Below are 1,153,433 nucleotides of genomic sequence, written 5' to 3'. Positions count from 1 at the left end.
GCCACATTGGCTTTTCCCACCAGCTCGCTGAAACGCACTGTAGAAGCGCGAGTATGGTACACCTGAGACTGAGTGAGAGTCAGTTGGTGGAATGGCTGGCCCATCTGAACGTCATGTTGACCATTTTGATTGGTGAGATTTGTCTAATGCTGGAGCAACGTGTTGAAGATGCACTATGCCTTGACAAAGGCTTGGGCACCATTGCTAAATTGGGCGACGTTAAACTAGCTAATGAAGCTAAAGAAAAGGCTGTCACAACAAATGCGCAACCAGCCGTTTGCTTGGCTGTCTCAGAGTGGAGCGGTGTCCCAAACAACTTCCACCTGATCTCAGGCCCAGGTCCCCTCTCCCGCCAGTCACACTCCTGCACTGCCTTCCCGGCAACCCCCGCTCTTGGGGACTGTTTTTCTGTAGCCCTACAGTCCCACTACCAGCACTTGACACCTGACGTCTGCACTTACCATTGCACTTGCCACCTGCTGGCCGTACTTTTACTCATTGTTATTTATTTTCTTATCCCATGTACTGCACTGTCCCCTCCCCTTTACCCCCTGCACTTCTCCTCCTTCCCCTTCCCATGCACTTGTGCGATCTAAATGACACCTGGCCTAGTAAGATTGCTGCCTGTCTTCCCTCGGTTCCCCCTCTCTTGCCTCATTGTGCCTTGAAACACTTGTGTATAGACGCGTTATAAATGCTATATCATATCATATCATACCTTGCAAAGGCCTGCGTTCAGCCCAGGGCTGGTTTCCGCCATGTGGAGCCTCAGGGCCAGGCTACCTGCAATGAAAGCGCCACAGCGAGTAGTCACAGGAACCAAAGTAAGCAACAGTGGAAAAATCTGACGGCGAAAAGAGCATCAAGAGTACTGCCAGCTCAACCGGGGGCAGCGCTGCGGCGCCGATGGTTACAGCTGGAGCCGATATGCCGCTCACACAGCAAACTGAAGGCCCAAACCAGGATAAGAATCTACATCTATTGCTCCCACCGATCTCGGTGGAACAAAGCTCGGCAGACTAATGCACAGGATATTATGGAGAGTTGGAGGAACCAGATCATCTGCTGCTTCAAGGGCCGTAGTCATGGAAACAAGAACTCCTATAAAAGATCATTAATAATGGCCCTAGCCGACATGTTGGGAGTTCAAGATCTATCATTTAACATCTTTACAGTGACGCAGATTCTGTCAGACTGTATGTTTTGTGGGGGGTGCAATGTTAGGGTCGGTTGGACAATTTGTTTCTTCGGGCATGTGTCATAAATTACAGTGAATCACTGTCATATAAGGGCATAGAGGTTTACAAAGATACAGAGCATAACACATGACACAAGGCTAGAACCTGTGCACATGCCTTTTAGTCAAGGGCAAGCCAACCAAGCAAAATCCCAAGGCTAGGCCTCTCCAACTTTTGCTGGTGTGCTTATTATGGATCAATCTATGGTTAAACTATATCAGAACCTGAGTCAAGCTCCTACCCCTCCTACCCAGTCTCGGGAGGATAGCTCAGGGGCAACGCACTCGTCTTGGAAGCACAACGACGCAGAGCAACACAGGTTCTATCCCTGAGTCCGCGCTAAGAAACCTCTGGGTATTAAGCACGTTATAAATAACCCATTACATTACAATTACCCTAATGCGTATTTAAATTCAGAGCAGAATGTCCAGCCAGGCATGTGAGTCAATATATGGTTATATTACACATATCCCTCCAGGTTCCCTCTAAACAATGCTTCTAGTTTTCCATACAGTAGTTTGTCCCCAGAGCAATATAACATCATAGAGCCGATTAGTTGGAATTTGGCTGGAGTAAAAAAATAAGCTTGCCGACCCAGGCTGGGTAACATGGTTACAAGGGTATGATGTCATCTGTATGCAGGAAACCTGGCTGGTTGAAGACAGCTGCCTGCTGAAACATTTGAATGATTTTTTTGTATTCTCTGTTGGTGCAAGGCAAACGGGCCCCGGTAGTGCTGTGTTGATCCGAGAGGGACTTCCATGCCAAGTGGAAAGGCAGGCCATAGATAATAAAGCAATATGCCCCTCGCGGCGGGGGCATTACCAACTTAGGTAATGCCCCGGGGCCCATTCGCTCAGGGCCAATCAGAATGGCTCTTTCATTCTGATTGTGCCCTCGCCGGGTACTAATAAAGAGTGTATCATAATTTCTTGAGAAACAAAGACAGGTCTATGTGGGAAACTTCTCATTGTTAATATCTATGTTCATCCTAAGGAGACCATAGACAGATTGTTGAAGATAGGGGGCATGCTTAGTAATTTTCTGGCACGTGATGAAAACACCAGCTGTCTGTCCCGGGAGGATAGCTCAGTGGCAACGTGCTCGCCTTGGAAGCAAGACAACACGAAGCAACATAGGTTCAATCCCTGGGTCCATGCTTAGAAACCTCTGGGTATTTAAGCGCGTTATAAATATGCAACCAAGACAAAAAAAAAATCTGTAACAGCGCCTCGATGCCCCCAGGCTGTGTGAGCGCTTTAAAAATGCAAATAAATAAATATTGGGGGATTTTAGCAAAATGAGGTGGAAATGATGATTCTGGAGATGAGCTAGAGTCCTTAGTTGAAGCTTGCGGTATCCCCGGTCGTAATTTATTTCTCCTAAAACAGGATGTTAGTGGACATTTAATAAAAGACTTTATGAAACATGCATGGCTGCCGGAGATAAACGGGAGATGTGCTGGAGATATTCCGCCGAAGGCACCGTTTAGATCTGGAGACCGGTCCTTGGTGATTGACTATGGGTTGGTCAATTATTTTGCATAAAGATTTCTCAGTTATCAATATGCCGGAGAATGACCATAACCCACTGGAAGTTAAATTAGAAATACCAAGTAAAGATCTTGTAGAGGCAACTGAGGAAAGTTTGGCACTGATATACTTAGGTAAAACCTGCATAAACAGGGAATCGATTGAAAAGACGTTAAATAGTGAGGATATTGGTCGCCTAAAATCAGCTATACTTGTTAAATTGTCACTGTAGCTGAGGCGTTATTGTGGAGGACAGCGGGGGCTCTCACTCAGAAGCAGAGTGGTGCATGGAGCATATCGGCAAAATGGAGAGCGGGCGCACCCTGGTTTGACACCGACAGTATAGCCGCAAAATGGAAGCTGTGCGAGGAAACGAAGGCAAGGGCTCTGAATGCTGGGGAATTACATGAATTAAAACTTGATCATAAAAGCCTGCTGAATAAGAAAAAATCTGCCTATGTAAACAATTAGTGGGACAGATTAGATAAAATTGTTTGCGAAAATAATATTAAGGAGTTCTAGAGGTTTGTAGCGAAAGGGTCAAGGCCCAGCGGGTATGGTGTGACAAGCGTAATTAAGACCGAAGTCTGGAGTTCCTATTTTTCAGGTTTTTTTATTTAATGCATCACAGGGTCGTGTTACTCAGATAGGCAAAGGAATCCCTTTCAGCAAAGGTGGGAGAAAGCAGCCGGGCCAGGTGGCATCAGAAGAGAGGTCGTTAAGTGGTTTCCTGTGTGGTGGACCCCTACCCTGGCGTGGAACTTTAATGTAATAGGGAGCACTCAGGTACTCCCAGCATCGTGGAAATAGAGCCTGATCATTCCGATTTTTATTTTTAAGTAAGCCACGACCCACAATGTTACTGGCCTATCCCTCTCGTTGACAGCTCAAGCAAAAGGTTTACAAAGTGCATTTTGTTAAGGTTAGAAGAATGGGCAGCGTCTAATAACATCTTACCCGATACACAGGCGGGCTTTAGAAAAGGTTATAACACGCCTCATCAGAGTATCCTGCCGAATACTGTCATAGAAAAAATATGTCAAGATTAGGGAGGGGTATGTGTTGGTTGCATTCTTGGACTTGGCAAGAGCATTGAAACATTTGTGCATAGGCGCGTTATAAATGCCATATCATTTGACTCTTTAGATCGGGTCGTTCTTTGGAAGAAACTGAATAGGTTGGGGGTACCTGAGGGAGTACTCCAGCTAATTCAACTTCTATATGCGGAAACGTCCACCACCGTACGATGCTCCAGCTTGAATGGTTATACCAAGGCATTTGTAACCAACAAAAAGGTCAGGCAATGGTTCCATCTCGCCCCATTATTTGGCCAGACGTTGACCCCCCTACAATTCCTTGATAAAAAAAACAACCCTCTAGTTATAAACAGAGTAAGGTATGGTGCGTTACTGTATGCCGACGGCACAGCCGTGGTAGATTTAACACAAAGGGGTCCCCAACAGCTCAAGCTCTACACAGCTAGGTTCTTCAAGGAACATCGTTTTGAATTGAACCTGTGGAAAACAAAGATTGTGGTGTTTGGATATTGCAAAAATAACTTTGTATGGGCCATACATAATGTAAAGATCACAGTCGAGGATGCATACAACTATTCAGGTATGCTGTTCCATTGGAATGGCAACTGGTCCCATCACATCAAAATGGCGGAAACATGGATTCAAACATGTTTTAGCGATCTAATGCGATTTTATTATAAATTTGGAGGGAAACGGGCGATGGAAGCTAAAGTCCATTCCTCCGCATGATATGGCTGCAAAATATGTTTTTTCTCCAATTGCGCTAGATTAGACACAATACACAATGATTTCCTAAGGGAAATAGCAGGCCTGGAACCCAGCATCTTGGGGGATGCCGTATGGTCCGAGTCAGGGATTCTTAGCATTGTAGTCAGTGCCGAGAGCAAGTTTGGGGATTTATTTTTGTTTGTCAGAACTGCAACATTTGCTATTAAAAACCCTAGCAGGCTAAATTCTGTGAGTAAAAACTCGCCTGTCCCCTGCACAGGAAAAGTAGACATGGCGCAAACGTGGAAATATGTTGGTGAGGAAATGGGGCATCTTACTTAACCACATCAATAGCCCAAGCAAGCTGAAGAATGTTCTTAAGGACAAGGCGGTTGGACTAGGACAAGCAAGCATGATGAAGCGAATAATGCACTGGTGTCATCCTTCGCCACCGCCACACAAACATCACGGCGAGGTGTTCTGAGATATCCGGTGCACAGGAGGACAATGTCAATGATTCATTTAAACCTTCTATCTTTGCTAGCAAGAATGAACCGGTTGAGGGGCTAGAAAGACTGCTCTTGGGGGTTAGGGTACGAAGAGAAATTGTGTAATTTTTTGTTGATTAGCCCTTTGCTGGATTATTTCAGAAGGCTACCCCTCAGAAACCATGGGCCTCATTACGAGTCCGGCGGTAACCGAGGTGGTAAAACTGCCTGGTTACCGCCGGACTCGTATTACCATTCCGCCTCCATGACTCCTGGAAATACCAGGGCTTTATGACCCTGGTGTCCTGGGAATTCCAGAGGGGGAATTCGGTAAATCCCCATTCCCATCGAGTCCTGTAGGACTCGATGGGAAAGGGTAAGTAGAAACACCGGCACCATCTCGTGATGGTGCTGGTGTTTCCACGTCCGCCTGCAGGTGGGCGGTGTTAAACCCGCAAGGTCAGACCTGGCGGGAAGATCACCCCCCGCTTGCAGGACTCGGGATCGGGTGGTCCGGGATTAACAGTGGCAGCGGGTTTAGCGCCACTGTTAATTCCGGACCCCCCCGAACCGTAATGAGGCCCCATGCCTTATAAAGAAGGGAATTAGAGATACCAAGAATGCAATGCGTTTATTGATGGGTTTAAACACTAGATATCAAATGTGTGTACGCTCGTAAGGGAGGGTTTAGAAGGTGGGGCAGACTTTCTAAAAAAATTCCTTCACGCATTTTTAGATGGGATTGCTTTTTTAAACTGTAAAATATGTTCTACAGGTTTGTTTGCCCAATGCCCAGAATATGGATTTCGCTGATACGTAACAGTATATGCCCAATAATGATGTGGCTCCTTTCATTTGAAGAGAGAGGTTATTCAGTCCCAGAAATGAGATTGGGAGACAGGGGTGTTGTGTTGCTTGGTCTGGAAAAGATCTGGGGCTACGTAATGTCGGGACTGTCGGGACTCGGGACTAGCTAGCCTTCTGGTTGTAACCCATGAGCATCTATCTGGGGCTACAACCCCCTAAGACTCCTCCCCCGCCACCAACCTCCCTCCTATCAAGGGCTCAGTTGTGAGGGTTTGAAGTTCACTTCCTGGTGCTCAACTGGCTGCTTTCGTGCCGTTTGTTGTGCATTGTAAGTATTTCATAAGAACAATCGCAGAGTAATCGTTTCCATAAAGTGCATGTTTAAACTGTCCCCAGGAGTCACGGCATGTATGTACTATGCTGCTAACTTTATCTGCATATATTACGTCATGTGTAGGGTTTTTACTAGCGCCGAAAGGCAGCTTCAGTCCACACCGGCCTGAATAAAGTGTGTATGAATGACAGGAGAACAGAGTTTATGAAAGGCGTGGAAGCAAGTGTGTTCATGTGTTATGTATGCTGTAGGAAACGTGCGCGTAGCGTGCCATTGTTTATGAAGCCCGGAAGGAACTCTGGTGAGTTGCAATTACAGCTGGTGATTAAATGCTGTCCATCTGAGTGAGAGAGAAGCTATTGCTACATGGAGCATAGGCGGACATGGAACATGTTAATGAAATTCGTGCAGGGCTACTCATATGTGTCAGTACCATCAGTAGCAGGCCAGTCTCTGCTTCATCTGAATTCATGTTACACTTACGTGATTTCAAAGAAATAAGTGTCGCTGAAACAGTTTTTTTAAAAAGGTAACGGGTTAATTGCAGCTTGTGACTGAAACCAGCCATTTCTGCCTGTAAAATCTTCTGCTGGAGAAGTAAAGGGTTAATTGCAGACAACAAACCGCTTTTGGTGTAATAACAGTTCGTAAACAAATGTGGCTCCGAACACCTGATTTCTAAGCAGTGCACAGGCCATCATACAGGCCTGAATGAAAGCACGTCATCGGTCTCCATTCGTAATAAAAAAGGAAAACACTTCCTGGGGGTCATACATCCGCCTTTACAAAAGAAAACTCATTGCTATGTCAATCCATCTTGCTGACCTAAGTTTGTGATGTCAAATTGCCAACACAAAGCAATTAAAGAATTAAACTAATATGTTTAACATGCCAATTAATGCCTTTATTTGGAACCATGGCTTAGACTGTAGAGAAGCGTTTTAAGTGGCAGCACATTTTTCAGGCACCGTTCATCACATTAATGCTAACAAAAAGCTAAAACAAAATACCAGACTTACCTCAGCGAGGAAAAGCATAATAGAATCCAAATATATCAAGCTTATTGATTGCAAGTAAGTTAATCAACACTTACACATTGCACTGGGAATGAAATAAAACGTCACAATCAATTCGTCAGAGCATGCTGGGTTAAAAGTATCAGAGCCGGTTTGATAAAACTGTGTGGTTATTTGTGGAGCCAGTTTCCTTTAAAGATTCAGCCAATAAGTTGCATGTTTCGAAACCCAAGTAGGCGCAGGCTGCATGGACTAAAAGGAGAGGACAGCACACCTTGCTGCAGCTCACACAACATTGAAGTAGTCACATTATATGGTATGAAGTAGCCCCATCTGCATGCTTAACGCTTCTGTTAAAATGCCAGTAAAGGAAGCAAGTGGGCCTTGATGGCTTCCGCCTAAGAAGCTATATCTTCTCAAATGAGTAATACAATTCCCTGGCCAGTAGCAGATCGCTGTTGCGGTAACGTAGAGTTTTGGGCACACCTGTTGGCCAATTGGTAAAATCTTTTTTGGTAACATGTCGCATCCAGAATCTTGAGATAAAGGGGGTTACCGTCCCTAAAGGAGACTGGAAAGATCCAGAGTGTTATCCGCCTATCGCGCTAATTGTTCCAGATACCAAGGCCATGGGTAGGTTTCGACTTGCGGATGGCGTGCCAACATTAAAAGCTTGACCGAGGCCCAGTACGGTTTAAGAGGAATCTGGGCTCTATGAAAAAGTGCTTAAACCTTCATCTTCTGGTCAAATGGTGCACCAGAGTAGAGTGGCCGGTATAGCTTTTACAGACCCAATAACGTGGTTAACATTTGAAGTGCTCAGTAAGATATCGAGAAGGAGGGGAAATGTCGTTAAGCTTAAGGACTCAGAGGGGGTAGGACAGGGGTGTGTTCTGGCTCCTCTCTGTTCTTTACATCTCGACATCCTAGGAAGTGCTCTCCGATCGTCAACAATGGATGCTCACATGATGGCAGTGGGTAAACAGCCACCTGTGCGGCTATATGCACATTTTATTCCCTCAACGCCTATCTCCTTGCAAAGATTGGTAGGTGGATATGTGTACTTTATGAAAATGAGGAATTTAAAATAAATACAGCCAGATCAGCGCCCATGTGGTTAGGGCCCAATAGACAGAAAATAGAGATATCTGAATAGAGGGAACACAATTGAAGAAAGTCCAGGTCTTCGATTACCTAGGCCTGGATTTTCAGATACAGGCACATGGAAAAATCATAGCGATAAGGTTGGTCTGAGGCCAACCCAGGCTAATGGCGCAATTCTGAGACTGTACATATGGTCGAAAGGGTTAAAGCCGAGAGCAGCACTTGATGCCTATAATGGTAAAACCTTAGGGATTCATTATTATGCACGCAATATTGGGGCAAATGACTCCTTCCATGATATTGGGATGGCTGAAAATGGGTTCCTAAAATGACATTTGATGCTGATTCATTAACCCGAAAGAGTTCACACATGGCATGGGATTGGCAGATATGTCGTAGGGCCTTCTGTTCGCAGCCGCGTCACCATTGGCTATTGATTTGGTTGAAAATTCGACAGCTTCATTGACCCACAAAATCATAGATCGGGCTGGTAAAACAGGTGGCCTTATGCATAGGATGGCTTAATAATTTTAAGGAGTCCTTCAGAGAATTGGTGTTTTTACATTTCTTTGAGGGAGGAAAGGGTATTGAGAAGCAACAGGTAGGAAGGCGATAAAACTAAAATTGCAATGGATCACCTATCTCCCCGAGAAGGGTTTGCAAGGAGTGAGTGCGTATATATTGTTTAAGCAGAAGCAAGCTGAGAGCCTTACTTCGAGTAAGTGTTCAATCCGGCAGTTAGACTCATGATCACAAAGGCGGAGGAAGTGCTGTGGAGCAAGGCAGCAGGGATGCCTCCACCAGGCAGAGATGCAAAGCCCAGTCCCGCCCCCTGGAAACATCATCGGGGAGTGAGGAGACTGGTGCTGCGTCTTAACCATCGGCCGCAGCTGCTGAGGGGAGGTCCAAGAGGCGAAGGTGGACATGGACTCCTTGGCAGCGGGGGGACAGGTGAACTCACACAGGGTCAATCCACTCAGGAAGATGCTGGGGAGGCATCCAGGTTGTCGTGGTAGTTGGAGGAGGAGGCCGTATTAGCCCAGTCCATGGGGCCGGGGGGTGGTGGTGAGGTGGGTGTGACTGGTGCAGTCCTGACTCAGGGCAGGAGGCAGTGCAGGTTGCCGTGGAGGTTCCTGTGCCAAATCCTGTCCTTGGGCCAGCGCCTGCACCAGTATGCACCTGCCGGCATGCCCCAGGCCAGACCCATCTGCAGGTGTTAGAGGGTTTCTGCCCAAACCGACGCCCCAATGCCTGTGGATCTGGCCATTCGAGACAGAGTGGAACCCCTGCTAGCTGGTATTGGGAGGCATGCAGCCGTCATTTGTGATGTGTAGGCTTACACTCATGGGCTTGCACATCATCACAATGAGGTCTGGCATCTCCTGAACTGGCTAGCAGCATTTCTGGTCTGGAATTGAATGCATGTGCTGGCCACTTACATGACCCCCACCTTGTCTTGCTCCTCTGTGTGCCAGTCGTCCTCCTGGGTGCCTTCCGGCCCAGATACCACCACGGCCCCTTGTGTACCTGTCCCACCCAAGTCGGCCCATCTGGTGGAGCTAACATCTCTGCCTGAGTTGGGAGTCGACATTGGATCAGCAGAGGGGGTCACCACGCCGATCCAGGCTATGACAGGAGCTATGGCAACGGAGGGAGAACAGGCTCCCAGGAGCAGGTCACGTGCCAGATACCCCCAGGTAATTTCATCAGCCCGGAGGGTGTCCATGTGAGGCAGGCACCGGGCAATATGGTAGCAGCAGGTTCTGAGTAGGAGGCTTCGTAACCCAGGGCATACCACCCAAATGGGGCAGGTATCCAGCGTCAGGCAGGACGCAAATGTGGACCTCCGATCGAGGATGTCTTCCGTGTTGGAGCAACATGGGCAGCGAATCGTGGCAGAGAGGCAGCGGGTTCTGGAGGCGAGACTCACCATGGCCAGGGCAGATAATGCACTGCGTCGGGCAAGGCGCCGTCGCTTCATCCTCGAGGAGGCTTGCAGGGACTCGGAGGCAAGGGAGAGGGCCATGCTGGTGGACCTGCAAGCCCTCGAGGAGGCAACAGAGGCATTGTGGAAGTGGACGCAATGCTTGATGATGCCCTGGCTCAGATATTGAGCGACATTGGTGAGGAGGACGACTTGCCCGCTGCCTTTGTACATAGTTTTTTAGATATAAGTTTCAGTTGATTTCATTTATTATTTCATTTATTATTTGGAGCTTTTGAACATTACTTCTTTTTTTGTACATAGTTCTTCATGTGTGGTTTTCCTTTGATTTATTTTATTATTTGGAGTGGACTTTGGATATTACTCCATGTTTATTTTGTACATAGTTTTATTAGTGTGTTTTAGTGTTCACCACACAGCAATGTTTTTTTTTTTCTTTTTGGTGGTATTGTAAATAATTTTAATGGACATGGACATTTTTACATTCGTTTTTTTTTCATGGACAGATTTTGAACTTGTATTTACAGTCTTTATGAACGAAATACAACTGTTTAATATAATTTATTTTCTTATCTCACAGTCATTGTTTCTCACAGTTATTTTTGCAGTGTGCCGCTTTGGTAGACCGTTTATTGGCCCTGGTTCTGACCATCGTTGGTCATGTGTGTGGTTACTTGCATGCATGTGTCATGTTTGGGGTCCATTTACGGGGTGAGTATACAAATGTGGCTGACCAGTGGTGGAGTGTGAAGTGGGAGTTTGGGTGTGCACGGTAAAATGGCATTTGCTTTCAGATGTGCAGCATCACTGTGTATTAGCCGTCACTGTGTTTGTGAGGGAGGTGGGTGGGGTAACTGTGGGAGTGTTACATGTTCAGGATATTGGCACATGATTTGCTTGATGCGATGTAACAGACATGTAGTGCTCCCCCCTTCACCAGCATGTGTTTTACAGTGATTATCTCTGGTGTTGGTCAACCTCTTGCACTGGCATACAATATTGGCATTTCTTTTGTATTTACACATTGGCAGACCAATGCAGCTGGCTCGGTGTGTGGCGCACTGTCCGAGTGCCATGTACTCAATCAGGCCTCAAAACATTCCTCTTTGCTTGTGCTTTCTCTCCTCCTCTCCCCTGCTGAACTCCTGACTGAATCTGTAATGGTCACACGTCACTTGCACCCCGCACTGCCTCCCTGGCATCCCCCACACTTGGACTGTTTTTCTGTATATCTAAAGCCCCCTATCAGCACCTGACACCTGATGTCTGCACTTACACCTTTGCACCTGCCACCAGCTGGCCGCACTTTAATTGCTTTGTTATTGTATTTATTTTAATGTCCTTCCCATGTACTGCACTGCCCCCTCCCTCTTCCCCCTGCACTTTTCCCCTTCCCACTTCCCCTGCACTTGCGCCATCTCAATGTCACCTGGCCTAGTAATATCGTTCTTTTGTCTTCTCTCTGTTCCCCCTTCCCTTGACTCATTGCTCCTTCAAACACTTGTGTATAGGCGCGTTATAAATGTCATATCATTTCACATCATATCCTTCACACATGGGAGGAACAGTGATGTGTTTATTGGGAAATCTATTCTAGAAATAACAGCTCATTGAGGCTCAGGCTGATAGATGCCTGGCCAGTGTATGTTCATGTGGCACACTTTGGGGCTGCATTTTATTCTGTCAATGTACAAATATTTGTCCCTGGGGATTTGTGACCTGACATTGTCACATGGCCAGCAGGGCCTCACTTTAACATTGACTTGTTACATGTGTATGTTGGGAGATGGTTGCGGATAGCAATTGTGTTTGAGCAGCTGCCACACATGTGGATGTGGGCCAGGTGAATGCATTCATTTTGGTTAGCAGGATATATTTTCCAGGGGATATTCGGGGTTGTGTCACAACACGGCAGTAAAGGTGCACGACACACCATCAATGGAGTGATGATGCGTCACTATATCAGCGTCCAGCATGCAGGTGATGTCCTGTCTGGAGGGGGCTGCCTCAGGGTGGTGTCGTGGGTGATGGGGGCTGGGATGTCCCATGTGGAGGGTGCTGCCTGCAGAGTGGGGTGATGGGTGATAGGGGCCGGGGGTGTGCCATGTGGAGGAGTCTGCCTGCAGTATGGCTTCACGAGGGATGGGGTGTCATGTGAAGGGGGCTGCCTGCAGGGTGGTGTGATGGGTAATGGGGGCTGGGATGTCCCATGTGGAGGGGGGCTGCCTGCAGGGTGGCATCATGGTTGATGGGGCTGGGCTGGGGATATCCCATGTGGAGGGTGCTGCCTGCAGGATGGCATCACGGTTGATGGGGGCTAGGGTGTCCCATGTGGAGGGGGCTGCATGCAGGGTGGGATCAGAGGTGATGGGGGATGGGTTGTCCCATGTGGAGGGGCTGCCTGCAGAGTGTGGTGATGGGGGCCGGGGGTGTGCCATGTGGAAGAGGCTGCCTGCAGTATGGCGTCACGAGTGATGGGGATAGGGTGTCATGTGAAGGGGTTGCCTGCAGGGTGGGGTGGTGGGTAATGGGGGCTGGGGTGTCCCATGTGGTGGGGCTGCCTGCAGGGTGGCATCACGGGTGTTGGGGCTGGGCTGGGGATGTCCGATGTGGAGGGTGCTGCCTGCAGGGTGGCATCACGGGTGATGGGGGCTGGGGTGTCCCATGTGGAGGGGGGCTGCCTGCAGGGTGGGATCAGAGATGATGGGGCTGGGGCATCCCATGTGGAGGGGGCTGCCTACAGGGTGGTGTCACGGGCGTTGGGGCTGGGCAGGGGATGTCCCATGTGGAGGGGGATACCTGCAGGGTGGCATCACGGGTGATGGGGGCTGGGGTGTCCCATGTGGAGGGGGATACCTGCAGGGTGGCGTCATGTGTGATGGGGGCTGGGGTGTCCCATGTGGAGGTGGCTGTCTGCAAGATGGCATCACGGGGGATGGGGGCTGGGGTGTCCCATGTGGAGGTGGCTGCCTGAAGGGTGGCATCACAGGGGATGGGGGCTGGTTTGGGGGTGTCCCATGTGGAGGGGCTGCCTGTAGGGTGCCGTCACAGGTGATGTGGCTGGTGTGTCCCATGTGGAGGGGGCTGCCTGCAGGGTCGCATCACGGGTGATGGGGGCTAGGGTGTCCCATGTGGAGGGGGCTGCCTGCAGGGTGGCATCACAGGTGATGGGTGTGTCCCATGTGGAGGGGGCTGCATGCAGGGAGGCGTCACAGGTGATGGGGGCTGGGGTGTCCCATGTGGAGGGGGCTGCCTACAGGGTGGTGTCACGGGTGTTGGGGCTGGGCAGGGGATGTCCCATGTGGAGGGTGCTGCCTGCAGGGTGGCATCATGGGTGATGGGGGCTGGGGTGTCCCATGTGGGGGGGGGGCTGCCTGCAGGGTGGGATCAGAGGTGATGGGGCTGGGGTGTCCCATGTGGAGGGGGGCTGCCTGCAGGGTGGCCTGATGGGGGCTGGGGTGTCCCATGTGGAGGAGGCTGCCTGCAGGGTGGGCTGATGGGGGCTGGGGTGTCCCATGTGGAGGGGGCTGCCTGCAGGGTGGGCTGATGGGTCTGGGGGTGTCCCATGTGGAGGAGGCTACCTGCAGGGTGGCATCATGGGTGATGGTGGCTTGGGGTGTCCCATGTGGAAGGGACTGCCTGCAGGGTGGTGTCACAGGTGATGGGGGCTAGGGTGTCCCATGTGGAGGTGGCTGCCTCCAGGGTGGCATCACAGGGGATGGGGGTTGGTTTGGGGGTTTCCCATGTGGCGGGGCTGCCTGTAGGGTGCCGTCACGGGTGATGGGGTGTCCCATGTGGAGGGGGCTGCCTGCAGGGTCGCATCATGGGTGATGGGGGCTAGGGTGTCCCATGTGGAGGGGGCTGCCTGCAGGGTGGCATCACAGGTGATGGGCGTGTCCCATGTGGAGGGGCCTGCCTGCAGGGAGGCATCACAGGTGATGGGGGCTGGGGATGTCCCATGTGGAGGGGGCTGCCTGCAGGGTGGTGCCACAGATGATGGGGCTGGGGTGTCCCATGTGGAGGGGGCTGCCTGCAGGGTGGCTTCACAGGTGAAGGGGTGTCCCATGTGGAGGGGGCTGCCTGCAGGGTGGGGTGGTGGGTGATGGGAAATGGGGGTGTTCCATGTGGTGAGGGCTGCCTGCAGGGTGGCGTCACGGGTGATGGGGGCTAGGGGTGTCCCATGTGGAGGGGGCTGCCTGCAGGTTGGGGTCTGGGCTGGGCATGTCCCATGTGGAGGGGGCTGCCTGCAGGGTGGTGTCATGGGTGATGGGGGCTGGGCTGGTGGTGTCCCATGTGGAGGGGGCTGCCTGCAGGGTTGCATCACGGGTGATCGGGGGCTGAGGTGTGGGTGTCCCATCAGGAGGGGTCTGCATGCGGCAGATTGCTAGGTGCAGACGCGCGATTATGCTCTGGTGCATCCGTGGATCATGCAGAGTTTTCACACGATTTGGCTGGGGTGTGACCGGGGATTGCGCCGAGTTTTCACACAATTTGGCTGTGGTGTGGCCGGGGTTTGCGCATAGTTTTCACACAATTTGGCTGGTGTGTGGCCAGGGATCGCACAGAGTTTTCATGCAATTTCGATAGGGGGGCTGTATGCTGGCCCAGGGATGGCGCGGAGGATTGTGCCGTGTTAGGCATTTCACTTGCTTTTTACTGTGCCTGGGGGCATTACTGGCGCAGCTTGCTGTTGCTTGTGCCACAGCTACTGATGCCTCCGGAAATCCATTAATACACATGCCGCTCATTAATTTCCTTTTCTGCGCCAGATTCTATGAATCAGGCTTACAGTCTCTCATCAGCTTGCAAAGGTGCACTGAGCGCTAAGAATAGAGCTGGGTCCAAGGACTGGGGCGATCAGCTCCAGCCAATCAGGGAACACAAATCCATGGGTGGATGGCAGAGGGCAAGAGCCAATGGTAATCCTGCGACTCTGCAACAATGTAATGGATAGTTTTTGGGGAAGGGTCAGGCAAGCCACCTCACATACGAGGGCCAGTAGAATAACCTCTATAGGGGACAGCTATTGGTGATACCACCCCAATCACCCAATCAGGTGAGCTCTTAGGATTTTTGGGAAGAGCCCTGATTTGTGATGTCAGAATGAGACAAAAGCCCCTGACAGAGGCTCAAGAGCTGAGAGTGCCAGAGAATTCTTTCCTGTACGATCCCCGTCTGTTATGGAAAATAAAGGACAGTCCTAACTTTCCCTGGGCTATGTCCTCTGTGTGTATGCCGGGGGAAGGTTAATTTGTATGCCGGAGGAGGGTTCATTGGGCACTGGGTGCTCTGAGCAGTGATTTCGTAGTTTGAACCCCGGTCCTCTCTGACATACCTATGCAGTATTCTTGAGCATCTTGCGTTTCAGCATAAAGAGAAAGTATATGTTTTCCAACCTAATAGATGCAAGCATGCTCTTCATGTCTAGGGGCAAGTTGACCTATTGTTCGTGTATCTTCGTGATAGATGCGTATGTGTTTTGTGTCTAATACACCTGTGTGTGTCAGTATTCAGCAGTGACGTCATTTTGATCACAGCTCGTTCATATCCTGATAGCCCTCAGGTTTATTGGTTCTTCGATCCCTGTGGCATACAGTCGGTAGGGTTGCCTCAGTGAGCACCGTATCTCCCATCTACACTCCCCAGTGGGGATGAATCAGAGACCATCAGTGATGTGCACCTGCCATTTCTGTAGCACCGGGACAGGGGAGGTGCCAACAAAATTAATGTCATTCATTTTTGTCTCTTCACTGGTAAGACATTTATATTAGAGCAGTAGCATGTTTACAACTCCAATTAAATCCTTGGCTGTCAGAACATTGCTTTGAAAAAACACTGGCAGGCACTTAGAGTGTAAAGTTTGATGGTAAAGCTTGAGTAAGTGAGCTCAAAAAGTATCGATGACAAGGTGTTTTGGGTGGGGGTGGGCAGGAACTGGGGAGCAATGGCTATAGGGATTAGCCTTGACATGGGCACTCAAGGGGTGGGAAAATAACCAAACACCACCTACAAGATGTGGGTCCCTCTTCATATAACCCTCTCCCTATCTGTAATCTGATATAATAGTTTTGGCGTGTAGCCCAAACTAAAAATCGACATGGTTCCCAATTAATGTACAGTGGCGTTTCTAAAGCAATGTACCTAGAGAATAAGTATACAGGCCCGATGAATACAACTCAACATGATATAGGTTTTGCAGTGATATAGGGAAGTCAGAGGGTTCCAAAGAAATAGCGTTCATAAAAGAAAAATAACTGGGAAGAAAGCGGCTGATGTTCAGGGATTCAGAATGGCGAGAGGGGAGAGGAAGGGCTTCCCGGGTCCTAGTGCTGGGTAAATACCAGCTTCACAAGGAGTTAACGTGTCAGAATAGGATTGAGCAGGTGTGGCAGGACAGCGTTAATAGCCCATCAGAGTACATTGCTGTGGAGAGGGTTCCATGCTCGGGTATCATTTCATTGTTGCTGTTAACTCTTAGAATCTGATGTAGCGCCTGGCCTAATTTCAGTCGGTGCATTTTTATTTCATGTGAGAAGGCACAAGCTCTATTCATTACATAATAGTTTTATTTTGCGAGTTTTGGAGTCCCTATATCATGGCTGCTTCTGAAGATTCATAAATGTGCTGTTTAGAGCGTCCTACTTTCTAGCCAGACTTGCAGTATGTATAAGGGTGTTGCCATTCTTTTTTAGTTTTGGCTATTAGGTGGCCTCTAAGCGCCACCTATGATCTGGAACGAATGCATTGTAGAATGGCTAGGAGGGAGATGGGATAAGAGGAGGGGCACAAAGCTTGTAGGGGTTTTTTGGTTATTGACTACGCCTGGCCATGCTAATTCATATGGCAACTCTTGGGATTTCTGTGGGCAAGCAACTGGGAGTTACTTGCTTTAATGGCACTCTAAAAGCACTATTGGTTTAATAAAACATGTATTAACCAGGTGTGCAAAGGTTTAGGCTTGTGTACAGTCATTAGCTAGGTTGGTTGTAGACCCTCCCGAGCGGATACCTTCCCAAAGAACAGGTTACTTGGCCATGTTCGGTCTTGATAGAAGGGCTCCCAGACCCCTTTCTTTGTGAATCTAGAGACCCTTAATGAGGAGCTAGGGACAATTTTTGACTGCTCAGCTAATCAGACATTGGACTAAATCATAGCCATGCAGAAAAATAAAGAGTGTGCAGCGGACAAGCAGTAATTGGAGCTATGCAACAACAGATCTAGTGGTGTGGAAATGAATTAGGATATGCATCCATGAATCTGGCTATGCAGACAGTTAATGTGGCTATGCACCAATTAATCTAGTCTCATCAAAGCAAGTCATCTGGCTATGTCCAAATTAGTTTGGCTAAATAAACCTGTCTATGGGGAAATCACTCCAATGATGCAATTATCTGTCAGAGGGAAGAACGGGTTATGCCACAATTAAATCTAGCTGTGTAGTACTAAATCTAGCTGTGTAGTACTAAATCGAGTTGTGTCCAAAATTGATAAAGCTATGCCACACCACATTGGGCTTATTCAACAATATATCTGGCAATGCAACAATAGATATGGTGTTTTGCAAGAGAAATAATCTGGCTATGTCACGGTAGAATTTGCCTAAAGAGTATATTTAGCTTTGCAACAATTAATGTGGTTATGCGCCCACAAATCTGGCTGTGGACAGTAAATCTGGCAAGCAGCAATGAAACAGGCCATAAAACAATAGATTTGGATATGCAGCAGTACATTTCACGAAGAAACAAAAAGTATGGGCTTCAAACAGAAAATCTAGTGTTATGAAAAATGACTGGAGTGCCTGTGCCACACCTGCAGGTCCTACTGTGATTGACCAATCCTTGCCTCTTAGATGCAATCAGGGGCCGGCAGGCAAAAGCCAATTTCATCAATGGTTGGCTGTGCCAAGCGTCCTGTGCATTTGTTATGAGTCTCGTCTTTTACTAGTTGTGACTTTATGTTGCGCCCTGATGCTTGTGAGCTTTCGGCGTATTACAAATAAATAAATAAAAATACAGATGACTCAACGGTGATCATGGCTCCGAACACCATAATGGACTGCATCAATTGAATGCCAAGAAGCCACTGTGGTGACGTCATTAGTGACACCACGACGTAGCTGTGTTAGCCACGAAGAAAACTCACAACCATGCACAGCTTACACAAACACTCACTCATATACATGAACATGCTTAAACAGTTCTGTAGATAGAGGACAGATACGTACTGTCAAAGCTTTTATGATGTTCCTCATTAGCCAAGTGCAGCAATGCTAAACACAACAAAACAAAGATCCTGAGCAATCTTGCAGATGCTCATGGCAACCAACCCTTTGGAAGTACAGGAGTATATATGGAGCCTGGTAGGACCACGTACAACTAACCTATAGGAAACATAGCAAAATATAAGTGTGTAGAAATCAAATTATAAGTCGAATGAAAACCACAGAAGGCCTTAAGATGCAGGACATCAAACAAGGGAAGCATTCTCGGGCTGCACGAAGCGAGAAAACCTACCTAACAGCCAAGGTCAGAGATAAACAAGTGCATTCCAAGCTTCAAACGACAAGGGGCCAGCTGCAGGAAAACAGAACAAATGCTCATAAATGCAAACCCAAAGAGCTTGATTTTGTGGTCCACACCACGTGATGCGGCCAAACTAGACAATGGGTATTCACCCGTGATGGGAAGATGAACCATTATCAGCAACCTAGATGAGAAGTGAACCAAATGTCGCAACGTGGAGCGCACTCTCATAGGCAAAGGTGGTTTTACTACCAGATACATTTGGGACACAGCCGTTCACATCACCTTGGAGAAGTGCACAGAGGGCTGAGAACCAAACTGGGTCTCAAGCCTGGGGAGACCTGTTCCAACTAATTAGGAGACAAAAATCATCCAGGGGTGGATGGAAGAGGGCAAGGGCCAATGGTAAGTCTGCAACCCAGCAACAATGTAATAGTTTCTTGGGGACAGGGCAGGTCAGCCACCTGACATGGAAGGTCCAGTAGAATTAGACCTATACTGACTCTGTATGGGGTCTACCACTCTGAGCATCCAACAGGAGTAAGCAATAGGTTTTTGGGGGAGGGCCTAGGGAATGACACAATTTGGTATCAAAACTGAGAAGCGTGTCTTGTGAAATTGGAATTACTGAAGAATTGTGATTGTCCTGTATGGTCCCTGTCAGGTTTTGTAATAAACGACAGTACTAACTTGTCCTTGGCAGAGTCCTCCATTTATTCTGGGGAAAGGGTTCTTGGGCCTCAGGAGCCAGACGGGTAAACTCTTGGCCATCCCCAGACCTCTGGCATACCAGGTTTCTCTCCAACACTCTCCAGCCCTAAAATCTCTCCATTGACTCCCAGTGACTGCAAGGTTCAAATTCTAAACCCTCTGCATCATCCACATGGCTGTTTGGGGCCTGGGACCTCTATATCCATATTTCTATCCCGAAATACTACCCAGCCAGAGTACTTCGGTCTTCTGGCTCCAAGTCTCTGCAGGTCAAACGTTTCCCCAAGCAGAGAGTGGGAGGTACAACTCTTTGTTCGGCTGGCATCTCCCTCTGGAACTGCCTACCTCCACCCCTCAGACTTGAGCTGGATATTCTTAAGTTCCAGAAGCTTATCAAGACCTTCCTTTTCTCCTCTTAATTCCCTCTCCCCATCCCTTGCTAAACTCTTCACCTGCCGCTGCAAATGGGGCCTGGTCCCTTCAGAGTCATACAGGTACCAGACCACCCCCCACCAGTCCCTCCCAGCATCCTTTGCTAACACTTGCCCTCAAGCTCCCTTTCCCGGACTATCCCAACTTAGTCCCCCCTGTCCACTGAACTCTTCCTCCACTCTACTCCCCCCCCCCTTTTCCCCTGGCACTTTCCATCTTGGCCCGACCAGCACTTGCCCGTCCCCACCCGTGTGGGTACCCCACTCTGCACTTCTCCCTCTACTACCCCACCCCCTTGCCCTTATCACATTGTCATGCACTTGCACGGTAGGATTGTCACAAAGCCAATATAACAGTTGCTTCATTTCTGTTGTATTCTTATGATTTCCCATGAACCCTTCCACCTCCATGTTTTCTCATTTCGCTTGGAAACACCTGTGTATACGCACCATACAAATGTCCAATAAATAAAATAAATAAGTCGATGGAAGGTTATGTTAGAAGTTAATCTGGCAATGCAATATTGAATCTGGCTGTGCAGCATGAAATGTAGTTGTGTGAGAATCAGTCTATGTAGCAATAACATGAAGCATAGTCAACAATTTTTCTGCTTATGTAATATTAGGATTGGGCTACGTGACAAATGCAACAATAAATCCGGCTATGTAACAGTCAATGTGACTAAGCAAATGCTGCAATCAGCAGATTGGTCTGGCTATGCCACAATAGATGTGCCTATTGGCGCATCGTGCACAGCATAGATACACGAAACACGTGCATGAAGTGCAGCAAGAGTTGTATAATGAAAACATAAAAGGATGCAGTGGTTTGGGTAGAAGTGTAGAGGTGGAGTGGCTATAGGGAAATAGCGAAGTGAATAACTGAAGGATGCTTCAGTTGAGCATGGGAAATAAACAAAAGGAGAGGTGTGCCTCATAATAAACCTTCAACACTGGGGCAAAATATACCAATAAATAAACACAGGTGTGTATGAAGGATACTGTTTTAAGAAAATATATTTATATGTACCATTTTAATTAAATACACAATCTCCAACAATGTGAAATCATTTGCTACATATCAACAGAAACAGACAATAGAATGATGCAGTAATATCAAAAGGCAATACATACACAATAAACATATAAAAAATGTGCAAATAGTGGCAGCAGGAAAATCTCCAAATGACTAGACTATGTGCTAAACATCAAATGAAAATACACAAATAATATCCTGATAACTCAATTTGCTGACCTAATGAGCCAGGGGTCCTCTAAAATCCCTCACCTATTATGCCAAGAGTCTCCTAGAAGAGACAATACTCTCATTCTTATATTATTATTGTCTTCAAGTAAAGAGCTCATAAAGGGATGCCAGATAGTCACCCCTTCTCTATTTTCAACATATCTATTGTCCTAGTACTGGCTCCCTTGATGTCACTTCAGGAGTGGCTGCCTGGATATGATTAATTCACCAGTAAATATTGGCCACTTCATTTGCAAGTCAAAGTTAGATGCTTATAAATGTGTGCCGCCCTCAGGTAATGCCCATCAGTTGATTCCAAACTGGTCCACCTACAGCGCGACAGGATAATATTAAGAGGTGCCTTTCATAAATTCTGGAATGATCATGTAATTGGTCTGGCAATTCAATTAGTAAGGGAGCACGTTGACTCGCTGTATTCACAGCAGACTACACAACATTTGCTTGCATGCCAGCAAAATGGATGAGTAATTCAGAGATTGCAGGAGTTTTGAGATCTTCCTATTTATGAAAGGCACCATTTGATATTATTCTATCAAAATATTATATTCTCACTCGATTCTTGATCTGTTTTTCTGATCTAATTTACACTTTGTTTTACTGAAACTTGGATTAACTCCGACAGCACTTTTATACCAGCTTAATTTCACACTGCTTCTACCCTATTCTCTCATAGTCCTCGCTCTCTCAGACGTGTGTGGGGGGGCACTGGGGTTCTCTGTAACTCCAAAGATAGTCTCTTACCATCTTTTTCTGGCCTCCCAACCTTTAATCCTTTTCAATATAATTGTTCTTCCTTCTCGGGCCCCTTTCCGGTCTTGTCTCTTGTTGTGTATTGTCCCCGGACACAGACGATGATTTTCTGGATCATCTAGATCTCCTTTTATCCTTTCTTCCTCCCTCTTCATCATCTATTTTCCTTCTGGGTGGCTTTAACTTCCCTTCTAATCCTTGCTGCTCTCAGTTGATCTCACTTACTGACTCCTATTATCTTCAACTGTTCCCACCCGCCCTCCCATCAGTCTGGCTCTTCTCTGGAGCCAATCTTTTTCTCACTTCCTTCAGCTTTGCCTGTGTCTTCTTGTCCCTTCTATGCCTCTGATCACTTTTTACTTTCCTTTTCTCTCTCTCCTTACACTTTCTAACACTTCTTCACCTTCTTTTACTGGTTGTACGCTTTGTTCCTTTGACAATCTTTTCTCTCTTCTCTACACTATTCTCTTCCATTGATTCCTACTTTCTCTGCTTTGTCTCCTGGTGTGGCTGCTCACACAATATTCTACTCTACTGTCTTTACTTGATTTTGTCTCTCCTCTGTTATTTGTCTGCAACTCGTAAAACTGCTCAACCTTGGCTTACTTCTGATCTTATCTCTGCTGCGTAAAGCTGAACGGTAATGGGAAAAGTCTATATCACTGTCTAATCTTGCTGCACTTTCATCTTTACACTCTTCTTTTGACTCTGCCTTATTTTCAGCAAAAGAAATAAACATTTCGGATCTTACTGTTTCTCTTTCTCACCACCATCATCTTTTTCAACTTCTCCACAAAATCCTGTCTCCTAAATCTCGTGACACGGTGCCTCCTTTCATCTCTTCATCCATTCTGCTTTTGCTTCTTCTCCCACTGATCCTCTTTCCTCTTCTTCCAGTTTACCTTCATACTCTGTCCTCTTACCGATTCTGGCACTTCTGCCCTTCTTACACATGCTCACCCAAATGCGTCTCCTTCTGATCCTCTTCCATCTTCTCTTATTCTACAGGTCTACCCCTATCTTCTTCCTTATCTTACTTTACTCATTAATTTGTCTCTTTCTAACTCATGTTTCCGTGCTACCTTTAAGCATGCTCTTATTCTCCCGATTCTTAAAAAAAATATTCTTTACCCTTCCACTACTGGTAATTTTTGCCCAATTTCACTTCTTCCTTTTCTCACCAAAATTCTTGAGCAGACTGCATATGCACATGTTGCTAGTTTCCCAAATCTTAATTCTCTTCTACAACCTCTTCAATCTGAATTCTGCTGTCCTTATTCTATTGAGACTGCTCTTTTGCAGGTCTCTAACTCTTCTCTCTGCTTGTCATTCTAAGCTCCCCTCTGTACTTATTCTTCACGATTTATCTACAGCATTCGATACTGCTGATCATACTTTTATTTCCTCCCGTTCCTTTTAGGGTGTTACTGGGTCTATCCTTGAATGGCTCTGCTCCTATCTTTCTCATCTGTCCTATTCTGTATGCTGGACACACCTCTTCCTCACTGCCTCTTCACTACAGTATCCCTCATGGTTCTGTACTTGGTCCTCTCCTTTTCTCTCTTTACACTGCCCCACCCTCTGCTCTTATTTCTTCATTTAATCTTTCCTTTCATCTCTACGCTGATATGCAAATCTTTCTCTCTTTCTTCCTTTGACTCTATTCTGCATTCCACTGTATCACCTTGCCTTTCTGCTGTGTAAAACTGGATGTCTTATTTTCTACACCTCAATTCTAAGATTGAGGTTCTGTTTTTTTCTGGCTTCAACTATTCTATCTGCTCTTTGTCCTCTGTCTTTTTTTTCCCCCTTCCTCTCTGCCCATTTTCTCTTGTGAATGCAATTTGGGGATTGTATTTGATCCCTCACTTTCCTTTAAACTGCATATCTCTTCTATTGCTCACTCCTGTCGCTATGCCCTTTTTAACATCTGTCATTCTCACCACTATCTCTCATTCCATGCTATTAAACTACTTCTGTTCTGCCTGGTCTTTTTTCATATCGACTACTGCTCTTCTCTTTTTCTTGGCCTTCCTGCCTCACATCTTCTTCCACTCCAATCTGTTTATAATTCTTTGGTTCGCCTTCTCTTTACCTTTTTGCTCCTCTATCACATCTTCTCTGCTGTCTATTTCACTGCTTCCCTTTGAATCACATCTTCAATAACATTTCCTTTCTATTGTTTATAAATGTACTCACAGCCTGGCTCCTCCTCATATTTCTTGGTTAGTCTCATTCTATTTTCCCTCTAGGACTCTACGATCGCAGAATCTGCTTCTTCTCACTGACCTCAAACCCCCACATGCTTCTTTCTGTTTCCGATCCTTTGCCCTCTTAGCCCCTAAACACTGGAATTCTCTCACTCTCTATCCGCTCTTCTTCATCTCTTTGTATTTTTCAATCTAAATTGAAAGCTCATCTTCTCTCCATTCTTTCTACTTAGTGACTTTTTGTTTCTCTCCCGCTCTTTCTGTTTGTGCACTAGGACCCCAACCGGCCCATAAAGCTGTGGGTTGCACAATAGCACTTTAAGGTGAGTAGCAGCACCCGTGAGATGGATGGGGATGCAGATTAATACTCTCACATCAAATCAATAATGACAACTCAATAGTTTGGCAAAGGGAGTCAGTTTAATGACGAGTACAAAAAACGGGGAGTTCATGAACATCAGCAATCGCTCAATCTTCCTTCTCGCTTCGCAACTCCAAAGAACTTCATAAAAAACACATCTTTTATACTAAAAACTCATCATTACTGATGTATAACGCTTAAAATGTTGCATGCAATTCTATTGGTTATAGGAAGGTAACTTTAATATAGGTACTATATCTGTATATGGTAATGAAGTGAGGGTATTGGATAAACATTGTCAGGTGGGGCATCTGAGACCTTCCTTCAAAATGGCTGCTGTGGACGTCACTAAAAGTACTACGTCTCATTGGTTCTATTAACTATAGGACCCTAGATTACTTGGTCCACTATGATTGGGTTTGCGTCAACCCCACTCATACTTTTCCACCAGCCTAGCAGCGTGCAGAAATAGCCGGCCAGGTGCAGGGAGCTCGTCCACTCCTCCAGTCTCCCTCCAATTATTGCAAAAATCACTCATCACTTCAGTGGTCATGTGGCAACTATTTCTTTGTATTTTGGCCTCGAGACTGCTTCTTGGTCTGGAAAAGTGAGGCGTCTGGGCATGGCACAACTCCATGCGTAGGTGTGACAGTTTCATCCCTTCTGCTGGCTCGGTCACGTGATTCGGACACCGCGAAATCGTCTTCTCCATGCAATTTGTGCATTTGATTTCATTTTGCCAGCCACCTACATCCAGTGGCTTATCTTGACCTTTCAGAATAGGATACTCTGTTCTTCTCTTCATTAAATGTATCCACTGTTGGCCTATTTCAGCTGGTACGACCTTGGCTTGTTGGCATGACTTGCCTTCATCTGAGTTTCTTTCTGTCCTTAATTCTTAATTTTCCTGCTGTGAAGCTCTCCTCGTGAGACCTTAAGTAACCTTTGGTCGGTTCTGCTCTTGTGCATAGTGGAAGTATACTTATATACAGTTCTTTTCTTGAGGTAGATATGTATAGGTGGCGCTTGCCACACTCTATTTTACTACTAAGCTTTAGCAAGCTTCACCATTTTCTTAGCTTCTTGCGGTTCCTTGCATATGTACACGTGTAAACTGGCTGAATATCTTCATCACGCTCATGGCATATGCTTCTAACATTTGACATCAATTGTTTCACTTTAAACTCAGGATGTCACTTATCCATGGTGTTTTGTCTCTTTTCATCATTCATAGGTCTTCATATCTTTTACATGTGAGTCAGACTGGGTTCTTGTGATGTCACCATTCGTCTTCTTTTAGGACTTTCTTGGCTTCTTTAGGTATTGATTTTGACAACCGTCATTCTGTCTCACTTGTCAATATGGTTTTCTCAATGGGTACCTCACTGTCCAAGGTTTATGTGCAGGTACTTCAATAGGTGCTGTCAGTCTGATAGGTACTGGGCAGAGCCCCACTGTGGCTCTCTGTTGGTTTACTTGCTCATCATATGTCACATATTTCGGCGTGAACGTTCCTGGTACCTCAAAATGGGCGGTAGGGGTGCGAATCATGTTTGGGACCTCTTCTGCACTCCCCCCTCTGGGTGATTCATCGACCACTTTCAATTCTTTCTTTGTAACCATCTTTTCTGCATCCTCTGAATTCACTTTTACTTCATCGTCTGGGTCCACTTTTACTTCATCTTCTGGGTCCACACATGAAGGTCTGAAGAAATGTCTCTTCGGGGGCCATATTTTTATGACTCCATTCAAGCTTCCTGCTGTTCTCACATGTCCGTCCTTATTCCATGTCATAATTTGACATTGTCCATTTGGAATGCAATAGATCCATCTTCCCACCTAGTTTCTGTGTTTTCGTGGATATCGAAACTTGGTTCCTTCTGGTGCATGAATGCTCGCTTTCACAAAGTCTCTTATTTCTTCATCAGTCAGGTCTTTGGGCTTCGATCCCGGTTCAATATCAATCATGATCTTCATCTCTGTGGCCTTTTTTGCAGTTTTCTGTCAATGAGAAATTATTATCTTGATAACACAGAATCCGAGCAATATCATCACTAGTAGGGCTCCTAGGAACTTGCATGCATCTGCCATCCAATGTGCAACCCAGGAAAATAGTGATCCAAACCAGCTGTCGTCATCAACTTCATCAGCTTCATCAATCATCTGATTCTGTAATTATATCAACATACTTATGCCCTCTGTTAACGTTCCATTTTCTTCGTCATGGGATGGTATAAATGTGCAACATGATTCTCCAATTTTTGCACAAACTCCTCCAGCCATAGCTGGGATCATGTCAAGGACATACCTGTTCTGTAGAGTCATTAGTTGAATTGCCCTCAGTTCTTCTCTAATCGCATTAAATCCTTTTATGGTCATGTTGATGGTCTGCAGTAACTCCCATCCTTTTATCTGCAACCATTTAGTATTTGCTCCAACTTGAATTCTTGGCATGAAAATTGTTGTGAACACGGAAGAAGTCTGACTGAACAGCCCATGGGATAGCATCAAAAGCTTCTAAGGATTTGGCAGAAAAGTAATTATCTCGCTTCATTCGGCTCATCAGTTCCAGAGATCTCCTTTTCCTCAGGTGAGCATCTGCTTTTGGGAAACTGTCAATATTCAGATCACTTTTTGGGATCACCAGTGCTGGAACATGGACATTTACTATTGTGCATATAGCTCCCCAGTTTCTCGGCAGTCTGATATATGCTTTGGATCCACAATCCCAATAATGATCCATGATCACTGCAGTACCATGTACCATTCCTGGAGCATCAAAGACTTTGCCACAATTCTGATTCTCTCCCATTTTTCTTGTACCATTATTCCGGAAGCAGAATTTTGGATTCTCCAATGGCACTATGTGTAAGGGTCCTCCTCTGTCTTCGACCCATGTCAATAGTTTAGCAAGTTTTGGCCATAATGGCTTGCATCCATTTCACACTATGTTGATAGTGGGCTCGTAGTGACCAAAGACCATCCATGTTCTGCATATCACTACTCCTTTCTCCCATTCGTCTGGTGAAAGCACTGTTCCCCAAATTTGCATTTGGCCTCTGTTTTTCCTTTTTCGAGCCTCTTCTGGCATCTTCCCTTGAACGTTTAGTTTGTGATTTGCTTCTCTTCTGATCTCTGCTCCTTTAACTCCAGGCTTCTCGTATTTGATCACAATGTGTTTTGTTTTTCCATTGTTTCTTGTCTTTATGTCCTGGACATAATCATCTTCATTTGGATCAGTTGTCCATTTCAGTGAGGCATCACTTCCCATGAACTGGCCTCTGGTCATGCACATTGCTACGTGTGATAGACAGTGTGCTCTATGGACATCAATTTCCACAGCTACGAAGATCTTTGACTTTCCCATGCTGTAAGGTAGGAGTGCACAAACAAAGCATTCCCCCTCCGAATTTCGTCGTCCAACTTCTTTCATGTGTTGGTACCATATGTTATTTCCCAAGTGTGCTGTGCTGTCCAGGTAGTCGTTTAGTTCATTGTTGTCTTCTTGTATGCTTCTCTTTATTCCCAAGGTTTTCATGTAGTTTGCCATCATCACATCCTTAATAGCATCCATGTAGCTTCTTCTCATTGGAGGATTCTCAGGTACCTCAATCCATGGTTCCGGCCTCCTCATCTGTACTAATGGAGTAGGCGAAAGTCTGGCAATTCTTTCCTTCTCTTCTTGCATCCTTTTTCTTTTGGTTATAAATGTCCATATCCACTCTGCTATTGGTACAGTATATAGCTGTAATGTAGAACTTGTACTTGTCCCCTTCACTGGAACACATGTGCTTGTCGATGCTGCCTGTTGGTTTATTCTCCAACTCCTTTTGTTTCTTTAAAAGTTCAGCTTTTTCCATTTGCCTTTTCACTTCACTTGTAGTAGAACTTCTCATAGTAAACAGCTTAACCTTTTCCCTTTCTTTGGCCTGTGGTTCCGCATTTATTGACACTAGACCTGGTGCAAGTGTACTCACAGTTTGTGTGTGTATTTTTCATTAACCTTTTCTCATGCTTGCTCTGCCGACCCTGTCTCGGGCTTTTCTATTTGTGTGTTACCAAATGTGTGTTATTGCTAATCAGATCCATTTCAAGGTCACTCACTCCTTTGTCAGACCTTCTAGGAACTGGAATCACTATAAAGGGTCTGGGTGCTTTTGTGGGTGCCATGCGTACATCATTAGGTGGGTGCACTGGAATCAGAACATTTTGTGCACCAATAAAAAATGCAGTTCGAATCGTCAATGACAGTAGAACAATGATGAATACAATGCACAGATACATTATGCCTCGGTAGGTTAGGCGGCAACACTTAGTTCTGGAACAATAAGTACGTCTCTCCTCCTGAGGGATGACAACGTTACTGTTTAAGTTGCCAATCTCTATCATTTAAGGAAAGAAGACTAACGTTTAATACATCATATGCAACAATATCTCTGGATTCTGCTGCTTCTGTTTGTCGGTTGTAGGTACAGGAACAATTGTCCTACTAAACAATGGATTGTCTATTGTCTCTGGATACAGTTCTCTTTTTCTGTATTTAAAAAAAGGTAAATTAAGGCAATAAGTTCAGCAAGTCCTTTTTTACTGTATCTGTTCAAAGTACACGAGTTCCCAATCTACTCCTCTTAGCGGTTTCACTCCGAAAGACATGTCGGATCCTTGGCAGTATAAACAAGAGTGAAGTCTCTGGCAACACTTTCTCGATCTGTCCCTCAGCGGAAAGTCTTAAAGTCTCCTCTGGAAATTCTGATGATTAGAAAGTTCAACCTACATCACAATACCATGCAGGAGCATGCTTATCTATTTGGAGTTTGCTAGGCCTCTGATGAACGTGAGGACGTCAACACCGGCAGGCCTCCCCACAAGTTCTGGAAAGTCCACAATTAGGTGAAATAAGACATGCTCACCAATCTGCTATCTTCTGGTGACAGGGACATTGGTCTTGTCCTTGCTGCACTGTGGGCAGATTCTGTGATTTCGGTGAGCTTCAAGAGCAACCTGGAATATGATTCTGTTCAGAATTATGCTCAAACATTCAGTGTTTGCAAGATCTGGAAGAAATCTCAAGACGTCAGTGCGTCTCCCACCAAGATCTGGGCAGTCTTCAATTAAGCGAAAGAATAGTATGCTGACAAGCCTATTCACTTCATCTTCTACTTGGGACATTTGTTTTTTCCTCTCTGTATTCCGGAAGCAGGAGGAACTGCTCGGCGATCACGGTGAGCAGCCTCCTTACTGTCTTTTCGTTTTCAGGGTTTTGAAGAAATTCAGTGATGCTAGTGAGCCTTCCCACTAGTGACGGGTACGACCAGAAGACTAGGGCAAAATAGTTCAGAACATCTTTAGTGATGTCACTGGTGTGGGACACCATAAGTGAGTACAAATAATGCTTCTGTTTGGAACGAGTCTGGATATTGTATTGTCTTCTAATTTATGTGTCCTCGATCAAAATTTGGCATATCCTTTTCTTATCAAGGCTTTAGCATGCTCAGTCCAAAGTTCAAAGTCAACAGAATATGTTGTGGCTTATATGTGCAATTCTCTTCTTCACCCTGCAACTAGGATGCACAGAGTGTCCGTATTTATTTTTTTATGTCCTTATCCCCTTTTTTGCTCAGAGGAAATGTCCAATTTTAAGCCACAATTTGCACAAGAATTCACAATCTTTGTTTTGCAGGTCATGCATCCTTCTTCCTCGTCATGGATTTCGTCTGCACGTGCTATAGTTCTTCCCCGTCATCTGTAGTCTCTACGTGTTGGGGTGCGGGCAGGGGACCTTCTCTGATGTATGGTTTGATACCACCCAGAAAGAGCCAAGTACTTCTTCCTTCCAGCTTGACTGCAGAGGGAGTAACGTTCTACACTCTGAATGGACCGTTGAACCTTGGCTCGTCAAACTTCTTTCTCATGTGGTTTCTCACCAGGACCATGTCTCCAGGAAAAACTGGTGGTAGACTTAGACTTTGAATTGGGTCTGTTGTAGTATCTCCTTCTGTGTTCTGTGCTGCCTCGCACCCTTTTTGTTGTCGCTGCAGCTGTCCTGAAATTACAGTAACACAAGATGTCATGCAATTCAAGTGATTTTGCATTTCAGACCCTAAGATTTTTCCTGTTGGCTGGGCATCACATCTAGCTCTAGCTGGGGCTGTCAATGGAGTGTGCATCCTTCTGCCTGTTACTATCTCGTGCGGCGTAAGATGGTCAGAACCAGGCTGGTTTCTGAGTGTGTACAGTGCCAATGGAAGGCAGTGTAGCCATCCCTTCTTTAAAGTAAGCTTCAACTTGGCTATCCTTTGCTTTAACAAGCCGTTGAGGTTTTCACATATTCCATTACCTTGTGGGTGATACGCCGACGAGAACTTGTGCTTTATACCAAGCAGCAAGCTGATCTGCTCAAATACTGCATTAACAAAGTGAGGCCCATTATCTAACCTCATTACTTCACATACTCCCCACCTGGGAAATGACTCTCACCAGAAACTTGGCCGCACAGGTAGAGTCTGGGTGTGTACATGGACCTGCTTCTATCCATCTAGAGAATGGACACACCACAACAATTAGGTACCTGTACCCATTAAATACTTGAATCATATCAACATAATCAACATGCAAGTGCTGAAAAGGTCCATTAGGCCTTGGGATGACTCCTCTAATTACTCTTAGTGTGTGCCCAGCCGTGAACTGTTGGCAGATTATACAGTTCACCATAAAAAATGCAAAGTGCTCCACTAAGTTCGGTATGAACTAGTCTTCAGCAATCGTTGCTCCTAGATTCTCTTTTATCATATGTGCTGGATAATGCAATTGTTCCATTGCTATCTTCAATAGGGCTATAGGCATCACCGGTTTACCAGTGCTGTCTTGTCATCACAAGCTTTCGGAGGGGTTTAAAGAACACCCTTGCCGCTTCCAGAGGTTCTTCTCCTCCTGTGGTGCTTCCCCTTGGAGTTCCATTAACTGGGTTTGCCCCATGTTACTATAACTGTCAGGTTCACTTAGTGCAACAATCATTCTCTTATGCACATCAGTTATTTCCACATCCATTATGACTTCGTCTTTGGTGGACACGCGCTTGGCTTCTGTGTCTGCTGCTTGATTTCCACGTGAGATAAAATCTGTCCCCTTTGTATGGGCGGCGCATTTCACGACCGATATGCCCACTGGGAGTGGTAGTGCCTTAATGAGCCTATCCAATAGGGCTGCATGTTGCACTGGCGTGCCATCCGCTCTGAGGTAGCCCCTCCTTTTCCAGCGCACTATGCATGCATGCACTGTTGATATCACAGAGGCAGAGTCACTGTACACCGTCACTTCCTGGTCTGCGTTATTCTCAATGGCGAGTATCAACGCCAATAAATATGCAGCCTGTGCTGAGTAATGAGATGGTAATCGTGCACTAATGAGTACTCGAAATTCTCCATTTGCCGTGTGTTTCATCACAGCGGCGCCTGTATATCTTTGCCCATCATTTTGATCGATTCTCAAAGAACCGTCAACAAAGACAATTTCTGCTTCTGCCAATGCATTTTTTTTCACTGTGGGAATCTCATCATAGAATTCTTCATAATTTTCACAGTCATGGATCGGCTCTCCTTCAGTGACTGGCTCTGCTATGAACATAGCTGGGTTCACTATTTTGCAATGAACTATCTTAATCGATGGATTCAATATGATCACTTCATAAGCAGGAGCTCTCTGAGATGTCAATATGCCCTTTGGTTTCTCTACAATGGCAAATAGTGCGTGCTCGATGAACAACGTCATGGAGCATCCCATCACAATGGTTGTAGCCTTCTCTATGGCGAACGCTGCGGCAGCTAAACTTTGTTTGTAAGGGAAATGACCTCTCATCACTGGGTCCAAATTCCCACTGTAGTATGCCAGGGGCTTGTACCCCAATGTGGTTCTCTGTGCGAGTACTGCCGTCATCACGCTGCCATTCATGTGCGAAAAACAGGTAGAATTCCTCTGTATAATTGGGAATTCCTAAAACTGGTGCCATGCTAATGGCTCTTTTGAGTTCAGTAAAACCGTTTTCCATGTCCTTGGACCATTCAATTTTTTCTTTCGTCCCCTGAGCCTTCTTCAGGGCTTGTAACAACGGCTTAGTGTATGAGCTGTAGTCAAAGACCCATGCCCTGACATAATTGAAAAGTCCTAAAAAACTCTGCATCTGTTGTATCGTTTGTGGGTTGGCTGTGTTCAATATGGCCTCAGCCCTTTCAGGGGTAACCCTTTTCCCCTCATGCGAGATCAGCTGGCCTATGTGCAGCACTTCTTGCTGACAATATTGTAACTTTTCTTTGTCAACTTTATATCATTTCTCAGCCAAAATAGTCAATAGCTGAACAGAATCGTGTCTGCATCTCTGCTCTGTCGTGTTGCAAATTAAGATGTCATCCACATATTGTAAAACAACACTCTCTAATGCAACATTGCTTAAGTCCATCTGCAGGACTCTGTTAAAAATCGAAGGAGACTCACAGTACCCCTGGGGCAATCTTGTGCTTTTCAGATGCATTTGTCTGAATGTAAATGACGTCAGATCTTGTGAGTCTTTGTGCAATCGGATTGAGAAAAAGGCATTTTTCAAGTCAATCCCTGTGAAATATTGTGCCTCAACAGGTATGCTACATATGATTGTGGACGGGTTAGGGACTAGAGGGAACTCGGCCTCAACAATATAATTTATTGGCCTCAAATCCCGGATTAAACGCCAAGACCCTACCTTTGATTTTTTAATCGGATAAACCGCAGTGTTGCATGCAAACTCTGAAGTCACTAAGATGCCCTGCTCCCTCATAGCAGAAATTGTCTTAAAAATCCCTTCATCTGCTTCCCTAGTCATGGGATATTGTTGTGCTTTTGGCAAAATTGCTCCTGGTTTCAATTTAATCCTTATTTCTCCAACTCCCTTCAATAAGCCTATGTCATAGAGGCCTGTGGTCCACACTGAGACAGGCACCTGGGCCATGTCGTCCTCAAAATATTCAGGACGGTTCTGTGCCAGCAACAATATCTGGGGCACTTCTCTTTTGATCATCCTCACCCTAAAAATGAGATTTACCTTAACTGTTTCCTCAACATCTTTTTGCTTGTCAAACATATCGTCATCAGTGACGTCAGTCAATCTGTACCCTTCCTCAATGGTGATTACTGTGCACCATTGTCTGCCTTTATCATCGCAACCATCTATCAACGCCATCCTTCCCCGCACTATGGCTGTGTGTATTGCCAAGGGAAATACTTGTCCCTTTTCCTCGTGCATAGGTATTCTTGGCCTGAACAGAAACTCATCTGGGGTTCTCATGGTTTTGTCTGCAAGGCCTGGTAGCCCTGCCATTAGTATGCGTATTCCATAAGCGAATATTTTTGGTTCCAATGGAACAGCCCTCATAGCGGTCGGTCCCGCATATGCTCTAATCATTTTGCATATGTTTAAATAATGCATTCCTGGAGTCGGACATACTATGCCCTTCTCCGTGAACGAGATTTGTCATGTTTAACTTTGTCCCAATATATTTACTGGGGTCTGCCTTGAATATAGCAATGGCACATTCATGTCACATTCTCCTATAGAGACGGGAAGTTCTTTTGTAAAAGTAACACGACTTGTTGCTCCTATGAAGCCCCAAGTATTTATAGCATCGCTGGATAAGGAAAACGTGCCTTCACGTACACACAAGCGTGTTGCACCTGTGTCTATTAGGAAGAAATATTCTTTCTCCCCTATAATGACATCTACCCTTGGTTCCTCATAAGGGTCTGGTGTCACTGATAGGACAGAACACATCAGGTTTCCCAGTGAGCTGTCCTAGTCCATATATAAACTTCCTCCATCACCAGTGTTGGCTCTCATTCCAGAGTTCAATGCCTGTCCTGCAATTATTCTCTGTGACAGTTGCATCGGCGACTGTTGAGACTGTCCTTGTGAAAAATTTATCCGTTTCTGAGGTTGCAAGCTTAGCTGTGCTCCTGGCTCTTGCTGTTGCACCGTGTGATTCTGTGCAACTCCATTTCCACCCTGCTGTAAAAACACAGATGGAGTCACCATTCCTCCTCTGATTCCTTGGTCCGTTTTTATCATGCCTTGAGGTCTGCATGTGCGCGCTAGATGCCCTGTCATCCCACACGTCCAACATATAGGCGGTGGTCTGATCATTTGCCCATTTGACATATCTTGATTGCCACTTTTCATGTTTTTAAAACCTCCCTGATTACATTGGAAACCTCCCTGATTACTCTGCATCCTCTTCCTCGAAAGCCTCTCCCTCTGGGGTGAAACCCGTTACTGCCTCGATTAACCTGCTGTTGATTATTGACCTGTTGTATGTTTGAATCGTCTGTGCTAGTTATCATTGCCCCTTGAATGGCATATTTTGACAATTTCTTCTGCATTCATTTTGCCTCTTCAGCTTTTCGTGCAGTCTCTTTCTTGCGATTCTTTTCTTGCAGAAGCCTGCAATAGTAAGCTATGGTCATTTGTATCTCGGACCATGGCTTGGCCTCAATTCCTACTAATTTCTTGAGCTGCTTCTGTACCTGATCTGGTAGCCCTTGGCATAAGATGTTGTAAAATACGGGTATAGATTTCCCCCAAGATTCCCTTGTTTCCAGCACCAATGCGTCTTGGAAATTCTGAATGTAAAGCAAAGGATCTTCTGACTCCTTCATTTTGCGGGTCATTATAGCTCCCATGTGAGACGTATCCGGGTATAGCAATTGTAATGCTTTCCATACCACGGCTCTGCAATTGTTAAATGGAACTCTATTGTGTGCAGTGTTAACTGTAGTCACGCCAGGGTAACCTGCATGTGTCCACACATCGTCAGCTCGATCCCCAAGTATGGTGATTAAAAGACCCTTAATATCCCCTATAGCCAACGTGTTCCCTCCCGTCATGTTTTCCAGTTCATGTATCCATTTTCAAGCTCCCAATGTTAACATTGGAAGCTTGTTTTTCAGATTTTCTCGATCCATGTGTGGCCATGGAATATACTGTGGCCTTGTTCCTCCTTTTTCGAGCAACGGGAATTGTAATACATGCCACTCCTTTTCCTCTCTCATCATTTTTCTATCCACTGGAGGGGTGATAGTCCCCCATTGCCGTCTACCTGGCAATGTCCTTAGTCGGCTCACATAGGGCGGTGGAGACACCCCCTCTGACCGTAAGGTGCTCCTTCATGTCGGTCCGACTGTGTGGCTGACTCTGATGCCTTAGGTGCAGACTCACTAGAATCCGACCATCTTATCCCTTTTCCTCCGGAGAAGTGTTTTCTGCGTCTTCTCTCTTCTTCCTTTTCATCATATTCCTCTTTCTTCTTCCGATATGGTCTGTGCCCAACTTGTGTAACTCCTGTCATCTTACCCGATCTGCATAGTTTCAACCGATCTAGGGACAGCTCTCTATTTCTACTACTTCGGGAGGCGTCCTCAGTGTCATACAACTGAGTGCTCTCAAGACGCTCGTCCTCCCCTCTCCCTTGGGGTACTTGTTCTAGCCCCATTTCATCATATAGTCTATCGATCATCTCTCCAATGCTTCTGGTGTCGATGTCATCTTTGATATTTGCCCTAGACGTGCCTGGTATTAAATCGTACTCTGGAAAGTATTCTTCTATGTCTTCCCAATCTACTACTGGATCGGGTTTTTTAACTTCTCTTTCCAGATATTCAAGATCACGTGCTCTCCGTCTTCGATTGCGTTCTATGTCGTCATCGAACTCTCTGCTCTTCCTCGCTTCCTCTCTGATCCCATCTACTTCCTGTTTCTTTGCATCCCTATGTTCATTCGCTCTTTATATTTCCTCATCCCTGTCTATTTATTCTCTTCTCCCTTACCTTTTCTTGTTCTTCCTCTATTCTCTGTTGTTCCTGCCTGTCCTGATCATTAGCTGCTCTTGGCTTATGATCGTGTTTCCTTTCTTGCTCTTCGCGATACAGCTGTTCTCGTCTGTCTATCTTTTTTCCTGATCCTTTCGTCTCTCAATCCTTTTTCTTTTTCCTTCTCTTTGTGAATCGTCTAGCTCTCCCTTTTGTCTCACATCCTCAATGCCTTTACCATCGAGTTTCAATAGAATCTGACCCCCCATCCATTCGTTCTGTGTGAATGCCATCTAATTAGTTCTGTCCTCATCTCCTTTCCATCTTTTTCCCTCTCTATTCGTATCTGGAGATGTACTTGCTTGTGCTTGATCTCCTTTTTCTTTCTCACGCCTCTCCTTGTCCCTCGGGACTTTGGAGGTGATATCTATATCTCTGTATTTTCTGGGTTTTTGTCACTGCTTTGCGTAGGTGACTCATATGCCGGGTTGCTATATCCCGTGGCTGCTTTAAGTTCCCTCAACGGATATAATCCTTCAGTTTTACTGGCTTTGCTTTTTGTTTCAGACGGGGCGGGTGGTGTGTAAGGCATTTCACCCCCCTCTGTGCATCCTCTAAACTAGCTTGGCGTTTATCTAACTTTTTCCCAGTATATGTGGTGTGCAAATATGTCTTCATGTGTTGCAGGACTGCTTTAGATAGCTATCCACCCTGAGGCCATGGCATAAACATTTCGTGGGTGGTTCCTTTGACCCATTCTGCACTTTACTTTTTCAGCTTAGGTGCATGTTTCGGTAACTTTTTGCACCAGTGTATTAGCAGTGTAATATCTTCCATACTTAAAATTATGTGTCTTCTCCTCACACAAAACTTTTACGTTTTAAACAAAATCAACAATATGAGCGAGCACCAATCGTCGCAAGCTCCAATCCCGTTATTTCACAAAAATATTATTTTTTCTTTTTCACACAACAACCATCAATTTATATTATACAATATCTTAGTTAAACAATCGCGTAATTTTCACACTAATTCCTTCAAAATATTTCTTTTTTTTTTTTGACGTCAGAGAAAAATAAGAAAGAAAAAACCATAAGACAGACGTGACAGACTAGACAGACTCAGGCCGGCTGCACAGATCTCCTGCCCATATAATTTACTCCGACATGGAGTGGAAGCCCATTCCTTTCAAAAAACATCTTTAACCGTTTTGGTCTCCTATTGCGCCCCATTTTATTCAGAACTTTGAATGCAGGCTTCGTTTAACAGCTATATTAAAGCGTAGGTACTTGGGCGTATCCTCTCTTTGCTCAGCTATCCTCCTGGTATCCTCCCTCTATGCTCGGGTATCCTCCCTTTATCCTCTATGCATTGCTCGGTCACCCTCGAGTCAATATTACCTTATATATATATATATATATATATATATATATACAGCCAGTCTACTCTTTTCCTAACATTATTTTTGTCCCACCTCCCTCCGTTACCTTCCCTTACTTGTTCTAAGGCATGCAAGTTTTTGCCAAAGCATTTAGTCTTTTTCACTCACCGTTCGCATGTTTTCCTCTCTGGATGCTCGGGATCACTGACTTAGTCACCGCCTCTCCTGCTTTTCTTCCAGTCGGCTGCCCGTAGAAGTGGAAAGGGGCTTGTGGGTGAAAACACGGGTTCCTTCAAACCTCAACTGCAGGTGTTACAATTTAATCTAGCCTCTATCTACGGGGAGCTTCACTGTCTACTTAGCCGGATGGCAAAGGACCTGTGATATTGCAGAGGACCTAGAGTTACTTATGTCGACGGTCAATGGGTGTCTTATCTAGTCGATAAACCATCCTCTGCTACCAAGTGTGCACTAGGACCCCAAATGGCCCATAAAGCTGGGGGTTGCCCAATAGCACTTTAAAATGAGTATCAGCAACCGTGAGATGGATGGGGATGCAGATTAATACTCTTGCATCAAATCAATAATGACAACTCAGCAATCGCTCGATCTGCCTTCTCGCTTCACAACTCCAACGAACTTCATAAAAAACACATCTTTTATACTGAAAACTCATCATTACTGACATGTAACGCTTAAAATGTTACATGCAATTCTACTGGTTATAGGAAGGTAACTTTAATATAAGTACTATATCTGTATATGGTAATGAAGTGAGGGGATTGGATAAACAGTGTCATGTGGGGCATCTGAGCCCTTCCTTCGAAATGGCTGCTGTAGACGTCACTAAAAGTACAACGTCTCATTGGTTCTATTAACTATAGGACCCTATATTACTTGGTCCACTATGATTGTGTTGGCATCAACCCCACTCATACTATTCCACCAGCCTAGCAGCGTGCAGAAATAGCCGGCCAGGTGCAGGGAGCTCGTCCGCTCCCCCAGTCTCCCTCCAATTATTGCAATAATCACTCATCACTTCAGTGGTCATGTGTCAATTATTTCTTTGTATTTTGGCCTCGAGATTGCTTCTTTGTCTGGAAAAGTGAAGGCTTCTGGGCATGGCACAACTCCATGCGTAGGTGTGAAAGTTTCCTCCCTTCTGCTGGCTCGCTCATGTGATTCCGACACCGTAAAATCATCTTCTCCATGAAATTTGTGTATTTGATTTCATTTTGCCAGCCATCTGCCTCTTGTGGCTTATCTTGACCTTTCAGAATAGGATACTCTGTTCTGCTCTTCATTAAATGTATCCACTGTTGGCCTATTTCAGCTCGTACGACCTTGGCTTCTTGGTATGACTTGCCTTTGTGCGAGTTTCTTTCTGTCCTTAATTCTCAATTTTCTTGCTGCAAAGCTCTCCTTGTGTGACCTTAAGTAACCTTTGGTCGGTTCTGTTCTTGTGCATAGTTCAAGTATAATTATATACAGTTCTTTTCTTGAGGTAGATATGTATAGGTGGCGCTTGCCGCACTATTTTACTACTAAGCTTTAGCAAGCCTCACGATTTTCTTAGCTTCTTTTGGTTCCTTGCATATGTACACGTGTAAACTGGCTGAATATCTTCATCACGCTCATGGCATTGACATACATTGTTTCGCTTTAATCTCAGGATGCCACTTATCCATGGTGTTTCGTCTCTTTTCATCATTCATAGGTCGCCATATCTTTTATATGCGAGTCAGTCTGGGTTCTTGTGATATCACCATTCGTCTTCTTTTAGGACTTTCTTCGCTTCTTCAGGTATTGCATTTTGACAATCGTCGTTTTGTCTCACTTGTCAATATGGTTTTCTCAATGGGTACCTCGCTGTCCAAGGTTTCTTATGTGCAGGTACTTCAATAGGTGTTGTCAGTCTGATAGGTACTGGGCAGAGCCCCACTGCAGCTCTCTGCCGGTTTACTTGCTCATCATACGTCACATATTTCGGCATGAACGTTCCTGGTACCTCAAAATGAGCGGTAGGGGTGAGGAAAGGCGCTTTATAAATTCAATACATGAAATGGGCTTGGATAGTGACATAGAATGGATCTCTGAGGTGGGGGAACCTAATGGAAAGGAACATTTTTGAGGGTTTGAGGATTTGCCCCTTCACCCTTTTCTGGCCAGGACTGTGTAGCGTGATTGAGTGTGTGAATGCTCTTGCAACAACCCCCTTGGCGTCATGGGGTCTGTAGGCCTAACTGAGGTGTTAGTGCACCTGTGAATGCCCCCTGCATTTCTGTGGGGAATCATTTGGGGGGATTCCTTCCCAGAGTAGTCTTCGGTATGACCTTTGATAGTCATTACACATTCTTTGTCGGATCCTTCTTCCTCCTGGATGCATGACACATTTTTCTTTCAGTGGCAGGCTGCCACAAAGTGACCTCCAATCCTGCAATTTGAGCATTTGTGTTTGATTACTGGTACGAGCGAGAGTTGGTGTGATGGCCGATCAGCCTCAATGGAAACACTCATTTGTCATCCAGGTTTTCTTTTTTATTTCTTTTCATCTTTCTCCTTGCCTTCCACATAGTGCTTACTGTTTTTATTCACAGCATTAACTTGCACATTGCCCGTCACACTAGTCTCTGCACTGGCCATTGAAGTGGGAGAATGGAAGACCAGACTCCCGTCCTTCACCTCTCGCGCTTGGCCTAAAGGGTCACGACCCAGACACCCGCCACGAGAAGAGTTTGTCCATTTACCAGACGACCAGATACCCTGGTACAGGAACATACGGATGTGTCCATCTGCCTGCCCAGCAGCCCGCACTGGCCATGCCGACTCCTGCGGCACAGACCAACTAGACTAAAATCTACACGTCGTTAGAGATGCCATGACGACCTAGCCGACGGTTAAGCACACCTGTGCAAATATATACACTGGACACTCCCGCACCAAGCTACACGAAGAATATACCCAGTGCTATGACGTAGGCGACAGGCATACTCCCCGACATGCATCTTTATTATTTTCTACATAGGCTTTCAGAATGCAGAAACGCAAGACGCGTCATGAACTCATCTACAAAGCTTGCTCACGCTTCTCTTAAAACCAGTTGCCACCATGAGAAATATAATGAAGACACGATACTGGTCATGAAACTATATGGTACTGTAACCTAAAGCACCTTTGCACTAGACGGACCCACTTATACACTAGGCCTAAGTAGGCCGCAAGCAAGAGCTCCGGTGGACATTAACAAAACAAGAGTCAGGTTGCTGATCCTGCAGAATGAGCCCGGCGAAGCAACCAGCCAAGGTCGCAATGTTGCAAACCCACATTCCAAGAGCAAATCATCAAGGGCACGATGTTGCAACCTCGCACTCCGCGCACCAACGTTAAAGTCACACCTGCAAATTAAACCAAACACACAGTGGAAAAACAATATTAATTGTGCAGAATTATGCCTCAAACACGGTCTCTCCTCACGTGACCAAGCCGAACCTGACATGATGCCAAGCCCAGGAGAAAAGAGGCGTCTGGATCCCTCGTTACGAGACACAGGCAGATACACTTGAAAGGCTCAATGGACATTTGCGACAGTGGGAGCGGTCAGCTTTCCAGCTATAAATAAATCCTCACATTGTCTGCACGTACCCATAGCGAAACATTGTTGCAAATGACAGGTACACCGAGAGCTGGGAACAGCGATGGTCCCAGGCTGGGAAGCTTGCGGGCGCACCAATCAGAAAATGGGGCTCCTATCACTGACGCCATTAGCTTTAACCAATCATCAGGGGTCTCCATGTAACAATTCTCATGTATCTAATTGTAGGGACAACCCAGATATATCACCTGACTAACCTTCATCCACTAATATTATTCTCTATACGTGTGCTATACTAACCCTACCACTCGAGTAACCAATTAGGAGTGGCGATAGGTTTTTTACTAACTTTTCAATGTGACGCAAGTAGCGCGTCATATCAAGGTAAAAAGGGCCTGCGAGCCCTACGATTGTGTGTGTGTCAGGACGGACGCGTACGCTCCTTGACCCATCCCTGCCGTTTTTGTCTAATAAACAGCAGAGTCACCTTGCTTCTTGCGTGTGTCTCATACTCTATCTCATCTGGGATATACGGGAGGAGTTGGGGCCTCCCTGCCCGGAGGTCTGCGGACGGCCCGGCCGACCCCGGCAGAATTTCCCCCCCGACACCATCTTTTTCTTTTCCTTGATTTCTATGGAGCAGGGCTCAGTGTGCTCCACCTTTTTGCAAATGGAAATGCTCTCCCTCCACAATGGGGTCACAGCACAGCCAGAGTAATTCCTGGACAGCGGAGTTATTTGTTTGAATAATTAATTGGTCTCCAATTAGTTCTTCCATTCTCATTCCTGTCCCAAACTTGCAGGAAAGTGCAAGTGCATGGAGCGCAGATGCATATACCTCTGCAGTCTCTTCGAGGGTCTGCTTCATTGAATAAATGTATCCATTTATTGAACTATTTGTCTCGGGAAGGCAATTGTTTTTAAGGCAACCTCTTAAGCATTAATTTCTCCGAGTCAAATCATATGGTCAATGATGGTACTCACCCGTTCCCCTGCCCTCCGCATGGAGGAGCAATGATCTCTTCATTTCTGCAGCGAGTCCTTCTTGTTCCTCTGCTCTCAAGTAATTCTTCGAATATTCCCTCTAGGGAAGAGCTTGCTCATGTGTGGTCATTGGAAATCTTAAACAGGGACGGCATGTCAGTGTTAACAGTGAGTGAGATTTCCAAGGTAATATCTGTGCGACTGATAGATATTGGCTAACTCTTCATTGTTTGTGGTGCCCAGATCACATATATAGAGAGAGATAGGAGGCTAATTGATTATTCCTATCAAGTTACAAGCTTTCAAATTAATATCTTCAGTAATCTGATGGCTGCGTTATTATACCCCAAATAAATCCTAATCCATCCCCTTTTACAAATGTTCAAAAGTCCAAGAACATTCGAGCTTGCTAATAATTTGTGTAGCATCTTCTATTCAATACACATCAAATACAGAAGAAGAAAAGTGTACTGCACGGACTACTGCAATAAATATTCATTCTACATTTCCTTTCTCCCCACCCATTTAATCCTAACTTCTGCTTCAGATGTCTGCAATTTCCACCCTACACTTTGAGAATCTACTCATAAATATGGCTGACATACTCCTCTATCTGGTTCCGACTGATCCGCTTCCTACAGTCCTGTTCGAAGTCAGGATCCCTGGCATGCAGTTATGTCATTTTAGTCTCCAATTTCCTTCTTTTTAGACACATTTGTGCAACATGTGGAAATAAGAGTTTTTGATTGTGGCAATAATGCATCTGCCCTCCATACATATGTTCAATGTTGTAAGATCCTGTAGATCTACAAGTGTGCCATCTACAGGCATCTTGTCAAAATATTTCACAATTGCTGTTCTTTTTAAAGACTTTTGGTCGGATTTCAAACATCTTAAACTTATTGACTATCTGTGGGCTGTTATGGTGCGTAATCGCAGTTGCTCACGCTCAAAGAAAGCAATGGATGTAAATAACTATTGGCCTTCAAATAGTTTCCCCACTCGATCCTTTCACACTTGGAGTGAAGGGAAGATGGGCCCCTGCCTCCGCTTCTCAATCTGCAAATCTTTTAATTCTACAAAAGATTTCCAAATTAAATGAATCGTTAGTTTCCACAACCTTACAAACTGGGACACAAAAGGAACCAGAGACTGGTTTCCATCTGTTTTGACTGTATATGATATTTATATAAGGCAAAAAGGAGGTCACCCTGTGAATCATTCTCAGATGACAACGGCCAACATTCCTGAAATATCGCAGTGCTGATATGGGCTGACCGTATTGAGGTACGGTTTTTGGTCATTATTCGTTGCATGGTTTCTGTAGAGCACCGTTTGCTGAACGTGTGCAGATTTTCCAAGTATTCGAGTTCACTGTGTAGCTTGATCTTGAGCCAAGTGCCTTGGCTTGTTGAGAGCTTGTCACGCATGGTGGCCTACTCAGTACAGGGTATCACTTGTGCAGGGTTGCAGAACAGTTTTCTTGTAGGCATGTGATGTTTGAAAGATTAAGATCAGTATTTGAAACCTTTCTTCCAATAAGGCTTGTGGTTGAGGTACAGTGACCCAAGGATGATTTTGTCATTCAAAGGGCGCCAATGTCAGATATGGCAAGTTGCGATCACTTCTTTTGGTAGTGTGTGGACACCAAGAATTAGTCTTACAACAGTGTTCTGCACCAGTTCTAGTTTTCATTTGCCTGATTTGTTTTTAAAGGTGAACCCAAGTCAAGACTGCAAAAATATTTGAGCTTGCATAGTAAAGAAAATTGAATGAGTTCTATTTTCTGTTGAATAATCATCAAGACTTATTTGTTCCTGTTATAAAACAATCCCCTAATAGTTCAATTATTTTATTCAGAAGATCCCCAAAAATATTTGACCAAACAACCAATCTGGATATCATACCATTTTATTCCCATAAATAACCCTTCCTCGGGTTCAACAAGATCCTATGGTTACACAAATATAATGTCACAGTGCATCAATGATTTTACCATTCATGGTTTCATATACAGTTTACTGATCTATAGATATACATACTTCTCAAAGGATCACTTCAATTTAGGCCTACACGTGTTTCACACTAAGAAAAAGAGAAGATTAGGATAGTAAAAGGGGCTTAGATGGAAACCTTGGTGCCAATAGGATGTGAAAGATAGGGGAAGGAAACTCCCTACCATTTAGAGTTTCAGAAGAGGAGCTTCAGAAGGGCAAGGCTTCTGAAGGAAGCAACGTCATCAAGAGGCGAAGAAATAATTGTGCTGCTGTAGAGAGGATGATGCTGAAAGAACCTCCAGAAGGTGCTTAGAAGCCGAGTGGGGTAGAGAAACCCACAAAGCATCGAGAGTCAGAGGGGCACTGAAAAGTGCCTGGGAGACTTGTGAGTCTTGCTAAAGACTCTGAAAAGTGAATAGAACCAGAGAGTGGTGATGAGAGCTCTGAAAAACGAAAACATGAGAGATATTCTGAGAACCACAAACAAATGCCTACCAGAGTGTGGCACTGAGCACCTGGAAAGACACACAGAGAACTTGAGGGGTGTAGGTCCAAGTCAGAGCGTGAAGCTGCAAGATAATAGAAAGACTACAAACAATAGACAAGGAATTTCACCCAAAGTGTTAAAACATGTTCCTGATTCCCAAATTATTTGCACCCACTACACTACAGCATACATCATCAACCTAGAAGACATCCAGGGGGATATATATGTACCCTAGATGGAAGGGGTTACCTGATTCTAGAAAATCAGACACAATCCCAAGGAAAGGCTATGCAAACCTTATTGATTTTAAAGAATGATTTTCTGAGAATCATGGCCGAGTGTCAGGCATATCATCAAAACACCTCTAGGGAATGATATACACTAATGACCTTAAGTCAATTCCAGAAGGCTGTCCGCTAACAATAGAGGATGAGGCAAAGAACACTGCTGAACATGGGGATCATAGAGAGATCATTATGTGAATTTTATTAATGAAGCCAGATGGCCAGTCAACTAGAAACAACCCACTCTGAGTTTGTCTATCCTATGACTCGCAAATATGAACTAATTTAATGGCTACGACAGCCAAAATTAACTAGCACCTTAATCCATATCAAAGGATTTTGTAGGTGACCTTCATCCTAAAGATAAGGCCACTGCTTTTTGCCACTCAACAAGGTCTATTTAAACTCAAGTTTTTGCTGCTTGGTCTCGGCCCATGATCAAAAGACTAACGAACCAACCCTAACATCACCAACAAGAATATGGCAGGGCATACCTGTCGTGTGGTAATCCACACCCCAACATGGAACAACCCTTGTGACACCCGCAACAGGTGTGCTCCAGTCGTACCGATTCAAGTATCATGGCCGACAGTTTGCCCTTTCTGTCATTGTGGTACTGTCTATAGAAGATTCGGTCACAGGTCCAAGATGAGGCGAGACCAGTGCTGCATATCTACTAAAAACTGAACCCATGGGAAAAGCCATACTCCACCATAAAGCACAAGACTTTGAATTTCAGGGTCAAGAAGTTGAGGGAGAAATCCCAGGCTGGCTTTAACTGAACTGTCAAAGGGAAACTTAATAGCCCAGGAGGCATTCCCAATGAGCCCTGCAAAGCTGAGGAGTTTTGCTTCCACAACCTTGCACGGCCCATTGGGGGGTGCAGGTCAGGGAATGAATGTGCAAGGGAGTGCTCTTGCGCCTCCTCGCACATCCAAGGCCTGAGGGGCAATGTGATGAAAGCTTTGCAGCTCCAAACATAGGAGCCTGAAGGACTCTGCTTTCTGGTTCCTGTTGTATGGTGAGTCAGAGCACGAAAGGATTGGAATCCAGTGAGGCTGCAGGTTAAAAAATAAAAAGAATGTGTGTGTATGCAAGGGTTTGTGTTTCTATGTGAGTGCATGAGTGAAAGTATATTTTGTTTGGGTGCAAGTGTTTATGTGAGAGCTTGTGAATTCTGTATGAGGTGACTGTGATGAATGCTGTGCAGATGCGCGTGTGTGCGTGTGTGCGTGTGTGCGTGTGTGCGTGTGTGCGCGTGTGCGCGCGTGTGTGTGTGTGTGCGCGTGTGTGCGCGTGTGTGTGTGTGTGTGTGTGTGCGTGTGTGTGTGTGTGTGTGTGTGTGTGTGTGTGTGTGTGTGTGTGTGTGTGTGTGTGTGTGTGTGTGTGTGTGAGAGAGAGAGAGAGAGAGAATGAATGAAAAATGAATGATGCCGAAACAATGCCAAAGCGTGTGAGTGAATGTGAGTGAATGAAGAATGAATGCTGTATGAATGATCATTGATGAATACGGATGCGAGTGTGCCAGCTGTGCAGCAGGCCTCTTATTTTGAGGATGTGCCGGGGGACCGGCAGGATGGTGCGCAGGTGGCAGCCAAAATGCCATTTTATTGATGTGGTGAATATTTGCCCAAACTAGACGCACCAAGTTGGAGTATCCAGTGTTACAGGGCAACAAAGGGAAAGGCAGCATAATGAGAGGACTTACATGGTACTGGCCCACAATGCTGGGTGCTGTCTGCACACGCCTCTTTTCCTTGGCATGGCAATTATTAATGGGCATCGGGGGTGAAGGCAGAATAATGATTGTTCCTATGTAGTACTGGCCCACATGGGGGGTCCAGTCTGGGCATATTTCTTTATTGTGGTATGGCATTCTTTACTGGGCATCAAGAGTGAAGGCAGGAAAATTAGTGTTTGATGTTGGACTGCTGTGTACTCACATAAGCAGCAAAATTATTTATATCAAGGAATATGTTTTCAAATGGAAATAATATGCACCAGCAGTTGATTCAAACTGCTGAAAAATGTCTATGTGAAGAACAACAATGCTTATGCGTAGAACACATTGAATTGTGATTAGCACCCTGGTGGCGGGAGCTAGCCAATCAGGTGGCTAGGAACGCGGGCTGAAACCTGCGATCTCAGCCCGCATTCCATGCCAATAACTTGGGCTGCCGGGCCGTTACCCCACTGTTCCAGCCCTTAGAACGGGGGATTGATAAATATGATGGATAATAGAGAGTTATCAATGGCTGAACATATGTAAAAAATTAAACATTTAAATAGATGATCATGAGGAAGACATAAGTGAAAGAAATTGGAGCAATGCAGATCTTGAAACATGTAGACCTATGCTTAATGAAAGAAGTACCTAGCAATATGCAACTAAACACTACAGAAAAAAATTCATGAATTACAAATCAATTTGAAAAAATAAATAATTGTATGGTAAGATTGAATGGAGTGAATGTGACATGAATGGATTGCGGAAAGTGTTGGCATGTTTGATATTGTTTTCAATAGATTTGAGTTTTCTTAACAAATATATAAACATGAAAAAATGAGGATTGATGGTACATGATATAATATGGAGGTATTCTAATAGAAGGCGTTCTAATTTTTGGTTGTGGTACATTACTTCGAATTGATAAATTGTGTGTAAAATAATAAAAAATAAGAAGCAGATTGTTATATGAAAAAAAGACACGATACCCCAAGTTCTTTATAAAGGGGTAACCCACAATATGCATACTGCAGTATGGCATTTATTACTGGGCATCAAGGGTGCAGGCAGCATGAGTGTTCCCACATGGCGATGGGTCTATTCTGGATAATTGCTTTACTGTGTCATGGCATTTGGTACTTGTAAAGCCAACAGATTATGTTATATGTTAAAACTGGTAAATATTGGGGCAGACTACATGCACATATACAGGCACAGACAACATGAACATGTTTTTTATACTTACATTTATTGTGTGCAAAGGCAACATGAAAATGACCTGGAAAATGCTCCCACGCAATGTTGATGACTTGCATGCATTGGATTTATTTATGTTACCCCACAAAATCCATTGCGAACTGTCTTTTTACCCAATTTTTCATACAAAGTGTGCTCAAAATGTACAATTCCAACCCAATATTTGAAAGGTTTTCTGAGGGAGGGATTGAGGGGTGGCCTCCCTTGCTCACTTCTTCCAATAAAAAAATTCACCAGCCTCCACTGCAAGCAACTATCACACCAAAGGAAATTCTTTAAGCTTAGTTCCTTCCAAAGTGGCTTTTAGGTGGTCCGAGTGTTTGTGGCGTTTATGGTTTCAAGAGCTTTTTATTTCCTTCAAATTGCTTTAGCCTTCCAGATCAGGTACTGGTTTACCAAAGCCATCACTGGGTTAAGGGATTTTAAGATAGTCTTTTGTGTGACATGGAGAATACAGTTACATGGCTTCTTCCAATGGTTTGTTTCAGTATGGGAGAAGTGCAACATCTAATTTGGGTTCAACTTTGCTGGTAAAAGTGTAAGATTGACATTGCGACATGTACAGTAAAATGCTATTTTTACGTAGTCATTCGGATTGTAGTGTTCGCGTAAGAGGAGGCCTTGGTTTAGTAAACCTGTTCAGATGGATTTCTAAATTCTGACCCGATGGGCAGATGTTTAGGAGGCCACCCTCATTTAGTGGAACCTTCTGGACAAGTCAGACCAATCACGGCAGCTTGCCAGGGGATCAAGACTAAGCCCACAATGAGCACACACAGTAAAACTCCACAGAATACACTTAGACAAGTGTATATAAAAAATATATATACATTTATTATAGGCCTTAATAATTAAACACGAATAAACCACAGTAATGTAAAACATTTACCACACACGCCTTTCACTATTCAAAATATATACTATTATGGTTTATCCTAATGCAGTAAAGGGAAAAACATTGCCAAAACCTGCAACTGAAGGATAGTTTAACACAAATATAGCATTAAGCAGTTCTTCAGAATCGATCCCTAACTATCAGTCCAACCCTACGCAGCCTTATGCTCAAAAGTACAGTAGTGTGTTGAAAACGTGCGGTCGTGCGTAATGAGAGAAAGCGGGTCCTCTTCATGGAGCTGTAGCAGTTCAGGAAGGGGCTTGAAGTGAAGAACAGTGTCCTACTATTTGATGAGAGTCTACCATTGCAGGAAGAGCGACTTTCGGATTTCGGGAATAGCTAGGGAGCACAGGCTAGCCCAGCTAAGGTGAGTATCTTTTTAGGGATTCTCGTGCGTAAAGAACAATGGCTGTGCCAGGAGCCACCATTAAGTGATGCAAGTACTCACCGACCCTCAACACAGTCCGGGCCAAATTTTAACAGTATAGTCCAGGTCACTTGCAGGTTGAACCCCTCCAGTTGCACGTCACTCCAGCTCTCAGCGGCTGTGGGACGGGATGATTGTCTGTGGTGTGATGATAGCCTTTTTTCAGCTCTTGATGAAGAAAAGAGGACAGTCCGAGTGCAGCATGTCTCAGGGCACAGGTAAGCAAGGTTCCTACACAGCAGGGCGACACAGGGACCACAGATGCTTGCCGCATGGAGCACTCTCTTAAATCGTGACCCAGAAGAAAAAAGAAGAGCTAGGATTACAAGATTTGGCAGGCACAAGCTGGCGATTCCTTAAGTCTCGAGTGTCAACTCGGGACGGCAGCGCTCCTAGGTGATACCCCGGGTTTGAGCTGGTCAGTTCGCTGGATGGCCCAGGAACAGTTCCGAAGAGGCTCTATTGTAGGGTAATCGGGAGGTGCCGCGAGTAGTAGCTCCCACTACTCCAAAGGGTTGAAGCGCCCTTGCAGGCCTTCAATGATCAATGCAAAAACAGGGGTCCAACCGGACAACAGCAGGCTCAGGGTGCAAAACCTTCCAGCGTGTCTCTGACTGTTCCACCGGTCTGCTTTAGCATTTCAGGATACTTGACTCCTTCTGTAGTTCGTTGTGAACTTCAGGTGATCAACCTGGAATGGATGTAGAGCCCCTTCTCTTATCCGAGAATTCATTTTGCACTCAAATCTGGGATACACAATCGAAGATCTGCTCTCATGCATGCACGCTATACTTGGACCAATCATGGGATCTGCTCTCATGCATGCAAACCAGACGTGGAACAATCGCGGGAGGCTGCATGCCCAAATAAGGAATTCCTGGAACGGCTCAACCTGGGGGAAGGCAAAGGGACAAAATGGCCCAAGGACAGAACAAAAGACTTCATGACATGGCCATTTTCGGTGCTGGCCACAGTCTTGAGCCAAACGCGGTAAAAGAGGTGTGGTTAATTAAAAAGAAGTAAAAATACTTTAAAAATAAACTGCTGCCACCAGTTCATCCTAGGCACCCTCTACAATCACCAAAACATCCTGCCATGAAACAAAAGGACCCCTATGCCCGGTACTGTAAGGTACTTGGCACATAGGTAAAAAGTTACCAAGAAATGGCAACATAGTCAAAGACTAAGGGAAACAGTTTCCCAGTACTGACTGACAGAAGGACGTGTCAGGTTCCCCATAAAAGATGAGCAAAAGCCCAGAGGAGTGCAGCTGAAGCATGTGCTCCACTGGAAAAGTCAGGTTAGGTTAGCCACACAAAAGCAAAATGTTTGGGGGCAGAGGGGGTCCATAAATGGAGGGAAAATTACACCTAAGAGAAATCTTTCCCAACACCCTCATTTTGGATGGACTTCAACGATGAAATATGTAAAAACAATAGAGTAGGTTCAAAGACACTACGGGAGGTCCACTGCCTTCCCTAACCATTAAAAAAGACAATATGATATCACAAAGACAACGGTTCATTAGGAGAAAGATGATGAGTTACAGTGCGCTTATCAATCGTAAGTGGACACGCAGTATCAGGAGAAGAACGATGTGCTAGCTGCCCCTAAGCAAGAACACCCTGTCCCTGACAGGAGTGCCTGGCCCTAGGTGGCGTGTGGTGCACCTCCTATCTAACAGGGATAGTCGGAAGAAACTGTCCGTGATTTTCTATAAAATTTGCGCACACAAAATTAATTATCTTACACCAAGAACAACTCTGACCGGCTGTTAGAGGATCGGCAGGACTGAATATTAGATTCTGCCATAACAGCTCAAGTGCCTAGTGCAACAGCTTGTCACCTGGAAGGCCAACTTAATTCTAGTTTAATCAACCCATGGGTGTTCAAGTCACCAGGTACAGTTGGATCGTTCCACTAATCAGATTATTAAAAAGAAGGCTCATACATGCAGAGCGTGTTAAAAAGCTCACTCTGCGCGAGTATAAGATCTATATTATTATTCTGATAACCCTATGTTGATGTGAGGGCTATCGTCAGGATCATGAGAGCGCTCATGACCACAGAGGTCGACCGGTTTTGATGGCTGGTCAAGTTAGGCCATCTTCGTCAGGACCATAGTATAGTATATCGAAGTAAATCTGTTACCAGCGTGCCTATGTTTTTGGCACCATAGGCGGACACCTGTGTCCCCTGTAGGGAGACAAAAAGAGAAGGGGGTTTTAGTGGACCCGTCCCTTAGTCTACCATGTAGTGTAGCAGCTGGTCAGGTCACTTCATAGCTCCAATGATGGTGTGACTTACTGTATTGTAAAAAGGCCGGCAACAAAAGTGCCTATCCACCTTATTGTGTGGTGCGTTTTCTCCATCATCTCACCACGGCCCCGGGGGAAGAGGTGGCAAACATGGTGGAGTGGAGGCGGTGTGGAGGGGGGTAAAGGGAAATATCTATGGGTGGTTGTGTTCTGTGTCAAATCATGCCTAGGAGGGCATTCCTTAATTGCATGCACCATTTGCATAAATTGCTAAATGCTGTGAACAGAGAGTATGGTACAAATGGCATGCAGTGCCAGATGAACATACAGAATGATTGTGAACAATTCTGGTGTGCGTTTATCTACTTTGCTCTCACCTATGGAGGGATAATCAAACGTTCACTGGAGCGAGAGAGAGAGCACGTCCGAGTTGGGATGGACTGGTGTGGGCTCGCGCTGAAACGACAACATGATCGTGTTAGAAACAGCCTTGGGAGGTGGAGCGTTAAGGTTCTTATGGTGGGCAAATCTAGATGACCACCAAGGAGCCGATGAATTATCGACCATTGGCACTCTTGGACCGCCTTGGGAAAATATTTGCCAACCTACTTCTTACAAAACTAAACATATGGTCCAAACAAGCAAATCATTTGGCAGTTAGACAGACCGGATTTGTCCGAAATGTCGGTACAATTGTAAATTTGACAATCCTAAATATGTTGAAACATGAAGCGCTAAGGACAAAAACACAAATATATGTAGGATATGTAGATCTCAGACTCGCTTATGATAGAATCAATCGTGATCTGTTGTGGGACAAACTGGAGCTATGGAGATGCCCTAGTGACATACTGGAACCCATTAAACTCTTGTATACCAACACCAGAATACAAGTAAGAATGACAGCAGATGGAGTGGTAACAAAACTAATCAATACTTGGCATGGACTAAAGCAGGGTTGTCCCTTGGCAGAAGCATTATTTAGTCTTTTTACGTCAGATTTTGAAAAAGCTATAAACAAACCGAGCACAAACCCTCCAAAATTAAACGCTACGACAGTGCCTTGCTTAATATATGCAGATATCATCATCCTTTTGGCAAAAACACTGTGTGGACTTCAAATAGCACTGAATAAAACATAAGAATATATGGAACAAAACGAACTTTCAACACAAAGAAAACAAAAACAATGTTGCTGACGGATAGAAATAAAAAAGGAGAAAAAACTCATGCATATTATCTGCAAAAAGAAAAATTGGTACTGGTTTCTACTTACAAATACTTAGGAATCTGGATTAACCAATCAACAACTGAAATACCATGGTCGCAACATCTGAAATCAAACACCAAAGCCTAGCACGACAGCACGACAGCGTCTCATGATACATAGAAAATATGGCACATTTTCTCTCAGAGCCGTGCTAACCTTCTACAAACAAAAGGTGACAGCGATCCTGGCATACAGAGCCGAAACGATGATCAACTTGGACCAAACCATATGGATTCAACTGGAGGCGATATCCAGGTGAAAAGTTTTGGGACTGCCGAAAGCGATGCCAATGACTCGGATACGCTACGAGCTGGGACTCCAATCCCTACAGTCAATAGTGGGGTGGAAAACATTGGACCTGTTCAGAAAATTAAATAGTGAAGAAAAGATCCCGGCCCTGGACATCCTGAGAAGTTCAAAACTTGAAGTCAACGACAAGGTATTAAATAAATGGAAAGAAGTAACCATGCGGTTATGTATGAAAAAAGAAATTTCCCTGGAGACATTGACACAAATGCCCCAAATTGCACACAAAAAAACTTGTTCAACTTGATTGGATTGAGACCCCAAGAGAAGAAAGATCGATATAAAATGAATCTAAAATGTGAAGGTGAATCAAGAGCGGTTAATCAACTCCCACACTACCTCAATCTTTACCCGGACAGAAGAATCCGAGATACGTTTCTAAGATTAAGACACAACCTTCTCCCCACAAGAGAAGTTTTAGGGAATTGGACCCAAAACAAAGCTAACAACAAAGATTGCAGATTTTGCCTAATTTCTGGGAAAACCGAAACTATATATCACATCCTAATGGAATGTGAGAAACTTAACCAGAAACGACTGCTATATAGCGGCAAATATCAAAGTACTACCTCAGAATTGGAACCCAAGGAAAGATGGAGCCAAATTTTGATGGGAAACAGAAAAATGGTCGCTACCATTGTCCATTTTTGGGAAGATATTACAGCTGAAAAGGACCTCAATACTGACAAGTTTTAAAGGAAAAGATTAAATGATGAAAATTCTGTATAATTATAAATGTATTCTCTAGAACCAAAATGTAAGGTTTAAGATACAAACCAAATGCATTTTAATAACAACAAAAAAAAAGAAAAAGAAGTGCAGCAGCGGCTTACCTGCTTGGCGAAAAATGCTGTCTGTAACTGTATGGGACGCTTGATCTGCGTGGAACCGAGCGTGGGTACTGTAAAAAGACTGCATACGCGAGGCTGCCGGAGTTCCACCTATGTCACGGGAGGCATGTTGGTGGGAGTGTTAAAGCTTCCAAAGCGAAAGTAAAAAGAGCGTCCATGCTTGGATGGCAAAAGTGGTTAGTGGTCCTAGTGTCAAATCTCTGTACTGTTGCCACGTGGCACCACGCTCTCTGAATGAATGAATGGATTGCCTCAAGTTATCAATTGTGGCAATTTACAAACAAGCTAGATGACAAGAAAATACACAAATCTTACAAAGTATGTGCAAAAGATATATATATATTTTTTAGTGTATATTATAATTGCTCAGACTTGGGAATCATGACGCGCTACTTACAGTATCTGTATCACTACCGGTTTTGGGAGATGGAGGTACTGAGTGCCAAGGGCAAATCCTTCTATCATGTCCAGAGCTCTCTGGATCGATCAATGGCTGTGCTCAAGATGTTAAAAGTGGCAACGATTGAGCAATGTATACGCCAGAAAATATTTTGTAAATGAGAGAGAGTGTATTAACTACTCAATCTTCGGATCATGGCATGGTGAATGCCATATCTCCTTCTCTACTTGCTAGGAGATATGTAACAGCCAGGACCCAGCTGGGGGGTGGCACATGAGTGACAAACCGGGAGAAGGCATAGGTATACACTTGGGAATGCCTTGACCTGTGGTTTCTGCAGAAAAACCATTGTTAGGGTGAGACGCATAAGTTAGACCAGCGTGATGGAAGCTGATGGCTGAAGGAGTGGTAGCACAAGGTGATGTGATCGTGCTTAGCCTCAAAGTGGAATTAGGGGAGCAGTGCCAGAAAGGGACCAAAATGATGTTGGTGCCAGAACAAAATGGCAGAGAATGGCAAATGAGCGCAAAACTAAATTAGCGTGCCATTACTGCTAACTCCTGCCACTGGATGGACTCGTTCAGTCCTTGGTGGCATGTGTTCAGTCTGAAGATCCACATTTGTTCACGCCTGAGCAAAAAGATGTGGGGGTTGCCACCTCTCCTTGGTGGTGTTATCTTTTCAATGGTGGTCCATCTAAATTGGTCAGCAGTGTGGGCTTCAGCCAGGAAATGTGGTACAAGGGGTGACGCAAGTCTTCCTGTTCTCATGCATGATCTAAGTTCAATCATGCGTTTGCTGACTTCTCTGACCCTCATCCCTACGTATTTCAGATTACATGGGCATGTGATCATGTATACATCACCTCTGGTGTTGTAATTGGTAAACTTGTTTAGGATCCACGGAGTGCGCCAGCCTATATCTACTTCTGAGGTGCATGCAGTTTGCACGCACATCGAGCAGTTGCCGCAAGGGGAATGGCCTCTGGCTAGCGTGGTGTTCTATAGGGTCCATTGACTAGGATCGCTTGTTATCACAGTGTGTGGTACTGTCTTCACCAACTTGTCTCTGATGTTTTGTTGTCTTTTTAAGGCAATCCGAGGAGTAGGTAAGGTACATTTTCCAGTGTTCAAAAACGGCCGCAGCTTCTTGATTTCTTTTTTGATTTTGTTCAGGAGAGGGGAGTAACTAAAGACAGCAGTGAATCCTGCATGATCTACTGGTTTCTTGTGTTGTTGTAAGGTCACTGCTCACAGTATATTCCTTGCTCTTTTGTATGTCTGATTTATTATCCTAGTTGGATAACCTTGTTCGGCTAGTTGGTTCTTCAATTGTTTCACATGTGTGGTATAGGTGTTCGTCTCGGTGCATAGCCTCCGGTAGCGAAGAAACTGGCCGAACAGGAGACTGTCCTTCAAAGCCTTCGGATGGTAACTTGAGTAACACAGGAGTGAATTCCTATCAGTGGTTTTTTTGTAGACACTAGCAGGGTAATTCAAGGAATTAATGTGCGCTGAAAAGGGGAGCGCAAGCATGAAAATTGCAGTGCACGCGTGCTAAAGCCATGCACACAGCCATTTGTCGATTCATCGAATAAGCTGCGCGTGTTTTTCCCGGGATGTGCGCCAAATCCGCGGGTGGCGCACGCCGGCCCACACGTCACTAAACGCTGCACGCGATGCGCACATCGAAAGCGCACAACGTGTAGCGCACACAACAAAAGGGAGCGGAACACGGGGTGGAACACGGAATGAGGAACAATGCGAGAACATGTGGCCGTTACGGGGGAAATACTGCAGCTAAATCCACGCAATGCCCACACGCGTACCTAACAACACGTATTCATGGAATCAAACAGGGGAAACCCACGCGCTAATCTGGAAACATGTATGCCAGCAGGAAGCAGGCCCACGCAGCATCAAAGTACGAGCTAAGAACAAAGAATCTGATACGCTACAATGAATATACAGTTTCTCCCAGCAGTGGTCGTGGGACACCGCAGGAGGAGGAGGATAGCCAGGCCCCGCATTATTTTACCCAGGACCAGACTATTTGGGATGCCTGATGACCAGGTATAGGGGAGGTACAGGTTTCCACCACAAATAATCCTAGAACTGGTTGCTGAGTGGGAGGATGACCTCACATCACCCACCCTGTGCTCCCAAGCACTGAGTCCCTTGGGAAAAGGTGCTCAATGTCCTGCATTTCTTGCTACTGGGTCATTTCAGCGGACAAGTGCCATAGTTGGGGGTGTCTCACACGAAATGAAAAATGAAAAAGAAACAGCACACATGAACAAATACTTACCAGCAAGGCAATACATTAGTACAGGACGCAACAGTGGCAAAGTATGACAGTAAAAAATGAACAAGAGTCACAACCTGACAAAGGCAGCACATCAACTCCTTCCATCTCCAGTGTGTTGCTAGTAGGCAAATGTGGCAGTGTACTGCATACAACATGAACTGCATCTGCAATGGAGACTGGCTCATTAAGACATGAAGAAGCCACATGCATATATGCAAAATGTCCTGTATGTAATACAAAATACAAATCAACCATGCAGTGGAGAAATCATCACCAATCCCCACTAGCGGTGGATACACAGTTTGGACTACAGACTGCCCACACAACTCATGGCAGCCCAATGCCTCTGTGTAAGTCACTGTCACTTGGTCACTCCCTTGCGAGCCCATGGAAAGAAGCATGTGTGTCAGAAACCCAAGTTTCAAACCCAAACACAGGACAAGCCTGCATGTGCCCAGCTGGAACACACAGTGGATGCCTATGGGAGCTACACAAAGCAACACACTGTACCATGAATTTACAATCTGAAAGAAAATAGTTATTAACAAAAAAGGAAATGCAAATTAAAAAAAGAAATTAAAAATAAGAAAAAAATGGAAATGAAAAGTAAACAAAATAAATCAAATAAAAAATAAAAAACAAAATACTGGTTAAATTCAAAAAGAAAAAAAGAAAAAGAAAATGAAAAATTCAAATGAAACATGAAATGAAAATGAAAATAAACTGAAAAAATAAAAATAAAAATCCAAAAATTAAAATCTAATTCTAATTTTCTATTCGTAATTAATTATGAAAAATCAAAATAAAAAATGTTGTAAAAAAGAAAAATTAAAAATGGCCATGTGTCGACCGGGGGGGCACCCAGGAGGGAGGAGGTGGAAGTTGAGAGAAAGAAAATCCCTCCATGGCCTCATGGCCTGCACGGCTACCCTATAGTGGAAGAACTGCCGTTGCTGTCATCACCCTCTGGTGGTACATTAGAAGGTGCACGTGGTATGGGAGGCAGACCACGCAAAGCCCTGGCTTGCGCCTCCATGGCAGCAAGCATGCACGTGTGAAAGGTTTGGTTCTGCAGGATGATGGTACGGAGATCCCCATGCACCACCTCACGGGTAGCATGGATTTCTGCCTGCAAGGCCTCGCGTGATGCCCGGATCTCCTCACGGGTTGCCTGGAGCTCAGCTCAGATTGTGCGTGTTAGCTGCTCCAGCTGCTGTTCTGACCTTGTACTCTGGGACACCTCAGGTGCACCTAGAGTATCTCTGAGGGACCGGTGTTCTAACCTCAGGGCATCCCTGTGGGCCTGTGACTCTGCAGATATGGCTGTGCGCAGAGTCTCCAGTCCAGCCCTTCGGTCCCTGTTGGATGTCAACATGTCCTCCCTATGTGAGCGGCACATGGATGCTTGCCTGCTGCTGGAGCTCCACCTGCCTTTCAGGGGGGAGAATGGAAGTGGTCACCCTACATACCCATGGTCTGAGCCATCATCTCACACGATGCCCCCTGTTGTGCTGCAATAGTATACATGGAGCTTTCCCACACAGTATTGCCTGGTGGCACACAGCCACCGCGTTGGTGGGCACAACACCTGTTTGGGGCAAGGTGCTGGCACTGCCTGGGGCTGCAGGACTACATTCCTCCTTTGATCTGCTGGCCCAGGAACAGGAGCAAATATAGTGGAGTGTGACCCTGCATCCGTAACTGCCACAGGTGGACATTCCAACACTGACTGCCCCATAGAGGGGTCTACCCCCAGTGCAGGTGGGTTGGACAGAACAGCATCCCTGCCAGAAACACTCACCTGCGACGGGACATTTGTCTCAATGTTAGATTCAGCACCTGAGGCAATAAGGTCTTTGGAGATGTACCCAGAGACACCCGTGGACAGGATGGACTGTAGGACTAATGGATTTTCAACCACCACCACCCCACGTCCTCCACTGGTGCCTGGTGGGGGCTGTGAGTACTCCTGCCCCTGCGCAATCTCCTCCTCCTTGACAGCATCTAGTGCCTCATCACCTGCACAAACATAAAAGAAAAGTAATGAAGACGGGCATGAACAGCATATCCGACACAATCTACACATCCAATACATAAATGACACATGTCACACATTACACTAACTCTGGCATGCATGCACTGGCAATGAAGTGTAAGGGGACCCTAAAAGCAGACACTGAGGACTCCAAGATGGAAACGCAACACATGTGCTGCATAGCAACTTCATCACACATTAGACTGAGTGGCATGGACAATCCACATAAATGACACATGCCAGCACACAGATGGCACATAGCATAGCCATGGCAGATTTGACAAGGACACCCATATGGTAGGAAATCCGTACTGTCCTCCATCCATGTGAGATGGACATCATGAAATAGAACATGCATAAGAGTGTGACAAAGCATGCATGTGTGACACGCTGCAACAAAGCTAGTGTTTACTAATACAGTGATGGCAGGCACATGGATACATCAATGGTTGATCACTTGGACATGACAGAAGTCAATTGTCATGTTGAACATTCAAACAGGGCCCTGAAGTAATTGTGTGCAGAGCATGTGTAGGTGCACAAAAAAGTCAATCAGCCTGATGGATGAAATAATTTCCATAATAAGTAAAAGAAAATGTGGGGCAGTGTGGGGTGAAATCTATGTCTGAAGTATGGAGAGTTTTGTGCAGAACGGCACAAAAATGTGTATCATGCAAATGATTCCATCAATCAGGCAGAATGAACAGGAAAACAGTACGAACAATGTTGTGGCATTATGGCAGTTGAAGTGCAAGTGCAGTAATCAGGTGCAAAGTGTAAACTGAGGTCAGAAGGGATACTGTGAAACCCAAAACCAAGGGTGGGGGATGTTTGGAGGCACCACATGGGTGACCTATAGCAGTCATGAATACATAGCCTCACTTGGCACTCAATCAGAACACATCACCCAAGCAACATACACATGGTTTGCACACACATGCATGGCCACTCACCGGACATTGCCTCAAGATCTGGTAGGTCTCCTACGCCTTGGATCTGATCCTCTGTGATGAAGCCTCCAGCGATTGACTCATGTTCTGTGAGTTCTTCCTCCTCTGGTGGAGACCCACTGCCAGTCACCAGAGTAGAGGCATGATTGGAAGCCAGCTTGTTTTTTGCTCTGCGTTTGAGGTCATTCCATCGCTTTGAGCAATCATCAGCTGTGCGCCTCACAAATCCAAGGGAACTAATCTGGTCCACGATGTGCTGCCAGTGGGCCCTACGTTGAGCAGTCGGAGTCTTGCACCCTGCAGTCACCAGCATTTTGCGGCCATGGGCCAACATGTAGCCCACAAGTGCGTCTAATTCCACATCATTGAAACTCTGCTTCCTTGACGTGCCAGAGGGGTGAGCTGTGTCTGGGGTACAAGCCTGCTCCGTAAGAGCATGCTTCTTCCACTTGAAAGGTGATGCAGACCCTGAGTGGCTTACGCTGCTCTGGTCGGTAGGGGCTGAAGCGCAGGTGGACTGGGCACTGGAAGTAGGCAAAGGCACGATGATCAAAGGTCTCACTGCAGGCATTGGCTGCTGGGTGCTGTTGCCAGGGCCAACCTTGGTGTGATGGTCTGGGACCAGCACTGTCCCGGCTGTGTGACTTCGAGCTGGGGTGGATTGAGCTGCACCCTCACCCTGGCTACTTGGGGCAGCAGCAGACATTGCTGCCCCAGATCCACGTGGCCTGGTGACAGCAACTTTCACCGCCACATGTGGCTTTGACTTCGTGACACGCAAGTCGGACTACGAGTCATCCCGTGTCAGTTCGGGGAACAATATGGGATGGGTTAACAGGGCCTGATCTGGGATGGTGTCAGCTGCATCTCCCCCACCCATTGGGGGGGCATAGGTGTCCCTGATTGGTCCTCCACACACTGACCTCTTGGGCCACCCTGCACATCCTGACCACTTCCCCTACCGTGGACACCTCTTGGAGGTTGGCCACCTTTGCCTCCCTTACCACTTGGTCGCCTCCCAACCATGGCAGTGATGTTATTGTGCGAATGGGAGGCGCAGTAAACAATTGTCCTGGGCAATTGAGGTGAAGGGGGCAGGGTACTAGATGGAATACGTACCCCTGTGCTCTACAGAAGATGACGGGTCACACAACGCTCAGGCACCCCGAAAACAAAATTGAACGTGCACGTGACCCCTGGTAGCCCATGTGCATGGAATAAAGGACCTGCACTACGCTGTGGCACCCAGAAACACATAAATAAGCGTACGTGTGGTACACATAGGCTACAATGACCTCTGAATGGGTACGCGACACACGGGGGCAACCACAGTTGGAAAATACATGCACGACTCACCGTCTGCCTGGAAAAAGAACGTGAAAAAGACACGCGTGGGCGCGTTGGCAACACCCCGCCAAAAGAAGAATTGAACGCTGTCTCAGTAAACAAGGAGTACGAACTGCAACCGTTGTGAAGTAATCGCGTGTGAACCGAGAAGAAGTACAAGAATCACCCGCTAGCTCTCCACAAAAAGCACGTACAAGAAAAAGGCGTCCTTTGTGTACCTTTTAACCCTGCCCACATGTGCCACGTCACTTATGCGCTAAGGGCCTTTCCTCTAATTACACGCAGTGACACCCGGACGTGCAGCTTTTGCACGTGTGGAATCACTATGCACCCGTGTGGAGGTAAACACCTGTGCGCGTTATGTCACAGACGCGCTTACGCGCTAAGGGCCTTTCCTCCGATTACACGCTGACGTGCTGTTTTTTCATGTGCCAAATCACTCTGTCAAGCTGGCCACGCGACAACACACGGAAGACCACGCTCCTGCCCAGAAGGCCATTTTCCTGCCCCCCAGAGCCCTGAGCCGGCTCCCACCAGCCTTCTGCTGCTGCCTGCCCACCTGCTGGCCATATGCCCTGCTATTTGGTTCCTGCACGTCAGCCATCTGCAGGGGTCCAGTTGCTGTGACCACCCCTGCTGGAACAGAAGACTCCCGACTGAAGTTCCATCGCTCCAAAGCCCAGCACCAGGACCCAGTTGCCCACCCACACCTGCCTAGGGGGTTGCCATGTCAGGGGAAAGAACATCAGACACCACTGGCAACCCCCAGCCATAGAGGCAGAGGGCTACCAGATTCAGTGCCACAGAAGTTGGTATCCTGGTGGAGCAAGTCCTGGTGCATTATGATGCCCTCTTCGGAAGACCACGTGCCGCCAATGAAGGATGGAAGAGGATCTGGAAGGACATTGTGGCTGCCATCCCCGTGGAGGGGGTGGCAGCCCGCGACATAGCACACGTCCGGAAGCGCTGGGATGACTTCAGGTCCAGGACCCTCAGGAAGGCCCGGCGCCTCTTCGAGGCAGTGCATGCAGAGGGGTGCCGGGTCTGCCTTACCGACAACCAGATGAGGGTCCTGGAATGTATACACCTAGCGCTCCACCTCCAGGTCCTTCAGAGGCAGACCCGTCTGGAGTCGAGCGGTAAGTGTCCATGTGTACTGATTGGACACAGTGCATGTTGAGGTGGCCAGGAGTGTGCAGCTTGGACATATGTCTGGAAAGGCCCAAGTATGGATGTGTATGTGCAGGGAAATGAGCCTGCCGCATGTGAGTCCAGTCATGTGTGAGGCACATCAATGGTGTATGTGTTCAAATGCATGATGGCCAAATGGATGTGGGGATGCACACATGTTAGAATTTCTGTGTATATACTATGGCATGGTTGGGGCGACACACATGGATGCTCGTTCCACCTTCATGTACGTGCACGGTGTACATGTGTGTGTGTATTTGTCATGTGTGCAACTGTGATACACCATGGATGCATGTGACACCGACATGTAGGAGGCTGATTGGCAGATGTGACATAGTTGCCGATGATTGCACTGTGACAGGTGGTGGTGATGTACAGATGCATGTAGGTCTGGTGGCATGTGTGCATGTGTTCGGCACTCCCCGTGTTGCATGTGAATTCAGGCTAACCTTCGGATGTTCATGATGTTGTATGTGTATGGATGCTACTGCCTGCTGCAACATTCCCGTTAATTTTTGCATGTATGTGGGTTCAAATGATGTGTGTTGGGGAGTGTGATGCCATCTGTGAAGTTTGACACTGCCAGTCATGTGCAAATGTCATGTGTGTATCAGACCATTGTACAGTGCCCTGATGGCTGTGTTCTGTCTCTTCCTGTCTGCAGCGTCAACTGATGAAGAGGGTGGAGACAGTGCTGTGGAGCACAGCGGCAGGGATCCCACTGCCAGCCGGAGACGCAATGCCTAGCTCCCCCCCAGGTGGTCATCTCTTCGGGGAGTAAGGAGTCTGGTGCCCCGTCCGTCGCCACAGCTGCCGAGGGAAGGCCCAAGAGGCGGAGGTCGGAGGTGGACTCCTCGGCAGCAGAAGGGGCAGCTGAGCCCCCACAGGGGGATATGGAGGTAGATGGCACAGAGTCATTTCATTACTTTTTGTTATTATCTGTCATTGTTTATTGATGTTCACGTTTGATTTTCTTTCTGTAATTTAATTGGGTTTTTAATACATTAATTCTGAGTTCATGATTGGTGTTGTGTACTATCATTGCTTTTGTTCATGTCTCAAGTAACATTGCCTCAGTCATGTGTTGCCACTGTGTGTGGCTCTGTTGTGCATTTATGCATGGGCATGGTGGTTCTTTTAAGAGTGCCATGCCATGGGTCATTTGGGAGGGGGGGCTGTGGATGGTTGCATGCTTGTACTGGAGGGCACAGGGGATTTGGTTTGGCATTAGGGCCATGGGTCTGTTTTGTTAGGACATGTTTGTTGGGCCATGTGTCAGGGCCTGCTGGCAGGTGCCCGTCAATGGGGGTAGGTGGGGGGTGTGGGACATGAGTCGGGGCCTGCTGGCAGGTGCCCGTCAATGGGGGTTGGTGGGGGGACATGAGTCGGGGCCTGCTGGCAGGTGCCCATCAATGGGGGTGGGTGGGGGGACATGAGTTGGGCCTTCCATGTGCATGGTGCCATGTGGCCTGCCTGCAGGGCATGGGCGGTGTGATGGGCTGCCTGCGGGGCATGGGCAGGGGTGATGGGCTGCCTGCGGGGCATGCCCAGGGGTGATTGGCTGCCTGCGGGGCATTGACTGGGGTGTGGCCTGGTCCCCTGTGGTGTGGGCTGCCAACGGGGAATGGGGAGGGGGCACACCCGGGAGGGCACACACTGCCAGATCGCGTGTGACACTCCCCACGCGCCCCCAAAATACACGTACCCCGCTCACGCCAGCCCTATCGCGTGTGAAACTCCACGTGCACCCCCAAAATACATGTACCCCGCTTGCGCCAGCCCTATCGCGTGTGAAACTTCATGTGCACCCCTGAAATACATGTATCCCGCTCGCGGCAGCCCTATTACATACCCCACTCGTGCCAGGACTATCGCATGTGAAACTCCACGTGCACCCCCGAAATACACGTACCCTGCTTGCGCCAGGCCTATCGCGTGTGAAATTCCACACGCACCCCCGAAATACATGTATCCCGCTCACACCAGGCCTATCATGTGTAAAACTCCCCACGTACCCCCGGTATACGCGCAGGCAGCCCATCCACCCTGGCCATGCCCCACAGGCAGCCCACACCACAGGGGGGACTTTTTCCACACAATTTACCTGGCGCGAGCGGGGTACATGTATTCCAGGAGTGCGCCTGGAGTTTTGCACGCGAGTTCGCTAGCGCAAACGGGTTACGTGGATTCCGGGGGTGCGCTGGGAGTTTTACACGCGATTTTGCTGCATGAGCGGGTACCCATATTCCGAGGGGGTGCACGAGTACATTTTCACATGTTTTGCCTGCGGGGAGCGGGGTACACGTAGTATTTTCAAACGATTACAGTGTAGCAGCCCTGTGAGCTGGTCCAGGGTTAGCGTGGCTATTTGCGCCGTATTGGGGATTTCGATGGCTTTTCCTTGTGCAAGGGGCGTTTCTTGGGGGCGTAACTGGTGCTGCTGGATATTCACTGTGCCAGGACTCAAAATGGCTTGGGAAATCCATGAATACGCGGTGCGCCAGAATGCTGTTTAGCACACATGGCTGGCACATGCTAGCGCACGCTCCCTCTCTACGCTGCTCGCGTGCGCTGCCTCTGCGCTGAAATCTTTGAATTACCCCCTAGATGTTAATCCACCATTGGCTGCTGAAATCGAGAGGTCTAAGAAATGTGTGTTTTGTCTTTTTCGAATGTACATTTCAAATGTGGATTCAATTGATTGAGCCACTGATGAAAAGAAAAAAGTTCGTCCTTAAAGCCTTTGAAGATGACAAAGATGTCATTGATGTATCAATGCCAAATCAGCAACATGGGACTGAACAGGTTGCTGTCAGGGTAAATGTGACTGCATTCAAAATGCTCAACATATAAAATTTGCCAGACTAGGGGCAAAAGTTGTCCCCATGGTTGTACCTGAGATTTGTAGATAAACATTTCTGAATAAAAAGTAATTCCTGGTAAGAGATGTCTTGGTCAATTGCATAATGAGGCTGATGACACTCCATACCTTCTTTTTAATTATCTGATTAGTGGAACGATCCAACTGTACCTGGTGACTAACACCCAAGGGTTGATTAAACTAGAATTAAGTTGGCCTTCCAGGTGACGAGCTGTTGCACTAGCAACTTGAGCAGTTACGGCAGAATCTAATATTCAGTCCTGCCGGTCTAACAGCCGGTCGGAGTTGTTCTTGGTGTAAGATAATTAATTATTTATGTGTATGCAAAATTTGTAGAAAATCAGGGACAGTTTCTTCTGACTATCCCTGTTAGATAGGTGATGCACCACACGCCACCTAGGGCCAGGCACTCCTGTCAGGGACAGGGTGTTCTTGCTTAGGGCCAGCTAGCCCATCGTTCTGTAACGCTCACCTGATTCCCACGGAGGCGCAGGTCTGGCTTCGAGTGCTGATGCTTCTTCAATGGTGAAGCGCAGGGCTCTGAAGATGGACAGGAAGGGCCCTCTGCTCTGGCTTCTTCGGCTCGCAGGAATATTCCCCTGTGCGTGAAAAGGGAGTATTACCTACTGACTGAGTTATGCTCGAGCCTCCCACTCTCTTCCAACCCTCCACGATACCCTTCCACGATTCCCAGTGAAGTCTCACCTTAGGGTCAGGAAGGATGAGCTCTCCATCCTGCTTCTGATGCAGGGGCGCGTTGAAACCCAGTTACTTCACTGGATTGAGGATTGGTGGGAGTTCAGGTAAGCTTGACTATTCAGGTAAGGCTTTGTAAAAGTTCTGTTGCAAGTTCAAAAGTCCAAGCTTAATAATAATGTTCATTGTCTTTTGCAGCAAGCGCTAATGCTTATGTCTTTTTTCCCCTTAGGGGCCGGCGTTCGGAATGCCGGAGATATGGCACCGACCCGAAGTGAAACGTGCATTTCCAGTTCCAGTAAATGGCAGGTTAGATCTGGATGAGCGCTCGGGAACTGTCTTTGCTTACGCTCATTCTTTGTCTTTGTCTTTTTTCCCCATAGGGGCCGGGGTCCGGAAAATGCCTGGAAGCGGCAAGACCCGAAATGAAATGGGAATGACCCAACAGGTAAGTCTTATTCCCTTCCTTCTCTCACCTCTTATTCTTGTCTTTTTCTCTAGGCTCTGGGAAGTGGCTGTGTATCCGGATGATCGCTGCTGAAGATGGAGGAACCCAGGAAAGGTGAGTGAAATGCAGCTCTGCAGCGATCGTAACGAAATGCTTTTAAAAAATAATGTCTTCCCTTTCAGGATCGTCGGTGATGTCTCTGTGGTGCAGATTCAGCTGGTAAGGTCTCCCTTTGCAGGTGATCCAGGATGCTTTTCCTTCTTCTGTTCTCTTGTTCCCTTCCTTTGCAGGTGATTCAGGATGCTGACAGGCGTGGCTGAATTCCAGATGCAGGAGCTGACACGGTGAGCGTCCAGCTGCGAGGAGCAGAACAACGCGAAGCATGAGTTGCTGATCGGGTGTGGTTTAAATAGCTTTGGAAGAAGTTCCCAGTGTGTATCCTTCCACCGATCAGATATGTATCCTTCCCCGACCACACCCGGGTGGAAAGTAGTCCCACAGGTAAAGTAGTTCCATTCAGGCCTCAAGAGGGCCTGGATGTAGCAGCATGGTCTGCATCAGGTAAGTGCACATTAAAACACTTGAACACATGCCTAGCTTTATGAGCCTGGCGCCTAAGGCGCCAGGACAGGGGTCCAACATGAGCCTGGCGCCTAAGGCGCCAGGACTGCGTCCAAAGGGCCCCAGCTTGGGCCCGCTGGCACTCTCCTGGGGGAAATGATGCCTGCCTCTGGGGTTGCTGGGTGGGACCTGGCTCCTTGGAGGTAGGCATCATGACAGTACCCCCGCTCAAGGCCCCTCCCAAGATTCTTCCCTCCGGGTGTTTGGGCTTGTTCGGAAATCTCCGGTGAAACCTTTGCACTAATCGAGGTGCGTGGACATGGTTACTAGGCTCCCACGATCTCTCCTGAGGTCCATATCCCTTCCAGTCAACAAGATAGAAGAGTTTCGACTTTACCACCTTGGAGTCTAAAATGTCTTTAACTTCGAATTCTAAGTCCCCTTCAATTTGAACTGGATCTGGAGGCTTGGACAATCGGGTTCCTGGTTGTACTGGCTTCAAAAGTGATGCATGAAAAACTGGATGAATACGCATGTTGGACGGTAGATCCAGTTTAAAGGCCACTGGGTTGATTATAGCTTTGATGGGATAAGGTCCTATGAATCTGGGATTGAAGGTTCGCAGGCCCTTGAGGGGTAAATGTTTAGTTGCTAGCCATACCTGGTCTCCTACTTGGTAAGGAGGAGTTTTACTTCGGTGCAAATCAGCGTTTTCTTTATACTTTTTCTTGGCTTGCTGTAAATGAGTTGCAGCTTCTTTGAAGGCTCGGGTTATTGTGGAATGCAGATGATTTACTGCAGGCATTTCCAGGGTCAGAGGTGGATCTAGGTCAGAGGTCCGAGGATGGTGACCATACAAAGTATAAAAGGGGGTTTGTCCGGTTCCCGAATGCACTGAATTGTTGTATGCATATTCTGCGATCCAAAGGATGTCTTTCCAATTTAACTCGGATTGGTGTAACATGCACCGAAGATATTGCTCGAGAGTCTGATTGGTTCTCTCGGTTTGTCCGTCGGTCTGGGGGTGGTGGCTGGTGGATAACCGCACATCTATTTGTGCTAGTTGGCAACACTTCTTCCAAAAATGTGAGATAAACTGACTTCCACGATCCGAGACTAATATGGAACGGAAACCATGTATGCAAACTATATTCTCCAGGAATTCCTTGGCCAAGGTGGAAGCTGAAGGCAAACCCTTTAAAGGGATAAAGTGGGCCATTTTGGAGAATAGGTCCACAATTACAAGGATTGTGTTGTAACCAGCACAAGGAGGCAGATCTGTTATAAAGTCCATTGACAGGGTGTGCCATGGCGCCGGTGGAGTATCCAAGGGTTGAAGTAGGCCGGCTGGCCTTTTCTTTTGAGCCTTGTTTTGGGCGCAAATTCCACAAGACAGTACAAAAGACTTTATGTCTTTTCTCCAAGAAGGCCACCAGAAGTGGCGTTTGATTTTTTCCTCCGTTTTAGCGATACCAGGGTGTCCTTCCATTAAAGATTCATGATGATGGGCAATAACAAGTTCTTGCAATTCTTTACTTGGCAGAAACAACCGCTCCTGGAAGTAGGGTAAGTCGTCCTTAACGGTGTAATGAGGACCCTTTTGACTCCATTCCAGTAAGGTTGAAGAGTCTAGAAGTTGTTTTACTTGCGTTTGGATATCCTCAATAGTTTGCAATGAAGTTAAGCCTAAGATTCTTTGCTCAGGTATGATGGGCACAGGTTCTAAGCTCGAATTAGGTTCTTCCATGCCAATCCGGGATAAGGCGTCCGCTTTTCCATTCTTGCAGCCAGGGCGATAGGTAATTACAAAATCAAATTCCGCAAAGAATAGAGCCCATCGGAGTTGTCGTGAAGATTGAGCTTTGGCCGTTTTTAAATACTGTAAGTTTCTGTGGTCCGTAATTACGGTGATGGTGTGTCTTGCCCCGAGAAGGTAGTGACGCCAAGCCTTGAAAGCAGATTTGATGGCCAGTAACTCTTTATCGGTAATTGCGTAGTTGATTTCAGGAGGAGAACATTTTCTGGACCAAAAGGCCACTGGGTGTAGTTGGTTAGTTTTTGGGTCTCTTTGCGACAGGACAGCTCCCATGGCCGAACTGGATGCATCGGTTTCCACTATGTACGGGAGATCTGGGTGCGGGTGCTTCAATACAGGTGCAGAGGTGAATTTGGTTTTCAGGTCCTGGAAGGCTTGTTCGGCCTCAAGAGTCCATTCGAAGCGTTTGTTTTTCTTTAGGAGAGCGGTGATGGGTTGGACTGTTCGTGAAAATTCCGGGATGAATCTTCGATAGAAATTGGCAAAGCCGAGCATGCTCTGAACTCCCTTCACCGAACTTGGAGATGGCCATTTGAGGATGGCGTCCACCTTTCGCGAGTCCATTCGGACTCCTTGAGGTGTCAGGATGAATCCGAGAAACTCAACTTCTGTGGTATGAAAAACGCATTTTTCGAGTTTTGCAAATAATCTGTGCTGGCGCAGTTTCTCAAGAACTGCCCTAACATGTTTTCTGTGATCAGATTCTGAAGAAGAGTACACCAGGATGTCGTCAATGTAAACAATGACACAGACATCGATAAGTTCCCGAAGAACATCATTCATAAAGTACTGAAAGGCGGCAGGTGCATTGCACAAACCGAAGGGCATCACCTGATATTCGAAGAGCCCAAACTTGGTGCGGAATGCAGTCTTCCATTCGTTGCCTTCTTTTATGCGCACCAGGTGATAAGCTCCTCGGAGATCTAACTTGGTGTACACACAAGCGTCTTTCACCTGGTCGATAAACTCAGGGATCAAGGGCAGGGGATAACGATTCTTAATCGTTATTTGATTTAGGGCGCGATAGTCTATACACGTTCTAAGGTCGCCTTCTTTTTTCGGCACGAAGAACAGAGCTGAAGAGACAGGAGACTTGGACGGGCGAATAAAACCATTGGCTAGGTACTGATCTAAATACTGACGCAAATGCAGGTTCTCAGGTTCCGTAAGAGCATAAATCCTACTACAAGGTAGTTGAGCATTGGGTACCAGATTGATTTGGCAATCATAAGACCGATGGGGAGGTAACGTGTTAGCCTGTTCTTTCTGAAAAACGTCTTGGAATTCTTGGTATTCTGACGGTAGCTGTACAGGGGTGGAAGTTGCTGAGGCTAAACCCATAGCTGGATTTCTTGGATAACAAGTTGGTTCACAATCAGGAAAACTTATCTTCTTTGCTCGCCAGTCAATTCTGGGATTATGTGTTTCTAACCAAGGAATTCCAAGAATTACTTGAAATTGTGGGGCCTTGATCACATCAAACACGATTGCTTCCCAATGTCCATCCTGACCCACCAGTGTCACTTCAACAGTGGAATGCGTTACAGGCCCTGAGGCTATTTCGGATCCATCTACTGTAGTAATGACATCTTGGGTTACTTTCGGGCGGAGAGGAAGCTTAATCCTGGAAGCCAATTCACGGTCTATGTAATTTCCAATAGCTCCACTGTCGATGTATGCTTTTATAGCATGCAACTGCTGAGGCTGTTTTGGGTCCACGAGCACCATTGGCATGACAAAATGCGAGGTCAAAGAGTTAGTTTTCAAGCTCGGCAAGCGGACCCCTACGCTTGCCGGGCTAGGTCGTTTCCCGAATCAGGTGTCACTAATTCGTTATCAGTAGCTCCAACCACCTTCTTAAGTGGTTTAACTGGACAATTTCGAAGAAAGTGACCGGAAGTCCCGCAATACAGACAAAGTTGCATTTGCCGCCTTCTCTCTCGTTCTTTCTGCGTTAATGGACCTTTAACACCACCGATTTGCATAGGTTCAGATACGTCGGTACTCTTGGAGTTAGCGTGGGTTTTGATCGGTGCTCGGTTTTCATACTTGAACCGATCTGCTTTTCTATTTTGAAGTCTGTGATCAAGTTGAACCACCAAGTCAATGTAGTCTGCGCAGACCTGGGGTGGGTTTACTATCTGAGCTAGAACATCCTTAAGTTCTCCGCGCAGGCCTCGATGAAACAATGTGATCCTTTTGCTTTCTGGCCATCCAGTTTCCACAACCAGTCTGTTAAAGGTGGCTATGTAGGACAGAAGATCCTGATTACCTTGTCGTAAGGATAGCAGTTCGTTATCAAGGGCCTGTCCTTGAGAGTGTCGAGCGAACAATCTTTCCATGCTGGCCTGGAAGCCCTGAAAATTCCGGAGAATGGGATCATCCTGATTTACCAATGGAATAGACCAATCGGCAGCACTGCCACTGAGGTAAGATAGTATAAAGGCTACCTTGGTCTGGTCGTTAGGGAAGGCTTCGGGTCTGCATAGAAAGTGTAAACGACATTGGTTCATAAAGACGGCATATTTCTTGGGATCCCCGCAAAACGTTCAGGCGGGGCCAAAGGCATGTGTCCAGGTAGATTAATTTGTACCGGGTTACTCAAACCCATTGATGTGGAAATGTCTCCGGAATTAGGTAAAGGAGTGTGCCCTGCCTGGGCCTGTAATAACCTTTTGGCTAGGTCATCTGTTCTTTCCTTGGATAAGATCAGTTCTCTTTTGAGAGCATTAGTCTCCTGGCGGGCTGAGTGCACCTCTGCCCGTAATTCCCCCAAAAGCTGGGCCAGCTGGTCAGTCTCGGAAGTCTCCATAGCGCCCGGGTGGGAAATTGTGGGTAGGCTTCGCGTTCTGTAACGCTCACCTGATTCCCACGGAGGCGCAGGTCTGGCTTCGAGTGCTGATGCTTCTTCAATGGTGAAGCGCAGGGCTCTGAAGATGGACAGGAAGGGCCCTCTGCTCTGGCTTCTTCGGCTCGCAGGAATATTCCCCTGTGCGTGAAAAGGGAGTATTACCTACTGACTGAGTTATGCTCGAGCCTCCCACTCTCTTCCAACCCTCCACGATACCCTTCCACGATTCCCAGTGAAGTCTCACCTTAGGGTCAGGAAGGATGAGCTCTCCATCCTGCTTCTGATGCAGGGGCGCGTTGAAACCCAGTTACTTCACTGGATTGAGGATTGGTGGGAGTTCAGGTAAGCTTGACTATTCAGGTAAGGCTTTGTAAAAGTTCTGTTGCAAGTTCAAAAGTCCAAGCTTAATAATAATGTTCATTGTCTTTTGCAGCAAGCGCTAATGCTTATGTCTTTTTTCCCCTTAGGGGCCGGGGTTCGGAATGCCGGAGATATGGCACCGACCCGAAGTGAAACGTGCATTTCCAGTTCCAGTAAATGGCAGGTTAGATCTGGATGAGCGCTCGGGAACTGTCTTTGCTTACGCTCATTCTTTGTCTTTGTCTTTTTTCCCCATAAGGGCCGGGGTCCGGAAAATGCCTGGAAGCGGCAAGACCCGAAATGAAATGGGAATGACCCAACAGGTAAGTCTTATTCCCTTCCTTCTCTCACCTCTTATTCTTGTCTTTTTCTCTAGGCTCTGGGAAGTGGCTGTGTATCCGGATGATCGCTGCTGAAGATGGAGGAACCCAGGAAAGGTGAGTGAAATGCAGCGCTGCAGCGATCGTAACGAAATGCTTTTAAAAAATAATGTCTTCCCTTTCAGGATCGTCGGTGATGTCTCTGTGGTGCAGATTCAGCTGGTAAGGTCTCCCTTTGCAGGTGATCCAGGATGCTTTTCCTTCTTCTGTTCTCTTGTTCCCTTCCTTTGCAGGTGATTCAGGATGCTGACAGGCGTGGCTGAAGTCCAGATGCAGGAGCTGACACGGTGAGCGTCCAGCTGCGAGGAGCAGAACAACGCGAAGCATGAGTTGCTGATCGGGTGTGGTTTAAATAGCTTTGGAAGAAGTTCCCAGTGTGTATCCTTCCACCGATCAGATATGTATCCTTCCCCGACCACACCCGGGTGGAAAGTAGTCCCACAGGTAAAGTAGTTCCATTCAGGCCTCAAGAGGGCCTGGATGTAGCAGCATGGTCTGCATCAGGTAAGTGCACATTAAAACGCTTGAACACATGCCTAGCTTTATGAGCCTGGCGCCTAAGGCGCCAGGACAGGGGTCCAACATGAGCCTGGCGCCTAAGGCGCCAGGACTGCGTCCAAAGGGCCCCAGCTTGGGCCCGCTGGCACTCTCCTGGGGGAAATGATGCCTGCCTCTGGGGTTGCTGGGTGGGACCTGGCTCCTTGGAGGTAGGCATCATGACACGTTCTTCTCCTGATACTGTGTGTCCACTTACGATTGATAAGCCCTGCAATGATGGAAGACAGATAAAGAGGGAATGGCCAAAGTACTCACCAGTACTCCCCACTCCGGATCCTGAACTCCTGGTCAGTCCTGGATGGCGTTCCATCCGCTCCCTGTGTACTACATGCCTCTGGTATGGATCAGGACCAAAAAGAGGATAGATGGGCTTTTATAGCCAGTTAAGGAAGGGGGGGGGAGGTTCAACCATTATTGCTTCTGACACTTTTTTTTAACGTAAAGTGTGCAAATAAGAGTGTTTCTTGAAAGAAGACTTCTGATTTTGTCAAGACTGTGACGAGGTGGACCAGTACTCAGAGTACTCCTTTGTATTTCAGGCACTTCCCCTGCAGTATCATCCCTCTCATTGTGTCCTGGCAGTATATATTCCATCCCAATATTTCCTTTGCAGTGTGCTCTCCCACTTAACAGTTGCCTTCCATTGGAGCACCCGCTGCACTGTACCCGGTTAGTGTGATCTTCCTCTCCAACCGGATCTTCTAAATAGGGCCTTCCAAGCAGTCCCCTGTCAGCACTATACTACCCCAACAGTGTTAATATCAAGTGCGTATTGCATAACTTAATTGCTTCTGAGCGCTTTAGCAGATTTCAACAGTGTTTCTCCTTGGGTGTCTTATTAGAACAGATGGGTCTTTTGCTCTGAAAGACAGATTGGGATGGGTTGTGTCACCTGGGAAATTCTTGAAAGTTTCTTCTATTGCCTCCCCTGTTACGTGAGAGGTACCTCAGGGTTCTACCCTCACCCCTGTCCTTTAATATGTATAATGTCCCTCTTTTTCAAGGCCTAAAGAACTATAACGTTCAAGTTTCATCATACGCTAATGATTCACAAACTTACATCAAGGTTACAGGAGTGAAGGGTGATTTTTCTGTACTGAAATATGTCTTCACACAACAATAAAAATGGATGAGTTCTCCTCGTCAGTTGACCAATTCCAAAATGAAAGTGATCTTTTCTGAGGCAAAAAAGCGGAAAAACCTTAGAGTATCTCCATTCTCCTGCTATTATGACTTGTCCTTGCTCATAGTTAATTCTGTTGTCAGCATCTGCTTCTTTCAATGTCTGACCACCTGCGAGGATCAGCCCCGTGCATTCATCTAAAAAGAGCCCTGGTAGTGGTTGCTCCCTTTAACTCCCGGCTTCACTACTGCAATGATCTTTAGGCCGGCCTGCCCCATCTCCGTATATGTTAAAACGTAGCCCTCCATTTAATCAACGGAGTCCGTAAATTCAATCACATCTTGCAGCAAAGACTGCATAACAATGGCTCCCTCTCCAGCAGAGAACAGAGTTCAAAATGATTGTAAAGTAGGAGCAAAGCACGCAGACTCACTCTGTGTAGGGCCAGTAAGCTGGCAAACACCCACACCTTTCAGACTGGTCTCCAAGGGCGATAGACTATTTTCAGTGCAAGCTCAGAAATATCCCCCTACCCACCCTGGGGTAAAGACAAGCTACATAAATGCACCCAACCGATCACGGTGAGAAATTGCACTGGATGGTCTGTCCCCTTTAGCCTTAGACGCCATTTTGGGCTTAAGAGGAGATTTTCCTGTGCAGAGAGTAAGGCCCTGTGGGGGCAGTATTGTGAGATAATATTGTGCAGAGCCATCAAGGCATTGTTATGGAAAGACACATGATCTTGAAATTAGACTACCTACAGCATGTGAACTTTCTCCAGCAGTGACCCACCAATGCAAAAACGTCAAACTTGCCTCTTTTTCCCCACACCTGGCAAGCCAGACGTATCCTCCTCCCCTTTGCCTATCCTTATCCTATCCCGTCCTGAAAACATTGCAACTTTGTTTTCACCGAGCCTCTGGGTAGGGTCAGCGCTGTTTAAAATATAAATGCTACAGGAGCACAGTAGCGAGCGCTTCCTCCTGTGTAGTGCCTGGTGCTATTCGCCTTTGACAGTTCAAGCCTCTTCCTGAAACTACACCCTACAGTAGGGCTTGTGGAGCACTGGTATGTCCCCGCAGTTCCCAGGCGCTTCTATGGAACTTCCGCGGTGTAAGCGTAATCAACATGACAGGAAACCAGCAGTGCCAACTTCCTCTCAGCAGGCCCCGGTTATGCCTTCAGGGCGTAAACAGTGTGAGCCTCTTACAGAAGTGCCATTTTCAGAAATAGGGCTTCCTCCACACACAGGCTTCTCCCGGAACTGTGTGTTCCATGCAATGGCGGTTTGAGCTTCATCCCCACTGTGTTCCGTCAGTGCTGCAGAATGTCAGTAGTGTGAGCTTCCCGTCAGCAATCCCAAGTTATTGCTATCATCCAGCATCGGCTTTTCAGTACTTTGGGGTCCCAGATTTGTGAATGTTCTCCCAATGTGCACTGCTAGTGCTGTCCTGTGTGAGGCGCTTCCAGCAGGGACCTGTCGGTGATGTAGCTCTTCGGCAGCGCGACTTGTGACAAGCAGTGACCTGTCAATGTTCTAGGACTCCAGCAGAGTGAACCACGTCACTTTTCCAGAATGTCAGCAGTGTGAACTTCCTCCAAGAATTGTGCTATCTGTTCTATTCTCCTTGGAGTGTGAAATTACCACAGGAAAACAATTGACGTCACATTATCATAGAACCTAGAATAAAACAAACACTTAAAATTCAGAGGACCAACATCATAAAGATAAAATGTACGGTTATGCAAAGAAATGGGAATATACAATTTAGGCAGACATGTATATCAGCGAGCAAATAAATAACGGAGTGATCCACACTTGGAAGTTATCTGGGGGAATAACATAATAAAGTTTAAGCCAATGACGCCTCCCAGTGGTCACTAATGAACATGCGGCAAGTTCATTGCGCTCATTCAGAGATGGGCGGATTTTTGTTCAGCAACATCACTACAGATACCACCTCTGCCGGCTGTATTCCTCAAAATCTGCCCAATTTAGAGTTTGTATCAGCTCCAGTGCAAAGGGTTATTCTTGGAATACAGCCAGTGGCATTGCAGAAATATCACCGGCTTCATGTTTGGTTTTGCTTGCACAGACACCACAACATCACCAACACTATTGCTACAGAGAAAAGCGAATAAAGAGGTGCCAGAAAGCGGGCTGCGGTTGGCATGACAACTGGAATTGCCGTGGCATAAATTGTCCAAAACACATTGTATTGCTTGTTCCAATGCAGCAACGTAATCCAATAGTGGCTTGTTTAACACATTATGTCCCAATCAGGAGTGCTGTACCATGTCACGTGTTTGTTATTTTCAAAGCTGGGGCTGCGCAGTGATCTTAATTTTCACAGCAAGAGGGAGTTGGGCGATATTTGGGCTACTTCCCCAGCCCATTTGGAATACATGTAGGTTTCCCTTTCTGGATACCGTTACAATTGTACTGATTATTTTTTGGGAGCAGTGCAGTACCACTGTTAAAATGCCTGCCAAATTGTAACTAAGAGCCTCTGGCACCCGTATGTAATCTTAAATATGTGTATCCTCTGTAACTAAGAGCCTTTGGCACCCATATGAATCTTAAATCTGTGTATCCTCTGTAACAGCGCCTCGATGCCTTTTGGGCTGCAAGTGCGCTTAACAAATGCAGATAAAAATAAATAAATAAAATACAGGTGTCCTCAATGTTATAAAGACATCTTTATGTTGTCCGTGGTACTGCACCTCTCCAATGAAATAAGTTGTAAGGACATCTTCAGGTTGATTGGATAGATACAGTACCACTGATAACATACAGGTGTCCTTGCAAGAAATCACATTGGGATGGACAAGTATGCCCAAAGATTGCAATTATACATATAAATTACAGATGTCACTCCCCACTTGCACTGTTGCTCCTTTCCCCCTTGTGCAGTCCCTCCTCATCCCCTTGTGTTGCCCTTTCTCCCCTTGCGCTTTGCATACCACCCCATTTGCGCTTTCCCTCTCCCTTGTGCTGTCCCTCTTCCCTCTTGCGCTGTCACTTCTTCCCCTTGCGCTGTCGCTCCTCTCCCCCACCCGTGTTTTCACAGTCACTCCTTTCTTCAACAGTTGCACAATGTTCCTGTGTACTGTTTCTGGCCTATCTTTCATCTACTAGATTTTTTTTAATTCTCCCTCGAGTTTCCATTTATTTTTTCCCCCACAGTGCTACCCTCACCCCTGGTGCTGTGTGTCCTCCCCCACCCCCCAACCCGCCATGCTGTCATTCCTCATTCCTTCTTTCCATGCTATATGTAAAATGCAATAAACTACAAATGCCAAAACTATTGGCTCTGCCAATGCATGTTTTAACCTATTTCCACCAATAATACTCACAGTGGAAATGATAATGTACATTAGTGGTTAATACCACTAGCGTACGTATTTTAAAATGCACAAACGGGTCCATTATGACACTTTTGCGTTTTATTTGGGTAAGTTGGGGAGGGCATCAGAGTCGGTACATTCAATAGTAAGATCTGATTTAAGGGTCATTGTTGAATATTCACTTTGCCTCCATCGGAAGACCATTGAGATATTGACATACTCCTCTTAATTGGGAGGGTGATTAGCATATACCTCAATTTTTACCATTACCGCCCAACTCGTAATGACCATGGAAAGGTTGCTTGTGAACTGTACAAGTGCAATATGACAGTAATACATTGACTCTGGGCTCGCTCTGGCCCTTAAGGCAACAGGGCACTGCGTGAAGAGCTGGCTTAACGTGTTGGTGTGGGCTGATTGCAGAGTCTACTGTGGGCAGGTTAATGGTTCGAAACATTGTGACGAGTTTGGTGAGCTTAAAAAGGGTGCCATTTGACACACATTGCACAAACAATTTTCCAAAAGCTACCTCGCAAATAGCTTGTTGCAAAAACAAGCCAGTCATTTCTACCTGCAAATGTGGGCCATTATAGGGTGGCATTTGCTTTTTTTCTACCACTGCTACACCGGTGAAATCTCTATAGTTTTGTCGTCTGCCGCACCGGTGGGATACTTCGGTTTGTTCTATTTCAGGGTTGTGCTCAAATGTCGCCCTACAGCTCAACATTGCATGTGTTAACCTGATCAAAAAGCATTAGGTTGAGGGTCGCAGAGGAACTGATTCTAGTTACATTCTTTTTTTTTTGCATTTTTAAAGCGCTCACACAGCCCAGGGGCATCGAGGCGCTGTTACAGAATAGTTTTTTTTTTTGGTGTCTTAGTTGCATATTTATAACGCGCTTAAATACCCAGAGGTTTCTAAGCGTGGACCCGGGGATCGAAACTTTGTTGCTTCATGTCGTCTTGCTCCCAAGGCGAGCACATGCCACGGAGCTATCCTCCCAGGACAATCAGACCTCATGAAATGTGATGCGAGTTTGGGTTTGTCTGCTTGCGAGCAAAGTGGACCCAGTCTATTTGTGGGGAATGGGAGTCAGGGCCTATGTTAATGGGTTAATGGCCCTTTTGTGCTGTGAGGTTTCATCTCATGCACAGATTTAACTCATTGTTCTCAGTTCTTGGGGAGTTAAAGTACATTGAGCAGCCCATTCTGTTGCATCAACGTGCCGTGGCAATAAGGTCATCGGAGTCGGCCCTGGGGTCGGTTATGTAGTCTCTGACCCTTCCCTGAATCTTCAGTGCTCTTTTGAAGGCTTACAGGTCAGAGGGTTGTGTGGGGAGGCAGAGCCTCTCAGCTGTGTGTTGAGATCATTCCAGAGTTGGGAGTGCAGAACTAAGATTGCCCAAGCTTCTTCTAGCGACGCGTCAGGGCGACGCGAGTGGAGCATGCCTGCTCTTCGTTGTAAGCCTGGGACATAGTGGCTGGCTAGGAACCGAGCACGTCATGGCTTTGAAGATCATGCAGATAATCCTCTTTTAGGTTAAGTTTGCTATTCGCATCGGGCTGATGTGCTCCAGCTCTTCCAGGCGCAGCTATAATCTGGCCTCCTATCTTTTGATCTTTCAGCGTTTTATACCTATTTGCAGGTGCATCGCCCTGGGAAATTTGGTTCGGTGCTTGGTTGGAAGGATGGGAAGGGCCTTTTTTGACATCTTGACGAGGGCTGATGTGCTTCGAGGGAGTTGGGTCTTCCCACTGAGAGGTACATTTGGAACTGCAGTTGACGTGGAGTGATTACTAGGTTTAATGTTAGTGTGGACAGGAGTTGGTGAAATGGGGAGCCTTGGGCTAGACTGCTGCGACTAGTTTGGATGACCAGGTTGTGTTTGGTGCTCCTGGTCCAGACTAGTAGTGGATCCAATGAAAAACTCTCCCCAGGTCTCCCACTCTTTGGTCCAAGCAGTCCTACAGGATTCTTGGTGTCCGCTGTTACTGTGTTGCAGATATTTGTAATGTTGATTCAGCTCTTCTTTCCAATCCACTTGCTGGTCGTGGAGGATCGTATTGAGTTCTACATCGTTTTTTTTATCCATCTGTGATTTAGATTGCATGTATTGTCTCAGTAATCCAACTTCTGAGCACTGTGCATTGCCCCCAAGTTATCCTCCCGGCCTAGGTTCTTGGAGATGAAATGTGGTATAACCATTCATGAATTTAGTCCCCAAAAAGATATGGGTCGGGGTGACGCAAATTGTTGGGGTCTGCCGTCACTAACACGGAGGTGATAATCATGTGCATCAAGACATCGGCACCTGAATCGTGGAGTAGGGATGCGTTGACCGGTTTGGTTACATCAGACACTAGGGTGCCCATATGGTTCAGGATGCAGGGATTGGCCGATAGGCGCAATGCTTTCCCCTTACATGCCGGCACCTGAATGCACGACTATAAACCAACCAAAGGTTGAAAATATCTGCCATTCCTCTGACAGGAAGACGGTATCAACACATTTATTTCACTTGAAACAAAGGTTTAAGATCGTCTATTAGTCTAATCGCATACTGTGTACACACCTTCGGTGTTGGCTGTCCTTGCAAAATATAACTCCAGAAACAATCATTCAAGGAATCAAGGACCAGCAGGATGGCTCGGGGGCAACGCGATGCAAAGCAACACAGGTTCGATCCCTGGGTCTGCACTTGGAAGCCTCCGAGTTTTAAACGCGTTATAAATAACCAATTATAATATACAACGGCATATACAGGTTCCATCTTTGACAGTCGCTCCCCACTGCATTAACGTTCTCAGCCATTCTCGCCTTCCTAGCATTATCATCGTTAGGGAATTTATTGAGCATGGACCTAACTTCTGGAAGCAGTGGAGCGCTTTTCCAGTCATAGGGTGAGGTAGAAGGTGAGGGAAGCAGAGAGCAAGGGGTCCCAAGAATTACTGAGAAACTCACTCTTTGTATGGACCTTTCCTCGTTTCCCACGTCATTTCTCCAGTTAGGCCGTAACTGCTTTGTTTTATCGAGCCTCAGAGCAGTATGCAATTGGTGCCCAACAGGTATTGCCCAATGTATGGTGCTCGAATCACCAAACGAAGGGTTGATCCTGCCGGTTTGACTGTATGGAAGGACGACATTCACAGCCAAAATGATACATCGTTTTCCGGAGCACTGTAGGGACCATGTGCAGGCAAAAAAAACACCACTTTTTCCAACAGTGGGATTGAAAACACGTGTGCCCTCCTTTTCTCTGCTCTCACTAGTACCACTCTGCCTCAGCTTCTGCCTAATGCACTTTTATTGGCAGAATTTCTGGAACTAGCCAAGGTTTGGCAAGCCACCAACAAAGAAAATGCTCAGGCGCTCTGGAGGGTGCATGAATTGGTTCACCCAGACCTACAGAAATACCTGCTTTGATTATTTTCCTGAAATGCTTTTGCTGCAGTGCCTCGGCCGGCAGGAGCCCCTCGCCTGCAGGGATCGCTCTGAGCATGCGCAGATACTTGCATGTAATGACACGTGGTAACATGTCTTTCCTGCATTGAACAGGAATAGACTTCAGTGCAAAACCCCCTAGAGCTGCAGGCCCACGTACCCCTCTTGTGTGTCAAAGCCCCTGCGGTGGCAAGGTACCCTGGCGCAAGGCTTTCCCACACACACTTCATGGCAAGGTTGACTTCAAGAAATTCTACTGTAATTTTGCTGGCATGCTTTGACATTTGATGCCGTTTTTGGGATGCTAAATGTGCACCCTCTGGGGCTTGCGCAAGATGTCGAGTGTCATTTGGCCACAAGGTGCATCTTTTCATCTTGTAGTCCATACCCCTCAGGCGTCAACTTCCTTACGGACAGCAGCACACACGTTTCTGCTTTTTGTGGAGTCCCACCTTTGTGATTGGTCCACACTGTGTCTTTTAAGTCTTGTTTAATTGCAGAAAAGATCTCTGGATTACTTGAAACTTCTCGCATATGAGAAAAGGCCTTCCACTCAAATCTACAAAAAAATGTCTTGTGGATGATAGGATGTATACTAATTGACCTTTTCAGAATTGATCGTGGGAGAATTGACCTTTTCACAATTGATCGTGAAATGAAGGTCAGTTAAGTCATATTGTCAGTCTAGAAAAATGGATACCTCCCATGATTGACGGCAAACGTATTTTGGTGGCCGAAGGCCAACCGTCTCATGTACGAAACGATAGAAATACAGGTTTCTGAGTTTACCAATGAATGGCTATTTTGATGTAACAACGATCGCCATTTTGTTTTCTTTCAATTGCTCATTGCTTTCTGTTCACATTGCTTCGCAGCACATTTTCTGCTTACACTGCTCGACTGTTAACATTGTTGTCTGAATAGGAAAGGACAAGGCCGCAGGGCCGCGAGGCTAATAAGAGTTTGTTGAAACACAACGTAGGAAGCTCCGGGGTGGAATGCCCGGCTCCCTCCCGAATGTAGCCTTGAAGCAGAGCCGCAGGGCATTTAATCATTTCACAGCTGCCAGCCAGTCTCGTTATATGGTAGAATATGTTAGAATAAAGCAGCTAAAGGCTTAAATTATGTTCTTCTTATGGCCCCCCTTTTCCGAGCCCTGTAGAGCGTTTCGGCTCCCAGGACACGAATAACAACTCATAGATAGCAAGGTCTGGAATGTGACTCTTCCCCCGTATGTAGCTTGCTTCCAAGAACAGAAGCACTGTGTTCTGTTCAACAAAGAAAAGATGTCTCCGCCCTTGCAAAGTTGCATATTGTTACTATAATAGACATTTGAAGGTGTCATATTCGTTGAAAGTGTCCATCATCAAACAGAGTTCAAAGAAACCCAATAAAGGGGAGTGTTAAACATGTGACAGCTGATTTATGATATGCATTTTGTATATATGTAACTAATGTACGTAATTCACTCACTTGCGTCCCTCGAGGTCTAGAGATACACGTCGCAGAGCGTGAGACCGAGTTGGCCAACTGAGACTATTTGCCTTGCAATAAACCTTAGCTTTGGGAATACAACCTCGTGTCTGGCGCCCGAATAGGGACCCTCCCCCACTTGTTCCATCGTGAACGTTGTAATTGAGTAAAGGCAGAGAACGACGAGGACAGGACGATCGAGCCGGGATCAAGAGGTGTCCGGAGCGCCCTGTAGAAGTGATGAGATTCCTTTGTAGATCTGCACACACCTGATCCCTGATTGACGTATCTGGCTAGAGAACAAGGAGGCGAGGTTCCCGAAACGAGGCAGAAGCCAAGAAATGCAGACACGTCGTCATTGGTTGCATCAGTATACAGACGAATTGTGTCCTGAGGACAAATTGATTTATCAGGTGAGTCATTCCCCGATTCAAAGTAATCCTGATATTGGTTGAGAGTTGACTTTGCAAAATCAAACTCCCTAGGTAAGATTGATTAACCAGGGGGAAGGTTGAAACATGCCTGGGGTATTGTCCACCCTAGCGGGGTTTTTACGCTGTAGTAGACAATCTTTGGAAGACAGCCAAATTGCACCACCTGGGGGAACGCCGGCGTATAAGATGTATGAAGTATGGTGTGGGAGCGATAATATTTTTTGAGACTTGGATTAGGCAAACCAGAAAGCAACAAGACCATCAGTGGCCGATAAATGGTAGTTTTCAGATAGCGAGAATAGATCATTTGGAAAGAGTTGATAAGAAAGAAAGCGCATCCCGCAGCATTTGATATTGTTAAGGACTGGAGAAGGGAAGAAATGCTCCGATTTAGAAGTAGAGCGAAGCATGCGCGCAGGCATAAATCAAAAGGTGAAGTAGCGGAAGAAAAGGAGGTGGAGGAGTGGACTGAGAGTCTAAGAAGGTCAGGTAGACGGGACCAGTTAATTATAGAAAAAATATACCCACAATGAGAATTGAACATAGCAGATGAAGTAATGGAAAACATAATGATCCATACAAAACAAGGCCCAAGATCAGAAGCGAGGCCAAACACGTCAGTAACTATTTCTCAAACCCCTCCCGCAGCTCAAGCCCTCCCACAGCCACAGACCGCGCACGTAACAATTCCTATTAGCCAACCAGGCCCAGAGCAGACACTCCCCGGTCCCTTTGTCCCATCCGCACCTCCTGCCCTAGATACAGACTCGGTACCGTCCATCCCTCCAGGGGTTGAAGTTGAAACCGCGGGGGCGAGAGGCGGGACTGAACAAAGTTGATGCACGAGGATAACTCTCAGTGCGATCAGCAAAGAAAGGAAGGTGGAATTGCAGCAACAGGCAGAAATGTATATAGACGGGAATGATGGAACGGCAGCATTGGCTTCGATGTATGACTTCCGAAGAAGCAACGAAAGACAGGTAGTGTTGGAATGCATGGGTGAATATTTGGTGGGGAGATGGAAACAGTTAATTGGGAAGTTACCACCGCAGCGATTGTTAGACTTAAATGCATTAGCACGCTGTAGACAAAGGGATGAAGAAGTGAGGGAATATGTGTATGGACTTTTTGAGCTTAAAAATGAATTGGATAATGAATATGCTGAAATGTTTACTGCACCTGGGTACAGGGGTAAGGATATTGGGAGAAATAGAAACGAGGCGGTAGAGCGATATATACAGTGACGACATTCGATGTCGTCAGTACAGAGGGGCGACAAATTGAAAGTATGTATACGAGAAGCGTTCAGATGGATGTCGGATCCCAGTATCCCCACAATGGAGATACATGAGATATTTGATGAATATTCCATGCCCATGAAAAGAAAAGCACTGCAGTCAATGGCTGAACATTTACTAGACAAAGATATAAAAAACGACAAGGCCAGCCCACCCAAAATAATGGCAGTATATAAGAGAGCACTAGAGCGAGGGACAGGAGAGACAGCCCTATCGCTTGATCTGGGAATATTATTGCACATGAGAGAAGGGGGAGGGACAGTAAGTGGGGCATTTCCTATGAGGGAGGTCCCACCTACCTTTGTGCCTAAAACAGAGGTTCCCGCAACGGACACCGTAGCGGCGCAGGTAACGCCAGCCCATTCTACCGCCCAGTACGTGCATGTCCCCTTTTCCAGACAGGAGGTGAACAACATAAAGCAGACGATTTCCGAAATAAGAAAGAATCCTGCAGGATTTTACAAGGAAGTAGAGTCCTGCCTGCAATCATCCGTGCTTACCATGGGTGACATTGACCTAATATTCCCAGTGATCCTGCCAACAGACATATGGAAGCAAATAAGAAAGGTGGATGGCGCAACGGCCTATGGCGCCAGGAGCGAACATGGTAGCATTACCAGCACGCATAATACAGAAATTAAAAGAAATTGTCCCAGAGAAAAGAATTCAATGGGACAAGTTGACTGCATGTGTGCAAGGCAAGGATGAGTTAGCAACAGATCATTTTAATAGATTCGAAGAAGTATTCGCAGACTTCAGTGGGCAGGATGTAAGCTCGGAAGCGGGAAAGAGGCTATTTGTTGATAAATATGTGAGTGGGTTGAGACTTCCAATTCAGAACCTAATAATGACATCAGAAAGTGCATGGAAAGCAAAAACGCTGGGTGAAGTATTGCACATGGCCCAATATTATGAGACGAGAGTGAATGCGGGGAAGGACCAGGAGGAGAAAGATAGAGTAAATCTGAAAACAAGGGTGTTACTGCAGCAAGTAACAGGACATAATAGAGGAAGAGGGAACGCACAAGGGAGGAGTAATTTGAATATGCATGGGGGGCCATTGAGACCAAATCAGTGGGCATACTGTAACGAGGAAGGACACTGGCGAGCGCAATGTCCACATTTACAGAATAGAAATGGATCCGGTGAGAGAAGACAGCACAGAGGGCACCAAGGAACGATTGGACCAAATAGGAATAGTATGCAGCAGCACCACAATAATGAAGGTAATCAAAATCAAGGCCAAAACCAAAGTGCTCCTAACCAGAGTCAGGGTCAGCAAAACCAACAGTATGGGAATCAGAGTGGGGGGAAATGGAGGAAAGAGTGGGAAAATTTTCAATACGCAGCCAAATACGTATTACAGTAATAATAGTGACTACACATCGGATGATGTGTTATTTCCCCAATAGGACAGCCCAGGGCAGTGGTCGGAACCAGTGTCTATTCCCGTGAATCAGAGAGGACCCTACGTAGAAATGGGAGTCGGGAATAAGGAGCACCGCTTCCTTATAGATACAGGAGCGCAAAAGTGTTCAATAGACCATCACTTGGTTCCGGATATACCACTGTCAGGGCAAAAGAAAGTTTCCATAGGGTTCGCAGGTACACCAGTTATAAACCCAGTGTCCCAACCAGTCCCAGTTAGAATAGGGCCATTCACTGAACATGGTCCTTTCCTTTTAACAGACAATTGTGGGGAGAACTTGGGATTGAACTTGTTGAAAAAGCTAGGTGCGATTATACATTGTACGTCAGAGGGGGTTTTCTAACGATTTGGCCACAAGATGCCCCTGTGTCAGAATTCATGTCAGAATCCTTGCCAGGAGAGTTAAGAGAAGTGCCACCCTGTATAAGGGCGATGCAGGACAACGATGTAGGATGCTTGAAGATAGAGCCATTGAGGATCATTTTGAAAGAAGGAGTTACACTACCAAGAATTCCCCAGTATAAAATTTTGGCTAACGGAGAGAAAGGATTGAAATGTATTGTTTCAGATTTGGTGAAATTAGGGGTAATTGAATAAATTACAGGCAGTACATGTAACAGCCCGATTCTTCCAGTGTTTAAGAAAGGAGGCAATGAAGTACCATATCGTTTCATAATTGATTTGCGCGCGCTAAACAAAGTAGTAGATCCACAATTTCCTTTGGTCCCAGACGTCACTAAAATATTGACAATGATACCTGCCTTAGCAGAATACTTTAGCGCAATTGATCTAAAAAATGCTTTCTTTAGCATTCCGGTGGACAAGGACAGTAGATATTTGTTCGCGTTCACATTAGGGGAACGATCATTTACATTCACGCGCATTCCACAAGGATATATGGAAAGTCAGAATATTTACAGTAGAGCGTTAAAAGAGCAGCTAAACATGCTAGAATTACCAGTGGGGTGTGTACTATTGCAATATATAGATGATCTGTTGATCGCTGCTGATACAGAAGAGATTTGTAAAAAGAGCACCATATTACTACTGTCACACCTAGCGGCACATGACCATAAAGCTAGTTTGAAGAAGTTTCAATATAATCGAAAGGAGGTAGCTTATTTGGGCTACCTACTTTCGAAAGAGGGGAGAGAGGGGAGATGGCTAACGCCAGAACACATAGAAAGTATTTCTTGTATGCCTATTCCAAAGACACAGAAAGGAGTCAGAGCCATAATAGGCATGGCTTCTTATTGCCAGCAGTGGATCGGTAATTTTGCTTTAATTGTGAAGCCAATGGTGCTATTAACGAAGAAGGATGCGATGATGCCTTTGCAGTGGAATGAAGAATGTCAGAGAGCGTTTGATCAATTGAAAACTGCATTATGTTCTGCTCCAGTTTTGGGCACGCCAAATTATGAAAACGTTTTTAGATTATTTGTATGCGAGAATGAAGAATGTGCATTGGCTTTTTTGACATAGGAACAAGGTGGAAGAAATAGGCCGTGTGGCTATTTTTCTTCTGCGCTGGACCCTGTAGCGCGCGCACTACCACGATGTTTGCGATCTGTTACGGGTGGCTGCTGTATCGGTGAAACAAACGGAAGGGATGGTATTGGGGCATACTTTAATTCTAATGGTGCCACATGCCATAGATGTCCTATTAAATAGGACACAGACGCAACACCTCACCTCTGCTAGACTGACAAGATACGAAATTGTCTTATTCGTGCCCCATATCCAAATTATGAGGTGTAGCGCTTTGAATCCTGCAGAATTCATGCTACTGCCCATAAAAGAAATTGGTGACAATGACTCACCGCCCCATGATTGCTTAATGGTCATTGAGGAAGAAACGAAGGGGAGAGTTGATTTAAGTGACATCCCACAAAAGGAGACAGATCGAGTTATTTTGTGATGGCTCTTGTTTTAAACTACCTGATGGCACGACAACTGCCGCTTACGCTATCACTACCCTAGAGAGCGTTGTAGAAAGCAAAAGAATTCCCTACAACTCGGCACAAACCGCAGAAATAATAGTATTGACCAGAGTCTGTGAGATTTCTGAAAATTTGAACGTGAATATCTATACTGATAGTCCGTATGCTTTTGGGGTGGTTCATAACTTTGGTTGACTCTGGGCTGAGAGAGGTTTCTTGACATCACATGGTGCCAGAATTCAACATGGCCCTTTGATTGTACGATTGCTGTCTGCACTCACATTTCCAAAGCGCCTAGCAATAGTGAAATGTGAGGCAAATAAAAAGGTAACATGCAAAGTGGGAGAGGGAAACGCATTTGCAGACAGAATTGCGAAACAAACTGCCACTGATTTGAATAATAAAATGATGACAGTTCAGACTGTATGATAGAAGATGGAATTGCCACTGTGAAAGAGATGCAGGCCGAAGCCATGGCCGATGAGATACAAGGGTGGGAAGAGGGCTCTTCTGAGTTAGATTTAGAGGGTTGTTGGGTGGACAAGGGAACTAAAAACTGGATGTTGCCAAATTCTTATGTGACTGCAATGGTCACAATGGCTCAAAGCCCTACTCACATCTGTGTGAAAAAATAATACAGCACCTATCTACAGTATGGCAGAATGTAAACATAAAGAAGAATGCAGAGAGGTTGGTGCAGAACTGTATCACTTGTTTACAACACAATGTAGGAAAGGGAACAGTGACTCCAATAGGCAGTTTTGGCCCGCCCTCTATGCCTTTTGAGGTAATCCATTTTGATTTCATAGAGATGGAGAGGTGCCAAAACTTGAAATATATCTTAGCGGTGATCTGTGCATTCAGCAAGTGGGTGGAGGCATATCCCTTCAAAGACTGCACAGCAATGAGTACGGCAAAAGTAATGCTTAAAGAATACTTTTCCCGTTTTGGTTTGCCCCGTGTCATATGGTCAGATAATGGTCCACATTTTGTGGGTGCAGTGGTGTTACAGATATGTGCAGGTCTTCAGATTGATAAGAGATTTCATAGTTGGAGGCATCCGAGTTCGGCCGGTCTTGTTGAGAGGCACAACGGAATCCTCAAGTCAAAAATTAGCAAGATATGTGCAGGGAGCAAGTTGAGTTGGGTGGATGCTTTACCGATAGCACTATTGTGCATGCATACGTCTGTACAGGCTAGAACTGGGCTCTCCCCGTATGAGATTGTGATGGGGAGGCCGGCGAATGTTTGGTGCGCACCTCAGCCAAAGCGACTGAGTGAAGTGGAACATCCTGTACTTAGCACTTATTGTGGCCTTTTAATGCAGAAATTGCGTTTGATTCATCAGCAGGTGCAGGAGGCTCTACCCGTAAGATATACTGGTCCAGGGCACGCGCTGGAGCTAGGTGACTGGGTGCTGCTAAAGAACTTTAAGAGAAAATCGTCGTTAGCACCCAGGTGGCGCGGCCCCTATCAAGTGCTTCTGGCAACGCAGACGGCAATACGGGTGGATGGGAGGAAGTATCCATGGCACCCATGCCAAAAAGATCCCATCTTCACTGAAAGATTTGCCCAATCCAGACGACCAGAAAGAGACAGCGGTCCCAGAAACGAAAGAAACTGCTGCCAGTCCACTGCCGCTAAATCTGTCCGAGCGGAAAGTGAAACTCCAAATAAAGCCTGAAAAGATTGCCAAAAAGGGGGAAGGGCAAAGAGTGCCCCAACGTTGCCCAGCAGAACCTACATCACTGCTGGCCGACACGAAATCTGCATTGCAAATAATGTCAGATACAAAACGTGTACCCTTTGGCGCCCACCAGCCCTTGCCATTGCGCCAGAGCGAAAGACCGAATTCGCATCACTGTCATGGTGCACGCCAGCATCTGTCATTGCGCCGCAGGTTGATGCTGAGCCTGGATTTGGAAGTGCATTGGCACTGTTCACGGATCACCCAATACCAGGAGTGAGGCGATATGATTTGCGGCCTCGAAAGACAGAGTGATCCACAGTTCTTTGGTGTTTATGCTAACCTCTAGTTCCGCTCATAGACGGAGAAGGAACTAGAGGTGTAGAGGAGAGAAGCGTGAGAATTGTGCAAATCGGATAATTCAAGACTTACGGCTCCTCAGTGCGATCATAAAAAGTACATGTGTCCTGAACCAGAGCGGACAAGCTGGGCACACATGGTACTAAGGCAATAGAGAACTGTTCAGAAGTCCTCTGAGCAGTATGAGAGAGAATAAGTGATCTTGCCTAGAACGAATAAGCAAAGGGCTGGCAGACTAAACTGTTGACAATTCCTTTGAACATATTGACATTCGGACAAGTGCGACGAAGAGAGATATCAACAACAAACGTTGTCAGGAAGAAGGACAGCGACGGCGAGGAAAATGTCGGGACCGGTTTCAGCCTCCTCCTGCACCACGGCTGAGAATGAGTTAGTTTTAAAGACTGTAAACTTAGGGAAAATGCATGGTAAAAAAAATGGTATGCTGGCTTTGACGATAATAATGTGCTTCATGAGTGTGGTAGCACCAATAACGACAGCGTTGGTGTTCTGGTATGGAGAATCTATACACCCACTGGGAATGTTTTTACCAATAATTAATATATCCACTACTGAAAGCCCGGTTCAGGTGATTACTAATACCTTGTCCCCAATGGAAGAGAGACACAGAGAAGGGTATGGGAACAATACGCTATTACTCATCATGAATATGACGCATGCAATTCTAAAGAAAAATAATTGTTGGGTATGCGCCCATTTACCGCAGCATGCGGGGAAAGAAATAGGGTGGTATGTACAACCATTGCCATCGAGTTCTGCATGCAGTGCATCTTTAAGTGCAATGTTTTAGGGGAAGTGGAACAAGAGTATTACGGGTCAATTAGACAGAACAAACATGAATGAGTTTGAGGAAATAATTATGAGGCCTGTGGGTTGTTCCATATTCCACAAAGCACAAGTGATGATCCCAGAACCTATGAAGAAAAGTACGCAAAAAATAACACGACAAGATAGATTGTCCCAACCAGTTAAAACATATGTGATGATGTTTCGTGTAAGAACCAACATGAATAAAGATGCCCCCTTCTTACACGGTAAATTACAACCCGAGAACTGTCCCTTTTTGTCTAAAAAAAAAAAAGGCTCCAATTTAGTAGGAACATTTACTGGATGCATGAATACAGCGGTATTAAAATGGGAAATAGAACCAGTATATGTGGGAGATCCAGTCTATTTTATATGTGGAGAGAAATCATATCCTTGGTTGCCCAGAAACTGGGGAGGTACATGTTACCTAGGTCTACTGTTCCCGGGAGTGTTCCCGGGAACAGTAGACCTAGGTACAGCAGACATGGCCAGACTATCCAGATCTAGAACCAAAAGGAGTAGCAAGGTGTTTTGATAGCGACAGACATAGCAAAATCATTCGTTCCATTCTTGTCCCAGATAGTGAACTCCTACAACATAAGGCAGCTGTCCAGAATACTAAAAGATACCATAAACACGATGACAGATATACTATTTATGACGTCGGAAGAAAAAGGAATTAGGTTAATGACACTGCAAAATAGAATGGCTCTCGATGTAATCCTGGTTGATCGTGGGGGAATTTGCAAGATTGTGGGATCAGCGTGCTGTGTATTCGTAGATGACTATTCCCGTACGATTTTTGAAGCGATAAAGAAAATGCATGTCCTAAGCTCCGAACTCCCTACTGGAGAAGGGGCTTGGGGAATAGAGTCCTGGTTTTGGGGGATACTGCGTTCTTGGGGATGGAAGTTGATCTAGATATTAGTAGTGGTGTTTGGAATATTCATAACGTGCTGTTGTTGCATACACTGCCTATCGTTAGTTTGCACTGAGGTAACTGAGGGATGTACTAAGGGATGTATGCATAAGACAAAAAGAAAACAAACTTATGGTCGGGATGACAGACACAAATGAAATGAAAACAGTGAAAGAATTAATGGCTATAGATATTAATGAAGATGATGATGCTTATAGTAGAATGCAAAACTCAGACATAAGTGCTTCAGACTTATCGTCATCAGAGGAGGATACAATAAATGAATGAGACGTTTGGCATACGGCCAAAGGAGGGTTTGTCAGTCTAGAAAAATGGATACCTCTCATGATTGACGGCAAATGTATTTTGGTGGCCGAAGGCCAACCGTCTCATGTACGAAACGATAGAAATACAGGTTTCCGAGTATACCAATGAACGGCCATTTTGATGTAACAAGAATCGCCATTTTGTTTTCTTTCAATTGCTCATTGCTTTCTGTTCACATTGCTTCGCAGCACATTTTCTGCTTACACTGCTTGACTGTTAACATTGTTGTCTGAACGTGAAAGGACAAGGCCGCAAGGCTAATAAGAGTTCGTTGAAACACAAAGTAGGCAGCTCCGGGGAGGAATGCCCGGCTCCCTCCCGAATGTAGCCTTGAAGCAGAGCCGCAGGGCATTTAATCATTTCACAGCTGCCAGCCAGTCTCGTTATATGGTAGAATATGTTAGAATAAAGCAGCTAAAGGCTTGAATTATGCTCTTCTTATGGCCCCCCTTTTCCGAACCCTGCAGAGCGTGTCGGCTCCCAGGAGACGAATAGCACCTTATAGATAGCAAGGTCTGGAATGTGACTCTTCCCCCGTATGTAGCTTGCTTCCAAGAACAGAAGCACTTTGTTCTGTTCAACAAAGAAAAGATGTCTCCGCACTTGCAAAGTTGCATATTGGTACTAGAATAGACATTTGAAGGTGTCATATTCGTCGAAAGTGTCCATCATCAAACCGAGTTCAAAGAAACCCAATAAAGGGGGGTGTTAAACATGTCACAGCTGATTGTATGATATGCATTTTGTATATATGTAACTTATGTACGTAATTCGCTCTCTTGCGTCCCTCGAGGTCTAGAGATACACGTCGCAGGGCGTGAGACCGAGATGGCCAACTGAGACTATTTGCTTTACAATAAACCCTAACTTTGGGAATACAACCTCGTGTCTGGCGTATCTATCGTGTGTGGTGACGTGCCTTTTTCCCATAGACGTGAGGGACCCCTAGGGGCCCCTTTCAATATATGCAGGGGGAAAACCCCCTGCAACCTCCTACTCAATCCCATTATATTATTTATTACCTCAAACCCACCCCACACACACACATATATATATATATATATATATATATATATATATATGTAAAATAAATGTAAAGGTCAATTGTGCAGAAGGTCAATTAGGACCACTATTATTAGGTCAATTGTAAAAGGTCAATTTGGGTAATACCTTTTAGTTCACAGAGGGGATCTAATTTCCATAAATAACTGGTCACTGTGTTACTACTTTGGGGCCCGATTATCTACCATCTGCACCAGTGCAAAAAAATGTTGCATATGCTTTGATAATCCAAAATACAATTAACCGGTTTTGTCGCAATCCATATTTTCTATAAACGTTTGTACCAGGGCAAACATGAATCCGACTTTGTTGTCCTCTCTAAATACTGTCTACATGACTATCCATGCCTGGATGGCTACACACTGCCTTTGCCTGAACGACGAAAAGACAGATCCTCTTAATGGGTCCCTCGGTGGTGATCAAGAAGATTGATGCCCAACATTGACGCCATCCCGATCCTGGTCACACCTTCTGTGTAGGCACTAGGATTTTTTCTGGATGGTTACACTATCTCTCTCACGGCAAATTAATGCCATTGCCGCCTACACTACAAAATTATTCAACGCATCCAGACCTTTCCTTTCACCAGACAGTTGCCTTACAATCGCCCAAGCTTCCATTCGATCGAGGCTCGATTATTGTAATGCGCTCTTTGCAGGCACCGCTCAGCACAACAGCCGGAAGATGCAGGTGATTCAGAATAATGCACTTCGAGCTGCTCTTAACATCCCCAAACTGGAGCACATCTCATCAGCAAGGAGAAAGGCCCACTAGCTCCCCATCCACAAGCGGATTCTCTTTAAAACACTATCAATCATGCATAGATGCCTCTCCAATGATACCCCCCAAAACCCCATCTATCACAGAAAATCACAAAAAGCAAATTCCAGACCCTCTAGATCGACCTATGACCACTGAGCCATCCAGCCCAAATTTAAATGGACCAATTCTGGAGGCTCGAGCTTCCCTACCATCGCAGCCAAACATTGGAACTTACTCCCGCCAACCCGGCGAGCAGAGCATCCTTACTGGACCTGCCGGAAATCATTAAAAAGATTGCTATTTGCCTAATTGATGACTGTAAACCGGTTTGATATACGGACTCGCTGTACCCGCTCTGTCTTTGTGAGTAACTGGTCATGTAACAGCGCCTTGGTGCCTCAGGACTTTATAAATGGGAAAAGAAATGTGTGCGGCACAGCATAAAACAAATGGCGTTAACTACATTTCCTTTCCTGCTATGCAGCAAACAGTGAATAAAACAGTTTGCTTCCAATTTGCCATAGTGAAATTATGTTTTGATAATACCAATTGGAGCTAAACCCGTTTGCCCCATTCTTTATTATCTAAACAACAAAACTGGTACTAAATTCCTTTGCTCTGATGTTTCGCGCAAGTGCAAAGCTTCAATAATCTGACTCCCTGATTTTCAAGTTCATGACCTTAACTGAAGAGTTCCTGTGTGTCCTAAATGTGTGGGCATGCCCAGTTACTCTGCACCAGCCCACAGCTTGAGCTGATCTCAGTCACAGATATGAACTGAGTATTTTGGGGAACGGAAATATGGCAGTTTATGGAAGATTGAGAATCTGGGTAAAAGTCTCCATTGCAGAGATGCACAGCCACTAGATATCCATGCACGGCAGCTTCCAAAGCCCTGGCAGCAGAAAGCTCAGATTTAGGATTTATTTTGGCATACTTGAGTGTCCACACAAAGTCTATAGTTTGCAGCCCAAACAAAACAGAATTCTATCCCCCAGAAGAGTATTTGGACCACACAATATTTGAGAATATATATATATATATATATATATATATATATATATATATATATATATTATTTAGTTAAGTTGAGTATCGGGATACATAGGAAATTAAAAAAATGAATGGCTAAAACTATGATTCGTACAACCCCTACTACCCCCGCCAGCTCCCATCCCAAACCACCCCTATCCTCCTCCCCCATCCACAGACTACTGGAAATATCTGTTAAATATTCAACATGTTATAAAGAAAGAAAAAAAAAGTTTCAGCATAGTCCCCATTTATTTTCCCATGGGCAAAAAAGGTAATTCTTTGCCAGTGCGCACAGCGAATCACGCTGGACGGAATTGGACCAGGTATGAAACAACTTGGGCATGAAGCGTTCATTCGATTTCCCAGGTGGGGATTCCACGGAGGGTGTGGGAGGTTAGTCTGGGGTGATTGCGTCCAGTAGTTTTTTAAATATTTGACAGAGGGGGTGCCTCCTTCTCCCACAATTATAGGCATTATCTCCCATGGTGCATTGCTGAGGACAGGTTTTTCAGTACTGAAAATCCACAATTTCATTTGTTTGATGCAAGAGATTACTGCCACCCAAAAAGGAAAATGCAGAAAAATGCTATTTGCAGGTCAACAAACAATGAAATGCCATCAGGCTAGAGTTTGGAGGGGGGACAAGAGGACACAATGTTAACATTTGGGAGTTGGAAGGGGAGGCTAGGGACAAAGTTTAGAACATGAAGCACATATGTTTTCTGGTAGCTGCGGTTATTCGGCGGGATAACTGCGGCTACGCGACAGTGCGCCACGGAAACAATAAGTGAGGGACACACTTGGTGACTGCCTGGGAGGCCAGAGAAGCATTTTTTTGTTCATCATTTTACACCCAATAACCACGGGTATCAAAAAACTACAGATAACTGCGGTTATTTGTAGTAAATTATTATACCCGTGGTTATGGGGGAAAAATGTTTTTTAAAGTAAAGAAAAAATATCTTTTTACAGCTACAGTGAGGTACGAAGTGCAGAGTAGATATGGCCGAAAGTCATGGCTAGTTGCCTGGTGGTATTAAAAAGAGAGTGGGCATGGCTCAACGCCGTGGCCACCAGCCAGGGTCAAAGGCCCTGGCAAGTGGGCCTGAAACACATGTATAGTGGACACGGCCGAAGGCCATGGCTAGTGAGCAGAAGAGGTGGAACATGTGTAGAGGACACGGCCAAATGCCTTGGGCAGTGGGCCCAAAAGAGGCAGAACATGTGTGATGCTGGAAATGCATTGGAGGGACAGGGCCTCCGTATCCTTGTCCTTTACTGCCTTTTTATCATGTGTTCTGTCGTGTTTTCCATGCAGGAGTTCATGTGGGACTCCTGGCGGTGCAGCTCTCTTTTGGTTTGGTGAACAGACCCGTGGGATACCCTTACGGCACCCATGGGTGGGGGTACAACCCCGTGCCCCTAGTGTATGTTTTTGGGCACCTGTGGGTGGCCCGCAGAGCAGGGTATGGGCTGGTGGCAGCTCCATGCTGACTTTGACAGGTGCGCTGAGTATCCTCCATTTTGGGGAACCCCAGGCCCTGCCATTGGAATCAGTTGATTCCTGAAGGAAAACAAGATGGCCCCTGTGGCCTCTTGCTTTCTATTACCCATTACCTTGTTTTCCCAAAGTCCTGGGAAGCCCCGACTCTGTCCCTTCCCCCCGACTGGCTGTTGGGTGGAAGTTCCATATATGGTGTTGTTGTGAAGTCCAGTCCAGACTGACTGGAGCCTTCCCAGTGACACTGTTGTGGGTACCTCCTGTGGGTGGGACCTGGGTGAATGGAGTGTGTGACCAACATGCACTTCTTGTTGTGGCTGTCTGGTTTCTGGTATGAGAGAAAGACTAAGACAGCCCTGCCTGAAACTGACCTGAATGCAGTGTGTAATGTTGAATGGCTGAGTACTTGTCCCAGTCCACATTCCTTGTTGTGAGTGTCTGAGAGGGAGGAAGATGGCTTGAATGCACTGTGTGCCTGATTGGCAGACTGGCTGACTGCATGAATGCCCTTCTGTATGATTGGCTGCTGAAAGTGGCCCAGCAGTGTGGATGAGAGACAAGATAGGATATCTGGGGACCTCTCACCACTGGAAATTGTTCAGAAGCTGTGTCTACACTTCAAGAGTAACTGGAACTGCTGATCCTCGACGCCCAGCTGGAAGACGAAGACTTGCTGTTGCATTTGCTTCGACCTGATCTGAAAGCTGCCGAACTCGTCAAGGACTGATCTGAGAGAGGACCTGGTAAGGCGCCCTCTTCCTGTGCTCCCAAGGACCATCGAGCACTGCTAACCTTCGCCGAAGCTCCCTGGAAGTCAGACCCTCGAAAGGCTGCCGACTCGAGACGGGACCGCTGAGGAGAATGAAGCAAAGCACCCGGACTTCGCCGCTGTCGAAGTCCATTGCCGTCGACCAGGGTTCACAGGTTTGTGTAACCGCTGGAGGCCCATTTAAGTTGTGTTGCCCAGCCGTGGGAACCGCTTGACCCCGTGCCGCTGACAACCGAGCCGCCCGCTCCTTTGCCTAAGAACATTTGAATCCAAGGACTCCCTTGTCCGCTACGTCGACTGCTTTGTCCCACTGGAGAAAGTCGAGGACGACCAACGTGCCGAGGAGTATCCGCCGGTGGGTTTCCCGCCACCTGAAGGCCACAAAGACTTCGACGACTCGACGCTTTTGTTGGGCCACAGTTCTTCTGAAACTCTTTGCAGCCCTGAACAATCCATCGCCGAGGTGCCCCGCACACCTCATCCTCGCAGGACGTCGCTGACGAGCACCGCCTGGATCGACATCGGGGTCTCGGCACCCTTGAACTTCTCATCGCCGGCGTTGACGCCAAGTTCACCATCTTCGACGCCTCTCGACGATCCGTGGCTCTTGCTTTAAAGGGAGTCACTCAAGAAGGATCCTTCGATGCGTCTTCGAAGAACTCTACTCCACCAGGTACATTGGGGGGGTAAAACATTAATAGGAGGAAATAAGACTAGAGAACAATATATGGACTGGGCTTGTGCTATATATCTTTATTGTACAGATTGCCCAGGTGGGGGGGATCTCCACACAGAAATGTGCCTAGTGGAAGGGGCCAGTATTCTGCCTATTGTTTCAACCATCTTGCGTTCTTTCCTATCTCTATTGCTGGTGTCCTTGTTATTGATCTGTGTGACATTTTAACCGTACAGTTGATGCACTTTAATGAGATTTGATAACAGTGGTGGTACCATTTTAGAATTGTATATATTTATCATTGTTGATTTCCGAGTACAAAGTGCGTTATTGTGATCGTGTGCATACCTTTGAATATTATATAAAGACTGTTTTCAGTAATACAGTGTGTGGACATTCCTTTGTGGGGGTTCGAGGACTATACTGTACTTAAGAACCAGCCTGCATCACCTCCTGAGAAGCTAGGCCTTGATTGCTTGTCCATTGCTACCGCTTGAGAATCTTGGCTGGGGTCCTCTGTGCCTCTCCTCTACCATATAGAGAGCGGAAGTACAGGCACCCCCCATCAGTATCTTCACAACATGTGTAGGCATGGCTGAAGGCCGAGGCTAGTGGCCTGGTAGTGTTGTAAAATATAGAGTTGGCTCAGCCGAAGGCCCTGGCTAGTGGGCCCAAAAGACGTGTACAGTGGACACAGCTGAAGGTTGTGGGCTCAAAATAGAAAGGGAACGTGTGGAGTGGACAGACCAAAGGCTGTGGTCTCTGCCCATAGCCATGGGCAAAAGAAACAAATTGAGGAACATATACAGTGGACATGGCCGAAGGCTGTGGCTACTGGCATGGTACTGTTGTAAAACATACAGTGGACACAGCCGAAGGCCATGACAGTGGCGTGGAAAAAAATATGGTGTAACAAAACAATTGAAATTCACTGAAAATAGTTAAGCCGATCAGATTTATCGCAACAAAACTCTTAAAACTCAGCACATTGGGGAAGTCATGACTGGCTTAACCCAGCACGTTCCTGTTGTAAAGCCCAAAAGCGCATATATATCATGAGAAGGGATTCACAATAACATACAAAATGGCATTATGGGAGATATGAACAGGAGCGAGTTGAGTTAAACCAGTCACACTTCCCCCATGCGCTGAATTTCAAGGGTTTTGTTGCCATAAATCTGAACAACTAAACTTGAAGTTAGGTTTTCCAGTGAATATGTATCTTTTAATGGTGGTGGCAGCCTCTTTACCACTGCTCTCGCCGACAGTATTCACCAGCTGTTCCTGCCCGATAAACCTATGGTTGACCCATCCCTAAAAACTCCTGGTCTGTAGAGACCTATCCGACAACTACCAAGATTCGTTTAGCTTAGTCTCCAAGTCACAAGGCATGCCTTGCATATTTGTCCGGGGCATCTCATGCCTTTGCATCTATGGGCCAAAGATGGTTTGTAAAGCGCCCACCTGCCATTCTAGAAATGCCTCTGAATTATTGGGTCTAGCCTTCGCTCAGAGCCAGTTGCATTCTTTTAGGTGCAAGTTGAGACCTTTCCTGATTATTTTCATTGCATAGATATTGTACAAACCAGGGAGTGCCTTAAAAGCCCAAGTTTCTGAACTTAATGCTAGATAGGCCACTTATATCAACCTTAAAGAGGTTAATTTACAAGTTCGGTGCCAACCTTTGAACTGATGCTTAGTACGCATACACGTCGTCTCCAGACATGATGTGGGTGCTGTTGTGTTCTGGGAGTGTTGTTCTTATTCAGGTGTGGGGGGAGGGGCGTTTTCTGTCCTGTCCACTTGTGTCACCCTGCGTGACTTTCAGTGGCAGGGTCCCCGTGTGCGCACTCTGCACTGATTCATGGGGTAGTGTTCACAATATTTTAACTTTGAAGGGGTAGGAGTGCTTTTAGCCAGTGGCCCTTTGGATTTGACCCTTCCTTTCACTTAAGCCAGGTCCAGGCGACGCGGTGTGTGTACATGCCTCATGGATAGATTCTTCCTTGGTAGCGTTCTGTTGCCCCTCCCCCTCCGTACCATGCCTCAGCTGTGATGGGAACCGCTGGTCTGTGGAGGCACGTCAACGTGCGTGACATGCGTCCAGCAGCACCCTCCGTGTTATTTTCCTCGGGCGCAGCGGCCTGGGCTGCGTAGCCTCTTGAGCGTGATGCACGGCTCTCACAACACTCTAAGGCAGTGGTCTTCAAACTTTTTGGCCAGGGCCCACCTGAGCAAAATTTGGGCAGTTCCAGAAATTCCAAATGGACAGTATGTATTGCGCGCCGTCACCTGCTCCCATCACAGTCGCTGGGCTCCCTCATCCCACTCCTACCCAGTCCCTGGTCTCTCCCCACCTCATCACACATCCTGGGCTCTCCCCACTCTTCTCCCACCACTATCCCATGGTTCCCGACCATTGTGCTCCCACCATAGTCCCTGGGTTCCCCCCATCCCGTTTCCAACACAGTCTGAGGGCCAGTGGCGGCTGGTGATTTTTTTTTTTAAGTGGAGGGGCATAACTATTTCCCCCAAAAAAGCCATAGCGACCGAGCATAGTGAGGGAGCCCAAACCAATAAAGCGGGATTCGTGCGGTTTCCCCCTGTGAATTTTTGTTAAATAATGGGTTAAAATGTTGCATTGTAGAGCATACTTTTAACAAAAAAATGGGTAAATAGCCAAACAGTTTGCAATTGGTGCTGGGGGGCGAGGGGGCAGGCATGACATTTTTTACTGGACATCTATGATAGATGTCCAGTAAAAAGATACCATCTGTGCCCACTGGGCCCCACTGGGCCTAACACAATCCACATGATTATGTGTGAATGCAAGGCGCTGCACATTCATACAGCAATCACTATCATTCACACGAGCATCCATCACCATACACTCACTCATAACATAAGCATACACGCACGCAAACACATGTTTAAATAAAAACAATAAACATACCTTCTGCATTGGCCTACGTGTGGGTGCTGAAACGCCCTGCTCCAGGCGGCTCTGTCTGTATGTGCAAGGAGGCGCAGGAGCTCCCCCTCAGACATACAGTGCCCCAGCCAGCATTTCCAATGAGCTATGCAATGCTGGCAAAGCGAAACGCCCCAGCACTTGCATGGCTCAGTGAGCATGTGCGGCTGGGGAACTAAACTGAACTGTCAAAGGGAAACAATGTTTCCCTTTGACAGTTCAGCCAGCCCAGGAGCACTCCATCAACTGGAAAAAGCAACTGAAGTAGTGCTCACTGTTTCACTGGGCTGGCTCCTTAACTCCTCCATAATGGGTGAGGGGCCACTGGGTGGGCCTCCCCTCGCCATTGTGGATGAGCCGCCAGGCTCGGGCTGGCCTATAGGGCAATGCCTGTACCAAAAATGTAAAATGCTAGTGTGGGCCAGTCAAAATGGGCCACCATTTTGGCCAATGTGGACCAGTTTGATGAGTTACTTAACTATGCAGTTAGTAATTTTGGCCATTGTTGCTGAATATAGCACAATTTACTTACATTTTAACACAAAACACCCCCTTGGGTACTATTGAAACAGTGGGCCTCATTACAACCCTGGCCGTAGCTGTGCCGGTAAAACCGGCAGGGCTGCCGCCGGAGTTGCATCCGAGTCCGCCACCCGCGAATGGGCAATTACCGGGTCATGCCGAGTTAGGCAGACCTGATAATTGCCCTTTCGCGGGTGCCGGTGGATCCCATTCCCATCTGAGCTCCATAGGGCTCAATGGGAATGGGGAGCTCGGATGCACCGGCACTGATAATGGTGCCGGTGCATCCGATGAGCTGTGCTCACGGGTGCCGCACGGCCTGCCAGGTCAGACCTGGTGGGATGTCAGGCACCCGCAAGCACAACTCATACTATGGCGGTACGGTAGCAACGGTGCCGGTAGCTTACCAACACCGTTGTTACCGTACCGCCATAGTTGTAATGAGGCCCAGTCTGTGACTAAAGGAATGAATATCCATTTACAACTGCGGGCCACTTTTTCATTGTTGCCTGAGACAGTTTCATGCTTCAGCCTGACCATGTGAGCCACCCCTGCCCATTTCTTCCAATCTAAAAAACAAAAAAAATAGATTTTTTTTTTTATATTTCATGCTGAGCTCTCAGGTCCCCCCAGGGATGCACCCGCGGACCCCTGGGGGGTCGCGACCCACAGTTTGAATACCACTGCTCTAAGGGCTCAGCATTTATCGTGGTGCGAGAAAGCACTATCCGGCCGTACCTTCACCTTCATTAGGACGGCCTAATCATTGAAAAGAATAGTCATATGTGGCGGGTGCAACGTATGCTTCTTTATTGCACGCCAACGGAGTGCATACTTACTTTTCCCTTTCCTGTCCCATCCCTCCCTAGCCCAACGTCACTTCCCATAGTCCTGGCCCAAACATGGGCCTTCACTCACGATGAGGGAGGGCTATGCGCCCTGGTCACGACGTGACACTAGCCATCCTCTAGCCCCATCACAACCAGACTCCCTTCTCCAGAAATGTTACAAATATTAGTTTATAAATTAATGCAACCTTTAAACGTCTGGGCTGCCAATAAGAGGCAGGGATGTGACATGTCCTATTTCCTGAACTCTGTGTATATTCAAACCCACGCCCACCCCCTCCCCATCTCAACCAAAAGTGCTGTATGACACACAACAGTGGTTTGCATAAATGATGTTCCCCAGCTTTGTGTAGTAACTTTTTATTCTAGCACAGCCAACGTAAAGGTCTGTGGATGGTTCTATGTCCCTTTACCCGTGATTTCTTCATGCACAAGGTTTCATTTTTTGAGTTTTTGCAGTTTTTAAATTCAGAGCAGCAGCAAAATTCAGGCTCCCGAAGCCTCCCATTGAACCCCTGTGCCCCACTGTAGCCCCAACAATCAATCTCTTTTCCAAAGTGCCATCTGTGCCTTGTTTAAATTATACATTGTAGGTGAATTGTTTGGCAATGAAAAGTCTGCGCTGATAAACGTGTGTGGTGAAACTTCTGCAATGAAGTCACTGGGCGCCCCGGGAATCATACTAGGTAATGTTAGAGGCGGCCTGCCTGGCCAGGCGACAGGGAGCACCGAGTGAGCGCCAGATGTACAGGCATTTGTTCATCCATACAAAAGGCCTCATTAAACGGTTTTCAGAGTTTCACCTCCGAGTCTTACATGCAGCCACACTGGTGGTAAAGCATGGACTTTTCAAAAATACCATGTGGAGCATTTTAGAAACACGGCAAGTCATGTTTTGATAACTTTAAAAAAAAGAATTGTCCATCATAACACTACTTTATCATGTAAAACAATACACCGCAAGGTCAGTAGTGCTCCTTCAGTGGTGAGGTAGGCATTAAAGAGGCCTATATTTTCGAATCCATTGGCAGTCAGTCTATGCTTGGTTCTTCCTTAAGTTGACAGGATGCACAATAAAAGGACTCAACTTTTATGTCCTTGCTGGGGGGTGCGGAGGGAGGTGCGAACATGTTCACCTTCACTTTGTGTGCAGGTGAAAATATGGAGTACTTATCTGAGATATTTCAACTTGAAATCATGTGCTCTATATATACTGCAGGCAGTGTCCCAACCATATTCTAGGAGATAGGCTCGGACATCATTTATGGGGTAGGTAGAGGCAGCAGCTGCTGGCCCAGGCTTCTTTTTTGGTACCGCTGATCATTGCCCTTGCTACCTCGGGGTATGCAAGGGACAGAAAACAGTTGCCGCATTTAGTATCTATTCAATTGCCTCTGAGGTATGAGGGTGTGCAAGGAGGACTTTCTAAAGAGTAATTAATACATCACACAGTCCACACCCCCATGCGTCACAAGCCACCCTCTTAGTGTTGGCCAGATCACCTCTTTATTTTAACTCAGCTGCTGAGTTCTCGAAATCCTATTTTTTGTCCCACTGATACAAAAAAACAAAGTGTAGGAGTTATTTTTTTCATTGGGGCAGAGACTACATTTTGTTTGTAACATGAAGAGTTGGCAACAGCATGCAGCAAGAATTATGAATGGGATGAAATGTCAACTGAGTTATGCATTGTCTGACAATCTAAACTGGGTCGTATTGTACTCAGGTTCTCTTCATATAAAGTAACTCCACCACAGCAAAGTAATTCTTTGTAAACCTTTATTCCAGTCTTATGTAAACGTCAATTGCAGGATTGCAGGCACCGTTCTCCTACCTGGACCTGCTTCTTTCTTCCTTTTATTCATTCTGGACTCCCCCCCACTCATCTCAGAAGCCGAGCACAGCAGGCCTGTGGTGTAGGGGATTAATGCATCCATCACAGCGTTCTGTGTTGGCCTCATGGCTCACAGATCTGGACCCTGGCAAGTTCGCTTAGCCTTTTATACCATATTTGTGTATTAGCAAACTAACTATAATAAATATGATAGTTTGCTAATATATTAGAATGGGCCCTTTGTGGCTGACTCGGAATCTTTGGAGATGTGTACTCAATCTAGTGTTACAAGTATTTAGTTATTCATTGATAATGCACCTTAGGCCCATAGGCAAGCGGGTGCAAACAAAAGAAACAGACAATCAACATAACGCACACGAGCTAAAATACACACCATAAAAAAAACCAAAGGAACACATCTAGATAAGAACAGAATAAAGGGGACATGGCTTGGCAGCCCAGAAAATGGCTGCAAGCCTCTAGGGCTCTGTACACCGTACCATCGCTTATTCAAATTATGCAGCATTTACCTTGAATCCAGGTTGGAGACCCCCAGAGAAATCACAGGTGGAGACGCTGGAGCCGGGCACACCAGGTCTGTGCAATCAGTGATGGCGCCCATGTCTGGTGCAGAGCTGGGAGGCAGCGGCCATGGGAGAAGATTGGGCCGTCCCTTGCAGGTGATCAGGGGCTGTCGGACTGTCCTCCCCTGAGACAGTTGTGCTGAGCCGGGGTGCAGCCGGAGGGTCAGCAGCCGTGACGGAGCAGGCGGCATGGCTTTGGGTGCCGACGGGAGGTGGGAGCACTCTAGGCAGACAGCGACAGGAGCAAAAGCTGCGTGAGGTGATGGGGCAGCCAGCAGCGTTTCCCCTCCTCTCCCAAGAGGCCTGGTGAGGAACTGCATGTTAGACATCTAGACATCTTCTGTGTCATTGCCCTGGTGTTCTCTGGCAGCAAGCTCGGAAGGGACAGCTAATGAGGATTGTGGACCGTGGATAAGGATTAGAGGCCACTAGATACTGCAAATAGATTTTTGCCTGCTGTGCTCCAATTTCAAGATACTAAAGTGCTCCCGCTAGGCGAATCAGCCCTTCTGTGCCAGTGGTGAGTGCTGAGCCAAAGAATATGTCTGCAAAAAAAGGCCTACATTTTAATGGTAGTTGTCACCCACTTCATCAGCTTCACATCAGAAGATGGCACAGGGTCAAAGGCCTAACTCCCAACAGAGGGACATAGCGTTACTTATGGGGGAACTGTCGAAAATCCAGCTGACAATGGCATCAGTAGATAAACATATGCTGGAGATGAGAGGTGAAATTAAATCATTCAGGTCAGACATGACCCACTTTACAGGTCACTTGCAGGAGGCAGAGGACTGAATTTCCTCGCTGGAAGACCACATGGAATGCCTCAAGTATTTACAAGGAAGAGTATGTGAGCTTGAGGTGAATGTCAATGAACTGGAGGACAGGAATCATAGGAATAATATAAGAATCTTCAGCATTCTCGAAGGAATGGAAGACTCTGATGTGGTGGCTTGGTTGGAGTTTTGGTTGTCTACCTTCCTCAATACCACCCTTGTCTCCAGCGCTTGAAAGTCAGCAAATGCACAGAGTGTGTCCCCTGGATTCCACTTGCAAAGCCTCTGAAAGGCCTCTTAAAGCCTGCCTCCTTCGCTACAACCATGTGGTCCAAATTCTTGACAAGGTAAAAAAAGTCAGAAGAAAATTAACATTGCCGAAGCAGCCGGTCTCTATAGCACAGGTCTTCTCGTAACAAATGATGGCAAAGAGGGGGCAGTTTCTAGCGTTCCATCCAGAGCTACATCGCAGGGACTTCAGGTATGGGCTTTTTGCTCAAGCAAGAATGAGGCTCTCCAATGCAGCAGTGCTCACCAAATTAATTGACGATCTGATGGATCTGGATGTTGACCTCAAGGCTAGTTAAGCGGAGCAGGCAACTTATGAAATGGAGGTGAATAACTCCCCCAAACCTGTTGGACCAACTCAAGGAGGGCGGGGCCCTCGTTCATCTACAGCACAACCCCCAAGGCCAGAATTGCGACTTTCTCACTTTCAAGTTCCAAAAAGATCCACCACATACGGCCAGATCTCTGGATACTTCCCCATCGGAGAGTGGAGGAGGACAAGAAAGGAATTGATCTAGATCTCGCTGACAATCTAAGCGGGTGGCCTTGGAGAAGGAAACCAGCTGAATATCCAGCAGCTTATCGGTCATACAGAAGGAGTATGTTTTAGTGTTTTGCATAGTTATTATTCTATCAGTGGTGCAAGGGGTCTTTTTCTGAAGCTCTTTCCACTTGAACCTCTCTTGCTTTCCCTGCTGACATCGGAGGCCAGGGTGACTCGGGCAGAAGTGATTTGTTTGGTTGGCTTACCTTATCTTCAGAGCTCCCTTGATAGGAGGTTCTCATTGAGGATGTTTAGCTGGGGTTTGAGGATCACTATGGTTGGTGGCGCAAACTCTGGTTCTTGTCTCATTCCTTTTATCCTCCTTGCCTTTCTATTCTTATATGGTTCTTTTTCTGTAGTTTTGTTGCCATATGGCGGGTAAAGTCAGGGGGCACGTGGAAATGGTTGTGGCGGCATGTGATGCTTTGCTTCCACAGGAGGATGACAAAGTATTAGATTCCTATGGTGATTTAATTTTTCCTTATTCTTCTACTTATAGGTTTGGTTATCCATGGTTTATATTACTTCATTGAATGTGAAAGCGTTACAATCTCTAATTAAAAGGCAAAATGTCCTATTGCACCCGAGGAGGTTGAGCGTACACATGGCTCTCAGACAAGAAACACATTATCAAGTACAGAGTGTAACATGCTCAAGAAAAGATGGGTCAGGCAGATTGGCCTCAGAAGCTGCAGGGCGCAAAGGGGGAGGAGCGATATTGGTGCATAAAAGCGTTTGCTTTGAAATAATGGAGTTACGATCTGAGGTAGGGGGCAGATGGTTGATTGCTAAAGGGAAAATGGGTAGACCACGCCTAGCTATTGTAAAAATATATTATCCTAACCAGCAGGATGAGAAGTTTTGGAAGTTGCTGAATAAGGAAGTACATCAATTGGGAGTTTTCAATATAGGGGGGACCAACTTGCCACTACACCTGGTGCCGATAGGAGAGGCAACACCTCTTTACGTAGATCTAAAATTCATGCAGCCATTGAACACTTGATACATGACAATGAGTTGGTGGACATGTGGAGGACGTGCAACCCTCATGCACAGGAGTTTACATCCTCTTCATGGCTCACACTCTAGAATCGACTGCATATTCATGAGCAAAGGCTTGATGGTGCAGGTGCCGAGATAACCTCAATACTTATCTTGGATCACTCACCAGTGGTAGTTGACTGTGTGGGTAGAAAACCGGTCAAGGAACAATAGATAGAGACTTAATACGGATCTCCTGAAGGATCCAGATTTTGTTACTTCAGTTGAAGCTTTTACTGAAGATTTTTTGCAACTTAATTTATTGGGGGTCTCTCTCCGGAGTTGGTTTGGGACGCATACAAGGCTTCACTTCAGGGGCACATCATTGGGTTTGTAGCGAGGCAGTGTAAAATGGCAAAAGCTGAGGCAGCTAAGAGACTTCAAGTTATCAAATGCATGGAGGCAAATTATATTAAATCACCTTCCCTAGGGAAACGGATGGTAATAATTAGAGAAGAAATTGATAATAATAAACAGTCTTCTAGTAAGGCGAGGGTCTTCTGCTAAAATATAATTCAATGTTTTATTTATTTATTTTTTTACATGTATATAGCGCACAGACAGCCCAGGGGCATTGTGGCGCTGTTACTTGCAGTAGACTTAGTTACATTACGCATATGTTACAGCATTGGAGAGCAGAGATGTAATACATGTTATGCATAAAAACGTACACAGTTCATAGTATCCATGTAGGGGATGGACGTCATGACAGGGGGTAAAGTGATCAGGTGAATAGGGTGGTTTTCATGGTTTTACGGAAGGGGGTGAGTGAAGGTTCAGCTTGCAGGGCAGTGGGGAGGGCATTCCAGTGCAGGGCGGCTAAGTAGGGGAAGCTGGCGCCACCTGCTCTTGCTGTTTTTACCATGGGTACGGTGAGCAGGTTAGCATAGGGGTTCCTAGTTGGTCTTGAGGAAGAGGCAGGGTGGATCCTTTGCAATAGGTATGCTGGTGCGGCGAGGTAAATGCATTTGTGGGTGAGGGTCAGGGCTTTGAAGATGATCCTCTCCTTTATGGGGAACCAGTGGGAGTCTCTTCTGGCAGTAGAGATGTGCTCTCTTTTGGAAATGCCTTGCGCTGCGCATAAGGCATTGTTTTGAATAACTTGTAATTTCTCAAGGTTTTTTGTGGAGATCCCTAGGAAGAGAACGTTGCAGTAGTCCAACCGTGATAGCTCTTGCTATGTTTATGCAGGTGTCGTTGGAGAGGTAGGGTCTGACTGCATTGAGGAGTTTAGCATGGTAGGCAGCCGAGGAGCAATGGCATTTACTTGTCTGGTCATGGACAAACATGAGTCCAGATAGACGCCTAAGGTTTTTACCTTACTGGAATTTTGATGGAGTCGATGATGAACTGGCTAAACTGGTTGTCAAGTTTTTTGAGTGTGTCAGGGGAGCCTACAAGCAGGAGTTCGGTTTTGTCTGAGTTGAGACAGAAGCTGTTTGCAGCCATCCAGATTTGGATGGTGTTGTAGATGATGTTGAGGGTCTTGGAGTCAGTGTCATAGTCGCCAGTCAGGGTGAGGAGGATCTGCGTGTCATCCGCATAATTAGTGTAGGAGATCCCCAATGGCATCAAGGATGAGGAAGAGGGGGCGAGTGAATATATTATAGAGGGTGGGAGAGAGGCATGAGCCTTGTGGTACCCCACATACCATAATGGTAGGTGAGGCAGTAGATAGATCAGAAAAAAACCTGCATGGTTCTTCCTTGTAGGAATGAGGTGATCCAAGTACTGGCATGGGCTGAGAAGTTTGCAGTGGAGGTCAGGTGGTGGCATAGGAAGTCGTGATCAACAAGGTCGAACTGTAACGCTCACCTGATTCCCGTAGAGGCACCGGTCTTGACTGGGCGTATACCGTATCTTCAAAGGTGATGTGTAACACACGGCTGGCTCTTTGGGCTGGACCTCTGTGCACTGTATGTTTGACTCGAAGGGTAAGATGTCTGCAGATAGAAAATATAGGATTAATGAACTGGGTTATTGAATGTCTCTCTCTTCTTCCCTTTCTCTTCTCCTGTAGAACCCCGAAGGTTAACGATCTCACCTTAGGTAAGTGAACGCCGTGCTCTCCATCTGCCTCGGGGCAGGGTGCTGTAACCAGTTTCTTCACTGGATAAGGGGGAGCAGGCCTCTTGACTTCAGAGGACTGCTGTCCGTCGTTTACTGCACGAACGGTAAGTTTCGAGTAATTCTAATGTCTTTAAAGTCTTTAGTAATGATGTCTCTTGTTTTGCAGGGTTCCGGCGATGGTGGATGACGGGCTGAAGTGAGTTGAAGATGGAGCCCGTGTGATGAATAGAAGCGCCTGGAAGCACGTAAGTAAGCGCTTGTTGTCTGCTTCACGATGCGCTCTAACTGTCTTTTTATTTTGCAGGTACAAGTTCGGAGCGGCTGCAGGGTGCATGAATACCCACTGGGTTAGATGTGGAAAGGAGTAATGGCACGTGAGTATTAAAGTTCCCCATGACTTTAAACGCACCTTGTTTTGTCTTTCAGATGCGGGATGCAGCGCCGAAGGCCTCCGGAGCGTGCGAAGAGTTGGTAAGCTTTTGTCTTTCAGATGCCGGAATGCAGTGTGAAGACCTCCGGAGCGCACGAAGAGTAGTAAGCCTTTGTCTTTCAGAATGCAGCGCGAGGCGTTGGTGACAGCCGATGGCCCAGGTAAGTGAAGAGCTGTCACTGAAGACCGTAATGCTAACCTGTTCTTTCTTGTCTTTATAGGTGTTGCTGAAGACTGGATTCAGGATGGTAAGCCTTTTTCCTTAGGCCCAGGATCAGATGCAGAAGACACGATGAGCGTTCTGCTGCAGAGGATGCAGAATAACGCAAAGCAAGATTCATCCATCGGGTGTGGTTTAAATAGCCTCCTGTAGTGCTTAGGTGTCTCCTTCCACAGCCACGCCTAGGTAAGAAAAGAGTTCCTGCTTTCCAGAAGAGTTCCAGTGTTCTGAACCTAGGGAGTGGCTCCTGCCCCACCCAACAGGAAAAGTAGTTCCAAACAGAAGAGGATCAGAGGCTCAACTGGCAGGCAAGTAAGCAGCATGGTCTGCTGCAGGTAAGTCCACCCAAGCATTATGAGCCCGGCGCTTCCAGCGCTGGGACTGGGCATATTTATGAGCCTGGTGCCACTGGCGCCAGGACTGGGTCCAAAAGGTCCCAATTGGGACTGGTTGGCACTCGGAACCTGGGTTATGAATCTGCTTCCAAGGGAGTTGGGAAAACCCTGACCTTTTGGAAGCAGAGATCATGACACGAACGCGGCGGAGAGATCGAGGAGAAGGAGCAAGACAGGTTTGCCTAAGTCTCTTATGTTATCCATCTGATTTTTAAGGTCGAGTAGGGCGGTCTCAGTCCCGTGTTTGGGGCGGAAGCTGGATTGTCTAAGACCTAGGAATTTATGCTCTTCAAGGAAGTGTTGAACTTGCAGGTAGGCTGCTTTGTCCAGAATTCTAAGAAAGAAGGGGACGGTGGCGATGGGCCTATAGTTGTTGGGTGAGGTGGGGTCAAGTGTGGGTTTCTTTATGAGAGGCCCGACCCATGCTTCCTTGAGGGATGAGGGTACTTTCCCTGTGGTGAAGGAGGCGTTGACAAATGCTGTGAGAAATGGAGCAAGGGAGTCGGCATAATCCTTGATAACGGTTGCGGGGCGGGGGTCTCCTTTGCAGTTGGAGAGTTTGATGCCTTTCAATAAGTTAATGATGTCTTTCTCCTGGATGGTTTTGAAGGAGAAGGTGGGGAAGGCATCTGAGGTGTGAGAGGGGGTGGGAGTGGGGGGGTAGGGATAGTGAGTCTGGTGTTCAAAATTTTAGCTTGAAGCAGGTCCAGTTTGTTACGCATGGCTGTTTGAATGCCATCGCACCAGGCCTTATCTTTGGTGAAGTTTTGGGGTGTGGGGGTAGGGGTTTCAAGTTCCCTAAATATGGTGAACATTTCCTTCATGTTGGATTTAGCTTCGGTGATTCTGGCTTCGAATGATTTGGCTTTGGCTTGGATGATGGCTTTTTTATATTCCTTGGAACGGGTTTTGAAGTCAAGTTTGTCTTTGTCGTCTTTGGAGGTTTGCCAGCATGCAAGGGCAGAGTGTTTGTCCGTACGGAGTTTGGGGTCGTCTGGGGTAAACCAGGTGTTGGTGTGGCTAGTGGGTTTGGATTTCTGAGGTTTGAGGGGGGCAATGGAGTTGATTGCTGCCGATATAGCATTATTGTAGTTTTGCGCCAGGGTTTCTGGGTCGTTGGAGAAGGGAGGTCTGAAGGCAGGTCCCTGAAGGAATGGTAGGAGTCTTTCTTTAGTGAGTAGGCGGGCGCTTCTGGTGAGGGCTGGTGGCAGGGGTTGGGGGGAGTGGTTTAGTTTATTTATATAGCGCCGCCTGGCCCTGGGACATCCAGGCGCTTGACAAAGGTTACATGTTGCAGGTTACATGGTTGCAAGTTGCAAGATACAAGGTTACATGGTTGCAAGTTACAAGTTGTGAAAGTGTTGCAGGCATGGTAAGAATAGGTAGGCATTACATAGAAAGAAGACATTATATTACAGTTGCTGGTAATGTCTGTGTAATAACGTAGTTATGGAAAATATACAGGTTATGACGTATTTACAAGGTTAGGGAGTGTGCAGTTTATATAATGTGTACAATACAATTGTAATAGGTTGTCATGATGCCCGCTCCCGGGGAGCCGGTTCAAGCCCTGCGTCCCCGAAAGCGGACATCCAGTCCCCAAGGAAGGACCCAGCAACCCCATATAGGGGCCCTTTGGACAGTGTCCTGGCGCCTATGGCGCCAGGCTCATTATGGGAGTGCTTGGGTGCACTTACCTGATGCAACCATGCTGCAGGATCCCGGCCTCCTTGAGGCCTGAAAGGAACTACTTTACCTGTGGGACTAATTTACCATCTGGGCGTGGTCGGGGAAGGATACATACCTCATTGGAGGAAGGATACATAGCTGGAACTTCTTCCAAGGCTATTTAAACCCCACCCGAACAGCCACACGTGCTTCACGTTGTTCTGCATCTAGCAGCTGGACGCTCACCGTGTCTGCTCCTGCATCCTGACTTCTGCCATGCCTGCCAGCATCCTGGATCACCTGCAAAGGAAGAGAAGAAGAGAACAGAAGAAGGAGAAGTCCTTACCTGCTAAATCTGCATCCCGGAGACATCTCGCCGACAATCCTGAAAAGGAAGACTTATTTAAAAGCTCATTGCGTCGATCGCTGCAGCGCCGCATTCCACTCACCTTTACAGGGCGCCTCCATGTTCAGCAGCGATCATCCGGATTCGCAGTCACGCCCCAGCGCCTAGGGAGAAAAAGACCAGAACAAAAGGTGAGAGAGAAGGGAATAAGGAAAGCTAAATCTCCATGTTAAGACTTACCTGTTGATTCATTCCCTCTTCATTTCGGGTCCGCGCCGCATCCTGGCATTTCCGGACCCCGGCCCCTAAGGGGAAAAAGAGACATCAGCGTTAATGAGCGAATGAAAAGACATTACCAAAAAACGCTCATTAAAGACTTACCTGATTTCTACAAGGATTTCACCTCTCATCTCGGGTCGGTGCCTGTTCCCCGGTATTCCGTACCCCGGCCCCTATGGGGAAAAAGACACTAGCATTAGTACATTAATGCATGGACACAAGGGGAACCTCTTATCAACAAACTTACCTGGAAGCCAAGCAAGTTTGGTTCTCACCAATCCGAAAATCCAGTGAAGTAACTGGATACCAACGCACCCCTGCATCAGAAGCAGGATGGAGAGCTCGTCCTTCCAGACCCTAAGGTGAGACGCTACGAGGAATCACAGAAGAGTTTCGAGGAGGGTGAGAGGGGAAAGTGGGAGGCCGATTGCATTACCCCGCAGACAGTTAATCCCCTATTTTCGCCTACAGAAGGATACTTCTGCGAGCCAGACAAGCCAGATTTGGGCGCCCAGTCCGTCTTCCGAACCCTGCGCATCACCTTAGAAGAGGTCACAGCAGCGCGAACCAGGCCAGCGCCTCCGTGGGAGTCAGGTGAGCGTTACATAGGTTGGCGATTAAGCTTCTTTGGCCAAGAGCCAGGTTTTGGCGCTATGTCTGAAGCGGTGAAAGGAAGGTTCTGATCTCAGGTCGGTAGGTAGAGTGTTCCAGAGTTTGGCGGCAAGCACTGGGAAACTTATGCCACCAGCTTTTTGGAGCTTAAATCTGGGGATATTTAGGCAGTACGTTTGGGCTGACCTGGTTGGGCGAGATGGTGTATGTTGCGTGAAGTTGTCCGAGAGGTATCTGGGTGCTTGGTTGGATAGGCATTTGTGTGTGAGGGAGTGTGATTTATAGTCTATTCTCTGGGGTATAGATAGCCAGTGACAGGTGCGCCTGGTATCTGAGATGTGCTTGTGTTTGGGTATGTTCATGGCTGCTCTTAGTGCGTTATTTTGGATAACTTGAAGCTTGTCGATGTTCTTTTGGCGGTACCCAAGTAGAGAGCTTTACAATAGTCGACTTTGGATAGTACTAGTGCTCTGGATAGGGTGGTGCAGTTGGAGGTAGAGAGGTATGGTCTACTGGCATTGATGAGCTTACATGTGTAAGCAGAGGTGGATGATATAGCGTTGATTTGCCTTGTCAGTATGAGGGTGCAGTCAAGGTAGATGCCAAGAGTTTTGATCCTATTGGTGACAGAAATGTTATTACTGTCAATGGTGAATGTCTGATAAAGTTTGTCGAGTTTATTAAGTGTTGAGATCCTAAGAGAAGAAACTCAGTTTTGTCGCCGTTAAGGCAAAATCCGTGTTTGGCCATCCATTCTTGGATAATGGAATAAATGTTGAGTACTGTGTTGTCGGTGGAGTAATTACCTGTTAGTGGGATGAGTATTTGGGTGTCATCGTGTAGTTAGTATAGATGACACCCAAGTGGCCAAATATGTCAAAAAGGGGCTTTGTAAACACGTTGTATAGATTGGGAGAAACACAGGAGCCTTGGGGGACGCCGCAAGTAACGGGGGCTGGTTAAGCAGAGGCTGTGGGAGCAAAGACCCTCATAGATCTATTAGTCAAGAAGGACTGAATCCAGGCGTTGGCTTTGTCAAAGTAGTGGGGATGTTGAAGGTTATGATGTGGTGGTCAGACCACGGGGTGGGGGTGTTGCCTGTGATTGTGAGAGGGCAGTTGTGCTGTGCAAGGTCTTTGGGGTCATTTAGTCCAAGGTTAATATCACTGAGGAGGATAGCTTGGGTTGATTTCTTTAGATTGTCAGCCAAAAAGTGGGTGATGGCAGACTGGAAGTCACCTATGGGGCCAGGTGGCCGATAGATAAAATGGAGCGCAATGGTGCAGTGGTGAGAGATGGAGAGTTTGAGTTGGAGGTAGTCACTGTTGTCATTGGTAGTTTTGTCATTGATGGTGATGGAGTCTTTAGCTATGATTGCTACTCCTCCACCTTTGGTAGGGCGATCTTGTCTGGTGACAGCATAGCCAGGTGGGAGAGCAAGGGAGAGTGCGGGGCCTGAGGCTTCATGCAGCCATGTTTCGGCGACCAGGAGGAGGTCTAAGTCGTTGGTGGTGATGAGGTCATGGATGTCCAATGCATGGGCATTGACAGACCGGGCGTTGATCAAGGCACATTTGAGGTGGGGGGGATAGGGGAGGTGGATTGTGGTAAGGGTGCAATAGTTTCAGGGGTCACAGGCATAGTAACAGTGACAGGTGCATCAATACATTGCATGGTTAAGGTAAAGATTTGGCAATAGTGGGGGTCCCATTTTCAGGGGTCACAGGCATAGTAACAGTGACAGGTGCATCAATACATTGCATGGTTAAGGTAGAAGATTTGGCAATAGTGGGCGTCCCATTTTCAGGGGTCACAGGCAAAGATGTTGAGGTTTTGTAGACCGTAGGTTCATCCCTAGGGGGTTCCAAGGCCCTGGTGGTGGGCATAATGTTTGGTGCCATAGTAACAGTGTTAGTGGTTGGGCTGGGTAAGGGGCAGGAGCCTTGGAGAGGGGTCAGCTGGTGAGATGTAGCGCAAGTGGTTTCGTGACTTGAGAGCGTACCTGCAGCAATCGGGCAGGCAGATCAGGAGGCAGCACATGGCCTGGATGGTAGGCGTGCATTACGAGTGCTTGTGGGCTGCGGTAGAGTTCTGAGTGGGGCAGTGATAGTGCGTGCGCGTAAACGTTCACACCTGTATGCAATCACGTGGAGCTGCATAGGTGGGGATGCAGGGATCCTCTTACCTTTGAGAATTGGCAGCATGTCGTGGCAGGCGGCAAGCAGCAAAGAGCTGCAAAGGGGAGCGCTGGCCTTTTTCTGTGGCCGCCTTCTCCCGGCTTCCCCTCACGGCCCACTCCTCATCCATTTAAAGCAGGAGTCGAGGGAGCGAATAGGTGCACGGGCCTGCTGGAGTCAGGTTCCCGGGCTTCAGGGCGGCATTTTAGGTTACCATGGAGCTGAGTCGGTGGCGGCCATCTTATTTCTCTCTGGAAGGACGGCAAGTGTGGATTTCAAATCCACGTCTTCAAAGCGGAGACAAACTGTTGATTTGGTGGCAGCTTTGATGAGCGCTCTCAACGGAGCTGCAAAGAGGAGCTCCGGCCTTTTTCTGCGGCCTTCTTCTCCCGGCTTCGCCTCACGGCCCACTCTTCCTTCATTTAAAGCAGGAGTGGAGGAGCAGGCGAGTCGGGGGAGCGAATAGGCGCACGGGCCTGCTGGAGTCAGGTTCCCAGGCTTCAGGGCGGCATTGTAGGTTACCATGGAGCTGGAGTCGGCGGCGGCAGCCATCTCATTTTCCTCTGGAAGGGTGGCAAGTGTGGATTTCAAATCCACGTCTCTGAAGCGGAGACAAACAGCTGCTTTGGGGGCAGTTTTGATGAGCGCTCGCAGCAGAGCTGCAAAGAGGAGTGCTGGCCTTTTTCTGCGGCCGCCTTCACCTGGCTTTTATGGGGGGGCGAATAAGGCAGGGAAGTTACTGGCTAGATACTTGAAGTCTAGAAATTAAAACAGAGTAGCCGCTATTAAAAGTGAGGACAGGGTTCTTACTGCAGATGAGAAAATTGGCCAGGCCTTCATTGAATTCTATAAGACTTCATACACACCGGAAGCAACCCCTACTCCCAACCGTATTGAACAGTATTTGACAGATACTCTCCATCCCAAGGTGGGCAGGATCCTGGCATCCAAATTTGAAGTCCTGGGACGGGGGATTATGCTAGATGAGATTCAATTGGCCATACTCAAATTAAAACCTGGGAAAGCCCCCGGCCCGGATGGCCTCCCTATGGCTTTTTTCCATACCTTTGCGGGTATGTTGGCACCCGGGATGAGCACACCAGGGGACGTTTTATGGGGCCTTGATGCAGGTCATACAAAATCCAGGGCGTGACCCCTATTTGTTGAAAAACTACCAACCTATATCTGATTAATGCAGAAGCTAAAATGTTCACGAAGATTTTAGCTATAAGGCTCAGCCCGCTCTTACCAGAATTGATCCATAAAGATCAGATGGGCTTCGTGAAGGGGAGACTTGCAGCAGTTGTGTGGCATTATGGACATGGCTGGGAATTCCACTAGGCCTTGGGTGGCGGTAACTTTGGACGCAGAGAAGACCTTTGATTGCATGGGTTGGACATTCTTGGCAGAGGCCCTGAAATGGCACGGGTTTGATGCACAATTTATATACTTGCTATTCACTCTCTATCGACATCCCAGATAAGCTGAATATCTTGACTGCACACTGCCCGTTTTTCTTACTCAATCGTGGGACAAAGCAGGGGTGTCCTCGATCACCCCACCCATTCATACTCGCATTGGAACTCTTGCTTCAGCGCATTAGGGATATGGAATCAATTTGGAGAGTCGGGACTCGCAATACCAAAATCAAGGTAATAGTGTATGCAGACATTTCAGTCCTATCAGAAGATCTGCACATTTCCTTGTCCCCTTTCATGCAGGAGATTGAGCTTTATTCAGATGTCTCGGGATACAACCTAAATTTGGAGAAGACCGAAATTATGCCACTAAATGAGGGAGCAGTATTTTTGTAGAAACCACATGGGATAAATGATCTGGGAATCAAGTTCTTAGATGATCAGTAGTATGGTAAAGGCTGACGCGGTCCTGTCAAAGATGGAGTATTTGTTATCTAAGTAAACTCCACTCTGCTTGTCGTAGTGGGGTAGGATGGAAACAATCAAAATGTCTATAGCCCCAGTGGTCATATATGCCCTTTCGATGTTGCCTTTATCGTTGTCACCATCATTTTTAAATCACGTAATAAACCTATTACTCACTTCCTGTGGGGTAAGGCAAAACACATGATTTTGCTAGATAGGCTTTCATGGCATCCCTCGCAGGGCAGAGTACATTTCCCACAGTTCCAGCAGTATCAGATGGCATTTGCTATAAGGCAGGGGATGGAATGTTCTCGGATCATACTCATAAAGCATCTAGGTGGCTTGAGGTGGAGTCGGACCTGGCAGGCCCCTATGGATCCACAGAGATCCCTCATCTAATGGGTAACCCTGGAGCTCGTGTATGGCTGTGATTAACTTCACTCAGAAGGCTTTACAGACCTGGTTTAAAACTACAGGGCTCCCCGGAGGATGATTACCCAGCAGCTGCTTTGGTGCAGGCCTGGCTCCAGCAGGGGAGCCAAGCCCCCGCACCTCCCCAAGAAACTTCTCTGCCCCCCCCTAGAAAGGCGGCCTCTGACCAAGAGTTCCTGATATACAGTTTTCTTTTTGTTCGGTTTATGAACGAAAAGAAAACGGTGCACACAGTGTAGACAGCACGCATGGTGGTCACCAGCTTGGTTTAGGGTTAATAATAAGGCATACAGGTGTGCTATTAGATACCAATGTACTTGTACCATTTTGCACCTGATAGCCAGTTAATACCTCTACAGCAGTTACTGGCAAATGCGTTTCCATGCCTGCACAAAACCCCAAACTGTTCACATTGCCAGTGCTTGTTTTGCTTTCCATTGCTCAGGGTATTCGCTAATCCCTTTTCTTTTATTGTGTTTCGATTGATTGGCAAGTCACCCTGTGGTGCGGAGCTTGCACAGTGCCATGTGGAATGACGCTCTACAGTGCTTCTATCTCTGGACAAGTCAATTGTGCAAGTCTGAATTTTTTGTAATCAGACCTGTCAATGTCCTTTACAACCACGTGGCCACTTAGTACTCACAGTAGTTATTTTCATTTCTCCCCACACGCACATGGTCACCATATTTTATTTTGCCCCACACGCACAGTGTCGCCGAACCACTGCGACATCCTGGCCGCTTTAGATGAGCTCATGATTTTCCAGGGCTCTGAGACTTGTGGTGCAGGGTACAGGTGAGCTGAAGAGAGTCTTGCGCTCTATTTGAAATGGGCAGTCTTTCCTTTGAAGATCGCAGTTGGCTATGCGTATGCATTTGCAATGAGAATAAGCGTAGCAGATTTTGGGCGCAGAGGAAATGCACAATTTTGGGGCTTACTGACATCTATAAGGTAGCACTTCTGTACTTTGTCACTGTGCTGTACCAAACAATAAGCAGCACTAATAGGATAGCTCAGGTGCAATGCGTTTTTTGTCATGGAAGTAAGACAATGCAGAGCAACACATACAGCAAGGCGGCTGGATCAGCCAGCCTTGGCCACACCTGCGCATTGAGCACAGGCATGGGCCAAGCGGCAGCGGCCAAGCCTAAACACCCTTACTGGCACAATTTCGCACTGCATGCAGTCACAGGGACAGCTGCAGTGCCTACACTTTACTTTGGAACTTGGTCGAGATCGGAGTAGGAGTTGCAGGTAGGTGGAAGATGCAGAGTCCAGTCGGCTCCAGCCCCGGGGTGGTCAGACGGGAGTTTGATGTTTTGCTTACTTTTTTTAATTGGCTGGTACTTCTATGAGCCTTGAGAAAATGCTTCTCTTGCGATGTTGCAGACAATCCAAAATGAGAACACATAAGAACAAAATACTCTTTTCCACTGCTTGCACGTGTCATGGGAGAAGTGGAAAAGAGTATTTTGTTCTTGTGTTCTTATTCGAATTTGGATTATCTGCAACATCGCAAGAGAAGCATTTTGCTTATCCACGTTGCTAAATTTGCTTGATTGAAAGCACACTCGAAGTGACAGCTGAACTTTACCAGCTTCTGTCCATTTCTACTGCAGAGAAAACTGCACTCTGTCTCCCACGCTCTGCGATGTGCCATAAAATATATGCTGGTTGCTGGAAAAGCCCTGGGCTCATGGAAACCTTTAAGTTCTTGTCTGCGGTGCCGTGGCAGCTGTACTGACATTGATTAATCCCCTCACTCGCTGAGTGAGCCATGGAGGTCTCCATCTTGTTGCATGGGGTTTGAAGAAATCCCAAACTGCATCCGACTGTATCTATGGTAGTGACTCGTCGCTCAGGCTGATTATGTCAGCGGAGGTAGACTTACCCACTGCTGGCACTGTTGGGGGCACATTCACTGCCTGAGCAGAGGAGCTGGCACCGTCTGCGACATTGGGATTAGGGCGTAGGCACTGTCTGCAACACTAAGGGGTGAGGGCACCTCCAGCAACTCTGGGAGGGGAGGTGCAAGAACCCCCTGCAACACTGCAATGGATAGGCCTCAGACTTTTTCCCTTACTCGCGCTCTCTCTGATAATCGCATGATCACCGCGTTCAGTCTCCTCAGCTCCCCCAGTCTCCCTCTCTTACTTCCAGCCTCATTCACTTTTCATCCCTGCCTCCTTTAGTCTCTTTTTTGGCTAGAAGATATTTCCCCAAACTTCATACACTTAGCAACTGCAGCTGGTCTCTCCCTGCCCCACCCTACTCATCCGCACACGTTCCCATGTTTGTGATCTCTTCCAGTCACCTTACCAGCCCCTCTACACTGCTCTTCCTTCTTCTTGCCCTTACTATCCCTGTGTTGTCTGGACTTTTGTTCACCCTGTCATGCCACCCCTCTTGCCCCTTGCCTGTGCCACTTTCTCACATTATTCATGTAGGTGGAGGGGGGTGCATGCATATCGAGGGTTGGGGCAGGGGTCCCAGGGTCACACCAGCAGCAGATGCAATGCACAATCAATGTCGAAGAGGCATAAGGCCTTAAGATACGAGGGCCGCAGAGAGGCATCCCTTCTATTATAGGAACACACTTCAGTGTGCCCCGGACCCACCCCTGCCCTCCCCTCCCCTCACACCTACACCCCAGCGCTCCTGCATTGTGGGGTATCGGGGCTGTCACAGCCTATCTTCAAAGAGGCGGCCAAGAGAATGGGCAGGAAGGAGGCATGAGGGGGAGAGATGGGAGAGTACAAGGATGAGCCAGGCAATGGTGAGTACGGGGATGAGGGAGCAGAACGAGAGAGGGGCAGCAACGAAGAGAAGGATGAATGGGGGCAAGAAGACAACATAAGTAACAAGCAGCAATAGAGGGGTGGGGTGGATTAGAATGAATAGGCACTGAGGATGTGAAGGATGGAAGGAGAGGCACAGGGCAGCCAGAGAAAGCAGAAGTGATAGGGGGACGTGAGTTAGAGCAGAGTGAGATGAATATGAAGGATGAGAAGGATAGGAGGAGATGGGCAGTCAAAAAGCAGAAGGAACAGTCCGGAAGACAGGGACAGAGGGGAAGGAACAAATAGGAAGCGACAGATGGTGCAGGAAAGTCAGGAAGAAGGGGGCAGGGAGAGGTAGAACAGAGTAAACAGGCAGCAAGAGAAGGATGAAGGAGGCAGGAAGAAAGCAGAAGAGGGAGGCAGAGAACAGGGAACCAGACTAGTGTACTACTGGTTCGGGACATACAATGTGCCATGGATGCACAAAACATGCGTGTGCCTACGTCCCTCCATGCACGCACACACCCCTAGGGCAAGATGGTGAGTATGGGCTGTGTTTCAGTGTTTCCTGTCGCACGACTTACTGGAGGGTTTCTGACCACACAAGTGTGGAAGATTGCCCGGCCAGAGGATGTCATGGCTGGGACTGTGTAAAAATAACTGATCTTCATTAGCTCATGCCATTTAGGTAACTGTCCATAGTGTCTGTATGGAAACAGAATCTAACCCATGTATTGTTTGTGCCAGAGGCTTGTAAGACTATATAAAGTTGCTCCTGAGTGGGTTAGGCTACTCTCACATCAAATGGAAATTGCTCCCCCGTCCTCCCGCTAACAACTCTGGCCCACCTAGATGATACATTATGGAGGCGGGCCTGCTTTGGTGGAATGACAGGATCAAGGTGAAGAGAAATTAGCGTTTTGGCCAACATGGCTTTCGATGGGGGTTCTAGATGTAAATCAAATATGGCCCAATGAGGGTACTGTTTCTTTCCAGGAGCTATGGGGACAGGCATGGGCGTCCCATAGGTGAATTTCTGTGGTATTGGTAGTTAGTGGAAGGGTGGTATGGGGAATGCAGGCACAGAAGACTGGGGTGGTGTTCAATCCCCTCCATCAGCAGCGTTAATCTACAAAACTTTGTCCTCCCTCATTCGTCCCCACTCTAATCTTATGATCGAGGGAAAGTGGGCAGAAATGTGTGGAGGTGATTTCCCAGTGGCTAGCTGGCACGATATTTGGATCAAGATAAGACACCTTGTTATCCTCAGTTACCCAGACCTTATTTGAGATATATAACAGGGCACTCCTCAGACCATTTAAGCTAGGAGGGTCACACCGAGCTGGGCAGGGTACCTTATGCTGGTCATGTCAGAAGGACAAGGGTACGATGAGACACTTGTAAGACCAAGTTTACGTCTTCTTATTGGGAGTCAATATGGCCAACGATTCTGAATATATGTGGAGGTGTCGCAGTCAGTGGCATTTGGTAGCTTGCACCCCCAATGCTGGGGAAATTAAGCACAGAAGCACCTGTTTGATGCCCTAATAGAGTTAGCATTTAAGACCATAACATCGAACTGGAAAGACCTGCGGTCTCTCTCACACCCACCGCATGGAGACTTTCCTCTTGAGGAAGACTGGGGGCAACTCGCGGGAGCTGGAGGCATGGTCCCTTCTGGGGGGTTTTATGAACGGTGGGCAGCCGGAATCCTCATAGGTGAAGAACACATCGAGGCTTTTGCTTTATTAGGAGGAACAGTACTGAACGGGCCACCTGTGTACGACAACTGGATTATGGTGCAGATGATTATGCCGCAAAATTATAATACCATTGTAGTATCTACTGTCCTTTTCTTCTCCTTCCTCTTTCCTCCCTTTGTCTCCTGTTCTTATTTTCTACCCTTTTTAAGCTCACTGTAGATATATTGGGTATGTTATTACATTGGGAAGATGGCAGCTCAAGAGTTTTTGATTGCTCTAATGCTACGAGAAGGAAAGTGTTTGGTTCTTTGTAGGCATTTGGCAGGTTTGTGTATTTGCCATCTTTCTTGGTTTAGGGACACCTCAGTAGCACCAATACTTTTGCAACAAATATTTATATGCTGATGTGGACATGAGTATCTGTTATGGTTTACCTCTGTATAATTCTTTAATACAAATTATTCAAGTAAACAGAGTAAAAAGGAGAGATACTAAAAGCACTTAAATTAAAATCTGGAAGCTAAATCAGATATACAAATAAAAACATCAAGGCACAGTGGTAAAAGAAGCTCTAGGGCTAAATCATGTTAAATCAAAGGAAGGTTTTCAAGGTTTTCTTGAAAGATAAAAGTGACGTATCCAATCATAAATGATGGGGCAATTTGTTCCAGAGATCAGAGGTGATGAAGTTAAAGCGCATTTACCAGTCGTCTCCAACATTATCCGGGGCACAGTAAGTAGATTACTCTGATTAGATCTCAAAGTGCGCAATAATTGTTTTACGTGCAGCCTCTTTTTAAGGTAAACCAGATTTTCCTAAAAAGACATTTATGAGTGATAGTGGGTGTCCGGAAAATGTAGGCGCTCTTTCACGCACAGCCAGTGCAGTGTTCTACGAGCTGCAGTAACATGTGATCTGCCCTTAAGGCAGGCCACCACCCTAACAACATTGATCAGGAGCACTTGCAGCTTGGCAATATTACTCTGGGGCGCCCACAAGCAAGCTACTGCATCTATTTTCGCTCCTATTGTTGCCCGAGCAAGCATGGCGCAATTACCCTCAGAGATGCAAGGCTGAATCCCCCATAACAGCTTTAAATAGTTTGCTGATGAGGATTCCACCACATTAAAGGAATGGTTCAGTCAACATTTTTTATTGCCCCTACGGGTCGGCCATGTGTTTTTAAGTCTAAGTCGCTCGATTTTAGAAAAATTTCCTATGGACCTTACCCGAGTTTTCGTCCATTAAACGCACGCGAAAACAGGCATCAGGGAGCTGCCATTTTGTGATAATCCTATCATTTCCCCCATCATCATGGCTGACCTGCTTTTGCGGCACTAAATCATATCCCCCGCCCCTGAGCCTGTCATCAGCAGACGCGTACCGCCCATTTCACAACGACAAAGCACGTCTCGTGTCAACATTCGCTGCGCTTCAGCGAATGACGTGTCGCCGTGGAAATGGCAGGACGCCTCTTTCCTCAATAAGTATAAACAGACCGTTTGACAACACACAGCAGCAGATTTTCGATTCCATTCCTCCCTCTGTGTTACTTTGAGTATTCTGTGACTCGTTTCTGGGCTCTGGTCAGCTACCTTCGTTGCTTGTAGCCCGTGTGAACAGATACCAGTACCACCGCTATCAATTATTTTAGTTTGTTTAACACACAATGGCTACAATAATGCCCTGCATGTACGAGCCCGAGTATACCGAGGAGGAACTACTGGAAAGGGAAACACGCGAAAACGATGGGTCTTCGGACGGCAGTTGGGAGGATGATTCAACAGCTGAAGAGCCTGGACCTAGTCACATGGACGGTGTTTCCACCTGGTGCACATGCAATCAGTGCAAGCTAATGCCAACTGAGGACGAGAACTGCTGCTGCTGTGAAAACTCGGGATGCGTGGCCTACATTTCGGAAGGCGAGCCACGACCGCAATGCATCACCGAGCTGCCAGACTTCAGGGCAGCCTGCCTCACACGGTCCGTGTTGAGGATAATGATGGTGCTTATGCACGAACTTCACGCAACTGTTCGTCCTCGTAATCCGAGTAACGAGTAAGTATACTCTGCTAGTCATGCCACTCCTATTTCATGGTCTTCTACTATATCCAAAATTACATATACATGTCATTGTAACGCATGAAAGTCATTCAATAGTGTGCAGTGTCTAGAGCATTTGTCTGAGCAGAATGCCATTAGTTACAAGAATTGTCATTGATAAACGTTTATTAAACTTATCTTGGTCATTTAAAAACAGTTTGTTTCATTCATTTTCACAGGTGGTACTGGCTGGTGGCCTATCATTCCTTTACATGGTGGCTTCACGGGAGGCTTGGACACCGCGTTCGAAGAATGATACCCGCCTGTGCCGTCCGGGCCATAAGAGAAACGTTGCCGAGTGACAGCAGTCAGTACAGGGGTTTTTCTCTCGCTGTGCTGCAACCTGACCTGTACAATGTTTAAAGTCTTGTATTTTTGTGTCATCAAACTAAGATACAAAATAAAACACCACATATATTTTAACAACGGTTGTTTCGATTTTTTAAATGAATCAAGTGTCTCCATTCAAGGATGGAGGTCAGACATCTGTGCTCGGAATGGGTGAAGGTCCGGTCGCTGTGAAGCAGGGTGGTCACTAAGCTAACATAATATATTATCAATAATGCATGCACTAAATAACACTTGTTCAAAGTCTTTCAGTCGGTTATGTCTCTATAAAAGTCACATATATCCATACTATCAATTAGCAGTGGATTATACAGGCCTTAGGTCAAGGGTCTTGACCACTATAATACACTGTTTGAAGTGTGGGTCTGTGCTAACAAGAATCTCTGGTATGTGGCATTTGTTATTGATAGGCAACAATATACTGCAGTAGGGGTCTAATGTTAGTTGGGGATCTGCTAGGTGGGCATCATGGCGTGGTCAGTGGTCTGGCACATCACATGAAGAGAATATCTTGCAGGGACACAGGGTCAGAATGGCAGTAAGTTTCCACTGGCGAGAGTGCGTGGGCAAGGACACGTTTGTGGAGATGAACGAGCTAGGTGCTTGGTTCAGGCTGGTTCACATGCAGGACCGTGATCTCAGAGGAAGAGTGATGTGTTACATTTATTAGCTGTTGCAAATACCTCTGGAGTTTTCCAGTCAGAGTGGGAACGAGGGTGTGGGCCATGTGCTCTGCGCGCTGTACTATCGCAGTGAGGCATGGTCACCAACATGGTGTAAAGGGGGTACAAAAATGGATGCCCCGTGTCCTGCTCAGTGTTCCCACCGACGCGAATGTCATCCAAATTTAACATCACATAAGGGCAAGCAGCGAACCCACTACTGGAGGCACTTGGTACGAGTTTCTACTGAGAATTAAAGGATGAGAGGGGCCTGATGGCCCCTCGCTCCCACACACTTTCCTGCACGCCCCAGGCCCATCCATCCCACTTCCTCTATCAAAGGCGGTTCGCACCCGGGGATGAGCGCTGGCATGGGGGGCTGTCACGGGCGCAAATGGCCAAGGTGCCAAACAGCATGTACACTTCAAAAGGTATCCCACGCCCAGAGGCCATCACTCACATGGCCTCCTCAGACCCTGTGTCTCCAGGCAGGCCTCTCCTGAGGCAGGCCGCCCCCCTGCAATAAACATAATACTACGACATACACACGTCATTCATTCACAAACACACCCCTGTTTCTAATACTTTATAAACCACGATATGTCTCATAAGAACATCTTTGTGCTTTGCAAGTCAACTCCTGAACCTTCTACCTGAGAAGCACTGAGATCTATGCTAATCTGCTCGTCGTCGTGCTTCGAGCAAACTCGTCAGTGTGCTACCTGTGGCCATCTGCCTGTTCTCCTGCAACATACTGCTCGGCCTGCTGAATCCAACTGTTTGTTGGTCAAGGTAAGGCCATGTATCCTAGTCATATTTCGGTCATTTTTACATTTCAATCAATTTGCGATTACAGTACCCAATAGAGCTACGGTCATTCGTCTCATTGCTATTGATTTGAGTTTCAATTGTTATGCTATGAATAGATCGATTTATTTCCATCTGTGTCAATTGTCATCGAATTGCATCCTTCAGGGGTCCAGTCTATAATGTAAGCATGTTTCCTTTTCGTGAAAGACAGAAAATCCAAGGGACGAGTCACATGTTCAGAGTTTAGTCACATAATTTAAAAAATGTCTAACTTATGCAAATATTAAACAGCACATGATGAAATGGTATAGTTCCGGCGACCAAAACAAACCTTGCATTGAGCATGGTATGGTTCATTTACTTTGACATTTTTATTCATCAAGGTTTTATAATAATCTTGATATTTACTTTTCAGAATTTTCAACAATGCCTGCTTGTTCGATTAGCGGTTGCCCTTCGAAGACCCATGCTAAATCTGAAGGCACTACAATGCATGTATTCCCGAAAACTGTTGATCGAATAAGAGAATGGGTCAGACATTGCGGATATCCACTGGATGAGCTGGAAAGTGGAGTCCAACAAGACTGAGGACAAGAGGGGTGATCGATACCGCATCTGCAGCCGGCACTTTCCCTTGAACATGTACACCACATCTTGGGTAACAAAGAAGAATAAACGGCGATCGAGACGAAAATTGCTTGCAAACGCTATTCCCACTCTATTCGTCCACATTCCGCCACTGGTGAGTCAAGTGTTCGTTTTTAGCTTTAGGCCTTGCAGTAGTGTGTAGGTAGCCGAATGGATTCATTGATATTTTAGGTGTTTCCAATTTGTAATACTTTCGACATTGATACGAGTGTATAGCTTTTTTTTGAATAATGACATTTATCAATATATTACTTTTAGATTTCATAACCCACAAATGAAATCTATATATGGGCACAGGGAACTGTGCTATATTGCGCATTACTCAAGTATTCTGTCTCCTTACATGGCAATTTTAAATATTGGCATTTCATGATCAAACAATTTACCTTTACAACTTCTTGACTATTCCTTCAATCTGAAGCAAGAACATTCTACTTCCGTCATGTGCTCGCAGTCATCAACCACTTCTAGCGCGTATCAGGTAATCATACTTGGCTATTCCGCTACAGACTTGTTTTATGCATGTCAAGTAATCGTTTGTATGTATCGTGTGATTATTTTACCAATTGTTTGGTTAGTGCTTTCCAATTGATATACACCTTAGTTGTCGTCCCTTGGTGTTTGTTTTCAGTTATAATTAGTGTTATCCATACTAATGCAAGTACTGTCTTTCAGGGAGTTGCTGAAGCGTCCACCACATTGACAACAGCCCTAGATGTTCTTCAGCAGCACGAGGTATGGATACTGTCAGCTCAATCGACCGTGATCATCAGGACTGGAACACTTGTCGTTTGATTGTTCTACACCATAGTTCATTCGTGGTTAGCCATTGATATGTACCTGTGCGGTCGACCCCAAGCGTGTGTTGTGTTTTCAATATTGTAATCCTTACTAATGCAAATACTATGTTTCAGGCAGTTGTTGAATCGTCAACCCACGCACTTGATGCGGAGCCTGACATTCAAGTAATTCCAGGGGAAGCGGGACCATGCGGACACGAATCGGCGCAACAGCTTTCGGAACTGCGCACCACATTGACAACAGCCCTAGATATTCTTCAGCAGCACGAGGTATGTATACTGACAGCTCCATCGAGCGTGATCATATAACGGGATTCCATTTGCTATACTTTCTTCCCTATTAACGCAAGTACTGTGTTTCAGGGAGACAATGGAGCTTCCACTACAATCACAAGATCCCATTTAGATGATGCAGATGTAAAGAAATCGGAGAAATAAGTTGATTAAATCTGATCATATTTAAATATTCCTTGATTCTTTTAGACAATGCAACATTTGTGGTTATCGCTTTAATGTACCTGTGCCGTCGACCCCAAGTGTGTGTTATGTTTACAATATTGAAAACCATACTAACGCAAGTACTGTGTTTCAGGGAGTCGCTGATGCCTCCTTTTCAATACAATCATTCGTGGCAGTCCATGCAGAGCCAGAGGTATGGATACTGACAGCTCCATCAAACTAGGTCATCAGAGCTCGAATACTTGTCGTTTGATTGTTCCACACAATGTTTAAATCGTGTTTGGCTATTGAGATGTACATGTGTGTTCGTCCTCACATGTGTTATGCTAACAATATTTTGATACACAGTAATGAAAATACTAGACGATGGAGCCTCATTCCGTGCTGTCTATGCGGATACAGAAAATATAGTTGTTGCAGCGCAAGAGGAAGGGGAGACATGCATATACGTATCGGAGCAACAGCGTGCAGATGTTGAAGGTCGAGTCAAAAAAGTTGCAAAGATAAGAAACAAAAAAAGTTTGGTTACAAACAGTTTGTGCTGGGGACTATTTTATGTTTGTTTTTTTCCAGTCAATTGTACTATACTTTATCTTGTTTTTAAACTGAACATCCCTTTTCCAATCTTTCCTCTAGTTACCCGTGGGTCTATGAACTATACATACACAGACAGCGAAGCGAATGAGAGATGTTGCTTGCCAGACCATTTACACTATGGAGGCTAAGGAGGAACTATTAATTCAGACGCGGCGTGTTGGGACTCGGGATGCTCGTGTCCAATGTACAGAAAATGAAATTAATGTGTCCGGGGAATACGGCAAAGTTGTATTGGACCATTGCTACAGTACGACCGCACCACCGCAACATGATACTGGATGTATTGAAGATAGCTCTGAAGTAGTCGCAGATCAATTCACACAATCTACACCCACCAAAAAATTGCCACCAAAAAAGCTGTCAACATTGTTTTGTTCTCCCATCAATGTTGAAGTAGCAGATATTGAAATGAACGAGAATGAACCAGCAGCAGCATTCACCGACGCATCAGAACTTGATAGCAGCGATATTTCTTTCAAATGTGGTGATCTGTCCTCAACGTCACAGGCCGAAACAACTTTGACGCAGGGTGACAGTCTAATGAAAGGGCAAATACATAGTATTCGACAGTTGTTTGATGGATATTAAAAGTATGCTGAATGTGGGCATTACGTCAGAGGGAAAGTATGTGGGAAGCCATTGATTCATGTGACTTGTCAAAAACAAGGCAGTAACGTCACAATACATGCCGCCTGTACATTACATCATACGTTTTCATGGTCTGCACAACCAATGCTGGGGAAACTGCCAGCAGGCAATCTACTGTGTGCAGCTGCATTACTTTTTAGTGGCTTCAGTTTTAGAAAGTTAGAGTCTTTCTTTCAGTTTATGGGACTCCATTTCATTTCAGAAACGCAGTACTACAAATACCAACGTGATTATCTGTTTCCGGCCATTAGTGATGCTTGGAAAATTGAACAATTGTCTCTACCAAGTACATTCGAAGGCAAACGATTCAGGGTAGCCGGCGATGGACAGTGCGAGAGCTCTGGATTTTCTGCCAAGTACTGCACCTACCACTTTCAGGACATGGATAGTAAGAAAATTGTGAGTTCGGTGGTCGTGCAGGTAACACAATGTACATCCTCAGTGGCCATGGAGAAACTAGGATTTATAAAATCAGTGGAATATCTGCAATCGAGGGGAATGCACATCGACCTCATAGCCACGGACAGACACGTTTTAATTGCCAAGACAATGAGAGAGCAGTTCCCACATATTAAACATCAATTTGATGTATGGCATCTTGCTAAATCAATCAATAAGAAAATCTCAGCTGCAGGGCAAAAAAAGGTTTGGAAAGTATTTCAGAGTGGTCCCAGTCTATCAGCAACCATCTTTGGTGGAGCTCCAAAACTTGTGAAGGGTCAGTGGAAATACTAGTTGAAAAATGGTGGTCACTGATGCACCACTGTACCAACATGCACCGCTGGTCAGAAAACCTACATTTCCACCAATGTGAACATGGCCCTTTGTCCCCAGTGGAGGCACGGAAGAAGAAGTGGTTGAATCCATCTTCACTGACACACAAAGCCATTGAGAAGATTGTTTTCGATAAAACTATCAAGAGATTTGAGGGGACTGACAGAATTCTGTCACACAAAGTTTGGAGGTGTTACACAATATGTGCCTAAAGTACAGGCCAAAGCGCTTGCATTTCAGCATACAGAGCATGAGACCTAGGACTCTGCTAGCGGTCTTGGCCCATAACGAGAATCTCGGCCGTCAACAATCTAGGACTAAGGGTAATGTAAAGATGCCTCGCTACACTAAGGCCTTTTCAAAAAGAAGTAAGCAATGGGTGATCAAACCAGTCTATGAGGAAATGGAGTTCAACTTTGTCAAAAGCCTTATTGTTGCTGTATTAGAGAAGCACAGATATGGAATTTTGAACGTTTCTGTGCAGAGCACTGATCCATTGCCACCCAGCATTGCCACTGTGCCATGTCAACCCAAAGGAGAGCTGGTTGTGAAGTACAAATCCTGGTTTAAATAATTGTAATACTATTGTCTTTGTAAATAAATGTTATTGTACAGTGTGCATACAAAGTACGCTAACCCTAACCCCTACCTTCACCATCCTGGGTGCCAAACAACCTGGGTGTCATCTTTGAATTCTCTCTCTATTCACCTCATATTGCTGACCTTGTCTATATGTGTATGTATATATTTTTGTTGATGTAACTAATTTTCGCAATCTCTTCTAAATGCTGCGCACTGTTAACCGAGGGGAGGCTTGCGTATTGCAAATAATAAAACAAAAACAATAAATCTCACTTTCAACTCAACTCCTCGGGTACTTTATACTTTCCCCTGACCTTCCCCAAAAAATTAAAAGTCTCAATAGTTATGGTTCTTTGGGGCTTCAAAGCTCGCAGACAACGAGGATGAAATTGGGGGCCTTAGAACGCGCCAAGCGAGCCGTTGCAGATGGGAGAGAAGCCAGTTCGCATTTGCACATTGAGGCGCAATACATAGATGGATTTGAAACTTCAAGTTCTCACAGATGGCTTTACTACGGGATGTTGCAAAGAAAGAATGTATGCTCATTTCTAGTGAAGGTCGGCGGCTTTGATTTTCAGCTCGTGCCCTGAAGAGGCCCACAACTCGCACTGGCAGTATAAGGGTCTATTGTTTTTTGACCTTGAGCGACAGGGACCATGCCGAAAGAACTTCATTTGAAGGGGGGGTGCAATAACGTAAGAGACGATAAGGCAGAAAATTCTGAAACTAGACCGAGTTTCATGTTAGTTCAGTATACGAAAAATCGTTGTCAAGAGCACAGTGGGATTTATGGACTGCATTACGCAGAGACACAATGGAAATTGCAAATATAATGTAAGTAACTCTTTACACGCTTTTATACCGGAATGAAGAATTAATGAATGGATGCATGAATAAATGAATTAATGAAGAGCTTGGAAAACGTTTGTAGGATCGTCCTTGTAGCGGGCACATGGGCATGCAGGTCCACATTTCACACGCATGTAGACAAAAAGTAGTTTCTCATTGTGTACTAACCTCGATTTATTTCGTTATTTTTCACATTGATTTTAGAGCCGAACATACTCCATTGCACTATCCTTGAAAGCAAATAGTTTCAGCTCGGCCGTAATAAATAAAATGAATAATATTAATACAGATAGGCTGGCGAGACTAATTATAAATTTTATTTTTTCAAAACAGGTATATCCTTCCCTTTTGCCACTGCCACCAGTTTCAGACACCGGCAGATGGTTTTTTTAACCGCCAGCTGCAGCTTAATGTAAACAACTGCACAATCCTGATGATTTTATGGGACGATCGCCAAGGGCCCATATGCCCTTACGCAGTACTAGCGGCTACAATAAACATATCAACCTTTACGCTGGCCTAGTGCCTACTTGATGGAACAGCCTTGCGGTTCAACGTGCGACAAAAGTGCTTCTTTTAACGAAAGCCAATACCCTGTGTACCATAAAGGAACAGCGCGTGACTCACGATAAACTTTTACGGATTTGCGGATAGAGATATGAAAATAAATGGCTTTCGGAGTTCATATGGCAATTGCCGAATATTCTATAAACATTTAATGTCAAATAAATGTACTTTACCAAATGTACCATATTGCGGTTTGATTTTAAAGTACAGTTTCATATTCCGAATATGAACACAGAACCCGGAAACAAACACAGATCAACTCACAACACAGCGCGCCACAATTCAGAATATGAAACTGTAAAATCAAACAGCAATACGGTACATTTGGTAAAGTACATTTATTTGACATTAAATGTTTATAGAATATTCAGCAATTGCTATATGAACTCCGAAAGCCATTTATTTTCTTTTATCTCTATCCGCAAATCCGTAAAGGTTTATCATAGTCACGCTCTGTTCCTTTATGGTACACAGGGTGTTGGTTTTCGTTAAAAGAAGCACTTTTGTCGCACGTTGAACCGCAAGGCTGTTTCATCAAGTAGGCACTACACCAGTGTAAAGGTTGATATGTTGCTTCTAGCCGCTAGTACCGCGTAAGGGCATATGGGCCCTTGGCGATTGTCCCATAAAATCATCAGGATTGTGCAGTTGTTTACATTAAGCTGCAGCTGGCGGTTAAAAAAAACATCTGCCGGCGTCTGAAACTGGTGGCAGTAGCAAAAGGGAAGGATATACCTGTTTTGAAAACATAAAATGTATAATTAGTCTCACCAGCCTATCTTTATTAATATTATTCATTTTATTTATTAGGGCCGAGCTGAAACTATTTGCTTTCAAGGATAGTGCAATGGAGTATGTTCGGCTCTAAAATCAACGCGAAAAATGACGAAATAAATCGAGGTTAGTACACAATGAGAAACGACTTTTTGTCTACATGCGTGTGGAATGTGGACCTGCATGCCCATATGCCCGCTACAAGGACGATCCTACAAACGTTTTCCAAGCTCTTCATTCATTCATTTATTCATGCATCCATGCATCCATTCATTCATTCTTCATTCCGGTATAAAAGCGCGTAAAGAGTTACTTATATTATATTTGCAATTTCCATTGTGTCTCTGCGTAATACAGTCCGTAAATCCCACTGTGCTCTTGACAACGATTTTTCGTATACTTAAAGTCAGTCTAGTTTCAGAATTGTCTGCCTCATCGTCTCTTACGTTATTGCACCCCCCCCTTCAAATGAAGTTCTTTCGGCATGGTCCCCGTCTCTCAAGGTCAAAAAACAATAGAACGTTATACTGCCAGTGCGGGTTGTGGGCCTCCACAGGGCGCGAGCTGAAAATCAAAGCTGCTGACCTTCACTAGAAATGAGCATACATTCTTTCTTTGCAACATCCCGTAGTAAAGCCATCTGTGAGAACTTGAAGTTTCAAATCCATCTATGTACTGCGCCTCAATGTGCAAATGCGAACTGGCTTCTCTCCCATCTGCAACTTCTCGCTTGGCGCGTTCTAAGGCCCCCAATTTTGTCCTCGTTGTCTGCGAGCTTTGAAGCCCCAAAGAACCATAACTATTGAGACTTAATTTTTTGGGGAAGGTCAGGGAAAGTATAGAGTACCCGAGGAGTTGAGTTCAAAGTGAGATTTATTGTTTTTGTTTTATTATTTGCAATACGCAAGCCTCCCCTCGGTTAACAGTGCGCAGCATTTAGAAGAGATTGCGAAAATTAGTTACAACAACAAAAATATATACATACACATATAGACAAGGTCAGCAATATGAGGTGAATAGAGAGAATTCAAAGATGACACCCAGGTTGTTCGGCACCCAGGATGGTGAAGGTAGGGGTTAAGGTTAGCGTACTTTGTATGCACACTGTACAATAACATTTATTTACAAAGACAATCGTATTACAATTATTTAAACCAGGATTTGTACTTCACAACCAGCTCTCCTTTGGGTTGACATGGCACAGTGGCAATGTTGGGTGGCAATGGAACAGTGCTCTGCACAGAAACGTTCACAATTCCATATCTGTGCTTCTCTAATACAGCAACAATAAGGCTTTTGACAAAGTTGAACTCCATTTCCTCAGACTGGTTTGATCACCCATTGCTTACTTCTTTTTGAAAAGGCCTTAGTGTAGCGAGGCATCCTTACATTACCCTTAGTCCTAGATTGTTCACGGCCGAGATTCTCGTTATGGGCCAAGACCGCTAGTAGAGTCCTATGTCTCATGCCCTGTATGCTGAAATGCAAGGCTTTGGCCTGTACCTTAGGCACATATTATGGAACACCTCCAAACCTCCTGTGAGACAGAATTCTCTCAGTCCCCTCAAATCTCTTGATAGAGTTTTATCAAAAACAATCTTCTCAATGGCTTTGTGTGTCGGTGAAGATGGATTCAACCACTTCTTCCGTGCCTCCACTGGGGACAAAGGGCCATGTTCACATTCGTGGAAATGTAGGTTTTCTGACCAGCGGTGCATGTTGGTACAGTGGTGCATCAGCGACCGCCATTTTTCAAGTAGTATTTCCACTGACCCTTCACAAGTTTTGGAGCTCCACCAAAGATGGTTGCTGATAGACTGGGACCACTCTGAAATACTTTCCAAACCTTTTTTTGCCCTGCAGCTGAGATTTTCTTATTGATTGATTTAGCAAGATGCCATACGTCAAATTGATGTTTAATATGTGGGAACTGCTCTCTCATTGTCTTGGCAATTAAAACGTGTCTGTCCGTGGCTATGAGGTCGATGTGCATTCCCCTCGATTGCAGATACTCCACTGATTTTATAAATCCTATTTTCTCCATGGCCACTGCGGATGTACATTGTGTTACCTGCACGACCACTGAACTCACAATTTTCTTACTATCCATGACCTGAAAGTGGTAGGTGCAGTACTTAACAGAAAATCCAGGGCTGTCGCACTGACCATCGCCGGCTAGCCTGAATCGTTTGCCTTCGAATGTACTTGCTAGAGACAATTGTTCAATTTTCCAAGCATCACCGATGGCCGGAAACAGATAATCACGTTGGTATTAGTAGTACTGCGTTTTTTAAATGAAACTGAGTCCCACAAACTGAAAGAAAGACTCTAACTTTCTAAAACTGGAGCCACTAAAAAGTAATGCAGCTGCACACAGTAGATTGCCTGCTGGCAGTTTCCCCAGCATCGGTTGTGCAGACCATGAAAACGTATGATGTAATGTACAGGCGGCATGTATTGTGACGTTACTGCCTTGTTTTTGACAAGTCACATGAATCAATGGCTTCCCACATACTTTCCCTCTGACGGAATGCCCACATTTCAGCATACTTATAATATCCATCAAACAACTCTCGAATACTATGTATTTGCCCTCTTTCATTAGACTGTCACCCTGCGTCAAAGTTGTTTCGGCCTGTGACGCTGAGGACATATCACCACATTTGAAAGGAATATCGCCATCAAGTTCTGATGCATCGGTGAATGCTGCTGCTGGTTCATTCTCGGTCATTTCAACATCTGCTACTTCAACATTGATGGTAGAACACAACAATGTTGACAGCTTTTTTGGTGGCAATTTTTTGGCGGGTGTAGATTGTGTGAATTGATCTGCAACTACTTCAGAGCTATCTTCAATACAGCCAGTATCATGTTGTTGCGGTGGTGCGGTCCTACTGTAGCAATGGTCCGATACAACTTTGCCGGATTCTAAGGACACATTAATTTAATTTTCTGTACATTGGACACAAGCATCCCGAGTCTCAACACGCTGCGTCTGAATTAATAGTTCCTCCTTAGCCTCCATAGTGTAAATGGTCTGGCAAGCAACATCTCTCATTCGCTTCACTGTCTGTGTATGTATAGTTCATAGACCCACGGGTAACTAGAGGCCAGATTGGAAAAGGGATGTTCAGTTTAAAAACAAGATAAAGTATAGTACAATTGACTGGAAAAAAACAAACATAAAATAGTCCCCAGCACAAATTGTGTGTAACCAACCTTTTTGTTTCTTTTCTTTGCAACTTTTTTGACTCGACCTTCAACATCTGCACGCTGTTGCTCCGATACGTATCCGCATGTCTCCCCTTCCTCTTGCGCTGCAACGACTATATTTTCTGCATAGACAGCACGGAATGAGGCTCCATCGACTCCCTGAAACATAGTATTTTCATTACTGTGTATCAAAATATTGTTAGCATAAAACACACGTGAGGACGAACACACATGTACATCTAAATAGCCGAACACAATTGAAACATTGTGTGGAACAATCAAACGACAAGAATTCCGGCTCTGATGACCTAGTTCGATGGAGCAGTCAGTATCCATACCTCTGGCTCTGCATGGACTGCCACAAATGATTGTGTTGAAGAGGAGGCATCAGCAACTCCCTGAAACACAGTACTTGCGTTAGTATGGTTTTCAATATTGTAAACATAACACACTTGGGGTCGACTGCACAGGTACATATAAAGAGATAACCACAAATGTTGCATTGTCTTTAAATATTTAATTTAAATATGATCAGATTTAATCGACTTATTTCTCTGATTTCTTTACATCTGCATCATCTAAATGGGATCTTGTGATTGTAGTGGAAGCTCCATCGTCTCCCTGAAACACAGTACTTGCGTTAATAGGGATTAAAGTATAGCAAATGGAATCACGTTATATGATCATGCTCGATGGAGCTGTCAGTATCCATAACTCGTGCTGCTGAAGAATATCTAGGGCTGTTGTCAATGTGCTGCGCACTTCCGAAAGCTGTTGCGCCGATTCGTGTCTGCATGGTCCCGCTTCCCCTGGAATTAATTGAATGTCAGGCTCTGCATCAAGTGCGTGGGTTGACGATTCAACAACTGCCTGAAACATTGTATTTGCATTAGTAAGGATTACAACATTGAAAACACAACACACGCTTGGAGTTGACTGCACAGGTACATATCGATGGCTAACCACGAATGAAACATGGTGTAGAACAATCAAACGACAAGTGTTCCAGTCCTGATGATCACGGTCGATTGAGCTGTCAGTATCCATACCTCGTGCTGCTGAAGACCACCTAGGGCTGTTGTCAATGTGGTGGGCGCTTCAGCATCTCCCTGAAAGACAGTACTTGCATTAGTATGGATAACACTAGTTATAACTGAAAACAAACACCAGGGGACGACAACTAAGGTGTGTATTAATTGGAAAGCACTAACCAAACAATTGGTAAAATAATCACACGATACATAAAAACTATTACTTGACATGCATAAAACAAGTCTGTAGCGGAATAGCCAAATAAGATTACCTGACACGCGCTAGAAGTGGTTGATAACTGCGAGCATGTCACAGAAGTAGAATGTTCTTGCTTCAGATTCAAGGGATAGTCAAGAAGTTGTAAAGGTGAATTGTTTGATAATGAAATGCCAATATTTAAAATTGCCATGTAAGGAGACAGAATACTTGAGTAATGTGCAATATAGCATAGTTCCCTGTGCCCATATATAGATTTCGTTTGTGGGTTATGAAATCTAAAAGTAATATATTGATAAATGTCATTATTCAAAAAGCTATACACTCATATCAATGTCGAAAGTATTACAAATTGGAAACAACACCTAAAATATCAATGAATCCATTCGACTACCTACACACTACCGCAAGGCCTAAAGCTAAAAACGGACACTTGACTCACCAGTGCCGGAATGTGGATGAATAGAGTGGGAATAGCGTTTGCGAGCAATTTTTGTGTCGATCGCAGTTTATTCTTCTTTGTTACCCAAGATGTGGTGTACATGTTCGAGGGAAAGTGCCGGCTGCAGATGCGGTATCGATCACCCCTCTTGTCCTCAAAGACTTGTTGGACTCTACTTTCCAGCTCATCCAGTGGATATCCGCAATGTCTGACCCATTCTCTTATTCGATCAACAGTTTTCGGGAATACATGCATTGTAGTGCCTTCAGATTTAGCATGGGTCTTTCGAAGGTCAACCGCTAATTGAAAAGGCAGGCATTGTTGAAAATTCTGAAAAGTAAATATCAAGATTATTATTTTTGATTTATTTATTTATATAGCGCCGACCGCCCGCAAGCATCGGGGCACTTACATGTAGACATGTACATAGCTCAAGGTGGAGCCTGAAGAAGCAACAGGACAAATACATAAAACTACAGGTTGGCTGATTCATTGGGTCCTAAACATGTGTTACTTGAAAAGCTCTGTTTTTAGTTTTTTGCGGAAGACCAAATGATTGGACTCCAATCTAAGGTACTTCGGCAATTTGTTCCAGTTAGAGGCCGCTCGGTTAGGGAAGGCTCTTCCCATATCAAGTTCCTTCTTGTTTTTCAGAGGCGTTATGAGCCCATTAGCTTCTGATCTTAATGCCCTGGAAGGATGGTAAAATGTGAGTTTGGACTTCAAATAGGCTGGTGCCTTGCCATATAAACACTTGTGAGTAAGGCACATAGACTTAAATTGTATGCGTTCCTCTATTCTCAGCCAATGGAGGTCCCGCCTAGCTTCACTGATGTGTTCACTTCTTGCTTTCTTTTTGACCATTCTGATCGCATTGTTTTGGACCAGCTGGAATTTTTGGATACTTTGCTTACTAGCTCCTACTAGGAGGGCATTATAAAACCTTGATGAATAAAAATGTCATAAAAAAGTAAATGAACCATACCATGCTCAATGCAAGGTTTGTTTTGGTCGCCGGAACTATACCAGTTCATCATGTTGTGGGATGTATTTACCCATGCATCCGAGCCCTACCTCAAAACTGTGCAGTACTGACATGGAAAACATCATGATGGCCAGAGCTTCCCAGAAAATGCACAGGGAAATGCATGAAGAATAGGCTGCCACTCATTTTTGCCGATGTTGTGGGCACAGAAGGACACTGCCTAAAACCACCATTGGACTACCCACACAGTAGTCTGAAACCATTGGGAATGGCAATGCTGATTGCCAAAAGCAAACCCATAACTGTGGAGAATTCATTTTCTTAAATCCCAAAAAGGGGTGCGGTACCAGTACTCACCACTATCCAAAAGCTGGCGTTTTAAAACCACCAGATTTTACTTTTTTGTAGAAAACTGAATAAATGAACCCAAAACATGCCAAAGAAAGACTTACTGAGAGGTGGATCCAATGTAAAGTTATATTCTGAAGTGACTTGAAGGTTTATAACAAGACTGGCTGAGCTGTGGATTTCAGCAGTTTAAGTAAATTTGGACTGAAAGACAAAAAATCTAAATGTTTAAATTGACTGAGTGACCTACTTCTGAGTGTCACATAGGTTGCAATTGTTTAAATGTCATAGTTTTAAACTTAGAATCAGCATTCTAGCTGCATATGTAAAACTGTTTAGTTTTATTTGAATGCAGAAACTGGGGAACAAAAAGTGACATTTTATCTGAAACTTGGCTTAAGGAACTGAATTCTGCCTGGCAACTACCCCCATCAGGAGTGAAACTTGAGTCACAGCTGTGTTCCCAGGCCTAGCTGCCCTTTTGCTGCTCACACCAAAAGGGATATGACACTTCCCTGATTGAATTACCTGGGCTCTGCAGGAAATTGAACAAAGCCCTGTCTTGACTCAGGCAAATGTTTTATGGCGGGAGTCGTAAATGGAGATTTCTCCTGGAAGCACAGGGGAGGGGCACTGCCTGTGAGAGCAAGCTGGCTTGGCAGAACTGGAAAAACCAGAAATTCAACCTTGTGCTGGAGGAAAACCACACCCCTTTGGGGCCAGAACATAACTCTAAAAAGATGAATAACTCATAGAGCGGACATGTGAAAATTGTATAAATTACACCATAATTCTTGTGATTTTTCTGCCCACATTTTAAGAGGTTTTTAGAACCGGTGGCATGTTTAGGGGGGTTTTAGCGGAAAAGAGGATATTACTCAAAATGTGTGCATGTGAAAAATCTGACACTTCATCAACTAATGTCCATACTCCTTGCGCACATGTGTGTAAATTTGGGTTAATGTCCGAAATTGCGAAACCAGTTAAAAAGTGAAATATGTGCCATTTTTGAATGCAAGCTCCCAAGAAGAGCAGAGTTTGAACAGGAGATACCTCCTGTGATATGTGATGGGTGCATATGATTTTAAAACAATATGTACCTCTGCAAATATGTATTTGGTTCAAATCTAGATTTGTGTGTAAGTTGACAGGAGGAGTGGACTTTCTGCAGGCTGTAAAATGACATCACTCTGACACAACTTAGCTCCCCCAATCAGGGGAGAAATGAAAGCTTGGCCAATGATAAGTGGAGAGGGGCTGGCTAGTGATGCTGCTCACACACACCCATTTTAAAAACACATAAAAGCAGAGAGACAGGACAGATAGGGACCTTCAAATCCATTTGCAGCTGGAAGCTCTGCCGGGAAAATCCATACCTTGCCTCCATCAAACCTCCAGAAAGCCAAACTAGAGACCCAGACCAGACCAGCAGAGAGAGCTGACCCAGATCACTGTTAGCAGAACCAGAGAGAGCTGACCCAGATCACTGTGAAGTGCAGAGACCAGAGGCGAGTCTAAAACCTGACCAGATCCATGGCGAGGCCCATTTCACTCAAGAATATAGTGTGAGTACCTAGAAAACTGTGCAGAACCAATCTCCTAGTTAAAATAATATAATTCAATCTAGTTTAATCTAAGTAGAACTGTCTCCTAACTGTCACCTGTCATTTCTAGTTGCAAGCTGCACTTGTCTTTTTGAACTTTAAAATTTCAAATCTGAAAAACGACCTTTATTTAATCGCTCATATCTCCGTGACCGTTTGTGCTAGAGACTTGCAGTAACTTTCATCTGGAAGCTGAGATCCTAGGCTTTCATAGGACCCCGAAACGATATTGCTAGCCCTTGTAGTTCCTCTGTAATCGCACCAGACGCATTCGCGAATTTTACCGCGATTTGCAAATTTCTCCACTTGCAAAAAGATAGCTGCTTTTGCTTTCCTCTGAAAGAAATTCGTTTGCCTCATAAAAACCATCCCTGCATCATTGCTAGTGTGAGCCTGGACTAATATTAACTAGATACCACTCACCCTGAACCTCTAAAGGGAATTAAAAGCATTTTAGCATATTTGTTCTTCATTTCCAGCACATTTAAAAGCATTTGGGCCTGTGTTTTCAACTTCTGTAGTCTAAGTTGCTGGGGTGAACTGAATCACATTTGATTGCATTTCTGAGAACTGTGTGCTTCCCTCCATTTCCTTGCATTGCATAAAAAGGGGGGGTGAATTGTCCAAGAAAGTGATTACATTGTCTTTTGCTGAAATCCTATCAAGTTATTTTCTGTACTGCATTTCATTCCACATTGCATCCATTTGAAACCATCAAAGTATTGTTGCTATCTTATCCATTTCATGACTACTCCTTAGTGATTATAAAGAAGTGTGCTAGTGCCAGATTCTCCGTTGTTAATCTTTATCATATCAGATTAAGTGTGCTATTCAATTATTAATTTATTATAAAGCGTGATATATTTATATTGTTTAAATTATCAATTAAACCTTTTAACTTGCAAAACTGAACTACTTCTTGGCTCAGTGGGGTCAGGATTATTCAAAGAGAGGGGTGTTATATAGGGGTAGTCATCCAGAACGCATGAACTGGACATAAAGATATATTAATAAGGGTTTCCATTCAGTATCCCAGACTAGGCATTGACTTAGCTGTAGTGTTGAATTGAATCCTCTTACAAATTGGGGGCTCGTCCGGGATGTTTGGGTTAGATCTACCATTTGTGCAGATTAATACAGCGTGCCAGCTGACCAGATACACATATCCGGTTGGATCACCACGCTGTGTTACGCTGTAAAGCACTCCTCAAAGAAACGCTCTTAGGAAAAGGTCTGTTTTGCAAAAATAAAATACAAACTTCTGTAAGTCAGGACAGAGACCAATCTCTAGAATGACGACCTTAGTAGACATGAAAATAGCCAGAGAGCACCTCTTACATAAACTATTTGTGAGAGGTGAATGGACTGAACAGGGCCAGGATGCCTGGTTGCAGGCCATCACGCGACAGGTCACTGAAACAGGGTCAGACCTATGGAGAGATCAGGGTCCATTACATGTGGCCCTGAGTGAACTATATATGGCTCCTAAAGCCAAAGATGAACACAATAGGATTGCCAGGGTAGCGGCATATTTATATTTGCATATGGGAGCCATGCAGGACAAATGTGCTGAAGGCCAAGATCTGGCGAGTAGGCAACTGCTGGCATTACAGAAGGCCCAATCTGAGCTGGACTCTTCTGAGCAGAGGCTGCTCAGGAGCCAGGAGTCAGAAAATGATAGTAGGCAATATATCATTAAAATAAAAGAGGATATGGGCATCCTGCAACAGGAAAAGGCTGACCAGGATACTAGATTTCCGGCCCTGCAGAAGGAGCACCGAGACAGTTTGGACTCCTTACTGCAGAGCCAGAAAAAGCTGGAGCAACAATTAGACTTTAACAGGGCATGCACGGAGCAGGTAGCCACCCTGCAAAGTCATCTAGATAGAGTGAAGGTAGAGAGCAACAAGCTGATTTCGAAAGACCTGGATACCCAGGCAGAGTTTGATGAAGAACGCCAGAAAGCTGGTGCCTTTCAAAGGCAGAGGGACGACCTGGCGGCACAAATGCATGCTCTTAGTCAGGAAAGAGACGCCTTAGGCCAGGAAGTCTGCCATTTAAAAAGAAAAATGGAAGAAAATCACCTGGCCCACCAGGGACTGGGTGACCTCCAAAAAGAACACCAGAACTTGTTAGAGCACACCAGGAGGGTGGAGGATGCTCTAGCAAGAAAGGAGCAGGCCAATAGGGACACAGCTCAGGAGGTAACCCTCCTGCAGCAAAGACTGGCCCAGTGCTCCAGGACCAATCAGGAAACAGAGAGAGAATGAGGCTCTCTGCCAGTGCAATGATAGACTCCAACAACAGGTAGCGATGCAGGAGAGACTGATAGAGTCTAGTAAGGCCTTAACTGAGGAACTGAAGGCGCAGGCTCTTGCATTGCAACAGGGAGCAGGGGCGGATAGAGATGAGGTTCGCTGGGAAAGAGAAACTCCTGAGCATAACCCCAGGAGCCCTAGTACCAGAGGCCTTTATCTCTCTCGGTCCCTGGACTCTGCCACCCCCATGTCCCCTGGCGCACATGAGCACAGGGCCACAGGGATGGCAGATTACTATCCAGCTAAAAGTATGGGGCTCATAGGCCAGTACCACTCAGGAATGGAGGGGTGGGCATCCGGGTATGGGCACCCCAGCACAGTGCAATTTAATGGGGAACCCCAGGAGAGTAAGCCCCTTAAGGGCATCCTGAAAACCTCTGCCCAGTTAGGTCAGTGGGGGGGGTACCCAGCAAATCCTGGCAGCAAGGAGGAATCTGAAGACTCCTCTGAACTGCGCAGGACACAAGAGACCAGGTCCCCGCATTCTGCCAGCCATTCCCAGGCTCTCAGAATCCGGGAAAACCTGGAAGAACAGACAGGAACCTCTGGGAGCAGTGCCTCTGAGTCAGAGGATGAATGGACAAGGGTTACCCGAACCAAAAAGGCCAATAAGGCAAAAAGGGCCTTGCTTAAGGACCCCTTAAAGCAGATCAAGGCGATCAGGAGCGTCATCACGCCTTACCATAAGAACGCTAAGATTTCTGTTTGGGAGCACTTAGAGTTGTTTGAGCAAATGGAGACTTTCCATTTGAAGGACAGCCAAAGCTGTATTCAATATGTAAAGTGGACCTTCTCCCCGGAATACTCCAGTTTCTTTGCGGGGCTGGAGGACCAAAATCATTTAAGATGGTCCACCTATAAGGCGGCCATCTTGAAACACTTTTCTGTTCACAGAAATCCTCAAGAGGCTCGCAAGGCAGCCTACAATTTGCAATGTGGGGAGGATCAGGCCCCACAAGAATTTGTGCAAGAACTGAAACGTGCTTTTGCGCAGACCACCAGAAGGGTGCGCACAGACAGTAGAGAATTCATCAATACATTTTTTCATGCCTTGCCCAAATACATAATGACCCAGCTCGTGAGGGATTTTCACGAGAAAAGATCTTTAGACTGGGTCATTGAACAGGCTACCCGGATCTATGAGGTGCAGAAACCGGTAGATAGCAAAAGTAATGCCCAGAAAAACCCCAAAGCCAACAGCACCCCTGCTGCTGCCAAGGTGGCAGAGGTAAATGTCACCCCCGTTTTGGATTTGGAGATGGGGGGGCCTAAAAACCTACCTGCACCTAATAATGCTAGGCCCAGAAGGTCCTCGGGCCAGTCACAGACAGGGAGCCAGGGAGACAGCCCCACAAATGGGGTCCCTCGCTCTCCTTATTATGTAAGCCCCCGTTACAAGGGAAACAGACCCATCCTGGGTTATGTGTGGACTCCTCCAGCCCAAAGGGGGAGATCCAGCCAAGAACCTAACCCAGGGAACTTTCCTCCTAACTTCCCACCGGAGGGCAGAAATTCTCCGAATCCTGGGCAGAACTTTTTCCCCAGGTATCCACCCAATTTCCAGCCCCAAAATCCTCCACCCTTCTTTCCCCAATTCCCTGAGCCCAGACAACCTAATCCGGGAGAGGGGAGGCCAAGGGTGGAGGGGTACCCAAATCTTCCCAACCAGGGGTACTACCAAAGAAGGGATAGCTACCCTTCCCGGGATCAGCCCAGGGGAGAAAACAGGGCCCCGTATCATCCTGAGCGGGTTTCCCAGTTAGAGCGCCAGGTTCAAAACATGGCGCGGGATCTGGGACACATACTGAGGGCTCAGCAGAACCCTCAGATCGGCATGCCGGCGCAGAACGCACCCAACTCTGGACCTGGTGCCCCAGAACAATGACGGGGGCAGCACCCCGATAACTCACCGGTTCCCAGGGAGGAGGCACAAAGGGAAGGGGGGTGTAAAGCCTTGGAGGAAGCTTCCTTCCTCACTTGTAAACAGCCCCTGGAAACCCAGGAACCGGAAACAAAATCTCTTGCCCCTGAAAGTCTGCCTCCTAAGGAGCAGAGGGGGGGTAGGAGAAACAAAAGACCCAAACAGACTCAGTTTGAGGAGGAGGTACAGATCTTCCAATTTGAGGGGGAGGGATCCTCAGAGGGTCCTGGGAAAAGGATCTTCTCCTTCAGAGAGGGGGGAACTCCTCCCAAAGAAAAATGGGTCCCTAGGGATGCAAATCCAGACTGGGGAGATGTGGAGACTGAGCTACCGCCGCCCACCATCTCATCCCATAACCAACAGCAAGAAAATCCCCTGGTTCAAACCCATCCTGGTGACTGCCTCCATAAAAGGGGGGGCGGCCCAGAACCGGAGCCAGGGGAACCCACAATGGCTCTGATCTCCAGTTGCCAATTTTTTCTTTCAGATTCCCAAGGCTCTCCACAGAATTCTGCCCAAATCTCTTCGCTAGCGATGTCCAAAACCAGAAAGTTAGCCCACCAGTTGTCCAAAAATGTACATTATCTGTGCCCCCTTGAGGAGAAGGAGGGAAGATACTATGCCCCGGTACAAGTACAGGGGCAGGGTACGATTTCAGCGCTGGTGGACACGGGATCTCAAGCTACCCTTCTGTCCAGAAGGGCCTTTGATGAACTGAATGCAGGGAGGGGAGGGAATTACCAAATTCCTCTCACCTCTCTTCCTGGACAACTGCATAACTTTGACGGGAAGGAAATTCCCGTCGAGGGGACGGCAGACTTGGACATTAAAATTGGGCGACACAAGTTGAAACACCCGGTCATAGTTGTGACCCCAGAGGGCACCCCTTGTTTACTAGGGAATGACCTCCTGAGAAGGTTGTCACCCCTAATAGATTGCGTAAACAAGGTCCTCTGGACCCAGACTAGCCGACCAATAAAATTAAAACGGAGTGTCAACCATGTTAGTTTAAACGGCACCTGCCACATGGTTGAACAAAAATCTGACCAAGTAGAATTTCACTTCCAGAACAGCCAAATTCCAGACGTGACAGTAATAGCAGTAGGACAACAGACTGGTGATGGAGGGTCCTCTATTTCTGAAACTCAACCTTCCTTCCAGTCTAAAGTGGTACTCCACGCTGGAAGGAAACACTCTGAGATTCTATACTAATCCACAATCAGAAACTCCCACTCCGATCGTCCAGAAAGATGTGAAATCAGCTCAGAGCCTGGCTGATATTCAGCAAATTGGAGAGCAGTTGTTCATCCCTGTTCAGTTAAATGATGGGAAGGACTCTGTTCTCGCTCGAGTGTGCGTGAACAATGGTAAGAGCTTCATCAGCGAAGCCATGTTTCGCCAACTCCCAAAAGATCCAGCCATTCCCGCATTCAAACTGATAGACAAATGGGAAATGGACCTGGAAGCACCTAATTCCAAACATCTCCTGCCAAGCAGGTGTATGCTCAAAATCTCCATCGGCAACAAGAGCATAGTCCACAATTGTTGGGTCGTGCGAGACGTCCCTGCCGCCTTTTACTTAGGCAGTGACATTCTCAATCGCTTTGCCATTAGTTTGGACCTAATAAACTTCAAAGCTTGGTCCCGATTAGCGGATAATCTCATGGGCTTTGATGATCCAGAAAAAGCATTTAGGTCAGCTCAATTGCTACCTTATGCAGTTGAAATCCAGATTAAAGAGGAGGTCACCATCCCAGAAAGGACCCAACAATTCTCCCTGGAAGTGAAAGTTAAAAGAGGACAACATTTGAAAAACCCTGATGCTTACATACATCTAAACGCTTCTCTCCAACAGCAAGGGTTGGGGGTAAACCCAACTCCATTACTCAACATAGAACATGACACCATTCTAATAGAGGTGGATAACAGCGTCTTAAAGAGTATTACTCTAGCCGCAGGCACCATTATTGGAATGGCGGTTGATGACCGACATTTTTCCATCGACTTAGTAAATGAACTGTTAGGACCAATCCCCAAGGACTGTTTTGACAGTGACAGTGAGGACAATACAACACCAGACAGGATTTTTACCCGGCATGGGGGGAACTTCCTGGTGTACACTTCTTGCCCTTATGGTAAGGAAGATGTGACTTGTGACTTCAGGAGGGATGAGGTGATTTTCCAGGTCCATGAGGGCTGCCTTTCCCACCTGAAGCCTCCAGTCCAAATCAGCACTCTGACCAGGGACTTCTCCACCCAGTTGGAGGAGGCCGCTGAAATAGCCAAACCAGAAGTCTTTCCAGGCTTCAGGCAGATGGTGGAAGAGAGAGTCAACCTAGCTGATGCCTGTGTGACTCCGGAACAAAAGCAAATGTTGAAACAAGTTTTCTTGGATTTCCAAGATCTCTTTGCGGTAGACTCATATGACTGTGGTCGCACTGACATCCACACAACCACAATCCCCACGGACCCTGGCATGACTCCTGTGTTTGTGAAGCAATATCGCTTGCCTCTCGCATCAATGGAGTCCCTTTCTGAAATAATTAAGAACCTTGAGTCCAGGGGAATAATCCGTCCAGTCCACAGCACATTCAATAATCCGGTGCTGGGAATATTGAAGCCAAACGGCCAGTGGAGACTCTGTGCCGACCTCGGGGAGCTCAACAAACGGGTCCATACTTCCCGATGGCCTCTGCCCTACATTGACCAAGGGCTGGCCCAGATCCAGGGGTCACAGGTATTCACTGCAATAGACCTGACCAATGGGTACTGGACCGTGCCTGTCAGTAGGGAGGACCAATACAAACTGGCTTTCACCTTTGGGGGCCAGCAGTACACATGGACCCGGACTCCCTTCGGATACCTCAACTCCGGCAATGAATTCAACATTTTCCTACATAAGGCCATGCCCGACCTGGGTGCGAGGGGTAACCTGGCTTATGTAGATGATGTCCTCATCAAAAGTTCATCTGTGGAGGAACACATAGCGGAGATCCGTTATGTTCTGACGCAGTTGAGGGCCGCCGGAGCAAAACTTTCCTTTCAGAAAGCACAGTGGTGTAGAACCCGTGTTAATTTCTTGGGGCATGAGATTACTCCTCAGGGTCTCTGTCCCCAGGAAAAGAAAGTGGAAGCACTTCAGAAACTGAAAGACCCCACAACTCTGCGAGAACTAAGGAGCCTCCTTGGACTGACTAATTACAGCAGAAAGTTCATTGAGGGCTACGCAGAGATTACCAGACCCCTGATTCATCTCCTGAAGGGGGGGGGTCAAGTGGGAATGGGGTCCAGAACAAGCCGAGGCAGTAAAACAACTCAAAAGAAGCCTCTCACAAGCGCCTTGCCTAGCTTACCCTGTCAGAAACAAGGAGTTCTTCCTGGAGACGGGGTTCTCTAATACGTGCTTGACGGCAGTATTATACCAAAAGCATGACAAGGTCAATAAAGTAATCTCCTATGCGAGCAAAACTTTATCCTCTGTGGAGGAAAAATTCAACGATTGTGAGAAGGCACTCCTGGCAACGGTGTGGGCATTGAAGAATTACCGCCCGTTTATCCAGGGGGAACACATCATAGTGGAGACTCCACACCAGCCTCTGCAATATCTCCAAAGTGATAGAATCCGGACCGGAAATGTGAGTAATTCCCGAATTACTTCCTGGATTCTGTCAATGCAAGGCTTTCCTGTGGAGGTCCGATATGGCCAAAACAAGAAGAGTCCCCTCGCGCAGGGTCTGGCTGACTTGCATGATTGTGCCAGAGAAAACTGTCTCGAGGACGAAAGTCTAAAAATCAAGGACAACACGGAGGCATACCTTAATTCCCCACACAAAGTCTTTGAAGAGGACAAGTGTGAGGGAATGCCCACTGTCTATGTGGATGGATGCTCTTACCATGTTGACAACAACGGGGAGAAAGAACTGGTGGCTGGCGTAGGGAATGCATGGGTGAAGGAGTTCCCAAAACCCTCCGCTGGATACAAAATTGGTCCCCGAAGTAGTCAGGTGGCAGAATTGATGGCTGTGCATCAGGCCATCCTCACTGCTGTCCAGCATCAACTCCACGAACTGGTCATAATCACAGATTCGGATTATGTACGGAACGGGTTCGTGGAGCACCTGGTTAATTGGAAAACCAGAGGCATGTTATGTGCTAATAACAAACCCTTGAAACATGGGAAGTTGATCCAAAACATTGATGATCTGGTCACCTCGAATGGGATGACCATCTACTGGAAAAAGATCAAGGGTCATTCCAAAGTCGAGGGACCAGACAAAACAGGAAATGACTTAGCTGATCAGCTGGCCAAAACCGGAGCCATCCAAGGGGATCTAATTGAGATTGAGTCCCTGTTGGGGGAAATTCAGGTCACTGCTATCACTAGGTCCCAGACAAATGCTCACAATGACCTTTCAATTGCACAATGGAGTAAGGAGACCCCTGATGCTGATTTGATTACAGCTCAAAAGGGGGATCCAATAATTGGTAAATTTTACCAACACCTTGAGGACCCTGAGAACTTTCCCCTGACAGATACCGATTACATTGGGAAAGAGGACCTAAGAGTGTTGATGAAATGTCCAAAAATGTTCCGAATCCAAGACGGGTTGCTGGTAAGGAAATCCAAAGCTGGCCACGATCAGTGGGTGGTTCCTACCTCATTCCGAAGCCGGATGTTAAGTCACGCCCATGATGCGGCCACCGCCGGTCATAGGGGTTTCACACAACATTGGAAATCTTGAGAGGTTGCATACTGGCCACACATGGGGCAGGACCTCGACCAATATTTGAAGGGGTGTCTTGTGTGTGCACAATTTCAGCCATCATCCCTCACGCACCGCGCGCCTCTCCAAAAGCGGGGATGACACTGCCATGGTCAGATTTACAAATCGACTTTGTAGGCCCCGTGATTCGCTCGGCTAGGGGGAATAAGTACATGTTGACTGTGACATGCATGTTTAGCAAGTGGGTGGAATGTCTCCCAGCCCCAAACTGCAAGGCAGAAATGGCAGCTGCCTTGATGATTAACCACATCTTTTCCCGTTTTGGTCTACCTCAAAGGATTGAGTCAGACAGGGGTAGCCACTTCACCAGTGAAGTAATGACAAAGATGTGGGAGATACTGGGGGTCAAGAGAAAGCTGCATATTGCTTATAGACCAGCTTCTTCTGGGGCAGTAGAGAGATATAACCGAACCATTGTGAGCATCTTAAAGTTTGTGGCAGATTCTGGGCCAAGTTGGGATATCCGATTACCTCTGGTCCTAATGACCATCAGATCTACCCCTTCATCTGCAACCAAAATGTCACCATTTGAGTTGATGACTGGGCGCAAGATGGTGCTTCCGCAGCATTTGCTCTACAGGACCCAAGAGCAGACACTGATAAATGCCTCCACTACTCATGAGTATGTGGAGAATTTAAGGAAACACCTCCAACATGCTTTTGCTTACGCTCAGCGGAATCTAGAAAGATCAGCTGATAGCATGAAGACCCACTATGACCTGAAGACTTCCAGGAAGGAATATCAGGTGGGGGACCGGGTCTATCTATACAACTTCCAAAGGAACCAGGCCACGCAGCGCAGATTTTTGCCTACATGGAAGGGACCCTATGAGATCATCGACAAGATCTCCCCTGTGGCCTACAAAATCCACATCCCCAAAGGTCCTTTGGCAGCGGGGGAAGACAAGTGGGTCCACATAAACCAGTTGAAATGTTGCCATCCCAGGCACACTAACAACTGGAGGAATCCTCTGGAATCCTAGCGGGTACTGTCTCAGACTAATTCAGTTCCAACCATAAAACATACCACATCTAGTCTCTAAAATATTGTGATTTGCATGAAACTCTTAGTTATACTGTTTTTTTTTTTTCCAAAATAAGTATGTAATGTTTTGTTATGATGAAATGCATATGCTGCCCCACTATCTCAACAGTGGTGGAAAAATGTCTATGAATAGGTATTGCCGCTCTTCCTTTGTTGTCCTAGGAGAAAGAAAACCTGGAGACGGGCCAAGGACGACGATCCGGAGACCGGGAGCAGAGACGCAACGGGCCCGGGGTACCGCCCAATATTCCCATCAGGACCGGCGAGGATAACCGATCGATCCGACCGGATGGAGAAAAAGATGCTGAACTGTGCCATCTATTGGAAGAAGATGAGGAAACATCCCAGGTCTTGCGAGTCCCATCAGTGAAACCGAATGGCCATCGCAAGAGGGGGGCTTGTGGGATGTATTTACCCATTCATTCCGAGCCCTACCTCAAAACTGTGCAGTACTGACATGGAAAACATCATGATGGCCAGAGCTTCCCAGAAAATGCACAGGGAAATGCATGAAGAATAGGCTGCCACTCATTTTTGCCGATGTTGTGGGCACAGAAGGACACTGCCTAAAACCACCATTGGACTACCCACACAGTAGTCTGAAACCATTGGGAATGGCAATGCTGATTGCCAAAAGCAAACCCATAACTGTGGAGAATTCATTTTCTTAAATCCCAAAAAGGGGTGCAGTACCAGTACTCACCACTATCCAAAAGGCGGCGTTTTAAAACCACCAGATTTTACTTTTTTGTAGAAAACTGAATAAATGAACCCAAAACATGCCAAAGAAAGACTTACTGAGAGGTGGATCCAATGTAAAGTTATATTCTGAAGTGACTTGAAGGTTTATAACAAGACTGGCTGAGCTGTGGATTTCAGCAGTTTAAGTAAATTTGGACTGAAAGACAAAAAAAATCTAAATGTTTAAATTGACTGAGTGACCTACTTCTGAGTGTCACATAGGTTGCAATTGTTTAAATGTCATAGTTTTAAACTTAGAATCAGCATTCTAGCTGCATATGTAAAACTGTTTAGTTTTATTTGAATGCAGAAACTGGGGAACAAAAAGTGACATTTTATCTGAAACTTGGCTTAAGGAACTGAATTCTGCCTGGCAACTACCCCCATCAGGAGTGAAACTTGAGTCACAGCTGTGTTCCCAGGCCTAGCTGCCCTTTTGCTGCTCACACCAAAAGGGATATGACACTTCCCTGATTGAATTACCTGGGCTCTGCAGGAAATTGAACAAAGCCCTGTCTTGACTCAGGCAAATGTTTTATAGTGGGAGTCGTAAATGGAGATTTCTCCTGGAAGCACAGGGGAGGGGCATTGCCTGTGAGAGCAAGCTGGCTTGGCAGAACTGGAAAAAACAGAAATTCAACCTTGTGCTGGAGGAAAACCACACCCCTTTGGGGCCAGAACATAACTCTAAAAAGATGAATAACTCATAGAGCGGACATGTGAAAATTGTATAAATGACACCATAATTCTTGTGATTTTTCTGCCCACATTTTAAGAGGTTTTTAGAACCGGTGGCATGTTCAGGGGGGTTTTAGCGGAAAAGAGGATATTACTCAAAATGTGTGCATGTGAAAAATCTGACACTTCATCAACTAATGTCCATACTCCTTGCGCACATGTGTGTAAATTTGGGTTAATGTCCGAAATTGCGAAACCAGTTAAAAAGTGAAATATGTGCCATTTTTGAATGCAAGCTCCCAGGAAGAGCAGAGTTTGAACAGGAGATACCTCCTGTGATATGTGATGGGTGCATATGATTTTAAAACAATATGTACCTCTGCAAATATGTATTTGGTTCAAATCTAGATTTGTGTGTAAGTTGACAGGAGGAGTGGACTTTCTGCAGGCTGTAAAATGACATCACTCTGACACAACTTAGCTCCCCCAATCAGGGGAGAAATGAAAGCTTGGCCAATGATAAGTGGAGAGGGGCTGGCTAGTGGTGCTGCTCACACACACCCATTTTAAAAACATATAAAAGCAGAGAGACAGGACAGATAGGGACCTTCAAATCCATTTGCAGCTGGAAGCTCTGCCGGGAAAATCCATACCTTGCCTCCATCAAACCTCCAGAAAGCCAAACTAGAGACTTCAATCTATCCAGAACTAGAGACCCAGACCAGACCAGCAGAGAGAGCTGACCCAGATCACTTAGCAGAACCAGAGAGAGCTGACCCAGATCACTGTGAAGTGCAGAGACCAGAGGCGAGTCTAAAACCTGACCAGATCCATGGCGAGGCCCATTTCACTCAAGAATATAGTGTGAGTACCTAGAAAACTGTGCAGAACCAATCTCCTAGTTAAAATAATATAATTCAATCTAGTTTAATCTAAGTAGAACTGTCTCCTGTCACCTGTCATTTGCAAAGCGGTCACCTGTGATTTCTAGTTGCAAGCTGCACTTGTCTTTTTGAACTTTAAAATTTCAAATCTGAAAAACGACCTTTATTTAATCGCTCATATCTCCGTGACCGTTTGTGCTAGAGACTTGCAGTAACTTTCATCTGGAAGCTGAGATCCTAGGCTTTCATAGGATCCCAAGACGATATTGCTAGCCCTTGTAGTTCCTCTGTAATCGCACCAGACGCATTCGCGAATTTTACCGCGATTTGCAAATTTCTCCACTTGCAAAAAGATAGCTGCTTTTGCTTTCCTCTGAAATTCGTTTGCCTCATAAAAACCATCCCTGCATCATTGCTAGTGTGAGCCTGGACTAATATTAACTAGATACCACTCACTCTGAACCTCTAGAGGGAATTAAAAGCATTTTAGCATATTTGTTCTTCATTTCCAGCACATTTAAAAGCATTTGGGCCTGTGTTTTCAACTTCTGTAGTCGAAGTTGCTGGGGTGAACTGAATCACATTTGATTGCATTTCTGAGAACTGTGTGCTTCCCTCCATTTCCTTGCATTGCATAAAAATGGGGGGTGAATTGTCCAAGAAAGTGATTACATTGTCTTTTGCTGAAATCCTATCAAGTTATTTTCTGTACTGCATTTCATTCCACATTGCATCCATTTGAAACCATAAAAGTATTGTTGCTATCTTATCCATTTCATGTCAACTCCTTAGTGATTATAAAGAAGTGTGCTAGTGCCAGATTCTCCGTTGTTAATCTTTATCATATCAGATTAAGTGTGCTATTCAATTATTAATTTATTATAAAGCGTGATATATTTATATTGTTTAAATTATCAATTAAACCTTTTAACTTGCAAAACTGAACTACTTCTTGGCTCAGTGGGGTCAGGGTTATTCAAAGAGAGGGGTGTTATATAGGGGTAGTCATCCAGAACGCATGAACTGGACATAAAGATATATTAATAAGGGTTTCCATTCAGTATCCCAGACTAGGCATTGATTTAGCTGTAGTGTTGAATTGAATCCTCTTACAATGTGCGGCTTAGTATTTGTATAAATGACAGATTTTTTTTTAATTATGTGACTAAACTATGAACATGTGACTCGTCCCTAGGATGTTCTGTCTTGCATGAAAAGGAAACATGCTTACATTATAAACTGGACCCCCGAAAGATGCAATTCAATGACAATTGACGCAGATGAAAATAAATAGATCTATTGATGGCATAAAAATTGAAACTCAAGTCAATAGCAATGAGACCAATGACCATGGCTCTATTGGGTACTGTAATCGCAAATAGATAGAAATGTAAAAATGACCGAAATATGACTAGGATACATGGCCTTACCTTGACCAACAAACAGTTGGATTCAGCAGGCCGAGCAGTATGTTGCAGGAGAACAGGTAGATGTCCACAGGTAGTGGACTGACGAGTTTGCTCGAAGCGGTCACAGATGGCACGACGACGAGCAGATTAGCATAGATCTCAGTGCTTCTCAGGTAGAAGGTCCAGGAGTTGACTTGCAAAGCACAAAGATGTTCTCATGAGATATATCAAGTGGTTTATAAAGTATTAGAAACAGGGGTGCGTTTGTGAATGAATGACGTGTATATGTCGTGGTATTATGTGGTTTGCAGTGGGGCGGCCTGCCTCAGGGGAGGCCTGCCTGGAGACACGGGGTCTGAGGAGGCCATGTGAGTGATGGCCCCTGGGCGTGGGATACCTTTTGAAGTGTACATGCTGTTTGGCACCTTGGCCATTTACGCCCGTGACAGGCCCCCATGCCAGCGCTCATCCCCGGGTGCGAACCGCCTTTGATAGAGGGGGATGGGATGGATGGGCCTCAGGCATGCAGGCAAGTGTGTGGGAGCGAGGGGCCATCAGGCCCCTCTCAACTTTTACTTCTCAGTAGAAACTCATACCAAGTGCCTCCAGTAGTGGGTTCGCCCCTTGCCCTTATGTGATAACTTTGGATGACATTCGCGCAGATGGGAACACTGAGCAGGACACGGGGCATCCATTTTTGTACCCCCTTTCCACTCCATCTTGGTGACCAGGCCTCACTGCGATAGTACAGCACGCAGAGCACATGGCCCACACCCTCGTTCCCGCTCTAACTGGAAAACTCCAGTGGTATTTGCAACAGCTAATAAATCTAACACATCACTCTTCCTCTGAGATCACGGTCCTGCATGTGAACCAGACTGAACTAAGCACATAGCTCGTTCATCTCCACAAAAGTGTCCTTGCCCACGCACCCTCGCCAGTGGAAACTTACTGCCATTCTGGCCCTATGGCCCTGCAAGGTATTCTCTTCATGTGCCAGACCACTGCCTCGCCATGATGCCCACCTAGCAGATCCCCAACTAACATTAGACCCCTACTGCAGTATATCGTTGCCTATCAATAAAAAATGCCACATTCCGGAGATTCTTGTGAGCACAGACCCACACTTCAAACAGTGTATTATAGTGGTCAAGACCCTTGACCTAAGGCCTGTATATTCCAATGTTAATTGATAGTATAGATATATGTGTGACTTTTATAGAGACATAACAGACTGAAGGACTTTGAACAATTGTTATTTAGGGCATTCATTATTGATAATATATTATGTTAGCTTAGATAGTGACCACCCTGCTTAACAGCGACTTGACCTTCACCCATTCCGAGCACAGATGTCTGACGTCCATCCTTGAATGGAGACACACTTGATTCAATTAAAAAAATCGAAACAACCGTTGGTAAAATATATGCAGTGTTTTATTTTGTATCTTATTTTGATGACACAAAAATACAAGACTTTAAACATTGCACAGGTCAGGTTGCAGCACAGCGAGAGAAAAACCCCTGTACTGACCGCTGTCATTCGGGAATGTTTCTCTTATGGCACGAACGGCACTCTTCAAACGCGGTGTCCAAGCCTCCCGTGAAGCCACCATGTAAAGGAATGATAGGCCACCAGCCTGTACCACCTGTGAAAAGGAATGAAACAAACTGTTTTTAAATGACCAAGATAAGTTTAATAAACGTTTGTTGTCAATGACAATTCTTGTAACTAATGGCATTCTGCTCGGACAAATGCTATCTAGACACTGCACACTATTTAACGACTTTCATGCATTACAATGATATGTATATGTAATTTTGGATATAGTAGAAGACCATGAAATAGGAGTGGCATGACAAGCAGAGTATACTTACTCGTTACTCGGATTACGAGGACGAACAGTTGCGCGAAGTTCGTGCATAAGCACCATCATTATCCTCAACACGGACCGTGTGAGGCTGGCTGCCCTGGAGGCTGGCTGCCCTGAAGTCTGGCAGCTCGGTGATGCATTGCGGTCGTGGCTCGCCTTCCGAAATGTAGGCCACGCATCCCGAGTTTTCACAGAAGCAGCAGTTCTTGTCCTCGTTTGGCATTAGCTTGCAGCGATTGCATGTGCACCAGGTGGAAACACCGTCCATGCGACTAGGTCCAGGCTCTTCAGCTGTTGAATCGTCCTCCCAACTGCCGTCCGAAGACCCATCATTTTCGCGCGTTTCCCTTTCCAGTAGTTCCTACTCGGTATACTCGGGCTCGTACATGTAGGGCATTATTGTAGCCATTGTGTGTTAAACAAACTAAAATAATTTATAGCGGTGGTACTGGTATCTGTTCACACGGGCTACAAGCAACGAAGGTAGCTGACCAGAGCACAGAAACGAGTCACAGAATACGCAAAGTAACACAGAGGAATGGAATCGAAAATCTGCTGCTGTGTGTTGTGAAACGGTCTGTTTATACTTGTTGAGGAAAGAGGCGTCCTGCCATTTCCATGGCGACACGTCATTAGCTTAAGCGCAGTGAATGTTGACACGAGACGTGCTTTGGCGTTGTGAAATGGGCAGTACGCGTCTGCTGATGACAGGCTCAGGGTCGGGGGATAGGATTTAGTGCCGCAAAAGCAGGTCAGCCAGGGCGATGGGGGGAAATGATAGGATTATCACAAAATGGCGGCTCCCTGATGCCTGTTTCCACGTGAGTTTAATGGACGAAAACTCGGGTAAGGTCCATAGGAAATTTTTCTAAAATCGAGCGACTTAGGCTTAAAAACACATGGCCGACCCGTAGGGGCAATAAAAGATTTTGACCGAACCATTCCTTTAAATGTTCGATCATTCGACCAATCTGCTGTTATCATAATATCTCTAAGAGATACTCCTGTCTTAAAAGCTTTAGATGCCATAGCTCCGCGCACCGAATGTGCTCCATACTTCCCCACATCTATGCTCGCTGCCTGCCTGACTTCTTTAACCCATTTGGCGATAGTCGCAGTGGATACCCCTTTAAAAGGCTTCCTGCGCGCTATAAGCAATTGCTTAGCATTCGCTGCTCTAAACTCTGCTGTTCTGCTCTCGTACTCTTTTACGCAGCTTGCTACGCACCATTTAGGTCTACTTGGGAAATATTGGTAGAGAACTGAGGATGTCCCCGGCTTAGTTCTTCCCACTATTGTAAAAGTTACGCCCTCTGGTCCGAATGACTTCCTGTCTATATCTAGGGCCTTCACGTCTGACACGCGTTTACAGGAAACTAGGCACAACAGCATTGCTAACTTTCCCGACAACTGTTTCAGCGATAAATATCTGTTCCCTGGCCAACTCTCCCAAGCACTGACAGTACATCCCAGACTGACTTATATCGAGGCTCTGGGGAACTTTAAATTTGGCTCCTCTAATAAGCCGAATCACTGCTGGGTGCTCCCCCGCCGGCACACCCTAGATAGGGAGATGTCCCACGGATATGGCAGACCTGTACACTCCTATGGTGCGGAACGCTCTACCACCTTGTAGTAATTGAGCTAGAAAGTTCAAAATCATCAATACAGGTGCAGAAATGGGATGAACACCTCTCCCTCCGCACCAGCTAGTCCATTTGGCCCAACGTCTCCTGATATCTTCTGCACTCGATGAGCGGGAGTGTCCCCCTCACTCTCAGAGGATGATACGACCCAGCTGGGTCCATGAGCAAGTGCTCTCCTTCCGGAAGGATCCTCGGGTAATCCACGACTAGCTCCATGAGCGCCGGGAACCATACTTGTGACTTTCAGCACGGAGCTACTAATAGCAACTCTGCTGCTTCCCTCCGACACTTTGCTAAAACTCTGCTCAGCATCACGAAAGGGGGAAACACGTAGTGCGGACCTCAGCTCCATTCTTGCAGAAACGCATCTGTCCCCTGAGCTCCCGGGTCCAGCCTCCAGCTGAAATATACTGCTGTCTGTGCGTTCAACCGGGATGCGAACAGGTCTATGTGCATAGGACCCCATCTCTCGGTCATCCTCTGAAACACTGCTGGATCCAGCCTCCAATCGCTGGAATACAAGAGGTAGCGAGAGTTCCAGTCCGCTATTATGTTCAGCGATCCGGGGAGGTACCCCGCTGTGACCGACGTCTCTGACTGACAAAAGTCCTTCGCTAGCTCAGCTAGCTTTCTGGATCTGGTGCCGCCTAGGTGGTTTATGTATCACACTGCCGATATGTTGTCCATCTTCAGTAGGACGCATGATCTCATCTTCCCCTTTGTGAAGGCTCTGATCGCGAAGGATCCCGCCAACAGCTCTAGGCAATTTATGTGTAATTGGAGCTCCTCCTCGCTCCATTTCCCCCCTGTCTGCAGGTCTCTGCACCGAGCGCCCCAGCCCAGTCGGCTGGCGTCAGATTCTATAATCAGATCTGGCCAGTCTCTGAAAATGGCACGACCATTCCAGGCGTCCATATTCTTCAACCACCATTCCAGTTCTGTCTTGGATTCCTGATCTAATGGTTCTAATTGATGGTATCTCAGGCCTTGCTGCAGATGTCTTTTCTTCAACCTCTGCAGGGCTCAATAATGTAATGGCCCTGGAAATATGGCCTGAATAGAAGCTGCTAACAGCCCCACAATCCTCGCTAGTGTTCGGAGGGACACGACTTGCCTGTGTAGGCACCCTCTCGATTCTCTTTTGATGTTGCGAATCTTCTGGGCTGGAAGCTCGAGCGTAGCTTTCCTGGTGTCTAGGATGAAGCCTAGGAAGTCCAGTCTTTGCGCTGGCTCGGTATTGGACTTCTCTATGTTCACTAGGAATCCTAGGGAAGCTAGCAGTTCCTGAACCCACCTTGTCTGGTACTTGAGGGACTCTCTATACTCGGCCAGAAGCAGAAGGTCGTCTAGATAGATGATCAATCTTATTCCTTTCTCTCTTATTGCTGCCGCTACCGGCTTCATTACCTTGGTAAATGCCCAAGGTGCCGAGGCAAGCCCGAAGGGCATAGTCCTGAACTGCCAAAGCTGTCCTTTCCAGCGAAAAGCTAGGAAAGTTCTGAATTCTTCTGCTATCGTTAGGTACGCATCCTTCAGATCCAATCTCGTCAGCCAATCTTTCTCTCTGAGCGAATCTCGGAGTTGATGGATGCCCTCCATCTTGAAATGTCGGTATACTAGCCAACCGTTCAGCTCTTAAGTTTATAACTGGGCGCACTTTCTCTTTTCTGTGGACCCGAAACATAGTGCTTATAAATTCGGGATCTCTCGGGCACCTTTCTATGGTGTTCTTTGCCACCAGTAGGCCTAGCTCCTGATTCAGGAGCTTCTGCTCTGCACGCCCCAGATGCTGCTGGTGAGGCCTGTGCCCTTGCACAGGCGGTTGAACGAACTCTAGGCTCATACCCGCAACCGTTTGCAACACCCAGGTATCACTGGAAAGCTTGCGCCAGTTTCTCAAAAACATGCCAGTTCTCCCCCCTACTGGGGGATTATACGCTGCTCTCACCTTGAGTGAATCCTTGTCCACGACTGGATCCTCTTCCTCTGTGACCCCTTGGGAAGCGTCCTCTGGACGGGAAGCAGGAGTCTTGCTGCCTATTCTCCCAGTATTGAGCTCTGGGATTCTGGGGTCTTCTTCCCCTTCCCACCCCCGATTGCGACCAGTCGAATGACTCCTGTAGCAACTGGTCCCTCCAAAAACTCGGTTGGGAAATATCTTCCAGATGGAAGCCTGCTCCTTCTCCAAGGACCTTTAGGTGCCCACAAAGCGGCCCATCTCCTTGCCGAAGGTCTCTCCGAAGAGGAGTCCTTGAGCTGCCTCTCCAGCCTCATATGAGGCTAAATCACTAAGTTTCTCGTCGATTTTCAATAATAGACCTCTCCGGTGCTCGGAAGCGATGGCACAGTTTGCATTCCCTAAGAGGCATACTACTCTCTGCGCCCAGCCTGCTAGGGCATTGGGTTTCCGCTTCTTCCCCCGTATCCCTGGCTCTCTCCGCCAGGTCCATGATCTTTGCGAGTGGCCCGGCCAGGTCCAGCACCTTCTCCTGGCAACTCCTCCAAGATCTATCAATACCCTTATGGGGTCTTTGCTTGTTTTCAAAACGAAAGTTAGCATTTTGGGGTCTAACTCTGGTGTCTCAGCCACTTTTCCTGAAAGGTCTGGCCTCGGGCACTCCGCTCGAAGTCTCTGACGTACCTCCTTGTCCAGTGGCTTTCTTAGTCTCTTAGTCATATACTGGGCCACTCTGGGTGAGGGCTTCCAGTCTAACGATCTCGGATTCCGGATGCTGTCCGGATCGAACATACCTTCCTCCTCCTCCTCCTCCTCTTCAAGGTGTTTCTCCTTGCAGAGGGTTTGCACTTCTCTTCTCTCAATTCATCCTCATCCTGAGAGAGAGGTTCTCCATCTTCCGGCTCCTCTTCCGAGACTGGGTTATCATCTCCACCCTAATCTTCCCCTGGAATGGGGGTTGTCAGGTCCGGCACTGTCTGGCGCCGCAAATATGCTTCACGGAGCTTTGCGAAGGCATCGACGACCTCAGGGTCCTTCTCCTTTGCCCCTTCCAAAGGGCCCTGGGGGTCGAGAGGAGCTTTCCTCTTTCGGGCCTTGATACTCCCCTGTGACCCTTTCTCTGAGGGTTCTGCGGGCGTGCGATCAGTCCGTATGGTGCCGTCTACTGGCTGCTGTAGCATCGCCTAGAAGGACTCCAGCCTGTCTCGCAGAGGTTTAACCCCTAGAGCCACTGCATCTATCAGTGAGCTCCCCAGCACTGCCTTGAAGCTGGCAGCCAGGTCTGATGGCTGCTCTTCTTCGCTCCACTCAAACTCCGACATCTTGCGAGGCTGCTGTGTGCCTGAAATACCTGTAAAGGTGTCGCAGCACCAGAGGTCAAAGTGGGCGGGAGCGGTGCTCCTATACTTTTTATTTTTCATTTTCACTGTTTCTATACTTTTATTTTAAAAAGAAACCGTTCCGGAACGGTTTCGTTTAAAATAAAAGTGTAGGAAGAATTGAAGCTTGCACTTCAGTGCACTGAACATTCCCTTAAATAACAGGTGAGTTTGTTTGGGGGTTTGGACTGTGTGGGAGGGGGTGCAGCGATGGGGTTTGTGGAGTGTGGGGCAGACCGGCAAGGAACATAGCTCCACTACTTCTTTTCGTACACTTCGACCACTGCGCAGCACACCCCCCTTTCACTATAGATGCTCTTGACGGGACAGAGATGGTATTACCTCTCTCTTCTTCCTCCCGTTTATTCAATAAAAAATGTTCTTTTTATGTGGCTGCACCAGACTATTTAACTTCTCCCGGTTGCCTGGGTTAGGCGTCTCACACTTGGTGGGCCCCTCTGTGCTGGGCACCGTGTATTAGGTAGGCAGAGAGCCTGCTTTTGTCTCCAGCTGCTCAATGCACTCCGAGTGCTGCAACCTGCTTTCTTGGGGTGAGCCCGTGTTGTCGAGCGCTCCACTATATTATTTAACTCGGAATTCACTGAGCGTAGCTTTTTTCTTTCACTGCCGGGCCCGTCGATCAACAAACACTCTGCTTTGTTCCGCGTCGCTGAGAACATGCGATGCGGAAACGAGCGGTGGTGAGGTCCCTCCTTCTCAAAGGAGGGGGCCAGGGAACTCCGCAGTCCCCGAGAGTGGCAGACCCCGCCTCCATGAAGGAGGGGGCTGCTGTGCCTTCGTAGCGGCTCTGGCCGCTCTCTACTACTGCCGCCTCCGCTGCCCCAAAGGAGGGGCCGGAGGCTCCTTGACAATGTGACTCGAGTCGCCGCAGGCTCTCACGGCATCGGCTCGCCACCCCTGGAGTGCCGGTCATATGGCACGGGGTGGCTGCGCCGTGAGGAGCCCTCGCCGCGATGGCGATCGTAAAGAAAATGAAACGAAAACAAAAGCGCAATAGAACGTGTACGTGCTCTGCCTCTGCAACTCTGAAATATAGCGTTCTGAGAGAACGCCAATCTTAACACTGAAACGTTTCCCCTGCCCGCATTTGCGGTACACTTCACTGAACAAATGCACGATCTAACCATGCAATGCTGCTAATTACTACATTACAATAGGGAGATGCATAAAGTAGTACTTATCTGCTTGAAGAGCAGTAATAGAAGAGGAGGAGCTCGGGGACAGGATGTGGTCATAAACTGAGCATGGAGGGATATGGACTACAGAGACTATGGGGATTGTAGTTCAAAAGAAGAAAAGTCTGTTCAGACGGTTTTCAGTGTTTTGTTATGGTTTTGAGTTTGTTGAAACTGCTGAAGAGTGGTAAATTAAAGAAGTTGAAGCATAATGCTCGCCTCCAGTCTTGTCATAGAATTGCCCTGTTACTACAAGTCAGAACACTCTCCGATGCTCCCCTTGATATCATCTTGGGCTGTGAGTTCTCACGGTGGAACGCTGGGGTGTTGCTAGGTTTGTAATAGATCTGGGGCTACACTAGTGTCTGGTCTGTCAAGACTAGCTAGCCTCTAGGTTGTAGCGCCTGAGCTTCTATTCGGGGCTTCAACCAAAAGACCCAGGGCTACAGCCTCCTAACCCCCTTTCTCCCAACCAGCAACGCCTCTAGGGGACCGCCGCTATACTTGAGCGGAGCACTAAAATGTACAGCTTTTGAGAATAGTCCCCCTCAATGCAATCCCCTCTTCTGTAAAGATTTACAAGAAATTAGCACCCAGTGCAGGGGGCGCAGCCAATGGGGGTTCTAAGGATAGTGGGCTGAAACCTCAGATCTCTGTATGCGTTCCACAGAATCCTCATGCTGTCGGAGGTTGCAAACAAAATGTGTCGAATCCAATATTCTGGACTATAAGTGCTACACAGCCAAGCTCGCACTCCTCAAACACTTTCCTAGGAAACCTATGAGGAAATTCCAATTTAGAAAATATGCAAAAAATTACATTAACACGCAGCAATAACCTGTATCCCAAGAAAAAAACAGATTTTCTTTATGCAAAGCATCCAACTCCCCTAAATGATGCTTTGATATCCTGCACACACCGACTACATCTCAGTCCCCATCTCCTTAAGCACACGCCTCTGTGCAACAATATTCAGCTTCTCTTTCATGGAAAGCAATAAAGAAAATCAGGGCAAATTCAACTGGATGCAGCTCCTGGATACAAAGAAACTGCCCCGTCTTGCCCCCACCTCCTTCAGCTTTTAATTTCTCCCCCCACCCTCGACATCGAGGCTATAATTTCTAGCCAGACCCCTACCACTTGCCCATGCAACCCCTTGTCCATCTAATATTAAGCATTCGAAGGATGCTGAGCCGGACAATCGTGGCGTCTATAAATACACCCTTTAAAGATAAGGTGACCAGACGTCCCGGTTTTGCGGGCAGGGGTGGACTGGCCTATGGAGAACTCTGGAGATTTCCTGGTAGGCCTCTGCACCCTGGGCCTCTTATGTCTGTTATCCAAATGTTCTCATTGGAACAGGGTCGATTCTTCTGAAAATGTGTAATATGGGGCCACTTTGAACATTATTTCCAGGGCCTCTCTTGCTTCCCAGTCCACCCGCTGGGACTTTCCGGGTATTTCAGACTCCGTCCCGGGGTCCCGGTGCTTTCTTAAGTGTAAAAACGTCGTCCCAGGATTTGGGGATCGGGTGGTTACCATCCTGGTTTTTGGCCTGGCCAAAAACCGGGATGGTATCCACACGATCCCCAAATTCCAGATGGTTTTTTCAAACTTAAAATATTCTCGCGACCTCGAGCACCCAATAAGCGTTCTGTTCTTGCAACATGACAAGGGACAGGGCACCCACATAGAAGTAGGACTACAGTTTCACAGCTGACGCTCTAATCTTACATCTATGTCTGTGGCTTGTCCCGGTTTTTTATTTTCAAAATCTGGTCACCGTATTTGATCACCCCATTTAAAGAGGCCACTGTTACCAGTTACCTCGAACGAGCGTCAACCAGACCCCTTTTAGAAAAGCCCGCCCTTGACGCTGAAGATTGCTCCAGCCGCCATCTTCCTCTTAAAGATCCTAGACTAGAGAGAGCAGCTCACACCTGCAGGTGTGTGTGTAGATCCTCAACACCCACTAGAACAACACCAGTTGGGTGCTCGGCCTAGCGAGAGCCACTGAGCTCACTCTGAAGGGATATTCTGCTGCAGGTTATGTGAATCGTGTTCATTCTTTTAACCCTCCCCCCCCCCCACCCCATGCTCCCCCGCACCTTCCTTTTGTTATCCAAACCAGGAGCGTCTGAACTAGGGACTTAAGCGATGAGACATGGCCAAAAAGCACATCAAAAACGACCGGGTGGTGAATTAGCACAGTATAAAAGACTATTCGCAGAATACACGGAGTTTCAGGATTATCCAGGGCCATTTATACTGCCTGCCAATATCATGATTACAGCGCAGATTTTTGTAATACCTGTAAGGTTATGTTGGAGCGCCCTCTACTGTGTCAACTATTCTGCGCATCTGGTTTGAGCAACACCGACTTTTCCATTGTAAAGTTTCCGTGCCGATGCGTGTTTGCACCGACAAGGTTGTGTGGCAGCGAACACAGATGTGTGAACTAGTATATTAAACTACTGTGCCATCTCACATATTTGAATCAGCTATGAGGCTGCCTTTATTGGGCATTTGTTTTCCAAGCACTACCACAATGGCACCGGCTCAAGCATTCAAGGGGACACTTCTAAGACTGGAAGAAAGGATCTTGGATTTTTTAAATTTTGGACTCTTCTGAGACTGCCAGCAAATGGCAATCGTGTTCCATTTATAATACGACAACTCTTCTAGAAAGTTAGGTTACTGTTCCGTGGAAAGCATAGCAGCACTGATCAGGACATCTGTATTGTTACTTTAGAACTATGGCAGTGTACTTAACCCTGTAACTGCCAAGGATAGGTATCTCGTCCTTGGGATTACCTCCCCAGTGCCAAGGACGAGATAGCTTGTCCTTGGCACTTAAGGGGTTAATGAAGGAGAAAATGTTATAATGCTTTGCATGGTGAAATACTGAAATCACCAAAAAGGCCTTGGCACTGGGGGGAAAACCCATGGCAGTTAAGGAAGGTTTGCTCCAGTGCTTTAAATGTAAAAAAAAAAATAAACAAATAAAAAGTGCAGGTACTCAAGCTACGAAGCCAAACATTCCGACACAGCGCTTTCGGCTCCATCCAATTCAGCATGGCACCTTCGGCACAGGTCCCTTTTAAGCACACCCTGTCTGCAGGCAATGCCCATAGCGATTAAGTTATGTGCCAAGAAGCACACACTTTGGTAAAGCAGTGTATTCGAGCTCATTACACCAAACTTCATGTTGTTCGTTATGCATGGTGTTAAGAATGTTTGGATCTATATTAAATGACTTTCCTTTTGCCTATCAAACTAGCAGGTATCATAGCTGTAAACTAAGCTTTAGAAGGGGAGTTTTATTGTTGCTCACTTACAATGCTACTAAGAAATTTGGTAGGGAGCTGGGGCTGTGTGCGGTTTTTCAGCCGAAAACTGTCCATCACAACTCCAACTACTTCAACATTTCCATATTAGAATGGGCACTGCTAATAGCAAAGAAACAACTTAAAACAGTAATTTGCCGGGCTTCCCAAATCAATCCCCGCTCCTTCAAAGGACACCAATGGTAACCGGTGAAGCCCACTTAGCGAAACAGTGTCCCGCGCCTGGTGTGCTGAGAGCACACAAGACGCATGCTGGACTCTCACCTTCTGTTCTGTCGGGTGGGCCCTGAAGGGGACGACATGGGCACTGCGGGTGGTGGAGAGGGGAGGATGGAGCGGGCCCCACTTTCCCCGGTCAAGGCTACAGAAGGTTAGTCTTTTGTTGCCATAAAGTGAAAAGAAAAGCTTGCATTTTCACCTCGCAGGATAGTTGAGTACTGGTACTCTTTTCGGCGTTGAGAAGTGCAGGTACCGAGGGCCAGGCATACCTGTATGCAAGAAACCCAGGGAATGACGTCACTGATGCTCCACCCCCTTGTTCATTAAGAATCTGCCCAACCTCCCGCCCACACTTTTTACAACCAAAAAACTAAACCCGACGCCCATGGATCTAATGATCGCTGCATGTGACCTGCTGCTCCCAGAGGAAAGCAGTTTCATGATACGCTGCACAGAGAACAGTAGAAATTAATCACAAGCAAAAACGGAGATACACTAGTGACGGGTACATGGGAATAGATCTGCTCCCAATGCTGTAATCCGCACCCAGGCAAGCTCGTTTCACCTCAGTTTAACTCATGAAGCCGCATTGCGGGTTGCCCCTGCGAGTCGCCATCAGCCCAGCTGGCCCCGTTGTCTATTAGTGGAAACAGCAATGAAAGCAAAGTGGAAACTTGCTGCTGGCAAGGAATGTATCCGCACATTGCCATTACCTTGGGGATCGTTCACATTCGCTCTTTATTTCCCACAACTTTTATTTCTGTAACGTCAGATGGCTTGGGGTTGTTGCCATGGCAAAGTAAGAATACCCTAGTGGCAGCACTACAATGTGAATTTGCGCTACTGCCGGGTGCCGCTCTGCCCTCTACCCGATTGGCTACTAGAAGGGTCTTTTGTATCCAATCGGATAGAGGCATAGGGGGTGCCGCAGACTTTGGGAAAACCGGGAGACACCACGCTCTTCTCCGGAGACCCCAGGTATGGGGCCAGGTAGGACCGGCAGATTTAAAGCACTGGGTTGCTCCATAAACAGCCTTCTTTGTATTGGTTGACCGGCTTCCTCGTGCCACAGTATAATAACCCGGACGAGACACGTGGCACTATCCCATTCATGGACAGCAGCCCTGCAGAGTTCATACTTCCCATTAAAATGTAGGGGCCCGGCTGACAATTGGTGGTAGTGTAACAAAGTGCGGTTACTGTAGCTCCGCAACGAGGTTCTGGTGCTTTTCCATGAACAAGTACAGCAAACCCGCGAGATGGCTGCAGAGAGGTCCCGTTAAAATATAACTGCCCTGCGTCATGGTGCTGCCATTTAAAAAATCATAGCCCTTCTGCCATGCACAGCGACTATCGCAAACCTGCCGTAAACGCGTGTCTGCACTGCCAGAAAGTTGTAGAGCTGCACCATTCAAGCACACTTGCCCCGAGATTGTAATGTAGTTTGTAGGGTCTCACTCAAAGCTTCACAGGAATACAAATATGCATGTTGTACTGGTACTGCCTCATTTAAGCCGTCCCGGTTCTGCCCATCAAAAGGCAACGGATGAGCTATGAAGTCCTGCTACGATCATAGGAGCAGCAGCGCCTTGCTACTCAGGGGATGTCCAAGCCCCCAAAGGCGGCGCTAGAGGGACAGCCCACATAGCGAGCCCTCCCTCTAGCCACCCCCTTCCCATTACAGGGAACTCCCACCTTCCTCCTCCTTGCACATCCGGTGCGTGCCTGGTGACGGGATATAAGGCAGGGGACTGGTAGCTCAGTCTCTTTCCAGGCCCCTCCCCGCCTCACATTCCTGGGCTAGTCTAGACAGCCAGGGATCGTACAAGGGTGAGATTTTTGGTAGGTTTTCTTTGACCTGAATAGCATACCTATCTTAAACATTATGTACAGCCAATGATTCTGTTTTCAGTGGATCGTGAGGTCGTAAGTCACTAGGTTCTGTGGATGACGCGCATGTTACTGTCTCCAACAGCTATTACATTTTTTGGGTGTATCGAAATCGATGTAGGTAGCATTTTTAACCTTAGAGAGATGAACCCGATCGGGTTGTGCAGCTATGTAACACTTTGTTTCCGCGGATTTCGAGGTTTACATTTGTAGGAGCGGTTTTGCTTGTTTTCTTTTACTATGCATTAATTGTTCCATTTCTGTCACAGGTGGAGTTTGGGGCAGTCCAAGCCAGGGAGGAGTGTGATGCAGCGGTTTCAAACCTGGGCAATTTCCCAATGGCCACGCTCAAGCCAAATTCAAACAATGGCCACGGAGTCCCTTAGGGACATTTGAGACTCCTCCTCAACAAGATTCAGTGGTCCAGAGGAAGTAGTACTGCGTGCAGTACAGTCCGAAGCATATGTCCACTGCCTTGCTAAAGCCGTGTGCAGCAAGGGTACACCAGAACATTCAGAACTTTGGCATTGCCCTGCTTATGGGCTACCTTAGAAGTCTAAGGTCCTGAACCATGACGGTCAGGGCTGGGACTGCCCCCATATTGTGTGATGCTCCAATAAAAGTGAGCTTTTTGTTTCCAAATGTATAACAATTGTCTGTGTTTTTTAGTAGGGCAGTAATGGTTAGGGTCTGTGGTCTGACCCCTCCCCCCCGGAATGGGGGTGGGGGCCTATGGAGGATGGCACCACTATGCTTCCGGGCAGGCGCAAAGAGATGCATTGTCAGGATAGCCTAGAAGACCAGCGTGCCTGTCTGCAAGCATGCAGGGGCACGCAGGGGTCACGTGCTGACGTACGCCGATGTTTTGCTCAACAGTAGCTGCTCCAACACCTTGAAAGGGAACTGTGTGCGATTGTGAAGCCAGTGGGTTTGTTAACCCATTGCACTGTTGACCTCTCCTTTGCCCCAGAGCTCAGGAGGCTAACTAACCATTATACCTACCTTTGGGCCCATTAGATGCATCTTTCACCCAAACTTAGGGGCTGTTGAGTTTCCAAAAGTGATGCTAATCAATGGAGGCGTGGGTCATCTAAAGGCTGAGCCCAGCAGTTAATCGGTTGGCTTCATTATTGAGGGTATACCGATACCGTCTGGGCAGGCCTTTACTCTCTACCACTGTACGTTTGCTGCTGCTACATCAGTGATAGTTTAAATGTAAATACTCTTCTCTCCTAGGTGAGAATTTGGACAGGCTTTTACCATCGCAGCCCTTTGCCATCTGAGCCCAGGGCTGTGGGTCACAGCCGAGTGCTGCCTTCTAACCCCACAAAGTGAGCCCTTAAGCCCTCCCAAGCCAGCCCTGGTGACTGAACTGTACAATCTGGAGGTTAAAAGGTAAATCAATTAGTCCATATAATGGAACACCGCTTTTCAGCGCCTCAAAATGTCAAAGCAATGAGCAATTAGCTATCCAATGGCAACATCTCCACCCTAAAAGCTAAACACCACCACATAACTGCTGAGCCCCAACAGTAGTTTTTGCTTCTCTTTCTTGATTGGTGGTCTAGTTTCGGATTAGTTGTGTATATCAGGCACAGGTAAACCCCCCACATCACTAGAACTCTTGTCAGTGTATATCAAGGTCATCAGCCACAACACTGACCATGCAGGTGATGACCTTGATATGCAGGACACCAATGGTGGCAGCAATAAGCTTCTTACACACAATACCAAGGGTTTGGTTTGTAGCCACATGGTGTGGTGGATACCGCCGATGCGCACTGCCACTATGTTTGTGCTGCAGCGGTTCATTAGTGGGTCTGCTGAGAAGTAGTATGCAACCACTAGCGCTCCGCTAACAGTAGGCATACAGTTGAAGAATTAAAGTTTACAGATAGATCTGCACAACAAGCTTTTTTTTTTTAATTTATTTATTGCTATTGGGAAAGGGCCTCAAGTGCATACATCTGTTTCACACTTTGCAAGGGGCTTTCTTAAGGTTTTGGCAAGGCCTGATGCGAGATACTACTGAAAGAAAAGTAAGGTCAGGGAAGCAGTATAGCTTATATTCAGAGCTGTAAAAGAAAAGCAGAGCTGTTCAAACAGCTGAAACCTGCATCTCGCCACTTTTCTTTTATAACTCTGGGTGAAAGCCATACTACCTTGACACAGCATACTTTTGCTCGTATATGTTCAGGTAGCTCGCATCAGCTAAGCACAGAGAAAATTACACTATGGATTGCAATAATTAGTGATATTGGTGATAGCCCCGAGCTACTTGACACCAAAGGATGTGGGGACTAGTGGTGTTGCCAATTACCTTGAGAAACTCGACAAAGGGCTGTAATCATTAGTGGTGTTGATGACTTTGCAATACGTGACATGAAGGGATACGACGTGTAGTGGTGTGGACGACCTTAAGATACTGGACACCAAAGGCTGTGGCAATTAGGTGTTGCTGAGGATCTGGATATAGTTGACAGGAAGGGTTGTAGGGTTTAGCGCAGTTGCTGATGGCCATGAGCCAGTCGATACCGATGGTTGCAGTGATTAGTGGCATTGCTGACGATAGCACAGGGTTAGCAATTGTCGGACATCGGGAAATATTGGTAGAGATTGCTCTGAGTCAGCAATGAAATCAATGTTTTCCTGCTCAGATTATATCCGTAGTGGCAGCATATCGGCAGGCCAGAACACCTTTGCTGTTCGACTGAAAGGATAAGCAACCTCTACATGAAGGCCTTCCACCGACAAGATTTAAATTCAAAAAACGATTTCTATTAAAGCTGGTGCCACATGTAATCCGCAATTAAGAAATGACGACTGGCGCATGAATGGGTCATTGAAATGTTAGGTTACTTTCCCTTATGGTGGTCATTTACCCTGGTCACTAATCCTCCTAGAGCTCCAAGGAGGAGACATAGCAGTTTGGCTGGACTGCCCCCTTTGGGGTGGGGGCCAAGCCTGATTTGCATATGGTCTTTCCCCTTCTCTAATGGCTTGGCAGGCGAAGAACGGTGGTCTGGAGGGTTGCCCAGAGCATTGCCATTGGTTAAGATTCATTCTAAACCTTCCAGCCATCACCGCTTTGTTTTTGCCCTGCCCCCACCAAGGCATCGTTCTCGATACAAAAGGGTTACAAACACAGTAGGTTATTTTGTTGGCTCCCTGCCCGACAGCCATTTGACCTCAAGTGGGTCTCATTGCAAAGGTGCCTTTAATCCAATTCCTTCCTTCCTGCCCCTTGGCACACTTTACTGCTCTGGTGAGTGGTTGCCCACTAGAAAAACCTGAGAACCGCATATTGAATTTGCAGTGAGATACAATTTCATAACACAAACATGCCAGTAGGTGCATTAAGATAGGCCCCAATGCCATTGGGGCAACAGTTCAACAGTGATCCAAGTTAAGGGAGTTATGCAAGATTCAGCAAAGAGAAAAGCTGCGAGCGTAATTTGGCACTGCTGAATATGCATTGTGAGTGCCATATGCCAAACATCAACGCACAAATCATTTGTAGCAATGCAGTTAGCCCCTATGCATTTAGGCATCAGCAGAAGGAAAACACACATGTGCAGAGTCCCAGAGCCTATTCTTCCTTTTAGGAAGGCCAAAAAAGTGTTTGTTCCTACTTGGGTGAAACAGTGTCGCATTACATTCACTACGTGCAATGAAAGGGTTAAGAACGATTTCTTGAAATATTTTGAAAAATATGTATGAAAAAAAAACACATTCTGGTTCTCTAAATCTCAAACTCAAAATACAATCAAAGTTGCATTAACAAATCTCGCCTCACCATAACATTGGTTAAAGATGACAAAGCTTGAATAGTTTAAACTACCATTCTTACAATAACTTCCACTTTACTGGCTAGGGTAGCTTTACAAATCTTCAAACAATTCTGCATTTACTAAGTTCTCGTACTTATTTTGGCATGTTGCATCACACTAAAAAGTTGGTCTTCCAAAGTATGGAGCAACATAGCTGCCAACTAAGCCTTTTGAAAACCTTATTGCATTAGAACGTAGTCAAAAAATGGGTTCTGTGTCATTCTCGAATACGACAGATCATTCTCGAATAAGACCGATTTTTTTTGGGCCGTTTGGTGCAGCTTTTGATATTCGAAATATAGGACTCCTCCCTCTCCCCACACCCCCTCCCATTCTCCCATCCGCCCGTGAAATCGGCGGGTTTCATCCCCCAAACACCCGCCTTTGAAACTGCACAACCCCCCACCCCATAACCATAGCAGACGAACATCCATATAAATGCAGGCGCGCGTACATGCGCAAACACTCCTCCTCCTCCCCACTACATACACACATGCACCCAAACATAACCTACCTGTCAGCCGTAGGCCCCCAGCTTTTGTGCGCACTCGTGTGCGGCAGGGGGTTGCCAGTTATGACTTAGAAGCTGTCTTTCTAAATCGGCCTTTTTAATTGAGACCAAATTAAAAAGGCTTTTTGGCTTACTGCACAAAAACCCAGACTCATTTAAAAGTGGAAAAGGTCGCTTTAATGTGACGGGCCAAAGCTTACAATCAAAACGCTTAACTGGCTCCATGGCCTAACAAACTAAAGAAATATTTTAACAACCAAATAAATAAATTAAACATTTTCATTTTCCCCCAACAATTAAATAACCCATTTCCTCCCTAATTATCCCTTGGACCCTACCGTCTCCTTGCCCCTTTTCCAGGCGTCCCGCTTTCTCCCAGGGGCCATGCCCCTCCAGGCTCAATACCTGTTCCCCCGGGGTGACCTGCTTGTGCAAACAGCGCCACCCCATCCTTTCCCGTGTCATTCCCCCATTGTGCTTCCCTCCCCCATATCAAAAGGGGGCCATGCCCCCGGCCCCCCGACCCACTTCAACACCCTTCAAACTCCCCTTTACACCAAACTCCCCCTTCCTATGACCTGCAGCCAGCCTGACCTGCCACATCAGCAACATATATTACACACAAACTTTCACAATGCCCTGACCTGTCACACAAAACTGCCAACCCCTACCATCCTAACAGACCCCAAAACTCATAAAAAACTCGCCATGTCATCTAAAACCCCCCGCACAATCCCATGAACAATGGACCCCCCATATTCCATAACCAGACACCAGCCTAAAACCAAAATGACGGGGTGGGAGGGCGGGACAATCACCAAGTCCTAACCGTCGCCTGCCTCCCGATCCTTCCCTGAGCCCTTAAATACCCCCGGGAGGCGCTCTGCCCCCCACGGCCACTCGCTGGCCGTGTGCAGCGCCAAAAACTCCACGGGGGGAAACGCTTCGCGTTCCCCCCGGGGCCCTCCTTTTGGCTTACTGCACAAAACCCAGACTCATTTAAAAGTGGAAAAGGTCACTTTAATGTAACAGGCCAAAGCTTACAATCAAAACGCTTAACTGGCTCCATGGCCTAACAAACTAAAGAAATGTTTTAACAACCAATTAAATTAAATATTTTCATTTCCCCCAACAATTAAATAACCCATTTCCTCCCTAATTATCCCTTGGACCATGCCCCCGGCACCAGAAAAACCCTCCCCCGAGGAGTTCTTTCTGCCCCACCCCCCCCCCCCCAACTTTTTATCTCCAACTTTTTACCCAGTCTCCCCGCCAAGAACCCAAGTCCGCCAGGTAGTTATTATTCCCATACCGGACAAGTGTACCCCCTCCTCTCTAACGATAAGGAGACCCTCATATGCCATTTCCTTATGGTCCATGACCTGCACTGCCACGAGGCACAAAATTTTACCATTTCTCTGTTTATCCCCTTTGTGGCCCGCTCTATTGCTCCCCCACTTCTCACTCCCCTCCACACTCATCGCGGCAACAACTTAGTCCATACCACCACTGCTTGAGGCCACATTTCCCGCACCCACACTAAATCCCTCTTCATTTTCCTTAGCAGAGCCAACCCCGTATCTCTCCCCAGGTCATTCTCCCCTGCATGCATAATCACCACCTCTGGAACCCCAAGCGTTCCCTCCTCCCTGCCAATATAGGAAGCAGCTGATCCCACCGCAGGCCCCCCAACCCGTGCCATCTCACCACCACTTCCTTGTAACTGCACCCCCGTTACCTTCCAAACACCCTTTTCTCCACCTCTTTCCCAGCCCACTTAACAATTGAATGGCCAACAAATCAAAACTTGCGCCAACTCCCCTTTCTTTCGCGCAGCATCTGAAAAAGAAATTATAAAATCACTGACAAGTCAAAATTATTTCAACAACAACAGTTGGCCCACAAAGTCCTACTCCACCTTTTCAACATTCCCCATTATCAAACTCCCTGCCGTACCCCTTGTATTTCCCAGACCTCCAACGCCCCAATCTTTTCACCTTGTCTTCTGAAAAAACCCACCTGTTACCCTCAGATGCTGCGCCCATCCTAAAGGAATGAGTCCCAAAATCCTCTGCCTTTTCTCCCACTGCCACCAGCGCCTTCCGCAATACCCTTAGCACCTGGAACTGGGCATAAGACCTTGCTCCCTCGACCCAGCCGAAACCAAGAGCCCCTTCCCTTCTGATCCGTCTTAGACCTTTTAATCTTGATGTCTAAACCTTCTTCTGTAATTTGAACATCTTCCCGTTGCAGTCCCCCTACCCCCCCTTTTCCCCCGACCAACTCAAAAACCCTAAAAGCCCCCAAACAATAACCGCGTAAAACAAGTCACAAACAGCTCCACTAAAAGCAAAAACCATTTGTTCCACTTGTTGTGCCCAGTTTATTGCTTTACAGTCCTGCATTGTCCCCCCTGCACCGGGGGCCCACGTGCACCCCCGTCCATGCAGGCCCCTTTTCTTCCTTACTCCACTCCACCGCTGCACCAGGGGCAAAACCTGCGCCCCCGTCCATGCAGATCCTTCCATATCACCATCTTCAAGCTACTTGCGTCCATTACCACCTGTTTCCCACCTGCACCAGGGGGCCCACGTGCACCCCCGTCCATGCAGGCCCTTTACTTTATTACTCCTCTCGCCACTGCACCAGGGTCCAAACCTGAACCCCCGTCCATGCAGTCCCTTCCATATAACTAATCCTCAAGCTCCTTGCATCCATTACCACCTGTTTCCCACCTGCACCAGGGGCCCTAGTGCACCCCCGTCCATGCAGGCCCCTTTTCTGCCTTACTCCTCTCCACCGCTGCACCAGGGGCCAAACCTGCGCCCCCCTCCATGCAGTCCATTCCACATAAATTCCTCTTCAGCACCTTGCTTCGCTGCTCCACTTTTTTCCCCCAGCTGCACCAGGGGCCCTAGTGCACCCCCCGTCCATGCAGACCCATCTCATCACTTCCCCTTGCTGCACCAGAGGCGCTCCCGTACCTCCGTCCATGCGGCCTGAAACCTACTCACCTTGTTGTGCGGCAAGCGTGAGGGCTTCACCACCGTCGTCCATGCCCTCCAAACGACAGCTACCACCCCTTAACAATTTCCACCGTTACATCCCCCCTGCGGCCCTCCCCTACCTACGCGTCTTCCTCCTCACCCTTCTCCTACCCCCTTTAAGTTGCCCCCCAAAAACCTTTCATCAAACCTTGCGCGCCCCCCCTCCTTTTACGATAAACTGAGCCCGACCTACCAGCACACCCCAATTTACCTGGCATGCAGTCCTTCCCCCCCCCCCACCTACTTGCCCCGCTCCTCGCCCTGACCCACTGTCCCCTACCTGAAAACAATCTGTAACCGGATGCCGACCCGCACACCTGCTGCACTCGTGTTTAAATTTGCACACCCATCTCGTGCAGCCTTCTTTTTTGAACGCCCAACATGCTGTGGAGGGCTGCCCTCTACCTCCTCCCCCCGCTCCCTCATGGGCGGGTCGACCAAGAAAGGGCCGGAAAGGCACGGGCAGCCCACTTGCTGTGTGCAATGTCGGGGCAGGCCTCGTTGGGGCCATCCATTGCAGCCAGAGATCCATGTCTATCTCCCCCCAGACCGCCTGACTGTCCTCTGCCATTCTCGCTCTGAATTCCTCATCATACCTTACCCAGGCAAAGCCCCCAAAACTCGTGAAAGCCTTCCTTATTACATCCATATATTTAAGCAGGGCCACGCAACGCTCCGGGAATTTTTCACAATACACACTGGCATAAATGATAAACGCCGACGTCCAATTCTCAATAGTCACCGGGACCCTTGGGCGTGAAGCCAGTTCCCTCTCTTCCTCCTTAGACCCCTCCTTTGCTCTCAATTCCCTATGGAGCAATTTAAAGACATCCACAAATTCCCCCGCCTGAATCTTCTCCCTGGTCGCTGCCATCAAGTGCGCCCCCAATGGTTTTGTTATCCCCATGTATGGCAATTTTTTTCTCTTTTCCTTTCACTTCAACCTCCTTATCTTTCCCAGCTTGCACTTCGAGCACCAATGGCTCCACCACCTTGTCCGTTTGGACCTCCACTGAGCAAATGCTCTTCCCTGCCCCTGTGGCTCCAATGGCCTGCACACCAACTTCTTTCCTTACACCTTGCAGTCCAGACCCTTCATCCCCTGTCCCCCTTCTTGTGACCCCTCTCTGCCATGCAGATGACCATTCCCTTTCCCACTCACCTCTTTCCACACCTGCCGCCCATGGTCTGGCGTCCACACCGATGCTCCTCCTCTCCTTTCTTAGAGGGCTCCTACTGCGGGGACAAAACATGTCAGCACTCTTCCCCCAGCCAATAGTTCCCCTGACCCCTTCCCACCCGTCCACCCTGCACTTCCCTTTCCATATCCCACCTCAAACTTCTACTTTCCTCCCCCCTTTCCCTTTCCGCCCTATAATCTTCCACTTCCCATTGACCCACATATTCCTCCCATCCAACTTCATCACCCCTTAAATAGCATTGCGGATGCGAGCTCATGCCAGAGTTGAGTTGATTATCTTCTTGCGAGCCCGGGGCGTCCGCCCCGCCACTCCTTTGACGTCTTCTCGGCAGGGTTGTGGAAACCCCTGCCTGGTCCTCTTCTCTCGGGCGAGGCGTTCCGTCCTCCACCCTGAAATCCTCATTGCTAGGGGCTGTGCTGCGCCCTCTAGGCTCTCCTTGCGCTGACCGGGGAGGGGCCGTACTGAAACCCTCTACCTCCACCTAACCAGCGGGGGCTGCGCAGCGCCCTCCGCCCTCACTCCTCCTACCCGGGGGGCCGTTCCGCGCCCCACTCTAAACTCCTCAAATGACGGTGACCTCTCCCTCCTTCTCCCACCTGCACTCTTCTGCAGGTATTTACCCCTCCTCCACTTTGCCCTGTCACCCCCCTCTGCACCCCTTCACTGGCTCCCCTCTTATTCCTCTGAGCCACCTCATGAGCCGAAATAATTTCTCCCCGACGCCCTCCTGTCTATCTCCTTTCTCAACTTCCCGCCCCTAGTTTCCCAAACCTCCCCTCTCCCCGCCGATGGGGTGCAAGCCACCACTGCCGCGAGAGCCCCATCTGCCGCTGCTCTACGCTGCGGCCTACCACCACTTATCTCCCCCTCCCCCGTGACCTCTCCGCCGGTGACCTTCCCCACTTCCCCCTCCCACTGGGCCCTAGATGCCATACTAATTATTTCCAAAGCCTCCCTCAGAGCCTTAGCATCAACCAGACCCTTCTTGCTGGCTCCCTGGCCCACCATCGTGCACTACTAATCCGGTTGTGCACGACAATATATGCCCCCTGAAAATGAACCTAGCAAACCTAAGCACCCGAGCCAAAACTACCCTTGGACCTATCCCCCAAATGATAACTACTAACTTTGAAACTAGCTTTTTTTTTTTTTTTTAAACCTACTTATTTAATAAAATTACTATTTTTTTTTATAATAAACCCCCCCCACTTATCCAACCACCCCCTGCACCCAGATAGCCCCCCTTTTTCCCCACTCTTAACGAGCTACTTCACTCGGAACACCCCCGCAGGGCCCCCCCACCCTCCACCCCCCTTCTCAAAAAACCCCTTCCTTTCCCAATACCCCCTTTTCCTACTTTCCCTCTTTCTTTTTATTACATTTCTTTTTTTATTTTTTAAAATTTTATTAGGCCCCCACTCCGTCAACCCAGCTCCACCGCCCGCCCCCTAGTGGCACAAACGCCGCACCGCAGTGCCTTCCTATTCCAAATGGAAACAGGAACAGGGGGAGCGGTCCCTTTAAGAGGGCCGCTCTGCCCCCTCCCTGCTGCACGCCGGCACCGCACGCGAGGGAACAGAAGCCCAGCACACGCGGGCTCACCCCCAACGGCTCCCCTCACCCGCGTCCCCACACGAACGCGCAACAGGGCCGGCAACAGCAATGCCGAGCCCTGCGGGCCCACACTACGGCCGGCGAGGGATGCCCGCCCAGCTCCCTCACGAGAAAAAGAAACTGCGGCCGCAAATGGCCCCAAACCGCCCGCCCTGCTGTATCCGACCCGCGGACGGCGGCTCCGGTAAGGGAGGAGGGGGGGGTACCTTATGTACGGTACCCCTGACTATTCGGTGCCCGCGACCCCGCCCTATTTATATTTATCATTTTTTTTATTTTTTTTTTAAATTCAGGCGGCGCCGCCGACACCCTCCCTCTGCCCTTATACCTGGCCCCCACCTCCACAACCCTGCTATTCCCTACCTCGAACACACGCCTTAGGCCCAGCTACAGGGAAGGCTCGGGAGCAGGCGACAGGACTCCACAATCACCAAGTCCTAACCGTCGCCTGCCTCCCGAACCTTCCCTGAGCCCTTAAATACCCCCGGGAGGCGCTCTGCCCCCCACGGCCACTCGCTGGCCGTGTGCAGCGCCAAAAACTCCCCGGGGGGAAATGCTTCGCGTTCCCCCCAGAGCCCCCCTTTTCACACCAGGCCCAACATTGCATGCTGCTTACGTTCCAAACAGGCTGATTAAACGTTTTTCATTTAAGAACACCACCTTCTATTAACTCTTTCAGATACAAAGCAAAAGCAACTCTCACACATCACCTCTCTGACAAACTCCACAAAGAGGGTTCTCAAAATCCTTTGCACTATGAACCACATCATCTTGGCTCCTCTGCCTCCCAAAGCCTGGTACAATGAGTTACCGCATTGATTCACAAATAAAAAAGATTTGGAAAACACTTGCCACAACATCTGCATCCAATTCGATGCCAGGCACACAAATGATGGGCTCTGAAACATTGTATCCTCACCTTAGTTTTGCATGTCATCCCATCACCATGAATGACATCTGTTCAATAAGAACACACTAGCCCCAACCTCAGCCCCAGAAGACCCTCCATGGTGATGAACTCACCACACATTGTAGCGCCTCTTATTGCAAACACTGAGATCTGTCTAACAAAGAAAGCCTTATTCCACACTCCCAAAAAAGAATTAAAAAAAACGTGGATCACCTCTTAAAAAGTTCAAACTTTGACCCTGCATTATGTAGCAGCTACCGTACAATTGCAAAGAGCCCGTTCTTGTTTAAAACAGGGTAAAGCAGCTTCTACCCAGCTTAGGGGCTTCAGGAAATGACGTTTTAGGGGATATTCAATCGGGTTTCAGGCAAAATCGTAGCAGAGAAACTGCACTTGATGCCATGATAGAGAATGTATTAGAGTCAATCAAAATGGGCGGGTCTGGCATCCCTATTCTTGACTTAATCTTTGACGCGATCTACCACAAGATCGTCGACCGATTTCCTATGGGATTAGGGATTGGGCACAACCAAACGGCTCCACTCCTTTCTTTATAAGCGCATTGGCGACCTACGAATGGTTCACCGCCAAACTCTGTGGTGATTTACCACAGAGGGCTCCCATCTTTCGCCCATTTAAAATGTATGCGCTAAGCCCCAGTCTGACCCTTAAGAAAAATCTGGTGGGATATTCCCAAATTACACAGATACCCAAGTTATTGTTCATACTATCAGGAAAAAGTGAGCAAATGCTCCGATGTATCGAGATCATTTTCAATCCACTCAAAGTGTGGATGAAAGAGGATTTAAACCGAGATAAGTGATTTTTGTTTCTTTAATACAAAACTCATTTAAAATCTAAGATGACTTATCTACACAAACCTCGGTATTGCCCTGGAACAAATCTAAATACCAGATACAAGCTTATCATATCCCATCCTGACACAAGCTAATGCGATCAGCGCTCATACCATTTGATGTTGAATCGCACAGCGAATGCTCAGGCAATCACTGGGGCAGATCAGCGGTACGGGTCAGGAGATAAGTGGATCCCGCTCCACAAAAATGAACGGTTCTTACCACTTTTGCATAATCAGTGGGGAACCAAAACTTTCGACGCCATGTACAAAATGATGGCACAACTAAACAACAACAGGACTCTCTCCTGTGATCCACTATGGAACAGTGGAGAAAAACGTGTTGAGAGAAAAGGAGCGGGAGCAAAGGGATGCATTGACTGAAAAAAGAAACCGTGATAATTTTTGAAATTAAAGAACTATTATAAAGAAATGAGGGGTACTGAGGTGTTATTGGACTGAATTGGTTCACTCTTGTGAAAACAACCACTAAATACAGCTGGCACACTAAGAAAGGTACCAGAAGCAAATTTGGAAGCTTTGGGGTCACAGTAGATCACTTTAATATGCTATTCTTCGGGGCCAATACATATAATTCTTGGTAGTGCAGCATGCATTGTAACAAATACATCCAGGTGAGCACATATGTCATCCGCTCTTTAAAAATGTCAAAGGCTGAGGGGCGTGGCTTGGCGCCATGGTGAACGGTCGGGTCCGGTGAGAGCTCCCGGCCGCGACCGAGTGTTACCTAAAATGCCCCAGTAAATTGTAAATTTAAGCGAAGGAAATCGACGCACTGCAGAGCCAGGAGGCTCGGGCTGCTCATGCCTTGATTTAGCGGTTGGAAGTGACGGGGGATCGAGCTGAGACCGTCTTCTCCCAGTGGGGGATTCCGACATGCGCGGCGAGCCAAGATGGCGGACGGCGGATGGACATAATGAAGGCCCCTCCGACGTCCGAGTGGAGCGGGAACTGAGGGAGCCCCCCTCTCCGAAGCGCACAACAATCGATCTCCCTGGATGAGACTGATCGGCAACACCGCCAGCACCCCCTGATTGTGGAGGCAGGGGCTGATCCCTGCCCAAGGAGCATCAGTGTTGGATCCCCCCCCTCTGCCTGCAATTTCCGAGTGAAAGTGGGAGTCCTGCTGAGCCCCGCGACTATCCACAGCCGCTCACATCTTGGAGGTCCGTCGGGGCGAGTGGCGATGAGCGGGGGGCCTGTGCCAAGCTCCGTTGTCATCCGCTGAATCCTGAAGCGAGCTGAAGCCTCCCCCACTCTGACCCGAGAGAACCGCCGCCAAGGCGGACCCAGATCTGCCGCACCCGCCACCCCTGAACCGTTGGGCCCGCGCCCGCCCTTACCTTTCTGCAATTGTCGGCCGCCGCAGGGAGCATCGAGGAGGCAGCGGGCAACTGGGGTGCCGGCGGCACTCTACGGCGTCCTCGGACAAACTCCGTGGCCCTCTTCAGCAATCACCAGCGGAGGGCGCTAGACCCGGCCTTCCTCCGGGAGCTTGCCGGCACTTCTTCCACCCCAAATCAGCAGCTACCAGCGGTTCCGGCAGCAACGGGCCTCTCCCCTGAACGGAGCAACTCAGCAGGCGGGGAGTCCAGCCGCCCCCATCAAGTGCAGCCCTGGACAGTGGAAAAGAGGCTGAGGGTGGCCCCCCTCGGCGGGAGTGAATTCCCCCCCCCCCCTGACGGCCCGGTGGAGTCGGGGCAGGAAGAATCTCATCCCCCCCCCTGCTGGGCACCGACGACCCCCGCGATCTGGGAGGGCCCAGTCCTCTGGCTTCCCGGGGGTGCAGATCCTGGAGACTGCTCCTGGGGGGAAGGTAAGGCGGCAACTGCCGCAAACTGTGGGAGCTTCCTAGCCCCTCAAGCCTATCCTCGTGCCCCAGTGCCCAGTGGGGTGACCAAGCCAGCCGCACAGACGCGGTCCATCCGGGGAGTGGACCTGGGACTTGAATTGGCGGCGGAGGCCGCGCCTGGTCCCCAGTATCGACACTCCCGGCCCCGGAGGGGTTCCCCTCGCCTTCCCCTGGAGACACCAATTGGCCAGGAGAGCAACCGACGGTCCGGAGTCCCTTCACCCGAACTCTGAGATCTGAAAAGAACCTAGTAGCCCTGTACGCAACGAGGTCTCCAGCAAAGACTCCACAGCGGCCCGTCTGGCCTGTAGAAAGGGTGAAAGGGGGCCCTAAGAGGGGACCAGGCGCTCTATAACAGACATTCTACCCCCGGGTGGGTTGGGCTTCGGCGTAGTCCACAAGAAGTAATGTCTAGAAACCTGAAAGTAACCAAACAAACAGACATTGCGACACTGCTGTCCACTAACATGGGAGAAAAGAACAAGAAAGGAGAACGCAGTGATGTGGTGGGTCCCACTCAAGAACCCAACTGGGGGTCTGCAGCCCAGGGGGTGACCAAAGCCGACCTACAGGAGCTCCTCTCCGCCATAACCAAGGAATACCAGAAAGGGACAGAGGAACTGAAAGACAGAATTGCGTCCCTGGATAGGAGAGTGGGCGAGATTGAAACCAGAACAGAAATAGAAACCACCCTGTGCGAACAGAACTTTGAGATCCGGGAGGGGGCTGATAGACTCTCCACTCTGGAGGCCAGATGTGAGTCCCTCGAGAATAAACAAGAAGAGGCTGAAAATAGGTCCAGACGCAACAATATTCGCTTGAGGGGAATCCCGAGCTCGGTCTCCGACGAGGAGCTCAATTCCTTTGTCAACGACTTATTTCGCTTCATCATAACGCTCCCAGATGGAGCTCCTTTGGAACTGGACAGGGTCCACAGAGTTAGAGCCAGACAAAATGCAAATGTTGTGCCGGATGTCTTAGCAAGAATCCACTTCTATAAAGTAAAGGAAGAAATTATGCAGGAAGCTAGAAGTTCGGCCCGAATTCTCTTCCGGGATGCCGAAATATCCCTATACCAGGACCTAGCTGCGACTACCCTCGCGAAAAGAAAGGCCCTTAAGCCAAACATACCGCTGGGGCTTTCCCACCTCTTTACTCTTCACCTGGGAGGGTAGGTCTTGGTCTATCCCTTCCCCCAAAGAAGCAGAGAGGTTCATGAATCCGGAAAGTGAAGAGGGGGCCCTCCCTGAAGTTGCCGAGGCCCCCGGAAGAACCCGTGGGGAATCCACCAGAGCCTGGACTAAGGTTCCTAGCCGCCGCAGACTCCGTGGCCCTGCGGGCAAGCCCAAAAGGGACAACAACCACTGAAAGGGCAGCCTAGAACACTGAAAACACAAGCTCCCCCCTGGCCGAGCTATCTGCTCCCCGCTGGGGAGGGCAGAGTTACCTCAAGATGCCTTTATCACTCAAATCAGTTAAGCTTATTCTGAACATTTACTGGCCAAAGGAAGAGGCAAAGTTTGCCTCCATGCTGAGCTTACACACCGGTCTGGCCGTATGCCCCGTTGGTTGAAGGCTGGCCCGGAAACCTTGTTATAGTTGGATGGGTGGGGGGTGGGGAGACGGGAGGGGACAAGGTGGAGATGAAATCATCATAAAGATGGAAGGACGGAGAATTTCGTCACGCAAAAAAAAAAAGAACAAGAGAGCTTCAAGGAACAATCTGAACCGACCTACGTGAAATCCAAAAGATGGGTTCGCTAGACAAAACCCTAACTATTACAACCTGGAACGTGCAGGGGCTTAATGCGCCTAGAAAGCGGAAATCAGTGGAACACAAACTAGACCAACTAGCAGCCGACATTGTCTGCATTCAGGAAACGCACCTCATTGCGGACGACGAAAGCCGACTAAGGTTGTGGCGCTACCCGAAACGCTACTTTGCTTCGGCCACACAGAAAAAGAGGCGTCGCTATCCTACTAAAAAGAGACCTCCCATTAACACAGATCACCATCAAAAGAGACCCCGAGGGCAGATTTCTACTTTTGAAAGGCCTCCTAGTTGAGCTTCCGATCACCGTGGTGGCCATTTATGCGCCAAACAAAGAGCAAGACCAATTCCTTCTCAGCCTTCTTCCAACCATCACGTCCTTCACAGCGGGCTGCTTAATAATTGGAGGGGACTTCAATCTCCCCCCGGATCCGACGATGGATAAGTCGCTTCCAGCCTCAAGGGAGGACTTCGGCAAATCCCTCGCCCTGGCGAAATTCTTGCGGGAAACCGAGTCAATAGACATATGGAGATTCCACAACCAGGGAGAAAGGGACTACACCTTCTTTTCGCACGTGCATAAAGGCTACTCACGGATCGACCTCTTGCTAGCCACGAACAACTTGGCCCCCTGTGTGGCGAAGATTCAAATCGGACCAATTGCAATATCGGACCATGCACCAGTCACGATGGCGGTGTCTATCCACGGGGCCCCGGAACCTAACCAGCGGCAATGGAAACTGCAAGATTACATCCTTACCGATATAACGGCTAGCTTGGATCTCACTGAGGCGTTTCGGAATTACTTCTCCGAGAACACTACCCCCGACTCCTCAACAGCAATGGTGTGGGACGCCATGAAACCGGTGATTCGAGGGGTCGCAATGGATTTGACAGCCAGACTCAAGCGCCAAAACCTACTGAAGCAACAAAAGCTTGAGCAAAGACTCGCAGCCTTGGAAAACAAACAAGGCCCGTTATAGGAAAACAACGCACCAAGAACTTAAAAGAATTAAAAGAGAGCTCGAGATTCACCTGGCGGACCGGGCCGCCAGAGCATTAACTTATACCAAACAATACTATTACCTGAACAGTAACAAAGCAAACAGGCTCCTAGCACACAAACTGAAAAAGCTTCAGACCAGGAACCACATCCAATCCCTGCAGGATAGGAACGGCTCCTTACACCACCTGGACCCCGAAAAACTCGAGTTAATGGTGCAACACCACGAAAAAATCATGGCAGGGCCCCCGACAGCCACTTCAGCCATCACCCAATTCTTGACATTAACGCCAAAGAAACAGCCACCTCCATCCCTAGCGGACTTAGAGGGCCCTATCTCAGAGGAGGAAGTTAGCGAAACGATCCGCCACCTGAAGAACACACCTGGCCCGGACGGGTTATTGGCAAAATTCTACAAAAAATGTGCTCACCTGCTAGCCCCCCAGTTGGCAAATCTATTCAATTAATTCCTGTCCACTGATTCCACGTCCCCTTCTATGAACGAGTCAATAACAGTGCTGATCCCTAAACCAGGAAAAGACCAAACACAATGTGCATCGTACAGGCCCATAACGCTCCTAAACAACGATGAGAAAATATTTGCAAACATTTTAGCAAACCGGCTGTCCCCCTTCCTCCCAGAGCTCATCCACCCGGACCAGACAGGATTCATCCCGGGCCGGGGTACCCAAGACAACATCCGCAGAACCATCAACATCATTGAATCAGCGAACAGACTGGGCACAAAGCTGGCAGTTCTCTCCTTAGACGCGCACAAAGCTTTCGACATGCTCGACTGGGGCTATGTTGGGAACATTCTAGAGCACTTTGGTAGATGGCCAGGACCCATTTTGCGAAATTCGGGCCAAAGCCAAAGACCCTCTACAAAGCTTCGCCTCAAAGGGCCAAATCCAGTAGAATAAACATAACTAGAGGCACGAGACAGGGATGCCCTCTCTCCCCACTTATATTCGCCCTATCTATAGAACCATTCGCTGAAAGGGTCCGCCGAAATGCATCAATATTCGGCCTAACGATTAAAAAAGAATCCTACAAAATTGCGCTATACGCGGACGATGTGCTCCTCACACTCACTAGACCAGAAGAGTCAATAAGAGCCCTATGGCAAATGCTCGAAGAATTCCAAGTAGCATCGGGATTCACAATAAACATCACCAAATCCGTCGCACTGGGCATAAACATGCCAAGAAAGTCCAAAGCTCATCTAGAAGAGGAGTTCCAAATTCCCTGGGCAGGAAGCACCTTCAACTATCTAGGGGTGCATATACCCAATAAAACTGAGAAACTGTATAAGACTAATTTCCCGGCATTCTTCAGAGATCTGAGAAATGACATCAACCGCTGGAAAAAACAGGAAATCTCCTGGTTCGGCCGAACTACTGTGATAAAAATGAACCTCACGCCACGGTTGCTATACTATGCCCAAGCCCTGCCGGTTTCGATCCGGGAAAAGGCCCTGCAAAAACTGCAAGGAGAGGTGCTGAATCTAGTCTGGGAAGCAAAGAAATCTTGTATCCCAAAACGCATCATGCTCCGAAGCGCCGCCCTGGGCGGCCTAGGGGTCCCAGACGTGTCAAGTACTGCCTCGCGGCCCAACTGGCCCCAGCCTTTGCCTGGAAACTTCCAACCAACCGACCCCGGTGGCTACAACTGGAGGAAGATTGGTGCCAGACCCCACTGGAATCCTTGCCCCACTCCAGGGAGCCCAAAGGGGCCCGGGACCTGGGCCCCCTACCAGCAACAAGAAACACAGTCGCTAGCTGGAAAGCGGCTGCACGCCGGTGGAAATGCAGAGGCACAATGGGTCCACTCACGCCAATTTGGAACAATCCAGACTTCTCCCCCGGAATTAAACCAAGTCAGTTCACGGAGTGGCGAGCCGGTGGCTTAGAAACGATCTCTGATTTCTTCGAGAATGGCCTCCCTTTGAATTTCGAAGAGTGTAAAGCAAAGTTCAAGATCCAGGAAACAGAAAGGTTCTGCTATTCCCAGCTGAGGCACTGGCTATCGCACCCTCAGGTCAGGAAACTAGGCAGCAGGGAGCTAACGGCATTGGAACACACCCTCTCAACAACCCCCCCTAAGGGGAAAATATCCGCTCTGTACAAAATACTAGATAGAACAGATCCCACAAAAAAAGAGCCATATATGGTGAAATGGGAAGAGGACATCGGGAGACCAATTGAACTGGAGGAATGGCAACACATCTGGTCCCGTGCACTGAAAAGCTCCAAATGTGTGACGAACAAAGAAAGTGTGTTTAAAGTCTGCTACAGATGGTACAGAACCCCGACAATCCCTAACAAATGTAACCCGGCTATCCCAGCGCAATGCTGAAGGGGATGCCCGGACCACGGAACCCTATTCCACCTCTTCTGGTTATGCCCTAAAGCCACCCTATTTTGGAAAAACATCCTGAAACAAATTAAAACAACCACTGGACTCAACATCCCCTGGGATCCAGGGATCGTTGTAATGGGGGCGACAGGAGAAGGCCAATTCCCCCTAACCGGCAACTTGGCGGACCTATGCTCCCATCTCCTGACAGCCGCCAAAATTACCATCGCCAGACTCTGGAAAAACCCAGAGGGTCCGTCCACACAGATGTGGTGGTCCAAATGCTGGGAAATTGTCGCAGCAGAGAAATTCACAGCCATCAGGTCAGGCAATAAACCCAAATTTGAACGCACATGGGCGCCCTTTCTGGACTATGGACAGCAATTCCCTGGGGTGGCGAGACAGCCACCTAACTTACGCTGGATGGAAACCCAAGACTGAAAAAGAACGCACAGCCCCAAGCCGGACAGGCAGCCGAGTTCCTCCAGTCCTCTGAAGTGCCACGAACGATCAATCGATTTCCCCCCGACTTGGAAGAGCCGGTGCTAAAGTACCCTGCCGAAATCTAGTGAAAGTGTCACCTCGAACCCCTGAAATTGTCTCCTTGTCGAAATAGGCAGTAATCTGCTCTTATGTGAAAACAGCTCCTTGTGAAAACAGCTCCTTGTCCCTTGTTCCCCCTTCCTCCCCCCACCCTGTTGTAGTTATTACTTTTATTATTTTTATTATTGAAGAGAACGCAAGGCTGGCTAAGACTTAAGCACGCAAAGTACTGTTCTCCTAAATTATAAATTCTAACAAGCTGGCAAAACATGTAATAATCTCAACTTCTGCATGACTTGTTATGTTTAAAACAATAAAAATAAGTTTGGAAAAAAAAAACGTCAATGGCTACCAGTGCCAACCAGTGTTCAATGCAAGGCATTACAAGCATGCAAAACACCCTCTATGGCGGTGCCCCTGATAACACAAGTTCTCTTGGTATGCACCAGCCAGGAATTTAAGGTCTGCAAATACATTCCTTTCTGCTGTTACTCATTTTAAACACAAGGCAACCTTGGGGCAACGTTTGCAAGTATTTGCTCCATCGCTGCGGAATGGCTTACCACCAGTGCTTTGTAATGCCAATGATTTTCCCAAAGAAATGCAAGACTCCTACTTCAGCTAGCAGAAAAGGAAATTCTCTAGTGTGCTTCATTAGTCTTCTTTGAGCGCTTAGATACCCCAATAGTCTATAGCGCAGACTAAAACGCTCAAAGGTATCCATTCATTTTAGATCATGGCTTAATGGCATCCACTTAACCTTATACTGATAACTGGATCAAAAGAAAGTCAATTTTGCCTCGGTACTGACCTTTAGTATAGCATCTGCAATCTCATAACAACTGGCAATGAAAGGCTTAAGAACAATGTTTGACGTAGATTAAAAAAACCACTAGTTCTCTAAATCGCTAATATTCAATCAAAGTTACATTAACTCATTTTCTCCTCACCAGAACATTGGTTAAACAGGTTAAACATGAGAAAACAACTTGCTTAGTTCAAACTGTAGCTTTCTTACAAGTTTCAATGTACTGGCTATCGCAGCATAATCTGCTCCTACATGTTTTTGCATGTTGCCTCACACTAAAAAAGCACTGGCTTCTAAATAAAACATTGCTCAAAGTAGCTTCAATCTAAGCACTTGCAAAAAACCTTGCTGCAGTAGAATGTGGTTAAAAATGCATTCGGTTTCTGTTCTAAGCAAGCTCATTACAATCGGGTTACATTTGAAAACATAGGACGCGTTATCTAGATTTCTCTGCAACCTAAATGATCAAAAACATGTCAAATGTAACTAAAGCTTGTTGCTTCTTAATCTCACTTCATACCTTTACAATTTCAGCCCATTCATGCTATGTTGCTTACAGCTAAACCTTTCAATGACAATATCCCCCCCCCTTCCTCCCCAAGTCATGATTTCAAACGCAGGCCTCTATGGATTGAGTTTCGACTAAGAAGTGAAAAAACTGCTTTACCATTAATACTAGATCAGTCCAGCTGTTTTCATACCCAGGTATCTTGTCCACTTGGTGTTTTCTCCAGCAAGACATGCCATGTGCTGATCCTCTCAGCAGTCTGTCTCATCCCAACAAGTAGTGAATCTCCCTTCAGTTCCTCATGGCCATATTTATAAACCATTTGTGATGCTGGAAATGCCTTATGGAGAGACAGGGCCTCCTAATCCTTGTCCTACCACTTCTGTTTGTGTTTTCTCCATGTTTCCTGCCACTGAGGTCCAGCCTGGACCTCTGGCAGTGTGATACCCATGGGTGGGGGTACATACCCATTATGTGTTTTTTGGGCACTTGTGTGTTGCCCACAGAGCAGGATATGGGCTGGTGGCAGCTACATGCTGACTTGGCAGTGGCTCAGTGTCCTCCATTTTGGGACACCCAGGCCCTGCCTTAGGAATCAATGGTTTCCGGATAGAAGGCATGATGGCCACTGTGGCCTTTTCGTTTCTATTGGCCCTCATTACGACCCTGGCGGAAAGGGGTTTAGCCAGCGTAAAGCATGGCGTACCTTTCCGCCAGATTACGAGTTCCCGTAGTGCCATGGTGATTTATACGCCTGCTTTTTGCAGGCGGAAAAATCCATGGCGCTACGGGACTTGTTAATTACGCCACCGTAATTTACGGTGGCGTAATTAACGCCTTCCCCACTCCCATTATACCCTATGGGGCAAAAATGGGAATGGGGAAGGGTAAATGGGGATTGGGGACTTACCGCCCCGCCAAGGTCGGAATGGGGCGGTAAGTCCGCCAACCCCCATGGCGGAGTTGGCAGCTTAGCGCCATGGACCATGGTGCAAATTGCACCATGGTCCTCCGCCAGGGTCGTAATGAGGGCCTATTGCCTTTTACCTCATTTCCCAAAGTCCTGTGAAGCCTGGTCTCTGTCCTTTCCTCATGACTGTCTGTCTGTATGTTGGGTGGAAATAGCATATGGTTCTGGGGCTGCCTCCTCTCAGACTGACTGGAGCCTTCCCAGAGGCTGTGTGAATGGTGTCTGATGTGAACTCACTTTCTGTGCTATGAGTGTCCAGTTTGTGTGTGTGACAATGGCTGAGACAGCCCTGACTGAAACTGACATAATTGAAGTGTAGTGTGCTGAAACGCTGGGTACTTACCCCAATCCACATTCTTTGTTATTGGTGTCTGGGTGTAGTGAATGGCCTGAATGCCTGTGAGCCTGATTGGCTGCCTGCATGCATGCATGAATGCTCTTCCGTTTGATTGGCTGACTGAGCCTGGCTCAGTCTGGGTGAATGGGAACCAATGAGTATAACACGGTGTTTTAAGTGGATGGCAAGTGGTCTGTCTGGTCTCCAATGCTGCAGTTTTCAGACTTTCTTCTGTGGCCGCTGTGGGAGGTGCTTGTTCTGCTGAAATCAAGTTTGCCAGGATAAAGGTCTCACATTAGCATGGAGCGGATCGTAACTGAATGGCATCTGGTCTTTGTGGTCTCCAATGCTGCAGTTTTCAGTCTTTCTTCTGTGGCCACTGTGGGAGGTGCTTGTTCTGCTGAATCCCAGTTTGCCAGGATAAAGCCTTCACGTTAGTGCGGAGCGCGGCGCCGATCATAAGTAGATGGCAAGTTGTCTTTCTAGTCTCAGTCTTTCTTCTGCTGAATACCAGTTTGCCAAGATCAAGCTTCACATTAGCGTGGAGCAAAGCACAGATTGTAAGTGGATGGCAAGTGGTCTTTCTGCAGCTTTCAGTCTTTCTTCAGTGGCCACCGTGGGAGGTGCTTGCTCTGCTGAATCCCAATTTGCCAGGATAAAGCCTTCACATTAGCGCGGTGCGGATCATAAGGGGATGGCAAGTGGTCTTTTGTGGTCTGTGGAGCCTGTGAACCCGATCCTGTCCCACCCCTAAGAAACACTCCTTATACAGCTCCTCATGCTGTAAGCTTAAGCTTTCCATCGGTTTTATTCCATTCAGGCATTTGCTGCTGGCTTTCATCTGCCTTCAAAGCCGTGTAAAGTGTATACTCTCCACTTGCCGCTTTTACCCTTGCGGGCCAAGAAGGTTCATTAAAAAAATGTTGCTTTGAAGTTTTTGAGTCCCGGCACCTGTGGATCCACACCAGCCCAGAGAAACTGAACGTGGCAGGCCCACAAAGCTATAACCCTTTTGCCTGACTCCAGGCACCGGCAGTCTTATGAGCATACGGCAACCTTTTGACTTACCAGAGGCTCTTTCCCTTGGTTTTAATACTGCAGGAGGTGACTGTGGGTCTTAGACCTTTGAGCCTCTTGCTCCTTTTTGAATTTTACTTTGCACGTTTTACCAACTACCAAACTTGTGCTTCACTTCCTGCTATACAATAAAGTAGCCTTGGATCCGATCATCTGTGTAAAAGAGATGACTGCGGGTCTCTGACCTTTGAACCGCTTTCCTCTCGTGTCTGTGGTCTTTTAGTTTTTAAACTTCCCAACCAGATTTCATATTATGTGCTAAACCAAACTTAACTATTGCAGAGCATGTACTTCCCTCTTGCAAGACGCTACTTTAAAGTGATGTCAGCGGTCAGTAGCAAATACCCTCTGCGCTCCACCCGCTTTATTGGTCAAAGCGTCTCCGTAATTTGAAAAAGAAGCGAAATAAGAAAGCTCCCAAATTGCAAATAGCAGCAGTGACTGATTCTGTCGACAAATTAAACAGTACCAGCGAGAGTTCCAGGGGCCAAATAACCCCTTTTCTCAAATGGACTACTAAGGCAAACAATTCTACTCTACTTCTGCCAGCCTGTGCAGAGTCTATGTCTACCCCTGTTTCGCTTGACATCCGATCTTGGAGCACACCAAACGACCAGGAGCTTTTTGCAGCAGGTTTGGCACTGCTGGCTGAATCAATCCCATTGCTCTCTGAAGGCCCAGAACCACAGCAAGATTGTCAATACCCTATTTCATCAGGGCCACAAGCAACAGTCTTAACCAACTCCCCTGACCTCACAGCGATCGCCATGGAGGCATATGCTGCACCAAGACGAAAGGAAGACAGTCAATCCTCCTCTAACTTTTTTTGTTATGAAGATCCGGACACTGAACCGGAAATATTACCTACTTTAAATGCTTAGGTTATGCTATGCAAAACTATGTATTAGGATCAACTAACATTCAAAGCAGAGCTTACAAAAGCACTAGTGCTGTTGGCCTCTACTAAGGCCCGTAAAGAGAGAGGCTCTAAAGGGCACAATACGCAAGTGTGAAGCCATTATTATACACAACACACTAATCTCCCCCAAAGGAAATGTTAGTGGTAAACACAAGCAAAAGGGCAAACTCAACGACCTAAACATAACCATGGGAAATAAACCAAGGACCAAAACATCTGCTAGCCTCGCGTATGCCTGGCATTGTGAAAAGCCAGGCTCATGGCCCTATCGTAAATACTGAATTAGAGATAAGTAAGCAGGTTAACAAATTACACGATTATAGACCTAGTTTGAAGCTGCTTATTCCTAATGGTCATCCTATTGAGAGGCTGTACATTTCAGACAAAACTAAGCCAACTTTTTTACTTCCTTAAAAAATACCAGAGTTTGCCCTATAGAAAGTAGCTTCAGTACTCTAACGACTGGTGAAGGTGGGTGAAGAGGGGAGGAGAACTTGCAGGACACCCCACAAATGCACAAAGACACAGTTGGCAAGCAAGGAGGGAGAACTATCCAGCCCGCTGAAAGGGGATGCCCCCTATAATACAAAAGTCGATTTACTTAGTGTTCTCTGATGTCTCCTCTACTCAGATAAAGATTGTAGACTTGTACACCACCTCAGCCAGTCCCTTTTTTGAATGGATCTAATGTGCTTGAACTCGTACATCATCTCCCTACCCTAAACAAGATTACAACGCTACAGTTGAAGCGAGTAGAGGTTCCTCATACTGCCTGGGGCCCAAACTGGGCAATACTTAATTTTTTATCTCCCATAATTACTCAACTTTTGTCATGTCTCAGGCATTGTGTTTTGTAAACATAGGCTAAAAGGTTAAAAAAAATACAATTCCCCCAGGTGGGAAAAGCCAATTGGAGCTAGAAGTATGGGGGACTTACCCTCAGTGGATTGTATAAAGGATATTGTATCAAAGGTTCTCTCTATAGTGCAATCCAGAGCAACCTTACCAGAGGCAAAATAGCTACTCAATTGAGGACTTTGAAGGAAGAGGAGGACAAGGGAGATTGCCCCCTCACAGAATAAGATCAGATCATGGAATACAAGGGGCTATCGATCATGTCCAACCCAATAGGCACACAAATGTTGCTTGCCGCTGATATCCTTTTAGAAGATACTTGGTTGAGGCAAAATTTGTATATAGATGGCTATGCTACTTTTCAAAGGCATGCGCATAAGAACAAGCAGGGAAGACATTTTGGGGGGTTGATAACAGCAGTTGCTTCGCATTTGAAAGCAAACAAATTCTTTCCCACATTAAAATGTGAATTCGTCTTGGCAGTGGGGCTGGAAGTAAAGAGCGAAAGCAAGTCTACTGTGATCTTACTGCTTCATATATACAGTCTTCCAGGCAATCACAGTATAGATGCCTTAATTAATCACAGATACTATATTAGAAAACTGTAAAAATGCCCACCCAGAAGGCCTCTTATATTTCAGGCGATTTTAATTATAAACGTCCCTGTTTCCCACATAATAAGGTGGTGTTTTTACAAGATTACTCTTATGTAAAAATTGACTGAGACATGGGCCATCGAGCCCGGCGATGAGGAGTCAGCCTTGGATTTGCATCCTTAGATGCTTTTTATAAAGATGCTGCAATTGCTACAAGCAGTTAATGTTAATGCTAATGATCTGTATTATACTTGGTAGAATGGCCAATCCTTCCCCTGGATTGACCTAGCATTGGCAGACTACCAAAGCTTCTCACAAATAGAAAGCTTTAAGCTTATACCAAATCAAATAAGGGATCACTCAATGATAGAATTGACCATTGGCGCGAGCCTCAAACAGTATTGATGACAGGACATGTTGATGTAAACCTCCAGGGCAACCGCATCAGCTGGTCAGATCACCACTTGCAGAAAATAAACCAGCAGCTACTATATGCCCCGAGTGCAAATTCTCTGCCCACCTTTAATAATAAGAATTTCTTTTAAAGGTTACTCACATAAAAATATGTATGATGAAATGGTTGCCAAAAGGAAAAAAGAGCTAAGAGCTAATATACGATTGGTTTAGAAATGTGTGCAAGATTCCACTATACGAAAATATGAGGTAAATAAACTTAAAATGTGCCATAAGAACTGGTCTAGAACACATAAGGGAACAATCCTATCAGTACAATGGAAAACCATGTATACTACTCTTAGGAACAATGATAAGCAGACATTTTGGCAACTTTTTAATAAATATAATTCTCGGGAAACAAAAGTCAGAGAAATTAACCCTATATCTAATCTAGAGTGGAAAACCAACATTGTCACTATATTACAGGAATGAAAGTATGGAGAGTGATCCCTGTTTCAGTATATATGTGACCGAAATCTTTTCACTTTCTCTGAAGATGACAATGAAAAAATTATTAATGACTTAAAACCCTCTAGAGCCCCTGGGCCTGATAGTCTCCCAAACATTCTTTTTGAATTTGAGCCAACAATTAGGGCTACTAATCTCTATGTCATCTCATGTGAGATTACCACCACAGGACTCCTTCCTAGGTCCTGGAATCATTCTCTGCTGATTCCGATCTATAAAAAAGGAGCCAGAGACTCCCCATCAAACTATAGAATCCTAGCAAGATTGAGTCTAGTGCCAAGATTTTTAGAAACATGCTCCTAAGTTATATCAGCCCTTGTACTGTGGAACATAATATTCTTTGTAATCAAATTACTGGTTTCGCAAGGGATATAACACACTATCCAATATGTGGACCTTAATGCACCTTATTATCAAAGACTAAAGAACTTTATATATGATTTATTGATTTTACAAAGGGCTTCGACTTGGTCGATAGGCAGATTTTATGGAACAGAACAATTTACACCCTCAAATTTTAGACTTCGCCAAGTCTTTATATTCTAACAATACTACACAGATTTGAGTAGATCAAGAAGGCACTCTGAGCGAGCTTGTATTGGTTAATTATGGGCTGAAGCAAGACTGCACATTGGCCCCCATGTACTTTAACATTTACATCGCTGGTTTGGAAACCATTTTTAAGAATTGAAAAAAAAATCCAACACGAATACAAGCTCGACCCATTACTTAGCTGTCATACACAAAGGACTACATCCTCCTTGACCAAACCGCGTTAAGCCCCCAACACAGTCTCGCAACCGTGGAACCCTACTCAGCAAATCACAACTTAAAACTCAATTTATCCAAAACAAAAATCATGACCATCAAGGCTAACCGTAGAAACATAAAACGATACAATAAGACAGTAAAAAATACACCACTAGAAGTGTCTAGTTACATATACCTTGGGGAATGAGTATCTAATAACTTAGATAAAGAGACCTTCGCAAAATCTATTATAGCAAAAACGACTGCCAAATTCAAAGCAATAAGGTCTTTTATACCCAGTCCTGGTGGTTTTTTCTTTAAAGGCTCGATAAAGCTGTATAACTTTTGTATTGTTCCAAGCACACTATATGGCCTAGAAGTATCTACAACCAAAGAGACTGCTTGATTTGGTATTATAGAAGGGAGGCTCTGGAAGAGTGTCTTGGGCCTCTCACAAGCAGTCCCAATGGAAGTCATTTGCTTTAAATTAACTTTAGTCTCCCCCTCTACTCAAAAAATGATTGTGGATAGTGTTTATGTTACGCCAATGATGAGTTGGGGAAACAAAATCTTTATACTCCTACTTCTAGGATTTTACCGGTAATCTGTATAGTTGTCCAGCTCTAAACCAATGGCACAACATCTTAAAATGTTTAGATTAAATATGATGCACCTGCCTCCCAGAGGAGAACTTAGCTACCAAATTCTCTGAAATAAAAAAGGCCTTGGTTTGGGATCGTAATAAGCACACTGTACATTTGTCAGCAAAAACTAGCTGCACTGTATATTCCAAACAGGCCTTCCTAATTAAAACAGCCTGTGCTTATATAAATAATTTGCAGAATAATAATGCTAGAAGATCCATAATGCACTTAAGGCTGAATCAGCTTCCAACTTTGGGAAACAGAGGTGTGTGGTTTAAGAGCCCTTATAAAGAGCACCATTGTGGGCTATGTGGCTCTGAGCCTGAGACAGCCCGGCATTTATTGACTGACTGTACAAAACTAACATTGGTTTATGAAAAGGGATACACCGGATTGTATGAATTTTATTTGTACGAAGCCATTTTGGTCTTCATTATATGTGGGGGACAATTTGGTTATGAATTTTACTCTTTTTTACATGTGGCGAGAAATCTTGAAGTTTTTAAATTGATTATTTATTGATTTTATTAAACGCAGAACGGTCTTCTTTAGATACTTTTGAGGTGCTGTATTTTATGATTAATATGTGTGTTCTTAGATTTGATCAAAGTGATATTACCCAGTAAATTTTAATGTGCGGAAATGGATAATTCTTAAGCTCATCTGTAAAGGAAAATATTTACATACTTCTGTTCATTTCTGTAATTAAGAGATAATTTGTTTTAAAGGTTATAATTAGCCAATAAAGCACTAAAAAAAAATAAAAAATGACAGGGGACTTCTCACTTACCAATTTATTCAGAAACTGAAGTCGAAGCTGAAGCAAGAATAAGCTGTTGCTTGAAGCCCAGCTGGTGGAGAAGTCTGCTGCTGCATTTTCTTCATGTAATCCAAAAGCTGCTGTGTTCTTCCAAGGACTGATCCAGAGAGAACCTGCGAAGGAGACCTCACCCCCGAGCTACGAGGGACCATCGTGCAAACTTGCTACTCCTCATCCAAAGTGCCCTGGAAGCTAGTCCTTTGAGCCTGGCACCTGGAGAAGGGGTCTTTGCGAGTCCTGAAGGAGTGCCTGGACATCTTGAGTCGAAGAAGTCCATTGGTGTCACCCAGGGTCCGGAGGTGCGTTTCGTGACGCTGGAAGCCATTGCGGTCTACCACCGAGAAGATGTGGTATGCTGGCATAGTGCTGCTGGACACCTGGAGCTGCAAAGGTTCCAAACTGCCTAAGAACATTTGAAAGGACATCCTTTCCATCATCACTGACCACTTTTTCCCACCGGAGAGAGTTGTAAGTCGCTAAGTGCAGAGGAAAGTCCATCAGTGGGTTTTCCGCCACCAGAAGCTAACACTGACATCCCAAGGGTCCAGAATTGGTGAAAGTCCAAGGTCCACTCCAGTGGTCGAGTCCAGGTTGCCAGAAGCCGTCCAGAGGTCTGTGCTGTGGCAGCAGCACCAAAGAACCAACATTCAGAAAACTGATATTCTGAAACCAGACACCAAAAGTGACCTATGCACCTGTCGCCGCCAGAAATCATTGAAGGGTCCCAGGGGGGCTTACTCATCTGCCAAACCTATAAGGAGCCCACAGCAAGTTTCATCTTCCCAGGACTTCCACAGTTGTAAAAACCGTCAACCAAATGAGTGCACTGCGAAGAGCCAAACTGCTGCACTTCAGACTTTGGTTCCCTTTCTCATCATGAACGCAGCATTCCAGTGGCTCCTTCCAAGGGGGGTCCATCCTCAGAGGGAATTGGCGAGTGAAACAGAGAAACTCTGCCACTTTGCCTGCCAAGGTACCAAAAGTACTGTGACAAGGAAGAGCATCTACTAGCCTCAGGAGACATCCAGGGGTCCCAGATTCTTCTTGGATTCTGTTTTCCTGTGGCCTCTCGGGTACTTTGGGATGGTAGAACCTTTTAAAGAAAGCAGTAGGTTATTGAACATTATTCAGACTGCAATGTAAAAGACAAGATAAGTTACTCCCTAACTTTTCCCTTACAGGTTGCCCAGGTGGGGAAAAATCCTCACACAGAATTGTATATCTAGCCTAAAGAAAGCATTCTGCCACTGCAGATACACCTCACTTAAGAATTCAGATGCCTATTTTAAACTGTCTGCAGTTAGGGAATAGTTTCTTACCTGTAACTCCATTTCTCCAGCATTGGTATCTTTCATGGATTCACATGCTTAGAATATTACCCGTCGTCAGACTGGGACCCCTCGGTACACATATATAGCCTTTTCCAATAGGAAAACTTCCAACACTTTTGTGTCCTATCTACGTCCTTTTAGGACCCGCCTACGCATGCTCCATAGGCCGTCCCCGTATAAGAGGCCGGCCCCCGCGGTTCCCCTTCAGATTTCAGCCCCTCCAAAGTAGGAAGGGTTAAATGTATCAAATGCATTACATTCCGGGGAGGTTGGCGGGCGCATGTGAATCCATGAAAGATACCAATGCTGGAGAAATGGAGTTACAGGTAAGAAACTATTCCCTTCTCCAGCATTGGATCTTTCATGGATTCACATGCTTAGAATAGATTGTATAGCAGTAACACTTGAGACGGCGGTGAGAATGTAATGTAATATACCCTCAACATACTACACAATGCATATGTACAGTAGGAATAAGTTACCTCATAAAACCTTACCCACATAAAATAAACTGTCATTAAAAAAGGTAGACCACAGATTCTCCACAGCGTGGAGCTTACCTTACTGTAACAGATGGCGCAGGACAGCTCTTCCCATCTGCACCTTGTCCGCATGCTGCCTGGCAAGGCAGTAGTGGCGGGTAAACGTGTGGGGCACTGACCATGCCGCAGCTTGGCATATGTCCTTCAACGGAATTCCTGCCCATAAAGCTGTTGAGGAGGACATCGATCTTGTAGAATAGGCTCTAGGATGTCCTTGCAGTGGCCTTCCGGCCTTAGAGTGACAAAACGCAATCGTCGATGAGACCCATCGAGCCAATCCTTGTTTAGAGATTGCTTTTCCTCTCGTCGACGGACCATATGCGACGGACAGTTGTCTAGTAGACCTGAATTCCTGTGTACGATGTAGGTAAAATTTCAGAGCCCTCTTAACGTCCAGGGTATGAAGAGCTTTTTCTGCTGCCGATGATGGTGTGGCGAAGAAAGTAGGGAGAACAATGGACGAGTGTTTGTGATACACTGTCGGAACTTTTGGGACGAACATAGGATTAGTTGCCAGGACTACTTTGTCCTTAAAGAATCTTAGGTATGGCGGGTCTACGACCAGCGCTTGCAGTTCCGAGATTCTTCTAGCTGATGTGATAGCAATCAAGAATGCCAACTTCCACGAAATGAATTTTATGTCGGACGTGGCCATAGGCTCAAAAGGCGGTTTCATTAAGCCTGCCAACACTGTGTTGAGACTCCAAGTCGGGGGGGAAACGTTTTTCCGGGGGAAAAGCTCGAAATAAACCCCTCATGAAGTGTGTTATAAGTCTGTCGCTAATTAGAGGTGACTGCCTTTTCCTTGTGAACCTCGAGATGGCCGCCAGGTGCACCTTTATCGATGTGAAGGATAATCCCCTCTCCGCCAAGAGGAGCAGGTAAGGTAGAACTTGTTCCGGCGTCACCGACACGGTTGTAGGCCCTGTTGTCCCCTACACCATTCACAGAACCTCCGCCACTTATAGGAGTAGGATTTGTTTGTAGAAGGGGCTCTAGCCGCCTGCAGAATTTTTTGACAATCCTCCGAAACGTCTAAAGCACCGAACTCCGAGAAGTCAGGAGCCATGCTGTAAGGTTGAGACTGTCCGGGTCGTGATGCCACACCGTGCCTTTGTTCCGGGATAGTAGGTTCGGGACTTTCGGAAACCCTATGGGATGTTCCAGCGACAGGTGAAGCAGGTCGGAGAACCACGGTTGCCTTGGCCAGTATGTCGTCACTAGAATTACCCGCAATTGTATCTGCGTATCCACTGTATTGTCCTCCGTATGAGGGGGAACGGGGGAAAAGCATAGAGGAACATGTCCGTCCATGGGAAGGAGAATGCCTCCCCCCTGGAGCCCTTTTGAGGCCATCTGCTTGCGAATTGCTCGCATTTCTTGTCGTCTTTGGTCGCAAAGGCGTCCAGAGGGGGGTGACCCCATTTCTCGAACACTTTCATCAGGTGAACTGTGTCCATTTCCCACTCGTGTATCCGGGCCATGCTTCTGCTGAGGGAGTCTGCTTGGGAGTTCCTCACTCCTTGAAGGTGATGAGCCACGATGGAAATTTCGTGCTTTAATGCCCAATGCCATGTTTTCTGGGCTTCTATGGAAAGAGTTCTTGATCGCGTCCCTCCTTGTTTCCTCAGATAAAACATGGCCGTTGTATTGTCGGTCAGTATTCGTACTTGCGAGCCTGATGTGTGGTAGGAATGCCTTCAAGGCCCATCGTACTGCTCTGAGCTCTAACACGTTTATGTGTAGGAGTGACTCCGTTGGAGACCAGCGACCTTGCGTTTGGAGAGCACCCATGTGAGCTCCCCATCCGGTTAGGGACGCATCCGTGACTATGGTTCGCTGAAACTCCGGCTCCTGTAGGGGTACGCCGTTGTTCAGATTGTGGAAACTCTGCCACCACTGAAGGGTCCGAAGCAGCTTGTCGTCGTCGATGGTTATCTTGTCTGACCACGATCCCTGAGCCTGCGTCCATCGGTCCGCGAGGAATTCCTGGACTGGCCTCATGCATAGGCGACAGTTTTCCACCAGATGGATGCAGGATGCCATGGCCCCTAGGACCGAAACGTATTTTCTCACTGAGATCTTGGTGTTTCGCCGTAGTCGGCATGCTTGTTGATTGAGTCTTGAGGTTCTGTCGAGAGAAGGTTTCACTAGCCCTAACTGGGTCTCGAACTGTGCCCCCAGGAATACCAGCGATCTCGATGGCTGCAGAGAGGATTTCTCGAAGTTAATGGCGAATCCCAGCTGTTGTAGAAGCTGCATGGTGGCTTGTAAACTTGTGTTGGTCGACGCTGGGGAGGATCCCCTTACCAGCCAGTCGTCGAGGTATGGGTATACATGGTGGCCTTGCTTCCTTAGCCAGGCTGCTACTGGAGCCAGGCATTTCGTGAACGTTCTGGGGGAGGTCTTGAGCCCAAAAGGAAGAACCGTGAATTGGTAGTGAGTCTGCCGTATTACAAATCTTAGGAATTTCCTGTGTTTCCGACACATTGGAATATGGAAATACGCGTCCTGTAAATCCAGGGACGCTAGAAAATGCCCCTCTTGAACGGCGCGGATCACTGCCTGCAGAGTGAGCATCTTGAATTTTAGTCTCTTTAAAGACTTGTTGAGATCGCGTAAGTCTAAAATGGGACGCCATTTGCCGTTCGGCTTTTTTACGACAAAATATCTTGAGTAGACTCCTTGACCTCTCTGTGATGTTGGAACTAATTCTATCACACCCTTCGCTAACATGAGTGTTACCTCTTGTTGCAGTATCTTCAGATGGGAATGAGCGGTGAACGCAGGTGGAATTTGCGGAGGGCTGTGTTTGAATTGTAGAGAGTGTCCGTTTCTTATAGTATCCAGCACCCATTGATCCGTCGTTATTCGTTCCCATTCGTCGACATATGCTGAAACTCTTCCCCCCAGAACGGTGTGTTGTATGTCACTGCTGATCTTTATTCTGCTGGTCTCTCGACGACGACGGATATGATGGTCTTTTCCTGGAAGTCTGGAAGTTCCGTCGACGGTTTGCCGTTTGGGAGGCACGTCTGTATCCCTGGGAGGGGTAAGCTGATCTGCCAAAGGATCTGTCTCCAGATGCAGAGAATCTTGAATTACCTGAAGCCCCTCTAAAGGGATGAAAAGACTTGTAGTTTCTGCCACTCTGGAGGGCACCCAATGAACGTGCCGTGTCCGAGTCCTCTTTCATTCCCTTTAGGGCTTCGTCCACCTTCTCACCGAAAAGAAGGTCTCCCCTCAAAGGGCATATCTAAAACTTTGTATTGTACTTCTGGCCTGAAGTAGGTACACTTAAGCCATGACTGTCGACGTAATACGACCCCATTATTGACTTGCTTGAAGCCTGACTCAGCGAGGTCCACCGCGATGTTTATTGCATGATTTGAGGCTTCCTCACCTTCTCGGATGAGTAGCATCGCTGCCTTCCTATGCTCTTCCGGAAGATGATCAAGCAACGGAGCTAGCCTGTGCCAAATCTCCCTATCGTATCTGGCAACAATTGCCAGAGAGTTTGCGGCCTTTACTGTGGTTGCTCCCACGGATAGCACTTTTTTGCCAAAGGCATCTTGTCGTCTCGCTTCGTTCTCAGGAGTCGTCGTGCACTTATGCTGGGCCTTCGCCTTCCTCGCCGCTGCCGCCGACACCACCGAGTCTGGCGTTGGTTGGGAGGATAAACACTTGGGGGTAGACTCTGGAGCCTTAAACTTTTTTTCCAGGCGTCCTTTCACTGCCGGCTCTGAAAACGGGTGACGCATTGTCTGCAACCCCTCCTTCCATACATGGTCTAGTATTGGTATCGAGAACACAGACCTTCTCTTACCCATGTGGTCGAACAAAAAAACAGTCCTTTTTCTGTTCTTCCTGGGACAAACCAAATTCTTTGCATGCCTTCTCCATCATAGAATGGAATGACGCAATATCGTCCGGAGGGGACGGGTGAGCTGGGCTTCTAGGGGTTTCCAACTCCACCTCTGACTCCCAGGTTGGATCCCTGGAGGGGGATGATGAGATATCCGACATGGCTCCCCTGTCAGACTCCGAATCTGGCAGCTCACCTTCCTCTTGTGCCAGTGCTGAGATTGGCGTGCGTAGGTGCGTCGGTTGACGGGCCCGGCTCGTCGACGGGTGACTGTGGCAGGTTTGCCTGAGGTAGTCTCTGGTCCAACGACTGTAACAACGACTGAAGCGTGGACAGAATTTCCAACGACAAAACAGATTGAGGATTGAGAAGAGGGGCAGATACCGGTATAACGGATCCCCTCGTCGACGACTTGTCAGCCACTCGTAGCCCTAGGTCTGCTGGGCCAGCTATTCTTTCATTCTCGTCCTCCGAGGACAGCAGCACAGCCTGTTCTTGTAGTAAAGTATCCGGGGGGGGTCGGATCAAAAAGCCTCCAGGCCTCCTGTAGAACCCCCGTCGACGAGGCCATCGTCGACGTCGTCGGGACGGTGGATGCCACCTGCGTAAGTGACTGGGCTGCCGTCGACGACGGTGACTTAGCAGGTGGTTTTGGCGGTCCCGCCTTTTGCACACTTGATTTGCTTTTACTCGACTCTCGACTCGTGGTCGATCTATGAAGATCGCCCGAGGAGGATTTCCTTTCCTTTTCATGCTTTTTTGATGAAGATGATTTCTTTGACGAGGAGTCTCTTTCAGACAACTCTTTTTCCGTCGGTCGAGATTTCTTCGCCGGTGGTTCCAACGAGGTAGCGCGGCGTGATGTTTTCGCCGATTGTGTGGAGCCTACCTCCAAAGGGGGGTATGCCCCCGCTCCATCATTCAGCCATGCCACCAGTCGACTGCGGTCTGAGGGTTTTTTGAGAAAACCCTTTGCATATGTCGCAGTTATCCGCCGAATGATGAGGGTGGAGGCAATATATACAATCCATATGTCCGTCCCCCTCGTAAACTTTTTTCAAGCCGCACGTCGCGCATGGGCGGAACAGCGCTTTTCCTGACACGGAGGACATTTTCTGTACTCAAATTCCAGTAATGCAACCTTGTACAAAATAGTAAGACAACGCGAGGAGATCCCACTACTTTGGAGACGGTTGAAATCTGAAGGGGAACCGCGGGGGCGGGCCTCTTATACGGGGACGGCCTACGGAGCATGCATAGGCGGGTCCTAAAAGGACGTAGATAGGACACAAAAGTGTCGGAAGTTTTCCTATTGGAAAAGGCTATATATGTGTACCGAGGGGTCCCAGTCTGACGACGGGGAATATTCTAAGCATGTGAATCCATGAAAGATCCAATGCTGGAGAAGTACATTTCTTACTGAATTTAAGTATTGTGTACCACCACAGTATATATGTGCCATTCTTTGAATAAGTATTTCCAAGTACAAAGTGTTATTTATATGTATATATTTGAGTAAGACCCTTATGTTATATAAAGCTGTGTTTTCACCCAACAGTGTGTGGACATTCCTTTGTGGGGGTTTAGGGGAAACTGTACTTAAGAACCAGCCTGCATCACCTCCTGAAAGCTCAACCCACATTGCTCATCCATTGCTACCAAATTGAGAGCCCTGGGTGTAGTGTTCTGTGCTTTTACCCTACCATATAGATGGCAGAAGTACAGACAACTCCCACGCCCCCCAACCGTCTCCAGTCTTTACACCATTCTTGGCTATAAACGCACAGAAAGTGGACCTAAACACCAAATCAATTAGATGTGCAAGATTAAATACATTGTCCTTGTGGAAAAAGTAAACAATTTTCCAGCCAAGTGGATTGAACAAATGGGTCCCATTTATTGAATTAAAGCTAAGGAAGGTGGACCTCAACCGTACTCAACAGTAATGACTGCACCCACCAGTATGAGAAGCCTTTCCATTCAGCTCAGAGGTGGTGTAAATAATGTTCAATGATTACAGCCCATTGGAGCAAACCCCTCAGGCAAAATGGTCACCCCACTAAATGTGCATCCCTTGCGAAAACCATTGTGTCCGTCATTTATGGTGAACTCTGGCAAACCTTGCACAAAGCTGCCCCAAGATAGTTGGGCAGTAGAACTGCGAGACCTATTTTGCAATATGCCTCGGCACAATACTTGTGTGGAAAACCTGGGGCCGAAGGATGAGACGGGATGGGTGTAATGCTGTATATGCATCTGAGGGACAGGGCCTCTGAATCCTTGTCCTTTTACTGCTTTTTACCGTGTGTTCTGTTATGTTTTCCGCCCCGGAGTCCATGTGGGACTCCTGGCAGTGCAGCTCTCTCTTTTGGTTTGGTGAACAGACCCATGGGCTACGTGGAAGTTCCCTATATGGTGTTGTTGTGAAGGCCCAGCTAGACTGACTGGAGCCTTCCCAGTGACTGTATGTTGTGGGTACCTCCTGTGGGTGGGACCTGGGTGAATGGAGTGTGTGACTAATATACACTCCTTGTTGTGGTTGTCTGGTTTCTGGCATGAGAGACAAAGACTGAGACAGCCCTGCCCGAAACTGGCCTGAATGCAGTGTGTAGTGTTGAATGGCTGGGTACTTGTCCCAATCCACATTCCTTGTTGTGAGTGTCTGGAAGGGAGGAGTGTGGCCTGAATGCACTGTGTGCCTGATTGGCTGACTGACTGCATGAATGACCTTCTGTATGATTGGCTGCTGAGTGTGTACCCGCAGTGTGGATGAGAGGCAGGATAGTATATCTGGGGACCTCTCACCACTGGTAAGGTGTTCAGAAGCGTTCAGGAACGTTCAGGAACGTTCAGAAGCATCCTGGAGTGGAGTCTCCACTAAGAGTAACTGGAACTGCTGATCCTCGACGTCCAGCCGGAAGAAGAAGACTTGCTGTGGCATTTGCTTCGACCGATCTGAAGGCTGACGAGATCGTCGAGGGCTGACCCGAGAGAGGACCTGGTAAGGCACCCTCTTCCCGTGCTCCGAGGGACCATCGAGCACCGCTCCACCTTCGCCGAAGCGCCCTGGAAGACAGATCCTCGAAAGGCTGTCGACCCGAGACGGGACCGCCGAGGAGATCGAAGTGAAGCACCCGGACATCGACGTCGTCGAAGTCCATTGCCGTCGACCAGGGTTCGCAAGTTTGTGTAACCGCTGGAGGCCCGTCGAAGTTGTGTTGCCCAGCCGTGGGAACCACTTGACGCCGTGCCACCGACGACCGGAGCCGTCCGCTCCTTTGCCTAAGAACATTCAATCGAAGGACTCTCTCGACCGCATCGTCGACCGCTTATCCTGCCGGAGAAAGTCGAGGACGACCAACGCGCCGAGGAGAAACCTGCCGGTGGGTTTCCCGCCACCCGAAGACCCCAAAGACTCGAACGACTCGACGCCCTTGCTGGGCCTCCGTCTCCACAATCTTTGCGGTCCAGAACTATTGTCACCGAGGTGCCCCTCACGCCTCTGCCTTGCAGGACGCCGACGCTCCGACGCCGACGAGCACCGCTCGGACGAAGCTGCCGCCTCATCGACGCCGTTCTACCTTGTTTGTCGACGGACGTTCGACGCCCCGTGCCTCCCGCTTGAAAGGGAAGGCATTCAAGAAGGGCCGTCGATTCCCCGTCGCCGAACAGCGAGTTCCTCGACGTTTGTTGACGCCTCTTCAAGGCACTCGACTCCACCAGGTACATTGGGGGGGTAAAACCATTATAGGAGGGAATAAGACTTGCAGAGCAATATATGGACTGGGCGTGCGCTATATCTTGTTTTACCGGTTGCCCAGGTGGGGGGGGGATCTCCATACAGAACTGTGCCGAGTGGTAGGGGCCAGTATTCTGCCTATTGCTCAACCATCTTATTTTCTCTCTTCTCTCTATTGCTGGTTTCACTCTATTGGTCTGTGTGACATTGTACAGTATTGTTCATGCACTTTAATGAGATCTAATACAAAGGGTGGTACCACTTTGGAATTGTATATATTTGCCATTGTTGATTTTGCCGGAGTACAAAGTGAGTTATTATGATAAGTGTACATAACCCTGAATATTGATTATATAAAGACTGTGTTCTAACCAATACAGAGTGTGGATATTCCTTTGTGGGGGGCTTGGGGACTACACTGTACTTAAGAACCAGCCTGCATCACCTCCTGAGAAGCTAGGCCTTGATTGCTCGACCATTGCTACCGTAATAGGGAATCTTGGCTGGGGTCTCCTGTGCCTCTCCTCCACCATATAGGGAGCAGAAGTACAGACACCCCCCGCTGGTCGTTGAGGTCCTTCTCTCACACTGGTGGCAGCGGTGGGATGCTTATGGTTTTAAGAATCAGTGTATAACCGTGCCACTTACAAAGGATATTTGCCCTTTATTAAGTTAAGGTTTAGTTGTGTACAAGATAACTGCATTACAAACAATGGAGTCTATTGCAAATGGCAAATTAACTCGGATGAGCTTGGAGGCTCTCCAGAGTGCTTGTGAAGCCAGGGAGTTAGACTTTGTGGATAAGTCTAGGGCTGAGCTGATAGCTGCCCTGGTGGACTACCAGACTGATAGTGAAACTCTTGATGAGGGGGGGAATGCAACCAATGAGGACTCTGCCCCTGGGGTTTCTGCTGAATCTGTTTCTGGGAATGCCGCCATTCCTGCTGCCTCTGTTCCAAACCCCAGCAATTCCTTGGAGCTTGAGTTATTAAGGATGAAATTGGCCTTTGAATACCGCAAGTTGGAAATAGATGCTGAACTTAAGAAAGAGGAGTTGGCTCAACAAGTGGCGCTCAAAAATAAGGACCTTGAACTCAAGAGCCAGGACACTGAATGTCAGAGAATCCAGCTAGAGAAAGCTAGAGTGGAGACTTCAGCTAAAACCAGTGAGAGTGTCAGGTCCCCAGCCACCAAGTTTATGAAAGATTTGGTTGGTGTATTTGTGGAGGGTTCAGATATCCTCCAATGGATCGAAGCGTTTGAAATGGCTTGTGCGATTCATGATGTTGATAAGAGATTGGGCGAAGTGTTTGTTAAGCAGAGTGCCTCAAACCGGATATGACTGTATTCTGAAGCTGGGTGTGGAAGAAAGAGGTCAGTACGAGTGTATGAAGTCTGCTTTGATTGCCAAGTTTGGCAAGACACCTACCCAATACCTTAGAAGGTTCAGGGATTTTAAGAAAAAAGAGAATGTGTCTTGGGTTGACTGGGTGAGTGCTGCGCACATGAACATGATGGGGTGGATCGATGGATACAAGGTTAAGACTTTTGTTGAATTGTCCCACCTTTTTGAGCATTTCTCTGAAGCCTGTTCACCAGAGCTGCGTCAGTATGTGGCTGACCAGAACATTTTGGACCCCTTTAAGCTGGCTAGGTTGGCTGACAAGTGGGTCTCCCACCGGGTGTCCCCTAAGGACTCCAGTGGGAAGGACAAGGACAAAGAGAAGGGGGCCTCTCAGAAAGCTGAGGAGTCCCCCAAGCAGTCACAGTCGGGTAAACCAAAACCTTCCTCTCCTAAAACCCAAAAATCTAGTGGGGATAAGTCATCTGGGGGTGGGAATAAGAGTAGTGGTCCACCTGCTGCAAAGCAGGCTCCCAGTGGTTCCAGTACCGTACCCCGCACTCCTGGCGCTTGTTGGGACTGTGGGGCTCTGGATCACAAAAGGGGTGACCCCAAGTGTAAAGGTAAGGCACTTGGAGTACAGGCTGTCAGCCTGACCTACCCTGACCCCGTGTCTGAGGTGGAGGCCACTGTCCTCCCCTCCTCTGCCGGGATCACATTTGGTGCCCCGGTGGAGATTTCCTTAGTGTCCCTTGGGGCCTGGGACCAGTATGCAGAAGTACTGGCGACTATCCCACAGAACACCCGTAGGTTTTTGAGAAGTGTCCTCTTGAATGGCCAGCCTTCTACTGGTTTGAGAGACACTGGGGCAAGCATGACAGTGGTGGACAGGACCCTGCTCAAGCCAGAGGACTATGAAGGTGATCCTCTGCAAACCACCAGGTTAGCTGGTGGGCCACCCAAATTATCGCCTGTAGCCTTAGTCACACTCGTGATTGGAGACAAGACAGCAAAGCTTCCTGTCCTGGTTCAGGACAATGTCCCTGCTAACATTTTGTTAGGAAACGATCTAGTAGAGTTGGGGTTGATCTCGGATGGTCTTCCCATGACTGCTGCTGCAGTCACTAGGTCACAGGTGACACCGGGTCTGGCTGTGGGTCAGGTACCCGAGCCAAAGGCGAGGCCTAAGGCAAGAAGAAGGAAGACCAAGAAGGCCACCTCTGTGGAGGGAGCACCTTCTCTTCCTGCTGTTCCGACAGCATCCATTGGGATCCATGCTCCGGACGGGCTGGGTCCAGTGGAAAACCTAAACTCAACTCCTGTGGGAGAAGAGACAGAAGACTCTCCTGTGGGAGAGGTTCTCAACCCGGAGGATCATCCTGACCTTCAATGCTTGTTAGCTGAAGGGGGACCCTCCCGGGCAGACTTCTGTAAGGGGCAGAGAGAGTGCCACTCTCTCGAGGGACTGAGGAAACAGGCGCTGGCCCAGGCACAAGGAGAAGTGCCTAGGACCTTCCGGATTTATTGGGAGGGTGAGCTCCTTGTTAGTGAGCCCACTAAGCCTGAACCTGGTGCCCGCAAGAGGTTGGTGGTACCCCAGGTTTACAGGCCCTTCCTACTGCAGTTGGCGCATGAGGTGCCCTTGGCTGGTCATCTTGGGACCAAGAAGACTAAGCAGAGGCTCTCTGCCCATTTCTACTGGCCACGGATGGGAGTAGAGGTGGAGTCCCACTGCAGGACCTGCCCAACTTGTCAGTTGTCTGGCAAGACTGGAGGCAGTGTCATTGCCCCACTGCAGCCATTGCCAGTGGTTGGCACACCATTTGAGAGGGTGGGCATCGACATAGTCGGTCCCCTTGACCCTCCCACTTCAGGTGGACATCGGTTCATCCTGGTCTTGGTAGATCATGCCACCAGGTACCCTGAGGCGATACCCCTTCGGACTGTTACTGCCAAGGTGGTTGCCAGGGCTCTCCTGGGCATTTTCACCCGTGTTGGATTCCCCAAGGAGGTTGTCTCTGACAGAGGATCCAACTTCATGTCTAGTTACATGAAAACCATGTGGAAAGAGTGCGGGGTAACCTACAGGTTCTCCACCTCTTACCACCCCCAGACCAACGGTCTGGTTGAGAGATTTAATAAAACTCTCAAGGGCATGCTAGGGGCTTTGGAAGAACCCCTAAGGAGGAAATGGGATCTCCTCCTGCCATGCCTGCTGTTTGCTTACAGGGAGGTACCTCAAGAGGGTGTTGGTTTCAGCCCCTTTGAGTTACTCTTTGGACATCCCGTGCGGGGGCCCCTCGCCTTGATCAGGGAAGGCTTGGAAGCCACCCCTCCGGGTCCCACCAAGCAAGTGGGGGACTATGTGTTAGGCCTCAGATGGAGGATGACACAGATGATGGGTCAGGCAACAGCAAATCTCAAGGCCAGCCAGGAATTGAATAAGTACTGGCATGACCTTAAAGCCTCTCAAGTGGATTGGACTCCGGGACAGGAAACCCTTGTGATGGAGCCTACCAAGCCTAGAGCTTTGGCAGACAAGTGGACTGGACCCTTCAGGATCATCTCCAAGATGGGCGAAGTCAATTATCTGGTTGACAAGGGAGCCTCTGGGGTAGCCCCTCAGATATTCCATGTCAACAGGCTCAAGCCTTTCCACCGGCGAGCAGAAGTCTCATGTCTCTTGCTAGCTTCCGGGCAAGAAGAGGATGAGAGTGAGCCCCTTCCTGATTTGCTGCATAGCAACCCTCAGGATGGCTCAGTGGAGGGAGTGCATCTCTCTCCAGATTTGACAACAGAGGGCCTGTAGGGCTTTGCTCCAACAGTATGCCTCTCTGTTTTCACTGAAGCCAGGCCTTACACCGTGGTGTAAGCATGAAATTGACACTGGTGACAGTGTGCCTGTCAAAAGCAGGTGCCACCGTATGTCAGATACCGTTAAGAACCACATCCAGGCTGAGGTCGCCAAGATGTTGGATCTGGGTGTTATTGAACCCTCAACCAGTCCCTGGTCCAGTCCCGTGGTCCTTGTCCCCAAGGCAAGTTCCCAGGCGGGTACCAAGGATTGGAGGTTCTGTGTGGACTACCGAGGAGTCAATGCCGTCACCAAAACTGACGCACACCCATTGCCCAGGGCTGATGAGCTCGTGGACACCATAGGTGCTGCCAAGTTTGTGAGCACCTTTGACCTTACCTCAAGCTATTGGCAAATAGCTCTGGCGGACCATGCCAAGGAAAAGACGGCCTTCTCAACACCTGAGGGACTCTACCAGTTTAGGGTCATGCCTTTTGGGTTGAAGAATGCCCCTGCCACCTTCCAGAGATTGGTCAACCGTGCGCTCAGTGGGCTGGAAGCCTTTTGCGTGGCTTACTTGGACGACATTGCGGTCTACAGTTCCACCTGGGAAGAGCATTTGACACATCTGGATAAGGTGTTGCAGGCCTTGAAAAGGGCTAACCTCACTATCAAGGCCACCAAGTGCCAGATAGCTCAGGGGAAAGTTACCTATCTTGGTCATGAGGTAGGAGGGGGTCAAATCCAACCTCTCTCCAGTAAAGTACAGGATGTGCAGAACTGGGAGACTCCCACTACTCAAACCCAGGTGAGGGCCTTTTTGGGCCCGACTGGGTACTATCGCAATTTCATGGCAGACTATGGGACCATAGCTGCCCCCCTGACAGCTCTGACCTCACCCAAGCAGCCTAGGAAGGTTAATTGGACCGAAGACTGTCAGAGGGCCTTTGATGGCTTGAAAGAAAGTCTGTGTAGGGCACCTGTGTTGAGTGCGCCTGACTACAGCCGACCCTTTATCGTCCAGACGGATGCCTGCGACACCGGAATTGGAGCTGTCTTGTCCCAGTTAGATGACAAAGGGAGAGAACACCCCATCATATTCATCAGTAGACAACTCAAGGGTAGAGAACTTAGGTGGGCTACTGTTGAAAAGGAGTGTTTTAGCATACTTTGGAGCCTTAGGCGTTTTAGGCCCTACCTTACGGGGTCTACCTTCAAGGTCCAAACAGATCATAAGCCCCTGAAGTGGCTTATGCAGATGAAGGGTGAGTATCCGAAATTGCTCAGGTGGTCCATTAGCCTGCAAGGGCTAGACTTCACCATAGAGCACAGACCAGGGAAGAGTCACGATAATGCAGATGGCCTTTCCAGAAGGTATGTTGACCGTCTGGATGAGGGTGTCTATCCCGTGGGAGATTAGACACCCTCCACCTCAGTCTGGGGGGGGCGACTGTGATGCTGGAAATGCATCTGAGGGACAGGGCCTCTGAATCCTTGTCCTTTTACTGCTTTTTACCGTGTGTTCTGTTATGTTTTCCACCCCGGAGTCCATGTGGGACTCCTGGCAGTGCAGCTCTCTTTTGGTTTGGTGAACAGACCCATGGGATACCCTTATGGCACCCATGGGTAGGGGTACAACCCTGTGCCCCTAGTGTATGTTTTTGGGCACCTGTGGGTGACCCCAGAGCAGGGTATGGGCTGGTGGCAGCTCCGTGCTGAAATAGACAGGTGCTCCGGGTGTCCTCCATTTTGGGATACCCAGGCCCTGCCATTGGGATCTGTTGATTCCTGATAGGAAACAAGATGGCCCGTGTGGCCTCTTGCTTTCTATTGCCTGTTATCTTGTTTTCCCAAAGTCCTGGGAAGCCCTGTCTCTGTCCCTTCCCCCTGACTGGCTGTTGGGTGGAAGTTCCCTATATGGTGTTGTTGTGAAGGCCCAGCTAGACTGACTGGAGCCTTCCCAGTGACTGTATGTTGTGGGTACCTCCTGTGGGTGGGACCTGGGTGAATGGAGTGTGACACCAATATACACTCCTTGTTGTGGTTTTCTGGTTTCTGGCATGAGAGACAAAGACTGAGACAGCCCTGCCCGAAACTGGCCTGAATGTAGTGTTGAATGGCTGGGTACTTGTCCCAATCCACATTCCTTGTTGTGAGTGTCTGGAAGGGAGGAGTGTGGCCTGAATGCACTGTGTGCCTGATTGGCTGACTGACTGCATGAATGACCTTCTGTATGATTGGCTGCTGAGTGTGTACCCGCAGTGTGGATGAGAGGCAGGATAGTATATCTGGGGACCTCTCACCACTGGTAAGGTGTTCAGAAGCAGCCAGGCGTTCAGGAACGTTCAGAAGCATCCTGGAGTGGAGTCTCCACTAAGAGTAACTGGAACTGCTGATCCTCGACGTCCAGCCGGAAGAAGAAGACTTGCTGTGGCATTTGCTTCGACCGATCTGAAGGCTGACGAGATCGTCGAGGGCTGACCCGAGAGAGGACCTGGTAAGGCGCCCTCTTCCCGTGCTCCGAGGGACCATCGAGCACCGCTCCATCTTCGCCAAAGCGCCCTGGAAGACAGATCCTCGAAAGGCTGTCGACCCGAGACGGGACCGCCGAGGAGATTGAAGTGAAGCACCCGGACATCGACGTCGTCGAAGTCCATTGCCGTCGACCAGGGTTCGCAAGTTTGTGTAACCGCTGGAGGCCCGTCGAAGTTGTGTTGCCCAGCCGTGGGAACCACTTGACGCCGTGCCACCGACGACCGGAGCCGTCTGCTCCTTTGCCTAAGAACATTCAATCGAAGGACTCTCTCGACCGCATCGTCGACCGCTTATCCTGCCGGAGAAAGTCGAGGACGACCAACGCGCCGAGGAGAAACCTGCCGGTGGGTTTCCCGCCACCCGAAGACCCCAAAGACTCGAACGACTTGACGCCCTTGCTGGGCCTCCGTCTCCACAATCTTTGCGGTCCAGAACTATTGTCACCGAGGTGCCCCGCACGCCTCTGCCTTGCAGGACGCCGACGCTCCGACGTCGACGAGCACTGCTCGGACGAAGCTGCCGCCTCATCGACGCCGTTCTACCTTGTTTGTCGACGGACGTTCGACGCCCCGTGCCTCCCGCTTGAAAGGGAAGGCATTCAAGAAGGGCCGTCGATTCCCCGTCGCCGAACAGCGAGTTCCTCGACGCCTCTTCAAGGAACTCGACTCCACCAGGTACATTGGGGGGGTAAAAACATTATAGGAGGGAATAAGACTTGCAGAGCAATATATGGACTGGGCGTGCGCTATATCTTGTTTTACAGGTTGCCCAGGTGGGGGGATCTCCATACAGAACTGTGCCGAGTGGTAGGGGCCAGTATTCTGCCTATTGCTCAACCATCTTATTTTCTCTCTTCTCTCTATTGCTGGTTTCACTCTATTGGTCTGTGTGACATTGTACAGTATTGTTCATGCACTTTAATGAGATCTAATACAAAGGGTGGTACCACTTTGGAATTGTATATATTTGCCATTGTTGATTTTGCTGGAGTAAAAAGTGAGTTATTATGATAAGTGTACATAACCCTGAATATTGATTATATAAAGACTGTGTTCTAACCAATACAGAGTGTGGATATTCCTTTGTGGGGGCTTGGGGACTACACTGTACTTAAGAACCAGCCTGCATCACCTCCTGAGAAGCTAGGCCTTGATTGCTCGACCATTGCTACCGTAATAGAGAATCTTGGCTGGGGTCTCCTGTGCCTCTCCTCCACCATATAGGGAGCAGAAGTACAGACACCCCCCACCGGTCGTTGAGGCCCTTCTCTCACAATGGGGCCAAAATAAAGGAGCCCCTTGAGTGTTTTATGAGAACTAGCTTGGGGATGCATGTGGTCTTGAGGCTTGGTTTTATTTTCTACTCAGATTCTGGCAGTGGGTAACTTTAAAAACCCATATGATTTGATAGTTTCAGCACCTCATTGATTTTCATCTTTCTTAGATTGTATGCACACAAGTGTAAAACAATGTATGAAGCAGTATGGAAATGCTTTTAAGCATCCTTCAACAACGCAACCCCGCTTAGACCGCTAAACTAGCGTCTACAACAGGTCTGATAACCTCTTCCACCACGAGGCTCTTTCCATATCATGGAGCAGGGTATATGGTGTTAAAATAAGCTTGATAGTTGCAATTTAACTTGCAATTGGTAGTCAGACAATTAAAAAGGCACATGGAGGGTGGGTGCCTGGGCATCACATTCTGAAAAGAAAAAGACCAAAATGACCACTAAAACATTTGTCAACGAAACCACGAAGAACCTTGGGGCAGCAGGTACACCAGGACAACTCTACACATGCTGCTCCAAGAGTGTTGATAGCTGAACATCTCTGGCAATCCCTAAATCTAGCCTCCAACCACAGGTTTCGCCAGACAATTAAGTGCCTCTTAGAGTGAACATTTGAGTAGTCAGCACTCGCCTTTGTAAGCCTTCCCTCCGATGCACTTGCCAGTTTTGCTCTTTTTCACAGCGATTTTGCTTGCTCGTTGGCTAGATCCCTCTAGCTTTCGCTGATGTTATAACATGGGGCCGAGTGTTGTGCGCAGGTGATATGGCTTCCTGAAGAGATAGCACTTTTGCTGCTAGCGCTCAAACACCCTCCCATTAGTTATGCATGGGCCACTAGAGGATAATTAACTACCCATGCAGGAAACACCATGCCATCAAGGAGTGAGACTTGCTCTGCGCGTTGCACAACCATGCACAAGAGGAGCCCTAATGATGCAGGGGACAATGTGCCTATACTGTATATAACTCATTTGTATATTATGCCGACGCTCCACATTGTCACATGATTGTGCATATTGTATGTATCTTTACCTTACCTACCGTATTTCTATATCTACCCTTTGTATCTTTTTGTCTGCAACTGTAACCATGTAACCGAACGCGCCTAGATAACCGGCATTTTGGCACGCTACATAAATGAATAAACTAAACAACCCTTCAGAGGAATTTAAAAACCCACCCCAAACAAGATCGCACATTTATATCCGCTCATTTCTACATACAGCACCTGTTAAATAGTCCCAGAATATAACACTCCCACATCACAATCTGGCACAAGACACAAACTGTTAGATTATTTTGTTTTATTTAAAATCTAAATGAATTTAAATGCAGATGGATCCAACCTCAATACGGGGAAGTCACCAGAAATCAGGTACATCTAAGTAGCCATGAAACAAATGACTATGCAGCCTACCGACTTTCGGCTTTCAAATCAAAGCTAATAAACAGGGAATTAATGATTCCACGTATTTAAACATTCATAAATGATCATGCAGGAATGCGGTTTTAAATAAAATAATTGGTTCTGAATATGGTCTTCACTTTAATGGCACGTGCATAATTACTGGAGCGCATGAAATCTAGTAACTGTATAACTAAACCTGGGTGAACCTCCCCAAACACACGTTCCCCCCCACCTACCGCACCCCTGTCCCTGGAGCATTCATATTGACTCAATCATAGTTCTGGATGAATCACTTGTGATGTCCAAATTTCTCGTATGTGTTCGGAGTACCCTGGGAAGCCAGAATGTGGATTCGGGCATTGTGTGACAATGTGGCAGTCACATTGGACTCCTGTTATACAGGTGAGTCAATAGGCAAATATGTTGTCCTTTGTTGGGTGACTACGGGTGCAGGAAGGCAAGGCAGGTCTGATCAACATGAGGTCTCGGGCAAAGAATCTGGTTACTTGCAAGTCTACCCCCCCTCCCCCACCCCGTTGCAATAGTAGTATGTCTTGCTGAGATGTGGTAAGATAATTTGTTGCAATGAGCCCCTACCATGGGAATGTCCTCCGCTCAGAAAAGTGATTAATCAAGCAATTCCTATTTGTGCTCATGTCTTGCGATGTACAAATTGAGCCTGTGGCCTCACCCCTGAAAGCAAAAATGGTATGCTCTCAACCGTGCAAGACAGGTGATGCAAGCGTTCAGTATTTCACTATGTTCAATCATTGGAACATCTACAGTAAATTGATCAGGTGCCCCGATGTATACTCCGATCATGGACAAAAACGCAGCACATGTGGTACTTCACCCTCTGTAGACAAGTAAAAATTGTTCACCTGCCACCACCTACAAACTACAGTGTAATCACCAGCACTAGTAATATCGACAGAAAGCACAGTATCCATCACTTCCCTCCACTGCCAAACCTGCACTGCCCACTGCGACACAACAGGCCACCCTCTGACTTGGACCTGCTGCTCAATGAGAATCTTGCTGCTGTGCTTACAAATTCTGTATCTGGTCATAGTCGACTGGGCTATGTTACTCATTCATTTGAATGAATATCACTTCTACATGAGGTACAGAGAAGCTTCACTTGTGGTCAGACAATAGCGCCAGCAGCAATACAAGTGTGCTTTGATGGTACACTAGCTGAGGAGCAGCTTAAGATGACATTGGATACACGGACAAGTGCTGCTGGCCACACACATTGCTTGGAGAACCAATATTGCAGTGGGTCATCATCCTTGCCAAATTAGCCTGCATCTCTCAAATATGCATCCACCTTCACTGCATCTACATGTTCATTACCTGTTGCTCTCCCATGCCCAAATATGAAAAGAAATGCAGAATCTGCTCCCACAGGGGTGTATGTTGCACACCGTACATGGGTGCCCTGGCACCTATAATTTTCAGTGTAGTAACTATGATATTTACTTTCAGCAATTTGCACAAAGCCCATTTCAAAGAGTTTTATTTTTACCACATTTTATTGAAATAAGTGTTGGTGGGGTAGCCCACCCCCACCTTTCTAAATACCTAAACCCAACCCCATTTACATTTTGCAGCCACATGTGGTACTTAAGGTATAACGGCGATGGAGAGGGTGCTACCAGAAGCAACCTCTTACTGGCTGTTGGTGATACTCAGTTGCCTCTTCAAGCCTCTGCAAACAAGTGATCTGCAAACGCCTCTAGAGTACAGTCCAGCACATCCAACTAGCTCTTCTGTATGTGCCATCCTACTGCACCGACTGGAACATAGCGATTTTCACCTTTAAAAGAATGATGCAAAATTATAATGTTATCTTTCATGCATTTTAAATGTAGGTCATTCTTAAAGATACCCAGATGTTCCCTCAACAGCTAGGCAACGTATGTTCCATTGCTCTTCTGGATGGGGTCAATTAAAGTACCTGAGTGACAGCTTTGGCTCACACAATTTGTGGTTTTCTCAAAGGGCGGTAGCAAACCGAAATACATTGAGAATGACCTGCCACTGAGTCTGGGTGTATTCACCCCCAACATTGATTTGCTCACGCATCCAGTCAAGCATATCCAATGAATTCTAGCAGGTTGGAACAGACATTTTTAGCTGGTGGCAGGGGAGCTTCTGCTGAACCTGCATCACAAAGCATTCCTGGGGCTGTTTGACCAGCTGAAATTAGAGAAGATCTTGTGGGCCACAATAAGCATATCACAGACAGGGGAGCAGGCTCTGACAAAATGTGTCACAAGAAGGTAGAGCACATGTGCAAAGCAGGTTGCATGCATTGTGCTACTGAGTTTTAGCACAGAAGTGGCATTGGAACCATTGTCTGCTGCTACAAGGCCTAATGCTAGTTGCAGGGGGTTTAGCCCCTCTGCCAAGACCTCCCCCTCCTATGGCTACTGATTCCTATGAAAACCTTGCATACAAAGGGCCTCAACACAAGTTGAGCGGTATCCGGGTGCATATAGAGAGTTGTGGCGCACACAACGCCCCATCACGAGTTGGCGGGCACACACACAGCCCGGGCGTTAACGCAAATAGCGTTTGGCGTTAATAGTGGCTGAAACCCTGAAAACTCAGCAAACCGTGCGTTACCACCAGTGTCTCGCTCTATATTAGTGCATGTGCTAATAGCACAGCGGGAAATGTAAAATCGCCAAAATGGGAAACAAAGCGGGGGCCATTTTGGAAATCACAATCCACCTGAAATCGGAGCCACTGGAAGCAATCCACTCCAACAAACCTCAGAAAATGTCTCAGGAGCGTGTGAGGGGCAAACCTGCCCTGGAAACAGGGAAGAAACCTAGGTTCTCTGACTCAATACTGGTGCAGGAGGTTATTTCCCAACAGGATGAACTCTACGGTCCCCGCCAAAAAAAAGGAGGCTCACAGCGGAGTAACCACATGTGGGCAGACATCAGCCAGAAGGTCACTGCAGCAGGCCATGTCCCCAAGGATGGAAAACACTGCCACAAGCAATTCAACGACCTGCGGGTCCGTGTCTGGGACCTCCTGGCACAGCACAGGAGTGAGACCATGGCAACTGGTGGAGGGCCACCACCAGAGCTGGCACCAAGTGAGGAGCAGTGCACCACCCTCATTGACATGGCATCCATTGAGGGAGTGGGAAGAGCAGAGGCAGGCACTGGTACCCAGGAGGCTGGAGATGAGTCGCCCCCCCTTGCAAATTGCATTGTAAATGGGCCACCACTCCATCTCTAGTGTGAATGCCCCACAGCCAGGCACATGAGTGCAGTGCATGTGATTGACGACAACCACTCACGACAGCACCCTTGTACCAGTGCACCTAGGCGACCCCAGGGATCCAGAGTTTTGAGTAGGGCAGCCAATAGACCCATGCAAGCACCATGGCACAAACATCCATGGCAGGGTACAGCAATGTTAGGTGAGCATGTGTAGTACCAACCCCCCCCCTTCACTGGATTCAGCATGCCAGCTCTGCATTTGCATCATATGCATGCAAAGGCTATGTCAACAATTACGAACTGTGTCCCCCTCATGTAGTATTCCCCAGTAATACCAACATAGTGAATACTAAACAGGTCAGGGCCAAGCATTATTGAAACCGTCCTGTACACCCCCCCGTAAGCCTTGAAATGCATGAAATTAATTTGAGGTGCTCTGTACTCATGCCATACCCTATATTCCCTACAGGTACGCAGGCACCATCAGAGTGCAAATTGGATGATGAGGAGGCATGCCCATCCCAACATCTGCCCCGATGCGCCTCCACCAGCACCACCACCACGCGAAGGACCGGGCAGGACATGCCAAAGCGGAGGACCCACCCCACCGCACCAGGGGCTCACCACCTCGGTGCACAAAACCCACCAGGGGCTCACCACCTCAGCGGACACAAGCCACGAGGGCCACCTCACCAAGGCCATCCCAAGCCAACGGGGGCTCACAGGATGTTGAAGTTTCCACGAGTGCGAGGGTGCCTCATCCAGTGAAGAACGGCATGTTGTACCCATCAATAGCCCAATACAGAGTCCAGTGCAGCAAATGGACACCCCCGAAGGGACCCTTGAGCATTTGGAGACTCCCAGCCACAGTCCACATGTCTGCGCATGCTGCCACAGCGCACACACCAGTGGCAGATTAGGACACACCCTCATATGGGTCATCTGCTGGCAGCCCCTCCATCCACAGCAGCCTCACCAGACAGCCCAGTACCACAAGCAACATCAGCCCCACAACCCTGCACAGTCATGCCAGGCAGCAGCCCCACACAGGCTGCAGGAACAGGTCCGGCGTATGCAGTCATGGCACGCCTGGATGTGATGGAAGCACGCCAGATGTGGATAGAGGGCATGGCCAGCGAACACAACCGTCACATCAAGGCCATTAGCAGTGCAATTAGGGGGGCTGTCAAAACCATGGCACGCAACAATGCCCGCACACGTAAGGTTGTAGAGGGATGCACTGCAGCACTCACTGGGTTTGGCCAGCGAGTACGTGACTTATGCAAGGTGCTATCTCCGCATGCCAAACAGATTTGTGAAGCAAATCTCAACTGCCAGCAGCTGCAGTTGGCTGCATCAGTGCCATCCGCCTCAACTACCCCCACAGAGGGCACCCTACAGGGGTCACCCAGGCATAGGTCACTGCGTCCTTTCTACGGCGCTCACTTGAAGGCAGAGCATGTGGGAAACGACAATGTCCATATTAGATGGACAAAGCACTGTTGGCCTGAGGGCCGGGCACATGGACTCACATACACTGTTAGGGGGTTGAGGGGTGTGTGCGCGCTGGGGAGTTGGTGGGGGAGGGGAGTATTTGTGCTGGGTAGTTGGACGGGGTTAGTTCCACTTTTATTAAAGCCCATTCAAACAGGACAGAAAGCAAGGACATTCATGATTGTGTACAAGTGTTATTTATTTTACAAGAGCTCTTTGTGACATGTGCCCATCCGCAAATTCAAAAAAAATTCTTAACGCCTGTCTGGCCAACATCTCCTCCCTCACCCCATCCCTGAATGCTTTAGATCCGGCAACGGGCACATGGCATCGTCACTCCCATCCCCTGGGTGTTGCCAGTCTGCATCAGGGGGTAGTGGCACATTCCGACGGCAGCATATGTTGTGCAATATGACACAAGCTAATACAATCTTGCCAACTTTCTCTGGCGCATACATCTGTGCCCCAAGACCAAAAAAGAACCCTATTAGGGAACTCCCGTCCCCTGCACTCTATTTATCGCTTAAACAAGCTGAATAAAGGTTTATTCCCAAGAGGGGAATCAGAGTAAATGGAGTAAATCAATTTAAAGTTCAATGAAACAACATAGTAATTCAAGATATCTGTTTAGTATCGAAACATATTCATCAGTTCAAAGAAGAGTTGGTTATCCAATCTGGATTTATTGTTCAAAGAGCAAATGCCCAACGCGTTTCGAGATAATGTTCTCTTCATCAGGGGCTGTAGTTATTCGTTGTGTCAATCACAGTAACTCTAGAGAAGTATATACAAAATAATAATAATGTCAGTTTATATGATAATAACATCAACTGAATGTTTTAGAGACAGTGAATTATCCAATAAGCCATATAGGTTCTTAAAGCAAAAGGTAGTACACTAATTAGTGGAGTCTGCAATCATGTTATAAAGTAACAAGGAACAAGAGTTAATATCGTTATAGCAGAGTCTTCATCCTAAACAATTATAAATCAAATGTAAGTAAAAATGGACTATTGCAAAAACCACTAGGTGTATAAAGGGAAAAAACATACCGTGTGTTACATTAAAGGATAGACTGGGTCATGTTGTTACACAAGTGTGTCATCCCAACAAGGTGTAGCTGTCTGGGTCCCCTATAGTATAACAAAGAGGCAAAAGATGCTGAATGAGCACTGTGCTTTGGAATCAAGTGAAAATTGGAGAAGAAAGTCTGTTAACTTACTAGCCAAACAAGAATCGCTTGTATCTGAATCCCTCAGAGGCTGGGGGGACGTGTTGGTGTCAAAAGAAAACAGTATTTTCAGTCTGTGCACGGTACCTAAAAGATGGAGGCGCCACTCGTTACAAATAGAACGACCAAAAAGGTCTAAAGTGTCAAGAGTATCCATCTAGCATCAAAATCGAAACATAGAGTTATAGTAGTCTGGCCCTGTCCTAGAATAAGTAACTTACTGTAGTCATTGTAAGGCAGGAAAGACAGGTAAGAGCGGGGAGATACCGCAGTCGCTAGAGACCTCCAAAAAACATGGCGGTTAATATATACGTCATTATTGTGACGTCATCACGCTGAAACGCACATGACGTCGCCAATGTAAACACCATGTATACGTCCGTTTAAAGAGACGAGTCTGGTAGCAAGAAGTGGCCAAGAGGTAAATACGGCTGAATGTGAAAAGCTGGATGTGAAAAGCTTTCCTGAGTCATTAAATGTGACACAAAGGTCTAAGTATGCAGGAAAATGCGTATGAAGGGAGTCTAATAAGGAGTGTCATTTAAAGAAATTAGTCTGATTTGTTTAATAATCTCAAAAAGTCTGTACATACGGGAAAGTACGTATGAAGGGAATATAACAAGAGATGTAATTAAAAAAACTAGTGTCATTGCAGGGGTATATATGAACCTTCAAAAATGATTAACCCGAATATCATTAGAGATAATACAAAGTAGGTGCAAATACAAAACTGCATAGATATATTACACATTTGTAGCCAAATATGACATGTTATACATAGAAAACATATGCATTTGTAAATGTGAACATCGGAGAAAAGTCATCCATAGAAGTCAAGTAAATAAATAGTATCAATATGATAAACAAGGTACGCTGTACTCTGCCTCATGTCAGATGAGTGCACAATCTGTTGAGGTTAACTGTGATTAGCTCAGATGCGAACCCAAAACTGAATTCTAATACCTCTGGGGGGGAAAAAGTTGGTGCCTATATTTAGACTTAAAGGCTATCGATGTGATAGAGCAGATCTCAGCAATGAAGGGAAAAGGATGTAGCGTTAAAAGAGAGGCGTTTCAAAGGAAAGGACCTAGGTAGAAATCTTTGTTAAGTCCTTTGGGATTAACTGAATCCAATTTATGGATCCAGTACAGTTCTCTTTGTGCTAACTTCTTAGCAAAATCTCCTCCTCTTGGTAGAGAATGTACTGTTTCTAAAATAACCCATCTGAGTTGTGAAATGTTATGACCGTTCTCCTTAAAGTGTCTAAAGACTGGTGATTTGTCGTTCTGTGTTCTAATATTCGACTTATGTTCAGTCCAGCGTTCTTTCGCTTTCCTATTTGTTTTGCCTACATAGTATTTCCCACAGGGACATCTTAAGGCGTAGATGACATTTTTGCTGTCACAAGTGGCATGATCTGATAGGAATATTTTTTTTTTCTGTGCCCCCCCAGTACGGTCCAGGCACCAGAACCGTGCCTTGAACAAACCAATGTCCTTTCTACACATATGCAGGTCCTACTGTGGGCACTGTTGTATGCCATCTGTGCTGGAGTTTGTTGATTCCACACAGGGGTCATCAGCCAGGTGAGCTGCAGGTATCCTGAATCACCTGCATGGGAAGAAATGTGTACATGACGCCTAAATTGCTTCACTGGGTAAGCAAGGAATAAGTATCAATACATTATGCAGTGTGGTCATCTTAGTGTGTAAAGTGGACATGCAATGTGATTGGCTGATTGGTATACATCCATCATCTTTCAGGCCATGCATCATCTGAACCGTACATGCACCCTGTGTGATTGAGTGGACTGTCCTGTGGCAGATTACGTTTGCCTGCACATGGGATTACTGGACTCAGACCGTTGGATGATGATGACCTATGTGTATGGAATTGTGTGCGACACTCATGCTCAACAAGAACCATCATGTAACAACTCGTCCTTTGAATATGGTGTACTCCGGTTCCACGGGTTTGCTCTGAAATGTGCGCCATGTCCCTAGTAGCCCACTTTCTACATGCACCTCTCCCTGGGTTTGATTGGCACAGTGGTGCATCCATACTGTGAAGATGAGGCTCCCGTCATGACTGGCTGTTCAGGGCCAGTGGTGATTTGTATTTGGTTGTGGCTGTCTCAGTGGATGGTGGAAATTTAGCTACATGTCACCCGTTTTTGTTTTGCATCACATGCATATAAATGTGCATTCATGGGTCACTCGCAGGGATGTTCATGTTTGGATTTGATCCTGATCATCTACAGTGATTTAGTGGATGGGTATTGCATTCCTCTCACTTTGCATCCATGTGTGGTGCCATGGGTGAGGTTACTTGTGAGAGTCAGGATGCAAAGCAGCACTGCAAAACAGACAAGGTGCATTCTGGTTGTTGTGGTTCCATGTGTTATGGTGTTTTGAGAAGTGTGTGGCCATCACCTTTTGTGGGTCCAGGTGTGGTGGCCATGTGCAGGTGTCCTTGTGTGACACATGGTGCTGTGATGGTGCTGGCTGTGGCTCCTGGTGGCATGCAAGGCTTCCTGGGGCTATGCCACCCCCCACATTTGTTGTACTTTGGCATGTATTTCAGGCAGGGTTTGTACGCACCCACTATCCATGTGCATTGGGCTCTGTGCCTCCATGTAGGCCAGCAGTGTGCTGTTGCGCAGCACCACGGTGTCGTGGGTGGATCTAGGGTATCGAGTGTAGTAGTGGCTGATGGCCAGGGCTATAGATCATCTGCATGTTCAATTAATGGAAATGCTTCAGATTCCTGTACGCTGTCTCATGGTCCTGGAGTGCAACATGTGTGCAGTCTAGGGTTGCCATCACATCCGGCACTTTGGCAATCGCATAGAACTGTGCCTTAAATTCATTGACCTGTGGCTGGGTGGTGGGCAATGTGTTTGTTCACATTGCGCAGCAATGCATCCAGCACCTGGCCCAGGTCAACATTATTCTGGGCGGTGACTTTAAGTTTGTAATTGATCCCCTTAAAGACTGCAGTTGGGATAGGATGGCTCAGAGAAAGGACTATCATTGTTCGTTTCAGTCTCGGATTACTGATAATGATTAAAGATTGCTGGTGGTTGGAACATCCAGATATGAGAGAATTCAGTTTTTATTCCGGCTAACACTCTACTTATTCGCATATTGACATGCTTCTTATGGGTGGTAAGAGGACTGAGAATTTTCGAACTAGTACAATTGGAAACAGTTACGGATCACGCACCGGTGTCTTTGGTTGTGAAATTAGACTTTGAAATACACAGATCCTTCACATGGCGGATTAACACCTCTATCCTACAGGATGAAGATCTGTTTGAGAAGATTAGGTCAGCAGCTGATCATTTTGTGGCTGAAAATCACTCTGATGAACTGAGCATTAAGGTAATTTGGGAGGCTTTCAAATGTACCATGCAGGGTCTCGTATTAGGCTTGTCCAGTAGCAAAAGGAAGGAGGTAGAGAGAATAAGGTTGACCTTATACGCATCATGGAGGTGACGAATTAATTCGTGCGAGACCCAAGTTGCCCAGGCAAGAAAAAATAATTGTGTAATTTAAAGAAAGAATTAAATGGATTTTTGACAGAGAGAACCGAGAGGGAATTGTATCGAATTAAATGCTTGTAGTTTGAGAAAGGCGAGAAATGCGACCGATGGTTAGCGTATAGGCTTCGTCAGCAGTGCTCTGAGGGAGCATTTACATCTATTAGTAAACCTGATGGTCATGTCACGTTTGACCGAAAAGAGCTTAATGTTTTCAAACAATACTACACTGCTTTTTATCAGAATGAATCGGGTATTACGGGAGATGGTGAATCCTTTTTCCGTGTTCTAGATATTCCTAAAATTATAGACTTGGATAAGTTAGCACTTGAAAATGAGTTCAGGTCTGCAATTTACAAATTAAACACCAGGAAGTCACCTGGACCGGATGGCTTGCCTATTGAATTTTACAAGGTGTTGCCAGAGTCTGCACTAGAGTTATTAAGGGATGTATTAATTGATTCTAAGAGGGACAGTCTATTACCAACTTCTACTAACCATGCTGCCATATCAGTTTTGTTAAAGAAGGGAAAGGATAGTAACCTAACCTCTAACTATTGCCCAATAAGTTTGATTAATATAGATAACATTTTGCAAAAGTTTTGGCCTTGAGAATTAATCGCTTGATACAGACTTTGGTACATGATAATCAATCTGGATTTGTCAAAGACCGTAGAACATTTATCAATATACAGAAATTGTTATTAACAATGTCACAAGTCCAGAACTCAGAGGGCGATATAGCGGTCTTCTCTCTCGATGCCGAGAAGGTGTTTGACCGGGTTAACTGGGACTATCTTTTTTCGGTTTTACATTCCATGAATCTTGGAGATCATTTTATCTCTTTGATTAAACTTTTGTATGCTCAACCAACAGATAAGACAAATGGACTGCGTTCAAATCCATTTGATTTAAAGCGGGGTACATGGCGGGGGTGCCCTTTACCACCACTGCTCTTTGTTTTGACCATTGAGCCCCTTGCAATTGCTCTGAGAAGTAATCAGGGATTGAAAGGAATGTGTTATTTAGGGGTTGAGCAAATGATTTGGTTTTATGCAGATGATTTATTGTTAATTCTACAAGATCTCAGCAATTCGTTGCCTATATTGATCGATATCCTTGGGAAATTTCAAGAGGTAGCAGGGTACACAATAAACTGGTCCAGATCTGAGGTTATGCCTTTATCACATTCATGCAACAAGACTTTTGTAACGGATGGGGGCTTCCAATAGTGTGAGAAAAGAATGAGGTACTTGGGCATATGGCTGACACCTTTGATTGGAAGCATGGTGGAAGAGAATATGGGTGAAGTTTGCAAAGATCTCAAGATAACTCGAGAGGTGGGCTTTATTGAACTTGTCGCTTTGGGGCAAAGTGAATGCCCTGAAAATGACCACCATGCCTAAAGTCAATTACATTCTGAGCATTCTCCCTTTAAAAATCAGTCCACATTATTGGAAAGTTATAGATAGCTTCCTTCAATCATTTATTTGGGATCAAAAACTTCCCAGGCTTAAGTTGTGGAAGCTCCAGCTACCGCTGGAGAAGGGAGGTCTTGGCATCCCTGACTTTAGAGCTCATCATCTGGCATTCTCTAGTCAGTTTATTATACATTTTTTAAAGAATCAGCCGAATGACTGGGTTGAGGCAGAGGCGAGCCACTCTGGTCCGCTTAGGCCTAGGGCGATCCTAACCACATCAAACTCAAATTGCAGGAGAATCCCCATGACAGAGTTTTTACGGGATACGTGGAAAACACTTTGTGACATGTTAGGTGCAGTTGCATTGAAATCTCCTAATGCTTCAATCTGGCCAAATCCTGCAATTAAGGATAAAGGGAAAACTCTGTTTTGGCCAGAGTGGTTTATTGGTGAGGTAAGCTGGATTAGTGACATTTGGAATGATGTTAAGTGGATTTCTGGGACAGAGCTGTGTGCAAAGTGTAATATTACACATGTTTTTGATGCTGACTTCAGATGGTTGAAAAAATGTATTGGGAAAGTGGAATAGTGTGAGGATGTGAGCCTAAATCTATTTACTGCTAAGAGGGAAAGGGGCGAAGGATCAGTCACAAGTAGAGTTTACAAATTGTGGCAAAGTATAAGGAAAGCGTCAAATTGAGAGAAGAGTGGAGTTTGCGGTTGGGGTATGATCTCTCACCGGAGATGTGGCATGATGTGTGTTAATGTAAATCTTTGTTCACTTAGCCCAGGTGAGCGGTCTAGACAGGTCAACATTCCTAAGTCTACTGGAGCCCAGAGAGTCAAATGAAGTGTGGTATGTTGGATTCAGATGTTTGCTGGAGTTGTTGGTGTGATGTGGGCCCTTTGGAGCACATCCTTTTGAACTGTGTACGTGTGAAAGGATTCTGGCATGATATATGTAAAATGTGTTTGAGAGTTCTAAACTTGGATATAGCTCTGGATTTCAAAACTATGATACTGGAATGCGATAATTTATTGGAGGCACGGTCTTCAAAAAAAATATACTTTTTAGAGGGGCTTCAATCTGTAAGAAAATGATACTGGCGAATGGATTGAGGAAATGTATAGTCTTGCAGGTATAGAAAAAGAAAGTAATATACAGAAGACAGGTAAAGTTGAACATTTTTGAGAAAATTTGGGGACGATTTTTAGATATCTACTAGTTCCAATGTCTGTTTTATTTTCTTCCCGGGGTGGGGGGGTGTAAGGGGTTGGTGGATGGAGTGGGCTCTTGAGAAATTTCATTTTAACATTGTTTTTGCAAGTTGTCTGTCTTATAATTAATAAAGAATAAAAATAAGTCAATGTAGACTGGGCCATGCAATGCATCATGGCAACTGCATGCTGCCCATCCCGAGGAATTGTTGGGCTGACACAAACTTCACAAGTGGGGGCACAGCAGTGCTGATGGCAATCATTATACCATTGTCACCTTGGATTGTGTTCAGCAACTGCGTGATGGTAGCCCTGTCTAGCCTGTACTCTGCTACCAACTGACCATCAGTCAGGGCCCTGGGTGTTGGCCTGACCCTGGGGATGGCTGGCCGCCTTGCTGGGGCTGGTCTCACCCCATCCGCCCCACTTTGCCCTGGGCTGGATGTCAGGCCTCTGTACCACCTGGTGCAGCATATAGAGGTCCATGACAAGGCTCCCAGCTCCTAATGGCATCATGGTGTTGGGAAGTGTGTTTGGGGTCTGGGTGGGACTTTTGTAGGCCTCGTGTGCATTGTTTGCACCTGTCCCTTTTTTGCTCTCACCTCCCTGCTCCCAATGGCAACATGGTGTTGGGTAGTGTTTGGGGCCTGGGTGGGTGTTAAGCTGTGCGTCTCTGGAGCGCTGCGTACCTGGGGTTTCAGTTGCTGGTCTCACTGGTGACGCCAGACTGGCAGTTTCCAAACCGAATGTAGATATCGCAACGCTAGGAAGCGACCCCGACCCAACCCTAATGGAACAGGGATGGATTGGAATCACCTCCCAACGCCACTGGCTCACCTCTCTGTGGATTACAGTGACGTCGGGACAGTACAAGCACTGACAGGGAGGTGACTAGGTTGAGCTGGTGCGGTCCGGTAGAAAGCCACAACTGGAGGACGAAAGGTCTTCAGCACGATCCACCAAGGCAGTTGATAGTCCGGAGGGCTGGCACCCAGAGCCAAAGTGACAAGAAGTTCAAGGCAAACTAGGAGGTCAGGAAGAGAGAATGGACCCAGGAACAGGGAGACCCAAAGAGAGGGAGAAGGCCAAGATGGGAATCCCCCCCCAACCTCCTAAGAGCCACGGAGCCAAGGGAGCTAATCCCAAAGGAATTGGACCCAGGAAAGGGAGAGGAACTGGCGGGTAGCAGGAGTAAGGCAGCCCGTAGTCGGGAAAAAGAAACAGGAACCAAGGAGCAGGGACCTGATGCGAGGCACCAAGCGACGGTAAGTGGGGACAAACCGCGTTAAGACGCGAACAGTAGAGGGCTGGACGCTATTTACAGCGTCCAGCACGAAAGCGAGGCGTGGACCGCTAGCGGGACAGCGCATGCGCGATGGCCGAGCGGGCACCGGAACGAGGCTGGGAACACAAGCTTGCCTGCCCGTTCCTGGTTACCCGCGGGGCTCGCGCACGCAAGCGAGCGCCGACCCGCTGCCCACAGCCACGCTTCCCAAGCTGGTAACAGGGGTAGAACCGCCACGTCCGGGAACGGATGCGGCGAGAAGGCCAGGTAAGTGTCCTAACAGTGGGTCTGTGTGCATTGTTTGCACTCATTCCTTTTTTGCTCTCACCTCCCTGCTCCTAATGGCATCATGGTGTTGGGAAGGGGTTTGGGGCCTGGGTGGGTCTTTTGTAGGCCTCTTCTGTGCATCGTTTCCACCTGTGGCTTTGTTACTCTGACCTGTGTTATTTTACCTCCAGCATTTGGTTTTCCGGCACTAATAGGGCCAATACTTTACTTGTGATAGGTCTGTGATAGCGCGTTGTGTTGTCTGTGCAATTACAGCCAGCGCTCTTAGAGCTAGCTGTAATAGCGCCCGCGCCCGACTGGAATAGCGCCGGCTGGATTGCAGTCGTGCTCCGGCAGAACAGTATTGGCAGCGCTAATTACCACCAGATTTAAAGCTACGGCCCAACTCGTGATGAGGTCCAGTGTGTTTTGTGTGGAAAGCATGCAGCAGTTTGGATGACTATTTGCTCACCATTCGAGGGGACAGTGACACACCACTGTCATAACCATGTAGTTAAGGCTTGGCCTGCTTGCACACATCCATAGTGAAGTCGACTATCCCACCTTCTGACATGTCCAAGGCATTTATTGCAGCAAGAACTACTGCATCACACAACGCAGGTACAGCCTTGCATGAAAGTAAGTCTGGCTGGGCATCAGTACTTTCCATCGGCTCTCAAGCATTTGTTTTCAACAAAGGCATATGGCTGAAAGTCTCCAGCTAGCCTTTGTCAATTGAGCATTAATCAGCTGTACTCTTAAGAGGGTTACAACATTTCTAAACTGCGCTGAAGCTGGGCAGGTGCATTGACATTGCGCCCCTACCACTACTGTACGTTTGGGTGCTGCTGATGGCATGGGAATATGCTACATTGCAGCAGGACTGACCCCTCCCAGTTCTGGGTTCACCATATGCGACACTGCCAGTATGCTGTGCAGTGTTCAATATCTCCTGGGGTAGGATGTACAATATATGTTGGTCCCTATAATGTAAGATGTTTCAAATTTCCTAGCAATGTCAACATGCCTAGATTGGTCCCGCCTTCCCACGGGACAACTTTGCTGTATAGTGCAAAGAAATTGCACAATGCAGATATGGGTTTGGACTCTCAGTAGCTGCCATGGGATGTTGAGCAGAAGGGGGAACATGGTGCTCCAAACGACAGGTGCAAGAGAGGTGCTTGCTGTGACTATCTGGTAAGTGCTGGTGTCGATTAACCTATACCACTGTCACCGTGGGATCTCTGTAGTGTTGCAAAGAGTGTATACAGAACAAGTGCTTTGTGGTGGTATTTTTTGCACTCAATCTGTGCAGGGTTGTAGTGGCAAATGGTACCATTTCAGGATGTTGGGTCCTCCAACCTTCCCGTTGGGCCACTGCAGTGCTCATAGCTGTGAACATCTCTCCTAGAGTTCATATAAGAGGTGCGGGTGTATTCAACCTGTTCGAAGTCCTGGTCATTATCACCACATTGCCTTTCTCGAATTCAGGTGGGCCAAAAGGGGTGCGAGATGCAAAGGGGTGTGCTAGGCTGAACATCTACTCCTACCACAGATTCAGTGGTAGTCTCTTAAACTGGCCACTGAGACCCATGCAGAACATTTGCATGCTTGATGGTCTGTTGCAGCAAGAGAGCATGGGGTTCATCCCCACTTGTGCCATACTGATCTTAGGGCAGCTGGGGTTTAGGCTGGCTAGAATCGGGTGGCATAAACCGCTATGCCAGAAATTATATTGGTAGGACTAGTAGCCACTCCCACAGATGTTTAATGCTTGCAGTACTCGCTGCAGCAGTGGTGAATGTGCATCTTGTTGACCGATTATGTACTATTCTACTACCCAAGGTTCTGTTCCTTAACATCATTCATCTGCTTGTTTTGCCAGAGTATGCCCATTCAAACAAGTTGGCAGATTCCAAATTACTCCTCTTGCTTGCTGCTCAGCGTAGACAAGCAGGTGGTGTGTTGCCTCACGGCCCGTCAACCAGCGACCACCACCCACTACCTGTTATCGCCACGGTGCCAACAACTTGTCATGCTCCCCCTTATTCTTTTGTTGCCCCAAATCTGTCAAATTATTTCAATCCAACTGCATGTGTGCGAGCAGCCCCAAGGCGTGTATGCAAGGGATATTGCTGAGGTGCCTGGCAGAGAAGTCTAGGCTAGCCTAAGTTTCTGTGAAACGCAGATTTTTGCAACCACCATTTAAAAACAAAACATACAAATAAATATTAAATGAACAAAAGGCAATGATGTTTTGTTTCAAAGTCAAGAAAGCCCTTTCTAAAAATGAAAACTTAAATGTGAAAGCTCCCATACAGCAGTCACATACACACCACACCTCTCTGAACGATTCCCAGTAACTGCTTAAGAGCGCCAGTTGACCAGGAGGATAGCTCAGGGGCAACACGCTCGCCTTGGAAGCAAGCCAATGTAGAGTTTGTGCTTAGAAACCTCTGGGTATTTAGTGCATTATAAATAACCAATTATAATTATAGGCTTCTGAATATATAGCCAGGCTAATCTGCCTGCCCTAAAAACTACCTAAATGTCAGAGGCTATAGTAATATTAGGTTGTTCGGCCAATAATCCAGTTCAGGCTCGCTTCTAACAGAAAACAATGTCAACGGAACACTGGGAAAGTATAGTATTAACATTTGAAAAAATGTCAACATGTGACACCGTACGCAGAATATCTTTGTGGAAGGACTAACTTTTAAACAAAAGATTTACTTTATACGGTGTGAGATCAGAACAATTTAAAGTTGGACTTTTAAAAGGCTATTCAGTTCAAAAGAAAACATTGGAAAATGGCATTTAAGAAATGTTTATTTCTTAACAAGGGAGAATGAGATTGTAGCTGATTCGAAGAAGGGATTCTAAATACTGGTTGCAAGACCCTATTCTCTTCAAAGAAGGCCCTCCCCAAGTTCCTAAAAACTAGGAACTTGGGAGCACCTTTGGGACTTTATGATTACACCACAGTTTTAAGTTAAAAGATCTCATTAATTCACTGTTAATCAGCGAGGTCCATTGTGCAACAGACCCGTTGCCACTGGTAAGAGCAGAATCGTTTAATTTGCCGATGTAAATTTCCACTCCAGAAAATTAGTTTCTAAGGGAGTTTGCATTCTAATACACATGGGTTGTTGGTTCACTTTCAACGATTTAGTGGAAAATTGGATAGTTCAGCTTGGTCTACTGAATCTTTGAGGAGTCTGACCACTGCTATGTATCCATTGGAAGACCTGAAACAACTGCAAATCCAAATCCCCTTTTTGGCCTTGCATCCAGGCAACCGGATATCAGCTCAGTAACTGTTCTGGCTTTTAGGGTAGATTATGCCTCTGAAAGTCCTTAGTTACTTGTCTGCAAATTGCATTCATTTGTCCTGTGAAATGGTCTGTACCGAATGCGTACACAAATAAATGGTTAGCCTCCTCCCCACTCCCATAGAGTTTTGTCTTTAGACACCAACCACTTCCCACATTACAGACAGGCCATTGGAGTACAATTTCACTAGGTCACCTATGTGATTGATCTATAATCTCCAATGAATACTATCAAAGTCCAGCCACACTTTACCATTGGTGTAGGTACACTGAGTGCTATGCAGTAGGTGTTCCAAGCTCATTCCCCTCCCCCCCAAACTTAGGGAATGGTCCTGGGACAGCTTAAAAACTGGCATTTGTGATTAAATGTCCATTTCCTTCTGTACCATTTTGTGGGCATCTCACTGTGCAGAATACACCAGTGTATTTATACACATCTTGGTTGTGTGAGTCACAGACAACCGTTCCTTACCTTTTGAAATATGCATTTGTTTCTATAATAACAATGCCGTAAAAATGTACGTTTTCATAATTATGAATATATAATAGGCTTCCGAGGAGATATGACACTGGGGGCATGTTTTCAGGTCACATGCAACTGCGAAGTGCATCATTTTCGGTGCATTTAAAACAAAACACTTCTTTTGAAAGAAAGGCTTGGTCGTGCGGTTTCCGGGATTATGGGCCAATAGCCATATACCGTTAAACCATTTATCAACTCACCAAAATAAATACCATGCGTTTGGAGTTTGGAACATTTAAACTAATGTGTTTCCCATTACACAGGTCATATTTTCTCTTGGTTTGCAGTGAACGGGCCCATATATCGATCTAATCGGGAGGATAGCTCAGGGGCAACGTTTTCGCCTCGGAAGCAAGACGACATGGACCAACACCGGTTCGATTCCGCACGTAGAAACCTCTGGATATTAAGAGCGTTATAAATAACCAATTATAATTCATACAAACTGTGTAGGAATATGTATGGCATTTCATCAATCTGTTTAAAAACAACTAGGTCCGATTGGTATTTTAAATACGTTAATTAAAAATGCAATTGACTTAAAAAGGTCTACATTTGACAGTGACGTCTAAACAATCATGAATGAACACATTTAAATGCACATGTATTGCTCGACATCAGGCACACCCCAAGATTCCCAATATGTTGCTTATTTTTGGTGAAAGCAGCAGCGCAGACGCCCCATTCGCCAAGCTTGCAGAATAGAAGTGAACAGCTGTGTAGTTCTGGGGCGATACATGAACCTTTACACAAGCTGGAACGTTGCCCTAGGCTGAATGCTAACAGGTGAAACAGGAGTTTGTAGATGCATCTTCTCAGATTACTGCATTGAATAAGTAGGTATCCTACTTAGCTTACATATTTTCATAAACATTTAATTCATTGTATGGCAGTAGGAAAAATGAGATGGTCACTTTCAAACTGCACTTCATCCAGCAGCACGGCATTTGAATGTTCCAGGCCTAGCCTGTGCACTAAAACATTAGGCGGCAGATGTCTGTACTTGCAAGGCAGTACTCCTGCAAGGTAGTACCCTTGCTGGATATGTGGCATACCTTTAATTACAGCAGCCAAAGTGAGATGCTGAACCAGTGGCACACTGAACCCCCCCATTTGTCAGGCAATGCCAACAATTAGTAAACCTGGTAAGCACCCACAAACTGCACGTTCAGCACGCAAAGTTAATTAAGAATAAGTCATCGGAAGAAGGGGCTGCAGCTTTCCTGAGGTAGCAGCCACACTTTGGAACACACTACCACTCATTAAAAGCTAGACCATCCTTCTGGACCTTCAAAAAAAGCCTGAAAACATGGATTTTCACACACGAGCGGTCATTCGCGTTGCCCCTCATCCAAAATGAATTCTCAACCGGACGAAATCTCATTGTACACTTACCTTGCTCTACTCCCTAATCCACCTCTCCTGTACCTGTATTCTTTACCTACAAGGTAACTGCATGTAGTCATGATGAAACTATGTATCTAATCTCTGTTACTGTAACTTCATCGATTACGTCAAGAATTGTGCCCAGATGCCCAAGGGTTAGGTGCGCTATATAAATAAAGAGGATGACATCGACTAAGGTGGTGTAGATCATTTTGCCAACCTAAAATTTGGTGGAACCCAGGAGAGCGCGTCCAAAGTGCAATGTGTTAATGAAAACACGGAGGCTCCTGTAAACATGGCTGCAGAAGAACAGTCCAACTCTTAGAACAGCAAACTATGTTCGAACACACAATGAAAATGATAAAAACAGATGTACACGTCATGTGTAACCTCTACCTAAAATGGACACCAGTAGTGTGATGCTTGATTCAAGAGTCACGATCTAGGCCTCCTTAGCAAGTTGGTTGTGTTCCGGATCAGGAGAGCTCTCGGGATTCCATTCCCCAATCTGGGTGCCTATCACTCTGCCCCTCTCTCCACCTCCTTGCCTGAGGCTCAACCTCACCACTGCAGCCTATGTGCCCCCTTGCCCCACTGCACTGGGTAATTTCAGGAGTAATGCAAACTAGTGCAGGACTTTTCCTCCAGGCTGCAGAGTTATTTCTCACAGAAATAGGTGCACAGCCCAGCACATTCTTGGGGGCAAATAGCATTCTACCAGTCCCCACAGGTGACATGAGCAGTTATTTTCCCTGCGAGCACCTTATGCACACTTGCCAATAGGCATCACCTCTATCCATGGTTCTTGCCACTACCTGCACATCCTAACAGGAGATGGCCAGGACAGGTTTGACCAACTCTGGGCTTCCAGGGCCGGAATCATGATGGATTTACAGGATATCCCTCATTAATGTTCAGGAGGAAAAATGTGAAAACATTTAGAATCATTGTATGCAAATGTATTTCATGAATATTAATTAAGGGTATCCTGAAAACACGACATGGATCGTGACCTTCCAGAGTTCTTAAGCCTATACTTCCCATGTCTGAAAACCCCCCTCATGTTAGTGTAGCACTCCTATCAAATGATGGAGTTCTGATCCTGCGCTCGGTCTCCACCTGTCCTTAAAAAAACAGTCCAATACCACGTCGGATGAGCCTTAAATTAAACACCCACACATCTATTAAATAAAACACCACAGAAACAATTAACACAAGAAATGTTCATCAAGTCTAGCTTCTAATCACCGTTCATTACAAGCCAATTTAAAATCTACGTCTTTACTCAACAGATAAATAATCCCTCCTTCTCTGACTAGTTAAGCCAAGCTGGCCCAGTCACTAGCAAACCTTTACAAGGCCCTTTCAAATAGCCTTAGTATTATACTGCCCTCGGGTTGCGCTCAACACAGTGGTTTATTTAACTCTAACACTCTTCAACACTCCTCGCCTGGTAACGTCTGCAGATCTACTTTAACCAAGACACAAAGGACACAGGATTGTCAGCAGCTTTTGGGAACGCTACTTCGAGCTGAAGCACCCCCAATTGTTTATGGCAAAAAAAACACCATATTCACTGCATGCATCTGTTATGGGGGTGTGGGGATGGCTAATTTGGTGGTCCTATTTTAAGCAGATACAGCCCTTTGTCAACACAGAACTGGCCTTGAGAAAAGTTCAGACAGGTTACTTCACATGCTACAGAACATGCAGGACCTGGCTAGGGAAAGCATGCATCATTCACCGCAGGCGCCTATTACCCAAGCACTGCAGCAAACTAGTCAACATGATGCAACACTTCGGAATTCTCTTGGTCACCTACTCCAGTCTTACATTCCATGCCTCTTCTGGTCTATGGCATCTCTTGTCGGTCATGTACTATAGCCCCCAAACTGCTGAGGCGCCCCTGTATCCTGAAGAGGCTAACCCGGTTACATGATAAGTCCATTGCTCCGAGTGGGGCTTCCCAAACTGCTCAAGCCATATTTCATTCTAAAGAAGATTATTGCGGGAAATCTCATCTGCACGAACAGAGGGGCCTGGGTACTCAATGAGGATGCCAACAGCCGCTGGCCATCTGATGGGGTGACTGGCTCCCCAGTCTTGGCTTCAACAGTTGCGAAAATGCTGGCGGCTACCAGGGAAAATTCACCATTTTAGTTTCAGCTTAACATTTGATGCAACAGGATGCCTTCTAGGAGGAGAACGCGGATGGACCCTCAGTCCCCAGGTCATGCAAACATGCTGCAAGACAATTGCACGTCCCATTTCAAAAGACATTCTAGGAACCCTGAAAGAGGGGACAATACAGGCTTTTAAGAAAAATCTTTCACAACAGGGTAAGAACATTTTGAAAATCTTGAGCTCAGGTACTGGTCAGGAACATTTACCAAACTTCACTGGCCAGCGAATGGCAAGGCCCATGCCATCTTCCTTCCGGCTCATGCACATTATGAAATCTTAAACACGTCCACAATAAGCCACAAATAGTCCTATTACATATTTTCTGTCATATCTGGTAAGATATACCATTTCCTTCAACGCACTCCCATTTTCAACTTAGTCACCAATTTAGCTCCATGGGAGGGTGAAACCCAAAATTGCAGGTCTCTATATTGTTGGTTGAAAATGTTATTTAGCAGTATTTTTCTTTAAATATTTCTCGTTTACCACCAGTCATGGATGCATCTAAAAATCTAATTCGAGAAATAATTAGTTATTTATATAGCGCTTTCACCAAAGTGCTGTAAAGAGAAAGTGTACATACATTTATCATCCCAACCAAAGTTGGTACTCATTCGTGGACCTCAGAAGGATGAAAGGCTGAGCTGGCATTGCCAGGATTGGATCCTGCAGATGAGATTGCAGCAGTGAGTGCTCAACCAACTGAGCTAGCTTATACATTGACCAGAAACAGTTGACACATCACAGTACCTCGAACAATTCAACAATTTTGGGATACTATCGCACATAATCCAGACTTTCACTCCATATCCTGAAACTGTTTCTTCCACCTACGCATCCTCAGGCATATCTTGCCTTTGCTCACCTATCCTCACCAAATCGTAAGCTTAGATTAGGCAAACTGCCTTTATCTAGGTGCAGCAGTGTTCTAACTTAGGAAGCTGCAAAGAATCCAAAACGCTGCAGCCCACCTGCTCATTGGCCTCCCTCCAGAGAACACATCAGCCCTACAGAGTCCTCCACTGGCTCTCCATTGGTCAAACTACCTTTAAAGCCAAGTGCATTAGTCACCATGCCATTCACAACACAGGCACAGATTTCCTCCAAGATAAACTCACTACATACCGACCCTCCAGGACACTCTGATCCGGATCAGCTTTTCTCCTTGATATCCCCCCCAATATAACTACACCAGACTGGGCAGATCCTCCTCCTGCGTCCCAGCTCCACCATCTGGAACCCTCTGCCCCTTCACATCTGCAGCATTGACAATCACCTTGCATTCAGAAAGGCCCTCAAAACCTGGCTTTTTCCTCCCCCCTCTTCAAACTCTCCCAATCTATGCTGTGTTGCCCCTCGTACACAAGTATAGGGCCAGTACTAAACACCTACTCTTCGAAAACCACTGGGGACGCCGGCAGTGTTCACAGTGGCAGACCCTGAGAAACATGCACTCTCCTCTTCCCCCCCCCACAGAGAATCATACATCACCCCATGTCCATCTGAGCACTCATCCCCACCCCTGCCCTGACCATCAACTCCATAACTGATACAAACTGGTTACCAAACAACGAATGCCGGTACATCTTATGCACCTTGAATGTGGCCATTTAAAGGTGCAGGCAGAGAATGCTCATTCAAACAGACCACAAGAGATAGCAACAGTAGCAGGACCAGTTTGAACTGGGAACAGCTATGGTCGCACTCCGCAGGAGGTCCCTACCTGACCATCAAGGGGCTTAAGCACACAGAGTTCTAAATCCATAGGTCACAATGGGGATAGTGGGGAAATGCAGCAGTTCAACCAAGGCTATTCAGCACTGAAATGACTAATAGCTTTGGGGCCAAGAATAGAGATGCAGTAAGAAGCATCTAGACAGTTCTTCACATTGGGAACAGGAACAATACTATTGGTCTTGGCCAGAGGTGGTAACACCTATTTAATATCCTATTGCACTCAAAGAAGGCTACCAGCCAGGTCCTCCACAAAGGCAGTATATGCTAACCCCACCAAAAGATGCACTTGAATGACCAATCTATCATGCTGAGAGACCCAAGAAAACACTGAAGGGAAAATCTGTCATATTAACGTATGTATGAATCGCACCACGTCTGGACACATGTTGCAGGCACAGCTCCCCATCCATGCACTCTAGAATGCAGCTATGGCTATGCAATCCAGTTTAGGAGCTAGCATAGCCAACCACACTGAAACACCAGACATGCCTTAACACCGCCATCATTAGTGTACAGCGACAATCTATGTACAAATTCTCCTGCACTCCATCCTAAAACGCCAACAGCACCCGCCCATGTGCCTAATATCTGGGCTGGTTACTGGGGCCCAGTGAGCCCTCATAAATTCTAACCAGGCAGAAAGCACACACATCTTAAAGTTAAATCTAGACGTTGGTCTCTGAGGAAGTTTCAACCACAAAACACATTGAGGCCATACAAATGGGGAAATGGCGCTATATAAATGACTACAATGCAAGCATAATGTATACATGCTGTATACAATGATCATTCATGTAAACATTTTAAAAACAGTAAAAAAATGCAAATAACTTTGCAAACTCAATGCTCGTGAAATATGTTTTACCCCAACATAAAGAGCAATGAGAAGATACTGGGTAAGGGGCAATGGTATTGCTCCCATATTAAGACAAAAAAATGAAGACTATGCCTTTTTAAGGAGAATTCCTTAGTAGACGACGTATGTAGGTTTACCGCGAATCCTAACCATCTGTTCTTAAAAAAAAAAGGCTTTGTATGCCAACGGATCACAAGCTAATACAATAGTCGGCATATGCTAAAGCCAGGATCTGCCTGCCTCCCATTACTATTACATCAACCCACACAGTACATTTGACAGGAAGTCTAGTCAACAAGTTACAGGGGTGCCGATACACACTTCTGCCTTAAGCCTCCCAACCCTCTTAACCAACACGTGTCAGGCTACTTCGTTATTAAACTCATTGGAATCATGAGAAATCCCTCCTTTGAATTACTTGGAACAACTGTCACTATTGCACTGTTCAGCGCAGTGAGACTGAGAACTGTCTGTGATCATTTAGGTTCTTAACTGTGGGTGGCATTTGGCAGTGCTCCCACACCCCTCAGCCACCTGCAGCTTTAGTGCTTCCCTAATTTCTTCAGTGTACAAGCGCTGTGGACTTTGACTTGTTCTGCCAAACCTGTGTGTTTCCCATTTAAATGAAGTTCACCACAGGGAAGCGGCTCCTTCCAGTTGAACATTGCAGCAGACTGTCATCGACATGGGTGAATATGGATGCTATGCGCAGCAGAACATAGTGGCCAAGGCCATTTTCATCCACCATATTCTCTAGGTACCCATCAGTGTCAAAAGTCTGAATCTAAAACGGAGATGGACTCAATTGGCGAGCAGTCCTTAGCCACCTTTGAGTCACCGGAGTCTTTACTGCTGGTGGTTCCCGCCTCATGCATGCTTGCAGTCTACTCCCAACAGGTCACTGCTCAGGCAGCCCAATTCACTATCAGCACCCCCATTGGCATGTTCAATGATTTGTAGTAAAAATATTGTGTTTGCACCGATGCAGAGAGTGCTCCAGAAAGTATTAATCAGAATGCGACAGGGCACATCTTGGTACCGCAGTTAGACTGCATGGTTAGGGGAGGACCGGTCACTTTAGCCAATTGGTTCTCATGGTGCTGTACTCCTCATCTAGACCACACCAGAGGGGCAATTGACCCTACATTGGTATAACATTACCTTATTTCAACAAAGGCCTGCAGCCATACACAAGGCACTTGATGTGTGAAACTGGAGCCAGTTTGGTTGAGTCAGTAAATAAAGCACTTTGAGTAAGTATGCAGTGGTACTGTAGACCAGTACATGCAGGATAAATGGCAATGGTGTCCCTATCCAGTGTCCCTACCTTGGCAGAGCAAAGTGGGACCCTAAGTGCAAGGCAACAGCTGAAATGGCCCATGAATCACAAAGACATCCCTTTGGAAAACCCTAAGGACACCACCGCTCAGGAATGTTACTTGCCTGTAACTCCTGTTCTCCAGCATTCGTATCTTTTCATTGATTCACATGCTGTGAATATTCCCTGTCATTAGGCTGGGAATCCTTGTTCACAAAAGTTTAAACCTAAACTGAATTTCACTCCCTTTTGGGCACTAGTATAGTCACTTTTGGGTCATACTACCCACAGCCAATTGCAAAGGCTCTCTTAACTCCAACGCTGCTGGCCATCTTCAGATTTTGGCATAGAGCACGCGAGTGGCAGTACGGTCCAAGAAGAGTCCAGCAGGGTAGGCAGGAGGGTTGCATTTTAATCTAGGAAACATACTAATTACGGAGAACAGGAGTTACAGGAGTGACCCATTGCTTAGCCAAGCTTTGGATCTTTCATAGATTCACAAGCTGTGAATAGATTACAAAGCAGTACCATAACCGTAAAAAGGGTAGAGCTCCTTGTAGTAAACCTACCACCGGAGACACTAACCTTACACAAACCGGTTCCAGAGGACAGACTGGCCAACTTTGGACTCTGCTGCAGAATCCCTGGTCGACACAGTAGAGCTTGATAAACATGTGTACCGACCTCCAAGTGGCCACCCTGCAAATATCCAGCAGCGGTATCCCAGACAGGAAAGCCACTGTGGAGTATTGCTCTGGTCGAATGAGCTCTGGGCCTGCCAGGAAGAGCCTGCCAGCTTGCTGAAGACAGAATGAGATGCATGAGAATATCCATCTGGAAATGGGCGGCTTGGAAAGTGCTTTCTCTGCTGCAGAGGGGACAAACGTCACAGAGTTGAGACGTTTGCTGGAAAGATTTTGTGCAGGGAACGTAATACTTCAGAGCACGTACTATGTCTAACAAGTGCAATGAACGCTGAGCTGGCAAGGTCAGTGATCCAAAGAATATAAGCGGCACCACAGGTGCATGAAGATGAAATGTGGATGGCACTTTAGGTACAAATGCGAGGTTGGTGCGCACAACAAACTTGGATTTGTGAAATGTCAAGCAGGGTGCTTCAGTGGAAAAGGCGTGCATCTCGCCTACCCTACGGGTGGATGTTCTGGCGACCAGAAAGGCAGTTTTCCAAAAGAGATATTTGGAGATACTTTATGCATCGGCTCAAAGGGCGGTTTTCGTGAGTCTGGAAAGGACCACGTCGAGTTGCCGGGCTGGTAAATAGACTGGAGGGAAGAAACAAAACACGCCTTTTATGAATTCCTTCACTAATCTGGGAGACCTTAATATGGCATGGCACCTTAGAGGAGTGAGCAAAACCGGCTTGCACTAGAGGCAGCATGTATGGCTGAATGTTATTTGGTCAGACGGCTAGGGGTCCAATTTGTGGGCCCTGCACCAGATCTGGAACAGTTTCCATTTGCTCCTGTAGCAGGCAAGTGTGGAGGAAGCAAGGGCACAAACCAGAACATCCTGCCAGCCTTGAGGGAATGGAACACATGAGACAGGCCATCAGATTGTGATGGAGTACTTGCCCTTGGTTCCTGGATAGTAGGTCGTGGTGAGGATACAGCCTCATTGGATTGAGCAAGGAGAGGGCAGGACAGTTGGAGTAGCAACACAGTCTTGCCCATGCAGGGCCCAATAAGATCAGTCTGAACCAATATTGTTTGAAGAAGTTCATGACTCGCACCACTAGAAGAAATTTCCCTTCCCATGGGAATGCGAAGGCATAACCCAGGTTCTGGGTGGGGAAACCTGCTGGTGAAGGATTTGCGTCTCTTGTTGCTCTGCTTTGCAAAGAAGTCTTTCTCTGGCCTGCCCCAAAAGTGGAACACTTGGGTGAAGTTGACCACTTTGCAGTTCCCACTCTTGGCATGAATGGAGTTCTCTGCTGAGGGAAACCGCCATGGTGTTTTGGATCCCTGGAAGGTGAAAAACGAGCAGGTAAATCCGGTGTTGTAGAACCCAGTGCCAAAGGGTTTACGCTTCTGCTGACCAGTGTGGGGATTTTGTTAACCCTCATTTGTAAATATAGAACATGTGGTGGTGTAATCCGTGAAGATCTGCACCACCTTTCTGCAGAGTTGTGGGAGGAATGATTTGAGCGCCCACAAAACTGAAGGCAGGCAGTTCCAGGATATTGATCTGAAGAACCTTCGATTCCTCTGTCCAGAGACCTGTGGCATGAAGGTCTCCCGAGTGAGCTCTCCAGCCCACACAAGAAGCGTCTGTGGTGACGGTAACTTGGTGATGGGGCAGTTGGAAAGGCACGCCCTGGACAAGGTGGGTCCGGATGGAACACCAGAGAAGACTTTACCTGAATTGCTTAGTTAATGAAATGCGTTCCTCCGAGGACACAAATTTGAACCCACCAGGTGTCCAGAAACCCTTGCACGGGATGCATGGGTAACCTGCAGTGATTGAGTAGAGGGATGCAGGAGGATAACATGCCCAATAAGGACTTGTAACTGCAAATTGAAACAGACGTTGAAAGTTCAGTTGTACCTTGCAGAGGAGGGCTGCAACCCAGTCTTCCGATGGGGTCACTGCCGGAGAGCATGTATTGTGGTACCCAGGTATAAACGCTTGCTGAGCTAGAACGAGGCAAGACTTCAGAAAGTTGATTTTGAAACTGAGGGGTTGCAGACAGTGAATGGTTAACGATGTGCTGACCTTTGCCTCTGTGTAAGATGGTGCTCACACCAACCAATCGTCGAGATATGGGTACACGAATGCCAGCTCAGCGCACATGTGCCACCACTGGAGCAAGGCATTTGGTACCAACCGTAGAGCAGACCCTACTACAAATGGCAAGTAGCAACACTGCGAGTGGTGAACAGAGATGTGAATGTAGGAGTCTTCCAGGTCGAGACACATCAGGAAGTCCCACTGCTGCATATGTCATAGGGCCAGCAGCAGTGTGACCATGCAAAATGTTTGATCTTTTAGGCACTGGTTTAGTACTCGCAAGTCTAAAATGGGCCTCCAACTCCCCGATTTCTCTTACCAGGAAGTATCGGGAGTACCTGTCCCTTGCTGTGCAGTAGGAACCTTTTCCACTGCTCCTTTGGACAGCAATGCTTTGACCTCTCGTTGCAGCAGATGGAGCTTCTTTAACCGAGGGACGTTCGGTGATGGACTTGAGGCATTTACACAAAAGCTCTTCATTAGATGAGTGTCAATATACATTCATTAATATAGATGTTAACCATAATACTACTATTGTAATCTTTATTCTTTATCATCCACCCACGACTACACTGCAATTTGAAGAACAGCTCTTGGCTGTTAATGGGGATTTTATGAAAACCTCCCGTCACATCTTACTATTGGGTGATTTTAAATACTAGGCTTATTCCGATGACCATCAAGCAGACTTGCTTCTTTCGTCCCCTCAAGCTATTGGATTTACTCAATGGATCAAGCAACCTACCCATACTGACGGTCATATTTTGGACTGGGTTCTTATAATATTAATATCTCTTCTCTTGACATCTTTGCCTGTCCTTGATCTGATTATTCTTTGATAACTTTCTTTGTGGTTCCTTCTTTACCCATTAAAATAAATGCTAACCCTAGAATAGTCTCCAAGGTCAGGAAGAATACTCCCAGGAATTCTCCACTTTTGTGTATACGGTTTGCCATTTATTGAGAAATCTTACTCTATCCATCAAGACCTCCTTTCTCAGAGAAATTTCTAGATATCACCACTTGTGCTATTGGTACATTACAAATCACAAATGGAATCTGTAGCAAAACCTGGTTTACAAATTACCTCCTGAGCTCAAGAAGGTTAAGAGGCAGGCCGAAAAGCCTGCAAGAAATCTCCCAGTCACCAGTTATCAGAAGGCGGCAGTTAATTACAAGATTCTCTTTACCTCTGCCTAACGGGCTTATAATGAGCATAGAATCCTCTTGGACAAATGTTGCCAGAAAGAACTGTTCTCTAAAGACTTTGAAGGCAAAACCAACACTTTTCCTGCTAGTATCAGAAGTGATCTTTGGTGCTGCGACATTCAACAAGGCTATATTACTAAACCGAATTCCCATCAAGCAAAGATTGAAGCGCATCATCTAACTTTAGCCTCAGTAGAGAGATATTAATCTTGAAAGGTCACCCGTCCAACCAAAATTTTACTCCGATAATACTTTGTTAATCCTAGATCAACTCAAGAGTTCTGCTTCAACAAAATCTGTGAAGACAATTTGTTAAAGATTGTCAGCACACTCAAACCTTATTCTTGTCTTGGTGATGTACATCTGGCCAGTATTAAGAGTGCTATTAGGGGGTATGGTTTGAAGCGCCGGCAATGTGGTCGCTTCACGGAGAGCCTCCGTGAAGTCAGAGAAGCCAGCACAGTGAAGGCGATATGGAGTCAAGTCTGCACGCTTAACTGGGGGAATCAATAGCAGAATGCCCAGAGAGGATTTGGAGAAAGTTTTGAGGGAGAGCGAGATCGGCAGACCCCGGTACAGCTACCGAAGGTTGGAGTCAGCGCACACCATGCAGAACAGGGACTGAGCTCGCAACAGCAGAACGGGTCAGCTGAGGATCCAGAAGTGAGGCAAGGTCCAGACAGATGTCTCGGATCCCAGATATCGGCGGATTATACAGTAAGAGGGATTCTGGACAGGGTCGGAGGTAACAGCTTTGGAGAGCGCCGTGAAGGAAGTCGTAACCAGTAGGAGCTCTGTGCTGAGTTTTACAGGGCAACATCCCTACCTGAGCCACAGAGGGAAGCCGCCTCCTCCTCCCCCTCCCCCGCAAATCCATTGACAGAGGTTGCCTTGCTCCTCCACTACCCTACCCCAGAGAGGTAAAAACTAACGTACACCAGGGGACAATCACGACAGGAGGTGAAGGGGAGCAGCTACTGGCCCAATCTGTGGGAGGAGAGGGGAAGGAGGGATAGGTAGGCATTAGCCCGTGGACACTACCAAAAGGATCCAGGGGTCTGCGAACCTTGTGCACCAGCATTGGGAATGAAGGGCAAGCCTGCCCCCACCAGAGACACAAACCCGGATGGGCGTGTCACCTTTTTTCCATTTGAAGATGACAAGGGGGACTGAAAAAAGCCCTTTATGCGCAGCCTTTGTGTTTGTGCCGGTGCAGGCTGGGAGACCTATCCGGTTGCCTGGACCATCGTTCCTTGAAGCCCCGGAAACCAACAAAAGACTGACCAGTGGTGCGTCTAGCTGTATGCTTTAAGAGTGGCCTGAGTGAGGATGGATAAGGATTTGGCAGTCTCAACTGTTCTCATCAAGTTCCTTGTCCGTAGTGGAATGGAACAGGTGGCCATCCTCAAAAGGAAGGTCCAGAATGTGATCCTGGACATCGGGTTGAACTTTGTTGCCTGCAGCCAGGCCATCCTCATGTCCGTAGCGACATAATAGTTATTCAGCCAATCCGGCGAGCTGCTCATGGAAGGCCTTGCCCGACAAAGGTGAGTTTGGGTCCTCATCCGTGTCCACCAAGTTGTCCTGCTGGTCTGGTGCAGCTGGAGGAGTGCTAGGCGCCGGTGGCTATTGCAGGGCAGGCAAGACCATTGAGGCATGGGAGCTGGCGTGGTGGGTACTGACAGAGGCAACTCGGGCTGCACCATGGGCAGAGTGGCTGGAACCACAGGCAGAGTGGCTGTAGGCGCCGGCGGCAGAACTGGAGGTAGCATGTCCCTGATCACAACCCTGAGGATGATGGCCATCTGCAGAGACCTCATGAGGGTCAGAAACCTTTGAAAAAACCTGTCTCGACAGGCTTGTGGAGCGCTTGTGGGCATGGACTGAGACCTGGACACACTGCCTTACTGTCTGCGGGGTGCATCTGCCCTGTGACAAAGGGTATGCCATAGGCCACGTGCCCGGTGAAGATAAGTCCCACCTGGAAACTCGCTCCCCTACCTGTTTCCCAAAGGGGGATGTGTCGGGCGAGCTGCCAGTTTATCTGGCCAGGCAGCCATCTCTTCAGGCTGTGTGCCACATGCCTGTGTCGTGGTGCCTGCCTCACCGGGCCTCTTCCAAGACTCTTGGTGGTGGAGGTTGAGGCCTGCACCTCGGGATGAGGCCAGATAGGCAGATTGCCCTCAGCTGTGTCACTGGTAGAACTGCGTACAGGTGATTCCTCAGACATCAGTCCAGTATTGGGGCGTAGACCCTCTGGCATAGACCCGGCAATAGAACCTTGCGGTCCCTCTGTGATGTCATCGACATCCTTCTGGAGCAGAATGCCTGAACCGCTCTATGTGCGCCTGCCCAAAACATGTACTAGCACTCCGGGCTCATGTTATGTTACATTAACAGCACTTATAAAGTGCAACAGTCACCCAGAGGCACCTTGTGCTATACCCTAAGTGGTGCACAGTCTGACTGACAGAACTGGGAAACTGGAATATAAAGCTTTTCAGATCATGTCGAAAGGAAAGATTAACCTCTGTAGCAAGGAGGCGCAATGGAAGAAAATGCTGTGCTACAGCCACCAAAAAGGCTCGACCACCGATACGGCAGAATTTTATCCTTGGGATTTGAATAGTCAAGGTAGATTGAGAAAGCAGTGTTCTAGAGGGAACATAAGATACTCTGCCTCTTGTATGTAGACTGTTCTGTGCACAATGCAGAGAGACAAACAGAGCACGCTTCTGGACAGGAAGCCAGTGAAGCTGGTGAAGAATAGGCGTCAGGTGAGGGAGAAAAGGGGGCTGCAGCACTGCTCTGGGTGCTATATCCTGCAGCAGCTTGAGTCTGAGAAGTGAGCCAGTCAAGCAAGATAAAGCGCGTTGCTATAGTCTATTCAACTTATCACTAAGGAGACCACCACCAGTGTGGAAATTTAGTAGGGATGTAGGGAAGGACTTTATGAAGGGTCCTAAGCTTGAAATGTCCCTTTTGGCAAGTATATGCCACCTGCTCAGACATTGATAGTGAGGCTGAGATCTTAATGCCCAAGTCTTTGACCGAGGAGGCCTGCAGTGGAAAGGGGCCCCGGTTATCAGGCCAGAAGTTAGGGCCCCAGAAAGCTGAAGGGTGAGCAGAACCAACAACCAATACCTTGGTCTACTCTGTTCAACTTCAGCGAATTCCTGTCCAACCATCGCCTCCAAGCAACCCCTAAGCCGAACTACTGTATTAGGCCGACACAGATCAAGCCGCAAAATAATCTGTCGGAGTATCAATGGAAGCCATGGGAGTGGATGATGCCAAGAAGAGGCTGGATATAAATCCAGAACAGGATAGGGGACAAAGCAGAGCCTTGTGAAACCCTGCATAGCAGAGGAGCTGTTTCAGAATGGAAGGGTGGCAGGGAGACAGATTGTGAGCATTCCGCCAAAAAGGAAATAAACCAGGAAAGCACCTTAACAGATAAACCAGCAGATGGGACTGGAGACTAGGGTGAGCTGGTCCATGGTGCCAAACGCAGCCAATAGGTTAAAACAAATTAGAGCTCCACCCTCCCCTGGTCTAAGAATGTGAAATCATAAACTACTGATACCAGGACAGATTGTGCCTCTGCCTGGACAAAAACCTGACAAAAAAAATAAATAAATAAATCAAAGAAAAAAGATGCTTCAAGTAAAGAACTAAGAAGAGTAAACAAAGATTCAAGTAATGTCACAAGAACCGGGAGCAATGAAATGGAATGAAAATTAGAAAGAACCTTGGTGTCGAGAGTTTTTTTTTTTTTTTTAGAAGGGGAATTACCAAAGCAGGTTTTAGATCGTTAGGAATGACACCTGACCAAGCAGAGTCAGTGACTGCCCCAACGAGCCACAAAATAGAAAGCAGTATTGGGTCAAGAGGTGATAGATTTTAACCCTTTAATAAACAGTATGTCTTGAGCAGTGAAGTTTGGAAAAGTAGACCAATCATCACTAAGTCTGATCTCGGCAAGAGAAAAGTCAGATAAAGTAGTGTGAAAGCAGGTCATAGAAATTTTGTTTCGAATCACAATCTTTTCTTCAAAGAATTTTGGCAAAGTATCAAAGCTCCTGTGAAGGAGTGAAACTGGAATGAGACTTGGATTGCAAAGCCAATGCTTGCACTACCTCAAACAGAGCTTTGGGTCGATTACTAGCACGCTCAACCTTTTCACTAAATAACAGTTTTGCAGACAGTATAGCATTTTGGTACGCAACAGTGGCCAGGTGGCTTTATCCGTTAGTTGATGGGTGGCTTCCTCTGGATGGGGACCCCCAACAACTCTGTAAGGCCCTGAAACGGTCATGAAAGGCTGTTACAGATACAGAGACATTGCCATCCCTCTCTGCTCACTTTTTCAAGACGGATGGGAGTGTGGGCCCTGGGGCACAGGTGCCGGCGGGATCCCTCCTGATAAAAGACCGAAGACTGATCCAATGGTTACTGAAGGAGAGCCGATGATACTGGAGGAGGGGGGGGGGGAGGGCTGGAGAATCAGTAAGCCCTGGACCAGAGGGGGGACAGGCACTGGCAGTACCGGAAGAACCGGCAGAGGGCCCAGAGGTAGGGGATTACGAAAAACGACCCATGGGAACACCTTTACTCGACCCTTGAGACGCACAGTCATCTGTGGGGAACGCATGAGGATAAATCGCTCAAAGAAGCAGTCCTCGCAAGCTGCCGGATAATGAGGGGGCAGGCCCCCTGCTGCGCTGGGCCGCCGTTCCTGATTGAAGCGCCAAGGCACGAGGCATGTAGCTACAATGGATAGATGGAACAAGTTACTTACCTGTAACTGTTGTTCTCCAGCATGGGTCTGGCATGGATTCACATGCTCATGAATATTCCCCGTCGTCAGGCTGGGAATCCTCGGTAAAGAAAAAACCAGTATCAGTTTCGTTTCTGATCTGTCTTTCGTAGTAATAACCAATCACTGGTCTCTGCGTCATACTGACCACAGCCAATGACTGCCCTCTACCTAAGCACCGCCTCTGGCAGCCATCTTCAGATTTGGAAGCACGTGAAGTGGCAGTATGACCAAGTGAAGAGCCGCAGAGGGGTAGGCGGGAGGGTTCGCATGTGAATCCATGCCAGACCCATGCTGGAGAACAACAGTTACAGGTAAGTAACTTGTTCCTTCTCCAGCATGGGGTCTGGCATGGATTCACATGCTCATGAATAAAGAATACATAGCAGTACACACATGCACAACCACGGGAGGTGGCAAAGGCTCAACATTAAGCATTACATCAAACTCAACATTAAGCATCTTACCTCCTCACCAGGCTCACCTCAGGCGAACAGGTTGCGCAGCACTGCTTGGCCGACCCTGGACTCCTCCCTGGAATCCCGATCGACGCAGTAGAACTTCGTGAAGGTGTGCGTCGACCTCCACGTAGCAGCCCTGCATATGTCCAGCAGGGGCACACCAGAAAGGAACGCCGTGGTAGCTGCGATCGCTCTGGTGGAGTGGGCTCTCGGACGGCCGGGCAGCGGTCGGTTTGCCAACCGATGACAGTACATGATACAGCCGGAGAGCCATCTGGAAATGGAAGCCTTCGAGAGAGCCTTCCCCTGATTGACAGGTCCAAAGTTCACAAAGAGTTGTGACGTCTTCCGAAAACACTTCGTGCGGTCCACGTAGAACTTCAGCGCTCTAGCCACATCCAGCGAGTGCAAAGTCCTCTCAGCCGGCGATGAAGGCGACGGGAAGAACACAGGCAACACCAAGGGTTCGTTGAGATGGAAGTCCGACGGTACCTTGGGCATGAAGGAGGGGTGCGTCCTGAGCACTACCCTCGTGTCGTGAAAAGTCAAGTACGGGGCCTTGCAGGAAAGGGCCTGGATCTCTCCCACCCGTCGTGCGGAGGTGATGGCCACAAGAAACGCTGTTTTCCACGACAGAAACTTCAATGGGGCCGAGTGCAGAGGCTCGAACGGAGGTCCCATGAGCTTGGTCAGCACCACGTTGAGCTCCCACGCCGGGGCCGGAGCCTTCACCGGCGGGAACGATCTGAACAGTCCCTTCATGAACTCTTTCACCAGACGATGAGACCAGAAGGACGTCCGTCCCGTGGTTCTGGTGTATCGGGAGATCGCAGCAAGATGAATCTTGATGGACGCATGTGCCAGTCCAGCTTTGGCCAGCGTCAGCAGGTACGGCAGAACTTGGGGAGCCGTAATCCGTAGAGGTTTAATCTTCTGTGCGTGGCACCAGACAGAGAACCTCTTCCATTTGTGTCCGTAGCATTTAAGAGTCGAGGACGCCCTGGCCTTTGCAAGAACCTCTCTGCAGTCGGCCGGTATGTCGTATCCTCCAAACTCTAGCGCTGCAGGAGCCAGGCCTGCAAGTTCAGCGATTTCGGGTCGTGGTGGAGGATGGCGCCTCCTTCCCTGGAGAGCAGATCCGCGTCCACCGGCAGCTTGATTGGCGGGGACGCTGACAAGTCCAGAAGGTCCGGGAACCAAATCTGCCTCGGCCACGCAGGTGCGACGAGGATCATCCTGCACCGTGACCTCTTGAGCTGGTTGACGAGCCGGATTAGCAGTGGCAAAGGAGGGAACGCGTAGAGGAACAGGCCCTCCCAGGGGAACGAGAAAGCATCGCCCATGCTCCTCGCCTGGGGGAACCTGCTGGCGAACCTCCGGCACTTGGAGTTCGTCGCCGTCGCGAACAGGTCGATCTGGGGTGTGCCCCACCATCGGAAGAGGCGATCCACCAGATCCTGCCGTAGTTCCCACTCGTGGCACAAGCGCAGCTCCCTGCTGAGTGAGTCGGCGATGGTTTTTATCCCTGCCAGATGAAACGGCACCAGAAACATCCCTTGGGCGACTGCCCAATGCCACAGGTCCTGCGCCTCCTTGGACAGTGCTGGGGACCTGGTTCCGCACTGTTTTCTGATGTAAAACATGGTGGTGGTGTTGTCGGTGAAGATCCTCACCACCTTGCCCTTGAGGGACGGAAGGAAGGACCTGAGGGCCCAAAACACTGCACGGAGCTCCAGGACGTTGATATGTAAGGATTTCTCCGTCGGGAGCCAAAGGCCCCTTGCGTGCAGATTTTCGGTGTGCGCTCCCCACCCTTCCAGGGAGGCATCCGTGGTCACTGTCTCCTGGTGGGCTGGGGTCTGGAAGGCCATGCCCGCCGTCAGATGCGCGCGGGTGCCCCACCACCGGATCACTCGTCGGAAACTCTCGAGTGTGATCCTTTCCTCGAAGTTGCCCGTCGTTTGGATCCAGCGCGCGTCCAGGAACTCCTGCAACGGGCGCATCCGGAGCCTGCACATGGGAATGAGGTAGATGCAGGAAGACATCATTCCGAGGAGGGACTTGATGGACCTCACCTTGGCCGCGTCGGCCACCAACATCCGCTGCACCTTGCCCAGGATGGTCCTGGTCCTCTCCTCCGACGGGGAGGCCCGAAGGGACACTGTGTTGAGCCTCGCTCCCAGAAAAAGAGTGTCTTGCGCGGGTGCCAGGTGGGATTTGGCGTAGTTCACGGAGAATCCCAGGTCCGTGAGAAGTTGGACGGTCCTTGCCGTGTGGACCACGGTGAGCTCCCTTGTCTTGGCTCGGATGAGCCAGTCGTCCAGGTAGGGGTAGACGTGGATCCCTTCGCGGCGCAGCTGAGCCGCCACCGGTGCGAGGCACTTGGTGAACACCCTGGGTGCCGACCGTAGACCAAAGGGGAGGGCTTTGAACTGGTAATGCCGCCCTTGGACCACAAACCTGAGGAATTTTCGGTGCCCCTTCAAGATGGGAATATGGAAGTAGGCATCCTCCAAATCCAACGACGACAGGAAGTCTCCTTCCTCCAGCTGACCCAGGACGTGCTGGAGGGTGACCATCCGGAACTTTTGCGCCTTGATGAACTTGTTCAGACGTCGCAGGTCCAGGATGGGGCGCCATCCCCCCGTCTTCTTCTTCACGAGGAAGTATCTCGAGTAGACTCCGGAGCCCCGCAGCCTCTTTGGGACGAGTTCGATGGCGCCCTTCTTGAGCATCGCCTTCACCTCCAGGAGGAGTTGAGGGACGTGAAGTTCTTTCCTGGCCACGGGGGGGACGCGCGGACACTTTCTTTGAAACTCGAGCGCGTGGCCCCGGGCCAAGGCGTCCAGCACCCAACGGTCTGTGGAGATGGACTCCCACACGCTGACGAAGCTCGCAAGCCGGCCTCCCACCGGGGTGCTTCGGTGGGGGCCCGACCCCCCGGCCGGTTCAATCCTGCTTCGACGAGGCTTTAGCGCCTTGTCCTTGGCGACGACGGCGGGGTCCGCCAGGCTTGCCTCGTCCTCTGTAGGCCTCCTGAGATGACGAGCGGGCCGCTTGACGGTAGGAGGAGAAACCGCCGCCGGAACCTTTGGAGGCGCCCTTGCCTCCGCTGCTCCGAAAGGGCGTCCGTCGTTGTTGCAGAACTCCAAGGGCCCGGGCCATCTCGGTGTCCGCTTTAATGGCCTGAAGGGAATCGTCCACCGTTTTCCCAAACAGGTTGTTCCCATCGAAGAGCATGTCCAGGACTCTGGTCTGAACGTCTTGATGGAAGTCCGTAGCCTTGAGCCATCCACGCCGCCTAAGGCAAACGCCGTTGCCTAACTGGCGGAACCCAGTGTCGGCGATGTCCGTCGCAACGGTAATGGCGTGGTCCGAAGCCACCTCACCTTCCTGCAGGATCTCCAGGGCCTCCGCCCTCTTGTCGTCCGGCAAGAAGTCCAGCAGGGGAGCCAGTTTGTACCAGAGCTCCCTGTCGTATCGGGCCACGATAGCCAAGGCGTTGGCAGCTTTAATCGTCGTCGCTGCAGACGAGATGACTCTGCGTCCCATAGCGTCCAATTTCTTTCCCTCGCCGTCCGGTGGGGAAGTCGAAGTGGAGGCCGCACCCCCCCCCCGCTTTTTTCCTGGCCGCCGCGGAGACGACGGAGTCCGGGGTAGGCTGCGCCCGGAGGCACAGGGGGGCCTTTTTCTCGTACCGGTCTCTTCTAGCTGGCGTCGTGGACGGGTTCTTGAGGAGGGTGAGGCCCTCATCCCAAATGTCGTCCAATAGAGGCACCGCGAGGACCGTCTTCCTCTTGGCCTCGCGCCGCTGATAAAGGAAACCTTCCTTCTTCTCCTCAGGGCAGAGTTGGAAAAGCTCGGATGCCCTGGCGATCATTGAGTGGAACGATCCAATCTCGTCGGGCGGAGAAGCCCTGGTGGGAGGCGACGACGGTACATCCTCGTCGTATACCTCGTCGTCCGTACCCGTCGCTGCCGTGTCAGTCCCGTATCATCCCCTCGGGTGGACGGGGAGGAGGGCTGGAAGGGGCGCGACGGCTGAAAAGGAGGTGGAGGGTGGATCCTTCTTTTCTTGGTAGGGGGAACACCAGAAGGTCCCGGTTCTGGGTCCCCCGACGGGAGAGGTTCCGTCGGCAACGGTAGCCTCGTCCTTATCTCAGAGCATAAGGACTGTATAGCCAACAAAATGGCCGCCGAGTTGTCTCGCGGCGCTGGCAGAGGGGAATCAGACGGGCGATCAGGGGCCCCGTCGGTACCCTCGAAGCCGTGGCTTAAGACCTCGACCAGCTCCTCCTCCGAGGTTGAGGCCGAATCTACGACGCCCTGCCCCCCCTTTTTCTTCCCCACGGGGGATTTCACAGGGGTCCTATCGATGGGCACAAAAGAGGACTCCCTCCGAGGTGGCAGGGAGACTCTGAGCCCCGAGGTCGCCACCACTGGTGTAGCCTCCACAGGCTGAGCCAGGGCCGCCGCGACAGTTTCGATAGAGGGCTTGGCCGGATGGATTAAGGCCTTCACCACCTTAGGTGCGCTCACCGCCTTATCCTTGAGGGGGGGGGGACACTGCCTCGCTCCCCCTCCGCCTTCGAGCTCGACCGGGGCCTCTCCAGGAGCTTCGCCGGGTGCTCGGCCTTCCTCTTACCCGACCCAGAGCGTTGGCTCGTGGTTGATGGTGCCGGGGAGGGTGCGCCCTGCCTGGCGCCCGTAGAGCCCGACCGTTCGGCGCTCCCGGTGCCAGCGGACTCGCGGTGCTTGGCCTTATGTTGGACCCCCGTCGCCGGGGCGCCCTCAAAGGTCTTAGAAGACCGCTCGGATTTCTTCCTCTTCTTCTCGCCGGACGGGCTCTTCCCTTCTAGCCAGTTGGCGAGACGTTGATGGCGGTCCTTCATGGTCCGCTCCGACATGTTGCCGCAAAACGCACAGTTCTTCTCCACGTGCGTCTTGTCCTCATGTAGGCAGTAAAGACAAAAAGAGTGTTCGTCCTCCTTGAAGACGTTCTGCAGCTGGCATCCAGGGCTGACCCTGAACAGCTTTCCGGGCGTCGAGCCTCCCTTCTCCTGGGCCATGGCCGGGCCTGAGAAACTTCTGGAGTCCTCCAAAAGCGTAGCTCGACGAAATCTTCACCCTTGAGGGGCGCAGACGAATCCGAAACGGGTCCCCGTTGATCGGATGGAGAGTCGGTGGAGCTTGAGGCTCTTTTGACCGAAAAAACGAAGTTTTTGAGAAAAAACGTGAAAAAAATAGCACTAACGCTCGAGAGCAAAAGCACGAGGATCCCAACACATGAACGTGCGGTAAAAATCTGAAGATGGCTGCCAGAGGCGGTGCTTAGGTAGAGGGCAGTCATTGGCTGTGGTCAGTATGACGCAGAGACCAGTGATTGGTTATTACTACGAAAGACAGATCAGAAACGAAACTGATACTGGTTTTTTCTTTACCGAGGATTCCCAGCCTGACGACGGGGAATATTCATGAGCATGTGAATCCATGCCAGACCCCATGCTGGAGAACTATCCCTGAGGAGACCAAATGACTGTACCATAAAGTTTGCTGCTGCTTCCAGAGGGAAGGCGACTGGGACATTGTTGCATGGCCCACTCAATGGGCGAGAATACGGGAAGGCTCTGATCAGAATCCAAGATATCCGCCACCTTAGTAGGTTCCGCCATGTGCCGATCCACCATCTTGGGGCCTTGCACCACACCCCGGGTGGCAGAGCACAAAGACCCCATGCTGGTTCTGGCATGGGAGGCCACGCCTTGGGCCTTGAACCCAAAGCAGAAGCATCGACCTCTGATCACACTGGAAGGCCATGAGCCCTTGGCCCACTGGCCAGTAGTTGAATCACCCCGACTCTTGACCTCAGAGGCAGCTCCGATAGGCTGTGTGCCCTCAGCGACTGAGCTGGTTGTCTCGCTGAGGGCCGACGCTTGTAGCTGATGAGGATGAACCTAATCTCCCTTACACGGACACCCAGTAGGGCTCCTGAGCCCCTCGTCTTGGGATCCGAGGACCTTAATGGCCTCGGGCCTACCAGAACTTGAATCCAAGGTAACATTGCCTGTGGAGGCCCCTGGGAAGGAGTCTCCATGCTGAGGAGCCGTATTAAACCAAGTGCTTATACCTTGTCTTGATGTGGGGTCCTGGAGACAAACTCTTTAAGATGACCTGGAGGGGAAGAGTGGAAGATCTCCAAGGTGACAACTGATTCTTCAATGCGTGGTGACCAAGAGCGCTGCACAGCGTACACGTCCCAGCGGTTGTCGGGCCCCAGGCACTCAAGAATGAGCACATGGGGGGTTCAAGGCAAGGGATGAGCGGTCACAAGAATCACTTTTTGTGAATCCACCTGCAGCCAACATGTACCGGGGTGATGAGGCACTGAAGAGAGGTGATGATTGAAAAATAAAACAACGGGGAGCACATTGAAAGTTTTTAAAAAAGTGTCTGCGCCGAGCTGCCATGTCCAACACTGTTCATGCAGACAAAGAGACCAAGGTAAGGGGCAGGGCCTCAGTGGCCGTTCCCACACCAGCCAGTGGGGCCACAGTGGCCGTTCCCACACCAGCCATTGGGGCCACAGTGGCCATTCTGGGGGCCACTGTCTGCACACTGGACTAAATTTAAAGGGGGAAGCTCAATTTTTCACTGTCAAAGGTTCTGGTACAGTCCCCATGTTGGGGGACACCTACAATGAAAGAGGAAAGGGGACCGGACTTATAAGAGTTGTGTAGCATTGGTCCAAAGAGGACCCTACTGCTAAAACAACTTCTATTCAGCAAACAATTTTGACTGCAAACAGGCAATTATGGGATAACCAATCATTCAAACACTAGACCTACGTGAATGCAGCACACAGTATGGAATACTATTTACTACGCTATGCCAAACTCGAACATCCTTGCAAAGACCAGCATGCAGATACGCAATGATAGACGTGACATTTTTTCAATGCATAAGCCTGGATTTATCCTCATCGATTTCATAGCTTGACATGAAAAATGTTTAATGTTTCGCGATTGCATCAATCTTTTCAGCCGACGAAAATCTATTTTCAAAATGTTGGTGTACAGCTTTAGCTTGATCTAACAGCTACTGCGTACAAAATATGAATATCCTTAATTTCTTATCAGGTTACTTACCAGCATGAACCGGTGTGGTGCGAGTGGCATCCCGTATGCGGTACCCTGGACTGTAACAGATTTCAACATTAACTCATTACTTCCATGTGTGGGTTATGACATGTGTTATTATAGGATGGATCTGTTAACATCCTATATCAAGGACTTCAACACCACATTACTATGGAACCTGGTGCCTTTTGGCATTTGCAAGAGCAATCATTTTCAAAACATGCGTTACAGTTGCAAATTGTCTTCCACGATTGAAACTCTGGCGTCTTGGTGCACTAACTTTAAATACATATTCATTGGGATTGCCAATAGTTTTCAAAACTATTGATCACATTTTAGCAGAGATAGGCTTATATGATTTAGGGCGTTTTGAATCTTTCAGTTTCCAAATTAATTTGGCAATGATGGGTCTTTCATGATGGATGACATTGTTAAGGCACCTGTTATAGAAACAACGTGCTATAGGGCCTATTCTGCTGATTGCTGCTTTTATAACATCCACAACCTGACAACCTACTGCTCATATTCCCCCTTTCACAACAGATTCCTAGGTAATCATTGCTATCCTCTGGCAAACCAATAGATTTAGTTTTCTCAGATGTTCTTCTGCAACTTCCAACTTTGGGAAATGTTTATTTTAACTCTAGGTTGTTTTTAGAAAGTTACTCACCGTAGTGACTACTGTACTCCTAATCCATATTCCTTTACTCCATACTGATGGATACCTCAAACCACAGGGACGTGACCAGAGCATTTTTTTCACTGCAATACTAATTCTCTTTAAATGAATGCACACAGGGCGTGTCAGAACTCTCACTGCCCACATGCCTTACTCGCCAATCTTTCCTTCCTCCCCCCCCCCATCCCCGATCAGCTACAAAGCCTAACAGCCAATTTAGTGGGATGGAGGAAAGGGTACTATTGATTAGGAGTACAGTAGTCACTATGGCGAGTAACTTTCTTACCCCTACATCCCGTCCACTTTACTCCATACTGATCAGACATATCGGATCATGAAGCTCACGGGTCGAAGTTAACTAGGAGCAAACAAGTTTCACAAGACTCCCTGACCGAATATGGCATCAGTCCTGGAAAGGGTAGCCAAACAATACTGCTTGCAAAAGGCTAACGGCGTGGACCGTGCGACGGGCCTGCTGATAATATCTCATGGGCCATGACTTTGAAAAGCTACCACAGTGGCCTTTAATCTCACTGCATGTGCATGCATGCCCATAGGTGGAGTCAGCTTTTTGAGAGGAGTAACAATAGTTAATGGTGACAAGCCACAGCGATAGTGACCATTGATGTTAGACTGCCTGGGTTGGGTGCCACAAAGGTGACGGAATCAGATTTTCTGATCCGTTTGGTCCTGAAAAGTTAGAATTTGAGCAACCTATGGACATCCAAGGTGTTATGGAGTCAGCAGAGGACGGAGGTTCCACAAAGGACGTCGGAACGACCACCTCCTCATTCATGGGGAACAAGGAAACCCTTTCAGTAAGACTGCTGGGTGTGTGCGCAGCACAACCTTGTCCCTGTGAAAGAACATGTGAGGTTCTGAAGCAGAGAAGGCCTGCTTCTCCCTCAATATCCGAGCAGAAATGAGGGCGACTAACAGGTTCACCTTCCAAGACAGGAAATGGAGTTCCGTGGAATGCAGACTCAAAGGGCCAGCTACTGCAGATCAAACAAGGTTCTGATCCGACACAGGGTTAGCCTATAAACAGAGGGTGCAACCACAGTAGGCCTTTCAAATGACTATTAGCCATTGAGAAGGACAAAATCGCCCACATTCTGGTACCCTTCCATAGCCGCTAAATAGATGTGACAGGAGTCAACTGAGAAGCCTTAAGACGCCAGGCATGAGACTAAGGAAATTACATCATCCAAGCCACTAAAGAGTGAGTGGATACCCTTTCCCAAATACCAATGACAGAAGCTGCTCCATTTACTTTGGTATTGAGAGCGTTGATTGCTTCATGGCTGCCTGAATGATCATGCTCTCAGTGGACAGACCTTAATGACAGAATAAATTCCTCAAGAACAAGACTGCTAAGTGAAGCAATCGAGGGCATGGATGAAGGTTCTTGCCATGTTCCTTGATCAGTTGGTTGTGCCACAGTGGGAGTGGAATCTGTCCCTGTCCCTTCAGTCCTACTACTTCAGACTGCCGAAAGCAGGCTGGCCACTGTGGCACGATTGGCATGGTCCTGCAGCTTTTGGCTTACTTTAGAGCCAGGGGATTGATCTCCCACTCGTGGTTGGCATGTTGCAACCTGCTGAAGAGATCCTCTTTGCTCAAACTCCCTGACAAATGCACTACCCTGAGCAGCATAAGATTCGCCAGTCGTCAAGGTAGGGGTATTCGTGGATCCCCCTGATCTGTAACAAACTGGCCACAGCCCTCAGCTTCAATACTCTCAGCACTGCATTGACCCCAAAAGGAAGGTACTGGTAGTGGTGTCTGCAAATGGAAAACCTGAGGAATTTCCAGTGTCGTTCCAACATAGGTAACATGCATGCAGGTAGGCATCCTTTAGGTCAACAGCGCAGAACCAATAGTTGATTTGAACAGAGCCCAGAATCTGTGCTGGCATGATCTTAAACCTCTCATTGGGAAGATTTAGGTTTAAGGAGAAAATGAGCAGAGATGTAGGATTATCCACAGACCAGACTGTTTTTCATGGGGGTAGAGAGAATCTTTAACAGAACCCTAGACCTCTCTCAAGGGGGGGGGTACAGGGGAGGGTGAACAGGTTGGAACAAATTACGTACCTGTAACTGTTCTCCAGCATGGATTCACATGCTCATGAATATTCCCCATCAGGCGGGGAATCCGCAGTAGTCAAAAAATCAGTTTAGCTTCTGAACGGTCTTTCTAATAACCAATCACTGGTCTCTAGGTCATACTGCCCCCAGCCACTGACAGCCCTCTACCTAAGCCCCTCTGACAGCCATCTTCAGATTTGGTAGTACGTAAAGTGGCAGTAGGACCAAGAGAAGAGCCACAGAGGGGTAGGAGGGAGGGTTCGCATGTGAATCCATGCCAGACACATGCTGGAGAGCAACAGTTACAGGTAAGTAACTTGTTCCTTCTCCAGCATAGGGTCTGGCATGGATTCACATGCTCATGAATACAAGAATACATAGCAGTACACAGCAACAACCACGGGAGGTGGCAAGGCTCAACATTAAGCATTTCAACAACCAACATTAAGCATCTCTTACCTCCTTACCAGGCCCACCTTCAGGCGAACAGGTTGCGCAGCACTGCCTGGCCGACTTTGGACTCCTCCCTGGAATCCCGGTCGACGCAGTAGAATCTCGTGAAGGTGTGCGTCGACTTCCACGTAGCAGCCCTGCAGATGTCCAGCAGGGGCACACCAGACAAGAACGCCGTGGTAGCACCGAACACTCTGGTTGAATGGGCTCTCGGACGGCCGGGCAACGGTCGGCTTGCCAACCAGTGACAGTGCATGATGCAGCCGGAGAGCCATCTGGAAATGGTAGCCTTCGAGAGTGCAAAGTTCACAAATAGCTGTGATGTCTTCCGAAGGGTCTTCGTGCGGTCCACGTAGAACTTCAGCGCTCTAGCCACATCCAGCAAGTGCAAAGTCCTCTCGGCTGGCGACGAAGGGAAGAAAACGGGTAACACCAAGGGCTTGTTGAGATGGAAGTCCGACGGCACCTTGGGCATGAAGGAGGGGTGCATCCTCAGCACTACCCTCGTCTCATGGAATGTCAGGTATGGAGGTTTACAGGAAAGGGCCTGGATCTCTCCCACTCGTCGTGCGGAGGTGATGGCCACAAGAAACGCTGTCTTCCACGACAGGAACTGCAACGGTGCCGAATGCAGAGGCTCAAATGGCGGCCCCATGAGCCTGCTCAGCACTATGTTGAGCTCCCACGCCGAGGCCGGAGACTTCACCGGCGGGAATGACCTGAACAGTCCTTCCATGAACTCCTTCACCAGGCGATGGGACAACAGAGATGATCAACCTGGAGTTCTGGTGTAGCAGGGAATTGCCGCTAGGTGGATCTTGGAGGCACGAGTTAGCCCCGCCTTGGCCAGAACAGTAGGTACGGCAGCACGAGAGGCCGTAATCCGCAGAGGGTTAATCTTCTGTGCACAGCACCAGACAGACCCTCTTCCATTTGTGTCCATAGCACGAGAGTCGAGGAAGCCCTGGCCTTTGCAAGCACCTTCTTGCAGTCCGCCGGGATATCGTACCCTCCAAACTCGTGCTGCAGGAGCCAGGCCTATAAATTCAGCGACCCCGTGTCGTGGTGGAGGATGACGCCTCCTTCTCTGGCGAGAAGGTACACATCTGTCGGCAGTTTGACTGGGGGGACGCTGACATGTCCAGAAGGTCCGGGAACCAGATCTGCCTCGGCCAAGCTGGTGCGACAAGTATCATCCTGCACCGGGTTGATTGATGAGTCACAGCAGCAGCGGCAACGGTGGGAACGCATACAGGAACAGGCCATCCCAGGGGAATGAGAAGGCATTGCCCATGCTCCCAGGCTGGGGAAACCTGCTGGCGAACCTCCGGCACTTGGCGTTCATCGCCGTCACGAATAGGTCAATCTGGGGATTGCCCCATCGTTGGAATAGGAGATACACTTGATCCTGCCGTAGTTCCCACTCGTGGCACGAACGCAGCTCCCTGCTGAGTGAGTCGGCGATGGTGTTCTTTATTCCTGCCAGATAGAAGGGTACCAGGAACATCTCTTGGGCGATGGCCTAGCGCACACAGATCCTGTGCTTCCTTGGATAGGGCTGGGTATCTGGTGCCTCCCTGCTTCCAGATGTAGAACATCGTGGTGGTGTTGTCGGTGAAGATACTTCCTACCTTGCCCTTGAGGGATGGAAGGAACGACCTGAGGGCTCAGAACACTGTTCGCTGTGAAGGGACCTCTCCTCCGGAAGCTAAAGGCCTCTTGCGTGGAGATCTCTGGTGTGCACTCCCCATCCCTCCAGGGAGGTGTCCATCGTCACCGTCTCCTGATGTGCTGGGGTCTGGAAGTCCATGCCCTCCCGCCAGATCCGGTGGTGGGGCTCCCACGCGCATCGCTTGGCGGAAGGTCTCGTTGAGCGAGATCCTATCCGGTCTTCGAAGTTGCCTGCTGCTTGCATCAAACTGGCATCGAATAACTTGCAGTGGATGCATCCGCAGCCTGCGCACGCGGTAGGTGCACAAGGACATCATGTTGAGCAGGGATTTGATGGACCTCACCCTGGCCGCGTCCATGGTTGACAGCCATTGCACCTTGCCCAGGATGGCCTTTGTCCTTTCCTCGAACAATCGCGCCACTGTCGAGTCTGGCTCCCAGGAACAGAGTGACTTGCGACGGTACCAAGTGAGATTTCGCGAAATAAATTGAGAATCCCACATCCGTGAGCAGTTGGACGGTCTTCGCTGTGTGCACGACAGCGAGTTCTCCTGTCTTTGCTCGGATGAGCCAATCGTACAGGTAGCGATAGACGTGGATCCCCTGCAGGCGCAGCCGCACCGCCACTGGTGCTAGGCACTTGAACACCCTGGGCACCGACTTCAATCCGAAGGGAAGGGCCTTGAACTGATCGTGTCGCCCTTGGACCACGAATCGTAGGAACTTTCGATGTCCTTTTAGAATGGGGATTTGAAAGTAGGCATCCTCCAAGTCCAGCGACGATAGGAAGTCTCCTTCATCCAGCTGTCCCAGCATGTGCTGGAGGGTGACCATCTGGAACTTCTGAGACTTGATGTACTTGTTTAGACGAAGGTCCAGGATGTGCTGCCATCTGCTGGTCTTTTTCCTTACGAGGAAGTCTCGCGAGTACACTCCGGAGCCTCTTTGGGATGAGTTCGATGGCTCCTTTTTTAGCATTGCTTGTACATCCAGTAGAAGTTGAGGGAAGTGGTTTTCCTTCCTGGCCACAGGTGGAATCCGAGGACACTTCCTTAAAAATTCCAGAGTGTGCCCGCGGGCCAGGGCATCCCGCACCCAACGGTCAGTGGAGATGTACTCCCACACGCTGACGAACTTCGGGGTGCTCAGGTGGGGGCCCCGACGCTACAGCCGGTTCAGTCCTGCTTGGCCGCGGCCCTGCCGTCTTGGCCTCCTTGGCGACTACAAGATGCTCCTGTTTTGCTGCGTCCTCTGTAGGCCTCCTGCGACAAGGAGCGGGCCGCCTGGTGGTACGATGAGGCGCCGCCCCCGAATCCTTTGGAGGCACCTTGCTTGCCTCCGGTGTTCCGAAAGGACAGCCGCTGTTGAAGAACGCCCAAGGCCTTGGCCGTCTCCATGTCTGCCTTGATGGCCTGCAGTGACTCGTCCACTGTCTTGCTGAACAGGTTGTTCCCGTCGAAGGGCATATCCAGAACCCTGTTCTGGATGTCCTGGAGAAAATCGGTCCCCTTGAGCCAGCCACGCCGACGAAGGCAAACGCTGTTGCCCATCTGGTGAAAACCGGTGTCAGCAATGTCCGTGGCCACCGTGATGGCGTGGTCCAAGGCCACCTCACCTTCCTGTAGGATCTCCAGAGCCTCAGCCCTCTTGTTGTCCGGGAGAAAGTCCAGCAGGGGAGCAGTCTTAAACCACAGCTCCCTGTCGTAGCATGCCACAATTGAGAGGGCGTTGGCCGCTTTAATCGTCGCCGCAGACGAGATGACCCGCGGTCCCATGGCATCCAGTTTCTTTCCCTTGCCGTCTGGCGGGGAAGTCGAAGTTGAAGCCGTCGCCCCCGCAGCTTTCTTCTCGTCTGCCGCAGAGACAACCGAATCCGGGGATGGCTGAGCCCTAAGGCACATGGGGGCGGAGTCCGGGGCCAGTACTACTACTTGTACCGGTCTCTTAGCAGGCGTCGGGGACGGGTTCTTCAGGAGCATCAGCCCCTCGTCCCAGATGTCATCCAGTAATGGAACTGAGGGGACTGTCTTCCTCTTGGCCTCACGCCATTGGTAGAGGAACCCTTCCTTCTGCTCTTCGGGGCAGAGCTGGAAAAGCTCAGATGCACTGTGATCATGGCGTGGAAAGAGCCAATTTCGTCAGGTGGGGAGGCCCAATGGGGTGGTGAAGGAAGGTCCATTCCGTCGTCACCACCGTCATCCATCCCCATCGTCGCCGTCTCCGTTCCAGTCTCCTCCCTCAGACCAGGGGAAGGAGCTTAAGGCTGAGAAGGCCGTAAGGGCTGGAAGGGAGGGGGAAAGGAGAGTTCTGCTCCGCTTGCTCGGTGGGCTTCCCGACGGTCCAGGCTCTGCTAGATCGTCCGAAGGGGGTAAGGGCAACCTTGTCCTTATCTCCATACACAAGGCCTGAATCGCCATCAAGATTGCTCCTGGTTTGTCTTGTGGCATAGGCACCGGCTGTGACAGGAGCGACGGTTGGGGAGTAGGCTCTGTCGCTTCCACAGCTCGTGGTTCCTCGTCGGCACTGCTATCGATTTCTTCGTCCACCTTGTCGGGATCCCTCCTGTAGGACCAAACCTCCTCGAACTTCTTGTTCAGGATCTTTGCAACGCCAGCCAGCTCCTCTTCGGAGGTGGTATCTGAGTCCGTAATGGCCATCGGGCCCCCCCCTCATTTTCCACCTGGTGTTTCACGGGGGTCTTCTTGATGGGCTGAAAAGAGGATTCCCTCCATGGTGGGAGGGAAGCTCTAGGCCCCAAGGTCGCCTCCACTGGGGTAGCCTCCTTAGGCTTCGCCAAGGCCGCCACGACTCCCTCGTTCGAGGCCTTAGCCGTGTGAATCTAGGCCTTCGTGACTTTGGGCACGCCCGAGGCCTTCACCTTGGGGGAGGGTCACCGCCTCGCTCCCCCTCAGCTGTCTCCGTCGGGATTGACCGGGTTCTCCGATTTCCTCTTCCCCGAGCCAGAGCGTTGGCTCGTGGTTGATGGTGTTGGTGATAATGCGCCCTGCCTGGCAGCTGAGGAGCTCAACCGATCGGCGCTCCCGATGCCCACGGACTTGTGGTGCTTAGCCTTTCGTTGGGTCCCCGTTGCCGGAGCGCCCTCAAAAGGTCAAAAGACCGCTCTGACTTCTTCTCACCTGCTGCTGGGCTCTTCCCTTCCAGCCAGTTGGTGAGTCAGATACGATGATCCTTCATAGTCCGTTCAGACATGTTCTTGTAAAACAGTGTCCTTCTCCACGTGCGTTTTGTCTTCGTGATGGTAGAGGCATCGAGAATGCTAACCCTCCTTGAAGACATTCTGTAATCCGCATCCAGGGCAGCTCCTGAATAGCTTGGATCCGGGCGTCTTTGTCCTGGGTCATGTCCACGCGGAGTAGGCCTCAAAGACCTTCCGGAATCCTCCAAGAAGCGAAACTCAACGAAAACTTCGCCCTTGAGGGGCGTAGGTAATTCCAAAACTGGTCCCTGTTGATCGGAAGTAGAAACGGAGCTTGAGGCTCGATTGACCGAAAAAAATGAAGTTAAACTCTCTGAAAGAAAAAATAAAAATTGCAGAACGCAGTAAAAGCTTGAGAGCTATAGCACGAGGACTCCAAACACTTGAATGTGCGGTAAAAATCTGAAGATGGCCGTCAGGGGAGGGGCTTAGGTAGAGGGCAGTCATTGGCTGGGGGCAGTATGACCCAGAGACCAGTGATTGGCTGTTAGGAGAAAGAGTTCAGAATAGAAACTGAAACTGATTTTCTCTTTACCGAGGATTCCCAGCCTGACGGGGAATATTCATGAGCATGTGAATCCATGCCAGACCCATGCTGGAGAACTATACCCTGCACATTGTGCAGTTTGCAGATCTCCTGCAGAAGGAGAGAGCAGAACCCATCTGGATCAAAGGAGGGGGGCACAGAGGTGGGGCAGAATCCCTTGGAGATTACTGAACAAATCCAGGGATCATGGGAGATGCTCACTCAACTGCTCAGATGCGATGACTGCATTTCTGATCAGCGGGTGCTGTGCCTTAGCAGCTAGTGAAGAACCCTTTGGAGAGTCTGGACTACTTCCTTCTGAGACCACTGGGGGTGGTCTCTATTCCTGTTTTGCACTTGTTGAGCTCTTCACTTGTGCAGGAGTGGAACATATAGTGGCCATCAAAGGGAAGATCAATGCTGTACTTGGTGTGCAGATTTGGTAGCCTCCATCCAGGCAACCCTTTGCATGTCCACACCCACCGTCATTCCACGACTGGCTGTATCGATATCAAGGAAAGGATTACAGACCCTGAGCCTCCGTTTTAGCAGGCCTTCATGTCAGGTCTGGTGGCAACTGTCGGTCAACGGGCAGAAAATCTGCCAGATCTCTCCAGAGTTGGTTACCCATTGCTAGCAGGGCCTTTACATTGACTTGTCTCAGGTGGAGAGAGGAATTACAGTAAACAACCTTCCTATAAGCCTGAAGAAGCTAGTCTTCCTTGTTCAGGCGGGCTGAAGAGACAGCTATGGAACCAGAGCCTGAAGGCTTCATGAAAAATGCTGCAGACGCTACAACAGATTAGGGGGGGCTGTGCTTGGGAGGCTAGGCAGAGCTTCTGGCCTCCAACTTTGTCGGCTGGAGGTAGTGAGGTTTCTCCCAAAGTTTCAATAGCTCAGTGAGGACATCCTTTTGCAATGGTAGCCTAGATCGGTTCGGGGAATGGAGGGCCAAAGTGACAGCACACCAGACTCTGGCGGAAGCTCCTCAGGCTAAGCACACCCAGGAAGTTGGCCAAACAAATCTTACATTGAAAGCTTGGATGGTAAAATGGACCAACTCCTCTATATAAGTACTGGAACTGTCTTTTATGTCCTAATTGTCTGTAATGGCAGAAGCCCACTCCTTTGATTTAGGGGAGCAGCCATTTTCTTGGACCTCCAATGTTGGTGTAGGCTGAGGCTGCACTGAGGCAACACTGCCAGCATTGCCAGGGAGATCAAGCTGCAATGCGGCAAGGCTAGACGTGGTGGTGATGGAAGTGGCACTGTCAGTGGCGAAGGAGGCACTATTGGCTGAGGCATCAGCTACCATATCAGCCCATTGAAATATTCTGCCATCGTCCCAGATCTCATGATCTAGTCTGTTACTTTTCAAAAACCATGTCCTCTTGTGTAGAAGTTGGTGTCCAAGTGTGGGTCACCGTAGCGGGAGCATGGATCAAGTTGACTGGTGCAGCAGGTACGAATGACTCGGTGTGACCATTGGTGGTAAGGCATGGAGAGGCATGTCTGTTGGAATTGGGTCTGGATTCCTGCTCTCCTGGGGATGAAAATGCTGTGGACTATCTTGTCAGCTCACCGTTTCTGGCACCATTTTCTTGGTATCCACCATTTCAGATATGGAGGATTGGCCCTGGCTCTCCACTATCTTGGGGCTGAGCATGTGGACTGCTTTGATGGGTACACAACGGCTAATGTTCACCAGTGTGGCGCCCTGAGCCAGAGGTCACTGACAGCACTCCAGATTGAGCCTGGTGGCAAGAGCTGATGGAGTCTCAGACCTGCGTCCGGAAGGCACCACTGTACCCTCGGTAACAATCACTGGTAAGTCTCGCCCCCCTCAGGTAATTGCATGGTGTTCGACCTAGATGAGGCCTCGACCCTTAGGCCAGTAGCTACTACAAACGTCCCTGAAGCGCCCTCGGCAGGTTGGTAATAGGCTTTGTTGACCACTTGACCCGTGGGTTGGCACTAGCCTAAACAGTCTCTGGGATATCCCTGGTATGTTGAGCAGGGCCAAAGGGGCCTCCCACCCAAAACTTGTACTTGCATTATGCCCATGCCCCTCCTTTCTCCCTCCTTTTCACGCTATCACTCCATTGACGCTCTTTTTCTCCCATCTTTTCCAACAGCTTCTCCATTGACTATCCTTCCCTTCTCACTAAGTCTGGTAAGAAGTTCAAAAAGGATATCTTGGCCTCCAACCCGGTTCTCCCTATTGCTGACACCAATTCCAGCGCTCGTGCCAGACAGACACTCCGACATGCTCTGTCATTCCTTTGCCAGATCTATGAACTCTTCATATGATCTCTATGCTCTGTCCAGTCTCCTCTCCGGGAAGAAATTTATCTTGATGTCATCGGTCTTACCGAGACATGGTTCACGGCCAGCTCCGTCACAAGCTTTGACACTCAATGGCTACAAGTTGCTCTCCACACCCAGATCCACCCGGTGTGGGCCTGATCTTTCCTGAGTGGATTCCTGCCTCCCACGCAGACATACTCTTTTGAATGCCTTGTCTGCAGGCTCTCTCTGTCCTAGTCACTCTTACCGTGGCCATCTACCAGCCACCAGGTCAGATCACCTCTTTTCTCCGAGTGGGCGGACCGCTCCTCCTCCCCCTGGTCCCAACCACTCATCTCCTCTTTGGTGACCTCAATATCCATCTTGACACTCCTTTTCCCCCTCTGTACTCTCCCGTGACCTCTGACTCCCTTTTTAACTGGCCTGACACACTGCAGGGCACACACTTGATGTCTTGTTTTCCTCTGACCGCCCACTCTCCATCCTTCTTACCACTTCTCTCTCCTGGAGCGATCAATCCCTCCCTCTCTTTTTCTCCCTCTATGCCCCCTAGGCCAAGTCTACTCCAACACTGCCACCTACCTTTTGGACATCCGGCCCACGAAGTGTGGGTCACTGGAGGCTTTCGCCACCACCTTCTCTCCCCCACCTCTGGCTGACTCACATCCTGACACAGCCCTGTCGAAACTTGATGCTCTTGCCCTAGTCATGAGGATCCATTTGAAGCCCAAAGACAAGTGAATCTCTTGGTATGACTCTGACCTAGCTACACTTAAACGTACGTGTAGGGCGGCTGAGAGGAAATGGAGGACTTCTTGTTCATCCTCTGAAACTGGCCTGTTGCCTGCTCCAAAGGCAATACCGACTGTCCACACCAGGCAGAGAGCCCACATCCAAGCCTGTCTCTCTTCAGTATCTAACAACTCAGCCGAACTATTTAAAATCTGCAAGGAGCTGGCCAATCCTGCTGCAGTCTCTACCCCTCCTGTCACCTCCCAGGCCCTTTGCATGGCCCTTACCTCTCAAATCTAAAAAAAACCCTGGACATCCTGTCCACAATCCCATGCCCTCCTCCCTCCTTCATTCCTTCTGTGAACTCAGACCCTACAGCCACCCCCAACCTTCTCTCCCCTGGCAAGGTTGCTAGACCAGTCCGATCTATGAAAGTCTCGTCAAAATAGGTTCATCCCTGTTCTTCTAAAATCATAAAGAACTACATTGACATCCTCGCTCCTGGCCGATTTCTGCAACCTCTCCTTTGCCTCAGGAGCCTTCCCTTCCCTCTGAACACTTGTGTATCCTCTCAAGATACCCACAGCTGATCCTTCTTGCCCGGCTAACTATTGCCCTATTTCCATTACTCCTTTTGTGGGCAAACTCCTGGAAAGGCTGGCCATCTCAGCTTAACCTCCACTCTGATTCTGTTTGCTGTCACCACGACCATCAGTCTGGCTTTAGAGTTACCAGAAGCACAGTAACTGCTCTCCTGAACATCAGTGAAGATTGGCTTCCCAACCTGGGCTCTAACATTCCCTCTGTCCTCTTCTACACCGTCAACCATACTATCCTGCTCAACAGTCTGACACAACCTGGGCATCACCGATCAGGCTCTGGCTGACCTCTTCTCTCTGATCGACCCTCCCAGGTCCAACTTGGGTCCTTCCTTTCGACCATCTCCCTCTCTACCTGCGGTGTTCCCCAGGGGTCCAACCTCGCACCTCGGCTCTTTAACCAATACCTGGCAATTCTCGCCCACCGCATTGACATTTTATGATCAGATTTCCAGTGCTATGCTGAGGACAACTCATTTTCAGGCCTCCCTCAGCCACCTCTTCTCATCTTTAACTGCCTATCTGCCATTCAGTATTGGTGTGCCGCCAATTATCTCTGCCTGAATGCCAGCAAGACTGAGATACTCATCAGCAGACCTTCACCCTCCTTTCCTGTCACTCTGGCTGGCCTCCCTTGGCCTTCCTCCTACCACCACCTGTGTGGCCAAGAACCTCAGGGTAATCCGACTCCATGCATTCCTTCTCTGCCCACATCTCTGATGTCTCAAAAAAGTCAAACTTCCTACTGCACCTCCTCAGAAGTATTCTGCCTTTCCTCTCCTTCCCCAAGAAGCAGTCTCTCGAGCCCTGGTTCTCTCAAGGTTGGACTATTGCAACAGCCACTTTCTAAATCTACCTGCTTCTACTCCACTATTTGCAACTTATCGAGAACACGACTGCAAGACTTGTCCTTGGCCTCAAGCCTTGGTATCGTATCTCTCCAGCCCTGAAATCTCTTCACTGGCTACCTGTGGCTGCAAGGATTAAATTCAAGACCCTTTGCATTGTCCACAAGGCTGAGGCCTGGGTCCAAAATACTTTCAGCTGTCCTTCCTTAAATACCTTCCCTCCCGAGCCCTTCATTCCTCCAACTCCCTCAGGGTCTGTCATTTTTCTAAGAAACGAGCTGGGGGTAGATCGCAGACTTCGGCTGGGGCCTCATTCTGGAACATCCTCTCTGAAACTTGAGAACCATCTCTGGTTTTGGAAGCACCTCAACACCTTCCCCTTTGCTTCTGCCTTCTCGCCTCCTCTCCTCTGTTGATCTTTTCTGTCTCGGCATCGTGCACCTGGTCTCCCTCTGTCGATAGGGCCCAGGTACCTGCTCACCCTGCCACTCACCCGCACCTCTTCCGGGTAATCCCTTGCACTGGGGTCCGTATCTGTTACCCTGCAGTCCCTCCCTCTTTCTTTTTCTGCACTTATTCAGACTCACCCCATCTGTTGCCTTATTCCTAGCACTTGCTGACCACTACCACTGTTTGCTGCTTTTTGCTCCCTTGCACTTAATCCCTCGCCCTCTATGCACCTGCACATTCTCAAAGTCACTGGGCCTAGTAAGATCTGTGTTTTTGTTCTACCTTGCTCCCCTCCCTTGCCCCGTCACTCTGAAACACTTGTGTACGAGCGCGATACGAATAAAATATCAATATGTACTATTTTTTTATTTGAATAAAAGCTTCAGTATATTTCCATACAAACCTTTTTACAAGACAAAGCAGAGGTGCCATGTCACCCGTTCTAGCGCTCTATAGAAGACTAGCTATTTCAGCCTCATTTTATGGAGCACAACTGTGTGGATATACAGATTCTACATGCTTGGAAATAGCTGAAAATAAACACTTAAGTCTTCTCCAGGTGCCTATAAGAAATCCCAATGCCTTGATTCATCTTGAATTAGACGTTTGTCCCATTAGGGACCAGGCAATATGTATCTGTTTTTTATTGGATTCTTTTATGGCGTACAGAGGGGCTAGGCAGTTGTCGGGAGGCCACAAAACACCTTTTGCACTCACCGGGAGGGAAAAGCATTCTGTGGTTCACATCAAAAGAATCTGGTTTCATCTGGAGGAGGCAGAGGCTTGGAATGATCCTGCGAGTTCAGATAGGACTTTTTTAAAGTTGAAGACCAAATCCCTTGAAGTCGATGGGAGGAAAATAATTGTGATGACCCAGGTGTTGAAGTTAGGCCCCCGGTACCTGAGAATCAAATCCAATTTTGCATTTGAGGAATACTTGGATGGCATTAGCCCCCCCCGTATGCTTGGTCTCTGTATTTCAGCTTTAGATTCGGTAGTTTACAGGTTGCAAGTTTCACAAAGTCTTGGATAGGGAATGGGTCCAATCTATATCCACCATGTGATTTGGATGAGGAGAAAATTACCCATTTATTACTGTTTGATGAATTGGACTACATCAGAATGCGTGTCTTTTGAAACCGCCACTTAGGCAGACAGGAACTCTTACACTATGGGACACTGACCGAGCCGTGGTTGCCAGTGTAGCCACTTCATCCACAGAGCTGAGCTGCATAGACGGAAATGTTGTGCTCCGATTAATGCCTGAATTGTTTTGGTATAAGAACTCCAAGGCTGCGAGTATACTCTCCCTGTGTCAATGTCTGGGTTTGGTTTTGCAGGATTCTGGAAAGTAGGACGAGTTAAAATATTGAACAAAATTATTCTGATGATATATTGTCCATATAATTGTTCTGGGTAGAACCCTCTTTTTTGTTACTGGGTTGGTGGGTCTGCCTCATGAGGGACCACAGAAATATCATGCATATACAATGGAGCACAGGCTACCCCACCCTTCCACACAATGTGGCTGGATATATTGTAATGACCATCGACTGGAAGGATTTTTGCTCTTTTTATATTAGTATCTAATGTGATGTATTTTTAAAATATTTGTAATGTTTTACTTCTAGAATGTAATGCGTTATGATTTTGCACGCTTTTATGGGCTTGAGCCGAAATAAAGCAATTCTGATATTACACAGGGGGGATGGCAACCTTCATACATGGCATGGATTGCCTTTGAAAAAATAATTGCAATACCTTTAGATTTATCTCGTGTGATGCCAACATTGCTTGATTATTAGTGCCTATTAATGCAGGCTTTCTCCTGCTTTTTGGAGAGTGGCAGCCTCTTGAAAGCCTTAAGCAGTGGACTATCGTCCTGTAAGCCATTTCTTTTGGGCGAGACTAATTTAAGTGGATTTCTTGGCATGCGAACCAAATCTATCAAACCAATTCATTTTATGAGGATTTTTTCATCTTCGCAATAGGTGCCAGGGCATTGAGGGCCCCGAGTTCACTATGTAGATGAGCCATCTTGGCAGCCTTTTGAGATGGCAGAGCAGTTAGATTTCCACAAGATGGGTGGGGGTAAAACCTGGGTTTAAATTGAAGAATCGTGCCGAGAGTCTCATGTCGTGGACGTTTTGCCCAGTCTAGTGAGCTTGGTGGAGAGAAGCTAGTGGTCTGACAGGACGTCACACAGTGGAGCGATGCCACATGAGGCCAGTGTCCAGGGAATGGCCCTTGAAGGGTTTCAATTTTGTATAGTAAGATTAATTTCCTTCAAATTCTTATTCGACTAGCGCTATTCCTTCTGCTATTCGTTATTAGTAGCAATCACTAGCAGTATTTTAAAATATTTTGAGGATAATGGAAAAACAGTATTCAGTTCACTGAATTTGAGTCTGATCCTTCACAGCCGTTCTGTATGGGGTAGTGTCCAGGGTTGGTCCTAGTATAAGTACGTTTCCCCCCTTGCACTTGTATGTAGTATACACAGACTTTGGATTGTGCGTCTTCAGTGTCACTTTTGCCTGAGCACTGGAATGGTGACATGATTCACATCTTTGCAGCGCCACCACCTAAACAGACCCACAATATTTGAGAAAGATTACACTTTCCCCCTGCCCGTCAGACCTGTGAAAGGAGTTCATCACAAAATGCCCAACGTGCCTTGGAGTAGCAAGACCCTTATTCCTGTAAAAGTTGTAGTGACTTCACTTGATGCTCTGGCAACATGCACTAAATCCTGAAATACTTGCGTAAAGCAGCTATGCTAGTTTGTGCTACCCTGTCTTGCTCCAGCCCTTCCGACCAAACTTCCTGGTGTGGCCTAGCGAGAGGCACCCCCCGCCCCTCCACCTCTCTCGCCACACAATTCAGCCTCTACATACCAACTCTAGAGACTTGTGTGGCTGAGTTGACTAGTTCCAAACATTGCTTTAACAACTCTTGTTTTCTCCAACGCACTTCGGTAGGTCTTCATTTGGTTATCCAGAGTTTGCCATGATAAAACTCGAACCACCCTACCCAGAATTACATCTGGAGCTTCAACTTCAGAAACAGGTGCAAAATTGCCTGCATGTCCATTTTTTGCGGCTGCTCTGAAAATCGCTCATGCCTCCTTTCCAGTAGCTCCTATTAGAAGTGTATTTGGATCCTGATTCGGCTTTTTCTGTGTCATCCAAAACGAGAGTGTAGAATGCTTTAAGAGGAGAATGATCGGAGCTAAGTAAAAAATGGATCAATACCCCATCCCGTTTGTCGAGGGACACTGGGCACAAGATACATGCTTTGTTAAAATGATTGTTTTTTTTCCAAATGCCTTGTTAATAGTAAAACAGGGAGAATGATCTGTTGTATCCATAGTCGCACTACCTCAATAGAAACTCCGGTTTAAACACTCGAGATATGGCTGGAATGACAACCCTAATCCTGGAGGTCTAGTTTACTGAAAACCTTCATTCTTAAGTTACCTTAGGTTAACGTTCCATGGGCCCTAGTAATCTAAGCCCCTTAAACGTAGTGAAGTCTACTTCAAATCCATATAGTGTTCATCATGCATTTTTCTCATAACAATCCCTCCGAGCAATTTACACCTTGCCAATTCAGTTTTTCTTAAACACTACTTTAACAGTCGTGTCTTGAACAGGGTTGGCAGGAGCTTACTTGCGAGCACACAATCGACGAGAACGGCAGAGAAAAAAATGGACCTCAAGTTGCTAAAGCAGAGAAAACTGCATTAGGTAATTTTTCCTTTCGGCACTCTGAACCCCCATCCACCATTTATATAATAGACAAACTTCAGCTCAGATAGCTGAGTGGCGGGTCAGAATTGTGGATATCCATTGGTAGCTCCCTGGTAATATTTCCTGCAGTAGTTTCAGACCAGGCGAAGAGAAAGAAAAATTGGTACTGGCATGTCTAGATTTCCTCACTACAAGGGTTGCTTAAACCGATAATCCCTCCAAGTACCACCATTGCTTCAAAGTATCACAGTGGGCATTGGGTGCCCAGCTGCTGCAGTCATACACTGCTGAACCCGTAGTAGCAGAAAATGTAATACTGGCATCTTTGTCGGCAATGTACCTTCTTGGTCCCAGTCTGATTTCGAGGGTAAATATCAACCTTAGTCCATAAACGTACTTTCGTTTAATGCATGATTTAGAAGTCTACAGGATCACATGGATTGTGAATGTTCGAACATTCTTCAGAGCAGCATTCAGTAAAGCTTGATGCATGAATTAAGCAGTTACTGATTTGCCTTGTTATAGTGTGTTGTCAACAATCCATCAGAAAACTCACGTTTGGTGGCTAAAAGAATACTTAAACTTCATGCATCGGGAAGGCAGGTTTCTGTTGCACAATTACTTGGCTAACAAAGCAGCACACCACTATTTTGATAATCAAAAAACATTACAGTATTTGTGTGCAGCTGAAGAGGCAAAATTGGAAATTGCAAATTTGTCAAAGAATGGCTTGGACACCAATTACTTGAACCATAACACTTTATAGAAAAGAAAAATGGTTGATACAAAATGAAAGGCAATGTATTAATGTTTATTTCTAAATTACAAGTAACAGAATATCAGTCCCTTATTTATACAAAAATACCTGAAAGATTACAATTAGTTCACAAGCCAAAAAAAGCTATTTACAGTATGAAGCAAAGCATACTGAATAAAAGTTTTATCTCTTTTAGGTAATACCTTTTGCATTCCCTGAAAACTTTCCTCCAATTAACAGTCTCTAAATCATGTATTGTGACAATATAATTTACGGTAAGCTTGTTTTTTGCCACTAGAAAGGTGCATTGATTGGTCAAACTGTCAGGTATTTAGTGCAGAAGAGAAGACAAAACAGCTAAAAACTGAGGCACAGGTTTCTTCAAGGATTTACAAAACAGATTTACTTTTAATACCTATTCTAATACAACTCAAAGTTTTAGTACTAAAACTGACTACCAAAAAACGGTTTGGCATTTTCCTTAGACATAGCCAAGAATGCTACATGAAGTTTTTATTTAAAAAAATAAAACAAAGGAAAAAAGACAAATTCAACAGGCTCCAAAAACAACCCTGAGCATCCCCATTTACATTCATGTCATTTAAATACAAAAATAAAAATTCAAAATGTCCTTCAGTCCTTGGTTTTCTGAGCTGGTAGCCAGCTGATTAGGCATGGAACTGGTTTGTTTTTTCCAATGTTTTTCTTCTTCCTGTTTAATTTTACAAACAGAAGGGGTAGAGGGGCAAAAAAGCTTTGAGGACAGAGCAAGCTTACTGCTAAAGATGGCTATGATTTCAAACAGTTTGGAGCTTCAGCTGGCAAAGTACAGAACAGTACAATAATACCAAGACCGCTGATTAACATGCAAAATCATTCAATATCAAGATAACTGTCTAATCTGATCTTTTTTTAAATAAAAAAGAAGATCTATAAATATACATAACACTGCACATATGAAATGTCTGTCTGAAAAGCACTGAAGGAGACGGGGGAAGGTTAGTCCTCCACCCCACCACATTTTGAATCGGTTATAAAAACAGTTAAATCTCTAACAAAATGAAAGGTTTGACTGGTCACAAAGGAAGGCAATACAAGAGAAGCTACCAGAGAAACTACCAAAGCAGGTTCAATTGGTGAAAATAGCTTTAAAACAAGGTGCAAACAGAATTCCCCTTGTGGCCAAGTCAACATTTGGAAGATCTAGAATAAAAAAAAAACATTCAGCTTCTAGGTGGTTTGGGATTATAGGAGAAACTGGTGGTTCATGAGACGCTTAGAATAAGATACTTTTCTGAGACTATGCCCGCCCCCCCCCCTCCCAGTACAACATGTTAAATACAATAGCTTATGACTTGTCCATCTTGCCCTCCCTTAGAACTGCCTCACTGCTCCAACAGTGTAGGTAAAGGGCAATGTCCTAGGATGCGTACTAAGGGTGCCCAATCCAGTAAAGCTCCATTCTCACACCGGCAGAAGATCACACCATGCTCTCTGCCAAGTGAATGAACTGCAGGTTCTGCAGAAAACTACAGCGAACAACAACTTTGAGCGCTGTCTGAAATGCTAGCCTAACTTTCATACAGGATTGAGCGAGTTCACACCACAGAAACAGCATTAACGCACAATTTCAAGGTAAGGCCACTGAACTACTCCCTACATTTTTATCACGTGAAGGATTTGGAGGAATAGTTTCACTGGTTGCAAACATGGTCATGCCGCTTCCTCTTTTTCTAGTGCCTACTAACAGAACCATGTTACTTTTATGCACCTCTCCTGATCATGATGTCACATAGCACATGTAATTAAAAAACAATTCTACATTTACTAAAGCCGACCAAACATGCATGTGCTTGCTTGGAGATCAACAAACTGAGAAAAAGCAGTCAGTGGTTGCAGAATCCCAAGCAAATAAGAGGTAAGCAACATTCAAAAGTGGCACTGCTGAATAACGTGGCAAGATCTGTAAGGAGGTAGTTGATTTGAAGTAAAAGCAGAATCTCAAGGTAAGGCCAGACCCCAAGGGACATTTTCAACCAGAAGCCTGTTTTACAAAATGGTTCAAAGGACATGCACTCTTCTGAACCAGATATTGAAGATAACGACTTTTGGCTCACTTTCCCCACAATCATTAAAATCACCTGTGACATTGCGAAGAATACTTTGTATTTGCATGCATTACATTTTCTACCTGGACGTGCCCTGTGCGTTTCCATCAAATGGAGCGGGTCACCTTTCAACGAGATGTCTAGCCAATTTCAAAAGCCAATCCGTCACTAGCATAAATGTGCATAAGGTACACATACTAGTCATCTACCCCACAAATCACTGGGACAACTCAAAAGCATCCTGGTCCCCGCACTATGGTGCTTCCAAAGGGGGGGAAAATGACTGGTTTTACATGCAAGCGGGAAACGTACGTAGTCCTTAATAGCGCAAAAAAGTAACATTTAATTGATTTATATCATTGGATTTTTCTCTGGAGGATTAGCACAATTAAATCTAGTGCAGCTTTGGGTGTCCTCCTTTCATGCTTGGCTGAGGGCAGAGTTCAATTTTGCTGAGTCAGAAGGTACACCGATATTCAACAGGGGCTCAAAGGCATAGAGATGACAATTTAACATCTACGTACAACCAGGAAATGCCGTAGGAGCACTGGACAAGGAGGGGCAGAGGAAGGACGACCACCATAAAAAATGAAAAATAGCATCAAGAAATAATGCAAAACACGCAAGGACGGTTCTTTAAAACAAGAAACTGACAATTTACAGGATGTTCAAGAGGACAATAAAATGGTTTGGTAAACAGCCAAGAACAAACCACTTCCCTTCACCTCACCTAAAGGCCACTTGATCAAGGAATAGGTAAACTATTACAGACAGCAAGAATATACACAGAGTCACAGTACGGAACACTGAAATTAAGGGAGCACTTTGCTTTAAAGGACAGAAAGACTGACAAAACACCAGGATGTGAACATGCTTCAGAGCAAAATAACTGGCTATTTTCCAATTTCCCATTGTTGCCAATTGCAAGTAGAGTTGCATAAACATCTACTTCCCGGCTATCGGCTCACAAGACTACACCACAAAAGCCATCCACCACTTTCTCCCAAGAGAGGTACTTGTGCGTACACATATTGGTTTCAGGTTTGTTGGCTGAACATTAACACTGCCAAAGGGAGCAATATCTTCAGTAAGCTAATCAGGACAGATGGACCGTAATCTTACAAAAGGCAGTGTACTAGTCCAAGCAACTCTAGCATCAGTACACTAGCAGCAGCTATGGGATCCAACATTAAGAAAAAGCAAACAGTGGCTTACTGGGGAACATGCTTGAGAGCAAAATAACTGGCTATTTTCCAATTTCCCATTCTTGCCAATTGCAAGTAGAGTTGCATAAACATCTACTTCCCGGCTATCGGCTCACAAGACTACACCACAAAAGCCATCCACCACTTTCTCCCAAGAGAGGTACTTGTGCGTGCACATATTGGTTTCAGGTTTGTTGGCTGAACATTAACACTGCCAAAGGGAGCAATATCTTCAGTAAGCTAATCAGGACAGATGACCGTAATCTTACAAAAGGCAGTGTACTAGTCCAAGCAACTCTAGCATCAGTACACTAGCAGCAGCTATGGGATCCAACATTAAGAAAAAGCAAACAGTGGCTTACTGGGGTGTGCAAATCCTAAAAACTGACATTACTCCAAGATTGGCAAAAGCAGCTTAACATCTAACAATTAATGCTAAATGTTTATATGGGCAGGAACGGGGCACAAACTTTAGATGTACAATGAAAGGTTGCTGTGAAAGCAAATTGGGTCTTAAATCTATAGGTAGGCATTCGATAATAAACAATTACAAACTCTATCTCGTAAACTGCAATAGTGTTATTACACCAATGACTAAAGTTACAGCCACCATTACAGAATGTTAAATGGTTTAACGCAAACCATCTTCCATTTTGCAAAGAACACAGACTGGGCAGTGAGGAAGAGCCAACAACTTACTTTACACCTAGCCCATCAGGAGTCAAAGATTCCTGGCAGCTAGCAATTGGGTGTGTGCCAGGTGGCACCAGAAATTCTCATTTGATAACCAAAGAATTCACTTCCAAGATTGTTTTGTTGCATCAACCCATTATTAGTTCCTTAAAGCTCGGTGAGAAGCATCAAAACTAGTTATATGAATTATAATTTTTTTTTTAAAACAAACACTGATCTCATTGGCCTAACCCTTTAGGTAGACTACGGGCAGACTAGGGGCTATTCATATTTTAAGACACTAAAAACAAAACTATTCTAAAGAAGCATGGCTGCTCAGCTTAATCCTAGTTAGTAACAGTCAAAGGTCACTGGCAGAAGAAAAAAAAGGCTTTAAGATTGAAAAATGGCAAAGATAAATCCAAAGACTTGTGCATAGGTGTGATTAACACTGCATGACCGAGTGTCACAGATTTGCATGCAAACATACAGCAGCCGTTTTATTCAAATACCCAAGACAAACAAGCGATCTTTCTGGCTGCATTTAAAATCTACATGTACAGAACAAGTCTTACTCTCCCCAAAAAAAAGAAAGCTGGATGATGGCACTTGTTCCATCTATTCGGGCCAATGCTGGACACGGATTTCAAAGCTTAGATTAATGATCAACTCCTGCAGAAATTACGAATGCCACATCAGCTTCCAAGAAAGGCTGTACTCAATATCTCAATATCAAGGAGTGCAAAAAATGTGATATCAATACAAAAAAAAGTAAACACACCAGTCTTATCAAGGTTATTCCAGGGCAAAGGTTGAGAGTTCAATTTCTCTTCACAATTGTCTGTTGAGTGGCCCAGCTACAAGGTCATTTCCAGTTCCACTGCAATGATTTGGATAGCGTTTTCCTTCAGGAAGCTGGGATACAACAGTGTTCATAGGCATTGCACAAACCAGTAGTATATTGGTCTGTTAACAGTCTTCTTTTCTCCCCATATCACGAAGGTGCACCATAGCTATCAAGTGAACACCAAATCCCAATTGAAGAGTGTGCACATCTGAGAAGTTCTTCCACTTATAAACTCCAGTCTTCGGACAATTTAAGGCGCAACGTGATGAGGTCATAAGGCCACCCGGATGCAGTGGTGCTTCAGTTTGATGGGAAGAGTGCCTTTGTTCAGTTGATAAAACTCAACAAGCTGGATCAGATCCGAGAATTTGGTGTTTCCATCATCAAGGCTGAAGAACATGTGCCCCTCTTCCTCGCACTGCGGAAAAATAATGAAATAAAAAGCATGCATTAAAGCTGGCAAGCGTGTTAGAAACCAGAGTGCAATGCAATATGCTGCAACTGGTGCAACATTCTACAAGAATTCCTGCCAAAAGAATGCAAAATTCTTTTTACTTTGCTGTAGCCAGTTCAGGCACCGGAGCAGTGCAACAAAGACTGCATAAAACTAGGAGCACAAGACTGATAAACAGGGATCAACATGGCGAGCTCTTCGTTCACGGAAAGGAGGAAAGCAAAGTGGGACAATGTGGTAAAGTTTAAAGGATGACTAAGCACAATAATCAATGGGGACCTTCTAAAGAAAATTCATTAAACTTTGCAAGAGCCACACCCATCGCAGAGCATAATGCTTCCATACGGACCAAAGATCTATAAAATTCCCGGGTAACCATAATGTACCTTGGTCTGACCCCTTAATAGGAAAGGCTTTCAAGGCACCACCTCTCCAACCTGAAGGTAGTCCTGGAGAAGAATTCCAGGTCCTCTGACAACGGCCCTTCATGGCGAGCCCTACCGCTTGGTTATCCCAGATTCCATGATGTAAGCACATCTTCAGGTGCAGCGCACACCCTGTTCACTCGTGTATGCTGGAATGTTATCCAAATGCCTCCAGACCTGCGACTACAGGCTGGTAAACTGGGAAGGAGAGCGTATGTCTACCAGGGGATGCTGTGGCGCATGGTCCAATGGCCATCTGATAGGTGGACGTTTCTCTGAGATAGGGGCCTGTTGTGTGGCAGTTCAGCCAGTGAGCCACCCAAAGCTTGCCTGTCACGTCTAACAGAGTGCTCCTGGGCCATAGGTTCATCCACTCCTCATTTTCCCCAGGCAGCATCACAAAGCAGGTCATTTTCAGAGCCCACTTGGTCAGAAGATGTCCTGCAAGAACTCCTACAGGAGATCAGAGTTCCATTGTTTGTGGTAGGGGGACGATATCAATGTAGACACCCAGACTGCTGCCGCTGACGGAAAAAGGCTTGTTAGTAAGAGGCGCAATATCAAGACACTAGAAAAATAACATCCAATTAAGGATCAGGGTCTAGTTTCCAAATGGTGTCAAAAGTGGTTTACTGTTTGACAAGCAAGATTTCATTATCATTCAGTATGCTGGAAGCAGATGCCCCAAAGCGTCTTCAGTTGAGACAAAAGAAAACAAACCCCAACGGAAGTTTAACAAAATATGCATGCTTGGGGATGGGGCTGAAGGACCAAATCAGTACATCTTGAAAGGGGAGAAAGCATCACGTGAGAGGCAGAGGGAATGGGTGCAGAGATGAAAGAAGGCAGTTGATCCCCCACCATGTCAGCCAGGGACTTTGGTGTGGAGACACTGTGCCCATAAGGGCTGTGCTGAATTGCACTTTGTAGATTGGCAGGGGGATGTAGACAGCTTCAGGTATGTGGTTAGTGGGTCAAGTAAAGTTTAAAGGGGGCATTCTGGAACAGATTATGAGGTGTCCTGGAGTATTGGGTGGGTTACACAAGAAGGCATTGTGAGAACAAACTGAGAATTTGTCCAGCATGTTACTGGAGAAAAGGTTTCCCTGGTTATTAGAGCAAGACATTGCCAAAATGGCAACAAGCCACCCTGAAGTATAGCGGTCTCACATGAAATAATGATAGTGTTGCTGTCAATAGTCAACTGCTTCTCAATACACAAGTTATTTTAGCCACTGTCAAAAGCAAGATTTAAGGATCGCACAAATGTTCCATGAATAAGAGCGAAAGTGTGGCAAGGAGAGGTTTATACTGGGAGCCTGAACCTGCAGATCAATTAAAAAAAGGTGCATGTGTTGAAAGTAAAGGTTCCCCTGGAATAGACTAATTGAAAAGAGGTTCCAAGGAAACCCACTTATAAAGTGGACAAAAGGGGACAGTGTAGTCCTATAGTGGGATGTTGGTGAAGTGCCTTCTAGGGCTTAAATTTTTCAGAAAAAAACATACAAGGTTTGTTCAACAAGTGACATCTGGTGCATTGGTAGGTGCGAGCCTAGGGATGACTGACGGAACAGCCTTTTGACACTGTAGAATACTTTGTGTTTGCAGTTGGGTTGATTTAGTCCGGGTTTAGATACTATTCCTAAATGTGTTTAATTCCCCAATTGCTGCATCTGTCCTGAGAATTTTCTTTTAGCGTATAACCTGTGCATCCATATTAGAGGATGCGACTGAATAGCAACATTAACATGTCCATCATTAAGGTGCAGAGAAATTGGGCAAGAAACGTGAAGTAAATGTCCATGTTTTGTTTGGGTTGGTGCACATTTAAAAGGAGTACGAGAAGCAGCTAAGAAATTGACGGGCTTGACAGCTTGGGGATGGGATTGAGTAATTTATGTAAAGATAGGAACTAAAACTACGACAGAGTGGCCAATTGTTCTGTCACAAAAAGATCTGCAAGCCATTGCATGGGTAGAGCAACCGTAGTATTTTGCTAGATTTAGAGCAGGAGAAACTTACGGAATTACATTTTATGTGGCCCTGCAGCATTGCCACAATTTCAATTTATTTAAAAATGATACCCATCTGTTAGGTTTTAAAAAAAGTAAAGTGATTACTGAAACCCTTTGTATCAGAAAGTTGTATGCTCTTGTTTGCTGTGGAATTGCTTTCTGCAAACAGATGGTGTGTAATACAAGGAAGTGAACTATTCCTTGTATTATAACAATGAAAAGGAATCTATGAAAATGCCTTCGTCATCATGTTATCGCCCAATAAAGTGCATTATCAAACTCTGAAGAGCCTCAGCATCAGATAGTTCAGTGCCGAATGGCATTCCAATAGTGGAAACCAGCTTCTTCCAGTATTAGGACTGCTTAATATGGGGACTTCATTCAATGATTTCAACAGATGGTGTCTACAATGAACTGAAATGTGTGGTTCAGAATAGTTATGGTCCAATCTTCGTTCCCCTCCCCCCAGATGCTCTGGACACTCATTGGCTCCAGCCAGCATAGTCAATGGGAAGGATCATGGTAGTTGTAGTACAAAATCTTTGGCGAGCTGCAGGTTGCAGACCTCTAGACTAGTTCATCAGTGCTATTAATCCATAGGTCCAAAGCAAGCTCGTACTCATTGATCACAACACACTAGCGTCACAGCAGCAAACATGAAGAAACCACAATTTGGCTTGCTCAAATCAATGAAATTCTGTGGGTCCTGACATTGCAGTTGGAGGATTCACCTGTACTGACATGTGTGGGCTATTTCCAGGCACATTAAAAGCAGCTGTGCAGTTACCTGTCATTCATGAAACTACAGTCTCCTGCAGGAGTGCTGCATGCATTACTTTAGTGAACAGTTTACTTATTTCTGAGCATTTTGAAGGAACTTCACATAAGGTTTCAGGTAAAAACACACTTCCTTTATGAGAATAGTTGCATACAAAACTAAATATCCATATGAAGTTGAAGCAGACACTTGGGATTGGTAGCTACATCATGGTGCTATAAAACAGCTATTCCTCCATTTGACAGAGTGGTGAAGAAGGAAAATCCTAGTGTCCCTTCCCTCCTGATGGGGCCCCAACCGGAAGAAGCACCCCTGATAGAATAGCCATCGACCGTACACGGTTGCATCAATCCACACTGCTCCCAGCATAAGCATGCACCACCAACAGTACCCAGCCACATGACCATACAACCCTGCAGTGGCACAAACTCTATCCAATCCAAGCAACGACCACCAAGACCGAGCTGGAGATTATATAGACCAAATCGATTGACGTTCCTGCAAGCTATGCTGCAGGTCGTTCAAGACGCCATGACGACATAGCCACGTTAGACAAAAGCACACGTGCAACCTGCACAGCCAGGACACACCAATCTACATGAAGGACATACGCACACAGTTCTATGAGCTACAGGACAGTGACATACATACTGTCTGCATGTTTATTATTTTGGTCCATGGGCTCACCAAAGCACAGCAGAAACACAAGACGCTAGAAGAGCTCATGTATATGCTTGCAGATGCTACACGCTATTAACCATATGGATGGACAGGAGCACTCAAGGAACCTGACCAACCCTGATATGCCTTTAACCTAAGGACTATTAAGTCGAATGAATAACCGGAGCCGAAGTAGGCCTCGGACAAATCCAGTGCACTAGAATTCTCTCACAGAAATCCCAAAGCTGTTGTGCAAAGCAGAATAGACTGGCAGAGGCCTCAGCCACCAAGGCCATGATGTTGCAAGTGACATTACTCACCCACCGTGCCACAATGAGCTCAGCTACAGGAGAGAATATCCCAAGCTGAAATACAAATCAAAGTAATTTGGCCTCACCAGCAGTCGCCTCAGACATGATCCGGCTGACCCGACATGATACCAAGGCCTGGAAGCTGGGAATATGCAGCCGTCTCACGGCTGGGACCGAGCTTGCAACACATTTCAACAATCCATCTACAACACGCGCTGGGACTGGACCGCTCACATGACATTAGTAGAAGCCCCCATTGTTACACTTTCACATAGTCACACCTTGCTGATACACACTGTACGTAAGCAGCCATCTTGCAGGCTGGGAACAACGGTAGTCCCAGGCGTGGGGGCCCACAGCCTGACCAATGAGGACACTGGGGATAGGAGCTGGCAGTGGGAATCCCAAGCCAATTATTGGGGTTTCTAATGTAACAATATTCAGGTAACAATTTGTTGGGAAGGTCCAAGTACACCACTTGACACCGTATTCACCACCAACAACACACACACTATATGTTCATATACTGGACCTACCACTGGAAGCCAACCCGGAGTGACATTGGGTTCAGGGATGGGTTTTGACAAGTGACGCCGATTGTGACGTCACACGTACAGAAATGGCCTGTGAGCCCAAATCGGCGTGATGTGCCTGGAATGGTTTTTGCTCCATGCGTATGATCCCTGCTTGTTTGTCATAGTAAAACCACAGTAACCCTTTGCTCCTTGTGTGGACCTCGGCTTCTTTGGGACATTGGAAGGAGTTGGGGCCTTCTTAGAGCTGGAGGTCTGCGGATCCTAGGTACGGCTCTGCCAGCCCCAAAATCTACCCCAATAGTGGCCAAAGCATACATTCAACAAAGTTTGCATTTACACACTCACTTTATGAGGCGGTACACAATCTGGAGTTCATGCACTTTGATTCAGTTTAGAATAAGAGAAATAAGCATTGCAGTGAAACAGGAAACTAACTCTTTTCTATAACCTTAAATTGCACAGCTTAGCCAATCCTTCAGTTCTAGGTCCCTTCTATCCTCATCTAGCTCGATTCATCTTCCACCTTAAACAAATATTCTACTAATGGTCCATCGCAAGACACCACAGGCCTTAACCATGCTTTAAAGAGAATCTTGTCCTATTTTGGACCGAGCCGGTCAGGCAGCGTTTGGCCACTTCGTAGCATCTAGCTTACAGGGTCTCCCCATTATCTTAAAATGGGCATTAAACTCCTCCTCCCAGTGTGTATATACCGATCACTGTTCTTTCCCGTAATGCACGGATGCCAGTGATGGACATCAAACTTGCAGGTAAACAATCTACTGCCAACTGATCAACCAGTATTTCATGTCCAGGAGTGGATATGTGGAAATAACCTGTGCCTGATTGCAGCCACCTTTGAAATGGTGTATCTGGCTCCCCTATGCACATTTGCAGTGGGCCTCCTTTGAGCCAGACGACCATGATGGTTACCCTCGGCAAGAAACAGATATTTGTCAAATATCCTCTACCCAAGACTCCTATCCAGCTGTACATGGAGTAATGGGCATTTCCCGAATAAAACGGAGGTCCTTACAGCATTGGTACTTTTAAGGGTGAACGAGTGTAAACGTCTGAGCCTCCCCAAATGTGCACTTCGCCACTTACTAGGTTATACAAAAAGCAGCTATGCTAGTCCTAGGCCTTTGGCCTCAAGACTACAACATGCCTACTCAAATCACTCCACCAGCTCACAGCTGTGGTAGACACCACCTTCAAAACACTTATTCCCACCCAGTTTACCAGGTTACCTACAGCACATGGTGACAAAATACTGAGTGGCCAGGTCTCGAGATCTAACTGTGGGTCTCGTATCGCAGGAAGCTTGAGGAAGGATTGAGTTCAACCAAAATCTGGTAAGTCCTTAGGTGAGTATTCCCTCCTGTATCAAGTCCGATGCTCACCTTCTCCCCTTTTGCAGGAGCCGATTCGCTGCCGGTGTCGAAACCGCTGTTCATGGTAAGGCCTCGTAAAGTTAAGTGGAATAGGTGTGGCACTGGGTGAAGCGGAGTGCTTCTAATCGTGTCTTTCCCCTTTTTGCAGGTGCCGAGGTGCGGCAAGCTTTGTAGCCGTTTCTGCACGTGGTGCGGCCACGATAAGGTAAGAGAAAGCAGCGCTGCGGCGAGCGTTGTGGTGCGCTGCTAACCTTGTGCTTTTCTTTTGCAGGATTGTCGGAAGAAGGTTTCCCGAGTGCAGGATTCCGGTGAGTAAAGCTTTGGATGCTTGTCTTTTCTCTCCTTTTGTCTTTCAGGTGTTCCAGGAGCTGCGGGCGTGTCAGGAGCCAGGATGCAGGAGCCGACTCGGTGAGCGTCCTGCTGCTGATGCAGAATAACGCGAAGCACGTGAATTCCTTCGGGCGTGGTTTAAATAGCAGAGGAGTGCTTCAGGTGAGCATCCTTCCTCCGGCCCCACCAAGGTAAGAAAAAGAGTTCCTGAAGAGGAAAAATAGTTCCTCCCAGCCTAAATGGCTGGAGACCTCAGCCAGACTGGATTTCTCTGGGTGAGTAAGCAGCATGGTCTGCCTCAGGTAAGTCCACCCAAGCATTATGACATGTTTTGACCAAATGAGCCTGGCGCCTATGGCGCCAGGACTGAAGCCTTTTATGAGCCTGGCGTCAAAGGCGCCAGGACGTGGTCCAAAGGGCCCCAGTAGCGGTCTGCTGGATCCGGTGATGTGGGTGATAGGTCTGCTTCCGGGGACGCTGGGCCTGGCCTGGCTCCCCGGGAGCAGCCATCACTCATGCCTTTAGGGAAGAACGCCACTACCTATTTCAGGAAAGGTCAAACTCCCCTTCAAAGACACCCTTAACACCAGATGACTCAGTTCCCCACTTTCATATGTCCCCCTCATTCCCCATAACTTGTTAGAGGAATGCTCTGGACCACTTCTTGCCAACTCCAGATGTACAGCTTTCTGTTAGCAGTAACCCTTGTCTGCTGCCCTGGCATCCCATTTGCACTCATCTATTCTGTGGTGCACCGGACAAGTAGCTCTTCCTGCACCCTCTGCTCATTGTTCTTGCATTTGCTGAGTTTCTGGGTTCTCCTGTGAACCATGCAGTGTCTCCTCCACCTAGCACTTATGAGATCTGAATGTTAAAAAGCTGCATTTTACACTGGTGGTGCCACAAAGTGGCTTCAAAGGGAGGCTAACAAATTAACTAAACTGTTTACCTTTTAAGTTAATACCATGCAGGGCTGGAACCTAGTTTAATCCAATTTCCTACCTACTCTTAAACGTTTTCTATAAGTAGAGTTCATGGGTCCTTTCCTGGACAATATGTACCAGCAGTTAAGAGAATTAATCTGCAGATTTAATTATCGTTTAACAGAGCTTTCATAATATCCAACTGAAGGCTTATTATACTGCCCTCTGAATGATTCAGGTTTAAGTCTACACAGGTTTAGATCCATACAGTGACATGCAGGATACAGATTTCAGTAGCAAGCACTTTCCCTCAGGAGCACTCAGTGGCTAATAAGGGTTACTTAAGGGTCAGACAAGGACTTCTGACACTGGGGGGGGAGGGGGGGGGGAACATGGCTGTCATCAGAAATCAATGCATCGTTTCAGAATGGGTTTCCCACTTTCACTTCTGCTAGCAGACCATAGCAGTCTTCTTTGCCAGCTCTTGCTGTTGAAAAGGAGGATTTACAAACGTTTTAAACAGAGGACATGCACATTCACCTGGACAGGAACACAACACCAAAATACAAGCCAAAGCTCTGCGTGACTCTCGGAATCTTCACGGCTATGGCCACACCGTCTTATCAAGTAAAATGACCGACTATTTCAGGGCCCCTTCTGAATGTAAAATATTATCCATTATGCGTAGATCTTCAGAGTTTTACTGTGTGGCTTCATGCACGATGCCAGATTTTGGAAGATCTCATGATTCTATGTGCATGATGCACTTGTTTCGAATAGCATTTCCAAAGGTATGTTGCACCCATTTAGCAAGTAAGGACCAGCCAGAGCTTGCAAAAGGAACAAAGGATGCTGGATATGGCGGGTATAAGTGTGGTACTTTGTGAATGAGGCCCCGAGATGTGCTTGGATAGGACACCAAAAGAAGCACCCTGGGGGCGACTGTGCGAAGCAGGGTAGGTTGATAAAACCTGTATCTCCTGGAACCTTCACACAGATGGAAAATGGCTCTGCCAAAAGCTGGGCCCTGAAGGGCAAGCTTAAGCATTGGAGGAGATTGGAGCAGGTACACATTTTTGGGCTGAGGGGAGGGAGAAGGTAGTCTGTCATTAACAATGCGTTTATAAAGGCTGATAGTACTATTTTGTATGGATATAAAACAGACCAATTACACCATGTATTTGCATATTGTATGAAGTATAATTAAACTGTATTAAATAGGTTGCACCAAATGACAAATTTGGCAATACAAGTAGATTTAAACCTTGTAGGCTGTGAAGGTTAAAATTAAAATGTGCCACGCATGCCCTAAAGAACCTAAATTACAAGTAGCATTTGTGGGCTGAATCGAACGGGAGTAAAATATATTTGGAGCAGAAACGAAGAATTGAAAAATACTTACTGGTAGGATTTGGAAATGCTTGATTTTCTGGTGATGAGACAGTGTAAGGACAAACGCTTTTGGATTACTCTGGCTGTCTCGAAGGAGGAAGAGTCTGCAGGTACAACAAAAACTACCATGAAAATGCAATTTTTCATTGTGAAATGTAAACCAACACCAAATCTAGGAACAAATTTATTTTATTTAATTTGTGTTGGTTTAAATTAACATTTACAAACTTAAATATCACACAAATACAATAAAAGATAAGAAAATGTTATAGAACATTAAGAAAAGAATTCTGTAAAATAATTCACAGACATTGAATAAGAAACTCAAGATTGCCAGCTTCAAGGAGACTGATTTCCCATACAACAGACCTCTATAAAAAGTACACATTCCATGGAAATTGCACATTTTCCAAAATATTCAATTCTTTGCGGCCTAAGAGCTTTGCGGTACAACAGTAGATGCAACAAGTTTTCAGTTTCTGATGTTTGATTGCAAAATCGACACAAATTGGCTCAAATTGCACTTTTCTAATAAATAAAATTTAATACGTAGATAAGGCATTCATTCTACAATGCATACAATTATTACAAAGTTGTTTGCTAAGAAAACGGCACATATGATTCAGCATGTCCCAGTTTTTTCTGGGGAAATACAATATGCTTGTAAAGAACACATTACGAACAACGGTTTCTTTTGCTTTGTGTGGGTTCGTTAGAAGGGTTTCAAGTGAAATATTCAGGTCAGCTAACCTAGACAAACCTTCATTAATATACTCAAAAATAAATCAATTTTCTAAAGAGACCTTCTTGCACATCCCTACTCACAGAATAAAGATTTCCCTTGGGGTTCATATAATATTTCCTAAATAGCAACAGTCTGCATCAGACAACCCAGCTCTGAAACGATTGTAATCCCAGTTCATATCTAACAGCACTAATAGGGATGCTTTTTGATAAGTGATAATAGACCGATCTCCATATTGGAGCCTCCAAGACATGAAGTTCTGTCCAAATCCAAACTGGGAAAACTTCTAAACCATATGTCAACCTAGGTAAAACCTGAGTAAACAAAATGTATTTGTGGGAAGGACAAAAAAGGTAGTCTACCTTTGTTCTATTGTCTAATCAAGACCAAGGTTTTCTCCCTCACATAGCTCCTATAAAAACTCTTGGGTTTAATAGGAAAACCCAAATAAAACATGGAGGATTTCATTTGCAATTTTTTTTAACCAATTGACCAGGAAAAATATTTACCACCGGTCTGTTTACCCATCTGCTGGATTACAGACCTATGCAGATTAAATGGTCAAATTATTTTTGTCCATATAGATTCCAAATGCCAATAACTGCTGTAATCCAATGGGTGTATAGTCAAAAACGAGAAAGTCGTCTGCATAAGTGGCCCATATGATTGTTTCCCTGTCCACTCTTGGAGGAACGAATGAGGCCACAGTCTCTCCTATAGCTGCGACAAATATTAAAGAGGCAGGGTACCAAGATGCATCCCTGCCTTAAACCATTCTTCGTGGACATTGGGCTAGATAAACCCTCGCTATTCAACCTCACTTGGATACAGGAAGATTTGTGAAATATAAAAAGGCCATCAGATAGTCCAAGTTTGGAGAGTTTCTTCCCCCCAACTCTGTGGAAGAAACTTTATTGGACATCACAGATGAATCCATGGATACAATATAAACAGGGGGGTGGGGGGTTAACTCCTTCAATGCAGAGTTCTGTAGATTATTGAGCAAGACCCAAACACAATCAGTTCCCATAGATTATCGAAAGCCTATTTGGTACGGACTGAATACCATTAGTGCACTATGTGCTGCAGGATCAGTGCTGCAAAGATTATTGAATCCGCGTCCATTATGGATATATGGCGATAGTTAATAGCAACCCTTTAATCCCTCTTTTTAAATATAGGAATTACATACGTCTTCCATGAAATAAGTAATGTCCTAGTGGAAATGATGTCTTTAAATATTATAAGGTGGTCAGTCAAAAGGGCGAAAAAAAATATCGAATGACAAAAATCTCAAAAAATCGAAAAAAAAATCTAATTTTTTATTTATTTATATGTATTTTTGGGGTCAAGTAAGTAAAAAAAGGGGTAAAATAAAAAAATGTAAAAAGGGGGGTTGGGGGAACCCCCCATTTAAAAAAAAAAACGTATTGAAAAAAAAATTCGATTTTTTTTTCCGAGATTTTTTGGTTCAACCTTTTTTTTCGATATTTTTTTTTCGGTCTTTTCACTATAAACCATATTATAAGTAGTATTTTTGACCAAAGTGTTGAATTTTGTTTAAACAGTGTTTGCCTAGGCATTTGGTCCACAGGACTTTGATGGATTAGACTTTACAATCGCACCTTCAATATCTTCTGCAGACAAAGTTAAAGGCCAGTCAACGTTGGATAGAAAACAGTGTTTAACAGGTAAGTGTGGTTTAGTCTCATACAATTGCGAAAAGTGAGTACCCCAAGATTCTTCAGCTATTGAGTTGATTTGGCTTACCATTTGTGTCGACTCAATCCCATTAAAGATCAGAAAGGTTAATTCTGACGACTTAGAGCTGCCAACATATCCTCATCACCGTCCTGTTGATACAATTGGTGATTGTATTGCTTTCACCTATTTTTCAATTTCTGTTTAGAATACTTAATCAGGTATATTTTTAGAGGAAGCCTTGAACATACACATTTCTTTACGACATGCTTTCAACTCTTGAACCAGTGGGTCATACTTGTGACTATGTTTAACCTTTTTCTGTTGCCCTTTAATACAAGGGAATGAATCCAACTCAGTTTACCTATGGCCCATGGTTAAAAATGTATAGGTAAACAATTTAGTTAGTCTTCTAAGAAACAATACTAAAGACAACCATATAAAAAGGCATAACAATAATATTATAAAAATGAATTTAACAGGTGTGGTTTAGTAGTGACCATCTTGTGATGATGAGTTCCTCTAAATTGAATATCTGAATCGGAAGCTACTGCAAACAGGTTATTTGTAACAAAAATATAGTTTATGGTCGATACAGAATTTCCACTCCACATGTAGGTGCCTGGATATAACCATGTGGTTTAGATAACATTTGCAGTCCCCAGTGTTCTATTGTATGACGCCACCTTAGGCCTTGAATAGATTTCCTCCTAGAGGAATTCATAGATCTACTCTGTTCAGCCTGGGCATTATCCTCTCTACCCCAATTCATTAATTGCATTCGAAGAATCAAGATATTCGATGTCAAAATCACTGGTATAGTGGCAACGAGAATTAAAATCTCCAGCAATAATGCGGTCCCCACCAGGAAAGTAACGAAACCAGGTTTCTAATGTTTCATTTACAAGTCCAATCATAGGATCAAGGTTGTCAATGGGGTTACAATAAAAATTAACCAATATTCGCTACCCACAAGTATTCCCCTTGCCACTTTACATTGACCAATAATCTGTAGGTTAGTTTCTCAATAGCAATTAACAGGCCCGATTTAGGACGACCGCTGGCTACTTGCATGGCTGGCTTAGTAAAGATAACATAACCAAATAGCAGCATGTCCACCATCCAAGTCTCTTGTAACTAGCCAGAATATGCTCAGAGATGGGCGCAGGAGAACCCACCCCCCAACATTCATGAAAATGAAATATTAGCCTTCCTACTAAAGAGGACTCTAAAAGTTCCCTTAGTTTTGAGACGGCATTTCTTAACGAACATGCCAGTCCACGCCAATCAATGTCCCACTCATCTTTTGGTCCAGACAGCACATGGGTGGTGTACTGATCCTTTCAGATGTTGGGCTGTGTCCTATTACAGGGACCATGGAGTCAGCTGCCACACCCCTGTTGTCCGAGTCGTGAGGAATGGAACCAGATCATAGACCAGTCGTAAATTCAATGCTTCATTTAGTATTAATTTATAACAATTCACGACGGGCTCACTAATTTAACAATCATCTTTTTAGATGAATGAAATCAATTTAATGCAATCGAGGCAACGCCGGAAATTCATTAAAGAGAGCCAGCAAGTTCCCTCTATTAAAGTGAACTTGGACCTCCTTCGTTAAACATAGTTAATTATCGCACTGAATTCATCGGGAAAAATAGGATCTCAGGAATTGATTGCAGGTTTCCCCAACATTATGGCGGGAATTCTTAAATATGATGCTTATAGGTATGTTGGTGGGATTTGTCACTACCGGACCTTGACTTGGAGCATCTCAACTTCCTCCCCCATTCTGGGAGTTTTTCTCCCTTAGCCACTTGCCTGGAAACCCGATGGTCCAAAGCTGACTCAAGAACCGGTTGGGCAGATTTGATTAAAAATATATGTTTTACAATGAATTGCTCTTATTTTTTTACTTCTGTGAGCTGAATGGGGCGGTGGACCTTCTCCAAAATAATACATTTACTATGTGATTGATGTTCCCCTCTACCATAATCCCTAGGTGGTTCGTCCAAAGCTGCTCTCTCATTATACGCCAATTCATGGTCCCTATGCAAAGTGCCTTCACTAGTTATTATTTGGCCAAAGTGAACCTGTGGATCCTCTGTTTGCCATAGTCTCTTTGGCTTTATTCAGTTATTTAAAGATTTCAAAAACAGTCAAACTGGTGATGTCCCCACTACCTATCTTAAGTTTCATAGCATCTTTTAACCTGGGTTCACAGGCTGTCTGTGACGGAGTCCACCTGAACACCTTTCTCCCTCTGACTTTTCATAGGGACCTGCCCCAGTGTCACCGACCTAGGTTGTGAATCACTTTGTTCTCTTCCACATTCTCAATAATCTATGTCTTCAAGATCAGTCATCACCAATGTTTTGAGAAATAGTGTGCAGGTATTTACGAGAGCTCATGTTTATGTTTTCGTGCTGCATTATTCAGATATTTGTTATTCTTCCTAGCTTTTTCTACCTTTGTTTTTTCTTGAGTAGACTACATTAATTGCCCATCAACAGGAGCTGCATCACTCGGGGGTATCGTCCTGACCCATAGAAGCCCCCAGTGATTCTGTGTCTGGGACACCAACAGGGGAGGCTAATTTTGGAATAGCATTGTCAGCAACTAATTCAAAGTGTATAATGCCCAAGGGCTGTAGGGCGCCTGTAACAGTCCATAAGTGGAAGCAATTGTTTCAGCAAATGTGCTCTTCTTCGCAAGAGTCAAGGTGGCCAAGTGAGAGGAAATCTTGTAAATATTTTGAATGGACCTTTTACTCTAGGGCAATTTCCGTCTGAACAGTAACCAGGGCAGAAATAATCACTATCCTGCTTGGCGAGTGGACGTACCAGTCTAAGGAAAAGTAAATCTAAATTCATGCACTCCCTCCTCTTGTAGGTGTTCAGAGAGTGCCAATAACGACACCTCACCGGTTGAGAAGAGGGTCAGAGTATTCATAAAGCAGTCATTCCCCGCTCCTGGAGAAGCAGGCATTTGGTCATGTATTTCTTGAGGCAGTATCTCCAGGTTTACCCCGGAAGAGAATGCAATTGTCTGCCAGCGTTTTTACCTGCACTGTATCATTGGAAAAATCATGACGCTGCTGCTAACCTCCCTTCTGCCTGGCTCAGATTTGTTAAAACCTTGGGAGATGGGGGTGGGGCGGTGCTGTTGCGCACACAATGGAATGCAGCTTGTGCATTGGTGATGGAACGGCTGAGAAATATCGTGAAGCCTCACCGCCTCGGCTGCGATATGCAGGACCTCCAGACGTCTCCGGGTCAATGCGCGTGGCAACCGGCGCAGGAAGTAGGGCCGCCACGGGTGCAGGGAGACACTACTGCTGCCACATGCACCAGCCAGGACTTACTCCGCGAGAAAGTCGCAGGTGCTCCAGTGGTCCCGTCAAGCACCTGCCTGTGGTCGCAACCCAACGGCTGGCCCCGACTCTCCACTGCATTTAGCCGGTAAGACGCACCAATCTTCCCATACGCAGCGTCCGAAGGGACAGGCGCAAGCCCACACCGCAAAAGCCACTGCTCAGCTGCAGCATACATTCACGTTCAGTGGCACAATGTAATATGCCACAAGCCTGCGACTGCCAGGGTACCACGGGATAGGCGCCAGGGCCGCCCACACAGGAGAGAGTACAGCAGGCACTGTTCTCCTAGACTACGGGAAACACTACTGCAGCAGGGTGGATGAACCGCAGCGGATCTTTGCAGTAGTCACGGCACATTGCTCTCCACGTCCTCACCAAGTGGAGGCTTCAGGGAAGAACTCATAATATGCCCCATGGTGCGACCAGACATCGTTTAATGTCTAGAAGTACACGGAACACAAACCCTAACAGAAACGGCCCAGCCGGGCTACACCAGGCAACATAGTGAAACATCAGACAGTCATTCAAAACAAGCGTCCCAGGAGAAGTGAAGCAACCCCCCCCCCCATCACCGACGAGATGCATGCATACAGATTCTCCTGTGCCACCCCTCCCCCGGGTTGTGAGCAAGGGGGGCGCTCCCCACGACAGTGCACTACCTAGGGGAACACCAAAAGGTAGCAACGTTGCCCCCTCCCCAACGGAGGAGGAACCCCACTGTGCAAGAGGGCAGAGGAGACAGAAGGCCCTAAGCAACACCCAAGTACTTCCTAAATTTTAGTTAGTTTTAGGACACATTATCTACGCAACCTCACAGTGAAACCACTCAAAGGGGAGAGCCATGACTAAGATGAACTGAGATCCGGAAATAACAGCCACGACGCAATGAATGTTTAACACCCACCAAAGACATCGGATACGTGGAATGCACTCTGTAGCGAGCTTCACAAGCCGACGACTCGCGCACTCACCAACTTAGCCAGAACGGCTAACTGTTACAGTGAGCATATATAGTTTGGACCTATAGAGGAAGCATCTGTTCAATCATAACCAAGTACTCCCCAAAACAACGCATCCCTACAGCACAGGATTAACTGCTCCCAGCGAACATACACCAGGTGAGTAACTCGCCCTACTGTGTAACCAAAGACTAGCGCCTGTGTGGTGCTGGACGACGCCAAAAGGACTGGGCCCTAAGAAAGGTAAAGGGGCCATAGAAAAATTCACTACGCAAGGGAAGAAAACCCCCGTGGAAAATATGGCTACCCGTCAGGTCCTGACAGCGGAATCAACCGCAGCGGCATTTGACCATGGACCCGCAGGCAGTGTTTGCCGCAATGCAACAGGGCTTCTCGGCCCCCAACGAGAAACTAAATGGAATCACGGCGAACGGGGCAACCATTAAAAATCAACTAGAGAAGGCTACGGGCCGCATAACTGAGGCCGAAAACTGTATCAGCACCACAGAGGATGTGCGAAAGATCTTGGAACCGTTGAGCTTAAATGTGAATATTTGTAAGCCAGATCACAGCGTAATAATATATGCATCATCAGGGTACTGGAGGAGGCCCTCAAGGGCCCCATGGAGGTTGCTGTGGAAACACTCCTGAGAGATCTGTTGGGGGATCCTGGCTGGTCGCCAATGTTTGTGGTGGAGCGAGCGCGCAGGACAATGGCACCTCGTCCCAAACCTGGGCCTTCCCCAGGCCCATTATCGCCCACATAATGAACTACAGAGACCAGGATCTGCTGTTGAGGGCAGCACGGGACAAACAAAAACTTAGATGGGAAGCCAATACTATTCATATATTCCCGGACTACACATTGGCGGTACAACAGGAAAGATGCTCCTTTACCGGCGTCAAGAAATTACTACGAGAGAGGCAAGTGCCATATGCGATGCTTTACCCCGCAAGGCTGAGGCTGCAACACAAACATTTTTTCACGTTCCCGGGGGAGGCACTAAGTTTCATCGAGTCAAGCATACCGCTCCCTGAGCGGCAGCCGAGGCCTGACGTCGAAGTATAAGACGTCAAAACATGGGCAAACACCACTCAGAAATACGAAAACATTGAAGGGAGAGATGCCATAAAAGTTGTAGAGTTGTTTATGTTTTACATAAGTGATGTCAACTGTTAATAATTGCAGTGGAAAGTTGATATCAATTTTGAGAGAATTGTGGGGTTCCACGAAATTCAAAATGTGTTATAGGAATAAGCAGTTTGTGACGGCCGGCAAAAGACATTACCTGGCCCCCGACGTCGCGGCAGACACCCCCTGTTGCAGACGCATGATGGGAGTTATTGTAAGGGGGGTTGTGGAACGGGACATAGTTGAGGTTCGGGGAACTGCGAGGGCTGGAGAGGGAGGAGGGAGGATTAAAAATACAAAAACCACAGGCAATGACATGCGAAACAATCGAGTGCACACACTCAACGAGACACATGCACATCAAAATACATCCAAGTGACCATGGCTAAAGGGACAGAGGTCATCACCTTACTGAGCTCCAATGCATGGGGCCTGGGCTCACCGATAAAAAGAAGGAAACTCATGACATATTAATAAACTAGGCCCCAAGATTGTACACCTCCAGGAAACGCATCTAATGAACGATCAGGCAGTAAAACTGGCACCTGATTGGTGTCCACAGAGATACTATACGTCATATTCTAGCTGATCCAGGCGAGTAATAACATTGATACATAGGTCCGTCCCATTCACACACCGGAAGACAGTGATTAAGGTCGATATGTCCTCGTACATGGTCACAAAAGAGAAAGAAAAATTGCTTGTGAATGTATATGGTCCAAATATTGACGACCCCGCCTTTTACAATGCATTGTTTGGCAAACTATCGAGGTACCCTACAGCACACACACAATATGCGGCGGTGACACCACCATCCTTGACACAGCTAGATCGCACATCAGAGCAACCCAGGGCTATGACTAACGCGGCCCGCATGATACTGGCCCACATGTCTAACCATGGCGTACATTACACGGAACAGGTGTATACCTACTACTCTTCAGTGCACGACATGCATTCGAAGACAGATGTATGGTTATTGTGCCACAAAATTATCAACTGGGTCACCAGTGTCTGGATATACCCAAGGACGTGCCCGGACCACTCCCCAATACAGGTAACGATACGGGTCCCTGACCTAAGAATCTACCGCCCCCTGTGGAGGTTCAAGGCAACAGCCCTGACAGACCACTTTTACAAATCCACTCTAATCCAACATATAGAGGAGTACTTCTCCCATAATGAAGGCTCAGTGTCAACCCAGGCTGTACTATGGCAGGCATTCAAGGTATGCATAAGGGGAACTGCAATTTCTACGGGGTTTGGAGTCTTGAAGGATATCCGCAATGAACTCCAGCGGCACGAAAGGGACATTACAAGCTTGCAGGAGCAGTCTGTGCAAAACCCATCTCCCCAATTGGGGTTGGAGGTCAAGGCTGGAGGAATTCAGAAAGGCTGCAGACCGGAAGATCCAGTATTTTGATAGGCCCGCAAATGCCAGATGATACAGGGAACAGGATCGCCCTGGCAAACTTCTGCCATGAATGGTGAGGGGCGAACGTTGGAACACGGTCATACCGTGTTTAGCACGCACAGATGGTGTGGTGACAACCGACCAGGCTGAGATAGAAGACACCTATGTTTTTTATAGACACTTATACTCCCTCTCCCCCCTCCCCCGCAGAGCGAGGCCACTGAACAAGAAAGACTGCTATCTGGCTGGTATACCGACGACGCTCCTTTCGACAGCTGCCAGAGAGGCACTCAAGACCCTGATCACAGTGGCTGAGATAGCAGAGGCCATAAAAAGTTTGCCCAACAGCAAAGCTTCGGGCTCAGATGGCCCGAGCGCAGAATTCTACATAGAATGTCCTGACCTCCTCGCCCCCAAACTGCATGCAGTCTCGATGGAGGCCCTGCGATTAGGGGAACTCCTGAGCAGCACTAGAGGGGCCATAATCACCCTATTACTCAAACAAGAGAAACCCCCGGAAGTGTGTGGCTCTTACAGGCCTCTCTCGTTGATAAACACGGACACCAAGATCTTCACCAAGATACTCACATCCAGATTGACCTCACTCATGCCATACATGGTTCATGAGGACCAAGCAGGTTTTGTGATAGGCAGATCCACAGCGATGAATATACAACGCTGCCATAACATATTGGCGACAGTACCGAAGGATTTACAGGGTGTGGCCGTCACGCTCAATATGCAAAAAGCCTTCGACATGGTTTACTGGCCTTATGGATTCGGTGAAAACTTCATAAGGTGGGTCAGGATACTTTACACAAGCCCTTATGCTTCCTCTATAGGTCCACAAGCCCTTATGTGAGAATATGCATCAACGGATCACTCTCGGAGGTGCTGGAACTCCTGGGAGGTACACGTCACGGTTGCCCCTTCCCCCCCACCCCCCCTTCTCTTTGCACTAGTAATAGAGCCATTAGCAGATCTACTCTGGCCCAAATATAGGAGACTTGGTTTGATGCTAGAGGGGAGGAAGGAAATACCAACTTTCAGGAATATTTGGGCTTGAAATTAAACGTGGCTAAGTCAGAGACTTTCCCCCTGACGGAAGCGACGACCCAACCAGAGGACCTCCACAGACTCCAATGAAGCCCCATACATCTTAAATACCTGGGGGTGTGCATAGCACGAACGGCACAGCTCTCTCGCACATTGAACTATGGGACCTTGGTGGATGCCCTATGCATGAAAATAGAGTGCTGGAAGTCCCTCCCATTGTCAACGATGGGCAAGATGCCCTCAAAGATAATTCGCCCCAAACTATTTTACCTGTTTAACACAGTCCTGGTATGGCCAGGCAGGACACTTTTCGAAGATCCGGGCAGCATGGGCCTCGCTGGTATGGGATGGACAGGCAAGAGTGAGCTGGCGGGCGCTTACTGATCAGTACCCGCCCCCGACTTTGAAGTTTACTACCTGGCAGCGCAGGCGCAATACACTTCACAAAGGGCAACCAAGTACTTCAACCTCAAATGTGCTACACACGACACCGCCTCCGAAGGCGGTGTTACACCTGCAGGAAGCGGCCACGGAAGGCTCTAGGCACTACAATGCCACAGACCCAGCTCAAGTGACATGTACGGTATGGGCAAAAATAGCTGAGAAACAGGGCATGGAAACATATCATCCAAACATGCCGATCTGGCATGCCCCCCACATACCACCTACGATGGAAACCGAAGTAGTGAAACTGTGGGGCACGAGGGGTATCAATCAGATGGGGGTACCTGTTCCCCGACAAATAAAAACATCACATGGGAAGTCTAAAAGATAATAGGGTATACACCAAGGCAGATAGATATTGGTCTATATTCGAATGAGGTCGGCCTTGGACAAAATATGGAGGGTATTCCAGTCAGAACGGGCAATGCACCCAGGGTTGGGATACATGTTTACAGCAAGCAAGGGTAAAGTCACTGCCTCTACACTGTATAGACTCATACCAACAAGGAGAACTCTGGTAGCCCAGGGCGCCAGAGAGAAATGGGAAGCTGATCTCGGACACCACATCACTGACGACCAATGGGTTCAGATATGCAGCGTCACTAAGCAGATATCTTGCAACATGCGCTATAAATTAATACACTACAAAATCATGCAAAGGATACATTATACACAAGCCAAACTGAAACTTCTATTTCCAGCGGCAGATGGGCTGTGTCCGCAGTGTGAGTGTGAAAAGGCTGACACCTTCCATATGTTTGTCATGTGTGCATTTACAGGGATTCTGGGCAGAGGTATGTAGGGTGATGATGTGATGGCAGACCAACCTATTGAATAGACCCCGACGCTCTGCCTCTTGGGAGCTATAGGGAAGATGAACCCGGTATGGCACAAACTACTCAATATAGGACTGTTGCTCACTAAAAGGGCCATATTGTTAAAATGGAAAAGTAAGACCCCACCCACCAGAGCTGACTGGGATAAAGATATGATCTGGCTTAACGATGAGGAATTGTATATCAGCTTAATGAAGCCTGCAATGCGACCTAGGAACATTTGGGGCAGGTATACACAATATTTAGTGGAAAGTGAGGATCAAGACGAGGACACAATGTAATTATACTGTATGGTTGATTTGTGCAATGTGTATACAACATGTAGTTAGAACAATTAAGCTGAAACTACATGTGCATGATGCCTGTGGAAGTTTAAATAAAGTTTTTTCAAAAACTTTGGGAGACGGAGGAAGAGGCATAGCTGTTGCTCGGGAAAGACTGACGTCTGTTAGAAGCAATTAGAGGTGCTGCTTAAATGGTCTCACGAGGGGACTGCTCTTTTTCCTCATTTTAGGGTCAAACGAGAGACACCCATCTAATGTGAAATAAAAGAAGTATCACCACTTATACCCTTAGGCTATATTAAACAGTAAAAAATGCTTACTTGTCTCATGTAACCGGTGGAAGACGTGGAATAAACCTGGCTTCCCCACCCCAGCACCACAAGCCAGCAAGGAGGCACTCCGGGGCTGCGCGCAGCCGTGATTATATCGATGCTTTAGCTGACTTGTGGGCACGGCTAAATTTGTGAGTAGATTGTTTTTACTGTAAATAAAGAGATTGAAATCTCTAGCAAGTAATTATTAACAATGTAGAAGTGCCGCCGTTATGTTTGGAAATCCATATATTTCTCAGCAGGTGCAGCATCCAAAAGTCCTTGTAAAGTCTAGTCCACAGCTAAGAGCGACCCACGAGATTGCAGCTATAATACAAACTTACTCCACGGCTGCAAGTTATCCCTGCAAGGTTGTGTTCAGGTTTCTAATTATTTTTCAATCCCTTTGCTGCTGCACCATCATCTCAAACCCCACTGGCTGGTTCTTAAGGCAGAGCTATAGAAAATGCTATGTGCTGCTTCTGGTGCCTCACCTTTCGTTCTGCTTTTTATTGAACAAATCCACCCCACCACTTACTGCCTTTCCCCTCTAAGACTTGTTTTCTTCAATTCACCTTTCACTCTGGTGAACTTGACTAAGCGTTTCTCACTTTACCATTTCCCACAAACAGAGGTCTCAAAACAGGCCTACATTGAAGATGCAAAAGGAAGACACCAGTTGTTACGCTGTGTGGAGTAGAGGATGGAGAGGGATTATGTCGGCTAAAGCTTAACATTTGGCTAACACCATTTGGTAGTACCCTGTAATGCAGGACAAGGAAAATGTTTACATGCTACATGGAAGTCAACCTTTTTAAGCTGGGGTTTCGCTCATAGCCTTCACCCAACTAAATGCCACATGGAAAACATGATTCTAATCTGTACCTTGTCTTGATGCACCTTCCTTAAAATGCAATAAGGCACAGAACAATTACAAGAATAAGCGGGGCTTACTCCATTTGCACTTTGTCTGTAAACACAATCCAGTGCTTTTGTATCGCACCAGAAATTATGTAAAATCAAATTATAGTACGTCCTATTGAGGGTGTACTCTGTTCCAGGAGTGGGCCTATGGTAGACCGGCTAAGGGTGCAAGAAAATTTTAAAAAGAGGAATAGTGGAGAAAACTAAATGATGTACTAAGTAAAAACAATAAGCTCCAAAACTCTCGTTCTACCTGGACACAAACTTCATAACACCCATCACATTGGCCATTAACTAGACTTTCACTTACTTCAGCCTTTCCCTCCCTCTGTCCAGTTGCGCACTAGCTGTACTCTTACATATAAAGCCGCCCCCCCCCCCCTTACTCGCCCAGGTGCAAGGGACCATTTTTCAGAGAAGGTGAATATTTAAACTAATGTAAACCTACTATTTAAGGAATTAACAGGCATACAAAGAGGGGTTAGGAATGTTTTGCAACCACCACTAGGATTTTTTTGAAACGTGTTTCAATATGTGTTGATCGAATTAAGTGGCTATTGTCTAAATTAATTGTGGTTTCATTTGTAGTAGGAGGATGCTTGCTGCAGATTGTGGCACTTGCCATTGAACAGTCGATCGATCCACTGAGCCGATCGCCATTGGCTTAATTTGAATTACAAGTGCATACATTATGGGGAGGAAACGGTTTGCAATTAAAAAATGAAGTGTTAACAGGTGAACTATGGCAGTTTTGCACTAGAGAACCCCTATTCATCAAACACCAGCTAACGCTTAGCAATTTTGCGCTTGCTGCCATGTGTTTGCCTTTTAAAATCAGACTAAAGTAATTTCCATTACGTTCCCAAGCCTGGCAATTAGGAAATCTTGTTAAAAAACAAAAACACAAAGGGCCTCTTCCAACTCTGCGCATATCCTTTTTGGCCGTCAGTAAGGTCCAGCTCAACTCCAAACTTTCCTTGGTGCTGCACCAGTGAAAGTACACACAAATGGATCCTTCTTTAGGTCTTCCTAGGAAGCGCAGGCCACATGAGAAGATCTTGCCTAAAAACACAATCCGATTGGGCCTGCATGCCCTTAGCATCATTATGAACACAGGAAATATCATGCATTTGGTACAGCCTTACCCGTCCACCAGCCCTTGCTGTTTAATAATCTTTTGCGACTCCTCCCGAGAGATCCTCCCATGGAACCAATGTTGCGTCCTATGAATGACTGTAAAAGAGCAGAGTGAGCGCTAGTGCAACAGAATAGACCCCATGCTTCCATTTACAAGCTCAAACGTCTCAGCACTGTAACTGAGCATAACACAAACCATACAAACCTGTAATACTATAAAATGCATACACCAATACAGTATTCAATACATTGCTCCCTTACGTACAAGTGCACCATTTAAGACAGTTTATGATCCCGTCTGTGTGCAAGTTGTCAATGGTGAACAGTTTTACGCAAGTGTCCATCATTGCCCAGGTTACTGCGTGAAGCAATGCTTTATTTTTAGCATGTCTACAGCACACAAAGCTTTGGTCTCCAGGTTCTTTTCAGCCCGCTGAATAACAGGAAATTGACACTTTATACAATGAATTACGTCAACAGACGCAAAACAGGGTGTTCTGGGAGTCTACCAGCATCAGTCGCGGGGAGTCTGATTTTCTTTTAGCTCACTATCCATTTCACAGAAGAGAAATCTCACTGATGAGGCCCAACCAGGCTGAAACGCGTATCTCGGGTTGCTGTTGGTACTCTGTTCAGGAGAGAATTGCCTAGCACTTCGGTGCTTGACTGCCTTTGGGCAGGACAAAGACTGATATGTTCTGGATATTAAGCTTCTGTGAAAGGGCTATTTAGCTAAAAATTGTTGAGACTTCCCGTGACTGAAGCCAGTAGAGACTCCCAGAACCCCCCACCCCCCGTTTTGCATATTAAGTCAACAGATGACCATGAAAAGCTCTACAAATCGGACCAAATCTCTACTGCACCATGTCCTAACCATTCACCCACGCCACCTACAGTGCTTCGACACTTCCAATCATTAATTCTGCCAGAAAGAAGCACTGAACACAAAAAACCCCTGCATGAGGACTTATCGGAAGAGTGATGCCAAGAGTGACACGAACGCAGCAGGATCCCAGCCTCTAGCAGAAAAGGATCTAGAGCATGCCTACTCATGTTGCCCTCTAGACAGGCAGTCCTAGATAGCACCACTTGTGGCAAAGAAGCATTTGAGTTTGTACAAAACATGTGGCGGGCCCTATGAGAAGCCAGGACCTAGAATCTGTTTTTAGCACATTTCACACGAGGGGCGCAGTGATGGCCTTGCCATAGCAGCACAGAGTTAATGCAGAGATCTCAGTAGAAAGTGCTTTGTTGCCAAACTTTCCCACACATCGACTTGCATGCAAAAGCCATCACTGCTTCTAGGATGAAACCTGCAAATTATACTGCAGATTGAAAGGAAAAGTAATGCCCATCAAAGTTTAGCGAAATGGCCCAAACATTTGCATAGAAAAACAAAGATTTGGGGGTGTAGTGTGGGCATAAGACTGACATCTTTACCCCCACCCTGATACCTTAGGGCAGTGGTCTGCACTTCTTAACCCTCCAGATGTTTTGGACTAAGACTCTCATGATACCTCAACATAAACTTCGAAACTCCGGCACCCACCCCCCCCTCTGCCTTCCCCTCCTTCCCTCCCCACCCCCCCACCCCTCTCCCCCACCCAGATCTGCTGTAAACAAAGGAGACCAACCTCCATGAATGGGATCACATAAGATGCCAACCTTTATAATTTGTTTGCGTAACCTTAGAATTTGAGTTTGCTACCACTAAACCCTTCTAGTAACAAGTGTTCCCATGTACATCACTGCCACGTACTTGCTATGTTCGAGTTTTATAAAGCTCATTAATATGCACGTTTCCCCTATACTAGGCAAAGGAAGTCACCCCACTTACCACCCCCTCCATAAATCCATGTTGAGATCCATCACTAGATCATTGCGAATAGAAGACGAAACCAGACTACGGTAAGGATAGCAATTTACCAGACTTCTATTCCTTGCCATCATGGATTAAGCTAGTTAATGATCCCCTCAGATTTAGGCTTCCCAGATCAATTACCAGCGGTTATGCTCAATTCAAAGCTTTCCCATACATCAGTGTATAGTGCTGCACAGAGGACATAGGCAAGGTGAGGCACGCCAGGATAATAAGGTTTGAACTGCTGTGTTGTGGTTATTTTATATAAGAAAAATAAAGTGTAGAAAAGGCTTTTTGTACTTCAAAGGATTCATTAAAACTGATCAAAGCCTACAATGGATGCAAATCGCAGAAAACAAGTCCTTTATTCTCGGCATAAACCCAGTGATGGGCACATTTCACCTTTATTTTGCATCCTAAAAAGGATATGCATTTCCGAATTAGTCACTGGGCGCTTCTCCACCCCTCTGCCATTTGACGTTCTGCCTCCTAGCACATTGCTCAACACCCTTACTACCAATGCCTTCTATTGTACTCATGGAGACGGCAATCTCACAAATATTGCTAACTGTCCAGTGTTACTTTGCTCTGCTCCAAACACCCCGACCTTCTTCCCAATGTCCAGGACAATTCGGTTTTTCCATCTTCCCTATCTGAACATCCTCACCTGCACTTCAAAGATGCAGTTTCCACCCATTTCAAATGCAGGTAGAAACTATGGTGTGGCTACCTAACTTGCTGAGGTTAGACTCTCCTAGCCCCACCTGCAATTCTAGGTCAATGGAACAAGCCTTAAAACTTCAACTTGGCTCTAAACATTGAGAAATATCCTGCTTGTACTTAACCCCTCCTCCCAGCCTAGCACCACTGAAATGTGCCAATATGACCACAATGCACCATCATCTGTTAATTGCACAATCGAGAACCCCCCAAACTTGCAGCCTATAAAAATGCCTTATTTGCACTTACAATGGTGCTCTATGCTGCCAAGTCCCGCTGCAATCCGGACTTAAATAATTAGATTATTTTCAAACTCCCCTACTCTCAGAATCAAGGTGCCTCAACCCCACTATGTACTCCTCACTATCTGCCAATGACTGACTTCTACTTTACAGCCAAGATTCCCTAAAAATACCCACCAGAGTTGAGGCCCATTCTCCAGCCATCCAACCCATCATGCAACCTATGCAACTCTTGGTAGTCAAATTGTCAAAAGGTAATCCTTAGCCGGTCCCTAGCGCTCTTAATCCTCTGCCTCACTTACTTCAAAGATACCATTGTCCAACCTATCCCAAGGAAACCCTCTGCCGACGATCGGCCCCGTCGACTATTGGCCCATCTTCTGCCCCACTGCTCCAAAAATCCTGGAGTGTAGAGTTAAACATAGTCGCCAATTACCTTTGAGATAATTTGGCTCATCCCCCTGCATTGGGATTCTGTGGTCTGGGCTAAACTGAAACTGCTGACCCATGTCTATCCCCACTGCCAATCACAATCTCTACCCACTCACGTTTTTACCTGCTATACGTCTCTACAGCTTTTGACACTGGATTACTCCTCTTTGAACCCACTCCAACCTTGGTTTCCGGAACACTTATCTGCTTTATACCAATGATCAATATTTTTCCATTGCGTGAAACACTGGTTGCCACCCCTCAAGTGTTCACCAATTCTCAATCCTTGGTCTTGTGCTCTACACTTCTTGGCAACCTCATTTCTTCCTTCAGGTTCTCCCAGATCTTCTTTCCCTTTCCATACCTCAGTCCCAATCCTACGAGGATCTCATTCCTGCCACTGGATGTCACTTTGCAGCATTCTGATGGCTTCAGAAATTGGCATCCACAATGCTCCTAATCTCGCCCAAAACTTGCAATCCTATCCTTTATGGCAACCTAAAGCAAGCATTCCCTCACTGCCACCAGACCAAGTCTTCTAAACCGGTTTCATCCTTGCCTTCCATTCTATTATAGCCCTCCTGTTTGCATTTGTAACTCAGCAGACTTCATTACTGTTAATCTCTTTGGAGCATCCCTCCAATTCTTTGATCTTCCTTGACAAAAACCTTAACTTTGCAAACAAAAGCCCTCCCACCCCACTTCCTCTCACCATCGACATGCCTGTTGGCACCGTCCACTACCAGTCCTCTTTAAATGACCCCTGCAGTTCCCAACTATTTAAGAGTTAGTCCCCTACCAGAACCAGCTAATTCCATCTCTTGCTTCTCCCGTCATGTGGCCTTGTACTAGCGCCCTTCTCTATCGTTATTCCCATCTTCTATGCACATCCTCCAGATGCTGCTGCTTCCTGCCCTCACCTTTAGAAGGTTACCCCCCTGAACACAAACATCACTAGCATGCAGGCCGCCAACTATGTGCAAGATCCTTCACTGCAACAGTGCCAACATGCTCTAGTATATTTAAACCACTCCAAGGTACTAGCATACAAATTACAAGAGGACCTCTCATCACCCTTCATGATCCACTGTATTTCCTCAAAACAGAACTCAATTAGCTTAGAATTTGTGTTCATTTCTATAGAAGGCTGGCAGGATTGACCAGACTAACTACTTATGTATGCGTTTAAGGAAACCGTACTCGGCCATTTGCAACCACAATGTAACAATTATATTCTGGAACCCAAACACACAAGTCCAACTAGAAGACTGACAACTCTCAGAGCCAACACATTAAGTCTATATACCCACATGTCATGCAAATACCTTAGGTGGGGGAGGGAATGGGACCGTGACCTGTGGTGAACCTGAAGTGTGAAGCTTTTGCCACCTTGCAATCCCATCCAGCAGTCCACCATCCTCCACTGTACAAGTAAGTGTGGCTTGCTGTAATACTGGGGATTTGATCACTATTCACTCACTTTCTAGGATTTTGTATGGATGGGAAATACACTTCAACCTTGCAATTATTCACTCCAAGTGCATCGATCAGCTAAAGATCCCCCAGCACCCACAACATTACACTCCCTTCTCAGGTTCAAAGAAGCAATACTGTGGTGCTTTGATGACAAACATGTTGAAATAGAAATCCATCAACAAATCTACTGGCTGGGCCATTCTAACATTGCTGCAACATGTGGATAACTATTTTCCATTGTGCAACATTTTCATGCAAGAATTGTAAAATGGGAAAACGCAGGTTGGTCGCTCCAGTTACCTGTGCTGAGTGCAGATGGATGTAATGGACTCTGGCTACCCAAGACATTCATTCTTGAACTTCGCTTCTGCAAAAATATTTAGAAGAATGTTACTGTTCAAAAATAAAAGTATGAAACACAAGGCCAACTTTTGGAATGCAAAAAACTAGTTTCAGAATTAACGCTTGCAAAGTTGAATCCAGGAGGTCAAGCTGAGCCGAATTGACCCATCTCTGCAAATGATCACAGCACTACCCAAATGCAGCTTTGCCCAATTCCCGAGTTTATGGAAAAGCTAATCGAGTTGTGCCTTTTAGCATTTCTTTTTAGGATTTGGTCAGCTTGGAAGCTATGATCAAATTATCTGATCCCACATGCCTGGTTGCACTTCCAAAAATATTGTATGACGGCTTAATCTTCAATGAAAGAACTACTACCCGAATGCTCCTATACATCCTGTTACAGCAATAGCAGGCTATGAAATTCACACTAGTTTTGTTTGAATATGCTTCACCATCTCTGTAGCAGCACAGCATGCAACAAAGCCATTACATGAGCCCTCAACAATGTGGCTGCTTTTCAGCAGCAACCTTGTTCTAGCAAGCTTGCATGCTAACAATACTAAAGTGTGCAAAGGTTTACATATGTGAGCACACATGTCAGCGAAGACACCACCTTGCTCGAGAAAGAAAGTTTCTTCCACATTTAGTGCATTTAACTGTTGATGGGTGTGGAAGTTCCCTTCTGACTCCAGAACAGCCCCCTGTGGGGACAGGTGACAACTTACGCAGAGGATGTCGGCAGCCCCTCATCTGTCAGTTCAGCTCCCTAAAATAAGGCAACTATTGCAAACATGCTTGGAAATCCAGGATCCTTTACAAAACTGCAGTGGCAGAAACAGACCTTAGGATGATGCACCCTGCTCTGTAGTGCACATTGAAACGGGTAAGAGGGTCTTACATCAGATGTGGGTAGCATTTATTTCCTTGCTTACGGGGTTATCCCATTTTCATTTGCTATGGAACAATCTGGCTTAGTGCCATTTGGTGTGGTCCTTTAGCTCCAGCGCAGCGCAGCGCTTTCAACAAGATCTACCATATGCCAGTAGCTATTGAGGGACCGGAGACCATTCAAATATGCGAGTTTTGGTTTATGCCTTCCAACCTCCCACAGCCAATGAGCTTTTTTTCCACTGTCACAATGCCATAGTCGCAGCAGCCCCCAACCTTACTCCCATCATGCGGACTGAATGATCTACTGCAGCATTTCAGCATAGTTCTATAAAAGGTTATGGCTCCACCTAAACGCTAGGGCCACATTGGTACAGGGATACATTTTAGGTCTTGTTGTGGGAGGGGTTGGAGAACTTGAAGACACTGCTGGAATAAAAGCAGGGATTCAGACCTCTGGTGTGAAAAGGTCGCAGCAGGGCTTACTGAGTACAGCACTTGAACAAGTCTGAAGTTTAAGACCCCACTCAGTATGCCAACCAATATACTAAAGAAGGTGAAGGGACTGCCAACCTCCACCCCCCCCGCTGCCCACCCCCCTAAACCTGCCAACTCGAATACTTGCTGCACACAGAGGACAATCTACTGCCGAGAGCCCATCCCCTCCTGCAAAGTGTTAAAGGAAAGTGGTAGCTGTACTCCAGTGTCAAGGGCAGTGGTGTGAGTGGAGTGAGACCAGGTGGTTTACTTGTTAGGCTGTCCTGTTGCCATTGTATGCTCTACCTTCTATACTGTTCCCATGTGCATCACTGAATCTGCCGGATGGGATCTGCTGCCATTTGTCGCACTGTAATTCTGCTCCCTGGTATCTCAATGGTTTCACGGTCTTGGTGCCAGATTGAATTTGTGTACTACTCTTCTGCTCCGATGCCAAATGCAACTCCCATGGCTGTCACAGATCTTGCAACTTGAACCCAGTTGTTCCCAGGGACCCTACCAGGAACTCCCCTGGGAACCCCCCCAGTCTTCTCACGGGAAGTATTCCCATGCATGTCTATTTGGTGCCCAATGCTGCAAGTGCCTGTATTCCGCTCCCACCCCACCAGGTTTCCCCAATCTCAAAGGAGCCACTGCACATTCTGCCGGCAATAACGGGGCACTGCGGGACATATCCAAAGTACCTTGCCCAAAGGGCACTACTGCAGATGCGCCCACACTGGGCTACTGTTCCATGTCGCCCACCAGACCCTCAACTAACCTACCCCCACACCCATTTACAACCTTCATGCTCAAACAGTAAACGCATGACACCCAAGCCACTCGCACGGCAATTCAATAACCTTCCCAAAAGACATACTCTGCCACTACACCTCTGCAATCAACATTCATATCCCATTCCCTGCAAGCGCACGCTAGCCCCATGGGAATGCACGTCTCTATGGAGACCATGCAAATGCAGAGGGGGCAATACAAACCCCAGGAGAATAACATTTCTTCTCTCCAGGTGAGATTTAGTCTGTCCCTTTGGCATATGCTACCAATTGTTATTGCATTTGAGAGGTCAACAGGCCTTAGTTTGCACTCACCACAGTCAAGTGATAATGGACTCTGATTAAGCAATGGTGTGCTGTGTACCTTGGGAACAGAGAGGAACTTCCTGGGCGGCTACTAGTTTCAAACGTGACATTTTAAGTAGCCATCATGTTTGTCACCTGGCCTCCTCAGCTCATTAAATATGAGCAAGATAGGATTTGAAATACTACCCTGGCTCTCCAGCAGTTAAGCATTCTATCCTCTGCAGCATACCCCCCCCCCCGGATCTCATGCTTGATTCCACGTGAAGCAAAATGAGCATGCTACAGTGACTGAGCAACATTCAACTTGCCAAGCTACCCCACTTGCATTTTGTAAGGCAATTCTCCCCGGTAACAGCGCTATTAAAGCATAGGCAATCATCCCTTTGGAGAAATTAGTAAACATGCATCAGCCTTGGTGTATTCCACCTCCTACTTCAGCAAAAGCACTGATTAAGCTACAACTGCTTGGCGGAACTCACCCTGGTGCATTGTAATCTCCACCGGCAGCAGTCGGTAAAAAGGCTTCCTGAAATGGATGATCAGGAGCATGGCAGCACACAAGCAGATATTCTGGCAGCTTTACTAAGACTACTTTTATACACAGCTAGCCTAGCCTGCAAATGTCCAAATTGAGTTTTGACATTTTTGGGAGAATAAAAAATTGTTTCTGGGAGCACTAGGACTTCGAATCCCAACATTAGAGAGAAGTTACTCTCCTGTGCAAGTATTGCCCTCCGAGGACTTATTCCCCAAGATGTAACACTAGTTTACTCTTATTGTGGTCCACCATCCAATCACTCCGCAGACGGCAGAAAACGCAGACTTTTTTAAAACCACCTTAACACCACATACATATGCGGGGTGAGATCCCCCACTGCCCTCCATACTATATCCCATAACTATATATATACATATATATACCTATATATATATACATACACATACATACATACATACATATATAGTGTAAGCGCGTCAAAAAAATGGAGGGCGACATATTAGCCCATTACCTTGTGGGTGTTAAGGAGGCAAGATGTGACCAATGGTGCTGTAGTTACTAAGGTGAACAACATTTACATGGTCCTATATTTCATTCCCATACTAGTGGGAGATGTTCAAAGCTGTACACAACTGTTAAAAATTAAGTGAAGTTTAGGACGCAAATAGGACCTTTCAAGATTACATCGATTGAATGCTGCTTATAGAGGGATGTAGATTTTACCAAGTGACTGCCCAGCAGATATAAACTGGAGCATAACTGGGAAAGGCAAAAAAAAGCATCTTTAGCACATGCCAAGTGAGCCAGAGACCTTTAAGACGTGATTTATTTTAACATTTGAATAAAAAACCCAGCTAGCAAAGTAAGGCTTACAAACCTTGCTGTCTGGGTGAATATTCACATAAAGAAGGTGTGTGGAATAGTTAAGCCCTGCTCCACAAGTTCGTTGTCAGGGACAAAAAGATTTCATAAACATTGTCCCCGAGCGAGTAGACCATAGGTAGAGTCTATTTGACTTTGAAAATATGCTACCAATGTGTGTTGCTGACTCGGCTGCATGGCTCAAGAAACTGCTGGGTGAATTGGAGTTGGGGAATTCTATTGCCACAGTGGGTGAAATGGTCCAAGTTTCCCACCTTTCAAATTAGAATCAGTCTCATTTAGCGTTGAAACGCAGGTCCACCTGCAGTTGCCAATTAAAATGTATAGGACTGAAATCCAAAGTTGGACAACCACAGCATGAAAAGGCCCGATTCTGGACTAAGCATGGGTGTAAAGTTCCTGCCAATGTAAAGGACGTTCAGAGGGGCATTTTTAAACGTGGGAGAAATGGATTTAGCGCAGTGTGCAAATGAGCAAAGACGAATGTAGGTTTTGTTCCACAGTGACAAAAACCTAGACAAGGGGTCTAGACTTGAAAGCTTATTGGAAACAAGCAGATCTTCCGGTAGCAATAATACATTTTAAGTCACTCACCGTAGTGACTAACATACTCCTAGTCCTTAGTACACTTTCCTCCATACTGCATGGGCCTCCCTTCAAAGGGACACTAGACTGAACCCTTTTCACCAGAAAATAATCTTCCCCTTTAAATTTAGAGGCGTGCAGAGGTGCGGCCCTCGGAGCATGTGCTGCCCTGACTCCGCCCTCCGGCACCACACCTCAGTCCACATACACATGTCGACAATGGACTAACATTGCCTAATGACACCAGTTTTATTAGGGGGGGTGGTGGGATGTATGGAGGAAAGGGGACTAAGGATTAAGAGTATTTTAGTCCCTACGGTGAGCAACTTATAATTACTCTTACGTCCCGTCCCCTTTCCGCCACACTGCATGGGCGATTACAACTGAGTGTAGCCCCTGGGTGGAGAGGAGATCCTCCTTAAGCAAACAGGTTTCTAAGAACCGCCTGTCCAAAAACCGCATCTGATCTAGAGCCGGCATCCAAACAGTAGTGCTTGCAGAAAGCCGAAGGTGTGGCCCATGTGGCCGCTCTGCTTATGACTAGCCAGGGGACAAGCCGCTGGAATGCGATGGCCATTGCCTTGGCTCTGACCGCAGGGGCGTGCAAGTTGGCTGGCAGTGGCCTATGCTGTCCATCGTAAGCTTCTTTGATAGCCGAGACCATCCAATGGGCTATGGAGTCATCGGGGAGCCCGATACCCCGGTCTTGCTCAGACCAAGGTGACAAAGTGCGTCTGACTTGCGGAATCCATTGGTCCTGTCCAAGTAGAATTTCAGGGCACGCCTGATGTCTAGGCAGTGCAGAATTCTCTGCCTTGTCTTTGGGCTACGCAAAAAACATAGGCAGCACTATTTCTTCATTAAGATGGAACGCGGAAGGCACCTTAGGCAGGAATGCTGGGTGTGTCCGCAGGACTACTTTATCCCTGTGAAACGTATAGGGCTCTGAGGCGACTAGCGCCTGAATTTCACCGACTCTACGAGCCGAGGTGAGGCCAACTAGCAAGGCCTTCTTAATGGTGACCAGCCAGATGTCCGCAGATACCATTGGTTCAAATGGTCTGTGCACCAGGGCACCCAGAACTATGTTGGTCCCACATGGGGTGTGGCCTTTTGATGGGCAGGTAGAGTCTGGAGAGTCCAGTCAACTGCTTCTTGACAATCGGGTTGGAAGAGGAAAAGACCTCATCCAAATTTTTGTAGGCCCCAATGGCTGCCAAGTACGTGCGGCAAGTGTCAACCTGCACGCCAGCATGGACGAGGTGAGCCGAGAAGGACAGCATGTCATCCAAGGTACATGCAAGGGGGTTGATAGCTTTAGAGTCTGCCCAGTGGCAGAACCTGGTCCACTTGCTCTTCTACTGGGCTATGATAGATTTGCTCCTGGCACCCTGTATGCTCTCTAGATTAGCCTGGGAAAGGTTGAGGTGACCGAGCGTGACCTGCTCAGGAACCATGCTGTGATGGCTAGTTTCTGTGGAGCGGGATGGATGACCCCACCCCCTCCCGCCCCATTCCCCCTGCTGCACCAGATGATGTGCTGGGCCCAGTGGAAGGCAAATGGGTGGCTTCTCCAAGAACCATGGCCTGGCTGGCCACCACGGGGCTATTACGATGATGCCGAGGTGGCCAGACTCCTTGATCTTGCACATCACCCTGTGTATCAGTGGTGGGCGGGAAGGCATATGCTGTCATTCTGTCCCACCGAATCTGGAATGCATTGCTCAGGGAATCCGGGCCCTGACCCTGCCATGGGCAGACAGTTGGCATTTTCTGTTGTCCCAGGAGGCAATGAGGTTCACCTGGGGGTGTCCCCATCTGCTGAAGATCTCCCGCAGTACTAGGTCGTTCAACTGCCAGTTGTAGTTGTCTGCTCCCAGTCTGCGAAGCCTGTATGCCTCCAGGTTGGATTCCCCTGGCAGGCAGACAGCCGAAGGTAGATTTTGCTCTCCAGGGCCCATTCCGACATGCTGACCGCCGGTCTGCACAATGGAGGGGATCCGGTATCTCCCTGCCTGTTGTCATAGAACAAGCTGGTCAAGTTGTCTGAAGGAGGACGATCTTGCCCTCGATAACCAGCAGGAAGGCTCCAAGCGCCAGCCAAATGGCCTTCAGTTACAGCCAATTGATGTACTTCTGCCGGGTCCAGGTGCCATGGAGGCAATGGTTGTCCAGGGTGCCCCATCCCTCGAGAGAGGAGTCCATAGTAATGGTGACCTGTGCGGTGGGTTTCCTGAAAGGCTTGCCTGTCCACAGGTTGCAGTCCCCGGACCACCACGTGAGGTCCAGGTGAAGAGACAGGAGTTTTGATCATTGATCATCTCGGACTGAGAGCCCCGCTCCTGGTTCCAAGATGCTGCAAAGTGCAGATGCATCATCCAGAGTCTCGTGTGGGGGACGGCCAATAGGAGCGCTGCCATGAGCCCCTGTAGGTGTTGGTATCACCAGGGCAATGTCCCTTCTCTGCTGAGGAAGTGCACTGTGGCCTTCTTGATAGCCGTGATCTAGTCCTCTAAAGGGAAAACTTTCTCAGAGCATGTGTCCCAGATGAGCACCAAGTTCGGCGTAGGGTGCAGCTGCAATTATTTGAGGTTGAGCGAAAAATCTAGCTCATGTAGTGTGTTCATGAGATCATGGGAAGTGTGGTGCACCGCTTCCGGAGATGTCGCCCTGACGAGCCAGTCGTCGAGGTACGGGTAGATGTGCTGGCCCTGGGACCTGAGGAGGGCCGCCACAGTATTCATAAGCCTGGTAAGGACCCTGGGGGCTGAGTTGCGGCTGAAAGGAAGCACCTTGTATTGGAAATGGAAGCCCATGATCCTGAATCGGAGAAAAGAACAATGAAGCTGCCAGTTTGGGACGTGCAAGTACGCGTCCTTCAGATCCAGGGAGCATAACCAGTCTCACTCACACAATGCCATCTTGGATTTTTGTAGAGGTAGGGAGAGGTTGAGGGAGGAAAGGTCCAGCACAACTCTCAGGCCCGCCTGGTTCTTTCTCTGACTGGCGAAAATCCTGGAGTAAAAGCCCAAGCTTCGCTGGGAGGCTGGGACTTTCTCCACTGCCTGGCTCTTGACGAGTGACCACATCTCTGCCAAAAGAGTTGGTCCCAACCTGTGGGAGGGGAAGAGGGAGGAGAGGCTGGTATAGGTAGGTGGTACCCCATGGATACTACAAAGAGGATCCAGGGATCCATGTAATTCTGGCACCAGAAATGTGCATGGAGAGCAAGCCTGCCCCCCCACTGGAGACATGTGGACCCAGAGGGGAATGTCATGCCTTCTTTCCCTCTGAGGCTGTTGGGGAGGAGGCCGACTGGGAAAAGACCCTAGTCCCTGCTCCCACTTTGTTGCCTGCACCGATGTTGGGTCAGCGAATGGTCCGGCTGCTTGGACCTCCGCTCTTGGAAACCGCGTAACCCTCCGTATGTACACCCCTTGTCCGAGCGCTGCTGTGACTGGGTGTACGTTTTGGGCATGGTCTTTGTAAGGATGGATAAAGGCTTGGCTGTTTGTGAGCCGTTTTTTTCTTTTTATCCAACTCCTCATCCGTGGTGGAGTGGAAGAGGTCACCACCCTCCTACGGGAGGTCTAAGATGCACTCCTGGACATCCGGTTTAAACTTAGTAGCATGGAGCCGGGCCATTCTTCTCATGTCCGTGGCAAGGCAGATGGCCTGGCCAGAGGTGTCAATGTGGGCCACAGTGGACTCCATGTCGTCTTGTGCCACCATCCTGGCCTCTGACAGTCCCGACTTGAAACACTAGTGGCTCTGCGCCGAAGCTCTGGGAGGAAATCTGCAATTTCCCGCCACAGCCTCTGGTTAACGGCTGCTGGCATGGCATCCGCGTTGGCTTGACGAAGATGCAGGGCTCGTTGGAATACAGCTTCTTGCTGTACGCCTCCAAGATCTTCTCCTTGCCTAGCAGTGTCTCAGACTAGGATGACTGAGGCTTGGAGTATACTGATGTTGCAGCAATCACCAAAGAGTGTGGCTGAGAATGGGTCAACAACAAGAGTATCACCCTCCATTTGCCTGTACTTCGCATCCAGGCATTGACCAGCTGGACCGGGTGGGGCTTGAGCCAGGCCTTTTTAAAGGAGACCACGTCCTTCTGCATCGGGATCCCCGTTCTTGCTGCAGGACGTAGCGTTATGACTTCAGTGAGGACCCCCTCTGCTGGCTGCTCAACCTCAGGTTGAGCAAGGTCCATCTACTCTGCCAGCCCTGTAAGACGTTTGTGGAAGGCCTTGGTTGACAGTGTATCAGGGTCCTCTTCCTCATCCGTCCACCTGCAGGTCCGGCACCGGCTGAGGAGTTTTGGGAGCCGTAGTCTGGGGTGTGGGGGTCGGAGGCTGCGGGGAGGCTCTACGTAACCACCTGCACCATCGGTTGGGGTGCCAGAGCGGGCGGCAGATGCTGCACAGGCACGCCTGTACCAGGGCCTGCAGCACCTGAGCCACTGGCGGGAGCACGTCCCTGATGGCGTCCCTGATGAGGACCCCCATCCGAGGAGATTTCATGAGCCTGAGGAATCTTTCAAAAAACCTATACTCGCAGGCCAGATGGGTGCTAGGCGATATTGATGGGTAGCGGGCGGCTGCTGGAGCCGTTGCATGACCTACCCATACGGACGCAGCGGAAACCTTCCCTGCGCAAGCGAAGGATAGGCTGTAGGCCACGTACCTGGTTGGCACCAGTCCCACCTAGACACTTGTTCCTCCACCTGCTCCCTTCCTTGGTGCGGTATCTGGCGTGTGTCCCTCATGTCTGGCATGGCGGCCATCTTGTCAAGCTGCCTTCCATGTGCCTGCGTCGTGCTGCTTGGCTCACTGGGCCCAGCCTCGTCCAGGACTCTTGAGTGTGGATCATGAGGCCTAACCTGTTCCTCAGGCCAAGGCCTGGTAGGCGTTTCGCCCTCGGTGGATCTGCCGGTATTACTGCGTATAGGTGCCCCCTCGGACATGTTGCCAGTAATAGGGCATGGACCCTCGGGTGAAGACCTGGTAAAAGAACCTTGCGGTCCCTCAGCACCGTCACCGGGAGGATCCACTGACCCCCTGAATTAGCCTCGGTACTCGTGCTGGTATGAGCACCAGAGCAGTCACTCCTGCATGGGCGAGATCTTGGGAAGGAGTCTCCCTTGCAGGGTGCGCAGGGTAAAGTGTGGCCCTACCTTGGGCTTGGATCGATGATAAACTAAGTCCTTCAGGTCCTCTGTAGGCGACCTCTGGGAGAGCTCCCTCCACCTGGCTAGTCTGTTCAGAAACTGAGGAGAGCGCGTCGCATGCGGTACAAGCTTGCCAGCCGTGGTCTGAGCCAAGGCAACATAGGCAAAGAGCGTGGGGGTCTGAAGCTTAAAGAGCCAGTCGCAGGATGGACACCTGCTGAAACCTGTAGAAGTCAGCATGCGCCGAGGAGGAGCGCGACGCCCGAGGACAGAGTACCTGAATGATAAAAAGACAAAACAAGTATCTTTGCGTGGAATTACATGGTAAACCAAACCAAGGAGCACTGGTGAATTCGGCCCATTCGTCAACACAAAAGGGGACTGGGGTGTGGCGCCAGAGCCAAGCAGCGCATGCTCCCAGGGCCGCACACCTCGAAATTTAAAGGGGGAAGAAGGTTTTTTTCTGGTGTAGAAGGGTCCGTCTCCCGTCCCTTGCAAGGGACGCCCATGCAGTAGGGAGGAAAGGGGACGGGGCGTAAGTACGCTTGTGAATGTGCTGCAGTTTGCTTGGAGAATTCATGCACCATCGCAGTTGTACAAGTAATTGTACATCTAAAGCAGTGGACTGTTAATGTAAAGCTTCTTTCATCTTTGTGCATACCCAATCCTTACAATTTTGAACTGCTAGACCAGAGTAAAGCGTGCTCAGTTGTAGCACTACGGATCAAACCTGCCAACCAGACCCTCAAGCTCAAAGCGCTTCTTCCTCGCTCCCCCCACATCCACTAAAGTGAAGTGATCATGAAAACACCCAATATGCTCCAACAGGTGACAATGCTAGAATGTGATCTGGGAAGCTATTTTACTAATTTGGGCAAAATTAATGCATTGTCGCCGCTTTCCTCAGCTAAGCTTAAGCTCTTTATTTTGCTGTCCATGTCATTTATACATGTATAATGCCTATGGTGAACCCCAATTTATTTGTAAGCATTAAACCACACATTGATGGACCAAACTTTAATTGCAGGTGAACATGCTTTGTTGCAATTAGCATACATTCGTCTGCATAATGTTAAGCGGCTTCACTTCAACACTACAGCTAAGTCAATGCCTAGTCTGGGATGCTGAGGGAAACCCTTGATATATTTTTAGGTCCAGTTCATGTACTCTGGATGACAACCCTTATATAACACCCCTCTCTTAGAATCCCCCTGACCCCACTGAGCCAAGAAGTAGGTCTGTTTTGCAAATTTAAAAGGTTTATTTGAAAAATTAAATATATATATATATATATCACTTATAATAAAATAATATCGGATAGTACACAGACATATGATGTGGATCCACAATGGGTAATGTTACAGTGGTACACTTGATTACTTAGGAGTAGTATAGAGGATGAGGTAGCTGAAATGCATTATGGTTTCAAGGAAATGCAAAGTGGAATAAATGCAGTACAGAAAATAAACTGATATGGTTTCACAAGAGATATGTTCACTTTTCCCCTGGTGGCAATTCACCCCCCCTATATGCAATGCAAGGAGATGGAAGTAACACACACAGTCTTCAGGAATACAATCAAATACAATACGGAATTCAGTTCCCCCCAGCAAGCTTAGAGGAAACAGGTAGAAGTTTGAAACACAGGCCCAAAATGCTTTTAAATGTGATGGCAATGGATGGGAAAATGTGCTAACTGATTTTAATTCCCTCTAGAGATTCAGGGTGAGTGAGAGATGCTTGTTGGTATTAGTTCAGGCTCACTTTAGCAATGCTCTATGAGTTATTACCAGGTTGCAAACGGATTTTAACAAAGGAAAGAATGGAGCTGCTATTTTGACAAGTGGAGAAATTGAGCCAAATTGCAAATCGCGGTAAATTTTGCGAGTGCGTAAATCAGATCTATGTTCGTTGGAAAGCCTAGAATCACAGCTTTAAAATGAAAGTTCCTAGCCCAAACGGTTCCGGAGATACAGACGATTTAATAAAGGTAGATTTTCGGATTTAAAGTAAAACTCAAAATGACAGGCGACAGTTGTGCAGCTTTAAAAATGACAGATGACACGATTTCTAGGAGGCAGTTCTACTTAGTTAAAATAATCGAATTCAAGCTATTTTAACCTAAGAGATTGGTTCTGCACAGTTCTGCTAGGTACTCGCAATATAAATTTGAACTGGGCCTCGTCACGGATCTGGTCAACACGTCCGGCGGCGGTTCTGTCTGCTCGGCGGGTCAATCAGGCACTGATTCTGCTCACAGCGATCCGGATCTCTGGTTCTGCTCAGAGCGGTCTGGGTCAGCTCTGCTGGTCTAGCCTCTCTGGATACAGCGGCCTCTGGTTCTGGATACTGCTCTGCTTTCCGGTCCGGACAAAAGTGGATTCTGGATGTAACACTGCTTTCTGGGTACTGGCAAAGGTTCTTGGCAAAGAATTCAGACAGCTCGCCCGGCTGTGGAATAGTTTGCAGATGGTTTTAAGGATGCTGAGGCCTGCTGAGAAGAGTTCAGTTTGTGGGTTTAGGCCCTTGCTTTAAGTTCTGAAGTAAAGTTCTGGTCTTTGGAGATTGATGGATGTGAAGTCTGGAGTCTCCCGGCAGAGGGTCCAGCAGAAAATGGAATTGAATCTCTCTACCTGTCCCAGCAGTCTTTTTATGTGCTTTGAAAATGGGTGTGTGCCTGGGCCTAGCTAAGCCTGCCCCTCTCTACTTGTCATTGGCCCAATTCTCCCCTCTCCCATGATTAGGGGAAGGAAATGGATTGTCATCATGATGAGGTCTGTTTATGGGTCAGAGGATCCTCCCCTGGTCAATTTGCCCACAAATCTATATTTGATTCAAATACATATTTCCCAGATACACAATTTGTTGAAATTACATGTACACATATATTCCTTATGGTCCATGCTTGTCCGCCTCTGATCTTCCTGGGGGCTTGCATTCAAAAATGACATTTTGCGCTTTTTGACTGGTTTACCATTATCGGACATTTACCAAAAATTACACACATGTGCGCAAGGAGTATGGACATTAATTGATGAAGTGTCAGATTTTTAACATGCAGACATTTGGAGTGAGACCCTATTTTCCGCTAGCAACCCCCCAGAGTACACCTATGTAAAACTATATTCTGAGTACACCACAGGGTCCTAACGCCTCTTAAAACGTGCACAGAAAAATCACAATAATGATATTACTTATATAATTTTGACCAGTCCGCACTATGAGTTATCTTTTTAACTTATGCCCTGGTCAAAAAGGGGTGTGGCTTCCCACATCACACGGTGGAAGAACTGGTTTATCCACTTCCCCCAAGCTCAGCTGGCTCTCACAGGCACTTCTCCTCCCACTTCTCCCAAGAGGAAGCCACTTTACGGCCCCCCCCCCAATATAACATTTGCCTGAGTCCATTGTTCAGTTTCCTACAGTTGCCCCTCCCCTAATCTAATCAGAGAGGTGTCAACTCCTTTTGGTGGGGAAGCAGGATGCAGCTAGGCCTGGGAAGAGTGGCTGAGCAGGTTTCTCCTGTCGGGGGTAGTTGTCAGGCAGAATTCAGCTAAATGTCACTTTAGATCCCAGTTTAAATCAAACTTACACTTTTTACATATAAATTAAATAATTACTTCCTTCAAGTCATTTCAGAATATAGTTTTACATTGTATCCACCTCTTAGCAAGTCTTTCCTTAGCCTGGTTTCGGTTCATTTGTTCAGTTTTACACAAAAGTCTGGTGGTTTTAAAACGCCGGTTTTCTGATAGTGGTGAGTACCGGTATTGCAACCATTTTTGGGATTAAGAAAATGAATTCCCCACAGTTCGGAGTTGCTTTTTGGCAATCAGCATTGCCATTCCCAATGGTTTCAGGCTGCTGTGTGTGTAGCCCAATGGTGGTTTTAGGCAGTGCCCTCCTGTGCTCACAACATAGGCAAAAATGGGTGGCAGCCTATTCTTCATGTTTTCCCTGTGCACTCTGTGGAGTTCTGGCCATCATGATGTTTTCCGTGCCAGTACTGCATCCATTTTTTAGTTGTCTTGAATTTGACAGATTTTTGCTATTGTTCTGATAGGCATCCTGACATTAGAGTGGTTATGTGGAACCCCCCCACAAGAAGGTTGAATCTTTAGAGTGGTCTTGTGCCAACTGCGCAGTTCTCCTGGATTCTGGCGTGAATGTGGGCGGCGATAGCTCAGCCCCACATCCACCCAGTCTATTGATTTAGTTTGTTCTGGGATAGAATAATGGGTGGCGACAGCTCATCCCCACATCTACCCAGTCTAAGGATTCCACATGGGTCAAAACCCTTGACAATAATAGGCACAAGGCTATTTTATATTTCATAACCGCCAGTCATAATGAATATAAATTTAGGCCAGGGAGTGGCAAGTAGATTTTTTTTATAATGCAGGACAAGTAGATTTGATTAACATCTTGTCCTTTGGACAGGTAGATTTAAAAAATATTCCACAACCCTGTGAAAGTTTATGAAGTCTTTTCCTTGTCCATGTAAGAGGAAACTACACCGAATTCAAAACGCAGCAGCAATACTACTCAGTCAGCAAGAGAGTCCATCACCCAAACCCTAAAACCGCATTGTTACCAGTCAAGAAACCTATCTGGGATCCAAGTCCAAGGGGGGGGGAATTCATACAAGAAAAAGTCTCCTTCTACAAACAAGTATGCCCATTAAGGTCCAGGAACGGCACTTGGCCTGAAACAATATGCAAAACAAGAATTTGGGGGCATTAGCATTCTGCCCCATAGCAGTGCAACTTTGGAAGTCACTCCCAAGGAAATATGAACAAAAATTCACCTAAAATTCAGGAAACTTAAAATCATGTCTTCAACAGAGCTAAAGAAAGAGCACCAAAGATAAAAACCCCAATGCAACAATAAGAATCTATGAAACCAACCCAAGTGCAACAGAAGATCAAGACTAACCCAATGGATCAAACCGAAGAACAGAAAAATAGACAACCCTACTAAAAAAGGTACACTCTGCATGCTGTAGAGACCCCAGAAACTCTTCATTGGCGGATTTAGTGAAATACATTTAATCTACCAGTATTGATAGGTTTAATATGACTACATTACACGTAGAATCTCTCATGTGGTAGTTTCTACCAGGGATATGAGATTTATTGTTTGCACCTGCTCATCCATTTCGTTTTCAACTAAAGAGAACATTAAGTGTAGCCCTTTCCGTAGAAGCCATGTAGCATGCTACGATGCTCACAAATGGACCAGCAGCAGTCATCAAGCCATATCAAGGTACCCCCCCTCGCCCCTAGTCGGACACTATCCTTTAGCAGGGGAGAAAAAAAATGTGCAGCAGCCATCATGAAACATGCTTCATACACTATGTTGCAGCACCAACATTCTCCAATTACTCAGCCGGTCTGCTGTGGAAGCAGAAACCACACTTATCACTAGCTTCTGCACAAATTGCATGAGCCCACACCAAAGAAAAACGCCCTGGACTTAATTTTGTTAGGAACTGGCTGGCTCCCCCAACTTCCTCCATGTTCAGCATTATAAATAAAGAAAACAGTTTCCCATTTAAATAAAAGTATTGAAATGGGAAACTAAGGTTAGGTCTTTGAGCCGTGTGGGATGTTTTTACCCATGCATCCGAGCCCTACCTCAAAAAACTGTGCAGTACTGACATGGAAAACATCATGATGGCCAGAGCTTCCCAGAAAATGCACAGGGAAATGCATGAAGAATAGGCTGCCACTCATTTTGCCGATGTTATGGGCACAGAAGGGCACTGCCTAAAACCACCATTGGACTACCCACACAGTAGTCCAAAACCATTGGGAATGGCAATGCTGATTGCCAAAAGCAACCTAGAATTGTGGGGAACTCATTTTCTTAAATCCCAAAAAGGGGTGCAGTACCAGTACTCACCACTATCAGAAAGCCGGCGATTTAAAACAGCACCAGATTTTTTTTATATGTGTAAAACTGAATAGATGAACCCAAAGCATGCCAAAGAAAGACTTACTGAGAGGTGGATCCAATGTAAAGTTATATTCTGAAGTGACTTGAAGGTTTATAACAAGACTGGCTGAGCTGTGGATTTCAGCAGTTTAAGTAAATTTGGACTGAAAGACACTACAAATCTAAATGTTTAAAAGAAATGAGTGACCTACTTTTGAGTGTCACATAGGTTGCAATTGTTTAAATGTCATAGTTTTAAACTTAGAATCAGCATTCTAGCTGCATATGTAAAAATGGTTCATTTTATTTGAATGCAGAAAACTGGGGAACAAAAGTGACATTAGCTGGGGCCTGGCTTAAGGAACTGAATTCTGCCCACCAGCTACCCCCGACAGGAGTTGAGACTTGCACAACAGCTGTGTTCCCAGGCCTAGCTGGCCTTTTGCTGCTCCCACCAAAAGGGATATGACATATTGAATTACCTGGGCTCTGCTGGAAATTGAACAAAGCCCTGTCCTGACTCAGGCAAATGTTTTATTATGGGGGCCATAAAAAGTGGCTTCCTCCTGGAAGTAAAGGGGAGGAGCACTGCCTGTGAGAGCAAGCTGGCTTGGCAGAACTGGAAAAACCAGAAATTCAACCTTGTGCTGGGGGGAAACCACACCCCTGTAGCCAGAATATGGTTTTAGAAAAAGATGAATAACTCATAGTACGGACTTGTGAAAATTATTTAAATGATACCATAATTCTTGTGATTTTTCTGCCCACATTTTAAGAGGTTTTTAGAACCGGTGGCATGATCTGGGGGCAAGCTAGCAGTTAAGAGGGTATTACTTAAAATGTATGCATGTTAAAAATCTGACACTTCATCAATTAATGTCCATACTCCTTGCGCACATGTGTGTAAATTTGGGGTAATGTCCGATAGTACGAAATCAGTTAAAAAGTGCAAATGTCGCCATTTCTGAATGCAAGCTCCCAGGAAGAGCAGATTTGGACAGGGTATTCCTCCTGTGATATGTGAAGGGTGCATGTAATTTTAAACAAATGTGTACCTGTGCAAATATGTCTTTTGGGTCAAAATATAGATTGTGTGTAATTTGACAGGGGTGGGTTCTCTGTACCATAAACAGACCTCATCATGATGACACTTCATTTCATTCCCCCAATCAAGGGGAAGCGGATGAAGTGGCCAATGACAAGTGGAGAGGGGTAGGGCCTAGGAAGCTAGCCTTTCCACCCATTTTCAAAACACATAAAAGCAGACAGTCAGGACAGATAGGGACCTTCAAATCCATTTGCTGCGGGACGCTCTGCCGGGAAAATCCATACTTCAAATCCATCAATCTCCAGAGAAAGCTGTGCAGAAAAACCCAGAGAGAGCAGTATCCAAGACCCAGAGAGACCAGAGAGCTGACCCAGATCACTGTGAAGTGCAGAGACCAGACCAGAGTCCAGTCTAAAACCTGACCAGATCCGTGGCGAGGCCCATTTAATTCAAGAATATAGTGTGAGTACCTAGCAAGACTGTGCAGAACCAATCTTCTAGTTAAAATAATATAATTCAATCTATTTTAATCTAAGTAGAACTGCCTCCTGTCACCTGTCATTTGCAAAGCTGTCACCTGTCATTTCTAGTTGCTGTCATTTGTCACTTTGAATTTTAACATTCCAAATCCGAATAACTACCTTTATTTAATCGCTCATATCACCGTGACCGTTTGTCCTAGAGACTTGCAGTAACTTTCCTCTGAAAGCTGGGAATTGTGGCTTTTCTACGAACCTAGAACCGCATTCCTACCCTCGATACTTTTGCCGCAATCGCGAAAAACGCACTCGCGAATTTGCCGCGATTTGCAAATTTCTCAACGTGTGAAAACAGCAGTTTTCTTGCTTTCAGTTGCCAAAAATTCGTTTAACCTGCTAGTTACTCCTAGATCCTTGCTAAAGTGAGCCTGGACTAATATTAACTTGATACCACTCACCCTGAACCTCTAGAGGGAATTAAAAGCATTTTAGCATATTTTTCACTTCATTGCCAGCACATATAAAAGCATTTTGGGCCTGTGTTTCCAACTTCTGTAGTCTAAGCTTGCTGGGGTGAACTGAATTACATTTGATTGCATTTCTGAGAACTGTGTACTTTCCTTCCATTTCCTTGCATTGCATAAAGGGGGGAGGGGTTTGCCAGAGAAAAGTGATTACATTGTTTTGTTGAAATCATATTGAGTATTTTCTGTATTGCATTTTCATTCAACATTACATCCATCGGAACTTATATAAAGTATTCTCTACCACCTTATTCTTCTGTTCCTATTCACAAGTGTGCTAGTGCCAGATTCTCCGTTGTTAATCCTCATCATATCAGATTCAGTGTGATATTCAATTATTAAATTATTATAAAGTGTGATATATATATCTATTGTTTAAATTATCAAATAAACCTTTTAAACTTGCAAAACAGAACTACTTCTTGGCTCAGTGGGGTCAGGGGGATTCCAAGAGAGGGGTGTTATATTGGGGTAGTCATCCAGAACGCATGAACTGGACATAAAGATATATCAATAAGGGTTTTCATTCAGTATTCTAGACTAGGTGTTGACTTAGCTGTAGTGTTGAATTGAATCCTCTTACAAATTGGGGGCTCGTGCCGGACGTTTGGATTAGATCTATCACTTGTGCAGATTAATACAGCGTGCCAGCTGACCAGATACACATATCCGGTCGGATCACACGCTGTGTTACGCTGTAAAGCACTCCTCAAAGGAACGCTCTAAGGAAAAGGTCTGTTTTGCAAAAAAAAAAAAAATACAAACTTCTGTAAGTCAGGACAGAGACCAATCTCTAGAATGACGACCTTAGTAGACATGAAAATAGCCAGAGAGCACTTCTTACATAAGTTATTTGTGAGAGGTGAGTGGACTCATCAGGACCAGACGGTCTGGTTGCAAGCAATCGCACCCCAGATCACGGAAACAGGGTCAGATATATGGGGAGATCAGGGTCCCCTACATGTGGCCCTGAGTGAACTATATTTGGCCCCGAAGGCTAAGGATGAACAAGACAAGATGGTTAGGATAGCGGCATACCTGTACCTATATATGGGAGACATGCAGGATAAATGTACTGAAAGCCAAGATCTGGCGAATAAGCGACAGATGGCGTTAGAGAAGGTCCAATCTGACCTGGTCTCTTCTGAGCAGAGGCTGCAGGGGAGCCAGGAGTCAGAAAATGAGAGTAGACAGCACATCATTAAAATAAAGAGGAATATGGACATCCTGCAACAGGAAAAGGCTGACCAGGATACCAGATTTCTGGCCTTGCAGAAGGAGTACCAAGAAGGTTTGGACTCCCTACTGCAGAGCCAGAAAAAGCTGGAGCAACAGTTAGACTTCAATAGGGCATGTGCTGAGCAGGTAGTCACCCTGCAAAGCCACCTAGATAGGGAGAAGGCAGAGAGCAATAAACTGATTTTGAAAGACCTGGATACCCAGGCAGAATTTGACCAGGAGCGCCAGAAAGCTGGTGCCTTCCAAAGGCAAAGGGACGACCTGGCGGCACAGATGCAGGCTCTTAGTCAGGAAAGGGATACCTTAGGCCAGGAAGTCTGCCACTTAAAAAGGAAAATGGAAGAAAATCACCTGGCCCTCCAGGGACGGGGTGACCTCCAAAAAGAACACCATAACTTGTTAGAGCACACCAGGAAGGTGGAGGATGCTCTGGCAAGAAAGGAGCAGGCCAATAGGGACACAGCTCAGGCGGTAACCCTCCTGCAGCAAAGACTGGCCCAGTGCTCCAGGACCAATCAGGAAATGCAGAGAGAGAATGAGGCTCTCTGCCAGCACAATGATAGGCTCCAACAACAGGTAGTGATGCAGGAGAGACTGATAGAGTCTAGTAAGGCCTTAACTGAGGAAATGAAGGCGCAGGCTCTTGCATTGCAACAGGGAGCAGGGGCGGATAGAGATGAGGTTCGCTGGGAAAGAGAAACTCATGAGCATAACCCCAGGAGCCCTAGTACCAGAGGCCTTTATCTCTCGCAGTCCCTGGACTCTGCCACCCCCACGTCCCCTGGCGCACGTGAGCACAGGGCCACAGGGATGGCAGATTACTATCCAGCCAGAAGCATGGGGCTCATAGGCCAGTACCACCCAGGAATGGAGGGGCGGGCATCCGGGTATGGGCACCCAAGCACAGTGCAATTTAGTGGGGAACCCCAGGAGAGTAGGCCCATTAAGGGCATCCTGAAAACCTCTGCCCAGTTAGGTCAGTGGGGGGGGTACCCATCAAATCCTGGCAGCAAAGAGGAATCTGAAGACTCCTCTGAACGCTACAGGACACAGGAGACCAGGTCCCCACATTCTGCCAGCCATTCCCAGGCTCACAGAATCCGGGAAAACCTGGAAGATCAGACAGGAACCTCTGGGAGCAGTGCCTCTGAGTCAGAGGACGAATGGACAAGGGTTACCCGAACCAAAAAGGCCAATAAGGCAAAAAGGGTCTTGATTAAGGACCCATTGAAACAGATTAAGGCAATCAGGTGTGTCATCACGCCTTATCATAAGAACGCCAAGTACTCTGTTTGGGAACACTTGGAGCTCTATGAGCAAATGATGGAGACTTTTCATTTGAAGGACAGCCAAAGCTGTATCCAATATGTAAAGTGGACATTCTCCCCAGAGTACTCCAGTTTCTTTGCAGGGCTGGAGGACCAAAATCATTCCAGGTGGTCCACCTATAGGGCGGCCATATTAAAACATTTTTCTACTCATAGAAATCCTCAAGAGGCTCGCAAGGCAGCCTACAATTTACAATGTGGGGAGGATCAGGCCCCACATGCAAGTCCCCGTTACAAGGGAAATTGACCCATCCTGGGTTATGTGTGGACTCCTCCAGCCCAAGGGGGGAGATCCAGCCAAGCACCTAACCCAGGGAACTTCCCTCCTAACTTCCCACCGGAGGGCAGAAATTCTCCAAATCCTGGGCAGAACTTTTTCCCCAGGTGTCCACCCAATTTCCAGCCCCAAAATCCTCCACCCTTCTTTCCCCAATTCCCTGAGCCCAGACAACCGAATCCGGGAGAGGGGAGGCCAAGGGTGGAGGGGTATCCAAATCTTCCCAACCAGGGGTACTACCAAAGAAGGGATAGCTACCCTTCCCGGGATCAGCCCAGGGGAGAAAACAGGGCCCCGTATCAGCCTGAGCGGGTTTCCCAGTTAGAGCGCCAGGTTCAAAACATGGCGCGGGATCTGGGTCACATACTGAGGGCTCAGCAGAACCCTCAGATCGGCATGCTGGCGCAGAACGCACCAAACTCTGGACCTGGTGCTCCAGAGCAATGACGGGGGCAGCACCCCGATAACTCACCGGTTCCCAGGGAGGAGGCACAAGGGGAAGGGGGGTGTAAAGCCTTGGAGGAAGCGTCCTTCCTCACTTGTAAACAGCCCCTGGAAACCCAGGAACCGGAAACCAAATCTCTTGCCCCTGAAAGTCTGCCTCCTAAGGAGCAGAGGGGGGGGGGGGGTAGGAGAAACAAAAGACCCAAACAGATTCAGTTTGAGGAGGAGGTACAGATCTTCCAATTTGAGGGCGAGGGATCCTCAGAGGATCCTGGGAAAAGGATCTTCTCCTTCAGAGAGGGGGGAACTCCTCCCAAAGAAAAATGGGTCCCTAGGGATGCAAATCCAGACTGGGGAGATGTGGAGACTGAGCTACTGCCGCCCACCATCTCATCCCAGAACCAACCGCAAGAAAATCCCCTGGTTCAAACCCATCCTGATGACTGCCTCCAAAAAGGGGGGGGGCGGCCCAGAACCGAAGCCAGGGGAACCCACAATGGCTCTGATCTCCAGTTGCCAATTTTTTCTTTCAGATTCCCAAGGCTCTCCACAGAATTCTGCCCAAATGTCTTCGCTAGCGATGTCCAAAACCAGAAAGTTAGCCCACCAGTTGTCCAAAAATGTGCATTATCTGTGCCCCCTTGAGGAGAAGGAGGGAAGATACTATGCCCCGGTACAAGTACAGGGGCAGGGTACAATTTTAGCGCTGGTGGACACGGGATCTCAAGCTACCCTTCTGTCCAGAAGGGCCTTTGATGAACTGAATGCAGGAAGGGGAGGGAATTACCAAATTCCTCTCACCTCACTTCCTGGACAACTCCAGAACTTTGACGGGAAGGAAATTCCCGTTGAGGGGACTGCAGACTTGGACATTAAAATTGGGCGACACAAGTTGAAACACCCGGTCATAGTTGTGACTCCAGAGGGCACCCCTTGTTTACTAGGGAATGACCTCCTGAGAAGGTTGTCACCCCTAATAGATTGTGTAAACAAGGTCCTCTGGACCCAGACTAGCCGACCCATAAAATTAAAACAGTGTCAACCATGTTAGTTTAAACGGCACCTGCCACATGGTTGAACAAAAACCTGACCAAGTAGAATTTCACTTCCAGAATAGCCAAATTCCAGACGTGACAGTAATAGCAGTAGGACAACAGACTGGTGATGGAGGGTCCTCTCTATTTCTGAAAATCAACCTTCCTTCCAGTCTAAAGTGGTACTCCACGCTGGAAGGAAACACCCTGAAATTCTTTACCAATCCACAATCAGAAACTCCCACTCCTATAGTCCAGAAAGATGTGAAATCAGTTCAGAGCCTGGCTGATATTCAGCAAATTGGAGAGCAGTTGTTCATCCCTGTTCAGTTAAATGATGGGAAGGACTCTGTTCTCGCTCGAGTGTGCGTGAACAATGGTAAGAGCTTCATCAGCGAAGCCATGTTTCGCCAACTCCCAAAAGATCCAGCCATTCCCAAATTCAAACTGATAGACAAATGGGAAATGGACCTGGAAGCACCTAATTCCAAACATCTCCTGCCAAGCAGGTGTATGCTCAAAATCTCCATTGGCAAAAAGAGCATAGTCCATAATTGTTGGGTCGTGCGAGACGTCACTGCCGCCTGTTACTTAGGCAGTGACATTCTCAATCGCTTTGCCATTAGTTTGGACCTAATAAACTTCAAAGCTTGGTCCCGATTAGCGGATAATCCCATGGGCTTTGATGATCAAGAAAAAGCATTTAGGTCAGCTCAATTGCTACCTTATGCAGTTGAAATTCAGATCAAAGAGGAAGTCACCATCCCAGAAAGGACCCGACAATTCTCCCTGGAAGTGAAAGTTAAGAGGACAACATTTGAAAATCCCTGATGCTTACATACATCTAAATGCTTCTCTCCAACAGCAAGGGTTAGGGGTAAACCCAACTCCATTGGTCAACATAGAACATGACACCATTCTAATAGAGGTGGATAACAGCGACTTAAAGAGTATTACTCTAGCCGCAGGCACCATTATTGGAATGGCGGTTGATGACTGACATTTTTCCATAGACTTAGGTAATGAACTGTTAGGGCCAATCCCCAAGGACTGCTTTGACAGTGACAGTGATGACAATACAACACCAGACAGGATTTTTACCCGGCATGGGGGGGAACTTCATGGTGTAAACTTCTTGCCCTTATGGTAAGGAAGATGTGACTTGTGACTTCAGGAGGGATGAGGTGATTTTCCAGGTCCATGAGGGCTGCCTTTCCCACCTGAAGCCTGCAGTCCAAATCAGCACTCTGACCAGGGACTTCTCCACCCAGCTGGAGGAGGCCGCTGAAATAGTCAAACCAGAAGTCTTTCCAGGCTTCAGGCAGATGGTGGAAGAGAGAGTCAACCTAGCTGATGCTTGTGTGACTCTGGAACAAAAGCAAAAGTTGAAACAAGTTTTCTTGGATTTCCAAGATCTCTTTGCGGTAGACTCATATGACTGTGGCCGCACCGACATCTACACAATAACAATCCCCACGGACCCTGGCATGACTCCTGTGTTTGTGAAGCAATATCGCTTGCCTCTCGCATCAATGGAGTCCCTTACTGAAATAATTAAGAACCTTGAGTCCCGGGGAATAATCCGTCGTGTCCACAGCACCTTCAATAATCCGGTGCTGGGAATATTAAAGCCAAACGGCCAGTGGAGACTCTGCGCCGACCTCAGGGAGCTCAACAAACGGGTCCATACTTCCCGATGGCCTCTGCCCTACATTGACCAAGGGCTGGCCCAGATTCAGGGGTCACAGGTATTCACTGCAATAGACCTGACCAATGGATACTGGACCGTGCCTGTCAGCAGGGAGGACCAATACAAACTGGCTTTTACCTTTGGGGGCCAGCAGTACACATGGACCCGGACTCCCTTCGGATACCTTAACTCCGGTAAGGAGTTCAACATTTTCCTACATAAGGCCATGCCCGACCTGGGTGCGAGGGGTAACCTGGCTTATGTAGATGATGTCCTCATCAAAAGTTCATCTGTGGAGGAACACATAGCGGAGATCCGTTATGTTCTGACCCAGTTGAGGGCCGCCGGAGCAAAACTTTCCTTTCAGAAAGCACAGTGGTGTAGAACCCGTGTTAATTTCTTGGGGCATGAGATTACTCCTCAGGGTCTCTGTCCCCAGGAAAAGAAAGTGGAAGCACTTCAGAAACTGAAAGACCCCACAACTCTGCGGGAACTAAGGAGCCTCCTTGGACTGACTAATTACAGCAGAAAGTTCATTGAGGGCTACGCAGAGATCACCAGACCCCTGATTCATCTCCTGAAGGGGGGGGGGGTCAAATGGGAATGGGGTCTAGAACAAGCCGAGGCAGTAAGACAACTCAAAAGAAGCCTCTCACAAGTGCCTTGCCTAGCTTACCCGGTCAGAAACAAGGAGTTCTTCCTGGAGACGGGGTTCTCTAATACGTGCTTGACGGCGGTATTATACCAAAAGCATGACAAGGTCAATAAAGTAATCTCCTATGCGAGCAAAACTTTATCCTCTGTGGAGGAAAAATTCAACGATTGTGAGAAGGCATTCCTGGCAACAGTGTGGGCATTGAAGAATTACCGCCCGTTTATCCAGGGGGAACACATCATAGTGGAGACTCCACACCAGCCTCTGCAATATCTCCAAAGTGACAGAATCCGGGCCGGAAATGTGAGTAATTCCCGAATTACTTCCTTGATTCTGTCAATGCAAGGCTTTCCTGTGGAGGTCAGATATGGCCAAAACAAGAAGAGTCCCCTCGCGCAAGGTCTGGCTGACTTGCATGATTGTGCCAGAGAAAACTGTCTCGAGGACGAAAGTCTAAAAATAAAGGACAACATGGAGGCATACCTTAATTCCCCCCACAAAGTCTTTGAAGAAGACAAGTGTGAGGGAATGCCCACTGTCTATGTGGATGGATGCTCTTACCATGTTGACACAACGGGGAGAAAGAACTGGTGGCCGGCGTAGGGAATGCATGGGTGAATGAGTTCCCAGAACCCTCCGCTGGATACAAAATTGGTCCCCGAAGTAGTCAGGTGGCAGAATTGATGGCTGTGCATCAGGCCATCCTCACTGCTGTCCAGCATCAACTCCACGAACTGGTCATAATCACAGATTCGGATTATGTACGGAACGGGTTTGTGGAGCACCTGGTTAATTGGAAAACCAGAGGCATGTTATGTGCTAACAACAAACCCTTGAAACATGGGAAGTTGATCCAAAACATTGATGATCTGGTCACCTCGAATGAGATGACCATCTATTGGAAAAAGATCAAGGGTCATTCCAAAGTAGAGGGACCAGACAAAACTGGAAATGACAGCTGATCATCTGGCCAAAACCGGGGCCATCCAAGGGGATCTAATTGAGATTGAGTCCCTGTTGGGGGAAATCCAGGTCACTGCTATCACTAGGTCCCAGACAAATGCTCACAACGACCTTTCAATTGCACAATGGAGTAAGGAGACCCCTGATGCTGATTTGATTACAGCTCAGAAAGGGGATCCAATAATTGGTAAATTTTACCAGCACCTTGAGGACCCTGAGAACTTTCCCCTGACGGATACCGATTATATTGGGAAAGAGGACCTAAGAGTGTTGATGAAATGTCCAAAAATGTTCCGAATCCAAGACGGTTTGCTGGTAAGGAAATCCAAAGCTAGCCACGATCAGTGGGTGGTTCCTACCTCATTCCGAAGCCTGATGTTAAGTCACGCCCATGTTGCGGCCACCGCCGGTCATAGGGGGTTTCACACAACACTGGAAATCTTAAGAGAGGTTGCATACTGGCCACACATGGGGCATGACCTCGACCAATACTTGAAGGGGTGTCTTGTGTGTGCACAATTTCAGCCAACATCCCTCACACACCGTGCGCCTCTCCAAAAGAGGGGGATGACCCTGCCATGGTCAGATTTACAAATCGACTTTGTAGGCCCCGTGATTCGCTCTGCTAGGGGGAATAAGTACATGTTGACTGTGACATGCTTGTTTACCAAGTGGGTGGAATGTCTCCCAGCCCCAAATTGCAAGGCAGAAACTGCTGCTGCCCTGATGATTAACCACATCTTTTCCCGTTTCGGTCTACCTCAAAGGATTGAGTCGGACAGAGGTAGCCACTTCACCAGTGAAGTAATGACAAAGATGTGGGAGATACTGGGGGTCAAAAGGAAGTTGCATATTGCTTACCGGCCAGCTTCTTCTGGGGCAGTAGAGAGATATAACCGAACCATTGTGAGCATATTAAAGAAGTTTGTGGCAGATTCTGGGCCAAGTTGGGATATCCGATTACCTCTGGTCCTAATGGCCATCAGATCTACCCCTTCATCTGCAACCAAAATGTCACCATTTGAGTTGATGACTGGGCGCAAGATGGTGCTTCCTCAGCATTTGCTCTACAGGACCCAAGAGAAACACTGATAAATGCCTCCACAACTCATGAGTATGTGGAGAATTTAAGGAAACGCCTTCAACATGCTTTTGCTTATGCTCAGCGGAATCTAGAAAGATCAGCTGATAGCATGAAGACCCACTATGACCTGAAAACTTCCAGGAAGGAATATCAGGTGGGGGACCGGGTCTATCTATACAATTTCCAAAGGAACCAGGCCAAACAGCGAAAATGTTTGCCTACATGGAAGGGACCCTATGAGATTATAGACAAAATCTCCCCTGTGGCCTACAAGATCCGCATCCCCAAAGGCGGTTTGGCAGAGGGGGAAGACAAGTGGGTCCACATTAACCAGTTGAAGTGTTGCCATCCCAGGCACACTCTGCAACAACTGGAGGAATCCTAGGGGGTACTGTCTCAGATTAATTCAGTTCTAACTTAAAAGATCCTACATATAGCCTATCAAATTCTGTGTTTCTCAAGTTTATGTGTTCCTGTCTCTTAATTTAAAAAAATGTGCATGTTCATATCTGCTGAGTTCGAAAATGTATATGCCACCCCACTATATCAATGGTGGGGGAAAAATGTCTATGAATAGGTATTGCCGCTCTTCCTTTGTCGTCCTAGGAGAAAGAAAACCTGGAGACGGGCCAAGGAGGACGATCCGGAGGCCGGGAGCAGAGACGCAACGGGCCCGGGGTACCGCCCAATCTTCCCATCAGGACCGGCGAGGAGAACCGATCGATCAGTACCGGATGGAGGAAAAGATGCTGAACTGTGCCATCTATTGGAAGAAGATGAGGAAACATCCCAGGTCTTGCGAGTCCCATCAGTGAAACAGAATGGCCATCGCAAGAGGGGGGCTTGTGGGATGTTTTTACCCATGCATCCGAGCCCTACCTCAAAAAACTGTGCAGTACTGACATGGAAAACATGATGGCCAGAGCTTCCCAGAAAATGCACAGGGAAATGCATGAAGAATAGGCTGCCACTCATTTTGCCGATGTTATGGGCACAGAAGGGCACTGCCTAAAACCACCATTGGACTACCCACACAGTAGTCTGAAACCATTGGGAATGGCAATGCTGATTGCCAAAAGCAACCTAGAATTGTGGGGAACTCATTTTCTTGAATCCCAAAAAGGGGTGCAGTACCAGTACTCACCACTATCAGAAAGCCGGCGTTTTAAAACAGCACCAGATTTTTTTTATATGTGTAAAACTGAATAGATGAACCCAAAGCATGCCAAAGAAAGACTTACTGAGAGGTGGATCCAATGTAAAGTTATATTCTGAAGTGACTTGAAGGTTTATAACAAGACTGGCTGAGCTGTGGATTTCAGCAGTTTAAGTAAATTTGGACTGAAAGACACTAAAAATCTAAATGTTTAAAAGAAATGAGTGACCTACTTTTGAGTGTCACATAGGTTGCAATTGTTTAAATGTCATAGTTTTAAACTTAGAATCAGCATTCTAGCTGCATATGTAAAAATGGTTCATTTTATTTGAATGCAGAAAACTGGGGAACAAAAGTGACATTAGCTGGGGCCTGGCTTAAGGAACTGAATTCTGCCCACCAGCTACCCCCGACAGGAGTTGAGACTTGCACAACAGCTGTGTTCCCAGGCCTAGCTGGCCTTTTGCTGCTCCCACCAAAAGGGATATGACACTTCCCTGATTGAATTACCTGGGCTCTGCAGGAAATTGAACAAAGCCCTGTCCTGACTCAGGCAAATGTTTTATTATGGGGGCCGTAAAAAGTGGCTTCCTCCTGGAAGTAAAGGGGAGGAGCACTGCCTGTGAGAGCAAGCTGGCTTGGCAGAACTGGAAAAACCAGAAATTCAACCTTGTGCTGGGGGGAAACCACACCCCTGTAGCCAGAATATGGTTTTAGAAAAAGATGAATAACTCATAGTACGGACTTGTGAAAATTATTTAAATGATACCATAATTCTTGTGATTTTTCTGCCCACATTTTAAGAGGTTTTTAGAACCGGTGGCATGATCTGGGGGCAAGCTAGCAGTTAAGAGGGTATTACTTAAAATGTATGCATGTTAAAAATCTGACACTTCATCAATTAATGTCCATACTCCTTGCGCACATGTGTGTAAATTTGGGGTAATGTCCGATATTACGAAATCAGTTAAAAAGTGCAAATGTCGCCATTTCTGAATTCAAGCTCCCAGGAAGAGCAGATTTGGACAGGGTATTCCTCCTGTGATATGTGAAGGGTGCATGTAATTTTAAACAAATGTGTACCTGTGCAAATATGTCTTTTGGGTCAAAATATAGATTGTGTGTAATTTGACAGGGGTGGGTTCTCTGTACCATAAACAGACCTCATCATGATGACACTTCATTTCATTCCCCCAATCAAGGGGAAGCGGATGAAGTGGCCAATGACAAGTGGAGAGGGGTAGGGCCTAGGAAGCTAGCCTTTCCACCCATTTTCAAAACACATAAAAGCAGACAGTCAGGACAGATAGGGACCTTCAAATCCATTTGCTGCGGGACGCTCTGCCGGGAAAATCCATACTTCAAATCCATCAATCTCCAGAGAAAGCTGTGCAGAAAAACCCAGAGAAAGCAGAGCAGTATCCAAGACCCAGAGAGACCAGAGAGCTGACCCAGATCACTGTGAAGTGCAGAGACCAGACCAGAGTCCAGTCTAAAACCTGACCAGATCCGTGGCGAGGCCCATTTAATTCAAGAATATAGTGTGAGTACCTAGCAAGACTGTGCAGAACCAATCTTCTAGTTAAAATAATATAATTCAATCTATTTTAATCTAAGTAGAACTGCCTCCTGTCACCTGTCATTTGCAAAGCTGTCACCTGTCCTTTCTAGTTGCTAGCTGTCATTTGTCACTTTGAATTTTAACATTCCAAATCCGAATAACTACCTTTATTTAATCGCTCATATCTCCGTGACCGTTTGTCCTAGAGACTTGCAGTAACTTTCCTCTGAAAGCTGGGAATTGTGGCTTTTCTACGAACCTAGAACCGCATTCATACCCTCGATACTTTTGCCGCAATCGCGAAAAACGCACTCGCGAATTTGCCGCAATTTGCAAATTTCTCAACGTGTGAAAACAGCAGTTTTCTTGCTTTCAGTTGCCAAAAATTCGTTTAACCTGCTAGTTACTCCTAGATCCTTGCTAAAGTGAGCCTGGACTAATATTAACTTGATACCACTCACCCTGAACCTCTAGAGGGAATTAAAAGCATTTTAGCATATTTTTCACTTCATTGCCAGCACATATAAAAGCATTTTGGGCCTGTGTTTCCAACTTCTGTAGTCTAAGCTTGCTGGGGTGAACTGAATTACATTTGATTGCATTTCTGAGAACTGTGTGCTTTCCTTCCATTTCCTTGCATAAAGGGGGGGGGAGAGGATTGCCAGAGAAAAGTGATTACATTGTTTTGTTGAAATCATATTGAGTATTTTCTGTATTGCATTTTCATTCAACATTACATCCATCGGAATTTATATAAAGTATTCTCTACCACCTTATTCTTCTGTTCCTATTCACAAGTGTGCTAGTGCCAGATTCTCCGTTGTTAATCCTTATCATATCAGATTCAGTGTGATATTCAATTATTAAATTATTATAAAGTGTGATATATATCTATTGTTTAAATTATCAAATAAACCTTTTAAACTTGCAAAACAGAACTACTTCTTGGCTCAGTGGGGTCAGGGGGATTCCAAGAGAGGGGTGTTATATAGGGGTAGTCACCCAGAACGCATGAACTGGACAAAGATATATCAATAAGGGTTTTCATTCAGTATTCTAGACTAGGTGTTGGCTTAGCTGTAGTGTTGAATTGAATCCTCTTACAGCCGGCACATTTAAAGATTAATGGGTCGGATTGCTCAGACGTTCAGTTATTGAAAGAACCTCAACCAGCAGCGACACGAACCTCCCAATCTTCTCCTGAATACTCTGGGCTCAGACTGGATGCATTCATGCCATATGTTTGCCTACACACACAGTTTGCAGTCTTTTTTGCCAGTTTCATTCCTTTCCAGATCTGAAACTGGCACAGCAATGCAAATGTGGCGGGGGTGTAGATTAGTGAAAGGGGGTGAGGGGGTCCAACAGATATAAGGTTCTGCCCAGGAGGTTCATCAAGATTAGTTAGAGCAAGGCCACGGCATGAACAAGTGTTAAAAGGCAAGCAAGATCCACGTGTCCAAAGAGAAAACGCAGCACAAACAGCCCTAGACATAGAGCAGAGGGAGGATGGCTAAGATGCAATGACTCACTGGGAACAGGATGGCGTGCAGCATGGCTGCTATCCCAGTCAAGTGCTTAGAAGTTAGTGATTTATACAGAGCTTCTTGCCAGACTAATACAATTACTGTAAAAAGGGCATTGTTAGTTGAATGCCAAAGAAAAGTAAGTCCTTATAGTGCTCCTAGGGGCATGAGTATAGGGACATTGGTACATTCAAGGGATCAATGTGGCCTTACCAAGCATTGCTTTCAGATTAAGAAAATGCCAACAAAATCACTCACCCTCCAGGTGTGTCCTTCCTCAATGGCCGCGCTTTCTGCTTCTAGAGGATTTTGAATAACCCTTCCAGTGTGTCCAGAGAAGTCCATCGCAACAAGGGAGTTTTCAGAAACACTCCTCTAAAAGAAACACTCATTTTAAACTCCAATAGAAAGAGGCCATGTCACAAGGGAATACTGTCACTTAGAAATTTGATAATTTATCTGCAGTTTTCAATTTTATGGAGTTACTTTTCCAAATTCTTTAAAATATTCCAGTATGAACAGTGCAAACACTCAAATTGCAAGCGGTGCCCAAGTATGGTGCATCATAGGAGGCAACAGTTAAGGATTCTGAACATAGCAGAATTTGGAATCGTGGTTCTGTGGCCTTGTGTAATACGGGCATGCTTGTTCATTTTAGCACATTGCGATTGCAAACCAGTGTTACAAACTAACAGTATGTGGCATCAGGAGTTCAGCATAGAATCTCTCCATATTTCTATGGGACGCTACCAGGCCTCAAACAGAAAAGGGGCTGTGGCAGCTCATCCAGGATACATGCTGCTCCACACTATTATGGATGGGCCGAGTGCAAAAAGCAAAGGGCTTTACTCAGCCAGAGCTGGTCTTCCAGGCTGAACAGGCCAGCAGCAGTCTGCCTTGAGGGACAATGAACGCCCATCGCCCTCCCATAAGTGGTTGAGCATAGAACACCAAGGTTGCAAGCACAGGGGGCGGAAAACATGACCCGCAGGGGGCAACTAAACTCCACAGCATGGACGGGTAAGCCTTTGACCCATAGGCCTCTGGTGGTTTAGGGCTCAGAGTAGGGCCAGGAATACTGAAGCGTGAAGCCGTCAAGAAAATTAAGTGTGATAAGGCTGGGGAAGAGGACTGGGTTCAACTCTGCATGGGACAGTTCAGTGGGCATGAGATTGGAGAGAAACGGGGAGCAATGGTAGTTTCATGGGGCAAGCCAGGAGGTTGTGTGATGTGGCTGGCCTGTAGACAATGAGAAGCATGAGGCACATCGGGGGCAATGAGTGACCTGTGGAAAGCAGAGGCAGAAGGAAAAGCCATGGGCACCTCTACAGGCTATGAGGTGGCATGGTGCAATTCAGGTAGCAATATAGATGCCCCATTAGCAATGTGATTGAATGGAGCACATTCTGCATGGCATGGATGAGGGTAGCAGCGCCATTTTATGAGGATAGTGTTGCTGTATGTACATTGTACCCCAAAAAATGTGACATCGGTTTAAACGCCATTCGAGAGTGGACTTGTAAAATGCTATGCTAGCCTATTATTGATGGGTTTGATAAAGGGATTTTTTTGTTGCAACAGATTGTTTCGATGGGACAAGATCACAATGTTCCAGGAGTAACGCAGAAGTCTGAATGAAAATGTTTTACCCGCATTAGCAAACATCCCATGTCAATGTGGCCCAGTAAAACATTCATATGTGCATATTTTGTTTCATGACTTTATAGAGGGCGGGTGCAAAATTAACACTTTGCGCTAGTTTGCACCTTTCATAAATCTTTGCAGTTTCTTAAAAAGGAGAGCATTCTTAAATCTCAGTACAGTTAATGTAAGCAGCAACACGGGGATCGCAATCATCTCCTCTGCCGCCTCCCAATTATACACTGGTAAAATAGCACCTAAAAAAAAGAAACACTGCAGAAGGAACGTAATAGCAAGAAATGCCTGGAGAGGCAGAAATGGGGCTGCTGGAGGCGGGCGCGCCGCAGTTAGCATGATAAAGGAAATTACTGGAAACATTTAAAAACGTAAACGTGTGCACCTTATGCGGGGGAGACCAAATTATGTAAATTCTGTGCAAGAAACAATGGCCCCCATGAATACGTTGGCATCAAGCCTTCCATAGATGAAAACTACTCGCAATTAACAGCAAACCATACGCCAGTCTGCAACCAAGCACATTGCATCTCATAGCATTCCTTTGATGGCTTACTAGAAACAGAGACCCATGTTGATGCATTATGCAATTTGCTCACCCACTGAAATTCAGATCAGTGCGTTCATAGCCACAACCTGGTCATGTACCTCAATTCTAAAAACCTCCAAGCACAACATTAGCAGGTACTCAATCGGGTGTACAGCAATTTCATTGGGCAGTTTACCAATAAAGAGCAGGTTATTCATCAGAAGGAGGTAATGAAAACCAACAGGCAAAGAACATTTTGGGGTTGTGGTCCACCCTTATGCTGCCAGTTCAGCTACAGTGAGTTATGGTAGTTTATACAGTTGAGTTTTGCACAAGCAGGGTTTCTTTGTAAAACGCTTGCAGACTGGCAAATAAAAAGAGCATAGAATATTCTGGCAGCTACACAGATAGGACCAGGTACGGCCTGGATAACGTGCACACCAACACCTGCCAAGAGCAACATTAACTGCAAACCTTGATCAGGGAAAATAATGTAGACACCAAGAAGAACTCCAGAAACTAAGCTTAGATTAGGACCAGTGGAGCATAATCTGCCACAGGGATGACAGCCACTCAGTGGAATTTTCCTGTAGGTGATGGGTGCCAATCTATACATCCAAGTGACATCTGCGACAACCAGAGCGGTCAAGGTTGCACAGAACAGAGATTAAATGCACCTTGTAGTTGAAGGCTACTCTATAATGTTGTGTATGGTCCCCCTCACTTTACCAACACCTGCGCTAGCTTTTATGAATCGGCATTGCAGGGGGTGTAGAATGGAGACATGCTATATAAACAAACGTGAAGGGCAAAATCTGATTACCACAGGTTTTCTACACCAAAAGTTACAGAACGTGGAGGCAATACTCCAGCATGCACTAGAGGTTTTTTCCACCACTTCCTCCCAAAATAACATTACCACGGGCAGAATGACAGCCATTGTTAAATTCTCTAAAACCCTAAGGCGTCTTGTGGACCCCAGGGATTGGGAACACTGCCATTCTGCCACTTGTAATCAGGGGATTTACTGGGAATGCGAGCTGTAATTAAATTTTGAAGGTCTACTCACAGGAAATACAACCTAACATGCAATGAGGCCCCAAGTTTCTTTTCCCCACCCCCCCCAACTATCCAGCAGAGAAGGCTGCATTCCCCTGGCTGTGACATAGCAGTTATTACTTTCATAATCTTCTATTAAAATAGTTGCTAATGGCTTCCTATGGGAGTACACACAAAATACTATTAGAAATATGGGAAGTAGGAAGATTGCATTAGTGTTAAGGCATCCATTTTCAACTGGTCTATGTGGAGTATGCCAGCAAAGTAATACCAGACAACGACAGCAGCTTGGATTAAGATTTTCGTTTTGGAAAGGTGCAGACTGAAGCACTACTCATGTCCAGAGGAGATGTAGAGATTTATTAATATTGAGCTTTAAACTTTGATGCACAGAAAATCATTTATACAATGCCGATTTCCTGGGGCAGATGTTTCCAAAGAATGTTTTAGTGCACGTTACATAAGATATACAATAGGATGCTTTGCAGGGGAAGGAAGGGGATTGTAGATAAAGCGTTTCAATAGATACAAAGGAGGGAAAGACCAAGTAAATACATTTATTTAGATTAGCAAGCGGGCCATTGTTAAGGAAAGTAGATAATTATGAGGTTCTTTTATATAGCTGATGAAGTAACTGCACTGCCAATCAACATTGGATCCTTTGTTCAGGGCATATGCTAGTCTACAGACAACCTTTAGGAAGCCACATTTCCAGTAGAACTGCCGTGTTACCAGCACTACACAATTCATTGGCCTTAAGAGCGAGCCTTCAAATACGATGTACACTATACGCTGTAAGGTATTGAGTCAAATACAGGGCCACAGGTTGATTAGTCATCACACAGGCTTTCCTCCTGATGTCAAGGGTTGGTGTGAACCAATTACATTTGTCCTCCCTCACTGGTCAGATTTTCACATTGGTGTGCAACGTCACACCAGGGACTACGTGTGCACTTCCACTTAACATTTAATTCATTATCTCCTGTTACGTCGGAAGGTGGGCATACATAGTATCTTCATAAGGTTCACTTTAAAACCCGAAACAAATTCTCAAGTGCTACATTCAGAGCAAGTTTAAGTGATTCTGCAGGGGACTAAAGTAGGCCATGGGTTGCAAAGGCTATGACCTTTTCGTTGTTCTTCACCAGGATGCATGTTTTTTGGGGGACAGCATGCATCTCTTGCAACAATGGTTAAAAGGCTAAATTGAAGAGGATTGGTAATAAGAGGGGGCCTACCAGCTGCATGCAGAAAGCTTTGATTTCAACATGCATCAGCACTCTGGCTTCACAGAAAAGGTATTTAACAATATGTACATTTTTCAGGAAAGCCAAAGGCCAGCGGAGACCAAGAGTGAATATTATAAGGAATGTCACTTCACTTAAATATGGCTTTTGTGAGATTACCTAATTTAGTGAGGACTATTTCAAAGCTATGTGAGAATTTCCTTTTAATAACTGCAGTCTGCATTTAACAGAAAGTTGTCTGTAGCGAATTCATTTGGACACATTTTTTGAGTTCAAGGATGAGTGATACAAGGGCATAATTAATTAAATCATGTCAAGAAGTCATTAAATACAACAAAGCGTTGGCATCCGAGCCGAAGAAAATGCAGTGCAAGTTCCAGGTGAAAAACATCCAAGCACAATGTCTTGCTAGTTTTAATGTAGTTATTCAGTGTGATAAGCCAATCTCCTTCATCAAAAGTAATATTCAGGAAAGAAATTGGACAGTAGCTATCAAGTGCTCATGCCTTACCAACTCGGTTCTTCAGTTCAATACCCATGTTCTTTCTCATCCTCAGCCATCTTAGCATAGGGTGCATAGCATAGGGTGCACAGCTAGCCACCTTGCTTTATATACGCTTTCAGTGTCTGCACAGGTGATTATGCCAACTTCACAATTCCAAGCTAGAAACGTGGTTTCCACTATGGTCGTGGGTCAAAGGTTTCTGGCTGGCTCATTCACACAGCCTGGAACATTTTAGCCAAGTCCCTCCCTCCCTTTGTAAGCTTGTGAAATGTCATGGGGTAATTAATGCATACTACATCAGATGCAGAAAACGTACAGAGTATGTAAGTAAATAGCCACTGAATTGCCAGTAGAGGCAACAACAACACTGCAGTAATTTGATGTAGCTTAGATTTAGAAAGGTTTACCCCCACAACCCTCCACTCAAACTACTCTCAAAATTGTCCAAGGACAGGGCTAAAGCTTTTGTCGCTCCTCCCCTGCAAGACCGACTAATCCTATCCTCAAAAATACTGAAAAGAAAAAAGGCCCACACAAAGGCCGTTGGGTTATTACAAATTCACATCCATGACCCAAACCAGCCAGCTCAAGAATACCCATAGGTGCCAAAATACTGGAGAAGGGCATGAACCTAACAGGGGAAAGCCGAAGTTAAATAAAAACACAATTGGAGTATAAACACAAACACATACACTTTCCTTGTGTCAGAGGACCCTCATTCGCATCATCCATTGCGATTAGCTTAGGGTATAGTTTATTTCCTTATCTAAACCGGATGATTCTGGGATAAATTAGCATTTTTGGACTGTCTAAATGATAGACCACTACTCCAATAGGAATCTGCCTGGCGTTAAATTTCTGTGGCAACTGCTTGCTCATTTTTAACCTTAGGCCAACTTCAGCAAGAATGTGGTTTATCAAATTTGCACTCAACTATCTGCAGTTACATAACACTCGTTGGTCATACAATCTTGCAGTCCAACAAGTTACTCAACCAAGTATTTGGCATGGAGACACTGGGTGAGGAGACTAATGCCAGTAGGGGTTGCTAAGTGACCCCGACTCCATCAGGGAAGAACACAATGCAACATTGGAAGGAGACATTTGTCACTTAGTCATGCTGGGGAAATCTAATACTAGCCTTAAAACATCTAAGTCTACAAAGTGGTCTCCCCTGGCCCATGTATCAGTGGACTGCAAATGGGTCTGTTGTCCACAATGTAGAGACTGACAACGGGATAGAGCATATGCATTTTGACTGTCCAGAATGGGTGCCAATTTGGAATGCAGTTGGACTGAAGCTGGTTGCCATTTTAAATCGACCCAACAAATTTGATGTTCACAATATAATATTTGAAGGAGAGCTCTGGCTTGACTGGGATGCTTGAATTGCTAAAGCAATGATTATTGCTTGCATTTTAACAGCTAGAACCTTGAAAAGCAGCACTTGCACTAGATGCCATACTACCCGAAGCATTTGTACATGTCCAACCGTGAACATGATGCTCATTTCTAAACACTAAGCATTTCACAAGGATATGGCAGATTCAGATGTGCAGAATAACCGCAATATATGCCGAAGTCTAGTAGTTTGTGAAGAGTGCAGTTCTGTTAATTGTAAGGGGTATTTTTTCATGTCACAATGTACTTATTATGGGGCCAAATCTTGGTTTACCGTTTTAGTTGGTTTGTACTGCCTTTCCTACAAAATTGAACACTATGCCAAAACAGGACACCGTCCAGGGATTGATGGCATCAGAGGACCACCTTTCAATATTAGGGGCATAAATACTGAAGCAAGACTCCACCTTGAGTGAGTAGTGTGGCAGCCACTCAGAACAAGGAGACCTCAGACTGATCATGCAGAAATGTAGAGCCATGTTAAACAGTAAGCAGGCCACGCCCCCGCATGGATTTACAAGAAACAGAAAAGATCAGCACCAAAGCTAGCTGGCAACCTCCCATGCAAGTGGTTTGACAGAAGCTTTTATTGGTGCATGACTGATCCCAACGTTACTCAATAAAAAAAAAACTCCATTATAGCACCTTACCGGCATCAAAAGCGTCAATGTTGTCCCTTCTCCCACAATTCGTATAATTCCAGTCCTCGATCATAGATATCATAAATGAATAAATACAAAACCAGTCCATCTAATCACCAAGTTATAGAAAATATTTTCAACCCATCACAATAGCACAAATCAATTGATCTCATTTTACTTTCCATCACAAGTAAAAGAGTTCACCACAAAGCACATTGGTGCAGTTTACAAACAAAAATGATTCTCATTTCCAACAAGGAAGACAGATATGTTGGCAGGTCAAAGATCACAAAATAGGCCTGCCCCTTCAGGGCAACCAGGCTATGCAGCATTCCAAGACTCCCAGCATCAGTCGTACCTCAGTTTATTATTCCTATCAGAAGTCAATAAGCAATTCAGATTAACTTTACCTCACACTCTGTTACAAAACAATCTGACATCTACTGGCCTTTTATTAATGTGACGGGAAAGACGTTTCAATCTTTTTGCTGTCCAATTCATGAACTTGATCACATCTAAATGAGAAGGAACGGTGGGTGCAATCTACTCCTAAATCCCCAGGACCATGCCATCCAGAATACAGTCAACAAATTACCTGGAAAAACACCAAGAAGATTGGAGGTTAAAAAGAACATTGCCCCTTAGGCAGCTACCCCTCCAGCTTTGATGTCCGAAAGATTAGAACCATAGAATCTCCCCATCCAGCCATCCCATTGGAACATGGCATATTGCAGCCAGTTATGGACCGCTTTTTGCCACCAGGTTTTGTAAACACAAGGAGGGAAGAACTGAAATACAGCAGCCAAGTCCAACATTGTTTCCTTAGTAAGGGCCCACTCCAGTTTCAGCAGTCTTGGAGACAATACTCATTGCCTCAGAGGGCAGAGGCCAGTTTTATTGTTCAGGGGTCGGACCCAATACTTGGCTGTTTGACCCAGAAATGTTCCCCCATTGACTCAAACAGGAGGCTGCTTTAGGTTGCAGAACCTCAGGGGTATGAACTAGCAGGCCCTCCAAGTTAGAGTGGAAGGCTAGCAAAGGTAGAGTTTACCGGATTTGGGCCTCAGAGTTGTAAAGAATGGGAGAGCTTGGATTAATATGCATATAGATGTAGACCAAAGCATAGCACTTTGCAACATTAATCTAACCACCAACATAGGCTCACTGCAAGCATTCTGCCACAAGCCATGTGAATCACATCACCACTTACTACTGACAAAGTACCTCGTTAAGGAGTACAGTAAAAAACATTATGAAGCTTGAAAATATATAATACAATAAGTACTTACCACTGGAGCAGCAGGACCTGCGTGAACATTCTTTTTTTGCTGTGGAACATTGTAGTTTTGGTAAAGCAGCCTCCCATACTGCAGGCAAGAAATATATATTTAGGGTTTAGCATATAAAAATATGGTTAAGAGGAAAATCAACAGCAAGTGTCAAACTCTGACATGCATACAACCTTAGTGGAGTACCTTCAGCAAATGGCTCTACAAATGTGGGGTAGAATGGCTGAATCATCAGATCCTGGCTGATGCTCGCCCTTCTCATCCCCATTTATAAGTGAAGAGAGGGTCCCAGAAGTGCCCCTCCAAGCCACATGAACATGACAGCCTGAAGAGTCAAGGATGCCCAAAGTCTCATTTTTCAGACAATCCACAAGTGCACCACCGACTTGGATGCATGTAGAGAGGGTATTCCCTTAGACAGCCATTGCAACCTTAAACCGTGCATGTCCTCACGGATACAGGTGACTCGACGGTACTCATGAATACAAACACCATAATGGACTGCATCAACTAAATACCAAAGCAGCCATGGTGCTGACGTCATTAGTGACAACAAGCCATAGTTTTGAACATGCTTTATACAAATCACAATACTGTTAATAAGCTGCATTTCTGCAAAGTACACCCTATTACCCAAAGAAAGGTCAAATATTGCCATTTACTAATAAAGATATCAATCTGAACTAAGTTGCATTAACAGCTATGGGAAATCAGGACTGACAAGGCAATGTGCTTCACATTATATCCACCAAACAAAAAGTTGGAATAGAAGCGGCGTATCCTTAGTGAGATGGTATTCCCCACCCACGGAGGCAGTAATCCGAAGGGTACTTTCCACATGACGGACAACATATTGTAACATTACTGGAAGAATTGGTTCCAGCATAAAATCAACCACTGTACCTGTCATCCTCTGTACCAATCTAGTGCAAAAGGACTATTGATCTATAGATGGGTGACGTTTTCATGGTTTGAGTAAATCTGCAGATCCCGCCCTCACTCCACCCGCAGAGCAGCATTCCAATGATTTCCAATTCAATTACTGCTGGTAGGGAGTAAAGCTGCACAGCATTCCCGGTAGCCAATAACCAAAGCATTCCCACTATTTGATGGTCTGGAATGCCTAGTACTCTGGCCAATTAGGACACGTACCTTTCACCATCTACATTTTTATCATCTATAGGGCACTTTTTTCTCCCATCCTATGAATGTACCTTTCTAACAGTCTCCACTGGGAGCACTACAAGTATATCTCCTCCCAGGGTTGTATGGTTTTGGATCTCAATGTGACAGTTGAGACGCCAGTGAGAAAGTAATGGGAGTGTATGCGAGAATATAATCACTAGATTCATTGGTTCCCCCTCATGGTCTTCCAACCCATTAATAAGATACCCCACCCACCATGGCAGCAGGCTCCATCACTGCCGGGGAAAGTAGACCATTTCTTAAAAATTGCAAATGGCCTTGCAAATGGACACTGTGCCCAGTTGCACAGTTCCACGTCACTTCCTTTTCTATAGTGGCCAGGTTTCTGCGATATTGAAAGAAAAAGCAAAGGGAAACAGACCTGCCTTTTAGGAGCGCAGAAAGGATTACAAAGGACTAAGCTTTTTGCTTTGTGGGAGACTGAAAATGACTTTAGCGACATTTGTTTCACATCAATATTTCTGCTACAGGATGGTAGTTTGTTTTTTTCCAGATCCCAGTTGCCTCTCAGAATGCACCATGTTCTAGGCTCTCTAACTTGACTTGCTTGATAAGGGTCCCGACCTATCAAGGGGCTCCTAAAGTCATGAGTTTTGTAGAGAGTCAAATAATTTGCCACCAATTTAATCTGTGCTATAGAGTATGTGGCTGTGCTGAGCGCAAAGCATAATAGGGTGCGCCAGCCCAGAGATCTGGAAGGAAGACAATCAGCACCCAGACAGATTGAGGATAGGCTAGCTTACAGTTATTGTACAGGGAAATCTTTGCTGCACCCCGGGTGCTAAATCATGGAATTCTGACCAGCAGGCGTAACGTTGTGCCCCCTTTTTAAAACTTTCTACTCTAGTTATATGCACTCTTGCACAATGCACGCAAGAACATGCGGGCTCACTAGGCACAGAACATACAAGAAAAGTACTGTGGTGCAAGCTGCTTCTGGGTACATGCATGTAGCGCTTTTTAGGTTTCAAAAGTTCTTGTACTTTGTAGCCCAGCAAGGACATCACATGACAGTGAAAGAACAAGAAATTGTATCCTTCTGTTAGAGGAACACATTAAACAAAATGCAAAAGAATGGCACTTGCAATACCTTCAGAAGTCTGTAAGCAGTCATCCAACAGGTCCTGCTCTGTTCGTCCTCTGCACAAAACAACCTCAACTCCTTGGCTTCAATTCTTACTCTGTTGGGCTGCATAATTTTGACAAACATGATCACTTTGAAAACAAAGCCCAGTAGTTTTTACAAAAAGTATGCTCAAAATAGGATGAGAAATGTCTTCAGTGAATTGAATGCACGTGTCAAATGTGATCACAACATCAATACACCAAGCTTTAAAATTTAGCAGCGAATGTTACTAGCCAAGTGGATAACTTCTGTTCAGGAAATGTAGAAAGTGGAAGGACAATCAATATTAAACAAACAGTGACCAGTACAGGTCTCAAAAGAACATCTAGGCTACTAGGCATATGCGTTTGAAAATGGGGGTCACATGCCCCTATACATAATTCAACAGTAAGGGGAAGGTAAGTAGAAGTTAGGCAGTGCACTGTTGAATGGGAACACGTTTCTAGTTAAATATATATATATATATATATATACACACTATTTTATGCTCATTTAACATGTCTTCCTCCACTTGTGGAGTATTTGTTCTGAAAATTAGATCCTATAAATGTAAAGTGACAATAAAACTTACCTTTATACAGAATCCAAAGTCTGTAGGGGAGCCGTACAGCTTCTTGCAAGAGGTCAAGGAAAACACATTACTGTCCTCCAATTCACCTATAACTTGCAAATGCCTTGGTTCCTGTGGAAAGACAGACCATCACAATGAAGGCAATTCAACAGGAAGTACCCTAGATTGAGAAAAACGGGTCCTCTTGTGGTTAAGGCTCAGCTAAGAAACGAGCAACTTCTGAGTACAATGCTGTTGGTCTTAAAATAGGTCTACACATGAACAACTGCACATGTGACCGACTCCCACCCTGCCTACTCTAACAGATCATTTATTGTAAGCAAGTAGGCAGTGTTGATGGTGTGTGGTATAACAGGCGAGTCTCATCTCGTCATAGAAGTGCCTGGATTCTGAAGACCAAACACTACCACAAGGGTGGAGAACAGTGGCTAGATTGCAACGCTCTTAAAGTCAGGCTCCCCACAACCATGTTGTGGAAAGAGGCTGTTCCAAGGATGGTTTGATGCATTTACTTACTATTTTTGATCAATACACCCATCCTGCTTTTGGCACAGGCTGGCATTAGGTTAGACAAATGCCCTATTAATCTGCAACAAATTATAAAACCTTTGCAATTAATTTTCAGACCACCTCTACCCAAGTCATGTGAAGGGCAATTTCATATTAAAAGGCACATTTGGTATACAATCATGTAATTCTTGTAAAAAGCTATGCAGACCTTTCCACATTTAGATTAGATGATGTTGGCATAAGCTACAAAACAAATGCCAGGTAGTCTTAGCCATTCTTGGAACTCCTACATTTATCAAGAGCCCACAGCAGAAGAGCTTCTACACTAGGTTTCCTTTTACAGCCTCAGTAAGCGGCATTAAAAAATGGAAGCGCTCCCAAGGCTGAACCAATCATGCCATCGCCTCACCCGCCTGCTTAGACCACTTGAGGCAAAATAGGTGTTCCATTTGCAGGCACGGTCAGAATCCCACTTTTTGGTTTTGGTTCACTTGGGTGGTGTAAAGGACTAACTATGGTGCCAAAAGAATTACCAGAGAGGATTGGGACAGTGGAGGAATATTTAGATCTAGGGTTATGCGCTTCATAACGTCTGAGCATTAAGTTTAGTATTGGAAATATCTCTATTGGCATCACCCTGGCGCTGAAGGGGTCAGGCAGTAAGGAATCTAGTTTCACACACTTCACCCTAACCTAGCCTGCCTCACTAAGAGGCTCAAGAGCCCAGCATCCTGCCCCATGCTGCCCCCAACTCCCCAAGCTCTCCGTAGCAACATCTACAAGGGTCAAGTCCTAAATAAAAGTGGGGGGACTCCTTAACATACGCAGTGGGATGTGACGTCACTGGAAATAAGCATATCACAGTGAAATATGCACATTTTCAATTGGCTTTGCATAACTATACAAATTGCAAAGGACGAATAGTATTTGCCTTTCATAAAATCAAGACACGAAAAAGCAAGGGGATATGTTCCTATAGCGTTTTTAAAACGTTAAAAGCTGTGCATGTTTTAAACTCCAAGAATCAATACCAATGTTTTGCCGGGAATATGCAATGTTGAAATGTGACATTTCACCTTTAGTATCTTGCTGAATTTCATCAGGCTATGGTGTAGCGGTGAAGTGCCCGGCCGGCGGACCGGGCAACCAGAGGTCGGCATTAATTTCCAAAACCCCAGTCAATGTTTCGGATTTTACACAGCGCCTTCAAAATAAACGGGTGACGGTGTCCACCCTCTGAAAAAAAGTGGGCAGACGCCGTCCACCTGCATGTACCCTCGACTACACCGGCAGACACGCCCAGACTCACCCCACTACCCATCTCCCCCCAGGACGGCAGTGGTCCGCAAGTACCTATGCAAAAGCCAAAGCAGTTGGCCCTCAGTGCATGCTTTGTGTGCATTCATGCCACATCCTGCAATGGACCAAAAAGGCAGCATCAGTGTGCTATACTAAACATCCAACACCTCAGTGTAGATCTGCATCAACATAGAAGCCAGCTCAACCAGAAGTGAAGTGTTTAGGCACACATTGTGTCCATTAGCCACCAGCTACAACTCCCACCTTACACTCCCGATCCTCTCATTCAACGGCAGAGGCTACCAGGTTGCACAAGGCAAAATGAATATATATGCTCACCACTTTCAAGCTCGAAGCGTCTGCACCATAAGGGGCGTCCTAAACCGCACGTGCGAATGATTTAATGTCAGCCAAGGCCGAAGACTTGGAAGTAACATTTATAATGCCTGCATTATGTAAACAAAGTGGCCTAACTGACACCCGAATTTTCCATTACATAATGTAACAGAAAACAAGAGTTCATTACATAAAACATTATAAAACAAATCTACGAAATTAAAGAAATAAGTTAATGCATGCTACAATCCCTGCACAAATAGCCCTGTTTTAATATGCCTGTTGAAAAGAATCTTGTGCCCTGCAGGTCTGAATTTCCTAGCCCAGTAAGGTAGATGAAAGGTTATAGTGCCTGTTGTAGTGATCACGTGAAGGGCACAGCTCCCTCTACCATAACAGAAGACCAGTGACCATGCTCTCACTGTTCACACTCCAATTAGCATCTCATAGAAACGGGTGTTCAAACTACAGCTCGTTTCTATTGTGATAGCATTATCTCCCGGCTGAAAAAAACCTGTGCTGGTGCCCGACTCCTTCGTGGCCTTCAAGGAGGCCATCCTTCTGAACTACAACTGCTCATGCCAATCACCTTAACATGCATGGGAAAAATGTTTGGGCCAAGTCTTTACAAATAATCATATCTTTATTTTCTTAGCAACAGTTTGTTTAGGAGGAGAAATGGGTATGCTATACAATATTACCAAAGGGGGCAGTATTGAGCTGCAAGCAAGAGTGCTCCTTAAACCACAAGCTTTCCCACTACCTTAAGCATTAACCACAGATGTTTGGGGTTGTGACGCCATCCGAGTGTCTGGGAAGTAAAAGGGATTTTTGAGCGCAGTTTGCGGCAGATTCATGTAAAGGTCCAGTTGAAGCACCATGACTTACTAAAGCCTGCTGATGCCAGCAATACCAAGGCTCGAGTAGGTGTACACGGGATAGACTACTGCAGGGAAGGGCTTGCTGAAGACAGGTGGCTTGGAGCATAGAGACCCAGGTGGATGAGGTGCTGGCCGCTGGAGCAGGAACACTACTGGTCACGTGCGCTGGGCTCGAACGAACACTCCAGCAAGCACGATAATGGCAAGCGGCATCACCTGCCCAGGAGCAAGTAAGTGCCCACACCCTTCGCAGGAGGCTGTGCACAGACCAAGGCAAAATTGATTACTGGGTGGCATTGACCAGAACACTGCCCGACGGGACGCCAACCTAAGGGTCAGATTTTAGCAGGGGCTCATATGGACAGTGTTCTGGGTCGGCCCCTTTGACCAAACTGCTGGAGAATTGGCTCCTAGACTACAGTGTAATGTGCAAATCTACCTGGAACAAAGCCCTAGGCAGTGGCGTTGTGAATGAAGCTAAACAAAGCTACTTAATTGGTGCTGGAAGACTACTGTACTGCACCAGCTCAGCTTGGGTCTAAACTGAGTGATAGTGGATCCAGGCACCTACACCATTACAAGGAGGTGCAATGATATTTTGCCATCAAAAAAGGCGACTACATATTTGCAGAGGTCAAAATCAGCGGCTGAATGAGCCTGCTCAGTTACAGGTCATTGGATCAGAGGCGATTGGTGGAGCAGGTGGTGTTAAGTGGGATCACCTGCAACTTGCAGACTTTCAAAAGTGAGAAGCAGCCCAAAAAGGAGAATAAATCAGCCACCATTCCAAGGCCCTGTTTGATGGCCATCAGATAAACTGGGGCTCTCAGCTACAAGTAAAGCATAAACCAGTAAGGTGACAGGTTGGCGCCAATGATGGCCTCGGGTATTACGTGCAAGACACGTTAAAGAAATCCAAGCACACCTGGCTGGGATTGCTCATAAAATTGAGGCTGCAGAAACGCTAACACCAAGTTCACAACCCAAGAATAAAGCCCACCAAAGCCACAAACAAAAAATGCAGACCACGACAGATAGCTGGAATCCCAAGAGTGATGGAATAATATTTCTCGATTGAAGGACCGATTGTCCAACATGACACTGTTCTCAGTATTTCAAAGGAGTTCCAAATGTAGATTGAAGACCTGTCGTGATCTGTACACGTGTGTTATGTGCTGCGAGGCTGTATGGAATCATGATGCATGTTGAACCTGTGTACTGGGAGTTCCTGGAATGACTGTTGGGGACACAGAGGGAGAGAGGCACTTGAAGGATGCATGCATAATACTCTACTATGATATACCTGTAACTACGATAATAAACAAGCATTCCCTGTAAACTAATCACGGTCTGCTTCCCGATTCATCTATGGCTTTATTATGCATCATAGATGCTGTATTCGTGTGATAATAGAACTGTTGGTTGCAAGACAATAAGCAGCGGATGATGACCTGAATAGGAGTGACATTTTAAATAACTAGTGCATGCTGAGGGATGGGCATGCACTGCGATTGCGTGAGATTAAGAGATTACATGTTGACATGGGTAGGATGCAATGCATGCACATTTTTGCAATAATAGCTAGTGTTATCGGATGCTACATTACGTTTGAACGGGCAGTGTCTGATCACTAATATCAGAGTGCATTCCTAGAAATACCACATTTTACAGGTTAAGTTTTATGTGTGTTAGTGGTGTTTAAGTGCACAATGATGAGGATAAATATACATGCACTGAAAGTAGATATGAGGTGCACACAGTTTTAAAATGTATTGAATTATTGTGACTGTTTGGGATAGTAGTTTGTAGTTTGACTATTGATACAATTCATGAAGTGGAATTAGGTCTGGATTTAAGGTAGCACAGTTGGTGTACCTAGTCAGATGTTTAAATTTAGAGCTAGGAAATAATGGTCTGGCTACAAGGAAATAATGTAGCACAGTCAGTGTGCCTGTCCAGCAGTTCTGAAGATATGCATTAGTAGTGTACTATGCATAGTTGAATATTTGAGTGAATATAGTATTTGAGACATGGTTTATGTATTTTTCCATATTTGTTATCTTATGTCAGTGGATTGTGTGGAGATGAATTATATTAAGGCAGTTTTTGGAAGTAATGTTAATGAAACACGTGGTGTACTGTGAAAATGGATAGCAAGGACACAATGAGTTTAATATAACGGTTTAATATTCAAAATACAGTTTTACATGTAAGAGGCGCAGCTAACCTTTTATTTGTGTGTTCCTCTGCTTATTTGATACAATGCTTACTTGTATTCGGGTTTGTTTCATTGTGATCTTTGCACTGTTAGTATCTTTACCGTATTTCTAACCTGTGCGTTTTCTTTGGAGAAGTGGTTGTACAGCTTGGTCTTTATATCAAATAAGGTTTGTATTCAGACGTAAGCAATGTGTACAGACAGGATACAGATTTTTAGAGTAGGTTTATTTCACACTTGGGTTAAGAGTGAGTAGGGGCTCAAGTGAGCAGTCTAAGGCTTAATCTCTGCCAACTGTCAGCCAAAGCAATTACCCAGAAGCCTTGGTACCACACTTGGCTTTAGGTAATGCTTGCACACTTGTATCTTAGGCAAGGTTGAACTTCTATTGGGCTCACAGTATTGGATTGTTTTCTGGCTCCGAGAACGGCTGCTTTCAGTCTGAATAGGGTAACTCATGGCTTAGGCAATGCTTGCTCGCTCTTCAATTGCAGATACAAAATGTAACCACTTAACTTTTAGAAGCAATGATTGTTTGTGTGAATAAAGAGGTAGAGTTCACGCTTCCTTTGAAAAGGAAAATTAGGCGCATAACCACTTCATGGTTTAAGTGTTTAACAATGGTCTTTTGCAGCATTTACTCTTCACGCCAGTGAAATAAGGGAGTGGTTTCTTACCTGTACTCCAGCGTTGGCATCTTTCATGGATTCACATGCTGTGAATATTTCCTGTGGCCAGGCTGGAAAACCTCGGTAACTAACATTGCGTTTTCCTGTGGACAACTGCGACACTTCGTGTCCTATCAACGTCTTTTGGGTGCTTTAGGCTTCACCAATAGGACGCCTGGTATAAATAGCCCCACCCCCGCGGCTTCCCTTCAGATTTTAACCTCCAAAGTAGAGTAAACCTGAATCAAGGTTTGCCTGCAGAGCGCATGTGAATCCATGAAAGACACCAACGCTGGAGAAATGGAGTTACAGATAAGAAACTACTCCCTTTTCCAGCATTGGATCTTTCATGGATTCACATGCTGTGAAGATATTACATAGCAGTATGACAACCTGGAGGTGCATGACTAGCAAAACAACCCCATTCACCAGACCCCAGTCATTGACACAATGAACATCAGCCTACAACATGTAGAATAAACAAAAACAGCAAGACAGTGAAAAAAAAAAAACGGAAGCTGCAGGGCCTACCTTATTGAAACAGGCGTTGACTGCCTCTCCCACCTGCACATCTTCCAAAAGCTGCTGTCCCAGACAGTGTCTGGTGAAGTTCAGCGAAACCACCCAAAGATGCTACTGAGCAGTATCACAGCCCACAGTGCCGCAGACTACACTGTTGACCTCAGAATGGGCCTTAAGAGTGCCCCTCAGAGGTTTGCCAACCTTCCCATGGCAAAAGGAAATTGTAGAGGAGACTCAACGGGAAAGTCCTTGCTTGGAAATGGACTGGCTCTTGTTGGAGGGACCAAAGGCCACAAACCGCTGTCTCGACTTCCTGAAAACCTTAGTACGATCGAGATAAAACTTCAATGCCCTCTTGACGTCTAGGGAATGCAGCGTCCTCACTGCTGGAGTGGTAGCCCTGAGTGAAGAAAACAGACAAGGCAATAGTAGATTGTCTGTGAACCTCCGACGGGACTTTAGATATGAAGTGAGGTTTAGTAGATATGAATCGTAGATATGGTGGGTCAATGACCAAAGCTTGAAGCTCCAACATCCTCCTGGCGTCAAAATTACCCGATTACATTAGTGCTACCTTGTCATTGTCCCCTTGTTAAAAGACTCAATGAACAACTTCAGCACGCTTCTGCTTATACGCAAGTGGATAATGTTGCCGGCAGTGTTCGCTCAAGGAATCAGAATGCCAGGTTTGATTCACCGGCTTCTGTGATCCTCTTTCCACATGTTGCAGCTTCTACTGCTTCTGGCTTTACTTGGCTCAAACTTCCTCTCTGAAGGGGTCACTCAATTAAGGAGCCCCTCTCACTCCAGAGACCCACAGCTTCACAATAACTCCTTGCCTCGGTTTCTGACAGGCCTCTTGTACAGCAACCCTCTGCTATTAGGCTCACATGGGGAAGGCAGTCTTCCTGCATGCCTTTCGCTGCACCTCAGAGTTTGAAGGAACAGGACCCTCAGAACAAGCTGGTGAAATCTGCTGCATCCACATTCGGGCGTCCCTTTGGTTCTTCTACTTCTGCTTGGATTGCCAAGACTGTCTCCTGTCTCTGCTACTACAACAAGCACTTCTGTCACAGTTCCGTTCCAGCTCCTTCTAATTAACTGCACCCGACTTTTCATGCCTCCCCAGTTCCTTCAGGTGTGGGCTGTTAAGCTTAATTGCTGGACTACTACAACATAACCCAGTCCTCGTCCAAGTACGTATGGGATTATGTGACATGATGTCTACAAAAAACAAAGCTAGTTCTTTTAAGTAACTTCTTGATTAATGGTAGATGTATTCACCTTAGAATCCTTTAAAGAAGAACCTTTAGAATGTGTGGTTACAGAGGAAGAAACTAAAGGCCATATTTCTAGATTGCTTCATATTATGCCTGTGTGAGTAAGGAGGATTTCTTTCCTGAAATACCTTGAAGGATCTCGGTTATTAAGGCTTGATCAGGTGTTATGGTACGTGTGCCCAGAGCCACAGGTGTTATAGGTGGTTCAGTTGCATCATAATGGCAATACACCATTAAACCATTACCTGTTCCAGCAACTTTAATAGGTTCTTCCTTTCAAAGGTCAAAATACTGTGTCTCATCCCACGGGATCTCCTCTCCCAGGTGATCCTCTCACAGTAGACCACCCCGAATGCCAGGAAGAGTTACTTTCCCTGGCCACTTGCGAGGAAAGTTTAGGCAGGGGTTCAGTGAGTGTTCCGTAGGATTCACAGAGGTACCAGGCAGGGGTATGCACTGTCCGTTCCTTTCTGCATTTGCTCTGAAAACTACAATGATTTGCTCTTCACAAGGCAGCCGACTATTTTCAACCTCTCCAGGATTACCGCTAGAAGACTGCTATGGATCCGTACAAGGGTACAAAAGGAAGTGCATTGCAGGATCAGTGTACCTGCTTGTTTATTGGGTAGGCTCTAAATCTAAGATTATGAAATCAGCCCAGGCAAAACAGAAGAGTACAGTTATATCACATCAATGTACACAAAACATGTGGGCCATATGTCCGACTAAACTGGCTAGAGTGATGCGAGGGGTCAGACTCCACACCATAACACTAGGCATAATCAAGTTTTCCACCTCGGAGTAGACCTGTTGTGCAATACAAAACGTTTACTAACAAATACTTGGGAGAGTCTCAGTTAAGACATTACACCAACTTTAATATAGAAAGCAAGTTTTGCATCGGAAATCTTGCAATAGAAAGGGGTTCCGCTTAATAGAACATTGTTTGGTGACGGCATGTAAAAATGGCCTGGGACTTGAACCGACTGCTTGGAGATGCCTTGGTAGCTCCTGCAAGCCACCCAGGCTCTCCTGGTCCACAGACTGGGATCATTTGCGTGGCTCTTTAGGCCTCTTAAAACTATATTGGAACCAGACGGCTGTAAACCTTTAGAATTCCTGAGGTCGTTAACATCTTTCCTTGACACATGTTAACTAGCTAGGGACCTGGTGGGAGTAATCATGGGGGATCTGAACATTCATTGTTTTGGTAAACCTGAAAGTAGTTACTCTACCAGGAGCAAGGCTTGGATAGATCTGATGGATGCAGTGGGCTTCCTTTAGGTAAACAGTACTTTACCAGGTGACGGGCCAGCTGGGATAACATGGGCGAGAGGTTCCCAGCATGCCACCCTCTATTACCTTGTCACGAGAGAGATATATTGGTAGGTAAAGGATTTGGTGTATCCCCCCCAGGTTAATGGTGATCATGATCTGGCGTCTACTGCCTGGTCCTTCCCGACATCTTGGCAGTACAGAGAGCAATATAATGAACCCGTAGAGGTACCTACGAGAGGTAATCGTCTGGTCTGTTTAAACTCTTCCCTATTGTGGCTTAATGTTTATCTGGCGAGTAACCCTCAAACAGGTTTACCCGACAATATTGTTAACTCTACCCGAAGTACTACACAATTAAACCATACCATTGTTCAATGTGCAGTGTCTCATGTGGACCTGAAATTAGCATTTCACTTGGATATCTGGATGTACCTACTGATCACTGTATGATGTCTAACACAGACCCATAGGACACTAATCATTCAATATTTATCAATGACTCATGATGGAACATCTCATAACCGTATGTTTGCAGCCTTTAGAAGTTGGAGCAATTGAGAAAGAAAGTCAAGACTCGAGCATAGACAGACCATCCATACTGGCAGGAGTGACAAATGCAAGATGGACTGCAAAACAAGGGATATTTTACAACATCCTACATGGGGCCTAATGGTACACTGCAGAACTTAGGATTTAGGATTCCCACTGCCGGAAATGTTGGGACAATGTAGGGAGACGGGCTCCTTTCTACATATTGGGTGGGGCTGCTCCGAGCAGGTCTCATTTTGTCAGATATCCTCAATCGAATGACAACTTCTCTCCTCCCTTCTACGGTCCCTTAAATCGAGAATTGAAAATTTTGAGCTCAGATCACTTGGGAGAATAATTGAAAAGTATAGTTAAATGTAAGGCAACTACAATTTTCTTTAGAGGCCTGGATTAAACCACAGGAAGCAAGTACTTAAGTGGACGATTAAAGATTTGAATTACTGCAGCATACAAAAAGATTATCCAGAAGGAGGATAGATGTCTTGATACTGCTGATACTTGGGCAAGGTTTCTAGAAAGTAGCGTTCTGTAATCTCCATACTTTGAACCATTGTTTTTATACACAAACTGGCCCTGGAGCTTGAAAATGTACTTATGAGGTTTTGGGGGAGTGCAGGAGGGGCAGTATAGGGTGGAGATGGGCTAATTGTGGTTGTATCGGTTTTTACAAATTCTATTTCTAATTTTGCACTTAAATTTCTTGAAATAGAAAATCAATATGCCTAAAAAAGGTATTGGAGAAGTTTACCGGTTGAGGTTGCACAAACTTCACCATCATAGGGTTGTTCTGGCACTTACCATCCTATTGGGTATGCACACGTTTTGGAACTGGGCCCCCCAATCTCAAGCAGGATCAGCTCAAACCAATTGTCAGGGACCATATGCATCTCCCACAGTGGTTACACAGAAAGATGGCAGCTTACATGTGTGTAGAACTTCGTAGATTGTACTTAAATATTCTGGTAGATGCCAACTCCCTGCCACCTCCGAGGTCCTCAGTCTATCGGGTGGTGCTGGAATGGATTCTACTTTGGCCCTGCTGTCAGCCACCTCCGATTCCCCTTGCATCCCGATTCCAGAGATTACTCTACCTATGTGAGTTTATGGCTTGTACAGGTTTCTCTGGACACTGATAGGCGCTGCAGAGGCCAACCCAAAGGGTTAGGACTAAGGTTTTGAGGGAGGCAGCAAAGGCAGTCTGTTTTAATGAGTTTCTCTAACTGTTGAGCCTAAAAAAGTCTTGAATGTTTTCACCATTTTGCAAGGAAGCAGTTTCACCCTACAACGACAATGATCAAGTTCTTCAAGTGGGGGAAAGACTAAAAACCTAACAATCTGGTATGCGATTGAAACTGCACGAAACAGCAAGAGACCAACCATTGATTCATTCCTGGAATGAGCAGATTCAGATCTGTCCCCTCCTTTACCACGCTTTAGCAACCCCTTATTGCTCTCCTCCAGAAGGGTGTCGTGTATAGGTGGCAGTAAGTGGGGTGGCAAAAAAGCCAGCAATGTAGTTACAAGGAAGTTCCACTTCAAATAACCTTTGTATAAGCAATATATCTTCGATATGAAGTGCCCCAATATTCAGACCATTTATTCCAGTGCCAATGTCTGAAGAGAAGTCCCTTCACAGAGGCATAAAGGGGAGGGTGACCAAGCAGATGAGGAACCCCACGAGGGTTCCTGTAGTTACCCTAGTGGGGTTACTCTGCCAAAGGAGGAAACTTTAGTTTGTGCCTGAGCTATTGAGAATTTATACCAGCATTTATGGGGTTCACATTTTGAACTACACAGACCAACCTCCGATAGGTGACATGCATGCTCTCAAAGCTTGATGGCACCCAAGTAACCCAGGCTTGTAATCCAGATCAGATTCCAACAATATTCATTTAATGTGGTGTACATGCCTGGGATGCTTGTCTTATGCAGAAGGGATGTGACCAAGCATTTTGGGCTGGACTGCCCCTTTAGTGGTGGGACCAAGCCTGATTTGAATATGGTGTTTCCCTTTTGTAATGACTTAGCAGACGAACAATGGTCTGGAGGGTGGCCCAGAGCAATGCCAGAGGTGACGATCGGCTCTAAACCTTCCAGCTTTCACCCCTTTCGTTTTGCTTCGTTCCTTCTGTGGAAGGCTTTTCTTTTGTTTTTCCCCCAAGATTTGACAATGCTCGTTCCCATGTGTGCTTCAATCTAGTCTATTGTTAAGGATTCAAGGGGGAGAGTTACCTGGAGACTGTTCTCCCATCATGATTGGGTGCGAGCTGAAAACGCAAATCATATCAATTAAAAAGAAATCAACGAATGAAAGTGGGTTGAAAGTGAAAGCACTGCTAGGACCATTTCAACATGTCAAGGATGAACTCTAAGGGAGTAGTGGATAATTTGTGCTTGGACTGCCAGACTCCGTTGTTTTGAATGGGCTAATCAGGGCACAAGGGAATTTTGGCAGCCAAAAGACAAAGTGAAGGTTGACAGGCTTGGGAGAGGGTGATGTGCAAATGTCAATAGCGGCAAAGGTTTGTGGGTCCAGACGATACCACAGAGTCTCTCAAAATCCCAATAAACAAGCTAGGTTTGGATTGGTGGGACCATCTTGGGAGGATAGCTCAGCAGCAACATGCTCGCCTTGGAAGCAAGACGACACAGCAACAATGGTTCGATCCCCGGGTCCGTGCTTAGAAACTTCTGGGTATTAAGCGTGTTATAAAGAACCATCATATCTTATCAGTGCAAATTGGCAAGTAATTAGCAATAGTGTTGGTGCAAGCAAGTGGACAGGTGGATTTGTGGATGCCCCCACTTCCAGTAGATCTATATAGCCTTTCTTCAAGTAGTCAAGAGTGAATGTTTTTCATTTCTGGTCACAAAGAGTGCAATTTGTCTCCAAGGCAAATTAGTAAATTCCTGAATCATGCTTTCACTACCTCAAAACCACCCCAGTAGCAATGGGCAACAAGATATCTGAAATCTCGGAAACCTTATTTTAAGCTGGCATGGGAATTGGGAAACAATTCTGGCGAAATTGTGGGGCTACGGATCAGTGAACCACGCAGTTACTGGGATCTCCCGTTAGAGGTGATAAGAGGCAAGCATTCGTAGTAAGCTCAGGCCTTGGTGGCAGTTTCATAGGGAGGAGCCCCAATTGAATGATGCTGGGACCAGTGGGTGGAAAGTTGAGCGAAAACAAACTTCCAGTAATGCATACTATGACATAAGGAAGTATACCTCTAGTAGGAATGTGAGGGTTAAACGATTCAATATTAATTCCAACAGAATGGACAAGTGAGTCACGTTTGTACCTGGAGCAGGGGTAAGCGTGATTATGTTGAGGGATGTATTGGGTTATCAGGAATAGTCCCAATGATGAGGTTCATACTGCACAGGGTCATATTTGTGACTGGTGGTGCGGCAAAACTGGCACTATGTTGCAATTTCATATGCATCTGGTGTAGTTAAGGGAATAGGTGGTGTTACTTTGTTTTCAAGATTGATCCATAGTAGATTAGCATGCGCCTATAAAGATAAATACCAAAACCGCTGAAAGAAATCTAAAACCTGATCCAGGTATGAAGTGCCTAGAAGCTGGCCGGCGAAGTGCTTCATAATGCACATGCATGGAAGGGGACAGGTCATGGAGAACCCACTGAAGAAAACATGATGGCTATTAAACATGCATGCACAACGACACATACACAAGGAATTCTGAATCTACATGTAGTGGGCTTTTTTTAATAAATGGATTAAACTTGGCAGTCAGGGTTTTGCATGATCAATTTGAAGTGAATTGAAGAAACTGGTTTAAGAGTTTCAGAGGAATGGTAAATTAAAAACTACGACCTTAGCAGATGGTCAGCTCTGCTAATCTACCGTCCAGGGTTTTTATGGCGTGGTAGTGTTGCAAAGGCAGATGTATTCTATGTGTAAGGGGGGGCTTGTAGAGGGATCCAGATTTGTTTTTGACCAGTAATAAACAGAGTGAAGGACGCCTGAGGCTAGGGTTGACTGATAGTGTTTTTTTTTTTTTAGGAAGTGCCATGTGTGCCGAATTGGAAGTCAGATTAGAATTTTCCAATAACGCTAGAAAGCAGGGGTGGGTGAGATTGTTCTAGATAGTGCAACCAGAACCGGTTTGAAGTATCCGTGCGAACCATGTGCAAATTACATTTAGGATTAAGAGGTCTAGGACCAGCTGGGACTTGTAATGAATTATGTTTGCATGTGAATGTATAACTGTACGGTCATGATCTACCACAGACTAATCCTAAAAACACATTAGATTAAGATGGAATTTAAAATAACGACAACCAATAAGAATGGGGGGGAGAAAAATTGGATTTGTGTAGGTTTTAACTAATCCCGTGCGGGGGTGGTTTGTAATAAAATATATGGGAGGGTTTTAACTGTTGCAAACATTTATATAATGTGTCAACTAGTGTGGTTCAGGGAGACTTGGTTTAGTTTGACTCCACAGGGTCATCTAGCCCCTCCTAGCCAATTGGACAATAAGCTTGCTTTATGGAAAAAACATGCAGTTGCTTTTTAAGAGGTGGGCCTACTCTGGGTTAAGGTGATTGGAGGTGCGCCCCCACAGAAGCTAGCCAGAGGTTAGCCACCTTCAATGGGGAGGAGGAAATTGAAACCACAGAAGGGAAGCAGGGCCAACTAAAGATAGACAGGATAACAGTTTAGTCACTTCTGGCTCTGCTTAAGCATCCTCTACTCTCAGGGCAAGGAAGCTTCCATCTTCCTGAATTCTAGTCTCTTACCAATCTAGTTAATCTGTGTGGGCGGCTATTAGAATGAGGGGCTGGCTGCACCCTAGGTCTGCTCAGTTTACTCAACCTGTAGCACATGAGTGCATCACTGATATTCACACCATTCTAGTGGGCGAATGAGAGACGTGGTTCCTGGTCATTTAGCCAGGTTTATCCTAGAGGATGTACCTCATTGGGGCCATGGTGGCATTTCTGACCATGATTGATGAGTCGTCTTGATAAAGCAAGCAATACATGGCAGGCATCAACTCACTCACAAGGCATGTGTGAACGGAGGGCAATGAAGCAACATATCCGAATAAAATCAAGCTACTTCGGAGAACATGGACAAAGCGATGAAAGGCCAAAGTATAGCGCCAACATGTTCATACCTTTGGAGGGAGCTGCACAGATTTAAAGGAGCAGTGGATGGAGGATGACAAACACCTTCCTAATTTTTTTCAGAACATTCTTTATCATATTTTATTGGAAAAAATGCATCTTTAAAAAAATGTATAATCAAATGTACAATTATCAATACAACAGTTACAGAATTGTCTTAGTTCTATACACTGAACAGTAAATCTGTCATTTTCTATAATACATTACCATAGTATTTGGGTCCCTCTCCTCAATAAAGGTAACAGGCTGTATATGACGATTCCAACAGCTCTTTAAATCTACACGTGTTTCGGTTGTCAGAATAGATCATCAACAATAGTGTCCTCTTATTGATGCAACCTTCATCAGGACGATAAACAAAACACCAAATGTGTTTTGCTTCATATATGCTGGGTGAGCCACATCATCTCCACATTTCCTTCATGGGAGGGATCCAGATGTACTGGCCTAATCACAACTCCACTTTGAGTCTTTCTCTAGATCAGATTACAGTCATATAGACTCCAAGTGTGCTTCTTGTTATGTACTATGGTGTCAGGATTCCTCCTTATAATATGGTACCAGTACCATGGTTAACTGATCAGTAGTGGCCCATCACTAATTCTCGGCGTCTCAGAAGCACACGGATATATTCCAGTGCATGGCTCGATTGCCACAGGTCTTTGCACACTGAATGGGAGACCCTTCACTGTATTCTTTCGGCGTTCTTACTCGTTCGCCCGCATATTTGCAAAACCTCTGTCTCGTGAAGTGTTAAAATCATATACAGACTTATCTTAATTGAGGAGAGGGACCCAAATACTATGTTAAAATATCAATGGAAAATGACAGATTTACCGTCGTTTAGTGTATAGAACTAAGACATACTGCTGTAAGGAAAGTATGAAAGAAATTGCGTGAGCACAATTCTGCAACTGTTGTATTGGTGTTACTTGTACATTTCTTTTTAAAAAATGCATTTTTCCAATAAAATTATAAAAAGAATGTTCTGAACAAAAATTAGGAAGTGATTGTCGTCATCCTCTATCCACTGGGCCATTGTGTTCTGTATTGCTCTGTGTTACTACCTGAAGGACCCCTTCTATTTGTTGACACAGATTTAAAGGAGGACATGTTAATAAGACATTTGGATGGGGTACAACTTGAGGGAGGCAGAGGACTGGCAAGAGGCTGAGATTGCAAATGAGAAAGGCAGACGTGTTTGTATGATGGGGAGAAGTGCTTTAATTACCCCTTCATGTAATCATTTGAACGATAGTTTGGCTGTCAATAAAAATGTTTATTTTGACATTTATAAAGTGTGCTAAACCCTTCGGCATCAAGGTGCTGTCACAGAAAAAAGCATGCATAGCAAAGAAATGCATGGAGTTCAGCATAGTCCAAAAACTAGCAACATAATGGGGGGTGCATAGAGTAAGTACTATCCCGTGAGAAAAGCCAGGTTTACAGGTTCTTGCAGAAGGCCCAATATGCAGGTTCAGATCTTAATGAAAGAGGGAGTGCATTCCAATTCTCGCCCGCAATCACTTGGAAGCTGATGCCCCCTGATCTTTGTAGTTTGTATCTAGGTACGGTGAGGCGACTCAAGTATATAGATCGGGTAGCCCTGGAGGTTTGAGTTATGTTGAACTCGGCAGATAAAAATTTCAGTACAGTGTGAGATGCACTTGTGGGTGAGGGCTAGGGATTTGAACAGAACGCGATCGCCAACACGCAGCCAGTGCATATTTCTTTTAATTTCAGAAATGCGGTCTTTCCTGGGGATGTTCAAGGCTACTCTGGGCATTTTTATTTGATTTTATTGAGTTGTCAAAAGGTATTGTACACACTAAAATAGTGTCCAATGCGTGTCAATAACAATCCTCCCAACATCCCACCCATCAACAGTACCGCATAATTCATTAAACGACAACTTCCCTTATACCCCCTGCCCCCCTCAGCCTCCCCTCTGTGGGCAGCGCCTCAATTAGTGAGAGTCATAAATAGTTTTCAATTTCCTTATATATGGGTACTTGTCATCGTTCCGAGCATAGGGCGAGATCTCTTCCAAAATGGTCTGCATGATGGTAACGTCGCAGCCGAATAACTTTCAGACTCTGTATTGTGCAAGATTTTTTAAACAGTTGTCATGTATTTGGATATAAAGCCTCCCCATAACTGTTCATACTGGGTGGATTTTTGGTGGAGGGCTGCCGTGATACTCTCCATTGTACAGATGTTGGTGGCCACACAACCATTCCTTTTTCGTAGGAGCCCTGGACTCTTTCCATCCCATTGTGAGGCAGACCCAAGCCGCCAATAAGAGCGGGGCTGCTAAGCCTGCCAGTCTCCTAAAGTCTCCATCGTGTTCCTCCAAACCAAAAATTATGAGGAGAGGGCTGGCCACTCTCTGGATCTCATCCAATTCTTTTATCCATCCAAGCACCTCGTACCAGAATACCTTAACGCGGGGACACCCCCAACACATGCCAATAATCCACTCTGATCACATTGACGCCAGCACAGAGAACTCATTGATTGAAACATTTTGGACAGTATGCGGATCATATTGCCATCTGTGGAGCAATTAAATCACATGAAGTTGGTTTTGGCTAGATATCGATACTTGCGAGGTTCCTCTACATATTATTCCACATAATTCAGGGTCAATATCAGCTCATAGGTCTCTTTCCACTTAGTTCAAGTTTGCCGTTGAGCCACCCCCAGCTTCTACCAACACCATATACATGGTCAAGATAAGGCCCTTCATTTCTCTTCTCCCATCTAGAATTTTTTCGAAGGGGGTTAGCTACCGCTGGACTTTTTCCCTCCATTTCCCTCTCATTAGGACCCCTTTTAGTGGGAAGGGGAAGACTGGTAGATGGCCTATCCCTAGTGCGTCCTCCAGTCCCGGTAACGTGATGAACTTGTCCCCTCGCCAGAGTTGGCCCACTCAAGACCTGTCTCGAACCAGGACTGGAATCTGTTATTGCCAGGGATGTCCTCTAAGTCCTGGTGCCCATATGTGGCCGAGTAGGGACAGCCAGGATGTTTAAAAGGAGAGTCTCTTGGACTGGAAAGCAGAGTCGACCACTGGAACGAAAGAACCGAAGAAGGGCTGAAGAGGACAGCTGCTGCAACTCCTGGATTGATGGTTTGCCCAGGGAAGCCTTGCTGCAGGTCTGAATTGCCAAGTTCATCTCGACAGAGAAGCCCCTTCAAGGATGACTTCTTCCTTTGAGTTGGTGGGACCAATCAACTCGTAAGCAACCTGGATACCATTCTCCAGGCTGGTTAGGATTAACCAGGGAGGGGGACACCAGCTTGGCTGCTTGAATTACAGCTACTGGAACTGAAGTGACTCCATTTTATCAGCGTTTTCCGACGATCCTGTGCAGTACAGGAGTCCCGACTTCCTCCCTCTTGTCCCCATGAATGAGGCTCAGGAACAGTGAGATCTTCAGGACCTGCCAGGAACCAACACCGTCAGCTGCATTTTGTTCTTCATTTTAAGGTACCGTGCCAACCTGATTTAGAGAATGCCACTCTTGGGGTGAAAGTTCATGTAACTTTCCCAACTTTAAGGCCTAATCAGCTTGTGACCCAACATATGATTGTTTTTCGTCTAAACTACTTCTGAGAACTTTTGCAAAGACTTCACCGTTTACTACAAGAACTGCTCTTTCCCATCCAAGACACTAGTCCATTGACTCTGGCCTATGCCCATTGAACTGAATTGAGTCCTCTTGTGAACTGAAACTATTTGCACTGCCTAAGAAAGTATTTATGATCCATTCTACTTAACGTGTGCCTTTTACTACCATTGAAAGTAACAGAAGTGCCATTTTGCTCCTACTTCAGGGGAGCCTAACTTGTTCAGGAACTTATTGGTTCAGTACTGAAGTGTGTTTGTGTATAATATTAAGTTGTCTCCTTCTAGTGAAGGTTTTCTAAATGATTGTGTAATAAATTAATAAGTTTTACCAAGAAACCTTGGGTATAAGTGTCTACTTGAACCACTGATTGAAAGCCCTCTGTGTAACTTCTTGTACTGCTCAAATTCACTTTTGAGATAAGACTGGCTGCTCAGCTTGCTACCAAAAACTGTGGTACAGACTTATAACAAAGGTTGGTTTGGCTTACACATTTAGTCCTAATTGTATGTGGTTGTCCCAGAGAGTACTGCATGCAATTCTGTCTAACAGTGAGTAATGTGGATATCCAGGTAGTGACTTGCTTGGAAAAGTGGGCTGATATGACAAGACGATTGCAGGGTATTTGATGATCGACCAGGTCGAAGGTAGCTGAAAGGTCCATTAATAGCAGGAGAGGCATTTTGCCCAAGTCTTTGATTTAGTATAGTTGTATTTTCAGGTCTAGAAGGGCCGATTCAGTGCCATGTCCGAACCCAGATTGATGCAGGCCAAAGAGGTTGCTAGATTCCAAGTGAGCTTGAATCAGTAGATGGACTGCTCAAGCTAAGATTGAGGAGAAAAGCAAACAGTTTGTGGGGATGTTTGGATCTAGCATGGGTTTTTTAATAACCGTAGTACGTAAGCATCTTCGAGGTTAGATGGGACTATGTTGGTTGCGAAGGTGGTGTTGAATGTGGCTACGAAAGGAGCCAAGGCATCTGCGCATTCTTTGATGACTGGGGTGGGGCAAATGTCCCCTAGGCATAAGGATGGTTTGAGGTATTTAAAGATTTTGGTCATTTCTGGTTCTAAGACTAATTTGAAGGAGAAGGGGGTAATGGGTAATGTGGTACAGGAGTAGGTGTGAAGACTGGTGACATCCGAGAAGTTGGTTTTCCTTTTGAAGGATTTTTTTTGGAGGGATATTTTGTGAAACAGGGCAGTTTGTATGTTAGTACATCAGATCAAGTCCTTCACGCAGCTGTGGGGGAGGGGGAGAAGGAACAAGTTACTTACCTGTAACTGTTCTCCAGCATGGGTCTGGCATGGATTCACATGCTCATGAATATTCCCCGTCGTCAGGCTGGGAATCCTCGGTAAAGAAAAAATCAGTATCAGTTTTGTTTCTGATCTGTCTCTTAGTAGTAACCAATCACCGATCTCTGGGTCATACTGCCCCCAACCAATGACTGCCCTCTCCCTAAACCCCGCCTCTGGCAGCCATCCTCATATTTGGTAGCACGTAAAGTGGCAGTATGACCAAGTGAAGAGCCGAAGAGGGGCGGGAGGGTTCGCATGTGAATCCATGCCAGACCCATGCTGGAGAACAACAGTTCGAGGTAAGTAACTTGTTCCTTCTCCAGCATGGGGTCTGGCATGGATTCACATGCTCATGAATATAAGAATACATAGCAGTATACACATGCACAACCACGGGAGGTGGCAACAGGCTCAACATTAAGCAATACAACAGGCTCAACATTAAGCATCTCTTACCTCCTCACCAGGCTCACCTTAAGCGAACAGGTTGCGCAGCACTGCTTGGCCGACCCTGGACTCCTCCCTAGAGTCCCGATCGAGGCAGTAGAATCTTGTGAAGGTGTGCGATGACCTCCACGAAGCAGCCCTGCAGATGTCCAGCAGGGGCACACCAGACAGGAACGCCGTGGTAGCAGCGATTGCTCAGGTCGAATGGGTTCTCGGACAGCCGGGCAGCGGTCGGTTTGCCAACCGGTGACAATGAATGATGCAGCCGGAGAGCCATCTGGAAATGGAAGACTTCGAGAGAGCCTTCCCTTAATTCACAGACCCAAAGTTCACAAACAGTTGTGACGTCTTCCGAAAACTCTTCGTGCGGTCCACGTAGAACTTCAGCGCTCTAGCTACATCCAGCGAGTGCAAAGTCCTCTCGGCCGGAGTCTAAGGCAACGGGAAGAAAACTGGTAACACCAAAGGCTCGTTGAGGTGGAAGTCCGACGGCACCTTGGGCATGAAGGAGGGGTGCATCCTCAGCACCACCCTTGTGTCATGAAAAGTCAAGTATGGAGGCTTGCAAGATAGGGCCTGAATCTCTTCCACTCGTCGTGCAGAGGTGATGGCCAGGAGGAACGCTGTCTTCCATGACAGGAACTTCAAAGGCGCAGAATGCATAGGCTCGAATGGGGCTCCCATGAGCCTGGTCAGCACCACATTAAGCCCCCACGACGGGGCAGGAGCCTTCACCGGCGGGAATGATCAGAATAGTCCCTTCATAAATTCCTTCACCAGGCGATGAGACCACAAGGACGCCTGTCCCGTCATCCTGGTATATCGGTAGATGGCAGCCAGATGTATTTTTATGGAGGCGTGAGCCAGTCCAGCGACAGTAGGTACGGCAGCACTTGAGGGGCCGTAGTCCGCAGAAGGTTAATCTTCTGTGCACGGCACCAGACAGAGAACCTCTTCCATTTATGATCGTAACGCGTGAGAGTTGAGGACGCCCTGGCCTTTGCAAGAACCTCTCTGCAATCAGCCGGGATATCGTACCCTCCAAACTCTAGTGCTGCAGGTGCCAGGCCTGGAAGTTCAGCGACTGTGGGTCGTGATGGAGAATGGCGCCTCCTTCTCTGGAGAGAAGATCCGCGTCTGCCGGCAGCTTGACTGGTGGGGACGTTGACAAGTCCAGAAGGTCCGGGAACCAGATCTGCCTTGGCCACGCCGGTGCGACGAGGATCATCCTGCACCTGGACTTCTTGAGCTGGTTGATGAGGCGGAGCAGCAACGGCAACGGAGGGAATGCGTATAGAAACAGGCCGTCCCAAGGGAACGAGAAAGCATTGCCCATGCTCCTCGGCTGTGGGAAGCTGCTGGCGAACCTCTGGCACTTGGAGTTCGTCGCCGTCGCGAACAGGTCGATCTGGGGTTTGCCCCATTGTTGGAAGAGTCGATCCACTTGATCCTGGCACAGTTCCCACTCGTGGCACGAGTGCAGCTCCCTGCTGAGTGAGTCGGCGATGGTGTTTTTTTATTCCTGCCAGGTGGAAAGGAAACAGAAACATCCCCTGGGTGACGCCCCAGTGCCACAGATCCTGGGCCTCCTTGGATAGGGCTGGGGATCTGGTGCCTCCTTGCTTCCGTATATAGAACATCGTGGCGGTGTTGTCAGTGAAGATCCTCACCACTTTGCCCTTGAGGGATGGAAGGAACGACTTGAGAGCCCAGAACACTGCTCGGAGCTCCAGAATGTTGATGTGGAGAGACCTCTCCTCCGGGAGCCAAAGGCCTCTTGCGTGGAGGTCTCCGGTGTGGGCCCCCCAACCCTCCAGAGAGGCGTCAGTCAGTCTCCTGAAATGCCGGGATTTGAAATTCCGTGCCCGTCATGAGGTGAGCACGGATGCCCCACCATAAGATCGCCCGACGGAACTCCTCGTCGAGAGGGATCCCTCGCCTGAAGCCAGCGGGCGTCGAGGAACTCCTGTAGCGGACGCATCCTAAGTCTGCAAAGGGGTACAAGATAGATGCATGAGGACATCATCCCGAGGAGGGACTTGATGGACCTAACCTTGGCCACGTCCGTGGCTAGCAGACCTTGCCCAGGATGGTCTTGGTCCTCTCCTCTGAAGGGGAGGCCAATTGTCCCACTGTATCGAGCTTCGCTCCCAGAAACCGTGCTATCTGCGATGGGACCAGGTGGGATTTGGGGTAGTTGATGGCGAACCCCAGCTCCGTGAGCAACCGGACGGTTTTCGCCGTGTGTTCGACGGCGAGTTCCCTTCTCCTTGCCCGGATTAGCCAGTCGTCCAGGTAGGGGTAAACATGGGTCCCCTGCAGGCGCAGCAGTGCCGCCACTGGTGCCAGGCACTTCGTGAAAGCCCTGGGTGCCGACTTTAATCCGAACGGTAGGGCTCTGAATTGGTAGTGGCGTCCCTGAACCACGAACCTGAGGAACTTCCTGTGCCTTTTTAGAATAGGGATGTGGAAGTAAGCATCCTCCAGGTCCAAAGACGACAGGAAGTCGCCTTCCTCCAGCTGTCCCAGCACGTGCTGGAGGGTGACCATCCTGAATGTCTGCGCCTTGATGTACTTGTTTAAGCGACGCAGGTCCAGGATGGGGCGCGAACCGCCTGTCTTCTTCCTGATGAGGAAGTACCTTGAGTACACTCCGGAGCCCCAGAGCCTTCTGGGGACGAGCTCGATGGCACCCTTCTTGAGCATCGCCCTTACCTCCAACAGCAGTTGAGGGACGCGATTTTCCTTCCTGGCCAGGGGAGGAATGCGAGGGCACTTCTTTTGGAATTCCAGCGAGTGCCCGTTGGCCAGGGTCTCCAACACCCAAAGGTTGGTGGAGATGGATTCCCACACGCTGACAAACTTTGTCAGCCTGCCTCCCACCAGGGTGCTTCGGTGGGGGCCCGACAACACGGCCGGGTCAGTCTTGCTTGGAGGCGGCCTTGCCGCCTTGGCCTCCTTGGCGACAACGGCGGGATCCCCCTTGCTTGCCGCAACCTCTGTAGGCCTCCTGGGAAGAGGAGCGGGCCGCCTGGCGGTAAGTGGAGGAGCCACCGCTGGAACCTTTGGAGGCACCCGGTCTGCCTCCGGCGCTCCAAAAGGGCCGTTGCTGTTTAAGCACCCCGAGGGCCCGGGCCATCTCCGAGTCGGTCTCGAGGGTCTGTAGAGACTCGTCCACCGCCTTACCAAAGAGGTTGTTGCCATCGAACGGCATGTCCAACACTCTGGTCTGGACATCCTGGCGAAAGTCTTTTGCCTTGAGCCATCCTCGTTGTCGGAGGCAAACTCTGTTGCCCAGTTGGTGAAATCCGGTATCGGCAATGTCTGATCCGATGCCACCTCGCCTTCCTGCAGAATTTCTAGGGCCTCCGCCCTCTTGTCAGGTAGGAAGTCTAGCAGGGGCGCCATCTTGAACCAGAGCTCCCCGTCGTAGCGGGCCACGATCGCCAAGGCATTGGCCGCCTTAATCGTCGTCCCATGGAGTCCAACTTCTTGCCCTCGCTGTCCGGCGGGGAAGTGGAAGCCGCCGCACCCGCTGCCTTCTTAGCCGCTGCCGAGACAACAGAGTCCGGCGTGGGCTGGGCCCTGAAGCACAAGGGGGTGGTATCGGGAACTCAGTACTTCTCGTACCTGTCCCTCTTGGCGGGTGCCGTGGAAGGGTTCTTGAGGACAGCAAGCCCCTCGTTCCAGACGTCGAGCAAAGGCACCGCGAGGACCAGCTTCCTCTTGGCCTCTCGTCGTTGGTACAGAAACCCTTCCTTTCTTTGTAACAGAAAAAATGAGAAAATCTCCTGAAAAAGCGTGAAAACGCAGCAAAAAAACTCGAGAGCTAAACACGAGGACTCCCAACACTTGAGCGTGCAGTAAAAATCTGAGGATGACTGCCAGAGGTGGGGCTTAGGGAGAGGGCAGTCATTGGCTGGGGGCAGTATGACCCAGCGATCAGCGATTGGTTACTACTAAGAAATACAGATCAGAAACAAAACTGATACCGATTTTTCCTTTACCGAGGATTCCCAGCCTGACGACGGGGAGTATTCATGAGCATGCGAATCCATGCCAGACACCATGCTGGAGAATAGGGGATTCCAGCTCTCATAGGGTGGTAAATAGTTCTCTAGTAGATGAGTTAGCCTTGTCGATTCATGTGTTGCGTGGTGCTTTTTGCCTCGAGTATGGCCGATTTAGTCTTTAGCGGAAGTGGCAAAAAGAGTTTTGTTAGATTTAGTCAGATCTTTGCACCACGTGGTTTCTGAGGCCCGTTTCTTGGTGCAGAGTACCTTGTGGTCTTGGGTGAACCAGCCATTTATGTGGGCAAGTGGTTTGGGTAGACATAGAGGTGCAATGGTGTTGATGGCGTGAGTTAAGGAGCAATTGTAGAGGTCTACCAGCATAGTTTGGTCACTAGGTGAGATTTGGAGTTCCCATGATTGCTGTAAGCAAGGGCAGGATGCATATTGTCATAATGTTCCTGGAATCTCGTGTTAGGGCGGCTGGGAGGAGTGCGGGGGTGTCGAGTTGGGTATGCTGAAGCGGATATTGGTGGTCCGACATGGGCACAGAGTGCTCGCTATGATTGTGATGTTGCAATTCCATTACCCAAGCCAGACAAGGATGCAACTCTTGTTTTGAGCAGGTTGGAGAACGCGTTGAGTGTAGCCTAGGGCCCCTGCGGCTATGGCATTCGTGTCAGCGTTTCGTTATAGCCTAGATTAACATCGCCAATGACGACAATTTTGGTAAGGGCCTTAATGTTAGCTGAGAGGATCGGATGGATTATGACAATAGTGGAACTAGGGGGTCGATAGATCAGGTGAATGGTTAGGGTGTTGGTTTAAGATGGAGCCAGTTTGAGACAAGCCTGTGGCTAGTGGGGTGCATTTAATTTCCCATAAAGGGAAGATATATATGCAAGGATCCTGAATCCCATGTCTGCATGCTGTCCCAGGTTGCTTCACTTACGAGGATGGGATTTGAACTCGTGTTCAAAGTACAATGGACTGGCCAGGTGGGATTCAGGGAATGCATTATTTTTTCCAGCAATGAGCGTTTACTGTTTAGATTGCCACACGTGTGGCTTCCAGGAGTTGGGAGTGCTGTTCCACTCCTGGAGTTGGGTAGGTGGCACCAAGAAATATATTTTCAGGATTCCAGCAGTGTTTGCCTATGTGGTATATGGATTTGGGTGGCACATGAGGGGCAGGTTCCAAGAGTTGCATGCTGTCCACCACGATTCACTGGGCAGCATCTAGGACATTCGCCTTTGTGCCATTATTGGGAAACTCTCCACATTGTGTTTATATTGGGTTGTTGCCCTAGCGACTGACTGGCCTGGACATTGTATGGATCTGTCCCCTGAATCCCTACTGCTAAGAGGAACCACCTTTCATGCAGCATTCGTTGGCTGCATTCACTAGTGCGTGTCTGATGCGGCAGGGTTAACTACATGATTTGCTAGCAACCGCTCTAGCCGCCGGCGGCGGCTGCTGTTTTAGAACCTTACGTTGAAGTGTTGCTGCATGGATTCATTGTTATGTTCAGTTCTCTTCCTTTGGCTCCACCAGCTACTGCCTTTATAGGTATAATTGAACAGCAATAATCAACATGTAAAGATCAGGATCTGTGTCCTATGCCCAGGTGTTGAACCAAGTTCCTAAAAAATGACCATTTTTAAAGCATTTAAAGTGAGCTGCTGCCTTTCAGCAAGTAGAGTCCATATTAACTATGGTCACTTAAACACCCAAAAATAATTGTTAAAATAATGCACTTGAACTGGATAGGCACCATCAAAATGGGCCTTCTCTGAGGCAGTATCGTTGACACCTTAATGACATTACTGGGTTTGACTAACACGCAAGTATTGATCTCTGCGCCATCTCATTCCTGCACCCCTTCCCCCTCGCCCCCATTAATTGTTCCCATTGCCATTCACCGATCAAATGCACTCAAAACGTGTAGATTTGCTTCACTGCAACCAAATGTCATCAAAACCAAATTACAATTGGGTATCTTTGACATTTCAGTTTGTGGAGGGATTTATTTTTTATATGCAAGCAGGAATTTACTTAAAAGTGCTTCCTCACAAACAGCAGTCATTTACGCGTTGCTTTAACCCTACGACCTCAGCGCAAGTCAATATAGTAAATAGAATGATCATGGGTGCTAAAAGCCCAGGTTGCCTACCCTATCTTATAGGATTCCACACTAAAATACATTTAGTAAAATGCATATCATAATCGTGTTGAAACATGCAAAACATCTGCTGTAACCTAATGACCTTGCCCCAACAACGTACCCATCACTAAATGCATGCCAGCTGGCTGCTTTGCAGAAAGTTTAACTATGGAACCAACATTTTAATGAAAAGAAAAGGTCACCTTTGAAGTCCCTTTTGTAGAGCAGTAGACGCCGGATCTTCTCAGACACACAAGCATCCTCTTCCATGACTTTTTAGCCAATTCTTTCACATGTAAAAAGCCTTGAATTTCAGGGCAGCTGCTCGTGTTCAGAAAGTTCTGTTAAGAACAGAACATTTTCATATAAAACAAAAATTGTATTTACTCAATGTGCACATTACTGACAATACTAGAAGTAAAAAAAGATTTCAACATACAAAGATGAACAGAGCTGACCTCTGCCTAACGCAGAGATTAACATCTCCAACAAGAAAAGCTAGCCTCATCGGAGGCTTCCTAAACACAGCAGGTAAGCTGCCATGGTCACTACACGATATCACTGCAGAATGTGATGCTCCCTTTGATCCTGCACATGTCCCCACACAACAAAGCAAGTGTTCAGTCAATGCAGTCTATGCCATTACAATGTAGAAATCCAGTAGCCTCCAAATATGAAAGCTATAAGTCTGAAGCAATGTCTGTGCTACGCTTTGCCATGACACCGAAAACTGCAAAAAAGTCCACATCACAACTGAGTTTTTCATCAAACCGCCGACGTAAAAATATTAGCATGGATTCAACAAGGTTTGTGCCATTTGTAAAGGAGGAGAGGTACCCTTTCAAACACTTAAACGCCGTCCTTCTCAGCATAGATTTTCTAATCAACAGGTTAACAATCTTTGCTTTAGTGGGATAAGAAATTATCTTACACCTTAAAACTCACTAATGTGAAAGGGGAAAATGTACAGTACATGATAATCCAAGTAATTTTACCTATGGTAATGCCCAAATTGAATTTGTTTTACTACTTTTGCGTGTTACGTTTAATAGGTTGTTATTCAATTGTACTTGTGGATCATTAATGGTTCCTTGCAGTTCAGGCAAACGGATATAAATAAGCACCTATTGGAAGAGCGCCACACCTGTTCAAATAAGGTCCCTCCGCTTCAATGTATTCACTCATCTTTGACAAATTAAAAACCATCTGTCCCATTCCACACCATGATATGCTAAACAGTCAGTGGTGTTGGATATACTCCCACTAATATCCAAGAAGTTATTCTTCAAGCTGCAAAAGGTATTGACAAAGACCTTATTAGCATTGCCACAAAAACCAACACTTCTTTCTAAATGTGCGCCTGGAATCTTTGTGCCAATGAATTTGTTATGGGCAAAGTACCTTCGCAATGCTGCATGCATGACATACGACAGGATGAGTGGTAGGCGTGGTGAACACTTGGCTAAAGCTCTGCAGATCTTTATCCTCACAAACTATTCCATCCCTTCTCCTATGCACTCCAGAGCATTCATTTTGGCTCACAGGATGAATTAAAAATTGCAACAAAGAAATAAACCAATAGATGCCCCAACCCCCCCAATCAAACTTACTATGAAGTTTGAAAAATTCCTTTGCAGCAGCTCGAGGCGTTTGGGAAATTGGACTCTGCATTCCTGGGTAAAGGCCATGCCACGAGTTAAAGACACCCAGGCCCAAAGTAAGTGACCAAGAGGATAATTCCAAGAAATTGTGGGGGAGAAATACAGTAGTTCTCTGCTGAAGATTGAACACTGGAATGACCACAAACAGAAGACTGAGCTCCATGTAGAACATGGCCCTAGCTGAAGCACCGAATGGAAGAACTGCCAAGGACAAGGTTTGATCCTGATAAAGTTCCATTACCAGGGTCCTATATGTGAAGACCAGGCAGAAATTAAAGTTACTCACTGTAGTGACTAGAGTACTCTAGTCCCCTTTCCACCATCCTTGTGGGCGTCTGCCAACATGGGGACAGTACCAGAACCTTTGGTTGGGGGAACAAAAATGAGCTTCCCTTCAAATTCAGTATAGCGTGCAGGGGCGCAGCCTCTGGCGTGGAAATGCCCAGTCGAGGCCCTGCCCCCCAGTGCCTCACCTCAGTGCCCTTTGAACACATCGAACGCTTAGATACCTGGCTAGTAATATTACCTATAAGCGATCGGCATCATAGCGGTGAAGGTGGGAGGGATGTAATGAGGAAAGGGGACTATGGACCGAGTTCTCTAGTTACTACTGTGAGTAACTAGAATTACTCATACGTTCTGTCCCCTTTCCTCCATCCTTATGGGCGATCCACCAAACAAGAACATAGGGTGGAGCTGTGACAACCTGCCTCATATCCAGGATGAATCTAAAAGGTTCTTCAGAATCGCCTGACTAAACACTGCGTCGTGCCTGGAGCAGGTTTTCAGCGAATATTGTTTACATAAGGCCGACAGAGACCAAAGTGGCTGCCTTGCTGATGACATCCCAAGAAGCAGGTCTCTGAAATGCTACTGCCATGGCCTTGGCTCCAACTGCATGAGCATGAATCCCCTCAGGAATAGGTTTGCCCATGGCTGTGTAGGCATCCGACATGGCCAGGTCCATCCCCATGGGGGGCGATGGAAGCCTTGGATACCCGAGAGCTAGGTGAGGAGCCCCAAAAAGTCACAAACAGTGCATCGGACCACCTGAAGAAAAAGTTTCTTACCTGGTAACGTTTTCGATGGGATGGTCCGACGACGTATTCCATATCTATGACAGTAATCACCACAGCTGTGCTGCTTCGGAAAATCTTTTGGCGTCTGCATCCTGCGTCGACACGCTGTACTCGAGGGCCTCAGTCGAGCCGACGTCACCAGATGTTATAAGTAGGACGCACGACGCCCGTAGTCTGTTGTAGTTTTTTCCCAGAACGTGTGGCACCAATCTTGTGCCGGTATGACCACAGAAAGCCTTGCGGAAACGTAAGCTGCAATTGCATAAGAAATTCTGTAGCGGGTTGGCAGGGAGGGAGTGATATGGAATACGTCCGACCATCCCATCGAAAGAATGTTACCAGTTAAGAGTAACTTGTTCTTCGAGGGGATTGGGTCCTCTGACGTATTCCATATCTATGACAGACTCCCAAAGCAGTACCAACATCAAGGAGAGAAAAGAATTTAGAATATACAAATTTAGAATGCCCAATGAAATTGCAGAGTAAACGACCGCCTTGCCAAAGGTCAGATCCTGCCCATGGATAGAATCTAGGGAGTAATGACATACAAAAGTTTGGACCGAAGCCCATGTGGCTGCATCACAGATGTTACGAATAGGAACCCCCTCTGCAGGGCGGTAGAGGCAGCCATACCCCTAGTAGAATGGGCCCGTAAGCCCATCGGAGGGTCCTTACCTGCCAGACGGTAACATTCAGAAATTGCCAAGATAATCCCTCTAGACAAAGTCTGCTTAGTCACAGCTTGTCCCAAACGCCTTCCAGCGTAACCAATAAAGAGCTGATCGTCCACTCTGACCCGGGACATGCATGAAATGTAGAAACTCAAAGCTCTCCTAGGATCCATCCTATGGAGCCTCTCCTCTTCCCTAACAGGATGCAGAGGAGGATAAAATGCTGGAAGACTAACCTACTGTAAATGGAATTCCGACACCACCTTCGGAAGAAAAGGATGAACTCTAAGGACAACCCTGTCCTTATGAAACAGTGAAGGGTGGCTTAACTGAAAGTGCCTGTAACTCACACTCTGCGAGCGGAAGTGACCGCAACTAAAAATACAGTTTTCAGGGTCAACGGTCTCAATAGACAAGAATGCAACGGCTCAAATGGAGCACCCATAAGGAATTTCAAAACAAGGTTCAAATCCCAACCGGGCACCTGGAAAGCTGACGGAGGGAACACATTAGTGAGCCCTTTCAGAAACTGAGAAATTAAAGGAATTTTAAAATAAGAACAATCCTCAGACAAGCGCTTAAATATGGACAGCGCCGCCAGGTAACCTTTAACGGTACCCACTTGCAAGCCCCTGTGAGCTAAAGAAAGCAAAAAAGACAGAACCACAGGAATGTCACATGAAAAACGATCCACATTCTTAACCCTGCACCAGTCGCAGAACTTTCTCCAACGGCAACGGTACAGGGAGTTTGTTGCCGGCCGTCTGGCCGAAAGCAACACCCCCCCCCCATCACGTCTTCAGGGAGGTCCCAATCCTTATACCTCAACCTTTCAGAAGCCAAGCGTGAAGGTTGAGGGATCTGACCTCTGGATGGAGAACCTGACTCCCGTCCCGTGAGAGCAGATCGTCTCGGTAGGGAAGACGACGTGGAGGGCAGATGGACAAGTCGAGAAGGTCCGGGTAGCACGTCCTCCAGGCCCATGACGGAGCAATGAGGATCATCCGGGAACCGAACCTCCGTAGCCTCCGCAGCACTTGCGGGATGACGGGGACTGGAGGAAACACGTACAGCAGTGGGAATCCACTACGAACGCATCTCCTAAGGCTCCTCTTGGAGAAAATTCCCGCGAGCAGAATCTTTAGCACTTCCGGTTGACAATGGAGGCGAAGAGATCCACTAGAGGGGTCCCCCAAAGGGCGAAGATCTCCAGGAGAATCTCTTGAGCCAACTCCCACTCGAGAGATTGCGCTCTGCCTGCTCAAAGCGTCCGCCATCTCGTTTTCGTCTCCGGCCAGATGAACTGCCGAGATCGAAATTTCCTGCTGGATGGCCCAGAACCAGAGCTGCATCGCCTCCCTGCACAGAGGAAGTGACCTTGCCCCCCCCCTTTTTGTTGAGGTAGTGCATGGCCACTGTTGTACGTCAGAATCAGGACATTCTTCCCTCGCACAGTCAGCAGAAAAGCCTTCAGGGCAAGCCTGAAGGCCCTCAGCTCCAACAGATTGATATGGAGTCTGGACTCCGACGGAGACCGACTGCTGACCGTCAGCTCGTTGGCATGAGCTCCCCATTCCCGTGAGGGATGCGTCCGTCACGATTGTCACCTCCGGCCAGGGCAGCCAAAATGGAGCCCCCCTCATCAGATTGCCTTTGACGGCCCACCACAGAAGGTCCTGGGCGACCGAGGTCAGCACCTGAACGGGGTCCGACAACCTGCCGGAGAACTGGGACCACTGAAGCTTGAGGGTCCAATGCAGAGATCTCATCCGCAATCTGGCCTCTGGCACCAGAAGAATGCAGGGCGCCATGGGGCCGAGCAAACTCAAGAACTCGAACGCCGGGAGCGTCTGGGCAAGTTGAAACTTGTGCACCATCTGCTGAATGTGAAGAGCCCTTACCTGGGGAGGAAAACACTTCCCCAGGGATCTGTCGAGCACCGCTCCGATGTATTGGAGCCACTGTGTTCGCGTCAAGTGGGACTTCACAAGCTGGGCTTCTCCCTCAACTTGAAGGTAGTGGCAGGTGACGGACAGATGATCCAGGACTTGCTCAGGAGAGCGCGCCCTGATCAACCAATCGTCCAGGTAGGGGTAGACTTACATCCCCCTTTCCTGAGATGCGCTGCCACCACCACCATGAGGTTGGTGAAGACCCTCGGGCCGGAGGTCAATCTGAACGGCAGGACCCGAAACAAAGTGCAAGTCGCCAACTGCGAACTCCGGTACTTCTTATGCTTTGGATGGATTGGCACATGAAAATAAACGTCCTTGAGGTCGAGAGACACCAACCAGTCCTGAAGTTGAAGGGCCTGGAGGACTTGAGAAAGAGTAACCATCTTGAACTTGTCCTTCCTGAGGAGCTTGTTCAAACTGTGTAAGTCCATGATGGGTCTCAAGCCCCAGTCTTTCTTCAAAATCAAAAAATAAGGGGAATACTATCCCTTGTTCCTCTCTGCTACAGGCACCAGTTCCATGGCGCCTTTCTCCAGCAGGGATTGAATTTCCTGCGCAAAGAGCGGATCCGGACTCGAGGATAGATTCCCTGGTGGATTGTCGCGAGGCCTCTGCCAGAAAGGAAGACAGTAGCCGTGGGCTATGATCTCCAGAACCCACACATCTGAAGTAATGGCATGCCATTCCACAAGATGCTGCGCCAGCCTTCCCCCCAACCAGAGAAGCATGGTCCTCATGACTGAGCTGAGGCAGCTGCGGCAGTACCTGAGGGCAGAGAGGCAGCTGCGGCAGTACCTGAGGGCAGAGAGGCAACTGCTCGTGCGGCCTTCGCCCCTCGAGTACCTTGTTTTCCACCTCTGGCACTCCTACAGTTTCCCCTTTGACTAAGGATGAGTAATATCGAAAGGAACCTCCCCTCCATTGCTGTCCCCTAGGACAAAAAGGCAGAGGTTGGCGAACTGCAGCACCCAACGACTTCGCTGCAGCTTTGGAGGTCTGCAACCTCAAGGCTCTCGTCAGTCTTGCTGCCAAAAAGATGGTCACCATCAAAGGGCATGTTGAGGAGCCGGGCTTGCACATCAGGAGCAAACCCCGACTTCCGCAACCACGCAAACCTGCGTATTACGGTGCTCGCCGCCATGAACCGACTGACGCAATCAACCATGTCCAGACCAGACTGAAAGGACTCACACATGGCATCCTTGCCATCCTGCACAATAGCAAGGAAAACATCCCGTTCCTCCCCTTCGGGAATATGATCAGCCGTTAGGGAAATACAGTTCCACTGAGTGTGCGTGAAACGAGACAAGGCACAAACGGAGTTGGCAGCCTGAAGCACAATACCCCCAGAAGAAAATACCTTCTTCGCCCAGCCGTCAAAACAGTTTGTTGTCCCCATCAGGAGGGATGGTAGGGCATGACGCCTGCTTAGCTGGGGCCGTAGCCGCCTGCACCACCAAACTCTCCGGAGTAGGGTGCGTGGTCAAGTAGCAGGGGTCGCCACTCGCTGGGCGATATTTCTTCGGCAAGGACTTGCTCACTGCCGGGAGACTCTCTGGAGAAGACCAAGCCGCAGCCACCAGTCTCTGCAAGGCCATATGGAATGGCAGCACCGGGTCAGTTGGAGGACCTTGGTCCAAGATATCAGTCAGGTCATCCTGCTGAATATCCCCAAGGGGGCAGACCACCACAGGTAATCCGTGACCCTCAACATGAGGCACCGGTATGAGGATTCGGCACGCGTGCCAGTCTCCGGCTGACCAAACTCCACCTCCGGAGGGGTGTCTAGACCACTGGCGTCGTGCAGCGACTGACCCAAGTTGACTATGACCAGACACAATGTCATCAGGATCCTCTGCAGGAACCTCACCTTCCTCAGACCCCTCATCCACCTCAGAAGTATAATCCAGAGGCTGGAAAGAGGGAACTAAAAAAGGAAGACAAAGACATGTTTTGCCTTAGCCAGAACCTTTCTGGGGGGGGATCCCCCGTACCACAAGGTATCCCCGACAAAGCTGCCTCGAAAGGCGTCGAGGGTGTCAATGGAATCTGCGTTGAGCGTGGCACCGACAGCTTCGACGGCGTTGACAGGCCTCAAGGGCGGAGCCCTGAGCGTGTCTCGACAGCCTGGGTGCCGACGACTTCCTCGGAGGCGGGGCCTCGAGAGAGTCCGTCGACGACCTTGGCGTCGATGTCTTCCTCGAAGACATCACAGGTTCTCACCGTCTCAAGGGCGTCGAGGACCGGGACCTGGAACGAGCATGTCTAGAGCGACCATCCTTGTCCGACCGGGACCTCGAAGGCGCCCGGTGGTCGCGACGACTGCTCGAGCCTGAAGGCGGATGAGCGGTGTCTCTAGCACGGCCACGACCGGCGTCCTCAGACAGCACAGACGGACCGGAGCCCTGCGATTGAAAAATCACCAACATCTCCTTTCGGAATGAATCCCATTCCTCAGGAGTGGAATGCTTGTTGGGACAAGCAACCCGCCGACGGGCGGAATCCTCGGAAGAGGAGGGGGAAGGCGACCTGTGATGGCGCTTCCTGGAGTGCCTCGAAGAGGCAGGGGAATGGCGGGACCGACTCCCAGACCAAGAACCCCCGGACTCACGACGACGATGCAGAGAGTCGCCCCTCAAATCAACCGTCGAAAGACCATTGGAATGCGACTTCCGGGGCTTGACTACCTTACCGACCGACAGCTTCATCTTACGCTCCCGCAAGGCCTTCGATGTGAGCGATTGGCAGTCGACAGTCGTCCGTATCATGGTCCTCCCAAAGGCACCAGAGGCAAGCGTTGTACATATCAGTTAGCGACATCTTGGACCTGCACACCCGACACTTAAACCCGGACCGCGGGGTGGAAGAAGCCGAAGACGACATGCTTACAAGTAGCAACGAAGAAACAGGTTCGAAGAACCGAAAGAACAGGAATCAGTAGAATCGAGGCGCGCCGAGATCTCCGAAGTGAACACGTTCACGGAAAAAACAGAACTGAGGCTACGGGCGTCCGAATTATAACATCCGGTGATGTCAGCTCGACGGAGGCCCTCGAGGACAGCGTATCGACGCAGGAGCCGCAACATTTTCCGAAGCAGCACAGCTGTGGTGATCACTGTCAGATATGGAATACGTTGGAGGACCCAATCCCCTCGAAGTATTTTTCAGAGAGTGAAAACTTGAGAACCCTTGAGGTCCAATCAATGTAGGGCCCTCTCTGCCTCAGACTGTGGGTTCTGGAAGAACACCAGCAGGCAGATCGCTTGATTCAAATTTAACAGACCACCTTGGCCAAGAAGTTAAGTGCGCAAGATGACTGTCGTGAAATGTAGTGAAGAGCTTGCACGTAGACGATGCCTCCATCTCACCATCTTCCGTGTCACAAAGCGGATGTCCAGAGAGGCCATCATTTCAATAGGAATGCCTTTGAAAGCTGCAAGAACTTCATTGGGGTCTCAGACTGGGTGCGACCTATGCACTGGAAGAAAAAGCCTAAACAACCCATTTATGGTTTGCCCCAACCACCAGGTTGGCTGCAGAAAACATGCTTGGGGGAATTCTATTCAGTCCCAATGGCTGCCAAATATGCGCAGCAAGTATCCACCCGAATCCCAGAATAGGCCAGGTGCACCAAAAAAGCCAGAACTTCATCCAGAGGACAGGTGACTGGGTCCAGACCCTTGCCGCGAGCCCAATGGCAGAACCTGGTTCATTTGCTTTTCTACTGGGATTGAGTTGAGGGCCTCCTGGCCCAGTGATTGATGTCCCAGTTGTCATTGGAAAATTGAGAATGCTAAAGCCTCCGCTGATCAGAAGCCAGACTGCAAGGGCCAGTTTGGCTGGGTCCAGATGCTCCATCCTGCTGCGTCAGAAAGCCCCTGCTGGTGATTGTAAAATGGATGGGATCCTGGGCGCACAACTGCAGCAGATCCAAAAACCAGGGTCTCGAAGGCCAGTGGAGGGCAACCAAGATGAGGCTGCAGCCCACAGAAGCCTCGAACTTTGAAGGTCTGCTGGAGCAACGGGGTGTGGCGGGAACAAGCAACACCTGTGGCTTTGCCAGCAGATATGGAAGGTGTCTCCCAGTGACCCTTGACCTGCCCCTGAGGCAAACGGGGGCACTTGGCATTCAGAGGCGAGGCAAACCTATCCAGGTCTGTGAACCCCCCAAAGCAGGAACACAGGCAACAAGAAGCCTTTGTGCAACTCCCACTGTGTTGAACCCCAAGCGACTCAGCTAATCAGATTCTGCAGTGCTATCCCCAGGCAGGCCGACTGCAGAAATAAAAATCCTCTGAGGGCCCATTTGCAGATCGAAACTGCTTCCATGCCGACCTGGGGGGGGGTGGGGTGCGAGATTTCGGTACCACCCAGTTTGTTCAGGTAAAACATTGTAGAAGAATTGGCCATCTGGACCACAACCGGCACGTCCTAGATTAAGGGGAAAAACGCCTTGAGGGCCAGGCCCATTGCCTGGAGCTCGAGCAGATCGATATGAAAGGGCTTCTGTCCTGGACCATGCTCCATGAATCGTAAAGACCACCAGAGTAGCCCTCCTCCACCCAGTCCGAAAGAGTCCGTCGTCACCACCAGGGTAGGCTCCAGTAGGGTAAAGGGGGCTCCCACTAAAACATTGAAATCCATCAGCCACCAGTGAAGGTCTGGCAAAAGGAGCAGTGGTAATGGGATCCTGGCCGACTGAAACCCCATCTCATGATCCCAGTTGGCCGGCAGGTGCAGCTGGAGGCGCCTCATCTTGAGACGGGCATGCTGCACAGTCAGCACGCAGGAGGCCACCAGGTCCAGAATGTGCTGGAACCACCATGCCAAGGTGGTTGAGTTGGCCAGAAAGTGCCCCATTGCCTTGCAGAGGGACATAAGCCTCTCTGGTGTGGGAACACCCGTTGAACAGTATTCTTCCAATAAACCCCTAGAAAAGACCAGTTCCGAAGACTGGCATACCTGCAACTTCCTCCGGTTGAGGGAAACTCCAGCTGATGAAGGGTATGCGCCAATCTGCAGCACCATGGGTTGAGGGTGGGGGTCACCTTTCTGGTGACCCCCACCCTCAACAACCAGTCATCCAGATAAATGACTAGATGGCCCTCCAAGCAGAGGATGCCCGCCACTGCATTCATCAACTTCGTGAAGACACAAGAGGCAGAGTTCAGGCAGAAGGGCAGCAGTTTGTACTGGAAGTGGTATGACAATCGTGAACAGCAGGAACTTCCGATGCTATGGATATATGGGCACCTGCATGTACACATCCTTAATCCAGGGAACACATCGTCATCTGCACACAGACTCTGCTATGTGCGCGGGAGTAATCATCTTGAAGCGTTCCAGCGGCAAATACAGATTTAGAAATGACAGGTCCAGGACTACCCTCAGGCCAGCCTGGTTTGTTTCTTGGGTACCGCAAAAATCCTGCAAAAGTAACCAAAGCCCCTGTCTACAAGAGGAACCAGTTCCATTGCCGAAAGCAAAAGGACCTCCCGTAAAAAAGTCGGGGACCCGATCTGATAAGGAGACGATGATAGAGGAAGAGGCAGGCTGAAGCCCATGGAGACTTCAGCAACCCGTGTATCCTAGCTGTAAAGACACTTCAAGGTGTCTTTGAACAGAGCCAGACAACGACGCATAGGCAAGCTGTGTTCCCCAACCCTGAGGTCACTGCTTCAAGGCATCGGAGGCAGGGCCAGAGGGGCAGCGGAAAAACCCACACAACCATCCTCTGCAGTTTCCTTCTGTTGTCTCTAGGCGACCCGTCAGGCTTCCACGTACCACGATCTCTGAAACCCTTGAAGCCAGAGAAGGTCTGGGGTTTGAACTCTATCCTCCCCTTGGATTGAGGGAAGGATTAGACACCCGGCTTTGTCAGGATGGCCAAGAAACCGACTGAGGGGAGGTTTTCTTCAACTCGTCCTCAGTGGACGAATTAAAAAGGTCCACTCCCCCAAAGGGCAGTTCTACGTCGGATGAAAACTTGGTGGCATGCATCCAGGCCGTCCTGGACTCATCAAGCCAGCACCTCTGATGGCTGTGTGAATGTGGGAGACCGAATATTCCATGAGGTCCTGCACAACAGCCCACGAATCTGCCAGGAGGCTTGTTTGTATGAAAGGAGGTTGGGCAGAAATTCCCAGAGCTCCCACCAGAGCTAGCCACGGCCAGGAAATGCAGTCCTGAGATGGTGTAACATTGCTTTCCCAAGGACTCAAGTACTTTGTCCTCCTTAGAGAGGCAACTGGAGGTGGATCCTATGGAGGAAGACTAAGATTATGGTTTAGAACATAAGGAGGCTACAGCCACCACAGAAGAATGGGGCTGCGAGTGGTCGGCAAGGAGGATTGGCTCTCTGTCAGTCAGCCTAAACCTGCTGTCCAACTTGTTCATCTGGGCACTCCCAAACCTTCCGCGCCACCTGCAGCAGATCCTTCTGGAGTAGGACAGACCGTGGTTGTGGCGAGTTTCCCACCCAAGACCTGTGCAAGAAAACCAGATGCTGGGGGTGGTGGGGTGGAGGTTCCTCAGAAAGCAACCCAAGAACACCACCAGGACATGGAAACGGTCACGAAAGGCCTCAATGGATGCTGAGGGCTCATCTTCCTGGGCGTCGCCATCCTAGTTGAGTCATGTCCCCCACCCCCTTTTTCACAGGCCGAGGGTAATCTGGGCCGTGGGACAGGTGCTGGCAGGGTCCCTCCCCCAGGTCCGGAGCTGCAGACAAGTCCAACAGCTGTTGAGGGGGTGGGAGCTGGGGGTACAAGAGGCAGTGGAGTGGTCAGCAAGACTGTAGGTTCTGAACCGAGGGGGGACTGGCATTGGTGGAATAGGAAGAGTCCCCAGGGGAGGAGGCCTAGGAAGCAGCGCCTCGGGGTTAACCTTCACAATGTCCTTCAGGAGCCCCTTCATCTGAGGGGAACACATGAGGAAGAGAAAGCCTTCAAAGTGGTAACTCACTAGCCGCCGGGTCCCTAGGAGCCCTGCCCTCTGAGGTACTGGGCCTTTGCTCCTGGTCAAAGTGTCGATGAGCCTAGTGCATGTAGCTGCAGGGATGTGATGGGTACATGTACCCCTGCGGGGACCAAAACCTTTCACCGTAGGATCCACTGCTGCTTACAGAAGGGGGCTGGAATTGTCCTGCAAAGCCCACTGGATGTGTGAAAGCACTGGCATCGCCTGAGCTGGATCAAGGATGGCCGCCAGCCTGACAGGCTCTGCCACGTGACCCTCTGCCGTTTTTAAGCCTTGTGCCACGCCCTGGGTGGGAAGGCACGAAGCCCTGAGCTAAGAGAGGCCTCAGACACTAGGATACAGCTTGGGTCTTGCACCTGAAACAGACGTCGACCTCAAAGCCCTCTTGTAGTTGCTGAGCCCTCAGCCGGATTGCCAGTAGTCGAAACTCCCTGGATGACTGCCTCAGAGCGAGCTCTGGTAGGCTAGGAGCCCTCGGCACCGATAGCCATGCTGGATCTAGCCGAGGAACGACTCTTGGAGGTTGCACTTGATGATCCCTTACCCCTCCCCTCCCCCGGGGTAGAAGACGACAAGACTAATCGTCCATCTGAGGACAACCTGGTAGGGTCCCTGGAGCCCTCAGCTTGTCAGACGGTAACCTTAGAGGCCTCGGGCCTGCCAGAATCTGAATGCAAGGAATCCCAATCCATGGGAACCCCAAGCAAGGAGACTCTGCGCTGTGGAGATGTGCTGAACAGAGGTCCTACCTTGTCTTGATGAGGTCCCAGAGACAAAGTCATTAAGGTGGAGAGAGGGGGAGGCTGGGGGGAGAAGTGTGGAAAATCTCCCTCCACCATGACAATCTATTCAATGGCCTGTGACGAGAACCCTGCAGGCTGCACACGAGTCCCAGCAGTGGACAGCCCCCAAACACCCAAGACAGAGTGCCTGGGGGTCCCAGGCCAGGAATGAGCACTCGCAAGAGGCACACATCATGATTCCACCCTGTGGCCAACATGCACCAGGGAGGTGAGGCACTGAAGGGAAGTGAAATAAAAAATGAAAAAAAACAGCAAACGGAAAGCTAAAAACAGTCTCTGTGCTGGCTACCAGGTACGACAGTTCGTGCAGAAAATAAGACCGGTGAGGCGCTGGAGGGCGGGCTGAGGCTCCACTTCATGCTTAATTTAAAAGGGAAGCTCATTTTTCACTGCCAAAAGTTCTGGTACAGTCACCAAGTTGGGGGACACCCACAAGGATGGAGTAAAGGACAGTCGAGTATAATGAATACCACTAGATTAATTTACACAAGTCAGACAAGCTACAAACAATCTGAAAACATGCAACAGTAAGGCTGCCAGCGTGTTGCACTAGTGACCCAGATACTGAACTTCTCCAAAGGTTACAGGAACCCCAAGAAGACAAACTACTGTTGCTAACGTTTGTGCCAAACAAGGTATTGGACACATCAGGCACTACCAAAGACTTCAAAATTGCACAATCATTCGTTTTTGTTCTAGTTTTGAATAGGGCACAGAGTGTGGCAACAGGTTATCAACAGTTTTTACATTGGTCAGTGATGACTGAGTTTTAAGGTTGCTCTAATATCAATTAAAGGTGGGTGAGGAAACGGATTAAGGTTTTCGCAGGTTTGAATAGTTTCAAGCAAAATAATGTGGCACTTAACTCGAATCAGGACTTCCCTTCACACATCTGTATGGAATATCTGGATTAGATGTGGGAGGCTGTTGCTCTACCTTCCTGGCAACAACACAGGTTGTGTTTCTTCGAGACTTTTCTCCACCATTTTGCAGGCAACAGATTTCAGATTCTTGATGTCCAAGGAAAAGGCATCGCGTAGGGGTAAGGTAGCCGTTCTAGTCATCTCTCAAGACCAAAACAGCCCTGGTAAGCCCTCTAGTAGGAAAGCTCCTTATACAGGGCATAAAAGGTGTATGGCTCTTGTTAAGGGGCTCATGTGTGCCATCAGAGAACTTTGTGTTCCTGGAAGAATTCTACTTAATATTCAGAACACCAATGCTGTGAATGTATAGGAAATGCATGTTTTGTCTACACAAGACAGCAGTCGCAAACGCACCAGCACAATTGTCTGCCAAGGGCACTCTTGTAGAGGAGCAGTTTGCACCAATAGTGAAGGGATGGCAGTAGTCCTTCAAAGGTAGAGAGGGGTAGCAGCACATTGGGCGTGGGGGGCCGAGGAGGAGCATTAGCACAGACGGAAGGTGGTGAAGTCAAAGAGGAAAGAGGGGGTGAAGAGTAACAGGTGTGGCAAAACATTGAGGCAAAAGCAGTAGAAAGATGGAAGAGGCGGTGAAGACCAAAGGGGACGAGTTGAGCTGCCCAAAGAAAATGCAGCAAAATGGGGCTGTGCTGGACCAGGCCCACTTGAGAAACTCCTAACTGTTGAGCTGTACCACCCATATAGGACAGACCGCATCAAATTGAGTGGAACATAATTCTCAGGGCTCAAAAAAAGATCTTAAGTGTAGATGACCCAATGAACTACAGGTGGTGTGGTTGGGCTGAGAATTGAGAAATTGACACCTTGAATTAAAGCCAATGACAACAGCTGAGCGTGCAGAATCTTAAACCTCAAAGATAGACTTGTTTTTCGTAAGGAGTTTCAGGGAGCGAGGGGACTTTCACAGACTGGTTTTCACATTCCTCACAAAGCGCTCATTTAAAACTAAATTCCTGGTCTTTGTCAAAAACATTTTGAATCAAAACTGCTTTGAGTGATAGTTTACCATTTGGATGGAACTGAGTTTTTTCATTTTCATGAACTGAAAAGACATCCAGAGAACTTAAAGCTGGAGAAAGCCCTTGCCCAGTGGTAAAGTGGTCAGGAGATTGTCCACTTAGTGCAGAATTGTCATAGCTAGCTTATATTATATCAATTCAAATAAAAGAGAAATGCAGGCCGCTCTCCACCTCCCTGCGAAGAAAGATCATGAAGGTAGGCAAAAGCAGGGAGAAGATTACCCTGATCCATGCACAGTGGACGCCTTAACTGCTTCGGTTCCTGTTCTTCCGGTAAAACATTATGTAAACAATTGGCATTTGACAGACTTGAGAAGAATGGTGATTTCAGAACATAAATATGGATAATTACTAGCAAAGAATTTAGAAAACTGGTATAAATGGCATAATTGCAATTATCAGGCAAGCTTCAATTACAGAAGGGAAGTTCACCATCACAAAACTATGTCAATAGTTTCAAACATGAACCTTAAGGGATGGGTTAACATGTGGGTTTATTGTCTCAATCAGGTCTCCTAAAGCCACTTATCTCTCATTTAGCCCTTATGTTGAGGTTACCAGTGGCCGTTAAATGTCCCAGGGCTCCTACTGGCCACTGGTACTTAGGCTAACGTGACAAACATGCATCGTTGAGTTGAACAACTCTGATGCTTTAGTCTTGAGAAAATCTAAGATGCACTGGATTCATCTGGACTTTTGACTGGTTTGCCAAGCTCATCTCAGAGGGAAAGTCCTCTGATGCAACACCCCAGAAGATACCATTTTTGGACAGAACTTTCTAGTCTTCAACATATTACACAAGGACATTCATTTTTAAAGGCATCAAAAAAGGTTGACCAAAATATGAAGCATTGGCAGACCAAAAACTTGTTTTTACCTGCAAGAGTTGAGATGGTGGAATACTGCCATTGGTCTGCTGACACCAAGTCACCATTTGTTCTGGAAAAAAGTTCTAAGAAAAATATAAAAATTGCAATCTTAATACCAGCTCTTTATTCAGCGTGCAAGAAAAACCTAGAATACACTTGAGCAAGTGAATGCTAGTGCATTTAGCTAGTGGCAATACAGCTATATTGGCAACATAAGCAAGAACACCCCCTCTTACAGTAGCAATACTGGCAATATTGTACACAGCAAAAGAAAGTGTTCGTACAGTTCCAATGCTAGCATGTCAGTAGCAAAGGCCATCTGAAAGTGCTTGGCAACACTTGTGTACTGTTGATGACCTCTATTTCATACCCCTGACCAAAAGCTGCTCATCAACAGGCAATATGTATGCCACTAGTGAAATAGCCAGGCACTGGATTACAAGGGAGTGAGTGGATATTTAGAGAGGACATGGGTAAAGTAGCTAATTTTGGCTCTGTCAGGTAGGAGTGTGTTTGAGACAGACCTTTTTTATGTTGCAAGAAAGATGGATGTGAGATTTGTCATTGGTAGAGGCAAATCCCCCACAGTGGTTTAAAGGTGGTAGATCTTGAGGCAATCCATGTTTGGGGTGGAAAGGGAGTTGCGCAATATATGATCAAAATGGGGAAGCTCAGAGCAAGGATGAATGCCATTCAATGCTTGCTCAATGAGGCCTGGGAGAAGAGGGTTAGGAGAGCGGCTCCAACAGACGAAGAGTGGAGAGAGCCAGGTTCGAAATCAGGTTGGGAGGAGGTGCGTGGAAAAACATTGAGGTGCGTAAGGAAGAGCAGAACAGTTCTAGAGTTGGTGTGTGGGGGAGGAGGAAAGGGTTGGTTCTAAATTAAGGCCATGGAGTGGTTGGGTCAAAAAGGAGTTCATTCAATTTGGTGGGGGATATTGAAGTTCACCAAGCGTGTGATGGTAACCACTCTGCAAAATCATACCATATGTGCTTCAACATAACAAATGCACCTCAGCTAATGCTTGCACATCAAGCCGTATGCCTGAACATAGGCACTATGCACATATCCTCATGCTTAACCTCAAGACCCAAGTTGAGGGGGACTGCACACCCGTCTGACCCCACCCTCAGTCTCACAACAGGTAAGCCCAAACAGGACCAAACTAAAGAAAACCATTATTCCTAATGTGCTTTTTAACATGCAAATTATAAGTTACTCACCGTGGGGACTAACATACTCTTAGTCCATAGTCCCCCCCCTTTCCTCCATACTGCATGGGCGTCCCTCATGAGGGACGGGAGACAACCTTTTTCACCAGAAAAATCTTCTTTCCCTCTAAATTTAGAAGCGCGGCAGTGGGAGCATGTGCTGCCCTGACTCTGCCCTCCGGTGCCACACCTCAGTCCCCAAAAACACGTTGACAATAGATTTATCATTGCCTAATGAAACCAGATTAGGAGGGGGAGGTGGGAGGATGGTGGGACGTATGGAGGAAAGGGGACTAAGTACATTAGTCACTAGGGTGAGTAACTTATAATTACTCTTACGTCCCGTCCCCTTTCCTCCATACTGCATGGGTAATTACAACTGAATGTAGCCCCAGGGTGGAGAGGAGACCCTCCTTAAGCAAACCGGTTCTGACCTGGAGCCGGCATCCAAACAGTAATGCTTGCAGAAAGCCGATGGAGTGGCCCATGTGGCTGCCCTGCTTATGACCTGCCAGGGGACATGGTGCTGAAAGGCGATGGCCGTTGCCTTGGCCCTGACCGCGGGGGCATGCAGGTTAGCCGGAAGTGGTCTATGCTGGCCCTCGTATGCTTCCTTGATGGCAGAGACTATCCATCGTGAAATGGAGGCCTATGAGGCCCGATAGCCTGGCGCCTCCAAAAGTGATGAAAAGGGCATCTGCTGACTTGCGGTGCCCTTGGTCCTCTCCACGTAGAATTTCAGGGCATGCCTGACATCTAGGCAGTGCAGAATTCTGAGGCTTGTCCTCTGGGTCAGCAAATAATGTGGGAAGGACAATCTCCTCGTTAGAGTGGAAGGCTGATGGCACTTTAGGTAGAAATGTGGGTCTGCAGAACCACCTTATCCTTGTGAAAGGCGACGAAGGCCTGGATCTTGCTGCCCCTGCACGTCGAAGTAAGGCCGACTTGATGGTGACCAGCCCGATGTCCGCGGACACCATAGGCTCAAACTGCTTGTGCACGAGGGTGCCCAAGACTAGGTTCAAATCCCACACGGGGTGTGGCTTCCTGATGGGCGGGTAGAGTCTAGAGAGTCCAGCCAAATGTCTCCTGACAATCTGATTGGAAGAGAAGACCGCTTCCTCTGAATTCCTGTAGGCCCCTATGGCCGAGAGGCATATGCAGCAGGTGTCCACCTGCATGCCAGAGTTGGCGAGGTGCGCCTAGAAACAGTACATCATCCAGTGAACAAGCCAGCAGGTCGATATCCTTGGAGTGGGCCCAATGGCAGAACCTGGTCCATTTACTCTTTTACTGGGCTCTTGTAGCCTTGCTCCTAGCCCCCTGAATGATTTCCAGATTGGCCTGGGATAGGTTGAGGTGGCGGAGTTTCACCTGCCCAGGAACCATGCTGTGAGGTCCAGCTTCTGAGGAGCGGGGTGGACGACCCTGCCCCCCTGCTGTACTGGACCTGTCGAGAGGTGGATTAGAGGGTCCTCCGAGAGGCTAAGCAGCTCCGAGAACCATGGCCTGGCTGGCCACCATGGAATTATCAGAATGATGTTGATCTGGTGAGACTCGAACTTGCAAAGCACTCTGAATCAGTGAAATGGGCGGGAAGGCGTAGGCCGACATGCCGTCCCACTGGAGCCATAAGGCGTCACCCAGGGAGCCTAGGCCCTGCCAAGAAGCGAACTGGGGGCACTTCTTGTTGTGCCTGGTGGTAAAGAGATCCACCCGGGGGAGGCCCCATCTGTGGAAGATCTCCTGTCTAATGAGGTCATTCAGCTGCCACTCGTTAATGTCCACTCGCAACCTGCTGAGCCTGTCTACTTCCAGGTTGGATTACCCCAAGAGGTGGACTGCCGTGAGGAAAATCTTTCTCCAAGGCCCATTCCCACATGTTGACGGCCAGTCTGCACAGGGAAGGGGACCTGGTCCCCCCTTGTTTGTTGAAGTACTACATACTGGTCGAGTTGTCGGTCTGAATGAGGACCACCTTTCCCTTGAGACGTGGGAGGAAGGCCCTGAGCGCTAACCAGATGGCGATCAGTTCCAGCCAATTGATGTGGTATTCTTGTTCTTGACAGGTCCACCTGTTGTGGACCGAGCGATCCTCCAGGGTGGCTCCCCAGCCCTCGAAGGAGTCGTCTTTGGTAATCCTTACCTGTGGGACGGGGGGCGTGAAGAGCTTGCCCATCCGCAGGTTGCAGTCCCTGGACCACCATGTGAGGTTCGGGTGGAGAGAGATTGGGATCTTGATCATTTCGGCCTGCAAGCCCCTCTCCTGGTTCCACGACACTGCAAAGTGGAGTTGAATCCTCATCACAAGTCTTGTGTGAGGGATGGCCAACAGCTAAAAGACCCAGAAGATGCTGGTACCACCAAGCCGAAGTAGCGCTTCGGCTCAGAAAGTGGGACGTGGCTCTGATGGCCTAGATCTTGTCCTCCGAGGGGAAGACTGAGCATGTGTCCCAGATGAGGCCCAGAAAATTTAAAGACTGCATGGGTTGCAGCTGTGACTTCGAGACTGAGCAAAATCCTAGGTCGTGTAGCGTGTTCATCAGTGCATGGGAGGAGTGGTGAACTGCTTGAGATGTAGCCCTGACGAGTGAGTCAGTCTAGGTAGGGGTATATATGGAGGCCCTGAGCCCGGAGGAGGGCTGCCACAGCCTTCATGAGTCTGGTAGAGACTCTGGGGGCCGAGTTGAGGCCAAAAGGGAAGACCTTGTACTGAAAATGGCAGCCCATGATCCTGAACCGGAGGAAAGAACAATGGGGTTGCCAGATCGGGACATGCAGATAAGCGTCCTTCAGACCCAGGGAGCACATCCAGTCTCCCCTGCACAATGTCTCCTCAATAAGGGCTAGCGTAACCATCTTGAATCTCTGAAGAGGTTGAGGGTGGAAAAGTCTGGTACAACTCTCAGGCCAGCCTGGTTCTTCAGAATGGTGAAGATCCTGGAGTAAAAGCCAGAGCCTTGCTGGGGGGCTGGAACTTACTCCACTACCTGGCTCAGGATGAGCGACCAAATCTCTGCCAAAAGAGTTGCTTTCCCAACTTGCGGAGGAGAGGAGGGAGAAGAGGCAGGAATAGGTAGCCCGAGGAGACTACTGACAGGAACCAGGGGTCCGCAAAGTTCTGTCACCAAAAGTGTGCGTGAAGAGCAAACCTGCCCCCCACTGGAGACAAGTGGACCCGGAGGGGTGTGTCAGGACTACTTGCCCTTGGAGGCAGAGAAGGTGGACTGGAAAAAGCCCTTGCCCCCACCCCCCCTTTATGCTTGCGCCGACTTGGGGTCTGCAAGTGTTCCGTCTGCCTAGACCTCTGTTCCTGGAAGCCTCCAGATGAGCGACCCTTATCCAAGCGTTGCTGAAACAGGGAGTACGCTTTGGGCATGGGCTGTGTCAGTATGGATAAAGACAGCCGTCTGAGAGCTGTTTTTTGTCCAGCTCTTCATCCGTGCTGGAGTGAAAGGTCACTGCCCTCGAAGGGCAGATCTAAAATGGATTCCTAGACGTCAGGGTTGAACTTGGTTGCCCTGAGCCAGGCCATCCTTCTCATGTCTGTGGCAATACAGATGGCACATCCAGAGGTATCAATGTGTGCCAGGGTGGACTCCATGATATCCTGAGCCACGAGCTTGGCTTCGGCTAGCCCCGCCTCAAAATGCGATTGGCTGTGGGCCGGGAGTTCCGAGACGAAGTTGGCAATATCCCGCCATAATCTCAGGTTGGCGGCTGCCAGCATGCCATCTGCATTAGCCTGTCGCAGCATTGGAATACAGCTGCTTACGGTAAGCCTCCAAGGTTTTCTCCTCCTTGCCTAACAGCGCCATAGATAATGAAGACGACGATGACTGAGGCTTGGAGTACAGTGCCGCTGCAGCGATCACCGAGGAGTGTGGCTGAGGGTGGGAGAACAAGAGTGTATCCCCCTCCATCTGCACTTGGCGTCCAGGCGGCGGTTGACCGGCTGGACATAGTGGGGTTTGAGCCAACCCTTCTTGGTGAGGGAGACCATGTCTGTCTGCAGTGGAATTCACAATGATCAGAGTGATTTGTAAGTTGGCAAGTCCAGAGCGAACTTAAAACTAAGGCAACATCCAAGGAGTGCGCACCCCGTCGGATGCTTCAGCAAGCCACAGCTTTTTGGAGTGCAGGGGGCAAAAGCCTTAGTCTGATCAAAGTGTCTAAAATAGCTTTTGTATCAACTCTGTTCTTACCACGCCTCGACTATACAAATGCAGAACAAACCCAATGGTTTCTTCTGCTAGAAATATCAACTAGTCCAAGTAAAGTTGTAGATTTGATGCATAAAGGAAAGACATTCTTTCAGAATCTTTGAATGATGGTAAATCAATTGAGGCTACTATTGCAAAGCATTTAGACCTCATGCTATCCGTCTTTCGGTGGGTATTTGGTGTCGGACATGCAGTGAATAACCATTTTGGACCACCTGTGGCCTCATTTGATTATGTAGGTGTAAAATATTCCTTAGGCGATGAAGCAGTTTTTGAAAGTTGGTCATACCTGCATCACTGGAGCCCAGTAAACCTAATCGTAACCCTAAAAATAGTGCGAGTGCAGACCGTGCAGAATTGAAAAGGGGAACATCAAGCATAAGCTGCATTTTACGCTTGTGGCCAACACTTTGATCAGTTCAGTTTTAATTCCAATTCCAGAGTGCTGGTCATCAAATATAGACTATGCGTGAGCCTTGATAAAGTATCACAAAGGGGGACCGATCAAGTTCATATTGACCAAATCGCAGCTAGTTTGGATGGTGAAATGCATTGATTGTCAGCCCTACCGAAAAAAAGGTTAAGCGGGAGACTGTTCAGTAAGAACTTTACAATGATCTCATCAAAAATTCAAACTCGACAGTCAGGTTGCGGAATCCCAGAATAAACGAATTCCTCGTTTCTTTTATCCAGCATTCCCACAAGCGAGACCTTTGGTAGTGGAGGTAGACCCAAGATGATGAAATTGATACAGCAAAGCCTAGCATTTCTAAATGTGTGGCTGCAGTAGTAAAGACAGAATCTTTGAGATTATCAAATCTAGCAGATGTGGCCTGACCGCTCCCAGTCAATGGGTCTACCTGGCTCAATAACTGCTTTCACCAAATGACCAGAACTCCAGCAAGAGTGCACTCAGGTTTAAATGATTAGAGATCATCTTAGGATATTGCACTGCTAAAGAAATTGGGTCAAAAAGACTATTTTCTGTTCTGTAGGAAATAGTTCTTTTGCTTCAAGAGACATGCAACAAATGCTATCCACCTTAACCAACTTTTCTGATTCCAAGAAAGAAAAAAGGGAGGTAGGATTTCAGACAATGTACTGGCTTCCCTGAATACTTAGTACTGTTATTGTGAATAGTGAATACTACCAAATTGTTCAATTGCTAACACATTGTAAAGGTTGTTATAGTTGGAAATTGTTATTGCTCACCACACATCAAGAAAGGTGGGGCCCTTTATTTGAGCTTTAGCAAGTAATTCCAGAATATCAATAGTCCCAGAGGCGATGGTCCTACATTGCTTTTTGATCATATTTCAAAGATCAGTCCTCGCGCGACCTCTCTGCTTCGCGCTTCGTGGTCCACCTCCCGCCCCGCCCTCCGTGCCCCGATTGGTCGTGTGTGCCTTAGGACAAACCGAGGCCCCCTTTGTGCTACGGGCCCCTATGGTGAATAGACCCTCTATTGCTGGCTAATTTTCCTAAATTTGGTGCCCTTTACCCCAAAACCTGTTCCACTGCTCCCCGATATCCCTCCCATGACCTTGCTGCTTCGCGCTTCCATGTAACCTCCCGCCCCACCCACGACCATCTTACCCAGGCCATTACCGACTGTCCCAGGGCAGCCCTCTGCACGAGCAGCCCCATCGGCTAAGGACCCCAAGGTAAAGGGTGGCTCCAATGAGATGGCTCAAGTCCGTATCTGCAGGAGAAGCAGGACACTGGTAGTTGGACATCAAACAGCACCAACCAAAAAGTGTAGCAAAGGTGGGGACTGAAGCAACTACTTCACACCAAACAACCATACCTTTCATACCTACAAGCCCTATAACTGTGATAAAGTTGAACCTAGAAAGTCTGCCAAATAGCTTTAAATGCAGTTTAGCTGAATTTATAAAGTCTGCCTAACATCATCTCTGTGGTATAATTGAAACCAACAGTAGAGTTGAACTTAGAAAGTGTGAATAATATCCTGTGGTATAATTGAACTTTCAAAGTGTGCCTAATCGTGGTATAGTTGAACATAGAACGTGTGAACAATATCATCGTGTGGTATAGTTGAACTTAGAAACTGTGCATAGCTATGGTATAGTGATCTTAGAAGGTGCTAATAACATCCAGTAGTATAGTTGAACTTAAATTGTGCAACTCATCATCCTGTGGTATAGTTGAACCTTAGAAAGTATGCCTAACAGTGGTATAATTGAACTTGGAAAGTACAAATATCATACTGTGCCAAAGTCGAATTTAAAAATTGTGCCCAACTGTAGCATAGTTAATCTTAGCCAAACCATCCCACCCTCCAACACATTCTCAACGCACTCTTTACCCAACTCATTCCAGAAAAACCATCCCATACCAGCCCACCCTCCACCATGCTCTCACCCCATCACATATCCAAACATCAAGCCAGAGGAGCCCGATGGCAAGCCGACCATCCCAAGACCCCTGTTCCTCCCATCCCTAAACCATCATGTCTGCACCCCCAGCACCTCCAACTAATTACCCACCCACCCTCCCAGACACACCTAGCCCCACCACTACCACCCCATCCCCTTTCCTCACATCAACTCCCTCTAACATCCCCCTCCGACCCCATACCTTCCCCTCCCTAAAAACTGCACGTCTTGCCCTGGCAAGAACAGTGGTCGCATCCCTTCACCCTCCGACCCCCTACCCTCTCACACACACACCAACTACAACAAAAACCCCAAAAAGGAAACATAGCTGGTCTCCCTCAATCTCACATTACTCCTCGCCCCTCCTGTCTCGACCCACCACCTCAATCTCCCGATCCCGATCATCACCTCCCTCCTCCCCTTCCTCACCCTGCCTCAAACCCCTCTCCCTTGAATTCTCACCAACTACAGCTAGATCCAATCCCCTACACCCCACGTTCGAATCTCGAATCCCCAGACCCAACTCCGTCTTCCAATCTGGCCAACTTTACACTCCTGTCCAATGACCACCCCCTCCCACATCCACCTCCGACTGCCCGCCTACTCTTCCAGACTACCATCAACCATCCCGCCTCTCACCCCCCCACTCCACCTGCCTCCCCCTAACTCACTCACCCACCCACTCCTCCCAACCACCCCCCCTGCAACCTCCACAACACCCTCCTGTGCCGAAGATGCATCCTTTTTAATACCCGATCTGTAGCAAAAAACAGCCAGCATCTTTGACCTCCTTGCCTCAACAACAACCTGGTTCTCCGACGACTTCACCCCCATCGCCAATGAAGCCTTCCCCCCCAGACTACTCCCTCATCCCACTCAATCGACCCTCTAGAGGAGGAGTAGCGATCGCTTTCAAGTCACACTTCTCCGCCTCAATCATCGACTACCAGACAACCATCCCTTGCTGCAAATCGCTTCTAGTCAAACTATCCCTTCCGCCCCAACGTTCTAATCTTCTACAGACCTCCTGGCTATGACGGACAATTCTCAAGCAACCTCTGCGAATCGATACCCACCATCCAATTAAACCGTCCCACCTTCACTCTTCTAGGAGACTTCAATATCTGGCTAGACATCCCCACCAACCTTATGACCCTCTCGCTGGTCAACTGCTAGATGCGCTTAACCTCTGCCTCCACATAAACAACCCAACTCACTATAAAGGACATACCCTTTAAGCCATCTTTACCTCCCATGACCAGATACATCTAAGCCACCACCGCTCTCTGGTCCGACCACTTCATTGTGCCTTTCAACATTCGCACACCCGACCCCATTCTCGAACCACACACCCTAAATCAATGCAAATGCTGGAAGAAACTACAAATTCTCCCTGACCTAGCAGACACGCTCCTTCAATCTCCTCCCCCAACCACCACACGCAATGAACCCTTAACCACTGACTCCCTTGACTCATGGCTCAATTTCAATGCTGCTCGCCAATCATCCGCTCGACGTGGCCCTTTTGCAAGATGGTTTACACCTGAACTGAAGACTGCAAAACTGTATAATTTCCCTCGAACGCAAGTGGCGGAAGGATAAAAAACCAGAGTAGATCCACTTCGGCCCGGCACCACCGCCACTACCAAAGCCGAAATCTGGAAAGCAAAAAAAGCCCACTATAACTCAAATTCTCAACCGTGAAAACCTCAGCAAGGAACTCCACAAAATCTCTTAATTCACCAAACCAACCTGTACCACCACCCAATCAAGCCCATCTCAGTCACTCTGCAACTCTCCCCACTTTTACATTACTGCCCTCGAAAGAACAAATTCTCTAAACAAACTGGCTCTCATGCACCCACCACATAATCCACCCACCCAACCCGTCATCACCCCACCTACCAATGCAACTGCAACCCACCCTACTTTAGACTCGTTCAGACCAATATCAACTGACCAATTTCTCAAACTTCTCTCCGCTCGGAAACCATCTGGCTCGTCGACCCCTGCCCAGCCTCAACCCTCAAAGAAATATTTGCATCTACCTGCGCAGTAGAGTATGAGAGAACCATCATAAATGACTCCCTCTGTCAAGCCTCTTCTAAAAAACCTTCCCTCGACCCCAAAAACTACCGCCCCATCTCAAATACCAGGTTCCTTGCTAAACTCATCGATCGAACCGCATACTCCCAACTAAATGCCTTTGTGGAAGCCAACAATCTCCTAGACCCCGCTCAATCAGGCTTCAGACCCTGACATGGAACCAAAATCACTCTGACCTCAATCTGGGATGACCTTAAAAACATTGCAGACTCTGCAGGATGTGCTGCACTGATCTTCTAAACCTATCCGCCGCCTTTGACACAATCAAGGACTCAATTCCTCTCGACCACTTCCACTCCTTAGGAATCTGTGAAAACACTTAAGTGGATAGCATCCTTCCCTCAACAGGAACCAAATAACCCTCCTCTCCTCCTTTGCTTCCACCGACCAGTCAATACCGGAGTTCCACAAGGAGCGTGCCTGTCTGCCCTCCTGTTCAATCTCTATATGTCCACCCTTCCACAAATAATCTGTTCCCATAATATCCTGTGCTATAACTATGCCGACGACACCCAACTAATCCTGAAACTCCTCAACTCAAACCCTAACTGCCAGCCTGACCTCGCTGCCTGCCTCCTTGACATTGATCGCTGGGTGACCACAAACCACCTCTTAAACCCCACCAAAACTGAAATCATGATGTGTGGCAACACCAGGCTTCTACCACACCCTCTACCCTGGCCATCATCCATGGGCAACCCACCAACAACCTCAGTAAGAAACCTTGGATGCACCCTCGACTGACCTAACCCTCTCGCCAAATCAACAACATCTCCAAGTCCTGCCACTACCACCTCAAAATTCTTTGACGCATTTTTCCATACCTCTCCTTTCCCAACAGACTCGCCGCTGTCCAATCTATTGTAATGTCAAGACTAGACTACGCCAACTCCCTCTACCTTGGAGTACAAGCATACCACCTGATTAAACTACAAAGCACAAAACGCTGCAGCCAAATTGCTTCTAGCACTTGGCCCAAGAGATCACAATATTCTCCGGCTCTCAGAAGTCTCCACTGGACGAAGGGTGACCTTTAAATCCTTATGCATCTCCCACCGAGCAATGCATAAAACCGGACCTCAATACCTACAGAACAAACTAAAACCCTAAAACCCACCGCGCACCCTAGGATCAAGCTCTGCCCTCCTCCTAGTGTTACCAAACACCAATTCAGTCAGATTAGGAGGATCATCATGCTCAGCCTTGGCCTCCACTCTGTGGAACGCACTCTCACTCCACATTAGAGACACCGAAGACCTCATGTCTTTCCGCAAACTACTGAAAATGTGGATCTTCCCATAAAGAATCAACGCTTAGGACAAACTGAATAAACAACCACAATAAACTAAAAGCCAAAGTTGTTGAACAAAGATATCAAGCATAGGGACCTGATCGAACAAATTGAAAAACAAACGATAAATGGATAGACTGAGCAAAAACAAATGAAGTGAATGAAACGGACGAAGCGGATGGAATGAACTGAACAAATGGAATAGATGGAATGAATCAAACGGATGGGAAGGATGGAATGGATAGCTGGAATGATGGAGTGGGTCAAATGAAGTGGATGGAGGGGACGAATGAACAGAGCGTAGGGAGTGGATGAAACGGATAGAACGGACAGAGCAAAGGGACTGGATAGAACGGACAGAGCAAAGGGACTGGATAGAACGGACGGAGCAAAGGGACTGGATAGAACGGACGGAGGAAAGGGACTGGATAGAACGGACGGAGGAAAGGGACTGGATAGAACGGACGGAGGAAAGGGACTGGATAGAACGGACGGAGGAAAGGGACTGGATAGAACGGACGGAGCAAAGGGACTGGATAGAACGGACGGAGCAAAGGGACTGGATAGAACGGACGGAGCAAAGGGACTGGATAGAACGGACTGTTGGGCGTCATGACCCAAGTTTGGACTATTATGCTGCAACACTTGCTGCTGTGGGCTTAGGAAATCCAAGAGGGCGGAAAAGCCCACATTTGCGCCAGAATCCTGGAGAACTGTGCAGTTTTGCGCACAACAAAATGGTAGTCTGACCTGCCACCCACCAGTGTGAGCGTGAGGGGCCAGAAGCGCCATGAGCGAAATCAGTGCTAAGGAATATGGTTCTGTAAAAAATCTGTTATTAAGGTCCAAAATAGATGCAATACCGGTGCTCACCACTACCAGAAAGCCGGCGTTTTAAAACCACCAGACACTTGTGTCAAACTGAACAAATGAACCAAACCAGGCCAAAGAAAGACTTACTAAGAGGTGGATACAATGTAAAACTATATTCTGAAATGACTTGAAGGAAGTAATTGTCTAATGTATGTATTGAAAATAGCTGGGGATGTTAGCAGCTTAAGTGAATTTGGGTTTAAAGCCACTAAAATCGAAATGTTTAGAATAAAAGAGTGACCAACTTTTGAGTGTCACATAGGTTGAAATTGTTTAAATGTCATAGTTTTGAACTTAGAATCAGTGTTCTAGCTGCAGGTGTAAAAATTGCAAGTTTGGTTTGAATGTAGAAAACTGGGAACCAAAGTGACATTTGGCTGAAGCCTGGCTTGAAGAGAGTGAATTCTGCCTGGCAACTACCCCCGACAGGAGTTGAAACTTGATCAGCAGCTGTGTTCCCAGGCCTGGCTGCATTCTGCTGCCCCTGCCAAAAGGAGATGGCACCTCTCTGATTGAATTAGGGGAGTGGCACCTGGGGACTGCAGGAAACTAAACAAAGCACTGTCCTTGGCCCAGGCAAACGTTAAATTTGGGGGGGTTGTAAATGGCTTCCTCTTGGAAGGAAACAGTGAGGGGCACTGCATCTGTGATCAAGCTGAGCTTGGGGGAAGTGGATAAACCAGAAATTCCACCATGTGCTTTGGAAAACCACACCCCTCAGAGCCAGAGCATAATTTTAAAAAAGATGGATAATTCATAGTGCGGACTTGTAAACATTATATAAATATCGTTCTTGTGATTTTTCTGTGCACATTTTAAGAGGTGTTAGAACTCTGTACCATGTTCTGAGGCAAAACCCCATGAATTATGGAGATTGCAGACACGGGGTTCACACTAGAAAAATGAAAAGTTACTGGAATATGTGTAGAAAGGCGGTGTACATGTGCCATTTTTGCTAAAGTCCGATATTGGTAAAACAACTAAAAATGAAAATAAGTTGTCATTTTTGAATGCAAGCTCTTAGAAACATCAGTGTTGGAACAGAATGTACCATAAGTAATCTAATATGTACATGTAATGTCAACCACTTGTGCGTTTGGGAAATATGTTTAGTTATGAGAATGATTTTCTAAAGCAAAAGCAAAGGGGCGTTTCTTCAATAGGTTGTAAATGGCAGCATCGCCCTGACTCAAAACTCAGTTCCCCCAATAAAGGGAGAGGAGGAGGAACTGGCCAATGATAAGTTGAGAGGGTTGGGCATGCAGAATGAGCCAACCCACCCACTTTCTAAACACATAAAAGGAGACTGTGCAGGACAGGTAGGGACATTCACTTTCCACTTTCTTGCGGGACGCTTTGCCGGGATACTCCAGACTTCAAATCCATCAATCTCCAGAGACCAGAGATCCAGAGAGACCAGAACTGTGCAGTGCTGAGCGCTGACCCGGATCACTGTGCGCCGAACCAGTACCCAGTGGCGAGAGAACCGCAGCCAATCCTGACCCGATCCGTGACGAAGTCGCATTCCGGTCCAAAATATAGTGCGAGTACTCAACCAGAACTGTGCAAAACCAATCTCTTAGTTTAAAATAATCTAATTCAAACTATTTTAACCTATCTAGAACTACACCATAGCATTGTGTCTCCTTTTGTGATTTTAAAGCTGCAAAACTGTCATCTGTCATTCTGAAACTTTAAAATTTAATTTCTGAAAATCTACCTTCACAAAATCATCCGTATCTCTTGAACCGTTTGCGTGATTTAACTTTTATTTTAAAGCTGAGATTCTAAGCTTTCTAACAAGCTCTAAACCGACTTGCTACTCCTTATGCTTCCTCCGTAATTGCGCTCGACGCACGCGACTAAATTGCCGCGATTTGACATTTTGCTTCATTCCAGCCACGTGTAAAAACATTTGTCTTTTGCTTCCGTTACGGAATTCCGTTTTCAACCTGGTAACCATCCCTGAATCATTGATAGGGCTGGCCTGAACGGATTTTAAGTATCTCTCACTCACCCTGAACCTCTAGAGGGAATTAAAATCATTTTAGCATATTTTCCCTTCTTTGCATACCACCTTTAAAGTACTTTGCCTGTGTTTAAAATCACCCCTGTTTCTCTAAGCTTGCTAGGGGGGGAACTGAATTCGTATTGTACTGTGATTGTATTCCTGAGAACTGTGTGCTCTCCCTTCCATCTTCTATTGCATAGGTGAGGGGGGAGGAGGGGAGTTGCCAAAAGGGGAAAAGTGATTCTATTACCTTTTGCTGAAATCATATAAAGTTTATTCCTGTTGCTTCTTTTCCACCTTGCATTTCCTTGTACCATATAAAGCATTCTCAGCTACCTTATCCTCTATACTACTCCTAATTAAACCAGTGTGCTAGTATAACATCATCCATTGTTGATCACTCACCGTCATGTCTAAATGTGATATCAAATATTAATTATAAAAGTGTGATATATATCTATTGTTTAATTTTTCAAATAAAACTTTTCAATTTGCAAAACAGACCTACTTCTTGGCTCAGTGGGGTCAGGGGCATTCTCAGAGAGGGGCGTGATACAAGGGTTCATCATCCAGATTATAACTTGTCATAAAAATATATAAATAAGGGCTTCCCTTGAGCAATCCCAGACAAGGCACTGACCTAGTGGGAATGCTTGATTGGAGTCTTTAACAGGACGGAGCAAAGGGACTGGATAGAACGGACGGACCAAAGGGACTGGATAGAACGGACGGAGCAAAGGGACTGGATAGAACGGACGGAGCAAAGGGACTGGATAGAACGGACGGAGCAAAGGGACTGGATAGAAAGGAGGGTATGGCGCGAAGGGAATGGATAGAACGGAGTGTCACGACCCTCAGACCTGATCCCCACTGGCAAGCCCATTAGCCAGGTGGAATCAAGGCTCGGATCACTAATAAGGCCTGGCATCCACCTCAGACCCTCTTGGGGCCAGTCCTGGCGCCATTGGCACCAGGCTCATCAGTAAGGAAAGACATCTGCTTGAGGAACTACTTTATTTAGGCTTTCAGCCAACATGGAGGCATGCACATAGCTTGATTCCTAGAACCAAGCTATGCGGTCTAGTGTTTTGGGTGTGGTGGCCTAGGGACTACTTTACCTGGACTACTTTGCAGTGGCTATTTAAACCACACCCGAAGACAACACGCTTCACGTTACTTTGCTTCTAGCAACGCGACGCTCACCGTGTCCAGCTTTCTTACGAGCCTGGTGAATTCCGGACCTGTAGAAAAACCAAGAACATCGTTAGCAGCAGAATCTAACCTGCATTCATCATCCTTCACTGCTTGCAGCTCCTGAGTAGTTCCGTTGGTGGAGTTCCCGTCCGGATCGAAGGATCTGAGAAAAGGAGGAAGACATCATTAAAGGAGGTAGTGGAGACATTACAACCACAAAGCGCTTAAAGACTTACCTGGTTGGTTGCTTTTCAGCCGGCATAGCTCCGGAACTCCATCTGCACTGGGAACTCACTGCGACCAATGAAGAGAAAAGCACAGGTCAGTGAGAACAAGACATCGCTGCGCAAAGCGCCCCCTTACCGCATCATAGCACTATAGTGCGCCATCATCTCCCCGTGAGAACCAGTTCTCCAAGCGGACACTCCGCGCTCCTAGGGAGATAAAAAAAGACCTAACAGAGAAAAGGCATGCAAGAATTACGACGCCATCAATCGTAATAAGACCTACCTGAAAGACACTACAAGGGCAGCAGTCAGTGAAGTAACTGGACCGCCCGCGCCCACAAAAGAAAACGCGCCCCTTCCCAGAGAGCAGGACGGAGAGCCCACCGATTCAGACAACCAGGTGAGAAGAGAACCTGGAGGGGCTGGAAACACAAGGGAGGTGGTGGAAAACTTACCTTGGTCGCCCAGTCCGAATATAATCTTCATTTCCAGGCGGAATCCCATCGACACCGAGACCACACCAGGGAATCATTGGGAAGGGCACCAACGACCAACTGGCTGGGTGGCGTCCCCATGGATACCAGGTGAGCGTAACAGGAGGGAATGGCTAAAACGGAGGGCGCCGAGGGAATGGCTAAAACGGAGGGCGCCGAGGGAATGGCTAAAACGGAGGGCGCGAAGGGAATGGCTAAAACGGAGGGCGCGAAGGGAATGGATAGAGCAAAGGGAATGGATAGAGCGAAGGGAATGGATAGAGCGAAGGGAATGGATAGAACAGATTGGAGTAAATGGAATGGATAGAACGGATGGAGCGGATGGAATTGGACGAAACGGACAGTGAATAAAATTAGATGGAAGGGAGGAAGCTGATGGAAGGGAGGAAGCTGATGGAATAAGTGGATGGAATGGAAGAGTGGATCATGTGGATAGAATAGATGTAATGGATGAACTGATTAAGTGGATGGAACAGACGAAGTGGATGGAACAATTAGAATGGATGAGTAAACAAAACAGATAGAACAGACGGTACGCATGGAGTGCTCGGTCTCAAACGCTTTACTGGTAACCACCATATCACTATTACGCTTACTCTCTCCTATACATCACTCAACTAGAACACAGCGATACTATGACGCATTCGGTTTAGCTGTTCTCATACTAACACGAACCCACAAACTCCTCTTCGCCCCAATTAAAAACAGCTAGCAGAGCACATACCACTAGCTTAGGGGTATCCTCAGGCACAACGCAGCCAGAACTCTGGGTGTCCACCCTCCAGACTGAACACATCCAACTGACTTCCTCACCACCGCACCTACCGCTAAGAAGCAGCTATCATGCAACTGCCACACCAGCTGCACATATATCTGGTGCGCCCATGCACCTTATGACTCTCTCTCCCTCTCTCTGACTTGAACTGCAGTTCCTGAGGGTATTCAACCTACCAGCGCTTTGAGATCATACATATGATAAATAAGGTGCTATATAAATGCCAAGTAACATAACTTAACAGTTCAGCAGCCTAGGTGGATTTGAAGGCTGTGGCACTTTTCAGAGATGTACAGCCTAAAATACTCCTTGCTCGGATAGAGGAAGTCTTGTACTTTAAAATTAAACTTCACTGGTGCCTGCATTTTAGCCAAAATGAGTATTCCCTTGCATTGTCTAATGAACAATGTCTTCTACGATACTCGGGACCGATCACATGTTTCACTGTGTAAATTGACACAACTGTTAGGCAAGTGGCAACCATGAACGTGCAACACTCGGTTTTACACCTTCCATTTTTGGAACCTTTAGACACATTTCACCACTAACCAAATCAGCTTATACAATGGGACAATGCTATCAAACGGGGACTCTAAAACCAAGTTAAAAGAAAGCTATTTGCAGACAATCTTCCTTTAACAGCGGCTTAATTTTCTCACCCTTCATGTCATAATTTAACTGTTTTGGTAATTTGAGTCGATTGGATCCAAACCTTCAACTTTCAGTTCCTATAGAACAAAATCATGGCAGGAGGATCCAGTTGCCAAGAGGGATCTACTTCATACTTTAAAAGGTGTTAAGCCAGCTAAGAGGGACATTCCATTAAAGACATACTTACAAAGCATCTTTGACAGCTAAGAGGGCAGCGCTTAAAAATCAGGCTACAATGAGTTTAAGGAAGCATCACATTCTCCAGAGCAGGTTTTGGGAGCCGGCTGCTTTCCATCCTCATTGTGGAAGATCTTTGGTGCTCAATCATATCATTCCGGCAGAGAAATGAAAAGACAACATTTCCTCACTATTTCAGAGCGGTTAACTTAAACTAGGTTAATTGGAAAGAAAAGACTCATAACCGTGATCATTTGGAGATTTAATGGTGGACTTTTTTTTAGTATACAAGAATTTACACCACTTCTTTCACTTAAAGGCTAGGGTCCGACTTGGTGACAGACTTACACATTTTGTTATTTGGGTACCTCTTTTTTAATGTTTTAACATGATGGTACAGTAATAAATTAACTCTTCGAAAGAGCGATGATGCCATATACAACAAAAAACACAATGTCCCCTTACGCCATCAACAAAATTCACTCTTGGATTGAACAATGGCAGTTTTTGGAAATGCTATTTTAGGCAAACTAAATACTTTGATAGCTGTGAATAACAGTCACCAATCCAGTTGGGTTTTGTCGAAATGCTGGGGGGAAAATCTCGATCACGTTTTAAATCTGCATCTGTTGGCAAAGTCCATTATTAATCAAAAGCCACCATCTTCACAGTCACTAGCCCAATTGTGTTGCTTATGTATCAGAAATTTGGTATTTGTTCAACTATTCTGAAGATGTTGGTTTTGTAGCACAACAAAACAAGCAGTTAATTTTTATTCGAATGGTGCAAAAGCCTCCATTTGTCACTGAGTCTTCCAGGGCTGCTTTTTGGGACTTCTGCTTCAATTTATACAAACTCCGATGCAATGTTTCTCAGAACTGCAATGCGAGAAGCTGGCGATGAGAAACATACATAATTTCACATGCGGATGATTGTCCGTTTGGCAAGAAATCAGAAATCAATTCAAAAGCAATATGCCACGTTTGTGGGAGTCCAGGTACTGAAAAAAAAAATCCAGGTGCACTTTCACAGGCTCAGACCAAATACCTAGAAATAAGGTATTGACATTCTTGCCATGACATTTTCTGCTAACCTAGAGTGATGAATCTGAAGTTGTCACTTCTGTCCCAGGGGTGGCCTCATGTGGCTAGAGTAGACCTGTTCCTGGGGATGACTATGTGAGGAAGAATCAAATGAGGGAAGGTGACCCTCATGGGGTGCGGGCGAAGTTGCCATTAGATGAGACACAGTATCCTTTTCCCTTACAGGGATGTTCCCTCCATTCCTCATGCCTTAATGGAATACTGTGGTAAACTCCTACAGACCACAACTACTGACATTCTTCAATACTCCATGAAAAAGCTACCAAGAAACTGCCCATCAATCCCATATGCATAAAAATACTGGGATGAGGAGACAACCTGTGATAGGTGCCAGGACATTTAAAAATCCAACCAGCATGGAGAGAGGAGACGCTGCCTTTTGATGTGGACTGAGGGTCAACCGAACCACAAAGCAGACCATGGAGCCAGCCGGCTCAGAATGACAGGCTGCAGATGCTGGTTCACAGTGTTAGAGCCGTGACCAGAAAAAAGGGGAAGTATCCCCGACAGCCACAGGAGCCGAGCAGTAGCAAAGCCACCCGAACCGCAAGAAGGGCTGTACAGCAAGGCGGAAGACATGAGGAACGCGGGAGCAGATGAGCAAAGCCAGCACGCCTGTGAAAGGGCAGTGGTACCATGGAACGCTGCAACACGTTTACTCCAGAAGAGCTGGAAAATACCAAAGAAAGCCAGTGAGTCCTGAGATGGGAAAAAGACACTGCGGCACTCCAGAAACATCAAGGACCAAGTGCAAGCAAAGCTAACGAAAGGGAATTTGAGACCTGATGTCTACTGAATAATAAGGTGAATGCATCAAATATACAACGAGGTGAATGCAAGGCAAAGTAAAGTTTGCAAGTGTGTAATGAGAACTACACAAGAATGGTCTTGGCAGGAGACTAAACCAGGCAAAGGCATGTTTGCAAGTGTGTAAAAAGAAGCAACATGAGATAGTCCTCGCAGCGGAGTACACCAGGCAAAGCCAAGTCAGTTTTGTTGACCAGAGAACCCCCAAGGAAGACTCATACCTTTAGGCATCCCCAATTGTGTTAAAAGGAACCTGGGGAAGGGAAGACAGCGCCCGAGGAGTGAACTGCAATGCCAAAAGGAGGGAGATATCCCACTTGGGCTACAAATAACTTTGGTTGTGCAATTGATTTATTGTGTTGGTGAAGAGAAACCTGGGGAAGGCAACCCCTCCCTGGAACTGTGAACATTGAGTTACATTTTTCAATTAAGCTTCACCATGTGTGCACTTTCAAGCCAAAAGACACTATCCTTTTAACAGTAGTTATTTATTGTTCGTTCACTAGGATAGGATTTCAGGCAGGACATTTTGCTTTGCACATCTTAGGACAGACCCTCGTTTTTGGTTGAGGTAGAGAAATAACTTGTAGGGTAGGAATAGCGAGGCATTTTGCATCAAACTTTTATTTTGTATAAAGGTTTATAGCCAGAACTATGAGCTCTTTGTCCATGTCTCATTCATGGCTCCTCACAATAGGTAGATAGAAACATTTGTATGCAGAGTTGCAGAATGATTGCCATCAGAATTTAAGTTAGAGCCTCTGCCAGTTTAAGGTATTTAAAGCTAATGCACGATCAGTGGTCCTTTATGGAGAAGGGGTGTGCAGTTTATTGATCCAAAACTATTACAAAATCATAGAAAGCATTTTATTAACAATTGCTGGTTCTGGCCACTGTTCCTACTTGAGCTTATTTTATATTGAAGACCTCTCATGTGGGCTCCTGTCATTTAAAAAATCTGATTATATAGCAGTTTTGACAAAACACGTGACTGGCACTTGATCAAGTGGGGCAATTTCTAATTTGTATTGCATAAATTACGGGTCTATTTGGCCAGCATAAACCTTGTGTGCAATCCAGTTAATACCTACTGGATTACTTCTCTCCCAGAGCTATATTTCATATAAGTGACTATTGCAAACTGGGATAAGCCGAAACAACTGAACTCGGGTAATCCTTCAAACTATTTTCATGACAGACAACAGCTTGCTTTATCAACCTAGAATTGAATTAAAGGTGAAATTAATTTGCTGGACTGAAGGTGCCCGTTTAGGCCAAACACTTTAGAGTCTTTAATGCACTGCTCTTTTGTCCTACTTCTATAATTTCCCATTGGAGAATATCAACTAGCCGCCCAGCTTTTGTACATCTTTTGGGAGTGGAAGATGTTAATACTGCTTGGTCCCTCCTGAAGTCAGGCATTAAGAGATCCCTATGGCTAAGGAAACCAAGCAATATCGCCGGCATACATTTGAGTAAGGTGCTAAAAGTAGGTTTCAAAATCTTCGATATTTATTTTATTGATCGCTTTTTATCTTCATACTTTATTTAGCTTGTAATCTTATTTATTGAAATGCTTGGATGGAATTAATTTTCTGAAACAAAGCTATGAGCGAATAATAAATCCAATTTGAACTGATTTTTTAACAATTACAATGCTTGCAAATTCGCCAGAAAAGGAGCACTCCCGATTCTATAGTGAGACCAACATTAACCCTTCCTTTCTACATGAATGAAAAACCTTGCTCAACAGAGGGCACCACAACCCAGGAGTTCTAGGATGGATCTATATTGGGCTTCACCCAGTCAACCCAGGATTCCCACCCACTCCCAAGTCCATACATCCAACGTCTTGTTGAAAAGCAACATCCAAGACCATGGACATCACTTTTCAGGTCCAACCACCTCTTTCCAGTTCCCTTGTGAATGCATTTCAGACTAGGCCTCAAAACACCAGTCTCAGCAACCACAGAATGCCTTCAAACCATTATACCTTATTCGCCCAGTGCTTTGCCCGCCACACAGTACTTCCAGACCTGCCAACTGGCTGAGGCCCTTCCATAGTCACCCTGGAGTCGAGAGCGCGCATTACTAAAAAGCCTAGAAAATACACCCCCACAGGAAGCCTCTGACCATCATTGCCTTTAAACTCAATAGGGGAACTACGGCTTTCACTGACCAGGGCTATGCTACTCCCTCCCCTTAAAACTTAGGCAAGAGCGTGACCATCAAAGGTTCAGGAACATCCTGCCTTTCAGGAAATCAGTCCCCTATGTTTAGCCCCAGTGGACCACGTGAGGCCTATTGCAGCTGCACGTAGCCACTCCTAAACCAGTTACTAGGACCTCCAGATCACCTGCTCCATATTTTAAACCTTTAGGCCTGTGCAATCAGGCCTCTGACTAGACTGATGTCAGCAATATTACTAGTCAAGGTGATGAAAATGAACACTGATGGGCAATGTGTTCTCTATTGTTGCCATCTCTGATCAACCAAGCCTGGGAAAGTGCATTCAGTTGGGAGTTCATCGGCAACACTTGCAACCTCTGCCCTCTGGTTCGATGGGAATAGTCCTCCGTCTACTTTGGGTGAATGGGCATGGTCCTTTATGGCTGGGTCACATGCAAGGCCACACAATTCAGTTGTCTTGCTTGTAATTATGAGTATTTTAGCATGATTTTGTGAAGGTGGCACACAGTCTTGATAACTGGAACTTTCCTGTCTCCACTGGTCCTTGACTCAGTGCCTTGTTCCTGCTTGCCTCTAACTGCAGTGATCAGGTCAGCGTTTCCATGTACCCAAAGCATGTCTCTCCTTTGTTCGTTTCATAGGCCTATAGCTTCCATATTGTTCCCGATGGCTTCTCCATGCTAGTGACAGTGAAACATGTGCAAGCTAAATATATGGATACATTCCATTTTGCGGTTTCAGCTTTGGCGAAAAATATGAATATATATAAATGGGTGTCCATCCTCTACCTCCGGGAGTCCTAACCATGTGCTTTTTTGCCTATATGTAATAACCTAGTGCATGTTCTTGTAACTTCATAAATGGATGAATATGTACTTCATGTATAAGTGCAGCTACGTCGTGATGTCAGTGATGAAGTCTCGATTAGGTACGGTCTGAATGGCTCTCTGAGAACACTTATATATCAAACAGACATTAAGCCATTTACCGACGTGTTGACCTGACTCTTTACACAAAAAAAATACTGGACAATCCTTTGACCAAGGATCAATCACGTCTACTTGTTACCTTTCCTTGTCCTACCCAGGTCACTATATCTTAGTACTTTGAACAAATAGGTACTAAGTTTTAAAAAAACTGACAAAAACTAAACCAAAAACAGTGGTTCACAATTTTATTGCATATGCATCACACAGTATCTAAAACAATGTAAAATTGTAAAAAATTCCTAAAAACCTTATACAAATATCATAAAATACAATTACAAAACCATACAGTACCATACAAAACCCAGTGTTGTATTCAACCTTGTAACCTCCTGCCTATACAGAACTAAAGTGTATAGTACCTAAAAGGACATCGCTCTTCCTAAAGGAAGCACAATGGACTGTAGCTCACAGGTTTCCCCTTAAATACTGGCTACCTTGTGTTTTCTACTCTGTATATTAATACCCTTCATAATGCTACTCGGGGGTTTAATCACAACTGAATTTGCAATGTTATTTATGTAATGTCACTAGCTCACAATACTACTCAATTGCCCAACATGTTTCGTCCAACAATTCAGTTCAATATAGTGCTCAAGAACTTCATCAGGGGGACCATCTGTACCCTTTAGCTCTCTTAATACCTATATGGTTGTTACATCGCATTTCAACATTTCACCCTCAGTGACACTCAAAAGTTACAATTTTGAATATACTTCAAACATAGTTCTTGACCTGGGGAAACACAAAGTAGGAAAAAATAACAAGAAACCGTCATTAATACTTCAGTTGCTGTTGTACTTCCTAGTGGATACCTAAATTTATCAAACTAAGGCTTACCGTGTCACTCCAAAAGTGTCAATTAACCACGGTACAATAGGGGAGGGTCCCAACATCTATGTCAGACCACTCAAAACCTAGAGAAACACAAACAAAAAAGCACTCTCATGTGGTGAATAATCTCCATGCGGAACCACCTACGATCACTTTTCTAACATGGTGTGCTCGCTATTCATAACACCTCCTGACCAATGATTCCAACCACCCATTAGCTTCCACACGAGCACCCAATGTTGCACACTGGCCCGCTGTGCCTGCTGCCCCCACTGTGTTGAACCTGCCTGCCACTGTGTTGAACCTGCCTGCCACTGTATTGAATTTGCCTGCCACTGTATTGAATTTGCCTGCCACTGTATTGAATTTGCCTGCCACTGTATTGAACCTGCCTGCTGGGTCTGCTGCTCCCACAATATTGAACACACCTGTGCCTGTTGCCCTTGACACAACTATCCTGCCTACGCATGACCCCATGGCCATCTCAGCCACGGCCCTTCCTACCTCCACCCTTAAGTGTGCCCTAATTAATGCCCGCTCTGTTCCTGCACATGCTCTAGACATTCATGACCTAATTCTCAAAAACAACACTGACCTCCTTATTATCACTGAAACCTGGTTGAATGACTCATCAGGGCCTGCCCTCTCCCTGGCCATCCCAGACGGATACACCATTTACAGGCAAGACCGACACCTTCTCAGAGGCGGGGGATTAGCCCTCATCGCCAAAGACAACCTCACCATTAGGAGGATCGAAGGGGAACTTGGCAGCTGTGACTACCTTCCCCTTAGAATCTATCTTTCCCCCAACCTCACCCTTCACATTGTTTATCGACCTCCAGGTCCCATTGCCGAATTCCAGGAATCCCTCATCCAAGCACTCTCAGCGAACCTAAAGAAAAATTCCAAAGTCCTTCTCACAGGTGACCTTAACCTAGGCCTCAACGACCCTAATGACGCCCACGCGGCCGCCCTAAATAAAGCCCTCGCCACTCTCGGATTCTCACAAACTATCTCGAATCCTACCCACCTCAAAGGGCGCACTCTAGATTGGGTTGGCCACCACAACTGCCCAGTGCTAATCACTGGTAACTCTCCTGTCCCGTGGACAGACCACCATCACATCCAATTTGACCTGGACACTTCTAAAGGGCCCCCCAAACCCACCATCCCACTTCCTGCAGCTCTCGCAAGAAGCTCCCGCTTACTAACTGTAGAAAGGATCACGCCCTTCCTTGAGGTACCGGCTCTCCAAGCCCCCTTTTCAACTGACCCTGACACCCTTGCCAACGCCTTCAAACTGACAATCACCAATGCGGTTGATGCCGTCGCCCCTTTCACTCTCAGAAAATCTAAGAAAGCCAAGCATACCAACGCTTGGTTCTCCCAAGAGCTTCTTCAGCTTCGCTCCAAGAAACGAGCTGCCCACTCAGCTTGGAGAAATAAACCAAACGACGCTACCAAATCCTCCTTCAAGACTATCTCTAAGGACTACAAAACAGCTATTATCTTCGCTAAAGCCAACTCCTTCAACAATAGGATTGCCAACGCCAAATCTACTACCAAAGAAATCTTCACCATCTTCAGGGAACTTGAAACTCCGTCCACCCCACCATCCACCATCCAGAAAGATAAAAAATGGTGTAATGATATCCAAACCGCCATGTTTAATAAACTAAATACCCTGCAAACTAAAATCCAGGCACACCAAAAAGCTAGGACCCTCCTAATCGCCAACCAGAATACTAACACCAACAAGGAGACCAAAGCCCACTCCTGCCCGCCTTTCGACTTCAAAGACATCACTGAATCTGAGGTCATCACGCTCTTAAAAACCATCAAACCATCTAACTGTAAAGGCGATGTATGCCCTGCACAGCTAGTCAAAGACTGCGGTCCTACCCTGGCCCCCTTCCTCACAGCCTTCATAAATGCATCCTTTCAGTCTGGCCATGTTCCAACTGACCTTAAGGAAGCCTGGGTCCGTCCGCTCCTCAAAAAGCCCTCACTTGACCCATCAGTACCAGGGAACTACAGACCCATCACTACTGTCCCCTTTCTATTGAAAATTTTGGACAAAGCGGCCTACCATCAAGTCCAAAAATTCCTCGAAGAGCACCGCCTTCTCGGCCTTCGGCAGTCTGGTTTCAGACCTAGTCATGGGACGGAAACAGCCCTACTTGACCTAAAAAATCAAATGGATGACATTCGTGACGCAGGCAAACCAGCGCTCCTGCTCCTCCTTGATCTATCAGCAGCATTCGACCTCGTTCATCACAACACACTCTGCCACCATCTCTCTATAGCAGCCAACTTCTCCCCAAAAGCATGCGCATGGATCACCTCATTCCTACAGGAAAGGGCCATGAAAGTCTTCTCGGACTCAGCATGTGCATCTCCTAGTCACATCAAATGTGGGGTGCCCCAGGGCTCCTGCATAGCACCCACCCTCTACAACCTGTTCACACGTCCTCTCTTCAATCTCCTTGATTCTATGGGCATCTCATACACGAATTATGCGGATGACACCCAAGTACTCATCACGCTTACAGGTGACTATGAGCTGGACAAGAACACCCTCAACTCCATCTACGCCACCATCCAAGCCTGGATGGCTGACAATTGGCTTTGTCTCAATAGCGAGAAGACCGAGCTTTTACTTATTGGGTCACCAACCATTCTAGGCAACCTTGACAAACAATACACCTCTTTTACCATCGACGACATACCGATTGCGGTATCCCAATCAGTCAAGACTCTAGGAGTCTACCTCGACTCTAATCTCACCATGGACAAGCATGTTAATGCCATAGCCTCCTCATCAGCATACTACTCCAAGCTCATCTACGCAGCAAGACCCTTCCTATCCTCACAAAATGGCCTCACTATTGCTAGGGCCATCATAGGATCTAGGTTGGACTACTGCAACGCACTCCTTGGTGGGACCTCCGGAAAAAACATCGCTAAACTCCAGCTTGCCCAGAACAACGCCCTCAGGGCCGCTACAGGTTTTTCCAGGAAAGACCACATTTCTGACCTTAGGAGGCAGGTCCACTGGCTGCCCATTAGGCAGAGGATCATCTTTAAAATCCTCTCCCTCACCCATAAATGCCTCCATGACCTTGCTCCCCCCTACCTTGCCCAGAGAATTTCACGACCCACCTCGGCCAGGCCCACCAGATCTGCCTACACCAACCTGATTTCTACTCCCAAGACTTGTAGAGTACGTGCGGGCGGCTCGAGCTTCTCAGCCCTAGCAGCCTCACACTGGAACGCCCTACCTTCGCTCCTCAGGGGGATTGACTCTCACCTAGCCTTCCGCAAAGCCTTAAAAACCAGGCTGTTTGTCTAAACCTTCCTGCCTTTATATTTACAGGCTTATGAACGTCATTTGTAACTATGCTCCGCTCTTCTCTCTGTAACTAAGTACCTTATGTTTCCTATGTTTACACAATCTTGCTGCTTACGCCTTCATGTAATAGCGCCTCGATGTCTATGGGCTGCAGTGCGCTCTATAAATGTAAAAAATAAAAAAAAAATAAAAATATACATGGTCCTAGTTTGTTATAGTGCTTGAATTCCGTTTTAAGGGTGCTTACTATATTGGTACCATTATCTGATAAAACCACCTCTATGTGTCGAATCTGTCACCATCATCCACCTTCTAGGTCGCGTGCACCACACCTTCAACGTACTGAATTCTCTAATGTACAAAATAACAGCAAGGAGAACACTCCACATACCTTTTGTCAACGGAAATTAAGCCTCGCGTTGATCGATCGTACTTCGTACATTTGCAGCTCGTCTTTTTGTCAACACCGCTTTCACTTATGAAGCGGCAATGCGTTATGTCCGTGACAAGTCAATTGCCGAGTGAATTTCTGTACCAAGATAGGAAAACATACCACCTACATGAAGTCGTCACTGGCGTCATAATGCAAATTATCCCAAAGAGCATTTGTTGCTCTCCATTCTACGTGTAAATCGCTCCGACCTCGTCGGTCTCCTCTTAAACCATGTTGTGCGCGAACGATATTAAGACAGTTGGTTATATCCGGGTTACTAGCACCACGTACGGACTTCCAAACTTGTTCTATGTCTCACGGCGCAAACGTCTGCATCACATGGAAGTTCACGTGACTGATTGTGTTTGTCTAACTCAAATAGTTAACCCATTGTAGCCCGCGCGAAGGACACCATATCCCACCTTCGGTCAGAGGAATGCGCGACACGCTCAACCAACTGCATGCCCGCTGAACAGCCGTGTATCTACACTGGGCACCATCAACATGGTAAATTCCAACAATTAAGGTCTTCTTGCTAATACCTAACATCTGTCGTGACTCCATTCTATCAGTTACAGTAATTTGACATTAACTACGCCCTAAGGGTTACCTTTTATGCCACAGGAATATAAGTAGGGATGTGGTGGCCCACTATAGGATTCGTTCTCCTTACTTTCCTGTATGGATCTACACCACCCCCGGGCCATACATAGCTCTACCCTATCATTGGATCATCCAAAATTAAAATTTCCAATTACTTATTTCGTTAAGTCCTGTACTCGCTGAGTCAGTCAAAAAGATTAACCATTGTTCTTTGTATTGAAGTTTCCTTAAATCAGCTTCTGAGTTATTAGTTCTTTCTGCTTGCCACAGTACTGTCCACTTCAGTTACTCTACATTGTGGCCCATTATCATGAAATGACTGACCATCAGAGCCAGCATATTCTTATTACGGATACAACTTCTGTGTTCTCCTATTCTTGTGGTCACTCTTCGTTCGGTCATGCCTATATACATTTTCTGGCATGGGCACCATACTGCATAGATCACATGCGTCGAATTACAATTCGTGAATTTGGTCTGTTGCCACATTTTTTGTAATTTCAAGTCAAACTCTTTTGTTCTCCGAGTGTACTTGCAATTGACACATTTGCCACACTGCGCATGTCCTACTAATATGGGTAGCCCCCAAGCTTGTGTAACACTAATTTGATCTTTCGATTTCAGGGAAATGTCATTCTTCGTTAATAGTTCTTTTAAATTAGAAGCTCTCTTATAGGCACATAAAGGCCTATTTAATGGGCTCTCTCCCCCTGTAAGTATGTGCCAGTTCTTTTTGACAATCTTAATAACTTCATTGCTTCTTTCGTTGAACGTACTTACAAACACGATCTCTTTCTTGTCTAGATTTTTCGGATGGTACTCTAGTAATGCGTCCCGATGGTTGTTAGTCGATCTTTTATAAGCTCTCTTTACGATCTTCGGGTATTTTCTACTCAGCAATTTCATTTTTAATGATTCTGCTTCCTCATGAAACGTTGTGTTCAATGTGTTATTCCTTTTTAGCTGAAGGAATTGCCCAAATGGCAAATTTTCTCTTGTGTGTCTCAGGTGGAAACTGTTAAAACTTAACAAGGCATTCTTGTCTGTTTTTTTGTGAAAGGGTTTCACTTGTAAAATGTTCTGTACTGCATCTACCCAGATTGTAATATCCAGGAAGTCAATTTTTTCCATGCTATAGGTGCAGGTGAACTTCAAATGTCTATTCTGTCGATTAATCCATTCAAAGAATTCTAGAAAGGAGCTCACAGTACCTTCCCATACTATTAGGATGTCAATGAATCTACGCCATAATGCGATTTTAGAAAAATATGGATTGGTGTTTTGATAGATGTGTTGTATTTCAAAATTTTCCACATAAAGGTTAGCAGCCGTAGGTGCAACTGGCGAACCCATGGCAGTACCATGAATCTGATGGCATAATTCATTATTGAACATGAAATAATTCTCCGTTAGAGCCATCTCGGCGCACCATAGAACTATTTGGTGTTACCCCTGTAGTCCTCTTAGTTAGTAAAACATTTTCAAGCACCTCTAATGTGTCATGTTGTGGAATACACGTGTACAACGCTACATCTAGGCTAACAGATGAATGTCTGGGTCAAAGGTCATATGTTCTATGGAATTGATAACCTCTGTTGTATCTTGTATGTATGAAAACATCTCTAATATGAATGGTTTAAGAAATGTATCTGCACATTTTGCAAGTGGTTCTAGCAACGACCCCATGCCCGAGACAATTGGACACTTCCCACACCTGCAATACATAAAGGACTGCATTGATGGACCTACGAGTGAGCCACATCTGTCATTTCTCTGCCTTCACGTTGAGCTGTGTGGGGGGGCAAGAGGGTCATATTGCCCCCCCCCCCCCAATCTACAAGTACATGGAGAATACATTTGCTTCAGGTCCTGTGTGGGAAGGGATGAGCACATGAGACTACACGTCACAGAAAGGTTTGCTGGGTGACATTTGCTTTTTTGAGGCTTGTGAATCGGTTTAGACGTCCAGGATTTGAATAGACTAGTGAGCAGTATCTAATTATTGCTGTGGGTGAGCTGAAGGAACTTTTAAAAACAAAGCCAGTACAGTGTTTCCCCAACTGAGACTGATCATGCTGGAGTGTGAACACAAGTGTTGTGTGAACAGGTGTGCTGAACGCCAAGACGCTGCTTGCCAATTCGCATCTAAACTAATGTTTGCAATGAAACCTAAAGTTGACTCCATACTTCTAGTTCAGTGAACTTTAGGAGTGAAAAAAGGGTTTATGTGCCAGTGCCACTTGCAATGGTAGATTTAGTGACTGAACATCCCTCTAATCCTGTTGCAAAAGAAACAGACCTGGCTAGTTTTCCACAGACTGGTTTAGCTAAATAGTATATGGCTGCCATGCACATGCCAAGCGTGCAACTCTTACCCTGTAGTATGAGGGTCCTGAAAAAACAGTTACGATTGACAGATTAACATGAACTTTTGAAAGTAATGCGAAAAACTGAGTACTTCTTAGTAAGTGTAGGTCAACTAAAATGTTACCTGAACATGCTTGGAATTTGCTTACTCCTCTTATGCAGGTTATTACTGAGGGAAAATACCATGCAAGAGGTCCCTTTGGCCTGCCATGTATATTGGCTTGAAGGGGACCCCATAAGACTATACAAGACCCTTCAGAGGCAGGTGCGCCACGAGTACACATTTGTACTATTCTTTCGATGACTGCTTTGACCACAAGCATGTTGCACCAACACCTTGTTGCTAGGTGGTGTATGCTGCTAAAATGATGAATGTTCCTTGATTAACCTGTATACTGATCAGCTTCTAGAGGGTACAGGAGGAATGCAACCATGTCTGCAGGCGAGAACTCAATTGTATCGACCAGCGTTTTGCGCCAGATACACCATTCATTTAACAAAATGGTGCACTGGTTTGGTTTGCCAGCCTCATGAAGTATGTCAATGCAATGTTGAAGCAGTTTTAAGTGGCCAAACCAAGACCTCGGAAGCCAGGCTGCCAAGTTCAGAGCTTGTGTATTGGGATGCATGATCTATTGATTCCTTCAAGCCAACAAGTTGTAAAATGCATCAAATTCGTCTCTTGAAGCAATATGTATAGGAGGCAAGGATAACACTGCTGGAGCAACGAGGATGTGTGTCTTGTTTCACAGGTGCAATTCGTGAATCATTTTGCAGGTGGTCATCTGGGAGTTGAGGAGGGAGCAGAAGCAAAAGCAAATCTCCTTGACCAATTAATCCAGAGCGCATTTCCAAGGAACCCTGGTTGCAGGAATATAGCTGCAAAGACATGGCATTTTAGGTTTGTACTTTTCAGAAAATTGGTCTGTTTGTATGTCCTTATCTTGATTTGTTGGAGTCGATGCATCAAGCTCCTACTCATACCCCTAAACCAGTGGCATACTTGGGCGTTCTGCAAGGCACCTGCTAACCTTTGAAATGTGTTGGGGTTTGAAATAACATGTAGGCACATGGACCATATCTGCTGGGCAGTTGCAACAGTGCAGGTGTAGTATTCGGCCCAGATTATAAACAGCTGTTATGGGTTGGTTATAACACTTAGTGTAGAAGAGTTTGAAAAATTCAGATCTTGACGGCCAGAAGTTCCAGAAAGATAAGGAGGGCTGTCTGTTGGTGTCCAACTGCCCAGTTTAGTGAATGGAATGCCAACCTCCCTCCCCATACCGGCATCAGTGATTGTCACAACCCTTGGTGGGTCCACAAATGGCCTTCCTTTTCACAGGTTTGGGAGAAGCCAACAAGTTCGTGTTTTTACCCCACCTTTTGAGAAACAACCACTAGATCGCCCCAGTCACCTGGTGCTGGTGACCACTGACTTGCAAGCCACTCCCGAAGAGGGCACATGCGTAGATAGACAAACTGCATGAGAACTGCATGGCACTATTCCCAATAAACTCAGTGTGCATACAGTGGTTGACTATTTGGCCTGATGAAGAGGCATCTCCAACCAAAAGTGCCTGTGTACTGTCCTGCAAGGGGTAAGCCACGGTCGGTTTGTAATTGCCCCCAGGTATATTTTAGTCTGATTCGGGATTAGGCTTCAGTGTTGGGCATTTGAGTACCCCAGTTTATGCAAGAGATAAGCATTTGAGTGTTTAGGTGGCATTGTGAGGTGCATTTCCCTGTTAAGAGCCAATAGTACAAATGGGAGTAAGCGTGCACTCCTGGCAGCACAACTGCACTGCCTCCACTGAAAGCCCCTTTTTGACCATATGGGGTGCAGATGCAATTCGGAAAAACCATCTCTTGAAACGGAGGTACTGCAAAACATGGACAGATTTAAGTATGCATCTTTTTTGCTCAGGGTTGACATGTAATCCTTGTTTAAAAGAGCGATTACCTCTTGTAGTGTGGTCATCCTGAATGTGTGTGGCTTGATGAACTGCTCTCGTAATTTTTTGAAATAGGAAATGCAGTGGAAATGTGTTTCTCTTGACTGGGTAAGCAATAGTGCATCCACCTCTGCTCATGGAAGTTGCTGGTGATGTGCTAGTCATTTCCGATGGTGTGGTAGTAGACGGCAGAGTCTTCCATTTATTGCAGTAACCTGCCTTGGTGTACTCAGCCACTTCTGTGATTCCACCCATGGGTGAACAATGTTATTCAGCACGCTATTGGGTGGGGACCTGACCTTGAGAATCAGTTTAGTTGCAGAGGTATCGCCTCTTGCGGGATTACCTTTTCGTCTACCATGATGTGATCTGTGTGATGAGTACGAGCCCGACTGAGCCCACCTGTGGTCGCATGACCCCGCCCAGCCCCTTCATAAGAGCATTGTTTGGAGGCAAGTGTAACCTCTTTGTCCCCAAAACGTACAGCGACCAAAAACTGCCTTGTGGCAAATTATTTGCCAGAAATGTGGCATTGTGCTCTTTCTTTACCTTCTCTAGCGATTCAAAAATGTTACTGAAAAGGAGGTACTCGGAATAGTAGCTTGTGTCCGTTGTCGCTGGCACTGGAAGCCCTACATTGAATCTAGCGCATTTTCAGAAATGTGACCCTCCTGCATGTACCTTTTCCTGCAGGTCCACTGCTCTGTCTTTGATTAGCATGCAGAGGTTACCAGGGTGCTCTATTGTAGCAGGCCATTAATGTTGTAGCATGAGCCACCCATAAGCCTGATGGCCCCAGAGGTTGCAATCCTATGTCTGAAGGCAGGGTCTTGCTTTGCTTTTCAGATGGGCACTTTGCTGCCCCACTCTGCATCGCTTTGCTCTTTCTTGCAGTTACCTGTGAATCCAGTGTGGGGGTGACCCTGAACGTGCCTGGGATCTGTTGGAGGAAGTTTATATTTTCGAATCTGCATATTGACAGCCCTTTTGGAAGCCGGCTTTAGTAGCAAAGAGATTGACTTTTTCACAGAACTGAGACGTGGTATGTAATGAAAATGTATGCTGCTCCAAGGTGTCCTCAATCAAGTAACGTTCTGCCTTTCGGGTATTTGTAGCACACCAAGCTGCAGCGCTTTAAGAGGCATGTGTACCCTCTTGATCTTAGGTGGGCAAATCTGTTAACGGGGTGCCTAGTCTTCTTTGGGTTCATGGGTAAGCAAACTAATCAAAGTCCTCTCCCTCAGGTGTCGTCCTCTTGACACTCCAATCTTCTTGAAAGTTGGACAAGACAGCCAGCAATCCTGTTCAAGGTAGGGACTGTCAATCGGCCCTCCCCCACCCATTAAGCAGAGTATAGTGATGAGCTCAGCCTCACATGGGGCATTTTGGCAGACAGATTCTGTGTCGGAGAGGTGTGCACAAAGGTTTCAGTGTGTAAAGGGATATTTTACCTTGCGTCTAGTCTTTTTGCGCTCCATGGGAAATGAAAGGTTTTGATGAGGAATGTTTTGTAAGCGTTTATTGCTGTTTGCAAGGCCTTTGCATTAGGTACCACACAGACCAAGCGCTCTCAGGGTCTCCTTTGGGGGTCTGCAAAAGAAATGTCCATGCCTTGCATGGAGCTACAAACAAAAAAGTGATGGGTGGAAGGTTTTGAATAAATCTGAACCACTGGCAATGCACTGGACAACCTTCCACACAACAGTATCCTATCTGTGCCAGTGCAAATGGTGTCCAGCGACATGCAAATCAGTATGGTACTGCCACAAATGGACTGCTAGTTCATGTCCCCTCTACATTGAAACAAGCAACCCCAGACAGGTTTCAGCCTTGTTGGGCCTCAGTAAGGTGCAGCTTGGTTCCCTATGGTGCAGCGAGCAAGGGCCCACGCCTAGGCATACCCCGGCGTGCCTGCTGGGCCTAGAGACCCAAGCTAATCTTCACTGATGAGGCCCAACAAGGCCAAAACATGTTTGGGGCTGCTGGTGGTCTCGTGCAGAAGGTATGTGACCAAGCAGTTTGGTCTGTACTACCCTTTTTGGGGTGGGACCAAGCCCGATTTGCATATTGTTTTTCCCCTTTTGTAATGGCTTTGAAGGCAAAGAAAGATGGTCTGGACGGTTGCCCAGAGGAATGCCAGAGGTTAAGATTAATTTGAAACCTTCCAGACATCACCTCTCGTTTTGCCATGTCGTGCATGGAAGCAGTCTTACACCGATCCACAAAAGGTTGCGCAGCACTAATTCAGAGTTTGGCATTTGCTTTGTGGGTTGGCGTATGAGTCTTTGAGGGCATGATAGGTGCTCTAGGCACCAGAAGGGATCTCGTTCGATCAGCCAATACCAGGCCCCTTGAAGCTGTGGACGGAATGTGAATGTGTCCCTGCAGTCCCTTCTATGATGGCTACTGGGGATCAGAACATTCTCCTTTCCTCAGTTCGACTTGCATAGGCAGAAGTTGTGGTGTGTTCTAAGGTGTCTGCCTGCATGGTATACATCACCCAGCGTTGTACCCTGTGCATTGTCATATTGGGTTTAAATGGTTTGCAAGCTTTATACATCTCAGCATGGTCCTTTAGAAGGCCACGATTAAAGGCTATCCCATTCCAGGGAGGCTGATGTACAACCGGAACAAAATAGAATTGGAGCCTTCACCATTTGAAGTGAAACTGAGGCAGCCTGTAAACGCTTGAGGTGAAGGCATTCTCAGTGTGAAACTTGAGCCCATCCTCCAGATCGTATGCCAGAGGCATCAGTGGACATGCATCAGACTTGGGATACCCAGTTGTGACAATTGCTATTTTTCAGGAGTACACATTAGGGGCTAAACTGATTACTCTGTCCTACCACTAATACAGCATTGAGCCCAATTAGAGGTGAAAAATGGCACAGCCCCAAAGGTATACATCCTTTGCTTGGTAGCACAGGACAAGGGCAGGTTACATTTTCAGGAGGGGTGTTGGCCAATAACACTAGTAAGCCAAAGAGTGCAGCAGTCCAAACATTGTCCAAACAAGGTTCTACAAAAAATGTTTTCAATGCTAACTAGAATACTAGCAAAACATCATGGTAAAGAAAACTGACAATACAGACATTTGTAGAAAATCACTATATAGATTAGACGGGTTAAATAACTAAATTGACAGTGTGCCAATGTTAAAAAATGTGTCCGAAAAAAAAGATAGTGCGAGAAAAACAATCCACTGTGCTCCCTGAAGTGGACCAGGGGGATAAGACCTCTTCAAAGTACATTTCCTGATATTGGCTGATCGACTGTTGGGCCAGGCTTTATGGTATCAAACCAGGTCAGAATGGTGCAGTACTGTTTGGCAACAGCATCAGCTTTTTGGTCAAAAAGCTGGATATGGCACACATGTTTGGACAGGGGTACAGGAAAAGGCTGACCTTTGGGACAGAGAACCCCACTTCCCTTCAGAAATATGCAGGCTCAGCTGGCTCAACACTGTCAGCTGGGAGCTTCAAGCTGGTGACCAGGCAGCAATGTTGATTTGGGGATGCTAGAAGACTCGGGCGGGTCTCGGATGCAGAGACTGCAAATCTTTGCCAGTGAGTAAACTGAAATGCGGTGGCTTTTGGACGTACATTAATGATGGCACTGAATGTGCCCAAACTGGCATCGAGATGGCTGGAAGACCACTGGTCAACTCATTGGTTCTGCAGACATTAGGAGTCCCAATTTGAGGGTTCCAGAACAAGTAAAGTCCATCTATTCCGGACTCCAACACCTGGGAGTAGGCTGGCACCTGCAGAGGGTCCTTCACATCTAGTCAACATGGTCCTGATTTAAGTGCATCCATCAATGAGGACCTTTCCCACCTTCAGTTAACACCACTGTTCCCAGGAGACAGAGCTCTTCGTTGCTTGGGATAGCTTCAGTCTTCACCTCCCTGATAGAGGACTATGGGATAGACCGTATCCCTAACAAAGGTCCAGATGAAGTAAGAGTCCAGAGATAAAAAGGAAAGAGGAATTTGTCTTCTTGGATTAAAGGCCTAAAGGGACATTTGATTGGTCCAAATCTTTGTCAAAAAGTGCCATTTGCCTTATGACATCACGTCCAGAGTACCCTGCTTGCAATAAGGGAAGGAAGAGAACCCCAAAGGGAAAAGATAGGAGAGCCTTTTCTAGGCCTACCTTTCACCTCTGGTTACAGTAACCTGCTTTCCACTTCACATTACTGCTGGAATCAAGTGGACTCCAGTGATGAGCACTGTGGTATGAGGTTGGCTTTATGTCTGTGCAACCTCTGAAGAACACTTCCAAGGAGACGCCCTTTGGCACGCGCCTACGTCCAGTGGGATGGCGTGACCCTTAATGATGTAGAATCAAAAAGGAGTGACAGCCCATCTATTCCACAAGGCAGTTGTGGAAGCAGTCAACCTAGACACCAATATACATCGGACCAGTCATAGTTAGACCCTACTCACAGATGACATTGGAGTGATAATAACTGCTTTTATAATTGAGATTCTAGCAGCAGCCTTGCTAAACCAGGCACAGCTAAGGTTTACAAATGCATATGTCGGACTAATCTATAATCAAATGGTTGTGTAATCTAGAGAGGTGCAGACAGGATTTTGTGTCCCAGTACCTGCCTGTGTGCACAGGTGACCTTTCAACCTGCTTTGTGCCACGGCAGTGCTGGCACTGTAGATGCCAGTAGACTGGTTACAGCAAGGCACATATGCGCACTATAGGTTTTGTTAAAGACTCCAATCAAGCATTCCCACTAGGTCAGTGCCTTGTCTGGGATTGCTCAAGGGAAGCCCTTATTTATATATTTTTATGACAAGTTATAATCTGGATGATGAACCCTTGTATCACGCCCCTCTCTGAGAATCCCCCTGACCCCACTGAGCCAAGAAGTAGGTTTGTTTTGCAAATTGAAAAGGTTTATTTGAAAAATTAAATAGATATATCACACTTTTATAATAAATTAATATTTGATATCAAACTTAGATATATGACAGTGATCAACAATGGATGTTATACTAGCACACTGGTTTAATTACTTAGGAGTAGTATAGAGGATAAGGTAGCTGAGAATGCTTTATATGGTACAAGGAAATGCAAGGTGGAAAAGAAGCAACACAGGAATAAACTTGATATGATTTCAGCAAAAGGTAATAGAATCACTTTTCCCCTTTTGGCAACTCACACCCCCCCCTTACGCATTAGAAGATGGAAGGGAGAGCACCCAGTTCTCAGGAATACAATCACAGTACAATACGAATTCAGTTCCCCCCTAGCAAGCTTAGAGAAACAGGGGTGATTTTAAACACAGGCAAAGTACTTTAAAGGTGGTATGCAAAGAAGGGAAAAATATGCTAAAATGATTTTAATTCCCTCTAGAGGTTCAGGGTGAGTGAGATACTTTAAATCAGTTCAGGCCAGCCCGATCAATGATTCAGGGATGGTTACCAGGTTGAAAACGGAATTCCGTAACGGAAGCAAAAGACCAATGTTTTTACATGTGGCTGGAATGAAGCAAAATGTCAAATTGCGGCAATTTAGTCGCGTGCGTCGAGCGCAATTACGGAGGAAGTATAAGGAGTAGCAAGTCGGTTTAGAGCTTGTTAGAAAGCTTAGAATCTCAGCTTTAAAATAAAAGTTAAATCACGCAAACGGTTCAAGAGCTAGACGATTTTGTGAAGGTTAATTTTTCAGAAATGAAATTTTAAAGTTTCAGAATGACAGATGAGTTTTGCAGCTTTAAAATCACAAAAGGAGACAATGCTATGGTGTAGTTCTAAATAGGTTAAAATAGTTTGAATTAGATTATTTTAAACTAAGAGATTGGTTTTGCACATTTCTGGCTGAGTACTCGCACTATATTTTGGACAGGAATGCGACTTCTATCACACACGGTTCAAGAGATGGATGATTTTGTGAAGGTAGTTTTTCAGAAATGAAATTTTAAAGTTTCAGAATGACAGATGACAGTTTTGCAGCTTTGAATCAAAAGAAGGGACACGATTTCTATGATGCAGTTCTCAATAGGTTAAAATAGTTTGAATTAGATTATTTTAAACTAAGATTGGTTTTGCACAGTTCTGGCAGAGTACTCACACGATATTTTGGACAGGAATGCGACTTCGTCACGGATCGGGTCAGGATTGGCTGCGGTTCTCTCGCCACTGGGTACTGGTTCGGCGCACAGCGATCTGGTTCAGCTCTCAGTACTCTGGTCTGGGTCTCAGCACTGCACAGCGATCTGGTCTCTCTGGATCTCTGGTCTCTGGAGATTGATGGATTTGAAGTCTGGAGTCTCCCGGCAAAGCGTCCCGCAAGAAAGTGGAAAGTGAATGTCCCTTTCTGTCCTGCACAGTCTCCTTTTATGTGTTTAGAAAGTGGGTGGGTCGGCTCATTCTGCAAGCCCAACCCTCTCAACTTATCAGTGGCCAGTTCCTCCCCTCTCCCTTGATTGGGGGAACCGAGTTGTGAGTCAGAGTGTTGAGGTAGGTTTATGGTCAGAGGATCCTCCCCTTGTCAAATTGCACACAAATCTATTTCTGATCCAAATACGTATTTCCCAGATACACAAGTGGTTGACATTACATGTACATATTACAGATTACTTATGGTACATTCTGTTCCAACTCTGATGTTTCTAAGAGCCTGCATTCAAAAATGGCAACTTATTTTCGTTTTTAGTTGGTTTACCAATATCAGACATTTACCAAAAATGGCACACATGTACACCGCCTTTCTACACATATTCCAGTAACTTTTCATTTTTCTAGCGTGAACCCTGTGTCTGCAATCTCCATAATTCATGGGGTTTTGCCTCAGAACATAGTACAGAGTGCTAACACCTCTTAAAATGTGCACAGAAAAATCACAAGAATGATGTTATTTATATAATTTTTACAAGTCCGCACTATGAATTATCCATCTTTTTAAAATTGTGCTCTGGCCCCGAGGGATGTGGTTTTCCAAAGCACATGGTGGAATTTCTGGTTTATCCACTTCCCCCAAGCTCAGCTTGCTCACAGATGCAGTGCCCCTCCCCGTTTCCCTCCAAGAGGAAGCCATTTACGACCCCCCTAATTTAACATTTGCCTGGGCCAAGGACAGTGCTTTGTTTAGTTTCCTGCAGTCCCCAGGTGCCACTCCCCTAATTCAATCAGAGAGGTGCAATCTCCTTATGGCAGGGGCAGCAGAATGCAGCCAGGCCTGGGAACACAGCTGCTGATCGTTTCAACTCCTGTCGGGGGTAGCTGTCAGGCAAATTCAATTTCTTTCAGCCGGGCTTCAGCTAAATGTCACTTTGGTTCCCAGTTTACTACATTCAAACCAAACTTGCAATTTTTACACATGCAGCTACAACACCGATTCCAAGTTCAAAACTATGACATTTAACGGTTGCCAACTATGTGACACTCCACCGTAGGTCACTCATTTATTTTAAACATTTATATTTTAGCGTATTTCAGTCCAATTTAACTTAGGCTGCTGACATCCACAGCTCAGCCAGTTCCATTATGAACATTTTAGGTTCTTTCTCTTTCCAGATTTTGTATGCACACAAGTCTACCTTCTGCCAAATGTCTGCTGGTGTTCAGTGAGATTTTTTTATATCTTGCAATGTTTAAAATAGGCATTTTTAGCTTGCATTTCAGAGAAACAAAGGTGATTTCAAAGCGCTTTTTTTGAGCCACCGGCACTGCTGTTTTTCCTTTGGCACACATTTCACTCATGGCACTCCTGGCCCCTCAAACTCACACTGGTGGGTGGCAGGTCAGGCGACCATTTTGTTGTGCGCAAAGACTGCGCGGTGCGCCAGGATTCTGGCGCAAATGTGGGCTTTTCCGCCGTCTTGGATTTCCTAAAACCACAGCACCAAGTGTTGCAGCATAATAGTCCAAACGTGGGTCATGACACCCAACAGTTTGGCATGGAGCATTTATGAAAGGAGGCATCTTTTTAGCAGACCTTACTTTCAGAAACCGAATTAGCCGCATAATTTTATGTTAAATAAAAATCATGAAGCCCCAGGCTTTCACATCCTTGCCAGATGGCACTCTGTCACAGATGTATTGCAGTTTTAAAGCCACAGAATAGATTGTTGTAGGTGTTTGGCTAACCGTGTATGAAATAAGAAAAATGCTCTGTCATCTATAAAACCAACGCCGGGGGTGATGCAGCAGTCAACCTGTGAAGCATCATGTTTGCCTGGACATAGGATGGGGGCTGAGTTACATGAATGTCCCAGTTTACTTTGTAAGCAAGCAACTAATACTCTAGGCCAACCACTAGATAGTGGCACATGCAAACCAAGCACAAACTGATTCATAAGCCTCATGGGTGACATTCGTAGCCTTAGATTGCTCATCGGAGATTGCCCACACTTCATGAAGAGCAGGGAAGCACTGGCTGTCCCAGGCACAGATTCCAAGGGTGTGCCTGGAGCACCACATACTGTGTCCCCTTCTGGTGGAACATGACGGATTAGATTCTTCGCAGCACCAGAAATGTAATATACATGCATGCTTCCCTCAGTCGTCAAATGGCAGCCCAACAGGAATCTGGAGCAAGGCAGCATGCAGTCTTTCAACAGTGTTCTACAAGGACGTGAGATTTGGTGGCAAAGACGGACAGAAGGCCAGAGAGGGAAAGTGATTATGGCAACATCAGTGGTGTGTGTGGTGCACAAGTAATCTTATCCAAGGCCTGCAGTCGTCTTGAGCTGGGCGAGGGCCCATGATTCACACCCTTCACCACTGGTGCAGAGAGGAACATCCCATTCCAAGAAAAGCACCCTGCACATTGGTATGCAAGTCATAAAATAAGTAGTGTCTCAGAAATTTGCTATGCAATTCTGTAGGTTTGCTAATCAAAGGGACACTTGTGTAGCAAAGTTAGCTATTTAAGTTGCCCTCCTCAACGAAAGCACAGCTTGCCCTGCATTTCTCTTGCCCTTGGTGCTCTCTTCACCGTCTTTTTTCTATTCACTTCAAGTGCTAATGGAGAGAAAGTGCAGCAGTAATCTCCTCCACTCTTAAGTGCCAAAGGCATGTTTGGGAGTGCTAGGCGAGAATGGCTTTCTTTTTCAAATTGCAAAACCAGAAGTAGATTGGGATGATACTTTTATTCTGCTTTCTGTATCTGGTCTGGCAAAGACCAGTATGTGTCAACTTTATATATTTTTTTAAAAACAGTCATGCAATTCCAGTTAAGGTTAGTGTATCTAAATTTCATAGTGCCAACTATATTTCATTTTGTTGGGGAAGATGCATCATATTGTACAAGTGGCTGAAATGGAACGGATTCACAATTAGGTATGGATACATATACGAAGCGCTCATTAGGGATTTGTTCGTGTGTCACATTGTTGCAGAGAGCGCATGTATGTTTCCACATGTATGAAATCTGGAAGATTTCCTTTATAGGTATGTTTTTGTTTTCCAGTGCTTGTAGGTACATTAAACATTCTTGTGGATCTTCCTGTGAGTTTATAGTGAATTTCACCATTCCACCACAGAAGTCCAATTCTTTTCTTATTCCATGAACACTATACGTGTTGTCAGGATTGTTTGTTGCGTTTCTATGAAGTACTAACATTTGCAAACACAATTGGTCTGCACTGTGTAAGTAAATGTCAACAATTGGTGGTAATTGAAATAGAATATTCATTGCTACATTTGCGTAGCAACTTACACCAGTTACATTTGAAAGTTTAAATGGACCAGGTAGTTCTGTAACTGAGTGCTTTCTTTGGAGTTTGTCTTCCTTCTTTGAAGTAGTACCTGGTTTGCTTTCTCCAATAGGTTCTTTTTTGCTTGTGGTACTTGATGAAGTATTAGTTTCTTTTACTCTGCAGGATTTGCAGTGACATCCTGTTGCATTTCTGTTTGATTTAGTTTTCTTTTACAACATTTTACTTTTTGTGTAACAGGATATGTTTTTAGATGGGTGTATAGTGAACAAAGTCTATTGTATTCTAAAATGCAAGGAATATCAGCGTTTACTTGCATAAAAGTTTATTAGAAATAGACCAAGTGTACGTAAGCGTGATAGTGCTACGTAGCTCATGCCTTCTTTAAAGACTGTTACCAATATCTATCAATGCTTTGTCTAAGTTAAGACCTTGTGATTTATGAATGGTGACTGCGAATGCAAGAGTTAGAGAAAATTGTTCTCTGCGTACATACATGTCTTTGAAGAGAAGGAATTGAGCTGTTGAGCGTCCTATCCTTTTCACTTCTGAAAGTTTGCCAAAGAGAATATTGACAAACTGAATGTTGTTGTCACGTAGATATGTTTGAAAGCCAACAACTGTACCCAGTGCTCCATTAACTAGTCGTTAATCCACGTCAAGGTTACGTTTAAGCATTACTCTACAAGTTAAGGATAATTTCAATATTTTTTCCAATCCAGCTGTGTTGGAGATTGAATTTTCTAAACTAGTCTTGTTGTGGCTTGCTCACACATGGGTAGTGTCATACCATGTACATCTAGTTTGTCTGTGGCGCTAATTTCAATTATTGGTTGCATTTCTTTTTTTAACATTGTTTCATTGAATTTGAAACAACTTGCAAGAGTTGGCATTAAGGCCATACAATTGACATTTTTGTGCGCCAATTGTTCCATAACATCCGTAGCACATGCATTATCGCCATAAAGTGCATGAATGTGCCGGGTTTTCAATATTGCTTGTGCTTCTTGAAATAGTATACCAACTGTAATACTTTAGATGTTGGCATAAGTGAGATCTGCAGATTGCCGCATGTTTTCTGTTAATTCTCTGTATTGGAAATGTTGACATTTCCTATGCTGCCAACAGTGTTACGGCAGAGTTTGTGTCCTAAGGTTTTAAAAATAGGCTCACCTTTCACTGGTGTCAATTGAAGAAGATCTCCGAAAACAATGCGTTTTCCTCCAAAGAGCTCTTCGTAGTTTGTTTCGAGTACTTTTTGTAATCGGAGGTGAATCAAAGCCAACATTAGGTTGGAGACCATGCTCACTTCATCTATTAGTAGCATTTTCTTCTTCTTCTTCTTAATTAACGAACGCGTGGGCGGACCCACGCAGGCGCTTCCCCATCCAATTGGATGATGTGCACCTATCCACTATTCAGCATTCAACCTACGTAAAACTCACAATTCCTCCCACCGTCCTGTCTGCCTCACAAAATCCAACAACACTACTCCTCCTCCTGCCACTCACCCAGTCACCTCCCAACAAAGCCTTCCCACTCAACTCAGCCACACCTTGCGCAGACAATCGAACCCTCATCAGATCTCTCTCTACAGCGTATCTCTCACACCTAAACAGAAAATGTTCCACAGTCTCAGGCTCTCCACACACCGCACATTCCCTCGACTCTCGTTTCCCAACTCTAAGTAGCATTTTCATTTGTTTTAATACTCTGCATCGTTCCATTGCCGCTTCTGTAGAAAGTTTGTAATAGTCTAATTTGTTTTGGTGTTCTACTGGCAGGAGTAGTAATCGGTGTAAAGTGACACCGCCCATGTTGTAGGCAGCTAAACCTGTGGGGGCAGTGACAACAGATGACAGTTTGCTGTTCGTCAATTGTTGAAGGAATTTGCTGATGATTTTGATTAAGAATGTTTTGCCAGAACCAGCTTCACCACTGACGTACAGTAGTAAAGGTTTGTAATTTTAGCAGGTGCATTCTTTATTTTCATGTTGTACACCATGTGCAATTTCTTTTGTTACGCTGCTCATTGTTTAGTTTTGATTGTAGTATAGTTAAGTCTGCTTTATCTTCATACTGACACATGGTGTTTTCTACTTCCTTGATAGCTAATTCCGCCTCATTTGCCATTAGTGGCAGTCCCAGTGGTTCTTGGCTTCCTGTTACAGAAGGTTGACTACTGTCAAGAGTGTCCTTATCTAGTTGGGCCTGGAGATCATGTTGCTGTTCATTGTGCATAATTGTTTTGTAGTGTGTAAAGTTTACATCAGATATAGTGATTTCATTTGATTTGAAAGCATCTTCGTAGGAGTCATAGTTATCTAGTATCTCTTTTTCTCCATGGTTTAAAGAGTTGTAGCAGGGACATGTAATATAGTTCTTTATGTTGAGGAGTCTTTAATGACAATTTGATATGATTCATTAAAATTTGGTTTGGTGAGTTTTACTAAGCAACCTTCACAATTAGTCACTCTGTATCTACCTTTTTTTCATATTTTTGTATGTGAAGTTTTGGGCTATGTGGTTTAGACACATGGTTTCCAAAGTGGTACTTCTGTTTGGGTAGTATGTGTCCAGCAAATTGTTTTTTAATATGTCTTGGCTGTTGGGATCATGTTTGGCTATTGTTTCTATGGAGTCGTATGATTTCAGAACTCTGTTCTAGATTTAGCAGGACCAAAACTTAGCCATACTATATTTTCAGATTTTCCATACAAAGCAGTACCGGTTAAATGATCTGCTGCTTCATAGGAGCCACATTCTCTATGGGAGAGCATTTTTATACCCAAGCTGTATAATTTCTGAGACAGTGTTTTGTCTGATGACAGGTCATTCCAGAGGTCTTGAAGCTCTGTTCTTTCTGCTTTGGTTCAGTATGCTGTAACATATTGTGCAACTGCAGTGGAATTGTCTGCAATGTACTGCACATCTAGGTTTGTATTCCATAAGAGGGCAATGATTGCATTGTAATCGATATATTTTTCCTCTTCTGTTCTTTTTATGTAATATGTATTTTTAGGTGATTTACCTTTAACACTGTCTAACTGAAGACATGAAGTTGTTTACTTGACCTGTTTTTGTAACTAGTCTTGGGAAACCAAAGCAGCATTTGGTGTAGTATTTCCCTTTGTTTTTGCATTTGCAACAGACATTTGTGTCTTTGAAATTGTAAAATTTGTGCATGAAGATCACTATTCATTGCTTCCGATGGAGTTTTAGAAGTGACATTTTCCAATAAACTAACACAGTGACATCATTGTCTTGACCAAATTTAGAAGCATCTTTAATCCATAAAAGCATGTGGCTATGTGGTGCTCCTCTGGCTTGGTATTATTTTCTCCAAAAGAAGTGTTGCACTTCTCCGAGGGGAGGAACAGTTTTATTACAAATCAAGTGTAGCATAGCAATGAAGCGATGATGAAAATATCTTGAAACATTAACAGGATCTAGAGAACAAAGTTCTCCAGGTGTTAGTATATCTATGTTTGTTTTGTTTTTGTTTGATATGCGTAGGAAATCATGTAAATCTATATGCGTAGGAAATCATGTAAATCTTCCCATGCATATTCTGCACAACTTAATGTAACAAATCAAGTGTGGGCCAAGGTTTACAAAGTACATCTCCATGACGTCGGACCCGGTACTCTGTAGTACCACGCATGTTTGCTAATAGATTTGTAATACTCTATTGTAAAACCTCATCTTTTTCTTGCACTTTTTGTAATAATTGTGTAGCCGACATTTTGAAAGTGGGTTCCTGATTTTAATGTGTGTGCAACTCCGTAACAGAGTTGCTAGTTCACTTTCAAAGAGTAGGTGGAATATGTATTCCACATTTTGTCTAAATCTGGGATCTTCAGAATACATTTGTAACGAGCGGTATTCTGATGCTGTTATTTGAATAGGTCCATCATCGTACCTTCCTCCTTTGCCAGTAGGAAAGAGTATAGGAAAATCATGTGCTTCTATACTTTTTTCCCATATGCTGATTGGTGATACTTTTGTTTGTCGCATTTGGTACATTCTAGTGCATCTTCTATGGTGTCATTAGAGTGTAATGGATGAATTGTATAATGGTCTAAAATATTGGATACTGTAGCAGGATATAGAAGCTCTAATTGACCAGTTTCTGGTGATGCTTGAATTATTTCAGTGGTTTCCTTCAAGTTTTCTTCAATATTCATTTCTTTGTAGTATTCATTATTGTCTTTTAGATATTGCAAGGCTTGTCTAACTTTATATAAGTCTACAGTTGTTGCCAAATTTTGTCTTTTGTAGGTACACCATTTACTAAGATAATTAAAGATTGCTCCATTGGATGTTGCACTCCCAGAGTGTGCACATTTTGTTTTAGATCTAATGGTAAATACACTACTTTGCCACAAATGCCTTTAACTAATTCAGAGGGAGGTAATTTTGCTGTTTGTGGTTGAAGGTTTATTTCTTGAAAGGGGTGCACTGTTTGAATTATGATGCTCTCATATAAATTGAGTTCTTGTAGGGGTTTTGGTAGTGGGAATAATTCCAAATTATTTGTGATGGCACATGAAGGAATTTTGTTAAGTTTTATAGTGCAGTAACTGTAAAGTATTAGGGGGTCGGTTATTTCGTATTTGTTTTCTGCTACAAGGTAGAGAGCTAACTCAAACCATTTAGAATCTTCATCGTCTATTTTGTATGTTAGGTCTACAGTTTGTGTAACTTTTTTATAAAAGTTCTGCGGCAACATACACACACGGTTTGGTACTTCAGCAGATGTAATTTTAAATTTCAGTATTTCTTTTTTGTATGTGTGTAGTAGAAGGTTGCCATGCGTAGAATTGCCGTCAATTTGTTGTAAAGCCATTGCATTTTGTAAGTGGCTTTCACTTCCAAAATATATTTTCTGGATATAGTCAATTTCTTCATGTAGGTCTTTTGCTGTACCATGTAGAAGAATGTTATTTAAATTGGCTAGTGCTAAAGGAGGACTTTTAGCATAGTACAGTTTATAGACTAGAGTTCTTATAGTTGAATGATGGGTTGATAGCATTTTGGTATGATGGAAGGTGGTTTTGCAAATAGGTCCTGAAACGCAGGCCAATGAATGTCCTTGTAGTCCTGTGTACTTGTGCACTGGACAGGTATCCATATTTTGCAGTAGTTTAATTTTGATTTGGTCTTTGCCTTTCACATACTGATTGAGGAATTGGCATAAAGATTTCTTAGTAATGTTACACATTGATGTGCATGGCCATTTGTATACCGACGTTCTGGTTCAGTTGAATCGAGAGGTAATTCTAAGTTTTCTGGTATTAACTTTTTCATAACCTCGTCCACTGCTATGTATGGCAATTGTATTAGTTTGCTTTTGTTTGTATGCTTCTTCATTAAAATATGGTTCTGTGCTTGTGGTGAGACTCCACTCACCTACACAGATATTTAAGTTATTTTTGTTGACATTGTTTGAGAAGTCTTTTCTGTAATTTAGTCATTAGTTTTGTTAGTGGTTTCATTTTGTTTAACACTAAAATAAATAACTTTCTTTTGAGAAGTATTGCACTGTATCAAAGCTAAGATTAATTTCCTACGGTAGGTTTTAAGGGTTGTGCATGATTTCTCTCCTGTTTTTATAGGATTTTGAAGGACTGTGTGGCAGAACATTTTTGCTAAAATACTTTTTTTGGTATGCTTACTTGGCACTATATCAAGATTTATAGGAACAGTTTTAAAAGTAGTTAGCCGAATTCTTGTTAATCATTTTCTGTTTCGTTTTACATTTTGATAGAGGAGGCGAAGTTTCTGTACTTGAAGCTTGTTTTGTTTCGCTAAAGGACTATACCTGTTTTGTTTAAACTTTTTGTACAAATCCTGCTAGAGATGGATGCTTATTTTGGACACTTCTATTTTCATTTGCTCTACTTCTGCGTTGCTTTCTATGGACTTGATTTTTGGTAGGCATTCTTTAGGGTCTGTTGAAAAAAATAAAGGTATGGGTTGGGGTGTTCTGCAATGTATGTGTGCATGAGTGTCGGAGTATGATAAAGATGTATGTGATGGTGTGTGATTGTGCATTGGGCAACTACAACTAGTTGGGATGGGTATTCTTGAATTTATTTGCTACTAAACTGGGGTTCAGATGACAGTAGAAAGTAAGCTAGTGGTGAGGAGAAGCACAAATGGCAAATATTAATGGTATAGAATTAAAACCGTTTGTTCTACAATATTAAAATTCTAGGGGCCGAGTGTTAGGCAGAAACCTGTGCAGTTCCCTTAGGGAACACTGCAAAAGATTTAAGACTACAGGTATAGCAGTAAACCCACTTGGTAGCAGTCCGCACCACCCAGATTTACCTGGTAGCTGTGGCTGAGCAGTCAGACTTCCCTCAAGAAGAGTTAGGCAGTATGCAAAGTATACACAATAGATACTCAAACACAATAGTACAAGCAAACACTGACCAGAGCTTGGTTTCAAAAGTATATAGTTATTTATTTTAAGAACACAAGTTGAAAACACTCTAGCAATATATCGTAAAACACTTCAAACAGTTATATGGAAATCAGTCCCAACCCTTATTCCTAACTAGACAACTCTTGGTTAACACCACATAATTCAAACAGAGGTGAGTGCTTAACGTTAGATGACACTCTAGTGGTTCAAAGAAGGGAGGGAAAAAGAGCAGAATTAGGATAAACACACCACTCTAAGGTCAAGAACACTTTCAGTAGGCTCAAAGAAGCACAAAGTCACAGGTGAGCAAAAGTCACTAGGCAGGGCCCAAGATCACACAGTTATTAGGGATTCAGAGTCTGGCAAAAGAGTTCAGAAAGAGTTTAGAGAGGCTTAGAAAGTTTAGCCAGGGTGTCCCAGGCACTCCCAGGTTCGAAAGCCGGGGGCTAAAACTACCCCGTACAGTCGGTGGCAAGTGAAGCCAGGCGGAACACGGTACCTTAAACGGGAAGGATCCTCCAGCGGTGGCAGTTGTTATAGGCAGTGGCAGCAAGGCTCGACGTCGGTCAGGGAAGAAGAAGTTCTCGCTGAAGAGCAGAAGAAGAAGGTCGTTGCACTGCCCGGGAAGAAACCAGCCGCGGAGTCCTCCGGTTAAAGGGTTGTACCGACTTTCGCGGTTGTGGTAAAAGTGTGGTATTCCGGTTGCCGGGGTGCTTGGCACGGGCAAGGCGGCCACGAGATACCTCGAAGAAGCGGAAAGAAGGTGAAAACTGGTTGTCCCCACCAGTCAAGGGAAGGAGCCACTCCGTTAAGAGTTCTCCTCGGTCGTTGGGAAAAGTGGTGAGACGGTTCAGCAGGGCTCCACCGGGTGGTGTCGTCGTAGCAGGTCGGCTCAGCTCTTCCCTCGTCGGATTCTTGGTCCTGTGGCGACTTCTGAAGTTCCAGTCCCCAAAGCCCTGCTTTTATGCAGCAAACCCCCATTCACCCAGCCTAGCTGTCACTCAAACATGCTAAGTGGTGAGCCGGCCGGCTCACCACTTGGGCCAATCAGGACGGAGTGCGACTTGAGTTACCAAGGTAACTCAGTCCAGGGTGCCTAAATCCCCCTCCACCCCTCCTAAGTACCCCAGACAGAGTGGAGAAGCCCGCCAAAAGTGGAACAAAGGGCTCCACTTTGGGTCAGAGTTACAGAGGCGAACGCCAACGCCTTTTTAGAATCAAGTTTTGGCAAAAAATCCCAACCGGAGTTATAATATATAAACCGGCGGTATGTTTGAGGCTACCGTAAATAATTAAATGTGTTAGCCTAAAACAATGGGAAATCCCATAGGAAAATATTCGCGGTTGAATATAAAAAGTAGTTTCCACTGCCACCAGCCAAAACTCGATCAGGGGGGACGGAGACGTGCCCCTTCGACTAACAGACCCTGGGGCAATCGAATTGCCCCAGCCAGTACGTCCACAATATGATGGTTTGTACTGGTTCTGTTCAGGATTTAAGACTAGTAAAGTCTTTGGTGACTTTACATGCCCTGGGAGACAGTAGTCAGTCCCAGGGTATGGAGTCTATGTTGGGGAGTCCCTAGGACACCCCTGGGTTACTGCACAGAGGGTGCTGTGTAACCCACATCACAAAAATACATGAGGCCCTATGGAGTAAAAGACCCCATAGCCCATTCAACACAAGGTTTAACCAAGAAAACACACTTCAAACATGCCCAAGAGTGAGGGTAAAAGAGTCTCACTCTTGGCAGGAGAAAAAAGAAACCCCAGAAATCCAGCAAAGCTGCTGGGGGACTCACTAGGTAGGGAAATTCAGCCTAAACAGAGAATTCTCCCTAACACTGAGTTATGTCATGTGTGCGCCGAAAAATGGGGATTTGTGCGCCATTCTGCCTGTAAATCCCTGTTTAACAAATGGGGATTTGTGGAGAGATTGGTGCACAATCTCCGTTTTTAGGTGCAGAAATAGCATGAATGAACCCCACAGTGTGTTTGACTAATAGTAACAATATTATGGTGGTATTTAACTTGCTTTTTTTGTGGAATGAGCAGGTTTCTTCTGATTTGTTTGTACTTCAAATTCTGCTGCTGCTTTTCAGGAGAGTGGTCTTCACTGCAATTGGAAAGGAAACAAATGAGTAATTTTGTGCGTTTATAGCACTGATGTTAATTTAGACACTGATTTTTATGTTTTTCTACAAGTATTCTTGTTTGATATCTGAACAATGTGTGCATGCAATTTTGTTTGACTATATGCAGTCTTTATATTTTACTTTAAATATATTAGTTCAACATGCTTTGCAAATGTGTGTGTAAAAAGAAATTAAATAGCAGATAGGTTTGGAAGTAGAGTTCATTATAGCAGATGGCAAAAATGACAGTAAGTTCATTTAATAGGTTATACAAGTTAAAAGTCAGTTAATATGTTTATATGAATTTATAAGAATTGTACGTGTACTATACAGAAAATATGCATACCTAAAGTTTGTGTTCATGCATATGGATATGCATGCAGCTGCAAGTAGAAATCTTGGAGACTTGTAAAGTATTTCTTGTAGTAGGTGCTTTCCAATGATATGACACTTGTACACAGAGTGATTAACAGTACATTTGAAGTGCTGATCTATGAGGATGAGTTAGATGTAGAGGTCTTGGATGTGATTGGTGGATGGTTGTGTGACTGCTTAGCTATATCCAATGAGGGAATGGCACAGAGTGAAGTGGAAATTGTAGAAGGGCTGTCCATGTTACGATATGTCCGCGGCCATCGTGTGTTACATACGGGGATTTTGGGGTGGGGAGGCATGCAAATGAGAATGAGCAGAACAAGGGATTATCAGTAAAGTTTAGTGGGTGTGTTGTGCCAAGAGAGAGTTTGTCAGATAGTCTTTTTCCTTAGAGAAGAACAGATCTCTATGGCTGTGTGTTTCAGAAAACAGATTGTTTGGATTTTGGGAGACTCGTGAATACATTGGTTGAAGGTGCATGCAGAAAGCTGTGGAGTAGCTGTAGATCTTGGATTCCCACATGTGGAAGTGCACTGGCATGGAGTACGTGGTATGAAGTGGTTGGACTTGCTACCCCTGGCCTACTTTGGAGGCAGAGAAACATCCAGACATAATGATAATTAATTGTGGAGGGAATAGTTTAGGACATGTGTCTGAAATTTCTTTGCAATGAAAGAAGGACTTGGGAAGGTCATGGACATGTTTCGAAATTCTCAAGTCATTTTTTCTCGGATTGCCCAGAGGCCAATGTGGCTGCGTTCTTCGTCATTTGGTCCACAAATAGAGAAAGCGAGGCGCAATGTCAATAAGGCGGTTTGTGCCTTTCTAAGAGATGTTGGCATGTCCTCTTTTCACAATGAAAATAAGTTTCATAGCATATACAATTTTTTTTCGCAGAAATGGAGTCCATCTTACTTATGCTGGCAATCAGATTCTGAGAAATGTACAAAATGCATTGCGACCTTTTTTGGAATTACAGCCGTCCATTTTGCAGTAGGTGTTGACCATTTCAAGTTTTTCAAACACAAACACCAAAAGGCTCTTTTCAGAGCCACCACTTCCTCCCAGAGAAAAGTGCAATGGTTAGGATAGGCAGCACCCCAACATTTTAGATGACCGCGGACTTCTAAAAAATACACAAGGACCTGCTCCATTTATTTTCCACTTCTATTTTTAAACTGTGAAAGGCGGCTCTGAAAAGAGCCTTTTTTTAATTTATGTTTTATTTTATTTATTTACTTTTTTTATTTTATTTTTTATTTGTTTTACACACGACACTAGGAGAGGGGTAAGGGGGGGATACCAACCACGGGCATAAGAAAGGGCGGGTGGAGAGAGGAAGATGTAGGGTGGGCCTTACTTAGGTAGTGGGCAGGTCTTCTCGTGCTGTGAGATCGTAGTCTCGAAAGCACTACAAAGTCTCTCCCCCCTGCAGAGTACTGTGTCACAGTACATACACACAACTGTGACCCTCGAAAGGTAAGGGTCATCAGCATTATGAATGGCCTGTGAGGCAGCTGGAGGGATGCGCACTCCCACAGGAGTGTCCCTTGTGGTGAGCGGAAACGGAGGATGTAGTGGAGGAACTCAACCTACTAGGCACCTTGCAAGGTACAACCTTGCGAATGGCGACACCGTGGAAAGACTTTAGGTGTCGCTTCATAGTTGTCATACCAAAGCTGTACGAACCAGTTCTCCCGTGACTGAGCACCATTTTGCACTTGTTGCAGGCGACTTTGTTCGCATGCGCCTTGGGTACATTACCATGAATGGTAAATAACCGCCACACCCAAGAGTCACGGCGTGTGCTGGTAGTAGGGACTTCCACTACCTCATCCTCTTCATCCTCCTCTACATCCTCACTCCTGTTCCCCTCTTCAGGCCCTTGGGGAGTTGGTGGAGGTGGTGGGGGTGGTGCTGAAGCAGATGTAGCACCAGGTGGCAGTGGAGGAGCCATGGATGCAATCAGGTTTCAGATAAAAATCTGGATATTTGGCAGCAAAATGCACTGTGTTCTGTAATGTAGCCAGAAACACAATGAGAATGAGTTCTGGGGTGTGGCCCTTTATAGGGGTGCTGGTGCCGGTCCGCGGACACCCGCGGACGGATCGAACACCAAAAAAAAGGCTAATAAAAAATAAAACGCTCAAAGTATGTACAAAATCTGGATTATTGTCTGGGACTTGTGCTATGGTGATTATAAAAAAATGTGGATTACCTGAAAAAGGAGTTTTAAATTGTTCGTGGACAAGACCAGTGTCCGCTGAGGGTGGGCGTGGTCACATGATGGCATCGCGAACATGTCCGCAGGACACCAAATGCACTGAACTGGTTTTGCCATGCGCGTTGGTGTTCTACGGACAGTGTTCGGGTCCTGAAACTAAAAGTGCGACACGTGAAACTAACAGTTACGGACAGGCGTTTGTTCTTAGAACAGTTTCAACCTGCCAACAAACAATACAGACAGGCCTAGCGTCCTCAGAACACCCCCATTTTGTTCATTTACGAACATTTCAGGACACCACCTGTGTTCTTAGAACAGTTTCAACCTGCCTACGAACAGTAGGGACAGGTATAGTGTCCTCAGGACACCACCATTTTGTTTATTTACGGACATTTCAGAACACCCGTGTTGTCCGCTGACACCAAAACAGACAAAAAAAAACACAAGGACTAAATTAACACATACATAACTTTTTTTTCATTATATTCTACATATGTACAATTTATGATAGAGAAGGGGTAGCAGAAACTGCCACAAACAGGGGAATTGGGATTTTCAATAGGATGAACAGGAGAAGATGAAGGGATAGAAGTCTCATCAAAACATTTCTTTCGTGGATAGGGTTTGGGGATAATTGACTGGGATATGAACAGGTACATGTTGCAAAATGGTATCTATTTTTTTCTTTTATATGGTCCTCCACAAAATCTTTCAAAAGGTGGAAATTTGTCATGAGCTTGTTAATTTTCTCTTCCATGCGCTGAGAGTTTGTTCTAAAGTATCTTGTTGAGTATTTTCATTGTTTGTATGGTCTGTTAAAGAAATATATATGTTAAGTGCACATAAAGTAATATTTATTAACTTGGTTATAAAGAGAAGCGTCTACCATTAGTTTCACCATCTTCAGACATTTCACCATGTGGGAAATTCTCCTCAAGCCATTCTAAATTATTTGACATTTCTGGGAGGTAAAAAAAATATACATTGCTTTTATTTTATCTAATATAGACATTTTAGAAATATATAAGAAAAAAAAGTTTACTTACTAGATTGTGGTAAATTGTCTTCTCACTGTTCTGTAGATGTCCTGCTGCTCCTAGTTGTGCAATTTCTGTGAGGTAATTATGTTAGAAGCATACTCTTGTTTTGGTATATTCCATTTTACTATATATGGTATTTAAATGCACGTTTGATGTGTTAGATATATACGTTCTACTTATTACTATATATAATGTGTTTGTTTTTCAACTTGTATAGTGTTCATGTGGCATGATATAACAATTTAAGATACCCCTGAGTTTTTGGGTAGTATTGGTGTTGTCAGCGTCCATCAGCGAACATGGGCACAGTCCACGGACATCAAAATCACTAGGTGGGAGTTCAGTACGTTCTATGTTACATGTATATAGAGTTAGGGACTTTATGGTTAAGTTGCGCTACTAAAAACCTATGAAATTCAGTAAAAGAAACGTCATTGATGACATCACTGATTACATCACATGTGCATTTAGTTTTCATGAAAACTCTGTACAAGGGATTCTTATGTTGACCAAAAAGTGTCAAGGAGCATTGGAATAACTATCATGAGTTAATTCGTGCACTAAGCAATGCATTGATATAAATAGCATTCTATTCTGAAGTTCAATCCAGTACACTAGACTACTCATGTAGAAACATAAGCAGTGTGTGCAGCATACATGAAGGTGCAATATTCATAATCTTGCCATGTTGAATAGTGAAATGGATATCTGCTTTATTACATTTGTGTAGTGTGAAACATGTAAGTATCTAATAAAACTCACTTAATACGTAATTGCATTATTAGACAAAACAAAGACAACACATACAAATATGAATATATGCAGAGAAATGATTGCTCCGTTTCAAAGCTGCTACTTACTGTATGTGTATCACATGCGACTAGACTCCAAGGAAAGAAGTGCGAGTACACTGTATACAAATATGGTTATATACAGGAAAGTACATGCAGAGAAAGTGCCGATAATCCCAATGAGTATGTTCATGCACAGAAAGGATTACTTTCTTTCAAGCCTGTGTCTACCGCTATGTATATATGTTTCATATGATGTGACTTGAACCTTAGGGAATTATTGTAAGAACTTAATTGAAGCACAAGTCTACAAATATAGTATATTTTCAATTTTTAGTTGTTCACTGTTACTGAACAGAACCATTTGGCCTAGATATGTCAGTAAAGGAAAAAAGGGGGAGCCAGACATGTGATGTCATCTTTGATGTCCTGGGTGTTAATGTTAGCAATACACGGTGGCGCGAGTTATGGTTGCTTAGCTTACCATAACTGGCGAATTTCAGGGGTTTTTTGGTTTTACTTTGAACCATAACACCCCTTTAACAAAGTTTTTTTTACTGAATATATATTACATACACCAGTTGGCAATAAAGGCCCTGTTAGAAGCAACCTGTCTACACAGCTTTATTGGGTAGGCTACAACATAATTGGCGACTAGGATCCACGGATATCCCCCTTTCATCAAGATGCAGGGTGCGACCCCCACCGCCATTTCTAAAGGCCCCGGGCAGGCCAGTCATTCCATGGCTGCAGTGGGAGCCTTTGTTTCATACGTATTTGGAGGAGGTTGGTGGAACGGACTACCCCGCTGCACGGAAAAAGGCCATGCTCCTCAATGCACTGGGAGTCTAGGACCAGAGGACCTTTGCTGGCCTGAATCCTGAAATTCAGAAAGGCGATGACGATGCCTATAAAGAAGCAGTGGAGGAGGATAGCAAAGAGGTTCTCTTCCAAAGTAAGGGTCCTGCAGAGGATCAGGTTCTATAGCAGAAAAACAAGAGCCTGCAGAACCGGTCGATGCCTATGTAGTCAAGATGAAAGAATTGGCGGCAAAGTGTGCATTTGGCAGCACATCGGAAGACAGGATCTGCGACATGCTCATGGTGCACACCAACCACAAGGTCCAGGTCAACCTCGAAAAGGAGCTTCGACTAGATAAAGCTATCCAGATTGCAAGAGCAGTTGAGGAAACATCATGTAGGTGCAAAGAATGGGCAGGTAGCGTCTTAGTACGCAAAGTACACATTACATGGGAGGGAGGGCTACGCGAAACCAAGTAAGATACAACAGAAAGATGTGAGCCACTAAAGTGTCATAGGTGGGCCAGCACCACCCATTTGGCGAATAGCAGAGATTGCCTGGCAAGGAACAGGGAATGCTCCAAATTACATTTTGCTTCAATCTGCACGTGGAGCAGTAAGAAAGCAGTGACAGCGGTGCAGATTGAGGAGTTAATGGATGAGGCATCCTCTGAAGTAGAGGTATTTCCCACTGTTCTGGTCAGTGTCACAGCTCGCAGAGAAAAGCCCCACTGCATCAAAGTGGATGGACGTGAGACACGAGTGATTGTGTAGATTACGGTTCAGACTTCACCATATTGCTGTTACACATACAAACACATGATCGGCAGAGAGTGGAAGCATACAAGACCATACAACCTCAGTGTTGGGGGCACACTGAATTTACTGGGATACATTCAAGCAACCGTGGAATTCAAAGGGACAGTGACAAAGACCAAGATATACTTTGCAGAAAAGGGCCCGGCTATATTGGGGGTGGGATGAACAAGCCAAGCTGAAAATCAGACTGGATCCCAGTGTGTAAAGACAAGTTCTGTCCATAGCCAGAGGAGGGGCATCAATCACCAAAGAAGAATTCGCAGAACTGTGCCCTAAAACACCGGAGAGAATCAAGACCCAACTGAAACAGGGAGCCGTGCCAGTAAAGCGCAAGGCGTGACTGGTGCCAGCAACGGCTAGAAGTGCAATGCAGGCAAAGCTCTACAAGATGCTGAAGGAAGGAATGATTGAAACAGTGGAGTCATCTGAATGGCTCAGCACTATGGTCCTTTTTTTTTAAAAGACCAGGGGATCTACGAATCTGCATCGAGCTTCGCAGTCTCAACCTTGAAGTAGTATCGGACAACTATCCCTTACCAAGTATTTACAAATTAATTCTAATGAGAGTAGAAAATCTGCTCAAAACTCGACATGAAAGATGCCTACCATCACATTAGCTTACATCGAGACCCCTTACTGCCTTCATAAATCCATTTGGTACATAGCAATTTACAAATGTTTTCAACGCAGGACGACTCCTTGTTGAAGAACATAGGGAATGTGTCATTTTCAGGATGACATCCATATGTGCCGAGGATCAGGAGTCACATGACAAAGCGCTTTTCAAAGTGCTGGCCAAATTGCAGGAAGCAGGTGTTCGGCTACACAACAAGTGCATATTGCAGGTGGCAGAAGTGAAGTACCTGTGCTACACTATAAGGGATCAGCCCGAAGAAGGATCTGTTGCAGGCCATAGTGAAGGCACCCCCTCCCAACAGAAAGGAGGAGTTAAGGTTGTTCTTAGGCCTATCAAGAGTACTATGCTAAATGTGTGGCCAAATTCTCAAACCACTACCCCCATGAGGGAACACGAAAGGAGCAGAATATCAATGGAAAGAAGAGCAGTTGAAAGCTTTCAAAGAGATCAAAGAAATGCATGCGCCTTCAGGCATTTAACCCACAGTGGAAAACGATCACCACAGACGCCAGTTCATATGGTTTGGGAGAGACTTCGACTTGAAAGCACTGTCGCAAGCGGAAAGCAATTAGTCCACCATAGAAAAGGAGATGCCAGCACGGGCCTGGGCGGTAGACTACTTCCGAACATATGTATGCCGCATGAAGTTTCAGATGGTAACGGAACTGAAACCGCTGGTACACTTGCAGAGTCCAGAAGGTACCCGAACATCCACTCATCACCTGGTCCACATTGCAGCGAAGTTGCAGAATTATATACTTGGGAAATCCAGCATATCGTGGGTTGAAAAAGGACCAGGCGGACTGCATGTCCAGTTGCCCGAATGCAAAGAAAGGAACAAGTTACTTACCTGTAACTGTTGTTCTCCAGCATGGGTCTGGCATGGATTCACATGCTCATGAATATTCCCCGTCGTCAGGCTGGGAATCCTCGGTAAAGAAAAAACCAGTATCAGTTTCGTTTCTGATCTGTCTTTCGTAATAGCAACCAATCAATGATCACTGCGTCATACTGACCACAGCCAATGACTGCCCTCTACCTAAGCCCCGCCTCTGGCAGCCATCTTCAGATTTGGTAGCACGTGAAGTGGCAGTATGACCAAGTGAAGAGCCGCAGAGGGGTAGGCGGGAGGGTTCGCATGAGAATCCATGCCAGACCCATGCTGGAGAACAGTTACAGGTAAGTAACTTGTTCCTTCTCCAGCATGGGGTCTGGCATGGATTCACATGCTCATTAATAAAGAATACATAGCAGTACACACATGCACAACCACGGGAGGTGGCAAAGGCTCAACATTAAGCATTACATCAAACTCAACATTAAGCATCTTACCTCCTCACCAGGCTCACCTCAGGCGAACAGGTTGCGCAGCACAGCTTGGCCGACCCTGGACTCCTCCCTGGAATCCCGATCGACGCAGTAGAATTTCGTGAAGGTGTGCGTCGACCTCCACGTAGCAGCCCTGCAGATGTCCAGCAAGGGCACACCAGATAGGAACGCCGTGGTAGCTGCGATCGCTCTGGTGGAATGGGCTCTCGGACGGCCAGGCAGGGGTCGGTTTGCCAACCGATGACAGTACATGATACAGCCGGAGAGCCATCTGGAAATGGAAGCCTTCGAGAGAGCCTTCCCCTGATTGACAGGTCCAAAGTTCACAAAGAGTTGTGACGTCTTCCGAAAACCCTTTGTGCGGTCCACGTAGAACTTCAGCGCTCTAGCCACATCCAGCGAGTGCAAAGTCCTCTCAGCCGGCGACGAAGGCGACGGGAAGAAAACAGGCAACACCAAGGGTTCGTTGAGGTGGAAGTCCGACGGCACCTTGGGCATGAAGGAGGGGTGCGTCCCGAGCACTACCCTCGTGTCGTGAAAAGTCAAGTACGGGGCCTTGCAGGAAAGGGCCTGGATCTCTCCCACCCGTCGTGCAGAGGTGATGGCCACAAGAAACGCTGTTTTCCACGACAAGAACTTCAACGGGGCCGAGTGCAGAGGCTCGAACGGAGGTCCCATGAGCTTGGTCAGCACCACATTGATCTCCCACGCCGGGGCCGGAGCCTTCACCGGCGGGAACGATCTGAACAGTCCCTTCATGAACTCTTTCACCAGATGAGACCACAAGGACGTCCGCCCGTGGTTCTGGTGTATCGGGAGATCGCAGCAAGATGAATCTTGATGGACGCGTGCGCCAGTCGAGCTTTGGCCAGCGTCAGTAGGTATGGCAGTACTTGGGGAGCCGTAATCCGCAGAGGGTTAATCTTCTGTGCGTGGCACCAGACAGAGAACCTCTTCCATTTGTGTCCGTAGCATTTAAGAGTTGAGGACGCCCTGGCCTTTGCAAGAACCTCTCTGCAGTCGGCCGGTATGTTGTATCCTCCAAACTCTAACGCTGCAGGAGCCAGGCCTGCAAGTTCAGCGACTTTGGGTCGTGATGGAGGATGGCGCCTCCTTCCCTGGAGAGCAGATCCGCGTCCACTGGCAGCTTGATTGACGGGGACGCTGACAAATCCAGAAGGTCCGGGAACCATATCTACCTCGGCCACGCAGGTGCGACGAGGATCATCCTGCAACGGGACCTCTTGAGCTGGTTGATGAGCCGGATCAGCAATGGCAATGGAGGGAACGCGTATAGGAACAGGCCCTCCCAGGGGAACGAGAAAGCATCGCCCATGCTCCTCGGCTGGGGAAACCTGCTGGCGAACCTCCGGCACTTGGAGTTCGTCGCCGTCGCGAACAGATCGATCTGGGGTGTGCCCCACCGTCAAAAGAGGCGGTCCACTAGATCCTGTCGTAGTTCCCACTCGTGGCACGAGCGCAGCTCTCTGCTGAGTGAGTCGGCGATGGTGTTTTTTTATCCCTGCCAGATGAAACGGCACCAGAAACATCCTTTGGGCGACGGCCCAATGCCACAGATCCTGCGCCTCCCTGGACAGGGCTGGGGACCTGGTTCCGCCCTGTTTCCTGATGTACAACATGGTGGTTGTGTTGTCGGTGAAGATCCTCACCACCTTGCCCTTGAGGGACGGAAGGAAGGACCCGAGGGCCCAAAACACTGCACGGAGCTCCAGGACGTTGATATGGAGGGCCTTCTCCGTCGGGAGCCAAAGGCCTCTCGCGTGCAGATTCTCGGTGTTCGCTCCCCACCCTTCCAGGGAGGCATCCGTGGTCACTGTCTCCTGGTGGCCGGGGGTCTGGAAGTCCATGCCCGCCGTCAGATGTGCGCGGGTGCCCCACCACCGGATCGCTCGTCGGAAACTCTCGAGTGTGATCCTCTCCTCGAAGCTGCCCGTCGTCTGGATCCAGCGCGTCCAGGAACTCCTGCAACGGGCGCATCCGGAGCCTGCACAGGGGGATGAGGTAAATGCAAGAAGACATCATTCCGAGGAGGGACTTGATGGACCTCAATCTGGCCGCGTCCGCAACCAGCATCCGCTGCACCTTGCCCAGAATGGCCCTCGTCCTTTCCTCCGACGGGGAGGCCAGAAGCGACACTGTGTCGAGCTTCGCTCCCAGAAACAGTGCGTCTTGCGCGGGCACCAGGTGGGACTTGGCGTAGTTTACGGAGAATCCCAGGTCCGTGAGAAGTTGGACGGTCCTTGCCGTGTGCTCCACGGCGAGCTCCCTCGTCTTGGCTCGGATGAGCCAGTCGTCCAGGTAGGGGTAGACGTGGATCCCCTCTCGGCACAGCTGCGCCGCCACCGGTGCGAGGCACTTGGTGAACACCCTGGGTGCCGACCTTAGTCCGAAGGGAAGGGCTCTGAACTGATAGTGACGCCCTTGGACCACGAACCTGAGAAACTTTCGGTGTCCCTTTAGGATGGGAATATGGAAGTAGGCATCCTCCAAATCCAACGACGACAGGAAATCCCCCTCCTCCAGCTGACCCAGGACGTGTTGGAGGGTGACCATCCGGAACTTCTGTGCCTTGATGAATTTGTTCAGTCATCGTAGGTCCAGGATGGGACGCCATCCTCCCGTCTTCTTCACGAGGAAGTATCTTGAGTAAACTCCGGAGCCCCGAAGCCTCTTTGGGACGAGCTCGATGGCGCCCTTCCTGAGCATCGCCTTTACCTCCAAGAGAAGTTGAGGGACGTGATGTTCTTTCCTGGCCACAGGGGGGACGCGCGGGCACCTTCTTTGAAACTCGAGCGCATGACCCTGGGCTAGGGCGTCCAGCACCCAACGGTCGGTGGAGATGGACTCCCACACGCTGACTAAGCTCGCCAGCCGGCCTCCCACCGGGGTGCTTCGGTGGGGGCCCGACCCCACGGCCGGTTCAGTCCTGCTTCGACGAGGCTTTGCCGCCTTGACCTCCTTGGCGACGACGGCGGGGTCCGCCTGACTTGCCTCGTCCCCTGTAAGCTTCCTGCGGCGACGAACGGGCCGCTTGACGGTAGGTGGAAAATCCGCCGCCGGAACCTTTGGAGGCACCCTTGCCTCCGCCGCTCCGAAAGGGCGGCCGCCGTTGCTGGAGAACCCCAAGAGCCCGGGCCGTCTCCGCGTCTGCTTTGATGGCTTGAAGGGAATCGTCCACTGTTTTCCCAAACAGGTTGTTTCCATCGAACGGCATGTCCAAGACTCTGGTCTGCACGTCTTGACGGAAGTCAGTAGCCTTGAGCCATCCACGCCGCCTAAGGCACACGCCGTTGCCCAACTGGCGAAATCCAGTGTCGGCGATGTCCGTTGCAATCATAATGGCGTGGTCCGACGCCACCTCACCTTCCTGCAAGATCTCTAGGGCATCCGCCCTCTTGTCGTCCGGTAGGAAGTCCAGCAGGGGGGCCAGTTTGTACCACAGCTCCCTGTCGTAGCGGGCGTTGGCCGCCTTAATAGTCGTCGCTGCAGACGAGATGACACTGCGTCCCATCGACCCCCCCCACCGCTTTCTTCCTGGCCGCCGCGGAGACGACGGAGTCTGGGGTCGGCTGTGCCCGGAGGCACAAGGGGGCCGCGTCCAGGACCCGGTACTTCTTCTCGTACCGATCCCTTCTAGCCGGCGTCGTGGATGGGTTCTTGAGGAGGGCGAGGCCCTCATCCCAAATATCGTCCAGTAGAGGCACGGAGAGGACCGTCTTCCTCTTGGCCTCGCGCCGTTGATCAAGGAAACCTTCCTTCTCCTCCGGGCAGAGCTGGAAGAGCTCGGATGCCCTGGCAATCATGGAGTGAAACGATCCAATTTCGTCGGGCGGGGAAGCCCGGGTGGGAGGTGACGAAGGCAGATCCTCGTCGTAAACCTCGTCGTCCGTACCCGTCGCGGCCGTGTCAGTCCCCGTATCATCCCCACGAGTCGTGGACGGGGAGGAGGGCTGAACAGGGCGCGATGGCTGAAAAGGAGGTGGAGGGTGAATCCTTCTTCTCTTAGGGGGAGGGCTCCCAGAAGGCCTGGCTCCGGGTCCCCCGTCGGGAGCGGTTCCTCCGCTGGAGGTAACAGCAGTCTCGTCCTCATCTCCGAGCATAAGGACTGTATAGCCAACAAAATGGCCGCCGAGTTGTCTTGCGGCGCTGGTTGAGGGGAGTCAGACGGGCGGTCAGGGGCCCCGTCGGCACCCTCGACGATATCGTCGTCTCCTACGTCGGGATCCCTCCCGACGGGCTGGTCTTCCACGCCAACGCCGTGGCTTAAGACCTCGATCAGCTCTTCCTCAGAGGTTGAGGCCGAATCCACGACGACCTCCTGCCCCCCCCCCCTTTTTCTTCTCCGTCGGAGGTTTCACGGGGGTCCTGTCGATGGGCATAAAAGAGGACTCCCTCCGCGGTGGCAGGGAGACTCTGAGCCCCGAGGTCGCCACCACTGGTGTAGCCTCCACAGGCTGAGCCAGGGCCGCCGCGACTGTCTCGATAGAGGCCTTGGCCGGATGGATTAAGGCTTTCACCACCTTAGGTGCGCTCACCGCCTTCTCCTTGGGGGGGAGGGGGAAACTGCCTCGCTCTCCCTCCGATGGGGCCTCCGAGCTCGACCGGGGCCTCTCCAGGAGCTTTGCCGGGTGCTCGGCCTTCCTCTTACCCGAACCAGAGCGTTGGCTCGTTGTTGATGGTGCCGGGGAGGATGCGCCCTGCCTGGCGCCCGTAGAGCCCGACCGTTCGGCGTTCCCGGTGCCAGCGGACTCGCGGTGCTTGGCCTTGTGTTGGACCCCCGTCGCCGGGGTGTCCTCAAAGGTCTTAGAAGACCGCTCGCTCGGATTTCTTCTTCTCGCCCGACGGGCTCTTCCCTTCCAGCCAGTTGGCGAGACGTTGATGGCGGTCCTTCATGGTCCGCTCCGACATATTGCTGCAAAACGCACAGTCCTTGTCCACGTGCGTCTTGTCCTCATGTAGGCAGTAAAGACAAAAGGAGTGTTCGTCCTCCTTAAAGACATTCTGAAGCTGGCATCCAGGGCAGACCCTGAACAGCTTTCCGGGCGTCGAGCTTCCCTTCTCCTGGGCCATGTCCGAGATGGGCCTGAGAAACTTCTGGAGTCCTCCAAAAGCGTAGCTCGACGAAATCTTCACCCTTGAGGGGCGTAGACAAATCCGACACGGGTCCCCGTTGATCGGATGAAGAATCGGTGGAGCTTGAGGCTCTTTTTGACCGAAAAATCTAAGTTTTTGAGAAAAAACGTGAAAAAATAGCACTAACGCTCGAGAGCAATAGCACGAGGATCCCAACACTTGAACGTGCGGTAAAAATCTGAAGATGGCTGCCAGAGGCGGGGCTTAGGTAGAGGGCAGTCATTGGCTGTGGTCTGTATGACGCAGAGATCAGTGATTTGTTGCTACTACGAAAGACAGATCAGAAACGAAACTGATACTGGTTTTTTTCTTAACCGAGGATTCCCAGCCCGACGACGGGGAATATTCATGAGCATGTGAATCCATGCCAGACCCCATGCTGGAGAACAGTGACTAGCTTTCTCAAAGATGAATGCGTAATTGCATCGCTAGGCGTCATGAGCCAGAAATTCCCGAAGGCCTGCGTACGTACAGGAAGGTTTCGGTTGAGATATATATATTTAACATTAAGGGATGCTAATGAGCGGGGATCAAGCCATCCCACCAGTGACCCTGAGGATTAACCATCATGTGTAGTTCCCATGCAGGACACCTGGAGAGCAACAAGTGAGTCGTACTGGTGGCCTGTTATGGACTTGGACATTAGAACAATGACTGCACGGTGTCAGGAATGCCTCAACAGCGACAAAAGACTCAGACAAGCACCATTACATCCAACTGATGTTCCGGAAGGGGAATGGCAAAAACTGGGGCTCAGCTTTATAGGGCCACTAGATTTAATGGATCCAGAACACAAGCATGGGATCGTGTTAGTTACCTGTCAAAGTGAGTAGAGATGGAGTTTGTCCCGTACATCACTACTCCCACTGATCCGCTTCCTTAAATATATCTTCCAAAGAGGGGTTACCAAAGGAATTGCTCACAGACAATGGGGTCCAGCTCGAATCGAAAGAAATTGAAAAGTTTAAGGAAAATAACATCCACCAGATAAAGCCAGCCCTGTATCATCCCAAAGCAAATGGCTTGGTGGAACATACAAACTGTTTTATCAAAGGAGCCATTTAACTAGACAGCAGCAGGATTGGACCCTCAAGGCACAGTCAAGGAAGCTGTGGCGGCCTATTGTTTTAGCCCAATGGGATCACAAACAAATCACTGTTCCGCCTTCTCAGAGGATGCAGAGGAGCGTCTACATTATTCCTGCCATGGCCGTTAAAAATAAGGGATGACAGTGGACATGGAGGAATTAGTCTGGCAGATGAGAAGTAAAGTGCATGAAAACGTGGAAGGACGGCAGGCGGCTCCAGAGCGAAGCACCATCCAAGAAGGAGGCCTTATCAAAATTAAACTGCCACATCGAGACCCTGTGACAGGATCCAAATTTAGTCGACCAGTGAGTGCATAAGCGAGGTACCAATCATGTGCACACCCAAGATGGGAGGAGATGGAACCTAGAACAGGTGGCTCTATGAAAAGAACAGCAGAAGCACACAGCCCAGCAATCCAGGAACAAGACCGTGAAGCGGTTATGGAGGCGACGGGTCGATAGCCGATGTGCAGCCTGAACAGGAGAGCAGTATGAAGAAATCCAAGCCCGAGAAGAGGACAGCTCAAGGAGAAGTGAGGTACGCAGGGAGAGAACAGCAGAGATGGACACTTCTCCCCATGAGGGAGAATCGGGAGGAACTTGTCCGCAAAGATAGAAGACCTGAATATTTTGCAGACTACGTGATGGAATTACTTTTTCCTGCTCAACAAAAGCCAGTATGTAGAGTAGCGCACCCGCGGGAAGTTGCACCCAAACTCCCGCAAGTTCACAGAGCTGGCAAGAGGCAACAGCTTCCCAAGAAAAGACTCGGAGGGCGGGGAGCACAAAAGGAGGCCACGGCAGCCCCGGCGCTCCTCCCGTCATTGGCATAGCTCCAACCTGAGTCACTACATATGCTCTGCCAGCATCATCCCACTCAGATGAGCATCTATGTTCCCAAAGGACAGTAAGCAGCAATATATGTACCAGTTGGCAAAAAAAGTTTTTTGTAAACCAAGCCATCTTTTGAACATCCAAGATTCTGGGTTCTGGAAGACTTATTCAAATGTGCTGCGATTAGATTTTGTATGTGCATTTACATTGAAGGCAATTTGTGCATCAACTGCATAAATCTGGAACTCCGCTCCAATGTCTGAAAGGATATGATGCAAAGGTTTAATATTAACAAAAGATTGGGACGCAAGGACCTTGCAGGACTCCATACTTCACTGTCTGCATCAGAAACAGTTTCCCACTAACAAAAAATGTGATTTCTCAAGAAGAAAGCCAAGTGATGGCTCTCTGAGGCACTGAATACTTCACAAGAATGTCAGACTAGTGTGGGTCAAGGGTATTAAAGGAAGCTGGTAGAGTATCAAAAGGCCATGAAATCTGCGATGTGCAACAAAAAATTCTTCACAAAATGATTTCATCCTGTTTGTTCGTGTCATTTGGTCCTTTCAAATTAATGTTAGAATGCAGCTTTTAGTTTTGGAACTGGTACTCATGTTAAAAGGATGGGAGTTTGCCAAATTGCAAACACTAGAATCGGAAAACCTGGTGTCAAATTCCAGCTTCAGTGACATTCATGATCCTGGGCCATGGGTCTGGCATTTTGGCTTTCCAGATGGTGAACTACAACTTCAATGATACCAAGCCATTGATTATTCAGAGTAGGAATGATGGGAATTTTAGTCCAAGACATCTGGAAACAAGATTGCATACCCTCCTGTACTAGGCAAATCTCTTTACTTCACAATTTTTGCAGCCAACAAAAAGTAAGGCACAGAGATCACCTAAAAGTACAGTCTCCAAATAGCCTCCCACATGCAGTTTAATTTGACATCACTGATAGCACTGCAATTGGTACCATTTTTACAAATGAAAGGAAATTGGAGAAATTCGGCTTATCCCAGGGTGCTCTGAGCAAAGGCCAACCCTTCCCCTCCATGTACTGTAAAAGATAGAACAGATCCTGCTCATCCATATACTTTCCAATACTGAGGTCCTTGATCCTCGGCCACTATCAAATAGATTTTCAAAATGTTCACTGAAAACCACCCTTTCAGCTCAAATTTAATTTACTGCCAGACTCTTGCAAAAAGGATTTCTGAAAACTGTACCACTGTGTAATTCCGGTGTTGGTTCACACACATACCCGCACCCACCCTCAGGTGGATCACCTAGGGTTCCTCCATTCCAAGGTCACTTTCATATGTGCACACTGGGTTAGAAAATCATGAAGGCTGGAGTCTTGTACATTCTCTACACTGCAAAGATTTCAGCTCAGCCTTCCATACCTTTACAAAGCTCTTAAAGGGCTAGATCGGTTAGCTGTATTGCAGCTGAAAGCCGTCAAAGTATACGTAAAGAAAAACAATCAGATGCATTCAAATGTATAAAACTGTTTCACATCAGTAAAAACATACAAGAAAAACATTCCTACAGCCAAAAGCAAAGTACATTAGTTGCCCCTACAGCCCTACAGATGCAGGCTTCAAATAGGTTGCTCTTGCTACCCATGCTTTTGGCAAATGGCGTTAAAATGAAAATGGTGTGAATCTGAATTTTTAACACAATTGCATCTCTCCTAGTGCGTATGCCTTGCTCGGTCAATACTGGTTTTAACCATTGGAATTGGAGCTCACACATGGGGCATGAGAACAGAAAATTAATTTCATCCTCGTCCTAAATGTTACAAAAAAGGACAGTTGCTGAAACCTTTGCCTATTGACAGAACCAAGGTATTTCTGCGTTCCTAGTGACAGTGACTTAAATAGTTTAAGGCTTGGCTTTCCTTCATCAAATCTCAAATTGATTTTGGACTACCCAATCATTGAAGGCTAGGATTAGAGCCTGCTTTATAAGTTTCACCATGTTTGCATGGGTTGTCCCAAAAACAAAAGGCAATTTAACTCCATTGCCCTAATGTAGACAAAATCACAAGGGTTTTAGCTTCCTGTCTTCAGGACATCCACCAGCACTTTCCGGTAACTATGCAGGTTTGGTATTCCACAGCCCAAGTCCCCACATAAGTGGTGTCTACCTGTAATTATACGCTATTGCTCGTCCAAGTTCCAATTTGATTGGGACAGAGGGGTGCCATTTGGAAGCCCCATCAGTAGTTCTATTATTTTGTTTGCTAGTTGTAAGGTTACCAATATTGCTGAATCACCACATCTCTGCTTCACAAAGGGAAGCCATGACAGAACATTATATATCCCCAATATAACAGATCTTACTGTATTGGCACCAGCTTAGGCTTTTGCACAGACGTAAGCCTAAATAATCAGATTAGTCAATGCATTGCAGAGCAGCGCCTTTCAAGGAAAATTGGACTGAGCCCGATCTTGGCAGTATTTTAGCAGGACATTTTTTTTAGTCTTCGAGCCACCGATGGGTAAACCCTTATTTGTACAGTTTGCCGAACAAATTCCGTTGGCTCTGCATCCCCGAGGGGGGGGGGGGGGTCGTGGAAATTGAAACCAAGTCATCTGCATATAAAATAAGGACCCACTTCACATCTATAGCCGGTGGATCTGCGTTTAACTAATTGCTAGTGCTATATCTTGTATATGCAGGCAATGCAACAAAGGTGCCAGGACGCAACCTTGCCTTACGCCGTTTGATACATTAATCCTGCCACTCCGCTCACCTCTAGGGCCCCAGCAGACTCGCTCACCTCTAGGGCCCCAGCAAACTAACGCAACATTTTCACTCTAAAGGGACCACATTGCATTCAACAGGTTAACCGTATCTATGTAGCTGGTCTAAAACCTTCCATAATCTTGACCGAGAGATAGTGTTAAATGAGTTTGAGATCAATAAATTGGTTATCTAAAATTACAAATTTTTGTAGCATAAAAAGTCTAAAACCTGGAGGATTGTAGCGATCTCTTCTAAAGCACCTTTGGGCTTTAGATCAGATATGCTGATCCTCGACCCATTCTTCAAGTAGTTAAAATTTATAATAGACTTGCCAAAGAATCCAAAAAGGAAATTGGTCAATTTGATGTGTGCTCCCCATCCACTTCTATAAAAAGTGGCATGGTGGTGCCTCTCCAGTTATTTACAACCAAGTTTCCAACATCCATTTGTTAAAAATGGAACCAAAACATCTGTTTCATTCTTGAAAAGGCATGCAAGAAGGTAATAAAGCACCTCAGTCTGATTGGCATGTTGACAGCCTGATACTTCCTCACGGGGGTGGGGGGGGGGGGGGGAATCAGTGTGTGTAAAAGTTTACATGCTGCCAAGCTTGTCACGCTGAATAAGTACACTTCAAACATTGCTTTGCATCAAGACACTGGCCTAAGGTTTTTAATCTTCAGATTGTAGGACCTTGTGCTTTTGAAAACAAGTCTGTAATTTACTCAAAGCAGTGTCCATCCATTTGCACTTAGTCTTATAATATCAAGCACGCCACTAGCAATGTTGAACAAAACGTTGCCGAAATGCATATTGGGATCTAATGCGATGCTTTAATGATAGTTGCTCCAATTAAAATGGGAGAAGTGTTGCATGCCAGTTTTTCTATATGAAATTATTCAGTAACTTAATGTATCTACCATTCATGCAGTCTGGTCTGGCTTACAAAATACAGGTTATTGCTACCTTGAGAATTTCGTTTTTACATCCATATACATAAAGTAGTCACTCACCACAGGATTTTTGAAAAATTCATATTTTGCATAATTCTTCCTGAACAAAAATTTACTTTCACTTCCCATCAAGGATTGTACGTTCACTACCAGCTCGTGGTCTTCCAAGCACCTCTCTGTTGAGAGAAAAACAATGTTAAACTTCAGGATGGAATATAAAAGCTTTCCACCTGCAAGCTTGCAATAATCATTCCAGTAGCCAAAGGCCAGCAACCTTTGGCTCTCTAGATGTTTTGGATTACAACCCCCCCCCCCCCCCCCATCTACCCAAGCCAGCACAGAGGGACCATGGAAGTTGTATTCCACACATGCAGAGATCTGGGTTCAACATGTTGCTGACCAAACATGGTCCTTCCTTGTTCGCTACGCGTGTTAACACGAGAGTTGGTGAAGTAACTACAGCAGAACTTAGACATTAAACGATGGGCACAACCTTACAATCATTTTGGATAATTAGTTCATTCATATTGCACAACCAAGCCTGGTCACAGACATGGAAACTTAATAAATCTCGCCCAACACAAACTATCAGAGCATAGGAATCGTAGTCCTTGGCCTGTGCGGGAATGATTTCGTTAAGATTCCCACACGCTGGCGGCAAGTCTGAGCACATACCTGCCTTCTTTGCAACATATGCGCCTACAACTTGATAGGCAAAGATGCATCTTATTAGAGGGGTGTACAGACGTGGGTCATGGATAGGCATGCTACCCTGCATTATGTTGATTACTGCTCAGTGAAGTCTATGCATTTGCTTGTCTCAATATTTCCAGGAGTCTTGGAATCTGGAAAGAACCTACTGAAGTGACTGCCAAATACGAGCAACATGTTATCCTCTTGTGTCTGCCTCCTCACTGCCTTTTTAGTTTCGGCACAGAGGGGAGGATAGCCACTTAGAGAGAAAAAAAAAAACAAGTGCTATAGACAGCCTGTGGGGAGGACTACTGTACGTAGATTAATGTACCCACGATGCGTGACCTGCTGCAAATTTCCCATTCTACCTTGTTTTTACAAGCAGAAACAACCGAAATGTTACTCATCTGAAAGGTAATGTGGTTGTAATCAAGCTACTCCCGATCTAAATTCTTGTAACCTAGAGGGTGATTTAGAAAAGTAATTTCTGCCAGCCAAAGCATCCGAAACGACTTCACGCAATGAAGAATCTTCCAGTGTAACAAACCTTTGTCAAGTGAAACCTAATTTACAGTATTCCAGCACAGAGCAGTCAAGAATTAAACACTTACCTCGTCTGATTTCCTCCTCTTTTCTATACAAAGAGGGCAGTAACAACATTGGCTAAAGAAAGGGCAAAGGCCACGATTTGCATAGGTTGTAGAATATTGCAGTATATGAAACTACTAATGTAAAAATAGAATAGTAGAAATGTTTTGGCCTCCAGAAAAGTAACTACTTCTGTCACTGATTTTTGTTCCATTTACTCAAGCAGGACAGGGGGAGGCTGGTGGGATATATGGATGAAAAGGAACTAGGAGTACTCTAGTCACTACAGTGAGTAACTTTAATTACTCGTACGTCATCCCCTTTCCTCCATTCTTGTGGGCGATTTCCACCAAACAAAAAAACATAGGGTGGAGCTGTGATAACCGGCCTCATATATGCCTCATATCTAGGAGGAAGCTAAAAGGTTCTTCAGAACTGCCTGACCAACCGCTGCATCGCGCCTGGAGCCGGTGTCCAGAGAGTAGTGCTTACAGAAGGCCAACAGTGGCCCAAGTAGCCACCTTGCTGATATCCCAAGAAGCAGGTTTCTGAAACATGACAGCCATGGCCTTGGCTCTGAATGCATGGGCATGAAACCCAGACCATGCTTGCCCATGACTGTACGCCTCCAAGATGGCCTGAACCATCCAACAGGCGATAGGGGCTCCTCCCTGGCTCTCGGGCTTCTAAATGTCATGAACAATGCCTCAGACTTGAAGGATTGCGCCCGAGATAAAACGTGGACACTCTTGGAGGTCCAAGGAATGCAGGGCCCTCTGTCTCGGACTGCAGGTTCAGGAAGAACACCGGCAGACAGATCTGATGAAATGGAGAGACCACCTTGGACAAGATGTTTCACAAGTAAAACTGTCTTTAGTGCCGCTAAGCAGATTTCCACAGAGGCCATCAGCTCGAAATCTTGCGCTGCAAAGCTGCAAGTACCACATTGAGGTCCCAGACCGGATGCGGCCTATGCACTGACAGAAAAAAGGCCTACATAAGGCCTTGACCATTGGATTGGCTGCAGAAACACATGCTCAGGGGAATTCTTGTAAGCCCCAATGACCGCCACATAAGTGCGGCACGTATCCACCTGAACTACAGAATGAGCCAGGTGTGCTGAAAAAGTTAGTATGCCATCCAGAGGACGGGTGACAGGGTCCAGACCATTGTCAGGAGCTCAATGGCAGAACCTAGTCAATTTACTCATACTGGGACTGAATGGAGGACCTCCGGAATGAGGTGGCAGTTACCCGAAAATTGAGCATGCTGAAGCCTCAGCTGGTCAGGAACAAGGCCACGAGTGCCAGCTTGGCTGAGTCTGGATGTTGAACCGCCACAGCCCTGCTGTGTCAGGAAGCCTGTGCTGGAAATCGAAAGGTGGACGGGACCCTGGAAGCACAACTGCTGCATATCCGAAAACAAGGATCTCGAAGGCCAGTGGGGGCAATCAGGATGAGGCTGCAACCCACCGAAGCCCGGAACTTGCAGAGGGGTGGGCAGCAATACACAATACCTGCGGCTGTACAAAGAGATCTGGAAGGCATGTTGTGCCCATGAAGCAAACTGGGGGCACCTGGAATTCAGAGGGGATGCAAACAAATCCAGGTCTGCGAACCCCAAATGCTGGAACTGGGGCAACAAGGAGTCAGTGTGCAAATCCCACTCGCATGTGTTGAAGCCCAGGCGGCTCAGCTGGTCTGTTTCTACAATGCTGTCCCACTGGGTGGTGAACTGCTGAAATCAAAACTCCCTCCGTCAGTGCCCATTCGCAGATTGATACTGCCTCCATTCAGAGGTGGGTGGGCAATGGAACGGGTGGCAACCTGCTTTTGCAGGTAAAAACAGAAGAATGGTCCATCCTGACCAGAAATAACTTGTCCATGAGGGGCAAAATCTGAGGGCCAGGCCCACTGCCCTGAGACTATACTCCATGAACTACATAGCCCTCCAGAGTAGCCTTCCAGCCTGAAAGAGGAATCCATCATCACCACCAGGGTAGGCTCCAGTCGGGTGAAGGGGGCTCCCATTGAAACATTGCCATCTACCAGCAAAGATCGGGCAGTAGGCGCAGTGGTATTGGGATCCTGTCCAACTGAGACCCCATCTCCTGATCTGAATTGGCCATCAAGTGGAGCTGGAGGCGCCTCATCCTGAGGCAAGCATGCTGTACAATAAGCACGCAGGAGGCCATCAGGCCCAGAATGTGCTGGAACCACCATGCCAAGGTGGTTGTGTTGGCCAGAAAGTGCCCCACTACCTTGGAGGGACAAAAGCCCTTTGGGCGTAGGAAACACCTGCTTAACGGTAGTGTTCCAATGCACCCGTAGGAAGGCCAGCTCCAGAGAGTGGCACAATTGACTCCTTTGGTTGAGTGAGATCCCCAGCTGAAGGCACCGCCCCTTCTGGGGACCCCACGCCACTAGCAAGTCATCCAAATAAGATAACAGATTATGGCCCTCCAAGTGGAGAAGACCCGCCACTGTGTTGATCAACTTCATGAAGACACAAGGAAACATGTTCAGGCCAAAGGCCAGCACCTTGTACTGAAAGTGGTACGACAATCGTGAACCGCAGAAACCTCTGATATGGTTGGTAAACAGAACAGGCAGGTATGCATCATTGAGGTCCAGGGAACACATCCTTCCATGCTTTCCAATTCCAGCTAACCGTTGCTTAGGGAATCGGTTGACTGTCTACATACACGAATAGTTGAAAACATGGCAACCCTCACTTGCCACATGTACACTGATCCATAGCAGGCTATATTTCTTTCAGCACCAAGATATCCAAGGACACATTTTGCACTTCATAATTTTTCGCAAATTGCAATCTATGTGTACGATCTTTTTACACAAAAAGTATCTAATATTGTGTTTTAAAACACTTCGCCTATTTATAGGACCCCCGCTCCCAAGGGTATATTGGCACTCAGACATTCTTCTGTTCTGGATGGGTATGTGATAAAACCTATACTGTCTAGTATTTGGCTTGTCAAGGGAGAATTTCTTCTGCAGGGGGTGTAGCTGTTTGGGATGAGGAACATCCATTGGGCACAGGACTAGAACTGCCATTACAGGAGCCACACCATTTGCATACCAGATGGGAAGCCAATGCCATTAGTTGATTTGAAAACCTTGCATTCATAAATGTGGGTGTCTAATAGAACTGGCACACAAGATTATATTGTATCAGATGTAGCACTTTAATTCTCTGCAGCCAGGTTCGGACAGAAGAGTGCTCTGCAACTCTTGTTCCTTCCCCAGTTCTCCAACCCATCTCTCAGCAACGTCTTCTACATCTCCCCCACTTAATGTCCCTTTGCAGCGCATCCTTGTCCAATCCACTTCTCTGCTTCTCATCTCTTTCTCCTCCCACTTGCACTCATTCTAAGGCCTGGCCATCAGAGGAGGCCCCTTTACTATCCCGTCAGCCAGCTCAGGCATATAATATGTACCATTGATTTTTTGATCAATAAATCAATAAGGTTGGCATTTATTATAGTGCTACTTGTTTCCATCCAAGCACATCATTTCGATCTAGCTACCCTAAGACTGGGGTGCCCACGCCAAGCTATCCCAATAAAGTTACAACCATTTACTAAATAAACACTACCTTCGATATAAAGTGAACATTTTCAGAAATGGGCTTTTATTTGTTCAAGTATGCACTCAAATTGTGCAAAAGCCAAATGTGTGCTAAAGGTGAAAACAGACCAGGTGACTAAAGCCAAAATGCCACGAATGTGTTGGGTCCGCTTGGGTTATCAAGATTTCAAGAAACTGCCAGCGACATGCAGAATTCTCAGGAAATCTCATTTCATGGCAAGCATGACTTCACTACTGAGCCCTCCCCAAAGATTAGTTTAAGGCAAAATGTCAATGCTCTTCACACATAATAGGCTTACAGATTTCTTTCAGCAAGGATTTCGTACTGTTGAGCATTCTAAAGAGCTAAATGAATCAGATGACAAATGCTCCGGGATTTCTTTTAATAGAATACCTTTTGGCATGCACACTTACTGCAACTCCACTTAATTCAGTATACAAAGCAGTCATAAAAAATCCCAGGATCAACAAAGGGTTGTCCCAGTGATGAGTCATCTTGTCGCCAGAGAATAGTAGTATGCACCTTCTCATCGATTAAATACAATTATCACCTGTTGATGCTTTGAGATGTCAGTGCCTAAACTAGGGCATGGGCAGTGGCACCTGCATCTGGTGCAGAAAAAAAAAAATTAAACTTGCAATATTTGTAGCTAAATATAAATTTAAAAAATCTGAGTTGAGGTAAGGGGAGTTTTCAGGTGTTTGCAAAGTTGATTATTCCAGAAGCATGGGCCCACCACAGAGAACAGCATCTCCTCTGATTAAACAGCGAGGTGGTAGAGTATGTAAGGCTTCGATGGAAAGTTAAGCCTCCTCTGATGGAAAAAGCTCTTTGTTCTGAAATGTACATGCCAGAATGAATACATTTCACAGAAATATTTAAAAACCAGGCATAAAACCTTAAAAGATCATCGGTTGAATCCCTATGGGCAGCCAGTGGAAAGTCCGTCCAGCACTCAAGACAGAAGAAAACGAGGGTAATTTACAAATGAGCCCAAGTTCTGCATTTGAGTCTATTGCAATCTCCTCGGCAGATAGCATGGAAGGCCCTCAAAGGGCAATGGCACAGTAGTTAGTTTACCAGAGCTCCAAAACCACACAGTGATCAACATGGAGAAAAGGTGGTTGCATCTTATTTGTAGGCACAAAACTGAAGATCTGGCCACATTTCTATGAGAATAGCTTTATTTCAGGATCCTAGATGACTCCAGTTCTTGATCCTTTGAGAAACCTTTGGGCAGATCAACAGGGTGGCCAAATAGGTCCAAGGCTCAAAAGATGTGTGGGTCCCATAAGCATAATCTCGGTCTTCGAAGCGTTAGGTTGTAGCTTATTCAGTCAAGATTTAATTTCGGAAAGGTGGGGCTGAAGGTGATAAATTCTCCTGAGGACCAGAAGCCTTAAGGAACAATTGCATATCAGCGTAGGAGTGGAAGTGCATATCAGAATTACAAAGGATAGCCATCAACGGTTACTCGGGAGGATAGCTCAGGGGCAGTGTGCTCGCCTTGAAAGCAAGACAGGGAGCAACCCTGGGTCCGCGCATAGAAACCTTAGGTTATTTATAACGTGCTTAATACCCAATCATATCATATCAAACAAAGCAGTGATGGGGTGGGGGAACCTTGTGGCTCCCTCACAGATGTCGGGCAGGATGACGCATTAGACCAATGCTCGTCAGAGCAAGGCTCTATGAGAAAGGAGGCACCATCAATAATCTTGCACATGCAGGCACTGTGTACTACAAAAGTATAGAGATGCTACTGCCTCATTTATCTTGAATGTCCTATCCTAATGCAGCACTGGTGTGCACAGGGTATTTTATGCAACATGAGAACAGTTTCTTTTCTGAAGTTCAAGATGTGATCAGTTAAAAGAACAGCTGGTTTGTGATCCAATCTTCTATTCCCTTTATTTCAAATTGTCTCAATTTGAAATAAAGTAACATCTTTGATAAGTCAGTGTGGGTAGGGTTACTTTTTCACTGGTTTTGAGAAAGCTTGGTCAAAGGAAGCAGGGAGACATGTAGACGTCCATGGAACTATCCTTCAGTGCAATGTTATATAGTGATGTCATATCCACCTTTCTCAAAGAAATTCCTTTTTATACAGTGCATATCATGCATCTTTGGATGTGAAAAGCTGATGGGGAGACAAGCTTAGCAGTTATGCCAATGGAGAAATCACAGGGATTGTAGCCCTTACAGCCCACGTACACCCTTCAATAGAAGACATTTTCCTTTGCTAGTGACCTACACGAGTTAGTCATGTTAAATTGGAACTTTAGAGATCTTTCACATGTTTACATCAAGAGGTTTGCACTGTAGCACAGTTTAAGGGCATTTAAAGCCACTCAATACCTAGGAACCCCTGACTGTATCAACAACTATGTTAAAAGTAGCCATCTTCTACATTTATCATGAAGATAGTCTATAGGACCACATTTTCAAGGGATTACAGGGACACAGCAGAACTTTACACATTACAAACAGTATAAATAACTTTCTGTGAAGTATTTCACAATGCACAGGCATTCACTGTTTGCTGCACAACAAGACATTTCCTACTATGGATTGTCTCTGTCTACTTTTGTGCATTGCCTGAATTAGGTTATATAATCTTAACTGTTCCATGGCTGAAAGTATTTCCTGGAATAGCCAAATGTATTGGCTGCATAATCATAATGTATAGTTGTTGCATGGCTAGAAGTACCTCGTTGCACAGCTAGATTTGTTGTATAATTTGTTGCTTAGCCAGATCTAAAACATTTGCATGGCCAGATTTCTCACTCACATAACCATACTGATTTCTCCGAATCCAGACTTACTGTTGCATAGCCAATTGTTTCACAGCCAGATTTCATTCCATTTTCTGCAGATTCAAAATCCAGCGCAGAGTTTGGTTTGCAGAGATATTGCTGCATAGCAAGTCTGTTGCATTAAAATTAACCGTTGCATAGCTAAACTTTGCTTAGACTAATTTCTGTACGCCCAGATCCATTTGTTGCACAAATGAACTGCTGATAAGGCACTTAGATTTGCAAAGTCATAGGTTTTGCCAAACAGATTAATTACTGCATAGGTGGATTTGTTCTTGCAGATGCAGACTGTCTGGGTAGACCAAGTGTGGTATAGCCCTGGGATGTATAATCAGAAAAAGTGTTGCATAGCCATATTTCCTTGTTGCATAATTAAATCTACCTGGTCAGCTTAATTGTTTTTCTACCGAATTGATATAGCCAGATACACTTATGCACAGCCAGATTTACTCGGGCATAATCAGATCTATTCATCCACTGCCAAATGTATTGCATAAACAGATTAATGCACAGTCACCTCGTTTTGCATATTGCAGAATGCAGCAGCAGGACTTCTCCACATAGTACCAAGAGAAATGTCCTCTCATGCACATAGCTTTGAAGGGGACTTTGACCAAACTGAGGCCGGTGGAGGACTTAAGGCACTCACCGAGCCACTCACCATAAATGGCTATAACTTTACAGAAATGTTCCTGCTGCAGGCTTTACTACAACCCCCAATCCTCCTCTACCTTCCAAAGATGTAGACCTCTTGCATCAGTTACTCCCATTCAGTACAAGCACCGAACATATTCTCTTCCGGTCAGACTCTAAAAAGACCATTTACTCTCCAGGATATTAGAACCGGTATTTCACAGCACCTCGACCTAATCAGATACCACGCCAAACCCTGCCCTCCATGCCCCAACCTTGATCAGCTAGATACCATGAAAACTGACTTTGTACTGCTTTTCTAGGATGGGTTTCAATGGGTTCAAATGTTTTTCATGGTTGAGGTCCGTTTTACAAGTGCAGCAATCTTTCTGGAGAAGCTGCTACAAGACTTCTGCCAACTTGGTTGGTATCCAGCACTTGCCTACTATAAATGGTGCACCTCCAGACTGCAAGGCCGTACAGGAGTACTACATTCATACGTTCAAGCTGGTATACTAAAGCGATTACTAACACTCGAACCCTACCCCCACCTTGCAAGGTGACAATCTAACTTTTACCTCCGTCTCAAAGCAGAGCCTTTGAGGTTTTGAATGAAGGAGTGACAGGCCTAACAATCTACAATACACAATTGTCATCTTTCCTTAAACTGCAACAATGAAACCAGTTTAAGATACTTCATATTGGAAAACACTGCACAACTCATGCCTTGCGCAGAATTGGGAACCATCTGACAATACTGTGTCAGATGTTTTCCCATCCTTCAGGGTAACAAACCTTAGCCATCACATATGAAATTGTCACATGGAGATATTCAATGGCGTCCTGTTAGATTGGCACTGTAGAAGCCTGGGCAGGCTTTGAATGCATTTGATCATACGAACGAATGTCCCTGCACTCGTTAGTAGGCCATTCGTTGTGTTCGTGTTCTGCAAGTAAAGTATAGCAGAGCCATCCACTGTAGTCTGTTTTTCTTGGTGGGGTGGGGTGTCTGTATACTTCTTTCTAAATGTCTGCCCTAGCACTGCACCCCTTATATTACAGCAGAGTGCCACAAAAAATTCAGTCCAGTGGCCAAAATAGTAGATTTAGTGGAAAAAAGTGTGGAATGTCATGGCTATTATAATATTTATGCACTAGTCCTCTGTTAATTCAACATGTGCTTTATATTTGCATGCAATGCTCATTTTCCATGCATGTATTTTAAGAAAACAGTCTACTGAAGTGCCACTTATTACAGCACTGCGTAGCCATAAGCATGGCAGCAATGTGCTACACAAATAACATGCAACATAATAGTTGATAAATTGTTGCATTACCACATTTTCTTCCATAGCTGGACCCTTCTTTTGTGAAAACTGATTCATTCTTACATGCCGCACCGCACCTAGCATTAGAAAGCAGCTACACTCCCCACGCAAACCGCGGCACACGTTGAGTGCACCCAAGCACTATACACTACCCTCTCTCCACTTACCTGGTGTATAGTCCCGAAGAGCATTCAACCTACAGCGTTTTCAGATCATACCTATGGTATAAAAGGCACCATAACCAGAGTAACTGTTGCACAATCAGATCTGCTGCACAACCTGCTTCAGTTTACTTTGCGAGATCTAGTCTGACATGGCCAAATTTACTGTTCAGCCATACTGCCCAACTGGCCTAGTGGCATAGCTGGATTTATCGGCTTGCCAGATTAACAGTCATCTGGTAGCAGATATTTTACATTGCCAGACTTATTCAGCAGCAACTTTACTCTTGGATAGCTCGAGTTATTTGTTGCACAATCAGGTCATAGTCTAATTTTTATCAGATTGTTTGCGGAGGTACATCCGCTTGTTACCATGTTCCTAGATGCTAAACATTAGTTCTAGCACCCTGGCTCTTGAAACTCAACCATTCCTTTGACGGATGCATTACAATGTCTCACTGTATGCCACTCAGACACTAACTAGATGGATTATCTCAAGCTGAATGTCTTAAGAGTATTTTGTTTTGGTTCTGGATTGCCTGGCTGTTTGCTACACTGCTGCACAGATTTACACTGCTCTGCTTGCCCCCTCAAGGGCTTACTTGAAAGACCACACCAGGCGTTGAAGATCAAAATTATTTCTTTTGATCTTCAGGTTCAACCAGAAGATAAGCGAGAAAGCAAGCGAGCTTGCTGGCACAACACCAACCAACACGAGCAATCGAGGAAAGCCTTTAGTCTCTCCAAAGACACCTCAAACAACTTGTAACATTGAAACGAGACGACCAAAACCCGCCTTAAGCTAGCAACTTGGCGCACAGAGCGAATACAAAAGAAAAACTGCATTCCTCAAACTAGTACAGAAAGCTAGTTCACACCATTAAAGAGATCAACTGCCACAAGGATCTCACTACAGGATTAATCCACAATTGCACTTTACATTGCATAATATCAGCCCTTGTTTGAGGACAGATGCAACAACCAATAACTTTTGTATCACAACCCCACCAAAAACAAACACTGACCACATACACAAAAGGGCCACAGGAAATAGATGCCCCACCAGTATCTGGTCTTTTTTTTAAACTTCAATTTTATTGAAGTTCACAACCTCATACAGCTTCTTAGTTCCACTTCAATGCTAACCAACCCCCCCCCCTCCCATGTTCCAAAAACAAATGCACTTCTGGACCTGTGGTTACAGAGGAACGACGCCAACAAAGACACCCAGGGGTCAAAAGAATACAACAGTGCAGACTTTCCATAGTGGGCCCTTTCAGACTGAAGCCACAAGCCGCATGAACAACCCAGTTTCCCCTGTCCACCTACTTTGATGTAGGGTTGCCATCAAGATCTCCAGATTCTACTTACTCGCCTCATGCCCATATTAGCCCGCCATTTGAGTCAGTTGGCCGGGCCTAGTATAACCCCATTTCAAAATGAGCATTCACCAGTCCTGGTGGCACGCCCTCATGCAGTCATTAGTCATTCAGGTCATCTTCATCAAAAAAGTCAGAGGAAGCGTGAGGAAGAGTTTGGCTGTGTGCTGTTCCTGAATGCTGCTGTAATAACCTTTTGTTTCATGGAGTTGGCGAGAACTGCATAGCTGTGTCTTTAAGAGGGCTGGCCTCTTGCAGCTTATACCTCTGGCATTCCCCCTTGTTTTTATCAACTTTGTAAGAGCATATTATCGAATGTTGGTAGCACATGGAAGGGTGTTACAATCAATGCCCAAAGAAATTACCATATAAAAACCTTCAAGCCTCTATGAGAACCAGACCCAACACCAACCACACCAAACCCACCTGCCTACAATACTAGCCCCACTACTATCATTGGCGCACTAAAAGGCTAGAACCCTAGTAGCACATGCTATGACATTGCCAACCTGATACTCGATAAAAGATTTGATTTCCTTGCATTCACTGAGACCTGGCTACAAGCAGCAGCAGGCCCGTCCCTTCTCGCTACCCCAGACAACTACACAGTCCTCACATCCGAGTCGTCTAGAGGCGGTGGCATTGCCTTTATGGCTAAAGCCTCACTTGGAATCTTCCCTCATGACCCCACCACTTCTTGCAAACTATTGACAGTGAAACTACACCTCACCACCTTGTGCACTAGAACAATGAATTTAATCTATAGAGTCCCCTGGACACATTGGCTCCTTCAAAAAAGAAAACGCTGATCTCTGCCAACACTATCATTGGCGCACTAAAAGGCTAGAACCCTAGTAGCACATGCTATGACATTGCCAACCTGATACTCGATAAAAAATTTGATTTCCTTGCATTCACTGAGACCTGGCTACAAGCAGCAGCAGGCCCGTCCCTTCTCGCTACCCCAGACAACTACACAGTCCTCACATCCGAGTCGTCTAGAGGCGGTGGCATTGCCTTTATGGCTAAAGCCTCACTTGGAATCTTCCCTCATGACCCCACCACTTCTTGCAAACTATTGACAGTGAAACTACACCTCACCACCTTGTGCACTAGAACAATGAATTTAATCTATAGAGTCCCCTGGACACATTGGCTCCTTCAAAAAAGAAAACGCTGATCTCTGCCAACACGAAACCTTTCTCGCAAATCCTCTCATTAGGCGACTTTAACCTACAATTTAATGACCCTGACCACTCTGCACTGCTTCTGGCTAATTCCTTGTCTGAATTAGGCATTACTCAGAGAGCCCTCCTACCTACACATGACAAAGGAAGAATCCTTGACTGGGTTGCAGACCTTATTTGTACAACTAACTTCTATTGAACCATTATCATGGACGGAACACTTCCTACTGACATTCAACTTGCAAGATTGCATACCTCCTATCAAGATTAATGTTATTGCTCCTTCCATTCCAACTAGAAGAAAAACATTACGGTAGATTACCTCAAGCCTTTTCTTGAACCCCTGCTTAAACCTCTACCTTCTGCTGATCCAGTGGAGTTAGTGGAGCTGTACAACAACCATCAAAGCCCTAGACTCTATTGCACCCTTAATGCGTAAAATTAAACCTAATCACCTAAACACATTCTGTACTCCTAAACTCAAAGATTTAAGAAAAGAAAAAAGGAAATGTGAAACTACTTGGAAAAATAAACCTTCTACAGCTTATAAAGGTAACCTTTTAAAAATCACAGCCAACTCCAAAGAAGAAATTCTGTTAGCAAAACGTGTTACATACAATGAACGGATTGATAAAGCTAAATCTAGTACCAGAGAACTCGAATCTCCTACCCCCCTACAGACTACTGCAGCAAGGACAAAAATGGATGCACTAAAATTCTATATGCCCTTGCCAATAAGATAACACTGCTCCAAAACAAAATAGCCAACAAAAACTTAACTTGCCTTCCCAAGGCAATACCTGGAACCCAGAGCCCTAACCTTCCTAAACAGACTCAATGATTTAAATTCACCTCAGTATCTCCCCAAGAGGTGCAAAAAATCATAGCCTCCTTCAAACCGTCTAATTGCCAAGGGGATTCGTGCCCAGCTACCGTCGTAAAGGAAGCAGTGAGTATACTCTCCTTGCATCACCTTGCTAATCAATGCCTCCTTCCATACATGCACTGTACCTACTAAGTATTCATGGGTGCTTCGTCTTCTAAAAAGCCCATCTCTGGACCCCAGCATAACAATAAATTTTACGCAAATAAAAACAGTCCACTTCACGTTAAACGATTATAAAGCAGCCTATAATCAGATAAAAATTATCTGGAGACCAATAAGTCACTTGGGCTCCGTCAATCAGGTTTTAGGCCCCAACAAGGCACAGAAACAGCCCCGATTGACCTAAAGATCCAAATCGACGATCTGAAAGACAAAGGAAGCTCAGCCTCCTGCTGGATCTGTCTGCCGCCTTTGATCTGGATGATCACAAGGTCTTGTGCAAGCATCTTTCCACAGCAGCTCACTTCTCAACAGAAGCAACAGTATGGATGAATTCCTTAAACCATGAGCGTCTTTTCCGCATCGACTGCAGCGGACCCCATCCGCATATCTTGTGGAGTCCCTCAGGGATCATGCGCATCACCTACCATGTATAATGTCTTCACCAAACCATCGTTTAATGACTTGACCATCTGGGTGTCACCTACACGAATTATGCAGACGAAACCCAGATCCATATACCACTGACCGGTGATTATGATGAAGACCTAGCCCTTATGAACAGAATGTACATCATTATTCAGGCATGGATGGCCACACATGGTCTATGCCTGAATGAGAAAACTGAGCTACTTCTCCTAGCCACCCCCATCAACACTACTTAACTGGGCGATCAATACCAATCTTTCAATATCGATGGAAACAATATCAAGGTCGCCAACAAGGTAACACTGGGCTTCTACCTAGACTCCTCCTTGAATATGCGTAAACAGGTCAGGGCAACAGCCTCGGCAACAGCATATACCTGCAAGTGTATTCCTGTCTCCAAACCCTTTCTTTCCACAAACAGCTGTGGCACGCTGGCCAGAGCCCTAATATTATCCAAAATGGACTATTGTAAAACACTGTACATAGGTCCCAATAAACACAACATTAAGTAACTCCAGATGCTGCAGAATAGTGCACTTAGAACTGCCCTGAGCATTCTTCACAGACAACATCTATTCAACTAGACGGGACAATAATTGGCTCTCTATCAAGGAACGAATCCAACTTAAAACAGCTTCTCTAACGGTGTCCAGTTAGAATGTCGACTGCAAAAAGTCGAAAACAAAAATGTTGCGGGAAAAAAAAAAAAAAATTTTTTTTTTTTTATGTTTTTTGGGTTTAGCTATGAAAAATAAACAGGGGTTGGAGGGGAACCCCCCCCCCCCCCCTTTAAAAAAATAAAAACATTCGACTTTTTTTCCCAACTTTTTTGGGACATTTTTGTTAGACATTTTCACTATAAACCTTCTCGAACTTATAAATGCCTTAAAAAAGCAGGCTGCAGTAGTGACCCAGTCATGGCCGCACAACTCTGGAACTCACTACCAACCACACAAAGATCTGACAAGTCCTTCTATAAATTCAGGAAAGATTAAAAACGGGCTCATCACCAACGATGCACCCTACTAGTCCCAGTTAGCCTTCCTCAAGCTGAAATATGTATAGTAAATCTGATTAACACACTGTCTACAAGTATTAACTGCACACTCGGACTTGGCCGCCTTATTTGTACACAGCCCATGATGTAAACATTTATAACCTCTTTGTAAATTACTGTATTTTTCTTGTACTGCCTATTGTATATTTTCTGTGTGTGACCATAAAACTGCATATCCTTTTACTGCACCCAGATACCTCTGGGTGTGGTGTGCACTATAAACAAAAATCAGATTACCGGCTGACTTACTACTTATTGGAGGAGACTTTAATGCCTGTTGCACCTCTAGCGCAAGGCAATTATCCAAATCCAAGACCAATAATTGTCAAGGAGAAATGTGAGACCAATTGTTTAAGGCATGGATCTTAACCATTGTCAACGGCAAAAGTCCTGATTGCCCTCCTGCTTGGACTTGGTCTAATATCAAAAGTTACTCCACAATTGATAATATAATTGTCTGTACTGATTTGTTTCAGCAATGTCTAAACGTTGTTCCCATGTCACATACTGATCATCTTTCCTTGCAAAATGCCTTCTCTGTTGCACCATATGAGCTTGGTGAGATATATGATGCTAATCCTTCTGTGAATATGCAAGGAATCAGATTGCTCGTTTTTAAGAAGGTGGTCGGTTCCTGAATGACTAATTGGATTCCATCATAAATCATGGCCGTGAATGCGATTTGGAAAAGGTCTTCTCCTGAAGACATTGTGAATTCATTTGGCATTTGAATCCACTGAGGTTTAACCCAGTCACAAAAGTGAAAAGTCATGCACATACATTAATAAAAGAAAAAAAAAAAAAAGAAATCATGCGTGACTTCAAGACCGCACAGTTGGACTCTAGCATGTATGCTACAGCTAAGACCAAATTAAACAATTACTAATATTGGCCCCGCGGGTACAGAATGTTACACAACATTCATGATGGGCAAAGTATGTTAACTTCCCTTTTGACCTTGCAAACAAGGAACCTTTGGGCTCCGATTAACAAAAACGAGTCTCAAAGTTCACATCAAACATCAATTATTTCTTCAACTACTTGGGAGACATTTGCTCTAAAACCATCTCAGAGTGTAAAACATCCTGGTCCCTAAAGAGAATAGAAGATTAAATATTGACCATAATTATGCATTTATCTAAATCTTGCAGCGCCTGTCTGGAGTGGACTCACTAAGGAGATCTTTCACGCTGTACCAACTACTTGGGCAGCTATTCTTAGTAAAGATTTTACACAGATAATCAAGAACCAACAAATCCTGTACTCTTGCAAACACGCTTCCAAATATAGACCCACTGTTTTAATGGATTCTGACAGTAAGATTTTCACTAGGCTAATCTTACAAGATCTTGATTAATGGGTCCATCGCAAAGGCATACTGTCCAAATTTTCAGTTGGCTTTTGCAAAGGTTTACCTCTACACTACTTAATGGAGCAATACTTAGCATCTTAAAGGCTCAGACACAAATGAAAAATGTGCGAACTACATATATTGCCCTAGTTGATCAATCCAAAGCTTTCGATCTTATTAATCGGTCAAAACTTTGGCAAAAATTAAGGTCTTGGGACATTCGAGGACCTTTTGCAAATTATTATTGCCCTAGATGAGAACGCCTCAAAGATCAGATTAAATCAAATGGGCGACTTTTCTTCTATTTCAATCACAAAAGGGGTAAGACAGGGCTGCATTGTGGCTGCTCTTTTCAAATTATATCTTTCTGATCTGGTCTCCTTTTTACAAGACTTCACCTTCGTATCTCTAATTATAGGTAAATGCAAATTTCATTTCCTGGCATATGCCGATGATATAGCCCTAATTGATAATACCCCTGTGGGGCTGCAACATCTGCTGAGGTGTATGCAATCGAAAATGAGCTAGTTAACCCGAACAAATTCTCTATAATTAAATTTAAAAAATTAACTTAAAAGGAACTTACAAGAAATCTAAGGAAGTCACTTCATTTCAGTTACATTTCCCAAAAAAAATGCATCCAGGACACTACCTGATCAATAGCATTGGCCACTTCTTGCAAACCGTTTAACAGTAATGGGTTATTCACTAAATCAAATGCAGCCGACAGATCCAATGTCATCATAGGTTGGCCTTTGTTTATCTTTTCCAGCATATGAGACTACATTTAAAAGGGTGTTGATTGCGTACTAAAACCTGGCCAAGCCTGCCTGCAATAATGTGGCTTTTTAAATTTAAGTATTTGTTCATAAGCCACCCTATCCTACCGCACCAGGAGTGTGATGGGGGGGGGGATAAAAGGGGGCCAACGAGCAAGGGCTGCCCTGATCACTTGTGCAGCGGGACAAAGTTAACATGAGTCTGCGAGTCTCTAGGTAGGTGGATTCCCAGATGGGTAATTGCTTCCCCCTCTACTTTCATGCCCCGGAGGGTTTTCGTGCTGTGTGACATGATCCACGAGACTGGAAAAACACTGGATTTTGCTACATTCACTTTCAAACCTGAAGAACAAACCAAATGCACGTATTTGCGCCATGAGTTCCACCACATCAGACAATGTCGTCGCTTAACAGGAACAGTTTAAAGGTCACCTCCCCACACTGGATCCACCCGTCTGGATTCTCCTGTCTGGCTATTGACAGTGGTTCTAGCGACAGAGCGGTGAAAGGGCACCCCTGTCTTCTACATCTAGTAAGAGGGAAAGGCTGAGAGTAGCCCATTAACCAGTACTCCTGATGTCAGAGTCCTATAAAAACTATGAAATCCATTGTCAAAGGTTTTGGCCAAAACCCATTTTCTGCAGCACCTTTCCAATAAAGGTCCATTCAACACAGTCAAATGCCTTTTCAGAGTCGATAGAGACGTGCCTGGTGTCAAGGCCTTGCACCTGGGCATGGTGAATAAAAAAATCAATCTAACATTATCTGACCCTTGGCACCCCTAGATGAACTAGACCTGGTTGCCGTGAATCAAACTCGGTAACACTAGAGCCAGTCGACTACCCAACATTTTTGCCAAGAGTGTATGTTATGATCATGTGGGTGGGTGCCTGCTGTGTGATGTCAGAGCCTGTGGGGCATGCATGGCATGTATGTTGCCAGGGTTCCAGGGTTGACGGAGTGTATCCGAAAGAGCGGCTTGTGTGGGTGTGGGGTCCAGTGTTCGTGTATTGGTGAATTACTGGATTCCTTGCTTCCTTGCTTTCATGTAATTCCTGAGAGGTGACGACCAAGGACATTAAAGCTTGTGACATATTGACAACGTTGTGTCTTATGTTATTACAGTGTACAATAGGGCTATCGGATGGTATGAAGAACACATGGGGCAGGGCCTCTCCCACACTCCCCTTGGGAATGACCACAATTATGGCTCCAAGCATGGAATCCGAGAGCACTAAGCCCCCCCCCCCTGTCCTCCAAGAACATCGAATAGTTTAGTCATGAACAGCACAACTTATAAAAAAGAAAAAAGGACCGTAAAGCCATCGTCCTTTGAGGAGGTTCCCGTCTTCAAGCTGATCCATGCCATGGAACAAACAAACTGAGTTATAGGGGCCTCGAGTGCAGATGCAGTCTCTTGTTAAATACTTGGAATGGGCAGAGAGTCTAAAAACTTGTCAAAGTGTGTCCCATCCCACGGTATTACGCTGTGTACAACTGCTCATAACATTTTCTAAACTCCTCACCTATCTGCCCATCCTTAAAGACTGTCTGCTCTGGGCGTTTACACACCACCCTCCTAGCATTCTGCTGTTCCCGTAGCTTCCAGGCAGGTTTCATATGCAACTTTTCATGATTTCTGTTTAAGAAATCATGAATTTTCTTTCCGTTTGGTAGAGCAAAAGGGCACTTCATTGAAATGTATACCTTCTCAGTTTTTCCACACACTGCAGGAGACATCTGTAGGTTAGCTCTTTCCCCAGGCTGTAGGGCCTCGATTCAACTTCACCTCGGCCTCCTGTTCCTCCCCCTCTTCTTATGGCCACCCATTGTCTTAAGTTCACTCCCGATTGTCACCTTAAAAAGGCGTCCTCCACGCCCCGAATCCCCACCTCATCATCGTCATTAATTTGAAAATACTCATGATGGCCAACAATCCCCAAGCGATTTCCTTATCCGAGGTGGTGTTCATTACATCTACATTTACCCCCAGCGTCCCTTCCAAACTCCAACAACAATTCTCAGCAAATCATGGTTCGACCACAAAAACAGTTCAGTGCAAGACGTCCTAACCCTAGAGTTCAAGGCCTCTTGTAATATGCAAAATATTCGAGTAGGCATCATGGACCTGCGAGTAGTAAGTTAATGGGGGGGGCAGCTCCCCCCAACCAATCGTAAGAGTCCATTACCCCCAGTTCAGTGCTGGTTGGATGGAAATGCTGCGATAGCACCACCTGGGCTCAGGAAGGGCTGAGCCATGCATACTCTCCCTATCCAACAGAGGGTCTTAGACCATGTTAAAGTCCCCCGCCACCAACTGACCTTCCACAAATAATAGTATCTTCTTCACCTGGTCCCAGAACAGTGCATGGCCTTCAGTCGGACCGTATAGAGACCCCACGGTCAACCTGTTCCCCCTTCACGCTCCCTTTCAGGAAGCTATCGCGCCCCTTTTGGTCTTTAAGTTCCCCGTCTACCTCCATACCCATCTTGCTTGCAATCCTAATCACCACCCCCTTTTCTTGGTTACATCCGAGTCACTGTAAATTGTATCCACAGTCAGTCCTTGCTCTCATTGTCAGCTCCTACATCTTAGCCAGTGAGCATCTTGAAGCATCAAATCCAGCTTCACTCCATTAAACTCCCGTACCACAACGTTTTGATAGGGAGTTAAGCCCTGTACATTAAGGGAACACACCCCAAGGGCACAACTTGAATCAGTCTGCCCACTCCAGAGCATCTGGATCCCTCCTCTGGGACACAATCCCACTGTTAGCCCCCTTGATGTGTCCTGCCTTGCCATCCCTCTCCATGACAATATAGTGCTTTTAAACCTTAAAACACCCCCCCCACACTCCCCTGCAGCAGTAACAAGCTCCCCCTCCCCCACTACTGACCCTCCCATCAGTGCCCAGCCCAGTGAGAACAGAGATACCACTTTTGGACTGGACCAGTTTCCCCATATTCCGGTCCTTGGGATTCCCACCAATCTCCTCCCGAGCCACCGCACCCTCCTGCATAACACCAAGGTTCCAACCACCACCTTTGTTGATCCCCTGACAGCTCCAACCTCGCCTACATCCAACTTCCCCACTCAACCCACAAATGTTGCACAAATTTGCAAACTCCATTACAAATTGTACAAAACCTTATATCAGAACCAATACATTTTTGACCTGTATCGTTCTCATGTGGTAAGTCGAGACCCTGCAGGTGGTGGGGTGCTCTCAGTTTTATATTTGCGTTACCCAATGCCCGTCTAGGGCCTTCCTTTCACCAGCACTGTCATCCCAGTCAGCCGGATAGCCCGAGTCCTGCATTCTCCTCCATCAATTCCCCAGAGACGGCGAATGTCATCCTCCCTGACAAACCTGTACTTGGACAACGCTCAGCTCAAATGACAATTAAAGGGGGAACCCCCCCCCCCCCATTTATAGTGAACCCCTTTGAAGTTTAGCCATTTGGTTAAGGGGCCAAACAGACAGCGCCTTGACAGTGTAAACTAGGACAGATCCTGAAAAATAGCAATTCGGGCTGAGCACAATCTCCTGGCTATGTCTAAAACCTTCACTTTTTTGGGGGAATAGTGAGATTAGGATAACACGGGATGGGGTCCACGAGCACCGCCAGATTGGCTCAGTCGATGGTAGGCTCTGTGGTATTATCTTCATTGAAGAAAGTCATCCATTTTCAGGGTGATCTCTTCCCTTCACTAGACTTCGACAAACGCATATCCATTTGAGTTTCCAGAATGTCCAAGGCCTGGATGGCCTCCAGCTCCTCCAGTCAGTCATCATTCTCCACCTTTCTATCCAGTCCAGGGGCAAACGTCAGTCTGTTTCTTCTGTAAGTGCTGCAATGTCTTTTTGTGGACATCCCCTCTTCCACCATACCCACGTCTGCGGAGAAGGGTTCACCACAATCACACAAAGTTGTCACTCTGGAGGGACTCCTTCCAGTTCATGGTCCATGGTGGAGAACCCTATTAACTTCCTTACCAGGCCCCAAAAATGACAGCTGGGGGGCTGAAATGGCCCCCCCTGCTCCAAAAGCCACTTGAACCATACCCCCTTGAATACTGCTGTTGACGGTCAACTTTTCCTCCGAGCCACTGGTAAGTTCTCCAGATCTCCCCACCTCAGGACTCATACCCCTCCACTCGCCTGGGTGACATCCACCTGCATCAAATATCCAAAAATGTCTGGGTGTTGTGGAGGGGGGTTGGAGGGGGGGCTGGGGAACACTTCCAGAGACGATCACAGCCCCACTTTGGCCAGTGAACAATGAGTATTAGGAGCAGACTTGGTAGCAATGAACTTGCTGGTGGGGCCTGCTATCTGGGAACAAAGCAGAATGACACGTCTGCAATTCCTACTCCCCTCCAAACAATGCAGGATAATGGTATGGCTGGTGGGGAGCATGCAGGCTGAACCCTGCACACTATCCTCTGTGCAGGCTGGGGGCTCAGCTAGCAGACAAGTCAGGCCCTGTTGAGCACCCGAACACTGCTAGGACTTGAGGAATAGGCAAGAGGGTCTTGCGGATCTCTCCGGACAATTTCAATACTCAACCACTCCTGGGGTGAAATCGCTTGTGCGACGCCCGTCACCCCAAGGCACCGTCACCTCACAGCCCTCTCTGTGCAGCCTCTGACCCTCTGGTCTTGCGTGACTCCCTCTTGAGCTTCTGCGTGGCTCAGCCTTTGCCAACTCTAGGCTCACCTTAAAACGGGCTGTAACTGCGGCACCACTCGCTGGATGCACAAGACTTCACCCCCGGGTGACCCAGGTATGCCGCAGTCGGGTGGCACAGGCACCGCTTCACTTGGAGGTGGGGGCACAAGGGGGGGGTCAGAACTACGAGAACAGGCTACCCGCATCTGCACTCCCCTGGTGGCCTCCTTCAGTATGAAGCTTGTTAACAGAACCACCGATATGAGAAAGCACTTGTTCAGCGACTATCCAGTTTCAAGCAACCTCTCACATCCAGGACTGAATTCACCATCTCAATTACATACTACCATTTTCCTCACATATACCATCATCTTACAATTACTGTCGCCGACAATTTGATATCGTTGCCAATTTGCCTGTAGACCAATATCTACATCCCAGGAGATTAATATCTGGTTTAGGAAAAATGTGCTAAATCCAAACCTATGCTATGCCTGAAACTGGTTAAAAGGACCAACATAGGCAGACACTTTAGTTTGAGTCTTTTGCAATGAGAACTTCAGTGAGAGTTTCTCCTCAGCAAGCTTACCCTAGGAAGTGCACCTACCCATCTCCTTCACCATCCTCACCAAAAGTAGCAGCACTTGTAAATAATGAAGGACACCAAATGGTAACACCATGAAAAGCCTCCCAACTGGACAGCCTCCAGAAATAACTAAGCATCTTAACCCTGCCACACAACCAAACTCCAAACTAGATCAGTTGACCAACTCTAAAACTTCAATCACTGGATAAACACATCCCTGGACAGAATAGCACCTAAACAAACTACTCAAAATAGCAAAATAAAGTCCAAACTCAACCACATCAAGAAAGAAAACCAAGTTTAAAAAAGGAAGAATCTACCTTGCGCCAAATTGCTTACCATCGCCAGCTAAAGCTTGAACTTTCCAAATAAAAAGCCCATTGACAGATAATCAAATCAGTGCAACAATCAAGTAACTGAAAATTAAATAATTTGGTAACTGAACACCTACCTAGGATTGACTCAATCATGACACTTAAGCAGCAAAATTCTTGTAATCCAAGATCTCCCCGAAAGAAAATTACCAACTGCACCTTAAGCAACCAGGGAAACCAAACAGTACACCTGCCATTGCATTAACAAACTTTTGTCCCTTCAACACCCAAATTCTCAGTCATCAGCAAGCAAGCTAGATCAGATGAGCTATGCCCAACTAGTATTGATAAAACTAAACACCATGCATTAGTACTGGTTTCTCCAATTCTGCTCAACACGTTCATCAAACAAGGTGCCATCCTTCTAGCCTTTACACCTGCCTTAGTTAAACCTCTACTTAAATATCCACTGTCAACACACATGACCCAACAAACTACCCTCAAATATCCAACACACACCATTACCAAATTCTAAGAAAGTAATCTAAACTTTTAAAAACAACCTCTCAAGTCAAAGTTTCAGAACTAAAAGAAAATCCACTGCTCCACGTAGAACGGTTTAAGAACAACTTTGCAGCACTAAATGCACTCAAGCTATGGGATGCTTCAACCATCAACACCAGTCAAGATCTTACTAAAGACAGACACCATAATGATAGGGAATCGTCCTATGATTGGAATAAAAATACTTGCAGTACTCCAGAGGACCCAGCTGTCACTTTTATGCAGGTACCCACTACATAACTCAGGCCTCACATCTTTCAACTTTGGGGATGACAGTTTACAAACTCACTGACCATACAATGTCTACACTGCCTCAGAACAGGTCTTGCTCCCCATGAACGGATTACTAAAAGACTGGAGAGCTGTTGGTTAGCTTCCACCGAAAGTAATAATCTCCTGCCCCATTCCAACATGAACAGTGCATAGCACTGGAATCAAATGATGGCAATCTGACTAGTACCACAGGTAAAAAGCAATTTAAGTAGCTTCTTCCATCTCAATACCATCTGATGTCCTGCCTGACCTTCATGCGCAAGAACAGGACAGTCATTGCAGTGGTACAATCACAACTAGATTATAACAGTCTATCTTTGACGCACAGACCATCAACTCAGACTACCAAGTCCAAAATGCATCAGCTGGACTGCTACCAAGAATGAAAAGGACATCGCACCAGCACTGGCACCTAATCAGGAGGATGAACTTACTTCAAAGTTATACAGAGGTTGTGTCCAAAGGCTGTCACAAGGACAAACACTACCTACCACAAAGAAAGTCTACCTGGCAATGAGGGGTTAACATTGCCAATATTAAACCAGAAATGGCACAGAGGATCCTTCTCCCTATTACAAGCCGAACTATTCCCAAACATTTTCAGGAAACCATTCCAAACCTGGCTATTTAACAGCCACCCGAGTCCAATAGCAAAATCTGCTCAACTAAGCAGCACAAGACCAGCAATAAAAACCTTATCAATATCACCTACTTGCAGCAATAACATCCCCATGGATGGCACCCACAAATTCTTAACCCATCTACCTCTATTACCTCTTCTCCAAGATTATATGCAAATCCCCATCACGAGGCCACAGCCGGCCTATAGGTTCACACATGAACATTAAATCTATGACTATGCTCTCCTCTAGTCTTATTGCACCCACGTTTGCAGCTAACCCAGGCAAAGCGTTTCAGCCCATCAGACCCTGGGCTCTCCCCTATAGATTATGCACCCAAGTGTGACTATCATACATACCCCTATAATCAGGCAGACCTACACATAAGCTGTTTGTATCTGCCACTTTTACTCCCTGGAAATAGGTAAATGCCCCCAAAAATAAAAACATGGAGAAAAACTACTGCCAACAAAAACTAGGACAGACAAAACCGTGTCCCCCTACATTCCCCACACTTCTCCATGGATGTATTTGGACCAGGAGAGAACATAGTAAACAGGAAAAATTACAATTCCTACTGCCTGATGGACAGAGGTAAACCTGCATCTTCTAATGTGCGTGAATAACAAGGTGCAAAGAAATAATTACAAGAACATTTTCCAACATTTTTACTGGCTTCTAAATACTTCCAATAACCTTAAGGTCTTGGACTGGAATATGTGAGGTTTCAGTTCTTTCACAAAGAAGGAAATGAGGGAATATCTGTTTAATACATATGATGTAATCTTATTCCAAGAAACATAGCCGACTCTGAATTTATGGCTTTGACAATCAACTAGCGAAAGCCATTCGGTAATACGTTCAAATTTGGTACATCTGAAGACTTCAACAAACAGCCTCCTAGCTGCCCTAGTTAACCCTAAAAGTGCAATTAAAACAAATGCGATTGTGGTGGTGAATATACATTGGAACACTGCCTCTTCCACTCTAATAGTCTTTCTGAAATCTCTTTTGGACTTATTGCTTGAAATACAAAGTGAACATTAGTATTTTGTATTTTATTGTATTTTATATAGTGCCTTAAACCAAAGCGCTGCACATTTTTTAAAACAGTACGGTACAAAAGAATGATCGGCAGTAAACATCAATCCTGGTAGCAAGCAATCAGGTAATTAAGGTGGGTTTTCAGAGAGACGAAAGAGTAAACGGTAAGAGCAGAAAGTGGGAGAGCATTCCAATGTAAAGGAGCAAGAAGCTGAAAGGATAAGAAACGGGACTGGGCACATGGAGGACAGGGATCATTCAAATAGACAAGAGCAGATAGAACGGGGTGGGGGATAGTATAGAAAGAAAAAAGTACAGCAAAATAGTCAGGTGCAAGCCCATAGAGTGATTTAAAGACTAAGCAAAGAAAATGAAATGTGAGTTGGGAGTGAATGGGTAACCTGCCAAGTGAGGCGAATGAAGAGGAGATAGATTCTTGATAAGAGAGAAGACAAAGCAGACAGATAGAAGAATTCTAGATTGGTTTTGAGGGAGTAAGATGAGCTTGGGAGACCAAACAGAGGTTAGAGCTGTAGAAGGTTATGGAGGAGATAAGAGGTTTAGTAGCTTTAAAGGTGAGGAAAGGACAAACTTTACGAATATTATAGAGATGGAAACCTTGGAGGTAATAGAAATATGGTGAGCAAAAGAGATTAGAATCAAAGTAGAGGCAAAGATTGTGAATTGTGGGAGAGAGACTACAGGGAGAAAAGGATATTAGAGTAGGTGGAGGATGAGGGGGTGGGGAGAGTTAACAGGGGAGAATAGGACCTCAGTCCTCCCTGCATTTAGAGTGAAAAAGTGAGAGGTCATCCAGGATTTGATAGCAGAATGAAAGGCTGTGAGGTTGTGGTGTCTCTCAGGAGTGAAGGAAGAAAAGGATAGAAAAAGTTGTGCATCAGCGTAGAAGTGGAGAGACCAAAAGAAGACGACAGCAAGTCGAGAAGTGTACAATGAGAAGATAGATAAAGGGACCCAAGACTGAGTCTTATAGGGCACTCCAAGCTCGCGGGGGAAGGTGGTGAGGTCCTGCCAGCCCAGGAGACAGAAAAGGTTCTGTTAGACAAATGAAGAGAACCAGGCAAGAACAAAGCCCTTACGGCCAAAGGAAGAGAGATTCCAAAAGTAAGGGAATAGTTTCTTACCTGTAACTCCATTTCTCCAGCATTGGTATCTTTCATGGATTCACATGCTTAGAATATTCCCCGTCAGCAGGCTGGGAATCCTCGGTAAGTTATATAGACATTTTCCATAGGAAAACTTCCGACACTTGTGTCCTATCTACGTCGTTTTGGGCCGCGTACGGCAACGCCACTAGGACGTAGAGGTATAAATAGCTCCGCCCCCGCGGCTCCCTCAGATTTCAGCCCCCAAAGTAGTAAGGGGGGGGGATCTCTGGTTTGCATGCTTAGGGGAGGCTGGCGGGCGCATGTGAATCCATGAAAGATACCAATGCTGGAGAAATGGAGTAACAGGTAAGAAACTATTCCCTTCTCCAGCATTGGATCTTTCATGGATTCACATGCTTAGAATAGATTGTATAGCAGTATCCCCCAACGTTGGAGGTGTGTATGCAAACCAATATCACAATCACCATAATGCATATTTATCATGGCAAAACATCACATAGTATGTTAACAGTGAAAACACCACACTTAAAAGTACATTAGCCGAAGGATGTGACCCCTTAATTGGGGCTTACCTTATTGAAATCGGTGCCGTAGGACTGCACGACCCATCTGTGTATCCTCAGCATGTTGCTGTTCGAGGCAATAATGCCGGGTAAACGTGTGTGGTACCGACCAGGAAGCCGCCTGACATATCTCCCAGCGGAATTCCGGACCACAATGCCGTCGACGAAGTGGATCTCGTCGAATGGGCTCTTGGACGCTTCTCCAGCGGCTTTCCGGCTTTTAAGTGACAAAATGAAATAGCAGATGACACCCATCGGGCTAGTCCTTGTTTTGAGATCGGTTTACCTTTAGCCGAAGGGCCATAAGCCACAAATAGTTGTCTCGTGTCTCTGAAGCTTTGAGTGCGATGGAGGTAAAATTTTAAAGCTCTTTTCACGTCCAATGTATGGAGAGTCTTCTCCGCAACCGACGAAGGTGTTGGAAAAAACGTCGGCAGCACTGTAGAACAGTGCTTATGGAACATGGTAGGCACTTTAGGAATGAAATGAGGATTAGTAGCCAACACGACTTATTATTGAAAAACTTCAAGTACGGTGGATCGATCACTAAAGCTTGTATTTCTGACAGTCGTCGAGCCGAAGTAATAGCCACCAGAAAAGCCAATTTCCATGACAAAAAAGTCCATGACGACATCGGCTCAAAAGGGGGCTTCATCAGTGCTGCCAGAACCAGATTGGAGGAAACTTTTTCGTGGGAGGAAAGGTTCGGAACAATCCTTTAAGGAAATGTTTAATCAGCCGGTCACTAAATAACGGAGTTGAATGTCTCTTCCAAGTAAATCTCGAAATGGCAGCCAGATGCACTTTTATGGATGAAACAGACAATCCTTTTTGAGCTAGCAGTAGCAAGTATGGTAGAAGCTGTTCCGGTGTGATATTAGGCAGGACCAAACCTGGTTGACCTGCGCACCATATGCAGAATCTCTTCCATTTGTAGGAGTATGAAGCGTTCGTGGACGGCACCCTCACCGCTTGCAAAATGCGACAACAGTCCGCTGGACTCTCTAACGTACCAAACTTGTAGAAATCAGGAGCCAGGCTGTCAGACTGAGGCTGTCCGGGTCGTGATGCCAAACAACCCTTTCTCTTGAGACAGAAGGTTCGGGATTTTCTGGAACCTCATTGGTTCTGCCGCTGAAAGATGGAGTAGATCGGAGAACCACACTTGTCTGGCCCAGTACGAGGCCACCAGGATCACCCAACATGGATATCTGTGGATCCATTGCAGCGTCCGACGTATGAGCGGAAACGGGGGAAAGGCATACAGAAACTTGTCCGTCCACGGGAAAGAGAACGCTTCCCCTAGTGAGCCTTTCTGTGGCCACCTGCTCGCGTATTGTGGGCATTTCCTGTTGTCTCTCGTCGCAAAGAGATCGAGGGCCGGACGACCCCATTTCTCGAAGACATGGTGTAGTTGTTGGTCATTCAGTTCCAATTCGTGTAGTCAATTCATCTCCCTGCTGAGAGAGTCTGCTTGCACGTTTTTGACTCCTGGCAAGTGGAACACCAATAGATATATCTTCTGCTGAAGGGCCCAATGCCAGATCTCCTGGGCTTCGGCCGACAGAGTTCTGGAGCGAGTTCCTCCCCGTTTCCTTAGATAAAACATTGTGTTGTCTGTCATAATCCATACAACTGATCCCTTTATCCGTGGAAGAAAGGATTTCAGGGACCAACGCACCGCCCTTAACTCCAGCACATTGATATGAAGGCCGGACTCCTCCGATGACCAACGACCCTGAACCTGTAGGGAATCCAGATGAGCTCCCCATCCAGTTAGAGAAGCGTCCGTCACCACTGTCATCTGGAACACCAGTTCCAGCAAGGGCATTCCCTTTGTCAGATTTACGGAAACTCCCCACCATTGACCGCCTGCACAAGTTTGCTGTTGGTCAATTTGTCCGACCAATGCCCTTCACTCTGCCCATCGATCCGCCAAGAATGCCTGAATCGGCCTCATGAAGAGATGACAATGGTTGATTAAGGGTATGCAGGACGACATGGTCCCCAGTAGGGACATGTACCGTCGCACTGACACTCTGGTGTCGACTTTCCAATCCGATGCTTTTTGCTGTAGTTTCAGAACCCTTTTGACGGATGGCTTTACCAGTCCTGACTGCGTCTGGAACTCCACCCCCAGAAAGACCAAGGTCCTTGATGGCGATAAGGAGGACTTTTCGAAGTTTATTGCGAAGCCCAAACGTTGTAGGAGGCACATGGTGGCATTCAGACTTTCCTGCGCCCTTTCCGGAGACAATCCCCTCACTAGCCAATCGTCCAGATAAGGGTACACAACCTTCTTTCCTTAACCAGGCTGCTACTGGAGCCAGACATTTCGTGAACGTCCTGGGAGACTATTTCAGTCCGAACGTGAGGACCTTGAACTGATAGTGGGTTCGTCCGACGATGAACCGTAGAAATCTTTTGTGTCGACGCATCGGGATATGGAAGTATGCGTCCTGAAGGTCTAGCGATGACAAATAATCTCCCGGTTGTATCGACCGGATCACCTCTTGGAGTGTAAGCATCTTGAATTTTAGATTCTTGAGCAGTTTGTTGAGAGCTCGTACATCTAGAATGGGGCACCATTGTCCATTGGGTTTCTTGACAAAGTATCGGGAGTACACTCCCTGTTCTCTTTCTGCCACCGGGACAAGTTCTATAGCCCCTTTCTGCAGCATAAGCGCCACCTCTTGCATTAGTATTTGAAGGTGGGGCTGCGTCGAGAACACCGGTGGAATGCGTGGTGGCTTGCCCTTGAACTGTAGAGAATGGCCCAGATGTATCGTGTCCAAAACCCATTGGTCTGTTATGCACACCCACTCGTCGACGTGACGAGACACTCTGCCCCCCAGGACGTCCTGCAAGTTGTCATCGCTGGCTTTTGGCCGGTTTATCCTTGGGCTGCACGTCTGTAGCCTTGGGAAGAGTAGGAGGGTCTGCTGAAACCTCAGTCTCTAGATGATCCAAACCGGGAGTTACCTGACGCTCCTCTGAAAGGACGAAAGGCCTCATCCACTTTCTCCCCAAACAGGTGTTCTGCTTTGCACGGCATATCCATTACCTTATATTGTACCTCTGGTCTGAAGGTCGTGCACTTAAGCCAGGCTTGCCTTCGTAACACTACGCCATTGTTGATTTGCTTAAAGCCTGATCCCGCCAGGTCGACAGCAATGTTAATGGAATGATTGGAAGCCTCTTCTCCCTCATGTACGAGCAGCATGGCAGATTTCCTGTGTTCTTCCGGCAGATGGTCCAAGATCGGAGCCAGCCGATGCCACATCTCCCTATCATACCTGGCCATAATAGCCAGGGAGTTGGCTGCTTTAACTGTAGTTGCTCCAACCGATCGCACTTTCTTCCCAAAAGCATCTGGTCCTGGCTTCGTTGTCTGGCGGGGTCGTGCATTTGTGTTGCGACCTTGCCTTTCTGGCCGCCGCCGCGGATACCACCGATTCCGGCGAAGGTTGAGACGTCAAGCACTTGGGAGTCGATTCCGGAGCCTTGAATTTCTTTTCCAATCGACCTTTTACTGCCGGTTCTGAAAAAGGATGACGCATGGTTTTTAGTCCCTTCTGCCAGACATGGTCTAAAATGGGGATAGCAAATATCGACTTTCTTCTCTTGCCCATATGATCGAAAAGAAAATCTTTTTTCTCTTCTTCTGGGACTAGGCCAAACTCTGCAAATGCCTTACCCATCATGGCATGGAAAGCACCCACGTCACCAGGTGCTGATGGCTGTGCCGAACTCTTGGAGTTTCCAGCTCCACTTCAGATTCCCATGTAGGGTCCCTTGAGGGGGATAACGAGATGTCTGAACCCGACCCTTCACGTTCCGACTCGGACAGTTCTTCCTGTGGACGAGAACGATCTTCCTCAACCGGGTAAGCGGTAGGAATTCTGGATGGAGGGCGAGGAGCCAGGCCTGGCTCGACGACTGGCGAAGCCTGTAACACTGTCGGGACACTAAGCGGAGGTAACCTTGTGTCCAACCGCTCCAACAGCTTCGGTAATGTGTTCAACACCTCCAGGGACAGAACTGTCTGGGGATTCAGTAAGGAAGAGGTAACTGAAATAGCCCTTCCACTCAAGAGCGACACCAAACCAGCTGGTTGTAGTCCCAGATTGGTTGGATGTGCGACCGGACCACGGTCATCCTCCGCCGACAAGGAGAAAGCCGCTTCTGGTTGCAGCAAGGCCTCAGGCAGGATCGGATCAAAAACCTCCGGTTGGCATCCCACGGACGGGGCCACCGTCGACGATGACATCTTTTCCATAGGCGCTGTTTGACATGACTAAATAGCCGTAGGAAGAGCCGTCGCCGAAGACAAAGCAGGCATCGACGATCGGACCGTCGTCGAAGTCTGTGGCGCAGGGCCTTGAGGCGTTCCCGCCGTTTTTGAACTCGACTTGTGGGACGAGGACTCTCGACTCGAGGTAGACTTATCACTCTCCTGAAGAGGATTTCGATGACTCTTCTCTCCTTTTTAGATGAGGAGGAAGAAGACAAAGCCTTATGTGAAGGAGGACCTCGCAGATGTTTTTCAGATGAATGCGATTTCTTCGCCAGAGGCTCCGCCGACACCGAGCGACGAGGGGGCACAGGAGACTTTTAGATCTCGAGGCTGTAGAGCCCACCTCCGATGCCGGGTACCCACCCGCTCCATCATTGAGCCAAGTAATCGGGCGTCTGTTGCAGTCTTTTAGGGTCTTTTGTGAGAAGCCCTGACAGATCTCACACTTGTCCGCCGTATGAGGGTGAAGACAGTAAATACAGTCCATATGCCCGTCTCCTTCATACACTTTAAGACCGCATGTAGCACACAGACGTAATACCGCCTTTCCAGACATTCTTTGAAAAGAAACAGTCGAAGAAGAACGCACAACCTAATAAAATAGTAGATACGAGGTAATCCCAATACTTTGGAAGATGGTTGAAATCTGAGGGAGCCGCGGGGGTGGGGCTATTTATACCTCTACGTCCTAGTGGCGCTGCCGTACGCGGCCCAAAACGACGTAGGTAGGACACAAAATTGTGGAAGGTTTCCAATGGAAAATGTCTATATAACTTACCGAGGATTCCCAGCCTGACGGGGAATATTCTAAGCATGTGAATCCATGAAAGATCCAATGCTGGAGAAATAATGATCCACAGTGTCAAAAGCAGAAGATAAGTCGAGAAGAACAGAGGAGTGTGGAACAACAAGCTGAGAGAAGAGTAAAGCACATAGATCAAAGCAGTCTCAGTAGAGTGAAGTGGATGGAAACCAGACTGAAAGCGAGGAAGAAGGGATAGATCAGTGACAAAGGATGAAATCTGAGTACACAAGATGCTCTAAGAGTTTAGAGTTATAGGGCAGGAGGGAAATAGGATGGAAGTTAGAAACAATAGGAGAATTAGCAGTGGGTTTTTTCAAAATAGGAATGATAGTTGCATGTTTAAAGGCAGTAGGAAAGAAGTACAGAGACAAGTGTTAAATGTACAGCACAAGAGGGTAGACTTTAGGAATACGCAGATGGAATTGGGTCAGTGGGGTTTTTAGAGGAATGAGCTTTGGCTAACAGGTGAAGAAAGAAGAAATGAGATGAAGCTAAGGTGGTTGGGGAGAGTTTGCAATGTCCTGATGCAAAGAGTGAACTTTAGAAGAGAGCAAAGTCAGAGGCAGACAGGATGGAGTTAATGGAATGATCAGGAGACTGAGGGGAAAGGAGGTGTGTTCAAGTTTGAAAAAGACACTTAGGATGGGCAGACTGGGTGTGAAGATCTGAAAAATAGGCACGTTTAGCAGAGATTAGACAGTTGTCGTAGAGGGTGTGATAGGAGAAATAGGCAGAGGGATTAGATGAAGATCTTGTTTTGTGCCATCGCCTTTCCAGTCAGTGGAGAAGACGTCACATAGCGCAGAGAGGAGAGCCAGGGTTGAGAGGGTTTAGGGTAGGCTGAAAGTTGAGCGAGACCAAGCGAAAGGGATGAGAGCAGAAGCTGCCTCGTCAGCGTTAAGAATAGAGAAATTCAAAGAATGAAGAATAGTGGTGGAGATGTCATGAAAGTGAGGAGTGGAAACTGCATAGGTCACACCGAAAAAATGTTTTTGGTGAAAGTAGGGGAGATCTGAGGAATAGAAGAACGAAGTGATACAGAGAGTAAAGAGTGGTTAGATAGGTAAAGAGGTAGAGCCAATACAGAAGTAGTGAAAGTGGAGAGAAATATTAGGTCTAGTGAAGAACAAGAAATGTAAGTGGTAGAAATAAGAAGGTGAAAGCAGGTGGTAATCACGGATAGAAAGAAAAGTGGCCAAGTGTATAGAAGAAAGATGAAGATTGAAGTCTCCTAATAGCACAAGTGGAGTTGGACTAGGAAGGATACGGGACAGAAGATTATCGCCATCATCACAGAAGGAGCCAAGTGGGCCAGGGGGATAACGATGAGGAATTAATTTGCATGAGGAGTGGTGAAGATCTTATAGATAAATTCAAAAGTAGAGTAGACTGGCATAACAGGTGGAGGCATAGAGGAATAAGAGCGATAAAGTATGCCAGACCCCCCTCCACAACTGCAGGCTCGGGAGACATGAGCAAAATACAGAAGTAGTAAGAAAAGCGGCAACAGTCGTGTTATGGGGTAAAATCCAGGTTTTAGTTATGCATAGAAAATGAAAGCATAGTCTTAAAAAGAAGTCCAGTACTGCAGTTTTATTACATAGTGACCTGGCATTCCAGAGACCCAGGTCTATAGCAGCAGGAGCTCGTCCAGCGCTGCAGGAGCAGCTCTCCCTTTCCAGCCAGCATGAAGGTAAGCCGAGGGCTTCACCACGATTGTGATTGCCACGATCAGCTGTTAGCTTATTCTTCGATCGGAATGTGTAGTTCCAGTGCTGCATTGAAGCACCCCATACGCACAGCATACTGAAGTGCATATCAACGCCATCAGCTGTTTTTTATTCATCTTCGAATTTTCCATCATCCTTAACCAAGAGGGTTACAGCACTCCAAGATGGCAGCCTGATGATCTGGGAGCCAACCCCTACTATGCGAACGCATCGCTGCTGATTGGTAAATGAAGCGGGCGAGTAGCCAATCAGGCGAAGCCGGCCTCGTCAACAAAGGCCAAGTAACTAAGGCTGCTGACTGAGGCTGAGCTGCCCACCCTCTCTCAGCATCGCTCGTTCCGCATCCTTCGGCTACCCATAACGCCCATAGCAGCTCTCGTCCTCGCAGCGCGCATGACACCTTTTTCACCTTAACCACATCCTGGACTTTTTCCTTTGCTGAGTCCACTGTCCCTTCCTGCCTGTCCTCAGCCTCAAGGGACAATACTACCCCTGTGATCCTAGCACTTTGCCCGTTACTGATATTTCGGTACTCCATCGGCCGGTTACTTTTACCCGCTGATTCGCCCTCACTAGGTACACTTTCTAAGACTACATGAGTACCGCAAACTGACACCCTAAGGTACTGGATTATTATGCACGCTGTACTACCCTCACTCGCCACCAAGCCTTGCTTGTATTCATAGCATGGATTTCCCCATGCTGTCAGGCACTCTGCATCCTACTGACATTTGATTGTATGCACACGCTATCCCAAGGTACTACAGTGGACTGCCACCCTTTACGCCTGTTTTAAATTCCATCTGGATATAAACACTCTGCATGCCTTCTAGTGTATGACTATTTGCCTGCTTCAATATTGAGTGACCCTGTCTCTTGCATTGAAGATTAGCCACCTGTTCGTATAGTATAGACAGAGCACAAGTGTGCCTATGACCCCGTATTAGAAACGATCTGCACATAGTATAGAGCACCTCCCAAACACAGCACTATTAGCCCTTTCTGCCTTACTCAAAGTGATAACGGTGCCAGATGCCAGCATAGAGTATACCTTAGCCTAGAGTGTTTTTGTCCGATTGCACTGAAATCGAATCTAGCTGCTAGTACACTTTAGGTTTACAATGTATCCTATTCTATAAACTGTACTCAAATACTAGTACTGAGAACATTTTAGCCATAGGCATTTTTGCCAAACTGCACCAATTTTGAATCTAGTTTGCATTTCCCAGACTTAGTACTTGAAAACGTGTGTTGCATCCCATACCATGACTGTAATTAGCCATCAGCACATAGCATCTAACTACAACTAGCATCTGCTAGGCATAGCACAGAAGTCCTGCCCCCCCCCTTCATCTACACTGAATTAACACTTAGATGTTAGTATGACACCAGCATAGTTTGACAATGACCACTGCCTGTGAGTAAACTAGCCCAGACGGCACTACTTACCTGTACCATCATAACCATTATCGCCACTGCCATCAAAACAAAGCCTCCTAAGGATAGAAACCTGAGACTTAGGTCTAGATTGTCTCCTATCTATGAACCTTATAGAAGCCTCCCTAACAACGCTAATAATCAAACTATTACCCGGTCTAAGAATTTCTCTTCTACACTAACGCAAACTACCAATACCACTGACCAAAGTCCTGCCAAAAATCACCCCCGAACCTCCAAGATACCCTTTCCCATAAAACCTCGCTAACTGCCAACCCTGACAGTACCTTAATGCTAACAGGGTCCCTCATTAAGGCTAGATCAGTGGTAGCCCATGCTACTGAAATTGCAGACATCTTACACAATGACAATCTCGATTTACTGGCCATAACTGAGACCTGGCTACACGAGGCCGCAATACCAACTCTCATGTTAGCAGTACCTAACAACTACCAAATCATTAGAGTGGACATGCCTAATGCCAGAGGTGGTGGCCTACCCTATTAGACTTGCCACCTCACCTCTGCTCGCATCCTGTGAAGTCCTCACCGCCAAATTGCCCCTCTCCAACAACCGTACTCTAACTATCCATTTGATATATAGACCCCCTGGGCCACTAGGCACCTTCGAAGACGACCTAACCAGTCTTCTAACCGACAACACTAAAGATCACTCTCAAACACTGTTGGGAGATTTCAATGTAGGCTTTAATGATGCTGACAACAAACATGCTGAATCTATTGCAGCCTTACTAAATGACCACGGTCTTACGCAAAAAGTCCTCTCCCCAATGCATATCAAAGGAAGGACCCTTGACTGGGTAACCGAACTAAACTGCAACATCAACATTACCGATATTGTCCCACAATCTTGGACAGATCACCATTTAATAAATTTCTCTGCTGCATTAGACCCCCTCAGCCCCAAGCCCAATAACATGGCACCGCCTCTCCCTACCAGAAGGATATTACTGCTGAAAAACGTACCCCTCTTCTCCTCCCGGCCATCTCTGGAATGGAAAGTAACAACCCAGACGCTTTGGTAAATACCTTCAATAATGCTATGACTAGGGCACTGGACATGATTACTCCTGTCAAACTGCGCAAAGCTAGACAAGTAGCGCACCTGAATGCCTGGTTCACCCCCCGCCACCCGCCCAAACTTAAATCCTTAAGATCACAAAAAAGGAAACTCCAGTCTATTTGGCTTCACTATCCCTCTGAAAATAACAAAAAATAACCTAACGGAACTTGCAAAAATTTACAAAAAAAGAAATAACCAAAGCCATAAAGAACACCTTCAATGACAGGATTACGAAAGCTAAATCCAACACTAAAGAATTATTCTCCATCCTCCGCGAACTAGAAATCCCCAATCCAACCAGTAGATAATGCCCCATAGGATAAAGCATGGTGCACTAACATAAAAAATGCTCCATCGAATAAAATCTCGTCCTTACAATGCAAAATTGCTATAAAAAAAAGGCCCCACTACCACTCACTGACCAACAAACTAGTCAACTCCCGGTGACTAGGACAACCACACCCTTTAGATTCAAGACCATCTCCATAACAAACAGAAAAAATAATACTCTCCCTCAAACCATCTAACTGTAAAGGTGACACATGCCCAGCACAGACAATAAAGGATGCAGCTAGAGACCTAGCCTGTTTTATCTCCAAGTTGATAAACTCCTCATTTAAAACTAATACAGTACCGGCCAATCTTAAAGAATCCTGGGTCCTCCCGTTACTTAAACTCTGGACCGCACTATCCCCACCAATTACAGACCCATCACCACTGTGCCATTTCTACTTAAAAATTTAGATTGAGCTGCTTACATACAAATCCAGGACTATCTGGAAGCCAACCACCTACTTGGCTCACGACAATCGGGCTTCCGCCCTCTCCATGGCACTGAAACAGCGCTGCTAGACCTTAAGACACAAACTGAAGAATGAAAGGATAATGGAAAAATAGCTTTGCTACTCCTACTGGACTTGTCGGCAGCGTTAGACTTTGTGGACCATGCAGTGTTATGTAACCACCTCCAATCTGCCGTCAACTTCACTAAAGATGCCATAACTTGGGTCCAATCCTTCTTAGCTAACCGGACCACGAGAGTATTCTCTACTTCAGCCTCTGCCGACCCTATCAAAACAACATGTGGGGTCACACAAGGTCCCTGCGTCTCCCCAACTATAATCTCTTCACCAAGCCTCTGTTTGACAAGTTGGACAGACTGGGTGTCATCTACACTAACTATGCAGATGACACACAGATCCTCATACCCCTTTCGGACAACTTCGAGGCAGACTCCTTCTTGGTGAACAAAATATACACCCTCATTCAGGCATGGATGGCATCCCATGGCCTCTGCCTGAATGACGAAAACACAGAGTTACTAATCTTAGGCTCTGAAGCCAATATCCAACCCCATCAAGGTGATGTCTGTAGTTAAATCTTTAGGATTCTACTTGGACTCCTCTCACTCTCAAAAAGCAAGTCAATTCCCTTGCCTCAGCCACAACGTATACTTGCAAACTTACCAGAGCTTCCAGACCATATCTCTCAAGAGCGAGCTGCACCACAAAAGCCAATGCTCTTATGTCAAGATTAGATTACTGTAATGCCCTGTACTCAGGAGCCAACAAATATATTACAGACAAAATTCAAAGATTGCACAATAACGCCCAGAGGGCAGCATTGAACATCCCTTACAGAGAGCACATTACTGAATTCGGGAACGAGGTTAACTGGCTGAAAGTAACGGACAGAACTCTCCTCAAAACAGCATTCCTCACCGCCAAATGCCTAGCTAACCTAGCACTTTCATACCTAATGGATAAAATGACCAGGAGAACAACTACCCGTCCCACGAGATCTGCCAACTCATCTATGTTGGAGATTCCCAGGTTCAAACGCTCGACAGCGGGAGGAACCAGCTTCCCTGTTAAAGCTGCACAATGTTGGAACAAATGACCAACTGACCTCAGACTAGAACAATCCTACCCTAAATTCAAACATAAGATACTCAATTGGCTACACACCAATGACACATAACTGACAATTTACACTTCCACCTCTCCGGCCCCGTCACGACCCTTGCTTCCACCAAACTACACTGCACTTTGGTTAACCGTGCACGCACGGTCGTCTGCTGACATTTATATGCACCATGGATATACTATGACGTAGACATGTAAGGTTGTATATACTTATGCGTACCTGTATGAGTTGCATATACTGATACTCATGTTCATGCTTCCTTGACTTACTAAGACCATTGCTATGTATTTGATGTACCTTGCATCTTGTATTTTGCTCCTATTGCAATCACTGCTCTATGTATTGCTACCTTTGTACTGTAACAAAGCTGTAAAATTTCTTGTTTCTGTTGCGCCCGTCTACCCAGGGGCTTGGTGCGCATTACCAAACAAAAGTATTTGTAGTCAATGGATCGTTAAGTTTAGGATTAGGACAGGTGTTTGTAAGCCTAATGTTTGATTAAAGGCTTTTCAAGGGATAGACAATTGTGTCTTGTTACTGTCATGAGAATCCAGGCCAGTACCTTGATGAATATCCTGATGCCGGGCGATTGATTGCCCTGGAGCACTTGGGAAGAGAAGACATGGTTGCAAGGTGACATGTCTACAGGGCCATGGATCGCATTCCCGCTGGCCCATGGCTTAGCTGTGATGATTTCGGGAGGTGTTCTAAATTCAGTATATGGAGACTTCACAGCCTGAGGGAGATAATTTGAGCAAGGATCCGACTGTAAATGGTAAGAGATTGCTGTGGTTTTTAACATGCTGGTATTTTATAGGAGATATTGGTAGCCAGGGCTTTAGCTGCTGCTAGAATGTGTCGGCAGTCTTGAGGGATATTCAAATGACCAGATTTGGAGTCGTCAGGAGCCACGCTGTTAAGAGTGCCTGGGTCATGATGACGTGCATTCGTGCATCATCTATGGTTTTCCCTATGAGAGGAAAAGGAGGAAATTTGTAGGAAAGCCCCCAAACCAAGGGAACCAAAGAGCATCCCCTCGAGAGGCTGGATGCGGAATCCTGCTGGGGAATTTCTGGCACTGTTGTTGGGGCTGGCGAAAAGGTCTAAAGGGTGATGACCCCATTGAGAACATTTTGGCTATCTGGATGCTGTGCAGTTGTCACTGGTGTGTCTGCAAGGATTCCCTTCTGAGCGTGTCTGCTTGCTTGTTCTGCATCCCGGGCAAGTGGAAGACCTGAAGTAGAATTTTGTGCCAGATGGTCTGTGCTTCCTAGGATAAGGCGTAGGATCACGTTACGCCTTGTTTCCATAGGTAAAACATTGTGGTCGGTGAGGACACAACCGAATTCTGGATTAGAGGAAGAAAGGATTTCAGAGCCCAGTGCAATGCTTGTAATTCTAGCATATTGTGTAGTAAGGCTTCCTCGGGGGACCAGTGGCCTCTGACCTGGTGCTGGTCTAAATGTGCTCCCCACCCCGCCAGGGAGGCACCGGCCACAATGGTAAGACAGACATCTGGCTGTATCAGTGGCATTCCTTTCGCAATGTTGAAGGGGCATGTCCACCATTTCAGTGTGTATGACCCGAGTCTGGGAGATGGTTACTTTGTCTGACCAGGAAACCCGGATTTGGGACCATCTGGTCGCGAGAAACTTTCGCACCAGCTGCATGTGAAGTCGGCAGGGGGGAATCAGCGGAATGCAAGAGGACATGGTTCCCACAAGAGCCATGTATGAACTGACTTGGACTAGTTTGGTGTGAATGAACTCCCTACAGTCAATCTTTTGACTCTTAACACAGGTTTGACCAGATTATGGCCTCTAAGGAATTGTGCACCCAGGAAAACCACGCTCCTTGAGCGAACTGAACAGGATTTGTTATAATTGATTGTAAAGCCCAATTGTTGGAGCAGCGTCTGGTTGAGCAACGATAAGGCTTGTTGAAACGTTGATCCTCGAACTAGCCATTCGTCCAATTATGGGTAAACGTGGTGGGCTTGCTTCTGGAGGAAGGTTGTTACTGGTGCCAGGCATTTCATGAATGTTCTGGGTGCCAATTTTAGGCTGAAAGGTAGTACTTGAAATTGATAATGGCTTTCGCCAACTACGAATTGGAGGTAGTTTCGGTGCCTTGGATGTATTGGCACATGGAACTATGCATCTTTGAAGTCTAGGGCCGCAAGGAATTCCTGGGGCTGAACGGCTTTTATGACCTCTTGGAACGTTACAATTTTGAATTTGTTTTCTTATGTTTTTGTTCAGTACCTTGAGTATACGGCCTTTCCTTTTGCTGAAGGAGGCATTTTTTCAATGGCTTTTTCTTAGCATGAAACATCTCGTGCCATAAGACGTGATGGTGCGGGTGAGATACCTCTCGGGGGGGGGGGTGAGGAGGGGGAAATAAATAAATCGGGATTTCTAGGCACGTTAACTCCAACAAGTGGCCCTACTGGATTGCACCTAGCACCCACCTGTACGTCATTGTTTGCCACTCGTCGAGATAGAATGCCACATTTATCCCCACCTGTCTGGCATTGTGGCAGTCGTTGTGCCTTATTCTGCCGACCTCTGGGATGTTGTAGATCAGCGCTTTTTGCCCTTGGTATTCTCTATTGCACTGGGAGGATTGATAATAGCACTTGTAGCCCTGAGAATATTACCTGGGCCTACTATAGCACTTGCTGTCTCTGGAGCCTGAGAATCTTGAATTGCTAGAGACGCCTCTAAAGGAAATCCTGCTCTGAAGGGCAGTGAGAGATCTAGCTGTGTCCGAGTCCGCCTTCATAGACTTAAGGGCTTCATCGATTGTCGCTGAATGGATTTTACCCTTCGCATGCCATATCGATAACCTTGTTTTGCACTTCTTGGCTAAAGTCTGTGCAGCGTAGCAATGCCTGGCCTCTAAGGACTACACCATTGCCGATGTGCTTAAACCCAGTTTCAGCAAGGTCTACAGCTAGGTTTATGCTGCGATTCGAGGCTTCTCGTACCAGCAGCATAGCCTCCTTTATCTGCTGTTCCGGCAGGTGTTCTAATAAAGTGGCCAGATGGTGCACCATCTCTCGATCATATTGAGTGGCTATTGACAGAGCTTTGACTGCTTTTACAGTTGTTGCCCTATTGGTGAGAACCTTCTTTCCAAAGGCATCCATTTTCCGATTCTCGTTATCTGGCAGAGTGCGACACTTATGCTGTGTTTGAGCCTTGCGGCTTCCTGTCGCTGAGAGCAGATTGTGAAGTGAGGCACTTTGGAGTATTATCTGGAGCCTTAAACTTTCTCCAATCTTCAACTGCAGGCTCCATAAAAGGAGGTTTCATAGTATGGAGACCCTCCTGCCACACATGATCCAGAATGGGTATGGTCAACTGCCCTCCTGTGTTTACCCATGTGGTCGAAGAGGAAACAATCTTTCTTAACTTCTGGAATTAGGCCAGACTCCTGGCATGCCTTGAACATCATGGAATGATAATCTCTGATATCGTCTTGAGGTGAAGGCCAAGCCAGGCTACACGGTGCATCTTGGTCTGGTCTGTCCCTGTACGCGTCAGCTCTTCTTGGTGACAAGGAGGTAGTGGAAGTTGTAACCCTTGGATCCGTGTCCTGGTCTGTGTCGACCAATTCCCCTTCCTCTTGTTCTCTCTCCTACGTTGACAGAAAGTACATGAGGTGGCGGTCTAGGCACTGTTTGTATTCCCGGGCGTGTGCCCTGATCGAGTGATAGGTTGGATCCCTTTGTTGAGGGGTAACATGTGGCTATCCATATGGTTGCATCGCGTGAGCTTGAGGAAGTGGAGGTCTGGCATCAAGCTGGATTTATAAGGGGTATTATGTGTGCATGCCACCTATTCCTGCAGAAGTTGATGGCAGAGTAGGTGTTTGAGACCTTAGAGGTGTGGTTTGCACTCTAGCTCGTCCCTGAATAGGAGGATCAGAAGTTCCTTCAGGGTGAGATTCTAGCATTGGCATTTGTATAATGGAGGCTCAAAATCCGACGTAATCTCATGCTGCAGAATGTCTTCTGGCATGATAAATGGGTCCTCAAGAAGACATTACCAGGGGAGCCCGATTGTGCTGTATCGTGGTCCCGGTTGGGGTTTTTAAAATACACTTGGGTGACATGCATTGTCTTCTGTCTGCAATTCTGAAATTCCCGACCTGGTGCTCTACGGACGTGTAGGTTTTTCAGCAGACTACTTTGTTGGTCGTATGTGGGGTGGTAGTCAACGAGGAAGTCGAAGTGGTCATTGACTGGAGACTAGCCCTAGACCCTGATGAAGATGCAGTTGTGGTGGTCGATGCCGTTTAAGGTGTTGTTGGCTTCGATGACGATTTGGCTGTTGACTGGCGTCTTGATAACTTGTGGCCGGAGGAGGATCTCAGATTCCAAGGAGGAGTTGTTTTTGCCACTCGTCGAGGTAGACTTTCAATGACGAGATTGAGGACGATCTTGTAGCCAGTTTGGTTTTATGTTTGTCCGTTGATAGAGATTTCCTGGACGGGTGTGTGGATTTTTAGGATGGGTGCGAGCCCTTCTCCCTATACTTCCCTGAAAGGCTAAAAGACGGACCCTTGGAAGAGTGTCAGGACCCTGAATGGGACTTTTCACCTCTGGGCAGAGGTTTCTTCACTGATTGTATTTGGCTTTATAATGCCCATAAGGCGATTTTGCCTCCTGTCTTCCTTCTTTGCGACCGGCTCTTCAGATCTGAACCCCTGTCTTGACGGTGACCTCCTGTCAGAGGGAGTGGTTGCTCTCCCACTCGTTGAGGAGCTGACCTCACACTGGATAGGCTCCCTCATTGAGCCAACCGATAAGGCGTTGGTTCCTGTCCTTAGGGGTCTTTTGGGAGAACCCCTGGCACTGTCCCAGCTGTTAGCCAAATGGTGGTTTTGGGTACAGGCAGTAAAGACTTCTTGTGCCCACCCCCCTCAAATGTTTTTAGGCCACAGGTCTTGCATGGCCTAAATAAACACTTTTTAGGTCCTGCAGTTTCCATGGTTGGTCTGGCAACCGATAAATTTCGACACTATGTACCGAAAGACGAAATTTTGAATAAGCGTTATTTTTGTTATTTTCTCTCAGAAGAGAAACACGAGAAATCCCAACAGACTTGAAATCTGAGGGAAAGCTGCTATACACTCAACATCCCATTGGTTCTGCCAAAAGCACCCACAATGTTAATGTTTAAGGCAATTTGTACCATGCACTATCACCACCAGAGTGGTCAACTGGCGGAACTGAAAAGGAAAGTGGGTGGGGGGTGTGTCAGTGGGAATGAGCGGGATAAGTGCAAGATTGCCGTGATGTGCTGTTGGCAGCTTCAGTTTGGTTAACACCGTTTGCTGAGTTTTGGGAGGGTGTGGGGGTCAATGGACAGTCAAGGGGTCAAAATGTTTACATAGGAAAATCACTAAGTCAAAGTAACTGGGGTTTCCCAGTCTGACTGGTAATATTCACAGCATGTGTATCCATGAAAGATCCAATGCTGGAGAACTTGAGTGTCATACAGTCTGAAAAGTGTAGGAAGCCTCCCAATATAGGTTAGTGAAGCACTGGTTCCCCTTTTGAAAGGGCAGATAAATAGGATGATAATCTTCCACATCCTGTGGGGTATAATGTTAAAAGGCAGTGGGTAATGTCAGGTATGTATCAAGATGCATTGAATTATTGACCAACGAAAAAGGAGAGGGTGGAAAACAAGTGACAAGGAACCAAAATTGCTGATATTACCAGCCTCTTTGCGGTTCATAGATTACAGCTCACTGTACAGGAGGTTTGGTGTTCCGATGTGTGCACTGATGTAAACTGTTGCATGAGCATGAAAACTCCAGGAACGAACTAAAAAACATTCCAATATGGACGCTTGGGGGGAAAATCTCAGGCAGCAGTCAGATTAGCGATTTTAATATAATTAGACGCTGGGGTATTAATCCCCACTTCTTGTATTACATTAAGCTGCTGTTTTCTGACACTTATGTATCTGAATAACTCTCAGGCTTGTCTCACTTCTGTTCCTATTCCCACTAATAAAGGTCTTAAGCAGTGGTGTGTTGTCACCACTCTTTTGTTCAACCTTTATGTTGCAGATACCAATCAGTGCTTCAAAATTATCCTCCTAAATTAGGTGGGAAGAGAATTTAAGTTGTCCGATGAGGACGATAACTGTTTTGATGGACCAGACCACACTTGGCTTACTGTATTTGATGAACGCCCACCATTAATATGCTGTCGATAAAATTCTGATAAACCAGACCAAAACTAAGGATACAGGGGAGAAGACAAACCCATCATTTTTGCTGGCGCCAAAGGGTTTGGGGACAAAATTGGAAATTGTGGCCTTCTATACATACCTGGGTTACCATTTACAAGTGTTCCTTCTGCAAAGTTTTAAAGAAATTCTAACCCTTAAAACTACTCATAAGTGGAAGGTGATCAAAAATGTCAATAGCAGAAATGAAGGTGGATCTGTAGGGGGTTTCTTCGAAGTGTATAAAAAGTCCATGTTCCTGGGATTTTGTACGGTCATGAGACACTTCCAACAACACTGAAGGAAAGGGACTACACTTTTACTTGGCCTCCCGGGTATGGCTCCAGTTGAGGTGTTGCGACTAGAGCTGGGATTGCCTTCACTATCGCTGTGGAAGATCGCACGTTGCAAGCTTTTTGCCCCAAACTTTTTTTACAAGAAAAAAAAAATACAAAAAAATAAAACTTGAGTGGCTGGAAATGCATGTTCTTAATTTGCTTTCTTTGCCAACTGCCTCGTTTTAAACCCAGTAATCCCGCATATTTGGTTTTGGTCAATACAGCTTAGTCCCATTTGGACGCCACCGAGCTACAATTACATGAAATGTTGGCTACCAATCATATTTTCTCTAAATTAAAACCTAAAACCCTAGACTGGGATCGTTCCCAATCTATAGATTTACTATCAGTAAGGAGGTATAGACTCCACGCTATGAAACACTTGTGTATAGGCACGTTATGAATGCCTCATCATATCAGTGCTTCCATCCTGACCAACCGCGCAGTTAATTGAAGTTTTGTGGTCTGCCCCCAAGGCATTTTAATTCTACGCATGAATTTGTTAATTTATGAATATACAGGCACATGGCTTAAGGTCCCGCGCAAGCAATCATTGTGCTGTTTTGTAATGGGTGTATTGAGACTGCCAGACATTCTGATTGTCCCCCCCTTTAATTTTATTTGAAAAGATGTGGAAAATTCTGTTCATCTTGTACCCATTTGCGTACAGTCCAATTTTAGGCTACAATCTATTCAGCCGAATCTATAGTAATTAACGGCTGCAGTGTTGAATGTGTGGGAACAGGTTTTATCTAAATGTTTGCCTATTATGACTGCTTGGATGATCAATGGGGATTATATTTTTATTACACTGTAATGTACTTATTTATTGCATGTTTTTATTGTGCTACATTTTTTGTTTTTGATTTGACGCTTATTGTGCAAGTACTTTTGCAAAAGTACTAATGCATTCGGCATGCGCACTTCAATATAAATTTACACAAAAAACGGACGCTGGGGAGAAACCTCAGGCAGTAGAGTCGGATTAACAATTTGGCAGAGGATTTCAAATCTGAACACCGATGACCATGTAGTCTAGAGTAACTGACAAGAAGCCAGCAAAAAGCAAGTGTGCAGATAAGAGGAAGGTCACTGCAGGGGTCCCAGTCAACCACAAGCATCCTTTTAACCCTAAATACAGGCGGCCAAACCTCGGACTGGCTGCCTGGAAACAATGTTCTACGCCAGTGGAAACAAAAGCTAAGGTTTGAACCAACTCTTCTCTTGCCAATGAGCCATAATCTTGAGCCCTAAATCCCAGGGGAAAAGAATCAAGGGCATTGTCTATGTGCAGATGTTAAATGAACATCACTTGCTTTGGGAATTGCAAATCTTTTTTCTGGCATTTCAACTGCTACAAATGTCGCACATGTCTGGTAAAAGCAGATGTCAACTGACCTCCAAAGATCGTGACCCATCCTAATATTAGAGGACGAACGTTTAGCAACAACTGCTACATTCTCCAGTAACCAGCTAAGCCCACTGTTCTTGAAGGACTTGAAAAACCAGAAAACGTAAAGCAAAGTTAAGTAAGATGCTCACACCTGTTAAAATGCCTTGAAAAACTCCACTGTATGATGGGTGTGGTGCCCAGTGGGCAAAGTTTACCAAAAGTAGCGGAACAATGTCCCCTGCTGGCCTGCCCCCACTCCGCACAAACCCCATCGCCATGCCCCCTCCCACACAATCCAAACCCTCAAACAAAAGTGCCTGTTTAAGGAAATGCTCAGTGCATTGCACATAAGAAAATGTTTCAACTTCTCCCGACACTTATTTTAAAAACCAACTAATTTTGGAATAGTTTAACAAACGTATAGGAACAGTAAAACTTAGAGGAGCACTGCTCCCAACCGCTCCCGCCCACTGGTGGGTGCCCAAACTTCCTCTGTAAAGGATTTGACAGGGTTTACCACAATGGCCAGGTAACACGTGTATTCGTTTGCTAATCAACAAAACAATCTCAATACCATTCGGTTTTACTGGGACGATTCGTTTGTAACCTAGAACAAGCCAGAGATAATTTAATCTTATGCACTGCTTAATCATATGAAAGATTTAAAGTGTGAAAGAAAGTCTTGGCAAGGCTATGTTCAGGTTTCAGACTGCTTGGAAAACGTAATTCAGTCCTTATCGCCATTTGAAAATTTGCAAAGCTTAATTTTTTTACTTTTTAATGTAATTGTATAATAGTTCAAAGACTGACCTTTTACAATATGTACAGTTCCTAACAGCGAACGCACATATCACGTTATCACAATTATCGCCGATTCAAAAATGTAAACGCATAAGCAAATTAAAAAGAATAAAAACGCATTAATAAAATACCAAATTAAGCAAAGCTTAATACGCCAGGTTTGGAAAACGTTCCACAATGGCAGAACAACCCATGTGCAGACCCAACAGGTAGCAAATACCAGATGGTGTATTAGTCTGCATCAGGCGCCGAAATCCCTTTTCGGGGTGGCTTGCACTTCAAAAAGGGAGTATCAACGTGCATACCAGGCCACACTAGCATGTGAATCTCCACATGGACCAACACAACCATGCTGCAGAGGGACACTGCATATGTGGAACAAGCAAGCCATGAAGAACATGCTAATGGCCAGAAACAGTGTCATGTGAATTGGAGCATGCATCACAACAGACGTGTAGAGCATCCGCCCTTGTCCCAAAACTGAAACTAGAGAATTTTACAACAAATCTGGATTACTTTCCTAGCACTGTATGCAGCCATCTCACTGGGACATTCTCCAACTATGTGGCTCACGCGGCACGTGGTATATAGATTACATTTTACAAGCATAGTAATGAAAACAGAATAAACCAAGTATATCATTCAGGGGAAAATGTCACCAACGCCAGTAATGGACAGGCATTAAACATTAATGGGCTGGACTACAGCTAAATTACATCCCAGGTGAAATACCACTGGAGTCACAGCCCAAAGTACGTCTTGGTGGTATTGGTCACACCAGAAAGGTAAGGCCAACAAAGAAAACCTCGTGGATTAGCAATCAATGCAATTTATGGATTTTAAAAAGGTGCATAAGAGGTCAGGAAAGCTTAACCGATCAGCACTATAACAGGCCTAATGACAAATACTGGGTTAAAATACAGACTAGGTTTGTAAAATGAATAGTGCGTTTTTCAGCGAAGGCCGGGAAGAGATCATTTTATTCTAAGCAAATAGTGAGCACCTAGTACTGGAAAGCCATTGCAGCAACTTTGTGCTCCTGTCACAAGTAGACACTACATGGGAATTGCCACCTACCACAACAAGTCACCTTAGAGAGTTTGAAGACAGAATGCACCGAGACTCCAACAGACAGGCTTGCATCATTGCAGACATTTAGCGGGTGCATTTTGAGGTCTCCAGCAAATACATTAAATGCCGTTTGCAGAAATTCAGGTTGCAAGCTACTAGCCAGCCACAGTCACTCGCCACCTCAATTCTATGCATACACAGCACACAATTTCCAGCTTCCCAAAGAGTCAAACACTAGCCAATGGCTAGTGCAAATGATGTGTCCCATTTCATGTATGTGTATACATTATACAGAAACACTGAAGCATTCCATTTATGAATCACCTTTCTGGAATGATGAGCAGGCGAGATGGTTTTTGTACGCTTGGCCCATCACAGGAGAAAGAACACCCACGGCACAGCAGTTAAACCCCGGCATCTAGGCTGCTCTCCCTTTTCATGTAGTTCTGAAACTCACAAAGCTATATAAGCTTAAACAGTTCAGTACAGGACCGTGTCCTGGCAGCAATTAGGCTATGGCATTCTATGCCTACACTGCATGGCAGTAGATCATGCAACAGGTTTGGTATGGCTAAAACACCCATATGCATGGCTAGCAGGGACTCTGCCAAGCCCTCAACCTTTAAATGGCTATTATGCAAGCACGCATGAGTTGGTGGGACTATTGGAGGCTACTCAGAAGAAAAACTATGCGGTGGTGAAATGACTCTGGAAACCAACCACAGAACAAGTGTCAATGCATGCAATATCTTATTAAAATGAAAGTTCTGCTTCCCCCTCTTCCTATGATGAATACAAATCTGTTCACTAAAACAAAAATAAGTGCATCAGTTCATGAAAACGATCATACGTAGCCCGACTAGGAAACTCGTTCAAAGCCATTTATGTACACAAAATCCTACCATGGCAAGCCCGACTGGCATGAGAATTTAAAAAACCTTTCTAAAAACAATCTATAAACAAGTTCAATAGGACCTTACATGGCAGACTTTAAATCCGCTGCTGCAAAAAGGAAAGGACCAGAAAACAGCCATCTCTGCCTATGCCCCAAGACTATGGAACCTTCTCCCCATCAGCATCAGACAAGCACCACAATCCTACAAAAGAACTCAAGACCCACCTCAGTCTCTCCTCTTCAACACCTAGGGGCTTATTTATTTTTCGCATTTTTAAAGCGCTCACACAGCCCGGGGGCATTGAGGCGCTGTTACAGGAATAGGTCTTGGCTGCGTATTTATAACACGCTTAATACCTAGAGGTTTCTAAGCGTGGACCCGGGAATCGAACCTTTGTTGCTTCGTGTCGTCTTGTTCCCAAGGCGAGCTCGTTGCTGCGGAGCTATCCTCCTGGGACCACCTTCACGTCACCACCTGGCTGGCTACATGCCATCTGCACCTCTCCTCCCCACCACCTTGGGCAGCTGTACCCCTCGGTATCCTACCTCCCACCCGCAGTATATCTGTCTGAAAAGCACTCTGTTGTGCATCTGTATTGTTGTATGCCTCTAAAGCTCTCGGTTGTGTATCAATTCATGAAGCTAGGTCCACACTCAAATGCCCCAAATATAATACAAATATCCTACTGCAGAAAGTCACGCATTTCTTTTGACAGTACTAAACTAGTTCTACTAGACTACTGTTAATTCATAGTTGAACCTGAAAACAATTTGCCTGAAAGAATCACAAGTGGAGGAGGTGCTCTGCATAAAAGGTTGAGACTTCTCTAGAACAAGGCACCAATCTATCAGTGCCTCGGTTAAGTACTTGCTTCCTACTTCAGATTAAATCTTAATTTCTGGGGGAGGCAACAACCACTTCCTAAAAACAGTCATCACGCAGGACATAGGAACTAGCAGGCTCTGAAGGATTTGTAGGCCTGCAGTGCAAACTACGAGATGGAATGACAAAGTGCAATGACAGGATTATACATTTACAATCCACCACTTCGAGGATAGAATACAAAGACTGTTCAGTGCACGTTAAAGCCTCCAAAATGCAACCGGTATATTTCATGCCTGACAGACATAACTTCACTAACCTTCAAGCTACATAAACCACAATCTTCAACAGATTACGTACATGCATTGCATTTCACTATACAATACGAATTTCTTCAAGTTAAAAAAATAGTAATACTGCTCATAATAAATTAAACAACTCAACAGGTGCCCATAAAATGAACTACAAAAGTAAATCAGAATCAACACGTTTCCATGAACAGCCTGCACACAATACAAACTTCCTACCACGTATGGATGCCTTCCCCATAGTGCCTGTCTGGAGCTACATGTTCATGCTTGGAGGGGTCGCGGGGATACCTCTGGGGCAATGCGTTTGTCAAGCAAGACAACGCAGTGCAACACGGGTTCGAATCCCGATCCCGCGCTTTGAAACCAATCTGGTATTAAGCGTTCTGAGTGCAAAGTCTCTTCACGCACCTGACGATGCCTGGCGATGCCTGGCGAGAGAATGGCAGCGCAGGCTAAGCCCAGTTCCCTGCGGCGTGGGATGCTCGCGCTAAACACGTACACATGCTCTTCACCAGCGACATGGTCTGCCACGACCGCCCCCTACCTAGCCCCAGGTGAGGGTGATGCTCCACTAGGCTCCAGCTGTTGTCATCCACACAGTGGCTTTTGTAAACCAGCAGTTGGCAGAGGTCTCGCGCCGTCATGTCTGCCAAAATCTCCACCACTTTGCTCGTCCCATCTTCACTGAAGACTTTCACCACCTACAACAAAGGAACACAAGTATTAGAATAAAGTAATGCGCAGGTTCTAATTTATGTATCGCCATGTTTGTAATTGTGTCTACCCCCACCAGATAGCTCCGCGCGCGTTTTTTTTTTTAATCTGCGGAGGCTTCGGTGGCGGTGCAAGATCAACACAGCACGTTGCGTCTCAATATCCAAGCACACCGTAACCTTCAAATATTACATTCCTCTGGCGAGAACATGGAAACAATTTTGGAAGGCATGTGGCGCTGCGCCACTACGGTCGAGAACTGCAAGCAACTCGCATATGCCAAATTGACACGATAATGCAGAGGAGGGTGGAAGCACAATTACATTTCGAAGCACCTAGTGAGGCCACCCGCAGCTCCCCACAAGCAGACCAACATTCTTGTCAAATATCAACTTTTAAGACTCCGTTGTTGGAATGAACGTTAAGTTTGAGCGACACCAATCCCTGGGTTTCGTTGTGTCCAACACCAGTTTAAGGCGCTCTTGGCATGGATTCCGTGTGATCCGCGGATGTGTTGCACACAAAAGAACCCGTATTTTGGGGTTCCGTGAGTGGGAGAAAGATGGTGGATCGGAATATACATTTGCAGTACCTCAACTCCACCAGTCACCGTTTAGAATCTACATTGAAATTACTACTATTTTGGAAACCATAAAACCGACCTGCACCTTCAAATAAACTCGGACACACCCCCACCCACCCCAAAATACGCAGGAAAGAAAACACATCAAAGCACAATGTTGTAATATTTACCTCAACCGCATGTAAAAGGCAGCAGTCGTAGGAGCAAGATGGCATTTTTGCAATTTATTTTTTTAAGTCCGGGCTGCCGGAGAGTTTGCAGCGCTGCAAGGGCTCGCACTGTAATGTAGCAGCGGCGGCGGAGGGCGTCAGGGGATTGCCGTGGCTGTACCCGTCACGCAGCAGGCGCTACATGGCAGTTCCCGGGGAAGAGGGGCCACTCTTCCAGCTCGCCTCTCAAAGGGTTGCGCAGCATTTTAGGAAGCGAATAAAACTGCAGACGCCAAGCCAATCGCAGCCATCCACCGAGTGATGTAATCATTTCCCACAGGCAGTCAAGACTTCAATTTTACCAGTCACAAAAAAAAAAAGGAAAATGGGATATTTCTCGTTCGAGGAACAGCAATTTCAGAACGACTTTCTCTACTCAGAAAGTTGAACGCAATAAGGCACCACAGTCAGGAGCGTACATGCCGGCTGAACACAGCTTTCTTTGCCAAACATGGCACACACATCGCTCGCCTCTGAGCAGCCGCCCCCCCCCCCAGGCCAAGTTCGCTTTTGCCAAGCGCATCCCAGCAATGACTTTTTCTTAAGCACACAGACAAGACGTGGGCAGTGCGTAGCTGCCCTTCGCCCCGCCCTCCAAACTTTCTCTATCCCAGATAGAGACAAAAGCAAGCAATGGCAATGCGAATAGATTTGGCGTTTTGCAAATATAGGCACATAGGCAGGACAGGGACGTCATTTGAACATGCCATGGGTAGCAGAACTGACATCACACGACCTTTGACGCCTGATGACATCACAGGAAGTGATGTAATTTGACCCTGCCCCCAAGTGACAAAGGAAGTGATGGCAAAAGACCTTCAGATATTTTTTTCAGATGCATCTAGCACCCATGTTTCCAGGTGCTCTCATTTCAGGCAGATAAGAACCGAGGCACAGAGGGAGGCATGACTTGTCAACTATTACCCATTTGGAGAATGCCATTTTCCAGATTCGACGTGGGGTCTATATGTAAAACATACATAATGCAGTATTTCCAACAGGGTAACAAATCTAACGTAGGCTACATCTTGTATGAAACATGTATAGATCAATTGATACAGAAGTTTCATCTGTGGCATTGCTGTGTTAAACAAGACAAAAAAAAAAAAAAGCATCGACGTGGGTAGGCGTGCGCTGCTGTTTAACCAGAGGAATAATGCGCAAGGTCTGAGAATTAAATCATTGACCAGGATTTAGTATTTAAATTCCCCAGGTTATAAATTTATTTATGATTCAGCTACCAGTACGAAAGAAGAAACCCATTAGACTGGTCTGCATGCACAGGCGAGTGCACCTGATAAGGTTATCTTTGCTTGAGTATACTACCTGGAACGTTTTTCAATATATCCAAGACCCACCCCACCCATCGTTTTTATTATCCAATCCTAATACTGGGTGCCAGAGGACTTAATTTTTCCACAAAAATAAACAATTGAATGTCATCATTGCTGCACACATACATTCATAGCACCAGTTATTTAAAATTAAATACCCCCCTCAGCCCCCTCTTCTCCCCCGAGTTGTTTCTCACCCGGGTAGTCACTGGCAGACTTCAAGGTGTGCACTGCACACTACCCCTGTGTCAGACCCAGTGGTGCCCAATGGCGTAGCACATTTGGCAGCTCCCCCGCGAGCAAAGTCAATAAAGGATGTGGCACAAGTGCTCCAGTGATCCCCGGGCTCACAGGGCACACCACACACCCTTTCACGCACCAGTCACTCACCCATACATCTCTTGCACTGGTTCACACTGGATTCACCACAGGCACACACCAAACCCCACCCAGAATATTCAAACACTACAACATGCATGCTAATTCACCCACCAGTCACTCACACCTCTTACATGCACTCATTGAATTCTCTACACCGGCAACACAGGCACGCCCACCCACCACATTCAAAAACACGCCATCACATTTACCCACCAGTCACACACCTTTTTTTACTTCGACCAATTTCATTTTCTACAGAGGCGCTGCACAACCATCAACACATTCAAAAACACATCACTTCTCATTCCCCCACCATTCAAATACATACATCTGACATGCACTTCACACATGCAAGACAGCAGCTTCAGGACTTCCTTCCAGGCCCCCTCGGCTCCTCCGTGCTGCTCAAACAGGAAGCTGCTAGAGCTTCCTAGTTCCTGTATGCGAGCTGGAAGGAAGCTGAGGAAGAAGGGGTTGGAGCTGAACGTGGCATGTAACATGGGCTACATGTCATGGTCAGCTCCAAACCCTACTGAGTGCATCCTCGGCCCAGCATTCACCCTGATTGGTGAGGCCTGGGCCATGGACCCACCAGATCTTTAAATTTGTGGTTGCAAGCGAGTCCCAGGAGTTGCAATTGCGGCCCCCAGGGGTCGCAGTTGTGACCCCAAATGACACCCCTGAGGGAGGAGAGTGCAAAGTTTAAAAGGTGGATACAATAAAGGGTGCAGGTATGTAATAGAACCAGAAGAGGAATAGGGTGAGAGTGTAAGCCATAGCGGGTGCCATTGATGAGCAAGAGGCAATATGAGCGTGAAATGATACGAGTGAGTAAGAAATAAAGTGAGTGTGAGAGGACGGATGAGAGGGGAGAGTGGGTAAGAGTAGGGTGGGTGGGCGTGGTGAGGCTAGGGTGGTTGAGATAGAGTTAAGGTGGTGTGGGTAGAGAGGGTGTTTGGTAGCTGGGGCTAGAGAGTGGGGGTAGGTAGTACCATTAGGTAAGTGCTTGGCAAATGCTTAAAGGCCTACACAAAAGCCAAAACTCTTGGTATTGCCAATGATGGTTATATCTGACGTCCAACTTACAAAATATTTATTTTTGTGGAATCTATGATTTATAGGCATGGCCTTTGCTTAGAATAACTAGTTTGAACGTGATCTGTCTGCTCCTTAAGTGTGCAGCTTACACATAAATGTGAAGTCTTCTATTTCCATTACATGGGACATCAGGGCAACACACGCCTACTGTCACAGCAGGAACATAATTGAAAGAAAGCTCCCTCAATAGAACACCACTACTTCTTTATAAAATCGATGACTTGCTCTGTACATTCCTACATTTGAACTTTATAACAATTCAGTCATTGGCTGAGGCTCAGTCAGCTGTACTACAGCACTTTCGCAGGGCACCGCTGCAGTTCTGCAACTCAGCTGTACCGCTGCTGCACCGCTCCACTGCACCACTGCCATGCCGCACAGCAGTGAATCAATCCAGCTATACATTACCACTTATGCAAAACCACAATGCTGCCTTTTAGCGCTAGGTTTTCTTAAACTTCTAATGTATCAAAATAATGTAGAAGTGCCAAGCAATATGAAATACTGGTTTTATGACGTGTCATTTTAGTGGCGTCATGGCACAGAAAGGTGCGACTCAAGAGCACGAGTGGCAGAATCGGAAATCAAGAATCTTAGACCACACTGGGAAATGAACCCACCACGATGACCTCACTTTTCTGGAGGTCAAACACGGGTAATGCGAGTTACATGATTTAAACCTTATGTTTTAAATCTTAAAAAGGTGACAAGTTAACGTTTCATCCACATAGGAATCGGCCAAATACAAACCATTGGTGAAACCAATTTGACAGTGTGCTGCATTGAAGTGTAGCATTAGCGTCTGCGATCATACAACACTTGATAAACAATATGCTGTGTTAAGTAAAGGCACATTCTGCACCGATATATGCACTAAAAGGTTCAGACGGGATTAACTGAAACGGTGGCTTTTTTAAATAACGTCATGTTATGGCAGGAAGCAGGGCAAGGTTGGCATCGTCACAGAGTAAACGCACACGCATGTCAATGTTTCTACATTCTATATCTTCAATAGACCGCTTACAAACGTCTCAAATATAATTTCATTTTGTGTAATACTTGAAACAAATGTTTAGGATAAAGCTGCGCGATGTGATTTGTACGACACCGCCATGGCAACTGAACACTTTGCTGTATCTAACCTGGAAGCAATTTCTAGCACAGATTTCAAAGTAAGGGGCGCCCTCTCACCTTATATTTCTGGCCACTGCATACGAGAGGGAAACGACAAACTACCTGTTTTATGGCAACGCAGGTTTACATGAATAAGGCAACATGGTGAAAAGAGGGTCCCAGGATTGGCCCTTATGACACCCTATGCAATTTTCGATTTGCAGAATTAAAGGTGCAACTTGCTGCTTGGCCATTGACCGACTGTATGTAGTTGATGGTTGAGGAGACAGAAGTCTCAATCGATCAGATCGATTGACAAAGCCAGGTATCAATGACGTCCTTATCGACATCACAACGTAGCCACTTTAGCCATGAAGCAAATATGCACCCCTGCATGAGCTACACAAACATGCACTAGTTTATTGCTTGCAGACATGAAAAATGTGCGTACAACTCCTGTAGGTAGAGGACAAGGAACAAGTTACTTACCTGTAACTGTTGTTCTCCAGCATGGGTCTGGCATGGATTCACATGCTCATGAATATTCCCCGTTGTCAGGCTGGGAATCCTCGGTAAAGAAAAAACCAGTATCAGTTTCGTTTCTGATCTGTCTTTCGTAGTAATAACCAATCACTGGTCTCTGCGTCATACTGACCACAGCCAATGACTGCCCTCTACCTAAGCACCGCCTCTGGCAGCCATCTTCAGATTTGGAAGCACGTGAAGTGGCAGTATGACCAAGTGAAGAGCCGCAGAGGGGTAGGCGGGAGGGTTCGCATGTGAATCCATGCCAGACCCATGCTGGAGAACAACAGTTACAGGTAAGTAACTTGTTCCTTATCCAGCATGGGGTCTGGCATGGATTCACATGCTCATGAATAAAGAATACATAGCAGTACACACATGCACAACCACGGGAGGTGGCAAAGGCTCAACATTAAGCATTACATCAAACTCAACATTAAGCATCTTACCTCCTCACCAGGCTCACCTCAGGCGAACAGGTTGCGCAGCACTGCTTGGCCGACCCTGGACTCCTCCCTGGAATCCCGATCGACGCAGTAGAATTTCGTGAAGGTGTGCGTCGACCTCCACGTAGCAGCCCTGCATATGTCCAGCAGGGGCACACCAGAAAGGAACGCCGTGGTAGCTGCGATCGCTCTGGTGGAATGGGCTCTCGGACGGCCAGGCAGCGGTCGGTTTGCCAACCGATGACTGTACATGATACAGCCGGAGAGCCATCTGGAAATGGAAGCCTTCGAGAGAGCCTTCCCCTGATTGACAGGTCCAAAGTTCACAAAGAGTTGTGACGTCTTCCGAAAACACTTCGTGCGGTCCACGTAGAACTTCAGCGCTCTAGCCACATCCAGCGAGTGCAAAGTCCTCTCAGCCGGCGACGAAGGCGACGGGAACACAGGCAACACCAAGGGTTCGTTGAGATGGAAGTCCGACGGTACCTTGGGCATGAAGGAGGGGTGCGTCCTGAGCACTACCCTCGTGTCGTGAAAAGTCAAGTACGGGGCCTTGCAGGAAAGGGCCTGGATCTCTCCCACCCGTCGTGCGGAGGTGATGGCCACAAGAAACGCTGTTTTCCACGACAGAAACTTCAACGGGGCCGAGTGCAGAGGCTCGAACGGAGGTCCCATGAGCTTGGTCAGCACCACGTTGAGCTCCCACGCCGGGGCCGGAGCCTTCACCGGCGGGAACGATCTGAACAGTCCCTTCATGAACTCTTTCACCAGACGATGAGACCACAAGGACGTCCGCCCCGTGGTTCTGGTGTATCGGGAGATCGCAGCAAGATGAATCTTGATGGACGCGTGTGCCAGTCCAGCTTTGGCCAGCGTCAGCAGGTACGGCAGTACCTGGGGAGCCGTAATCCGTAGAGGGTTAATCTTCTGTGCGTGGCACCAGACAGAGAACCTCTTCCATTTGTGTCCGTAGCATTTAAGAGTCGAGGACGCCCTGGCCTTTGCAAGAACCTCTCTGCAGTCGGCCGGTATGTCGTATCCTCCAAACTCTAGCGCTGCAGGAGCCAGGCCTGCAAGTTCAGCGATTTCGGGTCGTGGTGGAGGATGGCGCCTCCTTCCCTGGAGAGTAGATCCGCGTCCACCGGCAGCTTGATTGGCGGGGACGCTGACAAGTCCAGAAGGTCCGGGAACCATATCTGCCTCGGCCACGCAGGTGCGACGAGGATCATCCTGCACCGTGACCTCTTGAGCTGGTTGACGAGCCGGATTAGCAGTGGCAAAGGAGGGAACGCGTAGAGGAACAGGCCCTCCCAGGGGAACGAGAAAGCATCGCCCATGCTCCTCGCCTGGGGAAACCTGCTGGCGAACCTCCGGCACTTGGAGTTCGTCGCCGTCGCGAACAGGTCGATCTGGGGTGTGCCCCACCGTCGGAAGAGGCGATCCACTAGATCCTGCCGTAGTTCCCACTCGTGGCACAAGCGCAGCTCCCTGCTGAGTGAGTCGGCGATGGTGTTTTTTATCCCTGCCAGATGAAACGGCACCAGAAATATCCTTTGGGCGACGGCCCAATGCCACAGGTCCTGCGCCTCCTTGGACAGTGCTGGGGACCTGGTTCCGCCCTGGTGGTGTTGTCGGTGAAGATCCTCACCACCTTGCCCTTGAGGGACGGAAGGAAGGACCTGAGGGCCCAGAACACTGCACGGAGCTCCAGGACGTTGATATGGAGGGACTTCTCCGTCGGGAGCCAAAGGCCTCTCGCGTGCAGATTTTCGGTGTGCGCTCCCCACCCTTCCAGGGAGGTATCCGTGGTCACTGTCTCCTGGTGGTCTGGAAGTCCATGCCCGCCGTCAGATGCGCGCGGGTGCCCCACCACCGGACCGCTCGGCGGAAACTCTCGTCGAGTGTGATCCTCTCCTCGAAGCCGCCCGTCGTTTGGATCCAGCGCGCGTCCAGGAACTCCTGCAACGGGCGCATCCGGAGCCTGCACATGGGAATGAGGTAGATGCAAGAAGACATCATTCCGAGGAGGGACTTGATGGACCTCACCTTGGCCGCGTCGGAAACCAACATCCGCTGTACCTTGCCCAGGATGGACCTGGTCCTTTCCTCCGACGGGGAGGCCAGAAGGGACACTGTGTCGAGCTTCGCTCCCAGAAACAGTGCGTTTTGCGCGGGTACCAGGTGGGACTTGGCGTAGTTCACGGAGAATCCCAGGTCCGTGAGAAGGTGGGCGGTCCTTGCCGTGTGCTCCACGGCGAGCTCCCTCGTCTTGGCTCGGATGAGCCAGTCGTCCAGGTAGGGGTAGACGTGGATCCCCTCGCGGCGCAGCTGCGCCGCCACCGGTGCAAGGCACTTGGTGAATACCCTGGGTGCCGACCGTAGTCCGAAGGGGAGGGCTTTGAACTGGTAGTGACGCCCTTGGACCACAAACCTGAGGAATTTTCGGTGCCCCTTTAGGATGGTAATAAGGAAGTAGGCATCCTCCAAATCCAACGACGACAGGAAGTCTCCTTCCTCCAGCTGACCCAGGACGTGCTGGAGGGTGACCATCCGGAACTTCTGCGCCTTGATGAACTTTTTTCAGACGTCGCAGGTCTAGGATGGGGCGCCATCCTCCCGTCTTCTTCTTCACGAGGAAGTATCTCGAGTAAACTCCGGAGCCCCGAAGCCTCTTTGGGACGAGTTCGATGGCACCCTTCCTGAGCATCGCCTTTACCTCCAGGAGAGCTGAGGGACGTGAAGCTCTTTCCTGGCCACGGGGGGGACGCGCGGGCACCTTCTTTGAAACTCGAGCGCGTGGCCCCGGGCTAAGGCGTCCAGCACCCAACGGTCGGTGGAGATGGACTCCCACACGCTGACGAAGCTCGCCAGCCAGCCTCCCACCGGGGTGCTTCGGTGGGGGCCAGACCCCACGGCCGGTTCAATCCTGTTTCGACGAGGCTTTGCCGCCTTGACCTCCTTGGCGACGACGGCGGGGTCCGCCAGACTTGCCTCGTCCTCTGTAGGCCTCCTGAGACGACGAGCGGGCCGCTTGACGGTAGGTGGAGAAACCGCCGCCGGAACCTTTGGAGGCGCCCTTGCCTCCTCTGCTCCGAAAGGGCGTCCGTCGTAGCTGCAGAACCCCAAGGGCCCGGGCCGTCTCAGTGTCCGCTTTAATGGCCTGAAGGGAATCGTCCACTGTTTTCCCAAACAGGTTGTTCCCATCGAACGGCATGTCCAGGACTCTGGTCTGTACGTCTTGACGGAAGTCCGTAGCCTTGAGCCATCCACGCCGCCTAAGGCACACGCCGTTGCCCAACTGGCGAAACCCAGTGTCGGCGATGTCCGTCGCAATAGTGATGGCGTGGTCCGACGCCACCTCACCTTCCTGTAGGATCTCCAGGGCATCCGCTCTCTTGTCGTCCGGTAGGAAGTCCAGCAGGGGAGCCAGTTTGTACCATAGCTCCCTGTCGTAGCGGGCCACGATAGCCAAGGCGTTGGCCGCTTTAATCGTCGTCGCTGCAGACGAGATGACCCTGCGTCCCATAGCGTCCAATTTCTTTCCCTCGCTGTCCGGTGGGGAAGTCGATGTGGAGGCCGCACCCCCCCCCGCTTTCTTCCTGGCCGCCGCGGAGACGACGGAGTCCGGGGTAGGCTGCGCCCGGAGGCACAGGGGGGCCGCGTCCGGGACCCGGTACTTCTTCTCGTACCGGTCTCTTCTAGCTGGTGTCGTGGAAGGGTTCTTGAGGAGGGCGAGGCCCTCATCCCAAATGTCGTCCAGTAGAGGCACCGCGAGGACCGTCTTCCTCTTGGCCTCGCGCCGTTGATAAAGGAATCCTTCCTTTTTCTTCTCCTCAGGGAAGAGTTGGAAAAGCTCGGATGCCCTGGCGATCATGGAGTGGAACGATCCAATCTCGTCGGGCGGAGAAGCCCTGGTGGGAGGTGACGACGGTAGGTCCTCGTCGTATACCTCGTCGTCCGTACCCGTCGCTGCCGTGTCAGTCCCCGTATCATCCCCTCGGGTGGACGGGGAGGAGGGCTGGACGGGGCGCGACGGCTGAAAAGGAGGTGGAGGGTGAATCCTTCTTTTCTTGGGCGGGGGAACACCAGAAGGTCCCGGTTCAGGATCCCCCGACGGGAGAGGTTCCTCCGTCGGCAACGGTAGTCTCGTCCTTATCTCTGAGCATAAGGACTGTATAGCCAACAAAATGGCCGCCGAGTTGTCTTGCGGCGCTGGCAGAGGGGAATCAGACGGGCGATCAGGGGCCCCGTCGGCACCCTCGACGATGTCGTCGTCACCTGCGTCGGGATCCATCCCGACGGGCCGGTCTTCCTCCACGCCAAAGCCGTGGCTTAAGACCTCGATCAGCTCTTCCTCCGAGGTTGAAGCCGAATCTACGACGACGCCCTGCCCCCCCTTTTTCTTCCCCGCCGGGGATTTCACGGGGGTCCTATCGATGGGCACAAAAGAGGACTCCCTCCGAGGTGGCAGGGAGACTGAGCCCCGAGGTCGCCACCACTGGTGTAGCCTCCACAGGCTGAGCCAGGGCCGCCGCGACAGTATCGATAGAGGGCTTGGCCGGATGGATTAAGGCCTTCACCACCTTAGGTGCGCTCACCGCCTTATCCTTGATGGGGGGGGGAACACTGCCTCGCTCCCCCTCCGATGGGGCCTTCGAGCTCGACCGGGGCCTCTCCAGGAGCTTCGCCGGGTGCTCGCCCTTCCTCTTACCCGACCCAGAGCGTTGGTTCATGGCTGAAGGTGCCGGGGAGGATGCGCCCTGCCTGGCACCCGTAGAGCCCGACCGTTCGGCGCTCCCGGTGCCAGCGGACTCGCGGTGCTTGGCCTTGTGTTGGACCCCCGTCGCCGGGGCGTCCTCAAAGGTCTTAGAAGACCGCTCGGATTTCTTCCTCTTCTTCTCGCCTGACGGGCTCTTCCCTTCCAGCCAGTTGGCGAGGCGTTGATGGCGGTCCTTCATGGTCCGCTCCGACATATTGCCGCAAAACGCACAGTCCTTCTCCACGTGCGTCTTGTCCTCATGTAAGCAGTAGAGACAAAAGGAGTGTTCGTCCTCCTTAAAGACGTTCTGCAGCTGGCATCCAGGGCAGACCCTGAACAGCTTTCCGGGCGTCGAGCTTCCCTTCTCCTGGGCCATGTCCGGGCCTGAGAAGCTTCTGGAGTCCTCCAAAAACGTAGCTCGACGAAATCTTCACCCTTGAGGGGCGCAGACGAATCCGACACGGGTCCCCGTTGATCGGATGGAGAGTCGGTGGAGCTTGAGGCTCTTTTGACCGAAAAAAACAAAGTTTTTGAGAAAAAAACGTGTAAAAATAGCACTAACGCTCGAGAGCAATAGCACGAAGATCCCAACACATGAACGTGCGGTAAAAATCCGAAGATGGCTGCCAGAGGCGGTGCTTAGGTAGAGGGCAGTCATTGGCTGTGGTCAGTATGACGCAGAGACCAGTGATTGGTTATTACTACCAAAGACAGATCAGAAACAAAACTGATACTGGTTTTTTCTTTACCGAGGATTCCCAGTCTGTCGACGGGGAATATTCATGAGCATGTGAATCCATGCCAGACCCCATGCTGGAGAAATGCATTTACAAAATGCCACTAACCTTTTTCTTTCGCAAAAGAAAAACAGCAAGATACAGAATATAGGTGGACCAAGCTTGCATATGCTTTATTGCAACCAACTACAAAAAAGCATGAACACACATAGGGAACCTGTAGGGTACCTGAAGTGGATCAGGTAGGAGAAGCCAGGTTTCAAATACATGTAAGGGGAGAGATGATCCCTGCAGCTCAAGGCACAGAGCTGGTGTTCAAAGCCAGGAACAAGGGAGGGTGGAAATGTCCTGGTTCCTGAGGCAGCAAGCCACCTGTAAGAGACCCAAATAAAATACTCATAATTGCAGGCAGAAAGGCTTCACTTTGCGGTCCTCCCTCACGTGACCCAGCAGAACAGGACAATGCTCATTTACTTGTGGGAAGAGAAGCTGTTCCCAGCAAGATCGTGAAATGATACAAGTGTTGCCCACCAAACCTGCAACCTTCAGGCACTCTCAGGCTAGGTGATCAGACCAGTGGCAACAATATGGAACACAGCATTCCATATTCCTTCCTATCACCTTGAAAAGGTACACTGAACTCAGACCAGACAGGGTCCTAGGCCTGGGTGGACCCACTCTAGGCAATCCGGAAGCTCCATTTGTGAGGTGGTGTAAAATGTTGCATGAACCAGTGGTCTTCCTGCCAGAGTGTAGTTTGCAACATTTAGGGGAAGTCTCAGGCATAGTCGCCTGATATGAGGGACCAATTAACCTAATGCAGAATCCTTATATATGTAGTTAGCCCAAAATGACCAATGCCCAAAATGACCAATGATGAAACCCTGTAGGTTCAGGTGGACCAGACTTGTGATGTCACTTGTGCATAAAAAGTGTGACAGGCTCAGGAGCCGAGATAAAATGCTGGACTCTGTTTTCCTGTATGATCCTGGTCTGTATTGCATAATAAAACACAGTATACTTTGCCCCATGGCCTAATCTTCAGTTCTTGCGGTGGAGAATCTTTGATTGGCCCAAGTTTCTCTGATAATTTGGATGAATGCTGTGCGCCCAAGTTTGTGCTAATTTGGATGAATGCTATGAGGTGTCCCATCCAGAAGACCTCAACAACAGCAATAAGCCACACTAGACACATGAGATTACTAAGAACGATTAAAACAAGGCATGCAAAAGCTGTTATTTTAACAAAATACTATATTTAAATGCATATCTGGCAAAGCTTGCAACCCTCAGCGGTTGGTTCTTCGAACATCCAGCACCCTTCTGCAGAGAAAGTGTAGTCTACCTCTGAAAATTGCAACTATGGGTCCCTAACCACCATATCCAGCTCCACCTCAGTCAGCTGCAGAGCAGTGGTGTTCCCGAGTAATGGGACACATCCTCCTCTTCATGGCAGCAATGAAGGCATAGCCTCCCTATCTCTGTATGTGGCAGCCACGTGAACACTGCTGCTGTTCTCACTGTGCAGGATCATTTGCTTCGTGGGCGTTAGCTGAAAATCCATCCATTGTACAGCTCTCTGCCTTCTGTTTGCGTTTGTAAAAGATAACTGCCATTGGCCAGGCCTGCCTCAGTGTAGATCACTCTGCGGGTTGAATGTCAGACACGGGACAGTACTCCTGAATACCTTAAGCCACTATTGGATTACATTTGTGTAGTACAACACACCACATTTGGTGTGTTACAGTGACTGAAATTAATATTTGAAAAGCAGTTTGCATGATGGCTATTCATTACCAGTCCATTTATAATCTTACTCAGTCATTTCAGATATGCCATTATGTTATGACACCTTGCATTTATATAGAACGCCCTCGGGAACCGTAGTTCAAGTCAGTTGAGAGAGCGAGAGAGTCAGTAATAAGGTGCGTGTGTGCACTGGATATGTGTGCAGCTGGTGAGGCCCGGTTTCATGCATTGCTCGGTGCGAGATGCATAAGGTTTTGAAGGCCAACCGGGAGCCAGTGCAGAGTTTCGAGAGCTGGGGAGGTGCGATCCCTTGGGCCAAGTGCAAGTGGCAGTTTGGCTGTGGCATTTTGTGATTTTTGTAGTTTAGTCAGGTGGTACGCATGGACTCCGAGGTAGAGGGAGTTAGCATAGTCTAGTCTTGACATTACAGTTGATTGGACCGCAGTGAGTCTGTTGGGAGAGGTATGGAAAAATGCGCCTAAGAATTTTGAGCTGGTTGTGGCAGGACTTGGAGACAATGTTGACTTGGTGCAACAGGGTTAGGTCAGAGTCGAGAGGGCATCCAAGTTTTTTTTTTTTTACTGAGGTTGAGGTCGTCTGGGAATTGCCCATGGCAGGTGGCCAGGGTAGAAGGTGCGGAAGTAGTATGGTGTTGCCACACACCATGATTTCGGTTTTGGATGGGTTTAGAAGGAGATGGATTGTGTCATCCAGTAGTGAATGTCAAGGAGGCAGGCTGCGAGGTCAGGTTGGCAGCTGGGTCTTCAGTTAAGGAGTTTTAGGATTAGTTGGGCGTCGTCGGTGAAGTTGTAGCACAGGATATAAAAAATAGAGCATTTTCTTCCATGTGATGTACAAGTCATTCATTTACTTGTGTTGTGTACATTTAACACGAGTATAAAAAAAAAAACACAAGTGTTTCCATTGCCTGTTATATGGCCTCCCTGTGTGCCCCCCCATAAATTGGAATCCAGGAGATTCCACTGCCTGCCTTTATCCTCTGAAAAAGTGTGCTTGGACTGTTCGGTCACTTCACCTCGCTCAACCCCTAGAACAAAATCGGCTCTGCTTCAAGGAGGAGAGTTAGCCCCTCACTACAAAGTGCTGTATGCCGAGGCTGGTCGATGGACCAAAAAAAAATAAAAAAATTCAAAAAATATAATTTAAAAACGAACACTGCAGGTGTTGGCAATGCCATAATTTCAAAAGCCTTCTCCCATCAACTACACAGTTGCGATTAAGAAGCCTAGGACAGCCAATATATTATGCCCAAAACCAACTGAAGGGACCCCCTCGATCCCCCAATTCTGGCAGCACAGGCTCCCACTGTAAACTTCTATAGCTGTAAGTGGAGGGAAAAGGTTGTGTACAAGATTAGGGGGTTCGGTGGAAACAGCCCTGATATATTGAAGTGATGTAGGGGGTCAGTACAATCCGAGTGCTGGACCTCAGTGTGATGGTTACAGGATGGAGGGGATGGGGGAGAGTAGCATCTAGATCTTGGTCCAGGAGATCTACAGATTGGCCCAATTTAAGGCTCAACACCACTGCATCCACATCCATCTAAACACTCCAATGAAAAGCAATTTAAAAACACTGCAATGATCTGGCATACAAGAGAGGCTACTCCCTCTACCAGCACAAAGTCCACAGACTCCATTGCACTATTGGAAATTCCTAAACATTAGAAGTCAAGATTATTCACAGCCATTGGCGCAGGAGATTCTCCTCATGCTAGATTAGAAAACCGATAAATGTCAACCACGCAATGACCAAACAAAGTCTTCAGCTAATGGCTCAATAGGGCACATCATGTGAATTGATACAATCTACACATATTGGCATAGTTACTGAGGCCTGCTAAGGGTTCAGGAAGTGAGGACTCCACCCCTAGTTAGAAAAGCTGTTGCTATGAGGTTTAAGTAGCCACATTAACAAGTACCCGAGCATACCCAGGAAACCAGAGTTTACAGGTCTGGTCTGTTTGACTATGCAGATCAGAAACACGGACAGGACTTCAAGTACCACGTTTCACACTCAGGATCATGTGCCCAACAACGTCACTTCTCATTCAGAAAAACAATCACAACACACCTAACTCTGCATACTCGCAGGAACGTTCTGTACAATTCCCCACCCTCCAAAAAAAAAAAAAAACACAAATTCAAAAGAAAACACCTCCCCGCCCCCACAAAATTATCCAAAAAACGAATGTTTTACTATAAACACCTTTGCCAATACTATAGTCAAAATAGAAAATATTAGCATGTCAAAGCAGGTACTTTAGTCTTAAAAACGATCATTCTCCCCAACCCCTGAACTCTACAACTGCAAGGTGGTTTGCCGATACAAAAGGCATACTCGTTTAAAACAGTTTGCAATCTGGTTTAATGATTTAAATTGCAATTGCCAACCCAAGGGGGATGCCATTAGAAAAAATGTATAACCTATATAAACCCGTTCCTAAAAGTCTCAACATTAAAAATGTTGACTTGCTAGACAACTGCGTTGCAGAGAAGAGTTTAGCACTCCTGGGACTAGACTGCATTGGGTAAAACTAGGACTGTACATTTTGATACATGGATATACTCTCAATCAAAATAGCCGACTGGCCCAACAACTCCCCCTTCCCCCCAGCCACGTACAGTATAGTCTGAAGGATTATGGGGGTGCAGGCCAAAACAGCAATTGATTAGGATTGGCTTTACTAGCATCTAAAACACGCCAGGCTAGTTAGTCCAGTTCACTGCTGGTATATGAACATTGACCATTTGTACGGACCTCTGAACTATGCTACCCTACGTAACCGTAGTCTGTTATCACAATAATGGTATTTGAGCGCAGATCTAATTTTTGGCAGCAACAGAGAACTTTAAAAGTCATGGTGGGTGAGGGAAGGAGAGATACAAGGGAGTGGGGAGGGAACCACAGTGAGTGTGGTGGTGCGCAATTTGACATGAAGAGATCTACAAGTAGCCAGGGGAGGACATCAACCAGTCTCGGGGTAAAGAGGGGCAGAAGGGCGGAGGGGATATTGATCTACACATTAGGGAGGAGCCATTCATTAGACGGTCTTGAGCTCCTTGAATTGTACAATTGAGGGGGGGGGCGAGCCTAGAGTATGGGAAGTTTAAAGAGACTGCCTTTGTTCTGGTCTTTTCCTTCCTGCACCAGGGGGAAGCGCCCGATCAGCACCGCAGTCTAGCAACAACCAGCCATTTAGTACCTGAAAATGCAGGCAAATCCAATATTTAATACAAATCCCCAAAAAAGACGACGGGAGCCCCCAGCTTCACCCATACAACTCCAGTTATGCTCTCAACAGATTTACCTGCAGTGCAGTACAACAGATCAGGCTTGTTGCTGCCTTATCTGATTGAGAACCTTAAAGTCATTTACATCTTAATTTGACTTTAGCTGGCGCAGAAAATATGGGTTACAATTTCATTACGTTTTAAATAGCAAAAAAATGCATTTCGGACAACTTCAAATAAGCACTGGCAAGCCAACAGTTGGCTTGTGTGGGCATTTGCCAGGCGATGACAAGGATTCTACTAGTCATAAGAATCCAACAGCTGGACAATGAGATTACCTGACATATCAGTGCATGGCAAATTAGTGACAACTAAAGAAAAGCCAAAACGGGTAGCTATGTCAATGCCCGTTTTTAACAGAACTTCAGTGACTGAAAGCATAGTTAGTTGACATTATACCAGCTAGCGCATTTGCAGCTACCATTAAATCACAGCAGACCAACACTGGTAGGCCAATATTCGATATTACTAATAGAACTAGCTCAGATCTCCGAGAATGTTTTGGGAGGAGCAAATATTGCAGTAGGAAAGAACATAGGTATCAGCATGGCCCTGGGCAGTCAAGGGGTGGGTAAATAACCCAACACCCACAAGTGTGTCCCTCACGTACTCTCCTAGCTGTATTACGATGCAATATGTTTGCCTCTTAGGTGGTGCATAAGCACCACCTAATACTCAAAACTACTGAAAAGGAAGGATACAAAAACATTTCAAAATCTTGAGTGCTGCGCATGAGCTGTATAGAGGGTGTGGAATAGTAAGAGCCCAATAGTGATATTTCTAAATGGTCCCATTCTTAGCAAAGACCAGGACCCTGAGGCAGCTACTCTTGTAGCTTTTTTAGTTGTACTGCTAAAGTAATGATTTTATTTCTGAATCCTACGCCAAGACAAGCTTTTGGTCACACAAAGTAGTAGGTTTCAATGAACACTAGCCATATGAAGTCTAATTTGGCTTGGATTTTGTGAGTTTGTGTTCTGAAATTTATTAACCAAAGGTAAAAGCAAGATAAGGCACGCCTAGGGTAGGGAAGCAGAGTACTGACTACCACCAACACAGAAATTGTGGCATCCAAGTCATATCCGAAAAGTGCCGAGATTTTACTGCAAGAGTGTAGACAGCTGGACAAAGAACTTGAGGGCTGGCAGACTCTGGTCTGCAGGAAATGCACGATACAGGTAAACCGCGACATAAGCTGAAACAATGACTAGGCAACAAAACTGTAGTAGCAAAGGGCCGGCTTAAGTTATGCCTATAATCGCCACCACAGAGGCAACATGCAGCTTCAATCTGAGAGGAGTCACGCCAAGCAACTTGTGGGGCAACAACGCTGGGGAAGGGAAGATTGTGAAGCCACACAACGCTGGCCAAGGTGGAGCCACAGAACGCTGGTCAAGGGATGAGAGTGCGGAGCAGTTCACTGAAAGTGGCACAGATTAGACCGTTTAATTTCAAGCAGAGGACAAATTAAAGCAAAGAAGAGTACACACCAACTAACTGCTAGGCATTTTCTTCGGCGGAACAAGATTCTTTCAAAATGGAAATAAGACGCTCCGATTTCTGATAGGCATCCAACCTTAATCAGTACACACTAATTCAACTACAGCCCATCAGGTTACAAAGGGAGGGGGGACCAGGCTGAAAGAACATGAGCAAAGAAAGCAGTTAACAATGGCAGTAGCTAGCAAGAACAGTTACCTACACTGAACGCCACAGGCAAAATGGGGAGAGTGGCACGAGCTGTACTGATGCCTGCCGGACAGCAGGGGTCGAAATTAAGATTGGATAAGCAAGAGCCAAAAGCAGCTCCTGGGTATATGGCATTAACCAGTGAGCAGGATGTAACCACTAGGGAATGGGGTGCTTGGACAGAGTTGCACAAACCCAACTACATACGACGCAACCATTTGGTCTATGACCCCTTTCGCTTTGAGTGCCATATAGCCGTCTCCAAATTCTGATTTATAGAATGGCCCAAACGCACAGAGCTGGTGTCTTAGGTATGTTTTGGCATCAGCTGTCCTAGGGCGCCAAATGGATCTCCCGGTCAGTGGAGTAACTTTTCTGAAAATGTTGTGGGGGGACATGACATCTGACGAAAAGGTGCCCCAGCCAAATGAATGGGGACAAAATGGCGAGCCGTGAAAGTTGAGGACTAACACCTCTTCCCCCTCCCTAAAATTATGCCCATGCTCCTGGTAGCCATTGGTGTCAAGCAAACAAGGCTACAAGCAGGAGATTAATAACTTGCAGCTCTCCTTAATGGTCGAACCCCAAGTACTTAATTCAATGTCGTGAGCACTTGAACGCAGAGCTGACACCTGCAGTGCATTCCACCCCTGACCAAGAAACACAAGTGCCGAAGGACAATTTGTAGGACTGAATCCAGAAGAACAAGTTACTTACCAACTGGTAACGTTCTTTCGACTGGATGTTCCTCCAGCACATTCCACATCTTTGAAATTACATGTCAAAGATGTGGAATGCGTTTGAGGACACAATCAATTTGAAAAGTTAACCGGACAAACCATTGTGTTCTAGGTGATCCGGCCCTTAAAGCATGAAAATTGCTGAAAAATCATTCTGGTTTGCAATAATGGATAGAACAAATTCTGTTCGTGTTCACTCTTAAAGATTGTCAAGTGCCTAAACTTCAAAGCAGATCTACTTTTCCCCCCTATAAAGCAACTAACAATGCAAATAAGAGTGTCTTCTGAAACCAACACCCCCCCTCCCCCAACATGCCATGTAGGTTTCTCTGGAGACATCTGGCATGGCCACAGTACAGTTCGGCTATTATGCGAAATTAAATGCACTAATGCTTAAGGCGGTCACGCTAAACCACTTGAACAGGACAGATTTGAAACTCGCATTAAAGTCAATTTAAAAAATGAAAACTTCGCATGTCAAGCAATTACTTTTATGCTTTCATTAGTCATTTGTTTGAAAGGATTTTTCCGTCAAAGCGTTCACAGAGCCAGCAATTTCAGTCAGCAGGCCCAGTCAGAAGTCTGCCATCGCTGCCTCCCCCAAATGATGGCCGGGTTTGATACTTTGCCCGTAACCTCTATATATGGGGTTGTATTGGTTAATGGCCACCAACTTAGTAAAATATTAAGACGCTAAGAGTAGTTTCATAACAAAAGCCTGTCAAGCTTCATGAGCTCAGTTTCTGCAGATCATACACTGTTTTAAGCTCTAAAGCGCTGGATGCCTTGCATGATGGAGAATTATGCAGCATCAGAAAGCCTTTTGCAGATCAGCTGGAAATAATGCCCAAAACCACAAGAAAGCACATCAGAAAAAACCCTGAATTTTAAATGGAAGTAGTGGCACCATTGCCACTGGTCTGCAGCTACAGCACTTGCAAAATCAGACCAGGGTGATGGAAAGAGATCGGTAGTGATGGGGTTGAAGGACCTGGTGACCGAAGAATTGGGCATGGTCTGGGTCTGTTCTGTGCACCACTCGTGCACGGTGCACACATTTTGTAAAAGAGTTGTAAGAAGTCAAACATTGCACAGTCCGACTACCATGCATCTGTATGCAATCTGCAAACAAATCACCACCGTATGTTGCAGTGAAACATTGTTTTGAGTGACGAATCCAAGGATGTTGGGAGGGGTGGGGGAAGGAAGAGCCCTTCATGTGGCCAGGGCAGTGCAGCCACAGTCCACTGGACTGCCTGGGGTTGGTGCACGGTGCGAGGATCACTGGTGAGGGATAACTCCTATGGGATGAGAAATGACAGCGAAGGAGAGACGCAGTATAACTGTGGCAATATTAATCAACCTCCTACCCTGCCCAGATCGAATACCCCCCACCACATTAACCCACGTATCTGTAAGGTACATTCTTTACATATTACTGAGACGAAGAAGAATAGAGGCAACACACTAGACTACAACTCCGACCTCACTGGGACGAAGGATAGCGTGACTGAGCAAATGGAGATCATTAATACTGGGACGGGGAAGATGTGCAGAGTTATGATGGGTAACCCATGGGACAAAGGTGAACAGTCCAGACTACCAGAAACAGCCTTGCCTATGGTGGCCAGTGGAACATGCTCTAGGAAAGTAGCTCCTGTTGAATAGGTCACCGACCTCGAGACAAGATGTTTGTGAACGGGTTCATGAATGAACTACAGTATGCATTTCAAGGTTCGTCTCTATGAGTGGATATCTTTATACAATACCTAAAGCTAACAATCTGACTTTGCCTTCTTACGACCTTTATTTCCATCCACGTGGGGCAGGAGGAGACTGCATAGATTGAGCACATACAGGCCTCCGTACTGGATTCTGGTTCTTTCAGCACAGATAGCTGAACTGTTGACATTACTTTCGGGTAAGAGTTTAGGTGAGAACCATTGAATGTGTTCAAGGGTTACACATTGCCCTTCTGTGGCTCACACACTACTTGCACCAGGTAACCAAGATGTTGCCATAGTTACTGCTACAGACTGCCAGTCTGAAGTTTACCCATCACCGCTATGAACACAAGGTTGTTTGTAGCACATTCCTGTCATGGGGAATGCTTTCCAGGATGAGGATGAACTCGCCATTCCCAGGAGCCAGAAGAAGTCTTGCAATGCTAGTGGAATTCGTTTCCATGTACATTTGCAGTAATGGGATGGTCATCGTTAGCACATGATGCAAACCTTTGGCCGGTGTCATCTGTGGCATCTTCCATGGTCATTCAATTGAGTGAACAGAAGTAACCTAGTTGGTCATGCCAGGTCAGTACGCCGCCTAGTTATATTGCCCAGGTGGCACAGCTGCAATTTCACTCTTACAGGTACCAAAAGCCATATTGCTGACATGAGTGAGGAGCTTCTGGAGTTGCCACGAAGGGGGAGGCGGGGGAAGCCATGAAGTGTAAATAAAAGAAGCCCCCATATGATCAACCACACTGTTCATTTGAGAAAAGCACTGCGGAATGCACGTGCGCATTTGACCGACACAGGCTATGCCACTACAATAACAGGAACAAACATCTAACAATGCACACCTAAATACCTATATATTTGAAGCATAGTTGTAGCACAACAATTTGTGTGCAGGGGACCCTCCCTAAAGATCTACCCTGACACCGAGTAGTTGGAGAATATGAAACAAAGGTGCCCAGTTAATGGACACTCCAATCCATGCACACCGCAAGGCTGAACAATCAGCTCACTAATATTCAAAAAAATACATTCAAGTATAAATTATTCCCAGACAGTATAAACTTTCCAAGTGGTCTATGATCAAAACGTCCATTATTCAGAGGTGAAACCAGTCACATCTACAGCTCAAGAAGTATGATTGTACAAAATGTGTAATACGGGATGCTAGCTATGCCATTTGTTTGTATTTACAGTTAAGCTCCTGAAGGGGAAAGGTCATCGAAACACGTAGAGCGACTTGTTTGACCTCTCAATAATAAAGAAGTTTTGCCCACAGAGGTTCTGGAAAGTTGGTTTTGTGTCAGAGGAATAACAAACATTTTTTTGAATATTAATGAGCAGATTTTTCAGCCTTACAGTGTGCAGGAGACAGGAGTGTCCATAAACTGGGCAGCTTTGTTTCATATAGGCTATGCTGCTACCACTCATGCCCACAAGAGGAATGACGCGTCAAAGTGGACTTTTCTACAATCAGTTCTGTGGTCTTAAGACTAGTTTGCCAGCATGGTGCACTGTATAAAAATCCATGTGTACGCACGCCCGTGTTGGTGTGCACCCATCCATTCTAAATGGCTTTCCCCTTTGTGCCGTCATTTGGGGAACCAGAGGCTGGAAAGGTATGGAGTGAAACCAATGAGTCTGCATGTCAGCAACACAGTCTCAACCACCACATTAAAGCTTTGAAACTTGGCCAAGTCCATGGCAATGCCCTTGGCCGAGAATGCATAGCCAAAATATTCAATACGCATAAAGTGGCTCTTGGCTGAAGAGCCTCTCGTCATGAAACTGGCCAAACAGTCATTGGTTGCCTGTGATGCAAGGATCTCTGCTGTGCAGACCAAGTAAACACTCAAAATTTAATAAAACCTTATATTCCCCCCAAGCTTTGCCAGATGTGGTTCTGAAATAACTATTCAGGATGTCAAAGCTGAAAGGTGTGTAGTGGCAGAAACAGAACCGCATTGGAAACTGGTAGTTCAGGTGCCTTGATTGCGTTAGTTGAAAGCAGTCAGCTTCAACAGCTCAATTCGTTTGGCCTGCACATCTTCCATGGGCAAGTAAGTGTCAGCAAAAGTGTCAGTGCACACGTACTGGTTGCATTGCTTGTGCTTCAGGTTCCCAAGTGCATAATCTGAGCAAATGTCAGAGGACCACAGGGACGAGGCGCAGAGTGTCCATGAAGTACAAAGCTGAAAAGAACAAAGTCGGCATTTGGAGACGAAAAAGGCTGCATCTAGCGTGACGATGCAAATGTTGTCAGAACTGCGCCTGAGGTTGCAGGGCTCTGATGGATAAATGCACATAGTCCATTGCTATTGTGCATGGATTGCAAGGTGAAATTGACAGGTGGCACAGGACATGGGAGGATGAAAGCCAATGGGTAAAGGTATATTAAGGATCCTTAAGCGATATCAGTTCATAGAGACCCTGAATAAGGGCCTAGTGCCGTTAGCCAGGGCACGGTTGAGGGTGTGGGCGTGGATTTACAGGTAGGAGTCTTCTACAAGGACTAGAACGCTTGTCTCTGGAACAAGATCTTCAGGTAGAACCTGACTAGGTGCTCTCTGAATCGTCTTCATGTGCCTCTGCAAATTGGTTATTACCTTATTTGATCGAATGGTACATCTGACCAAATGCGGCCAGTACCATGCGATCGATTTGAGCCGATCAAGTTGGGTAAAAAAAATACCAAACATGGGCAAAGGGGGTTGTGGGGATGTCCCCCAAATCCTGAAGATTGGAGGCAGAAAAAAAAAAGGGGGGACCTTGCCGCAATGCATCCGATCTGCGTTAGAGGGATGAACTGATGCTGCAGGGTCAGGAGAGGCAGCGGACGGAGAAAAGGTAAGTGGGGAAGGGGGTGGGAGACATGGATTTGGCAATTTTGGCTGCAGAAAAATTGTATACAGAGCGAAATTCACTATGGTCAATTGCACTGCAAACAATTCTGCCAAGGTCAAACCACCCAGATCTGCACTGAAACAGACGGACACTGATTGGGGAACCGTTTATCCTTGCATGGGGACACTGGCTCCTGAGGGCACAGGGAAGCCTGGCTGCATGCAGAGGTTGGAGTTCTGGAATCTAGGTTCAGGTGCCCATAAGTGTCAAGCCTGGCATGGAATCCATTGCAACAGTCAAGTGATAGTGCGTTAGTGTTTTATCAACTATTTCAGAATCATGTGGTTGAGCGTCACAGTCGCATTGTATTTGTATGTATTCACCCCAAGTGGCTCTTGGGACTAGAGGTGCCCATCCACTACATGTGCAACATGGTGGTGCAGAATTAAGGTAGCCACAGATCCCGTCCTTGTGACCCAGGTCAACAAGTGATCAGGGCAAGGTGTATGCATGTACAAACCTTACCTGGTAGCCAGCAGACGAGAAGGGCTACTCTCAATTATTGCAGGCTTGCATAAGAGCAGAAACCTCCGGCTCACATCCCCTTTGCATACAGAAACACAGATGCCCCGATTATCCATCTCCCTCGCAGATCCAGGCAGCATTTCATTCATGCTGCCTGCTGAATCTGAATTGTCTTGGGAGGATAGCTCAGGGGCAATAAGCTCGCCTTGGAAGCAAGACGACATGGAGCAACACAGGTTCGATACCTGCATCCGCGCTTTGAAACCGCTAGGTATTAAGCGTGTTATAAATAACCAATCATAACATTAAGGTCCTACAGGGATGAAACCCCATCTATCCAACACACTTGATGGCTGTGGAGAGGACAGTCAATGGAGACTAGATGCTGTGGGATACACCAAGCTAAACAGACCAGCAAGTATTCCTTGAGATGGTCCATCACCACTAATGAGATGCAGTAGAACTGCAGTGAAACATCAAGTTCACGTGTAGTTACAAACCTTAACATCCCACTATATCAGATGCTGGCAGAGATCAAATACCTAGGCAGGGGTGAAAAACAAGCCTTTTGAGAGCTATTAACAGGCAAAGAGCGAAGCTAGAAAAGGAGAAAGTAAAAACCTGCTGAAAGACTTTAGATCCTGGACAAGAGCAAGATACTAGGGGTGGGGGTAAGGGGGTGGAAGAATAAATGACTGGAAATGAGCCAGCTGTTAGGATTGCAGGCCCCGGAAGGAGACTGCTTTCTGGTGGGTGATAAAAATACAACTCGACAGACAAAGCAAGGGGAAAGGAACTTGCTGGATGAAGGAAGGTTATCAAATATATAATTTGCATCATTGCTCCAGGAGGGCGACTCTGGACCCTATAAGCATTATCCACACGCCTTCTGCTGTGTATATTGAAGTGTTGACCCATGCAGGCTTGCTGATGCTCCCTTACTCACATTGCCTGTAAAACGTGTGTTCAGAGTCATGTGGCTTCAGCCGTTTGACAGTCGCATTGCATTTGTTTGTACTCGCCCCTAGCAGCTCTTGGGACTGCCCCTCCAGTAGGTGCAAAACGAATAGTATGTGCTCCGATTTCGAGCAGGTGGTGATCATGGAAGGTAATTGAAATCACCAGAAAGCAAGAGCACGTGTAGAATGGGACTACACGTTCACGTATGGCCTTGTGGATTGGTGAATATGGAGGATTTGTATTCTGGAATACTTTGGGTCTGAAAAAAGTAAAGACTTAAGCCAGACCACTGTAGTTGGTCCACAAAACCCAGGCAGTGAGTGGGAGATGAACGGGAGTGGGAGAGGGGGGTGGGGGGAGCAGTCGGATTGGCGCAGTCACAGTTCTTGCAGATGTAGCAAAGGCAGCTTTTTCCTGTTCATGCCGCCTTCAAGATATAGGACCGACATGTCTTAATCGGGGCACAGTGGCCTGGTCTGCCAAGAATAGAAAAGGCTGATGGCTCAGACGGACAAGACTGGTCGACATGGTACTAGTGCATATCATGGGGGGGACCTTCGATGGAGCAGCACAACGTGTCAAGTGTTAAGGCGAGAAGTTACCCACTATAAAGTTTGAACTGGCAGCAGGTGCCAGCCCACAAGCTATGCTCACAGTGCTACCTATTGTGTCCATTTCCAGTCGGTGGGTGTAGGTAGGCACTAAGTGCATATTTTTGGTGGCCCCTGTGTGCACTCTGGGGGGGGGGGACCATTTTTCTGTCTCTGGTGGAGTATGTTTTGTTTCACAAAGTACTGCCGCAGAATGCATGGATAATTGTGGCAGTGTTGGGGCAGGGGCAGCAAGCAGAAGAACAGGGGTTTCTTTGCTGGAGCAGGCAGAGCCTGCAGCCAGGTCATGCACTGGAGAAGCCAAAGGCAGTAAAGCGCTAAGGGGAACATGTACAAACCAAAGTGACAGGCGAGCCCCAAGACATATGACTAACCACTGGTAAACTTGGTAACCATGCAGAGGAGGGGCAATTATTGTAAGTGGTTAACGTGTTGCGCCAGCCACAGTCTAGTAGCCAATGTTGTAGCAGGCCATCCGTGACCACAAACATACAATGAATGCAATTGCTTAGGGTTGGCTTTGAGAAGGCCATCCTCTAAGCGAGTGTGTTGTACTCCGCAGAATTTCAAAGAGTTTAATTGCATCCGGTAACAGAAAGCAGGGGTAAAACGACGCGATCTTCCAAATTAACTTTTACACACAGTAACTCGCGAACTCCCATTTCAGTCCGACTACCCACCAAGTCGTACAATGAATGGCGCGAGAGCGCGCAGCCGTCCGATGCAGGCCCTGCAGCCAGAAGGCTCCTAATTAGTGCACCTTTCCTCTGCGCCTGGCGAGGGGTCAGACATGCCTGGGAGCAGTGCACTCCCTACTGGGAGCTTGAGCCAACCTAATGAGGTAATGCTGCAGGAAGCCAAATTAACCCTTCATCCAATAGGCACGCAGCACGTCTGAGCACATAAGACAAGGTCCGGGGATATCCGTGTACACATTTCTGTTTGCCATTCGTTTTAGTCCTGACGTGTTTTGCAAATTTCAGCACAATTCTACACAAACATCAGGCCTTAAAACAGTGGGAAATCCTTAGGCATGCACAATTACTCAAATAAGCACTCCTATAATTCAGTACCTTCAGCGGTTTCATAGGCTTTCCAGCATTTGCACTGCACCCGTCACGCGCCATGGTGGTTTTATGGTGCCCAATATGATCAAGTAGCAGCATATGCTACAGGCCATATGTTCATTTCCAAAACAGCTAAAACTTTAATACAATTGCCAGGAGTTGATTGATCAATATAAAAGAAAAATGTAGACACCACAGAACCTACATTACCAATCAGTCTCTTTCTCATTGCAACGTCAACATTAGCAAAGTGGGTCACATCCACAAACTCAATGCTATACAGGAGACCTTTAATTCCCCCCCACACCTTCGAGGGTTGTAGCAGCTCAAAAAGCGCCAGTACTTCAGTCACTCCGTTTCATTTGAACCAGTTGGGTGCTCTGCATACAGCTACATTTTCTCCCTGTAGAACCCGGGCACAGGTCAGAGAAGTCATTTTGGTGGAGTATTTTTCATCATGATGCCCATCTCCATGTGCGCCAATATCCTGGCAGCGGGCAAACACCATGGGGTGTTTAAGACACTCAAGGTGAAGGGCTCCTTTTGTTTTAATCTTGTTGCATGGCTATCCTCTCCTGTGGAGTTATATTAAAAATATAAGCCATGCCACAAACTGGTGTGGTGCTAGTTAGGTTGGAGTTTATGACGAGCTGTTGACCAAAACATTTTTCATAAGCTTAAAAGCCCTTTGGGTTTTGTGCTCATTCGGGAGCAGAGGCGTAGCCCTCAATCTAGTTCGTTCTAGTTTGGGCACAGAGTTTAAATGCCTCATTGTAGGTAGTAGTCTTGCATGGTAGAGGTAAACAAACCAAGACTACCTATAGTCCAAACCTCTGAGTAAAAGGCCAAAGATCACAACATTTTGTTGTAAAAAATGCTGTGCCCAATACATCCCCGCCCCCTCCAGCCTCATTTGCATTCTGGGAATACTTGGGTTTTGGTTTGAAGGCCTCAGGGAAACCAAAGGCAGGAGGGTGATCGGTCCAGATCTGGCTCTCCTCTTCATTGAGGCGGCTACATCTGTGGTGTTCGAAGGTAAAGGATTGGTGCCTAGCTTTCATGTTCATTCCCTCTTCCTTCCAACCCTCAGGAGAAGGAGAGCATCAGTTATCAACCCAGGAACTGGAATAGGGCCTTTGCAGTGCACCAAAATGTGCACTCACCTTAGGCAAGTGATATGGAGTTGGCGAGTAATACTGTATGTGGAGAACTGAGGGGCGAGTGACTATGCCTGGCTGTTCGCTTGCAACCTGAACTTTTTACAGAGTATTTATATTGATTGAATAGGAGCATAATTTCAAACAAATTATGCAGATAGGAAGCAATACAGATGAGGCAGCCACTGGTAGAATGCCTTTATAATAGGGGGTGGATGCCCAAATACACGTAAACCAGTTGAGGGGTAGAACATTAAGACAAAACAGGACAGAAATGAAATAAGCGCCTAGAACCGGAGCATGCAACCTACAGGTTTACATTTGTCACATAAGTGTGACATAAAAACAAAGGGGGGTCTGGGAATCTCTCTACCAGCACGAACACAGCCCAATGACCTGTTCTTGGGTGACTAACCCCTGGGAGAGACTCTACCAAGTCTTTAGCTCACTGTCCTTTTCACAGAGAAGACATTTCCCGGCATATCAGTCTTTGTCCTGCCCAGGGGCAGTCCAGCGCCGAAATGCTAGGCAATTCTCCTCTGAACAAGAGTACCATCAGTAACCCCATACACGTGTTTCAGCCTTGTTGGGCATCATCAGTGAGGAGAAACTGTTGCCTCTCTAAGAACAGTAAGCAAGGGGTCTACGTCTGGATTGCCCTGTTAACTTAGGGTGAAACCCAAAGTTAATGTATGCAAACAAAGGGGGGGGTCTGGGAATCTTCTCTGTGAAAGGGACAGTGAGCTAAAGACTTGGTAGAGTCTCTCCCAGGGGTTATTCACCCAAGAACAAGTCATTGGGCTGTGTTCGTGCTGGTAGAGATTTTCCCAGACCCCCCTTTGTTTTGAATAAGTGTAACATAGGCTGTGGTCAGTTGCTGAGGTGGACCTTCTGTGTAGTCTAAAAAAGGCCACTGATGGGCCAGCTTTAATGTAATCTAAACTGGTCTTGTATAATGCACTCGTAATGGACTGACCATCTGGGAAGCATGGATATTGCCTAATTGACCTCCACAGTAGGGGCCTCTGTTTTTGAATTGCCTTGCTACAGGGTTATAAAGATCTGCAATTTTCAATAAACAGATGGGTGGCACAACTGTTCCTCCTAAAGAGCAGCTGTGGGCTTGATCTGCATCCCGCAACAGATGGCAGGAGGTAGCCAGCAGCGGAGAGCGGGGGCCGGGAGGGGTACTAGTAAGAACACCCTGTATGCCCAGCCCGGAAAGCTTCAGAGTTATACAGTGACTGGTCCAACGTTGCAAGTGTAGCCCATTATTTCAACTGATCTGTGAGGGATACTTAAGAAGCAAGCTACTGGAGTGTCCAAATGGAGGTTTGTGAGGTGGGAGAGCAGGACTTCTTAATGTATATCATATAGCACTTTCAGAGGCACCAGCAACACTAGTATGTAAGATAATACTATGGCCCTTTACTGGGATTGGATGGAGTTTGTACACTGCTCATGTATTTGGTAAATTGACCCATGGAATAACTTCTCCTTAACGGACTACATCAAAGTATTGCTTGGGTAGTTCGTCCTTGCTGACTCGTGCTACTTAACAAGAATAAGACAACCTCTGCTCACAAACCAAGTCCACAAGAAATGCTGCATTAAAAAATGAGTGGGTTTAACCAGTCAAACACAGGATGTTAGATTCAACTTCAGGTAAGCTGAAGTGCAAATACATAAATCTAACATGCAGATAGTGTGGATTACTTGGGTAAGGGACAGTGTTTTCCAGCTTGCAGGAACAGTGAAGTGCAGTAGAATGTTGCATTCGTTCAGTCTCTGGGAGGAAAAGACATAAGGGCAACATTCTGGATCTTCCCAGGTAAAAGCCAAGGCTTGGCCTACAATGGAAGATCCCCGGTTGTGCCTTTCTACCCATAATATGAATCCCTACTTGGTACCTCTTCTAGAATCTCCAATTACTCCACCAACCACCCCCAAATTGACAAAGTTTAGGGAGCAACCTACGCACACACTTCTAGGATAGGAAATCAAGACCAAATTTGCAGTTCCTCAGCTTACTCCAATAACAGGATCAGAAACCCATCAATGTTCCACTTATGGCATGAAGTTTGGGGGAGGAAAACCTACTTCCCCATCCAAGCAGAAGTCTTTTCAACAGCATTTTGCTGCTTCACATTTCCAATTCTAGCAGGTCAAGCAGACTGGCCTAACCATTGCTTAATTGTCAGTCATCTGTCATTTTTTAGCTCCCCATGGAGTCTCTGCCCCTTTCGCACTTTGCAGCTGCCCCCGAGCAGTGTGGAGTGTTACTTCAGAAAACAGATTGATGCTTTCAGCTTTACCTTCGCACCCACTCCTCCCCCCCCCGTCCTTCCTTCTCTCCTCACCCCCCACATACCTTAGGTGTGAAGGTTTTACCTCACTCATAACCAATAGAGGTTATAAGTTAGGTTTTATTTCTGTAAATGCTTTTTAGTCCTTATATACGAACAAGGAACTGTGCAATACATTAGGACCAAATTTGGGTGAACCCCCATTCCTAAATTGGTTAAGCTTGCTCAGTGCAAAATGGGTTTTTTTCCCCAAAGAAATTGCAGGGCCACTGTGTCCAGTTCACTCCCAAACACATCTATGCCATTTTATTAGCCCCCCCCCATGCGTGACTTGGCAAGAAGGGTGTGTGGGGGTTATTGGGATATAAGAAAAGGAACATGCAAATCCTGTGGTGTGGATGCTTGTAGTTCTGCTGAATCCCAGTGCAATTCTAGGGAGGTAGCGGCAGAGGAAAAATGGGTCTCTCATTCAGAAGGGAGAGCCCCAAGGTTAAACAGCTGACGTCAATGCTGTAAGAATGTAGTTTGTATGTGGCTGGGTGGTAAGACTAGGGAAGTGAGCGTGGTGCTGCTCCTTTAATGTATTGTTTGTAGGTTGCTTGCTGCACACACAAGGGTTGGCCATGTGGGTGAAATAGCCCTGAATACCATAATGAAAGGCCGGAGTCCATATGGGGGCTCCTCACAATGAAAGGCACACTGTAAATCCACATGGAAATAGGCCCTGCAATGCCTTAACAAAAAGAAGCAAATTCAGGCATCAAAGCCTGTAGAAGCCTGAAAATGTTACTTGCCACACATGAGGGGAAGACCTCAGGACATTTTTGCAAAATGTCTGGAAAGGCTGATACCATATTGGCAGAAACGGCAGCATCCAGCGTGTAAATAAAACGACCAGCTTGTGTGCAAGTTTTCACTGCAGAATGGAGTTTTATACTTTGACCAAAATCATGGCCTTCAAAATCCAGTTTTCCCCTCCCTTTGAATTAAAGACATGCTCTTCAAAATGTGGGCAGGAATGCAAGCAAGGAACAGAGTTTATTCATCATGAGCCCATCACGAAAAATCATAATTTGCAGAATCTACATGGAGATTTTGGACTGCAACAGAATGAAAAGTTTCAAGGCTGGAGCTTTCTTCAGTAACATTGCAATGGTGTTTTAACATGAACACTTAGTATTCACATGTACAGCTAAAGTCTGGAAATATGTACATTATGTTGCTTTTGTGATCACTGTTCGCAGAAAATTACTGTGCAGGGGTTTTACACACAAAAGTGCATTTGCTAAGGTTGGATTAAATGTAAAATACTGTTGCAGCAGTGCGGAGAAATGGCAAGTCTTAAGTTTCAATTTCCCCCACAAGTGAAGCCAGTTTTTCAAAGCCCTGTTGCCACAGAGGAGATGAGGAATTCTCTGGCTCCCCACGTTTCATGACCAAAAGCACTTGGGCCGTCAATCATTGTCATTTAGCCTTGAGGCTAGGGGATACTCTAAACAAAACCTCCCTCTTGCCGCCAGAGCCCATAAACCAGAACCAAAAGATGGGGGCAAGTTTCTGGAGGGAGTGGCTTTTCCTTTATGTAAAATTGGGAGACATGCTTTCAATCGTGTAATGTCCATAATATCCATCCCAAAATATTAATGTGCGGATTTCTGAAAAGCTGTCTGCAAGTCCCATCTGGTGGGCCAAAAAAGATTTTGGTTACACCAATATGCCAAAGTTATACAAAAATAATGGATTGTGACCCCTGCATAAGTGTGACGATAAAAAAAATCAGAGACAATGTAACAGGCAAATATTCCGGCCACCGAGGGCCAGATTTTTCATGAATACAGTTGGAGTAAATCAGAAAAATCTAACTCTGCCGTAGAATAACCTACAAACCTCTAGGTAGGATCATTTGATTCACAAAAAAATGTAGTGTCTGAAAATGTCATATTTGGCATAATAATGAGAAAGGGCAGCTGTCAATGTGAGATTTCCATGTGCAAAATCCAGATCCAGTCCCACTGTCCCAGTCATATGATGGACAAGGTCCTGGCATCTCAAAACACTCCTCTATTCTTTGGTCCTATCTGCCGGAAGATGGGAAGAGACCCTTGACCATTGCCCTATCAGTTTTGCAAGAAAGATGACAAATCATTGATTTCATTTGCCTTATAAATAGGTTACACTGCCTTAAATGAGGACTCTCCCTTAAAATCCTGAGCTGTGCAGCTACCAAAATTTGGAACCATCTTTGCAGAATTGGGCCTAATCTTGGAGTAAAAGCCAGGACCTGGCGTAGGAATTTTTAGGAGGACAGAGTCCTTCACTGACCTCCTTGATGGTCCCTGCAGTGAAGCCCTGGCGCCCCTTGAAGTCCATCAAGCCCTTTTCTTGTAAGTATAGACCTACCCAGCAATAGATTCAATAAGATTATATATATTTCAGTATTGTCGGATTGCCCCATGGTTAAACCCCTCCATCTTGTGTAATTCAGTCCTTTTCCCACCGAAAATATTTAATTTGTGTATTTTAGTATTTTCCATTGAAAATCCTTTGTTTGCCCGTGCAATTCTGGAATTTCCCATTGAAGAGCCTGCTGTAATTTGAGTAAATCCCTAGTATATTTGGTTCAGTAAATTAATGTCCATTATTTCATGGGATTGAGAAAGTTAGCATTCAAAACCAACTCTTTTCCTTGTGTTTTCCTTGTGTTTTGCGAGTCATATGTATAAAATTGTTCCCAAGAAGTCATTTCATTACGAGCTGAAGAACCAATTCTTCCGTGTGTCAAATTGTGCGTTTAAAAACAAATACCCATTTGCCTCGGTCTTATCAAACCCAAACCGTTGTTCCCATTGAGTAATACCTTTGCCCAAAGCCTACCTGTTAGATGCCCCTGTCAATTTCACTGAAGACCGTGGTTCCTATGTGCCATCCTCATTGTTGAAAGCGTGCCGGTCATTGTCAGACCCATCAAAATTAGTGCGATTTACATTTGTTTTTCTAAAAATGACGCTTACATTTGAAAAATAGTTTTTCCTAGTGTATTCCCCCTTACACCATCACCCTGAACGCAGACTTTTGAATTGCATTTCCTTCGTTTTTCATTGCTTAGAGCTGGCCTGTCATTCCCAGCCGTTTTTCTAAAAATGTCACTTAGCCCGTTTCCAGTTTCCTAGTTTATACCTTTCCCCCTACTGTATCCTGATCACGGATTTTGAATTGCATTCCCTTTTATTTTTTGGATTTTTTCTTCATGTTTTGCCTGAATTAAATACAAGTGTCCTATGTGTGATAGCTAGTCTGTTTTGAAGTGCTATTTGTCTTCTAGTGCAAGCAGCCCGAAGTACCCTTGGGTACTGTCCCATAGCAGTAGTATTAGATCATTAAAAACCAATTTTTCCATTGTACTAAAAACGAAAGTGTCCTCCCTCTTTACTGGTTCCCCCATCTTGGGTCTATGGGCACCACCTCAAAACCGGTTTGTTCATTGTATTCTTACCCCTGCCACTGCCTTCCATTCAAAGGGATTCAATCCAATTGTTTGGGGTGGAGTGTTTAACCTTACTGCAATCATTTGAGTTTTGTCTTGCTTTTCATAAAACAGAAATAGGCATGGTGTCACAGTAGCTCTTAACCTGGTTACTTTCTAGAAGTCTGTGCATTTGTGTTGCCACAAAATTAGTGGTGGCTGTCATCTATTTGTGCTGATGCGATATTAAAATAAAGTATTAATGGACTACACCAGCCTGGTTCCTGGCCTATTGTGACAAGGGGTGCTGGTGGAGGTTGGGTGTGAGACCATTTTGAGGCATCCTTAAAAACAATTTTTGCTACAATAAAAAAAAAAAAGCAGTTTTATTGTACGCCACCTTCATTTGCAAGGGAAGAGATCCCGGACTTGCTGGTGCTGCATAATATATCAGGACAGCCAAGATGTGCAAGGCTGACTGGGATCAAGATGCGAGTCAGGAGGAAAGATGGTTAAGTGGTGAGGTACCATCCAGTTCAAGATTGTTGGTCAGGTGGGGAGTACTGTCAAGGATTCTTCCTGTTCCAGTTTAGATGGCAAAGGGAAACACCACATTAAGTCAGAAGTGTTTTACTGGTCCATCGTAGGTTTTGAGGTGTCTGGTTCCATGCAAGGTCTCAGAGACCAACTGGAAGAAGTCTGATCCTCTGTACTCCTTGTTTGAGTAGTGTGAAGGTTCATGGCACATGTGTAACAAGGTTTCAGTTGGAAAATGCTACCAATTGGGAGGTATCACAAGATAGTGTCTGGTTAAGGCTTCTGTGCTGGGTCAGTTGACTAAACCTGTTTCCAGATGTTTTCTTCAAGTCAGGTGGGTTTTCTCTAGGTGTTATTTGGCATTTAAATAGAGCCATATATATCATTGGTATGATCTCAAAGCGCTTGTACGTTGAACGCCCTCGGGGACAGTAGTCCAGGTCAGTTGCGAGAGCAGGCTAGAATACAGTGCTTGGGTGCACTCAATATGTGTGCAGCCAGTGTGATGTGTGATGGTGGCAGCATCCTAATACTAGGTGTGGTGGTATTGAGAGATACGTCGAATGTGTGCAGTCAGGTGGTGGTCTCGGAGACTGCATTCTGACAACATTAGGCCTGTCGAGGAAGTTTGTGCGCAGCTAGGCAGATTTATTTCGTGGGGTATAGCTGCATTCTAGCAGGTTGTGGAGCTTCACAGAGTTGTTCGTATGTGTGTAGCTAGGCCAAAATTGATTGAGTGGTGTAGCTGCATTCAATTAATTGTTGGTGTAAAGTGGAGATTGAGCATAGTGGTAGGAGAGGCGAGTGTCTGGAGAGGATGGTGTACTCTTTGGAGCCCATCTGACCAACATTCTGACCATATACCCATCCTTTCAGCTAAATACACTCTAATCAATTAGGTCCATCCCAGCGCATGCCCTTGACATCAATGACCTCATAACCACCCTTAACATCTTAGTAACCATGGAAACCTGGCTGCATCGGGCCCTGCCCATTCCATTGCCCCACTCCCCCCGCATTTTAGACTGGATTGCGGACCTCAACTGTCAAGTATCCATCCACACCAACCCCCGACCCCCGCCCGTTGTCTGACCACAACATTCCTCCTACCAGATGGATCTCACCCATTGCTATCCCACTGCCCCCTCCCCATATAGTCGGTAGCTCCAGAAACCTCACCAAGGACTTGCTCCCTTGATCACTTCACTTCTACCTTAACCCCCGTTCACCAATGACCCCAACTCACTTGCTGACCTGTATGCCAGAACCTTAATGGCTGCCATTGACAATATAGCCCCTCTTAAACCACGTAAACTCAAACCCTCTGCTCACAGAAGTGTGGTTCACCCCAGAACTACAAAACCTCTGGTCTAACAAATGGTTAGCTGAAGCTAGATGGAAGAAATCAACCCTTACAATAAAGCTACTGTTCACTGCAGCTGCTAAACACTATAAAAGACTGTCCTCTTCCTCTCAGCTAAATCAGCCACCTTTAATTCCTGAATTGCCAATGCCAAATCCAACACCTGCAAGATCTTGAACATTCTCAGAGAATTGGAAGCCACCCCATCCACTAATATCCAAAACGTTATGCTCCCCAAAATGGACACACCGCACAAAAGAATTGACACCAAGCGATCTGATTGAACCACTGCAAGCATCTCGGCCTACCTTATTTCCCCCCCTCCCGCCAAACGCTCCCCCTTCCAGTAGCCTCTAGACCCTGCCCATGTTCTACTTCACTGACGTCTCTTAAGAGGAAATCAAAACTATCCTTAAAGGCCTCACATCCCCCAATGCAAATGAGCTACCTTCCCAGTGAGCCTAATCATGCAGAAATATGGGCAAAGAGTTCCAGAGTTTGGCACATTAAGGCCAGGTTGCTGGATCGAAGAATTGATAGTTAATTAGTTTCACTGTGTTGGAATACGGGCAGTTTCCAAGGAAGGCATGTTGGGCTAGGGAGAGTTCTTCAAATTAATCCTCAGTGGAGGTCCAAGATGGAGAATTAGCGCTTGAAGTCTCAGAAGTAGTTTAGCTTCTGTGCTTTGCAATAAAGTCACTCAGGAGGTAATATGGGAGCCCCAAGGAGAAAAGTTGGCACAGTCCGATCTGGAGTACTAGTGTGAGCATTGTCATGGCCCCGTGTTGTAAGGTATTGACAGAATGCCAGCCATCTGGTGAGGGCAGGATGGCTCAAGCTTCCATTTATAGCAAATAAAATGGTGAAAGTGATCGGTTTCTGAAAGGCGGTTCTGCCCATCAGGACACCACAGGCCCCCCTTCTTAAATGCTACATGCTAATATAGCGCAAACATGTGCCCTTGCGGATAGATGGACACCCTTAGCATCATCCACACAGTGGCACATAGATGGTGCAAAAATAGGTGCTTTCCTGATAGTTGTTAGAAAACAAACCGATATCAGGCAAAGGTGGCTTTTTTAGGTCTCTGTACCTCAGATTAAACATTGTGTACTTCAACGAGCCTGATGGAACATTAATCTTTGAATAGCCACCATGCCACAGCAAGGCATGTCTAAGAGCACACTATTTTAAAGTCACTGCAATTTGATATTGTACAGGTGTAAGCTCTGAGCAGTGCTTCAGCTGGGACAGGGCTGATATCAGTCAGTCTGGATGTCTGCACAACTGCCAAGTGAAACAAAACTGCCCCCTTGACGCTCCTGCAGAAAGCAAACCCTCTTTTCTCCAGCGTATAGCAACCATTCTTGGGTGATTTGCTGGGAACCCATGCTTCAAAGGCAATACTGACAAGGTCACACCAGTTTTCTGACCACCAGAATCACTTTGAAATCAGACATGGGAGGGAGTGCAACAAGCTGAGAAAAGCAGTTAGCTGAGAAAGGGGTTCCACTATCTTTGTTTCACCAGGGCTCTCCAATTTAGTGTCTCGACCCCTCCCCCGCATTTCCTGCAGAATACTGCCATTCAGGGTATGGGACAAAAGGCAAAGGGCACTAGTTACAATCGAATGAATGATATCCTGAGAATGGGTGTACTTTGGACCAATCCAGTCACATTCTGCCTTTATATGTGAAGGGGATCTTTGGGCTGAAAAAGAAAATTGCACCTCGGCATGTACCAACGTCCTGTGCTAGAAGGGGGAAGACAGAAGACATCCAAGGCAGGAGTCGAGCGTTACTCCCTTACCCTCTTCAGGGACTGGTGGGGGTGAATGGACCAAGCACCGTGCTGTATGTTCCAGACAACATCCAGGAGTGGAAGCACAGAACTGAAGGACACCTTGTCTTGGAGACCCTGGACTGCCACCCGACAACCGAGAAGTCCAGAAGCAGCTGGAATCCTGTTAAATGGCCTTGAGAACCCTTTAATCCAGAGACTGCGCTAGTCTCCCACTGAGCTGCCAAGGGAAGGCCAGTAACTTTTGCCACTATGCAACTTCGAACCACTTGGGCCATACAGATGCCAGCTCGACCCATTGAACGGGATCAGACTTTGCAACCTGATCACTAGCTTGACACCGTGGGAGCAACAGACTTGCTCAGAATACTTATGGAAGCCATCTATTCATCTGTCCCAGACTTGACACGTCTGTGCCATCTGGCCACTGACGACCACACCAAACTGTTTAAATCCATCTCTTCAACTGTCAGACATCACCCAGGACATTTGATCTGACTCCTCACAGACTGCCAGTGGGGGTAATTTCAGCTAATGGCTCCACTGCAGCAAAAGCACCCGAAGTCCAGCATTATGTGGCAACAAAGACATGATTTAAAAAAGGAATGGTGTTGAAACCCCGTGCCCTTGTCAACTTCTTGGGACCATAGTTGCCTTTAAGCTCCCCCACCTCCACTCCCATAGACCGATCCTTGAACTATTGACATTGTTGCAAAGTCTGCTTAACTCAAGCCATAGTGTCCTTCACATTGAAGTGCTGCATTCTGTGTTTCCTTTACAGTGATTGGTTTTTAATGTTTAGTTTGCTTGCATCGATTATTTAAAGTTACTATTGTTTTAGAATCTTCATTGGACATAATTGTTTAACCATTTCCTTGACTGTTTGGGTTGCTACTGCCAACAGATCACATTCCTCCCTAAGGTACAGCCTACCCTCAGCCTGCACTAGGGTGAAAGCTATGCACTAGGGTCCCTCGAGGTTAGCTCAGCAGCAACGCGAGCGCCTTGGAAGCAAGCTGACACAAAGCAACAGGTTCGGTCCACGCTTCGAAACCTCTGGGTGTTTAAGAGTGTTCTAGATACGCAACTAAGACAAAAACAATTGCGCAACGAAAAAAACCGAATTCCTGTAACAGCGCCACTATGCCTGCGGGCTGTTTGGGTGCTTTAAAAATGTTAATAAATAAAATACCAGTCAGGCTGTACCGGTTTCACCTTCATGATTGGGGACACCGCTGATTTAGGAGTATTGGGGATTGAATAGACTTTTTAGCCAATCATTGAACTCCAGCAGAGCAGTAGTCATTTTGTCACAAATTTACACCAGAATGTTCAGAGTTTAAAGACGCAGCTATGCATAATGGCTTTGAACTGCAGTTCAAAGTTAAGGTGGCTGTACATAAGAGGTTTTGGACCATTGTCTTAAGCACAGGGCAAGTTTCCATTTTTACAGGCCAGGATTTTGGTGTAGGCCCGGGCAGTGTTGTGCTACAACTCATATGATCCTTTTTGAAGGGGTTAATAAATTGGTCGGTCATACAGCTGTCAATACGCAGAAGGCATGTGGAAAGATCCAGGGATGTGGCTTGCGATTTTGTAGAGGGTCTGGTATCAATGTGCCTGGTTGAAGGTGGCCAGGCCCTGGAAATCTGTGACCTCAATTACATTAAGATCCTTGCATTACTCTACATGAGGTGGTACAGACATGACCTGAAGGAGGCCATGTGTTTGTTCCATCAGTGAGAAATTGTGATCTATCGGATATGTATTCTGTTGAAATCGGATGTCCTCCATTTAGCAGGATGTGGTGGCTGGTGGTATGACCAGTAGCTGTAATGTCAAGTTCACTAGATACAGTGACAGCCACTTTTAGTAGGTCCCTTGTAGTGCATACTCGATTGCTGTGTTGACCGAGTGAGGTGTTGCTTAAATTTTGTTTTCTAAACCATTCCTATATATTTTCCAGAATTTCATTAGGGAGTGATGGATTGGTCAGTTACCTACATCATTAAGAACCGCTGTGGGTTTGAGGAGAGGCTTTACCAAAGCTCAGATGGTGCTGGGAACAACTTGTCTAATGTAGAAGTCATGGAGGTCTTGGAAGATTAAAGTCTACTTGCCTCCTAGCTCAGTAGACATGGGTGTGGGAATTGTGCACTGCCTTCCAGAAGAGCTGTATAGCTAGCAAGCGTTAATGTTGGATGGAATATCCTGAATGGAGATGGAACTAAAAAGCAGTTAGCGTTTGGATAGGTGTTCCCAGTGCAGTTTGCAAAGCTGGGATTAGTAGTGTTGGTCTTTCATTGAGATAGTGCGGAATTTGCCAAAGTTGCAGTGCGCCGCAATGGAATCCGATCACTTGAGATGGTTGAATGCAGGTACTGACTGTTTTGTAATTCATGGATTTATTTGAACACGTTCTGCCATGCTTCACTGACCCCCATTTGGTATGAATGCGTTATGCTGGACCATTTCCACTCAGTAGCAGTCAGTGGTGAGCCAATTTGGGTGTAGATGGTGACAAATCAACTTCCAAGGAACCAGTGGTCCAATGATAAATATTGGTTTCTAAACCATCAATCAGCCCCATACCTTTAGTACACCAGAAGTAATCCGAAAAGATTAGAACACAAGTAAATTATAAACCTTGTCGAATTTTGGTAACATGGATGGAACTGCAGGTTCGTCTCTGCAAGCCGTGGATTGTTAGTTGCAACACAGCGAAAATACAATTACCCAATTGTCAAAGGGACTGTCCAGTCAAGATTGTATACAAATATCGACTTCATTATTACAACAGACAGTTCTAGCACACTACAAAATACAACTCACCCTGTAAAGGAACATGGACCAACAGTTTCATGAAGGAAAGGGATGCACTCTGGATAATGACAGGAGAGTAGTTGGTAAAGCAATCAAGACTTAACTGCTCAATGTTATTTGGTTTCAGCACAAAGGGTACAATGGATCATATGTCACTAGGGGCATTCAGAGAAGGACCATGGGGACAGAACCACAATGTACCTGGTGCTGGAGATCTTGATGCTCAACGCGGTCGAGTAGTTTCCAGGACGCTTTGCAGCTCCTGCAACAGTTCAAGAAATCAGACAGCTGCGAGTATCATGCAGCAGGCAATGCGGCAAATTAGGTTGGACGGACGGCTGCAGGCTGGCCTACATGGCGTCTCAGGGTCAAGAATCATTGTCTGTGCCGCTTGGCGGACCAGGAATGGTAGTCGAGGCATCGGACAGCACTAGTGATTGCAGTGTGACAACAGTCAGTGGTGCAGTCAGTTGCAGCTCGAGGGCTCGACTGCATTGAAAATGTCCTTAAAAGATGGACGCTGGTTGATGCTCGTGTGGAACTCCTAGCTTTTTCGCAGGGCTCGTGGTGTCCTTTCAAGGCTGATAGCCCAAAGCTAAGCAGTGTTTGCAGGCAACAGCCTTGTCCTTTGTTCAGAGACTTTGGCACTTCCCACCTAGGAAGCTTGCTTGCAGGGTACTGGTTCTGGAGCTGCTGGACATGTCCTACCAGTTCGGTATCTCCCTCTGTTCCATGGGAGATGTTTAAGAGAGGGATCCTTCTTCCCTCTTGGAAATCCTGGCCTTCCTTCACTGGTGAAATATGCAAGGTAGACTATCGTCAGCCAGGGTCCAAATGAGTCCTCCTTACTCCTTTTGAAGTCAGATGATCTGCTAAGCGAGGGGCTCAGCCCCCTCAGTGATTGGTGCAGGCTAAACCTATCTTAATGAACCAATCCGGGGTCCCCACCAACAATCTTCTGTTATGCGTAAGGTCAGTACCAGAGTGCTTTGCAACAGGAAATGTAAGAGGTGACAACATGTACTAAGTCCCACCCATCTTCCTGTCTGTTGTAGATCAAAGGGTCTCCAGTTAACTGAGCCCTCCGTGGCTCTTGATCAAATGGCAGGTCTCCCTTGAAGTGTGTGGTGATAATGGACTTCAGTCTCCCTCAAATCACATATTTTGCCCCTCTGAAATGGAGTTTGCCTACTGTAAATGGTTGTCCCAGACATAACATTCACTGCCCTTCGTACAGAGGGGTGGGAGCTAGCTTCAAGGTGACACATTGAATATCAAAGGGGTGTTAGTTTTCCTGCCCATTGTTAAGTTGTGTGACGAGGCCTATTTGCAGGCCTGCTTCAGTTAACTCATCAGTATGCACAGCCATCACACAGAACTTTGACAATAGTACAGGGCGAATCCATGGAGCCTTTGATATTTAATTAGGCTGGCCATGAGAGGAGGGAGGTGTTGCCCTTCTCTGGATGTTTTCGTGCACCCCTCGCTGTCACCTGTCAAATAGATGTGACTGGGAGGACTGCACCTGAAGGCTGTGTCCCCCAGAGTACACTGGACTATGTGTTGTACGGCGATCATTAGAAAAAGTGTGCGGAATGGCCTCATTTTCTGAGGGTGATCTCCCATCATTCATTTCCAAAAATCAAAAAGCCCAGGCGAACCCACACTCCCAGTGCGGATGGCTGAATCCCTCACATAGATAGTCTAGATTTTCTGGAGCCCATGTTCTGTGAGGAGATAAACGTTTAATGTCCACCAATGGCACTCCAGGAGGTGTGCAAGTAGGGAGATGGAACGGGAAACCGTGCAGCATAGAGGAATGCAGAGTTTGAAAGGGATAGTAGAACTGCTGTCAGCAAGGTCGAAATGGTCAAGACCGTGGTTAGATTTGTAGAAAAGGAGTAGGAATGTGAAGAGCCAGAGTGCTACATGTAAAGGGTGTCTAGAACCTATGTAGGTTGAAGAGGTTGCATCTGGCAAACTTGATAACTTTGTGGAGGCGCATTCATGGGGCGGGGGGGGGGGGGGAGACAAGGGGTTGGCTTGAACAATAAGCCAGTTTGGTGAACATTTTTCGTCTATTGAGGTCAATCCTGGCAGCCGTGAATTATGGCAGGGGCCACGTCAGTCAATATCACTGAAGCTGGGAACATTAGGCGATGGAGAAAGGAGGTCTGGCGGAAAGGAGATGGGCGAGTGGGGGTTAGCCTTTGGAGGGACAGAGAAATTGGACTTCCAGAGTTTAGGACCAGGCAGATTAGAGCCATCCAATTGGACCAAATCTAAGCTCACCAACAGTCACCTGAAATCACAGCCTGCAATAGTTGTGGCCGGGATAATGCCTAGTACCTTCAGGAATGCCTGAAATGCAAAACTGGCATGCAAGTTCAGGGAATCTTTTTTGGAAAGGGACTTGAGAGATCAGCAATTCATTCAGCAAGAGGCTGCTCATTACTCAAAATGGTTTGGTGTTTTGTGGTTTCAAAAACTGTTCCAATTTAAAACTAGGTACTACTCAAGACAGGATTACTGTCAAAATTACATATTTAAGCATTGAAAGGTATACAACGAGATCTGGGCAGCTTACATAAAATGCACTAAAAGGTTTCTTTTTTCAAATTAGAACACTATCCCACAATGCCCCTCCCTTTCCTCATGACCCATTCCTTTTGACCAACTGTCTGTCTTGTGTGCACTGTAGACGAACAGCATTCCACTCAAGCTGTGATTGTGGTTTTGGGCGATTGATTTTTTCATTGGGAATGTGACCAACCGCTGTTACACAAACGATTTCCCAACTTACTCCGATAAAATATATTTTACCAGGAAACCTTGAAATCTGACCTTAACCCTCCATTCTCATTCCACTCCAGAAACTAAGGTCTGGTGACACAGGGATACTATGCCACCCCTGACAAGGCCAGTCACACCTAAAGACTACAGAAGTAGTGGGTGATATGTTATTTATAACGCACTTAATACCCAGAGGTTTCTAAGCACGGAGCTGGGGATAGAACCTATGTTGCTCTGTCTTGCTTCCAAGTCGAGCACGTTGCTGCCGAGCTATCCTCCAAAGACCATGAAATACTGGATACCATGCATACACCCACGTATTACAAGTTCCCAATAGAACATTATCACCCTACCAGCACTAGGTTGTTACTCTACGATCGTGTGGATAACTCATTAAAAAGGCAGAACAATTAACAAAAGACATTTCACAAGAAATGACAAAAGCACATACACATGAATGCATAAAAAAGTATCACCATGGAGATGTAGTATTGTGGCTTTAGAGTGGGGCCGGTGGCCAGGGGGATGTTACAAAAAGTGTTTGAGATTTTAGCATTCATCATAAAACCACAAATGGCTCCAGAGACAGCGGGTCAAGTGTTCCTGTAGCTGGTAAACACTTTTTTTGGAAGCGGTTAAAAGCTTCAGAAATGCTCATTTACCACTAAAAGTTCATCTTATATAAAAGCAGAACCTGTACGGTATTTCGAACAGTGTGCACATTTCACCAACACCGAACAAGATTCACTTCGCACATGAAATAATTGGGGTTGCTGTGCCAGGGTGGCATGGGTTCTTTAGTTTTAGCTTCATGAACACAAAAAAAAAAATCAAATTTTGCCACTGCACTTGTTCGTATTGAAGCTCTGCCAGCATATACGCTCTATTAATCCCATTTTTAAAGTCCTGTGAAACGGGCAGTGTCATTTTGCAAGCAATCTGCTGATTTTTCATAATTTAATGCCCAAATGAAAGCTACTTCATTAGATGAAATTAAGAATTTAACAGCGCAACGAGCCAGCAGGTACAATAGGTCGACCCGACGCAGCAGACGTCTTTTAGGCTGTGCAAATTCATTCACTGACGATAGAATATTAATCCCTAGAAAACCGCGTAGTCACAGTATGCGCGATTAGGTCATCTGTGCAGTGTAATCCATGTTGGTGGCCTCTTAGCACTGAGGGCTGAACACATTACAAACAGCCTCTCCCACATACACCGGGGGACAAGCCCATTTAACGTCCATTAAAAGTTAGCGGAAAACTAATTTACTAGATTAAAGAGTCCGCAGGCAGCCATTTTGGAGGAGAGTGCAATGAGGTAGGGGTGAGGTTGCCAATGGGTAAAATGCAGGTCTTTTGCACGGTTTAACTCGTGTGCTTTTTAGGAGGGTGGGTGAAAACTCGATGTGCCTGGGTGACGCACATTTCAAACCCCCCCCCCAACACAGTTCCAGGTACAGAAACTTTCTGCCCGACATGGAGCGCAAAGATAAACGGCCGGAAGTCTGCATCCAAAAACCTGAACCCCTTAACTTTCCTACTGCTCCCAAATGAGACAACCCTCTGGTGGCCTGAAGGATGACAGGAGACAGTTGATGCTTGGCTAGGCATTTAAACACCTCCATTAAACTGCATAACTGGGGATGGGTAGCGTCCGGGGAGGGGACTAAATACTCACAGTACAAGTATTCCAGTTCGTGCAGTGGCCTTCACTGCACACTGTTGGTATGGGATGCTGTCCACACCAGCACAGAGCACCCAGGAGGCTGCCCCCAGCCTTGGAATTACGCTCTGACTGGCAGGGCCTTTCTGTACACAGGCCTCCTGGTGATCGGGCTCCTGATCACGAGGAGCGCTGGGACGGTGTGTCTTCTTGCACCTCCAGCCGGGTTCTGCCGTTCTCTGCACCTTCCTCTGCTAAGTCTTGCACGATCTCGTCCCTCGCGAGATGGAATCCCCACACCCTCCTTGCCTTAAGATCACCAGGGACAACCATCCATACAGCCAATTGTGGTATTTGTTGTGCATCAACATAGCTACGAGAAGCAGTGGGGCACTTTACAGGAGGTATACAACAATACATCCCTGGTTCAAGCACATGCAAATCTAGCCAGGACCTGTACTTTGCACCAAAAGGAGCAGGGTCTTTGAACCTAGTTGTCTTTTGTACTGCCAGAAGGCACTCAGCCCAACCTCCCTATTACCAAATTACCAATGGAGGCTTACCCAGCAAAACCCAGAGATCAGTAGCGGCCGGTGATATCTTTTACTTTAAGGGGTGAAATTATCCCACGAGTATGTGGGAGCAACAGCATAGCAAAGGAGCCTTAAATCTGGGGGCAGGAGAGGGCCCTGCATCCCCACCGCGGGTTAAAGTCATGCATTTTCAGCATTCTGAAAAATGGAGCAAAAGGCCAAGTTTGCAGTTGCTTTTGTAGGGCAACATGTCACAGTAAAGAAATATGTCCAGACTAGCCTATAAGTACTACATAAGAACCATCAAGAAACTCTGCAATGCATTTATTATAGGTCCCCGAGTTTGCCCAGGGTCTCCTTTTGAATATAACCTCTTGCTCAGTCCATCTTCAAGCGCCCTGAAGGCAGAAAAGGAAATCCTAAATCTATTAAAGAATTTGCCACCAAATGCCCTCTGACAAAGGATCTGTGGTGCTGGTTAACAGTTTACTTTTGGGGTAGCGCAACACTGGTAATCACATCTCCATTGCTTTGCCTCGGGATTCATGATTGATCGAGGCCTTGTTTGCACCAGGTTCTACCAACTAAATATAGTCTTAATCTTCCTAAAAGAATGATTTTTCCAGACAAAGGGCTTGGCACCAATCTGCTCATCCAAGATTTGCTCAATTTTCTAGAAGTACTATTTTGCTTCTGTCCAGCTGTCATAACTTTAGATCTATAATGATGCGAAGGCTGGATCTCCAGGTACTTGCATGGGATCAGGTCGTCACTTTTGGCTAGATATTCTGCAATTAAGTTGTGCAATACAACCTGAAAAGGTAGTGTTGCAAAGTAAATGATTACCTTTCTTTTTTTTTAAAGGGTCTGGGCAAGCAGATGCCACTGGAGCACCGAAGGCCAATCTTGCAAGTGTTCATGACAGATCCTGTTTTGTGAATAAATGTTCCCTTGTGTGTGGGCCAATTTTATTAGTGTAATCAGGCTGTTTAATTGTAGAAATCGAAAAGCTTTTTTCAGTAGGTTTGTCAAAGCTCGTGGTGTGCAACTGTGCCACTTGCAGCCTCCTTCAGGTGATTCTAGGTGCTACCTACATATTTTAACATTGGGAGTTCCTAAACGTGTTGAATGACTTCATAACTTCCTAACCAATTCACAGCACAGAAATAAAATTAGATTATGCATGTCAGTGCCACCACTTCTCAGTATAGGGCAACTCCTCAACATACCATAAAGCTTGTTGGATTATCCTCAATCATGCAAGTCATTAATAATGCTAATTTCTGAAGTCTTGGTTACTTTATTTCTCCAGAAATCTCAAATTCGGAAAGGACTTTAGTCCGCACTCCATTTATACCTTGTTCTTACCCCCCCCCCACCCCCCCCATCCCATCTCCTTTGCATGGTTAAGCCTGACTGGCTCAGTCTACCTTTCAGCCTAGAGTTGAGAACGCCTCTACACCTGTTCCACTTTCAACTATTACCTGGGGCCCCCTGTGGCACACTGCTTACCCAGGACACGTGGTAAACATGGCGGCCAGCTTTCTAGGAATATATCCAACCCCAAGCAGAGGTACTACCAACGAACTATGGAAGAAACTTACCAGCCACTTTGCAAACCGTGGTTTGAGGAATAACTTCTAAATTGCCATTTGTTCATGGCTATACAGATTGGCTACCCCACAACAGTAGGCTTTGGATCCAACTGCACAGGACCAGTTTATGAAAATTGGACAGCCACCTTCAGGCCCCATATGGTATTGCAGCAGACTAGGCACTGGCCTTTTACAATTGGGATTTTTCACATACTCCCTTCTGTAATTGGTTTTCTACTTTACATCAGTCACCCTCCTCATGCTGTGTCAAACTCCTCACACCCCACAATCCTCCCAAAACGAATACAGGTATAGGACACATTTGCCATGGTGTTCTCTGCAATGGTTTAAATCAACATTGCAGTGTACAATTAGCAGCTCTGACGTCACTTCTGACAGCCTCTTAATTACACAAGCACCACGTTTTTAGTCAGATTTCTTTTTCAATACCACGTATTCATTGCACTTGTAGTCTCCCCCCCCCCTTCAGGGATCCAGCCCCAGGAGCCCATACCCCACCCAGTCTGGCACTTTGTAAACTGTAAGGACTTTAGCAGATAAGATGGATGTATAAACTGCAAATCCAAATCTTATTTATATTCAGTCATGCAAACATGTCTAAAGTTTGCACATGTTGCATTTTATGTTGCATTTTATAAACCACTATCGACAGTGGGGTGAGCGCACAAAGCTTGTGACTTCATTTATGGATTTTGGTTGCAAAGCTACCAAAAACGTGTTTCGGTACCAATACGCCGTCTTAACCCAGGATCAGAAATAATTATGGCATTTACAAATGACTTCAGCAGTACAATTTATTTCACCCCACAGACTAGGACTGTGCCCCTGTTAATTATGTGGGCATAGTATAAGGCATCCAGCCAATTTCTTCGCCTTTGGTGGCTTTTAAGAGGCATAGTCCTCCATTCCCTTTTCATGGGTCTGAAGGCCACTTCTTGGTACTCCTCGGACTGCCTGCTGGCGCAAAATGACACTCGATAACAAATGAAAATTACTTTTCCCTTACTTTTGTAGGTTTCTAAGCTGAAATCTTTGCCAATGTGCATATGGCAGCATAAGCCTGTGGTAGACAGACCTTACTCCAAAGAAACTAGCAGCTACACCATAGGGAAAACCTAAAGGGAATATCAGTGAAGAAACATGTTAACTTTGAACTTCACAAATATATACGGACAATTTACAATGCAACAGGCACAGTGTTGACAATTCTGGATCACAGTCTCCAGGGATCTCTCTACAAAGCCCAATCTCCAGTCACTAATGAGACAAGAATTTGGCAGATTAGGGCACACTAATGTGGCCCAGGGGCTGTAAACTGTCCTGCTGTAGCGAATGTATGCAGCGGCTCGGCAATGTGCAAGAGTGCTTTAAGCACTCCATCAGGCCAGCCAGGCTTGATGGGGGAATGTAATACAGCTGCACGGATAGCAGACCCAAGGCGGTCAGTGTTGTAGTTGACATCTGGATCAAAGCAACCTAGGAAAGCCAAGGGCAATGTATAAACAGACCATTCCACTATTGAAAAAGCCCTACGAAACTGGACTTTGTTTGGGAGTGGTGGGGGTGGGGGGGGGGGGGGGGGGAGAACTGCTTTTCCTTGCACATTCACCTAAAAACAATCGGGCTATAGTTAGCCCCGATGCTTAGGTTGATCCAGAAGCTTCAGTGATGCGAGAGAGAGTTGCAGAACGAAAGGAAACTCCCTTCACCATGATTATTCAATGCTACGGATGGGCTCATTTGACGCTTCACTTAATTTCTATGGTTCTAGTAAAAGCTGGAAAGATAAGTTTGTCCATTAATCAGCCATAATGTGGCACCAAAGACAGCATCTTTATCCATTGCCTGAACAAGTGGTACAGTAATCGTTGGGACTGCAAGAGCAGTAGATTGCCATTCTGGCTTTAACATTTGTAGGTACACTAGTTTATTTGTATGTGGCGTGTATGGACTGCAGATTTCACAGGAGCTTATAATAACGCAACAATTCTAACCTTCCACTCAGATCTCAGCAAAACTCCCGAAATGTATTTATTGGCCTCTTGCAGTCCATTCTATCTAGCATGGCAAATGCCCGCATTTTACTGCACCTCACGGATGTCGGAGATCCAGAACAAAAGCTGCTTTATCATGGCCGCCTGGCCACAGGGAGGGAAAATTAGCATCAAGTAAAAGTTTGCTGCATGAGCACAATCCTACAACAACCAGAACATGCTGAAATGTGTGAAGTGGCAAGCAGGGTGGCTAGTCGAGGCAGCATCAGCTTCATTGAAAAATGGGGGGAAAGACACACAGAATGCAGCAGAACTGAAGCCGCCAACATATCCGTCACTTTAGCCAAATAGAAAAATAAATCTTGAGTATTGGAGGTAGAACAACCCAGTGGTTATTTCATAAAATGGCCACCCATGACTGTCACCATTGATCACTTGTGACACATTGTTTTACAAGCCAACCTGGGGGGCTTGGAATGATTAACAAATGCCTCAAGACCATGTGCTCCTTTTGGGGTGAGGGGTGATAGACAAGCAGGCTGGTGGCAATGCAGTTAAATAATAAGCGTTAAATAATATGCAAACCATTTGATATGCTTTTTGGAAATGGAAGTAATTTATGGTATGGAAATAGACTTCTGGCGGAGACCCCACAAGAGGCGAATGCAGGTAGGAGGAACGGTTGGTAAGGCCGTTGGGACAAGAGTATCAGTTTTATGGTACGTACTATTGATGAGGTCTGTTTTGTAGACTGAAAGGAAGGATGGATCTTTGATGTGAAGGACTGGTCCAGATGTAAAGGGTACAAGTGAAACAAAAGTTATGGGGAATTTGTCGTCAAGTTTAAGGATTTCAATCAGGCGACACCTTGTATTTTGTTTATTTATATAGCGCGCCTGGCCCAAAGGCATCTGGGCGCATGTTACAGAAAGGTAGTTTACATACCCGGCATAAATTAAAGTACATTGCAGTGAGGTAGGTTTACAGGCATATGAAGGTGAAAGTACAGAACGTTATGTACAGGCATGATGGGTATTGTACAGATACAGTGATAGGTGAGTAGGCTAATGATAAGATGACGTTTATCAGTTACATACAAGTGGATCCAAGGTAAAGTCCTGATGCGGGTCAGACATAAGCCACAGGGTACAGCGATAGGTCTCAAATGTGTACCTGGTCTCAAATGTGTGAAACCTTGGTCTCAGCCTAGTATGTAGCGCACAACTGAGATGCCTCTTTATTTTATGCAGATTCAATTTGAGATGGTACACAACTCGTATCACACCCCCTTTTTCAAATTCCCTGGGTCACAATGGACCATGAGCCAGGCCGGTTGGTGAAAATACAAGGTTTATTTTTAAACATTCAAAATAATCATGCAGTTATTATATGGGGCAGCAATCACCAGTGTGGTGATAATTACAATGAAAATGGAAGCAAAGCACTTAATTGACCTTCTAGAACATATACAAAGCACAAGTGAATAATGGCACTTTTTGAATTAGGATAGATAGCACCCAAGTTAAGGTTTCCCCCTGCAATGTTCCCTCAACCCACAAGTAATCGAATTCTGAGTGGATAGAAAGAAGCAGCAGGTAGTCTGGAATAAGAGGCACTAAACGTAGTCAGGATCCGACCTTGCCCTCACACAATGGGAGGCAAAGGGCCTAAAATGACAGATTTTACAAATAATTACAATGTGTGGTCAAATGACGATACACATACGTTTTATCACAATAGCATGTATGTTGTATCACTGGCAACCACAAGGCAATGGATCAGCAAAAGTTATACAATTCGAAAACAAGTGGAAAGTTTAGAGCATGCTGCAGCCAAATGACACATGGAAAACTTGCAATTTACCCAATTCCCGTTTAGAATGACAAAAGAATTTGAGGAAAAACGTGTGAAATACTTGAATTCTCAATGCAGTTTTTGGGCTGGGGATAGATATATCACAGGGACAATATAGAGGTGAAAATAGGTCTAGATAGTGAATCGAGAGAGATTTGGAAGGTAGAGTGAGGATCGCTAAGGTACCACAGCCTGCCCGCTCTCCTCTTTAGTGGGAATTTCTTAATCTAGGCCTTTACTGGAGTAGAGTCAGCTATGCTTTGGCCTGGCAGTGAAATCTGGTCAGCTTTGTTGTAGCTGTAGTCGGCTTATTTTACACAACAGTCTGTACAAGGCAAAAGTCTTCATGAGAATGTGCACAGAGGGCTGGGATTTTCTTTTCAAGCAGTGATTTATGACATTTTGTACCAAAAGTTAAGTGTTTCCCGTGTAGCTGAAGGAAAGCCTTTGTTGAACTTCTCAGGTTTGGCTGGCACAGCCTGTCTTTCAGGACTAAAGCTCTTTTCTGATGGAGCACAGTGAATATGGCAGGGCACGACAGGGTCTTTTTGATAAAGGTGGTGTGACGAAGGACATTGACAAATAGAGCAGCATTATTTTGACGGTGAAATATTCCCTTTTTCAATGGGAAGTTTGGGCTTGCAGTGGAGCGGCGCTGCTTGTTCGCGCCCCTTCTTTTGTACATGTGAGAACACCTTGGCAGGCTTTTTCGGTGTGCCCCCTTGTTCCATCCTGCCCAATGGGTTCTTGGCTTGGTGGTTCAGCCGTCTTTGTCGTTGCAAAATGCAGTTTTAGGGTAAGGCAGTGGTGCTCACGGGAGCCGGCGTGGCAATTTTGCTGGTTCTGCTGTGGTGCAGCTTGGGGAGGTAACTGATGAGTGGGTAAATGCTACCAACAGGGACTTCCTTGGTACAGTACGTAGATGACATTACTGAGTGCCAATGCGGAGGAAGGTTGCAGGGAAGCGACCGTTATGGTACGGTTTCACTTGGCAAAATATAATGTTAAAAGACATTTGTACCGCGCACTATCACCACCGGAGTGGTCCCCTGGCGCTCTGGCGGCTCTGAAAGAGGGGAGGTTGAGTTAGTGTGAGGAAGCAGGAAAAGTGCAAGGGAGCAGTGATGTGCTGTTGGCGGCCTCAGCCCGGTGGGTCAGTTGGCTGGGCCTGGGGTGTTTGCGGCCAGTAGTCGTTGTGTATTGTTGTGCAATACTATGTGTGTTTTTGTTTTGTTGTTGCGATGTAGTGAAGTTTGTGAGGTTTGTTGTGCTGTAGGTTTTGGTTGTGTTTGGTTTGGAGTTTGAGAGGTGTATGCAGAAAAAGGAAATTGTTAGTAGGGTTGGTTAGTTTGCGTCTCTGTCCTGAATTGAGGCACTCGGCTTGTGTATTCTCCCCTGATGCGGCTCTGTCCTGATCTGGGTCCGACTGGCATATAAGGTTCCTTACTTCTCTGGCCCCCACCTCTAACATGCTCTCTCATAGCTCCCCTTATCCTCCCCTTCATACTCCTGTGGTCAGTGCACCTGTCAATGTCAACCTCTCAGGTCATGTGGCGATTGTCAATATCATCGACAGTTCCACATCACATTGGTGCCTGGCGGTAGCTAAGGGGCGGGTGAAGTGATGGTGGGATTGTCTGGGGTAGTTGACTCAGATTCCGTGCGTGCCGCCTGTGTTAGTCTATCCGGTGTTACCCGTCCAGGTGCCGTGGGAGTTACCCTCTCGGGTCGGGTTTGTCTGTGTTCTTTCCGGTTTAGTCATCCTTTTTCCGGGTTTGGTTTCCAGATTTAGTCTGGTGTTGAAGAGCCAGGTTTTTAGTGATTTCCTGAAAGTTTGTGGCTAAGTGGTAGAAGGAGGTGCCTCCAAGTTTTTTCTTAAGGTATGGTTTGAGTTCCAGGTGGATTTCGTTGCTTGATCGGAGGGGTCTCGTTGGTTTGTAGACTGTTATTTTCTTTTGTAGGAATTCTGCTCCTTGTCCGCTGATTGCTCTGTGTGTTATGCACATTGTTTTGAAGGTGATGCATTGTTTTACTGGGAGTCAGTGTAGTGATTTTAGGGCTGGTGTGATCTGGTCTCTTCTGGATAGTTTGAGTAGTCTTGCTGCTGCATTTTGGATCCGTTGCAGTTTCTTCAGGAGGTATTCCGAGGTAGAGGCTGTTTGCATAGTCGATTTTTGACATGATTAGGGCGACGATAGTGAGTGTTTTGTTCGTGAAGGAGAGGAAAGGTAGAATTCTTCCTGCTGTGTGGAGGACAAAGCATTTCTTCACTGTTGCATTTATTTGTGGTTCCAGGGTTAGGGTGTTGTCCATTAGGACTCCCAGATTTTTTACTACCTTCGATGGTGTTGGTGCGTTTCCCATTTCTGTAGGCCGTGGGATGGTGGTTTTGTTCTCCTGGTCTTTGGATAGGATCATGATTTCGGTCTTTCCTGGGTTGATTTTCAGGTTGTTGGCATCCATCCAGTTGAAGACTTCTTTCAGACAGTCGGTTAGGGCTGAGTGGTCGGCATCAGTGTCTTTGATTTTGTAGATGATCTGAGTGTCATCTGCGTAGTTGTAACATGTAATGTTGTATTTTTTTTAAGATTCTGATGACCGGAGTCTGATAGATGTTGAAATATAGTGGAGATAGTGAGGATCCTTGTGGCACTCCACAGTCAACTCGTGGAGGGGATTTGAAAGGTTTTATCCATACGGTTTCTGTTCTGTCTGCTAGAAATGATTTGGTCCAGCGTAGTGCTGTGTCTGTTATGCCTTCTAGTCTTTTGGTCAGGGTGTCGTGGCTAACTGTCAAAGGCTGCGGAGAGGTCGAGCAGAATAAGGGCTGAGGTAGTGTTTGAGTCTGCGTTAGTTTTGAGGTCGTGCCAGATGGATAGTAGTGCTGTTTCCGTTCCTCTCGCTGGTCTGAAGCCGCTTTGAGCTTGGTCCAGCAGGTGGTGTTTTTCTACGTGTTCTTGGGTTAATTTATATACTTAGGTTTCTAGAAGTTTTGCTGCGTAGGTGATGTTAGAGATTGGCCTGTAGTTGGAAAGGTCATCTACGTCGCCACTTGTGTTTTTCAAGAGTTGCTTGATGTATGCTGATTTGAAGATCTTCGGTACAGTCCCTGTTGATAGTGATAGATTTAGAAGGTTTCTGTAGTGTTCTGCTGGCGATCCTTACACGAGGATTGATTTGTAGATGTCTTGGGGACAGGGGTCCATGGGTGATCCCGCTTTCTTGCTTCGTTTAACCAGCATTGCAAATGCCTCTGCTGATATTTCAGGAAAGCTTTGGAGTTTGTGCTGTGGTTCCGTGTTAAGTTCATTGTGTTGTGGTTGGTCGCTTTTGAATGGTTTGTCGGATGTCATTGATTTTCTTTTTTAAGTGGTTTGCCAGGTCATTGCATAGTTTTTCTGATGGGGTTGGGGTGTTATCGCAGCCTGGTGGGTTTCTCATTTCTGTAATGATGCTAAACATTTCTTTTTGTGTGTTGGTGGCATTGTTGATTGTCATCGTAATGTCTTCTTTGCCTTTTGAATTTCCTTCTTGTATGCACGGATTTGTCACAAACCACAATCACAAATTGTCTTTAGCAAAAATGCAATATGTAAAGCGACGAGTTGACTATTTGGGCTGTGTTTTGTCAAAAAAAGGGCGGTCATTGTCAACAGACCGAGTTTCGTTGACTCAGGCTATGCCAATTCCCAGAACATATAAATAATTGAGAAAGGTGTTGGGAATTTTGTCATATTGTAGGCACTGGATACCAGAGTTCTCAGTAATAGCTAAGCCCCTGTTAAAAACATTGAAGCATGAGAAACCACATACCCTTCGAATGGAACAAAGACGGAAGATGGGTATGTGGCGTTGAAGAGCGCCTTATGCAACACTCCAGCCCTGGGTACGCACAATTATGGCAAGGTATTTTATCCATTTGTTGATGAAATAGATGGCCGTTTGCTACCAGTATTAATGCAAGAACAGGGTGGGAAGCAAAGACCATGCGCTTATTTTTCCACAGGATTAGACAGTAGCAAGTGGACTACCCCCTTGTATGAGAACAGTAGCGGCACTAGCATTGAAACAGAGCACTGGCATTATATTAGGAAATGAAGTGATTGTACGAGTGCCTCATGCTATGGATGTACTATTGAATAGAATGCAGACAGCATTTGACAGCTGCCAGACTAACCCAGTATGAAATGTATTTATTTAGCAGGAATGTAAAAATTGAAAGATGTAATGTGCTTAACCCAGCTTCATTGTTACCCATTCCAACCAAGGCTGATGGCCCAAGGCATGACTGTGATAAGAACAGAAGAGGAAACTAGGGGGAGAATAGATTTGCAGGATCAGCCCTTGGAGGATGGTGATGGATCTTGTTCTGTGATGGGTCTTGCTATAAATTGGAAATAGAACAAACAATAGAAGGTATGCGGTAACAACTGGGAACAGTCTATATGGGAAAGGTACCAGAGAATTCAGCACAAGCAGCTGAATTACGTGCTCCGATACAAGCATTGAGAAAGAGTGACGGCATGTGTGTAACAATCTATACTGATTCAGTTTATGCCCATGGGGTTGCGACTAACTTTGGCAAATTGTTGGCAGAAAGGCAGTTCCTAACATCACAATGGATGAAAGTAAAGCATTCAGTGTTGATACACGAGCTATTGACTGCCCTAGCGCTGCCCACAAGGGCGGCAATAGTTCAGTGCGCCGCTCATCAGAAAATAACAGATTATGTGTCTCAGGGGGATAATATCTGGCAGATATGTTTGGAAAATTTGCGGCAGAAAACTGAATGACAAAAGGGACATTTGTGTAAAGGGAAAGAGGGAGGTGGGACAGAAGACAATGAAGTAACTCAGATGCAGAGAGGCGACAGAAGAAGAAAAGAATTGGCAGATCAATAGTGATACACGAGAGACAATCGGGGGGTGGGGGGAGATGGATGTTGCCAAATGCTCATCTTCCTGTTGTCGCAAGTGTGCGCCATGGACAAATGCATGTGAGTGGAGCGGACTTTGAAAGCAGTATGGGATAACAAAAATATTGGATTAGCCAGTATTGTAGAAGATGGGCCAGACAATGTGAAATATGCATCCTGTACAATGCAGGGAAAGGGCGTGCCGGCCCCAGCCCAGCACTGCAAGCTGCCCACACAGCCCTTTGAAGTGGTGTACATGGATTTTATACAATTGGAACCTGTAAACAAGTTTGCTTATTGCTTGGTGATGAAATGCGGTCACTCTCGGTGAGTGGAAACCTTCCCCCTCCGAGATAGCAGCGCTTCCTCAACTGCAAAGTGCCTACTGAAGCATTGGGTACCCCTGTACATGGTCCCCATCTGTGGTCAGATAATGGGTCACATTTCATGGGTGAAGTAGTGGAAAAGGTATGCAAAGCATTGGGCATCAATCAAAGGTTCCATGCTGTATTTCACCCCCAGTCGGCAGGAATAATTGAAGGAACTAATAAGGTGCAATAAAGCAAACTGGCAAAAGCCTGTGCAGAGAGGTTTGAAATGGCCCGACGCCTTGCCATTGGCATTACTGAGCATGAGAACTGTTCCCATATGCACCAATGGACTATCCCCATTTGAAATTATAATGGGCCAGAGGCCCAGCATTGGTACCCCAGCAGACCAAGAAACTGTCTGAACAAGCATGGCAGCATTAAAACAATATTGTATTGCATGGACTAACATGCTCATTTCTGTACATGCACAGGTAAAGGATGCAGCCCCATTACCATCAATTGGGCCAGGGCACGATCTGAAACATGGGGAATGGGTGGTCAAGGCATTCGATCGAACCAGTGGACTACAGCCTCATTGGAAAGAACCCTATCAATTATTGCTGACAAAGCAAACAGCACTGAAGGTGGACGGCAAACCACACTGATATCACGCAAACCATGTGAAAAGAGCTGCTTATGTGGGGCCATTGCAACCTCCCAGGCTACAAACGGATCTGCTGGAATCATCCCAACCCCTTCCCCACGGATATCCCCAGGTATAATCTAAGGTCACGAGAAGTGTATGTGCCAGGCAACAAGTAAAGTCTGAATTGAACTATGATTGTTGGAGAGACACAAACTCATTGGTCAGAGCAGTACACAGCCTTGCCGAAGACGTTGAGCAATCAGCTCGAAGGGCCTCCAGCGTCCCTCCTGGACAAGGCACAACGAGACGTGGGACAGATCGGTAAAGAGCCGCCAGTGCGCCCTGTACGTTTAGGGTACAAAGACACTGGAGCTTTAAATAGGGTTGGGAACGTAAGCTGCAAGAGTGACAGGCTGCTCATTAGGGTAGAACGCTAAGCGCCAGGACCCAGCCAAGCCATGGAACTTAACCTGTAAGTGTCAGCATAAACTCAGGTAAGGTGGCAGAAGCAATGGCAATTGAGATGGAAATGCAGGATTGTGCTTTTGTGTGCAGTGTTTACCGATGTTTGTAGGGTGTTGTGTAGATTGCTGCGGTGGAACACTGAATAAAATAATCCACACAAGGCCAACCCATGTGGCTGCAAAATAAGAGTATAAGTGGGTAATGTGGCTGAAAGAAATGGAAGACTTAAATAAGACTGATATATATTGATCTTGCCCAAACTTGAGCAAAAGGGCCGCTTTGTGGATTCTGAATAGGAAGGCTGGCAATGTTGCTTCAGTTGGTGCTCATGTTTTCAGCAAGATAAACCCTTTGACACTATCGGAGGAAGGGATGACGACTTGTGACCAAGACCCTTGGTATTCCAAGGAGAGCCGAGCAGGAGCTGGGACACATCTGTAGCAGAAGATATGCATTAGTTATGCAACCACACGAGCAATTTCCTCAAACTAGGCCGCCTGAAGTTAAGGCAGGCGTGGTGTGTGATAACTTAAGCTACAGGAATGCTTTGCAAGAAATCCTTTGCACGAACGAAGACACGCGAGACAGGGCGTGCAACCAGCTGCCAATGACTATGCATATTTTTGTCTTGACTGCGTGCCAGCTATTGAATGCAACGTTAACCAAAATGTATATAAGCTGCATCAACTTTGAATGCTTAGCTCACTCCTGCACAGTCTTTTGAGTGTGCAGGGAGTCCTGCCGTTTTGCGAAAGCCCAAATTGAATAAATGGATGACTTGACTCATTCGGTCTGAGTCTTATTGGTGGGGTCCCTTATACCAGGTTGGGGTGAGCAAAAGGTGTATCCTCATGGATCCCGATGCCATTAGGACCAATCTGACGCCCTCTACAGTCCATGTGCAGATGACTCAAACCTTACGGTACTGCTAAACCAGCACTGTGTATGGTTATTCAGAATACGTTTTTAAAAGGCAAAAATGTCAGAATCAATGACCAGCTATCATACCTAAAAAGGAAACCAACATTGTTCTTTCCCAACAATAGCCCTACTTTATAAAATGTAGATATACAGCGATCAGTACGATCTTCATACCTTTAAAGTACAAGTAAAGTAATAAACATACAAGGCAATAAATTGTAACCATTAAACAAAATCAATGCCTGTCAACCCAATATCTCATCAACCTTATACCACATTTTAATCATAGACTATATCATTGCCTGTAATCATTTCATGACTCAAATCACCTTTATTCTCCGATGGACAATTACCCAAATAGCAAGCCCCCTTGCATTGCAATAAAACAGGTTTCATTGCTTCAACAACTCTCCATTGCACAAATCCTGAATAGACCACATATTTTGGGGGGATGCAGACCCTAGCACCAAGGTAGTCAGCCTGTTCAATTTGAGGAAAAAGTGAAATAGATCACATCTCATGGGGACATTGAACTTGCATTATATATTTTGGTGTCTTCAATTATGGAGTATGTAAGACATATTCCTTTGCATGTGCAAACCATACACCACTGCTGTAATGTATGAATGCAGAAAGCTTGAGTTTGAATAGGTTAAGTTACCTGCTGTACTCTCTAATTTTGTTGCAAGTAGCATCAAAGTATAAATACAGGTTGGAAGCATTTTCTGATAAGCTGCCTTATGTGGTTATTCCAAGTTAATGTTTGGTTGATAGGAACAAAGATGGGCAAAGTGTTTTCCTACCTCCGATCTATCCAACAAGTAAATTTGGACTTTTTCATTGAAATTCAAATTATTTTCAAGTTAATAGTAAAACCATGATCTTCTGAATATTTATATCTGCTTTAATTTTATCTTGACGCCGTATGGTGTACAATGCAAGTCAGCATATAGCAACCACTGCAACTTCCTAGTTCCCAATTTTGGATAGGTACAGTAGCTGTCCAATGCTGTTGAATATGCCAAATACAAAGTAAAAAGGAGTGCCAGGAGACATCCCTGCTTAAGGCTTGCGTTCGTGTCAATGTTACGCCTCAGACAGCCCCTGGAGTCCAAACGAATAACCACAGGTTCTCATGCAGTGCCGTAATCATTGGAATGAGGCCGCCTGTTATATTCCAACTGTTCCATTTCCTCCGTAAGAGACTCCGATCATCCGTGTCAAATGTTGCAGCATAGTCAATGAATGCAGCATATACTGGTCTATTGTATTTACTCTGACTGTATAAGGGGTTGACGCCATCAATTTAATAGTTTAGAAATACCCTTTACCAAATTCATTTTGGTTAAATTGAATGGGCAACACAAGCCAACATTCCATGAGCTTGGCTAATAACACATGAAAGTATCTTGGAGGGGGGGCCTCATTCATGGCTAGTAGCCGATAGTTTTTTAGGATCACAGACTCCCTAGTTTGTATACTGCAGGGGGCAGCCATCTTTGGATCTGCAGATATTTTGGACTACAACTCCCAACACCACCAGTCAGCATAGTCAATGGTAAGGAATCACAGGAGTCCATCCAAAACATCTGGAGCCACATGTTGCAGACACCTGGCATACCGGAATGAAGATTTGTCAAGCTGTCATGGATACCACTATCAATTATGGCAGTAAACGAAGTGTGCAAGACAGTGTGCAAGACAGCCACCCATTGTTGTTTGTGCCCTTTTAAGCAATGAGTTGTATATACCAGAGCTACCTCGCAGATGTTTATACAGGTTTACATTATTCCTATCATATAGCCTTTAATTTGGTGCAGACCCGAACAATTATGCCGTTTCATGCCAAATGCACTCTATGCAGCTTATTCACGCACTTTCAGACATGGTTGATATTTGCTGCTTAGTTGGATTTGTTGCACACTTTTTCCCCAAAAATGCTCTTGAATCATGTAGGATTATACCTACCATCTCTCCATTTTGTACTATTAATAGTTTTTGGTGCATGTGGAGCCAGCTACGATTATTTGTCTGGGCTCTTTAGAACATTAGTAGGTTATCTGCAACCCTGTTATGTTGCATTGTTTTAGCCCCTCAAGCCCTTAGCAGAACACATTTCTGTCCACTGTATGTATATTCTTCCTGCATTGTCAATGGACCACACAGAAATCGGCATGGTTGTCCCAGAGATGCCATTTGCTTTAGAGCCAATTCATATATTTCAATCAGAAATATGTTGGCCCCAATAAATGTTGGAACAGTTTGGGCTTGCATATTATATTACAAGTGGCATGTTCAAAAACCTTGTAGAAGCCCCATCGATTAGGCTTGGGTTCCACTTAATACAATTGCCCAAACATTAAGTGAAGCATTACCAGTGTTATTCAAGATAGCAATAGGATATGAAAAGAACTTCCAATTAGTCAGCAAGTGAGTGTCTCTATCCTCAGTATAACATTACAAAAAAAAAATCTATACAGTGGTAGTCCCATACAGAAACCATGGTACTCTGAGGAGCTAATGACACTCTAGGACATCAACTACAAAACCATTTAGGCATAGATTGAGAGTAGAGTTTAAGCGAAGACTGAGGGAAGCATCGGGAGTATGTTGAGTAAGAGTTTGGGGATTTACCACACACTCATCTCACATAAATTGGTAATCGGACATTTTCCAAGTACCCATGTCCATCACCAATGGTGAGACGATTGCATTTGAAGTTAGTGCCATAACGTTTCAATATTTCATCCTGTTTTCCAGAGGGATTGTATACATTAATAAGCATAAACTCTGTCGATCCATGATGTTAATACTGCCAATACTCGAAAGTATGGTGCACTGTACAACACTATCTGCTCAATAGAGTAGTGGTTAACAGCACTAATGAGGAGGCCTCCTTTAGGCCTGCCTAGTGGACCTTGATTCACTGGTCATCTATTTTTGCATTTGTAAAGTGCACAACAACCAAAGGTGCGGGTTACAGGAGGGTGAGGGGGAAGGGAGCAAGGGAGAGTAGTAAAGGGCCACAAAGCTTCATAGCTGGAAGCTTCAATGTCAGTCACTGAACAAAGTATATTTTAGTTGCATCAGTTTTGTTGTCATAGTCACTGAAAAAGTCTGGTCTTCTGAACAGTATAGATGTCAACCAGGATTCCTGCATACAAGTAATCAAAAGATGTTCCACCCTTCATGAAATGAGCGTGGTCAAGAGGCCACGCTCAACAAGGGCTAGGACCCAAATTCAGACATGTCCATCAATGTTTGTCAGAGCCATTGCCAGTCGGACTGCAATCCTCTTAAACTGGTATCTGGACCCAATGTGTCTATAATGGCCCGACATTGACCATTATTGGAAGATCCAATACGGATTTCCCTTTTAATCCCCACAAAACACTTAATCCTGTCAACAGAAGAGCCTAGACCCTCTTTTTGCCAATCTGACCTTACAGGGCAGTAATCATAACACAACATAGAAAACTTCTCAATCTGAGGCATGATTAACCTGCCAAGGCTCAGAAAAGAAGACTGCAGATGTAGAATAGTTGTACTCCTAGTAACTTGTTCACATACGTCAATCGAGATGCCAGCAGTGGAAATTAATCTTAAATGTGGTATTGCATCGAGTAATTCGGCAAAGGAATTTTTGTATTCCTACTTTTAGTAGCTTTGCCATTTTCCTGCGATTAGTAACTACACTTGAAACCACAGGAATCCACCCATAAACACATCAAAACCACCATTGTAGTCTATGTTGTAGGCCATGTGTAGATAATGTGTGTGTGGAAAGTGCAGAATTAAAAAAGGGGTAGTGTCTTTAGAAGACAGCATCACATATGGCTGATTCTGAAATATTTATTTATTTACACATGTAGTAGTGTTACAGGTAGGGTTGGTTAGGTGCAGCCAGACCAGGTGGTTCAACAGAGAAACAATTACAGGAGCGCACCGTTTTGTAAGAAGAATACGGTAATGTGAGTTATCAGTATCTCCTTTGAGGTGCATAATTCCAACTAAGTCCATAATGACATGAGTGATTTGGGTCTCTGTTTCTATACATTTTGAGCCAAAGCAATGTGCATTGTGTGTCATCAGGCTTTTTAGGACATCAAGTAGCAAAATAAGAAGTCATGTTTGCGTTAATAGCCTTATTGTCCGACTCTGATTCAGGAGCAGTAGCCAGTGTCTGATCTGCACAAACATTGACAGGTATGGTAGGGGGATAGGTTATGCACTCGAGCCCTTGGTAAACCACCATGCTCCAGTCTCTTCAGTGTCCACGCTGGCAAGGGGCATTTTGCACAGAAGTTTGACGGGGCCCCATTAGGTGTGCATCGCCTTTGGGCTGCTGAAGCATCCCTTGGCATTTTGAATACTGCACAGTAGAAAGTAAAGTAGTTCAGCTGTGAGGCTCTAAAGATTAAACCCAATGGTCACCACTTGAGACTGTCGCCACGAATATAGAAAAACCCTACAACATTTGACGTGTTACATAATATTTTATACGCCACATTGATATTGGGCACTTCAGAGCCTCCATATTTTGCCATTTCAGGCTTGCAATGATCAAGAGTCTTGAATAAAGAGTGCGATACCCCAGCATCATAACCGCTGGCTCCCTCAAAATTACAAATTATAGTAGGTTCCAAAGCAGTCTGAACTGCAAGTTCAGAGATTTTAAAGATTAGTATGACCAAACATTAAAAATAATGTTCAAAGGCTCATAGGTTCCATCACAGGCAGAGAAAATGTGGTTCCATGTGTTAAAATCGTGGCAAAAATGACTGAACACAAAATATTGCAGCAAAAAGGCTGCGGTTTTGCTTCCGCAATCCATGTAAAGGATGTGGGGGACACCCCTGCAACCTCTGCTCCCCTTAAATGGTGCAATGCGGTACACTTAACTGGTCGAACCACAGCATTTTGCCACATATTTTTGTACATTTTTTTCGCCGTGATTTTATCACTGCATACCGAAAATGTGAGCCATTATGCAACAGAGATCTGCCTGTAGTTCATTGTAAGTGCAAAGTCATTAAACCTCCCGGAATTACACCCAAAGCATAGCATTGAAAGGTCTACCGTTGGGAGAAAAATTAGTTTTAGAAATCTAGCTTGTCCAGGAAAATAATTGCCTGCTGAATACTAAGCAAGAGCTATTTGTGCTAAGGAATTGGGAGATCGTTTTCAAACGGTCTATAGCACCCCATTCCACCACATACTCTGCCACTTGATCAATCCATCCATTAAACACTGAATCTTGTCACCAGACCTCAGAAGGGATTTCTGCAGTTAGTTGGGTGTGGGGAGTCTGGTCAGAGACACAATCGTTTGAATGTGTGCGGTTTATTTAGCACAGTGCACATATGCGGCCCACAGCACCACGTCTATCTTAAGCTTGTGCAAACTGGCCCATAGCATCATATCCCATCACCCCACACGTGGAGAGGCCACTGGTAAAGTGAATCACAGAACAAGACTACAGAAAGTCAATATGAAAGACTGAGCTCTTAAGTGTGGTACAAAGAAGCATTTATTTTATACTTGGATGCCTGCCTGAGTCAAAATTGTAAGGATATGAGAAATCGAGCTGCACCACATTTGAAGGTGAACGCTGCACCTAACAAACAAAACGCGAACAGTCAACATCCTGTGGCACTACAATGACCTATGAGAAATAGTTTGCCAACTTCCAAAATATTTGCAGGCATTTTACTGTAAATGGACAGCTGGTTTACGCCTCTACCAGAAATACTGACAGTGATTACATTTAATTAAAATCGAGTCTGCTTTTGCTTGAACACCAATAACACAGATGTTGCTTTAAAATTAGGTCAACTGGTTCATCGCATGACTTCCCGCACTAGAGGCTTCGTCAGTCATTTCCTACCATCCCAACCACAAAGGGTGGGTGAGGAAATAGACTTACCATAACTGCCCCACAATCCAGTTAATATATATGGCTGGTGCAGCAGGGCCCCTGGTGCACAAAGGCTCATACTGGATAAAAGTAGCAACTAAATTGAGCTCCTAAAATTAGCATGTGGATTCTGCATTGGAGAAAAACCCGACTAGTTCTTAAAAACTGATGTTACATCTATAGTTGCACTGGGAGGCCTTGGTGGCCGTTGCCTTTAGCAGCGATGCACACGGCCGATATTCCTCGCCTACAGCTCTCCAGATCAGGACAATACACAGGAAAGTGAAGGCTCTGGGTGGAAGTAGGGGGTGAGTGAGGATGGTAAGGGGCAACAAGGGGCGTGGGTTAAATTGCATTAGCACCCTGGTGGGGGCAGCCAGCCATCAGGCGGCTAGAAACGCTGGCTGCTGGTGAAAGCCTGCATTCCACCCTGCCATACGGTCGGCTCCCCAGACGCCATCTTCCCCCTACAACCAGTCCTGTTTTTGGCCCCTTCACACACCACCACTCTTTCCCCTACGCTCCTACAGGCTGACATGGAAAGCGAAGGGTGGCCAGCTTGGAAAAGTATTTTACTTTGTTCAACTGGACTCTGCGTGCGCGCGTCCCATTAAACAAAAGGTAACTACTTTTAGTACCCCGGGTTAATACTTTGGCAACCCAGGGCTGCTAATAGTCTTAAACCACTATGCCAAGGGATGTATAGGGGGGGTAACGGAACCCAAGTTATCTGCCCTTGCTTAGCTCAGGCCGATAGCTTGGGCTGCCTGGCTGTTAGCCCCCACTCCTCCTGCTCAAGCCCTTGGAACAGAGGATTAACAGTATATTATATACTTAATATGAACAGCTCCAAGCTAGCCACAAAATAAACATTCTTGTTACTTTGAGAAAGCTACATTCCACAAGATACATTTCACAAATGTACATTTCAACTATTGACCTTGCCAGCCTCTTCACAAGCACAATTGGAAATCTTCAATATATTACTGAATATTTTCTGATTTCGTTATGGGGTAAATTTGTTCACTAGATAAGCAATATCTGCTACACTGACTTGCACATTTTTTTTCCACACAAATTTACCAGCATTCAGTTGCGCATAGCATAGTGTTTTTACAACAGAAGATCACAAGAGCTCAGAAACTGTGCAATAATATCGTTTAGCAAAAGCCCATCTTGTTCAAACACAGGTCCCTATGCAAGACAAGATTATGCTCAATTGAAATGCAAACTAGATGTGTTCTACTACTGTCCCAGATTACATTAAGGGTTGTCATTAAGATCTGATTCACAAGGAAACAGGGGTGGGACTTCACATTTAACAAGCAACTGTTTTAGGAGGCGTCCGAGATTTTACCAACTACGCAATTGTGAACAACGAAAATTAAGAGCCTGAGGGACTGAAGGTCCACAAGTTCTCGACCTGCATGGTTAAGAAAAGCAAGCTTATAATGAGTAGGTCAAGATTTTTCTAGCTTGGAGCTTAATTTGGCACGTTGCCAATTGCTCAAAATTCTGTCTAAAGGAATAGTGCGCTCAAAATATTATTGTCCCAAAAGATGGGCAATACAAAACATGCATTACACATAATTTTAATGTAAGTTCCTATGTAAACTTTGAGCAAAGGAGGCTCAAAGCCTTAACATGGGAGCATCCAATTTGCCATTCCAGGCAGCCTGCTCAGCTCATGTTAAGGTCTGCCCTGGCGGCACTAAACAAGCCCCCTTACTGCAGCCAGAGCAGAGCTGCATGAGCTGAGGAGGCTGCAAGTGCCTTTACTTTTACATTTTCGGTGCTCCCCAAGCCATGGGAAGACCAGAAAATGTAAAAATGAAATGCAAAAAGCAAAGGCGCGGCAATCAAATACAACGTATTTCTGACTGCGGCGGCTTTCGCTTCGAGTCTCCGGGGGCGCCCCTGGGTCGGGGGAACCCAGGAAACAAAGTGAAAGCAGCTGCAGTCAAAAATACGTGGTTGTATTTAAATATGCTGCAGTTTTCTTTTTCCGAGAAACGTAGACTTAGAAAGAAAACTGCTGCATATTTAAATACAACATTGTATTTTGGTTTGCTGTGGCTTCAGCTTTGAGTCTCCTGGGCTCCCCGACACGGGGGAGCCCAGGAGACTAAAAGCTGAAGCCACAGCAAACAAACAAGTTATAAATGCTGCAGTTTTCTTTCTAACTTAGAAAGAAAACCACAGCATTCATTTTCCAGTGCTTGTAAAAAAGAAATTTAAAGCACCATCTGTGCTCCCTGTCAATAATGAAGCAAAGGCCACCCACTGGTAGCTTTTGTGTAGTACAGCTGGCTGGCTTTTGCTTCATTAGTGCAGCAAGGGCAGAAATTAACAAGCACAGGAGGCTCACCCATTTCACAAAAAGGATGCCTCCTAGTGCTTTAAATCTGACTTTGAGCCTCGTTTGCTCAAAAGTTTACATAGCAACTTTCTTAATTTTATATACATTTTTGATGGCCCATCTTTTGAGCCAATCAAATTTGATGGCACTACCCCTTTAATTCTTGCTTCAATAATTAAAGCAAACCTGTGACCGTTTCAATATTTTTTGGACTGAAATAAGCAGTCGCTTTTAGGTTGTTCTTATCCAACTGCCCCTAGAAGCCATTGATTTTTGACCATTTTTAACCCTTTCCACTTAGTGGTTGTGATGCTGGAAATGCATTGGCAGGACAGGGCCTCCATGTCCTTGTCCTATACTCCTTGTGTGTTCTCATTTTGCACACAGGAGGCCATGTGCGACTCTTGGTGGTGCAGCTCTTCCTCTTTTTGGTTGTGGTGAACAGACCCTTGGGATACCCTTATGGCACCCATGGGTGGGGGTACAACCCTGTACCTTTGTGTATGTTTTTGGGCACCTGGTTGTGGCACACAGCTGGGTATGGGCTGGTGGAAGCTATATGCTGAATTTGACAGGTGCTCCAAGTATCCTCCATTTTGGGATACCCAGGCCCTTGCCTAGGAATCAGTGGATGCCTGATGAGCAATAAAAACCAACAGGCCATCTTGTCTCCTGGTATCGTGTTTTCCCAAAGTCCTGCGAATCACCGCCTCTGCCCCTTTCCCCGACTGGCTGTTGAGTGGAAGAAACATTGTATTGTGGGGGGGGGGGGGGGCGGGGTTAGTCCAGGCCAGACTGGCTGGAGCATTCCCAGTGACTATGTTATGGGTACTTCCTTGGGGTGGGACCTGGGTGAATGGAGTGTGACCAATATACATTTCGTGTTATGGGTTTCTGGTGCGAATTAAAGAGACAGCCCTGCCTGAAACTGGTATGAATGCAGTGTGGTGTGCTGAAAGGCTGGGTGCTTGTCCCAATCCACATTCCTTGTGAGTATTTGGATGAAAGACAATGGCCTGAATGCACCGTGAGCCCGATTGGCTGCCTGCCCGCATGAATGCCCTTCTGAAAGATTGGCTGCATGAGCCTGAATTGTTCAGATGCTGAAGTCAAAACTTGAAGCTGCTTGCCATGCCTGATGTTCACCTACAAGGCCATCTTAAACATATGGACTGGGCTTGTTGATGCACTTTATTTACAGGTTGCCCAGTTGGGGTGGATCCTCACAGAACAATTTCATGGTAGTGGGATAAACTATTTTGCCATTGTTTAAGCTAACTTGTCTTCCTTCCTATGTCTGATGTCGATTCACTACCATTTAATTTGTACACCATTGAAACTGTCAGCAATTGGTGCATTTTAAAGGAGTCCATAGTGAACTGTGGTATCACAGACATTGTACATATTTACTATATTAGTATTGTTAATGTTGAAGGATATTTGTACCACGTACTACCACGGGAGTGGTCCCCTGGCGGATCTGAAAAGGAAAGGAGGTGGGGGAGTGAGTTATTGGACGCGAGCGGAAAAAGTGCAAGAGAGCAGTGATGTGCTGTTGGCAGCTTCAATTCAGTTAACACCGTTCGCTGAGCTTGGTGGTGCTTTCCGGTCGGTAGCAGTTGTGTGCTATTGTGCAAAGCTGTGTGGTTTATTTTGTTGCGGTGTAGTGAAGATTGTGTGGTGTGTTGTGCTTTAGGCTTGTGGTTGTGTTTGGTTAGAATTTGAGAGGTTTATGCAGAAGGGTGAGACTGTTAGTGGGCTTGTTATTGGCCTCGCTATCTAGAAGTTGTATGTGCTAAATTTCCATGTTTTTTGTAGATGAGGTGCATGAATATTTGCATTTCTATCTACATCAGGCTCTGGTAAACATACACAATCCTGTCCATATATGACGCACGCCAATATTCACAATTATATCCAAATGTGGGACTGGCCCACCTTCAAATCCCATCTAGATGCGAAGTAATCCACCATTCACAATTCCATCTAAGTATGGCATTGGTAAAATAGACCAGTGTGCAATGGCACAGATGAACCAGTGTTAAATTACAAGAATACAGTCCTGCATATAGGAGCAAGGAAGCAAAGGCATTACATCAACCTCCCTCTATATTACACGCGATACAAAAGGCATGGCTTAAAGCGGTCCGGAAGGATCTGGTCTAGGCACACAAATGTACTCAAAAAGCAATTGGATGGGTTCAAAACCAAGTGCCAGCTGAAGCAGGACAGTGCTGTTTAGGAGTGAACCACTTAATGTGGGCTTTGCAGCATACATTTCACTGGTACAAAAAGCGAAAATGAGCAAGTCATTGGCTTTGTCAAGAGAAGAACAAGTTACTTCTTACCTTGTAATGTTCTTTCGATGGGATGTTCCTCCAACGTAGTCCTTATCTTAGATATCTTTCCAGCTTTGCTGGCCTCGGAAATTCTCTCTAGAGGGCGCTGCGCGTCGACGTCCGCCGAGTCGATGTCCCTGGACAGCCGCCGTATCGACGTCATCCTGCCTAAAAAAGGCCGCGCGCAGCGTCCGTTGCTCAGTTCCGTTTTGTAGCCCACAATAATTCTTTCTGGACTAGACTAATCACCCTGAAGGAGCGTAAGCTGCAACAACAAGGGAAGTAGTACTGCGGGGATGGATGGGAGGGTCGATAAGGAATACGTCTGAGGAACATCCCATCGAAAGAACGTTACAAGGTAAGAAGTAACTTGTTCTTCAAAGGGATTGTGTCCTCCGACGTATTCCTGATCTTAGATAGGCTCCCATAGCAGTATTCTGTTATTGGAGGTGGGAGTACTGACTTCATGCTCCCTCTTATTGATGAATAGAGTGCAATACTGCCCTTCCAAATCTAGTTTCCTGACTGGAGGAGGAATCCAAGTTGTAAAACCGTGTAAAGGTATGGACGGACGACCATGTGGCAGCCGCACATGTCTCAAACCGGCACTCCTCTTTTGAGGGCCGATGAAGCTGCGATACCTCTGGTCGAATGAGCCCTAAAATTTTGAGGGGGCTCTTTTCCTGCAAGTTCATAACATTCCAAAATGGCTAAAATAATCCATCTGGAAATGGTCTGCTTAGTTATCGGTAGCCCCAGCTTGTGACCTGCGTAGCCTACAAACAGCTGGTCTGCTTGTCTTATCCTAGCTAGTCTACTAATGTAAAAACTTAAAGCCCTTCTTGGGTCCAGCCTGTGTAACCTCTCTTCCTCTTTCCCCGGATGGGGAGGAGGATAGAAAGATGGAAGGGTAATCTTCTGTGTGATATGAAATTCAGAAACCACCTTTGGGAGGAAATTAGGCTTCACTTGCAGAACAACTTTGTCTTTGTGAAAGATTGTATGAGGGGGTTTACAAGAAAGAGCTTGTAACTTGCTCACCCTTCTAGCAGATGTAAGTGCTACTAATAAAACAGTCTTAAGGGTAATAAACCTTAAGAAACAAGAGTGGAGTGGTTTGAAAGGTGTGCCCATCAGGAAAGTTAGGACTAAATTTAAATCCCATAGGGGAACCTGGAATGGTCCTAGGGGATAAACGTTAGTTAACCCCTTTAGAAACTGTATTACCAAGGGTAACTTGAAATAGGATGGTTCTTCCGCAGTGCGCTTAAAGATGGATAGCGCTGCGAGATTGCCCTTGATGGTGCCAACTTGAAGGCCTGAATTCGCTAAATAAAGTAGGAAGGACAAAACCATTGGTGTACCACATGAAAAGGGATCGGTATTCTTTTCCCTACACCAGCTGCAAAATCTGTTCCAACGGCAGCGGTATAAAGATTTTGTTGCTGGCCTTCTTGCCCAAAGCAACACCTCCATAACGTCATCAGGGAGGTCCCAATCCTTGTACCTCAGCCTTTCAGAAGCCAAGTGTGAAGGTTGAGGGTTTTGATGTCTGGATGGAGAACCTGACCTCCCTTCTGTGAGAGCAGATTCTCTCTGAGTGGAAGTCGAATTGGAGAGCAGATGGACAAGTCTAGAAGGTCCGGGTACCACGTTCTCCTGGCCCAATCCGGGGAAATTAGGATCATGGTTTTCCGGAATCTTCTCAACCTCCTGATCATTTGAGGAATGACAGGGACTGGTGGAAACGCGTACAGGAGTGGAAACTCCCAGTCCACTATGAACGCGTCTCCCAGAGCTCCTCTCGGGGGAAATTCCCTTGAACAGAACAGATCGCACTTCCTGTTGACACTGGTGGCGAACAGATCCACCTGAGGTGTTCCCCAAAGGGCGAAGATGTCTTGAAGGACTTCCTGAGCTAGTTCCCACTCATGGGAGACTGCTCTGCCTGCTCAGAGCGTCCGCTGTCAAGTTCTTCTCTCCGGCTAGGTGAACTGCCGATAGAGAGATTCCTTCTTGGATTGCCCAAAACCAGAGCTGCATCGCCTCTCTGCACAGTGGTAGTGATCCTACGCCTCCTCTTTTGTTGAGGTAATGCATGGCCACTGTTGTCCGTCATTATTAGGACATTCTTTCCTTGTACAGATGGCAGAAAAGCCTTCAGCGCAAGTCTGATCGCCCTCAGCTCTAACAGGTTGATATGTAGTCTGGACTCCGATGGAGACCAATGACCGCTGATCGTCAAGTCGTTGGCGTGGGCTCCCCACCCCGTAAGTGAGGCATCCGTGACTACTGTTATCTCCGGCCAAGGTTGCCAAAACTGCTCTCCTTTCAAAATGTTCTCCTGACAGGCCCACCACTGAAGGTCTCGAGCCACCCTGTCGGGAACCTGAAGAAGATCGGTCATTCTCCCTGAGAATTGTGACCACTGAGTTCAGTGCCCACTGGAGAGACCTCATTCTCAGGCGAGCCTCTGGCACTAGGAAAATGCAGGATGCCATGAGGCCTAGCAACCTCAAAAAGTCGAAGGCTGGGAGACGTTGGGCATTTTGAAACTTGGTGACCATCTGTAGAATATCTTGAGCCCTCACCTCTGGTGGCGAGGCTTTTCCCAGGGAAGGTTCCAGGATCGCTCCGATGAACTGGAGTCTCTGCAATGGTATCATTTGTGACTTCATTAAATTGAGGGAGAAGCCCAGTCTGTAAAGGGAGTGGCAAACAATCTAGCTGGATCTGAGCTTGTTCCGAAGATACAGCTCTGATCAACCAATCGTCCAGGTAGGGGTAGACGTGAATCCCTTCCCTCCTTAGACTTGCAGCCACTACCGACATTAACTTGAAGACCCTCTGGGCGGAGGTCAGCCCAAATGGCAGAACTCGAAATTGATAATGAGAGTTGCCAATTGCAAACCTCAGGTATTTCCTGTGTTTGAGATGGATTGGCACATGGAAATAAGCGTCCTGAAGGTCCAGAGATACCAACCAGTCCTGGAACTGAAGGATCTGAGAGAGAGTTACCATCTTGAATTTGTCTTTCCTGAGGAATTTGTTCAATTCCCGCAAGTCCAAGATGGGTCTCAGTCCTCCGTCTTTCTTTGGTATGAGAAAGTAAGGGGAGTACCAGCCCTTGTTCCTCTCCGCTACAGGTACTAGTTCTATGGCACCTTTCTCTAGCAGGTCTAAAATTTCCTGCAAGAGGAGTGGATCTGGAGCTTTTTGAGAGCTGATCCCCGGTGGATGACTGAGGTATGCGTAGGAGAGGCAGGCAGTAACCTTGTGCAACTGTCTCCAATGCCCAAGCATCTGACGTGATAGCCTGCCATTCCGCCAGATGTTGAGTTAACCTGCCTCCTACAGGTGTCTTGTGAGGGAAGTCCTCAGAGTGGTTTAGGGGCAGCTGATGCAGATGCTGATGGTAAAGAGGCACCTGCTGTTGCTGCGGCTTTTGACTTTCTACCAAGTCCACCTCGGGTAGTTCTTTGTCCCCTTTGAGCCAGTCGTCCTCTACCTCTTCCGAATGCGGAGTAGAAGCGAAAAGACTTGCCTCTCGCAGAGGTTCTTGTGGGACGAAAAGGTGTCCGACGGATTGCAGCGCCTAGGGATTTTGCTGCTGCCTTTGATGTTTGCAGTTTTTCTAAACTGTCATCCGCCTTTTTCCCCAAACAAAGAAGAGCCATCAAATGGCATGTTCAAGAGCCTGGCTTGCACATCTGGGGCACAACCAGACTTTCTCAACCAAGCAAATCTCCTGGTTGTTGTACTTGCCGCCGTTGCTCTGCTGATACTGTCAGCCGAGTCAATGCCCGTCTGGAGGGATTCGCACATAGCGTCTTTACCGTCCCTTGTGATATTTAGGAACGCCTCACTTTCTTCTCCCTCCGGGATGCAGTCAGCCGCTGTAGAAGCATACTCCCAAAGTGTATGGCTAAATCTAGCAAGGGTGCAAGTAGCATTAATAGATTTTAACGCCATGCTACATGCCGAAAAGACTTTCTTAGCCATAGCATCTTATTTCTTATCGTCCCTGTCCTGTGGGACGGTAGGGTAAGCAGTCTTGATGTCAGTAGAAGATGCTGCCTGTACCACCAGACTTTCTGGGGATGGGCGTTTGGACAAAAACTCCAGGTCTGCAGAAGATACCCTGTATTTAGCAGACAGTTTTTTATTTACTGCTGGGACGACATCTGGGTTTCCCAGTTCGTCATTATTTTTCTTTGAAGAGCTTTATGAAAAGGTACTACAGGATCCTCCTGTGGACCTTTATCAAGAATATCCGTGAGGTCATCCTGTTGGAAAGCCGGTGAAGGTGTTGACCACCCCATAAATTCTGTAATCCTGGCCATTAAGGCTCTATAAGGGGTTTCAGCATGCTCCCCCGGGTCTGGCCTAGCGAACTCCACCTCTGGGGAAGTGTCTAAACCACTTGCCTCATGTAAGGAATCATGGAGTTCCTTTAATCTGCGTTCCTCTGAGGATAACTCCTCTTGAACTGGGGTTGCAGATCCCTGCAACTCAAATGGCTCTTCTTGATCAGACAGTTCTCCCTGTTCCATAATTGAAGACATTGTTCTCAATTGGTCTGAGCTCACAAAGGGTGTGAAACCCATCTCCAAGGCAGAGGGTGCCAAACTTGTCGTAATCGGCCTTGAAAACACCGATGTCGTCAACGCCGACGTCGAAGGCTTCGAAAGTGGCGTCGAAAACAAAGGTGGAGGCCTCGAGGTCTTCGATAGGATCAGAATTCTGCTCGAGGATATCGACAATCTCGACGACATCGACGACCTGGGAATAGCCACTGGGTACGCCGCAACCGTGACTTTCCTTGGCGTCGGCGCTGGTGTTGAGGATGGCGTCGAGTCGACAGACCCGTGTGTCGAAGGTCCCTTCGACAACGGCGTCGAAGGCACCGACCTCGCCGTCGACGGAACCTTCGAAGAAGGATTCAAGGTCTTTGCTTTACTCGAGGGTTTGTGATGCGCTCGAGAAGCTTCCTTCGCTGGGTGCTGCGACTCGCGGCGTTTTGGACCTTCGGGTCTTTCGACCAGAGAATCGCTCTCGGCAGTCTTCGAGGGGGTCGAGGCAGCTTTCTCGAAGACGCTCATATTTTTTCGGAATTCCTCCCATTCAGCCCGGGAACTATGCTTCGTGGGGCAAGGGATTCTCTTAGGTGAAACAGAGGAAGAGGACGATGAAGAAGGGGATCTTCGGCGTCTCCTTCGAGTGCTTCGATCTCGAAGAGGGATGGGACCCGCTTCGAGACCTGGAGCACGAATGGTGACGAGGAGATGAATGTCTCGACTTCGTCGAGGAAGAAGCTGCTTTAGAAGTCTTATCTTTTTCCAGCTTCCCCCTACGCTCCTTCAGGGCTTTAGCTGTCATGGACATACAGTCCTCACACTCCGAACAATGGTGTTCAGCTCCCAAACACCACAGACAGACCCTGTGAGGGTCCGTTAGCGACATTTTTTTTCCACAGTCTCTGCATTTTTTAAAGCCGGACCGAGGGGTCGTCGGTTCAGACGAGGAAGCCATCGAGTATGGATCGACTATCTCGAGGAAAATGGAATAATATATCTACGAAACTGAGCAACGATATTCCGAGGCACTGAGTAAGCGCGGAAAAACAGAACTGAGCAACGGACGCTGCGCGCCGCCTTTATAGGCAGGATGACGTCGATACAGCGGCTGTCGAGGGATGTCGACGCGCAGCGCCCTCTAGAGAGAAAAAATTTCTGAGGCCAGCAAAGCTGGAAAGAGATATCTAAGATAAGGAATACGTCAGAGGACACAATCCCTTCGAAGAATACGTTACTTTTTACCTGGTAACGTTCTTTCGATGGGGTGTTCCTTCGACGTATTCCACATCGGTCAGTGATTACCAGAGCTGTGCTGCTTCGGAAAACTTTTGGCGTAGGCGTCCTGCATCGATGTCGATACGCTCCCTCGAGGACCTCCGACGTCACTGGATGTTATATGCAGGATGCACGACGCCCGTAGACTCAGTTGTTTTTCCCCCCCATAACATGTGGCACCAATCTCCTGCCAGTATTACTACAGAAAGCCTTGTGGAAACGGAAGCTGCAATCGCATAAGAAATTCTGTAGAGGGGCAGGTATGGAGGGTACGATATGGAGTACTTTGGAGGAACATCCCATCGAAAGAATGTTACCAGGTAAGAAAGTAACTTGTTCTTCGAGGGGATTGTGTCCGGCGTATTCACATCTTTGACGTACTCCCAAAGCAGTACCAACGTAAGGAGGTGGGAAAAGAATTTAGAAATTTTTAGAATGCCCAATCACATTGCAAAAGAGGACTTCCTTACCAAAAGCCAAATCTTGCCCATGGATAGAGTCCAGGGAATAATGTTTCACAAAAGTATGGAAAGAGGCCCATGTGGCTGCTTCGCAAATATTGCAAATCTGAACACCCCTCTGTAGTGCAGTGGAGGCAGCCATACCCCTAGTAGAATGAGCCCATAAGGATACTGGAGGGTCTTTTCCCGCCAAACGATAACACTCATATCATCAAAATGATCCATCTAGACAAGGTCTGCTTGGAAACAGCCTGATCTGAACACCTTCCAGCCGAACCAATAAAGAGCCGATTGCCCACTCTGACCCGAGACATCCGTGAGAGATAGAAACTCAAAACTCTCCTAGGTTCCAACCTATGGAGCATCTCCTCTTCCTTACCAAGATGTGGAGGATAGAATGCCGGAAGAATTACCTTCTGGCTCAGATGGGATTCCGACAACCTTCAGAAGAAAGGAAGGTTGTGTATCCAAAGGACAACCCTGTCCTTATGGAACACAGTGAAGGGTGGTTTGGCGGAAAGTGCCTGCAACTAACTCCCTCTGCATGTGGAAGTAACCACAACTAAAAATACCGTTTTAAAGGGCAACAGTCTCAATGGACACAAATGTAAGGGCTCAAACGGAGCTCCCATTAGGAACTTTAAAACCAAATTCAAATCCCATCAGTTAGCCCTTTGAGGAATGTTCTAATTTTAAAATCCCTATTTCTAAGACGAGCACTTAAATATGGACAGCGCCGCCAGGTAACCCTTAATGGCACCCACATGAAGGCCCTTGGGGGCTAAAGAAAGCAAAAAAGACAACACCAAAGGGATGGAACATTGGAAAGGATCCACATTCTGTACCCTGCACCAGTCTCAGAACTTCCTCCAACGGTACAGGGATTTCATTGCAGGCCTTCTGGCCAAAAGCAACACCTCCATCACGTCTTCAGTGAGGTCCCAATTCTTATATCTCAGCTTTTCAGATACCAATCATGACGGCTGAGAGACTTGACCTTTGGATAGAGAACTCAACTCCCCCCCTCCCGTGAGAACATACAGTCTCGGTAGGGAAGACGACGTGGAGGGCAGATGGAAATGTCTAGAAGGTCCGGGTACCATGCTCTCCTGGCCCATTCGGAGCAATGAGGATCATCCGGAAACCGAACCTCTGCAACACCTGCAGAATGACATGGACTGGACGGAACGCGTACAGCAGTGGGAAGGACCACTCCACTACGAACGCGTCCCCTAAGGCTCCTCTTGGAGGAAATTCCCACAAGCAGAATCTCTCATACTTCCGGTTGACACTGGTGGCGAAGAGATCCACTTTTGGGGTTCCCTAAAGGGCGAAGATCTCCAAAAGAACTTCCTGAACCAGCTCCCACTCGTGAGAGACTGTGCTCTGCCTGCTCAAAGAGTCTGCTGCCACGTTTGTCTCTGGCCAGATGAACTGCCGAGATCGAAATTTCCTGCTGGATGGTCCAGAACCAGCGCTACATCACCTCCCTGCACAGTGGGAGTGACCCCGGCCCCCCCACCCTTTTTGTTGAGGTAATGCATGGCCACTGTATCGTCCGTCATAATCAGGACATTCTTCCCCCTCTCACACACACAGCTGAAAAGCCTTCAGGGCTAGCCTGACAGCCCACAGTTCTAACAGATTGATGTGGAGTCTGGACTCCAATAGAGACCAACGACCACTGGCTGTCAGCTCGTCGGCATGAGCTCCCCAACCCGTGAGGGAAGGCGTACGTCACAATCGTCACCTCCAGCCACTGTTGCCAAAACGGAGCCCCTTTTAACAGATTTCCTTCGACAGCCCACCACAGAAGGTCCTGGGCGACAGGGCGGAATCTGAACGGGATCTGACATCCCGCTGGAGAACTGACCACTGCATCTTGAGTGCCCACTGCAGAATTCTCATCCGCAGCCTGGCCTCTGGCACCAGTAAATGCAGGATGCCATGAGGCTGAGCAATCTCAAGAACTCAAGCGCTGGGAGACTCTGGGCACGTTGAAATGTGTCTACCATCTGCAGAATGTGACGAGCCCTCATCTGGGAAGGCAAACACTGCCCCAGGGATGTCTAGCAATGCTCCGATGTACTGGAGCAGCTGGGTAGGTGTCACATGAGACTTATTTAAGTTGAGGGAGAAGCCTAGCTTGTGAAGGGAGTGGCAGGTGACGTACAGATCTAGGACTTGCTCGGGAGAGCGTGCCCTAATCAACCAGTCATCCAGGTAGGGGTAGACGTGAATCCCCTTTCCCGAGATGCGCTGCCACCACCACCACCAGCTTGGTGAAGACCCTCAGGGCGGAGGTCAATCCGAACGGCAGGACCTGAAACTGAAAATGCAAGTCGCCAGCCGCAAAACTCAGGTACTTCCTGTGCTTGGGATGAATCCGAATGCCGTAGCCGCCTGCACCACCAAACTCTCTGGAGTAGGGTGTGTAGACAAGTAGCAGGGGTCACCACTGGCTGGGTGGTATTTTTTTGGCAACAACTTATTCACTGCCGGGAGACTCTCTGGAGCAGTCCAAACCGCTGCCGCCCTTCTTTGTAAGGCCATATGAAAAGGCAACACCGGGTCTGTGGGTGGACCTTGGTCCAATAGATCGGTCAGGTCATCCTGCAGAAAATCCACAGGTGGAGCAGACCACCCCAGATACTCCGTCACCCTCGAAGTGAGGCGCCTGGCCTGCCAAACTCAACCTCCGCGGAGGTATCAAGACCACTGGCGTCATGTAAAGATTGACAAATGTCTTCCAGTTGGCTATGACCAGACAACAGGTCATCAGGGACCTCAGGAGGCACAATTCCCTCTTCATCAGACCATTCCTACACCTCTGAAATGTACTCCAAGGGTTGGAACAAGTCCACCCTGGGAGGAGGAACAGAGTTTGGGTCAAACATAGGCCGCACAGACTTGGTGAGCGCCTTTCTCGGAGCTTCCACAGCTCTCCAGGGCACCTCTGGCAAATTTTCCTCAAAAGGCGTCGAGGGCTCTCATAGAAGAGACGTCGACTTTGATGTCGATGACTTAGACAACGGCTTTGAGGCCGGAGCCTCGAGCAAGTCCCTCGACGGACATGGCACCGATGGTGTTGATGACTTCTTCGAAGGCCTCACAGGCTCAACGGCGTAGAGTACCAGTACCTGGAGCGACAGTTGCGATCCTTGTCTGATCGGGACCGCAACGGTTCCCAATATTCGCGCCGACTGCCCGAGCCCAAAGACGTGTGAGCGGTGGCTCTAGTGCGTTCCTTGCCGGCTTCTCTCGAAAGCGTGGACGGAACGGTGCCTTGCGATTCGTCATCTGCCGGCGGAATTCATCCCATTCGGCCGGCGAGTGTTTCGTTGGACAAGCCACCTGCCGTCTGGCAGAGTCCTCCGACAAGGACGTGAAAGGTGACGGCGCTTCCACGGATGCCTTGAAGAGGCAGAGGAATGGTGGGTCCCACTCCTAGAATGAGACCCCCCCCCCTGGACTTACGCCGACGCAGACAGTCGCCCCTCGAAATGGTTGGTCATAAGTCCTGCGGATTTCGACTTACGGGGTTCGGATACCCTACCGACAACTTCTGCTCCCGCAAGGCCTTCGACGTCAAAGACTGGCATTCATCTCAGTCATCAGTGGCGTGGCTCTCACCGAGGCACCAGAGGCAGACGTTGTGTGGGTCCGTAAGGGACATCTTGAACCGCAGTCCTTACACTTGATGAAGCCCGACTTCAGGGTAGCAGAAGACGAAGACATTCTCAAACAACGATAGAACGGATTCAACAGGAGAACGGAGGCACGCAGAGATTCCGAAGCACACACATTTGTGGAAAAAAACGGAACGGAGGCTACGGGCGTCATGCATCCTCCATATAACATCCAGTGACATCGACTGTCGGAGGAGGTCCTCGAGGGAGCGTATCAACGTCATCGACGCAGGACACCAACGCCAAATTTTTTTTCCGAAGCAGCACAGCTGTGGTAATCGCTGTCAAAGATGTGGAATATGTTGGAGGACACAATCCCCTCGAACTGCATAACTCAAATAGGAAGTACCCAACACTCCATACAATCTGTGGCAGGAAAATCTGATAAGGCGACACCTTAACAATCAAATAGCAGCACGCATGCCAGTAAAAAGAAGTCAACAGTAGGCCAGTGGCAAACTGCTGGTGCAGCAGGGTGCACCGCCAACAGGAGTGCTCCAATGGTCACCTTACCATCAAATATCCTACCAGCAAGCAGAATTCAGAATACCAGATAAATGAGGAATGAATAAAGAACCCTAATGTCTTGCAGAACAGGTTTTTAAATCTGTTTCACTTTTGTTTCCAGTGCCTTTCAGAGGGCATAGTGCTGAACAGTTTGTTAACATAGGATCTAGTTAATGTTCCGAAACTGAAATGGAAAACCTAAAACTAGCCGTCAAAATAGAAATAAAAAGATTGCCCATGATCCCATATGGGCACAAATTTGCAAGCACAAATAAAATGTTTGCTTGGGAATATACATGCTGCATTGAATCGCCTACTCCTGCATCTAAGCAGATAAGCAATTTATAATTAGCTCATTGAATGGTGTACAACATTTTACAACTTCAGAAGGCAAACAGTCGTTAAATCATTTAACTTCTGCAGTCTAGAAAAAAGGTTAAATTAAAACTTTCAATGAACAATTGGCTATAAAACTCACATGCTTGGTAGGTGGTTCACTTTGAGGTAATGAGCAAGGTGTCAAGACTGGCGAATTTGACAGACTGCAGAGCTCTGGGAAGGGATTTGGGATAGCCGGCAAGGATGATGTTCGAAACTGCTGTTCCTCTTCTTGAAGGCGTCTGCAGTACAAAAAAAGAAATCATGAGAACAGAAGAAATCAAAATGTAAAACAGGCCCCCTTTCATCATACAAGTTACTATCCCCCCATTCCCCCATTAAGATGTGGGTTTCAACTCTGGAGACGAGACCAAACCAACTTTCAAGAGCAGAAAACATGTGCCAACCCCATCCATTTCACTGGAACCCAATCCAAGGTGGTCTTGGTAGAACCAAATTACAAACATTCCCATGCTGAGTGAGCACCACCTTGGCCAAGAAAGATTAGCTGATGCTTCCTAAAGCCTGACATTCTCTACCACACCTTTCAAATCAGTTCACAGGCATCATTCAAGGCACAGTCCCATCTGGACAATCATAAGCGGGACCCTATTCCTTAAAACAAGGTCATGGGTTGCAGCTCAACCTAGCAATACGCTGCCCTAAAAAAGGCATCCTTCTGTGCAAACAGCACCCACAATAAATAAAGTTTACTTGTTACAATGCTTCAATTAAAGCTTTAGATCATAACCAACATTACACAGCTCTTCAGAGTCCGCCACAGCGTCATTGTGGAACAATTTGTTTCTCTGCAAACATATTGCAAGCTTCAACCTCTTTGCTGACACTACATGACGACCGCCATCAATAAATCCAAGATGGTGAACAGGTCACAAATACTGTGGTGGAGTAACACCCTATGATTTGTTGCAGAGTGAAGCACTAGTGTAGCATGGGGCACTGGGGTCCTCAACAGGGGAGGGAAGACTGATTAGGATCATAACGAAGTGTGTAAGTGGCACTGGTGGAGCTGGCTGGGGTGATTAGTACCCCTGAGCCCCATCACAACTGGTATACACACCCCACTGCCCAGCTCACTGGGTTGGCCTGGCAGCAAAACAGCTTAAAGCATGCAGACACAAACTGTACCACACCATCCCTATGGCATGAAGTACCCACACGCTGTGGCCCGCTGGTTACTAGGTAAACGAGGGGTGGGGGCGGAGTATACTCAGCACTAGCATTGTTCAGGGTGCAGTCATTGCCCTGTCTGAAAAGATTCCAGCGAAGCAGCAGCGTCTAAACTGGTTAAAAAAAAAAAAGATTTTTGAAAATATAAAGCAATGTGCGTGCCCAAGGCTATGAATGTCTGTTCAAGAGAAGCTGGCATGGCCACAAAGTCACTTCTGGAACGCTACGGCCACAATCTATACCAGAACTCCCAATACAGTACTATGATGTTGCATTGACGCTGGCATGGGCACTATAAGTTGCATGATTAAGCTCCTCTGCTCCCAAAAACATGCACGCTCCTTTATATTGTGGACTGGAGAAAATGTTGCAAAATGCTCCCATATACAGCTGGCAGCAGGTCTAGATTATCTTTTTAACTTGTGGCTTTTTACCCCATTTCTTTAAAATGGTGTTTTAAATTTCCACACTCCCACACATGAACATTTGCCAAAGGGAGATTATCTCCATTTCCCCATACATTAGCTATGCAGCTTTGCCAGTTGTGCCAGTTCATGGAAGACGTTAATGTGCCCGCCCAAGAAAATATTCACCTGCTGCCACAGTCCTTGAAGATCCAATGGCAGTGCCTACTGCAGTAGTGAATTACGAACTTCATTAAAGTAGCAGGCACCTCTCAAAATGTACGCAAAAATCACTTGCTATACCAAAACCCAGCAGTTCACATGGCACATCAGGACATAAGGTACCCAACACACCATTCACATACAAGGAAAGCTCGAGGCATGAACCGAGGTTGTGCAGCAGGAATGTAATACTGCACTACCAATTAAAAGATTTTTAATTGCCTGTAGTAGCACTTAGTATGCTGGTCAGTACTTGGGAGCAGGTCCTCGACAAAACCGTGTGGCCAATGAACCCCCACAAGAATGAAGGATGCAGTTCCTCAAGTCAGAATTGCTCCAACAATTCGATTTCACATTCTAATATTTCACAAATTAAAAAAAATGTATTGTTATAAATTGTTTCTTTTATAATGCACAAGCTACACAAAGTACTTCCCTTCAACCCCAGTTTTGGACTATATACGACAATGAAAAATGAAGGCGAGGCAAAACGACCGCTGGCTGACTACCCCAAAACACCATGGCATTTAACCTTCTTAAAAAAAATGGTAAAATGAAACTACCCAGGGCATAACAGGGACCTCCAAAAAGTAAGGCAAACCGAAATGAACTTTGAGATGAAGATCAACATTTTGATACATTAATTTAAAGCAGTTCTCCAATCTAAATGGAGCAAATTAGAAGACTGAAAGGTAGCAGCAGGTCACATTTAAACTAGTGACACAATAGAGGGGTGCCGAAAACAAGGAATGAAAACCACATTTACCTGGGTCACCACAAAATTCCATAAACCCTGAATTTAGAGCAGGAAAAGATGGGCCATATACATGTGCCACAATGTTAAAGCGACCATGACCTTGAAAAGGCCAACAACTTCTAGCAAGGCATAAACAAAACGCTATAGGTTGCCTGCATAACGTTCAGGCCAATGATAAGCCTGAAAAACAGTGCTGCAATGGCAAGTTAAGTAGTTAACACGTCGCAAACGTTGTAGTCGCTCGACATTGGCCAGTGAGAATTTCAAGTGGGTGAACAGGTAATGTCGTCAAGTGGAAAGCTCGCAAATTAACCATGTGCTCAGTCATTAAAATCCCTTCAGGCCACCCCTCGTTAACCAATTGCTGTGAAGGGCCCCTGGGTTTTGCCGATTGTCAATCAGCAGGTCCCAGGAAGTCTATTCTCACAGGTTTTCAAGTGCCTGGTCACCTGCGTAAAGCAGGAGGGACTCCATAGACTTTCCTCCACCTTACTGCCCTGCCAGATGCTTCCATGGAGGAGGGTTATAAACCCCTCAAAGAATAGTGTCATTTGTATAGCGCACCAAACCTGAAGGCATCAAGGCGCTGGTTACAGAAAGAGTTGCTTAGGAGCTCAGAAAGGCAAGGTAAATGCACCAGGCAATAGACACGGAACTTAGGAACACGATAAATCGTTAACGAATGGTTAGGTAATACATGTGTTGCAATACTTTCTCATGAACATCGTTAGCTTGTTTTGCTTTGTGCCCCCATTTTCACATTACACATTTGAACGTACTGTGCTTATGGCATGGGGTATTTAATTTGTACGATGGCACTCCCACTCCTTGGACCACAATGGTAAGAACTTAACTAATTTGGCATCTGTATAGGTTTGGTGGTGCGAGGAGGAGGGGTTACATTACAACCAAGAATAATCTTTGAATCCATGGTAGACAACCGAAATCTACCACCACTTACCAGAGTTTAGCCTGGTTTCATTTTAGCTTGGGATGGTTGGGCTGGCATACTGTGAATGATACACATGCAAAAAAGAAATTTACTTTCAGCATTGGAGCAGTTTAAGTGGGAAGAAAAACAAGTAAGAGTCCAAGTATAGCCTATGCAGAAAAGGGGCAGTTTCATGATCGCACAGCCAGGTGGATAGTTGAAGTGCATCACACTCACCCTTGGAACATGATGGTGCAGTGCATCATAGACTGGAACCCAATTCAACCCCTTCAGATTAATAAAGTACTGCACTGTGGGTATTGACAATAAGGAACAAGTTTCTTCCGTTTTTCTCCAGCCTGGGTCTGGCATGGATTCACATGCTCATGAATATTCTCCGGCATCAGGCTGGGAATCCTCGGTAAAGAAAAAAATGAGTTTCAATTTTCGTTTCTGAACTGTCTTTCTACTAATAACCTATCACTGGTCTCTTGGTCATACTGCCCCCAGCCAATGACTGCCCTCTACCTAAGCCCCTCTGGCAGCCATCTTCAGATTTTGTAGCACGTAAATCGGAAGTAGGACCAAGAGAAGAGCCTCAGAGGGGTTGGAGGGAGGGTTCGCATGTGAATCCATGCCAGACCCATGCTGGAGAACAGTTACAGGCAAGTGACTTGTTTCTTCTCCAGCATGGGGTCTGGCATGGATGCTCATGAATACAAAGCAAAAACAAAGAGGTGATGGCTGGAAGGTTTAGAATGAATCTTAACCACTGGCATTGCTCTGGGCAACCCTCCAGACCACTGTTCTTCACCTGCCAAGCCATTACAGAAGGGGAAAGACCATATGCAAGTCAGGCTTGGCCCCACCCCAAAAGGGGCAGTCCAGCCCGAACTGCTAGGCCACATCCCTTCTGCACAAGACCAAGCCTGATTTGCATATGGTTTTTCCCCTTTTGTAATGGCTTGGCAGGCGAAGAACGATGGTCTGGAGGGTTGCCCAGAGCAATGCCAGAGATCAAGATTTATTCTAAACTTTCCAGCCATCAACTCTTTTGTTTTGCTATTGTCACCCCGAGTGGGAAGGGTATGCCCAGACGTGGGTCCCTTGCCTGCTGGGCCTAGAGACCCAAGCTACTCCTCACTGATGACGCCCAACAAGGCTGAAACATGTCTGGGGATGCTTGTGGTCTCGTGCAAAAGGGATGTGACCTAGCAGTTCGGGCTGGACTACCCCTTTGGGGGTGGTACCAAGCCTGATTTGCATATGGTTTTTCCCCTTTTGTAATGGTTGGCAGGCGAAGAACAACGGTCTGGAGGGTTGCTCAGAGCAATGCCAGAGGTCAAGATTTATTCTAAACCTTCCAGCCATCAACTCTTGTTTTGCTATGCTCATGAATATAATGCATAGCAGTACACATGCAACCACGGGAGGTGGCAAGGCTCAACATCAAGCATCTCTTACCTCCTCACCAGGCTCACCTTCAAGCGAACAGGTTGCGCAGCACTGCCTGGACGACTCTAGACTCCTCCCTGGAATCCCAGTCGATGCAGTAGAATCTCATGAAGGTGAGAGTCGACCTCCACGTAGCAGCCCTGCAGATGTCCAGCAGGGGCACACCAGACAGGAATGCTGTAGTAGCAGCGATTGCTCAGCTTGAATGAGCTTGTACAGCTAGACAAACGTCGGTTTGCCAACCGGTGACCATACATGATGCAGACAGAGCCATCTGGAAATGCAAGCCTTCGAGAGGGCCTTCCCTTGGTTCACAGGTCCAAAGTTCAAACACAGCTGTGATGTCTTCTGAAAACTGTCGACGTAGAACTTCAGCGCTCTAGCCACATCCAGCAAGTGCAAAGTCCTCTCAGCCGGCGACAAAAAGAAAACAGGTAACACCTAGGGCTCGTTGAGATTGAAGTCAGACAGCACCTTGGGCATGAAGGAGGGGTGGGTCCTTTACACTACCCTCGTCTCATGGATGTCAGGTATGGAGGTTTACAGGAGAGGGCCTGGATCTCTCCCACTCGTCATGCAGAGGTGATGGCCCCAAGAAACGCTGTCTTCCACGATAGGAACTTCAGTGGTACCGAATGCAAGGGCTCAAATGGTGGACCCATGAGCCTGGTCAGCACCACGTTGAGCTCCCACGCCAGGGCCGGAGCCTTCACCGGCGGGAACAAGCGGGACAGTCCTTTCATGAACTCCTTCACCAGGCGGCGAGACCACAGCGACGTGTAGCTGGAGAGAGCCACCAGATGGATCTTGATGGCGGCATGCGACAGCCCTGCCTTGGCCAGCGACAGCAAGTACAGCAGCACTTGAGGGGGTGTAATCCATAGAGGGTTGATCTGTGCACGGCACCAGACAGAACCTCTTCCACTTATGTCCATAGCACTTAAGAGTCGAGGACACCCTGGCCTTTGCAAGTATCTCCTGCCAGGATGTCGTAGCCTCCGAACTCTAGTGCTGCAGGAGCCAGGCCTGTAGATTCAGCGATCCCGGGTTGGGATGGGAATAGTTTCTTACCTGTAACTCCATTTCTCCAGCATTGGTATCTTTCATGGATTCACATGCTTTGAATATTCCCCGTCGTCAGGCTGGGAATCCCCGGTACATTATATAGACCCTTTCCCGTAGGAAAACTTTTTCGACGCTTATGCGTCCTATCCACCTCGTTTTGTATCATGCGTGCCCGTGCCATGTATCATGACGTCAGGACGTCATGATATAAATACAGGCCCCGCCCCCGCGCTCCCTCAGATTTCGGCCCCCAAAGTAGTGGGGGAACCGGTTTGCATGATCAGGGGAGGCAGGTGGGCGCATGTGAATCCATGAAAGATACCAATGCTGGAGAAATGGAGTTACAGGTAAGAAACTATTCCCTTCTCCAGCATTGGATCTTTCATGGATTCACATGCTTTGAATAGATTACATAGCAGTACCACCCCCAAGAGGAGGCGTGCATGCAAACCCATATACTTTCTTCGCAAAGGCCGTTCCCTATGATCATGTATACATCAGTAATAGTTAACATAGGAAAAAACGAACCACATAGTCATAAATTCCACAGGATGCAAACCCCGCAGCCGGGGCTTACCTTATTGGAATAGGTGTCGAAGCACCGCCTGTCCCATCCGGGTGTCTTCGGCATGTTGCTGCGACAGGCAGTAATGGCGGGTAAAGGTGTGTGTAGTCGCCCAGGTAGCCGCCATGCAGATGTCCCCTAGAGGGACTCCGGCCCACAGTGCCGTCGACGATGCCGCTGCTCTAGTTGAATGAGCTCTTGGCCGTCGTAGAAGAGGCTTCCCTGCCCTGGAATGGCAGTACGAAATGGTAGATGACACCCATCTTGATAGTCCTTGCTTTGAAATGGCTTTTCCTCTAGCACCCAAACCATAGGCCACGAACAGCTGTCTCGTTTCTCTGAACGGTTGCGTACGATGAAGATAAAACTTGAGAGCCCTTTTTACATCCAATGTGTGTAGCATGCGCTCCGCTCCCGAGCATGGCTCCGGAAAAAACGTAGGTAACACAATAGAGGAGTGTTTATGGAACACCGAAGGAGCTTTTGGTATGAACTGTGGGTTAGTGGCTAGGACTACCTTGGTCTTGAAAAATCGTAAGTATGGTGGGTCTACCATTAGAGCCTGAACTTCTGAAATACGTCGGGCTGAAGTGATGGCCACCAGGAAGGCCAATTTCCACGACAGAAACTTTAGAGACGATGATGACATTGGCTCAAAAGGAGGCTTCATAAGAGACGTTAAGACCAGATTGAGGCTCCACTCCGGCGGAAATTTCTTCTCTGGAGGGAAACTCCGAAAGAGGCCTTTAAGGAAGTGCTTAATCAGGCGGTCGCTGAACAATGGTGCTGAGTGCCGTCGACGAGTAAACCTGGAGATGGCTGCTAGGTGTACTTTTATTGACGACACCGACAGGCCCTTTTGAGCTAAGAACAGCAAGTATGGAAGGAGCTGTTCCGGCTTAATCGACTGCGGGGCCAAACCTGGTTGATCCTCACACCATTGACAGAAACTTTTCCATTTGTACGCGTATGAGGCGTTTGTGGAAGGTGCTCTTGCCGCTTGCAGGATACGTCGACAGTCCTCCGGAATCGGTAGCCGACCACATTCGGCGAAGTCAGGAGCCAGGCCGTCAACTGGAGGCTGTCCGGGTCGTGATGCCAAACGACACCCTCCTGTCGAGACAGAAGGTCGGGGGTCTTCCGGAATCTCATTGGTTCCGCCGCCGCTAAGTGTAATAGGTCTGAAAACCACACCTGTCTGGCCCAGTATGGGGCCACCAGAATTACCCGACATGGGTACCTGAGGATCCATTGCAACGTCCTCCGGACAAGGGGAAATGGAGGGAATGCATACAGGAATTTGTTCGTCCATGGGAATGAGAACGCATCCCCCAGTGAGCCCTGTTGAGGCCATCTGCTTGCGTATTGATGGCATTTTTTGTTGTTCCTCGTTGCAAACAGGTCTATGGAAGGTTGTCCCCATTCCTTGAATACTTGTTGAAGTTGTTGGTCGTTCAGCACCCATTCGTGGACTTCGTTCATTTCTCTGCTGAGGGCATCGGCTTCCACGTTTCTCACTCCTGGTAGGTGGAACGCTAAGATTTTCATGTTGTGTTGTAGGGCCCAATGCCAGATTTTCTGTGCCTCCGTCGATAGGGACCTGGAACGTGTCCCTCCTTGTTTCCTCAAGTAGAACATCGTAGTGGTGTTGTCCGTCATGACACGCACCACCGAGTCCTTCAGTTGAGGAAGAAAAGACTTCAGAGCCCATCGCACTGCTCTCAGTTCTAGCAGGTTGATATGCAGTGAGGACTCCTGCAAAGACCACTGGCCTTGTACCTGTAACGTATCCAGATGAGCTCCCCATCCGCTCAGCGATGCATCCGTCACCACCGTCTTTTGGAACTCTGGTTCCAGCAGAGGCATTCCTTTCGTTAGATGATTCGACACTTTCCACCAGCCGAGTGCTTGAACTAGTTGTTCGTCGACGACCAGTCTGTCGGACCAGCGACCTCTGCTCTGCTCCCAACGGTCCGCTAGAAATTCCTGGCAAGGCCTCATAAACAGACGGCAGTTGTTTATTAACGGAATGCAGGACGACATGGTCCCTAGCAGGGACATGTACTTGCCCACTGAGACCTTGGTACCGCCTCTCCATTCCGACGCCTTGTTTTGAAGTTTCTGAATTCTTTCGCTGGATGGTTTCACCAGGCTTGTGTGTGTATGAAACTCCGCTCCTAGAAAAACCAAGGTCCTCGAAGGCTCTACGGAGGACTTGTCGAAGTTTATTGCGAAGCCCAGTTCCTGTAACATGGACATTGTGGCTCGTAGACTGTCTCGTGTTTGTTCCTTGGATGAACCTCTGACCAGCCAGTCGTCTAGATATGGATAGACATGATGACCATCCTTCCTTAAATGGGCCGCTATAGGGGCCAAGCACTTGGTGAACGTCCTGGGGGAGGACTTGAGCCCGAACGGGAGGACCTTGAACTGAAAATGCTTTCTCCCGACGACGAATCTTAGATATCTCCTGTGTCGTGGGCGTATCGGGATGTGAAAATAAGCATCTTGAAGGTCTAGTGATGATAGATAATCCATGGGTTGCACCGACCCGATAACCTCTTGGAGCTTTAGCATTTTGAATTTTAGGCTCTTTAACCACTTGTTGAGTACCCTCAGGTCGAGAATGGGCCTCCATTTGCCGTTTGGCTTTTTGACAACAAAGAACCTGGAATAAACTCCTTTTCCTTCCTGTGCCACAGGAACTCTTTCTACCGCCCCTTTTCGCAACATAAGCGCCGCCTCTTGTCGTAGGATTCGGAGGTGGGGCTGTGTCAAGAATAAAGGAGGAAGACGCAGAGGCTGGTCTTTGAATTGCAGCGCATGACCCATGCGAATCGTGTCTAGGACCCATCGATCTGTGGTGATGCATTTCCATCGGTCGAAGTGATGAGACTCGACCCCCCAGGACGTTCCGAAGGCCGTCATTGGTTGCTGGTTTGCTTGTTCTTCGTTGACGACGGACCTGAGCCTCGCCGCCTGGAGGCTTGATAGTCCCTGCTTCTACGTGCCGACTGGGACGCTCGTCTAAACCCTTGTGAAGAGTACGAGGGCCTGTTAAATCCACGGTCCCTCGAGGCTCCAAAGCGGGAGTTTCCAGAAGCACCCATGAAGGGCCGAAAAGAGCGAAAATTTCTACCCGTTTGAAGGGTGCCGAGGGACCTAGCAGTATCCGTGTCTTCTTTCATCCCCTTCAGAGCTTCGTCAACCTTTTCGCCAAACAGGTGTTCCCCTTCGCATGGCATGTCCAGGACTTTGTACTGTACTTCAGGACGGAAAGTAGTGCATTTGAGCCACGCTTGTCGACGAAGCACTACCCCATGGTTGATTTGTTTGAAACCAGACTCTGCTAGGTCAACTGCGATATTGATAGCGTGGTTCGAGGCCTCTTCGCCATCCCGCACCAGTAACATAGCTGCTTTCCGGTGTTCGTCTGGCAGGTGTTCTAGGATAGGGGCTAGTTTGTGCCACATTTCCCTATCATATCGTGACACGATCGCTAAGGAATTGGCTGCTCTTACTGTCGTCGCTCCAACCGAGAGCACCTTCTTTCCAAAGGCGTCCTGCCTCCTAGCCTCGCTTTCAGGTGGCGTTGAACATTTTTGCTGGACCCTGGCTTTCCTAGCCGCTGCCGCCGACACCACCGAGTCCGACAGAGGCTGTGATGTTAGACATTTCGGAGTGGACTCCGGAGCTTTAAACTTTTTCTCGATCCGTCCCTTTATGGCTGGCTCCGAGAACGGATGGCGCATCGTCTTGAGACCTTCTTGCCACACGTGGTCAAGGATTGGGATGGCAAATACCGATTTTCTCCTTTGACCCATATGGTCAAAAAGGAAACAGTCTTTCTTCTGCTCCTCAGGAATCGAGCCGAATTCGGAACAAGCTTTTCCCATCATTGCATGGAAGGCTCCCACATCATCAGGGGGAGATGGCTGTGTCTGGCTCCTCGTAGACTAACTCTACATCCGAATTCCATGTTGGGTCCCTCGACGGTGACAGGGAGATGTCTGACCCGGAGTCATCCAGTATAGAGTCGGACTCCGACAACTCACCCTCCTCCTGAGCTCGAGGACGATCTTTCACCGCCTGGGGAGCCGATGGGTGTTTCGTCGTCGAGCGAGCCGTACAAGTTTGCTCGTCGACGGAAGGTACGGACAAAAGTGACGATGACGTCCCAGGTTGAGGGATCTGCGTATCCAGCCGCTGCAGGAGTTTCTGAAGAGTATTAAGCACATCCAGAGACAAAACCGTCTGGGGGGTCAGTAACGTGGATGATATGGGTACCATACCCCCGCTCGCACTCGTCGCCGTCGACGTGGAAGGCCGTAAGCCTAAATCCGATGGCTGCAGAACTACGTCACCTTCCCCTTCCACCGAGCAGGCCGTGTCTGGCTGCAGTAAGACCTCAGGGGGGATCGGGTCATAGACCTCAGGCAGCCAAGCCATAGACTGAGTCTCCGTCGACGAAGGAATCCCAACCGCTGCTGCTTGAACGGTAATAGGCATCGTCAATGACACCGAGGTCGACGAGCTAGTCGTCGAGCCCTTAGACTTCGTCGTCGATTTCGATGCCGACTTCCCGGCTGAAGCTTCTCGACTCATGGAAGACCTGGGACGGTCCCTTGAGGAGGATTCCGACAGCGCCAGCCTCTCCGTCTTAGATGAGGAGGAGGGCTTTTTATGTGATGAGGAGGATCCAGCATGTTTCCCCTTATGCTTGTCCTCAGCGCGAATTTCTGCTGGTCGTACCTTCTTCGATGGAGGCTCCGACTTGCTCCTGGAGGCCGTGGAGCCAACTTCCGAAGCCGGGTAGGCACCCGCTCCGTCATTAAGCCAGTCGACCAGCCTTCTTTTACGGTCCTTAAGGGTTTTTTGGGAGAAACCCTGGCATATTTCACATGTATCCGCCGTGTGGTGCGGGTGGAGACAGTAGATACAATCCATGTGGCCGTCTCCTTCATAAACCTTTTTGAGGCCACAGGTTGCACACGGGCGAAATAACGCCTTTCCAGACATAATTCACCAGAATTTGAACTTCGCCGAAGCGAAACAGACAAAAACAACCTAGTTTTCACTAGTAGTAAACACGAGGATCCCACTACTTTGAAAGACGGTTGAAATCTGAGGGAGCGCGGGGGCGGGGCCTGTATTTATATCATGACGTCCTGACGGCACGGGCACGCATGATACAAAACGAGGTGGATAGGACGCATAAGCGTCGAAAGAGTTTTCCTATGGGAAAGGGTCTATATAATGTACCGGGGATTCCCAGCCTGACTGGGAATATTCAAAGCATGTGAATCCATGAAAGATCCAATGCTGGAGAAGTAGGATGACGCCTCCTTCCCTGCCGAGAAGATCTGCATCCGTTGGCAGTTTGACTGGAGGTTTGGGGGGGGGGGGGAAAGACGCTGACAAGTCCACAAGGTCCGGGAACCATATCGGCCATGGCCACGCCAGTGCGATGAGGATCATCCTGCACCGGGACGTCTGAGTTGACTGATGAGTCTCAGAAGCAACAGTGGGAATGCATACAGGAACAGGCCGTCCCAGGGGAAGAAAAATGCATCGCCCATGCTCCCCGGCTGGTGAACCTCGGGACTTTTGTTCGTCGCCGTCGTCGTGAACAGGTCGATCCTGGGACTGCCTCTTCATGTGAATAGGAGATCCACTTGATCCTGCCGAAGTTCCCACTCGTGGCAAGAGCGCAGCTCCCTGCTGAGAGTCAGCGATGGTGTTTTTCACTCCTGCCAGATGAAAAGGTACTAGGAACATTCCCTGGGCGACAGCCCAGTGCCACAGGTCCTGCGCTTCCTTGGATAGGGCTGGGGATCTGGTGCCCCCTGCTTCCAGATGTAGAACATCGTGGTGGTGTTGTCGGTGAAGATCCGTACCACTTTGCCTTTGATGGACGCAAGGAAAGCCCTGAGGGCCCAGAACACGGCCCGGAGCTCCAGGACGTTGATGTGCAGGGACCTCTCCTCCGGGAGCCACAGGCCTATCACGTGGAGATCTCTGGTGTGCGCTCCCCAACCCTCCTGGGAGGCGTCCGTCGTCACTGTTTCCTGGTGTGTTGGGATCTGGAAGTCCATGCCCACTTCGAGATGTGTGCGGGTGCCCCACCACCAGAACGCTTGACAGAAATTCTTGTTGAGGGAGATCTGGTCTTCGAAGCTCCCCGCCACTTTCAGCCAACGGGTGTCGAGGAACTCCTGCAGTGGTCACATCTGCACCCTGCACAGGCGCACAAGGTAGATACAAGATGACATGCCGAGCAGGGACTTGATGGACCTCACTCTGGCCACTTACATGGTCAACAGCCGTTGTACCTTGCCCAGGATGGCCTTCGTCCTCTCATCTGACGGTGAAGCCAACCGCGCCACTGTGTAGAGTCTGGCTCCCAGGAACAGGGCGTCCTGTGACGGTACCAAGTGGGATTTCGCAAAGTTGATCGAGAATCCCAGCTCCGTGAGCAGGCGGACGTTTTTCGCTGTGTGGTCAGTGAGTTCTCTTGACTTTGCTCGGATGAGCCAATCGTCCAGGTAGGGGTAAACATGGATCCCTGCAGGCGCAGCTGCGCCGCCACCGGTGCCAGGCACTTGGTAAAGACCCTCGGGCCGACTTCAACCCGAAGTACAGGGCCATGAACTGGTAGTGCCACCCTTGGACCACGAAACGTAGGAACTTTCAAAGTCCTTTGTGTATGGGGATGTGAAAGTAAGCATCCTCCAAGTCCAGCAATGATACGAAGTCGCCTTCCTCCAGCTGTCCGGGCACGCACTGAAGGGTAACCATCCCGAACTTCTGGGCTTTGATGCATTTGTTGAGGCACCGAAGGTCCAGGATGGGTCGCCAGCCGCCGGTCTTCTTTCGGACAAGGAAGTACCGCAAGTATACTCGAGCCCTGGAGCCTCTTTGAGACGAGTTCTATTGCACCCTTTCTCAGCATGGCTCGTACCTCCAGAAGCAGCTGTGGAACGTGGTTTTCTTTCCTGGCCACAGGAGGGAAATGAGGGCACTTTCTTTGAAACTCCAGAGTGTGCCTGTGGGCCATGTCATCTAGCACCAAACGGTCGGTGGAGATGGACTCCCGTTCGCCAGCCGCCCTCCCCCCGGGGTGCTTAGGTGGGGGCCCAGACGTCACGGCCGGTTCAATCCTGTTTCACCGAGGCCTTGCCACCCTGGGCTCCTTGGCGATGACGGTATCGACCGGTCGTGCTGCGGCCTCTAAGCTACCTGCAACGAGGAACAGGCAGCTTGACGGTACGACGATACACTGCTGCCAAATCTTTTGGAGGCACCTTGAAATTTGTCTAGGGAGGTCCGAAAGGATGGCAGTCGAAGAGCGCCTAGGGCACGGGCCGTCTCGGTGTCCGCTTTGATGGCCTGTAGCGACTCGTCCACTGCTTTCCCGAATAGGTCGTTTCCATCGAAGGGCATATCCAGTACCCTGGTCTGCACGTCCCGACAGAAGTCTGTGGGCTTGAGACATTCAAAAGGCACAATCCACAAAAGTTACCTGCCTTTTGTTTTAATAAAGCTAAATTAGTGCTGGTCTGAAAATAGTCTCACCCCAATTACTCCCATTAACTGAGGGGACAATGTAAAAACACATTGTCCCACCGATCCAAAAATATCAGTGGCACTTCGTGGCTGGAAGAAGGGGTAGGCCTGTAAAGTGTTTCTCCATATCCGACCCTCGAGACAAGCCCAATTCAATTTGCGTGCACTCGGATGGATTTCCATACCATATACAATTGCCGGGAATCACTTTTCCTTAGTAAAAGTGGTAGGAGTGAAAAACCACAAAGTGATTTCAGTAATTTTCAGTTGACATATGTATTTGTAGTGTTACTCTCCAATTCGAGGGCCAGATCTTTTAGCAACTAAGTGGTGCTTAACTGGAAGCCTAGATATTTTACTCGTTTTACCACCGGCAATGTGTTGATCCATTCTCCAATGCAATTTGTAGATTTGCTGTCTGAGTATTATATTGGATTTAGTTGGATTACTGGATCATTTTTGCATGCAAACATTTCAATGGCTTTAATTAGAGGCTGTAGCCCTATGGTATATTGTCAATTAAGGCCATGTCATCGGATTAGGCCAAAAAATGAATTGCAAGTTTCCTTATAGATGGGCAGATAAGCATATGACCATGCAGATATTCAGGGAGATCGGCGAGGTTGAGGTTGAAATGAAAGGCTGCAATAATGCAGTCTCGTCCTACTCCGTTGTCAATTGGTATGTCTGTAGATTAATAACCCATCAGATTCAGTCTAACCTGAATTGTGGCATGTTCATGCAAGCCCATGATAATATGCAACAGGCCTTCTGGGAAATCTTTTTTACTTGCACCATAGTTTAGCCCTGTTGACCAAATCAAAATCTTTCACTAGGTCAATAAGGGCAATGTAAGCCTGCTTTGATTTATGCATACTTTGTTCCTTTATGTTCATTACTAATCAATTCAGTATAGTGGATACACCCTTCCAGAAGCCAGTCTGCTGTCCTTTAAATCCCAGCGCACAAGGACGTGGCTCTGGGCATGGCAACGCCCCTCAAGGTCCCTCCTTTGGCACCTCACCTTATACCTTTTTAACAGACACTTTAAAACCTGGCTATAAATCAATATTTTAGCGCCTGGCATACAATAGGCGGAAGGTGGGTGGGACGTATGGAGGAAAGGGGAATAAGGACTACGAGTACTCTAGTCTACTTAGTCATACATCCAGTCACCTTTCCTACATCCCTGTGGATTCCACCCAACAAGTCCATAGATTGGGGCAAACCTGCCTCATTTAAGATGAAGAAAAAAGGTTCTTCAGAACAGTCTGGCTGAACTCTACATCTCACCTGGAGCTGGTATCCAGGCACTAGTACTTACTGAACGAAGAGAGCGGCCCAAGTAGCCACCCGGCTGATAGCCCAAGATGCAGGTCTCTGAAACTAGGTCAGAGCCAAGGCCACAGACGTCACATGGGAATGAATGCCTTCAGAAGCTGGTTTGCCCATGGGCTGTATATGTCTCAGAAATGGCCTGACCATCCACCAGGCGATAGGAGCCTGGGAGCCAGGTGACGTGTGCCCAAACGTGGCAAACAATGCCTCCGACTTCCTGAAGCATTTAGTCAGAGAGGTAGAACTTGCACTCTTGAGGTCCAAGGAATGCAAAGCCCTTTCGGCATTCGACTGCAGGTTCCAAAAGAACACTGGCAGGCAGATATTCAGATGGAATGGAGTGACCACCTTGGGCAGTAAGTTTGGCTGAGTGCGCAAGATGACAGTCATTCTGAAACAGTGAAGGGCTTGCATGATAAATCCTGCAGCTCGCCGTCTGAGTGCCAAAGTTAGCGCCACCAGCAATGCAGTCTTCAGAGTCACCAGCCTGATGCCCGAGGCCACTGGCTCAAAGGTTTTGTGCTGCAAGGCCGCCAGAAGCCCCCTAGATCAGTGTGGCAGGTATCACTCGAACCAACCAATGTGTGTTAAAAGAAAAAAAAAACAAAACAGCATGTCGTCCAGGGAAAAGGTAAGGGGTCAAGCCCCTTTTCACAAGCCCAGGTTCAAAATCTTGTCCACTTAATCTTGTACTGAGCCCACGTAGACTGCCTTCTGGCCTCCTGAATGATGTCCTAATAATCCTAAAAACGGAGCATTGAGTTTGTTGGTCAGGAATCAGGCCGCTAGGGCCAGCCTGGCCAGTCCGGGTCCTCTACTTCCCCCAACCTGCTGCATCATGAAGCCCCTGATGGAGGCCACTGCGAGTACAACTGAGGTAGGTCAGAAAACTGCCCTGCACTGGTCATCGAGGGCAATCTGGATGAGGCTGTACCCCACTGAAGTCCAGAACTTGCAGAGGGTCTGCTGTAGCAACAGTGGAGGAGGACATGCCAGCAGTGCTGTAACATCCCCCAGAAACCCCAGGCCGTCCAAGATGCAAACTGGGGAACTTTGGATTCAGGGGGGTTGGGAGAACAGATCAAGAACAGCCCCCCACCCCCAATCTCTAACAGGGGCAACAAGCAGTTGGTATAACTCCCACTCGTAGGTTTTAAACCCCAAGTAGAGTTGGTCCACTTCTGCATTGCTATCCACTGGGATGTGGACTGCCGAAACCCAAATCACCTCCACAAGGACCCATTCCCAGATCGCACAGGAGAGAGGGGAGTTCCACCCTGCTTGTTCAGGTAAAACATTGTGGTTCGAGTTGGTCGAGTTGTAAGTTCTGACCAGAACTGCAGTGTTCCCGATGAGGCAGAAAAGCTTTGAGTGCCAGGACCACCGCTCAGAGTTTGAGCAGATTGATAAGCAGAACGGCCTCCACCCTGGACCACGCACCATGAATGGAGTAGCCATCCATAGTAGCCTCTCAATCCAACAGGAAGAAATCTGTTGTCACCATTAGAGTGGGCACCGGTGAGGACAAGGGGGCTCCCACTACCACATTGCATTCCATCAGCCACCAGCAAAGATATGAGGAGGCTAGGGGGGGAAATCTGAATCAGACAGACCCAGGTCCCCTGGTCCCATTGGCCATCAGGTGGAGCTGGATGTCCCCAATATTGAGGCAGGGTTCTAGATCGTGAGCACGCAGAACGCCATCAGTCCCAGAAGGTGCTTTAACCACCATGCCGAGGTGGTTGAGTTGGCCAGAAAATGCCGGACTGCCTTGCGGATGGAAAGAAGTCTCTCCGGCATGGGAAACACCAGCTGCGCCTCTGTGTCCCAGCGCACTCCAAGGAACACCAGATCCTAGGTGAGAGTCCATGGTGACTTCCACCAGTTGAAGGAAAAGCCCAGCTGGTGCAGAATGTCCAGCCGCCACTGGAAGGAGCACGCACCCCTTCCCCTCGGGAGAGGGGACCCGACAAGCCAGCTGTCCAGGTACCGGTATACTTGTTTGCTCTCCACATGGAGGAGACCCTGCCATCGCATTGCATTCAATTTCACAAACACATAAGGAGCTGAATAGACGGCGAAGGGCAGCCCCCTGTACTGGAATGGTATGACAATCAAAAACCTCCAATGCAGCTGGTAAATGGGGACATGAAGGTATGCATCCTTGAAGTCTAGGGAACACATCCAGTCCCCTGCGCACAGACTCTGCTATGTGCACAGGAGTAATCATCTTTAAGTGTGAGCAGTACAGACAGGTTGAGAAAAGACAGCTCCAGGACTAACCTCAGACCAGCCTGGTTGTTTTTGGGTACCACGAATAAACCTGGAGTAGAAGCCGGAGCCACTGTCTGACAGGAACCGGTTCCAATGCCTACATCTCTAGAAGAGAAAGGGTCTCCAGCCCTTTTACGGTAGATTCCATCTGACATGGAGGGGATGGGAGAGGAAGGCTGAAGCCATTGGAGACTATAGAAATGATCCAATGATTCTTGAAATAACACTTCCAGCTGTTCTGAAGAGAGCCAGCCGACCCACTACTGGGGAGCTTTGTTCCAGACCAGGACATCACTGTTTTTTGGTGTCTCAGGTGGGAGCAGAAAAGGAGCGGAATGAAACCCCAAGTCCTCTGCTGCTTCCTCCTATTTTAGGTGGGCGACTTGTCAGGCCCCTGTGTTTCGCAGTCCAGAAAACCCTTCTAAGTGCTGGGTTTGAATCCAGCCCAGAGACTGGGGGATGGACCTCTGACCTGGCTTAGTCAGGATGGCCAAGGACTTGGTGGGTTGTGTGGAGATCATCTTTGTTATGTTGTCATCATTGGACTGAAAGCGATCCACTCCACTCTTGCACGTCAGATGAAAACCTAGTGGCATGCATCCACTCCATTCTCATCTCAATCCCCAGGCAAAGCCCATTGCTGGCTGTGTCAATGTGGGAGACCGAAGACTCCATGAGGTCCTGGGCATCCGACAAGCCAGCCTTGAAGGAGGCTTGACTCTCTAGAACAGAGGTGGTCAAACTTTTTTGGCCCATCTCCCTGACCGACCCCCCAAGCCCCTCCTCCCATGAGCAAAATGTAGTCAGGCCGGGCCACCCTAAAAATGCCAGATAGACAGCATGTAGAAATGGCTAAACTATTGCGCACCATCACTGCACCAATCTCCCAGTATAGTCCCTGGGCTCCCTCCACCCTGTTCCCAACACAGCCCGAGGGCCCTAATCACTTTTTTTAACTAATGGGTTAAAATGTTGCATTTAAGAGCATACTTTAAAAAAAAATGGGTAAATAGCCAAACAGTTTGCAATTGGCACTTGGGGGCCAAGGGGGAAAGCATGGGATTTTTGACTGACATGCATTGATGTATAACCAGTAAAAAAAATACCATCACTGTCCCCTGGGCTCCACAGTCCCTCAGTAGAGCTGATTTTGGCAGGTGGGGTAGGGGAGGGGCGAGATTGTGGAACACAAGCATTTTAAAGATGCCTTTGTTGTAAAACCCCTCCCTTCCTCTATCCCCCAATCGCCAAAATCAGCTCACCAGGCAAACAACAATCACCATCATTCATACGAGCACCCATCACCATACACTCATAACACATACATGCATCCATACACATACATAAAAAATAAATGCACATAAATGTACCTTCTGCAGGGGCCTGCATGTGGGTGCTGAAATGCCCTGCTCCAAGCTGCTCTGTCCATATGTGCGAGGAGGCCCAGGAGCTCCCACCCCCTCGCACATAGACATGCAGTGCCTCAGCCAGCATTTCCAATGAGACATGCAAGGCTAGCTAAGCAAAACGCCCCCAGCCTTGCATGGTTCAGTAAGCATGTGCGGCTGGGGAACTCAACTGTAAAAGGGAACCAGTGCTTTCCTTTGACAGTTCAGCCAGCCCAAGAACACTCCCTCAGCTGGAAAAAGCAGCTGAGGGAGTGCTCAGTTTTTCAATGGGCTGGCTCCACCACAACTTTCAAGGGGGGCCACTGGGTGGATATCCCTTGCCCATTATGGATGAGACTCCAGGCTCGGACTAGGCAATAGGGCAATGCCTGTACCAAGAATGCAAAATGCTAGTGTGGGCCAGTCAAAATGGGCCACTTTCTTGGGCCAGTTTGATGAGTTACTCCACTATGCAGCTAGTAGTTTTGACCATTGTTGCGGAATATTCCTTAAATATCCCAATTTGCTTAGATTTTAACAAAAAACACCCCCTTAGGTACTACTCAAACAGTGACTAAAGGAATGAATATCCATGTGCAACTGCGGGCCACTTGTTCACTGGTGTTGATGCTGGGCTCTCGCAACCACCCCCGCTCACATTCCCCACAGTTTGAAGACCTCTGCTCTAGAGGGAGGTCAGGCATAAACTCACCAAGCTCCCTGCCACAGCTTCTGGTTAGCCGCAGCTAAAAGGGCGGCTTTGGCCTGCTGCTAAGGCAGCCCTGAAATGGCATAGAATCGTTCGCCCAAAGATTCAAGGACCTTGTCCTCTTTGGACAGACAACTGGAGGAGGCTCCCGAGGAGGAAGACAGACGATTTAGAATAGGAGAGGCAGCGGCCATACGGGAGGGAGGCCAGAGGAACCAGCTCCCCGTCCATCAGCCTGAACCTGCTATTAAACCTGTCCATCTGGGTGGTGGCCCTGGGCTTATCCCAGACTCTTGCCACCTGCAGGACATCTTCCTGGAGCGGAATGCCAGAATGGCCTATGGGGCATTTGCCCAACACCTCTGATCACACGCCTCCTGTGCCACCCGCAAAAACAACAAGGCCCTGAAGGCAGTCATGAAAGGCCTTAGCATATGCCGAGGGTTCATTGTCCTGGGAGTAGGCCTTGTCCCTGCCCCCCCCCCCCCCCCCCACACTTTCTACAGACTAAGGGGAGTCCAGTTCCTAGGATACAGGTGCAGGCAGTGTCCCCCTTTGATCAGGAACTGAGGACAGGTCCAACAGTTGAGGGGGGGGAGGAGGTGGTACAAGAGGCAGCAGAGGGGTCTGGATAACAAGCAAGGCATGGATTGGGGAGGGACAGGCACTGGTTGTGCTTGAGGACCAAGCAGAGGGCCCAGAGGAGGAAGCGGAGGAGCTACCACCTGCGGTATCACCTTCACTATATCCCAGAGCCGCCCTATCATATGGGGAACATGAGGAGGAATCGCTTGAAGTCCTTGCAAGCCACCGGGTCCCTAGGGGGCTGTCCCTCCGAAGTGCTGGGTCTCCGCTCCTGATCGAAGCACCGAGGCACATGATGCATGTCGCCATAAGGCGATGTGTAGATGTACCCCTAAGGAGACCAGCCACCTGTATCAAAGTCTGCCACCACTTCCAGGAGGGAAGGGGACCGGATCCTTCTTGTAAGGCCCATTCGAGCAGGCCCCAAGTCGAATCAAAAACGGCCATAAGCCTAGCAGACTCCACCACATTCTTATCCACCATCCTGGGATCTTGAGCCATGCCCTAGGCTGGAGGGGACAAAGGCCCTGCGCCGCATACCGGCTCAGACATGTGAGAACACGCCTTGGGTACTGAAACCGAAACAGAAGAGTCAACCTCAGAGATCACTCTGGCATGCACTGAGCTCCTGGCCAGCAGTTGTATTGCCCTGACCTAGGACCTCAGTCCAGTAGGCTGTGAGCACCCTTCACACCTGTGCTGGTAGTCGTGCGGAGAACTGACTGAAGTAGAACGATCCCTTGCCCCTTAGGGTCAATAAGGACTAACTTGTGCGACCCCAAGAGGACAGACCTGTAGGGCCCCACGGAGCCCCTTGGCTTGTGAGCCACTAGCGCAGACTATTAAATCTGCCCAGGGAATGCCTGGAAGAGCCCCCAGGACCATCGGCTTTGGAGCTGTAGCCTTGGCCTACCAGAACCTGAATCCAAGGAACGCTTGCCAGAAGGAACCCCTGCGAAGGACTGAACCTGCTGAGGAGCCATACTAAACAAAGGACCTACCTTGTCTTGACGAGAAGTCCTAGAGAAGAAATCTTTAAGGTGAGCTGGAGGAGAAGTGTGTAAGATCTCCCTCCAAAGGGACAACACCTTCTTCAATGACCGGCGACTAGCTCTGAAAGCCATGTACACGTCCCAGCGCTAGTCTGGTCCCAGGCACTCAAGACAGTGCATGGGGGTCTGAGGCCAGGAACAAGTGGTTGCAGGACACATCTCGTGAATCCTCCTGCAGCCAACATATGCTGGGGGAGGTGAGGCAGCGAAGAGAGGTCAAGATTGAAAAACAAAACTGGGAGCAAGCAGAAAGTTATGTCTCCAGACCTTGCTGCCAGGTGACACTGCAGAAAAAGTGACTGAGGTGAGGTGCCAGAAAGTGGGGCATTTAGGGGTGTTAGATGCCCAGGGTTGTGTCCCCATTTAAATGAGAAGCTTAATTAACCAATGAGGATGGAGTCAAGTGGACAGGATGTAGGAGTATTCCATTACACACACCCCCCCCTTCCGAGAGGAGTGCCCACTAAATACAGATGCCCAAAAGCAACCATTTTCACACTCAAAATATTTAGTGGGCACATTTGAGGTAATTATCTGTGCGGAGTCTGGAGCTCTTCTGAATGGCACCCAGAAGGCCGGTGGGAAATCGCTCGGGCACAGCTTAGAAGGAACGATGCTCCCAATTGTTAATCTCTAGCCCTGGATCACCCTCAGGTCACATGGTGTGCATGGGTTAAGGTATGTGGATTGCACAAGTATTGGTGTAAGCAGCCATTGTTTAGGTCCTCCTGGCCACTTTACCTCCACCATTTCCCCACTCTGCTATAGTCAGCCAGAACGACTTCCTCTCGCCTTCTAGGAGAAGCTCCTGGACATTACGCACTCTAGGCTCTTCAGCACTGTCCTGTCTCCATCTCTTGGATCTAAATCCCCTGCACCTCCCAGTGACCATAGTCGGATGCTAGACATCCTGCTTTTCTAGTTAGTGGTGTTGGCAGTAATTGGGAAAATTAGAATTTGAAAGCTTGCATCGGACAAAACAAATACTTTGCTCCTTCCCTCCACAGGCACACCAACTCAAGACCACCACAGATACCCCTTACAATTCCAGATAGCCAGCCCTCATCCTGCTTCCTCTACCCTCTCCAGCTTCGATGTTAGATGGCAGTCCCAGCTCAGCAGTAACCTCACTTGTCTGTACCAAGGAAGGTGTGCTGCAACTGGGTATGGGCGGTTCTATCCTTGGACACCCCCCAAACCCTCCCCATACTTCTTGCAAGTTATACCCTTCCACCAAAGCAGTTTACTCAGTCCGGGTCCTCCGCCCCATTTTAACATGCAACAAATGCTGGGAATATTGCATTCATAAAAAGCAGGCTTAAGAAACCCAATTGAAAACGAGGTCTCCTGGTGGTGACCCTATTCTGCTATAGAATCAGATACAAGCGAACGGGTCAGTACAACAAGCATGCCCCCTTATCGCTCATTTTCAGATCACAGACTATATACAAGTACCACACCTGAATTGTTGTAATACTTAATTTTATGATTTATAGCATATATACATGTTTATTGGTTTTTGTATAATGCAGAACACCAACTTGTACAAATGGAGCAATATAGATTGCACGACAAACAATAGCAAGTTAGGTTCCTTGCACAAATACATTGTCAACACTCCACTGTGGCTTCAATAACTGCCTGCAGAATTGTTTTGCTACATGCACTACATACATTTCCAATTGGCAGAAGTGCTGCATTCTGAAGATAATTGGAGTAGGTTGCAATTCTAACAATGGTAGCAGTGGTTGATTATGTAACTCTGCATTTGCACTATCTGGGTAGGGCATGCACATATCTGCAGTCAGGAGGTGGACTGATCTGTGCTAGTCGGAGGTGCCTTATTGTGTAGTGGTCATGCATTTCGAAAATTACATAACCACCTCTGCAGCCTCAAATAACCTATTGCCTAACTTGCAAACAGATCAGATAGTTAATCGAATTGCGCTGAGATGGGGTTACCAGCGAACACTACTTGTATAGAATTATTTTGTCTTGTGCATTCTTTCACCTTTTTTATGAAATGGGTTTCCTGAAGGTCTCTAACATACTGTATTTTGGCTTGAATAGAAGATGCCAATGTGTTTGGAGCTCTGACAACGCTGGAACAGGGGCAACAAGGAGTCTATGTGCAACTCCCACTAGTAGGTGTTGAACACCAAGCAGCTCAGCTGGTCCGCTTCGGCATTGCTGCCCCACAGGAGGTGGACTGCTGAAATCCAAACTCCCGCCATCAGAGCCCGTTGCCAGATCGATACTGCATCCATGCAGAGGAACGGGGAGGGGGGGGGATGGGTGCCACCCTACTTGTTGAGGTACAACATTGTAGAATTGTTCATCCTGACCAGAACAGTCCAGTCCCTGATGAAGGCAAAAACTCCTTGAGGGACAGGGCCAGAGATCAGATTGATATGCAGGAGGGCTTCTGTCCTGGAACATGTGGATCCTGTCAGACTGAGACCCCCCCCCCCCGTCTCCTGATCCAAATTGGCTGCCAGGTTGAGCCGAGGTGCCTCATCTTGAGGCGAGCATGATGTACAGTCAGCACGCAGGCAGCCATCAGGCCCAAAATGTGCTGGAACCACCATGCTGAGGTGGTAGAGTTGGCCAGAAAGTGCCTCACCGATTTGCAGAGGGACAGGAGCATCTCAGGCATAGGGAACACCCGCTGAACCATAGTGTTCCAAAACACTACTAGGAAAATGAGTTCCTGAGAGGGGCAACCGACTTCCTCTGGTTGATTGAGAACCCCAGCTGATGAAGGATATCGAACAATCTCTGGCAGGAGTGCAACAACCCCTTGAGTGACCCCACCCTCACCAGCCAGTCATCCAAATAAGGGTACAGATGATGGCCCTCCATGAAGCAGGTGAGTGCGAGCCTTAGCACCCCCATCTCTGGCTGTTATTTCCATCAGAAGGCCTGTGTGCAGGCCTAGCCTACCCGAGATCACCTCTGGCTCTGCCCTCTGCCTCCCGCCGCCTACCACCCTCCACCCCCCCCCCCCACGGCCTCCCATTGGTTGTTTGCTCCAGCTGTTAGGGTCTAGCGACCCCGGTCCACCACCTGATTTCTTTCTCCATCATGAAACAGGTGAGTGCGACCCTTTGCCTTAGCACCCCCATCTCGCCCATTTCTAACAGAAATTCTAACAGGCACCAGCCCCGATCTCTCCCTCGCCCCCCTCCCCGCTTCCTGGTGTACCCTCCCGACCCGCCCACTGCACCCTCATTGGCCCTATAGACTGTTTCCCAAGCTATTAACTACCTTCCCAGGGCAGCCCTCTGCCCGTGCAGCCCCCGCGGCTAAGGTACTAAGGCAAAGGGCGGCTCCCACAGAGGCGGCTCCAGATCATATCTGTAGGTATCCGCAGGAGCAGCAAGACGCTGTAGCCTGCCATCAACCAGCACCGACTGAAACAGAAGTGTGGCAAGGGTGGGGACTGAAGCAATTACTTCACGCCAGAAAGCCCTACCACTCATAATGAAACGTCTTACTGTGTTACATCAGTCACATACTAATGACCAACGATTATCCACACCCTATTAGCGTCACTGTGTTAGAGTTGAACTTAAAGTGTGCTCATTAGCGTCACTGTTAGAATTAAATCTAGAAGGCATTCCCTACACCATTGAGCGTGCCTTAACAGCACCACTGTATTAAAGTTGAACTTAGAAAGTATGCCAAACAGCCTCAGTGTTAGAATTGACAGTACGCCTAATAGCGTTACTGTTAAAGTTGAATCTAGAAGACATCCCAACATCGAGCATGCCAGAATAGCGTCATTGTGCTAGTGTTGAATTCTGAAAGTATACCTAATAGCGTTACTGTGTTAAAATTGATTCGAGAAGGTACTCCCAACAGAGTGTGCCCCAATTAGCCTCACTGTGCTAAAATGAAACTTAAAAGCATGCCTAAAAGTGTTACTGTGTTAAAGTAGAATCTAGAAGGTATTCCCATTATCTTTGGGTAAGCCTGGTCGCATGCACTTTACTGATTACCACCATATCACACTACTACGTTTCCTCTACCCTATACACCATCATTCAACTAGAACACAGCGATACTATGACACATTTGGTATAGCTGTTCTCAAACTACAATGACCCCTCAAACTACCCATCATTCTAATAAAACACAGCTAGCTGTGCGCACTCCGGCTAGCATATGTCTCCTCACCCCTGGCGCAGCCAGAACTCAGTCTGGGTGTCCACCCACCAGACTGAACACATCCAACTGATTTCCTCAGCACCACACCTACCGCGAAACAGCAGCCATCATGCAACAACCACACCAGCTGCACACATACCCAGTGCACCCACGCACTTTACGACTGACTCTCTCTCTACTGACTTGAACTACGGTTCCAGAGGGCGTTCAACCTACAAGCGCTTTGAGATCATCCTAATACATAGGGCGCTATATAAATGCCAAATAACATAACATGGGGGGCGGGGCAGAGTTTAGGCCGAAGAACAGCACCTTGAACTAAAGGGACACAACGACATGAACCGCATAAACCTCAGATGTGATAGGTAGATGGTACATGCAGGTACGCATCCTTGAGGTCCAGCGAACATATCCAGTCCCCTGCATACAGACTCTGCTATGTGCACAGAAGTAATCATCTTGAAGCGTTCAAGCGATGATATTTAGAAATGGCAGATGCAGGACAATCCTCAGGCCAGTCTGGTTGTTCCTGGGTACTGCAAAATCATGGCATAGTACCTGGAACCCCTGTCTGAATGAGGCACTGATCAGGTCACCTGCATTTCCAAGAGCAAAAGGACTCAATCTGACGAAGGAGAGGATGGTAGAGGGAAAGGAAGAGTAAGACTGAGGCCCGTGAAGACTATGGCTAGGATCCTCAGGTTGAAAACACTTCCAGGTGTCCTGGAAAAGTCAAACGGCCCCCACAGGTGAGCTGTGCTCCCAGACCTTGACGTCACCGATTCTTCACGAGGCAGGGGGAGTGGAAAACAAGTCCTCTGCTGCTTTCACCTGTTGGCACTGGGCAACCCGTCAGGCCTCTGTGTACCAGTCCCAAAATTCCTTGAAGCTGGAGAAGGCGCTGGGTTTGAACTTGGCCCTGCCCTGAGACTGAGGGAAGGTTTTCTGTCCAGAAATGGCCAAGAACTTGGAGGTTTTCTTCTGTCAACTCGTCATCGGTTGGCTAATTAAGAAGTGCCACATCCTCAAATGGCAGATCCAAGATTGGCTCCTGCACGTCAGATTAAAACTTAGTTGCATGCATCCACGTGTCCTCATCGACACCACGGCACGGCCCTCTGCTGGCTGTCTATGTGGGAGACCAAAAACTCCATGAGGTCCTGTGCAATGGCCCAGATCTGTCAGACCAGCCTTTAAGAGTATTGCTTTTCCAAAGGGCAGTTGGTCAAATATTTCCAGAGCTCACCGCCACAGCATTTGGTTAGCTACGGCCAAGAGGGCATCTGCGTTGACTTTCCACAGATGCAGTCCTGAAATGCAATAACAGTGCTTTCCCAAAGACTCGAAGACCTTGTCCTCCTTGGAAAGACAACGGGAGGTTGCTCCCATGGAGGAAGACGACCAAGACTACGGTTTAGACTATAATGAGGCTGCAGCCACTACTGATGAATGTGGCTGCAGAGGGGAGGCCAGGAGGATTGGCTCCCTGTACCTCAGCCTGAACCTGCTCTCCAGCTTCTTATTCATCTGGGCATTGGCCTTGGGATTCTCCCAGATCTTTCACGGCACACAGGACATCCCTCTGAAGAGGGATGCCAGGCTGGACAGTGGTGTGCTTACCCAAACCCAGGTCATGAAAGGCTTTAATGTATGCCGAGGGTTCATCGTCCTGGGCGTCAGTCTTCATTGTTGCCACCACTCACTCCCCTCAATCCTGAGCCGAAAACTGGTCCAACGGCTGTTGAGAGGGAGCCGTTAGTGGTACAGGAGGAGGTGTAGTTTTAACAACCGGTAGGGCCTGGACTGGAGGAGGTACCGGCACTGGACAAGAGGTCATGGAGATGAAGTACTTAAGGTGAGGCAGAGGAGAAGTGTGGGAGATCTCCCTCAACCGACACAACCTATTGTTCAATGCCCTATGACCGAGAGCACTGCAAGCCAAACATGCATCCTAGAGGGGGTCAGGCCCCAAACACTAGACTGTATGGGGTTCTGAAGATGGGAATTAGCTGTCACATGAGGCACATCTCATAAATCCTCCTGCAGCTGACATGCTCCGCGGGAAGCAAGGCCCTGAAGAAAAGTTAAATAAGATTGAACAAGCAAAAACGGGGAGCAAGCGGAAAGCTAAACATTTCTCAGTGCTGGCCACCAGGTCCAACACTGTCTGCCGAAAAAGGGAATGTGGTGAGGCAGCGGGGCGTTCCCACAACCGAGGTCGCACGGTATACTAAATTTAAAGAGGACAAAGGTTCTGGTACCGTCGCCATGTTGCGGAGACACCCAAAAGGATGAAGGAAAGGGGACGGGATGTACGAGTAAGGTCTTAAACAGCTCTGCCTTCATTCATTCCATTTATAAGCACTATGTGTATCCTTCCCCAATACGCTAAGAACAAGCATTTGAAAATTAACAGATTTGGCATGTGTACAGATATTAGGCATTTGCCAGGCACTGCTGTTCCATGCCCAGTCACACCATTTTGAAGCTGCCATTGATGGCCACTTAAAATCACTATGGCAATGCCTGAAAATGAATTTCTAATGCATACACAAGCCAAAACTGTTGGCATTGCCAATAGTGGTTTATCAATACACAGTGCAACACATATGCTAAAGACACATTAGGAATGCTTAAAGAGGGGGGCTTGGTGATGGAGGATTTAAGTTTACCATTGTGGTGGTAATTTGTCTTCTGCCTATGATTGTACATAATCAACCTCAAAAGAATTTAGTTTTTTTTTAAAGCAATTTGTGGGACAGTGATTTACATTTGACTGATGTGCCAGTGGGTTTCTTCAAACGTTGTGCCCAAGAGTTTCAAGTGGAGACAATCATAGTTCACTAAATGCATTGGCAGATTAGTAGACTGCTCTTCTGGAAGCAGAAGCTAATTGTGTGGCATCGTACACATCCATCGACTGAGGAGCTACTTTAAGACAGCCAACCCTATAGAACGTCATTGCTTAAGGGCCTACCTAGTAAGTTATTCAGATGCATGAACTGTTACTGGCAGACTTCCAATACATAGGCTAGATTGCTCTGAACTTCAAAAAGGCTCGAAATTAAAATGGCATGCAGCATCATTTACCAAATTACTTGTTTTCACTTTTCGTTTTTGACGGCATATGATAGTGTTTGAAGATTTGTTTTCATCCAATTGGCTATGGGAGATATAGACCCCAGTTAAAGACCATTTCTTTCGGCAGAATGTAGCTCTAGTTCATGGCATACCTGACTGCCAAAATGTGCACCGGCTGAGACCGCTGGACCTGCTCTTTCAGAGGAGTCTGTTGCAACGAGCTTGTTCCTGAGGATGTCAAATGGCTACTGTTATGCTGACCATTTTGTAGGAGTGGTGCGCTTTCGGACACTGTGCTGCAGACGGAATATAAACTTTCAAGTGAGGCATTCATATCATTGACCAGCGCCTCTAGGTCCACATCGTCATCTAAAAAGACAAAATGTAATATGCTACTTTAGGATGGTTTCAAAAATGTCAATACTGTTGAATGTACAGTCTCAAAGTACAGTCTCGAAGCAGGTTTGCGCTTGGGATTGAAAGCCAATTTAAAAGACTTGGCAGTGACTAAGTAATGAAGGGGTAACCTGGGAAATAAGTGTAAAAACAAATGATGCAAACATTTGTGTTTTCAACAATAAAGTTGGGCAAAACAAAAAGTAAATAAAATTCACTGAGAAATGCCAACATCATGCAGAAATGCACTACATTAGCAGAACACCCAAGTAAGGACTCAAAAGGAAGTACATTTCAAAAAAGGCAATAGCTAGAAATTGTCATCTTTTATATCCAGTAGTTCCAGGTTACACTGACCTAATTGCAGATGGTTGCATCAAGAAACTGGTATTGCTGCCACCCATACAGACCTCATGCCACAAAGTAATAGCCCTTCTGGATAAATGGACTAATTATAAAGTTGGAAAAAGCAAAGGTGCGGGAAAGTTACAGGAAGGTAGTGTCATTGGGAGTCGCCGTGACGTTCAGTGGCAACATCCTGCATCATACATAAATATCGGCTCTGAGCGGGACCAGGCAACTGACCATCTCAGCAAAGAACAGCCCAGCAACCCATGGACACACATGCAGCACATCTCTGGGACGGAACGTGAATTGTGCCACAGAGCCCCATGCGTAAAGGTAAGTCGGGCGTGTTTTCAGAAGCTGTAGAGGATACTGTTCTGGTTCCTCTCTCCGTTTTCACCCTCCGCTTGAACAGCTAAAAGGGGGCGGGGAGCACAGGACCCTGGGCAATTTTCTAGGGTTCTCCAGGGTGCCGTACGATATGCGCCGGTAGTGCCCTTAACCCACCACTGCTACCCTTTGGGGCACTAACTCTCCCGTGTGTGTGGGGTTAGAGATGTTATACCCGGGATGTTTTTCCGGGAGCAGAAATCCGTTTGACGGTCCCGGAAGACATTAGCAGGGCACGGCCCAGACAGGCGCTTATGGGCGAGCAACGGAGCAAGTATGAACCCGGTAGGGTATGTGTAGCCTGGCGAATATTGTGAGTGTTTGGCTGGAGTGGCACTTCCAGAGGCCTTTTGGGGAACCTGGGAGACAGCAACTGGTTTGCTGTCTGAGGCTGCCCTAGGTCATCCGTGATAATTGTAGGGGCCACACGTCAGGCTCTACTCTACTGTTGCGGAACAGAGACCTTTTTCTTGGGAGTAGGGTTTTTGGAAATTGGAACTGGTTACACCTTTCCAATTTTCCTTCTATGTTTGGATAATCTAGATCGAGTGAATCCGGTCAGCAATGCAAGGCGCACACAAGGTCCGTGATGACCGCTCATCCCAGGTGGGCGTTGAAAGTTAATTCCGCCACCTGGCCTCTCCTTTTGCTCCAATTAATTGGGCCTCTTGTTTCAAACCACCCTGTAGCCTTAGACATAGGCCAGGCGAGGTAGCAAGGGACCCTGGATGACATACTAAAATCATGGTTTCATGTCAAATTTAGGAAATTGTTCAGGCAACGAACACAAGTTACTTGGAACCAACCGACACAGTCGGTGTGAGTTAACAGGAAAATATAGCCCTCCAGACTGCAGGATGGAGTCTCCTGAATGAGTTCTTTCTAGGAAAGCCAGTTCAGGTAGGAGCTGGGAATGGATGACATTCTGGGGCAGAGCTATAAGAACGCATAAAGGTCAGTTTTCTGACAAGTGCTTCCTGATTTAACATCTTCAGGCTATGTGTAGGCGAGATTAGTGTTGTGCCCCGTCTCCCCCTGATTGTCAGTGTGATATGTGGGATGGAGCTGGAAATATGGACAGTTCTTAACCCTTAGACAAGAGTTCTTATTCATGTCTAGTCCTTCATTTTAGGTCTATGAATACACAAACAGTGCGAGTCAAAGCATCAATGGCAGGTGAAACAATAGGGGCTTAAAATTCGTTTGCAATTAAGAAATTCAAAACAACAATGGCATTTAAAACAGTTCTTTGCATTGCTTGGATTATCTATTGCTGGCCCTTAAATTGAAGGAAATCTCTTCTCCCTTTTCTTAAAATGTGCACTAAAGTCTTGGGATGTGAGAAAGCGTCAAGACAGACTTACCACCAGCCAAATAGTTCACCATCTTCGATTGTGATCCAAAAAGATGATACTTGTTTATGTCTTGACGAGGGCTGGGGTAGAAAACACAGCTTGCTCAAGCCCGAAACTCAAGACAACACTAGAGGTCAAGTTCTGCCTTAGGATCCAGATTGTCTTTTTTTGGCTTACTTAAAAAGAATCGTGGCACTTGTATATATTGAAACTAATTGATAATATATGCCAGAATCATCAAATTAGGTCTAATTGTGAGACGTTCCGTTTTTTAGGATTGATATGACTGCGTGGTTTGCACAGGAATTATTGTTTTTTGAATAGGTATGTATGAATGAGTGAGTATGTGGATCACAGCACGGTGCTCTGCTAAATACAATGAAATAGCTTTAGTACAGACTATATGGTATGTCAGTTTACTAATGTTTTCATGATTGTCGCTTTTGTACACTTTTTTGCAAAAAGATTTTTCAAAATTGTTAATAAAATATAAAATTTGTAAAAAATGAATCACTCGAACTGATTATTACTAGAAGGTATTAAAAATGAACCCTTTAGAATGATTTGAATGCAACGAGGGGCCGTACATGTTTTTGGATAACGGTACTTGTTGTGAGGTAGTGTCATTGATGCATGACGAAAGGCCAAACCCGGTTTAAAGAAAAATCCTAAAAAGGTAAAGGTTATGAGTAAACTGGAAACTGACACCATGTAAAAGCAGAAAGACTACAAGTGAGCCACCGCCATTAAATCGCATATTGGAGGTCTGTTACACCACTAAAAAGGTCCAATCCCTCCTACATGCCCTTTCTCCCTCCGAGCAGGGACAGACAACATTATGCAAGGGGAGCAAATTAAAGAAATGCAAATTAGTGTTGTAGAACCTTCAGCAACCATGAACAAGTGAACTTCACTATGCAGGCCTTTCTAAGGGATAGTTTACTTAGTTTAATCAAACCTAAATGACACCGCCATGCACTATAAGCAATATCAGTACCATGGAAGAAGACTATTGAGGATCCGATTTTCTGCAGTGGCGTTGTGCACCATGGGACAGAGTCAGTTCAAAATAAACTAGCGAACATGCCAATAGGCTAGATAATGTCTAGTCTCTAAAATCTAGAAACATGGTTAACTAATCTGACATTAGAAATTACTTAATAGGGCAAAAAAGTATGTGCACCAGAAAAGCAAGCTTCAAATGATATGGATAGGTAATGGGAAACATTGTACACTATGTTGTTGGACAGTTCAATCTTGCAGTCATGTACCTGGTCAAAGAAAACAGCTTGTGTGACATACAATCCAGTTCTTCCAAGACTGGCCACCCAAAAGCCTTGAGAGAAAGAATGTGTAGAGGTTAAAGCTGGAAACATGTAAAATCTGGTACTTCTGGGGTCCATCACCAGTGTCTTAAGATTTCAGTGAAGGGGCCAGAATGCAGTTGCTACCACTCAGGGGAAGGCGTCCGTCTACAGAAACACTGATGGATCCTCTCTAGGGGATGCAGGTCAATGCACAGTTAAATCACGTAACTAGGCAATGGGTAGACCACTTACTCAACATTGGGTCGCAGAATTCCTGAGATAAAGCTTCTTAGCCCAATTTTGATTGAGATTTCAGATCGCATTCACCAAGGTGATCATGGCAAATAACCGGTCACAAATTCCCACATGCAATGGGAATGTCATTACTAGATAACCACACAAAAATGTCCTACTTTTAGGTGTTTTTGATATTCTTGTTAGGGGATTAAACTCCTTGAGTAGGCAGGAGGGACGGTGGAGGAAATCACCCCCCCCAAACAAGAAGTCCAAAGAATTTGACAAAAACCCATTTCAACTCACGTAAAATCAAACCGCAACGAACATCACAAAAATATCAGTCTCAAATTCCAAGGCTAACAACAAGTTAAGAAAAAAATATGCCACAGCTAATATTTCGTATTCACAAGAAAAACAACCTACAAGTTGAGGGCATTGGTTAGTGGCAGCCCTACAGATAAACAAGTTACTCTTACCTGGTAACGTTCTTTCGATGGGATGATCCGACGACGTATTCCAGCTGCGGTGATTACTGTCAGATATGGAATACGTCGGAGGACCCAATCCCCTCGAAAAGGGGTGTATGGGCCACTTACTCTAAAAATTGGCAAATCCTCCCAAAAAAATAAATAAATAAAAAAAACAATTGAACACAAGTAGACTCTCGTGCCCTTGCTTTCTCCCTCACAGCTCCAAAGATATGATTGTACCAGTAGTACGCTTAGTACTCTAGAAAGAAACTATTTTAACTGCCTGATTGTAAGCAGTAAACCTGAATCTTTTAATGTGCATGAATAACTAGGTGCACAGAAACATTACTAAACCATTTCTGCTTTTCAGTGAAAACATTTTAACTCCAGGGCTTCCATTTTTACTCCTTAAAAATAATTTTATCCCAACTTTAAAAATGGTGAGTAAAATACTTCTACTTCCAAATCTTATCTGGAGCACTGGTTAGGGGAATCATTTAGATATAGGTTCTATAGGGGGAAACTTCATTGGGCAGGCTCTGATAATTCCACCTCTGGCGACCTAAATTGCTACAGGTGAATACATGTAAACTCTACAATAATCCATTGGCCGATGCAATAGTTTGGGGTAACGTGGATGGAAGATGGGGATTGGTAAGCATTGGCTTTATCTGTCTTGGCAATTTGGAAAGTTAACAGCACATGTGCAACAATAGTAGCCAGGGGGAGCTGCACCAAGGTGCTGCTTCTCACAATATGTTACCATGTCCGACTCTCTAGGCCCCAAGTCAGGACTGGTCACATTTTGTATCGGTCTTGAACTCAATGAAAAGGAAGACCTTAGTCCAAATGTCCCTGAAACTAGTTAATAGCCATTCTCCACTTGCAGGTCACGTGTGTGGAGACAACGTTGTGGAATTTTTCTGCTCAGCATTTACTAGGATTTTAGCCATTAATGCAGCGGTCTTCACCAGTGCCCCAGATAAGATTTTACTCCCTATTTTTAAACGTTGAAAGTAAATGCGATTTCAAGAGTAAAAATGACTTCTCCTTTGCAAGAGTAAAATATATGCAACATCCAGCCGACAAGTGCAACAAATGTATGGAAATAATTACCATGCAGCAGCTTTCACCTTTCATATATTTACAATACACATTTCATTATTTCTCCAAGGTCTAACCATTTGATATCTCCTGTATATATATATTTAAGTGTTGAAAACACAAAAACCTAGTCAATTACATAGTAAAGCAAACATGAAACTTGTATTGTGTGTTTTGAGGTGAGATAGCAGATTTGTCTTTTAATGAAAGTTCTAATTTCCTGAAGCTATTACTACCTAATGGTATGCCAATGTTATTTGTTTATTTCTAACGCAAAGGCATCTGGGCGCACAAATACACAAGGACAACAAGAGAAAGACAGGAAATTTCAGGTCAGTACAGTGTAGAAAAGGTTGAACTACAGAAACCTATTTGATGAACAGCGTTTTTAGTGCTTTGCTGAAGGTGGACAAGCTTTCTTCAAGTCAGTTTAGGAGGATGGGAGTTCCAGAAAATGGGCAGCACGAACTGGAAAGGATCTCCCTAGACTTTTGGACTGTAAAAACCAACAAGAAATGTGTACATGGTCAGACAAGTGCAGCGATCTAGCTGTGGAGTAACAGCAGATGGCAGATTTCAGACCCGTAAAGATCGAAGAACAAGAGTGCACATTTTGAAATTAGTATGATCTTGTACAGGCAGCCAGTAGAGATCTGATCTGTGCTGCGATGTGTTGGTTATATGTAATGTTCTTGATAATCTGCATGGCATTCTGGATGAAAATCAGAACCTCGGTTTTTCCTCCATTAAGGCACATCCAAAATTGAGACATTCAAGACTTAGATTATATAGGTGGAGGAGCCTTCACAAGTCTTGGGAGAAAAACACCACTGAATTCCAGAACCAGTTGCATATCATCCGCATAGTTGGTACGGAGATCCAAAATGCTCTCCAATAAAATTGCAACTCTCCAAAACAGAATAGCAGCTAAACGGCTCAACCTCGCTAGTTCAGAAACATCCCAACTTAAAAACCCTGCTCTTAAGAAAACCCAAGAATTCAAATTTGCCAAACTTACCATCCTAGAGGTCGAAAAAAATAATTGCTTCCTTGAAACCATCAAGATGCCAAGGCGACATATGCCCGGCACAAATAAAGAAGCAGCCAGAGCCCTTGCCCCCTTCAGCACCAAACTAATAAACGCCTCTTTCTGGACCTGCCAAGTACCTACTAGTGTTTGTACATTTATTTGTAACGGGCACCAGACCCAAGGGTATCAGGTCTGGGAGGATAAGAATACTTAAAGCTTGCATGGTTACAAAGTTATACAGTTACAAGATCATATACAGAGTTACAAGAACAACGCAACATTACAGAATGTCAAGTCAAATTAATGGAACGGCATCGGTCCATAAGTGTAAAGAAAAAAGTCAGTGTAAGTTGTAAGTCAGATACAATAGACGTAAAGGGAGTACGGAGGCTGAATGTTTTAAGACAAATGGTAATATTTAATCTGAAGAGTAGTTTTGGCCAGTCCTTAGGGTGGGTGGGAGTGAGTTCCAAATTTGGGCAGCTTTAATGGGGAAGCTATTGCCATCAATTGTTGACATTTTGAAGGATGGGACTGAAACAGTGTAGGCCTCTCTGGTGGGTCTGGACGCGAGTCTTCTTTTGAACCTCCGTTAGGTAGCAAGGTGCTGCATTGTTAAGGCACTTGAAGGTTAGAGAAGCAGTTTTTAGTTTAATTTGTCAATAGGAGAGCCAGTTGGATGGTCTTATTAATGAGATGTTTTCCATTGGTCATTCCTAGGGCTTCTCTGAGCATTATTTTGGAGCTTTTGATTTTTATTAGTGAAATATTTGATCCCAAGTAGAGGGCGTTGCAGTAGTCCAACTTGGACAGTACAAGTGCTCTTGCCAAGGTGGTGCAACCATTTGTAGAAAGGATGGGTTTCGCCGATCTAATACTTCTTTGGCAACCTTAATCATGTTGCCATCTATGTTGAGCGATGAGTAGTCAGGGCTGAGTTTGATAATGTTTGAAGTCTTTCCCAGGATGAGTTCCGTCTTGTCATCATTCAGACATAGATCATGGAATACCATCCATGGCTGGATGATGAGGTATATCCTGTTCAACAAGGCCAACTCCTGATTGTAATCCCCTGAAAGTGGGATGAGAATCTGTGCGTCATCTGCATAAGTAGTGTAGGAGACACCTAGAGAGTCCAAATCATCAAATCAGGGGCTTAGTAAAAACGTTATACATGGTGGGGGAGATGCAGGAACCCTGGGGACCACCACAAATGATAGGAATCGGGTCTGCAGCTGCTGCCATAGATATGACCCTCATGGTTCTCTCACTTAAGAATGAATGGATCCATTCTATAGCTTGCTGCGAGAAGTGCGCAGCTGATTCTAGGTGGTTACAGAGTATCTTCTGGTCCACCAGGTCAAATGCTGCCGAGACATCTAGGAGAAGTAGTAAGGCACACTTCCCCTGGTCTCTCTGCTCATATACCTTAAGGCTCAGGTCGACAATCTCTGTTTCCGTTCCGTGCTGTGGTCTAAAACCTGATTGTCGGGTACCAAGGAGTTGATTTGTTTCTAGGAATTTCTGAATCTGTAGGTAAACCACTCTGTCCAGTATCTTTAAAAGGAATGGCACCTTAGTGATTGGCCTATAATTTGTAGGTATGGCCGGGACTAAAGTTTGCTTAAGGCGGGGGAAGGACCCACGATTTCTTAAGGTTGCTTGAAATGGTCCCCGAGGTGAATGATGCGTCAATGAGCTTAGATATGAAGGATGATTGTCTCTTGCAGCGTCTTTTATAATTTTGGGCAGGACAAATATCTCCGACAGTTGGATGTTTAAGTGATAGTATTTTTTCAACCTCCAATATGGATACTTTGGCGAAGTTAAATCGCTGTTCTGGTTTGGCAACAGTGTGAGGTGTGCCAGTTTGAGGAGTAGCCAAGGGTATGTTGGATCTTTTCTTATTCATTTTAACTTGGTGTGGCAATTTTGTCAATAAGTGCCTCCTGTATGTCCGAGCACCATGTCTCATCTTTGACACAGTTGTCGGGTGCCGGGATGGGATTCTCCAGTTCCTTTATTATTGCAAAGAGCTCCTTAGTGCCCGATTTAGCTTGCAATATTCTGTTGAAGCTTTCCTTCTTAGCTTCTTCTTCCTTCTTAGCTCGCAGTATTTCAATTTTGTGGACGTATTAATTAGGTTGGCTTTGTTAGTCTCCGAGGGTGTTAGACTCCAAATAGATTCACACTTACGTTTTTCTATTCTTAATAATTTTAGATATGGGGTAAACCAGATGTTTAGATGTGTTCTAGGTTTACTGTTCCTTCTAAAGAAGGGTACACTGGACCCAACCATTCCAACTAATTAGCGGCCCATAACGACTGCCCTTCTTACTCAAAATAACTGATAAAGCGGCATACATCTAAATTCAGAGGCCGATGTTCTCCTAAGGCTGAGACAATCTGGCTTCAGGCCTCTCCATGGAACCGAAACTGCATTGATCGATTTGAAAATGCAAATAGACCAATTGAAAGACAGACCATGCGCACTACTACTCCTATTAAACTTCTCTGCTGCCTTCAATTTGGTGGCCCATAATATACTTTGTGAACACCTCTCCTCAGCGGCAAACTTCTCACAAGAGGCTGCAGACTGGATCAAATCCTTTCTAAGCAACAGATCGATTAGTCTCATCTCCGGTTGCAGCGGCGGACCCAGTCCCCATTACATGTGGAGTACTGCAAGGCTCTTGCGTCGCCCCTACTATGTATAATGCATTTACCAAGCCCCTATTTGACAAACTGGATCACCTGGGTGTCATCTATACCAACTACGCAGATGACACCCAGATACTCTTTCCTGTCAGGGAACTATGACCTGGACCTTGCCCTGCTAAACAAAGTCCATCTCATCATCCAGGCATGGATGGCTGCCCACAGCCTTTGCCTGAATGAGAAGACAAATTCTAATCCTAAGTGCCCCTAATCACAACAAACTAGACGCACAATACTCATTTAACAGATAACCTCATTAAAACTGCAAGGAAACAAACTTTTTACCTAGATTACACTTTGAACCTCAGTAAACTAGTTAATGCAACAGCCTCAGCTACTGCCTACACGTGTAAGCGTATACATGCTTGTAAATCTTACCTTTCCACCCATAGCTGCATCATACTAGCTAGAGCATTCATCTTGTCTAAACTGGATTACTGCAATGTACTTTATGCAGGAGCAAATAAATATTAAACTCCAAATCCTACAAAATAATAACCTCAGAACAGCTTTGAACATCCATAGAAGAGCATATTTCCGAAACAAGAAGGAATCACAAATTGCTCTATTAAGGACAGGATTTACGTCAAATTAGTATCCATGATGTATAAATACCTCAATGCTGCACCACAGTACTTAAAAGAAAATTACTAAGAAAACATCTCTACCAACGAGATCCATTCATTCCTTAATAGCTTCCCTGTGCAAGCTGCTTTAGCATGGAATGCCTTGCCCCTACATCTGCGCACTGACTAGACCTTCCATAGCTTTAGGTCTAACACCAAAAATGGCTATCCATGAACAACACTCCTCACCAGAGTGCCTAGTGTACCGAGAGACATCCATCTCTCCCCCTTTTGATAATGCACTGGACCTTTGGACCACTTTATACGCTCTGCTGTATATATGTTCTATTGCCTTTGTTTTTATTCTTTATGGCTACTGCTCAACCCGCCATTGATTTTAGCTTTTTTGCATTTATATGATAATGTACTGTATATTGTTCTGCCATAACTACAATGTATGCATTGATTCTTCTTCTAAGCTGTCTTGTAATGTGCCCAGATGCCCTAGGGTGTTGCACGCTTTATAAAATCAATCAAAACAAACAATACACATGAGCACAAAACAGAGCAGACTTTACAGAGGATACTAAAGTACTGTGAGAATCGCTGCAATGTCAAGCTTGTCAAGGGCTTTGGATTAATTTAACATTCCCCTGACAGCATTCAGTGTTACAAATATATGAGCAACAACCAGATTTCTAGACATCGGTAGCAGCATTGTCAGAAATCGGGATGTTTTCTGCTAGACCAGTCATTGGGTACCCGCGTTTTACAAAGCCTGCATGAACACGGAGACCTCAATATACTAGTAATGAAAAAAGACCGAGCGGGGCCACAGATTCCCAAACTTTGGTTGATCAGAGCTGTGGGACTGCAGCTAAATTCTACAACTTGCTCCTCCCTCACACAGGTCTGTAATGATTAGGACTTTGCCGCGCCCAACGTCATTCAGCCCCACCAAACGGGAAATGCAAGTAGACTGCAGAAACATTCCCCTGCATGTTATCAGCCTCTGTGGCTTTAAGGCATCGCGATGTGGGAAGAAAAGGAGGCATCTGGGTTTCCAAAAGGAACAGCAGTTCCTACTTGTATGCTGCGGGAGTAAGATAATAAAGTTACCGTCTCCACTCCTAACCAATGGTGCGTCCTCATTTATAAAAAAGTAACTGGCGACGAGGATCCCTATGGTGTCCGCTCCACCTCCTGCTCCGGGCCAGTGATCCCACTGGGTCCCCTCCATCCATGGTGATCCCCGCCAACACTCGACACCCCTACCGCCACACCGTGTTCTGACCCAACCGCAACCCATAGCACCACAGCGATCCTGTCTGAAAAAAAGACAAAACAAATACTGTTAAAGGGATCTCACCTGGCACTGGCACCAGGGAGATCCCCACCCAGCTGGAAACCGCTCCAGCACTTTTCGCACCTAGCGAGGCTTGCGGGAGAAAGCACAGCGATCCCCGCCCTGCACCCACAGCACAGAGCTCCAGCATTTCCTGAGGCAGTCCATCAAGGACTGACAAGCAACAGCCCAGATAACTGCATGCTGCCAGCAGGCATTCTCCCTGCAGTAGTCCCACGAGGGACAAACCACTGGGTCCAGCACACAACAGACGTTGCCTCAGAGTCACACCCAAGCCTCGGAAAATACATTACAGCAGAGCACAGTGACACCCACAAACGTACTGTACAACCCCTGCAACCCAGCTCGCAGCACCAGTGCCACTTCTACAGCCACACCTGCGCCACAGCCAATATGACCAACCGCTGCCCGGCCGGGGCTCAGGCCTCCACCACGCCACTTGCATCCAACGTGGTCCTGCTGAGGAAACCACTCCCGTTCACACTCATGCCCCAGAGTGACAAAGGGCCACAGTGGATAGAGTAGGTAGAGGACTTTAATCGCATCAAGGCGGCAGGTGAGGACAAAACACCCACACTAAGTGACATGTTCAACCTAGTGGGGAGAAATCAAAACCATAGTGAAACCCATACCCCCTGAAGAGAATACTGATTCTGCCACCCGGATAAATGCCCTCAACAGGAACCTCATCTTTGAGCCGAAACTTGACTATAAATGATACGTATTTTATCAACGTAAGCCGAAACCAGAAGAATCCACTTTCAAATTCATCAGTGCCCACTGCCAATTTCACTTGTTCTCCATGGACAAGGTCATAAAATACGCATTGGCGAGGGCTGCACTTCACCTGCTTTCCGGAAACTTCTCAAAAAGCCTTTGACCATAGACAAAGTAAGCAAACTAGCCAGAATATTTGAAAGAGTGGACACCCAGACTGCCTCCATTGAAAATAACCCAGGACCCAAACAGGATAGTCATGAAACCATGGTGGCGATACAACCACATGCAGAGGCTGGGAGAGGGGGCTACCAACAGGAAGGCCAAGCGGTCAGCTGCCTCCCAGGACGTTTCCGACAATGCTACCGAAGCATCATGAACTTCCCACACTCAGACATGCCCAGCGCTGACAGAAGTGCTCCAACTGCGTAAGAGAAGATCACTTCCAATCCGTCTGCAATTCCCCACACCTCAACCCTAACCACAAGTGAGGCCCTACCACCGTCAAACCCCACCTCCAGGCTACCCGCCAAGATTCAACCCATCACAATACCAAGTCCAGAGACGGTACGCGAGGGCAGTAGAGGTGTCAAACCAAGACTAATCAAGAATATGACCCCACAGGACCAATACGCCAGCTACGGGGATAAATATGACAAACCTCCATACTCTCACCAGTCATACATGGACCAACAATACCAATAGGACTACTACGCAGAGTACGACCAGAGTCAGCTGGACGAGTAGGTCAATCTGATCCAAGATCAGGAAGCGAGAAGTACCCAGGATCCCCGTCAACATAGGTAACAAACTAGTCGATTCAGGTGCCACTGTAAACATGGGAGAACAGGAATTTCTACACATGCCAGAAAAAACCAGAAATCGAGAAACGACAACTATTTACCAATGGGATTGGCGATCCCCTACACTCAATCGGGCAGTTCTGATTAAGACTGTCACACAATGGACAGATCAAAACCAACATCCGTGTCATACGCAGCCCCACAAAAGGCTGCGGCCTACTTCACTACAACACGCAAGCAGCCATGGGCACAGACATCTGATTTTAGGAAAGTATAATTCAGTCAACGTCACCCACAACCACTCCCAGGATGAGGCAGCACCATCACAAAAGAGCTCATGCAGTCCAGATTTCCAAGCCTATGAACTGGGCTTGGGAAACTCAAAGGAATGCTTGATAAATTGCACGGCGACGAAAATGTCCATCCTGTACCTCAACATCCAAGAAGAGTAGGGTTCCACCGCCAGAACGTGGTCTCACAAGAACTGGACCAACTTCTCCAAAAGGAGAACATGGAACTTGCCACTGGACCAACCCCGAGGGTGTCGCAGTTAGTGATGCCCAAAGGTGAGGGTTGCATCATGGCCAACTCTACAATCCAGCAGGAATGACGCCTGGGAACATGTATGGAGGACACGATTGTCCAACTGAACACACTAACCAGTCTCCAAGTTGGACCTCGTTCAAGGATACCACCAGCTCGAGCTACACCCAGAGTCCAGAAGCATTACCACATTCACCACGCACAAGGGTCTTTGTCCGCTACCGCTGACTGAACTTTTTTCCATGAGGCGATCAGGAAATTCATCCGCCCTGTCAAGATGGCGCTAAATTACAGCAATTACATAGTTTTTGGCACATCGCAAGAGCAACATCGCAAGAGCATGATAGAGCCCTACTAGAGACCTACACCGCCCTCCAATTTGCAGAATTGACCCTAAACAGAAATGCAGGTTCAGCAGAAAAAAAAAAGTAGATTCTTTGGGCACATGTTCTTGGACAAGGGGAGGACTCCAGACCCGGAAAAAGTGCACACCATCACCAACCTCCAAGCCCCGGCACAAGTAGGGATGTAACGGTATAACAGTATACCGTTAGATACCGTGAACCACTCAATTGAATAATAATACCCGTCACATTGTTTATACCGGTCTACCGTTTATACCGTTAAGTGTGCTTTTCAATCTGATTTGGAAAGGCTGAAGTAAGCAAGTGCTGCGCAGTCTTGGTCTTGCACTGTTGGATGTGCCATCTGCCAAGTAGTTGGAGTAGTTTTTAATGCCATTCCATAAACCACACGTGCCTGACAAAATCAATATGTTAGCAATAGGAAGAATAAATACAGTGCCAAGAAGGAAAAGGCTTTACTTTGGGGTTTATTTATAATGGATAATGTTTGCTAAACATATGACAATAGGGGATTTCCCTGGTTCTATCATTGAATTTACATATAATAAGTCACACTGCGAAATTCACTAATCTCTGTGGGTATTACCTGCTGCCATACCAAAGGGTAGCATGTTTGCGATTACCGAACACCTTTTGGCCCGCAAGTAAACTAAAGGCTGTAACGTAAAGCAAGAGTGTGTGTATGCGCACAAGCTTATACTACCATCAGCATCCATTGATCTGTGGCATGCAGGTTATAAAGATGGCAACATGTTCATCTTCACCAGTAGCCAGTGGGGGAGCTAAAAGCCTAAATGACCACTTAAGAAAAGCTATGCAGTTTGCTTTGCCAGTCGTAGCAGGCCCCCCCCCCTCCCCTACACACGTGTTTGTGTTTGGTGGAAGCAAGGGGTGGCATTTCAGTGGAAAATATGTTGATAAGCTCAATTCTGGCCCTGGGTGCCAGGTTTTGTTTGTGATAAATCTGACAATTTATGACCTTTTAGAAAATATTTTTTAAGATTGGTTAACTCCACCTGCTATACCGCGAGAACCATGATATACCGTCATTTGGCAAGAAGGTTATCGTACCATCATAAAACTAATATCGTGACACCCCTAGGCACAAGTGGCAGATGTGAGATCTTTCCTCAGCATGTCTCACCTGGTCTGAAGAGTGCCAGGAGACGTTTGAGGACATTTTTTAAAAAACTTGCATAGGCACTTGCTTATTTCGACGAGTTATGGCACACCAAAATCAGCACCAGCTTGGTGGGCCTGGACAACATCCTCGGCCAAACCATTGCAGAGGACACTCACCCGAGACATTTGCCTATGCAAGCAGAGCCCTATCTCACAAAGAATCGGCTTACTCCCAGGATGAAAAGAAAAGCCTCTCAGCAGTCTGGGAATATGAGCTTTTCACAACTTTATCAGCAAAAAGTTCCTTAGTGACCGACCACCAGGACCTACTCACCCTATTTGGGAACCCTCGACTGAAGATGCTGCCCAGGATCGAGAGGTGGGTCATTTGCCTACAAGAATAGGATTATGAATTCAGAGACCAGGGAGTGGTCAAAACCCTGCAGATTACATTTCGCACCACCCAGCCTGCCCACCAACAACCAGGGAAGGAGACGGTACATCAACATTGTGGCCAATGCCCTACCTCCCGGGCTATCACTGGAGGCCTTCACAAAGGCATCGGCTGCGGACCTGTCCATGGCATTGGCCATCACCCACACCAACAAGTGGAAGGGCTACAGACACGCCGCTAAAGGCCATCCGAGGATGAGCCATAAAGAAATGGAGATTAGCGGAGGTACACAACGAACTAGCGGTCAAGGATCATTCCATACTGCAGAGAGTGCAACTTCATCATTCTCGCCACACACAGCTGAAGTAATCAAAACCGCACATGAGGGACGTCTGGGAGCAGATAAACAGCTACGGTGCAACGTCTGGTTTCTTTTCATGGACTCATTGCTGGACAATGGGTGAAGAGCGGTCTACCATGCCAGTGCATCGCAAAGGTAGAGGGTCCCCACCCCATGACATTCAACACATACCAGACCGGCCTTGGGACAGAGATGCCAGACTTCTATGACACCCCCCACTCCGGGAGTCGGGGGTGAAAACCTATTACTCATTGACGAACATTCCAGATTTCCCCATTGTGAAGTAGCAACAGCATACCCCTCGTGCCCCCGGTAGCTGCCGTCTTCGATAAGGTACTGAGAAAGTGGGGCATACCTCCACTAAATCAAATCAGATAACGAGCTACCGTTCAATGGACACGATTTCCCCACATTTGCTAGGCACATGGGGTTAACTCACCAAACAAAAAAAAAAACACCGGGATGGCCCAAAGCAAATGAGATGGCTGAACGCTTTATGGCATTGATCAAAAAGATGAGGCCACCAACATGCACCAGGTGCTATGCAGAATGCTCTGGTCGATAGCAACACACCCCACGAAGCGACCAACAAGACACTGGCAGAACTAATGATGCAATCCAGGGTCCACACCAGACTTGTGAGAAACGATCAAGAGGAGATCGATGAAGAGCCCATACTAAGACGTGGACAGGAAAAAACATGCAAAATTTGACACCGATATCAGGAGGAGAGCTGCGCCCAAAGAATTTGATAGGAGACAAGGTAGTGTTGAAACCGACACCGACCTGGAAAAGTGATGCAAGATACTGGCCAAACTCTCAGGCTCATAGCCCTCAAATGATCAATGGGGACAGCACAGAACACCACACAGGAAAATCACACAAAACCAAACAGGAAATCACACAACTCATTTCAAGCACCTCATCAAGAACAAGGATTAAGATGCACCCCAAATTGATTGTGACCCAGAGGCAAGGAAGATAACAGGGAAAAAGCAAGTAACCCAGCCCATTAAGCTGTGGCCCAGTTCTACTGCTCCTTTCAAACCGGATGTCGATAGTATGTCTGGTACAGTACTAATATGTTGATGACCCTGCTTGCAGGTTATACAATCTAGAAGACATTTTTGTCAGGGCAATACTCAGATGTCTACTTGCACATTAGGGTATTGCAATCCTGGTGTCAATTTAAGAAAATGTTAAATTTCCCATTACAAAGCAACATAAATCCCCATAAAGCAATAGGCATTACACCAGAACAAAAACAGGTTAGACCGTACGTCAAATTGCACCAAATGAGGCGGAACTAAACCTAGGATTTGGGGTCTCTTTGAGAAGGGATTAGTATACAGATTTCTCCCCCTTCTGGAATGGAGTGTCAGGCGGAAATACGACAGTCTGGAAGGTTGCACAGAGCAATGCCAGAGGTTAGGATTAAAAACCCTTCAGACCCCAATCTGATGTTGGATTTCTCAACTGTACGGTAACCTCTGCACTGGGCCCGAAACGCATTCCTAGTGTTAACATGTGGTAAAGAGTGCCACAAGATGGACTGCATTATAATACTCCTATAATAACACTATGCTTAGTAACGTCAAAGGCACATGCAGCGCCCTTTTGGCGGTCGCCTTCAAAATACTACCCCACTAGTTGAAGCATAATATCCAACTGAGAACAAGCTGTGTTTGTGGTGATTGGGTCAAAATAAGTATTTAGGGTGGAGTTAAATTCTCTTGCACACTAATCCCCAATACGTAGTCTGCTTTAAAACGAGATACTAAACCATAAGACGAACATCTGCATCAGCATGCATTAAGCTTTACTGTTAGGATAACTTCCTAACATGAGAGAATCTACTCAGGAGCTTGTAAGCAGAGGATAGTCCTTTCCGAGTAGTTTTGCAACTGAAATTGATAAATCTCACTACCCCTCAGAACACATTCCGGTCAGAATTCAGTCCATCCAAAGAGCAAATGCAAGGGGAGCGAGTTACTTTTGCCCAAGGGCACAAAGTCTAGGCCAATTCCTAACATTTGGTCCAGGCTAGTCTGCCTTGCATCATTCTGTGGAAGCAATTATCACTAAACGGAAAACGTAAAGTGCAACTCAAGAATATCCTAAAGTAATTTACAATCGATGGTTCAAACCAATGAACTACCTACACCTTGTGCAACTACATAGGTCATGACATGGAAAGTCAATTATTCAAGCTCCCTGCTAAGACGAGAAGAGCTGCTGTTTGTTAAAAAGATCATGCAATCTGGTCACCAAAGTATTTGCAGTGAAGAACAGGGTGAACACAGGAGGGAACCCTGGCACAATGCTGAAGAAACTTGTAATCAGTCTAGAGTCAGACTGAAAACTTAACTACATCATATTGCACTTTGTCAAATGGTCTGAGATGTAGTTTTGCTGAGGAAGGTAACTGGGCAAGAGGGCGATCTTAGTCCACCTGGAGCAGAATAATCAGTCTTTGCTTGGAACCCATCACACTGTCGCTTTCTCTGGCCACCTGCAGGACGCAGCCAGTACTTATTAAAGTACTGGCTAGAAGGAAGGGTGACTGAAAGCCAGCTTGGCAACTTCCCCATTTTAAAACCTGGAGGACCAGTAAGCCCTTTGCCAAACCCAGTGGAGGACACCATTTCCATTCCACAAAGAGGACATGAAATAAAGATGCAGGGAGATACTCTGTACGCATGATCAGTTTTCCGTTTGAGGTGCTTGCACAGAAAGCAGATTTACCTAGGGCAACAGGGCCCCACGGATTGTCATCTGTGTCGAATACTGAGACCCTCGGCCGATGTGCTGGCAAAGTCACATTTTAAGAGGTTGCAGACCCTGAAAGTCCAGTCAGTCAGTCACCCGGGCATTTCAGCTCCTGTGGGTGGAGAGATCTATTGCAAGTTGATTTTCTTTTGGTTTAGATTTTACCAGAAGTATTTAGATCCAGGGGTTTATTGCAGCATCAGGTCTCAGGTCCGTAGCCAGCAAACTAGCGCTGAGTGCCTGCTCAGTCAGAATATTGCAGTTCAGTTTATAAGAAACTGGAGCTCCAGAATGTTGTCTTACTTTACCCAAAGTCTTTAAAGGAATGGTTCGTTCAGAAAATATTATAGGCCAAAAAGATGGCCAATAATAAAACAAAATAAAAAATATATATTTTAGTTAAAGTCCCTATGCAAAGTTTCGAGCAAATGACGCTCAAACTTGCGAGCACTAGGGGGCATCCATGTTGTGAGCCTGTGCTTGCATTTGCGGCACTAATGAAGCAAAAGCCAGCCAGCTGTAGTAAACAAATGCTACCACTGGGTGGCTTTTGCTTCATTGGTGCCGGACTCGGAGCACGGGGACCAGAGACTACAGGCAGGAAAGATGCAGCTGCATCTCGTAAAGTGCTATTTTTTTTTTTTTAAATAAAGCATTAGCTGCTTTTTTTTTCTTCTAAGTTTCCCAGGCTGGAGGAGCCCGGAAAACTTAGAAATAAAACCGCAGCTTTTAAAACGTATAATACAACGATGTGTTTCAAAAACGCTGCGGTTTTTCCATCTAAGGTTCTCGCGCGCCTCCAAGCCGGAGGAGCCTGAGAAACTTAGAAAGAAAAACTGCAGCGTTTTTGAAACACAACCGCATTGCGTTTCTGCCTGCCGTGTTTATCACTTTGGGTCTCCGGTGCTCCCCCAGGGGAGCACCGGAGACCCAAAGTGAAAGCCAAGGCAGGCAGAAACAAAGCGGTTGTGTTTCCATGCCGCAGTGTTTAGAAATGCAACGTTTGTATTTGTAAATACCTCAGTATTTACAAATCCAAAAACGTTATTCTGAATGCTGCAGCTTTCGCTGAGAGTCTCCCGACTCCCTCAGGGTTGGGGGAGCCCAGGAGACTCCCAGCGAAAGCTGCCGCATTCAGAACAACAACGTTGTATTTGTGATTGCCGTGGTTTTCCAACCACGGCAATCACAAATACAACAACATTCTATTTTTAATTGGTGTGCCTCGGCTTTTTGCCTTCATTGTACATTCTGTGCTTCCCTGGGCTTGGGGAGCACAGAAAGCGTAAAATGAAAGTGAAGGTATCCTCCTCAGCTCTGCTTAGGCTTTAGTAAGCAAAAGCTCCCAGAAGGGGGCTTTTGCTGCTTGTTTAGTGCCGCAAAGGCAGAGCCGAGGAGGCTGCCTGAAATCACAAAATGGATGCCCCCTAGTGCTTGCAATTTTAAAGTTTGAGCTTCATTCGCTTGAAACTTTGCATAGGGATTTAAAAACAAATATATATATTTTAAGTATTTGTTTCATTATTGGCCATTTTTTGGCCAATATTTTCTGACTGAACCATTCCTTTAAGTATGAAAAGTGCGGAGCTCATTGAACAAAAACGAATTTTAACATTAGTTGATGCACAAAGACCCGGATTCGAGGTACATGAAGGGTACTATCCATCCTGCTCAGCTGTCTGCTTCAGTTACACCTGGGAGAACTCCAGTGGGATTCCAATGCTCAGAATGTCACAGCTTAGGGACCCACGATGAGCTGAAGCTCGAAACGTTCTTGCCCAGTCAATAGTACTGATATTACGGGGTAAAATTGGCCCACAATGGATACTTCCCTTCCTGAGCCACTGCATTGGATGCCTTGTTCTTTTTGGCCTTACGAGGGCATCCAGATCCGTCCGTCTTGAGACCAGGCCTATGATAGGACAGCTGCCTGGGCATGGCCAAAATATGCATCCTACCACTAGCAACCTAAGCATTCTATGGGTGTATTCAGGCTGCAGGAAAGTATCTTGCCACAAAAGAACCTTAGTACGATTTGGAAATCCAAGGTCCACCAGTTCCTACATGTCAGGAGATTCGAGGGGGTCAAGCACACTGAAGACCTGCACTCTGATTTCAACCAAGACCACCTGAACAGGACATGCAGGACAAGGAAAAGGGTCCACCTTGGAAAGAATTACGGAACAATGGATACCATGCTTGATCCGGTATACCTGGAGGAAGGGAATAGTTTCTTACCTGTAACTCCATTTCTCCAGCATTGGTATCTTTCATGGATTCACATGCTTTGAATATTCCCCGTCGTCAGGCTGGGAATCCCCGGTACATTATATAGACCCTTTCCCGTAGGAAAACTTTTGCCGCTTATGCGTCCTATCCACCTCGTTTTGTATCATGCGTGCCCGTGCCGTCAGGACGTCATGATATAAATACAGGCCCCGCCCCCGCGCTCCCTCAGATTTCGGCCCCCAAAGTAGTGGGGAACCGGTTTGCATGATCAGGGGAGGCAGGTGGGCGCATGTGAATCCATGAAAGATACCAATGCTGGAGAAATGGAGTTACAGGTAAGAAACTATTCCCTTCTCCAGCATTGGATCTTTCATGGATTCACATGCTTTGAATAGATTACATAGCAGTACCACCCCCAAGAGGAGGCGTGCATGCAAACCCATATACTTTCTTCGCAAAGGCCGTTCCCTATGATCATGTATACATCAGTAATAGTTAACATCGGAAAAAACGAACCACATACAGTCATAAATTCCACAGGATGCAAACCCTGCAGCCGGGGCTTACCTTATTGGAATAGGTGTCGAAGCACCGCCTGTCCCATCCGGGTGTCTTCGGCATGTTGCTGCGACAGGCAGTAATGGCGGGTAAAGGTGTGTGTGTAGTCGCCCAGGTAGCCGCCATGCAGATGTCCCCTAGAGGGACTCCGGCCCACAGTGCCGTCGACGATGCCGCTGCTCTAGTTGAATGAGCTCTTGGCCGTCGTAGAAGAGGCTTCCCTGCCCTGGAATGGCAGTACGAAATGGTAGATGACACCCATCTTGATAGTCCTTGCTTTGAAATGGCTTTTCCTCTAGCACCCAAACCATAGGCCACGAACAGCGGTCTCGTTTCTCTGAACGGTTGCGTACGATGAAGATAAAACGAGAGCCCTTTTTACATCCAATGTGTGTAGCATGCGCTCCGCTCCCGAGCATGGCTCCGGAAAAAACGTAGGTAACACAATCGAGGAGTGTTTATGGAACACCGAAGGAGCTTTTGGTATGAACTGTGGGTTAGTGGCTAGGACTACCTTGGTCTTGAAAAATCGTAAGTATGGTGGGTCTACCATTAGAGCCTGAACTTCTGAAATACGTCGGGCTGAAGTGATGGCCACCAGGAAGGCCAATTTCCACGACAGAAACTTTAGAGACGATGATGACATTGGCTCAAAAGGAGGCTTCATAAGAGACGTTAAGACCAGATTGAGGCTCCACTCCGGCGGAAATTTCTTCTCTGGAGGGAAACTCCGAAAGAGGCCTTTAAGGAAGTGCTTAATCAGGCGGTCGCTGAACAATGGTGCCGAGTGCCGTCGACGAGTAAACCTGGAGATGGCTGCTAGGTGTACTTTTATTGACGACACCGACAGGCCCTTTTGAGCTAAGAACAGCAAGTATGGAAGGAGCTGTTCCGGTTTAATCGACTGCGGGGCCAAACCTGGTTGATCCTCACACCATTGACAGAAACTTTTCAATTTGTACGCGTATGAGGCGTTTGTGGAAGGTGCTCTTGCCGCTTGCAGGATACGTCGACAGTCCTCCGGAATCGTTAGCCGACCAAATTCGGCGAAGTCAGGAGCCAGGCCGTCAACTGGAGGCTGTCCGGGTCGTGATGCCAAACGACACCCTCCTGTCGAGACAGAAGGTCGGGGGTCTTCCGGAATCTCATTGGTTCCGCCGCCGCTAAGTGTAGTAGGTCTGAAAACCACACCTGTCTGGCCCAGTATGGGGCCACCAGAATTACCCGACATGGGTACCTGAGGATCCATTGCAACGTCCTCCGGACAAGGGGAAATGGAGGGAATGCATACAGGAATTTGTTCGTCCATGGGAATGAGAATGCATCCCCCAGTGAGCCCTGTTGAGGCCATCTGCTTGCGTATTGATGGCATTTTTGTTGTTCCTCGTTGCAAACAGGTCTATGGAAGGTTGTCCCCATTCCTTGAATACTTGTTGAAGTTGTTGGTCGTTCAGCACCCATTCGTGGACTTCGTTCATTTCTCTGCTGAGGGCATCGGCTTCCACGTTTCTCACTCCTGGTAGGTGGAACGCTAAGATTTTCGTGTTGTAGGGCCCAATGCCAGATTTTCTGTGCCTCCGTCGATAGGGACCTGGAACGTGTCCCTCCTTGTTTCCTCAAGTAGAACATCGTAGTGGTGTTGTCCGTCATGACACGCACCACCGAGTCCTTCAGTTGAGGAAGAAAAGACTTCAGAGCCCATCGCACTGCTCTCAGTTCTAGCAGGTTGATATGCAGTGAGGACTCCTGCAAAGACCACTGGCCTTGTACCTGTAACGTATCCAGATGAGCTCCCCATCCGCTCAGCGATGCATCCGTCACCACCGTCTTTTGGAACTCTGGTTCCAGCAGAGGCATTCCTTTCGTTAGATGAGTCGACACTTTCCACCAGCCGAGTGCTTGAACTAGTTGTTCGTCGACGACCAGTCTGTCGGACCAGCGACCTCTGCTCTGCGCCCAACGGTCCGCTAGAAATTCCTGGCAAGGCCTCATAAACAGACGGCAGTTGTTTATTAACGGAATGCAGGACGACATGGTCCCTAGCAGGGACATGTACTTGCGCACTGAGACCTTGGTACCGCCTCTCCATTCCGACGCCTTGTTTTGAAGTTTCTGAATTCTTTCGCTGGATGGTTTCACCAGGCTTGTGTGTGTATGAAACTCCGCTCCTAGAAAGACCAAGGTCCTCGAAGGCTCTACGGAGGACTTGTCGAAGTTTATTGCGAAGCCCAGTTCCTGTAAGATGGACATTGTGGCTCGTAGACTGTCTCGTGTTTGTTCCTTGGATGAACCTCTGACCAGCCAGTCGTCTAGATATGGATAGACATGATGACCATCCTTCCTTAAATGGGCCGCTATAGGGGCCAAGCACTTGGTGAACGTCCTGGGGGAGGACTTGAGCCCGAACGGGAGGACCTTGAACTGAAAATGCTTTCTCCCGACAACGAATCTTAGATATCTCCTGTGTCGTGGGCGTATCGGGATGTGAAAATAAGCATCTTGAAGGTCTAGTGATGATAGATAATCCATGGGTTGCACCGACCCGATAACCTCTTGGAGCTTTAGCATTTTGAATTTTAGGCTCTTTAACCACTTGTTGAGTACCCTCAGGTCAAGAATGGGCCTCCATTTGCCGTTTGCCTTTTTGACAACAAAGAACCTGGAATAAACTCCTTTTCCATCCTGTGCCACAGGAACTCTTTCCACCGCCCCTTTTCGCAACATAAGCGCCGCCTCTTGTCGTAGGATTCGGAGGTGGGGCTGTGTCAAGAATAAAGGAGGAAGACGCAGAGGCTGGTCTTTGAATTGCAGCGCATGACCCATGCGAATCGTGTCTAGGACCCATCGATCTGTGGTGATGCATTTCCATCGGTCGAAGTGATGAGACTCGACCCCCCAGGACGTTCCGAAGGCCGTCATTGGTTGCTGGTTTGCTTGTTCTTCGTTGACGACGGACCTGAGCCTCGCCGCCTGGAGGCTTGATAGTCCCTGCTTCTACGTGCCGACTGGGACGCTCGTCTAAACCCTTGTGAAGAGTACGAGGGCCTGTTAAATCCACAGTCCCTCGAGGCTCCAAAGCGGGAGTTTCCAGAAGCACCCCTGAAGGGGAGAAAAGAGCGAAAATTTCTACCCGTTTGAAGGGCGCCGAGGGACCTAGCAGTATCCGTGTCTTCTTTCATCCCTTTCAGAGCTTAGTCAACCTTTTCGCCAAACAGGTGTTCCCCTTCGCATGGCATGTCCAGGACTTTGTACTGTACTTCAGGACGGAAAGTAGTGCATTTGAGCCACGCTTGTCGACGAAGCACTACCCCATGGTTGATTTGTTTGAAACCAGACTCTGCTAGGTCAACTGCGATATTGATAGCGTGGTTCGAGGCCTCTTCGCCATCCCGCACCAGTAACATAGCTGCTTTCCGGTGTTCGTCTGGCAGGTGTTCTAGGATAGGGGCTGGTTTGTGCCACATTTCCCTATCATATCGTGACACGATCGCTAAGGAATTGGCTGCTCTTACTGTCGTCGCTCCGAGCGAGAGCACCTTCTTTCCAAAGGCGTCCTGCCTCCTAGCCTCGCTTTCAGGTGGCGTTGAACATTTTTGCTGGACCCTGGCTTTCCTAGCCGCTGCCGCCGACACCACCGAGTCCGACAGAGGCTGTGATGTTAGACATTTCGGAGTGGACTCCGGAGCTTTAAACTTTTTCTCGATCCGTCCCTTTATGGCTGGCTCCGAGAACGGATGGCGCATCGTCTTGAGACCTTCTTGCCACACGTGGTCAAGGATTGGGATGGCAAATACCGATTTTCTCCTTTGACCCATATGGTCAAAAAGGAAACAGTCTTTCTTCTGCTCCTCAGGAATCAAGCCGAATTCGGAACAAGCTTTTCCCATCATTGCATGGAAGGCTCCCACATCATCAGGGGGAGATGGCTGTGTCTGGCTCCTCGTAGACTAACTCTACATCCCAATTCCATGTTGGGTCCCTCGACGGTGACAGGGAGATGTCTGACCCGGAGTCATCCAGTATAGAGTCGGACTCCAACAACTCACCCTCCTCCTGAGCTCGAGGACGATCTTTCACCGCCTGGGGAGCCGATGGGTGTTTCGTCGTCGAGCGAGCCGTACAAGTTTGCTCGTCGACGGAAGGTACGGACAAAAGTGACGATGACGTCCCAGGTTGAGGGATCTGTGTATCCAGCCGCTGCAGGAGTTTCTGAAGAGTATTAAGCACATCCAGAGACAAAACCGTCTGGGGGTCAGTAACGTGGATGATATGGGTACCATACCCCTGCTCGCACTCGTCGTCGACGTGGAAGGCCGTAAGCCTAAATCCGATGGCTGCAGAACTACGTCACCTTCCCCTTCCACCGAGCAGGCCGTGTCTGGCTGCAGTAAGACCTCAGGGGGGATCGGGTCATAGACCTCAGGCAGCCAAGCCATAGACTGAGTCTCCGTCGACGAAGGAATCCCAACCACTGCTGCTTGAACGGTAATAGGCATCGTCAATGACACCGAGGTCGACGAGCTAGTAGTCGTCGTCGAGCCCTTAGACTTCGTCGTCGATTTCGATGCCGACTTCCCGGCTGAAGCTTCTCGACTCATGGAAGACCTGGGACGGTCCCTTGAGGAGGATTCTGACAGCGCCAGCCTCTCCGTCTTAGATGAGGAGGAGGGCTTTTTATGTGATGAGGAGGATCCAGCATGTTTCCCCTTATGCTTGTCCTCAGCGCGAATTTCTGCTGGTCGTACCTTCTTCGATGGAGGCTCCGACTTGCTCCTGGAGGCCGTGGAGCCAACTTCCGAAGCCGGGTAGGCACCCGCTCCGTCATTAAGCCAGTCGACCAGCCTTCTTTTACGGTCCTTAAGGGTTTTTTGGGAGAAACCCTGGCATATTTCACATGTATCCGCCGTGTGGTGCGGGTGGAGACAGAAGATACAATCCATGTGGCCGTCTCCTTCATAAACCTTTTTGAGGCCACAGGTTGCACACGGGCGAAATAACGCCTTTCCAGACATAATTCACCAGAATTTGAACTTCGCCGAAGCGAAACAGACAAAAACAACCTAGTTTTCACTAGTAGTAAACACGAGGATCCCACTACTTTGAAAGACGTTTGAAATCTGAGGGAGCGCGGGGGCGGGGCCTGTATTTATATCATGACGTCCTGACGGCACGGGCACGCATGATACAAAACGAGGTGGATAGGACGCATAAGCGTCAAAAAAGTTTTCCTACGGGAAAGGGTCTATATAATGTACCGGGGATTCCCAGCCTGACGACGGGGAATATTCAAAGCATGTGAATCCATGAAAGATCCAATGCTGGAGAATGTCCGTTCCCAATACTAATGGTGGGGTACAGGGTTAATCCTAGAGTAGGGACAATCTGGGAGGACAAATCACACTTGCATTAATGGTAACATTTGCTAAACCTTTTGTTAAAATCATTGGAATTCTTGATCCTATAATGTGTGCATATTAAGGCTACCTAAAATTCCCTAGTAACCCTGTGTACTTTGCAAGGGCCTGCAGAGAATATGGGGTGCTGCAGATTTAATGGCGATTGACCATTGATTGCCCAATGTGTGCGTTGTAATGAACCGAGGGGAAATGGTCTGTGTAGTAAACTGAAGCTTGAAAACTTTGCTACAATATTTCAGGCAATCTTCAATTTAGCATTGATGTGGGCAACCACCTCGGTTTCCCATCAAGTGAAATACATCCATGCCACAGATTGGAAAAATGGGATTAATTCATTCCAGATCAGCATGTTGAAATGTTCATGAGGTGCCAAATCACTTATGACTAACCTTCAAGAAAGCAACCATGGCTAGGGATGCAGGGTGCAGAGACAGACTGCGGGATGAAAGGCCTTGCCAACACAGGACAGGAGAATTGGAAGGAGCTCGGACCTGAAGAGACTTGTCAAGTCTTGATGCTCTACTCTGCAACGCCATTCCTATTGAGCTCCATAACATACCCTCTTCAGAAATACATTTAAAACCTTCGTTTGTTGAAAAAATGGTTAACCAGTTAAGTCACCTGTGGGCTCTTTCAACATACTATTTTGGACACTAGGGCATAAATGCACAGGGTGAATACGCTCCAAGCCCCGTTTAAAAGAAGTGTTGTGCAACCACATCCACGTCTGCAAGCAAAGACTCAGACGGTCTCAGGTTTTTCCCAATACTCATTAACAAGAAACTCTTCAGTGTATGGTGAGGATCTTAGCCTGGTGAAACCCCAGCCCATTTCAGGATAGAAACGAGTCATAATGAAAGAGAGTGGGCAGGGGTGGTCTAATGGGCATAACTCTGCTGCAGTTGGACCCTTAGTCATTGGACTAACTAATATTTTTGATGGCCTAGCACCCCATGCTGATCCATTTTGTTCAGAACATGTAGCGTGAGATTATGTTTCACATGAGAAATGAACAGTTTAAAGCCAGAAAAATGCACACTACTCGCCTCCTGGTCACCTTCGCACTCCTTCAGCCTTGTGTGCCATTAAAAAGTTAAAGTTTCCCAGTTGTATGTGCGAGAAAGTTGAAGCGGGGTGAAGTCTGATACTGCAGGTAAGGGAAGTGAACTGCTTTACTAAGTTCCAGTGGCCAGGTATATACATCAGGTAAGTCCACGGACAAGTAGGAAGATACACAGGAGACATCCATGGTCCTCTACTCCAACCGACATTCGTGGCACTTGCACCACAACTTTACATACATTGCACCAAGCCTTCTCTCAAGCAAGCATTCATGCAGGAGCAAGGCAGGGAACACAAAACACCAAAAGTCATCCAGGAGTTTTCTTGGAATTCTGTGATTTGCAGTCCTAACTGCAAGTGCCCAAGATAACAAATCCCAGCATTCCAAGGGGCCTATTGCGTGGTCATATAAGGAACTGTGAAAATGGCTTGAACCGTTTGAATGCCAGGTGCTTGCTAGGCGAGAATTTCCCCCGATCAAGGTCACGCAGCCTCGGGCTCTAGATAGATTAGAATGTAAACAGGCCTGGTCAACAGTGAGGGATGATGGCATTCTTAGCCAGACACCCCCAGAAATCAACACGTTGCAGACCCATGCCCAAGATTAAATGCGGAGAGGCAGGAATAAGCCAAGGCATTTTTAAATAAAGTACCCATTACTTTTAAAGATGGCCGAAGTCCACAGGAAAAAATGCCCCCACCCCCAGGCCCAATATGTTGAATGGTCGCGAGTTCAGTTTTACTTTACTAAACTAGATAAGATGGAGGTGCAAACATTGGTAGTTTCACAATGTAATTTTCAAACTAGTAACTTCTAGCACCTCACTTTTGGGGAAACATTGCTATTCTGGGTTCACAATGGGAAATCCTCCCCATGCCTGTACTATTTGCGCTGGTTTGCTTTACCATTCACCGAAAACGCTCTTATTTGAGCACCTGCAGGGCATGAAGTCATTTCATCATTGCCTCTATCGCGACATCGCAGACAAGTGTCAGGTTCTTAAAACTCCACTGTATGCATCTTTCCTTTGGCTAAACCAGGCCTTCAAATAATTAGAGTACCCCCCCCTTGACAAACAGTATTCGCCCCCCTCCCCCCAAACAGGAAGCAAAACATCAACAAAAAAATAAGAACCTACTGGACCTCATCTGAAGGGTACCTGAAGGTAAAAATGCTTTTAATTACGGATTACATAAATACATTTCCTCGCCCAAAAATGGCCTCATTCGCAACTCGTTAATTGGTTCAAGCAAACTTGATCAGTAAAACACTACCGACAAAAAACTGCATTAATTCAACAACCCAACGCTCCCACATCTTCATACTTTAAAGCAGTCACACTGCACAATGGTAGTTTGCTTTCGCTGCCTTAAACTGATGAAAGATTTCACTTTGTGGTAGCGCCACCTAGCGATATTTAAACTACACTAAAGTAAAAGTTGAAATGGTTTTCGTTTTGGCCACTTGTGATAAACAACCAATCTATAAAGCTGAAAGAATGTGTATATAGGTTTGTAAGGATATACAAATACACATCGCTGAACCCACTGCTACAGAATTTTGCATGGATTACTCATTTGACTGGGGCAAGATTGTAATCTGTTTCGATGAAAAAATAATGTACTCTGCAGGACACCATCATTTACTGATGCTCACCCCGATTCACTACAATAGGTGCTAGGAGGCAACATTTAGAAAAGGGTCTGAAGCAAAATGATATGTTGGTTATTCCTTTAAAATGTATTACTACTGTATACAGTTCGAATGTGTTTATTAAAGCATGTTTAAAGGGGATTAAAAAAATTACATTTTTATCACGCCACTCCAAATATGGGAAATGGCATGTTTACAGTTCACCCAAGTTCATTCACGAGAAGAGAGACCAATTAATCATTCTTGGCCATTTTCTCAAATGGGCTGAAGCCATTAAGTGACTGAAACGTGCCGCACAAAAAACGATCATCAGCTGGAAAAGCTCCATCTGATGCAAAGTGAAAATCAATATCAAGAGCTTCTGAAAAACAAGATTCAGCAGCACGAATTGCCAACAAGAGCAACATCCTCCAGGGAAAATGAGACACCACCCGATAAGGACACGGCAACACTGGGTAACCCAGCTAGTTGAATATAAAAATCAGAACAGACTGCCTAGCAGCATTAAATAAAACCTAAAAACTGCCTAAAAAAAAGAAGAAGAAAAAAAAGACAAACTGTTGCATTTTCAAGGGAACTAATCGACAGGTAAATGTCAGACAAAATGTGCTACTTTAAGCACAGCCAGCACTTGGATTTGCGGGGTCCTGGGCAGCAAGCAATGTGAGGGCCCGCTAATTTGCATAGTGTGTTTTCAGAATTAGTCTTTAGTGTGCAAAGGTATCATGGGAAGTTACATTAGTAACATGTTAACATGCATAAGATATTAGACACACTGGAATCCACTATAGGAATTGTACAAATAAAAGTTACCTATGTGGCAATATCAGGTGTGAGCATTTTTTTATATTTCGGTAATACTAGCTCCTAGGTGACCTTTAAAAATGCGAACAATGAAATATTATCCAAATTAGCAATATGCTTTTATTTCAGATGCCACAGGTAAGCATTTTGACTATAAAACAAAAATAGCAAATAATATCAAGTGCTACTCACTACAAAATGAGAAGGGAGCCTCATTTATGCCCCCTCCTCCCCCCCCCCCCCAAGCCTTGATTGGAGGGGGTGAGCAGGCCAAAACTATGCCTGTGTAGAATAGCAGGGGATCCTGTATCAGAAAGTTGCAAAGGCGACTGAGCGGGTAAGGAGACTTGCTGAGATGTTCTACGTTTAGACCTTCCTGTAAATCAAATGTCAAACTTCCTATTCCTGCACGACAGGTGCTGTATAATGTGGTGTTTTGACATGGGGATAAGTATGGCTCCCTCGCTTCACTCCGTGAAGGAACTGTAGCCCCATAGTGAAAATCAAAAGCTGGCACCCAAGCACAGTACGCACAGTAAGTGATATCTTACAGTTAAAGAAACATTTTGTTCAATTGACCGGCTTAGAAAAAAGTGCACTAGACAAAAAAAAAAAAGCATTGGACTGTAAAAATTAATAAAAAGTTACTAAAAACAAAGACATTTTCCAACAACAACGCTGGCAATATATAAAAGGTGTTCACCTTTTAAACTCCACAATATGTAGTGAAATATTCCCACGAAGACAAAATCCCAATATGATCATTTGCTTTGACCATTAAAAATCGTAGTTGTGTGCACATCCTGATCGTCTTGCTACTGTTTAAATCTAGATCATAGTGTTGCTATGCTAACATCCAGCTTTTCATGAGAATGTGTAGACAGGTTTATCCCCTCGGTTTGTTGGTCTGTCATCTGTTCCCTTACCCTAGACATCTCACATTCTCTTCCCTATCCTGTCTGGTTCTCCTTGTGCATTTTCTCCCTTCTTCCTTCTTGCCTACCCCCTCTCACTTACCTCAATTGCTCTGCCTGGTTAAGTGTACCACACCCAGTTTATACTTCCTCATGCAGAATACTATAAATGAGTTTTTGTTGACTCGTTCTCCACTCAGCTCCAAACCTCTAAATTGTTTTATGAAGTCATGGGGACTGAAAACGAGCAGCGACTTTCCTCAAGTACGTATGCAAGGTTTCAGGACAAGCCAACAGATTGGTCAGGGACAGCACACAGTTTGGGAGGAGTTTGCAGAACCAAATTATACCAGATAACCTATGGAGATACTGGTCTGCAGAGATTCGATACGTGCCATGAATAGTCGCTTCAAATTGTTACATTTCAAATATTTACATTAAATATGTTATAAATCTGCGTTGTTGCAAAGCATTTTACCCTGAAGCTTCAGATGCATGAGAGAGATGTTCCTCCCTGGCTACCTTTTTACATCTGGCATGGCAACGTAATATGACAGCCTTCTGGGTCGGTGTCTTTCTGAAGCTTAATGAAATCTTGAACAGGTTGATATTTCTGCCAGTGTTGATCTTTTGGGTTACACAAAGGATATACCGGACTGCAAGAGGCGTCGGGGGGGGGGGGGGGGGGGGGTTACTACTGGTGCTGCTAAAACACTGTTGCAAGGGTGTAGGGCAGGATGTCTCCACCAACACTGGATGCATGGATGCAAGATGTGGCATACTGTCACGGCATGGAAGAGTACAGGAGCACATGGCTAGTCTCTTCGCGGCCCAGGGAAATGTGGGGTCCCTCTCAGAACTGCAGAGACAAATGCTAGATGTGCTTCACCTAAGGTATCCAAAGTGGTGTCAGATTGAGCAACCTCTCATCATTGGAACTTGTTTACATATGCATTGTGGGTGAGGGCAATGACTTCTTTGCGGATGTCATAGTTGACTGGGTTTTCTTATCCCTGCATCCCTCCATCTTCTCATCCTTGTAAAGCTGATGGCTCACAACTGTTGTAGGAACAACGCTGCCTGCCTTATGCTATCTTCCTGACCTGAGGTGATGTGGACTGTCATGGTGTTTATTTAAAAAGATTATATATTTTTTAAAAGAGTAGATACCACACCCTGTGCACTTCACTATGGCACTTTCTACGGTTGCTCCATCTCCTATCCTTCACCTCTCACCAGGACTGGCAGGATGAAAAGTACATTCTTTCCTCCAACCTAGGCCTTCCCATCGCTGACACCCAAGTCAGTGCTTTCACCACAGACTTACCGACATCCCGTCATTCCTTCTCCTGACCTATAGACACCTCATATAGCCACTTTGCTCCGTCCTTACTATTCCTCATACAGTGTCACCCGCTAGGGAAGCTCTTCTTGCATCCTTTGCCACTTCCAGGGACATTAATGTCTGTTGAAATGGTACCATCCTAGTACAAGGGCCTAAACCCAAGCTACTTTTTGATAGGCTCCTTCGCCCTATCAACTTTCCTTTCCTCTGCACAGGCTCCCTTGCCACCTGCCTCAACAGCCACCCAGGCTACCTTGCCAACTATGCCCACCCTGGCTACCTTGCCTCCTACCAACATCAACTCCCTCATTGTCGCTCAACTGTACAGGCTCCCTTACCTCCCCACACTACACTGACAAACTTGTCACACCCCCTGCCCCCCCCAACCCCCTTCTGCCCTGGCCACCCACTGCATCTGGAGCTCCCTTGCCTACTACCTCTCTAAGGTACTCTTTGCGTTTGCAGGGGGGACCTCTGTCCCCTGCGTCCTCCAACCCCCCCCCCCACGTAAATCCTTCAAAAGTGGCATACTGCTCCATGTCGCCACACTACTCAGTCTGTTCTAGCTCTTACTGAGCCATGTTTTAAGGACCGCTCTGTCACGAGTTTTGACACTCCTCCCTGAAGGTTACAAGATGCTCTCTGTGCCCAGGCCCAACAGGCCAGGAGGTGCAGTAGCCTTGGTCTTTTCTGAGTGGATCCCTGCTTCCATTATTCCCACTCTGGTCTACTCATTTTAATGCACAGTCTGCAGGGTCCCCCTCACCTGTCACCTCTCTTACTCTGGCCACCTATCAGCCGCCGGGCCAGCCCATCCTCTTCCTCTAGTAATGGGCTGACCTGGCCGCTCTTCTTCTAAACTCCTCCTTATGTTGTTGGTGGGGGGGAATCTTAACATCCATCTCTACTCGGACTCTTCAGGACCTTTCCGAAACCTATGCGACTCCCTTTCTCTTTCCATTCTACCCTCTGGTAGAATGCACACTGCTGGCCACACCTTGGATGCTCTTCACACCACAGTCCTCGCACTCTATTCTTCTCATTTCACTCATGGACTGATATTCTCTTTTCGCACTTGAAGCTCTCTTGTCCTTTGGCAATAGCACACCCTACACCCCCTCCTGCCTTCAAGGTCATCCGACCCATGAAGTGCTTCAACGTCTGCCTTTGCCTCCACCTACTATCCACTCAGACTCCTGCAGCTGACTCACACCCTAATACAGCCCTTGCCAACTTTCATCGTTCCATCGCCAACACTCTTAACATTCTTGTCCCAGTCATGAGGGTCCGAATGAAGCCTGCCAAAAAGTGGAATTCTTGGTAAGACTTCAATCTGGCTACCAGAGCAGCAGAACGGCAATTGGGATCTTCAGGTACACCCTCGGACAAACTGGCCTACTACCTTCAAAAGACAATATAGACTCTGCATCCGCTCTCAAAAAAAAAAAGTGTACATTCAAGCCCACATATCCGCGGCGCCAAACACGGACAAACTCTTCAAAGACTGCAAGGAACTGGCCAACCCTACCGCAGCCGCATCCTCTACTACCCCAAACAGGCCCTTTGGTCGGCCCTGGCTGCACACATCACCAAAACACAGGACACCCTGTCCTCACTTCTGTGCTCCCCTGCACCAAGATCTCTTGGCCCCACCTCAGCTGCCCCAACCCCTACCCCCATCTCTCCCCGGTCACACCTGATTAGGTCTCTAGACAAGTCCAGTCTATGAAACACGTGGACCCCTGCCCCTTAAAAACCATCAAGGACAATATGGACACTGTTGCTCCAGCCTTGGCTGACCTCTGCAACCTCTTTGGCCACTGGCGTTTTCCCATCAAGCCTTCTTGTTCATCCTCTGCTCAAAAACACTCTGCTGACCAGTCCATTCTGGCAAACTATCGCCCAATCTACATCACACCTTTCCTGCGGATACTCCTGTAGAAGCTGGCTATCACTCAACTTATCCTCCATAGTGAATCGGTTGGTTGTCTTCATGACAATCAGTCTGGATTCGGAGCACCCAGAGGCATGGAAACTGCTCGTCTGAACAGCCATGAAGACCTGCTCTCAAATCTTGACTCCAACACTCCCTCGATCCTCATTCTTCTTGAACTCTTCTGCTTTCGATATGGTAAACCACAAAATCCTGATCACCCATCTCCATGATATCCTGGGCATCACAGATCATGCCCTGGTGTGGCTCAACTCTGTTCCCTCTGACCAGCCCTCCCAGGTAGAACTCTGGACCTTTCTCTCCTCTACGTGTGGGGTCCCCAGGGACCTAAGCTTTCCCCCAGTTCTTCAATATCTACATGGCCCCCCCCCTTAGCCCACAGGATCTCTACCTTCACCGCAAGCTTTCAGTGTTCTGCAGATGACCGTTCCCTTTCAGGCTACCTCAGCCACTGCCGCCTCTTCGCTCATCCCAGACTGTCTATCTGCAATTCAGGCTTGGTGTGCTGCCAATGATCTATGGCTGAATGCCAATAAGACCGATCGTCCTCATTGGGACCCCTGCTCCCGCTTTCCCACTGGCCTGCCACCCTTGTCCCTGTGCCCCAAACAATGAGGCAAAAAAATAATATCTTGGAGTTATCTTCGACTCCACTCTCCTCCAACTACCAACTGCACCTCCTCAGAGGTAGTCTACCTTTTCTCAATGTCCCCCAGAGGCTCATCACCTCATGAGCCCTGGTACTCTAGGCTTGACTATTGCATCAGCTTCATTCCCAAATCTTCCTAATTCTACTCAGTCTTCTACAACTCATCTAGAACAGAACTGAGAATTATCCTTGGCTTCAAGCCCTGGGACCGCATCTCTGGTGCTGAAACCCCTCCAGTGGCTCCTCGTGGCTGCAAGGATCAAGTTCAAGATCCTCTGCATAATCTACAAGGCTTTCTGGGGCCGGGGCCCATACTATATACAAAACTGTTCCTAAATACTCTCCCTCTAGAGTCCTCTGCTAGTCCTCCAACTCTGCGGGTGAGCCGCTTTCAAAGACAGATTTGGGAGTAGATCTTTATTCTCTGCAGGTGCTTCCCTCTGGAACAGCAGCCCTGCGCCTCTCCTGGCGATTAGAGGAGACAATGCCCTCAAGCAAGCTTCGTACATCATTTTGGTGTGCACACAAATGTGCAAAGAAAAAATCCTGAAGGCTGCAAGGGATAAAAGAAAAACTAATTCTAGATGAGACACCCTGGCCATTTTTCTGGATTACCCAAAGGACATTGTGGAGAAGAGACGAGCATTCAAGGCTGCGAAGGCTTTGGCAGTGGAGAATTACCAGGTTACTCACCGTAGTGACCACCTTACTCCTAGTCCATAGTCCCCTTTCCTCCATACTTATGGGACATCTCTCCGTCCTGTGGGACGGCACCGGAGCACTTTGTAAAAAGCATCCACATTTTTTTCAAAAATGTGTCCCTCTTTCCTGCGTGGTGCCCGGCACGCGGCCGTAACCCGCCCACCTCGTCTCCGCCCCGCGCATTGCCCATCAGTCCTTTTCTATCGCAGGGTCAAGACCCATTAGCAATAACAGAGGAACCTTATTAGAGGTGACGGCGAGTGGGCATGTGGAGGAAAGGGGGACTATGGACTTGGAGTAAGGTGGTCACTACGGTGAGTAATCTGGTAATACTCCTACGTCCCGTCCCCTTTCCTCCATACTTATGGGAGATTCCCAAGCACTCCTTACAGGAACGATGGGTGGATGGAAATAACCCTTACTGAAACAGGTTCTTCAGCACAGCCTGGCCGAACTGAGCGTCAGCTCTAGAGCTCATATCGAGGCAGTAATGCTTACAGAAAGCAGATGGGGAGGCCTAAGTAGCCACTTTAGCGATGGACTCCCGGGGAACATACTTCTGAAAAGCAACCGCGGCTGCCTTGCCTCACACCTGGTGTGCATGGATACCTTTAGGAGGTTTCAGCTTTTGGACGGTGAAAGATTCCGTGATACAGGCGGCAATCCATCTGGAAATGGATGCCTTAGACGTTGGCCTGCCCTGAGGTTTACCGAAGGTCACAAACAGTTGGGAAGAGCGCCGAAGCTCGGAAGTCCTGTCCAGGTAGAACTTAAGAGCTCTTCGGACATCCAGGCAGTGTAGAACCCTTTCCGCCTCCGAGGCAGGGTTCGGAAAAAAGACCGGAAGGGAAATCAACTGATTGAGATGGAATTTGGTCACTACCTTTGGTAGGAAAGCTGGGTTCATCCGAAGGACTACCTTGTCCTTGTGAAAGACCAAGAAAGGATGCTCCACCGACAATGCCTGGAGCTCACACTCTCCTCGCTGACGTAACGGCTACCAGAAAGGACACTTTCCAGGACACGTACTTGAGGTCAACCGTAGCTATTGGCTCAAAGGGTTTATGGCACAGCGCTGTCAGGACTACATTTAGGTCCCAAAGCGGGTGCACACTACGAACCGGAGGGTAGATGCGTGTCAAGCCAGCAAAATGTCTCTTCACTACCGGGTTAAATAAAGAATAAGAACACCGGTCTGTAGAGAGGCAAGCGGAAATCGCAGAGAGAGAAGTCCTGCAAGGCAGAACATGAACCCCTGATTCTGCTAAGGAGGATACGAAGGACAGCACTGTGTCAATTGTCGCCACCCTCGGGTCCAATTCTTTCTCCAAACACCAATGACAGAACCTGAGCCATTTACTCTTGTATTGGGATCTGGTCGAGGGTTTCCTGGCTGCCTGGATAATACGCATGTTATCCGCAGACAAAACCAAATGCTCTAGAGACGTGAACTCAGGCACCATGCCGCCAAGTTGAGCGATTGTGGGGAGGGGTGCCACATCTGCTGTTCCCCTTGGTGAAGAAGATCGGGAGTTACTGGTAATCTGATCGGCGGACACACCGACAGGTGTTGAAGTTCTGAGAACCAAAACCTGGCCGGCCACCACAGAGCTATCAGTAGAAGAGAACAGTTGACAGAGCTCTTCAACTTCCAAATTGCTCGATGAACTAGGGGAAGAGGCGGGAAGGCGTAAGCTCTCATGTTGTGCCATGGAATCTCGAGTGCGTCCCCCAGAGAGGAGGCTCCCAGCCCCCCTCTGGAGGCGTACTGAGGAAGCTTCTTGTTTACTGCCGTGGCGAAGAGGTCCACCTCCGGTGTGCCCAAACACGAGAAAATCCATGAGAGGATCAATTCCCACTCGTAGCTGACCACTCTCCACCGGCTGAGGGCATCCGCGGTGACATTCAGCCGGCCCGGGATGTGCACTGCAAGCAGCCAGACCCCATGAAGCCCGGCCCACTCCCAAATCTGGATGGACAGGTCCACGAGAGGGGGAGACTTTGTTCCCCTTGCTTTTTTATGTAATACAGTGACACTGCATTGTCCATTCTTATGCGGACCACCTTGTTGAATGAGAGGTCTGAACGCCTTGAGCGCCAGAAAAATCGCCAGAAGCTCCAAATGATTTATGTGCAGGAGCTTGTCCTGAGGTGACCAGAGGTCGGAGACCTGAAGAAGATCTAACGTCGCACCCTACCCCAAAAGGGAGGAGTCTGATCATCACCATGGGGGCTGGGGGCTGGGTCCTGAAAGCCCACGCCCACTGACAAGTTGCTGAGAGATGACCACCAGTCCAGGTCCACTCATGGAATCCGGAATTATTATCCGGTTGGAATCCGGGTCCACAGCCTGACGTCAGGAACTCCGGAGAGCCATCTGGGTCCGTCTCATTTTGAGACGAGCAAGAGGAAGAGCCAGTACACACGAGGCCATGAGGCCCAGAAGCCTCTGGAACCACCAGGATGACATGCTCTCAGACTGCGCAAACATCTGACACGTGGCCAACAGATCCTCCATTCTGTCCCCGGTCAGATACACTCGGCAGTCTATCGTGTTCCAACGAAAACCCAGGAAAGTCAGGTCCTGTGAGACCGTCATGGAGGATTTCCGCCAGTTCACCGACAGCCCAAGATGGAACAGGAGCTGAAGGAGAGACTGGAGGTTGCCTGCTGCTGCCAACGGACAAGGGTTGCGTAGGAGCCAGTCGTCCAAATAGGGATACACATGGATACCCTGGAGACGAAGATAGGCTGCAATCACCGACATCTTCGTGAGGACACACGGCGCCGAAGTGAGGCCAAAAGGAAGCACCCGAAACTGGAAGTGCTCCTCTCCCAAAGAGAAACAAAGGCACCTCCTGTGTGGATTCCAAATCAGGATATGCATGTACGCGTCCTGAAGATCCACCACGCTGAGCCAATCGCTCGTCTGCAAAGAGGAGCAAATCTGGCCAGGCGTGATCATCTTGAATTTCTCTTGGGGGTAGGAAAAGATTGAACTGGGAAAGGTCTAGGATGGTGCGCAGGCCAACCTGGTTGGGTTTGGGCACCGTAAACAGCCGGGAGTAGAAGCCCTCCCCTCGCTCCCCAAGGGCGAACGGGTTCCACAGCTCTGAGGTGCAGAAGTTTCTGAACCTCGGCCTTAATGGAGGGTGAGCCCGACAGTTGAAAAGGAGGGTTGAGGGGTGGGGTAGGGGGTAAAGTTAAGCGGAAGCCCGCTCAAGCGACTGACAAGACCCATCTGTCTTCTGTGATGGCCTGCCACGCCTCCCAATGAGACGCAATGCGTCCTCCCACGGGGTCTCGTGCGAGCACGGAAAACCCTCATTTGGCAGGTTTATCGGTGGCAGTGCCACCTGAACCTGATGAGGAGCGGGAGAAATACCGCGTACGCTGTTGTCTACGCGATTATTCCCCGCAGGAGTATCCACACTGCAAGATTTGCAGTCGAGGAAGCCCCTAACACCAGAGGAAGGTCGCCCTTGCGACAACGGCCTTTGAGCCTTGAAGGGAGCTTTAACCAGAACAATGATTTAGCCGTCCTGAGTGCTGTCTTTGGTTTTGGTGAGCTCTACATCAGTAGAAGAGTGAAAAAGCTCCCCATCAAATGGAAGGTCCAGAACCCGGTCTTGCACCTCCTTCAAGAACTTGGTGGCATGCAGCCACGCTTGCCGCGAGGTATCAACTTCTCGACCGGAATGTGCTCCTCAAAATGACAGACCTCTCCACATCCGCATGTTAGCTCCCGCCAAAATCGATTCTGCATTGGCCTGTCTGAGCTGCAAGGCCGAATTGGCAAAGATTTTCCTCCCTAGGGAGTCCAGGAGCTTGTGCTCCTTTCCCAAGTCCTGAGTAGCCGTCGCAGGAGGAGGATGCTGCAGGCCTGGATTGCAACGTAGCCGCAGCCACCACTGTGGAGGAGGGAGGCGGACAAGACGACAAGGCCACTTCTTCCGAAGAACGCAGCCTGTACCTCGCGTCAATCTTTTTATTGACAAAAAGATTGTGTGGCTTTTCCCAAACTCTACAGACCTCGGCCAGAACGTCCTTCTGCAAGAACAGGCCGGTACGCTCCAAAGGAGACAAGGTGAACGCCCCAGAAAGCATGCCCTCCTGCGGAGCAGGTGCCTCGGCACTGGAACATCTAAGAAACTCAGGTCCAGCACCCGGTCATGGAAAGCTCTGAGAGCGGGGAAGGTCCTCATTGTCCCGATCGCCTTGAGGGTCATCTGACAGGTCAGGATCCTGCTGAACCGTGTCAGGCACTGCCTTGTCCACTGGGGCCAATGGTGGCACAGGCAGGTACCACAGGCAAGGGAGGCGCCGGCGGAACCACCGTCGGAACGGGTGGTCATATCTCCTTGAAAAGCCCTTTGAAATATTCCCTCATGGGGTTGGTGCGCATAAGCGCTTGAAATTTACCGAAAAAAAGCGTCCTCAGGAGATTGTTTCGGAACCCGAGGCCTCTCATGAGGTGGACAAATCCAGGGACTTAACGGAGAAGGGTGCCACACCGGCCCCTCCACCGGCGAATCCACATAAATCAAGAGAGCCACCCCTGCGGGCAACGAAACATTGTGCGGAAGAGGCATCCGGGCGTTCCAATCATAAACCGGCCAGTAAGGATGCGCACAATGGACCTTGGTTCACCCTAAGGACCAAACCCTACACCAGGGGTCGATGGCGTAGTTGTAGGGGGTAGTACCTAAAATGGCTGCCGTGGTCGTGGTGGGAACGGCCGCCATTTTGTCCTCATCTGAGGGGAACTGCGGCACGTGAGAAAGTGAGGCAGGGGTCACCATCGATGGATCAGGGGTCTTAATTTTAGCCTTAACGTAAGGAACCTCGGCAGAGCCGGTACTATGAGGCCTGGAATGTTTCTGCGACATACCAACCGCCAACTGAGCCTACGAAGGAAGGGCCTCAACACTGCCGGTAAAAGAAGAAACTTTCTTCTTTGCCCCCTCAACAGATCTGGTGTCACCACAAGAGCGGGAACGGTGCGCTGTCACCAACAGGGCCTTGCCCGGCCCCTCAGAACTGTTGGTATCCTTAGCCTCTGTACGAGGGACCTCGGACCTAGGCCCGGTAGAAGCCTTATCGGCACGGGCCTCGAACATCCGTTCGGTAACCTCAAGCCCAGCCAAGACCTCAGGGCGCACCCCGGTTTGAGGGAAGCCGAAAGAGCAGCCTCAGAGCAAGCTCCGGTACCCCACGACTCAGTAGAACTGGGTCTACAAACAGCCCCCACAGGAGGGGCCTTGGCGCGTACTCCGGTGGACACAGGCCCCTTACGAAGACCCTCGGAGAAAACTCCGGTAGAATTATTAGGCCCGACAGGCACCTCAGGGCGAATCCTAGTAACAGAGCGATCAACACCCCTCCCGGCTCGAGAGGAACCCGGAAAGGTATCCCCCGGCCGGGGTGCTCTGAAAAGTAAAGACCCTACCGGGCGTTTTTTCGTCTCGTCGATGAACGCCTGAAAATGCAAAGGATGAGTCCGTCCCAACACCTCCTCCCACCGCTCTAACCGACGTTGAAGTGCCCGGACCAAAAGGGAGTCACAGTAAAAACAGGAGTCCCAACGGTGTTCTGGACCCCAACACTCTAAACAAAGAGGATGGGGATCCGCCCTCGCGAAGCGACGGTGACACGATGAACAGTCTGGAAAATCTAGTTTAAAAAGACAGACTAGTAGACGAACGCTAGCGAGAGCCAGAGGGGGAAAAAAAAAAAGAATAAAATCTTCCGAGGATGCAAGTGCGTCTGGCCCCGATCGTGTGGAGAAAAGGACTGATGGGCGATGCGGAGCCAAGGTGGGCGGGGTTACAGCCGCGTGCCGGGCCCCGCGCAGGAAAGAGGGACACATTTTAGAAAAAAAATTGTATGCTTTCTACAAAGTGCTCCGGTCTCGTCCCACAGGACGGAGAGATGTCCCATAAGTATGGAGGAAAGGGGACGGGACGTAGGAGTAAAATTATTGGTGAAGCTTCGATGGAGGTATAAGTACAGAAAACCCTGCAGGGGCTGAACTATGACTTAAAGCTGTGCAGACATCAAGGAGTGACCTGGCCTAATTTAATAGATTTACTTCTTACTTTTCTAACCACAAGTGATAAATTGTCAGTGAAATTGGGTGATTGTAATGTTTAGTTTATTTTTACTAATTACATTGTTTTTGTTAAGAGTATATTATATAAATGTTTACCGTTTTTCGTAACTGCTCTTGTGGGGAGATGCTATGGGCTTGTGGTGCTTATTTGGGAATTGTAAGAATGGACTGAAAAAAAAGTCAGAACTCAAAAAAAGTCTGAAAAATGCTACCAAAGGTTTGAACACAAAGTTCGAACCTTTGGTGGTAGCATGCACTTTTTTTTTAAGACTGTGCAAGTGTCCCCCGCAACACCCTGCTCACCATACTATTCAGTATAGTAAGCAGGAGTTGGAAGGGACACCCCTGGCAAAAAAAAAAAAGGGGGGCTGTGGGGGGTGTCCCCGCAATGCCCCGCTCACTATACCACACTATAGTGAGTAGGGGAAATCCCTGCAGCCTTCTGTAAAAAAGAAGAAAAAAAAAACCCTGCGGCACTGGTTCCCGATCACAGAAGTGAAAGGAAACTGGCGCCACAGGGACTCAGCATGTAAAAAAGGCAAGTAGGGTTTGTTTACGTTGGGGGTGTGGTTGTGTAGGGGTTTTGAATGTGTGTTCGCATGGGAAATGTACGAACCTTGTGATTCGTACATTTCACATGCAAACTTTTCAGTTGCGGGAAAAATCAGCAGCGGTCGGATCATGTAGATCTGTTTATTTGCAGGCATGAGTATTAACGTTTGAAAATGGTGCCTTGCTCCAATAGGAAGTGAGAGGGTGTCTTGTATGCTGACATGGAGGAGAGGAATCATGTGGCGTGATGGAGGCTGGGCTGCAGAGAACCTCCAATGAGGCTGGGATGGGCACATCAGGCGATAGGCTCCCATATGTATGGTTTTGTTATACAGTGATGTGGCAGTGTTCCACTGTGCATTGGCAGCTGTGGATGCAGTTGCCGAGGGCAAGTGTGGGCTGCTTTATCCTGGTGTGATACCCATGTCAAAAAGGAGGATTTTCAATTCCATAGTGTCTAATCAACGCAAGGTCAATGTCTAAACAGGACACCAAAATCTACAGTTTATGCGACGAGGTATCGACATCCTATTTGTAACTGAATCATAGCTAGATGACAACTAAAAGATCACCCTCAACAACTGCCTGTCTGATCACTTCAAATGCATCCTAGCAAACAGGATAAACAAAATAAGTGGTGGATTAGCAATCATCCACAAGGAACACCTGGAAATCAAACTGGAAGACCCATTAAACATCGATCAAGGTGAATCCCTAATCCTACGTCTATCAGCAAACCTCAGGAAAAAAATCTGAAATTCATATTGATGTACAAACCACCAATTTACAATGCAACCTTCGTAGATGCCTTCACGGAAGCTATCACCAACATAGCCAACAAGCACAATCATCTTATCGTCCTCAGAGACTTGGAACATCTGGTTTGATGAAGAATCTACAGCCACACAAATTTCTAGCCAGCCAACTAGCAGCAAAGAATCTACACCAATTAGTCAAAGGAGAACCCCACATGGCAGAACACACTTTTAAACACATTTTATTGGTTTTTACAACAAAAAACATAACCATCACACCAGACATTTTCAGTTACAAGCTTTTTTTTTAACATACATTTGTGTGTTATTTATTACTGTCTTTCCCCCTCCCCGCCTTTAACTCGAGCTTCCACCTCAGTTCCTCAGGCTTCGCTTCTCTTGGGGTTAATCCCCTTTGACGTTCTCGGGCATGTCGCATTCACTGGAGTTGGCATGGGAGGATCCCGACAATGTGGCTACCATTTGTCACCATGCTATCAGAGGTCCCACTTCTTCATCCTTCCCCCCTGTTGGATGCCTCGTACCAAGCTACTGTCTTGGCGTCTGCCCATTTCAGCAGATCGTTCTACCATACCTCCAATCCGAGTCTATAGGCTGCTTTCCAGCTCATAGCCATTCTCATTTTGGCCAGAATGTAGGCCAGGTCCTTGAGTTTGCATACTTGTGTCCGGTTGCGTGGTCTGGTGAATTCCCTCTTCCCACATCATGCATGCCTACACAGATTCCACATCTAGCTCGATTCCCTTTCCAGATAGTTGCAGCTTGATTTCCTCCCAGAATGTTGCCACCTTCGGGCACGACCAGAACATATACATTGTTTCTATGTCAGTATCAGGTTGTTCTGCTAGTGCTATTTTGGACCACTTTTCCTTCACCTGTCTAACTATTCTGGTATATGTTATATATTGCCCCATATGTATCCAGTTTCATCCACTATTGTTTGGCATTCCAGTGCCTTCCCCTCTTGCTATATGTCTCCCAATGTTGCTAGGCCTACTGACTCCCAGTATATACAGATACCTTTCCTCAATCCACCCCGCATAGCGCCACAAGTGGTGCCTGTGGGGAGCATGGGGTCGGGTTTCCCATTACGCAACACGCTTTGTGCCACGTCTTCCAGCCTAGTTCCAGCAATCACGATCGCCCATGCATCTCTGGTTTGGGTAACCATATCAGTTTTTAGGAAGTGAGGACTGCATTCGCCCCACAACAATCTAGATTCTGCTGTCTCGTCCTCCGACAGCCACCTAGCGACATATTGTAACTGCGCCACCAGGTGGTATATCTCGAAGTTCAGCGGGTTTATACGCCCTCCGTCGTACATATTTTGTCATTTCCAGAGGGCCACTGTTTCTGGAGTTGTGCCACAGGAAGCCGCTGCATAAACTCTGGAGTTTAATAAAAAAGTGTTTGAGCAACATGTGTGGGATGTTTGAGAAAAATGTAGTAGCTTAGGCAGGACCACCATCTTGAGCAAGGCCACCCTTCCCACCATGGCTAGGGGGAGCTTTGCCCAGAACCCCATGCTGTTCTTGATACCTTCTACTTCCCTTTCCGGGTTATATTTGTGCTAGTCTGTAATCGTATGATATATGTTGATCCCCAGGTATTTGAATGTCCTGGTCTGTCAGGCTATCTGCAAGATGGGTAAGTTCTCCTGCGGGACTCCTCTATACCTCCCCAGGGGGAACATTCACAATTTATTCATGTTCACCGCTATGCCCGAAAGTCGCATAGCGCTCCATCACCTCCAAGATGTATTGCAATTTTTCCTCTGGGAACCGCAAGTATAACAGCATATCATCTGCATACAACGATATGAAGTGTGGTCCCCCTAGTGTGGACCCCTATTTCTTTGTACTGCTGTCTCAAGTAGATCGCTAGTGGTTCTAGTGAAGGATGTACAGCATCGGAGACCATGGGCAGCCATGTCTCGTGCCTCTGCTGAGTTGCCATTTATCTGAGAATATCGCTCCCGTTTTAACCCTGGCTGTTGGGGAGCTATACACCATTTTCACCCACCGCAAGTACCCTGGTCCCATCCTGTATTCTTTCAAGGCCGCCATCATCCAAGGACACCTTACAGAGTCGAAGGCTTTCACTGCATCTAGCGAGACTATTGCTATTTGACTAGGGTCGCCCTCTGCCTGTTCTATAATATGGTGGAGCCTCCTGTGGTTATCAGATCTGCTTCTACCCGGGACATACCCAGTTTGATCAGGGTGTAGGAGTTTATTACCCTCTTAAATCCATTTGCCAGCACAGACGCAAGAATTTTACTGTCCTGCTTTAGCATGGATAGTGGTCTGTACGACCCACAGTGAGCTTGTCTTGTTAGGTTTAAGGAGTGGAATAATTACCGCTTCACTCAGATTCCGTCAGTTTCTCTTTCTCAAAGGCCTGGTTTAACATTGCCATTAGCGGGGGAAGCACTTCTTGTCTATGTTTTATAGAATTCACTGGGGAGCTAGTCTATCATCTGCATACAACGAGGGGCTTTGCTCGTGGGCAAATGTATTACCACCGTCTCCAATTCCTCGATTGTGATTGGGGTGTCTAGGCTCTCCCTAACTTCCAAACTCAGTTTAGGTAGTCCAATGTCTAACGTCTCTTGAGTCTCCTGCTCTGTCATCTCTCCTGTATCTTCATAGAGGGGTTTGTAGAATCTGAGGAATCCCTCGTTCACCCTCTCCTGGTGTTCCAGACTTGGCCCTCTTCTCCCGTTCTCTCTCTAATTGTTGTTCTTGGTGTCTCGTTTTTGTACAGCCATGCAAGCAGCCTCCCTGGTTTGTATGACCCTGCGTGTTGTCTTTCAATGTCTTTATAGTTCAGGTTGCATAGCCTCTCCCAGAGCCCAGCGCATGCCTGTTGTAATTGGCTCACACATTCGGCGTCCTCCTGTGAGGTGCCCCATCTTTTCATAAATGTTTCTAGTGTCTTTTCTGTCTCCTGTAGCTCTTGCACTATGCCCCCTTCGAGCCCTCTAGATTTGGATATGGCTGCCCCCCTCACTACCACCTTAAAGGCCTAACATAGGGTACCCTCTGTCTCCATGCTTCCTGTATTTTTCGAAATACCCAATTATCTCCCTTAGGTCCTCTCGAAATGCGGTCCCCTTCAATGCCTCGGGTCTAAGCCATCAGGTTGGGATCCTGGCTCTGGGGGGCTGATGTCGCCACGTCAGAACCAGAGGGGAGTGGTCCAATAGTATTCTCGCCTTATATTCTGAGCACGTCATTTCCCCCACAAGTTCCTGAGTGGCGAAAATGTAATCTAGTCTTGTGTGCAGGTTATGCGGGGCGGCAGTGTGAGTAGTGCCCATCATGCAGGTATTGCTGCCTCCATATGTCTTTCAGCCCAAAGTCTTAGTAGGGCTTGTAGCATTTTCGCTGCAGGGGTGGGCTGATCTAGTTTGTCTGATCTGTCCATTTTGGGGTTCAGCATGCAATTGAAGTCCCCTCCCATATAACCGCTCCTCCTATGTGGGGGCTGATCTTACTAAAGGTCTTAAAATAGGCCACTGTGTCTTAGTTTGGGGCGTATGTGTTTATGATGCAATCGCTAGCATCCTCCCATCCGGATCCACCATCGCCTGTAGCATCGGGAAGGGCACATGTGGCGCCACCCAAATGAGTACTCCCCTGGCGTATGCCGAATACATTGCTCCTATGGTTGTCCCTCTCCACTTTTTCTTTACCAACTGTTGGTCTTTGGTGAGGTGGGTTTCTTGCAATAGAGCTGTGTCCACTTTTTGCCTTCTCAGGTAGCCGTTGAGTCCTCCGACGTTCCATGTTACTATTTTAAGGTCTCCCATTATCATCCGTATCCAGTCCCTCCTCCCTCCCTCCCTCCTTGTCCTTCACTCCAGGTATACTTGGCGTGAATCTTGCGCAAAGGCACATGGGTGCAAGCTCGTTCCCCCCCAACAACTACCCGTATAACTAACCATATATTCTACAAACCCTCCCCCCGGGTCCCCAACTGTAGCCCAGGTCCATCCCTGGATCTCAGGCCTTCCCGCATCTAGTCCTTGCCTGTATATCGGTGCTAGGAACCCAGCAGGAGGTTGCCACACTACTAGCACCCTAACTAGTCTGATCTGGTGGGGTGTTAGATGGGTCCTCTGTGCCTCCTGCATTTAGCTTCAATGTTTTCTGCCCGCCACCTGTACATCCCAACTCCTCCCAAGCTTGTGTAGAGCTATATTCAAGTCCCATTGTCATATACACAGCACCTCAGTGTTGCAGACCGATGCTTCACTTCTCGTCCCTGCTCTCGCGTTGCTCCTTTGCCTCCTACGGGCCATTCTGTGCATCCATCCGGTCCATAGCTTCTTCCGGGGTTGAAGAACAGTGCTTTGTTTTTATGAAAGACTAAGTTTCGCAGGATACATCAGCATGTATTTGAAGCTCGCTTCCCGCAATCTCTTTACTGCCCCAAAGTTTAGTTGGCGTCTTTGCACCTGTAGCATGTAGTCCGGGTATGCAGTTATTGCCACAGATGCTCTCCTTATGGTGCCCCTTTGGGAAAGTACTCTAGGATTCTTTCCCGGTAATTCAGTATTTTGGCCATGATCGGCCTTGGCGGTGCTCCTACGGCCGGTCTCCATGTCAGTGCGCGGTGGGCTCTCTACCGCGAATCCTTGGGAGAGTACCCCTCCGATCACTTGCAGCAACATGGTTTCTATATAGTCTGGGGTTTGAGCCTTCCTCACCTTCTGGGAGCCCTATTATGCTCAAGTTGTTCCTCCGGGCCCGGCCTTCGGCCTCCTCAGCCCTGCTTTCCAAGTTGCTCACTTGTTGGCGCAGTGTGTGAATCTCTTAGGCGTTTGCCTTGCAGGTGGTAGTTTTGGACTGAACTTTTTCCAGCTCGCTTGTGCGTTCGGCTATCACTTTGACGTCTTGTCGCAGTAAGTTGACGTCCACTTGTACTGCATCGATCTTGAATTCAAGAGACGTCTTGAGATTTGCCATAGCTGCTTCCAGTTTAGTTTCCCATGTGACCTTTGAGTCTGCTCTGGTCTCTAGGATCTGTCTTTACCTTCTCATCGGTCCTGTATCAATCTGTGGGCTCCTCTCCTTGTTGCTGGTGCCATCCGTTGGTTGGTATGTCCTGGCGTATTAGTCCATGGTGGGCTGATTCCCTTTCGATTTGGGTTGTTTGGATGCCATCTCAGCGACTGCTGGGATTGTCTCCTCTATTCTGTAGAGTCTGGGTGTGTTATGCGGGCTGTGCTGGTGCAGCGCCTCTTGACTTTTGTGCCAAAGGGCCAGTAGTTGGGCTAGTGACGGCCAGAGCGTCTGCCCAGGTGTTCCAGCTTTGTTGTGGTGAAGCAGTCCTCTGCTCCCCAGTGAGATTCAGGCTTTTCCTTGCCGCCTACCGGTGGTTGTGCGTGTTACTATTTGTTGTATACAAGTCTAGGGTTGGTATTTGTTTTGACCTGCCCAAGAGTCTGTAGCTTCTCTAGCAGAGCTGGTCACCTTAGTGTGGTGACACCTGTGTAGGGGAGCCCTTGTGTTCGCTCTTTAGTTCGTACTGCTTACTCATTTATGAAAAATGGTGCTCCCCTTCGGTGCATGCCTCTGTCACCCAGCCTCCCATCGAGTTACAAGTCTTGTTGTGGCTGGAGCCCTTACTCCATATTAACAGTTCTTTGGTGCTACCAAAGGCTCCCCGCTGGGTGCCCGCCACCAATTCCGTATGCCCAAGTACCCCACCAGTGGCTGCAAAGCTCCGTGACACCTGCCAAATCCTTTCTAACAGCTGGATGCCCTCCGTGCGCCCCATGCTTCCGTGGACTGTCTTTTCCTGCAGCTTCACGCACCTCAGTCAACGCCAAAGACCCTTCCTGTCCAGTCCTCGTGGGGGGGAATCAAGCTTTTGGGTGAGTGCATGCACCATGCATTGCGCTGCAGTCTGTTAGCTTGTGTGTAGTCTCTCCCTCCTCCAATGCACCAACTATGTTGTCGAGTCTGGGAGTGCCCATTTGTAGCCCTACTACCCAGTGTCCCTCACCGCATGACTTCGTGTCATTTTACGTTTGCTGTCCGGTGTTGTGTTTTTGGCAGGTATCCCTACAGTTTGGGTCCGCTTGTGCAAATACCTTGTCAGTTTCACTGCCAGCCGATGTAGATATTCCCCATCCAGGGCTCCAGTGATTGTGTATTAGAGGTGGGCCTTTCTTTGCCCGATTTAGCTATGCTGTTTTCCACAGGGCCCTCTGCCTGTTGCCTTTGTCCACTTATGGACCGTGCGCCTCCGTTGTGGCTCCAGCAGACTCCTGCCTCTTCTCCCAGCGCTGCTGGTGCTTTCCTTTTTCACACATGTGGGCTCTCCTTTGTCTCTCTCTCCTCGTCACCACTTCAGCCCAGCTGCCGCCTCGCCAGAGCCGATCCGCTATCCAGCAGTCCCTGGGGCAATGTGAGTCTCCTTCTGTCATGTCCTAGTGTCACCTTTGCTCGGGTCTCCAGAGCCCTGCAATGTTCTTGCGTTTCTGAAATGTGCACACACCCTCGCAGCTTTCTTCCGACCCCGCTTGTTCACTGCGGGAATCAGGCCGCCCTTTGTTCTCCAGCGCCGGCCATCTTAATTCACTTTCCTTGCCACTGGGTACAAACTTGCAGCGACTCGTTACTGTCTATATGTCCGTATTAGAACTCCAGCTTTCTCCTGGGTGTGCTCCGTCATTTCACACATTAGGCCCTTTTCTGTGAACGAACGCTCATTGATTGTGCAGTTTCTACTCAGGATCATGTTGGATCAGCAGGAGCCCTCTAAGAAAAACGTCCTACTTCATGGCCTCTCAGCCACGCCCCCGGCAGAACATACACCTGACACAATCCTCACCAACAAAAAAACTCATTACCACGGCGCCACCAATTCAAATACTCTGGAGAAAACTCCTCATCATTCCCTTTATAATCACACTTACTACTCCAATAATCAAGCAACAAGACAAGCTACCGATCACCATGAAAAGAAACTAGAGAACCATCAAAAACTTCAACATAACTGAAGTTCTGGAACTCTGCAAACCACTAGCAACAACTATGGATGAAGCTGACCGGGACAAAAAAAAAACTAAACAAAGATCGACTAAATCACCAAAGAAAAACCTTACACACCTTCAAGCAAAAGAGCAACAGCAAAATGGTTCACCCCACTACTCGGCACCATGAAAAGGAAAAACCGAAAAAGGGAACTAGAATGGAGGATCAAAAACGACCACAGAAAAAAATAGGTTTCAACAACATATTTGCTCATAAAAAAGGAAATACAAAAAGCATAAGCTACGACAACCGAATCTTCAAATCATCAAACACCCAAAAACATCTCTTTAAAATCCTAAATCAAATAACACGCACGGGACTGCAACATGCCAATTCCATCGAAGAAAGTATGTAATGACCAAGCAGACCACTTGAAACACAAAATTACCATCCAACAGACCATACAAAACAGACCATGCAAACAGACTACGGAACCCACCCAACTCCATGAGGAAGCCCGAACAAACTGAAGCTTCTCTGAAATATCAGTTGAGGCTTTCGTCAAACTGGTAAATCAAAGCAATAAAACAGGTTCCCCTGCGGATCCCTGTCCTCGGGACATATACAAATCCATCCTCTCACAAGGAACACCCGACGAATACTATAGAAAGGTCTTCAACCTTTCAATCTCAACAGGGAAAGTGCCACAATCCCTCATCAGCATACTCTACTCAATGATACAGCAGGAAATGTAGAGGACCTCTCCAATTAGACCCATCTCCAACATCCCTTATCCAGCTAAACTGCTCAAAACGTAGATGTACAGCACAACCCAAGCATTCACAGAAGAGCACCGCTTACTAGACCAGGCACAAGTAGGCTTCAGACCAATGCAGGAACAGAATCGGCACTCCTCAATATAGGATGACCTAAAAGCAAATGCAGACTCAGACAAGAGTACTGCTTTGATACTTCTAGACCTCTCATCAGCATTCACAGTTAACCACACCATCATCACAAGATGGAAGAACTTGGAATCACCGACCATGCCAACACTTCTTTTAATTGACCTTATTGCAGACTGCTGAATCACTGTATTCACTAAAGGGATCCTGCGCGAGTGGGTCATTTTTTAGTTTAGACCAGGGTTGTCAACTCCAGGCCTCGAGGGACGCAATCCTGATGGGTTTTCAGGACATCCTTAATATTTATGGGAGAAAATGGGCCTACATTTAGAAACAATGTATGCAAATTCATCACATGAAACCTGAGGGTTATCAAAGTTTGTCAGGATTCCGGCCCTCGAGGCCTGGAGCGTGACAACCCTGGTTTAGACTAGAGTTGGTTTAATTCTATGCCCAAAATCAAAGTGCTTTACAAAAGTTACTCACTGTAGTGACTACCTTACTCAGTCACCTTTCGTCCATACTTCTGGGACATTCCTCCTTCCTGTGGGATAGACCGGAGTACTTTGTAAAATCAAATTTTTTAAAAAATTTGACCTTCCTCTTTATGCGGGGTACCGCGCGCATCTTTAACCCCGCCCTCCTTAGCTCCACCCAGCGCATCCCCCATCAGGCCTTTTCTATCGCCAGGTCTATGACCTTTAAGCAATAACAGGAAACTTTAGAGGGGACGGTGGGCGGGCATATGGCGGCAAGGGGAGTATGGACTAGGAGTAAGGTAGTCACTACGGTGAGTAACTTTATTATACTCCTACGTCCCGTCCCCTTTATGGGAGATTCCCAAGCAGTCCTCACAGGAATTACGGTTGGATGAAAACTCCTTACTGAAAATGGTTCCTAAGCACAGCTTGACCGAACTGAGCATCAGCCCTGGAGCTCAGGTCCAGACAGTAATGCTTACAAAAAGCCAATGGGGAGGGCCATGTAGCCGCTTTTGCGATGGTCTGCCAGGGAACATTTTTGGAAGGTAACGACAGCCGCCTTGCCCTCCACAAGATGAGCATGAATTCCCTTTGGGGCCCAAAGACCCTGAATGGTATACGCCTCAAATACAGGCAGCGATCCATCGTGAGATGGCTGCTTTCGAGGCCAGCTTTCCTTGCGGATTTCCGAAGGTCACAAAAAACTGAAGAGTTCCTAAGCTCAGATGTTCTGTCCAGATAGTACATAAGGGCTCTAACGTCCAGGCAGTGCAAAACCATTTCGGCTTCCAAGGCCTGGTCTGGGAAGAAGACAGGCAATGAAATTGACTGATTCAAATGAAAATTAGAGACCACCTTCGGAAGAAAGGCAGGATTCGTCCGCAGGACAACCTTATTATGAAAAGGAATGGATGCTCCACCGACAAGGCCTGAAGCTCGCTTACACGCCTTGCCGAAGTCACAGCAATCAAAAAGGACACTTTCCATGAAGGGTGCTTAAAATCGACAGTAGCCATGGGCTCAAAAGGCTTATGCCACAAGGCTGTAAGGACCACATTCAAATCCCACCTTGGATGCAGGTTGCGAACAGGAGGATAAAGATGCCTCAGACACGCAAAGTGTCTTTTAATGACTGAATTAGAACGTGGAAAAGAGCACCGGTCAGTGGACAAATAAGTGGCAACAGCCAATAAGTCCTGCAGGACAAGACCGATGCCAGAGTCTGCCAGATGAGAAACAAAAGGCAGAACCATGTTGATAGTAGCCTCCCTGGGGTCCAGCTGCTTAGCCAAACACCAGTGGCAGAAACTAAGCCATTTACTTCTGAGATCTTGTAGAGCATTTCCTAGCCACCTGAATGATGCGCATGTTATCCGCAGACAAATTGAAACGCTCTAAAGATCTGAACTCAGGCACCAGGCCGCCAAGCTGAACGATTGTGGGGAGGGGTGCCACAGCCGATCACTGATGAAGCAGATCAAGGACCAGCGGAAGCTTGAGCGGCAGGCACACCAATAGATGCTGTAGCTACCAAAAACCAAAACCTGGCCGGCCACCAAACAGCTATGAACAGCAGGGCACAATTCACTGTGTTCCTCAGCTTGCAAAGTGCCCGATGGATCAGAGGAAGGGGCGGAAAAGCGCAGGCCTTCATGTTGTGCCATGGAATCTTGAGAGCATCCGCCAGTGAGTAGACTGAGCCTGTTCCTGGAGGCATACAGGGGAAGCTTCCCGTTTGTAGATGTTGCAAAGAGGTCCACGTCTGGAGTGCACCCACAGCAAAAAATATCAGAGGATCTCTGTTCAGTTCCCACTCGTAGCGGACAACTGCCCGTCGGTTGAGGGCATCTGCAGTGACATTCAGCTGGCACGGAATGTGTACTGCTATCCGCCAGATACAATGCTGAATGGTCCATTCCCAAATCTGGCAAGATCCACAGAGGGGGAGACCTGGTTCCCCCCTGCTTGTTGATATAGAACATGGACATAGCGTTGTCCGTGCAGACACGGATCACCTTGTTGACAATGCCTGGCTTGAACGCTTTCAGTGCCAGGAAGATTGCTTCACATAAATTATCTGGAGCTCTTGGCAGTCTGTCCTGTGGCAACCAAAGATCGAAAACCTGAAGATGAACCAGCTTCGCACCCCAACCCAGAGGGGAGGAATCCATCATGACATTCAAAAGTGGGCAAGGGTCCTGGAAGGGAGCACCCCGCCATACACCTCCCCCCCCCCCGACAGATTGCCGAGAGACGACCACCACAAGAGGTCCGCCTTCATGAAAGGTGGAACCAGTATCATTTTGGAATCTGGGTCCACTGCTTGAAGCCATGAGATCCGAAGAGCCATCTGTGTCCGCCTCATCTTGAGACGAGCAAGTGGAAGAGCCAGCACGCACAAAACCATGAGGCTCAGAAGCCTCTGGAACCACCCGGCTGCATAAACACCTGACATGTGGCCAACAGATCAGCCATTCTGTCCCCAGTCGGGTACATTGCAATCGATCATGTTCCAACGAAAACCCAGGAAGATCAAGTCCTGAGAGACAGTCATGGAGGATTTCCGCCAGTACACCGACAGCCCAAGGTGGAAAAGGAGCTGGAGGAGAGAATGAAGGTTGCTCGAGGCTTTCAGAGGACAAGGACTGCGCAACAGCCAATCGTCCAAATACAGATACACATGATACCCTGTAGCCAAAGATAAGCTGCGATGACTGACATCTTCGTAAAGGCACTCAGTGCCGAGCTGAGGCCAAACGGGAGCACAAGAAACTGGAAATGGTCCTGCCCCATGGAAAACGGTAGGAATTTCCAATGCGGGCTCCAAATGAGGATATGCATATAAGCATCCTAAAGGTTCACCATGCTGAGCCATTCGCCCTTCTGTAGAGAGGACTTTATCTGACAGGGGGTCAACATCTTGAATTTCTCTTGGGGCAGAGAAAGGTTGAACTGGGAAAGGTCTAGGATTGTGCGCCGGCCAGCCTGGTTGGGTTTGGGCACCATAAACAGACGGGAGTAGAGGCCCTCCCGCCGCTCCCTAGGGGAAAGGGTTCAACCGCCTTGAGATCCAGAAGCTTCTGGACTTCGGCTCTGAGGGAGGGCGTTCCCGAATGCTGAAGGGAGGATTGAAGGGTGGGGAAGGGGCAAACGGAAGCCCGCCCGAGCAACTGACAAGAGCCATCGATCCTCAGTGACTGCCACGCCTCCCAGTGAGATGCAATGCGCCCTCCCACCTCATTTAGCGGGTTTCTCTGTGAGACCCCCAGATCCTGAGGCGGCGGCAGAGGGCCGAGAGAAAAAACAGCCTCACTTCTGACACCAATGGGAGTTTCCAGCTGGAGGATCGACTGTCTTTAGATCCAGAAACCACCGAAAACCAGAGGAGGACCGAGGCTGAGGGCCTTCTGAGCCCTGAAAGGTGGTTTCACCAGAACGGGCAGGGACTTGGCTGTCTGGCTGCTGTCCTTCGTCTTAGTCAGCTCTACATCCGTTGATGAATAAAAAAGTTCTTTGCCTTCAAAGGGCAGGTCTAGAACTTCATCCTGAACCTCCTTGGAAAACTTTGTGGCATGAAGCCAAGCCGGATAAGGTGTCCACGCAAAGCATGGGGCCCTGAGCCGAGGACATGATGCGCCGCAGCCTCAAGCATATCCTGCGCCAGGACTCTGGCATCTGACAAGCCAACCTTAAAATCGTCTAGCTTGTCCGCAGGAATGAACTCCTCAAATTCAGACAGACCTTTCCACATTTTCATATTCTCCCCCGCTAATATGAGCTCTGCGCTCGCCTGCCACAACTGCAGGGCTGAATTAGCAAAGATCTTCCTCCCCAAAGAGGAAAGCAGCTTGTCCTCCTTGGCCAGAACCTGAGCCACCGCTGTAGACTATGCTGAAGCCTGTCTGGATTGTAGCGTGGCGGCCGCCACCACCACCACCACCACTGTGGAGGAGGGGAGTTGCAAGACACTAAGGCTACCTCCTCCGAAGTATGAAGCCTATAACAAGCGTCAATCTTTTTGTTAACGTGCAGTCCAGAGTGTGGCTTATCCCAGACCTCAGCCAAAATGTCCTTCTGGAAAAACAAGCCGGTGCGCTCCCGAGGAGACGAGATGAACGCCACAGAAAGCACCCCTTCTTGCGGAGGGGGTGCCTCATGTACTGGAACATCCAGAAGAGCCATCATGTCCAGTACCCGGTCATGAAACGCCCTAACAGAGCGGGGCTGGTCATCGCCATCTGGATCCACTTGCATGTCAGACACGTCCGGACCAACCTGTGTCACATCTGGCTCTACCAAAGACTTGTGTATTGGAGACAAGGGAGGCAGGGACCAACAGGCTGGAGGTGGGCCAACCGGTAGAGGTGGAACAGCTGCCTGAACAACCGGCGCCACGACAGGAACCGTCGGCACAGGATTCGGCACTCGAGGGCAGATTTCCTTAAAGAGACGTCTGAAATACTCCTTCATGGGGTCTGAGTGCATGAGCTTCTGAAATTTTCTGAAAAGGCATCCACCACCGAAGGTTTAGACACTGGGATGGGTGGAGGCCTCATGAGAGGTGTAGCTCCAGGGCCGCAAGGGAGAGGCCTGCCAAGAAGGGCCCTCTTCAGCTGGATTAAGAGATCAATGGTGTAGCTGCCGCAGGAAGCAAGACTGTGCGGTAATGGCATCCAAGCATTCCAGTCATAAACTGGACGAAACTGAGCACAAGGAAAGCTATGTTCACCTGAAAAAACACTCCCAGCACCCCAATGCCGATGGCGCAGGTGTAAGGGAAGAGTCCAAAATGGCTGCCGAAGTTCGCGCAGGAACGGGCGCCATTTTGTCAGTGCCTGAGGATAACTGCGTCACATGTGCGAGTGAGGCAGGGGTGTCCACAGACAGGTCAGGGGTCTTGACTTTAGCCTTGAAACAAGGCACCTCGGCAGAGCCGGTACTGTGTGGCCTAGGATGTTTGACACATACTATCAGCCAAATTAGCCTCTAAAAGAGGCACCTCGGCCACGCCAGTAACAGAGTAATTACAGTCAGCAACCTCACTCAACAGAACCGGTATCACCACCAGAGCGGGACTGATGAATCCACCTTACCGACAAGACCTTAGCAGGTCTCAGTTCTGTCGGTCACCTTAGCCTCAGACAGAGGAACCTCGGGCCAGAGTCCGGTAAGAGCTCTCTCACGAGGGGGCTCGAACCTTGGTTTGATACAGAAAGCCTCTACCGAGGCCTCAGGGCATGCCCCGGTGTGTATGGGAAGCTCCAAACAAGGAGACCTCGAAGCAAGCTCCGGTACCTCCAGCATAGGTATAACTGGGCCGTTGAATAGCCCCCCCACAGGAGGGGCCTTGGATTGTAATCTGGTATAGGCATGCCCCCTACAGAAACCCTCAGAAAACTTGTACTTTTTTGGTCTGAAAGGCACCTTAGGGGAAATCCTGGGAACAGCTTTTAAGCCCCTCCCGGACCGGGACGGAGTCCCCAGTCGGGGTGCCCTAAAAACTAAAGAATTTACCAGGCATATCTTCTTCTCATCGATGAAACTTTGAAAATGTGGAGGAGATAGGTGCTGAAACACACCTTCCCACCGCTCCAGATGACGTTGAAGTGCCCGGACCGAAAGGGGATCGCAGTAGAAGCACGAGTCCCACTGGTGATCCGGACACAAACACTCTAAACAAAGGATGGGGATCTGCCCTAGTGAAGTGTCACTCGCAAGAGGAACAAGGAAAATGTAACCGAACCAGCATAGACTACTATGCGACCGCTAAACCGGAGCAGGAGAGAAGGACATTGGAAGGAAAAAAAATCTTCCGAAGATGCAAGTGCATCCAGTTCCGAACGTGCAGAGAATGAACTTATGGGCTATGCGCTGGGCGGAGCCAAGGAGGGTGGGGATACAGCTGCGTGTGGTACCCCGCATAAAAAGAGGAAGGACATTTTGAAAAATGTGATGCTTTACAAAGTGCTCAGGTCCCGTCCCATAAGTATGGAGGAAAGGAAACTGGACGCAGGAGTATGTACATTAATTATTTTTCCACTAGGTCAGACTAGTTTTCCTAGTACAGTGGATACTTGTACAAGACAACTGTACATGTAGGAGGGCATCACTTTAGCAATATAGATTAGTCTGTCAGTTTCTCCGGTGTACGCCGCATCTACTCTTCAGTTCCACTGCAATCTCTCACCACTCGAGGATCTACCTTGATCCCTCAGCACTGACCTCTGATAGTGCAACAGCTGCATGTCCCTGCCGCTGGAGAAGAGATAGGGGAGGCAATGCTGCCAGTTATTCCAGCGTAGGGCCACCAGCATTGGCACACGGGTGTAAGTATAATATATTGGGAAAGTGAACTATGGTGGTCTGCGGGTCTTGGGTTGCCACGGAGGCAGATTACATTTCCAGGTGTGGCATGGGCTCATACTGCAATCACAGTAGAAGTAACATGCGTTTGGGTAAACTAACCCTTGCAATCTGTGTCCTATTGGCCCTGTCCAGAAGGTTCACTCATCCAAGGCAGTTGCTTCAATCACTTATGAGCATTTAGAGTGTAGCAGTCTCGTTTAACAAACAATAGTGTAAAATTGCCAAGTGCAGTAGTTGGGGTCAGAGTGCCAAATGTCATAACTTTCAGGTTACGATTATATATGCACGTTGCATACTTAAGACGCTAGCAGGCCAGTTGATGCATATGCTTGGTATGGTTGTTTATCTTTGCACACCGCCTAAACAGCGTTTACATACTAAACTACACTAGATCAGGTGGTTAGTGAAATGTTATTACATGGCATGAAGTGGGGACATATTTGGAGGGTCAATAATTGAGATGTCAAGCACTGGTGCATTTCAAGGGGTGGGAGCTGTATTGGCAATGGAAGGGAATAGTTTACCTGTAACTCCATTTCTCCAGCATTGGTATCTTTCATGGATTCACATGCTTAGAATATTCCCTGTCATCAGACTGGGACCCCTCGGTACACATATATAGCCTTTTCCTATAGGAAAACTTCCGACACTTGTGTCCTATCTACGTCCTTTTAGGACCCGCCTACGCATGCTCCGTAGGCCGTCCCAGTATAAGAGGCCCGCCCCCGCGGCTCCCCTTCAGATTTCGGCCACTCCAAAGTAGGTAGGGTTAAACTTATCAAATACATTGCATTCCGGGGAGGTTGGCGGGCGCATGTGAATCCATGAAAGATACCAATGCTGGAGAAATGGAGTTACAGGTAAGAAACTATTCCCTTCTCCAGCATTGGATCTTTCATGGATTCACATGCTTAGAATAGATTGTATAGCAGTAACACTTGAGACGGCGGTGAGAATGTAATGTAATATACCTTCACCATACTACACAATGCATATGTACATTAGGAATAAGTTAACTCATAACCTTACCCACATAAAGTATACTGTCATCAAAAAGGTAGAAAACAGATTCTCCACAGCGTGGAGCTTACCTTACTGAAACAGATGGCGCAGGACAGCTCTTCCCATCAGCACCTCGTCCGCATGCTGCCTGGCAAGGCAGTAGTGGCGGGTAAACATGTGGGGCACTGACCATGCCGCAGCCTGGCATATGTCCGTCAGCGGAATTCCTGCCCATAAAGCTGCTGAGGAGGACATTGATCTTGTAGAATGGGCTCTAGGATGTCCTTGCAGTGGCCTTCCGGCCTTGGAGTGACAAAACGCAATCGTCGATGAGACCCATCGAGCCAATCCCTGTTTAGAGATTGCTTTTCCTCTCGTCGACGGACCATATGCGATGAACAGTTGTCGAGTAGACCTGAGTTCCTGTGTACGATGTATGTAAAATTTCAGGGCCCTCTTAACGTCCAGGGTATGAAGAGCTTTTTCTGCTGTCGATGAGTGTTGCGAAGAAAGTAGGGAGAACAATGGACAAGTGTTTGTGATACACTGTGGGAACTTTTGGGACGAACGTAGGATTAGTTGCCAGGACCACTGTCCTTAAAGAATCTTAGGTATGGCGGGTCTACGACCAGCGCTTGCAGTTCCGAGATTCTCCTAGCTGATGTGATAGCAATCAAGAATGCCAACTTCCACAATATGAATTTTATGTCGGACGTGGCCATAGGCTCAAAAGGCGGTTTCATTAAGCCTGCCAACACTGTGTTGAGACTCCAAGTTGGGGGGAAACGTTTTACCGGGGGAAACATTCGAAATAAACCCCTCATGAAGTGTTTCACAAGTCTGTCGCTAAATAGAGGAGACGACTGCCTCTTCCTCGTGAACCTTGAGATGGCCGCCAGGTGCACCTTTATCGATGTGAAGGATAACCCCCTCTCCGCCAAGAGGAGAAGGTAAGGTAGAACTTGTTCCGGCGTCACCAACAACGGTTGTAGGCCTTGTTGTTCTCGACACCATTCACAGAACCTCTGCCACTTATAGGAGTAAGATTTGTTTGTAGAAGGGGCTCGAGCCGCCTGCAGAATTTTTTGACAATCCTCCGAAACGTCTAAAGCACCGAACTCCGAAAAGTCAGGAGCCAGGCTGTAAGGTTGAGACTGTCCGGGCGGTGATGCCACACCGTGCCTTTGTCCCGGGATAGTAGGCTCGGGACTCTCGGAAACGCTATGGGATGTTCCAGCGACGGGTGAAGCAGGTCGGAGAACCACGGTTGCCTCGGCCAGTATGGTGCCACTAGAATTACCCGGCAATTGTATCTGCGTATCCACTGTATTGTCCTCCGTATGAGGGGGAACGGGGGAAAAGCATAAAGGAACATGTCCGTCCATGGGAAGGAGAATGCCTCCCCCATGGAACCCTCTTGAGGCCATCTGCTTGCGAATTGCTCGCATTTGTTGTCTTTGGTCGCGAAGGCGTCCAGAGGGGGGTGACCCCATTTCTCGAACACTTTCATCAGGTGAACTGTGTCCATTTCCCACTCGTGTATCTGGGCCATGCTTCTGCTGAGGGAGTCTGCTTGCGATTTCCTCACTCCTGGAGGTGGTGAGCCACGATGGAAATTTCGTGCTTTAATGCCCAATGCCATGTTTTCTGGGCTTCTATGGAAAGAGTTCTTGATCGCGTCCCTCCTTGTTTCCTCAGATAAAACATGGCCGTTGTATTGTCGGTCAGTACTCGTACTCGCGAACCCTTGATGTGTGGTAGGAATGCCTTCAAGGCCCATCGTACTGCTCTGAGCTCTAACACGTTTATGTGTAGGAGTGACTTCGTTGGAGACCAGCGACATTGCGTTTGGAGAGCACCCATGTGAGCTCCCCATCCGGTTAGGGACGCATCCGTGACTATGGTTCGCTGAAACTCCGGTTCCTGTAGGGGTACACCGTTGTTCAGATTGTGGAAACTCTGCCACCACTGAAGGGTCCGAAGCAGCTTGTCGTCGATGGTTATCTTGTCTGACCACGATCCTTGAGCCTGCGTCCATCGGTCCGCGAGGAATTCCTGGACTGGCCTCATGAATAGGCGACAGTTTTCCACCAGATTGATGCAGGATGCCATGGCCCCTAGGACCGAAACTTATTTTCTCACTGAGAGCCTGGTGTTTCGCCGTAGTCGGCTCGCTAGCTGATTGAGTCTTGAGGTTCTGTCGAGAGAAGGTTTCACTAGTCCTAACTGGGTCTCGAACTGTGCCCCCAGGAATACCAGCGTTCTCGATGGTCGCAGAGAGGATTTTTCGAAGTTTATGGCGAATCCCAGCTGTTGTAGAAGCTGCATGGTGGCTTGTAAACTTGTGTTGGTCGACGCTGGGGAGGATCCCCTTACCAGCCAGTCGTCGAGGTATGGGTATACATGGTGGCCTTGCTTCCTTAGCCAGGCCGCTACTGGAGCCAGGCATTTCGTGAACGTTCTGGGGGAGGTCTTGAACCCAAAGGGAAGAACCGTGAACTGGTAGTGTGTCCGCCCTATTACAAATCTCAGGAATTTCCTGTGTTTCCGACACATTGGAATATGGAAGTACGCGTCCTGTAAATCCAGGGACGGGGCGCGGATCACTTCCTGCAGAGTGAGCATCTTGAATTTTAGGCTCTTTAAAGACTTGTTGAGATCGCGTAAGTATAAAATGGGACGCCATTTGCCGTTCGGCTTTTTTACGACGAAGTATCTTGAGTAGACTCCTTGACCTCTCGGATGTTGGAACTAATTCTAGCACGCCCTTTGCTAACATGAGTGTTACCTCTTGTTGCATTATCTTCATATGGGAATGAGCGGTGAACGCAGGTGGAATGTGCGGAGGGCTGTGTTTGAATTGTAGAGAGTGTCCGTTTCTTATAGTGTCCAGCACCCATTGATCCGTCGTTATTCGTTCCCATTCGTCGACATATGCTGACACTCTTCCCCCCCAGAACGGTGTGTTGTATGTCACTGCTGGTCTTTATTTTGCTGGTCTCTCGACGACGACGGATAGGATGGTCTTTTCCTGGACGTCTGGAAGTTACGGCGTCGGTTTGCTGTTTAGGAAGCACGTCTATCCCTGGGAGGGGTAAGCCGATCTGCCAAAGGATCTGTCTCCAGACGCAGAGAATCTGGAATTACCTGAAGCCCCTCTAAAGGGACGAAAAGACTTGTAGCTTCGGCCACTCTGGAGGGCGCCCAATGAACGTGCCGTGTCCGAGTCCTCTTTCATTCCCTTTAGGGCTTTGTCCACCTTCTCACCAAATAGGTCTCCCTCAAAGGGCATATCTAAAACTTTGTATTGTACCTCTGGCCTGAAGTAGGTACACATAAGCCATGACTGTCGTCGTAATACGACCCCATTATTGACTTGCTTGAAGCCTGACTCAGCGAGGTCCACCGCAATGTTTATTGCGTGATTTGAGGCTTCCTCACCCTCTGACAAGTAACATCGCTGCCTTCCTATGCTCTTCCGGAAGATGATCGAGCAACGGAGCTAGCCCTTGCCACATCTCCCTGTCTTATCTGGCTACAATCGCCAGAGAGTTTACAGCCTTTACTGTGGTTGCTCCCACGGATAGCACTTTTTTGCCAAAGGCATCCTGGTGTCTCGCTTCGTTTTCAGGCGGAGTCGTGCACTTGTGCTGGGCCTTCGCCTTTCTCGTCGCTGCCGCCGACACCGAGTCTGGCATTGATTGGGAGGATAAACACTTGGGGGGTAGACTCTGGAGCCTTAAACTTTTTCTCGAGGCGTCCTTTCACTGCCGGCTCTGAAAAAGGGTGACGCATTGTCTGCAACCCTTCCTTCCACACGTGGTCTAGTATTGGTATTGAGAACACGGACCTCCTTCTCTTACCCATGTGGTCGAACAAAAAACAATCCTTTTTCTGTTCCTGGGACAAACCAAATTCTTTACATGCCTTCATCATAGAATGGATTGATGCAATGTCGTCCGGAGGGGATGGGTGAGCTGGGCTTCTAGGGGTTTCCAACTCTACCTCTGACTCCCAGGTTGGATCCCTGGAGGGGGATGATGAGATATCAGACATGGCTCCCCTGTCAGACTGCGAATCTGGCAGCTCACCTTCCTCTTGTGCCAGAGCTGAGATTGGCGTGCGTAGGTGGACGGGACGGGCCCGGCTCGTCGACGGGTGACTGTGGCAGGTTTGCCTGAGGTAGTCTCTGGTCCAACGACTGTAGCAAGGACTGAAGCGTGGACAGAATTTCCAGCGACAAAACAGATTGAGGATTGAGAAGAGGGGCAGACCGGATCCCCTCGTCGACGACTTGTCGGCCACTCGTAGCCCTAGGTCTGCTGGGCCAGCTATTCTCTCGTTCTCGTCCTCCGAGGACAGGGACACAGCCTGTTCTTGTAGCAAAGTATACGGGGGGGGATCGGATCAAAAACTTCCGGCCTCCAGGCCTCCTGTAGAACCCCCGACGACGAGGCCATCGTCGCCGCCGTTGTCGGTGAGACGGTGGATGCCACCTGCGTCAGTGGCAAGATGGGGGCCGATGACTGGACCGCCGTCGACGACGGTGACTTAGCAGGTGGTTTTGGCGGTCCCGCCTTTTCCACGCTTCGCCTGCTTTTACTCGACTCTCGACTCGTGGTCGATCGATGATCACCCGAGGAGGATTTCGGCCTTTCCTTTTCATGCTTTTTTGATGACGATGATTTCTTTGACGAGGACTCTCTAGCTGAGTGACTCCCAGATGACTCTTTTTCCGTCGGTCGAGATTTTTTCGCCGGTGGTTCCGACGAGATAGCGCGGCGCAATGTTTTTGCCGATTGTGTGGAGCCTACCTCCGAAGGGGGGTATGCCCCCGCTCCGTTATTCAGCCATGCCACCAGCCGTCGACTCCGGTCTTTGAGGGTTTTTTGAGAAAACCCTTTGCATATGTCGCAGTTATCCGCCGAATGATGAGGGTGGCGGCAATATATACAATCCATATGTCCGTCCCCCTCGTATACTTTTTTCAAGCCGCACGTCGCACACAGACGGAACAGCGCTTTTCCTGACATGGAGGACATTTTCTCTAGCTCCAACTCCAGGTATACAACCTTGTACGAAATAGTAAGACAACGTGAGGAGATCCCACTACTTTGGAGACGGTTGAAATCTGAAGGGGAGCCGCGGGGGCGGGCCTCTTATACTGGGACGGCCTACGTAGCATGCGTAGGCGGGTCCTAATAGGACGTAGATAGGACACAAAAGTGTCAGAAGTTTTCCTATAGGAAAAGGCTATATATGTGTACCGAGGGGTCCCAGTCTGACGACGGGGAATATTCTAAGCATGTGAATCCATGAAAGATCCAATGCTGGAGAATAGTGATAATACTATTCGAGGTGAGATTCGAGGAACTTTGAACAGTGTTTCCGGGTAGGGATGACCCTAATCTTTGGTTAAAGTCTACAGCATTTTGTCAATTTACAGTGATGTTCATATTACTCACTTGGTGGTAGAGGGAAGTTCGTACCGATTCATATGTACTGATCCCTGCACATCAGCAGGATATATCCAGGTCTGTTGAGAAATACAGGATACTGTGATCCTCTAAGGAGGGAGTATCTGGAATTGCGCTGTCTAGATGGATCGTCAAGTTGGTCTGTGCAGGTGTGTAATACAATTAGTTGAGCCTGTTGGAAGTTAGTTTGGGGGCTCTGCATTACATATGGGTAATAGAAGAGACAGTTACTTGAATGAGTTCAAGGCTAGGTTTGTTTTGACAGTTGTGTAATTTGGATTACATGCCAGAAATACCCTCAACCGCATGCATTTTTTTTTCTGAAATAGTGGAGCTTAAACAAGAACATTATTTTGGGCCGGATTCACAGAGTTTTCCTTTGGGATTGCGCCATTATGAAATGCTTCTGTGAGTCAGGCCCTTTGTCTTCAGCACCGGTCTTGGCCATATTGTGCAAAAAAGTTAAGCAGAATTCAAACAAGGAAATACCCTTGTTGGTGAACTTTGTGCAGTGTTAAATGAGAAGTTGTAAAGTTACTGCTCAACTGTCAGTTAAGAGGATGAAAAAACATCTTCAACTTGATTAGTTTAACGTTTCCTGCACCTTGCCCATCTTCATAGTATACATTTGTACTGCTATTCTCCAACAAACAAACATTCAATGGAATGCAAGCTGCCTATTGAGCGCTAAGCATGCCTGTATTGTTCAAGACAAAATATCCACTTACAAATGTTTCATGCTAAAGACTCTTCCTCAGGGCATGGAATATTACATTTCGCATTGACAGAACTTAAGTGTCCTTGGCTTAAACATTGGCTTCTTGCCCAATGTTAAACACCATGCGCTCTGTAGTTTTGAGAGGACTCAAATCGCTTCTGTGGCCATTTCAAAAGTGCACTTTTCATTCCGTTACACATGACAAACATTGGAAGGGGTGTTCCCATTCTTCTGAAAGAAAAATTACATCTAGTTCTGGGTTTACTTAAGCACACTATGAAAAGCTCTCCATGGTTGGAAACGCTACATACTCATTCAGCAGGACAGTAGGTTTCTGTCCAACAGTAAACAGCAAAGACCAGTGTTAGCATATTTGACCGATGGACAGATTACAGACATGGGTGCCCAGCCCATTTCCAGGCTTACACACCACATTGGAAAACACTTTTAGTTACATGTATTGGGGGAAAAGACATAGGATTTACAGGCAGGTCTAAACCAGTATTGAAGTAAACCAGAGGAATTGAGTATTTGCAATGTCATGAATTCGAAGAGTATCTTAGGCCCATCAAAACTACAATTCAAAAATGGAAGACTCAGCCATGGAGCAAAGTATAATGCCTTTTATTGTCCAATAAAGACAGGGATCATACAGGAAAACCAATCTACAGCAATCTCAGCTCCTGAACCAGTGTCACAGGGTTTTATGCCCTAGTGACGTCAAAATAACTCAACCCCGAAAAAAAAAAAAAAGAAGTATCCACCATTGGAAAGCTCAGGTTTACTACCTATGGAAATCCCCTATATTAGTTGTCCCATTGGTTCACAATGTCATGTAGCTCTGCCCGAGACTACCCCCAATAGTGTGTCACTACAATGTTGCAGGATCACTGGAAGACCATTGGCCTGTGCAACATTTTATACCACCTCACAAATTGAGCTTCTGTTTGGATAGAGGGTCATTCCAGGCCTGGGACCCTTTCTGCTCTCAGAGTTCTGTGTACCTTCTCAGGGTAACGGGAATGGCTATGGAGTGCTGCATGTTCCATATTGTTGCTACTTGTCCGATCACCTATACTGAGCGCCTGCAGGTCGCAGTTTTGGCAGGAAACACTTATGATTTCACTCTGCCTCACTGGGAACAGCGTCTCTTCCCACCACAACGAAACTGGCAGGGCCTTGCTCTGCTGGGTCACATGTGAAGAGACCACAAAACAGCCCTTCGGTCTGCAATTAGGAGTATTTTATTCTGAATTCTTGCAGGTGGCTTTTGCTGCCTCGGGAACTAGGAATTTTCCAACCCCCAGTGTACTTCGCTGTAAACACCAGCTTTGCGCTTCATGCTGCAGGGATCATCTCTTCCCCTTGCATGCTTTTGAGGCCTGGCTTTCCCTACCAGATCCACTTCAGTCACTTTATAAATTCCTGATGTGTTCATGGCTTATGGTTTGTTGCACTAAAGCAAATGAAAGCTTGGTCCACATATTCTGCGACTTACGGTTTCACTTTGGCGAAAGAGTAAGGTTCTTCGCATTCTGTAAATGTAACTGACCAACCACAGGCGTTACAAGCATGTTTTTCATGTCTACGAGCAATACAATTAGTGTATGTCTGTGTAATTTCATGCACGAGTGCAAATCTCCTTCATGACCAACGCTGCTATGTCGTGGTATCTAATGAAGTCATGTCAGTCGACTTAGTCCATTGATGAGGCCTCTGCCCCCCTCGAAATCATCCACTGAATACAGTTTAAATGGCTGTCAGAATATATGGTGTCATATCATTGGTGCATTTGCTGGTTGGCCGAACAATGAGTTACACCTTTCATTCTGCAGGTTGGGCAATTCCTGGGACCCTCTCTTCAGTAACGTTTCTGCAACTGTCAACTAACCACCTGAGCTGTCTTCACAGAATTTGGTTTTAGGATTCCCAACTTCTCCCATGCCTGCAAACCGCTATGGTCCCCTCCAATTAAGGTTTAAGCGATTATGAGCCTGCCTTCCCATGTTGAAGTAAGCACACTAGCTAATTTTGCAAGATGCAAACATTCAGTAAGCCTGTGACCATCAGAAAAGTAGGCAGAATCCCTGCTGAGCCCAATGATTGGAGAGCTGGGTGGGATACTTTACAGGCAACACCTTCCCATGCAGCAATATTCTCTGATCCATATTCACCACTCCCAAGTAAACTCTCCTGCTGCTATGTAGTCACTCAACCATCTACCTTCACAAGAGATTTCTTCCAGATACTCGTGGCCACCGCGCCTGCTTATTCAAATGCTTGTCAACACTTTCAACTGACGTCATCCAGGCTCTTGCTATCCACGACTTAAAGCCTTTGCACCCTCTTGATAGAAAGAACACCAAATCCAGTGGATATGAGTATATTTGTATTAAGTGGAACATAAGGGTGGCCGCCTAATTAAACCAAAACGTTAAAAGGGTAATACAGAAGAGCAATCAGGCTTCACTATTGTGTGACTGGGCGGATAAAGTACAACACCAGACCTGTACACAACAAAAACGCATCACACATTCTACAGTACAGAGTAAAATGTAGCAATTTAATAAACTAAAATTAATCAATGGTACATTAAGTTCCAACCTTCAACAAACAATTCTAGGGCCCTATAGAGGACCCAAGAATACATTCCTCAATTCAGTTACGCAAGACCCTTAGAAGTTTTAGTTTCCTTAAGTTGTCCCACATGAAACAATGAGGCAAAGGCCAAATCCAATAGGTCTGGCAGGGTTACAAGGTAAAAGAAGACAATTTCTCCCTTCACCCCACAGGTGCAGCAGAGGGGACACCAGTGGGGACACCCAAGAGGAGTAATTTCAGGGTTGAAGAACTTAAAGAGTTAACACAAACTCATTGACAAAGGAAAGGATTCCATCATGGGGCGACCTCAAAATCCTATTACTGCCAGACGATCCCCAATGGTAGGATTAAGAAACAGACCCAGAGAATGTGTCAAGGATTCTTTGCCCCAAAAAGCACGAAATTGAGAGCATGCAGAAACCAATAACTGCATGCAAGTGGCCCAAGAATAGTTACTTAATAAACAGGGGTCCAACTGGTTAGCATCAATAAATCTAGAGATGAATAGTTTTGCCAGATGAAATAAAAAATCAGGCAAACCCAGTAATAATTTTATAGTGCAAGTAAAAATTCTAGTGAAGTCAGCGCCACTTGCAGCGCACAGACCTTCACTCATACCTCAAGTTAGAATTCTTGCATACTCCTGGTAACTGCCCAAATTCAACTCCAAGTGCTGAGTGACAGAAACCGGGTCTGTGTTCACTTATTGGGGTGCACCTTTTCATTTAGACTCAAGACCAATATTCTCAATGTGTCACACCGAGGTAATTCATGAAAAAAGGAAGGGCAAGACATAATGAGTAGGGCTGTATTAGGGGTGGAGTGTTTAAAATTGATGAGGCAACCCACTTGTAAGGTGGTCCTTTCTTGTCCATGTACTTTTTTTTCCAGTCTTAATCAAACCCCAGGAAAACAAGATGTGGATCAAACAAAAAGGATACGACAATGTCCACATTTTTGGTTTTACTTTTCAAAAGCAGATTCCTTTTGCTACCCAATTACAGAATAACTGAGCAATCTGTATTTGTTAAATCACGATATAAATTAAAACAAAGAAACAGTAAAAATATAATTGATTGCAAATGACCTTTATGAAATAAGGAGAACGCAAGTAATGTCAAGCAGAAGCAAAAGATGGACAGATCTTATAGAAAGGCGGTTTGTTGCAGTGTTTGTTCTCGCGTTCCATTGTAGTCTATGCTCGCTCAGTGAGAGCTTGGGGAACGAGTGGCCGAACGGTAGACAGCAGCCAGATGATATGGATGCATACCATGAAGAGATTTAAAAATACACAACGTAGAAAAGAGACGAAATTCAAATGGCAGCCAATGGAGAAGAAAGGCAGAGGAAATGATTACAAGGAGTAATACCAAAAAGCAGAATATAGAAGCTTTATCGATCAAATGCAAGAGAGCAAGAGCAAAATCAGGGAGGCCAATGAAAAGGGAGGAATAATCAAGAGCAAGATCAGCAGTTCAGTAATGTACAAAGATATAGACAAGCTTCCCAGATATTAAAAAAGCTGCTAAGTGGCCAGAACAAACAGTGACAGGAAAGTGAAAGAAACAACGCCAAGTCGATGAGATGCATGCAGAACGGGAGCATGATATAGAAAGGGGAAAGCATACGGGTAAGAGAACAGAGCAAGGAATAGATGAGGGGGAAAAACGTTAATTTGAGTGAAGGTGAAAACAACTTTCTTGGCATCCAATCTTGGATGTGCAAAGTTGAGGCAAGAATAGAATCCACAAGTAAACAAAATAGAGAGTCAGCCACAGAAATGGTGAGGGGTGGGACAAAGTGGGATTCCTGAGCAAGATCTTGAACGATAACAGTTCAAGAACATGATCTAGGTGGAGATGCATTCCTCATTCAGATTGTGAAAACATTTCTCAAAGTATCAGGCACACTGTTCCTCAGTGTTAAACTGTCCTTATTCAGACTTTGCAGGTGTGATGGCTGAACAGACGCCAGTAAAGAACCATATGGAGGGGAAAAACAGTCTTGGGCTCAGAAAGGAGCAAAAATGACTCCTAGCATAGGACATGCATTTCCTGAAAGAGGCTTGGCTTGTCGCTCGACCCCACCACCCACTTTCCCTGGTCAGGTGGTTAATGGCGTGGTTAATGGCATGGCTAGGCTATCTTACTTCAAATGTCGCCTCTTCTGCCTCATGCCCACAAGTCACAAACTGTCAACCATCAGAATAACTGAACAATCCGATTTTGCTGGATATATTCAATGTGTAGTGCCAAAGCTCTGAATGTCACCAACTTTAAGATATTAAGAGTGTGTTCACAGAAATGCTTTCACAATACCAATCTCCAATAAAAGTTGTCAAATTCTTATTTTTCTATATTTTTTAAAATTAAGCAGATTCCATTAACCTTCCACAGAGTAACATTAAATTGGATTCATGTAGTTTAATAACCAACATATCTAAAACAAAGCTATTAAACAAAAGGCCAGCATGACACTTCCATCTACATATGGAGAAGGAGTCTAAAGACCATGTCCGAATTGGAAGAGCATTCAGGCCTGGCCACAAAAAGACTTTAGTTATACCATAACACAACTGAAACCGTGTAAAGGCTGCGTACAGGCTTCTCAGAAATCCGAGTTACACAGCTATAATATATTCCAAAAGGACACAACCAAACCTACATTTCTATGAAACAATTTTTACAAAAAGTTACAAGGAAATTCAGCAGCGTGAGTTAGAGGATACCAATCTAAGAGCTAGCAGAATTTAACATAAAGAGCAGTCTGAATCCACAGATTACTAACACCTATGTGTAATCATCAACAAACCTCCCTGGTTATACTCAAAATAAGTCAGATATAATGTAACAAAATGCAAACAAGCAGTGCTCCAGATAAGATTTTGAAGTGTAGTATTTAACCCCGTTTTTTTAAAGTTGGTAGTAAAAGGATTTTTTTTTTTGGGAATAAAAATGTAATCCCATTTCTGCATGGGAGTATTTTATAAGCGAGTAATGCAGTTTAAACCGGAAAATGATTTTGTAATTATTCCTTTGCACCTAGTTTGCACACATTAAAGTATGCAGGTTTACTTCTCTGAACCAAACAGTAAAAATTGTAGTTTGTGTGCTGAACTATTCTGAACAAATCCATGGATCTCTGTGGGTGAAAGCAGGTTCACAGGTTCTATGTGCGAGTTTCCTATTTTTTTTGGTGCGAGTATTTTTACTTCTCATTTTTTAGAGAGTATTTGCCCATTTTCAGGGAGTAAAAATGGCCGATATACTCCATATCTGGAGGGCTGCAAACAAGGAAACAAAAACGGTCCTATCCTATAGTGGCCCATGCATAACTAATGGGAGGGTGTTTGAGCGCTGGCAGCAATTCAGTGCTCTCTTTGGGAAGCCATATCACCTGCACACAACACTCCGCCCCATTTTATAACATCAGTGAAAGCTAGAGGGATCTACCCAACAAGAGCAAGCAAAATCGCAGTGAAAAAGAGCAAAATTGGCAAGTGCAGAGTGAAGGCTTCTTACTCTGAGAGTTCTTTAATGTTCTCTGAGAGCCTCTTCATTGTCCGGCAAAACCTGTGATTGGAGGCTAGTTTTAGGGCTTGCCAGAGATTTTCAGCCATCAACTCCTTTGTAGCAGAAGGTGTAGAGGTATTTTGGTGTATTCGCTGCTCCATGGTTCTACGTGGTTTCGTTGAAGTGTTTTAGTGGTAATTCTGGTCTATCAAATTTTAGTAGTTTGATTTATATTTTTTCTTTTCAGAATTTGAGGTCCAGGCACCCACCCTCCATTTACTTTTTTAAATTTGTCAAACTAGTTAAATTACAACTATCAAGCTTATTTCAACACCATATACCCTGTTCCATGATCTGGAACGAGAGCATCGTGGTGGAAGAGGTCAGACTTGTTGTAGACGCTAGTTTAGCAGTCTAAGTGGGGCTGCGTTTTTGAAGGATGCTTAAACGCATGTTCGTATTGCTTCATACATTGTGTTTGGATTGGTGAAGCAAGAGAAGTGGTTCAATGGTCAAAGCACAGCGTATGAGGAAGATTCGGACATTTGAGCGATGGGGGCCAATCTAGGCCCCCAGACATCCTATGAAAAATTGAAAAGCATGTAAAAACGGTTTACTGGATTCCACACTTGGAAAACAAAATATTTATAAACAGACTATGTACTTTCCAAAGTGCACTTTATTGAAGCTGCTGGCAAAAGGGGTGTGGGGCGCATTGAAGCAATCTGTCGAATAATTTTCTACTGTCTCAAAGTTGATACTCTAGCAAGTATTGATGATTACAGTACCTATCCAGCTTAGAAAGTATAAGTGAAACTATTCAAGCATTTCCAAATACACAACTAAACCAACTTCCATCCATTGTAAAGTCACTACATATGACCATATCAACATGGAAGGGCTGACCAGAGCAAGTATTGAGACAGTAAACTGTCTAGCAAGCACTGGTTTCTGTATTTTCTTTCAATTTAAAGTTTTAAAGTGAAGAGAGATCAAGCGTAGAGGATGAAGTAATCAACAATGAAGCGAGGAGAAAGCAATGCCCATCTGGTAAATGCAATTTTTATACTAAACAGTTACTACATTAACCTTGAAAAATGCTAGGGTATACCTTATGTTTCCAACGCGTCTATACTGGAGAGCGGGAAATCCACCAGATGGACGACAAAAGTCTACTTCCCAGACTGTCAATCTTCAGACCAGTACTTACCGTAGTTACTAGAGTACTCCTAGTCAGTAGTCCCCTTTCCTCCATCCTTGTGGAAATTCCCCTTCCCAAACATGGGGACAGAACAGGAACCTTTGGCAGCGAAAAATTGAGCTTCCCTTTAAATTTTGTACAGCAGGGTTGCGGTCTCCGGTATTGGACCACCCCGCCAAGGCCCCGCCCTCCAGCGCCTCCTCAGTCCCCTTTGAACACATATGCTTACGATACTTGGTTACTCGTAGTCCCCATTAGCATACTAGCAGGGGAAGGCAGGTGGGACATATGGGGGAGGGGGACTATGGACTAGGAGTACTCTAGTCAAGATGGTAACTTTAATTACTCATATGTCCTGTCCTGTTTCTTCCATCCTTGTGGTCGATTCGACCGTAGGGTGGAGCCTAGACAGCCTGCTGCAGATCTTCGAAGCAAACAGATGCTGCAGAACCGCCTGACCAAACTCTGCATTGTACCTGGAGCTGGTGTCCAGGGACTAGTGCTTACAGAAAGCAGACAGAGGGGCCTAGGTAGCTGCGCCCAAGAAGCACGTCTCTGAAATGCGACTGCAGTGGCCTTAGCCCCAACCGCATGGGCATGAATCCACTCCTGGACCGGCTTGCCCATGGATGTATAAGACTGAAATGGGCTGAACCATCGACTGGGCAATAGAGGCCTTGGAAGCCCGAGAATCGGGAGGAGCCCCCACAATTGACAGTGCCTCGGACCTCTGGAAGGATTTTGTCCGAGAGGTAAAACTCATGATTTCCAAGGAATGTAGAGCCTTCTCTGCCTCAGACTGATGGTTTGGGAAGGACGAAAGGTAGATCTCCTGATTCAGATGAAATGGAGACCACCTTTGTTTGGCAAGAAGTTTGAGTGCACAAGATCACCATGTCGTGAAACGCGGTGAAGGGCTCGCATGAAGAAAACCCCTGCAACTTGCTGACCTTGCATGCAGAAGTGAGCGTTACCAGCAGAACAGTTTAGCGTTACCAGCCAGATGTCTGCAGAGGCTATTGGATCAAATGGTTTGCGCTGCAATGTTGCAAGAAACAAAGGTCCCAGACCGGATGCGGCCTATGCACTGGAGGAAAAAGTGTAGACAACCCTTTAGGTGGGCCTTAACCATGGGCTGGCTGCCAAAACCCATGCTCCAGGGAATTATTGTACGCTTCAATGCCCACCAAATAAGTGCATCAAGTATTCACCTGAACTCCAGAACAAGCCAGGTGTGCTTAAAAAGCCAGTACATCATCCAGGACAGGTAACAGGGTGCAGACACTTGCCACGAGGCCAATGGCATAACCTAGTCCATTTGCTCTTATACTGGGAAGGAATAGAGGGTTTTCTGGGCTGTTCAAATTTTGGGTGACTGATATTGATCATGCTGTAGCCTTAGCTGGTCAGGATCCAGTGCCAGTCTGGCTGGGTCTGGATATTCCACTGCCCCGCACTGCTGCTTCAAGAAGCCCCCGTTGGGGATTGGAAGGTGGATGGGCCCCTGGAAGCACAACTGCAGCAGATCCAAAAACCAAGCTCTGGGGCCAGTGGAGGGGGCAATCAAGATAAGGCTGCAGCCCACCAAAGTCCAGAACTGGAGGGTCTATTGGAGCAGAATGGGTTGGGGTGGATATGCACAGCACCTGCAACCGTGCCAACAGATCTGGGAAGTGTCTCCCAAAGACCAGACCGACAGGCCCACGAAACAAACTGGGGCTCTTGGAATTCAGATGAGAAGCAAACAAGTCCAGGTCCACGGATCCCCAACATTGGAAAAGGGGCATCAAGTAGTCGGTGTGCAACTCCCACTTGGAGGTGTTCAACCCCAAGCGGCTCAGCTAGTCCGCTTTTGCATTGATGAAATCTAAATCCCTCCATCAGGGTCCATTCCCAGATTGATACTGCCTGCATGCAAGTCCTGTTTGTTCAGGTAAAACATTGTGCTAGAATTGTCAGTCGTGACCAGAACCGACCAGTCCCCCATGAGGGGCAGAAATGCCTCTAGGGCCAGGCCCACTGCCCTGAGCTCGAGCAGCTTCATATGCAGGAGGGATTCCACCTCAGATAAAGCCCCATGAATCGTGTAGCGCTCCAGAGTACTCCCACAGAGGAGTCCGTCATCACCAGGAGGGTAGGCTCCTGTCAGGTGAAGGGGCTCCCACAGAAACATTGCAGTCCATCATTCCCCAGCAAAGATCTGGCAGGAGGCAAGGGGGTATTGTGATCCTGTCGGAATAGGACCTAGTCTCCTGGTCCCAATTGGCCGCCAGGTGTAGCTGGCGGCGCCTCATCTTGAGGCGAATGCTGCAAAGTGAGCATGCAGGAGGCCATCAGCCCCAGAAGGTGCTGAACCACCATGCTGGGATGGTAGAGTTGGCCAGAAAATACCCAATCGCCTTGCGAAGGCAGGAGCCTCTCAAACATGGGGCACACCCGCTGAACGGCAGTGTTCCACTGCAGCCCTAGGAGGGGCACAACTGACTTACTCTGGTTGCGAGAGAACACCAGCTGATGAAGAATATCTGCCAATCTCTGGCAGGAGTGTACCACCCTTTTGGGTGAACTCTCCCCTAGCCAGTCGTTCAGATAGGAGTATAGGTGATGGTTCTCCAAGCACAGGAGATGGCTGGTAGATGGGAACATGCAGGTGTGCATCCTTGAGGTTAAGGGAACACACATTCCCCCTGCACACAGACTCCAAGATGATTACTCCTGCGCACATAGCAGAGTGTTCCAGTGGTAAAGACAGATTGAGAAAGGACCAGTACAGTACTACCCCCAGCCAGCATGGTTGTACACAGGTACTGCAAAACTCATGGAGTAGAAACTGGAACGCTGTCTGACTGAGGAACTGTTGCAGCGCCTACATCTCCAAGAGTGAAAGGACCTCCGGTAAAAGAGCTGGGGAGCCAACCCGAAGACGACAAACCTGTGGAGACTATGGATAAGATCCAAGGGTTCTTGTAAAGACACTTCCACCGGTCTTGGAAAAGCCAGTCAGCGCCCTACTGGGGAGGGGTGTTCCGACCGTGGCATCACTGCTCCTGCCTCAGATGCCAAGAAACCGGGGGGGGGGCAGAAAAATCTGTGCTGAAACCCCTCTAAGCATCTGAAAGTGCAGGGTTTGAATTCCAAGCTGCCCTGAGGGTAGGACTTCTGCCCTGGCTTGGCCAGGATGGCCAAGGATTTGGCCGTTTGAGTGGCAGTGTTCTTTGCCAACTCATCATTTGACAAATGAAATAAGTCCACACCCTCAGGGAAGATCTAGTATCCGCTCCTGCACATCAGATGAACATTTTGTGACATGCATCCACACCATCCTCATTGACACCCAGGCACAGTGCCCCACTGGCTGTGTTGATGTGAGGGACGACTCCATGAAGTCCTCTGTAATGGCTCGGGCATCCTCCAGACCAGCCTTGGAGGCATGCCTCTCCAGAGGCAAGTCAGACAAACTCAGAGCTGCCGCCACAGCTTCTGGTTATCCACAGCTTAAAGATCTTCCGTAATGGTCTGCCGCAGATGCAGTCCTGATCTGGCTTAGCAGCGTTTGCCCCAAAGACAAACTTTTCTTTGGAAAGACAACTGAGGTGGCTCCGGATGAGGAAGACCAAAGCAATGGTTTAGAATAGAGGGAAGCCACAGCCACCGGTGAAGGAGGCGGCTGAGGATGGGAGGCCAGGAGAATTGCCTGAACCTGCTGTCCAACTTCTTGTTCATCTGGGCATTGGTCCTGGGCTCCTCCCAGACCTTTCTCTTCATCTGCAGAACATCCTACTGGCTGGAGAATGATGCCACACTGGATTTGCTTGACCAAAACCTCTGCTAGAACTCTGCCCCCCAGCAGATTGTCCTGAAGGCAGTCATTGCTGTGGTTTAGCCTGCCTCCCCTTAGAGGTGGAGGGCTGCGCACCCCTTTTCCACTGGAGCTGAAAGTCCAGACTCTTCTGCGCCGATTGCGCCGATATCCGATACCCTTGGGAGTAAACACTTGACCAACCGTAACCCCTGTCTCTGGTCGAAGCAAACCAGGCATTACCCGAAGCCCTCCCCGAAAGGTCAAAAGGAGCGAAAAGAGCACCCACTCTGCAAAGCTCCCAATGACTTAGCAGTCTGTCTTCCTTCATCCCTTTGAGGGCCTCATCAATTTTCTCCCCCAAACAACTGCTCCCACTCACAGTATGTCTACAACCTTATAATGCACCTCCGGGCGAAAGTCTGTGCACTTAAGCCATGCTTGGGGACGCAGCCCTACGCTGTTAATCTGCTTAAAGCCGGACTCCGCTAGGTCAATGGCAATATTAATACTGTGATTGGAAGCTTCCTCCCCTTCACGCACCAAAAGCATGGCGGTCTTGCGGTGCTCCTCTGGCAGCTGTTCCAAAATAGGTGCTAGCCGATGCCACATCTCACGATCGGCCGCTTTCACCGTTGTTGCCCCAACAGTCAAAACCTTCTCCCTGAAGGCACCCCGTCTCCTTGCCTCACTGTCTGGAGGAGTAACACTTGTGCCGACACCGGGCTTTACGGCTGGCCACCGCCGACACCAGACTTAGGAGTGGGCTGCGACACTAAGCATTTCGGGGTAGAGTACGGGGCCTTAAACTTCTTCTCCAGCCTCCCTTCGACAGCCGTATTCGAAAAGGGATGCTGCATCGTGCGTAGGCCCTCCTGCCACACATGGTCCACAATAGGCACAGAGAATACCACTGTCTCTTGCCCACGTGATTAAACAGGAAATTTCTTCCGTTCTTCCTCAGGTATCAGCCCAAATTCCACACACGCCTATGCCATCATGGCATGGAACGCTCAACATCGGGAGGGGAAGGCTGCACCTTCCCGTCCGTATCCCATGCATCGTCCTCTGTGACGAACCAGTAGACATGGTGTCCTGAAGCACACTCCGACTGAGATTCCAGAAGTTCACCCTCCTCAGGGTATGAACGTGGACAATCTTTACTCACAGGCCGCGGCACCAGCAACCCAGTTGTGGCTGACGAACGCGGCGGAACACCAGCAGCGTCCATAACAGACCCCACTCAGTGGAGGCAACCTCGCATCCAGCTGGCCTAGCAATGATTGCAGCATAGACTGGGTTCAGCAGTGGGTTACTAGCAGGACCAGCACCCACACTCACCGATGTCGATGGTCCAACACTCTGCAGTCCCAAGGCAGACAGGCCCCAACAGCTCCTGGTAGTCATCCACCTCCGAAGACATCGAAAAAACTGCCGTTTTCTGATGTAGAATGGTGTCGGGCAGAAGCGAGTCAAAAGCAGAAGACTGCCAAGCCCCACTCGTCGGCAACAAACCGTCCATGTCCATCCTTGACAACAAGAAAAGCATTGGGCCTTGATCCAACACTGTCGCCATAGCCGATGACAACCGTCAATGACGGAAGCCCTGTCGACAAAGACGTTGCCGGAACCGCCACCTGCGGTGTAAATTTTGCAGGAGACCAGGCCGGCCTGGCAGCGCTAGACCAGTGCTTAGAGGACGACATGTGACAATCCCCCGAAGAGGCATGCTTCGACGAGTCCTTCTTGGCCTTCTCCTGCGATGCAGACTTCTCGGACCTACCACCAGACCCTCGGGAATGGTCCGACCGACCATGCTTGGATGAAGAAGCCCCCTTCGACAGCTGCTTACTCAAAGAGGATCTACCGCTGTTCCCCACCTCTGACACGAGCAGGACAAGGTTTCTTAGCCGGAGACTCGGCTGACGCTGCCCGGCAATGCTCTATCGACTTCACAGGCCGCTCTGAGGACAGGCTCCGGACAGACCCCACCTCTGAGGCAGGGTAGGTGCCCTCATTAAGCCAACAAACCAACTGCAGATTGCAGTCCTTCAGAGTCTTTTGCGAAAACCCTCTACAGATCGCGCAAGAGTCAGCAGAGTGATGAGTGAAGGCAATCCATATGCCCGTCACCCTCATGTACCTTCAACCCACAAGTCGCAAAGGGCCGGAACAGAGCCTTCTTCGGAGCCCCAGAAGCTATCTCAATACCAATAGTACACACGTGCAAAAAACACCACAAGGTGATCCCAACGGTTTGGAGACATTTGAAATCTGAAGGGAAGCTGTGGGGGCGGGACTATTTATACCCTACATCCTATTGGTGGGGACTAAAGCACCCAAAAAGGACATTGATAGGACACTGAAGTGTCAAGTTTTCCATAGGAAAACGCTAGGTTAAAATGGCTGATGTTCCCAGCCTGACAGGGAATAGTCGCAGCATGTGAATGCATGAAAGATCCAATGCTGGAGAAAATGTGGCCCACAAGTATATGGACGACTAGAGACAAAATCCAGGGATCCAGTATCTAGTAGCCAGATATCCCAATTGAAGTCATCAATCCAAAATAGGACCCCCACTGCGTCTCCCTCAGGCCCTTTTTGGAATCCATGCAGTATGGCTTATAACCTTGTATAGCTACCTGTGCTGTGGGCCAAGTTTCATGCAGAAAAGAACAGCTGTGACCCCTACCAAAATGCCAGGTGTGATCAGCAAGATGGCTGCACACCCCAGCAGTGTTTGAATCTATGTAATGTTCACCAATTATAGGGGGTACACTCTGCCGATGGTAGTCAATCCACCCCTTCACTCATTTTATTGTTGCCACCACTTCTAAACTCCATTCTCATACTTTGGTGGCATCGAGAATTCCTTTAAGAGGCAGGGCAACGGGAGGATTTGAGGACCACGATATTCTGCCCAAGTGATTTGTGACCATCTCAGTGGATATGTTCCATACTCTATGGTCAACACCCCTTGCACCAGCCTTTGGTCCTTCCGAAAAACCTGGATGCAGCCACCCATCAGGCATACCCTTCCTAATACAGGTCCCAATATCTTTTCTTATGACAGATTTACAACCCGTTAACATGCCAGATCCAATGAATTCTCTTGTTTACTGGGGATTCTTTTCTCAGTTGCCATGTTAGATACAAAGCACATTATACATTACCAGATAATTTCCTTCCAATCGGAACCCACCCCATGGATGTCCTTCCCCCATTGTCAGGCCCCGATGGCCACAGTTCCCATACAGGAGCAGAGGGGAAGAACACTTGCTCCCCCCCCCGAATGTTAAATTTGACAGGTGGGAACGCTCCTTTAACCCAGAAGTCCAGCCCTTCCAGAAGTGCCACCCTGAAAATGGCATGGGCCACCAGGACATCTTTGCCTGTTGAAGGTCCTATCCCGGATAGGACATGTTGGCCACCCAGAGGTACCACCCTCGAGGTTGTGGATAAGTGCCATTACCATTTTGACACTGTAGTAATCTGTGAAGCCATGTTTGTGCACCCCTTGCACCAGTATATGGTGATAATATAATGCAAATTATCTACAGCTATGTCCCAAGATCCGGAAGAGTGTCATAGGGTTTATAGTGCACCAGGGCACTGGGAAGATGATGCAGGCATTAACCTGTGATGTAGGTAGTGCACGTTTGACTGAAATGTGCCCTGGTGCGGCAGGGTTCTGTGAAGAGGATGTGGCAGCAGTGCTGCCCCTAGGAGTAGAGTAAATGATCTATAAATACACAGAAGGCGCGCTGGAGAGGTATACAGAGCTCTTGAAGATTTCGCTATCTAGGTCAAATGCAACACTGGGTGGAGGCCAAAATATACAGCGGTTAAATCACCAAAAACCTGGTACAGTTGGTGATTTTGGGGTGTAAAAGAGGCTAGTCAATAAGGAGTTGTACTATGTTTTGCGTTTCTTTGCAATTAGAAGTGTAACAAATCCTAATATTTATAACCCTTTAGCAGATCTGTATACAAAAAAGAAACTGATGAAAAACAATGGTCTACAACTTTGAGCCTGTGCTGGGGGAAAAAACGGTGGTTTCAAGGATGCGCATAGGATTACAGGATATCCCCCGCCATGTTCTTTCACCTGTGTAATTCCTTGTGATAAATATAAGTGGTCTTTACCCACGTCAAAATTCTTGCGATTAAATGGACAGCGCTGGGCAGCGTCACCTGAGATAAGTAGTCAGTCAGGGCATGGTTTGGGGAGGGGGCAATACCGGATATGCGTGCTTAGGGAGCCTTGTGGGGAATTTCTTTTGATAAACTAACGCTGAAACAGAAAACCTGCCAGATCACCCGGAAAGAGAAGCAAGTGTTTTGGCCGCTCTGTAAAGCATAAAAATTAGAGTTCTATTTAATATGCCGTTTGTTTATTAACTCTTTTAGATTTATGCAGCCACCTCCTATCATTGTGTAGACTTCAGTAAGAGGTTTTATTTTGCTTATTTAAAATCTGTATGATTTAAAAAAAGCCTATTTATCTTTTAGAATATAATTATTAACATTTAATTTACTAGTCTTTTTTTTAGGTTTGTGTTGTCTTGGGGCTGATGTCCTCCAAGCCTAAAAAAATAAAAATCAGACTTCGTTATGTCCTTTAAAAAAGCTTGTGAACGAAGTATAGCGCCTTATGTTGTGCTCGAATGCGGACTGCAAAAAAACTAATAAAATAAAGCTTGTTGGGGCCTTGTGAATCGAATGCGGTTTATTTTTGTTCAGTTCAAGGGCGTCAGCAAGGGCTTTTGTTTTTTACCCGTCAGCTTGGGGCATGTATAAGAATATTGCACACAACCTCTTAATTTTTATTTATTTTTTAAAAAGAGTTTGTAAACATTTATCGCTCCCAATGCCCTTCGATCCTGAAAACAGCTTAACACCTAAAACCGATGTGTACACGTGGTGTCTTGTAGTTTACTTGTTCTCCGCAACAAGTGCTTGCAAAGTGCTTTGCATCTCTGCAGTTAGCTCAGAGAGTTTGTGTAACTACGGCTCAATTTTGGTTTAGCTGGGTATTTTTTTACAATATAATCTTTATTTTTTTTATTTTAGCAAAGTCCGCTGATACAGCTTTGTTGAAGAAGCACCAGGCTCTTGAGCGCCGTTTGATATCCATGCTGAAAATGGTGTTCATCTTTAAGGTAAAAAAGGATTCCATTTAATTGGTGTCTTGTTCTGTAGTATAACAATTGTCTGTCCCATGTTTTGAGCCTGCTGTGACTATATTTACAGTGTTTTCGCAGTCTGCCACAGATTAGAAAAATGTAAAATAGTGATAAAGATGAGCTGTCTGTTGATGCATAGCCGAGGCTTTTAGATTTAGACATGCAAGCCCTGGCTGCCCTGTTGTAGTGTGGAATTATTTCTGCTCCGGATTGCTTTCAAAAACCAGATTGTATACTGGTGCATCTGATTTGATTTTTTTTAACCCGGATTTGGACATGTTCCTGTCGGCCACAGAGCCCAAGCATCCATTAACGTTATGCTCTCTAAACCCCCCAACCCTAAATAGGTTGGTGTACACACTCTGAACTAAACAGTTTAAAATAAAAATGTATTTGCTTTTAGATGCTGTTGCAGAGGATCACACTTATGCAGTCAACTCCTGTGAACCTTTCCAGGTTGGGTGCTCAAAGACCGCAAGAGAGATCTACAGTTATCTGGAGTTTATAGCATAAAGTGCTAGTTAAAAATAAAAATGGTCAAAACCAGTTTGTGTTGCAGTAGTTTCTTGCAACTGTAATTTGTGTAAAAATATGCTCATTTAGTAACAGAAAAATGTGCAGCCACCTTTTCATATTTTTCACCAGTTTCATTCTAGAATACTGCATGGTGAAGTCCTAAAACTCATTTCAGATTCCACCCTCCTGCAGCAGTATGGTATGGTGTCCCTGTACTGAAAAGGAAATATTTCAGTGGCGGAACACAGTACATCCGACTTTGAAAACGTTTTTTTCACCTGTTTCTTCAGAGAATATCCAAGGGTAAAGTCTTTTATTTCGGACTTACACCGCAGATCTTGCAGCACTGAAAAGCAAGCACCCACTGGTCACTCTACATGTATGGCTGCTCTGCTGGCAACAAAACTATTGTTTCCCTACAGATACAGGTTAACATTGGCATGTACATCTGTAGCTCTTTACACACTCTTGTGGTTGTGTAAAATATTGCTTTAACTAAATTAGCATAGGTGGAAGCTATATTTTCACCCGTATCTTTTCACATTTTATTTCGGGGTCTTTAGACAGGCATAAGGAACTGGCCCTAGTGAATAAGAATTCTGTGGCCATACCAGCAGACATTCCAAAAACACCAGGTCAGACAACACCTGCACATGGCCATTGCATCATGTTATCAGGAATGCATTGGTCTCCACTGTTTTGAAGAAAATAAGCAGTTTAACAAGCTCAGGCAGTCCAAAGAGTTGCAAAATTCTCTAAGCACTTCTAGCTATCAACTTGTCAAAGCCTGTGACATACAAATAACCGATGGGTATTGACTACACCTTTGTATAGTGATACTGTTTTAGCACCAGAGGTCCTCTGCCCTGGGTATGGTTCTCTGGGTTGGGGTAAAATTATGCCACCCGTCCCCCCCCCCCCTCCATGGGTTCCAGAAACCCTTTAGCCCTAGCAGTTGCTATCCCTTGGCCATGGTCTCCTGGCTGTGGTGAAAATTACACCACCCCATGTATTTTCACCCACTATCCAGCAGCAGTGAGGATTTTAATATTACCAAAGTTTCAGAACCACCCTTGGTGGACATCCTTGCACCTGCAACCCCATATTCTGAGGCTGAGAGTTATTACAGACTCAGAGGCATATACACATTCTTCTAGCTCCATTTTTACCTGTCATTTACGGATTAAACAACGCACCAAGACCATTGATCTTTCTTGCAGAGTACCAAACGGTATAAACAAACTGCAACGTACAACCATTATTTCTAGCCTAGACCTTAACCTGTTTTACGTCTGTGGCTTGCATGCCTGTTAATTCATCCCAAAACTGGGGTAAATACACCAGCTTATAAACGGCGTGTGATAGCTAAACGTTTATCTGTAGGACACGATCCAGAAGTGCTCAAAAGGTTTATTATACCTGCATAACAGCGCAAACTTGAAGCCAGAAGTATGGATTAAGACATAACACTTACAATTCTTTATTTGATATGCGTAAGCATGTTTTAAAGCCAAACAAGTCATGTACAACATGAAATCTGAAAACAAATTACAAGCACTAGCAAAAAAAACTGCCCCTTACTCTGAAAAGGAAAGGCAGAAAAAGAAAGGTCAGTTAAAGCACCTTGTAGAAGCTATGCATGGTTCTGCTGGGCCGCCAACTACTTGAAGACATGGGCCGTGGCTCGTGCAAAGTACACAACTTACAGAACTAGATGCTGGCCCCAAGCCCTCTGTCTGGGTTGCGGGATCCAAATACACCACCTAGTCATGTTGAAAGACCACTTATACTCATAAAATGTTTAGCTGACAGGGGTGTAAAGTGGCTTCACTCACAAAAGCAAAGGAAAATGTTCTTGAAACATTTGAAAAAAGCATAAACTATCATTAGCCAATGCGCAAGGAAAGATTTAGCGCTCCAGAACCCAAACACAGCCAAGCTGCTCAAGGTGGACACTTTTTTTTTTTTTTTTTTTTTTTTTTTACAGAGTATGGAAACATACCAGAGATTTAGCAAAATATGAAAGTTTTCTATACTTTCAGGTTTTTATCTTTGTAAATCTAGGTCTCTTAACCGCCACAGGCTTTTAATAACAGACATGGTTGAAAGGCCTGTTTTACGCATCCTTGAAACGATAGGCCCAAATCCGCACAAACTGGCCTCTTTTCACAAGGTGTTCATTCACCAAGCATTTGATGTTTTGGAGTTCTTCGAAAAGATCGATAGACTATTACAAAGGTGGAGATCGCTGTAACAGAGCCTTTGAGGAGGAGTCTGGTTGTGAGATCTAGAGGGTGGAGTGTGCAGGCTGCTAAGGAAAACACTTTACAGCACGGTTGTGGCAAAGAAGAAGTGTTGGGTCTTGGACATATGGACCATTAGACTTCTGTATGGCTGCAAGCATTACAGGTCTGTTGGAGGCTAGAACTGTTACAGATGGTTACATACAGACAAAGGCTTTGGAGGCCCACAAGGTTCTGGGTATACCCACAGATATGGTTGTACAGTCACATGCTCACACCCGGTATGACTCGTTTACAAATGTGTTGAAACTGCATTTTTAGCTGATCTAGAAAGTTAAACTGAAAATAGACCCTTGCACAGCTCCTAGACCTATTTTTTACACATTATCCATTTGCAATATATGACAGAGCACATGCTCGGAATAAAATTAACAAAATTGCGATTTATGTTAAAAAATGGCATCAGCTATTGCCACCCCCTTCTCCCCAGCAGTCACCACCACCAGCTGGAGGGCCTACACAACGTAAGAAGCACAATCATGCAGAAAACTAGGATCCAAAAGAAAGAAGAGGAAATGGCTACCTCTAGCAACCAGACAGAATCATGGGTGTGACAGTTCTTTACCACTGTTCGGGCTGTGGCTAAGGCTACCATGGTGAAATGCACAGAGTCAGTAGCAGCCACGGGCAGTACTCCTAGGGGACCACCTTAATGTGCCCCCACACTAAATCAAACTACAGGAATGCTCTCGGAAAGGCTGTCCTCTTAGGAAGTAGTACAGAGGCTTCCTCAACCTAATCTTCCTCAACCTAATCTTCCTCAACCAATACTACACCACACAGGCTATCCCTGTATGGCAGGAAATCCCACCAGCTACCTTGCAAGCCATAAATGAAGCGGTTGATCCATATCTTTCCAAGACAGCAGTACTCTATATACTGCAACACACCACTCTGCAGGGGTGGCAGTGCGAACTGCTTTTGAGGATGTATCCAAGGAGAATGAGAAAAGCAGCCCTCTACCTTAAAATAAACACACGCCCAGCATCTTCCCCTGTTCATGTGCCCCTCTAGCTCTATGGTTGGTGTCCCTTCCCTCATTTTCCTCCCCCACCCTACTTACTAACCTCTCCTGCAACAAAAAACAAAAAAAAAAAAACAGAAAAAGTTCCTTTAGGAACCACCTTTCATTTTAAAAATAGAAGTAACAAAAAAAGAAATAAGCTTAGAGTCCATCTACTTTACATTTGTCAGTTAAGTAGTTCGACACAATAAGCTTCTCCAACATTAGCATTTTATACTAGGCTAATGGGAATAATGGGCAATTGTACACTAGAGAAAAAATATCTACATTTCTGTCCCACTATGTGGTCTCCGTAGTCCCTTCCCTCTAGGCCATGCGTGATTAAAAAACCTGGATTGCATGGGCACACCATCACACAAAAAACCCTTCTACCCCTTTTACTGTTATGTTTTCAGCACTCCCTCATTGCCTGCTTTGAAACAGTCACATATCCACCAATAAGTTCAAAAAACTCTACATATTACCCTATCAATATATTAAACTTGCACACAACTGCCATTTAAAAATGTTATACAAATCTTTTGCATATGCATTTCCTTTGCTTATCCAAAAGAAAATTGTACACCATGCTGCTATAAATGCAGTGTGCAGTCAAAGTAGTGCATTCATTGAAAGAGTAGTGATTGCCAAGTGCTCATAGGAGCCCAGAAGTGCCAAGGGATGCCAACGTGGGGAGGCTACTAGCTACCTGCTGGGGCAGAGGAGTCTCAAAGGCATGATACACAGCCACCAAGCAGTAGACCCACAAGGGCAGTGCTGAATGGGGTGGGTGCTTGTACTGGTGTCAACTAGATATAGGGCCTGGAACCTGTAAGGTCCATGAGGGACCAGGCCACCAGTCTCCGTGGCATTGGTAAGAGTTAGCAGGGAAGGGATCAAGTTAAATAGGAACACAAAAGCATAGATTTCATAGGTTTTTGGAACTTAAGTCCCACTCTAGTATTAAAAGGAGCAGGAAAGCTGTTCGAAAGAGGCACCAGCCGAAGAAAGACATGACTCCCGCTCTTTGTCAAACGCTTTTTGAAACAGTATGGGAGTTCCAGCAGTGGAGGGCTCCAGCAGGGGGATATTTAGGGAAACAAAGTTGTACATATTGTAGTCCTTGCAATTAGCAGGAGACAATGTACACATTGTAGGGCTGCAGTGATACAATCCCGGAGTTTTAGGCCAAAGTCTTGCAGCCCTGTTCTAGTTTAGCCAAAGGGGGCATAGAGCATAAAGGAGGAGGTTAAGGAAGACGCTGTTTCAGTAGTGCAGCCTACATAGGACCACAATCAGCTTCTGGAGGAAGGTGAGTAACTGCACAACGCCTGTAAGGACAGCAAGCAAAAGCATGGGCTTTTTTTGCAAGCTCCAAAAATAAAGTGGTCATCTTGAAGTCCTTTCTCCCCTTTAAGGTTTTTGGCCTCACAGGATTTTGAGTAGAGGGCCCAAAGATGGTGGCCAGAGGATAGCTCAGGGTCTCGGGAGGATAGCACAGGGGCAGCATACTCACCTTGGAAGCAAGACAACATGGAGCACCACAGGTTCGATCCCTGGGTCCGCGCTTAGAAACCCAGGTTATAACAGGCTTAATACCCAAAAAAATAAAACAGGGCACAGGTATCACAGTAAGAAAGATCTCCATCTTACTGGCATTGAAACAGATTGTTCACCGCACACAATGCCGTGATGACGAACAATCGGGGATAAAAAACAAGGATAACAAATTAGTTCTGGGAAGTTTAAGGAAAGCTGTGTTATTAACAGAACACTGGAAATGGAAAAAAATGGACATAATGTGGAACCAGAGGGACGAAATCACTATGGAAGAGACAATAAGAAAAAACCCTGGGGTACTCTGTTACACTACAAATAGCCCAGTTGCAGCTGCGAAGGGCAGTTTGAGAGGAAACAAATCAGCCAGTCCAGTGCCCAGTCCATGATGCTAAAGACATAGAACCGTTTCATGAGGATACAATGGTTCACTGTGTGAAAGGCAAAAGACATCAAGGAAAACTATCCTCAATTGTATTACAATCAAATATCATACTTTGATTAAATCATTCCACCAGATTACAAATACTGTACACTCCCCATAGTACCTATAACTACTAAACACATTACTACAGTGTGTTTGGCCAGTGCCCAGATTTTAGGGGGCATGACGCACCACAACAAACCATATAACGAGTATATACAACACCTTCAAATAACAAAACACGCCCTGAACCACTTTCAAGGTAAGGAACTATAGCTCTGTAGTCGCCAGTGGCCCAAAAATTTGTGACTGAGCAGTGAGGACAACGTTGAGATCCCATCTAGGGTGAGGTGGAGGTAAAGATAAACCAGCAAAATGTCGGACTGGATTTGTCAGAGTTAAAAAGCAATCCGTGCTAAGGCCCCAATGGCAGACAAATAATGTCTGCATGGCAAAATGTGGATGCCCGTGGACGCTAGATCTGATCTGAATGGTGGGACACTGTCAATAGAGCTTGACGAGGGTCAAGCTGTTTGGCAATGCACTGGTGACAGAATTGAAGCCATTTGCATTGAGCTTGTTTTAAAGGCTTGCCTGTAGACTGAATTATACACGGTCTTCCAAGAGGCTACACTGCACCCTTAATTTGAACTCAGGAACCATGCCACCAAGCTGAAGGATTGTGGGGAGGGATGTCACACCCATTGACTGTTTGGTGCAGAAGATTTGGAATATGTGGCTAAGTGATTGGATTGTATGTTGACAGATGCTGAAGTTCTGAGAACCAGAACCTGGCTGGCCACCAAGCAGCTATGAAGAGCAGAGTGCAATTATTAGCCATCCTTAGTTTCAAGAGTGTCCGATGAATTAGATGCTCCGGGTTGGGGGTTGCGTATACTCACATGTCCACAAAATCTCGAGAGCATCCCCAAGAAAAGAGGACAGGGTCCCTCCCTGGAAGTATAGCACAGAAGCCTCTTGTTGGCCGATGTCACAAACGGGGCCACTGTTGGAGTGCCCCACCGCAAAAAAAGTTTAACACTCTCGTTCATCTCCCATTCGTGGTTTGCCACAGACTGATGGCTGAGAATCGGATGCAATATTGTCCAGCCCCAGCATTGTGTGCTGCCTGCAGTCAGACAGTTCTGCACACCCTTCCCCCACCCCGCCATTGTCAAATATGAATGGCTAGGTCCACAAGTGATGGAGCCGTGGTACATCCCAATTTGTTCACATAGAGCATAACCACCGAATTGTCTGCTTATTCGCACTACTTTGCCGAATCTAGAAGGCCAAAAATCTTTCAATTCCAGACAAATTGCCAAGAGCTTGAGATAATTGATACAAGACCTCCTGTCCTGGGATGACCACAGATTGAAAACCTCCAGGTGATCCAACATAGCACCCCAGCCCAGAAGGGAGCGTCGTTATTGTGACTTGTGGTGAGGCCACCCAAAGAGGCTCACAGCAATAGGTTTTTGGGGTTCGACAACCACTGGAGATCTGTAGCCATAATCTAGGGGATTGAAACCATTCAGGAGTATGGTCTGAAGGTTGAGAACAGTTCCTACTTAACACCAGGTACGTGTGTCATCTTCAACCCCACCAGATGAAGGGCCAGAACACGAGGTCATCAGGGCCAAAAGCCTTTGAAACCACCAAGCTGACCTGTGGGATGAATTGAGAAACAGGTGGCACATGACTGAATTCAGTAATCCTGTCAGTCAGAAAAATCTTGACTTTTATCCCAGCAAGCAAAAACCTAAGAAACATCAGGTCCCGAACAACCGACTTTTGACAGTTCACCAAGAGTATAAGTTAGAAAAGCAGAGAAGTAACTGAAAATGGTTTGCTGCAGGCTGCAGACAATGACTCCAAAGTAGCCAGTCGTCCAAATATGGAGTGACGTGGACTCCTTGGAGCCTGAAGAATGCTGCAATCACCATCGATTTTGTAAAGACCTGAGACCAAATGGGAGGCCTCTATACTGAAAATGTTCTGTTCCTACTGAAAAATGAAGAAATTTGCAGTGGCGAGGTCATATTGGAATATGCATGTAAGCACGTTGGAGATCCACTACACAGAGCCAATCATCCTTTAGGAAGGAGGATTTAATCTGGTGGGGCTTGAATTTGAATTTCTCTTGAGGAAGGTACAGGTTGAAATTGGACAGGTCTCGAATACTGTGCAAGCCAGCCTGGTTGGGTGGGTTTGGGCACTAAACTGATTGGAATAAAACACTTCCCCTTGTTCCAATAGAGGGACACGTTGCACTGCTCTGATGTCTAGGAGCTTCTGCAGCTCGGCCCTGAGAGAGGGAGACCATGTCTGTTGTAAAGGAAGATGACAAGGTGGGTTATATGGAAGGGGTAGCTGAAAGCCTGTGTGGGTAATAGACAAAACCCCACCAGTCGGCGGTAATGGTCCTCCACACCGCCAGATTAGAATAAATCTGTCCTCTCCCTGGAGACCCGTGGGACAGATTAAATTTTTTTTTTCAAATCTGCCTGATCTGTTGCTTACGTCGAGGCTGGTGGTCAGTCAATGTAGAATGCAATAATGTCGAAAGTCAAAATTTCGAAAACATTTTTTAGAAAACAATGTCGAAAACCAATAGTCGAATTTTTTCTACATTTTTCTGAATTTTTCGAAAAAAATAAATTAAAATGTGTTGAGTATGAGGGGTGAGGGGTCGTGGGGGACCCCCCCTAATAAATGATACTCTTCTTGTTTATGTATTTATTGATAGTGCTAATTGACATTTTTTTCAAACATTTTTTTTTCTAAAAATTGACTCTTTATATGTATAGGTTTGACATTTTTTTTCAACATTTTTGTAAGTCGCCATTTTTTTTTTCTACATTATGACTATAAACCGTCGAGGCTCACTGAAGGAACAATCTGATTGGAGCGACTTTAGTCCCGAAACCCTATGAAGCCGGAAAGAGCTCTTGATCAGGAGGATAGGACAGTTAGTCAGTTTTAGCAAAACCTGCTCCTTCCAAAGACTTGGCTTTTGGCATACTAGCTTCAATTTTATTTAGCCCCTCATCTGTGGAGGAATGGAAAAGTTCTTTGCCCTCAAAGGGAAGGTCAAGCACCTTTTCTTGCACCTTCTTAGAAAATTTGTTAGCATGGAGCCACGCCTGGTGGGAAACAACCCCCAATCATGATGCCCAGAGCTGAAGTACCCAGATGATGGGCAGCTGCCAACAAGTCTTGAGCCAACACCCTGGAATCAGAAAGACCTTTGAAGTACTCCATCTTGTCCTGAGGAATACAGTCCTGAAAAACTATTCCCTTCATAATTTGAGGTTAGCTGCTGCTAGGATCACCTGTTTTTGCCAGATGTAGCCAAAGCAAGGCCCCTACCATTTTCCACAGGGGTCTCCCCTACAGGTTGCACTCCTTCAGTACAGTTACCACTGTAGACGTTCCATCACTGGCCTCTACGTTTTGGATAGCTAGTCTCAATGCACATTCTAGACACCCTAACCTCATTTATTTGCCTCACAAGCTTGGGTAAGGTATCAACCAAGGCCACTCATCTGCTTAACTCAATCAGAATTTCATAATTGCTGGCCTCTTGGGGCACAAGCATTGCTTTAGTTATAACATCTATACGCTCTCTTTAGGATCACCACCTCCTGATTGGCAGCATCCCTCTTGCTATCTGGGGAGATCATGAGGAAGCCAATAGTGCCACGGAGTTCCCAGTACTGCAAATATATTGGGAGTTGGGATCGAGGTGATCCACACTTTACATATGTTTGTTCCCTATTCCTGCTGCCATACAAGTGCAAGACTATCACACCACCAGTATTAGTGCCTTCTGACCCTCAATAGGAGGAAAGAAATCTTTTGCCCCCTCCAGCCCCTTATTTTTCAGTTTTAACTGCTTTCAAGTGGTCCTCATCGTCCCCCTTCTCTAGGGGCATATTAAGCTTCAGAATTCCCTACACCTTCACCCTCACCGGATCAGTCTCCACCGCACTAACCTCAGGTAACCCACTTGTTCAATACCATTAGAATTACTGCTGCACTTGTTTGGGCCCTTGGCCCCACCATCGATGTCAGAGCTGATCTTTGATCTCAGAAATCAGGACCTTTGCTTCCTTTATTGGCTCAAACATTTTGAAAACCTTAGGGACTTTGCTATGAGAAACACTGGTAGTTGCCTTCCTTTTAGACATGGAGATAAATATAAAATTTCAAAAATTCTAAGTTGATAATTCCACTGTATGAAAACCTAACCTAGGATATGCCATAAACTATGGCTAGCCCAGCTGGATGGCACTGTATAAAAATATTAAAATCTGACAGCTCAAAGGCGGCTGCCTACAGTCAATGCCACAAATAAATATGAATTTTGCTGAAATTGGCTCAGCTGTGGTCCGTTACCTATTAAGGTGCAAATAGTTGGAATAGTGCAACATTTTGATAAAACTTAAAATAAAAAGAATGAGGCAGGTCCAGGGACCCAGTCACAATTGTTGCAAACGATTTGACTCAGATACCTGAAAAGGCCAACTTCAGGGCAGCTCAAAAGTTATTGTGCACAGTCGTTCACACAGAAACCTGGATTAGTCTATTAATTTTCAAAAAGCCTACCAATGAATCACATTCTCAAGAGCAGCACACGTTGTTTCAGGTCCATCACTCCCAATTGTCAGCAGAGCCTGTACCTCATATCCTACCTCCTCCTATCCCTTGGTCTTGTGTTTTCTTTTGCAGTCTCTGCAGTCACCGAAGGCGGCTATATCCTCAAGAGGCAGCAATTAAGTGCTTTCTACGTAGTCCTAATATATTAACAGACCCCTTTAAGGACAAAAAACAGATCTGCAGGCGTAACAGAATGAGAAGGTGAGTTAACAGACCTACCGCCAAATTTCTTTTAACGCTTTGGGGGAAAGTGTCAGCAGTTCATGAGTTGGAGGTCACAAATGCCACTACTGAAAACTGCTAGAGGCATCTACTGCTCAGATCTCTGGATAAGGTTTGCTTACAGTTTCAAACATTCACATATTAGCCATCAAGGTCGAGTAACATGCAAATGGTACTCTCCCTTCATAAAATCCTTGCAAATGTAAGTGGCCTAGTAGATTGTGCTCTGCTATATGCATAAATAGAAAATATGCCCCACACGTCAACTGTCCAGCATAAACTGCAGTAAAACCTTCACTTAATGGAGTCACTCATCAAGACTATGGAATATGCATTTTAGGAACATGCGTAGAGACAAACGTACAACAGTGAAACAACCATTCATCACGATACACAAACATGAATGTAAATCAAAAATACTTTACCACCCGTTAAATTAAGACCACTCCACACTACATTCTCTTGCACTCGCATCCCACCTAGTACTCAACCCCAGCTCCTTCAACACTGCCACCTCCGTCCAGATGCAGTCAAAGAAAATAGGCCCGTTACAAAAACCGAATCAAACAATATTTTAACAAATCAAGAGGCCAAATCCTGTAATGTACTTCGAGACAAGGGCCTCAAGTGGACTTTTGTTTGGGGACATCATACCAGATTCAAGGAGTGGTGACCTAATTTGAACATTTGGCTACCTCATAAGAAAGGCTGTCACACCTACCACTGGTCTGCAGATTTACATCAGGGCATGGAGATCTGGTCCGTGGAGGTTTCTGATGATGCAAGTGTTGTAATCTGTGGAATGGTTAAGTATTGTGCTCCATTGGTGTCGATTAGCCAGGTGGTTGACACTGGTGGGCCGTATCTCAAGTACATGGATTTGCCCGAAACTCACTGTCGGTTATCCTGCTCCGGTAATTACCTGCCCAGCTTACAGTAAGAGACTAGGATGCTTCTGTTCAGCTTCAGAGAATGTCCCGGGCAGAGTCGTGGTTGGGGAGCAGAAAGCTTCAGGAGACCACCCCAACTGAGACCAGCACAAGACTTGGAGCACTGTTTGTGTACCCTACACTAGTTGGGGACTAGAACAGCTTTGGGCCTCCACCTAGATTTAGAATTAGCCCAGTAGAGACAGTTCTAGGAGTGTGGCAGCCAGTGATCACCATTTACAAGCGCTGCCTCCCCTTTGCCAATTATTCCTCAGGCAGCTAGCCATCTGAGGGAGTGGATCACTGCCTGTTGGAGGTCCAGACATTTGTAATCTGGCACTTCTCCTGTTGCGAGTACATCATTTAAGTGGCCTTCAATAAACTATGGGACCAGAACAGTTTAAACTTCGTGCTGTCAAGCCCAAAGAAGCATGCAAGTTGTGATTTGTCAAGAGGGCAGTCAACGACAGCACCAGCAGAGAACTTAAGTGCGTGCACAGGAGCTCCACTGAGTCAATAGAAAGAATAGAGATGTCCTCAGCCCGTAAAAAGATTTCTGTTACATGCATAGCTGTACCAACTTCAAGAACCAGCACACGCCATGGCTGCTTGAGAGAAGAGGAGCCGTGCACGGCCAGAGCAGCAAGACACGGTCACAGAGCATAAAAGGAGTGAATGATTGAATGGCTGTGAAGTTTCAAATCCTGAACAGTGTCACTAGGAGGGGCAGTGACCAGTACCTCCTGACTGGAGTGTTTCAATTACCTTTACATTTGACTCTGGTACAATAGTGTGAAGATGGGGCAGAGCGAGCAAGTTATTAAAAAATCTGATACAGGGTTCCATTCTCAGATCATAAGTATTCGGTTAGTGTTAACTTTGAAGGTAAGACCCTGCACACTCGCACCAGAAAAAAATACAACCCGCCCAGGAAAAAAAAAAAAAAAAAAAAAAAAAAAAAAAGGCCCAAAACACAACTTGCAAGGATAACAAGTTTTTATTACAGCAAAAAGGAAGTGCATCAGCAAATACCTGCTGCCACCAAACGTTTTGCCAAATTAGGGGTGTGCAGCAGGCTAAAAAGGGCACCTGGAGTGATCTATGTCGTTATTACATAAAGTGAAAACCTGCAAGGCTGGTTGGATACACCCTATACATGGGCGGCCCACTGCATAGGCAATGCTAGGCCATTGGTTCCTCAGCCTTCTTGTTGGGCGCCGATGGGCTCGCCATCCATAGAACAGGGCTTAAGCAGCAATTAGTTACTTCGAAAACAATGCTACTCTATCACTGCAATGGTGGACCTGGCAGACATATGGGCTCGGGGGGAGAGCAGAGGTCATACTAACTTGCATACTTCACTCATTGCCAGATGTGCCAGCAACCTCCCAAGGACTCCCACCCTCGTTTTGGGCTGTTTCATCCCTCCCCGGCACCTCAGTGGAACCAAATCACATGACCCAAATGTGATGGCAAGATAGCCTTGCTTTCTTATCTTTTCAATCAGGGGTCTTACAGCTTCAATGTCAGTGTTCTGGGCCTGGTTGGCAAAGTGTTATGTGGAGGTCTTCCGATCAAAGCATAGGAGAGATGCAGCTCTGATGCAGAGGGGCTGTGGGGCCATGCTATGTGTATCGTGGGATGGCAACTGCGAAGAGGTGCTCTGCCCCCTTCTCGTGGCCTTGCAGAGCACATTCTTCACCGGGCGCAAAGGCCTACAGCCTTTGAGACAATGAAAGGCTTGTAACTCCCTGAAACACTCATGGTGTGGGTGGTCTGTGCTAATAATGCAGGCCTTATAGTAACCCGTTCGCTGCGCTTGGGCCTACGTTCCAAAATGGCTGCCAATAACTAAGATGGCGTTCACACTTGCCTCCACTATATAGCTCTTAATACATGCACTCTGCGATCATGCACGCTCCTGCGTGCACAATCCCCATGCACCCTGTTCTCTTGAAGTGCAGTCTATTGTTAGTTCCTCATTCGGAAACACCTAATGGGTGAGAAGACCCTCTTCTGTAACAACTTGAAAGATATCCTTGTAAGAATTGACTTTGTGGAATCCCCCCCCCCCTCATCAACCCCCAAGAAATGGGAAAGGGTGGACAATGCTCACTAGAGATTAGTAAGTGCAGATACTCCATTACATATAAAATCACTTGTCAATGTAATTTAGCACAGTCAAAATTATTTAGCCCCCTCTATATTGACCAGCTGTTAATTAGAACCTCCAGGCTAAGTGATTCATTGTTAGTACTGCACATGTTATACAAGAGTTATTTTTACCATAAAGGGTGAGTTTCCCAGAGGGAGCAGGGTGATGCACACTAGTTTCGTTGTGGACTATGAGCACTATTATGGATATGATGGGTATAGTGTGGCTGCGTGTGATTGTCGAGTCCTCTGAACAATTTGTCCATTCTTCCCCTTTGAGGTGAGCCCACTAAGTAAGACCCCTCCCTAGGGCTCAGCGAAAGGAGGCCCTGACTGGGGTGAGACTCTTCTGGACAAGGACTTATTCCGACAAACTCCCTATGAAGACTGTTCGCATGACATTGCTTTTACATCATTGGCTCGAGGCACACAAAGCAACATGCCCCTTTGTTTTTTGCACGCCATACTTCAAAGTTACTCACCGGAGTGACTACCTTACTCCTAGTCCATAGTCCCAGTTCCTCCATACTTGTCGGACATTCCATCCTTCGGGACCAAACTTTGTCCTTTTATTTTTGTGTGGCCACCGCACGGTATCGCAGCCCCACCTTCCTGAGCCCCGCATATCGCCCTTCAGTCCTTTTCTAGCGCCAATAAGTATGGAGGAAAGGGGACTAGGAGTAAGGTAGTCACTACAGTGAGTAACTGTCATACTCTTACATCCCATCCCCTTTCCTCCATACTTGTGGGAGATTCCCAAGCACTGGCCTTAGGAACTAAGGGTGGATGGAAACCCCCTTATTGGAGCACATTAAGAATTGCCTGGCCGGATTGAGCATCAGCCTGGGAGCTCCGGTCAAGACAGTAATGGCTGCAAAAAGCTGATGGGGAAGCCCACATAGTAGCCTTGGCTATGGGCTCCCACGGGACATATTTCTTGAAGGCAAATGCAGCTGCTTTGCCACAAACCAGATGTGAATGAATGCCCTTTGGGGGCTGAAGGCCTTGCATTTTGACCAAGAGATAGACGTTTGCAGCTGGTTTCCCTTTTGGGTCACCAAAAGGTAACAATTGTAGAGAACTTTTAAGTTAGCTTGTTCTGTCGAGGTAGCACTAGCACGTCCGATTTCTAGATGGTGAAAAAAAAAAATAACTGCTTCGGAGAGCAGGTTCAGGGAGAGAAAACCAGTAAAGACATTGACTGGTTTAAATGGAATTCAGACACCACTTTGGGAAGGAAAGGGTGACTGCGAAGCATAACCTTATCCTTGTGGCAAGTTAGGAACGCATGTTCGACAGAGCTTGAAGCTCGATTATTCATCTTGCAGATGTCTCCACAAAGGCCACCTTCCAAGAAAGGCACTTGAGCTCGGTAGTGGCCATGGGTTCAAAAGGCTTATGACAAAGTAGTGAGGACCACAATCAAATCCCATTTGGGATGAGGGTCCAGAACCGGTGGGAACAAATGTAGAGAATGACCCTCGATGGCTGGGTTCGCCAGTGAAAAAGAGTAACTGTCTTTGGACAGAAGCAGCAATGGCTGATAAATATGTCCTTCATGTTAAGACATGGATTCCAGAGGCTGCAAGGTCAGATACAAAAGACAAGACAGTCAATAGAACCCTGCCTGGGATCAAGCACTTTGGCTAGACACAAATGACAGTTTCTTACCTGTAACTCCATTTCTCCAGCATTGGTATCTCATGAATTCACATGCAGTGAATATTCCCAGTCAGGCTGGTACAACCCTGGTAACTAATATAGTAGTTTTCCTATGAAAAGATTTGACACCTTGAGTGTCCCATTGATGTCGTTATGGGTGCTTTAGCGAGCAGCAATGGGATAGAGTGTATAGCTCCGACCGCGTGGCTTCCTCTCAGATATTAACCTCTCCAAAAGGATTATGTTGTAAGAGGATGTTTGCCTGAAAGGGAGGGGGTGGCTGGAGGGCACATGTGAATCCATGAAAGATGAAATGGAGTTCCAATTAATACCTACACCCTTCTCCAGCATTGGATCTTTCATGGATTCACATGCTGTGAATAGACTTGACTTTGTAGCAGTAGAAATGCTTGAAGGTGCATATCAGTCAAAGTGACGTATAGCAAGAGAAGGACATAGCCTTAAGGCAAAAAACAGGAGTAGGGTCAAAACCCTGGAAGCTGTGTGGCTTACCGTACTGGAACAGACGTTGGAGCGGAGCACAGCTCATCCCACCTGTACGTCTTCAGCATGTTGTGGATGCAGACAGTAGCACCTGGTGAATGTGTGGGGGCATAGCCCACATTGCTGCCTGGCAAATGTCTGATTGGAATGCCTGCCCATAGAGCTGCTGAGGCAGCTGTGGACCTTGTGGAATGAGATCTGTGAGGTGACTGTAGTAGTTTGTTGGCTTTTGCGTGGAAGAACGATATAGTGGCCACCACCCAGCGTGAGATGCCTTATTTTGAAATTGGCATACCTTTATTGGTAGGGCCGAAAGCCACAAAAAGTTGCTTGGATGATCTGAACAACTTAGTGCAATCTAGGTAGTACTTTAAATCTCTTGACATCCAGGGAGTGCAAAGCTTTTTTAGCAGGAGTAGAAGCATTAGGGAAAAAAGTTGGTAAGGTGATTGTAGTGTTTGTGGAAATCCGACGGAAGCTTCGTAATCAAATGTGGATTTGTAGAGAGAAGAACCCTGTCCTTCATAAAGCGCAGATATGGTGGGTCAATGACCAGAGCCTGCAGTTCAGATACTCGTCTTGAGGACGCAATAGCCACTAGAAAACTTACCTTCCAAGTGAGAAAGTTTATGGCAGCTGTTGACATGGGCTCAAACAGTTTCTTCATGAGTGCTGTGAGAACAAGGTTGAGGCTCCAAACGCAGGGGTGAGGGAGAATCCTGCAAAGACCCTTAAGGAAATGCATATTTAGTCTGTTGCTGAAAAGTGGGGTAGAAGTCCTTTTCCATGGGAATCTCGATATCGCCGCTAGGTGAACCTTGACAGACTGTAGTGTGAGACCATCTTTTTCCAACAGCAAAAGGTAAGGAAGGAGTTGAGGGGAAACATGCAAAGGCTGTAGGTTAGGCTGTTGAGCACACCAGACGCAAAACCTTTTCCGGGCATATGATGTGTTGGTAGATTGAGCTCTTGGCGCAGCCAAAATTCAGCAACAATCCTGAGGTTCATTTAGGTTTCCGAATTTGGATTGGTCCGGAGCCATGCAGCCAACTTGAGGGAGCCGGGGTTGTGATGCCACACAAATTCCTTGGTTCTGAGATAGGAGATCCGGCTGGGAATCCAAGATAAGAGGATTGTCCACCGCCAAGTGAAGTAGGTCAGAGACCCAGGTCTGCCTGTGCCAAAACGGGGCCACTAGGATGATTGGGAACCTTGCAAATTATTTGAACCATTTTCCTCATCAGGGGAAAGGAGGAAATGCATAGGCCAACAACCCGGTCCAAGGAAAAGAGAATGTCTCCCCTCTGGAGTTTGGATGCTGGACCCTGCTGGCAGTTTGTTTTCGTTGGTGGCGAACAAGTCCAAAAGGGGGAGTGCCCCACTTCTCAAAGATCTTTGCTACCTGTGAGCTGTTCAGTTGCCACTGCGTCTGAGAAGAGTCCATGTCGAGGGAATCCGCCTGTATGTTCTGAATCCCTGGCAGGTGGAAAGCCAGGATCTGAATCCTGTGCTGGATGGTCCAGTGCCAGATGGTGTGGGCTTCCTGGGATAGGACCTGCGAGTGTGTTCACCCTGCTTGCGCATATAGAACATGGTAGTTGTGTTGTCGGTGAGAATCCTTACTATGGAGTCCTTGAGGGGTAGAAGATATTTGAGAGCCCTGTGTACCGCCCTCAGTCCTAGGACGTTGTATCATCGTAACTCGCTGCAGATTGGCAGCTGAGGGAGTCTGCAGTCACATTGATGTGAACCGGAATGTGCACAGCTTGAAGCCAGACATTGTGTTGGATAGCCCAATTCCAAATTTGGACCGCAAAGTCCACCAGGAAGGAAGACTTGGTGTCCCCCTGTTTGTTGATGTAGACCATCGCTCCAGAAATGTCTCTTCAAATTCAAACCACACTGTTGGTGATATAAAGGGTTGAAAAGCCTCAAGCACCAGAAAAGCTACCAGGCGCTCCAGGAAATTGATATGGAACCGCCTGTCCTGAGGCATCCTATTGTACACCTTGAGGTGACAGCGTCGCTCCCCACCCCAGAAGGGACAAGTGTGTAGTATCTTACTTGTGGGCAGGGCTCCTGGAAGGAGGTCCCCAGTGAAAGGTTGATGGCAGGTGGCCACCATTGAAGATCTGCCATCATGATATGATAAGGCACTTGTAACGCGCCTATACACAAGTGTTTCATGCAGGCTGGGACTGGAATCATCTTGGAATCCAGCTCTGTAGCCTGGGACCAGCAGCTCCAGAGAGCAAGCAAAGTGCCTCATTTTCATGTGTGCAAGAGGTAGAGCTAACACGCATGAGGCCCAGAGGTTTCTGGAACGAACCACCGGTCCGACATGTGGGAGGACTGCAGGAAGAGCGGCACATGGTCCAAAGGTCAGCAATACCATCTTCCATCAGAAACACTCTGGTACCGACGATATCTCAATGGAAACCCAGAAAAATCAGGTCTTCAGCTCCCTTTCCATTTTAGGCTGTTGGTGAACTGGTGGCAATCGGACAGTTGCTTAAGGAGTGACTGAAGATTGGCCATAGCAGCCTGTGGGCAACGACTGTGCAGGAGCCAATCGTCAAAGTATGGATATACATGAACCCCCTGCAATCTGAGGAATGCTGCGATGGCCAACCTCTTTGTATAGACACGCAGTGCATAGCCCAAACAGAAACACACAGTACTGTTACATTCCCACAGAGAACCACAGATATTTTCGATGTGAGCTCCAGATCAGAATATGCATGTAGGCATCCTGAAGGTCTACCACACTGAGCCAGAGGACTATGTCGCAGGGCGTAATCTTCAACAGACCGGAGATATAGATTCCACTGGTCTGAGGTCTAGAACATTCTGTACCTCGGCTCTAAGAGGGAGGGAAGGAGGGTGGGGCGATCCAGTCAGCTGGAGAGGGAGGGGCAAGCGGAAGCCTACCCAGGCGACGGACAAAACCCACCTGTCTACTGTGATGGTCTGCACACCTCTAGATGAGATGAAATTCGCCCTCCCACCGGAGTTACATGAAACCAATGGAAAATATTTAGAGGTTTTATAGGCGGGGAGACCAGTTGCTGAAGGAGGCTTTTGACTGAGAAAAACCGTCCACTTTCCTTTGTGGTTTACAGCGAGGGCCACCAGCTGGAGCCTCTGTGCGGCATGCACAGCGGTCCTGAAAGCCTCTGAAACCGGAGAATGAACTCCTTTGAGACTACATTTGCTGGGGTTTCCGCAAGGACTGCGAACGACTTGGCAGTTTGAGTGCTTGCCTTGGTCTTTGCGAGTTCCTCATCCATGGAGTGGAACAGTTCTTTACCCTTGAATGGGAGATCAAGCACTTTGTCCTGAACTTCCTTCGAAAACTTCGTAGCATGCAGCCAATCTTGGCGGGAGAGGTCTACCCAGACCATAACATAAGGCCTTGAGTGGAAGTGTCTACATGATGGGCTGCAGCCTCAAGTAGATCCTGTGTCAGAACTCTGGCATCGGGTAAGCCACCCTTAAAGTCTTCAAGCCTATCAGGAGGAATACATACCTGAAATTCAGCATGCTCCTTCCACAGTTTGACATTAGCAGCCACCAGGATCAGCTCGGTATTAGCCGGACACAGCTGAAGTTGATGGCGTCAAGAAGCTGGTCCTCTTTGGAAAGGATCCAAGACCCCGCAGTGGAGGATGTAGAGGCAGGCTGCGACTGGAGTGTAGCTGCTGCCCCCACCGATTAGCGGAGTGGACATGCAGACGACGTGTGTAGCGAGTGTCAATTTTCTTGTTTAGGTGTAGCCAGGAATTAGGGATTTTCCCAGACCTTCCAGGCTTCGGCCAAAGCATCCTTTTGAAGGAACAGGAAAATGAGCTCTTGAGTCAACAGCGTAAAGGCTGCAGAAAGTACCCCTTCATGTGGAGGCAGATGCTTGGGTATTGGGAGGCCTAGCAATGCCATCATATCCACAACCCAGTCGTGAAAAGCTTCACTAGAGAGGTGGGTTGTCGCTGTCCTGGTCCGCTTGATACTCATCGTGAGGTGTAGCAGAAACCTGACCAACCCTCCCCCCACCGAGTGTGGCGCCCAATGTCCCAATGGCAGGGTTGACTGTGCAACGGGTGTCTTATCCACAGGAGAAAATGGAGGTAGAGGCGGCAGTGGAGGAGGCCCCATGAGAAGTGGTGGATGGGGTGGCACTACCAGGACCTGCAGCGTGATTGCCGGAGCAGAGGGTGGTTTAGGATAGATTTCCTTAAATAAATCCTTAAAGTACACTTTTATGGGATCATAATTCATCAGCGTCTGAAACTTTCCAAACACGCATCCTCAGAAGGTGGTCTAGGCATTGGAGTGGGCAGAGGCCGCTTGGAAGGGGCATCCCCAGCATCGCAAACAGGATGGTTGCCAAGGTGGTCCTCCACCAAATGGATCTATGTAAACCAAAAGGAGCGGATGTAGGAAGGAGCGAGACTGCAGCAGCTGAGTCAGTACGCCAATCCATTGGAGCGCAGAACAGGTTCTCTTTATCCACAAAACATGGAAAAGACTGCTCAGCCCCAAAGACAGGCCCCCTCAGTACCAGCCGCTGTGAATGTTGGGGAGAGAGGTAGACAAAATGACCGCTGTGGACCGCAGGGGTTAGACTGCCATTTTGTTAATGCCTGATGTGAACATTCACAGGTGCCAGTGAGGCTGTGGTCACAAAGGGGGAAATCAGGGGCCTTATGTTGCCTTTTAGCCTTGTGAAAAGGAACCTCAGCAGAGTTGGTGCTAACAGACCTAGAGTATTTCTGCAACTCCGTTAGAGAGACTGCTGATAAATTAGCCCCCATTGAGGGAACTGGGGCAGACCCGGTACTGAAAGACTGAACAGCTTAGTTACCCCCTCAGCAGGATCGGTTAGACCACAGGCCTGAGTGTGGGAAGGCTTAGAATCATCCCCCAAAGCCAGAGCCCTCAGAGGGGGGGCCCCTCAATCTTGCTGGTCTTAGATAGCCCCAAGATGGGGAATCTCAGGTGTAACCCCGGTACGTTTAGTCACCTTAACAGGAACCTTGAGCCAAGACTCCAGATGTGGAAACCTCAGGATGCACCCTGGTGAAAACTGCTCCAGAAGTACTGGGCCTGACTTTAGAACCCAAAAGGGGAAGCTTGGAAGATCCAGTCCTGTCAGCCACTTTGCAGGGGACCTCGGAGGGAACACCGGTGTGCCGATTAGATCCTTTTGGGACACCTCAGGGAGATCCCTGGTATCTGAGCTAATTGAGCTCCTCCTGGACCCCAAAGACACCTGGAAGGAGTCTCCTGGCCAGGGTGCCCTAAAAAAGGAACAAACTTAATGGTTGCTTCTTTTTCTTCAATGAACTGCTGTAAAGATGGAGGAATCCGCTGGCAATCCTCCTACCTGACAAGCAGATGCTTGAGTGCCCGAATGTAGAAGCAGTCGCAGTACGAGTCCCCACCAGTGTTCAGGGCCTAAGTACTCCAGGCAAAGATAGTGGGGATCCACCCTCACGAAACGTTTGCACAATCAACAGGTCACAAATCCCAGACTCTCTTGCATAGACTGAAGAATGAGGACCGTAGAACTGGAGCAGGAAAATGAAGGACAAGTGAACAAAAAGAAAAATATTCCCAAGATGCTAATGCGTTCGACCGCATGGAGAAAAGGACTGAAGGGCGACGCGCGGGGCAGAGCTCAGGAAGACGGGGCTGGGGTGAAGTGCGGTGGTGCTATGCAAAAATAAAGGACAAAAAAAAATGTTTTGATGCTATTAAAAAAGTGCTCCGGTCCCGTCCTGAAGGATGGAATGTCCCACAGGTATGAAGGAAAGGGGACAGGACGTAGGAGTATAAACGGACGAGGTGCATTGAAAGGAGTAGAAAGTATCATATGCAGAGGCAAGCCTCTGACCGACATCCTGGAGCAGCAGTGCCCCGCTAAAGAGCGCAGCCAGTGGTAGCGTGGAGAGAAGGCAGACACTCCGAAGGCTGGCGCCAGGAAAGGTGATCCAGCCAAGCACGAGATGGAGCAAGAACAGTCTTACCTGGTGGGTCAGACGTGGTAAACTAAGCTGAGGCCAGGACACACTGGAGGAATCAATCCTCCACTTTTAACCAGTGGGCCGCAGAGACTGGCAAATTGTGCGAAGAGAAGCTGACAAGTATGTACCAGTAAAGCCGTGGAGAGGGGAAAACTACAATATCCCCAATAGGACGCTAACCCTCTGGAGCACACCCAAAGGCACTTACGGTACCAGGATTGAGGCAAGTGGCAGAAACCAAGAGACTGGTTTCTACTGCTCCCATAACCTTCATCAGTATTGAATCCTGGCAAGAAGAACAAGTTACTTACCAACTAATGTTCTTTCAGCGATGTTCTTCCCACGTATTCCTCATTTTAGATAATCTGCCAGTTTGCCGCTTCTTAGGAAAAACAGTTTTTGCGAAGAAGCGGCAAGATGGCAGATTATCTAAGATGAGGAATACGTGGGAAGAACATCCAGTTGAAAGAACGTTACAGTTGGTAAGTAACTTGCTCTTTGAATGGATTGTGGCCTCCCACGTATTCCTCATCTTAGATACTACTGCTGTGGGAGTCTAATTTGGAGGAGGGAGTACCGGAGTTTAATTATGTACTGAATGAAGGACGGCTTTTGCAAAAAGGCCTCCTTGCTAAGAAGTGGAGTCTAAACAATGTTTTACAAAGGTGTGCATGGATGACTAGGTGGCCGCTGCACAAATATCCTACACAGGAAAACCCCTCTGAAGAGCCATGCAAGTCGCTATGCCCCTGGTTGAATGAGCCCTTAATCCATCTGGAGGCTCTTTCCCAGCCAACATGTAACATTCAGATATTGCTAGGATTATCCATCTGGATAAGGTTTGTTTGGACACACCAAGGCCCAATTTGTGTCCAGTGTAACCAACAAATAACTGATCAGTTTGTCTAAAACCTTTGAAGTCTAGAGATCTAGAAGCTGAGTGCCCTTTTAGGGTCTAGCCTGTGGAACCTTTACTCCCCTTTACTAGCGTGCGGAGGAGGGCAAAAGGAAGGTAAAGTAATCTCTTGTGACAGATGGAAATCTGAAACTATTTTAGTTAAGAAAAAAGGTTTGACCTCTAAAATAACTTTATCCTTGTGGAAAATAGTGTGAGGAGGCTTACAAGTGAGCGCCTGCAACTCACTCACCCTGCCCGCTAAAGTTAAAGCCACTAGTAAAACAGTTAAAAGTTAGGAGCCTTAAAGGGCAAGAATTTAAAGGCTCAAAAGGAGCACACAAGAAATTTTAAAACTAAATTCAAGTCCCAAATGGGAACCAGAAAAGGTGTAGGAGGGAACACGTTAACCCTTTAAGAAATTGGACAACTAAAGGCATCTAAAAATATGAAACTTCTGAGGAGCGCTTGAAGATGGATAGGGCTACTAAATATCCTTTAATAGTACCAACTTGGATCCCCGAGTTGAACAAATGTAAAAGAAAGGAAAGCACCATGGGGGTGCTACATTCAAAAGGATCCACATTCTTATCCCTGCACTAGTTACTGAATTTCTTACAACGACATCGGTATAAGGATTTAATTGCTGGCCTTCTAACCAAATGCAAAATTTCCATAAAGTCGTCCGGAAGGTCCCAATCCTTAAATCTCAGCCTCTCAGAAGCTAAGCGTGAAGGCTGAGAGCTTTGACCTCTGGATGGAGAACTTGACCTTCCCTTTGCGAGAGGAGATCCTCTTTGTGGAAGACGTATTGGAGGGCAGATGGACATATCTAGAAGGTCCTGGTACCACGTTCTCCTGGCCCAATCCGGGGCAATTAGGATCTTGGTTTTCCTGAACCTTCTCAACCTCCTGATTACTTGAGGAATCACAGGGACTGGAAGGAACGCGTATAGGAGTGGAAATATCCAGTCCACTATGAAGGTGTCCCCCAGAGCTCCTCTTGGGGGAAATTCCCTTGAGCAGTACAGTTTGCACTTTCGGTTGGTACCAGTTGTGAACAGATCCACTTGAGGGGTTCCCCAAAGGCGGAATATCTCTTGAAGGACTTCCGGAGCTAGTTCCCATTCGTGGGAGACTGCTCTGCCTGCTCAGAGCATCTGCCGCTGTGTTTCTCTCCGGCTAGGTGAATCGCAGATAGAAAGATTCCTTCTTGCATTGCCCAGAACCAGAGCTGCATTGCCTCTTTGCACAGTGGGAGTGATCCTACGCCTCCCCTTTGTTGAGGTAGTGCATGGCCACTGTTGTCAGTCATCATAACATTAATTCCCCATACAGAGGGCAGAAAGGCCTCCAGCGCTAGTCTGATTGCCCTCAGCGCCAAAAGGTTGTTTAGTTTGGACTCTGAAGGAGACCAACGAACCCGGATGGTCAGATCGCTGGTGTGGGCTCCCCAGCAAGCGAGTGATGCCTCCGTCACTACCGTTATCTCTGGCCATGGTTGCCAAAAGGTTCCCCCTTGAGGATATTCTCCTTGCAAGCCCACCATAGAAGATCTTGAGCCACCTTGGTTGACACTTGCAGAAGATTCAACATCTCCCCCGAAAAATGGGACCATTGCGTCCTGAGGGCCCATTGAAGGGATCTCATCCTCAATCTGGCCTCTGGCACCAGAAAAATGAGGCCTAGCAACCCTAGAATGTCGAATGCTGGTAGATGTTGGGCATTTTGAAACTTTGTTACCATCTGCAGAATGTGTTGAGCTCTCTCCTTGGGAGGCAAAGCTTTCCCTGAGGTAGTATCCAGGACTGCTCCGATGAACTGCGTCTTTGGCTTGGAATCATTTGTGACTTAAGAAGTGGCAGGTCATGGTCAAGTATTCCTGGGCTTGTTCTGGTGAACTCGCCCTGATTAGCCAATCATCCAGGTAAGGGTAGACATGAATCCCTCATCTCCTGAGACTCGCTGCCTCTACAGCCACCAGCTTGATGACAACTCTTGGGCGGCGGTCAGCCCCAATGGCAGAACTCGAAACTGATAATGAGATCCGCCAATTGCAAACCTCAGGTACTTTGTGCTTGAGATGGATTGGCACATGAAAGTAAGCATCTGGAAGGTCCAATGAAACCAGCCAGTCCTGAAGCTGAAGAGCCTGAAGGATTTGAGAAAGGGTCACCATCTTGAACTTGTCCTCCTGAGGAACTTTTTCAAGTTTCTGGAGTCCAAGATGGGTCTCAACCCTCCGTCTTTTTTGGGGATATGGAAATAAGGGGAGTACCAACCCTTGTTCCCCTCTGCTACAGGGTCAAAATCTCCTGCAAAAGGAGCGGGTCTGGAATTTTTACAGAATTGGCACCGGGTGGATGATCTTGAGGTCTTTAATGAAAAGGAATACAGTAACCATGGGTCACTATCTCTAGCGCCCAGGCATCTGACGTAATGCCCCGCCATTCGTCCAGATACCGAGTGATTTGCCTCCCACCGGTGCTTTGTGGGTTAAGACCTCAAAGTGGCTTTGCAGCGGTGGCTGAGGTGGTAGTAGCCACTGCGGTGGCTGATCTAGCGCCTCTCCCTTTTCCACCACGAAAGGGTTTTCTCTGTTGGCCTCTGACTTGCTCTCTCCCTTTTCCAAAAGAGGCAGAGGTGAAAGGGGCGACTCTTCCAGGAAGATGTGCCTGCGTAAGTGTGTTGAGGTTGCCTTATAGCAGCGCAGTGTGATTTTGCTGCCATTTTTGAGGTCTGCAGCTTCTCCAAGCTCTCGTCCGCCATTGCTGCCAAGCAACCCCCAAACTGTCAAGGCATATTAAAGTAATCTAGACTGCACATCAGGTGCAAAGTCAGATTTCCTTAGCCATGCGAATCTACGCAAGACCGCGCTAGATGCCATGGACCTGCTTATACTATCTGCAGTGTCCAGTCCTGACTTGAGGCACTCCTCCATAGCCTCCTTTCCATCCCTTACCATTGCCAGGAAACCATCCTGCTCCTCACCCTCCGGGATGTGATCAGCCGCTGCATTCAAGCAGTCCCCACAGGGTGTAAGTAAATCTAGCTAATGTACAAGTCACATTAGTAGATTTATGGGCCATATTGCCTGAAGTGAACACTTTCCTCGCCCAAGCATCAATCTTTTTATCATCCCCGTCAGGGGGCATGGAGGGATAAGTTGATTGCTTATTTGCAGTCGCAGCTCGAGTCACCAAGCTCTCAGGTGAAGGATGCTTAGACAAATGCTCTGGATCTGAAGGTGAAGGTCTGTACTTTTCCCACACATTATTTATAGCTGGCAACGATTATGGGTTTTCCAATTTGCCACAACTCTTGTAGAGCTTTGTGGAAAGGAAGGATTGGGTCCTTCTGAGGTCCTTCAATAATATCTGTCATGTCATCCTGGTCATAACACGGTGACCCGGTCTTCATACCCAAAAAAAAAAAAAAAAAGGGATCACTCTTCCCATACCCAGATTCTGCGTGGTCAGTAGGGGTCTGACCTTTCAAATTCTACCACAGGTGAGGTATCTAGGCCACTGGTTGATTGTAGGCAGGCTTAAAGGTCTGCCATCTTGGAACTAGGATCTATTAATTCCTCAGGAACTTCTCTTGTCCCAAATCCAACACCAGCTGATGTAATTTCTTCAGAGGATTGTTCGAAAATAGAGGACATGGATTAAAAAAATTCCTGCCTGGGCTTAGGATGGAAGACGGTTTGCGGTAAAGGTGGTGGCATTGACCTAGGTTTAGCCATAATTGTTTTGGGTAACGATATAAAAGATTTCCCCGACAAAGGAGTCGATGAAATAGACAATGGCTTCGATATGCTCAAAAGAATCCTCGAGGTCAGAGGAAGGCTTTGAGTCATCGAGCAAGGCTTCGACACTGAGGCCGAAGGTATCAAAGCCATCTTTGGCTTCGACATAGTCGAAGGACGTGTCGAGTCGATGCCCAACTTAGACGATGAGGACGCCATATTGGCCTCCGTTACCCTCGATTTGTGCACCAAAGGTTTTTGTTTTGTTTCAGGAGGCACTGGAGAATCATCCTCCGAGGAGGCCCTCGACTTTGTCGGATTTAGTGTGTACAGTTTTAGATTTCCCTCGGTCACTTTTGGAGTTGACAGGGGCATGCTCTTCACGCGACTGAGCGGGTCAGGGCACCTTCTCAAAAGTCTTCAGCATTGAAGCCCCAAAAGCCTCCTATTTTTTGGAGGAATCATGCTTAGGACATGAAATGAACCTTCTGTCAAGCGAGGAGGAAGAATAATAAGATTTGTGACCTCGCTTCTTTGATTTTTTAGATGAAGAGGAAGATTTCCTCGAGCGACTCTTCGACCTCGACACAAGATTTTCTACTCGACTTAGTCTTTTTGCAGACTTAAACTCCTCTCCCACCGCTAGCTTACCTTGGTGTTCCTTAAGAGCCTTGTTTGAGATCGCCTGACAAGAACCGCATTAGTCGACCCGATGGTCAAGGCTGAGGCACCAAAGGCAGTTGCGGTGAGGATCCATAATGGATATCTTCCTTCCACACTTCAGACACTTTAAAACCTGTCTTGGGTGTCAGAGTATAGGATGAAGACATTTTTAATGAGAGAACTGACACCGTTGCGAAACACGAAGCAGAAGCTCGGAAAACCGGAACTGAAAACAGGCACGGCTCGAGCCCTTTATACGACGGATGACGGCGGCCCTTGAGGGACTAATGCTACGCAGCCTTGGGCACACCGCCCACTGGCGATAAAAAATTCTGAAGAAAAAAGCAGGAAGCTGGCAGATTAATATGAGGAATACATGGGCGGACAATCCATTCGAAGTGTATATACAACCAGAGGCTAAAGAAACCTAAAAGTGAGAGGAGCCTGGAGGGACCTTGAGAAATAAATGGTATTGGTAGAACCATAAGGAGGCGGGAACCTGGAGGGTTCAATCAACCTGTGCAAAACAGAAAGTGGACAAGGTGATGGAAAAGGAATAAATAAAACCTTCATCCACATAACAAACTTGATCCATTTGATTTACAGAGACTTGCAAGACTATCTGAAGAGGCCAACAAGAAACCTGAAACCACTTTCTGAACTATTTTTGTATGAACTGAAAACCATCTCCAGTGAGATCCAAAGGGAAATTGCCCAGAGAAAGCCTAGGCTGAGAGGCTATTGTTTTGGCTTATTTTCCTACCGTGGTAAGGCCAGATCGTGATTAGGCTCGGACAGACTACTTTTGATTTTGACAGGGTAGCACCCTTTGTTTTGTAGGTAGGCAGAATCCCTATAAGCAGTAGGGATGGAGGAGTTGGTCTAATCAACACCCTTGAAATCTAATTCTTGCATCAGATTACTTCTTCTGGTTCTCCCCAGTTTAAGCAAATTTTAAAATCGCACGCAGCACTGATGACATTGTGGCAAGTAAGTATCTAGTGCTTAGAGCAGATCATCATAACAGCGCTGGTGAAGTAGGCAAGCATCTTTGCTACATTGTGAGTGCATTCCTTTTAGTATCTTTGCACTGTTAATTGCCTACTTCCTGGACAGGGATTACTTGGTTTTTCAATCCTCGTGACCGTCTGGTAGTCAGTCCTGGGAGGAGGTACCACTGAGTGTGCAGGTGACCAGCTGTATTCTTGCAGAAGTGTGGCCTGTGTCTTATGTGGGGAAGAATGCAGCTGTTCTGGCAGATGCTCACTTCAAATGGTACGTAGGCCACTGATCCAAGTTTCTTAAATTAAACTATTGCCAAACCCCTCCTAGGAAGCAAGGAAGGAAAAATATTTTGTTTCCCTACACAACCACTCAAAAGGTCTAAGTGCCCCTGGAGGATGAGGCCACATGGGAGGCCCTTTACAAAAGCGAACAAACAAAATAGGACGATAGGAGGAGGTGGTTGGGGGGCGCAATAGATTGAAGTTATGGTGAGGCACACACTGCTGCTGCCCTGCCTGACAAATTAGCATCTAGAAATCAGATAAGAAACCTACAGCAGAAAAGGACCTTGAGACAGCCCTGAACAGGCGGTCTAAAGTACTTTAATACATAGTTGCAATACACTGTATGGTGTACACCGAGAAGGTAAAAACCAGAAGCTAAATATCAACTAAAGAAACTGTATACCAGCATTTCATGATCTACCCTTCCTTGTGTGTCCAAGTTATTATAATGTTCTTCCCTAGGGATTTAGGGAGCATCCAAATCCAGACTTTCCCCTTCATCCCACGTCCACTTCCCAGGGGTGCACCAAAATGATTCAGGACCCAGGTAAGCAGCGAGTTTTTTAAATGTTAAAAGATTGTTGTGTCTGCTTACAGCAGTCTACCAACTATAAAGGAGTGTTGTAACCATCTCCCAGCTACAGTGTGATCCTGGGTGTGACCGGCCAGTTAAGCAAGTAGACTGTTCCTGGGTGTGGCAGGACCAGCATAGGCTCAGCTGGTTGTAGTATTGCTGCATTCGGTCGTATTGTGGACATTTCAACTTTTCCCCTCATTTCCTGCCTTGAGGTGTGTGGTTGTTCCTCGCATGGGAAAATTAGTCTCTTGCGTGAGAGTGGCTCAAAGGGATGGGGTCTGCCCTGTGTAGGTCTCTGGTCGACCACAGTCTCATGTTCCCCTGTTCAAGTGCTACTGGACCGCCTCAAAGCCACATCTGCTTGGTCACTTTCAGGGGGAGCGATAGGGCAATCTGCTCTATGGCTGTGACATAAGCAAGTGATGCAAGCTGGGGAATGGAATGATGTGCTCCCAATGCCCCCCACCCCCAATGACTGTCAGTTAGCCTGGGTGGTGGGCAATGGTGGGTCAACTGTGGGACTCTTAATCCTTTGTCTCACTTTTACCTGTGGACTTGCATAGAATAAATTGACCTAGCTGGAACCCATCTGGGTCAGTCTTCTCTAGAAACTTCCAACCCAGGTTACCACAGGTTCACCAAACCCTGTGCTGCAAAAACCTAACAAAAGAGGCATTCAACCTCTGGCCCCATCCTCCCAGGATCTTCCCCAACTGACCCCTGCATTGGTCATGGTCCTGTGGGACCTCAGGGGAACATGTCCCATAGAAAAAGCCAGCAGTTTCAGCAGATGGGTCACCTGTTCCGGTTTCGAGGTTCTGAGACACGTTTTGAGACTGCAGACAGGGTCAAGAGTGTCTAGGGGCTAGCAGCTCCAGCAAGTAGTCAGTGGGCCCCCAAGCCAAGTCAGAGTTGGTGCTGTTTGGGCCCATGACTAGGCTTCCTAGACTGCTTTATAGAGGCCCATAGTGATGACTTGCCTCAGGGCCCATGGAACCAAGGCAGAAGGCAGGTGTGCGGTGGCCCACAAGCCTAGCTCTGGACTGGAGCTTTGTGGACCTCACTGAGTAGGTGCAGTGGCCATTCCAACGTAATGAGCAGATTTTAGCACTAAGAGCCATTCCCAGAGGATGCAAGGGGTGGTTTCGACGTGCTACCTAGGCATGGCTGATGTCACTGAGCCAGGCATAGTGCCCACTGTTGGTCTATTGTAGGGATAGTTAAAAATGAAAAGGCTATTTATTTAACAAAAAAATAATAAGCCAACCTAAGGTGTTCGGTTAAACACTTTAAAGGGATGCTGTTTTAACATCAAAACCTAAAAACCCGGTCATTTGGTTTGCAAATCAAAATCTAAGAACCACAGAGATGTTATTTTCTTCATATAAGTGCATATGGTTTAACATGCAAATACACATTACATTTCTTTATTTAAGTTCTTATGCCCAATGAAAAACGTTTTGTCCATATCGTTAACAGATGCCCCAGAGTCAATTGTGCCTGCCCACCCTTGCAACAAGCTATTCCATTACCTCCCTCAATACCCTTATGTCCCACATTTCCCACCATCGTAGGAAGGTTAAAACGAAAGATACCTCAGCCATTTAGGAATGGAGCATTTCATAATGTTGAGTTCAGTTCTGTACAAAGGTTTCTCAGCCGGAAACATGAGAAAACATACTTCCATAATATCCTCTCGCTTCCTACACCAATCTTGGTCCTACACAGCCTTCTTTACATTGTGGACTGTCAATATTAGTCTCAGCGACTCCATCTTAACCAGTTTGAAAAGTAGATGGCGCTATCAAAGCATTTAAATCGCAAAATAACGACTTGCGATAAAGATTTCTTTAAAAAGCCAATTTTTCCTTTTAATCCATGCTGCCATGGAAAGAAGGCCAAATTCAGAGCGATTAACCAAGGCTGTTATACAGTCCCAATACTTTTCACCATATAAAATCTTCTAGAGCTTCAGTCTGCCTCCATGTAGGTAAAAAGAATCTATCATAATAGTATCGAAATTACTCTAATATTGAACTACTGGCACCAAGAATTTCTCGCATTTGGAGTGTTTATATCTCCCAAATGTCCTTTTTAAACTTTCTAACACTGCAAATCCATACCCAGGATGTACAAGCGCCAGACAGCTAAAGGCAGCTTTGCAGCATCCAAGGGAAATCCAAGCGCTAGAATTAACCTTGCCCAGCATTTACCCATACAACATGATCAGACCTTGGATTTGCTATGGCAATTGCCCACCCAACACACAAAGCACAGCAACAGGATTTGCCCATTTTCGTAGCTCCCACTGTAGGACAGCTTTTTTGCTTGACAGTACTGATGCAGTGACCATCTTTTACACCCTGCAGAACTGCTTGCCAACTTTACAACTGGCAGCAACATACTTTAGTTCGAAATCGGAAGCCCCAACCCCGCTGGATATCGGTGTAAAGAAATTAAGCTTGTGTGCAAGGAACAACCATGGGAAGGAACACCAGACTTCTGTGATACTTGCAAAATCGCTTTATATGACACTGCAGTCTTATTTTTAAAAAGAAGACAGCCATATTGTCTTACGAGAAAGGGAACCTGCCCCCGATCCCCTTCAGAGTCATCAGGTAGTCTCCACTGCATGTGGAATGATCTGCAGAGCATTGTTACTAATAGTTGCTGAACACAACTGCTCCAAGTTTGACCTGTTGCTGATGAAGTCAAAATCCAGACCGTCACTGGTGACGTCATGGGAAATGCACTTGTGTCTGGTCCCCATCGAGTGAGACATGCCCGAATACATTTTGATTAAATACTAATTGGTGGTGGGATTGGAGTTCAGCCAGGATAGCCTGGTAATAGCAGCATGCTTCAAAAAGGAGAGGCCCAGAGATGACTAGGTTAATGAACTTCAACATCCATCACTCCAGGTAAAGAAGCCGCTATATTTGATGTTGCCACATCAGAAATCGGGATAATAAAACAGTTGCAGACTAGTTACTAAATGTGAAGCGGGTGCAAAAATTGATTGAAAAATGTAAAAATGGAGTCCAAACAAATCCTGCAATTAAAGGCCACTTCATTAAAATACAAACTCCAAACATGTTACACAAACCTCCATGTTACACAAACATGTGAAATTGATTGTTCATATCCACCCCACCCCCAGACAGTGGTTACTGCTTTCCATCACTCCCTGTTTGACAGAAGGTATTCCAAACAGATACCAGACCAAATTAATTGGATATAGTAGAGTTGCATGCAGTATGGCAAGAATATGGGATAATCTCTGAAATCCAGCAAGCAATTGCACAAAATGGAACCTTCACCCCCAGAAGCAGGAACTAAATGTATTTGAGGGTATGTAGTGGTGCTGGGATTATGTGGCAAAAGTGTTTGCAAATAATTTGTGGTGTTTACTTTAGATCAGATCCAATTAAAAATAAACTGGCCTCAGTGCTCAGCGGACCTTGCTTTCTATGAACTATATTAATCCTGTTGCTGTTCAAGTCCTGATCAAGATTTGACCATCGATCTGTGGCTTTTGTTTAATAGTCACCAAAATAAAACGAGTAAAAGAGGTACAACACCTCACAGCGAGTATATTCCCCTTCGCACACAAGTCGCAATGAAAAATTTACCTTGAGTTAGGGAGATGCGATGGGACCGGTCTCTGAACGCAGTCTCAACCAGTTGTCGTTTAGCGTGAACTGCAGTTTTATCTACATTTTCCTGGAAGCAAAACAAACAAACATCACAAAGCAACCTACACTAACTGAAATGGTAAACAAGTTACACAACACATTCGGGTGGGGTTAACAGGGAGAGAAATTTGGCTATAAATATGATGTTACTACTTGAAATGCAAAGGAGCTTCCACCTTCCACCTCCGCTCACCAGCTTCACCAAGGAGTTTAAGGAGAAAGCTCACAGCCAAGACATTGGACTCTAGTTTCACTGAGGCACTTCACCTAATAACCAGGGCTTGTCCAGCTCAGAGCTAGGCATAATGGGGCATTAAAGATCTGTTCCATGATTATTCCTCAACCCTGCCAACCTAGGAACATAATCTACTCAAGTTGGGTAGTGGGCAGGGTGGTACGCATCGACCATACAAATTGACGGCAAAGCACGCTTACTACGAATACGCCATTCATAACAGTCACAATGTTAGCATACAACAATGCATTTAATTGATCATGATTAGATTGAATTATCCAAAGTCATTCCACACAGGCACATTCTAAAAATGCTAGCTTCACCTTTAGAAAATTCAAAATCTACCTCACCCCTTTTGCTCACCTGATCTCCCTCTCATTTCCAGTGTTATGCCGATGGCAGAGCTTTCCTTCAAACGTCCCTCTACTTCCACCCCTCATCCGACTGCCATTCAGGCATGGTGTGCAGCAATTATCTGTCTCAATGCTAGTAAGACTGAGATCCTCCTCATCGGGCTACCTGCACCCTCTTTTCCTCCTACCCTCTGCGGGCCCTCTACCCCCACTATCTTGTGAAGCCGAAAACCTTCAACTCCCCTCTTTCAACCCTCACATCATTGACCTTCGCAATAAGTCCCACTTCCAGCTCCACATGCTCAGAGGAATTCTCTTTCTCACCTTACCCCAGAAGCTCAATGTCTCCAGTACTCTCTGCTGGGCAACTGCAACGGCCTCTCTCAATCTCCCCCTTTCCTCCCTTTGCCTTCTCCAGCTAATCCAAAATAGGGCTGCAGAACTCATCCGTTGACTCAAGCACAGGGACTGAATCTCTCCTGCCCTAAAATCCCTCTGGTAGCTGCAATGATCAAATTCAAGACCCTCTGCATCATCCACAAGGCATCCTGGGACCACACTATCTCCAACTTTCCCTCCCTAAAAACTTCCCTGCTAGAGCCCTACGCTCCAACTCCAACACAGTCGAACACTTCTCCAAGCAGAGTAGGGGCCGGTCTGTCCCCTCGGCTGGTGCCTCCCTTTGGAACACCTCCCTGCCCCTCTGACTTGAGCTGGACCTCCTTAATTTGCAGAAACTTCTCAAAACTCTGCTCTACCCCTTTCCATTCCCTGCTAATCACCCCAATGCTGCTGTGACCGTTGGCCTGATCCTCAAACCCCACAGTATCTCAGGCCCTTCTTCCCAGTTAATACCAGCACCCCCTGCCCCTGCACTACCCTACCAGCCCCCGCTTGGTGGCTCCACAGTCCACCCGAGAGTAGCCTGCAATAGAACTTAGCCCGAGGTTCTCCTCCTTGGCTCCGTCAGCATTTCCATCCCAGGAACCTTTCCAGCACTGGTCTACTCCCAACTTCTCCTTCCATCCCCATCCCCTGCACTTCTCAATGCAATTGCACAGCCAAATGCTACAAGGCCTAGTAGGACCACGACTCTACATTTACTATTTTCTGCCAGTTATTTCCCCTGTTCTTCCCATTTAACCTTGTGTAGTTTTTAACCACTATTCCGTTGCATACAACACCTTACAAATGTTCACCCACTGTTCAGTTAGGTTCTTCCCCGTTCAGTATAAACTCAGAGGTTGTGTGCGATACCACCTTCGCCCACTACACCCCTAAGCAATGTCCACCTTTTTCAGTTCAAGATGGAGACATCAATGCAATTGCTGCATCACCTTCCAATCACGAGACAAGAGGCAGCACCTTTTGAGTAGTGCCCAGAATCTCTGCAGACTACAAGAGACTGATCAACAAGCCCCTGGAATACCAGTGAAGGTATGCAAAGCCAAGCACTTCCATGCTCAATCCATAGCCAATCCCCCCCCCCCAAACACTCCCACTTGCCAGCCTATAATTGGTGGAATGTAAAAACTCAAATGCGGTTGCCCCACACTACACCTTAGTTGTCCCTTTAATACCCAAACCTTAACCCAGTCACCACTGAACTCAGTTAAATATCCATTCATGCCATGTCACACATTAAGATGCTTGCCTCAAAATGCAGGGTGGTGGGAACCCGCCACGGAAATGAGGGGGCATAGCATTACACAGGTCAGAGTAAAGACCAATCTTCACAATACAACTGAAGCAATCACTTAAGTCACTTTTATGTAACCGATTAAAAAGATATCCAGTTTTAATATAGTACTTCATGATTCAAGGGCTGCGATAAATGCAATTTGGGGAGAAAAAAGGGGGGCAAACTGCCTGCTACTCCTGCACTGTGTGCACAAAGACCTACATAACTCCGCCTTTAAACCAATGCCCAAAAACCGCAAAAGTCGCGGGCACAACACAACTACTTTGACCAGAAAGAAAACAAAATGCATGTGAATCATAGGAGCCTGCAGGGAACACCTTTATTAACCTGTCTCCATTAGGTTCCCATTGATCAAAGTCTAAAAACAGTGACTCATTCTTTGAGACACCACTTCACATACAAAACAAGTGTAACATAACATCTGAGTCAGGAACATATACCTGTATACAGTTTTAAAACAATGTATCACAACATAGGCTTGGTGAAATCCCACTTAGATCACATTATTCCTCATCACTCAAATTTGACCACTTTCAGAATTGATTTGAGGTTTTAGGCCATGTGACACTTTTCTAAAGATAAAATAAATAAAAAGCCACTTAGGACTAGGCCAAAGGTGTAAAACGATGTTTGTTGTGTGTTAAAAACCATATGCCGGATGAGCATTTTGAAAGAATTCGAAAAAACACTCACCTTTGTATGGTGAGCGAGGCAGGGACAGAGGGGGAAGTCACTTGTTGATAGCAGTTAACTATAATGACCTGTGTGATACAACAAAGGGCATAAAATTTAGCCTCAAAGAGCTAGCAGGCTGGCTATCGACTTGGGCATGCTTAGTCAGGACTACTTTTATAAATACTTCTTCAGAGACTGATATCTGGAGGACTTTGTTCTTGTTGTATGTCAGGCTGGTATAATTAGTCAGCCTGTGGTATTTATTAGATCTTGTTAGAGGAGCTCCTCATGTGACCTGTAAACAAACAGGAAACGGGAGCATGTTAGGCTTGCTCAGTTGAATTGTTTTGGGATTTTTTCGTGTGGAGCGCGTAGGGAGAAAAGGTAAAAATGGGGGAGCAAACATGGTCTTCCACTTACTCAGGTGTCTGGAGCTCTAATTCGCGTTCCTCTCCGCTGTTTCCTATCGGCTTGTCCGTATCCAAACTCAGTCTACACATGCTCGAAAACGCGCGGCGCCTGGGTTTTTGTGTTATTCTACTTGTGGGCCGACCACGTGACTGGTGGTCACGTGATACTGAAACGTGTAGACCTCCACGGGCATCTTGGGAAATTGAGTTCTCGCCACTATATGCGTGGACGTGCTCATTCAAAAAGGTGTATTTGTGAAATTACTGTTCCAACTTCCTTAATTTTGCAGATTCCTCATTTCTGTTGTACCGAATGCGAAATTTGGGCATGAGAGTGCAACCCCTGTATTGGAGTCAACTCGCAACCGCATTTGTTTATTAATCATGCTATCAGCCAGACACCTGTTCAGCCAAAATTTCCAGGAGCATTAATAAATAAGAGATAATCGAACATATGCTGGAGTGATTAGCGTTTTTCTCTTATAAGCTCAATATGCAAGTGTTCTGCAAATGTTTTCCAAATGGCTTGTTTTTATAGGTATATCTGATGTGCTGCACTTTCATTATGGGTGTAAAATCTTTTGAATGCGATGTACTAAGCAATTCTGCGAAGGAGCGCATCCTCTGGCTTTCGGTGTATGCATTACACTGCACGTGTGTCTAGTTTTATTTTTGAATGCTCCTGGATATTTTGGCTGAACAGGTGTCTGGCTGATAGCATGGTTAATAAACAAATGAGGGTGTGAGTGACTCCAACACAGGGGTTGCACTCACATTCCCAATTTTCTCATTAGGTACAACAGAAAAGAATCTGTAAAATTAAGGAAGTTAAACAGTACTTCCACGAATACACACTTAACGTTTGAATGAGCGTGTCAACGCGTATAGTGGCGAGAAAACTCAATTTCGCAAGATGCCCATGGAGGTCTACACATTTCAGTATCACGTGACCACGGGTCACGTGGTCGGCCCACATGAAGAACACAAAAACCCAGACTCTGGGCGGCGCGCGTTCAAGCACACGCAGGCTGAGTTTGGATACGGCCAAGCCAATAGGAAGCAGCGGAGGGGAACGTGAATTACAGAGCGCCAGACACAAGTGAAAGAGACCATGTTTGCTCCCCCATTTGTACCTTTTCTCCATATGCGCTCCGCACGAAAAAAATCCCAGAAAATCCAACAATTCAACTGAGCGAGCCTAACATGCTCCTGTTTCCCGTTTGTTTACAGGTCACATGAGGAGCTCCTCTAACAAGATCTGATGAATATCCCAGGATGACAAATTATACTAGCCTGACATACAACAAGAATGAAGTCCTCCAGATATTTTCTGAAGAGGCATTTATAAAACCTAGTCCCAACTATGCATGCCCAAGTCGATAGCCAGCCTACTAGCTCTAAATGTTATGCCCTGTGTTTATTGTACCACACAGGTCATTATAGTTAACTGCAATCAACACGTGACTTCCCCCTCTGTCGCTGCCTCGCTCACTATACAAAGGTGAGTGTTAAAAACCATATGTCGGATAAGCATTTTCAAAGAATTTGACAAACGAAAACATCGTTTTACACCTTTGGCCTAGTCCCAAGTGGCTTGCTTTTTATTTTAACTTTAGAAAAGAAAAGTATCACATGGCCTAAAGACTACAGAAGCCCGATATAGAAGTAACTCCTCGTCCTGATGAAGGCCTGGCACCACTAAAGGAGAAGACCACGGATGGATGCGGTCTATCTCATGCCATAGGGGCTGAAACGCACTGCATGGACACGTTAATTTTGCAGCTTCATCCACTGCCCACTAGCACCCGAGAGGAGATAGGTTAAGCAAAAACCTAATTAAAAATATCAATTCTGAAAGTGGTCATAAATTTGAGTGATAAAGAAATAAGATGTGATCCAAGTGGTATTTCACCCAGCCTATTGTGATACATGGTTTTAAAACTGTATGTATACAGGTATATGTTCCTGACTCAGATGTACTTGTTTTGTATGTGAAGTGGTGTCTCAAAGAATGAGTCACTGTTTTCACCTAATGAAGACAGGTTAATAAAAAAGTGTGTACCCTGCAGACTCCTATGATTCACGTGCATTTGTTTTCTTTCTGGCCAAAATAGTTGTGCTCGCAACTTTAGAGGTTTTTCAGCATTGGTTTAAAGATCAAGTTATGTATGTCTTTGTGCAATGTCTTTGTGCACAGTGCAGGAGTAGGAGGCAGTTTGTGTCCCCCCCCCTTTTTTCTCCCCACAGTTACACTAACCCAATTCTAACACACACCCCTAGTGAAAAACAAATTGGGTGCACCTGTTGTACAAGCATAAATGCAATTTGGCAACTTGAGGGTACTCATTTAATAGATCTCAGGCATCTGCACTGTGTGGCAAAGATGGTTGGGGCAAGCATTTGACTCACTGAGGTCTCTTGTGGGCAGATATCAGCATTAAACCGCTTTGCTTTTATGCAAGAAACACTGGTGTATATTCGATTATCCTGCTGGGTTCACCAATTGCTTACGTTCCTATGAATCTCAGGATTAAAAAGAACTGCTGAAGTGGAGAATTTGTGAGAATAGTACAAGGAGGAATTAACCGATATTGAAGGTAACTTGCAAGATTTACGGTACAAGAATATTTGTCCAATAATGGCGGGCTGAGCAATCAGCAACAGAAGAACAGTCAAGTCCAAAGGCCTCCGATTCTATGACTGCACAAAAGGACATTTCCCTTATGCAGAGCATCTGCATGGTTTGACCATTGATTTACCTGCTGGCAAAAAAAAAAAGATCATGAGTTATAACCTTTCAAGTTGCTACCATGTCAGCAACCTGGGCCAGTTGGCAAACAAGTATGTGGATCTACTTGGCTGTTCGTGGTTGCCTCTACCTGTTGGCCCAGTGCATTATTCTCTTCCCTTTCCCATCCTCAGACCCCAGTCTCCTGGCGAGGAGACTGTCCATCTTCTCCAATCTGGTCAGTCATCCTTCACCGCCTTCTCGGCCTCTGCAACAGTCCACCTGTGCTACAATCTGCTGCAAAAGGTTAGGTCACAGCTGTACACACCAGGAGCCAATAGTGATAATCACTGTCGGGAGACTACAAAACTGCACTAGTTCGGGATTCCGGTTCAGCTAGTTTGAGCCAACTTGTGTAAACCATGCAGTGAATCTGTGCCAAGGGACGCAAGGGAGAAAACACCAATGAAAGACCAGACATCCAGTGTAGCTCCAGGCATCCAACTCTGCTGCAGGAATGGTGGACACCCATGGGAAGAGGCAAGATTTGGTTCTAGGAGCAGTTTGCGATTTGCCACCTATTGCCTCAGCCCAAGACCAGCTTCTGGTACATTCAACATGCCGTTTGAACCAAAGTTGCCTTTGTCGAATGTGTTAACGTGGCTAACAGTAAATATTGAAGGACCGCCCCCATATTTTCACTACATGAGGTTGAACGCGATCATTTGGTTACATCAGGTCTTCCATTTCCTCGGTTCACAGTTCGATTCAGGAAAGAAAAATCTAGCTTGCTGTTCTTCAAAATCAGTTTCTGGGCTAAAGAGGTCCTTTTTCCAGGTGTTAATTTAGATAGATTTGTTGACAGCGTCCTGTCCTGGTTTAGGGCAATCTTGCATTTAGAGACAGTCTTTTCTACACTTGAATCCAGAAGCCCTCCACTTAAGACCTCTCCGTGAGCACAGGTTTCAGGTTCACTACTGGGGCCTTTCACAGCTAGAACATGTGCATTCACATTTATTACCATCTGGCCTATGTAGCCATCACGTTCACATAGGTACAAAATCACAAAATGGAAAGTTTGACAAATGCATTGTAAATTTAAAAGTGCAGGACAATGGTGAAGCAGCATGGAAATAAAAAAAAAACAATGAACAAATCTGAAAAGTGCGATAAAGCAAACCATAGAATGGTAATTCATAAACAGACCTAACCAATTTCAAAGAAAATTGGGTGGCTAGGAATTCAGGTGAACAAGCATTGCAGTGAGTTTAGGGACATGCTCTGGCCAGGTACAAGTGATCTGAATTACTCCATATGTGGTCAAGTTAACCAACTGTACACTCAAGTATTTTTGTTGATGTACACAGACCATGTTCCCAATTCAGTGAAATTGGGTTAAATAGAAGTGATGAGCTTTAGGCTAGAAGTTAGAGTGCAAGTCTCCGAACAGGTTTCCAATACAAGCCATGTTTGAAAGAGTCGAGTCTGGGTCCAAAGCCTACTCTCCAAGAGGACTTGATCAACAGACTACTGCACATTGAAGGTGTCAAACCCATTTCTTTAGCCATGAATTAGCCTGGCTAACAGGAAATGGCCTTCATAAGTGACTAGCCTATTAGCGGGGATAGATTTGGTTTCCATGTAGGGGTTACTTGAGTGAAGGTCCTTTTGAAATACGCTATACAGATCAGCACCATTCTCAATTGGTCTTTTCGACCATCACTATTTGGGAGTCAACGCTAAATGGGTTTACCTCAATCCGATAGTGACATTTTTTATAACTCTCCCCTGCCCCACCTTCCAATTAGTCTACATTCCTATTTCTTTTCCTTTCTCCACCTTCGTTTCTTTATGTATTCTATAAAGGAACACTGACAGACAGTTTTCCTACTAGGAAATTTCAACCACTTTGTCCAAGTCAACCAAACAGTACCGCTAGATTCAGTGTGCGGTTTAACATACTTTGGCCATTAAAGAATTTGATGTGAAAGGTTATGCTCTTAATGAGCACTCGCACTGCTGATGTCCAACATTTGAATAGTCTGCTGACTTGCACCCTTAGGAAAATGCCAATTTGTTGGTGGAGTTCAACAAAATGAAGTTAGCGCAGGGAATGCAAAGTATGTATTGACATGTGGAAGAAAAATGCAGATGTATACAAATAAATGTCTCAAACTTGATCAATGTAATTTTAAGTGGAGTCTGATTTCAGTGGAACTGGTACTGAATTAAGGACTAGGCTTTTACATCCGCACTTTATGCAGATTAGAGAAACATGCTTGAAGCCAGGGTGGAGAAATTGACTGGGCAACTCGTGCTTTGTTTACAGACACCTATTGAACTCTGCTGACTTAGCAAGTTATTGTAAAAATATGCTACCCGCGAATATATATTCTGGAAATATCCTGATACCTTGCTATTTATTGTTTTACTCCATGGATTTTCCACAGTTTCTGGTTTAGTGATAATTCCAATTGATTTTATACATCTGTTTAGTGCGTGGGCTCCTAGACCCATTGGTCAGCCGGCATGTGTTTCGACCCGTGGGTCTTTATCAAGGCTATTGGTAGAAAGTTGGTCCTCGAGGAAGGTATTGGACGTGTGTCACTGAGGACATATTGACGCAGCCATTTCACTCACACAGAGGGCCCCATGCAGAGCCCAGTTGTCTAGGACACATCCAACACCTTCCTCCAGGACCCCACCGGGGGCCTCCACTTTCTACCAATAGCCTTGATAAAGACCCACAGTTTGAAATGTATGTCGGCTGACCAACAATGGAACTACGAGCCCACGCACTAAACAGATTGATGTATAAAATCAATTGGAATCACTAAACCAGAAACGGTGTGGCAAATCCTTGTGTAAAATAGCGAGGTATCCAGGATATTTCCAGATCATACCACAAGGAGGTGTGCACTTCACCTCAACAACCCAATCCTTGCACTAAAGAAAATATATCAGGACCAATAACAGAGCTAAGGAAGGTTCCACACCTAGGGCCCAACACAGCTTCTCAAATATAGATTACCTTGTTTCATAAACAAGAGCTGCTTCAAACTAAAAGAAAGCAAATCTTAAAAATTGCACCACAGGTGCACATCTGCGTTAGTGAAGACTGATGGAAGTGACCATAAGAGGCTACGCTTGGTGGTCTTCCCAGACTGTTCAGCTAATCAAGAGGATTGAAATCTTCATTGCATCTTCTCCTAGTGAAGTTAATGTATTAACCTATAAACATAAATGGGTATAGTAACAATTTTGAGAGCAGGTGTTCTTTCCTCCATTAGCCCTGCACTGCTTCTACTAATGATTATCCACCCTCAAAATTAAAGCCGCCAGATTTAAATAACCAGGGGAACATTTAATTCTCTCCTCCCATCTTCATCACCTTACATTCACAAAAGTGGATTTTGAACTGAGTCTGGTCTTGATGCCACAATGCTGTGCATAGCTTGTGTGCAACTGCAGTCAGGGGGTAAATTCACAGAATGCAGTCAGCAAGGAGCGTTCGGTTGGGAATGTTCCACATACGCCACTGCGAAATACCTACTTTGTGGTGTTCTGCTAGCTGGCCATACTCCAGCTCTAAACATTATTTAAAATCTCAGCCTCATCAATTTGAGAAAAAAATAGCCAGCAGGTCTACATTTTATAGGGCCAACATAGATATTTCCTTGGGTGAACAATACAGCCAAAGACCGTTTTATGAGCATGCGTTTGTCAGTTGTGCATTTGGAGCAGAGCCAAAACTACTGTCTTTTCCTGGTATGAGGCTGCCCAAATACATTTCCCAGTCGGCTTGGTTTGTCAAAAAGTTGGTAACGTCAGGGCAGCTGTCAATTGAGTAGCATTCATGGATGGGTTTATGAGAGCTTTTCACTTTGTCCACCTCAGTGTGATGAGGGAAGCTTTTTTTGCGCAATGTGGGGCTCTGACTTCAGGAGACCACAGCGGCAACATCATTTACAAGAGTATGTTTATGGCGGTGGATGCCAGAGTGTCTCCATATAGACCAGGAGTTTCCTCCAGTCTATCTGGACACAGGGTGGCATCAAACAGACTGCAAACATGAATGTGAAGGTTGGTTCTCCCTTGTCAGAAGACTTTCCTGCTGAAGGCAACACAGTCCAGAGATCGGCAGTGTACATTTTGATTTGTGTCTAAGAATTAGGAGTGTGCACCCCATCTCCGTTAGCCACTGTTGGCATTAGAGAATGCGTAGCGTTTAGATGGCGGGATACTGTATTATACGTTGTGGAAAGTAACCTTTAGTTTCACAACTCAAAAGCTTGGCATCTTTCCAGGACACCAAACAAGTTTAGTGAGAAGAAATTCTGCCCCTCTTGTCAGAGGAACCGTGAGTACACATGTTGGACACATTGTAAGCATTAGGTTTACTATATTATATCCCAAAGTACATTTTTACATTATATCCCGCAAGTACAATTTGCCTAGGTCTGCCCTCAGGTTTCCAACAATCTGTTGACATTTCCATTATTCTGTTGACCACAGAGCACATGGGAATCCTTGCATAGAAGGTCCCCTGGATATTTCAACTCTTGGTTCCCATTTAGAGTTTTACATGTGTTAGTCCTCATTTTAGCATTCAGAAATGAGGGGAAATGTGGACTTGGGACAGCAACTTCTCGTGCTATTAGATCTACTGCGCTAAGTCACAAGCATGTCACCTGCAAAATGCATGCCCTTCACTGCCTCCAGACAGGCTGCTCCTATGCAAGCACAGGCCAATAGTGCATGCTAAAGGTTACAGGATTATACTAAATATAGGAGGGTAAGAGCGCCATCATACTTCTGGAGCAATTCGCTCGTTCCCGAGTTACAGCTACTACCACAAAGGTAATGAGTTGCTGGACGCTTAAACTGATGTGGTTGTAAGACTTCAGCATCTATGGTTGGGTTAGTGCACAGCATCCATAACCAGACTGTCAGACAACCCATACAAATCCGTTCCATACAATAGGCCTAATGTCATTAGTCCTTGGTGTCGGCCCAGATCCTTAGGCGTTCGCCTTTTCTTCCTGTAACACCCTAGAGGCCAGACAAGTTGTACATAGCAATGTGTCGCACTCTGGTTTTATAAAGCGGATGGCGTTCAAAAATAAAGTTCAAGATGTTGCCTTAAGGACTCGTGACAAATAAAGCAGGGCTACGTTTTTTTTAAAGCGGATACAGTTACACCATTAGGGCCAGGGGACTTTGCAAGCCAGAGTACGACCTGCATTATTCTACCATAAATCATTGCCTCTCTCAAAACAGTGAAGGTAGTGGGAACTGGTCAAGTAATAGTGTTGCTTCATCTTTGCATCTTTCTGCACAGCAGAATTAGTTTGTAGGATTCAGCAAAGGCACAACTGCGGCTCAGGCAGGTCAGATTAGTTTCACTTGTTTTGCTCCAGACCACCCAATGATGTACTTTAGTGAACAGTACCGACTTGCATTTTCCAGAGTCTCTTGTTGCTCCCACACAATGAGGTTGGGCCCAAAACGTCTCTTCCCACACAGATACTGCTGAAGTGGTTTCATAAGAGCACAGCTTACTCTCAATGAGAATGCCTCAGCTTTACTGGGAGGGACACCCCTGAAGTGGCTATACCAGAGACCCATTAGTCCAGGAAGCAAGGTCTCTCTCCGGAGGTGTCTACAACACTTGGGATAAAATGGAGGTACGGTCTATGCCATTGCATCCATTAAGGAACCGATTTTTAATAAAGCACTCAAATGCCTTTATCTTTTAATTCGTCATGTACCCAGATAGTTCCAACCAAGACAGTCCCCAGTCAGATTGAGGTCTCCTTCCATCAGGCGATTCAGCATTTGCAGCGACATACACTTCCAGAGATTACAGGCCTCACAGGATTTGAACACAAGTGAACCAGTAACCTACAACATTCAATGCCATTATAAGATAGCCAGTCCACCCCTTCATCCCCCTCGAAAAGAGGTGTTCCCTCACAAAATCTACTGGAGGCAGTAGATGAGCTTCTAGATCCACCAACTCCCCAAAAACCTTCATAGCAAGTTTGAGGACTGCAAAGTCTTCTTTTGCCCGAGGCAAAATAAGATTTCCCTCCATCGCTCTACAGTGAGCCCATTCACATTTCCATGTGATTGAAGCAGGACGATCAGGAAAAAAGGGAGCGACCACCCACAGGATCACGTTATGAACCCCAGCCAAATCGAAAGTATCGGAGAGGGCAACAGATTGTAAAATGGGACGGTAGCTTTTTTACCCTAAGAGTCAGTGGGTGACCAGACTGCTGTGCCCACCTAGGGATGAGACCAACACCAGCCAGCAATTAACTGGGCGCATGAGGAGCCCCCCACCCTGCCACCTCAATCATATCCAGCAAAAGAAAACAACCATAAAAGTGGTAAACATTGTAGATTTTGGAAGGCAACGGGATATGCCTGCTGTGGAGCCGTGCGAGTAATGACATTTGCACTGTAAGCACTAGCACAGTAGTTTCATACAAACATTGTGATGTGCCCCTTCCTCAAATAGTAACTAAGAAAAAATGGGGTGTATACTACAGTGACTAATACACCAAGATCAGACCCAAAAAGGCTTTAGGTGCCCGGGCTGGAATGTGCCACCACGATTAGAGTGCACATATTTCTGCAAACAGTCCAGATGCAGGTGAACATGAACATCCAGCCAATACTTGTGCCAGACACAGATCACACCCTGGTGATCACAATCGGGTTGAGCTCCAGGAAGGGACCAGTTCATTCAAATGAAAACCAGATTCCGATAAGCATTTGTGGTTAAAGTCCTAATGTGCCCAGAAGGAATGACCAACTGGTGCACAAGCCTAGAGTAACCATGCATGTTAAACTACATAAATAAGCTTACACATTGTAGAAACTAGCATAACCTATTGTGTACCAGAACCTTGACAACATGCTATATAACGTAGTAGGGCATAACCTATTTGACCAGCTAAGAAACTGATGGCGCAATAAGAAATGGTCAGAAATGTGTTCAGCATATTAGGTCAGAGGTATCAAGGGTTTGTGGTGTCTCGTCCTTACTGCATCAAGCAGCTACTTTGAGGTTTATTTTGTGAGCTAACTGGAGCACAGTGTTCCTGCACCAGCCAATTTGAACATTTTCAGCAAGGTTGTAATGTGGCTGGTGCTGTAAACCTATTGAAAATCCGGCACAAATGTACTCACTTGTGTAAAGTAAACTTTTGTCCACTTGGGAGGTTCTGAAGTAGGATTACCTTGTTCTATCTTTACAAAGGTCTACCGTTCCCCTTATTTTAACATTCCCTCACTCTCACGGTTAGGGGATAACCAACATTTTCATCATATAAAGGAGACAGAAAATACATTCCCCACTCAACACTGATCTTTACATATCGTGTGATGCTGAAAGACCCTCTTTATACCAATAGTCTTGAAAAAATAGACCTAGTACTTATTTGTTTTTTTATAATATCAAAAATAGTTTATTTTAATAGGTTGAATCACAACCCAACTTGTTCTTTTATAAAACTAGCTCTAAAACAGAATTTTCAGTAAAAAGGACCCCACAACACAACATACAGTGGATACATCTACAGTACAAATTACTAGTTTCACTCACACCCATTCCTATAACATGACAATACAATACATCAACATATAAAATTTATATAATGATTTAAACATTTCCAATCACTGAGTGTTAACTCAGAATAAACAGTCCCGACATGTTTCAGTTCCTCGTGGCGCTAAATGCATGAACCTTCTTCAGGGGAAGAACACTTTTTTAATTTTTTCTCCACCATGTAATCCAGGGCCCCAACAGTACTCTTCAAACCGTACTCCTCACAAGTAGGATTACTGCAGTGTAGGTGTGCCACAGTGCACCCGAATGCCCTCCGACCTCTTTCAATAAGTCTGATACTGTTCTCTAAATGGTAGAGAACGTCGCGCAACGTTCCATGAAACAAAGGTTACAATTTTTTGGACAATTTAACAGCGACGAAGAATATGTAAACAATCTCTTCATCCACGCAGGAGTATTGGCATGGCGTAATAGCTGAAATCAGGTTCCTGGTTACCTAAGAACCATTTAGAGAACAGTATCAGACTTATTGAAAGAGGTCGGAGGGCATTCGGGTGCACTGTGGCACACCTACACTGCAGTAATCCTACTTGTGAGGAGTACGGTTTGAAGAGTACTGTTGGGGCCCTGGATTACATGGTGGAGAAAAAATTAAAAAAGTGTTCTTCCCCTGAAGAAGGTTCATGCATTTAGCGCCACGAGGAACTGAAACATGTCGGGAGTGTTTATTCTGAGTTAATAACACTCAGTGATTGGAAATGTTTAAATCATTATATAAATTTTATATGTTGATGTATTGTCATGTTATAGGAATGGATGCGAGTGAAACTAGTAATTTGTATTGTAGATGTATCCACTGTATGTTGTGTTGTGGGGTCCTTTTTACTGAAAATTCTGTTTTAGAGCTAGTTTTATAAAAGAACAAGTTGGGTTGTGATTCAACCTATTAAAATAAACTATTTTTGATATTATAAAAAAACAAATAAGTACTAGGTCTATTTTTTCAAGACTATTGGTATAAAGAGGGTCTTTCAGCATCACACGATATGTAAAGATCAGTGTTGAGTGGGGAATGTATTTTCTGTCTCCTTTATAGGAAGTAGGATTACCTTGTGACACTTTAATTTAAATGTCCATCCTCATTCAAGAGGAGTGCATGTTGCTAATAATGAAGAAATTATACAAGGCTGTGCTGGGGAGGTTACTACATCGTTTCCAGACTACCCTAAACATTGAAGTTGCTACCCCTTCAAGAGTGTTACCGGCCCAGTTTACATCCTTCAACATTATGCACATCAGGTGTCTAGTGACCCAGGTAGACCCAAATGATGGTCCTGCCTTAAATTGCAATAGGCTGTTTATGGGCCACTTCTTAGATTCCGGCTTGACCCAGAGGTCTCTACACCTGCAAAGTCTCACAAAAACTTTCCTGTGTTCAGGGCAGAAACGTGGTATTATATAGTGGATTTATTAACTTCTAGTATTTTGTGAAACCCTGTGTGTGAGGCAGTATCTCTATAGTGATCCTTTGGTGTTGCTCTTTGATTTAGGCAAGGCTTCCGATGTGTAGTGTTGACGCATGGCAAGCACTGAATTGTAAGCAAGCCAAGTAAAGCTGGGTTTCAGTCCGATTGAAAGTCTAAGAAGGGAGCTTTAGGTCAAGCAGGGGTAACCTTTCAAAGCTGCAACCTAAAATCCAGCAAATGAGGCATTACCACCCCTCTTTCTCCACTCCCGCCCCCGGTTTACCACATGCACACCATTTCTCAATAGCTAATGGTCATCAGAAATCATGCTCACCACCAACCATTAGCTGGCTGGTCAGTTCTAGAGCCTTGTGGAAGCTTTAAGCATGTACACTTCTGGATTCATACCACAAGGCTGTACTTCCGGAAAAAACTCACAGCACAAGTCACTTTTGGAGGAAATAGAGATAGGTGCATTTGTACTATCAGTTGTAAGTGTGCAAGGTTATAAAATTGTCTACAAAAAAAGTGCAAATTACAAAATAGCTCCTACCAACATTTGGAGCTTGGTTTAGGCTAGTGCTCTACATAGCAATGAAGGTCTGCACAAAAACACCCCTGCAAGAGCACATCTTTGAGAGCCTAGAATTGTAGGCCATTTCAAAAGAACAAATTGACAACCAAACAGAAGTAGAACCCTCAAGCATTAAAAAGGTTCAAGAGCTCCACACCACCACCAAAGGAATCATGGCATGAACATTTCTAAAAAAAAAGTCAAATGCACACTACATGCGCAGCACAGGTTAAGTTTCCATAATGAATATGAAAATAGTGTTGCAAGACATCCAATAAAAAGTGTGGCAGCCCGACTGAGAACGAACATGGGTTAAATAACTTGTTCTATGGAATTTCTTCCACTCACGTGTCTATAGCCATGTTTTAGCTCACTGCACCGTTCAGCGGTGAACTACATATTTGCATATCAGTCTGGTCCCACACAAAAGAGCAGTTCAGCACCGAACTGCTAGGCAATTCTCTGAATAAGCGTACCATTGGCAACCCCAGACATGTGGGAGGTGAAGCGGAGTCTAAGGCACAGTGAGCAAAGGGTCCACGTCTGGATTACCCAGGATGAAGTGTAGGAGCCCCTTCTCTGACAACGAACATGGGTCAAATAACCTGTTTGATGCAATGTCATCCATTGAGTGTCTACAACTACAGTGAGAACAGGTTATTTGAACGATATTCATTCTTAGTAGAGGGGCTCCACATTGTTTAGATATTGAAATATGAACTACTGTTTAACTGAATGACTCTGGCAGCCAGTGTTCAAGTGTGTTTGACATGTTCCCCTTGAGGTTTTGGACTACAACTTCCAGAATTCACCATTGACTCAATATGGCTGATGGAGTTGTAATCCAAAACATGGGGCGAGCCCAAGAATGCAGCCCCTCGAGATCAAATTAATGGTATTAATGAAAACATTGGGAGGAGTTTGCAACCTTCAGCTGGTGCATTCAACTACAAGGATGCAGTCTTGCATGCTGCAGAGAATACTTAAATGTGATTTTTCTGGTTCCAAGGCAGATTGCAGGGATACATATTCATTTAGCCTCAGTTCAAAAACCATTCAAAGATCAATATTACAACTTTAGCATTTAGATAAAGTTGTAAGGTTATCAGTTGTAAAAATATATTCTACAAAAAAACCAAACAATGAAACAAAAATGCACCTATTCGAAGTAATCCCTCCCAATTTCAGACTGCCTTTCATCCATACTCTAAAGCGCAAAATTTAGGGCTCAATTATCGCAATTCAGACAAAACCAGAAATAGTCATTCATAGGAGTGAACTATATTAGCATAATTGGTCATAGGTTACACCCATCCCAGGACATTCATAACATGCTTTCGAGTTTCTAGAATATGCCTACATGTACAAATCCAACATTATCTACCATTAGTCAGAACGCGATCGTGAGGCAAAACTAAGAATTGGCAGCCGTCTAATCCGGAGAAGCAATACAAAATGATGCAGCTTTGCACAGGAACAGACAAGCAAGCATTTTTGTGAGGAAACATGTGTGTTGGAATTCCATAGTAGAAGTATAGTTCTTTAACCTTAAAGTGAGATTATAAATTCCTGTCCCATGCATTGAGTTTCTTCCTCCAAACACCAATCATCGTTCTAAAGTCTAAATCCTTCAGAGGGGGCCAGCCAACCACATTAAACGTCTGAGGTGCTCTGCATTTAATGAGAGAGATCGATCACTTTGTACATTCGCTTCCATTAGTGCCCGCACAAGTTTCAGTATTGGTTAAAGGAGATCATTGGATGGCCCTTTTCTTTTAACACCTGGCTTCTTATGGAGGAAAGCCATAATTCCAGGTGCAGAATTTGGATAGGAAAACCTGATAGTAATGCAAGAATTCTGCACCAGAATGTGCCTTCCAAAACACTTATGGTAATGGCTTCCAAGTATTGTTGGTCAATAAAACTGCCTTGATAGTTGGATTATACCTTCCAGTATCCAGCAGCCTGCTTAGCAAATCGATCAAGGCAGTCAGCCTTCCTTTGTCTCTCTGCTCGCCATCAGACGATGGGTACTCCTGGTGTCTATTGCGACTCAAGTAGGTATACCTAGCCACGTACTGCAGTGTACGGCCCTGGAGATGGAATGAGGGGTGGGCAAATCTTGCCACTAAAATTCATCAGATTAGTTTTGCTCTGTTGCCAGGGCACACTGCCAGCATTTCCAAGGATCAGGAAAGCACCGCCACGGCCCCCCCCCCAAAACAGGTATCTAGGTATCTATGCTAATGTCAGCATAGGGAAGAGTCTGGCCAAAGCACAGAGGACAGTTTGGCAGTCCTTAGAACATCCACCAGATCTACAAGTTGAAAAGCGGAGTGGCTAGAACACACCCCTTCTTAACACCACGCCAGGTAGAAATCGGTGCAGTGATGATGCCTCCCCTCCATCTCGATCTGCTCACCAAGTGCAGCTCCCAGATCCAATCATAAGGATCCTCTTGGCAGCCCATCCTCTCAATTCTTTGCCACAAGCAGCTCCGGTTAATGGTATCAAAGGCTGCCCAGAAGACAAACGGTGCATATAATCTGGGGTTTCCCCTGACCTCCCCCCACCCCCCTTCGCCTAGCCCGTCATGGGAGATATTCAGGAAGCAAATTATGGGCTGTGCAGGAAACTCTAAATCCAATTTGGTTAGCGTTGAGAGCACCTCTAGCCTACAACCACCTCGAGCTTCTTCAGCAAGACAGATGCTAACAACTTGCCAGCCACATCTAAAAAGACCATGCCTATAGTTAAATGAGCATAAGCAACTGCTTCAAAATAGGGATCAATGGAGGTTTTCCATGAGGATGGAATTTCTTTTTCTGAAACCAGAGGGTTACAATTTAGTGTGCCAGTGAGGCAGCTCAATTTCCCAGGTCCGATTTTGATATGACATTTGCCAGGCCATTGGGCCCCAGAGATCTAGATGACGAGCCTACCGCTTAAAAAAAAAATACGCAATCATAATAGGTGATGCAGTTCCCTCTGGTTACGGGCATTCCCCTCATTCTCTATGGCATCACCTCCAAATTGTGCTAAAATACATTCCTTCCAGGCAGCCTCGTCTATAGGGTCGAGTCTCCCCTCCCCCAGTATTTGTAAATATTCCCAATAGTACCCATATTGACCTTGCATCTCCCTTCGTGTCTCCCTGCGTGTACAAAACATTCTGCCACAACTTGTTTTTCTTAGATTCCCTCCACCAGCGCACCCAGTTGTAATATTTAACTGGTATTACTTTTAGGCTTCTGACCGGCTTCGAAACCAGGACTCCTTGGCATCATTTGTCTCACTGCCCTGCCCATTCTTCACTTTGTCACTAATTTTACAGTGAAAAACGTTAACCAACCTTTTCTTCGTCCAAGGTTACCCCGATGCTTTCTGGGGTTTAAAACCTGTGTGTTAGCCATTTTATCCAGCCCTCAATCTCTTTATTGGACAAACCATATACATATATAAAACAGGGAAAGCGTATCAGTGAACATACCACAGAGACCACAATACTCAGCATGGCGCGATCGCTTAATTGGTTGCATCTAATCTTCATGCCTTTCACCATAGAAGCCAACCCACAAGAACAATACATGTAATCAATGGTAGATTGCCTCTTGCCACTCCAGGTATAGTCTGCCAAGAAATCAGCCTACATTTCACCCTGGGAACACGGCCTCAGTTCTCGTTCCTAAATTCTCCATACTACTGAGGGCGACCTGTAGTTCGAGCATTATAGTCACCCATGACTAATAGGTCTGCATCAATGTACAAGTCAATGACTGACTCACAAATCTTATGCATGAATTAATTTGTAAAAAAAAAAAAAAGTGTACCTGGGGGGGGGATCATAAATGTTAAACAGAAAACGTCACCCACGATTATCGGGCCCTATGGCAATAAGTAATGCTGCCCTCAAAATATCTTACTGTGGATATTCTTTAGTTTAGTCTTCCTGTATCCTGTGATCAGATTACAGTGCTGCAGGAAAAACAAGCAAGGACTGGGAGGTCCACCTGCTGCCTACTAAACAGAAGCCACCACCTAATCTGCAACAGTATGGCACTTAATCTCCAGATCCACATAACAGTATCATTGAGTTGATGCTTGAAAGTAAAATCTAACTGCAAGGAATATTTACTCTAAAAAAAAAAATGTAATAAAGAAAATCACATGAACAGAATGATTTTAAACGATCACTTTTTCAGCCTGCCGGCAAGTGTGCAAGCGATACCCATTTCGAATGACACTAAAGTAAAGTTATGTTCATTTGGAAATTTTTGCAGCTGGGAATATATTGGACTAGCATTCTAGATGGTTAGTGATTTTTCTTCTCCCCTTGTGTAAATGTTCTCCTCTGCAATCTGCAGTACATTTCCATACTTGGACATGTGAAGACTAATGTGCTAAACCAAAACACAAGAGTGAAGAGAATGACAAAACCTTGCATCACATGGGTAACATTTAATGAGCAACAGTTGAATCCTCACCATCCCCATACACACCCCCGCCGCCCCCCATTACAAGGGCACCATATTGCATTTGTGGTAGCATGGTGTTTGGAAAGTTGGCTGGATATTAATAAATACACATATCTGGTGTTCCGAATAGTTTAAATGTGTGATGCTTTTCACAGCCTTGAGATTAACTGTCAGAAGCACCTTTACTGCGGGCCCTGGACGGATTTGCAGAGGGGAAACACATTTATGGTAGGCGGGACAATAACTCACTTCAATTTGTCAGCCAGTGTAGTGAAAGCTAAATTCCACGCAAAATGGGACGTTCAGCCGCTGACCACCACTTCGAAAGCCTCCAGTTATACTAGGCAGCATGTCGCCAGATGTACGAGTGGTCGCACTACTAGCTCTACTCCAGTGTAATGCGTTCGAGATCTGGGTGAAGCAGGGAGCCAGACAACTCCTTCACCAAAAGACTTCAAGCAGAGAAATCTCTGGAATTGTACCATTTGGCAGTTCATAACGCTACACTTATGGCCCTCCGTAGTCGGCCACAGTTGCTCGTATTCCATTCGAAAGCCATCATGCCATAATCTCAAACTTAATCTAGGCATAAAGCCAACATCCAGGAAAGTTCGAAAAACGTATTTACAAACCCTTGGTAACAAATTGGGAGTGTAATCAACATTCACAGGTGACGGAAATAATTCTTCTCAGGTTTGCTGTGTAGTACCCTGTACGGTACATAAACTACATTGAAAGCCAATGAGTATGCTACATGACCGAATCTAGGAACGGAGAGTTCTTAGACAAGGTAATAGAACTGAAAGGGGCCTTGAAATATACTTTAATACTTGGTAGGGGGTACGTTTCTTCTACTACATGGTCAGACTCCCCTAATCCAATCCCTTCACTACTCCAGTGCACGTACCGCTCCATGAGGAGTGGCGTCTGCTAGGTTGGAAGACTTGAAGATATTACAAACAGTTGAATAGTTTTAATACCCAGCTTTTGTGGTATACTTTATATCCATTCCTTCTATCCTGCATAAACCAACAGTGCACTGAACATAAAGATATCCATTTTACATAGTAACAGAGGGAAGGGAGTAGTTTCTTACCTGTAACTCCATTTCTCCAGCGTTGGTATCTTTCATGGATTCACATGCTTAGAATATTCCCCGTCGTCAGACTGGGAACCCTCGATACACATATATAGTCGTTTCCTATAGGAAAAAACTTCCGACACTTGTGTGTCCTATTCACATCTACGTCCTCTCTGGGGCCGTTCACGCATGCCCCGTAGGACGTAGCGGTATAAAAGCCCCGCCCCCGCGGGTCCTGTCAGATTTCGGCCCCTCCAAAGTAGAAAGGGGAACCTGCTTATGCACAATCTTGCACATTGCATTCCGGGGAGGCTGGTGGGCGCATGTGAATCCATGAAAGATACCAACGCTGGAGAAATGGAGTTACAGGTAAGAAACTACTCCCTTTCTCCAGCATTGGATCTTTCATGGATTCACATGCTTAGAATAGATTGTATAGCAGTATCCTAAAAGAAGGAGGTGCGAATGCAATGTAACACTACAGAAAACACCCCAAAACCTAATATATATAGGCACGTAGGCAGCAACATATTTTCCGATATATATATATATATATATATATACCTATATTGCTCAAAACAGACACACTAACGAACCAGAATAGGCAAGGCAAAAGACAAAAGCTTAACCGTTTTTGGCTTACCTCATTGAAACAGATGGCGCAGAACTGCCCTTCCCATCTGTACCTCATCCGCGTGCTGCCTTTCCAGGCAGTAATGGCGTGTAAACGTGTGTGGGACAGACCATGCCGCCGCCTGGCAGATGTCTGTCAGAGGAATTCCTGCCCATAGAGCCGCGGAGGAGGCTGTCGATCTCGTGGAATGGGCTCTAGGGCGTCCTTGTAGGGGTCTCCCAGCCTTGGAGTGACTAAAAGTAATTGCCGAAGAGACCCAACGAGCCAGGCCTTGCTTGGAGATTGCCTACGGTCCGTCGGCGAGAGGAAGGGCAATGAACAACTGTCTGGTAGTTCGGATATCTTGCGTCCTTTGCAGGTAAAATTTTAACGCCCTTTTGACGTCCAGAGTATGAAGGGCTTTTTCCGCCGCCGACGACGGGGACGCAAAGAAAGTAGGAAGGACCAGGGTCGAGTGCTTGCGATAGACTGTCAGTACTTTCGGTATGAAAGTAGGGTTAGTTGATAAAATTACTTTGTCCTTAAAGAATCTCATATATGGAGGATCTATGACCAATGCCTGTAATTCCAACATTCTCCTAGCCGATGTAATGGCAATTAAGAAAGCCAGTTTCCAAGATAGGAACTGCATGGATGAAGAGGACATTGGCTCAAATGGAGGCTTCATTAAGGCAGCCAACACCACATTTAAACTCCACGATGGTGGGAACCACTTCGTAGGGGGGAAAGTTCTAAAGAGACCCCTCATGAAATGTTTCACCAGTGTCACTGAATAATGGTGACGACGGTCTCCTCCTCGTAAACCTTGAAATGGCCGCCAAGTGCACTTTGATGGACGACGATGACAGCCCACTCTCAGCTAGGTGAAGAAGATACTGAAGAATTTGCTCAGGGGTTACTTCTAAAGGCTGAATTTCGTGCTGTGCTTGACACCACGTACAGACCCTTCGCCATTTGCATATGTATGATTTGTTAGTCGAAGGGGCCCTAGCCGCCTGCAGAATTCTCCGGCAATCCGACGAGACTTTCAAGCTGCCGAACTCTGAAAAGTCAGGAGCCATGCTGTTAAGTTGAGGCTGTCCGGATTGTGGTGCCACACCGTTCCCTTGTCCCTGGACAGTAGGTTCGGCACTTTATGGAGAGTTATAGGCTGTTCCAACGACAGATGGAGGTCTGAAAACCATGGTTGTCTCGGCCAATACGGTGCCACTAGGATGACCCGGCATTTGTACCTGCGAATCCCCTGGATTGTCCTCCGTATAAGGGGGAGCGGAGGGAAAGCGTACAGGAATTTGTCAGTCCAAGGAAACGAGAACGCTTCCCCCAGGGATCCTTTTTGAGGCCATCTGCTCGCGAACTGTTCGCATTTCCTGTTTTCTTTCGTTGCGAAGAGGTCGATTGATGGGGTCCCCCACCTTTCGAAGATTATTTGTAGCTGACCGGTGTCCAGTTCCCACTCGTGTATTTGAGCCATTGTCCTGCTCAGGGAATCCGCTTGCACATTCTTCACATCCGGAAGATGGTAAGCCACTAAGGATATGTTGTGTTTCAACGCCCAGTGCCAGATCTTTTGAGCTTCCGCCGAAAGGGTCCTGGATCTGGTGCCGCCTTGCTTTATCAAGTAGAACATGGCTGTCGTGTTGTCTGTCAGCACTCTTACTTTTGATCCTTTGATATGTGGAAGGAATGATTTCAAGGCCCATCTCACTGCCCTCAGTTCCAGCACGTTGATGTGTAGGTGCGATTCGGTCGAATCGCATCTGCCCTGGGTTTGATGATCGTTCATGTGTGCTCCCCAGCCGGTCAGGGAGGCGTCCGTGATGATGGTGTTCTGAAATTCCGGCTCTTGTAAAGTAACCCCTCTGTCCAGGATGTGAAAGATTTTCCACCATTGGAGGGATCTGATGACACCCTCGTCGTCGACGGTTATCCTGTCTGACCACCGGCCCGTGGCCTGCTTCCATCTGTCCGACAGGAACTCCTGTAGAGGCCTCATGAACAATCGGCAGTTTGCTACTAGGTGGATGCACGAAGCCATGGAACCCAGGATTGCCACATATTTTCTCACGGAAAATGTGCTCTGTAGGCGAAGTCGACTCGTCAGTTGTTCGATCTTCAATATTCTGTCTAGGGACGGTTTCACTATTCCTGAGTGGGTTTCGAATTGAGCTCCCAAGAACTTCAAGCTCCTTGAGGGCTTTAGAGAAGACTTTTCGAAGTTCACTGCGAACCCCAGTCGTTGCAGAAGCTGTAAGGTGGCTTGTACGCTGTCGTTGGTCGACGCTGGGGAGGATCCCCTCACAAGCCAGTCGTCGAGGTACAGGTATACATGATGCCCTCCCTTTCGCAGCCAGGCTGCCACAGGTGCGAAACATTTTGTAAACGTTCTTGGGGAGGACTTTAGACCAAATGGGAGCACTGCAAATTGGTAGTGTGTCTGACCTACCATGAACCTCAGAAACCTCCTGTGTTTGACACACCGGAATGCAGAAGTACGCGTCCTGTAGATCTAGTGACGCCAAAAATCGTCCCTTTGGACGGATCTGATCACCTCCTGCAGTGTAAGCATTTTGAATTTTTGACTCTGTAGGGTCTTGTTGAGGTCTCGCAGGTCGAGAATAGGGCGCTATTTTCCGTTTGGTTTCTTTACCACAAAACACCGCGAGTATACCTCTAGGCCTTTCTGCGATGCAGGGACTAATTCGATGGCGCCTTTCTGTAACATGAGTGTTACTTCCTGCCGCAAGATGTTTAGATGTGGCTGGGATAGGTGTATTGGTGGACATTTTGGAGGTTTGCATTTGACCAGTAGGGAATGTCCGTACCTCACAGTGTCCAAAATCCACTGATCTGTTGTGATGGTCTCCCATTCCTCGATGCAGCTTGACACTCTTCCTCCCAGAACGGTACGCTTCCCGTCATTGTTGGTCTCTGTTTGCTCGTCGACGAATAAGTTGGTCGTCTCTTGGAAGACTGGAAGTTTCTGCGCCGGCTTGAGGTCTGAGAGGCGCGTCTATATCCTTGGGAAGGATACGCTGATCTACCAAAAGATCTATCCCTGGTTGCTGAGAATCTTGAGTTTCCAGATGCTCCTCTAAAGGGACGAAAAGAACGAAAGGGCTTACCGCTCTGGAGAGAACCCAACGAGCGTGCTGTATCTGAGTCCTCCTTCATGCCCTTCAAGGCCTCGTCCACTTTTTCTCCGAAAAGATCACCTTCGAAGGGCATGTCCAAAACTTTATACTGTACTTCGGGTCTGAAGTTGGTGCACTTAAGCCAAGCCTGGCGTCTTAGAACAACTCCGTTATTTATTTGTTTAAAACCCGAATCTGCCAGGTCCACCGCTATGTTAATAGCATGATTAGATGCTTCTTCGCCTTCTCGAACCAGGGACATAGCCGTTCTTCTATGTTCTTCCGGGAGGTGGTCCAGAATAGGTGCCAGTCTGTGCCACATCTCCCTGTCATATCTGGCCACAATCGCCAGGGAGTTAGCAGCTTTCACCGTTGAGGCCCCCACAGAAAGAACCTTCATACCAAACACGTCTTGGCGCCTCGCCTCATTATCTGGAGGGGTAGAGCATTTATGTTGGGCCTTTGCTTTTCTCGTCGCCGACGACACCACCGAGTCCGGTGTAGGCTGAGCCGAAAGACACTTCGGTGTAGAGTCTGGTACTTTAAATTTCTTTTCAATGCGGCCTTTGACAGCAGGCTCAGAAAATGGGTGACGCATGGTTTGAACACCTTCTTTCCAGACATGGTCTAAAATGGGTATTGAGAATATTGAGCGTCTACTCTTGCCCATATGGTCAAAAAGAAAACAGTCCTTTTTCTCCTCCTGTTGGACCAGGCCAAACTCCTTGCACGCTTTTTCCATCATGGAATGAAAAGCACCTATATCGTCCGCTGGTGACAGGTGAGTGGGACTCTTTGGTGTTTCCATTTCCACATCCGACACCCAGGATGGATCCCTAGATGGTGAGAGGGATATATCGGACGCTGACCCATGGTCAGATAGGGAGTCCGAAAGCTCACCTTCCTCCTGGACTGCTGGAACAGGTGGAACCCCGATCGATCTGGTCGGGCGGCGTGAAGGGCCGGGCTGGTCGACGGGGAGTGTCGACGGTACAGGTGGAAGCCTTTTGTCCAGCGATTTCAGCAGCGAGTGTAAGGAGGACAGTACCTCCATGGACAGGGTCGTCTGGGAGCTTGGAGGTTGAGTAAACACCTGAGAGCAGGTTGCTCCTGATTGAAACCTGGCTCGTAGACCGAGGTCCTCCGGGCTCACAATTCTGAAGCCGTCGTCTTCTTTCGAGGCAATTGACGCTGCCTGTTCCTGTAGCAATGTGTCAGGCAACCCCATATCGAATACTTCTGGTCTCCAGGCCAGAACTTCCATCGACGAGGACATCGTCGCCGAGGTCGTCGCTAGGTTGATGACCTGTGAAATCGACTGCGTCAGAGGCAGTGAGGACACCGACTGGTTCGTCGACGTTGGGCCTGCAGGTGGTTTAGGCAGTCCCGCCTTCACAGCGCTCTCCCTGCGTTTATCCGAATCTCTACTCGTGGCTGATCTGTGTTGATCGCCCGAGGAGGATTTAGGCCTTTCCTTTCTTCGACGAAGTTGACGACGATGACTTTCTTGCAGAGTCTTTAGAAGAGTCCTTAGAAGAGTGACTTCGTGGAACGTCCTTTTCCACAGGTCGTGACTTAGCCGGAGGTTCCGACGAAGTTGGGCGTCGAGGGGCTCCTGATGTTTTCACAGAAGCCACGCTGCGCACAGAGCCCACTTCTGACTGAGGGTACGCTCCCGCACCGTCATTTAACCAGGATACCAGCCGTCGATTTCGATCCTTCAGGGTTTTCTGGGAAAAACCTTTACATATTTCACACTGGTCTGCCGAGTGGTGAGGGTGGAGGCAATAAATACAGTCTAAATGGCCGCCCCCCTCGTAAACCTTCTACAAGCCGCACGTGGCACATGGGCGAAATAGAGGTTTTCCCGACATTCCGAAAAAATTAACAAACTCACAGGAGTTCGACAATTCGAAAAATCTAGCAGTAGAGACTACGCGAGGAGATCCCACTATCTTTGGAGACGGTTGAAATCTGACGGGACCCGCGGGGGCGGGGCTTTTATACCGCTACGTCCTACAGGGCATGCGTGAACGGCCCCAGAGAGGACGTAGATGTGAATAGGACACACAAGTGTCGGAAGTTTTTTCCTATAGGAAACGACTATATATGTGTACCGAGGGTTCCCAGTCTGACAACGGGGAATATTCTAAGCATGTGAATCCATGAAAGATCCAATGCTGGAGAAGTATTTTAAAAGCAAATTAAAGCTAATAAGGCTTTGAATAGGTTTTAGTGGCTGCTGAAATTCAGCCGAGCACCGCCTTTCAAAGAATGCCAGCTCTGCCTGGTGACACTGCGACGTAGATGTCATCATGTAGCGTATGCAAAAGGTATTGCATTTATTATGAGACCATCCCAACACATGCCCCTTTAAATATGTGCGTTTGCACTGGAACAGACTTGCATATGTACAGTGCACTTCAAATATCCTCCTAAAGACGATGGTTGCTCATCATCCTCCACGTTCTGTTCCTCAAGTCCTACACTTTGTAATCCGGCATTCCTTCCTCACCACTCCAACCTTCCCATATAACACAAAAATGTATGCATCTACATTGCCACACTTTGGCAACTTAATGCTAGTTTATTATGAACCCAGTATGTGTGGCAGGTCCATCGTGTTACCATTAAGATGGAACGACCTTTCAAATTCTGCCTCATCTCAACATGTACTTGTCTCCGTTCAATAGCAAAGCCTTGATGATTCCACCTAGCCACACCTCTCCACACACCACAAAACAACTCTGCTAATTAACCTAGGGTTTACGTTGGTTCCTGGAGCACCCTTTGAGACAGAGTGCCACTTGCGTTACAATACGCTTATACTATCGGCAGCAAAATGCTTATTGATTTTTATTTGGAGAAAGGTTTTGCTGTCCTTCACTACATAATTAAGCCCTTCTAGTTAGGAACTGGCAAGTTTCATGGAAAGTAATTTTACAGATATCTGGCAATTTCATAGCCAAGCATGCCAAAACATTTAATGAAAAGAAAACCCCTGCTTTGCTCTTCGACTCCACGAGATATGTCATGTGGAAGACCAGAACCTGAAGATCCTAGCAGGGTTTCTAGTTTTGGTAACTGACTGCCATTTTATTACCAATTGTGATCTACTACCAAGAGCGTCTGAACAAGAAAAAACAAACAAGCACAGCTACACAAGACAGGAGGATGCTATGGAGGAAAAGGAAAAGACAGAATCTGTACATTTGTGAGGACAGCTGGCAAGAGCAGCCAGTCCGAGTAACCAGCAATAAATGCAAGTAGGTAGAATTAGATGGGTTGCGGACAACTACAGGGAGGATAGACTATTCAGAACCCCAATCCGTGGAAAATTAGAAGCGATTAAGAGCCATATCATCACTTTGAAACCGCTTGTGGAATACACCACAAAGTTGAAACTTGCTTGTGTTATGTTCCATATTCCTCAGTCCAACTTCCCCTTTTCCACTGACTATGTGTCCTAATTGACCAGCATTGCAGAGAGTGAAACTGGGCAGATCAGGGAGAGGTAGGGAGCTGCAGATCAATACTGCAGCACTTTTCCCCTTCCTTCAGCTGTCGGGTAACGCAAAGAAAGGTCTTTTCCCTGCTAGGATTTTAATTACGAATTCCAGAATCCTCGGTTGGCACCTCAATGCAGGATAACATTTTAAATATGTGCATTGCCCTTTCCATAAGAAACTAAAGAAAGCGTTGGCAGCTGGAGAAAGTGGTAGGTCACTGGTTCCAAACCCAGTATCAGGTTGGGTCCAGCAAGGTGTGGGGTGAATGTTTTAAATGGTCACTGAAACTATTTTAGCTTCAAAAGGATGCGGGGCAAAGTGCTCAAACGTCTTAATCCATGTGCCATGTTTTAGTAAGATGTAATGGTTTTGGCAGGTGTCATTTGGACAGACCTCTGCCTGGAAAGTAGTCCAAGCCTGTGTTTGTAGGTAGCTTGTTTTTTTTCCCAGGCAGCTATACACCAAATTGTCTTTCCCCCTTTCCAAAGACCATGGGCCCCAGATACTCTGTCGCACTAACATTTCCTCAACTTCGTACACTCGCTCAACCTTCCTAAAATAATCAGCATGCCAACTTTATTCAGGGATGGAGTCCAGATATCTTCCAAAGGCTATATATGGCTCCTTTGCCTACTGCTCAGTTCCCTCTACCCTCAAGGAAGCCTGGGTCCTTCCTGTACCAAGAAAAAACAAAAACAAAACTATTCAAGGCTCCAAAATCCCTACAAACTACTGCCCCATCACCACAGTCCCTTTCCTCTTGAAAATCTTGGATCGGGGAGCCTACCTTCAGATCCACCTCTACCTGGAATCCAACACCCTCCTGGTCTTGCATCAAAACTGGCTTTTGCGGTATGGAATCTGCTTTGCTGGATTTAAAGAATCAATTGGGAGATTAGAGATGCTGGCAAATCAGCCGCATTGCTGCTAGACTTGTCAGCTGCCTTGGACTTGGTGGACCACCAAATACTAAGCTGACATCTTGCCTCAGCAGCTCACTTCTCTGCAGACGCCATTGCTTGGATCCCCTTCCTATCCTAGGATAAGTAGTCATCTCAGTAAACACTGCAGTCCCACCAGCCCATCACCAGCGGTGTCCCACAAGACTTGTTTGTATCCCCGACTACAAATACAAACCCCCAATTTGACCTTCTAGATGACAAAGGAATTTCCTACACAAACTATGCAACTGACACTCCGTTCCTTCTGCCTCAGACCGGGGACTACGATACCGACAGACAACCAGTCTTTTACACAATCCAGGCTTGGATGGCAGCCCACCTTCTCTGTATGAAGAAAGAAAATGCAGAAATACTCGTGGTTGGATCCCCAACTCAATCAGTAAACTGAACCAATCCTACAAATCTTTCACCAGTGATGGCAATTATAATCCAGGTCTCCAGTAATGTCAAGACCTGGGAATTTTACCTCTACCCTAACCAGTTCTTATCCAGGCCGATAAACGCAATTGCCTCGTCTGCAGCACACACAACTAACGCTTGCAGACCCTTCCTTATAGCGTAAAACTTACCATTGTTCGGGTGCTCATGGGCTCGAGATTGGACTATTGCAGCGCATTATTTGTAGCCACTTCCCCGCGCAACATTAACAAACTGCAAATCATTCAAAATAATGCACTCGGCATCCCTAAGCATGATCATCTCAGCCGCAAGAAGCGCACATTGGCTACCTATCCACGAGTGCATCATCTTTAAATCCTTCACAATTACATCCAAATGCCTTTCCAATAGGCCCTTGAGGTATCTCCCAGAAATTCTCCAAAATGCAATCTACCAGACACACCCGCTACTCATTTTCACCAACTTACCAACCCAAGTTACAGGTGAAAGAGCAGGGAGTCCAACTTCATGATTATTGCATCCAAGAATTGTAACTTTACTGCTGTCCCTTCGAGCTGAACAATCTTATTGGGTGTTCCAGAAATAGCTTAAAACCCTACTCCCTTGTTGGAGCCCAAATACTGTCTAATTTAGACTGCATATCTAAATAAGTAATCACATCTGCTTTGTATGTGCTAGCGCCTTGATGATCACTGGTTTAGTGCACTTAATGCATAAATAGAATTGCTGCTTTAAGATAATTTGCACTGAAATGACTTTAGAAGCAATCAGTGATAGAATCAATAAGCACTCAATTATTACACTATCCTACTCCATATTACTAGTTTTAGGTTAAGGGTTCACAGAGGAGAAATCTGATACCAATTACTTCGGCATGTGCCATGGTCGCCAAGTTAGCATCTCCCTTATGCTGTGCCGCAGGGATCCATCCACCAAAATCTCTAAAGTTTAGGCATGAAAATTCCATAATTAAAATCGGCCCTGCCCCATAAATGTACCCAATACTGAAGTGGAGTTCTCAGTAAGAGGCAAAACCAACTCATTTTCAAGACCTACACGAATGGAGTGCCATGGTTGCTTACACTGTAACGCAACTTAAAGGTGGGCGCTTTTGGAAGGAACATGAAGCCCAAAGGTAAAAGGAAGCCATCAATTACTGATGTTTTCAGGTGTTTAAACATTATGAACACGAGGCGCAAACATGACTCACTTTCTGCACTCAGGGAATTGACATCCGTCGTATGGCGTCTGGTGAATGTAAACGCCTATTCCAGGCACATGCAAATTATCTTGCTTGCATGCACTTCAAGTGAAGGTTCATTTGACAAAATGGATTCAAACCGATCGCATTTATTTGGAAAAGTTCACCAGTAGAACCACATTGAACTGGAGCAAGAAGATGCTTACCTATTGATGAAACGTTGGGTATAGACTCGATGCAAAAGCTATACAGATTTATACAGAAACAAGGGGACGTGGAAGTATGTGGCCCAGCAGAAAGCCAGGTGATCTGGACAGTGAAGTACTCTGCCCAGCAGAGGAAGTCCATTTTACCCACACATTCAGAGAGTTTGAGAGCAGAAATCGGTTTCAACCATTTGACCTAAGCCAGGAGACCAATGACTACAATGCAAACTCCATTTGGATTTAACGTATTTTTAAAAAGTCAAATAGCAACTCTTGAGCATTGCTTTAAATATAATTGTATGCATCAGCAGGGCTCTAAATTAAGGTTGGATAAGCAGATGCTGAAAGCAGCCCCTCCACCCCCGAGTTCCAGCAGTAGCTAGCACTCTGTAATGAGGAGCTAGCACACAGGTTTCACAAAGCTAATCACATCATTTTGTTCATTATTTATTGGTCTTTATGTTCTAAATTTTGTAAATATGCGCCCTAATGTTTATTTATAGATTAAATCACAGGTGTGTTTGTTCAGCATCAGTTGGCCTGCAGAGCCAAAGGTAGCTCCTGGTAGCCGTTGGTGTCAAGCTAACCAAATGTGAACGTATAACCCACTTGTATCTTCCCTGCAACTAAGTTCCCTTCAAGTAACAGCACCACGATGCCCAAGGGCTGTTTGTATGCTATACAATTGTAAAAAACAACCAGGCTCTTCTGGGCTACAAGCTCTTTTTCGAGCCCCGATATATGCATTGTAAGAGTATAAATGTTAAAGGGCATTTGTACTGCGCACCATCACCACTGGAGTGGTCCCCTGGCAGCTCTGAAAAAGGTAGGGGGTGGGGTAGGGGGGGAGTTAGTCGGAACAGGCTGGAAAAGTGCAAGAGCAGTGATGCGCTGTTGGCGGCCTCAACCCGGAATTCTGTTGGCTGGGCTTGGGGTGTTTTCTGGCTGATAGACTTGCACAACAGCACACGACTACTATGTGTAGTTTGTTTTGTTGTTGCAGTGTAGTGAAGTTTGTGCGGATTTTTGTGTTATAGGCTTGTGGTTGTGTTTGGTTACAGTTTGAGAGGTATGTGCAGAGGGGTGAAATGGTTAGTGGATTGGTTAATTGGGCAAATGCTAACAATCACAATTCTATCCAAGTGTGGCACATGCGACATTTTAAAGCTATCTAGATGCGACACGGCTAGTGTTTACGAATACGTCTAGATCCAACGCCGGCTAATGTTCTCGATTACATCTAGGTGTGGCACATGCTAACATTCATAGTCCCATCTAAGTGTGGCATGTGCTAATCATCACAAATCCACCAGATTGTGGCAGATGCGGACCTTCACAATCCCTTCTAGAGGTGATGGCGGCTAATGTTCATGATTATGTCTAGGTGTGGCACATGCTAATCACAATTCCATCCGAGTGTGGCACATGCAGACATTCACGATCCCTTCTAGATGTGGCGCTGGCTCATGTTCACAATTATGTTGAGGTGACGCCAGCCAATGTTCAAAATTATGTCTAGAGCGACACCAGCTAATGTTCATGATTACTTCTGGGTGTGGCACGTGCTAACAATCACAATTCTATCCAAGTGTAGCATGTTAATAATCACAATTCCATCTGAGTGTGGGACATGCTGACAATTCCATTCTATCTAGATGCGACTTAGGCTAATGTTAGTGGGAATAAGCTGGAAAAGTGCAAGAGAGCAGTGATGTGCTGTTGGCAGCCTCAGCTAGGGGTGGGTCCGTTGGCTGTGCTTGGGGTGTTTTATGGTCGGTAGTCGTGTGCTGTTGTGCGAGTCTATGTATGGTTTGTTGTAGTGAAGTGTGCGCGGATTGTTGTGTTTAAGGCTTGTGGTTGTGTTTAGTTAGCGTTTGAGAAGTGTATGCAGAAGTGAAATTGTTAGTGGATTGGTTAATTGGCATTGCTGTACTTGCAATTATGTCTAGGTGTGATGATTGCTATCATTCACTATTTCTTCTGAGTGTGCCACCTGCTAATCCTCAATATCCTATCTAGCTGCAAGGCAGGTTAGTGATCACTATTACATCTTAGTGTGGCACATGCTAACATTCACATATCTAGATGTGACGCAGGCTAAGGTTAAGAATTCCATCTAGGAGTGGCACATGCTAACATTGTTACACCTGTCTAAATGCGAGGCTGGCTAATCTTCACCGTTCTCTAGGTGCGGCACTAGTTAACATTGGCAAGTATGTTAGTATGCAAGGCAAGACAACATTTACAGTCCAACCATGAACAGATTTAGGTTGGTAGTCAAAAATCTCTAAGTGTGCATGGTGTAAGTCTATGGCAGTTTACATTATGATAAGGTAGACTGACGGGTGCTTTCTGGAGTAGAGTAATTGCTCTACACCCCATCCATGTCACACACAGTTTTTGTTAGCGTCTATTCACTGCTAGCTTCATTGGCTTCCCCTGCAGACACATCTTGGAGCTGCCAATGAAGGAGCTGCCCTTTGCATTGAGCCCTTAGCTGCAGGGGCTGCAGGCAGAGGGCTGCCGGGGGGTGGGGGAGGCTCCGTTAAGACCAGAGAGCCAACCAATCACGAGTGCAGGGAGAGGCAGAGGGAGGAGTAGAAAGGGAAGGAGTCGGTAGGCGGAGGCAGCATGCGAGGCCAAGGGCACATTAAGACGTTGCCCAAGATTGAAAACTGGCCAGGAAAGTGTCGGGGGTCACTAAAGCTCACCTGGGAAACTCTGCGCTGGTAATGGCTTTATCCCATGTGTAGCTGTATACAACACTGCTAAGGCCGGTGACCAATCACGGGTGCATGGAGGCCCTGGAGGCAGGCGGAGGAAGGGAAGGAGTCTGTAAGCGGAGGCAGCACGCTGGGCCAAGGGCACATGAAGACATTGTCCAAGATTGAAAACTGGCATGGAAAAGGTGAGCTGTAGTGACCCAACCTGGGAAACGCCGCGCTAGATAAAAAAAATTGTTCAGCAAGAAGAGCAACTCTAATCAGACCACCAGTTTCATAAGCTTGGGGCCAAAAATAAACCTACTGTTAAACACCCACATTCATTCCAAAGCACTAACAAGATAGAGCAAAACGTCTCCAGCACACATCCTTCAACAGACCACAAGATTTGGGGAGGGCACAGGTTTTGGGTACAAGTAGTTCTTACCAGAGATTTAATCAACTGCCGCAACATGGAATATCCCTATGGCTCCCCACATTCACATTTCAGCAATGAATGCCTGGCTACTCACATGTTGGGTGAGATGAAGCTACCCAGTGTACTCCTATCCTCCAATAAACTGCAGCTGTCCAGCAGTTTACACTAAAGGATGTGTGGCTTACTTTTGTTCTAGGAGGCGGTGAGCATTTAGTCAATGCAGGGTTAATAGTCAGACTTGTTGGCCAACCGTATGCCAAAGGTCACCAATAAGGCAAGTCATGGAAACCTGAGCTGTAATTTGTCAAATGGACTGTACCTTGATTTACTGAGCTTTGTCACATAGTACTGTGTTGCCAGTAAAAATATTCTTGAATTGATTTTCCAGCAGTATGGAAAATCCTGAATCGAAGCATACAGACAAATAAATCCAATCAGAAAACCGATAAACTTTGTATATTTTCATAATGAAAACAAACTAACAGAAGGTGAACAATACGCATTCTAGTTGATGCCGTCGGAGTTTTCTGCACAGCACCAAATCTAGTTAGAAAGGGCAGGTCAGTTTAAACTTGCTGCACTGGAGTTAAATGTTACACAAAAGCATTGTGGAAAACTGGTCTACACTGTTCCCACCACACCTTAAGTGCAAAGTAACTCCAAGAGTACTATGGTCAGTCTGGTGAACCATATTTAAGCCCACAGGCATTGGGGCTTAAACACCGACGAACATGTGAGACGGGACACCACTACTGCCTAATGAAACCTGCTTATGTCCATCTTTTCACTTGGAGATGTGTTTCCAATTTTCTTTTTAAAAAGCTGTGTAGTTGTACTCAAGTCTTAGTAGTAAAGGCAGGTTGTTCCATCTAGTTGCTGCCATCACTGAAAAGCCCTAACCATACCATTAGATTGCTTATAGGCCAGGACAGTGATCTGACCCAGAGCTTCCGATCTCAGGGATCGTTCGGGTACATATTGGTGATCTTTTCCTTGAGGTATGCTGGGGCCTTTTCATACAGACATCCATGAACTAGAGTCCGTCTTAAACCGGATCCTGTCTTGCACAGTCAGCCAGTGCAAGGCTACTGTCATTGCTGATATGTTCTGGGTTTTCTTTTTCACTATTCTAACTGTGCTATTCTGGATCACTTGACATTTTGATATGCATCTCTTATTAGCACCCATTGGTAAGGCATTGCCATAGTCAAGCTGGGACCATATGGTTGCCCTAGCGATGGTTGCAGTTTACCACGCTGGTATGGTTGGATGGGGGAGGAGTCGAAGATGGTACGAGCAGTTCTTAGTCTAGTACATGACCTGTGCTTCGGCACTCATGGATGCTTCCAAAAAAAAAGCCCTAATGTTTGCACTTGCCCCACTACCTTAGCGCAGTCTGATGTTAAAAGACTCATTCTGATCCTAGTCGGCCTGGGTTTTGTGGCAGCCAAAGATTCTCAGTTTTACTTCCATTGAGGCACATCCAGTTCTTATCCATGCCACAATTTTGTATAGTGCAGCCTCCTTGGTGCCCAATGACTTCAGATAGATCCAATAAGGAATTGTTAAAGATTGCAGCAAAGCCTTAAGTGCACAACGCAGTTTATGCCTTGGCTTGCTTCACCTGTATTTAAGCCCATACTCAGCAGCTCTATGATTGGGATCGAGAGAGCGATTCATTAGCAGAGACTAAAAGCAAGAAGCTTTTCTATTATGCCTTGCAATGAGAAGGAGCTACTATTACAGGCCCCATTACATTGGAACCGGGCTGGGGCTGATGTGTTAAGCAAGGTACTATTAGTAGGCCAGTAGGCAAGTTAAGCTGAATGTAGTCCAAGGGAATGTTACTTAAGCAGAGGACCGGCCATCCATCACTCAGGAAGTCTAGCTATAAACTGCCCGACTGAAAGTAGCCAACAAGACATCACATACACCCCACATTGAACCCACGGTTCCATTAATGACCGGCACAAAGGGAAGACTAGCTACAACTTGACCATTGCAAGACACATTCTGCCCCAAATGTGTCCCAATTGTACTGTGAATACATCAACATCTATAGCCCAAACAGAAGGTCAATTTCAATGTTTGAATGGCACCAGATGGCCTGGGGACTCGCATCATGGGAGCTGTTGGTGCAAATCCAACTAGGTTTCTTCAGGCTACAAGTAAAGTATATTTAAAGCGTACTGCAATTTGAATCCCTGCATGATCCTCGTTTGCCTATACACAGAAGTTTGGAAGTGAAAGTTATGGGAGCAACAGACCTAAACAGTAAATACAGTAAAGTGCCTCAGTAAAATGCTACACAGCACTGATTCTAGCAGGACTATTACTTATCAATATTAATCTGGTCTGAAGAATGACCTACATAAAAAGGTACTTCCATGTAGAAGTCAACTAACATCCTGGATACCGATATATATCAAGAAACGTGGGGTGCACAAACATTCGGGCAAAAGTGGGGCAATGAAGGAATATAGGAGCATACCTGCTCAATGCCCCGTTTCCAATGATCGAAGATTAAGCTTTACATTAGTGCTTCTTCAAAAACTAGAGTGCACAACTAATGTGCACATTGTTCATCTGGCAAGGGGGGGGGGGTGGGGGGGTGGGGGGGTGGGGGAGTCCTAGCTCTCTGAAGCCACCAGAAAACAATTAGCTAGGTTCGACTTATAAAACCCTATACACATTACCACTTCAATTTAGAAGCAGACTAACGTGAAGGCCAAGCTCTTCCATTAACCCATCATACATGGATGTAACCACCACCAACTGCCAGATCATCCATTAAAAGAACACAGGCAGGCAATTGGACTTCCCTTCCTCTGAGGCAACCAAGTACTCCTGCTGTTTAACAGCAAGCAGGGCGAGCATTCTTCAGCACATTCTGACCCCAAAACGTTAGTCTAGAAAAAGTCAAATTAGCAGAATGAATGCAATATATGGCAAAAGACCACCCACCTCTAGGTAGAGCTGAAACTTGGCAACACGTCCAGGGACAATACAAAGTCTTTCACTGTAGCACTATAGACGGAGGGCGGGGGTCCTTGTTGCAGGATAAGGACCCACCACCAAGTTGTGGCCGCAAGGCAAAGCAGAGGGCCATAACTTGGGAAGGGTCATTATCCCAAGTGATAATGATCCCACCTAGAGTCTGGAAAGCCATTATCAGATAGTGATAGTATTAGTTTGTGGTCAAGTAAAACAAAAAAATTGTGCTTTAAGAGTAAGAGAAACAGACAAGCTAAATTAGTACATTAAATGTGGTTTTATTTTATAGTATTTAAACATGGTTCTCTTCATAAGTTAAGCATTTTAATTGCATGAAAACGTGAATGTTTCACTATGAGAAAGTGAAAGCATTTTCCAATGTTTTATCGTTCCCTTGTGTTAAATAGTATGAAACATAGAATGCAGTCAATACCAGTAGTTATTGGCCGCATTAAACATTCTCAGTTGCAGAGGGCTCAAAAACTATTTCCATGTGCCAATAGAACATGCCAGTTTTATTGGAAGAGTAAATAAGGGTGGAGGCAAAGACGTCCTGAAGACAACCCAATTTCTTGCAATCCCTAGGCACCAAGAACCATGCCCGACCAGGATTCATATTACAGGTAGGAGTGTGAATTTGTCTACACAGTTCAGTGTCCACCCCGTCCCAAGTGTGAAATATAAAACAGGGAAGCATCCAATTTGAGGACTCTTTAGAAGCCTAACCACAGGGATAAATCAATACTAGGCACGAGGGATACAAGGCAACCCCACAGATTAAATTGCTTTAGTACAATGCTCAAGTACCGTTGGGCTACACCAGATGTGCTCAATCCAGCAGAGGGCCACCATAGGAACTACAATTACTGCTTGCATGCGTCAAACTGTTTTTTGCACTGGTTTATATTCAGTGTCGGGCACGCCTTGTATGTCTCTTCTCCATTGTGTCCGTTTTCAGTCCAGCTTGAACACTTGTCATGGCTCTTCTCTCTAAATCACTTCATTTTGGGCATGGCCACCAACGAGTTATTGGGTGTGAATACTATTGTCACTCCTTGGATTCAGCATCATTAAAAAACCTCTCACCTATTACTTTGCTGTTAGAATGTCCATTTTGACACAACGGGCATTAATTTTAATCTGTAGAATTCTGAATTTACATTGTGTTGCCCCGATGACGTGGGCGGGTTCAATGTGTCTTTTAATCTTAAATTTGAACAGGAGCTGCATAAATGAGCAGTTTGCCAATTATCAGTCAATGCACATTACTGATCCGCGAACCAACGTCAAAATACAGGACGGCCTTTTCAATGATGTTCGCAATCATGGTTCCGTGTTGACCATCAAGTACAGTATTAGTTGTGATTGGGTGAAGGTACAGAGCAGGATTTATTCCGTTGCATCTCTACCATTGGGTAGACATTTTGTATAATGAGAGGATACCTCAACAGAACCTACAGTTCATTCACACACACGCGTCACTCAATTGGTTGAACTTGTGCAAATAGTGTTGGTGCCTTTCTGGGGCCGAATACTTGCAAATGTCGTTAAAATAGCAGCGATTTACTACATTGGATGTGCCACTGTTTTTGTACTTTTTCTGGCAGACCACTGAAAAGGGCTCCCCCATGAAGCACTGTACACAAAGGGGTCAATGCTGGCTGCAGTCAGTCACACGGTAAAGCTTTGTAATGCATCTAGAGAAGTTATGGTCTATTAGTGACCACTCATCTGAATGTGGTGGGAAAGATGGAAGCCATGGCTGAGGACAATTCCAAACAAGTTTTAAACAGTGAGGTTCTGCATTTGCTCACTGGCGTCAAGGCGGCTCAATATAGAAAGGCTGGGTGGGGTGAATTAAGCAGTCCGAGACACAGAGGTTGGGGTACTAATCCACACCATTGAGGTGTCAAAGAACTAAAGGGGCAGACTCCAAGGAGGCATAGGAGCAGTATGGGACCAAATGGCCATATGGATCAAACACAGTTGGACCGCCTGGAAGTTGCGGGTGAGAGGCCAGGATAGCAAGCTGTGAGGCACACTTCTATGCAGGAGCAAAACAAAGAAACTGTACAGCAAGAGGAGATGCCGATGGGGCAGAGTTCGGGTGATATCTAACATGGAACCTTTAAATACAGCACTCAACATTACAGTATTAATAGCTGTAAACCAGCAGGAAGGTGGTTGGGGAAAGGGTTAGTCATTGGTGTGCAGGCACTCATTCTCGGGGCTTCCTCCAGGGAGAGGGCTTAAGCATGAATCTGAAGCCAGTCACTATTCAAATGTGTACATTTCAGGGTGTACAGTTCCAGATAAGAAGTGCATAGAGACTAAAGAGCGAGACAGGGCAGGGTGACTGATGATTTGCTTGAGAACACAGGGACGGTAGAACGCAAGAAGAGTAGATTCAGTGAAGAGCCCAGCACATGGACAGCTTTAAACAAAAGTTGGAATTGGCAATGGGAAAATAAGTAAATTGGGCTGATATTCGTAGAGGGCATAGGTAGAAACAGGGAGGTGGGGGCCGTCCAATGGACATGCTCAAGCAAAACATGCCGAGGACCAGGGTGGAGAGGTGTTTTGGTAGAGGGGTTTGTGTATGACTAACCGTTCAAGTACCAGTCAAGAATCACAAGATTGCAAGGGTTGAGGACAGGGAAAACTGTTAAAGGAGCAAGGATAAGTGATGGAACATCGGAGGCCTTCGGATTGAGGCGTTTAACACCAAGCAACAACGTGCCACAAACAGGCATAGATGAAAGGTGAGCTCTGCGGTAAGGAGGGGATTGTTTGGTTAGCACATCAAGGGCAAATCTAAGGTCCAATAATCCACAGCAGAGGCTATCTGCAGTATGACGAGAGCAGGGACCAGGAAAGACCCTTTCAAGCCCCCCCCACATTGAAGGATGGAACAGGACATTGGTACTCTACTAAATTGAAAAGGTGTAATCTGGAGCAACGAAAACCACCAAACATCAATGCGACCTGATGGCAAAGGAGTCTGAAGGGGAGATGGTCAAATGAGGCTGGGATAAAGTAGGATAGAGGGCAGATGACCAGAGCCATAGTGAGCTGAATGTGTGGCTCTGCAATCTCTGGGGTATCTGCTCTAGGTCCTAGAGACCGGGTTAAAGGCATGTTTGAGAACTTCAGAAAAGGGAGGAGAGAGGTCAATTGTAGGAAAGACTGTTGAGGTAAGCAGCAGTGTGGTAGGACAGGAACCTCCTTCCAAGAGATAGGGAATACAAAGGTTGTAGAGGCAAGGTAAGAGCAGGTCTGGCAGGCCAGCTTTTCTGAGGTGAAGTCGAGGGGGAAACGGTGGAACAGCAGCCTGAAGAACAGGTGCCAGCTCATTAAAAGGCAAATAAGTGTATGGCACAATAGGGAGGTTATGAATTGTATTACGAATGAGGACAACACCATCTCTGTATATAAAGGAAGTGATCAAAAAGTAGAATTTCCATCTGCAAGGCTGAAACAGTGGCAAGGGCAACTTGGGCCCAGGCTTCTGCATGGAGACTTGGCGATTTTGGGTTGTGGTATTCAATGGCTAGTAAGTGCCCGGTGGTGAATGGGAAGTTGAGGATTGCAGGGTAACTTTAGTCTGGGGAGCAGGTCGTGGGTGCTACTTGAGGGACACAGAAGGGGAAGGACATTGTGTTTTTGGTTGGATTAGTGGCGAGGGGCAATGGCCTAGGGTAGGAATATGGAGGCAAATCTGTATGACGTATACGATTTTGATTCCAATATCGTTTAAGAAGTGCTCTTTGTAGTGGAGTTTACCTGTATTGAGGCCTGCTTGTTTACTCTTGAACTCAGGCATGTGCAGAAGAGACATGTTTGTACAAAGGCCAGGTAGGACTAGCATTTAAATAATTGGTTTACATAAAACCACGATTGGATTTGTGGGGACAACCATGGTATTCCATGAGAACATCGAGTCTTTATGAAGAACTACAAAAGAGTTGTCTACGCAATATTTGAAGTCGATCACCTTATTGATGAGGAGACCGCTACTAGGAAAACCCAACCTAGGAGATGATTGAGAGATGCATTTGTAAATCTGTTTCATAACATGGCCCCATTAACCTGTGTAATGCTGTATTTAAAACCCTAGGCATGTCAAATTAGCAACCGTGGGTATATTCCGTTGCCCCGTCCATGAAAACGTTCAGCACTCAACTTGAAACTTTGGCGTTAAGTAGCTAATGCTGCCAAAAGTACATTCAGTGAATTAAAAACCAAGCTCGGGTCTAGCAGGTAAGCACGCTGTCACACCAGATGACGAACCTCAATCTGTAAAACCCATCTTTGCTGCAGTTGCAAAGTGCCAAACTGACTCCAGGAACAAGGCTGGCAAATTCGACTGCAGATTGGAATGAGTCATCTGCGAATGTTGCAGTAATAGATTGTGAACAAATGTAGTTCGATGGGTGGCTCCAACCCCATGAGAATTCAAAGTAATACCACAGTCTTGCCCGCATAGGAGAGATTAGAGTCCTGCTCTTGTGTAGCAACTTTCTTTAGGACTAGTTGGCTAGGTGTATTTGCTTATGCTACCCTATCTAGAGTATCACCCACAGTGCATTGCCTTATGACTGCATTTGGGTTCCTGGAAGCAAAGGTATGGCAATCTGCATTAGTACCTGTGACGAGTAAATGTTCACAGTAGCACACATCCCGACAATTTGAGTAAACCTTCACTCCGTTCCCATTAGAGTACCTAAATAAACCGTCATATAGGTTGACGGGTAATAGTCTACTATTGGGACAATCTGGGCTTACCAGTATAATAAGTTCTTTATGCACAGGTGCCAAATTTGAGATGGCATCTGTGAGTGTTGGAAGGGTCTCAACAGGGAGATTTCCAAGTTGCATACTTTATTTAAAAAAGTGCCTTCAACCACGGCAGAATTTACTAACTTGTGTTGCCACCACTAGCTCCTTCCAATACCCTGTTGGCTTGTGACCAGATGAGCCATTCCTGAAGCATACGCGTATGATTTGGCATATGGAATTCTATAGAGCTGCACAGTCCCATTCAGAGCAGCTTCATCACCCTGTATGCAGCGTCTTGGAAGGCTAAGAGGAAGTGTTGCTAGAAGGGCTTGTACTCCGATAGGTTGGCTTTGTATCCAACTAATCCCCCACAACGGTTTGCTTCATACAGGGTTTAGGATCCATTTCAACACACTAAAAGTACAGTTAGCTCGAAACCTTGCCAACTAGTTCGACAAACACCCAAGCAGTGAGACATTTGAGCAATGAGCGAGGCATCTATGGTTTCAAGTGAACCAACACCTTGCCCGTCCAGAACACATGCATTCACAAAGGAGCCGACATGGTTATCCAAAAGAAATTCCAGAAGACCAGTGTGGCAATTGCAAAAAATAAAGTGGTCAGATGATCACTCCTTGGCGTGGTATGATCCTCCTGAAAGGGAGTAGCCTTCTCCCCAGTTGGTACATCATTAGCCATGTAGTTTCTTCATCACTGCCAAGTTCCAGGGGACAGGAAACGATTCAAGCTAAAGAGGCTCTTCCATTCCATTTTATTGAATCAGGTGAAGGTGTAACACATTTGCAAGACTTACCCACTTCTGTCGAATAAGAATCCAGGAACTACTGTCATGGCCATCATATTCACCATTGATCATTTGACATACCAAGACACTGAAGATGGTTAGAACGTCAGGCTCAGAGCCGAGGAGACTCATACAGCCTGGACCAGGAATCCCATACTCCAGGAATCAATAAGGCTCCAGCTTCTTTAGAAAAGTGTGTTCAGACAGTTTCACATTGGAACCACAAAGGGCCCCCTTCCCATAAGCAAAATGGAGTTCTGACTTGTCAGGAAACCTTCGCCATCAAAACTCCTCATCTTACCTCCTTCAATGTGTTATCTGAAATTGTTCACTATTGCTGAAACTGAAAACCTACTACATATGCACCTACATTCATTAAAATGCCCCTTATATAGATTGTGGGCAAGGATAGCTTCTTCTGGTTAAAATCAACTTTGCCATAATTAAACTTAATTGGGCCCAGGAATATTGAACTTTACACACTAACCACCCGGGGGCACAACATTAAACAGTTCCAACATCCTGTATATTTCTGCAGAAGACTATTACAACCTTTGCGCAGGATATTCCAGATTCCGGACCAGCAAGGGTGCTTCTCACTGCAAAGCAACCCAAGAGCACCTTCCATGGAGTGTAAATTGAAATTTCACCATCCCCTTTCAAGGAGTCTTACAATGTCAAACAAGGTAGGAATTTTACCTCTGCTGGCATGACAATAGTCTTTAGCACTTAAAACTGATGATTGCCAATGAACTTTACTGTGCGCTCAACTGTTACATCGCAGCCTCTGGACATGTAAAGGGAGATTAGCTAGGGGCAACACCTGCTTATGACAGCAACCACTCGGGAGTATTGAGGCAACAAACTAGCACCCATTAGGGAAATTAGCAACAGGCAAAACCTGCTTCAACTTCTCGTACGGCTGGGGGTACAGGAAAAGCAGGAATGTCAATCATGAAGCATTTTCAGATGCCTGCAAGAAAGACTGTCACTGCAGGCCTGCCCAGACACACTGCACCGCTAAATAGAGGTACTTTCCACAGAATAAGCAGAAGTGGAATTTCAGCCCAAAGAAGAAAATTCACTGAATACTGCACAAACGTCACGTGGAAGCTGGCCATACAGTTCTAGCAGCACCACTGAACTAGCCAGGTCATGGCTATAAAGCCGTTAGGAGCTTTATCAGAGAACCGTACGACACCAGGCCAAAACACTGCACACTAGCATTGTGGTTTGCCTCCAACCCCTGGGAGAGAAAAGAGGCAACCGTTTATCGGCTAAGAAAAATAGAAATACATTCCTGAATCTCTGAAATAAAGGATGCGTTGCTTGTCGCCACACATTAAAAATGTCAATTATAGTAGCAGAATGTTACGTTAATAGAACTTAAGCGAGATCAAATCTGATTTACAAAAGAAAGGTCTTCAGGGAGCAGCGAAAGGAGGCGATCATCCATCGCGCAAAAGGGAGAATGGGAGAGTGTTCCAGGCCTCTCCTGCAGAATAGTAGTCAGGGCACAGCAGATGGTGTAAATTCAAGTAGTTTGAAAAGTAAGTCATACCCCTTAAAATAATTGATCAAAATTAAGCGCGATACATGGAAATTAGTTGCAATTGTCCCAAGACCCGCTTGATAGCACTGCTGAGCAGTGCCAATTAACTCTTGAAATAAGCTTAAAATCTCCATCTAGTCAATCCGTGATTGTTTTATGGGTAAATGTGTAAATGTCCTACACTATCGTTTGATAAACGTGAAACCCCAACATTAGATAATTGGCTCAAGTCCTCATATCACCCTGTCTAACGTGTGCGACCACTATGCTTCTATGTTGTCCTAACAAAGAATGCAGGTAGCTGTAAAATGAGGATCAATTAGCTACACATATGAGTCTTCACATGCTTCCTAAAGCTTAAGTAATTCACTTCTTTCCTTATATTAATGGGTAGGTTGTTCCAAAGACCTGCAGTAACTGTCGGGAAGGATTTGCCTAGGCTTAGCTTACGATTAGGCTTCTCTACCACCACTTTGTTTTGGTCGGCTGATCTAAGAGCGAATGGGTACGTAGGTGTGAATTTCTGCTTTCAAGTACACAGGCGCTTTGCTGTAAATTTATTTATTTGAAAAGATTTGTATTCTGAGGAAAGGGAGTTTGACCTGCTGGGAACCAAAGACCATCAACTAAGTTTTCTTTCCGTTTAAACCCATTCAATTCAGATCCATCCACTGCTCAATGCTGGAGTAGATGTCAAGTAGATTTTCATTATCCTTCTTATGATCTCCACAAAGTTCAATCACTGAGTATCGTCTGCGTAGTTTGTAGACATTTAACTGCTCCAATACAAGGCAGAGAAATCTAAGAAAAATTAAACAGGGGACACATGCCGGCTCCCTGGGGAACCCCACAGAGAATCTGATGAAAATGTGTCACCCCAGTGAACCAGAGATGCCCTATTCTTTAGAAATGACATTATCCACCCCTTAGCTGCCGTAGAGCAGTTGGCTGTTTTACTCAGTGCCACTTCGAAAAAGTTATGGTCTAGAAGATCGAAGGCTGCACTGAGATCCAATAAGACTAAGAGGCCCGCTTTCCCATTGTCCATAATAATGAGCATCTTTTGTCTGAAGGTCTAACATCGCGGTCTCAGTACTATGGGCCGGCCTAAAGCATGACTGTTGGGGACGAGATTCAGATGCTTCTACATGCGCCTGTAATTGTTGAGCGGCTATCCTAGCCATCATTTTCAAAAGAAAATGACAGTTCATAATTGGCCTGAGATTACTAGGGTAAACCTTTTTATGTCCGAAGGGAACCATTTGGTCCCTGAAAGAAGTGTTAATTTTGGATAGTATAGGTGAGAAGAGCGTTGTCCAAGATCGTTTTTGCTGGAAGAATATTTTCAGCGCAAGAAGTTGGCTTTGTGGTAGGGAGTGTATTTTTCATCTCCTCTGGCGTAATATTAGAGCAGTTTAAAATGTTAACTTTGTCAATGACCTCTTCCCTAGGTAGATTTGAGTTTTTAGGTTGATCTAATTGGGATTTAATTGGGAAGCTCTTCTTCCTAATTCAAATTGCACAGAAATAACTTACTAGGCTAATCGAAACGTGCTTCTTACAATACTAAGATGTGCAAACAATACTATTAAAATACAAATGTAACAGTAAAAAAAAGTGCTAATCAGTAATTTGAAATTACGAATTAAAATTCTACAGTCAAAGCACAGACAAACCTGAAGAGTCAGGAGGGAGATGTGGACTATATAGTCTGGCCAGAACGGCACAGACCAGCTTGTCCCCAAAGAAATGTGCCAAAAACTACAGGCGCTGGTGGGAAATGTAGTTTGAACCGACTTCCTGCATGCTCAAAGCATCAAGACCTTTGAGCAACTAAAGGCTTGGCCTCTTGAGCAGTCACTATCGGAACCTTCCTTACACCTAGAAGGAACAAGTTACTTACCTGTAACTGTTGTTCTCCAGCATGGGTCTGGCATGGATTCACATGCTCATGAATATTCCCCGTCGTCAGGCTGGGAATCCTCGGTAAAGAAAAAACCAGTATCAGTTTCGTTTCTGATCTGTCTTTCGTAGTAATAACCAATCACTGGTCTCTGCGTCATACTGACCACAGCCAATGACTGCCCTCTACCTAAGCACCGCCTCTGGCAGCCATCTTCAGATTTGGAAGCACGTGAAGTGGCAGTATGACCAAGTGAAGAGCCGCAGAGGGGTAGGCGGGAGGGTTCGCATGTGAATCCATGCCAGACCCATGCTGGAGAACAACAGTTACAGGTAAGTAACTTGTTCCTTCTCCAGCATGGGGTCTGGCATGGATTCACATGCTCATGAATAAAGAATACATAGCAGTACACACATGCACAACCACGGGAGGTGGCAAAGGCTCAACATTAAGCATCACATCAACTCAACATTAAGCATCTTACCTCCTCACCAGGCTCACCTCAGGCGAACAGGTTGCGCAGCACTGCTTGGCCGACCCTGGACTCCTCCCTGGAATCCCGGTCGACGCAGTAGAATTTCGTGAAGGTGTGCGTCGACCTCCACGTAGCAGCCCTGCATATGTCCAGCAGGGGCACACCAGATAGGAACGCCGTGGTAGCTGCGATCGCTCTGGTGGAATGGGCTCTCGGACGGCCAGGCAGCGGTCGGTTTGCCAACCGGTGACAGTACATGATACAGCCGGAGAGCCATCTGGAGATGGAAGCCTTCGAGAGAGCCTTCCCCTGATTGACAGGTCCAAAGTTCACAAAGAGTTGTGACGTCTTCCGAAAACCTTTCGTGCGGTCCACGTAGAACTTCAGCGCTCTAGCTACATCCAGCGAGTGCAAAGTCCTCTCAGCCGGCGACGAAGGCGACGGGAAGAACACAGGTAACACCAAGGGTTCGTTGAGATGAAAGTCCGACGGTACCTTGGGCATGAAGGAGGGGTGCGTCCTGAGCACTACCCTCGTGTCGTGGAAAGTCAAGTACGGGGCCTTGCAGGAAAGGGCCTGGATCTCTCCCACTCGTCGTGCGGAGGTGATGGCCACGAGAAAAGCTGTTTTCCACGATAGAAACTTCAACGGGGCCGAGTGCAGAGGCTCGAACGGAGGTCCCATGAGTTTGGTCAGCACCACGTTGAGCTCCCACGCCGGGGCCGGAGCCTTCACCGGCGGGAACGATCTGAACAGTCCCTTCATGAACTCTTTCACCAGACGATGAGACCACAAGGACGTCCGGCCCGTGGTTCTGGTGTATCGGGAGATCGCAGCAAGATGAATCTTGATGGACGCGTGTGCCAGACCAGCCTTGGCCAGCGTCAGCAGGTACGGCAGCACTTGGGGAGCCGTAATCCGTAGAGGGTTAACCTTCTGTGCGTGGCACCAGACAGAGAACCTCTTCCATTTGTGTCCGTAGCATTTAAGAGTCGAGGACGCCCTGGCCTTTGCAAGAACCTCTCTGCAATCGGCCGGTATGTCGTATCCTCCAAACTCTAGCGCTGCAGGAGCCAGGCCTGCAAGTTCAGCGACTTCGGGTCGTGGTGGAGGATGGCGCCTCCTTCCCTGGAGAGTAGATCCGCGTCCGCCGGCAGCTTGATTGGCGGGGACGCCGACAAGTCCAGAAGGTCCGGGAACCATATCTGCCTCGGCCACGCAGGTGCGACGAGGATCATCCTGCACCGTGACCTCTTGAGCTGGTTGACGAGCCGGATTAGCAGAGGCAAGGGAGGGAACGCGTAGAGGAACACGCCCTCCCAGGGGAACGAGAAAGCATCGCCCATGCTCCTCGTCTGGGGAAACCTGCTGGCGAACCTCCGGCACTTGGTGTTCGTCGCCGTCGCGAACAGGTCGATCTGGGGTGTGCCCCACCGTCGGAAGAGGCGATCCACCAGATCCTGCCGTAGTTCCCACTCGTGGCACGAGCGCAGCTCCCTGCTGAGTGAGTCGGCGATGGTGTTTTTTATCCCTGCCAGATGAAACGGCACCAGAAGAATCCCTTGGGCGACGGCCCAATGCCACAGGTCCTGCGCCTCCTTGGACAGCGCTGGGGACCTGGTTCCGCCCTGTTTCCTGATGTAAAACATGGTGGTGGTGTTGTCGGTGAAGATCCTCACCACCTTGCCCTTGAGGGACGGAAGGAAGGACCTGAGGGCCCAAAACACTGCACGGAGCTCCAGGACGTTGATATGCAGGGACTTCTCCGTCGGGAGCCAGAGTCCCCTTGCGTGCAGATTTTCGGTGTGCGCTCCCCACCCTTCTAGGGAGGCATCCGTGGTCACAGTCACCTGGTGGGCTGGGGTCTGGAAGTCCATGCCCGCCGTCAGATGCGCGCGGGTGCCCCACCACCGTATCGCTCGTCGGAAACTCTCGTCGAGCTTGATCCTTTCCTCGAAGCTGCCCGTCGTCTGGATCCAGCGCGCATCCAGGAACTCTTGCAACGGGCGCATCCGGAGCCTGCACATGGGAATGAGGTAGATGCAGGAAGACATCATCCCGAGGAGGGACTTGATGGACCTCACCTTGGCCGCGTCGGCCACCAACATCCGTTGCACCTTGCCCAGGATGGTCCTGGTCCTCTCCTCCGACGGGGAGGCCAGAAGGGACACTGTCGAGCCTCGCTCCCAGAAACAGTGCGACTTGCGCGGGCACCAGGTGGGATTTGGCGTAGTTCACGGAGAATCCCAGGTCCGTGAGGAGTTGGACGGTCCTTGCCGTGTGGACCACGGCGAGCTCCCTCGTCTTGGCGCGGATGAGCCAGTCGTCCAGGTAGGGGTAGACGTGAATCCCCTCGCGGCGCAGCTGCGCCGCCACCGGTGCGAGGCACTTGGTGAAAACCCTGGGTGCCGACCGCAGTCCGAAGGGAAGGGCTTTGAACTGGTAATGACGCCCTTGGACCACGAATCTGAGGAATTTTCGGTGCCCCTTTAGGATGGGAATGTGAAAGTAGGCATCCTCCAAATCCAACGACGATAGGAAGTCTCCTTCCTCCAGCTGACCCAGGACGTGCTGGAGGGTGACCATCCGGAACTTCTGCGCCTTGATGAACTTGTTCAGGCGTCGCAGGTCCAGGATGGGGCGCCATCCTCCCGTCTTCTTCTTCACGAGGAAGTAACGCGAGTAGACTCCGGAGCCCCGAAGCCTCTTTGGGACGAGTTCGATGGCGCCCTTTCTGAGCATCGCCTTTACCTCCAGGAGAAGTTGAGGGACGTGAAGTTCTTTCCTGGCCACGGGGGGGACGCGCGGGCACCTTCTTTGAAACTCGAGCGCGTGGCCCCGGGCCAGGGCGTCCAGCACCCAACGGTCGGTGGAGATGGACTCCCACACGCTGACGAAGCCCGCCAGCCGGCCTCCCACCGGGGTGCTTCGGTGGGGGCCCGACCCCACGGCCGGTTCAATCCTGCTTGGACGCGGCCTTGCCGCCTTGGCCTCCTTGGCGACGACGGCGGGGTCCGCCAGACTTGCCTCGTCCTCTGTAGGCCTCTTGCGACGACGAGCGGGCCGCTTGACGGTAGGAAGCGAAACCGCCGCCGGAACCTTTGGAGGCGCCCTTGCCTCCGCCGCTCCGAAAGGGCGTCCGCCGTTGCTGCAGTACTCCAAGGGCCCGGGCCGTCTCAGTATCCGCCTTGATGGCCTGAAGGGAATCGTCCACTGTCTTCCCAAACAGGTTGTTCCCGTCGAAGGGCATGTCCAGGACCCTGGTCTGGACGTCCTGCCGAAAGTCCGTAGCCTTGAGCCATCCGCGACGTCGAAGGCAAACGCCGTTGCCCATCTGGCGGAACCCAGTGTCGGCGATGTCCGTCGCCACGGTGATGGCGTGGTCCGAGGCCACCTCACCTTCCTGCAGGATCTCAAGGGCCTCCGCCCTCTTGTCGTCCGGCAGAAAATCCAGCAGGGGAGCTATCTTGTACCAGAGTTCCCTGTCGTAGCGGGCCACGATAGCCAAGGCGTTGGCCGCTTTAATCGTCGTCGCCGCCGACGAGATGACTCTGCGTCCCATGGCATCCAATTTCTTTCCCTCGCCGTCCGGCGGGGAAGTCGACGTGGAGGCCGCACCCCCCCCCCGCTTTCTTCCTGGCTGCCGCGGAGACGACGGAGTCCGGGGTAGGCTGCGCCCGGAGGCATAGGGGGGGCCGAGTCCGGGACCCGGTACTTTTTCTCGTACCGGTCTCTTTTCGCTGGCGTCGTGGAAGGGTTCTTGAGGAGGGAAAGGCCCTCATCCCAAATGTCGTCCAACAGAGGCACTGCGAGGACCGTCTTCCTCTTGGTCTCGCGCCGTTGGTAAAGGAAGCCTTCCTTTTTCTTCTCCTCAGGGCAGAGTTGGAAAAGCTCGGATGCCCTGGCGATCATTGAGTGGAACGATCCAATCTCGTCGGGCGGAGAAGCCCTGGTGGGAGGCGACGACGGAAAATCCTCGTCGTATGCCTCGTCGTCCGTACCCGTCGCTGCCGTGTCAGTCCCCGTATCATCCCCTCGGGTGGACGGGGAGGAGGGCTGGACGGGGCGCGACGGTTGAAAAGGAGGCGGTGGATGGATCCTTCTTTTCTTGGTAGGGGGGAACACCAGAAGGTCCCGGTTCTGGATCCCCCGACGGGAGAGGTTCCTCCGTCGGTAACGGTAGTCTCGTCCTTATCTCGGAGCATAAGGACTGTATAGCCAACAAAATGGCCGCTGAGTTGTCTTGCGGCGCTGGCAGAGGGGAATCCGACGGGCGAGCAGGGGCCCCGTCGGTATCCTCGACGATGTCGTCGTCGTCACCTGCGTCGGGGCCCATTCCGACGGGCTGGTCTTGTTCCACGCCTAGGCCGTGGCTTAAGACCTCGATCAGTTCCTCTTCTGAGGTTGAGGCCGAATCTACGACGACGCCCTGCCCCCCCTTCTTCCCCACGGCGGGTTTCACGGGGGTCCTATCGATGGGCACGAAAGAAGACTCCCTCCGAGGAGGCAGGGAGATTCTGGGCCCCGAGGCCGCCACCACTGGTGCAGCCTCCACAGGCTGGGCCAGGGCCGCCGCGACCGTTTCGATAGAGGGCTTGGTCGAATGGATCAAGGCCTTCACCACCTTAGGTGCGCTCACCGCCTTATCCTTGAGGGAGGGGGCACTGCCACGCTCCTCCTCTGCCTTAGAGCTCGACCGGGGTCTCTCCAGGAGCTTCGCCGGGTGCTCGGCCTTCCTCTTACCCGACCCAGAGCGTTGGCTCGTGGTTGATGGTGCCGGGGAGGGTGCGCCCTGCCTGGCGCCCGTAGAGCCCGACCGTTCGGCGCTCCCGGTGCCAGCGGACTCGCGGTGCTTGGCCTTATGTTGGGCCCCCGTCGCCGGGGCGCCCTCAAAGGTCTTAGAAGACCGCTCAGATTTCTTCTTCTTCTCACCAGACGGGCTCTTACCCTCCAGCCAGCTGGCGAGACGTTGATGGCGGTCCTTCATGGTCCGTTCCGACATGTTGCCGCAAAACGCACAGTCCTTCTCCACGTGCGTCTTGTCCCCATGAAGGCAGTAAAGGCAGAAAGAGTGTTCGTCCTCCTTGAAGACGTTCTGCAGCTGGCATCCAGGGCAGGCCCTGAACAGCTTTCCGGGCGTCGAGCTTCCCTTCTCCTGGGCCATCTCCGAGACCGGGCCTGAGAAGCTTCTGGAGTCCTCCGAAGTGTAGCTCGACGAAATCTTCACCCTTGAGGGGCACAGATGAATCCGACACGGGTCCCCGTTGATCGGATGTAGGATCGGTGGAGCTTGAGGCTCTTTTGACCGAAAGAATCGAAGTTTTTGTGAAAAAGCGCGAAAAAATAGCACTAACGCTCGAGAGCAATAGCACGAGGATCCCAACACATGAACGTGCGGTAAAAATCTGAAGATGGCTGCCAGAGGCGGTGCTTAGGTAGAGGGCAGTCATTGGCTGTGGTCAGTATGACGCAGAGACCAGTGATTGGTTATTACTACGAAAGACAGATCAGAAACGAAACTGATACTGGTTTTTTCTTTACCGAGGATTCCCAGCCTGACGACGGGGAATATTCATGAGCATGTGAATCCATGCCAGACCCCATGCTGGAGAAGCAAACATTCTGTGCTGCACAATAGCACCACAGCTTAGAGCGTTCCGCATATACGAATCGGCCATCTGAGAAAGTGGTTGCCTGCTCCCTCAAACATGTACCTTCCAGACTCACCAGGAACACCTCCTCTCTGGTGGCCAAAGATGAAGTTTTCCTCGTGTTTGAGTCTGGCACATCATGCACTGCATGAAATGGTTTCCATTTCCTTCTGGTCAGAAGTTTTTTTTTTCTAACAAAATGGGAGCTATTTTCAATCTAGCCACTAACTGAAATACAAATGAAACCAGCCTTTGGTGCTCTAGATCAGCGCCAAAGCCCACATTAAAGGCCTATGGGTAACAGACTGGTGGTCCAACCAATCGGCAAATGCCATCAGTATTATTGCTCGATAAACCTAGTCCAGTTAATTTCTTCCAAATATGTTTCATGACACATGGTTCACAATAATGCTTTTTTGCTGCACAGTGGCGACTGGTTAAGTGTAGGAGTGGCTGCCTGTCTAGCAACCTGATGCGAATGCTAGAGAACTCCAGTCCTAAAAGGTTGGGTGTTGATTGTCACAAAAATGTCAAATCACCATGTGCCTTGCCAATAAGTTTAGGTTCTAGATGGGTGAATGCGTTGAGCAGACTTCTACCTGCACTCACACCAAGGCTGCTCCACAGGCTCAGAAGACACCAGATTAATAGATCATAAAGAGGTAAAAATGTCAAGTTGAAAGCTATTCGCAAACCGCAAAAGGTCACTCCGAAACCGCACCATTTCTAAACTCACCCACGTGTCACTCGTCACTAGCCAACGGCCAGCAGCGGCAAGTGACCATTTTGACCCACACTGTTCCAGGAAAGTACTCTTAGCAAGCAATAAAACATGCCACATGGGCACCACTTCTTCCAGAGCCAACATATTCTCAATTCAGTGCACCCTGAAGAAGCGCTCGTCACCATCAAACTTACCGCGCACTTCATGAATAAATCATGTCACCGAACCAGATTACGAATCCTAGGTGCTCATATCCCAAGTAGTATTTCAATTTAATGATTCCATATAATCCACAAATCCTATTTTCTAATCTCGAACAAAGAACTCAATAACTAAGGCTGCAAAAACAGTAACGAAACAGACTAAGCACTCCACAGTATCACTAGCACAGCTGAAATCAGCCCGCATGAATCTGTATTCCAAAATGCAATACTGGTGTTTTGAAAGTGTTTGGGTTTTTCACTTTGTTGAAATGTGGTCACATAACCAAGAAACAAGAAATTCTAATACTTCACGACACTGAATGTGAAGGTGGCATGAACAGCCATAAGACTTCAATATAATGGCCTTTTAATTTTAACACCGGCACAAAGTTCCTAAAATCCCTTAAATACAGTGACTTTCAAATCAGATAAGATATGAAGCCAGAAAAAAAGCAGTGCATGAACACCAGCTGCAAGAGGTGGACAAGAAAATGAGAATGCAGGAAAAGGCAGCAGGGAGAAGGCCACACCATCTGGCATGAGAGGAATCTGAGCGAAGGCGTCAAGCGTCCTACTTGGCAAACTATGCAAGTGAGTGGCAGCCACAAAGCAAAGAACAGGCGAGCGTTTGGGGATCCCTCTTCAAAAAAGAGGAATGTACACACTGCAGTAGCAAACTAACTTTGTGAACAGACATAGGCGAAGGATGAGACAAAGGTGGCACAAATGGCCTAGCAGATCAACACTGGCATTTATTGAAACTGCCATTTTTGCCAGACAACCTGTCGAATGCCTTCAGTGTAACAGTGAAGCTAATGCAAACTAGGTGATCTGTACAACACACTGATAAGGATGGCACTCACAGTATGGTGCCAGTGAGCATGGTTATTGTAATATGCTACCCTTCAGGTGGGTGACTAGCCTCACTCCCCCGTTGCAGGGCCCCACCAGAGTTACAGCTCTGCCCTCACCAAATGGCACAAGCCACAGCATCAGTGCAAGCTGGTCCATGCCATGCAGTTTACTGAAGAGCCAAAGAAAGCCACCATTGCTTTGGGTGCCAGTAAACTATGAGGCTACCAATTTGCTAGACAATTCAAAATTAGGCTGCGCATTTTCATTAGAGAAGATTGACAGCGTGCAGCATTTCATTATTTCTGGAAAATTTACAATGATGGAACAAGGGGTAAATAATGTGAGCGAAAGGTCCAATTTTTCTATAGGGGGCTTTGTGGGTGAGGAAATAGGTCAATCAAGGAGGACGCCACAAAAAGCTACCCTGCTTTTACACTTAGATCGTCAATGTCCACCGATACTGTAAAACCGCAACATATTTATGCAGTGATCTACCAGATCAAATTGATTAAACACATTTTAATTCATATACACATTGGGCTAAAACTGTAAAACAAGGTTGTGTGCATGAAGAAACGGGTTAATTAGCTCATGTTTCATCTTTATCAAGACTTGTTCGAAAAACCCCACCACACAGATTAATTCATAATGGTGTTAAGTGTAGACCTCTAGAGAACACCAATATATAGAGATTTGTTAAACATCTCACTTTTGTAACTAACCTCAGAAAAATAAGTAGAAGTAATTAGCTCTCCATTTGTGTTGCTAAATTTCTATCCAACAAGTTTGCTTTGATACAATCATTTTTTGTATGTTTGTTTCACCGTTTTAGCCCAATGTTGTGTATATGAATTAAAATGTGTTTAATCAATTTGATCCGGTACATCACTGCGTGTTGCAGTTTTACAGTATCATTGGACATTGACGATCCAAGTGTGTAAAGGCAGGGTAGCTTTTTGTGCAATCCTCCTTGGTTGACCCAATGATGGAACAAGACAAACTGCTGTAATTCCCACTTCACAAAAGCCAGCAGCTTAACATGTGCAGACCCAGGATTAGTAAACGCTTACACCACCAAGTAAACTGCAGGCAATTTGGTATAAACTAGCAAATCCAATTGATGAGAAGCAAATGCACAATTCTAAGTGGCACACAGGCTTAGAGTGGGGTGCAATGGTACCATATAATTCATGGCAGCTCAGTACAGTAGCGGTGTCAGTTAAATGAGTATAGCTTTCAGGACCTTTGCCAACAAGTACGCTTGGTGTGTTTAGACTACTGATTTTAGTTTCCAAACTGACAGCTGGTTTTGCTTTGAACTATTACCCTGCACTTTAAGTTTGGTCACACAGGATGCAATAGAAAAACATTGGCAATGGCAATAGTTTTGGCGTTCACGATTCTTTGGACTGGGGTCTTGTGCGTCAGAAAGAGGTCTAGGACAGGCCTCAAACCGTGCACTCGCCAATAGCCATTAGCAAGTAAGAGACAATGCGATCCCTGCAAGGTGCCAAATTTCAAGTTGTATGCTACTAGCCATCATTTTTAAAGGATGAGCGATGCAGGATTGGAGCATGCGCAAACTTCAACAATATTGTTCAAGTGTACCTCTAGCACTAACCCCGACAAGTCTTTACCACAAACCACTTGTAAAACAGAATGACATGGGTTCCAATCCAGGCTTCATGTCACTAAAACGGATCTTTCCAAATCACCTTGCTTTTGTGCCTCCGTCGAGTAGTGGCAAAGGAGGGAGTTCATAAAACAGTGACCAATAAAGTACGATACTCAAATGGTGTATTATGCCAGACAGTGTTCTAATTGCAACCTAATTAGCTAGGTAAACCATGCTTAATCTTAGCCTCAATAGTCTGAATTAAGTAATTCTAGGCAAAATCAACATTTTCACAAGTGCCGACATTGGGAGCCCCTCCTAAAAGCCTTCAGTATTGAACTATGCTCAAATTTACTGGCTTACTTGAAGGCCACACTTTGGAGGACCCCCCCCTGTTTAATAACCCTTCAAGAGCAGCTCAGGCGGGCATTTTAGAATAGGCTATGGCAAAGCCAACAGTTTGGCGCTCATCTAGTTATTAGATAACCAGTTAAAAGGCCGTGCTATAATAGGACTAGCTGTTAACACCACTTACCAACAGTTGCCATCATATGCCTACACAAGAGCCAAAACTGTTGGCTTTGCAATGCTTTCTTTCCATTGTGTTACTTCTAGTGCTGGATTTAAAAAAGGGGAAGCCAATACTTCAAATCCCAGAATGTAAAAAAAAACTAGGGTAGCATTTCCTAAATAGACTGGATCGTGTTGACATATCAGCAAGGACAGCATGCGTTTTCCGCAGCCAATACCCTTCAAACACAAGCCAAGTTGCACCACCTACCTGGCTAAAGCCAGGCCAGTCTCACCCACCGCCAATACCTGGAAAACGAGGTTACTTCCTGGGCATATAGCAGCAACCAGTGAATACCTGGTCATATGATGCCAATCAGCTTTACAAATGCATGTTTAACAATCCGCTGGCATGGATGCACCGCGTGTCCGGTATCATTTTTATAAAAGCAACTGTGCCAAGAAAATCCAATGTTACAATAAGCCGAATAAAAACACGTTATCGGAACTGTTGATCAAATGCATTTAGGAAAGGTTACAAACTAGGTCTTTCCCCAATCGTTTGTAAATGACACTATTACATTAAGATAGGTGATTTCACAATAAGATGACATTTTAAATTAAAGTATAGCCGGTCTTTTGAGAGGCATGCGCTCAAGATGTTCATTTCAAGTGAGTGCATCGTCCTATTTTGCTGTTCTCATTCCAGTAATGAGCCAAGCTAGGAAGGGGACGCCCTACATGTCCATGCCACGAGGGGGTCTTAAGTACTTAATGTATGACAATACAGTCAGGTTTACAATTAAACAACTGCTAGACAAACATAACAGCAGTAGCTACCACAGGATGGGGTGCTGCGTTTACATCAGTTGTTTTGGGCGGAACAGGACTGTGCTCCCCTTCTAAAGAGTCAAGCGTCAGACTCCCCACTTTTGGAAGCAGCGCTTGGGAGGGATGCATCAGGGCAGATACTGCAGAGGCTTAAGCATCCCTCTGCCTGATGCTATCCAATGGCAGGGTCCCTGGCGGAGGACTGATGCTGGTGCTCTTACCATATTGTGTCCCGCTCGTGGAAGGAGCAAGGAGTAGTAACAGCAAAGTCATTGGTCTCGATAAGATGGCAAAACAAAAATAATGCAATTCAATCTTCAGAAATTCATGCAAGCACGTTCAATGGCAAAAGCACATCAAAACAAAAACAAAGGCCCAGCTGGTGCTTTGGCAGTTTCATTGCCAAGCGTTGGCAAGTTGCCATGGCAATGACAAACTGCCCCAAACTCCTTTCACAGTACCAATGTTTTGGTGATATTTGGTGTCATAGGCCACCAAAGTGCCCCAAAACCACAAGGTGCTTCAGTATTATAGGGAGAGAAGACTGCAAGTACACTTTCTCAAACATTGCATTTTCAGCTGCATGTTATTGGAGCTACATTTTAGGAGGCAATACAATAAATAGAGCGTGCAATCGACAATCTAAAATGATTGCACAGGAAACAGATCCATACCCAAAGTTCACATGCACACTTCAAGCCAACTGTTAGAAATCTGAGCCAACTCTCCAAAAGGAGCATTATGGAGTTGTGTGGCATCCGATCGTGTGGCAACAATCCTAATCAGCGGATCACTGCATACCAGTCAACTCATCATGCAAATACATTTCCATTGCCGCACAAAACTCTGCTTAAGAATGTGTCCTTAAAACCATTATGCAATGTTGAAGCATTTCACCCCGTACAGTGGGATACGCTCAGCAATTTAAGGTCAGCTCTCTGGACCAAAAAGCAAGACATCCAAGTCGTTGTGACCCAAGACTTTTCCTTTCTAAGAAAGAGCACTCAAATGACGAGTAGGAATTTGGTCAAGTATTCACAAGTTTTGCCAAAATTCCTTCAAGACCAACATGACCCTTAAAGGCCAGAGTCTGTCACGATAAACTGGAAAGCAACCTCCCTTCCCACAAAAACGTAATGGCTGAAAAAAGCAAAAGAAATCTATGAAATGGAAAGCCTCACGGCCATTGTAAAGGAGTCAAACACCCACATAGACCAGCAATGGCTCCCGTTTCTCCAATTTTACAGGGAAGGGCAAGCGCAACAGTAACAGCCACGGTTCTGTAGCAGTGCCAACCCCATCACATAGGTAAGTCAGCTAGCTAATCATAATAAGTCCCATAGTCCACCGATTAGCTCCAGCTCCCCTCAACAAAGCCCCCCAGATGGGATCAAGAAGAAGACCCCCGCATCATGCTCCCACGAATAGGGTTAAGGGGGGGGTGAAGGAAAATACAAAACTCCTAGTCACTGATGAAGCCAAACAACCTTGATGTTCTTACAACTCCGCCATACTTGGCCAATTGATCTTTGCCCTCTCTGGCCAGCCCCGGGGAGGGAGGGGAGTGGGAATAGGGTATGGGCTGTCTTTCTTCTTACTTTCTTCTAATCTTTATTGCTATTCACCCTCTACCTCCCCTCTTACACTCTCTATAGGCTTTACGTTTGGTAGGGGTCCTCTCCTAATGCCTGTCTTCTTGAAAAAGGAAAATGTTCTTTGTGATCGCATTGCTCAACATGCAAAGTGTTGTGGCTATTTATTCTCTACAGCCCCTCGGCCAATGTAACTCTTGATCACAATAAAAATGGATTTAAAAAAAGGGCAGAGCTCAGATCAGCAAACTCGGAGTAATCCTCAAGTATTAGAGTAGAGCAAGGAATGTGCTCAAGTGAGACCATCACCCGTCAGAAGGCTTGAAGATCATGCAGCCTGCTAGAAAGTTCACGTAACAATCATCCAATCAATTATCTATGAAGAGTTGCAAATTAGTAGCATCATTTCAAAAGACTGGACTGCTGGGGCTCAGCACTTCCATCCCAGCCAGCAAACACATATTTGGCATGTTTCTGCAATTACAGGTTTAAAGTGTATGGCTATGCTTTATTTTGCACACAAGCCTGGGCGTGCTATGCAATTACTACAGGGATCATTTGGGGCTGTAAACGTTAAATCAACCTAACATTTGGGGTGTTCAGGAACTACACAAGGACAAGGTAAGAACAGATGCAGAGCATACAAATAAAAACGCGAATATTTTAAGTGTACCTTAAAGGCAGAAATTACACCTCCCTTTAAGAACGCCGAGTAACAATTCATGATTTGCGTAGATTTCTGTCAAATCACTGTACGCTAGTCTACATCATAGGCCAGCAAGGGGCACCTCTCCTATAGCCCAAGGGCACAAGGTTGCACACCCAAAAGGCAATTTTCGTTTCAGGCCATCAGAGAATGGATGACGCAAAAGCCTTAGTGGTATTTGGTTAAGCAGATTCCGCGATGACGAATCTTAGCTGGTTCGTGGTTTTGTTAAAATGTGCACTCCTCAGTAACTTGCCACAGTGAAAAGGGATTGCCTTGAAACAATCACTTGCAAAATATTGCCAACCAAGTCAGTCACCAACAAATACCTGATGCAGTGCATTCAATAGCAGCCACACTTTATATTCATTTGCCATGCCCTACAACGTAGACTTCCAAAAAAAAAAGAACCACCGTTTCACAAGTACCTACAAACAGTCACTGCACACATTTAACTTCTCCCAATGCACCATGCACCAATTCCAGGAGCCAGAAAATCTCCCAAAAGCCAGATTCAATTAAAAGGTCCAAAGGAGAAAATGCCACCTTCAGCAGACAGTTCAGCAACTCGGAGTTTCGAGTGAATGTGATAGATTGGTGCAGGACAAATGGAAATTGTGCATCCATATTCATTTTAGATTTGACTATTTCCAACGCGCCAGCAGCCCACAGGCATCGGGGAGCGCACACACACATGCGAGACAAAGCAGGACAAACAAGTCATGATTCACCAAGACTGGTGAAGACAGATTACCTGAACAGTAACGTTTTTAGTACTTTATGAAAGGAAACCAAGCTCTCTACTAATCTTAAATCCAGGGGGAGAGAGTTCCATAACTGGGTGGCCCTGATGGAAAGGACCTTCCCAGACCGCTTGATTTTTTTTTTTTAAAGCAAGGCATACAATCTGTGCAAGGGTGAAGGTGCGTGCAACGATCTTTCTGGTGCATACCAGCTTTTAGGTAGGATGGCGCATGGCCATAAAGACAACGATGGACAAGGGTACATATTTTGAAATCTACGCAGTCTTGTACTGGCAGCAAATTGAGATATCCTACATTTCGAGATGTGTTCTTTCCATGGAATGTTCTTAATTATCTGTATAGCGTCATTCTGAACAAGTTGACATTTCTTTACACAAGAGATTTGACCCAAGCAACAGGAAGTTAAAATCCAATTGACAGGATAGTGGCTTGGACAATGGTAGTGCAATTTTCCTGTTAGAAAAGGCTGAATGTTCCTTAAAAGGCGAAGGTAATTACTATTTGTTAATCTGGTTGGTATGTTCTTCGGTTTTGAGGATTCCAAAATAACACCCAGCGTTTTTACTTTGTGCTGGTCTGAGATATCATTTATGAGGACATTTTCATACTTTACATCCAGGATGGACCTAGCGTCGGATAAACAGAAGATCAAAAGTCGTCTTCCCTCCAGTGAGGCACATCCAGTTTTGGGACATCCATGACTCGGATTATATGCAAAAAAAGAAGCTTTGATGTGTTCTTCGAGAATCACCACTGAATTCTAAGACCAGCTCTGCATAGTTGGTAAATAAAATAGGTTGAGCCCTCAAGGAGAGTTCAAGTGGCCTAACAGATGTTAAACACTGGTGATAAAAGGGGTCCTTGTGGCACGCAAAACTGGATGGAAGAAAGTGGAGAGAAAGTATCACCCCAGTGCATTCATGGCACTCCGTGCGTAAGGAAGGATTCAAAGCAATCAGTCAAGTGTGCTCAAGAGGCGCCGATGGTCTAGCACATGAAAAGCTGCAGAAAGTGCAAGGAGGACCATCTTGCCCTTTTCCATTATCCCAAGCATGTGAGATTGCAAGTCCACAAGAGCAGTCTGCACTGTGACCAGGTCTAAAGCCAGATTGCCTATGGTGAAGTATGTTAATCTCTACAAAGACTGAGAGTTAAGATTAGCAGTACGTTGCTATTGGTGATTGGTATGAGGTTCATTGGGTCTCTGGGATCACCTGCTTTTTTGGGAGGGGGTCACTGACTCTTAATGGACAATGGATATGCTCCCCACGAAAAAAGGAGTTGACTGCAAGTACGAATCAGTGCAAAAGTGGTTCCATATTATAGGATGACTTTTGAAGGATGTTTTCTGCACATGAAGTGGGTTTCATTGACAAAATAGCTCATCCATGTCCGAGATAGATATCAGTGATAAAGAAAATTGTGGACTGGAGGACTGACCTTGTAGGGATGTTATGATCATCTCTAGGCGTGATCCATCAATACCTTATCCCTGGCCTTGGTAATTTTAGCTTTGAATGCTACCTGAACTTTGGCACAATCTGATGCTGAAGGACAGTGCAGAGTGGCCAACACTTTGTGCTTTTCAATGATTAGAATATTTGAAAAAGTTTACTGATGCTCCTTCAATTTGGGTATTAAAAGTATGTCTATTTGATTTGAAGTTATTTGATGATTAATACGTTTTGGTGCCAATTTCATTCGATAGTGAAGTTGCACTCAAATCATATTGGTATTCCCAGATAATATTCAGCTGAAACTTGCTCAGAAATATTTCCATTTTTCACCAAAAATCCTTGATTTCTTTTTCTTACTGGCTCAATAGCCACTAAGTTTTATTAAGATTTGTTTTCAAATATTTTTAAATAAATATGGCAAAGACAAATGGCTGCACTGTAGTCCAATCGTAGTACAATCAGTGCGTAATCCACATATGAAAGTCAAATTACCAGTTGTTGGACAATTGGAGTAAAGTTGCGGCGTTGTAGTGTTTCATCTAGGTCCAACACAGATTATGCAGTTCAGGGGAAGGACACAACCTTGCTTTAATCCAAGGTTCACAGGGATGGGGTAGATGAGACCTAGATTCTAATTTTAAAAAGCTAGTAATGTAGTCTAGTTTATTCAATAATATTGATTTATCTAATCCCATCTGTCGACTGTTCCCGAATATTGATCCATCTACAGTGTCTGCATAATCCACATGCCCAGTCTATTCTTAGAAAACAATATTTTTCAGAAAAGATAATTGGTCAGTGTAGACTCCCTTACAGAAGACCGTTTGCTCATTTATTGGATAAACGCAATGCCTGTACTTAACAATATCAAAAATCAAACATTGTTGACAGGGACACAACTTTGGCCAACAGTCGGTAAGTTAAGAGGTCCTTTATGCATCAGACTTAAAATAGATTTCTTCCAGGACTCGGGAACACAAAACGTAAAGATAGATCTGATGAAATTACACCCATAATGGTCCTTTATATGTTCCACGTTGGCAAACCCATCAGGGCCAGGTGCAGTGAATTTGAGGCACTCTTAGAATGCCATTCCTCCAGAGCTATTTTCTCGGGTGGTGTTTTTTCAAAACTAATCATCATATTTAAACCAATACTTTCCAGAGACTGGGTTAAATTTACGTTTGCCAGGGAAAATAGCCCAGAAGGTATGGAAGTCATGTGAGCCCAACACCCCACATATGATTTGCCATTGCAGCTGAGCACTTGTAATTCTAAGCCAGTTTCTGTATCTAGTTTAATTTTACAGATTCTGACAATACGGCTCTTGACTTAACCTGTGCCTTCAACTTGCTCAGGTTGGCCTCAAGTTCCCTTTTCTTTTGTGCAATAAGCACATCAAACATTTTCCCCTGGCATTTGTTTGATAGAGTTATTTCTTCTGCATTTTTGTAAGACTTACAAAAGTTTCAGCAACTTCATTATTTCATGTTTGCAAAGGGCACGAATAAATCCTCCTTAACAAGTCAGTTAAAAAGGTAAATATTCTAATCGGTCCAAGCAATCTTACTACTATAAAGTATTTGTTAAGTATTTTGGTATTTCCCCATCGTAATGTAAAAAGGTACATCGCAGGACTAAGTGATAGCTCAAATTAATAGTTTAAAATCTGACAACATTTCAAATAAAATATACCGACAATCCAAGAGGCGGTTTGACCATTGGACCAAATTAAAGGGGGATTACCAGAGTATTCTCTATACAGAAACAGGTGTAACAATCCTAAACTTTCCACAAAAAAGCTCCAACTTCTGGCTGAATGATTATTCAAGCTTTCAAAAGAGTAAGCCTCTAGGGCAATCGCACTGTTATTTTCCATAAAGTGGACCATACTGTACATTAGAAAGGCTCTCAATCTAAATAGACGCTGAACATTAAGGCCACCAGCTATAATATGAGCCTGAGGATTAATATAATCTAACATTATTACGAATGTGTAGTTTCAGAAACCCAAGTGAGGTCAGTCACGAACAATTAAAACTGTGCCTCACCAGACAAGAATTTCTAAGCGTCGGAAGCGGCCAGTTCTGTGCTCTGTTGACACGAGCGTTTGAACGTGGTGCGGCTTGACGCGTATTGACACTGTAAAGGGTCCGTTACTCTAATCGGCAAGGCTGTGGGAGAGAACAGCGTTGCCGCAGAGTGTAAGTCCGCCACCCCTCGTTTATTGAGTGCCTGCATTTGCGGCCCCGTACTTTGCCCAGGGACCGGAGTCGCGGCGGGCACTCGGCAGATATACAGTGTTGACACCGCGGCCCGTGAACACGGCGGTCCTGCGCCTGGAGCTGCTGCTGCAGAGGGCCCCGCGGGCTGCGCATGGACCAGCAAGAAGCAGAGGGCGGACGGAGCAGTGAGCTCTGCCTACCAGCAGAAGCGCCTACGCTAGGGCTTGGCATGAACCTGGTAAGACCCATTTTTGAAACCCGGCTACTCTTCTTTTTCTGGGGCTCTGTTTTGGCCCCTGCTAAGATCAACGTTGGAAGGACCAAGTTTTCACTTTGTATTGGGGTTCGGAGGTCTAGTCACACGCTGACCTCACCAGGCGACTGTAGGTCACTCCTTGGATCCGGGTCTCATACCTTAGACACAATCAACAGTTTCCTGTGACCATTTGATTTCCATTCAGATAAGTCTATAGTTTATAGACTGATCGGGTGTTTGCAATCGAGCTTGTAGGCACACTTAGCTCAGGGAATTGTCATTACACTGCTCTAAACAGTTACTCTATACACGTGATATTGAGTTGCCAGAGATTATTAATTTAAGAAGCATTTCAAGACTCAACATGCTTTCAGTCAGGAAATGCTCTGCGACGAGATATAATCTACGTAATCAGAAGAGCGGAACCCCGACAATAAAAACAAATAGAAGTAAAGGACCCAAAGAAGCACCTGTGGAGAAAGGAGCAATCACTGATTTTTTCTCGCTCCCCGACACCGCTATATTACAACACCAATACTCCCGGTGAAAAAAATCTACGGGGGGCTCCTGTATGAATACTTCCATGGAGGTACTTGGTGAAAGTGTAATAGATAACTCGCTATTGGACCTGTGTTTATATATGCAGAGATCTATGACTCCTTAACCAGGAAGCAATTCGGCTATCCAGAATGATAGCTACCAACATCTGCCTACACACAGCGTGAAACATATAATAGTCTATTTGCTTATCCAAACTTGGATGTACATCTGGAATCATCAGAACCTGATTGCAGTAGGGATCAAGGAGAAAGTCAAATAACCTTGGGTGACTTGCAATACTAAAGATGTGTGGGAGGATATTGGAAGTCACTCTTCCTTTACCATCAGGAAATATAGCAAATAACAGTAATATTGATCCGCCTCACAAGGAAGAGAAGACCATCTCGCCAGACTGCCCGGAGACCGAAGACATCGACTCTAAAACCACAACTAATGTGGATGTTTTCTACTCCCGAAAACAGCGACGACTGGTTAAAAAGAGCCCTTGCGAGGAAAAAGCGCCAAATGGCAACCTTAAGACCACCGGACAGTGGAGCAGGAAGAAGAAATCTCCACTGCTACCAAAGGCAGCACCCCTAAACAAGACAAAATCTAAATGCATGGCACCTCGAGAGAATAAAGGCACTGCTAGCAGGGAGAACAAACTGACTAGTTGGCTCATTCTCGAGAAGAGCACCATCAATAATACAGTGGAGGAGATTGACTCTAATAAGAGTATTATTGCACCTCAAGCGGAGGAGAGAGAGAGAGATCCAGATCATTCATCATGTCTTGATGAGTTGAAGGATAACCCCGCAGTTGATATCACAAATACCGCACCAATCAATCCAGCTCGAACAGATATAGTATCTGTGCCATTAGGGGAACTTCAAAATGACGATAAAGGTAATAATATACCATATCAAGGTGGAAGGATATGTATTATTAAAAAGCTGTACCAAAACAGCGATCATGATTGGCTCTCTAGATCGGCGCTGATGACTAGTCTGTATTCTATACCACAGCTTAGAGTGCTGAGATCAGGAGACTTAGAATTCTTCGCTTTCAAGGGCTCCACGTATTCAAATACCTCGGCACCACTGTAAATGTTTAGCGACTGCCAACCTGATTCGCAGCTTCAAAGCAAGTCTGTGGGAAGTGGATATTGAAGTAGACGCCGACCCCAACACAATCGATCCACAATGGCCAATACATATACCAAGCACCAAAGCTGTTGAAACTATAGTACCGAAATTACCTAAAGGCAACGCAGTACAACTAGTTGATGTGCAGAATGTCCTTAAATGGCTTGCCGAGTCCCTACCGTCGCTTTCCTTAACCCAATGAGATCAAAGTTTAATTACATGGAACTGTCATGGATTTAGCCACTTATTATCGGCAGTGGGCTCATCTTCTTTGCTAGTAGGGAAAACATGCATCGGTCTACAGGAGACGTGGATCAACACTCGGGCCCTTCTCAATGGCTATTCAATTCATCAGGAATTAGCCAAAAAGGGTCCCAAGGGAAGACCGTATGGGGGCCTTATAACTGGAATCATACATCCATTAAAATCCTCGAGGATCCACTCGAACTTAGACGAATTTGTACTAGCTGTTGAGATTGAACTCCCTGGTAAAGATAAAGTGGAGAAGATGTTAGTGATCAACCTCTACAATCCACCTGAATCTCCACACAGATCTCATCCGGGAAGCTTGCCATTCTCTGCTGATCGATTGGATGGTTGATTCTGACCACAATCTGGTAACAATCGTAGGTGACTTCAACTGCCATATTATGGGACCGGTGAATAAGACTAATAATCCCTCGTTGAAGAACATTGGCACGATGTGGCACAAGGAGGCGAATGCAGAGGGACTGCTGTGGTTCAATTTTTTCAACGCTTGGGATTTTGAAATCTTGAATGGTAGAACTCCTAGTGACTATCCAGGTCAATCTACTTGGAGAAATACCAGAGCCCGTAGTACTCTAGATTACATCTTTGTAAGTCCCTCAATGGCTAATCTGACTGCGGATATGAAGGTCAGTGACAATGATTGGAGCGACCATTCCTCCCTATTGCTAACATTTAATTTTGTTCTTCAACATATTTGCCATCGACCGAATGGCGATTTGAGAACGAACCACACTTCTTCAAATATTGGCTGGTCAGATAAAAATATCACAAAAGCCATAGAAGCTATGAATAAAATGACAGCTATTGGCCATGCTGCCCTTCTCAGCATGTCCGGCAATGATATTGAAAAGTGGATAACTTCCTTCTCATACAACCACGCCGCTGTGAATATTAACATAATCGCTCCTACACATTTGATGTTGAAATCAGAGACGCTAAAAGAATCTTAAGAGCAGAACTCAAGATGTTACATAAAAACTCTACCACCTGGGATAGCTACCCGATTTCCAGTAAGAAAAGCAAAAATGCCTTTAGATCTTGGCTTAGACAAAAACGCTATGCGTTCAAATTAGCTAAATGGCAAAAGACAGTTCAAATATTATGCACAGGAAACTCCCGCTCTATATGGAGTTTACCGAGTCAGGCCAGAGGCGAAACGAATAGTAGTCTTAACAATCCTATTGACAAGGGCCACTGGGAGGAATTTCTGAGAAGTCGCAATAACCAGTCACCTGGTTTGTCTGTGGTGACGACGGTCTGGAACAGCCCTGCTCCTCCTTTGAAGGTGTCGGTCGATTCACTGATAATCATGATCAAAAAACTTAAATCGAGAGCGCCTGGGCCTAATGGCCTAGCGAATGTTAAACTAAAAAGAAATCCTGAATATTGGGCAGAGGTTCTGAAAATACGGTTTGAAAAAACTTTGAAAGATGGTCTTATACCGGACTCATGGCGAACTGCAACCTTGGTCCCCATATACAAGAGAGGAAGTCGCACAGACCCCTTAAACTATCGTTTACTATCTATGTTGGATTCCACGGGCAAATTATTTGCAACATATTTACTTCAAGAGCTCCATATATGGATGGACAGAGAAAAGATCTTGAATCAATTCCAATGTGGTTTCAGGAGTGGATATTCTATGGTGCACAACTAGACCATAATGGATATACTTCGTAACATGGCCAGATCTCCCGGCAGTCCACCACTATAGATATTATTCATTGATTTTAAGGCTGCCTTCGATCTAGTGCAGAGAGACTTGTGGACCAAATTAGAAAACCTAGGATGCCCGAAGGGAATACTATATTACCTTAAACAGCTACATTGGGATACCACAGTCTTTTTAAAATTAGACGCAAAGGGTAACATGACCAATAAGATCGACCAATCGCGAGGCGTAAAGCAAGGCTGTGTGACAGCACCAACACTATATAATCTCTGTTCATGATATTCCAAAAGCCTTATCTGAAGTCCATAACTGTCCACCTAAGATTGGCCCTGCTCACTGTGCAGTTCTAGCCTATGCGGACGACTTAGTCAATATGGACCATACAATCAAAGGTCTTCGAAACTCTGCAGAGGCACTATGGAGCTATGCCAATAGGAATGGCCTTACTATCAACCTAGACAAAACCCAGATGATGGTCATCAGCAATAAGAAAATCGCCAGACTGAGTCTACAAATACAAGGGTCTAGAATTCAATATACTCCCTTCTATAGATACTTGGGAATTGAAATAGAGCCAAAGGGTCAATACACGATGTGTAAGCAAGTTTGAATTACGAGAGCGGCACAAATCAGTGCTCTAATATACCGTTTCACTTCTCACTGCGGATACACAGTTTGGTCTGCACGACAACTATATCTACAGGTTTTAACCCCTATGATCATTTATGGATTAGAAGCCCTGCAGCTGATGGATTTGGGGTGGCTCCAGACATTAGAAGGAAAATTCTGGAAGAAATTACTTGGCCTCCCAAATTGTATACCAATGTCTACCCTAAGACTTGAATTGGGCCGGATATCTTTAAAAGCACAAGTCCTTAGAAAAAGAGCTGAACTTTATTTAAAGATGTCACCACCTACAGAAAACCTTCTCCTGAATACATTGTACAATGAAATCAATAAATCTTCATTCCCTCTCATGAAAAAACAAATGGAGGAATATCTGGAAAAGATTGGCTGGTCAAATAGGCTCAACGGCATTCGAACCTCTACTTTGTGTGCCTTATCTAAAAAATCTGAATTAGATGATTGGATTGAAAACTATGCACACTTGGAAGAGTTGAAACGCTATAAATTTGTCCAACATATGAGATACATTTTTAAGAAACCTGTTCCCTATCTATCTCTGTGCCTCTCCCCGTGGTTAAGACGATTTATTCTATTGTTGCGGATGGACCAACTCCCGGTATTGGCTATTAGCGGGATTATGAGTAATCTTACCAAGATAGAACGATCCTGCCGGTTATGCATGAACAAAATGGCGACTGAATCAGGTAAACATGTATTAACCAGATGTCCGGCCATGCTAAAAACCTATGCAACTTGCTATGGGGACTTGGTCCACCATTTGGACCACATTTGCAGTGAAGACTTTTGGTTTAGGGCGCTTAATGGTTCAAGAATGAAGCTCTATATTGCTTTATATAACGTATGGCTAACAATTGAAAAATTATTAGAAATAGCTATATAGAGTTATTCTACCTATTTTTCATTACTGTGACTATAACTAGTCATACGGTTGTTTGCATTAGTTAAGGTTTATACGAGCTGCTGACATGTAAGTCTTGTAATACAGTCTGAATGCCTATTTTACATAATTTACACTGTTATTAGATACATAAATCATAAATGCTGAAAGAGGGTTTAAATGTAACTCAGTGTAAATCTTACACAAAATTTTTTCTCATTATTTTGATAGAAGGTCACTTGTGTTAACTTATTTAATGTTGTTAATATTTCTTATTTCATCTTTGTTTTTTCTTCAATGATTATATTGTATTAATATTATCCTTTTTCTTATTCAAATAGAATTTCACTCTTTAAAGTGTTTTATTGATTTATATGTGAAAATCTTATGTTAAGCTGTTAACACATTAATAAATAAAAATAAATAAAAAATAAATAAAACCAACTGAAAATGGGGGCACATTTTTGGGATCTTATAGCCACCAGAACAAAATGACTACATCTAGAATGATGGTAAAAACTCCTGGATACTCTGTAGGTTTGATTGAAGCAAGCTATCAAACGGTTTCCCTAAATGACTTTGATTAGCAAACCATTGAGCCCTCATACCCATATAATTGAAATGAGCTAGTAAGGCAGTCTCCTTCAACATTAGGCCTTGGAGCGGAAAAAGAATTTCAACCTCTAGAATTCCACGTAATTGAAAACATTACTACAACTTGCAGAGGATCATGCTACTTCATCGAAATCTTCTAATGGCCACACATGGGTTAACATTGAAATAGTATTCAAAGGCTCAAATAGAGAGTAGTCGTTGGTAAGCATTCGGTGTTTGCACATCAGCAACTCCTTTCTGGTAATCCCATTTTGTGGTCAATGTTCCTGTTAACGAATAAATCCATATGCCAGATGTAAAAAGTCCTGGGGGAGTGGGGGGACACATCAGCAATAATAGGAGATACAGTTGAACCAGTCCAATTACCGTCACTCAGTGAGGTATTTCTGCTAAAAAAGGTTTTAGAAAAAACTGAATGGAGCGGTGGTACACCATGTACTCATTGTATACATTCTGATTCAGTAAAGGACTGCTGTCGCAAAAAGTTCCACAATATCACATTTTACAAAAGTTTAGCCGCTGATGGTATACTTGTTAATTGTTTACAGTGGTCTTCCCGATTATGCATAGTAAGCCTCCACTAATGAGTGCGAGGATAGAGCTTTACAGCTATGCATCCGAGGGTGGGGATTTCTTGGTACTAGGGAGGAGGGTCTCTTGTTCGACTAACTAGAAAGATCAGACTTCATTATAGGCTTGGTTGACAATTTCCCTGGTTGCAATAACCATGGGTTCAATGAACAAACCCGAGATTTGGAGGTAGTTGGTTTAGAGCTCAAACATGCGCAGTCAGGTGCAAAGGCTCAAATCGATTAGCCGTGAATAAGCCAGGAGACTTGCAGGAAGGGGCATCAGATTGGAAGAAAGACCTTTTCCACATACTAGAGCCTTAAATTGCACCACTAGCATGACTAGCAAGATGAAGACCGATTTATCGATGCCCCAGTAGAATCTGTACCATGCTGGAGGTACTAGAATGTTACCTTTGAATCAGCTGCGTCAAATTCTGTTCAGACTGAAACGCATTAAGGACAGCTCCCACAACATAATTAACAGTTTGGGAGTCCCTCAGTCAGCACATTTTCTTCTGTAATGATTTACAATCTATCACCTTCACCAGCCTTGTAAGACCCTGAACTCTTTAAATATATTGCTGCAAAGTGCAAATAAGCTTTGATGGTTAGCTGTAAGAAATCTAAAGGTTTGAGGCATGGGATGATGTATAAATGCAATCTGCAATGTGTTCCAAGTCTGGGGAGACTAAGGCTATCCAATTATATTAGCACAGGTGTCAATTGAGTGGGGCAGTGAATTTAAGTTCGGAAGCCACACTGATTCTCTTTGTAATCCAAGACATTTAATAAGGAATTGCTATTAATGAGGAATAAAGAACTAACTTCCTTGTTCCGAGGAGTACTCTGTTGGCATAGTTTGAGGAACACCGTAATCCAATTTGCTCATTGACCTCTTGGGAAAGGCTGGTCTGGCCATCACAGATGTTCAATTCGTATGCATTTGCTGTCTGCATGGAGCACTTCAGAGTAGGTACCTCTTAGTTAGCAGGCATATCTAGCTTGTTGAGGGCGCCTATGCTTGCAGGACCACAACCAAACTGCACTTTGTGTGCGCTGCCTCAGCTTTTTATACTAATTGTAAAGTATGCGCAGTGCACTGCAAACAACGTCTTCCAGATTTCACACCAAAAGCACAGAACACCACCAGCCACCACTGCCGAAGTGCATTTGATGTACATTTAGACATTCAGAAAACCACTGCATACAGTTTTTGAACAAGGGTTTTATAAACTGTACAGGGCTCTAGCAGAATCAGGTTTCCTAACAGGCAGAGACTGGACATAAGCTGGTTAGGAGCACTTTCCTCCCCAGCAATTATAGTCTCCAACCAATTTTAGGGCATTTTATGGTTACGCAAGCAAACACCAGCCATTTGACGTGATGGGGGACCACCTGGATGCCATACAGAACTGTAAAATTCTACCCTTTCCCACATTTAGAAGCTAAATTGTGGACTGTTGCAATCAACCCAGTACTGCTGAAGGTGCTCATTAACACACAGATTTAACAAGGGGGGTCCTGGGAGTCCCTCTGCCAGACATTAGTCCTGGTTACGAGGGACTTACCCAGAGTCTTTAGCTCACTATCTTTCACAGAGAAGGAATATCCTAAACATATCAGTCTTTGTCCTGCCCTGGGGCAGTCCAGCACCGAATGCGAGGCAATTCTCCTCTGAACAAGAGTACCAACAGCATCCCCAGACACGTGTTTCGGTCTGGTTGGACCTCATCAGTAGGGTGGATCTGTGCCTCTCTAAGAATAGTGAGCAAGGGGTCCACGTCTGGATTCCCCTAGTAACTTAGGGTGAGACCCAAAGTTACTTAGATATGTTTAGGATATTCCTTCTCTGTGAAAGATAGTGAGCTAAAGACTCTGGGTAAGTCTCTCGCAACCAGGACTAATGTCTGGCAGAGAGACTCCCAGGACCCCCCTTGTTAATTTGCATATGCAAGTAACTTTGGGTCTCACCCTAAGTTACTAGGGGAATCCAGACGTGGACCCCTTGCTCACTATTCTTAGAGAGGCACAGCTCCTCCCTACTGATGAGGTCCAACCAGACCGAAACACGTGTCTGGGGATGCTGTTGGTACTCTTGTTCAGAGGAGAATTGCCTAGCATTTCGGTGCTGGACTGCCCCAGGGCAGGACAAAGACTGATATGTTTAGGATATTCCTTCTCTGTGAAAGATAGTGAGCTAAAGACTCTGGGTAAGTCTCTCGCAACCAGGACTAATGTCTGGCAGAGAGACTCCCAGGACCCCCCTTGTTAATTTGCATATGCAAGTAACTTTGGGTCTCACCCTAAGTTACTAGGGGAATCCAGACGTGGACCCCTTGCTCACTATTCTTAGAGAGGCACAGCTCCTCCCTACTGATGAGGTCCAACCAGACCGAAACACGTGTCTGGGGATGCTGTTGGTACTCTTGTTCAGAGGAGAATTGCCTAGCATTTCGGTGCTGTACTGCCCCAGGGCAGGACAAAGACTGATATGTTTAGGATATTCCTTCTCTGTGAAAGATAGTGAGCTAAAGACTCTGGGTAAGTCTCTCGCAACCAGGACTAATGTCTGGCAGAGAGACTCCCAGGACCCCCCTTGTTAATTTGCATATGCAAGTAACTTTGGGTCTCACCCTAAGTTACTAGGGGAATCCAGACGTGGACCCCTTGCTCACTATTCTTAGAGAGGCACAGCTCCTCCCTACTGATGAGGTCCAACCAGACCGAAACACGTGTCTGGGGATGCTGTTGGTACTCTTGTTCAGAGGAGAATTGCCTAGCATTTCGGTGCTGGACTGCCCCAGGGCAGGACAAAGACTGATATGTTTAGGATATTCCTTCTCTGTGAAAGATAGTGAGCTAAAGACTCTGGGTAAGTCTCTCGCAACCAGGACTAATGTCTGGCAGAGAGACTCCCAGGACCCCCCTTGTTAATTTGCTCATTAACACACAACATGGCTAGAACGGTTGCGAGAGAAATGCATACAGGTAGCTGCACCACACAAGATGCCTAAGAGGATAAAAGCATAGCTGAATTAGTCAAAGCACAATCATTCTTGAGGGTTCGTTGGGTATGCAACAGCGAGTCAAAAGCAGGTATAACAGGACAAGGAGCCCACAATTACTATAAAGGAAGGCTGCTTCCATTTCACTACATGCAGAGATTCAACGTAGCAGGTATAGAGACGAGTGGAATACCCGTTCATTGTAGACCCTAAAATCAGGATCATTTGCAAAAGAAAATTAAATGTATTAACAGCAAGCAGTTGTCCACCCCTTTCTGCCAACTGCACTGCTTTGAGGTGGTCAAAGGAGCAGCACCTTAAAAATAAAGTCAGTCATTTGAAGGGTTTACAGTCCAAGTAGTAATTACAAGCATTTCAAAATTATATTATTTGCTTTACTAAAAATATAGTTCACAAAAAGGAAACCATTTGGCATGTTCATTTACTACAAAATTCAAAACACTTTGTATTACATGGAGGGGAAGGATGGCAGTGCCAACTCAAAAGCACGCAGCCTCTGCATGATGAAAAGCTTTTCTACAGACCAACAATTGTTGAACAAATACATTCCAGGGCTGCTACCATGCTTGGAAACCAAATAGTAAGGCCATGATGAAAGCTTCAAAATGAAAACTTGTGCATTTACACCAAGCAGCAGAACTTCAAAGGTTAGGACATAGAAATGATCAGGGAGGCAGTTTTGCCCATTCCTAAATTCTGGATTTGCCCATTCCTAAATTCATGGATTACATCAGTGATGCTGCTGTACTCCTGCACTTCTGTTTACATTGTGGTGAGAAATGGTGGATTTGATCCACTCACCATTGCCTTTTTACCACAGTCTCAGTGGTGAGGTATTCTCACTTAAGGTGTCTTTAAATCTCCTGGCGTCTACCCGCCCCAAAACTCCAGTCTGGTCTTGGAACATGAAATTGAACTGCTCAAGACAATACTGAAAATTTCAGAAAACCAACAGAAGCAGCTTGCAAAACATTGTGACAAGCAGGAAAATAGTTTGTAAGCAGGATGAAGTGACTGAGGGAGCAAGGAACCACAGGGAAGAGCAGAAGATTGGTAGTCCTCGGAGCCCTAAAAATAAAGTAGTTTAGCCATTGGCGTTTGTGGTCTAAGATAAATGATTATTTAAGTGGCAAGTTACATGGGAATCCACGATCTTTTAGATCCAATTGCAGTCCAAAAGCTAATTTTGTACCATGGTTAAGAACAGCGTCTCAATTTTGGAAGTGGCATAGCAAGCCAATACGTGGCTGTCATGTTATCGACCAGGTTTCTGCATTGCAGGCCTTAAGGCCACTCAGAATCAGCAGCTTAATGAGTATTGTTTTCCTTTTATAACATGTATAAAATGTCCAGGCCCAAGGATAGCACAGTTTGCACCAAATATATAGTTAGATGCGCAAAGCACCAGGTGGAGAAAGCAGGAAGGGAAAAATGTAGATAATGAGTAGATTAAATGGCAGTCTTTTCGTATATGTTGAAAAGCCACGTTTTGACCAATTTCTTGAAGATGTAGGATGATTCGTCTGATGTGTGAGGGTAGTGAGCTTCAAAGTGCAGGAGCAGTGACATGCTCTGGTCTTTTTGTATCTTGGTGTGACCGGCACAATGCTGGCAGCAGGTTCTAGATGCAGATATGCGCTAGAGACATGGTCTTCAACTCAATGGGAGCTCTCATGGGGAGCCAATAAACTGCACGCCTGGTAGCAGATATGTGATCAGACCGGAGCAGTGATCAGACTGGCGCAAACCCAGGGCAGTTAGACCTTTGTTCTTGAGAAGTTGCAGCTTTGCCAGGTTGGCTGCCTAGGTTCCCATAAGGTGGACATTACAAGTCAGTTTTGCTGATAATTGCTCTCGCTAGTGTGAGGCAATTGGCTGTTGTAAGGAATTGTCTGCAACAGAAATTAGTTTTGCCATGTACGCAGTTGAGAAAGCCAGGGTATTGATATGCTTGGTCATGTTGACCTCAGCGTCCAGGTAAACCCCAAGAGTTTTAACTTGTTTGAGGACAGGGATGGAGGTGCCAGAAATTGAGATGGTGGAATAGGATGGGGGAGCGTGCAAGGCGGAAAGGGGAGCCCACAATTAGAAGTTCATTTTTATCCTCATTCAGGCAAAGATTGAGAATGGCCATCCAGTTTTTGATGGGAGAAGATCTTGATGGCAATGGTGTCCGAGTAGTTCCCAGTGATTGAGATGAGAATTTGCGTATCAGCAACGTTAGTGTAGGTGATGTATGTGTTGTAAAAGGTGGGGCTGTCAGGCGTTTTACAAATAAAAATGAGGCCTAAAATAAAATTATTGCAAGGCATTTCTGGCACAGAAAGAAAACCGATATGCATGGATTCTGTCATTCAATAGAGATTTGACTCGCTTGCTGTAAATTAAAAGGACACTTGTCAGACTATGCATCTTGCACATGTCCAAATAAGAAAGCCATGACATTTTCTTGGTCAAGTTCTATTCCTGAGCCGAAAGTATCAAACACAGGTAATCTATAGAAAACTGCAATATTTAAAGTGACTGACTTAGAATGAAATAATTTTACAAAATATGTAAACCAATTCTGTAACTTCTGTTCAAGGTTTAGATTTAATTTTATGCAAGATGTGCTGAAATGAAAAACTGAATTGAAATTGTGTTTCAATTCTCACTTGCAAGGCATGAAGAGCCCAGAGGCCTCCAGTCTGGCTGGAGCCTGCTTAGAAGACAATTAAATGGCCAGGCCAGGCGTGGCTTTAGGCCAACCTGAAAGACTCCTCCATTGCATTTAAAGCAAGGTGTTCAGATAAGCCCTATAGGTTTCCTTCAGACATTCAGTAATGACATAGGGCTTTGGCTTCATCTGCCACATGTTTCTTCACAAACTTGTGAAAAGTGCATTAACTCAAGGGGCCAAGGAGGGAGGCGGGGTGCACTGCAAAAATACATCAGCTTTGAATTGACAAGGTAAAGGTCATACAAAAATACAGACCATTGTGGATAGGGATAGCTGAAAGGAATATGTAGGCAGAGTACTACTGTCACTGCCTTATGGTTGAGAACAGCTGCAATTGCACAACAGAAAATCAAATCCATTTACATGAGAAAACGCAAAATGTGTAATCAAACAATGTATCAGTGCATCTCCATGTAATATCGACTTGAACCTTTGATTGTTGTAGCTAGAGGTACCATCAGATTATGTAACAAAAAATATGAGTCACCACGTTTTGAAGTGTACAATTTTCAAATTCCATAATATTCATTCACTTCTTTATACGTTTGCCCAACTTGCTGAATCTGAAAATATCAAGGTAGCATATTTGGGTAAAAAGAAATGTGCGTTTTTATAAAAAGCAACTTCCCTCCCACCTTTGCTAATCATATGGCTGGAAACCCACACCTCTGCCAAGGCAGTGGTGGGTCACAGGAAGACCTGGCATACACATAGAACAAAGGGAGGATTATAGAACAATGGGGGAGGAATATAAACTGCAGCGAACTGTAGACATACTAATCTACCCAGAGGGCAAGCCGGTCCATTGAGAGGAGGCAGCCAGAACCAGCCAGACGCGAAAGAACAGTCTGTGCATGGGGATTGATTTCCAACTAAGCGACCAAATTGATGATTTGCTGTAAGAAAGATGGCCGGTTGACTGTTCTCTGCTGGTTCTCCAAAAAACAAGTTACAACTGAAAAGGTAAATCAACCGACAACTAACCTCAAATTGTACAAATTAGGGTAATGTCTGGGAGGCCAAAGGCCACTGAATTGCAAGGGAAATAAAATTTGAAAACAGGAGCACAGGTGTATGACCTGTGTTATTCTAGATCCATTGAAAATTAAGTGAGATGTGGTTTAAGGCTCAGCCAATTTGCAGTGAAAAACTCTGAAGTCCCTTAGTTAATGAGCTGTCACCTAGTGTAGCGCGGGAGTTAAAAGGAGGATCCCCAGACTACTTGCTGGCTGTGTTCTGTTGAGGACAGATCCCTTTCCACCAAGTATTCTTTCCAGTAGTAAGTTATCTTCAGCCAGGTTCATCACTATGATCTTCCAATAATGGCAAAAAAGCTGAGAAGCAAAACATGCTCAAAAGCAAAAGACAGCAGCCGTAGGAAACCGGTAACAAAGGGAGAAGGCAGGGTAAACAAAAGAGCCAGAAAAGTGATGAAATGTCTCTGTAAAAGCAGAAAGGCGAGATAGCAGAGCGAAGGCACATTTGGCAGGAGGCGGCGTGCAAGCGCAGGAATCCAGAAGGTAAGCGAAACGGAAGTTCAAAAGGCAGCAGAGAGGAAAAATAGCAAGGAATACTAGCATCTTACCCAAATGAGAGGACCGGGTTGCAACACTCCAATGGGAATGAGCGAGGAGTAACTACAGAGCCACGCCATCTTTGTGAGAAAGACTAGAACAGCAATTCCACCCTGTAGTTTAACGTGATGGCAACACAAGGTGCATCCACTTCCATAATTTCCAAAGTGTATAACGTGGTTGTATGACTAACAAAATCTAAAGGCATTTTGGCTGCCAAATTAAAAGTGGGATAATATATCCCACTTTAAAGGGGCAGGAATGACTTTGCAAAGTTAAGTATTTGGAACTATAGTTTGTGGTTGAAGCAGGCGGAGTCATTAAGATCATATAATGGAAACATAACCCACCAATTAGCTAAGATCATACAGTTAATGCCACAGGTGTAGACCATAGTTTTAGAGTGATGTCAGCGAAACAAATTTCATGCCAAAAGAAATATATTCATTAATAACTGAAGTGCAACTTCTCTGCATTCCCTGGTCTTTCAATGTATAGGCAGAGTTAGATGTTCAGTTCCCGTTACTGTAGTATAGAACATCTCCAGCCCAGAAAGCACAAAGGAGTTTTTTTTTTTAAACCGAGCATCTAGATTGTACATGTGTGCAGCTTTCTATGAACATGAATGCATTCCTTTCAGATCGCAAGCAGTACTCTAGTCAGTCAATTATACATTCAAATTAAGCCATGCCAAGGTCTGAGAACCCAGTAAGCATGGAGGTTCAGAACAGTAAAGGATGAAAAGCAAGGACTTATTCTAACTTATTGGAACTCATGCATGCATACCTTTGTTTAACAGGGCTTACAGGTAATCCCACCTTCACACTTGCATTATGGCGCTGAAAAAAAGAATTGTTCTGAATGTAGTTTCTCCAACACCAATTGCCTTGATGCTGGAGAATAAGCAGTAGATAAAATGAATGATGTTGGGCAGCTCCTTGCAAGGGGAAACATTCCTGTTGCAGCTGCTGTTAGACAATCGCCAACTCAAATCTTTACATACAGGCAGAACAGTTTCTCAGAGTCCAATGTCTCTATCCAACGGCTAGCATCAAGGGAAAATGGTGCTCCTGATAATGGAGAAAAACAAGTGCCAAGCGATTGTTCAAATAGAAAAGCGCATACCCTTTTATCTTGTGAAATGCTAGCCAAAAAGAGATTGGTCCAGATAAACTGATGAAAAAGCAATACAAATAAGCGGGAATAATATTTGTAGAATGTAATGTATATGTACTATAGAGTGAATGTTTAAATGGATGCCTTTTTGTACTTCTAATAGGGAGATTTATAGGCAAGTAAAGTTTTGTTTAAGTATTTATGATGCATACATAAAATATGTTAGTGGTCTTCAGGGTAAAGCAGTACATTTCAATGTTGGACTACCACAGTCTGGGTGAGCGAACATCCAAATATAAACATACTCCACGGGGAGGGAGGGGCAGTAAACTGGGTGATCGGCAGGGCTCTATGTAGCATGGCAACCAATCAAAATGTAAAGTCCCAGTGCTACTCCACTCCATGTAATTAAGTGGGGAATTTATACCAGGGGGGTGGGGGGGGGTGACAGGGGTAAAGGTGCCGAAAATGTGAATGGTCTAGGATAGCATTCTGCTAGCGTTTAAACTACTGCACTGAGTCAACACTGCTGCCAGAGCAAAAAGGGAAGACATACAGTGAGTGTTGGGACACAGTACAATGACCTAAACCATAGAAGGTAGCCATCGAAGTTAACCTTACACAGAATGTATTGTTCCCCCCCCCCAAACTCTATACAAATGGTGCATAGATTGTGAAGTGCAGACTAATACACCATTCCATACAAATAGCGAGGAAGCTCAACGTACAAAGAAATCTATGCCAAGGGACTGGTGTAGTGTTTATGCACATAATGGGAGAAATTCTGCCATGTAGGTTACATGAACACCCAGCCTGTACTATTGGAATGTGCATCTTCATGTGGTAAGTGATTGCAAACGTTTAGAGAAGCTATTATGCATGGTGTTATTTCCCTATATAAAAGATAGATTGTTGTGATGCATCGGAAAATTAAAACTGGGCACTAGATACACACAGAAATCAACTGTATTGTGAATGCAGTATGTGTGATAGACAGTGAGTGGGAGAAAAGTATTACCAGCCTACCCTTAGATCAACAGCCGATATTGCAACATGTTTACCATCAAGTAAGATAAAACTGTTACAACTTAATTGAACTCCGTTAGAGTGTGATATACAGATTTTCTAACACGCAGGGAAAAACAGCACTGACATTTAGGTGCGAGGTACAGATTATTCCATTTCGTCACCAATAGGAACAGCACTCTAGTTCTATAGATTGCCCTATATAGATGCACGAGTAGGAGTCATGCCCCAGGAGCAGCCCACACCCTTAAGTAAACAGGAACCATCAAAATAAAATACATTCTCTACTACTTTATTGGAGGAAGATTGTATTCAGGAATTGAGACAAGAGAACATGTGCCATGCTATTCCTTTGTCAAACTAATGAAAATCGCCCAGCAGTCAATTCAGCACAGGACCAACATGAACTTTAGCAAGGCTTTTTGCTAAATACAAGATCAGCATCAAAACACATTTTTGTTGATGACCTTAAATGAGATTCTGATCCGGACCAAATATGCATTAGAGAAACCTGGATCCCGGATGCAAAAGCCTCCATTTTAACAATACAGTACCCAAGGGCTTTAAACAAAATTCCCAATCCTGTATGGTACAACATGGTGAAGAACTTACAAATATTTAAGGCAGACAAAGTTAACAAATGTACTCACCCTGCTATCACCTGTAGATACTGTTTATCTCCAAAGGAACCGTGGCCCAGCACTTCAAATAGTTCTAATTTGTAGACCGCCCTGCTGCTGAAGGCAATTTTATATAGGATATTTCTGAATTTGCATGTAAAAAGAAAATTAATTTACGATCCATTCAAGATGAATTACTGGTCTTAAAGTAAATCAGAGCGTAATACCGCTAGTCTTAATTATACATGATCATAATTTGATGGCGCAAGTGGACTATCCAGCTCATGTAGGCTAACATATTGGATTAGATCATTGCCCAACCAATAGACATAAGCATCCTTCCGCCAACCGTTAATTGGCGGATCATGTAGGCATTCCATTTACACGTTGAACGTGCATAACAATGTCACTTGTGTAATTAAAACACTGAAACACCAATGGAGTCACATTTCTATGACACACTGGTGTAGATCTAAACATCCTGGTGGAAAACTTCTATAGTCTAGGAATGGTCAATGAAATCGCCCCTTTAACCTTTACCCTTATTATGGGTATTGGTTATCAAAAGAAAAAATGGTTTACACCACCTATAAACTGCATTGAACGAAGACACTGGCATAGGAAACAATGAGCGTTAATTACCCTTAAAACTCCAGCATCTATCAAAATAAAGACAAGGCAAAGAAAGAACTACTAGTCAATAAAGTGACTCAGCAGCTAATACAAAAAAGTTCAGTAGTAGAGATTAGCAAAGGTCAATGATATATCCAACACAAGAACCAACTGATGCAGTTTCTCAGAAAACAAATCTGAAAACATTTTCATAATCCCCAAACACACACAACCCTTGGTTATTGAACAAGAGCAAGAGACATACATCTTCAACCCTTTCAATACATTGGACAGTGGCAGTGGGTAAATTCTTAGCATCATACAGAACGACCACTACATAGAATTCTGCCATCAAAATGCAAATGGATATCCCCTTGTTCACCAATCAAATCCAGGAAATACTAAATTGCTCACTTTATCAGGAATTTTCCCAGATGCGTGGAATTTATGAATTTACTTCAAAAAACCCCTCACTGGACACTATTGTATCAGGAACTTTAGGCCAATCTCGCAGCTCAATTTCCTTTCCAAGCAATTGGAATGAGTGGCAGTCACACAGATTCAGTCCTTTGCCTAATCAAAAGGAAATTCTGAACACACACCAATTAGGTTTTAAACCAAGTACAGAACTGGTCAGCAAATCATTACTGCAGACAGATGAATCCTGTGCACTTCGATTACACAAGCAAGGCTTCCTGGGTACAGTACTGGAATGGATCTATTCATTCCAGACTAATGGGATACAAGAAGTACGAGTCGGTTATTTTCTTCCTCACAACCTGAACAGATAAGGTACGGTGTCCCTCAGGGATCGATAGATTAATCTGTACCTTAAACCCTTATTGAAAACACTGAACACATTGGGGTTCACCTTCCTCAATTATGGAGATACGCTGACTGGTTGATTTAACACAAGGAGACTCGGACATCTCATACAATCCAGAGTGCCCTCCGTCAAAGAATTGGATGGATGACGTCCCAAAGATAAAACCAGACAAGACCAATGCTGGTAATAAATGAGAAACTAATATCTTGTCCTCCGTGACCAGGCCAGATTGCTTTAGAATATGCCCAAGGCCTAGTCCGGAGGATAAAACCCTGGGAATCAGCTTCGATAATATACTGTCACTGGAGAGAATTAAAAAGGATCCCCACTTGTTTCCGGATAAGGAAACAGTCCCGCACTGCCCAATTTTTAACATTCTCATCAGTTCATGGTGACAAATGTTCTGGCATCAAGATTTGATTTTGGCAACAGCATATACCTGGGTCTCCCAAAAAACATCTACTCAAAGTTCCCAACTTGTCCAGACGACAATGGCAATTATTCTTTTGAAAAAGAAAGTAATCAGCGGTTCATATGCAGGCTAGATGGCTGAAACCAGAGCAGATTCATTGTTCGTAGTTAAGACTGCACAGAGGATATAAACATGAGCAAGAAGCCAGTTTGAGGTTCCTTTGCGATTAAATACAAGGATGTGGCCTGTGCAATAATTTTAAAAATGCAGCTCAAAAAAAGGCGATTGGCTCCTAAAATGTGTGCCTTTGGCTCTCAAGGCCAAGCGTTGAGCCTTTTTGTGGGTGGTTAATTATTTGGATGGCTGTGGATTTAAATTCAATCATTACAGTAATGGATTATGGTTCGTGCTATTCAGGCATTAAAAGGAAGTTGCTGAACTGCTCTATGCAACATTTTGAATGTATAAGCCAGACTCAGGATTGGACCAGTCACTGAACTGGAGGGCCTGTTGGTCCAATGGATTAACAGTATGGCAATGAGCAGGAACATGTAATCTTCTGTGACTTGAACATGCAATATGAACCCTGACAGTATTCTGGTTTAGAAGACTGGATTTCCACGATATCCATACCCTACAGTCAATATAGGAATGCATTTCTTTTCACAGCATGCAGTGATTGAAAGGGAAGGTTTCCAGGGGCCATACAAGAATGTTATGTTCAAAAGCAATACAAAGAAAGGCTGGAATCTCAGTGCAATAAATGGTATCAAAAGGTTTGTTTTTTTAGACTAACTTGAACTTCTGCTTAGAAGGTAACATGCATAAGCTTTTGAAGTCCCAGACTTCAGATGGTGGTCAGATCAAATGACTAACCAAACCAGACATTTCCTGTAGAAACAAAATAAAACAAATGTTGAGTTCAGTGCAATCTTCATTTGGTGACGCAAGAATATTTGCGGAATGAAGGCCTGGGATGGCCAGTATCTACAGAGGCATAAATCTGGCAACAAGGAATACAACCCTACACATCACAGAATCACAATCCTAGAAGTGCCTAGAGAACATTTTGAACGTAGAAAATTCGCAGGCACACGCAAACAATGCTGGCCCAAGTTCAAAACATGCCTCGGCGTAGAAACATCAAGAGTTAACTTGAAAGGGTGTTTTCATCTAAGAGTCTTGCAAATTAAATTGGCGCAGCCAACTTTGTTTTTCCAACTAAAACATTACTCTGCAGCTCCCTAGCACCCACACAAATACATTTACCTGCATCTAATTAAGCTTAGTGGTGACACCTTTCCCCACTGTACACTAAGCCATTAGGTCAGTAGGTGTTTTGCATAGGAGTGTACAGGAATTATGCCGAATGCTGGCTAAAAGATATTCGGCTTTGGCTAAATACTAGTTTAGACACATTAAGTGTGCCTGGAAACATGCAGACACAACATATTCAGTCTTTAAAAAGGAACAGCTGTTGATTTTTGGATTCGATACAAGTCAAGAAAGTGCAAGCAGTCTCTACCTTACGTTTGAGACAGAGAAAGCCTCATCAATTGGTTTGCTGGGGAGCCGACGTAGAAATCTGAATGTTTAATGTCGAAAGAGTGGTCTCAGGTCTAACATGTATTTTGCAACAGAAAATAATTGAGCTGAATAGCTGTGCGAATATTATTCTCACAGGTTTAAACCCCACCAGTTCAATGCAAATATGAAGATGTTCATTTATCTGCTGCACAGAACTCTGCAAGATCCAATTCCAGTAAAATAGGTCAGCAGGTAATGTGCCTGCATCAAAGTATTCGGCCTGCAAGCCAAAAGGTTACAAAGCAAGTACGACTGCACAGTTCAAAAAGTGCACCAACGGAAAAGATTTGCATCAAAACAAATTACAATTTCCACAGGGCCACCTTCACGCTTATTTTGCCAAAATGAGTCCCTTCGAATTAGGTACAAGTAACAGGTGTAAATAAAGGACTTTTCAATCCAGTAGTTTATAGAAAAAAAGGAAAAATCTATATTTAAACCAAAGCATCCCAGTCTAACACCAGAAAAACATGCTTCCCAACATGACAGTTAATAAAGAGGAATATTTGCATGATAAAGACAAGGAGATGTATTTAAAAAATATATGAGCAAATGGTGCACAAGTACAGCAAACGAGTAAAATGTACATTCACATGCCAGTTGTAGAGCTGAAAATGAGCACCAATCCTCCCAAAAACAGGCCCATCTGAGACCAATGGAGATCTCAGTATTACACATTCGCTTTAACCCCCCCCCCCACCCTCTCCCCCCACCCATGGTGCCTTTATCCATGCCTTAAAAACCTCAAGAACTACCCCACCGAAAAAAGCTATTATAAGGTATTGAAATATATTTGCTCATTACCATAGGTAGAAAGCATGGCGTTGGCACCTCAAAGGTTTTTATTCAGAATCAGTCAGCAGTGCCTTGCTGGAGCCAGAAAGCAAGATGGGCAGGACCAAAAGGCACACTTAAGTATGTGCAGCCACATCCCAGCACTCCCCACAGTGATTGCATATATGCATCCCAGCCACTCCTCGCAGATTTCAAATATGCATACTATTTGGCTACTCCTGGTTACTTGGGCATTGCCCAACAAGCAACAGTTATGAATGCACACGAATATAAATTGCACTATTAGTTTGTATTATTTTCATACTTCACAAACAGGTTTTGTAGATTATGTGAAACATTAAGGAACTTGGTTGATTCCGGTGGTGGCCTGCCCCCTCCACCACCCATGTAGCTAGGGGACGGCAGCCACTTCCTGATCCTGGGGCAGCTATATAAGGGAGGATCACATGGGGAACCGACCTTCGAGTGGGTGGTGTGACATCGGAGACATTGTATCCCTTCTCATTTGAGCATACCCCTGCCATTCCCTCAATGCCCAAATGCCAAATTGTCATCCCTCCGCTAACCGACCCACGAAAGGCACTGAAAACATCTTCCCACTTTCTGCACACACGACATCAAGGATCGACTTGTCCTTCAAGCCCACTACCAAATTTCACATCCAATTTATCAGAAACAGTCTTTCCCCAAGTGTGAAAAGACGGAAGAGGAGACTATTAATGAGGATGAATGGTGGCCAGGAGTGCAGGCTGCACTATAGTTACAGAAACCTACCTGAACCTGGAAAAGTACACTGGCACAACAGCTGATAGGACACTGGCTGGAGAATGCTACCTCTTGGTGCTGACTGAGTAACCTTGGGGCTGGATTGGTGTCCTTGGAGTGAAGCAGCTTGCCAACAAGGGAAATGCAAGCAAACTGCAGGTGAAAGTATGTGTCGAGAATGCCAGATGCAGACAGCTTCAAGGTGTTTTCCAGTACTACAAGGCAGCCTCTATCAAACAGAAGCAGGAGCCACGAGAGGATGTGAAGTTGGGAAGCAGTGAGAAGCAAGAACACCAGAAAGCCACCACCGGATTGCAGCTGGAGAACTGACAAGTCAGCCAAAGCCAGTGAGTCCACCCAAGTGAATCAGGGACACCAGGGTGCATCGGCAAGCATGCCAAACCCAAGTACATACAAATTAAGTAAATATGAACAAGCAAGTGAAATGCTCTACAAGAGGTATAATGGATTTACAGAAGACTCAGGTTTGTGAGTATATGCAATACTCACATGAGACCCTGGCAGGATACTATACCAGGTGCATTCAAGACAGGACTGATCTAAAACTATATCCAATCTGTGCAATGCTCACTTGAAAGCACTGGCAGGAGAGTATACCAGGCAAATTAAAGGTCCAGGAACATACCCATGTGAGAAGACCCTGGCAAAAGAGTACCAAGCAAACCCAAGTCAACCAGACATGATAAAGTTCAACTATGTGTACTACAATGACCGATAGTCCCCAATCAGGATATAAAAGGACTAGCAAAAAAGGTTGCAAGAAAATGTCAAAAGGAACTAGAAACCTGGCAGGAGAGTACAACAGGTATCTGAGTAAACTACGGACTAACAGCCAAGTTGTGGTGTGGATGATCAAAAGAAACATGAACTGACATTCTTGAAATACAAGGCAGTGTGACTAGAAATCCAGGGGAAGGAAACCATCTTCTGGAACAAGGAACTCCGTCCTTCGGAACTATTTTTGTTGGAGGTACAAATTTCCTTTTTGAACATGTGTGCACTACGAAAGACATTTTCCCCTTAGTTATATTTCCTAGATGAGGGCCAGTAGTACTTTGGACACAGGACGATTGGCTTTAGACATCCTGACTGTGGACAGACCTTTGGTTTTAGGTAGGGAAACCCCTCTTCTTACAGTATGCCCAGACATTTCCCAACCTACTTTTATTTTAATGCAAGTCTTCACCAAAACCATGAATCCAACTTGCCTGCGTCTCATTCCTGGCTCTTGAAAGTACATACATATTTCAAAGTATGTTTTTAACAGTGTGTTGTGCCAGCCAGTATAACTATTGAAGAGGAGACTATTCACTCTGGACAAATACGCAAACTATTCAGGTTTCAGCCGAATACTAAATCTATTTGGTACACCCCTAGTTTTGCAGCAGCCATGCTGCATCAGGGCCACGTAAAACATTTCCTTAAGACTGCCGCCATGTATTCAATATGACTACAGCAATGCATGTTCACAATGCATTATAATTGAGTACTGGTCTGCATACAGTGCAACAAATACGAAGTCACCCATGTTTAAATAGTTCAAAGTCCACATATATTAGCGTCAGAAGCTCAATGTGTGTCCAAGCCATTTGGACTTGACACCATAGATCGAAACCGTTGAAGTGGTGTCCTAAACCATAAGGTGAGGAATAGTAATGTCATAGTTACAACTCAGGTGTTACTGGCAGATTGTCTTCTGGTGCTTTTAATATTACCCAGATAATCCTGGACTCCTAGGATATCGAACTCCTCTTCAGACCGGGTTGAGCATCAGCCAGCACTTGATCTTTTGGCATTTGAGAGGCCAACTTTCATGCATTCACTGACAGATCCTGCTTTGGGAGCCCATGCTCTGTAAAAAGGCAATCCGTTGGCTTTGCGATTCAAGAGTACACTTATGTAGATTTATTCCCCCTACAAGCATCTGGCACATCACCTACATGTGTTGCATTTAAGTCCCTTGAATCTGTATGGTTCACATTTGACAGACAGGGGTTGCAAAACAGGCTAACCTAACATTGTATGAGTATGTTCTAGGTCCTGTTGATCTAGTGGAATTTCCAGTCGAATCAGGGACTTTAGATTTCTTGGTTGCTTTTATGCAATCAAGGGGCCGGCCTATAAAATCATATACCTGCTGAATATTGGTGCTCCATTCAGCTACATTTGTTCTCGAAAAGCGACTAATGATATTCAGTTCGGTCGTTCTGCTCTGTGCATTGAAGAACAAAAAAAAAAATCAACCTGCTACAAATTCCTCAATTTGCATGCTTAGGTGACTTTTGCAAGAAGGGTGCAGAGTGAAGAGAATTAACTCCTTTTTGCCCTGCTGGATAGGAGAGATCTGCCCGAATAATTACCCACTTCAGTTAGGATTCCTGTATTCGCGACAGAAAGGGGGCACCTCTGGGATGCAGGTAGTTTGTTTCCACAAGACAGCCCTTGGCAAATGGCATGGATTTGTCACACATCACAACATTACCGAATTGCAAAGCAAGAATACAACTTAAACCCACAAACTTGGTTCTGCAGGATAATAAATATTACAAAGTATGCTGAAAGTTTCTTGTATAAATAAACGATACTTAACAGGTGGAGGTCTATGCGTATAATGTGCCTTGCTACTATACATGGACTTTTAGATAACCTTTTGTTGCAAAGATAAGCATGTGAGAAATGCTAGATAAAATTTATATTAATTGTAGTTCAACCACAAAAGCAAACCATCTTTAATTCTAGAAGCTTATATGTGAAGTGTTCCAAATGGAGCACCAGAGTAGTTAATCATGAACAATTTAGGTGACTTATTGGATTGTGTCATTTGGGTAGTATATGTTGAACAAAAAGGAGTAAAGGCTTTGTGAAGTATTTGATAAGGATGGCTTACACGGTTTACACTCACTCAAAAATGAAGAAATGCATGCATTAAAAAAGAAATTGAAAAACATTGAGTTGGCATGGAGAATGTTTTCTTGCACACTTGACCACAAGTTAAACTCCACTTTAGCCCTGCTTACATGTTTAAATGGCAGAGTCCCAAGACATTTGGAGGAGTTCAGTGAAGTTTGCATTTAATCATGAACACTTGAAAAAACAAAGGACCATCTGCACCCAGATCCATTAATGAGGTGCTCCCACCCCTGTGAGCCCATTTCCAGTGAAAATATTTAGAATTGACTTTTAAATTCCAACAAAGCTGAATCAACGGGTTTCCTTAAACTGGAAAGAAGCACAATTTCTCACATTACAACCACGCAGTTACCCTAATGCCAGGATTCAAAAGCACATTTTTGCAGTGGAGTGTCCTTTGAACCTCGGCTCCACAAAGTCCATCAGATGGTCACATAAGGCAAACAAAAGGCACCTTGTGAGCAAATCCGGGCTAATTATTAGCTGGGGCAAACCCACTAATTTGCAAGTACATATTTTGCCACATTACTGAAGAGGGAGTCCTTGGAATGGCCCTCATGTCCCCCATGTGAATGTCACCCCGAAGAATGAAGAACGAAAGATGTAACTTGCCGTTTGGCCAATCACCAGGCGCGCCCGTGCATCCAACATCTGCAAAGAGATATTATCCGATGACCCTCCAAGCCATATCCATTTGACGGCTGCAGACGGTGCCTCATCGATGAATCAGATATGATGCCAAAGCCCAGCCGTGATGTCACTATTGACATAATAGCGTTCGTGCAGGAATGCAAATGTGCTTTGTGACCAAGATACACATACACGAACATGCTTACACCTTCTATAGTAAGGGGGCAGATACATCTACATATTGTCAAGAGCTTATTTTAAATAGCCAAATGCAGAAACTCAAGAAAACCAAACATACATGGACCAAGCTTGCAACCGCTTTTATCGCAACCAACCATAAGGTGCTATGGGGATGTATAAGGAACCTATAGGATATATTGCTACCAACCTCCAAGAAGAGGGGAACCATAGAATGACTAGTGAATACAGGTCAAACCACAGGCCTCAAATACATGGGAGAAGTGCAGTCCTGCAGCACGAAGCACAGACTTCGCAGCCAAGTACGGGTGGAAAAATTCCTGATCCCCAAGGCATTGAGCCAACTCCGAAATACAGAATAAAATCCTCAATTGTAGACAGAAAGGCCAAGTTGTGGTCCTCACACATGGGACCTAGCAGAGCCGAACAATATATATTTACTAAGGGTGAGAAGAGGCGCTGTTCCCAGCTAAGCAGACTGGATTGACACATGCGTTTTACACCAAAAACTGCAACCTGCCAGCAATCATGCACCAGTGGCAACAATGGGGACAGTCTTATTACTTTGAAAAGGTACACCAAGCGCTGTGAACAAAATAGGGTCCCAAGTCAAAGCGAAGCCACCCGACATGGCAATACTAGTGGGAATCCAGATGTATATGGGTTCCATAGGCAAGCCCGAGCTAACCAGTAGGGGGTTCCTGTAAGTTTTTGGGGATGTGTTTGTGTTTGCAACATCACCATGATACAAAACTGGGCGAGAGGCACAGAAGCCAAGATTGCCTAAGATTTGTGGTTCTCTGTATGATCGGTCTATTGGAGAATAAAAGACAATAAAGCCTGCTCCTCTTCCATTATTGCCAGGGAGTGGGGGGAGGTTTTGTATGGGCTGTAGATACTCTGCTAATTTGTGGTATTGTTGATGCGAAAGCCCCACGCGCCCCGTCCTATGACATACTATTACAATACAAATAGAAAATTGATTGGGCTTCTAAAACCTCAACCATACAACCTAGAAACAAATAGGTGAACGCCATGTTCGCAACACCTTTCTATCAAATAAGTCTCCCAAGTTTAATAAACTACATGAAAAATGTCATTCAAATTCCTGTTGCAATGTTAGTCATTGTTGGTCGATCCCAGAAATCAATATTTTATTGAAGTGGGGGCGGCTATGAAATTGAGGAAAAAGGATTTTGAAGTGCTAAGAGCATATTAGCACCCGTCCCATGTCATATTTCTCATCAACCTACGAAGATGCTCAGTGCATGACAACTTAGCAAGCCAATGGAAAGAGTTCACCAATCAAAAACTGCAATGTCAACGACAAAACAGAGCCATCACCCATGATAAAATATGGACATTGGTTATTGGGATGTCTCTAGAATCAAAGACTGGATCGAGCAGCTGGATCACACCTGTTCCAAACGCATATGAGCATTGGGCCCCATCCATGAGGAGGCTCATCTCAAGCAGACCTGCTTTCCAGAGGTAGGAGAGGCTGACCGGATTGAAAACTGAGTCCATTCTAATAGGTGCTACAAGAATTACAGTTAGTATGAAAATACCCACACAATTTAGATGAGGCACATGAATCACTGTGCTGCAAAGTTATAGCATGAAATGAACTTTGCTTTCTGTATACTTCAAGATTAATGCTATTTGACTGTAGAAAAAGTAGCATTTTTTCTGCGTATAGAGTGGAAGTGCAGATACATTAACAAGAACAGGATATTGAGTAATATCCTACTTTCACTGTACTTCTAGCACAGTGGTATTACAAGTAGATAGCAAATGCCTTTTTCTGTGCTTTGTAGAACAGTGGCCACTCCCGCAACGAGAGGGCAGCATTTTGTAAAATGCATCTAAAAACTGAATTCTGCAGTATTCAAAAAGGTAGTCATAAATCTATAGGCAAAATTGGTGGCCATGCTTCATAACCTAAATTGCAAATTTAACACCTGTGAAAGCCATAGGTATCCAAAAAAAAAAAGACTAATGAAGGGGAGTTAATTTTAAATGATGCACTAAAAGCTATTTCACCAATCATTGCATTGGATCCATTTAATTAGGGGTTCCACTCATTCCATGTAATTTAAGGACAGATGATTGTGGTCCTTTCAAAAGTTAGAATGTGGGTGGATACATAGAGTAAATAAATAAAAGCTGTGCATTCTAAACTGATAGTTTTCCTAAATGCATGCTTGCAGATCCTAATTTAATCAATCCTAGTTTGCACTTCCATGCATATGCTAGAAACCCATAACCCCACATTTACAATAATTTGACGCTGCTTACATGTAATTGTTCTATGAAACTTAGATATGTGAATAACAGTTTAAAGCTACTTCTAAACAAATGTAAACATTTAACTTCTAATATACTGGCCTGGAAAGCAGCGATTTAATTATGGACCAAGATTGTGTTTAAAAGTTAAGTTGCCCTTATTAGAACCAGAAATATGAATAGCTGTGTTGCGTGACTGAATCCATGCATTACATTTAGTGAGATTGTCACATGCACACCAAATCTAATGGTGTGTTCAAGTACTCCGTCAAGTATCAGATTGTGGAGACTTGTAGGGTGAGAACCTTTCCTTTCGTTCCTTCATTTTGGTCCCAGAATTGAGGGATGTGGATAGTCTACGAGGAGGCATTATATCAGGGACTGCCACTTCATGAAAAGATCAACATATCACATCAACCTATGGAAACGTGTCCTGTGCAACAATGGCGGTACATGGGTTTCCTGTACACAGAATCTTCTGTATGGACATTCATCACAACTGACAGTGGTTTTCCGAACTGTGCGCTCCTCAGAATTCCATGGTGAACATAATGCAGTGGTGAAAGGCAATTAGATACACGATTGGGGTTACCATTTCCACCTTCTGTCAAACCATTTCATGGCAGACCTCAACTAGTGCAAACAAATACAGAAGCCACTGAGGTGCCATTTTGTGCACATGGCAGTCTCTTTGGGGAAGGGGGGGGAGTGAAGTGTCTTCCATTGAAATATATTGTATGCAAGTATGAAATCGCACATGCTTAGATGGCCCCAATTCGGACATCTTTCTTGGTCTTGTTTTGAAGGAATCCTAAATTGCATCATGTGGCATGTTGAAATAAAGCAAAACTACATCCAACATGGCCAAGAATGCATTTGATAAAGCACATTCAGCCATATAAATCTACAGGAGGTAATGTGGGGTCCTTCACAGCTTTCTGTATTGAGATTCTAGGATAGTTTCAACATACCCTGAGATGGCTTATCTGACTCTTGCAGCTCGGAGGCTGTATTTTCTTTTGTGGATATTTAGTAGCTTTTAAAATACCACAGGAGTAGTCGTGTGTGGCATTCCTCAATGTTTCAGCATTAATGACATTTGTTCTCTTGATGTAGACTCCTGTGTGGGGAGGGGGGTTGTCAATCAATGACCACAACAGCACCATCTTTGTCACCTAGACCATTTCCTTATTTGGAGTGTTTGTATTGTCCTCTCTAGGGGCAGGGTCCCATTTAGTTTCCCAATCATTTTCTGAGATAGTTCATGTAGCTTTCAAGGTTTGTGCTTTGGTCAGTGACTGCATTCTACTTTCAGTAAATCCATATGAAACATGGATTTTGTGAGAACAGATCCAAAATGTAGCCATGTTGACCATATACTTTTGGACAGTGTTGGAAGTTTATGAAGGATTTTAGGGCAGAAAGTCTTACACGCCCAAAAAATGTGAGAACAGATCCCACAAGGTGAAGACATCTGTAACGTCCCGAGCAGTTCCTGTGTGCGAGAGGTCCCAACAGACTATTGGTCCTCAGTAACCAAGAGAAAACCAATTGAAGAAATAATCCCACTGTTGCATAGCGTTTTATTAGATTCTCCTTTCGTGCTACACATTCTCAAAGTAGAGTATGAACACTAGTACAAGTTCTAAGACCTTACATAATTCAGCTCAGTGCTTAGGGATGCGCCATAAAAAAAGGTTCGATTCAGATTGGAAAAGGCCAACTGAAGTCATTAGATATTTCCTGGTGCACCTGAAGATATAGGCTATGCTCATTTGTGCACCAAAAGATTTGAAAATAAAACTGGTGCACAGGAACCACCACCAGTCCCTTGGGAGAGCAGGAGACGACCAGTTACTGGCTCATGATGGATAACAGGTATTGCTCAGGCCACCACATTTCCAGTTCTCCCTCCCACCACTGCTTGCAGATAATGCACTTTAGAAGACCACCAGTCGGAACACTGCACAAATCAGTAATGATTGAGGCCCTTGAAGGATAGCAAGCAAACAATAAGATGTGGCAGATTGTTGTGGGTACATTCTGCACAACGTCCCTAGTCATTAATGTGAAGATGACACTTGGGAAAGGGTGCACACCTTTCCAAGAGTTACTCCAGGAGAACGTGGTGTGACCCAATGTTTCAGCCAGTCTGCCCACTGTAGAAATCACTGGTCCCTAGGATTCAGCACTTGCTGGACTGCCCTCATTCAGCACACTCTGGGGACTTTCCGGGCTGGGAAAGGCAGTAGAAAGACTTTCCTGATCATTCGAGACCCTAGTCTAGGCCTCACAGTACACATGGGCCAGGTCCAGGCTCAGTTCCTGCCTAGAAGGCTTTCGCACTACATGCACCGCTTGTCCAGAGCTGCTTTGTTCCACTGTCACATGTTCGACCCACATCCCGAATTGCTGTGCCAGAAGCCTCGGAGACACCTGGATTCACACTGTAGAGCCCAAACAGCAAGATTGAATGCAATCTTTAGTGATTCTGTAGCCCCCGATTCCACGTTTTCAAGTGTCCAATTGGCATTTTAAAATCTTTGCCTTTTCAAAAGATAAACTGATGGTGTACGGCGCCCATTTCACCCCACTCCGCAATTCACACACCGCCCCACCCAGTCTTCTGTGCTAGAGGACTCCTTTTATCCAAAGGTCTGCATACCTTCTGCCTTCCATTACAGGGGTTTGCGTGCATTTTTAGTTTGATTCAAATCTTCTATTTGTACAGAACCCTTAATGCTTTGATACCACAGTACTACTATTTTTTGATGCCTTCATGCTGGCTCATATCCTGCGAAGAGCATAAGCCTGCCCTCAAAGCACATTACCACAAGAGGCAAAGGCGGTATACTATTCATCTTGTGCAGTCTTCACCCTTATGGATATCCCCACTAGTTGTGTGGATAAGAGTAGCAGCTTCATTCACTAATCCCTGCACTCCTGCATAGCAGAAAATCCCTGCACAGTAGTCGTTTCATCGTGCTGTTGGTGCAAAAGTAATTTTAAAGAACCAGATGCCCTACATGATATTGCTCAACAATCACCAAATATGATGTTTTCCCTCAGTCACGGTGTGCTTTACCCAGGATGGGGTGTATGCCTAGGTTTGCAGAAATTCAGATTTTACATAATCTGAATAACTAAATTAATACCAAAACCAGGATTCAAACGTGTTGCCCTGCATTGAAAGGCGTTGGCCCAGAGCCATCCTCCCCGCCCAGTGATCGCTATGCATTTAGAAAGGACTAGGAATGGCAAGCCAAGGAAATGCATGTCCAAAAGTGAAGGAGGCACAGTTGTGCCCTCATCCCCTCCCTGCTTTTACCCATTGAATCAAATTCCACTGCATGCCAGTGAGCCCAATCTCAATGGAAAGTACCTGGGAATGTCGCTTTTTGCTGCACGGGCCCTTACTTTAAGCCTGCACCCCCACCACCCAAATAATGCCGTCTCCAAAAACTAAAGCCTTAAGGATTTCTCAATTAACATTACGTTTTTCTTTGGTCAAACTCATTCACTTAAACTTTTTGATTGCCATTTGTGGCATTACCATGATTGTTGATGACAACCCCAAACAGAAGTAACAATTCTATACAGAAAACTTAGGGCAACAGGATGGTATGGTGTGTGCAACCCGTCTGTAGGGACCAGGCACTCCCAGCACTGTATTCTGGATCAGAACTATTATCGGGTGTGCACATTAGTTACCGTTTGGAAATGTGACTTTACCACCTAACGCTTCCCTGCATTGGAAATTGGTCTGGAAGGCCCGTGTAGGAAAAGATTCAACTCCTACATTAGTGGGTCAAGAGCTAGACCTCAACTGCAGGTGGAGAATGCTCAGTAGAGGTGAACAAACTCCTGGAGCATTCAAGCCCAATACTGTTGTAAAGCACTCGGCTGCACTTGAGCTAGGCTCTCGCTATAAGCAATACAAATAAACAATTCATGTTGACTGGATGCAAAGAAAAGGAAAGTACAAATCTATTAGCCTGAAGCATTTAGGAGAACCTTTCGGATGCAGACCACACAAACTACAGATTACTTGGCTATAAAGTGGCAAAGGAGTCGCGGCTCATATGGGAGAAACCACGCCCTTTACTACTAAAGTGCAGTACATCAACCTGCACTTTCACCAATGACTTAACATCTGTAGAAGCAGAACCTTGGTCAGATGTCAATATTGCCTCTTCATATGAGAGCAGGTCATGCTTTCGTCCACTATGTGCGACAGCGAGGAGAGCAGCAGTCCTTCACAGGATCTGTTGCAGAACCATGAAAAATGCATCCAATATTTGCAAACTAAATTGATTTACTGGGTAGCACAAGTGAAAAGCTTATGGAGGAGCCACTATCCACATGTTCAACAATCCCTTTAGTGTAGTGTGTGTGTCTGAATGATAATCCTTGTAATTAATGTGTGCTCCACAGTGGTTGAAGTGGGTGGGAGCGGTGCACCAATTTTATTTTTCCTGATCCTATACTTTTATTTTAAAAAGAAACCTTTCTGGAATGGTTTTGTAGGAAAAAGTTGAAACTTGCACCTCAATACACTGCACTGAACATTCCCTTTAACAGCAGATGTTTGGGGGTTTGGATTCCCAGGGGGTCTGGCAATGGTGTTTGTGGGGGAGCAGGGTAGGCCAGCATGGAACATAGTTCCACTACTTTTCGTACACTTTGACCACTGGTGCTCCACAGACTTTCCATTTGATGTATTGGGGATTTTAGAAAGTTCTTCAGAATGCCTTTTATTACAGCCTTAGAACATAGGTTAGTAACTAGTTCCACAGGATATACCAGGTTACAGCCCAGTAGCCAGAGTTAAAGGCCCAAATGAAGCGAGGTAGTTTAATGAGGGGCACACCCCGGTATAGCCAGTAGAACTTGTTACTAATGCTTTTAGCACCCCTGGTTACGAAAGCAGTAACCAGGGGTGTGAAGTATTTTCATTCAGAGAACGGGACGTGCCTGGCATCACATTCATTGATTGAAAATACTGTGCAAAGATAACTGCCATGGTCGAGTAAGGTGGGGCTCAAATGGAGTAAGGCGAGAAGCTGCAGCAGCAGTTGCCACCATAGCAGCAGACAGGTAAGTGGGGGTCAAAATGGCAGGGGCGGAGTGGAGATGGTGGGCTGGGGAGCAGACGATCAGGCTGTTTAGAACATGGGCTAGAACAGGAGTATCAGCAAGCATTTCTAGCCTCTCGATTGGCCGGCTCCCACCCAGAGGGTGCTAATAAAGTGGAATGACGTCTACTGGGACCAGAATTTGGTAGGAGCAGTAACATTTTAATTGGCAATGTTATATTTGCTATGTCATTTCATGTGTTAAAACAGGACAGGACCTAGACAAGCAATGCCATGGATTCTGAGCCACTAGCAAATGTAATGTGTTGCATAACCAAGTGGTGAGCAGTAGACCTAGATTGAAAGCCTCGTTTCCTGATCTTTCACCAAAAAATCCTAGCAGGACTGCCGATTTCTATTGAACAGTTACCCGTAGGGACAATCCAATACATTGAAAATGTAAGAACTACACCTGCTGGGCAGTAATTAAAACCAAGATGGCCATATGCCTCAGAGCTGGAATCATGTGGGCTTGGGATACTCTGAAAGCAAGTTTCTGCCACAGAGGAATAAGTGGAACCTGGGGAAAGGGGATTACGGAAGTGCCTCAACATCTATAGAAATTAGGTACATTTTCACTATACTGGGCAGGATAACCGTGATTAAAGTGGCAATACCTATTACTATACATTTACACCAATTATTCAGCAGATTAGGACATCAATATTGAACACTGGACGGATATGAGAATTTGCCAATGCATAAAACCAGTGTTGAGAAAGGTTGTCTAGTCCAGAGCATAACTATTACTGGGTGACCCAATTGCAAGTTAGCATCGATCAAAAAGCAAGAATGAAGGAGCTGTGCAGTCTGGAAAGAACATGTTTGATACAGTTTGCAAAGCTCTACAGCCATTAAGATCCTCAAACCCAACATTACTGTCCGATTGCTGTGGCACAGTTACAAAGCAAAAGAGCTGAACCTCCAATATACATCAACTGCCAGTTAGAACTCATAAGTTGGACGCATCGAGGTGTGCGATTGGCAAGCAGATATTCTTTTCGAAAATTAAAGGTCTCCATGGAGACATTGTCACAAATAATTCTACCTACACAGTGAGACTTACACGGTACTCCTTTTGCAAAGATGGCAGAGTCCAGGAATGTTCAAAAAGATGAAGCATGGTTAAAAACTCATGAAATAGGTTGTAGGTATGACAAAATGGTTGCAGTTAAACAAGACTGCTAAAATGAGAAATCCTGGATGAGGAACTTGCAACTGAACAGCTAGCCCACCATTAATGCTACATTTAAACTAAATATGCTTAAAAACCAAGAGAGCATAAGACCGGACAGAAAATCCACATCTTTGTTATTAGAAAATGTAAATTTACTTTAATGTGTGGCCTCCAGGTGGGAATGTTCATACATTTACAGTGATCATGTGAAAGTTCTTGAAATATTGGAACACTAGATGAACAAATTACCTTTTACTCTTTTCCAGTGGACACCAAGTATGTAAAATGGGTGGGAAACAAACTAAACTGAATGGACCTGGGGCAATGTGTAGAGCTGGCTCATAAGGGGGCAAAGCTAGCCATGGTCTGGGTGACTGAGCCCAGCTGAAACTACAATTGCTTAATGACTTGGGGGATGGATAGGGTGAGGCAGGGATGTGCGCTGAAGCACATGCAACTTGTCTACTTTATATCTTTTGTATGCAAGAATAATCAGTGAAACTAAACGCGTCTGCATTCTTCCTATGAGGTGCTTCAGACCAACATGTCATCCACGTATTGCAACACTTCAAATCAATATTTCTTAAATCCATCTGTAGGACGATATTGAAAACTGATGGACTCACAGTACCCCTGTGGTAAACAAGTACTTTTCAGACGAGTGTCTGAACTAAATGACGTCGGATCTTGAGTATCTTTATGCAATAGGATTGAGAAAAATGCATTTTTCAAGTCAATCACAGTGCAATATCGTGCTTCAACAGGGCGATTACATAAGATTGCCGCAGGATTAGGAACTAGAGGGAACTCAGCCTCTACAATCTGGTTAATTGGGTGTAACTCTGAATTAAATGCAATGACCCCACTTTCCCTTTTTTAACCTGATAAATTGCAGTATTACACAGTGACTGACGTCACTAGGATGCCCTGTTCCATCATAGCAGCTATAGTCTTAAAAATACCTTCACCCGCCTCTCAAGACATAGGATACTGTTGTGCTCATGGTAAAATTGTAACTCGTTTCAATTTAATCTTCACTTCTCCAGCCCCCTGCAATAGTCTACGCCATAGGGGCACGTTGTCCATAATGAAACTGGCACATCGTCAAAATACTCTGGGGCGTTTCTGTGCAAACATTTTCGGAGGAACCTCGCTTTTAATTGCCCTTACCCAATAAGTAATGCTCATCTCAAATACTACTTTGTCATCTGATGGATGGTCTCCAAACATATCCTCATCAGTGACGTCAGTCCATCTGTAACCTTCCCCAATGGCACTCCCTGTGCTCCATCGTCTGCCTTCATAATCATTCCCATCAAGCAAAGCCAAAGCCAGGTCTCCTCGCACTATGGCTGATTGTAGTTCTAAAAGAAAGTTCACCCTTCCTCTTCATCGATAGGTATCTTTGGCCTAAATAAGAATTAATCAGGTATTCACTCCTGCCCACTAAACTTGCCAGCCATGTCAACTGAAGACATACCTTAGAATGAAAGACTTCTGGCTCCAATGGTAATCCACGCATATCTATTTGCCCTGCAAATGCCATAATAAATTCACTCAAGTTTAAATAATGCATTCCTGGTGTTTCACACTATGCCTTTATCAGTGGACGAAATTGTCATGTTCAACGTTGTCATTAAATCTTAATCCAATATATTGACATGTGTCTGCCTTGAATATAACAATAGCACAGACATGTCACTCCTAGGAGACTGGCAATCCTTCAGGAACTCTTAGCTCCTGTGAAACCTTTAGTATTCATGGCATTTCCAGACATTAAAAATGTTCCCTCGTATACATGAGCGTGTTGCACCAGTGTCTACTAAAAACGAAAAAGACTTGCCTCCGATATTGATGTCAACCCTTGGTTCCTATTGAGGATTGGGCGTCACAGGTCGTATCGAACACATCAAGTCTCCCAGTGAGCTGTACTATTGTGGATGCATTCTCATCCCCATAAAAGGATTTCCTCCTTCAACAGTGACACCCCCCTAACCTAGGAGTCATTAATTGATCAGTGCTTGTGCTCTGCTGCATCTACATGGGTGACTGCTGTGACTGCCCCTGTGGCGAATTCATTACTGCCTGCTATGTTTGAAAATCTTGTTGCATTCTCAGAACTTGTATCTGCTGCACTGTTTGATTCTCGGCAAACATCTCCATTCTGCTACGAATATGCAGGCAGGTTTATCGTCCCCGCAACCCCCCGCTCGAAATTTGCCCATTCTGCACAAACCCTTGACTTCTACACAAGACATACCACAAGTCCAACATATAGGAGGAGGAAGTCTAATTTTCCCCTCCAGCATGCCTGGACTATCGTAATGTATGTTTTGAAACCCACTTTATTATGGAAGACTACCTCAAAAGCCTCCATCCCTGTGGTGCAAATCCACCATTTTGCTCGAACTGGCTTTGGTCATTTACCTGCGGCATGTTCGCTACTTGCTGTGAACCTGACCCGTCTCCACTAGTCAACATCACCCCTTCGATGGCATACTTTCGACAGTTTTTTCCGCACTCATTTTGCCTCTTAACCCTTCCAAGCATCATCTTTCTCTTTTCTTGCAAAAGCCTGCAATAATGCGCAATGGTCCGCTGAATCCGACAATGGCTTCACTTCTGTGCCCACCAATTGGAGCTGCTTCTGTACTGATTCTGTCAACCCTTGGCACAATATGATAACACAGGTAGGGATTTTTCCCCCCCAAGCCGTGTGTCTCCAAAGCCCACTGCTCTTGGAAATTCTAAATGTAAACAAGAGGATTCTCCCCTTCCTGCATTTTTGCCATTATAGCTCCCATGACAGACATGTCCAGATGATATAGTACTCTAAGCACTTTCCAGACTGCCGCCGTACAGTTATTGAACGGTGCTCCATCATGAGCAGTGTTTACCATGGTAACACTAGAATACCCTGCTCTTGACAATAGGTCATCAGCTCCCCCTGCCCCCCCAAGAATGGCAATGAGACCCTCAATGTCCCTATAGCTAACGTGTTTCCTCCTGTCATTTTCTCCAACTCATGTATCCATTTCCCAGTGCCAGAAGTTAAACTAGTTTACACCTTAAATTATCCTTAACCATCTGCAGCCAAGGTATATACTGTGGCCTAACTCCTCCTTTCTCTAACAGAAGAAACTGAAACCCCAAACTCTCACTAGTCTGCCTGTTCATAGCAGGGACAATGGTTCCACTCCGCCTTCTGGCAGCGAGCTTAACTTGCTCACATAAGGTGGCAAGTTCCCCACCCTCTCACCATGGGATCACGCTTTAGGTGGATCGAACCGCGTCAATGATTCCGACGACCAAGATTTAGGCAGGTCTAAATCCCACCATCTTACTTCCTTATCCATTGAAAAATCCTTCAGGGCCACATGCATGGTCTTCATCTTCCCCATGGAAGGTTACTCTGTCGGATATCCAGTCGCCAGAAAGATTGGCAGTCTTTCTAAAGAGAGCCCCTTTGGCTCAAAAGTGCATGAGGCTCCCTCTTTATCGTACAGCTGTGTACTCTAGAGTCGACGATATTTACCCTTCCCTTGCAGCACTTTTAGTCCTCATATCATGATTGACTCGAAGCATTGGGGATGCCATCAAATTCTAACTCATCCTCTAGATTTGCTCTAGATAGACCTGCTATTGGGCCATGTGCTGGGAAGAACTCTTCTAGGTCTTCCCATGCCACTACTGGATTAGGATCCATCTCTTCCACACATTCAAGATTGTGTGCTCTCTGCCTCCTCCCTTTCTAGTTAATCAAACTCTTCATTTCCGTGCTCCTTTTATTTAGTTTGCTTTTCTCTTAATCTTTCCTTTGCCCTTCATATCTCAGTCTTTTCATCTTTGTATTCTTTTATCCCTTAATCTGTTCCTTTCTAATTCTCGTTCTTTGAATGCCCTCTATTGTCATACTTTCTCTGCTCTGATTGCTCAGTTCTTCTTGCTACAACTGTTCCCGTCTTTGTCTATCCTTCCTTTTAGTTGTCTTTTCAATCTTTCATTATCTTGTTTGTTTCGATCTTCCCTTTGCCTTACATCCTCAATGCCCTTACCATAGAGTTTGAGCAAAATCTGACCACCCATACATTCATTCTGTATAAGTGCCAACTCATCTGTCTTTTCTTTTTCTCCTTTCCATCTCCATTTCTCATCCTATATCTATGGATGTACTTGGTCGATCACTTCTATCCTTATCGCGTCTCTCCTGGTCCCTCGGGACCTTAGAGATTACATTTCAATATTTTTCTCTCGGCCCTCATAGCCGATTTGCGCAAGCGACTCATGCTGGATTACTGTACCCCGTTACTGCCTTAAGCTCTTAATGGATATAACCCATCATCTTTCTTACTATCGCCGTCTGCTTAAGGCACGGCTGGTGGAGCAGAAGGCTCCTCGCCCCCCCCCTTGCATATATTCAATATCTAGTCTTCAGGAGGCGGCTCTTCTCTCTCCTGGTACATTTTCCAGCGCGCTTTGCTCGCTAGTTTAACTTTTCCCTGTATATGCTGCATGCAAATAAATGTGATATGCTGCAAAACTGCCTTCGATAAAGATCCCCCTGCAGCCATGGTATGAACATAGTCTGCCGTTCCTTAAACCCACTCTGCACTATACTGTCTAAGCTCGGGTGCATGTTTTTTCGGCAACTGTTTGCAAAGGTGCAGAAGTAGAGTAATATCCTCCAATCGGACTTGTCACGATTGTCAATACTCACCTACTTTTCAAAAACCACATGTCAGAAAAACACTGCGCACCAATCGGCGCAGGCTCCAAACCCTCTAGATCACCTTTTTTACTTTAATCTACTTTTTCACTTAATTCAATTTCCATTAAAAAAATAATTCTCGGGCGATCAGGAACGAACAGGGCTCACTAGACCGTAGCACCACAGTCATAGGAGCGGCTTTTCGACGTTACTATAAACAACTATATTCGTCAGAATATGCCGGGGAAGACACTCAGATTGAGGAGTTCCTGGACTCCATCCAGATCCCGTCCCTGACAGGCGAAATGGCAGAAGGTCTAGAGGGAGGGGACACAGAGGAGGAGGTGGAGAATGCAATCGGTGGGATGAAGGCGGGAACGTCCCCGGGGGAAGATGGGTTCTCAGTATACTTCTACAAGAGGTTCCGGTCCACTTTGGCCACACACCTGGCGAGGGTGTTCAATGCAGTACTGGAGGGGGGCACCCTGCCGGAAACGATGATGAGAGCCATCATAGTGGTATTGCCCAAGGAAGGAAAAGACCCCACTGACTGCTCCTCCTACCGCCCGATCTCCCTCTTAAATATAGATGTTAAGATCTTAGCCAAGGTGATGGGTAAACGGTTGGAGGGGATAATGCCCAAATTAGTACACGGGGATCAAGTGGGGTTCGTGAAGGGCAGGCAGGGCTCGGATAATATCAGGAAGACTATTGACCTAATCCACTATGCCCAGGAATCAGACCTAGAGGCTAGTTTGCTTTCCTTGGACTCCGAGAAGGCATTCGACAGGGTCGAGTGGAGGTACATGCAACTCCTCCGTCGAATGGGCTTCGGGCCTCACGTCAGGACCTGGGTCTCCGCCCTCTATGGAGCCCCAACAGCGAGAGTGCAGGTGAACGGGGAACTCTCCGACTCATTCCCCTCACGAGGGGACACGACAGGGGTGCCCACTCTCTCCGTTAATATACGTCCTGACGATGGAACCTCTGGCCATAGCAGTCCGGGCCCGCCCCGACATCAAAGGGATCAAAAGGGGAGAAGTAGAGTTCAAGCTCTCCCTGTTTGCTGACGACATCCTAGCGTACTTGGTGGAGCCCAGCTCCTCGCTCCCCCCCCTACTGCGTCTGACGACAGCCTTCGGGCAGTTCTCGGGACTAAAAATAAATGCAGAAAAATCAAAGCTCCTACCCATGAGGGTCCAGGACCCGTGGTTGGACCCCCGGGACAGGTGTGCGGGGATTGCGGTGGGGAAGGATTCCATCAGGTACTTGGGGGTAACCCTGACTAGAGATCTCTCGAGATTGGCCCCGGTGAACTATGGGCCTATCTTGGCGGGGGTTACGTCCGACCTGAGGGGATGGTATGATTCTGTCCTGGTATGGGCGCATGACAGCGATAAAGATGAACGTTCTGCCGAGATTACTATATTTATTCACCGCACTCCCAACGGAGGTCCCTGCCCAGTTGCTCCGTGATCTACAAAAAGCAATCCGCGAGTTTATATGGCAAGGGAGGGCCCCGAGGATAGGAAAGGCCACCCTAACACTGCCCAGAGAGGAGGGCGGGTTCGGACTACCGGACTTTCTCCTTTACTACCGGGCCGCCCAGCTGCGGGTCTTGCTGGAGCACATGGAGGGGATGGGCACCTACTGGTCATACCTGGAGGACATGGACGCCCACCCTCTGAAAGTGCGCGACCTCCTGTGGCTGCCGCGTAGATTCATCCCTAGCAAACTGAGGGCCCACCCAACCCTGGGAATACTTTGGACAATCTGGAAAGAGGGACCCACAACCTCATACCTCACGACATGGCCCTATCCAATGTCTTCGCTTTGGGGCCACCCGCTCAAACTAGGTAGCAGGGGATTCAGGAGTGCCCAGTCCTGGTCGGACGGGGGTCTGGAATGGGCGGGACAACTGTTCAAAGAGGGCGAGTTCCTCGAATACGAGGCCCTGCGAGATGCACTGGGGCGGGAGTCCCTTTCAATCTTTGAATATCTGCGCCTGAAAGGCATCCTTTGTGACCAAACATGGGGCCAGAACCTACGGAGACAGCTGACCCCCTTCGAAAAGTTTCTGGACACGGCCACATCAAGGAAGGGGGCGGTCTCCAAAATGTACCAAATACTGAAAACTGTTAACCTGGAGGGGAGAAGAGGGTTTCGAGGGTTTTGGGACGACCTGGCAGGAGAACCACTCTCAGAGGAGGCGTGGTCCAAAGTCTTTAAGATAGCATTTCATGGGAACCTATTTACATCGGACATGGAGCATAACTTCAAGATTCTACAGGGCTGGCACAGGGACCCGTTGAAACTGTCCAAGATGTTTTCGGGAGTGTCCCCCAGATGCCCAAGGGGTTGTGGCCAAGTGGGGTCGAGGGGGCATATGTGGTGGTCCTGCCCCAAGGTGCAGGAGTACTGGGAGAAGGTACGGGGGTGGATGGCCGAGGTCACCGAGGAACTAATCCCACTCAACCCCCTAATGATGTTGCTGGGCCTCCCCCCGGAGGACACCGAACTGTATAGGTACCCAAGAATGTGGGAGACGATGTTGCGAGCGGGTAGAGTGGCCCTTGCACAAAGGTGGAAGAGCCCAGAGACCCCATCCAAAGAAGATTGGCTTAAGAAACTCAAACATGTTCTTAATGGACAAATTGACAGCCATGGTAAATAATGAATTGGGCCCCTTTCAGGTTAACTGGTATGGGGTCTATGGGGCATGGGGTTGGGACCCCCACTGACAATATGAGAACACTCTGGCGAGATGGCGGGGGGTGGGTTTGGAACGCTTGAATCAAGGATGTAGGAGTAGCCCAGGACCCGGGAGAAAGCGGATCTCACTCAGCCAACTTGGACGCGAGAGTATAGCATACCTCTGTGGCAACGTACAACGAGCAACGATGACAGCTCCAGCTGTTCGACTTTTGAAGTGACTCTGATCTGGGGGGAGGGGAGGAGTTGGGGTGGGGGAGGGGGGGAGGGAACCGGGGGGTTTTATGACAATGTTAAAAGTGATGATTACAACGCTCCCAGCGTTGCTGTTTGCATTTTCTTTCTAAAAACTACCAATAAAACCAAAGTTTAAAAAAAAATAAAAAAATAATAATAATTCTCAAATCTTGTTCTCTTTTCACATACATCAAATCCTCTTTTTCACCATATATGGAGACAAAAACTGACAAACTCAACCAGTCCCATCTCAGTCTTCTCTTAAAGACTCATCTACCCCTAAAAATACCCTTATTGGGATCCAAGTTGCCCTTGTTAAACTCATTTTTAACAACATTTGTAGTCTAGATCCCATCTATATGGCTCTAGGTGAGACTACTTTGGTTACGTTCTTTAACATGCAGAAGAACTGGGTGTACTCTTTATTGTGGCCTCTCCTCATGAAAACTTAATTGCTTGGCCTCTCCTCAAGTCAATTACTTAATATTCAACGCTCAAGTTACTTTAACCCAACCTCCCTCAGTTACTTGTTTTTCCCTCATCACTTTCACCCACTGCCCATTCACACTTTAGCCACCTCTCAGTTTTTACTTAACATTCGCGTTTTCAGCTTCCAACTCTCGGGATTGTCCGCCTCTGACAGCCGTTTCAACTTTCAGTTCGTTCAGCTTCTTGTAGACACCAGCAGGGGTTTCTGCCTGAAAACAAGGGACCCATCTAACCTGGCTTGCAAGACTTGTTTTATACAAATAACCGCTATCTACAGGGAGCTTCACGTCCTTGCAGCCGAATGGAGGAGGTTGTGCGATATTTCCGGGACCCTAAAGCCTACTCTCGATGGATATCCAACCATCCTCTCAGGTACCACGTGAACTTGAGGCTTCCAGCCCTTTAAGATGAGGTAACAATACCCTTGAGATGGATGGGGATGCAGAAGTTATTCAAACATCAATAATTGAAGACACATGTAGTTGGTAAAAGGATAACTTAATATCAATTATCAAACACGGGAGTACAACATACATCTCAGCCTAAGATCTCTCAATGCACCTTAAACAAAAATTATTCTTTCATAGCAAAAAAAGAAACTCATTGACTACATTTAACCTACGTATTACTAACGTCATCCTATATGGCAAACTACAAAAACCTAGTGCCAATTGTGATAGGCTCTTAAGGAACCTCTAAATATACGATCCATACTCTGAGTGAAGAAAAGCGATAGGTTTCACATCAGGTGGGGTAACTAAGCCCTCCCCTTAAACAGGTCATTATGAATGTCACTAAACACATGACGTTGCATTGGCTACACAAACTATAGGACCCTTAATCACTTGGCCCTCTACCATTGGTTGGCACTCGAACCTCGGTCAGTACTTTTCCACCTATGTTAGCAGCATGCAGACTGGGCTTCCATGTGCTGGCGAGTTAGTCTTTAACCATAGCTCCCCACCAATTAGCATATTCACCCATCATCACCTCAGTAGTCTGCTGTCAATTAAGGCATTGAACTTGTTCTTTGGAGTATTCTTTTCCTCTGGAGAAATTAGGAGAGTGAAGGCACGCTCTGCCCTCATGCGTAGGTGTGACCATCGTGTTAGTCCAACTTCATCCTTCCACATGACTGCAGACCACACAATCGAGCCCTAGTGTATTTAATATACTATTTTCTAATAGACCTCCGACATCTTCCTTGTTTTTGTCCAGGTCTTCTGGACAGAGGTTTCGTTCTTTCACACGATAAGTATCAGACATCTGCTCACCCCAGCCTGATGAGACCTGGGCTTCTAGGGGCTCATCGTGCCTTTGAGATCTGCTTCTGTAATGCAATTGTTTTTTAACTGCGAAACACTGGAATCAAGGCCTTCCTTCTTTGGTCCAGCTCTGCTAGAATACGTAGTAGAATATATATGCTGCAGTCTATTCACTATAAAGCTAGCCTCAAGAATACTTCATCTGCTCGAGTTTCTTTGCATATGTACATGTATAAAATAACTTGATATCTTCATTGTTTCTGCAGCATAAGTTTCATCTTGATCCCAAGATGTCACTTATCCTTGGTACTTTAATGCTTTATAGAATATCTGCATTCTCAAATATCTGCATCTCTTCCATGTATGTCATTTTGACTTCATGTGACATGGATGATGACGTCACCATTCTTCAATTCAATGGTCCTGCTTCTTCCGGGATTTCATTCAAATGGCCATCATACTGCCCTGTATGCAAGCATGGCTTTCTCAATGGAAACCTTGCTTCCAGGCTTCTCTTCGATATCAGTATTTTCACTTGTACCGAACAGGTCTCACTCTGGCTCCCAACATATAAGCAAATGGGCAAAGTTGTTGCGGTATGGGTACTTGGCTCCTTCTCTACATGATAACCTCATATCCATATGCTTTTTTGGGTAGTCCATGTGCTTGAGCTTTGAGGATCACAAAAAGGGCATGCCCCATGGTGCTGCACCCCATTGTGATACTCGCCTACTTTTCTACTACGAACACAGTAGCAGCCAGAGCTTATTCCCAAGGGTAATGTCCTCTTATCACAGGTCTAAACTTCCACTATAGTAAGACATTGGTTTGCGTCGCAAGGTGGTCCTCTGTGCGATTACTGCAGTCACTACTCCATTGGAGTGAGAACACCTATTCCTGGTAATTGGGGATCCCCAACACTGGAAATGTGCATATTGCTTTCTTCAGCTCCTCAAATGCTTCAGTCATCTTATGTGTCCTTGATAGGTTACCGTCCACTCTGCCTCACAAAGCCCACTCAATAGGGGTCTTGTGTATGTGCTGATGTCAAATAAACAGGCTCTGCAATAATTACAGCGGCCCAAGAATTGCATCTCCCAGCCTGTGGCAGCAGCATTCTGAAAATTAACTTCAGAAAGGATTGAGGCACCCTCTAGCAATATTGTAGTTTTGCCTGGTCTACGGTGTAACCCTATTCGGATAATACAGTCAACAAGTGCATCGAGACATTTCAACACTAATCAGACTTAATGCAAATCAAAATGTCTACTAGGTTCCCTAGGTCTATATGGATGAACCCATTGGATTGAGTCAGAGTACCCCTGTGGTAGTCAAGTGTTTCCACTTCTGGTTTCTGTATGGGGGGGGGGTCAAGTCATGCGACTCCTTGTGGAGTGGTATAGAAAAGAAAGTGGAAATGGGTAGCTTAACGTGGAACGCAACTAGAATTGTCGCTGGATTGGATCCAATTGGTATTCTCCCTCAATTTTATTCAGGGGATGTAAATCTTGGACAAAGTGCCATGACCTCCCCTCCCCCTTTCCTTCACCAGGTACACAGATTTCAAAAAGGACTAGAATACTTTGCATATGCGACGATTGCTGCTTTAGTAAATCAGTCCGCCTCTCCAGATAGGGGCTATCATCTTACCCTCGGTAAAAAGTCCCAGATTTGAAATTTATTTAGACAGCTCCCATCCCCTTTAATAGGCCACCATCATATGGACTATTAGTCTATCAAAAACTGGGCACTCGCGCCAAGTCTTCCGAGAAACGGTGCAGTGCCTTTCAGCAAAAACCTGTGGCACTTCCCTGCAATGCATCGTCATTCAATGGGTAATGCTCATGGAAAACACTGTCTCGCGATCTGAACAATCGCCTTGAAACAGCTCATCTATGAAGTCAGTGAGCCTGTACCCTACTACTCCTATTACTGTCCTCCAAGTCCATCCTGTGTCGTCAGTCCCATGCAATACTACTCATCCTTTACTATAACTGCCTCCTGTTCTAGAGGAACCTCTGGTCGGAATAAGAACTCATTGAGTATACAATACAGTTTGCCTTGTATCCCTGGAAGCCATGCTATCAGCACTTCCACTCCATACTGGAAGAGCTAAAGGTTGGCTGGCACCCCCCTACCCGCAATGTGTACTGAATACCTGGAGTTGAACATACCATCACCTGGTGAATGAATGAGCCATATTCAGTCAGCTCATGTTCCTACCCATAAGGTTTACTGGTGTCTGTCAGGAATATAACAATGGCACTGTCTGGTCATTTTCGCCTACGGAGAATGGTAGTTAGTAAGTGAAAGAAACCAAATCTGTAGCCCAGAGAATCCCTGCGGATTCATGCCAATGCCGAACCACCGGTATCTCCCCTCCGCACGACATGAAGGAGTCACCCCATTTATCTACAGGAAAAGAAAGTCTCGTCACCCTAATAAGTCGGTCCGACCAGGTCTGTGATTCCTCAACCATGTCCGGTGCAACGGATAGGATTTAACACATCAGGTTTGCCCGAGTGCCGTCATTGCGGATATGACATTCCTGTCCTGGTAAAATGACATGACCATGGCATGGCCTCCATCCCCACTAATTTCTTCAGTTGATTCAGTACCTGTTCTGGCAACTCACGACATAACCCCACTGTATCCCACAGTTCTCTAGTCTCAAGACGCCAGCGGTTTTGAATCGCCTGAATGTATTGGGTCTTCGTCCTCATGCATTGTGTGCCATAATCGCATTTATGTCAGATGTGTCCAAGTACTGTACCCTTAGAGCTTGCCATACAGTTGCTCTGCAAATATTGAACAGTGCTCTTCGCCATCACTCCGCGGTACCCTGCTCTTTTCCAAACATCAGCTACCTCACCCAGAACGGCAGAGAGTAGCCTTCATGTCGCCCACTGCCAGTGTCATCCCTGCAGTCAGTCTTTCGGTCCCATAAAACCAGTTCCCAGCCCTTGCAGTAAACTACGGTAGCTTACACCTCAAATTATCCTCATCCAGCTTTTCCCATGGTAAAAACTGGTAATCCGCCACCCTTCTCTAGCAACGGTAATGGACAGTTCATTCCTCCATCATGTCTTCCCATTTTTTAGTGGCTGTGAACATCCTAGTATTCTCTGCCCATTTCCGTCCTGCAGGGCTCAGCCTTTGCACAGCGCATATGGAGCAATTCCGTCTGCACTATGATTTGTCCCTGTGACACAGTCGTCCCTGTTTCTTATTAGTCTCTTCCCATGATTCCGCCCCTTCTGGCGGGGCTTACTTCTCTGGAGTGGTGTCAAGGCCACTCCCTGCATTATCTTCACTCTCTTCATCCGACCCCATGGTCCCAATACTATGGTCACAGCCTCCTCTGACGTCCTTAAAGGTGAGCTGATCGGTTTCTCTCGTTTCCCCTTAGTCATCTGAAAAATCATGTTCCTTCAGCAAGGACCCTGTTGTACTCCTACTCGCCTTTGGGTCAACCAAACGGTCTTCTGCTCCTATAGAGTTAACCTACTCTTTCGTATCCCCTCATCGTCATTTAGACAATCAAGTGCATCTTAGTGTGCTTTTTTTCTTAGAATGCCTCTTTGCTTCAAGCTTTCCCACTTAAGTCCATCCTTTTCAATGCTGGTGCTCTTGAGTCACTCGACTTCCAAACTTTCCTTTGAAACTCTCTTCTTCCGCCTCCCTCATCACGGTCTCCACTTGCTCTATGCCTCTTCTCGCTTCTGCACATTCTCTTCTCAACCAGTCATGTTCCTCCTCCCTCCTCTACCCCTGCTCTTCTCTGTACGACCATATTTTATGCACACTCTAGCTTCTGCCTCTGCATCCTTACAATTTGGAGCTTCCTCTCCTGCACGTCCCAACTCGCTTGTAGTCCTGTCCAGTTTAACATTGATCCACCTACCCATTTATTTGTTGAGACCATTGCTTCATAATCTCCACTATGCCCTGTACGTCCCTCAAACTACTCAGTTTCACATGCATGTCGCTGCGCTCCTTATGTTCGCTACTGACACCACCTGATTTTTATTCATCTGCTTCGCGCTACCAAGCGCGTCTTTGCTGCTTTTCGCTGGTGGAGCAAAAATAGGATTGTATATCCTGCCACTGCCTTCAATTTCTTTAAGGGGTAAAATCCCTGACATTGTTGGACCTGCGTCTCCAGTTTGAGGGGGAGGAGCCAAAGGCGATTCACCTCCCAGATCGCTTTGATTCAACCACCATTGCTTTTGGGTTGGGTCCCCTTCCTCATCCTGGAACATTTTTCATAGCTCTAGTATAGCCAATCGATTACTTCATGTCTTTCCCTTGTAGGCAGCATGTACATTTGTGGTTATATGTTGCTGCACACTCTTGGAAAAGCTTCAGTCTGGGCCATGGCTTCACCAATTTGCCCTCTGTGTCAGAAGTCCATTCCATGCTATACTTGCATATTTTGTCTGGATATCGCTAGAGGGACTTGCATAAATGTTGAATGGGAGTATTCCTCATTTTGGCATGTTACTGTGTAATCACCAATACTTCCGGGACCTCAAATCAGGAACACTTCAATTACCTTTGCCACTTTACATAAACAGCCCACTTTTCACATTCTCAAAACCACAGCAACACAAAGAATCGTTTCAGCCTCTCTGGCTCACCACCATCAACAAAAGCATGCTCCATGCACCACCAACAGGACGTTGAACACCCTTAAATTCAAAACCGCAACTTCATTCATGTACTCCTCGTGCTCTGCCCCAATGGCATAACACTACATCTATTCAAACAGTCCAGCAAAAATTGAATCTTCCACATTCTAAGCACCTCCAGTCTTAATCAAAAACCTCATGTGTGACCAAGAGCCCCACGTGGTATTGTATCAAACTGTCCAGAGAAAAATCTACTTTTATTAGTCTCTGCTTTTAACAAACACAAGAAACTTAATGCACAGCTGTCTTTCTGCCTTACCAAGACACTAGGTAACCCAAAAAAAAAGTGGTTCTTCTATATCCCCACATATAGAAATGAATCAAAATTAGACGAATTAAGACGCCACCTTCTGCGACCCTTACATCGTCTGCTAAAACCTAGAACAGGAAACCATACATAATCATCCATGGACAAAGCTAAACAGCCCAACTCACAGCTATCTTTTTTGTGAATGTTTTTCATCCATAAACCAAGCGAAGACCTAGAGTATAGCTAACCTTTTTATAGTATTTTCATCTGCAAATTAAGGTCACAGGTAACATTTACAAGAACAAACACCAAGTGGAACTTTACCTTCCCCTATATTTGCTGTATAGTGGAGTCTGTACTACCACTCAGATCCACTGAAGCCCCCTCAGACAGACTCTCCCAGAAACTTGCACTCTGCCATTGGCGTCCCACAGGGAGCAGGCAGGAATTCCTCCAAGGCAGCTCCGGAAAACCTCTTCAATTATTCCCATGTGGTTTTGGGGTCAGTCCTGTGGGTTGCTGGGCAGGCCTTGCAGCGGAACGAGGCAGGCTTAATGGCGAAAGGTCGAGCTTCAGGTGCTCTTAGCAGCTTACCAGATAACCAGCAAGAGGGTACTTGGGTCAGAACCAAATCCCTGCCATTAGAACAGAAGACTCAACCTTAGGGAAAAGTTTACTGTCTCTCATCGTACAAAGTGACAGGGATAACACTAGAACAGCATAGAACAGTTTTAAGTGCCAGTGACGACATGGGCACTTGTCAGTTTAGAACAACTATGTCAACCATAGGTGTTAGTCTCGTTATTGGATCGCCATATCTGATGGCTCCTAGGACCACCTAAATGTTACAACAAAGTTGCAGGTTAACAGGGAAATTATTGGCCACTGCAACATAGTGTGCTTTAACATTAACAGTAGCTAAGGATTGGACAGAATGGATCTTCTCTGCCTTGGGACCCCGGACAGCTACCAGGCTGAGTGAACCTAGTCATGTCAATGGGAACGATCAAAGTTGCCATCTCTGATCACCTAAGCCCGACAGCATACATCTAGCTTTGAAACTGTAGCAATTGTATCTTTTCACCTACGATTCGATGGGAAACCGCTTTCCTCCATCTGCCTCGAAAGAATAGGCACTGTCCTAGTCTTCCAGGTCACATGTGTGGAGCACGAAATTGAGTCGTCGTACTTGTAATTATGAGGATTTTAAGCTGTATTCCATGCAGGTGCCTTATTGCCTGCGTAAACTTTAAACTTTCCGTCTGCTTATCCATGGCTAGGATGTGCACTGTCTGTGCTGGAAGCCCCGTCTGCCTATAGCTGAATCAGGCAGTCGGCCTCTCCATGTATTCAAAGTGAGTCTTGCCTTCCCCATTCACTTCAATGCACCTATGGCCATCAATGTTAACCGCAATTAAGCATAGGCAAGCTGATTTAATGTATTCTTAGCATCTTGCAGGATGTGTGCTCATACTCTATTGCTGTTAGACAAAAATCAAATGCTGAAAGATGCAGCTAAACTATTGGGCATTTGTAACTTCATGCAGGTGTGCCTATATGCCGGATGTCTAAACGCACCTATGTTGTGATGTCAGTGACAGCAGCTTTGAGGTGTTCATCGATGACAACCATCTCCTCTACATTGTCAGGAGGGTAAGGTTTGAATGGCTGAGTGAATAGAATTTCTCACATCTGCAATACATTGACAACGGTGAGGTAGGGTCCAGGAGTGATTTACATTTCTCAGCCTTCAGGCTGAGAATTTGGTGGGGGCTTACGAGGTCCACGCTTGGTCCTCTGTCTTCACATTCAAAGGGAGTAGCCTCGCACCAGGGTACTCCAATTTTAAAGTACTATGATCCTAGTGAGAAGGGAAAGGAGGCAGTGTCAGTAGACGGGAGGGCTCTGTAAAGTGTAGGTAAACTTCCCCCAACTTGTTGCTCTCCTTCCTGTCAGCGACACTGGAGCAAAGCCCTTTGGTTGTGATGTGAAGTCAAAGTCCACTACAGGGATTGGACCACTAAGGCATGCTAGCTTTAGTACAATCACCTCCTGGCTTTTGCCTTTAGAAATTTGTCACCCACGACAATTATCTTGGAATCATCTTTTGGAACCCAACCTTCATTGACCTCCGTTAGGAGAGTTGCTCTTTCCAAAGTCCTCTACCAGTAAGGTGAAGACTGGCAGAGGGAAGCTCAGTCCCCCAACCATCCCCATGGACCAGTGGGGGTGAACTGCTGCTGGAACAAGAACCGGCCTCTGCAAGCCAGCGGTATCCAGGACGTCAGTGTTGAAACACCACTGTAGTTGTGTGCCAGCATCCCAGTGTGTGGCAGCACTATGAAAGTACTCATCTTGCCCCCAAATCAATGGATTGGGATTCTGAGCCAGGAAAGCTGGGTGTTACTGTTTAACTGCTTGGATCTGTGTTCAAGAACCTTTCCAACAGATCTGATCCACCAAAACATTCTGATGCTGCCTTCTGTTCTCTCCCAATATTCAAATCGCTTGTGCAGCACCAAGAAGTCTGGTCCAGTGCTGCCGAAGCACCAAAAACTGCAAACTGGTACCAACAATAGACTGTCCTTTGGTCCAGTTCTGGACCCTAAAGATAGGTCACCAATTCCCCTTCTGCATCCAAGAAACCTATCCTTTTTAAAGAACATGGTTTATACTTGCTTTACACCCCCAATTAATTACTCGAGTGCTACATTGTGCTGTCTTTGCCTATTATCTGTTTCCTCAGGGGGTGGATTTTGTGTAGGGTTTTTCAATGTAGTTATTTTTGGAGAGCTGTGTTTTATTAAACTTTTTTTGTTAAACAGAACCTTGATTGGCCTTCTCTTTAGTTTGGACTGCTTTACAGAGCCGCTTGGTTCGCTATTGAACCACATTTACACCCCTCTTGGGAGCAAAGTCTCTGCCCACGTTACGACAAAAGGAGGGAGGTAGCCTTTAACTGTGCTGGTTTTATTTTTAATTGTGTTGGCTGTTAGTTTCTAGTAGTGTGAGGGCCAAATGGGCACTTTTGCCTCTATTCATCTCACTTCTGCAGGGCAGAATCAAATTCACACTGCTATTATTTTGCCCAATGGCATTTTTTGCCCCATTTCTAGTGTGTTAATAGGCAGGTACGCTACTTATCTGGCACCCCCAAACCATGTTCCTACATCTTCCAAAATAGACCATAGGAACCACTTTTACATTTTCCATTGTGCATAAAAAGATATAACGCAAATTTACAAGTTGCCAGTAAGTACTCCCGAATGCAGGATTATCAAAGATGTGGTCAATCCCTAGCTAGCCGACACTACAATTCATGTCCCACATGTACCCCACTGTCATACACAAATGACTTCAGTTTTCAATGTTCTAGTATTCCTAGAAGAGCCTTCAGGTGCACCAAAATTAGCTCCTGGGCTTCGTGGGTACATGCACTAAAGAACTGGTAAGTGTTAAGCTACTAGGACCCTGGCCCCCCTGGCATGAATGCCAGCTCTCCAAGCCATGGCCTAAGTTCTAGTGCCATGCATTGAAGTCTGCACTGAACATCTTTGTTACTAGACAAATTAGTAACTGCACATTTCAGAATAAAGCTAAACTATGCATTCAGTTAATAGTTTATTATTCTGGCAACAAAGCTCAAGTTGAAGGCTTTGCATGGTTGAGCTCTGCTTCATTCATTCCTTGGATGGCACCATACATGTACACGCAACACAGCACACAGAACTAAAAGGCAGTTGGTCATCTGGTATGAACTAGAACCATTTCCCCCTCTTCTCCCCCCAATTGCCAAAACCCCTCATTGCCTGCTAAACAGTAGAGCGCCTGAAGGGTTTTTTTTTAAAAAAATAAGCCAATCCAACAAAATGATTTCGCAAAATTGTGCAAACAGTTTAAGTTCCCCCTTCAGTAATTTCCATTCATACAGTAGAACATTTAGTGTTAAGTAAACCTGTTTGAGCTATTTTTTTGTTAAATGAATGAAATTTGCCATGCGTCCGGTTCCGCCCAAGGCAATACCCATTGGAAGGCTGGCGCTCCACATCACTTCCACTCCAAGTAGCTTGTTCAAGGAAAGATTGAGTATTACACATTTTCCTTCAATTTACATTCAGATGTTTAAAGCCCTGCAATAAATGTTCACTTGTGAGTAGCAGTTAAATACGTTTAACCAACAGTCACGCAAGAATGCGTCCTTTTGACATCTTAATATTGCATCATTTTATGTAAAAAAGGAATTGAGAATCACAATTACCAAAACTTGGAACAAAATCCTTCTGACTCTGGGGAGAAGAGTACTTCCTTGCTTTAAGCATAGGCAAGCTACATTTGCTTTGGGTGCAATACAGTGCAAAAATCAATTTCATGGGCGCTTTCATCGTTCCAATGTTTGTGCTATACACGCGGCCCATTGACTTAGCTTTTTGAAAGGCATCAAATTAAACTTCACAACTACTCTCGCTGCACTTGTGGGTTCTCTAAAAACCTCAATCATTGGCTTAATATAGGGATTAAGCAGTAAACCTGGGAGTTGTAGTCCAAAACATTCAGCAAGCCAAAAATTGCAGGCCTTGCTTAGGATGCTGGATCTTAAATCTTTCACAGAAAATACTTGTTTTTTTCAACCGAGATGCCACGGCTATAAAGCAGACTAAGCCAGCAAGTCGATCCACACTGTTTTACAGTCGATCTTGTTAGAATATGTATGCAGGGTGGTGCCATCTTCTGCCTTGTTGCAGTTACCATTAGTTTTGTGAATCAAGTTAGTTGTAATGAAGGCCTATGAATTCGGTTCATCAAAAGTTTTGAAGCGCTTACGCAATACGCAACCAGAGTCACTCCACATGTTTTAGACTAAAACGCCATAGAGCCCTCATTAAGTGTGCTGGCTAGTGAGGGGCGATTGTAAAACCCATAAAATCGAGAAATCTCAAACTAAATTTTAAACGATTCTAGTCACTGTAATAAGCCACTTTATCCCAGTAAGGATTTACATTTCAAGTGTAAATAAAACAATTTAACCAATTCTTGCACCGGCGGGTTCCCTTCATCTTTTGGGAAGACTGGTGGGATCAGCTTGTGGCAAGCACCAATTGTTACGCTCTTTCCAATAATCATTGAAGGATTTTTAATTCCAATACAGGCAGAAGATTACATCTTTATGTGGTGGCATTCGCCATATATTAATTCAAGAATTTGCTCACAAGGCTTTGCTTAGTTTCCACCTATACAACCCGTTTTCAATGCGCAAACACGAATATGGGATACATTACTCACCGTGATCGTATTTCTGATGCTTGTATCTGCTTAGATTCACATGCTGTGCATAGGCCGACATCTAGTGGAAGCTGCGGAGTATTACAGTGTTTTTCGAAACTCGAAAATGGGCGTCGACACAGGGCGTGCCAGTAATACTATCCCTAGTGTGACGTCCACTGTACCCAAGATCCCTCACGCGTCTAGGATCCTCAGATTGTATTTTTTCTGACATGAGGTAGCATGAGGAGTAGCGCGAGTACAGATAATCCAAGCAGATAGAAAGGTAAGACTACAAGCAATCATGCGCCTTCTCTCAGAGGGCAAGGAAGGGTGGGTCGCATGTGAATCTAAGCAGATACAAGCATCATAAATACGATTACGGTGAGTAATGTATCCCTTCTGAGGCTTGTGGAATCTGCTTAGATCACATGCTGTGCGTAGATTAGCGAGCAGTACCTGAAGGAGGTGGGATGTGAGAAGGGTCATGAGCAAATAAGTGTCTTAGAACCGCTTGTCCCACTTGTGTATCTGCCTTGGAATGGGCGTCAATGCAGTAATGCGGGGTTAAAAGTGTGAATAGAGCTCCAAGTAGCTGCTTTGCAAATGGTGTCAAGGGGTACATTTGCAATGAAAGCCAGAGTGGCCCCAATGCCTCTAGTAGAGTGGGCTCTTGGCGTGAAAGGCAGAGTTCTTTCAGAGAGTGAGTAACACAGCTGGATACAGTTAATAATCCACTTCGAGATAGCACCTTTAGAGACGCGATCCCCCTCTCTGCCTGTAGCTATGGAGACAAACTTTTTCTTAGCGGTCTGGTTTTATTTACATAGTAGAGGACCGCCCTACGCACATCTAGGGTGTGTAGTTTCACCTCAGCCGAGCTTTGAGGGTCCTGGAAGAAAGCCGGAAGCTCGATGGACTGGTTTACATGGAATTTTGATATAAACCTAGGCGAGAACCTAGGGTGTGCGTAAAACCAGTTTGTCTTTATGGACAGTAAAGAAGGGATCCTGCACTGAGAGCCTGAATTTCACTGACCCTTTTTATAGAAGTAATAGCTACGAAGAAGGCAGTTTTATAAGTCAGGTGTTTGAGACTGCTTTTATGCATGGGCTCGAAAGGGGGTCCCATGAGCTTGGCTAGCACCACATTAAGGTCCCACCCTGGTGGTGGGTTTGAAATAGGAGGGTGAAGTCTCTTTACTCCTTCCATGAAGGCTTTAACTACTGGTACTTTCCACCACGAGACCTTGCTATGGGAAGTGGTGTATGCCGACAGGGCTGCCAAGTGTACTTTCAGTGAGTTAAAAACCAATCCTGCATCTAGCAGGTGGAGCATGTATGTAACAATAGTGGAAGGAGTGCAATCAACAGGGTTGATTTGTCTACTCTGGCACCAGATAACGAACCTCTTCCACTTGTCAAAGTAACAGTGCCTTGTGTTTGGTTTCCTAGATTCCTTTAGGATGTCCATACACCTCTGTGGTAAATTGAGATGTCCAAACTATGACCTCAGAAGCCATGCTGCCAGGTTCATTGAGTTAATAATAATAATAATAATTAGGCTTTTATATAGCGCTACAAACCCTCAGGTATCCGAGCGCTGCTTATTATTACCCACGGTGTGTGGTGCTCATTTATCGACCTCGGAAGGATGAAAGGCTGAGTTTGGCCCCGCCGGGATTCGAACCTGCGTTAACAGGCTCTGCACGGGTGTCAAAGCGAGCGCTCTACTCGCTGTGCCACTTGACCGGCTTGGGTTGCTGGTGCACCGTTTGACCTTGGTGCTGGGACAGTAGGTTGTACCAGGCTGGAAGTTTGATGGGCTCGCACACCGCCATCTTGCGTAGGTGTGGGAACCACGGTTGTCTTGCCCACATGGGAGCAACTAGGACGAGCATCATCGACTCTGTTCATCTTGTTCACCACTTTCCTGGAGAGGAGTTGGTGGAAAAGCGTACGCAAACATCCCTGACCAGTTCATCCACAGGGCGTTCCCCTGGGAGACTGGTTGGGGGAACCTGGATGCAAATCCTGGGCATTGTCTGTTTTCGCTTGTGGTGAATAAGTCTAAAGTGGGGAAACCCCACTGAGAGAAGATATCTTCTACGACCTCTGTGTAGAACCCATTCGTGTTTCTCTGGGAGGGAGTCTCTGCTCAGAGCATCCGCTAGGGAATTGAGCTCCCCTGGAACATGTGATGACAGGAAGATGTTCCGTCTGAGTGCCCATATCCACATTTTCTGGGCAAGCTTGGACAGATTTGGCGAACGAGTCCCTCCTTGCTTGTTCAGGTAGAACATTGCTGTTGTGCTGTCCGTCCGGATTTGCACTGACAGGTTTAGTAGGTGGGGCTCGAACACTTGAAGCGCTCTGAATACTGTCAGAAGCTCTAGCTGGTTGATGTGCTTCTTGGCCACTGAGGGAGACCAGAGACCCTGAGCTGTGTGGTGGAGATGGTGAGCTCCCCACCCCGTCAGACATGCATCGGTAGTGATTACTGCCTGTACTTTGGGATTGTAAAAGGGTTTCCCCTGTGCGAGATTCTCTTGTCCACCAGTGAAGGCTTTGTACTAGTGTTGGCGAAACGACCACTAGATCGTCCCACTGACCGCTTGCCCGAGACCACTGTTTCGCCAACCATTCCTGCATGGGATGCAGACGCGCGTGCGGGACCAGGTAAATACATGACGCCATCATGCCCAGTAAACGCATTGCTTTGCGTACCGTTATTTGGCGACCGGACTGATAATGCGGAATTTGCAGTAGTATATTCCGAATTCTTTCCTCTGAAGAAAAGGGCAACCCCTCTTGAGTATCTAGGATTGCTCCTAGAAACTGTTTGGAGGTGCTTAGCACCAGGCTTGACTTTCTCGTTGATTGAGAAGCCTAACTCGTGGAGGAGGTCGATAGTCCTTTGAATGTTTGTTCTGCAAATTACTGGGGTTTCCCCAGTTATGAGCCAGTCGTCCAGATAAGGGTACACCGGGATTGCCTCCCTGCGTAGGTGTGCAGCCGCCCCCGCCAGTACCTTGGTAAATATCCTTGGTGCTGAAGCTATCCCGAAGGGCAGTACCTTGAATTGGTAGTGTCGACTGTCCACCTTGAAGCGCAAGTAACTTCTGTGCGCTGGGAACATGGAAATATGAAAATAAGCATCTTTCATATCCAACGTTGCCATGTAATCCTTTTTTAGGAGGGGGATTAACTCGTAGCGTAGTCATACGAAACTTTTGGGGCTTGACATACTTGTTGGCAGGCCGTAAGTCCAATACTGGGCGCATTGTCAAATCTTTCTTTGGCACAAGGAAGTAAGTTGAATAAATACCCTTGTTTACCTGGTGTCCCGGGACGAGTTCTATCGCGTCCTTTTCTAGCAGAATGGCGATCTCCTCAAGGAGAACCTTCTGATGTTCTAAAGAGTGGACTCTGTCGTCGAGGATGGTTCCGGGGACGCTGCAGTAGTTCTATACAGTACCCTGTGGATACTGTTGACAGGACCCATCTGTCTGATGTGATCCCTTCCCAAGCCTGGGTGAAGTTGGAAATGCGTCCCCCTACTGGGGTTGCGTGAGAAGGGACCCTGAACTGAGCGTCACTGCTTTGGTGGAGGCGTGCCGCCTCCCTTGCTGGGGCCGCCTCTGCCTTTACCACAACCTCTCCTATTACCCCTGCCGTATCCCTGGGTAGACTGTTGGCTGTTGTTCCACTGTGTAACCTGCCCCTGGGAATAGTTAGATCCTCTCTGGGAATTTTGGCCGTGTGGGCGACGAAAATGACTATTCCCTCTCTAGTTAGGGGGTTTATTGGTTAATTGGCCAAGGGACTCGAGTGTCTCGTATTCGTCCTTGGCAGTGTGTCTTCGACCGCCTTACCAAACAGATCGGCTTTCACCGGTTTGTCCAACAATGATGCCTGGGTTTCTGCCTTAAAACCAGACTGCCGTAACCACGCATGTCTCTTGATAACAGTGCCTTCTACTATCAATCTGCCTGCGTTGTCCGCGGTGTCAAAGGTTGCTTTCAAAATGCAACCAGACACGGCTCTACCCTCTGCGGAAATCTGAGCTAACTGGCCCTTTAAAGGTTCAGGAGCAGAGGCTATGAGTGCCGCGACTTCCTCCCACTGATGGCAGTTGTAGCTGGCCAACAGGGTGGTGGAGTTTGCAATCCTTGCTCGATAGGCGGACGTTGATGCTACTTTCCTGCCGAAACCATATAGTTTGTTTTGCTCTCCTTGTCTGGAGGAGCTTCGGACGATGACAAGGGTGTTCCAGCCCTCTAACGAGTGTTAGTGACAACTAGGGAGTCTGGCTTCAGATGTCCTCTTATATAGAGAGAGTCAGACTGGGCTGCCCTGAAAAGTTTCAACCCTGGGATTGACTGCTCTGGTGAGGTTCGGGTTCACCAGGGACGGGTCTATTCTTCGCTGAATGGACTTAAGGATAGGGATTGGTCTGGGCAACAGGCCTTTCTCCCACTAACTCCTCTGCGAAGTCCCTCTCCTCCTGGACACCGTGGGTGTCAATATGGAAATGTTCTGCTGCACGTGCGAGAACCTTGTTTAGGAGGGGTTGGTTATCCACAGTGGAGTCGGTAACCGGGGCTTCGTTTTCTACCGGGGAATCTACTCTAGGTTTCAGGGTCTTCCTCTTCCTGGTCCTCCTCATCCCCATAGTAGCCCGTCCTGGTTTGCTCTTCTACCATGCCGAATTCTTGGTCCTCACCAAAGGAAGTCTCTCCTTGATACAGCGAGTATGGTCTCGAGTATGGTTGTACCTCTAAGGGGTCTGTAGACCTCATCGGTGTTTCAAACCGGGGATTCTTACTTGGGGGGGGGGGGGGGAATAGGATCATTAGAGCCTGAGGGTGTCGCCCCTTGTGGATCAAACGAAAGGAAATGGTCTGGATGTTTATCGTAAAAATCAGCCAAAGACGACATCCTTGACATGACCCTATGTCCTCACTGGACCATTTTTTGGAACTGGGAATGACTCAGCAAGTCTCGGGGATTTATCTTGAGTAGATTTGCTGGTTTTAGACATATCAGCAGACCTTTTCTGTCTAGGGGGAGTGGTGTATTTCACAGGTGTGGAAGAGTGCAAAGGCTGCTTCTGCTGTTTTCCCCCCTCCCCGTGAGTGGAAAAATGTTTTCCCTGTCCTTTTGTGGCTCGGGAGGTTTTCGACGCCTGGCGTCGAGGAACGGGGGTAGGGTCCCTGTCCTTTGAGCGTGGGGCCTCGCTGATTTTGTCTGCGGGCTCCGACTCGTGGAGCGCGGCCTGGGGGTGGAAGTCGTCTTCGTCCTCCGACGATCGAACTTCAGTTAGCCTAGGGAGCTAGGCACTCTTGGCAAGAGTGGATGATTGCCTGGAGTCATGCGGCGATCTCGATCGAGAACGCCCAGAGGACACCGAATCAGACCGTTCCGTTTGTGCCTCTTTCCGAGAACTCAACGTCGAGTCTCGGTTGGACTTCATGTGTTTAGTGTGTGTGTGGTGTGTGAAGCGCTTGTGTCGCTGGGGGTCTTCCCCATAGCCGCCCTGCCGGACGACCTTCCGAGGTCGGGGACTTGCGCTCGGCTGTCTTTCGACGCCGTAATGCCCTCGCCGTCCGAAAGTACGGTGTCGCTGCAGGCGCCCTTCGCTGCCATGGCCGTCTGCCTGGCGTGGTGGGCCCAACGCTTCGTCGAACGGTCCTTAAGTGTCTTAGGTTTAAACCTAATACACGCTCTGCAGTTCACTTCGGGGTGGTCCCTCGGCAAGCAGAGATTGCACGTGGCGTGCCTGTCGACCCAAGGGTATTTGCGATTGCACTTGGGGCAGAATTGAAAAGGGGTACCCTCCATACGCACCTTGAGGCAGCGGGCTGTTAAGTGTAGGAAATGTATAAGGTGTGCCTATATACCAAGAGTGTAGAGTATGTACAACCCCCCCACTCTCCCTACTTGCAGGGCCGAGGCCAAAGGCCTTCCAATGCCCGGGCCGAGGCCAGAGGCCAGAGGCCTTCCGAGGCCCAAATCCGTCATGCAGCAGCCGACGGTCGATTTCTTCTCCAGCCGGTGTCGAGTGTCGAAGTTCGACATTGGGATGGGGAAGGATGTAAATAAATTAATATTTTAGCAAAAGTATGGCTAAGGCCAGGGGACTCCGCAAAATGCTTCCGACCAGTATGGCGGAAAAAAACAATCTGAGGATCCTAGACGCGTGAGGGATCTTGGGTACAGTGGACGTCACACTAGGGATAGTATTACTGGCACGCCCTGTGTCAACGCCCATTTTTGAAAAACAAACATACTCTGCAGCTTCCATTAGATGTCGGCCTATGCACAGCATGTGATCTAAGCAGATTCCACAAGCCTCAGAGAATATATATATATATATATATAAAATCCTAATTTTGTTTTTGATTTAGCACCTTCTGGCAATGTACACCCCTCAAAACATCCAGATATATGTAACAATTTCAATGAACTGTCTGAATCAAAACGAAACCCTACAATGTGGTTTATATTGGTAGCGTGTAATAGCAGATTAAAAATTCAACATTAAATGTATTAACTGGTTTAGAATTGAATGCCATAAAGTATTACAACTGTACTACATTAACTTAGGTGAAGGCAAATCATAGCCAGATGAAAAGGTCAATTCAGTTGAGTGTCAATTTGTTTATACAGTCCTGTACCTTTTAAAGCCCTCGGCAATAGAAAAAGGGATGGCTTGTAAAAAAGTATAAATTTAAGCTTAAAGATGATATTCCATATGGATGAAAATTATATTTTAATTTCCCATTTATTGAAAGATTTCCTCTGGGGTAAAGGACAGCAGGTTTGGAGGGTGGGACATATTAACCAGAGACATGTTGACATGCATGTTCTAGCCTTCAGACGCTCAGTCTGAGCCTGTATCAAACTCATCAGGAATCCTTCAAAATTAACCCTCAAATAGCAGCTAGTACTTTGCTTCGGCATTGTGTTACTGGTAGGACATGGTTCAGTGCGAAGAGCTTTAAAAAAGATACAAAGTATGGATTTCTCCTTGCAGTTATAGTTTGTGGGAATTAAAATAGAGTATGGCAGTACGCTGAATATTTCACTGCATTCAAGCTCCACCTATCATTATTTAAGCTAAAGGCTGATTATTTTCTTTTCTGGTTACATGTACTGACTTATTAAAACTTTCAGAAGTCCAAAGAATTGATACATTACTTAATTTACAAAATGTTGAAAATTGTACACAAAATACCCCTTATGAATAATTTGGTTACCAGGCCATCCTCCCGGAGTGCACATCATGGTCAGGAATACCAACATTAAGGATAGAGTCCTACATTTCCAAGACAAACCAGTTGAGTGAACCTCAATATCAATCTGTCATACGCACTGGATGTCAAAACACCAGATCGAGATATCATCCATTATTTCTTAGAGAACCCTTTGCAGATTTCTTTTAATACTAGTGGATTAAAGTAAGGGGAGAACAGGCTTGGCCTTCCTTCCACATTCCCTTCTAGAATACAAAAAATGGTTACAAGTGGGTTGAAATTTCATAAAAGCCCCCCCCATGCTGAATGAGGCAACTGCAAGTTTGAGCCCGTCATACCAAAAAAAATTCACTGAGAACTGCCAGTCTGGGCAGCCTCCCCACCTTGAAATTTACCCTGAAGGGGTAGTGCAAGAGTTACTCATAAGGCACTTAGAGTGGGTAATTTAGTTTTTGAAGGCAGGTGAAGCTATGAGTAGTCCCAGAGCAGCAAAAATGTATAACTAAGGAAGTTGCGTAGTTCGTCTCTTTTTAACCAAGTGTTTTCACAAGCAAATTTCACTTACCCTCCTAGCACAAGATTTAGTGGAGAGAAGTGACATGAAGGAGAAGAGCAATATTTAGCAGCAGGCAAGCAAGCAAGCAGGGGTTAGTATGTCGACCTCGAGCACTATTATCAAGAAATACTATTGGGTATGTTAATACATATGGAGTTCAGCTTTCAAGCAAGTTGATGTTCTGTTCAATACTGCTCTATATGTAATACATGCAGTTGTGAAAATAACCCTGGCAGGGAATGGGGCCAGTGAAGCTTGTGTACTATTGGCGATATGGTTGAATTGGAGGGATCCTGCATTGGGTAATCCTGTAGCCATGAGGTTTGTGCATTTTTGGCCATCTGCTTTCGGAAAGCAAGTTGTCCATTTAGCCCAGGGATTTGGCAGTTGCTGCAAAAGTTGCTTGGGGAAACAAGGACAAAGACACCATTTTGTCAAGTAATGGGGATGCTATATCCTCAATAAGCTTTCCGATGAAAGGGAGGCCGAGTCTGTAGTCGGCTAGGTTTGCTCCGTCAACAAGGGTTTTGAGAACGGGTCAAACCAATCTTTGGGTTTGGGAATGCACCGTCAGAGTGTGGCATTCACAATATGAAAGTATGCCTTGTGCACAGGGCGAGAGTAAATTAGGGAGGAAGTCATCCGTATAAAGGTTGGTTAAGGGGAAGCAAGTGACAGTTTTAGTTGGGGTGATGTCAGTTGAGGAGCAGTGGCCAACTTAGCCTTGGAAATAGTGCATGCATGAAGGATTAGTGACCAGTCCTTGTGACGCCGCTTTTCAAGGGATCTGAGGGTTTCATTGCAAGCTCTGGTGTTTACCAGGGTGCAGACTAACTCTGGTGCAGCTACACTAGAGGTGCGTGGGCGTTTCCTCACAATGTATCCAGCAGGGATGAGGCATTCCCTGGGGCAGGGGGGCATCCTAGGTTGCCACTAGTGTGTAGCAGGAAATTAAAGAAGCAGCGCTCAACCACATTGCGTTTAGCCTAGACTTTGTAGACATTTGTATATGCGATATGAGCTAGTCAAGTAGTGGGGCTGTCGAGGGGGGGTTTGAGCTACAGTGGAGTGGGGAGAAGGTGAAGATTGGGTATAGGGCATGGGAGTATGATCTGTTCAATGTCTATGGAGGAGTCAGAATAGGGAGTCACGCAAGTGTTTTGCTAGTTGGTACTAGGGATTTTTATTTATAGTGAAGAACAATGCTCTTTTGCTTTACGTTTTGAGATTTGACAAGAGCAGTGAGCTTCTTACAATGAGTTGGGTTAGTGTGGCATTCTTTCCAGGTTGTGGTGGGGGTAAATGGATCACTCACCAGGGACAATACATAGTTGGCTAAGATTAAGGACAATCAACATATCTAAGTGCAGGTGGCAGTACGACCACTTATGTTAGGGATGTAACCATGATCGGAGCGAACACTTCCATGCAAGTTTAAGAGCGAAAGGCGAGGCGGCAGAGCAGAGATTACAGGAAGGCTTTTAGAGTAGATTTGTGAACCAGGAAAAGAAATTGGTTGGAGTGAGTTCATTAGTGTGAGGTAGAATTCCCTTTTCACTACCAAGAGAGGACTAGATATCAGGGCAGATCGGTAGGAGTTGCGGATGTGTATGGGTATACCTCAATTTTAGCAGCAGCCCGTGTATGGATGGGGTGACCCATGGTTGAGGACGCTGAGACTGGAGTGAATGTTAATGGGAAATGAGAAAAGAAAGTCATAGTAGGATTTGGAAGATTAAGACTGAAGTGGTAGAGGCATTATGAGGGAAGGAGGAGTACAAGTGTAGGTCAGAGAAGTGGATAACGGCAGATGGTTTACATTTCCCCTTAGTAATGTGAATCAAGTGGCGATTGGAGGTCAGAGGGCGGCAAGGAATTGGCGGCAACCATGGAGTAATCAGATGGGGATGAGACAGTGTTAGTGGCCGAGAGATGAGGTGATAAATAAGATCCAACAAATTACCCCTGGTATGGGTTGGTAGGTTATGGATGGAGTGGATAGTGTGGTCACCAAGAGTGACGTTCCGATTTCTGAGCAGTGGTTGGAGAGGGAATGAAAGTCACCCACAACAAGGTTATATTTACGGGAAAGCAAATCAAGGAGTCATCCAAGTTCAAAGAATAGTCCAGTCGAACAGGAGGGCACAAGATGGCGAGTGGGGTAGAGCAACAGTAGCTAGTGAATTCTTCAAATGGTAGGACCCAGCATTGGAAATTTGTGAAGCAGTAAGAGTAGGTGCCTGATGCCTCCTCATTTGCCAGTTGGAGGAGGCCGATTGTTTGGAATCATGTAGGGCGGCCATGGTGGCAGAGTCAGATGGAGAAATCCAGGTATCTATGATTGCTAGGAGATCTAGGCGAGGGGAGCTGGCATGAAAGGACATTTTGTTGCATACAGAATTAGCATTCCAGGGTGCAATGTAAAGTTGATGCAGTAAGGAAGAGTAGAGAAGCTGCATCTCAGCAAGAGGGGGGGGGTGGATAGGGCAGTTGTGGTTTGTGCGATTTGTTGGAATCAGGCGGTGAAAGAGAGTAATGGGAGTTGAGACGCAAGTTTGATAGCGATAGGAGATGATTGCAGCAAGCATAGGGAGCAGTTACTAGTGGGAGCAGAAGGAACAAGTGCATTATAGGCAAGAACTGCAGTTTGGAGATACAGCACAGTAATTGGCAAGCTAGGGATCCTCAGGAAGGCAAAAGCTGAGTCTTGGCAAAGAGGATGCCCAAAGCTGGTCTATGCCCACTTCACTGTTCTGCCGCTAACTGGGGAGGCTGCCTCTAGGGAGTTTAGTCAAGAAGTCACATGATCGCCTGGTCAGTGGTCGTCTTGGATGTTGTCCCTGGGGCGAGGAGATTTCTTCTGGTTTGGTGTTCCCAGAGAAGTCTTGTGGCCTTTAGCTCAAGCCAAATTAAACTGGCTGCAGGAAGTAATGTCAGTGAATGTTGAAATCTGAGGATGTTGGGAGGAGACTGTTGCAGCGGCGAGAAATATGGAAAGAATTGAAGTACCCACTCCATAGGCGTGGTATGCAAATAAGGGAGAAGGGAAAGGTTTCTTAAATGTAACTCCATTTCTCCAGCATTGGTATCTTTCATGGATTCACATGCTTAGAATATTCCCAGTCGTCAGACTGGGACCCCTCGGTACACATATATAGCCTTTTCCTATAGGAAAACTTCCGACACTTTTGTGTCCTATCCTCGTCCTTTTAGGACCCGCCTATGCATGCTCTGCAGGCCGTCCCAGTATAAGAGGCCCGCCCCCGCGGTTCCCCTTCAGATTTCGGCCCCTCCAAAGTAGTAAGGGTTAAACTTATACATCACATACATTGCATTCCCGGGGAGGCTTGGTGGGCGCATGTGAATCCATGAAAGATACCCATGCTGGAGAAACGGAGTTACAGGTAAGAAACTATTCCCTTCTCCAGCATTGGATCTTTCATGGATTCACATGCTTAGAATAGATTGTATAGCAGTAACACTTGAGACGGTGGTGAGAATGCAATGTAACGCACCCTCACCCTACTACTCAACACATATGCGCACCAGTAATAAGTTTACTCATATAACCTTTCCCACCGAAAGTATACTATCATCAAAGGTAGAAAACACTCCACAACGTGGAGCTTACCTTACTGAAACAGATGGCGCAGGACATCTCTTCCCATCTGCACCTCATCCGCATGCTGCCTGGCAAGGCAGTAGTGGCGGGTAAACGTGTGGGGCACTGACCATGCCACAGCTTGGCATATGTCAGTCAGCGGAATTCCGGCCCATAACGCTGTTGAGGATGACATCGACCTTGTAGAATGGGCTCTAGGATGTCTTTGCAGTGGCCTTCTGGCCTTAGAGTGACAAAAATCAATCGTCGACGAGACCCATCTGGCCAGTCCCTGTTTCGAGATGGCTTTACCTCTCGTCGACGGACCATATGCGACGAACAGTTGCCGAGTAGCCCTGATGTCTTGTGTGCGATGTAGGTAGAATTTCAGAGCCCTCTTAACGTCCAGGGTATGAAGAGTTTTTTCTGCTGCCGACGATGGAGTGGCGAAGAAAGTAGGCAGAACCACGGATGAGTGTTTGTGATATAACGTCGGAACCTTAGGGACGAACGTAGGGTTAGTCGCCAGGACTACCTTGTCCTTAAAGAATCTTAGGTAGGGCGGGTCCACGACCAGCGCTTGTAGTTCCGAGATACGTCTGGCTGATGTGATAGCTATCAGGAATGCCAACTTCCACGAAATGAATTTCATGTCGGACGTGGCCATAGGCTCGAAAGGCGGTTTCATCAAACCTGCCAACACTGTTGAGGCTCCACGCCGGGGGAAAACGTTTCACCGGGGGAAAGGCTCGAAATAAACCCCGCATGAAGTGTTTCACCAGTCTGTCACTGAATAGAGGAGACGACTGCCTCTTCCTTGTGAACCTCGAGATGGCTGCCAGGTGTACCTTTATCGATGAGGGGACAATCCCTTTTTTGCTAAGAGGAGCAGGTAAGGTAGAACTTGTTCCGGCGTCACCAACAATGGTTGTAGGTCCCGCTGTTTTCTACACCATTCACAGAATCTCCGCCACTTATAGGAGTAGGATTTGTTAGTGGAAGGGGCTCTAGCCGCCTGCAGAATTTCTTGGCACTCCTCTGAAATGTCTAAAGCCCCGAATTCCGAGAAGTCAGAAGCCAGGACGAAAGGTTGAGACTGTCCGGGTCATGATGCCACACCGTGCCTCTGTCCCGGGATAGAAGGTACGGGACTTTCGGAAACGCTATGGGATGTTCCAGCGATAGATGGAGGTCTGAGAACCACGGTTGCCTCGGCCAGTATGGCGTCACTAGAATCACCCGGCAATTGTATCTGCGTATCCACTGTATTGTTTTCCGTATGAGGGGGAAACGGGGGGGGGGGAAAAGCATAGAGGAACATGTCCGTCCATGGGAAGGAGAACCCCTCCCCCACCGAACCCTCTTGGGGCCACCTGCTTGCAAATGTCTCGCATTTCTTGTTTTCTTTGGTCGCGAAGGCGTCCAGAGGGGGGTGGCCCCATTTCTCGAACACTTTCTTCAAGTGACCTGTGTCCATTTCCCACTCGTGTATCTGGGCCATGTTTCTGCTGAGGGAGTCGGCTTGGCAGTTACTCACTCCTGGAAGGTGATGAGCCACGAGGGAGATATCGTGCTTCAATGCCCAATGCCATGTTTTCTGGGCTTCTATGGAGAGAGTCCTTGATAGTGTCCCTCCTTGTTTCCTCAGATAAAACATGGCTGTTGTATTGTCGGTCAGTATCCGCACCCGCGATCTCTTGATGTGTGGTAGGAACGCCTTCAAGGCCCATCGTACCGCTCTGAGTTCCAGTACGTTTATGTGTAGGAGCGACTCCGTTGGAAACCAGCGACCTTGCGTTTGGAGAGCACCCATGTGCGCTCCCCATCCGGTTAGGGACGCATCCGTAACTATGGTGCTCTGGAACTCCGGCTCCTGTAGGGGCACACCTTTGTTCAGATTGTCGGTTATCCTGTCCGACCACGATCCCTGAGCCTGTGTCCATCGGTCTGCGAGGAATTCTTGGACTGGCCTCATGAAGTCGACAGTTTCTTACCAGATGGATGCAGGATGCCATGGCCCCTAGGACCGAAACATACTTTCTCACTGAGATCCTGGTGTTTCGCCGTAGCCGGGCCGGGCCGCCTGTTGAATGAGTCTCCAGGTCCTGTCGAGAGAAGGTTTCACCAGCCCTAGCTGAGTCTCGAACTGTGCCCCCAAGAATACCAGCGTTCTCGATGGCCGCCGAGAGGATTTCTCGAAGTTTATGGCGAATCCTAGCCGTTGTAGAAGCTGCATGGTGGCTTGCAGACTTGTGTTGGTCGACGCTGGGGAGGATCCCCTTACCAGCCAATCGTCAAGGTATGGGTATACATGGTGGCTTTGCTTCCTTAGCCAGGCCGCCACTGGAGCCAGGCATTTTGTGAACGTTCTGGGGGAGGTTTTGAGCCCGAAAGGAAGAACCGTGAATTGGTAGTGGGTTCGCCCCATTACAAAACGTAGGAATTTCCTGTGTTTCTGACACCTTGGAATATGGAAATACGCGTCCTGTAAATCCAGGGACGCCAGGAAATCTCCCTTTTGAACCGCGCGGAACACTTCCTGCAGAGTGAGCATCTTGAATTTCAGGCTCTTTAAGGACTTGTTGAGCTTGCGTAAGTCCAGAATGGGACGCCATTTGCCGTTCGGCTTTTTTACGACGAAGTATCTTGAGTAGACTCCTTGGCCTCTGTGATGTTGGAACTAATTCTATCACTCCCTTCGCTAACATGATTGTAACCTCTTGTTGCAGTGCCTTCATATGGGACTGAGCGGTGAACGCAGGTGGAATTTGCGGAGGGCTGTGTTTGAATTGAAGAGAGTGTCCGTGTCTTATAGTGTCTAACACCCATTGGTCCGTCGTTACCCTTTCCCATTCGTCGACATATGCTAAACTCTTCCCCCCCAGAACGGGTAGTGGAACGTCACTGCTGATCTTTAGTTTGCTTGTCTCTCGTCGACGATGGGTATGATGGTCGTTTTCTGGAAGACTGGAAGTTTCGTCGACGGTTAGCCGATTGTGAGGCACGTCGTTATCCCTGGGAGGGGTAAGCCGATCTGGCAAAGGATCTGTCTCCCGAAGAGAATCTTGAATTACCTGAAGCCCCTCTAAAGGGGCGAAAAGACTTTTAGCTTCTGCCACTCTGGAGGTCACCCAAAGAACGTGCCGTTTCCGAATCTTCCTTCATCCCTTTTAGGGCCTCGTCCACCTTCTCACCGAAAAGAAGGTCTCCCTCAAAGGGCATATCTAAGACCTTGTATTGTACTTCTGGTCTGAAGTAGGTACACTTCAGCCATGACTGTCGACGTAATACGACCCCATTGACTTGCTTGAAGCCCGACTCAGCAAGATCCACCGCGATGTTTATTGCGTGATTTGAGGCTTCCTCGCCCTCTCGGACCAGTAGCATCGCCGCCTTCCTCTGTTGTTCCGGAAGATGGTCAAGCAGCGGAGCCAGCCTGTGCCACATCTCCCCATCGTATCTGGCTACAATTGCCAGAGAGTTTGCTGCCTTTACTGTGGTCGCTCCCACGGAGAGCACCTTCTTGCCAAAGGCATCTTGGCGTCTCGCTTCATTCTCGGGTGGAGTCGTGCACTTGTGCTGTGCCTTTGCCTTTCTCGCTGCCGCCGCCGACACCACCGAGTCGGGTGTTGGTTGAGAGGATAGACACTTGGGTGTAGACTCTGGAGCCTTAAACTTTTTTTCTAGGCGTCCTTTCACTGCTGGTTCTGAGAATGGGTGTCTCATTGTCTGCAACCCCTCTTTCCATACATGGTCAAGTATCGGTATCGAGAACACCGACCTCCTTCTCTTGCCCATGTGGTCGAACAAAAAACAGTCCTTTTTCTGTTCTTCCTGGGACAGACCAAATTCTTTGCATGCCTTCTCCATCATCGAATGGAATGACGCAATGTCGTCCGGAGGGGACGGGTGAGCTGGGCTTCTGGGGTTTTCTAACTCCGCCTCTGACTCCCAGGTAGGATCCCTGGAGGGGGATAAAGAGACCTCTGACATGGCTCCCCCGTCCGACTCCGAATCTGGCAGCTCACCTTCCTCCTGCGCCAGTGTTGAGATTGGCGTGCGTGGGTGCGGTGGTTGACGGGACGGGCCCGGCTCGTCGACGGGTGACTGGCAGGCTGGCCTGGGGAAGTCGCTGGTCCAACGACCGTAGCAAGGACTGAAGCGAGGACAGAATATCCAGCGACAAAACCGATTGAGGAGAGGGGAAGATACCGGTGTAACGGATGCCCTCGTCGACGACTTGGCAGCCGCTCGTAGCCCTAGGTCTGCTGGGCCAGCCACTCTCGCTCTCGTCCTCCGAGGACAGCAACATAGCTTGCTCTTGTAGCAAAGCCTCTGGGGGAGTAGGGTCGAAGACTTCAGGCCTCCAGGCCTCCTGTAGGACCCCCGACGACGAGGCTCTCGTCGACACCATTGTCGACGGGACGGAGGATGCCCCCTGCGCTAGTGGCGGGAAGGCGGCCGACTGGATCGCCGTCGACGACGCAGGCTTCGCAGGTGGTTTTGGCGGTCCCGCCTTCTCCACACTGTGCCCGCTTTTACTCGACTCGACTCGTGGTCGATCTGTGATGATCGCCAGAGGAGGATTTCCTTTCCTTCTCATGCTTTTTTGATGAGGATGATTTCTTTGACGAGGAGTCTGTAGTGGAGTGAGTTCCAGAGGACTCTTTTTCCGACGGTCTAGATTTCTTCGCCGGTGGTTCCGACGACGCCGCGCGGCGTGATGTTTTCGCCGACTGTGTGGAGCCTACCTCCGAGGGGGGGGGGGTATGCCCCCGCACGCTCATTCAGCCATGCCACCAGGCGTCGGTTCCGGTCTTTGAGGGTTTTTTGAGAAAAACCCTTGCATATGTCGCAGGCATCCGCCGAATGGTGAGGGTGGAGGCAATATATACAATCCATATGTCCGTCCCCCTCGTAAACCTTTTTCAAGCCGCACGTCGCGCATGGACGGAACAGTGCTTTTCCTGATACAGAGGACATATCGTACTCGAAATCCAATAAGGCAACCTAGTACAAAATAGTAAGACAACACGAGGCGATCCCACTACTTTGGAGACGGTTGAAATCTGAAGGGGAACCGCGGGGGCGGGCCTCTTACACTGGGACGGCCTGCGGAGCATGTGTAGGCGGGTCCTAAAAGGACGAGGATAGGACAGAAAAGTGTCGGAAGTTTTCCTATAGGAAAAGGCTATATATGTGTACCGAGGGGTCCCAGTCTGACGACGGGGAATATTCTAAGCATGTGAATCCATGAAAGATCCAATGCTGGAGAAAGTAATTTAGTCACTGCTTGAGATGGGGGTGCGGGTTGTACAGGAAAGTGGGATTCAGAGGAGCCATGTATGGGGCAGGTCGAGAAAATTGCATGGCCAGTCGCTTTCATGGAATACTGCTACCTCACCTCCATTTCCTGAGCAATCAGTATGTTGGATAATCTAGCCGTTGTGTCGTAGGACATCGAAGATTCTCGGGGAGGTTTCAAAAAGGGCACAGATTGTTGGTTAGGAGCAATCAATGTTGGGGCTATGCATGACCACTGAGCGGGCGTTAATCATAATACGGTGGACACAAATAAGTTGCAGGGATATTGACAAGTTTCTCCAGGGTGGCTATCCAAAACTGCTTTAGGAATTTGGCTGTGAGATCCATAGAAAGTGTGGGAATGGGCTGTGGCAAGAGGAGATGCATTGTGACGTTACATGTTGAAGAGGGGCAACGTAACTGGCACTTAGCAGGACCAAGCAGGGATGTCCTTTTGTTCGGATGGGCAGCGAGAAACCCAGGCAGACATAAGTAGTTGGCAATAAATCACTTATTATAGACATTTATAGTTTTTGCTAAAAAGGCACAGTGGCAACATTAGTTGCCCAGGATCACACACTTTAGTGTTGAAGCAGGGATTTTGGACCAGTCTGCAACTTATCCACTTGTCTGCATTTCTTCCCAACTAATTGCCAGAATCATGTTTTTGGTTTTGTACACAATGTGGGGATCCACATTAATTTCCTGCAGCAGAAAGCAGGGAAGGTATCTTAGCAGGTTGGGACTGTTGCTGAGATTATGTGTGCAAGTTCCTGTAAGTAAATCATATGCCAACACTTGCTTACTCACACTCTCGCTGCAAGCAATATATTAGACTATCTATAGTAACAGTTTCTAGGGTCCAGAATTTAGAAAATGAAGCTGTGTATGTAACGTGTACTTACAAGTTATTATGGCTGAATATTTCCCACAAGTGTAATAAAATGGTTAAAGGCAAGCCAGACAACTGATCTAAGACTCTTTTGGTCTACAGGTCTGATTTAACGGGCCTGATTTTACGTATGCATTGGGTGTATGTTGGATACGTTTTACTCTTGCAGAGGAGAACACTCATTTTTACTCTTGAAATTGCACTTCCTCTCTAATTTGAAAAATCATGCATAAAATACTCCCACCTCAAAATCTTATCTGGAGCACTGGTCGACGGAACAAACCTAAACAAGCCACGTAACCCATATGCATACGGCCGTAGTGCATGACGATAACAGATAGACAGCAAAAGTAGCCAGGTCCCTGCAAAGTGCATGCATATTGGCGAAACTGGTCATTGATAGTACACAGTTAGATTCCACAAAAATACCACTGCCTCTGCCACCCCTACCCACTTCCATTCGCTAAGTATTGGGTCACAGGCAACCAAACCACACAATCTTCACGACATTGGGCCTACTCCCAGGAAGCTACAGAAACCAGAATATCAAAGCACATAGAAGATTCACTTCAACCCTACCCTCTTCTATACTGAGTGTTCCAACACTGCACGACCTTTCACTGCACAATCTACAGCCGTACACCGAAAACCATACGATGTTCCAACAATGACTGCACCCATGGAACCAACAATATATGCATGTCAGTGCACTTCTGGTGCTCTATGTAGAGTAAAATGTGCTCCACAACCATTCTGTAAAGGCGACTACCCTCCGAGAGATGATAAAAATGCATTGCTGCGGTGGGTGTGGTGAAGGCCTCGTCTTTTGGGTGCATGGTGTACAGCCTTTGGCCACGCACCCAAAACTCTAGGCCTTGGCCACACCCACTGCAATCCAGCCATGCATGGCAACATGTCTCCAAGTACCACAATCCACACATGTACCACAGCCACCGCCAGTGCTACTCAACCTCTGCACTGTAATACAGCTATGCATGAACATGCACCTTTTAGTAGAATCTACTAACTTAAAACAGCCTCTGGCACCCCTACCCACTTTTTCACATACAATGGGGTTACTGGCAACTGAAAAAGTTAGCAGAATCTACAAACAAAACAGCCTCCAGCACTGATACCCACATTCATGCACATAGTATAGCTCCCAGCACTGTATTCAGTACACAAAAGCAATACCTCATACGGCAGTACAGTAGTCAGCACCCTGTGCAATGGACACTACACAATCCTATGCAATTTAACCCGTATCCACTTCTATGCACACACTATTGAAGAATTGTTCACACTTCACACACTACAGTATCTATGCATAGAAGATGCACTTTAATACTACCCTCTTCTGACCTGACAGTATGCCAACACTGCACTCCGTGCACTCACTGCAGACCTGTACACTCCAGTAGCTGCAGCCATGGAGTAAACACTGAAGGATATGCTAAGCACCATACCCATGGAATGAACAATGCATGCAATGCTGACGAACCACACAGAAGGCAACAATGTGAAACCTAATTGCAACCACGGCACAGTTGTTGGTGCAAGGCCTCCGTCTGTGCATGGAATGGACTATGGGCTTACCACACACACAACACACCAGAGTACATGCTATTTTACAATGTGTATGTTATGTTTAATGCACTCCCTTCTGAAAATGAGCTCCCACCAGTCACCACAGAAAGAGGTCTCTGCACCAGCTTTTGTGCCGTAACGAAGCCTGCCTGCAGCACACATGGTAGTCGGCTGTGCAGAGACCTGCGCATTGGCACTGTACGCAAGGATACTGCAGCCACATCATCTTTGTCGACCCATTGACATCTGATGATTCACTTCACTCCCCCACCCTTTCCATACCTTAGTCCCACCGCCACATGGCGCGATATATAGTTTGCAATGCACTCCCCGTCTACTATTCAGCTACCACCAGTCAGCACAGAAAGGTCGCAGCATGAGCCATTGTGCCCTACAAAATCTGCCTGCATTTACCACACATGGTAATCACCTGTACAGGGACCGGCGCATGGATACTGCAGGCAGCCCACCATCTTCGTCCACCCAATCACACAAACCCCTTCTCTCCCTTCATTTGCATCCCCCCTTCACACCACCACATGGCATACATTCTGTTTGCCAGTCCCTTTCGGCACTGCACTGTCCTCCGATATACCATAGTATAACATTGGGGATTGGACTTTTAGTGCATTGATGGGACAAGATGGATGCCCCCACATATTTCGGTTCCCAGAACTGCATGTGCAGTCTAGTCTTTTGGGTGTGGTTCAGCCCAGAGACACCTGGGATACCCAGAGACTATTTAAGCCACGCCAAGGCTGAGAAGCATGCTTTGCGTTTTCTGCACCTGCAGCATGACTCACCGTGTTCGTATCGGTCTCCAGTAGACCTGCATCTTTCTTCTGCGCTCAGCTCCTGCACGAACAAGAACACCGTTAGGAACAGCCTTACCTTGCGGTGCTTCCGCCCATCCTTCATCGCTCCTTCTGTTCTGCGGGCATCTTCGGCGGTGTCATTCCCATCCCGGCACGCTGCTTCCTAAGGAAACGAGAAAACAGAAAAAAAGGCATTAGTAAGCATTCAGCAAATCTTCGCTTATTTTTAAGGACTGTAGGAGCTTTAAACTCTTTCCTGAATCCCAGCCACTCTGGGGGAACTTGGTCTCCGGAACTTCTCATCCATCTACAAGAGCAAAGACTCCAGGTTAGCGTGGAAACACCAAGAGGTGCCGCATACCACGCTTACTCACCACATTTCTTCTTCATAACCGGCATCCACACTGAAAACGTTGCGGCACCTAAGACACAGAAAAAGAACTCAGTTCAATACAAATACCAAAGGGTCACATCGCGCATCACGCTCACCTTCAGCACTACTCATCTCAGCAGCACGTCACCAACCCTGGACGCCGGCCATCCTCGAAGGAAGGAAAGGAACGAAGTTAGAGAACTGTTCAAAAGACTCATTATACTTACCTGTCGGACTCTTGCCAGTGAAGTAACTAGGCAACAATGAGCCCGCATCAATCAACGTGCACCAGCGCTAAAAGCAGGACGGAGATCACACTTTCCAAGAAAACAAGGTGAGCTGTGGATCGAAGGGTTGGACCCCGGGGAAGAAGGGGTTCAAGCACACAGACAATAGGGAGTTAAACTCTACCAATCCTGTGTTTCAGGCCCAGTCTCCAGTTGAGTAGTAAGGGGGAGGCGGGGGGAGACCGGGCCAGTCCCGTTATCTCCGGCCCTGGTAATTAAGTGCCACTGACTGACCTCTCACTCTGCCAAATCAGTCTAGCGCCTCACCCCACAACGCTGTCTCGTGCTTGCAGGGAGCTATAAGCACTCAGCCCCCCACACTCCAGCAGGGACCAAGTCACAAATTCGCCTGTCCACCCAGTGCTGAGTGCTGACTCAGGGGGTTTGACAGCCTAATGTACTGGAGTACCTACTCAGCACCTCAGGAGATACAGGCATCCAAGGCCAAGGACCCAGTCTTCGCACTAATACAGCTAATCACATCTCAGCTATGCTTTTCAGTTTTCTCTTATGACAGTGCTATAATTGCGAGCCCCGAGGAATTTAGCAGACACCAGCGCTGAGCCCACAGGATTCCAGGGCAGCCGTATTATCCTTCTCTCCCCCGCTCTGGCGCATGCTGTGTCCTAGCGCCCTTAATTGTCCAGTGGTCTAGCGGCCCAATCTCATTCCGGCCCTGCTCCAGGGTTAATGCTCGGGCAGGTCAATGATCATCAAGGGCGTGTAGGGCCATTTAGCATGTTATCAGCAACCTATGCCCCTGGTGCCACAGGTCACAGGTGTAGTTATGGGTCAGCTGCCCACTTCACTCCACAGGAGCAGCACGCCATCAGACTGACAGAACTCACCGCACGGCGGCCCACAACTCGCCTCCCCCAGCAGCACAGAGCTCCCAACGGCAGGGCAGGCGGCGCACACCATGTCTCCACGCTCCGTGGTAGCCTCACGCTCCAAGGAAACTAGCCCAGGGGCAGCACCAGGCCCAGAGTGAGACCGGCCACCAACACCCCACCTGGCCCAGGGAAGTCAGCGCCAGCACATGGAGCCCCAGGCGAGAGCGGACAGGGGCAGGATACCTTCAACAGTCTCCAAGGGCCACTCTCAGGGCCCCACCGCTGCGCACACGTCCAACAGCAGCAGGGCACTTGTTCCCCAGGCAGGTATTAACTTATCCGCCAGCCCCGCCAAGTCAAGGGGTGTTTGTCCGTGTGCTGCACAGTTCGCCAAGGCGAGTGCAAACGTCGCTGCAGAGCCCACAGCCTGTCTTCGTGGATGCGATCGCTCACACAAGCCCGCCAGCTCCAGCCCTACTATCCCATGCAGGGCAGTTCCTCCAGGCGGCTGATCAGGGCATTTGCCAAAGGCACCTTGGCTGCTTCATGCTAGGCGGGTTGCTCCTCCCCCACTCAGCCACACCAAGCGGGACAGATCACTGTAACCAACCTCCGGAGCAGCAGACAGCCACACAAATTCTTCTGAGGGAGCCGGATCGGTTTACATTAACACTAAAGGGTGCCGGGGCTCGAGAAGGGCAGGATGTTCAGCAAATTTTCATACAAGCCGTTACCGGAGCGTTTCAGGCAGCGCCCATCTTGGTCTGCTGCGCAACAACACCCCCTGACAACTACTTGAGTGCGAGTCGTTTTTCCAAGCAACAAGTTTGGGGCCGATGTCCCTTCGGTTGGCACCTCCCTCTGGAACAGCTTCCCTGCTTCTCTGAAAATTGAGAAAAACCATCTCTGGTTCCAAAAGCAGTTCAAGACTTTCCTCTTTGCTTCTACCTTCTCTATTCTGCCTCCCTGCTGATATCTCGTCTGATACTGCACTGGTTACCTGTCTACCCCCTGACCCATGGGCCCAGGACCCTGCCCTCCCAGTTGCACTGCCTCCTGGCAACCTTGCACCTGGGGCTGTACCAGCAACCCTACAGTCCCGATACCTGCACTTCTCCAACACTGGTTGTGTGCACCTAACCCCTGCACTGCCACCCGTTTCCTATTTTTTTCGATGTTTTGATCCCATGTCTTGCACTTGCTCCTCTTCCCCTTGCCCCTCCCCGGCACTTTTGCAGGATTTCAATTTCACTTGGCCTAGTAAGATCATTGTGTTGTCCTTTTGTTCCCCTCCTTTGCCTCGTCATGCCTTGAAACACGTGTATAGGCACACTATAAATGTCACAACTATATGAACACAGGAGGGTAGAACGGAGCAAGTCATTCCTGTGCGTGTCACAAGCAGAAATGTCTGATCCTCACAAATTCACCTCCCTCCTGCACTGGCTACTCGGGACAAAATTCAAACCAACACCCCACTTCTACTCCATGAATGTAGCATTCCACACTGCACTACAGAACATGATGGTCCCTCAATTGGGACATCAAGTGAATTCTGCTATCCAATAACCGAGCAGCATCCACTGCAGCCAACCCTGCAGGTAAAGTGTACCAGCCACTTAACTCCCTAAAAATAGTCAGTAAAGCAAAAAAAGTCACGTACAACCTGCTTCATGGATTATAGTACCACAGGAAGAAAACATTACTGCCCGATTGGAAGTAGTAAATATGCATCTCTTAATATGCATGAATAACTAGGTGCAAAGGCATCATTACAAAAACATTACTGCTTTAGTGTTATACTTGCATATAAAATACTCCCATTGGGAATTGGACTTCCATTTTTACTCCCACAAAAATAGGGAGTAAAATACTCCAACTTCAAATCGTATCTGGAGCACTGCCATAACCAACAAGGAGACTTGCAAACAGCAACCACCCATTCTGCAGATGTGAATCTACACCTACCATGAATACCCTTTACCTTGGTCAACAGCATCTTCTCACAGCATCACAGAAGACCTCCTGAAGTAAACCGGGCCCATTTCCTCCCCAGACCCCCTTCCTCCAACCACTAAATGGCTACAGTATCTATCCCTCCCTCACCACCTGCTGCATCCTCCATGTCCATTACTAACAGCCACCCCAACCCCCTCCACCCCCTGCCATCAGTCCCTCAGTGAGGGTGAAAATGTACAGATGTTGCCTCAAATGGTACAGTGCCAAGTGCACCATAGATAAAGGATGGTGGGTATAGTGGTCAGTGAGGAACACCCTCTGCCACCGCCACCACCACTCGGTGCTTCAGAGGTCAGTGTATCATTCTTCCAATACTGACCACTTGAGCCAAAGGATTATGGTCTACCGTTTGCAAGTTACTGGGCTCCTCAGACAAGGTGTGGCCCTGCTCCATGAGACCTTTTTGCCAGGTGCATGACTGGTTCAACGCCCTGGAACACACCCTATCAAGGGCAACAAAGACACCCTAGGAGACTGAGGCGATAGACCAAACCGCTGATAACCATCAGTTACCCATTTATAATTTGGGCAACTTTCACTTAACTTCATGTCAATTCTCTTCTAGCAAAGGGCCTCTCCTTTGTCCCCACAGGTGACAGATTGGTACAGAACAGAAAATGAGATACATCGATTTTTTCGTAATATTAGACTCCGGATCTTTTTTCAAGACCACACTGAACAAGAGATTGATCCGGTTACGGGTCTACATCCCAAATCGTCTTTTACACCCACCGACAGTCAAACACCTGATGATTTACTCACCTTTGAGAAATGTGGACTAAATGACATTAGAAAACTAAAAAGGACCAAACACACCTCAACAGAACCTAACCACAGGTGAGAGACGAGCTTTGAAAGACCTATCAAACAATAGGGACATGATAATCAAACCGGCTGACAAGGGGGGGTGGCATTGTCCTTATGACAATTGATCAGTATACTAATATGATTATGACTACTGAATAACAGAACCAGCTATCAAACACTCAGGAAGGACCCCTCCACAGATATGAAAACAACAATCTCGGAAATGGTCGCCTATGCTCGGGAGAGAGATTGGATTCTTTTTCTGTAATCTAATTTCCTGACTACATCCTCTAACCGCACACCTTGTTTGTACGCCCTCCCCAAAATTCACAAAAACATACACGACTCCCCGGGGAGACCTATAGTTTCAGGGTGCAGCTCCATCTTGGAACCAATAGGACAATTCATTGATTACTTTCTCAAACCTCTCAGTAGTAAAACCAGATCATACCTCAGAGACACCATGCACACTATTCAGGTTTTTGAAAATCTGCCATTTAATAGTTCCCAACAGATCTTGGTAACTATGGACATCAAGGCACTTTATACCTCCATACCACAGGACAGAGCCATAGACTGCATATGAACATCTCATTCGTGAATATGCCGAACCAGGATCCTTTCGTGTCCCTCCGGAATTCATTATTGAACTGTTAACCTTAGCCCTCAACAAAAACTTCACCTTCGACAACCAGTACTTCCTTCAAATTAAAGGTACAGCTATGGGGCTACTTTTGCCCCCAGCCTGGCCATTTTATTCATGGCCTCTTTCGAAGACCAATACATTTCCAACTCGATTAACCAATGGGAGGCTAAAATCTCCCACTGGCATCGTTACATAGACATTTTTATTTGGACAGGAGACGTTATATCTCTCCAAAACTTCCTAACATGGCTTAACTTGTGTGACAACAATATTCAATTCACTATGGAGCACAACACAACCTTAATACACTTCCTGGACCTTGAGATCTCATGCCGTTTTAACAAACTGGCGTGTAACCTTTTCAGAAAACCAACTGATCGCAACACCCTTCTGCATTATCACAGTGATCACCCCCAACACATAAAACAAAATCTTCCTTACGGTCAATTTGAGGATACGACGCAACTTGTCCCACCTGGAGGATTTCTATGCCAATGCAGATGCACTTGGTACTAGACTATGCTCACGCGGTTATCCCACAAGACTAGTCAACACTGCTTCCAAAAGAGCAAGGTTTACGAACAGACTCCTTGCTGACACCGAGGTCTAAATCAGTCACACAGAACAATGAAAGGCTCAGCTGTGTGGTCACACATGGTCCCAATAGCTTTAACTTCAAAAAAGTCATTAAAAAGTACTGGCCAATAGTGAGATTGCAACTGAACAAGGAACCTACATCCAGATTCTCCTTCAAGAGAGCAAAAAACATTAGGGAACATCTAGTGCATTCCTCGTTCTCCAGGCCCCCACCACGAACTGGCCTTTGGGATTTAAGCAAAACCACAGGTCATTACCCCTGTGGTTCTTGCTCAGTTTGTAGACTCACAAAGAAGATTCTCACATTCAATATTGGCACAAAACAGTGGACTTTGAAAATCCTATCCAATTGCAAAAGCAACCAAGTCATCTATTGCATCGAATGCCCATGCGGCCTTCGTTACGTGGGACAGACTATGCGAAAAGTCAGCACCCGCATTTCGGAACATCGTTCCCGAATTCGGTGCAAAAATCTCACTTCCCCATTGGTTACACACTACCTGGCGAACCACCACACCCCAGACTATATGCTATGGTGGGTCTTGGACAGAATTCATACTGGTCAGAACATACCGATTAGACTTTCCTAATTGGAAAGAAGATGGATCTACAGACTAGATACACTAGCACAGGGTCTCAATGAACAAACTCCTTATTGAAGACCCCAAGCTTTAACACTAGCCCGGGGGCCTGATTCCAACCCCCTTTCCTCCTTGATACTAACAGCAATACCTCTTAAGGAGGCCAATACCCATTCCACCCCAGGCATGACAGGTCCCCGTGGATCCCGTCTTCCCGTGGCCCAACAGGCTCATTGGGGTTCAGTTTCATCTGTATTTTTTGCACAACTGGCTGGTTTGCAGTAGTGCCCGTCTATTCGATTTTCTAGGAACATTCACGGCGAACTATAGGCTCACATTTTCAGTAACACCAACATCTCACGTTCTGTTCCTACCGTTCAGCCTGGTACCAGTTCATAGATCTATTTCTCAGATCCTTCCTTTCCTGCACGGAATACGCAGGGGATCAACAGGCCATCACTCGCATTTCAGGCATTGATTTCCTTTCTAGTCACGAATGAAGCTCGTGACCGGCTCTTCCCGCCCCCTTCGTGCCACGATTGGCTGGCCCCAACGCACCCACCTGCCAATCACATGTCTTGGCAGGTCCCCATTGGGCTTTACGTGATTTCTACGTTAGTTTTCCGGTTTCTCCAGCCCACATTTACAACACAGATAACCGAGCAAAGCAATTGGCCGGCACGCGCCCACACCCATCTGTCAATCATTCTGGAGGCAGTCTCCGACTGGATACAGCACGAGTTGCAGGGAGCTTCCAGCTCGCTTGGGAGACACGCTCAACACGGTTGCCAGGACAAACGGTCCCCTCTGGCTTTCCCGCTCGCCGCAATCCGTACTTCATACGGCAGCCAGAGAAGAAGCAGACACTTTGTGGCTCTCTGCACGTTCTATTCTGCCTCCAGCCACGTCCAAGGAACGTCGCTATCCTCTTACCCAGGAAAGTCTTCTTGTAATTCCTTGACATTCTATTATCAGGTCCACTAGCACAGGGCAGGCGGCAGATATTAGTTCACAGCAGCATGCCCCCCTTTTCCAGTTCAGGGGCATGCCATATGGCCTTCATTGAACACAACATTGTTGTAGATGTTTCTAGCAACTAAGTCTGCTCCTTTCTGCAGGTCATTTTCCTAGGCAGCATCGCGCTTTGGAACAGCTTTGTAATACCAAACAGGTATTTCACCCGCCAACAATTCGAAGTGGACACAGACGTCTCCAGTGACCGAACACCTGGCGACATCCACGCCTCCATCTCTTCACTTTTTCCTGAGAAGACATTACTCAGGTAATTTCCTTGTACTGATGAGCTCTTTCCCAGCACATTCTATCGGCTCCTCACATTTTACCATATGGTTTTCATTTATTGCTTCCATTCACCTTCCTCAGGTCCTGTTGGCCCTGTCCAGTAGTGATGACTGAGGGACCAACTAGTACTGTACAGTAGACCGTCCCGGTCCCCTGCCTCAGCTACAAGCAACCTCCACTTAACCCACTACGGCTCTGATCATTCCCACCCATTCAAGGTAAGCTACTCCTTACCACTCAAGCCTGCCCCACCACACCGTCTTGGACCTAGGTTTGCAGACCGACGGGTAGCCACCAGGGACTCCTGCACTGCTCTTCCAAAGGGGACACAATGCCACAATCTGCTCCCCTGCCCCTAATTCGGGGGAGTTTCATCGGAACTTTCCGAGACTTCCCTCTCTACAAGGGGCTTTGTACGCATGTGGCCATGAGATACATCTCAGACTCGACCAGGATCAGTGTCTGCCTTTTTGATTAGTTTCTACCTTTGCATGCATTATAATTTTGTAGAGATGCACCTCCTGGGGACTCATTCCCCTCTTTGTTTCTTTTTTACCGAATTCTGTTTTCTTTCTCCCCTTTTCCACCCATACAGGGTCCTGCCAATTATTGCCCTGATGAAGGCGGAGTAGATTCTGTTTACATGGTAAAACATTTCTTCACCAATTTTGTTCCGCCGAAACGCTTTCTTCTATCAGAGGGGAAACAAGGTCCTTCACAGCGACATTTGTGGACCACCAGGACCATTCTGCTCACGTGACATGATCCACTGATGGGAGCATGTCATCTAGGTTAAACACCTACATCCTATATGGTTTTTTTATTCCCCCTGTAGCGTAGGCAGACCCTATCCCGACACATAATATCTTCAACTTTGGGAATTGATTCTAATTACTAATGAATACCACTCTCAATTGCTTAATATGTTCTATTACATTGAATAGAGGTTCAATTGTACTCATCACTTTGTGTGTGTTTTGCTGTGATTCAATCAAGTATCCCAGTGATATATAACTGGCTTTTTGTCAATATTGTAATTGCTTTTCATTTATGTTCTTTCCTTGATGTACCAATTCTAATTTTCTTAGATTGTTTGAAAGCTCTCATACCCAATTGACAAATGGGAAATGAATGTTCGTTTTCTTGATTACACATGTCTTTCCACGTTGGTTTTTACCATATGTACTTAATTTTTTACGATATAAAAAAAAAAAAATCTTTTTTACATCAATCTCTGTAAATATCTGTTTGTCTAGGAGTGTTCCAATATGTATTTTTGCATGCAAATTGATAACCATTAAGGTTATGTGGGTTTAGACCGGGTGTAATATTTCTAATTCATTTACACTTCACACTGGCTAACCCCTAAACATACCAGTACCTTTGTTCTGTTGAGATTATAGACTTTGCCCCCCACTGGTACATTACCTCCCCGGGGCAGACCACTGTGGCTACAGAGTAGCCCCATTTCTGTATATATGGTTCAACCTCCTGGCCAAACAGCAGCATTTAAATTGCTGGGAGCCATTTAGTGGTAGAGACACTAGAAGAGTCAGGTAGGCGGGACACCAATAGCAACCACAAGCTCCTTGGACCAGCTAAACTATTGCAAAACCTATGAAATGGGCACAAATTAAAATTGAACATTTAAATCATAACTTCACATACTTGTGGAAGTTCGATGTGTAGCATGCTAAACAAAAGCTCATTCTCAATGAACACCTCCGCCTACCAGGTGATGCACGATGCCCAGAAACTAGGAGCTCCTGCTAGTCACATCTGCATGGGCACTTTCTTACCCAGTATAACGGGTCCGGCATAGGCACCTCAGCTCCCAAGGCCTGGTGTTCCAACCAGGCCAAACAGAATTGTTAAGCAGTCATGGGTGTGAGACGACTGCTGGTAGGCTGCAGCCTGATATGCCTGCAACACCTGGGGTAGACGCATCAGTTGCATTTCTGAGATCAGGCACTAGTCAGGGTGCCAAAGCTCCTTGTCAGAGTAAGCCTTCAAGCTGGCAGGTCTGCCAGCTCAACACTCCCTATAGAACAAGACTATTCCAGTTCACCTCTAGACTTCAGATTGGTTAGCGCCACAAGGGCTGCTCCATACCGCCCACCTATACTTCGGGGGACACTGAGCAGCGGAATGACAGGCACAGAAACAGCAGTGCATGCTCTTCTAGGCACTTCCTTTCAGGAGCCAGAGGTAAGTGCATGCAGCTCACAGATAGAATCATCCTACATTTCCCAGCTCGCCACATTTAATCAAATAAGCCCTCACTGGCTCATCTGGTTGCATAGAATCTGTATAGCGGCCAATATATGCCAGCAGCACTGGCAATTGCCATGCCAACCAAATATTCTCCTTCCACTTGTATTTTTTCAGCCGCTGTGTCAATAGATCATAACTGATGCATCCTCCTACATGGTTAACATGTGGAGGCAAAGTAACAACCTAGATCCAAATTATTTATCCCTACACCTCAATTGGAGTTTAGTCACCCCTTGCCAGTTAAATTAGTTCTAGGCTGATTGCCTAGTAGTCCCTATAAAGTTTATAAAACATGCTCATGGGGTGTCCTAGTAGACTTCTTGGGCCACGTAGATTTTCAAGATAAGCAGGCAAGCCTTGCTATTTCAGGTCCCAGAAACCGGTGTCCCATAAGGATTTGGCTTACAAGTGCAGCTAAAATAGTCAAAATTCCCAGTCCAATTTGATTATTATGCACATATTGAACCTGTGCAGGGCTCAAATTTTAATCTAACACTATACAACAGTCTGTACTACTGCTTTACCAGGGATCTCCAATCACACAAACTAAGCTATCAACAGGTCTAAAGGCCAATTGTCAGAGGACCCGTGAAAAGTAAAATAGTTGTAACCCATAACCCAGTGTGAAGGCACTAAAGGGCTTCCAAAATGTCTTACACACAGCCATTAATGCCATTCTTAGGACCTCACTCAGGCCGCAACCAAGCTCGTCCTGGTCTACAGGTGGTGGCATTGATAAGGGTCGTAGGAGTAAGCTCTTTAAGCAAGTCTATGTAACATGGCACAGGAGCATGGTGGTGTTGCAGGGTTAAGTGGAGAAATTTGAGCAGGGCCCGGGCATTAAGGGGGCAAGCCATTCCTACATGCTTGTCCTGCAACTGAGAAAGGGATCAAACAGCCCAATCCACGAAGGTCAATACAGTCGAGCAAAAGCCAAGAACCCAAAATATGCACTACCAATAGCCATGGGTTTCAGCCATGCTGAATCCATTCCCCCACCCCCATGTAAGGGGCCACACACACCTGATCTTGCACTAATTATCCAGGTGATCAAAGGAGAACAGCAGTTGCTGCTCAAAAGTGCACAAGCTGGCTGCAGGGGTGAGTGGGAACCTGTGTGGGAAAGGCTGAAGTGCAGGAGGACCCAGCAGATGTAGAGCATAAGGATCAAGGAGTTGAATTACAGATTTAGGAGGAGCACCGGATAGGTTTGTACTACATAATGCATCAGTGCACAGAATTTGCATGAATGTTTTGAGCTTACACGATAGAAACAAAATCTCCAGACTTTACAGAATTCTTATTTGCATGAGAAATATTGGCGCCAACTATACATGAGAAATGGCAAGCAGGGGGAGGGGGGCAATTTTGTCAGCCTAAAGACAACTGACATGAATGCAACTATTCAAATGAACAAGAGCCTTTGCAGGATTAGGACTAGTTTAGTACTAAGTTTGACTAACATTCCAGAATTGGCCCAGCCTACCTCAATAACACCCAACTGGTTCGGACATTTGAGGTCAGGAAAAGTGGCTAGGGAATAAGCCTGCTTATTTACATGCAGGGGGGTTTTAATCTGCAAATCGTTTTCTTTCAGGTGATAAGGGCAGCTGCTTGGGGGGGGGGGGCGGGGGGAATCATGTTAGGCTATGAAAACCCATGAGACCACCAAGGATTTGTGTTCTCCCTCACTGAAGGTTCCTTTTCCCCTTGAGATCCCAGTCCGGCCACCTGTGTACCAATGGGAGTGGGTGCACAAGGGTGGAGCATGACTGTTGAACTCAGGAGGATGCTGTGCTGCTCTCCTGGTGGTGCAACAATGACAATTAGAATCTGGCCAAATGCAGAGTGTGTATGATTGGCGAGTTGTGGGGGTGCGAGGGAGGGGAACATACCAAGATGACTGCCAGTTAAGAGTAAACCCTTTAAAATAACGTTGGTGCTGCCATCCATCCCATCCTGTGATGTGTGGACTGGTTACCCTCTCAACATTCGTAGCATGAAATATTTTGATGTATTACGAAGTTTGAATTTAACAGTGTTACAAGGCAATGATGAGGAAGGATTAATTTCCCCTTCACTCGGATTCCTTTGTTTGGTTTTTATATATCTCAGATTGCTACGGGGGAATGGTCTCTGGTTTTTGAGAAGATGACCTCTCAGCGTTCAATGAAGTGCACAGAGTCAGTAATACGAGTTCAAGCCTTTACTGGGTTACAGACTGGGGTCACATAGGTAAGCACAGGTGGTGTGTCCAGTAAGTAGATCTATATAGGGAGGAAGACATCCACCGGCCCCTCATCCAATACTCTCCAGGCCCCAACTGATTTACCTGGAACGTACAACCCATACAGACAAACATTCCATTCCAACAGGCACAGCACGCACATCAAGCAAGTGACATAAGGAACTAAACGCAACCATTTTCTATGTATTGCATATGGATACGTTGTATTAGTTGGAGGTTCTTTAGCAATATATTTGTAGGATGTTAAAATGAATAAAGTAGTTTAAAAAAATATATATCTACATGAGGAAGCCGAGTGTCCAAACAACTTTACTCCAACAGTATTCATTAAGTGGATCCTTACAAATGACCCTCTTTGCTGCCAAGGCTGGAACTACCAGAACTTGAGGGGCGATATATGCATGAGGAGGATTCCATTACATCACAATGCACCTCCCAGGGCAGCAGGTGAAACATGAAAGTAAATAAACAACTTTGAATGATATATCTAGTCAAGGAAAACATGTCGAATGAAAGACAGTTGACCGTTACTAAACCATGCAGATTTACGTACAGAGATGAGCTATAACATGCAAATTAAATGTCCCATGTGCTTCCTGTTTTTCTCTAATTGTGCACCAGCACCGAATGCTTTTTCTGCAAGTGTTTCAATCGAACATGGTTTCCAGTGAAGCAGAGTTCAGGGTGCCTGATCAAAGATGAAACTTAAAAGGCAGACTATTGAGCTACGGCACAAAGCTAGACAATAGAACAGGCTGTACACAAAGTAGTTATGTAAAGGGAAGTGGCACCGCCATTACCCTTCGTTAACAAGCACCTATGTGTCACCAATGGCTTTCACAGTCTGTGCTTCATATGTCACCAATGGCTTTCACAGTCTGTGCTTCATATGTCACCAATGGCTTTCACAGCCTGTGCTTCAGCTGCTGAAGTGCACAGACCACTTGATACAGCTGTAGCTTGGCATTTTGTTGGGAACGGGTGAGCAGGCACCTGGAATGTGCAGGATCTTGCATTACTCAGCCTCCCAACGCCATACAATCCTTTAAGGCCATGCAGGATTAGGACAGGCAGAAGGAAGAGCAACTGAGCACTGCAGAAAGACGCACGGGTACCGGTGCACACTGCCTCAAGCAGCTTTTGCCACAACTAAATTGACCATAATGAAAGCAAATGTGTATTCTGCGGTCCTTGCTGCATGGGATGAACTGGCATTGTGCCGTGGTACGTCACCTGTGTAGCCATGTTCTCCATCCTGCCTGTGTGGAGCATATTTAATCCCCAGGCTCTCCCTATGGATTCAGCCCCCAAAATGGGGTTACTTTCCCATGCTAGCCCAAGATCTATATGAAGAGCTAGGGGGACCATGGCCCCACCTCCACCCCTTCCAGTAGCATCCCTCAGCAGATTAGTTCCTCCATCCAATCTCCTCAGCTGAAAAGGCAAAATGCTTTCCTACATAAATGTGGGTAGAAGGCCTGCATTTGCGACACATGGTCCTTCATCTTCAGACCTGCTCCCATGCCACTTGGGCCCGACATGTTTCTATACACTCCATGCCCAGTCATGGGCATGTCAATTGTGCCTCCAACACATGCAGACCCAAGTTGTCATTCCATTTTCAGCCAGGCACATGGGGAGGGGCACTTCTTGGTAATATCTTGCGACTCTAGTTCTGGTTCCTTGCAATAAAATGATGTCTGGACCTTCCACTGCCCAGACTAACCACTTCTCCCACCCTCCTACCCCAAGTCCTGTCACCCTTTTTCCTCCCCTGCCACCTCACTACCATAATTGTCATTTTCACTGCCTCAGAAGAATAGAATCTCATTCTTCCCCATCTGCCCTTTGAAGTGAACCGCCCAACATATGCGCTGAAGACTTCCAGCTCAGGTAGTCAATATGTTAGCAAAGGCAAGCTTGCCACAGATGCCTTCTTCCATGTCCGATGCTCATTAGACCATTACCTAGATTGCCTAGCTACTGAAGCATTCATATAAACTTCAACCAATGCGAACCTTGGAAGGGGTGGTTGGGGGTGGGGGTGCAAGACACTAACCACCTCACAACATCAGGATATATTTTGCAGCCTTGAGGTAATGTTTTAGGACCACATAATTCCATACATTGTCAACTGAAGACCTAGTCAAGCTGACACTACAACTAGTGAGGAGGCTGCCATGAGGTCGAGTTAGCTACCCAATTAGTTCTTTCTTCTAGTTAAGTGAATAGTTAGACCAAATCGGAGGGTGCTTGCAAGAATTCGAGCAAATTGCCTAAACCCAAGCCTATACATCCCAAAATCCATGTGCTCCTCATCTCCCATCTGCTATTTGAAAGATCTCGATAAGGACTTGATCAAAAATGTCAAGAACTATGATGGGGGTAGGGCACTGAAAAATTCTCTAGCTATATAGACGCCATTTCACAAGCAGAGGTTGTCAAAAATACCATCCTATCTGTGCGACACCATGCATCTTTTATCAATTTTAGTATCATTTGAGTGGAATGAGTACAGACTTGCTACCTTAGATCTAAAAGCATTAGATACATCAATTAGGCATAATTAGCTCTGGAAACTATAGCTGATGTATTTTGAAAAAGATCAGTGTCTCATCTATTGCATCTTATATTAAAGGAAATGTTAACCTCATCCATGAGCAATAATGTATTAATCTTTGACAACTACTATAGGCAGACTGGGGACTATCGCCAATTATGCCCCTTGCCTAGCTAACCTCTTCATGGGGTATTATGAGGGTATATACGTTCAAAACGACAAGCTACACAGGACGAATCAAGTTATGGATAAGAAACAGCGATTTATTTATGGTCTGGTAAGGGAATGCCCACCGGAGAGCTGTGGATCCGGATGACCCACGTCACTGCTTTTCTTCGTGTCCAAATCAGTGGACAAAGGGAACAAGTCCGCCCTAAAACAGTAGATCAAGACTATGGTCCTGTACATCCGGATTAAACTTTGGGCCTTGAGCCATGCAGACTGCCTCAGGTCGGTGGCCACACATGGTCCTGCCTGCTACTTCGATGTGAGCCACATATTTTCCCATTCTGTCTTTAGCCACTATTTTTTCTTCTGAGAGACCAGCCCGGAACCAAGCCAGGGAGGTCCGGGAGGAAGTCAGCAATCTCCCTCCACAGTTTGGTTTACTGCGGCTAGCAGGCCGTCCGCATTTGCTTGCCATAGGTCGAGTGGCATTTGAGTATACCTTTTTCTATAGTCCTCCAGGACCTTTTGTCCTCCCTGCCTAATAGGGCTGAAGTAGATGAGGATGTGGATGTACATTGATGCTGCCGCAATGACTGGTGTGTGGTTGGGGGTGCACGGACACGTTCTGAGAGTTGCCCTCTGCCTACCTGTATTTACCCTCTAGGTGCTTGTTGGTTGGCTGTGTGCAATGTGATTTTACCCACTTTGCCATGGCCTCCACATCCTTTCGTAAAGGTATGCCCGATTTGGTGGCTGAGCGGATGGTCAGTACCTCTGCTAGGACCCCGTGCCTCTGGCTGCTCCTTTTGTGGCCGACTAATCCCTAGGTACTCCATCACTCCGGCCAACCTTTCATGGAAAGCCCTTGCATAGGTGGAGTCCTGATCCACCGTCATCTGTCTCCTCCTGCGCCTTGCAAGTCCAGGTAGACTGCTGGCGGCGTATTTGGGGTAGCTGCACCACGCTGTTAGGCTGAGCGGGGCTCTGTGGGCTGCAGCAAGGCCACCATGGTATTTGGGACCGGGGATTGTACCGTGGCTGGAGGTTGTGATGGAGCCAGTGTTTGGACTGGAGCTGGCTGCTGTGAGAGTATAGGCAGATCATGGCCTGAATGATTCCCTGGAGTATATTCCTCATTTGCGGGGATGAGTGAAGAATTGTCAAAAAAGCGCTCTTCACATGCTGGTGGAGCGTGCTCCTGCATTGGTATGGCTGCGTGGGTCTGCGCGTACTGCAGAGTTCTCCCTATGTCTTTCCTGCTCTGGGTGTATCATGCATAAGTGTAGCACCCTTGCCCTGATGCAGTCAGGAACGAGGTGCACTATGTGACCATAGGACACCATTCCATCCAGTGTGAAATCCGGCCTTTGCTGCTTGCTGGACAGACACCCCTCCAGATAATCGCCATTTTGTCTTGTACTGTGCCATGTGCTGTATGCGCATCTACTGTGCTGGCCTCCACCTGTTTGCTTGAGCGCATAAGCGTGGACCTGCCTTGCACCTCAGGAGTGGGCCTGGGAAGGGGTTGTGCCCTCAGACAGGTTGCCAGTAGTGCTTTCTGCACTGCATGCAGGCACACCCTCAGGCTTGTGGCTGTTAGAGCAGAGCCCCTCTGGGGATTCCCAATTCAAGAGCAGTCTTGCCCCTCGGCACTGGGAGGATCTGTGGACCCATCAGCTGTGTGTCTGGTGGCTCGAGGAGTTTGGTTCCCAATGCTGGTAGGCCTCTGCCACTTTGTTGCTTCTCTGGGAACTGGTTGCCCTTGCAGGGTGCTTTAGAGAACAAGATACTTTACTTCGATTTGGTCTTCCTCCGTACATACTCGGATATGCTGCAGTGATCTTGAGAAAAGCTCCTTCCACTTGGCCATCCGGTTCTTTAGTGACCAAGGAGTCGCATGCCGCGCAGCCTTCCTAGTCACAGTCTTCATTAAGGCACTGGACGCAGAGCACGTGCGGGTCGGAGGTAAGAAAGGATCCACCGCAGGCCGGGCACCTACTAAAGCCTGCTGTGGCCGACATGCACTGGGGCGGGGCAAGGAACCAGAGGACAATGTATTTAAATGTCTTTAACAATGTAGCATGGCTAGTTCAGCATGAAATAAAAAGGGACCAATATCCCTGTGGAAGATATGACCCCGAGTAGTTATGAAGGGGGTTAAAAAGGGCCTCAAATAAAGCAAATGTGAAACCGGCCTGTTCCAGTTCATAAGGATAAGAGGACTGGGGTGTGGTGCCGGTGGGCGAAGTTAAGGGAGCGCATCCTCCTGGGGCAGCGCACAACTAAATGCAAAGGGGAATTACATTTTTTCTGGTGAAAATGGTTCAGTTCCTGTCCCTAGCGAGGGACGCCCCATGTAGTATGCAGGAAAGGGGACAGGACGTAGGAGTAAAGATGAGAAATCCTGAAAATGTATTGGTAAAGGTACCAAACCAACACTGATTGATGAGCCAGAGTGGTAACAGCAGCAGGGCCCCGATTTAGTGCCTTTGCCTTGCAATTTCGTACAAGGGGAATGTGGCATAGTCTTTTCCCAACACGAGTCTGATCTAATTATTCATGGAGCAGTTTGAACTCGTTAATTCAGTACTATTCGTGGGATTCAAATACCACACATGACAGTATAATTATGCTGTAGTCAATAGAACATGTACCTTAATGTAATATCTTGTGACACCAATGTTTGAGGCTACCTCTTGAGAGAAATATGCAGATGAATAAGATACAATGAAGGTAGTATAGGATTAGGTATGTTCATATTTACCATTTCCTTTGTTTCTGGTAAGTAGTCCCGTTTCCCAAACTACAAGGGAGGGGGCTGCCACTGCATATGAAGACAGAAGGGATTAGTAGCCGATCGAACTTGAGATGGGGACAACACAGCCCCTGCAGCATGGGATATGTAGAAGGGGGAAATAGGAACATTGTTATTTAGGTCACCTAGAATGAGCAACAGCACTGTTCTCAGGGGCACAGATTGCGAATACAAACATTGGTGCGCTCCATATAATTGAACGTGTCATCAAGCAAAACAGATGCCCCAATTCAACTGGTCAATGGTGAGTCGCCAGGAGCCTGCAATGGAGCATCACCTGCGCAGAGGTGCAAGATTACCAGAATGCAGAACTCAATTACCTGTGACGATAGCTGTGCAGCACAACAGCTGGCCAAGAATCTTTGGGAACTACTCCAGGGTATCTGAAGATATGTGACTGAAGAAACTTCTGTCACCCCAGTGGATGGACCTGTGGGTGCAGAGCGTGCCCCCATTCACAGCAGAGGGGTCAATTAAAAGGAATCCAGGCACTTAGCAGCAGAACCTTACCAGGCAAGTGGGTCGGATGAAACTAGGACTGGGTCACATAAGTGACAAGGTGTGGGTGCCTGGCAGTCTGGCCAAGTTCTCACCTCTGCCCCAGGGATTAATCCTCCTCCCCCACCCCACCAACTTGTGTCTAAGCTTTGACTCAACCTGGAAGTTGTGGCCCCTCCAGCTGCAAGGTCTTAACAAATCTGGGACCAGTCAAGTATTGTTAGAGGGTAACAGGGTCTGTTAAGATGGCAAGGCTACTGGGACATCATGGACCGATAGGTTGTGGTTTCATGGGAGGATAGATGTGTGGAGTTTGTTTTGGTGCATACAGCAGACTTCCATTTTGCAAGTGCCCATACAGATCTAATCACTGGATGGTCCAAGATAGTGACCAAGAAATTTGAAAGGTTAGAATTCCTGAAAGTGACCAACAAACAGAAAAGCTTGCAGGTGTTTAATGAGCAGAAGAAAGCCTTTAAAGTAGAACATGAGGCCACTGTGTCTACTCCTAGGGAGACAAGTTGTGCCATCACTGCAGCAGTGCGTAGAAGTTCTTAATTGCAGGTATTGTTCCATGATGTAATAAAAGCAAGACCAGGATCATCAATACAGCATTCTCCAGCTCTGCTCAAATGCAATACGCTTTTTGTTCTCCATGAAGTGGAGAGATTTACTAAAAGTTAAATTTTCCTCTAAACTACAATCTAAAAGCCGAATGTCAATAGCCCTGCTCCTGCAAATCTTGTAAAAACGTACTGAGGAATGCTGAATATGGCTATTACAGTTGTACTAGCATAAGGGTAGGGGTGGATCTTGATGCTTGCAGCCCCTAGTGGAGTAGAACCAAAAACGGTATGCAGATTATGGGAACAGCGCAAACGAAGAAATGGGCTGATTTCTGTGGAAGGACCCAAATAAAAGTTTTTTTTGTTCCTTCAATCTTAGCTGAAAGTTAAGATGCCCCTCTCCCAATTGGCACAGGGCATTGCTGGTTGCTATGACCGAGTGCATATATGGACCTAATTCGCTATGAATATTTTCCCTGCCTTGAGTAGGTGACTGGGGCAAGGCCACAGGTTTGGCCAATGGACTACACTGGTCTGAACTGGATCGAACAAAAAAAATAAAACCGTATCACCAAAGCAGTCAGGGGGGGGGATGGGGGGGAAGACCTAGTCTGAGGTGGTGACCCCAGGCATTTATGGACCATCATGGTGTAACTGGAAGCGGTCCACAACCTGAAGTTGGGGACCTAAAGGGTGGACTAATCCCTTGTGACAAGTAACTATTCTAGAGAAAGTCATAATAGTGTGCTGGAAGGCTCTGCAAGTGCCTTTCAATGTTGTGCAGTATATCGTCTAATGGATTTAATGAGTGCCTTGTAGGGCAGAGCATGTTAGCGAGAAATTAGTTAATGGAAGGGTGCTGTGCATTTGTCTTGCAAGTCTAATACATTTTTGCTCAATCCATTGCTTGAAATGAAGGCCTTTTTTTAAACCTTCCTAATATAAAGGCTCGATTCAAGAAGAAAAATCACGATTTTATTGTTTGGTAACTGGGGCTGGACAATAGTTCCCTTTGACCCCTTACTTAGAACTCCATGGAAGCAGATGGCAAAATAGACGAGTAATCCAGCTCTGACACTCACTTCTATTGAATAGTGTTTGGCTGGATGTGAATCAGAAGCCAGTGTGGAGCAAAAGTGGGGGGACCCAGAAACAGTGACCGGGCAGAGAAACTGGGTGCGCACATTTTGGTCCACCAGTACAATTTTGCTTCCACAAGAGGAATTTCCCTCCATCGCACCTTTACCCAGGCAAATGCTGCCAACCCAGTCGAAGCCCTGCTTTTTGCAAACAATTACTGCAGGATTGTTCATCAGTTCGGATTTATGACTGTCCTGCTTTAACCAAAAATACAAACCACTCAATCAACTGAAGCTAATGGCCAGCTAAGGCCTAATGTGGTTTCAATACACCCAAAGAAGAATTTTGCAAAGCCACATTTTGCAAAACTCTCCACCCCATGTGCCAGCTCCAAGAATTACACAATACGCTCCCGAGTACTCGTGCTAAGAGGACAAATACACCTACCAAGGTTCATGCAAGCCAGAAGCCCAACATTCTAAGTGCCTCAGTTGCATGCACAGGACTGCGCAACACCTTTAAGGGAAAATTAGGTTCACTAATTCACTGCCACCTAAGTTCAACCAAAACTAACATTACAGTAATTACAGTTTGCAGTTTAGCATACTAGTAGTGATGTGTAGTACTGAGGGTAGACCAAAGGGTGTCAATTAGTGGGCTTCAAGCCATAATGTTAACAAAACAGAATGTGCATGGGCAGCTTTCCTTGCAAGGATTAGATTCAGAAAAGACAGAAAAAGAATTAAAAGGGTGGACAGCCTGCGACAGGTCTTGGGCATAAACACTAGTATTGTTCAGAAGTGCAGGAAGAGGATAGCACGTTTCATTTTCTCCTGAGCGCAGGAAAGATGGTGAAGGGGGTGTGCAGTTTGCCAAAAGCCAAGGGGGTAAGAGTACTGAAGGCTCTGGAATATTCCCAAAGGCCCTCATGTGTATGTGCGAGGTGAATAGCAGTGCGTTTCCTGGGTTCTGAGAAAGGCAGAGGCAGTGCTTTTTGCCAGTGAATTTTGTGTGGGCTGGGTTTTGATGTAGCCTGCTCTGCCCTCGCATTCCTGAGATTTTTAAAAACACGGCTGAGAGATCACAAGCTCGGATTGTGAGCAAGGATCTGGGGCCGTACTTTTTCAAATTTTGGAAGGCTTTCCTCGAGTGCGAGAACCTGACTATCGTTACAGCTGTGCCGTCTGCGCATAAACGCATTTTGCCAACTCACTGGGTGTTGGAAGCTTCTGGGAGCAGAGCGATCTGTGTGCCTGCACCATGGACAGCACGAGCTGGGATTCCCAACCCAAAAGGAGGGGTTGCTGACTGGTGCAGAGACAGGCCAAGCTGCAGCCAGGACAGGAGGTGGAGTCGAAAAGTGTCTAGAGTAAAAACTGAGCATCAATAGGGATCACAAGGATTTTGAATTTCTTGCCAGGGAATATTGATTTGGACAGGTCAGACTGACCTAAAATGCCATTTCATTTCTCCATGGTACCCAGAGACCAAGGAAGCTGCCCTGCAACAAAATGGGTTACTGAAATAATGAGAATCCATTAGCTCTAACCTCAGACTAACCAGACCTTAGTTAAGTGGCAAAGGGTAAAAAGGAGGTGGCGCTAATCCTAAAGTATCTGCTTTCGTAAACCAACTACGTTGCTTGCCAAGATGTAGCTTATTTTCATCCTCAACTTACTAATATTAAACAAGGGGAACTGGTAAAGGATTTAAATCCATGGTATATATTACCAATGAGTATCAGATTTTTTTTTCTCAGTGTTAAATTGCATGTTCCGTTTCCTCTTTTCTAACATGACTTTGAATCCGTTCCATCTTTTTTGGTCTATAATCCATGCAAATGAAATGAATGCCCATTATATGGTCTGAGCTGAGAATTCTTCATAGAAAATATATGGAATTGTAAGCCTGCGTGGTAGTCGGTTGTGTGGCTTATTCAATTTGCAATATACTGCCTGGTGTGTGCCTCGTTCAATACATGGTCTTTTGACGCCTAGCCCAGCCCATGGGATCCAAGTGATAACAGAAAGGTGGCAAGGAAAAAAAGCATATGTTTTGGTGGCGATGCCGAGGATTTCTTTGGCTAAGTGCATTTGTTAGGCATCGCACAACTGCTATAGTGTGCTGTACTGAAGGCACATTTTAATTGTTTGGTGAACAAAGTATGGCAAAATTGTTTCAGCACACCATCCATTATGCAGGCAGACATTAAAGTATCAAATTTGGTGGATTATGCTGCAACTAAACTCTACGCTCGAAAGTTTAGCAACAAATTATTTTCCATCGAATGTGTGTGGGATAAAGGGATTTTGTTTGGTGGGGGTTTAAAGGTAGAAAACATGGGGTTTGGGGTAACACCAACCCCCAAAAAAAAATTACTAAATGCATTTATCCCACACATACATTAGATGTAAAAAATTAGTTGCAAAACTTCTATGGAAGGGGTTTTGTTGGAAACTTGTGATCGGAAGACCATAAACAGTTTCCAAGGAATCCATGAGCATCTGCTTGTGGGGAGAGAATGGTGCTACATTCTTGATTACTTAGACTTTAACTGCAATGACTAAGGGTCAACAAGATTGCTTAGTCCTTTGGGGGCTAAGACATGGTTCATTTTGACAGGTTGATTGACCAGAAGAGGAAGGATTGAGATATTGTTGCAGGCCTACAACTTGAGCTGTGAGAAAAGACCACAGAAGGGGGTGGGTCAGTGCACAATTGCAGGCCAAATGTGAAGCTTTAAATGTGGAGGTTGCGTAAAAAGAAGCAATTGGAGTAGTGTGGGGGGGGGGGGGGATTGAGCACCTAAAAATAATTGAAGGTATCCAGGCAGATAGGGATCTTGGTTGTCAGAGGTGCAATCGCCAAGCATAACAACCAATCGGGTAGGTATATACATTCATTAGAAAGTGAAGTGTTCAGGTTGGTGTCTGATAGAAAGATGGAAGCAAACAATTATAACATACAGGTCATCGAAAACAATGATTTGATCATCAAATTGAGAGGCAAGGGCTCTGCACTTTATAAAGAGATACAAGCCTTGCAGTCTCAGCTTGGAGAAATAAAATGACAATTCATATTTAAGAGGTTCTGAGCTGTGATTAAAGGCCCCACGAACAGCAGGCCAGGCTCTATCTGGTGATGGCCCCCAGATGTGCGCTTACCAAGGGCTGGTCACGCTCCAATGTCCAAGGGTATGCCAATTTCTGTAGAGCAGAAAGATGGGTACTGATGAAGCACGTTAATCTACTTAGCCTTTTAGACAAGACTGTTGTGATTATTGAAGAGCATCTTGAGGGGGGTTTCCAAATTATATTGCACTTTGGTCATTCCAAAAATCGTTACATTTTTCCATCCACAGATCAGAGTTATGCTAGTTTAATATCTAGCCGTCATGAACAGGAAAATGCATAATGGGATGAACGAGAGAGATCAGAATACAATTCGCTCAATTACGTCCATTCAAGACAAAAATGCAGCATATACTCATCAGCACTGCCAGATGAATCCAGAGCATTCTTGCAAAATGTGAGTCAAGCATTCCCAAGATCTGATGTGAGCCGTGATATACACTCAGTTCAAGACCACATTCTTTTAGGTCTGCAGAAAGGGGAATCTGCGCTGGTCTGTGCATTTACTAGAGAGAAGACCTTGCAATTGATTCTAGATCAGCAATTGATTCTAGATCAAGCAACATATTTTGAAGTAATATTAGACTGTGGGAATAAAATCAAAGCAGACGTCAAAAGAGAATGCCCGTGCAGCAATTATATCAGGGAAAAGGTCATTGAGGACTGGTCAAAGAAAGCAAAAGCATGACATAGCCAGAAGGGTGTGGCCATGCAGGGAAAGGCAGCACCCCATGCAACTATATCAATCCACAGAGCCCAGGAAGAATACCTGCATTATTTGCAGGTATCTTTTCCATTTACCATCTGTGGTGCGTCAGTATGACATGGAAGGGCCCAACACCTAATGTCAACTGCATAACTGACGTTACCAGGCACTGGAGCACAGTAGACTCAGCCCTGCTACAATGATATGGTAATCAAACAGGCCCAAGCTATGTAGATCAGTTGATTGTAAATCGAAAACCAAGGGAGCAGTATAAAGCAAATGAGACGATGTGCCCTACAGCCCTCGATCCCAAGTTCAGGCCTCCTCACAAGGAGATCATGGACAGGACAGCCATCCCCATGCTCCCCACCCCCTCGGTCCCTGGCATTGAGGGGGGAACACGAGCAGGAATCAGCCCCCAGAAAATAAAAATATAAGACTGACCAATATTAGTCCAATCAATACCAGCCTAGAACTCAGCAGGATGATTTTGGGGATGGATTCCAGTGTTTAGAGGCACAAGTGAAAATGTTAGCTGAGCAAATAGAATGCAGCATGCAGGGCAGAATACAGCAGCTGATGCATAAGGAGTGACATTGCTCAAGGCATTAAGAAATTACTATTCTGCCAGACTTCACACTTTGAAGGCACGAATGATGCACCATTGATTGAACAAACTGAATGCAGTTAAAAGCACAAATCCTTTTGCAGATTTTCAAATCTGGTAAGAGTACCAAATCCAGGCCACAGATTATTTCACCAATGAAAGAAAGACCAATTGAGAAAATTCGAACTCAAGGACGTATTTGCTAAGGACGCCTACGATTACTAGACTACCAATAGCCTATGGTAGGGGACCTGCATTTGTGTGACAATATAGGCTAAAGTTGTCCTGTTTAGAGTTTGGCAGACATTCAAAATTTAGTCCAGAGAAATTAGACCCATTCACAGTACTTCAAACACACCCATATTAGGTGTGTTGAAGCCCAATGGTGGTTGTGTGCAGACAGGAGAACATAAGAATGTTGGTGTTTCAAGGTGGCATCTTCCATTCATTGACCGCGGTTTTACACAAATTCAAGGTTCGATAGTTTTTACTAACTTAAATCTAACAGCAGGGTATTTGTGTGCACCCCTAGCAACGATATATAAAATGTATTTGCTTTCGCGTTCCAAAGTACTCAATATGCGTGGCATTAAACCCGGTTTGGCTTTATCAACAGTGGAAGTGAGTTTGGGATCATTCTGATCAAAGCACTCCTGGATGCAGCCAAGAGGGGAACTGTTCTATGTGGATGATGGCCTGATCAGAAACGAGGATTTAAAGCCACTTCAGTGAAATTAGACATGTGCTCAGCCAGTTGCAAAAAGCTGGGGCAAAAAGTGTCCTTGCAAAGCAGGATTAAACCTGCAAAAGAAAAATGTGGAAGCCATCCAAAAGTTAAGATCCCACGAAACTGAAGAGCTTGTTAGGGATGGCAAGTTACAATAGGAAGTTCATTGAAGAGTATGCAGAGTTCACACCACCATTGAATAAGTTACTAAAACCAGGGGTGCCTTTGAAACGGGGACAACAACAATGTGAAGTAGTAGCCAAATCCAAAGATTGTCTAATGTTTGGCTATTTCTGGAAAGTTCACAGATCGTGCAGGTCACCGGTCTTGCATCAAAAGCAGGATTCAAATAAAAATATTGCATAACCTAGCAAAGCATAGTCGCAGGTGGAAACAATTTAATGAATGTGAAAAAGCACTTTTGACAACTGTGGGCATTACAACACTTGAGCCCCATTATTCAAGGGGAGCGGGAGACTGCAAGAATCGCAGGGGCTGATCAGTTTAAACCGAGTAAAATAATCAAATCAGAGAACTTAACCCAGTCAAGAATTACATCATGGACATTACAGGGATTCCCTGTGGAAGTGAGTGGTGGCACAGCAGAGCTCCCCAGGGGGCCTCACTACCATATTTCTTGCCTGCCTTCATAATTAAATTTCCATTAATGTAAAGGAAATATCTTCATAGGCACCCCCTCTCCCCCAATGACATGGAGGCTTCCATGTTGGAGACCTCCATGTCACAGGGTGAGGGCACCTGTTACTTCAAAAGAAATAGTATAGAGTCCTTCTGCCTTCATAAAGAAGTTATTTCTGTTAGAGTAATGAACATTTCTTTATGAAGGAAGAGGGCCTTCAATAAAATTTTGAAGTCACTGGTCTCCCCCGCACACCGTAACATGGAGGCCCTCCAGCTCCATGACTGGAATAATGGTTAATGCTGGATGGAGCTGGAGGTCTTGTTCTCGGTGCTGCATCAATGGATTAAAAGATAAGACTGTGTATATGTACATAATATAATCTGTGCCAGTGAGAACATTATGCATGGGTGGCTTCTTGGGTGTTGGTGTATGGCGATTGCCCCGCTTACATGTAATTTTCATTACTCCAAATCACATTCTTCCTCGACCTAGTACTTACCTAGGAGGCATCTTTCCTCATCGGCAAGCACTGGGACGAGAGAGGGATGCAGAGGCGATTGTGGGTGCTTGTCTCTAATGCTTGGGTTGCTTATTCATAATCTTCATTACTGCTAGCCATAATCTTCCTCATCCCAGTAATTGTGTATGAGGCAATGTACTTCATACACAAGTGCTGGCATCAGGTAGAGTGATGTGGCTGTAATGCATGCCTTAGTTACCTGTAAAGCCACTCTTCCTCGGAACGAGGAGGAAGGACGTGGAAGTAATTCCTGGTCGAGGAGCCGATTTCTGGTGGTCGGGTGGTTGTCTTAGCCAGTCCAGAGTGCAGTGCAACACTGATTTGTTGCAGGGGAAGTGGGGCCCTCCACAAGGTTTGTAGGGGGCCCCCCCAAATTGTGCTACACCACTGGAGGGGTAATATGGGCAGAATTCAAAGAATCCAGTAGCTCAGGGGCTGGCAGACTTACAGGTACAGAATTAGAAACATTTGACTGAATTTGAAAAACACCACACAAGGCCTTTGATGAAGGGTCCCAACTGTTTATGTGGATGGATGTGCATACCACGTGAAGGGGTGAGCTGAAAAATTGGCAGCAGGAATTGGGAATGTGTGGGTCAAAGGTGAAGGTATCCCACAAGTCAGCATGAGGCTAGGTCCCAAAAGTTTGTCAAGTGGCAGAATTGGCTGCAATTTACAAAGTAATATCCACAGTAGCAGAAAAAACGAAAGGAAATTAAATTACTCACCGTAGTGACTAATGTACTCTAGGTCCATAGTCCTCTTTCCTCCATACTGTATGGGTGATTACAACTGATTGTAGCCCCAGGGTGGAAAGGAGACCCTTCTTAAGCAAATAGGTTCCTGACAACCGCCTGTCCGAAAGCCACATCAGATGGGGAGCCGGCATCCAAACAGTAATGCTTGCAGAAAGCTGAGGGAGGGGCCCAAGTGGCCGCCCTGCTTATGACTTGCCAAGGGACATGGCGCTGAATGCGATGGCAGTTGCCTTGGCCCTGACTGCGTGGGCATACATGTTGGCCGGAAGAGGTTTGTGCTGGCCCTTGTACGCTTCTTTGATGGCAGAGACCATCCAACAGGATATGGAGGCCTAAGAGGCCTGATAGCATGGCCTTGAGCCTCTGAAAGTGACAGAGCGTCCGACTTGCAGAAGCCCTTGGTCCTGTCCAAGTCGAATTTTATGGCAAGCCCGACATCCAGGCAGTGCAGCACTCTGTGCTTCATCCTTTAGGATCGGGAAGGAACGTAGGAAGGACTATTTCTTCGTTCAATTGAAATGCCAATGGAACCTTGGGCAGAAATGCCGGGTGTGTCTGCATGACTACCTTGTCCTTGTGAAAGGAGTCATATGGTTCAGAGGTGACCAGCACCTGTATCTCGCTGAACCCTGCAAGCCGCGGTAAGACAAACTAGTAAGGGCATCTTGATGGTGACCAGCCTAATGTCTGCAGACGCCATTGGCGCAAAAGGTTTGTGCGCCAGGGCGCCCAAGACTATGAAGATCCCACACCGGGTGCAGTCTCCTGACAGGCGGGTAGAGCCTAGTCAGATTCTTGACTATAGGGTTGGAGGAGGAAAAGATGCAGTCCTCCGAGTTACTGTAAGCCCCAACGGCTGCAAGGTATGTGCGGCAGGGGTCCACCTGTATGCCTGAATGAGCGAGGTGCGCCGAAAAAGAGCATGGCGTCCAAACTGCAGGCCAAGAGGGGGCGGGGGGGTCGAGTCCCTTTGAGTCTGTCCAGTGGCAGAATCTGGTCCATTTGCTCTTGTACTGGGCCCTGGTTGCCTTGCTCCTGGTGCCCTGTATGATCTTCAGATTGGCCTGTGATTGGCTAAGGTGCCGGAGCTTTACCTGCTCAGGTACCTCGCTGTGAGGGATAGTTAACCGTTAACCTTTAACGGGGTGGATGAATTTACCCCCCCTCCCCCACTGTGCCAGATGTGCTGGGCCCAGCGGGAGGTGTATGGGGGCACCTCCAAGAGGCTGAGTAGTTCTAAGATCTCCTGAATAATTAGGTTGTTTAGCTGCCACTCGCAATTGTCCGTTCCTAGCCTGCCGAGTCAGTCGCCTCCGTCGCCTCCAGGTTGAATTCTTCTGGGAGGTGGACTGCCGAGAGGTAAATTGAGTTTTCCAAGGCCCATTCCCACACGTTGATCGCCAGTCTGCACAGAGGAGGGGAATCTGGTGCCTCCCTGCTTGTTGACGTAAATGCTGGTCAAGTTGTCTGTCTGGATGAGGACAACCTTGCCCTTGAGAAGTGGTTGAAATGCTCTGAGTGCTAGCCAGATGGTGTTCAGCGCCAACCAATTGATGTGGTATCCCTGCCCCCTGTCGGGTCCATGGACCAAGAGGTCGTCCAGGGTGGCTCCCCAGCCCTCGAGCAAGGAGTCTGGTGATGGGGGCCTGCAGAGAGGGCAGTCGAAAGGGATTCCCAGTCCATAGGTTGCAGTCCCTGGACCACGTTGGGCCCGGGTGGAGAGCTGGAGGGACGCTGATCTTGGATTGCGAGCCCCGCTCCCGATTCCATGAGGCCGTGAAGTGCAGCTGAATCCCTCTCGTCCTTAGTCTTGTGTGCCGCACTCTTGGTGGCCGAGTTCTTGTCTTCCGATGGGAAAATCCTCTTGGAGCAGTGTACCAAATGATTCCCAGGAATGTCAGTCTGTAGGAAGCAGCTGAGGTTTAGCGAGAGGCCCAGGTTGTGCAGTGTATTCATAAGGCCATGGGATGAGTGATGAACCGCTGCCGGAGAGGTAGCCCTGACAAGCCAGTCATCGAGGTATGGGTAGATTTAGAGGCCCTGCACTCCGAGGAGGGCTGGTACAGCGTTCATGAGTCAGACCCTGGGGCCAAGTTGAGGCTAAACGAAAGGACTTTGTGTCGGCAATGGTAGCCCATGATTCTGAACTGCAGGAAAGAACGATGGGCTGCCAAATTGGGACGTGTAGGTATGCGTCCTTCAAGTCAAGGGAGCACATACATCTCACTTGTCCAATGTCTCCGCTACAAAAGTTAGCGTAACCATCTTGAATTTTTTGCAGGGGTAAGGAGAGGTTGATGGTGGAAAGGTCCAGCACAACACAAGCCCGCCTGGTTCTTCTGAATGGCAAAAATTCTGGAGTAGAAGCCGAAGCCTTGCTGGGAGGCCGGAACTTTCTCCACTGCCTATGAGCGATCGGATCTCGGCCAAAAGAGTTGCTGTCCCAACCTGTAGGAGTGGAGGGATGGAGAGGCTGGGATAGGAAGGCTGTACCCCATGGATACCACTGAGAGGATCCAGGGGTCCGCAAAATTCTGACACCAGAATTGTGCATGGAGAGAAAGCCTGCCCCCCACTGGAGACACGTGGACCCAAAGGGGCGTGTCATGCCAGCTTTACCTCAGATGCTTGGGGGGGGGGGCGTAGGGGGACTGGTAAAAGCCCTCACTCTCCCCCCCCTCCCTCTTTGTTTGCGCCAGTTCCGAGACGGCGAGCAGTCCGGCTGCCTGGATCTGCCTTCCTGGAAGCCACAGACCCCTCCATTTGTTCGACCCTTCTCCGAGTGCTGCTGAGATTGGGTTTATGATTTGGGCATGGTAAGAATGGATAAAGACTTTGCCGTTTGTGAGCCGTTCTTGTCCAGCTCTTCATCCGTAGAGTCCCTCGAACAGTAGATTTAGAATACACTCCTGGACATCAGAGTTCATTTTCATTGCCCGGAGCCAGGCTGTTCTGTCCGTGGCAATACAGATGGCATGGCCTGAGGTTTCGATATGCGCCACTGGATTCCATGAGGTCAAGCTCCACGAGCTTAGCTTCTGCTAGCCCAGCCTTAAAGAGAGATTGGGCTGGGAGTTCGGGAGGAAGTCTGCAATTTCCTGCCATAACTGTTGGGATGGCAGCCACCAGCATGGCATCTGCGTTTGCCTGACGCAGATGCAAGGAGGCGGAGTAGATCTTGCTGTACGCTTCCAAGATCTCCTTGCCTAGCAGTGCTGCAGATGAGGCCGAGGACGACAGGCTTGGAGTATAGTGATGCCACAGCGATTACTGAGGAGTTTGGCTGAGGATTGGTTGAGAGAAAGTGTATCCCCTCCATCTGCATGTACTTGGCGTCCAGGAGTCGGTTGACTGGCTGGACAGAGTGGGGCTTGAGCCAACCCTTCTTGGCCAGGGAGACTACATCAGTTTGCAGTAGAATACCTGTGTTGGCAGAGGGGCGTCTCTTGAGGACTTAAGCCAGAACCCCCTCTGCTGGCTGTTGGAACTCTGGTTGGGGGAAGGCCCTGGCCGAGGAAGGTGTGTCTGGATCAACCTTGTCCGTATCCTGCAGATCTGGAGGATCTTGTGGAGGGGTAGATTGTGCCGGAGGCTGGGGTACAGGGAGGCAGAGGGTGTGGTGTTGGCTGTGGAGCCGAAGGAAGCAGCTGCACCGGGGCCTGGGGGCCCGATGGAGGAGTCTGGTGCCGCTAGCATGGTGGGTAGGACTTCCCTGACTGAGTCTTTGATAACCCCCATCTGAGGAGACCTCATGAGACCGAGAAACTTCTTGAAGAGCACTTCCTCACTGGCCAATGAGGTTGCAGGGGGTACCAACAGGGTAGCGGGGGGCTGCTGTGTACCCAATTCGTATGGACGCAAAGGAAAGTTGCCATGCGCAAATGAATGGTAGACTGTAGGCCATGTACCTGGTTGAGGCCAGTCCCACCTAGACACTTGTTTGCCGAATTCGTGGAATGGCATTGGATAGATGCCCCTTTCTGGCACACCGGCCATTTTGTCGAGCTGCCTGCCACATGACTGCAACGTGTTGCTCGGCCTGCTGGGCACGGCCCAAGACTCTTGCATGTGGATCACAAGGCCTACCCTGCTCCTCAGCCCAGTAGGTGAGACACCCTTGACTCGGGGGACGGTACAGCTGCGTGTAGGCGCCCCCTTGACCATTGTGCCGGCAACAGGGCATGGCCCCTCGGATGTAGCCCTGGTAGAAGACCCCTCCGTTCCCTCAAGACTGCGCCCGGGAGGATCAAAGGACCCCTTGACCCGAAGGCTGGTAGCTGAAGCAGCTTCAGGGCACGTGCCAGTAGAAAGACCTGGCCGGTACATACCACGCAGGAGAGTTCCTCTCCCTTGCATGGTGTGTTAGAAACTATAGGCCCTACCTTGGGCCTGGCTCTATGCTTCATGAAGTTCTTGAGATCCTCAGGAGGTGACCTCTGGAAGAGCTCCCCTCGACCTGGCTAGTCTGTTCTTCAGTGCTTTTGAGGACAGTGAGTCACGACTAACATGACTGCCAACCATGGGTGGAGCTAAGGCAACGTAGGCAGTTGGGAAGAGCCCGTTGCAGGATGGACACCTCCTGAACCCTGTGGAAGTCAAAATGTGCTGGGGAGGAGCGTGACGCCCGAGGACCGCGTACCTGAATGATAGATAAGACAAGGAGACAAACGACAAAGTATCCGCGTGTCGAATTACATGGCCAAAGCCAAACTCGGGAGTGCTGGCGAATTTCCATCGATGCGCAAAAGGGAACGGAGGTGTGGCGGCAGAGGGTGGAGTCTGGGCAGCGCATGCTCCCTGGGCTGCGCGCCGCTAAAATTAAAAGGGGAAGGTTTTTTCTGGTGAACAAGGTTGTCTCCCATCCCTTGGAAGGGATGCCCACACAATATGGAGGAAAGGGGATGCAAGAGTAACAGTTGTTACAGATTGATTATTTCTGGGATAGTTTTGTAGAATATTTACCAGGGTGGAAGCGGAGACAGTCATAGTAAAACCGATTCAGGCCAGCGACAATCTTATTTCAGTGAATGAGACAAACATTCACTGGAGTATATATGAGGGCACACCTGGGAAAGCTAAGGGAGTAGTTTCTTACCTTTAACTCCTTTTCTCCAGCATTGGTATCTTTAATGGATTCACGTGCTGTGAATATTTGTCAGGCTGGGAAACCCCCATGTACTTTGACTTCGTAATTTTCTTATGGAAAAACTTGACATGGAGTGTCCCCAGCGACTTTGCTGTGGGTGCTTTTGGTACCAACCAATGGGACATTGAGTGTATAGCTCTGCCCCAGCAGCTTCCCCTCAAATTAGCAACATTGGAGCAATGGAGTAGCATTGGATATTTCATGGATTCACATGCAAATAGATTTATGAGGTGGAAAAACCAGGCAACCACAGATGGTGTCATTTAAAATTGCGTTAATGCGGGAAGAAATCTTCAAGTAGAGAAAGGGAGTGACCCCGGAAGCTGCAGGGCGTACCTTACTGGAATGGTCGCTGAAGGACTGCCCGACCCATCTGCACATCCTTGGCAAATGTCTGACTGGAACCCTAGACCAGAGAGCCACTGAGGCAGCAGTGGCTATATTTGAGTGCACTCTGGGCGCCGTCTGTAACAGCCTGTTGGCCTTAGGGCGGGCGGAAGGAGATTGTAGATGAAACCCATCTTGAAATGCCCTGTTTTTATATGGATTTTCCCTTATTGGATGGACCAAAGGTTACAAACAACTGCTTAGGCCATCTGAAAGATTCTGCTATCGAAATAATATTTCAATGCCCTTTTGGACAGAGTGCAGAGTTTTCTCTGCTGGTGAAGCGGCATTTTGAAAGAATATGGGCAAAGTTATGGTAGAATTTTTATGACACTCTGAAGGTACTTTAGGGATGAAATGAGGATTAGTGGAAAGAACTACTTTGTCTCATGAACTGTAGATAAGGAGGGTCTACAACCAAGGCTTGAGCTCTGAAGCGTCATTTTTAGTAATGGCCACTAATAAATTAATAGAAAAAAGAAAGAAAAAAAACAACCTTCCCCCAAATATTTAACTGTTGTCGACAAAGGTTCGAATGGAGGTTTCAAACCCTGCCAGGACCAGCCCATCACTGTAAAGAGACGCTAGTTTCTGTATAAACCTGGAGATTGCCGATAAGTGCACTTTGATGGGAGAGATCGCTAGAACGTCTGCAGCTAACTTTAGCAGATAAGGAAGGATCTGATTAGGTGTTATAGCTAGCAGCTGCAGGTTTGACTGCAGTGCACACCATGCTCAGAATCGTTCCAATTTCTGGCTATAGGAAATGTTAGGAGCTATAGCTGCTGCTAGAATGCACCAGCAGTCCTGAAGGATATTCAATTGACTGAATTCTGAGTGGTCAGGAGCCACACGATTAATGAGAGCCTGGGTCGTGATGAAAGATCCTGTTATGGGATAGAAGACTGGCATGAGATCCTAAATGGATTGGATTGTCTGCTGCCAGTTTGAGATCCAATAACCAGGCCCGCCCCCCCCCCCCACTCAGTGATAGCCCCCCCCCACCCCGGCCCACCCCCTGCCAAACTCCCCCCACCCCACTACCCCCTGCCAACACCCACCTACCCTCTGCCCCGGAAGCACCCTCCCCACCCCCCCAATACTCCCATGCCCATCCCCCCAGTCTAATTCCAGTACATTGATGTGCAGGACGGCTTCCTCGAGGGACCAGAGGCCTTTGATTTTCCACTTGTCCAAATGAGCGCCCCATCCTGCCTGGAGGCATTGGTTACAATGGTAAGATGGCCATTTGTCTAGATCAGTGGCATTCCTTTCGCAATGTTGCAAGGGTATATCCACCATTTCAGTGTGTTTGACAAAGCCTGGGAGATGGTTACTTTGTCTGACCAGGAACCCCGTGTTTGGGACCATCTGGTGGCCAGAAACATTTGCACTGTCAGCAATGGTGAATAAGTGGAATGCAAGATGACATGGTCCCAAGAAGAGCAGTTTATGCGTACAGCGACTAGCTTGTTTAGCATGAATCAGTTTGCTAGTGTTATCAATCTTTTGATTCTTTCTGCAGAAGGTCTGACCAGATGGGGGCCTGCAAGGAATAGCGCCCAGGAAAACCAACTCCTTGATGGAACTGTACAGGATTTTGTATAATTGATCATAAAGCCCAATTAATGGAGCAGCGTCCGTTTAGTTGAGGGAAGATGAGGCTTGTTGATGCGTTGAATCGCGACCTAGCCAATCGTCCAAGTATGGGTAGACCCGATGGACCAGTTTCTGGAGGAAGGCTGCTACTGGTGCTAAGCACTTCGTGAATATTCTGGGTGCCGATTTCTGGTCGAAAGGCCGTTACTAAAATTGATAATTACTTTTGCAGACTACAAATCAGAGGTACCTTTGGTGCCTTGGATATATTGGCACATGGAACTATGCATCCTTGAGATCTAAGGGCATGAGGTGTTCCTGGGGCTGAACGTGTTTTGTGACCTCCTGGTGCATTAACCAGAATAGGGCACCACTTTGTCTGTTTTTTTTGATGACAAAGTATCTGGAGTATACTCTTTCAGCTTGCTGAGGGAGGATCGATGGCTCACTTTCTTAGCAATTGAGGTCTCATGCTGTAAAACCTGTTTATGCGAGTGAGATACCTTTGTAGGGGGTATTGAGATTTGTGGGCACTTTAACTCCAACAAGTGGCTGTATTGGACTGCATCCATCACCCACCTGTTCATGATTGCCACTCAGCGAGGTAGAAGGCCACATTTCCCCCCACTTGACTGCCGCTAGGGCAGTCATTGCTGCACCTTATTTTGCCTACCTCCCTGGGAGGTGGCAGATATGTGCTTTTGTTGCCCTTGGTATTCTCTGTTGCGCTGGGAGGAGTGATAATTCCACTTGTAGCGCCGAGTGTAATATCCAGGCCTACCATAGTACCGGTTGTCTCCTGGCCCTGAGAATCTTGCTCCTCGAAAGGATCTCGTGCCCTCAAGGGCTGTAGAGACCTAGCTGTGTCAGAGTCAGCCTTCATGGCTTGAAGAGCCTCATCAATGTTGTCCCCAAACAGATTTTCACCCTTCACATGGCTACCAATGGCTGTGTTGTACTTCTTGGCAAAAAAGCTGTGCAATGTACTCGTGCTTGGCAATCTAGTATGCCATTACCGATCTGCTTGAACCCTGTTTCAGCAATGTTGCTGTGATTCGAGGCTTCCTCTTCTTCGCACACCAGGATCATGGCCTCTTCTCTGCTGTTCTGGCAAATGTTCCAATAAGGGAGACAGGCGGCGCCACATCTCATATCGAGAGACTGTTGCCAGGGCATTGGCTGCTTTAACAGTTGTTGCCCCAATGGTGAGAACCTTTCCAAAGGCATCCATTTTCCGCCTTTCATTGTCTGGCGGAGTGGAACTCTTATGCTGTGTTCGAGCTTTGCGGCTTGCTGTCGCTGAGTCAATGGACTCTGGAGCAGGTTGTGAAGTGAGGCATTTTGGTGTAGTATCTCTGCAGCCTTAAATCCCTTCTCCAGCTTTCCTTTAACTGCCGGCTTCGTAAAAGAATGCTTCATAGTACGGAGGCCCTACTGCCACATGATCCAGAATGGGTATGGCCTTCCTGAGCTTACCAATATGGTCGAAGAGGAAACAATTTTTCATCACCTCTGGAATTAGACCAAACTCCTGGCATGCCTTCTACATGGAGTGAAATGCCCCGATGTCTAGAGGTTAAGGTTGAGCTAGGCTACCCAGTGCATCTTGGTCAGGATCCATGTCCCACGTGTCGGCTCTGTGGAGACGAGGCAGCGGTGGAACTTGTATCCCTCGGACCAGTGTCCTGGTCCGTGTCAATCAATTCTGCTTCTTCTTGGTCTCTCCTACATGGACTAAATGTATGTGGAAGTCTAGGTGGTGTTGAATCCTAGAGAGTGTATGCTGGTCTCTACAGGGATAGGCTGGATCCTTCGTTGAAGGGTAACTTTAGGTTCTCCATAAGGCTGAAGCCTGGTGTTAAGCTGATCTAACAGACTGCAGTGTTGTAAGGACTTGCAGGGAAAGCAGAGACTGGTCTTATAAGGGAGTATTGTGTCTGCATACTGCCTATTCCTGCAGATGTTAATGGCAGAGTAGGTGTTTGAGATCTTCTGGGTGTGTTTTCCTCTCTAGATGGTACCTGGATAGGAGAATCAGAAGTTCCTTCTTCAGGATTGGATTCAAAGACATCTTGACATTTGTATGTAGAGGCTCAAAATCAGATGTAATCTCATGCTGCTAAATGTCTTCTGGTATGATAACTGGTTACGCCATAAGAGACATTCCTAAGGGAGCCTGGTCGTGCTGCATTGTGGTCCCACTTTGGGTTTTTAAAATACCCTTAGGAGACAATATATTGCCTTGTGTCGGTAATTCCGAAATCTGACGGATTTGATGGGCATGTAGGCTTTTCAGCAGACATCTTTTGGGCGTCGATTAGGCTGTGGAAGTGGTAGTCGACGAGAGACTGTACTGTCTGCAGACCCCGACAAAGATGCAGTCGTTGATGCCCTCATCGATGGTGCTGTCGGCCGAATAGACTGACTACGATTTGACTGTTGACGGGTGTTTACTCCTCATGGCCAGGAGGATGATTGTCGAGATTCCAACCAGTAGTGATTTCTGCCACTCGAGGTACTTTTTCAATGACGACAGGAGGAGGTAAGACGATTTGGCTCCGTTTGTCTGTTGACAGATTTCCTGGACAGGTCCGTGGATTTTGACGATGGATGCGAGCCCTTCTCCCTCAGTTTGTCTGATGGGGACTTCGACAACGGACCCTTAGAAGAGTGTTTGGACCTGGAATGGGACCTTTCACCACTAGGTTTTTTTTTTTTTAACAGGTAAAGAGTGTTCGGCATTATTGTGCCCAGAGGACGATTTTGCCTCACCAGTCTTGTTTCTTTGCCACTGGCTCCTCCGATCTGTCCCTCGGTCTTGACGGGGACCTCTCAGAGGGAGTGGTTGCAATCCTACTCTGACAAGCCAACCTCAGACCCAGGAAAGACTCCTTCATTGAGCCAGCAGATCAGGAGTCAGTTCTTGTCCTAAAGGATTTTTTTTTGCAAGAAACCCTGGCAGATGTCACAGCTGTCAGCGGAATGGAGCGGGTAGAGGCAGTAAACACATTGTGCGCCTGTCCCCCTCAAACTTTAGGCCGAAAGATGTTGCACAACCCAAATAAGCACTTCTTAGGTCCTGAAGCACCCATGGTGGGAACTGGACACATTTCTACATTTGTTGTACTGGAAGGTGACATTTGAAAAAAAATAAGGTAATTCTCTCAGGAGGGAAACACAAGGAATCCCAACAGCTTGGAAGATGGTTGAAATCTGAGGGGGAAGCTGCTGGGGTGGAGCTATACACTAGACATCCCATTGGTGGGTACCAAAAGCACCCAAAACGATGTTGACGGGACACAGGTGTCAAGCTTTTCCATAGGAAAATTACTAAATTAAAGTAACCAGGGTTTCCCAGCTTGCTGGGGACCATTGACAGCATGTGAATCCATGAAAGATCCGATGCTTGAGAAGGAAGCAAATGACAAAGGTGATCAATTGGCCAAAATTGGGGCAGTGATGGGGAATGGTTTCCTATTGAACACTTGTTTGGTGTGAAACAAGTGGATGCTGCAACTCATTCCAAATCTCAGGGAGCAGGTGATCAGCCAGTGGTGCTTCATATGCCTGATCAGGACTTCAAAGCACAAAAAGAAGATCCGATGATAGGTTTGTTGCATAGTCATGTCAGACGCAGAGCAGAAGCCTGCCAGCAAATGAAGAAAGGAATGGAGGGTGATAAAAATTAAAAAAAAGACTTCAATTGCAAGAACGACTGTTGTTCCGAGACTTCATCTGATCAAATCCAATGGGTGGTCCCATGTCATTTCAGGTTTTGATGCTACATCATGCCCATGATGCAACAGCAGGACACAGGTTCAAAGAAACATTTGAAATATGGAAAGAATGTTTACTGGCTGCATATTTCCCAAGACATGGAATTGTATACCTGGGGTGTTTGTGTTGGGGGAGGAGGGATGGAACTGTGCACACTCCAGAGACCCATTAATGAAAGTGGGTCCAACACTGCCCTTGTCAGATTTGCAAATTGATGACCTTTGGACTGGGCCAATTAAATCTATCGGAAATAGATGGCAACAGTTAGCGGTTATCAAAATGCTTGGCATGCATAGTGGCACTGGACTACTGTACAGGCAGCACCTACTTTAGTGAAACATGTTCTAGGTTTGGTTTACCTCAACAGAATCAGACCGTGCAATTCATTTAATGGATTCATCACAGCACTTTCCGTGTTAGTTTGGGCAGGTTACTCATTAATTGGTGGTGTTTGCTGTTGACTTAGTCTTATTCGATAAAACTCAGCGTAAACTTCAGCTCTTCATGGCATATGCTCACAAATGTAGTCTACATCCTCATGCTGAAAAATCAAAGTGGTTTTTGCTGGTAAGAAAACTTAACTGAGGTGGATGATGGAGGGTGGTGCTATTGAACATGTGTTTCAAATGCACTACCTCGGTTTTAACGTGACACTTCCAGCAGCATGGATGTGCAGGAATTCACTTATCCTTAAACTTGGACCGCTTCCTTCCCAAACTAAAGTGTTGTACAACAAAACGAAATACTGCAAATTATTTTTCCAGACATCAAAGTCAATTGCAGGGTTGTATTTGGAAAGACTCTGGGCCTCGCCAAATTCAATCGTTAGGCATGAATTAGGAATGTTTATCTTTCAAACATCATTGGAGATTACTAAATAACTATTCCAAAATAATCAATCCTCTGAGAAACTTGCTATATGAGGATCTAGATGACATGCTAAGTAATGCCCCTCCACCGACCTGGATCCAACTTCGTGAAAGAATGCAACATATGGTTAACGATTGGTCTTAGTGCATCAATGGTATACGACCAATCAAAGCAGTAAGTACATATAATTTGCACCAAGAATATGCAGTTTTATTTTTTTAAATGCGTTCCATGTGAAAAAGCATGGTATCAATCCATGAGGTTACATTTTATTTAATCTGTTTTGTACCAGAGAGCGGATGAAACATTGGGACAAAATTGAGCTCGAGGGAGACACCATGTGTCGATTTTGCTCTGAAGCAAATCTAGTATAAACGTGTCAACATCTAATCCTTGCATGTTAATTCTATATGATTGGAAGAAAGAAGTTTAGGTAAAGATTGTTAGCGACACCAGCTTCAAAAAAACTGGATGAAATGCACGTGCGGTGAAAGTTTTTGATCATCTTGCTCACCAATTTCCTAACCGCAATTAATAAGGAATTGATGCCAAATTTGATTTGATAGTAACAATGATGCTTGAATGTGGATTCTCTGTATTCCAACTACTAGCATTTCTGCATTCAAACATTGCGCTGTGGGCCTAAGCACATTCTTAACTTTTTGCACATGCAATGTTTTGCACACTACAGCAAGGTAATTTGTGGCCAATACGCTGGTTCTAAGATGAACACGTTTTTAGGTAGAAGTATGCATATGGAACTGTTAATGTATTATTTTGCTCTGATTTTACTTCAAGTTGATCATATTTTGTAAAGTTTTTTGTACAAATCAGATGCAATAAATAAATTCATTTTACCAGTGAAGTAGTGCCCCAAGATGTGGTAGATTCTGGGAGTAAAGAGGAAGCTACATATTTCATACTGCCCATCTTCTAGTGGTGGGAAACGAAAATCCATCAAGAACTGATTAAAAAGTGTGTGGCTGAATGGCTGCATCGATATCTACAAGCCTCAGTCCACATGAAATCATGAAAGGCAGGAAAGTGCCATGGACACCCCTCTTCCACCTCTCCTCCCCAATACACCTTTTGAATAGAACCAATGAGCACGTTTTGCACAATGCATCCACAGTTCATGAATATGTGGAAGAATTGAGAAAGCATTTGCATAGCAAAATTTGGAAAACGCGGCGGAGGGTGCCAAATCATACCAAGGCAAGAAATCATCCGTTAGGGAATATGAAGGAGATCCGGTGTACACACATTTTGCGAAAGTCAAAGTACAAATGCCGAATTTATGGCATCCTGGCATTGGACAAAGTTTCGCCATTTGTGTACAGAATGACCAAGGATGGAGATCTGGCTGAGGAACAATTTGTCCATGTGAACCAGATCAAGCAATTTCGCCCAAAACCCTAAATTGAGGATAGAGCAGTCTGGAGAAACCAGTAGGGAGGGAGGTGTAAGTGTCATGATCTCTGCTTCCAAAGGGTCAGGACTTACCCAACTCCCTTGGAAGCAGACCCATAACCCCGGTTCCGGGTGCCGACCAGTCCCAATTGGGACCTTTTGGACCCTGTCCTGGCGCCAGTGGCACCAGGCTCATAAATATGCCCAGTCCCAGCGCTGGAAGCGCCGGGCTCATAATGATTGGGTGGACTTACCTGCAGCAGACCATGCTGCTTACTTACCTGCCAGTTGAGCCCCTGATCCTCTTCTGTTTGGGACTACTTTTCCTGTTGGGTGGGGCAGGAGCCACTCCCTAGGTTCAGAACACTGGAACTCTTCTGGAAAGCAGGAACTCTTTTCTTACCCAGGCGAGGCCGTGGAAGGAGACACCTAAGCACTACAGGAGGCCATTTAAACCACACCCGATGGATGAATCTTGCTTTGCGTTATTCTGCATTCTCTGCAGCAGAACGCTCACCGTGTCTTCTGATCCCGTGCCTAAGGGAACAAAGGCTTACCATCCTGGAATCCAGTCTTCAGCAGCACCTTTAAAGACAAAGAAAGAACAGGTTAGCACTACGGTCTTCAGTGGCAGCGCATCTCTTACCTGGTCCATCGGCTGTCACCAACGCCTCGCGCTGCATACCTGCATCTGAAAGACAAAGGCTTACCGACTCTTCGCACGCTCCGGAGGTCTTCGCGCTGCATTCCCACATCTGAAAGACAAAAGAAGGCGCGTTTAGAGACTTTGGGCAACTTTACTACTCACGTGCCATCACTCCTTCCCACGCCGAAATCAGCGGGTATCCCAGCACCCTTCAGCTTCTCTAAAGCTCCGAACTTGTACCTGCAAGGTAAAAGAGACAGTTAGTGCGCATCGTGAAGCAGGCAACAAGCGCTCACTTACGTGCTTCCAAGCGCTTCTATTCCTCACGCGGGTTCGATCCTCAACTCTCTTCAGCCCGCCATCCGCCATCGCCCTGCAAAACAAGAGGTATCATTACAAAAGAACTTTACATAAGTCAAAAGCCATACTCGCGTGCTCCTCGGCACCGCTCCACAGCAGCTACGCCTTACGCACAAAGACTTTTAAGACATTTGAAGTGCCCAGAACTTACCGTTCGTGCAGTAAACGACAGACAGCAGTCCTCTGAGGTCAAGAGGCCTGCACCCTTATCCAGTGAAGAAACTGGTTACGGCACCCTGCCCCCGAGGCAGATGGAGAGCTGGGCGTTCACCTACCTAAGGTGAGATCGTTAACCTTTGGGGTCCTACAGAAGAGGAGAGAGGCACCCAATAACCCCAGTTCATTAATCCCATATTTTCTATCTGCAGACATCTTACTCTCCGAGTCAGACACACAGTGCACAGAGGTCCAGCCCGAGGAACCAACCGTGTGTTACACATCACCTTTGAAGACACGGCATTCACCCAGTCAAGACCGGCGCCTCTGCGGGAATCAGGTGAGCGTTACAGTAAGTTGCATTAAAATCAAGGTGATTAAGTCAATGAATGGCAATAAGGTAAGCAACTCACATGGAATGAAAGGGGTTCATCTGATCAGAGTACGTGTGTTGGATGCGATGTGCGTGAAGAAATGAATGAGAAGGATGTTTACCAATAAACAAAGTGTTTTATGCCAGACATGTCAAAGGAAAAATCATTACCGCTTGGTACTTAACCAGTCTCTCCCCTTTGGTTTAGATACTCCAACTCGTTTCTTTAATCAGTGGGTTCCTGAGCTGGATGTTGTGATGCTGGAAATGCATTGGAGGGACAGGGTCTCTTAGTCCTTTTATCTGCGTTCGGTATTTTCTTCCCAGGAGTCCATGTGGGACTCCTGGCAGTGCAGCTCTTCCTATTTCTGGTTTGGTGTACAGATCCATGGGTGGGGGCGGTGCAACCCTGTACCCCTAGTGTATGTTTCTGGGCACCTGTGTGGCCCACAGAGCAGGGTATGGGCTGGTGGCAGCTCCATGCTGAATTTGACAGGTGCTCTGGGCATCCTCCATTTTGGAGATACCCAGGCCCTGAAATTGGGATCAGTTGATTCCTGATAGGAAACAAGATGGCCCCTGTAGCCCCTTGCTTTCCATTGCCAGTTACCCGTTTCCCAAAGTCCTGGGAAGCCCAAACTCTGTCCCTTCCCCCTGACTGGCCGTTGGGTGGCAGTTCCATATATGGTATTGTAGCGAAGTCCAAGCCAGACTAGCTGGAGCCTTCCCAGTGACTGTAGGTTGTGGGTACACACTCTGTGGGTGGGACCTGGGTGAACTGAGTGACCAATATGCACTTCTTGTTTTGGATGTCTGGTTTCTGGTATGAAACCATGACTGAAACAGCCCTGCCCGAAACTGGTATGACTGCAGTGTGTAGTTTTGAATGGCCGGGTACTTGTCCCAATACACATTCCTTGTTGCGAGTGTCCGAGAGGGAGGAGAATGGCCTGAATGAACTGTATGCCCGACTGGCTGACTGCCTGCCCTTCTGAGTGATTGGTTGCCTGAGTGTGATCCGGCAGAATGAATGAGAGATCAACTAGTATATCTTGGGGCCTCTCACTGCTAGAATTTGTTCAGAAGCTGAAGTTGAAACTGACGCTTGATCTCAACGACCGAGACCGAAGCATGTGGACTGCTGTCTCCCTTTGCTGAAATCCAAAAGCTGCCGAGCCGTCGAGACTGATCTAAGAGAGGACCTGGTTAGGCGCCCTCTTCCCGAGCTCTGAGGGACCATCGAGCATCGCCAACCTTCACCAAAGCTCTCTGGAAGTCAGACCCTCGACAGGCTGCCGACTGGAGACTGGGACCGCCAAGGAGAATGAAAAGAAGCAGATATTCTGTCCGTCGACCAGGGTTTGCAGGTTTGCTATAACCACTGGAGGCCCGAAGCTGTTGCCCAGAAGAGGGGACCGCTTGACGCCGTGCCATCGACGACCAGAGCCGCAATACTCCCTTGATTAAGACATTTGATTCCTGTACATGCTCGTCTGCACCGTCGACTGCCTTGTCCCACCGGAAAAGGCCAGGCCGTTGACACACCGAGGAACATCTGCTGGTGGGTTTCCCACCACCAAAAGAGCGTAGAGACGCCAGACGACTCGACACCCTTGCTGGGCCAAAGTTCTTCACAATCTCTTTGTGATCCTGTACTATCGCCATTGAGGTGCCCCCCCCCCCATGCCTCTTCCTTGCAGGATTTAGAGCAGTCGAGTAGCACCACCGGACTGAAGCTGCCGCCTCGATGCAGAGTTCTTTCTTCGAGGACCCTTTGACAATCTGTAGCTTCTGCTTTAAAGGGAGTCACTCAAGAAGGATCCCTCGACGCCTCAGAGGAACTCTGCTATTCCAGGAACATTGGGGTGTTAGTGTTATTCACTTCTAAAAGGTTTCTAATTGAAACATATATGGGCTGGGCTTGTAGTAGATCTTTACTTTACAGGTTGCCCAGGTGGGGGAATCCTCATACAGAGTTGTGACCTAGTTGCTAAAGTACCTTTCTGCCAATTATTCTAACCAACTCCTTTTCCTCCTATGTCTGTTGTTGGTTACCTTTATTAATTGATTTGTGTGACATTTGACCAGAGTACAGTTGATTCACAATGAAATCTGATAATTGTGGTACCACTTAGAATTCTATATATTTGCCATTGCAGATTAATGGAGCACAAAGCGAATTATTGTGAATATAACCTTGAATCCTAATTATATAAAGACTGTTTTAATACAGTGCGTGGACATTCCTTTGTGGGTGCTCGAGGACTACACTGTACATAAGAAGCAGCCTGCATCACCTCCTGAGAAGCTAGGCCTTGATTGCTCATCCATTGCTACCAACAATAGAGAATCTTGGCTGGGGTCCTCTGTGCCCCTCTTCTACCATATAGAGAGCAGGAGTACAGATATCCCCCTCTGGTCTTTACAGATGTCCATGGAGGAAGCCACAGAACAGGAGGGTGGAATCTCATGAGAACAAAAGGGAGGGATGTGGGGGTAGGAGGTGGCAGCAAACAGACATGCAAGCAAAAAAAAAAATACAGAAAAACTGCTGTTTGAGATACACAGGCCTGGCAATGCAAATGTCACAAATATGCTGAATCCATTCTGAATACTAATTGTTTTGTTCCTTCTCTCTGCTTTTGCCAAGTCTTTCATTAGTATACTCACAACTGATAGATAAAAGGAACAGATAAGGAAGAATTTCAATTAACATGAAAAAACATTGACGAAACGTCGAAATTAAGCAAAACATCTTTTAGCTAGGATTTGTACCCCCGCTCCCACCCCTACAAACCCCCTTTCTGTAGAGGGTACTGCTTAAACATGGGACTCTATGGGAGATGTAGGGAAAAATAGAGTAACCAGACCTTAGTTAAGGGGTAAATAGGAGGTGTGGATGTTCCAAGTGTAGTTGATTTCTTAAAACTAAAGTGCTTGCCAAGGTGTATCCCATTTCCATACTCAAAAAAATAGTCATAGGTGCCCCTCTGCGAGAACGAACACGGATAAATTACCTGAGCTTTGGGAACGTACCCACGAGAGTCAGCAGCCACACTTACGCTCACTGTACCTTTCACAAAAGGGGAAATATCCATTTGCTGGTCAATCTTGGTTCCGGCCACATGGGCAGTTCAGATTGCCATAGCATGTGTGCTGAACAAGAGTACCAACCGCAACCCCAGACACAGGTTTGTCTTGTTGGGCCTCAACGAGGTGAAGCTGTGCCTCAGAGCACAGTGAGCAAGGGCTCCATGTCTGGATGACCCTAGGAAACTTAGGGTGACTAAACCCAAGTCCCTTAAACAATAAAAAAAAAAGCCCCTCTGCAAGAAACAGCTAAAGGACTGGTTCTTTTGGACGGTACCCAAGAGTCTGCAGCCACACTGTTCATCCCCAACCGGCTATAGTAAACAAGGGGGAAATTGCAGAGGTCAATCAATGGTATACATTATGAGTGGTAATTGTGTTTTTTTTAAAGAACAAATACAACTGTGAAATTGCAGGTTCGGTTTTCTTTCCTCCAATAACATGACTTCAAAAGGGTTACATCTTTTCTGGTCTATAATCAATCTAAATTGAATGAACGCCCATTATATGGTTTGAGCAGATTATTCTCCATAAACAAAATACACAACTGTAAGCCTGCGTGGTAGTCTGTTGTATGAATTATTCAATCTGCAATAAATTGTATGAAAACTTGGTGTGCCTAGTGCAGTACAAGGTCTTATGGCCCGTGGGATCCAAGTGATACTGGAAAAGTGGCAACGAAAATATCGTCCATATCATGCTATAGGGAACTATGTAAGGGACAACCCTTTTGACCAGTGATACCAGAGTGAACAATCGAGGTCATCCATGAATGTTGACTCTAAAACACTTTGCAATGTGGCCTATTGTATGGATTCATCCAAACACAAGGAGAAGTTAAGAGAAAGATTACATCTTTCATAATTTGCTGTTTCACAGCATTTCTGAAAAACAAAATCAACTATGTAGCCCAAGTAACTAGTTTGCCTGGCACTGCCCATCTTGAGCTCATTGGAAGGAGATTTGGGGATGCCGCTAGGCACAACATGCCTGCAAATTAAGCATTAGAAAAATGCAACCCTGATCACAGTCCATGTTATCAAGCAAACCACCGTTTTGAAATCAGAAGTAAAGTTGGCCAGGTTTCGCTAATGAAGTGAGAAAGGTGCAGCAGACCTAGTGAAACATGCAAGACAAGAGGTGGAGAATTACTATGATTTTTTTTAAAACACCCAACTGTGAAAGTTTCGTCAGACATCCATAACCACATCTGGAGGTTCAGATTGACCCTGTGAGCGTTTACCAGCAGCCACAAACCAGAGTGAAGGTGGCCAGAGCAAGTCCCAGTGATGTGGTGGAGTGAAAACAGTTACCTTTTGGGCACCACATACCGCACCTCCAGCAGTAGCATCAGCTGCCAAAGGCGTTGCACTCTGTTCTGTGGCTGGCAATTCAGGAGTGGACCCTCCCGAGGCCTGCTCTTCTTTCCGTTTGTCCAGCTCCGATTCCTACATGCAAAGAGCTTGTTCAGTTGCCCATGATATGTCAGTAAATAAACGAGCACTCCAATACCATCTGCAACCAAAGAACGCAGAGGAAAAACTCCACTAGCAAGAGAAACAAATACACCTCAGCTGAAACCACTTATTGCTGAAATTATTGTAACAAAAGCAGCAGCACAACATTGCTTGAATGTACAGGGCCTTGATTTAGGCAATGGCAGCAGATTGTGCAATACCAATGAGCTGACACTTCTTGGTCCCAGGTAAATCCCTCGAAAGCCAACAGGTTCTCCTACATAAGCTGCACTTTGATGGCACTCGAGAAGCAGTTCATTAGATCAGCTTTCATAAAATGAACGCAAAGCTCCCCATGCTGTTCGTGAGAAAGTCATCCAGATATATATTTTTTTTACTTCCGATTCCATTTATTGTGGTTAGGAATCCAGAGTAAGAGCATGGCATGGTGAAACTAGCAACTTTAAAGTTCCCTCAAATTAGGGTTTGGAGAGGCCACCAGGGGGCGCGCAGGCAATGGCTGCCTGAACGTGCTGCTCTCCCCGAAGCCAGGCGTCTAGAGGGAATTGAGCCCCCCCCCCCCTCCCCCCAGAACCCCCCGGCGGGCCCAACACAGCGAACGGGACGAGTGAACCCTCAGGGCGCCCCGTGGGAGCAAGAGCGGAGCCAGACGACCCCGGGGTTCCCGAGAAAGGCCCCAGCGGAAGAAGGCGCGGCCTGCACATGTGAACGCGTCCGAACGGGCTTCGCACCAGAGCCCCCCTCGCCGTGACGTGAAGCCGGAGGTCCAGAGAGCCCAGCGGCGGCTCGGGAGATGGGCTCTCCCCTCCCCCCACCGCCCGGACCAGAGAAGCGGCGGAACAGCACCCCGGCCTGGGAGACCGTCCCGGAGCGCTCGCGGCTGGATCCGCTCGAGCGGAGGGGACCGGTGCTCGGCCGCCTCCGCCCCCACCGGGAGTCCCCTGGGCGGGCTGCCGCGGCCCTCTGGGTCCCGGAGGAGGGGGGCAAGGGGAGTGAGCGGCGCGGGGAGACCCGGGCCCACCCCCCCCGCCGGCGCGGGTGGGGATATCTCCCCGCACTCCCGGATAATCGCGGGGAGGACCCCCGGAACACATTGACTCCACCCATGGGGGTCCAGTCTTGGGCGCCCTGCCCCCCCCCTACGGACAGAAGAACTAAGGGTAGTCTGGGTGTGAGGCCCACACCCACTGTGCCCGCCCCCCCCACACCACGAGAGCCCTCGGGCAGGGCGTCGAGGCCGTGGTGCCCTCCGATCCCGCCAGCCCAGGCCACACGCGACACCCTTCTACGGGGCGGCCAGAAGAAACCCCGGATCACTGCGGCAGACATCGAGCGGGGTGTGAGGCCCCCACCCAGGAACGGGTGGGGCGTGTGCCTGCCCCCCCTTCACCCCCCCCCCCCCCAAGAAAAGACTAACCCCCAAGAAACAGCCAAGACCCATCTGTGCTGCGGAGGGAGATCGAGTACTGACCCGGAGCGGGCGGGGGTCGATACTGCCAGGGGCAGGTAATTAACAGATTAACTGGCGAGAAGCCCTACAGGGATACCGTTTCCAGGAGACCCCCAGAGGCAACATGAGCACGAACCCCAGGGAAACTATGGCCCAACAGGAAGATGCGGCCCCCTCGTCGGCAGCAATGGAAAGAGGCTTCGCCTCGATTTTGCAGGAAATCAGGGACATGCGTTCCGATATAGCCCAGAAGTTTGAAAAAATGGACCAGAGGGTGGACAAGGTCGAAGATAGACCATTACAAGTGGAGGCCAACCAATCATCAACAGCAGCCCAGGACATACAACTATGTATGAGGCTGGAGGCCCTGGAGAAGAGAGACGAGGAAAGGGCCCGACAGATGGATGACTTTGAAAACAGAGAGAGGCGGAACAACCTCAGAATTTTCGGAGTGCCTGAAGCAGAGGGGGAAACGGAGAGGGACGTCATTTGAATAGTGAAGGACATCATCACCCTCCTATTCGCAGAGGAGATGACAACCAAGCCCACATTCGACAGAGTGCATAGGGCAGGGGGCAGAGCGGGGGGCCCCCCGGTCAATCTTGGTCCGGTTCCACTATTACTCGGAGAAGACAAAGGTGCTGGAGGAGGCCTGAAAGACCAGAGAAATCACCTACAACAATGCTCAGGTCTCAATATACCAGGATCTTTCCTCCTACACGCTGGCCAAGCACAGACTGTGCCGACCCCTCACGCTACTATTCAAAGAAAAGGGCGTGCGTTATAGATGGGGCTACCCCTTCTCCCTGAACTTTGAATACATGGGCCAACGCTCAACCCTGATCACGGAAGAAGACATCCGGAGTGCTATTCAAGAGTACACAGTGGATCCGCATCCCCGGAGGGGTCCAGTGGGACCAGAGAACCTCAGAACGAACAGCCCCGGCCCGTCCGGAGAGAGGAGAAGGCGCACCGGCGCAAGGAAATTTCGGAAAATGAACACCCCATCTCCAGCAAAAGCGGGAGAACGACATGACTCCGAGGACTGAGAACGGGGGTGACCCACCGAATCCGGGACGGATATGCGCAGATTCGGAGTCTACCACTACTACCGTCCCCATGAACAGCAAGTACAGGGGACACATGGTCGGGTTACGGCCGGGGGGGGAATATTGGGGGCTCGAGGGGATGAGCTTTATGTGTGAAATGCCTGGCCGAGGTGGGCAGGCTGGTGGTTCGGCCAAAAGCCAGCAATGGCAGAACTAATTGGCAGGACGCCGGGGAGGGGGGTGGGGGTGTATTCGGGAGTTGGGGTTGTTCAGACATGGTTGGGACACGGGGGGCAGTTGGGGTGTTTTAGGCCCACCGGGGGGGGAGGGAACCACAAAGTAGAACCAAGGGAGCATGCGAAGAAAAGCGATACGAGGGTAATGACCGAGAGGGAGGGAATCTGGGACTATGGCTGATTAGTCTACCTGCCCTGGGAGTGGGCTCCCTTAATGTACGGGGTTTAAACACGCCCACAAAGAGATCCCTGGTCGGTAGAGAGTTCAGAAGGGCCAACCTAGACATCCTCTTCTTGCAGGAAACCCACTGGCCACGGGGGAAGGAACCCAAAATCCGGGGAGGAGGTATTGGGGAGGTCTTCAGTGCATCCCACAAAAATAAAAAGAGAGTGGTGGCCATCTTGGTAGCGAGGAACGTGGGGCTCGAGAAAGAAGCCGTGCTGAAGGACCCAGAGGGTCGCTACCTGATGGTGCGGGGATCCCTGCAGGGAGCCCCACTTACCCTAGCCGTTGTCTACGGCCCAAATGAAGGCCAAATCCAGTTCTGGGAGGAGGTGAGGGACAAACTCAAAGGCTTTGTCCAGGGGACGGTGGTGGTGGGGGGGACTTTAACATGGTCCTGGACCCAACCCGGGACAGGAAACAAGCTGGTCCCCAGGCCCCCAGGGCACCCAATGAGATCATGGCACGGGGCTTCCAGAGGGTCAACTCGGAGCTGGGCCTGGTAGACACGGTCCCGACCCCTAGAACGGACACCCCCTTATTCACCTACTACTCATCCGTGCACACATCATTTTCCCGGATAGATTATGTCCTGGTGGACGAGACCTTGTACCCATTTGTCACTGGCCACAGGGTGGACCCAGTCCCCTGGTCTGACCACGACCTGGTCCGAGTCATCATAGCAAGAGGGGGCCTTAATGAACACAGGGGAAGATGGAAGGGTAACTATTCCCTCCTGAAGGACGAGGTCCTAGCCCAGGAGGTCCTTGACGCCATTACAGAATTCTTTGAACGGAATGACAACGGTGAGGTGCGAACACACACCCTGTGGGACGCTTTTAAGGCAACCCTGCGGGGAGTCCTAATCCAATTGGGAGCCCGGAGGAAAAGAGAAAGGGAAGCCCAGGAGCAGCATCTGAGGGGGGAGGAGAGAAAAAGAAAAAAAAAAAAAAAAAAAAAAAAAAAAAAAAAAAAAAAAAAAAAAATCGCCCAACTCCAACCGGGAGGCCCCCCTACGGAGCCCCTAGACCGGGACCGGGTGGCCGCCCTGGACGACTACAGGCTCCAACTAAAAGACCTCCTCCTCCACAAAACAGAGAGAAGCCTCCACCTGGTTAAACAAAAGTATTACGAAAAAGGGGACAGGGCGGACAGGATCCTAGCTTGGAGGCTGAGGGAGGTACAGAGGAGTAGAATGGTGAAGGCAGTGAACAATGAGGTGGGGGAGCTGGGACATGATACTTCTCACATTGGAGGCCTTCCGCCGATACTACGAAAGGCTATACTCGTCTGAATACATGGGGGACGGGGGGGGGGGGGGGGGGGGGAGATCGAGGAATTCCTAAACTCCATACAGGTCCCGTCTTTGACTAGGGAGATGGCGGAGGGGTTGGAGGGTCCAGTGACCGAGGAGGAGGTGGAACATGCGATCAGTGGCATGAAGGTGGGCACTTCCCCGGGCGAAGATGGCTACTCAGTGTACTTTTACAAAAGGTTTCGGTCGGCCCTCGCCCCCCACCTGGTCAGGGTGTTCAATGCGGTTCTGGAGAGGGGCCCTCTCCCGGACTCCATGATGGAGGCAATCATTGTAGTGCTCCCCAAGGACGGTAGAGACCCCTCGGAGTGCTCCTCCTACTGCCCGATCTCCCTGCTGAATATTGATGTTAAGATCCTGGCCAAGGACATCGGGAGCCGGGTGGAGGGGGTCCTACCGAAGCTGGTCCACAGTGACCAGGTGGGGTTTGTTAGGGGGAGACAGGGCTCAGATAATATTCGCAAGACCATAGACTTGTTTCATTACGCCCAGGTGTCGGACCTAGACGCGAGCGTCCTTTCCCTGGACTCAGAAAAGGCATTTGACAGGGTCGAGTGGAGGTTCATGGAGCTCACCCTTCAGAAGATGGGCTTCGGGACACACATTAGGGACTGGGTGGCCGCATTATACAGGGCCCCGAAGACCAGAGTCCAAGTGAATGGTAGATTGTCGGACCCACTCCTCCTATCACGAGGAACAAGACAGGGATGCCCACTCTCCCCGTTGATCTATGTCCTAACTATGGAACCCCTGGCAATAGCAATCAGATCACACCCAGACATCAAGGGGATCAGGAGAGGCGATGTAGAATTCAAGCTCTCCCTGTTTGCAGACGACATCCTGGCCTATCTGGTGGACCCAAAATCCTCACTCCCCTCCATCCTGTCCCTGTTGTCCGCATTTGGGCGCTTCTCAGGCCTAAAGATCAACACATCTAAATCAGTCCTCCTCCCCATGAGAACTCGGGACCCAGGCCTAGACTCCCGGGACAGTCTGGGGGAATAGCGGTGGGGAAGACCTCAATCCGATACCTGGGGATCTTTCTGACCAGGGACCTGTCCAATCTCGCCCCCGCCAACTATGACCCCGTTATGTCACAGGTCACTGCCGATTTAAGGAGATGGGGCTCCATGATCCTGTCACGGTCGCATGACGGCAGTGAAAATGAATATACTCCCGCGCTTACTATACCTCTTCACCGCTCTCCCTACCAGCGTCCCCGACCAAACATTCAGGGTCCTCCAGAACGCGGTGCGCGAGTTTGTATGGAAGGCAGGACCCCGAGAACTGCGAAGGCCATTCTTACCTTACCTAGAGAGGAGGGGGGGGGGGGTTCGGGCTGCCGGACTTCCACCTTTACTTCCGCGCCGCCCAATTGCGCGTCCTCCTGGAACACATGAGGGAAGGGATGGGCACATACTGGTCGTACCTGGAGGACATGGACGCGCACCCACTCAAGGTACGTGACCTCCTATGGGCCCCACCTAAATTCATCCCAAACAGGCTCAAATCCCACCCAACACTGGGAGTTCTCTGGGCAATCTTGAGGGAGGGCCCCCAAACGGCACATCTGACATAATGGCCGTCCCCGATGTCATCCCTTTGGGGTCACCCACTTAGACTGGGAAACAGGGGGCTCCGTAATGCACAGTCCTGGTCAGATTCACGGATGGAATGGGCTGAACAACTGTTTAGAGGGAGAATTCCTACCATACGAAGACTTGAGGGTCGCCCTCGGCCCGGAGTCAATCTCCATATTCGAGTACCTCCGCCTGAAGGGTATCCTGTGCGATCATTCATGGGGCCAGAGTCTAAAGCGACAGATGACCCCCTTTGAGAAACTACTCGATACTGCAACCTCTAGGAAGGGGGCGGTATCTGCAATGTAAAAATCCTTAACACGGTTGACCTGGGGAGAAGGAGGGGGTTCCGCACTTTTTGGAACGACCTGGCCGGGGAAGAAATTTCGGAGGACTCCTGGTCGAGGATATTTAAAATAGCATTCCACAGGAACCTGTTCACAGCGGACATGGAGCACAACTTTAAAATCCTACAGGGTGGCACAGAGACCCCGTCAAACTGTCAAAAATGTTCACGGGAACATCCCCCGCCTGCCCGAGGGGATGTGACCAGGCAGACACGAGGGGCCACATGTGGTGGCACTGTCCGAAAGCGCAAACATACTGGGAGAGGGTAAGGGGTTGGATCGCTGAAGTCACGAAGGAACTGCTTCCCCATAATCCCCTGACAGTGCTGCTGGGCCTTCCCCCAGAGGATACGGAGGTATACAGATACCCGAGAATGTGGGAAACAATGCTGAGGGCCGGGAGGGTGGCATTGGCCCAGAAATGGAAGAGCAGGGAGACGCCCGCAAAGGAGGACTGGCTACACAAGGTTAAAAACATGTTCTTGATGGACAAATTAACAGCGATGATGAATGACATGAACTCTTTCCAGACTAACTGGTACGGGGTTCAGCAGATCTGGGGATGGGAGGTCCACTGATGCTCGGGGAGGGAACGTGGATGGAAAGGGGCGCCCACGGCCCGGGGGACAGCGGATGACATGCAGCCAAACACACAGTTGAAATTCTTGCTCTTTCCCGAACTCCGGTCACACAAAGTTTGCAACGCGTCTCCCTGTGAAGGGGGTTCTACTGGATCCAACTTAATGGGGGGGAGGGTTCGTTCTTTTTTGGGAGGATGTGGGGGGGGCTCTTTTTCTTTCCTTTTTTTTGGGCTAGTGACATGTTTATTTCATGGTAAAGCTTGCAGCCAGTTTGTTAGATTACGAAAATGTTAATAAAATAAAGTTTAATAAAAAAAAAATTAGGGTTTGAATAAGCTCGTAAAAGAAAGTATTAGTCAGCGGGCAGGGGCTACTGAGAGCAAGTGTCATATCAAGGCATGCACCCCAAAAATACATAGTCACAATTGCATCAAACTAGTCCAGACTAGTGAAATACTTTTTCTACTAAACAAGATATAGATTTTGCAGAAAACGTATGTGTGCTCCCGGGTTTATGGCTATTATAATGTATGTATTGTTAAAGACACGCACTGCAAAATGTGTAGATGTTTTGGGAAAATAAAGTGTTGGCGAACTTTCAGGCATTATTGCGAACATGCCTTCACTTGGCCCCAAAAATAAAAAATGTATGCCACACATCTAAACATCCACTGACAAATGTTTCTTGCAAACTAACAGGTCAAATTGTATTTCCAGAACCTGCATGTATGCTCCCAGACTCTGCTTCTGTTCCTGCAGTCATATTGCGATAGGGCACACAGGGAGGTGTAAGGCTTCGGCGACAAAGTACACTGCTGTGCAACAGAGTTACACTTTTAAGGCTCTTCCTCATCCAGTGCATTGAGTTTTGCCAACCCTTCATAATCTTAAAGTGTACGCCTGTGCTACGACTAACCAGGTGACCTCACCAACATTTTGTTGTACCCCATTCTTGTTAATTTACAAAAGTCAGTTTCGTGTTGCTTCGCATTCCGATACATTATGGCTTCACTTCAAGAAAAGAGCTACAATTCTTTGCTGAACGTTGGCGTGGTTTATGTTGTGTGTAGAGTATACTAAATACGAACATCTTTTGAGCTGCCAGAGCCAGGAAGTTGCATGTGGTAAAAATTCTAGGTTTCGGACTGTGCTCAAATTCCTGCATCACCAACTGAAGTGTGAGATCTTGGGCAAATCATTTTAGCGCACCGACTTATGTGAAAACAGGGATGTCATTTCACCAAAATGTCAGGGGTAGCGGAACTGACATCACACAACCCTTGACCCCCCTGATGACATCACAGGAAGTGATGTCATTTGACCCCACCCCAAAGTGATATCATGGGAAGCAGTGGAACAGGACCTTACACCCATTGACAAAACAGGAAGTGGCATCACATAGAATTTACACTGCAAGAAATATGGTTATGATATCATTATGTGATGTACATTTCATACCTGAATGGGTCACCATATGTATCGTTAAGATCAGTGTGTATAGGCCCATATTACCAAATTACTCTGAATGCAAGCAGACGTCCATGACCAGAGGATAATTATGTGTTATTATACATCACATCCGCTTAAGCGCTTTATATAGAAAAAATATACACCCAATATCACCCAACCTGTGTTGGTACTCATTTATCAACCTCAGACGGATGAAAGGCTGAGTTGAGTCGTTTAACAGACTAAATCAGTGACATACCCCCTGTAGTGTGCCTGAAATAAACCTTTAACGAGTCTAGCAATTATTGTATAGAATTCCAGAAAGACATTTGGTTTTCCTATTTTTTTTTTTATTATTTAGGGTCAGTGCTGAAAGTTTTAGACTTGTCGCACTCCTGTTCTGTTCTTATTTTTCTTTTTTCTTAAGTGGCCTGAACAAGAAAGCCAGCCACTCCATAAGTAAAGAGCCACATGGTGCTGGCCACAGCCCAGGAGCTTGCATTGCATTTTTTTTTTTAAAAGTCTTTTTTTAAAAGTTTTTTGTAGAGGTCGCGAGGGAGACCTAAGAGGTCGCAGTTGCGACCTCTGGCGACCCCTAAATAATAATTTAGGATTTATATAGCGCTACGAACCCTCAGGTATCTGAGCGCTGCTTATTATTACCCACGGTGTGTGGTGCTCATTTATCGACCTCGGAAGGATGAAAGGCTGAGTTTGGCCCTGCCAGGATTCGAACCTGCATCGGCAGGCTCGGCACTGATGTCAAAGCGAGCGCTCTACTCGCTGTGCCACTTGACCTTAAATGACGTCCCGGTGTGAAAGGTAAGTTCTTGGAACAGATGCCATCCCCATTGTACTCTAGAAACAAAATGTGCCACTCATTCTATTGCGCCATAAATAACAGACTATTCATAGAGCACCTAGAGACAATGGCAGTAGTGCACAGTATAAATAAACAAACTACACACCACAAGTGGTTTGCTTTTTGGTCACTCGTGATGATCGAGTATCTAAGCCTCATGTCACATCCTGTAACATACTTGTTATTTCACACAGATGTCAATGTATGTGCAAATACTGCATGTCACACAGGCCCTCACACAGAACCTCCCAAGGATATTGATAAATGGCATCAGTCTGTACATAAAAATTCCCTACATTCTTTTCAGAGGGAGCATCTCACTGACCTATGTTGCTGGCATTCAGCAGCATGTTCGCTACCCCCCCAGACTGTTCCCTGAATAGCCGGCCCATTGGGAATATTGTATATCCCCCAGTACGTACATTCATAAATGCTTGTTTTTCATATTCACACCAGAAAACAGTTACTCATTTTCCACACAAGTACACATTTAGGTGTGAAAACACAGGAAACCACACTGAAATTGACAAAAGCCCCAATTATGTACAGTCATGCATGTATACATACCATACAATTTTGCCTGGAGCTTGCATTTGGGCCGATTTACATACCCACAATGCTTTGCTTGTGTGGCTCTGTCCTGAGGTTTACTTCTAGTGATGGCTACCAGATATACACAAAACTGGAAAGATCAAGCAACACTGATGTTTCACAAAACCTAGGTTTCAAAATTAGCCATGCTGCAGGCCAGACAAACGTGCTCATGTCAAACGCAATTAAATACAATTTCTAGTCCTAGGAATCAGTCTGATTGCGTTACAAGGTGGGTAACGAGGTTTTGACATGAGGTGGAGAAGTGACCAGTCTGTATCAAGTGCACAGGAAACGAAGCCAAGGTAATAACGCCATAGTCCAGGTTAAGAGTTACACCATGTGGAATCGTGGTGCTCCCCGGCGGTTAATTGAGCACTTGTTCTTTCCAAATCTCAAGCAAGACTAGGACGAGATTGGCAGGCAAAGTTGTTTTAGGGTAATTTAAAGGATTATAGGAAGGACTCTGATGCAAATGTCCCACTTGGTAGGTACCATTCTGCAGACTTAATTTGACTTTGTTTTTGTGATCTTCACTTTCCAGCGCAGAAGGGAAGAAATATCTTTACATTTCAGCTTAATGAGTGCTCAAAACCATTCCACGTGCAACTGTATTACAATAGCTTGCTTGAACAACAGAAATGTTCAAAAGTCGTTCTTTTGGAGGCAGATCCTTGTGAGGCGAAACAAAGTCTCTTGTTGCACAAATTCATAATTTCCTCATTTTACCAATTAGCACGATTGGGTTTAAGGCATCAAAAATGTGCACTAGCTATTAGTTATAAGCTATTTACACAGAAATAGGTTACTCGGCCCAGCATGAAGGTCAGTTCTCCACATGCAGCGAGAGCAGGATCTATAATAAAATAAAAAAAAGTACTGCATCTCAGAGGCTGCCCCCATAGCTCACATGACGGTTCAAGAAATCTTAGCAAGCCGACAGTTACAACTCAGGTGGCAGCATGACATTTTGAGTTGCTAGAGGTCGCAGGCAGAAGTAATTATGGGGCCAAGCCTAATTTGCCTAGGACTTGCTTATGCTGGCATGGCACAGGAAGCAGAAAGATTATGGTTTGTAGTGGCTGGCAAGAGCAGAATATTGTAGCTGTAGTAAGATTGTGTGAACCATGCTATAGTCTTGCATTAGGATTAACAGTTTTCAGGCCCTGGCAGAAAATTACAATGTTGATTCTAGTGTTGTGTACCCTGGATGCAGCAGCCAGACTGGCTTCACACATTTAGCTGCCTGCAGGTGGTTTGAGGTGGTAAGCGGTCTTTGTGGGAAGGAATAAATAATCACTCGCTAGGTAGATTGGGCTAGCAGCTTATGTGCCTCAAAGCCACCAGAGACCAACATTTTGCATGCATTGCCACATATGATCAAATCTACATTCTGCTGCATTGACTGTAGGGGGCAGTTTCAATTAACCAATTTAAAAATGTTGCCATCAAATGACAATCCTGAGACCCAACGACGAATGGTTGGACACCCATCAATTTATAAAAACATCCCCACTAAACAGGTATCTGTAAATAAAAGGCAATTTCATGAATAGTGCTCTTTTGACTTATTGAATGAGTCAGAGGTCTAGACTGATTTCACACAGGTTGCACGGCTTCCTCTGGAATTGTAGGAGTAGTCTATGCGTGTCTGTATTCCAATGCGCGTTTCCCCATATGAAAACTAGGCATATTTCAACGAGCATGCAATAAGGCAGCTATAAAAATGCTTTCATGTAGGCCAGCTGTGGTTTTAGTGCTTAGTCTAATAAGTAGGGCCTCTTACAAAAAAAATTAATATAAATAGTGCATCCTGCGTGCTACTACGCGAGTGTGACAGAGGGGGACAGATCACTACATTGGTTTCTTCTGTAACCGTAACCAACAGTGGAGCGATTGCATAGCCCAAAACCATGAAATAAATCACTTGGAGATTAAAGAAACGAGATTTACTTTAGTAGTAAAAAAAAAAAAAGTCTCCTATACATCAGACCACAAAAGTGGACTGGTAAAACTATTAGTATCCCACTTTTTTGTATGAAGATGCGTCCATCTAAAATCTTATGCAAACTTTAGGGCACCTGGATCATCGGACAATCCAGGATTTGTAGGCCAATACGCATTTTATTCATCACAAATCTGACTCGGCATTCCAAATCTTCAAAACGGCAGCAATGTTAAGTACTGGTTGATGGCAGTCAAGGTTCCAAAGAAACCAATGCCCAGAACAGTACTAGATAACAGCAGGGGTCAGCAACCTGAGGTGTCGCATTGTGCGTCATCAGCCTCATTCTGGGTGAGGCGGGGCAAGTTGAGAAGTGACGTGAGACATGAAGTCTCTGTTGTATCAGTAAAGGAGTTGAGACCAGATATCCTGTGTGGGCCGCCTTACATTGGTGTGTCTTGTGCACTCATTTACTTTGGCAAATACTCACAGCAGAAAGCGCCAGTGCCGGACTAACATTGGCAAGGAAGGATCAACCCTTGCTACCCTGGTGGGCCTTCCTGAACGTCTGACGGAGCTCAGTGCTCTGAATCCTGGTCAGTGACTCAATTAGCTTTTCACTCGCCCTGGCAAACCCACATGGAGCGACAGGCCAGCTAGCACCATGCCCAACAGCCTACAACGTGGACAGATACCCAGCATTTGCAGCACTACAGCGAGTGGGACCCTGCATCTCAAAAGGGATGCAAACGACGCACTGAGCAGCCAAAGCCCATTTTGGAGGGGACCAGCCATTATAACCCCATTAACGCAGTGTACAGTGGATAGTTGAGCCACTGACCCATATGCCAAGCAAACAGTCTTTGTGCTCAAGACTGGGAGATGCCATTGCACATAAAAGACTTTATACAAGGCAGAGGGTATGAGCCCGGACACACCAGGACCCAACCTGTCAGGTGATGAACCTGCAATTACCCACAGAATTTGATCTCATCGACAACAGCAATCTCAGCCCGTGGTGGGTCCGCTGGGTAAAAATGACTAAGCATATGTAGGGGCAATGGCCCCATGGAAACAAGTGGAAAAAGAATACGGACCCTGGCAGTAGGGGTGTCCGTGCAGGACATTCTATACGCACTTTTAGACCAAGAAAAAGCTGTGTTTAGATTAATTCAGGAGGCGCTCGCCCTTTGCCCCGCTTACCAATGTGGATTATGAGAACTTCCACACCACCATGCAGGAAAGAGGTGAAACGTTAGACAACTTAGTCATGCAACTTGGCCCGTGTGATGAGTGCCAACTTTAGAAAGAACTCACTCCAAAAATCAGTGGTCCCCGATTGGGAAACATGGCGTGGACAGACTGCCATCACGCAACAAGTTAACATGGGAAGGGGACTGCATCGACAGCACCAAAGGACCAGGAATCTGTTAGAAACTGGCCCCAACCTCCTAAGACACCAGCGGAAGACCTGTTCCGGTGCAGGTATGAATTCCCCACAAGGTCACCTGCCCTGCCCTAGGCCAAAAATGTGCAGCCTGCAGGGGTCGATTACCATTTTAGGGAGGGCAGTATGCAGGAAGGCTCCCCCACAAGGGGCCTCCCCATGGAGGGAAGAGAACATCTGAAACATTGCTCAGACGACCCAAAGTCAGGTTGTGAATGCCAGAGATATCGCCCTGCTGAGGGTGACTAGCACATTCATGCAGGGCACCAGACAGAAGAGGATCCTACAAAACGAGAAATGTAAGATACGTGGAAGCGCGGTCACAGTCAAGAAGCGAATCTCATCTGCTCCAGATGACGCGCAGAAAAGAGTCTATGGGTGGGTGCTGGGCAACAAGGTCACAAAGGAACAGCCCCATATTGGTCCTGCAAGTCTAGACACGGACAGTTCTTGAACGACACTGGTGCGACAGTCAACATCATGAGTGAAGAAGCCTATGAGAGACTTCTGCCTCTGCCGCGACTGAGGCAGTCCACGTGGACATTCCTGTATGGCATCAACAAAATCATTGCCAAGCAAAGGGATGTTCACTACTGTATACATGCACAAGTGTCACACTGCCCACATCCAATTACACATGCGCTCTACTGAAGCCAACAGCGTATGTAAACTAAGTTTCACACTGCTATTGACATAATCCAGGTCCACATACTGTACCACAGACCATAAATATATAGCACTGGACAGTGATTTTGAAAGCATTTCCCAACATCTTTAAAGGCCTAGGCAAGCTTCGTTACTGCAAGGTGCTTCACCACATCGACCCGACAGTCAAACCAGTTGCCCAACATTAATGGGGTCTCCCCATTAACATCCAGAAGCAAGTGGAAGGGGAACTTGCATCTACTGGATCTAATCATCGAACCACCTGTACGTCCCACCCAGTGGGGGGGGGGGGAATCTCAGATTGTACTGGTCACAAAGAAATCTGCAGCAGGGTCCATTTGCCACCTGAATGTAGCCATACACCAGGGATGGTCACTAAGCCCCCCAGAAAGCGACATGATTCACTTTACATCTTGGAAGCAGGTGAGTGCAGATGCCCCAGCGACCCCATTTTGGGCCAAATTGTTTACACAATATCTCCAGATCCCGTATGGCCAAGTAGCCCTGCAACCACTTCCTGGTCTCCCTCCCACCTACCTACCAACCCACCCCCCATTGGCTAACTGTCCCGTTGTTGTCCCTCCACCCGGCAGCCCCTGCGGCTAAGGGCCCCAAGGCCAAGGGTGGCTCCGACATTGGTGGCTCCAAGAAGTGTCTGCAGGTGTCAGCAGGGGAAGCCAAGCTAACAGACACCAACAAAACCGCGAGTGTGGCATGGGTGGGGTGTACAACAATTACTCCACTCCAGAAAGCCCCCCCGTCACTCTACCTTACCTTCCATAACGTAGACTGCCATAGACTTCAACAATACATACTTAGGAAGACTTCTGAGCACTAAAAATGGATTGTAAATGTTGCCTTGTGATGCATATTAATTTACTTGCCATTTTAGCTAATGCCACACATGTAGGAAACTGAACTTTAGCTTGCACCGCATCTGGATAGAAATGTGCCCATTAACGCACCTTGGTTGAATTTAGAAGTACGCCTAATATCCTCTCGGTACAAAAGTTCAATTTAGAAGTGTGCTTATTAACATGCCCTGGTTGACTTTAGAAGTGTGCCTAATAAGATACCCTCGTTGAATTTTGAAAGGTGCCTAATATCCCATCTGTGCAAAGTTGAATCTAGAAGTGTGCCTAATATGCTCTCGGTGCAAAGTTGAATCTAGAAATGTGCCTATTAGCGTGCCTTGGTTGAATCTAGAAGTGCGCCTAATATCCTCTGTGCAAAGTTGAATTTAGAAGTGTGCATATTAACATGCCCTGGTTGACTTTAGAAGTGTGCCTAATAGAGTGTCCTCGTTGAATCTTGAAGTGTGCCTAATACCCTCTCTCCGCAAAGTTGAATTTAGAAGTATGCCTCTTAGCGTGCCTTGGCTGAATTTAGAAGTATGCCTAATATCCTCTCAGTACAAAGTTGAATTTAGTAATGTGCCTAATAACGTGCCAAATAACATGCCCTGGTTTGAATTTAGAAGTGTGCCTGATATCTTGTCTGTGCAGAGTTGAATTTAGCAGTGTACCTATTAGCGCGCCTTGGTTGAATTTAGAAGTGCGCTTAATATCCTCTGTGCAAAGCTGAATTTTAGAAGGGTGCCTAATAACGTGCCCTGGTTGAATCTAGAAGTGTGCCCATTAGCGTGCCTTAGTTTAATATCCTCACTGTGCAAATTTAAATTTGCAAAGTTGTTTGTTGCCTATTATCCCTTTTGCGCAAAGTTGAAGTTAGAAGTGTGCCTTTTAGCATGCCTTGGCTGATTTTAGAAGTGTGCCCAATAGCCTCTCGGTACAAAGTTGATTCTAGAAGTGGATTTGACAGTATCCCCCCAATAACGTCACTACGACAAAGTCTAGAAAGTCGGTCCTATATCGTGTGAGCGGGTGAAGTGGATACCCTATATCGGGTGAAGTATGTGGCTGGACGGATTAAGTGATGTAGAACGGGTGAAGTGGGTGGAACGGGTGAAGTAGGTGAATGAACGGGTGATGTGCTTGGAACCGGCGAAGTGGGCATAACTAATTAAGTGCATGGAACAAGTGAAATGGGTGCAATTAGAAGTGAATGGAACATGTGAAGATGATGTGTATGGATGATGCATGGAGAAAGGATAACGTGGGTAGAACGAATGAGGAGCGCATGGGAGTGCATGGAACGGATGGGAGCACATGGCGTGACGTTGGAATGGAATGGTTTGGAGGGCATGGAACGTCTGAAAGCTTTGAAAGGAACGGTCTGAGTGCTTGGAACGGGCGTAATGCACGGAACAGTTGGAGTACATGGAACGGATGAAGTTCATGGAACTATTGGTGTGCCTGATCTCAAGCACCTACAGTAAACCACCATATTCACATCTCCACGCTTACTCTCTTCTTTACACCACCACTCAAATAGAACAGCGATACTATGACACCATTCGGTATAGCGGTTCTCATACCAACATCTGCCTCAAACTCCCCATCACTCTAACTAAACACTGCTGGTTACACACCCCCAAGGCAGGCGTTCTCAGGCCCAACGCAGCCACAATTCGGTCTGGATAAATCCTGTCAGAACGAACACATACTATTGACCTCTCAACCACCACACCTACCGCTAAGAAGCAGCTATTTCACAAATGCCACACCAGCTGTACACATCAGGTGCTCACACGCGGCTTTGACTGTCTCTACTGATTTGAACTTCGGTTCCCAAGGGCGATCAACCTACCAGCGCCTGCAGACCATACCAATGGTACATAAGGCGCTATATAAATGCAAAACATTAAATGGGTAACTGCATTCTCCAAGCTGGATCTCAAAAAAAGGCAACCACAAGCTAGAACTTGCCCTAGAATCATGCTGCATCACCATGTTTGTGATACATGAGGCTCTTTCGCTACAAAAGGCTGAATTACGGGATATCATAGGCAGCAGAAATCTTCCAAGAAAAGCTTTAAAGTCAAACACATCCCGAACTGCCAGAATTACAGCAATGAAATTCTAGTCTTTGGCAAATCCACTCAGGAGCATGAGGATATGCTGCATCAACTGTGTCTGGCACTAGAGGCTGTAAGGTGACATAAGGACAAACATTCAGGAAACGAACACTGACATTCTTCATGCACATATTTTCAGAGCAAGGTAAGCGCCCTAACCCGGTCATAGTCTAAGCCCTAAAAAGGGCACGCTCCCCCATGAATATCTGAGCCTAGGTCATTCTTAGGCCTTGCAAGCTACTGCTCTAGTTATCTGGAAAATGATGCAATGGTGAGCACCCCCATGCCTGGAGTCGACCAGGGAAACAGGAGTTCATCTGGTCCCGCCAGAGTGTAAAACCAGCGTAGAGACTTTTAGGGCAAACACTGCATCCGTCATGGACATGGCATATTCAGCTCAGCCAAGGAGACTTAAGTGACAGTTTACGCTAGCCCAGTGGGTCTTGGTGTGGTGTTGGCTCAATAAAACCCCAAAACACCACATCAAAAGGGCTGTGTATTACGCCAGCTGCAGCCTGATGACCACATGGGCAGAAGTACTCGCAGGCAGAGAAAGAAAGTCTGGCAGTCTGGGCGTGCAAGCATTTCCATCTGTTTGGAAAGGGCACGGACCACAAGGTCCTCCTCACCATCTACAGAAACCCAAAGGCTAGGATCCCAGCACGCATTGCGAGATGGGGTCTCGGGCTCCAAGATTACAAGTTCACAAAATGCCAAAGACCAGGGAAGGATACGACCCAGGCCAACTGCCTCTCTACAGCCAGAAAATTCAATTGAAGACACCTACCTGCACTAGGTTATTCACAGATTAAGCTGTTCCCCGTAGCATGGAGAACACTCCAACAAGAATCAAATGAGGCCATTATTGCCCAGTGCATTCTACAAGGACAGCTAAAACATGCAAAAGAAACGGCTAAACACCTTGACCCTGCTTCCCAAGAAGAGATCAGGAACAGGACGCTAGTGCAGGACGAGCTCACTGTCACCAAGGACCATATTGAGATGAAAGGGTGCAAGGCCTTCCTGCCCATGTTGCTGTTCCAATCAGTTGTGAATTTGGCATGTGATGTGCACCAGGGGTTGGTCTCCACACAAAAAATGCTTCAGCAAAAGATGGTTCCCAGGCCTGTACAAGCAAGTTGAAGAACCTCTGAAGAACTGTGCCAACTGTTGTGAATATCAGCAACTATGGCCAAACACCCTGCAGATATGATATGCTATTTATAACCTGCTCAATACCCAGAGGTTTAAGCGCAGACCCGGGGAATCAAACTGGTGTTGCACCGTGTCTTGCTTTCAAGGCGAGCATTATTGCTGCTGAGCTATCCTCCAGAGACAGATGGTTGCCCGATGCAGATAGTGTCTGAAAGGAGCTGGCGATCACGATTTGGCCCCACTCTGAGATAGCACTTATGCTTTTGTGGACAAATATGCAAGATTCCCGGAGGTACAGATTGCGTTATCCACGATGGTGTTCATACCGGCCTAGACAGGCATACAGACCGCATTCAGCATCCCCAAAATCATGAAATCAGACAGACTGCCGTTTACCGGCTGGGACTATGAACCTCATACTGTGCAAAATTGACAAACACCGAAAGATCACACCCCTTCGCCCTAGGCCAAGGACATGGTTGCGTGCTTTATGGGGATCAAGAGGGCATTTCAAGTTGCCTATGTGTCCTTGAAGAGACCCTATATCAACTGCTACGAGGCCATCACACCTCACAGCACATGTTCGGCTGATGACTAAGGTCTTTAATACCCCAAGGTCCATCGACCAAGGAGCTCAGAGAAAAGGATTTGAGGGAGACAATGTAGATGAAAGTGACAGGTGCAGGGGACAGACTGGTGGTACACCAGACAAAGCCTGAAAGACAACTAAGTTTGCACCAGGGCTCTACATGGTCATGCAGGTGAAGGGCACTATGATCACTGCAGAAGACTGGACGATGTAGGCTACATTGACCCTCTCAACATAATTCTCCATAACCAAGCTGCCCTTTGGCAGTTAACAGCAAAATGGCTGTCCTGGCTCCTTGGGGCACTATTGCATCAAAACTGTGCCTGGCAGCAACAAATGGATGGCTGCACCATCTTGCCAAACACAAAATGGGCAGGTTGGAACCGGGAGCACATAGAAAGGTGCCAGTGTGTTCTTACATATACCAAAGGGGAGTGAAAAAGCAGCGCTGCTTTGCTGCAAACCCACAGTTCCCATTGAAAAAGGGAAATATTTACATAAAAAATGCCTCTATGCTTTTTCCTCCGATTCCTCATCACACTTAAGGAGACTCTGCACATTGTGCTCTAGCAGACAAGAGCAGTATGCCTGAATGACAGGCTGTTCAGTTCTGAAGTAATCAAAATAAGCTTTACTTCAGCCACATAGTGAACACTTTACTTTTGGGATACAAAATATCAAAGATACATGCGTCAAAGAAGCCCTGGCTCTGGGCCCATGTCAATTTCAGTGCATTCGTGTTTCAAACAAATTGCTGCCTACAAGAAACTAACTATGGCTACAAATCAATGTGGAAATGCAGAGGGAAGAAACCGAATTTGCAAGGAAAATGGCAGCTGTCTTCACACATGTAAAAATGGGCTTTTGCAAATGAAAAAAAGCCCATTTTAAAAGTACCATGTTGAACAAAAACTTGTCTGTGCCTAACAATGTAAGGGGGTTTGTTGCTGTGAAACAGAAGGTATGTTTCATCCAACAGGTTTGTTTTGATCCAGGACAAAAGAAAATTAACTGCATTGGCTGAATTGTGCAAGCTCCAGAACAGGTTTTTCCCTGCTGGCTAAGCTAAGGCTTCCCCCAAAAAGAAACTACCATAAACTTCCAGGACACTTGGCTGATAATTACTAGTTTGGAAAACTGCCTGACCAGGACAAAGAATGTTCACATACTCTCGGCTGGGCAGAGGCCTTTCACAATAGAAATTCTGGGACACAAGGATGTGAAAAAGAAAGTTACATCTCCCTGTGACTTCTACAAGAAGCTTCAAAGAAAAATGTGTGACAAACCCTGGGCTTAGGTGGTGTAGCCTGGAAAGGCATGACCATATTTGGAGGACAATGCTGACCATTTGGTTTAAACAGCTATTTTATTAATAAACTTTTCAGACCTTTTTGCAACCAGACTTGCAGGAATGTAAAAATGTTAACAGCTTTAAGGTAATTTGATGGGTTTTAAGTTAAGACATTGTAGCCTTCACTGCCACCAGGGAATAGAAATGGCTATTCCAAGTAAAGTATACATGACGCCATTGCGAATTTCAATGCTAACATGCGTAATGATAATCCACACATTTATAAAGTTTTAGAAATTTAGGCCAAATATTTCACACTAAAAAGGACCAAAAATTATTAGAAGGGCGAAACAATTTCTTAGATTGCAAAGTTGGACTGGCATGTGCTGCATAAAATATGTAACCTGCTCATGTAATTTGTTAAAAATGCTACCACTGTACAAAATGCACCATTTATTGCAAAACTGGATTTTAGCTTAACTGTGGGAGGGTCTGGACCTTGTAAAACTCACATCATAAATCTGACAGCATGCCCTTGAAACCCAACCAACTGAGTGCAAGGTGTCAACCATTAACCCTGACCAAACCAGTTGTTGATAGGCATGCTCAGCTAAGCCTGCCCCACAGTACAGTTCTACGATGTCACCATGCTTTATATAAAGGGTGGCTAACAGGACACTAACACCCTTTACTAAATTTCCTGCGCCTGCGTTCCCGATTTTCCACATTTTGCCAGATTCCAGATCCCCCTGCAAAAGCCAAAGCATAGCCGATTCCAGATTCCACTGCAAGGCCAAAGCATTGCTGGCCATCCCAGCAAGGCCTCAATCCAGAGACCCCGTATCTAAAAATCCCAATAACCAAAGGGAAAGCTGTGGTGCTCTTTTGGGAAGCCTCCTGAAACCAGGCCGACTTTTTGCCCACTGTGTGCCCTGCTTACCCGGTCCATCCCGCTGAGGCGTCGCTGTGCTCAGACCTTTGCCCAGCTGTCTTGCCAGGAGAGTGTGCCGTCCAGTCACCCAAGCCCTGTATCCAGAACCCGGTTGACTGTGCATAATCCCAAATTTAAGAGCGGACTGCGAGTATCCACATCCCATCAGACAGTCTACCCAATCTTGATTTTTGTCTTTGTTGCACTGTAAGCAACCCTATCCATATCCTGATAACTTATCCAACTGTCAGAATTCTGTGCATCTTGTCCTTGATCTCCAAGCATTAGCGCCACTTTTCTCTTCATTTCGGTCTTGCATAGATCATAAGTCATTAGCAATATTTTGCTTAAATACATTTTCCCTAAAGAAAAGTGGTACACTGCGTGAAGGGTTACAACTGCAGCGCAACTTATATTCACAGTTGGTGTTCTCTTTTCTTCATCATTATATCTAGTGTAAGTAAAACGTGCCTTTCATTTTTAAAAACAATTTTTTCACTCCCATTTCCCTAAAAACGAACCTCTCCACCTTCCAAATCTCTCAATTCACCACCTATAGCTCTCCTTTCACTTCCATATTTTCCCTGTGCTGTGCATCCATTACCCTGCCCAAAAACCGCATTCCAATTCAGTGTTGCCTGTTTTTTGCAACAAAGAAAACGTTTATATTTAAAACTGCAAAAAAATAAAAGAGGCTGCACTCAGTTTTTCATTTCAACCAGCTTTGTGAACTGTAAGCTTTTGTGATACAGCGCCTGATGGTGCTAGTGATAAAACATCCACGATACTGTGACAAAACATGTGCATATCTTTAACCACACAATTATTTATCAAAAATCAGTTTCATTTCAGGCCTTTGCAAACGATTGTTTGCGGTCTCTTATCCCCGACTACATGCTGCTTCCTTCTATCCACTTAGAATTTGATTTATGGGATGAATGAACATTGCAACGGGGGACCTCAACTTGGGTGCGATCTATCCTAATTCAAAAAAGTGCTCTTATTCAATTGTGCTTTGGATATGTTCATGTAGAGGGTTAACCAAGGGTAGATCAGTTTTTATTGTAATTATCACCCAATTGGTGATTTCTGCCCAATAGGATTTTTGTGAATTCTAAAAATTGTATTTTCACCAACTGGCCTGGTTCATGGTCCATTGTGACCTGGGGTATTTGTAAAAGAGGGTGAGAGACAGGTTGGGTATCTGCTCAATTTGATTCATTGAAATTAAAGAAAAACATTCCTATTGAGTGCCACATCACAGGCTAATACCAAGTGTTTCAGTCCGGTGTGCGACACCCGATTGGTATCCTTAACGAGAAACCACCCAATCCCACTTCGCAAAGGGGACACTGAAGAGTGGGATGTGCCCTGGGATGCGCCAGCAGACGAGGTCACTGGGCGAACTGGATGTCCTTACTTGGGAGACAGCGAAGCACCGGATGAAGAATGGCTGAGGGAGTAGGCTCCCACACCTAGAAATGCAGTTCGGCTCCACCGCGAGAGGAACAGCCAGCAAGGACCAAGATCAAACCCACAAGACTTCTGCATTAACCCATTTCTTCAATAACTTTGAGGGTGGGAAGGCATCACGTGTGAGGCGGGGCTAGGGAGGGGGCAAGTTGGATAAGTGACATTACGTGTGGCAGTTGTATTAATAAAGGAGTGGAGACCAGATAAACAGCATGGGCCTCCTTACATTGGTGTCCGTTCCGCAATTTATTTACTTTGACAGATACTTGCTGTAGCAGCACCAGTGCCGCACTAACATTAGGCACCCAAGCTATTTTAGGCTACAGTTCCATCAGCCTGCCTAGCAGATTTAAGTTGCCACGGAAGCCAGTCAAACCAAGGCTGCAGACCACGTCCATGGAGAACTTGCTAAAAGGAATGCTGCATCTAGGGTCTGGTGGAAGAAAGGACATCCTAAAATGAGACGCATATAAAATATGAGACGAGGCAGATTAAGCCAGAGCTTGAGTTTTAAACAGCAAGAAGTGCATAACCACATCCCAGCCTCCAATTTCCTATTCACACAATCCATTAAGGTTGTATTTTATGATAAAGCACTGGTAAATAAGGCCAAAGGACACGTTCCTGTGACATTAATTCAATTGAGGGCACAAATTACATCATAACAGTACTTGTGCATTTGGCATAATGCAAACTGCTTTTGAGCCACTGAGCAGGTTTGATGTTATGTTAAAGGAATGAGTTGGCTAGGATTAGCACCCCTGTTCGTATAGGTACGGAATTTGCAAGTCTTCATACTTTCCAAAAATTCGTCAAGCTAATGTATAGATGTGAAGAAACTTCCAAAAAATCATGCAAACATGTGCCAAAGGACAGTCCAAAGTAAGTGGGCACATGGTTTATTTTATATACCTCGACTGGTTGTATGAATCTTAGGAGGATAGATGCAACCCTAGTCTGGACTTTCTCTGAAAAAGTCGTGTTTATGCTTAATTTATTAATGTTTTTGTATATATTGTTTGTTCAATATGAAACTGAGGGGGGATATGTTTCCAACCATACACAGTGATTAACTAATCTGCTGGAATTAAACACCTGCAAATCGTAAAGAAAAAGCTTAAATTGACGTTAAAACGTCTCTGCCACAGATTGGGTCAGGCAGATTGGATAGGAATGTGTACTAGAATTTGAGAATTTATTTCTGAACAAGTAATTTGCCGGTGGGGCAACTGTTTGACTTTACTACCCTGGCCCTGTACAGGGTAAGGGGTGCCCTCAAGTGTACATATACTGCATCGGGCAGAGCTGGTGGATGAGGTGGTACAACAGTAATAGGAGGGGGTTACAACTAGAATTATTAGAAATGCCTATACATATTTGTAAAGGGAATTGTCAGGGCCACCGTTCAGGCCCACTGAAGGCCCCATAGAGGATTTAATTGAGCATACATGTTGGGGAATTTTCCACCCACCCCAAATCAGGCAAACACATTCAATTCTCCCCAAATAAACAATATTGCTTCCCAACAGCCTCCCTTGACCTTTCGGGACAGGCAGCATACCAGGTGGCACAGAAGGTCCATTTACTAATGGCATGCATTTAAAGATATAGCTAAGAAATTCCAATAGTGCCTACAATTAAGAAAGATCAATACACTGGTTGCATCACTTTCCAATGTTACAATTAACTTAGATGGTCGTTCATAACACCACATCAGCAAATACACCTTTTGTTCAACTTCGGGGCACATGCACCATGGATAAAAACATTTTTTAAGTAAAAAGGAGAAGAAAAATCCCACAAGATAAAGCTTCCATTTATTGCAAACCAAACGAAGGATCAGAACTTCCCAGCCTTATTCCCTCTACTTATTAATTGCAAATGAATGCCGTCCCCCCCTCCTGCATTCAATGGCAAGGTCAGACCAAACAGTTTTAGAAAAATAATCAACCGTAAAACAGGCCACTTCACATTGCTGCTTGTGAACAACTCGCAAACTGAAAATACACGTTTGCCAGATTTCCTTCAGTCGTGTTCCTATTGCATTACTATGTCCATCATTTTCAATTGGCAACTTAAAGGTGGGAACTGGATAACTAATAACCATCTTGAAAGGATCAGCACTGGTAACAGGACTTCTTGGTGATGCAACCAGGCAATGACCCCAATCATTTTTCTTCCTAGGAGTGCACAAAGTGACATACACCTTTGGCTCCCAGAATACCAGTGTTCGATTATTACAAATAAGTCAGACGATCTTGCAGTACACAAATACTACCTATTCCAACAAATCTAATTCTAGAAACCTGTACACTCCTGAAATATTTGCCAACTTACAAATGAAAGGCAGGGATTTAATCTATTCCCCTTTGGGGGTCTTTTTAGCCTCGATATCCATTTGAATTTTTTGGCCATCTCCCTGAAAGGCAAGCACCTTGGTTCAATTCTCCCTGTAGGAACCGGTGGGAGTCCGCAAGCAAGAATGGGTTGGTCAGCTGCCATTTATTCCACTGAAAGTGGCCTGGGATATAACTTTTGGAAGGCCTCTCGAACAATGCACTGCTAATAAACCAAAATTGGCCAAAAGGAAGGCAATCTATTCCAGTCTCCTTTGTCATCACTTCTCTGGCATCAGCTGGTAAGCGGGACGAATCTCAAGAATCTGTGGGTTTTGACTTTATACATCAGGTTCCCCTGCCTTTACAGGTGGGTAGAATTTATCGAACCTAATTGGTCAATGTAGGATTGTACAGGGTTTCAAAAAATTGACAATTACCTCTGCCCCCTTCACATGTCCAATGCGTATGGTCTAAGAGAAGTGACTGCTAAACCTAGTTGCCCCTACCATGTGATGCCAGCTTTTAAAGAATTGTAACGTTAAAAAAAAAAAAAAACACATTCCTCACACTTTACCAAGGTGAGTTGATGCAATTTTCATCTCGGCAAGGCCGCCGATGCATTTGCTAAAGATTTTTGTGCCGATACAATTCCAAGCTCAGAATAATGGAGTCAATGGCACAAATGTTAGGTTACGTGAATCCGTGATGTGCAAGGTAATTTGCATAATTTACAGATGTACCCCTGAAATGTTCAGGAGAAAGCTACAACCTTCTAGGACCTTCCTTCCTTTCAAAAGTATAGTGAAAATACGATTCCATATGTAGTTTTCAAAAAGGCAATTTTTCTTCAACTTCACAAAACATTAAATGGCATCTCCAGTTCCTCTGCTTGAAAACCGGTTATCAAAAAGGTTGGTCATAAAAGGCCCAGCTCTCAGATGTAAAGAAACAGAATGGTGGTTGTCCTGGCACAAGTTCTTTGAAGTACAGAGCTGCCCGGGCCATTTGAGTCCGTCCTGCTGCGGGAGTGAATCCAGGATCTGGCTGGCCTTTGGGTCAGACATCAGCTTCTAAATCCTTCTCCAGGATGATGGAGAGATAGAATTATTGAGTAGACCAGAGACCTCTTCCCAGAACAAAATTTATTTTAAAAAGGGTATTTAGCCCAAGCTCCAAGACAGACTGACATTTTAAATAGGGGGTGAGGGCATTTGTTTAGTTTCCAATGCTTGGTCCCCAAGAACCAGCTCCAGGCAGAGTCCAGATTTGATGGTCTGCTTTAAAGGCCAGTGTCCACACTTCATGGGAAAGCAATCCATCCCCAGGTGCTGTGGTTATGGGCAGGTGGATGCAGGTCAATGCCATTCATCTTCCCAGTGAGCATAAACAAAAGTGGGGGGATTTGTCCCAGAAGCAGTAAGGGAAAGGGACTGGAAATCCAATTATAACAAGGAAGTCCCTATTGCTGTAAACTCAAGTTGCAATGATTCTTATAAGTAGTTCTGTTTTAAAGAATGTACCGAAACTGGTATCACAATTTTTAGGAGTTTTTCTGGAAACAAGGAGGGCAAGTTTGTTAAAGAAGTTTGTTTATTTTACAGAGAGAAATTTGAATAGACTAAGTCAATGTTTTATCGACAATAACAAAACATGGTACAAAAAACAACAAATAGCTGCAAACATGAGTGGTTTGAAAGTTTGGAAAAAGGACAAAAGTACAATTATTGATTCATCTTGGTTTTAAAGAAAGAACAAACAGAAGAAGCAATTGTCAGTTTTAATTGCAAAAGAAAAGGGGAATACTCGTGGAAACTAGATACATGGACTGCAAATAGTGAAAAGAATTGCCTTATTGTAAGCCAACCAATTGAGTTTTAGAAATTTCCTTTTTCTGAAGGCAGTCACGTCCAAATTGTCCAGCTTTCCTGTATTCCGACAGGTCTGCCCAGGGCATGGTCCAGGCTTTTCACAAATGCAGCATTTCATTTCCTTTTAACCATGGGGTGCCATAGTAACATTTCTTTGCAATCAACTCCAACCAACTTTTAATATCTCCAGGTTTACCCATTAAGATGCCCTGGCAAGTAAAATTCAAACTATGCAGGGCCAGGTTTGGCCTTTCACTTTCATATAAAATGTGTTTTTTCATCCCAGATTGGACAGTTTCCTTTAATGAAAGGTTGCTGGGTACTTCCATGTAACTTCCTTCGTACATAGAATTTGAAAGGCACGTGCGAGTAAATTCTACACCAGAGTATGTGTGCAGGTTACAGCTCACATTGGTTTAAATTTAGCTCTCTGCATCCTTGTATAAATGTTGGCACAAAACAGTTACTCATACTGACTTACTGCTCTGTTGAATATGAACTGAACAAACTTACCTGGATAAATTCTTCAATGTGGCAGCCACTACTCAAAGCAAAAATGAGCAATAAAATGTAAGTTTATGCCAGGTTCATGCCAAAGAACACCAACCTGCAGTACTCCTAACATATGACATTGGAAAAGCTTCAGACAAATTTCTTGGTAGCAACAGCCTCTAGCTGTGTATGAGGCTAACATATTGGGGGTACTAGTGTAAACAGGTTTCCAGCATAGGTTTATGCCTGAAACTGCTCCACCTTTGCAGTTCAGCTTGCAAATCTTTAATGGACAGATTCAACCCATATGCCTTGCAGAGTGAAGCCTGCAAAACATGAAGTGTGCTTGCTGCCAAGGGGATGAAGAAACTGCTATCAATCCCATTCCAAAACAGGTCAGTGTACAAGCCTTGACCAACCACCGCCCTCCTCATCCTCAATTACTCGAATATGCTGCATTGGCACTCCATAGTTGGGCAGATTGGCAGAAAGCAAAAATATTCCCACGGGGTCTAGTTTCACTTTGCTTGTATTGAACACCTACACAAGTTGGAAACATGTTACAGGGAGAAACATGGAAATTCAAATGAGATGCGACGAGGCTAGGTTGCCCGGGATTAGCCACGATTTGAAAGTATTGTTGCACAGCACACAGATTACGCAATGGCAGACGATTTAAAGCACAAACTGCAACACATTTATAATGAGCACTGCATCACAAAAGGTGATTTGGAAAATTGCCTTGCTGTTACACGTGTACAGTTATGATCAGTCTAAAGAAAATTAAGTGACTAAAACCAAACTTTGGTTGTCAAGGGCTACGGTAAAGCATTACACTCGTTGGCACCTCTCCCAGTCTGACACAACCTTATATCAATTTCTACCACACAAATCCCTCTGCAGTCAGATTCCCTAGGCATTCATGAGAAAATGACGCAGTGCGATTTATTAAATAAAAACCTTTAAATGCCATTTCTACTTCTAATCAGCATTAAATAATTTCACATTCACCTTAAACACTTTTAAAAAGATAAAATCCAAACATTCACTTTCATAATCTCCACTAGCTCATCTAACATTAAAAGGCAGAATAACCCAATTTAATCGTCAATAATGGCCAGCTCCTTAAAATCATCGGAAAATGGCTGCCATTTAAACCCAATGATTCCCTCCCTATATCTCCTTTGATTCAAATTAGGTCGTATAAGAGTATAGCCTGGGGTGGGGGGGCGAATCGATCTGGGCCACGTCTCCTGGAGACAATATATTTTATTGCTGAAACTACAGACTCATTTTCAAACACATGCTTAAATCCCCTTGAGTTCAAAGATCTTATTGTAATACCATGAGTCCTGCTCTTATTTGGCTATTTTACATGAAGGTTCATGGAGTCGCAGGAGGATAGTTCAGTGGCAACGTGCTCGTCTTGGAAGCAAGACTTCACGGAGAAGCACAGGTTCGATCCCCAGGTCCGCGCTTACAAACCTCTGGGTATTAAGCGCGTTCTAAATAACCTATCATATCATGAATTGGTTACAGGACATGCGGACAGTCATCTCTAGGGTGGCCTATTCTCCATGTTAATAGTCACCCTTCTAGATGGTTAATCCCACCAGAGGTAACTAACCCGACAGGACCCATCCATTTGGCATTTAACCCAGTCTTGTGCCCATGTTTTCAATTCTTCTACACTTTCATAGATGTAGAACTGTTGTGAATCCTTTGTATTGGGTGCATCCTCTTGGTCCCTTCGTACATTAGGGTTGCTGGCATCAAGCAACTCAAATCCCAATGGCACACTGGTTGCAGCCTCTAGAATTGTTTGCTTGATCAAAAAGGATTCCAGGTGGAGCAACTCCCCATCTAGTCTCCACTTACTCGTACTAATAGAATGTCCCTCAAGTCAATAGTCTTAATCTTGGGACCGTACGTAGCAGTGTAATACATTACTTTGAATTAATCTCAAATCATCCGAATTCAGTACACCCAACCAAACATTTCTCCAAATCCCTTGTGGTAAACCTTCCCATACCCCTTCAAATTCTTCGCCACCATTTCTTTCACAGTCAATGGGCTGGCTACCTTTCTTGCAGATTGAAATTTTAGATCCTCTTGTACCCTACTTTCAAGTGTTATGAACCCTGGATACAAAGTATGATTGGAGGGCCTCTCGGGCATTTCCGCTCCATTGCAGAATCTTAATCCCTCTTACACTCTCCTGTATTCTATGTTCCTTGATCCATTGGATTTTACCCTTTGAGTCAATTTTGTTAGCGGCACATCTTTCCATCCTAGATTCTTTTCCTTGTGTTGAAAAATTGGATATTCGTGAAGCTCGTCCTCAATAGTATTCCAATTTTCTTCCGCTAATGGGGTCCTTATGACCACGTTTCAGCGTTGTTCCTCCCATGACTTGTTTGCCACTTCAGTAATTAACTGCGGGATGCTCTCCGGCTCATCCCTTTGTTGGGCTGCTGTACTCCCTAGATTCACATTAAGGTGACACTGCTCCATCCTATCCCTTTATAACTCCTCTGCACTCTTCTTGCTTTATATAACAGCACTGTTAAATGTTCCTGGACATTTTAGTGCTGGGTGCTTCACTGGCAATTTAGCAGGAATCAGGAGCCTCCAATGATCCATAAAGCCTTTGTAATCCACCATTCGCACCAAAAATTGTTCAGATGTCACTACTTTATCCTCTTTTGCCATAATAAATCCCTCAAATATTTGAGAATACAGTATAGCAAAAAGGGCTGTGTGGTCCTTCAGGTTGTCGCCAATGTTATAATTTTAAGAAAGTGTCCAGTGTGCTCTTGAGAGCTGCCATTATGTTTGAGGATACTATCCACTTTTTGCAAACCATCGGACTCATGGCCCCAGGCCTGGACTCCATCTTCATGCTGCATGGAGGTTGAGGACCCTTATTTATCTCAAACTTTTCTTCTTCCTCATAAGCACCTTCTCTCACTGCTTTATAGAGAAGAGCTCCATCAAGCACTCTATGCAATTTCTTTCCATTTCCCCTTTTCAGGGGCTTTCCTTCTGGCCATTCGCCTCACCGGGGAGCGCTTGGCCTCCACTGTCTCAATCATTCAATCAAGTGGCTTATATGCACAATGTCTGCTGATGGAATCTGGTTTAGAGTCACTTCCTCATTCAATGAGCTCACCAAATCACACTGCTCCATCCTCCAACGGGTCAGACAGAACCTACCAGACATGTCCCAGATCCTTCCTTACTCTGGTTGGGAGAACTCTTGCTCTTTGTTTAGGTACACAGAACCCTCCGGACTATGAACCCCCCCCCCCGACCTCCCCTTCTAGAAACTAAGTTGGCAAAACCCCACTCCTTAAATTAACCACCATTGGCCTCTTATAGATTAGTTTCCCCCCCATTCATATAGGATTCCATCTTGTTTACCCTATATCAGTCTCTCGCTCCTCAGAGCCATCGACTTCTGAGCAGTCAGTTCACCCTCTCTGGTTCAGAGTCCTGGGGAGTTGCTACCCTCTTCCCCCTCAGCTCAGACCACTCTTACCGCTCTGAACCCTTGGTGCAGGATTTAAACAAAATGCTGGAAACACTGACCGAGCATTTCTACCAGTGTCCTCAAGTGCTTAATTTGTGGGGGCTTTTGCCAGGGGCTCAGCCTCAGCAATTGTCTGTTTCATTTTGTGTGTTTTGGCAACATAGTTTAACTGCCAGCATAATAAAAACCTACAGAATCAGGGCAAAATGTAAATAAGGATTGTGTTTAAAGCCACACTTAAAAAGGTCTAATGTTCTGTGTATGTTGATTGGCATCTGTAAGTCAGGTCTGCTGTAGCGAGTCCATCCTTCAACCACAAAAAGCCAGCAAGTTGCAGCTTTAACCACATATGTTGGCAGCATGCTGAGCAGATGTGGGTGGTGGCAGCAGTGGGCAGGGAGCTGGCCAGCTTGACGCGTTAGAAAATTTGAGCCCTGGCACTGCATTCTTTTTACCTAATTATACACTGCATGTCCACCCCTCCCCACAGGCATCATCCATGCTGACCACCTCCAGTTCACACTCTGGGCCCTCCATAGTTCTCCCACTATCCACGCTTCAACCTCTGGCTGGTGGTGGTCCTGTAGCTTGCTTCTTAAAATACAAGTCCATTCTATACACCAAAGCACCTTTTCCACGTCCGACACCAGAATACTTTGTGCTGGTCTCCTTACATAGGGACCACCTTCAAGGGGATAGATGACAGAATGCTGAAAACTCCAGCAACAGCATGCACATCCTTGCTTGCTGCAGACAGTACATAGTAAGCACATCGCTTCAGTGCCCTACAGGCTGCATGTATAGAAGCAGTTCAAAGGGCACATCATGCTGCCCTGCAATTACCGCTGGGCAGCTGGTCCACGTAATCCAGGTACAAACTGGAAAGCCCAGGCTTCTGTCCCAGACTTAAGCCTCAGTGCACCCTCAATACTCCAGACCCTCTCCACCGGCCCTCACCTCACTAGCAGACCCACTCAAGGCACCTATAACACTGTTCCAGATTCCTGGAAAAGCTAGAAAGCAGGTTGGAACAGATGAACTAGTTACTCTTACCTTGTAACGTTCTTTCGATGGGATGTTCCTCCGACGTATTCCTTATCTTAGATCTTAGATAGAAATCCTTCAGCTTTGCTGGCCTCGGAAAATTTTTTCGCCAGAGGGCGCTGCGCGTCGATGATCGCCGAGTCGATGACCCTCGACGGCCTCCGTGCCGACGTCGACGTCATCCTGCCTATAAAGGCCGCGCGCAGCGTCCGTTGCTCAGTTCCGTTTTGTAGTCCCCAGTAATGTTTTTGGATTAGACTAATCACCTTGAAGGAGCATAGGCTGCAAACCCACAGGAAGTCATACTGCGGGGATGGATGGGAGGGTCGATAAGGAATACGTCGGAGGAACATCCCATCGAAAGAACGTTACAAGGTAAGAGTAACTAGTTCTTCGAAGGGATTGTGTCCTCCGACGTATTCCTTATCTTAGATAGACTCCCATAGCAGTGGTATTGTGACTGGAGGCGGGAGTAATAAAAGTTATGTTACCCTTCCAGAATGGACAGAGTGTAACACAGCCTTGCCGAATCTAGTTTCTTGACTAGAGGAGGAATCCAGGCTATAGAATTTGGTAAATGTATGTGCGGACGACCATGTGGCAGCCGCACATATATCTCGAATTGGCACCCCTCTTTGAAGGGCTGAGGATGTTGCGATACCCCTGGTAGAATGAGCCCTTAGATTTTGAGGAGGCTCCTTTCCTGCCAATTTGTAGCACTCCAGAATGGCTAAAATAATCCATCTGGAGATGGTTTGTTTTGTTATTGGAAGGCCCAACTTATGTCCTGCATAACCTACAAAGAGTTGGTCTGCTTGTCTGATCTTAGCCAATCTGCTGATATAGAAGCTCAAGGCTCGCTTAGGGTCCAGCCTGTGCAGTCTCTCTTCCTCCTTCCCCGGATGAGGGGGAGGGTAGAAAGAAGGTAATATAATCTTCTGAGTGATGTGAAACTCCGAGACTACCTTCGGGAGGAAGTTAGGCTTCACCTGAAGAACAACTTTGTCCTTGTAAAAGATTGTATGTGGAGGTTTACACGATAAGGCTTGCAACTCGCTAACCCTTCTAGCAGATGTCAATGCTATTAGCAAAACAGTTTTGAGGGTGAGAAGCTTCAATGAACAAGAGTGTAGTGGTTCAAAAGGGGCACCCTTTAGGAAGTTTAAAATTAGGTTTAAATCCCATAAGGGAACTTGAAAAGGTTTCGGGGGATAAACATTAGTTAATCCTTTTAGGTATTGTATTACCAATGGAATTTTGAAGTATGAAGGCTCCTCTGCCGTGCGCTTAAAGATTGATAGCGCTGCGAGATAGCCCTTAATTGTGCCAACCTGTAGGCCTGAATTAGCCAGGTAAAGTAAGAATGACAACACCATAGGTGTACCACAAGAAAAGGGTTCAATATTCTTTTCTCTGCACCAGCTGCAAAATTTGTTCCAACGGCAGCGGTATAGAGTTTTAGTTGCCGGCCTTCTGGCCGAAAGCAACACCTCCATAACATCATCCGGAAGGTCCCAATCCTTGTACCTCAACCTTTCAGACACCAAGCGTGAAGGTTGAGGGTCTTGATGGCTGGATGGAGAACCTGACCTTCCTTCTGCGAGAGAAGATCCTCTCTGTATGGCAGTCGAATTGGAGGGCAGATGGACATGTCTAGAAGGTCCGGGTACCACGTTCTCCTGGCCCAATCCGGGGCAATTAGGATCATGGTCTTCCGAAACCTTCTCAACCTCCTGATCATTTGAGGAATGACAGGGACCGGAGGGAACGCGTACAGAAGTGGGAACTCCCAGTCCACTACGAACGCATCTCCTAGAGCTCCTCTGGGGGGAAATTCCCTTGAGCAAAATCTGTCGCACTTCCTGTTGATACTGGTGGCGAACAGATCCACTTGAGGGGTTCCCCAAAGGGCGAAGATCTCTTGAAGGACTTCCTGAGCTATCTCCCACTCGTGAGAGACTGTGCTCTGCCTGCTCAGAGCGTCCGCTGTCAAGTTCTTCTCTCCGGCTAGGTGAATTGCCGATAGAGAGATTCCTTCCTGAATTGCCCAAAACCAGAGCTGCATCGCCTCTCTGCACAGTGGTAGTGAGCCTACGCCTCCTCTTTTGTTGAGGTAGTGCATGGCCACTGTATTGTCCGTCATTATTAGGACGTTTCTTCCCCGTACAGACGGCAGAAAAGCCTTCAGCGCTAGTCTGATGGCTCTCAGCTCCAACAGGTTGATATGTAGTCTGGACTCCGATGGAGACCAACGACCGCTGATGGTCAAGTCGTTGGCGTGAGCTCCCCACCCCGTGAGTGAGGCATCCGTGACTACTGTTATCTCCGGCCATGGTTGCCAAAACATTTCTCCTTTCAGGATGTTCTCCCGACAGGCCCACCACTGAAGGTCTCGGGCTACTTTGACCGGGATCCGAAGGAGATCTGTCATCCTTCCTGAGAACTGTGACCACTGAGTTCTCAGTGCCCACTGGAGGGATCTCATTCTCAGGCGAGCCTCCGGCACGAGGAATATGCAGGATGCCATGAGGCCTAGCAACCTCAGAAAGTCGTAGGCTGGGAGATATTGGGCATTCTGAAATCTGATGACCATCTGCAGAATATCTCGAGCCCTCACCTCTGGTGGCAAGGCTCTTCCCAGGGAAGTGTCCAGGACTGCTCCAATGAATTGGAGTCTCTGTGATGGTATCATCTGTGACTTCTTTAAATTGAGGGAGAAGCCCAGCTTGTGAAGGAAGTGGCAAACATAATCTAGTTGTCTCTGAATCTGTTCCGAAGATACAGCTCTGATCAACCAATCGTCTAGGTAAGGGTAGACATGAATCCCTTCCCTCCTTAGACTTGCAGCCACAACCGACATTAGCTTGGTAAAGACCCTCGGGGCGGAGGTTAGCCCAAATGGCAGAACTCGAAATTGATAATGAGAGCTGCCAATTGCGAACCTCAGGTATCTCCTGTGCCTGGGATGGATCGGCACATGGAAATAAGCGTCCTGGAGGTCTAGAGATACCAACCAGTCCTGAAGCTGGAGGGCCTGAAGGATCTGAGAGAGAGTCACCATCTTGAACTTGTCCTTTCGGAGGAATTTGTTCAATTCCCGTAAGTCTAAGATGGGTCTCAGTCCTCCGTCCTTCTTCGGTATTATGAAGTAGGGGGAGTACCAACCCTTGTTCCTTTCCGCTACAGGTACCAGTTCTATGGCACCTTTCTCTAGCAGGTCTAAAACCTCCTGCAAGAGGAGCGGATCTGGAAGCTTCAAAGGGTTGTTCCCCGGTGGATGACTCTGAGGGATATGTAGGAAGGGCAGGCAGTAACCTTGGGCCACTGTCTCCAGAGCCCAAGCATCTGACGTAATAGCCTGCCATTCCGTCAGATGGTGAGTTAACCTGCCCCCTACTGGTGTTCTGTGAGGGGAGACCTCAGAGTGGTTTTGAAGCGGCTGATGCAGTTGCCGAAGGTAAAGTGGCTCCTGCTCCTGCGGGTGCGGCTTTCTTTCCCCTACCCCGTCCACCACGGGTAAATCTTCCTTGGCCTCTTTGAGCCGGTCGTCCTCTGCCCTTTCCATATGAGGAATAGTAACGAAAGGACCGTCCTCTCCACGATGATCCCGAAGGACGAAAGGTATTCTGACGGATAGCAGCTCCCAATGACTTGGCTGCTGCCTTGGACGTTTGCAGTTTCTCCAAACTGTCATCCGCCTTCTTTCCAAAGAGGGTAGAACCGTCAAAGGGCATATTCAAAAGCCTGGTCTGCACGTCAGAGGCAAAACCAGACTTCCTCAACCACGCATGCCTGCGGATTGTGGTACTTGCCGCCATGGCCCTGCTGATACTGTCAGCAGAATCTAGGCCAGTTTGTAGGGTCTCGCACATCGCATCTTTACCATCCCTGATGATGTTTAAAAATGCGTCCCTTTCCTCTCCTTCTTGGAGGCAGTCAGCCGCTGATGAAGCGCACTCCCAAAGGGTGTGGCTGAACCTAGCGAGCGTACAGGTCGCGTTAATAGACTTTAACGCCATGCTACAGGCAGAAAAAACCTTCTTAGCCATGGCATCATACTTTTTGTCATCCCTATCCTGCGGAGCAGTGGGGTATGCAGATGTGCTGCCTGATGAGGTTGCAGCCTGTACAACTAAGCTCTCAGGAGTAGGGTGTTTTGACAAATATTCAGGGTCAGAACTAGCCACCCTGTATTTTGTTGACAGTTTTTTATTTACTGCCGGGATAATTTCCGGCGTTTCCCAGTTTGTCAAAATCCTTCTCTGTAGAGCAGAGTGAAATGGAACCACAGGATCCTCCTGTGGGCCCTTGTCCAGTATGTCAGTGAGGTCATCCTGCTGAAAGGCAGGAGAAGGTGCAGACCAACCCATAAATTCTATGATTCTAGACATCAGAGCTCTATATGGAGTCTCCGCATGTTCTCCTGGGTCTGGTTTGATAAATTCTGCTTCAGGAGAAGTGTCCAAGCCACTAGCTTCCTGAAGTGCATCCTGAAGATTTTTTAATCCTCTTTCCTCAGAGGCGAAAGTCTCTGGCTCTGGTGATGTGGTCCTCTGTAAATCAATATCTTGGTCTGAATCCTCCCTTTCCTCAAAAATCGAGGTTAAAGGGGGATACTTTGGTTTTTGGAATGGTATAAACCCCATTTCCAATGCAGAAGGAGCCATCATCACAGGCCTTGAAAACGTCGATGTCGTCGACACCGACGTGAAAGTACTCGAAGGCGCCGTGAAAAGCGTCGAGAAATGTGTACTAGGCCTCGAGGAACTCGAAAGGATCGGAGTCCTGCTCGAGAACGACGTCGACGTTCTCGGCGTCGAGTCGGAGGTCTTTTGTCTAACCGTTGGCTGTGGAGTAGCCGTGGTTCTTTCCTTCACCGGCGTCGATATCGGCGTCGACGTCGGCGTCGACTCGATCGACTGATGCGCCGATGAATCCTTCGACAACGGCGTCGATGGCGCCGACCTCTGTTTCGAAGGAGTTTTCGACGATGGCGTCGATGATGCTTTATCTCCCGATGGCTCGAGGCGCTTTCGGGTTGACTTTTCCGCCGGGTACTGCGACTCGCGGCGTTTAGATTTTTTGGGTTTTTTACCCGGGGTATCACCCTCAGCTGTCTTCGAGGGGGACGAGGCCGCTTTCTCGAAGACGCTTAGCATCTTTTTCCTGAATTCCTCCCACTCAGCTTGCGAGCTGCGTTTTGTGGGGCAATGAACTCTCTCAGGAGAACTCGACGAAGATGACGAAGGGGATCTCCTACGTCTCTTCTTCGAGTGTCTCGATGTCGACGAGTGGTGGGAGCCACTTCGTGACCTAGAACGAGAGTGTTTTTTTATGGTGAGGAGACGAACGTCTCGACTCTACCGAAGTTAAAGTTGACCTACCTCTCTCGAGCTTCCCCCTACGCTCCTTCAAGGCTTTCGCCGTCATGGAAAGGCATTCCTCACACTCCGAACTCTGGTGCGTGATTCCCAGACACCACAAACAGACCCTGTGAGGGTCCGTCAACGACATTTTCTTCCCGCAGTCTCGGCACTTTTTGAAACCGGACCGAGGGGTCGTCGGGTCGGAGGAGGATGCCATCGATATCGAGGTTAGATATTATATACGTTATCTGACGAGAACTGAGCAACGGTGTTCCGAGGCACAACGAAGCGCGGAAAAACGGAACTGAGCAACGGACGCTGCGCGCGGCCTTTATAGGCAGGATGACGTCGACGTCGGCACGGAGGCCGTCGAGGGTCATCGACTCGGCGATCATCGACGCGCAGCGCCCTCTGGCGAAAAAATTTTCCGAGGCCAGCAAAGCTGAAGGATTTCTATCTAAGATCTAAGATAAGGAATACGTCGGAGGACACAATCCCTTCGAACTGTAAATTTACAATTCCAATGATCAGGAGGGGGGCCAATAATATAAGGAACACTGCACGCCAGCTCTTACCATCATTCACGGGATGCCGATTGCTCACACCGCACTGAGTGAGGCAGTGCTTCTCTCAGAGGCAGACAGGATAACTCCCGGGCCATATCTCCCAACCAGCCCAGCTTAACGCCTTGAGAGTTTACTACCCCACTGGTCCAAGGTGAAGCAGTGTCTGCCAGTCTGCAGGAAAGACAGTGTCCGCCTTTTCCTCAGTATAAACATAGTCGATGCAAGACACACAGCAAGACACGACAGACCCTCCACTTCAGCACAGTTCAGCTCTGTCTTAACTGCAGCCTAGAGGATTCAATCCTTGGAAATGCCTAGAAAACTGGATCTGAAGTCAGCAGGAATTAGATCACACAATTAGTGTCATGTATGTCTGATTTGGAAGGGAGAAAAGAGACCCATTAAGGGGTGTCCCAAAAGTTGAATTCATAGTCACCATCTGTCTGGTCTGCTTGCACCCCTCCTTGTCTCATCCCCCTCCCCTCGTTCCTAACTGCTTCTGCATCTCCTTACTAGGTCTGGTAGGAAGAAGTTTAAAAAGGACATCCTGGTCTCCTCATCGCCGATACCTCTACCAGTGCTTCCTCCAGACAAAGACATCCTCTGTCGTTCCCTCGCCAGACCTATGGACTTTATATGGTCACTGATTTCTCTCCCATTAATGGTGGCATCCGCTAGGAGGCCCTCCTGACCCCATTTGATTCCTGTAAGGTCACCATTAAGGTTTACCTGAATGCCACCGTCTTGTTCCAAGGACCTCAGGCCAGCCCTCTTTGAGACACTTCCTGCGCCTCAATTTCCTTTCTTCTCATGCTGTCCCTTTCTCTCCCCTCTGCTTGCTTGCCTCCCCCTCGGTCTCCTCCTCTTCTGCGCCCCCCCCCCCTCCCTCAGGATCCTATAGCTCCGCACGGCATACCTCTGATTTGTACCCCTCCCCGGAAGTCTTTCAAGTATGGCATACTTCTTCATATTGCCACTCAACTCACTCAGCTGTCAAACTCTCATCTGACATCTGCTGCCTCCTGGAAGACATTTAACTACATGTCCTTGGTGTCATGGAGACATGGTTCACGGCCAGCTCTGTCACATGCTTTGACAAATCCTGATGGCTACAAGATCCTCTCCGTGCCCAAACCCAACCGTTCAAGGGGGTGTAGCCCTGATCTTCTGTAGTGGTTTCCTGCCAGTCATTCCTACGCAGGCCTAATGCCTACTCTTTCAGATACCTTGTCTGCAGTCTCGGTCACTCTTACTGTAGCTACTATTGATTGGCCACCTGGTCAGATCACCTCCTTCCTCTGAGGCAGCAGACCTCCCCGCCTCCCTCCTGGCATCAACCACTCAACTCCTTCATGGAGACCAACATCCACCTGGTTGCTTCCTAGCCTTCCTCTGACTCCCTCCCTTTCCATTCTCCCCTCTGGCCTGACTCACTCTGCAGGGAACACTCTGGATGTTCTAATCTCCTCTGACCCTTCCCACACTATCCCTCTCACCTCTCCATCTCTCCTGAAGTGATAACTTTCGCCTTTCCTCCCATCTCTCCCTCTCTCCCCCTCAGGCCAAGCCAACTCCAGCACCCCCACCTAACCTCAGTTATCCGACCTATGAAGTGTGTCAGTTGAGGCTTTCACCACCATTTCTCCCCCTCTTCTGGATGACTCCCATCCTAACAGCCCTTTCCATGCTCCACTCTGCTATTTGATACTCTTGATGTTCTTGACCCCCCCACCCCCCATCATGAGGATCTGCTTGAAGCCCAAAGCCAAGTGTAAGTCCTGGTATGGCTTAGACACAATGGCTTGCTTCTAGTGCATCCTCTGACAAACTGGCCTGCCGCCTGCTCCAAAGGCAATACAAGCTCTGTCCACACCAAGAAGAGAGCCCTTGTCTGCAGCATTGGCCGAACTCCATCTGCAAGGAGCTCGCCAATCCTGCTGCAATCTCTACCTCTCCTCCCCTCCCCGGCCAGGCCCTCTGCACAGCCCTACCTTCTCATTTCATCTCGGACATCCTGTCCACCCTCTCGTCCTCTCCGCTTCCCTCTACCTGTGCCCCCCCCACACCCTCTCCATATCCATATCCACCTTTGGCCACCTCCGCCTTTCCTCCGTTCTCCCCGGACAAGGTTTCTAGACGAGTCAGATCTATGAAAGTCATCAAAACAGGTTCTCCCGGTTCTTCCAAAACCATCCACATGGGACACCCTTGCTCCTGCCCTGGCCAACTTCTGCAGCCACTACTTCACAGCTGGAGCCTTCCCTCTCCCTCCTCCCCCCTCCCTCAGCACTCTTGTGCACACTCTTCTCAAGAAACCCTCAGCCGACCTTTTGCCCGGCTAACCATCACCCTATCTCCATCATTCCTTTCCTTGTCAAACTCCTGGAAAAGCTGGCCATCTCCCAGCTTAATCTCCATACAGAATCTGTTGTCTCCATGGCCATCAGTCTGGCTTCATAGAAGCCAGATGCATGGAAACTGCTCTCCAACTTCGGTTTAAATCTCCCTTCTGTCCTCTTACTCCATCTATTCTACCTTTGACATGGTTGACCATGTCATCCTGCTCAACTGGCTGTCATAACCTGGGCATCACCGATCAGGCCCTTGCCAGGCTGACCCCTTTCCTCCGATTGACCCTCCCAGGTCCAGCTTGGTTCCTTCCAATCCTCCATCTCACTCCAACTTGGTGTTCCGGGGGGGGGGGGGGGGCTAACCTCTCTCCCTGGCTGTTCAACCAAAACCTGGCACCTCTTGCCCACTGCATTGCTGCTGTCTGCCCCAACTTTCAGTTCTATGCGGATGACATTCAGCTAATTTTCAGGGTCCCTTCTGCCATGTCTCCTCAAGAACTGTCTGTCTTGGCAGCTCACCACTCCTGGATAGCAGATTCTCCTCATCGGCACACCTGCACCCTGCTTTCCTGTCACTCTGGCCGGCCTCCCTTGGCCCTCTTCCTGCTCCCACCTGTGAGGCTAAGAACCTCATGGTCATCTTTGATTTCACACTCCTTTCTCTTCACATCTCACGTCTCTAGGAAGGTACACTACCAACTGCACCTCCTCAGAGGTATTCTTCCTTTCTTCTCCTTCCCCAAGAAGCTCACTGTCTCCAGAGTTCAGGTTCTCTAGGCTAGACTACGGCAAATGCCCCTTTCTACCATCTACCCTCTGCAACTCATCCAGAACAGGACTGCGAGACTTGTCCTTGGCCTCAAGCCAAAGGATCGTATCTCTCTAGCACTGAAATCTCTGCACTGGCTCCCAGCTGCTGCAAGGATTAAGTTAAAGACCCTCTGCATTGTCCAGAAGGCCTTCTGGGGCCTCAATACCTCCAACTCTCTTCACCAATACCTTGCTACTTGAGCTGTTCGCTCCTCCAACTCCCTCGTGGTCAGCCGCTTCTCCAAGCAACGAGTTGATGGTAGATATCTCTGGCTGGGGCCTCCGTCTGGAAAAGCCTCTGAAACTTGACAACTATCTCCGGTTCTGGAAGCACCTTAAGACTTTCCTCTTTTATTCTGCCTGCTCTTCCTTTCCCCTGCTGAATTCCAGGCTGAAACTGCACTGGTCACCTGGCTACCCTCGATCGCGGGCCCAGGCTGCCTTCCTGTCCAGATACACACCTGAACTGCCCCCCACCGCCAAACCATGCAGCGCCCCTTGCACTTGGGGCTGTATCTTTAACCCTACCTGCTCTTTGAACACCTGCCGTCTGCACTTACCCTTGCACTTGCCACCCATTAGCCGCACTTCTTGTTAATGATTTATTCCATGTACTACACTGCCACCTCGCACTTTTCCCCACAATGTCACTTGGCCTACTAAGCTCGTCAGTCTTCGCTTTGTCCCCCTCCCTTGCCTCATCGCACCTTGAAACACTGGTGTATTGGCACGTTATAAATGCCATATCGTAGCTAATCTCCCGTGTGAAAAAGGCATGACTCCCAAGAATCCCCATTTGCAGGCTCTGTTAGGCAACATGTTGTCCAGCACCCACTTCTAAATTGAACACGCCTGCAGAGAAGTAGCACCTGAACCCAATTATGCACATGTTACTCAAATGTCACAAATGTTTTGCATCCAAGCATTTCTCAGCTCAGGAGCAAGGATATGCACTCCAACCCAGGACCTAACCAAGGCACATGATCACAAGCACAAATCCCCGATCTAAAATATCAAGGTAAGCATCCCAAGGCTTATGTACACGTTGTAGAAGATGGTTTAAGAAGCAAGATACATTTGCCCCTTCAAATGTAAGGCAATTTAAGTAGACCTTGTTCACTGCCTGCAAGTGAGACACAGCTGTGAAGTACCACAGTAAAGTTATTGATATGAAGGACTTCACTGGGTTAAAAATAATAGTTTCTTTGCCAATACATCAGCATCTTAAGGTACAGGCATGACTGACATCACCCTGAAGTATACACCGGTGCAATCACCACAAGTCTGCATATCAGGTAAACAAACTTCCGTGCAAATGCTTGTGCAAGGCGCTTTAGGCAGCATATCCCAGTGTTATGTGAAGGCATCCTTGAACTAGCTCATGTTGGGCCTAAAGATATTATATGGTCACTCAGCAGTTTTCCAAGCAGTAATGGCCTCTTTGGAAAACTTGCTGTACTAAAGGGAAAATGTGGCACAAGCATGGAAAGAACTAGTAAGCATCCCACAAGATGAAAACCGCTTCATAAGGCAGCCATTGCCAGGCGAAAAATAGCCGGGACAATTGTGGCCCCATGAAAAGGGCAGAGGATAGACTGCTTTTCCCATAACAAACCAACACCATGTGTCCAGGCTTCCAAATTGTGTCCATTTAGAATTCTGGTCTCAAGACATTCAGGAAGCGGTAGTGCTGTGAAGAGTGACAGATGAATGTGGGTCCCTTTGCTCCGGTCCCGCACTCATCCAGACGATACAGAAATGACTGGTATAAAATTGTTCCTGGCCTCCTCCTCTCCATCACCATTGTACCGCAGATGTGAGAAACGCTATTCACTCAGACAGGCATTCAGACCCTATCCTGATGAGGAGATCAACTTGCAGACAATGGAGCAAGTGGACTGACTAAGCAGAGCACCAATGACATCCCGATTAAGACCAACACAGATGCATTGGACATGAAGCACATTTGCATCCTTGCAGGACACTAGACACTTAAAATAAACTTCTCCTAGACCCCAAGAACATGCTTTTGACCCACTTAGCAGGCATACCCTTTACCAAGGCGCAACGCAAGACACAAGAATAAGACCTGAAGCTTGCTGAATGAAGTTAAAATGTCATGAAAATCAAAATGGAAGCCGCAGCCAAACTGAAGTGAATGGAAAGCACGAAGAAGGCTCAAGAATTCAGGGAGAGGCCAACTTGCCGATTTAGCAGGGAAATGCAGACTGGTCATGAAGCCGGTGTACATGTTCCATCCAAGGCCATCAATGGAGGGAGAGTTTCACAGCAACACTCAAAGATACAAAGACTTCAGAAACAGTCTTCTTAGACACCTGCATGCATAATGCCTAAAACGAAACTCATAAATGGAGCAGGGAAATCAAGCCAGTGATCTCTGCACACGTTCTGGGACCGACACCAAGCCTATTAGATTGAGACATAAGTCGTTCCCATCCAGCTCAGTACATTTAGCTTTAATCCTGGGATTTTGTATCATGTTTCCTAAGCTCAATGCCTAGAGGAGCCAAGATGGTAACCTTATTGGTACAGAATGTACCTTTGGGGGATGATCTCATCACCTTGAATTGTTGCTCATGGGCTGGTCACCAGCCAAGGTACGAGGGCTGGGAAGACACCCACTGACCAATCCATACCCACCTTCTGTGTTAGTTCACACTTTGTTGCACTGCCCCATTATAATGCACCAGATCATGCATATCGAATCTGAGCACTAACCACATATGTATACCATAAGTAGATTGCCCTCACTAACCAACCCTCCCCCTCACCCCCAGTCTACCTAAGTTTTTGTAGAATAACTGGTCACTTACGATGTCAGTCCGTTAAGACGTTGAAAACCCTGTAACTAGCTGAGAGCAAGCAAGGGAAATCCTGCAATATCAATTTGTCCCCGTTTACGGGATCTTAACAGTTTGTTTAGCCACACGTTTGGGCATTTTCCTTTTTTGGGGCACAGCGATTACCCCTGAATCAGAGCTCTTGCTACATTAGATTTGGAGGCTTATCCTCACCCCTCCACTTCAGCTGAGAGTGCCTATACGCACAGGGCAGTAAAAAAGTATAACAATTGATATTCCAGCAAAAATCGTAGATTAACCAGTAAAAACAAACTTGAAGAAAATACGTAGAAATCTCAGCACAGACATGGCGTCATGTCGCGTTCATTCCACTTCCTTTGCAGTATAATAGCTGACACTTTGCCCAGGGTCATGCATGCCACATTAAGCAGTTGTACCCACTGCATGCTGGGACAGTTGCCCCCCCCCCCCATCCCCCCTTCTAATGAAAGTATGGGCCTTCAAATCGCAGTATGCAATTAAAGAAAAGGATTGGCTGGCGGTTCGCCATGACAAGGCAACTTCCAGGTGCAGTAATACATGCGACACCATGTGTTTGATATATACAGTCTGGTGGCAAAGCAGCGGAATATCGACTGTGGTGGTTGGCAGAAGGAGCCCAGTGAGGGTATGGGGAGGGTATGGGGAGGGAATTGCCAGTAGCGCACATTGAAAGGCGTATCCACGATGCTTGGCGCACATTCACAGGCACAATGTCGAACCATGACACGCTCACCAATAAACAAAATGCTGAACATTATTTTAACGTTACGAGCCCGTGTGTTCTCGCTGACTAGGTCATTTGCTGCTAGCGGTCCACATCAAGAGTGCTGCTCCAAGAAGAGAATAGCAGAATAGCTCTGCACTGCCAATTACACCAAAGGCCATTCTGAATAGTTATGATTTCGCAAGCGTACACCACATTGTAAATCACTTAAACTTTCTCAGAAACCCTGGAACAGAAAGCAGAGATTCCCAGAAGAAAATGCGAGTGTTCCAATACATAAAACTGAAAATAAACACTTTCAGGAAGGGCACAAAAATCTGAGTCTGCAACACTTCGGGAAACAAAGCTGCAACAGGGCTGCTATTTCCTTAAGGTGCAGTACTACTTCGAAGACTAACCCTTATATCTTTTTATGCAGAGAAGTAGTAACCTTTTTTTTATGTTTGTTACATGATTCCATCCAGTAACAAACGGCAAGCCAGAACATTTAGCAAGAACGTTGTTTCAATTGTGTTACTAGGCCCTGGTCGGGACGCAATTCTGTGGTTCACGAAGTGCCTCACTATGTGGACACAGAGTGGCACATTCTGTAAATCCTTGTAGCCACTGCAAAGCAGACAAAAGTCAGACTGGAGAAATGTACTATGCGTAACTTTTTTTTACTACAAGATCGGTCATTTTTAGCGACAGAAAGCCATTTGATCCAACAATATTAAATTAAATAAACCAAACTTAAAGCATACCTGATAATAGGGGTGTAAAAACTGATCAGGGCCACCCGTTAAAGCCATCTTTTCTTTTGGTATTTTCCACTCTTCAGTCTGTCAGGACCTGTAGGAAGGGAGGAAAATATAAGCTATCCAGAAAAACAGCCCGGCAATAATCAAAATCTGCAATACCCCTAGGACCGCCCCTTTCCCTCGCCATCAGCCCTACAGACAGGTTCGCCCATAGGGCATAGCTCTCAACCATTTGTCTCGCAAAGGCGGGTGAAAACACCCAATTATATTTTTGGCGGGTGAGAGGCCCATTGAAACGAATGGGCGTGCAGGAGGCTTGGCTGGTGAGTAGGCTGTTTACAAGACGGGTGACACCCGCCAAAAGCGTGTGAGTTGAGAGCTATGCCATAGGGGGCACTAGGGTGGCGCAACCCCGCCCTCCCACCCTCCCAGTTCTGCAAATAAAACAGAAATAAAAACATGTAAAAACCAAACCAAAATAAAAAGCAATGCATTTGCATTATGGAGCGAGTGCAAATACTACGTTTGCGTTATGAGGGAGTGAAAATCAAAGAATCTAAAAACATTTAAATCCTTAGCAAATGTAAAGACAGCTGGTGTCCCTTATGCCCGACAGCAGTTTACATGGGTGAGGTCCAGCAAATAAAACACCCATGACTTCACTTATGTAGAGCTCTGAAAGACATTGCGAGACCATATCGGGAGGATAGTTCAGGTGAAACATGCTCGCCTCAAAAACGAGACCACATGGAGCACCACAGGTTCGCGCTTAGAAACCTCTGGGTATTAAACGTGTTATAAATAACCAATCATATAGAGCACAGTGACGGCTGCCCTTCAAGATCCCTGGGGGCGCTGTTGAACAGCCCTAATGACTTCCTGAATAGCTCTTCCCACTCCCCCTCCCTCCCACCACCACCTCTCCCTCCCTCCCTCCCTCGCTCGCTCGCTCCGGTCAGTATGCCGAGCCTCCCCTCTGCCAGGAGGAATAGGCAGGAGGGTGTGTGTGAAGGGAGTCTTCGACCCTCCTCCCTCTACATTCAACGTCATCGCGTTGTTGGAAAACTCCCAGGCCTACCAGAGAAAAATGACTGCCACGGCCTGCCCAGGTAAAATGAAAGAAAAGGGTCTGCGATTGTAATTTTGAATGTGTGGGCGCATGACTGAATGAAGTGTTCTGGTGAGTGCAATGTGTAAGATTGGAGAGAGTCTGTATAGGTGCGTGACTATCTGGATGCAGTGCCGAGGGCCCGATTAGAAGTTCAGTCAAAATAAGAGCGTCATTCTGTGATGGAAATACTGGTTTTACACAGGCCTTGAATAGGTGTGTCTGTGCAAGTGTTCTGGTGGGTGCTTTGTATGATCGAGAGGCTGTATGGTTGCCCGATTGCTTGTGGGAATGCTGCGAATGTATTGAACAAGATTGTTTTCTGGTGGGTGCAGAGTGCAGGATTCAAAGAAGCTGTATGAGTCTGTATGAATGTGTCCATGCACGCATGGTGTTCAACTTGCACCCATGTGACTGAATCGTCACACGGTGCCCAGCAGAACACTGATATTCATATATACATGTGCACAAGCAGGCAGACCCCCAAACAGCTTCTCTCAAACATTGAATGATTGAGAACAGCTCTGTAGGGCATGACTGCATGTGAGGCACTGGGGACAGGATAGCCCTACTGGGCATCCATGATGTCCAGTAAAATCATCCCATGCCTTCTCCCTGGGCGCACAGCGCCCTGCAAACACATAATTGATAATAAGTGTCTGCGAGGTGCTGGGTGTCCCAGAGGGCTGGCATGGCATTTACTGGCCATCACTTTTGCCGGACCATGAGAGATGAAAAAATTAAGTGTACAAGTTAAACTTTTTTTTTTTAAATGGATTGTCATCCAAAACTCAGTAATTCAATAAATGCTAGTTATGGATTGGAAAAAGGAACCGCAATTAAAAACTACATTTAGTGCCAATGCCAGGCACTGTTAGATATCGAATGAAGACTACACCAGGAAACTGGTCTTGAATTTACGTTTCAAAAGTTTATTAGTTTGGGTTTCATCTTCCACAAACAGTGCTTTCATTGCTCAGGGTCTTGTATGAATTGGTCTTGCATGCATGTTTGCACTGACATGTTGCATCAAATGAGAGAATTTCCTTTTCTGGCAGGGTTTTGTTTTGGACATTGTTCACTTAGGTAGAAGTGTATTTTGGCTTGGAGAGAACCCGCTCCAGTGTATCATTTGTGGATGATGCAGAGGACATTAAAGTGAATACTTATTGGACCTCAGTGTAGGCTTCTCAGGGCTGGTGTTATAGTCTTATAAGTAGTCTTGCTGCAATATTTGTATGCTCTGTGATGAGTTCTGGCATTGCAAGGTAAATGCTGTTCACAGTCTTGATAACACTAAGGAAAGGATTGTGATGGTTCTGTTGGAAAGGTGAGGTAGGTGACCATCACCCCCCCCCCCCACCCTCCAATTAGTCGCAGGCAGTAGAAGCATTTCTTCACTACTGCGTTCGACTTGTGGTTCCTGAGAGAGTTGGAGTACTCCCAGGTCACTGAAGAGGTCTCCCTCCGATTGGGTTCCCATGCATGGTGGCCAGCTGAGGTGTGTATGTGTTGGATGGACTATGGGGCAGGGGATCATTTGTTTAGTGGGGTTTAGTATGAGGTTCATCATCAAGGTAGGTCAGTGATGCATTTGTTGACCGTGTTTGGATCTTGTGGTGAGGTGATCTTGAAAAGGAGTTGGGTATCTGCATAGTTTTAGGTTGTCAATCCATGGGTATGAACACATTTCATTAGAGGGGGTGGACATGTCAATTTTTGAGAGGAGGGAGAGGCTAGATACCACAGGTGATGTTTTTGGTGTTTTCGGTTGGGGAGGGGAAGGATTTCAGCAAATGTAGTGCAGAGTTTATGCCGCATTATTCCAGTCTCTGGATTAGTGTTGTGTCCAATTGGGTCGAAGGCAGCTGATCTGTCTAGTAGTATGAGGGCCAACAGCGGAGCAGTGTAGGGCGTGTGCATGAATGAGCTAAACATGGCGCTGATGCTGTCATTTTGGACATTCACTTTCATTACCGCAATGAAAGCCTACGTTATCGTGGGCTCAGTAAGCAAGCGTGAATTCTGCAACAGGTGAAAGGTTGAATGTTGTAAGATAAGCTAACTTGAAGGATAGTTGTATTGTCTGCAAAAGGACAAGCCAAGAAGGAAGTCCGACATTTGCAGGTGCAGTGATAAGGGGTGCTGGGAATGAAGGCGGGGGAGGGAAGCTGGATTTTTCCACTCTTTGCTCCCAATGCTTGCCGTCTACTGTTCGGCCGAGGGCAGTCTGGTAACCATGAAGGGCAGGGATTTCCCCATAAAAAAAGAAATATTCCTCATGAAAAAAGACGGACCCTCGGTGAGGGACTTGCTGAGAGGGAGAACGCTCCGCTCCAGACCCAATTAGAACGAGTGATCCATCTGCCTACCAGCTCTGGGACGAAGCAGTGTCGTGGTGGCAAGATGAAGGTATCTTCCGCAACCATACTAACAGTGATGCTCTTTTTCCATGTATGATCTAATATAGGTCATGATTTAGTTGCGTGTGCATGTATAGTGTGTGAATAAAGGGCTTGTAACAAGCCAATTATATTTCCAACTATTGGTCCAAGTGTGACTCATTGCCCCTCTAGGGTACGTGAGTTTGAGGTCCATACATGGGGCGGACAAAGCAAAACATTTGGCGCCGTTAGCAGGGTCTTTGTGCCGATATTGATGCGAAAGAGCCCTGCCAATTCAATACATTTTAAGTGTTGGAGTGAGAGGCAATTTTGGTTGTGGATATTTGAAGAGGAAAGTTGGTGAGAGATTGACGATCGGGAGGTGAAACATTAATTTGATACCAGGAGTTCCTCATTTAAGAAAAAAGGATGCTCCGCAGGCGGAGTGTCCTGAAGTGACCACCCTGTATGACAAAAGTGTCAAACCTGGGCAAGTGGTCCAGGTCTGAGTGAGACCTGGGCTATAAGCATAGGCGAGGCGAGCCTGACCAAAGGGCTGCCTGCAACAGGTGCCTGTGGAAAAAGGGAAGAAGTGTTCGGCTTTAGGCAGAAGAGTTTGGATTCTGTTGCATTCATTCCGAAAGGTGCATCAGACTGGAATTGCAGGCGAGTGTGTCGAGATTGGAGAAGGAGCTGGCAACAAACAGATTGCGTTAATGCAGTAGCTCCAAATGAAGTTATATTGTAAGGCAGACCAATCAAGCAGTAGCAGAGTGAGTTGCTGGAAGGGTTGCTTGGTTATCAAGAGAGAAGAGGGAGGGGGAACTCCCGTAAGGTAGTGACCGATTGCCTCCATAGGGCTTGATTGGGACCCCGACCAATGGGATAGGGATGTATTTGACAGTACAGAGAGTGGTTCAGAGCAGGAGGTATCGTCCAGGCCAGAATCTGGTCGGAAGGAGGTAACGGCTGAACCAGTGATGTGTAGGAGAGCTGGTCTCAAACCCAATAATCAGAGAAGGGGTGGGGGGGTTGATTTGACCACGCTAGAGGATTATTCCCAGCAAGGTTGGGGAAATCAGCCAATTGAAACAAAGGGCTGGCGAGTCTGTTAACTTGATTGGATTTGATGTGGGAGCAGCGGGTCTCCTGGTAGACGCCACTAGGTTTCTCCCATGGTCACAGGAAACGCATTCAGGAGATGTTACAAGTAGGTCCTCCTCATGAGGATGGGGAAGATGTTCAAATATCTATTACAGCTAGCGGCCCACTGGTGTCACCGCAAGTACCCGATCATATCAAGGCCTAACAAGGAGAAAAAGGGGTACACATTGGGAAAGGCCATACAGAGGGAAACATGCCATTAAAGAAGGGATTCATTTAGATACCCCCACCCAACATGTGGTAGCTAGAAATGCCATCATTCGAACCGCTCCACCCACATACAAGAAAATATGACCCTGTTGGTGGGAATGATCGGTAGAATGACAGATGTGGTGGATGCAATCAGGCAATTGGCAGACCTAGGGGAACAGGAAAAGGCTGAGGAAAGACCAGAGAACAAGAGGGGCGAAGTGAAAGACAGGCACCAGGGAAGAGGTTCGACAGTCAAGACTCTTATCCCCAAAGGATATGTTGTTGGCACTACTAAAAGATGGGGTGCCATGTGAAAATATTGAGGGTATTGGACAAACAGCACATCTGTAGACACTTCATAAAAGCTTCCTCTCTGAACATCTCTACCATTTCTAACAACTAGAGTACTCCAGTGCTATCTGTGTTTGAATACTCTGGCTGTTGCTAACAGCACCTTTAATGGGTGGAGGTTGATTTTGCACAACCACTGCTCACAGCTGCAATATACATAGACCACACAAGACAAGCCCAAAAATGACTGCAGCCCAGTATGGTCTAGACCACCTCATGCAATTTCCAATCCACATGCCAAGAGACTTGCACCAAATGCTGCATTATGACCGACGTTCCCAAGCTTCATTCCACATTTTTCCCCCCTTTCCTCAGTTCTGAAATAGTACCCCAGGATGAAACTTCTGACAGATGCATGGCATCAGAAAGAAAACCTCCTAGGAAACCATCTCTCATCCAAGTGAGACTACTGCAGATAGGAGCACCAGAAAAGCCTCTCTGAACCAACATTTCTAATGACTCTTCAAATAATGTTCCAGTGCTGCCAATGTTTGAAGACTGCCTGTTGCTGGCAGCACCTTTAATTGGGGAGTGGAGATGGAAGAGGGGAGGGGGCTTTGGGAGGTTGCTTCTGCACAACCATTGCTCACAGCTACATTAAAGCTACAACTCCACACAAGCCACTGCCCTCCAGTATGGGCCCAGACCATCTCGTGCAATTTCGAATTCACATCATCTCAGCAGACTTGTCACACATGATTTATTATGATCGGTGTTCCCAAGCTCTAGCAAAACATTAGAAGAACCACTTAGTGTTTGTGAACAATGTTACACATTCATCTGGTGACGAAAATGTAAAATCACAAAAGTGAAGACTAGAAATTCTAGAGGTGGCATAATTGTTTGTGGCATTGACTTTTTAATCAAATAGATTGCTCCAGATCACACAAAAAAAAAATGTATTAGGGGAAGTTAATAAAAACAATAGTTTTAGGGGTATAAGGCCAAATGTGCTTGTAGTTACTGAAAACCTTTAATTAGCAAGTTCAGAATGATGAATGTAAAAAATGTGTGGTTGTGATTATTCGCACCTACAGATTTAGGCGCCCACAGATTGGACAGTTTTGTATGCACAGATATGATAGTTACGATTGCACCGTCCATAGCCACAGCTAGAAAATACCATCCAGAAAAAAAAAAATTTACAAAAAAAAAATTAAGCAGCCGCTATGAACCTCTACCATTTCTTATGACTTTTCAGAGTGCTCCAGTGCTACGAGTATTTAAGACCATGGATGGTCCCATCAGCACCTTGAATGGGTGGAGGTTGATTATGTACAACCATTACATACAGCTAAAATATGAAAACCAGATACAAGCCGAAAAAAAACAATGCAGCCCAGTAGGGTCCAGACAATGCAATATGCAATTCCAATATACAACCACATCATTCCAGGAGATTTGCACCAATCTTTGACAGATCACAAGAGCCATGTCTTCTTGCACAATGTTAGACATTCAAATATCCAACTGGTGACAAATTTAGACAACTAAAAAGACAATGCCACAAAAAATGAAGACCTCTGGAATTTCTAATAACTAGTGTGCCAATGCTGCAGATGTTTGAAAAGTCTAGCTGGCAGCAACTTTGAGGTTAATTGTACACAAGCACAGCAAATATATAAGACCACATAGAAGTCAAAAGACTGCAGCCCAGTATGGACTACACCATCTTGTCCAATTTCAAATGCACATCAGCCCAGGACACAATTTGTGACAGAATATTAAAAAAGCCACATCTTCACTTTCTAACTCAGTGATTTATACTGTCCATATTACATTTTCAATATCTTTTTTATTGATTGTACTTTTCCAACAATAGTTGTGTATCGTTTTAATCAATCCAGGATTAGTTTTGTGAGTAGTTGTAGTGCTTCTTTGATTTAGTCATACTCCAATAACGTCACACATTTGAAAATAGGTGAAATATTTTAAAACCATTAAAGATAATAAACTTTAAAAATAATTGTCTATTATAAATTGTTCATACAACCAACACAATCTGTGTTTGGTGACTAATATTTCTTCTTTGCACAATAGTTAGGTATATGTAAAATGAGACTAAGTGACGTGTAGTTTTAGGAGATTGTGCTATTTTTAGGGTACATTTATTCTTGGATTATATATTTCAAACACGCAGCCCATTTTTGAAAGGATTTATTGTTCAGAAGACTTCAAGGTTAATGCTGTACACCATTGTCAAAATAAACTGTTCATTAAGTATTGGTTGCATTGTACTGTGGGATATCACCTACGACGTGTAGCCACTTTTCATATTTTATTTAATAGTTTTTTTTTAATGCGCCCAATACTGTACCAAGTTCGGTTTCTAAGCGCGGATCTGGGATTCAAATCTGGCTCTGTGTTGTCTGCTTGCAAGACGCGAGTGTTGCCCCTGTGCAATCCTCCATTCACATACACATGAGCAAAGTATTCTTTTTTAGTGCTGCTGCAATTTTCAATAAGCATTTCAGTGAATTTGCACCACATAATTGATCAGAATTAATGTTCCCACAGAAGGTTCGATGGGCCACTCTTCACATACATGAACTATAAAGCTCCTTTAAGATTTTATTTGCAACACATACTTATGTCAGTCATCAGCTGTGCATGCAGGGGGTGGAAATCAATTGCCTATGCCATAAGGCTCCACCATGACCCCAGCCAAACTAAACCCCCATTATACACTGCACCTACCATGCATTCTAGTTCACCATCACTATACCATAATGTAACCAATGGCCACTGCTCATTGCTTGCAACCATGCAAGTCTCCAAATCCATGGAGCATAGGCAGCCACCATTCCGGGTTCCGCAACAAGCAAATCGGAGTACACATTCGCGCTTGCCGAGGATGAGCCCCACTGACACCAAATATCACTAGTTTTTCCTACTTTCATTCTTATACTTGGAACACTAAAACATTTCCAAGTGCATGCCAGTAGGTCCTTGATAATGCTAGTCAGAATTTTGTTGTAATCTAGTCCACCAATTCAGGCTGTAACCACAAGCAAGCTAAATAGGTTTTCCTGTTCAAACCTAACGCTTCGGCCATGCTGCAAAAAGGAAATTACAGTACACATTTCTCCTTGCCAACACCCACGCCCATTGCCCAGTCACCAGTTATCACTCTTGTGTACTTATAATGTATGCTTAAAAATAGGTTAAAAAAAAGTACATTTGAAAAACCATGCTTTCCAGTTCTTGCTGACCAACATACTTATTTGCTGCAATCTTTTCCAGCACTGTACCCACGAGCACATCTTTTTTAAAACCTATCCCCAATTTCAAAAACCTTACCACATACCCGCTCCCTGGTCCACATGGCCACTTTAACCCCATTGGTCGTCCCTTGTAGTCAGGGCCATAAAACAGATTGTCTGGGTAATGACCCGGACAATCTGGCCACTGCCCATTGATACAGGGTATACCTCAATCACCACAGATATATCACTATTTATGGTACCTACATTATGACACTACTCAAATAATCATGCTTTCAATGCCAATGCTCTTTACACTACTTTGCTGGAAAACAGCCATGTTTCTTTTTTCAAGCCTGTCAAACTGTATGTACATACAATAGTTATAACTTAGCCCGTGCCGCCACCCCCCCCCCCCCCTCTCAAAATCCATTCAGACTTTGCACAAACATTCAAGGCTGGGTTTATGATCTTTCTGAAAACCTTTGTCCACATTCATCAAATGGCAAACCACCATCTAAAAAGGTTGACGCCCCTCCTAATTTTTGCCCGCTCTTCACTAAATCCCACCAAACTTTGAAAATCATATCTTTATCTAAAATCTTTTTGCAAACTTTCCTGCAGATTTGTCAAATGGCACCACATTAAGCTGTCACAATATTTTGGGACCCGCCTAATTGTTCCACCTTGACGTCAGCACCACACCTTGCAAAGCCATTCAGAATCAGGTCTAGAATGAAATCCTTGAATTTCATGCAGTTTCATAGAGTGGCAGCAAAGTTGTAAGCCATCTAAAAACAGCTTTTGTAAAACCCTGTAATATACAAATAAGTATACATAACCCCAAATGATCGAAGATGTTCATGGATTTCCCAGGACTGTGTGCCCAGTAAAGTGCCATTGACACTGCCAGTATTTCTTTAGCAAATGCGTGTACTGTTAAAACAAACAGTGTATCCCCATTTAAAACTGTTGCACATGTAAACTTAAAACCATCCCAACATTGTAAACCCTCCAATTACTGTAATATAGCATTTCATAACATACTGTGTTTTACATAATAGGAGTTTGCATAACAAGCCCAAACCCAAGGGAGCATTCCTGCGTCCGATACTGCCTCAATGTGTCTATTGAAGCCCTCACAGTAGTCGGAACCATTAACTATGGGCACACTAATTCTCAAACATTTTTATATCACCCCAAAAATCACTTACACCATAAGTGATTAAAAAGGCATTGCAGACACGCATTACTACTCTGCGATACATCTATTCTGAAAACAAGCATACTTCCATTTTTTATCATGCACCTCACCAAAATTCAATTTTTCCTAACAATTTACAATAATTCCCACCCATTTTCTACATATACAGCAGCACTTCATTGTTAAATACAGCAAAAACAGAGCACCATTATGAACTTATGAAATCAAACTAAAATGCCCAACTGATTAATGCCAATCCCATTTGATCACAGATAACAGGAACTGATTGGCGAGTTCTGCTGTGAAAATGAGAAAAGTTAACCAAAAAGGGGAGTTTCATACTTTCCAAAATAAAAAAATAAAAATTGAAAACAAAAAAGGGACTACATTGTAATAAAACTAATAAAATGGCCGACATGTTCACTGCAACCTATCACCCTGAAGTACACACTAACAACTTGAACACTACCCACTTAGAAACACCAAAACTCATGCAAACCCTGCTCGGCATCAAATGTAGCCGCGAATATTAAGATGGCTACAAAGCTCACTTGTAGCCACATGTACATTTTTCGGCAAGCCCCAAATCAAACTAAATTGGCCTTGAAACCTTCAAATCAAATAAGGGAACCACCAAGTACATGAAATATACAGAAAATATGCACTGTATCATCCACATAAAAATATGATTGCACAGAAAATGTACATTTGACGCAACTTTAAATATACCCGCGGCTGCAGCCGCAACAAATGAAATGCAGAGTAGCGACGCTTCTACGCACATGCTTTTTTTATATAGACGTGGCTATACAACAGCCCCTCTAGGAAGTCTGTAGATGGCCATGTGCAAAAACCCAAAATTCAAATGCATTTCCACTGCACCAAACTCCCAAAGCTGTCCAACACCTGCTCCTCAATCCTCCACCCCTAGTCTCTTATAACACCCCAAAACACACAATGCATGCAACATGCCACCCCACCCAAAATTGCCACTAGCCGTGACTACCACACGTCCACAAACACGTCTCACTTGCTCTAATATAGCTGCAATGGGGTCGGAAGGGGGGTCCATCAATGCTGCACGCTGGTCAGGTGTTAGATAGCCAAGAATACTAACAATAGCACCATCCACCAATTACAAAGTGCAACACACATACCCTACTCATACAAACTACTAGAAATTCAAAGTAGGAATAATTTTCTTGGAAATACAAATACTGCAGATATAATGGTTACTTTCAAAACTGTGTGGCCGATTGGAGACAGTTGGTTCCATGTTTTTCAAAAATTGTGGAGTCTGAGAAGTACAAGGCATCCAGAAGTCATACTAATTCATTGTGGAAGCAATTTGATGACTGTACAAGGACTGTACGAGGGGTGTCCTGTACTTTAATAATTAAACAAGACATCAGAAAATGAATGGAACTAATTCCTCTCACAATCAGCATCTTTTCAGAGACAAAAATGGAGATGGACCACCACATTTAATGAAAATCCTGGAGAAAGCAGTTACCATTCATGACAGACCACAACCAATTATGAATTGCGAACATGCAGGGACGTCATTTCACCAAAATGCCAGGGGTAGCGGAAGTGACATCACACAACCCTTGATGACATCACAGGAAATTATGTCATTTGACCACACCCCGAAGTGATATCGTTGGAAGTGATGGAACACAACCTTTCACCTGTTGACAAAACAGGAAGAGGCATCACATAACATTGTACACTATGAAAAATATGGTTACAATATCACTATGTGATGTACATTTCATACAAGAATGGATCGCCATATGTATTGTTAAGATCAGTGTGTATAGGCCCATATTACCAAATTACTGTGAATGCAAGCAGACGTCCATGACCAAATGATAATGTGTTATTATCTAGCACTTCCGCTTAAGTGCTTTATATAGAAAAAATATACACCCAATATCACCCAACCTTTGTTGGTACTCCTTTATCGACCTCAGTAGGATGAAAGGCCGAGTTGAGGCGTTTAAGAACAGACTAAATTAGTGACTCAACCCTTGACATGCTTGAAATCAACCTTTAATGAGACTAGCAATTCTATAGAATTCCAGAAAGGCACATTTGGCATTCCTATTCTTTATTATTTAGGGTCAGTGCTGAAACTGTTAGACTTGTGGCACTCCTGTTCTTATTTTTTTTTTTTTTTTAAGGGGCCTGAACAAGAAAGCCAGCCACTCTAGCAATAAAGAGCCACATGGTGCTGGTCACAGCCCAGGAGCTTGCATTACAAAAAAAATATGTTCTTTTTTGGGACGTCCCAAGGGAGACCTCAGAGGTCATAGGTGCGACCTCTGGCGAACCCTAAATGACGTCCCTGCGAACATGCAGTTCTACATGGCCAATTTCTATAGGCATGATCGGTACACCTAACCAATGAAGGAAATGCAGTATCAAAAAGGAGTACACCTAATAGTTCTGCACTCAGTATACCCCCAAAACAGTCCTTTTAAGGACTACTTATAAAACTACAGTTAAAAAACATACCTGCGGATACAGTTCATTGACTGTTACCTTAGCTGAAGTAACTGGAAAATAAGATTAATGAAAATACATAACGGTAAACTAGATAGGCAAACATTCCACACCCACAAAACAATACCATTACTGAGTCATTTTTCCATGCCCTCTGCTACAGCCACGATTCCTTTGCATCGAGATAAGATGGCTTAATTTCTGAAAACCATGATCCTGCAATGCTCCACAGGAGATACATTTTTGGGGAAGAGGCACCCCCTTCTGCATCAAATGTTACAGCACGAAATAACCCCCAAACCACGCATGGCGTGCAAGTCAACGCTTCGTGACCAAGTTGTTTCGGACCTGGTCCAAATCTATACAATGGTTTGGGCAGTGAACTTTGGCAAAAATTGACTTGTCTGGGGGAGGGGGGAAGGGAGTAAACAAGCCACCTCCCGTTGGCTGCTGAAATAATCCTTCAATATCCAGATTTCCTGCATTCGTTTTCGCAAGGGAAACAATCGATTCCGTGGCAGAACACCCCGGCAGCCACTAGCTTGAGCCCCAAGCATAATTGGTGGCAGAATGCAGTCAGACTTCAAGCCACTGCAGCTCTCCACGTGCTCTGCATGCCTCCGGCAAACATCCCGCTACCCCCATGCCACAGACCAAGCAGACACGACCTGTGGGGGACCAGGGATGTTGTGGCCTGCAGGACACTGCCCAGCAGGGGAGCCACCTATACTGTGTCCCGGCGGCGATCTACCCTGCTCACGCTCCCTGCTGCAGGACACTAGACTGGCTGTGCCCCCCACGGCGGGCCCATCTCCCAGCCTGCATCCAACAAGGGGGCCAAGATGGCCTGAGGTGCAGCCAGACTCCAGGATACAAGGAGAGATTCTCCCCGGCGCCTCCAATCCTGAAGGGGGCTTGCAGGGGGAACCACACCCCCCTTCCACCCTGCAATGCGCTTCTGCGGCCCCCGGACCCCTGGCCACTAGACTGTGCAATCTGCCACTGCTCACAGCAGAGAGCAGAAGGACCATCATATGACGGCTGGGCCCGGAGCCAAAGGGAGCACCCCGTTGACCCGAACACTGCCCTGCAACCCGAGGCCAATAACCTACCTCAGGCGACAAGGGGGCACAGACAAGGCTCCAGAAAACCCTATATGCCTCAGACTACCCACGAGCAATGAAGTGAGGGAATATCCCTGGCCACCAAGCGAAAGACCCTACAAGGAGCAGACTGGGGAATAGGACCCCACCTCTGACCTCCCCCCCCCCCCCAAACCAACAAGCACAAGGAACACTGGTCTACACCGTAATCCACCCAGAGGCGAACACAGCCGCAACCATATCCTGTACAGGCAACCCCTGCAGATCCGCACCCCCAAGGAGCAACCACTGGCACAGAGGGTCCCACACACTCAAGGAACCACAAACCACCAACGTCACACCACCCCTTGAGCTGGACAACGCAATGGGCAAAGACAAGGCCAAAAGACAGACCCTCCAGAGCAAGATGGGCCTCTACATGGTCAGACCCCTTCAGGGCCGCCCCCCCCTCCCCCAACCACAACCAACGAAAATGCGGAAATGGGTGAGGACGAACCCCAAATCTTTCACCGATGTCATGAAAGCCATCAGAGAGTTACACACGTCCCTAAAGGGGAAAATAGGATGCCTGGCTACGGAAGTGTCCCTTCTGCGGCAGGACCTCCACAACCGGTCCGAGAGTGGGGGGGAAACAGCAAAGGCTCACCAACTCTGAGGACGTCATAGGGCGGATGGAAAAACAGCTTGCCGCCATAACCCAGAAAGTGTTGCAAAGAAAACAGGGGTAATGAGGGGCAAGCGAGAAGGACCAATATTTCAGATCCTCAGAATTCCCGAAAGAGAAGAGAGTCCTAGTGTCGAGCTCTTTCTGGAAGACTGGTTGGCCGATGTATTTGCACCTAAGAAATTCGCTACGTTTTTCTCCATCGAACAAGAGTTCGAACAGGACGTCCCATCCCCGGTGCACAGCCACGCACAATTGCCAAACTCATGAACTTCCGGGACAGATGCAATTCTCCAAATGGCGCGTGCCGCAGGTCCCATTACATAAAATGGCCAGTGTCCGCTTCTATCCGGATTACACTAGGGAGGTTCAGAAGGCTCGACAATCCGACTCAGTCAAAAAGAAGATACAATCCCTCTCGATGAAATAAGCTCCGTTCTTCCCAGCACTACTCAAAGTGCACCATGAAGGCACTACCCATCTGTTCTACTCTCCAAGAGGCTTGGGAATGGAGAGACCCAAATCCTGAACAAGCCGGAATACCGAAGATCCTCAAGAGTACCTCTGAATCGGAAACCAGGGAAGGACAGCTCTCCACCGCAACAGAACACACATGGGCCCGACCCTCCCACATCGTCACAAGGCAGCCTGGACAGAGACGGGACCGGATGAGGCCTGCCTCAATGACTCAGCTCTGATGCGCAACGCAGAATTAAGGGGACTACGCGCAGCCGGCTGCCATGTGAAGATGGAAACCTACTCTCGGTTGGGGTAAACTCCCAGCAACTTCCATTAATGTTCTGGTTTCAGGTTATGTGCCCAGTTTGGGCTACAGGTGCTTCTGGTTGGGAGGACAGGGTGGGACACAGGGATGGTGGGCCAGTTATGAAACAGCAAGTTGGGTGGAGTATAAGGTGGGGCTGTTGAGTTTATTTGGGTTAGTTACTTTAGGGGTCTATCAAGCACAGCACATTCAATCTCATAGGAGAAATGACAACACCTGAACATTGTTTTTCCAGCAGTGACACCACGTATAAGCAGAGCCAATGGCCTAACAGTGTGCAGGATACATGGGCACCTCGTGATAATGTTAATACACCCTCCACCCTTGATCATGGCCACACGCAACGCCAACATCAGGAACCTTTGGTTCCTAACTTGGAATGTTAATGTTCTGGGTAACGGAATCAGACGCCTAGTCGTGCAGCTTCTGAATAGACACATGCCAGACAGTGTTCCTGACCAAAACCCCCACCTAGCAAGCACGAACTGTACCTTATTTAAATGCAAACTATCAAATAGCTGCTGGCTTCACTATGGGTTCCCTCGGCGTACTGTATCAATACACAAGAAACTTTCTTTTCACTAAACCACTGTCTCCCAGGACATGGGGGCGGGGGGTAGATGCACGTAAACAGGGACACTGTGGAACAATCTATTACAATGTTAGCAGTCTGCACCACCAACCCTGCTGTCCTCAAAGATTACTGACATCTCCCCCCTTATCAATGGGGATACGTCAGATGTCATGATTATGGGAGGCAACTTCAATGAAGTCATGAATGTAGAATTAGACCGAATGCATCTGCGCGGTAGAAACCCCGCAACAAACACTAAATTGGCCACATTTGTAGGTGCCCTGGGATTGCGGGATGCTTGCTGTACTTTACACACCGACTGTAGAGAATATTCCTACCACTCTGGAGCGCATGCTTTGCTTGTAAGACTAGACTACTTTTTTATCCCATCTATAGACTTGCATAAAGTATGCGAGACATACCTACTCCCCAGCGTAATTTCTGATTACTGCCCTCTGGTATTCTAATTCAGCACTTCCAGACCGACTCCTCTCCCCTCCCACCCCCCCGCTGGCGCCTGAATAATTATTACCTGGGATTCCCAGAGTTAATGGACAGGATACAACTAAAGCATATTTTGAACTATACACAGGGACTGTAGCCAATCCAGGAGTACTGTGGGAAAGTGTAGAACGCTGTGCTGAGAGGCGACATCTCTTGGACCAATGTGCATTAAAAGAAACACCTTGCCACGATACATAAGGCCGAACAGCAGGTTAACCACGCAGAAGAGTCATCTGGCTCAGGACACCTGGAACACACAGAGCACTATTACTGGTGCAAAAAAGGCCTTCAAAACATAACTCTGGATAATGCCAGGCAAGCACCTAGCGCTCTACGCACCAGTGTATGAGACAGGAGACAAGGCCAGCAAGATGCTGGCATGGTTAGAACGCAGTGATGAGGGGCACAACCAATTTAGACGACTCAGCGTTGGTGATTCAGACTCACTGACGCCAGATAGACATGGCGGAAGGCTTCGCCACATATGCTGACCTATACAGTGCACCCAACTCCCACATAGACAAGTCAAATCATGGCAGAAATCACCCTCACTATGGCGGGGCAAAGCCTCCTGGCGAAGGAGATCACTGAGGAGGAAGTGATCGCCATGTCAGGACTCCAATCCCAGAAATCTCTGGATCCGAACGGCTTCACGGTAGAGTTATGGCGGAAGATAGGGGCAAGTATGATTGCCCCACATCTACTGCGCATGTACCAGAACGCACGGGACCAGAGCTCCCTGTCCCTGGACCTTAAAGAGGCTACTATAATATAATATAATAGTGCTGCCCAAGGCGGACAAACCCCCCCCCCCCCCCCCTCCGAAAACTGGTTCGTATAGACCCATCTCCCTCAAATAGCTAAACAAAAATTCTTGCAAGAGGTATTAGCCGATCATCTGCAACAGGTCATCTCATCCCCGATACACCCGGACCAATGCAGTTTCATGCCACAGAGGTCAACCTGTATGAACCTATACAGGCTACATTAAGCGTTGGAAAGGGTCGACACCCTGAAGTCCTCTGGCATTGCTTGCCATCAACTTCGAAAAAACCTTTGATTTGGTGCACTGTGAGGCCATATGGGAAATAATGCACCACATGGGTTTGATCACCAATTTCTGACATGGGTAAAACTCCTTTATAGTTGCCCAGAGCGAGGACTAGGGTCAATGGTTGGTGGTCAGACCCCTTCATCTTGGGGAGCGGCACGAGATAAGGTTGTCCATCAGCCATGATCTTCGCAATCGCTATAGAACCCCTTGCAGTACTGCAGAGGGAGACAGTCATGGGAGGGCTTTTGATGGTTGAACACATGGGAGGATAAGGTTTCACTGTACACGGACAATTTGCTGATCTACTTGAAGGATCCGGTTAACTCCTGCCCCCACAGTCACACTTGCTAGAGAGGTATGAGCCTTCAGCGGATTACCTGTCAATTGGTCCAAATCTATATTATTCCCGATAGGGAGAGCGAATGACATACCTGTAAACTGCCCTTAACGTGTTGAAACGAATTCAGGGCATACAGATCACAAAAAGCCTCATGGACTACATACCTGTGAATCTACACCCAATCACAACGATTCTTAGAGGACACTCGTTACTGCTAACCCTATTGGGCAGCACAGCCCTCTTCAAAATGATCGCCCTTCCCCACTTTCTGTACATTCAACAAAATACCCCGCTACACATCCCAAGGCACGAATTTCAGAAAATCGAGCGCACCCTCCAAAAACTTGTGGTGGTCACGTACGTATAGCACTTGCCACCCTCCAAAGATCCATCTGAGAGGGAGGTATTGGACTGCCCAGACTACAAACATACTACTGGGCTAGTCATATGGTTGTTGCGAATTACATGCTACACGGGGACGCAACACTGCCACATGTCAGAGCAATAAACACTATTAACAGAATGCCCCCTATTGAACTCATATCGCAACCTGGGCAGAGCGACCCCCCCCCCCATCCATGCTGTCGCATCGGTCACAACACAAATTTGGGTATAGACACAAATATATGGAATGGGACATGAAGCTAACACCCGGGCAACCGCTATGGAATAACAGATCCCTCCCAGAAATAAGCTCCCCAGATGGCCCGCCTGGGTGACACATGGGATAAAGAGAATTGAGGATGTTATATGAGAGGGTAACATGGTCACATTTGAAACTCTACAATCCTGTTTCTCTCCCGCCAGCAGAATACCACTATACTCAAATAAAACATGCACTACAAACCCACCTTCTGACATGAGCAACATGCCCGAATACATGCCGATAGAGCGCAACATAGTCCCTGAACAGATCAAAGTCACCTCAACCATGTTCAATGTGAACACCTACCTTTGCCACGAAGGAATTAGCTAGCCTTAAGGCCAAATGGGAGCGGGATGTGGGAACGTTACAACCAGAGGACTGGATTGCTACGATGATGTACCCTCATGAGGTGGCAAAATAGTCCAGATTTAGGCTCATCCAGTTGAAGATACTACATCGTACTTACTACCCGAGAGTGGTACTCTTCCGGTGGGGTAAGGTCTCAGATTCACGATGCTTGTGCTGTAGGCACGAGGAAGGCACCTTTCACATTTTATGCGAGTGCGACCGCATACAACAATATTGGCAAGCATGTTGTGATGTGTTAACAAGGGTCACGAGTAAACCGATACCAAGAGAGCCAAAATAGCTAGTACTGGGGGGGGGTTATCGGATGACGAAAGTGATTGTCACGATATGAAAAGTCGTCGACTGCCATGGCAGTACTTAGGAGGAATATTGCACAGCTATGGGGGTTGGAGGCGACACCCAGGTATGCTCAATAGGTTACAGATGTTGACATTTTCACCGTGATGGAGCACCGGGTGTATACCGCAAGGAGTTGCCCTGATAAAGCACGCAAAATTTGACAAATGGCAAGACTCTCACTGACTGGTTTACTGCCTAGTCAAATATCTACAGCTCTGGAAAAAGGACGAAATATGTAAATGTCATTGAAATATTATTTAACACTAGTGATTTTGATTTTATGACCCGTTTGTTGATGCTCATGGTGCAGGGGGTTTTGGGGAGTTTGCATAATGTCTACTAGTGGATGTAATGTTTGTGTGTGAAAAACCAATAAAAATTGTTTGATTAAAAAAACAAAAGTGCTGCCACTACTACACCCCCATCAGTCTATGAGTGAGAGATAGACGATAGAGACGCATACAGATTGGAGAGAACCATTGGCACCTTGTCATCAATTCAGCCAATTCAATGCCACAAAAATTCAGACCGACAGCAGGTGCAGGAAGCCTGCATTGCACAACCCCCCCCTTCCCCCCCCCCCCCCCCCAAGCACCCCATGACATCGAGAGTGATGCGACAGCACCGGTACAGTTGAAGTTCAAAACGATGCAGTGCATTTGGCCACCAGCCTAAGTGACAATACACCCATGACAAAGACTTGACTGGCTGCACATCAGCCCAAGATCCAGCAGGAATCATATTGGAGGGAATCTACATAAAACCCACCATTCCAGTGTTTAGGCTCAACTATAGAGCAGCCTCTGGATACACTTAGTCTGCTCCATCAATCGCATCATTCATTGATGAACCAAGAAAAACATTTAATCAACCCATTTTCCAGCTCCCCATCCAATTAAATTGTTCAAAGACGTGGCCTAAATACAGATTTGAAGGACTGTCAAGAAGAATAAAGATGCCATTTATTTTGATGTGATCCATTTAGGTTGTGCATCCACCACTTCACAAATTAAGGCAGTTTATAGTTCATACTCAAAAGGCACAATCTGGAACCATTTCACAGTGAAGACACGCAAGAAGAAAACCCACGATTCAGTTGTGCAGGAGTACCATCATTTCCATGCACTCAGCTGGTATTTACATTTCCAGGGGTCTGAAATTGAGGGGATCTGGGAGCCATTTAGCTCCTGCTTGTAAACCTGTCTAACTTACCAAACCTCTACCAGCAGATACTTGTGGCTCCTCAGGCCAACTAGATGCTGAACAAGCTCACTTACGTGAATTTAACTCTGGGCCTTGGGACAATCTGTAAACAAACAGCTCCACAGAAACCTTAAAATCATAAATAATAAGATTACAGCGTATTCGTTGAACTAGCTCCTCTGTCTCCAGTGGTAGCTAAGGGATTATGCTGGATACCCAGGAGCAGATATTAGCTACTTTTCATTGAATCTTAATCTGGAGCCCTGGAAATGGTAAACACGGAAGCAAAGTGGGGGACAGGAGGTTGGTAGAAGACAAACGCCATTCACAAAGCAATCAGTTGCATCACTGAAATAAAACCCTAGGGAAAGCCACTGAATGATTAACTTTAACCAATACAATTTCCAATCCTTTCCTCAGTGTTCTGGTGCCTCTTATCACAAAGATGCAAGATATCCGATTGTAACAAGTTGCACTTAATCCAATAGGAAAAGCTTGCAAATACAGCCACCAATAAGTAAACAAACTGAGCCGCTGGACATTGTAGTCCATGCTTCGCTTGTAAGACTAGACTACTTTTTTATCTGGTCTATAGACATGCATAAAGTATGCGAGCCATACCTACTCCCCAGCAGAATTTCTGATTGCTCCCTTCTGGTATTACAATTCAGCACTTCCAGACCGACCTCCTCCACCCCTCCCCCCCACCCCTTGCTGGCGCCTGAATAATTACCTGGGATTCCCAGAGTTAATGGACAGGATACAACTAAAGCATATTTTGAACTATACACAGTGACTGTAGCCAATCCAGACCGACCCCCCCACCCCCTTCCATGTGTTTTTACATTAAGGGACCAGCCATCCAACCTCACCAAACACAGTGGTCAAGTGTATGAAAAGAAGTATTGGAACTATGTTCCCTACTGGCCACCAATGCTCCCCACAGACCCCATTGCCGCGCCCCCTCCAGTGCACAATAAAAACCCAAAAAGCATGCGCCTGTTATTTAAGGAAACATCCTGTGCAGTGTACTAAAGTGCAAGTTTACACTCATTTTAAAAACGAAACCATTCCGGAACGGTTTCTTCTTAAAATAAAAGTATAGGAACGGTAAAACTTAAAAAGGAGATGAGCACTGCTCCCGCCCACTTCGACCACTGCCCAAACAAGTAAACACCCCTCCCCTCTCTCCCAAGAACGATTCAAGAATCACAGAGGGCAGGACTTAGCTGGATGTACATAACCTTTACCACTCGGAGACTTGAACACTCAAAGGTGATGACTGGGATGCTTTGAATGTATGCCCAGGGCTTTGAGTGGGCTGGAGCCTGCCGGGGCTCGGCCCCGGCAGGCTCTGAAACTTCGTTTTGAGGCGGGCCCCTGCCGGGGCACTCTAATCACCCCTGCCAGCCCCGGCCACTATACGAAAAGTATTTTTTTCTGAAGCCTGAAGCTCTCGCTCGTGTGCAAAAGCTTCAGAAAAAAAAATGCATTTCAGCCATAATGGTGGCGCCGCACCTGCGAGGCATCCCTTTAAGCAGGAGATGCCCGTGGGCGGGCGCCACCATTATGGAGAAAACGTGAGGCCTCTGGAAACAGAGGCCTTGTTTTCTTAATCCTGAAGCTCCCGCGGATTCGTGGGAGTTGGTCTTCAGGAAAACGGCCTAGCTTCCAGCAGCCTCACCCTTTCAGCCTTAATGGTGACGCTTCCCCTAACCAGCTGGCGAGGGGCAGAACCACCATTAAGGCTGAATAGGCGAGGCGCTGTCCTCTGCCAGGCAAGCCTATAGAAAATAAAGGCAGAGATCAGCACCCTCTCCCCTATGGGGAGAGGGTGCCGATCTCTACAAAAGGCTGCCTGGCATGGGTGCCAGTGGCCCATTGAGCCGGGGCTCGTCAGGGGGCGTTGCCTAACGGCCCAGCAGCACCCCCACCGTTAGGCCACGCCCCCCTGAGGAGCCCCAGCTCATTTTGTAGTGCCACTTAAGGCAGTGTATGCCCACAATTCCTTAAATTCCCTAAAAAAAAAAACTTGCGTAGGAGCGCAATAGAAATAAGATATTAGGGCAGACTGCCGCTGCTCAGAAACCAAGCCTTCCATTCCAAACCACAGAACAAGCATCAACTTGCTTGCAGGTGACACATTGTATTTTATTGACTCTATAGTTGTCCCTTAGGCGCAGAATCTAAACGCATACATGTGTTATGAACACATCCCACAGCTAGCGTCAAAAGTAAATAAAAATGCAGGCTGCTATTGAATTGATTTCAGAAACAAATGTAATTTGTCTTTCATTAGACTGGGCAAGCATATGATGCATAAAGAAAAGAAACTCGTTTAAATGAAGGATAGAGAGGCTTGCGATACATTTCCCAACGTGCAAAGAAAGCGTGAACACCAACACCATTGGTACCCGGCGCCCCAGTTACCAGAGAAAGTGCTGGCCATTCAGCAAGACCTCTAGGTTACATGCTCCAGGGCTCTCAGCCACTGAGGCAACCTACAGACCCCAAGACCTCACCACCACACCTACATGGGTGCGTGCAGGACCGCACTACTTTTTTTTGTAAAAGCACTCAACAATAACACATTGAAAAAAATAACCCTAGAACACTTCAACAATGCCAGCACTCACTGAATGAAACCAAGTCGTTGCCTCGTTTAGTCAAAGGAAGTAACGGCACGTGCGGTCGTTCTTCAGCTTGCAGATCTGCCTTCTCCTTTCCCCATCGCCACCCACGACAATCTCACACGGAACACCAATGCAAAACCTGCAGAGCTAGGCTTCACGTGCCACGTGCTTTCTGGTTTCAAGCGGGCCACTAAGCACTGAAATAGAGCACACCCCCACAACCCCCACAGCCGGCAAGGGAGACGTGCAAACATAAAAGCAAGTATTGAAACAACTTGAATTTATGCACCACAACATTCACTGCACACGTCAGATACCCCAATACCAGCATTATGCATTCCGCGTGACTCCCAGCTCATACTAGTCATACCCGCTGTGACGTACGGGCAATTGATTGATATTTTATTTCTATTGCGCTCGTTGTGGCGTTAGCCCTTTAAGGGCACGCACGCGACAGGGTGACGTTCACTCTGTCACGTGCGCAGTTAAATAAACAGGGCGTGTCCGGTGACATCACAATCACCGGGGAGCCCACACTAGCAAGATCGCTGTCTCCGTGTCTGTCACGGGGGATGGGGGGCTCACGGACGGCTGAGTCCGGACACCGCCAACAGTGGCGACTAGTGCCGGGATCACTTCCTGGAACAGGCGGAGACATTCGCTGGTAGCGTAGATGATCCTATGTGAGCGCTTCAGCGAATTCTGACCGCGGAGAGGGGATAGACGCATGCGGCCGGGGGCCATTTTGATGAATAGGCCTCGGATACTCGCAGCTTCATAAAGCGCCAGTGAGCCATCCGGACATAATTTTTGGACATTCCAGCGGCAGACAGCCACTGGAAACAGCACGTGTCAATTTTAAAATGAATCATTGACATTTTCACTGTTTTTTCACCGAGTAGATGGGTGAGACTCCATTGGAACCCTGCTGAATGCACTCGGGGTCTTTTCCCCCTGCTCAATTTTTGGACGCTTCATTGTCCTGCCTGGTGAGAGGCAGAACCGTATCAGGAGGCTGCTTGCTGGTAGTGAGTTGCGGCCCCATTAATCATATCATCTGGGGTGCCTGTGCGCCATCTACCATGAGTCAAGCTGCTGCTGCTGCTGCGCCTCCGCCCGCCCTCCCGCTGAAACCACCTGGGTCCCTACAGCCAATGCCTGAGTTAGATACCTCGGGCGCTCCATCAAGCCTGGGACAGAGGTGGAAGATGTGGATGGATAGACGAGATGTACTTCAGGGCCACGATAGAGACGAGCGACAGCAAGCTGGCCACTCTCCTGTACTCTGCTGGCCCGGCAGTGAATGAGATTTTTCTGTCCCTGCAGCCAGCGGATGGGTCGTTTGCGGCGGCAAAGGATGCACTCCATAATCATTTTCTGCCAATGGCCAACGCAGATTATGAACGTTTTCTCATGGGGACGGCTTGACAGAAGGATGACGAGACTCTAGATGTATTCTACGGATGGCTGCGGAGACTGGCGGCGCCATGTGCGTGGAACGACCCTGAAGTCATGATTCGCAATCAACTCATTCAGGGGTGCGCCTCTGGGAAACTGCAGCGCCAGATATTGCGCGAGCCTGATATCACCCTTCCCTGCATCTTAGAACTGGGAAGATGCCACGAAGTGTCTGAACTGTGGGCGACCAGAATGGAAGCTGGTGCCCGCCCAGGCAAGGAGGAGGTCTGCGCGGTCGGAAGAGGCCGTGGAGCGAGGCGCCCCATGAACACTCAAGGCCTGCGCCCGCCTGGGACTACCTCCTTGTGCCCAAAGTGTGGGTACGATCTCCCGCACCCGGCTGAATGCCCTGCGACTGGGGTGAAGTGTGGTAGGTGCGGAGGCGCGGACCATTTCGCCAGGATGTGCCGATCTGCAGCTCCCAAGGTAGTGCCTAGGGGGCCTGTTGGAGCCGGTTTCTTCCGACCCCAAAGGGCGTCCAACGTTGCTCAAGTGGACCAGGGTGACGAAGGGGCCCCTCAGAAGGGAGGAGGAGGAAGAGGAGGAAAACATTCTCTTTGTGTCCAGTGTGAGCATGCTGAAATCCCGCTCCAAGAGACAGCCCAGGTGCAATGTGCTGGTCAATGGACTCTATACCAATGCTAGTAGACACCGGTGCGTCCGTGAATGTGATGGCCAGACAGCACTATGATACCATGCAGGCCCCGCCCATGCTGACCGTGCCGAGAGCACGCATTTTCACTTTCGGCAGCGACCAGCCCCTTCCCTTGGACGGCGTGTTCATGGCTGATGTTCAATATAGCGACTCGCATATCCGGGCCAGGTTCTATGTCACACCGGTGAGTGACAACACACTGATGTGCTGTGCTGCGGCCGAAGCTCTGGGAATTGTAACATTTGCATATTCAGAGTACCTAGACGACATTCAGGTACTCCTGGCCAAACAGCTCCCTGTTCGAAGGCATTGGACAGTTGATGGGTGAGCCGGTCCGGCTCCACATCGATGAGTCGATCCAACCAGTGGCGCTGAAGCACCGGCGAGTTCCTTTTCATCTCAGGGATCTGGTGGATCGAGAGCTGGACAATCTTGTAGGGTGGACATTATTGAAAAGATTAAGGGTCCCACCCCATGGGTGTCTCCCATTGTCATCGCACTAAAGCCCAAACAGTCCGACGCGGTGAGGATCTGCGTGGACATGCGACTCCCCAATAAGGCCATAAAGAGGGAACGGCACTTGACCCCTACCATCGATATTATAGCGGAACTGCAAGGGGCGAGGTTCTTTTCCAAACTGGATCTGAGAGCAGGCTATCACCAGGTGGTCCTGCACCCCGAGTCCCGCTACATCACAACGTTTACCACTCATCGAGTCTTTACCGATATAAGAGGCTGAGTTTTGGGGTGTCTTCCACGGCGGAGGTGTTCCAAAACATCATAAGAGGAGCACTGGCTGATCTGGATGGAGTCCTTATCAGCGACGACATCCTGGTGTATGCCAGGTCGGAGACGGAGCATCTGGCATGCCTGGCCAAGACCTTTGAACGCCTTCGCTCGCTGGGACTCACCCTGCACAAGGACAAGTGCGAATTCCTGAAAACAACGATCGAGTTTTTTGGATTCGTATTTAGGGCGGATGGGGTGTCACCGGACCACCGCAAAGTGAGGGACATAAAGGAGGTGCGTCCGCCAGAAAATGTTGGAGGTGAGGAGCTTTTTGGGCATGGTTACTTACTGTGGCCGTTTCATCAGGAATCTGGCGCCCCGTTCAGAGCCGCTGAGATCTCTCACAAAAAGAAGGACACCGTCTGGCAGTGGGGCCCCCTTGAGCAGGCGGCATTCGATGAGGTGCCTTGGCGGCGGCCGACACCATGGCGTTCTTCGATCCGAGCCTGCAGACAGAGATCGTAGTGGATGCCAGCCCCTATGGCCTGGGGCAGTGCTTACACAAGTGGGGAGTGACCAGGAGATTTGACCCATAGCATACGCCAGCAAGGCGCTCTACGACACAGAGCAAAGATACTCCCAGATTGAGAGGGAAGCCCTGGCGGTGCTGTGGGGTTGCAGACATTTTGGCCTCTACATTCTGGGGCGCCCCGTGACTGGTCACGGGGCACAAACCGCTGTTACCGATCACACCAGTGAGAATAGAGCGCTGGATGCTCGAGTATGGAGTGTCGTTGACATATCGTCCAGGGGCTAACAACGCGGCGGACTCTCTCGACACCCAAGAGGGGACTCTCAGGAGTCTACGTCGGCTGAAGAGGCCGACGAACATGTCCGCCTGGTCGTGGAAACGGCCACCCCAAACTCTATGCAGGTGGAGGAGCTGGAGCTCGCATCAAAGAGCGACAAGTGTTTTGCCATCTTGAGGGAAGCAATGCAGAGGGGGACCTGGAAGACGGTGCTGGAGGCGGTGGAACGCAGGACATGTGAAGCCGGAGTGGCTCTCGAGCAGTTATGGAGAGTGAGAAGAACTGACATTCTCGGAGTCAGGGCTGCTAAGGGGTGAGAGGATCGTGGTGCCCCAGGCCAAAGTTGCACAGGTCATCGCCTTGGCGCACCAGGGCCACGAAGGGGCGCCCAAAACAAAAGCTCGCCTCCGCCAGAAGGTGTGGTTCCCGGAGCTCGAGCGGAAGGTGGAAGCATTTGTGGCGTCTTGCGTATGGTGCCAGGCTGCGGCACCGGCCCAGCGGGAACCGTCCATTGAAACGATGCCAAGAGGGACCAGGCCATGGGAAGTAGTGCACGCAGACTCTGGGTCCACGTCAAGAGGCACTCACTTCCTAGTTGTGGTGGACGAGTGGTCTCGATACCCAGAGGTCGAGTTCATAGAGTCCGTCGCATTTGAGAATGTGGTGGTGGCGCTGGAGAAGATTTGCCACCCATGGCCTGCCCTCCGTGCTGTGCTCCGACAACGGGGCACCATTCCAAGGCGAGAGTTTTGCCGAGCTCATGAAGGAGTATGGCATTCAGCACCGGCGGGTGACCCCACTGTGGTCCCGGGCCAACGGGGAAGCAGAGCGCATGATGCACACCCTTAACAAAGTCTTCAGGATTGCCCACGGAAAATGCGAGTGCTTGCAGAGGGCCCTGTACATCTTCCTGCGGGGATATCGGACCACACCTCACTCAACGGGCGTAGCACCGGTGGAGGCTCTCTTCCAAAGATGCCCGAGAGACGTCATACCGGAGGTGGGGGACAGGGACCCCGCCGTCATTGACAATGAACAGGTCGAGGAGGACAGACGAACAAGGACGCAGATGGAAAACATCCGGAGGGGCCTGAGACCCCCACTCATCGCTCTGGGGGATGAGGTGCTGGTGAGGAACCCACAAGGCAAGTTGTCCCTCACGTATGAACCCGCCCCCCTGGCGGTGAAGGGCTCTATGGTGACAGCCTCTGATGGGACGTCGTCCGTGACTAGGAATGCTTCCTTCTTCAGGAGAATCGGCGACCCGAGAGTGGACAGCCCGGACAACCGAGAGGGTGAGGATGCCTTGGATGAAGGTGGGGGTGAAAGTCCCGCCGTGGACTCTCCGGCTCGAGGCAGACCAGGTCAAGACACACCGGCCAGGGACGTTGGCAGGAGGTACCCCCTGAGAACAGGGCGTGGGAAACCTGCCCGTCTCACAGACTATGTAACGGACTGAGCTGGGGAGGCTGATCTGGGGTTAATGGTCAGGCCGTGACAGGCACCCTCGGGGGATCCAGGGTGGCTGTTAATAAATGGGGTTTTGGTATGTACATAGTTGCGTGCTTTATAAATGTGTGATAGTTAGTCCCTCCTGTTTCCAATTTGTTGTTATGGAAAAGGAGGAGTGTGGCATTGGCCCTTTAAGGGCACGCACGCGACGGGGTGACGTTCACTCTGTCGCGTGCGCAGTTAAATAAACAGGGCGTGCCCGGTGACATCACAATCACCGGGGAGCCCACACTAGCAAGATCACTGTGTCTGTGTCGGTGTGTGGGGGGCTCACGGACGGCGGAGTCCGGACACAGCCAACACTCGTAAACCAGTGTTTCAGAGCGCGACAAGGCAAGGGAGGGGAGGGGAGGGGAGGGGGAACAGGGGAGAACAAAACAGCGATCTTACTAGGCCCAGTGAAATTGAGAACGCGCAAGTGCATAGGAGGAGGGAGGGGAAAGTGCATGGAAGGGGGAGAGGTGGAAAGTGCAAAGCAGAGGAGAAAGAGATAATAAACGCATTGGCCCCTTTTTGGGCCTTTATTATTTAACGCTATTTTGCTCCGTCATTACCTAGCCTGCAGAAGGGCAGTGCACGCAGTCTTAATTCAGCACCAGCCAGTCGCCCAGCTGAACTGGCCTCCAATGTGTACACCACAGATGGCAAGTTGTGACCAGGCCACCAATCAGCCTAAAATGCTTTAACACATCCAAGTACCTGTCATGACACATTCAATGGTTCCATTCTTGTGAAAAGGCGGCCTATAGGTGAAGACTTGGCGGTAGTTTGTGGTGACCTCAATGAGTAAAGCTAATGAGTTCTTGGCTACATATGAGACTGTAAAGTCTGTCATGAGACGAAAAGTACAGTAATCTGCAGGGAAAATCACTGGTGTGACTGATTTGCATAGAAATATGGACAGCTGTAGAGCAACTGTCATTTACCATCTATCAAGCACTACTTGACCCCCCCCCCCCTCCAACCAAGCCAACTGACCCTCCAGATGCCGAACCATGCATGTTGATTCTGTGACACCTATCTAGGGTGAGGTGACAGAAGCCATGCAGTTCATCCCTGACCCCTTGTTCCTTGAGATTAATGCAAGACAAGGTATAAAAAGCAATATAGAATTAAGAGTCCACCATGCTGTTGGATCAGACAAAGAATCTGCACATTTGGATCGCAGAACTCTCCTAGGTTTAACAATTAGAAATACATAATGTACTGTATTCAGCAGCACCAGAATAAACTCTAGAACACCAATAGCAGCATCCTAGGTCCTGAAGAAAGTGGCAATACCATTGCTAGCCACTGAAACCGGTCAACCAACATTACACCAAGGGATGTCCCAATAACTATAGGATACCCGAAACAAATAAGAGCCCAGATGGTAAAACAGCTGCTCTACACCTGAACATGTTTGAAAATACATTGGGAATCTGTACAGGGTGTTTCTCACCCACCCCAGTCCCCTCATGTGTACACAGTGATTGATAATGATCCTTTAATTTTTTTTACATTTATAAAGTGCAAAAAGCGGCCCTGGGGCATCGTGGCGCTGTTGCAACAATGCTCATTTTACATGAGAGGTCTGGTTCTTGGTTACAGTGAACCTGGTACAAGACAGGTAATGGCTAGATTGACATAACCTGACGCGGACAAGTTACAAGTCAATGGCTGCATCAAAGAGACTATCCAGGGAAGGGTTTCTGGTGGATTGGGTCACACTGGGCCAACCTAGATTACATTAGTTAATGCATTGCTAGAGCATGTTGATCTTTAAGTGATCAACAACAAGTGGAGTGAGAATGTGATGGTATGTTTAAGTTTAGATCTGGAAAATCATTTTCACACAAGTAAAAGGGGTGAAGTGGAGGTCCACCACGCAGGTAACCAACTGCCTTTATTGGACCCCCGGCAAATTGAGAAATTATGTGCTGCGATTGGACGAACTGGGGAGCCCGACCTTGTTAAATTGGCGTGCTATACGCCCAATGAGATTGAACCTTTTTTGAAGGCCATGGCATATAATTTAGGTGTAGTAAAGGGAAAATTTAAAACGCTCCATGTGAAGTTTAATTCTGGTGCATTTGAAGTGCCCAACGCTAAGCACAAGATGCACAGGGATACAAGTAGTGTTAAGCGAATTATGGGCCCGTTGATCGGGTGCATGAAGGCAGCTAAGAAAGTTAAATGTGCCTACAGTAACTGGGTGAAGAGACATGCCACCATTAAAAACATGGCAACATATGATAAGCAATCGTAAGTTGCAATGTGCACAGTTGTATCCTTTGCAAAGGGCGTCTAAAGCGATCAAATGGTAAACCCAATAACGGAAGATAATGCTAGAATGTCTTGGAGGTCTCTGGACGAAAATAGGAATATTAAGAATGATCCATGGCCATTAGTCATTTCTCAAAGAAATTAGCACGATAGATTTAAAAAAATAAAATAAAAATAAAGAAAAAAGGGTTTCCCGACTTCACCACCGCAGTGTCTGATCTTGGTGCTACTTGGGAAAAATTGAAGTGGAAGGGTTGCCAAAGGCCGGAGGTATAGTGACCCGATCTTTGAGGTGCTTCAAGATACAAATTGGGAATCGAGTTACGGGAAGAGTTATGAAGTGTTAAAGGACACCTTCAGGAGGCAGCTAGTGCAATAATTATGTACATCTGTCAAAATTTAGAAGCTTCGGAAAAGTAGCAATGGCAGCGCACTGTTATACATCACCTCAATCTCATCTAATGCCCAGATACAGGAGTCCCGGCGATTAAGATGGTTATTACGCATAAATCAAATCGCTGCTGCTGGAAACACATGGTTCGCAGCACAAGAGATAGTGCAGATCGCTTGTAATCTGCCAAGCATGCGTTTACTGAATGTAGCAAACTGATGTCTTTGTATGTGAAACTAAGCATGACTGGTGCATTCTTACGACTAAATCTAGTCCCTGGATTTTGGTAATTACTGTATTAATACAGACTGTTCTGCTACAGTCTGGAGCAGATTGTTAAACACTTTTACAAACATATTTGATGCTGGTTGCTAAATTCTGAAATGTGGCAGGTGAGCATTGAGCGAATTATATTGTTTTACTGTTCTTAATGTGTTATATTTTGATGAACTTCATTTGAAATATGATTCTTTGTAATATTTCTATATTGTATTTGTGGATGTGTTTTTTTGAAAAGTTTGTATGAACAAAGCACAATAAATAACCGACGGCCCAAAGACAGGAGCTTTTCCAAATGTGTGCAGCAACAATTAACCACTTATTTACATGAATCCTATAAGTGGGAACAAAGCAAGAGACTGGCTGAGTTATGGAAAATGCTTCATGACGAAGGGGACTCGATCCAGCGGCATTGGCTGCCACGTCAACGGGATATGGAAGGCAAACAGCCCTCCGCTCCCCCTCAAACCGCAGATTTAGATGCAGCAACAGAAAGGGATTTTAGAGTTCAAAATAGCGGGGATACATCAATCCCAGTTTCGAATCTCCAGTGTATCGTGTCGGAGAGGCACTTGGTGGCGCAAAGCAAGCAAAGTAACGAGATCAGCAGCAAATGCAGTGAGTTGCAAGCAAAGCTAAAGGAGAATGACTTGTGGAAGACTAGCTTAGCAAGGGCTGAGCATTGTGAATGGGTAGGAGGACGGATCCTTCTCAAACTGAATGGGAAAGACAAAAGTGAGACCTGGCAGGTGGGGAAGCTACTACAGAGCAGTAAAGACACGTAGGAGGAAGCTAAAGAATGGCGGACATAATGGAGGAAGTATATAAAAGAAAACAGCGCTAGAGAACATAATGAGCAAAGCGGAAGGGGGAAAGCAATTGCAAATAAAGAAAAGGAGGTTCGAAGTAGAGCAGCTCGTTAAAGCAGACACAGGGAAGAAGGAGTGGAGATGTGAGTAGGTCCAAGACGAGGGCACAGGGAGACGCTCTTTGACGGCGGTGGAAATTAAGATGCACTTTACACGTTTGGATAATAGGCTGGGGAAGGGATACAGAGGAGTTTAGGTGAACTCTACAGGAGTAGGAGGAGAAACAGCATGGCTGCCCTATAGGCAGCTAGGAATGCTACTGGGCCTTCTGAGGGGTGGGGGTGGAATGCAGAATTACAGATAGAGCAAAGGGAAAGCAGCTGAAGACCCAATGTTGGAGGCTGAGGACAAGAGAAGGGGACAGTGACAGTATCAGGACCCTGGTGTCAGACGAGGATCCACAGGTGAGGGAGGACGACTTAGAGGAAGACCCTTGCCGCTCCAGAGAAACAAGCCCCGATAGACAGTATGGAGAGGCAAAAAAGACATGGCAAGAGGAGAGGAGGACAAAGTGCGACATCTGCACTGCGCAATCCACCTTTGGGATGCCGCTATCGCACTAATTGCAGAGGCTCAGAGCCCTTCCAGGACAGATAGTTGGAAAGGGTGTTCACTGCCACTAAAGACATGGGAGAGACAGAGCGGAGGGACAAGACAGTTCGTTATTGGAGAAAGGTGGTGAGCAGCCTCAGTATATTCCATGGCAGCAAATGGACAAGGACAATTTAAGATGCAAGCTACTTTCATTGACTGCTGGGCCTGGGAAGCAGGGACAACATTTGTGGTGGGTGACATGAATTTATTGTCAGCCATTCTTTGTGAGGTAGCAGACTATGTATAGAAAAGTGCAAGGTATCCTGGAGTGACTGCACAGAATACGGCACACAATTGTGCATTGTTCAGTAACTGCCAAGCAGCCTTATGGCAAGCTCCAAGGGTGCAATACCCAGACACCTCGGATATAAGCGCTATTCCGGCACGCAAAACATGTGAAGATTAAGATGCACTTCAATATATTCTAGAGCGTTGGCATCTCAAGAAAAGAACCTTGGGACAAAACAGTTATTTTACGACATGTCAAGGGTTGCCTAAGCAGATGCAAAAGCATCTTATGATAGTGCGGATGGAGGTTAAACTGTGGTCAGACATTCAGCTAACCATAGTGCACTATTGTAGACCAATGCAAGAAAGCGCAAGGAGAGAAAGCAGGAAGAAGCAAAGTTAGTGCAGAAGAAATGATCGAAGTACACAACGCCAATTTATGGGGTGGCAGTAGCATATGCAGAACAGACCACAAATAGCGGGGAGACTTCACAAGGTGAGGGGATATGAATAAGTGGCCATGGGGAACAAGGAGGGGCACCTCGGTGCAAGGTGGTTTTGGTATCAAATGTAATGGGGCACAAAGTTGTTTCATGGGGGACAGCAAAGACTGACAGGGTCCCATACAAAGATGGATGTGTGGGCAAATGGCCCACAAAGTGTAGGAACAGGGGTGGGATGCACCAGAATGGGGGGAGTGCAGCACCAACCCACAGAACCAGAGCAGACTGACCATTATGCCCAGGAAAACACAAGCCCAGACATGCATCCGCGACAGACAGGACATGCAAATGCAGCCATCACAGAACGTCATAACCACGATATAGGCAGACTCCACGATGCAAACTCATGTGAAAGCTGGGGAATGTGACTGTTGAAGGGGCAATCCATTCACAGGGACGGGAATGTCATACCCACAATAGGACAGCCCAGACAGACCTGATGTGTTCAATCTCATCCTTCACACCCCAATCCAGCTGAGGAGCCACATATAGGGGTGACAAGACTCTCGTGGATATGGGGGCAACTCGGTCCTGTATTAGGGAAGGACGATAAAGGTGAAGCATTGCCATGAATGGCTAGGGATTATCTGGGGCTACAGATTTGGTTCCTTTTACCAACAACCTTCTACTGTCCATACGAGAACACGGCCTGACCATGTCACTGTTCTATTCCTGACAGACAATTAACATAATGGATAGAGACACTAGTTGATCTAACATGACCATTTCATTCAGACCAGGGGATGGTGTGCTTGACAGCAGGTGAAGGAGCTCATTCAGGCATATTGCAAGCAGACAGTATAGAGGAGGGTGGCAACAGACGCCGAGTTGTTTCAATATAGAGTGGAAGTATTGGTAGCATGGCTCATAGGAATAGATGGCCGGCTGTTCTGCATATACAAAAAGTTCTCTTGACCAGACAGATTAACAGGAAGGAAAGGTGAACCCAATCGAACAAGGCAGTTATAGGTAGAGACAATACAATAGTATTGCATGGGACCGACAGGACGATCATGAAGGAAAGTGATTTCAGTGGGAGAAAGACACAGGTTGACTGACGTGACATGAGGAACTATTTCAGATCGATCAGATCACCAGGTGGTGTTTGACATAGCATTACATACTGGGTGAGGGTAGTGCTAGCGAGAATGGCCGTGTTGCTCAAACGGTGGTGCTTTTTCCAAGACATGGGGCAAGTACCCAGTATCTTATGGACCTGTGGTCCCTACAACGCTAGTCTACTAAAAAGGTATAGGGGCAGTCAAGATAAAACTAGGGGCTATTTTACCAAGGGTGAGACAGTACCCGTGATAGGAGACCATTGCCATGCTAGTGAAGCAAGGCATTATGTTACACTCAGACACAGTATACCCTTTTTAAAAAAGGAGACTATAGGCCATGGCGTAGTCAGGATTTGCGTCCCTTGCACCCAATTGTTAACAGAATTCCTGTCTGTTCCCAATAGATCACAGCCTGATGGAAGCTACCTAATTTATGGTAATAATTTTGAACACCTTATCTCTATGAAGTCACAGGACTTTAGTTTCTGTATAGAAATCGAAGTGGCAACACAAGACTACTACAAGGGTACTGTGAGTAACCCATCTTCAATAGGGTCCCCCAGATCTTGGCAACATACAGATGGTGAGAACCCTCATACATTATGTGGATGACATTTTGATTTGTAGAATCTCAGAGGAACAATGTCGAAATACCTCAGTATAGCAGAACAGGGTTCCAAGGTAATGTAAAATTACAATATTGCCAGAAGGAAGCGCCATAAATCGGGCAACTGATATCGCAGGAACTGGGAAAAGTGAAGTGTGGGGGTGACCTGCAGAATGCGGATGCTAACAAGTGCGAGAAATGCAGCAGTTCTTGGCCCTCTGCAATTATTGCGAAGACTGGGTGTTTCACTATAGTACATAGTGAGATCCTGATTAAGCAGACTCAGGGAGGCACAGAGGGGACGGCAAGTTGCTCTGACAAGCAACTGAGGAGCTGAGAAAAAGCAATATGCACCGCTCCAGTGTTGGGGAATTAGTCTACCCTGACAAATTCCATTTGTTCTCACTGCAATGGAATAGTGAGGACTAAAAAAGGTAGTCATGCACAAGACTACCCTAGGGCACAAGCCACTGGACTATTATAGTGGACATTTAGACCCAGTGGAGAGGACATGCCTGTGAACAAGCTATGGCTGCTGCCACGTTCGCATTAGAAAAGTCGGCAAGTATTAAGATTCAGTGCAGCACTAGGCTTTATGTGGAGCATGCTCTTTGCAATCCTCAAAAGACCCAAAAGTAAGCCGACCACACAAAGCTTCTGGATACGAGCTAATTATCTCAAATCCAGCAGTAAAGGTGGTGAGGTGCAGGACTGTATACCTGCCGATGTTTCTAGCTCGACCAGTGGAGGAGGGTGATTTACACAACTGTACCAAGTACATGGAACGGTATGATGACCTTCCCAAAGTTGAGAAGCCTCGAGGTGGGAGCTTTATATGGACTGGTTGCGACAATAGACTAGGCAATGGGGAAGACCTACAGGGATGGCAGCGGGGGGACAGCAGTGGTTTAGCCGAAGTAATAGCAAGCATGAGATTGCATTCACATTTAGCACCAGCAGCAGAATTAGTGGCCCTCATAATGGCATAAGCATGCAGGGACCAGGCAGGCTCAGATGCACTACAACTCCCAACAGCCATAGTGGTCGTGAAGTGTTCAGCACAAATATGGCAGCCAGCTCTAGATGCATTCATGGAAAACCGTCACCTTCAAGAAATGTATATCAGGGCATACTTTAAGTGTAGTGAGAGCAGCCATACCCCACCCAATTGGGCTCTTCCTACACGTAGACATAATAGAGGTGTGCCAGGACTACCACAACATGATAGCGGTTGTGTGCCCATCTTCCCGATGGATCGAAACCAGTCCGTGCTCAATCCAGATGGGGAGTGCTGCGACGTTCATTAGCGGCGTGTTCCCCATGATTGAGGGGGGTGAAGTCATGTGGTCCGACAATGGTCCTCATTTCGTAAGTGAGGCTTTTGAACACATCACAACTATATTGGGTATATAGCACAAATCCTCCTGTGCCCATCACCTGCAAGCCAATGAGGTCTCAATGGCCTGCTCACAGACATTGCAAACAAAAATCCACCTAAACAAAGTATGGTTCCATGGTTTGCCTTTAGCCCTAGTTGCACTGCACAATCAGCCCGTATCCAACCGCTAACTCCCCATGAGATGGTAAGTGGACAGCGCATGAAACTCCCCTGGCTCCTCCTACTGGGGCATCGACAGATGCCCATGCCAACTCATTCATGAATTTCATTTCCAAATACATCTATGTTGCTTCTTTAATGGCAAGTAATAAAGTTGCACTGACCAACTGCAGGAACAGCGGAAGAGGGCAATGGACACCCCAGAAACACATTCAAGTCCCCTTAAGTTGCAGCTACTTCACCCTGGGGACACTTTCCTGTTGAGTAACTTTGTCTGCCTTTGGTATAAGCCCAGGTTCGAAGGGCTGTACATCATAGGGAAGGCCACAAATTGTGGCGTTAAACTGAGTGGCAAGAAGGTTTGGCACTGCACTGAGACGTCGAGCCCTGCGGAGGGGAGACCTCCTGCCTAAACAGAGGATTTGATGCAAGAACAACAAGACAAAGGAGCACCACGCCCGCGGCTAACCTGGTCCATGACTAAAGAGTTGAAAAGGTTTAGGTTACTTACCTTTAACTATTGTTCTGCAGTGTCAGGCTGGGACCCCTCAGTCACTTTAAAACTTTCTCCACGAAACCAATCACTGTCCTTTGGGTCATAGTGCCCCAATTCAATAAACCCTGCCTCTGGTGGCCATCTTCAGATTTGGTAAGCACGTAACGTGGCAGCATGACCAAGAGGGGCTGGAGGGAAGGTTTGCAAGTGAATCCATGCCAGACCCATGCTGGAGAACAATGGTTACAGGAAGTAATGTAAGCCTTTCCCAGAATGTGGTCTGGCATGGATTTGCATGCCCAAGAATGACAGACAACCATGCAAGGCGGCAAGGCTGGAACTGACTCGCCTGAAGCAAACTGGTTGCGTAGCACTGCTGGGCTGACCCAGGACTCCTCCCTGGAATACTGGTCGGCACAGTAGAACTGACGTTATGCATGGACCTCCACATTGCAACCCTGCAGATGTTGATCAGGGGCACACCAGAAAGGAACAATCATCACAGCGATCACTGATGAAGTGGGCTCTCGGACGGCCTGGCAGAGGCCAGTGCAGCTGATGTCAGTGCAAGATGCAGCCGGAGAGCCATCTTGAGATGGAAGCCATGGAAATGTCCTTCCCATGGTTCACAGGACCAAAGCTCAATTGTTTGTGGAAAATCTTACGAAAACTTCAGAGCAGAAGCAACATCGTGAATGCAAGGCCCTCTCCGCCAGCGAAAGTTCCAAAGGCTCGTTGAGGTGGAATTGACAGAACCTTCCGCATGAAAGGGGTGTGTACGCAGTATCGCCCTAGATTTGTGGAAAGTCGGATATGGTTGCTTGTAGGATAGGGCCTGGATCTCACCCACACGTCTGGCAGAGGTGATGGCCACAAGGAAAGCAGTCTTCCACTAGAGAAACAAGAGGGGCCTGATGCATAGGCTCCAAGGGCCCCTCCCCAAAATACCTACTCTTCCCCCTCCTGCCCCCAAGCCTCATGAGCCTAGTCGGAACCACAGAGTTCCCACACCTGGGCAGGCAGGGGCCTTCACAAGTCTGTGGGACACAGCGAGGATCTACCTGGAGAAACGAAAGATGGCCCCTAGTTGTACGATGGATGGTTGAGCCAAAGTAGCTTTCGCCAAAGACAGCAATTATGGAAGAATCTGTGGAGCCGTGACCCTCTGAGGGGGTAACCTTTTGCGCCCGGCAACACAGAAAAATGCTTCCACTTCTGCCCGACGCCCTGGCTTTGGAGAGGGATCTCTGCAGTCTGCTGGCAACTAGAATGCTGCAGGAGCCAAGCCTTCAGGTGAAGTGCTCCTGGGTTGCGATTGGGGATTGCGCCTCCCTCTGGTGAACAGATGCAGAAACACCGGCAACTTGACAGCGACAGGCTGAGAAGATCTGGGTACCAAATCTACCGCTGACACCCCAGGGCAAAGAGTACCATCTTGCAGCAACAGTGCGTTGAGGACAAGTAGCAGGAGTGCCTCCAAAAACAGTGCTTCCCATGGTAAGGAGAATGCATCCCCCTGGGTCTGCAGCTGGAGGAATCTGCTGGCAAATGTCTGGCATTTGGATGCAAACAGATCAATCTGGGGTCTGCCCCCATTCGATAAACAGGTGGTCCACATGATCCTGGTGCAGTTCCCTGCTGAGGGAGTCTGCAATGGTGTTGGAGTCCTGCCAGGTGGAGAGGGATGAGGACCATCCCCTGTCCAACAGCCCAATGCCACAAGTCCTGAGTTTCTTGGAGAGCACTGGGGATAGAGTGCCTCCCTGCTTTCTAATGTAGAATATGGTAGTGTTTGCGAAGATCCTCACCACCTTGCCCCTCAGATGGTAGTAACGACTTGAGGGCATAGAATATTGCCTGTAGCTCCAGGAGGTGGATGTGCAGACAACCCGCCCCGCCCCCACCAGCCAAGCGCCCGTGTGAGGTCCCTTGTGTGGGGTTCTGAAATCCTGTGCCTTGGCCTATGTAGGCGCAGACCCACCCCCCACTCTATTGCCGGCCATAATTCCTCATTGAAGCATCTAGTATGTGAACCATCCGGACACCTTAATCCAACAGGCATCCAAGAATCCTAGGGAGGGGGGGGGGTCGCATCCTTCCCAGCAACTACTTGATGGCACACACCATAACAGTCTTCGCCAACAGCCACTGCACCTTTCCTTGAATGGCCGCTAGCCTCATCCAAGGGCGACGCCAGGCAAGCCATAGTGTAGTCTGGTGCCGAGGAATGGCACGTTCTGCAGTGGCGTTAATCAGGGCTTGGACAGATCCATCAGACAGTCATGTGTGTTAGAGCAGATCCAACGAGCGGGCATGTATCAGCCAGTCATCCAGGTATGGGTATGTGTGTAGATCAGCCACCACCGGGGCTAGGCATTTTGTGAATACTCTTGGTACTGACTTGAACTGGTAGTGCTGGCTCTGCACCACAAAATGTAAACATTTGAAATTTGTGGACAGGGACATGGAAATATGCGTCCCGAGGTCCAACGTCAAGAAATTCACTCTTTCCAGTTGGCAGTATTTGGTAAGACGACATAGGTCCAGGATGGGTGTCTATCCCCAGTCTTCTTTCTAACCAGAAAGAATCTGGAATAGACTGCACAGCCCTGGAGTCGTTGGGGAACGAGTTCCATCACCCCTTTAACATGGCCCATACCTCTCCCAGGAGGTTAGGGATGTGCTGCTCCTGCCATGGAACTGGCAGAATAAGAGGACACCTGGATTGGAACTTCAGGGTGTGCCCCTGGGTGAGAACATCCATCAGTGATCAAATTCCACTTGCTGATGAACCCATCCTGCTGGCCTCTCACCGAGGTGCACGAGTGGTGGCCCCAAAGTCTTGGCTGGTTCAGACTTGCTTAGGCACCGGCGTCGTCCTCCAATATCAAAGTAACGGGCACAGTGGCATACCAGGCAACATGCTCCTTTTGTCTCCGGTACAAAGCAATTGTTTTCCAACACATTTTTACAAGGAGTAAAGAGGCTATGGGAGCACAACGAGCCATGGAAAGCACGCAGTTTAATTGGATGGGATATAACATGGCACTTTCTGGGAGCAATCCTGAAAGCGGCATGTAGGACTAGAACTTCTGCATGGATTCAAAAGAGCACAGTTTACTTGGAGGCTTCAATTGCAAGCAGCCTGCAGAAAACAAGATCTTCATAGGTTCTTGATCCAATGCATCTGTTCTTGTAAGAGACTTATTTTCAAGGGGTACACTAAATGCACCGAGCAGTCCCCATTCATGATTTAGTCATGTAAAAGTAAATTTAGTCCATTCCTCAGAGAGGCTGCCATCAATTCTCAAGGTGTCCAGCGTCTCATTTCTCTTGATCACTTGATGCCTGGTTTTGTGGCTGAACGTGTTCAACTACTTCTATTGAGCTCTTCTCCTCTAGTTTGTTAAGGGGCAAAAAAATATTCTGGTATACAGAGATTTTTCTTTTTATCCACAGGAAAAATGAAACATTTTCTTCCCAAGAGGTTCGACTTTGCAAGAACCAACTGACCCTTCCTGCTTTAAGTTAATTATACGGCTGAACTTGCTTTGAGGGCATGAATGATTTTGCATAGTGCAGGGCACAAAATTCGCACTAGCCATTGGCTAGTTTACCAACTAGTAAGAAATATACTATGCATCTCTAAAACTGGAGGCGGAAAGTGAGTATTGTTGGCTAGTGCCTAATTGTTTACCCAGTATACTGCATGGGTTGCAATGCCCTTTTTTTACCCACCTCCTTAAGACTTGTGTTTGGTTAATGTTCTTGTCAGCTGGAATACTGATTTTACATACTAGCGTTATAGAAAGCCAAGACACAGAGGCGAAGTATTATGCGTTCTTCCTTTACTCAAAACTCGAGCAGTATACAAATAACAGTTTCAACTCGTAAAAGAATAACATCCAAAAACTAGTTAATTCTTTTCTATGTCCATGAAAAATAAACCACGCGACTATCCAGTCACAACATACACAGTCCTTTAACTTCGTCTACAATTCCGAGTCCTTCCTCTTTGTCCAACTTTAACCTTGCGTCCCAACCAGTAAATGCTGTAATCCTCAACCTTCTACTCCTCATGTTGCCGCATTCTTCGCCTCGGTTCCTGAAAAGCAATTCAAATAAACAGTTTGGAAATCATTACAACAAAACAACTGCATCAATAGCATATACCTTACATATCGTACACATAATTTAGTCCCCCTCTTAACACAACTACATTTTCATAGGACGATTACTCAGGTGGTATAATCCTTCACCTCCGTGACCGGACATAACAGGCTGTTCTGGAAAGCCTGCATGCGTCACTGATTTGATCCCAGTTTTAGTTCTCCTGGTAACCCAAAAGGTGACCCCCCCCCCCCCCTCCGCCCTCCACCTCTGGGTGCAACAATTTGTCTATGTCTAGTGCCCTCACATCTGAATATGAGGCAGAGCGGTTTGGTGAGCTTTGCCAATATTGCCCTACTACTCAATTGGTCATATGGCAAGCTAATGAACATATTTAAGACTAACGTCCCACATGCTAGTGTACTTGGGTAATGGAGGCTTCAGTAGCCTCACTCAAAGGAGTACATACGAGTGGGTGTTCTCCCACTGCCACATTCTCCATTTGCGGGTGGCTGACCAATATGGCCGATCTACACGTATTCACAGTTCTGTATGCCATGCCAAGTGCCGCTGGGGGTGCTAAAAAATGTACATCTGTGACACATCTGCTTCATTGGGATGGATGTGCCGTGCCACACCAGCTAGTCCACATTGACCAGGCCAATCTATAAGCCTTTCTGGTGCCCATGCTTCCTCAATAAATCTAACAGCAACTCCTGATCCCAGAAATCGCCCATGCGATCAGTTTCTACTCTCCTACCAGGTTCAATGAGTGAGTCTCCCACTGGATTCAGACTCGGTTCCCTAAAATGTGGTATCGCTACTGGGTTTTTTCGAACGACGATTCCAGAAGGTCCGGTAACCACACCAACTCCTCCAGTCTGGCGTGAATATTCCCATTGCTTGCTGTCTGACCTGGGCTATTCTCGGGATCATAGCGAATTGGGGACATGCAAACGCATCTGTTGCTACTGCTGCTTGATCGGGCCTCCAGCTGAAAAACTTCTCCAGCTGTCTGTTCAGTCTGGATGCAAACATCTGTTTTGCATGGTCCCCTCAGTAACATCAGGGACTCAAACTCCCCTGTCCAGTTGCCAGCATCCCTCAGATGCCTTGAGTCCCAGTCTGCTATTACATACTACAGCGCTGGGAGATATTACGCTGCGACACTGCTCTTGTTCTTCAGGCACATGTGCCAAAAAATCTTTGCCAACAACCTGGACTTCGTCCCTTGTAGTCAGGTTATGTATCGTACTGCCGAGATGTTGTCCATCTTCAGTAGTATGCAATAGTTCACCCTGTCCTGGGTCCCGCATCTCACTGTGAAGGAGCCTGCGAGCAGCTCCAGGCAATTGATGGAGTTCTAGTTCTTCGCCCGACCACCTGCCTCCTATTGTCAGATCTCTACACCGAGCTCCCCAGCGGCTGGCATCCGATTCTATAAGTAGGTCCCGGGGATGAGCCAAATATTGCTCTCCTGTTGCAGGCCATGTGGTCAACCATCACCAGTTCTGTTTTCACTTCTGCAGAGATTAGCACTTTTTTTTTGTAAGACAAACCTCTTCAGGTGTTTGCATTACAGGGCGCTGCAGTGCATGAAGATCCAGAGGCCCCGGAAAGATCACTTTGGAAGAGGCTAGTCTTCCCACTAGTCTGGCTAAATCAGAGATAATTCCCTCTCCGCAATTGAGCTGATCTCCTTGATCATATTCACCTTGTCCATGGGCAGGCTGCGCGTGGCTGCCTTCGTGTCCACTAGGAACTCGATCGTCTGTGCCGGTACTAACAGATTTCTCCCAGTTTATCAGAAACTCTAGCTCCTGTAATAACTGGGTGGTTTTCTTCGACTGTTCTAGCAGCCTCCTCTTGTCCTCCCCCATCACGCAAAAGTAGTCTAAATGATCAGCCCGATGCCCTGCTCTGAGATGAGCCACTACCATCCACATCAACTTTGTAAAGTCCCAAGGGGCTCATGGAGGCATGTGAACTGCCACTTCTGTTTTCTCCACTAGAACCACAAGTATTTGATCCTCGTGTACTACTGGGATCGTCAGATATGAGTCCTTGAGGTCTACCCTGACTAACCTGCCTTCCCTCTGCAATACATCCCTGAGCAGATGGATACCCCCCCCCCCCCCATCTTGAAGTGTCTGTACACTAGAAATTCATTCAGGTTTCTCATCACTGGTCTGTCTTTTTGCCCCAGACCCGGAACACGTTGCTTACAAAGCCCTTGCAGGTATCTTCCACCCTTGTGATCACCCCCTTTCCTAGTTGTGCAATTTTTGTCTAGCAACTCTTCGTCTTCCTGCATGCACCTTAAGGGCATCGGCTATTTAGTTTGAATTTGGTCTTGCCATAATTCTTGTACCGTCTCCTCAACTCAAGCATAGCCTGACAATTCTCTCCATCTAAGAGCTGAGCTGTTCTCCCCTACCACTGGGGTCCCCATTGCCCCACTTTGTGAAAGTGCCTTTTGGCTCACCTGTATTGGCCTGCTGGCCTCTGCCGCTTCCTCTCCAGCCTCTGCCCCTGCCGCCCCTGCTCCTCCACGATTGGAAGAAGTGGTTAAGTCAGAACTACTCTTGGTTTCTTCAATTACTTCTGCTATTGGCATAGGGCCTGTAGGAGAATCAGCTGGCAGAGCAGACCCTTCCTCTGCCAGCCTTGCTGAAAAACCTTGCCGCCAAAGACCCTTTTGAGCAAGGCTTGTGCCTAGTCTATTTCCACATAGGTGATGGCACATTTCACCATTTCTTTGGGGTGTCTCCAAACAGCTTTCCCTTACTGTTGAAAGTTGACTCAGCCATGGCCACATCAGTCATTTTCAGGTTGATCTTAACTGAGCGAAGGAGGTCCATCCTGGTTATCACCGCATTGTTGGTGTTTCCGAGCAGGCATATTGCCCTCTGTGCCCAGCCTGCCAATATCTTCGGGTCAACCCTCTGCTCAGGTCGCTTGGCCTCTTCAGCCAATGGATCAATACATCCAGGAGCTTATGCTGGCAGGATCCATCAATTCCCTTCCTAATGTCCCTGCTATAGCACCCATTGAAGGATCGATTTCCGGCGTCTCTGCCATGTTGCCTGGGACTTATGGCGAAATGTCCAAGGATCCAACTTGCTTCTGGCTTCGGACAGCGAGCAATGTATTATTTTCTTTGTGTAGTTTCCCCATCTTGGCAGGGGAGGGGGGGCTCCCACTCTGCCGATCTCTCGTGAACGAGCAAGTCTGGGTCAAATACCACACCCATTTCCTCATCTTCCCTGCTTTTCCTTTTCTTGGCAGTCTTATGCCTGGCCTGAGGGCTTAGGGAGGATGTGTCATGCTCTTCCGAGCTTCCTTCAGACGCTTTGTTCCCATTCCTCTTCTGAATAGGACTCATCATCCTTATACGCCATGCCTTCCCTCTTCCAAGACCTCTTCTTTTGCCACCCTTACTCTTGCGTGCCTCGGGGGTTGGTTGCTGTGGACCGGTCTGCCCTTTTCTCCCCCCCCCCTTCCGAAACATCTCTGGGGCTTCTCCCCTCAGGGCCTCCATCCCCTGGAAGAATGGCGAGATCCTCCACCAAGCTCCTTCCCTGCGATATGCCCCCCCAAAATCAGCTCCCAGTACACATTGTGCTCCTCTAGCCTTGTTGGACACTGTCCACTGGTATGGTTTCTTCAGCCTCTTCACTGGAGCTATGCATGTCAATGGTGGGTTATTGCAGGTGTCTTGGGCCTGCTCCCATCGTAATGCAGCCAAGAGGGTCAGGGTTCTCAAAAATCAGGTTTGCTTAGGTCTGTCAGCATCAGTGCTCAGCACAGTCAGAAAATCAGGCTGCTGCCCCATTAAGGAATTAATGGGAACTTTGTTCACCTCGACACTGTCATTATTAGATTTGGCCACCAGGTGGCATGGTCGAGCAGCGCACCACTGACGCGACCCCCTCCCCCGCCCCCCACCCCCGTCAGCTGTTTTGCTTCACACTACTGCTGCGTGTCCTTCAAGATTCCCCGACATTGATGTCAGTTTCTTCGACAGCTATCTGCAGTGGTGCTCCTTGAGTTCTTAGTGAGCCATTACTACAGAGCACTGGAGCCTCCCAGGTCCCATCGCGCTCTATTTTTTATGTAGTTAGTGCCCCCCCCCCCAGAGGTCTTGGTCGATTGTGCTGCCAGAGCCAGTGGCCCCGTTGCGGCTCCAAAAACCTATAACCCTGTTAACTCCTGCGGATGTACTCTGCCAATTCTTCCTGGCTTCCCAAGCAGCAAAGAATTGTAAAGGAAGTTAAAAGGACAGTGTATGTTGTGACTGGTGGATAGAGTCAAAGAGCCTTACACAGCCGCTGTAAGCATTCCCTGCCAGCATTAAAATAAGCAGATTGCTTGCAGTTTAAGCAAAGTAACATTTTCCTGCCAGCCACATGTCTGCATGATCACAATCTGCTTCAATGAGAATACTCTGGCTTGTGGAAGTTTAAGGTTTCCAAAACTCAGCCGAGTGCTCCTTGTAAGCAGCATGCTTTGTGGAAAGCTCGAGGGCACTGTATTGCCTTGAAAATCTTGCACTCCAGTGAAGCTCTTCCGGCTCTCAGCATTGGGGCTGCTGTATGGTCTGACCAGTGCAAAGGACTTTAGTTTCAGCCACCAGGCGTTGCATGCACCACCTATAAACCGAAACTATTTAGAGTACAGATCGGGAGGAAGGGTGCATGCAGAGGAACGCAGCCTGTAAGTGGGGTTTGGTTATGTGCTCACCTATTGACTGCATAGGGCTATTCGCACCCAGTGCACCTGAGAGAGTACCTAGAGTACTGTTTGCTGGCCGGACCTGCTGCTTGTTTCACTCTCGCGAGCGTGTTTGAAATTCTGCTCGAACTTCAACTGGAGGACATCTTTCAAGGCAACACCGTGCCTGCCTGACCTTGCATTCAGAAAAGAAAAAAGGTGACTGTTGTGGCACGTTGTCTCTGAACTGTGCATACACGTTCTGCACATTGTGCTCTGTGGGCGTGTTAGTGTAGCATTCTATTGTGTTCAACTCTTGTCCTTCTTACCCCTTTTTTGTGTTTATTTCTAGGACTATGGTCCAGTGACCCCCCCCCCCCCTCCCCAGTGGTGGCCTCACCCCCCCCCCCGCCTCTTCATTTACCACAGCATTTGCGCACCTGAGCGAGTACTGTTTGCTGTTCACTGTGCGGGGTGCACAGGCGGGGGCCTGATGCAAGCATTTTTCTTGTCAATTTTGGGTATGTTGAATGTTCGGAATCTGGTCCACCCTACAACTGGATAGTTCTTTGTTTTCTTTTTTTCGTGAAGGGTTTCATTAACATTCATAATTTGTGTAAGTATTCAGTTCTTCACAATTTCTTGCTGTTCTTCATCACGTTCACGTATGCTAATAATTTCTGCTCACACACACTAAAGCCAGCCTCAGTGGCAGTTGCCGTGCATCCAATTTCAGCTCAGTGGCCTTGGTCTTGTAACTACTGGTTGTCCAGCTATAGCCATGGCTTACAAGCTCACGACAAACATGCCACCACATATTCCAAGTTTATATGCTATACCAACGTGTCATTTGACTCAAACCATTCAAGATGAGGTTGGAGTTCAACCTCAAGACTTTTATTCTGCACTCTTGTATTCCAACAGGCACTTTGTTATCAAATTGTTTCCATTTCTTCAATGTCAATTTCCCATTTGGGCAACACCAATCAACTTGAGCACTCCAATATATAGGAAATGCCCATTTCATCAAAAACTCCAAGTGTTAGTCAATCCGCCACCTTTATCTGACAGCACAATGTTAGCCTCCACTCAAAATTGTCCGCGCCCCTCTTCTTCCCGCATTGCCATTTCCCAGATTACTTTTCCCTCACTAGTGCAGGACAAAGTGGTTTATCCATTCATGCCAGTCAAAGTGAGTCCCCTATTCCATGGAGAGCTAACAATCACTACACTGTTGATCCTTCGTGCAGCAAAGCCACCATGTCCGATCAATCTTCTCAAAACTCTAAAAATTATATGCTGCATTTGTTTGTCTTACCCACACCAAGAACATCTAAAACAGTCCCTTCAGACATATTTTTACAACACTCAACCATGATTCAACCAGCCTTGATAGCTATCAACACAACTATCATGAGTCTGTGCAAACTGTTTGAATCGTTGCACACAAAAGTGTCACACCAATCCAAGCAGTTTGATGACTTAATGAAGTGGCTGTTTGCCCACTGTAATTCCTCACTTTCTAAAAATGTATCTCGACTCCTAGGGCAAGGATGATCAATGATCCACTTGAGGGGGAGGCGGGATGTAAACCTTCAATATCTAAGGTTCCCTTTTCCAGTGCCGCAGAGGTGTCTCGTTCGGAGGCATGTGCTTTGGTCGTATGATACCAGTGATTAGAGGCAATCAAACAAGCCTCACCCAGTTATCTGTGCAAGGGCTCGCACCTACAGTCCAACTATCCCAAAAACTTGAGCCTGAGGCACCCCGGTCACTATTAGAGCCGACTTGAGTGCGTAAAAGGGGACAGGGACTTCACCATCTAGATGACCAGAAAGCAAGAAACCCAAAAGTCGCACCACAAAAGCCTCTTGCATTGGAAAAAAATAAATAAAACACTAAGAATGGCAAATCTTAAGCAAACTAAAAAGACATTGAACTCATTTTTTTTTAAGGACTTGGGTAAATCTACTGCCTTAAAAGACAAAGTATCAATTGCTCCTCACCAAGTTCATGTTCCTTTACCTCCTTTTTTGCCTTCATCAATGTCGGTTGGTTTGCTCTCGGTCAGTCCCACACCAGCGGTGTCTCGTTCAGTCTCTCCTCTCTCCCTCATCACTTCCCCTGGTCCCACCAGTCCTGGCTGATATGACATGGGCTATGCCCACACAAGCCGCATCCCAACCAGTCCGTTCAAAACTTCGTGTTGTGCATTCAATGATGCCCTCGAGAATGTCTAAACAGGATAATGATAAACAATCCTGTGCCCCTCTGTCCCCGTTGTCGCAGCTAGTCTTATCTATAGATCGTAACATTGAGGCAGATAAGCAACTAGCTGCTTTAAAATCACAAAATGCTGCAAATGTGAGTTTTTTGAAATGCTCACAATTCTATTTCGATGGGCCCTCCACTGTCCAACACTAACTCATCCATTAGCGTCAGGTACCCATCCTGACAAACTTCTATCTCACGTCGCTGTGGTTTCTGCTAATATATCTAGCCTCCAGAGTCAGCAGAATTTGACAGATACTATTGATGCTCCTTCAACCATGATTCAGCTTGAGAACTTCAGAAAAAAAAAAAAAAAAAAAAAAAATGAATATCTGGCGATCAGCTTAGCAAAAGCACAACATTGCTTTGCTCCAGTTGTAGCTGCCTCTAGTCAGCCTTCTCATAGACCAACCACCACACGGCAAGTAGTGCAAGAAGCAGGATTCCATGTCTGGTTTGGGATAGTTATGAGATCTCCCTTCTTCCTGCGATCCCGAGTAGTGGTCGTCCATCATCTGGTCTCTTAGTGGGTGTGCATAGAGCCAGTGGCTTTTCTATTAGACCCTGGGCCTCGGTAGGAGCCCAGATTCAGCTAGTTCTAATCTTGGGTCATTCCCAAGAACTGGCCCTTAGACTTAATAATTTCCAGACACACCATTACTCACACCATCATTGCAGGAGATCTGAACATGGACTGTCGAGATAAACCTGGTATCACTCGGTCCGCCCAGAAATGGACAAGCATGTTTGATCGCAATCTACATAGGCTAAATGGTTCCGTTAAGGGTGATGTCCATTCAAATGAAACGTGGCACTGTGGGACCAGTACAAGCACCCTGGATTACATCTATGAGTCCCAATCTGTTCCAAAATTTCCAACATCTTTCTATCAATGTTCATCCTAACAGTGATCACTGCCTGCTTGTTGCTCAGATCACATGGAATTTCGAGTCGGTCCCAAGCAGTCAAGTCTCATACGTAGTGGCAACAGTGAACACAGCTAGAAATCGCCTCAGATGAACGAAGATCCAGTCTCTTTCAAACATCCTAGAAGCCAACAAGTGGCAATATAATGGTGATCAATATCCATACCGCCTAAAAACTTTCATGCAAACCATTACCATCTTGCGGCATAATCGTGCCATCCACATACCTTTGACCCCGAAATCCAGGGCATCAAAGAGGAATATAGAAAACTCAGAAAAAAAACTCCCTGAATGACCCGTCATGCTGGCAACTCCTAAAAACTGCTAAATGCTGTTATAAAAATTGGCTTAGCAGAAAATCACCACAGTTCCAGCGTGACAGTATCTCAATGCAAGCTGCCATGTCAAATAAAAACTCGGCATTAATGTGGCAGTTACCAAATGATCAAAGGTACAATCTGCAGGGTGATACACAAAATAACGGTGTCTTGGAATCTGACTGGATTACACACTTCTCCTTATATGCTGACCCAGCTTTTGATGATTTCAAGTATATCCCCCTTAACTGATTCTCCTTGGCAACTACAGATGTCCAAACCATCAATTCGCTCTATCATTATGCAAGTCAGTTCATCAAGAGTGCGAGGACCCGGCGGGCTCTAACTTTATGTTAGAGGCAAATCCGGATGAATGGGCCCATATCCTTAATATCATTTTCAAGATCATATTCGTACGATTACCAGTTCCTGGAAAACTTCCATCATAATTCCTATTTTTAAGAAGGGTAATCGCAGCCTCCCAGCCAACTACCTGCCTATTGCCCTTCTCGATGCTCCGGGGAAAGTATTCGCCAAAATGATTGATTGTTGCAGAATTCAATGTCTGGACTTTGCATTCACACTTGCTTGACCCCCATCAAACAGGTTTTGTTGCAGGCATGGTTACATAAATTAATCTATTCGCATTAAATTCAATTAAGCTGCAATGTCACCAGCAGAAACAATAAGTATTTTTTGCGTTCATTGACCTCAACGCTGCTTTTAACTCTGAGCCGTGTCCTCCTATTAGCGAAACTGCAGAGAGATCAATGCCCTGCAACATTACTAGATGTGATCTATGCATTACATTCTGGAACATCAATCAAAGTTCGCCTTACGCTAGATGGCATGCTGTCAAAACAGATTCACACATCACAAGGCCTTAAACAAGGTTGTCTCTTGGCATCGGCAACCTAATTATTTCATTCAAGATGTTAGATATGACCGGTCCACTGCGATTTCAGATTCCCCGAAATTGAACTATCATGCAATTCAAAAACTCCTATATGCCGATGATTTGGTACTTCGCTCCAAAACACAAGTGGGTTTACGACGACTGTTGAATGCCTGGTTTATCTACACCCAGGATAATGAATTCAAAATAAATCTCTCCAAAACACAAATCGTAGCGTATTCCCCAAGAAGGCATTGCCCGCTCTCCTATGTCTGGACCTTCAACTATACCCACAGGGTGCCATATTACAATTATCTTGGCATTCTTTTTGAGAGCGCAATTCATCCAAAAGGCCCTATGATGCATCTTGAAACAAGGTTATCATTAATATCACAATCCAGCATTCTAATGCAAATATGGCAAATTTTCGATATTGCCAGCTTGGCACTTTTGGTCTGCGAAAACTACTCCAGCTTTATTATATGGGTTGGAAACCTTTCAAGACATCCCTTCCTTACAATTGGCAAAATGGGAGGCAAAATATTGGCGCCGAATACTACATCTTCCGAATTGTATACCAGTCTCCTGGATAAGTAACAAACCGATTTTAGTCGCTTTGCAGGCCGTCATCAACTGGCGTCAATGCTCCTTTTTTTTTTAGGAAAGGTTTGCCGTCAACCACACTGCAAGTTCTGCTAAAACAGGTTTCGTCATATTTTCTCATCACAACAGTTATTAAATCCTGCTTGACGAGTGTCTATCGCGTGCTAATTTTGTCAGATGTCTCACTGGATTTACTATTGCAAAATCCAGATAAAGCCAAATCGAAAATATATCATACAGACTGGTCCCTTAAAGATTATGGTTAAGATTACGGTTTAACCTATGGGTCACTCGAGATTTACAAGTTAAAAAGGAGACTGCTGAGTACTTCTATGAATTTTTGCCGCTATTGCATGTCGATGGACACTCGTGAAACCTTGGTGGCACCTCATTACGGAATGCAAAGCCCTCCGGTTTATGCGAGAAACTCATTATGCTAGACATTGTAAATATCTATGTCTTGCCCTTCAAGACTTGACCTGGTCTTTAATACTAGGCTCTGGATACTTACCACTACAGATTGCTACTGTACATTTTCTATCAAGTTTAAATTTAGAGACTAAGTGAAATTATTCATCACTCTTGAATTCAGTCAAAATCTGATCTACAATTCTTCTTGTTCTTGTTCTTTTATTTTTCCTTTCTTTACATTATGGTGTACATTTATATCTATATATGAGAATATATTCCTATGATAAAATATTCCTTTGACTAGCTACGGCTTACACAATGTCCATGTGTGCATGCCCAACTTCCCGCTGGGAAGAGAGTTAACAGTGCACATACATTTCCTACCTTACAGAATAAGGCACAAGCCACAGCAGTTACCCGAGATTTGCTCTCTTAATAAAGCCAAATTATATTTAAACACCTAGATATTCTTGTCTAGTCCATTTACCGCACTATGCAAGAGTGACCTTGAAAACCTAAAGACACCAAAAACAATACAATCTAGAAAAGAAAACTGAAATTCTGGCTCCATAAACAGAAAGTCTAAGACATGCCTGGACACATTAACCAAATAACCTTCCCACCCATGATCACTATGCTTGACTACCACTTTTATACCTTAATACAGACATCCAAGACCACCATATTTAGCCATTAGCTGGCCACCTTAAACATGCCCACCAGACTCTGCAAAAGGTTCAGAATGTGCCTACTAAGTCAAATAAGGGTCAAATAAAATGCAGCTTTGGGTCATCTATGCTCAACTGCTGAGGGATTTCCATAGTAAGAGTTCCGCGTTTAGTGCCTCCAGCACCCCCCCCCCCCCCACAAAAGCAACTTATTTAACTGAAAAAAGTGCATTGCAGAAGAGGGTTCCAGATAGCACTGTTGGAGTTTGTTTTTAACTCCAAAGGCAACTCAGGTGATTTTCTTCAAAGGGACTCCTTAGACCTCAGTACCTTTTGTTGAATTTAGTCTATGATGTGGTGAGGCAGGGTAAGCAAACTACAGGCTGTATTATGTGTCCAGTCATTTCAGTTCCAAGTCAGGGCTTTCATAGGATTAGACTCCCTACTTGGAATCACGATTTCAAGGAGACAAAATAAAAAATACAAAATATTAGCTTTGCCAATAGGGATGATTTGTGATAATTGAAGGACATTCTTTCCCCTTAAATGTGCATGGGGTGCTGTGCTGCTTGTCACCGATTCGTGAAATCAGTATAACATTGTGGGAAGAATCAGGGGCCAAGATCCTGTGCGTTAGTTTCCCACTTTTTGATATGCTTAACACTTTACGAGCACGAAAGAAATAAAATATCAATTACTTCAAATTCCTTTTTAAAGGGTGTAAACATTGGTGTGTGTACACCTTGTTGCTGTAAGGCTGATTTTGAGTAAGTGTTGTCACTGCTCTGTTCATAGCAGTGACACAGGAGTTCTGATCTTCATACTCTATGGTGCCGTTAGTCTAATGCAATTTATAAATCATACATTCTACGAGAAACCGGATCTCCTGGCCCTTGAACGAAAATTGGCAAGTGTTCTGGCACATTTCCTTCTCATTATTCCACTTGACCAATAATGAATCAGGCCTGCATTTTTGCCAGCCATTGTGTCCCCCCTCCAGCCCCACAACCCAATTGCATAACACATGTTCTGAACAGGGTCAACAAAGGAATAACTACAGATAAAGAAGATTTTGTGCATACACTTATTGTTTTAGCTGAAACAAGGTCAACTTTACAATTGTTTTAATATAATTCTTATTCAATATAGAATTATAAAAGAACCAGGAAAACAAAGGAACATTCAGATAATCCAGATATATCAAGATACATTAATCTCAAAATCAGAATAAAATTGGTACATGTTGAAGACAGGGTAATTATTAAAAGAAAGTTCAAAATGTATCCATCAAGACAGTTTTACAGTTCCTTCCATCTGGCTGTTTAACACAGGGATACTTTAAGAATCGGATAGTACCGATCCTCAGGGGTAAAGATAAACCAGACAATTAGCCACAAGGTATCCATATTTACGTAACTGTAGAAATCTTTCATTACAAACAGAATCACATTCTACCTCAACACCCCTTTCTTTGCATATGAACACTTCAGCAAGTAACTGTGGCAGCTATTGAGGTCTTGCGTGAAGAAAAAAAAAAATAAAACCACTAACTATTAGTTTTTTAGTTGATGGATCTTTGGAAAAGTGCTGTATGTGGAAGGGGAAATTTTCAAAACTTCAGCGAGGATAGCTCATTAAATGTGCATGCTCACAAAGTGGCTTACTTCGTTAGTCAGTGGCACACAAGGACAATTGTGTGCAAGAAAGCAAACCATTCCGCACTTCCAGGAAAATCACTAGAGGGAACAGCTGATTAGCTCATGACAAAAGGTTAACATTCCATATACAAGACCCCGGCCATAGCACAACCTTCTCAAAAAGCAGTATATAAACATGCAAATAAAATGTGTGCACCCCTTTGTGAAAGGGGCAAGTGCTTGAACCTAGAAGCTGCAAGAGATTGTATGCTAGAATTTCAAGCCCTTCTGATTTGAGGATCAGAGAAGTCCAAACCGCAAGCACTTAACTTCAATGAAACAAAATTACAACTTTGTGCTCAACACTATCGCAGTTCTGCGCTTACTCCCTTTAACCTCACACCTAATGCAACATCGCGACAGTCGCCAAAGCATCCAGACAACATCCAACATGTATGGCATTCAGCTTCAGAGTGGGCAATCATCATCATACATGCCTGTGTCCATTAGCAGAAGCACTAGCACAAGAGTTCAAAATCTTAATTTCTAACACGCTTAAGCAGGGCCCAGAATAGTATGCTCCATCCGACCCTCTTCTGAAGTGGAGAACAAATGATAGTTCCTCACCGTAGCGACTACCTTATTCCTACTCTATAGTCACCTTTCCTCCATACGCGAGACATTCAATCCTTTGGGACGGGACCAGAGCACATCAAAAACTAATTTCTCCCTTTTTATTTTTAAGCAGGGTCACCATATGTGATGCTGCCCAGTCTACCTCAGCTCATCCCTGCACATCGCCCTTCAGTCTTGCCAGGTGCAGGACAATTTAGCAGCAAGAGGACACTTTGAGGGGACGGCAGGCGGGCATATGGAGGACAGGGGTACTATGGACTAGGAATAAGGTTGTCAATACAGTGAGTAACCGTCATATGATATATGGCATTTGTAACGCACTATACCTGTTAGTCCGGTCTCCTTTCCTCCATACTTGTGGGAGATTCTCAAGCACTGACAATTGGAACGGGTGGGTGGAAAAAATCCCTTATTGGAACACATTTTTAAGAACTGCCTGGCTGAATTAGGCTTTAGCCCGGGAGCTCAGATCAAGACAGTAATGTTTGCAAAGAGCGGATGGGGATGCCTATGTAGCAGCCTTTGCTATGGACTCCCATGCAACGTACTTTTGTAAGGCAACTGCAGCCGCTTTGCAATGAACCAGATGTGCAGGAATGCCCTTTGGGGCAAAAGTTCTTGAATTTTGTAGGCCTCAGAAATAAATGAAGCTACGCTTCTAGGCTCGTTTCCCTTTCAGGTCAAACGAAACAAAGTTACGAAGAAACTTATAAGTTCACTTGTTCTGTCGAGGTAGAGCACGTCCTACATCTAGACTGTAAAACCCTCTGCATCGGAGACCAGGTTCGGGAAGAAGACCAGCAAAGATATTGACTGGTTTAAATGTTATTCAGAAACCACTGGGGACAGAAGGGAGTGCGCGTAAAGTAATAAAAGAAAAAAAAAAATGTTAAGCGCCCTTATTGATCTTGCAGATCACCTCAATCAAAAAGGGCCACATTCCAAGAAAGGTACTTGAGCTCAGTAGTGGCCATTGGTTCAAAAGGCTCATGACAAAGCAGTGAGGACCACATTCAGATCTCATTTGGGATGAGGAGCCCGAAACAGTGGGAAAAGATGAAGACCTGCAAAATGTCTGATCGCCAGTGAAAGAGCGCAACTGTCTTTAGACAGAGAAGCTGCAATGGCAGATAACGGTCGTGCGTGATAAGACATGGATTGCAGAGGCTGCAAGGTCCGATACAAAATACCAGTCAATAGAAGCCTGTCTGGGATCAAGCACTTTGGCAAGACACTAATGACAAAAAACGGAGCCACTTACTCCCGTATTGAGCTTAGAGCGCTTTCACACCGCTTGAATTATATGCATGTGATCATTGGAGAGGTTGAACTGTGCTAATTATTGGAACTCCGGCCCCAGGCCGCCAAGCTAATTGTAGGGAGGGATGCCACAACTGGCAATTGCTCTGGTAAAGACCGTCATGAATCTTCAACAACCTGATCGGGAGCACACCGACACGGGCTGTAGTTCCGAAAACTAGAACCTGGCTGGCCACCAAGGAGCTATGAAGAGGAGATTGCAGTTCAATGAGCTCCTGAGTTTCCAGAGCGCCCAATGAATCAGCAAAGGAGGAAACGCGCAAGCCTGCATGTTGTCCCACAGGATCTTGGGAGCGTCCCCGCCCAAAGGAAGACTCAGAGCCCATCCCTGGAAGAATAAAAAAGGAAGTTTCCAGTAATAAGGTCAAAGAGGCCCACCGCTGGAGAACCACATTTATGTTCTCACCAAGATCTTTCAGCAGTGTTCATCTCATACTCTTAACTCACTGCCGATTGGCGGCTGAGGGAGTCTGCAGCCGCGTTGATGTGACCAGGCATCTGCACAGCTTGAAGCCAGATAGTGTTGAATAGCCCAATTCCAAATTTGGATTGCAAGGTCCACCAGAAGAGGAGTCTTTGTGCCCCCGTTTGAGGATATAGAACATTGCTACGAAATAGTCCATGCAAATTAGAAACACACTGTTGGTGATAGAGGGTTGAAAAGCCTTGAGTGCCAGAAAAACTGCCAGGAGCTCCAGGTAATTAATATGGAAACGCCTATCCTGAGGCGTCCACAAAATTTACACGACAAGGGGGACACAGTATTGCTCCCCACCCCAGAAGGGAGGAGTCTATAGTATCCATTGCTTGTGGGTAGGGCTCCTGGAAGGAGGACCCCACCAACAGGTTGCTGGCAGATGACGATCACTGAAGAGGAGTCATGCTGGCTGGCACCAGCAGCTCCAAGGAGCAAGCAGAGTGTGCCTCATTTTCAGGCATGCAAGCGGTAAAGCTAACACACAATAGGCCATGAGGCCCAGGAGTCCAAGCACCAAGCAGACATGTGGGAGGACTGTAGGAACAGTTGGCACATGGCTGAAAGGTCCATAATCCTGCCCTCCATCAGGAAAACTGGTACAGACTGTATCCCAACGGAAACCTATAAAGATCAGGCCTTCAGCAACCGTCAGACGATTTCCACCAGTTCACTGACAGCAGGAGCTGAAGGAGTGACTGAAGATTGGCCATAGCGACCTGTGGGAAAGGACTGTGCAGGAGCCAATCGTCAAGTATTGATCTGCATGAACCTCCCTGCAGTCTGAGGAATGCTGCGATGACCGTCATCATCTTCGTAAAGAGACACAGTGCCGAGCTGAGACCTGTTCTGGTTATCCACAAACCGCCCCTCAGTATCAGCCATTGTGAATGTTGGTGAGGTAGACAAAATGACGCCGTGGACTGTGGAAGTTGGCCCGCCATTTTGTTAATGCCTGCGGTGAACTGCGTCACAGGTGCCAGTGAGGCTGTGGTGACCACATGGTAATCAGGGATATTCTGTTCCATTTCAGCCTTGACAAGGAACCTCCGGCAGAGCTGGTGCTAGCAGACTTCGAGGGTTTCTGCGACCCCTTCTAGACTGCTGATAAATTAGCCCCCAATAAGAGAACCTCAGCAGACTGGACACAAATACTTCTTTGCCCACTCAGCAAGATCAGTTAAACCAACCGCAGGTCTGAGTGTGGGAAGGCCTAGAGTCCCCAACACCGTCCCCCACCCCCCAGATGCAGGAACCCTCAAAAGGGGGGCCCTCAATCCTGCTGGTCTTAGATATAGCCCCAAGATGGGGAACCAGGGATAACCCTGGTACATTTAGTCACCTTAACAGGAACCTCAAGCCTACTCTACATTCCAGATGTGGAAACCTCAGGACCAACCCTGGTGAAAATGGCTTCAGAAGTACTGGGCCTAACTTGAGCCCCCAAAACGGGAACCTCGGGTGAAGACCTGGTGCTGGCAGTCCCTTTGCAGGAGACCTCAGAGGGACCTCTGGAGTGTCGATTAGATCCCTTTCGGGACATCTCAGGGAGATCCCTGTAACAAAGCTACTTGATCCCCTCCCTGACCCTGAAGACCCCAGGAAGGAGTTCCCCTAAAAAAAAAAAGTTTAAAAAAAGAAAGAATACACCAGTCGCTTCCTTCTTTCCTTTAATGAATAGCTGTAAATGTGGGAGGATTCCACTGAACACCTCCCCCCTGAAAAGCGGATGCTCGAATAACCGGACGGAGTGTGCGTCGCAGTAGCAGCACAAGTCCCACCAGTGTTCTGGGACTAAGCACTCCAGGAAACGATGGGAGATCTGCCTTCCTGAAAGGACTTCACAGGATGAACAGGATACAAATCCCAGACACTCCGGCATAGACGGAAGAAAGAGGGCCATGGAACCAGATCAGGAAAATGAAGGACAAGGTAACAAAAAGAAAAATAGCTAGTGCCTCCGACCCAGACAATGCAGAGAAAAGGTTTGAAGGGCGATGCATGGGGTGGAGTTCAGTAAGGCGGGGCTGCCGTCACGTGCGGTGGCTCTGCGTAAAAATAAAGTTAAAAAAAAATGTTTAATGCCATTAAAAAGTGCTCCAGTCCCATCCTGAAGGATGGAATGTCCCACAAGTATGGGGAGTAAGGGGAGGAGGACAGCTTTGTACATTCACGATAGGTCATTAAATCACAGACCAAATGTGAACACAGGTCATGGTCTCAGCTTATGTTTATGCAGCTGTCGCCTGGCTATTTCAACTCTGGAGCCCGCTCCAAGAATAAATGTGTATGTGCAAACCACAAAAGGGCTTTTTTCTAGCAAGGTACACTCCAAATGTGTGCACAGAACTGAAAGAATGCATGTTCCTTCAGTTCATAAAGTGCCAACAATATTTAATTGCCCACAATCGGTCCTTATGTAAAACAAGTCTATAATCCAAAAAAATGTATATCGCTAAGTAAATCAGTTACATCTACGCCTAGCATATCTCTAATGACATTCTCTGGCATAATAAAAACATTTGTGGTGGATACAGAAGTTGCCTGTGGTCTGAGAAAAGAAGCCAACATCTGGCACAGGGCAGGCACACAATTAATACAGACCTATGGAAAGGAAACATGGCCAATAACGGACAATAGTTTACACCCAAATGTTGAGCTCTACCAATGTACCAACAGGGAAGTGTGGTTGGTCCACAATACTCTAAACAAAAGTAATTCTCTATGATCTTACTGGATTGGAGACAGGTGGCCATTTGGGGACACATTACTGTACCAAACAATGCTGGCACTTCATAATATTCCAGTAATAACCACCCACCCAAACATTCAGTCTTTACAGTACTGCATACACAAAAACCCTTGGAACAATGCCTTTGTTTTCCTTTCTCCAACAGGCGCATAAAGATGCATGGGCCCTCTCAGGGGTGAAATAGCCATATACTCATCGTTTGGCATAGCTTGTGCATGGAGCAAAACCAAGACATGTTTCATGGAGCTTAATTTCTCCTGCGAGTATCACCCCTCCCCTGCAACTCTCCCCACCCAACCACAGGTAGTCCATTTAAAGACAGCATTTCCCACCTGGTAGCTCAACCTCATGGAAAGGGATCCCTCTTCACAGTTTGCAGTTTTAGTTCACAGGGCTCAAGCTATATCACATTCCCTTTGTTGCTCCAGCAAGGTCTGAAGGATTAATGGAAATGATGCAAGTGTCAAATGTCTCAGCAGAAGGTGCTTTTAGCACCTGACATGGCAGGCAATGGTGTGGGTAAGAAGATGGTGCTAACTTTATGCGAGCAGCGTGGACCAAAAACTAACAGCCATAATATTTTACAGCCATCTGAATGGTGAGCAATGCCTGCAACAACCATTTCCACCTGGGCTGCAGTCCTGATGCTCGCTAATTACCCAATCATCTGACTGGATGCAGTCCCCTGGACCCTCCGATGGTGTTGGTAGACCATCAGTAACCTGTTTGCAGAGCATGAACACACTTTATCCAACTCTTCACAGTAGTAGATTAACAACAAATATGGCTAAATCTCTGGATATGGCACACCACATACATTTGCAGAATCAATAAATGCACATTACTCTTGCTCCAAACCGTGCAAGGCAATCAAAGTCAGGTTAAATACTAGACGCTTAATGCAGTACCGTCTTTAAGGGGAAATGCTTCTACCCATTTGCTAAACATTCATTCTATTAACACAATTTTCTCTTGACAGGGAGGAAATAACGTATCTAATGCTTTAAAGGAAATTCAGGAAGCTGAAAAGGTTCTTTTGGAGCTCCCTCACTCTTCCGTATGTTATAGGACACAGATTTTTTTACTAAAGGCAACTGTGGCTGGTCTTCGCTTCGTGTTACTCCACACTTCAGTGAGCAACTTTACAAATTCCTCTGCACCTATATGGGCTGAGCTGAGCACAGGGCAACATGGTAAAAGCATATGAGGTAATTTCCATTTTGCCTCATCTTCCATGCCTAGCCAACCACCATCTACTTATTTCCCAGTCTGCTTCCATTCCTGAAGCTCTTGCTCAGTGAACTCAATTGTCTCAAGGGTATCAAATATGATATTCTCTGGCTGCATCATGTGTGTAGATTAAACAAGTGATACAGGGGACTGTGCAGGTGCCTTTGCAATTTGGTCAGCAAAAGTATTATCTTTCTCATATCTTTTACAATGGCCTTGTGTGTGCTCCATTTAATGACAGCCAATTTGGAGGGTCAGTGCATACAATAATTTCAAAAGCAATGTACCATGCAAAGTTAGAAATCCTCTCAACCCACAAGCGGCCAAGGTTTAGCTACTCGAAATGCATATGGACTGTCAAGAGTAAATTACCTACAAGACCAGAGCTCCACTCACAAGCTTGTGTAAATGCAATAATTTCAGCTGCTTGTGCTGACTGGAGATATACTACAAGCCTCAATGGTTTTTAAGGTTGTAATGGCATATGCTGCCGTAGTACCATCGACATATAAAGTACCATTAGGTTTATCAATTTGAGCATCCACCAAACCTACCTGTCTCTAGGTTTCATTATCTGTTAATATACAAACATGCATTACTTTTGATTCATCTAATGGAGGGGGTACTAGGGTGGCAGGGTTTAAGTGTTATGTCGTGTGCCAATAAGGTCAGCTACCTAGTTAACCTGGCATTGGTAAAGTGCCGAGTTTTAGTTTTGTCCAATACAATATCAATCACATGTGACAAAGTAACTTGGGGTCCCAATATTATGGCATTGGCTTCCTTCATATGAATATCTGCAGCTGCAACACCCCTTAAACAATTCAGAAGCACTTTCGCTACTTGGTGTGATGAAGAAAAAGATGGTGTTTTACCCCCTTGCTGTTGAGTTAGAGCGCACACAGCCTTGTTTTTCGTGCACAAACAACGTAAGTGGCTTAGTATAATCAAGAGTTCCCAAAGTAGGAGAGTTACACAATACAGATTTTAGAAAACCAACTCTTGCTGAGCAGCAATCCATGGCAAGGAGACTGAAGTGCTACTCTGTGGTTGGGAATCCACTGCCTGAAATATTGGGCTGAAGGCAGCATCATAGTGACACAATGAAGTCATGTCCAGCACCACCAGATACTGTAGTTCTACAATGTTATTTATTGCAAAGATCAATAATCAGACTCCATTGTGCTGGAACATAAGGCTTACCATCAATTCATTTTTTGTACAGGAAGAATTGGGCTGTTGCAGGGACTTCCCGCTATTTATTTTTTAGAATCTCTTTAACTAGAAAATCCTGCATCAGGCTTAATTCCTTCCAACCCTTCCTTGGGTATTTTATACTGAGGAATTTGTGGTATACTACATTGAGTTAACTCTCGTTTTCACGAACATACATCCTACATCATTAGATCCCATATCACAGGGTCAGATCCTTAATTAAAGCGGCAATAGTAGTAGTAACAAAACATTTTGAAAAGGACTCTGCATTAATGTTAGGTATACTCCATTAAGTAAATGTATGATTGCATGCAAATGTTTCAGCAGATCCATTTCCAACAGATTTAAAGCACATTGATTATAGAGAAGCGGAGTCATAAAAGATTTGGACCAGAGTAGAGAATACCAGTGAAGGGTTTAATTTCCCACAGAACGGAATATGGGGCTCTAGTTTGTGGGAAATGTATGTGTTGGATGCACCTGTATCAAGAGAGAAAAAGAGAAATGTGGGTTTGTCTTGCGCCAACTTTCAAAATTGGCCCCTTTGAATCTTATGCACCCTTTTCCCTCTCCAGAGCAGCTCTATGCTACGTAGTGCATTGTACTACAATCATTCTCTCAATTCCTAGCTGAATACTACTGGCCTTGCTTAGTCAAAATAATTATGCTGTTGCTCATTCTCCGATATCCCATCATTTGTTAGCATACTGTTCCCAGCCCTTATAAAGATTCCTCTGCCCATTCCTCACAGTCAGGAGCATCTGCACCCTCTGGCGCAATGGGCATTGCCTTAACCAGTGGCCTGCTTTGCAAAAATTACACCCATTGCCAATCATACCTGGTGTGGCACTACCACCTCTTCCTCTATGCATTACTCTTCCTCTTGGTTTTTGTAGATTACCTCTGCATTTTTCTGGAAAAGCATGTTGCAGTTTTTTCCTTTATTTTCTTTTCCTCCCCCCAAATGCCCCACCCACCCCCATCTTTAGCATGGCGGTTTGCAGACCTAGTCAAAATCCAGGCAGCAGGTTGAGTCAGCCATGTAGACTCAAAAATCATTCTTTAGGTGAAGGAACAATCCCTGAACAAAGTGTGCACAAAAGGCACTGTCCCTCTGGCATAGCCATGTGCATTCCACTGAACAAGGTAACATCTCCCTGTTGTGCAAAATATATTTCAACTGACTCCTTCTGCCAGCAGGCAGTCCATTTATCCCAATTAATTTGTTTGCTGGATAATCTTTAGTAAAAGAAAGTAACTACATGTCATACCAGGGGACGTGCACCTGGTGTTGGATTGTCAGTATCAAACCCAGGCACCTCATGGCAAACTCTTGAGTTACCATAGACTTAAGACGGGGCATTTGTGATCCAAAATAAAAATGGACACTATTGCAGGACAAAAGTTTGAATCAAGCTTACTCTTGGTTTGCTTGCTCCATGTCCTAATAGCTCGGGAGGGGGTACACTTAGTCCTCCTCATTCACCTTTATGTAACAGCCATATTTGTTTGCAAAGCCTTTGTACTATTGGGCAAATGAGTATTGTGGTGCTGGAGCACGTACACTTCAGCTTGTTCCACTCCTACCCCATTTTTATCCATGCCAACACTACCTTTTCTGCGGTTTCCATGTTGTGGGCTGTAATCCTGTGGGCATGAGGAGAGCACCTTATCACCAGGTACCCGATAAGGGTGTCAGGCGGCCTTTAAACAATCAGCCTAACAACTGGTCGTCTCATCCTCCAAGGCCACTTTTGATTTGGGTTTCGGGCCAAGGGGTAAGCCTTGGCTACATACACAACCTTAATTCTCATTAGATCCAGTCTCCCTCTTTCCAATCATTGTTCATCCTTTTATGATATGCACACGCTTTGTCCTTTTCAGATTGTGGTTAACTTTTTATAATCTCTGCTTCTCTGATGTGTGTCTGCATAATCTTCACCTGGTTCATAAGTTTCCCAATTTCAGGGATCCAATGGCCTTATTAGCCACCAAGGGTGACATTTCCCTTAAATATCCTTTTTCTATAGGTGAAAAGAGCCATGCACAGGGAATTACAAATCAGGGTCATTGGCCGTGTATTCTTGACGCCCACGTAAAAACACTAGACCCAAGCTTTTCTTGATCATCAACTCCCTCTTCTCTTCCCCTCTCCTTCCAGCATGTTCTCATCCCCTTCCGAAGTCTCCTCCCTTCTATCCAAAGCCCACCCCACAGCTGCCCCCTCTGACCCTCCTTTCTCATCCCTAAAATGTACCCCCTTATCTTACCACTTTCTTCAACTTCTGCCTCTCCTCATCTATCTTTCCCTCTGCTTTCAAACATGCAACAATCATTCCTGTTCTTAAAAAACCCTCTGCTGATCCACTGCTCACTGCCAGCTACAGACCTATCCCTCTTCTGCCTTGCCTTTCTAAACTCCTTGAACGCCTCGCCTCCTCTCAACTCTTCCTTTGTCTCCACATCCTCCCCAAACATTCCACTGAAACTGCTCACCTCGATTCTCAACTCGCTCTCTGCTCGCCATGCGAAGCAATCCTCCATACTTATTCTCCTTGATCTCTCTGCCACTTTTGACACCGTCGATCATCCGCTCCTGCTCCACACTATCTCCTCCTTCGGGTTCAAAGGCCCTGTTCTAAAATGGCTCTCCTCTTACCTTTCCTCTCGTTCCTTTGCGGTTTCATGTGGAGGCCAGACCTCTCCTTCCTTCCCTCTTATTTATGGTGTCTCCTTACCTCCCGTGACTCAATTTCCTCTTTGCTCTCAAACTAGGCTGGCTACCTTTCCACCTACAACTAAAATTCCACTTTCTCTGCCTCGTTTTCAAATCCCTTCATGGTCTTGCCCCTCCTTATCTCTCCTCCCTTCTCTCCTACTCCCTCTCTCGCTCCCTTCGTTATGCTGGCCACTTTCTTCTCTGTACCTCCTTTCCCCTGCGCTTCCTCCAGGTTCCGCTCTTTCCAACTTGCTCCTCTGCATTGGAACTCTCTCCCCCTCTCAATCCGCTCTTCCACTACCCTCATCTCATTTCGCACTTCCCTTAAATCCTTCCTCCTCCAATCCCCACCTTGAAACCTCCCCTACCCTCTATACGTCCCCCCCCAGTCTTTCCCCCTCTTCTAATCCCTCACCTCCCTTACCACCTTCCCTTTGTTCTTTACACGCTCCCCTACACTCACTCAATCCTTCCCCACCCCTCCCTTTACTCTCCTGTTCCCACTCCACTTCTCCCCCTGCTCACTCAATTGCTCTTCGCACTGTTTTGTTGCTGAATGATTCAAGTTGCCACTTTGCACATTGTTATTTGTTATTACTCTTGTTATTACTCTATTTGTTGTTCCATTGTACAGCGCCTTGGTGTAAAGCGCTCTATAAATAAATCAACTCCAATCGGGGTGTACCTTCCAGGTGAGTAGACGCATGCTTCTCCAATTCTGAGTGATTCTTACATTACTGCACCCCACATCCTTTAGTGCATGGATTTACCCATTTATGTACAGTCACTCTTGTAATCACAAGGTTGTATTATAATGTCCCATTTACAACAATGCGCCCACAATATAAACTGCATAGCTATTTCATGAGTCATCCATCCCATGGTTTCAACCCATGAGCATTTCCCTATGTTAATTAACACTATGCTCCGACAGAAGGGAATAGTTTACCTGTAACTCCATTTCTCCAGCATTGGTATCTTTCATGGATTCACATGCTTAGAATATTCCTCGTCGTCAGACTGGGACCCCTCGGTACACATATATAGCCTTTTCCTATAGGAAAACTTCTGACACTTGTGTCCTATCTACGTCCTTTTAGGACCCGCCTACGCATGCTCCGTAGGCCGTCCCAGTATAAGAGGCCCGCCCCCGCGGCTCCCCTTCAGATTTCGGCCCCTCCAAAGTAGGAAGGGTTAAACTTATCAAGCAAATACATTGCATTCCGGGGAGGCTGGCGGGCACATGTGAATCATGAAAGATACCAATGCTGGAGAAATGGAGTTACAGGTAAGAAACTATTCTCTTCTCCAGCATTGGATCTTTCATGGCTTCACATGCTAAGAATAGATTGTATAGCAGTAACACCTGAAAAAGGCGGTGAGAATGTAATATACCCTCACCACAATACACAATGCATAGGTACACCAGAAATAAGTTTACTCATAACCGTACCCCCATAAAGCATATGTTACCAAAAGGTAGAAAAAGAAAACTCCAGTGTGGAGCTTACCTTATTGAAACAGATGGCGCAGGACTGCTCTTCCCATCTGTACCTCGTCCGCATGCTGCCTGGCAAGGCAGTAGTGGCGGGTAAACGTGTGGGGCACTGACCATGCCGCAGCCCGGCATATGTCCGTTAGCAGAATTCCTGCCCATAATGCTGCTGAGGAGGACGTTGATCTCCTAGAATGGGCTCTAGGATGCCCTTGCAGCGGCCTTCCGGCCTTGGAGTGGCAAAATGCAATCGTTGATGAGACCCATCGAGCCAATCCTTGCTTAGAGATTGCTTTTCCTCTCGTCGACGGACCATATGCGATGAACAGTTGTCGAGTAGACCCGAGTTCCCGTGTACGATGTAGGTAAAATTTCAGGGCCCCCTTAACGTCCAAGGTATGAAGAGCTTTTTCTGCTGCCGATGATGGGGTCGCGAAGAAAGTAGGGAGAACAATGGATGAGTGTTTGTGATACACTGTAGGAACTTTTGGGACAAACGTAGGATTAGTAGCCAGGACCACCTTGTCTTTAAAGAATCTTAGGTATGGCGGGTCTACGACCAACGCTTGCAGTTCCGAGATTCTCCTAGCTGATGTGATAGCAATTAGGAATGCCAACTTTCACGATATGAATTTCATGTCTGACGTGGCCATACGCTCAAAGGGTGGTTTCATTAAGCCTGCCAACACTATGTTGAGACTCCATGTTGGTTGGAAACGTTTTACCGGGGGAAAAGATCAAAATAAACCCCTCATGAAGTGTTTCACAAGTCTGTCGCTGAATCGAGGAGACAACTCTCTTCCTCGTGAACCTAGAGATGGCTGCCAGGTGCACCTTTATCGATGTGAAAGATAAACCCCCCCTATGCCAAGAGAAGCAGGTAAGGTAGAACTTGCTCCGGAGTCACCTTCAACGGCTGTAGGCCTCGTTATCCTCGACACCAGTCACAGAACCTCCGCCACTTATAGGTGTAAGATTTGTTGGTAGAAGGGGCCCGAGCCGCCTGCAGAATTTTCTGACAATCCTCCGAAACGTCTAAGGCACCGAACTCAGAAAAGTCAGGAGCCAGGCTGTATGGTTGAGACTGTCCGGGTCGTGATGCCACACCGTGCCTTTGTCCCGGGACAGTAGGTTCTGGACTCTCGGATACGCTATTGGATGTTCCAGCGACAGGTGAAGCAGGTCGGAAAACCATGGTTGCCGCGGCCAGTACGGTACTACTAGAATTACCCGGCAACTGTATCTGCGTATCCACTGTACTGCTCTCCGTATGAGGGGAAATGGAAGAAAAGCATAAAGGAACATGTCCGTCCATGGGAAGGAGAATGCCTCCCCCTAGGAATCCTCCTGAGGCCATCTGCTTGCGAATTGCTCGCATCTCTTGTTTTCCTTGGTTGCGAAAACGTCCAGTGGGGGTGACCCCATTTCTCGAAAACTATCAGCTGAACTGTGTCCGTCTGGAAGTTCCAGCGTCGGTTTTCAGTTTGGGAAGCACGCCTGTATCCCTGGGAGGGGTAAGCCAACCTACCAAAGGATCCGTCTCGCGACGCAGAGAATCTGGAATTACCTGAAGCCCCTCTAAAGGGACGAAAAGACTTGTTGCTTCGGCCACTCTGGAGGGTTCCCAATGAACGTGCCGTGTCCGAGTCCTTTCATTCCCTTTGGGCCTCGTCTACCTTCTCTCCGAATAGAAGGTCTCCCTCAAAGGGCATATCTAATACTTTGTATTGTACCTCTGGTCTGAAGTAGGTACACTTAAGCCACGACTGTCGTCGTAATACGACCCCATTATTGACTTGCTTGAAGCCCGACTCAGCGAGGTCAACCGCGATGTTTATTGCGTGATTGGAGGCTTCCTCATCCTCGGACAAGTAACATCGCTGCCTTCCTATGCTCTTCCGGAAGATGATCCAGCAACGGCGCCAGCCTGTGCCACATCGGTCGTATCTGGCTACAATAGCCAGAGAGTTTGCGGCCTTTACTGTAGTTGCTCCCACGGATAGCACTTTTTTGCCAAAGGCATCCTGACGTCTTGCCTCGTTTTCAGGCGGAGTCGTGCACTTGTGCTGGGCCTTCGCCTTCCTCGCCGCTGCCGCCGACACCACCGAATCAGGCGTTGGTTGGGAGGATAAACACTTGGGGGTGGACTCGAGCCTTAAACTTTTTCTCAAGGCGTCCTTTCATTGCCGGCTCCGAAAAGGGGTGACGCATTGTCTGCAAACCCTCCTTCCACACGTGGTCTAGTATGGGTATTGAGAACACTGACCTCCTCTTACCCATGTGGTCGAACAAAACAGTCCTTTTTCTGTTCTTCCTGGGACAAACCAAATTCCTTACACGCCTTCTCCATCATAGAATGGAATGATGCAATGTTGTCCGGGGGGGGGGGGGGGTGTGGGCGGATGAGCTGGGCTTCTAACTCCACCTCTGACTCCCAGGTTGGATCCCTGGAGGGGGATGATGAGATCCGACATGGCTCCCCTGTCAGACTCCGAATCTGGCAGCTCACCTTCCTCTTGGGGTGCCGGTGGTGCTGAGATTGGCGTGCGTAAGTGCATCGGGCCCGGCTCGTCGACGGGCGACTGGCAGGTTTACCTGAGGTAGTCTCTGGTCCAACGACTGTACTAAAGACTGAAGCGTGGACAGAATCTCCAACGACAAAACAGATTGGAGATAGAGAAGAGGGGCAGACACCGGAATTCCGGATCCCCTCATCGACGACTTGCCAACCACTCGTAGCCCGAGGTCTGCCGGGCCAGCTATTCTCCCGCTCTCGTCCTCCCCAGAGGACAGCGACACAGCCTGTTCCTGCAGTAAAGTATCCGGGGGGATCGGATCAAAAACTTCAGGCCTCCAGGCTTCCTGTAGAACCTCCATTGACGAGGCCACCTTTGCAGTCGTCGGTGGGAACCACATGCGTCAGTGGCAGGGTGGAGGCCGATGACTGGACCGCCGTCGACGACGGTGGCTTAGCAGGTGGTTTAGGCGGTCCTGCCTTTTCCACACTTGGCCTGCCTTTACTCGGCTCGTGGTCGATCTATGGTGATCACCCGAGGAGGATTTCGGCCTTTCCTGGTCATGCTTTTTTGAAGATGATTTTTTCGACGAGGATTCTCTAGCTGAATGACTCCTAGATGGCTCTTTTTCCGTCGGTCGAGATTTCTTCGCCGGTGGTTCCGACAAGGCAGCGCGGTGTGATGTTTTCACCGATTGTGTGGAGCCTACCTCCGAAGGGGGATATGCCCCCGCTCCATCATTCAACCATGCCACCAGCCATCGATTTTGGTCTTTGAGGGTCTTTTGAGAAAACCCTTTGCATATGTCGCATTTATCAGCCGAATGATGAGGGTGGAGACAGTATATACAATCCATATGTCCGTCCCCCTCGTAAACTGTTTTCAAGCCGCATGTCGCGCACGGACGGAACAGCGCTTTTCCGGACATGGAGGAAAATTTCCCCTAACTCCAACTCCAGGTACACAACCTTGTACAAAATAGTAAGACGCCACGAGGAGATCCACTACTTTGGAGACGGTTGAAATCTGAAGGGGAGCCGCGGGGGCGGGCCCCTTATACTGGGACGGCCTACAGAGCATGCGTAGGCGGGTCCTAAAAGGACGTAGATAGGACACAAAAGTGTCGGAGGTTTTCCTATAGGAAAAGGCTATATATGTGTACCGAGAGGTCCCAGTCTGACGGGGAATATTCTAAGCATGTGAATCCATGAAAGATCCAATGCTGGAGAAAATACGTTACATATTGATATCAGAACACCACACTGCATGAAATAGTCTCACCCTTTTTTCCTGCAGTCTTGTGCGCTTCAACAGGAGTGTAAATCTCCCTTCCACACACACACAGGGGCACCCTAGGTTGCAGAGTGACTGTTGTGGCTGCAGGAACATGGTCTAAATGCTGTGCGCCCCACGACCGCCTGACCTCTGCCTGCTCTGACCGTGACAGATTAGTCCAACTGGATCTTTAACTGCAAAGAGGTGCCATCGGGGGAGCCAATTTATGGCCAATACTTCATACCCACCTGTGTCCATAAGCAGTTTTAAATTAGGCATCATCACAGAAAGTGTTTAATTATCATAGAAACAGTTCATTTTTAAGCATTTAAGCAGGGACTAGGATGGTATGCAACTGTGCCATCCGAGCCTCTTCTGAAGTTATGAGAACAAACTACTTTACACATTCATGACAGGTCATTAAATAACTTAACTAGGTGACCAATGCATGAACTAAGCCGAAAAACATTTAGCCGATTTCAACTCTGGAGCCAGCGCCAAGAATAAACGTGTACCCACAGCAGGCCTGAGCAGAGGACAACCTTCAAGATGTATTATTCACCAATATAATAGCATGCCCAACAGCCTGAACTGGAGAGAGAACAGATTAACACTGAATGTTCTCAATTTACAGTGGACCGCATTCCAGGGACAAGACCAAAGCCTATACTCAGAGTCCCTAGTCTGCAATATCTTCAACAGTCAGAAGGGTTTTACAGTCCCATCCTGGCTAATATGCCTGGGCAAACAGCTGTCCTGTGCAATATTAAATCATGTCCATTTTTTCCAAGCACATGTCCATGATGAGGTCCCACTAGGTTAGCCCGTCTCATTTTACCTCTGCGCCCCACCAGGTCATCAGTGGCAAGGTTCATTATAGCCCTTGGAATGTTTATAGCCCACTCCAGTGTGCAGTTTTCATAATGCCTCTTTCCAAGCCTGCCAGCAGAAGAGTATCATAATCATGCATAGGTGTGTGTAAGTAATGGCTTTAACTCATGAAAGATTGATACAAATAGACACCCATTCTCCAACCATTTACTCTTAAGGGCCTGTAAATCTGGTTCAAATTCCTTGCTGCATTTTTTTTTTTAGAACACCCAGTACTCCCATGTGGTTTAACTGCTCCCAAGCCCAGGTTCCAGGGAGCCTCGGCAGGGTCCCGATCTGTTCCCAGAGTGAGAAGCTATAATGCAACCCAGCCAGAGATCCATCGTGGTCAGGGGTGATTTCCCAGTGGCCGTCTCCCATGAGGGTTGACCATTCTGCCCCTCCCTGCATGCCTGCACAGTGGCAGTACCAGGGAGCCCCGTCAGGGTCCCCCATTCATTCCTGGAGGGAAATTCTGTAATGCAGCCCAGCCAGCGCTCCAGTATGGTGGGGGGTGATGTCCCTAGCCTTGGGAGTCTGTGGGTTAACCAATTCTATAAATTCTAGGGTGATCATGCAAGGGTGTCTTTTCAGAAATACACAAGTGCCTTGTTGGCTGCAACACCCCAGGCCCGTGGCTTTTCCAGAGTGCAAAATGCAGTTTTCCCAAGGTGTACCAGTGGTTTCGCCTTTTCCTTTAGTGTCCAGGGAAGTGCACCCACACCTCAGGGAATGTAGGACATTTGTTTTCTCAACGTTTCACACATTTTCTACTGCACTTTCATTTCCCAAATGTAACCTACAGTCGCTTCTTTATGCACACTGCTTTTGTAACCTTCACAAGTCACCTCTGCTTCAAAACAATGTATGCTTGCCATTCACCACATTGGTTTTCCTTATTTTCAAATGCCAAGTAATTCTGTTTAGTCAGTCAGCAAAAAAAACAAAAAAAAAAAAACAAAAAAAAACTACTGTGCATCATGGCTCCGTTTTTGGCTTGTGGTATTGGTTATGTGAAACATGAAAAATGTGTGGTTTCCCCAACTAGATTAGTCGGGAATGTAGCTCTGCATTACTTTTCTCAATATTGACAGAAGCAGTTCGCTTACCAGTCCAAAGCATGTCCAGCACCATTTCCCCCCCCCAGAAATGGTACATAGTTGTTACCCAACCTTCGCAAATCACCCCTTCCTGAAAGAATGTTGTCTTCTTTTCAGAAATGTATGCCTTTCTGGGTTCCCATTGAGCTTTCATCCCCTTCCAGGAAGGTCCCATAAAAAATAAAAAACCCTACCCTCGCAAACACTGATGTTAACAGTCTAAAAATCCAATATTTTCTACTCAACCTGTTCTTGAAAGCTTGGAAAATGGCGAATTCAGACTGAAAGCCATTCGTTTCTACCCCCTAGCTTCCTTGAACATCATTTTATTGGCAATTTCTGAAGAAAAAAAAAAATCTGCTCATTTGTTATTTTCTCACCCCACCCCCCTTACAGCAAGCTAGGATTCCAGGTGGTAAGAATAGGGGCCAGATTTGGCTGAGAGTTCATGCAACATGCAGACATATTGAAATCTCCAAGAAGTGTCTCAGCACTAGGAGGTGAAACCCTCAGCAGTAAGAGGTTAATAGAATGTCACATGTAAAGTATCCAGGTGGGCTTGCAACCACTGGCTTCCCATCTGCAAAAGAAATTTAGTCCAGCTGTAAAATGATCTCCCTCCGTTTGGATCAAATATTGAAACAAACTACTGTTAACCCCCTCACCTGCCACAGGACAAGAAATGTACAAAAGCTGAAGTCACTAACAATCGAAGCCTCAACACAGGCAGGATGCATGACCAAGGAGTTAAACCATTGGTTCAAAGTAACTCAAAATTATCCATATTTACTCTGTAGCATGCGTCTATCATTCATCTCCAATGGCCGAATTCTACAATAAGCAAAAGTGGCATGTCCATAGCCGAGGTCATTCATTAATTCGCTGGGTTAATAATTCGGTACAGCACTAAAACCATTCTTCTGAGGTGAGCTTTGCATTCCCATACCCCTAGCAAGGCATTTACTGCTACTGTGGTGGACGATGTGAGCTTATAGTGTCCTCTTCCATGGATCAAAACCCAAGTATAGGGCCCAGAGTTTATACTCAAATTGCTGAGCAAACCTCCCAGTTAAAGCAAGTGTTTCAGAAATTAGAATCCCATAACTGACAGTTTGTTAACACTGGGGAAACGAGGTATGCCCACATTGGCTCCTTTTTAGTTATTCAGCTACAGTACATTTAGCAAACTTTGGGATTTCCCATGGTAAAGGTTTCCTAGTCAACGATTCTATACCGCCACACTGCAGAGTCTGCCCTCTCTACTCTGCCTCAGCCATGGAAATTGATCTTTGACATGGTTCTATGAGAAGTAGATAAAGCAAAGTTTCTTGCCCATAACATATCTGCAAGGCTTAAAACTCCTCCACCCTCTGTTACGTTGTCCATTTGTTCACATTCCCAGATCTGTAATGGAACAACCTTTAATATGGGCTTTTTGTGCGAATCCTTCGACCTACCGCCTCATTGCAACTTCTGCCATCAAGACGAATAGGAACACCGACTACTCCAAAATCCCAGTGCAAACCAACTCATAACGCTGCCCAATTTTATCCCTTCTAGATGTTGCTGAAGGCCTGAACCCTCAGCAGGTCATTCCATTGCGGAGTACACTTTATCTGTCCAGCAAGTGTTAATTCCAAAACCAATGTAATCTCAAACCACAGAACAATGCATTTTCTATTGAGGTAAATGTGTGCGTAAGACCAAGTAATACAGCCTACTGTGGGGTTTAATCAAAAGGCCCCAACATAACTGAAAGGCACACTGGAAAAAATGACCGGTCAGCCTTCAAAAACATCCACACTTAAAATGGGCATTAATGCAGACCATTTGTGCAAGTAACACAAGAGCTATGTGACTGACCAAGCATTGGAATTCAAAAGGCCTTAAAGGTTGAACTGAAAGACAGCCTTTAATTCGCAGAAGAAAATCAAATGCCCCTTCTATATGAAAAGCAGGGTGTTCAAACAAAGACTGAATCTAAAATGGCTTTGCATGTGCGTTTGCAGTTTTAAAGCAACACATGAGAAAAAAAGTTCCCATGGTAATATGGATATCAGGAAAAAGAATTGATCTCTCTGGAAAGGGGTTCTTCAGGTGCATGCATAACAGTCATTTAAAACTGCAATAAAGTGACCATCAGTCCTGGGTAGGTAAAAATACAAAACAAAATAGGTGGTGATCAAAAATTGTGGTCAACTTGAGATAACAGGACAAAGTGCCAGATGTCAGCATGGCACTGTGGCATCTTGTTTGTTGTATGATCAGGAACTCAGACCAACTTACACCTAAGATTTACATGCATCTGAAGATTTTCCATTAGTTCATATGGACCATCATAACTAGTGATTTTCAGCAATACATTGCACTTCGTATATTCATAGGTAATTTGAAAGCTGGTAATTAGCAGGTTACTTTGATGTAAATTTGATCCACATTCGGTTTCTGGCTGCCTCGAACATTTCCCAATTTAAGAATTGACAGATATTTCCATAACTTACTATTAATGGCAGCAAATTGCCACACACCCATGCAACACGGTGCAAACATGCCTGTAGTTTTATCAAATAGCCATTGATTAGCAGAATATATTTCATTTATTAATAAATTATGAACTGTTGCCATGTAGGTACTTTTTGGCAACATGTCGACATAAATGGGGCTGGACTGGTTGAAAGATGAAGAGTTAGTACCGCCTAAGGTTCACTTTCTTTTCCATTGTGCAAGACCTTTTTACTCTCGAAGCACATGCCAGAGGAGACAGCTGCCAAAATTCAAAGATTATTCGCTGAAATTGCATCTGGGTGGAAATATTGCAAGCAGGCTTGAGCCATCTATTGCTGAGGAGACTAGAAAACAGTGGCCGCAAGGCTTCCTTCGAACCATTATTTGCCGTGGAATTCCATTGACTGAAGTGTTGGCCAGAATCCTGTTTTTCCTTACGAGCCAAGTCCTGCTAAATCTCCATGAGTGCACAGTCCAGACTTCCAGAAGTAGATTGTCCAACGAATTGCCAGTGTCTAGGGGCGGGGGTGAGGGAGTGTATTCAATGAACCAATTCCCTTTCAAAGTGGGTTCTCTTCCATTAGTGGAAAGGGGTAAAAATTGTGTAAACCCTTAACATATCCAAGTGTATAATTTAATTTTGTAAAGTGCTCCAGACCCAGGGGTATATAACTTCCAAATAGATTGATCTAGGGTGATGGAAGGGGTTTGGGGCAGGGGGGGGCAGACACTGAATTCAGGATACAAGACCTTCAACATTTATCTTAAAAGTTTGCAAATTAAAATTCTCTTGACTAGCAAACAAACCAATTTGATTAACAAATGGTATACTAATAGTTTGTGACCAGATGGCGTGATCTTTCCGACCACAATTACAGGGTGGTAAACTTCATAGTGGACAAAACACCAGAAAACCGATTGTTTTTTTAATTTGGGGTCCCTCAAACCACTCTTTTAACGCCACCCCAACACATTGACCCATTTTATCTGCTTACCCCACGACTATTTAAGTTAGTTTTTTGCTGTTATGGTTCACTTTGAAATTTACCATGGTTTTGTTTGCAATAAAATGACTTGGTACCGAACTTGTTGGTACCCAAGACATAAAACAAGCAACAATATGAATTCTGAGAAAGAGATATGTAAATGTGCCTACTGTAAAATGGTGCAAGTCACAGTTAACCCAGTTTTGGTGAGATGAACATTTTGGCACAGAAGCCTTTCCGGCACTGTAGATTTGGCACAGGGGAGGCGTGGCATAGCCGACATTTCAGCCACGTCTAAACACCCTTGTGCCAAACAAAATGAAAAACATGAGAAGGTGATGGTTTTGCTTAAATGCCCCACATTGTTTAACATGGGACCACAGCATTGAAGTCAGCATAAATGTGTTAGGTTTACTGATACTGCAGCATTCACAACTGCTGAGATAAATGAGAAGATCAAATATATATATAAAGTTATTTTTAATGAGATGAACATTCAATATGGTCCTTACCTAGTGCACACTTCTCCATCTGGAGGATCTGGGTGCTATACTAGTTCGTATTACATTTTATATTTGTTTAACGGTGTTAGCCACAGCTAGTGCACAATTGGCCATCTGGAGATCTGGGCACTAGGGGCCTCTAACACTATAGCCTTGCACTACTAAAAGCACCTTGCTGTTTCGGTGCAGTTCGTGCCCTTTCTGCGCCAACACATTTGGTACTGAAATGTCCCTGCGCTCTGCCGAAACATCCTGTGCTGAATCAATTATGGCCAAACATCCTTCTCCAGCAAATCACCAAAAGGCAACCATGTTTGGCACGCTACTGCCACCCGGAGGCCAGCCATGGACAATGAAACTAAGGTAATATTTTCTTGGTTTGCAGTAAAACTGCCACTGCAAATGGCACTCGTCCTTCATAAAATCTACTCTACGAGTGGTTGAGTAAACTGTTTTCCCTGGTTGAGTGTCTAAATTGTTAGCTCCATGAACGAACACAATTGGGCCACCCCTCATGTTTGTACAGTTATACAAGACAATCGGGGCAAAGTGAACTCTGCAGGCTAATGGTGGATGACAGACTGGATGCAACTATGGATCTCTAGTTTGCATACCCACGTAGTTCTGTCTATTCATTATGTAAGAGTAAGAAAGTAAGACCAAGCAGCGTGGATGGCGTAGCAGGCAAAGAATTGAACAAACTAGGTGGAAAGTTGTAGTTTGTGGCCATCTCACTTTCAGGGTAGCTGGTATAAAGTAACAGAGCGAGATCAAAATGTACAGTACTATGGGTTCATCCCATGGGGCGAGCATTAGTGGAGATGTATGCAACCACTAGGACACAGAACTAGTTTTGCCATCAAAAGAATTCAGTCTAATCGATATTTTCGAAAGTGTTCACTAGTCTTTATGATGCAACTTCCCCATAAAATGGAATCTAGTTGATTTAGATCTTAGTAACCTAAACATTACTGTAAAGCATGTAGACAGCAGTATTTTACATTAGCAATACTGCAATTATGCATTAAGGAATGGAATTGCATGGCTGTCTTTTAATTGTCTTTGCCAGAGAGGATATAGCTGGCTTTAAAAAAAGAAAAGTGCCATCTGCATTTATGGCTTGCAATTATTTGAAGAAAAAGAATTGACTAGCATTCCCACACAGGCCTTTGGCACGAGTGGAGTAGATTACTGCAGTGAACAGATAAAGGGGTGGAGAGAGTCCTGAGGTCAAAAGGAATGCAGGGTGAGCCATTTAATAGGCTATAGCTATTTTTGCTACACAAGTGTAAATTAGCAAACCCGGAGAATTGCATAGCAAATTGCTATACAACACTACTTTAAATATCTTGCGAAGCATAAAATAAGCAATCAGGGTGCATTGATTCCCCCCCCATTCACCACCAAAAGGGGTGCCCCTTCCTAAAATGAAAATTCCCACCCAAACCCCTTAACAAATGTTTTTAAAGCTACTAGCCATCAAAATGAAATTGAAAATTGTAGCATAGAAGGTGTTAAGACTAGTATTTAGCATTCTTCATTGAAGCTGAAATTTCACAGATGCATAGTTTTTTCGATTATTTCCATGTGAAACCATGTGCGTTTGATTCTCTACGAATCAAAGTTCAATTGGGGTCCCAGGTTCATAAAGAGAACATGTTAAGTAAACATTGTGATCACCTATTTGCCCTAATCTTTCAGCAATCAGTCAACTCAGCCAGTTCCAACAATCTTTTGCTTGTGTTTTTGGGGAGCCCCTGTTAAAGTTACCCACTGCACTGAGCTCTCTTTGGGGCATTAGTCACTTCACCAGGTGTGTGCGTTTTGGGGGGGGAGCGGGGGATTCCCTGGAGCAGGGATAACCACAAGGGGCAGGCCTTTTGAAAGCCATTAGTATAGAGGAAGCTTTAAATTATGCAATGGTACGGAGCTCAGCATTCAGGAAACCATAGCTGCAGCCCTTAGAATTGTTTCACCAACAGCTAATAGAGTAGCGGATAGTGACAAGTCAAGTAACAGAGTGGACTTACAGCGCTGGCAAAGAAGTGCACCCATAGTGTGTGAAGCACCCTCTTTTCCAGGACTTTTCATGCTGGTGTATCTGCAGCTGTGAGCCACATCAGCAGTTTCCAACAGGGCCAACCTAGGATACAGCTGCCAGTCAGGTTGCGCCAACCTTCCCATTGGTTTGCCTGAAGGATGGGTGTGCACTCTAGTCCTTCAAAGAGTCTGAATTTTGCCAAAATAAAATATTTGAAATTCTTTATTAGGCAATAACCACCAGGTCATCTGGGATCCGTAAATTAGTGCAGGCATGGCCTATTTATTTTTGTTTGAATCCATCCTGGGATAGACATTGGGAGGACTTTTCATGTTCTCTAATCAGAGAAGATAAGTAGGACAGGGACATTAGCCTGCTATATTCAGGAGAAACACCCAAGTATTTAATCTTATGTCTGGAAGTGAACAACATCCTGGTGCCGGTTACTATAGCCAAGATTCCCAGTCATGGTTTCACTTCACATAGGGTAATATTCCCTTAGACTATGGTCCAAAACATTTGCAGAATGCAAATTGCCACAAAAAGCATCCGGCTACATGGAAACTATACAAGACTCGTGCACCCTGTCCCTATTCTCCCTTCCCTTCCAATTGTGCTACCCCTCGCCATCAGTCTCATACTACCCCTTCTTACGCTCCCTACCCCCCCCCCCCCCATATACACCTTTAGGACTAGCACAAAACATATGGAAAACAATTCACCCAGGAGTACATAACAGTTAACTTCCCTTTAGCAACATGGTAGATTTGTGCATTGCTGGGAACTGGCTTTCTAGAAGTGTTCATACTGATGGACTTCATATTTTCAAAGGAAATTCAACATTTTGGGTCTGGAAAGCAAGAAAGTTAATAGGTTATAATAAATCTCAAACCTAAAACGTTCTTGCCTCCAAATCAAATAATGGATCCGCCTGCACACTTTACCTGATGCTCTCCTTTATGGTTAGGACTACTAGCGGTACCACCTGCCGTTGCACAAGTCTGTAGCAGATCTGCACATGGGGCTCTGCTTTAGCCTGGTGCATGGTGTGTCATAACTTCCTATTCTTGTGCAGGGCGAATGGGTGGGGTTGGTCAAGTTTCACTGTCGCCAGTACACCCCTAGACTGGTATGCCGACTGGGCACGAATTTCAGCCCACCAACTGTTATAGGGCTGGAGCCAACCCAGAACATACACCCATACCATCCGTGAGTTTGTATCACGACTCAAAGTTCATTTAAATTATGCAGCAAGCAGTCGTAGTCAAGCTGGATTACAACCGGGATAAACGATCCAGCATGCAAGCCTATACGTGTGCCGGAATTGTTTGGCAGTGGCCTATTACTCCGAGTAAAACACTGCAGCACTCTCCTCTTGGGGCTATAACAAACACCATTCCCCAGTCCTTTTGGAAAAGTGAGTTACAGGCAAGAGTTTCACAGCTTGCAAAACATTTGTATCCTTTACTACACCACGATTAAACAAGTACTCAGTCTCTTACAACTCAGTCAACCAGTTACAATCATTTAAAGGTCCAGTTTATGCATAGCCAAGTAACCTAGCTAACACTTACTACGGATATAGACAGTGCAAGCAGCTGCTGTAAATTAAGCCACCGAACCTCCTACACAATACTGGACGGCAGAGGCCCCACATGCCCCAGACATTTACTCAAATGTTAAGTCTGTATAGGAATGCAAGAAACTTCAAGTGGAATTCAAGAGTGATCCCCACAGCTATGAACGTTATTCACCATTTAAAGCACTCGATGGGAAACTCCCAGGAGGCCAGCACAGGGTGTGGAGATTGTTGAACACTCATTTGGTGGCGTTTTGATTTTACGAAAAAAAGATACTAAAATAATCTGGAGCACAGCATGACCCAGGGGCATTTTTCAGGATGAATTGCAAGACAGAACAGCCGCAGATGGCCATTATTGGCCCTGAGCGAACAGCAACATGAAGTTCAGTCACAGGCCAACATCTACCCATTTCCTAACTGGGCCTTCAACTAAACGAGCCTTTCTATTTTTAGTTCATTACTCCAACATCTGAGATGTATAGTAGGCAGCATAGCGATCTTACTAGAAAAGCCAATGAAGTAATTTACACTGGCCTCCATTGCAAATGAGATGCATGCAGATGTAGCAGACTGAAGTAAGAGCCGTGCTGGAAGTCGCAAATTCAAACAGCTCAGCGATCAGCAGAATATGCAGTTGGGGGGGGTTGCATGGGCCATGCACCATTTAGTGCAATTTACCAACTTCAAAAGGTCAGAAACAGAAGAGAAAATGCACTACTGGAGGACTTTGCAACATTTAGTTTATGGCAAATTGAAAATGCACCCCATGAAATCCACTTAAGTATTTAAAAAGTGCAAAGACACTGAATTTGCCCTGGCCCATCGCGGCTTCAAAAGCCAACACTGGGTCTCCACCACGAGAGGTAGGAACGAAAATCGATAAATGTATAATTCTGCTCACCACCTTTGATTTTATTGGCTATGTTCATTGGACTACGCTCAGAAGACATGGAACCACCTTCCACTACAAGGGAAGTAGTAAAGGGTTGACACAGGGATTATAGACACAGGGGAAAGAGACCCCTTCCAAGGGCGACAATCAAAACCATGGAATAAAACGGATCAAAGCACAAAAGGGCAAAGACAACCACATCTTAAATGGCAAGAAGATTTAACAAAATTTAGGAAGTGAGGACCAGCATTCGAGTCAAATTGAAACTACCCCAGCTATACAAGCAACCCCTCACCAGCACCTGCCTCTGGCTACTCTCCCACCCCCAGACGCAATCCGTCTTTTCAACAGGACCTTTATTCAAAAGTAGCTTTTTCTTAATTTCCATGGATTGGTTATTGTGGAAGGAAATTGAATTCTGCATGGTGATTTTTTTGTGGGGCAAGTCAAAATGGTCTTCGTCACCCTTCCGCAAATGTTCCACACTACACATGGCTCCATCAAAGGCAGGTGGGGTGTTAATAGCCTACCACTAGTGTCGATGGGTGCAGGGAGGTTCTCTGTGTGCTGATGTGAAACAGAAGTCCTTGGGAATGGGTGCATCTTCGGGCAGGTTAATAAGTGCAGCCCTGTTGCCAAGTAGCAAACATTCATTTAACACAAAGAATAGTGGTAGGTTTCATGCACCCGCCCTAGTAGGTCATCTGATGAGAAGTTAGTGAGGTGGTAGGTTGCAAGCTTATGGTAGTAGAGTTGAGCAGGGAGAAAAGGTTGGCTGAGCGAGGTGCGAGACGAGAGCTCCACGAGTATTCCTGTGCTTTGCTTGCAGAGTGGTCCCTTAGACAAAGGGTCTGGTCCAGTGTATTGCCATTATGACTTTCTTCAATGTTTAGGTGGAGTGTTTGGAGTTTCCTGACCAGCATGGAAAATTAAGATTCTCCTTGTAGTTGAAGTTCTAGACATCGACTAGTGAAGAGCTACGGGATGTGCGTGTCCTGGAGCTTCCTTCAAAAAAAAAAAAAAAAAAAAAAAAAAAAAAAAAAAAAAAATCGGCCTTTCCATGGGATGAGTGATAAGGTTTTGAACTACGTGTAACAGGAAGCTAATGGAGACTGTACTGCTGGGGAGAAGTGTTTGTGCCATTTTGTCCCGAGGAAAATCTGGCTGCTACATTTTGTACGATTTGTAGTTTCCTCAAAAGATAGGCTATCATAAATCCTGGAGTCTTGCAATAATCCAGACAAGTGACAACTAGAGCTAGTACAAGCACGGATCTGAAGGCATGATGCAGTGCAGAGTAGGCACTGGCTCTCAGTGTGAGCGATGTCCACTGCAGTGCCAAGATTACCCCATCATGGACCACAGTATTGTGCACGGGCCCCATCAGGGGAGTGCGACATTGTGAGACTAAGGTGCAACCCTACCAAAACAGATCTGATGCTCTGCAATCAAACACCTGTTTGCGATTATCCGTGCTTGCACTTGTGCAACGCAGGTTTTTATATCTGGAGAGTTGCCATTGTTCTGAACTTTGTAGATTAGCTGCAACAGCCAAGTAGGTAACAGTGGTTGATCGCGTCCAGATGGGGTGTCATGTAAATGTTGAAAGGTGAAAGTGTAGATCATTGGGGAATTCCACAGGCCAGTGGATGCAGCAGGGATGTGTAGGGTGCCAAGATGGCGGTTTTTGATTGCAATGTCTTCCTGTACAAGAATATTGTGGCCAGTGCAGTATCCCATTCATTGACAGTAATTACTACTTTGTAATTCAAAATAACTTCTAAGAATATGGTTATTTAGGAGGCAGGAGAATTTTGGTGAGGGCCAGTAATGAAGGGGCATTGGGGACCCCCTCCCAAATAAAACCCTCAGTCAAATTAGTAATTACTTCATAAAAAATTCATCCAGTGCATCAAAAGCAGCCAAGATGTCCAGAAGTAAGAATTCGCTCAGTTTCTCAGCATTGTTTAAGAGTCCCATATTGAATACCAGGCTGATTGAGTCCTTGCAATGATCTAAATCCATGACGAGCCTCATACAGGAGGTAGGTTTTGGTGCAGTCCTGGAGTGGACTATAAGGCAAATTAGCCAGTTGTTATATCAGGTGAATCACAATTTGCATCGGCTGCCATCTAGTGGTTGGCAGAGAATACATTTAAAACAAAAAAAGTTGATCGGGCATTCGTTTACAGGGTCCCATTTACGTTTAAGCAGATGCCCTGAAGTCCTGTCAGATTATCTTGAGGGCAAGTTGTGAATGCAACCCGCTTCAGAGGTCGGACACGTGCCCCACCCCACCCCCCTTAACGAAAAGCAGGGGGGGGCGTATGAACAATAGTTGGGACTTGGCTCGGCATATGCCCTGAAAGGGGCCCAAATACTCTGAAATGTGCCCAACATGCCCAGACTGGAAGCAGTTACCTTTCCTGCAACTGCCTTTTCCCAACAGAGATTAGTTGACCTTCAGGATTCCTCCAGTCAAGCTATGGCGATTTCTGCTGCTGTTTTATCAGTGTTGCAGTTGGTCCAACTCGCTGGCTCCGTGTTCCCCAATAATATAATACCCGGATCCCATGGAATGAGGAGCACAGTAATAACTGGGCCAGAACCTCCTGCCAACATCTACAAGACGACCACAAATGGAAGGAGCCCACCCCTGCAGACTCACCAGCATAGAGGCGAGTAGGACGATTTGCTTGGTACATGACATTAGAAAAGTTGCAATCTGTAGCAAACCACTCATTTGTGACACATCTGGAATTACCAGATGAATGCAACCAGGTACGGTTTCAATTGACAACTTCAAAAATGCTTCTCCCCCTCCCCCATTTTACTATCCTTATGCCCCTACAGGGGTCCAGTTTGTAGAGCGTATCAATGTTCCCAATGGGGCAGAGAGAAAGCAAGGTTCATTCTAAAGCTGCAAGTTCTTCCACCACGCTTTTGTGAAAGGGTGAGACAGCCAGTACCTCAGCTGGGCATATCAAAAGGGCTCAGTTTCCTGGGCTTTGCATTTAAAAGAAGGGATTCCCATTCACAAACAAAGTTGTGCAGAGATAATGGGCGCCCCTCCTGCCACTGCTTGAAACTGGTAGCGTTATCCCCGAGAGCAAATCTGGATTATTCCAGACCAGAGATAAAGACCCGAAGGTGATTGGACGGCCATCTACACACAGCCCTATTCCAGTAATAAATGGAAGACATTGTTTGGACCCGAGGAGCTGTTGGGAAGGAATCAAAGGGGGCAGGAGTGGAATAGAGTACCATGCTGCCTCAATTAGCTCCCATTTAGATGCCTCCTCTAGACGCTGCCATGTGAACCTATGGGACAATTGTGCAGCCAGGTGGTGCCAAAACACATGCGACTCCCAGGCCACTGCTACAGACACCTCAGCATCACCTGCTTGGCAATGCACGATTTTCACTTGTCCAAAATAAAGTACATGAGGGCCCCCAATTCCTCAATTTCCCTCCAAGCCCCCCCCCCCCCCCATTAAGGCTGTGAGTCTAAATCCGAGCAAGTGGTCCACAGAGAAATGTGGTAGGCTTCCAAACTCACCTGAATGCATGCATTATCTGGAATTCTGGACGCAAACATTTGGGGGGTGGTGGGGAGAAGTGCCTTGCAGAGAGCTCCTAGAGATTCTTAATTTCAGGCTGAATAGCCCATTAATTCAGAGGACCGTGGAGGGGTGCCGGTAGCTGGGCAGGATCCATCTCTTCAAATTAGGACATTCCATAGTGGCCAAGAACCTTCCCAATTTACCACCAATTGGCCAGGACGAAGGCTTTGTGGGCATACAGCAAAATAATCCCCACCTCTGTATTTGTGCCCTCCCAATACTCTCCTACGTGGGTCTATGAACCACACACTCAGTTTGGTCGGGGTCCACCAGGGTCTCATGACCCCGAGAGCCCACATTTATTACAACATGTTCTGCATCATTCAGGATGGTAATAGGCCTATAGGCACTACAGTCAGGTGTCCTTTTAGGGTTAGTGGAAATCAGGACATCTAGTAAGGCGGGCCATGGCGTGTATACTGCCTGCATGGCATATGCCACCCATTGGTTCAGATGGTGCCCTTGAGCATTTTTGGGATGCCTGCCAGCAATATCCTGTGTGGTATCAGAGGCAGCTGTTGCACTTGTGAATGTCCTGCCAGGGACATTAAGAAATATTTACCAGGCAGCATTTAAGAGGGGTGTTTTCCATGCAAGTTTCAGGGATTACACAGCCTTTATTGGGCAGGGTAAATATGTCTTAGTAAGAAATATAAATTGCCCCCCCCCCCCCCCCCAATTCTCCAACTGTACACCTTGTAGCAGACAAAAGCATGAGAATCTAATCAGATTCACGAGCCCCACAAATGAATCTTTCCAGATGAAAGGAATAGTATGGTGGTAGCTAGGAAGTCATGGGGTCAACTGTTCTTTCCTTTTAATAGTGGTCTAATGACACCATAGAAGTGGTATCTGCCCAGTGTCGATGGAATCATTAAGAAAGTACAGGAATAGAATTTTAGGGAGTTGAATGATTGTTGTGTAAGTTCGGAGGGTGCAGATCCTCCAGAAAGCCAATTGGGTTGCAGGATTGCTTGGTGGCAAGGTCTTCTACAGAGAAAAGCGGCAACGAGATTAGAAAGGGGGGGGGAGCATGGGCGATTAGGAGACGGTATGACTGCAAGCAAATGTCCATTGACTAAGGAGGATTTTGTTGACATTTTCAGAGTTCTGAAATTGAGTGGGGGTCATGTCGCAGGCGGTCAGTTTTTGAATGCTTGGATGATGTGAAAACACTTTTGGCTGTGTTGCGTTGATTGCATGCATCAAGAGAAGTGTGCGTTTGCTTCGACGACTTCTGCAGTTTACAGAAGGCACATTTGTTTGCAGTTTTGCTTTGCTCCAGTTTAAAAGTCATTTTTCAGGCAGTTTAATTTGGGTCGAGCCATGTTGCCAGTTGCGAGTTTGTAGGCGGTTCCTACTGAGCAATGCTATCCAAAAGCAGAGATCGCACATTTATGAATGGCGGCCTCTCATCCTGTATATTCGGGCCTCCAGAGCGACGTACCAGGGTTTTTTATGCATTAAAATAACAGCTTTATTGTTTTCCAGCATACATTTACACAGGTTTAGAGCAGAGGGCAGTGCAAATGTCAGGTGACATGACAGAAACCAGAACGCTTATTTTCATATAATGGATGTAATTGCAAGATTAATTTATCTGAAGACTTAAAAAAAAAAAATTTTTAAAAAAAGAGGAACACACCGTGATAAGTAATGGTTTCTTCCCTTCTGCTGTGTAGTGTAGATGCTCATGGAGCAAACAAGCACTGTGCATATTTATTTTCCTGGCAAAATTTGCTTTCACTGGCCAAACGAAAAGTTTGTGCATAATCATGCAGCATTTTTACACATCTAATTCACACTACAATTATAAAAACAGTGTAAAATGACAAGTATGCAATGTCATGTTTACAACCTTGCAGTCAATTGGGTGGTACTTAACTAAATGGCCAGTGGCAGCAGAGTCTTTGTTCAAGCGAGTGATCATTACACCATTCACAGATGTCTGATGCTGGAAATGTATCAGAGGGACAGGGCCTCCGAATACTTGTCCTTTACCGCTTCTAACAGTTTATTCTGTCGTGTTTTCCGTGCAGCAGTTCATGTGGGACTCCCCCTTTTGGTTTGGTGTACAGACCCATGGGATACCCTTATGGCACCCATGGGTGGGGGGGGGTACAACCCTGTGCCCCTAGTGTAGGTTTGTGGGCACCTGTGTCCCACAGATCAGGGTATGGGCTGGTGGCAGCTGTGACCAATTGACTGGAGCCTCCAGTGTCCTCCATTTTGGGATGCCCAGGCCCCGTCATTGGAATCGGTACATTCCAGATGGACAAGATGGCCCCCCCGTGGCCTCTTGCCTCCAATCGCCTGTTACCTTGATCTTCCCGAAGTCCTGGGAAGCCCTGTCCCTTCCCCCTGACTGGCTGTTGTGTGGAAGCTCCATATATGGTAATGTGGGGAAGTGCCGACCAGACTGGCTGGAGCCTTCCCAAAGACTATGTTGTGGGTACACCTGTGGGTGGGACCTGGGTGAATGAGTGACGAATATGCACTTCTTGTTGTGGAGGCCTAGTTACTGGCGTTTGACACAATGGCAGACAGCCCTGCCCGATACCGGTATGAATGCAGTGTGGATTATTGAACGGCTGGGTATATGAGTGGCTGGAGATGTGAATGGCTTGTATGCACTATGCACCTGATTGGCTGCCTGCATGAATGCCCTTTGCAGTGATTGGATGCTTGAGTATCACCCAGCGGAATGAATGGGAGATAAACAGTATATCTGGGGACCTCTCACTGCTAGGAATAGTGTTCAGAAACTATGAAGAGTAATTGGAGTGAAACTGAAGCTTGACCTTGAAGCCTGCTGGAAGAGAAGAATTGCTGTTGCCCTTCTTCATCAATCTGAAAGCTGCTGTGTCTCCAAGGACTGACCCAGAGAGGGTCTGGTAAGGTGCCCTCTTCCTGAGCTACGAGGAACCATTGTGCACCAGCTGATCTTTGCCAAAGTTCCCTGGTAGACAGACCTACGACAGGCTGCCGACGGGAGATGGACTGCTGCGGAATCCCACAGAAGCGCCCGGACTGTTGTCGGCCACTGTCTACGACAGCCATTGCAGACCGTAGCCACTGTGCTCCTGTTGCCTAAACTGTCAATTCATGAACACTCGTCTGCACCGCCGCCTGACTTATCCCGCCGGAGAAGGCCAGGCCGTCAATGAGCATCCGCCAGTGGGTTTCCCACCACCCAAAGACCAGACGCTGACACCTCGACGCCCTTGCTGGGCCAGAGTTCTTCAAACTCTTCGCGGTCCTGATCCATTGACACCTAGGTGCCCCCCCAAGCCTCTTCCTTGCAGGACGTTTACACTTCCCCCCCCCCCTCCCGTCGACAAACACCGCTAGGAAAGAAGCTGCTACTTCAGTCGTAGTTCACCCTGTTCTCTGTCCGACGACCCATGCCTCCTGCCTTAAAGGGAGGGCACTCAAGAAGGGCTGTTGATTCCCCGACAAGGAACGCTACAACCCCAGGTACTTTGGGGTTGCAGAACTATTCTTGTGAACAATATATGGACTGGGCTTGTGATATATCCATTCCACAGGGTTCCCAGGTGTGGGGGGGGGGGGGGGGTGGGACCTCCACACAGAATTGTGTCCAAGTATCAGGGCCAGTATTCTGCCAATTTTTCTAACCAATTGCTTTCCTCATATCTATTGTTGGTTTCCGTTAAAAAATGTTGTGCTATTTCACTGTACAGTTGATGTACTTTAAAGAGATCTAATAGTAATTGTAGAACTGTATATTTGCCATTATAGATAACAGTACCAAGTGAGTTAGTGATTTTGTACATAACCTTGAATATTAATTATACAAAGACTATACTAATACAGTGTGTGGACATTCCTTTGTGGGGGCTTGGGGACTACACCTGTAGTCAAGAACCAGCCTGCATCACCTCCTGAGAAACTAGGCCTTTATTGCTTGACCAAGTACCAATAATGGAGAATTTTGGCTGGGGTCCTCTGTGCCTCTCTACCATATAGAGAGCAGAAGTACAGACCACCCCACCCCCCTCCGGTCTTTACACATAGCCTCTCTCCAATCTAAGAATACAATAAAAATCCAAAACCCGACTTTCCAGGAAGTGCACACAGTTCAATGAGTTACTTTTGTAATAGAAACTCAGCCAAATCAGTGCCTGTGATAATCGAGATGGATCAGAATTAGTCCAACGTCTAGGCACTGGGATTATTATAGCTAAGTCGATACTCAGTTTACTAAGCTCTGAAGGATGTTAGCCAATAAGACAGCTCAGGCGTGTTTTTTTTTAGCGCCCATTGCTGCGATCTGTAGGTTCGAATCCCAGCAAGGCCAACTCAGCCGTTCATCCGTGAGGTCGGTACAGCAGTACCAACTTCGGTTTGGTGATAATTGTGATAAATGTTCCATGTAAATAGCTTTGCCAAAAGCTATATAAATAACTTGGCCATGAGATTAGGTATATAATTTAGCATGGAGTCCTTTATCATAACAATGGCATACCATTAGGTAGTAATAGCTACTGGAAAGGAGGACTTTCATTAACACATCAAGAGACCATACAATTCAGGTTTGCTTTACTATGCAATTGGCTAAGTTTGGTGTTCAACATATTCGCGAGAGATCAAATGGCCAGACGTTAGAGAAATAATTAAAAGGGGTATTGTCACAGTGCAGAAAGCTGCCGCATGGTAATTATTTCCGTTTTGCACACGTCAGCTGGATGTCACATACATCCTACTCGTGAAGTCACATTTACTCAGATTTTAAAAATGGCGAGTACAATACTCCATCTCAAAATCTGATCCGAGCACTGGGCGTACGTCCATCTGTACATGAGGTCAATTTGCTGGTACAGTTGATTTAGAAGTCTTTTCCTCTGCTGGCCACGTTCAGCGGAACAGGTACTTAAGTGAACGGCATGGATAAATGATCTCATGATAGGAGGTTAGAAGGCAAGTTGCATTTTGTTGAAGAAAACATCCTTAGTGTGCTCAGCAATTTGTGGGGAAGTCGGAATTTAAAGTGTGGCGTGGTTCTATTTGCTGCAGGAGGGTGTCTTTTCTGGAGACAGATGTTGACATCTGACAGTTCGATATGTGTGGTCTATTGGTGGTTACACAATCACCTGCTGGTGAAGGAAGGTCGACTGCATCTGGAAGAGGAAACTTATGCTGTTGTGAGCACGCGATTTGCAATCTGGGGTAATGGCAGGTGTACCCTTATGCAATTCGCTTTTATGGGTGCTCCATGTTACAGCATCAGATTCCAAAAGGCAAAGGAGGTTCTTTTGGGGCCAGCTCATCTTCCTGTGAGGAGGCAGTGGCTCGGTGGTTTAGTGACAAGTGGTGTAGTGTGCATGCATTTTCTTTGGCTGGTTGCTGTGGTAAGCATAGGCTGTTAGCAGTCTTCCAAGGTGTGGGAGTAGGAAGAGTGGTCTCGGGTGAACAGGAGTGGCCAGGGCAACTTACATTGTCTTCCCCCAAAGCACCTCCCATGTCTTCTGTTCGGCCTTTGTAGTTGCTTGGACTGCTGTGCTTCTTGGTGAGCTGTAGGATCAGGTTAAAAATAAAGTGGGGTAGACAGGATAGCAGGGCTAAGGGGCGATACTTGCCCGCTTGTTTGATTCGTAGACTTGAGATCAGCTTCTTGGTGTGAAAAACCTGAAGTGTAATGAAAGTCGTGCCAGATTGAGAGGTTGTCACCCCTGGTGTTAAATGACTGAGAGTTCACTGGCAGCCAGACGAGCGAAAGTGGGGGGCGGGAGGGGGGGGATGTTGGACCAGCCTTGCTCTGCGCATGCGTTCCATGGTAGTGTAGCATATGGCGCCATGGGGTCAAGCAGCTGTCAAACATGAACTGCTGGACCCATCAATAAGCATGGTGTGTTTTAATCAGGTTAATGGCAAATAAAGCTCTAAACATACATTCATTAGTCCACCCATGTAAAGCTGCATTTCAGCACAACGACTAGATCTAGTTAGCTGGGAGGTAGCCTGCTGGCAGGCCATTAGCTTAGCTGTGCCATCAGTAAAATTAGCAGTGTAATCACGTTGAGAATATGCAAAGTTTAGTAAAGAGCATACAATTCACACGGAATATCCGATCTTGTGCATTGGGTTATCTAGTGCCAAACTAGTTTATCCATTTAAGCTAAACCAGGTGTACCCCCAGTATACAAGCCGCATAGCTAATCATTGTGCAGTATGAGGACAGTGCCACAACAGACATGATGGTATGACGAGGTTTTTCTAAGCGTTTGATATATTGGTGCCAAAGGGGCTGCTTCTTCCGTTTTAGCGAAGGACCGAGATGAAACTAGTGAGTGGAAAAGGCAAGTGGTTCACTCAGAGGCGTTGCTAGGGGGGGCTAAGGGGGCTATAGCCCTTGATCTTTTGGTTGTAGCCCCGGATAGAATCTCAGGAGCTACAGCCAAAAGACTAGCTAGCCCCCAGTCCCAACAGTTCCGACATCAGCTTAGCCCCGGGCCTTTTCCAGACCTGGCAACTCCCCTGGTTCACTGAATAAAGCGCACGCAATTGATGCATTTTTGGCACCCCACCAAATAAATAAAAAAGGCGCAGTTGTGCGATTGGGATGAAGACGAATAGGTGCAAGCCGGCAGGCTCTCTTGTGCACAGATTATGGAAACCACGAGTCAAAGTAGAAACAGTTGGTAAAACACTGAGTCAGTCCGTTTGTGCAATTTGTTTGGATTTTTCATTACAAAGATCTATTCCTGCGATATCACTTACCCGCACTTATGTTAATGAGTACCTATGTGCTTAAGAAGAGCAATGAAAACAAATGTGGGCTCAAATTTATTCATGAGTCCCAACCATGCTAAATGTTCAGGTTAACTGCACACCATGTAGACTGATCCCGTTTACATTAGCTGTAGTCAATGTATTGTGTGGCCACGCTGAAAACACGGAATGACATGTAGACAAGCTCAAACCCACTAAATGCAATGGGGAGGTTTCACGAGCTATTACCATTAAAGCATGCACCCCAGCATGGAGCAGGATGTTGTCCAGTTTTGTCTGCACTTGCTTTAAGGATAGCCATGTTCCAGATATGCTCAAGAAGACCTGGATCACTCCTTTATAAAAACAGGTTTAGGCCCATCAGTAATGCACCATTTTCGGTGATTGCTTACATATGTCCAAATTTTAGAATCGTCAAAACACATGATATTTGAAACAAATTGCAATCTGGCTAGAGACAAGGTCATGGCACTGAAACAGCCTGCTTAGATCTTAAGTCTAGGCTGTTGCAGGGGATGGATAGATTAAATTCAATTTATATGGTTAAAAGTGGCAGAGCTCACAAGTAAACTGAGACATGGTTGTGGGAACAGAAAAAACACTAAGCTTGGATTAGGACATTAAGGTAGCAGAGTGCACGATTCCTACACAAAAGAAAGTTAAACCGTAGGAATATTCTTACATCAGAACCTCAACATGCGAGCCCAAGTAAATAACTTGGTATCCTCGTCGGCCTACTAATAAAATTGTTGGCCCAGCTACAACCCTATATTTTAACAGCCAACTGCGAGACAGTTGCAAGGGCCATTGTTGGTGCCAAAATAGATACAAAGCCCTACCAGCAAACTGCTGCAGTAAGAGTGATTGTGCTAGGCGTCATCTAACAAAATTGTGCAGTTAGTCTCTTCTTGAGCCCTAAAGTTATCCTAAGTATCAGATGCCAGAAGAGACCTACACTGGCTCCCATATCGGTCAATTATGATCACTTGTAACTGTTTAACGTATCACATTTATATCTGTCTGAAGTACTAGAGAATCATTTAGCAAGTCGAGACCTCAAATCCAACAGCCGGAACTTACTGACGAGTGCCCAGATGCAAACTAAACTGGTAGAAAAAGGGGCTCCCTTTGTGGCAGCCCCGAGAGCTTGGACCAGGTTAGCACTGGATCTTAGGGAAACGAAAACTACTGAATTGTTTAAAAAGCTAAAAATCGTACTATTTAGAAAATGTCTGTACTTCACGAATTGATGTTGCTTGCCTGTTCTGCAGTTTCCCCCTTTTGTAGAGTTTATTTTCTTTGTGTCCATTTTGCGCCTGTATGCCTCCGGGCCAATTAGAGCGCTATACAAATCTAGTAAAGTAAAAATTGACCATCAACTCCTCTGCGCTCCCCCTCGTTGCCCATACGATCGTCAAGTCCCTAAACATAACCACTGGCCAAAGACATGTGTGGGTATTTCATAAAAACGAAGTTCTTGCAAACGAGAACTCATCCGAATACCGTGCAATGGCCCTTGCTATGAAGCCCACGCTCTGCGACTCTTCCAAGCAGCAGGGTGCTGATGGCTAGCCATGCTCCATTCATGGGAACCACATGCTGACCTTGCTCATCAGGCAGATCAGTCACTCTTCCCCCAGTCTAGGAAATGCCGCCGAGTGCACCAGCATTCGGGGAAGGACCAACTTCCCGACGCCGGCCCACATGAGCAAAGCCATCTGTAGAACCAGCAGTCATTCCGACATTGCGAAATCACAAACGCTGCCTGCTAGGCACGTGCGTTTCGAGGATTTATTTCGCTTCCACATGCAACCAAGTAATCCGTGCGAACGCAACACGGTTGATAAAGCGGTCAGGTTTCCCAGCAGAGCAACAAGGGTGGCGCATGTGCAGTTCAACCTGTGGCTAGAAATTAAGTATGGCGGGAAAAGCAGATCTTGCATTTCACAATTCGCAGCAGATAGATGTGTTTTGGCACCAGAAGTGTGCTGGGACAGCATCATTAAATATAGCACGTCAGCTAGCTCAGAAGGAGCAAGATCGGAAACAACTTAAAACTGGGCAATAAGTGCAACGGGTTAAGGGTCGTCTCAAGGTGACAGCCACAAGGGCAAATTCCTTAAGCGGCTGCTGCAAAATATGAGGCAATGCATAGGATGCAAACCCCATTTTAAACAAATTAGTGGGTCCAAATGCTGATATACTTGAAAGGGGACGCACACCCACCCCGATTTGCAGCCCAACACAGGATCATTCAAGTGTCCCAACAGAACATGCCATGGTTTTAAGGGAGGATAAAGTGATCAGATTATATCATGAGATTACACAACCCTACACTGTGCCCTTCAGCCTAGATAATTCTACTTCATGCCAAAACATGGTTCACTTGACAAATGTCAATCTCTCCTTTGCATCTAGGAAAACTAGCTCTCCTCTCGTTCCTCCAAATTGAGAGCAATGGCCCAGCATTCACTGCATGAGTAGACCATTAACCAATCCTTACATTAACTGGAACCATGCACTCCAAGGTGCAAAAACGTTCACGTGGCAAGCTACTAGGCGCCATTCACTGTCTCAATTCTTACTCGTCAAAAGTCCAGTTTCACTAGTGCACATTTTGCACCCTGCTTACACCACCTTGAACGTTCCATACCTAGAGCAATTGCTGGCAGTGAAATACTTCTGCTGGCTGTTTTTCCAACTGGCAGGAGTACCGGGGCTGCTGGGACAAACATCTTTGATCAGTTCAGATTGGCAAGAGGCAGAGTGGGTGTTCTGGTGCTGCAGAACCCCTTCTGCAGCATTCAACACTATGACTCAAGGCGTGCGGCTAGCTCAAAACAGTTTTCCTTCTAAAAACTGAAGAGTCCGAGAAACGCAGAGTCCAGTCTAAAAGACCAGTGATTAATATAACAGCGATTAGACTATTTTTTGTCTCCCCCGTTCCCCTCCCTTTGCCTGGTCGCACGATATGTAGCAGTGTGATATAAATAAAATATTGCATAATCTGTGGAAGGTTTCACTTTTGAAAGTCTTGCGTATGATGCACAGGGCCCTTTACAGTTCTGGTCCATCTCTTGCATGGTGTTTTGACACCAGCCCAACACTAGCTGATACAGGCTACCAAGGATGATGCCTCACATTCGTCCTCATAGCAGAGCCTTTCTGCTTTTGGTGCCAAGGTTGTGAACAATCTGTCAGACGACATCTGCACCGCTTAAGATAAAAATTCAACACACTACTAAATTGAGGTGTGTTCCAATACCCATAAGCACCCAGCACAAATAAGGCATTTGTGCAAACGCTGTGGTTTCCAAAGTGCAATAAAGAAAAAAATACAGTGCAATTATGCCAGAGTAGTAGTAGGGCAGCCCTAAAGGATAAGCCAGTGGAAATTGCAGCCATTATTAATACGGTCAGGCTATAGTACACAAGTTTAAAAAGCATTACCAGTCCCGTGATGTTCTAAAAACAGGAAGCACATTTAAAAATATTCATGTAAAGGAGGTTCAGGGACAAGTTTAGGTAGGACAGCCATACATTTGCTATAGGGTATTAAGGCAGAAGAAATGTCACGGTATTTTGTTGCAGTCATCCAATTTGTGGCATGCACTAACTGACAGACCAGGTTAGACTAATTTAAAGAATGGACTGGAGTTGTTTGATGGAGGTACAGGCCATAATGACAGTCTCCTTTGGCAACGGGTTTCTAGGGATGTAAGCTCAAATTTGCACACCGAGAACTTATCCACCCAGTTGCCAACTAATGCAGTACTGGCAAGTCAATGCTTCCTGTGAATTTGTAAACCATGACAAAATGCATTTTTCACGAAGAGACTGACCAAAATAGTCTGACACAGCACCTGCTCTGTGCTTGCCACATTATTCACATTGTAATGCAATGAGTAAGTCAAAAGCACAGCATCCAACAGACATGCAGCCCACAACATAGGGGAGTGGGGATGCCACCCAGCTTACAATCAGTGGCTGCTCCTGGGCTAGCTGTGGAACAGAGTGAAACTATAGTGTTAAGGTCACCCTTGAAGTGCTGTCCAAAAAAATAAAAGAAAAAGAAAATCCAGGGTAGGTCTTGCGAGTAAGCAAAAAGTTCCTTCTACTGAATTCATTGAACACTACCTTAACCAATGTCATCTTGAACCCAACATCCTGGTTGCCTACCCCACATGAGGGAGAGGCACATTCAAGTGTCACTGATTGCCTTGTGAGTGATGCCCAGGGCAGATCTTGAGAACAAAGTTGGCAGGTTAGAGGGTACACGGTCTGTGCATCAGGGGAGGTGGAGTGGAAAAATCATTGGGAGACTCAGATTATAAAATGAAGCTGTTATCGATTTGTGTCTCATGCTCTTTCAATTGAAAAAACTAATCATTTGGGTGAATCAGTCAACTATTCGACCCATGTTTAGAGAACCAAAAGGGAGGATGGAGATGAAAAATATTTATTTCGCGCAGTTGCTTTTGCAACAAAAGATTAAATGACTTTTAAATGTGCGACTCATTTTCGAAGTGAGAATTTGGTTACAAGGGTTTTCAAATTTGGACATTTTCGGTCTAAAGTGATGTTATACTACAATTTGCTGAGAAAACGTGTGCCATTACTGCAGTTAACCACACCTGACCTTTAGTGTATTATGAGTCTGGGGACAGGGCAAGTGCTACACTCAGGGGTGTAGCTAGGTCTGGAAAAGACCCGGGGCTATGCTAATGTTAGAACAGTTGGGACTGGGGCTAGCTAGCCATTTGGCTGTAGCTCCTGAGATTCTATCTGGGGCTACAACCAAAAGACCAGCGGCTATAGCCCACTTAGCTCCCCCCCCCCCCCGCTAGCAACGCCTCTGGCTACACCAATACTTAATCTGGGTATCCCGTGCTCCCTCCTAGGTTTTGAGATATAACAAGCATTCTTCTTACCACAGCATCTATGACATTGTTTAACTGGTTAAGAGGACACTTCCGTATTCCAAAGCAACTCCTGCAGCATTTCAGCCACCACCAAAGAGAAAGCTGGGATTTCAAGGGCAAACAAGGAGTGGTCGATACTGCACTGCAATTTTGACCTGCACGGCTACGGCAGGATAGAGGCACTGCAGCGCTGGGGAGCCCTCTTGCTAGAACTGGCTTGCTGGTGTGCTGGCTCCCTACGAGCAACTTGGTAGAAGGGGAGGGGGGGGGGGGGGGGGACACCCACAGGCGTAGAGAAGTCAGCGCATGCCTGCGGCATGTGGTTGGTGAAATCCGAATCCTGCAAGCTCCCACGCTCACTCGGGCCGCTTAGCCTGCTCACACGTGAGCAATTGGCCCTTCAGCAGACATGAGGGGCCATAGAGGCTGCCCTGCTTTAAGAGGAGTGTATCCAGGCTACCACTGCCTGCACTAGACTATGGTGCATCCCAAGGAGGGATGGTCACCGATGCAATTAACAGCGCCTGGTGCCCTTCTGCTTCGCACCGCCCCAGTGGCTCTGTGGCGTCCTGGCGCTTCACTACAAAACTGACGCAGTGGCCGATAGGGTTGCACTGGAGCCTGGCAGTTACCCATAGCAAAGATGATTAGCACATTCTAGTTGCTTTTATCCACAAAAGACCTGCAATGCATTAAATATCTGGATGCAGCTCCCAGGTATGTAGGCTTCCATAGCTGAGCTGAAAAGGGAGAGCCAAGAAAGAAGCAGCCTTGCTTACCTACTATGTAGAGCCATTTTTAACCACAAGAACTGCCGTCAAGGCTTTTCTTCATGTTTGACCCATCCCTCCAGAGCGGCCCGCTTTTCCTCCCTGCGGCTGGAGCAGCAATTTATTCAGATCGGTGTCCTGTGTCATCGTACACTAGTCTGCACCAGCCTTGCTGCTAGGTCACCTGGCAAGTTCATTGTGCAGTTGCTCTGCTTCTCCCCCTGCCATCTCTCTGCCCCTGTCCGCCATCACCAAACTGCTAGTCCATCACTTATCCTATTCTTTCGAAGCCTGCAAGGAAAAATTGCAAGAAAGATGTCCTCATCTCTAACGCTTCGAGGCAGACAAACACGGTTACCCTCTCCAGACCCATGGACTGTCCATATGGTCTCAGTCCTCTCCCCCTGCTCTTCAGCCCATTAATGGTGGAACCAGATGGGAAGTACTAATGTATATATGAATGGCAGTCATGGCCCATGGCCCTCAGTCCAAACTCTTCTTCAATAAGAGTCTACAGCAATCAGATTGCTTCCTGCTCCTGCCAGCTCCCCAGCCCTTTCGCCACCACCGAAGTGTGTACCACATCCCCCCCCCCAAACTCTTCGGGAAACCTTCAAAAAAGGTGGCAATCCAGCTTCACTACGCTACTCAATGCTTGTTCTACCATTAAACTCTGGGATCCGTCTCCTTCTTGAAGACTGACCAGGATGTTCCTGCCCTCCCTCAGACATGGTTCAATGACAGCTTAGTCACTGCCTTGGACCCATTCCAGAGGGCTACAAGATCCTCTCAAAGCCCAGGCCCAACCGGCCTGGAATTGGAGTGGCCCCGATTTTCCCCGAATGGGTCCATACTACCATCATACCCACTCAATCCTATTCTTCCTTTGAATGCCTCGTTAGCAGGCTTTGTCTCCTACCCTCACCACCATATACAGGCTCCCTGGCCCCGTCTCCCTCTTCCTTTCTGAATGGGCTGATCTCCCCTCTTCTACTTCCAAGCTTCTCCTGCTCCGAGACTTCACATTTATCTTAACTTGTGATGCAGACACCGATCTTCCAGCAACCTTGGTCTTTCCCTCACCATTCTTCCCCTTCAGCCCTTGAATGGGCTCATTTCAGCTACAGCCCATCGCCAACCGTAAAAACAAAAACTTGCTCCTGGTTTGACCATTCCCTCACCTGCCTTTGACGTCACCTTCATCCTTCCCACCACCACTATGGACCCTCCCACTGACATGGCCCTCGCCAACCTGTACTTCCATCTCCAATACCCTTGACATCCTTGCCCCAGTGGAGCCTGCCTCCAAACGCAGCTGCTGTTATGATTCAGACCTAGCCCCTTTGAAAAAAGGGCTGCATTGCTGAATGGAAATCCACTGACTAACTGGCTGGTCAGCTGCTCCAAAAGCAATACCATCTACATGTTCTCCAAGAAGAGGGCCCATATCCAAGGTTGCATCTCTGGATGCACCTACAATACGGCTGACATTGGGAACTAGCCAATCCTAAAGCAGTTTCCACTTTTCCACAACAGGCCCTCTGTACTGCACTGGCCTCCCTTTTCATAAACAAAATCCAGGCCACCCCATCCTCAACTGATAACCTTGGGATCACAGATCTGCCACTAAAATTCTTCCCATCTAAATGGACCTTCCCATGTCCAAATGGGCCCTTTCCTCTCCTCAAGCTCTACGTGCAGCATACCCCAGGGCTTTATCTGATCACCACGACTCTTCTACATCTACCTTTCCCCTCTGGCCCACTTTATCTCCTCTCCACATTTCCAGTGTTATGCGGATGAGTTTTCCTTCAAGCTTCCCTCCACCCATCTTCCTCATCCCCGACAGACTGCTATTCAGGCATGGTGCATGGCTAATTATCCGTCTTAATGCCGGTAAAAACGAGATCCTTCTCATTGGGACCTCTGCTCCCAGTTTCCCTCCCACTCTGGCTGTCCTCCCCTCACAAGTTTATGAGGCTAAAAACCTTGGCATCCGACACCTCCCTCTCCCCACAGACTTTTCCAAAGGCCACTTTCAGCTTAACCTCAGGCATTCTCCCCTTTCTTACCTTCCCCCAGAAACTCCATCTCCAGAGCTCTGGTTCCCGCTAGGCTTGACTACTGCAAAAACCTCTTCCTCAATCTTCCCTCTTCGCACCCTTCAACTAATCCAGAATAGTACTGCAAGATTCATCCTTGGCCTCAATCCCAGCGACCACATCTCTCCAGAGATGATCTCTGGAGTGGCTGTAAGGATCAAATTCAAGACCCTCTGCATCATCCACAAAGCTTTCTGGGACCAGGGACCCTGCTATATCCAAGACTCTCCCTAAAGACCTCCCTGCTAGGGCCCTTTGTCCTCCAACTCTCCAGAGCAGATTGCTTTCCAAGCAGGCGGCAGTGATGGAGTGGGGGGGGGGGGGGTTGGGATCTCCCTCTCCAGCAGGTGTCTCCCTCTGGAATGTCCTCCGTGACCATCTCAGACTTGAGCTGCAACTTCTTAAATTCCAGAAGCTTCTCAAGTCCCTGCTCTTCTCCATTTCCTTCCCTCTTGCCCTCCTTTGCTAATGACCCCATCTGCCACTGCAAGTGGTGGCACAGGTCCGTATGAGTCTTACAGGGCACAAAGCCCTCCTTAACCAGTCTATACCAGCAACTCCCACACACACCAGCACTGCCCCCTTCGCCAAGTAGCCTGGTGGGTTGGGCATCCTCCAGATTCTGGTCCATCCAGTCTTTGCACTTCGAGGGTGGTCCCCTGGGTTTACCCAGCACTTGCCTAGCCCTTGGCCACTTCCTTCTCCTATCCCCCCCACTCAATTTGTAAGCCCCTACCCCCTGCTGCATGTGTATGCCCCTCGCCCGACTATACAGCTCCCCCTCTCCCATTGCATTACTTGTTACTGCACTTGCCCGGTCCGACTTTCACAAGGCCTAGTAGGACCGTTTTTTGTTCATTTCCCGCACCATCCCTTTGGCTTGTAGTGCCTCGAAACACCTTTGATATATAGTGCGTCTTATAAATAAAAGAATGTGCATGTTACAGCGGTGAACTGCATGGCCCTATTGGATAGTACATCTGCCAACACGCCACTACAATGGGTTCAAGGTGTGGGTCCAAATTATCCTCCAGTCAATCACACCAAATGACCTATCCGAGGCATTTCTTACTCAGAATGACCTGGTGCTTAATCACCTTTGTATTACAAGTTTGGACATGAGTGTGTCCAACTACCAGGGATACAGGAAGCCCCCTCAGCTGGAGTAGAATGCAGGGGTAAAGTACATCTACCATGCGTTTATAGGTAGGAGAAAGCAGTTCAAAGTGAACCTGTAGTTCGTGGTTTGACTGCTCCAAAAAAATAAATCTACCAATCGATAGTACCTTAGTATATTTTGGAGGGGTTTGTTCTGGGTACAGCTTCTTATGCCGGCGACCCCAATGTAGCACCTATTGGTAGGATGTCGCGCTGGTTCAAGGAAGGACCAGTTAACCCCCGCCCCCCCCCCTGGTTTCTAATGCAAATTCTGTGACACACCTTTGCTGCACCACCGAAAACTGGTTGATGCCAAAAATAAATGTCCTTGGTCACTATGGTTACAGTCAAAGATTTTATTTTTTCGTCGGCCTCTCAAGGGCCTTTGGCAAAACAAACTTTGTTGGGCAAATTATGTTCATGCTCTACCAATTATACATATATGTTTTAGATATAAAATAAAGTTTGTAAAGAAAATAAATATAACCATGTGTTAGGAAAAAAAAAGGTGTAGTCGCCATTAATTTACAGAAATGTACATGCATCAAGGCAATGAATAAAACATGAGAAAGTAAAATGACAAAAAAGGGAAAAGAAAATAAAGATATTTTGAATGTGCGCATAAGCAATCCCACCGTATTTCCCTTCAATATGCTAATTTTTCCAATTGGTGTTACATTTAATCAATACATCCCCCCTCGCCCCCCATCTCATACATGCCAACATTCAGACACCTGGGAGGGAGATTTCCACAGGGAAATCGGGAAACACATTTCCCCATAGGAATGCATTGGGACTAGTTATTTTAGGCGGGAGACTGAAAAATAGCAATATTTTTCACCTCAAAATCGGGAGTCTCCCGCCTAAATCGGGAGGGTTGGCATGTATGCCATCTACCTATATCCATATCGAAATCTCCTTTCAGCACAGTTTTGTTCGTAATCCCTTAATCTTGAATAATTGCCCCTTTGTAAGCAGACATCTGGTACAATTTACTTAGCCCCGGTTGTGCATGGTAAAAACTGCTTACCGAATTTGCGGTCGGATGAATCACGGGTTATTCCCTATAAAAAGGGGAAGCAATATGCTCAAGGATCTGTATTCTGTATTATCAAATTAGCATGTTTTATGAGTAATCTTTGTAATGAATTCAAACCATTCTTTGAAACATGTATTTATCATCTGTGCCGTTCTCTAGGGGCAATTATTCAAGATTAAGGGATTACGAACAAAACTGCTGATTTTTGGGACCACAATTCATTCGATTTAATCAGAAAGGAGATTTGTCCCCCCCCCCCCCCCCCGTCAGCTACATTCCGAGTAAGATTCCCATGATGGCAAAAAGAAAAATTCATGAGGAATAGTTTAATACAATCTTTCCTGTGGGAAGGGAAAACCTCCCCATAAACTCTGGAAACTACAAGTGCCTATGGAAAATGGTGGATTAGACATTCTGGATTTTGGGAAATATCACCTAGCCTATGGATCCAGCCATTTCATACCCTTCTTTGAGAACTCCAGGGACATTTTGACGCAGGCGGAAACTAGGTGTACTCCACTTGCTCCAAGGGCTGTGTTGATGTCGGAAGACATTCAGGGTTGTAAATCATACGCTCCAACAACCTTTGTGAGAAAGGACTAATGCACATCAGTAATAAAGGCGATTTGCAACTCTTACCTCTTCTCTCTGGTTCAATAAAGATCAAGTTAGAGGGGAAGAAGTTGTGGCCGAAATGGTATTTGTGTGGTATACAATGGCTGTGAGACCCATTTGAAAAAGGGAAGTGGATCCCATTTGAAACTCTGAAAAGGGAAAAGCTTGAAAATGTTTGCTTCAGAGAATATAGAAAACTGAAAAAGGTGGTGGGTAATAAAACAGGTTTGCAAGGACTGGATGGATTGGTTAAAAAGGATTCAAATTGAATGGGCACAGCCTCCAAAGTGTATACATTTCTGGCACAATATACGACTCCCCATGATAAAGTGTTGGCCAAATGGTAAGCAATAATAGACTCAGAAATTAGTGTGGGCAGATGGAAAACATGAAAATGTGTCTTTGACCTCGTTGAATTTAAGGGACGAGCAAGACAGATTAAGATCCCGAATAGGGTTTATTGGACTCCAGAGAAAATAAAAAAGGGGCGTGTTAGAAATGTAAAGATGGAGTGGGTTCCTTTGAAAATATGATGGGAATGTGGAATCATAAGGGACTTCTGGAGAAAAGTGACGAATGTTTTATTGATTGTGATTATGAAAGTGTTATTCCAGGAAAGTAGGAAGATCCGTCCTATTGCAGAGAAGTGGGTTCTTCAGAGCTTCACTCTCTGCAAAGAAAATTGTTCAGAGAAATCAGAAGAGTTAGAAAACGCCCACTATTGGAATGTACAACTGATTTGGTGCAGATGTCTAAAATGGAAGAGGGAAATGTAGAAAGTTGCATCAGGATATTTGGGACAGAGCCTCATCTGTGATCAATGACCCATTTTCCTTATGTGAAAATGTGTAGTTTCACTTCCCTCGCTGTGAACACAAGATTTGTTTATTCTGTAAATTGTTTTCATTTTTGATGTAATTAGTTCATGTTAGCAATAAACGAACACTTTTCTAAACACCCGCCAGAGCTCAAGTTACTCAACCCAAACATTAGCCAAGTAGCCACTCATTTTCCACTTGCCTAGACACTTATTGGTTTTGTAAAATCGGTCAACATCTTTACACATATGGTGTAAAACAATACTGCATCTAAACAGCTTTTAGCAAGACCAAAGAAGTGTGCTTAGTCAGACTTGGCTAGGTGGAGACAAAGCACCACAAACTATTGTGTAAGGGGCCAGGTGGTGACCGGGTGCGAGGTGGTTTATGTCTGAACAACACACACAGGCTTTGAACCAATGTGTCTGACCTAAACGTGGCACACGAAAATAGGAAGCTCCATATTATCCAGCACGAAATCTCACTGCTTGCCACGCAGTCACTGCTTAAGAACCAGTGAGCACAAATTCATCCACAACGTTACTTCCAGGGTGCGGTACAGGCATGAATATACCATGGAGGGAAGTACAGTCAAGCAGACAGGTTTGCATCGTGCAATTCCCCCCCCCCCCCCCCCCCCCCCCCCCTCAACCATATCCAGCCTCTATCTACATCAAGTGGACGCTGGCTGCTAGAACATCTAAGTTTGCCGAACAGTGTACAAGTACTATACATGAATAAATCCAGGTGGGAGGACGCTGCATATGCGGCTATGTAGACTACCTCAAGTTGTATTGGTTTCAAACTACGGTTACCGCTGCACCATGTTAATGTTAAAGGACATTTGTACCGCGCACTATCACCACCGAAGTGGCCCTCTGGCGGCTCTGGGAGAGGGGGTGGGTTAGTGGGAATAAGCTGGAAAAGTGCAAGAGAGCAGTGATGTGCTGTTGGCAGCCTCAGCCCGGTGGGTCCGTTGGCTGGGCATGGGGTGTTTTAAGGTCCGTAGTCATCGTGTGTTGTGCAAGTCTGTTTTTTTTGTAGTTGCATTGTTGTGAAGTTTGTGCGGATTGCTGCGTTTTAGGCTTGTGGTTGCGTTTGGAGTTTGAGAGATGTATGCAGAGGAATGGAATAGTTGGTTGTTGGTTGGCATTGCTGTCAATTGCAATTATGGGATTCCATCTCGGTGCAGTACATGCCGACATTCACACTTCCATAAGAATCCTTAGTGCGGCACATGCTAACAATCACATTTCTATCTAGATGTGACGCAAGCTAGGGTTCAGTTCCCTACATATGTGGCACTAGCATATTCACCACATGGTAACATTTACATTCCATTTACAGTGGTCACAAGTTTCCTGTATATATTATTAAAGTATATGGCAGTCTACGCTATGAAGGTAAGGTAGAGTGACAGGGGCTTTCTGGAGTACAGTAATTGCTGTACAGGTGTCTGCTGGCTTCCCTTGCTGACACCTGCAGACTCTTTGTGGAGCCGCCCTTGGCCCTGGGGCCCTTAGCCACAGGGGGCTGCCCTGGGGCGATGGCTTTAGTAGTATAGAGTGAGCCCATTGGGTGAGGGGGGTGGTCTGGGAGGGGAGGAATCCGGAGCGAAAGGGGAACCAGGAGAGAAGCACGTGGTCGCTGGTAACCAGGAGGCACACCGGGCCTCTTAATCATAAAAATTAGGGACCCAGGAGGTCCTGTGCAGCGCCTGGTTAAATGGCGTCTGCATGGCGAGTGAGGTCTCCAAGCTGTTCTACACGGCCTCTAGGCCAATCAAGGGCCGGGGGCGGTCTGGGAGCAGGGAGGGGGAGGAATTTGGAGTGAAAGGGGAACAGGGAGAATCATGGTCATACTTGGCTTCCAGGTGCTGCCTTCACCCAGTTGCATCCTGACTCACATTGCACCAAATAATCATTAAATCTGTTATATTGCATTATGCTGGCTGTGGGGGCTGCATTGACCCCCCCACCAAGCCATGGTGGGCACCAAAAGAATCTATACAGTCTATTGTATAGAGCCAACTCAGCTGTGTAGGGTAGGCCATGCTTGCAGTGGCCTACAGGCAATGTTGGTGCTCCTGGTGGCCCCTGCACCATGGGCCTCTATGGCTAAGCCATTTTTGGCTTCTTTTACTCAAGTCTTCCTTGGCACCCTCATGCATACTGCCCTCTTATTTACATCTCCTTCATAACGTTCTTGTGGGAGTCCTCAAACCCTAGATGGGAGGTCTTGCTCGGACAGTTTAATATTGTGCAGGGACACTTGGTTTTCAATGCCCCCCCCCCGACCCCCTGAAGTTTAGTGTTCAAGTTGGTTTTACTGTGTTTATGGAAGTGTCCAGTGGGCACGAAGAAGAAACAGTCAAAATTGCAAAATTGATATGCTCCAATTCCAAGAAGCAATTAGAATAGTTATGAGACGAGGCAAAAGAAATATGCAATCATAATAGCACATTAGATTGTGAGTGAATTGCATATCGACAATCTAGCCGTGCTAGCCTTTGAAACACTGCTCAGTTACTGCAAACTCCTCGTTGCAGTTTCATGCACACTGAATAACTGAAGTTCTATACACTATTGGAGAGGGAAACCTAAATGTGGCCCTTGTTACACCCATCCTATGCGAGCAGCCCTGCCACAGAAAAACAAAAAAGTAAATTGCTTCTGGGTCCTCATTCTCCGATCATTTTATTGCATGTGTGAGAAGCGCTACTCAGACGCTACCCAGATAAAAGTATTGAAGATAGTGGTTAATTGAGCATGTTGACTGCAACCTCCAAGAACGCAGAGTCACGACTTACATGACAGACATGACGCACACATCCCTGCACAAGAGTATGCAGACATTTAGCTTTATTGCAGATACACGAAGAAAATAAATGCTTACGACACAGGACTGACAAACGTATACCTTTTGCTACGCGAGACAATGCATACAAACTGCTTGATGACGTGTAACTGCAACTAACATGGGCAGCCAGGCAAATAAATATGGAAGCCTTGTGTACATTGGAGTGAATGGGGAAATCGGGAAAAACCTAAAGGCTGACAAGTTGATATTGCAGACCAGACTTCCAGTGGACACTGCACAGCCTCGCTATTGACACAGAACGAAAGTTAAGTGAAAAGATATAGGACACCTGCAGGGAACACAAGCCGTAAATCTTCCATTATGTGGTCCCCACACGTGATCCGAATCTACAAGACAGGCTATGCATTTGAGTCGGACTGAGAAGGCTGTCCCAACGAACCAAAGGCAAGACTATACAAAAAGTAACAGGTTCAAAGCCATTTGTTCTGTCTCAAGGCAAAGGAGATGGTAACTTATTTGACACATGCAGCAACAGGGTCGTTGCAACCACCTTGAATAGTTGCACTTGGTCTGGTAACTTTCGAAATCGCCAGGGCTGAGAAGACCCTTTCTGTCCAATCTCTATCCAACCTCCAAGCTAAGCTTACACTAAGTTGCACCGGCCAATCACCTTACACTAACATGTAACTTTGTAGTTGCAACAGAGGTTGTCTCAGGAGGAGCCACCAGATACGGCTTGCTCAATAAGCACACTAATCCCCTTCAATGCATTTATAGTTAATCGCTAACCAATCCTTCCCCCAATAGGTTTTGGCTAACCTTTTTTTGAGTTGTCATGAGTTAAAACTAGATTAGGCGCCTGGAGAGCGAGATGAGACTATTGCATTGTTCATGCTGCAATCTCAGCCAGTGAATTGATGAGACTGAACTTGGTCCTACAGTTGGGTCACCATTCTTGGGGCAGAGAATTTCCAGGGCCCAGTTCCTCTTGCATATAAACAGGGAGACTGATAGTTTCCCCTGCCAGTATTACAAGTGGTAGCAGCGGACGGTTGCCAAGCTCGGCAATTAAGACCAGTCTTTTCCTGCCGCGTGTCCAAAGGGATGCATCGCGACCAGCAAGGACCCGATTGAAAGCCATGGATGTTCAGAAGGTCAGAAGCCACCTTAGTGAAATTCCTGCCCGCTACCTGAGAGATGCCAAGAGACCAGACCGCAGAATGGCATATTGTGGGAGAGGCGTTGCCCGAGGGCATAAGTGGATCTGCGAAGTGCAGGTATAGAGTCAGCCATAACCCAAATATTGGGGATGGGAAATTGTGTTATTGTGAAAGATGTCCGTTAGCTAGGTTACGTATTAACAGATGAAAAAAGGCTACACATTTTCTAGGCAGTCAGCTTTGTAGATGACTTATGTAGGAATCCCCGTGTCTAGGCTCTAGCGTAGCTCACTTCGGAAGGTGGTGTCTTAGTTTCTCTCATGGAAATGTATTCCTATATGCAGCGGCACAGAAGGACCCCATGATTTGGGCATTCCCTGCCATTTGAAAGACAGGAAGACTGCTGCACTATAATTTGTGTCGTGGGATGTGGGAACACTTGGGAGTGCTCTCAAAGTATTGGCCTTTTTTGCCTTAAGCTTGTGAAGTCACATACAGGGTTTTTAAATAGGACATGGTGTGCCAATATGAGAGGGCGAAGGCCCGCAGTGGGATTAAGAGAAAAGATAAGAGAAACAGGAAAGACGGTTTCTAGCTTGGCGATGACCATCGAGTGGTACGCCATTTGGGCTGGGCTCCAACAGCGCTTGAAGGAACTGTGGCTTGGCCTCTCAGGGCAGACGGTAAAGTGTGGGTGAGCACACCCTTGTTGACGGTGGTGGGCCAGAGGGGCTGGTGTGACATTGAAAAGCGTTATGGTTGGAGAATTTAATTGAGAACTAATATTGAAATATATAAATTGATGGTGTTCAAACATGCAAAATGCCTACTTGGCGTCAAATCGGCAATGGCAGTCAAAGTGACTTGCTGGCATGGGGCATACAGCTCTTAAACATTTGTGCAAATCCCTTCTGCGGTAGCAAGACAATATGCACGCATAGTGCAGAATGGACTCAGACTGCAAAATGGTAAAACCCATGGACCTGGAAGGGCAGTTTTTACAAATATGTGCAACACATAACCACCTATTTACATGCCACCTATAGAGGTAAGAACCGATTAGTTTTACTGGAGCTAATCAGAAAGAGACCCACCCAAGAAAGAATGGATGCTAAACCAAAACAACCACTGTTCCTCCTCCCCACCCCCCAATCAGACCACACAACAGAAGACAGGGATTTTACTACTTGTGGCAGGCTATACCAACCCCCTTTATGCACCACCCACATATAGCAGCAAAGACTCACTTAAGAGGCGTGAAGCAGGCAAGAGAAAGTAGTGCAAGGAACAGCTACCCGCAAGAAAAACCAAGGAGAGACCAAGGGATATTGGGATAACGAAAGGACAGTCCCACCAAAGGAGTGGCTAGGGGGACAGATCCTGCTCAAATTGGATGGAAGGAATGCAGCCGAGCATAGAAGTATGGAGAAGGAAGTTCAGAAATGCAAGGTCACCGAAGACAGAATTGGCAGGGATGGAGGAGGAGTGTATAGAGACAGGGAAAGTAACACAAGTGGCAGAAAAAATAAATACATTTTAATAAAGAGGGGGAAACAGGAGGGGGAAAAGCAGTGAGAAAAGAGGCACGTGTCGAGACAGATGGCATTGGAAATTGAAAGACTTGTCAAAGAGCGTTGAAGTAGAGGGGACCACCAAAGCAATGGATCTAGTGACGGCTCAGGGAGGTAGCAGACGGGCCAATACGTTTGAATGACAGTGTGGAAGAGGGGGATATGAACAGGGATAGGGCCACTACAGGAGCAGGGGGAATAGCGCCACAGCCCCGAAGATGGGCAGGAGTATAGCAGGGTCTCCATTGAGGGAGAACAAATCCGTGGACAACGTACTGGGGAAAACACGTTCAACTTAATTTTGAAGATGGAGCAGGACAGCAAAGACTGCATCGGAACCATAGTGTCAGTTGAGGACAAAACTAAAGAGCAATGAGGACCAAGGGGGAGGCCTAGCCACCCATGCAGGGAAGTAAGCCCTGAAAAGGGAGACACTTGGGGTGGAGGAAGACACTGAGAAAAGGTAGAACCTTAACACATGGAGTCCCAAAAATAGATATTTGTTTCATATGGCAGAGGCTAAGAGCCTTACTGGGAAGGAAAAAGTAGGACAAGAACGTTTACAGCCACCAAAGACCTAGGGAAGCATGACAGGGGGGTACAATTAACAGTTTCTGCTGCTAGAGATGGGTGGTGGATGACCATTTTCCATGCAAGCAGATGAACAAAGATCTGAGGTGCAAGTTGCACTTGTTGACCGCAGGAGCGGGGCAAATTTATATACAATTTAAAACGATTGATGGCAGGGACGACACTGGCAGTGGGCGACATGAAGAGCTTACTCTCAGCCATTCGTAGGGAAGTAGCCGACACCATTTGGCAATGGGCAGGGTATCATGCAGTGACAGTGCACAGTTTAATGACTGCAGAGCAGCAGTATGGCAGGCCATGAGTAGAGTACCCAGACACATCTGAGGGGAGCGTGATCACTGCATGCAAAATGTGTGAGGATGAAGACCAACTTCAACATATTCAGGAGATATGTCTCGAGACGAGAGCCGTGGGATAAAATAGTATTATTCTATCACATATTAAGCCAAAGACTACCAGAGCAAGTACAGAAACTAAAGTGCTAAGCGAAACCATGGTCAGAAAATCAGCTGACTATAATGCATTATTGCCAACTAATGCAGGCAACCGCAAGAAAGCAGCAAATTACAAATTTAGTGCAGACAGAGCCATCAGAGTACACAATGAAAGGGGTGAGGTTGACAAGCAGGAGGGGAGTAGGTACTCCAAGCGCACAAAAATCGCCAGCGGGTGACAGGGTCAAGGAAAGGGGAGATGCTAATTATTGGCCACATGGAAGGGGAGAAAGCCCCGGGCAATAGGGTTGGAAATGCAGCAGGGTGGAGATTGGCTTAACAGAGTGCAGCAGAGACCCATGGTAGGTCAACCACAATGCTGGACGTGTGATAAAGCAGGTCACATAGCATGACTGCACGCGTGGTGTACAGCAGACTAGGGGATGACATGCCAGCCAATACATCAGAGGAACAACCAGACTATTATGCCCAAGATCAGACGCAGACACCACAAGGTGCACCAGTACAGTCAAAACAGCCTGTGGTGTATGCACCACAGATCCAAGATATCTCGTCGCTACAACACTCTACAATGCAGACTCCCATACAGAAACTAGCGGGAGCAACCATGGTGGGATAACCCCTTCAGAGGAACAGGGAAGGCAATATCCACAATAGGAGAACCGTTCAATCCTATCCATTACACCCAACTGAGACACCACATGTAGGGGTGACATGACAATTCTCCTTCCTTGTAGATACAGGGGCAAACAGATCCTTCTTTAGGGAGGGGGGGGGAAATAGGTCAGGTATTGCCACACAATGTCAGGTATTGCCATGAATGCGCTGGTGTTAGACTTGGTTCCATTCACTGACAAGCTTCCTATTTCTATAGGAGAACATGACCTTACCATGCCTTTGTTACATTCCCGACAGACACTGGTCAACATAATCGGTAGGGACATTAGCAGACTTATGACCATTCCTTTCACCAAGCAGGTGCATACTCAACTGAATGTGCAAGCATTTCAGGTGCAGGGGTGCTGTGAACCCAGAGTTATTACAATATGGAGAGGAAGTACTAGTAGCATGGCTTCAAGAGATCCAGGGTAAACTGCTTTGTCTACCCAACGACTTACTGTTCAGACCAGATGACCCCTTGGGCGAGAAGGAGGTACAAGTGTTCAAACTAGAACTAGAGACAGTTATAGTGAGGGACAGTATGATAGTACTACATGGGACCGATGATACAGGACAGGCGTGGAGAACAGTAATCACGGTGGATATGGACACAGATAATGACCGTCTAGATGAGGACTTGTTCTAGACTATTCCTTTTTTTTAATGATTACCTATTGGGTGAGAATTCATTATAGGGAAGTACCGCAGAGAATGGTGATGGAAGGGGTGGGCTGATCTGGACACAGGAGAGTACTGGAGCATTTGAGGGATTGAAAGGGCAATATGCATGGCGCCAAAGTTACAGATTCCCCAATTACAGAAAAGAATTCCATTTGTTTTCACACTTGAATGGATTAGTGGCAACGGTAGTGCTCACACAGAAAGACCTTGAGGCACAAACCAATTGCTTACTATAGTGGACATTAGACCAAGTAATGAGAAGACACTACCATTGCAAACAAGCATTGGCTGTGATGCATTTGCAGTGGAGAAATCTGCAAATATCACAATAGTTTAGAGTGCCCCATTTGCCATCCTTGAGAACTCCAACAGCACGTGACCATGCAGAGATCTGGATAAATCTTGAATCTGGTGATAAAAATAGTGAGGTGCAGAAGACCAAACCCAGCAGCATTTACAGCTGAACCAGTAGAGGTAGACTACACGACAACTACTACATGCACACAACACTAGGACAATATCCCAGGAGAGAATGCCCTTGGAGTGAAAGTACTGACGGGTCTTCAACTACAGAGCAGACAGGGGCAAGCCATACTGGGACGGCAGTAGGAAAAAAGAAATTGGACAGTAGAAGTAGTGGCAAACATGAGACCTGCCTTCACATTCCAGTGCAAGCGGCAGAACTAGTGGCATTAGAAGAGGAAGAGATCACGCCTACGCGATGTCCACAGTACATGCTGAGCTGTCGCATTGGAAAAGGAGGAGCTATTGATGCACTGACGGCACACCAGTGCAGCATGCGCCCCTACTGGCATAATTCCTAGACGCACTACAGCTTCCATCAGCCAAGCAAACACAAGGAGGGAGGGGACATGGTCACCTGTGGCAACAAAGCCACAGAAGCAAGTTTGATATCACAATCTACCACACGCATATGCAGACAAATTAGAAGAGCCGGGGGATGCATCATCAATTAACTCCTGCCCCTTCACCACCCTTACACTGAACAGGAAAAGCACCCTATAGGGCACCCTGCGTTAATGGGACATGCACTCAGACAACCATATTGAATGTATCCATGCACTGAAGGAGTGGAAGGATGTCAGCACGCAGCAGTGGATATCTTGTAGTGCCGAGTGAAATCCAACGTGGGCAGAGTGATGCCATGAAGAAGCTATGAGGACATACTGAAACATATGAAAATATAAGAGTAACGATGTAACTGAAGTGGAGAGAAACATGTACAGAACAAGTAACTTGTTGACCAATAAGTAAATATGGAGCAACGCAAAGGATCTTGCTATAGAGGAAATTCTAACATGGCAAGAAGGGCCATGATGGGAAAATGGATGCTGGCTTGTGCAAACTTACAATTCAGCTACCTCAGAAACAGACCAGGTCTGAAAAGAATTAGCTTTGTGTGCAAAACAAGGGGTCCATCTTGGCCTGGGATCAAGTATGCCATTTCAAGGAATAGCTGCAAAGCACAAAGGGAGGCAGACGGATGAGCAAAGAAAACATTTTCAGGAGTCAAGAATTGGACAATTCATGAGTAAGGCTCCTACAAGATGGAGTGAGCAAGTCTCTAGAGGCCGAGGAGTAATAACACCCAGCATAATTAAATCAACTAGCAGTAAATAGAAGGGCGAAATTGACAAATTTGCAGTCTCCCCACGTGATCGCGAAGTTGAACCAGGGCTATTCATTAAGCTTTGTGATCTACTTGCACACACTTGCAATATCACAGTATAGAGAATGCTACAAGGTCAGCTAAACTGGACATTTTGACTCATGGCCGGACTGATGAGATTGACCAATGGGAAAGTGGGGCATAATCTGAAGTGACTCAAGTACCTGGGTTCAGTTTTGCTTCCGTACTGCTAGCTGAGCATCCAAGGTTGGGTGGGAATGCCAACCAATCAGCGTGTCTATGGGGCAACCTGCTATACAATGTGGCATAGATCAATCCGCTGCCATTTTGTCTGCAATAATCACTATTTTAAGTTAGTTTGAGGCGTGTCACAGACTGCCAATGAAGCACTAACCCATATGTATTGTATAGTTAGATCGGTTCTGCTAACCAATTGTTTACTCAAGTTTGTGTGCATGCATTAGATGTCTGCCAGTTGACCCTGCTTTATTAAATAAATTAGTACTTTGCCAGATTCTTTGAGTCAGTCCAGTTAATTTGGTCAGAGATCTTTATTGGTAATCCCATCTAGCACAGGAGACATTTCAAAGTGCTAAATCACAGCAACATGAAATTGAGATAAGGATAGTTCATTGCCCAATTAGTAGGGCAAGCACCCAGAGAAGAGCAGTTGTGGGTGAAGAGGACGTACAATATCCCCTACATATGCATCGTGGCTACAGGAGATCACAGGAAAGCTGGCGATTCCCACGACATTGTTGCAGATTGCACCCATTCAGCTGCACTAACACCCCTCACCTTTAAGAATATTCCTGCTGCACATATTGTGCAAGATTGGTTCTGTCCCAACCTGGTGGAATATATTGCCACTGTATGGAAACTCGCATTGTATGTTAATAATGCAATAATGGTATTCTTATGAGAATACCGTGCCCTAATGGGCCCTTCCAACATCTCCACAGAGATTGTGGACATGATACAAGTGGGTCAAGGGTATAAGCCCAGGATTGTGGTCATAATGCCCTTTTTCTCACGGGAACGAAGCAGGTCCATACTCACACCCAGATGCCATCAGTGCAGCAAAATTCCTAGTCAGAGGTGTACCTACAATAAGTAAGGTCCTGCATTCAGACAATGGGCCTCACTTCATGAACAAAACTTTGAGCACAGAACTGCCCTGCTGGCGATTAAGAATACGTTTTCCTGTGCTTATAACCCGCAAGCGAATGGAATTTGTGAACGTCTCAATGGCTTGAAGGAAGAAACTAGCAAAAATAAAAGCAACATTAATAAAGGGGTGGCTACATTCCCTAGCCTTGTTTGCATTGCGTGACCTTGCGTAATGCATCTGGATCCGACCACCATTTACCCTCCCATGAGTTGATGACAGGACGCATGCAACTCCTGCTTGCTCCTCCCATTAGAAAGTTGAGGTGCCCAAAGTACGGCCAGTCTCCTAGGTGAAGCAATGCGCAAATCTCGTTTCGATGGATCGTGCTTTTTATCCCTAGACCACTTCAATCCTGTCAGAAGTTCGAAAGAGGAGGAAAAAGGTACCAATAACTGACTTTGAACTGCTTAAGCAGCCACCCACCTCTTTATCCGGGAGACCAAGTGTACCTACATAATTTTGTTAGGACCTGGTACAAGCCCACGTTTGAGGGCCCCTTTCTGTAGAACAGACAAGGCAGGGAAGCTCATGGGAAAGTAGGCGGGGAACTATCTTGGAGACGTCCAGTCCTGCAGAGGCAAGACCCCCTTTGCCCAACAGATTTGATGCAAGAAGAAACAAATACAAACCCACCCAGTCAAGGACTAGAGCTAGACAAGAACAAAATGGAAAGTTAGATTAGGAACAGTCCTCATCTTACACAACGCACCATCATTAATGTTTGCAGGAATAGCATCATGAGCCTTATTCAGTCCAAACACTGAGAAGTAGTGTAGAGGAGCCAAGTGCCTCTACTGGACGTGCCACTCCCGTTTTGTCTATATGTTGGAAACCAGAACTTGCAACATGCACAACACCAATAATGGTCCCTATACCATGAAGAATCCTCGAAATAAGGTATCCATTGAGAAAGCCATATGATGTACCCACAAAGAAATTAAAAGAGGTTCTCGAAGAAGTGTGAAGATTAATGAAAGAATGGTGACGTCACATGAAGCAGGAATGACGCAACCAAAGGAGATGCCAATGAAGAGGATATACAGACCTTATAGAATCTGATGTTAGTAAGATTTCAGTGATCCGCACGTGCAGAAAATACACTGAAGAAAATGCAAGCCATGTTATAATTGTACAGATGCTGAAATTCAAGTAGATTAAGTAATCATAAGGCTGGCTATACATAGTGAATAGACTGCAGGTGGTGCCGCCAATAAATATAAATGTAGTGAAGACTGCAATAATCTGATGTTCCAAGACGTGTTTTAGCAATCTAGGATCCCATCAACAAAAGGGCTGAAAGTGTGGCGCAGTAGAACAAACAGCCGACACAAGGGAAGATTCAAGAAAGGTTGTCTGGCCCAGTGTCAAGGGTTGGGGCAGCCAAGAAACTAGTTATCTATTTGAGAAGCTACAATGAACGCGAGAAGAGAGGCAAGCTCCTGGAGGTGTAATGGAGAGAGAAAAAACAACACTATAAGGGCCATGTTTTATTCAAAGTTAAATGCGAAGGAGCTCCAAACATGGTCCGTCACATGGTCAAGATGAAAATAGATTTAGGGCAAGCTACTCCGAGACTTTAAGATAAGACTATGCTCACACTTTTATTCTCGGACATAGTGATACTTCACAAAGCCGAGTTCAAAGACAATTCGAATGTCAGTCAGCAGGAGTGAGGATGGGCTAATTGGGTGGGGAGGTATTGTCACGTCCAAACCTCCAGCACCTGGGGTACCATCTTGTGGGCTGCTGGCGAGAGGACTATTCCAGAAGGGTACAAGCGTGCCAACCAATCGTGGAGTGCCCTGAATAGTGTGAAAGCCAATGAAACATTGTGTATTTTAAACGGCGAAGATGACTTGCACTAGGGGTGGGCATAACTGTCCACCTGACCTTAGAGACCCGATCACAATCCTGTCCCACATAGAAAGTATACCTATATGTTACACGTAGAGCAACCATAATCTCATGCAGGTTCTCTCCTTTTGCCACATAGTATGGCGACAGTAAAGACGAATTTGCCATAGGTTTATTAAATGCTTTGAGCGCGTGTTGGAAAGACTTGAGCAAACGTACTCCCCGTTTTAGACAATTGCAAATAAAAGTTGTTTTTGCCAACTTCCTGAGTCTGTCTTATTGTGTAACGCTCACCTGATTCCCACGGAGGCGCTGATCCCGGCTGGGCTGCTATCGTTTCTTGAATTGAGAAGCGTAGAGCTCGGACGACTCTCAGGACTGGGCTTCCTCTTATCGAATGTCTGACTTGCAGGGTAAGTTTTCTGCAGGTGGAAGAAAAAGGGTTAATCACCGTTTGATGGGATTCCTTCTCCCACCAATCGCCAGTTTCTCCCACAGCCTAGCTTTCTACTTGTCTCGGCGAGCTCTCACCTTGGGCGTATAAAAGCTGAGCTCTCCATCCTGCGTCTGGTGCAGAAGTACGTGGATTCCAGTTACGTCACTGGAGTTCAGTGTTGAGGCTCAAGTCTTTTGCGGCCTTAGTTGTGGCACTGGTGCTGGGATGCCGAAGAGCGATGCCGCCGTTACTGCACGAGCGGATGCCTGTAAGTATACTGTAGTCTTTAGGCTTTAAAAGATGGGCACCTCAATAATGTCCCTTTTCCTTTGTTTCAGGCCTCGGGATGCTGTGGGCGTAGTTGTCCGTTGCCGCTGCACGTGCCGATGCACGTAAGTATAATGTTCGTTAGCCGCTTTTACTGGCACCTCTAATAATGTTCTTTCTAGTTTTCAGGTGCCGGGATGCTGCAGGCTTTATATCCGTTGCCACTGCACGTGCCGATGCACGCAAGTATAATGATCGCTGGCCGCTTTTAATGGCACATCTAATGTCCTTTTTCTAGTTTTCAGGTGCCGGGATGCTGCGGTTGATGCGGCCGCTTCTGCGTGTGCAAAAACTGGTAAGTTAAGATGAATGCGACTGCCTTCACCCGAACCCCTTTTTAATTATGTCCTTTGCCTTTCAGGTGCAGAGAAGCTGCCGAAGAGAAGGCCGCGGTTAGCTTCATTGCAATCACAGATGGATCAGGTAAGCGGGCGCGGCTGCGAGCGAGTTGCACTTTTCTAACCTTATGTTTATTCTTTGCAGGTTTTGCCGGTGACTGGATTCCGGGATCTGGTAAGTATTGTTCTGTGTCTTTCTTCATCCACAGGTTGCTGCGCAGAAGCTGAAGACGACTCTGGACCTGGAATGCAGGAGCCGACTCGGTGAGCGTCCTGCTGCTGCTGCAGAATAACGCGAAGCACGTGTTTTCCATCGGGCGTGGCTTAAATAGCAGAGAAGTGCTTCCAGAGTGTGTGCTTCCACCGGTTCCACCCAGGTAAGAAAAGAGTTCCTGAATGGAGGTAATAGTTCCTCCCAGCCCTGATGGCTGGGGACTTCAACCAGACTGGATTGTTCTGGGTAAATATGCAGCATGGTCTGCCTCAGGTAAGTCCACCCAAGCATTATTACACTGTTTATCAATATGAGCACGGCGCCTATGGCGCCGGGACTGAAACCCTTCATGAGCCTGGCACCAAAGGCGCCAGGACACGGTCCAAAGGGCCCCTGTAGAGGTCTGCTGGGTCCGGAGTAGTGGAAGACAGTCTGCTTCCGAGGGCGCTGGGCCAGTCCTGGCCCCTCGGGAGTAGCGCCCATGACATATTGGTGCAAGAATAAAATCTGCATCCCATTCATCCCGGGAGCACTACCTCGCTTAGAGGGCCTACAGGTTCAGTACTTTTAAAAACCTGTAGCCACACCAGGACAAATTATGCCACCCAAGGCGTTTATGCCCTTTATATGGTGCACAATTAGCCCATGAGTCGATACACCAGTCATTGTGGCTGGTCTGGAAGCGATCGTTCTTTGCTGCACTGGCTCAGTATTACGGCAGGAGAGCTTAACTAACTTAGTAAAATTGTGGCGATGCATTCCAAAGATTTTCAAGGTTGTCTCATCCTCCATGCCACTAGTACTTCCAGAACATTAATAGTAATAGAAATAACAGCCAGAGTACAAAGTCTCACGCACCAGTCGCTCTGCAAAACCAGAGGCTGATTCCAAGGCAGATGGGCCACTCCACAATGGATGTTGCAGATGACGTTCCTGTATGAAGACAGCTAAATCAAGACTCAGGAAATGATAGACAACTAATGCAGCACTGACCAGAAAATGGAGTATGTTCCTGACGGCCCAAACAAAGGAGAAGCCAGAAAAGTTTCACAAAGGAGTTGCAATGCCCAAACACAGAACAAAGGGGTAAGGGGGCCCGTTAGGATGCAGGGAAAGGCCTTGGCCTCTAGTATATGGATAAAATGCACAGGACAGGCTAGAAGGAGGAATGGTAGGGAGCAAAGCATATGCTCTCCTGACAATCCCAGTGGAAGTGGTGCAGAAGGAAAATTACAATTGCCTCAAGGAGTGGGCAGCAAGTGCAAAACTGCTCACCAGGTTACAGAATGAAGCAGGTCCCATGCCAATCATAGCACTCAAGGTTTCCAGAATGATGATCCAATAAAGGTTGGAGAAAACAAAGGGTGCAAACTAATATCGAAGATATCAGGCATGAGGGTCGGTACCGAAGTGCTAATGTATCACTACTGGGCCTCAGGATCTAAGGCATACATGCAATTACCACCAAACTAGGGAGGGACTTGCCCTGGAGCAACAGAACACCAGCCTTGGCATTGCCTCAAAAAGACACAAGTTGATGGATTCCTCAAAATGAAAGCACAAAAAGAAAAGGTCAGTGGAGCTAATTGGCGTAGAGGACACGGTGCCACCAGAACAGATTATTCAGCAGGACAGAGATGTTCTTTGGGTCAGTCCTTGCAAGAATTCTAGCCAATGCGAACTCCAAATGGCTCCAGATAAGAACTGCTGCAGATGGTAAACTGTCAAGGAGTTTAAAGCCATCTATTAAGAGTTGAAAGCTGTCAAATTGATGACCTTACATAACAGATACGTTCTCACGGCTATGGAAGGAGCCGTTCACACCAAGATCGGGCCTTCTTTCTGCACATATGTGCCTTCCCACGATGGAGCAAATACAATTATCAGACCTGCACTCTAAAATGGAAGCAATGACAAACCCAATCAAAGATTGGCTGACGTGCATCTTTCCCTGGATACCATCATGGATGACTAGTGGACTGAAAGTATAGAGAGCCTTTGTGCTGGTATGATTTGCCTTCTGTGATAGAGTAGCTATAGCACAGTGCAGAAAGACCACTGAAAGACCGCAGAAAGACCACTGAAAGACGAGGGTGAAAATATTGCTGGATGTAGAGACGAAAGCAGATGAAGACTCGCAGGGTGTTGCAGTCACACTAAGCAGTGGCCTCTGTTCCCATCAGGTACAAAAATCTTCTTTACTCAGATCCACGCAACTATTGGGGAAGATGGGTGTGGTGCAAAACGATGGAGATTGCCGCCATATGACCTGGAGCTTAGACTATCAAGAGAGAGATACAATAGACATCTGGGAGGAGAGTCGAGTATGTATCCCAAGGCAACACGTGCATAGAGAAGGTTGTCAAGTGTGGTAGACTTGTCGACTGGGGCAGGGGAATTGAAGGAGGCCCAAATGTGGCCCTTGTTACACTCATCCCACTTTGTCCATTGACAGAAATGAGATGTACATCGCTTTTGGGCCCTTCCTCACCATCGATTTATTGTAGGTGTGCGAAGCGCTACTCACTCAGATTACCGTTCAGACCATACCTGGATGGCAGTATTGAACAGCCATCAATTGAACAAGTTGACAGACTGCGACCTCAAAACACGATGTCATGACAGATACGTTCGACATCAAGCACAGATATTCCCACACAAAGTCTGAGACATCTGGCTTTATTGCTAATAGACACGACGAATATGCTTAGGACTCACATAGAGGACTGACATGTATACCTTTTGCTATGTGGAAACCGCTAGACGCATAACAAATATGAACGGCTTGCTGACGCTTAACCACAACCAACATGTTTGGCCATGCAGGTAAAAATGGAAGTCAAGGCTACACGGGAGTGGAGATCAGGACAAACTCAGAAAGGCCGAAAGGTTGATCCTGCTGAAGCATGCAGACCAGACTTCCAGTGCAGACACTGCCCAGCTCAGCAAGTGCACAGAAGGAAGGTTCCAAATTCACAGGAGAGAAATCTGCAGTGAACACAAACCGCAACAAGAGAACTCCATTTTTTGTCCCCACACGTCTCATCTACAAGAAAGCCTATTCATTCGAGCCAGACTGCGAAGGCTGTTCCCATCGAACCAAAGGCAAGAAGTAACAGGTTTAAAGCCGAATGTCCTGTTTCAAGGCCTAAGATGGTAATTTAGGGAAGATGCAGCACCTTCTGGGTCGCTCCCACCACCTTGAATAGTTGCACTTGGCCTGGTAACTGTCTCAAGGTAGACCAGACCCTTCAATCTCCAACATTTCCAAGCTAAGCTTACACTATGTTGCACCAGCCAATCACCTACCTTTGCATTTGCAACACAGAGGTGGTCTCAGGAGCCACTAGATACGGCTTGTCCAATAACCACACTAACCCCTTATATAAAGCGTATATAAGTTAAACTTGCGAACCAATCCCTTCCCCATTAGGTTTTGGGAAGCAACCTCATGGGTTAACAAAACTGGACAACGGGCAGCTAGAGAGCAAGAGTGTGTAGAATGCTGTAGTGTTCATGCTGCAATCCCAGTCAGTGAAATGTTAAAGGCACTGAGCTTTGTCTTATGGCTGGGTATTCTGGGGCAGGGGACTTCCAAGGCCCAGTTCCTCTTGCATGTAACCTGGGAGACAGTTTCCTTGCCATCATTACACTTTGACTCACCGACAAACGGTGGGCTGCGGTTCCACATCTTGGGAGTCTGGCTCCCTGGAACACGTTATTGGGTTTCGGTTGGGGGGGGCGAGATACTAGCAATAGTGGCAGACAATTTTGTATGCCCCCCATTTTACTGAATGTATGAATCAGTATTTCAAACTGCATTTTAGAAAAACGAATAGAATTAGAAAATGAATAGAAAAGGGTATGTAATTAGTTTACACAAAGAAAAGTAATCTATACCATGAATAGTAGTTTCCTTCAGTGGCGTTTCTATAACATTAACATGTAAAAAGTGCATATTTGTCATTTTACAATGCGCATTTTAAAGTGTGACTGCGGGTGACAGTTACGTTTCCTTAAGGGCTTCAGAGCCAGAACAAGTAACTTACCTGTAACTGTTCTCCAGCATGGGTCTAACATGGATTCACATGCTCATGAATATCCCTCCACCCCCCCCCCCCAATCGATCGGGCTGGGAATCCTCAGTAAAGAAAAAACTGTTTCGTTTCTGAACTGTCTTCTACTGGTAACCAATCACTGGTCTCTCGGTCATACTGCCCTCTGGCAGCCATCTTCAGATTTGGTAACACGTAAAGTGGCAAGACGACGAAGAGAAGAGCCGCAGAGGGGTTGGAGGGAGGGTTTGCATGTGAATCCATGCCAGAAGCTTGTTCCTTCTCCAGGATGGGTTCTGGCATGGATTCATATGCTCATGAATACAAGAATACGTAGCAGTACACACATGCAACCACGGAAGGTGGCAAGGCTCAACATTAAGCATCTCTTGCCTCCTCACCAGGCTCACCTTCAATTGCACAGCACTGCCTGGCGAACTCTGGCCTCCCTGGACTCCCGGTCGCCGCAGTAGAAGCTCATGAAGGTGTGCGTCGACCTCCACGTAGCAGCCCTGCAGATGTCCAGCAGGGGCACACCAGACATGAACGCCGTAGTAGCAATCTATCTGGTTGAATGGGCTCTTGGACGGCCCGGCAACGGTCGGTTAGCCAACCGGTGACAGTGTATGATGCAGCCGGAGAGCCATCTGGAAGTGGAATCCTTCGAGAGGGCCTTCCCTTGATTAACAGGTCCAAAGTTCACAAACAGATGTGATGTCTTCCGAAGACTGAACTTCAGCGTTATAGCTACATCCAGTGAGTGCAAAGTCCCCTCAGCCAGCGACGGGAGGAACAGGTAACACCAAGGGCTCGTTGAGATGGAAGTGCAATGGCACCTTGGGCAAGAAGGAGGGGTGCATCCTCAGCACTACCCTCGTCTCGTGGAATGTTAGGTATGGAGGTTTACAGGAGAGGGCCTGCATCTCTCCCACTCGTTGCGCAGAGGTGATGTCCACAAGAAACGCCGTCTTCCACGATAGGAACTTCAGCGGTGCCGAATGCAAGGGCTTGAATGGGGACCCATGAGCCTGGTCAGCACCACGTTGAGCTCCCACACCAGAGCCTTCACCGGCAGTAACGAGCAGAACAGTCTTTTCATGAACTCCTTCACCAAGCGGTGAAACCACAGCGACGACCGCCCCGGAGTTCTGGTGTAGCAGGAGATAGCCACCAGATGGATGATGGAGTCATGGGCCAGCAACAGCAAGTACGGCAGCACTTGAGGGGCTGTAATCCGTAGAGGGTTGATCTGTGCACGGCACCAAAGAACCTGTCCATATCATTCAAGGACCTCCTTGAAATCCACCAGGATATTGTAGCCTCTGAACTCTAGTGCTGCAGTAGCCAGGCATGCAGGTACAGCGATCACGGGTCGTGATGCAGGATGGCGCCTCCTTCCCTGGTGAGAAGATCCGCATCAGTCAGCAGTCTGACTTGGTGGGGGGGCTGTGGGGGGGGGGGGGGGGGGGTGTTGATGCTGACAAGTTCAGAAGGTCCGGGAACCATATCTGCCTCAGCCACGCCGCTGCAACAAGGATCATCCTTCACCGGGACTGTCTGAGTTGATTTATAAATCACAATGGAGGGAATGCATATAGGAACAGGCTGTCCCAGGGGGAAGGAGAATGCATCGCCCATGCTCCCCGGCTAGGGAAATCTGCTGGTGAACCTCTGGCACTTGGTATTCGTCGCAAAGAGATCCATCTGGGGGATTGCCCCAACATCGTAATAGATCCACTTGATCCTGCCGGAGTTCACACTTGTGCCACGAGCCCAGCTCCCTGCCGAGTGAGTTGGCAATGGTGTTCTTTACTCCTGCCAGGTGGAAGGGTACCAGGAACATCCCCTGGGTGACAGCCCAGTTCCAAAGATCCTGCGCTTCCTTGGATAGGGCTGGGATCTGGTGCCCTCCTGCTTTCGAATGTAAAACATTGCGGTGGTGTCGGTGAAGATCTGCACCACTTTGCCCTTGAGGGACTGAAGGAAAGACCCTGAGAGCCCAGAACAAGGCCAGGAGCTCCAGGAAGTTGATCTGCAGGGACCTCTCCTCTGGGAGCCAAAGGCCTCTTGCGTGGAGCTTTCTGGTGTGTGCTCCCCATCCCTCAGGGATACATCAGTCGTCAGTTTCCTGGTGTGCTGGGCCCTGGAAGTCCAAGCCTGCCGCGAGATTACCCACACGCATCCCCCGACGGAAAATCTTGTTGAGTGGGATCGAGTAACTCCTGCAGTGGCCACATCCGCAACCTGCACAGAACCACAAGGTAGATGCACGATGACATGCTGAGCAGGGACTCGATGGCCCTCACCCTGGCCTCTTCGTTGCACCTTGCCCACGATGGCCCTCGTCCTTTCCTCTGACGGTGAGGCCAACTGCGCCACTTTGAGTCTGGCTCCCAGGAACAAGGCATCCTGCATTGGTACCAAGTGTGACTTCGCAAAGTTGATAGAGAATCCCAGTTCCGTGAGCAGGCGGACGGCCTTTGCTGTGTGGTCGACGGCGAGTTCTCTGGACCTTCGTCCGGGTAGGGGTATACGTGGAACCCCTGCAGGCGCAGCCGCTCTGCCACCAGTGCCAGGCACTTTGTAAAGACCCTTGGAGTCAGCTTCAACCCGAAGGGCAGGGCCTTGACCCGGTAGTGCTGCCCTTGGACCACGAAAGGTAGGAACTTCGATGTCCTTTGTGTCTGGGGATGTGAAAGTAAAAATCCTCCAAGTCCAGCAATGATAGGAAGTCTCCTTCCTCCAGCTGTCCCAGCACGTGCTGAAGGATAAATATCTGGAACTTCTGGGCTTTGATATATTTGTCAATGCGCTGAAGGTCCAGGATGGGCCGCCAGTTTTGGACGAGTTCCATCATGCCCTTTCTCAGCATGGCTCGTACCTCCAGAAGCAGCTTTGGAACGTGGTTTTCTTTCCTGGACACAGGTGGGAAATGGGGGCACCTTCTTTGGAACTCCAGAGTGCCCGTGGACCAGGGCATCCAGCACCCAATGGTCAGTGGAGATGGACTCCCACACACTGATGAAGTTCGCCAGCTGGCAGGTGGGGGCCCCGACGCCACGGCCTGTTTAGCCAAGGCCTTGCCACCCTGGGCTCCTTGGTAACAGTATCCACCAGCCTTGCCACAGCCTCTTAAACTTCCTGTGACGAGGAACGGGCAGCTTGGCAGTATGGCGATGAACTGCCCCCGAATCATTTGGAGGCACCCTGAGATTTGCCTCCAGATGCCCGATAAGACGGTGTTGATGAAGAGTGCCTAGGGCACGGGCCGTCTGTGTCCGCTTTGATAGCCTGTAGCAACTCGCCCACCGCTTTCCCAAACAGGTTGTTTCCATCGAAGGGCATGTCCAGTACCCTGGTCTGCACATCCTGACGGAAGTCGGTGGCCCTCCGCCAACTGGGACAGGCAAACGCCATTGCCCATCGGACGAAAAACGGTTATCAGCGAGGTCCATAGCTACAGTGATGGCGTGATCCGACGCCACCTCGCCTTCTTGCAGGATTTCCAGGGCCTCCGTATTCTTGTCCGGGAGGAAGTCCAGGATGGGGGCGATCTTGAACCACAGCGGGCCACGATCGCGAGGGCGTTGGCTGCCTTTATGGTAGTTGCTGCCGATGAGGACATAATGTCCCATGGCGTCTAGCTCCTTTCCCTTGCTGTCCGGCGATGAAGTAGATGACGCAGTCGCACCTGCTGCTTTCTTCTAGGCTGTCGCAGAGACTATGGAATCTGGGGTAGACTGCGCCCCGAGGCACAGAAGTGGAATCGGGACCTGGTACTTGTACCGGTCTCTTCGCAGGGGCTGTGGAAGGGTTCTTCAGAAGGGACAGACCCTCGTCCCATAGGTCATCCAACAGCGGAAAGTACGGTTTTCCTCTTGGCTTCCCGTTGTTGGTCAAGAAATCGCTCTTGTTCCTCGGGGCACAGCTGGAAAAGCTCTGAGGCCCTGGCGATTGTGGCGTGAAAGGAGCCAATTTCATCAGGGGTTGGGGAGACCAGGTGGGAGGCAATGGGAGATCCATTTGGTCATCGCCACTGTAGTCAGTCCGTCTGTCTGTCCCCGTCCTTGGAGGAGGGGGGGTGGTGTGAAGGCTGAAAGAGGAGGGGGTGGGGGGGAGGAGGATGGACTCGCCTCTGCTTTCTCGGTGGGCTCCCCGACGGTCCAGGCGCCGCTGGATCGTCTGCAGGGTGTAAGGGCAACCTTGTCCTCATCTCCGTACACAGGGTCTGCAAACCAATCAAGATTGTTCCTGAATTGTCCTGTGGTGTAGGCATTGTTGCAATGGGAGAGACAGCTGGGGCGCAGGGTCCTCCCGTTTCCTCAACAGCCCACGGCTCCTCGTCGGCTCCACTGTTGCTCTTTACGTTCGCCTTGTCCGGATCCTTCCCGCAGTTCCTGACCTCCTCAAACTACTTATCCAGGATAGGCTTGACGCCAGCCAGCTCATCCTTGGAGGTGACATCTGTGCCTGTTGGGGCTCCCCTGCCCCCCCCCCCCCCTCTCATCCTGGGGTTTCAGAGGGGTCCTCGATAGGCAGGAAAGAGGTTTCCTGCCAGGGTGGCAGGGAAACTTTAGGCCCGGAAGTATCCTCCACTGGGGTACCCACCACAGGCTTCGCTAGGGCTGCCACGACTCTTTCAATCAAAGCCTTCGCCGGGTGAATCAGGGCCTTCACAACCTTGGGCATATCCGAGGCCTTCACCTTAGGGGGAGGGTCACTGCCTCTTCCCCCCACCCCCCCTGGCTTTCTCCGTCGGATTGACTGGGGCTTCTGCCGAAGCTTACCCCGGTTCTCTGTCTTCCTTTTCAACAAACCAGAGCGTTGGCTCGTGGATGAGGGCATCGTGACATTGCGCTTTGCCTGGCAGCTGAGAAGCCCAAACAAACGGCGCTCCCAGTTCTGGCGGACTCGCAGTGCTTTGCCTTTTATTGAGCCCCGGTCGGCAGAGTGCCCTCAAAGGTCTTAGAAGACCTTCGCCTCCAGCCAGCGAGTACGACGGCCCTTCATGGTCCGGACGGACATGTTCTTGCATAACGCACAGTCCTCAGCGTGTAGGCAGTAGCGGCACCAGGAGTGTTCGTCCTGATTAGACGTTCTGCAGTCCACATCCTGGGCAGTTCCTAAACAGTAGGTGTTGAATCTTTGCCCTGGGCCACGTCCGAATCGGGGTAGGCCTTAAAGGTCTTCCAGAATCCTCCAAGAAGTGAATTTGATATCCACCATTGAGGGGCATAGAAATTTCCGAAATGGGTCCCCGTTGATCGGAAGAATTGGTGGCGCTCGAGGCTCGAATTGACCGAAAAAAGTAAAAAAATGCAGTAAAAGCTCGAGAGCTACAGCACAAGGACTCCCCAACACTTCAATGTGTGGTAAAAATCTGAAGATGGCTGCCAGAGGAGGGGCTTAGGTAGAGGTTAGTCATTGGTAGAGGGTAGTCATTGGCTGGGGGCAGTATGACCGAGACCAGTGATTGGTTACTAGTAGAAAGACTAGTCAGAAACTGATTTTCTTTACCGAATATTACCAGCCTGATGACGGGGTGGGTTGGGGAAGAGGGGGGGGGGGGGTGACAGTAAACGTTTCCGTAAGGGCTTCAGAGCCAGAACATGACTGCTCCAATACAGCCAGGGAATATCTTCAATTAGGTTATTTTTCATGGCATGTACATCCAATTGATATACCACCTGCTCACAAAATTTCCTATTAAACATGCCTGGGACTCACGGCACCATGGGGCCAGTGCATTTCTCGTACAGTATGTAAACTAAGGAACTTGACCTGCAGGCCTAGTGGGATTTAAGGGTTATATGTTGATCGACCACAAGTAGAGTGGTACGTTCATCATGGACAAAAAAAAAAAAAAAAAACAGTTTAATGGAGTCCCCCATTTTTCCACCCTAACACCAGCCAAACCCCATCCCGACCCATTTTAACCCCTAAAGCCCAATACCCTTTATGTATTTAATGGTTGCAGTGTTTCAGTGTAATTGTGAGCTGTGCAATATATCAGTAATGTTTTGGATAAGTTGATTGGGTACTTTTACGCAATCGCGAGGCCTGTGTACCATTACACAAACTCAGCTATCTGTCCACTGCTCAGGCGAAACCAACGACTATGTAGGCCAACTAGGCTTTGATACACATACAGTTCAACCAACAGATTTCCTTCCCCTTCTCCTGTTGCAATTGGATGCCAAAGTAATCTTATTTCAGTCTGTAGACCCCGTCAGTATCTGGGATGCAAATGTTGCAAACATTATCAGCCACACAAATCCAACCAAGCACATGCTAGTTAAAAATAGTGCATGTTTCATAAAACTCAGGTAGCTGCTAGGAGCAGCAGCCACTTTTGCATTCAAAGTACAAAAATCAATATGGATATGATTCTATAGAGGACAAACAAAGTACAAGAACCTTTGGATCCTAGGCAGTCATTCTATATATTCAACATGTGCAGTAGAGTCTGAAATTTGACTAAGCAAATCAGCATGTTTTCAAATGCGATGTTTCCCTCCAGCTTTGCTCAACTGTGCCTTCAGCCAAGCTGAAATATCAAGTAGAATGTAAGCTGCCTCTGAATGGCTTAAAGTGTTTTCCAAGAAAACCTCCTTTGTGTCACCCTTAGCAGTAGCAGAAAGTAAGTGGTAACCCCCAGGGCTGCAAGCAGAGCAAAACTGGTCATGAAGGAATCCAGATCCAATTTGCCACATATTAGGTGTCCATCAATGTATTCAACATTGGCATTGTTAGAGTGGCTTAACAAAAAAGCAACTACCAATCCTACAATGCACCACAAAAAGACGACTTCTGACAAATAGACACTATCCCCTCCCCACTTTGAATTAAGACTATTTGCTCAAAGACAGCTCAGTGCGGGGCTGCGAGAAACAGACCACTTCTGAGTCTAGTTACACAGCACTCGTGAGCACCGTGTAAACTGTATACAACCCCTGTACAACATAGGAATGGCGACCAGCCCTCATGCTAATCCCTAAATGCTGGCAAAGTCGGAGCATGGCCCAGTGAACATTCCTGGCAAGTGGCGGGATCTCCATTTTCATACATGATACTCCCCCGTCCGTCTCCAGTCTCTTCCCCTGACCTTACCACGCCAACGGGGGAAAACTAATCTGGCTTCAGTATTGTAAAGACCGGTAGGGGGTGTCTGTCCTTCCGCTCTCTATGGTAGAGGGGAGGCACAGAGGACCCCAGCCAAGATTCTCGATTATTGGTAACATAGTCGAGCAATCAAGGCCTAGCTTCTCAGGAGGTGATGCAGGCTGGTTCTTAAGTACAGTGTAGTCCCCGAACCCCCACAAAGGAATGTCCACATACTATTACTGAAAACCGTCTTTATATAATTAATATTCAAAGGTATGTACACGATCACAATAACGCACTTTGTACTTGGAAGTAAATATATAAGTCTAGAGTGGTACCACTAATGTTATCAAATCTCATTAAAGTGCATTAACTGAACGGTTAAAATGTCACACAGATCAATAACAAGTAAACCAGCAATAGAGATAGGAAGGAACGCAAGATGGTTGAAACAGTAGGCATAATACTGGCCCCGTACCTCAGACACAGTTCTGTGTCGAGATCCCCCCCACATGGGCAACTTGTAAAATAAGATATATTGCACAAGCCCAGTCCATATGTTCAATAGTCTCACTTCTTCCCATTAAGGTTTTACCCCTCCCCCCCCAATGTACCTGGTGGAGTAGAGTTCCTACGACGATGCACCGACCGATCCTTCTTGAGTGTCCCTTTCAGGCAGGAGCCACGGATCGTTGAGGGGTCGGGAAACTTGGCGTTCGGTGTCGGGGAAATCGACAGCCCTTCTTGAGTGCCATCCCTTTAAGGCAGGAGTCACAGGTCGAACGTCCGACAGTGAACAGGGTGAACTATGGCAGGGAAGTGTTCCTAGCGGTGCTAGTCGACGACAGAGCATTGGCGTCCTGCAAGGAAGAGGCGTGCGGGGCACCTCGATGACAATAGTTCTGGACCACAAAGAGATGATGAAGAACTGTGGCCCAGCAAGGGCGTCGAGTCGTCGGCGTCTGCGGTCTGTAGGTGGCGGGAAACCCACCGGTGGATTCTCCTTAGCGCGTCGACGGTCAGGCCTTCACCAGCGGGAGAAAAGCGGATGCCGATGCAGACGAGAGCGTCCGATGATCTATGAAAGTTCTTCATAGGCAAACGGAAGCACGGTGGCTGCGGTCAGCGACGGCAGTCGTCGACAGTGGCGGACAACAGTCAGTGCGCTTCTCCTTGGAGTTCTGCAGCAGTCCCCGTATCGGGTCGGCAGCCTGCCGTAGGTCTGTCTACCAGGGAGAGTTGGCAAAGATCAGCTGTGCACGATGGTCCCTTGAAGTTCGGGAAGAGGGCGCCTTACCAGGTCCTCTCTGGGTCAGTCCTTGGAGGCACAACAGCTTTCAGATTGTGAAGGAGAGCAACAGCAATTCTTCTCGTCCAGCAGGGCTTCAAAGTCAAGCGTCAGTTAATCCAGTTACTCGTCGTAGTGGACTTCAGCTTCTGAACACGATTCCTAGCAGTGAGAGGTCGCCAGATATACTGCTGATCTCCCATTCTTTCCGCTGGGTCACTCAAGCATCCAATCACGACTACGGGCACTCATGCAGGCAGCCAATCAGGCACACGAGGTATTCAGGCCATTCACTTCTCTCCAGACACTCACAAGTTGTGTATTGGGACAAGTACCGAGCCATTCAACACTCCAAGCTGCATTCATACTGGTTTCGGGCAGGGTTGTCTCAGTCATTGTGTCAACCACCAGATATTAGACACCCACAACACAGAATGCATATTAGTCACACACTCTACCCAGGTCCCACAACATACATCACCGGGAAGGCTCCAGCTAGTCTGACTGGGCCTTCACAACAACATATATGGCACTTCCATCCAACAACAGCCAGTCAGAGGGAAGGGACAGAGTCAGGGCTTCCCAGGACTTTGGGAAAACAAGGTAATGCGTAATAGAAAGCAAGAGGCCACGGGGGCCATCTTGTTTTCCATCAGGAATCAACTGATCCCAATGGCAGGGCCGGGGGTATCCCAAAATGGAGGATACTCTGCGCACCTGTCAAATTCAGCATGGAGCTGCCACCAGCCCGTACCCTGCTATGTGGGCCTCCCACAGGTGCCCAAAAACCATACACTAGGGGCACAGGGTTGTACCCCCAACCGTGGGTGCCATAAGGCTATCCCACGGGTCCGTTCACCAAACCAAAAGAAAGAGCTGCACAGCCAGGAGTCCCACATGAACTCCTGTGCGGAAAACACGACAGAACACACAAAAAGCAGTAAAGGACACGGAGGCCCCGTCCCTCCGATGCATTTCCAGCATCACAAGTATGAAGTAGGCAGGGTGCAAAATGTGCACGCCAACATCTATTGGCAAATGAGAAATTAAATCTACTCCATGTCTCGAACTGTGGTTATTAGTGACTTAAGGCTGGCTAGCAGCTTCAATTCCCCTCCCCCAGCATGTAGGAATGCCGGAACCTGGTCTTCCTAGACTTCACATTGCATTGCCAAAATACTGAGATTGCTGCGATGAGGCAAAAAATTGTCTCTGCATTACTGTGACCAACTGAATGCTGCCTTGCTTTACTAACTGAAACTGACAATCTGGCGAAGCTGTACCAAATGGGCAGAGTGAAATTGTCTCATTTGGTAAATTGGCATAATGACAGTGCCATGGTTACTGGGCATACCCAAGCAAGCACTGGAGCAGATCATGGAAATAACAGCCAAATAGTAGTCTTTGGACAAAAATGACAATAGCTGGAACATACCCAGATCAAAAGTACTGCTTTGGCATTTAGAAATAACAAAAGTTTAACAATTCAAGCAAGTGAAATAAAACATCCAGAGAATGAATAAAGTGAGGCTGTGCGCCACCCGTATAAAGGACACTTCTAGTGGACCCAACACTGCACATTGTAGGTTACATTAACCACCTGAACAGAATTACTCCATAACCAAGCTGCACTTCAGCAGAAACAGCAAAATGGCTGTGCTGGATCCTGTGAGCACCATGGCCTTAAAACTGCATTCTGCAGCGACAAAAGATGGCTGCACTGCTAAGCGCCATTGGGCAAGATGGAACAGGAAGCACCCTGTGAAAGGCTACTAGGGTGTGTTCGTTTGTCTTCAAGAAATGGAGTGAAAAGCAGCGCTGCTTTGCTGCAAGCCCAACTTATATGTCACCTAAAATGATGCTGCTCTGCCATTTTTCCCCGTTTTCACCAAACTGCTTTTATCAAAAAGACCGTCACGCCCAGCCATAGTCACATTGTGCTCCATCAGAAAAGAGCCTTATTCCTGAATGACAGGCTGTGCCAACCAAACCTGAGAAAAACACTCCCTTCAGCTACACGGGAAACGCTTAAACTGTGCCACAAAAGGTCAAAAATCATAGCTTGAAAAGAAAATCAGCTTTCTGTGCACGTGTCAATTTCATGGAGACATTTGCTTGGTACAGACTTGTGTAAAGCAAGCTGGCTACAGACCCATATTGGAAAGGCAGATGCAAAAAGCTGAATTTGAAAGGAATGCCCGCTTTCACCAGATGTGTAAAAATGGGCCTTTGCAAACTAAAAATGCCTGTTAGTACCATGTTGAACAAAACTTCAACCTGCCTAGCAATATCAAAGGGTATTGTGCTGTGAAAATACATGTAGGAGATGGTTCTATTCAGCAGGTTTTCTTCCAAATCAGAGCAAAAATAAAATCAAACTGCAGTGGCTACATTGAGGGGCGGGGGAGGGTCTGTCCAAAAACAGGTTTCTGCTGAGGATACCAGAAACAAAAGCCCCCCCCCCTCACAGTAGATTCTGGCACACAAGTGATGGTCTGGGCCGAGCCGAGACAATGGAACTTCTAGAACACCAAAGTGCGAAGTGCAATATCACACCTATTTGTGACTTTCACCAGAAGCTTCAAAGGAAATCTGACAACCCTGGGTGACCTTTGAAAGGCATGCCCATATATGGCGAATTCTGACATTGGCCTCCAAGGACTATGTTATAAATATAAATGTTAAGACTTCTATCTTTGCCACAGGACTTGCAAAAATGTAAACTGCAAGTGTGATTTTGTGGGCTTTAATTTAAGACATTGTAGCTTCCCGACACCTTGGGAATAGAAACGGCAGAGAATTGGTTATTATAAAAGGAAAGTATCCATGATGCCATTGCGAATTTTAATACTTACATGCCTAATGATAATCCATGGATAAATTTATAGAATTTTAAGTAATATAATTCACTGAAAAGCACGAAGAACTGGTAGAAGAGCGGAACAATGTCTCAGATAGCTGAGTTGGACTGGAATGGTCTGCAACCAGTTTATGTAATTTGCAAAGAGAGGTCAACTGTATATATACCATTTGTGGCAAAATCGGATTTTAGCTAAAGTAACTGTGGGAGGTTTTGAACATTATAAAACGTATCATAAATCTGGAATCCTGCGCTTTCAAATCAACCAGCTGAGAGTGAGGCAGGGACTAGCACCCCTGACCAATCCAATGTCTATAGGTGTGTTTAGCCAAGCCTGCCCTGCCATATACGTCACTATGCATTATAAATCGGAGTCCATGACAGAGCTCCACACACACTCTCCTGAAGTTCCTGCGGCGGCATTCCTGATCCATTCATCTTGCAGATTCCAGATTTTCACTACAAAACCCAAGCATAGCCGATTCCTAGTCCAGCAAGGCCATTAATCCAGAACAAACCCACTAATATCCCATTAACAAAAAGGGGAAGGCAGTGGTACCTTTTACATCCTGTAATCAGACTGGCTTGCGGCCCACAAACTGCATTCCCGCTGCAATCAGGCTATCCAGCTGTCCATAGTGTCCGGTGAGCAGACCTTGCCCAGAGAGTCTGCTATCTGGTGACCCGGGCCCAGGAGACCAGAACCGGTTGACTGTCCAAAAACTCAAAGTGTACCGAGTATAATCTCCAAACACATGCTTATCTTACCTTGGTCCTTATCCCACTCTATAAGCAGTCATAATTATACCCTGGTAACTTGTTCAAACTGTTCCGTGTACCTGTCCTTGACTTTCTAAAGTACTAGCACCATCTTGTCTTGTGTGAATCCTAAACCCTTAGTCATTTTGAGTGATCAGACTAGTTTCCGCTTAGGGACGCTGGGGTGATGAGGTTGAAGTCGCAAATCAACCTTGGATCTTACCGTCTCCCTCTTTGGGAGTGTAGTCTGAATAGTCTAGTTTAAAGTAAACCTGTTCTTGTCTCAACTGATTCTTTCCTATTTCACAGCTTCATTTTACTCATCAAAATCGACCCTTTTTCTATCTTGCATATCTCATCCAGTTTTTTAGCTAGCAACCTCCTCTCACTTGTCTTGTCCCTGTGATACATCTTTCCCCCAGTCCAAATCAGAGCATTTCACCTGTTTTTAGCAGTTTGGGTAATTTAAAGTGGGAATTGAGAAAAGTTTTCCAATGTGCAGGGGTGTTGCTAGGCTAGATCTGGAAAAGACACAGGGCTACGCTGATGTCGGAACTGTTGGGACTGGGGGCTAGCTAACCTTTTGGCTGTAGCTCCTGAGATTCTATCCGGTGCTACAACCAAAAGACCAGGGGCTATAGCCGCCCCCCCCTAGCAACGCCTCTGCCAACATGCCATTTGGCTGCTGCATGCTTTAAAATTTCCACTCATTTTCGAATTGTATGCCTTTTGCTGATCCTTTGCCTTGTGATTGCCAGTGATATAACATTCATGCTATTGTGATAAAACATAATTTAACCACACAATTTGCAAAATTCGTGTGTTATTTTAGGCCTTTGCTAAGGGCTTAAAGTCAGTTTTTGGCGCTTATTCTGCCCTCAGAATTCGATTAGTTGTGGGTTGAGGGAACACTGCAGGGGCAAACTAACTTAAGTGCCATCCTCATCCAAAAAGTGCTCCTATTCACATGGGCTTTGTATATCTTCTAAGAGAAGGATATCCAAGTGCATTGCTTCCATTTTAATCATCACCCCATTGGAGCTTGCTGCCCAATATTTAAAAAATTTTTATGCTTTTTGGATTTTCACCAACCGGCCTGGTTCATGTTCCATTGTGACCCGGGGCATTTGAAAAAGGGGTGCGATACGAATTTTGTACCATCTCAAGTTGAATTTGCATAAAATAGAGAAAGGCTGAGACCATGTGTGTCGCTGGATTGAAATCCTTAACATATTTGCCCGACGGATGCAGTCTCTGGTAGCTGCATCTCTTCCTAAAATGTAATGGTATCGCTGCAGAGTTGCTGCCTTCTTTCACACTTTAACCCACTACCAGTCACAAGAGCAGTCATGCAGCTACAACTGCTTCATAACCCATTGCCAATGGTTTGGGGGAAGGGAGCAATGATGTGGCATTTAAGGACGTTGCATTGGGCCTTCGGCCACGCCTTTTGGCAGCCAGTCAATGGCCAGCATGGGTGAGAAAGCGTGGACTCCATGCAGATTACCACTGCAATATTCCAGGCTAAACATGCACAGCATGGAAAATGTACCACATTTTCCACTAAATTGGTGAAGGTCAGGTATTCTAGGAAATATTTTTGGAGCCTTGAATGCCAATTTTTGACTAGCTATACCTTAGGAGATTCTTTGCAGAATTCTGGCAAAAGTGGCCCATTTTAAATCCCTTTTCCCCATACTAAGCCAGGAGAGGAAGTGGGTCGAACAAGAGCTGCATGCTAGCAGGGGGAGTGCCGGTCCATCTAGACAGACAAGGCCCAAACACCCATCCTCCCCAGTTGAGGAAGCGCTCTGCCCCAGACTGCCATGAATCTCCCAATTGCCATGTCTCGTCCAGTTAAATGGCTTAAGTCGTCCTTTGCTCAACAGCCCAAACTAAACAATGAACAGTCTAAAGCTGTATATAGGTCTCATGCTTTTTGTCAGGGTGTCTATTCTGACAGAGGAAATTAGCACCATACCAAGTGTGCATTGCATGATCAGAAGGAAGGAATGTGAATTACTAGCACTGACACGTTTGATAAATTGGGTGTCATTTAGGCAAAGCAGCCAACATCCTATATTCTGGGCACACACACCGCTTGGCACTTTGCTTCAACCCCCAGTCCCACTGACAACTGACAATTTCCAGCACTACCTGTAACTTGGCTGTCGACACCAGTCTGACTGCCTTTGTTTTTGCCAATTTTTGGATTCTGTCCTACCCCCCCCCTAACCACCTCCCCTGAAACCCCATTGTCTGTGTTCTGTTCCCTAAATGTATGGTAGATTTGTCACGTTAACTTAAAAATCCTAACACTTACCTGGACTGCCCCCCCGCTCCCAAAATTAAATATCCTGCACTGCCATTATGACAGGTGTACCAACACGCCGTTCTGCAGACACTTAACAGAGGTTGCAGTTCGATTCACAGCACTGTTCCTTTGAGCATGTCAGCGAGACAAGCATTTCGCTTAGGAAGTAGAACTAGCCACAAACTACAAAATTGAAAGATGCCACAATACTGATAGAAGTCGAGATTGTTGATGCACAGATACACCTTTACAAAAAGGTGTATAACGAGCACACCAATGTAGGGTTGTCATGGAGATGGGATGCTTCACATTGAATCTACAAGCAAATCTTGGAGCAATCAGCTGAAATTGGACACTCTGCTCTTACAGCCAAGACACGCTCTTGAACATACTGAGGGGCGGTCAACATTAAGTTTCACCAAAAGAATAGGAGAGACGATTATCCCACCAAACACTGAGAGAAGCAGCAAAGCAGCAAGAATGACTCCAGTAATCGTCCTCTAGTTTTAATTGGCGATTTTTTAAGTGGTTTGCATGGTTTTGGTTGAGAGATGTATCACTGTTCCCAACATCTAAAATCATGCATTCAGCCTACATCCTAAAGTTAATCTACATTTTTAAACAAAGCCAGTCATTCCACATATACAAAGCCCATCCCTAGTACATTGCAAGACCTAAGGGTGCACCGTGTGGCACTTAACCAAGCTTAAACACAAAACTATGCAATTTCCAAACCATCCAACTTATGTTTAGAAACACATCTTTGCCACAAAGTCGACATGAAACATGTAAAAGGAGCTGCACAACTTCCCGATGGATCATCCTCTGAGTATTAAGTCTGTACATTCAAACACGTGAGGTTTATTGGTTCCATCAGAGGACAGAAATGCAGAATCATCCACTTGAATTGACCCAGTCTTCAAAAGCACTTAATTGAACAGCAGGTTCCATCTTAATTTAAGAATGCGATTACAAAAATATTTATTAGGAAATTGAATAAAAATGTGAAATCATCCTGCGTTTATGTTCGTTCAAAAGATGTCAGCCAAGGATATGAGAAATCGCCAGTGTCTGAAGCCAGTCTATTAAGTATTTTTCTTTTTTTTTTTTACTTTATCCGGGTTCTCCAGCAAGGTTGCCTCATCCAGTGCAAGATCCCCAAAACTTTTTGTAGTCAAAGTTGCACCAAAATATCCTTAACCTTCCCAATGACGTACTCGGTGACATTTTGGGCCTCAAGAACAATGAATCACAACTTGGATGTATTCGTCGATATACACCATTTTTGTTCCAATAGACACAAGCTTCAAGTGATAATGCTATCACATGCATTCCACGCCATATTAAGTATGATCTTACCCTCGTAAAATCACATCACCGGTTTTATAGAAAACCGGTCATACCGGTGAGCCAACATCCTAAGTTGTATGGACAGACCTACGGCTTTCAATAATCCTTCCCATGTTTTCTTATGGGATGGCTGAGCAAATATGAAATCCCAAGTATACCATATTGTCAGAGCACCCAAGCCTAACCATCCCCAGACCAGTTTTTCATTTCCTCCCTTTAGCCAACTGCTTTACAATGTATATTTCAGTCTTGAAAAATACCAATCTTCAAAACCTGTTTATGACATGCTTATTGTGTGCTATTTATAGATTCAATCATATCAAAAGTTATTAGAAATTGAAATCCAGGGTTCTATTTGAGTGTCTACACTAGTTTTAAAATGTTTATTTTCTAAACCATTTATTTTTGGAATAGGACCCTTAGGTGCATTGTATCAGTTTCAGAATACGCCAAACTACACCAAGCTGTAATGCGCACTCCCAATTATCCGAGTTCTTCACACCAAAAGGGAGCCCCAGCCTTTCCCCTCAACCCCACTTAGTACTTAAAGAAGAAAATCTGCAATTTTGGGAAGCTTCTTCAAACGAGTTACTACCTCCGCACTGCTTGCCCCAGTCAACACTGCCACCAAGTTTGTGCCCAAAACAGCCAAGTCTTGCACTTGTCAAGATTACAGTTCCGCTCAAAGCGGGTCTTGCTCTATATGTTTCTCAGACAAACTACGAATGTTTAAAGTATGGCACTCACACAAACACAAGGTTGACCAGAGGCGCAACCCGAGAACTGAACCATGTGCTCCACCAACATCTAAAAAGCCACAAATGGGGGCCAAACTATCAGAAAACGCATTCGCCATGCCATCAATTTATTGAGGGCAGCAACAGGTCTTGAATCCTCTGGTGTCATGATTTACAAAGGTTATGTATGAGCCAAGGCAGGTGTGCCACAGATTAGACAACTTCACTCACTGTGTGCAGTGAATACCAAGTACACAGTTGCACATATGGCAAAGGCTAGTATCAAAAGACAGACATCTGCTGTAGACGATATATTGCCATTGATGAATAACACTTGTGGTTTCAGCTAAAAGCAAGCGCATAGCTTCCTAACCACAGAATAGCAGCCTCTGGTCTTCAAGAGCTTGTTCTTTGGGCAAAAAAACACGCATTCACACAATGAGAGCGTGGCTTTCAAAAGACAGAATCAGACACTAGCTGTAAGGCACTTGCCGTTAGGGTCAGCTAAAGGCAAACAGTTTCCCCCCCCTTCAAACAGAAGAAAGCCACCACTAGTGACAACTTCCAGTTTTAAGATGAGCTTGCAGGAGATGCTTCTGCGCTGATAAGTCAAAAGCAGGAAACAATACCAAAATAGAAAATACATGGTTAGAGTGACTGAGGACAAGTGTAGCTGTTTCCCTCTGAAGAAAGGCATTCACTTGAATGAGGTTGAGGTTGAGGTTGAGGTTGAATGAGGTTTTAAAGGTGTCACTGCAAGTTAAATATCCAAGAGGCGAAGACAGTATCTGTTGATTTGAGTTTTCACATAGGTAAATCATGTGTGCAATGCAAACCGAAGCACAAGAGCAGATTCAGACTACTTGAAAGTGGCGCACATAGTACATGTAGGCTAAGTCACAAGTGTTAAAAAGCACAGACTAAGGCCAAGGAGAGTCCACAGCAGACCATGAGATCGTGGGGGGTTGAGACAAGCAGTCGATAGCAGGTCAGACCAGCAAGCCCAGGAAACCTTGAGTTTCAAGTGTGTTGGTTGAACTTTTTTGCATATTGACGGCGTGTTTTATTTTGTCACTCTGCTCCTGATCATACCATAGTATAGCTTAGACAAACATAACATGAACTCCATGATTGCTCAAGCTGGCGTTTGAATTGTACTGTCTGTTAAATGCGAATCATGTTTATAGCTTATGCAATAATGCTGTCTCTATATCTGACAGTATGCTACGTTTTTACTGAGTTAATCATAGCAGGTGTCATGATGATCAAATCTGGTAGAGATCAGAAATGATATTAAATACATTGACTTGATACCTTCCAGTGTCAGCTTCATATTTGAATAATGCTTAATGAGTGAAAACAAACTATACAATATTCTCTGGCTGTATTTTGGTCAATTATGATAAGGGGCGCAAACACTCAGGGAAACTGTCAAAGTGCTAGGCCGGAACCCATGAGGCACCTCTCATCATAACGTAAGACTTCTGTGCCCACGCCACACAGCCCTACCTAGGGTCGAGGGGGTGGGCTGGGGATTATGCCCCAAGGGGGAATTAAGTCACTGGCATTCTAAAAAGGTTAATGCAAATAAGGTCCAAGAGATAATTTGATATTACACATGCCTTGGACAACCAGCTTGGACCCTCAGAGGAGCAAAGTTTTATGTGCTCTTCATTACTGCCGTTAAGGCCCTTCAGGTGGATCCCATTTCAGTTTAATGGCTTTTTTTCTGTAGAAAGACAATTGTACAGAGACTAAGTTGATATGTGCCAGAATTAATGCATCACTTCATAATTTGTGCTCACCAGCTGCCACGAAAAGGGTGGACCTGCTGTATATAACTAGTTACTTGCTTTCCTGAGATCATTCCAACAAATGGTGCAGAGTTGCCACACAGAACACCTGGAGACTGCCCTCTGGTGGTAGCGGTGCAGGGTATAAGAGACGGAACACATTAGGAACATTTGGCTCAAAACCTAGAACCTAAATAACGCGAAAATTGAGAGAAATGTTAAGCACGGAAGAGAACTTAACTTGCATTATTGAAAGGCCACAAATGTAACTGAAAAAGCAAACCCTCGTCATGTTATGAAACCAAAACGTTGAAATTTCATATGAAGCATCACAGCACGTGATCCTACAGCTCCAAAAAGTGTCACCTTTATAAATTCATCAAGCAGCCCATTGTAACTGTAAAATGATTTTTATGTGCAATATTTTAAATATAGGTACTACATTCATGAATGTGTGAAGGTAATGATTTTCCAACCTAGGCTTTGGGCAATGCTGGTTAACGCCAATGAAATTCCAACAACGTATACAGGGTCAGCCCTCTGTTCAAATGGCGGGTGTTTAAATGTCCCTGGAGATTTGGCTGGGCCATCACGAGTGAATACAGTTGCCTATAATCATGAAAACACGTTGGGTTCACAAACCTAAGTCATTTGAAACTAGATGAGGTGCCCCCATCCTTTTGAGCGCTTTATGAGTAGTCAAATACAGCTTAAAAATTCCACCAAGACTAAATCTACAGGATCCTAAACTGATCAGATTCCAACGGCTCACATGACAATCTAGCAGATTGTCCTAATGTCAGGATATAAACATTATTGCACTAAAGGTGGTCACCTTTGACATAACCTAAGGTTAGGAAGCCGACCAGATTTCCAGTAATAGAAAAAAAAAAAAAAAAAAAAAAAAAAAACACACAATGGGCTTGGGAACAGTTTGCATGACTAATGTACAATTTAAGACATGAAACGTAGGTCTGGAACTGCAGAAATAAATGAGCCATTGGAAGCAACATGATCCAGCCATTCATACAAACATGTCATAGGAACAAACGGAACAGTGTTTTACCCTTGTAAAAGTCCAAATTTAGTCTAATGAAAATTATGAATATTAACCTCCTGAATCATACATTCTCAAGCCACTTGTCCAAGCATTTGAGTGCAGAAATCCATATTGCTTCAGTATGGCAGGTTGCTATGGTGATATTTAGAACAAATGATTCTGCAATTAAAACGTGTTGAGCATACAACCCCCATCTTTAGTTGCTCATATATAGAATTATGATCAGCCTATGGAGATTGGGGAGTGTATTCTATGGGAACATCTGACTAAGTAAATCAAACGAAAGATTTGACCAACCAAAATAAAATATATATATGGAAATGGGGATCTGTGCAATCAAGCTACATAGAAGGGAGAACACCTGTAACAAGCCAATCCTGGATAGTAACTGGGGAATTGGGCACCATCCACGAAGAGATTAACTACCCTGGAACATACCGATTTTCGAGGCCTATGGGAGTTCTTATAAACTTAGTATCCCGTCCTGGCTCAGCACATTAAAACATTATTCGAAAGGGCACATAAATATTCCCCCAAATTAGATAAGTCACCAAGGATCGTTGCCCTGCTAAGTACCTGGAGTGAGAGCGACCCCTTCCCGATATAGGTGTAAAATTCAGTAGTGCATTCTTATTATACTGGCGTGTGATTTGACTTCTTGTAGAAAACTAATTTTGTGGGCGCAGTGGCCGATAATTGAATGAGAAAAGAATAAAAGTGAGTGCTATCCTGTTTTCACAGTCCTCAAATGGCAGTAGATTGCATTTAACAAACATGCTTCTCAGAGGGGACGCTGAGAGTGAAGAGAGTGAAGCATTTTGTAAATGATGCCCGAAATAAATGACTCCTGCAGGATTCACGGGTAATCAAACTCTAAAGGGGAGGTTCTTACAACTATCTAAGAATACTGGCCATTAAAAGTTGGCTGGAAATGTGCCTCCAAGTTCTGACATGGAGGCATCCATTTAGTGTGCAGAAATACTTTGCTTTATTTGAATGATCTGCTCTCATGGCAGTAATCAAGCAGGAGCCCCCTACTAGAAGCTGTAGCTAGTTACTGCCTCAGCAGAGGATGCAAACATTCCCAGGACAGGCATTCCTATGACTAATGCAACACATGGGGGGGGGGGAGGGGCCAGAGAATTAGGACATCCCCGAAAAAAGGGTCAAGGTAATTACTTCGTAGTCAATTACTACAAAGTCATTACTGTCGATGAACTGACATGGAACCGGTTACTGTATTAGGATGCCCGTCTTGTGAACGAGGTAAACACATCCTGTTTCAGGGCATGTTTGCCTTGCTCTTAAAAAAATACTAGCCCTTTAAAGCGCTAGACCCAAGATTAAAACCCTGCTTGTCTTATGGTGCATGAAATTTTGTTTAGAAAAAACAAAATAAAGTCTAGTGGATGATTCTGCCCTTCACTCGGTCAGTGGAGCCATGACCATTTCTAATGCAATGAAGTATTACCAAGTTCTATGACACATCAGATGAATGAAGGTTTCCCTTTTTTGACGAAGGCAAGAAATGTTAAATCGAGGTGCTTGGTTTACAGTAAACAGTTGGTGTGAAAAGGGAGGCAGTAAAATGCACTCTAAGAAAAAGCCTAGAATTTGCATTTCATACACTTTCAGTACTTCATAATGTTAAAGGGACGCGGGTAAAGACTACTGATTCTTACATTAATGTTTGTAAGCCTATAATAAACAAGAAAGGGTTTCCAACCCTCCAAAGCGGGACATCCCCCCCCCCATCGAAACAGAAGTTTACCCTAGTAACAGCCATTCAGAGTTCAGCTGATGGGTTTAGACAAACATACTCAATGTCTTAAATGGTGAAACGGACCCAGACAGTTTATTGGTAAACACGAGAATCTCCATTGTGCACTACATGATACTGTAAACTTTGTTCACTGAAGCCAATATACTATTCAAGTGAGCATTAAACGACACCATTTTCTTTTTTAACAAAGTCACTTGACCACCAAGAATTTGTACAGTAATTTCTTTCCAAAGTCCAACATGTAATTATTTGTAAAGCGCTTCAAAGCGGGAAGGGAACAAGGAAATCATGGATTTTCTTAGGCCTCGAAGTTTCCGAATTAACTAGCTTGCTAGGCCCGAGGCATTTCTACTAGGGCAAGTGCATTGAACTGTGGTGGATTCGCATCTTTAAGACACAACAAGGTACTCACTGCTTAACTAAGCACTATGGAAATGCTACAAACACCCACTTACATGGCTTTCCGAGACTTGGATCGAAGAGGTTTCAAGTGCATGAGGTCCATTTATAAGCACGGATGACTAGAAGGTGAATAAACATGGTCAGGGTAGCACTATGCCTGTTCACTGCCTTTCTGCAGCGTTTCGACTGATCGAATGAAAACATGCCATGTAACCAACAGTAAACTAAAAATGCTACGGTAGATAAGGAATATATGCAGATGCTTCACTGCTTCCAGAGCTGTTACCTTAGACTCTACGCAGCTCCACATAAAATCTTCCCCGGGGATCCAAATTCAAGATGGATGCCAAAGCTGTTAAGCTGAGCTTACAGAGGCTAGCCCGAGTGAGGCAACATTGAACACCGGCAGCTAGTACAGCACAAGATGGCTGGAGAAAGGGGTATGAGAAGAGATTAATATGTTCGATTGGCCATGTGCCTGATCAGCCATGCAGTGTGGGTATTGCACAGAGCACTTTGCATGGTCCTGCAAGGGGAAGTCAACTCACAGCAGCAGAGCATCTACTAAAAACAGAAGTGTTTTGTTGAAAGAGGACACAGATCTTAGTATTGTATAGCTTCACTTCAAATCTGGCCTCTAAGTGGGCAGATCGAGGAGGAGAGCAACAGGGACAGAAACACTACATGAAACCCGCTTCAATATGGGACAATTTTTGATGCGCTTAAGATGAAATCAGTGTAGCCGCCAATCAAACTGTGCAATAAAAAGGCCTATGTAAACCAGAAAGTGCATCTTCCAACTTCAGAAAAAGTTTGCCACTGATGTGCATTGCCAGTCAATCCATTCTAGAGAAAGGGTCTCCAACCTTACGTTGGCTACTTGTAGTAAATGGCCAATAAGCGGGAGCTATTGGCGATAGCTACTGGGGTGGTGATGTCCATGAGTCATACCAAGATAATTTTGTTCCATTCATTTGCTCTTTATGTAAAAAGGAATAATGTGTAATTTATCATTAACAACTTCAAAAACTACTTTTTTATATTAGTAGCGGTCTCCTACAAGTTGTCAAAAAATATGACTTTCGGAATCTAAATTGGGACATTCAATGTCAAAGCAGAAACTGCTTGCTATCCACTAGTGCTCAGTAATTTGATGTGTGGCTTGATACAGCCACACCACTCAGATGCTTTTAAAATGGGATCAAAGTTCTGATCAGGAAGTTCATCTGAAAAGGGCAGATCTTTAGATACCCTACTTGGAAAATATGGTAAATGCTGACAAACTTTTGTTGAAATCCTGAAGGCAGATGAGGACGCACCATCCAACAAAAAGGCAAAAAGCAAAAGATGCACATTTCCATCCAGAGTGGGAATCCATTTTTTCTTCCAGCAATGAATTTTTCATCTACAGTGCCTAATTTATGGTGGGAAAAAAACATAACGTTATAATGCACAAACTATGAAAATAATTTTCCCCAAGGGAAGCCAGCCGTCTGCGATCCCAAAAGTTGGTAAACTAAATGCTGCAATGCAAATGCTGTTACAGGGTCATCCTTCAAAATGGCTAATGGTTTGATAAAAACAAATGTACTTGGCAAATGGTGCAATTGTGTAGGATGCAGCAACTTCAGTGAGAGCCCGTTAAAGATTTTTCTGTCTTGAACGTAGTATGCCTGCCATGTTAGGTGCAAATACTATGGCATGCAGGGTATCTGCACTATTTTCTGGCTCTGCAAATATGCCCTTTTCAGATGAACTTTGATCCCATCTGACAGCATCAGAGTGTTGTGGCTGAATCAAGCCACACCCCAAATTACTGAGCACTAGCGAATAGCAACAAGTGTCGGCCTTCACATTGAATGTCCCCATTAGTTTTCTCCAGTCATATTTTGAGAGACTGCTACTAATTATAAGAATGAAATAAAGAAGATTTTTGAAGTGGTTAATATGATAAATGCATGTCATTGCAGGTTTTATATAAGAGCAAATAAAATGAACAAACAATCTTGGCACAAATTCTGACACCAAAGACCCAGCAGCCAAATCTCTAAACTCGGCCCTCAAGACATTGGGGTATGAGAACACCATCTCTAGCCCCACCCACACCCTGGGGAGAGCACTCAACTGGATTTCCCAGCATAACTGCTCACTCTACTGGCCCCACTCCACATTCAGCATACCCACCCCCAGCTCCTCCAACCCCTCACCCCCAACCCCTGCAACCAACCCTCGCAAGAAGCAGCTTTCAGGCCACCTTTGTCCTCTGACCCTGAAACCCTTGCACTAGCGGTACGGTGGCCTTTCATCGTGAGATGTTTTTCGTGTTTTTTTTGCCGCAAATCTTTTCGAAAATACCCATTGAATTGTTTTTAGAGGGGGTTAGTAAATGGCGTGTGGGTGTTTTGGAATAAATACAAATTAAAGAAAGAAAATGAGTTAAGGGGAACCCCCCCCCCAAAAATTGAAAAAATTCAATGGGTTTTTCGTTAAAAATAGCGGTATAAAACCAGCGAAAGAAACCATCCCGCAATGAAAGGACATGGAACCGCACTATGAGGTTGCCATCAAAAACTGCATAGCCCCACTCAAACCCCAACCCACTCCAAAACCTAGTTCACCCCAGACCTCATACTTTACCACTGAGTGCAGCCCGTTTGTGCGATCTTCCCATTCTGACAAAGAAACTGAACTTCAAAGCTTTCTCCAACAAATACAAAAAGGCAATCTGCCAAGCAAAGGCCAAATCTTTTGCATCTAGGATCTCAGAAGCCAAATCCAATACAAAATACATTTTTACCATCTTCAAGGAGCTGGAGACTCCTACACCAGCATCCCAAAAATGCAAAGATAGTCTGGTGTGATGAAATCCAAACAGCTATGCAAACCAAATTGAGTTCCCGGCAAGATAAAATACTAGCTACAAAAGAAGCGCTGCCCAATGCTCAACCCTATTCCGCCCCCCCACACCCCTCGACCATCCCGAACCCTTCTCATTCAAAGCCAAACAGGAACAAGACATCAACATAATGAGGAACAAACCCTCCAACTGCAAAGGTAACGCTTGCCCAGCCACTATCATTAAGGACTGTACAGAAACCCTAGCACCATTTCGGACCACCTTTGCCACAGGGAAAGTCCCTTCCTCCCTCAAGGAAGCCTGGTACGCCCTCTTAAAAGCCCACCCTCGATCCTACCTCCCCTAATAAATTACAGACCCATCACCACTGTCCCATTCCTCTTCGAAATACTGGACAAAGCAGCTTACCTACATTTTTAGCACTTCGTTGAAGAAAATAAAATTCTAGGACTCCGCCAATCTGTTTTCCACCCTAGGCACGGGACTGAGACTGCCCCTACTTGATCTAAAAAAACAGATGGATGATGCCAGAGACCTGGTTAAACGAGCATTTCTCCTACTCCTCGACCTCTCCGCTGCATTCGATCTCGTAGATCACAGTGTCCTTTGCCACCACCTCTCTTCCACTGCCAAGTATTTCCCTGATGCCACAGCCTGATCACCTCATTCTTACAAGCATTCTCTGACTCGGCCTCGCCCACCATCATCATGCTTTGTGGTGGGCCCCCAAGGCTCCCGTCTCTCCCACACGCTACAACATTTTTACATGCCCCCCCTCATCCTTGATGGTATGGGCATCTCCTACACCAACTACATGGATACTCGGATCCTCCTCACCCTTACCGGCAACTATGATACACTCCACAACCCGGAACAATATTTACACCATCCAAGCTTGGATGACAGACCATGGACTATGCCTCAACTCTGACACGAATGACCTCCTCCTGGTAGGTTCCCCCGACACATTAAAAAAAATCTTGATTCCCAATTCAGTCACTTCACCATTGAAAATACCAGTGTCAGGCTCAGTCAAAAACCCTTGGAGTCCAACCTGTCCATGGATAGGCAAATCAGTGCAATTGCCTCCTCTGCTGCCCATCATGCTAAATTAATCAACGCAGCCAGGCCGTCTCTCTATAATATCTGCACCAACATAGCCAGAGCCATCACTGGCTCAAGGCTAGACTACTGCAACATACTTTTTCAAGTCATACAGAACAATGCTCTCCGTGCAGCCCAAAGCATCTTCAAGCGAGAACACATCTTGGAGGCCAGGAAATCAGCTTACTGGCTCCCAATTAAGGAAAGAATTATCGTCAAAGCTCTGACACTGACCCATAACTGCATCCATCTCACCGCACAGGACTACCTCCCACAAAGGATTCACCACACCACCTCTTCAAGACCAACCAGATCACCATATACCAATCTACTCTGTGTGCCCCTAATGAAAAGAACCAGGGCAGGTGGCTCCAGCTTCCCATTTCTCACACATTGGAATGCCCTGCCTCCCACACTCAAGTTGAGGCTTCCCTCATCTCCTTCCGCAAAGCTATGAAAACTCTTCTCTCTACATAACGTTCCACCCATCAGCTATGAATGGCTAACCCGTGACTCGTTGCAAAATTGTACTAAATTTATCTATGGACTGATCCGTAAATGCGTCCCACAAATATTACCATCTCTGTAACTAAGGTTCTTGCAAGTAACAGCGCCTTGATGCCCGTAGACTGCTTGTGCGCTATATAAATGTAATAAAATACATGTGGACATCACCACCCTAGTAGCTATTGCTAGTGGCTCCCGCTCATTGGCCATTAACTACAAGCAGCTCTTGCCAACGTAAGGTTGGAGGCCCCTGCTCTAGAGGGTCCCTTTCAGCCCAGAGAACACAACACCCTAGGATAGCATTACTTTGGATACCAAGTGGAGGTGTGGGGGAATACAGAGCTGCAGCACCAATATAAGGCAAGGCACTGCCATCATATGGAACGGGGACCAGCCATTGCTTTCAAAAACTTTCAAGACTTCCTCTGAATAAACAGTCTTGTTCAGTGTGGCCTTTGATCGTCTGCAAACAGAACATTAAACTTGTTCAAACACTAAAATGTATTTAAAAAAAAAGTCTGGAATGGGCAGTTACCTAAACTATCTTTCTAGCAGACCCACATTTTTGAAGCGCAAAGCACCAGGACCAACCAGAATACCCTTAAACCCAGCAATACAAAATGTTACTTTTGCCCTGAAGTGGGCCTTCTACTACGGCCACCGCCTCCCACATGACAGGCTCGTCTCTCCCCCCTCCACGAGCGTTGGCCTATAACGTTCCTACAACAGATGTGCAAAGTCACACAGTGCTGCTACCAAAAGTAAATGTAGCAAGCTCAATCTGTGTGGGTTGGGGGGTGGAGGAACTCGTTCAGAAACCTTATAGAAAAACCTTTCTAGCGAGAATAGTCTGAAAAAAAACGCTTTGTTCGAGGGCTTTGGCTACAGAACACGAAGCACGAGGGCGAAGGCCAATATTTACTCTGTAATATTGCACCAGTGTTCCATTTATAGATCAAGAAACGTATGCAATAAGCCTGCCAAGGAACCAGATAGATACACAAACCTACCGGAGCAAAATATAAACACTGCACAATGAAACTGAAGCAACCGCAAATTATGAGCACTGCGCAACAGAACGCAATGCACAGGGCACGCTCTTAAAAACCAGAGTGGACGCTCAGACAAGCCAACTGGTGGCCTTACTGAAGCGGGCCTGGAACAAGGTGCAAACCAGTCTGTGTACAACAATTCACCTAGACCGGAGAAAGATCATGGCAGTGTCTTGTGAAAGCGTGTAAATGGCTCCCTTATATACAGATTTCCAATAGAAGGACGGCCCTTGCAACCTAAATAGCAGCTACACACAATGCCCAGGAATAGATCAGCACAACCCCCCTCCCCACAGGGTATTCTTTAGCCGCAACCATCGAAGAAATGCCTCCAACATTACAAAAAACAAAATGGCTAGACTGAAGTGTTTCAATCCAAGGTTGACACCTTGGTTAAGTTTTGGATTTTTAAATCTAGCCCAAAAAAAAACAAAAAAAAACACACTGCCACCTTCAACATACAACTGGAAGCCACCGTCTTGTTCTACTACAGGAGAACAGACTAAATGGCCCCATGGTTATTGGCCACCTGGCATAACTTGTGTATACATGCGTGGTTATAGGGCATCTACATTTCAGTGGAATTTGAACAGTTTTCCCCAGTACTTCCATTTGGTAACCAGTCCGCCGTACACAACTGACTCCACAAGCACCAGATTTACTTTGCTATGGAAGGAGAAAGGAGGCATGTAAGGTAATCCACCTAGAACTGCTGTACTGTGTTTTGAAGAAAAATGCTCGCATGGCTATTAGTGCGAGAAACAACGAGCAGGTGATTTGAAGGTAGCCCCGCCAGTGTAATGTTGTAAAAAGTGTCCAGGTCACCGACAGGTATTATGGTATGCAATTGTCCTTTAGTTTTGGCTATATGGGGCATCATCCAAAACTATCGCGCTGGAGTAAAGCTGGGGCAATGGTATATGAGGGATAATGTTTGTAGGAGTTATGTTATTTACTTACCAATCGACAGCCCATAGCCTGCTAGTCAATGGGGAAATTCCTGCCCCAAAACAAACGCACTTCCACCTGGGATCTCTAAACTAGCTATCAAACTACACGAAAGGGCCCGTCAGTGTTTTTCCAAAGCAGTCTGAATGTTAATTGCAGTGGTCAACACTACTGGTGGGATAAAGATTTAACCCGGTTTGCCTTCAGCCATTTCATGTGCGTGTCCTTCAAGAAGTCCTGTTAAAAGCAAACAAAAACAAGTTACAGCTTGTGTATAGTTTTTATTAAAACCATCACAAAGCCAAGGCCACAAACAATTTAGAACTCCAAGCCGAGGACCTGGAAAACAGATCCTGAAGATCCAACATCAGGGTCAAAGGCCTCCTGAGACAATCCTGGATAAGGATCTGCAGGACACCAACACTGCTTTAGCAGTATACTGACCACCCAGCCAGAAAAGGGAGTTTGACAAGGAACGAGCCGGGGACAAGACCCAGAGAAGTAGTAATAGCAATAACGTCCTTCAGGTTGAAAGAAGACATCCTGAAAGCAGCACATACCCACAAAGGAAGTCTGCTCAGAGGCTGCATACAACTATACTAAGACCTGGCACTAGTCACACTCCATAAAAGTAGGCTCATGCAACTGGTCACGAAAGCCCTGAAAGCGAAACAAATTATGTACAGATGGGCCTATCCTTCTGTGAGGGGAAACAAGGAGAATTAGCACATGCGAAGAAGGTCTCACACTGCTACAATTGGAAAGTGAGCAGACGGCAGTCCACAACAGTCCCCCCAACAGCCAGCACAACCCCTAGGAATAGTTGATAGAAAAGAAAAAGAGGGCAGGGAAAAGAAACTGTCTGGCCCATTCCAAAACCAAGAAAGAGGGGCACAAAACAAACGCACGGCAGCCACTGGTACAGACGACCGAGAGGCGTCATGCCAAGGAAGACAGGTCGCAAGCATGCCAAGGAAGACATGTCGCAAGAGGAAACATAAGAAATCTACACGGAGGTAGGAGCAGAGTACATTTTGGAATCCGATTTGGGATAGGCAGCAATCCTGACACTGACAAATGGGGGTGCAGAGGTGGCTCAATGCCTGAGGGGGGGATTCCTAGGAACCCTAGGCACGGAAGCCTCCAGGAAAAAGACAAAGGGAGGGGGTGGGGGGTCTCAAGGGAAAAGAGGGAGTAAGCCAAAACACATGAAACACGATAAAGGCCCAGAGTGCGAAGAGAGCAAAAGAAAAGGATTGCTGAGCTGAAGGAGGGGGGGGGGGGACATCGCAAAGTCAACAAAAATGAGGCAAGAGCATTATGGTAGATCCATACCTCAATGGCTGAAGCGACAATATCTGAATTTACAGGGGCTAATCTCTCCCAATAAACCCTGAGCAATCTTAAGCAGACTGGAATAGATGCAAGCAGCAATTGCAATCCTGCAAGAGACCATCTTCCAGTGGATGAGAAAAGGCTGTGAAATAGGTCCTTCCCCCTGCCCCCCTCCCCCCATCAATACTTTGCCTCCAGTGGCACGAAAACGGAGAGTAGCCATATTCTTCAAAGAAAAAAAAAAAAAGACTTGGGATTTCAGAAACGGCATCTGATCTAAGACGAAGAGCGGAGATACCTGGGGATTAAAAGGTACAATCAAAGGGCGGACCTACACGATCCTGGCAGTATATGTACCCAATGATAAACAAGATGCATACATTACCGAGCTCCTGCAGAAAATAGGGAGTTGTTGCGAAGGCCAGTTAATCATAGAAGGGGACTTTAACTGCGTGATGGACCCAAGTCCCGATAAAACTCCCGCCCACAGCAGCAGACCAAAGAAATAGCCGAGCCCTGGGGACATTTTTTAGACACTTAGGAGTGATCGAAACCTGGCGTTTATGTACATAAAGGCTATTTTAGGATAGACATGGTCCTAGTCGCAGCAGCCCTAATACCCCAGGGGACAAAGGTAGAGATCGGGGTACAATACCTCCGATTACACACCACTAATTGTCAGTATAGAGATGAAGGAACAGAACGTCCACCGTGGAGGCTAACCAAGCTGATCCTGGGAGATATAACGCACATGGCGGGAACCATAATTAAATTCTTCCAAGAAAATGATAATGGGGAGGTTGATTGGAAAACAGTCTGGGGTAAGGCAATAGTGCGAGGCGAATTCATAGCACAGTCAGCGGCATACTACAGAGAGAGGGTCCCAATAACTCAATTTAGAAAGCAACTGAAAGAGGCAGAGAATAAACATAAAAATCCCACAAATGCAAACATTGTGGTGGGAACTAAATAAAACCTGAGCCCAGTTAGAAAGTCAATACGGCGGATAGAGTGGCACAGTCGCTACTATACACCAAACAGTCCTACTATGTGTATGGGGGAAACCGAACAGATTCCTCGCAGCTAAACTGAAAATCACAATTTAAGAATAGACATGTGAAATAAGCAGGACTGAAGAAGAAAAGTTAGAAACAATGGTTCAGTTCCATGAAGAGCTACTACACAAAGAAAACCTAAACTGGGCAGACCAAAGTTACTACTTGTAACTGACTCTGCTACCCCAAATTTCAAAACATGACAGGGATTAGGGGGACAAATTAGCGATACCACCGGGGAATAAAGCCCAAAGCCCGGACAGCTTGGGGAACATCTACTACAAAATCGCACACAATTACTAGCGCCCCTTTCCTGTCTTTTCAACAGAGACAGGGTTGGTCTGAGACATGGCGAGATCGTTGACAATATTAACCCTAAAACCAGGTAAGGACCCCTCGGAATGTGCCAGCTACCGCCCAATTGCACTCCTGAACATGGACACAACTTAATGCGAAACTAATAGCAAACAGATTGAGGAGGGTCCTCCCCGGAATTATGCACAAGGACCAAGTGGGGTTCATTAGAGGGGGCATACGCACGAACGTTAGACGGGCCATAGATCTAATCTAATGGGGGACAGGGACAAACAGACATTTTCAATTGCTGCCATAGATGCTAAGCGGACCTTTGACAGTTTAGACTGGGAGTACCTAAAATTGGTTCCAGAGGGCTTTGGGTGTGGGTCAATGTTCAGTAAAATGATTCTGGCAAATTTCCAGGGCCCGTCCATATACTTCCTAGTGAATGGCCAGAATCAAAAACAGGTAGACATTGGGGTACACACCATTGATGCCCCCTATCCCCATTATCTTTGTAATGGTGATGGAGCCCTTTGCAGTGCAGGTCAGAGGTGATCTGGAAATAAATGGGGTACAAGTTGGAGGCATAAGGCAAAAAATAGCATATGCGAACGACATAATGCTTTACATGGGGACACTAGGAACACTGCCGAAGGCCATAGTGAAGTTAGGAGTTTGCCAACATGTCAGGGTTTGCAGTAACCTATTCTAAATCCAAAGCATCAAATATAACCGAGGAGACGGAGGCGAGTACGAGGGAAAGGTACCCCCTAATCTGGGAAAAAACACCTTATACATCCGGGAACCTATTTAGAGAAAATATCCCACCGCTTTGGAACAAACTACAAGAGGACCTGCAGAGATGGGACAACCAAGAACGGTCGTGGTTAGCAAGAATTGCAGCAACAAAGATGACCCTCCTCCCCTGCCTTCTATAAGTGGTGGGCTCGGTGTCAACTGAAATCCCTCCCTGTCTAATTAAGGAACTCTAGAACACAATGATCAAGTTTATCTGGAAAAAAAAAATAAATAAACATTCACAAATTTAAGAGACCCCGAATACAAAGAGGCATCCTTACACATCCTCCCGTTACTGGGAGGCCTAGGGGCTCTGGACATCGGGAGGTATATTAGGTCTGCACACTTGGCCCCAATGCTCAACTGGGCAAGATGGGGGAAACAAAAGGTTGGTGTGGGAAAAACAAAAGCTTGGTGTGGGACTCTAACAAGCGAGCCGCCTCGATCCCATTAATAGCGCTCCAAGCATTAAACTTAGAGCCAGTGAGTCTGAGGGGGGGGAGGGGGGGACTACTAGAGACTACCAAGTTATCCCTGCACTGCTGGGGCAGAGCCATGCAAACGAAACATCAGCATCAGGCTGGGTTAAGGCCCATTCTCCCCAGTGGCACACAACGCATATTTCACTCCAGGCCTACAGCCCTACAGCAGAAATTCTGGGAAGGGGTGGAAGCCCTGACCTTAAGAGAAATGCATCAGGATGGCACCCCTCTATCCTTCACAGAGTGTAAAAAGAAAGGTTCAAATACACACAAATAAGACATTGGAAAGCAAGAACGAGGGTCTATAATTAACCATGCAGGAAGGTGAGGCACTAGGAGGGATATCCAGACTATATAGATTGCTTGACAGAGCACAACCAGCAATCTCCCGTACAATGTGAGCTGGGAAAGACATCAGGGAAACAGAGGTATGGAATCAGATATGGGCAAGAGCGCACAAATCCTCTAGATACACAGTGATCAAAGAAGCAGTGTATAAACTTTGCTACAGATGGTATATGCCCCTACACAAAATTAATCCCGAATACCTACCAGAATGCTGGAGGCAATGTGGGGAGAGAGGAGATTTGTACCACATGTGGTGGTCATGCCCTAAAGTAATGACCTACTGGAAAGTACTAGGGCAAATCAAAGACATAACATGCAAGGAATTGCCACTTCGCCTAAAATAGTCCTATTAGGAGCGGTAGCAGAAGGGTCTTATGCGGCATTAGGTCACAATGCTGCCCTAATCACTCACCTATTGTCGGCGGCAAGAAAGACGCTGGCACAACATTGGAAGAAGAAAGAAGGTCCAACAATGACATGGTGGTTGGTCAAGGTCTGGGGGCTCATGGCAATGGAGAAAGTAACGGCCTAAAAAGCAGGAAAATACCAGAAATTCCTGTATACCTGGGCCCCTTCCAGGATTGTGGAAGACAGAAGCCCATTTTTATAAACCACTGAAAACATTCATGTCCAGTGATAGCCAAAAAGGATCAAGACTCCCATACAGGAAAGGATCTGAGGAAGGAATAAGACTGGTGCCCAATGAAAAGAGCTCAGGGGGTGGGATAAGGGGGGGCCATGAATAAAAGGGTAAAATCTCTGGGGTTACTGTTGAAAGCTGTAAACAAAGTGAGTTCATATTGCTATAAGTTATACATTGTCGAATGTGTTTAATGTAAGCTGTTTTTACCTCTGACTGAAAATAAAAACCATTAAAAAAAACTTCACAAAAAGATGTCTTTAAATGATTTACAATATATCATACATTTCTCTACGTTATTTTTTGTTATGTTATTTTGCATTTATATAGCGCCTTATATACACCATTGGTATGGTCTGAAGGCGTTGGTAGGTTTAACGCCCTTGGGAACCGAAGTTCAGGTCAGTAGAGAGAGTAGAGAGTCCAAAAGTGCGTGCGCGCACCAGGTATGTGTGCAGCTGGTGCGGAATTCAAGTGGTAGCTGCTTCTTAGCTGTAGGTGTGGTGGTTGAGAGATCAGGATATGTGTTCGCTCTTGTCGGCTTTAGCCAGAACGAGTGTGGCTGCGTTAGGCCTGAGGAGAACGCCTGGCTGGGGGTGTGAAAACAGCAATGTTTACTTAGAGTGATGTGGAGTAAGCGTGAGATGAGAAGAGTTATACCGAATGGTGTCATAGTATCTGTGTGTTCTAGATGAGTGGTGGTATGATGTATGTTTTCAAGTGTTTCCTTCATTCCAAAGCATATGAAGTATGTCACGTGTGGGCAGGTCCGTCTATGCATTTTTGTTCATTTCAGGTGTTCAATTGTCCTACACATTCACGTCTTACTCATGTGCTCTGGTTCACGTTGCAAGCTCAAGTCTGACCTTCATTCTCCAGTGTGCTTCACGCATGCTCTCATGTGTTCCATCCAAATGCAATACTGTCCTTCTTGTGCATGCACACTAGTCTACCCCGCGCTTGTACTTTTGTCTGCTTACGCGCTCATCTGCTCATCCGCTCCCCACACTCATCCGCTCCCCACACTCAAACAATTCATAATTATATCCAACAAATCTTCATATTAAAAATGTCTTTACATAATCAGAGTGGTGAAATTCCACCTTCATAAGATAAGAAAAAAGAAAATGTGCCCCCTTACAAGTTAGCTGAGCAAACCAATTTAGAGCCAGCTGATCCAGTTCATAGTACAATACATCATTACTCTAGGATATACCCAACTAGCCTTGCATGGGATTTACTTACTCTTCCATCTGGAGCATATGGCATTTTAAAACCATAATCTAAAACAACTTAAAATTTGACAAGAATCTAAACAGCGTCATCTGTAGATGAAGTTATTAACCATGCAGTATATTCCCCAAAGGTGTTCCGAGAAGAGCCCCCCGCCCCTATAATAAGGGACGAATCAAAATAAGCGCTGCAGACGTACAGAGGGCCAGTAAAGCATCAGATGGTGCTATATTTCTGTGCCTCCACTCTCCCCTGCACAGCCATGATCTTTGGTTAGTAAGGCATTTAATATAAAAAAATGTTACTGCGCACTTTTGTAGGGGGTGGGGGAGCGCTTCAGGTAGGGGTCAACTTAACCAGATATTTTTTGGGCCGAAATAAAATGCATATATAGCCGAGAGCTCACAGTCATTCGCCAAGTTCAAATTACCCATTTCTTTTTACATTCTCAGTGTTAGACACCAGCATCTCCATACTCCAACCAATTTTCTTTAGTAGCATCTGGCAATCTGTGGGCTTCCCCCATATAGTTATCCTGTGGTATTCCTTCCAAGTTTCCGACTCAGTAATGCAAATAGTGACCGATCATTGCCAGTAAGGGGTTTTCTATATAGGCTCAGTCTCCTCCACTCAACCAGACTCTAGAGATTGAAGCCTGAACTCCTACCAAATAGCTGCAAAACACCACGCATTTTGGTAACCAGTCCAAGACCAACCTGCAGAGCTCTTTAGTTCCTTTTGAAACCATGCCAGAAAGAATACAGACCCATAAATATAGATGCAGCACCACCTTCTGGCGGTAGATTTAGCACCAGTATGATTGAAAATTTGCCATACAACTTTTTTGCTTGTGGAATACAATTTTGGACCTTGTCCTTCATGTAATTGCGGAGGAAACTTTCCCTTGGGAAGCCAACGATACGAAATCCTAGTTAGACCATATGGTTTTTGACAGCAAGTTCGGTTTTATTCAGCATCAGCTATGGGAGGGACAGTTGTTTTCTGTTTACCAAGTCTGGGAATTAGTTTTCCCAGGATTTAACCTCAAAAGGATGTTCATAACATACTAGTTAAGTGCAAGTCATTAGTCTCCGCACACCTATGGGTGTGTGACCCACAGTATAAAGTCGTCAGCCTGCCCAGCATACTCCCACCCCTCCCAGGCTGGGGATGTCGAGCACCTTACCTATATCCGCTATTATAATGATTTGAATAGCTATTATATGCCCAGGTACTTCCACAATTCACAGCTATTCCTTTAATGGCCAGTTAGTATCCCTACAGCACTGCATAGCAAATGTTTTCCCCATACCTACACAAAAGCCAAAACGGTCAATGCTGGTTTACAATTGAAGGAGATCTGGATCCTGAGGAGGCGACAAAATGCCAGGGTCGACTAACACAAATGCACTTCACACAAAAGGGGTACAGGTCTCAGACCCAGGGCATCACCAGCTTCTCAACACCCAATAAGAAAAGTCATTACACGTCAGTGAATGGCTGGCTCTCCTCGCCCCTCGCTGACAAAACTTTAACAAGCAACATGAAGCATCTACATTGCACATGGCACCCAACCAAACAGAGCTCTCAAGTTAGGCCATGAGTGATAAGGCTAGCCGGTCCTGTGCTTCCCTTTGTTATGGGACTTGTTCCATTTGCAATATAGGACACTCACATTATTCCAAGCAAAAACAGATGCTTTCTTGGCTAGACCACAGCCAAACACCACATGGTACAAAAGTAATGCAACCAAATTACAAATGTAATCCCACCAGTACGATAAAAAGGAACAGTGTGCCTAGCATATTTCACACTGTCCCAGTGGGAGGTGGAGAGTACCATGTACATTCGTGTACAATATGTATATACATCCCTGGGAAGATTTGTTAAATCTTCCCAAAGACTTTACAGGGGACCGAGGGGGGGGCTCGTTACATAAGTGACACGCAAATCAAAATATGCAGTGCATGGAGAAACATCATTGATTCCAGTAACTGATTGTGCTATGCACGCGCTGAACATCTTCAAATCAGCCTCACGTTGTCCCCAGATATTTTCTCATTAATGACCCAGAGCAAAGAAAATTGCAGTCAAAACATGCCTTAACATTAACCCATGCTCATCAATATAGGTTACGGTAACATGCCTTTATACTGCTGTAAATAAGCACTAATACTATTGCGCATCAAGATGCACAGCAACACATGGCACCAGATAAACAAAATCAGGCACGAAGAACCCAAAGATCAGAAAAAACGGTCTTTGAAAATAAATCCACAAGTGCCCCAAGCAGAAGGGTTAAGCTCTGGGCTACTTCTGGTCTATAACCAGAAGATGTGCAAAAGCCAAATGCAGTGCTCAAAATTAAGGTTGGATAAGCAAAAGCTAAAAGCAGCTCCTGGTTAGCTAGAATTAACCAGTGACTGGGAGCTACAACTGGCTAACAAGGCGCTAGGACATAACGATCCCCAAATCAAACTTCACATAAGATGGAAACGTATAATTGTGTGCATTATTTATCACTTTAAATCTTTTATAGCTGTGTCTTAATGTTTATTTATAGATTGTTCAACATTAGGTGACCTGGGGAGTCAGAAGTAGCTCCTGGTAGCTGTTAGTGTCTAGCTACTAAGCAGGCTAGAAATAGCTCCCATGAATTTCAACCCCTGCAAAATGAAACTTCTGGGGGGGAGGGGGTGGCGCAGCAGTAAGAAACTGGATGGATTAGCAGATGACACCAGGGCAAATCAATATGAGACTGAACTTCCCCTTTGGTAAATAAACAAGCAACTATTGGGTGGGCACCGTTTCCATGTAAGCATACATCCATAAGAAAAAGTTAAATTCTTGCATGTTTTTATCACCTACACACTGCCTTTAATTTCTGGTTTGTAAAATACACTGACAACAGAATACCAAGGGCAAGGACAAGGTTGCAAGTTGCATGGCAGTCAGACCTCAGTGGCAATCAGGCGCACGCCTTCTAGAATAAGGGTGACATACGTACGATATTATAAATACCACTGGCTCTTCAAATACCATCTTGGGAGTGGTGATGCCATTAAGGGCCCCCATGGTTATCAAGGTCAATTATCAGGATGCTGTTCTAAGCTAATGTGGGGACGTAGACTTCCCGTCAGTTTAATCTGGTAGAACAGGCAGGTGACCATTTTCTAGAGGTTTGCCGCAAAATTTTAACAGAGGGGTTTCATGTTGCCTATTGGACCCGGTTATAATTGAAAACAGAAGTAGCAAAGTCAAAGTTTACAAGGGGGGGGTGGTCGGGTCAATGGGAAGAAGGAGCACAGATAACCTACTGGACAGATTGGTCGTGCCCAATTTAAGGATCATTTAAGGTTTAAACCAATACCAGAAGTAGGTGTTAAAATACCATCTAACAGACTAGACATGCAGAAGTACATCTCTGGATCACTCACTGGTCAGCTGGATTTATGGTTCTAAATCACATCTTGCACCTTCAAATGGATATTTTATTTATATCGCGCTCATACACAGGTGTTCCAGAGCGCGACCAGGTAAAGGGAGGGGAACAGGAGCGAGAACATGATCTTACTAGGCCCAGTAATCCCAGATAACCCTGGGATAAGGAATTGTGTGGGGAACATGAGGGTGGCAATTGGCTAGTGACAAGGATGGAGAACAGGAATTACTTCAAAAACATATGCCTCATCTTTCATTCTTCCTTCATCTTCTAAAACTAATAGCAGCTTTATCTCCCCGTCCCCCAGACACCCTCGGTTAACTCATTCCAGCTTCACTTTCTACAAAATGAACACAGGGACTTTGATGTCCCAGCATTTGAGCAGCTCAACTACCTAGATATTTTTAAAAGAGGCAAAACTAAGGGAGGACCCGGTCATCCTTATCTGCAACATAATTAGGATAGGTTGAACACCATGCCTAAAAGTTAAACACATATGCACGACCATACTGGCTGGCCTATCGAGCAACACCCGAAAACAAAAGCAAAATGATAGTGTGGGACAGTTTTTGGGGTCAAATTGGGACAGCCACCTACCCCCAATGTGGGCCAGTTTGATGAGTTACTTCATTATGCGGTTAGTATAGTAGTTATTGTTGCTTAAATATTCTTTAAATTGTATCACATTTAATTTTTAAAAACTCCCCATTAAGTAGTATTCAAACTGTCACAAAAGCAATGAATTGCGATAGCAACTGTGGCCACTTTTTCCCCCCATTGGCGCCCGAGACAAGTTATGCCCCAGGCTCACCCTGAGCAACACCCATGTTTCACGCACGCACTGGGCCATTCGTACTGCACGCCCCGCCATTTCTTCCCTCACTACACGATTTTCCGGTCCATTGCTTCCAACACACAACGACCTTACTGGGTGGCACACAATGAGCCTTACATCGGAAAAGGTGTCCGTGCTTTAAGACTACTACGGGTGGGGACGGGGTGAATTTGCGCAGTATAGGCAACATGACGACAATGCTAATATTTCCTTAACAGGCGCCGTAGAAATACTGCATGGGAGCAAATGTGGGTTAATTACGCCATGCAAAATGTGCTATGCACACCCATCCCAATTCCAACGTGACAACAAAAATTCACCATTCCCAATCTTCAGCTGACTGAAATCTGTTCGCACCTCTCCCATTATGGGGTCAGCGGGTCATATTAGCGCCTGGGAGCAAAAATACTGGAAAAATTGCGCCCGATACCAAAAGTTCACACAAAAAACCTAGAGATGCGTTTGCATGTCTACACACAGCAAATGGCAGGCGCCCGCGTCATCATAGCACTACTGCTCCAAGGCACTGGGGCAGGTCTGGATGGTGAGGTCATCCAGGCAAGAGTCCCCCGCCTCCCTTCCCCCTCCTCTAATCACGGGAAGGGCGAGCCACTGCCAGGCGTCTGGCCGGCCTTAGTCACCGGCCCTTTGACGTAAACACAGACACATGCTTCCAATCCGAGAAAGCAGCACGGGTACCGCCGGGTTCCCAGCTGCTGAATCAGCGTTTCCCGGCGGCGTGCAGGGGGGAAAGGACGCTCTACTGAGGCTACAAGTCGGCCCTATGCGCTTCAGCGGCGCAAACCCCCTCCCCTCACCCTTCCGACTTCTGCAGAGGGCGTGAGCGGGGCAGGACCCGGAGCAGCCAGTCATTGACGCACCCCGAGGAAAAACATCCACCTTCTCAGGCCTGCTGACACCCGGCCTCCCCGCCCCTCCGCGGGAAAACAAGAAAAAATGCAGAGCTTCAATGGAGTAAATCACGAGGTCACTGCGTTATCCAAGGAGGAGAAATCTGTCCCGGCAATGCGGAGTGACGGTGGACAACTCCCACGTGAGAGGGGGCTCACATCCCCTCAAAAGCTTATGGGGGGGGGGTGGGCGTGTGTCTGCTGCTTAGCTTACAACCTGTAAATAAAAACACCAAATGGTCCCAGGGTTTCGGCAACCAACAGTTAATTGTGATCACCCGCTTGTGGTCCAATGTTACACACAAAAAAAAAATACATGCCAAAGCTGAGGGAAACCAAACAATGTACAGTTAAATAAAATGCATTATCTGGCTGGCGTCCCAGCAAAAAACGCCTTCGTTATTTGCCACCAATAGCCAAACCAGTTGGGAATATTATTCCCAACATATCAACCCCCATCCCTTCACGCCAAAAAAAAAACTTTAAAAAATGCCAAGTACCTGGCTCACTAGTATGCAATTGTAATAGATCCGTTGGAATTCCCTAAGAGACGTCAGGAAAGGGTTAACGAAATTCACCAATGGGGAATGAGGATTTAAAAAGCGGAAAAAATCTATGTTGATACCAAGTTGCAAGTCAAAAAGAGTAAGGCTCCAAAAAAAAAAAACGCAAACACAAAAAGGACATCAGCGTGCACAACACGATTGGCACGAGGTGGTCTCGCCGTGCACGCTATAATAGCAAAGTAATGCAAAACGTTTGAGATTAGAACAGAACACTCAAACTGAGAAACAAAATACTATAATGCATGGTGTTGACCCGGGAAAATAAACCGTAGGAAGTTGGCAACAAGTGCAAAAGATATCATGAAAGGGCAAGGCTGGATCCTTGAGGGTGAGGCGGCGGCGACGGCGCACCGCCCCACGCCTGCGGGCAGGCACCAGTTTGTTTTGAGGCTGGCCGCCTTCACGTGTGAACCAACAAAAGCTGTGAACTTGGTAATCCCCACGGGCCGGCCCGACCGCCCGCTGCTCTGCCATGCCTAGGCGCCCTGGAGGAGGGAGGGGCGAGGGCAGGCATGCTTTAAAGGAGCAAAAATGGAAAGCTGCGAGCCGCCGCGTGCGCAGGCAGACCAGGGACGCAGGGGCCACGCGCCCGAGCCTTCCCGGAGCAGAGCGCGTGCGGACATAAACAAGCGTGAAGCTCGACTTGCAGCAAAACTCGTCAAGCTCGCCACCTGTCGAGATTACTGGCCACCAATAACAGCACGAGGAATCCAGTAGCTGCCGCCCTTTGAACTTCTTTGGTTACAAATCTATCTCTGCATCGGCCAGTGGGGACGCAGACGCACGCAGCCACCGCGCCCCATAAGGAGCAGCGTACGGCTGGTCTCGCATGCATGACAGCCATTGCATGCCGCTGCGCCCGCCAAGAGAACGCATCGGGGTCGGCGCGGCTCGCGAGCCTGGCCACAGAGCCCCGGCCCTCTGTGAGGGCACTACCTAGAAAAATTGCAAGCCACAGTTTAGTATTTCATGGGCACTGCACCCTACGTGAAAGGGGGGCGGGTGCAGCCAGCGCAAACCAGAGGGACGATCGCACAGTTCGGTGGCTTGAAGGGAAATGCTGCACACTGCTGGCTAACTTAGGCATTATTCGAGCAGTTGCCCCCCTTCCTCCCCCCAATCCTTTTAGCATGGCATGTTTTCAAACGGGGGCCATCCACCCGTTTCTCCCCATCTGGAAACATGCTATGCAAGAAGAAGAAAAAGGCCATTCTGCCCTTGCCACGCAAGGTTTCGTCACGGGGGCTTCAAAAAGCGGAGGAGAGCTGGACGTTTACTCAAACTATGCGTTTGCGCGTTAACTTAACTTTCCACAGGAGTACAATACCTTACTATTCGCTAAAGTAACACAATCACACCCATCCTCAATTGCACAAGCCAAGGGATTAGTCCAAGCACATGTCAAATGACTCGCACCCCAGCACGCTTTTCCCAGACGTCGAACGCTCTGCAATACTTACCCTACACCTCCCCGTGGCTTCTCGGAGACCTGCGTGGCGAAGTACCACAGCCTGCTCGCACACACCCTCCAGCAAGCCCACTACCAAAGTAGTCTCCCCCCTTCTTACCTGCCGCCCAGGGCCTGTTCTCCACGAGCAGAGGACCGCCTTCTCCTGCACTTCCGAGGACTTTTTTTTCTCTTTTTCTCTCCACTCCTTGGTTAGTTCCTCGACGAGTAAACACGCCGCCCCCTCCCCACCCCTCACACAAATTCAATAAAAAACAAGTATAAAAACACAGCGGCTGTCCTTCCTTGGTGCCCTCGCACCTAGCCCCCAAAATGTCAAGAGTTTAAAAAAAAAAAAGCAGGTAAAAAAAAATCCTGTGGCCACGAAGCTTGTCTGCACGCTGCGACTCAGCTGGTCTCTCTCCTCCACAGGCGGCTCCTCCTACCCCAGCTGTAGGGCCTTTTAAACACTCCTCCTACTCAGGCTCGTGCACGCCCAGCCCTGCCCGGGGGCGAGCCCAGACTCGTCCTAGGCTGTGGAGCGCGCCCCCACCCCGGGGCAAAGGAGGTGGGGAAACCCCCCGCCCCTCAGAAGGAGGTCGAAGGCTGCGGGAGGTTGGGTTTACGTAAACCTCAAGCGCCTTCGCTGGGACAGCTCGGCCTCAGTCCTGTCAGGCTGTCAAAATGTAAGCGAGGACCGACTGCCCTGGGAAGGCTTTTTTCAACTTCAGCCTCGTCTGTGCCACGAGAAACTTCGCCCTGAGGTGTATCGGAGTATATCAGTATTCGGGACCACTGTGGCAGATTATAGCGGTTCTTTATAATATTGTTATTTTGGACACAGGATAAACAATAGTATTGCATTGCCAAACACGATTCTTCAACCTTTCCAGAAATAAGAGGCGCACCACCCCGCCCCTCAGCTGTTCGTCCGCTGAGGGAAAGGCCCCTACTAGTTTGTGAACTAAAAATAGCAGTTGGCACTCGTGCCCCCGCCTCACTGCTTCACCCCAGACAAAGTACTCCCAGACAGGATGTGTCTTCCGGGCCCGGGCACGCCTTCTGCTCCTCTTCTCCTGGCTGCTGACTTTGACCTCCAAGCTGCCCGAGGTTAGGCAGGCAAAAAAAAATATGCAGGCGGTGTCACTAGCTAACTCCTCCGTGCCAGCGGGCGCTACGTTTTCAGTTTTGGACTATTGAAGAAAACAATGCTTGCAATTTGGATGTGTGGTCCAGGAGGAGGGTATCGATGAAACACTTGATTATTTAGAAGGAAAAGAAGTAGCTCTCGGGCAGTGCATTTTTTTGCTCAGATGAAGGTTCACCATTCATGGAAACCTTACATGTAATGATCAGTTTCATTTTGTGACCCAAGAAGGTTTGTGGTCATTGCTATGAAGTTCCTTGGAAATCTGAAGTAGCACCAAAAGGCCGGTGGGATTTTAAGCTGTGCATAATAATTAGTGCACATACTTAATTAACTGTACACACATACATTCGTGCGCTCAACTTTGCCATACACACACAAATAAATATGAAACGTGAACGTTAAGAGAGTAAGTCATCATCTGAGCCCTCCTTCACTCACCATGCAACTATCCAAGGCCGATGACTGTGGGAGTGTTCATATATTGTCACAGTTGAAGTATATTTCCAAAGTTGAGTTACATTGTTCTTAGCTCTCTTGGATGACATATAGAATCACAGATGTGTTACAGAGGGGTGGAAATCCCGTAGCTAAGCAAATAGGACAGGGGAAATCTCACGGCCAAAAGACATGTTTTATTTAACTAAACCCATATAGAACGGGGACAGCTGTGGCCATCAAGACTATCTCCGTGCTCTCGAATATCTCCAGGCTTGACAATGGTTTTAAAACGAGAATTACATCACAACTGACTGTGTCATCATATTCATAATTGCAGAAACCTAAGGTGGGAAGGGATTGGTTAAGGGAAAGAAACAACTGTATCCAGGATAACGTCACCGTGAAAATGGCCGCCAGGTGGTGACATTTCCCTAAAAATGCACCCTCCAGACAATCAAACACTTTTCACCAAATATTCTAGGATTGGAGGTAATAATATATAATTATGCCCCTGCTAGACTATTTGGGGAAAGAATTTTAGGGGTCAAGAAAAAAAGTCACCTACCTGGTGACTTGTTAACATCGATATTATCACATGGAACCGAATCAAGTAGATATATGTTCCATTGGGGTTTGTACATTCATTGGCTGCACTCTACCTGGTGGCTCTGCTTGTTCACCACCTGTTCATAATACAATATTATTGGCCTTTGCAACATTAATAGGACAGCATTATTGGGAGGCAGGGATTGGTCAGTGGGGTTTTTCTCAGCCCTGGCAATTTGGAAGGTTACAAGCACATGAGCAACAATAGGGGTTGGAGAGAACGGCACCAAGGTGCTACTTTTTCCAATAAGGCTCCCATTTCTGATTCTCTAGGCCAGAAGCCAGGATGTTTAGCTTTTAACTTAACATTATCTTGTATCTCTCGTCTCAAGAACTAGATGGGAACAAAGGCCTCAACCTGTCCTTCCCTGAATCAAATTAAGACCTTATCCTCCAACTGTAGGTCACATGTGTGGAAACCACATTTTGAATGATTCTGCTCAGCATTTACTAAGATTTTAGCCCTTATTAATTTGTGTGTCTTACCCTTCCTAGCCTATAGAAACTTGATGGAACTACTTTCTTCCCAATATTAAGCCTTAGTTAATGGGAACCTCACCTTCCAGCATTATTTTTGTCTTTGCTTAATCAAAGAAAAAAGTGTCTCACACCTGGGAACTGTTACCGTCTGTTCTCTTGGGTGCTGATCCAACTCTTCCCTATGCAGCATGATCTTGGCACAGGCTGTATGATTATTGTCTGGGCTGCTCAGGTCTGCATTTTCTGCTACCTCAGCGAGCCAGGTCCCCCTGCAGCTTTGAGACTTCTCAATGGCTCCCATTCACTCGAACGTGTCTGCAATGGCCACTAATTCTTGCTGTGTTTCGGCATTAAGCAAGCTTTATGTATTTCAGCGCATGAGGAATTTGACCATCCGCACAGTGGGTGTGTGCGCTCACATGGGTTTCTTTGACATTTTTAATTAAATGGAACAATAGTAGACCAACCTGCGGAAAATGCTTGAGGCTAATCCATATGCATTTTCCTATGTTCACACCATGACAAACGCATAGCCCTGTGTACTCCCGGTGGACACAGTCTACAGGCACAGTCTACCCTCTCTTATTTAGTTGGGATATGACAGCCAGAATCACACTATGGCATCTCCAGAAAGGGAGAGGACCCACCTCCCTCCTCTCATGGCCTGCCTGATTAACTAAAAAAGGCTCCATGGATCCGCCCTGCTCTTTTGTTGGGCCCTGCAGCTGGTGGCAGCGATTATCATACCAATAGAGTGTATCTCAAACAGGCCCACATGGGGCCTGGCTACAGAGGTTAACAAAGGAGACAGGAAATCCCAAAAACCTTTCATAAGTAACTGTGTCAACCTGACACCAGCTCACTCCCTCAGTGTCATTGACAGTGCCTGTCATGTCTGGGACTGTGTGTTTACAGTAAGCCTCCACAGTGGAGGTACCCCATTCATCAGGTAAGAGAATGTGGTTTGCAGGAGTCTGGCCTTGCCCCAGCTTCAAGGGAGACCTGCCGCTTTCATCAGGAACCACAGAGAGATCCATTAACCAGAGATACTTTTTGATCAGCAACAGACAGGAAGATGGGTGGGATTTAGTATCACAAGTTTTTACCCCTTTACCTTTCCTGTTGCAAAGCACTCTGATTATTACCTTATGCATACGGGAGATTGTTGGTAGGGACCCCAGGATTGGTTCACTAAGGTAGTGTTAGCATACACCAGTCACTGTGGCCCACTTGACTTTAAAACTTACAGACTCCTCCCTCTTTCCTCCTTCTCCTCCTTCTCTCCTGTCACACCTGAGAGATGTTACCAGAACTGTCCACTCCATGAAGGTCTCTTCTAAATAGGTCTCCCCTTGTTCATCCAGGACCTTCAAGGATAAGATGGGCTCTCTTGCCCCTGCTCTCTCTGATTTCTGCAATCACTCTTTTGTCACTGGATCTTTCCCCACCCCACTCAAGAACTCCCTTGTGCGCCCACTCCTGAAAAAAAACATCCTCTGATCCTACCTGCCCTGCCAGCTATCTCCCTATCTCCATCACCCCCTTCCTGGGGAAACTACTTGAGAAGCTGGCTTTGCCCCAACTCAACTCTCACACTGAGCTTGTTAATGGACTCCGCAAACATCAATATGGATTCCGAGCATCTAGAGGCACAGAAACAGCTCTTCTGAACACCCATGAAGAAATGCTTGCATCTCTGGACTCCAACTCTCCAACTGTCCTCATCCTTCTCGATCTCTCTTCTCCATTTTTTGTATAGTAAACAATTCCATCCTCATACAAAGGCTCCACGATACACCTGGTATCTCGGAATGGGCACTGAATTGGCTATCCTCTTTCCTCACTAAACGCTCCTCCCAAGTCATCCTTGGCCCCTTCTCCTCTCCTACTTCCATCTCCACCTTTGGTGTCCCCCACGGCTCTATACTCTCACCCTGGCTCTTAACATCTACCGTGCTCTCCTTGCACACCTCATCTCTTCCTTCTCCTCCAGCTTCCAGTGTTATCGTGCTGGAAATTGCACATTCTCATTTGACAGGGGGACATTTAGGACAATCTAAAACCCAAGCTCACATCAGTGGGAAATTATACTGGCCAGGTATGGCATGCCCAGTCTGAATAGAAATCAATTTACTCAGAATCAACAGAACCAGCCATAGGATAATAGTGAAAATAATCAGTGGGGTCAGCAACGGAATACTGGTAATAAAAACGCTTTTGACACCAATCCTCATTCCTATTTTACTGAAGATTTCACATCTGATGATGTTTTGTTTTGCTAGGACAGCCCGAAGCAGAGTCTGGAACCTATTCCTATTCCCGTAAATCAGAAAGGACCCTACATTAAAATGAAAGTTGGGAATAGGGAGCACATTTTTCTAGTAGACACAGGGGCACAGAAGTGTTCTATTGACCATCTGCAGGTTCCAGATATCCCACTGTCAGGGCAGAATAATCTTTCCGTAGGGTTCTTTGGTACTTCAGTAGTGAGTCCGGTTTCTCGACCGATACCAATAGCTTTGGGTCCATTCACTGACTCATGTCCATTTTTGTTGACCACGAATTCTGGTGAGACCCTTTTGGGATTGAATTTGTTGAAGAAATTGAATGCAGCGATTTACTGCTTGCCAGATGGAGTGCATTTGACCATTTCACCCCAGCTAAATGCCACTTCACAATTTATGACTTTGCCTTTACCGAGTGAACTACAACAAGTACCTACACATTTATAGGCAGTAAACGACAATGATGTAGGCATACTGAATGTTGAACCTGTACAGGCACCGTAATGATTAATCCCGGTGCTACAAGTATCCCCATTCCCATTGAGCCCTATTGGGGATCACCCGATTCCGGCACCCGCAAAATGGCAATTACCAGGTCCGGCAGGGCTGGAATACCCTGGTAATTGCCCATTCGCGTGTGCTGGAATATTTCGCAAGTTTGGAGGTAGCCTGCCTGTATTACAGGCATGGGCACCTCCAAACATGTAATGAGGCCCTATCTGTATATTACGGAACAAGATACTAAAGGTAGAATCGATATGAGTGATACACCATTGACATTGCCAGAAGGAGAGCTGTTTTGTGATGGCTTTTGTTTTAAACTACTCAATGGCACTTCTACTGCTGCCTATGCAATCGCCACTTTAAACAGCATTATTGAAAGCAAAAGAATTCCACACAACTCCGCCCCGGCTGCTGAGATAGTTGCTTTGACTAGAACTTGAGCTTGTGAGATATCCCAAGGGCTCAGCGTTAACATATACACTGTCACAATTACAGTCACTGGAGGGAAGAGAGATCGACACTCTCCTCCGAACCACGGAAGCCAAATGAACTCGACCCTCCCACTGTGGCACAGGCGCCTGATTTAGATAACAGGTCACCACATGGCAGCCAATGCACCACAGGACTGTTAGGTGTTACCCTTTGCATTTTGCCTAATTGTGCTATTTGGAATCTAGGTGTTACCCCATTGCATTTTTGCCAAATTGTGCTATTTGAAGTTAGGTGTTACCCCACTGCATTTTTGCCTAATTGTGCTATTTGGAATCTAGGTGTTACCCCTTTGCATTTTTGCCTAATTGTGCTATTTGGAATCTAGGTGTTACCCCTTTGCATTTTTGCCAAATTGTGCTATTTGAAGTTAGGTGTTACCCCACTGCACTTTTGCCTAATTGTGCTATTTTGAATCTAGGTGCTACCCCATCGCATACTTGCTGCCTACCACTATTCCTGCGCATATTCTGTTTACAAAGCCACCTTTGTCCTCCCAGAGCCCACAGAGCTCCTACCGCAATCCAAAGTTCACCCCCTGATCACAAACTGAATCTAGATGCCACTGCCCTATCTGCATACTGCACTTTTACTGCCCTGCCCGAATTGAACTGTACGTGTTTGTATTGCTTCTCGCCCTGCCTACCCCATCTCTCAGATAACACCTACATTGCTACTCCCACTCTGCTCACACAACGCCAGCGCAGTACTGCAGAAAATGCTAACTATATTACTCATCTTCTGTGCAATGGCCACGCCCGCATCCCCAGACTTTCCCATCCAGGATACTGACTCAGGAGCCCCCCCTCCCCAGCCAGGCACTAGTCTCACCAACGACTCCTACACAACTAGGTACTATCCTGACCCTTCCTACCCAAGATATCATTGCAAGTCAGGACCTACAACTTTTGCCTTCCACCCCTGCACTACCACCGTAAGAAACAACAAACTTCGTGCTAGACTCTCTAAACTTTATGAGCCACCCCGAAGATTCCTTTCTGATTCCAAATGCGAAGCCAAAAGTTCTACCAAAGGCACCACTATCCCCACAACCAAGTCCAAACCTATCATTCCTACAAACATCTCGGTAAAAACGGATGTACATTCCTACAAAGGAGCTCTCCTCAATACCAGATCATTGGTCGCACATGCCCTTGATATAGCAGACCTAATTATCAAAGACAAATTAGACTTTATTGCTCTAACTGAAACGTGGCTCCACAATGCAGCAGGCCCATCTCTAATGCTGGCCATCCCAGACGGCTACACTATATCTAGGCAGGACCGGGTAGGTAACCGGGGCGGTGGCATCGCCATCATATCTAAAGTAAGCTTAGCTCTTAGACTAGCCTCGACCCAAACTCTGCAATCGTGTGAATCCCTCACCGCCAAACTCCCCATAAATAATACCCAATCCCTCACTATCCACCTGATCTACAGACCACCAGGTCCACTCGGAACCTTCGAGGAAGATCTACACAACCTAATTTCTAACAATGCGAAAACCACTTCACAACTACTGCTACTAGGGGACCTTAACTTAGGGTTCAACGACCCAGCAGACATACATGCCTCTACCATAGCCAATACGATCTCATCACTCGGACTCTCACAAAAAGTCAACCTACCCACCCACCTGAAGGGTAGAACCCTAGACTGGGTTGCTGATGCTAATTGCTCAGCGGTCATCTCCGCCACCACACCACTACCTTGGACCGACCATTCGCTGGTCTCATTTAACCTATTGACCTCTAGATCACTTACCACAACCGTGTCACTGGCACCACCCTGCCTCACAAGAAACAAGAAAAATATCTCAATAGAAAAAATCATCCCAGCTATCCTTCCAACCCTAAACGCATTGCCAGACAATCTAGATCCCAACACACTAGTTCACAAATATAATAAAATCATGTTAACTACCATGGACAAAATTGCCCCACTCAAACTTCGCACCAGCAAGCCTAAAACCCATTTAAACAAATGGTACACACCCGAACTCAAAGCCCTCCGCCTAAAAAAGCGAAAATGTGAAGCTGATTGGAAATTATGCCCCTCCAGTGAAAAGAAAGCCATCCTGGACACAATTTCTCGTCATTACAAAGCTGAAATCTGCTTAGCTAAACGGAATTCCTATAACATCCGCATTGCCAATTCCAACTCAAGTATGAAGGAGCTCTTCTCCATACTGAAGGAACTTGAGTCACCCATTGCCACACCCGACACCTGCACTAAGAACCAGACCTGGTGCACATACATCCAACAAGCACTAGCAAATAAAATAAACACCCTACAAAATAAAATTCAACTAAAAAAAGACTCCCTAAACCTCACTAACCCTCCCACATCTCCGCCCAAAGCCTCACCAAGTACACACACTAACTCATTCACCTTCTCTAAAACCACCACCCTTGAGGTTGAGAAAATCATCCTCTCTCTTAAACCATCAAACTGTAAAGGCGATATCTGCCCTGCACACATAATAAAGGACGCAGCCAGAGACCTGTCGCCCTTTATCTCTAAACTTATAAACGCCTCTTTCTCCTCAGGCAGTATCCCTTCCAACTTAAAACAATCTTGGGTGCTCCCCCTCCTCAAAAAACAGACGCTTCATCTCCTCATCCCCACCAACTACCGACCCATCACAACGGTACCCTTCCTACTGAAAATCTTGGACAAAGTTGCCTATGTCCAGATTCAAAAATACCTAGAACTACACAAGCTACTAGGCGCCAGACAATCAGGTTTCCGCCCATTACACGGCACGGAAACAACCCTCATCGATCTGAAAACCCAAATTGATGATCTGAGGGACAAGGGCAAGACAGCACTCCTCCTCTTACTCGACCTCTCCGCGGCTTTCGACCTCGTCGACCACAAGGTCCTCTGCAGACACCTTGACTCAGCTGCTCATTTCTCCCCAGAAGCTATCAAATGGATTGAATCCTTTCTGAGTGAGAGAACTATGAGAGTCTTCTCCCCTTCAGCAGCAGCAGACCCCTCTCCTATCACTTGCGGAGTCCCGCAGGGCTCATGCGTCTCCCCCACACTATATAACATCTTCACCAAACCCCTGTTCAACGATCTGGACCATCTGGGTGTCACCTACACTAACTATGCTGATGACACTCAGATTCTCCTCCCACTTTCAGGGGATCACAGTAAGGACAGAGAGTTGGTGAATAGGGTATATCTCATCATTCAGGCATGGATGGCATCTCATGGTCTATGCCTGAATGATGACAAGACAGAGCTCATCATCTTAGGTACCCCTGCTAATATCAACAAACTAGGCCTTGAATATGCCGAATTCAACATAGATGGCAATCTCATCAGAGTATCCAGGGAAGTAAAAACCCTTGGCTTTTATCTGGATGCCACTATGTCATTCACTAAACAGGTCAACTCACTAGCATCTACCACTGCGTACACTTGCAAATTAATAAGGGCAGGCAGACCATTCCTATCCAATGACAGCTGCCTGATCCTGGCAAGAGCACTCATACTATCTAGGCTTGATTATTGTAATGCCCTCTATAGCGGTGCCAACAAAGCCATTATCCACAGGCTCCAAATCTTACAAAACAATGCCTTGAGAGCTGCCCTCGGCATTAATAAGAGAGATCATATCTCAACCACTAGACGCCAACAGAAATGGCTCTCTACAGACAACAAAATCAAACTAAAGTTGGCCTCCCTAACCCATAAAGCCCTCAACAATGCCGCCTCCAGTTATCTGATGGACAAGGTAAAGAGAAAGTCCTCCATCCGACAAACAAGAACTATCAATTCCAACCGTCTGATAATTCCCAGATTCAAACTCTCCACCATTGGTGGGAACAGTTTCCCGGTGAAAGCTGCCACGCTCTGGAACTCTCTGCCACACAACCTAAGAGCTGACCAACCATACTTGCACTTTAGAAGACACCTCATCAGTCACCTTAACTCCAATAACCCTTGTATTTAGCTGCACTTTCTACACCCATGTATAGATAGTGATACTTTTGTTCGTGATTCTGCCCTCGCCTCTAACAGCCCTGCATACTTCTGTACACTTACCTCCTGTATAGATATTGACTTTTTATGTTTGAAGACTTGTATACCTCTTATTCCTGTAATCCTGAATATTTTTTCAGGATTACCCGCCTCTAACAGCCCTGTACATATCTGTATATTTACCCTTGCATAGATATTGACTTTGTATGTATGAAGATTTGTATATTTTGTATTCCTGTAATTCTGATTATTTTTATTACTACTTCAAAGTGTATATTTCTGCAACACTGTAAGCTTCGAATTATCTTTTGCCTGCACCCTGTTGCCCCTGGGTAAGGTGCACCATACAAATAAATAAACAAACAAACAAACAAACAAACAAACAATTGGGGGAAGAGGGATTAGGGAGAGATTGTGGATAGGGAGGGGAATTTAGGTAAACCGGAAAGAGGATGAGGATCAGGGAACCACCAGGGAAAAACCCTACTCTGTTTAACATACAACAAACATTACTTTCACCAGTACTCCTGACACGCGTTTAACTCCAGAATAGTACACCTTAATACGTGTTCTATACCCTGCTTACATCAGACTCTGACTGAAACAACACATAAGCAAGCCATATGAACACATAAGGGAAAACTTCCCAGAATGATTCGACAGTACACATGGCCCGTAGGGCAGCGTTAGCAACATACAACATAAATACATTTCCCTTAGTTTCATTCACTAGTGAAAAGTTATGGTCCATTTGCAATAAGTCCAGAATGACCCAAATACACACTTTAGAATGTTCGTGTGCCACATGCGTAACCAAGACACTTAGTTTTGTTCCCAACATGTAAAATACAAGAAATGCGGTTGTTACTTATCTTAGATCTGGGGGCCCCTCGGGACCTCCCAGACACAAATGAAAATAGCTGAACAATCACTTCAAGCCGTTTTTCCAATAGTGCCCCGTATTGCCCTCATGAGTACTTAACTGGAGTCTGGGAAACCCCGAGGAATTTCCCAGACGAAAAACTTCAAGTGTTGTATTGCCGGTGACTCAGCGCCCCTCCTGCTTCATGCTGCACAGTGAACACGTAAACTCCCGAGCGTGCCTTGGCTCAGTAGCACGCGAATTCCAACTCCTTGGGGCCGAACGCGGCTGTCTGCCTTCCGCCGCACAATGAAAAAACAATAAGCCACACCTGCCGGAAGCCGCTGCCTGCCTTTAAGCTGCGTTGATTCTTAATGCATTGCAGCTGACAAGGCGCGCACGGGCCAAACTACCCAGAACCACCAAGGATGCTGGGAATTGTAGTTTTCACATCCAATTCAGCCCATAGTATCTCAATAGGCGTATTTACACACTCCACGCCTTTGCCAGCCCTGATTCCTGGCATACACTGACAGTCAGTATGCCTTTGGAGTCGCTCACAATTTTGGAAGACTGTGGGCTGAAAGAGGATTTTTAACATCTCATGGTACAAACATCCAGCATGGTCCCTTGACAGTACAATTGTTATCTGTATTAGCCCTTCCCAAACAATTAGATATATTAAAATGCGCAGCGCACCAGAGGGTGACCGACGACATTGGAAAAGGAAATTCCTTTGCAGACAAAATAGTTAAACAAACTGCTACTGACCCACAGTCACATATGTATGTGTTAGATTCTAACAAATGGATTGCTGAAACTGGGATGATGGAGGAGGGCATTAGTAGTGTAAAAGAAATACAGGCTGAAGCCCAGAAGGAAGAGATTGAATATGGGCTTTGAGACCTGCAATATTGGACAAGGAGGGATGTTGGGTAGATCGGGAAGAACATAGATGGATGCTGCTCAATGCATCCGTAACAGTGATAGTTACAATGACACATGGACCAACACACATTAATGCGAAGAGCATTTGTAAACACTTAGATGCAGTTTGGTATAACAATAACATTCTTAAAGCTGCAGAATAACTAGTTCAGCACTGTATGATTTGCTTACAACATAATATTGGTAAGAGGTAGTTTTGGACCTCCCGCTATGCCATTTGAGGTGATACACTTTGACTTCATTGAGATGGAGAGATGCCAATACTACAAATATGTGTTGGTGGTGATATGTGCTTTTAGTAAATGGGTCAAAGCCTTCCCTTTGAAGGATAACACTGCCATGTCAACTGTCAAAGTAATGTTGAAGGAGTACTTCCCTAGATTCGGACTACCCAGTGAAATTTGGTCTGATAATGGACCGCATTTTATAGCCGCTATCATACTACAAGTATGCGAGGCGCTACAAATCGATAAGAGATTCCATTCAGCACGGCATCCACAGAGTGCCGGTTCAATGGAACGTCACAACGGTATCCTTAAGAATAAACTAGCCAAGATATGTGCACACAGAAAACTGAAATGACCCGATGCTTTTACCCTTAGCCTTACTGTCAATGAGAACAGCAGCACAATCCAAAACAGGACTTTCTCCTTATGAGATTGTCATGGGGAGACCTGCTAATATATGGAATGTACCCAGACCTAGGAAATTGAATGCAATAGAGTATCCGCTATTAACTGATTACTGTAACCAATTGACTTAAAACCTGCATTTGATTCACCAACAGGATCGAGCTGCTTTGCCTGAGAAATACGAAGGACCTGGTCATCGCATTCGACCTGGGGACTTAATTTTGGTGAAGGATTTCGAGAGAAAGTCCAGCCTTGCAGCTCGCTGGAAAGGACCGTATCAGGTGCTACTGGCTACTGAAACGGCTGTTCGGGTGGACGGGAAGCGCCACTGGATTCATGCAGCACAGTTGAAATGAGTGCCCTTGCCTTTACCCTGCGACACATGGGTTAAGGAGGGTGTTGTTAATGAGCTCGTGGACAAGGGCTATTCTGATCAAGGGCTAAAATTGGAGCCCAAACAACTTGAGAATTCTTCAGATCTGTTTCTTTGTTCACCGATCACCCTGTACCTGGAGTCACAAGGTACAACCTTCGACCACGGAAAATAGATAGGGAATGACTTTTCATCTAGACTACGAAAGTGTAGTCTGTATACTGCACCCACAAGAAACCGACGACCTTCCCTCTAATCCCCTCAATGACTCTGCAACATTTCTGTTTCGGAGTAACAGCGGGGCTGGGAAAAGAAGACTGAGACATTTATCGAACCAGAAGAAGACTCCAAGCAAGATAGGCTAGGTGGTCAAGTGCCACCTACGGATGAATTTATAAAGCCTGTTTTAGTGAGGCTTCTTTACGCACCCTAAAAACTATGCCTATCTTTGGGGCACGTGCAAATGAGGACAGAAATAGCATTGCTACTGGTAAGCCCAAATCTAGAGGGCTATGGACAACAAAGGAAACATTAATTGTAATAATACTTGCAGCTTGTGTTATGATCATTCTAATACCTGTATTATGGTACTTGGAGAGTTCACACTCTCTTAGTATACTCTTACCTACTGCCAACCCCACCTTGTGTCCCCTTTATGTGCATTCTCACACTCTTCGACCGCATGATTTAAAACATCGAGAAGGTTATCACAATAACAAACTCATACAAATTATGAGTGCCACACATGCGATCTTAAATAAAACCAACTGCTGGGTATGTTCTCACCTACCACAACACGGTGAGAAAGGTTTGGTATGTACATCTATACACTTCCACTATCAACTTCGTGCTATGCATCCTTTAGAGCCCTATTCTTTGGGAAGTGGAACAATAGTACTACTGGTAACTTTGATGGAACAAACATCAATGAAATTTATTGTTCAGTATTATTACCCCTAGGATGCTCTGTCTTTGCAAATAAAAGTATGACAAATATTGCTTCCACTAGGAACTCTGATAAACATTCTCGACCCTATCAATCTATGATTTCATTTAAAATGGCACCAGTGGGAAACCGGGACGCAGTCCCTCCATCTTACACGATTAATCATGATCCAGATATGGCACCATTTTGTTTAAGAAAAGAAGGATCCCGGTATATGGGCACATATGATAAATGTGTGAATACTGCTGTTCAAGTGAACGAAAATCGGCCCTTGTACATTGGAGGACCCATATATTTTGTTTGTGGAAGAGAGGCCTATCCTTGCTTGCCTAAAGATTGGAAGGGTACTTGTCATCTGAGGATATTGCTGCCAGGTGTTTATGTCACATCCACTGCAGACATACTGAAACATCACCCTAGGAGGGGGATAGGTGATGACACCCCCCTACATGGGGCTAATTCTGAACGTGCGATCCAGACAATTAAAGCGAAGTAGATTTACAGCATATTCTTTTTTCTAAGATGAACAAACTACTGAGTAGACATGCAGACTGACCTTTTAGCTTAGCACAAACATAGATAAAGTAGCGCGAGGAATGTTACCTTGTACTACAGAACACCATATCCTCCCACACCCCTCTGCGCTTTGCTTCCCAGACAGTAAATAGTCTGCAGGGTGACATGGAGTGTTCGACCATATGTTACAATGGTGAATCATCCACTTTCATGGGTCTGTAGGTCACAAGTCATTATCACGTGATGAGCTAGCCCAAATCCGCCATGGTATTTTAAAGGTCCATAAAACACCCTTAGGCCCACACGTTTTTGCCCATTTTTCCTATGCTTGTATGCTGTGCATTGAAAAGCTGAGTCCTCTCGATTGTGAATAAACTGTTGTTTATATCTTTGTTCCTTGTGACTAGTGTGTCTTCATTGCTTTACAGTAGCCTCATATTTTTGGACTAACAATGGACCAATGGTCCAATGGACCAAAAAATAAATAGGGAATTACACCACCACCACCACTTGTAATCAGCCAGAAATTCCACCTGACCAAGTGGCGGTAACGGTAATTCCTCAGGGCTATTTTGTGGAGGATTTACTTCTGAATTTCCGCCTAACTCGTAATGAGGCCCAGTATGCCTAAACTAGCATTCTGTATGCTCCTGTCTAGATCTGGTCTTTGAACGTGTTTGAATCTGTCGCAGTTCCTCTTCTTTTTCTCTTTGCTCTTGTGCTTGCTCTTATGGTTCACCGTCTATGTGTTGGGCCAGGGGGGGTCCCACCTCGGCAGGGCTTGACGTCTCCCAAATAATTCCAGGCTTCCAGGCTTCCTTCCCTAACAATTTAACAACCTTATCCCTTGCTTGCTCTACTGTAAACATTTCCTCAGAAATTGGCATGTGCCATGCCCTGGTGAAGTTCCTCAGCAAAACTCGATCCCCCAGGTAAAGAAGAGGAGCCTTAAGCAGTTTGTGTGGTTCTATTGATGCATCATCTTCACCATCCTTTTTCGTCCTCCCCTACCATGATTATAGCTTGTCAGTCTAGAAAAAAGTAGACACCCCCTCGATTGTAAGGAAATGTACTTTGTTGGCCGAATACCAACCACCTCATGTGTTTTAGTATTAGAAGGGTGTAGCAAAAGCTTTACCACGGTGCTGCCATTTTAAGGTGACCAAAATTGCCATTTTGTATTCTATCTTGTTTTCTCTAACGTTGCCTTTTGCTTCATGTAAAACTGCTTTCCTGAAATATTATTCTGCTTCATTGGTGCATAATGCAAGGCCGCGAGAGGCATGTTGAAACATAACGCAGTAACCCAGACAGAAATGCCCGGTCTCCTCCCGCACATATCCTTGAAGAGTGAGCAGCAAGGCATTCTAATTAGTACAGCAGGTGCCAGCCAGTCTCATTAAATGACTTGAATTATGCTCTTCTTTGCGGCCCCCCTTTCCTAAGCCTGGTAGAGTTCTGGAGAGCAAGTTGACCCCCAGCACACAAATAGAAATTAGGAGATAGCAAGGCCTGGAATGTGTCTCTCCCCTACGCGCAGCTTGTTCGCGAAAACAGAAGCATTGTGCTCCTTTAAACAAAAACTTGTGTCTGTGGGCTTACAACTTTGCAGACTGTTACTAAATGAATGTTTGAAGGTGTCATACTCGTCACCATTGTCAACCATCATGCTTAGCTCAAAGGAAATGTATTAGGGGCGGTATAGAATGTGTCGCTACTGATTACAAGATGCTCATTCTGTATATATGTAACTGTTGTACGACCTCCGGAGTTCTTGCATCCCCTGAGGTCTGGTAGACACACGTCACGGGGCGTGAGACCAGTTGGCCAACTGAGAGTATTTGCTTTGCAATAAACCCTAGACTTTGGGAATACAACCTCGTGTCTGACGTATCAATTTGTGTGTGGTGATTGTGCCTTGTTTCCATACACGAGGGTCCCTCAGGGGCCTCTTCAAGATGGCGCCCAAACAGGGACCCTCCCCCACTTGTTCCATCGTGTACGTTGTGAGATAAGGAAGGGGGAGAGAACGGCGAGGACGGGACGATCGAGCCGGGATCAAGAGGTGTTCGGGGCATCCCTGCGAAAGCGATGAGAGATTCCTTTGCAGATCTGCACACAACTGATACCTGATCGACGTGCCCGGTCAGAGAACAAGGAGGCGAGGGTCCCGAAACGAGGCAGAGTGAGCCAAGATACGCAGACACGACGTCATTGGTTGCGTCAGTATATGGACAAATTGTGTCTTGAAAAGACAACTTGATTGATCAGGTGAGTAGTGCCCCAATTCAAAAGTGATCCTGATATTGGTTGAGAGTTGATTTTACAAAACCAAACACCCAGCGTAAGGTTGATTAGCCAAGGGTAAGGTTAAAACATGCCTGGGGTATTGTCCACCCTAGCAGGATTTTTCCGCTGCGCCGGACAATCTTTGGAAACTGGCCAGGTCGTGCCACGGGTGGGAACGCTGGCGTATGATATGTATGTGAAGTATGGTGTGGGAGCGATAATGTTTTGTGAGATTTGGCATAGCAAACCAGAAAACAGGAAGATTGTCAGTGGCCGAATCATGAGAGTTTTGAAATGATGAGAATAGATAATTTGAAGAAAGTGTTGATGAAAAAGAAAACACGCCCTGCAGCATTTGATATCCTTAGGGACTGAAGAAGGGAAGCAATGGTTCGCTGGAAAAGTAGAGAAAAACATGCACATAGGCATAAATCGAAAGCAGAGAGAGCGAAGGAAAAGGAAGAGGAGGAATGGAATGATAGTTTGAAAAAGTCTAATGGACGCGAACAATTGAGTATAGAAAAGATATACCCGCACCGGGAGTTGAATTCATCAGACGCATAAATAGATAAAATATTAACAGATACAAAGCAAGGCCCCAGAAGAGAGACTAAAACGACCATGTTAGTAGCAACGGCTGACCCTCCTCCTGTTGCTCAGCCCCTCCCAACTGACCAAATACCAGCACAGCCACACCTGCACAAACAGCGCCTCCCATTAGCCAGTCAGCGCCGCAACAGTCACCTCCCGGTCCTGCTGTCCCATCCGCACCTCCCTCCCTAGAGATCGTTTCTGTCCCATCTTCCCCCCCTGTGATTGAACTTGAACTCACTGGAACAAGAGAAGAGGCTGGACAAAGTGGATGTGCGAGAGTGACCCATAGTGCGATTAGCAAGGAGAGAAAGCGAGAGTTGCAAGAACATGCCGAAATGTATATAGACGGAAACGATGCAACGTCAGCGCTGGCTTCAATGTTTGACTGCAGGAGGAGTAATGAAAGACAGGTAGTGTTGGAATGCATGGGGGAATATTTGGTGGCGATATGGAAACAGTTGATTGGGAAGCTGCCTCTGCAACGACTGTTGGATTTGAATGCTTTGGCACATTGTAGAGGAAGGGATGAAGAGATAAAAGAACATGTAGACAGACTTTTTGAACTCAAGAATGAACTTGATAATGAATATGCTGAAATGTTTGCCACACCAGGGTATAGGAGTAGAGATATTAGGAGAGATAGGACTGAAGCGGTAGAGCCCTATATACAGCGGCGATATTCATCATCGTCAAGACAGACAGGTGACAGACTGAAAGTATGTATACGAGACGCGTTGAAATGGATTTCAGATCCTAGCATCCCCGTAATGGAAATACACAAGATGTTTGATGAATACCCCTTGTCCATGAGGATAGAAGCACTACGAATAATGGTTGGGTTGCTACTCCAGCAGGTAGCGGGACACAATAGGGGAAGAGGAAACGCCCAGGACAGAGGTAATTTGAATCCCCTGGGATTGAATCAATGTGCGTATTGCAGAGAGGAAGGTCACTGGCGAGCGCAATGTCCACACTTGCAAAATAGGAATGGGTATGGCCACAGAAGACAGCATAGGGGGCATCCAGGAGCAAATGGGCATAATAGAAATAAAATGCAGCAACACCAAAATAGTCATGGAAATAGTACTCAAAATCAGAACCAAGCTCAGAATCAAACTTCTGCTCAGAATCAAAGCCAGCAGAACATGCAAGATGGGAATATAGGAAGAGGCGGGAACATTTTTGACACTCAATCGGTTGCGTACTATAGTAACAGCAGCGATTACACATCGGATGATGTGTTGTTTCCCCAATAGGACAGCCCAAGACAGGGGTTGGAACCGGTGTCTATTCCCGTGAATCAGAAAGGACCCTACGTAGAAATGAAAGTCGGGGACAGTGAGCACAGATTCCTCGTGGATAAGGGGGCACAAAAGTGTTCGATAGACCATCATTTGGTTCCAGAAATACCACTGTCAGGGCGAACAAATATTTCAGTAGGGTTCGCAGGTACCCCAGTGATAAATCCAGTGTCCCAACCAGTAGCAGTGACATTAGGCCCATTCACAGAATATTGTCCATTTCTCTTAATAGAGAATTGCGGAGAAAATCTTTTGGGATTAAATCTGTTGAAAAAACTGAGTGCAGTTATCCACTGTACACCCGATGGAGGATGTCTGACCATTTCACCACAGAATGTACGAATATCTGAATTTGTGTCCAAACCTTTTCCAGGAGAAATGAGTGAGGCGCCAACTTGTATATGGGCAATGAATGACAATGATGGTGGATGCTTGAAAATAGAACCAGTGAAAATAGCTTTGAAAGAAGGAGTAACTTTACCACGTATTCCACAGTATAACATTTCAGCAGAAGGGGAGAAAGGATTGAAAAGTATTGTTTCTGATTTGGTAAAATTGGGGGTCATTGAAGAGATTACAGGCAGTATATGTAACAGTGAACAAAAAGATAGAGTAAGTCTGCTCTATCAAAAACTGGTGCTCGCAGTTGGCCCTAAAGAGGGCTGCACATTCGGAAGATTATGTATCAAATAGTTTATCCACAGCATTTATAATTATAAATTATCGCCATCAAATGTGATGATTTATGGAAATGTTTATTCACATCCCTTTTTCGTAGCTCTTTTTGAATATTATTCTGTCATATTCAATGAGGCTGCACCAAATCAGGTTAGGATTATATGTATAGATGCCAATGCATTTCGGTTACAAAAAACCTTCATCAGGGCGGTACATTGATTCAGTGATCTATCTGTATTAACCAACATTTCAACAGTAGTCAACCATAGTGTAACAACAATGTTTCAGATGAACAAATTTAAACACATACCAGATCCAAGTGTTCCACAACGGAGAAAAAATGAAAAGAAAAAAGCAAAAAAGCTCTATGTCAATGACTGAGTATCTGTTTATAACACTAATTAGCAAAACAATGATTATGAAAAACTTCCCATACCTTAAGTTTCAAATCATTCTCAAATGTTTCTCCATATGTGTGAGAAGCAATGGGTTGAGGTGCGGGCTCATGTAAAACCAACAGAGAAACTAATGAATAACATGAAACGTTAATTGAGGCCGTAAGTACGGGAAAATGGAGTCAACCTTACCTGTCAGCAACACTGTGTCAGTGACTACTGCATTCGCACGAGCGTGCGCGAATTCCTAGTTCCGTATTTAAATGTTTCCATGGTGACCCAACGGCGTCGTATAGGTGCACGTACGCCTTGGGTCCCACCTTCATGACATCACAGAAGGCGGGACAATCACCATGGGAGCGGGGAAGCTTTGTAATCTAGTACATAGAAAACTCAAAATATGTGCGCTTTCTCAAAAGAGAAAAAGCGGCTGTGGCGCTGACACAAAATCTTGCATATCTCATAGAGAGGCTAAATGGCAATCAGGTAAACAGAAAGTTGCACAAAAAAATGTCATTTCAAGCATATAACTCCAGGAACGTCATAAGAACAAAGAAATAAATAGTTATAAGTAATGTTTGCAAAGATACGTAGAGGAGCACAGGGAATTACCAACAGTTGCAATTTTAAAGTATGTGTTTGTAAGCCCAAGCTGGGGCATATTCTGGTGCATTTCTCTATCCACAAATAGTGAACTATTAAATAAAGGTGTCCATCTTAAAACGCTTAATTTTCTTAAACAAGGAGACATGCTTAGATTGCAGGGTATCCCAGACGACAAGACAACAAGGTGCATCCCTAGAAACAGTAGAAAAAAGTAAAAATTACAGAATTACAAATAGCACATATAGTTTAACATTTCATGTTATTCATTAGGTTCTCTGTGGGTTTTACAGGAGCCCACACCTCAACCCGTTGCTTCTCACACATATGGAGAAACATTTGAGAATTATTTGAAACTTAAGGTATGGGAAGTTTTTCATAATCATTGTTTTGCTAATTAGCGTTATAAACAGATATTCAGTCATTGACATAGAGCTTTTTTGCTTTTTTCTTTTCATGTTTTCTCCGTTGTGGAACACTTGGATCTGGTATGTGTTTAAATTTGTTCATCTGAAACATTGTTGTTACACTATGGTTGACTACTGTTGAAATGTTGGTTAATACAGATAGATCACTGAATCAATGTGCCGCCCTGATGAAGGTTTTTGTAACCGAAATGCATTGGCATCTGTACATATAACACTAACCTGATTTGGTGCAGCCTTATTGAATATGACAGAATAATATTCAAAAAGAGCTACGAAAAAAGGGATGTGAATAAACATTTCCATAAATCATCACATTTGATGTCGATAATTTATAATTATAAATGCTGTGGATAAACTATTTGATACATAATCTTCCGAATGTGCAGCCCTCTTTAGGGCCAACTGCGAGCACCAGTTTTTGATAGAGCAGACTTACTCTATCTTTATGTTCATGATTTTTCTGGTCCTTATGCCACAGGACCTCTTTATAACTGGTTGCCCCAGGCGAAAGCTTCTCAATATTGAACAGTATCCAATGTTCAACGTATAAGTTACATTGTAGTGCCTACCTTTACACTTCGTTTTTGTTACTTCAGACTCGGTATAAATTAAGGTGGAGGCACACCAATACAGAATTCTACAAAAGAGATATTCTTTCCACCTTCTATAACATGTCATTTGCTGACATAGAAGGCTTGACCACAAAAAAGCAGAAACATTAGGCTTTACAGCTGAAGAGGCTGACAAAATCGTAGGATTGATTAAAGACACTGGCTTCAACACAGCCAACACAAACGCAGGAGACCCAACACGGCAAATCAAACATTTAGAATACCTGATTCGCAAAGAGATAAACCGAAAACTTCATGCAATAACACTCGGCAGATATTACAAGAACCAAAGAATACCCAGAGGCCTACGCATTCAATTAAGGCCTACTCTCTGAAGGAGAATAAAGAGCTTGTCAAAAGGTGGGAAGCTATACTCAATAAATGTTCTCTAGATCTTATTTTATTAACGATACAAGAATTGGCAAAGAATCTCAATGATTTGGGACAAGAAATACAAGAAATAGAGAAAGAATTAGTTGCGACCCTTAACAGAGAAGAAGTAGACACCATACTAGAGGACATCAATACCAAACTATCGGACTACACTAAAGAGCTTGAAAGTAAGAAGATTAGAAAATTTAAAAGGGACACGTATGACTATTTAAAGGATGAGGTATATACTTGGATGGAAAAATATGGACCCCGGATAAGAAAACCTAAAGCAAACCATACAAGTGAAAAATCAAGTTCAGGAACAGATACCGAAAGAGAAACTACTCAACAGGAAGAAGAACCTACTCCAAACACCTCTTGATCATCAGGCACTCCAGAAAACTCTGATAGAAACAGAGTTCCTTTTTTAGACAAAGGCCGAAGAGAACAAGAAGGGGCCAAAGAAAAACGAAAAGAAAAACCAAACACAAGATTGCAGCAAAAGAAAACATAGTGATTAATTTATCTTCAAGGGTCTTAACACCTAAGGAGAATCAAACGTTACAGAAGGGATTTAGCTACGTTCCCACATATGACAGTACCCTTTTTGAGTCAAAGATCGAACTTTACAAATTAATACGCAAAATGAAGCTCAAAGTGTTTTTCAGTGAACTAGAGCAGGATCAACAAACAGATAATGACCCCTTAGATTTCAAAGAATTTAAGAATAAAAGCAACTTTATTCCTCCAATCTTCTGTTGATATATTTCAAAAACAAGTTACCAGAGACTTGGAGAAAATTAAATTTGGACATTCCAAGAATCGCAACATGAAACCACATGAACTTCGATTGATCAAGGATTTATATGGAGACAAATCTATTACCATTAGGTCCGCGGATAAAGGAGGCAGTCTAGTATTACTCAACAGCCATGATTACGATCAAGAATGTATCAGACAACTCAATGATACAAACGTATATGCTTTACTAGACATTGACCCCACTGAGGAAATAAAGAAAAAATTGGAGGGTCTACTCACAAAAGCGGAACAATTAGAATGGATTTACCATAACACCAGAAAGTTTCTTACAAACTCTCATCCATGTATTCCACATTTCTATATCTTACCTAAAGTTCACAAGGATCCTCTAAAACTACCTGGCAGACCTATTGTAGCTGGTATGGACAGCATTCTTGAATCTCTGGGAAAATATATAGACTTCTTTTACAACCACTCATTCAAAAGACAAACACCTATATAAAGGATACTACACATTTTTTACAGCAACTTCAATCAATACCGTTCAACTCTAATCATATTTGCTTTACCATAGACGTCAAAAGTCTCTACACATCTATTCCGCAAAAGTCTCTACACATCTATTCCGCATGATCAAGGTCAGGAAGCAGTAGAATGGTTACTTTTGCAAGAAGAAGACATTCCAGCACAGAAAGAGTTTATAATGGTACTTCTTAAATTTATCGGTAACAACTCCTATTTCCAATACAAAAATGTGTTTTTCCTTCAAGTAGCTGGCACAGCTATGGGGGCCACTATGGCACCCTCCTATGGCAATGCATTTATGCATACATTTGAAACCGTACATGTACTTAAGAACATCAATTGAAATAACAACCTAGGGTTGTGGATCAGATACATTGACGATATTTTTGGTATCTGGACAAGCACTGAAACAGAATTGCTAGAATTTTTCAATTACTTAAACAGTATCGATCCTAGAATGCAATTCACACATGAATACTCTAGAGAACAGATACATTTTTTGGATGTGGAAATAAGGATCAAAGACCGTGAGTACCAAACAACTATTTTCAGAAAGAGTACTGACCGCAATAACCTTTTGCAAAGACTCACAGCCCGATTCATGGAATTAATGTGTGCTGAAAATTCCAACACAGGCGTGCGAAACCGTGCGAATCGCAGTGCAAGTGCGAAAATCGCAGTGCAAGTGCGAAAATCGCAGCAAAACCCACGCACATCGATTCATGGAAGTCCGTGCGCGAGTAAAATCTGGGATGTGCGCTGAAAATCTGCGTGGCGCACGCCGGCGCACAGGTCATCTAACGGCGTGCGCTACAGCCACAGCGAAAGCACACATAGCGCGGCGCACATAACAAAAGTAGGCGTAAAACGGGGCGTGACACGTGGAATGGGGAACAACACGTGAAATTGTGGGCGTCACGGGGGAAGTACAGGAGGCAAGTGTGCGGAACGCCCACACGCTCGCCTACAACACGTATTCATGGAATCGAATAGGGCAAACCAGCGCACGGGCGAGGGCCCGCACAGGCCTAAACACGTCCGCCACACAAAGGCAGGCGGTAGCGTCCCTGCGCATGAAAAAAATGTGCACCAAAATGTGCGCTAACAAAAAGCACGTATATACAGCTCTGATGAATGTCCCATACTGTGGCCCTCTAGGACAAATGACGTGCAAAGGGGTACGCGACAAACACGGACACCCGCTGTGTCAAAAATAGCGTGTGCGTGTATTTCAGGGGTGCACAGGAAGTTTCACACGCAATTGGCCTCAGGCGAGCGGGGTACGTGTAAATCTGGGGTTCGCGGGAAGTTTCACACGCGATAGTCCCTGTGCAAGTGTGGGGTGCGTGTATTCCTGGGGTTCGCGGGAAGTCTCACACGCGATTTCAGCATGGTACGTGTATTTCGGGGGTGCCGTGGAGTCCTACACATCAATTGGCAGTGTGGCTCCTCCCAGGTGTTCGCTCTACACCCTCCACGGCCCCTGCAGGCAGCCCAAACCACAGGGGACTACCCTGCACCCCTGGTCATGTCCCGCAGGCAGCCCATCCACCATGGGCATGCCCCCCAGGCAAGCCACATGTCAGCTTGCACTACTGATCACCAACGCATGACCCCCTCCACCCCCACCCCCCAGCACTGAGGGGTACCTGCCAGCAGGCTCCAACTCATATCCCCCAGCACCCCCACCCCCCAGCAGTGCAGGGCAACTGCCAGCAGGCCCCCACTCATGTCCCACTCATGCCCCCAGCACCCCCACCCCCTAGCAGTGCATTGCACCTGCTAGCAGGCCCCCACTCATGTCCCCCAGCACCCCCACCCCCCAGCAGTTAGGGGCACCAGCCAGCAGGCCCCCACTCATGTCCCCCAGCACCCCCACCCCCCAGCAGTGCACGGCACCTGCCAGCAGGCCCCCACTCATGTCCCCCAGCACCCCCACCCCCCAGCAGTCAGGGGCACCTGCAAGCAGGCCCCCACTCATGTCTCCCAGCACCCCCAACCCCCAGCAGTGCAGGGCACCTGCCAGCAGGCCCCCACTCATGTCCCCCAGCACCCCCACCCCCTAGCAGTGCAGGGCACCTGCCAGCAGGCCCCCACTCATGTCCCCTTGCACCCCCACCCCCCAGCAGTGCACCTGCCAGCAGGCCCCCACTCATGTTCCCCAGCTACCCCACCCCCAGCAGTCAGGGGCACCTGCCAGCAGGCCCCCACTAATGTCCCACACATGTCCCCCAGCACCCCCACCTCCCAGCAGTGCAGGGCAGCTGCGAGCAGGCCCCCACTCATGTCCCACTCATGTCCCTTTGCACCCCCACCCCCCAGCAGTGCAGGGCACCTGCCAGCAGGCCCCCACTCATGTCCCCCAGCACCACCACCCCCCAGCAGTGCAGGGCACATGCCAGCAGGCCCCCACTCATGTCCCACTCATGTCCCCCAGCACCCCCACCCCCCAGCAGTGCAGGGCACCTGCCAGCAGGCCCCCACTCATGTCCCACTCATGTCCCCCAGCACCCCCACCCCTCAGCAGTGCAGGGCACCTGCCAGCAGGCCCCCCCTCATGTCCCCCAAAACCCCCACCCCCCAGCAGTGCAGGGCACCTGCCAGCAGGCCCCCGCTCATGTCCCCCAGCACCCCCACCCCCAGCAGTCAGGGGCACCTACCAGCAGGCCCCCACTCATGTCCCACACATGTCCCCCAGCACCCGCACCCCCCCAGCAGTGCAAGGCACCTGCCAGCAGGCCCCCACTCATGTCCCCTTGCACCCCCACCCCCCAGCAGTGCAGGGTACCTGCCAGCTGGCCCCCACTCATGTCCCCTAGCAACCCCACCCCCCAGCAGTGTAGGGCACCTGCCAGCAGGCCCCCACTCATGTCCCCTTGCACCCCCACCCCCCAGCAGTGCAGGGCACCTGCCAGCAGGCCCCCACTCATGTCCCCCAGCACCCCACCCCCCAGTAGTCAGGGGCACCTGCCAGCAGGCCCCCACTCATGTCCCACACATGTCCCCCAGCACCCCTACCCCCCAGCAGTGCAGGGCACCTGCCAGCAGGCCCCCACTCATTTCCCACTCATGTCCCCTTGCACCCCCACCCCCCAGCAGGGCAGGGCACCTGACAGCAGGCCCCCACTCATGTCCCCCAGCACCCCCACCCTCCAGCAGTGTAGAGCACCTGCCAGCAGGCCCCCACTCATGTCCCCCAGCACCCCCACCCCCAGCAGTGCAGGGCACCTGCCAGCAGGCCCCCACTCATGTCCCCCAGCACCCCCACCCCCTAGCAGTGCAGGGCACCTGCCAGCAGGCCCCCACTCATGTCCCCTTGCACCCCCACCCCCCAGCAGTGCACCTGCCAGCAGGCCCCCACTCATGTTCCCCAGCTACCCCACCCCCAGCAGTCAGGGGCACCTGCCAGCAGGCCCCCACTAATGTCCCACACATGTCCCCCAGCACCCCCACCTCCCAGCAGTGCAGGGCACCTGCGAGCAGGCCCCACTCATGTCCCACTCATGTCCCCTTGCACCCCCACCCCCCAGCAGTGCAGGGCACCTGCCAGCAGCCCCCCACTCATGTCCCCCAGCACCCCCACCCCCAGCAGTGCAGGGCACCTGCCAGCAGGCCCTCACTCATGTCCCCCAGCACCCCCACCCCCTAGCAGTGCAGGGCACCTGCCAGCAGGCCCCCACTCATGTCCCCTTGCACCCCCACCCCCCAGCAGTGCACCTGCCAGCAGGCCCCCACTCATGTCCCCCAGCACCCCCACCCCCAGCAGTCAGGGGCACCTACCAGCAGGCACCCACTCATGTCCCACACATGTCCCCCAGCACCCGCACCCCCCAGCAGTGCAGGGCACCTGCCAGCAGGCCCCCACTCATGTCCCACTCATGTCCCCTTGCACCCCCACCCCCAGCAGTGCAGGGTACCTGCCAGCAGGCCCCCACTCATGTCCCCTAGCAACCCCACCCCCCAGCAGTGTAGGGCACATGCCAGCAGGCCCCCACTCATGTCCCCTTGCACCCCCACCCCCCAGCAGTGCAGGGCACCTGCCAGCAGCCCCCCACTCATGTCCCCCAGCACCCCCACCCCCCAGTAGTCAGGGGCACCTGCCAGCAGGCCCCCACTCATGTCCCACACATGTCCCCCAGCACCCCCACCCCCAGCAGTGCAGGGCACCTGCCAGCAGGCCCCCACTCATTTCCCACTCATGTCCCCTTGCACCCCCACCCCCCATCAGTGCAGGGCACCTGACAGCAGGCCCCCACTCATGTCCCCCAGCACCCCCACCCTCCATCAGTGTAGAGCACCTGCCAGCAGGCCCCCACTCATGTCCCCCAGCACCCCCAACCCCAGCAGTGCAGGGTACCTGCCAGCAGGCCCCCACTCATGTCCCCCAGCACCCCCACCCCCCCAGCAGTCGGGGCACCTACCAGCAGGTCCCCACCCATGTCCCACACATGTCCCCCAGCACCCCCACCTCCCAGCAGTGCAGGGCACCTGCCAGCAGCCCCCACCCATGTCTCCCAGCACCCCCACTCCCCAGCAGTCAGGGGCACCTACCAACAGGCCCCCACTCATGTCCCACACATGTCCCCCAGCACCCCCACCCCCAGAAGTGCAGGGCACCTGCCAGCAGGCCCCCACTCATGTCACACTCATGTCCCCTTGCACCCCCACCCCCCAGCAGTGCAGGGCACCTGACAGCAGGCCCCCACTCATGTCCCATTCATGTCCCCCAGCACCCCCACCCCCAGCAGTGCAGGGCACCTGCCAGCAGGCCCCCACTCATGTCCCACTCATGTCCCCTCACACCCCCACCCCCAGCAGTGCAGGGCACCTGCCAGCAGGCCCCCACTCCTTTCCTCCAACACCCCCACCCCCCAGCAGTCAGGGGCACCTGCCAGCAGGCCCCCACTCATGTCCCCCAGCACCCCACCCCCCAGCAGTGCAAGGCACCTGCCAGCAGGCCCCCAATCATGTCCCCCAGCACCCCCACCCCCCAGCAGTCAGGGGCACCTGCCAGCAAGCCCCCACCCATGTCCCCCAGCACCCCCACCCTCCAGCAGTGCAGGGCACCTGCCAGCAGGCCCCCACTCATGTCCCCCACCACCCGCCCCCCAGCAGTGCAGGGCACCTGCCAGCAGGCCCCCACTCATGTCCCCCAGCACCCCGACCCCCCAGCAGTGCAGGGCACCTGCCAGCAGGCCCCCACTCATGTCCCCCAGCACCCCCACCCCCCAGCAGTGCAGGGCACCTGCCAGCAGGCCCCCACTCATGTCCCCCAGCACCCCCACCCCCCAGCAGTGCAGGGCACCTGCCAGCAGGCCCCCACTCATGTCCCACTCATGTCCCCTTGCACCCCCACCCCCCAGCAGTGCAGGGCACCTGCCAGCAGGCCCCCACTCATGTCCCACTCATGTCCCCCAGCCCCCCCACCCCCAGCAGTGCAGGGCACCTGCCAGCAGGTCCCCACTCATGTCCCCCAGCATCCCCACCCCCGAGCAGTGCAGGACACCTGCCAGCAGGCCCCCACTCATGTCCCCCAGCACCCCCACCCCCAGCAGTGCAGGGCACCTGCCAGCAGGCCCCCACTCATTTCCCACTCATGTCCCCTTGCACCCCCACCCCCCAGCAGTGCAGGGCACCTGACAGCAGGCCCCCACTCATGTCCCCCAGCACCCCCACCCTCCAGCAGTGTAGAGCACCTGCCAGCAGGTCCCCACTCATGTCCCCCAGGACCCCCACCCTCCAGCAGTGCAGGGCACCTGACAGCAGCCCCCCACGTATGTCCCCCAGCACCCCTACCCCCCAGCAGTCAGGGGCACCTACCAGCAGGCCCCACTCATGTCCCACACATGTCCCCCAGCACCCCCGCCTCCCAGCAGTGCAGGGCACCTGCCAGCAGGCCCCCACCCATGTCTCCCAGCACCCCCACTCCCCAGCAGTCAGGGGCACCAACCAACATGCCCCCACTCATGTCTCACACATGTCCCCCAGCACCCCCACCCCCCCAGAAGTGCAGGGCACCTGCCAGCAGGCCCCCACTCTTGTCACACCCATGTCCCCTTGCACCCCCCACCCCCGCAGTGCAGGGCACCTGCCAGCAGGCCCCCACTCATGTCCCACTCATGTCCCCCAGCACCCCCACCCCCCAGCAGTGCAGGGCACCTGCCAGCAGGCCCCCACTCATGTCCCACTCATGTCCCCTTGCACCCCCACCCCCCAGCAGTGCAGGGCACTTGCCAGCAGGCCCCCACTCCTGTCCTCCAACACCCCCACCCCCCAGCAGTCAGGGGCACCTGCCAGCAGGCCCCCACTCATGTCCCCCAGCACCCCACCCCCCAGCAGTGCAGGGCACCTGCCAGCAGGCCCCCACTCATGTCCCCCAGCACCCCCACCCCCCAGCAGTGCAGGGCACCTGCCGGCAGGCCCCCACTCATGTCCCCCACCACCCCTGTCCCCCAGCAGTGCAGGGCACCTGCCAGCAGGCCCCCACTCATGTCCCCCAGCACACCCACCCCACAGCAGTGCAGGGCACCTGCCATCAGGTCCCCACTCATGTCCCCCAGCACCCCCAACCCCCAGCAGTGCAGGGCTCCTGCCAGCAGGCCCCCACTCATGTCCCCTTGCACCCCCACCCCCCCAGCAGTGCAGGGCACCTGCCAGCAGGCCCCCACTCATGTCCCACTCAAGTCCCCCAGCCCCCCCACCCCCAGCAGTGCAGGGCACCTGCCAGCAGGTCCACACTCATGTCCCCCAGAATCCCCACCCCCGAGCAGTGCAGGACACCTGCCAGCAGGCCCCCACTCATGTCCCCCAGCATCCCCACCCCCGAGCAGTGCAGGACACCTGCCAGCAGGCCCCCACTCATGTCCCCCAGCACCCCCACCCCCCAGCAGTCATGGGCACCTGCCAGCAGTCCCCCACTCATGTCCCCCAGCACCCCCACCCCCCAACAGTGCAGGGCACCTGCCAGCCGGCCCCCACTCATGTCCCCCAGCACCCCCACCCCCCAGCAGTCAGGGGCACCTGCAAGCAGGCCCCCACTCATGTCCCCCAGCACCCCCACCCCCCAGCAGTGCAGGGCACCTGCCAGCAGGCCCCCACTCATGTCCCCCAGCACCCGCACCCCCCAGCAGTGCAGGGCACCTGCCAGCAGGCCCCCACTCATGTCCCCCAGCACCCCCACCCCCCAGCAGTGCAGGGCACTTGCCAGCAGGCCCCCACTCATGTCCCCCAGCACCCCCACCCCCCAGCAGTCAGGGGCACCTACCAGCAGGCCCGCACTCATGTCCCACACATGTCCCCCAGCACCGTCACCCCCCAGCAGTGCAGGGCACCTGCCAGCAGACCCCCACTCATGTCCCACTCATGTCCCCTTGCACCCACACCCCCCAGCAGTGCAGGGCACCTGACAGCAGGCCCCCACTCATGTCCCCCAGCACCCCCACCCCCCAGCAGTGCAGGGCACCTGCCAGCAGGCCCCCACTCATGTCCCCCAGCACCCCCACCCCCCAGCAGTGCAGGGCACCTGTCAGCAGGCCCCCACTCATGTCCCACTCATGTCCCCTTGCACCCCCACCCCCCAGCAGTGCAGGGCACCTGCCAGCAGGCCCCCACTCATGTCCCACTCATGTCCCCCAGCCCCCCCCCCACCCCCAGCAGTGCAGGGCACCTGCCAGCAGGTCCCCACTCATGTCCCCCAGCATCCCCACCCCCGAGCAGTGCAGGACACCTGCCAGCAGGCCCCCACTCATGTCCCCCAGCACCCCCACCCCCAGCAGTGCAGGGCACCTGCCAGCAGGCCCCCACTCATTTCCCACTCATGTCCCCTTGCACCCCCACCCCCCAGCAGTGCAGGACACCTGCCAGCAGGCCCCCACTCATGTCCCCCAGCACCCCCACCCCCAGCAGTGCAGGGCACCTGCCAGCAGGCCCCCACTCATTTCCCACTCATGTCCCCTTGCACCCCCACCCCCCAGCAGTGCAGGGCACCTGACAGCAGGCCCCCACTCATGTCCCCCAGCACCCCCACCCTCCAGCAGTGTAGAGCACCTGCCAG

General features: G+C 46.7%; 1 protein-coding gene across 5 annotated transcripts; it reads right to left on the bottom strand.

Moving 5' to 3' along the window:
• Nucleotides 1-274,444: 274,444 nt before the first annotated feature.
• On the bottom strand, nucleotides 274,445-1,123,049 carry GRB10 (growth factor receptor bound protein 10). Of its 5 annotated transcripts, XM_069613407.1 has the most exons (19): nucleotides 1,122,719-1,123,049; nucleotides 1,002,815-1,002,945; nucleotides 962,503-962,590; nucleotides 917,482-917,616; nucleotides 733,787-733,877; nucleotides 619,852-620,068; nucleotides 591,047-591,188; nucleotides 511,690-511,846; nucleotides 461,226-461,341; nucleotides 391,872-391,946; nucleotides 376,091-376,228; nucleotides 349,630-349,740; nucleotides 349,023-349,121; nucleotides 346,727-346,804; nucleotides 338,658-338,774; nucleotides 307,812-307,878; nucleotides 302,789-302,876; nucleotides 288,472-288,565; nucleotides 274,445-279,661 (listed from the first exon to the last, which is right to left on the bottom strand). In XM_069613407.1, the coding sequence occupies exons 3-19, from the start codon at nucleotides 962,548-962,550 to the stop codon at nucleotides 279,515-279,517; spliced, it is 1,920 nt and encodes a 639-aa protein (XP_069469508.1). In that variant the 5' UTR covers nucleotides 962,551-962,590; nucleotides 1,002,815-1,002,945; nucleotides 1,122,719-1,123,049; the 3' UTR covers nucleotides 274,445-279,514. The 5 variants fall into 5 exon arrangements, with proteins under 5 accessions (XP_069469508.1, XP_069469510.1, XP_069469507.1 ...); XM_069613409.1 differs by lacking the exon at nucleotides 917,482-917,616; XM_069613406.1 differs by lacking the exon at nucleotides 1,002,815-1,002,945.
• Between the last annotated feature and the right edge of the window lie 30,384 nt (nucleotides 1,123,050-1,153,433).

This window comes from Ambystoma mexicanum, chromosome 5p (genome assembly GCF_040938575.1).
Source record: "Ambystoma mexicanum isolate Mex_15411 chromosome 5p, UKY_AmexF1_1, whole genome shotgun sequence".
Lineage (NCBI taxonomy): Eukaryota > Metazoa > Chordata > Amphibia > Caudata > Ambystomatidae > Ambystoma > Ambystoma mexicanum.
The sequence above is the reverse complement of the archived record's forward strand: the minus strand, read 5'-3'. Positions and strand labels throughout refer to the sequence as shown.

Bases quoted from the DNA above. Each gene is read 5' to 3' on its own strand.
- GRB10 (XM_069613407.1), bottom strand. From the start codon at position 962,550: ATGGCTTTAACGGGTGGCCCTGATCAGTTTTTACACCCCTATTATCAG. The intron at 511,847-591,046 runs GTGAGTTTTATA...CCTTTGTTGTAG, and splicing joins GTGAACCACCTACCAAGCAT to GTGGTGAAAGTCTTCAGTGA. The intron at 391,947-461,225 runs GTGAGTGACTAC...TATTTTTCTTAG, and splicing joins AATTTTTCAAAAATCCTGTG to AACTTTTTTCCAGAACAAAT.